Here is a 1,153,433-nt window from a genome sequence, read left to right as displayed (position 1 = left end):
ACTCTACTTGCTTTTCCACAGAGAGGCCAAGGCTGGTGTTGGAAGAGCAGAGACCCTCCTGCTGTTTGGAGCACAGATGGGCAGGAGCCTCTGGTGTATGGCAGGGGCTTGCAGCCCTTCTTGCAAGTGTAGAGTTACATAATGACATGAAGATGGATATGATTCATCAGCCCCGCGAGGGGAGGAACACACACACACCTAAATATAATTTACAAGTGGCGCCTCTTGATGGTATTGCACAACCGAATTAGCTCCTTAAAAAAAAAAACACCCACTTTAAAGCACAACAGATGATCTGTACTTATGCTCCAAAGCATAAAAAGTTTGCTCTGGTGGCAGAAATGCCTGAGACAAACAGGACAGAATTTGGATTTAGTTCTGAGAGAATTGTCCTTGTTACTGCAAAACACCCCATGTCCCAGACGACTTCCAAGATTAAAGTCCTGATCTGACTGCATGTGTCATATGCCTGGCTTTTCACATGACCACTTATTCAAGAGCTCACTAAGTACACCTAATTCCCTCCACCACAACGGGAAGATTGATAATGACTAACAGAAGACGGGGGGCGTGTCGGGTTTGTGAAAGCTTGCATCTGGACTGGTAGAAATCTCAGCTGTATTGCAGAATGATTGATTCCTCCAGGGAGAAACAGGCTCATGGGGGAGAGGAGGATTGTAACAGCCAAGGGTACTGCAGTTTCAAACACCTAGAACTGAGAACTGGGGGTGGGGTGGGGGCTGGCTCTGGAAGCACCCCCGGAGTACTGCCCTGCTGAGTTTATTTTGAAAGTCTGTTTTGAATTTGCAGCACTGCCTCTTTACGAGGGTATTTTAAGATGCTCTGCCAACCCACAAGGCCTCCAAGTAGCTTTTGTTTCTGTACTCACACAGATGAGGAGCTAAACTAATTGAGAGAGTGACCCAAATTTGTGAGTATCACAGAGTATCACAATTGGCCTGAATTCCTGCAGCCTCTGCATGAGTCTATATTCATGTCCATTTGGAAGTCGCCCCTGGAACCCTTGCAAAAATGTCCTCACCCACATATAATCAGCAAACACATTATCAGTTCCCCCTCCTAAGTGGTGGTGTCGCAAGGTCCCATGAAGAATTTCAAGGGCTAAACTCTTTCTGAGGCTTTTGTTCATATAAACACAGCTTAGCAAAACAATTACTGTTTTCTTTCTTTGTTCATTAACAGCACAGTGCAGCTTGTACTCAGATATCTTCCTTTAATCGAAATAATTTGGGTGTCCTGGTATTGATCCACCCAAGGTTGTAAGAGAAGAACATTCACCTTACAACCTTGAAATGTTTTCATTTTCACTCCTCCAAGCACAGTTTTCTAGGCAAGAGCACTTCAAACCAGAATTCACAGAAAAAAATAAAAGGGGAAAAGTCTCTTTGCTCCCCTGCCTACCCCCATCCGTCCTCCGCCCCAACACACACGCAAGAAAAGAGAAGCGGCATCTAAGGTAAGGGACAGGAGTGCAGGTCCTACCAGGGGGCCTGTCAGAGAAGGCTTGTTTCAGATGGGCATTTTCTATTTCGTTTATAGGTCTCTTTCTCCCTTATTCCCAGCTTCCAATCTCCCTCGTGATTAATAGATATGCCAGAAAGCTTCTTATTCTCTCTTCGGGAATTATGCTTATAAAAAAGAGTAATTTGTGCAAAAAAAAAAAAAAAAAGCAAGTTGCTGAGAGAAGGTGGGCAGGCAGAGCTCAGGAGCTTGTAAGGAAAAGGTTCGACGAAGGTGTGTGGGTGGCCTGCCAAGCACCACATGCAGGAGTTGGTGGGGACAGAAGGACTCGTCTAGGCCTGGGCTGTTGGGGGCACACTCACCTGCATTGCATCAGTGTCTGCCCAGAGTCCCATCTCCAGGTCAACTCAATGGCTGGCCAAATCCCAAGTCAGTCTGATTTCTTTCTTTCTTTTTTCTTTTTTTTTTTTTTTGCTGGAGTCTCGCCTTGTTTCCCAGGCTGGAGTAGTACAGTGGCGTGATCTTGGCTTGTTGCAACCTCTGCCTCCTGGGTTCACGTGATTCTCGTGCCTCAGCCTCCCAAGTAGCTGGGATTACAAGCACGCACCACCACGCCTCGCTAATTTTTGTATTTTTAGTAGTGATGGGGTTTCACTATGTTGGCCAGCTGGTCTCAAACTCCTGACCTCAAGTGATCTGCCTGCCTCGGCCTCCCAAAGTGCTGGGACTATAGGCGTGAGCCATCGCAGCCGGCCTGCTCTGATTTTTTTCTGAGGCATAATTGAAATTGGGGTTCAGGGATGGTGTGTTGGGGCAGCATTGCATTGAGACATTGCACTGGGGGCAGAGAGACTGAATCAAGCACTAAATAGAAACTTGGAGAGAAAAGTGAGAAGAAAAAGGAAGAAGAGTATTGAATTTCCTTGAGCCTTGCTGGTCTACTGGCCAGGAGCATTGACATCTGCTGGGAACTCATTAGAAATACATAACCTCAGGTCTCAACCCAGACCTACTAAAAAGGAACCTGCATCTTGACAAAATTCCTATGCACGAGAGAATATGAGAAGTGCTGACCTGGGGTATCACCTGGGAGCTTTGAAAAATGACCTCCACCTATTTCCCATCCTCGGGGCTTCCCGGTCAACTGGTCTGAGGCAGGGCACAGGCCTGAGTACTTTTTAGAAGCTCCTCAGATGACCTTAATGAACATCCATGGTTGAGAACCAGTAGAGTGCAATACAGCAGTGGTTCTCGAAATGTGGTCTTTAGGCCAGCAGCATCAGCTTCACCTGAGTACCTGTTAGAAATGCAAATTATTGGGCCCCACCTAGACCTACTGAATCAGAAACTCTAGAATTGGGGGCCAGCAATCAGTATTTTAACAAACTCTCCAGATACTGGTCCAGCTTTGAGAACCACTGTTACAGAAGGATCCAAAGCAGAAATAAGAGCTATAAATACATTCAATTCTACTACTCAAAAACCTCTGGAAAATATCCATCACCTGTGATATGAAGTCCAGACTTTTCAAATGACATTCCAGGCTCTCCATGAATTAATCCAGCATGCTTTTCTAAACATATCTCCATACTTTCCTTGAACACATGCTTTTAAAATGAGTGGATCGGATACTAGAGTCCCTTTCAGCTATAAAATTTCGTGATTCTGTGCTTCCAAAGCTATACCTTAGGCTAAATTCACTATTTCCCTGAATATGACAAGACATTAATAGATGCTTACCTTGCTTGTCTACACAGGTGTCTCTCTCTTTCCATCTTCCCAGGTCAGGTGCTGCTCATTCTTCAAGGTTAGGTAGAAATGCTACCTCATCTACTAATTGGTTTCCCCAGCCAGAATGAACCTCTCTCTCTCCATATTTTTCATATCACTTGCTCATCGCATTCACTTCATTGTTTTCTATTAGTCATCTGCTTGATGCTTTGGCTCTCAGCCATATTTACTGTTCCTTGAAACAGAACAGTGTTTTATTCTTTCTTCTTTAACCACTCCCTGCCTTTGGGTGTCTAGCACAACCCTCTGCACACAGAAAGTGGCACATAAATATTGATTGCATTGAAATGAATGGGCTCTCAAGACAATTGAGACTCTACGATGAATCATGACTGATTTTTCAAATACAGTAAGCAAGCAGAGAATGCTAAACCAGCCAACAAGAGCACAAATATCACGAGTCTAATGAAGGTGACTCTGTTCCTGTGATTTGGTTTCAAAATAAGTCTAAGTCGCATACTCAACTGAAATCCATAAAAAGGAATGATATCAAATTTTATACTGGCTGGTCCACATGAGTCACTGAATAATTATTTTGTTAGATAAATTTTTAGATGAATATTGATAGAAAAATTTCAAGACAAAAGATCTTGAGAACTAAAGAGTCTATTTTTTTCACCAGTGTATATTAAATGTAACCTTTCTTGAAATTTAATTTGGATTAACACTCCCAGACACATTACAAATTTTATCTCTTAATCTTCACAAGCCTGAGAGAGGTATTTTTGTTCTCTTTTTCGCTGGATAATCTTGGGCTCCAAGAGGTTAAATAAATTCCTCAAGGGCTTCTGGCCAGATAAGAGGCAGGAGAAGGAGCCACACTCTGATCACGCCAAGTCCAGACAGAACCTTTACTCTCTACAATAAGAGAGTAAAGAGAAAGATGCTTGGTATTTCAAAAATTTCTAAATACCTATTCATCCTATGTGACTAAGTAGACTGTGTGTTTATTTCTCCTTTTTGTGTTTATGTTGTTAACTATATGCTTCTGGATAGTAAGGCAACAAGCCTTATGAGAATGGTTACTGATGTGCCTTTTTGTTTGTTTGTTTTGAGACAGAGTCTCATTCTCTCACCCAGGCTGGAGTGCAGTGCAGTGATCATGGCTCACCGCAGCCTCGAACTCCTGGGCTCAAGCAATCCTCTCTCCTTGGCCTCTCAAAAATGCTGGAATTACAGGCATGAGCCACTGTGCCTGGCCACTGATGTGCCTTTTCCTGAAGAGATTAAAGTGGAGAGGAGGAAAGAGAATGAGAATGTGGAAGGAAGGAATGAAGTCCATCTTCTACGTAGAGTGGGATAGATCTGAAATGCGTCTGATGTTTCTTTAAGAATACTACATGAGGAAGATTTAAATTTGTATCTGGTAACATACAGCACAAACATAGGCAATACAACCTACCAAAGCATGTCAAGGGCAAAAGGCAGTGGCTTCCAGTAGTCAGTTGCAGGCACTGTCACCAATGTGCTGAAGACGTCTACAAAATGAATGATTTTGTCCTTTTACCTTCCTTTATCAACAGCACCGCCAAGCTCTGTTCCTCAAAGTGCTGTCTCATTTCCTCCAGCTCTAGAATCTTTATGTTCTTGGAACATCTCCCTACAGAAGGAATCATCTCCCTTGTTTCATAGTTTTTTACATTTAAAAATGACCTCTTGCCCCACACCCCCACTTCTCAATCATCCACCATTATTCAGGACTGCCAATTTCTCATTGGGTGATAAAGTCATTTTATACTAAGGAGTGAATGACTAATAAACATTTCCAATCAGAGGAATGCACCTGAAAAAAGACATACATAAGACAATAAGAAAGAAATGATGATTAAGTGAGTTTTCAAGTAGTTAACATGTAGAATTATTTATAGGTGGGGTCCAAGAATGGGTATATGTTTATTGCAGGGTGGACTGGAATTCTGATTCTCTCTGGTTGGTCTGAGAACAAAATTCAATATGGAAATTGAACTCAGAGAGGCTCTGATCCAAGTCAAGGACAATATAAGAACAAAGAGGCTGGAAAGAGAATCAGGAATGTTTAGGTCTAACCTGGAAAGAAGAGCTTAGTGCCACAAAGCAGAGACCAAATGGACCAATGGAGGCAATAATGCCACCAATGGAAGTTGCCATGGAAACCCTCATCAGCAAGTAGGCAATTGGATTTTGGAAACTGACCGAAGCAAGACTTGATGGCAAGAGAGAGGAGAAAAGGATGAAGCCCTAAAATGAAGTCAGACATTGAAGACGAATGGAGTGACCCCATTGCCCTTGTGCCAAGGAAAGTGCACATCACTGGTACGTGACTAAACATGACGGATCTGAAAGGCTAATCTCTCCAGCCAGGAGATCCATAAGGAAATGTGTGAGAATCTGCCTTTTGGTGGCATTACAGAGCTCATGATTCATCCTGCAGAACCATGTGATAGGTGGGCAGAATCTCTTTTAAAATATTTCCAAGAAGAATAGGTAGCATGTCCATACCTAATTTTTAGCAGAAATTATTTCTCCACTGAAATATTAAGAGCAGAGGCAGGTAAAATGATTACTGCCATGATTTTTCCCACTCAGTATCCCCTTCTGAATGTGGATATAAGGATTGTGCCAGCATACCAAAGATTGATTTCTCTGTTTTCTGGCTGAAACTGATCCTGAAATTATATGATTATATGGACTTACAACATTGGCACTCGTAATGCACATGGATGGGTTTTCCATAAATTATCACTTAAAGAAAAGTCTGTGGTACTAAATGTACACATGTGGTTACAAAAATTTTCCAGAGAGGAAAAGCCGAGAGAATGCCAGAGAAAAGAAAGAACTCTTTCAGCATCACACGGAAACTACAGAGGGCTGATTCAAAAGTGGAGTATACACATACTACTGATCCCTGAAATATGGAATGAGAGATTCCTCAGGACAATGAATAAGCTCTTGGAAATACTGTATATGAGAAAAAAGTAAAACAAGTTACCATGATATAATATTGTATGTAGCAAGAAAAGAGCAGGTGCCATCAGGAATTTGAAGATCTGCCATGAGTGTTTCTGACCAGAGTAATGCTTCTATGTTCAATAATATAATATATATGCATTATGATCCTGGTAACTTCCTTTTGTAATTATAAGTTATATCCCAACTTGAGGCTGGCTACAAGGAGGACTTGAAGTGAAATAACATGATAGAAAAATGCTATGCTTTTAAGGAACTGCTATGTTATTAGCTTAATGCTATCACCTTGACAGGCTCAACTGAGGAGTGTGCTGGGACTTCAAGTTCAGACTAGAATAGAAGAAAAGAGACTAGAACAAAAGAGGGATGAGGCATGACCAGGTCACAACAGCAAAGTTGGCATATGATTTGTCACCTGGAGAGAGGGGGCAAGGATTTAATGGTTAATCACATTGACTGGAACCAAAAAGCAGATTATAGCCAAAGAATGAGTAAAGAACTAGAGCAGATGTTTCCAGGCAGTAGTAAATATTGAAGTTGAGTGATGGCAGCCCTTTGGTTCCAGAAAGGTTGTCCAATTCAGAGCATGACTTCAAGAGGTAGAGTAGGCATGAGAGTTAAGGGGTGAGAGTTAAGTTCCCTCATATGACAGGCCAATAAAATTTAGGAAAGGCACTAAAGTCTTAGCCAAGTGGGCTGGGATCCACCACATGGGGTTGAATTCATGCAAAGGACCCAAAACACAAGCCAGGAATGTAAGCAGGCATGGAATCTTACAGATTTCTGCAACCACAGAGGGAACAAAAAGGCTACATCTTAACAAGCTTGAAGCTGAGACTTGGATTAAAATCATTTCCAAATAATTGGCTGCCTGATTTGTGGTAGTCAAGGTTTGGTTGAGAAAGGACAAACCACTGCAGATATTTCCAGCAGAAAAGATTCGATGCAGGGAGTTTAAGGTTCACAAGACCTTTGGGAGGCTGAGGGAACAGAGGTCATTAAGAGCTGCTTTTAGAATTTAAGGAAACTTCCAACTATAATTTGTCAATTAATAAACATGTTAAAAAAGAATTTAGGAAATCAGGAAGTTCAGGAATTGCAGGAAACTTTAATCAAGATCTCAGATGCCTGCAGCAGCCCTATAGGTGATTTACAAAAGGACTCTTGGAAGTCATGGTCAAATCCCACGTAGGCCATCTGCAAAAGTCCCTAAACCTGCCTGTTGCTGCCACAGGAACAATACTTCTGTCTCCTTCTCTTCTACCTCTGAGTTTCACTTAAGATCTTCCTATTCACAGAATTGAAGGAGGCTTCTGGGAAATGTAGTTCCCAGGCTTTGAAGCCCCTGTGATCCAGAACACAGAAAGGGGGAAAGAGATAATCTGGCACAAGGCCTAAGTGAAGAACAATATTCCGAGTGGAGGTAAAGATGTGATACTAAAATAACTCCCTGAAATGGGTCAGATTGAAATAGGAATTTGGTAAGGCTGGGGTGTGGGATGAACACTGAGGAACAAAGTCCAGTAGATCCTGCAGAGGCAGCAGATGCTACATAAGTGCTTGGAAGGACAGATTGAAGAGCGGGTGAGACCATGTTGGGTAAGACAAGCAAGATGGGGTGTATGGTGTGTGCAGTTCTACTACCTCCAAGAGCGACATGATCCACTTTATGTTCTAGAACTTTCATTAAAGCATGGGGTATAAATGAAAGGCACATAGCACAACTGTCTGGGAGGCAGGATTGCCAGTTAAAAGGAAGCTTCTATAGTCGCCCAGCCATTTAACTGATAGTTATTGAAAATGTTCTATGAATAAAACATTCTTCCAGACAAGGAAAAAATTAAAGTAGCCTAAATTAGAGCAATAGTGTTGGAGCTAGAAAGAAAGAGAAATGTGAAAGGAAATTGAAAAACAAGTTGATAGAACTTGACAACTGAATGGACAGCAGGTAGAGAGGAGTCCAAACGGGACTCACCAACCTGTGGTCTGGGTAACCTTGAGTAACCACTGCTCATTGAGATGTGGAGCACGGAATACAACTTGAACTTGTGTGGTTCTGTTTTGGATAGGTTCTATGTGAAGCCCATTAGGATGTCTAAATGGAGAAGTCCAGCAACAATGGAGATGTGGGGCAGATTGGCCTTCTGCATTCCTGACGGACCAACACGGCTGGCCACACACGCAAATGGAAGTAAAAATGACCTACACATGTGATTGTGGAGGCGCTGATAAGGGCCATCCATCTAGAGAAGTTGTTTCCTAATTCTATGCCCCAAACCAGTTTGATGTCTGAAATCCAACTATTAGCACTTCACACTGTTAGCATAAAGTTAAAGCCTATTAAGCTTTTGCATGTGAGTACCTCCCTACAGCGTGGGAGACTGGAAAGGCCACTTAAGTCACACTTAGCCTGAAGACAGTCCCAAACATCGATATGTCCCAGTTACAACTGCTCTCAGAGTTAAGAGCGTGGCCTTGAATAACTGGGACAAGAAGAACCTTTGGATCCTACATAATGCAGCGATGGGTCAGAGAGATATCAAGGGTTCACAGATTGGGAAAACCTTCCTGCAATTCCATGTCCTGTCTTTCTTTATAGGCCCCCTTCCTGCTTTATAATTTTTACTTTATTTCTCTATTAATAACTTGATTGTTGAAGCCTCAGGAAATTCCAAGCCTATTTCTCCCATCAAAATGAAAGAAATGCATTAAATGATGCATTCCCATTAAACTATGGTTTATATCATAAAATAGATTAATAAAAATGGAAGTACTCTGTTGGAGGGGAAATATACTAAAAAATCTTTTAGGGCTATCTGAATTAACATGAAATAATACCAAACACGGAGAGAAAACAAGAGAGAGAGAAAGGTATTGACTGAGAAAAAAAGCAGGACTGGAAACCTGCAGCCAGCTAAGTGGTGTGACTCATAGCTCTCGGTTTTTGGTAGACAGCTGAAGCCAGAGAACATTCAGAGCTTTAGACAAACACTTAAATTAGGCGTCCTGGTAGAGCAAGGGCTCCCACTGTAACTGCCTGTCCTGCAGTGCATATAAGGTCATCATTGTTATGTTGATTAATGAAGCTCCTGAGAACCCCTCCTGACCAAAAACAATGGGTGTTACAAATGGTTCCAAGTAAATCCACAAGATTGCTCATTTCAACAATGCCAAAGAGTTCAACACAACAATCATGTGTCAAGAGCTATGTCATACACGCCACAGAATTTGGGATTGTTTCAAGTCATCAATGAGTGGAGGAAAATACCCTAAAGTGGTGATTCCTAGTGTTCTCCCTGGTTCTAGGAAAGTGTAGGGCCCAGAACCTTCCCCAATTTCCCAATCAGGCTGCTGTTGCATTTATGTACTTCACTTATTTATATGAACATTAAGACTTTTGGCCAAAAACAGATTGGAAACCACTGGCTGAAAGACTTGGCACGCCTGACAGATGTTAGTTGGAAACAAGGTACAGGAAGAAAACACGAAAAAAGATGGGCAGTCACGTTCCCGTGAAGAAGGGTTTACTTCAGTGGTTTGCTAGAGCCAGCTCGCACCAGCTCACAAGAACCAACTGGGCACATCTCCCCACAGTCCGGCATTCACTGACTCCAGGTTGGTGGTTTATTGTTGACCACGGTGGGAGTTTTTACACCATAGAAATTGTCAGATGTGGCTGGGCACGGTGGCTCACACTTGTAATCCCAGCACTTTGGGAGGCCGAGAAGGGCAGATCACCTGAGGTTGGGAGTTCGAGACCAGCCTGACCAACATGGAGAAACCCCATCTCTACAAAAAATACAAAATCAGCCAGGCGTGGTGGTGCATGCCTGTAATCCCAGCTATTCAGGAGGCTGAGGCAGGAGAATTGCTTGCACCCAGGAGGCGGTGGTTGCGGTGAGCCGAGATTGTGCCATTGTACTCCAGCCTGGGCAACAAGAGAGAAACTCCATCAAAAAAAAAAAAGAAAGGAAGGAAGGAAGGAAAGACGGAAGGAAGGAAGGGAGAGAGAGAGAGAAAGAAAGAAGGAAGGAAGGAAGGATGGAAGGAAAGAAAAAAAAGAAAGAAAAAGAAACAAAGAGAAAAGAAAGAAAGAAAGAAAGAAAGAAAGAAAGAAAGAAAGAAAGAAAGAAAGAAAGAAAGAAATCACCAGATGCCACAAATCAGGGCTTTTCTTCTGTTTTTTGCTGCCCCCCCTCAATACCCCGAGAGTCAGTTATAAAACATTTATCAGCACACCACTGGGACTGAATCCAAAAATAACTTGGCCAGCAAAACAGCCAAAGCCCTGTGAAGCTCTGACCAATGGCCTCCTAGGCACAGTCAAGTTAGGGATAGCATGGAAGTTTGCAGAATCTGGAAACCGGGAAGGAGTTGTTTTTGGGAAATACAGCTTTGTTATGCAGTCAGACAAGGCTATAGACAAGGGACCTACCAGTCAATATGCTAAGGAGGGTGTGGTAGGTACCACTCACATGGACAGGGAAACTTTTCTCATTTGACCAGGGAGTCCAAACAGAGGAATAGGGTGGGTGAGTCGAGAAAGTTGGGATTCAGAAGGGCATCTATATAGGGCACTCTGACAGCTAACCTCTGCTTCCTCCGGAGTCTAGACAAAAGCAAATCAGACTTCCACGAGGCATTCCTTAGACATCACAGAGCACTTTCCTCGAGCAAGGCTCAGCAGACCCTGGGTGGGGTAACTGAGGGAGGCAGCTGCAGTTCCTTCTGAGAGACGCTGGATGGATGCCGTCTGTCTCTGATGTTGGAGGCTCCTGCCTGGCCAGTGCAGATTGAGGAATCTCTTCTCTCTCTTCCTGGGTTCCAGGATTCCTCTGACAAGACATTTTATTAGCCCTGACATGGCTTCCAGCAGGAAGGAAGAAAGGCAGAAACTGTTAAACACAAGAATAGGAAAGGTCCTGGAAAACTCACGGAAGGGGAAACTTGGTTCCGCTTTAAGGGAGAAGTTGATTTGTTTAAAGGAGTCTGGGGATAGCCCTGCCCTTGCCTGAAAAGGCCTCTTTGTAGGTCCCTCTGAGCCGTGCGTGTTTAAGATGTAGGGAATCAGCTCAGAGGATCGACACACACAGCCCCCTGAAGCCATGGAGTGAGCTCCTCATTTTAAGCAGCTGCCTGGCAATTGTGTGTCATTGTCATGGGGCAGCCGAGCATGAGAGTAGGGGTGACAGTGCTTGTTCATCTCAATCCTGCGACCGAAGTTCAAAGGGAATGTCTTCCCAAAGAAGGCTGAGTGTCTGCAGAGGGCGGCACACTCCGCGGATGGCTTAATCTGGAAGAGTAAATTTTGCTTCCACAAGAAAAATGGACTTATTTAGAAAAAGGTTTGGCGTATATGTGGGTAGCTTTAGGAGCTGATATTCCTAAGACTTAACAAGGGAGTAAGTCAGGGACCCTGACCCATCAGAACAGTTGCTGGCCTCAGATCTAGGGGTTGGGGTGGGGGTATTGCAGGCTCCTAGAGAACCCTTATGCTGTGCCAGCCTTAACCCTTTAGACAGTGGGTTGCGGGGACCCCCTAGGGTCCTGGGGTTGGAGTGAGGGTGGCCGGGCACTGAGAGGACACTCTGTGAGCTAGAACAGCAGCAATGCATAGGGAAATGTCTCAGTATTTTAATGAGTCAACCCATACCTGTGGACATTCCCTGCCTACATGGACCAAGGGGAAAAACTTCCCACTCTGTCCCGTGCTTCAGTTCATAACATTGCTAATCATGTATCTGACCTCGTGAGCTGAAGAACAGGAATCTGGATTTAAATTTCTCAAATACATGTTAGATTTCAAGTAGGTTCTTTATTTTCATCTCTTTCTTAATCTCTTCCATTTTTTGAAGAACACCCTTTGATGTCACTCTGATGACGTTTATTAATTATCTTCTCCAAACCTGCTACGACACAAGCAACTTCAGTCACAGTACTGATTCATACCCAATGTCTATGTTTAGCAACTATCTGAGAAGGATCTGAGTCTGCATTTAGCCCTAAATAGCTACAAATAAGGGAGTAGCAGCAGCATCCCTTCAAAAGCCTTTTTTAGGAAGTGCTATGCCAGGGGTGGGATGACATGCCAGGAGCTACAGGTGAGAAGAGCCACTCTCAGCCAACAGGAAACCAAGGTAGTGGCTGATGAAAGCAACAGAGTTGTGTACTACAGAGCAGCATCCCCCCTTCCTCGAGACAGGTTGTAAGGAAACACTGCAGCATGTTTATCTGTCTGCCCAGCCCTATTTAGTGAAAAATGATTGCTCTTTGCCTCTTGTTACCATGCTCAGATGATACTATGGCAACCAGGCTGCACAAAAGGGGAAGGGGGGGGGGCTGACGCTGCTTAGCAACTTGAAGATTTTTAAAAGGCAAGTAGTCATTGCAACAGCAACAGTTTTAAAATGCCAGTTTTCAGGAGAGAAAAGAGAAGAACATTAGAGAAAGCAAACGGAGATGACACAGTAGAGGAAAAGAAAAGAGGAAGAAAGAAAGAAAGAAAGAAAGAAAGAAAGAAAGAAAGAAAGAAAGAAAGAAGAAAAAGAGAAAAGAAAGAGAAAGAAAGAAAAGAAAGAGAAAGAAAGAAAGAAAGAAAGAAAGAAAGAAAGAAAGAAAGAAAGAAAGAGAAAAAAGAAAGGGAGGTAGGTGGGGAGGGAGAGAGAAAGAAAGAAAGAAAGAGAAAAGAAAAGAAAGAGAGTCATTTGCATGTCACCTTTTCAAAGCTCTTTTTTGTACATCCTCACAGAACTCACGGGAGCTTGGCTGGGTCTCTGTTCACTGGTGGGGAAACTGAGGCTCACAGGGTGAGTGGCATGCTCAGGGTTTGTCAGCGAGTCGGGGGCAAGGCTGGGACTAATATGCAGGCAGCCCAGTTCCAAATCCCACACTCTTTTTACAGCTTCATGCTTTGAAAAAAAGGTAACCAGGAAATCTGAGGAAGGGAAAAAATAAAATCACACGAAACTGCCAATGGTGTGAAAAGGATTGGCATCTGTTTCAGGTAGAAACTCAGCAAAAAGCACAAAAATACATTTGACTGTATTTTCAGAATTAAGTTGAAACGACAAGGTGTTTTCTATGTGATTCATTCATTCATTCACTCATTCAGTCATTCAGGGCAAAAAAAAGGTGGCGCAGACAGTATTGAATTCCAGCATTCCTTGAATGAGCAGGAGGTTGCCTGTTTCTGGAACGTATAGAATCTGGAGGAATTCCTGGGCACTGGAGGGATTCAATGCTGAGGGGATGGAAGAGAAGTGGAGAAAGGAGGGGAGGGGGAAAGTCTTGCCCTGGTTTAGGAAGAAACTGTCCGAGTAGAACAAACATCCATCGAGATAGATGACCACGTCATTTCAACCAAGACTATGTAAACCAAAGATGGTTCAGGTTCCAGTCTGCATTCCTCACTGGCTGCTATTCCATCTCTCAGCTCCTCTGCCACTCCAGCCTTCCACCCTTGGAAGCAAAATGCTAGATGGCTTACAAAACAGAGCTCGAACATGGAGCGACTATGGCGCTGAGCTTGTCTGGAGGGCCCAAGAACAGGCAACGACAACACTAAGGAAACATCCTATGTCAGGCTAATGGGCGTTCTCTGAGGCAGAACTCGATAGAATGGGTTTCTGTAGATTGTGCCCTTTCTTTAATTAACTAAGTATTTAAGAGATGCTGTTCAAGTCAGACCAAAGGTCTAAACTAGAGCTGACCTTTTTGAAGCTGGCGCAAGTTTTGTCTTTGTTTTGGGCTCTCTGAAGGGTGAGTGGATGGAGGAGCCCAGGGGTGAGAACAAGCCAGTGGGTGGAGTTTCCCACTGCTTAGTGGCTCCTCGAGGGCCCATTCCATAGACATACATGGAGGGCCTCCTGCGTGCCTCCCATGTGGGTCTCCTCACGCTCCTTCTCTCTGCCTCCCTACACTGAGAGGACCCGGCAGGGCCCAGAACGTCAGGCTTCCTCATCTTGGTGCCTGCCTCCCGGGAGAAGCCACGGCTGCCTTCCTGATTGATAACAGCGCTGACAAGACAAGTGCTGCTTTGGGTTCCAGTGGTCGCAACCAAGCTATTCTGATGCTCCCCTCCTCATTGTTTCCACTTGTTCCTAATTGCACTTATGCAGAGGGCTTGAGAAGCAGTAAACAGACGGCCTTCTCCCATACTCACAATTAGCTAGAAGAATCCAGGTCAAGCTTTTCCAACCTGCAGCCTACGGGCGGCATGTGGCCCAGGACAGCTTTGAATGCAGCCCAACACAAATTCTTAAACTTTCTTAAAACATTATGAGTTTGTTTTATTTTTTTTAACGTGTCAGCTATTGTTAGTGTTAGTGTATTTTATGTGTAGTTCAAGACAATTCTTCCTCTTCCAGTGTGGCCCAGGGAAGCCAAAAGATTGGACACCCCTGGTACGTGGTCTGTGATGCTCCCAACTGAGCAGATGTCATTTAGCATTAGTTTTAAGGAGTCAGGCCAGGTGTAGTGGCTCACACCTTGAGCCCAGGGGTGTTTCAAGGCTACAGTGAGCTATGATGGCACCACTGCACTCCAGCCAGGACATCAGAGCAAGCCTCTATCTCTAAGGGAGGTGGGGGGGGGCGGGGAAGCCAAACTAAGGGTGGGGCATGGTGGGGACTACTCTTACTTCTAACACAATAACTATGAAATGAGTGAACTTCTGGTTCTAGTCCTAATTGTGCCATCAGCTCTCGCATTCATCGCATTCCACCTCCATCCCCACTACATGCCCCAACCATACTGAATTTCATAAAAGCCCCAAATATACATCCCCACCTCCATTTGCACTGTTCCTCAATGTGTGACGAGCCACTTACGACCTCACAGAGCAGAGCGCTCTATCTTGGACCCGGGCAGTTAATAATTACAACTTTCAAATTTCCTATCTCATTCGATGGGGAAAAGCCAACAGCAGTCACCCAGTGGGGGCTAGAGAACAACATTCCCATCTTAGGAGTCATAAGAATCAGAGAGAAGAAGTTTCACCAAGTCCCTCCAGCTTCAATTCGCCTGGCAACTAGTAACAAGCTAGTAAGGTTTGGGAGAAGGCCCCACTCCAAATCCCCTGTTCATTATAGGATTTGGAAATCTTGTTTTCTTGTGGCTTATGTTAATTAAACTTAAACCTATCTTTTAGAGCAAAACAAAACAAATACACTTACTCTTTCAAATATTGGCCTTCCAAATATTTGAATGGAGCTCCTGGGTGCCCTCCAGGGCTGCGCATCTCACACTTTAAAGTGCGCGGATAAGTCACCTGGGGGCTTGTGAAACTGCGGATTGGGATCCAGCAGCTCTGGGAGGGAGCGGGTGTAACAGACCCCGTCTACACTGCAGAAAGTCCAGCCTCTACCTCCTCCCAAACCACTTTCAGAGGTCAAAAAAATTATGCAGTCTTTCGAATTAAATCGAAGACTTGCCACCTCCGTTTTGTTTCATGTTTCCAGGCACTTATAAAAGTGCCTGACTCACCTCAAGCACTGAATAAATCCTGTCGAATATGTCTGACAGAAGGAGGAAGAAAAGGTCAAATTAAATACCTCCCCTTCCTCACCCCAGCCCCCTCCTTGATTTAGAAAGGGCATCTGCTTCTGCCACGTCACTAAACTTATCTGAATAGCGCCGTCATCATCTGTAAATTGGGAATAAAAATGACTCCTTTTGGGGCACTGGAGGCATCAAACTGCGAGATGATCATAAGCGCGGAGATGCTTAGCAAATGTCATGAGCGCCCCTCAAGCAAACCAGAACCAAACAAAGCAAAAACTAAAAAAAAATGTGGACACATGGCAGTTGCCAAAACACTGTGTACTCACTTACGTGAGGCAGGAAAAATGCTTCTACCGAAAAGAACACGGTGCAGGAAGAGCTCGTTAGGTCTTCCCGAAGGGAACGCAGTAGCTTGGTGCTCGCCCGCAGGGCCCTGGGACCACGCCGGGCGTCCTCTGCCGCCCTCTGCTGGACGGAACCCCCCACCCGCGCCCGCGTGTCTGATCACAGCGCGCCGGCAGCGCCCAGGGGACCTGCGTCCTCAGCCAGCCGGTTATGTAACACCAGACTGCATCCAGAGCAGGCTTGCGAAGAGGAAATCACTGAGTTCATGACGCATCGATTCAAGCTGATAAGAGGAGGGGAGGGCAAGAAAATATTATGTCTTTCCAACGTTCGAGGTGCTGGCAGTGAGAATGAATTTAATCTGCAGAGGAGCCCTAAAAAGCAAGGAGGGTCATTCTTGTTTTGTGGCTGAGCAAAGTGAGGCTCAGGAGGGACTGGATAAATTACCGAGGGGAACATGGCTTACTGAGCGGCCCGACCAGGTTTTGAATTAGGGCCATTTTGATTACAGATACCAGGTTTCTATACCTGACTCTGCCGTTAATTAGCTATGGGAGCGGGACCCACCCACTTAGCCGTGTGGGGTCCTGGTTCTCTTTGTTTGCGGAGAGAGGGGTTGATGGAGGTGACCCTGAAGGTTCATTTCAGCTCTCACATTCTGAGCCAAGCCTTTTTTTTTTTTTTTAATGTGCCATTGTTGTGTAGAAATAAATGGTTGGATAATCCCCCCCGCCCACCCCCGACCGTAGAACCACGCATTTCTCATCAAGCAAGACAGCACCAAGCATGCCAGGGGCCCTGCCAAAGGCTACATGGCTTCCATCCTCTCCAAAATGATCTACAGGCTTAGAGCTGTGGTCTCTGAACAAACTTTCATGTTTTAAAGATCGTACCATGGGTGAAATATATCAAAGAGTCAGCCTTGCCTGCCCAAGATACGCCATGTATGTTGCAGAGAAAGGAATATTACAAATTAAGCATGTTTATCCTATGCTCATCAGGGTCCAGGAGAGAGAGATGCACATTTGTACATTCTCCAGGGTGAGTCCCTGAGGTTCCACTTAATGAGCTGGTGGGGTCATTTACCCCTTATTAAGCAAACTAGCTCTCAATCTGAAACTTCCCTCAAAAAGTTTTAGTTTGATTCTTCTCTGATATAAAGGGAGTGGACACTTTAGTCTTGTCTAGTCTGGATACTGACTTATAACATGCTTCTGCTTCATTGGAAACTTCAGCTCAGGAAATACTTTAAGGTTGCCCCTCCTCACCTCTTGTGGGGCTATGAAGCATCTCTTCCTCTCAATTTAACCGGAAATTTCAAAGTTTAAAAATGCACATACTGGAAAGCACCGTAGACATTATATGATATCATTCTCTTATTTTATGGCTGTCAATCAGGGCTATCTGTTCACTAAGGACATTTCTCTAGAAACAATAAAAAGATGACTGAGCATCTTCTCCCAGACTTTGGATGGTACCTGACACGCATTGGCTGGAAGCTGCGAAGAAAGCTGAGTCAGCACAGAATCAGGGCAGCCACCAGAAAGTCAGGATTCAGCCTGTTTATCACATTCACCAGCTAAAAAAAGTCAGGTCTAGGGCCAAAAAAACATCAGCCCCTTTCCCAGAGCTCTTCCCCTAGAAGAATATGATGCCCTGAGAGCTACTCTGGTCTCATGGAAACAACATACCTCACATTACCTAAGAAGGCCCAAGCGACGTCCATCCCTAAAAAGATGATAAAATACCCATCAAGCCTCGTTAGTCAGAGGCAGCCATGTTGCAGCCAGAGACCGAATCTGGCAGGGTTTCCAGACTTATAGTACACGCCAAGCATAATTTAATGGGAGTATGATAAACAGTGATGTATCACTGACAGTCTGCGATGCTGTCAGGGCAGGGGTTCCCCACCGTTCTGAAATTGCAGCGAGATACCTGGGCGGCCAGCTCCATCCCCCAAATGCTGTCATCCTAGCCCAGAGAAAACTCCTGTTCCTATTCACTTCAAAATAATGACAATAATAATCATTTCTCTTTATTTTTGGTCCCCTTCACCATTTTCTCTGTTAACTTAGAACCTCTGTGGTTTGTCTTTTATTTCATACCATCCAGTGAAGAAACTATGTAAGAATCGAGTTGGGCCAACAGGCAGTGATCCTTCTTCAGCTGAGGAATGTGCAGCCCCTGAAGGCTTGGGCAGGAGAGGGCAGGAGGGATTGTCATGAAGTCCCAGGATGAACTTGGCCCATGTTCCAGGAGCATTTTTTTTTTTTCTGATAGAGTTTCCCTCTTGTCACCCAGACTGGAGTGCAATGGCATGAGCTCAGCTCACTGCAACCTCTGCCTCCCGGGTTCAAGTGATTCTCCTGCCTCAGTCTCCCAGGTAGCTGGAATTACAGGCGTCTGCCACCATGCCCAGCTCATTTTTGTATTTTTAGTAGAGACGGGGTTTCACCATGTTGGCCAAGCTGGTCTCCAACCCCTGACCTCAGGTGATCCACCTGCCTTGGCATCCCAAAGCGCAGGGATTACAGGCATGAGCCACCGCACCTGGCCCCAGGAGCACATTTATAACTCAGCTTTTGGGGGGTGGGGAGGGGAGAGATGACACAGAAATATTATGAAGTAGCAAGTAAATTTTGCATGGGTTTTAGGATGAAGCACAATATTCTAAAATGTTGTTTAATTTTTTAAACATTTTCTTTACATTTTAAACAAAATTTCTTGTTTGTACCTGGTTGCTTCCAGCTTTGGCCTCTAACCTCTTGGGGGCCCACATATGGAAAATATAAGATTAAATATTCTGATAGTTAATATTGAGTGTTAACTTGATTGAAGGATGCAAAATATTGTTCCTGAGTGTGTCTGTGAGGGTGTTGCCAAAGGAGATTAACATTTGAGTCACTGGACTGGGAAAGGCTGACCCATCCCCAACCTGGGTGGGCACAATCTAATCAGCTTCCAGCAAGGCTAGAATATAAGCAGACAGAAGCATGTGGGAAGACTAGACTGGCTTAGTTTTCTGGCCTACATCTTTCTCTCATGCTGGATACTTCTTGCCCTCGAACATCGAACTCCAAGTTCTCCAGCTTTGGGGCTGGAACTGGCTTCCTTGCTCCTCAGCTTGCAGATGGCCTACTGTGGGACCTCACCTTGTGATCGTGTGAGTCAATACTCCCTGATAAATTCCCCTTTATATATCCAGCTATCCTATTAGTTCTGTCCCTCTAGAGAACCCTAACTAATACAGATATTTAATCCTACCTATTTTTTGCCTTGGAAAGATGGTTACTACTACTACCACTTCTACTTCTACTACTACTAATTACTATTCTTACCACAATTACCACTACAAATTCTACCACTAAATTTCCTGTTAAATTGTCCGAGAGTCATACTACTACTACTACTACTACTACTACTACTACTACTACGTGCTCCCTTTCTCTCCTTTTTTAAAAATTGGAAAAGACCCCAGTCTCCAGGGAGACAGGACCACTGCTAGGTTCTGCAGAGCCTGAAAATACAGTGCTTTCCTTGACTTCCCGCCTAAAGAAATATCTATTTAAGAAGTACTAATGGCTAAAAATAATAAGAGATAATAACAACACAGAGTATTTGCTGACATAGTGGCCATCGCTGTTCACAAGCTTGTGCAAACTCACCCCAGATGCCCCACACTAACATCCGCAGGACATGCTGGGGCACACAGACGAGGCTGTACATGGCCAGTGGCCTTGGGATGGGGGTCCAGCTACCCCAGGCATCTGCTCTCTTCAGTAAGGAATTTAGTAAGTATTCATTGAATGAATGAATCATGTTCTTTTCCAGTTAAAAGCAGACTGAGAGCATCAAATCTATTGGAAACACCAGCAAGTGCCATCACAGAACCCAGAGGAGAAAATAGCTGACCCCTGTGTCATGAGTGTCACATTCTGACCTCTATAAATAAAGGCTCCTTCATTTATAGAGGTCTGAATCCAGGCTTCTCCCCTCTTCTCCTGCACCACCCTAGGAACCGAAGGGACCAATACCACACATGTGACTTATCTGTGGCACTCCAGGGGTGATTCGGTTTGGCTCTGTGTCCCCACCCAAATCTCATCTCGAACTGTAATCCCCACATGTCAAGGGACGGGCCTGGTGGGAGGTGATCGGATCATGAAGGCAGTTTCCCCCATGCTGTTCTCATGATGGTGAGTGAGTTCTCATGAGTTCTGATGGTTTTATGAAGGGCTCTTCCCACTTCACTCACCACTGTCTTTTTCCTGCCGCCATGTGAAGAAGGTGCTTACTTTCCCTTCCCCTTCCGCCATGATGGTAAGTTTCCTGAGGTCTCCCTGCCACACATAACTGTGAGTCAATTAAACCTCTTTCCTTTGTAAATTATACAGTCTTGGGCAGTTCTTTATAGCCATATGAAAACAAACTAATACAAGGATCAAGATCTAATTTAGCCTATTTATGGCAATAAACCATTTGGACAGTTTTTCATTTACGAAAACAGAAAACTTCTCTTTGGTCTGATTAGTCCCAGATGTGAAGGAGCATTTATTTACGGAGGTCTGAATGTGATACTCGTGACACAGGCGTCCGCTGTTTTCTCCTCTGGGTTCTGTGAGGGCACTTGCTGGTGTTTCCAATAGATTTGATACCCTCAGTCTGTTTTAACTGGAAAAGAACATCATTCATTCATTCAACAATAGTTACTGAATTCCTACCAGGTAGTATGCACTCTGCTAGGCACTGAGGATATAATGATGAACAACCACCGTCAGGTCCCTGCCCACCATGGAACTTTCCATCTAGGGAGGAAGGCAGATTAACCAGCAAATGCAATGCAGCTCAACCAAGTGAAATAGAGACTGATGCATGGCCCCCAAGAGCAGATTTTAGGCCAGACCTTGGGAACTGGAAGAGACCTCAGGAGGAAGTGAAGGGTCTAAGCTGAGAGCTGAGGCAGACCCATGAGATGGTGGTGATGGAGACAGGGTTGCAGGCAGGGGCAGCAGAACCTGGAAACCACTGGGTAATGCTGGACGGTGGAATATTGGGAAGGCAATGGAGAGAGATGAGCCTGGAGTTCCAGCAAGGGTGGCTGGGATACAGTTAAAAAAAAAATGTAATAGGTCCTTGTCGCCAGTTCCTGGCACAGAGCTCCTGAAAGTCTTCTAATTTACTGAGTGATAGAGGTGAGAAGAACTATTTTTGTTATTTACAATAAGCCCCTTTATCTGAGTTTAATATGTTAATGAGATGGCTGGTGGCTGGGGTCCCTAAATGGCTTCAGGATGGGGCCTGGTTGCCAGAGGAGCCAACCACAGGCTTTGCAGGTTGGCACTTTCCCCCACCTCCTGAGCTCCAGGGAACAGAGAGTGGTGGGGGATTGAGTTAACCGCTCATGGCCAATGATTTAGTCAATCAAGCCATGCAATGGAACCTCTGTAAAAACCCTAAACAACAGAATTCAGACAGCGTCCATGTTGGTGAACACACGGAGGTGCTGGGAGGGTGCCATGCCCTGAGAGGTCATTGAAGCTCTGCACTCCTCCCTCATCCCTGGCTCTAGGTGGCACTTCCATTTGGCTGTTCCTGAGTTGTATCCTTTATAATAAACAGGTAAATGTGAGTAAAGTGTTTCCCTGGGTTTTGTGAGCCACTCTAGCAAAATTTCAAGCCTGAGGAGGGAGTTGTGAGCAGCCTGTGACTTTGTAGCTGGTTGGTCAGGAGCATGGGTGGCTTAGACTTGGAATTGGCATCTGAAGCATGGTGGGGGGTTAGGGAGTAGGCAGTCTCATGGGACCGAGCCCTTTACCTGTGGGGCCTGTGCTAACTCCAGGTAGTTAGTGTCAGAGTTGAATTGAGTTGTAGGACACCTAGTTGGTGTCCAGAGAGTTGGAGAATTGATTGGTGTGAGGAAAAACTTCACACCTTTGGTGTCAAAAGTACTGTGAGTAAAAACAATTCAGAGGTGGGAATGCAAATCTGCATTCCCAGTGACATCCCATCCCAGAGGAGCTGGCACATCATCACCTCAGGGTTGGTCCTCATCGTTTTTGGCTGAATAGGTCAGGCCCACTCTCCACTGTCACTATAACTTATGATCTGATGTAATTAGGGGCTGTCATATAGACACACTCTCCTTTGCTGGGGGTGTGACAATTTGTGTGATAAAACATAAAGCTGCTCGTAGCTGTTTTCCTGGCATCCAGTTTTCTCCTAATAAGACATAAGCGAGTGTATTAGTCTGTTTTCATGCTGCTGATAATGACATACCCGAGATTAGGCAATTTACAAAAGAAAGAGGTTTAACAGACCCACAGTTCCACGTGGCTAAGGAGGGCTCACAATCATGGCGGAAGGTGAAAGGCACGTCTTACATGGTGGCAGACAAGAGAAGGTAGTTTGTGCAGGGAAACTCCGCTTTATAAAACCATCACATCTCATGAGACTTATTCACTATCACAAGAATAGCATGGGAAAGACCTGCCCCCATGATTCAATTATCTCCCACCCAGTGGCTCCTACAACACGTGGGAATTGTGGGCTACAATTCAAGAAGAGATTTGGGTAGGGACACAGCCAAATCATATCAGTGAGGTTCTGGCCTCCCAGCCCTATCCAAGGCTAGACCCAGGGGAGGGAGAGTTGTCAGCTACCCACCCTGGAACGGGCCTCAGAGGAAGCAGAGCACCCAGACAGGGCCAGGTTGCTCCCATGTTCGCTTCTCGCTGCATTCCTACATCTTCATGAGCTCAACAACTTTTATTACCAATATAGTTTGGTTATTTGTTTCCTCCAAATCTCATGTTGAAATGGGATCCCTGATGTTAGAGACGGGGCCTAGTGGGAGGTGTTTGGATCATGGGGGTGGATCTGTCATGAATGGCTTTGCGTTGTCCTTATGGTGATGAGTGAGTTTTCTGAGAGATCTGATTGTTAAAGAGAGCCTGACGCCTCCTGCTTTCTCTCTTCCTTTCTCTCTCATCATGTGATGCCAGCTACCCTTCACCTTCTGCCATGAGTGAAAGCTTTCTGAGGCCTCACCAGTGCAGAGGCTGAGGCCGTGCTTGTACAGCCTGCAGAACTGTGAGCCCAACAGACCTCTTTTCTTTATAAATTATCTTACTTCAAGTATTATTCTGTAGCAATACAAAAGTGGACTAATACAATCACAGTGTGTGTATGTATGTGTGGGGGGGGCAGGGAGAGAGAGAAAAAGTGAGAGAGAGAAAGAGAGAGAGAGACTTTCTGTGTTGGGAATTATTGGGGCAACAAGAATCCCAAGAGGCCTGAACATTCCTGCTTACCTATATCACGCATGGGCCCAAGAAACAAAAGCAGAAACCTGATGATTAAAGAGAAAAAGTACAATTTGAATCAGAGCAGGATGGCATGCACAAAGCCATTATGTCATTCCTGGAGTCAGCGCTGTGGCCTGTCCCCTATCCCATGCTGGGGAAGCCATGATCAGGATTCTCTCTAAACTCAACTTTCTCACAGCCAGCACTCACTTATGAATGTTGATTCCCCTGTCCTTCCTTTCCTTCTGGCCTTCAGCAAATATTTTTTGTGAATGTTCTATGCATCAGATACTATGTTAAGAGCTGGAGATAACCCCATACACAGCTGTGGGAGTTTCAGTGATGCAGCTACTGTGGAGAAGAGTCTGATAGTTCCTTAAAAGGTCAAACACAGGGTTGTCATACAATCTGGCAATTCCACTCCTAGATATACACCCAAGAGAAATAAAAACACATGTCCACATAAACATTTGTGTATGAATATTCATAGCAGCCTTATTTATAATAGTCAAATGGGAAAAAGTCACATGTCCATCAACTGATGAATGAATTTATAAAGAAAATGTATATAAACACACAGATGAAATATTATTTAGCAATAAAAAATATGATGTATTGATGCATGCTACAACATGGATGAACCCTGAAAACGTGACATGAAAGAAATTAGTCGCAAAATACCCCATATTGTATGATTCAACTTATATAAAAAGTGCAGAATATGCAAATTTATAGAAACATAAAGTAGATTAGTGGTTGCTTAGTCCTGGAGGAAGGGAGGGGAAACTGGGGGGTGATGACTAAGAGATATGGGGTTTCTTTTTGGGGGCAATGGAAATGATCTAAAATTGATTGTGGTGATAGTTGTTCAACTCTGTAAATATACTTGAAACCACTGAATTTTACATTTTAAGTGGGTGAAAAAATAACATTTTAAACATTCTAAGGTTAAAAGAAAGAGTAGGGCTTGGATTCTATCCCAGAATGCTTATTCTGTAGAAGTTCTCATTAGCTGCCTCTGTCGGGCAGTTTCAGAAATATAAACTCCAGAGCTACACACCGAATCACTGGACTCAGAATACATAGATCTCTATACAGCTATATAGACCTACCTGTGGCTATATCAATCTAGCCAGCTAGCTAGAGAGACATATATGTATGTATTTATATATATTTCCACAAGTGACTCTGATGCATTGGTATTGTTACACCTCTACCTATTTCCCTTATATTTTAAAAAAGAGTCCCCAAATAGCTGCCACTTTTGAAAGACCTGGAGGCAATAGGAATTTTTATCCTTCTCCTTTCCCAATTTTATGACCCCTGCCTCTCTTCAACACAACTGATATTCCACAAAGCTTACCACTGTTTTCTTCTTCACTATACTCCTTTTCTTAGCTTTTCAAACTAGTTCTGAGGTATACAGTGATTCCTTGGAGAAAGAAGGAAGAGCAAATGGGCAGAGCAGTGCCTGAATCAGTTATGACTACAGCAGGTTAGATTCAAATTTGAAATCTGAATTTTGTGTGTGTGTGTGTGTGTGTGTGTGTGTGTGTGTGTGTGTGTGTCGAGTAAGGAACACAGCCCAATATCTATAATGAAAAACCCAGGATCTCAAGTAAATCTGTTTGTCGTTTGTCCCATGATACACAGATCAATTATAACCTTAGTCTTGGATACCAACAAAAGTTTAGATTCAGCTTGAAACTTTGATGAAATTGTTCTTACCAATAGGGTAGAAAAAGACAGAGGTAAGGATAAAAAAGAAATGAGAGTGTCAAGCAAAAAATAGTTTACTTCCAGTTTCTTACTTCCATTTTAAAAGCTGTAAAAGCTATTGAGAAACCACAGGGTCAGGAGGATAGGAGAAAATTAAGATAGACTTCTGTATGCAGTTGACCAAGAGAAGAGGACAATTGTAGGTAGCAATAAAAAGAGAAGTAAACTATAGGGAGAAAAAGGAGGGGGATTTGGGCCTGGACTAAAATGTGCTGCTGGAAAATGTGTATTGTCAAAACTGACATTAGAAAAAGTAGAAGTCCCAAACAATTCAATTATCTTAGACACTCTTAAAACATTACCAAACCTCCCAGAACAGTTTGGGAACTAATTATTTTTAGGTGAATTTTTTCAAATCCTCAGGGATGTACTTCCTATTTTTCATAAAGAATCTAAGAACATAGAAAGATGCAGACCAATTTAGATTAACTCAATTTATTTTATTAAGTCAGAATAATTCTGTTAATAAATCCTGAAACATCTTCCTCTGATTCTCTATCTTTTCTTCCCTGTGCCCGTTCCTTCTTTCTTTCTCACACACAGAAAAACAACTATCAACTGAAGTTAACTGATAGCTCAAAAATTTCTACAAAAGTCCCACCAAACTACAAGAAAACTGTACTTTTAACAGGTAGTAAAATAATTCACTACAACCAAAAACATCATCAGAGTTTAAAATCATATAACATATTTAATAAGTCATAACAGAAATATTTATCTGTATATAGGAAAAGGCATGCAATTAAATTCAAAAAACATTTCTTTTTTAAAAAGAAAGAGGAATGGAAGCATACTTCTCAAAAACATAAAGTTTTCCTCAAAGCAACAGGCAGCAGCATATTTAACAGTGCAAAGTAGAGCCGTGGTTACTAAAATCAGGTCCTAGAGTAATGAGCACACTATCATAATGATTAATTCACAGTATTCTGCAAGATGTGGCTAATGCATTAATTCATAAAACTTAACTATCCTTCGAGAAAGAGGAAAAAGTTATAATTACTTGTGGGATATACAAATTACCCAAAATAAACCATGGACACTCTTTCAGCATGCATAGGAGAGAAAGTAAAGTGAATGGGTATGAACAAATGTATAAAAATACATCTAATTTTTATCATCTCAGCCCAAAATCTCCTTAAGCTGATAAGTAACTTCAGCAAAGTCTCAGGATACAAAATCAATGTGCAAAAATCACAAGCATTCCTGTACACCATTAACAGACAAACAGAGAGCCAAATCATGAGTGAACTCCCATTCACAGTTGCTACAAAGAGAATAAAATACCTAGGAATCCAATTTACAAGGGATGTGAAGGATCTCTTCAAGGAGAACTATAAACCACTGCTCAATGGTTTATTGACACAAACAAATGGAATAACATTCCATGCTCATGGATAGGAAGAATCAATATCATGAAAATGGCCATATTGCCCAAGGTAATTTATAGATTCAATGCCATCCTCATCAAACTGCCGATGACTTTCTTCACAGAATTGGGAAAAACTACTTTAAAGTTCATATGGAACCGAAAAAGAGCCCACATTGCCAAGACAACCCTAAGCCAAAAGAACAAAGCTGGAGGCATCAGGCTACCTGATTTCAAACTATACTACAAATCTACAGTAAACAAAATAGCATGGTACTGGTACCAAAACAGAGACAGAGACCAATGGAACAGAACAGAGGCTGCAGAAATAACATCACACATCTACACCCATCTGATCTTTGACAAACCTGAAAAAGACAAGAAATGGGGAAAGAATTCCCTATTTAATAAATGGTGCTGGGAAAACTGGCTAGTCATATGTAGAAAGCTGAAACTGGATCCCTTCCTTACATCTTATACAAAAATTAATTCAAGATGGATTAAAGACTTAAATGTTAGACCTAAAACCATAAAAACCCTAGAAGAAAACCTAGGCAATACCATTCAGGACATAGGCATGGGCAAGGACTTCATGACTAAAACACCAAAAGCAATGGTAACAAAAGCCAAAATAGACAAATGGGATCTAACTAAATTAAAGAGCTGCTGCACAGCCAAAGAAACTATCATCAGAATGAACAGGCAACCTATAGAATGGGAGAAAATTTTTGCAATCTACCCATCTGACAAAAGGCTAATATCCAGAATCTACAAAGAACTTAAATTTACAAGAAAAAACAAACAACCCCATCAAAAGGTGGGCAAAGGATATGAACAGACACTTCTCAAAAGAAGACATTTATGCAGCCAACAGACACATGAAAAAATGCTCATCATCACTGCTCATCAGAGAAATGCAAATCAAAACCACAATGAGATACCATCTCACACCAGTTAGAATGGGGATCATTAAAAAGTCAGGAAACAATATATGCTGGAGAGGATGTGGAGAAATAGGAATGCTTTTACACTGTTGGTGGGAGTGTAAACTAGTTCAACCACTGTGGAAGACAGTGTGGCAATTCCTTAAGGATCTATAACTAGAAATACCATTTGACCCAGTGATCCCATTACTGGATATATACCCAAAGGATTATAAATAGTGCTATTATAAAGGCACATGTACACATATGTTTATTGCAGCACTATTCACAATAGCAAAGACTTGAAATCAACCCAAATGTCCATCAATGATAGACTGGAGTAAGAAAGTGTGACACATATACACCATGGAATACTATGAAGCCATAAAAAAGGATGAGCTCATGTCCTTTGCAGGGACATGGATGAAGCTGGAAACCATCATTCTGAGCAAACTATCACAAGGATAGAAAATGAAACACCACATGCTCTCACTCACAGGTGGGAATTGAACAATGAGAACACTTGGACACAGTGTGGGGAACATCACACCCCGGGGCCCGTCATGGGGTGCGGGGTTGGGGGAGGGATAGCATCAGGAGAAATAGCTAATGTAAATAACGAGATAATGGGTGCAGCAAACGAACATGGCACATGTATACCTATGTAACAAATCTGCACGTTGTGTACATGTACCCTAGAACTTAAAGTTTAAAAAAAAAAAGTAAGACTCAATAAAAGAGAAAATACTAACGTAAGTTATTGAATAATATCATTTCTAGAAAAGAAAAATATAAATAAAACACAGAAGGAAATCAAAGAGTAGTAGAAACGTAAGACTTTTTATCCAGGGTTCCCAAATAGAAAAAATATAAACTAATAAAACAAGTTTATTTCAAGAAGCAATTATTTGTATTATCAAATTATATATACATATATTATATAATGTGCAGTCATAGATATATATGTAAATTAATCCAAAAGTTAATCCAAAAATCCAAGAAACACTAATACAATAAAATTATTTTGAGTCCTTAAAAAAGTTATCCAAGTTTAACAAAGAAGGAAACAACAGACACTGGGCTCTACTTGAGGGTGGAGGCTGGGAGGAGGGAGAGGAGCAGAAAAGATACCTACTGGGTACTGGGCTTAATACCTGGATGATGAAATAATATGTACAACAAATCCCCATGACATGTGTTTAACTATGTAACAAACCTTCACATGTACTCGCAAACCTAAAATAAAAGTTAAAAGAAAAGGTTTTCCAAATTTAAAAAACAAATAACACATCTATTTTTCACATATATCACCGATAACTTCAAATACAAGAAATAAATCTCTCTTCATAATATCAAGAAAATCATAAAATATGTAGAAATAATGTTACATCAGAAATACACAAGACATATGAATTTGTGATTCTAAGAATTAAATAAATGGAGAAGCTTACATTTCTGGATAGGAATACTAATAAGGATTTAAAGCATTTTAATAAAAGCCAAGGATTTTCTTTGTAATTTATCAAAATGATCTTGCACTATATAGAAAAAGAAATAATAAGTGAAAATAACCAAGAAAAACTGAAGGAAGGAAATAATGATAATGAATTAACCTGCTCCCCAAGCAAAATCTTACTATAAATTATACTAAATAAGTCAGCATGCCAGTATTGAAAAAACATACAGACAAATGAAACAGAATAGTATCTTATAGGTTTGTTATATATAAGATGTAAATAAATAACAAAGAAAGTATCTTAAAACCATTGGGAAGAAAAGTGTTATGCAACAGTTGTTAAAATTAGCTAAAATCAGGAAAGTCAGTCAGTTTGGCAGAAGCCATTAGTTGCTACCCAATATCTAGTCTCCCCTTCTTCCAACAACAAAGTCTGAATTTCTTTAGGAATAGTAGTGCCTAGTTATATGATTCCATCTCCCAGCCTTTCTGGGTCTGGCTGTGATCCTGAGAGTAATCCTAGGCAATGGGATATGAGTAGAAATGCACTGTGGGATTTTGAGAAAGATCCTTAAAGGGTGCTGCCTGAGCCAGGAATGACCCTTTGGTTTCCCCTCCTTCCTCTCTCTTCACCTGGAATCTGGAAACTACAGCTGAGCTTCGATACCTATATAAGCCGTAAAGGACCTTAAGAAGACAGAGCACTAACTGGTATACACACACACACACACGCACACCACATGAACATATGTATAACTGGAAAAAGAATTCCTATCTTTTGAATGGACATATACAAACAGACATGAATTAATAAGAAAAGAAAAAATAATGAAATCTAAAATAGCTAAAATTTTGACCAAAGGGAAAACATAAATATTCATTTAACTATGAGATTTCAGCTTATTTAGTAATCATGGAAATGCAAATTAAAACTACAGTGAGCTACCTTTTCATAGTGTAGTAGTCTGTTCTCATGCTGCTAATAAAGACATACCCAAGATTGGGTAATTTATAAAGGAAAGAGGTTTAATTGATTCACAGTTCAGCATGTCTGGGGAGTCCTCACAATCATGGTGGAAGGTGAATGAGGAGCAAAGTCTTACATGGCAGCAGGCAGGAGAGCTTGTGCAGGGGAACTCCCATTTATAAAGCCATCAGATCTTGTGAAACTTATTCACTACCACAGGAACAGTATGGGAGAAACCACCCCCATGATTCAGTTATGTCCACCTGGCCCTGCCCTTCACATGTGGGTATTAGCACAATTCAAGGTGAGACTTGTGTGGGGACACAGGCAAACCATATCACATACCATCAAACTGGTAAAAAAAAAGTTGATCAATTTCAAGTGTTGATAAGAATGGTGATCTGGTAGGAATTCAATGGTAAAAACAATTTAAGAAATGTTTTGGCATTGTATAGTCATTTGGAGAAGCACATCACCTAAAACCCAGCATTTTCACCCTAAGAAAATCTCTTGAACATATGCTTCAATGGACATATACAAATAGTTGTGGAAGCCTTATCTGTAATAGGTAATGTGAGAAACAGTCAAAATCAACAGTAGAATAAATAAATAAATGTGGTATATTCTTAGAGTAGAATAGTAAACAGCAGCGAAAATAATTTTTTTACAAGCACCAATACAGATGAATCTTAAAATTTCATGTTGATTGAAAATACGAAATCACAAAAGAATATATCCAGTGAATTCTGTGTATATAAAAGTCAAAAATAGGCAAACCCAAATGATGTATATCACATGGATGGTAATACTATGCAGAAAGGTGAAATAATTGTATCTTCTTTTTACATTTCTTTTTTTAGCCACCAGAGATCCTACTGTGGGTATGCATTGCCTATACAATAAGAAAAAGTGTTCTGATGAGTATTTTTCTTTCTTTTTTCTTTTTTTTTTCTTTGTTAAGAGGAGGACTTGGTAGTTCTACGCTTTCGTTCCCAAGGGTCCCGTTTCCTGCCCCTCATCCTGGAGTTTCTACCAAGGTTTCTTATTCCCTCTTTCTCGTTCTCCTTTCCATGAACTTTTTGTTGTTGTTGTTTTGTTTTGTTTTTGAGACTGAGTCTTTGCTCTGTCACCCAGGCTGGAGTGCGTTAGCGTGATCTCAGCTCACTGCAACCTCCACCTCCTAGATTCAAGCCATTCTCCTGCCTCACTCAGCCTCCCAAGTAGCTGGGATTACAGGTGCCTGCCACCATGCCCGGCTGATTTTTGTACTTTTAGTAGAGACAGGGTTTCACCATGTTGGCCAGGCTGGTCTGGAACTCCTGATCTCAGGTGATCTGCCCGCTTTGGCCTCCCAAAGTGCTGGGATTATGGGGGAGTGCCACTGCACCCGATGAAGTTTTATTTCTTTCGGCCACCATCTGAGGCTTTGGGACTTAGTTTACACACCACCTAACTGGGAAATAACTGGGAAAGAGTGAGTTCATAAGGAGTGAAATCACTGGTTCCACTGATTTGGGGAATGGAGTGGAAATGGGTAAAGAAATATACTCCTGGCACAGTAGAATTGATGTTCACAGAGGTTAAGTTCGGGATAACACAGAATGCGCTCTGAAATTCACACATTTGAATTACAAGGGATTTCATGTGAAAGGAGGAGAACAACGGCCTTTTCAACTTTTTGGATTGTATCAGAGTCTGTTTTGCATGTAAGAGCTTGTTTTAGTGCTTTAGAAGCAAGACATTTAGGATGCTGAAACTAATCTTGCTTTGAATCTTAACGGTTTCAGACTTCACTTACCACCGATACCCATTTGCGCCTGCTCATTATGGAAGTTGTTTCATTACACATGAAATAGGAATGCTTAGCCCTGCTACTGCAGCATTGATCTTGACATAGTTCCTGAGTGGCTCTCAAATATTTAAATATATGTTTAAGCTAAGCATATCTTAAGGAATTCCTTTAATTTTTTAGAATTTTTATCGCAGAAGCTAAAATTAAAGAAATTAGTGGGTATAAATCAGTGGTTCACACCAAGGTGATTTTGTTCCCCAGGAGACATTTGGCAATGTCTGGAGACATTTTTCTTGGTCCTAACTGGGCCTCCGGTGGGCACCTAATGGGTGGAGGCCAGGGGTTCTGCTAAACATTTTACAACACACAGGACAGCCCCCTCAACAAAGACTTATTTAGTCCCAAATATCAGGAAGGCAGAGGGTGTGACTCCCTGGTGCAGACTAACAGTGAAGATAAAACTGATTGATATTCAAGCCTTTTTATTGTTTTGAGTATAAAAGTCTTAGACTGTGCATCAGCTTCATTGGTTCTTCCTCAGATGACAGCCTTCTTTCCTTGTGTAGTTAGCCAAATGGGTCAAAGCTATTTATGTGTCTCAGTAGTCAACGAGCGCTTTACCTCGTAGAATGCCTTATTTGAAACTTTCGTTTTGTCCTCCACTACTTCATCTGTTGGCTCAGATGGTGACCAAATTTAGCTGCCTAACTCTCCAGGAGTCACAGAGCTAAAAGTGTTTCATTTTGTATTACTGAGGAAATCTTGTGCAAAGATGGAATGTGTATCAATGTCACAGTGATTAAGGATTTCACTTTTTCCTTCAAAATCTAAATATTTTTATTTTCTGAAACAGTCTAGTTGTGTTAATTTTGGATAAATGAATGAAAAAAAAATCAAAACTAACAAAAAATCAATGTCAGTGGCTTCATAAAGACAGTTGCACTCAACTTAGCCTCACAATCAATTATTTTAATTAACTCTTTCAAGGCGTCTGGCAGAATATTTCCCTCGGTCTCAGTGAGTTGAATACTGCAGACCATGGAAAATATATCAGAAGGACATTAAAGCATCATCTTGTACAAAGTCAGCCAACCTATGACCACTGGCTGGACAATAATAATAATAATAAATTATTGGCCACGTATTGTGGTTCATGCCTATAATCCCAGCACTTTGGGAGGTTGAGGCAGGCAGAACGCTTAAGCTCAGAAGTTCAAGACCAGCCTGGGCAGTATGGCAAGACCCCGTCTCTACAAAAAATACGAAAAAATTTTTAGCCAATTGTTGTGGCACACACTTATGGTCCTAGCTACTCAGGAGGCTGAGGCCAGAGGATCACTTGAGCCCAGGAGGATGAGGCTGCAGCGAGCTGTAATTGCACTCTGGCCTGGGCAACAGAGTGAGATTCAGTCTCAATATAACAAAATAAAAATAAAAATTATTATGCAAAAAATTAATGGGACAGCTTATTAAAATAATGCAGATCACCAGACACTGCCTTTAGAGGTTTGGATTAGTAAGTCATGGATGGGAGCCCAGAATATTTAACAAGCACCCCATATGACTTGAAGTAGGTTGAGAAACTCTGGTTTAAGATGGTTTGCTTATAGTTCCTTGCTCACCCCATCAGTAAGTTATTAAGGGAATTTCTCTTTCATGCCTATCTTTTAGTACAGAGATCAGTAATAATGATTTAAAAGAAGTAACCTCGATTAACCCCTGCTGTGGAAATGGTTGGCCCCAGTGCCTGGTCTCTTTTGCCAAGGCTAACTCAAATTAGATGTCACATGTGAAATGCTTTCTAAATTGTAAAGAGGAAAATAAGCCTATTTTCATGTACTTAGCAAATAGCTTATACGTTGCCTCTCACACAACAACATACCTAGTGGCATAATGAAGCCAAGAAAACCCACAGAATATCACAATGTGATTTTGCATTGTTCACTGTCATTTATCTCTTTATTTTCATACCACTTAAGAAATATGGGAGGTACATGTGATATTTTGATACAAATATACAATGTGTAATGATCAAATCTGGGTAATTGGGATAGTCATTGCCTCAAACATTTATCTTTTCTTTGTGTTGGGAACAGTAAAATTCTCTTCTAGTTATTTTGGAATGCACAATACGTTATTGTTAACTATGATTACTATACTATCGAATACTAGAACTTATTCCTTTTGTCTAACTGTATTCGCAATACACTTTGTAATACATACACTTCATATATTGGTATTCAGAGTATAGTAAAAAATTGTAAATTCAATAAAAGAAGACAAACAACCTGATAAAAATAGTGGGTAAAGTCCATCATCTGGTGAATGGACAATCAAATGGTGGTATATCTATACAATGGAATACTTCTCAGCAATAACAAGTAACAAATGAGTGATATACACAACTTGAATGATTCTCAAAACTTGGAAACCTCAGTTAACACAGAGACATAAAAGACTACATGCATGCTATCATTCTATCTATGTCAAGTATCATGCCAAAGCCTTTGTCCCAGGGGGTTGTTTGAAGATTTGGAAATATAGAAAGGGACGATTTTTTTGTCTTTTAAAAAATATCTTCTAACTATTCTTGTACCCACAAACAGATTTCTCTTCATCCTCTCCTCCTCCTTCCCTCCCCAGCCTCTGGTAACTGTCACTCTACTCTCTACCTCCATGAGATCCACTTTTTTAGCTCCCACATACGAGTGAGAACATGCAATATTTGTCTTCCTGTGTCTGGATTATTTCACTTGACATAAAGATCTTCATTAAAGCTTAGAAAACAAGAAGGACCAGTAGACATGAACTGACAATGTCCAGTTAGATGAAAAGAGCCCCCGATTCAAAGAAGTTTTGAGTCCTGGCAGACCATCATGCAAAGGGCAGAGCAGGATTCTGCAGAAGACCCAGCAGAAATAGACACTCCTGCGGGGAGAGTGCACTGGCAGGTTTTCCAGGGAGACTCACACATTCGGACTTACAATCCGAAGGCTTGGGGGCCTGGCCTGGCGATCTGTGGTTTCACTTATAACTTATGATGTGCCTGATCTTGGTCAAGATCCCCATTTTTGGAGATAAGGACAATTGCATTCACCTCAGATCATCGCTGTGATGATTGAAAGAGATAGTGTGTGAAAAAGAAATCACTGCACAAGAAAGCACCTGTTTCCTGCTGCTGGAGTCCTCTATGCCAGCTCATACGACTGGGCAATGCTCACAAAAGACCCAGATGTCAAGTAGTGCCTAAAATCAAGTTATTATTATACACCAACACAGCCAACTGTGATGGGAGTTTGACAAATGGGTTGCTGAATATGAATACGAACGGGCAGTGCTAAAAGCCTAAATGTTGGCATTGAGGTCTTATTTAATTGATCTGGCCCATTTAGCTGAGTTCTGCTCAACCCTCCAACACACACCCATGTGCACGAGCACACACACACACGCATGCACACACACACACACAAAGAGGGGCAGGAAGAGAGAGCTTCAGTCTCATTCTCCCCAGCTAAGGTAGCTCTGCTTTTCCAATAGCGTTCATTCTACTTCTGATGACTTGATTACCATCTTCTACCATCTTTCAGCTTCACTGAGAGGTTGCTGCATCCTAAAATTTGCCAATAAAAACCTGAGGGGAGATCACCTGCAGTCAACTCCCACCACCCCATCATCATAGCTGCCCTGGAAGGAGCGGGGCTTTTACAGGTGTTGCGAATCACACATTTATCTTGTCCAAGAGTGTGCTTGACCAGCGAGGGAAAATTGCAGTTGAGAGTAGCACACAGCAGCAAACAGGGCAGATGAAGATTTCCACAGAAACCTTGGCTTTGCCAGTTAACAGCTATCTGTGGGACCTGCCTGGAAGGACGAGGCTCTTATCACTGAGTATTCTGCTACCTCAAAGCTACCCCACTATCACACGTAAAAAATAAAAATAAATTAATATGACTGTTGCATAATTGGAACAATGGAAAACATGGCCGTTTTTTGTTTTAGAGTCAGAGTCTCACTCTGTCGCCCAGGCTGGAGTGCAGTAGCGTGATCTTGACTCACTGCAGCCTCCGCCTCCCAGGTTCAAGTGATTCTCCTGCCTCAGTCTCCCAAGTAGCTGGGACCACAGGTGTGTGCCACCACAGCCAGCTAATTTTTGTATTTTTAGTAGAAATGGGGCTTCACCGCGTTGGCCAGGTTGGTCTCGAACTTCTGACTTCAAGTGATCTGCCCACCTTGGCCTCCCAATGTGCTGGGATTACAGGTGTGAGCCACCATGCTGGGTCAACATTGCCTTTTTAATGTAGTCAAATAAGGGTAATGCAGATTGAGCACATCGAGTTTGTATGTTTTTTTCTAATTATGCTTTATTCCTACTTAGATTATTTTTTTAAAGTCAGGTTTATTGAAGTAGAAGTTGCATAACACAGAATTTATCATTTTAAGAGTTTAATTTCATAAACTTTGAGATGTGTATATGGTTAGGAAACCACTACCACAATTAACATAGAGAATATTTCCTTCACCCCAAAATTTCCATGTGCTCCTTTGGAGTCAACCATTCCTCAACTCCCCAGCACTGAGAAATCACTGATATGATTCCTTACCCTATAGTTTTGCTTTGTGCAGAATGTCATGTAAATGGACTCATGCAGTATGTAGTCTTTGCATCTATCTTTTTAAACTTAGTTTTATGCTTTTGAGACTCATCCATGTTGTTGCACACATCAAGAGTTGGTTGCTTTTTACCACTGAGTAATATTTCCTTGTATTAGTGTGATCTGTTTATCCACTCATCAGTTGATAGTTGTTTCTTGGCAGTTCTGAATAAATTTTGCAGGTAGGCCTTTGTGTAGCCACTTTTTTTGTGTGTGTGTCTAAATACTCAGGAGTGGCATTGCTGGGTTGTATGTTGTACATTAAGTGTAGGTTTAACTTTACAATGAACTGTTAAACCATTTTCTAAAGTTGCTGTGACATTTTGCATTATGACCAGCAATGTGTGAGAGTTTCAGATGTGATGCATCTTTTCTAGTCTTTTCTATTGTCAGCTATTAGTTTTTAAATGTTAGCCATTTTATTTTATTTTTGAGAAGGAGTCTCACTCTGTCACCCAGACTGGAGCGCAGTGGCGTGATCTCGGCTCATCGCATCCTCTGCCTCCCGGGTTCAAGCAATTCTCCTGCCTCAGCCTCCCGAGTAGCTGGGATTATAGGTGCCCGCCCCCACACCCGGCTAATTTTTTTAATTTTTAGTAGGGTTTCACCATGTTGGCCAGGCTGGTCTCGAATTCCCGACCTCAGTGATCTGCCCACCTTGGCCTCCCAAAGCTCTGGGATTACAGGCATGAGCCATCACACCTGGCCTATTTTTAAATGTTAGCCATTTTAATAGGTTGTAGTGGTGTCTCATAGTGGCTTAATTTGTATTAATAGTTTTTCGATGTCATTGAGCATCTTTTCATTGGTTTATATGCCTTTTGTATCTCTGTTCTTTTTTGTTTTATTTACTTTTCTTTTTTTCTGTTTTTTTGAGACAGGATCTCCCTCCGTTGTGCAGACTGAATGCAATGGTATGATCATGGCTCACTGAAGCCTTGACCTCCTGGGCTCAAGTGATCCTCCCATCTCAGCTTGCTGAGTAGCTTGGACTACCAGCATGCACCACGACACCTGGCTAATATTTTTGTTTTGATTTTTAAACATGAGGACTCCCTATGTTGCCAGGCTGGTCTCAAACTCCTGGGCTCAAATGACCCTACCATCTCAGCCTCCCGAAGTGCTGAGATTACAGGTGTGAGCCACTACGCCCAGCCTGTATTTCTTCTTTTATGAAGTGCCTGCTCAAATCTTCTGGCTGTCCTTTAGTTGTATTGTTTTTCTTACTTTCAGTTCTTCATGTGTTCTTGATACACATTCTTTATCAGGTATGTATTTTAAAATTAAAATTATTTTCTCCCAGTCTTTGTCTTGTATTTTCATTTCCTTAACAGTATTTTCCAGAGCAGATGTTTTTAATTTTAATGAAGTGAAGTTACTCAATTTTTTCTTTTATAGTTTGTGCCTTTTGTGTCCTATCTAAAAATATATGTTCAAACCAAAGATTACAAAGATTTTTTCCTGTGTTTCCTTCTAATGGATGTTTTATAGCTTAGCTCTTACACTTAGTCTATGATTCATTTTGAGTTAATTCATATCTATAACATGATATATGGATTGAGATATATTTATTATTTCTAGCTGAATATCTAATTTGAATATAATTTGTTGAAAATTATCTTTTCCTCAATAAATTACGCAGACGCCCTTGTCAAAACTCAAGGGAAGTATATGTCTGGTTCTCTTTCTGGGCTGTATACTATTCCATTGATTTATGTCTATCCTCATGCCAATACAAGAGCATTTTGATCAGTACATCTTTCTGGTAAACTTTGAAACTACATACTATGAATTCTCCATTAGGTCCTTTGCTTTTTCATATATATTTTAGAATGAACTTAGCAATTTCTACCAACAAAATTCCTGCTGAGATGTTGATTGGTATTGTTAAATTTTGCAGCATCATTTTTACATTTTTACAAGACTGAAAAAAATTAAACGAATAATATTTTGTGGCATGTGAAAATTAGATAAAATTCAAATTTCAGTGTCCATTAATAAAGTTGTAGTGAAACATACATAAACTTATTTGTTTATATATTGTCTATGGCTGTTTTCACACTGAAACATAGTGCTGAGTAGTTATAAAAGGGACTATATGATCTACAAAGCCTCAAATATTGATGATCTGGCCATTTTCAGTAAACTTTAGAGAGAAAGTTTACTGACCTCTGATGTAGATTATTGAGAGTCTTCTTGTTTTCTAATACAGGTATTTAATGCTATAAATTTGCCTCTAAGCACTGCTTTACCTGTGCCCACACATTTTGATGTTGTGTTCTTATTTACTTAATTCAAAATATTTTCTACTTTCCTTGTGACTTCCTCTTTGGCCCATTTGTTATTTAAAAATGCATTGTTTTATTCTCACATATTTGAGGACTTCCAGATATGTTTTCATTATGGATTTCTAGGCTTAATTCCTTCTTTTTATCTCTTTTATTATTTGGGCTAGTGTTATCATACATTTTAGTTTTACATATTATAAGCCTCACAATATAGTGTTGCTATTTTTACTTTATAAAATTAATTATATTTTAATGTGAAGAAAGAAAAAGAAAGTATTTTATATTTACCTTCATTTCTAGCCTTCCTGGCATTCTTCATATCTTTATAAATCTTTTTGTAGTTGCATTGTTCCTGATGAGAAAATACTGTCACTCTTATCTTTGTTTCTCTGTACTTAAAGTACAATTGTTTCATGAATACCTGGGCCACCAAGCAGGTGTCCCTTGGGTCTTTTTCCCTGCCCTCAATATTTCTTGTAAACATCTTATGGAAGCACATGAAAAAGAGATTGCAAGTGTATATGAATTACCCTTATATCTGGGTCCACTGGCTATACCTAACTTGTTTAGTTACCTATACTTGGCCTTTAAACATGTACCATTTTAGGTTATTTCTTTACACCCACTTATATTCACCTCTTCCTCCCATACTCTGCTAAAGATGAAGCCATTTATGTGTTTCATCTTACCTTGGAGGGACTTGTAACTCATTGGAACTCAATTTAATTGGTTGCTACGACAACTTACCTTTTTGATTGGCTCAAAAAAGTTTTTATTTTATAAATTTTTAAACTTTTTTCATTATTGGATTTGAAAGGACATCTTTTATAGATTTCTACATCCCAAGTGAAATCAGAACTCTAGCATTTATTTAAAACTGCCTTCAGAGACAGTTTAAAATCAACAGGAAAACTGAGTCTCTTGATCTCCCTTGCACATCTTTTTTAAATCACTTACGATATTCCCAGCTTCACCCATCTTAATCCCCCAACTTGGCTCTAAATGCCAGTTTGAAAAGCCAAGTTAACCTTCACAGGATTAAGATGTATAGTCTTTGAATATATTAAAGGATGTGTTACAGGCTCTCAAAGAAATTCTTAAAGAGGAGTACTAAAAACATGTGAAAATTAGATTGTGTTTTGTCCTCAAGTTAATTGCTTTGAAATGTAACACTTATTACATGTAAGAGATTTTTGATGTGTTCGTTTAAAGGAATCAGTTACATACCTTTTTGATAGAAGAATCATAGTAGTATTCTTCCAGTTGCACAACATCAATAACTCTTTCTTTGACCAGCAAATAGACATTGAGTATCTTCTAGGGACTCCGTTAAGTGAACTCAGGTATCAGAAGGACATTTCAACATGGCTTCTTTCACCCCAGAGAATAAGAAAATTTACTCTTAAACAGTATTGATTGTAAGTGCAAATTCTAGAGAATAAGAATATTCAAAATTGAACAGTATTTATTATGAGTGCAAACGAATTCAAAGAAGGGAAAGAGCATGCCCTGGAGAGGTAGGGAAAGCTTCAAGGAGCTTGAGATGAACCTGGAAAGATGGCTTGAATTAATATTAACAAAGGGAAGGAGAGGAGAGAGGCCTGCAAAAACACGGAGGCAGGGGCTTATGAATAGGCCAACCTGGCTGGTGTGGTGTTTGCATATTAGGCCATAGTGAGAAATGAAGACAGGTTTGGGTCAAATTGTAGAATGCCTTTAAACGTGAGAAGAGGAGTTTAGACGTTTAACGTCTTAGAGAAGAGGAAGTGATTGTAGACTTTGGAGCAGAAGAAATGCCATGATAAAATATATATTTTAGGAAATTTTAACTAAAAATAACACTTGGGGGTTTTAGAGCAGGAATTGTAGAAGAGTCTATTTTAGCAATACAGGTATGAGAATCTGAAATAGAATAATGTGCAAATTGCTCTAGGCTTCCATATTTTTATATTGATATTATTTTCCAGAATTTCTATGATATTTATCCCTATCATTTATTTGTCAGTTATTTACTATCTGCATAGTAGTCATCCTATTTTGGCATTTCACATACCTCCTTCACTAAATTACTTGCTGGGACCATATTGTATATTTAAACTTTTTAATGCACCAGTAAGTTCCTAAAATTGTTTTGCCCACAGTTGGTAAAAAAGAAAAATGAGCAAGATTATTGATATTAAGTACATTACAGAATTTAATTTAAAAACCTTAAGAAATGTAGAAGATAGAAGAGATAAACCTAGGAGATTAAATGAATAATGATATACTTAGAAAATGATTTCTTGTGGTGATAGGGAAAGTTGGTGAGTTAAGTTTTAGCTGTGTAAGATTTAAGGATATCCAACTAGAAATATTATGTCGGCTTTTGAAAACAATACAAGTGAGAACTCATCCATATTTTTACCTATCACTTATCATAATCTCTTCTTATGACATTATCTTATTATGACATCACTGATCACATACTCTCTTGCAAACAATTGTGAATTTTATCTCTGTAAATATGGTAAATGTAGGAGCTATATCTAATTTATCTTTGATTTCCTCAAAATACTTAGCATAGTTTTACATTATAGATTATCAATATACATTTGTTATATCAATGAGGATATTGACAAATATTTACAAGTGTTTCTCAACCTCAGCAGTATTGACATTTTAGACTGAGTAGTTCTCGATTCTGAGGGCTGTCCTACTTACTATAAGATGCTTAGCACTATCTCTGGCCTCTGTCCACCAGATGCCAGTAGTATTCTCATTCCCCAAGTTGTGACAATTAAGAGTATCCAGACATTGTCAGATGTCCCCTGGAGAGGAGGTGGCACAACATCAGCCCTGGTTGGAAAACCACTGGTTTAGATAGATGTAGGATCAGGATATCAATATTTAGATGTCATTTGATTACAGATTATACTTTAAGTCTCAGTTCCATAACAAAATGGAACATAGAGAAGAAATAGCTGATGGCTAAGAACAAGCTTTGGATAATGAGTATAAAATTGCAGGGGAGTGGGTAACTAACAAGGGAGTTTCCAAACTAGTTACTAATTCCATAATTCTCTTATTCTTGGTACATTGTATCAACTCAGCAGTGTCCAATAGAAGCAGTGCGAATCACAAATGTAACTTTAAATTTTCTGGTAGCCATAATAAAAAGAACCAGATAAAATTAATTTTAATAATACAATTTAATCCCACATATCCAAAGCATTACCATTTCAATATGTAATGAATATAAAGTGTTAATGAGATATTTACATTCTCTCTTGCATGAAGTCCTTGAAATGGGTGGGTATTTTACACTTATTTCCATTTGGTCTGTTCATTTTAAGTGCTCAACAGCCACATGTGCTAATGTCTACCATATTGGACAGAGTAGGACAATTTAATCGATTTAAATAAATGTTTTCTTGTCCCTTTAATTCACATCATTATCATTTTCATAAAGGGAGCTACGATGCCTACTGAAATGTCTGAAGTGTTTACAAATTTACTTTTTACTTTATAAACAGTAAGTCACTTTTTGGGTGTGGAGTTCCATGAGTTTTAATAAATGCATGGAGTCAGGTAATCATTACCACAGTCAGGATATAGAAAATTCTCACCTTCCAAAACTCTTTTGTGCTGCTCTTTTGTAGTCAACTTCTCCCCCTATACCTAGTCCCAATATTTTTATTTTTGGGGAGTAGGATTCTCCCCTTTATCAAAAACAAATTTCAGGAAAAAAAGATAGATGGCAAACAGAAAGACAGTTAAGGAAGATGCAACCCTTGACATTTGAGAGTATATTCCTTTCAAAAGCTCATTTGCAATTATAGCTCTGCTTGACTTGAAGTCACACAAGCCCACTCAGAGAGGGGGACATGTGCTTCCCCTTCCCCCACATTCATCTGTCATTCCTCTGCAGGTTACGAGAATAGGAAGGCCTCTCCCAGAATACTCCCTATGACAGATGGTAAAATTACGCCAGGAGAGACCCAGAAGAGAGATGCAGGCAAGAACTACACAGGTGGGAGCCTTTCCACAGAAACAAGGGTCTAAAGAGGGCCCCCATCGATGCTAAACAGTCCTTATGCTTCACTTTCTGGGTCCTCAAATTTCTCTTTCATGGCTTCTTTGCTCTCTTAAGGAGAGACACCTGGGAACAATAGCCTTCTAATGCACGTGCAGTTCCTGCAGTGGATGGGCCTGGATTGCTGACCTTATTAAAGTGTAGGTGACTTGGGTTGTGCCAAACACCGTGAGGGCAGGTGTCCTTGGGCCAACTGACAGCAGTGGCTCTGGCTTTACTGTGACTCTCAGCATTTCCATTCTGTTAAAAAAACCTAGGAAGCAGATGGGAAGAGGCATGTGGAGGCACCTCCCTCACATATATGTCACCATTGGCACCCAGGTTGGGAAGAGGAAGGTCGCCTGTTTGCTTGATGCTGTTCCAGGAGCACATTCCTACTATGCTGTCCTTAGAATCATGCTTTTTCTACTTTAAGTATTACAGAAATAGAGTTCAGCAAGTCACTCACACACCCACCAACACACACGCAGACATACAATACACACAGGCAAGCACTTTACCCTTAGTTCATGTTCTTGAATGCTTTGTCTTTGCATTTTGCAAATGTAACGACACAATTATGTTCTTCAGAATGCGGGTCTCTTCCCGGACCTCTCTTTAGTATTCTCTATGCTGTATCTACTTCTAATATCTCTTTTTATCCCCCACCCACCCTTACATAAATATAAAGCTTAAAAAACATCAAGAGATTGCAAGAACATAAAGGAATGCACTGACCTAAAGATATATGCACTAATTGGGCAAGTACTTTGAGTAACTATTTTGTAAAACTTAAAGTAGAAAAACAATTACATAAAAGCAATCCCTGTCCTTTTGACCTCACATCTTATTCCTCCCACAATCTCCCAGCAACATGCGTATACTGGAAAATCTGGGGACCATCCCAAAACCTGCATGTCTGCAACAGATGACTATTGATTAGTTTATCCAAGTCATTTCAAGTTTACCACACAGTTCGACTAAATCAAGGATCCTCATTGGCATATTTGGAAGGGAAAATGTCCTGTTTATTGGAACTTGCTAGGCAAAGAAGAAAAAGGGAAGTAGTGGCAGAGGCAGTGCCATATGTTCACAAATTCTTGTTTCGTTTTCTTCCTGGGAAAGTGGGAAGATTACCTTTTTCCAGTCCCCACTGCCAATTGGATTCTGGCTAATGAGATATGGACTGGAAGTGTTACATGTAACTCCCAGATCTAGTGCCTAAAACCGCCCACTCAAACCACCATACAATCTCCTTGTGGGTTAACCTGACACAGGACATCCCATGAGGACTCAAGACCCCTGGGATAGTGTAGTCACTGAATGGAAGAAGCCTGGGTCCCTGCGTGAGTGTGGAGCAGAGCCTCTACCCCCAATTCATTAAACCACATTGGACTGTGAGGTGAGCAAGAAAGAAAACTATCTGAGTCACTGAGCTTCTACAGTTGTTTGTAATCCATAGCATTTTTCATTTCCTGATCAACACAGGTACCAACCACCTGACTGTGAACTTTCTTTATCTCTGGCCTCCAGGTAATTAATTGTACCAGGTACTCCTTTGGGTTGGATGTAGCTGTGAGAGGTATGATGCTTATCACTTTATGGCAACCAAGGATTATCAAGTGTCCTGTCTGATTTGACTACTGTCTACTATCCAACTTCTTGGTTTTGCCTATAGAAAAAATCATTAGGGACAAATTGGGTCTCCTGACATCACTGAGGCTAGCACCAGTTAGATACTTATTGAAGCCTGATTGGTGGTATGCTGGTAAATGTTAAACAACTGGTTCTCTTGGAAAAATTATATGCATATGTATTAAGCACATATATTTATTAATTTTACTGATGTCAAGAATATGCAACACATAATTCACGAGCAATAATAAAATATACAATATTTTTATAATAAATTTATACAGCCAGTTGTCTTTTGCAGAATGCTTTCATTGATTATTGCCAAATTCTTGCATCTACGGCCAAACTACTATTGCAGTTCAACCATGATTTGACAAATAGAGCTGCATCCCAATTTGCCAACTCTTTTTCTAACACATTTATCGTCATTATGTCTGATATATGGTCTACCGTTAAACTATTTGTCACCTTCAAACAAATAACATTCATTAAACTGAAACTTCTTTCAACTTCAGCACTACATATATCAGAATTCCACTCACTTGTGAATTACATGAGCAACTGTTTTGCTGAATTAGTTGACAGTTTTTGAATACTGGAAGAATATTTTCCCAAGTTTGTATGCTAGTCACAGTGTAATGGCTATCCACATGACCCCTTTTTTTATGTTTAACCTGTATTACTAACATATTTTTCCATCAGTATTTTAAGTCTAGTTGAGAGATTGGCAAATGTTTTCTGTGAAGAGACAAATATAAAATATTTTAGGATTTGTGGGCCACATAGTTTCTCTCGCCACTACCCAGCTCAGCCATTGTAGTCCAACAGCAGCCATAGACAAAACAGAAACAAGTGGTCATGGTTGTTCTTTAATAAAACTTTAGAGAAAAAGACCATAGGCTCAATTTGGCCCACTGGTTTTGGTTTGCCAAACCTTGTCTAGATAATCAAAAAATATATAAATCCAGCCTTGATTTGTAGGGTTTGTCAGTTTGTGTGGTGTAAATACTCCCACCACGGCCAATGCCAGGCTGATGTGAGTTGGGAAGACCTGCAGTAGCACGGTCTCATGTGATATTTCCACCATTCATATGCAGTAGAAAGAACAGCAAGAGCATAGATGATACTACAATGTAATAAAATAATTAGGAAGTAACACGTGTATTTATCACCTGTGTTTTTAACGTAGTTTAATTGTAAGAGTATGTAATTTAATTGTAAGACTATATAATTTACTTTTAATAATGACTGCATTTCTGAGATCATGACACTGCACTCCAGCCTGGGTGACAGAGCAATACCCTATCTAAATAAATAAACAAACAAATAAAGGCTGCAGTTAACAACTCCCTTACAAAATTCTTGAAATTTTTATTTTATTATTATTATTATAATTATTTTACTTTAAGTTCTGGGATACATATGCAGAATGTGCAAGTTCGTTAAATAGGTATACATGTGCCATGGTAGTTTGCTGCACCTATCAACCCATCATCTAGGTTTTAAGCCCTGCATGCATTAGGTATTTGTCCTAATGCTCACTTTACCCTTGCCCCCCACCCCTCAACAGGCCTATTTTTATTTTTTATCAATACATAGTTATACACATTTATGGTGTACATGTGATATTTTGATACATGCATACAATGTGTAATGACCAAGTCAGAGTAATTAAGTCATCCATTACTTTACACATTTATCATTTCTCTGTGTTGGAAACATTCAAAATCTTCTAGCTATTTTGAAATATACAATAAATTATTGTCAACTATTACCATCCTACTGTGCTACAGAACACTAGAACTTATTCCTTCTTTCTAACTATATCTTTGTATCCATTAACCAACCTCTCTTCATCCTCCTCCTCCCTACCCTTCCCAGCCTCTTGTAGCCATCATTCTAGTTTATGAGATCAACACTTTTAGCTCCCACATATGAGTGAGAACATGCAATAAAATTTTTGAAAATTTATTAATCAGGTCTCACAAGACTGTATAATCTTGTTCTACTACATCACTTGATCCCAAACAGTTTCTCTTCTCAATGGCTGTTGCATCAGAGTAGGAGCATATCTCTCTTTATTTATTTTCTCCAAAAGCATGGTTAGAGTTATTAGAAAGTAAATATTATTGAATCAGTTATTTTGCTCCAAAGATAAGTTTGTCAACACTTAAAACTCAAAGCATCCATCAACCTTATTCATATGTTCAAAGTTATTACAGATTCATTATACACTTTAAAGCAAAACACGTTCAATATTTTCCTTACACATAGTTTGACTATAACTCATCCTTATTTAAGGGTAGATATGATAGATTATGATGTTTGAAAAAGTCTTATATACAACCTCTTACCCTTTTTAAACATCCACTCCAAGTTTAGATAATCGAAGCTCAAATGTAAATAAACTGCAGCAAAAGGGATCTTTTAATAGAAAGTCTATGCATGAAGTAACCTGGTTTAACGAAAAGGATGCTGTCATGATTTGATTCTGTGTCCTCACCCAAATCTCAGTAATCCCCAGTGCTGGAGTTGGGGCCTGGTGGGAGGTTATTGGATCATGGGGGTGGTTTCTCATGGTTTAACATCATCCCCCTTGGTGCTGTTATCACAATAGTGAGTTCTCATGAGATCTCATGGTTTAAAAGTGTGTGGCACCTCCCCACTCACTTGCTTCCTCCTGCTCCCACCATGTAAGAGGCCTGCTCCCACTTTGCCTTCCGCCACGAGTAAAAGCTCCCTAAGGCCTCCCTAGAAGCAAATGCCACCATGCTCCCTGTACGGCCTGCAGAACTGTGAGCCAATGAAACCTCTTTTCTTATAAATTACCCTGTTCAGGTTATTTCTTTATAGCAGTGTGAGAACTGACTAATACAGATGCCAACTTCAGCATTTGAGAAATGTAGATTCAAAACCCTGCTTTGACAACCGTAACTTACCTAACCGCTTTAAGCCTCAGTTTCCTATTCCGCAAAATAGGTCATAAAGTTGTCAGGAGGCTTAAATCAGAAAAAAAAATGTGAAATACTTACCACAATGTTCAGCTCATATAAAGCATTTGGTAAATACCAGCTATTATTGTTATTCACTGAAATTTTCATATTACTGCATTAAATTTTCTAATAATGAAGCTGGTGATGTTAACAGTGATTTAAATGCTATACTTAGTCACAATTTTAACAGTTCCATATTGGGACTGAGGACCTAGTATTTCAGATACATATATCCTCTTTGCCATATATCAGGTACTAGCAGTTGTGGTATATAATCAAAATTTCTCAGATCTGCAAGGTTGAATTGGCAGTTACCAATTGTCCATGTGGTAAACTAAGCTTCTACTTTCAAAATAGATACAACCATCCAAAAACGGCCTGCTACCACTTGAAAATAACCTGGTGGCCTACTGTCTCAGTGATTTTCCCACCTTACTTGGTAAAGCTGTGTAAGAAGGCTCACCATAGCTGCATAGATGCACTTGGTGAAGGTTCGCTTTACCTCCTCCTGTTCTGTCTCAGGGATGGGTAGTGTTAGATTTGACCATGATGTTAAGATTAAAGCTTCATCCTAGACTATTTATACAAATACTCAAATAGTTGTTTGGGGAGATCGCTTATTAACTTCGATTTGAAGTGAAATACAGTGCCATCAAACACTCTTGAGAGTTCCAACCCAGTCTGTAAGGAGCACGAAGGCATATTTTGGTATTGTCATGTATTGCTTTTTTTTTTTTTTTTTTTTTTTTTGAGACGGAGTCTCGCTCTGTCGCCCAGGCTGGAGTGCAGTGACGCAATCTCGGCTCACTGCAAGCTCTGCCGCCCGGCCGTTCTTTCTCAGCCTCCAGGCACGCGCCACCATGCCCGGCTAATTTTTTTGTATTTTTAGTAGAGACGGGGTTTCACCATGTTAGCCAGGATGGTCTCGATCTCTTGACCTTGTGATCCACCCGCCTCGGCCTCCCAAAGTGCTAGGATTACAGGCGTGAGCCACCGCACCCGGCATATATTGGTTTCTTTATCTCCTACAGCTTTTAATGGTGATGGCAAAACCACATTAAAAATTTGATTCACTGTTTCACTTTGAATTTTCCCAAGTTCCTATGGAAATGACCCAAAGTATAGGTTTTATTAACATTTTATCAAAACTTAGACACTCATGGCAGTAATCAAAACTCATATTCTGGACCACCTAAGAGTTGCTGATGACATCAATCCCATGTCATCAAGTGATGATAAATAAACTTGGTACATTTGGTGAAAGTATTTTCTTCATCATACTCAGCACATACATTTAAAAATAACTATGTGCTCATTTGCTTTGATTTTTTCAAATAGGAGAAATAAAACAGTCACCAGTCCCAATACTGGTCAAACAGCTTCCTGAAGAAATGAAAAAGTAACTTCTATTCTTTCTGTTTCTGTTCTTATTTCCTTTTTTCTTTCAAGGAATACGTACTTAAATGTGACTTCTATATTTTGATAACCAGATACCTTACAGCAATTTGCCATGCTTGAGCTAAGCTGTATTTTGCTCCCTTTATCTTTTAATTCTCCAATTTCAAGCACATAGGAAAGCCCTTAATATTTTCTTGCCCAGGGAATTGTTGAAGAGCCGAACACAAAAGCTCTAGGCTCTTCCTGCCTTTTGTGAAAGCCTAAATACGGGGAAGAGATTACGTTGGGCTTCCCAGAGAACAGGCGGGAGGGACGGCTCTTTGAGGGAGTATCTGTGAGGTAAGAAGTGGAAATACTCTTTAGCAGTGGGCTTTGTGAGACATTAACAGAAATGTTCAGCGTGCCCAAAAACTGGTTTGGTAGCCTTGGGAAGAGAACTGGTTTTCGTAACTTCAGAGATCAGGAAGTTGCAGCAAGAGCTCCTTGAGTCACAGGGGCTGCTAATGAAGGCAGTACAGTGGCAAACAGAAGAAAACTTGGTAAGCAGTGGAATTCTGTGCAGAACAACTAACTCTCTTCCTACAGGTAGATAACGTCTTAACTGGGCAAAGAATAGATATGAGAGAGAGAGAAAGGGAGAGAGAGACAAAGAGAGAGAGAGATAAAGAGAGAGAGAGAGAAGTTTTTCCTTCCTTTTTAAGGATAAAAATATTTGAATATATATATTATTTCTCTTTCTCTCTATATATTTTTTCAAGACAATTTATTTCAGCTCCACATATTGGATGCACACAAACATCTAAAAGAATAACAAAACAAAGAAAAATATTATACTGGAAAAATGTTCCGTAGTTCAAAAAAAGTGATGCATCTGAATTATCAGAGGAAACATTCTATGAAGAGACAGATCACGCACCAAGCTGACTTCAGCAGAAAACTGTTTTTAAAACGTAATTTATATTCTCAATGGATTCCATAAGGTATTATATAAATGAAAAAGGAACAATTTGAGAACAAGAAAGAGTACTTTCAGAGAGAAATTGTTAGACTAAAAATGGCAGAGTGGAGGCCTTAAAGAACAGAATGAATAGTAAATCAAGAAATTAGATAAGCAGCTTGTGAAATTCTCCATAGCTCAGAATGAGAAAAAAAAAACCCACAAGTAATGACTATAAAAAATACAAAAGCAAAAAGAATAGATCCAAGAGATGTAATATAAATAAAATAGGAAAGTTCTCTTCATCTATTTTCCCACAGAAAAACGGTAACAAAAAAAGGTGTTTGTATGCATCTGTGTGTATGTCGGGGAGCATGAGGGTTGGTGGGAAAGGAAGGAGAGGCTGACCACAGGTGGAGTATCAGGTGATCCGTCCACGACAAGCAGAAACTGTATTTTAAACCTTTTATTGTGTTTTTAGAATTATTGCACATTTAAATTGTATCCCAAAATATATCCAAGTTTTTATTTTTTAATTTAATTTTCTCTTTTTTTTTTGAGATGGAGTCTCACTCTGTCGCCCAGGCTGGAGTGCAGTGGTGCGATCTTGGCTCACTGCAATCTCCTCTGCCTCCCAGGTTCTAGCAATTCTCCTGACTCAGCCTCCTGAGTAGCTGGGATTACAGGTGTGCATCACCATACCCAGCTAATTTTTGTATTTTTGTAGAGATGGGGTTTCATTTTAAATGTATGGAACCAGAATTCAAGAAAGAAAAATAATTGAATGGGACAGAAGCTATATTTGAAGAACCACTAATGGCAGATTAGACAGTGAAGACAAAATTGAATAGGTCAACAGAAATATCAAAACTGAAGTCATAGAGAGAAGAAACACTTGAAGTTACCTAAAGGAGCATTCATCATATAGGGCAGAACAATAACATGTAAGATCTTTATAATCATAGCCCCAGGAGAAAAGGATAGAATAAATGAGACTAAGTCAATATTTAAAGAGATGATAGCTAAGAGTTTTCCAAAGATGACAAATGGCACCAGTGCACAGATCTCGCAAACCCAATGAATCCAAAACAAGATATACAAAAAGAAATCTACACCTAGATGCATTATGGAGAAACTGCAGAAAATCAAAGACAAAGAGAAAATCTTAAATGCAGAGAGAGAATAAAGATAGATTACCTTCAAAGAAACTACAGTAACATTGACAGTTGACTTCTCAACATAAATAATAGAATACAGAGGTTTGTGGAGTGATATCTTCAATATATGCAAAGAAAATAACTTGCAAGTGGAATTTTATACTCATTAAAATATCTTTTAAGACTAAGGTGAAATAAAGATATTTCAGTCAAATGAATCTTAGGAGAAAATACGTCCTTAAGAGGTAAGTACACACTGCAGATTTACTACCTAAGGGGGAAATGGACCAGGTCTAAGAAGCAGGCCTGCTTCTGAGTGACCCAGGTGAGGTTAGAGAGTGCAGAGAGGCTAAAGGTATAGGGGTAAGGTGGAAAGCTGAAAAATGCTAAACATTGGATCAACATTTAAATATATATTATTATACATAACCAATAAATGACTACCCAAAAAGTTAAGGAAACGTGGAAGTCACTTTTGTTTTGAGAGCTACATAACAAAGTCCTGATGAGAAGAAAGAATTGCTTTAGCTTTTTAAAGTATACCTTCTTTGTTTCCATCACACTACCAGCCTGAGGTGGTTGTAAACACTCCCACATAAATTTCAAGCCTAATAATGGACAAAACAAGACACAGACAGTGTAAGACAAGTAAGGGACATCCCATCTAACTTTCTTCCCAGGAAACCGTGCCCCCCATTATCTGAGCTGGCTACTTCATGACCAAGAATAAAATGTTAGAGAAACAGGATGGAGAGAGGGATGCCAAGTCTATTCCCAAATATTTAAGATTCTTACTTTTTAAAATAACTGGCATTGAGAATGCTGTCAGGACAATTCAGTCATGAGAGGGAGCTAGTAAGATTTAAAATATAAACTCTTAATGATATCTTAACGAATCCAACAATTCCACAACTAAACAGCCCTTTGTTGAGCTCAGAGGCTCTCAGGAGAAGCCTTGAGAGCCATTGACTAAATAAATCCCTATTGCTACTGAGCTGGTGCCTGAGTTGCCCAAACAAGAAGCTGCTCAGGCTAAGTGCTGTCACCTCCACCCACGACTTTGATTGGGGTGCATGCCTGAAGACACTATTGCTTGCTCTGTCCATGGGATTTCTAACTGCTGTGTATAGATATGTATATCTATGTATAAATGTGTGTTTATATATGCATACACATACACATATAAACTCTTACAGCTAAAAGGGCCTTAAAAAATAATCTTGCCTCCTTCACAAAATCTAAAATATCCCCAAAGTAATAAAATTGGTAATTATAGAATTATAGATGGTTACTTTATTAATTTTATGAAATGTTAGGTTACATTAGTAACGGTAAGATTTAAGATTGAATAAATAAAGCAATATGATTCTTTCACAGAAATCTCTATAATTGCTAATAAATAATTCTTACAATTTATAGTTTTATATATAAATGTACACATAACAATTTGTGTATCTGTATATCTATTTATAAATGTGTATTTACATATGCATACACATATACATATAAACTCTTACAGCTAAAAGGACCTTAAAAAATAATCTTGCCTCCTTCATAAAACCTAAAATTATCCATTGTGGCCTGTGGCAATTTTAAACCTACTTATATTTTAATTTCATATTAATCAGCTGATTTGCCTGGAATAGCAGAGAAAGAGATAGTCACTGGATACGAAAGCCAGAGGAAACTTAGCAGAATCGATTCAGCCCTCTGCCAGGAAAATGATTAATTTATAATCATAATAAGAGGTGACTAAGGAAATCAAGCCCGAGTTTGTTAACAGGTGTATCTTGGGAGTAATTATGTCTGGGCCAGAAGCCAGTTTCAAGATCACTGTTTTCTAAGTAGAGTTTTATGTTTAGTCCCTTTGCTGTGTTTACACAAGACAAAAACCAAACTGGCAATTGAACCATTTTAGTCAAAATGTTAGAATATCATTTATTTAGTTGGTCAACATGATATGAAACCATCAAACTAATAGACTTTTTGCCCTAAATTGAACAGATGTTTTGGTATCTGTAGGCATAGTCTTTCTCTATGGGATATTAAGGACTTTTACCTTCAAATATCCTACACTCCAAAGTATTCTTCAACAGAGATTTAACTGATATATACATCATACTTAAAAATCTGTTAGTCAATTTCAGGTAGATTAAAGAGTGACTTCACTGTGAAAGATAAAATAATAAAGCTTTCAATATGGAAGAATATGTTCCATAAGATAAGCAAAGCAAACATTTTCTAACAGGATTCAAAACGCACTAATCATAAAGGAGAAGACTAACGAGTTGAAAACTTTTCTTCATCTAAAGACACCATTTAGAGTATGAAAAGACAAGCCACAATAAGGAGATAATTGCAATGCAGTCTGGGTCCACATACACAACAGTGATCTTATAAGATTATAACCTTGTATTTGTACCACATCTTTTCTACCTTGAGATACATTTAGATACATGAATACTTACCATCCTGTTATAATTGCCTACAGCATTCAGTACAGTAACATGCTACCCAGGTCTATAGCCTAGAAGCAATAGGCTATACCATATGGACTAGGTGTGTAGTAGACTATGCCATCTAGGTGTGTGTAAGTACCCTCTATGATGTTCGCACAAGGACAAAATCACCTAATGACACATTTCTCACAACATATCCTCATGGTTGAGCGATGCACGATTGTATTTTCAATGACTAGGAACTCATATCCAGAATATTGAAAGCACTTCTACCTAAGAAATGCATAGACAACCCAAACAAAACATGGACATAAGATTGGAACAGTCACTTTACCAAAAAGATCGATAAACATATGAAAAGTTATTCAACATCATTAGTTATCAGAAAAATATAACTTAAAACAAAAAATATGATCCTACTATATGCCTAACAGAGTGACTATAATGGAATAACCTGACATTATCAAGTGTTGGTAAAAATGTGGAGCAGCAGGAAGTCTTGTACACTGTTCATGGGCGTATTAATCGATATAGCGCTTTTTAGTACTGTAAGACCTACAAAAGCTAAACAGAGGTACACTCTATGACCCAGAATTCTACTCATATGCTTTCACATATACCAAAAAAAAAGGCATTTACAAAAATCCTCATAACCGGTAAAAACTCAAATGTCCATGAGTAGTGAAATGGAAAAATAGTGGTATATTCATCTAATGGACTACTATATGACAATGAATGTATTACTGCTATACCCAAAGCCTGGGTAAATCTCACAAACATACTGAGAACATAAACCACAGACAAAGGCACACACAAAGTTCACATCATAAATAGAAAGTGACGTGACAAAATGGGTTTATGTTTTTTCCAGCCATGGCCAGCTGCTCCTGTGGAGATAGGGAGAAGGCAGAAAGTGGGATGAATCCAGGGTCTGGGCTTTCCCAGATGATGGCAAAGGGAGGGAAGGAGACAGAAGGTAAGGGCACGTGCAGAGCAACGCGTAACCATGAATGTGAACCATAAGCTCTAAGTTGGGTAAGGCAAGTGGAAACTCCAGGCCTCGATGGTTTGTAAATCCTGGTAGGGTAGAATAATTCTTGGAGTTGGGGTACATGAGAGAGTGAGCTGGCAAAAGAGGTGATGATGTCAAAGCAAGGGGACTGAAATTGTGATCAGGCCTAACTAATGCACAGTGCATGCAGTACTTACTAATGCACAGGTCTAGGGTGTGACTGTAGGGGTGGGGGGCCAAGACAGGGCAGAGTACCATTGGAGAACGGCCCTCTTCTTCAGTGGTCATTGGAGAAGAGGAGACCAAAGAGTTGAGAGGTTGGAGAGTTGGGATGGTAATTTTTGTTGAACCAGCAGGAACTATTTCAGGACACAGCTAGTGGGCCAGAAGCTACAATTTTCTGTGACAGAGCACGGTGCTGGGGTCATTGTATAAGTAAGCCTGATTAGGCAGAGTAACTGGAGTGGAGACTGAATGCTTCAATGATGAAAGGGAAGAAAGGTCTGAAAGCAAAGGAAGAAGCCCAGACCCGGGACTAACAGGGCTGAGAGCCAGAAGCTGCCAGGAGCAAATTGCCCTCAAAGGCAACCACGTCTCCTTGAGAACAAGTACTGAGAACAGAGAGTGTTTTGCTACTAAGTGGCTCATTGAAAGAGCACAGTGAGGGGCTGGTGGTCTGTGATAGGGTCATTTGGGGATCTCATGGGATGGAAGTTCATGTGTTAAAGCACATGGAGGTCTTTGGACTCCTTGTGGTACTTTTTTTTTTGAAGAGGTCTCATTTTGCACTGTGTTGTCTGGGCTGGAGCACAGTGACATAAGCGTGGCTCACCACAACCTCAAACTCCTGGACTTAAGGTATCCTCCTGCCCCAGCCTCCTCAGTAGCTAGGACTACAGGTGTGCACCACCATGCTTGGCTTTTTTAAAAAATATTTTTGTTGAGATGGGGTCTTGCCATGTTACCCAGGCTGGTCTCAAACTCCTGGCTTCAAGTGATCCTCCCACCTCGGCCTCCCGAAGTGCTGGGATTACAGGCATGAGCCAATGTGCCTGGCTGCTTGTGATGCTTTAAGTAAAGTGGAGCAGTGGACAGGATGGAATGAGTGCTGAGACTGCTTACCCTTTGGTGAGGCTGAGGGCTGGGGAGGGAGGAGTGAGCAAGCGAGGCTCTCTTCACTCCAACCAAGGCAGGAATAGAGGCTAAGGGAGCAGCTGTGTTAGAGGAATGCCGAACTCCCAAATTCCAAGCATCCATGATAACCACCTCTCCAGAGAAGTCTAAACAGGCCTGTTTTGGAAGTGAGTGCTAAAAGCAGGCAAATGGGAAGAAGTGTCTGCAAAATATCTTTATTATTTTACCATTAACACCAATATTTCTAGGTCAGAAGGAAGTTTGATGGGCCCACCATGCAAGACTACATGGTTACTGACTGGAATGGCCATCAGGAGGGGAGAGAGCCACTGCGCCTCTTTCTGCTGAGGGCTGTGGATAGAGATGGGAATTTGAAACCTTCTTTCCTGTTTGTGTGAAAAATTCGGACTACTGGCAAATTCTACCCTGGAAACTGACTATGGGTCAATGGGAGTCCGCTGGCGAATGGATACCGCCTGTTCTGTTTCCAATTCATCAGGAACCATGTGGAGAATTAATATCCTGCCCGTCCAGAAGGAAGGAGTTATTATGGACAGCAAAGAGGAAAGGTAGCCAAGTTCAGATGTTCCCCAGGCTGTGGCTGCTCAAAATCAAACAGTATGAAGTATAATGGTAAGTGGGGGGAAAGAAAAACTCAGCCAAGAATAGAAAACGGCACCTTCAGGGGCTAAGGGACAATGGAGAGCGCTGCTGTCCTAGGGTCCGCTCCTCCAAAAAGAGTCACCTTTTTGGTGATTTGATTTCACTAGGAAACTGTTTGTCCAGAAGGTAAGTGGTCAATTAAGGCCAAGGGGAAGGGGCATGTGAAAAGAACAATATTCCAAGCTTTTAGATCTCATGCAGTAGAAAAACAAAACTAGGAATCTATTTCTTTCACCTGCCAGAATGACGCTTCCCTTCCTCCAACTAATTGCTGCTGGGAGAGTCCAGCCTTCTTGTATTAGCATCCAACCTGGGTTACTTTCCTGCAAGCTGATGACATGTAGGCTGGCAAAGGGCAGGTCTGGAGAACTACTGAGTTGGAATCAGACCATTTCCATATAGAGGTGGCACACTTTGCCCCGGAACAATCAGAGAGTAAGGTGTCTGTATACTTCTTGGCTGGCTGGAAATCTCTACTTGGGTTTTAAACCTTAGGTCAGGTTCCCCAAGGCTCTGGCATCTCATCTCTGGAGAGCAAGGTCAGTTTTAATGGTGGAAATTAGTATGAAGGAGAGAGGATGAGCTTCAAGGTGAAGGGAAGCAGCTGTTTAAATAGCCACAGTGTTTACATCATCCTAATCACTGCTGCCCAGCCATTCTCCTGTTTTTGCTGGAAGAAGCCCCGCTGGTAGGGGGAATCCAAAGGCAGAGCCGCAGACCAAAGAGCAGACATTAAATTCCACTTAAATACTCAATGCTCTCCCCTCCCAATTGTTCTGGATGCTGCTATACTTGCCCCCCTGCCTAAGGGCCCCATTATGTAGGAGGGCCCAAATAACCATCGGTTGAACTTGCTTTCCTGTTGCACATGCCTTATCCAGCTGCAAGATCAAAAGCAAATGGAACCATAGTGAGATTCTGCACCACCATCAGGTTTCTGTAGCTCCAGAGAGGGCGAATGAGCATGATGATCACATATTCCCAAAACTGGCCAGGTGCTGGGCCAACAGGTGATTTATTGCTGTGGCAAGCCGATAGGAGATTACTGAAGGGGTCAGGCCATAGGACATCAGCAGCTAAATGATTTCCTAATGGCCTGAAAGAGTCACAGTGCCTCCCTCCCTGCCTAATTTCATAGCAGAGGGTGTCCTTTGGACTAGGGAGAGAAACTGGATTATTAACCCTAGCTGGATGGATTTTAAGATAAGAGGAAAGAGGGTTGAGGCTTAGAGGAAATGCAGAAAGTTGAGAAATTTGGTTTTACTAAAAGAGATGTGTCACAGGCGTATTTGTGGTTTCTCGCATCATGGAATATCTGCTTAGAGGATGTAAAGTTTTTAACCCCTGCACTCCGGGGTGTGTGTGTGTGTGCACGTGTGTGTGCGTGCACATGCATATACACACACATAAGCAGATTTAACATACAATTGCAGAGCTTATGTACTCTTAAAGTTTATCCATAAAGCCCGGTTTAAGAAGTCCTGCCCTCTATAGGTTAAAAGGGAAATGCTTCATCCAATAACAAAATCTTTTGAAAACTTCAAAAATATTTTATATTGGTAGGTAGGAATTCCTCGTTGCAACAAATAAGTAGATATCTTTTTTTTTCGTATTCTATCGAAGTACATTCCCACACATTTGCCTCTAGATTATTTTTCAGGCGTCCCTTGTCAATTTATCACCTCTAGAATTAAATATGGGTGAAGCTTAGTCATCTATTAACAAAATATGCACTTAGCATTTATAATGTGCAAACAAATATGCTAAGAGTATTCAGAGTAGCCCTGCCAAGTATTCAGAGATGAACAATGCATGCCCTAGATGCTCAAAGAGATTCTGCTGTAAAAATGAGATACTTAACAAAAGCAGCTCTAATATGACATAGAATATAGAATAAAAAAAGAGTGCAAGGTCAGAAGAGGAGAGTTCACTTCTGGGTGATGTAATCTGGAGTAGCTTCATGAATGACATGCAATTGAAACTAATGTTAACTAAGTGTTTTTCAAACATTTTTATTCCTATACCCTCAGTGAGAAATACAGTTTATGTCATAGTATAGAACACACATTAATGTAGATCTGGAATAAAAATTTCACAAAACAATATCTTCCCATATTATGCGCTATATGCTCTGTTATGTCCCATTCTACTCTACTATACTCTATTGACTTCCACTTAACCAAAAATCCTGGTTGGGACCCATAAAGTTTATTTCCCAACGCAATGAGTTATTGTCTATTATCTAATAAACACTGCCTTAAAAGATGGCAAGGATGGGGTATTTTGCATTATAAATATCAATCAGTCTTAACAGAAATTCTATGCTATAGGTATCAGTTTTGTTTTTTTTTTGAGATGGAGTCTCGCTCTGTTGCCCAGGCTGGAGTGCAGTGGCACGATCTCGGCTCGCTGCAAGCTCCGCCTCCTGGGTTCACGCCATTCTCCTGCCTCAGCCTCTCCGAGTAGCTGGGACTACAGGCGCCCGCCACCACGCCCGGCTAATTTTTTGTACTTTTGGTAGAGAAGGGGTTTCACCGTGGTCTCGATCTCCTGACCTCGTGATCCACCCGCCTCGGCCTCCCAAAGTGCTGGGATTACAAGCGTGAGCCACCTCACCCGGCCTAGGTATCAGTTTTATCCCTGTTTTTCAGATAAGGAAACTGAGACTTTGAGAGTTTAAGTTATATGTCTAAGGTCATGCAGCTCTTACATCAAGCAGCAGGGATTTGAGCCCAGCTCACGGTGACTATGTGAAAACCCACGGAGGGAGGAAGCAATATTTGGGGAAGTGTGCAGCTATCATGTAGGGTATAAGTAGGAAAATTAGGAGAGATGATTATAAAAGTAATTATATCATTCATTTAGGTAAAATTATTTTTGTCTTTAATCCTTTATCTTATTCCCAACATCCTCCTGGAAAATTTCCCTGAATCTTTAGTCTGATTCTCCCATACCTGGTTTGTAGTTATACCCATTAAGAAATACAGTGCAACTCACAGGAACTTGTTGAAAATTTACGTGCTCAGGAAAACAGAATAAAAAATGTAACAACAGACCTATGCCCGCAAAATCTTACTTGAGGTAGAAATACCTTACATAACTACAGCTATGTCAACCGTGCACATACATGTAAAGTGTAAATTTATTTTCTAAAATGCCACATAGATGGGGCAAATTATAGGTACAATTTGGTAGTCAGGAAAAAGAGGACATATTTTCAATAGGTTCTTGGAATGCTTTAGGAAATGGATGGGAACTGGAAGGATAATATAAAAGGAAGATACAGTCCCAGGTAAGATAATGACAATGTGAAGTTCAAAGAATACTTGGGTAAGGGCTTGTGGGAGGTAGACAGAGAAAGGGGACAGGAGGTGAGAGCAACTGAAGGAGGTTCAAAGGATGGTGAAGAGATTCAAGGCTGGGATAAGATTATGAAGGACCATTGATGTAGTCGTAATTAAATTCTCATCTTCTATGTTTAATAGTCAATGTGGACTGTACATCTGATACATCTAAACTGAGAATTTTATTCTTATAACAGCAGAGAGAAAAAGTCTAAGTATGAAAACAAAGCAAAAACCTAGCTTGTGTTTAAAGCTTGGAAAGTAATCTCTTGTATCTTTTAATTTATTATTAGTGTTATTTCTGTGTATGCTCATATACATGAGAGCACCCACCCTTTGAACTGACCTGGGAACACTTCAGAGTTAATATGCAGTCAGTGCTGTATTTATATTTTAAGAAATAATGAGGCACTCTCATCTTTCCTCTTTTTTAATAAAATGCTTTCTAAAGTAATGGGACGCATATCCATTAGAAAGAAAACTCAGTAGTTTAGATTGCTGGGTTCAGGTTCTTAATAATGACTATTATCGCAATGTTAAGGTACCACAGATATCAATCCTCTTCCTCTTCTAAAAGTGATCATTTTAGTTCTGTGTTGGCTGCCTGGATTATTTGCTATGTGTGTTTTTAATGTATCACCCATTCAATAGAAAATGGATCTCAAAATATTTCTTTGGATGATTTGTGCTTTACTTTCAGCATCAATACAATGGTAGAATAATTCATGAAATAGACCCACTTTGAATGGCTATTAAAAACAAACATAAAAACCTTTATCTTTAACACCTTCCAAATTCTAAGACAACTGCTATTACAGTTTCCATTGGAAATGTGCCTCTAATAGCCCAATACTCTCCTTTCAGGATTGGCTCGGTAAGAAGGAGGCAATGATGGTTCTTAGCTAATATTAAAGCATCAACTTGGTCATCAGTGGGTTGTGTGTGTGTGATTTTAAAAGAAAGTAACTAGCCAGACCTTAATCTATCTGTTTTGTGTGAACACTGCTAAAAATGGTTTGACCGTCAAGCATTTGTTCTCAAAAAGTGCACCTGTCTGAAATACAGTTGATTCTTGTTATTCACATTAGCTATGTTTTATAAAGTTGCTGTAAACACTGATTTAGCAGATATTGAATCATTGCTCCTAGGAAGAACACAGGGTTAAGTTCCTGTGAGCCTTGGGTCACATTTTCATTCATTGATCCATACATAAGTTTATTTTATCTGCATTTCTGTTTAAAGGCATTCACTTACTATATATTGTTAATTCATTAGCATTAAACTTATACCCAACAGCCCTATAACTCATGTCCTATCTGACACATGTATTTTCTCCAGAAGGCATATCACAGCCTTCCTGTACTCAGAAACACTGGACGGTCCACAATATGCTTTGAGGGCCATTTTGAAGAGTGAAATCACCAACAGAAAGCACATAAAAGAAAAAAAAAGGGCACCCCACAGGCTGTGCAAGGACACCTGTTGGCTGTCTGAGAGCTGAAGCTAGAAGATAGGCTTGCCCTGTTTCCACCTCATCTGGCACATGAGCAGCGAGAGACTCGGACTTTTGCCTCTATGGGCACATCTGCAGATGACTGGAAAAGAGCTGCGAGTATTGATTTTGGGGTCACAAATACATTTTAACAAGTAGGTAAATTAGCAAACATGGAATCTATGAATAATGAAGATCGACTATGTCCTATTTCTGTGCTACCCTGAATTTATGTGGATATGTGATGATTTTAACACCACTATGGCTCATTTATGCGTGTGACTCATGCTACTTTTAGTGCCATTTAGATTTTGAACTACAAGTTTACCTTGCATGATTTTATTATTTCTTCCCATCCCACTTAAAGAAAGGTAGAGAATTGCTTGTGGTTTACTGGTAGTGGTCATGGTGAATTTCCTCCAGGGCATGAAACTAGCTTTCCAAGGGTAACACGAATCAGCTACAGAGCAACACAACAGGAATTAATAGAAATGTAATCTGAAAAGGTACTTCTGTTTAAAACCACAAAATCTTATGTACTATTTATTTTCTGTGGGTTGAAAATAAATTTCAGAATCCAAAGAGGATTGAAAGGGTACAAAAACTAAAGGATTGTTTGACATATATGAGTATTTTCTGTTTTTCACTGATTGTTACTAGAGATTAGAATTGTATGATTAAATGAATTGAAATATTGTATCTGTAATTTTACTCAGAGAGATTTTATAAATATGGTGGTCCTTACACTCTTTCATACTTATGAGAAGAAAATTTTTGCTGGAGTATGTGAAAACGTTGATCAATTTGTCTGCTCTGCTCATATTTTTCTCATATCATTTGTGTCTACAGCTAAGAGACGTGAAGCCATATCAAGCCACTTTTCCTGGCCAGAGTTGATTAGACCAGGAATGGACACCTGACCCAAGATGGGCTAATAATAATCGTTACTCTAGAGTCATCATAAACAGGGCAAACTATTTAGTGGAATAGAGTATCCAGAAATAGATCCAGAAAAATGTATAATTTTGACAGATGACAAAGGACATATTTCAATTTCTTGGGGAAAAGACACTGTAATGCTGGTGTTAGCATAATTGGCTCTCCATCTAAAGGAAATGAAACCAGACCCCTATTTCACACCATCTACAAAAAACATCCACGATGATGTAATATTTTCATGTAAAAATAAAATCAATAAAAATATTTGAAGAAAGTATGTATTTACATATCCTCGGCTGGAGAAGAACTTCTTACACAGATTAGGAAACTCAAAAACCATGAAGTAAAAAAAATTTTGAATATTAAAAAATCTTATTATTATGAAATAAATCCTAAAGAGAGTCAGAAGATGAACAGTGGACCAGAAAATATATTTTAAACAGATACTGGATTTAACAGAGTTGACTGCACCATCATCCTTGAAATATCTCCAAGCATTTGAATTTTATCTACAATGCTACACTCTCCTGCTTTCTTTTCTACCTCACTCACTGATTGCTGCTTTCCAGCCCAATTTACTCCTCTCTTCTCCCTCTAAATTTTGGAGTACCCCAGAGTTCATTTATTAGCTCTTTTTATATTTCCAGATGCCCCCTTGGTGATTCCATGGGATCCCATGCCACCAAAGGTCAATTACACTCTGAAGATTCACAATTTAACATCTCCACCTGAACTGCTCCCCTGACAGTCAAACTTACCTTTCCAACACCAGCCAGCACCTCCCTGTGGTTGTTTAATAGGCATCTCCATCTCAACATGTCCGATCAAGGACCTTTGATTTTCATTCTCAAAACTATTCCCCATCCCCACTCTAGCAATACTTGTTTTGCTAATGTTATGGTTTGGTATGGTTTATTTGGCTCCACTAAGTCTCATGTTGAAATTGGTCTCTGGTGTTGGAGGAGGGGCCTAGTGAAGGCATTTGGGTCTTGGGGGCAGATCCTTCGTAATAGCTTGGTGCTGTCCTTGTGATAATGAGTGAGCTCTTGCTCTTAGTTCCCATTGGAACTGGTTGTTGGTTGTTGAAAAGGGCCTGGCACCTCCTCCGCCTGTCTCTCACCATGCAATCTCTGCATGCAGGCTCCCCTTCCTTTTCCACCATGAGTAGAAGCTTCCTGAGGCCTCACCAGAAGCAGATGCTGGGGCCATGCTTGTACAGCCTGCAGAACTATGAGCCAAATAAACCTCTTTTCTTTATAAATTACCCAGCCTCATGTATTCTTTGATAGCAACACAAATGGACTAAGATAGGTAAATATTAATAGCACCAAGCTTTTGTTTAAGCCAAAAATCTGAGAATCACCCTTAATTCCTGCTGAAACCTCACATTCTACATCCAGCCACTGAAAAAGCTGCTTTGCATTATTTTCAAAATACATTCCCTAGGGCTGGGCCCCGTGGCTCAAGCCTGGAATCCTAGCACTTTGGGAGGCCGAGGCTGGCTGATCATGAGGTCAGGAGATCAAGACCATCCTGGCTAACACAGTGAGACTCCATCTCTACATACAAAAAATTAGCCGGGCATGGTGGCAGGTGCCTGTAGTCCCAGCTACTCGGGAGGCTGAGGCAGGAGAATGGCATGAACCTGGGAGGCAGAGCTTGTAGTGAACTCAGATCACTCCACTGCACTCCAGCCTGGGTGACAGAGTGAGATTCTGTCTAAAAAAAAAAAAAAATACATTCCCTAGACACCCATTTGTCCCTGTTCCTTACACTGTTCTCATCATTGAAATGCCATAATCTTGCTCCTAGACTACTACAATGGCCTTGTAACTACATTCCCCATCACACTCTTGACTTCCTCCATTTTATTCTCCATAAATGACCAATATGATAAAACAAAACATAAATCAGACCATGGTTTCCCTCTGGTTGTAAGCATCCAGTATACTACCATCTCATTTAAAATAGAACATAATCTCTTCCCCATGCCTCTAAGTCCCTAAATGACCTGGCTTTCCTCCCAGCCTTTTCCTCTGCAAGCTCACTTTCAACACTGCATTCCAGCTACATGGACTTTCTTGCTGTCCTCCAAACATGTCAAGCTGTGTCTCTTGGCATGTGTACTTCCTTTGCCTGGAATACGCCATCCTCAGGTTTTACCATGACTTTTTCTTCATGTCATTTGGAAACTTTTTCAAGTGTTTTAAGGTTTACTCAAACTATATTTGAAACCCTTCACCCCTGTCATTTTCCATCTATCATGATGTTTCCCCACACTACTTGACATTACCTGAAATTACATGACTTTAGATTACTTGTTCTTTGCCTCTCCCAGTAGAATGTAGGCTTCACGAGAACATATACTGTACTTTGTTTACCACTGCACTCCCTACCTTCAAAAGTGCCTGGTAAGTAGTAGGCACTCAATGGCTATAAATCAGATGAATAAATGACTCACACGGTGGGTTAATCTGCCAAATATAGAGTGCCTACAATATATAAACAATCCAGGGAATGAATGGATGTGACCAGGGCATTGATAAAGAAGGAAATGTGACGAATCCTACTAATATATTGTAAAAGGTCAATATCATTAGTATCCACATAAATGCATATTAAAATACTTAGATAACCTTTCCACTTAGAAGATTAGTACCAATTAAAAATTACTGATATTATTCACTGCTGAAGGAGATATGAGGAAATTGTCATTATTTTACACTGCTGGAGAAAGTTTAAATTGCTACTAAAATAATCTGGTAATAAATATTAATGTGAAAAGTGCACACTCCTAGGAATGTTCTAGAGAGAATCTATAATATAGATTTAAAATCACATAGAAAAAAACTCTATTGCAGAATTGCTTGTAGTATTCAAAAGTAAACATTCTTTTTTAAATTTTTTAATTGACAAATAATAATTGTTCATGTTTGTGAGGTACATAGTGATGTTTTGATACTTATAATAGATAATAATGAGACCAGAGTAATTAACATATCCATCATCTCAAAAATTTATCTTTTTTTGTGTTAGGAACATTCAATATCCTCCTCCTAACTATTTGAAACTATTAATATAATATTATTGTTAAAACTGTTGTCCTGCAGTGCTATACAACACTAGAACTATTGTCCCATTTGGCTGTAATTTTGTATCCTTTAACAAATCTCTCCCTGTCCCTCCCTTCCTCCTATCAGTCTCAACCTGTCATATCCTCTGCTCCACTTTTTATTTCTATGAGATCAACTTTTTTTAGCTTCCACATATGAGTGAGAACATGTGGTGTTTAACTTTCTGTTCCTGGCTTATTTCACTTAACATAATTTCCACCAGTTTCAAAAATGGAAATTCTAATGTCCCTCAATAGTAGAGAGATTGAATGTTTTAGGATATGTCCACACAATAGAATACTATGCAGCTATTAAAAAGAGTAAAGGAAATTTATGCATCCTAACTTGAAGGGGTGCCCAATATACCTCAAGATTGAAAACTGGAAGTTAAAGGATAATGTATATAGTGTACAAAAAGCAAACAGCAAACAACAAAAACCTGTGTGTGTGTACTTGTGTTCACATAGGCTTGCAGAAGAGGACAGAAATGCAGTAACACTAGGCTGTTAGGATGATCTCAGGGAAATACAGGGTAGAATGAGGGAGGGGTGTTAGCTTTTTCTTTATGCATCTTGTATTTTAAAATATATTTTATAAAATTTAATTTAAAATTATTTATTTATAAAAGAATAAAAGTGGCAATGAAGTTAATAAGCCACTGACTCTCCTTAGTTATGCAGAAGAATACACAAAGAAATTAAACTAAGGAGTTTTACATTTTAAAAATTAAATCAGAATTAGAATAAAATAACACTAGCAGATTTGAAAGTCTTGATAAAAGTTCACTTTTATAGAATAGATGTATTATCAAAATGACTTGAGAGAAAGAATAGAAATCTTCTATTTCTCTCAATAGAAATAATAACTATTAAAAAATTAAAACTGTTATCGAATAATTACTTCTCCAAAGCTAAGCCCTGATTATTTTAGTAGCAAATGCTTTTAAACTGATGATTTCAATACCACAAAAACAGTCCCAGAAAGGAAAAGCCTATAGAGTTGCTTTATTCATTCCACTGAAATGGAAATATCTGTATGTTTATGTCAAATACACACACACACACACACACACACACACACTATGAGAAGGACTACATCCATCACCTTGCTGGAGAAGAGTGCAAAAGTAGAGAACCAGAAACTTTGAGCAATGTTTGGAAGAAAAAGCAGACTGGATCAGAAGGGTGTAGAAACCAGAGAAAGAAAAATATTACACACAGAAAAGAAATGTGCAGACTAAAACCGCACTTTTCCCCACTGGAGCCTTCGGGGCACTGAAGCCTGGAAGGGCTCATGCAATTCTTTGAGCAGAAATTGATTTGAGCTCCAACCTGAAACATGTAACCATTTTAATCTTATATTCCTTGAATAGCATATACTAATGAACCATAGTAAAAGATTTTTTAAATTATAGATCTATAAGGAAAAGTTGGCAAAACTGTCAATATGATGGGAAACTTCAGCTCTCGAGCAACTGATAGAACAGGCAGACAAAAAAAAAATCAGAAAAGATATATGGTATTTAAACAATGAGAGTAATAAACACAATTTAATGGCTGTTACTAAAACAGTCTCCTACGTGTCCATCAGTCAAGAGTCACCCAAAGAAAGGAAAACCACTTTAATTATTTAACACAGGGTTGGGGGGATAGAGTGCAAGAAATTGGTTCCACGTGTGAGAGAAGAGTTGCAATGACAGATGGGTTTTGTTGAGCCAAGAGATTAGCAGCAGCAGGAAGCCACCACCGCTCCAAAGCTGGGATCAGTAATAATAGACAGCTTTTTCAAGGAATTTTACCATAAATTAGTTGGAGAGGGATTTGGGGTCAGGGTTTCATTTTGCTTTTTCAAGAGGCTTCTCTCCTTGCTCCTGGAGGGAGAGGGTTTGAGCCTCCCCTTGGCTGTTGTGGATAGAAGTTTGAGGTCTAAGGGGAGAGCAGCTTAATCAAGAACATATGGAGGTGTGGGTCGGCCTCTCAACTCTCGGAAAAAAATACCTAAATATATTACACAAGAATAATTCCCTGAAACAAATCTGCAGATTGAAGCAGGGGCACACTGTGGTCCCCAAACTCTGCAATGTAGGAGGCTTAACACAGAGAAATATTCTGGTTTAGTGGTTGCGCTTCAAAGGTAAAAAAGGATTTCTTCAGGCATCCAACCTTCAATATCAAATAGCCTAAATAGAGAAAGCCATTAGGCAGACCTCTAACTTCTCTATGGTGATGTCAATTATTAGAAGGCATTTGCTACTATGTTCTGAAGGACAGAGTGACTGAGAGCTACCGTGTCAAAAGAAATGTCTTTCCATCAAAACCAGCTACATAGTTAGAGGGGCCCAAAGCAAAATGAAAATGAGGTACCCCTAGATACAAAATATATTAAGAATTTCAAAATGATGATAGCAGAACATGAATTAGCCCAAGCATGGAGTACTTCTTGTCTCAGCGCGAGATTCTGTGTTGCTGCATGGGCTGCACGCTGACAAAGTCAGCCCTGCTTTCAAAGATTTAGGAAACTTTCAGGCTTGCCCGTGAAATACAGTGTGAGCCCTCTTCAGCAAATTCCTTGATGACAAAAACTTAGAGAAATTAAATAAAGAGCTTAGAAATGAAGGCTCTGCACTGGTGGTGAGCCTTGAACTGATTTATACATAAAACAAATTCTAAACAACTTTGGGAATTATGGTTACAGAATACAAATACTTGAAATAGGAAGAAGAATGAAATTGCTAATGCATTCATCTAGCCCTGCAGGTAAGCACTTGACACTACCTAAAATCATATTGTGTTTTTAATGAGATGTAATGATTCTACACTGAGTGTTTGATTTGGTATCTTCCCTGGTATCTTCATGTCAGATTGGTAATGTGCTGACGTCTTAACAAGGTTTGAGGGAGGTTCATTTCACACATAGCGTGAAAACCCAATTATCATGCTCTGAACCACAAAAGAATCTGGAAGACTATAGAAGAATCTTTTGTTGGGAAATATCTCATGGAGTGAAGAAACATTTATGTGAAGATGAAGTGATCTCACTGGTTTTACTTCAGTTTATTTTTCTTCTATTAAATTTGGATGTTACGTTTAATCCTTTTATTGAAAAATACATTATTTGGTTTTTACAAAAGTATGAATGTTAATGATTATTCACATGTGATGGGACTTGAGTATTTTACTTTCATCTTTCTCATCTTTGCCTTTTCTGTATAAAATTATTTATAAGTGTCATATGTAATTTTTACAGAAGCTAAATTTAATTTTATTTAATTAAAAAAATTAAGTCAAATAGTACCCCACCCAAAGGTTCCAATCCAGAGAATTTTATTGGTGAAATCTATAACAACTTCAAGGAGCTGTATTTACTTTGTTTGGAAGAACAGAGAGCTAGAAAATTTCCAACTTGTTCTACAATATATCATTGATACCAAACCAAGACAATTGACTACCAAAAAATAGATTTGTCAATCGCTTTGAATATAGATGCAACAATGACAAGTAAAATCTTTTCAGGTGGCCACACCCTTTCAAATCCAGCCATGTGGGTGTGGGTATGGGGGTTGGAGTCACAAGAGATCTGTGTGGACATTGAGAGCCTAGCATACTTTTGCATGGAAGCCATGGAGATGTTCTCCTCCCCTGTCTCTGACACCCTGAATAACCTCTACTAGACTGAGGAAAATGGAGACCCAAGGGTACTAAAGAGGTCCTAGGGATGGGCAGAAACTAAATTGGACTGCTTGGGTTCAAATTGTGGTGTCTTAACTATCATCAGCCTTCTTCAAGACAGGCTACTGCCATGGGTTGCTAAGATGGCAAAACAAGGGTAAGGCAGTGGAAGAAATCCATCCAGAGTACAGGTAATAAGGAGTGCATTGCCTGTGGACAGTTTTGTAAACAACAGTAAAGACAGCCAAGCATTAGTCTGCTTTATGTTATCACCATGAGTCTGTAGTTTCAAACAATGTCAGTGATAAAATGCTCCTTTGTGAAAAAAATCAGTTCCTTCCAGGTTTACATTTTTAAACAAGATCTCAAAAATTGTATTTATTTGTTTATGTGAATTCACAGATGACAAAGTGTATATACTTATGGTGGGCAATGTGATGGTTTGATATATGTATCAAATAAAGAATGTTTGAATCAAGCTAATGAACATATCCATCACCTCACATACTTACTATTTTTGTGATGAAAACATTTAAAATCTACTCTCTTAGCAATTTTCAAGTATACTATACATTATTACTAATTATAGTTGCCATGCTACATAACAGATCTCCAGAACTCATTCCTCTAGTCCAACTAAAACTTCGTACACTTTGACCAACATTTTCCCATTTCCCCAGCCCCTGGTAAACCACAATTTCATTACCTATTCTTTAATAAATGTTGTGCTTCAAATGAAGTTAATTTCAGAGATCTCTCAGTTATATAGTCAGCCCTCAACATCTGCAGAATTAGCTACATGGGATTCTTTATTTTTTATTTATTTATTTTTTGAGACAGAGTTTCACTCTTGTTGCCCAGCCTGAGGTGCAATGGCGCAATCTCAGCTCACTGCAACCTCTGCCTCCTGGATTCAAGAGATTCTCCTGCCTCAGCCTCCTGAGTAGCTGGGATTACAGGCATGCACCACAATGCTGGGCTAATTTTTGTATTTTTAGTAGAGATGGGGTTTTGCCATGTTGCCCACACCGGTCTCGAACTCCTGGCCTCATGTGATCCACCCACCCCATGGGATTCTTTTCAAGAGTAATGCTGTACTGGTTTGGAAAAGTTTGAGTGTGCTTCAGGAGCTGTTTGTGTCACCAACCTCAATGGCACCACACATTCTGTGTTTAAGCTGCAAGTTAGAAATAAACGATAGTACAATTATTATAATGACAAAGAAAATTTATGTTATTCCAATTCTATCAATCCACATGATTTCTTGGACTTTTTATTTGGATTTAAAATTTGGATAGCCATATGTAGAAGAATAAAACTGTACACTTATCTCTCACTGTATACAAAAATTAATTCAAGATTCATTAAAGAATTAAATGTAAGACCTACAATTATAAAAAATTATAGAAGGAAACCTAGGAAAAACAATTCTAGCCAATGGTCTATGCAAACAATTCATGACTAACAGCACAAAGGCAAATGCAACAAAAACAAAAATGGACAAATTTAACTCAACTAAAAAGCTTCTGCACAGCAAAAGAAATAACACAGTGAACAGACAGCCCACAGAATGGGGGAAAATACTTGCAAATCATACCTCTGACAAAGGACTAATATCCAGAACCTGAAAGAAATTCAAGGGGGCAGTTCCAAGATGGCCGAATAGGAACAGCTCCAGTCTATAGCTCCAAGCAGGAGCGACGCAGAAGATGGGTGATTTCTGCATTTCCAACTGAGCAAATGGAACACCAGGAGATTATATCCTGCACCTGGCTCAGAGGGTCCTACACCCACGGAGCCTTGCTCACTGCTAGCACAGCAGTCTGAGATCAAACTGCAACACAGCAGCGAGGCTGGGGGAGGGGCGCCCGCCATTGCTGAGGCTTGAGCAGGTAAACAAAGCCACCGGGAAGCTCGAACTGGGTGGAGCCCACCGCAGCTCCAGGAGGCCTGCCTGCCTCTGTAGACTCCACCTCTGGGGGCAGGGCATAGCTGAACAAAAGGCAGCAGAAACCTCTGCAGACTTAAATGTCCCTGTCTGACAGCTTGGAAGAGAGTAATGGTTCTCCCAGCATGGAGCTTGAGATCTGAGAACGGACAGACTGCCTCCTCAAGTGGGTCCCTGACCCCTGAGTAGCCTAACTGGGAGGCACCCCCCAGTAGGGGCAGACTGACACCGCACACAGCCGGGTACCCCTCTGAGATGAAACTTCCAGAGGAACCATCAGGCAGCAACATTTGCTGTTCACCAATATTCGCTGTGCTGCAGCCTCTGCTGCTGATACCCAGGGAAACAGGTCTGGAGCGGACCTCCAGCAAACTCCAACAGACCTGCAGCTGAGGTTCCTGACTGTTAGAAGGAAAACTAACAAACAGAAAAGACATCCACACCAAAACCCCATCTGTACATCACCATCATCAAAGACCAAAGGTAGATAAAACCACAAAGATGGGGAAAAAACAGAGCAGAAAAATTGAAAATTCTAAAAATCAGAGCACCTCTCCTACTCCAAAGGAATGCAGCTCCTCACCAACAACAGAATAAAGCTGGACAGAGAATGACTTTGACAAGTTGAGAGAGAAGGCTTCAGATGATCAAACTTCTCCGAGCTAAAGGAAGAAGTTAGAACCCATGGCAAAGAAGTTAAAAACCTTGAAACAAGATTAGACTAATGGCTAACTAGAATAACCAATGCACAGAAGTCCTTAAAGGATCTGATGGAGCTGAAAACCATAGCACGAGAACTACATGACGAATGCACAAGCTTCAGTAGCTGATTTGATCAACTGGAAGAAAGGGTATCAGTGATGGAAGATCAAATGAATGAAATGAAGCGAGAAGAGAAGTTTAGAGAAAAAAGAATGAAAAGAAACAAACGAAGCCTTCAAGAAATATGGGACTATGTGAAAAGACCAAATCTATGTCTGATTGGTGTACCTGAAAGTGACAGGGAGAATGGAACCAAGTTGGAAAACACTCTGCAGGATATTATCCAGGAGAACTTTTCCAACCTAGCAAGGCAGGCCAACATTCACATTCAGGAAATACAGAGAACACCACAAAGATACTCCTCAAGAAGAGCAACTCCACGACACATAATTGTCAGATTCACCAAAGTTGAAATGAGGGAAAAAATATTAAGGGCAGCCAGAGAGAAAGGTCGGGTTACCCACAAAGGGGAGCCCATCAGACTAACAGCTGATCTCTCAACAGAAACTCTACAAGCCGGAAGAGAGTGGGGGCCAATATTCAACATTCTTAAAGAAAAGAATTTTCAACCCAGAATTTCATATCCAGCCAAACTAAGCTTCAATAGACATCTACAGAACTCTCCACCCCAAATCAACAGAATATAAATTCTCAGCACCACACCGCACTTATTCCAAAATTGACCACATAGTTGGAAGTACAGCACTCCCCAGCAAATGTAAAACTATAAAAATGAAAACAAACTGTCTCTCAGACCACAGTGCAATCAAACTAGAATTCAGGATTAAGAAACTCACTCAAAACTGCTCAACTACATGGAAACTGAACAATCTGCTCCTGAATGACTACTGGGTACATAATGAAATGAAGGCAGAAATAAAGATGTTCTTTGAAACCAATGAGAACAAAGACACAACATACCAGAATCTCTGAGACACATTTAAAGCAGTGTGTAGAGGGAAATTTATAGCACTAAATGCCCACAAGAGAAAGCAGGAAAGATCTAAAATCGACACCCTAACATCACAATTAAAAGAACTAGAGAAGCAAGAGCAAACACATTCAAAAGCTAGCAGAAGGCAAGAAATAACTAAGATCAAAGCAGAACTGAAGGAAATAGAGACACAAAAAACCCTTCAAAAAATCAATGAATCCAGGAATTGGTTTTTTGAAAAGATCAACAAAATTGATAGACTGCTAGCAAGACTAATAAAGAAGAAAAGACAGAAGAATCAAATAGACGCAATCAAAAATGATAAAGGGGATATCACCACTGATCCCACAGGAATACAAACGACCATCAGAGAATACTATAAACACCTCTACAAAAATAAACTAGAAAATCTAGAAGAAATGGATAAATTCCTGGACACATACACTCTCCCAAAACTAAACCAGGAAGAAGTTGAATCCCTGAATACACAAATAACAGGCTCTGAAATTGAAGCAATAATTAATAGCTTACCAACCAAAAAAAGTCCAGGACCTGATGGATTCACAGCTGAATTTTACCAGAGGTACAAGAGGAGCTGGTACCATTCCTTCTGAAACTATTCCAATCAATAGAAAAAGAGGGAATCCTCCCTAACTCAGTTTATGAGGCCAGCATCATCCTGATACCAAAGCCTGGCAGAGACACAACAAAAAAAGAGAATTTTAGACCAATATCCCTGATGAACATCGATGCAAAAATCCTCAATAAAATACTGGCAAACCGAATCTAGCAGCACATCAGAAAGTTTATCCAGCATGATCAAGTGGGCTTCATCCCTGGGATGCAAGGCTGGTTCAACATACGCAAATCAATAAATGTAATCCAGCATATAAACAGAACCAAAGACAAAAACCACATGATTATCTCAATAGACGCAGAAAAGGCCTTTGACAAAATTCAACAGCCCTTCATACTAAAAACTCTCAATAAATTAGGTATTGATGGGATGTATCTCAAAATAATAAGAGCTATTTATGACAAACCCACAGCCAATATCATACTGAATGGGGCAAAAACTGGAAGTATTCCCTTTGAAAACTGGCACAAGACAGGGATGCCCTCTCTCACCACTCCTATTCAACACAGTGTTGGAAGTTCTGGCCAGGGCAATCAGGCAAGAGAAAGAAATAAAGGGTATTCAATCAGGAAAAGAGGAAGTCAAATTGTCCCTGTTTGCAGGTGACATGACTGTATATCTAGAAAACCCCATTGTCTCAGCCCAAAATCTCCTTAAGCTGATAAGCAACTTCAGTAAAGTCTCAGGATACAAAATCAATGTGCAAAAATCACAAGCATTCTTATACACCAATAACAGACAAACAGAGAGCCAAATCATGAGTGAACTCCCATTCACAATTGCTTCAAAGAGAATAAAATACCTAGGAATCCAACTTACAAGGGATGTGAAGGACCTCTTCAAGGAGAACTACAAACCACTGCTCAATGAAATAAAAGAGGATACAAACAAATGGAAGAACATTCCATGCTCATGGGTAGGAAGAATCAATATTGTGAAAATGGCCATACTGCCCTAGGTAATTTATAGATTCAATGCCATCCCCATCAAGCTACCACTGACTTTCTTCACAGAATTGGAAAAACTACTCTAGAGTTCATATGGAACCAAAAAAGAGCCCTCATTGCCAAGTCAATCCTAAGCCAAAAGAACAAAGCTGGAGTCATCAGGCTACCTGATTTCAAACTATACTACAAGGCTACAGTAACTAAAATAGCATGGTACTGGTACCAAAACAGAGATATAGACCAATGGAACAGAACAGAGCCCTCAGAAATAATACCACACATCTACAACTATCTGATCTTTGACAAACCTGACAAAAATAAGAAATGGGGAAAGGATTCCCTATTTAACAAATGGTGCTGGGAAAACTGGCTAGCCATATGTAGAAAGCTGAAACTGGATCCCTTCCTTACACCTTATACAAAAATTAATTCAAGATGGATTAAAGACTTACATGTTAGACCTAAAACCATAAAAACCCTAGAAGAAAACCTAGGCAATACCATTCAGGACATAGGCATGGGCAAGGACTTCATGTCTAAAACACCAAAAGCAATGGCAACAAAAGCCAAAATTGACAAATGGGATCTCATTAAATTAAAGAGCTTCTGCACAGCAAAAGAAACTACCATCAGAGTGAACAGGCAACCTACAAAATGGGAGAAAATTTTTGCAATCTACTCATCTGACAAAGGGCTAATATCCAGAATCTACAAAGAACTCAAACAAATTTACAAGAAAAAAACAGACAACCCCATTAACAAGTGGGCAAAGGATATGAACAGACACTTCTCAAAAGCAGACATTTATGCAGCCAACAGACACATGAAAAAATGCTCATCATCACTGGCCATCAGAGAAATGCAAATCAAAACCACAGTGAGATACCCTCTCACACCAGTTAGAATGGCGATCATTAAAAAGTCAGGAAACAACAGGTGCTGAGAGGATGTGGAGAATTAGCAACACTTACACTGTTGGTGGGACTGTAAACTGGTTCAACCATTGTGGAAGACAGTGTGGCGATTCCTCAGGGATCTAGAACTAGAACTTTCATTTGACTCAGCCATCCCATTACTGGGTATATACCCAAAGGATTACAAATCATGCTGCTATAAAGACACATGTACACATATGTTTATTGCGGCACTATTCACAATAGCAAAGACCTGGAACCAACCCAAATGTCCAACAATGATAGACTGGATTAAGAAAATGTGGCACATATACACTATGGAATACTATGCAGCCATAAAAAATTATGAGTTCAAGTCCTTTGTAGGGACATGGATGAAGCTAGAAACCATCATTCTCAGCAAACTATCGTAAGGACAAAAAACCAAACACCGCATGTTCTCACTCATAGGTGGGAATTGAACAATAAGAACACTTGGACACAGGAAGGGGAACATCACACACCGGGGCCTGTTGTGAGGTGGGGGGAGTGGGGAGGGATAGCATTAGGAGATATACCTAATGTAAATGACGAGTTAATGGGTGCAGCACACCAACATGGCACATGTATACATATGTAACAAATCTGCACATTGTGCACATGTACCCTAGAACTTAAAGTATAATAATAAAAAAAGAAACTCAAACAACTCAACAACAACAAAAATAACAAAACCCGTTAAATAGTACACAAAAAATATGAGCAGACATTTTGCAAAGATATATGAATGGTCAAATGAAAAGCATATGAAAAAATGCTCAACATCACTAATCATCAGAGAAATGCAAACCAAAACCATGATGAGATACCATCTTACACCACTCGGAATGGATATTATAAAAAAGTCAAAAAATAACAGATGCTGGCGAGAATGGGGAGAAAAGGGAATGCTATGTACTCCTGGTGGGAATGTAAATTAGTACAACCTCTATGGAAAACAGTATGGAGATTTATCAAAGAACTAAAATTAGAACTGCTATTCAATTCAGCAATCCTACTCCTGGGTATTTACCCAAAGGAAGAGAAATTATTATACCAAAAAGATACTTGTACTCACATGTTTATTAATGCAGTATTCACAATAGCAAAGATGCGGAATCAACCTAAGTTCCCATCAATGAATAATTGGATAAAGAAAATATAATATGAGATATATACATATATATATACACACACACACACATATATATATGTACACACACAACATGGAATACAGAATACTAGAAAAGAATGAAATCCTATCTTTTGCAGCAACACGGATGAAACTGGAGGCCAGTATCTTAAGTGAAATAAGTCAGAAACAGAAGGTCAAATATGGCATGTTCTCACTTATAGGTGGGAGCTAAGTAATGTGTACACATGGACATAGAGGGTAGAATAACAGACTTTGGAGATTCAGAAAGGTGGAAGAGTAGGGGCAGATGAGGGATGAGAAATTACCTGATGCATACAATGTGTGCTCTTTGGGTGATGATTACACTAAAAGCACAGAATTCACTGTTATGCAATATATCCATGTAACAAAACTGCACTTGTTCCCCCTAAATCTATATAAATTTTTTAAAACCTGTGAAACAAAGAGCTCACTGAAAGGGGTTATATTTTTATTTGGTAAATGAATGTTTTAGTTCAAATGTGAAATATATTCATTTTACTTCATGATTATTACTAACGATAATTTTGTGGTACCGAGACGGGGGTGGTAAAAACAGTGAAGAACTCCATGCCAGGTGTGGGATAAGCCCCTGATGCCGACTCCTGGTTTTTTTTTTGGTTTTTTTTTTGTTTTTTTTTTTTTTTTTTGTTGTTGTTGTTGTTGTTGTTGTTTTTGAGACAGAGTCTCACTCTGTTACCCAGGCTGGAGTGCAGTGGTGTGATCTCGGCCCACTGCAACCTCCGCCTTTCAGGTCCAAGTGTTTCTCCTGCCTCAACCTCCCAAGTAGCTGGGATTACAAGCATGCACCACCACGCCCAGCTAATTTCTTTATTTTTTTTAGTAGAGATGGGGTTTCACCATATTGACCAGGCTGGTCTCGAACTCCTGACCACAGGTGATCCGCCCACCTCAGCCTCCCAAAGTGCTGGGATTACAGGTGTGAGCCACGGCACCCGGCCGACTCCTGTTATGATGGGGGCATGACAGGGCAATCCCTGGGACAGCAGACAACCCTGGGTAGAGCCAGAGTCTTCCAGGCATGGGGCATGTCTCTTCTTCTTATCTCGGGCGACAGAAATCAGTACTGGTCTCCTGGCCTGAGTAAGAGCCCCAAACGATGACAGAAAGGGGATGCAAGAAAAGAAAGAATGGGTTTCTCTTGGCTAGTTGGATGAAGGCTGGTATTCATAGTAATTTGGATTTTATGTGCAGATTTCTGCTTCTGGCATGATAGGTAACTGGATGTGAACTTACCTTCTCATCATAAACAAATCGAAAGCCAGACTAAAAGTTGAGGTAGTTATGTTCAGATGCTGGACAGCGGGAAGCACAGGTCTGTGATCTCTGAGATAAGGAGGAATGAGAAGGGACACAGCTCTTTTCTTAGAGAGACTTACTAGAGAATGGTGCAAGGAGGGGGTCCCAGAGGAGAGTGTGGTGCTCTCTGTGAGATGAGGCAACAGAGATGAGAATGTGGGAAAGAGGAAGCCTCTGAAATTTGTCAGGTAGCGTAACAGAGAGGAAAGTGCTACATGGCTTCAGAATTATGCGTAGGGTTCCCTATTAGGCTGAATATTAAGTTTTGTAAGTGTAGGAGACTCTATGAATTGACCAATTACCAAGGAGCTTTAAGCTGAGCAAGTCTCAGAGCTCACAGAGGACTAGAGAACTTAAAGTTCCATCCAGCCAGGGCACTGCACACCCAGGACATTCAATAAAGACAGCAGAGGGGTCTGGCTTTGGTGGTGGGACTGAGCTAGTCCTAGAATATAGGTTATTTTAAGCCCACTGAACAAAACTTGAAAATAAGCCTGACAATCATCAAGTGGTCCACAAGTAACATAAGTACCTTCTTAAGCAAAGTTCAGCATGCTTTACAGGAAGGTAACAAAACTTGGAATTCAACGAGACAAGATCCACTATGTCCGGCATCCAATACAAAAATACTTTCTAATGAAAATCCTTCCCATAGGAAATTATCAGACCCAGATGACTTCACTGTTGAATTCTATTCATCATTTAAAAAAGAAATCTAACAATCGTTCACAAATTCTTCAGCAAAAAGATTCACTTTACGAGGGCAGCATATTGCACAAAAAACAAAAACCTTATGATGAAAGGAAACTGCAGACCAATATTCTTCATAATATAGATACAAAATCCTTAACCAAGTATTAGAAAAATCAAACTCAGCAATATATTAGCAAGATATAGACACACATTTTATATATATACACATATACTTATCTGTATATATACATACACAGAGATACATATATTTACATGCATATGCATATACATGCATACACAAATGTTTATGTTAAATTTTTATATATTAATTGAACTGTATACTTAAGATTCATATCAGTCTCATATACATATTATACCCTTTTTACAATTATAAAAACATGAATGGACAAAATTAATTGGAAAAATATTCACAAATTCTGCATCTGATAAAGGATTCATATAAAGAATATATAAAGAACTTATGTAACTCAGTACTAAAAAGACAACCTAGTTAAAGAATGAGTAGAGGATCTGAATAGCTATTTTTCCAAAGTAGATATACAAATGGCTAATAAGCACATGAAAAGATGCTCAACATGATTAGTCATTGGGGAAATATAAATCAAAACCACAGCAAGAAATTACTTCACATCCACTAGAATGGACATTATCAAAATGTGAGGTAGTAGCAAACGTTGATTAGGATGTGAAGAAGTTACAACCTTTATACACTCCTTGTGGGAATGTAAAATGCTATAAACACTTTGGAAAACAGTCTGACACTTCTCCAAAACATTAAATACAAAGTTATCATTTGACCCAGCAATTCCATTTCTAGATATACACCAAAGAGAAATGAAAACATATATTCACACAAAATCTTGCACATCAATGTTCATAAAAGCATTATTCATAATAGCCAAGAAGGTAGAAATGACCCAAATGTTCCTGAAATAATGAACAGATAAACAAAATGTGGTATACACATACAGTGAAATATTATTTGACCATAAAAAGCACTAAAGTACTGACACATGCTACAACATGGATGAATCTTGAAAACATTATGCAGAGGGGTCTGGCTTTGGTGGTGGGACTGAGCTAGTCCTAGAATATAGGTTATTTTAAGCCCACTGAACAAAACTTGAAAATAAGCCTGACAATCATCAAGTGGTCCACAAGTAACATAAGTACCTTCTTAAGCAAAGTTCAGCATGCTTTACAGGAAGGTAACAAAACTTGGAATTCAACGAGACAAGATCCACTATGTCCGGCATCCAATACAAAAATACTTTCTAATGAAAATCCTTCCCATAGGAAATTATCAGACCCAGATGACTTCACTGTTGAATTCTATTCATCATTTAAAAAAGAAATCTAACAATCGTTCACAAATTCTTCAGCAAAAAGATTCACTTTACGAGGGCAGCAAAAGATGTCAGTCACAAAAGACTACATATTATATGACTCCATGTATATGAAATGTCCAGAATAGACAAATCAATAGAGACAGAAAGTAGATAGGTGGTTGTCTAGGGCTGAAGGGATGGGAAGGTTGAATGTTGGGAGTTTTTGGAGTGGTTGTTAAAATGTTCTAAATTGGGCTGGGTGCAGTGGCTCATGCCTGTAATCCCAGCAATTTGGGAGGCCGAGGTGGGCAGATCACTTGAGGTCAGGAGTTCGAGACCAGCCTGGCCAACATGGCAAAACACTGTCTCTACTAAAAATACAAAAATAAGCTGGGTGTGGTGGCACATACCTGTAATCTCAGCTACTCAGGAGGCTGAGGCAGGAGAATTGCTTGAGCCTGGGAGGCGGAGGTTGCAGTGAGCCAAGATGGCACCACTGCACTCCAGCCTGGGCAAGAGGATGAGAGTCCATCTCAAAACAAACAAAAAATGTTCTAAATTAATTGTTGCACCACTGTATGAATATACCAAAAACCATTGGCTTGTATACTTTAGGTGAATTATATGGTATGCAAATTATAAATTAATAAAGTTATAATAAACAAATGCCAGAAAAAGAGTGGGTAAGAATGCGGAAAATATTGAAAGATTCAGAGACTGTGGATGAGTAAATAGAGAAAATCGCTGTGGAAGGCAGTTTAGTATTACAGACTGAAATGAAATATCACATATCCTATGACTGAGAAATGCCACTTCCACGTGTGTGATCTAAAGCAGTCCTACTCCATGCGTGAGTAGATAAAGAGCTTGTATCAGAATGTAAACCAGGGCAACTTCCTCCCCTGAGAAAGACTTGCTATGAGATGTCAGGTGAACTAAAAATTGTCCTTTGGGACACAGTTGATGCTATTTGATTACAGAATCCTTATCTCTCCATGGACTGTAATAAGTTGTAGATGAACAGTCGGTTTGTGGACTACCCTTTAAGTAGCATTAGTCTAGAGAAACTTGACCTTGTCGACAAAGAAACATAAATGGTTAAAGCATGTTACAATGGTTAAAAATTAGAACAACCTAATAGTCCATTAAGTGAATTAATAATAGAATTGTGGAATACTGATTTGATAGAATACCATTTAGTCACTAAAAGGAAACATATATATTTATAGATGGAAAGATCCCAAAATATATAAAATATGCAGAATATATATAATTTACATTAATAAAAATTCATACAAATTAATACTCTTTTATGTTCCTGAAAACAAACATATATGTATTTTTAAGAGACTAAAAAATATATATTAAATTCATGATAAAGGCTACCTTTGGGGAAGGAAGGGTAGAATTCAAACTGGGAATAGAGAGCAAAAGAGACTTTGATTTTGTCCGTAATGCTTATTGTATTTTCTCTCTAAAAAAAGATTTAAATCAAATGTGTCAAAATGTTAACAGCTTTCAATGATGGGTGGTAGGTTCCTGGATATTTGCTATGTTATTTGTACTTGTCTATATTTTTAAATTTCTCAAGAAAAACAACACAATAAGGTGACTGTACTTTCAGTAAATTATGGCTGCATGTTACCCAGATATCTGCTCCAGTTATATTGAGAAACTGGAAGTGTGAAACTCCACCATCTGTTAAAGAAATCTTGACACCCATGGGTAGCAAAGAAACATCAAAAACTAATGTTAAGACCACATGACAGAGCAAATATACTTGACAACATTTAGATGATTTTATTAAGCAAGGAATCCTGGAAACAAAACCAGATTTCATTGTAGAGTCAGAGAGGTTAGTGTAGATCTTTGAGGTTAAATTATCAATGATATCGATTAAGGTTTCATATATGATTATTCATTGATTTTTCTGCTGGGTAGGAATAAAGAGAATTTTTAGCTGAATAAAACTTGTTAAAAGTACAAGCTGTTCCGAGGAATTCTTATGTATATTCCAGGCTGTTATTATAGGATTAAAGTGTTAAGTGTGGGGAGGAACACAACATTTGAAGAATCTCAGCTCAAAGGCCCTCCCTCACTAGAAATGAATTGTTATTCTGACTCATCTTTTGTGCAGACGAAATTCATTAACTTTCAAGCACTTGCATGACTGTGAGGTTATTTCCTTGCTGAACTTTTGTACTGGAGACATGCTGAGGACAGACTATGGTGAAAATTTCCGAAAGTAGGTGCTTGCTGTGTAAATACTTCCCTTGATAAATGATGTCCCAATTAATACATAATTGTGCAATCATGTAGTCATTTTTTCATTAAAAAGTTACTGATGCACTTAAGCTTCAATTCCAGCCATTGGTTTAAAGCAGACAAATATACAAAGTATAAGGCAAAATATTGATCTAGATAAGCTCATAGGTATTAGGACTTTTAGAGAAAATAAAGTTTTTGCCTTTATCTAGTAAATCAGTTCAACCAACTTTTAGTTAGTCTTTGCTAGGTACCAGATACTTTGTAAGGCATGGGAACTGTAAAAAATAGAAATTATATTTCCTACCTTTTAGGCAGTTGTCAAAAAGCATGGAAAACAGATATGTAAACATATTTATAATTCAAAGAGATGTTAAAAAATAATACAACTTAAACAATTTTAAGCCCCATGAAGGCAGGACCACACTTTCCTTTCTCATAGCTCTATCTCAGAATTTAGCCTAGTGCCTAAAGCACTGAATATACTGAATACGTATTTAACTTGTTGTCTTAGTCTGTTTGGGCTGCTGTAATAAAATACAAGATACTGGATGGCTTATAAACACAGAAATTTATTTCTTACAGATCTAGAGGTGGGGAAATCCAAGATCAATTTTCCATCAGATTCAGTATCTGCTGAGGGCTCACTCTGCTTTGAAGATGGTGTCTACTTGCTGAGTCCTCAAATGCTGAAAAGGGTGAACAGGCTCGCTTAAGCCTCTTTTATGAGGGCACTAATCCTGCACATGATGGCAGATTCCTCATGACCTAATGATATAGGGCTTAAGAAGAAATCACTTAGGCAGATAGCAAGGGTGTGGGGGTCCTTGGTAAGGTTTTTCTTTTTAATGAAAAGCAGCCCCAAATCATTTTCTAACAAAGAGCAGCCTGCAAGCTGGGAGCTTGCATGGATGAATGTCGACAGGAACTAAGGACTAGACATTTTCAAGATGGCAGCTCCATCTTCCCTTCTCTGCCAGTCATATGTGCTGTAAGGAGCAGACAGGATGGTACCCATCAACTGGAAAGCCCATTTACATAAGAAGATTAGGGTGGGGTGACCAGCCTTCCCTGTGCACTATGTAAACGTCATAGCTGATCGAACCAATCGGTGAGCCCTATGTAAATCAGACACCACCTCCTCAAACTGGACTATAAAACTTGGCACATTCACTGCCAGCCTGTCCTTTCCACTCGGAGACCCCTTCCTCTATAGAGGAAACTGGTTCTCTTTCTCTTCCCTTCCACCTTTTAAACCTCCGCTCCTAAACTCCTCATGTGTGTCCGTGTCCTAAATTTTCCTGGCGCATGACAACGTACCCCAGAGTATATACCCCAGACAACGTAGCCGCTTCACTAATAATCCCCGAAAGTCCTCACCTCTTAACATTACCATTCTGGGGAGTGGGTTTCAATGTATGAATTTTGGGGTGACATAAACATTCGTAGTATTTGTTAATGAGCAAAAGTACTGCATAAGAGAAAGTGATTATGATAGAAGCCATTTTTAAATCTTATGTTATCAGCTGGGAGCAGTGGCTCACACCTGTAATCCTAGCACTTTGAGAGGCCAGGGTGGGCAGATCACGAGGTCAAGAGATCTAAACCATCCTGGCGAACATGGTGAAACCCCGTCTCTACTAAAAATACAAAAAATTAGCTGGACGTGGTGGCACATGCCTGTAGTCCCAGCTACTCAGGAGGCTGATGCAGGAGAATCGTTTGAACCCGGGAGGTGGAGGTTGCAATGAGCTGTGATTGTGCCACTGCACTCCAGCCTGGCAACAGAGACTCCGTCTCAAAACAAAACAAAACAAAACAAAACAACTTATGTTATCATGGCTAATTGGTTAATCCAAAAGTTTAGTTGAAATGGGTAGCCAAAGAAGACATACAAGACTTAAGCATTTTTTAAAAAAATAAAAACATCAAATTTTAATTTTTTTTCATTTTCCATTAATCTTTGGAAAAAGAACCAAAGATTCTTTTTTGTGTGTCCAACCCTACAAATTGGAAAATAGGCCTCTTTCTTGTGTAAACTACATTTACAACGTATCTTCCATGATTTTCAGTTTCAATGTATTTATAGAGCAGAGAACTGAAAAAGACTCATAAATTTTTGTTAACTATAGTCACTGTGCAGTGCTATTGAACTAGAACAAAGATTGTGAATGTTCCCAACACAAAGAAATAATAAATGTTTGAGGTGACAGATTTGCTAATTACCCTGATTTGATCACTATACATTGTACACATGTATTGAAATATTACATTGTACCCCATAAATATGTACAATAATTTTTTCAATTACAAAAAAAGATACTCTTGTGAAACACCAGAGTTTCCTATCCTTCTAGATTTTTATTGTTTTGGAAATTTTCAAACCTATTTTTCCTATTTAGTTTTTGAACATCTTTGTGTGTGTTTTTGAACTTAGTCTTCATGGAGTCTTCTCAAAAGAACATTCAAATTAGCTTTCAGAAAGATATTAAATATATCTTTTGCCCATGCACATTTTCTTGGCTTGGATAATCATTAGTTAAATTGTATGATTACAACAACAGAAACCACTGGTATAAGTGGTTTGAAGTGACTTTTAATGAGCCCACATTTATTTAATGGGAAAGCCAGTTGTGGCACTGCAGAACATCCTAGTTGAAGCCTGTATTGGGCGTTTTGTGGGCATTTTACAGAGCAAGGGAGATGGCTGGCTAATGGAGAGAGTTTAGGAGTGAATATTGTTAAGAGAAACCATGTATAATAATATCAGAAGAGTTGATGAGAAACCAAATTTAAAAGATGGTTAAGATTTGCTAGGTAGACTAGAAAGATAACTCTTCCAGAAGAGGGAACAACTCTTGCAAAGACACAAAGGTTTTAAGTAGGACCATGTTTAGGGGAAAACTGGCTTACTACTATATATCTTTATAAGCATTTTCTTAAACAAGTATTAATAGTTACTTTTTCCAAGAGAGATACAACCAGGATTATCAACCCAGTCATTATTAAGGTGATTCACTAAGATAATCAATATAGTTGCTGTTTACATGAACCTATTATTGAACATACCTTCTCTAGAGAGTTACCATTTGATTTTGCATGGGAATAAAAAGAAGGAAGGAAGAAAAGAGGTGGGAAGGAAGACAGAATGGAGCATACATAAATGGATTCAAAGCCACATCTTTTTATAAGCATAGTCCTTACTTGCATGATACCACACTCCTGGTAAGCTTATTAAGGGTTCTTCTACCATTATTCTCAGCAAACTAACACAAGAACAGAAAACCAAACACTGCATGTTCTCACTCATAAGCAGGAGTTGAACAATGAGAACACATAGACACAGGGAGGTGAACATCGCACACCTGGGCCTGTTGGCAGGGGTGGGCCTAGGGGAGGGATAGCATTAGGAGAAATACCTAATGCAGATGACAGGTTGATGGGTGCAGCAAACCACCATGGTACATGTATACCTATGTAACAAACCTGCACATTCTGCACATGTACCCCAGAATTTAAAGTATAATTAAAAAAAAAAGTTAGAAAGACCAACTTTAGAAATTATTTTACTTATTTACATAAATCTTCATCACACACACATAGATTCAATCCCTTTTTAAAAACACAACTTTATTTTTGAATATGAACATAAGATCAATCATAAAGTCATAATTTCAATATTATATTGTAAAGATTATAAATTATCATTATATTCTAAAAATATACCTAAATTCTCATAAATAGCTTTCCCCAGAAAAATGATATGTCATAGAGGGCTCATGGAAGTCATAAATTATCAAATTATTGACAAACTATAAAATAATAAAGATTATCACTTAATTTATTTTTTTTCTTCGAGAGGTTATAATTTTGTTTTTTAAAGAGGGAAATTTCTTGAGGTGACTGAAACTTTACCATAGAGATTGCTAATTTTTAAGCTTTTTTTCCAGTACATTTTTTTCTTAAGATGCTTAAATTCTCTTTTCAGAAACCTTTCTAATGTTTCAAAGAATCTAGTTTTTATAGTGGGTTTTAGTAGGCCCATTTCAGACTGTACGAAAATATTTGCTAAAATACCATGGAAACAAGCAGAAAACCAGATCATGGAAACAAACCTTCATTAAACAGTCATTTTTGCTTTTAGACTTCCTGTATTACAACTAAAAAGATCTGTTTTAATACTTTCTTCCATTATTTATGGATAAATATTTTTACTATTTTGTATCAAACCAAAACATGTTCATGCTCTTTAAAGTCAAAATTTCCTATTAGATTTATAAGGAAAAACAAAGATTCTTTGTCCTGTCCATTTTTAACCCTCACTTAAAAATCTTTCTGCTTTTTTTGGGAATTTACCTTATGTTTTAAAATAATAGTCTCATAATATTATTTCTTCATTTTTAAATTTTAGATATCTATAGATTTGTATTATGATAGATGAGGTTTTCTGTTTAACTTTTTTCAAAAAAATTAATTTTTGTGGGTACATAGTAGGTGTATATACTGATAGATGAGATTTAATTTTCTACCATCTCTCTCCTCCCATTTTCTCAAAACACTAATATAATTATTCATTCAGTCAATATTCATAGTTTCTATTATTATGACATAAATATTACAAGTGAATGATATTGTGTATTTTTTTGTCTCATGTCTTCTTGTTTTTATCTAATTAATAAATGGTTTGTGGTTTTGTTTTTGTTTTTTTGGTTTGTTTGTTTTTTGAGAGAAGGTCTTACTCTATTGCTCAGGCTGGAGTGCAGTGGCATAATCACAGCTCACTGCAGCCTCAATCTCCCAGGCTCAAGCAGTCCACCCACCTCAGCCTCCCAAGTAACTGGGACCACAGGCATGCGCCAAATACCTGGCTAATTTTTGTATTTTTTGTAGAGATGAGGTTTTGCTATGTTGCCCAGGATGGTCTTGAACTCCTGGACTCAACCGATCCACTGGTCTCAGTCCCCCAAAGTTCTGAGATTATAGGTATAAGCCATCACAACTGGCTTGTTTTATGTTATCCTCTTTTATCTCTTGCTAAATTGACTATGTCTGTTCTGTATTATATTTTTATTTAAACTCTCCACAGGAACAGGAAAACTCCTGTGGCCAAATGCTGTTTCTTTTCATTGTGCAACAGCCCTCTCAGAATCTTTTGGCTCCTACTGGGCTTGGTGGCTCACACCTGTAATCCCAGCACTTTGGGAGGCCAAGGCAGGCGAATCAAGAGGTCAGGAGATTGAGACCATCCTGGCTAACATGGTGAAATCCTGTGTCTATTAAAAATACAAAAAAATTAGCCTGGCATGGTGGTGGTGGGCACCTGTAGTCCCAGCTACTCTGGAGGCTGAGGCAGGCAGGAGAATGGCGTGAACCCGGGAGGCAGAGCTTGCAGCGAGCCGAGATCGTGCCACTACACTACAGCCTGGGCGACGGAGCGAGACTCCATCTCAGAAAAACAAACAAACAAAAAAGAATCTTTCTGCTCTCGTGTGGAAGAGTTGCCCTTTTATCTGCTGAAGGGCTCTCATCTGGAGACTTGGGGAGTATGTCTCTCTTTAGCTCTCATAATACTTGATTTATATATCTTGATGCTTCAGTGTTGGGTACATATATATTTACTTGCTAAACTGACTTCTTTATCATTATATAATGACTTTCTTTTTCTCTTTTTACAGTTTTTGTCCTGAAATATATTCTATCCGATATAAATGTAGCAACTTCTGCTCTTTTTTGGTTTCCACTTGCATGGAATATCTTTTTCCATCCCTTTATTTTCAGTCTATGTGTGTCTTTAAAGGTAGAGTGAGTTTCTTGTAGGCAGCATATGGTTGGGTCTTGGTTTCTATCCATTCATCATCTCCGTATCTTTTAATTGGATAATTTAGTCCATTTGCATTAAATGTTATTATTGACAGGTAAAGATTACCACTACCATTTTGTTATTTGTTTTCTGGTTGTTTTGTTGGTCTTCTTTTTTTCTTCCTTACTTACTAGCTTTCTTTATGTAAAAGCAATTTTCGCTGGTCAAATGTTTTAATTTCTTACTCTTGTTTTGTGTATTTTATAGGTTTTTGTTTTGTAGTTACCATGAGGCTTACAAATAACATAAGCAGTCATTTTGAACTGAGACAGCTTAACTCTGATTACAAAGAAAAGGAAAAGAGAGCAAAGATAAAACTAAAAATCTCTGCACTTTAACTACATCTCCCTTTTAACTTTTTGGCCTTTTTTTTTTTTTTTTTTGAGACAGAGTCTCACTCTGTCACCCAGGCTGGAGTGCAGTGGTGCAATCTTGGCTCACTGCAAACTCTGCCTCCTGGGTTCAAGCGATTCTCCTGCCTCGGCCTCCTGAGTAGCTGGGATTACAGGTGCTCGCCACCATGCCTGGCTAATTTTTGTGTTTTTAGTAGAGACTGGGTTTCACCCTGTTGGCCAGGCTGGTCTCAAACTCCTGACCTCAGGTGATCCACCCACCTCCACCTCCCAAGGTGCTGGGATTATAGGCATGAGCCACTGCGCCTGGCCAATTTTTTAACTTTTTATTGTTTCCATTTATATATTTTTATATTGTCTATCTTTTAAAAAGTTTTTGTAATTATTATTTTTGATAGGTTTGTCATCCCACTAAATATATGAATGGTTTACATGCTGCAATTATAGTGTTAGACTATTCTGTATTTGTCTGCATATTTACTATTATCCTTTTAAACCTTTAGATGATTTCTTGTTGCTCGTTAATGTTCTTTTCTCTTCTCTTCTCTTCTTTTTTCTTTTAGACAGCGTCTTGCTCTGTTTCCCAGGCTGGAGAAGTGGCCTGATCCCAGGTGCAGTGGCATGATCTCAGCTCACTGCAACCTCCACCTCCTGGGCTCAAGCAATCCTCTCACCTCAGCCTCCCTAGAAGCTGGGTTTACACCACACACCACCACACTTGGCTAATTTTTATATTTTTTTTGTAGAGAAGGGTTTTTGCCATGTTGCCCAGTTTGGTCTCAAACTCCTGAGCTCAAGTGATCTGCCCACTTTGGCCTCCTAAAGTGCTAGGATTACAGGCATGAGCCACTACACCAGGCATCATTAACGTCCTTTTCTTTAAAGTTGAAGAATTCTTTTTAACATTTCTTGTAACAAAAGCCCTCAGCTTTTGTCTGCGAAAGTTTTCATTTCTTCTTCATGTCTGAAAGATGATTTTTCTGTATATAATACTATAGGAGGTTGTTGCCAGTGTTTCTTCTCCTTCAGCACTTTGAATATGTCATCCCACTCAATCCTGGCCTTAAGGTTTCTGCTGAGAAATCTGTTGCTATACATATCAAAGTTCCCTTATATGCTATTTGCTGCTTTCCTCTTGCTGTTTTTAGGATCTTTTCCATATCTCTGACCTTTGAGAGTTTGATTATATGCCTTGAGGGAGTCTTATTTGGGTTGAATCATTTTGGTGTTCTTTAACCTTTTCGTTCTACTCCGATCTTTCTCTCTTTATCCTCTTTAGGGCCAGTAACTCAGATTTGGCATTTTGAGAATTTGTCAGTGGGCTTCATTAAACTTTTTTTTCTCTTCTGATTGTATATTTTTATATAGCCTATCTTCAAGCTCATTACTTTTTGTCTTCTGCTTGATCAATTCTGATGTTGAGAAACTGATAAAATTTTCAATTTGTCAACTGAATTTTTTAGCTCCAGAATTTCTGCTTGATCTTTTGTTTTAATTTCTATTTCTTTGTTAAATTTCTCTGATGGAATTCTGAATTCCTTCCGTGTTATCCTGAAGTTTATTGAGCTTCCTCAAGATAGCTATTTTGAATTTCCTATCTGAAAGGTCATGTTTCCATCACTCCAGGATTGGTCAGTGGGTGCCTTATTTAGTCCATTTGTTGAGCTCATGTTTTCCTGGATGTTCTTGATGCTTGGGGACATATGTTAGTGTCTTGGCATTGATGAGTTAGGTATTTGTTTCAATCTTCACAGTCTGGGCTTATTTATACTCATCCTTCTTGATAGGGCTTTCTATGAATTCAAACGGGATTGAGTGTTGTGTCCTAAGCCTGTGGTCACTGGCTTAGGACAGTGACTACTGTCCTAAGGGTTGTTGTCCTAAGAGTTGCACAGGAATCTTGCAACTCTTTCAGACTCCTAGATGCACAGCCTTGACGGACTTGGGAAAGATAACAGATAATTTCCTGGTTACCAGGCAAAGTCTCTTACTCGCTTTCCTCTCTTTTCCTCAATCAGATAGAGTCTCTCTTTGCTCTGAGCTGCCTAGAGTTAGAGAAAGGGTGACACAAGCACTCCTGGGGCCACCATAGCTGGCATTGCACAAGGACACACTTGAAGCCTTGCAGACTAGCATAGTACTGGGGCTCACCCAAGGCCTGCAGCGACTACTTACTGGTTGCTTCTGGTGTTTGTTCAAGGCCCAAGACCACTTTCATCAGCAGGTAATGAACTCTGCTGAGACTGGGTCCATACCATCAGGGCAGTGAATTCTCTTCTGGCCCAGGGTGGGTCTAGAAATTCCATCCAGGAAAAAAGACCTCAAATCTTCTTGTTCCTTCCCCCAAGCAGAAGGAGTCTCTCCCAGGGCTGTACTTCCTGAATTGGGGGAGGAGTGATGCAGGCACTCCCTTGGCCACCATAGCTCCTTTGGATTGTACCATAAGTCCACTGCCTCTGAAATTAGTGCAGCACCAGGGCTTGCCCAGGGGCTGCAGTCCTTTGTGGCCTGACTGCCACTCAAATTTATTCTGGGTTCCAGCCAGTGGTGAAGCTGGCTAGAACTCACATTCCTCCTGCTGGAATGAAGAAATCTCTGGCCCAGGCTGGTCTAAATGCTGCCTCGGTGGGCACCAGCAGAATTATGCTCTGTGTTGTGTTTTGCCATGACAAGGCAGCACTGAGCTTCAATGCAAAGTCACACCTCACTTCTCTCTCTCTGCCAAGCTCACAGATTCTTTCTCCATATGCTGCCTGTGGTTGGGGAACGGGTGGTATAGCCAATGCAAGACTGTCTGTCCTACCTTCTTCAGTGCCTCTTTCCTTTATATTATGTTCAAACAAGTTACTGTGATTACTCACCTGATATTTTGGTTCTCATGAAGGTACTCTGTTATGTGGATAGTTGTTCAAATTGGTGTTCCTGCAGGAGAGAGATCACTGGAGGGTTCTATTCAGCCATCTGGCTCACAAGTAGATTTGTTAAACAAAAGGAATAAATGTTCAATATTCCAGAACTTACGTTTTGCCAAGGCAAGGATTTCCATCTGTTTTATTTAATAATGTATCTCAAGAACCTATCATATAGTGAAAACTCAGTAAAGATTTGCGGAATAAATGAATTCCACTGAGACTGGGTCCATACCATCAGGGCAGTGAATTCTCTTCTGGCCCAGGATGGGTCTAGAAATTCCATCCAGGTAAAAAGACCTCAAATCTTCCTGCATTTGTAGCAGTGCCAAGTTACCACAAGGGTCAAGCAGAAGTTAGGCTTTACCGCTATATCAATATAGGTTTTGTTATTATATATCTAAATTTATATAGATGGATACATTATGAACACATATGCATGTATAAAATACCTTTATTTTAAAACATTTGATATAAACCTTAAAGTTGAATACAATTCTAAGATGAAATTCATCATGGAGGGTTTTCTTGGAAAAAGAAATTCAAGCAAATGCTAGAGGAACAAAAATACTTGTTCAGCTCAGCAGTTTGGAGTCTTTTTTTTTTTTTAGAGACGGAGTCTTGCTCTGTTGCCCAGGCTGGAGTGCAGTTCACGCCATTCTCCTGCCTCAGCCTCTGCGAGTAGCTGGGACTACAGGCACCCCGCCACCACACCCGGCTAATTTTTTTGTATTTTTAGTAGAGACGGGGTTTCACCGTAGTCTCGATCTCCTGACCTCGTGATCCGCCCGCCTCGGCCTCCCAGTGGAGTCTTATAGATCCTAGTAAGTGCCTGGAATTCTAGGTAATGGGGTGAGAGATGTACTGAAAGGTTAAACTAGGGTAGAGGCATGGTCAGATTCCCACTTAGGCGAGGCTGATGGCCATGTTGGGATGGACTCTAAGGAGGCCATGGGTCCAGAAGAAGGCCTATTCTATGAAAGTTTCTGTAAGAACAAGAGAACTAGTAGGCTTGAGAGATATTTGGAAGATAATCCACAAGACAGTGATTGACCGTAGAGTCATGGTGAAGGATGAAATGGTGTCAAGACCCGTGGACAACTGGATGACTTGTAGTCTCACTCACTAAGACAGGAAATATATGAAGAGGTTGGGGATGAGAATACATGTTGAGAGATTGAGATGCCTATGCAACATCCAGTTGGAAATGCCAAGCAGAAAGTTAGAGAAATGTAAAGTTTGCTGTGGAATTTATCTATAAACATGTAGATAAAATAGCTACATATATGCATATGCATACACACACATCTTTTAAAAAATAATTTTCCTTTTAAAATTATGGGTACATGATAAGTGTATATATTTATGGGGTACATATGATGTTTCAATACAGGCATATTGTATTAGTTCATTTTCACACTACTATAAAGAACTTCCCTGAGACTGGGTAATTTATAAAAGAAAGAGGTTTAATTGAGTCACAATTCTGCATGAATAGGGAGGCGTCAGGAATCTTAGAATCATGGCAAAAGAGGAAGCAATCACCTTCTTCACAAGCCCACAGGAGAGAAAAGAACAAAGGAGGAACTTCCAAACACTTTTAAAACCATCAGATCTCATGAGAACTCACTCACTATCATAAGAACAGCATGGGGGAAACTCCCCACCATGATCCAATCACTTTCCTTCATCGACATGTGAGGATTACAATTCGAGATGAGATTTGATTGAGGTCACAGAGCCAAACCGTATCACATACAATGTGTAATAATCACATCAGGGTATTGGGGTATCCATCACTTCACGTATTTATCCTTTCTTTGTCTTAGGAACATTCCAATTCTACTCTTAGTTATTGTTCAATATATAATAATTATTGACTATAGTAAACCTATTTTGCTATCAAATACCAGATCTTATCCATTATACACACACATACTCCTTCATCCATAGCTACATGTAACTATATATTTATATGTGAAGATGTAATTTATCTCATATACCTATATAAAAAGAAGTTTATGAGTAAGAACTGTTGATATAACTTTACATGAGAAGTCAGTCCTGGTTTAAATATTGATTTCAGACATATGAAATCAGAAATATCTGATACCTGTGTAGATAAAGCAATGGATAGTTATTTTATTTCATATATAAAAATATATGAAATATATAAGATACAGCACACACTGATGTTCCAAAATTTTATCATGGAAGTGAAGGTATTCTAAATGGTTAACTCTGGGAGGTCACAGAAGTTTAAAAAAATTGTTATATCATGGTATGAAATGCTTAAATTCAATATTCTGCAAAACTCTTACACACAAACATCGAAGATGAAAAATTCCATGCAAAAATGGAGAAGGAAAGAATAGAGGAAGACTGCAAAACCATCTGACACAGTGACTCAGTTGGATACTATGAGAAGAACGCAGACTGGGGACTGAAGCTTCTGCTCCCATACACTAGGGCTCCTGCAGAACATGGTAACTCCAGGATTCTACAGTCTGGACCTAAGGTAAAACTGGGAAGCAAATTTTGGCTGCCATATTGTCTGTCCAAATTATTTTTAAAAATAAGTGGTTTTCATAAATATGTGCTCCCTCTGACAAACACATTGTCTGTACTGCATATAGGGCCAACCTTACCATTAAATTCCAAATGAAAATGGGAGGAGACTTCTTACTCACGTGAACACAGAGTAACTTTGACTTAAGACCTGCATTGTTTCAGTTTTTGCTTGTCACCAGCATGAGACAAGGGAAGATTATGTTGTGTCCCCATCTTGTGGCCATGATATGTAACATTGAGTATAGAGAGCCACAGTCCACTTTGGAAGTATATGTATTTGTCACTGTCTTAATCTCAAATTTGTTATCCAAATTGTTCCCTTTCTATAAGACCTCTCACCTGACATTCACTACTCACCCCTCCCACACACAAACACACAGCCTTAATAATTATTAATGACCTCAACTATCTATAGCCTTTCTAATTTCAGTGGTCTAAAATTTATGCTGTAGTCAGATTACAATTTGCAAAATAAAATGTAAGATGTTACCTTAAGTAACACCTCGTTTACACAGAGTATTTGTTTTTCCATTCACACCTCCCGCACCACTGCCCTACCCCTACCACCAGCCAACAAATTATGTCTTTTATTGGAAGCTTAATATTTAACCAGTTGAGTTTTGAAGCATTTGAAACTTTTGCCTCTTTAAAAACTGACTTCCTGACTTACATGAAATTTCTGTATGAGCAGCCATGTACTAAATAAAATTTACAATTTCGACCCTTTAAACATTTACCAACTACTGTGCATATCAGCCAGCCCTCAATCCTTCTCCCTTCTGAAACTTACTCCATCACTGACACAAACCCAGAGTGGTGATGGAAACAGCATGGGTTCAGGCACCATCAGGCAGACAAATTATAATAGTCTGTAGTCATGTGCCCATCATGCCCATTGATCAATATATTACATAAAAATAAATGTAGAATGAACCATGTTATGTTGAGAGAGACGTCAGAGATTTTTGAGATGCAGATCCTTCATGATAACTGAGAATGAACATGTATTTTGCTTAGAATCAATGATGGGTAAAACCTTCTGAGATCAGCAAGAGGGAAGATATCTTTTGCTAATGAAACCAGAATTTCAAAACAGTGATCCTCACTGAACAGTATACTTGGGTTGTGTGGAGGGTGGCAGCAGGTCAGAGGTAGGCAAAGCAATTACCAATATGTTTTTTAATAGAAAAGAAGGAAATAGTTTGGATCTGTGTCCCCACCCAAATCTCATGTTCAATTGTAATTCCCAGTGTTGGAGGTGGGACCTGGTGAGAGGTGATTGGATCATGGAATCGGTTTCTTGTGGTTTAACACCATCCCCCTTAGTGCTGTCATGGTGATAGTAGGTTCTCTTGAGATCTGGTTGTTTAAAAGTGTGCAGCACCTCATCCCGCTCTCTTGCTGCAGCCATGCAAAGTGGTGTTTCCCCTTCGACTACCATGATTGTAAGTTTCCTGAGGCTTCCTCAGAAGCCGAGCAGATGCTGCCATGCTTCCTGTACAGCCTGTGAAAGGGTGAGCCTCTTCTCTTTAAAAATTACCCAGTCTCAGGTATTTCTCCATAGCAGTGAGAGAATGAACTAATACAGAAATTATTATTTTGTCCTACGGACTACAGAATTTAAAGCTTTGAGGAAACCCTTCCCAGGTGGTGGCTGTGACTCTCTAGGAGGGAAGAAAGATGTTGAGATTTTCAAGGTTACCAAAATAAGCCAAGGATCAAAAGTATCATGAAACACTGCTCTGAGAAATGAAGGATAGGCTGGGTGTGGTGGCTCGTGCCTGTAATCCCAGCACTTTGAGAGCCAGAGATGGGCGGATGACCCAAGGTCAGGCGTTCGAAACCAGCCTTGCCAACACAGTGAAACCCCATTTCTACTAAAAATACAAAAATTAGCCTGGCATGGCGGCATGCCTGTAGCCTCAGGTACTCGGGATGTTGAGGCAGGGGAATTGCTTGAACCTGGGAGGCGGAGGTTGCAGTGAGCCAAGATCATGTCACTGCACTCCAGCCCGGGCAACAGAGTGAGACTCCATCCCCCCCGCCGCCAAAAAAAAGGATATTATGCCTGGTTTTTACTCCCTGATTTAAAATCTTTATTTGACTCTCTAGTAGAAAGCAGGATGATGGCAGGTCTAGAGCAAATACTTGGACCCTATGCCTATTTTCAAACTGTGTAAGAAATCACTTAATGTTTTACATTGTTTCCTCTGGGCGATGACCTGTTATGTTTTCAGTATTAAAAGTCCTTTATTACAAGAGTTTCATTAAACATAATATTACCTTCCTAAAGGCCAAGGCTGTTATAAACATATTTTTTTAATTCCATATTTTTTTAACCATAAAGATAATATACATTTAGTATAAACGAATAAATTCAAACATTGATACAGAGAAAAAGGAAAGTTCTTTTTATGTAGAGTGAAGATTAGAGACGAAGTAAAGGTCATGGCTTAGTGGTTAAACACAATCTGACGTGGCCGTTTTACAGTAAGTAATTCCATCAAAAGCCACTGTCAAAATATTCGGCTTCTATGGTAATCACCAGGCCTGCCACTAGAGGGCAGACATGCCTAATTTTGTGATTAAATTTTCTGGAAATGGGATTGAGGCTTTAAGGAGTTTTTTGCAGACCTGACAAGGAAGTAAAACAAAAACAAAACAAAACAACCTCCCTCCCCAGCAATTTCTTAAAATATAAAAGAGAGAAAGAAAGGAAAACTGGCTATGTAGCTTTGCTCAGTTCCATTCAACACACTGGACAGCTACACATTTTTATGTGTATGCAGGTAAGCAAAACATGCTAGCAAAATATGGCCTGTGGCTAGAAATTTCAGGATAAGTGAGGGAGTAGAAATGCTTTTAAGAATCTCCCAGAGGCCAAATGACCAAGAAGGTAGAAAGTCAGGGTAGATGCCATGTCTCTCTCCCACCCATAAATGTGGACAGGGTTCTAAAAATTGAGAGATTTCCGGCCAAGCACGGTGGCTCATGCCTGTAATCCCAACACTTTGGGAGGCCGAGCAGGCGGATCACGAGGCCAGGAGATCGAGACCATCCTGGCTAACATGGTGAAACCCCGTCTCTACTAAAAATACAAAAAATTAGCTGGGCGTGGTGGCTGGTGCCTGTCCCAGCTACTCGGGAGGCTGAGGCAGGAGAATGGCTTGAACCCAGGAGGCGGAGCTTGCAGTGAGCAGAGATCGCGCCACTGCACTCCAGGCTGGGCGACAGATCGAGACTCGTCTCAAAAAAAAAAAAAAAAAAAAAAGATTAACCAAACTGATAGTACTCTTTGAGTGAAAGGAAAGAAAACAAAAATTAGAAATATGAAGAATGAAAGAGCATATCACTCCAGTGATTAAAAGGAAAATAAAGAAATAATATAAATAACTTTATGCCAATAAATTTAAAAATTCGAATGAAAAATAAAACCTCCCAAACCTGAACAAAATAAGCAGAAAATTTTATTAAGGAGATTGAAATTGCTATCAAAATCCTTCCCTCAAAGAAAATGTCAGGTTCGTATAATTTCATCTGTGAATTCTATCAAACATTTAAAGAAGAAATAATAGTAACCGTACACAAATTATTTTGGAAAGCAGAAGAGGAAGAAGGAATATTTCCAACTCATTTAATGAGGCCAGAACCATCCACATATCAAAATTTAAAGAACACACAAACAAACAACAATGAAAAAATCTTGCAAGAAAAGAAAATTATAGGGGGGTGGAGCCAAGATGGCCAAATAGGAACAGCTCTGGTCTACAGCTCCCAGCATGAGCGGCACAGAAGACCGGTGATTTGTGCATTTCCGTTCGAGGTACTGGGTTCATCTCACTAGGGAGTGCCAAATAGTGGGTGCAGGACAGTCGGTGCAGCGTACCGTGTGTGAGCCGAAGCAGGGCGAGGCATTGCCTCACTCGGGAAGTGCAAGGGGTCAGGGAGTTCCCTTTCCTAGTCAAAGAAAGGGGTAACAGACGGCACCTGGAAAATTGGGTCAGTCCCACCCTAATACTGTGCTTTACCAACGGGCTTGGAAAATGGCACACCAGGAGATTGTGTCCCGCACCTGGCTCAGAGGTTCCTATGCCCACGGAATCTTGCTGATTGCTAGCACAGCAGTCTGAGATCAAACTGCAAGGTGGCAGCGAGGCTGGGGGAGGGGCGCCTGCCATTGCCCAGGCTTGCTTAGGTAAACAAAGCAGCCAGGAAACTTGAACTAGGTGGAGCCCACCACAGCTCAAGGAGGCCTGCCTGCCTCTGTAGGCTCCAGCTCTGGGGGCAGGGCACAGACAAACAAAAATTCAGCAGGAACCTCTGCAGACTTAAATGTCCCTGTCTGACTGACAGCTTTGAAGAGAGTAGTGGTTCTCCCAGCACGCAGCTGGAGATCTGAGAATGGACAGACTGCCTCCTAAAGTGGGTCCCTGACCCCCAAGCAGCCTAACTGGGAGCCACCCCCCAGTAGGGACAGACTGACACCTCACTCGGCCGGGTACTCCTCTGAGACAAAACTTCCAGAGGAACTATCAGACAGCTGAATTTGTGGTCTCACGAAAATCCACTGTTCTGCAGCCACCGCTGCTGACACTCAGCCAAACAGGGTCTGGAGTGGACCTCTAGCAAATTCCAACAGACCTGCAGCTGAGGGTCCTGTCTGGTAGAAGGAAAACTAACAAACAGAAAGGACATCCACACCAAAAACCCATCTGTACATGACCATCATAAAAGACCAAAAGTAGATAAAACCACAAAGATGGGGAAAAAACAGAGCAGAAAAACTGGAAACTCTAAAAAGCAGAGCACCTCTCCTCCTCCAAAGGAATGCAGTTCCTCACCAGCAACGGAACAAAGCTGGATGGAGGATGACTTTGACGACTTGAGAGAAGAAGGCTTCAGACGATCAAAGTAATCTGAGCTACGGGAGGAAATTCAAAACAATAGCAAAGAAGTTAAAAACTTTGAAAAAAAAATTAGACGAATGGATAACTAGAATAACCAATGGAGAGAAGGGCTTAAAGGAGCTGATGGAGCTGAAAGCCAACTTTCGAGAACTACGCGAAGATGGCAGAAGCCTTGGGAGCTGATGCAATCAACTGGAAGAAAGGGTATCAGTGATGGAAGATGAAATCAATGAAATGAAGTGAGAAGGGAAGTTTAAAGAAAAAAGAATAAAAAGAAACAAACAAAGCCTCCAAGAAATTTGGGACTATGTGAAAAGACCAAACCTACGTCTGATTGGTGTACCTGAAAATGACGGGGAGAATGGAACCAAGTTGGAAAACACTCTGCAAGATATTATCTAGGAGAATTTCCCCAATCTAGCAAGGCAGGCCAACATTCAGATACAGGAAATACAGAGAACGCCACAGAGATACTCCTCGAGAAGAGCAACTCCAAGACACATAATTGTCAGATTCACCAAAGTTGAAATGAAGGAAAAAATGTTAAGGGCAGCCAGAGAGAACGGTCGGGTTACCCACAAAGGGAAGCCCATCAGACTAACAGCGGATCGCTCAGCAGAAACTCTACAAGCCGGAAGAGAGTGGGGGCTGATACTCAACATTCTTAAAGAAAAGAATTTTCAACCCAGAATTTCATATCCAGCCAAACTAAGCTTCATAAGTGAAGGAGAAATAAAATACTTTACAGACAAGCAAATGCTGAGTGATTTTGTCACCACCAGGCCTGCCCTAAAAGAGCTCCTGAAGGAAGCACTAAACATAGAAAAGAACAACTGATACCAGGCACTGCAAAAACATGCCAAATTGTAAAGACCATCGAGGCTAGGAAGAAACTGCATCAACTAACGAGCAAAATAACCAACTAACATCATAATGACAGGATCAGATTCACACATAACAATATTAACTTTAAATGTAAATGGGCTAAATGCTCCAATTAAAAGACACAGACTGGCAAACTGGATAAGGAGTCAAGACCCATCAGTGTGCTGTATGCAGGAAACCCATCTCATGTGCAGAGACACACATAGACTCAAAATAAAGAGATGGAGGAAGATCTATCAAGCAAATGGAAAACAAAAAAAGGCAGGGGTTGCAATCCTAGTCTCTGATAAAATAGACTTTAAACCAACAAAGATCAAAAGAGACAAAGAAGGCCATTACATAATGGTAAAGGGATCAATTCAACAAGAAGAGCTAACTATCCTAAATATATATGCAACCAACACAGGAGCACCCAGATTCATAAAGCAAGTCTTAGTGACCTAAAAAGGGACTTAAACTCCCACACAATAATAATGGGAGATTTTAACACCCCACTGTCAACATTAGACAGATCAACGAGACAGAAAGTTAACAAGGACATCCAGGAATTGAACTCAGCTCTGCACAAAGTAGACCTAATAGACATCTACAGAACTCTCCACCCCAAATCAACAGAATATACATTTTTTTCAGCACCACACCACACCTATTCCAAAATTGACCACATAGTTGGAAGTAAAGCTCTCCTCAGCAAATGTAAAAGAACAGAAATTATAACAAACTGTCTCTCAGACCACAGTGCAATCAAACTAGAACTCAGGATTAAGAAACTCACTCAAAACCGCTCAAATACATGGAAACTGAACAACCTGCTCCTGAATGACTACTGGGTACATAATGAAATGAAGGCAGAAATAAAGATGTTCTTTGAAACCAACGAGAACAAAGACACAACATACCAGAATCTCTGGGACACATTCAAAGCAGTGTGTAGAGGGAAATTTATAGCACTAAATGCCCACAAGAGAAAGCAGGAAAGATCCAAAATTGACACCCTAACATCACAATTAAAAGAACTAGAAAATCAAGAGCAAGCACATTCAAAAGCTAGCAGAAGGCTAGAAATAACTAAAATCTGAGCAGAACTGAAGGAAATAGAGACACAAAAAACCCTTCAAAAAATTAATGAATCCAGGAGCTGGTTTTTTGAAAAGATCAACAAAATTGATAGACCACTAGCAAGACTAATAAAGAAGAAAAGAGAGAAGAATCAAATAGATGCAATAAAAAATGAAAAAGGGGATATCACCACCAATCCGACAGAAATACAATCTACCATCAGAGAATGCCACAAACACCTCTACACAAATAAACTAGAAAATCTAGAAGAAATGGATAAATTCCTCGACAAACACACCCTCCCAAGACTAAACCAGGAAGAAGTTGAATCTCTGAATAGACCAATAACAGGTTCTGAAATTGTGGCAATAATTAATAGCTTACCAACCAAAAAGAGTCCAGGACCTGATGGATTCACAGTAGAATTCCACCAGAGATACAAGGAGGAACTGGTACCATTCCTTCTGAAACTATTCCAATTGATAGAAAAAGAGGGAATCCTCCCTAACACATTTTATGAGGCCAGCATCATCCTGATACCAAAGCCTGGCAGAGACATAACCAAAAAAGAGAATTTCAGACCAATATCCTTGATGAACATTGATGCAAAAATCCTCAATAAAATACTAGCAAACCGAATCCAGCAGCACATCAAAAAGCTTATCCACCATGATCAAGTGGGCTTCATCCCTGGGATGCAAGGCTGGTTCAACATACGCAAATCAATAAATGTAATCCAGCATATAAACAGAACCAAAGACAAAAACCACATGATTATCTCAATAGATGCAGAAAAGGCCTTTGACAAAATTCAACAACACTTCATGCTAAAAACTCTCAATAAATTAGGTATTGATGGGACGTATCTCAAAATCATAAGAGCTATCTATGACAAACCCATAGCCAATATCATACTGAATGGGCAAAAAGTGGAAGCATTCCCTTTGAAAACTGGCACAAGACAGGGATGCCCTCTCTCACCACTCCTATTCAACATAGTGCTGGAAGTTCTGGCCAGGGCAATCAGGCAGAAGAAGGAAATAAAGGGCATTCAATTAGGAAAAGAGGAAGTCAAATTGTCCCTGTTTGCAGATGACATGATTGTATATCTAGAAAACCCCATTGTCTCAGCCCAAAATCTCCTTAAGCTGATTAGCAACTTCAGCAAAGTCTCAGGATATAAAATCAATGTACAAAAATCACAAGCATTCTTGTACACCAATCACAAACAAACAGAGAGCCAAATCATGAGTGAACTCCCATTCACAATTGCTTCAAAGAGAATAAAATACCTAGGAATCCAACTTACAAGGGATGTGAAGGACCTCTTCAAGGAGAACTACAAACCACTGCTCAATGAAATAAAAGAGGATACAAACAAATGGAAGAACATTCTATGCTCATGGGTTGGAAGAATCAATATCGTGAAAATGGCCATACTGCCCAAGGTAATTTATAGATTCAATGCCATCCCCATCAAGCTACCAATGACTTTCTTCACAGAATTGGAAAAAACTACTTTAAAGTTCATATGGAACCAAAAAAGAGCCCCCATTGCCAAGTCAATCCTAAGCCAAAAGAACAAAGCATCACACTACCTGACTTCAAACTATACTACAAGGCTACAGTAACCAAAACAGCATGGTACTGGTACCACAACAGAGACATAGATCAATGGAACAGAACAGAGCCCTCAGAAATAATGCCGCATATCTACAACTATCTGATCTTTGACAAACCTGACAAAAACAAGAAATGGGGAAAGGATTCCCTATTTAATAAATGGTGCTGGGGAAACTGGCTAGCCATATGTAGAAAGCTGAAACTGGATCCCTTCCTCACACCTTATACAAAAATTAATTCAAGATGAATTAAAGACTTACATGTTAGACCTAAAACCATAAAAACCCTAGAAGAAAACCTAGGCAATACCATTCAGGACATAGGCGTGGGCAAGGACTTCATGTCTAAAACACCAAAAGCAATGGCAACAAAAGCCAAAATTGACAAATGGGATCTAATTAAACTAAAGAGCTTCTGCACAGCAAAAGAAACTACCATCAGAGTGAACAGGCAACCTACAGAATGGGAGAAAATTTTTGCAACCTACTCATCTGACAAAGGGCTAATATCCAGAATCTACAATGAACTCAAACAAATTTACAAGAAAAAAACAACCCCATCAAAAAGTGGATGAAGGACATGAATAGACACTTCTCAAAAGAAGACATTTATGCAGCCAAAAAACACATGAGAAAATGCTCATCATCACTGGCCATCAGAGAAATACAAATCAAAACCACAATGAGATACCATCTCACACAGGTTAGAATGTCCATCATTAAAAAGTCAGGAAACAACAGGTGCTGAGAGGATGTGGAGAAATAGGAACACTTTTACACTGTTGGTGGGACTGTAAACTAGTTCAACCATTGTGGAAGTCAGTGTGGTGATTCCTCAGGGATCTAGAACTAGAAATACCATTTGACCCAGCCATCCCATTACTGGGTATATACCCAAAGGACTATAAATCATGCTGCTATAAAGACACATGCACACGTATGTTTACTGCGGCACTATTCACAATAGCAAAGAGTTGGAACCAACCCAAATGTCCAACAACGATAGACTGGATTAAGAAAATGTGGCACATATATATCATGGAATACTAAGCAGCCATAAAAAATGATGAGTTCATGTCCTTTGTAGGGACATGGATGAAATTGGAAAACATCATTCTCAGTAAACTATCGCAAGGACAAAAAACCAAACACCGCATGTTCTCACTCATAGGTGGGAATTGAACAATGAGAACTCATGGACACAGAAAGGGGAACATCACACTCCGGGGACTGTTGTGGGGTGGGGTGAGGGGGAGGGGCAGCGTTAGGAGATATACCTAATGCTAAATGACGAGTTAATGGGTGCAGCAAACCAACACGGCACATGGATACATATGTAACAAACCTGCACATTGTGCACATGTACCCTAAAACCTAAAGTATAATAAAATAAAATAAAATAAAATAAAGAAAATTATAGGTTAATATTACTCAAGAACATACAAGCGAAAATCCTTAACAAAATATTAGCAAATTGAATCAGTCAATATAAAAGAAGAAATAATACATCATGGGGTTCATTCCAGGAATGAAATGTTAGGATAACATTTGAAACTAGATGCTATTCAGCATGTTAACAGAATAAAGATGAGAATTCATATGATTCTGACATCAGTAGATGCAGAAAAAGAATTTGACAAACTCTGGCTCCGATTTGTGTTTAAAACTCCTACAAATGAGGAATAGAATAATAACCCCATCTCCATTTTTGGTTCTGCGGAGATGGCTGAGGGCTCCCATGAGTCACACATGCTTGAATCTCTTCAACCAGCCCTGATGTGACTATATGCTCTGATCTTTGCATCCTTCTGAGGCACTAGCAAAATGTTGTCTAGCCAAACTCTCGGTTTCTCCTCCAGAGTGCACTTTCTGATGGTAATTCTCCTAATTTTAGAACTTTTGCAATCTGCATAGACAGAATTTTTCAAATCACTGAGTGTTTTGGGTTTATTTCACTTACTAGTTGTTCCCTCAATTTATTTCTCTCCTTTTGCAGTTTACTGTAAGCAGGAAGAAGAAAAAGCAGGTCTTTTCCTGCGCATGTTGCTGAGACATCCCCTCAGATAATTATTCAAGTTTATCTCTTACAAGCTCCTGCTTCCCACATAACTGCAGGACATAATTCCAGGAAGCTTTCTGCAGTCCCTAACAAGGCTCTCCTTTGCCCCACTTTCCAGTAACACAATCCTCCTTTCCTTCTGAGTCCTCACTGGCAGCACCTTTAACGAAATTTCTACAAACAGTCTGTTGGTGATGATTTAGGTATTCTCTGAGACAATACAGAAGCCTTCTCACTTCCTTCTGACCTCTTGCCAACAGGATCTTCCCCATCCATATCTCCCCTAATAGCCTGTTCAAGGCAATCTAGTCTTTTTTACCACATTCTGCAAAATTCTCCTACCCTTGCTCATTACTCAATTCTAAAAGCATGTCTACGTGTTTGGCACTTGCTATAGCAGCATGCTACTTCCAAGTAGCAAAATCTGTATTCATTTTCTACTGCTGCTGTCATCAATTCCCACATTTTTTAAATTTAAAGAACTTCACTTTCTTAAAAGACTCATAAAATTTGAACTTCATACGGTTATAAACATACTATGTACATTTACTAAGGAAAATAAAATATATCCAACAAGTTTCTTTGTTGGTATATTTTTAATGTTATAATTTGACATCTTATTCCAATAACATTTGCTCATTGCAAAAAACTTAGAAAATACAGATAATAAAAAAGAGAAAATAAAAATAATCTATTGTCCTGCTACCCAGAGAGTTTCTGTTGACTCTATATGCACACATGTGTCTGTCCACATCTATCTTATCTATCTCTATCCAAATAGATACACACGTAGAGACACATACACAAACACATGTACACACAATTTTTACAAGTTGTATTATTATATTAAGCTTTTAACAATACATGTTAATGGTAATACTACTACTATTCATCAATATTGTGTTCTCCTCTACTTCTAAGGCCACGAAATGACTTACTTCCCTCTCCTTTGAGGTTTGATGTGGCCGTTGACTTTGGCAAATAAAATGTAAGCTGCAGTGACATACGTTACTTTGAAGTAGAAGCATTTTAATCCTTAGTAGTGATGATCTGATATGCTCTTTTCCTGCTGTGACTCGGAGATGGAAAAAAAGATTTTCCCATAAGAGGGAAATATCTTGAAATGCTAAACCAACACATACAGGGCGGACAGCTGCCCCGAAGAGTCACCTGGTTCTATAAGCGCCATTGTGTAAGGCACTGAGAACTTCGGAATTGTTCTCGAACTACATTATGTCTATCTCTATTTATTTAGTTTATTCTGACCAGTAAAATCTTTAGCATTGTTCTGACATTAAATGTTCTACAAAATCATTTAAATGGCTAAATTACACTTTATTATATGAATGTGGTACAATTTATTCAGCGAAGTTTTTAGTGTTGCATATTTAAATTATTTCCATTTTCTAAGTTTTTATAAACAATATGGTAAGGAATATATTTTTAGTTAAATTTTTGCTCATGTTTGTGTTGTTTTCTTAAGGTACAATTGTGAAATGGAAAGTCATAGTTCAAACAATACACAAAACCATAAGTTTTTCATGTATAGCATCAAATCATCCTACAAAAGATTACTGACAATATAATCAATGGCATAAAGAATACATGATTTCTCTATTTGATATAAATATTCTATCTATCTATCTACCTCCCATACTTTTCCCAAATTTAAAGGTGAAAATGATGTGCAGGCTTATTTCTGGGCTCTCTATTCTGTTCCATTTATCTACTTGCCTGTTTTTGTACCAATACCATGCTGTTTTGGTTACTGTAGCCTTGTAGTATATTTTGAAGTCAGGTCATGTGATGCCTCCAGTTTTGTTCTTTTTGCTTACTATTGCCTTAGCTATTTGGGCTTTTTTTGGGTTATATATATATAAACACACACACGTGTACACACACATATACATATATATACACACACACACATATATATTTGAGACAGTCTTGCTTTGTTGCCCAGGCTGGAGTGCAGTGACCTAATCTTGGCTTACTGTGACCCTTGCCTCCTGGTTTCAAGCGATTCTCATGCCTTGGCCTCCCCAGTAGCTGGGACTACAGGTGCGACCACTACACCTGGCTAATTTTTGTATTTTTAGTACAGATGGGGTTTCAACATGTTGGCCAGGCTGACCTCAGGTGATCCGCCCGCCTCAGCCTCCCAAAGTGCTGGGATTACAAGCATGATGCACCGTGCCTGGACCATATACATTTTAAAATAGTTTTTTCTAGTTCTGTGAAGAATCTTGTTGGTAGTTTGACAGGAATAGCATTGAATCTGTAAATTGCTTTGGGCAGTACATCCATTTTAATGATATTGATTCTTCCTATCCATGAACATGAAATGTTTTTCCATTTGTTTGTCTTCTTTGATTTCTTTGAGTAGTGTTTTGTAATTCTGATTATAGAGATCTTTCACCTCCCTGGTTAGCTGTATTCCTAGGTAGTATGTGTGTGTGTGTGTGTGTGTGTGTGTGTGTGTGTGTGTGTGTGTGTGAATTGTAAATGAGATTGCCTTTCTGATTTGGCTCTCAGTTTGGCTGTTTTGGTGTATAGGAATGCTAATAATTTTTGTACATTTATTTTGTATCCTGCTACTTTGCTGAAGTTGTTTATTAGCTGGAGGAGCTTTTGGGCTGAGACTATGGGGTTTTCTAGATACAGAATCACGTCATCTGCAAACAGGGATAGTTTGACTTCCTGTCTTCCTATTTGGATGCCCTTTATTTCTTTCTCTTGCCTGATTTCTCTGGCTAGGTCTTCCAATACTACGTTGAATAGAAGAGGTGAGAGAGGACATCCATTCAAGGAGAATGCTTCCCGCTTTTGCCCATTCAGTATAATGTTGGCTGTGGGTTTGTCATAGATGGCTCTTATTATTTTGAGGTATGTTCCTTCAATGCTTAGTTTATTGAGAGTTTTTAACATGAACAGTGTTGAATTACATCAAAAGCTTTGTCTGCATCTATTGACATAATCATGTGGTTTTTGTTTTGGTTTTGTTTATGTGATGAATCACATTTATTGATTTGTGTATGTTGAAACAATCTTGCATCCAGGGATGAAGCCTACTTAATCATGGTGGATAAGCTTTTTGGCTGGATTTGTTTGCATGTATTTTGTTGAGGATTTTTCATCAATGTTCATCAAGGACATCGGCCTAAAGCTTTCTTTTTTTGTTGTGTCTCTGCCACGTTTTTGTATCAAGATGATACTGGCCTCATAGAATGAGTTGGGAAGGAGTCCCTCCTCCTCGATGTTTTGGAATAGTTTCAGTAGAAGTGAATGGTAACAGCTTTTCTTTGTACATCTGGTATAATTCAGCTGCGAATTCATCAGGTCCTGGGCCTTTTTCTATTGGTAGGCTATTTACCACTGATTCAATTTCGGAGCTTGTTATTGGTCTGTTTAGAGAATCAGTTTCTTGCCGGCTCAGACCTGGGAGGGTGTATGTGTCCAGAAATTTATCCATCTCTTCTAGGTTTTCTAGTTTGTGTGCATAGAGGTGTTTGTAATAGTTTCTAATGGTTGTTTTCATTTCTGAAATACCACAAATTTATTGGCTTGAACAACACAAATTTATTACCTCATAGTTATGGAGGTCAGAGGTCTGGAATAAGTTTTGCTGAGCTAAAGTCAAGGAGTCAACAAGGCTGCCAGCTTCCTGAAGGCTGTAGGAGAGAATCCATTTTCCCGTTTTTTCCAGCTGTTAGACACCACCTGTGTTCTTAGCTCCTGTCCTGCATCCCTCTGACCTCTGCTTCTGTTGCCATATCCTCTTCTCTGACTCTGACCCTGCTGCCTCCCTCTTGTAAGGATACTATGATTTCACTGGACCCACCCACATAATCCAGAATCATCTCCCCATTTCTACATCCTAAATCATACCTGCAAAGTCTCTGTTGGCATAAAAGGTAACACATTCATAGGTTTCCAGGATTAGGACAGGGTCTTTTGGGGGGACATTATTATATCTACCACAAATGCCTTTTATCAGGAATTATATTTTACTTGCCATTACTATGGCTTGCTTTCATTAATTTTCTTATATATCCTTTTTATCCACTTATCTTCAACTTTCCTCTGTCATTTTGTGCCAAGTACGTCTTTTGCATACAGGTCTTTTAAAAGTTATTCTTTTAGAAACGTCATTTGAAATTTCTTTCTCTGAAAGAGATAACTTACATACCTTTTCCAGATGTGTTAATTTTTAAAAGTCATCTCATGTAGATATCCTTTTCTCTTCAGGTATGTTATCTCTATAATAATCTTGATTCTCCAAGGCTGTTTTCTTCTCTTATAGGGCTCATAGAAAAGTTTAATGTAGAGAAAATTATGGTCCGTGAATTTTTTCCCCATCTTTTAAAAAAAGACTGTTTGACAGTTACCTGGAAATCTGATTCATCTTCCAGACATCTGACTGTGCTTTTATTCTGGTATTAGATATGTCTTTTTGACTTTAGTTGTGATGTCTTAGATTTCAAATCCACAAGGATTATAAAAACCATGTACCTGCTAGAACAAGGGGTAAAAAGCTTCACTAAGACAAATCTCAAATTGTTGAGAGCAATATAGCAAGTCATTTATATTAATGGCTTAGCATCTATATGTAGTATATTGTTACAACTTGGCTATGCTAATAGCTGTAACAATGTATTACATACGATATAAGAATATCAGTCTTGGATGAGATGATTTCTTTCCTTTAGAAGTTTTTCTTCTCGGCCGGGCGCGGTGGCTCACGCTTGTAATCCCAGCACTTTGGGAGGCCGAGGCGGGCGGATCATGAGGTCAGGAGATCGAGACCATGGTGAAACCCCGTCTCTACTAAAAATACAAAAAATTAGCCGGGCGTGGTGGCGGGCGCCTGTAGTCCCAGCTACTCGGAGAGGCTGAGGCAGGAGAATGGCGTGAACCTGGGAGGCGGAGCTTGCAGTGAGCCGAGATCGCGCCACCGCACTCCAGCCTGGGTGACAGAGCGAGACTCCGTCTCAAAAAAAAAAAAAAAAAAAAAAAAACCAGAAGTTTTTCTTCTCTGGGCTGGGTGCAGTGGCCCACACCTGTAATCCTAGCACTTTGGGAGGCCGAGGTGGGCAGATCACCTGAAGTCGAGAGTTCGAGACCAGCCTGGACAACGAAAAACCCTGTCTCTACTAAAACTACAAAATTTAGCCAGGTGCATTGGTGTGTGCCTGTAATCCCAGCTACTTGGGAGGCTGAGGCAGAAGAATCACTTGAACCCAGGAGGTGAAGGTTGCAGTGAGCCACTGCACTCCAGCCTGTGGCAACATAGCAAGCAAAACACACATCTGCAGTACCACTACTAAGGGAAGATTCATGTTCAACCCTACCGTGGATTGGTTTTTTTCACAGACTGAACCCTTCATTCCTTACCTCCACTATGAATCTCTGAATTGAGTGACACATGTACGTAAACCTCACCTGGAAAGCAGATAACTTAGTTTTGATGGTATACGAAAACTCCATTCGTGTATAGCTCTGCCTCTCTTTATGTTATTATTGTCACAAATTATGTCTTTATACATTATGTCCCCATCAACACAGACATAGTATGTACAGCTGTCTTTTAAATCAGATAGGTAAAAAAGAATAACAAACAAAAATTCTGTATTTATACTATCTTTTGTATTTACCTATGTAAATACATGAGTGTTAACTGGCTAGTTTTATTTCCACTTGAATCAGAATAATAGGTCTGATAATTCTAAATGATATGATTGATGTTTACTTTAACCTTATCAATGTTCCTGCTTTTTCTCCATTGTATATATGTGAATAATTCACTGATAAGCAGTGAATGTCCTGTATTAAAGAGCCATTCATTGACTCATGCTACAAGCACCCATTGAGCACTGGACATTGGACTCTGTGAAGCAAGTGATAAACTGTAGACTGCCGTCAGAGAATTAACCTTGGAGGGGAGGAAGCTGACATGCATCACCAGGCAATTTTATGATAATTTCATAAGTGCAACATTTACAACTATGTACCATTCACCATGGGAACATATCAGATCCAGCCCTGAGTAATCAGGAAGGCTTCCAAGAGAGGGGCCACAGAAGGAAGGAAGGTGTAAAGGAAGATAAAATTGAAAAGATCAGCAGTAATTTTAAAAGATCACCTTGTCCACAGTGTGAAAACTGGTATCTACAAAGGAAAATGTAGAAAAGGTAAAAAGCCAGGTGGGAGGTTATTAGCATTCTGTCCATGATGGGGGAGAACCAGGGTAGTGGTAGAGAAGTAAGCAAACTCTTGAGTCATGCAAAAGTGAGAAGTGATCGAGTGTAGTGATTGTCTGGAGGTGGAAGGTAGGAGGTGGATAAAAAAGGAATGCCTGTTAGATGTCTGTCTTGGGCAAGACAAGAGATGCATATCTGTATTGAGAGAAAGAATGCGGAAGAAGGAGCAAGCTGAGAAGTTGAGAGTTCGGGGAAGGGGGAGGCTAGAGAAGAGGTGACTTTGCCTGGGAAAGAACCAGGTAGGGCTATCCAGTGGGCTGTCATTCAGTTGCCCTTTTTTTTTTTTTGCATTTAAAAGATATGTACTGATCAATTTCTATGTGCCAGACACACTACTAGGTGCTGAGAACACAGTGCGCAGCAACATAGCCATGGTTCTTTCCCTTAGGGAATCTGATGGCAAAAGACAATAACATCTAAACATTTTCTTCAAAAGACAAACAGTCATTATAATAAAGAACATAAGTGAAATTACCATATTAAATCCCAGGAGCTTTGGGTGCTCATGGGAGGTGTGCTGTAACATATTGAGTGTTCAGAAAAGGCTTTCTAGAGAAAGAAATGTTTAAATTTAAACCTAAATAACGTGTAGGACCTAGGAAGAATGCGTGATGGCATAGACGGGAGACCAGAGGAGCAGAAAGGAAGCCAGATGATGGACAGCTTTCAGACAGGAAAGTACTACAGCCTGGAGATGCAAAAGATTAGATGGAATTCTCTTGTAATGGGCAGAAAATTAACATGACTGGAATACAGATTGTGAGTAGGCAAGAGACAAGAGATAACATTTAATAAAGTAATTAGGGGGTCAGGGAAGGCACAAAGAACTTGTGCTTTACCTGAAATAGAGTCACCAACCACTCTAGTTCTCCTGGGTCTGAGAGCTTTCCCAAGACACAGGCTTTTCAGTGCCAAACTGAGATAGTCCTGGACTATTCAGAACAACTGGTCACCGTAGAGAGCCATTTGATGATTTTATGTAGAGGTTTTCATGTATGATGAGGCTGTAGACTGGGGAGAGCACTGTGGCTACGATACGGAGAAAGAAGGAGACTGATGCAGTAATGAAGACGAAATATGATGATGGCCAAGCTGGGGCAGGGGGAGGTTCAGTAGAAACAGAGGAAAACTGGGTGGGTTTGTTAAATTTTAAGAGATATTATAATTAAACAGATGTGTAATAATTTAATGAATGGATGGGTTTAATGTATGAGAAAGGCATGCGGGTGGTGGTGGTGCCATTTCCTGATTCCAGAGGCAGAGAAGTGGCTTTATATGATAATATGAAAAGTTCTATTTCAGACATGTCGAGTTTGTCAGGTTGTCAGATAAAATAATAGGACATCCAGCTAAATTGGAATCTCAGGTAAGGAATGAATACATTTTTAGTTTAAGGATGTCCTGAAGAGGAATACTTATGGAATGTACACGCAAAAAAGAAATTCAGTTTTAAATGAGTGTTCTGGTAACCTTATGAGTTTGGGATGCCTGGAGACATCTGAATGGTAATATTCTTTAGGCATTTGGGATGTATGGGTTTGAAACTCAGAAGAAAGGTATGGCCGAAAGTCCAGGGCAGTGCAATCACAGTGAATTTCTTATTTTGTTAGAGAATCATTCCACAAAGTAAGCATCACCATTTAGTTCCAAACTATTTATGACCCAGGAATTTGTGTTTCTCATAGGATATAATTTTGAACATTAGTTTAAGTGAAGGCAGCCCCTTTGCTCCTCTCCTAGTGCTGACAGTTACCCTCCAGCTGCCTTCTTATTGCCAACCAATTTGACCAAAATGTAACCCACATCCAGAAGTAAAGACTGACAGCCTGTCCTTTTGCCAAATGAGCTTTTGAAATCACAGGACCAAGTTAGAAAAGTGTATTGGTTGATCTTAGAAAAGTTTTACTTAATGAACCAGAAAACGTCTTCGAATTTAAGCAGAATGTATTCCCTGACCATTCTAGGCAACAGAATTTGCTAGTATATAAGCAAACATTTTGGAGTAGCAGATATTTTTTAAACCTCAGTTAATATATACATCTATAGGTGATGCAGTTTAACAGACATCCTATTAATTGATCGTGGAATGGCTCAAATAATTGATGATTTTATCCAAATATTACTGAAAGCAAATATCATGGTGATTTTTCAGAAGGCTACCCCTCTTTTAAATCTATTTTCAAAAAGTAATAGGATATTTTGGGGAATAAAGGTGTACAAAGGCCACAGCCACATTTTTCTGGCTTGCCAGAAGAGCTTGCACGTTCCTGCTGCCTTCAGGGTGAGCACAGGGCCCAGGGCTGTGTCTGGTGCATGCTTGCACTCTCAGAGTCTAGCAGAGATGCTTAGAATGCCTTTGAATCAGCCTCATTTTCATCGCTTTTGGTCCCACCTGCTAGTACAGGACCTTCAGGTTCTGCAAATTCTCTCTCAATTATTTCCAGGAATTAATAGAGAGTGCTTTGCATGTGCTGAGAAACAAGTTTAGTTGACTACCACTCTGTGGCCACGGCTCTGTTTCCCAGCCCTTGTGGTCTCAACTCGTGGAGTCCCGCCGGCTGCACCCAGTTAGATTGGATCTATGCAGATCAGAGAGGAGCGCCTTCCCATATTCCTCACCCACTGTGCTGCTGCCTCCGAGGTGTCAGAGGGACACTAGGTTGTCTGAAACTTACTGTGCTTTATAGAAGTAAGGAGACAGATTGTTTTCCCATTTTGTGTGATTTTTTTTTTTTGTATTCATGCCAAAGCAACGTTGCTTCTACTCAGTGGCTTACAGAACTTTTAGTAAAACAGCTCTTGTTCTCCATCATAACCTTCAGTCAACGCTAAACATTCAGCGCTAAGAGACAACAGTGACATCTGCTGGTGGAAGGAAGCATTTTCAGCCACAACTAACTTCTGTGTTTATATGAACCTTTAGTCAACACAACACTGACCAATAAGAATGGTTCTATTGGCCACAATTGTTATTTTAAAAGTGTTACACTGCATATTCTTACTGATGAGCATATGTTATTTACTATTTGAGTACAATACATATAAGATTCTAACCAAAAAGAGTGAGCAGGTCAGAAAACTGCCTAGAGGACCTCACATTTCTAGGATATTTTGAAATGGAAAAATAGGAGTTTACTACTTGCTTTTGGCATGATGTAGGACAAGATTCAAAGACCAGTTGTACAAAGGCACAAAACAGACAAATGAACAACAAATTTGTGCTACAGTCAACCATGCTGGTACAGCCTGGCGATTAGACACATGAACTCTAGGGTGCAGAGCTGGGTTTGAATCCCAGCTCTTCCACTTAACAGCAATAACCTTAAGCAAGTAACCACATTTGTGACCCAGTTTTCTCATCTGTAAGGTAAGAATGAAGACAATCATATCTATATTATAGGGCTGTCAAGAGGATTAAATGAACTAATACGTACAAGTGCTTAGCATGGTCTCTGGCACATAGTAAGCACTCTCTGTGTATGATTAAGTAATACATATTTAAGAATTATTATTATTTAATTATTAAGTATTATTATTTTTAGTATCCTTATATATTTAAGTAGTATTATTATTACATTTAGGTAGCGTCATGAAATGTTTCATATTAATCCTGAATGATTATCTGGAGGAGGAGTGGGAGTAAAATAAAACAAAGAACATTAAAAATATCAGTTATTCCACCATAGCCAACTTGATGGCAAAATGAATCTGCCAGGCAACCCTAAAATTTATAAACTTTCTTCCAAAATTAAGAAGAAAAAAATTTAGCTTTTGGTCAAGCAAAAATCTCTAATTTAGTTCTATTTCTACTAGCCATTGAATATACTGAAAAACTCAAGAGAAAAAATAGAAAGTCTTTTTTTTTTTTTGCATTAGAACAGAGTCCTTTTAGGATTCCAAATGAATGGTTTTGTTTTCTAATTTTAAAAGAGCTATATCTTAAAAATATTAACAGGCATTAAATTACAGATTAAATATAAGAAGATCCCAAAGGCCAGCATATGTTAAGTGGCATCACTTAAATCACATTAATTAAAAATTTACCTAATAAAAATAACCACTGCAAGTGTGTTTCTAGAAAATGACAACAATAACCATGATTTGCCCTACGGTCAGTACATATTCAGACTAGACCTCTTTGTGTGTGTGTTTTTTTGAGAGAGAGTCTATACCTCTTTGTGTTTTTGTGGGTTTTTTTGTTGTTTGTTTTGTTTTGTTTTGTTTTTGAGACGGAGCCTTGCTCTGTCGCCCAAGCTGGAGTGCAGTGGTGCGATCTTGGCTCACTGCAAGTTCCACCTCCTGAGTTCACGCCATTCTCCTGCCTCAGCCTCCCGAGTAGCTGGGACTACAGGCACCTGCCAACACGCCCGGCTAATTTTTTGTATTTTTTAGTAGAGACAGGGTTTCGCGGTGTTAGCCAGGATGGTCTCGATCTCCTGACCTCGTGATCTGCCTGCCTCGGCCTCCCAAAGTGCTGGGACTACAGGCGTGAGCCACCGCGCCCGGCACTCTTTGTAGTTTTAAAAGGGAAGTTTGCACACCCGGTCAGGCCATAGTATGGCAGAGGTACACAGATTCGCAGAGAAACAGAGCAGCAACATGTTAACACTTTTTCTGTATCAACCATATGGGGAATTTTTTTTTTTATACTCAAGTTTTTATCAAACATGTGTACCAGCAAAATTAGCAGAATTCTACTTCTCCATGTTGTCCAATGGAGTAATTCCAGTCAGTTTCATAATCATATTGAAAGACTAAACTCATATAAGAGGGCAGAAACATAAAAATGTTATACATTTAAATGTTTCAGTCAGATTTGAAGTTGTTTTAAGTAAAACAACAACAACAAAAAAGGCAGCCTATCAAAAAATGCTTGCCTCATCAAAAAACTCAATACATTTTAATCTGCTCCAAGGACAGACTTGAACAACTTACTGATAAACTAAAATTAGTTCATTTGTAAACAATATGCGGATAAAAGTATTGACATTGGATGAAACAATATCAATAAATTTGTAAGGAATTTCAAGGTAAAATACCAAAATGTGTTAATTTGTTGTTTGCTCCTAAACTCATTTTCAAACGGGATTTTAAAAAGGGAAATAGGTATCTACAGATGGGGCCCATCTATGACCGCAAAACCCACATCAAAACACTCCAGCAGTCAGTGCTTCAACCATCAGAAAATCTCTCTCTTGATTTTTTCAGAATATCCAATGACTAGTGAAAATAAAATGATTTGTGAAGACTTTTTAAAAGCAAGCTAAAATATTGCGGGCGAGACCCTCAACTACACACAGGCTGCCAGTTTCCCTGCATATCCAGGCCAGCCCTGAAGATGCCAAAAGAGAACAGGAGATTGATAGAAGATACGAATACAACAGGTGCAAAATTAAAAGGGAGAAATAACTACAAACAAAAAAGAAATTCTAAATGTATATGTGTATGTGTGTGTGTGGCTATACAACTAAGTCGCGATAAACTTTAAAACCTAGGTGAAAAAGATAAATTTCTAGCAAAAACAATTTTAAAAAATTGAAGTAGAAAACACAAATGAACTAAAAACCATCTTAAAAAATTGACATTGTAATAACCAAAAAGCCCAGGCCAAAAATGTGGTACAAGTACATCCTAGCAAGCTTTTAAGAAACAGCTAATCATTTCCTTCTGCTAATAGAAGTCAGGCATTATTTTTCTGGGCAATGCAGCCATTTTGAATTTCTGCTAGAAATAACAAACAATATAAATTAGAACTCATACTGAAAGATTACTCCAATTTTTCCTCCAGCTGGTTTTTAGATCTGAGAGTCTAACACCAGCTGGGCTTGTGTTTCCTTTACTCACACCTGGTCCATTCGAAGGACAAGTCTTTGGCCATGCCCTACACTGGCTCATGAGCCAACCAAAACCAAAAGATGAAACCACAACCTTCTGCATCCACTAAGTTTTATTCAGGTACAGTTATTACTGCAGATAGACATGCTGAGAAGTTTCTTAGCAGGAGGATTTTACGGAATCCTAGTTATTTCAACAAACTTTACTTATGTATAGTACCAGCTCAGTCTAATTTTCAAAATGTACAGCAGCAAGAATCATTTTCCAACCTTGAGATTGCTGGCTGAGTCCTTGCTAATTCACAGGTGGATCAATATGGTTGATTTTAAAGTGGCCTTTAATATGAAACACACAAATCAGCTATACCTACATAAAGTTGTGGCCCACAAAAGATGTGTCCTAAACTCTAGAACCAGGCAATTTTCTTATTATAGAATTGTCCTTGGACCCAATCCATCTAGATCTATGAGCTAATACTGTGTTATTACTATCTATTAAGATGCTTTTGAAGTTATAAACATTTATTCATTCCACTATTTTTTATATGGCCAGCTACAGATTAAACAGAACTCAAGACTCGAGAGAGAAATGGATGAACAAGACTGTATTAATCTGTTCTCATGCTGCTAATGAAGACATACCCAAGACTGGGAAATTTATAAAGGAAAGAGGTTTAATGGACTCACAGTTCCATATAGCTGGGGAGGCCTCACAATCATGGCGGAAGGTGAATGAGGAGCAAAGTAACATTTTACACAGTGGTAGGCAAGAGAGGATGTGCAGGGGAACTCCCCTTTAGAAAACCATCAGATCTTGTGAGAGGAAAAACCTGCCTCCATGATTCAATTACTTCCCATTGGGTCCTTCCCACAACACATGGGGGTTACTATAATTCAAGGTGAGATTTGGGTGGGGACACAGAGCTGAACCATATCAAAGACAGACAAGTTTCTTTCTCTTATGGAATTTATATTCTAGTGAAAGAAGGCAATTAAACATATAACAAATGACTCAATTTCCGATAATACCTAAAATGAGGAAAAAAAAAAAAAAAACCAGGGTGATGGGGGTTGCTGGGAAAGCTAGATAAAGCACTGTTGGAAGACTTCTTGGAAGAGTTGACATTTGAACCAAAAAGCTGAATGCTAAATAGGTGTGAGTCTGGGAAGATCAGACAGGGGAATCAAAAAGCTAAAGTCCCTAAATTTGAAATGAGCTTTCTGTGTTCCGTAAACATCAACAAGGCCAGTGTGCCTGCAGGTGGTGAAGGAGGAAAAGAGTAAGAGGAAACGATTTCACAGAGGTAGGTGTTCATGCAATAACATAGGGCCTTGTGAGCGAAAGTCAGAAGTGCTGTGAAAAATTGGGATTCTACTCTGTGTTTTAGTGCTAACGTGTTTTAAAAACAATTTATTATGGCTTGCAAATTATTACAAGGAAAAAATACTACTTAGGTCTGTTTCTAGTTTTAAAAGTATCTGCATAGTCCTTTTATGGGGTTGGTTTCATAAGAGATAGATGAGGGAGATCAGAGTGAAGTAAGTAACATATGATTGGTGGGTAAAATTCTCTCACAAAAAACTTAGTTAACAATTTTCGGTGAACAAACATGATTTTCTACACCAAAACAATCTTACCAAAGAACACTTTCGAGATTGCTAAGAAGGTCTAAGAGCTTTTCTGTAAGTAGACAGATGTAAATTCACCCAATGAGGGCATAAGAATAAGCAAAGATTTCACTTAAATTTGTGAGTTACTAGGATATATATATCACCTATACTGTTCTTTTATTTATCCATAAATGAGTAATGCCAATTGAGCTGTTTTCTCAAGAACCATGCCAACAATCTTCCATTCTTTCAAGATTTCTTATCAAACTCTGAGTGGAGGTCTGTAGCTTCCCATATAGTTACTTTTTATTGAATTAATAAATATGGGTGTTATAATTAACTCTTTCTACAGAAGTTAGATTTTATTCTAACAGAAATCCATTGGAACAGAAAGCAAGGCTGCCTCCAACGGCAGCAGAAAGCCATTGGAGGTTTTTGAAATAGGAGAACAATATGATATAATTCATATTTTAAAAAGAACACTATAGTTGCTGTCTGAATAGATATTAGCAGTCTAGAGTGAAAGCAGAAAGTCCTAACAAGAGGCTTTGGTGGTTACTAGGTGTCTGCTGGTGGTGACTCTGACTGGGGGAGATGTGGTGATAAGTGATTAGATTTGGGAAATAGTTTAAATTGCAGCCAACAGGACTTACAAACCAGATGGCGATCTGGGAGAAAGAGTTCAAAGATTGGAATCAAGAATGTCTTCTATGTTTGGGGTTTGAGCAATTGAATAAATGCTGGTACAATCATATGAGATGCAGATTTTGCAGATATGGTACAGAATCAAAAATTCTTAGGCATCTGAAATTTAAAGTGGCCAATGAGACATCCAGATAGAGATGATTAATAGGTAGTTCATTATATATGTATGATAATTAAGGGAGAGTTCTGGGCAGATATGCATTTACTTCATGGGATTAAGTAAGATTTTCTAGGGAGAGAGTATAGATAAAGAAGAGGCCTGAAGGTTGAGCCCTGAGTCCTTTCAGCATTTACAGAGCAGAATGGCAAAAGAATGCAACAAAGTTGTACAAAAGGAGAAGCCAATGAGGGTGAAGGAATTCCCGGAAAGCAGAATGTCTAAGACAAGTGAGAAAATTATTAAAAATATATGAGCTTGGCCGGGCAGTGGCTCACGCCTGTAATCCTAGCACTTTGGAAGGCTGAGTCGGGTGGATCACATGAAGTCAGGAGCAAGACCAGCCTGGCCAACATGGTGAAACCCTGTCTCTACCAAAAATTTAAAAATTAGCTGGGCATGGTGGCAGGTGCCTGTAATCCCAGCTACTTGGGAGGCTGAGGCAGGAGAATCACCTGAACCCAGGAGGCAGAGGTTGCAGTGAGCTGCGATCACGCCATTGATCTCCAGCCTGGACAAAAAAGCAAGACTCTCAAAAAAAAAAATAGCTTGGGAGATTGCCCCTGGACATGGGAATCTGTGTATAATAAGCAGGGCAGGCCCTGGTATGCTGCTGGAAAACATAGTCCAACAAGAATTTATTTCTCACTCATGCTGCATGCACAATGCAGGTTGGCCAGGTGCTCTACTCATTGTAGTCACTCAGGGACATGGGCTGATGGATGTTGTGTTTTGACAGATGTTCCAGGATTGACAGGGCAGGGAAAATGGACATGGTAAGTTATGCATTCACTCTTAAATCTCCACTTGGAAATGACACAGGGTCATTTCTGTTCACATCTCATTGGTCAAAGGAAGCCATGGCTTCAGCTCACTTCGAAGAGGTTAACAGAGGCAATGGTGCCATGTGCCCAGCAGGAGATAAAAACAGGTGCCTGTAAACAGCTCTAATGACTACCAAGCAGTGGGCGGCACGGTGATTAGTAGAAGCAGGAGAGTAGTGGTGCTCTGCATCACTTGGATACGCCTAGAAACCTCAACAGAATTTTAGAAGCTTCTCAGATTTATTTGCCTTTTCCCAGGAAACCAGCAAGAAGGGATGACTTTTCTCCATGCTATTTTACCATGGCATAGAAAAAAAATCTGTTAAAAGTTCCAGTGCTTTCTCCTGTGACACAGTTCAGGAGACACAGTTCACGACACTACACTGCCTTAAGTATAAATTCCTGATTCACCACCTGTGTGCCATGGTCTAGGGTTTTTGCTGTTTTCTAATTTTATTTTTAAAATTTTAATTAAAATAACTTTTTTAAAATGCACCACACAGAAATGTAACAAAAATGCAAAAATTATTATAGGCAGACAATAGATAATGAAAATTCTTTTTAAACAGAGATTCACAACAGGAAAGAAACAAACAGTTTTAATACAACATGTATACATTAATTATAAACCTAAGAGTAAACACTTTCCAAATATTAGCAAAAAATGCCAAAAAATTGTATCCTCCCATTCTCTTGAAATTGTGCTAGACACTAAATACCTTAATGGAGAAAATTTAATGGAAAGAATTGTTGACCTGATAAAAGATGATTAGCTAGCAGAAGGGGCAAAAGAGAACTTTAAGGTTTAACAGGAGTAGCAGGTGTAGACAGCAGCTAGTGATGTGAAGACTGAGGGAGACGTGAACTAGGGAGGAACGCGGAGATCTTGAGCAGGACCCTGCAGGGCTGAGATTCGGGGCCTCTGGGCTGAAGGAGTAGCAGCTGGAGGAACACCCGTCCTGGGGGAAGGACTCCCATGTGCCTACCTGCTCTGAGACCCTGACAGCCTCAGCCACTGCAGTGAACTCTGCTGGGACCACCACTTGCCCTGTGAGTAGATCTCAGAAGGAAAACAAAACCAGAGAGAAAGGACAGTCCTGGTGTGTTAAATGATGTCTCCCCAAAAGATATATTGAAGTTCTAACCACGGGTAGCTGTGAATATGAGCTTATTTGGACATAGGGTTTTTGCAGACATAATTAAGACCTAAGTTAAGATAAGGTTATACTGGAGTAGTGTAGGCCCTTAATCCAATATGACCGGTGTCCTTATAGAAGAGGAGAAGAGATACAAAATCAGACACACACAAAGAGAATGCCATGGGAAGACACAGACAACCTGAGGGAAGATAGAGCCAGGGACCGGAGAGACACATCTATAAGCCAAAGACTGCCGGCAATCCCCGAAGCAAGAGGAAGGAATTGTAAAAGGGATTCTCCTCTCCAGCCTTAGAAATATGGCCCTCCAGATACCCTGATTTTGGACTTCTATCTTCCAAAATTGTAAGAGAATAAGTTTCTGCTGTTTAAGCCACAGCCTGTGGTACTTTGTAACAGCAGCCCCAGGACAGAAATGCAAGTCTTGCTGCCTCCCTCATGGACTCTGTGTTGGCTGGCAGAGGAGAAATGAGATTTGTGGAGCCCACTTCACAAACTATGATAAAGAAGGGTGAGTGTGGAGCTCAGGGAAAATGAGATAATAGCTGGTACAATCTGTTTGGCCTTGGTTAAGTTGAAAAACTTCTTTGATGCTCAGTTTCCCTACATGTAAGAGGGTGAACAATATTATGGCGCCTCATAGGGATGTTGTGGCAATAACTGAGAAGATGCACATAGTTACGGTTTTGTACCTGCAAAAAAAGTATTTAATAAGATGTGTCTTCACATGCTTAATATTTTCAACATGAATTGAAACCAAAGGAAAAGTTTTCTGATTCACTGAGGGAATTTATGGGACGTTTTCTGATTCACTGAGGGAATTTACCCTGCTTTAGAGGAAAGAATAGTGTGATAAAATTTCAATTCTCATGACAATGTAAAGCCTCTGCATCTGGAGATGGGAGAGGAAACATTTGTAACCCCTATAAACCCATCCAGCCGAAAGACTCTACATTTGGGATAACTCTCCCACAAAATCTAAATTAACATAAATCTTTAATCCTTTCAGCATCCCTACTAACAAATTGATTTGAGGAGGAAAACAGAAGAGCCAATTAAAAATAAAGAATGTTACATAACAAACATCAACAATGCCGATACCAAAACACTGGGCTGCTTTAGTTCTGTAAGGGAGCACCTTCTACCACCTCTAACTTGCCTGGGTTGGAAATTTTTATTGCTATCTGGACACACAGGCACATTTCCCACAAAGCTAAGGGTCACTGGTGAATCTATTTAAATCTCTTCCATGTTGGTTAACAAGCTTAGCTTTGAAATTAAAGAAAAAAAACCCTGAATACAAATTGGGACTCATTCTAGGAGACAGCTGGAGGAAGTTTGCTCTGGGAAATATTTAAGTAGATTACAGAAATTCAGACTCTTGTCTACTTCCCTGAAGCAGACTCACACTCAGGAGTCACCAGAGTTGCCTCAAGGAAAGGGCAACGTGAAAACTTACAATAATTTTTTTAAATGTTTTATTTTGCATGAGCTTAAGGGATAGAAGCTCAGTTTTTTTACAAGGATATGTTGCGTATTGGTGAAGTCTGGACTTTTAGTGTAACTATCACTAGAATAATGTACATTATACTCATTAAGTAATTTATCATCCCTCACCCTCCTCCCATCCTCTCTCCCTTCTGAGTCTCCAGTGTCCATTATTCCACACTCTATGTCTATGTGTATACCTTATTTATGTCCCACTTGTTAGTGAGAAGGCATAGTATTTGACTTTATGATTCTGAGTTATTTCACTTAAGATAATGGTCTCCAATGCCATCATGTTGCATAAAAACGTTTAGGTCTGTTAATGCCTCACCAGGCCTGGCCTCCAAAGACTCCCACTCCCTGAAATAACTATTCTGCCTTGTTTTATGGTTACCATGCACCAAATTGTGTAGTCAGCACTGGAAAAACAGAAGTGAACAAGATACAGGCTTACAGTCTAGGGGAGAAGACAAACCCTGGACAATAATTCATGTGAGATGGTCCTTCTAAATCTCGCTGTGTTTAGAACTTCCTGAAACATTTGTGTTCGGGTCATCCTGAGACTGGCCTGTGGTTCCTTATTCGATCCTGAAAGGGCCTGTCTTGATTCAAACTTGTCCTTTCAGAGCACAAAAGTCCAAAACTTGCTGCATACCCAAAGGTATCTGACTTCTGCTGACCTCCAGGAGCTCTTTGGCCAAATATCTGGCTGATGTCAAATGTCCACTTGCTCTATATCTCTTAGAAATTCACTCAACAAAGTGCTTGGAAGTTGTCTGACTTTGAGTCACCCCATTGTGATATCTCATTTTGAGGAACCACCCTACCAAGGTGAACTGTCCTTGGGAGGTGAGGAAATAGTAAATGTCTACGAAGTGGTCACCTGAGCACAGGGAGAACTATGCAAGTTTGGTGTTCAATAAAGTGTGCTGGAAAGATTGAATAGACTAGTCTTCAATATTTAAGCATTAACTGAAAGTTCATGAAAAACTCATTTAAAAAGGCTTTCAGAGAAAAATACCCCATTTTCAAGCGGAGATCTATGGCATTTCAGCATCACTATCTGAAATCTTTGAAGATCTGGCTTCAGTGTTTCATTTTGCAGTGTGGGGTGATTGAGCTGAAATGAACACAAAATAGTCATTAACAGAGTCAGAATTAGGGGCAGTCAACTGGGTACAGTGGCTCATGCCTGTAATCCCAGCACTCTGGGAGGCTGAGGCAGGTGGATCACTTGAGGTCAGGAGTTCAAGATAAGCCTGGCCAAGATGGTGAAACCCAGACTCTAACAAAAATACAAAAATTAGCTGGGCATGGTAGGGGGTGCCTGTAATCCCAGTTACTTGGGAGGCTGAGGCAGGAGAATCACTTGAAACCAGGAGGCAGAGATTGCAGTGAGCCGAGATCGCACCACTGCCCTCTAGCCTGGGGGACAGAGTGAGACTCTGTTTAAAAAAGAAAAGAAAAGAAAAGAAAAAAAAAAAAGAATTGGGGCAGTCATGCCAAGATTCTATTAATTTTGGAAGGCACCAAAAACTACAAGCGAGGTTTCAGGGCCCAGTGAGCTCTCACAGATGTTAGAAGAAATATGGGATGACTCTTAACGTTTGTCACATTCCTTCTCAAAGCAATTCTTTTTTGAATTGTGCCCCTTGGTATGTTAAAAACTGCCCCTTATCGAGGGGAACATCACACATTGGGCCTGTCATGGGGTGGGGGGCTGGGGAGGGATAGCATTAGGAGAAATACCTAATGTAAACGATGAGTTGATGGGTGCAGCAAACCAACCGACACATGTATACCTATGTAACAAACCTGCACGTTGTGCACATGTACCCCAGAACTTAAAATATAATAATAATAAATTAATAATAATAAAATTTTACAAAGGAGAAAAAATGACCATCTATGAACCAGAAAGTAGACCTTCACCAGTCACTGAATATGCTGGCACATTTATCTTGGACTTCCCAGCATCCAGAACTGTGAGAAATAAATTTCTGTTGTTTATATATGAAAAAAAAAGCCCCTTGTCATCCAACATATGCTTCTGATCCCCCTGCCACCAAGAGTGAGAAATGCTATTAAATTCTATTCCATACCAATGTAGCATGGAGTCAATACTGCTTCACAGGAACTATGCAATGGACCAGTACTTTTGAGCAAGGAGGCCTGATGAAATATATTTCTATACAATATACCAGTAAATATGGTGTTTCTTGGCAAAACCAGCCCTATGTGTGGGCAGAGGTGTTGGCATCTCTAGGACATGCTTTGAGATTTCTTGGAAGATGAAAGGTGACAGTCTCTAGTCTTCAGTGTTCCATAAAGGCCTTCAAAAAGAGCTCTATGTTGTGAATAGGCTGACGGATTTTGAGGACTTTCAAAGGGGAGCCACATTAAGAAGCCTTAGTTTTTATGTTGAGGCTATTACTATGGCTTATCATACAGCTAAAAATAGGGCTCTGAGGGAAAGATACTCAGGTAAGATCTTTGAGAGGATTACCATATTGATTTCCTCCATAACTAAGTCCACTTAATTGTTGTCTGTCACATTCATTTAGTACCACAAAAGAAGAAAGCATGGGATCAAGGTGGAGTTTGGGCCCTGGAGTTAGATTTCTTGAGTTTCATATTTTGGATCTGCCACAGCTATTGGACCTTGGGCAGTTACTCAATCTGTCTCATGATCTCATGTGTAAAATGGGAATAACGATAGAGCGAACTTCATAGAACGAGGTGTTATTTGGCATTAATAACACCCAATAGGTAGACATAAAATAGCATATTTTATCATGCATCAAGCCTTTCCTCCCAACTAGTGAACTTATTTTAGATAGGTGTGAAATCTTAGATATTTTTATTCCACCCTGCCTGGCATGGTGCTAGGCACTTAATAGTGATACCTAGCATTGCAAGAAAAAGAAACTTAACAGTTACTTTTATGGTATATTATTATATGTGCAGTTTTAAAATTTTTCCAATATTCCCACAAACCAGGAGGTAGATAGGAAGTTATTTTTATTGAGAAAATAGAAACCTTCAGAATTTAATAACTTGCTTGAGGCCATCCGGTTAGAAATACCCAGCGCCAAATTCTGAAATATGATGGTTGTTATTACAAACCCAATGGCTGTCCTGCCCATATCATCAGCATATCTTTAGTAGGCTCCCTGTTAATATCTGTGGCCATTTTGGTTGATTGATGGGAACACTAGTCATGGAGAATGCTGAGTGCCTGGGGAAGTTCCCCAAGGAGGATCTGAGACACACTGAGGATATGGTGCCCTTCTACAGTGCTCCAGACTCAGCCCTGTCCACTGGGCTCGCTGAGCTGTAGGCACCACGTCTTTGGTATCTGGCTATGTGCAGAGTATAGGTCACTAACAGAGGAGAGAGACTGACAGCAACAGCAGGGGCAAGTCTAGACTGGCCTTTGTTTATCCTTGCACACATGTGTGGCTGGGGTCAGTCCACAAAGGCAAGGAGAGGAGGGATGGACACTACTACTCCAACCTCAGAACCCAGCATACTATGCTCCTGAATGCCACAGACCTGTCTAATCTTCATTCCTTGCTCCCAGAAAAATGGCTGAGGGGTAAGAGCTTGTTTCCTAAGCTCTCAACAGTACACAAAAAGACTAATGTGGCAGGAATGCAACTCACTAGAGAAACATGTACACATTACCCATGATTATTTCTGCTGATATGCAGCAAGATCATTCTTTGAAGAAAGTGAAAGAAGCAAGGAGTGGTTGTCAGCTGGCCTGTTATGTCTGAGAACAGATTATTTGCAAAGTCCTAGTATACCCCTGGTTTCCAGTAATATAATAAAATGAAAGCTTGAATTGTACACGCAGCCAGCTTAAAAAAATGTCAGTTGCAAATAGATAATTTGCTATTTCAAAGCCCTCAGGGAGGGAAACTGTTATTTTTTACTCCTCATTTTTTTCTCTATCTCTTTTTCCTGCACCTCCCAACTGTGTGTGTGTGTGTGTGTGTGTGTGTGTGTGTGTGTGTGTACACAATGCTGTGGAATGACCACATGGCTCCTTTTGGGTAAATTTGCAAAGACCTTCTCAATTCTCCTTTTGTCTCTTAAGACATAATTATTTATAATTTGTCCCCCTGTGGATGGAGATCCATCTAGTGTACACAGAGCCCACCTGGGATGAAAGTGTCTAGGAAATTACACATGTACAAATGAAATGTCCAAAATATATCATCACTCAGGGCTCTGAGCTAGAATGACCCAGAATGAAGAAAAGATGATGGCTGTGCCACCTAAGACTAAAGGAGTTGAGATGCTTGTGTGCATGCAGTCAATCAGAGAAAAAACTACAACAGAAGATAGCAACCATTCAGTTCATTCATAACTTACAGAATCATTCTGTGGCATCCAACAGGGAACCGGAGATAACAGAAGTCATCTGGATGACTTCAATCGAAATGAACCAATATTTGATGTCTCTTGTCATCTATAAACATAAGAAATAGGGACTTAAATGCTTCCTTTTAATTGATACTTCTGAAAATGTTCTTAACTTTGCTAACTTCTCCAGGGTTTCACTTAAAGACAGTCAAACAAACGACTTCCTAACTCAAGGCCAGGGCTGACTTCCTGGGTGTGCTACCCGAGCAGTATCCCAGGGTCCCACGCTTAACAGGGTCCCTCATTTGGTTTGATGTTCTGTTGTGGCTGTCTTGAAATTCCTAAGCATGTTCTCTTCGAGCTTGTGTTTTGTAAGTGAAACATGACGGGACAATGGAGCATGTGAGTGACAGAGGAGTTATGTGTAATATACATGTTCACCATCATTCCTTGCAGCCCTGTTTACAAATAGCATTCACAATGCCCAATGAGCAGATAATTCTGGTGGACCCACAAGGCCATGGAGTTCAGCAATACTTAAAGCAAGTGCTGGGTGAGTGTGTTAGGTCTATACCTGGGTAAAAGGGGCATTGACAGTCTTCATAGGTCCTGCTTTCTGTCTGAACCAACACTTGCCTAACATGCAGAAAGAAGGTAAGGGCATCCTAAGAAACATTAATGTGCAAAAAACCTCTATCTCCTCTTGTGTTACTTCCCTGAATAAACCAATGGCTTGTACTGACAACAGTGACACAGAATTAGGGAAGGATAGGGCAATCTATAGTTCATCTTCCTTTCAGTCTTTCCTGACTCATCAGTAAGCCAAAGAGAGACAGCGTTGTTAGAGTATGTGTGTATGAAAAAGTGAGTGTTTCCATTATCCTGGGAAAAACAGAATATACACACATATGTGAGCTTTGAAAGTCAACTTGTGTCATTCTGAAGATGCTTCATACTAGTTAAATGCTCTTGTAATTGCATTTAAAACTGGCATTGCGCTATATAAACAGTAAATTTCATGCAAATACTTTAAAATTTTAATTTTTCTTTAACTTAGAATGATATTACCTACCAAATAAAAAACCCCACCATGACAGGTTAAGAGAAAGACTGGGAAAAAAAGAAAAGCTTTATTTTAACACCTTTAAAGGAAATTTTCTCCTGCTTTTAAAACTAAGATCCTCAAATTTTCAACACTAAGACCTGTGAATTATATAGCTGGCCCTGCTCTAGGTCTAAATAAGTGCATAGGACTACGGTGGAAAGCACTGTGTTAAGGGCACACTCCAGGTAATAATGACCAGAGAGAACACTGTCCTGGGGCTCAGCTCTCCCAACAGGAAAGTGACGGAAGCCCAAAGCCACTGGGTACAGAACATGATTTAAAAAACAAGGCTTCCCTTGAACTGTTCTTTTATCATAATTGGTCTGGAAGGTTGGTTTTCAGGGGGGAAGTCTTCCAGCACTTCCATCTCTACACTGTCTTTACACATTCTCAAACTCACCGCTATCCACCCAAATGGGAATCACTGGGTTACCACCACAGAGATGAAAAAAATTCAGGTTAATGTAAAGAAGTCATGAAAGAACAGAGTGAGAATATTTTCTTTTCAAATAAATATGTAATAAAATAACAAAATATGGATGTATTTCTTCAAGGAATGTAACTTTGAGATCATAATGACCTTATTTGCCTTTAGTTAAACGTAAAATAAAACAGAAAGCTCAGATATAAAGTTTCAAAGCACTTCTAAAACCACAGGATGAGTGATCAGTCTCCTTTGACATACAGAAGAGGGTTAGGGAGGTTTGCAAAGGCTAGGAATAAACCACTTTTGAAGACAGAGTGGAGATGAGTGAGTCACTCTCTCTGAAAACCTAGATCAACCAAATGAAGCATACGTTGTCTTTCCAATTATCACTAGACAGATAGTTGTAAGAATTTAAAAAAGGTTTGGACACAGTTAAACCCACAATTTGGATTAAGGCAGGATTTACAATTAAAGAGGATTAAATTTTTTTCAACTTAATGAACTATCAATCTGCTATAATTAGGAAGGAAGTAACAATGAACAGCTTAATAATTTTAATTAACAATCATATATCAGTGCTCAAAGCAGAAAAGACTAGACCCTGAGGATTGTCTATGAAAATTCAAAGAAAGGAATAAATAGCTACTAAAACTAGATAACTTATGACTTTATTTTTTTCTAAAAGTGATGACTAAGATGAGCTACTCTAAGATTCAAAGGATGCTATCTTTACATCTTAGCTGCATCACATTCCATTTCAACCTCCTCTTATTCACACCAACTCCTCCACATCCAGACTCTGTCCATCACAGAGATAAACTTGTCTGGTTTATTGTTTGTAAAACCCAGGCTAGTTGAAAACTATTTTGGGTTACTTACTCAAATCAGATTTCAACTGTGATTTTTCAAAAGTTAATAGGTTAGTACAGTGGCCTGTTGTGTCAATAGAGCCCTGGAAAAAAATTAATCATGAAAGCAATAGAAAAGGTCAAAAGGAAGAAACTGAAAATGCTATAATAAAGACATCCCAGAGCCTATTATGTGTATTTCTCAGGTGTTTTAATTCAAAGGCAGAAGCATGACAAAGAAAATAAGATGATAGTGCTCAATCACGGTTGCTAAAAGGGAAAGGTGACACAAGATATTAGCAGGGCATGGGAACAAATTTCAACAGCTTATGATGACTTAATATTCTCTAAAGAATCTAATGAAAGAGGAGAAATTCTAATAGAGGTAGGAAAAGAATCTCTGTCAACAAATTATCTTTTAAATGTTAGGTGAAGTTAATGAAACTGGCATCAGCTGCTATGGAAAATACAGACAATCATTATTTCAGCACTGAAGAATGTGAAGTTCTGAACTTTTGTCAGAGTGTGTGATTAATGTTGTGTTCACACAGTGATAGAGCAAGGTAGGGCTACAGGAGTTGACAGCAGTGCTGGAACAATTTTCTACCATTCCTGTCCACCTTAACCATGCTATGCTGGTCATTAGTAATGCCACATGGGGCTCAAAAAATCACAAGCTGCATTATGGGTACCTTGGCAATGGAGAGAATGTGGGGATCGTTTTACTATGGTGGGAGTCTGAATATGTGCATGGGTGGAATGGAGTTTCTTCAGGATCTTAGAGTTGAAGAGAAAGAGCGTTTAGGTGATATGCTGGTATAGCAAAGCTTCCTTATGCTGGCAATGGACTTGGCACTGGCCCTTGAATCTATTTATCTTTCAAAAAACCAGAAGATAGTTTAAGGAACCATGTGATTCCCATCCAAAGCTCTTTTTATAATTTCAAAGGTCCAAAATAAAAAAAAAGGAAATGCAACTTTAACCACATAAGTAAACCCCAGAAGTTGAAAACCTGAACAAATAACCAAAAAATAATATATAATTAATATAAGCCAATATATAAATACGATCAAACATGTGAAAGATTAATCTTTAAGGTAATAACAACAATTAGGTTTCTTTCTTCAGATAGTTTTCTAGAATTTTTTTTCTTAGTAGAACCTTGCTGATAAAATATTTGAATTAAATACTGCCCAACAGAAAAACTAGTGGACAAGAAGGTGCTGACAGCTTTTATCACACTTCCCTACTCAAAACACTTCCAGTGGTATCAAATTACACGGCCTGTGTAATTTGATCACAATTATCACAAACTTCGTGGCTTCAAACAATACATATTTATAATCTTACAGTTTCTGCGAGTCCAGGGTTAGGAGTCCGAGCACAGCTCAGCTGGTCCTCTACTCAGGGGCTCACCAGGTTGCAATCAAGCTATTGTCCAGGGCTGGTTTCTCATCAGCGGCTCAATGCGGAGGGATCTGCTTCTAAGCTCCCTGAAGTTGGCAGATACCATTGCCTTGCAACCTGGAGGATTCAGGACACTTATGTTTTTTAGGTTTAGAGAGAGTATAGTTTCTCTACAATATGCTCCCATTTTACATTTTTGGACTTAGCCATCCTTCCTGCCCCCCTAGATTTACTTAAAAAAAAAACAAAACAGTATTTCAGGAAAATTGGGCCTCATGCTATTACCTAAGTACTTTCTCCTGTTCTCAGCCACTATATTTTTGCATAAACGGACTCCTTTTCCTGAAATTCCTTCTTACAAACACCTACATTTGTTGAAGGTGTATATCAAATGTATGCTGTGTTTCTTTTTGAAGTGAAACATTTTGCTGATGATTCTTGTGACAGTTGTCAATCCTGCCATTTATTTTTGGTTCGTTTCAGAGTAATTATCTCTCGGAAGCACTGACTACTGCCCAAAAGTACATCCCAAGAAGACGACTGAGCCATGGAGTAACCCGCAGACTCCAGACTGCTTCCTCACTGCATTATCCCTTTTCTTTCCTTTCTCAATCTTCTTGTGTTTTCACATTATAGCTGTACATCATCTCCTCAGCTCCGCCTGTCCTGGTTGTCATTGGTTTTCCAAATACTGTCTCTGCTCCAAGTTAGAGCTACCCTTACCTGCTCTCAAATTGTCCTCCATTGAATTCTCTTCATTGAAATGCTTAGTTCTCATCCTCAGCTGATCTCTATTCAGCAAGTGCCCTAACTTTAGAGTGTGAGAATCACCTGGGGGAAATGTATTTTTATGCAAATCCCTGGGTTTCCCTCCCAGAATATGTATCAGTAGATCTGGTGTGGGTCCCAAGATTTCATATTTTTTTCAAGCTACATAAGGTTCTCCGATGCAGATAATCTGTAATCACATCCTGAGAAACCAGTTTGTACCTATTCAACTCCACTTTCTAATTTTGAGTCTTTATCAGTTTTCTCGTGGTTCCTTCTTTAACCTCATCTCAGTCAATGTCAGCAGATGGCTGAGCTCGGTGGTTCTCAAACCATAAAGTGGTTCCTTTATGTTACAACAACCTGGGAGGCTCATAGATATCCCAATACACAACCCACTTCTCATACTAATTGAGTCAAATATTTTTTTGGAGTTATTTTTTAATCAAGGTATAATTACATACAGTAAATGCACAGATATTAAGCATATAGTTCGATGAGTTTTGACACTTCTATTCATCTGAGTAAGCAATGCCGTAATCAAGATATAGGACACTTACATCAATCTAGAATGTTTCCTCTTGCCCTTTCTGGTCAACCTCCCTCTCCTCCAAAAAGTAACTACTATTCTAATTTTTATCCTCTTTGATTACTTTTTGCCTGATTTTAATGGAATCAGGATGGAATCATGGAAGTGGTTTCCTTTGCTGCTGACTTCTTTTGCTAAACATAATGCTTTTGAGATGCATTCACGTTTGGCATCGTTATTTAAAAATTTTGAAGTATTTACAATGCGCCATCAAGTTTGAGAATCAAAATTCATTCTAATCTTTTTCACCTTCAACTGCATATTATGATAACCTAGTGACTGTTAAAAATATCAGTACTTAGCCAGGCATGGTGGTTCACCCCTGTGATCCCAGCACTTTGGGAAGCCAAGGCGGGCAGATCACTTGAAGTCAGGAGTTCGAGACCAGCCTGGCCAACATGGCAAAACCTTGTCTCTACTAAAAATACAAAAATTAGCCAGGTGTGCTGGCAGGTACCTGTAATCCCAACTACTTGGGAAGCTGAGGCAGGAGAATCACTTGAAACTAGGAGGCGGAGACTGCAGTGAGCAGAGATTGTGCCACTGTACTCTAGCCTGGGCAACAGACTCTACCTCAAAAAAAAAAAAAAATACTAATACTTTCAGAATTTATTTAATTGATCTAGGGTGGGATCTGAGCATTGGTATTTTTAAAAGCCCTCCAGTTGATTCTAATATGTTACCAGGGTTGAGAATCTCTGGATTAGGCTCAGAGGTAATGGAGTTCCACCTCGAGTTCATGCAGCTCTTCCCCCATCTTTCTTTCCCATCTCTGAGGAACTGCTGGCCTTTCCCCTTTCATTTGTGCTCCTGACTAATAATAGTGATTATTTCATGAATGCTTGCTGTATGCTAATGATTTTCATATATTATTTTATTTAGACTTGCATCAATCATGCTTTTTGGAATAAACAAAATGATGGTTACAGAGGGAGGTTATACAGCTTGTAAAACTAGGAACCAGGATCCGAACACCTGCTTATTGCTCATGGAGTCATACCTCCCAAGTATTTTATGTCCATTGTCCTTCAGTCACCTCTCTTCAATCTTTCCACTGACTTTTTTATTTCCCTCACTCTACACTAATGGTTTCCTCTATCCTAAAGGAGGAATAAATTAAAAACCCCTTCTTTTAAGTATGTCACCCTTTAAGCTACATCCTTATCTCTTTTCTTTCCATCATTTCCAGCAATTTGTAACTTCCTATTTTACTGTTCAACCATATTGCACAAACAAGCTTTGGCCCCTACTACCAGTGAAATGGTTTTTATGTCACCAGTGATTTCTTAACTGCCTGATTCAATCTTTTCAGCTTAGTTTTCTTTCTTTCTTTTTTTTTTTTCTCAGATAGAGTCTCACTCTGTCATCCAGGCTGGAGTGCAATGCATAATCAGGCTCACTGCCACCTCCATACTCCTGGGTGGAAGCAATCCTCTTGCCTCAGCCTCCCAACTAGCTAGGACTACAGACACGTGCCACCATGCCCAGCTAGGTTTTTTTGTTTGTTTGTTTGCTTGTTTTTATTTTTATCTTTTGTAGAGCTAGGGCCTCATTATGTTGCCCAGGCTGGTCTTGACCTCCTGGCCTTAAGCAATCCTCCCATCTGAGCCTCAGAAAGCACTGTGATTATAGGTGTGAGCCACCTGCACCCTGCCTCATTCTGTTTAATTCTTGACAACTCTTTCCCCATATTCTTTTCAGATGCTCAATTGATTGGACAGAGGCCAGCGGGAGACAGCTTAGTCTCAACTAGCAACAAAAATCTGAAGAACTTAATATTAATTAAGGTCAAATGAGGAATCAGATTTATAGTTCTAGAAATAATTACCTAGTAACTATAGGCAATTGTTATTGCTTATTTTGTACCTATTTAACGTGCTGTGTACCATCCAAAGAGGAGACTACAAACTGCTGTCTCTTGAGATGCAGACAATCTTGATGAATGGGCAAGACTCAAGTTTATAAAACTATTGTCATTTTAAAAATTATTAAGCAGTTTCAAAATGAATAAATGTTATATTGTATGGTACAAACTACAAGTACAGAAAGTATTCAAGTTAGAAAACTGTATTTCTTGGAAAATATACTCATAGAGTACTTTATTAAACCTGAAGTAAATCGTAAGATTCAAATCAGAGAGGTGGAGCAAGAAGGATAGTTCACTCAGGGGCACTTGCACCAGCAGAAGCAAAGAGCTTCATTTCTCGATGACGGTTTTCTCTATTCTTTGGCTTTTTTATACGCCTCTTCTAACTCTTCCTTTAGTTTCCAATTTCCACCTCTCCCTGCTTCTCTGGGTCAACACACTTCACACTACAACTCTTCCTGAGCAGACTGGCAATCCCATCTCTTAGCTGTGCCTCCTATGTAGATCTATTAACTGCCTGGCTCTTTAACTACCTCTAGAAGATCCTAACAGCGTCTCCCAAATTATACTGGGATTGAATCTAAGGAAGAACAAACTAACCAATCTCTTTCTCAACAGTTTTCTGTCTGCCCCAGAAGAGTCCTTTTTTCAAAGAAATGTCCACAAGGACAGTTCTATTTTAAGAACATTTAAAGATCATGAAGTAATGTTCACATAGAAGCATAGCAGGTGGCTCACATTGGCACAACAATATCATACTTATTTTTTCGAAGAAACAAAGCTTTACCCTTCTAAATTTTCATAATTAAGATCCCTTTAATCTAGATTTGGCCTTATGAAGTGATCTGTCTGACTCTGCTTTTTCTAGACAGACTAAAAATTGCCTGGAAATGAAAGTACTTTTCCAGCTAAGTGAGTTGCTTTCAAAACTAAAATCCAGGCCTCAAACTTCTAGTACTCTCACGTTCCACTATACCATAATGTCATCCTTCTCACCAAATAAATATTATAGGAATCTGGAAGGTATCACAATATCTGAATTCGTTGCCAACAGAGTATAGATCACACAGATTGCTTTATTTAATCAGTACATCTTAACTGAGCAATTCATTTTGAAGGCACTAGAAAATAAGTTAACACTTTTTCAAAAATCAAGACAATTCATCTCATGAGAATACTGCTATTATACCAAACATATCATATTGTGGCCAAAGTTATAAAAAAGTCAGACAAGGCCATACATGGTTAGGAATGATAAGGTCAGTCATGGTTGGAATACTATCTGGAAGCATGATCATCGGAAGTTGAGTATGACGATGTTCAACTGATTGGACAGAGGCTCCAATCAGGAAATAGAGTGGTCCACGTTGTCATCAACTATGTTTTCCTTTCTAAATAAAACTCTGAATAAGAACCAAGATAATTTCTAATATTTTACCCCGGCTAACCCCCAACTGAACCATTAATGGCTCTTTGGAGAATGCTGTAATACTGACTCTGCTTTCTATGCAGAGTTCCACGGGGCTTTTTGGCGCAGGAGGCTTTGAGATGCCAGTGCTTCCTAGTTAGAGAAGTTTTGAGTTTCTTGATTGTCATGACGATAAACCCCATTTCCTGCTTTAAGGGAACAATTGCAGCACATCACACAGGTGACACCTGTGCTGCTCAAGTAGCTATAAATTTAAATGCTGGAATCTTGTTCTATTTGGTTCTAATTTTAAGGAAGAGAGTGCATTTCTGAATCTGGGCAAGAGACCAATTTTAAATAGAAGATGAATTTTACCCTCATGTAAGTCTTTGATTTAGGGTTGTTAAAAGACAACCTCAAGGTCCTAAATTTGAAGTTGAATATACAACCTAAAACAGTGACATCACTTTCTAATGCAAGTTGCTTTAAAGATATATATTATTCTCTTTACATAGGGACTAGGATCTTTACTGGTTAGTATTTTTTTTCCTGCAAATTACTATTATGTAGAGAAAGAATTTGAGTTGTGGTAAGATGTAATGTTTAAAGGTAGACATTAAAAGATATAAGACACAATTCATTCATAATAATCATCTTGTTGACCGAGCCAATTTAGAGTCTTGGATTATAGTATATTGTTGTCTGAGGAAGCAATAGTTTCAATCAAGTGACCTAGCCACCCATAGAATGTGGTAGTGAGAACAGAGGGCTTGGCACATTGGTTTTACACAGACCTCTACAGCTCTGACCTCGGGCTTGTCATTTGGACCACTCTAATGCTGTGTCCTCCTTTGAAAAGTGAATACATAGGACTGAATTTTTTAAAACGTCGGTTTAAAAAATTATAGTAAAATACACGTAAAATTAAATGTACTATCTTAACCATACTGAAGTGTAGTTAAGTGGCATTATTATTGTGCAACAATATTATTATGCAACCACCCCACCACCCATCCACAGAACTCTTTTCATCTCCCAAAACTGAATTTCATACTCATTAAACAATAGCTCCTCATTCCCTCTCCCCACAACTCCTGGCAACCATTATTCCAATTTCTGTCTCCATAACTTTGACAACTCAGGCACCTCAGATAAGCAGAATCATACAGTATTTGTGCTTTTGTGGCTGGCTTCTTTTGTTTAGCATAATGTCCTCAGAGTTCTTCCATGTTGCAGTATGTGTCAGAATTTCCTTCATTTTTAAAACTGAATAATGTTCCATGGAATGTGTACATCACATTTTCTTCATCCATTGATAGGCACTTGGGCTGCATCCACATTTTGGCTATTGTGAATAATGCTGCTATGAACATGGATGTGCAAGTATCTGTTTGAGTCTCAGCTTTCAATTCTTTGGGGTATATTCCCAGAAGCAGAATTGCTGGCTTGTGTCATAATTCTATTTTTAATTTTTAGAGGAACCATTATACTTTTTTTTCCATAGCACCTGCACAATTTTAACTTTACAGGACTGGATATTTTTAAATGTCCCTTCCATGTCTAGAGTTCTAGGACCCAGTACTTGTTTTTCAAATAACCTCTTTAAGTCATTTCCTCTTTAGCTGGAAATCCTGCTCACTGTGGAAAAACACTGGGATGTCTTTTCCTTCAGAAAGCCTTCATTTGGGTTTAGTGCCCTCCCAGCACGCTTATTTACAAGTGGCAAGCCCTAATCGTGTCTTTAATTTATTTCTTATTTTCCTATAAGACATCAGCTCCTGGAAGCAAAGATTGTGTATTATTCTTCAATATCCCCTCAGTGCTTGACACAGAATAATCAAACAGCAAATGTCTGATGAATGAATAGGTGGGAACAAAACGGGGTCAAATATTTCCAAATGAAGAATTGAAAAGATGATTAAACATAGTAAAATTAGAGAACATTTTTTCTCCTAATGCAAAATATTTTCCTGGAGAGGCTGGAACTCAAATAATCAAAATGATAAGCATGGTAGTAAAAATGCCTAACTAGGGCTATCCCAACCATCAGCCAGCGCGGATTCTTTCCACCTGGGCCCTGGTGGGACACCTAGCCTAACATTCTTGCTCCTGCTGGCTGGCATTCCCAGAGGATAGGCTATACTTGGTGTTTGATGCCCGTCAACATGGAAGTGCAAAAGAGACATTTAATGCCCGTCCATGGAAGAGCGAAGAGGGGCATTCTCCAAGCAACCCCGCCAATACAGTGAACTCCTCTTTGATGCTGGAAGAGATCTTGAAGTTCAACGGTTCGGGGGGCCCTAGTATATTGGATGATGTGGCTGAAGTTGAGAAGAGAAAAGGCGATTCCTAAGTTATGTAGCAAGAAGGCTACCTACCCCCTAGATCTGGAGATACAGACAAACGCTCTTCGCAGGGATAGAAACTATTTTTAAGCCACCTTGCTAAGCGCTGGAGGGCAGGATTGTAATTGGATACAGGGAAGTGATAACGCTTCAGTAAGTCGCCTCCATCCCATGCTAAATGAGAGGCACTGGACGCCTGGGCGACAGAGCGAGACTCCGTCTCAAAACAAAACAAAAAAAAAAAAAAAAAAAAAAAGAGGCACTAGGCTGTAGGAGAGTGGTGATATTTCTGGATCCAGAGAAGGCGGCCACAACCCTCCTGGGGCAACAACCCTCCCGCCGGGCTGGTTTTTTGGAACCTCTGCAAACACTTTCTCCTGGGTCAGTTTGCCGCCAAACCGGGACAGAGGATGTCCAGAGGTCCCGGGAGTGGAAGCCGCTGTCCCTGTGTCCACTGGGAAGTGGGCGAGGCGGGATGCTGCTGGCCAGGCTGCTCGGGGCGAGGACCCGGGAACACTCACTTGGTCGCTGGGCCTCGGAGGGGTGGGAGGGGCGGGGCGGTGCGCAGCCTCCCCGGGACAGGTCTGCGGTCCGGGACCAGCCAGGCTGCACAGGCACGCGGGGCGCACGTCCGCCTCGCCGGGGCTGCCAGGTGAGCCGCGCGCGATCGGGGAGCGGGGCCCACCGGCCGGAGGGAGCGGGTATGGGGGACCCTGCCCTGACCCGGGAGCGGAGACGCGAGGTGCCCGAGGAGAAGGGGAAAGAGCACCCCTGCACGTCCCTGCAGCAGGCAGGGTCGGACGGAGCAGCGCCCCCTTCTTCTTTGGAGGCAGTAGAAGCACCCCAGATCCTGTGGCGGGAGGCAGTTTCATTTTGGGGAACAAAAAGCCCAGGGGGAGAAGACATTTGACTTAGAGAGAACTGGGGGAGTTAGGGATCGCTGATTTCATCTCATACTTTTTTTTCACACCCAAGCGAGGGGTCTGGGAGGTGGGCAGGGAGAGTGCTTAGGAGACAGAGCTAATCCCTCACCCCATTGATCGCCGCCCCGCTGAATGTTCTCAAAGCTCACGCTGCATCGTGGTGGACTGTGTGGTGTTGGAAACGACCAAAGACACTGCCCCACCCCCACCCCCAACAAGCGAGGAAAATGTTTCCCCTGAAATGTCTTTCTTCTCTGTCTTGTTTTTTGTTTCGTTGCTATGGATTCGTGAACTAGCTTGTAATGGTCTCTAAACCTCTAACTTGTATGTATAATATTTATGTGTCCATGCATCCATTTTTCTGAAGCGAGCTTTCAGAAGTTGTATTTGTTTCTCCCGAAGATTAAATAGGCAAAACCATATCTTTGGGCTGCATCAACATGACCTCTTAATAGTCTTCAGGGAAACTGAGTTGCAGATTCTTATTTAACGAATTGGGGATTGGCCGGGTGTGGTGGCTCACGTCTATAATCCCAGCACTTTGGGAGGCCGAGGCAGGTGGATCACCTGAGGTCAGTAGTTTGAGACCAGCCTGGCCAACAGGCTGGTGAAACCCTGTCTCTATACAAATACAAAAAATTAGCCAGACGTGGTGGAACGGGCCTGTAATCCCAGCTGCTCCGAGGCTGAGGCAGGAGATCCCTTGAACCCAGGAGGCGGAGGTTGAAGTGAGCCAAGATCATGGCCACTGCACTCCAGTCTGGTTGACAGAGCAAGATTTCGTCTCCAAAACAACAACAACAATAACACAAACAAAAAACAATAAAGTGGGGATTGAGGGAAGAGTCTTGAGGTTCCCAGAAGGGTTGAGGAGAAGGATTCCTTCAGGGACCAGGGAGGACAGCACTCACCCAGTCACAAATTTACCTGTGTTAAGAATTGGTCTGTTTTCCACCAGTATGAAGTGCAATTAGTTTTCAAATATGTAGACTGGGAAATCGAAGTGAGTCTTTGTGAATGAAAGGTCTACTTAAGTTTCTTTTTGACAACCCAAAGTGGCCCCAGCTTCGGAGCTTCCAAGGACTCTGGAGAGAAGGTAACAGATGAAGTGTTCCAACTGTGCACCTCCCTCGTCCATTGGCATCTTGGGAAACGGAGGAAAGAACCAACCGTGACCTCAGCATGGGAGCAGAACGAGAAAAACCCAGGGAGTCTGGGGGAGAGGGAGGAGAGCTGGGAGAGGTACAGGCATTGTTGGATAAGGAGCTTAACTTATCCAACAAAACTGATCTGGAAAACCAACAGGCACCTTAGGAAAATCACATTTCATCATTAATCCCACTTTCCTTGTTCCCACCAAATGGGCAAGAGTACTCTGCGGAGGTGAAGTAGTATCTGCTGCCACTTAACTGGATAGCATTTCTGATCCTGCCTTCTTTACCCACAGAATCTTGGAATCCCAATCTGTGAGGTTCCTGGGTGTGCTGGCATCAGGCCAGCAGTCCACGAACGGTGTGTTACCCAAATAATGACATCCTGCAGCTAGCCTCAAACAATCACAGCTACTTTCCAATTTCAGAGAAAAAAAAAGGCTAAAATTGTAAGCTTTTTCTTAAGAATTTTTTTATTTCTTAATTTTTGTGGGTACATAGCAGGTATATATAATTATGGGGTACATGAGATATTTTGATACAGGCATGCAGTGTGAAATAAGCACATCATAGAGAATGGGGTATCCATCCACTCGAACATGCATCCTTTGTGTTATTAATACAAACAATCCACTTACACCTTTATTTAAAAATGTGCAATTAAATTATTATTGACTATGGTCACCCCATTGTGCCATCAAGCAGTAGGTCTTATTAATTCTTTCTACCTTTTTTTCTTTTGTACACATTAGCCAGCCCCTCCACCAGTCCCCCACTACTCTTCCCAGCTTCTCGTACCCATCCTTCTACTCTCTATGCCCATGAGTTCGTTGATTTGATTTTTAGATCCCATGAATGAGTGAGAACATGCAACGTTTGTCTTTCCATGCCTGGCTTTTTTCACTTCCCATAATGACCTCCAGTTCTACCCATGAGGTTGCAAATGACAGGATCTCATTCTTTTTTATGGCTGAATAGTACTCTACCATGTATAAGTACCACATTTTCTTTATCCATTCATCTGTGGATGGACACTTAGGTTGCTTCCAAATGTTGGCTACTGTGAATAGGGCTGCAACACACATGGGAGTGAAGATATCTCTTTGATATACCGACTTCCTTTCTTTTGGGTATATACCCAGCGGTGGAAATGCTGGATCATATGGTAGCTCAGTTTTTAGTTTGCTGAGGAACCTCCAAACTGTTCTCCATAGTGGTTGTACTAAAATTATAAGCTTTTTCTTCACAAGTTTATTCCAACCTTTGATGCTGGCTTTTATTCATGCTGAACCTAGCTTAGTTCACACTTATATTTTTGGTTATGTTAAAGCTGAATACATCATTATTTCTTGCTTGCAAAGAACCCATTGGTTTCAAGTGATTTGTAACCCCCTCACGTTTCAGAACTACTGCTGTAGAAAGAGAAGAGAATATACCCAGGGTTGTGCCACATTTGTCTTTAATGTCCTTTGAGTTGAAATGATTTGTTTGTGGACCATCTGGTGTTCTCAGTTGTGGCAGTGAATTGTACTGGACCCTGAGGCTAGCGAGGAAACAAACAGCTTCATCCTACCTGCTCACAGCCCAGACCGGTTTTTTGTGTGCTGTTCTTAACATCACACGTATTTTGTAAACTCATACTTTTATGAGGTTTTATGGAACAGAGATTAAGCTTCCTAGTCAACCCCTGCACCCTTACAGTTGGCTAATCATTCTTCATTCAATCCTAAATTGAACTATTGTTTTTCAGAACAATAAGGCAGTTGTTTCTACCTATAACCCATCTTTTCCTGATAGAATTATTGTTTAAAATGGTCTCCATAACATGGGCAAGGGTTTATTTGGCAATGACAGGAATTGTAATTTTGCTTCCTACTTTAAAAGTCATCAAAGACCCAAGCTTGCTCTTTCTTTTTTTTTTTTTTTGAGACAGAGTCTTCCTGTGTCACTCAGGCTGTAGTACAGTGGCTCAATCTTGGCTTACTGCAGCCTACACCTCCCAGGTTCAAGCAATTCTTATGCCTCAGCCTCCCAAGTAGCTGGAACTACAGGCACGGGCCACCACACCCAGCTACTTTTTTTTGTATTTTTTATAGAGACGGAGTTTCGCCATGCTGGCCAGGCAGGTCTCGAACTCCTGACCTTGGGCGATCCGCCTGCCTCGGACTCCCAAAGTGCTGAGGTTACAGGCTTAAGCCACTGTGCCTGGCCTAAGAACCAAGCTTTTTTTTAGAATGATAGTTGCCACTTCAGTAGCCCTTCAGTACCATATAAGTTTTGCTGATGTTACTGGTTGTTCTTTAATGCATTCAGCAAATATTAATATTTACTGCACACCTTCCATGTGCCAGCCCCTGGGGTATGAGGTGACTTGTGTTTTGCTTTCAAGGAGCTGACAAGCAGCTTGGACTTGAATTCCCTCCCCTTCTGTTCCTCTCACTTCTCTGTTGAGGCAAATCCCAATTAGAATGAAATAACTCTGGAGAATTATTTTGGGCATTACTAAAACTATCTTTACTTCATTGCTCCAGAAGCAACATTAGCTACTTAGTGGCCTCTTGACATAATCTAAGAACTGTCTTTGGGACGTGCTGCTTCTGGGACTCCTTGACTGTGACTATTTTCTTTTTTTTTTTTAATTTTATTATTATTCTAAGTTTTATGGTACATGTGCACAACATGCAGGTTTGTTACATATGTATACATATGCCATGTTGGTGTGCTGCACCCATTAACTCATCATTTAGCATTAGGTATATAGTTTAAGTGACTTCCTGCTCCTTATGCATGAGTCCATTTAAGACGTTCTGCCCAGGGAGAAGCCATCCACTGTGGTTGCCTGGCTTCAGAGCACTCTCACTGGTCAGCAGTCCCTGACTCCTATGACCTCCGGTGCTGTGTAGATGATAGTTCCATGAATAGCACTTTTAACATCTATGTTGCATTAGGTGTGATAAGTAATCTAGAGATGATTTACCGGAGGCTGGGCATAGGTTATGTGTAAATACCATGCCATTTTATTTTTATATCAGTGACGTGAGCATATGCGGATTTTGGTATCCTTGGGGGTCTGGGAACCAGTGCACTGCAGATACCAAAGGACAACTCTACAGTGTTTGATTTATTGAGCTTTCTGAGATATTCATCAGCCTTTTCCTGTCTTCACACTTGTTGTTCCCTCTATTATTTAGGGTAATCCTGATGAAAATCAACAAAATACACAAGAAGAGGCAGCACTGAGAGGTAATGTGCTAACTGGTCTTTGTGATTACAGGCACTTCAGATTTCCCTCTTGCCTACTCATTGTGAGATGCAGCCCAGCCCTGCAACAAGACTGCCACAGTCGTATCCTGGCTCACCCCTAACTAGCGGTTTGACCTTGAGCACATCACTGCCTCCTCTGTGCCTCAGTTTCCTCTTCTGTTGAATGGGGATGATCACAGCACTACCTCCCCATTTGTCGTGAGGATTAAATAGATTCAAATATGTAAGACACTTACAGTAGTGCTTTGCACACAGAAGGCACTATTATTTTTTATTAATTCCTAGTTTTCCTTCCCAACTTCATCTCCCAATATCCCATAACCATGCTGAGTTACTTACAACTCCCCCAGACCTCCTGGAATAAGTGAGATTTGGAAGAGTATACTCAGGGCAGTCAAGAAGGACTGATTCTGCTAATTTAGGATTTGTCAAGTTGGGTTAGTTTGAAATATACCTCTGTACTCCTCTCAGGAAATGCTAGATAGTGTAGATTTAGTATCAGATAATAGTAATAATGGTGGCAGACTCTGATGTTTCCTCCTTCCCTTGTGATCTCAGTAGTCTGGTACCATTCATACATCAAATGACTTAGCAACTAACAATCACCTAATAATTTTTAAGCTTTTCTTACGTGCCCAGTAGTGTGCCAAGAGTTTTTCTTCCTATTTTTAACATACTATTGACAGCTCCATGAGGTGGGTTTATATTTTGTTAAAATAATTTGCCATGTCCACTTCCCCAGTAGACTGTGACAGTGGCATATACATCTGTGTGTGTTATTCAGTTTGTATCTCTAGGACCTGACAGAGGACCCAATACAGAGTGGGTGCTCCAGAAATGTGGACTTGGATGCATTTCACCAACTGCTATTTACATCCAAATAATAAGCTAATTATAACTCTTCTTCTAGATGTTCTTTTCTCATTGCAAAAATTCACCATCAAAATGTTTAAAAACACTAATAAGCAAGAAGAAGGAAGTTAAAATTGCACTCCTTCCAGCCCTAGAGAGCTTAATCAACTTGCTTAGGAACACACTACTAAATGGCTAATCTGAGCATCAAAATCTAGCCATCTGGCTTCAGGGCTCAGCCTCCTGATGGTTGCATTATACCACAGATACCGCCCCATCCACCCCAACACATACACTCCCCTGCACAAACAAATTATGTTAGCTATTAAAAGGAATTGGAAGAGTGGAAATGTGCAATTAAATCTACCACAAATACAATGTTGCAATGCGTGCAATCTATATTTTTAAAATTTACAGTATTCAGCGTTTTCCTGTCTTCACACTTGTTCCCTCCATTATTTACGGCAATCATGATGAAAATCAACAAAATACAGATTGAGAGGCAGCACTGAGAGGTAATGTAGAAAGGGAATGGCTTTTGAGTCAGACAAACACGAGTGTGGATCTCAGCTAAGCCCCTAGATGTGTTACCAGAGACAAGCCGCAAAACATTTCTCAGTCTTAGTCTCTTGTAAAATAGAGGTAATAAGAAACGCTTTTCAGTATTTTGTGACATGTAGAAGTAAGTGATGGTGGTGTGCATCACACTTGGTTAATAGTAAGTCCTGTTGTTAAGTCTCTTATGGCGATGCCCTATGCCTTCTCCAAATGGTGACCTTGCCAAATTGTTTCCAAAGTGACATGTGGCTTTTTTCTCCCAATCCCTCATTTTAACTCTCATGAAAATTTAACTTTTAGATTTTTATTAGATGCATTTAGTAACTTGCCTCATAGCCATTTTCTTGGAAATTCAATTTCTTCTCCACAGGGTCTCTTTTGAGATTAAAGAGAGAGAAGTGGCAAATTTAGGATGTTAGAACAATTTTCATTTAGAAGTAGATCCTTGTTTTTATTACCCTACCATTAATGTTTTCTGTTTTCCTTTATCAGCGAGTTACTGCTCATTTGATTCCTATTGCCAAACTGAACTCTCGTTTTCTTGCAAGATGAAAGGAGACAACCATGAATGAGCCACTAGACTATTTAGCAAATGCTTCTGATTTTCCCGATTATGCAGCTGCTTTTGGAAATTGCACTGACGAAAACATCCCACTCAAGATGCACTACCTCCCTGTTATTTATGGCATTATCTTCCTCGTGGGATTTCCAGGGAATGCAGTAGCGATATCCACTTACATTTTCAAAATGCGACCTTGGAAGAGCAGCACCATCATTATGCTGAACCTGGCCTGCACAGATCTGCTGTATCTGACCAGCCTCCCCTTCCTGATTCACTACTATGCCAGTGGTGAAAACTGGATCTTTGGAGATTTCATGTGTAAGTTTATCCGCTTCAGCTTCCATTTCAACCTGTATAGCAGCATCCTCTTCCTCACCTGTTTCAGCATCTTCCGCTACTGTGTGATCATTCACCCAATGAGCTGCTTTTCCATTCACAAAACTCGATGTGCAGTTGTAGCCTGTGCTGTGGTGTGGATCATTTCACTGGTAGCTGTCATTCCGATGACCTTCTTGATCACATCAACCAACAGGACCAACAGATCAGCCTGTCTCGACCTCACCAGTTCGGATGAACTCACTACTATTAAGTGGTACAACCTAATTTTGACTGCAACTACTTTCTGCCTCCCCTTGGTGATAGTGACACTTTGCTATACCACGATTATCCACACTCTGACCCATGGACTGCAAACTGACAGCTGCCTTAAGCAGAAAGCTCGAAGGCTAACCATTCTGCTACTCCTTGCATTTTACGTATGTTTTTTACCCTTCCATATCTTGAGGGTCATTCGGATCGAATCTCGCCTGCTTTCGATCAGTTGTTCCACTGAGAATCAGATTCACGAAGCTTACATCGTTTCTAGACCATTAGCTGCTCTGAACACCTTTGGTAACCTGTTACTATATGTGGTGGTCAGCGACAACTTTCAGCAGGCTGTTTGCTCAACAGTGAGATGCAAAGTAAGCGGGAACCTTGAGCAAGCAAAGAAAATCAGTTACTCAAACAACCTGTGAAATACTTCACTTACTTAACCAAAAACAAATACTTGCTGATACTTTACCTAGCACTCCTAAGACATTCAGGATATCCCCCTCAATGGAACTCCTGGTAAATACTGTGTATTCAAGTAATCATGTGCCAAAGCCAGGGCAGGGCTTCTAGTTCTTTGCAATCCCTTTATTGAGCTCCTCCATTGGGGAGATTTAAGAATGGGATGCATGCATATCAGCAAAGTATTCAGACATAGTATTACAAGCTATTGGAACTCAGAGGCATCTTAGAGAACATCTGTTCCCACCAACTTATTACATATACATGGAAACCAATTTCTTACCCTTGCCCTAGATTGCTCAGTAAATTAGTGCCAAGATAGGAGAAAACCAATCTTTCACTCATGATTTCATGCTTCTCTGCACTCTGGACCTACTTGTATTGAACCATTAGACAATTCAAACCATGACTTTATCTTTCTTAATGTTTATTTTTTACATCTCAGAGCTCTACAATTTGTTTCCTTCAAGCTTAATTTTGAGATTATAAAACTGGGTTTAGCCAGTTCTGTATATTACTTCAAGCCAGTAAGATACCCTTGAAATAATTCAAGGACGTCCATGCAAATAGCTGAAATTAGTACCTGCAATATATTTGGAGTATTATGTCTTTATTGTTGTTAAAAATTTTTATTGAATTTATGAAAATTATCAAATTGTATTCATCATTATTAACATGTCCTGGGGAAGGAAGGGAAACTTTCTAGGACAGAAATCACTTTCAGATATCATGTATGTATTGGGTGTTCAATCATATCTAACACTGTTTTGATTTTTGTAGGAAAATATTCCAGGAAACACTAATTCTCTTTAGACTCCTTGTTCTTTTATGACTAAAATGAACATATGTCTATGTGATAGCTAAAGATATTTTCGAATTGTATGTGTGCTTAATTATCAGTAAGTATAAATATTTGAGAAAACACCTGGTCTGGATATTTGAAACCCTCATAAACATGTTAGTACAATAAATAAACTTATTTATAATTATGTAATAGGCTGTTTGGTCATATTTTTCTGTGAAAATTCAGTTTTATCACTATTATATTTACATGCAACTTATTTTCTCTATGGTTAGGAACAAAAATAAGTTAAGAATCAATAATATTATAGAATAAGGCTGAAATAGTTGACTTACACAGAGGGAAGGGTACCATAGAAATTCTTCCTGATGTTCCAGTTCTTCTAGGACATGACATCTGACTTAGACTTAAGTGAGGATATTCATCAGGAACCTCTTCAGAGCAAGTTGAGAGAAGGAAGAGGAAGCCAGTGGATCTGAACATGAACTTTTCTGGACAATGGTGCTTTTTGCAATCCCTATCTTCTGAGCCATCTTCTTCTGAGCCTTTCTATAACATGTGGAATAAGTTATTTCACCAGAGGACCCCAATTCGCTCATCTGCCCTGGCTGTGTACATCATCGAAAAGTATTCAGAGGTCCACCTGGAACTGCTAGCTCTTTTTCTTTTCCCTGATGCCTAGCCCAGCCCCTGGGCTATCACTAAAGTGCAGACAGACTTGCCCGCATTCCACTGCTGTCATTATTCTAGCCTTGGGCACAAACCCCTTTCCTTTCTCTCCCCATCTTCATTCCTTCTTATTCCAAAGAGTTGGCTGGGCCTGGTGGCTCACGCCTGTAATCCCAGCACTTTGGGAGGCCGAGGTGGGCGGATCACGAGGTCAGGAGATCGAGACCATCCTGGCTAACACGGTGAAACCCTGTTTCTATTAAAAATACAAAAAATTAGCTGGGTGTGGTGGCAGGCGCCTGTATTCCCAGCTACTCAGGAGGCTGAGGCAGGAGAATGGCGTGAACCCGGGAGGCGGAGCTCGCAGTGAGCGGAGATCGTGCCATTGCACTCCAGCCTGGGTGACAGAGCGAGACTCCATCTCAAAAAAAAAAAAAAGAAAGAAAGAAAGAAAGAAAGAGTTTACCCACCAGAGAAAAGCCACTTCAACACCCTTCATGTCTTTCTCAACTCATCTCTGTAGCTTCTTTTATTTTTACCTTCCTCCTACCAATGTACAGAAAAACAAATTATCCTTCTCGCAGGAATTCTTGCACTTTATCTCTGGTCTTTATTTTGCTCTCTTAGGGATCTTGCTCCAACACTTAATCTCACTTTCTCACGTTTTTAATATTTTTATTACCCTGGATAATTGACCTTAGCTTGGGAGCATGCATAATTTTCCATTATCCAAAAAATGCCTCCCCTTGATTAAGCTTTTATGTCGTTCTGTTACCTACTCTGCTTCCCACAGCTGTGGGTTGGGTGCAGTTGACAGTCTGCCCTCTAGGGTTCTTCCAATAGAACAGAATCACAGAGATCCAAGGTAAATTTAATTCAAAGGATGAGTTTTATTTTACAAAGTTAAGCGTTCTGGGTTATTTGTGCTGAAGGAGGCAGTTTTGAACTGAGGCCAAAAAAAGGGATTGATGATATTTCCCAGGCTAGAATGGGACCTGTGGGACCTTGATGCATACAACCAGGCCTAGGCAGAGGAAGACAGAATGAGAACAAAAGAGCAGAGCTCTGACTGTGTCCACCAGGGCACAGTTACTTAGGTCTGCTGACTGTGTGAGAACCGAAAGCGCAAGTCAGGCTCACTGCACCTGCATATGGGGAAGCCAGAAAAACCTGTTCCAAACTTCTGAGACACGGTAATCCCTTACGTTATTTGTAACTCTTTATTGTGGACATTTTCAAATAGTCACAAAATTTAAAAAGGAGCCAAATGACCTCATGTAACCCATGTCTTAATTTCATCAATAGCCAACATCCCACCCTTCAGGTTTTATCTCTCTCTTCCCACATCTTTGTTGCTAGAATATTTAAAAGCAAATTCTAGACAACATACAGTTTTACCTATAGATGCTTCAACACAGATTTCTTTCAAAACATACAAAACCAAAACAAAATAGTAACTGATTCCTCAATATTATCTAATACTAATCCATGTTTCATTAACCCTGTTTCCCCCCAAAGTATGTTTATACAGTTTTTTTTTTTCAAATCAGGATCAAAGGAAGCTCCATGCATTGCATTTGGTTGATATGACTCTTCAATTTATTTTAGTCAAAAAGAGCTCCCCTTTTCTTAATTAATTGTCATTTATTTGCTGAAGAAATCAGGTCAAGTCATTTGTCCTGTAGAATTTTTCACATTGCAGGTCCAACTGTTTTAATTCCACTTTGTGATTTATCACATTCCTCCAACCTGCATATTTGCAGTAATTTGGAAGGTAAAGCTAGAGGTTAGATTAGATACAGATTATTTGTTGTTATTTCCTTCCCCCTTTCCCTTCCCTTCCTTTCCCTTCCCTTCCTTCCCTGTTTTCTTTCATTTCTTTCTTCCTCCTTCTCACCCCTCCCTCCTTCATTTCTTCTTTCTTTTCTTTTTATAGGAACACTAATTCACCTAGGAAGGTGCTTGTGTCTGACTGTCCTATGCTTAGCAATTGAGCAGAACTTTCAGGACTTATTATTCTGATCCTTCTATCATAAGTTCCCCATCTTCCTCCCCCTTCATAGCTTTATGTTTAGTGTTTTCAGTTGCTCATTTCTATTTTGATCCACTAGGTTACTTATAAAATTCTTACATTCCTCTGCTTTTATTATAGTTTTTCTAGAAAGATCTTTGACACATCAAAATTTTGTACCCTCCATTCTTAATATAATTCTCACCCATGAATCTAGTTACTCTTTCTTTTTTGGCAAGACAAAGGAAGCAATGAAAAGGGATGTGGAAGCTGCCTCCTAGTACTTCCTCAATGAGATAGTAAGGGTTGACGGAAATTTTGACAGGATTTCCTTTCAATATGGGCCAAGGTTTTGTTCTTTAAACATTTCGCGGTTAACAGCCAATCTTATGAGCCACAAGATTGGAGCTGCCCCCTTGAGGGAGGAGATTAACAGAGGAAATTGCCTTACTGTTGCTGTGCTTCTCCTCCAAACCCACCCTAGTGTCTGTGTACCCTCTTGGATCATGCAAGACATTTAAATTTTCCTCTAGAAAGCTCTGAAAAAGACAGAATAAAACACTGATTAACTACAAGGCCGTGTAGCACTTGAGGACTCCTGCTCTAATTTTATTCTTAAATTCTATCCAGCAACATCCTTCTATATAATCTATCTGATATTTTACAGTGAGCTCAAATGTTATCAAACAATGTAAGGCAAGTAACATAAAAAATGCCTGAAGCATGAGAGTTCTTTCTATTATTGAGTTCTCAGGAAATTAAATTATAATATGCAATGATCTGTTTTTTAAATTCTACTTCCTGTCTATGCTTCTGTCTGAATATTTTCCATCAATCTATTTCATTTCATTAATCCTACCTTGTACTGCAATTTGCCATTAAACCCATCCATTGAATTCTTAATTTCAAAGATTATGTTTTTTCATTTATAGAAGTATATGTGGTTCTTTTTATGAATTCTACTATTTCAGTGAGTTTGGTTGTCTTTCAATCTATTTTGTCTACCTCTTTCTATATTTTCCAGAACTGAATAATCATAGGTATTTTAAAGTTTTTATCTGTCCTTCCAATATCTGAATTACCTTTGGGTCTGCTTCTATTGTCTGTCATTTCCTTCATGCCTATTGGTCATGTGATCCTATCTTCTTGCATGTCTATTAATTTTGTATTGAATAACAGAAATTGCATATGGAAAGATCAAAGAGGATCCTTTGATAGGCTTACCTTTTCTTCAGCCACGAAAATAGACTTGGGAATGTATTTCTTTAAATTGTAAATAGAAACTGGACTGGGCTGAGACTAGGTTACAGTTTTGGTACAATGCAGTTTATCTCTGATTTGCCTTTGTTACTGATAGTTAGAGTTTATTTTATATATGTATATAAATATACATATTTGTGTCTAAATGTAAATATATTATATCATATATATTTGCATTTATATATTTTGTAGACAGTACATGATGAATCCTGTTTCTATCCCAACTAACATCTCTGCCCTTAGTTGGAGTATCTGGTGCATTTATATTTAATGTAAGTATTGATATGGTTAGGTTTGAGTCTACTGTCTTGCTATTTTTTAATTTATCTGTTCTTTTTTGTATATTTGTTGTTTCTTTTGTGTTTCCTATTAGAAGAATAAAATATTTTTAATATACTTACTTCCTCTATTGTGGATTCTTAGCTATATTTTTAAATTCTTTTTATTTTATAGTAATTTTCTAGGGCTATAAATATCTTACCTCAAGTATCAAAAATTATTTAGAGTCAATTATGTTTCTTTTATATTTCACACCTAAATTTTTCCACTCCCTACTCTCATCTTTTCTCTTCTCATTTCATACTTGATACTTTGTATTTTTCACTTCCCACTTCTATCTTCAAAATGTAATAACATTATAACAGTATTATGCCATTTACTCACTCTAACTTCTGTTCTATTGCTGTCAAAACTTGTACTTTTAAATGTATTATAAACCCCAGTTTACATTGTAAATATTTTTACTTTAGTCAGTTGTCCTTTAAGAAAATTACAGTAAAAAAAAAAATAGTCTTCTATGGTTTCCTACTTATTTACCAATACCATGCTTGTTATTTCTTCCTAAAGATAAGAGCGTTCATCTGATACCATTTTCCTCCAACCAAAAAACATTCTTTGGCATTTATTACAATGCAGGTGTGCTGAAGAGAAACTTTCTAAGCATTTATTTATCTGAAAATATCATAATTTAACTTTTTTAAGAAAGATGTTTTTACTGAACATAGAAATGCCACTGGATGAAGGATTGCCACTTTTAATTTTAGCACTTCAGATGTTGTTCCATTATCTTTTCATTTCTATTGTTTCTGATAAAAAGTTCGCTGTAAGTCATATCATTGTTTCCTGTATGTAATATGTTTTCTTTACCCTCTGGTTAATATTTTCTCTTTATTGTTGTTTTAAACCAATTTGGCTATTCTGTGCCTAGGTGTAATTTTCTTTGTATTTATAATGCTCAGGAATTACTAATATTCTTGAATCTTATAATGTACTCCTTTTCATCAAATTCAGAAAATTTTAAGCATTATTTTTTCAAATATTTATTCCACTCCATCTTCACTCTTCTTCTTATGAAACTCCAGTTACACGTATGTCACACAGCTCAATATGGTTGCACTGGTCACTAAGACGTTGTTCATGTCTTTTCAATCTTACGACACTCTATTCTTCAGATCTATTTAAAGTTAATTATTTCTTCTGTTATCTCCAATTTACTATTAAGCTCAATGAGTAAACTTTACATTTCAGTTATTTTATTTCTTGGTTCTATAATTTCTTTTTTTACTTATACTTCCAGTTCTGGGATACATTTGCAGAATGTGCAGGTTTGTTACATAGACATACACGTGCCATGGTGGTTTGCTGCACCCATCAACCCATCATCTACATTAGGTATTTCTCCTAATGCTATCCTTCCCCTAGCCCTCTAACCCCTGACAGGCCCCAGTGTGTGATGTTCCCCTCCCTGTGTCCATGTGTTCTCATTGATCAACTCCCACTTATGAGTGAGAACATGTGGTGTATGGTTTTCTGCTCCTGTGTTAGTTTGCTGAGAATGATGGTTTTCAGCTTCATCCATGTCCCTGCAAAGGACATGAACTCCTCCTTTTTTATGGCTGCATAGTATTCCATGGTGTATATGGGCCACATTTTCTTTATCCAGACTATCAATGATGGGCATTTGGGTTGGTTCCAAGTCTTTGCTGTTGTGAACAGTGCTGCAGTAAACATACGTGTGCGTGTGTCTTTATAGCAGCATGATTTATAATCCTTTGGGTATATACCCAGTAATGGGATTGCTGGGTCAAATGCTATTTCTAGTTCTAGATCCCTAAGGAATTGCCACATTGTGTTCCACAATGGTTGAACTAATTTACACTCTCAATAACAGTGTAAAAGCATTCCTATTTCTCCACATCCTCTCCAGCATCTGTTGTTTCCTGACTTTTTAATGATCGCCATTCTAACTGGCATGAGATGGTATCTCATTGTGGTTTTCATCTGCATTTCTCTAATGACCAATGATGATGAGCTTTTTTTTCATGTATTTCTTGGCCACAGAAATGTCTTCTTTTGAGAAGTGTCTGTTCATATCCTTCACCCACTTGTTGATGGGGTTGTTTTTTTTTTTTTAATAAATTTGTTTAAGTTATTTGTAGATTCTGGATATTAGCCCTTTTTCAGATGGATAGATTGCAAAAATTTTCTCCCATTCTGTAGGTTGTCTGTTCACTCTGATGATAGTTTCTTTTGCTGTGCAGAACTCTTTAGTTTAATTAGGTCCCATTTGTCTATTTTGGCTTTTGTCGCCATTGCTTTTAGTGTTTTAGTCATGAAGACTTTGCCCATGCCTATGTCCTAAATGGTATTGCCTGGGTTTTCTTCTAGGGCTTTTATGGTTTTAGGTCTTATGTTTAAGTCTTTAATCCATCTTGAGTTAATTTTTGTATAAGGTGTAATGATTTTTAATCCCACTTCTCTGTTGGAGTTTCCTTCTTCACTAAACAATGTTTTTCTTTTAACTCTAAACATACCAAAATAGCTGCTTTCACATTTTTACCTATTAAATCCAGCATTTGGTTTTATTAGTTTCCTATTGCTGCTATAACAAATTACCACAAATATAGTGACCTAAAACAACACAATTTTACTCTCTTTCAGAAGTCAGAAGTCTTAAATCAATTTCACTTGGCTAAAGTCAAGGAGTTGGTAGACCTGCATTACCTCTGGAGGCACTGGAGGTGAATCCATTTCCTTGCATTTTCCAGCTACTAGAGACCACCTGCATTCTTTAGCTCATGGTCCCTTCACATATCTTCAGAGCTGATAGCATAGCATCTTAAAATCTCTCTGACCTCCACTTCTAATTGAACATTTCTCTCTGATGCTGATTCTTCAGTTTTCATTTTGTTGTAACTCCTGTGATTACACTGGGCCCACCCAGATAATCCAGAATAATCTCCTCATCTCAAAACCCATAACTTAATTAGATCTGCAAAGTCTTTTTTGCCACGTAACATAACATGTTCATAGGTTCCAGGGATTACAATGTGGACATTTTGAGAAGGTTAGTATTCATTGTACCACAGTCGGTCACTTTAAAGTCATTTTCTAATGATTTTTTTCCCCTTAGCTATGGCACCTTTTTCTGTTTCATGTATCTACCAACTTTTTACTGATATTATAAATAAACCATTGTAGAGATTCTATTATTATCTCTGAAGACTTGGGTTTTTTTCCTAGTAGACAGATAAATTACTTGCTAATCACCTTGAAACTGTGTTGGCTTAGTTTTGTGATTTTTAAGAACATATTTTGTGAGAAGTCCAAGATGTTTATCAAGCTCTTCTAATACAGTAAGGCCCAATTACCAAATTCAATTTCTCCTGTGGTCTTGCTTAGACTTGGTTTTAGCCTTTTTTTTCCCCAAAGAATCTAGAGTAGGGCTTGCTCTGGGGCATGGTCTTTGCTTTCTGCTGCCTCAGCTAGATGAGTTAGTAAGATGTTAATGAGATAGTTTTTCCTTGGTGTCGGCCAGAACTCCAATGTTCTTGATCACTGCTTAATCACTACTATCTCTGTTCCCATAGCTTCTTTCTGATTAGCCTTAAGTCGTCTCTCCCTGCAAACACAGCCCTTAGCACAGAAATCAGAGAATTTTTCCCTCTTCTGCCCATGCTTCCCTCTGCCTTGGTGCCCTGCTTTAAATCTTTCAGACACTTCATGTTGAACAATGACCTCTGCCTCCTCAGCTCAAAGGGACCATTGTCTTCTGTTTCTATTCCAGATTTTTGTGCTTTGGTCAGGAAATTATGCCAGACCATGAGCCAGAGAGGTGGGATGATTGTAGGGCTCACAATATTGCTCTATCTATCATCCCATGCCTGGAAACATTTGATTAATGTATTTGATCTAGTTTCATTGTTACCAGTGGGAGAGGCTCTCCCTTATATTCCACTGTGATCTATTCCAGGTGAGGGAGCAGAAGCTATGTGGAATGCCTCCTGCCTTTCCCATTAATGCTGTTTACTATTTATCCTTCTAAAGTGTGACATACTTCAATTTAAATATGGCAGTTTAACCATGACTCTTCTCCCCTAAAATGATACTAAAATAATAATGGTAATATTGATATGAACAGGAGGCAGGAGAGCAGGATCACTGGCAAGGGCTCCACCCTCAAGCTTGGACCCATGGCCCTAAATGAGAACAGGCATTCCCATTTTCATGTCCAAATGTTGCTTTTTCCAAAGCCACCCTGGACTGCCATTACCCCCAGTCCTGTAGCCATACAAATCCCAAACCCAGGCTCCACGAGTTGAAGAGCAGAAAGGCAACAGAGCAACACAGCAGAGAAGGGGAGAAGAGAGGAGCATCTTAACATTGAGAGGGGTTGGAGAGGAGATTGACTGCCAGATGGTCGAACTCATGGGGAAGATCATCCTCCCACTCCATCCCCTTTCCAGCTCCCCATCCATCCCACTGAGAGCCACCACCATCACTTAATAAAATCCCACATTCACCATCCTTCAAGTCCATGTGATCTGATTCTTCCTGGATGCCGGATAAGCACCTGACTACCACAAGGGCAGAGTTTAAAAGGCTGTCACCCTGACTCTCCACCGAGCTGGTTTAACACTTGGTTGTCCGTGGATGGCAACTATTAAGAGAGCATTAATTGTAACACATCCTAGATGCTACTGTAGGGCCGGAACCCAAAAGCACTTGCCCTGGCTCCTGCACCTGCCTGTCTGCATGCTCCCCGTCCTTTAAGTGGTTGGAACACATCGCAGCTGAGCAAACAAGCCACAATCCTGTCATAAGTCCCACAGGGGGGTCAGGGAACTCTCCCATTTCAATATAACTATAAAGATATTGAAAGCTAAAAGCTTACGGATAAATGGTGAAACAAAAGGGACCCAAAGCTGGTAGCAGAGAGAACCCAGAGACAGAGTAGTACATTCTGCTTAACTCCAAAATGTTCAGGAATTAGGGCTGCCAGTTACGTCTGAAAGAGGATTATCAGTAGAACTGACAATAGGAAGTTTCATGTAAAGCCTGAACAAAAAGCAATTACGCCCCTAGATATCATCCCTTTTCTTGTGCAAACCAATAATTACCTCTCTTCTACACCAGGAGAATTCTTGGCTTTTCATTCTGGAGCAGTTGAAAGAAGGAGCACAAAGATTCTTGACCTGAGGACAATACACATAGTCAAAGGAACGGTAAAAGTGAGGTCCTAAATTTTGGATAGAAACCCTTGGCTCTGATAACAGTGGCAGCTCATACTTACCTTTCCAGCCAGAATATTGTAGCATTCTTCTCTAGGGAAATGGAAACTACAGCAATGACAGATACAACTTATATAGCACTAGTGATGTGTTGGGCTGTGTTTTAACTGCTTTCTTTATGAATGCACAGTCTGACTCCAGAGCCCATGTATAGAACCACTACACTATGCTGCTTTTCACAAAAAGAGAAACTATTTAGATACCAACAGCTGAGGAACAGCTCAGCCTGCCCACCCCACAATGGCACCCACCAGTTGACCTGCCTTGCCAACTCAGCTTCTTAGTGCCATACTCTTAAATATCAGCATGGACAGTCATGAATAACACAGCAACTGGGGAAAGTCAACAACAGGAATCAGAGACTCCAAAATGATCAGACAAGAGAAATTAAAAAGAAAGCACTCAGAGAAACAAAAACTCTGTAGGGAACATAAGAAAATTTCAAAAAACCAACAAGACTCTCAGAGACATCCTTAAAACCGACCAGGAGGCTCTAAAAGAATGAATTTCAAAGAATAAAAAAGAGCTCTTAGTTATCAAGCCATGGTAGTTCAGTGGGGTTATTTCTAATGCCCTCCACTAACTGCCTATAACTTGAGGTTTGCAACAGGGAACTGGGGGGTACTCCTGGCATCCTCTTTCCATTTATATTAACTGTTTGATATTTAGAAGAAAGTCTTAGAGGCTAGTACTATGAGGCCAGAATTATTTGCTGATTTTAGTTCAGGTGAAGCATTCTTTCATTTTTATTTTATATGCATTTCAGAGGTTTTAGAGGAGTTTTTTTTTTTTTTTTTTTTTTTTGAGACGGAGTCTCACTCTGTCGCCCAGGCTGGAGTGCAGTGGCGCAATCTCGGCTCACCGCAAGCTCCGCCTCCCGGGTTCACGCCATTCTCCTGCCTCAGCCTCTCCGAGTAGCTGGGACTACAGGCGCCCGCCATCACGCCCGGCTAATTTTTTGTATTTTTAGTAGAGATGGGGTTTCATCGTGGTCTCGATCTCCTGACCTTGTGATCCGCCCGCCTCGGCCTCCCAAAGTGCTGGGATTACAAGCGTGAGCCACCGCGCCCGGCCAGAGGAGATTTTTTTTAAAGTGCACCTAAACCACTAGGTTTCTTAGAGTTGCTGTATGTCTTCTTTCTTATTCTGTCTCTGCGTATTATATGACATATGAATATATTTTGTATGATTACATAATAACAATTTGTTTTCCATAGTTTAGAAATATTCCTATAGCCTGAACACATTGTTTTTCTTTCCGAAAATGCTTGCTAATACTACATTAATGCTTGCAAATAATTTTTATTAATCACAATAGCTTCCACAAACATTTGAAAAATGAAACACAGATGCAGAAAATATTATTTATTTAGTATATTTATTTGTTGAGCACAGAAACTTATAAAACAGAGGAATGCATAGCTTATGTGTTTAGGATCACAATATCAGCTTAACGTCTATTTGAGTAAACTACCACCAGCATCTTTTGAACCCCGACTATGTGCAAAGTACTGTGCTATACCCTTGAGATATAAATCTTAATAATGAAACAGTACTACTTTCAAAAATACCACATTCTTGGAAACTAACTGCATTATTCATATGTGCCTTTTAGGTTGAGTGTTTGTTATACTACATTTACTTATCAAAAGTCAGTGAAATGTTTGTCTAGTTCTTTTTGCCATTACCAGTTATCATTATCTATTTGTATTCTAAGGAGTGCACCCAAAGGGTGCATTTCAGGAACTTATGTAACTCTCTAAATCTTATGTAACTATCTAAATCTCTCTCACCAACAACCCTAAAGTATGTTCTAAGTATACACAAATATCCTGGGGTGCTAATTGTACATGGTTAAATGCCCCATTTATCTGTTTAAACCCTCTAGGAGATGAACAATAAGACAGTATTTGGTATTACATACTTAGTATTATCTCATTATCAGAGGCAACACTGTAAATATATGAATCTTACACCAAGAAAGCCAAAAAATCTACATATGCACCATAAGAGATGGTCAAACAACAAGCCATCCTTTTGCAAAACATTTTCTGATTTACATAGTCTGTCAAAAAGTTTAAATAACAGTGCTTTTTTTAAAATTTAAATTCAGGGGTAAAGCCAGGCAGCATTCATATTAAAAAATTAAAACAAGTCCAATATTAAATCCCCTATTCAAGTTCAGTTTTTGTGGCTCTTTCTCTAACTGCTTAGCTCAGAGTGGGCACTTCCATCTTTTGTTGTTTGTATTCTTGAAGCACTTGAGCAATTTATCATACAGGACTTGGATTATCACTCTTCCATGTCAATGTGTTTTTTTTTTCCTTGAGAGATTATGAACTTCTCCAACACATGGTCACATATTTATTTGTGGTCCCAGCACCCAATAATGCACTAGAAGTTATGACACAGAACAACAGCAAAAAATGAGCCTCTTTTAGAATAAGAAATATCTGCCTTTTAAATCCCAATTCTTACCTGACCAATAGCTGAGTACAGAAAATTCATGCCTAAATTGAGTCTTTGTATTGCCTTTGATGATGAGAGAAAAGACTTATGTTTCTGGTAACATGTTAGATTAAATCCATTGCACAACCTGCCAGTTGAAAACAATAAAAATGGCTAAGTAAAATCTTCTCATAAACTCCTATAAAAATGCTCACTGAGCTAAGAAACTAAAGCATCCACAAAGGGAAAAAATAAATATAAAGGTGAGAAATCTAGAAGTCAGCAGGCAGTAAAAGCACCAATTTTCCCAACAGTCTCTTCAAAATCCTGGTGGGTTTTTCACCTACATCTTGATATCTGTGTTGGATGTGTAGGATGATCGTACACCCTGGTCTTCCCAGGATAGTACTAGTTAATGCCAGTTGCCCTGGTGTAATTATTAATAGTACCTACTTCTATTCTCAAAAGCACCTAGAATGATATATAGTCACACTAAACATGGGAGAAAGGACATGAGGTATGCAATTCAACAAAGGTGGGGATTTTAATAGTAGATTCTTGCAAAACTCTGAATGTCAATAGGCCATGTTCTCCACGTTAGGGTGAATGAGAAATAAGGCTAGGGAAGAGAAGGGGGCAGCATGTAAAATAGCCTGCATTGACTTTGACACTGGGTAGAGAGAAAATAAATTTGCCCCTGAGAAATCAGTCAGCATCAAGCTTACACGTCAACTTGTTGTTACTTGCATGTTAAAAATTGAAGCTCAATTGGGGAATTAATTTTAAAGTGATATCCAGATGGGCGATACCACCAGGCAACTGGCAGAAGCATACGGAAATCTCTTTAAGAGATCACAAATTTAACACAGGTCTCAAAGTGTTCCTATTGGTTAAGTTTCCAAGTATAGTGAGAAACTCACATTAAAAAGGAAATCACAAGAAATGCCAACAAAAAGGCACAGTGAGAATTAGAATTAGAACCTCAAAGATTTCACAGATGGGAAAGATCTGAAACTGATTGTAAAACAGGATGTTTGTTTTATTTCAAACAATAAAAGGCTTGAAATGAGCAATGAAAATGAGACTTTAAGAATGATTAAACTTTAAAAGAAACAGACTTCTAAAAATAACAAGTATAATAAATTAAAATTTAAAAAAATAATGGATTGGTAAAACAGGAGATTAGATACACCAAAGAGAGAATTAATGAACTGGAAGCAAGATCCAAAAACACTATCTGGAATACAACCCAAAGGAAAAAGAAACAAGAAAATGACATATATGAATGCTAGACCCGCAGTAGAGAGTGAGAAGATTTTCAGAAAGAGATAGAAAAGAATGGAGGAAAAAGCAAGATTTGAAGAGAGATTGGCTGATAATTTTCGAGAATTTTTGAAAGCTCCTAAGCCCCTATGTTGTAAATCCAATGTATACAGGCAGGGTAAATCAAAGCAAATTGACAACTAGACACAGCAGATGAAACTGCAGATCATCAAAGACATATCCGAAAGTCAGCCAGAGAGAAATGAAAAATCTCCTACAGAGAAGGATCTGTAAGACAGAAAGCTGACTTTTTTTCCTTTTTTTAAATTTTATTTTATTTTACTTTAAGTTCTGATATACATGTCCAGAACATGCGGGTTTGTTACGTAGGTAAACGTGTGCCATGCTGGTTTGCTGCATCTATCAACCTGTCACCTAGTTATTAAGCCCCACATGCATCAGCCATTTGTCCTCATGTTCTCCCCTCCCTCCCTGCTCCCCAACAGGCCTCAGTGTGTGTTGTTCCCCTCCCCTCCCCTCCCTGTGTCCATGTGTTCTCATTGTTCAACTCCCACTTATGACTGAGAACATGCAGTGTTTGGTTTTCTGTTCCTGTGTTAGTTTGCTGAGGATGATGGCTTCCAGCTTCATCCATGTCCCTGCAAAGGACATGATCTCAAAATTGCAAAATGTAAATAATAATCACAAAAATATAAGTCATAAACAAGTGAAATATTATCTTTAGTGTGTTGAAAGAAAATATTTGTTTACCTAGAATTCCGTATCTAGAAAAAGTAGCTTTTGAAAATAAAGGGGAAATGATGACCTTTAGAGGTAAAGAAGAGATAAAATGTTTACCACTGAAAGACTTTCGCAAAAGAAAATTCTAAGGAACGCGCTTCAGGAAGAAGGACAATCATGTCAAATGGATGGTCTTAGAGAAAAGAAGAAATAGTGAGTGCAGAGATGGTTGTAATTGTTACAGGTAGTTAGACAGGCACAAGTGGGGCAGGAGAGGGCTTCCCCCAGCCACCCACCAGGAATGTCAGGTGATCATCAGTTGATGGTTCAGGAGTTACCAGATTGCCTCTCTAAAAGTGGTAACTTAGCAGCCAGCACCAGGGAGAGACAATCTTCTGATGGCCCACAGCTGTCACACTAAAGTGTTAATTGAACACAGGCACCAGGGAGAGGCAACTTTCCAAACAGAGAAAACACTTCCTCAACACCGTGTGCATGCTCACCAAGCATAAAGACAGCACTATACATGCAGGCAGCCCAGCCTAAGGGAAGCATCATGGGAAAGGGGCACAAGAAGCCAGAGGTGGGCCAGAACAGAAAGTCCTAGGATCAAGGTTAAGCACTGCATTTTCCCTTCCAGTTTCCCTCCTGAGTTTCCGCCAGGTGTACTTTCCTTTTTTTCCTGCTCTAAAGCTTTTTAATAAACTCCTTTAAATAAGCTTTTTAATAACTCCTCTGATACTTGCCTCAGTTTTTGAGAGATGACAGCTTGCTCTCGGCGCCTCCTCTGCCTGGGCTCCCACTTTGGCGGCACTTGAGGAGCCCTTCAGCCCACCGCTGCGCTGTGGGAGCACCTTTCTGAGCTGGCCAAGGCCAGAGCCGGCTCCCTCAGCTTGCAGGGAGGTGTGGAGGGAGAGGCGTGAGCGGCAACCGGGGCTGTGCGCGGCGCTTGCGGGCCAGCTGGAGTTCCGGGTGGGCGTGGGCTTAGCGGGCCCCGCACTCGGAACAGCTGCCTGGCCCTGCTGGCCCCGGGCAATGAGGGGCTTAGCACCTGGGCCAGCGGCTGCGGAGGGTGTACTGGGTCCCCTAGCAGTGCCAGCCCACCGGCGCTGCGCTCCATTTCTCGCCGGGCCTTAGCTGCCTTCCCGCGGGGCAGGGCTGGGGACCTGCAGCCCCCCATGCCTGAGCCTCCCAGCCCCTCCATGGGCTCCTGTGCGGTCCGAGCCTCCCCGACGACTGCCACCCCCTGCTCCAGGGCACCCAGTCCCATCAACCACCCAAGGGCTGAGGAGTGCGAGCGCACGGCTCGGGACTGGCAGGCAGCTCCACCTGCAGCCCCGGTGAGGGATCCACTGGGTGAAGCCAGCTGGCCTCCTAAGTCTGGTGGAAACGTGGAGAACTTTATGTCTAGCTCAGGGATTGTAAATACGCCAATCAGCACCCTGTGTCTAGCTCAGGGTCTGTGAATGCACCAATCGACACTCTGTATCTAGCTACTCTGGTGGGGCCTTGGAGAACCTTTGCATCCATACTCTGTATCCAACTAATGTGGTAGGGACGTGGAGAACCTTTGTGTCTAGCTCAGGGATTGTAAATGCACCAATCAGCACCCTGTCAAAACAGACCACTCGGCTCTACCAATCAACAGGATGTGGGTGGGGCCAGATAAGAGAATAAAAGCAGGCTGCCCGAGCCAGCAGTGGCAACAGGCTCTGGTCCCCTTCCACACTGTGGAAGATTTGTTGTTTTGCTCTGTGCAATAAATCTTTCTACTGCTCACTCTTTGGGTCTACACTGCTTTTATGAGCTGTAACACTCACCGTGGGGGTCTGCAGCTTCACTCCTGAGCCGGCGAGACCACAAACCCACCAGAAGGAAGAAACTCCAAACACATCCTAACATCAGAAGGAACAAACTCCAGACGCGCCACCTTAAGAGCTGTAACACTCACCGCAAGGGTCCGCGGCTTCATTCTTGAAGTCAGTGAGACCAAGAACCCACCAATTCCGGACACATTTTCTTTTCTGCCTTATGCCCCTCAGTCGAATTCTTTCTTCTGAGGAGGCAAGAATTGTGGCTGGTGCACATAGATACGGATTTGCTGCCAAGTAACTCAGATACCTTCTGCCCCTAAGATACTGATCTAGGTAAAGCTAAACAAAATTCACTGTGTAAAACAATAATTATAATGTCTAGTTTGTGGCTTTAAGAAACAAAGCAAAACCTAAACACTGAGAACTATTGATATGGCTCCGATGACTGAAGAAACACCAGGGTCCTTTGCCTCATGATGAATTAGATAAAAATGACACAGACACAAGTAGACTGGTTTTAAGGAGCAGAGAGTTTAACAGGCAAGAAAGAAGAAAGAAGCTCTCCGGTACAGAGATAGAGGGAAGGGGGCTCTAAGCTGAGAGAGGAAACCCTGAGTGTGGCAGAAAACAGTCAACTATATTAGGAGGCTGGAGGAGGCAGTGTCTGATTTGCATAGGGCCCAGCGGATTGGTTTGGCCAGGTATGTCATTCACATAGCCTGCAAAAAAACTGGCCATCCCACCCTAGCCTTTTAATATGCAAATGCAGGACACCATGATGTCCTGCACATGTGGGGTTATCTAGGGGTGGCTATGACCCTCGGCAGAAGCGGTGACAAGGAGAAGAGGGAGGGAATCACCATAGTGGATAGACCCAGTTTCTTATGGCCAGCATTTGCATATCAAAGCTTGCCGGCCTGACCCTTCCAACTGCTTTTCTGCTGCACAAGAAATGTTTCTGGAGCTGCTTTAAAAGAAAGAAAACCTTTCCAAGGACCCCTTATCCAGTCTATCTGCCTAAAATAATTTCTTAATAACTCCTATAATATTTCCCCCAGAGGAGATGTCATCCTAACTACTGTTAGGGGGCTTTGGGCCACAACTCTTTCTGGCTACTTCCTGCTGCAAAGGGGCATCCAGTGGGAACAGAAGCTAGGGCTCCTCCTGGGGTGGATCTAAGGGTCCTTGGCAGAATGTTACGTCCATAGGTGGTTCTGTTTGCAGCCCCATTTGGCATTTGATTGCTTCTAGACAAGATGAAACAATTCAAGTTAATAGTATTGAGTATACAAGGTCCAAATATTAGTGCAAGGCATATAAGCAAGAGGGGGCTTAACAAAAGAGCTAAACAATTCCATAAAGAAGACTGGAATTCATTTAACAGGGTTTACAGCCACTCGGGGCTGAAGCCTGCATTTTCTCTTAGCCTGTCAATAATTTTGATTTGATCTTTGAGTACCTGTAGATTTTCCTCTACTTTACTAGAGGTGTTAATCCAGAAGCAGCATGTTTAATTTAAAAGTGCACAGGTACCTCCTACTTCAGCTGTAAGGACATCTTAGGCCCATCTATTTTGTGCTACTACTGAGGCTAAAGAGTCTATACATTGTTGTTGTGCCTCTATGGCACCTGCAATTGCCTTCCACCCTCATTGCGTCATAATGGAGATATTAAGTACTGATATTTCAAGGAGAGGGATGCCTCTAAACCGGAATAGACCTCTGGCTATGGAATTCTCCATCCATGGTTTTTCTAAGATGGGATTGTCATATGCATGCCCTCCTCAGTCTACCCTTTCAGTTAAATCTACATATTAGGGTATAGATATGATAGCACTCTTTGTCCAGCATATTAGAGATAGTGTAGTTTCTAGAAAAGAGCCTAAGTTAGGGATGTCCCCAGATGATGCTGCCATCTCAGTAGAATGTAGAAATAATAAGTGGGAAACTACTGCTCCTATAGTACCCGTTACCTTCCAATGCCTTGGGAGGATTAGGTGTCCAGGAGCCACACCAAAAAATATAGCCCCATTCCTTGGAGGGACGATCCTAAGTTGTGCCTTGTGAGAGACACCAGCAGATTTTTCTCATATCTTAGCAGTTTCCCTTCTTTATATGTAATAAGGGCATCCTTGGGATCAGGACATCCATATTTAAGATAGTCATTTACAATGCCGCTCGGAATTTGATATGCCAAGTGAGAAGGGTCCACCTGACAAATGGAGTTTTGAAAAATTAGAGACATAATATGCCCTGGCCAATATCTCAGATGATCCTTGTGGCAAGGGCTGTCAGTCTAGATGTCTCCAGTTTACCCACAGATCTGTAAGCAGCTACTATTAGCAAACATCATACAAGGGTCTGGAATTCCATGAGGGGGCATGTTTGGAAAGGGCCATGTGCTATTCTTTACATTATAGTCAAGGTGGTTACTTAGAGCATGCTACTCCCATCGGGACTTCCAACCAGAAGGAAAGACTAGATTCTGAAAGCTCCCCACTAGGCCTTCCGATCCTTTTAGATCACCCTTGTTGCACTCGCCTCCCCCACATCTTTGAAATATCAGCAATTACAAGTGTGATGTTACAATATCTGAGATCTCCCAAGTATGGCCCTTTCTCACTGCTTTTTAAGCAGAGGGAGGCATTATGCAGTCACCTTTTCCCAGCCTGAGGGTGTGGGGAGAGTGTTCTTTGGCACTGGGGGTAGTGTTCTCCTGAGAGGAGTTAGTTACACAGTTGAAAGTGTTCCCATACCATGTTCCATCAGGTATCTCCTGCAGAGCTAAGAGTGAAGTGAGGAGAGTAGGATATACTGGAGATAACAGAGCTGGAGTAGCTGATGGTACAATTGGAGGGGGACTGGAAGGGTTATGACATTCAATAGCTGTCTTAGATTGTTCCTCTGGAACCTCCTTCAGCTCTGGGGAGCTATTCCCTGTGGGCTTGCCTGCCATGGCTGCTAAAAGAACTGGGTTGATTGTATAGAGCTTGTAAAGGTCTGAGTTGTCTCATAGGGCAAAGGCAGTCTGCGCGTAGGGGACCTCAATCCATTTGCCCTTCTGCCTGCAGAAAAGATCCAACTGTTGGATAATATTAAAATCAAGGCTTCCCTCAACAGGCTAGGTTTGTCTGTCCCCAAGTTGGTAAGAAGGCCGTGCCCTTGTGCAATAGAATATGAAGGGCCTTTTCTTCAAAGTCTCAGAATCGAAGGAGTCCCAGTGCTTTAAAATATGCTCCAGGAGAGTGCATGCTGAAGACAAGCTGTTACCCATGTAGAAAGAGAAGTGAGAATAAAAGTGTCCTTTTAGTCTCCTTGCTTTCTGTATGTGACCCAGGGTGGAGAAGAAAACAGTGGGGACGTCCCCACAATTATTCCTGGGTCCTGGCACCCTGTTAAATATGCTGCTCATGACTAGGTGTGATCCTCTAAGCTATGGCACCAGAGGAACTAGACTTTTGAGACCTAGTCACGCTTACTCAGGTAGTTCTAGTCCTCTGCCTATTATTTCCCTTTGACCTCCTAGACTTGTGTGAGCTGTGTGCCTCCCTAAAAATGAAATGGATCTCAGGAAAAACTGTAAAATTGGACAAGACCCCTTTAATGGCAAGGCATGCTAGATTGAACTCTATATCCTGCTATTATGGCCCATACTAAAGCATTTACCCTTAGAAAAATGGTTCTAGTTAACTTCTGGACTTAAAATCCCGTTACTAGTTAAGTACTGTCTTAATCAGAGACAGAATAGGTACCTTAAAGGAACGCAGGAACTTAATGGCCGTTTTCCTGCTGAGGGGACGATATCGAGACTAACATTTGGCTACGGAAGACATTTAACTCCTAACTGTTGAGAGTAGAATTTTCCCGTTCATGGAAGAGGGTTACAGCCTGATTTCTAGTGGTGCAAAAGGAAGCTCATGTTCCATAAAAAAACAAAACAAAACAAAACAAAACAAAAAACTCAGCCTCATGAAGAGGATTTCTAATTCCAGCAGGTGGCGATGTTGGCTTAGAAATACTATGTGCTCGCCAGGGTGGGGGTTGGGCGTGGAGGCGCGGGGGTGGGGGAAGCGGGGGGAGAGAGAGAGAGAGACTGTGGGTAAGGGGAAGAGAAGATTGGAACAGCATTCCTGAGCTACACTCCTGGTTACTAAATTCCCACATATTTGACACAGAGAGAGTAAGAGACTGCAGATAGGAAAAAGAAGGAGAGTTTTGGGACAGGATAGCTGGGGATTCTCTGCCAATACCGGAAATGAGCTGTTGGAGCCTAGGTTTGGTCCAGAGGCCTTTGAGTAACACCAGGGGGTGCCCTGGCCAGAAATTCTCAGTTGCCTCAGAACTTTTTCCAGCCGTGGTGAGGTTTTCCCACAAAAGGAAACTGATTCAAAACATGGCCAACATTCCTGATGACCTGTAGGTATTCGGGAGTTCTCCATGTTCTCACCAGCAAATCTGTCATCTGAGTCTTTAGAACAGCAGGCACGATCAGCCTATTTAACCAGCTGATGGATGCCCATGGATTGATTCGATTTGATTTTAAAATAGAAGCTAAGATCACCTCAGAATGATAGAACAGATTTTAAGCTCACTCCCATACTTACCACGCTGTACCTTGGTTTCCCAGCCAATGCACTAAAATGATATAGCTCTGATGACTGCAAGAATACCAGGATCATTTGCGTCGTGTTGATTCAGATAAAATGACACAGACACACGTGGGGTGGTTTTAAGGAGTGGAGAGTTTAATAGGCAAAAAAGAAGAAAGAAGCTCCCCCCGTACAGAGACATAGGGAAGGGGGCTCCAGGCTGAGAGGAAACTCCAAGAGAGGTGGAAAACAGTCAGTTATATTAGGAGGCTGGAGAAAGTGAAGTCTGATTTGCATAGGGCCCAGGGGATTGGTTTGACCAGGTATGCCATTCACGTAGCCCACAAAAAAACTGGCCCTCCCACCCTTGCCTTTTAATAAGCAGGGCGCCATGATGTCCTGCAAAGTGAGGTTATCTGGGGGCGGCCATGATGCTTAGTACACAGGGTGACAAGGAGAAGAGGGTGGTAATTGCCATATTGGATGGACCCAGTTTCTAATGGCTGGTATTTTCATATTAAAGCTTGCTGGCCTGGCCCTTTAAGCCACTTTTCTGCTAGACAAGAAACATTTCTGGAGCTGATTTAAAAGAAAAAAAAAACCTTACCAAGGACCCCTTAAACTCTGTATCTGCCTAAAACAATTTCTTAATAACTCCTATAATAATATTAGCATTTACTTTAGGAGAAGTGATACTGTAATTAATACAGCAAGATCTTTACATTTGGGAAGAGAGTAGACATATTGACTAAGTTTGACTGTGTTAAATTTCAGTGTGAGAACATCAAGGAAAAAAATCTCAAAAAATAAATTTAAAGAATTTAAAATCTAAGGCAACCGAAGGAAAATATGGAACAAGAAAAAGAGAGCGTAGGAGTAGTAGCACAGAGGACATAGGTAAGTTAGTGTCAATATTATTTATCTTTAATTGGGTTATTAGATCACAAGTGTTTATTGTCTTAATAAACAAGCAAACAAATAAATTAGGCAAAGGAAGACTTTGCATAGACCAGTGATGAGAATATGTCATAAACCAAGGAGTATTATTAATCTAATTCTGTTTACCTGAGAGTTTTAAAAGATGAATACATAAATGAATGAATAAATAAATGTCAATTAACCCAAATGAAATCAAGAAAGAGGAGGGAAACAGAAGCATAAGAGACAAACAGAAGCCATAAAATAAGATAGAAGAGTAAATAAAAATATGTCAGTAATCACAACAAATGTAAAAACACTAAATATTCCAGTTAAAAAAATAAAGACTTTCAGACTACACTAAAAGTAGTATAATGTATGCTCTTTTAAAGAGACAAATATAGAGTATAGACACATTGGTAAATTTTTGTCTGTAGATTTTAAGACACATTTAAAACAACTTACTAACTTATGAATAAATTTAAAAAATGGAACAGAGCTATAAGGATGAAAGAAATAGAATTAGAAATTTCAGATATTCCAGTTAAGAAACACTAAGTCTATATGAACATGCAAGTAACTTCTATCAAACATTCAAAAAGAGTGAAATTTCAGTTTTCCATAAAATATTATGAATGGAAACATGGATAATAGGCTAGCTTTTAACAAAAGCTAGAAAAAGAACAGTAGAAGGAAGAAAAAATTATGAGTTTTTATTGTATTACATACAATAAAATGAACTCATTTTTAGGCACTGATGTAAAAAGTCCTAAAAAAGAAAAAAAGCAAAACTAAATAAATAATGCATTTTTAGCAGAAAACAATACAACATACCTAAAATGAATTTTTAATTTCAGGAATGTAAGATTGGTTAAATATTAAAATCAATTTATGTAATTCCCCTCATTCATGAACTAAACAAGAAAACAAGCTTCTCAATAAATAGGAAAAGATTAATAAATTTGACATACACATTTGATACAAACTCTTAGCAAACTAGAAATAGAAGAGAACCTCCTTAGCCTACCTATCTACCAAGGAACCTCTAATAAATATAGTACTTAATTGTAAGTCATCAACAGCCTTTACTTAATATCAGAAACAAAATGATGATGTTCACTATTGTTATTTTTATTCAATGTTGTACAGAATTCCCTATCTTGGGGTCAGCAAACTGTGGCCCATTAACCCAATCTAGTTTACTCTCTGTTGTTATATGGCCCATGAACTAAATGATTTTTTCATTTTTAAATGGTTGGAAAACAATCAAAAGAATATTTTTGACACATGAAAATTATACAAAATTTAAATTTAACTGTCCATCAGTGATGTTTTATTTCCTTATGTATCATCGATTTTGATGCTGTAACTACAGACTTGTATACCTGCAACAGATAATATATGGACAATAAAGCCTATCTGGCCCCTTACAGGAAGAGCTTGAAGACCATTGCTTTGGTTGGCAGAAAGACAACAAATTAATTAGTTAAAAAGTTAGTTTTGCTTTGGTATAATTTACATACAATAAAATTAATCAACTTTAAATGTACCATTAATTGTGTCTTGAAAAATATACACAGCTGTGTAGTCAGCACCACAATCATGATATAGAACATTTTTTATCACTCTAAAAAGTTCTGTGTGCTCTTTTTCTGTGAGTTCTCTTCCCTCACATCCAGCCCCTGAGGATCTCTGATCTGTTCTCTTCATTTTCTAAAATTTCCTATAATGGTATACTGTGTCATCTTGTTTTTGAACTTCTTCCACTTAGCATAAAGCTTTAGAGATTTGTCAATTTTTTTTGCTGTGTCAGTAATTCCTTCCTTTTTGTTGATGATTAGTATTCCATTTGTGCAGAAATGACTGAATTTATTTATACATTTCACCATATGAAGGAATCAGGTAGTTTCCACTTTTTGGCTGTTATACATAAATCTTCTATAAATATTTGAGTACAAATCTTTGTGTGACTATATATTTTCCCTAGGGTAAATACCTAGAGATAAAATTGCTGGTTCATATGGTAAAGGTGTGTTTAGTTTTATTAGAAGCTGCCAAACTGTTTTCCAAAGTGGCTGTGCAATTTTCCATTCTCAACAGCAATGAATAAGCATTCTAGTTGCTTCATTCCTTTGCCAGCAGGTGGTACTGTAATTTTTTTTAAATGTTGCCATTCCAGTGGGTGTGTAGTGATAGCAGATTGTTGTAATTTGCATTTACCTGATGACTAAAAATGCTGCATCTTTTTTATGTGCACATTGGCAATTTGGGTATCTTCTTTTGTAAAGTTTGCCTAGTTATAAAGGGGTTATCTGTCTTTTATTATTGAATTGTAAGTATTCTTTATATATTATGGATATGTCTTTTATTATATATATAGTTTGCAAATATTTCCTCCCAGTTTGTTACTTGATATTTCATTTGTCTAAAAAGTGTCTTTTAAAGAGCAAAAGGTTTTAATTTTGATAAAGTTCAATTGATAGTATAGTTTGTGCTTTTTGGTCCCTGTAAGAAATCTCTGCCTAGTCAATGGTCACAAATATTTTCCACTGTTTTCTTCTAGAAATCTTATAGTTTTAGCTTTTACATTTAATTATATTTAATCAGCTCCTACATTTAATTATCGATTTCGGGTTGATTTTTTGCATGGTGTGAGGTAAGTGTCAAAGGCCCTTATTTGGCATATGGATATCAAATTGTTACCACAACAATTTACATCATTTGTTTCTCACTGAATTACCTAGTCATTTTTGTGAAAAATTAATGGTCTATAAGGTCTATTTATTTATTATGTATTTATTAACTGTCTATTCTGTTCTATTATTTAATACATCTATTTTTAGTCTAACATTGCACTCACTACTGTAGTAATGAGTGGTGAGTGCGATGTAGTATGGTAAGTCATGAAATTACTTAACATCTTCCAGGTTTGGTCTTCTTTTTATAATTTGTTTTGAATAGTCCATGTCCTTTGGCTCTCCATATACATATTAGAATCATTTTATTAATTTCTCCAAACAGTGTGCTGACATTTTGGCTGAGATTGCATTTAACCAACAGGTCAAGTGAGAAGGAACAGTACCCTAGCAATATTTAGTCTTCTGACCCACAAACATAGTGTATCTTTCCATTTATTCAGGCATTCTTTAATTTCTTTCAGAAACTTTTTTGTAGTTTTCAGGATCCATGTCTATTACTCTATCCTGCCCAGAAATTGAAATGGCGAAAGTATAAGGCTGAAAGGCAGAAAAAAAATACAAAAGTTGTAAAAGACAGAAATAGCCAAGACATGTTGAAGAACATAATTGGGTGGAGGTAATCAAGCTCTACTACAAAGTTATGTGGATTTACAACCGTGCAGTGTTGGTATGGGGTTATGAAAATTAAACATTGCAAGGTAATAGAAAGCCTAGGAGCAGATCCTCATGGATTTGGAAATTTGATTTCTGATAGAGTAGTCACTGCAGGTATGTGTGGAAAGAATTGCTTAACAATAAATAGCGCTGGAAAGGCTGACCATGCATATGGAAGTATAGATTCCCATATCACAGATTTTACACAATTAATTCTCAGAGGATTGATAACCTAAATGGTACTACTTAGTACTGATAAGAATATAAACTCTAAAACTTAGGTGTCTCAGCACAATAAAAATTTATTATTCGTTTTTCTAAATCAGTGTAGGTGTTCCTGCTCAGAAGGTAGCTTTTGTCCACACAATGATTCGGGTACCCAAACTCCTTTCAACTCATGGCTCCTCCACTGCCCAGCACCTCAGACGCTTCTTTTTCATCAACCTCTTCTTCTGTTCCAATGGCAATCACTGGTCCCTGTTCTCTCCATTGGCCCAGTTGTAGATATTTATTATATGGCTATTTAGGGACTAAAAGACAATTTATGTGGCTACCGTCCCCAACCTCAAAACATAAAGAAATAGCAGATTAAAGATAACGGCAATATAAAATATCCTTCCGAAAAGAACAGGAGACAATAGTCAAATGAACTTCAAAATCCTGCCATATAGGCATCAGGAAGATTCCCTAGCTACAGCGGAAGTTCCTTGCTGAGACTCAAGTCTGTTCCCTAGGAGAAACTTCCTTTCCGCACTTCTCCACTCTCTCAGAGATTCTTATTTTTTCTCCTCTAAGGAAGTTTCAAGCTTTCAGCAAGCATCAGAATCACCTGGAGGGCTTACAGCACACATGGCTGGGCCCCATCCCTAGAGTTTCTTATTCGGTAAGTCTGGGTAATGTGCATTTCTAATATTTTCCTGATTGATTGTGATGCTGCTGGCCTGGGGACTACATGTGGAGAGCCCCGCTGCCTAAGAACCCATCTGAAATGAGCTTTGAGGGGCCTGCCCTCCTTGAGAGGGCTGGATCTTCACTGGCAGCTTCTTGCTGGGGCCGGTTTGGAGGCGTGAGGACTATTTTATAATCACAGGCTTTTTAAAGCCAGATTGCAGTTTATTCAACAATATAATTCCCATGGACACAGTAGACTTCTCATCTATTCGATTTCAGTAAATCCCGTGTATGAATAACTACATTCATTCTTCCCTCAACATAATTCTCAATCCGATTAATGTCTTTGCTTTTTGCTCCCTGTATCCCACCATTGGCTTTCTCAATGTAATGGCAGATACCTTGAGGCCATCTCATAAAATAACCTTGAGTTGGAAAGAAACAACCTTAAGTTGATCTTTGCCACAAGGCCTAATCCTTTTGTGTAACTGAGAATTCCTAATGAGTCTTTCTTGCTCTAAGTATCTTTTCATTCTAATTTTTAAATCATGGTTTAGGGTACAGAAATAGCTTTGCCAATCCTTGAATCTCTAAATTTCAGGACTTTCTCCACTCCTTTCTATCTCTGCTCTCAAGACAACCACTTCTTGCTTGGACTCATCTTTTTCTTTATATACATCGAGATAAGAGTGAGTAGAAACCAACACACGGTAACATTTTTAGCTCTTCGCAACTACTTCCTGCAGAGCTACATATCTACGAGGCATTTGATCTGCTTTCAAAATTACAGCAGGCACCATTTTATGCTACTGCATAACAGAGCTCTCCATATTTCTGTCTTGCTTTATCTTTTTCCTTGCTTTCTATCACCCATCCACTATGTCAATGCCACATATTTTAGAATTTGTTAAGGTAGCTTTCCACTTGTAGGTACCAATTTCCACATTGGTCAGGGTAATACTACGTGATAAAATAAAATAGCCAAAAATTTAGTGGCTAACACAATAGAAATCCTTTTTTTTTTTTGCTCAAGTGGCTGCTGAATATGCATGTTCCTGGTTGGCAGGTGTCTTAGGTAAGGTTGCTGCAATAAACTACCATGGACTGGGTGGCTTATGAATGACAGAAATTTACTTCTCACAGTTTTGGAGACTGGAAGCCTGCAATCAGGGTGCCAGCATGGTCGAGTACTGGTGAAGACCTGCTTCTTAGTTCATAGAAAGTTATCTTCTTGCTCTTCTTTCTGGGGTCTCTTTTATCAGGGCACTAATCCCATTCAAGAAGGCTCTGCTTTCATGACCTAATCACTTTCCAAAGTCCCCACTTCTTAATACCATCATATTGAGAGTTAGGATTTAAAATATAAATTTCGGAGGAACACAAACATTCAGTTTATAGTAGTAGGCTATTTACCTACACATAGTCATTCTAGCATCTATGTTCCTTCCACTTGTGGCTTCATCAGATCCTAGGATCCCAGAGTATTTGCATCTTTGTGGATGGGGAAGGAGAGAATTTATGCACTTCTTATATAAGCGTGACATCACGTCTACTCGTATTCCATTAACAAGAACTAGTCACATGATCCCCTCTAGATGCAAACAAGGGTTAACCAATCACTGACTGAGCAGCTTCTTCCTGACAATTCTATCTTCTGAAGAGAACAGGCACAAGCACTTGGTGGACAGTTAGCCTGCTTTACCACAGATACAAAAGAGTGCAGTAACACTTTAGATGACATAGGACACTATTTTAAGAATCTAGGGGAAAAAGGATTTTTTAACAAGCCACCAACAACATAAACCACGAATAAATTATTGATAAATTCAACTCCATGAAAGCATTAAGAACTTCTATTCATCAAAATATACCATAAGGAGAGCAAAAAGACAAGCCTCAAACCAGGAGAAGACATTTGCAATATAAACCCCGACTTTACGTATCCAGAAGATATAAAGGACTTTTATAAATGAATAAAAAGACAAATGGTTCAGTAGGAACTATAGGTAAAAATATATCAATAGACACATGAAAAGTTGCTTAAACTCATTAGAATTCAGTGACACGCAAGATTGAGCTACAGACAACTGCCATTTCATATCTATCAGGTTGGCACATATTTAAAAGCTGGATAATATGAAATATTGCTGAGGCAGTGTGGTGCAGTAAACTCTTTACAGAGCTGTTAGGAAAGAACCTTTACACACCAATTTGGAAAACACTTTGGCATTACCTCATGAAGGTAGTGGGTACAAAGGTATTTATTTTCTCATTATCCTTTTAAACTATGCACACACATACACACAACACATATATAATTTATTCCACAATATAAATATTTAAAACAATAATCTTTTGAGAATATGACATAAGAATTGTAGAAAAGGTGATTTGAAGTCGTGCTGTAACTGCACTGGCCTATTCGGTAACACTTGATACCTCTTCTTCATTCTAGTTTCCTGTTTAGAACTGTTCCTTCCTCCCATCATCATATAAGTAATGGATAGCATAGCTTCTTAGATTAATATGAAAGAGCAGTTCCAAACCAATCCACCCGATCATCTTAATCTTCCGAGGGCTGATGAATAAGGGAGTGAGGGTGCTACGCCATGACCTCTTTTCCATCTCACCCCCCAGTCCTCTGGAGGAAGCACACCTTCTGTTTGTGTCAAAGGGGTTAATTAACAAGAGTTGCTGTCACTTCCAATAATTACTAGGAATTAAAATTTACAGAAGGCACAATGAGGGTCTGGCAGCTGTACCAAAATAAATCTGCCTCTGATCATGCAGCCGCAGCTGTTACATCTCAGAACATATTTTCCAAATCACCTTGGCTTTTTCAAAGCCCAAGCATGAGTACAACCAGATTCTCACAGAGTTCTTTGGACTTGAAAACAGGAAGACAGGCCCCACAAAACAGCATATGGATCTACCCTCTGGCCTTCAAAATTGAGGGGACTCATTTTCCTTTTTTCGGAGCACTGAATTTCAAGCCTTTGCTCCAGCAGCCAGAATTTAAGGCCATACATAAACTCTTCTCTTTTAACTTTCAAATTGAAATAATGAATTATTATAATAAACTGTAATATGTAGCCTAAATGAGACAGATCCCCCAGCACAGAGAAATAGGTTGAAAAATAGAGGCTTACACCTATCTTTGTGCAACATGAGGTGAAGTCATCCTAGAATCCCTTGGCATCCTAACGGCCCTCCAGAAACCACTTTCAATATTAAATTGAGAGCACAACCACTCCTTTAAAAATCCTTAGGCAAAATTTTCTTCCTAATCGTACATCACCTTGACGCCAATGCCAGAAACGAAACAACCACTAGAGGGCAGAGAACCTTATTAGAAATAAAAGCGCCTCAAAGAATGGAAAGCTTGAAATGCCTTCTCAGCCAAATAAATTGCTGCGAAAGGCAACATGAGGGTGGGTTCTTTATAAAATCTCTTTCTATAAAATATGAGTCTTCCAACAGATATGAACCAAACTGGCAAAATTAGTGAATATACATATTTTTATTTCACTGATGAGGTGCAGTTCCTAACCTACCTTATAATTCAATTAACCCACAGATAACTGTTTAAAAAAATTTTCCATCCATTAGAGTCCTTTGTAAAAGGAAATGTAGTATCTATTAAAGACTACATGTTAGAAAAACAACACCTTCCTAATTTATTCTGCTTAGAAAAGATTCTAAGAGAACCCTAAACCAAAAGAGATGGTGGGATATAGTGTGTAGAGATTTCATTTGGGAAAAGCAGGATCCTGTTTTAGGAATCCTAATTTGCCCTGGGCTTGTTGGGAGATAAGGTAATGACCATGTGGCTAGCTCATTCTTCAACTTGTTGATTTCTGGCTTTTGTTTGCATTGACACAGGCGGTTGTTATTGGTGGTGATGTTCATCTTGTGCTTCTGTATGTCTTTCTCTCCAGAATGAAAGAAATGCTTTTCAGCTTTAGGGTCCTGCTTCATGACAAAAAGGAATTTCTAGGTCATGCTACAATTTCCCTTGCCAACAACATTCCTTCTGTGTCTGCTGAGGTACAAAATATCTCCATATTACCAAAATCCCTGTGAGCTACAAGCTAACTCAAATAAGCATTGATGCATAAAGAAAAAATAACCTACCCTGAGGCTGCACCTGCCTAGTAAAGAATGGAGCAGAGTATGTGGGCTGAAAGCAGATGCTTAGGGAAGTTTTTGTTTATCCCAACTGGCAATCATTAGTTTCAAATCTGCAAGAAGAATGGAAGTCAGGAGATAAATTGTGAAAAAAGAGTAAAAAAGAAAATCTTATGGGTTATTTGGTTAAATGGAGCTTGTGGAAAATTAGAAAAACAATTAAAAATGAAAAATGAACCAAAAGAGATACCCTATTCTAATTGAGTGCATGTGGAAAAAAATTTCAACATGGAAACTGCTATTATATTGTCTTTGAGAATAGGAACACGGATGAAGTGCAATTGGAAGCTTTCGAATGGAACCCTCATCTTCAGCAATAGATCAAAGAATTCCATAAAAACTCACGTAAAATCCCCTTGGATGTCAGAGGGATCTCAAGTAAGCAGAATCCACAAGGATTAAGTTTCCTTCTAAAAAGCAGTATGTGTGCTTAATTCGCTACTTGGCTTGGAGTGTGCTACGGTGGAGACATTTTATTTAGAAGTAAGTGAGAAAATCTGTTAAACCATATAATAATGATGATGGTAATGATTATGATATTGGTGACAATGAGAACAAACTCCTTGTAGTGCTTGGTTGTAAGCACTTCCCATATATTAACTCATTTAGCCCTTATAATAACTCTATGAATTAGAAATTATTATCTTGATGTCCATATTATAGAAGGAACTGAATTGAACCACAGGGAGATTAGAGGACTCACCCAAGGTTACATATACAGTAAATGGTGGAAGTGGAGCTGAAACTCAAGCAAGTCTGTTTCAGGGGCTACACTTTTAACCATTGGTTAAGCTGCTTTTCTACACAATAAAAATGCTTTGTTCACATTTTTCTTAGTACTTATTATTGTGTGAGTAAAACGTAGAAATCTGTAAACCCATGTAGTTCAGGTGTCCCAGCCCAGCTGACTTGGATCCCTATGCGGGTTAAGAAGTATGCCTCACGTATGGTGAACGTTAAATCGAAGCTGACTTCTTGTTATCTGTACACATTATCATCCAGATTGTGTATTTTATAGTATACAGTAGTACCTCAAATATTTCATTTTAAGGAAACAAATCTACTTATGACAATGTTAAATGAAAATCCATGTGATATGGTTTGGTTCTGTGTCCCCACCCAAATCTCATGTTGAACTGTAATCTCCAATGTTAGAGGTGGGGTCTGTTGGGAGGTGATTGGATCATCAGGGTGATTTCTCATTGCTTAACACATTCTGTTGGTGCTGTCATCACAGTAGTAAGTTGTCATGAGATCTGGTGTGCAGCACCTCCTCCTTCTCTTTCTTCCTCCTGCTCCGGTTATGTGAAGTGCCACTCTCCCTTTGCCTCCTGCCATGATTGTAAGCTTCCTGAGGCATCCCCAGAAGCCAAGCTAATGCTGCCATGCTTCCTGTACAACCTGTGGAACTGTGAGCCAATTAAACCTCTTCTCTTTATAAATTACCATGTCTTAGGTATTTCTTTATAGCAATAAGAGAACTTACTAATACACCATGTTAAAAGGGAATCCTCCACAATTTTACAGATTCTTGCCACCTGGAAGGAGTTGTTTGGAGTAATGTAAAGAAGGCAAGTTCAGCCACTGGTGTCGTCTACTCAACACCTCATCTCCTCCTTTATTATCTCCTCCTCATTCCCACTTTTTCCTCTTTTTTTTCTAGACCTGTCCTAACACTGAAGGATCATAAAAAATTTGCTTTCACCAAGAAGTTCAGAAACTTTAACATGGCTGATGTGAAAAAGTGTTGGGTCTTTCTCTGAAGGTAAGTTTTCCTCCCATTAATCATTTTAAAATAGAACAAAGGCCGGGCATGGTGGCTAACGCCTGTAATTCCAACAACTTGGGAGGCTGAGGCAGGAGGATCACTTGAGGTCAGGAGTTCGAGACCAGCCTGGCCAACATGGTGAAACCTCGTCTCTACTAAAAAAAATGCAAAAATTAGCCTGGCATGATGGCACACGCCTTTAGTCTCAGCTACTTGGGAGGCCGAGGCACGAGAATCACTTCAACCTGGGAGGTGGAGGTTGCAGTGAGCTGAGATCTTGCCACTGGACTCTAGCTTGGGAGACAGAGCGAGACTCCAGCTCAGAATAATAATAATAATAATAATAAATTCCATGACTTTGATCAAACCTGAAGGAACTCCAAAACCAAAAAAAGGTTGAGGGAGGATCTATGTGGCTCTGTGTGCATTGACATAATTTGCCTACTCTTGTACTCCCTGCAAACATTAAATGCTGTAAAACATGGGTTTTCTATTTAATCAAATCATACACATTTAAGGCTTTTTCTTAGCACATTTATCTGAGCATTGGCTTGACATTTTTTAATTATGTAATCATTAAGATAATCATTTAGACCCTGGCTTTCGAAGTGTGATCTGCATATCTCTGAAGGTCCTCTGGATTCTTTTGAGGGATCCAAGATGTCAAAGCTATTTTTGTAATACTACTAAAAAATGTGTTTTGTTCTTCTCAGTGTTTGTCATTTACCCTGCTGATGCAAATGTAATGGTAGGTCTAACTGCTGGTCCCATAGCACGAACCAAGGCAGTGGTACCAAGCTGTGCTAATAGTCATCACTTTCTTCACCTCCACATACTTACAGCAAAAAAGGAATATTTCAGTCTCACTCAAAATGCTCTTAATGAAGCAGTAAAATTTATTATTAATTTTTTAAACATCTAGATTCTGAAATGAACATGCGTTTAAGGTTGTGTGTGACAAAATGGGGAGTATGTGTACAGCATTTCTGTATTCTTCAATCCATAGCTGTCTTGTACAAACGCACTTGTGCAGTTACTTAAGTTGCAAGCCTAACTAGCTGCTTTTTTCATGGAACATTATTTTCTTCTGACAGAGCGACTAATAGACAAACTGTGCTTTTCAGACTTCTGCATTTGGCCAAGAGTTTTGGAAAATCAACAAAATGCACCTGTCCTTTCAAGGAACAAAACTGACAACATTTGTTTCCAGTAATAGAGTTCAAGCTTTCATGTGAAAATTAGAATTATGGAAAATTTATATCTGTCCCATGAGTCTGACAGCTTCCCAATTTTAAAAGGCTTTTTTGATGAGATTTGTGGTACTATTAGCAAATGTTATTTTTTTGCATTGAATAATGAAATATGTCAATATTAGGAAAATATTTAACTTAATAAACCAATAGGCTCCAAATGACCACTGCATAAGAATTAAAAAATCAAACAAGGGTAAAGATCTATTCCAAGTGAAGATAGGCAAAAATTTTAACCTAAAAGACATGAAATGTTTTTTCAGATATTCCACATTGCAACTAATCTTTAAGAAACTACCATGTGTTGCATTTTGGTGTTGTATCAGAGAAGAATGTCCAAAATTATCTGAAATGACTCCTAAATATACTCCTTTTTTTTCCATGTATTTCAACCAAAACAACATATCCAAATTACTTAATTAGAGCCCATCTATCCTCTAGTAAGCCAAACATTAAGGAGGGTTACAAAAACTGTAAAACAATGCCACTCTTCTCACTAGTATTTATTGCTTTGGTAAGTCTTACTTTTTATAAATATATATTATTTGTGCCACTGTGTAATGGGTTTGTAATTCTCATTTTAAAATAATAATTTAAATTTTTTCCATTTTAATTTCTAAAATGCTATGCAGTGATAATATTATTTCACATTAAACAAAGCTCTTTTAAGTCCTCAATACTTTTTTTATGAGTGTAAAATAGTCCTGAGACCTAAAAGTTTAAGAAATTCCACTTTAGATATCTAGTCTTAGTGGCTACACGCTCCATGTCTTATCGTGACAGAAGTGCCATGCAGTAGTGCAAAGGCCATAAGGTTGTTGTCTACAGACTTGAGTCTGATCATGACTTACCCATTTACCAGCTCTGTGATCTTAGCTGATTAACTTGGCATCCCTCAGCCCTCAATCCCTTTACTTGTAAGATGGATATAATAATAACTACTTAGAATGTTAGACAGTTTCTATGAGTTGCCACAGGTAATTGGCCTATTCCAACGTCTGGAATATAGTAGGCAATAAATACATAGCAGGTCCTTTCTATTTGCCCAGGTGCCTACATCCATTCTACAATTATGTTGTATTGCCTCTAAATCCTTTAATTTTCCTCCCAATATTACAACAAAAAACACTTATTTCTTACATAATTAATACCTCTCTAAATCCCTTCTTTTGACAAAATTTTCTAACCAAAGTAATACACACATATGTATATATCTCAGAATATAATACACACATATGTATATATATCAGAATATAATATCATATAATATATATACAGAATATATATATCAGAATATAATATATATGATATATATATATAATATATCAGAAATAAATGGAAGCACAGATAGTAACTAATGTCATACAAACAATAAGCATTGGAGCCAGAACTCTGCACAGTATGCCACTGGTTCTGTATGCATCAAGTTAATATATGACTAATGAAAAATTGACTTAGTCACATCAATATCTGCTCATTTTAGAAATTTCAACAGTTTCCCCTCCCTCCTTGCATTACTACCTCCATTGGAAAATAGACAGACCTACCATCATTTATATGGGTAGACCCAGCCAACACACTTACTCCTCTTCTTCCAGGTTGTAGCTTTCTGTAACTGGAGTTACTTAAACACAGTCAGATGATTGCTTCTGGTGGATAAACAGAAATAATTTAATATTTTCCTTCCACATAATTGCATTTTAATAAATTTATTGGATCAATCCTTTATTATTAATTGTTACCTGACAGCCTATGTTAACTATCTTTAAATTGCCAGGTTTGGAGGGAAAGGGAAATTGATTTTTGCTTATATCAGCATGTTTATATCCAATGGATACTGGAACTATTTTTTTTTAAAGAATGTAATTACATAAATGTCTGACACACATTGTATATAAACTCAAGTAGTAATTTCAAAACACATCATAATTTTTAGAACAGATGCTACAAAGCTACCAGAAGAATCTAAACAAGCCATTTTTGGGTACCATGGGAATACTTTTCTTAATTTTTTCTTTTTCTTACTTAGGTGTTAAATGACTGTCATTATTTATATCATCTCCTGTGCCTAATCAAGTTAATGCGTATCACCAAACATTTTTCTACAATAGGACACAACTTTTATTATTTTCCCCTAGTTCAGTGCAAAGCTTTACAGATTCATAGAATATTAAAGCATAATGGGCCCTGAGGGACCATCTAGTTTATCCCTCTAAATTTACAGGTGGAGAAATTACTGCACCGTACATGGTTCACAGTGGGGAGTAGAGGCAGGGATCTGGAATGAAGGAAGGATGGGATTTGGATTTCTTTTTCTAAATTGCCTTGTCAACTCCGGTGACCCTCTGTCTTCAGAATTCTTTTTCTCTACTATGTGTTTTCTTTGATCCCTGTCCCTTTTTCTCTGTCTTGATGGCAACTGAAACAGAGGCTACAGATCTTTCTCCTTTATGCCCCAAAATTCCACTCTCTCGATGCCACCATGGGAAATGGACTTTCACTGGGGATAAGTTGGACTAATGGCATGAGAGGATTTTGTCATCACGATATGGGAGAAGACATTAAGCTGAATATTAGATTTCTCCCTTCTTAAATCTCTTAATGATTCTGGCAATTTCTACCTTCTGGTAATTTCCACCATGTTCTTTATATATCTGCAGCTTATTACCAACTTCTCTCTCCTGTTTCTTCTCCCAGCTCCATACTGCTTTTCTGGGGACACAGTTCTTTAATCTAACTCTGTGTTCCTGCTAACTCATCCCCTTGAGGCCTTACTTTTTGTTAACTTCAGTTTTTTAGTGTACTTTCTTAAATAAAAACAGTTACTTCCCTAACAGTAACTCTGATGCCAACAACAAAATAATATATATGTTATATTTTATAAATATTATATCTTAGCAGAAGTATACTTAAGCGGATTTTTGAACAACTGGCAAAAGTGCTTAATTCTACCAAGGGAGGTCAGTGTCTTAGTCAATTTGGGCTGCTATAATGAAAAAAATAAAACCATAGTCTGTGTGGGTTAAACAACAAATTTTATTTTTCACAGTTTTGGAGGCCAGGACTTCCAAAATCAGGTTGCCAGCAGATCCTGTGTCTAGTGAGGGCTCTTTTCCTAGTTTGTAGATGGCTGCCTTCTTGCTGTATCCTCACATAGTCAAGAGGGAGATCATCTCTCTTGTGTCTTATATAATGACACTAATCCCATTCATGAGGGCTCTATTCTCATGACACAATTACCTTCCAAAGGCTCCACCCTCAAATACTATCACACTGAGCATTAGTCTTTAACATATGAATTTGGAGGGGTGGGGCACAAATACTCAGTCCACCAGAGTCAGATAAAGCAAGAAGTTTTCTCTGGGAATAAAAGGAGGCAAAATTGGGGAGAAAATTATATCGGGCTAATAGACCAGGTAAAGGTGAATATAGTACAAGTGGCAGATTACAGGGGGTAGAGGGTGCCTAAAGTTCATGGTTCCTATGGCTGGTGGGAGAAAATGATAGGCAGTTGCATACAGGGGCAGATATCAATAGGTCTTCTTATGTTGGTAAGGAATTTACATAGGGATCCAGGGCACTTGGATCTGGTTCATTAACCTCTTTCCCAATCAGACCTGCTCCCCATCCACTCTGGCACTACCTTAGTTTGGTCTGTCACATCTTTCATGTACTATTACATTATTTTAAGGTACAGAGATGAGGGAAAAAATGAGCTTCAGGAAAATAGACCCCTAACTCAGGGTGTTTAGTGGAAAATGTGTGGAGAAGTAGTAAGACTCAAGCTGGAGAGACAAGCAGTAGCCAAGACTCTTTCCAAGGACAACTCTGGCATCCCTCAACTCTCTTTCAGATCCCAGCTAACAAACCACCAACCCAAATGTATTTATGCAAACTCCAGGCAGGAGCATGCTCAATGTAAAAATCCTTCTTCTGAGTCTCCTACAAAAGAAACATAACCAATTTACATTTCTAGCAAATTTCCAGCGTAGTATAAAAGTTTATTACAAAAATGAATATCAAAATAACAATGTTTTATTGATAGAGATCGAAGAAACTAGTAGAGAAGCTCCATATTTATGAGAACCGGTTGTAATAATGTTTAGTTATTTGAGACCATCTGTGTGAACATGGAAATAGCCTCATTATATGTAAACACATAATAGTAGTTATTAAAATTTGATTCTCTTTGTACTGTACTCAAACAAAAATAGAAACAGAGAACCTAAGGCAGGTTTTCTATGAATGTAGAATCAGAGAAACAAGTATATGTGAAAAGAAACTGCAGAGTTTGCAAATCTTTTCTGGAATATCTAAAATTTTTATTAGAAAATCCAAGATGCCACATAGCTACCCCCAGCTATTGGCCTAACCTTAACCATGCAGACCTGGCCATGCCCTGCATGGGACGTCCACAGTCATCCAAACCAGCAGGCTGCCTTTTGAAGTGCTCTCTGCCACATCACATGTATACACATGCCTGCATATTTTTTTCGTACACAGAACTATCCTGCAAAATCTGTATTACTCTAAATTTTACAGATGAGACAGAAGTCTCAGCTACTGAATGAGTACTCAAGACTATAGAATTGATAAGCCAATATATAATTCAGATTCTTGCTTCTCAAAAGCTACCCCTTTTCTCCTTGCACCTTCCTATTCTCACGGAATCAGCTTTTCCCATGGGACTTATAAGCTAGGTAGAGTCTTAAAGCCTTTCCCTTGATATATATTGCAAGAAGATAGCAATAATTTGAACCATCTAAACTTGTGGTTCATAGTTCAAACATGTTTACTATTTACTCATGAAGTTCTTTTGAATACTAGTTGTCCCTACTTTGCAGATGTAAGCTGAAACAATGCAAAATGGTTTTAATAGTCATTGTGAAAATTCTTTCTGTAACTTTTAAAAATTTTTTGTGAAATCATTACTCTTGTCAAGTTTGTAAACGTACTAAAAATGATGAAAAGAGTAAAATTAATATTTAGTATACTATAATTGAAAAGACAAACACTGAGGGTGAAAGCATTTTATTATTTATAAAAAATTAATTAAGAGTGCTTTAGGATATGAGGGTGATCTGGCTGAGACGTCTGTTACCCTATTGATTGCCAGGGTTGATTTGGCTGACCTGGCTGGCTAGGCTTGTGTGCTCTTCTTCCCTCACCGCTCTATGTGCATCCTTCCTGTCCCTCCCTAAGTGCGCGCTCTGTGGAAGAGGACGTCCCCCAGAGAAGAGGACCAGTCTTTGATCAAAGGTATAGGAGTAGCTGCGCCCCCCTGCTAGACTCTCCAAACAAGCTCTTTTGTTTTTTAAGACGGAGTCTCACTCTGTCGCTAGGCTGGAGTGCAATGGTACGATCTCAGCACATTGCAACCTCCGCCTCCCGGGTTCAAGTGATTCTCCTGCCTCAGCTTCCTGAGTAGTTGTGACTACAGGCACACACTGCCACACCCAGCTAATTTTTGTATTTTTAGTAGAGATGGGTTTTCACCATGTTGGCCAGGATTGTCTCGATCTCTTGACCCCCTGATCTATCTGCCTCGGCCTCCCTAAGTGCTGGGATTACAGGCGTGAGCCACCACCCCTGGCCAACAAGCTCTTAAAAGTAGTTTACAGCCATGGGTGGCTAGGAGTGGGGACATGGTTGCCATTTAAACAGCAGCAGGCATGAACGCCTGTCACTGCCTGCTTGGTTCCAGTGGGGACAGTGTCTTTCACAATGAGACAATGAAACTTTAACAGCTGGCGCTGGATAATCAGAGAGCACTGCTCAAGAAGAAGCAGAGAAAAAAGCACCTTCAGCCATTCATGGTGCAGCCAAATACAGAAGCCAGGCTAAGTTGGGTGAAGCCAAAGGCCAATGAGGAGTGGACTCCTTTGGTGGACTCTCATACCTCCCACAGCAATGTCGTCTTCATGGCATTGATGGTCCAGCTGCTGTCATGAAGCCAGATGCTCAAGATTTGGAAACCAAAGTTCATGTTCTTTCAGTCAGCTCCCCTGTTCTGGGAGAAAATACTCAAGAGAGTGTTGATGGGAGAAACACCTTGGATACTGCTTCCAAGCCAGATCTTCAGAAGATTTTCTAAAACAATAGTATCTCAGATAGTCTGAACTTTGATGAGGAGACTGATGGTGAGGAAGAAGAAGGAAAGAAAATAAGATCCCAGGCTACATATTCAGAAAAAGAAAGATCCAATTCCGCATCCAGCCTGCACTCGACCACAGATACAGCTGCTTCCGGTTCCGATGCTGCTGCCCAACCGGCCGATAACGAGCTGGGAGAAGTGGAGGAACTGGATGACTTTGCTTCCGTTTTCGATTTTGCAGCCCAACGGCTGCATAACCGGCTGGGAGAAGTGGAGGGCCTGGAGGACTTTTAAGTATAATCCTGCCCCTTGAAGTGTCACAGTAAGATATCATATAATCAGGAACAAAAAAAAGGAATGGATGGTGGCCCCTGCTCCACTTACTGTATACACTTGGAAAAAGAAGAAAATCAGAAGACATTTCTTCTTACAGCTAGAAAGCGGGAAAAGAGCAAATCATCCAACTGCCTTATCTCCACTGATCCAACTGATTTATCTCGTGAAGGAGAAAGCTATACTGGCAAACTTAGATCCAACCTCAGGGGAACCAAGTTTACAGTTTATGACTGCGGCGTCTGCCCCATCATGGCCAGAGTCTGGTAGGGAAGGCTCACACGGCAGGAGCTGGCTGTCGTCTCCTGCGGAACAGATGAAGTGGGATCTGAAGGTCCTGGGAAAATGTCTGTGATCATTCCCGGAATGACGGTGAATCATGAGCGGATCCCGTTTCAGCCACGAAATAACTACGACAGCTTGTTCTCAAAATGGCAGAACAAAACTATGGTCCGGGTGCGGTGGCCTCCACCTGTAATCCCAGCATTTTGGGAAGCAGATGCGGGCGGATGGCTTGAGGCCAGGAGGTCGAGACCAGCCTGGCCAACGTGGCGAAATCTTGGCTCTACAATACAAAAATTTACAGCGCGTGCCTGTCATCCCAGGTATTCGCGGGGTTGACGCACGAGAATCTCTGGAACCCCAGTGGCGGAGGTTGCAGTGAGGCGAGATCTCGCCACTGCACTCCAGCCTGGGCAGAGCGAGACTTTGTCTCAAAAAAAACAAAAAACAAAACAAAAAAGCAGGCGGCAGGAGAGGCTTTGGGGAGGATTCCCAGTGAACGCGAGCCCTGCAGGCCTAGGCAGGGCTTTGGGCTTTCTTCTTGGCTCCCTGAAGCCCGGATCATGGGCACGAAAGGTGTTTTGCTAAGTTTTTTGGATTATCAGCACCCCTCTGCGTATTACGTGACTCATAGACCAGTTCGCCCTTTCCGGAATGTATCTGAAACTTGAGAACGCAAGAGTTCTGTGAGCTCTGCTGTCAGCACCGTTTAGCCACAGCCCTTGTGCACATAACTGCCAGCACTGGGCGAGGCACCTGTGGCGGCTGCACCCTTTGATTTTCCTTCTGTGGACTGACCTCTCATCCCTGCTTATTCCTGCACCACATTAGATAGGCATGTTAAGAAGAGCCAACTGGGAGCTGCGAAGACCCTTGGCTCATCCCCCACTGACAAGTCCCACCTGCTGGGCGTTGACAAGACTGTTTCCATCTCAGGCATGCTTCCCCTCAAGTACCACCCGCACAGCCATGCCCAGAAGCCTCACAACTCATCACTCTCACTCCTCCCCCACTCTCCACTCCCCTTCCCCACACTGTCATACTGAGGCACTGCCTGGCAAGCTAGCTTCACTGAACACAGTAGCTAAGGAGAACTTAACGGTGGGCCTACTGGACCTCATCCTGTTCCTCCTCTTCCCTCTGGTTTAAAGAGATATATAAATAACCTAATTTCACATAATTCCTGTTTGTGTGTGCAATTATTGGTTTTATATAAGTCCTATTTATACCTTTTATATGTTATAGAAATAAAAGTTAATTTCCATAGAAAAAGAGAGAATAGGCAGTGCTTACCTTCTTCTCATCATAAAACTTACAACTTGGAGCCAGCATCTTTTCAATCCTTTATCCAACTGTCATAGTCCTTTCTAAATTTGGATCAGCTTGCACCATTGTATTCTTCATGTCTTCGATGTCTTGAAGTATCTCTGAGAATTCCTATGATGTGAAGTTTTCTTCTTACCAGCTTCACTTCCTCTACGACATCTTCATTCTTTTCTTCACAACCATTTCCTTCATGTAGGTTGATAAGCTCACCTTCACTAAGCTCCTCTGGCTGCATACTGAGTCTCTCAATGGCAGCACCGTCAACATTCCCATGGCCGGCTATTGCTTCTATGAATCCATTATGTTTGATTTGAATTTCACATCCAGTGCTATCAATTTTCATTTTTTGTTGGACAGCTTTGTTGGCCAATTCCCTCTCTTGATTGCCTATTTTTATAAAATGTCTCATGGGTCTATCACTGGCAGACAAAGAGGGAACACAACTACATGCTTTGTTGTCTGTGTGGAAACTGAACAAACAACAAATGCAACAGTGACCGATCACCAGTACACTATGAAAGAAGTGATTAGGTTGGTTACTGATCATGATGTACACCTGTTATTTACAAAGTGATTTAAGGAGTGAAGAGCTTGCAGCAAAATTTGTACTTCATGTCATTATTCACAATCTACCATGGGAACTAAAATTTAAACAAAGATGTTGGGTGGGTGCAGTGGCTCACACCTATAATCCCAGCACTTTGGGAGGCTGAGGCAGGTAGATCACTTAAGGCCAGGGGTTCAAGGCCAGCCTGGCCAACATGGTGGAACTCCATCTCTACCAAAAATACAAAAACTAGCCAGGCGTGGTGGTGCATGCTTGTAATCCCAGTTACTCAGGAGGTTGAGGCAGGACAATAACTTGAACCCAAGAGGCGGAGGTTGCAGTGAGCTGAGATCATGCCACTGCACTCCAGCCTGAGGGACAGAGTGAGACTCTATCTCAAAAAAACAAAAAACAACAACAAAAAAAACCCTAAGTTGTTGGGGCACTAACGTTATTCAACTAAACCATGATGACTGAAATTCACGCAAAGTGGAATCATGTACAGTGAGGGCTACCTGTATAAACATAATCGAACCCTGGAGTATTCTGGGATGGACTCCACTTTTTTTTTTGTCATATTGATTACTTTCCTTCCTTGTGTCTCTGACCTCAAAGGCAGTAGAAGGTGATGGCTTAGCTGATCCAGGAGTTAAATTGCTTTTGGTTGCAGACTAGACTGCCGGTTCTTGTCTGTAACTTGTCTCACACCTGTTTTTCTCTGCTCCTCTATTTTCTCATCTGGTAAAACTGTAATAATGACCATCCCTATCTTGTAGAGTTTTGTGAGCATTGCATGAAAGAATCCATGTAAAACCCTCAGCATGTATCAATCACAGAATAAGAGCCCAGTAAACACTTTTATTTTAACGACATTATTACTCATAGTAGGTGGTTCTGAAAAGTTATTTATTCAACAAATATTTATTGATGTTCTGCTATGTACTTGTTGCTGAGAATATAGTGGGGAAAGGTTTTTCCCCATAGAGCTCACACTCTAGTGAGGCAAACATGATTTGTTCATTAAAAATTAATATTCATTTAAAAAGATAAAAAATAAGCCTATGAAAAGATAGAAACATATAAAACTAATAGAAAAATAATTTCAGACAAATCATGTTAAATGTTTTTTTAAAAGTGAGGTTGTAAAACTGTTAAGTGCAGAAGGAAAAAAAATAAGTGAATTTTTTGGACAGCCTAAGACTCTGCCCATGCTTTAGATACCTGAGAAAAAGTCACCTTTAGTCTTTCCCAGCACAAATCTTTAAATCTGCCCTTTAGAAAATTATTTCCAGATGATGTATTTGCCTAGTTCTTGCAGTGAAAGAAAAAAACTGATTTCACCAATATTTACTTATTGCTGTTAACAGATCTAAATGTTGAATGGCAGTTGGCCACCTCCGTACCCATTGCAAGTTTTTATCTCCTCTTACAGATGAGGGTATCTGACTATGTCATCCCAGACTTTATGATAAGTTAAGGTATTTGCTCTTATAAATATTTCAGGAAGCAATACAAGGAGACTTGGAAAGAATGCTTGAAGAGGAAAAAGATCTATGTCCAGATCCTCCTCCTATAACACTTACATGTGTTCTCCCTGTTCTTTTTTTTTTTTTTATGTTTTTGCTGAAATATAATCTCTTTTTTTTTATTATACTTTAGGTTTTAGGGTACATGTGCACAATGTGCAGGTTTGTTACATATGTATCCATGTGCCATGTTGATTTCCTGCACCCATTAACTCGTCATTTAGCATTAGGTATATCTCCTAATGCTGTCCCTCCCCCCTCCCCCCACCCCACAACAGTCCCCAGAGTGTGATGTTCCCCTTCCTGTGTCCATAAGTTCTCATTGTTCAATTCCCACCTATGAGTAAGAACATGCGGTGTTTGGTTTTTTGTCCTTGCAACAGTTTACTGAGAATGATGTTTTCCAGTTTCATCCATGTCCCTACAAAGGACACGAACTCATCATTTTTTATGGCTGCATAGTATTCCATGGTGTATATGTGCCACATTTTCTTAATCCAGTCTATCATTGTTGGACATTTGGGTTGGTTCCAACACTTTGCTATTGTGAATAGTGCCGCAATAAACATACGTGTGCATGTGTCTTTATAGCAGCATGATTTATAGTCCTTTGGGTATATACCCAGTAATGGGATGGCTGGGTCCCTTTGACAAAATTCAACAACGCTTCATGCTAAAAACTCTCAATAAATTAGGTATTGATGGGACGTATCTCAAAATCATAAGAGCTATCTATGACAAACCCACAGCCAATATCATACTGAATGGGCAAAAACTGGAAGCATTCCCTCTGAAAACTGGCACAAGACAGGGATGCCCTCTCTCACCGCTCCTATTCAACATAGTGCTGGAAGTTCTGGCCACAGCAATCAGGCAGGAGAAGGAAATAAAGGGTATTCAATTAGGAAAAGAGGAAGTCAAATTGTCCCTGTTTGCAGATGACATGATTGTATATCTAGAAAACCCCATTGTCTCAGCCCAAAATCTCCTTAAGCTGATTAGCAACTTCAGCAAAGTCTCAGGATACAAAATCAATGCACAAAAATCACAAGCATTCTTGTACACCAATCACAGACAAACAGAGAGCCAAATCACGAGTGAACTCCCATTCACAATTGCTTCAAAGAGAATAAAATACCTAGGAATCCAACTTACAAGGGATGTGAAGGACCTCTTCAAGGAGAACTACAAACCACTGCTCAATGAAATAAAAGAAGATACAAACAAATGGAAGAACATTCCATGCTTATGGGTTGGAAGAATCAATATCGTGAAGATGGCCATACTGCCCAAGGTAATTTATAGATTCAATGCCATCCCCATCAAGCTACCAATGACTTTCTTCAAAGAATTGGAAAAAACTACTTTAAAGTTCATATGTAACCAAAAAAGAGCCCGCATCTCCCTGTTCTTTAAGCAGAAAAACAAAAAGCACAGTTCTAAAAATACTTTATCAGTGCAATATTTCCAGATTTGAAGACTTTTAGAGAGGGCCTAAAAAGGGCCCAGCTAGGGGCTGACAGAGTAGCTGCCCTGTCTTTAGAATGCAAGCTGTGAAGGGGGCATCAGGCTCTCATTGTAGCACACACGGAATGTGGGAGGAAGCATTCCCCATGACTATCTTTGTATTTTGAAGAACCTTAATTATAACAAAAGTGGTATTTTGACAATTCTCTCAACAATGTGGAGGAAAGGAGGCTTGGTGCTCAAATGATGTATTTCCTTGATTACTCTGAAGCTTCTCTTCATGTGGAGAGGGTCTTCTTGCAGTGTGAGGCAGACCACTTGGGCATTCAAGGAGAAGGGGTGGGTCCTGTTCCACAAGGCAGATTAGCTGCAACCATATGCATGTACAAAAGGAATAATGAGGGTAAAACCACACAGTAGCGATTGTGAACTTTCTGCTTCCAAATTCTCCCAAGCTTTGAAGTAGGCGAAGTACAGGGCCTGCTGTCTCTGCTGAACAAACAGTAATGGTTCCAGCTGCATCCTCTCCTATACCATCCATTATTCCTTCAAAGAACTGAAAATAGAAGAAGCCAGCTTTCAAATAAAAAGTGCATATCCCAGCACTTTGGGAGGCCGTGGCGGGCGAATCACAAGGTCAGGAGATCGAGACCATCCTGGCTAGCACAATGAAACCCTGTCTCTACTAAAAATACAAAAAATTAGCCAGACATGGCGGCAGGCGCCTGTAGTCCCAGCTGTTTGGGAGGCTGAGGCAGGAGAATGGTGTGAATCTGGGAGGCAGAGCTTGCAGTGAGCCGAGATCGCACCACTGCACTCCAGCCTGGGCGACAGAGCGAGACTCTGTCTCAAAAAAAAAAAAAAAAAAGTGCGCGTCATTGTTGGTGGATCAGGTGGGCATCTTGGTGCAGAGGGGTGGGGTATGTGGCTTGTGAAATGAAGTTTGTTTTGAAAAATGGTAGCGCAATCTTCTTTAGAGAAATTCATGTTTAAAGAATGCTCCAAACACCGAAAATAAAATTTAAAAAGAAAAAGAGGATCAGCAATAAAGCTATTAGGAAGTACAGGTCAAAATCAAGGATTAATTAACTCGATATATATTTAATGAGAAAATACTTTATGCCAGGCAGGGCTGCTGTGTATGACTGTGCAGTGTGTAGCCTGCAGAAGAGCACTCGGCTGCTCACAAAGAAACTGTATAGGGTGGTAGAGGCCCTAGAGTCAGACGAGTTTTTCTCTCTGGGGATAAAATTGTGAATCAAATAGACAAAGTCCGTCTCCTCGCAGAGTGTACATTTCAGTGCAGGATGCAGACACATTAGTAGGCATATATATGACAGTGTGTTGAATGTCATGTATGTGGAGTGTCATGGGTGCATGGAAGAGGACCTTGATCCACAGAGAATCCGTCTGGAGCAGCTATAGCTGGCACCACAGAATACAGGCTGACACCTGTACATTTGTTGCTCAAATGACATATTTCCTTAATTACTATAAAGGTTCTCTGCATGTGAAGAGGATCTTCTCCCAGGGTAAGGCAGAGAGCTTGGGCATTCAAGAAGGGGCAGTTCCTGTTCCATAAGGCAGATTAGCCACAACCATATGCCTGAACAAAAGCAACAATGGGGGTAAAACCACACAGTATGTGAGCAATGGGAGTGCTTCAGACAAAGGGAGTGAAATTGGCAAAAGCTCAAGCAAAAGAAAGGCCTGATACTTTCAAGCCTCTGACTGAATTCAGTTTTAATTGGAGCATCAAGAGTAAGGATGGAGGAGGAGCTGGAGAGGGAGGCAAGGGCTTGCTCACGCACAGCCTAGTCAACCATGCTAAAGTGTTTGGAGCAGTGAGTGAATGTTTGCAAGCAGGAAGGGGGAAAGGTCCCAGGATCTGCATTTTGCAAAGACCATTATGAATGCCGGGTCCAGATTGATTTGAGAGGAACAAGAGGAGAAAAAGGATGCATACCACACATTGCAGATTTTACTTTGGAAGCTTGTAAATAGTCTATTAAAATTTTTAAATAAATTAAAAAGGAATTAGTTAGAATTGAAAGTAAAATTCCATAAATGACCTTGCCCATTTATCCACTTGGTGACAAAACCACGGAGAGAAAAGTTGTTCTAAGTGATTTTAAAAAACGTAAATGATTGTGTAACTCCAGTGGGATATACCCCAAGGAAAAAAAATTCCTTGCAAAAAAATCACTTAAACTGTTTTCAGTAATTGTTGGGGGAAATGTTAATATAATTACTCTGAGATTTTAAATGTAATATATGTAAAGCCATAAAAACACTGTAATTTTAAAGGAATTTAACATTTGTAATACAAGAACAAGAAGGAATTGTTTTTGTATTACAAATTGTAGAGACTTTAAATTTTTTTTTTTTAGGGAAAACATGTGAACAACATTTTTGGTGATAACAGGTGGGGCCCAAGGGCTGAAGTGGGAAGACAGAGACAAAAAAGCAAAATTATTCTACAAATTAAATAATAAGAAATTTCTGTTTTCTCTTAGCAGCTCAAGAAGGAAGGAGAATTTGAGGAAGGCTGATCAGAGAAGAGAGGTGATAAAATAGAGAGAAAGGTCTCTGGAGAGATCAGCTACACGGTAGCCAGCTGGGACCTGTGGAGGACAAAGATCATTATGATATTCCCTGCAGCAGGAAGCAGCAAATGAACTGTCAGGCCAGTGAGGTCAGACACCCAATTATAAGTTGTCAAACATATACACAGTGTCTTTCCATCATCCCTACATTTGTTAACGTTATTTTTATCTACCTTCTGTTTTGTGTCCAGCACTGATATTGTGCTAAATCCTTCAGACAAAGTTTGGTGCTTTCATGACCTGACTATGTGTTTGCAGTAAGTGTTTGGAGAAATGAGGGAGGTAAGAGAAGAAGGGCTGCGTATGTTCACATTTTGGGGCACAGCAGTCCCCAGATCAGCTGGGGAAGCAAGGTGAGCTAGTGACAAGGTGGCCAGAAAGTAAAGATGAGCAGCTAGAAACAGGAGTGGAGAGAGACAGGGTGAACTGGGGGGTGGAAAAGAGAGCTGGAAGTCTTAAGATTAAGCCAAGAAGTGTGGCAATAAGATGTTGTTACTCTGAGATGGGAGGGAGAGTTAGTCTTCATATTATGCCATGTTAGATACTTATAATTGCTTGAGAGTCATACCTATGGATGTAATCTCTGCTATGCCCCAACTAGTCATGAGAATTGTGGGCAAGCTATTTCACGTCCCAGAGCTTCCTCAGTTTCTTACTCTGTAAGTTTCTCCTTTGTTCTTATTTGCTTCATGGCACTGGTTGACCCCATCTATTCCTGCTCACACACAGCCAGTGGATCCACAACACACAACTGCACGGGTCCAGAGGTGGCGGGCTTTACTCTCAATCACTAATTTCCAAACAGAGCTGGAAAAAGAAGTTGATGAGGGGAGCTAGGTGAACTCAAGGTAGTTCCTAAGAATCCCCTTTCCTTGAATGCTCAGACTGATCCTGTTTTACAGACCTTTCGTGGCCCCAGTATCTTGGCACCGTTTGTTATGCAAAAGTTTATCTTGGGCAGATGGGATGTCTCCAAATCTTCCATTTGCCTGGCGAGCCTAAGACAGTGTTCTTGACGTGCTTTTGCTGCCTGCCCTGCTCAGCTTGGCATTGCCTGGTGGTGGTGGTCACTGTGCCTGTGCAATCCCTCCATTTCCTAATGTCAGGATCAAGGCAGGGATGTGGGCTGAATCACAACTGCGGGGTGCACTGAGAGCTGGGGGAGCACAGAAAGGTTGAGAATCACTGAGCAAATGACTGAGTCCTTAAGGAGTTTAAATATATCTGAAGTCTTGGAGCAATACATCCAGTCCCTGGAAACAGGGTTAAACTTCAAACTTAAGCATTATAACGCATGTCTATTAAGTTTCTGTTTTGCAATACTTAAAATTCCCATTGACACTATGGGGCTGAGAAAAAGCCCATTTTTACTTAAAGCAATAAGTGTGTCGTTCACCAAGGCAACACTACCTTTCCCATGGTAAATGGAACTGAAGCTCTTTTTGGGCTGCTACCAAAAATATGCTGAGGAACATCTATCACATAAACGAGATTCCTTAATTGTTTAGTATAAAGATTTTCCAGCATTCTAAATAAATTGATTCCTCCTAGTTTAAACAAGAAAATGTGTCTTTTTTTAAAGATATAAACAGTGACAGCTATAGAAGGATCAAATACAAAAAGAAATTTCTTCTGTTAAGTAATTTCCAGAGGTTGTCATTTTCTTAAAGATCACACACATGCTTACTCACACCCACACACACACAAGACTAATGCAAATTACAGCTGACTGGGAAAATTTCAACAATTTTTGCTAATTTATTTTGTTGGCTTTTTCCCCCTAAAAATGGCAGCAAAAGTGAATAAAATCGTGAAGCTCTGCACAGTAATACAATGTTACCATGGAGAAACATGTAGAGTTGCTAATCCCATGCATTTATTTGTTTAATTGATTGTTTTTATATTTTTTAATGCAAGAAGAGTGACATCAACTTGAAGACCCCATAAGATACTAACTTCATACGGGAACACTTTTTGCTTCTTTGATTTTTAGGGTTGACCTTACTTTTTCAGAGCCACACGTTTAATAATAATGCATTAATAGTAATGCATTTAACAGTAATGAACACAAATGTTAAGTGTATGGTTTCAGTGGTAAACCTAAGATATGACCCAGTTTCTATCTAGACATCTTCCATTAGCTTTTGCTCTGACTGGTTTAAGAGAGATCCTACTTTCAACTTAAACAGAATAAGGACGTCAGCTTGCATTCCCTGTGCTCTTAATTAGTGTTTCCTACAAAACAACAAGGTAAAGCAAATAAACAGAAAAAACGCACAAGGGGTGTGAAATTCAATTCCTGGAAGAGGAAAGGTGATGGTCAACAAGCACATGAGGGCATGTTCAACCTCCCTTATAAAAGAGAGAAAGGAAGATTAAAGAAACAATATGATGCCATTTCTCACCTGCTCAGCAGATCAGCCAAAAGTTAGAAGTCTGACCACCTGAGACTGGGTAAGGACATGGTGTTATGGGAACCCCACTCGCTGCTTGTGAGGTTACACATCTATATGTATATTTTGAAGGAAAATTTGGCATCATCTAGAAAAGCTGTACTTTTTTTTATTGTGAAATACTTTTAGTATATAGAAAAGGTAGAGAAAATATAATAAACCTCTATGTATCTTCCCTCTAGCATGAAAAATATATACTGAAAATGCTGTTTATCTTTCCTCATTCCCCTTTTCCTCATCTCGAGTGAAACCACTGTCTTGAATTTGGCATTTATCATTTTTCATGCTTATTTCACTACTTATATATGCATCCATACACCACATCTTTGACCTTTACATAAATGGTATTATATTGTATATTCCTTCCTGCAACTTGGGTTTTTGTTTATTCCCTTTTTCTTGAGCTAAATATTATCTTTATGAAATTTATCCACATGTTAATTTATCTATATATCCATGATATATGTAGCTGTAGCTTGTTAATTTTAACTTCTTACAGTGTTCCTTTGGTAAATACACTGTAGTTTATTTTTTAGTCCCCTACAGATGATCAATTAGTTTTATTTTTCCAGGTTTTTTGTTTTCTGGCTCTTATAAACAATACTGCAATAAGCATTCTTGTGTGGATATTTACTGTGAAAATGTGGGTGAGTTTTTCTGGGTCTGTATTGTACTCTACAGAGTAGTATGGGGTAGTTTAGAAGAAAACCTCTCAACTTTTAATATGCATTTGAACTTTCTAAAAATGCAAATTCTGATTCAGTAAATCTAGCATGTGAATAGAAATTTTGCCTCTCCAACAAGCGCCAAGGTGATGGCAATGTTGCTGGTCCATGGACCATGCTGGGCGTTTATGAGATCTCAGAGCTGTTTGCTTTCCAGGCAGCTTCTTAGTACATCCCTGTGAGCAAACATCAGCATGCGTGTAGTCTCTTCATCTATACCACGAATGGCATTATTCTGGTTTACTCTTTAATACTGAATGGACCACTTTTCACAGTATAACCCCTCCAAAAAACTGAATATGCCATACAAAGTCTTTAAGAGATAAAATACCATTTTTTTTTGAGATGAGTCTTGCTCTGTTGCCCAGGCTGGAGTGCTGTGGTGTGATCTCAGCTTACTGCAACCCTTGACTCCCGGGTTCAGGCGATTCTCCTGCCTTAGCCTCCAGAGTAGCTGGGATTACAGGTGCAGGCCACCACGCTCAGCTAATTTTTTGTATTTTGTAAAGACAGGGTTTCACCATGTTGGCCAAGCTGGTCTCGAACTCCTGACCTCAAATGATCCACCTGACTTGGCCTCTCAAAGTGCTGGGATTACAGGCATGAGCCACTATGCCTGGCTGAGATACAAGAGCATTTCTTTGCAAAGTCTTAAAGTTGTTATGAAACACTCCTTGAATTTGATATATAGGTGAAGTTATATGTCAGCATTGGCCAGTCGCTGGTGCTGAGCACATATAGTGCTGGAGTTAAAGGGTTGCGATGGCATTTGCCCAGGGGAAAAAGGCTGTGTCCCTTGTCTTTTATTTTCTTAACTAAGTGATGAAATGTGTTTGCCTGGAGGTTTTTTGTTTTGTTGTTTTGTTTTTTGGTGTGTGTTTTGTTTTAATAAAAAATGTAATGAATGCACTTGGCAAAGAAAACCAAAATTGATGTGTGAAAAAGAATGAAAGATAGTCCCTCCCCACTCTGTGCTCTGGGCCCTCTCTTTAGAGGCAAGTGCTGCTGCCAGTTTCTTAGTTACTGTAGCAGACAGAGCTTTATGGTGGCCTAATGACCCCCAACTTCTAGTTTCCCACCCTTGAGCTCTCTCATCCCTTGAAGAGGGCAGGACCTATGACTTGCTTCTGACCAAGAGAACACAGGAAAGGGGGCAGGCTATATGTGACGACGATTATGTGATGATGTGACTATGTTATGAAGACTGTAGTGCTATCTTGCTTGAGTTTCTTGCTTGCTTGCTGACTTTGAGGAAGCAAATAGCCATGCTGAAAACTTCACATGACAAGAAACTGTGGGCAGCTGGTAGAAGGTGAGAGTGGCCTCCCATGGACAGACAGTGCTGATAGAGGAAAGCGCTCAGTCCTACTACTACAATATTGGATTCTGCCAGCAACCACATGGGTTTGAAAAAGTAGCTCCTTCTCCAGTCGAAACTCCAAATGAGAACACAGCCCCAGCCACCACCCTGATGGTAGCCTTGCAGAGAATCTGATTGAGCCATGCCCAGACCCCTAACCCAAAGAAACTGGGAGATAAGTGTGCATTGTTCTAAGCACTAAGTTTAAGGTGACATTGTTAAACAGCAATAGAAAATTGATATGGTATCTTTCCATAAATTGTATGTGCAAAATATTTATACATGATTATTTTTGTTCCAATCTTGGAAATTATTCAATATGGTCATGTATACATCTACCCTCTTAATTTTTAAGGCTGCATAATATTCCAGTGATTGAGCATTCAAATTTTATTTAGCCAGTCCCCAGTTATGGATTTTTAGGTTGTTTTCCTAAAAGACCCCACTCTGTCACCAGAAAAACCTGAAAGTGGCTGCAATGCCTCGAGATAGTAAATTATTTTTTAACAAACTTCTCTTTTAGTTCCCACTTAACTGTCCACTTTGTCCTTTTATCATTTCTTCCAGCTGAGGTTTTAAGCAGGGTTGCTAGTCATCCTGGTTTGCCCAGAACTAAAGGGTTTTCTGGGATGCAGGACTTTTAGTGTTAACACCAGGACAGTCCCAGGGAAAAATGGGACAGTTGCTCACCCTATAAGCCCTTTAAAAGTACAAATAAAAGGAAAAAGGTGAAAATCCCCAAAATTGCAGGTGACTTCCTCAAATCTCAGCCAACAAAGAAGGAAGAGCATTTCTGATACCCGGCTTCTGCTGGCAGAGGGTCTGCTCATCTCAGCTTGGGGTTCCCTTTGAGGCCTCTGCTAAAAGTAAATATGTAAGTTTCTTTATCTAATGCAAGAATGAAAGGAAGACTTTGGGTTTTCAGAACAATAATCTACCTCTTTTTATCAAAGGGATAAACCACTCAACCTAAAAGAATAGTTATCCACATAAGGCTTGGATTATCACCTCATAAAGCAGCAGGATTCTTCTATTATCACCTAAATAAAGCTGCCATGAAGCTGGAACAAATAGGCCAGGCAGAGAGAGTCTCTGCAAAACGAGAGGCTGTGAATTATAAAGGTTTTAGAAATGTGTGGCTGCAGACTGGATGATGCTTGCATTTGAGTCAGGCTGGCTAGAGGCCTTCAGCAGATGACTTCATGTCTCTGAATCTCAGTTTTCTCATCTGTTGGGTATGGTGCATGGCAGGTATTTAATAAATATATGTTCCACCTCTCTTCCTTTCCTAGGAGAGGGAAAGTAGGTGATACTGGATGGGCAGAGGTGGACATGTATTCCAAGAGGAGTAGACATGCAAATTCTAACTGGATGTTGCCCAACATATTAAGTGCACTTGGAAGGGGCCACTGAGAGAAACATTAACAGAGTGTGTGACCTGCCGGCTATACTCAGAAAGGGGAAAAACTAAGTTTATTGAGCACAGTTTTACTATATCCAAGAGAGACACCAGCAAATCTGCTGAGTAGCACATTTGAGTGTTTCCACAGGCATGATGGTTAGGAGCTGCTTTCTCACGCCAATGGAAAGATTGTCTGCTTTAAGTTTACTACTTCATATTTCATTGTACGCATTAAAAGCTTTCATTCTCCTTAGGAGGAAAAATACCCCGTGCTTTCATATACTTGAAAATGATAAGCTAAAGCACCTTTTAGCCTTCTCTTTCCAACACTCAAAAAACCCAATTCATATACCATTTCCTCGGAAACAGTAAACGTATTTGTGCAGCAGCTTTGGGCCCTCCAACCACAGCTATCATTACACAGTCACGGTGCTCAGAGACTCTGCGAGAAAGCTGTTACCTGCACTTGCCAGTTCAGTAGTCAGGCTAAGTGGAATAAAAAGGGCCCCAGGCAATGGGCATCCTCCTTTCACTTGCGATACTTCTGAATAGACACACAGATGCCTGTGTGCTTGCTGTGTTCATTCGCGAGTGTCCTGTCTGCAGAAGAGCAGTTAGAAAATACCTAGTGGGGAAAGAAAACCAAACAATCAAATGAGAGTAATAAAATGTAATGATTACAGAAGGCCATTCAAGATTTTTAGAACAAACAGGAATCTGGAGTCTTACCTGTTTCACACCAAAGGGTGTTATCAGAAAGAGAGAGCTGTGGTTCAACCGCTGTCTGTGGGTCATGGGGACAAGGAAGGGAGCAGCTGAGGGGCTTCCTTGGGGGCACATACAGTGGGAAGAAACAAAAGAAGATGATAACCCATTCTGATTCCTTCTCTACATTTTGTCCTCTTACCTCTCTCATTGCCTACTCCCACATACCACTCTACCTCCGAGATGTTTCTGTGATCAGCCTTCTGACCCTCCCAATCCACAATGTATATAGCCATCTTAAGAAGAAGCAAGGATTGCATCTCTGAAAATGTCACTCAAGCTTTCTGCAGGAATCATCTATTTTGTCTCCTTGGTTATTTCAACTCAGATGAGGTCTGCATCTTTCACAAGTACATGCTGAGAGGGGGCAGATGAGAACTTCGAGCTTCAGGCAACAGGATGTAGATTACCCAAATTCAACAGCAACTGCAGCAGAAAAGAAAAATTTATTTAGAGGATAAGTAACTCAATAATGACACGTGTTTTCACTTTGAATTTTTCACTGTCCTACATCATCCATCCATTTATCAGACATTGATTCAGCCCTAGCTATTACCCCACTCATGTTCTCCTTTTCTTTGTAAACACCTTTAATTCTCTTGCTCCTCTGAACCAGCCTGGGCAAGACGAACACTAGACAAATGAAATACTCACTTATTCCATTCCTGCAGCGGAGCAGCCACACATTCATTTAGCAAAGCACACAGTTTTATGTTTGTCTTACTTTAATACAGGTTCAGACATTTCAATATTTCTTGCTAATCATATTATAGATCTCTGGTAGAGTCTGTTTCTCATTCTCTAAAATGACCTTTTGACACATTACTCTCTTGACTCAAATTTCTTGTTTCCCCTTTACCCTCTCACTGTCAACAGAAAACCTTGGCTTAAAGTTCTAAGAGGAATTGGAAGCTATCAAATGAGAAGTCCTTCTTCCCCTTGCCTCCACTAAATTGACCAACACACAAAACATGAACCTAATCTTTTTGCCTTCCCTTCATCTGCAGTGAATAAACTCCCTCTGCTTCTATCAACCACATATTCACCATCCTCTCCCTCCTTCCCGAGAACTTCACTCATGTAAGTGCCCCTTCTCTCTCCTGCATCACCAGCTCCCTCTTTGTTCCAGCTCAGTCCAATGCAAAACAAAAGTGCCCTCAATCTTTAATACAATACAAAACAGAACTTCAAAAAACTCTCCTGATACATTTCCCCATAGCTACAAATCCATTACCCTGCTTTACCCTCTTCAAGCAAACATCATGGAAAGAGTTTACTAGAGTTTCCATCTTCACTACACACTAGTGTTCCACTAAAACTGCTCAGTGAAGTTCCCAATGACCTTCACTTTGCAAAATAAGGCAAAATATTTTGTATTACCTGATTTCTCTGCAGTATTTGATGCAAGTGGACATCATTCCCTCTGGAAACACTCTTTCTCATTGGCTTCTGCGATAGCACTCTCTCCTGATTTTTCTATCACTTGCTGTGGCCATGCCCTCATAGTTACTCATTCTCAGTTTCTTCTTTTGACTCTTGCTGCGTCTTGCTTCTTATGACACTGAAATGTTGGAATGTCCACAGGGATATGACCGGGGGCCCCTTCTCTTCCCAATCTATACTCTCCCTAGGTAGTTCTACATGTCCCATTTAAATGTCATTTAGAGGGAAATAAGTCTCACATTTGCAAATATCCAGCTCTTTTAAATGCCAGACTCTTACATCTAACTGATTACCTATTAGCTTTACTCAGAAACATATGTCCCAGTCTTTCTCATATCAGTAAGTGATTCTTGGAACTAAGGGTTAAGAACAAGATCAAGTTCTTCCCATTTTCTTTATTTTCTTCCTCATATCTAATTCATTGGAAGGTTCTGAGAGCACTTCTTCTGGAAAACACCTTGAATCAATCTGCTTCTCTCCATTTCTAATGCCCCCACCTGAATCCAAGCCACCATCATTAATTATCTAGATTATTCCATTAGTCCCTCACTGGTGTCCCTGCTGCCACATAGGCATTATTCCTATTTTACACATTAGAAAACTAAAGTTCAAAGGAGTCAAATGACTTTATTCATTCAAAAATGGTTTTGGGCACCTGCTTTGTGCCTCCAGACACCTGCCTGAGTGGCATGGTAAATAAATGGCAGTGCCAGGTCTCTCTCACACTGAAGCCCTATTCTCAGTCTCATGCATCACACTGCTTTCAGGAATGCTCCAGAACATTCCTTCTAAGGCAGAGACACACAGAAAATAACCCAAGAACAATGTACCTACACATATGCCACATGCTTCTCAAAAGCAAAACCAGATTAGCACAGCCTGAAGGCTTTGGAAATTTTCTAAAGAAAGTCAAACTGGTCTATGGGAATTTCTCTCAAGGGACCTGATCTCTTTTCCTTTACCTATGGGGGTGGCTTCCCTTACCTGGAATGCCTTTAAGGCCACATGCCTGGCTAGTAACTATTGGGCTCTGCAAAAGCATCACCTTAAGTAGGGAGCTTTCCCTGGCCTCTCTACACCAGCAAAGGCTCCCCTCCTCCCTGCTCACTGGTTGTCTGTGTTTACTTTTATCATGACACTCCTCACACTGTATCACAATGCTTGGTTTATACTTACAAAGAACTTTGTCAAATGCTTTAAAAATGTTAGGTACAATTGATAAATCTAGATGGAGATACTTTAAAAATCCATAAAGGAAAGTCTAAATATCTAACTCCCCTTTGCAAAACCTGACACTCCTAATCGTGTTCGCCCTCGCCAGCTTAAACTTCCTGAAAATAAAAGATGTTCTAAATGCTTACTACATACATGGTTGAATGGAAATGTAAGTCATGTCAGTCACTACAACAGTGTGGAAAACAAATACAGGCACTTCCTTTTGGTTTGTCCAACGACTCACACTCAAGACCATTTGCCCTTCTTAGCAAAATATTTAGTGTCTCCTCAATTCCTAGTTCTATTGCTAAGAATTTTAGGGGCCTACTGTGTCCAAAGAAGATAATACTGCTTCCAAATGTGAGGAAGAGAAAGAGTGCTGGAAACTCCAATAACCTGCAGCCCCAAAAGGATCTGAGCAAAAGACTTCGTGGTGTAGATCTCAGTATACGACTGTAGCAGTGCCCCTGTCTGGATCAGGGTGATGGTGTTCTGAGGAATTCTAGAGTCAGATGCCAACTTGGGTTAAATCCATCCCTCTTGAGGGGTTTGTGTTGAGGTTGGCTAGGCCTGATCCTCCTTTCTTTTCAATGATTTCTTCCTGGAGAGAAGCGGGGTTGTTGATGTCTTTTATAGCTTAGAGGCACCAGAATCCACTCTTACAAGTCCTTCTGACTTTCAATTTCAGTGAGCAAGGAGTGAGATTTCAGTCTTTTTTCCTTCCAGAAAGCCTGAAGTTTTTTTTTTGTTTGTTTTGTTTTTATTTTTGAGACAGTGTTTCACTCTTGTTGCCCAGGCTGGAGTGCAGTGGCATGGTCTTGGCTCACAGCAACCTCCGCCTCCCAGGTTCAAGTGATTCTCCTGCCTCAGCCTCCCAAGTAGCTGGGATTACAGGCATGTGCCACCATGCCCAGCTAATTTTGTATTTTTAGTAGAGACGGGGTTTCTCCATGTTGGTCAGGCTGGTCTTGAACTCCCAACCTCAAGTGATCCACCTGCCTTGGCCTCCCGAAGTGCTGGGATTACAGGCATGAGCCACCGCGCCAGGCCCAGAAAGCCTGAAGTTTTTAGGCAACTTGGTTCATACCAATTCCAGACTCATGTTTCAAACAGTTCTCAGAGGGGCAACTTTTGCCAACCCACAAGATGTTCTATTATAATCTTACCACATGAAAATGGATGCCTACCTTTTTGCCTTGCATTTACCTCAGAAATGCTACACGGGTGATTCTTCCTATCAAAATAAAAATCCTGGCCAGGCAGGGTAGCTCATGCCTGTAATCCCAGTACTTTGAGAGGCCGAGGCGGATGGATCACTTGAGGTCAGAAGTTCGAGACCAGCCTGGCCAAAATGGTGAAACCCCATCTCTACTAAAAATACAAAAATTAGCCAGGTGTGGTGGCAGGTGCCTGTAATCCCAGCTACTCAGGAGGCTGAGGCAGGAGAATTGGTTAAACCCAGGAGATGGAGGCTGTAGCGAGCTGAGATCACACCACTGCACTCCAGCCTGGGTGACAGAGCAAGGCTCTGTCTCAAAATAAATAAACAAACAAACAAATTAAAATCCCTCTTCAACTGGAGGCAGTATCTGACATAATTTAGAGGATAATTTTTGCCTCACTTGATCACCAGTAGCCCCGTTAGACATGGGCGATAGGGCCCTACGTTTTATATAACATGATAAAAGTTAATTGAATTAAAATATATGGTTCCTGCTATCACTGAGGGTCCAGTGCTCAGGGTGAGCACAGTGACCTAACAGTAAACATCTATTTTGGAGACCAAAACTGTGCAGGCCCCAGGGAAAATGCTTCTCCATGTTTTGCCCTATGGGTCCTCTGGAAGCCATGTGGGTTGTTCTGCTGCCAAGTCAGAGAGAATGAACATGCTAATCTTTCCTTTCAAAGAGCATGAGTACAATATTCTTGAATAACAAAGTGGGTTTTTTTCTCTGACTAGTGCCAAGTGTTCATCTTCTTGTGTCTCTAGGTGTTCCAATTTGTGGTTCCGCAGACACTCAAGAATTCATGAGATATTGCAGCAGTTGCACATGAGTGGCTGAGGGACATTTTGAAGCACTAACAAGTCATATTCCTGTTAAATTTGTATAAATATATGCCTAGATGTGATATGCATGAGGGTCAATGCTTATTCTTCATATGGGCAACTAGGAGAACTGTTAACACTAGTTTAAATAGCATCTTAAATTTTATCTTAAAAAATATGTTCATAATTATGTTATTAATTGTTAAAGTATTGTAAAATTTTAGCTTTAAAGATATTTGGTATATATTAATTATAATTCTTTTTTTGGTCTTTTAGTTTTAATAGTCATTCTGAATATTTCAAAGGAAAAATAACTGAAAAGATACAAAAATGATGTTTTTAATTTTTATGTCTATTTAAATTGCATTTCAATAAAATACATTTGAACTTTAAACACTTTACTGCAATTAATTTAATTTTTAATTAGAAAATTACTTGTAAACTAGAATGCTCATTATGTGAAAATATTAATTGAAACTGCACAATTAGCAAATTTTGCTGAAATACAGACAAGAAAAATAGATTTCATGAAAAAATAAATTATGCGTTCTTTATTGTCTCTAGTTTATTACTAATCTAAATATTGCTGGTTCATTCACAGAATGCATAGGCTTGCACAATAATAGAATTCAGTTACTTTGGTATTTTGCTGCTTTTCAGTCATATATCTACTATAGCTATATATCTATTTTGTTTATAGAAATACATATATCCAGATAGTGTGACAAAACATGTTCTATTTAATGGATTTTTATCATAATTTATGACTTCTAACTATTAAAAGTTTTAAGTGGTATGGAGGCCTGTTTGGACTCTTGCCTTGGTTTCCCATGAGTTTTTGGTGTGGGCCAGCTGATGGTCATTACCTGAACCAAGTAGCAGTACCGGTAAGAAGAAGGTTTTCTTCAGAGAGAGGCAAAGTTCGGGACCGTTTAAATGGCTGCAACCACATGTACATTGGTGTGATGGTTAATACTGAGTGTCAACTTGATTGGGTTGAAGGGTACAAAGTATTAATCCTGGGTGTGTCTGTGAGGCTGTTGCCTAAAGAGATTAACATTTGAGTCAGTGGGCTGGGAAAGGCAGACCCACTTTTAAGCTGCGTGGGCACCATCCAAACATGGAGAGGTTAGACTGGCCTAGCCACCCAGCCTCCATCTTTCTCCCGTGCTGAATACTTCCTGCCCTGGAACATCAGACTCCTAGTTCTTCAGTTTTGGGACTTGGACTGGCTTTCCTTCCTCAGCTTGCAGACGGCCTATTGTGGGACCTCGTGATAGTGTGAGTTAATACTTAATAAACTATCCTTTATATATATGTATATCATATTGGTTCTGTCCCTGTAGGGAACCCTGATGAATACAATTGGCAAGCAGCATTTTTTTAAAACGGACTATTTGATGTCTTGAATTGTGCTAGGATAAATCTGAGAGGTGCACCTGGAAAGGTGATTGGGTTGCAGCTTGTGAAGCACTTCTGATTCTGCTTTTGGGGTTTTGCCTGAAGGCAGAAAGGACAGTCACCCCATGAAAAGTTTTAGTCAATAGAGCAACATGGGTAACCTAACTGCTTCAGAAAAAATCTCTTGGACCAAATCAGGAAGCTTACTTGGAGGGGATTATGGCTGGATAGATGGAGAGTCGGTAGGAAATTACTATAATAATTTAGGAGAGAGGGGACGAGTTTCCTAACTAAAGTAAACAACTAAACAGAGGCAATGGAACAGAGGATAACACTGGATTCAAGCAGCATTTCTATGTAGCTTAGATGTATGTGAATGAGCAGTTCAGATCTCAGTACTTCCAGACTGCAGCAGCAGGGATATTAATATTCCACTTACTTTTGAAAATTAAGTTAGTTTCGGGCTTCTTCATACTGCATAGAATTCAAGCATCTCATTGTGATGGATGGCAGATGGGAAGGGGAGACCCTGCAACTGTGTTTCTGCAGACTGACCATCCCAGCCCTCAAGAGAAGTGGGAACTGGGTATCTTGTTTTCATAAATGGATGTACTTTTTCTTCCAGGTGACTTGGGTTTTAGATTTAATGGCTGTTGAGGCTCTTCATTCAAGGTGTTTTGTTTTGTTTTGTTTTGTTTTGTTTTGTTTTGTTTTGTTTCACCAGGAATGCAGCTGTATGCAAAGCTGGATTAATGCATGTTCATTGCAGCAACAGAGATCACACACACACCCTGGGGAACTGTGGGCCATCCCAAGAAGGGTTTTAATAGGGCTTTTTTGTTTTTTTTTTTCAGGATCTGAGCGTCTGCAAGGTGCTTTTTGGGAGAATTCCAGGAAGCAGGGATGTGTTCTGGATAAGGCATTGTTAGAAAGCAGGGGTAATCTATGATTGGGTATCTTAATGAATTTTGTCTAGAAGCAGAAAAAATGGAAAGAAGTTAAAGCTTTAATTGATAAAGAAGAGGCAGTCACACAAGTTCCCTAAGAGAGCGGTGGCCAGGTGTGGTGGCTCACACCTCTAATCCCAGCACTTTGGGAGGTTAAGGCAGGCAGATCACCTGAGGTCAGGAGTTTGAGACCAGCCTGGCCAACATGGTGAAAGCCCGTCTCTACTAAAAATATAAAAAAATTAGCTGGGCATGGTGGTGCATGCCTTTAATCTCAGCTATTTGGGAGGCTGAGGCACAAGAATCACTTGAACCCAGGAGGCAAAGGTTGCAGTGAGCCAAGGTCACGCCACTACACTCCAGCCTGGGTGACAGAGTGAGACTGTGTCTCAAACAAGCAAACAAAAACAAAGAGAGGGAGATGCTTGGCTATTTCTTGTGGTTTGCACAGTGACCCTGTTCTTGTCTATGTTCTGACATGGTCACCAACTGGCCTTGGTTTTATCTTTTTTTTTTTTCACCTTGTCTGAAGGTGATGGTCTGTGAGATTGATTATGTTCAACAAGGAAACCCTGAGGCATGCCGGTGAATGCCACCCCAGCTGATGGCATCAGAGGCTGCTTTTTTTTTTTTTTTTTTTTTTTTTTTTTGATACGGAGTCTCGCTCTGTCTCCCAGGCTGGAGTGCAGTGGCGCGATCTCGGCTCACTGCAAGCTCCGCCTCCCGGGTTCACGCCATTCTCCTGCCTCAGCCTCTCCGAGTAGCTGGGACTACAGGCGCCGCCACCACGCCCGGCTAATTTTTTGTATTTTTAGTAGAGACGGGGTTTCACCGTGGTCTCGATCTCCTGACCTCGTGATCCGCCTGCCTGGGCCTCCCAAAGTGCTGGGATTACAAGCGTGAGCCACCGCGCCCGGCCTGGGGGCTGCTTTTTATCCTGTCCCCTTTATGAGACCTGGAAAGGGAAATAAGGGTTTTAATATTAAATGATGATGGGGGGAGGGCGGGAAGCCTAAAGTGAGAAGGAGTGATAGGAAACTTGCCCTCCAGATAGAAAAGTGGTCCGCACTTGGGGCTACTACTGCCCCAAAAGCTGCAGGGGCCTTGCTCACGTTCCCAGCAATTTCTGAGTCAGTCCTCATCAGTAACTCACCCCGCCATCACCTAACTAAGCATTGCGCTAAGAGATGGCAGCTGGCTTTGCAGGGGGAGGGCAACAGGCTACCATTGCCATCAGCCTTTGATTCACCGCAAACTCTGAAGCCAGACTACATGGGTTTGAATCTTCTCTCTACCACTCAGTTCCTAGCTTGCCCATCTATGTTCTGTTTCCTCTTCTAAAATTGTGTATACCTTGTGGGATTATTGTATGAATAAAATAATCCATACGTGGAAATTTCCTAACATAGTACCTGGAGCATTGTTATCTGCGTCAGCTACTATTGCAATTATTATCTTCTCCCACAGAGCGCCCAAATACCCCGACCACACACGCACATTTCCAGAATCCCTTGGACTTCTGCAGGATGGGGAGGAGGGACCCCTCCCACACTTAATGGTTAGACAAAACAAGTTAGAGCCCCAGGGCAGATTTTGGTGAGTGGGTAGGTCTGTTACATGGTAGTTGTGGAGCAAGCATGGCATAGAGTCTGAATCTGGGTGAGGCATCTGAGTTGGTCCTTCCAATCCCCCAGGCTCTGCCTGTGGTTACCTATAAGGCAAGGGGCATGGGGGCACGTGCAGAACAACTGCTGAGCACAGTGATTCAGAAATGTCATTTTCCCAGTCTTCTTTCTTTCAAATGCACATTTTCACACACAACAGATCCCAAATAAGGCTGATAAAACTATCACGATTTTTCCATTTCAAGAAGGGTCAGCTTCCAATGACAGGGAGGGGCTGTGAGCAACGAGCATTAACACTGTAAATCACAAGAATGGGCTCCACATGCAGCAGTTCTCTTCCTTATGAGCTTTTAATGTCTTCTTTCCTCACTGTGGAATATCTTATTTACTTTCTGCCAGAGCTTTGGCTTCGCCCCTTCTACTAGCCATAAAAGTAACAGCCAATGTTTGCACAAAATGACAAATCAGACAAGGCAAATATTATACATGTGGAGTACAAATCCACCTGAACTCCTTTTGATCTCTTATCACAAGGTTATTTGGATGTGTCAGAGTAAGAGGATTTAGTTCTGTTTCTTATCAGTGCAAATCTTACAAGCAAGCAGAAGAAATAGGTAAATACAAAGTTTGATTTGAAGGGCAAAGGGACAGGTCTCTGTCCAAATCCCCATCCTCCATAAAATCTATCTCCCCCATTGGTCTATTGCTTAATATCAAATATTATTCTTTGAGGGTATTTGCATTTCAAGACATGGCAAGAGTTTAAGTTGCAGGAGTAAATCTCAAGTTGTATAATTCAACATCAGTTAGTCTACAGTAGAGATACTTGCTTCAGCATGGCAGGTCGAAGTCCAAGGACGTTGGGCTATAATTTGATACTCATGTGGAAATAGATAACGGACCACTTGGATGCTAATGATGTAGCCAGTTCCTTTTAGACCTTTTAGACTGTGGCCACTGTATTCTGCTTTTGCTCTTTTGCCTGCTTATGGTTCTACATTACGAGCAAAAAGTTGCTGACGTGGACCATGATGAAAATAATTTAATTAGCTGCTTAATAGAAGTGCAGCAAGTGTAACATCCCACTTCCTAAAAGCTTATGTTAGTTCCTAGTGATAAATTACCAATTGGGTAAAATATCTAGGAGCTTGAAGATGACTTTTCTAGGACTGCGTTCTAAGGGAGGCCATGCTCTGACTTTAGGAAAAGAAACCATAGACCAAGGTAAACCAGTAAGAACTGTTCAACCATTACGGAAGCAAAAGAATGGAACAAGGCATGGCCTAGAGGAATGGAGGCCAGGAGTCTTGACTCAAGGTCAAGGTATACTACTTTGTCACAAAATCTGAAATATACCTTAAATACTTCATCTTAGAGAGTGAAAGCTTCTGAATGTGCCAGTAAAGTACAGCTTTAACTCCACATGCAATTGATTGCTTTACTCAAGAGTGCATGATCCCGGGGAAATCAGATGTCATTACATTGGAAAATGACACATTTCAGAGGCAGCTACTATATATATTTCTGGTAGACAAATTTTCATCAACCTACACTGTGTTAATTTGTATACTGGATGTCAGAAATGGTGTTTTATTGGTAAGAAATATTGCTCTGTTGACTAGTATGAGGACTGTTAGAAGTGGGATCTCATTGGTAAAATTCAAGGTTTTCGTTTTCTTTCTTTTTTTGTTATTTTTTAAATTATACTTTAAGTTCTAGGATACATGTGCAGAACGTGCAGGTTTGTTACACAGGTATGCATGTGCCATGGTGATTTGCTGCACCCATCAACACACCATCTACATTAGGTATCTCTCCTAATGTTATCCCTCCCCTAGACCCCCACCCCCAAACAGGGCCTGCTGTGTGATGTTCCCCTCCCTGTATCTATATGTTCTCATTGTTCAACTCCCACTTACGAGTGAGAACATGTGGTGTTTGGTTTTCTGTTCCTGTGTTAGTTTGCTGAGAATGATGGTTTCTAGCTTCATCCATGTCCCTGAAAAGAACATGAACTCATTCTTTTTTTATGGCTGCATAGTATTCTGTGGTGTATATGTGCCATATTTTCTTTATCCAGTCTATCATTGGTGGACATTTGGGTTGGTTCCAAGTCTTTGCTATTATGAATAGTGCCAGAATAAACATACATGTGCGTGTGTCTTTATAGCAGAATGATTTATAATTCTTTGGGTATATACCCAGTAATAGAATTACTGGGTCAAATGATATTTCTAGCTCTAGACTGAGGAACCACCACACTGTCTTCCACAATGGTTGAACTAATTTACACTCCCACCAACAGTGTAAAAGCATTCCTATTTCACCACATCCTCTCCAGCATCTGTTGTTTCCTGACTTCTTAATGATCACCATTCTAACTGGCGTGAGATGGTATCTTATGATTTGATTTGCATTTCTCTAATGACCAGTGATGATGAGCTTTTTTTCATATGTTTGTTGGTTGCATAAATGTCTTCTTTTGAGAAGTGTCTGTTCATATCCTTCACCCACTTTTTGATGGGGTTGTTTTTTCTTGTAAATTTGTTTAAGTTCCTTGTTGATTCTTGATATTAGCCCTTCGTCAGATGGATAGATTGCAAAAATTTTCTCCCATTCTGTAAGTTGCCTGTTCAACTCTGTTGATAGTTTCTTTTGCTTTGCAGAAGCTCATTAGTTTAATTAGATCCCATTTGTCTATTTTGGCTTTTGTTGCCATTGCTTTTGGTGTTTTAGTCATGAAGTCTTTGCCCATATCTATGTCCTGAATTGTATTGCCTAGGTTTTCTTCTAGGGTTTTTATGGCTTTAGGTCTTATGTTTAAGTCTTTAATCTATCTTGAGTTAATTTTTGTATAAGGTGTAAGGAAGGGGTCCAGTTTCTGCTTTCTGCATATGGCTATCCAGTTTTCCCAACACCACTTATTAAATAGGGAATCCTTTCCCCATTGCTTGTTTTTGTCAGGTTTGTTGAAAATCAGATAGTTGTAGATGTGTGGAGTTATTTCTGAGGCCTCTGTTCTGTTCCATTGGCCTATATATCTGTTTTGGTACCAATTCCATGCTGTTTTGATTACTGTAGACTTCTAGTATAGTTTGAAGTCAGGTAGCATGATGCCTCCAGCTTTGTTCTTTTTGCTTATGATTGTCTTGGCTATACAGGCTCTTTCTTGGTTCCACATGAAATTTAAAGTAGATTTTTCTAATTCTATGAAGAAAGTCAGTGGTAGCTTGATGGGAATAGAATTGAATCTATGAATTACTTTGGGCAATATGGCTATTTTCATGATATTGGCTCTTCCTATCCATGAGCATGGAATGTTTTTCCATTTGTTTGTGTCCTCTCTTATTTCTTTGAGCAGTGGTTTGTAGTTCTCCTTGAAGAAGTCCTTCATGTCCCTTGTAAGTTGTATTTCTAGGTATTTTATTCTATTTGTAGCAATTGTGAATGGGAGTTCACTCATGATTTGGCTGTTTGTCTATTATTGGTGTATAGGAATGCTTGTGATTTTTGCACATTGATTTTGTATCCTGAGACTTTGCTAAAGTTGCTTATCAGCTTAAGGAGGTTTTGGGCTGAGATGATGGGGTTTTCTAAATACACAATCATGTCATCTGCAAACAGAGACAATTTGACTTTCTCTCTTCTTATCTGAATACCTTTATTTCTTTCTCTTGACTGACTGCCCTGGCCAGAGCTTCCAAAACTATGTTGAATAGGAGTGATGAGAGGGAGCATCCTTGTCTTGTACTGGTTTTCAGAGGGAATGATTCCAGCTTTTGCCCATTCAATATGATATTGGCTGTGGGTTTTTCATAAATAGCTTTTATTATTTTGTGATACGTTCCATCAATACCTGGTTTATTGTTTTTAGCATGAAAGGGTGTTGAATTTTATTGAAGGCCTTTTCTGCATCTATTGAGATAATTATGTGGGTTTTCTCATTTGTTCTGTTTATGTGATGGATTATGTTTATTGATTTGTGTATGTTGACCCAGCCTTGCATCCCAGTGATGAAGCCAACTTGATCATGGTGGATAAGGTTTTTAATGTGCTGCTGGATTTTGTTTGCCAGTATTCTACTGAGAATTTTCACATTGATGTTCATCAGGAATATTGGCCTGAAATTTTCTTTTTTTTGTTGTGTCTCTGCCAGGTTTTGGTACCAGGATGATGCTGGCCTCATAAAATGAGTTAGGGAGGATTCCCTCTTTTTCTATTGTTTGGAGTAGTTTCAGAAGGAATGGTACCAGATCCTTTTTGTACCTTTGTTAGAATTTCGCTGTGAATCCATCTGGCCCTGGTTGGTAGGCTATTAATTACTGCCTCAATTTCAGAACTTGTTATTGGTCTATTCAGGGATTTGACTTCTTCCTGGTTTAGTTTTGGGAGGGTGAATGTGACCAGGAATTTATCCATTTCTTCTAGATTTTCTAGTTTATTTGCATAGAGGTGTTTATAGTATTCTCTGATGGTAGTTTGAATTTCTGTGGGATCAGTGGTGATCTCCCCTTTATCATTTTTTATTGTGTCTATTTGATTCTTCTCTCTTTTCTTCTTTATTAGTCTGGTTTGCATTCTGTTTTGTTAATCTTTACAAAAAACAAGCTCCTGGATTCATTGATTTTTTGAAGGGTTTTTCGTGCCTCTATCTCCTTTTGTTCTGCTCTGATCTTAGTTATTTCTTATCGTCTGCTAGCTTTTGAATTTATTTGCTCTTGCTTCTCTAGTTCTTTTAATTGTGATGTTAGGGTGTTGATTTTCAATCTTTCCTGCTTTCTCCTGTGGACACTTAGTGTTATAAATATCCCTCTAAACACTGCTTTAGCTGTGTCCCAGAGACTCTGTACATTGTGTCTTTGTTCTCATTGGTTTCAAAGAACTTATTTATTTCAGCCTTAATTTTGTTTTTTACCCCGTAGTCATTCAGGAGCAGGTTGTTCAGTTTCCATGTAGTCGTGCGGTTCTGAGTGAGTTTCTTAATCCTGAGTTCTAGTTTGATTGCACTGTGGTATGGGAGACTGTTTATTGTGATTTTCTTTCTTTTGCATTTGCTGAGGAGTTTTACATCCAATTATGTGGTCAATTTTAGAATAAGTTTGATGTGGTTCTGAGAAGAATGTATATTCTGCTGATTTGGGCTGGAGAGTTCTGTAGATGTATATTAGGTCCATTTGGTCCAGAGCTGAGTTCAAGCCCTGAATATTCTTGTTAATTTTCTGTCTCGTTGATCTGTCTAATATTGACAGTGGGGTGTTAAAGTCTCCAACTATTATTGTATGGGAGTCTAAGTCTCTTTGTAGGTCTCTTAAAAACTTGCTTTGTGAATCTGGGTGCCCCTGTATTGAGTGCATATATATTTAGGATTGTTAGCTCTTCTTGTTGCAGTAATCCCTTTACATTCTGTAATGTCCTTCTTTGTCCTTTTTGATCTTTGTTGGTTTAAAGTCTGTTTTATCAGAGACTAGGATTGCAACCCCCGCTTTTTTTTTTTTTTTTTTTTCTGAGACGGAGTCTTGCTCTGTCGCCCAGGCTGGAGTGCAGTGGTGCAGTCTCGGCTCACTGCAAGCTCTGCCTCCCGGGTTCACGCCATTCTCCTGCCTCAGCCTCTCCGAGTAGCTGGGACTACAGGTGCCCACCACCACGCCCAGCTAATTTTTTGTATTTTTAGTAAAGATGGAGTTTCACCATGTTAGCCAGGATGGTCTCGATCTCCTGACCTCATGATCCGCCCGCCTCGGCCTCCCAAAGTGCTGGGATTACAAGCGTGAGCCACCGCACCTGGCCAACCCCTGCTTTTTCTTGCTTTCCACTTGCTTGGTAAATCTACCTCCATCCCTTTATTTTGAGCCTATGTGTGTCTTGGCATGTGAGATGGGTCTCTTGAGTATAGTACACCAATGGGTCTTGACTCTTTATCCAATTTGCCAGTCTGTGTCTTTTAATTGAGGCATTTAGCCCATTTACATTTAAGGTTAATCTTATTATGTGTGAATTTGATCCTGTCATGATGATAGCTGGTTATTTTGCCCATTAGTTGATGCAGTTTCTTCACAGCATCGATGGCCTTGACATTTTGGTGTGTTTTTGCAGTACCAAAAACATACCAGTTGGCTGGTACCAGTTTTTCCTTTCCATATTTAATGCTTCCTTCGGGAGCTGCAGTAGGGCAAGCCTGGTGGTGACAAAATCCCTCAGCATTTGCTTGTCTGAAAAGATTTTATTTCACCTTCACTTATTAAACTTAGTTTGGCTGGATATGAAATTCTGGGTTGAAAATTATTTTCTTTAAGAATGTCGAATGTTAGTCCCCACTCTCTTTTGGTTTGTAGGATTTCTGCAGAGAAATCCACTGTTAGTTTGATTGGCTTCTTTTTGTGGGTAACCCAATCTTTCTTTCCGACTGCCCTTAACATTTTTCCTTCATTTCAACCTTCACGAATCTGATGTTTAAGTGTCTTGTGGTTGCTCTTCTCATGGAGTATCTTTGTAGTGTTCTCTGTATTTCCTGAATTTGAATGTTGGCATGTCTTGCTAGGTTGGAGAAGTTTACCTGGATAATATCCTGAAGTGTGTTTTCCAATGTGGTGCGGTTCTCCCCATCACTTTCAAGTAAACCAATCAAATATAGGTTTGGTCTTTTCACATAGTCCCATATTTTTTTGAGGCTTTGTTCCTTCTCATTCTTTTTTCTCTAATCATGTCTTCATGCTTTATTTCATTAAGTCCATCTTCAATCTCTGATATCCTTTCTTCCAGTTGATCGATTCGGCTGTTGATACTTGTGTATGCTTCACAAAGTTCTCTTGCTGTGTTTTTCAGCTCCATCAGGTCATTTATGTTATTCTCTAAACTGGTTATTCTAGTTAGCAGTTCCTGTAACCTTTTATCAAGGTTCTTAGCTTCCTTGCATTGGACAAGAACATGCTCCTTTAGCTTGGAGGAGTTTGTTATTACCCACCTTCTGAAGCCTACTTCTGTTAATTCATCAAATTCATTCTCCATCCAGTTTTGTTCCCTTGCTGGTGAAGAGTTGTGATCCTTTGGTGGAGAAGAGGAATTCTGGTTTTTGGAATTTTCAGCTTTTTTTGTGCTGGTTTTTCCTCATTTTCATGCATTTGTTTACTTTTGGTCTTTGATGTTGGTGGCCTTGGAATGGAGTTTTTGAGTGGTCATCCTTTTTGTTGCTGTTCATGCTATTGCTTTCTGTTTTTTAGTTTTCCTTCTAACAGTCAGGCCCCTCTTCTGTAGGTCTGCTGGAGTTTGCTGGAGGTCCACTCCAGACCCTGTTTACCTGGGTATCACCAGCGGAGGCTGCAGAACAGCAAAGATTGTTGCTTGCCCCTTCCTCGCGAAGCTTCATCCCAGAGGGGCACCTGCCAGGTGCTAGAGGGAGCTCTCCTGTATGAACAGTCTGTCGACCCCTGCTGGGAGGCATCTCCCTGTCCAGAGGCACAGGGGCGAGGGACCCACTTGAGGAGGCAGTCTGTCCCTTAGCAGAGCTCGAGCACTGTGCTGGGACATCTGCTGCTCTCTTCAGAGCCTGTGGGCAGGAAGCTTTAAGTCTACTGAAGCTGCACCCACAGCTGCCCCTTCCCCCAGGTGCTCTGTCCCAGGGAGATGGGACTTTTATCTATAAGCCCCTGACTGGGGCTGCTGCCTTTCTTTCAGAGATGCCCTGCCCAGAGAGGAGGAATCTAGAGATGCAGTCTGGCTACAGCAGCTTTGTGGCACTTTGGTGGATTCCACCCAGTCCAAACTTCCAGTTGGCTTTGTTTACACTGTGAGGGGAAAACTGCCTACTCAAGCCTCAGTAATGGCAGACACCCCTCCCCGCACCACGCTTGAGTGTCCCAGGTAGACTTCAGACTGCTATGCTGGCAGCGAGAATTTCAAGCCACTGGATGTTAGCTTCCTGGGCTCTGTGGGGGTGGGATCCGCTGAGCAAGACCACTCGGCTCCCTGGCTTCAGACCCCTTTCCAGTGGAGTGAACGGTTCTGTCTCACTGATTTTCCAGGCACCATTGTGATACGAAAAAACAAAAAATAAAACAAATAAAAAAAACTCCTGCAGGTATCTTGTTGTCTGCCCAAACGGCCTCCCAGTTTTGTGCTTAAAACCCAGGACTCTGGTGCTGTAGGCACCTGAGGAAATCTCCTGGCCTGCAGGTTGTGAAGACAGTGGGAGAAGTATAGTATCTGGGCCAGATAGCTCCGTCCCTCACTGCACTGTCCCTCAGGGCTTCCCTTGGCTAGGGGAGTTCCCCAGCCCCTTGTGCTTCCCGGATGTGGAAACACCCCACTCTGCTTCTGCTCACCCTCTGTGGACTGCACCTACTGTCTAACCAGTCCCAATGAGATAAGCCATTGACCTCAGTTAGAAATGCAGAAATCACCCACCTCCTGCATTGGTCTTGCTGGGAGCTGCAGACTGGAGCTGTTCCTATTCGTCTGTCTTTCCCTGGAATCAAAATTCAAGGTTTTCAAGATATGTAGATGAGCTGAAATATTTTAGAGACATTTTCCCCATTCTGCAGCCCTCACATCTTGCAATGATCAGAGTCTAAAAGCCCAGCAAGGCCTATACACTGCACATTCAGGTGTGGCACCTGAGATCCCTAAACAGTCCTTTGTCCAGCAATTAGCTAGAAGGATTTCTGATTATCTGATGCTGACTATAGAGTCAAAATATTGTCTCTGAAATGTTGTTGTGCTGGGTTCAAGAGAACGTTTCAAATTAAGGCAAGAACACTTAAAAGGACTGAGAGCTGGAACTTCATTAAACTTACAGAACATTTTATGCAAATCATTTTTGCCTCCTGGCTTAATGTTATTTAATAAATGTATTGCATGGGGGTTCAGCATGTATAACATACTCTCTTTATAATCTGGTAGTGGGACTGTGGATTAGTAGCCATCCCTTATCCACTGCAATCATTTTTGGTAGCTACTGTTCTCTACCAAACCAACAAAACACAAAGAGTTATACACGACCATCTTTTCACTTTTCAGGATGTAATTTGAAGTCATTTTCTAGAAGAAGAATTACATTTTGTGATACGTAAATATTTTTCCAAATATAAGGTTCTATGAGAACACTTTTCTGGGGATATGGGGGAAGCCAAGGGATACCAGACTGTAGTAAGAAAAAACTTTGAGGTCTTGAAGTGGAGACGGCATTGAAAGAGAGCATTAGAGGGAGTTAGAGAAACAGATTTTTTCCTTGCTTCTGCCACCAAACAGTTATCTGTGATTGGGTTTTCCTCTTGGGCTTCATTATTCTCAGCTATAAAATAAAGAAGATGAATAACAAAACCTCAAAGATTCCTTCTAGTTCTCAAGTTCAATAGCTCTCATTTGTAGAGTCCCCAGAGGACAGTAGTAAATAATTATCCTCATTTGTTTGGCAAGTCACCAGGAAAGCCATTTCATCTCAATAGACTAACGCCCCCACCTGAAATTCACCTAACTGGAAATGCACTTAGAGGGGCAATTCTCCTTTTCAATACAGTATTACTGGGGGAGAGTGGAATTTATTTATTTTTTGCCTCCATGTCTTAGTAAGTACACAGATTTTTTAAAATTTTGTTTTTAATTGACAAATAATAATTGTATATATTTTTGGGATGCAATGTGATATTTTGATATGTGATGTTTGTATACATTGTGGAATGACTAAATCAAGCTAATTAATATATTCATCACCTCACATACTTATTAATATTTTTGTGGTGAGAATATGTAAATTCTAAGTTTTTAGACATTTTGAAATATGCAATACATTATTATTCAGTTTCTGGTTCCAAACTGGTGGCATACAAACAAGCTGGCCTCACTCTTCTCCACAGAAAATAGAAAACAAATATACAGCACTGAGATATCCCAGAACTCAAATATGAGGATGAAGCAACTACCAGGGCCACAGACATGTAAAAAAGCTCTGAGTAGACAGCAAAAGAATCAGATTTCACTATCTGCAACACCCCTCCCCACAATCTGTTTGGCACTAAACACATGGAAAATTTCCCCCTGACTCATGGGTTTCTACACTGGAAAAAGTGAAATCAAGGTGGACAATCAGCTTCCCCAAGATCTTGGGTTCCCCGCAGGAGATCCTGTCCCTGCTTTAACCCAAAGGAGACATCATCAGTGCCTGAGGGAAGAAATATTTTTGATGACAACCAAAGACAATGATAGGAGGTGGGATTACCATCCCCAGCCCTGGAAACTCTGTTCTGCAACTTAGCCAGAGGAGATACCAAATCAGAGTGAAAAAATTAAAAATAAAAGTAAAAATTGGATGGGGGATGGAGTTAAAGTGTAAGGTGTCTTTTTTTATTTTTTTCTTTATTTGCTTGTTTCTATTCTTTTTTGTGTGATCTAAAATAAGTTGTCATCTCTTCAAAATTACTTATTATATCCATAAGATTTTTTTGTAATCCTCATGTTAACCTCAATGCAAAAATCTATAATAGATAAACTGAAAATAATTAGCAACAAATTAAAACATACTACCAGAGAAAACATACCACTGTCTTCACTTAACCACAAATGAAGGCAGTAAGTAAGAATAAAGGAGTTATAAAACAAACAGAAAACACTCAACAAAATGGTAGTATTCAGTTCTTACTTATCGATAATAACACTAAATATAAATGGACTGAATTCTCCAACGAAAATACGTACAGTGGCTGAATAAAGAAAAAAGACCAAACTATATGCTGCCTACAAGAAACTCACTTCACCTATAAAGATATACATAGATTGAAAGTAAAGAAGTTGAAAAAGATATTCTATACAAGTGAAAACAAAAAAAGATCAGGAGTAGCTATACTTATATCAGATAAAATACACTACAAGTCAAAGATTTAAGAAGATCACTATATAATGATAAAGGGGTCAGTTCAGCAAGAGTATATAACAATTATAAATATCTATGTACCCAACACTAGAGTACAGAAGTATATAAAGTGAACATTAATAGATCTAAAGGGAGAGATAGACTGCAATGCAATAACAATAGGGGACTTTAAAATTCCACTCTCAGTAGAGAAAAGATCATCCAGATAGAAAATCAACAAACATTGAAGTTAAACTACACATTATACCTAATAGGCCTAACTGACATTTACAGAAAATTTCACTCAAATGCTGTAGAATATACTTTCTTTTTATCAGCACATGAAACATTCTTCAGAATAAACTATATTTTAGCCCACAAAACAAGTCTGAACACATTGTTAAATGTAGAAATCATATTATCTTTTCTGACCACAATATAATAAAACTAGAAATCAATAACAAGAGAAACTTCAGAAACTTCACAAACACATGGAAATTAAACAATGCAATCTTGAGTGACCAATGGGTCCATGAAAAAATTAAGAAAAAAATTAAAAGTCTCTTGAAACAAATTAAGAGGGAAATACATGATACCAAATACAGCAAAAGCCATAGTACAGGTGATGTTTATGCCAACAAATGCCTATATCAAAAAAGTAGAAATACTTCAAATAAACAACCTAATGATGTACCTCAAGGAATTAGAAAAGCAAGAATAAACCAAACCCAAAATTAGTAGAAGGAAAGAAATCATAAAAATAATAGCAGAAATAAATGGAATTGAGACTGAAAAGACCCAATACAGATCAATAAAACAAAACGTTGCTTTTATGAAAAGATAAGCAAAATTGACAAACCTTTAGCTAGACTAAGAAAAAAAAGAGAGAAGACCCAAATAAATAGAATCAGAAACAAAAAAGGAGACATAACAGAAATCCATAACTGACACCACAAAAATACAAAGAATCATTAGAGACTATTATGAACAACTATACAGCAACAAACTGGAAAACCTAGAAGAAATGCAAAAATTCTTGGACACATAAAACCTACCAAAGTTGAACTATGAAGGAGTAGAAAGCTTCAACAAATCAATAATGAGTAATGAGATCAAAGCTATAATAAAAGGTCTCCCATCAAAGAAAGACCTGGGACCTGATGACTTCACTTCACATTTCAAAAAGAACTAATGCCAATTCAACTCAAACTCTTCAAAAAAGACTGAAGAGAATGGAATCCTTCTAAACTCATTCTATGAAGCCAGCATTACCCTACTACCAAAACCAGGCAAGAACACAACAGAAAAGAAACTACAGGCCAAGTCACTGATGAATATAGATGCAAGAATTATCGGCAAAATACTAGCACATTGAATTTGACAACACATTAATAAGATCATTCATTAGGCTCAGGTGGGATTCATCCCAGGGGTGCAAGGATGGTTCAACATATGCAAATCAATAAACATGATACATCACATTAACAGAACCAAGAAAAAAACACCTATGATTAGTTTAACAGATACTGAAAAAACGTTTGATTAAATTCAGCATCCCTTCATGAACAAAACCCTCAATGAACTGGGTATAGAAGAAACATGTCTCAAAATAATAAAAGCCTACATATTCATTCTAGAACCTGGATGAGAAAAATAATAATAACAGTAATAATAATAAACGCCTATATGACAAACCCACAGCCAACATTACGCTGAATGAAGAGCAAATGAAAATCTTTCTTCTAAGATCTGGAAAAAGACAAAGATGCCCACTTTTATTCAGCAGAACACCAGATGTCCTCTGGTCAGAGCAATCATGCAAGAGAAAGAAATAAAGGGCATCCAAATTGGAAAATAAGTCAAATTAGCTTTGTTTGCAGATGAAATGATCTTATACCCAGAAAAACCTAAAGACTCCACCCAACTATCATTAGAACTAATAAAAAAAATCAGTGAAGTTGCACAATACAAAATCAACATGCAAAAATCAGTAGCATTTACATATACCAACAGAAAACAACCTGAAAAAGAAATCAAGAAGGCAATCCCATTAACAATAGTTACAAAGAATATAAAGTATTTAGCAATCAATGTAACCAAAGATGTGAAAGATCTGTATAAGGAAAAGCATAAAAGTATAAAACACTGATGAAAGAAATTGAAGAGGACATAAAAACATGGAAAGATATTTTATACTTATAAATTGGAAGAATTAATATTGTTAAAATTACAATACTACCCAAAGCAATCTAAAGATTCAGTGCAACCTCTACCAAAATACCACTGTCGTTCTTCACAGATATAGAAAAAACAATCCTAAAATGTATATGGAAATATGAACAACTTCAAAGCTAGAGGCACCACACAGCCTGACTTCAAAATATACTACAAAGCAGTAGTAACCAAATCAGTGTGGTACTGGCTTAAAAACAAATACATAGGTCAATGGAATAGAATAGAGAACCTAGATACAAATCCATGCATTTTTAGCCAACCCAATTTTGACAAATGTGCCAAGAATGTATAACAGGAAAAGGACAGTCTTTTTAATAAATGATGCTGGATAAACTGGATAACCATATGCAGAGGAATGAAACTAGACCCCTCTCACCATATACACAGATAAAATCAACATAGATTAAAAATTTAAATCTAAGACCTGAAACTGTGAAACTGCTAGAATAAAACATTGGGGAAATGCTTCAGAACGTTGGCCTGGGCAAAGAATTTTTGTGTATGACCTCAAAAGGACAGGCAAAAAAAGCAAAAATAGACAGATGAGATTATGTCAAGCTAAAAAGCTTCTATACAGCAGAGGAAACAACCAGCCAAGTGAAGAGACAATCCACGGAATGGGAGAAAATATTTTGCTAACTATCCATCTGACACTCAAACAATAGCAAAGAAATAATTTTACTAAAAACTGGGCAAAAGATCTGACTAGACATTTCTCAGAAGAAGACATACAAATGACTAACAGGCATATGGGAAAATATTCAACTTCACTAATCATTACACTAGTTAAAATGGCTTTTTATCAAAAAGACAGGCAATCTGGCAAGGATGTGGAAAAAGAGGAATGAACCCTCATTCACTGTTGGTGGGAATGTACCCCAGCAATCTACTTTATGAGATCCACTTTTCTGGTCCCACATATGACTGAGAACATGTGACATTTGTCTTTCTCTGTCTATCTTATTTTGCTTAATATAATGTCCTCCAGTTCCTTCCATGTTGCTGCAAATGACTGGATTTCATTCTTTTTTATGGCTGAATAGTACTCCATTGTATATATGTACCACATTTTCATTATCCATTTTTCCAAAAATAGACACTTAGATTGATTCCATATCTTGGCTGTTGTGAATAGTGCTACAATAAACATGAGAATGCAGGTACCTCTTTGATATGCTGATTTCCTTTCTTTTTGATAGTACTTAGAAGGGAAGTTGTTGGATCATTTGGTATTTTTAGTTCTTCTGAGGAACATCCACACTGTTCTCTATGGTAACTGTGCTAATTTACATTCCTACTGCAAGTGGGAAGGTAAATGTAATGCTTTTCATTTTTAAAATGCTTTTTTAGTTAGATGTTGTATGTTACAGCTTGACTATATAATTTGTTTGTATTTCTTCTTCCATTTTTCCAGCTTTGTTTTACTGTTACTGTTCTATTCAGTGTTTTGCAAATAGCATCTATTCAATAATTTTTTAAAGTTTATTCTCCTCAAAATACTGCCTTTAAAGTTTATTCCTCACTTTCTACCTTAGTTCATGCATTTTTTTTTTCTTCTTAGTAGCATCATTTCAGTTAAAAGATAGGATAGAAGGATAAACAACGAACACACCAGGACAAAAACCCATAAGACTATAAGGGTGTTTTAAAACTCCTGGAATAAACATGATCAATACTCTTCTACTTCAGTAACCCCTCTGTGGCCGTATGTGTTGTGATACCCCTGTGGCTCTAGTGGCCCATGTTCAAGGTTAATCTTTCTTCTAAAATTCTGATTGAACCAGAAGCTTCAGGAAAAAACCACGTTATCACCAAGTCCTTACATGGAAGGAGTACGAAATCACTGTCACCAAGCCAGCGGGCAAAGCCTGAGCTCTGAGCTCGTAGCTCCTTCAATATTTTTATTCAGACTATAGAAAATCAGCATTCCAGAGTGAGGGCAGTGTAGACTGTTGATTCTTCTGCTCAGTTCCAGAATTATAAGATAGGGTGCTTTTACTTTCATCTGCTCCAGAGGGTCAGAAAGGCCCCTTGGAATTATCATTGCTTTTGCAAACTTTCTCATTGACAACTCAAACTTAAAATGTAATGGTACTCATATTCATGTACCCATACTCTGTTCAGTTCAGATTGAATTTTAACAAGAAACTACAATTTTTATCCTGGTTTTGGTTCTTCTTTTGGGTATTAAGATCTAAAATTCTACAGCTACAGAGATGAGATGCTAAAGCTTTTCAACAACAGGCAGTCTTCTATTTAAAAGATATATCCTAAATGGCATTCATCTCCAGTTCCAGAGTTGGAGAGTGGGTGGTAACATCTAAGTACCTCAATGCCAGAAATAAATGGCTCCTGGGGTTAGGGACACCAGGAGAAAGCAAGGACAGAGATTGGCAGGGTGTTTAAGAATTATGGAGATTCAAATATACAGCTTCTCTATCTCTATAAACTCAACAGTTAAATAAATGGTATTGGAAAGGCTCTGTTCTCTCTGAGTATGAGGACTCTTTCTGCATTTTGCATCTGTCCACTGGGAAATCTGATTTCAATAGGTAAATCATGTAAGGGATGGCTTGACAGCTTTTGAGAATCTCATCCATTTCTTAACTTCACTCCAGAGATACAAATGTATTAATTCCATCAAGACCAAATATTTCCATCAGCATAATAATGTTCGGATCCCATAACTGGGTTATCATACATTTGGGAATTTATTCCAAGGAAATAACTCTAAAGAGAAGATATGATTTTACCTGTTTTTTGGCTGCAAAATTATTTATAATTGCTGAACCATTGGGATTGACCTTAGAGTCACACAAAGAGGGATGGTATACAAATGATGATAATTTCTTTATGGATTAGTAAAAATTATTATTATTAAAACCATGGAATAGTAAGAAAAGAGATTTACAGTTAAACGGTAGTGAGAAAACAAGAACATAAACTATCACCTATGTTTTGAATACAAATTTTAAAGTTGTTTATAAGAACCAGGAAGAGAAAGGAATGGAAAGCAAAACAAAACCGTCAGCAGTTGCTGATGGAAGTTTAGATGATCTTTCTTGTTTTTATTTTTCCTATTGTGGTTACCGTGTAGTCTAATTTTGAAACAGCTGTTCTGCAGAGAAGCAATTGGGAATTTCTGGTCTCTGCCAATATTTTCTAAGCGTGTTTCATAGGACACTAGTTAGGTCTAAAACATTAAGGCATTCAGCGAAAACAAAAGAAAGCAAAACAAAAAGAGATTTTGACCAAATGAATGTTATATACATTTGATGTCAAAGTTGTCACTATAGGGGTCCTTAGAGGAGTGGTCCCCAATCTTTATGGCAACAGGGACCATTGGTGGATTCCTTTTGTGAAAGACAATTTTTCCACAGCCCGGTGAGGGGGTCCAGGGGGATGGTTTTGGGATGAACCTGTTCCACCTCAGATCATCAGGCATTAGTCTTATATGGAGCGTGCAACCTAGATCCCTTGCATATGCAGTTCACGATAGGTTTTGTGCTCCTATGAAAATCTAATATAGCTGCTGATCTGACTAGAGGCAGAGCTCAGGTGGTAAAGCTCGCTTGCCCATCGCTCACCTCCTGTTGTGTGGCCCAGTTCCTAACAGGCCATGGATCAGGGCTGGTCCACAGCCCAGGGGTTGGGGACCCTTGTCTTAGAGCCTTCAATGTGTATCTCCCAAAAGGGAAATAAATATGCAGCCTTTTAAAGACACATCAGACCACAGAATCACATCTCAGCATCTCCCTCCAATACACACACACACACACACACACACACACAGTACACACATATATACACACACAGGCATTCGGCATGCTCAGTGTTCTGCTGAGCAAGCTGTAGGTAATTTTAGGTCCCAACTCATGCAGTCACCTTGCTCTGTCAAAACTAAACAAACACTTCTTTAGTGTCCAGAGTGTAATGGGTGGCTTAGCAATATCTTTTCAGCTTTCAAGTTCTCACTCAAGTGTTGCATCCTCTGTAAAAACCTTCCCAACCCCAGGCAGAACTAATCCTTACTTTCACTTTGTTTCTATTCCACTTGGCTTTTTGTCAGAACACATTGTCTTCTTTGACAATTATTTGTGTTTTCTCATCAGCTAACACAGCAATGTTCAGTTCTTGCTGTGAGTCAGAATCAGCTGGGAACCCGGCTACAATATAGATGCCAGGCACGACCTTCAGACACTCAGCTACATTCAGTCTAGGGCACAGATTTTGGCCTGATTGAGGACCATGGAGACAGTATCACTGCCTCCAGGCCAGAAGCAAGTTTTATTTATCTTTGTATTACCAGTGCTTGCCACTAGTGGGTAGGCACAAACTTTTGCTAAAAAAATGTGCCATAGCCAGGAGGATCACAAGGTCAGGAGTTCGAGACCAGCCTGGCCAACATGGTGAAACTCTGTCTCTACTAAAAATACAAAAATTAGCCAGGCGTGGTGGTGGGCACCTGTAGTCCCAGCTACTCGGGATGCTGAGGCAGGAGAATTGCTTGAACTTGGAGGTGGATATTGTAGTGAGCTGAGCTCATGCCACTTCACTCTAGCCTGGGCGATAGAGCAAGACTCCATCTCAAAAAAAAAAAAAAAAAATAAGGGCCATAGCAAGAAAAATGTTTGCTTAAAAACTGTTTTTCTAATTCCTTTGTAGGAAATAAAACATTTTGGTTAAATAAATGTGTTAATTTGCTATTTTGGTCATGGAAAGATAGCTACCAAAGTATCCATGATGGGGAAGAAGAACACAAAAGTTTAGCAATATGTGGAGGACCGTGAAGAGAGAGAAGTCTCATGCAAACCACAATGTCCGCTGTTAACTCTTCTGTTTTGCTTCGTTGTTTTACAATGCCTTGCCATTATTCTCAAAACTTAAGGTCTCAGTACTCCCCCATAATGTCCCGCAGTTCAACTAGCCAGGGCCTGAGCTATGCTGGCTCCCGAGTTATCACCTAAAAGGAAAATCAATCAGAGCCGAGACTGGGGCTAGGTGAGTTTCATACTTACCTTGGCTGCCAAAACAAGATAAATATTTAATGCAGTATTTTAAAAATCAAATCAAAGCAAAAAATTCAACTTCAACAAAATATTAACATTTTAAATAAAGTCAGGATCCGTCCCAGTGATGTGCCAGGCCATACTGGGGCCTGAGGCACAAAGAAACTCCAGTAATATTGGTCCCGCCTTTATGTAAAACTTTGGTATTATTTTCACCATGGATTTCTGCATTAATTTTTATTGTTTCATGTATTGCATTAAATAGTATTTATCAAACACACCATTTATCTTGATTAGTGTAATGTTCGGTGTTCTCTTCTATTTCGCTCCTGAGCAAGGACTTCATTGTCTCACCTTAGTCTCAACCCTGACATGGACACTTGAAAACGTCTCTGAAATTGGTCTTCCAACTTTGCAGAGAATGTTCTGTTGAGAACACACACATCCCAATTAAATTGCGAGGAAGAAAGCTAATGAGCAAATCCCCTCATGTCAACATCTATAGACACAGAATTTCTTACAGAAGAATAATGATTATTTTCTGAAAATAGAAGGTTTCAGACTGGATCCCTAGTGGCCTAGTCTCGTTGATATAGACTGCATACAACCCCAAGCTGGGGATCGTCTTAAGAGTGGCAGAAATTGGAGAAGAGGATGTTGAAACATGGAAAGAAATACACCAAGCATCTGTGACAACATTGGCATATCTCTGAGATAGAAAAGCTAGGAGCCTGTATCCTGAGATCCTGGGCATAGAACTTCAAATGCCTCAGTACCATGAGATTTCTGACTTAGAGCCCACAAATATTTGTTAGGATGAAATATAGTCAGCATTTATAGGTACAAATTTTTACTCTGACCAAATGTAAGGAGAAAAACCACTGAGGGATACACATATTAGAGTGATTACTGCAAAGGAATGTATAGAGGGGCTGTCAAATACATAGCAGAACAAGGTATTTCTGAGACTATTTTATTGGGAACCCTTTGGAATAAAATGAACTGGAACGGCACAAGAGATTTATAAGAATTCTTGAAGTATTCTTTCCAGGTAAGTTAAATTAGGATAAAGACATTTGAGAGCAGAATTGGCTGTCCTTAGGAAAAATCTAGAACAGCAAGGTCAGCACTGAAAGTTCAAAGCAGACGCAGGAAGTGGAAGTCGCTGCAGGTCAGATTCAGCAATGAGATTGTGCCCTGACACCAAGACGTTATGCCAATCTTGACCTCCACTCCGGTGCCGTCCACTCTACTGCAACTCTAAGGCAAATGGCCATGAACAGAAGAGCTGCAGCTCATTCGTCTTGTACTTAGGAACCCGGACTCTGCTTGGAATAGAAAATGGTACAGAAGAATGGAAACCAAGCCACCCAGGTTTTGGGAACTCAGCATTGTCCCAGAGCCTGCTGGTAAGGGCTCCAGTTATGGAAACGGCATGCAGAGCTCTGATGAGGAATGCCGGCTGCACAGAGTGCCCAAAATAGAAGGAGCATTGCCCTGCTCTGAATGGGGGTGTTGGTGGGAAAACTTCCTACAGAGAAAGAGCCTGCCAGCCTCAGAATGAGGAGTGCTCTTGTCTTTGAGCCCTGCCACCAAGGGGATGCTGAACACCTATGCTTCCCTCTCAGAAAGCCTGCTAGTAACTCCCACTCTGTGAAATGAAGTTCCCTAAGAAAGAAGAAGAAAATAAGAGCTGTAATAGTAGAGATCTTGCATGGGGAGTGTGAGAATCTCACTTCATGGTGAAGCTTAAATGCACTGCTCATGGTGTAAAACATATAAATGATGCAGGTGCATTGTTGTAAACTATCTTCTTTTGGGGATCAACTTGGATAATTCAGGCTTTCTCAGAAAATGATGTGTTTCTGTCTTTCCTGAACTCCCACACATCTCTTGGGGTACAAATTTAAGGGGTAGATGCCCTTGCAGGGGATGCAAAGGTTTTGATGAGAATGCCAGTGTGGTGGCTCACATGTGTAATCCGAGCACTCTTGGAGGCCAAAGCAGTTGGTTCACCTGAGGTCAGGAGTTCGAGACCAGCCTGGCTAACATGGTGAAACCCCATCTCTACTAAAAATACAAAAAGTTGCCGGGCATCATGGTGCATGCCTGTAATCCCAGCTACTTGTGAGGCTGAGGCAGGAGAATCACTTGAACCTTGGAGGTGGAGTTTGCAATGAGTCAAGATCGCACCACTGTACTCCAGCCTGGATGACAGAGTGAGACTCTGTCTCTAAAAGAGAGAGAGAGAAAAGGATTTGCTGAGAGAAGAATGTAATAGAGAAACAAAACAATTGCAGTTTATCCTCGAATAATGCAGAGGTTAGTGGCACTGACCCCTACACGGTACAAAAAATTATAACATTTGACTCTTGCCAAATTTAACTACTAGTAACCTACTATTGACCAGAAGGCTTCCTCATCACATAAACAGTTGGTTAACATATATTTTATATGTGCTATGTAGTACATACTTTATTCCTATAGTAAAGTATGCTAGAGAGAAGAAAATATAATTAAGAAAATAATCAGGAGAGGAAAATATATTTACTATTGCTTAAGAAGAAGTGGATCATCACAAAAGTCTTCATCCTTGTCTTCACACTGAGGAGGCTGAGGAGAAGGAGGAAGAGGAAGGATGGTCTTGCTGTCTCAGGAGTGGCAGAAACAGAAGAAAATCCACATATAAGTGGACCTGTACAAGCTTGTGTTGCTCAAGGATTGACTGTATTGATGACATATCAGTTGTAGTAAGAGTCCTTCCTACTGGTTGAGGAACATTTGTGTATGTGTAGCAAGATGCCTTGATGGGTCATTCTGGCCAGAGTTAGGAAGCACTCAGGCATGGCCTAGTTAAGCAGGGCTCACGAGAGACAGCCACACCACTCTGCCTGGTAAAGTGGAAGACACTGTAGAGTTTCAGGAAATCATCGTGATGGATGAGATGCTCTGCTGGATAGTGGAGGTAAAAGCAGACACTACAGGGAAGGCTGAGACCACAGTGAGGGCTGTTGGGCCTTGGGGAGAGAAACCTGTGAAACAGAAACTCACTGTAGAGCATGGCGGTCCAATGCTGTATTTAAAGTTATCTCCTGTGCTTAGCTGTGCTGTTATCTCTAGCCTCACTTGTACACCAAGTTAGTAGAAATCTTTCTACTAACCACAAGTGGCTTTCATGAATTGGGTTTTGAAGACAAAGCAAAACAAAACCAAAAAGAGTCAGTATTCTGTAGGTTGGTAATGGGGTGAAGTGAAAGGAATAGTCACAAAGTGTGAGCTTCAGGGGAAAATAAGAATAACACTGAAATATAACAAGGGAACAAAAAGAGATGAGAAGAATCAAAAGCCCTTGAAAGTCTTTGGCTCGATGGCAGGTGGAGGATGGAGAAACTGGGAATGGGGTTTCCTCGTCGTGTGAGAGTGGAGCTCCAGCCATTTCACCTCACCATTGCAGTAAAAGGTGACCCCATAAGGCTGGCAGAGAGGAGGACTTCCAGGTGATTAATACAGAAATGAGGCTTAAATGCCATCACATGCCACATAATGACATAATAGAGTTTCTTTTCCTAGAGTAATAATAATGCACTTGAGAAAAGGCTTTTACATGAGTAAAGAGAATATTATTTCTGAATATTTAATGTAAAATTGCCGTAGAATAAAATGATCATTAAATATGTAAATGCTATTTACACGTGCTTATTACTCACATAACTCATCTCTTATATAATGTGATCTCTGTGCCCTAATTTGTCACTTGGTCATGAACTCCACAAATCAAAATCTAGGGCAAGCTTCTCACAAAGAAGCAAGTTGATGAAATGCATACTCAAAAAAAATCCCTTTTCATTGCTAACAGTAGGTTTCTGCATTTGGTCTTGTTGCTTTCGACCAAGGGAGAAAAGATAGAAACAAGCACACTGCAAAAAAAACCTGATGTAATGCCAGATGGGAAAGGGTCGTTTGGATCGAAGATAAATCCAAATATTTAGTCTCAAGTAGAGAGGAGTGGTTGCCATAGTCTGTTTTAACGTAGTACTAAGCAAAAGATTAAGAATTTTTTAAATTGCCGTTTGTTCATCACAAATGAGCCAATTTTCTACTTTCTCATGAGGGATGCTTAAGTGGTATTTATTATTTGTAAAATAAAATAAAACGAAGCTGGCAATAGCTTCCTCACTTGTTCTGATGCTCATTAATGCGCTTTTATTTTTCTTTTCATCAAAGGGACTAAGTTACTCAAAGTGCTGAATTTCAGCCTTCACTGTCCCCCTCTTCCCTGCAGAGCTAACGAATCAGAATCTGCATTTGAATATATCTCCAGGTTGATTGTATCCAAGTCTATGCTGGTTTTATAAGTGTTACCTTGGCAAGCTACAACTACATTTCCCAGGGTCTCCTTGCTGCAAGGCCTCAAATTAGAATTGGCTAAAAGAGAAATCTCCATGAGATTTACAAGGCAGAAGTGAAACAGCACCCTTTGCTCTCCAAGGGTCTCCAAAGCAGCCATGAGACATACAAATATAGTCCCCTGAGTTCCAGTCTTTCTTAGTTCTCTCCCACTCTACATCCAGCTCTTCTTTCGCAGGAAAGACAAAAGTGTCATCCTTTCCATCACAGGAACTCTCAGCCCACATCCAGACACAGAGGCAGTAGCCTTCCATAGGCTTCACTGTCACCCCTTCTCATTCCCACTGGCTTCTAAGATTTCCCTGGAAGCTCCAGCTGGTCCTCACCAACGGACATTGCATGTCAAAGCTTCAGGAAGGGAGGTTCGTTAGTGACTTTTCTCTAATTCTCCAACTCTACTTCCCAGCTCATTCCATAGTTCTAAGGGATCCAATGCCTCTAATAAACCCCCTTACTCCATATTACTCATAGTGGTTTTGCTTTCTTGGTAGAACATTAGTAATACATTGACGTGTAGAAACACTGGTCTAGGCTGCACGTATGCTTCACAAGAAACACCGTTAGTTAAAGATTTTCAGCAAGCCTGTAGCCCCATGCTATTACAGAATTTATCTGAATGATGTGGGTGCTTTTCAATCAGTGTTGCAGAAAGATTTGGAGGTCTCTTACAATTTTTGGTGAGTGTCCCTTATTTATATTTCTAGAACTAGTTAAATGAAGGCAGTAGAGCCTGGGAAGCCTATTGACGTTGGTCCAGCTTGGCTGGATGTTTCAGCTTGGAAGAGGTATGTGGTAAAGGTGAACTGTTCTCACTTCGAACACCTTATCCTAACCCTTAAAATTTTTTCTGGTTTATTTTTGAGTGATCTGTTGCAAGCTCTTTGAATTCTGTGTTGATTATATCTGTCATTTGCAAGTAATAGACACCAACCCCAAACCAGCCTAAAGTGGTTAAAAGCATTGCTTTTTGTTTTTTCTCTCTTAACCGAAACGTTGTTTTTTGTTTCGTTTTGTTTCTTTTGTTGTTGTTGTTGTTGTTGCAGGGAGGAGTCAACTGAGTTTCAGGTGTGAATTCATCCAAAGACTTAGGTGATGTCATGGGGATTCATTATCTCCCCATCCCTCTGCTTTCTGTCTTTCCTTCTTGGCCTCATTTTTGGAAAGATTTATTTCAGTGACAGTTGAAGACACTTCACAGCTCTAAGTCCAGTTGAATAAGAAAGAGAACACTGACTTTCTGGTCACCCAAGTAAAATTCTGGGATTAGTCCAATAGGACTCAATGAGCTGGCATATATGTCCCTTGCCTATTTATGACCCAATCATTTGGCTAGGAGAAGGGATGCTCTGATGATCCAGGTCAAGATCATAGGTATAGGTCCACCCTAGCAGCTGCAATTGGAATGTTCTCTACCTGAAGTACCCTGTAGTCCTGGGGACTAGCACAAACCACCACCACCACTGTAATGGAATAGGTAGATGATCACTTCAGGCTCTGACTGTAATACACTCGAAATTTTTCTATACTAGTTATCTAGAAAGCAAATATAACAGGACATCATGGTTTATACAGTTTAAATGCATTAAATGTTCACTGTTGAAATTTTTGAAAGTGCAAGAAAGTATAAAAAGAAAAAAAATCACAGTAATCTCACTACCAAGAGAAAATCATTGTAATCATGTAGGTGCGTAAACTTTTTTTCAGGTAATTTACTAAAGAATATTTTCCATATTATTACATATACTTCTATATTGTACTTTACAATAGTTGCCTGGTTTTCTTTGCATTACATTGTACTACCCCACCAGTTCAATGTCGAGAGACCTTTTTTATTGTTTCTAAATTATGAACATTGTGCTTAAATTACTAACACATAAATCTTTGTGATTACCTATGACAGTCTGGACAGGAGAAATGCCAAGCAGGGAAGTTGCTGGATTAAAAAGCATAAACATTTTTCAAATTCCCAGCTTATTGCCACCCATAAATGCATTATCAATTTACACCTCTATCAGCTGTGCATTCTGCTACTTCCTCAACGATTATTAAAAGTATATTTTATGCTTGTCAGTGTGATAAGCAAAAATAATGTCATTATTGTTTTCTTTTTATTACTTTGTGAACTTAAACCAATTTTTCGTGTGAATATTTGTGCTTTTATGCCTTTTATTGTGAACTTCCTCTTCAGTTCCTTTGCCCATTTTAAAAATTGAATTGTTTTTCTTTTCCTAATGCGGAAAATTATCTTTTCCTGGTTGTTCTATTAGGTTCTTTGCATACTAGGAATCCTTTATCATATATGTTACAAATATTTTCCCAAGTTATCATATAATTTTAAATTATTTTCAAAATTGAAACTCACATTTCCATTTATTTTTGTAGACCAAATAATCTTTCCATTTATGTAACTTGCTTTTAGTATCATTCTTAAAAATGCCCACATTCACTCCACTAAAAAAGAAAAAACATAAATTCCTAAGTCTCCTTCAGGCATTCTGTGCTGTTAAATGGTTTATGATAAATATTAGTTACCCATTGATATGATTATCCCAATCACGCTGCTGTTCCCCCCATCCTGATATCTAAGAAGGCAAAACAAAATAGTAATTTCTGATGTCAAATAATGTTATTTGCACTGTATTCCCCTATGAATTTGGGTCTCTTTTCATTTGGAATCATTCATTTCTGGTGATATGTTTGTCTATTCTAGTTCCAAAAACACATTGTTTAACAACTGTTGTTTGGTAGTATATTTTATTTTCTGCAAGTGAAAGTCATGTCTTATTTAAATTATTCAAAATTTACGTATTTTATCATACATTTTTGGACATGATGTAGAATAATTTTGTCAAGCTAAACAAGCCGTTCTGAAATTTTTATTGAAATTGCTTTGAATGTATAAATTAATTTACAAGTTAAAGTATTTCTTCCCATCCAGTAGAATTTTATATTCCTTTCTTTTTCCCAAAAAGAAATTCAATTTCTCCTTAATTGAATGTGTTTTAGGCCCCATGAAACAGGACGACCCTTTGTCCACATTCAGAAATCTCAGTCTTGGGCTGACAGCAGTAAAAATGCTTATCATGTTTTTTCTTCCTAATCGACCTACTGATCTATTCTGGCATTGCCACGGCTTTCCAGAGAGGTCTGGGAAGCTCTCTGTCAAACTGTTGATAGCCAAGTGAGATGTGACCTCGGAAGACCCACCCCTCCATAAGAGAGTGACTGATGGGGCCCCTCCCATGGTCCTCTCTCTTAAAGGAAAGAAGACAATTTGCAAACACACAGCCTAAAGTATGCTCCTTGAGGAAAACTAGCCAGAACTCACAGTAGCAGAACCGGTCATTTTCTTCTACCTCAAAGCAAATTCTCTTAGAGCAGCAGGAAATGAAGTGGTATTCACACTATCAATTACACCAACTGTTTACCTAATGAACTCAGCTGCACAGACAGCCATGTTCCAGAGCAAAAGAATATAATAAGCCCATGGTACCCCTGCAGTAACAAGCACCTTGGCAAATTCAAGGTCTGAATTCACATGATTACAATCCAGCTGCCAGGAAGGTGCCATCCCATTATTGACTTATAATGCTATGTTATTTATTGGGATAATTATGCTTTTCTATCCCTCCGGGGCTCAGAATCAGAGAAAGTAACCAATGTATTCTTATTCATTCAGCATGTGAGCAAATTTCAAGTCAGAATAGATCTCTCCAAGATCTATTATACTGTGTGGAGGCACCCTACAGGCTTTGGTCCCCACCCCTAAAGATTACAGGGGCTAACAGGGTATTGTATGAATCAGTGGGAAGTTGGTTCTTGTAAGTTCAGTGAAGCAAAATTTCTGTTTTGTCAGAGCAATTTTGCCTGGAACTCTCTCACTCACTGCCCTCAAATGTAAGCGTCTTGTTCCTGCTCTCAGAGCTTCAAAGCTTCTTTATACTATTGTAGGTATGAAAATGAAATTTTTACATATTCAAAATTTGGCTATTATTTTATCATAATTTGCATATATTCTATGTTGCATATATTCTAAATAACCCTACAAAGAAATTATTATTGCAGATGAGGAAACAAAGGCTCCAAGTAACTAAATGACTTATTCGGTGGACACAAGTAAATAATTCTCTTTTTCCTGAATATAATTCATTTCCTTACTTATCTGATTTCCTGCCAGGTTTCCTAAATCTTTGAAATCAGACATCTTCTGGCTAGATCCCTAATGCCTCAGCCCCTGGTGTTGGCCCTGATATATAGTAAGAATTTAATGAATATCTGTTGAGCAGTGGGAAAATATTGGGCTAGAAGCCAGTAAATGATGGGATTCAATCTCAGTCCTAATAATTATAAACCTTGTGAACTTGGGCCTACCACTTTTCTCTGTACTTCATTTGCCTCATCTCTAAATTGGAGCTAATAACACCGAATCAGACCAAACTTCTCTTTCTCACAGGTTTGTAGTAAGGATTAAATAAAATTCAACATAGGAAAGAATTTTCAAATAAATTATGCAGTATGGATACAATGAAATCTATCTTCTCAAATATCTGCTCATGGAAATGTTTAGCATAGATTGGAAGAGACCATTATACAAGTGACATAGAAATCAGAGCTGTTTCTGTAACATCAGAGTTTACTGAGCCTGTTCCAGTGGATCCTTCTTGCTCATCACTGATCTCCAGTCTCTGAATCATTTTGCATGGTGCTGTAGAAAGATCTATGAATACAGGGGGTGGAGCCAAGATGGCCAAATAGGATCAGCTCCAGTCTACAGCTCCCAGCCTGAGCAACACAGAAGACGGGTGATTTCTGCATTTCCATTTGAGGTACCAGGTTTATCTCACTAGGGAGTGCCAAACAGTGGGTGCAGGACAGCCGGTGCAGCAAACTGTGCGCGAGCCGAAGCAGGGCGAGGCATTGCCTCACTCGGGAAGTGCAAGGGGTCAGGGAGTTCCCTTTCCTAGTCAAAGAAAGGGGTAACAGACGGCACCTGGAAAATCAGGTCAGTCCCACCCTAATACTGCGCTTTTCCAACGGGCTTGGAAAACGGCACACCAGGAGATTGTGTCCCGCACCTGGCTGGGAGGGTCCTATGCCCACAGAGTCTCGCTGATTGCTAGCACAGCAGTCTGAGATCAAACTGCAAGGCCCCAGCGAGGCTGGGGGAGGGGTGCCCGCCATTGCCCAGGCTTGCTTAGGTAAAGAAAGCAGCCAGGAAGCTCGAACTGGGTGGAGCCCACCACAGCTCAAGGAGGCCTGCCTGTCTCTGTAGGCTCCACCTCTGGGGGCAGGGCACAGACAAAAAAAAAGTCAGCAGGAACCTCCACAGACTTAAATGTCCCTGTCTGACTGACAGCTTTGAAGAGAGTAGTGGTTCTCCCAGCACGCAGCTGGAGATCTGAGAACGGACAGACTGCCTCCTAAAGTGGGTCCCTGACCCCTGAGCAGCCTAACTGGGAGGCACCCCCCAGTAGGGACACACTGACACCTCACTCGGCCAGGTACTCCTCTGAGACAAAACTTCCAGAGGAACTATCAGACAGCTGACTTTGTGGTCTCACGAAAATCCGCTGTTCTGCAGCCACCACTGCTGACACCCAGCCAAACAGGGTCTGGAGTGGACCTCTAGCAAACTCCAACAGACCTGCAGCTGAGGGTCCTGTCTGGTAGAAGGAAAACTAACAAACAGAAAGGACATCCACACCAAAAACCCATCTGTACATCACCATCATCAAAGACCAAAAGTAGCTAAAACCACAAAGATGGGGAAAAAACAGAGCAGAAAAACTGGAAACTCTAAAAAGCAGAGCACCTCTCCTCCTCCAGAGGAACACAGTTCCTCACCAGCAATGGAACAAAGCTGGATGGAGAATGACTTTGACGAGTTGAGAGAAGAAGGCTTCAGACGATCAAACTACTCCGAACTATGGGAGGAAATTCAAAACAATAGCAAAGAAGTTAAAAACTTTGAAAAAAAATTAGACAAATGGATAACTAGAATAACAAATGGAGAGAAGGGCTTAAAGGAGCTGATGGAGCTGAAAGCCAAGTATCGAGAACTACGCAAAGATTGCAGAAGCCTCGGTAGCCGATGCGATCAACTGGAAGAAAGGGTATCAGCGATGGAAGATGAAATGAATGAAATGAAGTGAGAAGGGAAGTTTAGAGAAAAAAGAATAAAAAGAAATGAACAAAGCCTCCAAGAAATTTGGGACTATGTGAAAAGACCACATCTACGTCTGATTGGTGTACCTGAAAATGACAGGGAGAATGGAACCAAGTTGGAAAACACTCTGCAAGATATTATCCAGGAGAACTTCCCCAATCTAGCAAGGCAGGCCAAAATTCAGATTCAGGAAATACAGAGAACACCACAAAGATACTCCTCGAGAAGAGCAACTCCAAGACACATAATTGTCAGATTCACCAAAGTTGAAATGAAGGAAAAAATGTTAAGGGCAGCCAGAGAGAACGGTCGGGTTACCCACAAAGGGAAGCCCATCAGACTAATGCTGATCTCTCAGCAGAAACTCTACAAGCCAGAAGAGAGTAGGGGCCTATATTCAACATTCTTAAAGAAAAGAATTTTCAACCCAGAATTTCGTATCCAGCCAAACTAAGCTTCATAAGTGAAGGAGAAATAAAATCCTTTACAGACAAGCAAATGCTGAGTGATTTTGTCACCACCAGGCCTGCCCTAAAAGAGCTCCTGAAGGAAGCACTAACATGGAAAGGAACCACCGGTACCAGCCACTGCAAAAACATGCCAAATTGTAAAGATCATCGAGGCTAGGAAGAAACTGCATCAACTAACAAGCAAAATAACCAACTAACATCATAATGACAGGATCAAATTCACACATAACAATATTAACTTTAAATGTAAATGGGCTAAATGCTCCAATTAAAAGACACAGACTGGCAAACTGGATAAGGAGTCAACACCCATCAGTGTGCTGTATTCAGGAAACCCATCTCATGTGCAGAGACACAAATAGACTCAAAATATAGGGATGGAAGAAGATCTATCAAGCAAATGGAAAACAAAAAAAGGCAGAGGTTGCAATCCTAGTCTCTGATAAAATAGACTTTAAACCAAAAAAGATCAAAAGAGACAAAGAAGGCCATTACATAATGGTAAAGGGATCAATTCAACAAGAAGAGCTAACTATCCTAAATATATATGCACCCAACACAGGAGCACCCAGATTCATAAAGCAAGTCCTGAGTGACCTACAAAGGGACTTAAACTCCCACACAATAATAATGGGAGGTTTTAACACCCCACTGTCAACATTAGACAGATCAACGAGACAGAAAGTTAACAAGGATATCCAGGAATTGAACTCAGCTCTGCACAAAGTGGACCTAATAGACATCTACAGAACTCTCCACCCCAAATCAACAGAATATACGTTTTTTTCAGCACCACACCACACCTATTCCAAAATTGACCACATAGTTGGAAGTAAACCTCTCCTCAGCAAATGTAAAAGAACAGAAATTATAACAAACTGTCTCTCAGACCACAGTGCAATCAAACTAGAACTCAGGATTAAGAAACTCACCCAAAACCGCTCAACTACATGGAAACGGAACAACCTGCTCCTGAATGAATATTGGGTACATAATGAAATGAAGGCAGACATAAAGATGTTCTTGAAACCAACGAGAAGAAAGACACAACATACCAGAATCTCTGGGACACATTCAAAGCAGTGTGTAGAGGGAAATTTATAGCACTAAATGCCCACAAAAGAAAGCAGGAAAGATCCAAAATCAACACCCTAACATCACAATTAAAAGAACTAGAAAAGCAAGAGCAAACACATTCAAAAGCTAGCAGAAAGCTAGAAATAACTAAAATCTGAGCAGAACTGAAGGAAATAGAGACACAAAAAACCCTTCAAAAAATTAATGAATCCAGGAGCTGGTTTTTTGAAAAGATCAACAAAATTGATAGACCGCTAGCAAGACTAATAAAGAAGAAAAGAGAGAAGAATCAAATAGATGCAATAAAAAATGATAAAGCGGATATCACCACCAATCCCACAGAAGTACAATCTACCATCAGAGAATGCTACAAACATCTCTATGCAAATAAACTAGAAAATCTAGAAGAAATGGATAAATTCTTCGACAAATACACCCTCCCAAGACTAAACCAGGAAGAAGCTGAATCTCTGAATAGACCAATGACAGCCTCTGAAATTGTGGCAATAATCAATAGCTTACCAACCAAAAAGAGTCCAGGACCTGATGGATTCATAGCCGAATTCTACCAGAGGTACAAGGAGGAACTGGTACTATTCCTTCTGAAACTATTCCAATTGATAGAAAAACAGGGAATCCTCCCTAACACATTTTATGAGGCCAGCATCGTCCTGATACCAAAGCCTGGCAGAGACATAACCAAAAAAGAGAATTTCAGACCAATATCCTTGATGAACATTGATGCAAAAATCCTCAATAAAATACTGGCAAACCGAATCCAGCAGCACATCAAAAAGCTTATCCACCATGATCAAGTGGGCTTCATCCCTGGGATGCAAGGCTGGTTCAACATATGCAAATCAATAAATGTAATCCAGCATATAAACAGAACCAAAGACAAAAACCACATGATTATCTCAATAGATGCAGAAAAGGCCTTTAACAAAATTCAACAACCCTTCATCCTAAAAACTCTCAATAAATTAGGTATTGATGGGACGTATCTCAAAATAATAAGAGCTATCTATGACAAACCCACAACCAATATCATACTGAACGGGCAAAAAGTGGAAGCATTCCCTTTGAAAACTGGCACAAGACAGGGATGCCCTCTCTCACCACTCCTATTCAACATAGTGCTGGAAGTTCTGGCCAGGGCAATCAGGCAGGAGAAGGAAATAAAGGGTATTCAATTAGGAAAAGAGGAAGTCAAATTGTCCCTGTTTGCAGATGACATGATTGTGTATCTAGAAAACTCCATCATCTCAGCCCAAAATCTCCTTAAGCAGATTAGCAACTTCAGCAAAGTCTCAGGATACAAAATCAATGCACAAAAATCACAAGCATTCTTGTACACCAATCACAGACAAACAGAGAGCCAAATCATGAGTGAACTCCAATTCACAATTGCTTCAAAGAGAATAAAATACCTAGGAATCCAACTTACAAGGGATGTGAAGGACCTCTTCAAGGAGAACTACAAACCACTGCTCAATGAAATAAAAGAGGATACAAACAAATGGAAGAACATTCCATGCTCATGGGTTGGAAGAATCAATATCGTGAAAATGGCCATACTGCCCAAGGTAATTTATAGATTCAATGCCATCCCCATCAAGCTACCAATGACTTTCTTCACAGAATTGGAAAAAACTACTTTAAAGTTCATATGGAACCAAAAAAGAGCCCGCATTGCCAAGTCAATCCTAAGGCAAAAGAACAAAGCTGGAGGCATCACACTACCTGACTTCAAACTATACTACAAGGCTACAGTAACCAAAACAGCATGGTACTGGTACCACAACAGAGACATAGATCAATGGAACAGAACAGAGCCCTCAGAAATAATGCCGCATATCTACAACTATCTGATCTTTGAGAAACCTGACAAAAACAAGAAATGGGGAAAGGATTCCTTATTTAATAAATGGTGCTGGGAAAACTGGCTAGCCATATGTAGAAAGCTGAAACTGGATCCCTTCCTTACACCTTATACAAAAATTAATTGAAAATGGATTAAAGATTTAAATGTTAGACCTAAAACCATAAAAACCCTAGAAGAAAACCTAGGCAATACCATTCAGGACATAGGCCTGGGCAAGGACTTCATGTCTAAAACACCAAAAGCAATGGCAACAAAGGCCAAAATTGACAAATGGGATCTCATTAAACTAAAGAGCTTCTGCACAGCAAAAGAAACTACCATCAGAGTGAACAGGCAACCTACAGAATGGGAGAAAATTTTTGCAACCTACTCATCTCACAAAGGGCTAATATCCAGAATCTACAATGAACTCAAACAAATTTACAAGAAAAAAACAATCAACCCCATCAAAAAGTGGGCAAAGGACATGAACAGACACTTCTCAAAGGAAGACATTTATGCAAAAAAACACATGAAAATGTGCTCATCATCACTGGCCATCAGAGAAATGCAAATCAAAACCACAATGAGATACCATCTCACACCAGTTAGAATGGCCATCATTAAAAAGTCAGGAAACAACAGGTGCTGGAGAGGATGTGGAGAAATAGGAACACTTTTACACTGTTGGTGGGACTGTAAACTAGTTCGACCATTGTGGAAGTCAGTGTGGCGATTCCTCAGGGATCTAGAACTAGAAATACCATTTGACCCAGCCATCCCATTACTGGGTATATACTCAAAGGACTAGAAACCATGCTGCTATAAAGACACATGCACACATATGTTTATTGCAGCACTATTCACAATAGCAAAGACTTGGAACCAACCCAAATGTCCAACAACGATAGACTGGATTAAGAAAATGTGGCACATATACACCATGGAATACTATGCAGCCATAAAAAATGATGAGTTCATGTCCTTTTTAGGGACATGGATGAAACTGGAAACCATCATTCTCAGTAAACTATCGCAAGGACAAAAAACCAAACACCACATGTTCTCACTCATAGGTGGGAATTGAACAATGAGAACTCATGGACACAGGAAGGGGAACATCACACTCCGGGGACTGTTGTGGGGTGGGGGGAGGGGGGAGGGACAGCATCAGGAGATATACCTATGACGAGTTAATGGGTGCAGCAAAACAACATGGCACATGGATACATATGTAACAAACCTGCACATTGTGCACATGTACCTTAAAACCTAAAGTATAATAATTATTAAAAAAAAAAAAACAGAAACTGTGATCGTGGAAAATATCAAGATGTTATTAAATTCATCTTGTGCACATAATGGTTGCTTTCAATTTATGTTTCTTGCAAAACTTGCAGTAATGCTCATGCACAAAATAATTTTCTAAATAAAAAAATAAAAACAAAAAAACATAAAAAATAAAAAATAAAAATAAAAATAAAAATCCTTCTGCCTTTTATTTCTGTGGAGTTGAGGTCAATCCCTCTACCCCATTGTAACAATCTTGAATAAAGTCTACCTTACCTTTAAAAAAAAAAAAAGAAAGATCTATGAATACAGAATCAAAATATATAGGTTTAATATTAGTTGTGTCAGTAATAAGCCATGTGGTCAAGTTATTTAAATCCTGGGCTTCAGTTTTTATTTTGTTTTCTATAAAATAATGATGGTAGTAGTGGTGATAATTATGTGTATGGAGGGAGAGGGTGGAATGGGAGGGGATGGATTAAATTGTCTCTAAATGACATTGCAGCCTTATTATGATGATCAAATTAGAGTTTGGAGACAGTGGTGTGAATAAGATGGATGCTTAGAGTTTGAGGTTTATGTATGAGCACGCAGGATCATGGATAAAGAATGAGAATCCAGAAAGCCATCTCCCCTCTCCCACTAAAAGAAAACATTTTACACACAGAGCTTGCAAGTAAACCTGCTGCAGGTTTGGACCTACTTCCACTGGGGTTGGAGTTAGTTCGAATGTGGATGTATCCGTAAGTACCTTCTAATTGGATAGCTTCCCCCATTAAAGAGCCCTTGGAGCCTTGGGCGGCCAGACCCTGATGTCAGGGCTTTGGTTGTTGACTTCTTCAGTGTGGGGCGGGGGGAGGGGTACTCACGGGAATGTTGTCAACAGCATTCACATGATCCTCTGAGGCCAGCACAAACCATGAGACACTGTTGCTTTTGTCTTGCTCTGACCATTACTTCTGGTTGTTTAATTTCTGAAGGTGTCCAAGGCTCCAGCCTTTTCCTCCATTTCCCTAATAAACATCACCTAGCAGCTACAATTCTCCTGCAATACATCTGAAAAATTCATCACTTTTTTGGCGGACTTTGAACTTTGCTGCTTACTCAGAGGATGGGATCTAAAAATGAAAGTGGCTTACTTAGCAGTGGGAATAATACAAATCTCATAAACATCAAAGTCCTATTTTTCTGTTGTATTTCACACTAGTTTCATGTGATTCCCATCCATTGCCATATTTTACCTTAAGAAATGGATCTATGTGTGAAAAAAAATGTACTCTTGTGAGGTTTGCAATGGAAAATTTTCTGACATCAACCATGTTATTGTATTTCCTTAGTACTGGTTAGTTACAGACCCTGCTGTGGCTTGATTCATACTCATGATAAGAGAAAACAAGCCTCTTACAGCATCCTTGAACTTAAGGATGAAGAAAAATGCCTTAAGGAGACATTTCAACTCCAGAGTACAGCTCAGAGCCACCAAATCTGTGAGAAAGCTGATGATGAAAGACAAAAATATTTTTAGTCATGGATTTTATAAGCTAAACCCCAGGGATTAGTTCTTGGTGGTGGAAAAATGTGAGAGGCACATTGGCAAAGAGCCTGCTGAATAATCGTAATGGCTTTCCCTACGAATAAAATAGTTTTATTACTTTGTACCTTTGCTAAGGACTAGGGTCTAGGGAAAGTAGGCAGGCAGAAAAAGATAGTTGTCTTTGACTTCAGTGGTGGAAAATATATTCCCAAAATAATCACACTGGACGATGGAGTGCCACTGGAAGAACTCTTTAAAAAACAAAATCCCCCAAAACACACACACACACACACACACACACACACACACACACACACACACAGAGAGAGTAAATTCCTGAGGTCCAAACTCAACTGGAGCCTCAGTACTGCCCAGCATTCTTACAGTTCCTTTTAGACTGCTGTCTTCCACTGTTCAGAATGGTTATTTCAAGTCTTCTCCATTTATCTCCAAGTGTCCCAAGCCACCTTCCTCAAAGACTCCCCAGAGACAACATTGGGTCCAAGTTCTTAATAAAAGTAAAAGCAGCAGGTCAGTACTCCCTTGACTTTCTGTCCTTCAACAGGCGAACTTAATTTCACTGGCACCAAGTTAGTTTACTAGGGCTGCCATAACAAAGTGCGAACTGGGTGGCTTAAACAACAGTAACTTACTCTCTCACAGTGCTGGAGGCTAGAAGTGTCAAATCAAGAGTTGATTCCTTCTGAAGGTGGTCTTGGAAAATCTGTCCCATGTCTCTCCTAGGTAGTTTGCTGGCAATCTTTGGCTTTTTTTTTTTTCACCTTCTGTTACATCTCCTGATGTCTACCTTCACCACATGGCTTTCTCTCTATGTGTGCATGTTAGTGTCCAAATTCCCACCCCCTACTATTAAAAAAAAATTTTTTTTTGAGACAAGGGCTTGCTCTGTTGTTCAGGCTGGAGTACAGTGGTGCAATCATGGCTCACTGCATCCTTGACCTCCCCAGGGCTCAAGAGATTCTCCCATCTCAGCTTTCTGTGTAGCTGGGACTACAGGCATGCACCACCACACCTGGAGATACATACATACATATATATATATATATATATATATATATATATACACACACACACACACACATATACATATGCATATATGTATATATGTATACTATTTATATATGTATGTATATATGTATACTATGTATGTATATATGTACACTATGTGTATATGTATATATGTATACATATATAGTATACTATATATGTGTATATATACATATATACATATTATATATGTATACTATATATAGTATACTATATATGTATATATGTACATATATAGTATACTATATATGTACATATATACATATATACATACTATATATATACATATATACATACTATATATAGTGATTGTACATATGTGTATATATATACACTATATATAGTATATATACATATATATACACTATATATATAGTGATATATACATATATATACACATACTATATATATATATAGTGGCTCTCTATATATATATGAGCCACCACACCAGCCTCCTGCTTTATATTGTTTTATTTTATATTTTGAGACAGAGTCTCACCCTGTCACCTAGGCTGGAGTGCAGTGCCATGATCTCGGCTCACTGCAGCCTCTGCCTCCTGGGCTCAAGTGATTCTCCTGCCTCAGCCTCCTGAGTAGCTGGGACTACAGGCATGCACAACCATGCCCAGCTAATTCTTGTATTTTTAGTAGAGATGGGGCTTCACCGTGTTGGCTAGGCTGGTCTTGAACTCCTGATCTCAAGAGATCTGCCCCCCTTGGCCTCCCAAAGTGCTGGGGTTACGAGCATGAGCCACCATGCCTGTCCTCTTCTTTTTACAAGGATATCAAACATATTGGATTAGGGACTTACCTTACTTCAGTATGACCTTATCTTAACAATTACATCTGCAATTACCTTATTTCCAAATAAGGTCACACTCTAAGGCAGTAGGCGTTAGGATTTCAATACATGAATTTGGGGGAGACACAGTTCAATCCATAATAAGTATCCACCTTTAACCCATGCCTGATCTTTTCAAAAGTACATTTCCTTTTAGGTGTGGCTACTCCCTCCACAGATGTTCTGGAATCTGACCATTGCTGCTACCTCAGCAACACTATTTAATCAGGCACCTCCTTGCTTCTCAACAACTACAGTTGTTCCTTTCATACAACTCATTCTAATCAGCATTTAACCAAGTTCACCTTTCTCCCACCTCAAGAAACAACTGCAACAACAGAGGCTTTCATGAGCCTCACATCCCACATGAGCTTTGGCCCTGTGCTCTCTTTTCCTTTGCAGTATACATCAGCTCTCTCCACTTGCTTATAGCCTGTTCACTCAGTTCACTACAATATGGCCTCCTCGCTCCTTACTTCATTCACATTACTATTGTTAAGAACAGGGGATGACTTTGTTTTTGCTAGATGCAATGGCTCTACAGGCTTCCTCTTACCCGAGTCTTCATCATGATTTAACACTGTTGACTTATCTCAACTTCTGGAAGTCCTTACCTGTTTCAGATTCCACACTCCCATATTGCCCTTGAAACAGACTTTGCAAAAAATTTAACAATAAGAAAATTATGGCAGTAAAAGAGATCTGATCTAACCCACCCCCGTCTTGCCTTTCCCTTAATTATTCTTGGGCTTTTGGGCCAAGCTAACTTTGGAAGACATTTGGATTATGGTTTAAATGATAATAGCCTTTCTCTAAAACTCAACCATCAACCATCTTTGCAAAGCTAATGAAGTCCACCAGGCTACAAGGAAGAGAGGAGCCTGATTCTGCTAAGATATGTGCACTTGTCACAAGATAGTCCTGCAGATAACACCACTACTGTAGATTGGCCTTTTGAGATATGTTTTCAGGATTTTTTTTTTTTTTTTGCATGTCTGATATCCCTGGCTCCACCTGGATCTGATGGCTCCATGTTGACTCCCCAACCTTGCCCTTGTGGCCACACCCAGGAGCAATTCAGCTCAGGTGAACAGCTTTGACTCCCTATGATTTCATCTCCAACACAACCAGTCATCAGCAAGCACCCATTATGTGACCACTTCCGCTCCCTTCCCCAAATTGCCTTTGAAAAAGACAGGACTTCAGGGGGATTGCTTTGAGTATTAACTGCCTCCCCTGTGACACAGCTGGCCTCATGTCAATTAAACTTTCTTTACTGCAATGCTGTGGTCTTTGTTTGTGCAGCAGGTGGCAAGAACCCCTTGGGCAGTTCCATTCTCATACCATGATTTTCTTTTTACCTCGCTGGCTGATACATCACAGTCTCCTTTGCTGGTTCCTCTTTGTGAATCCTTTAAAATGTCAGAGGCCCATTTTCAATCCTCTAGACTCTCCTCTTCTGTGATGTCTTCCACCCTCAAAGCTCTAATGACTATCTGTATGCTCTTACCCTCAAATATATTTCAAGCTAGGATTTCTCTCCTGAGGTCCAGACCTATGTGAATAAAACCAGTGGACATCTTCAGATAGATATCCACAGACAGCTTAAACTCAACTTGTTCCAAACTGAATTCATCACAGGTAATCAAAATGTTATTTCTCCATCTATGCCCAATATCTCAATGGCACTGTTATTTTACCTGGTGTCTCAGCCAGAAAACATGGATTTTTATTTACGTTTTTCTTTCCCACAAACCACATCTAATTACACCGATTCTTTGGACTCTCTCTTATCTTTTGAAATTCTCCAATTCTCTTCCTGGCAGTCCTTATCTCAGGCTATAAGCATCCTTTTCCCAGGCAACTGCTTCAGCCTCCTAACAGGTCTCCCTTTCTCTGATCTTGCCATCCTATGATGTATTGTCCACACTGCAGTCAGAGCAACCTTTCTCATAATCTGTCCTATGCATGACTCCTTAGTAGCCCTGCTCTGTAGCCTAACGGAGAGCTCCAACCATTCTGAAGCTCTTGCCAGTCCCCAGTGCCTCAGGATTTCCCACACCCCACAGCCTTTACGCACATTGCTGTCACAGGGATGTCCATTCTTCACTCTTTCATCCTGTACTACCAACCCTCCAACTGGAAAACTCATATCCCCAAAACTGGCAGGGAAAGTACTCCTAAATTTTCCCATGCCAGCAGGTTACTACTAGCTTTCCTAACTTTTATCACATCGTATAATATATATATATATATATATATATATATATATTCTATATGTATTAACATATTCCTTGAGGACTAGGAATTTGCAATGTGTAGTTAAGAAATAGCTTATCTCTCACCGCACAGCACAGAGGCTGATATGTAGTAGTTGTTCGATACATGTCTGTTTTGTTTTGTTTTTAGAGACACTGTGTCACCCAGGCTGGAGTGCAATGGCACCATAGCTCACTGCAGCCTTGAACTCCTGGGCTCAAGCAATCCCCTCACCTTAGCCTCCCAAGTTGCTGGGTCTATAGGCATGCACCACCACATGCAGCTAATTTTTTAAATTTTTAAATTTTTTATAAAGACAGGGTCTCACTTTGTTGCCCAGGCTGGTCTTAAACTCCTGGGTGCAGGCTATAGTCCAACTCAGCCTTCCAAAGTGCTGGGATTATAGGTGTGAGCCACTGCATCCTTCCATAAATGTCTATTTAATGAATGAATAAATGAAATGAATAAATAAATGAATAAATGATCAAGCCTTCAGAGATATTATTAAAACAAGCCATATTTGACTTAAATAGCAAAACTGGAGGTGGTACATTTTGATACCCCAAACAAATATAATCAAATACAGATAAGCTAAAAAAAAGAATCAGAAAGGCCCCCAAATGCTTAAGTACATGGATAACTTTTAAGAATTCATTTTGTTGACAGTTTTAAAATACCACCTAGGTGTTTGTAAAGAATATTCAAGTCAGATTTGGAAGAAAATATAAACTCCTCTTCATTTGCACATTGATTAAAAAATAGTCTTCCTACTGTTTCAGGTAGTCAAAAGCACTACAAAACAGACTTATTTGGATCTGTGTGTAATAAAAATGAAGTCAATGGCAGATTTATACTGCTAGGAGAAGCACATTAAAGGCTGCTTCTGTCACTGTCTCTGAAGGAAGCCTCTAGACTCTCCCACAGGGTTCAGCCTAGCATAATAAAACAGCATAAAGAGTATGAACTTCTAGTTCTTCTATTTGTAGTATTGCAAGGTAATATTGAACCTTCATTGAACGGAGGAGGAGGCATTTCTTAAGTCTAAAACTTAATAATAGCAAATCCTGTCAACCATCAGAATATATCCAAAATCTAGCTAGTTTTCACTACCTCTTCAGCTACCCCTTTTGCCTCCAATCACCAGAATTTCTTGCCTAGATTATTCTAAGTTCTCCTGACATCTGCCCTTGCACTTTGACTTTCTCTTCTTAACATAATAGCTAAGGAGATCCCGCCCAACAAAAGTGAAAGCATTTTACTCCGCTGTATAATTCAAAATAAAAACTGAAATGCTTATAATGGGCTTCAACATCTTACAAGATCAGCCTCCCCATCCCCAGCCATGAACACTCTGACCTCACTTCCCCTCCCTCCTTCCTCAGTCACTCAATTCTAGCCACACTGGCTTCTTTGCTTTTCTTTAAGCACTCCTGGCATGCTCCTGCCTCAGGGCTTCTGCGATTCCTGTTCCCCCAAACGGAAGCATTTTTACCAAACATCTCCATGCCTTGCTAATTTGCATCCTCCACATCTTTGCTGTAATGATTACTTTTTTGCGGCATCTTCCCTGTCCACTTTATTTTAAATTACAATCCTCTCTCACCATTAGCACTCTCTGTTTTGGTTTTTTGCCTTATTTTGCTTCTTAGCACACAATTCCATCTGACAGTTCGCTTATATATTTGTTTCTTTAGTGTTTGGTTTGCCACATTATACACTCTTTGGGATTATTATCAGCTCTTGTTTACTGATGCATTTCCCTGCATTTAGAACAGTGTCTGACACATAGTAGCCGCTCAATAAATAGCCATTAAATGAAAATAAAAAATCAAATTTGAAGACCACTTTAGCCAGAAGGACACAGAGGATCAAATTAATGTTCCCACTTAAAAAAAATAAAAAATGGACAAAATAGATGAGGTTTTTTTTTTTTTCAGATATTTGACAATGGGAAGCACAGAAAAGGACAAGCAACAAAGTGAGCCCCAAACTTGTCCCAGCTTGGTGCCTTAAAGGCATTTACGGGGTGCAATGCAGGAAGAGGCTCAGCAGTATACCCAAGTTGAGGAGACAAAATCTAGGGGGCCCAAGGTGACTAGAACTCATAGGGAAGAGGAATGGAGAGGAGAGAGCTACATAGTGAGGCTCCAGACATCCATGGGAAGATCCCTTTGAATTTTCAGCTGAATACTGATCAGTGCATGCATGTGAAGAAACTACATCAGGCCCGGAAAAAATAGCAGGAAGGATCTGACAGAATCATCCTCAATGATTGTGCCAGCCAGAGTGGAAATGCCTCCTCACCAGTAGAGTATCAAGTACAATCCTCAGAAGGATATTGTCACAGTAATGAGGTAAAGAAGAACCAGACTAAAAATTGTTCTGGACCCAGCTAACACAGCTTGAAAACAAACATGAAAAAGATCAAATTGTTTCCAAGTAATTTAAGTGTGTCTCTGAACAAAGACCAAAAATATTTAAGAGAATACAAAATTCTCTAGCAAACCATAATGAATGTACATTTCATAGCATCTGACATGCAAACAAAAATAAACAGGCATTCAAAGAAACAGGAAATTCAACCCATAATGAGCACAAAAAAGTAAAACAATAGAAACTATGCAGAAATAATATTGTATGCATTGAATTTTATCCCCCACCACACCAAATTTGTATGTTGATGTCCTAAATTGCAATACCCAGAATGGAATCGTATTTGGAAATAGAGTAATTGCAAAAGTAATTAGCTAAGTTAAGAAGAGGTTTAGGGTAGCTCCTAAACCAAGATCACCGGTATCCTTTAAAAAGGGATACATTTGGACACAGAGAAAAATATGTATAAGGGAAGATGATGTGAAGAGACACAGAAAGAAGATTACCAACTGCAAGCCAAAGAGAGAGGCTTGGAATTGATCCTTCCCTCATTGTCCTCAAAAGGAGCTCACCCTGCCAACATCTTGATTTCATACTCTGGTCTCTCAAACTATAAGATAATACATTTATTTTGTTTAAGCTCATTTTGTGGACTTTGCTATGGCAGCCCTAGATAACTATTGCAGACATCAATAATAATATTAGTAAAGAATTATATAAATATAAACAGTAGACTAGAAAAGGTAGAGGAAAACATGCACGTGATAAACAGACTTTTAGAAAATATCTTTAGAAGATCCAAATTGAAGTTATATTGATGAAAACAACAATATTTGAGACCAAAAAATACATGAAGGGAATTAATAACAGATTCTACCTACAGAAGAAAAGATTAGTGAACTTGAAAACACAGCAATAATAACAACTGAAATCCAACACAGAGAAAAAAAACACAAAAACAAAACAAAACAAAAAACCAACCCAAACCAAAAAGAACAGTATTTGTGAGTTTTGGAACAGGTTTTAGTAGCCTAACACAAGAAATTGATGTCCTAGAAGAAGAGGTTAAGAGAAAAATAAATCTTTGAAGAAATAATGGCCCAACATTCTCCAAGAAGCTTAATAAATTCCAAGTAAAAGAAACATGAAGAAAATTACATCAGGGTATGTCTGATATGGTTTGGCTGTGTCCCCAGCCAAATCTCATCTTGAATTGTAGCTCTCATTGATACAGGAGCTAGAAAGAAATTATTTAGGTAGATAGTGAGGGTAAAGGAGTCCTCGGCAAGGCTTCTCTTTTAAAAAAAAGCAGCCCCCAAATCATTTTTTTCTAATAAACAGCAGCCTGAAAAATCAAGCTGCAGACATAGATAAGCAAGCTGGAAGCTTGCATGGGTGAATGCCAGCAGCTGTGCAAAAAGAAAAGGGCTACCTGGAAGCCTGGTATGTTCAACATGGAAGCTTCATCTTCCCTTTTCTTTGTCACCATGTGTACAGTAAAGGAACAGGCAACATGGTACCAGCCAAGTAGAGAATCCATCTGCATAATAAAAGATTAGGGTAGGGTGGCCAGCTTCTTCATGTGCTATGCAAATGGCACACCTGGTCTGGCCAATCTTTTCTGCCCTATGTAAATCAGACACTGCCTCCTCAAGCTCATCTATAAAACCTTCTGCATTCCATTGAGGAAGCAGCAACCCATTTTCTCTGGGATCCCTCTCTATGCAGAGAGCTCCTCTCTTTCTTTCACCTATTAAATCTTTGCTCTTAACCTTACTCCTTGCGTGTCTGCATCATTGATTTCCTTGGTGAGAGGCAACAAACCTCAGGTATTACCCCAGATGAATGATGCTGCTTCACCATAATCCCCACATGTCATGGGAGAAACTGGGTGGGAGGTAATTGAATCATGGGGGCGTTTTTTTCCCATGCTGGTCTCATGATAGTAAGTCTAACAAGATCTGATGATTTGATAAAGGGCAGTTCCCCTTCACATGCTCTCTTGCCTGCTGCCATGTAAGATGTGCCTTTGCTCCTCCTTTGCCTTCCACCATGATAGTTAGCTTCCCTAGCCATGTGGAACTGGAGTCCCTTAAACCTCTTTTTAAAAAATAAATTAACCAGTCTTGGGTATTTCTTCATAGGAATGTGAAAATGGACTAATACAATAAATTGGTATGAAGTAGTGGGGCACTGCTGTAAAGATACCCGAAAATGTGGAAGTGACTTTGGAACTGGGTAACAGGCAGAGGTTGGAACAGTTTGGTGGGCTCAGAAGAAGACAGGAAGATGTGGGAAACTTTGGAACTTCCTAGAGACTTGTTCAATGGCTTTGACCCAAATGCTGATAGTGATATGGACAATAAAGTCCCGACTGAGGTGGTGTCAGATGGAGATGAGGAATTTGTTGGTAACTGGAGCAAAGGTGACTCTTGTTATGCTTTAGCAAAGAGACTAGCAGCATTTTGCCCCTGTCTTTGAGATCTGTGGAACTTTGAACTTGGGAGAGATGATTTAGGACATCTGGTAAAGAAATTTCTAAGTGGTAAAGTGTTCAAGAGGAAGCAGAGCATAAACCTTTGGAGAATATACAGCCTGATGATGCAACAGAAAAGAAAAACCCATTTTTTGAGGAGAAATTCAAGCAGGCTGTAGAAATTTGCATAAGTAACCAGGAGCCAAATGTTAATTGCCAAGACAAAGGGGAAAATGTCTCCAGAACATGTCAGAGGTCTTCATGGCAGCCCCTTTCATCACAGGCCTGGAGGCCTAGGAGGTAAAAAGTAGTTTTGTGGGCCAGGCCAAGGCTTTGCTGCTTTGTGCAGTCTCGAGACTTGATACCCTGCATCCCAGCTGTGGCTAAAGGGGGCCAATGTAGAGCTCAGGCCATTGCTTTAGAGAGTGCAAACTCCAAGCCTTGGCAGCTTACATGTGTTGTTGGGACTGTGGGTGCACAGAAGTCAAGAATTAAGGTTTAGGAACCTCTGCCTAGATTTCAGAGGATGTATGGAAATGCCTGAATGTCCAGGCAGGGGTGTGCTGCAGGGGCAGATCCCTCATGGAGAACCTCTGCTAGGGCAGCGTGGAAGGAAAATGTGGGGTGGGAGACCCTACACAGAGTCCCCACTGGGGCGCTGCCTAGTGGAGCTGTGAGAAGAGGGCCACTATCCTTCAGACCCCAGAATGGTAGATCCACTGACGGCTTACATCACATGCCTGGAAAAGCCACAGACACTTAATGCCAGCCCGTGAAGGCAGCAGGGAGAACAGCTGTACCCTGCAAAGCCACAGGAGAGAAGCTGTCCAAGATCATGGGAACCCTTGTCTTGCATCGGCATGACCTGGATGTCAGACATGGAGTCAAAGGATATAATTTTAAAGCTTTAAGATTTGACGGCCTTGCCAGATTTCAGACTTGCATGGGGCCTGTAGACCCTTTGTTTTGGCCAATTTCTCCCATTTGGAACAGGTATATTTACTCAGTGCTTGTACCCCCATTGTTTGTAGGAAGTAACTAGCTTGCTTTTGAGTTTACAGGCTCATAGGTGGAAGGGACTTGCCTTGTCTCAGATGAGATTTTGGACTTTGGACTTTTGAGTTAATGCTGAAATGAGTTAAGACTTTAGGAGACTGTTTGGGAGGCAGAATTGGTTTTGAAATGTGAAGACATGAGATTTGGGAGGGGCTAGATATGGAATGACATGGTTTTGCTGTGTGCCCACTCAAGTCTCATTTTGAATTGCAGCTCCCATAATCTCTATGTGTCATGGGAGAGATCAAGTGGGAGGTAATTGGATCATGGGGGTGGGTTCTTCCTGTGCAGTTCTTGTGATGGTGATTCAGTCTCACAAGATCTGATGCTTTTATAAAAGGCAGCTCCCCTGCACAAGCTCTGTTGCCTGCTGCCATGTAAGATATGCCTTTGTTCCTCCTTCTCCTTCCATCATGATTGTAAGGCCTCCCCAGCCATATGGAACTGTGATTTCATTAAACCTCTTTTTCTTTATAAATTACCCAGTCTCAGGTATTTCTTCATAGCAGTAGGAAAATGGACTAATACAATATGATAATAAATTTTTTTTTTAGTGGGAAAAAATTTAAGTAGTCAGAAGGGAAGAAAGAACATATATACAGAGGGACAAAGTTAAGAATGGCAGCAGCGTCAGAAGTAATACAAAGGAAAAGTAGGAGAGCAACATCTTTTAAGTACTGAAAGAGGAAAATTGTAAACATATAATTTAATACCCAGCAAAACTGTTTTACAAAAAAAAGGTAAAATAATCACAATGTGAAATGGCTCAGACTGTTAATGCCTTGGCTTTGCTCAGAAAACCTGTAGATATGCAAGCAACCCATGGACAACCGTCTGCTAACAATAATATAAAATCTTTTTTACCTAATAACAAAACCTCAAAATCGGGTGGGTGTGGTGGCTAATGCGTGTAATCCCAGCACTTTGGGAGGGTAAGGCAGGCAGATCAATTGAAGTCAGGAGTTTGAGACCAGCCTGGCCAACATGGTGAAACCTGTCTCTACTAAAAATATAAAATTAGCTGGACATGGTGGCACATGCCTGTAGTCCCAGATACTTGGGAGGCTGAGGCAGGAGAATCACTTGAACCTGGGAAATGGAGGTTGCAGTGAGCAGAGATCATGCTACTGCACTCCAGCCTGGGCAACAGACCAAGACTCCATCACAAAAACGAAACAAAACTAAACCTTCAAAATATATGAAACAAACTGTTACAAATAAAAAGAGAAATAAATACATCTAAAATCATATAGGAAGTTTCAATATTCTTCTTCCAATAATTGATAGAAAATGTATGCAGAAAATCAGTAAGGCTATATAAGACCTGAAGAACACAATTAACAAACTTGACCTAATTGATATTTATGAAACATTCTACCTACTAGCAGCAGAATTGACATATTTTGTTAGCACACATAGAACATTTACCAACATAGATTATTTCTAGTCTATAAATGAACTCAAAGTAAATTTAATAAGATCCATAAGAGCCAAGTAATATAAAATATTGTATGACTATAACAGAATTAAATTATGAATCAATAACAAAAAGAAGGGGAATTTCACCAATTATTAGGACACTGAACAACATACTTAAAAAAATTCTTTTTGAATTAATTGACAATAATTGTGTATATTTATGAGTATAACATGATGTTTTGCTCTATGTATATACTGTAGAAAGATTCATTCAAGCTAGTTAACATGTTAATTACCTCACCAACTGTCTCAATTTTTGTGCTGCTGTAACAGAATATCTGAGGTAGGTTAATTTATAATGAAAATTTATTGGCTCATGGTTCTGGAGGCTGGAAAGTTCAAGATTGAGGGGTTGGCATCTGGGGAAGGCCTTCTTGCTGCATATCTTATGACAGAAGAGAGAGCAAGAGACTGAACTTGCAGCCTGAAGCCCTTTTACAATGGGCATTAATTCATTTGTGAGGGTGGAACCCTCATGACCTGAATGTCTCCCATTAGGCCTCACCTTGTAACACTACTTCACTGGAATCAAATTTGCAACACATCATTTTTGGGGTATTCACATCATAGTGCCAAATTATCTTTCTTTTAGTGGTGAGAAAGTTAAAAATCTATTTTTTTATTATACTTTAAGTTTTAGGGTACATGTGCACAACGTGCAGGTTTGTTACATATGTATACATATGCCATGTTGGTGTGCTGCACCCATTAACTCATCGTTTAACATTAGGTATATCTCCTAATGCTATCCCTCCTGCCTCCCCCAACCCCACAATAGGCCCTGGTGTGTGATGTTCCCCTTCCTGTATCCGTGTGTTCTCATTGTTCAATTCCCACCTATGAGTGAGAACATGCAGTGTTTGGTTTTGGTTTCTTGTGATAGTTTGCTGAGAATGATGGTTTCCAGCTTCATCCATATCTCTACAAAGGACATGAACTCATCATTTTTTATGGCTGCATAGTATACCCAAAGGATTATAAATCATGCTGCTATAAAGACACATGCACACGTATGTTTACTGCGGCACTATTCACAATAGCAAAGACTTGGAACCAACCCAAATGTCCAACAATGATAGACTGGATTAAGAAAATGTGGCACATATATACCATGGAATACTAAAAATCTATTCTTTTAGCAATTTTGAAATCTATAATACATTATTAACTGAGGCCACCATGCAGTACAATAGATCACTAAAACTTATTCTTCTGGTCTAATTGAAATTTTGTATCCTTTGATGGACATCTTCCCTTTCCCCATCTCTCTCCCTTCCCCCAGCCTTTGGTAACCACCTTTCTACTCTGTTTCTACCAGAGGGACTTTTTTAGATTCTGCATATAAATGGGATCATACACTATTTGTCTTTTGGTTCCTGGTTTCTCTTAGCATAATGTCCTCCAGTTGCATCCACGTTGCTGTAAATGACAGCATTTTATTTTTTTTTAAGATTACAGTATTCCACTGCATGTATGTGTATAAGTGTGTGCTCATCAAAAGACAAAATTAAGAAAATAGCAAAACACAACACATTTGTAACACAAATATCTGACAAATAACTTTTATCCAGAGTATATTAGGAAACTCTTAAAACTCAATAATAAAAAGACAATAACCTCATTTTGAAAAATGTACAAAAGACTTGAAAAGACAATTCACTTCAAAGGAAGAAATATGGGCTCGAAGTCACTGTTGCACAGCCTTTGTGCCCCATGCATGTGGGACAGTCCCAACCCACCTTGCTCTCTAGTACTTGTAAGGCTTTTCAAGATGCCTGAGGAAGTACACCATGGAGAGGAGAAGGTGAGACTTTTGCCTTTCAGACAGAAATTGCCCAACTCAGGTCTCTTATTATCAATATCTTCTATTCCAACAAGCAGATTTTTCCTTCAAGAGTTGATTTCTAATGCTTCTAATGCCTTGGACAAGATTCTCTGTGAGAGCCTGGCAGACACTTACAAGTTGGACAGTGATAAAGAGCTGAAAATTGACATCATGCCCAACCCTCAGGAATGCACCCTGACTTTGGTGGACACAGGCATTGGCATGACAAAGTTAATTTCATAAATAATTTGGGAACCATTGCCAAGTCTGATACTGAAGAATTTATGGAGGCTCTTCAGGCTGGTGCAGACATCTCCATGTCTGTCAATTTGGTGTTGGCTTTCATTCTGCTTATCTGGTGGCAGAGAAAGTGGTTGTGATCACAAAGCACAATGATGATGAACAGTGAGCCTGGGAGTTTTCTGGTGGGGGTTCCTTCACTGTATGTGCTGACCATGGCAGGGGTACCAAAATGATCCTCCACCTTAAAGAAAACCAGACAGAGTACTTAGAAGAGAGACGAGTCAAAGATGCAGTGAAAAAGCACTCACAGTTCATAGGCTAACCCATCACCCTCTATCTGAGGAAAGAAAGAGAGAAGGAAATCAGTGATGATGAGGCAGAGGAAGAGAAAGGCAAGAAATAATAGGAAGATAAAGATAATGAGGAAAGACCCAAGAATGAAAATGTGGGTTCAAATGAGGATGACAGTGGTAAGGATAATTAAAAGAAAACCGAGAAGATCAAAGAGAAATGCATTGATCAGGAAGAACCAAACAAGGCCAAGCCTATTTGGACAAGAAACCATGATTACATCACCCAGGAGGAGTATGGAGAATTCTGTAACAGCCACACTAATGACTGGGAAGACCACTTGGCAGTCAAACAATTCTCTATAGAAGGTCAGTTGGAATTCAGGGCATTGTTGTTCATCCCTTATCGGGCTCCTTTTGACCTCTTTGAGAACAATAAGAATAAAGACACCATCAAACTCTACGTCCTTCATGTGTTCATCGTGCACAGCTGTGATGAGTTGATACCAGAGGATCTCAACTTTATCTGTGGTATGGTTGACTCTGAGGATCTACCCCTGAACATTTGAGAAATGCTCCAGGAGAGCAAAATCTTGAAAGTCATTCACAGAAACATTGTTAAGTGGTGCCTTGAGCTCTTCTCTGAGTTGGCAGAAGACAAAGAGAATTACAAGAAATTCTATGAGGCATTCTCTAAAAATCTAATGTTTGGAATCCCCGAGGACTCCCCTAACTGGCGACACCTGTCTGAGCTGCTGCACTTTCACAGCTCCCAGTCTGGAGATGGGATGACATCTCTGTTAGAATATGTCTCTTGCATGAAGGAGACACGGAAATCCACCTACTACATCACTGGTGAGAGCAACGAACAGGTGGCCAGCTCTGCTTTCATGGAGTGAGTGCGGAAGTGGGGCTTTGAGGTAGTGTATACGACCAACCCCACTGATGAGTACTGCATGCAGCAGCTCAAGGAGTTTGATGGGAAGTGCCTCGTCTGTTACCAAGGAGGGTCTGGAGCTACCTGAGGGTGAGGAGGAGAAGAAGAAAATGGAAGAGTTCAAGGTGAAGCCTGAGAACCTCTGCAAGTTCATGAAAATAATCTTGGATAAGAAGGCTGAGAAGGTGACAGCTTCCAATAGACTTGAGTCTTCACCTGCTGCATTGTGACTACCATCTATGGCTTGACAGCCATTATGGAGCAGATTATGAAAGCCCAGGCACTTTGGGACAACTCTATGATGGGTTACATGATGGCCAAAGAGCACCTAGAGATCAATGTGACCACACCATTGTGGAGAAGGCTGAGGCAGACAAGAACGAAAAGGCTGTCAATGACCGGGTGGTGCTGCTGTTGAAAACCAAGCTGCTCTTCTCCTCCTTCCTTGAGGATCCACAGACCCACTCCAACTACATCTGCATGATCAAGCTAGGTCTAGGTATCAATGAAGATGAAGTGACAGCAGAGGAACCCACTGCTACCGTTCCTGATGAGATCCCCCCATTTGAGGGCAATGAGGATGTGTCTCACATGGAAGGAATAGATCAGGAGTTCACGCTTGGAAACCTTGTGCACTCTGTGTAGTGTTCTCAGAGATCCCACCACAGCCTTGAGTGGCCCTGTCCCAGCTGCCTCACTCCAATTATCCCTAGTGTTTTTTTCTCTCACATCCTTGTATGTAAGGCAGGAGACAAGGGCATCAAGCCCCATTTCCTCCCTAAGTTGACAAGAGGATTGGATGTTGTGTATTGTGGGTTTTTTTTATTTTGTTCTGAAATTAATCTATGCAAAATGAAGAAGATGCTGTTTTATACAAAAAAAGAAGACATATGAATAGCTAGTAAGCAATGAAAAGGTGCTCAACACTTTAGTTATCAGGAAAATGCAAATTAAAACCAAAATATAATACTACTTTATACTCACTAGAATGGTTAAAATTAAAGATGATAATACCAAATGTTGGCCAAGAGGTGGAGCATGGACTTTCATACATTGCTGACTACAAAACACTACAAACGCTTGGGAAAACGGTTCAGTAGTTTTATTCATTTTTCTAAATAAAAGCAAATGTATCTAACTAAGGCAGAGGAATTATACTACTAGATATTTACTTAAAATAAATGAAATGAGTTGTAGGAATTATTTGTATATTCTGGTTATGGATTCTTGGTAGTATTGCAGTTATTGTCTGTCACTCAGCAATTTGCCTTTCCCTGTCTTAGTACACCTTTAGATAAACAGAAATTCTTACTTTTAAAGTAGTCCTACTCATTAGTCTTTCTATTTATAGTTAATGCATTTTATGTCCTGATAAAATATATGTCCATAAAATGACATAAAAAGCAAAAACTAGAAACAACCCAAATGCCTATCAACAATTTAATGGATAAACAAACTGTGATATTTTAATGTAAATACAATAATAACAATAATAATGAAGTGCTGATACAACAACATAGATTAATTCTCGAAGCATTATATTGAGCAAAAGAAACAAAGTACAAAAGAATTAATGCTGAGTGATTCTATTTCTATGAGGTTCTAGAACATTCAAAACTAAAATACGGTTATAGAAAGCAAGGTGTCAGGGACTAAGATGAATTGACTAGAATGAGCATGAAGGTGACAGGGTGATAGAAATATTCTGGATCTTGGTTGGAGCGGTAGTTACACAGATGCATGCATTTGTCAAAACACTTCAAACTACATTTAAAATCTGTGCCTTTTATTATAAGTAAATTGTACCTTTACAATTTAATTGTACAATTTAATTTAAATTGTACATTGTACCTTTAATTTAATTTAATTTAATTTGTACTTTTATAATTTACAATTTAAATAACTACATTTACAATCTGAAAGTATGTAAGGAAGAGGTCCAGTTTCAGTTTTCTGCATATGGCTAGCCAGTTTTCCCAACACCATTTATTAAATAGGGAATCCTTTCCCCATTGCTTGTTTTTGTCAGGTCTGTCAAAGATCAGATAGTTGTCGATGTGTGGTGTTATTTCTGAAGCCTCTGTTTTGTTCCATTGGTCTATATATCTGTTTTGGTACCAGTACCATGCTGTTTTGGTTACTGCAGCCTTGTAGTAAGAAAAGCACACCTTTCTTTCTTAGAGAAATAAGGAAAATAAAAAAAAAAGTACCCCTCCCCCTCTATAGACACCCATGAGGACATGCTGTAATTAGATAAAGAACTTGAAGCCATGACATAAAAGTAGCATGATCAGAGTGAATCAGGCTCATAGAAATGAGATAGTATTTCATCCAGCTTTTCAAGGCATACAAACATCTTCCCTCTGGAACACAGAAAGACGTGCACACAAGTAGTGAAAATTACTTTTGATTGCCCTATAGGAAACATCTAACCTTTAAAAGTTTCTGGAGACTTGCATATAGGTTCTGCACCTGGTATCCAAGAAAGAGAGGCTTGGGACTGGGCAGACATTTGCCCAGCTGAAGATTTGAAGAGAAATCAAGTGTCAAGCACTATTTAGCACAAGCTATCTATTCTGAAACCACTTAGCGAACAGTTATCGGTTAAATGACTACTTTCCTGTCTCAGGAGAATGGGGACAAAAATCCCTGAAGTGAAGCAGAGACAGGTGAGATTTCAGTGGCCCTTGCAGCATGACAGTTACATTGTTCTATGATTAGCCTTATACATGTCCAGCCCTAAGTGCAAACAGGAGCACTGTTGACATATTTTCAAGACTCCTCTGGGAATTACAAATAGGTTTATGGTACAATAGATCTGATTTGGAAACTACATAAAATGGAATGATCTGTAACTCTCATTAAAAACAGATATTAAGAAAATACAGCGTTTGCCTACAGCCTTTGTCTTAAAGTTTGAATTTATTGAATACTCATCATTATTCCTGCTTTCCCTCCAAGGCCTTGGGCCTTCCGTAGTCGATGAGAGTTTCCTAATGCAGTCAAGTATGAACAGGAGTAAGATGAAGCAATGAGCTGAGATGTGGAGCAGAGGGGATTCCTGGCACCTCTCTGCTGAGAGGCAATAGTCGGCTCTTCCGGCAGACACTTTGCAGCTCATCGAAAATTATTTTACTGCTGGAAAGTGTTACCTGAAACTCCTCCACTGCTTCCAGCTACTTATCTTGCTTTTGCAGCTATCTAGTGGTATTCTTGCAATCCACTGTTCTTAGCCACCTACAAAAGACAAGCTCCAAACAACTGCCATCTTCTCAAGTATTAGAACTACCACCATATGCCACAGATATGGAAAGCAATATCAGTAAATACTATTTATGTAAAGAGCTCTTGCAAATCAACAACGTAGCACAAAGAGCCTGGAGAACCTAGGATATAATTTACAAAAGAAGAAATACAAATCTCTAATCTATGTTAAATAGGTTCAGGTGTCACTAGTGAGCAATTTAAGCACAAATGAACTAGAGCTTTTCATGCCTCAGATTGGTGGTGATTTGGAAAATATGAGTATATGGCAAGATAAGTACTTGTATGCACTCTTAATGAAACTGTAATGTAATGGAAACCTTTCAGGGAAGCAATTTGGCAGTATGTACTAAGTGATTTAAATTGTTTCATGTCCTTTGAATCAGTCGTTCTCCCAAGACAGTCAAAAAGAAATAAGCATGCTTGTAGACAAGAAAGTATGCACAGGGATGTTTATCAGAGTTAGTCAAAATTGGAAACCACATAAAGGCTTAATAAAAGAGCAATGGCTAAACAATATACAGCATATTATGGAATATTATAAATCCATTATAATGTTCATGGATATTATGAGAAAAATATTCAAGAGATAATGTTAAGTGCAAAAATAGCATAAGTGAGCAAATCTATGAATGTGTATTTCTCAGAACAAGAAGCATCAGAGGTTGGCAATTCTATGAAAAGATGTCAGAATTCCAGAGCAGTCAGAAAAATATGAATAAAAATAAAAATGAGATATTGATTTACAGGTACCATAATAGCAAAAAATTAGAAGAGCATGTGATACAAGGGGTCTATAATAAAGTGGGAAGATGGAGACTTGAATAACACTGGAAAGCAATATGGTAGTACTTAACATAGTCAAGGTCCCATGACTTTCTAATTGCATACATGGATATGTATTGCAGAGACATTCTTACACAGGCCCTTATGAGGACACATAAGAGATGTCTGTCATGACAATGACTGTGGCAAGGAGAAGTCAGAGTAACCCTCATGATCAACACTGGAGGAAATAATAAGCAAAATGTAGTAAATGCATACTATATAGTGACAAAAACTTGACAATGCACACATCAATAAATATGAAAAACATAGATTTCAGTGGAAAAAAGGGAAGGACAGAATAAGATTTTAGGAAAAATGAATATTAAAGAACACATACAGGCCAGGTGCGGTGGCTCACGTCTGTAATCCTAGTACTTTGGGAGGCGGAGGTGGGCAGATCATGAGGTCAGGAGATTGAGACCATCCTGGCTAACATGGTGAAACTCCATCTCTACTAAAAATACAAAAAGTTAGCCGGCCATGGTGGCAGGCACCTGTAGTCCCAGCTACTCGGGAGGCTGAGGCAGGAGAATGGCGTGAACCCGGGAGGTGGAGCTTGAAGTGGGCTGAGATCATGCCACTGCACTCCAGCCTGGGTGACAGAGAAAGACTCCATCTCAAAAAAACAAAACAAAACAAAAAAAAACATATACATAAAGGAATGCAATATATTGCATATATCGAAAACAATTTATATCACTACAACGTATTTCATATATCAAAATTAGCAGGGAAGTATCTTTGTCAGAAAGAAATAATGGTAATTGTTGTTGTTATTGTTATTTTATTGTACTTATAATTATAATAGAAAAGAGCCTTGCTTACATCGATGATCAATGATGAAGTATTCTACAACCGAAGACATGATGCATTCAATGTTCTGTACCTAAGTTGTTATGTTTTTGTTTTTGTTTTTCCCAAGATGGGGTCTCACTCTGTCACTCAGACTGGAGTGCAGTGGCGTGATCTAGGCTCACTCCAACCTCTGCCTCCCAGGTTCAAGCAATTCTCCAGCCTCAGCCTCCCGAGTAGCTGGGATTACAGGAGCATGCCACCACACTTGGCTAATTTTTGTATTTTTAGTAGGGATGAGGTTTCATCATGTTGGCCAGGCTGGTCTCAAACTCCTGACCTCATGATCTGCCCACCTTGGCTTCCCGAAGTGCTGAGATTACTGATGTGAGCTACCACGCCCAGGCCTAAATTATTTTAAAGAGATGTATATTCAATTCATATCCCACACAGTCCCAATTTTATAGTAAATATGCAAAGAAACACCATAAGGAAAGAAAAACATTAAAAGGTTAATAATGGCAATCTCTGAATTTGATTTAATTATTTATCAATTGCTTTCTTTGTATTTGTAGCAAGGGTCCAAGCTCTAGCCTGTAATGAGCCCGCTATTGTGATTTTAAGATGTTTATGCATAGTAGTGTGGGTTGCGGTGATGGGGTATGAGGTGGTCTTGATCCATTCAGACTGCTATAACAAAATACCATACACTGGGTAGCTCATAAATAACAGAAATATAATTCCTGGAGTCTAGGAACTGCAGGATTACAGTGCTGGCAGATTCATTGTCTGCTGAGAGCTTGCTTTCTGGTTCACGGATGATGCCTTCTTGCCGTCTCTTCACATGATAGAAAGGGCAAGGCATCTCTCTGGGGCCACATTTACAAAGACATTAATCTCATTCATGAGGGTTCTTCCCTCATGACCTAATCACTTTCCACCTCCTAATTCCATTGCATTGGTGATTAGGTTTTAACATGTATTTGGGGAGACAAAAGCATTTGGATCATGGTGGTGGGCAAATTAAGAGTCAGATAAATTTTCTCATAGGAAAATCCCAGAGCTCAGGCACTAAAGAGGCAGCAAACATATCCTGAAGACCTGTCCTTTGGCATGGAGCTTAGGCCAAGGGGGATGGGAGCCACAGTCAGAAGACAAGAAGTTCTTTTCTAGTGCCCTATTGCCTCAGTAAGAACATATGGCTGGTTGTGGGGGGATAATGCTGGTCTCCACATTTCTGCATGAAACCAGTCAGAGATTGAATTGCATCAAGGGCCTTTTGGCTAACAAAGGGTTCCAGAGCTCCAATTTCTTAGCGAGGGTTTGGGGTGTTTGGCGAGGTAGAGGGAGTGGGGCTCTGAGTGGTCATTTAAAGAAGAGCCCCATCCCAACACTCAGTTTTGTAGGCAGCTGACACAATTGAGGGTGACCATAGCTGTGGAAAGGGAATGGACAAAATGCCACAAACAATGGCCTAAGCTATTATGAACAAGGGTCCGTGACTCTTGCTCTTTGGGATTCTGTGAGAGTCAATTTTACATGTCAATGTGACTGGGCCATGGGGTGCCCAGATTGTTTCTGAGAGTGCTCTTGTGGGTATTTCTGAAAGAGGATAGCATTTGAACAAGTGGACTCAGTAAAGTAGATTGCTCTCCCAGTATAGGTGGGCATTATTCAATCCAGTGAGGGCCAAAATAGAATGAAATGGCAGAGGAAGGAAGAATTCACCCCTTTTTCTTCCTGCTTGCCTACCCGAGCTGAAATATTCATTTTTCTCACCCTTTTACAAAGACTTACACCACTGGGTCCCCTAGTTCTCAGGCTTTCTGTCTTGAAGTGGAATTACACCACCAGTTTTCCTGGATCACCAGCTGACAATGGCAAATTGTGGGACTTCTTACTCTCCATAGTCATGTCAGTGAATTCCTGGTTTTATATATATAATTAGTCCTTTTCTCTGAAGAACTCTGCCTAATACAGATTTTTAACACAGTCTAGAAGTAAGGGGGATAGGAGAGAACAATAACTGTTCAGAGATTTGAGGACTTGCATTAAGGAGGATAAAAAAATCAGTGAAATATGAATTATTATTAATAGGTTTGCAGGTTGCATGATGTGAAGAAATGTCTTATATGTTTTCCCTATTTTTCAAGCATTCTGTATATAAAGGAAATGTATTACTTTATAATGAGAAAAATGTTACAATAAATTTGAAAGTAAAAGTCTCAAGTATAAAAGAAAAATGTGGAGGCAAGGTATTTCCAGTAGAAGTCCTGCTGAAGTTTTCTTCTCTTTCTAGGCTTTTGTTGTCCCTTTTGGCAACTTCATTCAGGCTTTGTGCTGGAGCCTGGGAAGGGAGAGACGAAAACTGCTACTCTGTTTCCAAACTACCTACAGACTCTTCGGTAAGGCTCTCTAAATATGATTATCCTGACATAAGATATTTTAATTCTATAGTTCAAGTTAAAGGACTATTTCCAGGGTTATAGATGCCACATCTCACAGAAGGCTGTACTCCCACACAGTGACTCTTAACAGTTAAAAAATTCTATTGCATATTGTTTTTATTCTGCAGTTGGAAAGGAAGAGGTTAGAAGTATCATGGGATAATATCTTCCAGGAAGAATCTTCTGCCTAATTTCTTGGATGCCCTTGGTAAGTATCCCATATTCCTCTCTCAACAGGCCTTTCACCTCTGTTTCTTCCCCCTACTCAATCCTAGAACTAGGGCAAACTTTGGTAATACTGATTGGCTTCAGGACTTCGCGCCCTCTTCTCTGCCTTTTTCACTTCCCTAGTCTTCCTCTTCCCCCATCCTTAGGGAGGTACCCAGTACTCTCCCAATGCCCTCAATCTCCCATTCTCACAACCTTCCCCAAAGTCAAACTTTCTACCACAGGACTATGCACAACAACACTTTTTCTCCCTCTACCCCTTCGTCTTAATATTTCTTTGCAGAGCTGTATTTGCATTTTTCAAGCAAATATTATCACCTATGGATCTGTTAAGAATGCTATATATTTTACTTATTTATTTATTTTCTGCTTCTTTACACATTCTCTATCACTTCCCAACTACAATATAAAGTCCACAAGCAGGGGTGGAGCCAAGATGGCCAAATAGGAACAGCTCTGGTCTGCAGCTCCCAGCCTGAGCGACACAGAAGACGGGTGATTTCTGCATCTCTCTTTAAGGTACCGGGTTCATCTCACTAGGGAGTGCCAAACAGTGGGTGCAGGACAGCCGGTGCAGCACACTGTGCGCGAGCCGAAGCAGGGCGAGGCATTGCCTCACTCGGGAAGTGCAAAGGGTCAGGGAGTTCCCTTTCCTAGTCAAAGAAAGGGGTAACAGACCTGGAAAATCGGGTCACCTGGAAAATCAGGTCACCTGGAAAATCGGGTCAGTCCCACCCTAATACTGCGCTTTTCCAACGGGCTTGGAAAATGGCACACCAGGAGATTGTGTCCCGCACCTGGCTGGGAGGGTCCTATGCCCACAGAGTCTCGCTGATTGCTAGCACAGCAGTCTGAGATCAAACTGCAAGGTGTCTGCAAGGCTAGGGGAGGGGTGCCCACCATTGCCCAGGCTTGCTTAGGTAAACAAAGCAGCCAGGAATCTGGAACTGGGTGGAGCCCATCACAGCTCAAGGAGGCCTGCCTGCCTCTGTAGGCTCCACCTCTGGGGGCAGGGCACAGACAAACAAAAATTCAGCAGGAACCTCTGCAGACTTAAATGTCCCTGTCTGACTGACAGCTTTGAAGAGAGTAGTGGTTCTCCCAGCACACAGCTGGAGATCTGAGAACGGACAGACTGCCTCCTAAAGTGGGTCCCTGACCCCTGAGCAGCCTAACTGGGAAGCACCTCCCAGTAGGGACAGACTGACACCTCACTCAGCCGGGTACTCCTCTGAGACAAAACTTCCAGAGGAACTATCAGACAGCTGAATTTGTGGTCTCATGAAAATCCACTGTTCTGCAGCCACCGCTGCTGACACCCAGCCAAACAGGGTCTGGAGTGGACCTCTAGCAAACTCCAACAGACCTGCAGCTGAGGGTCTTGTCTGGTAGAAGGAAAACTAACAAACAGAAAGGACATCCACACCAAAAACCCATCTGTACATCACCATCATCAAAGACCAAAAGTAGATAAAACCACAAAGATAGGGAAAAAACAGAGCAGAAAAACTGGAAACTCTAAAAAGCAGAGCACCTCTCCTCCTCCAAAGGAATGCAGTTCCTCACCAGCAACGGAACAAAGCTGGATGGAGGATGACTTTGACGAGTTGAGAGAAGAAGGCTTCAGACGATCAAACTACTCCGAGCTATGGGAGGAAACTCAAAACAATAGCAAAGAAGTTAAAAACTTTGAAAAAAAATTAGGTGAATGGATAAATAGAATAACCAATGGAGAGAAGGGTTTAAAGGAGCTGATGGAGCTGAAAGCCAAGTATCGAGAACTATGCAAAGATTGCAGAAGCCTCAGTAGCAGATGCAATCAACTGGAAGAAAGGGTATCAGTGATGGAAGATGAAATGAATGAAATGGAGCGAGAAGGGAAGTTTAGAGGAAAAAGAATAAAAAGAAATGAACAAAGCCTCCAAGAAATTTGGGACTATGTGAAAAGACCAAATCTACGTCTGATTGGTGTACCTGAAAATGACGGGGAGAATGGAACCAAGTTGGAAAACACTCTGCAAGATATTATCCAGGAGAACTTCCCCAATCTAGCAAGGCAGGCCAACATTCAGATTCAGGAAATACAGAGAATGCCACAAAGATACTCCTTGAGAAGAGCAACTCCAAGACACATAATTGTCAGATTCACCAACGTTGAAATGAAGGAAAAAATGTTAAGAGCAGCCAGAGAGAAAGGTCGGGTTACCCACAAAGGGAAGCCCATCAGACTAACAGCTGATCTCTCGGCAGAAACTCTACAAGCCAGAAGAGAGTGGGGGCCGATATTCAACATTCTTAAAGAAAAGAATTTTCAACCCAGAATTTTATATCCAGCCAAACTAAGCTTCATAAGTGAAGGAGAAATAAAATACTTTACAGACAAGCAAATGCTGAGTGATTTTGTCACCACCAGGCCTGACCTAAAAGAGCTCCTGAAGGAAGCACTAAACATGGAAAGGAACAACCGGTACCAGCCACTGCAAAAACATGCCAAATTGTAAAGACCATCGAGGCTAGGAAGAAACTGCATCAACTAACGAGCAAAATAACCAACTAACATCATAATGACAGGATCAAATTCACACATAACAATATTAACTTTAAATGTAAATGGGCTAAATGCTCCAATTAAAAGACACAGACTGGCAAATTGATTAAGGAGTCAAGACCCATCAGTGTGCTGTATTCAGGAAACCCATCTCATGTGCAGAGACACACATAGACTCAAAATATAGGGATGGAAGAAGATCTATCAAGCAAATGGAAAACAAAAAAAGGCAGAGGTTGCAATCCTAGTCTCTGATAAAATAGACTTTAAACCAACAAAGATCAAAGGAGACAAAGAAGGCCATTACATAATGGTAAAGGGATCAATTCAACAAGAAGACCTAACTATCCTAAATATATATGCAACCAACACAGGAGCACCCAGATTCATAAAGCAAGTCCTGAGTGACCTACAAAGGGACTTAAACTCCCACACAATAATAATGGGAGGTTTTAACACCCCACTGTCAACATTAGACAGATCAACGAGACAGAAAGATAACAAGGATATCCAGGAATTGAACTCAGCTTTGCACAAAGTGGACCTAATAGACATCTACAGAACTCTCCACCCCAAATCAACAGAATATACATTTTTTTCAGCACCACACCACACCTATTCCAAAATTGACCACATAGTTGGAAGAAAAGCTCTCCTCAGCAAATGTAAAAGAACAGAAATTATAACAAACTGTCTCTCAGACCACAGTGCAATCAAACTAGAACTCAGGATTAAGAAACTCACTCAAAACTGCTCAACTACATGGAAACCGAACAACCTGCTCCTGGATGACTATTGGGTACATAATGAAATGAAGGCAGACATAAAGATGTTCTTTGAAACCAACGAGAACAAAGACACAACATACCAGAATCTCTGGGACATATTCAAAGCAGTGTGTACAGGGAAATTTATAGCACAAAATGCCCACAAGAGAAGGCAGGAAAGATCAAAAATAGACACTCTAACATCACAATTAAAAGAACTAGAAAAGCAAGAGCAAACACATTCAAAAGCTAGCAGAAGGCTAGAAATAACTAAAATCTGAGCAGAACTGAAGGAAATAGAGACACAAAAAACCCTCCAAAAAATTAATGAATCCAGGAGCTGGTTTTTTGAAAAGATCAACAAAATTGATAGACCGTTAGCAAGACTAATAAAGAGGAAAGGAGAGAAGAATCAAATAGGTGCAATAAAAAATGGAAAAGGGGATATCACCACCGATCCCACAGAAATACAATCTACCATCAGAGAATACTACAAACACCTCTATGCAAATAAACTAGAAAATCTAGAAGAAATGGATAAATTCCTCGACAAATACACCCTCCCAAGACTAAACCAGGAAGAAGTTGAATCTCTGAATAGACCAATAACAGGTTCTGAAATTGTGGCAATAATCAATAGCTTCCCAAACAAAAAGAGTCCAGGACCTGATGGATTCACAGCTGAATTCTACCAGAGGTACAAGGAGGAAATGGTAGCATTCCTTCTGAAACTATTCCAATTGATAGAAAAAGAGGGAATCCTCCCTAACACATTTTATGAGGCCAGCATCATCCTGATACCAAAGCCTGGCAGAGACATAACCAAAAAAGAGAATTTCAGACCAATATCCTTGATGAACATTGATGCAAAAATCCTCAATAAAATACTGGCAAACCGAATCCAGCAGCACATCAAAAAGCTTATCCACCATGATCAAGTGGGCTTCATCCCTGGGATGCAAGGCTGGTTCAACATATGCAAATCAATAAATGTAATCCAGCGTATAAACAGAACCAAACACAAAAACCACATGATTATCTCAATAGATGCAGAAAAGGCCTTTGACAAAATTCAACAACCCTTCATGCTAAAAACTCTCAATAAATTCGGTATTGATGGGATGTATCTTAAAATAATAAGAGCTATCTATGACAAGCCCACAGCCAATATCATATTGAATGGGCAAAAGGTGGAAGCATTCCCTTTGAAAACTGGCAAAAGACAGGGATGCCCTCTCTCACCACTCCTATTCAACATAGTGCTGGAAGTACTCGCCAGGGCAATCAGGCAGGAGAAGGAAATAAACGGTATTCATTTAGGAAAAGAGGAAGTCAAATTGTCCCTGTTTGCAGATGACATGATTGTATATCTAGAAAACCCCATTGTCTCAGCCCAAAATCTCCTTAAGCTGATAAGAAACTTTAGCAAAGTCTCAGGATACAAAATCAATGTACAAAAATCACAAGCATTCTTGTACACCAATCACAGACAGAGAGCCAAATCATAAGTGAACTCTCATTCACAATTGCTTCAAAGAGAATAAAATACCTAGAAATCCAACTTACAAGGGATGTGAAGGACCTCTTCAAGGAGAACTACAAACCACTGCTCAATGAAATAAAAGAGGATACAAACAAATGGAAGAACATTCCATGCTCATGGGTTGGAAGAATCAATATCGTGAAAATGGCCATACTGCCCAAGGTAATTTATAGATTCAATGCCATCCCCATCAAGCTACCAATGACTTTCTTCACAGAATTGGAAAAAACTACCTTAATGTTCATATGGAACCAAAAAAGAGCCCGCATCACCAAGTCAATCCTAAGCCAAAAGAACAAAGCTGGAGGCATCATGCTACCTGACTTCAAACTATACTACAAGGCTACAGTAACCAAAACAGCATGGTATTGGTACCACAGCGGAGACATAGATTAATGGAACAGAACAGAGCCCTCAGAAATAATGCCACATATCTACAACCATCTGATCTTTGACAAACCTGACAAAAACAAGAAATGGGGAAAGGATTCTCTATTTAATAAATGGTGCTGGGAAAACTGGCTAGCCATATGTAGAAAGCTGAAACTGGATCCCTTCCTTACACCTTATACAAAAATTAATTCAAGATGGATTAAAGACTTATATGTTAGACCTAAAACCATTAAAACCCTACAAGAAAACCTAGGCAATAGCATTCAGGATATAGGCATGGGCAAGGACTTCATGTCTAAAACACCAAAAGCAATGGCAACAAAAGCCAAAATTGACAAATGGGATCTAACGAAACTAAAGAGCTTGTGCACAGCAAAAGAAACTACCATCAGAGTGAATAGACAACCTACAGAATGGGAGAAAATTTTTGCAACCTACTCATCTGACAAAGGGCTAATATCCAGAATCTACAATGAACTCAAACAAATTTACAAGAAAAAAACAAACAACCCCATCAAAAAGTGGGCGAAGGACATGAACAGACACTTCTCCAAAGAAGACATTTATGCAGCCAAAAAACATATGAAAAAATGCTCATCATCCCTGGCCATCAGAGAAATGCAAATCAAAACCACAGGGATATACCATCTCACAGCAGTTAGAATGGCCATCATTAAAAAGTCAGGAAACAACAGGTGCTGGAGAGGATGTGGAGAAATAGGAACACTTTTACATTGTCGGTGGGACTGTAAACTAGTTCAACCATTGTGGAAGTCAGTGTGGCTATTCCTCAGGGATCTAGAACTAGAAATACCATTTGACGCAGCCATCCCATTACTTGGTATATACCCAAAGGATTATAAATCATGCTTCTATAAAGACACAGGCACACGTATGTTTATTGCGGCACTATCCACAATAGCAAAGAGTTGGAACCAACCCAAATGTCCAACAACGATAGACTGGATTAAGAAAATGTGGCACACATACACCATGGAATACTATGCAGCCATAAAAAATGATGAGTTCATGTCCTTTGTAGGGACATGGATGAAGCTGGAAACCATCATTCTCAGTAAACTATCACAAGGACAAAAAACCAAACACCGCATGTTCTCATTCATAGGTGGGAACTGAACAATGAGAACTCATGGACACAGGAAGGGGAACATCACACTCCAGGGACTGTTGTGGGGTGGGGGGAGGAGGGAGGGACAGCATTAGGAGATATACCTAATGCTAAATGACGAGTTAATGGGTGTAGCAAAACAACACGGCACATGGATACATATGTAACAAACCTGCACATTGTGCACATGTACCCTAAAACCTAAAGTATAATAATAAAATAAATAAATAAATAAATAAATAAAGTCCGCAAGCTCAGTGACTTTTGTTTCTTATTCTCTGCTGTAATCTAAAATCACTGCTTTGCTCATAGAGAAGATGCTTAATAAATATTTGTTGAAAGGATGAATGAATTAATGAATTTGAGGGAAATAATCTGGGTAAAGGAAACTTCCAAGCAGCCCTTAAATTAAAAACTGATAGGTGATTGGCTAGTCCATTCACTTACTCATCAGATATTTGTAGAATAACCCACTAATCAATCACTAGGATGAGGGAATCGTGGTCGATAAAACAGAGTTCTTGCCCTGGAGGGGCTCAGAGTCTAGAAGGATAGAAAGATCAGTGGAAGAAAATAGTGTGAAAATCACTACAATTGAGTAAGTGTGGAGTAGGAGCACAGAGGAAGGGCACCCAATCTAATCTGGGGGGATTCCATAAGGGCTTCAAACATCTACCTGTGTTGGGACTGAGAAGTGAGTAGGAACAGCAGAAGGGTTTGAATTAGGGCATTTCTGGCAGAGGGAAAAATTGTGCCAAAGCTTGGAAGTGAAAGAGGGTAGCATGTTCTGGGCCTTGGCGCTGTACAACTCAAGGTGGTGTTCTTCCCGCCGTGTTTTAAGTGAATAGCTCTTCCAGGCTCTATTATGGCAACAGCTAGTGGTGATGGTTGCACAACATCATAAATGCACTGAATGCCACTGAATTGTACACTTCAAGATGGTTACTATGGCAGATTTTATTATATTTATTTACCACAATAAAAACAATTTTAAAGTATGTAGCTTAAATATGTAAAAATGTTATTATAGAGGTATTTCAAGGTATTATTATACAGGATTTTATAACGTTTGAGGTAATTTTTAGCTTTTATAATTTGTAATTTGCTGTGATTTTTTTGTCTCCGTTTGAGTGAATTTTCATATTACAAAAATAAAGTGAATAAGTAATTGGTATAGTTGTTGCCCAAATGATATACTTGAAGAATAGCTAACTGGTAGACCTCCTCCTAGCATGTTTAATCCTACAGAAGCTCTGGGCTGTGAATACAAGTATCCTCTTTTCATGGGTGAACAAAGTGAGCTCAGCAGTTGAAGAACTTGCCCGTGAGCACCTAATCAGAAGGTCTGCCTGATTTTGAAGCCTGTGCTTGCCCTCACTGCATGATGCCCCTCCCATTTGAAAACTACTACTTTAGATTATTACATGGTTAAGGAGAATAAGCACTGAGCACAGTCTGTAATTACTTTCTAAGTAAATATATGCAAATAACCAAAAATTTTTAGACTGCAAACCGTGAGCTTTCCCTCTGAAGGATGGAGCTCCCACCCCCTCATGGCTCAGCCACTAACTAGTTGCAGAGCCCTGGAAAAGCCATTTAGTTGCTTTGGGCCTCAGTGACAGCATCTGTAAAAGCCAAGTCAATAATATGTATTGAGTGGCCACAAGGCACAAGACCCTGAGTAAAGATCTGAAGGATCTTGAGGTAGAGTCAAAAGCTCTGATCTTCACAAACTCGGGATCTAGTTGAGGAGAGCAGAGAGACCCAAGAAAGACGGCCGGGGCCTGAGGACAGAACTAATTCTGTCTGGTGAGGTAATGCTTGATGAAGTGTGAGAAGGAAATTGATAGGCATGAAACTAAGTCACCAGGCTTTGTTTTGTGGGGGCTAGAGGTGAGGGCTTTTAGGAGCAGTCAGTGAAATCGGTTTTTCAGGTTACCTGGGTGGGTGAAACCCTGCCTTGCTCTCTTTAGTTGTCATCTCCGTGGAGTACTCTCGAGTGACTGTAGGTAACTTACGGGGGTCGGGGAGGTGACCAGTTCTCCATCCTTTGCACAGTACACAGGCACACTACACACACCCCCACAGAAAGATGAAGTACTTTGCTGTTGGTTCTCGATGGTGGAAAACCACTGTGCAGAACAGAACAACTGTAGGAGGCTGGCAGGGAGCCTTGCAGACACTCTCACTTCTGTGTACTCCCAACCCAAGGTCTCACTGCCCCCGCAACCCTGGTGTCTCTATCAGCACATGGACTTTCCCTCACTCCATGAGTCTCTGTAAGACTCTCTCTTTTGAGGCTCCACCCTGAACTCTACTTGCTTTAACCCCTCACATTCCTCAGAGTCTTGATTTCCACCATTCCCTTGCTGGTCATTCCTCACGATTCCTCCTTCATCTGAGAATCTTAGAGGTGAGTTGTGAGTCACTCTATTCCCTCTCCTTTTTGTTTCTGCAGTTGGGTTATTGGAGGTGAGTCTGAGGGAACTTTGAGTCTTAAGGGTGAAGTAAGTAAGAAGGGTCATTTTTAAAGAGGAAGATTCAGAATGGCAGCCTTTTTGATCTCCTCCTAATATCTAATTATATTCTAAAGTCTTAATATATTAACCTTGTCTGTTCCTGGTTCTTAATTTTTAAAAACTTGACCACTCACATGACCATAGACAAAAGATCCTACCATCTCAGATACAAAGGAGAGAAGGGTATTTCTGGTAGAGAGATCAGAAACAGCAAAGTTGAAAAGATGGGAATATCCATGACATCAAAGACATAGGAATAGTCTAATCTATCCCGTGAGTAGGGGTGCTGCAGATTGTGGTAGAAAATGAGTCCTCAGGAGTAAATTAAGTCCATTCTTGAAAGGTCTTGAGTGTTACAATCAGATATGGTGGTCTTTATTCTGTAGTAAATGAGAGGTGATCACTTAAAGGTTCTGGACAAATGAAAAAGTGATTATGTATTTATTTTAGTTAATTCTGAGAGTTGTGTAGAATGAATTAAAGGAAAGAGAATCTAGGAATATAATTTGCTTGTTTATTTAACAGTTAATTTATAAGTTGTCCACAATGTGCTTAGAAGTAAGTGGTGAATAAAATGGATAAAAATTCCTGCCCTCACAGTACTTATAGGCTATGAGTCAGAAGACTATTAGATTGTGTGGCCTTCAATGCAGCAGTGACAGTAGGCATGGATAGGCAATATATGAATGTTATTTGGGAAGTACAATTAATAGGATGTTTAAACTTGATGTATTAGTCCATTTTCATACTGTTATAAGGAACTGCCCAAGACTGGGTAATTTATAAAGGAAGGAGGTTTAATTGATCCACAGTTCAGCATGGCTGGAGAGGCCTCAGGAAACTTACAATCATGGCGGAAGGTGAAGGGGAAGCAAGGCATCTTCTTCACAAGGTGGCAGGAAGGAGAAGTGCTGAGCCAAGGGGGAAAAGCCCCTTATAAAACCATCATATCTCACAAGAATTTACTCAGTATCAGGAGAACAGCCTGGGGGAAACCACCCCATGATTCAATTACCTCCCCCTGGTCTCTCCCTTGACACGTAGGGATTATGGGAATTACAATTCAAGATGAGATTTGGGTGGGGACACAAAGCCTAACCATATCTCTTAGGGTATGGAAGACGGTGGTAATATAGTTGATGACTTTTAACTAAGGTAATAGACAGACAATAAAAATATTTTCTATAGATTTCAGAAAGGTGTGCCGTAGATATACTTACATGAATATTTCATAGGGAACTCCTGTGGAGGTGTCCAGAAGGCAGTAGTAATTGTGCTTGGAGTTTGGTAGACAAGTGAGATCTATATATTTGAAAGGTACCAGGGTATATATTTGAAAGGTACAAGGATATAGGTGATAACTAAGGCCACGGGCAGAGATGGGGTTGCACAGACATAACATGCAGGATAAGAAGATGAGAAGATGAAGGCCAGAAATTTCGAGGAAATATAGCTTGAGGGTCAAAAGACAAGAAACCGTAGAAGGACTGAGAGTGAGCAATCACAGAAGTAAGAGGAGAAGAAGAAAAGATTGAGGTTTTGGAGCTCAAAGGAGGCAAGTGTTTCAGGAATGAATAGGTAAGGGATGGGAAGCTCAAGGTGACTCAAGAAAAGATCAAGCCAGTGTGGGAGCTTTGAGAGAGCAGCTTCATTAGAGCAGAAAAATGCGGTGGGAAAGCCTAATTTTATAAAAGAGTTAAATAAAAGGAAGGTAAGGAAATACTACAAGCCATTTTCCAGACCCATATTTCTTAATTTGAGTCTAGAAACTGTACATTAGAAACACTTGTTTGAGTGTTCTGTGACTTCCTCTGCAACACTTATATAACAAAGTTCCTTCTCTATAATTTTCCATATGTATCCGGAGAGGCAAACGCAGGAAGTGCAAAAATAATCTATCTTTTTCCCAAGTTTTGCAGGAAATGTCTGCTTTGAGAGAGGACTTCTTCTCACTCCTCAGAGAGCAGGATGCCTTGAATTCTTTTCCCATTGCCCACAGCAACAATTCAATAACTGCAGTGACAAATACTGTCCCAGCATCTTAGGAGATGGCATGGGCATGTTTCTCTCCTTCATAGTAGTAGAAGGAAGGGGCTTCAGATCAAAGACGAAATTCCAACGAATACCTCTTTGTGGTCAAGACATCTAGAAGGACTATCTTGGCTATACTGACATTTCAACAGCAGTATTTCTGAGGCATCATAAATCAGTAAATAGTCTTCTTTGGATCAGAATAAACTGAGTGAACCTTGGCTAAGTGCTCTTAACTGGACAAGGCCTACAGATTTAAGGGATTAAGAACTCAAACCTCCTCCAGTCCATGTGATGACACAGCTTGACACAGTCATAGGAGCACCCAGTACCTCTCTTTGCTCATTCGAGCTAAATTGCCTCTTCTTTCCTCCCATGGTCATTTTTTAGTGGATTTCCTGGCCAGCTCACACTAATTTATTTGTTTAAGTCTCCCCCACCTAGCTTTCCACGGAGCCTACAAAATTAAAAATTGTCAGTCCCGATAACTGCCTGACCTTTTCAATTGAAAAAATTCAGATACTGGCCCACTGGGGCTAAACAGTAATTCTGCCAGAAGCAGCTGTGGCCTCAAAGAGTCAATGGAAATATTTCAACAGGTAAATAATCAGTCATAGAGCTTGGACCAGGAAACTACAAATGTGGAGCAAGGCACAGAATCTCGCAGGTGGAGGAAATTTAAAAGGAAAGCTATAGAAGTGACAACTCATAACAATAAAACCTTGTTTTTATTCCTATAAAACAAGAAAAAGCTTTAAGGTAAAATAATCCTACTTCCAATAAATGGCTACTTTTCAAGAGAACGCAAGAGAAAAAAATGGAAGAGCATGCAAGAGACTCCATTTACACCATGAGTGCTACATCAGCACAGTGGCCAATGGCCACATTTACTATTTCACAACTATTCAAAAAATTTTTTTTTCAGTCCTCAGGAGTTACTGGTGATACAGTTTGGCTGTGTACCCCCCAAATTTCATCTTGAATTGTAGCTCCCATAATCCCCATATGTCATGGGAGGCACCAGGTGGGAGGTAATTGAATCATGGGGGCAGTTACCCTCAAGCTGTTCTCATGATAGTGAGTGAATTCTCACAAGATCTGATGGTTTTATAAGGGGCTTTCCCCCTTTGCTCAGTACTTCTCTCTCCTGCTGCCTTGTGAAGAAGGACATATTTGCTTCCCCTTCTGCCATGATTGTAAGTTTCCTGAGGCCTTCCCAGCCATGTGGAACTGTGAGTCAGGTAAACTTTACTTTACAAATTACCCAGTCTCAGATATCTCTTCATAGCTACATGAGAATGGATTCATACACTGTGTTATTCGGTAGCACCAGTAGAAAAGAGACCAAGAAATTCTTTAGTGAATAAGGGAAGAAAAATGAAGGTGAGATTACAGGTCTTGAAAATCTCCCCAAAGTCTAGAAATCAATAGAAATGAAAAAAATGGAACTTACTCTGGCTGAAATATTCATCATGAAAGATTTATAAAAATAGAGAGGCGTGAGAATCAAGAGTGTAAAAATAATCTCATACATTTATGGCCAATTGGTTTTGACAAGGATGCCAAGATCATTCAATGGAGAAAGCATAGTCTTGTCAACTAATGGTGCTGGGACAACCAAATATCCAGAAGCAAATGAATTCCTACTTTACATCATATTAAAAAATTAATTCAAAATAGATCAACAGTCTACATATAGAGCTAAAATCATAAAACTCTTAGAAAAAAACATAGGGGTATCTTTTGATCTTGGATTTGGCAATTGATATTTTTTGATATGACACCAAAAGCATAAGAAGTAAAAGAAAAAAATAGATAAATTGGACTTCACCAAAATTAAAATTTGTGCACACTGGCTGGGTGCGGTGGCTCACGCCTGTAATCCCAGCACTTTGGGAGGCAGAGGCGGGTGGATCACGCGGTCAGGAGATTGAGACCATCCTGGCTAACACGGTGAAACCCTGTCTCTACTAAAAATACAAAAAATTAGCCGGGCGAGGTGGCGGGTGTCAGTAGTCCCAGCTACGCAGGAGGCTGAGGCAGGAGAATGGCATGAACTCCGAGGGGCGGAGCCTGCAGTGAGCCGAGATCATGCCACTGCACTCCAGCCTGGGCGACAGCGAGACTCCGTCTCAAAAAAAAAAAAAAAAAAAAATTGTGCACACGAAAGATTATTATCAAGAAAGTGAAAAGACAACCTACATAATGGGGAAAATATTTGCAAATCATATATTTGCTAAGAATCTAGTATATCAGATAATGTAAATAAAAACTCTGACAACTTACCAGCAAAAAAGATAAACAACCCAATTAAAAAATGGGCAAAGGACTTGAGTAGACATTTTTCCAAAGATAACGTTCAAATGGTCAACAAGCACATGAAAAGATACTAGACATAATTTGTCATTAAGGAAATGCAAATCAAAACCGCAATGTGCTACCACTTTGCATCCATTAGGATGGATGCAATGAAAAATCCAGAAAGTAATACATATTGGAGAGGATGTGGAGACATTGGAACCCTCGTGTGTTGCTAATGGGAATGGAAAATGTTGCAGCTGCTGCAGAAAACAGTCTGGTGGTGCCTCAAAAATTAAGCATAGAATTACCATATAGCCAAGCAATTTCACTACTAAGTACATAACCAGAACAATTGAAAACAGACACTTAAATAAATACATTTACATGCATGTTCATCGAAGCATTATTCACAATAGCCAAAAAGTGGGAACAACCCAAATGTTCATTGCTGGAGGAATAAACAAATTCTTGTATGTACATGTATCATGCATGGACATACAAGAGTATTACACAGCTATAAACAAAAGCAGGGATAAACCTCAAAAACATTATGCCAAGTGAAAGAAGCCAGACACAAAAGGGTACATATTATATAACTCCATTTATATAAAATATTCATAATATACAAATCTGCAGACAGAGAAAATAGTTTGGTAGTTGCCTGGGGTTTGGGGGAGTGAATATTGAAAAGAGTAAATGCATAATGGGTACAGGGTTTCCTTTTGGGTGATGAAAATATTTTGGAACTAGAGAGATGATGCTTGTACCATATTGTGAATGTAGTTAATCCCACTGAATCATTTACTTTAAATTGGTTCATTTTATTTTATGTGAATTTCACCTAGAAAAAAATTTTTTATCGTAGATGTGTGGTTCACAAATTCAGAGGTGGTCCTGAATTCCAAACAGAACAACCTGCTCTGTTGTGAAGCATTCAAACCTATAATATAAAGAAACATGTTTCCACAGCGGTCGTCCAAAGAAATAGGTGAAGTAGTTTTTGAGACCTTTCTGTTCACATCCCATCCCATAGAAGTTGTTGGTGAAATAGGAGAAGGTTCCCTCTCACTTGCATGCTTAGTCTCTCTACCCACCCCATATCCCCAGCAGAGCCCCAGGCTACTACCCTGACCTCTCAATTTCATCCCTCCCCCCAAAAAATCTCACCTATCTCGCATGCCTTTGACTTGGAACTGTGCTGAGGGACAACAGATAGAAACCAGCTCATCAAATAAAGCAGTAAGTTCATTGCTGCTATAGCTATGCACATATTCAAGTGAATTTATTACACTCATTCTTTAAGGTTCAGCTCAACCATTACTCCCTTTGGGAAACCTTCCCAGTGTCCTTGGGCAGAATTCCCCCTTCTCTGTGCTAGCTCAATTTGTTAATGCTATTGTTCTCATTTTCTATATTGTCCGTCAAGGTTGAGTGCCCAGCAGTGTGCCTGGCACATAAGGAACACCAATACAATGCACTTAGATGGAAACACCCCTGCCAGGTGATGTAGTGACTCAACTCAGGAAAACTATACTTGTTACTTAGTAATACACCTCTCTCTCTCTCTCTCTCTGTGTGTGTGTGTGCACGCACATGTGTTTGTGTTTTGGGCAGAATATATTTATTTGTGGAGGGTGCTTCATGAACATCGGCCACATCATCTGACTAGATGACCAACCACCTGTCAATCCCTGTGGGTACATCAGTCCTGCTGCCACAGAATCCATGCCCTTTAAAGAATAAACTTATCATTCAGAAACCAATTAATTTAAATAAATTCCATCCTCAGAATAAGCTGGGAGCTGCTTTCTTTGATGCTGGCTCTTTGAACTGAAGGTGATGAGGGGCTGTTGAAAAGTGTTCCACAAACAACCAGTTGCTGGTTGCTGGAGCCTGGAGGAGATCAAGAGGTTGCAACAGGGGAAGACAAGGGAGGCCACCTGCCACTCTGTACCTGGCTATGATTCTATCACCCCAGATGGGCTAATGAGGGTCTTGGAAGCCACAAGCCCCTGGCAGCTTTCTTCTGAGAGGAAGAACAGGAAAAAAGGAAAGAGTGGGAAAAAGGAAGAAAAGAAATACAATCAGTAAAGCAAAACCATCTTTTCCTCTCTAAATCCAAAGTCAACCCAATTACTTATGTCTTTGTAGTAACTATTGAAAAATGTCCAATTTTTCTGAAAAGTGAATTCAGAACCTTGTGTGGAATGTCACTGGTGGCAGTGGGAGTATAAGAGGGTGCAGAAGACTTAGGGGCACCTAGGCTGAGCTAGGTGAGGAAAGCATCCACTGCAAGCACCCAGCCCAACCCTGGTGCTCCACAAAGTACAGCAAAGACCAATTTATTTAAACTAAAATTTGAGGTTTGAAATGTTCCCAAGTCTCCTAACATTGCTGCTGCTGCTGCCCATAGGACACTTTGGTTCTAAGAACTTCCAAAGACCATGTAGTTTATTACCTCTAATAACCCTGTAGAGTGGACTCATCTTATGTGTATGTTTTGCTGGAATGTTCTGTAATTGTATTTATTGATTACCTGTGTTGGGCCTCACCTGCCCAGGCTACTGAAAAGCATTTCATTATATGGCTTCCTCTTACCTCATCTAGTTAACTGCTCTTAGGAAAGCCACTATGGAAAAAACCTTAAGTTTGTGATGTTGAGTAAGAAAAGATAAGAAGAAGCTGGAGTTACCTGGGTTGGGGATACTTGGCAGTGTGAGCTGCCAATAAGTGGGTGCATAGTGAGCGCACAATTTTAAAACAATAGTAAAACTAACATAAAGCCAGCCATTTTATTATCACCGTGTAGTTACAATTCTAAAACATATCAATGTTAAACACTATTCCCTGCCAGGGCAGCTCATTCCCTCCTCCCACCCTCACCGCCTGCTTGGTAAACCACTGGCTTGAGTATATAAACATACATACCATGTTCCTGAACTGCTCATTGTAACAGTTTTTTTGCTATAGAAGCAGAATATTAAGGTCAAAGGAAACTTCAATATCATTTAACTACATCTCTTTCATTTTTCCTTTGTGCCCCCTTTCATAAAAAAATCTGAGTGACCACTGCTAGGGATCATGTTTAACAAAACACATCTTTGCCCTCGATAAATTTATAAGTCAGAGAGTGGTTAATGATGGTTAATGACTTTCTGAGGTCACATAAATGCTGAGGGGCTGAGTCAGAGAAGAATCTATGATATCTTCACATGACCTTCCTTCCCCAAAGGGTATAGGGAAGCTAGAGACCATGAACCACAGAAATGGCAGGGTCTCGTAACATCTTCAAACCTTCAACAACTCAAAAACATAAGTTTTAAATGCCTGGTATTTGTTAGTGAAAATTTGTTCTGGGTTTTGCTTTTCCCCCTTAGTATGTGTGTGTGTGTGTGTGTGTGTGTGTGTGTGTGTGTGTAATTTCCTGGATTTTTGCAATAGCTTTCCTTATCCCCCACCACTTAGTATAGAGATTTCATTCCAGCAGCACAATTGCATTTTGAATTTTGTGCTTCAAAGTTAGTACTAACAGTTTCCTCCCCAGGTGCCTGAGCAACCCCCTCAACATCACCTCAAATAACTTTTAATTAAATCAAACTCATTTATTCCTGACTTATGCTTTGTGCTTGTGCCTTCTACATCTAAAGTTCTATTTATAAACTGTTTAGTCATATGGGCTACTGATTTGGAGCCTAATTAGAGCTGTGTGATACAATATGGTTGCCCCAAACATTTGCATCCTTCTCATATGAGGCAGGCTAATTAATTGCCTGAGAAAGACCAATTGCACCTTCCCTACAGATTTGTCTGTTGATTCCCTCTCATCGTGCAGATGTATTTCATCTAAAAACCCCAAATCACCTACTATTCCTTGGCCATTTCTCTTGGATTAATGGTGGAGGTGTGTGTTGCAATTGAGGTAGGTTACTCCAGCTCCACACACAAGCCGGTGGCCATTGGTGACTCTAGACATACTTTGTACAGGTCTTGAGTCAATGCAGTGGGCTGTCACCTTATAATCTGCTGGTGGTATCAGTAGTCAAATGAGCAAGCTCATTTCTCCTCCCATTTTGAATGGAAGCCAGAATTTTTATAAGAGAAAGAATAAGAAATAGAAATCAAGTAGAAATTCAACCACTAGAGTCAAGAGCAAGCAAAATGGATTTTAAAGGGCTGGCTTCAAGCCACGGAAACAAGTAAAGTTGAAATGAAAACTGTGCTTTTCTGGTAAAATTGCATCAACTACTAAAGGAAAGGTATATAATGGAAAAGTAGACCTAAATGCTTCATGTTTAGCATGCCCAGTGTACTTGAAACTAAGATAGCAACACACCCTTTAATATTAAAGAAAAATTGCTCCCAGAGTAGTTCTGTCTGCCTGAAATGTAAACAGAGGTATAAAAATCAGGGCAAAATGAGAGAGTGGTGAAAAGAAAAACACGGCTAAAATCCTGCAGCTACACATTTTTAAAATCTGATTTCTCTAAAGTAATATAATTTGCATTGTGTGAACGGGCTGTCCAAATTTAGACACTGCAACTCCACTTATAATGAACCATAAGCAACATAAGATATATTGAGTAGCCTAGTTCCAGAGCCAGAATGACTGAGTTCAAATGTTGGCTTTGCCACTAACTAGCTGTATGACCCTCAGCAAATTATTTGACTTCTCTGAATCCTAGTTACTTAATCTGAAAAATGGGAAACACAATATTATTTAAGTCACAGTAAGAACATGAGTTACATATGTGAGATGTGTATGGGGAGTATTTGCACACAAGTGCTACACAAAGTGTTTGCTATTTTCATCATTCAATATTATTTTTAGTTGCATTTCCTGGTTATCTATTTCATTTCCCTCAAACATCAACACAAAATATCAATATAGGAAAACAATGCCTTCTCATTTATACTAATTTAATATGCAAATACTAATTTCAGGTAAATTATAGATGTAAATAGTAATACATCTTATAGAGGAAAATGAAAAAAGATCTTCAGGACCGTGGTAAGGCAAAACAATTTTGAAGCAAGGTGTAAAAATTACTAACCATAGAAAAAGAACACTGAAAAACTGGGCTACCATACTTTAAAATTAAGAATTCCTGTTGATGAAGACAGATTGTGAGAGGAAAATGCAAGCTGCATAGTGAAAAAAGATAGTTGTAATGCTACAAAGACTTCTTATCCAGAATCTAAAAAAAATCCCTACAACTCAACAAGGAAATATCAGATAATACAATAGAAATTAGATGAAAGATTTGAAGAGGCACTTTACAAAAGATAATATCCAAATGCCCAACATAAAAAGGTGTACAACATTAGTAGTCACCAGAGAAATTTACATGTTAACCAAGTGAAAATTCCTCATATAACCAACCATGATGGCTACAATTAAAAAGGTACAAAACACTAAGTGTTGGTGAGGATATTGAGGAAATAGAACCCTTATACGCAATTGATCAGAGTGTAAAAGGGAAAGCATTTGGCAGTATTGACTGAAACTGAACCTGTGCCCACTCTGTAGAAAACAATTTAATTTGTGGATTTTTATTCCACAGATACATACCCCCAGATGCAGGTAAAAGAATGTTTGTATTAGTATTATTATTAATGACCCCAAACTGGAAACAACCCAAATTCTAATAGTATAATAAATGAATAAATTATGATAGTTTATGATATGCAGCATAAAATGAACAAACAACTGTTACACAAAACAATACAGGGAAATCTCAAAAAAGATTAAATGCAATAAGCCAGACACATAAAAACCAAGCATTTATGTATGACTCAATTTCTATAAAGTTAAAAACAGATTTATTGATGGTGATAGAAGTTAGGATGGTGGTTATCTGTGGGGAAAGAGGTTAGTTACTAGCAAGGGCAAAAGGGGGAGCCTGGTAATAATTAAGTAAAATGTGTGATGTCTACAATGTTGTGTTGTTTTGAAAATTCATTGAGCCATACCCTTACAACTTGTGCACTTCTCTATAAATATGTTATACCCTGGTATTAAAATTATTAAGGCTATGAGGCCAGGTGTGGTGGCTCACGCCTGTAATCCCAGCACTTTGGGAGGCTGAGACAAGTGGATCACTTGAGGTCAGGAGTTTGAGACCAGCCTGGCCAACATGGTGTAACTACATTCCACTAAAAATAAAAAAATTAGCTGGGCATGATGGCATGCACCTGTAGTCTCAGCTACTCTGGGAGCTAAGGCAGGAGAATCGAACCTTGGAGGCAGAGGTTGCAGTGAGCTGATTGTGCCACTGCACTCCTGCCTGTGTGATAGAGTTAGACTCCATCTCAAAAAAAAAAAAAGAAGAAGAAGAAGGCTCTGAAATCTAATGAATAAATTTGCCAAGTAACCAATTTAACCCCTCAAGTGTTAGCATTTGGTTATCATCTGTTTACATCTAAACTAAACTCTGTGTGTCTGTGTGCGTGTGTGTACATACACTCATGTGCCACTAGAAGTTACGGTCTATGAAGACAGGAATTTTTGAAGAGTTTGAGTTGCTTACTTCTGTCTCTGGCCACTTCAACAGTGTCTGGTATGTAGTAGGCACTCAATAAATATTTGCTGAATGCATAAATGCAAAAAATGCCTTGCACTTGACAAATTAAAGGAAAGTTAATTTAATACTGTATTTGTGGGCCAGGAAACTAGAATGGATTTCTTCTCAGGAGGTATAAATATTATGATTGATCTATTTTTATGTTTCCTCCAGCCAGTTTTTCTCAAGCAGTGTTCATAATTGGAGAGAGTGATATATGAGTAGCAATCAACAGTGGGACCCAGTGTGCAAGGCCATGAAACTTAAAGGAAATTAATTTCTGAGCCCACCAAGATATCTCAGTATCCATCACTTAACAGAGCACATGCATTCCTGCAAAGACAATTCCAAGGCAATTTCTTTGTAAAAAGAAATCTGTTTTCCTATGGGAACTCTCAAAAGAAGTTGAATGGGGGTTTTCACAGAAAAAGTCTCACAGTAAATGAGAAGTATTAATAAAAATAATAAAAATTAGCATTTCTCTGAGGGAAGACAAAAGATGGTGGTTAATTTCATGACATACAGTACTAGATATTACAGTGCCTTAAACAATAAGAGCAAACTTTCTCGCCACTGTTATTTCCATCTTGTTTATTACTTATTTGCATAAGTTTTTCAACTTCAGCATCTCCTATATTCAATGATGGAACATATTTCTGTGAAATTCTGGCTTCCCTCCCTTTTCCTTAGGCTTAGGCATTTTCTCTATATAATGAAGCCAATGTGTAATAGTATGTTTCATCTGTATTAATACTGATGCCAAACTCTAGCTTGAAAATTCCTCAAGTTTGAAATCTAAGATCTCATGAAATCAATTTTTAATTTGATAAATTCAAAATCAGGTAAATCAACCTCTATTTTCCTAATGGATGTATGGATATAATTTGCACACGTCACAGATTCTAAAGCAATTAAGTCAGTGTTCCCAAGGGAACCACACATTCAGATCTTAGCATCTTACGAGAGTGGGTCATCACACCAGAGTCTGAACTCACGCTCTGTTACTCGTGCTTAGAGAGTGAAGCATGGGCTTCAGTTTCCTCATTTGCTAAAGAGGATGAAAATTCCTAGCTTGGCAGGTTTAATGAGCTAGTGTGTGCACACCACAGAATAGAAGCTCCATAAGTGGTATCATCTTCATCGTCATCACATCATCATCATCACCATTTACATCCAGACAGCCAGAAAATAGCCCAGTGCAGTGCAGTTATTGCTGGTTATTGTCTGGATGTTATAAAACTTGAATTTAGTTTAGCTCTAACTGAGAAGCAGCCTGCCCTGATTTATTAATCAACTGGAGAAACCAGCTATTGTGGATTCTGCTTCTGACCCTGTCACTGAAGAGCAACTCAACACCTGCTTCATATTTCCATCTGCAAAATGGGGCTGACACCCACAGCCATTCACACAAGCAATTATTTCAGTACAGACAGTCCCCAATTTACAGTGGCTTTACTTATTTTTTTAACTTTGTATGTTACAAAACCATTAACATTTTGACACAGCACTTTGAATTTTGATCTTTTCCCAGGCTAGTGATATGTGGTATGTGAGATATTCAACGCTTTATTATAAAATAGGCTTTATGTTAGATGATTTTGTCCAACTCTAATCTAAGGTAAGTGTTTTAAGCACGTTTAAGGTAGCTAGGCTAAGTGATGATGTTTGGTAGGTAAGGTATGTAGTTAACCATTGAATAACACGGGAGTTAGGTGGGCTGACCCCTCATGCAGCCCCAAATCCACATATATAACTTTTGACTCCCTCAAAAACTTAACTACTGATAGCCTACCATTGACCTCACCAATAACATAAACAATTAATACATTTTGTATATTATATGTATTATATACTGTATTTGTACAATAACATAAGCTAGAGAAAAAAATGTTATGAAGAAAATCAAAAATCATAAGGAAGAGAAAATATATTTACTATTCAATATGTGGAAGTGGATCATCATAAAGGTCTTCCTCCTCATCAGCTTCATGTTGAGTGAGCTGAGGAAAAGGAAAAGGGGAAGTTGGTCTTGCTGTCTCAGAGGTGTCTGAGGCAGAAGAGGTAGAGGAGGTGGAAGGGGAGGCAGGACAGGCAGGCACACTTGGTACAACTTATGTTTTAAAAACACAGTATAAATGGACTCGGACAGTTCAAACCCACGTTGCTCAAGGGTCATCTATATTAAATGCATTTTTGACTTCTGGTACTGTCCACATATGATGGGTTTACTAGGCCATAACCCTGTGGTAAGTGGAGGAGCATCTGTATGGCCCATCTTGGAAACTGGCTGCAGAAATAAGCAGAACCAGCCAGGCAGTGGGAAGGCAGGGAGGCCGTTGGGTTGCTAGTTGGAAGTCGGGAGCTGGAAACAATTCTCTCTGATCTATTGCCTGGAGAATACCAGGAGCCAGCTGGCCCAAGAAGATAAGAGAATTGCACTTCTCCAGGCTGGGTGGAACCATACCTAATAAGTTGTTGGGCAAAATGCTTAGCAAGTGCTACTTTTACTGTGTGCCAAAGTCTGCATGCATTACAGCTGGATTCCATTTTTTATCCTTTGCCACACTTTAAAAATTATTTTCTGCTTTCCCTGGAGGAAATAACCACAGTATCTCTAGCTCTCCTCAGACAATTTGTCCTAAGTGTAAAGAATTGAAGATGCGAGCGACAGTAGACATTGAGTTAACCAAATCCGAAGGCTTAAAGCAAGCGTATATTTTAAAAAGTGACTCCTTATGGAAACAATAGTAGCTATGCGTAAATGTTATGTTGCCCCTCACTCCCACCTTCTTCTGTTTGTCGGTATGCTTGCTCTTCCTGTCACACTCTGCCTTGATACAAAAGCAGAAGCTGGAAAACTGAGAAGAAGAAGGGATAGCAACTGGTCTCTTCTGTTGCAGAAGGGCAGCAGCATAAGAATGAAGTCAAACACTGTGATGGGTAATTTTATGTCAACTTGTCTAGGCTAAGGTGCACACTTGTTTGGTCAAGTGCCAATCCAGATGTTCCTATGAAGGTATTTTTTAGATCTGATGAACATTCAAACGAGCAGACTTTGAGTAAAACAGATTACCCTCCATAATGCAGGTGGCTTCATCCAATCCGTTGGAAGCCTTAAGAGGAGAGACAGATTTATTCTAAGACTGCAACCTAGAAACCCTTCCTGTGTTCCCAGCCTGCCGCCCTTCGGATTTCAGACTCAAGACTGCAATAGCAACTCTTACATGAGTCTCCAGCTTTCCAACCTACCGTACAGATTTCAGCAGCTAGCCAGCCCCCATGATTATATGAGCCAATTCTTAAAATATTTCTCTGTCTCTCTCTTATTCTCTTTTTGGTTCTGTTTCTCTAAGGAACCCTGGCTAATACAAGCATCTCACTCACTGCACAGGGCAGATATGCTGCTCCCTAGGAGGAGTAGTTGGATGGCTGACAAAACATTGTCCAACCCCAAATATCCCCTCTCCTTTATTTATCCTGCAGTCTACCAGCTAACCTGCACATTTGTTTTGGAAAATCACTAAGAGGACATTACTGAACTCCATAGAAGCAATCCTGTCCATGAGGCCATTAGTTTGGCAAATTTTTCTGACTAGTCAGCTGGGCCTTGGATCCTGAAAATAGAGACATAATATCGACTCCTGAAAATGGAGTTTAATTCTGATACTCAGAAGATCTGAGGGGTAACGGCAGATAAGGGCGGTCTAAAAGGTAATGAACAGTAGCTGGAAAAGATGCCTAAGAGGAAGGTGAAAAGATACAAGGAGAACAATTTGTTATGTTTAATATTATTAATAATAATCAGCATTATAGTATTCGTAAACCCCAAACTAAGCATGTAGTCATTGCAATACAAATCTCAACTCAAGCACATCACATATGCAACAGAGGTGAGCTGAATGCCAAGATCTCGAAATGGGAGCTGCACATTCACAACCATTTCCAGCTGCTGAGTGCAGCAGTGAGCCCAGATACCCACCCGACCCTGCATAGGCAATACTCAGGGCCTTTCTTTTCCTGATATGGGAAGAGATACTTCAGGGTATTTTGGCTTTAAAAGATCTATCCAATTTCTCCTCTCCCAAATCCCATATCTATAGGAATATAGACTCTGTACTCCCCTGGGTTCTTTTCTTGGCAGTAATTTTTTTTTCTCCCAGTACTCAATCTTTGGTTTCTTAACATTCCTTTTCTTTTAAAACGTAATTACAGTTTATTTAATTTCTATTCTCTTATTCTCACTATGGCCCTTTGTAGTAAATATTGCTCCATTTTGCAAATTAGGTAACTGAGGCTGAGTTTGCTGAAGTGTCAGGAGCTAGACTGGAGCCCAGCTTGGTTAAGGGCTGGTATTGTGCTGACCTACGAGATTTCCAAAAACCACAGCCTAAGAAATGGCACCTTGGCCTAAGAGGGGCTCTGTGGCAGGGCCCCAATACACAAGCTGATATGGGAGTGATTCAAAATGAAAACCAAGGGGCTCTTTAATCCATGAGTTTAAATGCAGACATGACATTAACGGCATGATAACCCAAGAATACCAACTCATCGCTCCTAATTAGACTTTGCATGTCTTTAGTCTTTGACAGATGCAAAGAATTTCAAAATATAATTAAACTTTCCAATACTCTTGTGAGGAGGTGGCAACATATTCATTTTACAGATGGGTGAACCGAGGCCAACAGAAGACACATCTCTGAAAGTTAACTCATGACTCTTGAGAAAGCATTCAGGAAACCCCAGGGTTCTTTGCTCCTCTGTGCTTCAGCTCCAACCAGCTCAGAGCAGTGGTCTAGAATTTTTAAGGAAGGAGTCAAGGCTGAAAACTTTTCACCCATATTTAACCCCAAGTAAAAGTAAATAAAAGTCAGTTCATATGTGCTTTAAGCTCCCACCTTAGTCGCAGTGGCTTTATCCAGGGGTTCCCCAACCTTTCTTGGTCATAAGATTCCTTTGTGATATTTGTTAATAACATAGATTTGCTGGATTATCCCCCTGGAGATTCTGATTTTGTATGTAGGGATCATGTCCTAGAAATCTGTATTTTTTTGCAAGTTTCCGGGTAGCATTTTATACCCAGGCATGTTTGGGAAACACTTGATGAAGTATTCTACAAGTACTTCTGGAATGTATTATTTACTTGCCTAGCACTGTGTTGGGTTATTTTGGCTATACTCAGGGTGTAAGAAACCACCTCAGAAGTCATCTTCCCCTTATTCAATGTAATAGAGAATGCAACAAATGTTTATTGCATTCTATCTTGCAATATACCCATTGTATTGATAGCCTTTAGCTCTTTGGCTGAGAACTATGGCAGTCACAAAGATGAAGAAGCAGGGAGAGACAGACAGCTAAACAGTCACTGTATTAACATTAGATAATATTGTAATAGAGGTTGGCACAAAGAATTCTGATAAGGGAGATTGGGGAGCAAGTAACTGGCTGAAAGAAAGAGGCTGGGGGACATATAGCAAGAGAGTGACTTATGAGCTGGGTTTTGAAGGATGAACAGGAGTTTCTCTACTAGGGCACATTACAGAGAAAACAGCAAAACGTGAACAAATAAAATTATAGGTATATGTATGCGTACACATATTTTAATTATAATTCTTTGGAAGAAAGGCAAATGATAAAGCATGATAAGAATATAAATCTGTGATGAGGAGGGGTGAGTGCTGATCTGCTGAGGTAGGTTTTCAATGTCTTTGCACATCTTATTAATTCATTCAACAAGTAGATATCAAGTACCTGCTGGGTGCCAGGCAGTATCTTAGGTTCTGAACATTTAACCATTACAAACTCATTTTAAAAAATGCATTTCCTTGTGAGTTTACATTTTACGGGGTGAGAAAATGAACAAGACAAATAAAATATATGGTATGTCAGATGATAATAAATGTAATGTGTATATGAGACATGTATATATGTATAAGAAGTTGTAGTGACAGCTAATGATTTTGGATATATATGGGGTGAGGGAGGGAGCCATCTGGGGGAAGAATATTTCAGACAGAGGGAAAAGCCAATGTCAGGGCCCTGAGAGTAGAGTCTACCTGGTGTGTCTGAGGAAGAGAGAGGAGGCCAATATGACTGTAATGAAGTGGGATTGGAGGGGAGGGTGGTAGGAGATGAGGTTAGCAAGGTGACAGGCAGGAAAGAGGGGGGACTGATTGTGATGGGCCTGTTTCATGGATTTTGGGCTTTTATTCTAGGTGAGAAGGGAAACCACTACAGTGTTTTAAGTAGAGGTGTGACATGATCTGATGTTGTTTAAAAATGTGTCACTGTGTCTGCTGTGATGGGATCGTCCTATAAGGGCCAAGGCAGAGGATATGAAAACAAAGAGGAGGCTCCTGCAATGATCCAGACATGAGATGATAGTGATTTCACCAGGGCGGAAGCAGTGGAGGTGGTACAAAATGGTAGAATTATTGATGTACTTTGGGATAGGTTAAAAGGTTTGACTATGGGCATGAGAGAAAAAGAGAAGATAAAGATCTTGAGCCTTATTCTGGAAACAGTAACAGAATTTTGCAGTGACATTACCTGACCTATGGTTTTGTGAATTCCCTGTAATTTCAGAGCAGAAGATGGAGGGTAGGTAAAAGGCTATGATAACAAGACAGGAAAGAGATAGGGAAGGTTGACCAAGGACGAGTCTGTAAGTTCCAAAAAAAGAATCATGGTGAGAGAAGTATGGAAGAACAAACTGCAGAATTTGGTGATTAATTATATGTTTGGTGTAATCAAGACATGATGGAAAGAGAAGGGGAGTGAGATTCATGGTAGGAGAGAGGATGAGTTTGGTCTGGGCTTATTGAGATGTCTGTGGTCTTTGGATGAGGAGTCATTAAAAGAATGAGCAATTTAACTCTGCCACTTGGGAAGCAGGGTGTAGCTAGGAAGTTGTAGTGACAGCTAACGATTTTGGATATTGCATGCTAATTTTAAAATGAGCTTTTTAGATCTTGCCAAGGATAATGATTTCTGCAATTTATAGTCCTCATATCTCCAAATTTGAGCACCAGGAAAGCTTAGTAAATGCTTAGAGATAAAATAGTCCAGCAGGAATGAACATTGAATATTGAGGATGGGTGGAAGGAATAGTGTGGGATGTGAGAAGTCACCCAGTCTCCTCGAAATGGAAATGGCCATACACTAGAAGCAGGCTGCATTATCTGTGAGTTTTTTCTTTGCCTCAATAAGTGTGATAAACACATTCATAAATTATTTTTGCATTCTATTGTTTTTTTTTTTTGGAGACAGAATTTCACCCTGTCGCCCAGGCTGGAGTGCAGTGGCACAGTCTCAGCTCACTGCAACCTCTGCCTCCAGGGTTCAAGCGATTCTCCTGCCTCAGCCTCCTGAGTAGCTAGGATTACAGGCACCTGCCACCACGACCAGCTACTTTTTTGTATTTTTAGTAGAGACGGGGTTTCACCATGTTGGCCAGGCTGGTCTCGAACTCCTGACCTCAGATGATCCACCTGCCTCGGCCTCCCAAAGTGCTGGGATTACAGGCATGAGCCACCGTGCCCAGCCTGTCTTTACATTCTTAAAGCATGTTATGGGGATCCTCAGAAAAATTCCCAAATGTGTTTCAGACTTCCTAGCAAAGCCACATGGCATTTTCCCCCATTATGCTTATAGAATCAGAGGTTATTAATATTATAAATGTTTTCATGATTGAGGTAGGCCAAAGTCAATCCCCTTTTCCAGTGTCTATAGATTTGCACTGGAGACAAATGAATAATATATACATACTCTTTCTTTGAATTTCCTTTGTTTAGGAAGTTTGTCTCCTTAATTTGCATGTAGAGATTTGTCCCTTGTTTCCCAGTGGAATTGGAAGAAACATCTAATGGAAATTTGCCATGGGCCTTACAGGATTAAAGCATGGGGAGGTTATTAATAAATTTCATTGTGGGCAGCAATCTCTGCCCCAGGGAGGGTTATTAAAAAAGATCAGGACATCCCCTCAGCTTGTGGGAAGAATTCCCCCTTGTCACTCAACAGTGGCGTGACTGTTGGCTGGAGGCAAAAGGCAAATTCCTTTTGTGTCCACCTCGTCGTGTTGCTACACCAGTTCTGGAGTCCTGATCAGTTCAGAACATACATGAATGTTACCTGTATTTGTGAGCTGAAAACTATATATCTAAATATTGAAATTTCCCTCTTAATGCAATTACAAGAGTCAACACCACTCTAGCCCAGAAAGCAGTGGCATCCTTAATTTTGGCAACCTTAAAACAGTCATGAGCTTGCACATCTCTTGACCCACATGATCCTTTCAATAGTATAAAGCAGGATTCTAGGCAGAACTGCAATGTCTCTGGTGATCTGAGTTCACTGAGAAGGAAAGGGGAACCCAAACTTTTGCCCGGGGCTCTGTTGCCAGAGGCCACAAGCAAAATAATCTCCCTAGAGTTCTAGAAACAATAACGGCCACTCTATGGTAAGGGGGAAGTGAGAACGTAGATATAAAATAACTTAGAAAAGAACAGAGCCCTTTGATGTTTACTCAAAGGGGAAAAGAGGAAGATTTTGCTGGTACATTTTGGGAGGAGTGGGTAGGAGGGACTAGCTCAAGAATAAGGGGGAGTTTTGTACACAGAGGAAACACAGATAGGCTTGAAAAGAGAGCAGGCCACATACTCCCTGGCTCATTGTAGCAGGTGGTGTTCTAAAATGTGTCCCAATGATCCTGCCTCCTGGCCTTCATGCTCTTGTGTGATACTTTCCCCTCGACCGTTGGCTGGATTTGATGATCTGCTTCTAATGAACAGAATATGGCCAAAGTAATGAGCTATCACCTCTGAGATTAGATCATAAAAGACTGTGACTTCCATCTGGCTGAAACTTTCTCATTCTAATGCCCACTTCTGTGAAGCCAGATGCCATGCTGTGAACTGCCCTGTAGAGAGGCTTATGTAGCAAGAAACTGGGGGGTGGCTTGACCAAGAGCCCAGTAGAAACTGAGGCCTTGAGACCAGCAATCCATGAGAAAACACAGCCCTCTGACAACCAGTGAGTGAGCTTGGAGGCAGATCCTGCCCCGGGTGAGCTTCGAGATAATTACAGCCCCTGGAGAGACCTTGATTACAGCCTTGAGAGAGACTGGGGACAGCGGTATCCAGCTCAGCCATGGCCAGATTCCTAACCCATGGAAACCATAAGATAATCAAATGGGTGTCATATTAAGCTGCTAAGATTTGGGGTAAGTTCTTTCACAATAGATAACTAATGCACCAATTGACCTGGGGTAACTTGGGATGGTTTCACTGGAAAAGAAATAAAGGGTCTTACATGATGAAAATAAGAAGTTGTTAAACATGTGACCCTGACATAGAAGAAAATTTAAAAAAAAAATAGACTCCAAGAAGCATTGGAGCAGAGGATAGAGAGAAAAGTGTGGAAACAATGACCAACCAAATTTGAAAAGCAAAGGCAATTTATCTGGAGCTTGCTGTGTAGCAAGGGAGCTGGCCACCATCACTGGTGTCTGGCAGAGATTCAAAGGCAGGCAGAGGAGTGGGACAGCTTTATGGCAGACACAAAGGATGCCTTCAGGTGTTCCCTGGTCAGACAGAGGCCGTTGGCCTGGGGAAGCCAGGGGCAGCCAACTAGGAGCAGGGCAGCCATGTGATTACTTAGGGGGTGTGTTAGCCCATTTTCATGCTGCTGACAAAGACGTACCTGACACTGGGAAATTTACAAAAGAAAGAGGTTTAATGAACTCACAGTTCCACGTGGCTGGGGAGGCCTCACAATCATGGCAGAAGGTGAAAGGCACATCTCACATGGTGGCAGACAAGAGAAGGGGTCTTGTGAGACCCATTCACCATCATGAGAACAGCATGGGAAAGACCTGCCCCCATGATTCGACCACCTCCCACTGGGTCCCTCCCACAACACATGGGAACTGTGGGAGCCACAATCCAAGATGAGATTTGAGTGGGGACACAGCCAAACCATATTGGGGGCATATTTGAATTCTTTGGTTGGTCCTAAGTTGGAAGTGGGGACAAAAATCCAGGAAGTGTAGATTAATCATGTCCTGGCCATTTGAAGCTGATCAATATAGGGGCTATCATTCGGTTTCCTGGATCGTTAGTAGAGACAGTGGCCTTTCACACAATTGACTTCCGGACAGTAGATTGGATTCCTTGCCTGGTTTCCAGAGAGAATGGTTTGGTTTCCTGGACAGATTGCTGCAGGTTGTGGGTCAGAGTTCTATTTTGATATATGGTCTAGCCCTTGTCTGTTCCTATAGTCAGCCTCTCAGAAGGAAGAATAGCTTTGAAGAAATGGGGTCCTGAACTAAATCAGGGATAGTCCCACAAATGGATTTAAGAGACCTCATTCACAAAAGGATTAGGAGAACCTGCTGCTTTTTGCACAGGCTCATAGATAGATCATTGGTGAATATCACAAGGATGTGTCGGTCATACTATGTTTCAGAGATTTGGAACAATCTCTGAAATCAGTCATCAGTTCCATTCAAATTGCTTGTTTTAGCCACACCTGGTTTTCCTTTCATTGTTTGGATCTGGAAGCAGTTTTGTGAAGCCATTTCTACAACACACTTTATAAAGTTTTTCTTCGACTTTGCTTTTCTTTCTGTCACGTTTATCTCCACAGCCAGCATTTCAGTGAAATTGTACCACCACAGCCTTCTGTGTAGAACCAGTTCCAGGAGAGTCCTTATCTTCACAATCCTGGGTTGCAGTATAACTTTCTTTACTGGATTCCTTTTAATATAACCTTTCCCACAGTCAGACTTTGGAGGGTTTTTTTCTTCTCTTTGCTTTTTACCTGCTGCTTAACTAGAAAATTACCCAGCACATAGGAAGGTAAATGCCATCTCATCCTGTTGCTAGAATAAAAAATTATCTTTTACCTTTGCTCTGTAGGTCAAACATCTACATCAGATCAACACTCCCTCTTAGCAAGTGGTGACTTTCAGAAAGGGGCCTGGGGCCTGGATAATAACAGCAGGGCTTGTAATCTTCCCCGTGCTAATGAGGGTCGCATCCTACCTGACATGTAGGCCTTCTGCAGAGAGAGTTAAAAGAGCTTCTCCTGCTTTAATTAGTAATGGGTGATGGAGGGGAAAGCCTGCACCTTGAAAAGTATCCATCCCAGTGGTTTGAACAATGCAGAGAACAATTACTTGCAGGCCCAATGGCAAAGATGGTTAATTAAAATAGTGATGATGCGATAAGACGAATGACAAATGGGGGCTCCCTCATTAATGAGAGTGGTCGCATTCCAGGCTCCCTGCTCCCCTTGCTCATCAGGAAATAGCAGCGCGGAGCCCCCGGGAGACTCCTGCTCAATTAGGCCTTGCAGGCAGTGGAAGCTGCCAAAGGCCCACCCCGTGAAGAGAAAATTTAACCACCTAATTTGGGAGGGAAGGAGAGAGGGCACAAGCTTTAATGGAATATGCTATTGGCACTTCCATGTCCACATATGATAGGAAGTGCCACTCAAAGCAGTCCCCAGGAAGGCAGGAGGGTGGCTGGCTGGAGAGTACAGGCTTTGAAGAACACAGGCCAGCATTTGAGCCTCTGGTTTCTCATTGAGAAACGCAAAGAAAATGACAATGACCTCAACAATTGCTGTGTGTGTGTGTGAGAGAGAGTGAGAGCACATGGTTAAAACTGGCACCTTTCCCATCCTTCTGTCCCAATAAACTGCCCTGATGGGTGTGATCCCTCTCTGCCATATCTCATGCAACTTGCCCTTCACGGGGGATAGATAGTAGGTTGGATTCCTGGCCAGGTCACCATAGAGAATGGGTTGGTTTCCCTGGGGGCTGCCACAGGTTGTGAGTCAGCATTCTGTCATCTCTGCTTTGCCCCCACCATTGAAAAAGTGTCCATTGAAAGTGTCCTGAACAACTTTCTTGGATATTTTGTGCTATTTCTATAGGGGCCAGCCTCCTGAGGACAGAAGCCATTCTTTCTCTTTCTTTGTCACCTTCCTATCATCAAGCCTCGACAGGTCCCCATTTGTCACACCTAAGTTGGACAGCAATCCCCTTCACTGCCTAGAACAAGGGAGGGAAAGGAAGCCCTTAGAGGATTCAGGAACGAAAGAACCCGAATTCTTGCTCTTTCTGGTTTTCAGAAACTCTCGCTAGTGCTAATACTCTCGCTAGTATATTTGTAAAGCAGAAGCATCTTGTTATCTCATTTTGTTCAATGGTCCTGTGAGATTGATAGGCCGGGCAGAGACTCACAAAGTTTAAACACCTTGGCTGATATCTCCCTTCTAGGAAGAGGCAGAACTAGAAGCCAGGTATTCTGAGCCAAAGTTGGAACGTACTTTCCGTTCTGAAAATAACTAATGCTTGACTCTGTATCATTCAAACTAGGCTGTGGAAATCTCGGCGGCTTAAAGCAACAAAGGTGTATTTCTCCCTCACGCTGTCTGTCTACCGCAGATCAGCTGGGGCTCTCCTCACTCAGTCGCCCCCGTAATCATCTGCACTTGGAGAGCCAGGCTGGTGGAGCAGCCACTCCTCCGAGCATCGCTGGCTGCTGGGCAGAACGAAGTCAAGCACGCTCAAGCTCATGCTTGCTCTTAAAACATCGGCCTAGAAGTGGCAACATTTCTCCCCAGTCACATTTCATTGACCCTGCCTGAGTCTGATGGGGCAGGGAAGGGTAACCTATAACCCTCCCCGAGGGAGGCACAGGGACTTCAGTGAACAGTCACACAGTCTACCATCAACCCCATTGCACTTTGTCTCAACTACTCAGTGCTGTAGACACGAGTGGAGTCTGCTGGTGATCTAGTCAGCCTGGGACGAGATTGTAGATGAAGATGGAGGCGGATAAAGATAGAAATCCGTGGCCCTGATTTCTCGCCCTGTGATGGCAGCAGAGACACAGGAAGGATATTCACAATAGTGTTTGCTTTGGAGGAGACTATTTGGAAGGTGATGTTGAGCTTGACCATCAATACCATATGTTTAGGTCTTAGACCACAGGTTAAAATATTAGCAAAAGGAGAAGCTATATGAGCTGTGTTCCCACCTCTGCAAACCAATGTTCCAGGTGACAGGATGATTCAAAGCTACACGCAAAGGCTTATGATCTTCAATAAGAAGGCATTAAAACATCCTATATGTGTATGTTTGTGTGTCTGCTGAAGAGAGGATCAAATAACTTGATAATGACAAAGGGCCATGTTTTCCCCTAAGAGCAGCAGATATGGCATCTCCATGGTGACAGTGGAAGATGGTCAGGGGCCTCAAATAAAGGAACTGACTTCTCCATTTATATTTGCAGTACACTCTGCAACTTCATTCTAGAAAACAAACTTGTTCACAAACCCAAAAGGTAATAATGCAAAGCCTCTTCTTCCAGTTCGTGGAGACTGTCCAATACAAATATACATCAGATATTTACTTAATTGGACTTCATATTCCCCTTATTGTCAGGAAAATTTGAGGCAGATTCTGCATGAAATGTACTGTGAAATAGGATTGTTAGATCTGAAACCAGAGCAAGTCAATGTTTCCACATCCCTGAAAATAACCAATGGCTTATGTTGGGCACTGACTTGCCTACAAAGTGTCTGAAAGGCCCGAAAGGAACATGCTGACCTCTCTGGGAGTCATGCTTCTGACAGACAGCCCACATGATTATATAGGCAAAGTGTCACCCTAAGGGCTGTCCCCTCCCACTTTGTCTAAGCCCCCTGCCCACTATGCAGAGGATTAGGAAAGGCTGATTTATTTCTAGGGTAGGTGCGTAACAAAATCTGAAGCAGCAGCCTACTCCGTAAGAGTTCACACAGGCTTGCTTCCATTCCAGTGCCTCCTTCCCTCCTAGCCAACCATCATGGGAAAAGAGTATCTGTTCAGATGTCACCTGAGAAGACCTTAAGACATGACCTCATTCGGGAATTTTCATTCAATTACATTCATCTAATATTTATTTATACATTACATTTCCAGAGCCTGGAAATACAGAGATGAAGAGAACAGGGGTTGTGGACATTCATATTTTAATGTGATTCTTAGGGATTCTCTGCATTTGAATACCCAAAGGAGTTAATCTCTTTTGACAGAACTTCAGGTACGTCCTATGATTGGCCGAGGAAATTATCACAACTAGACAATCAACTCCCCTCTTCCACCTCTCAAGCAGTCTCTGACTAGTGCTTGCCTGCGACATCTGGGCCAGCCATCCTGTCACTTCTTACCAGCATTGAGGCCCAGAGGGTCTGAGCATGAACACCAGCCCTGGGACCCCAGCAACCACAGCTCCCACAGTCTTACTCCAGCCATGCACCTCCTCGTGGGGAAAAGAAACTGTGGGGCCAGGATAGATGTGTCCCCTGAAGCTTATGGCCCTCCCCCATTCTATTCCATGTTCCAGGTACTGAGGACCCCAAAATGATCAGCCCCAAACAACCCCTCATAGCCTACAGGACCTGCAAACCTCTTCCCAAGATCCATCCTTGTTGGGGTTCAGTCAGGCTGGTAGGAAAAATATTAGTTAAGATAGCCACAAACCCTCTTGGAAGGCCTGAGAGTTTGCATAACTTTGATAATATATATGGTTAAAGGCAACCTGATCTTTAGCTAAATAAATTAGAGTAATAACAAAGGAATATGGGGAAGTTATCTAGTTAGCTTGTTTACTCATGTGGTCTTAAGACTAACCTTTGATGTACCGTGGGTGCTTAAGTGCTTTCTACTCAGGAAGTCCACAATGTCAATTACCCTCTAGTGGTGTTGACTCAAGCCTTTATTGATTAATCTTTACCAATAAACACGAGTCTCACTAGCTGGTCAGGGCCACAGCCACAGCTGTTTACAGGACTCTGCTGGAGTCTGTAAGCGGCTTGGACACTCAGCTGGAATGGCAAAGCAGAATATCTGTGTGTCAGTGTACTTCATTCATCCGTCACTGGGTCAGGGTCTGCAGGTCAGACCCCTGCAGTTGGTGCCCCTGTGTGAGGAGCACTACCACACATCCTGGCCTGGGTTGGGGAGTCCATCCAATGGGTAAGTGTTTGATGGGAGGGTTGGCCACAGCTTGCACCTCTGGCCTGAGGTGTCCACAGACTTACAGCACGAGATGGAGTGAGGGGTGGGAAAGAGTGGAACGGGCAGCAGGCCAGGGCTTCTGCTGGAATACCTGTTTTTGATCCTGAAAATATGTTGGTGCTTCATGATGAGGCACTCTAGGAGTTGATGGCAGAGCTGAAGTGAGAGCTGGGCTGATCTTCAGTCTAGAATGGATTTCTTTTTGCCAGCAAGGAGTTAATTTGCCACTATTACCTGTTTCTGATTGTTTGCGGGAAGATGTGATCATGAAAGGCCAATGAGAGTGTTCAGGACTCTGATTCTTCTTGTCTATCTAAATCACCATCTCAGGAGGTAAAGCAAACCAATTTACCTTGAGGTTTTCATCAAAGAAATCCATAGACAGCCCAGGAACCACATGCTAACAAGATAGTGAGTCCTAATGTAGAAAAAGAAACTAAAAGGCCAAACTCAAACTAAAATATATTGCTTCATGATAAGCTCCCACTTATCTAGGCAAAAGAATCAAGAATAGTGTTATCAGTGGGAAATATAAACTATAAACATCTGGTTTACCAAATGTTAGATTAGGACTACATGTCCTCGAATAAATAAAAATAGAAATATTAAAATTATGCTAAACATAATCAGATCTCTTCTTTGTCACCAACCTCAGTAATTTTGGCAGATGGCTGAAATTTTTTTGTTTTTTGTTTTTTTGGGATGACAATACATACTTAGGATCTCTTTCCAAAGACAGCTACGCAGTAGAACTAGGACAGAATTTCCCCAGTGGTTCCCTCCTTGTTATAACAGGCACACAAAAACTTTTCACTAGAAGAGTCAGAAATGTCCTTACAGACATAGTCTCCTGCCTATAGCGTGTGACTTCATTATTGCAATGGTATCTGAATGTCAGATTGGAATATTCTCGGCTATTATGATTCTAGAGTGTATAGCTGATCAAAGAATTCTCTCTCAATATCCCTTCCTCCTCTCTGCTCTTCCTTCTGCACTGAAGGTAGAACCACAGTTGCCTACTCAGCTATCAGAAGCCCACCACCCTGAGGGTTGTCCAGGTCTCTGCCGTCCTTTTTCTTCTTCCCTCATCTTCTTAATCAACTCCACCCTCACCCACCCAATGATCTCCTGAGGCATTTTTCTCCATTTGGGGGAATTTTCAACATTTGGGGGAATTCTCCAAATATTCTGTGTAACTAGAACATAGATCAGATTTCAGAGAGAGCAAGATGACATGGTTTGGGAACAGGGTATAGGTTGATGGGTCCTAATTGCTATGCTGCAGAGCATTTACTTTATCATAAGGTCAACTGTCACCATAAGAAGGTTGACCACAGAAGTGACATGACCAGGTCTTTGAAACAGTAAGTTGAGCTGAGAGGAAAGGCTTTGGAGGCTTGAAGAACAATCATTGCCTAGTAGAACTTGGGCTTTAGGTTGAAGCAAAACTGACTTCAAATTCTAATTCCAATATTTATCAACTATGGAACCATTAGGTGGTTATTATTTACTTTCTCTGATACTCAATTTTCTAATTAGAAAGAAAGATAATGCCTTCTGGTATTTCTGTGAAGATTAAAATAAGTCTTAAAAGCTCCTATTGGCAAACAGGATGAGATAGGATAAAATTCTAAGCTGGATTGGTGGTTGTGGGTATGGAGAGTAGGAGAGAGACTTTAGAGACAGTGTTATGAAGATGGGTAAGAGGAGTTAGGGTGAGTAGGGGTTCTACCTTGTGTGACCCCATGAGTTGTACAGGTCATGACTCAGTTGGGAGTTATAAGGGAATACAAAAGGAAGAACAGATTTTTTTCAACGGCAAAAGAGCAGATAATGAGTTTCATTTTGGTTAAGTTGAATTGAAGGGGTGGGTGAAAGACATTTAGGTGCAAGTGTTCACAAATTCACTAAAACTAGGGACCTAGAGAACACTGTCCATTTGGGACTCATTAGAATATAGGTCATTGAAGACACTGTGGGATTTGCTTAGCTTGCCTAAGAAGACATACTGGATTCATCCTTTCATTGATTCTTTTACCTACTAATTTACTCATCCAATGTATATAGAAAAGGTACCCAGTACGTTCAGCATCACATCGTGATGCTGATAATTCCAACATATATATATAAAATATTCCAACATATATATAAAATATATATATATTTATATATATAATATATATTTATATATTTATATATATAATATTATATATTTATATATATTTATATACATTTATATATATTATATATATTTATATACATTTATATATATTATATATTTATATATTTATATATAATATTATATATATTTATATATATTTATATAAATATATTTTATAATAAAATATTTTATACATATATGCCATAGTAGATATAGTAGATATGCTGTACTGAGAGTACCTACTATGTGCCAGGCTCAGAATTATTGAACAATAGTGAACAGGCAAAAGGTGTCTCTGACTTTAAGGATCTAAAGTCTGGGGCACAGGATCAAAGAGAGTCAAGGATGCCCCTGATCTTTAATCATGGGCTATCAGGAATCCAAGCTTGTACTGAGCTGGATGCCTGGATGTTGAGCTAGGCATGCAGTGAGGTAGAGCTGGGTCTGTGATTGTGGATTATGGCACAAGGACGAGGGAAGACTGTCCAGGCTGAGAGCATCTGGGCACAGTGTAAAATACTAATTTAGAATAAGTTGTGTACAGGGAACAAGAAAGGTGGAGTGTGCAGGTACAGATGGTTGAGGGCGGAGAGTTTCTCTAAGGTTATTGTGAGGGACAAGGAATAATCTTTTCTAGATTCTTCTGACACTTGGTTTGTGAGTGCTAAAGAGATGCTAAAAACAGTGTTTGGGTCAAAATGACCCTATTCTTTTAATTTAGCATCTAGTTTTGTGTTTGGCTCATAGAAAAATTTTAGTGAAAATTTTTAGAATGGAAATAAAAAGGTATCATAAAAAGATAGAAAGAGTGAAAAGACTTAAATTATCATCATTCTGGGTTCTAGATTTAGAAAGTTGTGAAGATACTGTAGACTCTCTACTGATGCTCTATCAAGTCATAGAGATCATTATGGGGGAAATAAACCTTGGTAGTCTGAGTTTGGGAACTGTTAAAAATTAATGAAAGCTATGACCTTTAGTAAAACTGGTAATTAATAACACCTAGATGTGCAACTTCATGGTGCGATGCTGAATGTATTGAGTACCTTTTCTAAATGTCAGAATCTCATCTAGGGATGGCTTTCTCTCCTAGATAGCAAAGAAAATGAGGCTGTTAGTGGAAGATCATGGCTCATCCGTGGTGACTGGGCTCACATATTGTGTGTGCTTCCGCTTTTACCTTCTCATGAAGAGCAGGATGGGAGTGGCAGGAGATTCATGGCAGTGACTCACAGCTGCACAAGTGAATACTAACCATCAGCAATGGCTTCTTAGAAGAACAGTAATATATATGCTTCTGCTTAAACCTTACCTGGCAGACTTCCTGGCAGGGCTCCTGGGAGTGATGCCCTAATTTGCAAGGATTTAATGACTGCTTGTAGTCTAACACCTGTAGGGATGGAGACAAGCAGGGGAGAATATTAGCACCTGGCTGTGCCCCAGATAAAATGAGCACCATGGATTTGTGAAGGCACTGTCTTTCCTTTCCAGAAAAAATGCCTTGTGCTATATTTATTCAGTAACTCTTACTGTAATATTAAAATTGTCAGTGTTCTTACATGGAAATATTTAAAAAATTATATTCTCAAACTAAGAAAATAATCATGCTATCTACTACAGAAGGTCACTTCCTTCCTCCTCTCCGCTGTGTATGTTATGATGGGCTTAGCTAGTCATAAATTAAACCTGAAAACAGTTGCATTCCTGTAGTTCTGATAAAATTTTCATTTCTTTGTTTTTTTTCTCTGAATAAACATATTATTCAAGGAACTGATGACATTGTGAAAGCAAGCTGTCCCCATGGCTTTTAAACACTAATTTGTGAGATTCTAATTTCCTCTTTATCTTCATGTCTTCTTATTTCACATGCAACAACTGTTTGAATAATTTAAATGATCAGATACATGCAAGCATTACCCAGAACTGTGGGGCTTGACTTTGAAAGTGACTCAGTATTTTCAGATCTGGGTGAGAGTTTTCAGTTTGTATAATTTCCCCACATCTTTTGATATAGTTACCATACTAACTATAATAATAGTATAGCAGCAATAATAGTATGAATCTGCAGTCCTATTTCTAACCCAGAGTTTTTATCCAGATAATTAAAAAAATACTTGGAAGTAGGAAAAGGGAAGCATATAAATGTGAACATCTTCAAATTACATAAAGGAAAGTCAAATGAATGTGGGTGCATTTCTAACATTGATTCAAATAAATGATAGCCTATCATAAGAGAAAATAAAACAGAAAAGCATAAATAGTAAAAATCATAAAAGAAGAAAACAGAAGTCAGTAATCTATAAATTATAACAAATCTCAAATAAAAAGATTTAGATTATGTGAAGAAAAAACTATACGTGATTCATAAATGACAAAATGTTAAAATAATACAAAAACAAGAGAATGATTTAAAGCACAATGTATTAAATGATACATAAAGGTCATTTTTTCTTTTTTTTTTTCTTTTTTTTGAGATGGAGTCTCATTCTGTCGCCAGGCTGGAGTGCTGTGGTGCGATCTCGGCTCACTGCAACCTCCGCCTCCCGGGTTCTAGCGATTCTCCTGACTCAGTCTCCTGAGTAGCTGGGACTACAGGCGCCAGCCACCACGCCCAGCTAATTTTTGTATTTTTACTAGAGATGGGGTTTCACCATGTTGGCCAGGATGGTTTCGATCTCCTGACCTCGTGATCCGATCGCCTTGGCCTCCCAAAGTGCCAGGATTACAGGAGTGAGCCACTGTGCCCGGCCAAAAAAGTCATTTTTATTGAGAATGGTAGCCTCATCAATGAAGAATATGAAAGTCATGAACACTAAATAACAAATCCCCAAAATATATAAGCTAAAAACTGTTAGGAATTGATAAAAACACAGTTATAGAGGGAGATTTTTGTACACATTCTGTCTCTGATAAATTAAATATGATTTTATGCATATATATGTGTGTATATAAACAGGAATATATAATTCAAATTATTATATATATAATATATACTTACATATATACTTTATATATATGTCTGTATATATATATATAATTTGAAAAGACAATACATATTCATTTTAGGTATCCATGAAATTTTTATAAGAATTGATCACATACGGCTGGGTGCAGTGGCTCACACCTGTAATCTCAGCACTTTGGGAGGCCAAGGTGGGTGGATCACGAGGTCAGGAGATCGACACCACGGTGAAACCCTGTCTCTACTAAAAATACAAAAAATTAGCCAGGCACGGTGGCGGGTGTCTGTAGTCCCAGCTACTTGGGAGGCTGACGCAGGAGAATGGTGTGAACCTGGGAGCAGAGCTTTCAGTGCGCTGAGATCACGCCACTGCACTCCAGCCTCAGTGACAGAGTGAGACTCCATCTTAAAAAAAAAAAAAAAAAAAAAAAAAATTGATCCCATACAAAACCCCAAAGGAACCTCAATGTAGTTCACAAAGTAAAAATTTTGTAGGTGAAATTATCTGAGCATTACTTATTAAAAATAATAGAAATAAAACAAGTTTGTTTCAAAAAATGAAAGGAACAGCTACAAACAGCAATAAGAAATTAAACTTTGATGGAGAAGTGAGTATAAACGATGAATAAAAATGAAAGGCATTAAGAGAGAGATTAAATTGTTTTTTTTTTAAAGATAAAAACTAGACCAATAAAAGCGGTAAAGTAAATTATAGGCACAAATAGGAAACAAAAATACTACTAAAGGGAATGAATGTGAACAGGAAGGTTTATGGAAGAGATGAGCAAACAGAGAGAAAATTCCCCACAGTAGAAAAGGAATGAAAGTTAATCAGGAAAATCTAGAGCCTCAAAATGGAAAGGATGTGATGAAGAGCTAAAAAATGAAAAAAAACATTAGAAACACGGACTTAAAGGAAAAATTTAAATTTAAGAGCAGACTGATTCCATTAAGTTGACCAACTGAGCTAACACAGATTCCTCATTCAGTTTTAAACAGGTAGAAATATTGGAAAAAATAAGCCAAAATAGGTTAAAAAACATAGCTGAGCTCAAAAGAGAGGAGGGCAAAACTCCAGGTACTCAGACACAGAAGTAGCTCAGGCAGAAGGCTACGGAGATGAGAACCTGGGGTTCTTTGGCAAGTTCATGGTCTAGTGTCCTGGAAAGCACAGTCTGTGATGGAGATGTCTGCGTGGAAAGTTGATTGGGAACACATTGTGGGGAGCAAAGGAACCAGAGTGGGCAGAGGGAAATGGTGAACTGAGGTGCTTTGAAACAGAGTCCTCAGCTGATCCTATGGGGAGCTTTGGAGCTAAGATGATCTTTCAGAGTTGTTTCTAGTTAAAAGACCTGGCCTCCACCTCCACAGCAACATCATTAGATGGTCCCAAAGATGGCATGACCTTGGCAGAAGTGTCTCTTTCTAACTAAGGGCAAGTCCTTGAGAGAGACTCAGCTGAGAGCTGTCGGTCAGCAGCCAACACTCCCAATATCTTGAAGAATGAACACTTCAGTCCTAGGCCAGGTGGGGTGGTTCTAGAGAGATACATATAATTTTCTCTGATTAGGTAGATGAAATTTTTTGTTGACAATTCATTTAGCTGCTTCTAGGCAATTTTGACAATCTTAAATATTTTTTTCTTTCCAGATTTTTGGGATGATACAACAAAGTGGTCCACTGTCCTATCTCAAACAGGCTTACAGAGCCTTCTACATAGATGCTGCTTAGGTACAAATATATTAATTTCAGTATTATTTATATTAGTGGAAAAATTGAAAATGACCAAAATGACCAAAAATATGGGAATGGCAAAATTACATGCAGCTATTAAAATTGCATTTTAAAAGAATAGTTATTCAGATGTTAATATGTGTGTTTCTACTGCATAGATTGTATGATTCCAATTTCCTAAAAATATTGGTTATTTAAAATTGTATCATAATTGCTAATGCATAAAAAGTATGGAAAGAGATTGATCAAAATAATCTCGGAGTCTGGTTCTGTAATGTATGGATTTTAAACTATTATTTTCCATAATATCTAAGATGATGTATTACTTTACAATAATAGAAAATTAATGTTATATGAAATAAAAATATACGTTGGATTATTTTATACTCCATTAATTTGCAAATTTATATTTTATATGAAAACTGATCTGTGAAATTAAAACCATATTACATTGACAGTAGATTTTTAATAATATTTTCAACATTTTTTCAATCTTATTTTCAACACTATTTCCAAGGTGAATGGGAAAAGAAGTGAACCTTAGGATTCCTAGGTCCTTCTCTTATCTGAGGTTTTTCTTGGAAGACAAAAGCCCCCTAACTTTTTCACTCTGTGTGTGCACGTGTGTGTGTGCATGTGTATTTGTTCCGTGTGTGTACATGCATGTGTGTGTGTGCCTGTGCGTGCACATGCATGCCATGTTTGTGTGTGTTTGACTTTCACTGTCTTTTGGAGCTTTTCCTGTGGCTACTTCAGTTGTTCTAAAGCCAAGTTCCCTTGCCTATGATTCCCATTAGATACAGGGACATGGTCAGATGACATTTTTCTAAAGTTACAAATCTCACCCATAAGCAAGAAAGGAATCCACAATTCCCACTTCTAAAGAACAACAAAAAAAAATGTATTATTCTATTCTCATGCTGCTACTAAAGACATACCCAAGACTGGGTAATTTATGAAGGAAAGAAGTTTAATTGACTCACAGTTCAGCAGAAGGGGAAGCAAACACGTCCTTCTTCATACGGTGGCAGCAAGGAGACGAGCAGAACGAAGCTGGGGAAAAGCCTCTTATAAAACCACCAGATCTCATGAGAACTAACTCACTATTACGAGAACAGGGTGGGGAAAACAACCCCCATAGTTCAATTATCTCCACCTGGTCTCTCCCAGAACACGTGGGGATTATGGAAACTGTAATTTAAGATGAGATTTGGGTGGGGACACAGCCAAACCGTATCAAGTAAATTGCATTGTTCAAGAAATTTTTGAATGAATGAGCTTTTTCCTCTACTAGAAATTTCTCCTTCTTTGCTTATATTACAGGAACTGGTTATTTAAAAATAAAATCTCATATTGGAGAAATACACTTTAACACTGTGAAGACAGGCCCATGTTAGTGCTTGTGATTTTCTTCTGCTGTTTTTTCTCTTCCCCTTCCCCCTTCCCTCCTTTCCTTCTTTGTCTTTTTCTTTCTTTTAGACTGAATTCCCAGATCCTTTGCTCCAATCCCTGTTTCTCTCCCACTACTGTTTCTCAAATCTGTACCTCATCCCTTCCTCTGCAGGAGGCTTTTTCACATTTCACAGTGGATTTCAATGTGCTGGGGTGGGCAGCGAGGGGCAGAGTTACTGAGAACCATGGTTTTAGAAGCTTATGTTTTTGAGAGTTTACAAAATCCTCTCTGGCCTCAGAGGCTCTACATTGTTTCAATCCATATCTTCTTTGTCTTTTATGGCTTTTCATGTTTCACATCCAATAACCACATTTGCATCCAAAGCATGGATTTCCCGAGTTTGACAAAGCTGATCCTACGGATTCCATTTCCATAAATCCCTTGAAGTGTTTTAGCGACTTTGCTCATTTTGCAAAAATGTCTCTGACAAAAACACAGGGGAAAACAATTGCTCTTGACATCACAACAGTTTAATATTTTAACTTATTCATTAAATTGTGCTTCACATCAATGGAAATCTTCAGTTCTACAAACTAGCATTTTTAAATAGCAATAAAGGTTGATAATGTCACAATACAGTCCCCTAGTAACTGAGTTCATACATATTATTGTACAGAAATAAAAGGAAATATCTCTTAAGAGAAATAATTTACTATCTACTGAATAACTATCTTTACATCTAAAATGGGTCACCACATAAAGATCCAGATTTTTCTTTCCAACACTGAAATGATACATTAAAAGAGAAATAATGCAAGCAAAGCCCCAGAAGTACTTCTGAGAAAGAAAAAAAGGAAAGTGAAAAAAAAATGATCATATGATTAACAAATAAATGTCAAGGAGGTGGAAGACAAATGTGACAATCACCGAAGTACACAAAACTTTTGCTCCTCAAAACACTGGTTTTTCTGGCAAGATGTCAATCTGGCCCTTTGATGAGTTCCCGTAATGCAGCAGAACATGTAGCTCACACAGGTTCCACTGAGTGTGCCAAAGGATGACAGTTGCAATCCTTTCCGCAGACATCTTGGAATACAGGCTCAAGAGACAACTGTCCATCTGCGTTCTCGATCTGGAGTACTGCTAGGTTAGCATGAGTCCTTGCCTAGAAGTTCAAGGGCTTTTGTGTTGCAGATGTTGCTGGTGTTTATAGCTAGGCCAGTCCTCTGGAAATTTCTGCACCTCTGCCAGGCAGGTTGGTTCTTTCACATGCTGTGAAGATGGGTTCATGTGCATTCCATCAATTCATTAGGCTACAAAACACACAGGTTTCAGAACCTGCCCACTTGCTCAGAAGGGCTAATTTGAAGTCTCAAGGAATTAGTTCAGATTTGTCCAGGTGAATGTGGTGAGAAGAGAGCAGGCATTGGCTTATGTCCAGTGGAGACGGTGGAAGGGGAGAAGAAGGCAGGCTGAAAGTGCCTTGGAGAAAGAACCCTCGCATGCTCCTCAGATGGCACAAAATGGGTAGAATCATCAGACCCAGCCAGCCCTAATACCCAGCCTGAAGACATGCGGTTGCTCTGGTGACCAATGGGGTCACAGCAACTATGGGAAAGGAAAACCTTGGAGTCACAGCTGCCATCAGATCAGGGTATTCTTGGGTAAGTCCAACCCAGTTTTCTCTTTGATCTGATCCTTCCAACTCAGCTTTCAGTCCCTACAACCATTCCAACGCTCTGGTTCTGTCTCAAGATCCTCTTCACTCATTTCTTTTAAATAGCTAAAATAATTATAGTCCATATGTTTCCAGGCTGCCCCAGTTCTAGAGGACAGAGACTGTATCTTAGTCATTTTTCTATTTTTTCAGTACTGCATGGCATATATTTAATTTATTACCTTTCCACCTTGGAAAGATCTGCCTCCTTTGAGGAGCCACAATTTTCTCTAGAGTTACTCCTACTCTCCCTAACCCCCATCTCTAAATGATCCCCTTATACAGGACCTCAGATAGAGATCATGGTTGATAAGGAATTAGATAAACTCTCTGTGTGCAGATGTTATCTTAGGACAACTTAAAGCATTTCCTCTCTCCAGTGAGTATGCAAAGGGACTCATTTAACAGCCAATGAAACCTTTAAGAACGAAAGCAATATGTTGCTGACAAAGTACCAGGAGCCTGGGGAAGAAGACATAAAAAAGGGAGAGTTTTTTTTTTTTGGCGGTGGGGGGAAGGTTTATATTGATTTCCCTTAATAGGGAGTTGTGAGCACATTCCCTCGGCCTTCGTATTGAATAGGTTTTGAGTTGGATGGAGTAGACACCCTGCTAGAAGTGTTTGAATGCCTCCTCTGAGTTTTGGTCTCCCCTGCAACACCGCTCATCTCTTGGATATTTCATTCCTAATAAGAGGCCCCCTCATTGGAGGTAGGAAGCTGAGAGTAAACTTGACCAGTGTCTTTGGCATTTTCCATGTCAAAAAAGGTGAGGAAGGATATAAATCAATAAAGATTTAGATTTCATATTCTTGCAGTTCCCAATCCCAATACTGATGCTGAGCTGCATAAAGTAGTCGGAAAGGCTATGAAGTAAAAGGCTGGGGCTCTAAACAACTTTCTTGCTCATAAATTAGAGTCATTTGGAAATCATTCAACATCTCTGACTCTCCATCCCAAACTAGCCACTTGTGTAACGAATAGAGGTCCTATTTAGCACACAAGAATGTAATGAGGACCAAATGAGACAGCACACGGAAAAATGTTTTGAAAACCATTAAATGCTACACAAAGTGATGAATTTTAGTCTTATCTTTCACAAAACATATGATGAAGTAAGTGACATTAAAAAGCACTTGAAATATTGTTTGGTTCCCTTTTGTATCAGATACTGATAGTCTTTATCAGTATTAATTTCCACATTGTCTCACATTGTTTCTTTAATAACAGAACCCCCTATGCTTATCAAGGCACATGACAATCAATAATAAAGACATTCCCTAGCCTTCTTTGCAGCTACATGTGGCAAATGTCTAGGTTTTAACCCATGAGATGTGACTGGAAGCAATATGTGCAACTTCCCTCCACTTCCTCTCTACTATCTTAAATGTAAACGTGATGGCAGGAGCTGTGGCAGCCAGCTTGGTCTGTGAGGTGGATGCAGCACATTAGGATGACAGAGCAACAGGAGAGGGTCTAGGCGTCTGGTAACGTCACACACCAGAGCTGTAAAACCAGTTTGCCTTTAAGTAAGAGAGAAATAGCTTCCACGTTAAGTCACTATTTTGAATTTCTGTGTTAAAACAGCTGAATGGGAATTCTATCCAATCCATTTATATTTATTTTTTAATGATCTATTCTTATCTCCTTGCTAGGTCTATCTTGGGGACTTTCTTGCCAATATTAGTACTATCTCTACTCAGATCTTTTAAAAAAATTACCTTAAAAGCATAACAAAGAGTCCTCATACTTCAAACTTTTAATCAAACTAATTATGACAAAGTTACCTCCTTTAGATGAGAAGAAACACATCTTTATCATTTTTAATAAAAACACATGATATGCCTCACTGTTGTCTAACACTGATTGTTAATGTTACCAATTATTATTATGAGCATTCTAATAATTCTCAGGGCAGTTTCCTCCAGTATCCAAGAGTAGGCTGCCTAAAAGCTAGAAGGAGACAGAATAGATAAGTGTGTATCTTAGTCCTTAATAAAACACACACACACACACACACACACACGTGCACATATATACAAAGACGTCTCATCCTAATCTCCAATCTGGGTACTGGAGCTTCCATTGCCAAGAGAAGGGAAAGGACTGTAGGAGTCAATAGGGTCATAGAACCCCTAGGGATTGTTTTTTTCCTTTTTGTCTTTTCTTGGGCTTTTGACACTGATATACCTGGAGTTGATTTGGTTTGGGATTTAATGCTCCTGACTTCCATGGATCCTTAGGCCCAGACGCCTTCTGCTGGCATCATTTCCCTGAGCACCACTCAGCATGGAAGTGGGCAGTCAATTTTTGGAGAATAAACTGCATCCCTACCTCTCTATTTCTATCAACATAGGACCCCATGGGTATGACAAGCTTGCTGCTTTAGAATGAAATGATATGAGGGAGGAAGCCCATGTCGGTCTTTTTAATTTGCTCAGCACTGGCCTGGGGCCAACATAAAGAGCTGGCTCCCTCTGAACATCCTGATATCTGGTCTCAAGTGGAGCCCCATACATCATGCCTTCAGGAGAAGGCACTGGAAGCCTTTGATACCAATCTTGAGGTGCCTAAGGAACAGCATGAAGTGAGCAGGGGCTGCCTCCAAGTCTCAGTTATTCATGAATTCCTTGCCAAAATTTTAAAGTGAGTTTAAAAGAAACAGTCTGAATGCTTTCTAACTTGTTTTGATTTTCCACATGACAAAACACTGGATTGTTTGTGTGTGTGTGTGTGTGTGTGTGTGTGTGTGTCACAGGGGCAGGCAGAAGGGTAATTTGCAGTCCTGCTATTCTAGGCAGAACATTAGATCCTAACAACGAGATGAGAAGCTAGAGAGAGAGACGCTCATTAATCCCCGCTGCAATCCTCCTTCCCTTCCTACCTTAGGAACAAATCACTGGAAATGAAGAAATATTTTGTGAGCCTAATCTCTACCAACTAACAAGCAATATTTACTTGGCCCCTTTTAACTTACACTTGTATATGGCTTAAAGAAACACAGCTGCCGAAAAAGTCATTGATCTCTCAGCTCACTGATGGCTCAGTGATGTGGAGGGGGCTGGACTGACCCAAGGCAGTATGGCTCTGGGTCACTGTTAGCGTGGTGCTGTCATGGTCGGGCTACCCACATGGGTTAGAGACAAATGCTTCTGGGAAATTGCAGCTGGCTTCTTGCATTATTGGCAAGAAGCTTTAGGTAGGATGAGCCCTTATTCCATATGGATATGGTGATGGAGTAAAGAGAACTTGGCCTTTGCAGTCAGCTAGACCTAGCTTACAACCTGTGGAGGAGCTACTCATTTTCTGTGGGCTTCACTATTTTCATCTATGAAGTGGAGACTAACAATATCCATTTGTTGTGCAGAATATATTTAAGGTGTGAAAAGGGCCTCCTTCAGTTCCTGGAGCAAGGGAGCCACCCGATAATGCCTTCCCTTGCACCCCAGATGAAGCCAAGCACAGTGAGAGAAGCATCTCCAGATCTCTATCTGGTGGAGCTGCTGGACTTCCCTCTGTGCAGGTAAGCACTCCATGAATGCGTGTGGGCCGATTGACTCACAGCCCCAGAGAGAGTATTCTGGAGGCTGAGAAGTGGCTTAGGTAAAGCTAGCTTAAACATGAAGCATGTCGGATATCAATGAAATAGGCTTTTCAATCTGATTTAGGGGTTTCACACACTTTGCCTTCAGCTCCTTGAAGGGATTGATCAGATCAATCCGTTGTGAAACCTCCCACTCACTCTGATCTTCCTAATCATGCTAGACAAAGGCTTTCTCTTCCTTCTTCCATACATATCCCCTTATTATTCAATAAAATTCTTGTTATTGTAGTTGGGATTATGAAAAGGCGAAAATAAGAACTCAGCAATGCAGCACATTTCTTGTCCAGTTTTAGACACTCTGGCCTGATTTACTGTCTGTGACTACAGTCTAACAACAGGTAAAGATTGTGTGGGAAGAAAACAGTGAACAGGCTGGAGATATTCAAGATGCTGCGAGGCAGAGTCTGTCTAAACTCCTGTGATAACCATCCCATGAATGGTGTTCCATGTCTCCTGGCCTAATTCAGAGTTCTTATTCATTTAGTAACCTCAAATGTATTTTGTATACATGCTAGCTAAATTCCTATTCTTTGGGCCAAGCTTTTAAAAACATCTTTCTCTCTGTGGTGGCAAATTTTCAAGACTGGTGGTACCAGATTAAAGAACATAACTTCTCCAAAAATGTTAAACTCTGAAATATTCCTTTAAAATCTAAGGTTATGTAGCCAGTTCAGAAATGTTAGGCATATATTGACCTTCCTGATATTTTTTTCTCTTAATTTATCATTCATTCTTCACATTGAAAGTAACAATTGGTAAAGTGAGACCCCTTTAGGCAAATAAGCAAGTTTTCTCTTAAATGCTCCTACCAATGTTCATTTCTCAGGGGCTACAACCTCCCCTGTCCTGGATCCACTCCCTGTTCCCTAAAAGATGGAAGGAAAGGCATGGCTTAAGGTTATGGTGTCAGGATTTTGTAGGATGTGGGTCTCTAGCCATGGTCAATAATTGGATAATTTTGTTTCAAAACAACTGCAACAACAAAACACGTTACTTGTGATTTAAGTCACATTCAAATAGAGTTCAAGATGACAGCCAACAGCCAAGTGGGGGTTGGTGTAAGACCTCATCTAAGGGCTGAAATGTGTTTCTCTTTTTCTCTCTTTATACCGACTGATATTCTCATAACAGGAGACAGTATGACATAGACCAGTTTCAGCAGAACATCCAAGCCATAATTTGGCTTTTCATGTGTGCCTCTGTGGGTTCCTGGTACCCAAACTATTCTATGCTCCTGCAAAGGAGATCACGGGAACTGTCTCCTTTTTCGGTGTGGCTCTCCTTGGCCTTCTAAAACGGTCTGTATGGGATGCACTCCTACCCTACTTGGTATCACCAACTGCAAAATGTCAAGAAAAAAAAAACAAGATGGATAATTTCCAGCTGGATAAAAATGAAGACAAAGAAGGAAGAAGATGTCCAAATCAAGCACACACAGCCAGATGTCCTCAGAATGGCCCAGCTTCTCCGAGGTACCTCAACAGAAGGTCAATGTGCCTGCTCATCCTCCCCCTCCTGAGACAGGAGAGGGCAGGGGGTCACCATCTCACCACCTGGCTGTTGTAGTCCTCGGTGACAGTCCCCTCTGCAGCCCCATCCTCTTTGGGCCACTGGTGGTCCCTGTGCTCTCGCTGCAGCCTCCGCTCCTCCCGCCGCTTCTGGCGGTCCCTCTGGTGCTCTAGCTGCTTGGTGTGGTGGTAGCGCTGCTGGAAGAGATCTTTTGCATACTCGTAAAGCTGCATGTCCAGGAAGTTTAGCTCCTCAATGCGTTGGCGGGCGCCCTCGTTGATCTCCACGTTAGAAGCCCGCGTGATGTTGAACTGTGTGAAGGGGGAGATGAACTTGAGGTTGAATGTTCTCTCAAAGAGAAACTGTGTCTTCCTCTGGAACTCAGTGAGCCCAAAGAAGGCCATGTTCTTCAGGTTGTTCTTTGCACTCTGCAACAGGATGGTGTTTCTTTCACTCTCGTTCATGAAAGTCAAGTTGTAGCAGCCCACCAGGCTGAGGTCAGCCAGCATGCGCACCTGGCGATTGTTAGCCAGGTTGTAGCTGCAATCCATAAACTCCCGCAAGCTGACCCCAGACCAGTCATCCCCAGGGTAGCAGGTAGGCAGCTCGTCTGGGGTGGGGCTTCTTCCATCACACATATGAAGAGAGGTTTTCCACGTGGCCCCTCTCTGGACATGTTTCCACTCGCTCAGGTAACGTGACACTGGATCCCGTAACATTGTGATGTAATAAAAATTCCTAGAAGAAATTAGAGGAAGAGCATCAGTAGTTGACAACTCTAACAGGAGGGATCTAAATTTTTATAATTTTACATCAGCATTGAGTCAAGGGACTCTTTTGCCAAATGTTCATGTGAGAGTATTTGCCTGTGAGAGTATTTGCCTGCATTTGTGCCTATTGATGCATGTGCATATGTTTCCATAAAGACGTATGTACCAATTTTCAATACTGAGTTTATTGGGCTTTTCCTCCTTGCTCCAGTGTGGGGAGGCATGGGGTGGAAAGAATAGATAGTTCATTCATTCATTCGTTCAGCAATTATTCACTGATAAATTACTGCTGGCGATAACAATACCCTCCATTTAGAGAAAATACCATGATTTTTAAGTTATTACCCATCTGCTGTTTCATTTGATCTTTACAGCAAACATTTGTGGTAGATGGGGTTCTATATGATAGGGTTACATGAAGGAGGTGAAGTGATTTATCCAAGGACATGGGACTAGAAAGAACAAAGCTGAACATATATTCTCCTTAACTCCTTAATCTCTCTCTATTTGTTTTTTTTTGTTTTTTTTTTTTAGAGGGAGTCTTGCTCCGTCACCCAGGCTGGAGTGGAGTGCAGTGGCACAATCTCAGCTCACCACAACCTCTGCCTCCCAGATTCAAGCGATTCTCCTGCCTCAGCCTCCTGAATAGCTGGGATTACAGGCACCTGCCACCACACCCAGCTCATTTTTGTATTTTTAATAGAGATGGGGTTTCATCATGTTGGCCAGGCTAGTCTTGAACTCCTGACCTCAACTGATCCACCCGCCTTGGCCTCCCAAAGTGCTGGGATTACAGGCATGAGCCAGCGCACCTGCTGGCCTCCTTAAACTCTTTACACCGCTACTTGGGATTATGAGGTAGGTTGGTTGAGGAAGGATGGGTTGGGTGTGGAGACTAGTATTTACTGGGTGCCTACAATGTGTTAGGAACTGTGCTACATGCTTTATGGATGCTTTGCACAGATGATCCTCAAGACAACTTTGTAAAATGGGTTTTATCGTTACTTTTTAAAATAAAAGCTGAAGCCACAGAGGCTCAGAAAAGTGACACTGGAGCAAGTTAATACCCGACCTGCAGTCTAAGTTAGGCCTATTTGATTTCAAAGCTCCCATGCTTTCCTGTACATCATATTGGTATTTACATTGTAATTTCTATGTATTGACCACCCATTAATTTTCAGGTTCTGTGGTTATTACAATCACGGATCTTATCTAATTCCACCTAATGGATTACTGAAAATAAACCCATTATTAAATGGTTCACTTTATAAGAATCACATAGAGATCAGGATAACCGTAGTTTAAAAGGACAAGGGAAGTGTTAAGAGGCAGGAAGGGCGATGGAGAAGTTGAGAAATGAAAGAGAAACAGCAGGCATTAGAGGAAAGTAAATACTGGTTTAAAATAAGGACAATCCTTTCCATGATTTGAGAAGGCTACCAACGGAATGGGCTGCCCACCCTAACCCCGTCTTTCCGGCAGAGTCTGGAAGTCCATTTGTCAGGGAAGCCATAGAAAGGACCCCACTGCAGAGCAGGCCCCCAAGCTGTCTTCCAACTCTCACATCCCACTGCAGCCTTTTGCCCTTTAGCACAAGCCAGTCTGATTCCAATTCAATTTTAGTTCAGTCCTTGGCTCATTGAGGGGGGCCAGCTCCAGACACTAGGATAGATCAGAGCTCCCCTAGGGAGAAAAAATTAACCCTGCAATATTCTGAAAAGAACACCAGGCCTGCCCTGACACCTGTACAAATGTCTTGGTGCAATACAGAGCCTGGAAACCAAGGCTGGTGCTGCCAGGTAGGCCTCAATGTGACCTAGCAGGTACTCAGTGGAAAGCAGTATTACCCAGCATGCCTGTCCTCAACCTGGCGTCCAGAGGGCTGGAACAAAACCAGGTCATTTTTCTTGATTCAACTCAGTGTCTGCTCTTCAAAGAAACTTGATGACAAAATAAATACACATATATAGATACACAGATATATAAGATAGATAGACAGCAGGAGTCTGTTGAGGAATGACTTTTGATTACCACTGCACTGTCACAGTTTTTCAAATATCTGTGTTAGCAAAGGGAGCAGTTGTAGATATTCCTCCCCTGTATCACTCCTGTATGTTGTTAGGGCGTGCATTTGTACTTAAAGATAAATGGTGGTGTGCCTGACTATAGATACTCCTTGACTTATGATGGGGTTACATTTCAATAAACCCATTGTAATTTGAAAACATCATAAGTTGAAAGTGATTGAGTACACCTAACCTACCAAACATCATAGCTTAGCCTAGCCAAACTTAAACGTGCTTGGAATACTTGTATTAGTCAACAATTGGGCATATTTACCTAACATAAAGCCCGTTTTATAAAAAAGTGTTGAATATCTCATATGTTTATTAAATATCTTAATGAAAATGAAAAAAAAAAACAGAATGCTTGTATGGGTACTCAAAGTATGGTTTCTACTGAACGCCTATGGCATTCCCATTATTGTAAAGTTTAAAAATAGCATGCCAAGCCCTCATAAATCAGAGACTTCCTGTATATTTCAATCAAAGGATGTCTGATTCCTCAAAGACCTAAAGACAGAACTATCATTTGATCCATCGATCTCATTACTGGGTATAAAGCCAAAGGAATATAAATTGTTCTATTATAAAGACACACGCACATATATGTTCTTTGCAACACTATTTGTGATAGCAAAGACACGGAATCAACCTAAATGCTCATCAATGATAGACTGGATAAAGAAAATGTGGTATATACCATGGAATACTATGCATCCATAAAAAAGAATGAGATCATGTCCTTTGCTGGGACATGGATAGAGTTGGAGGCATTATCCTCAGCAAGCTAACACAGACACAGAAAACCAAATACTGCATGTTCTCACTTATAAGTAGGAGCTAAATGATGAGAACACATGGACACATAGATGGGAACAACACACACTGGGGCCTATCAGAAGGTGGGGGGTGGGAGGAGGGAGAGGATCAGGAAAAATAACTAATGGGTACTAGGCTTAATACCTGGGTGATGAAATAATCTGTACAACAAACACCCATGATACAAGTCTACCTGTGTAACGAACCTGCACATGTACTGCTGAACTTAAAAAAAAAGAAAAATTGAAAAAAAAAGTTAGAGCAGTTGGGAAGTTGCTCTTCCCCGCTTCTTCTCAAAACAATCATTTCCGCTTCTTAAAGGTTGATGTTATCACATTGGGACAGGTTTGAAGCAGAAGAGAACTGCTTTGCCACCACACTCTGAAAATTGGCTTTGGTAAGAAAATTTTAGCATTGATTTCAAAGGAATGGTTAAGAGAGAAAAGGAAAAAGAAAATGATGCAATATTTTGAGTGTTTGTGGGAACTAAGAGTCAACAGAGAGAATAAGAAGCTCAATAGAGAAGCTAAATCAATGGAAAAGAACACATTCCTAATTCCCAAGAAAGGAAACTCAACCTCTAGAGATGCCTAATAATTTTAGAGGCAAAGAATAAATTATTGCAGACTTAGATTTAAAGGAGATACTTTATTCATTCAAGACTAACTGATCACTTCCTATACCATTTAGAAAAAAATACTTTTTTCAAGATCTTGGGGCAAAAGTTTTCTAATTTTGTTTTAAATTGTAACAGCAAATTTTTTATTTAGATAAACTCACTGAAACACTTGGATGTTAAATGCTTTACCTAAAGTCTGGTGCCCAAGACCCTTGATGCAGAAAACTTGTGAAGTGCCAGGCATGGCGCTAAGTAAGAGTCTAATGCATTCCAGAATCCTATGAGATGTGTGCATATTTTGATTTATTTTTATTTCACTTAATGTTGAATAAACTAAGGATTTGGGAAGATAAAATAAGCTGCCCAAGATTATCTTGGTAGTAAGTTATAGAACTTGGATGAATCTGGTCTGATTTACTTAAAAAATAGTCACTATACTATAAGAAGGAAAACCTCTTATTTTGTAGGAAAAACTCAACCTAGTATGTGTTTAACTTGCCCAAGCTAAACTGAATTAAAAAAAATACACACCAACTAAAAGCAACATTTTAAAAAATGAGAAATGTAAGGGTACAATGTTATTCTGCTTTTCAAAAGGAATTGATGAGCTACAATATTTAAAACTAAACATTTTCTATATTCTGTTATCTTGATTGTCTAGCCTTACCACTAGGTAAGCCAGGCAGTTTTGAAATGTGCTAAAGAAACTTCGAAATCTTTAAGTAACATTCATTTTCCTTTAAATCAGGAGGTAAAATTTATTGAAAGTGCCAAGGACAGACCAGTCTGAGCTCTTGCTTTTGCCAATCACCATTTTCCATGACTCTGTTGTCTTTCACTGTGACAGAATGACAATTCCATCAGTGTCAGATAATTTCCCAAAAGGTCAGCAGGGAAAGCAGAAAGTGACTGACACGGCTTCTGGGCTCCAAGAGGAAGTACTGATGATAAAGTTGTGCTCAGAGTGGATATTACTATAGCTGAATATCATATGGCATGCCATTATTAGTCCTGCTTTAGTCCTATTTTGGGACTCGTTCATGTTTCAGGCTTTTGTCTCAGTTGAGAAAATTGGCCATGGACCTTCCAGTACCATCATTCCACTGGAAATCTTCATTCCACATAATCTTAAAGCTGACTGAAACTGGTTTAGGCTTAAAATGGTTTTGTTTCCAAATTTAACTTTATTCAGTTTAACACTGCATCAAACATTGACTAGCCAAATTGTAGGATGATATTTACATGAGTGAAATAAGTCCTAAATGTCTTGGAATTCTATCAGCCAAGGGGGTACAACTTGAAACTACCTCTGCTCTGACATCAAAACATAGAAATGGCCTAGTGGAATATATTTATTGATGAAATATAAAGTCATCATATTTTATGGTTCTGAATCTGAGTGGCTAAAAGCATTTGGAAATCGCTTTAGACAGACATACTCTCACGTACATTTTGTTTGTTTCAATCCTGCAAAGCAGATAAATAGAAAGTTAGAAGTAATAATAAACCAATAGGGTTGAAGAACTCAATAATAAATGATAAACCAATAGGGTTGAAACCAATAGGGTTGAAGAACACTCAACTATTGAAGAAAAAAAAAACTGAAAATATGATTAATTAAATCATTTTTCTCATATCAATTTTTTCTCTCTTTTCGCTTGTTTCTCTACTTTCAGACAGAAAACTACACAAGTCATTGATGACATGATGTCTGTCTCCAGGCCACATGCCTAACCTTCATTGTTGATGAGCTTTGCTTTGGTTTCATGAATCTCTTCCCAACTCATTTTCCCCTGCTCCCGTAACTCCCAATTCAGTCTCTAATGAAAGTACTTAAAGGATCCAGTACTACTGAAATCTCCAACTTTATTTTTTAGGTCTTACTTGTTCAACAGCGCAATGGAGTTCGATATCAACTACATTACTGTAGTTGAATATCATACAGCATGTCATTATTAATCCTGTGGCTTTTGGCCACTCAGATTCAGACCCATAAGATAGGAAGACTTTATACTTCATCAATAAAAGTGTTCCACTACGACGTTTCTCTGTTTTGATGTCAGAGCAGAGTTAGTTTCAAGTTGACCCCCTTGGTTGGTAGAACTCCAAATCATTTTTAAGTGGGTAAAATGAAGACTAGAGAGGAAGAACAGGCAGCACCTGAGAGCTGTGTGGCCACAATACAGAGAACCTTCTGTTCCATTTAATTCTATCTCCTACGCATAGACAGTATCACTTGTTTGTATGTTTTCCCTTACAGTTAACCTGAGCTCTTCCCACATAGTGAAACAATAGATAAGCAAACTCCTATGCCCCCACCTTCAATCTATCTGTTCATTCATTTTTTAATTCTCCAAACTTTAATTAAGCCCCATCTATTTGCCAAACACTGGGACTAGGCACTAGGGACTCAAAGACTAATATTCCATGTCCCCAAGGAGATCTTAGGCACCGAGTGATTTTGGTAAAGTGAAAGAAATGCTAACTACCAACTTAAGAGAATGTTACACCAATCTCCCTGGGCCGGAACAGTCCCTCAGACAGATAGCTTTGTTTGCCACGGTGACAGCATCCTGTCAGCAGATCTTCCATTTGTCACCTACTTCATTGAGGGCTTGGGTGAATTCATTTAAGAATGTCTGTAAAGCAATTGGAGCTCTTTAGAACTGCTGTTCCGTGGCCATGAGTATTATGACGGCAAACATTTGTGTACTGAGAAAGATTAGGGAATGAGGTTAAGTCAATAATCATTTTAACTGATAATTATAATATGGGCCATCAAGGGTAACTGAAGTTACACCAAATGGAACACACACATTTCCACAACTGGTTTCAAACCACTTTTAGTATTTTGTTCTGCTGTAAGGTGATCATGTTAAAAAATCCTAAATGCAACACAAAGGTATGACTGCCTTCTCTCACTTTGAAAGCCTTTCCCTTTCTTTGCCCTTTGGTATCCTGCCATCTTCCCTGGACCAGCTCAAGGCTCACATCCATCTTCCTTGACTTTCCAGCCTATAGAGTTTACTGCATCACTTACTGCACTTTTAACTTAAATGTAACAGTCTTGGTCACGTCTACCCTCTAAAGTCCTTTTTGATAACCCTACCTTAGGCCTCAGATCCCTAGCAAAATTCCCAGCACCTACCACAGAGCCCTACTCACAGCAGATACTAAAAAAATAATTGCTATGTAAAAGAACATTATCACTACATGAAATAAGTATATTGTAATAACTAAATCTAATATTGCCTTTGATAAATATGCCTTTCTTTCCTCTCCTAAAACTAAACTGATACTTTTTAAAATGCCTAAAATGTGTGCAAGAAGTAAAAAATATATAATCTTCTAATGCACTTGTCATTTGATCGTGATGGTAGGTGATAGGGAGTGAAACAGTCAACACAGACTCACTGCAAAAAGGAGAATAGTTCATACAACAAGTAATTAGTAACAATGAGGTTTATTTATTTATTTTTAAAATTAAACTTACTGGTTTTCTTCCCCACTGTTTCAAGAATCTATGTTTCACTGAGCAGTTTATTGTATAATTTGTTCTCTTCTTTAATTAGCAAGTCATTTAATTAACACATGCTTATTGAGGGTTTGCTATGTGTAAGGAACTGCTTCAGGAAATGTTGAGAACATAAAAAAAGAAGAAAATGCCCTCAAGTCTTACTGCACAGGTGTGGTAGAGTAGAAAAATGCATTCATTAGCAAGTTACAGAGGTCAGGAGTGGACGAAGAATATTTAAGAGAGCTCTTCAAGAATGTACCTAGAGCAGAGTACTGAGACTTGACCAGGAAGCTCATGTTGTGTGTTTCACTAAACGTTCATTTAATGAATGAATGAATGGAAGGAGGGCATAGACTTGAGCAGGATGTTGAGACCCAATTGCCATAGGCTCTGAATGTGATTGTGAATTCCTGAAATTGAAAGTGTTAATTTAGAAAGACTCATTCAGCAATACTATTAAAGTATTAAACAGTATTAAAGATCTCTACCTAAAGTAGGTAGAGATCACAGGAGACATTCAGCAGCCATGGTAAGAGACCAGCAGAGACAACCCCAGAACTGTGGGTGTTGAAGAGAAAGAATCCAGGACAGATTCAGGAAATGCCATGCACCTGCCTGCCACTGCTGTCCCCGGCTTTCTGTTGTCAGCTTTCTCTATGCTACTTTTTCCTCTTCTCTGTTTCTTTCTTTCCTTCTAGCAAATCCTTCCTTTTCAATACTGCAGTAGATAAAAGGCAGAGCTAGTATCTTCATCCAGATGGTAGAATGAGGAGTATAAGTCCCTGGAATCACTTTGCTGGTGGTGATTAAAACAAACTCATGTTTATGAGGCTATGACTTGCCTATCCAATGAGAATACACTTGAAAGAACTTCATAATGCTAGGTTCACAACAGTTTAGTAAATAGATTCCTTCCACCACCAGCTTAACCCTCATAAAACAAAGCAGCAAAATTAATAGCTCCACACTCCACAGTTTTATGCATTCATAAAAACCAGATCAGGTAGGAACTCCTCTACCCAGCCTGCTCTCACGTCCTCCATGGAGGGGATTTCTCCCCCACTACCCCATATAACCAGAGATCCCCTCATGCACTATCTTTATTCTAGCGACCAGTCTGACTTGTACAGGCTTTACACAACTTGAGAGAGGGAAACTTGCCTGACTCACCTTTGATTCCACAGGATGTATAATGCATGACCTTATACATCACGGATGTTCAGTTGTTCAATGTTTGTGGAGTGAATAAATATATAACACTTATCAGCCATTCTTTCAGAGATTCCTAGATCTTGTGAGGATCCTGATCCTTTCCATGGAGCATGCACAGGTGACCAGCACATCTTAAACATAAGTTGATGTGTGCATTTTAAAAAAGTGAAGCTTAGCTCCCTCTGCCCTGCTCTGCTGTGTGCAGAAGTCAGTTTCCAAATGTTCAGAATGGAATTAATTTCTTGGCTCTCTTTGTTGCTGCACACTCATCATGAGCTACTCATTCTTCATTATCTCACTAGAGTATTGTCTGCCCTGCACAGTATTTGATACGAGTATTGCGGCAGTTAAGGCTTAGCAATCAGACTGCCCTTTGACACAGCTATGAAAAGGCCTTTGATTCAAGTCTTGAGAACAAATTAAGGAAGTTATGAATGATGTTCTAAGCCAGTGGGAAGTTGGAGACTAGAATTCCGAAGTATCATAATAAAGAGCTTTAGGAAGCTGACAGTGGTGTGTGTCAGAGCAATTGGTTCCGAGGGTGTCCACAACATGAGGAGGAGGAAATTAGATGCATGCATGTGGTTCTCTTACCTCACACAGAAGCCATGTGCGTCGCACAGCACCAAGCTGCCATTACCTTCTCCCTCAAGCTGACTTAGAAGGCAGTCAGACCCTTTGGGCTCAGGCATATTTATTTTGCTTACTACCCATGGATCTTGACTCTCTTCAATAGGGAAGACGAGGGGATAGGAGTGCCCACCGGGCTTCCCTCAGGAGGGGGAGGCTCGGATGGCTTTCCTTACTTATACACCTGATAACTTTAAAGGAAGAATAGTTTAGATTTAGTTGTTCTTGCTTTTTTTATTATTATTTCCCCCACTTGGATACACAATAATGTATTACCATTATGGAAAATGTGGGAACTGCAGAACAGTAAAAAAGAAGAAAATAGACTGGGTGCTGTGGCTTGCACCTGTAATCCCAGCGCTTTGGGAGACTGAGGCAGGAGGATCACTTGAGGTCAGTTCAAAACCAGTCTGGCCAACATGGCGAAACCCTATCCCTACTTAAAATACAAAAATTAGCCTGGCATGGTGGCATGCGACTGTAATCCCAGCTACTTGGGAGGCTGAGGTAGGAGAATTGCTTGAACATGGGAGGCGGAGGTTGCAGTGAGCCGAGACTGCACCACTGCACACCACCCTGGATGCCAGAGTGAGACTCCATCTCAAAAAAAAAAAAAAAGGAGAAAATAAAAATTACCTATAATCACTTTACTCATACACAGGCACAGTTAAATATATACATATATTTGATTATTATTTAAAGTTATAAATATGTTTACATTTTGAATTCATAATGCACAACATATTTATAACATGTTTTTAACTTAAAAAGACGGTGAATGTTTTTCCATTTTATTTAATATTCTTTCATAAGAATACAATGTTCTTCCAGAAGAGCATAATATTCCATTTATGGATGTGTCATAATTTGTATGGCCAATCTCCAGTTTGGGACAACTAGGGACATTCTATTTTGGGGGTTTATTTTAAACAAGAATCTGATGAACATTCTAAGCCATGAATATCTGTGCAGAGAATAAATTCCTAGGAGTAGAATTCCTAAGTCAAGAGAATCCTTCCTGTTTCATTGTCAAAATGCCTCAATATGGTTTTTGCCAATAGTATCCAGGCACAGTCAAAGCCGGAGAAGACTTGACTATTCCATGAGGCCTGACATCATGGGGCACAGGGAGCATGGCTGCCTGGGAGCCAAGAGGGTGCTGGAGACAGGCGCTGCTCCCTTCTGGCTGGAACAGGAAGGTGCTCTGTGTGAAACTTTGGTCTGAGACTGCCATTCCAGGACAGTCTGGTTAGAGCTTGTGACATGATGTTGGGGAAACAACTTTCCAAAGAGATTGTTTATTTTCCACTTAATGAACAGCTGGAATGTCAAATTAGACTAAACATTTGTGGAATCAAATCCCACTCATCAGCACTGCAGATATATTAAAGCCAACATCTGGATCAGAAAGATGGAGGTCCCTCACCCGATTATGTTCGTTGGCAGTCCTCAAAGAAACGACCTCTTGAGATGTAGTTTGTATGCAATGGCTGGGTGTCAGCTAACTTTAATTATGGGAAGCCACATATTATACAAAACCAACCAAACAAAAGCATCAAAGAAGAGGCTTCTCGATCATACAGGTCATTTCTTAATGATGATCAGTCAACCCCCTGCTTCCCTAGAGGGACAGATGGTATTTATCAATAAGAGGAAATTTCAAATCTTGCCACGTCGCTGCCTTATATTGACAGGAAACCTGTGAGCATCGAACTCACTAAAATGCCATGATTTTCCGGTGGTTGTCACATTTGCTTTCACTTTCCCCCAAGTGGCTGCTGCAAGAATAAATTTCAGGGAATGCATGTTCCAGGGGCTTGTTTTTGCTATCTTGCTGAGTACAGTTCCTCCCAGTACAGTTTCAAATGTGCCAGGGAGGGTCCTGCTCTCATGCATTATTCAGGGACTTCCGTGATTATTTGGTTCAGAGGCGCCCTGCTTTGCGCTGCATCACTGGGATTTGGGCATGAGGATGTCTCAAAGCGCTCTGCAAAGCTGTGGTTTATGCATGCGGGTATCCACCTGAAGCCTGGAGCCGCCCTGGAGTGAGATAAGGCCCAATTCAGTCTCACTCGCAGCTCTAATCCCAGCTGGGCAAAGCAGAACACCAGATAGTACACTCAGATTGTGTTATCAGGCCCTCCGTGCTCAGCTGTGCTCTCGTCTTAGCTAATTTCTCAGGCACTGCTTTTAGGGAATGTGAGAATTACACAGGTAGAAACCATGAGGTGTCTCCGTTGTAACTGCTTAGCGCCAGCCAATTTGGACAGGAAAAAAAGTAAATCAGAATATTTAAGAGCAAGGCATGTGTGCCAATATTTAGAATCTATATTTGACAGCTCTGATGCATATTTTCCAAAAACATCACAAGAACATATATATTTTTAAATCCCCTCTGTCTAGATTTTGCCATTCTGTTATATGAAGGATACTTCTGTTTTAGGATTTTTTGTTCACTCTGCTATCAGGACTGGGTAATCATTTTGGCATATTAAACAAAAATACTTGTGAAATTCCAATCTGATTCCATTCCTTCCCAAGTCTCAAACAAAGATTGTCTCTGAGGTCATCTCCTCGGTAATGATAAAGAGGAATGCTAACTCAAAATATGGAATGTTCCATGTGCAATGAAAAACTGATATGAATAACAATAATAGTGGCCAACATTTATTGAATCCATACTATGTCCAAGTATATTTCTAAGTACTGTGCCTGTGTTCACCAATTTAGTCATCAAAGCAACCCTTTGAGTCATGTACTACTTTTAGATGATGTCTGTAATTCACAGAGTGATAATAGTTTTGGCAGTTTCTTCCATCATCTTGTAAAAATCAGGCTGTCTTGAAGATTCAGTTTATGACTTACTGATGCAGTGGCCTAGGCTTTGTTGAACTCAAAGCTCTAGATGCAAAATGAACATCACAGGGTGAGGGATTTTTGTCCACCTGCAGGGAGGCAGCAGGAGTTGGGAGAGAAGCAGCATCTTGCAAGGCCAGGGATGGACAGGAAGCAGAAGGAACACAGGGCTTCCGTTCTACTTTAGCACAGGAGTGCATGGATCCAGAGGATGCTCTGAATATGTACAGCTTAGAAGAAGCTACAGAAACAGTTTTCCTGGCCGGGCGCGGTGGCTCACGCTTGTAATCCCAGCACTTTGGGAGGCCGAGGCGGGCGGATCACGAGGTCAGGAGATCGAGACCACGGTGAAACCCCGTCTCTACTAAAAATACAAAAAAAAAAAAAAAATTAGCCGGGCGTGGTGGCGGGCGCCTGTAGTCCCAGCTACTCGGAGAGGCTGAGGCAGGAGAATGGCGTGAACCCGGGAGGCGGAGCTTGCAGTGAGCCGAGATTGCACCACTGCACTCCAACCTGGGCGACAGAGCGAGACTCCGTCTCAAAAAAAAAAAAAAAAAAGAAACAGTTTTCCTGAGCTCAGCACACCCACAAAGCTGTAACAAATTTACACTTGAGGAAGGGGCATTAGAGACAAGAGGGAATTACTGCAGTTGCATTCATTTTTAACACACCTAAAGAATCTAGAAGCCAAAAGCTGTAGTAATCTCAGAACAATAAAGGCTGAAAATAGCTATGCAAGAGAATTGAAATAAAGCCAAAGCTCATTCCATGCCATAATGCTCTTTCTGGCCTTAAAATAGATCTTGAATACAATGCTACGAAGACACAAAAAAGTGTTCAGAGAAGGTTGCTGAATCCTGAAGTTGGCTGTCCCAAAGCCTGTATTCAGGAAGGGATTTAAGAAAAGTACAAGTCAAACTGTGCTCATTTGGACAAAGATGAGTGCATAATTTCAAGAATGTTGGGAACTTCACTTCATACAGAGTGAAAAGAAAATAGGTTTGAAGTCAGACAGATTCGAGTTCCAACATTAAACCCACCTCACTTTCAGTGTGACTTGGTTAGCTTATTTGACTCTGGGAGACTTAGTTTCCTCATCTAAACAGATGAAGTATCAGTACTTACTTCATAGGGTTGTGGGAATTATTGAATAAGATAATGAATATAAAGGGCCCGGCAGTAGCTGATACCTAGCAGATCCTCACCATTTATATACACACTCCACACTTCAACGTTCTGCCTTCTCCATGATTATTAGAGCCTCATAAACTGCCCAAATAGAGTGAAATTTCAAATATTAAACAAGATGTGTTAATGAATATTTAAAAAACAACCTAAAGCAAATTTTTATTTGCCTAACATTTTTTAAGTTTTCAAACTACTTTCTTCATCCATTATTTCATTTGATCCTTCCTACAAGATTATATCAGAGACACCAAAGGAAAGATTCTTCGTCCACTTTTACAGATGAGAAAACTGATGCTCAGAGATATCCAAGGATTTTTCTTTTTTATTTTTTGAGACAGAGTCTCACTCTGTTGCCCAGGCTGCAGTGCAGTGGCACGATCTCGGCTCACAGCAAACTCTGCCTCCCAGGTTCAAATGATTCACCTGTCTCAGCCTCCCAAGTACCTGGGATTACAGGCGTCTGCCACCATGCCTGGCTAATTTTTGTATTTTTAATGGAGATGGGGGTTTCACCATGTTGGACAGGCTGGTCTTGAACTCCTGACCTCAGGTGTTCCACCGGCCTCAGCCTCCCAAAGTGCTGGGGTTACAGGTGTGAACCACTGTGCCCGGCCATATCCAAGGATTTTCTTAAGGTCAACAAGTAAAAAGTAGTAGAGCTGGGACTTCTTTTTTCTTTCTTCATCTCCTGTGCTCATTTAGTTTGTTTGTTTAAATACACGTGTTGGTTCTGTATCTCATGAGAAACACTATGTGAGGTGCTTATGATATAATGGTACACTGTGTGGCCTGACCTTAAGGTGCTGAGTCATCAATTGACTACCCAACACCGTCTTATTTTGCTCATAGTTAAGAATTAGAAAGAAAACACAAAATTAGTGCTTTATTCTACAAGTTGGGAGGTTTCACTGATATTAGCTCATTTTTTTCTTTGAAATCAACTGAAAAAGGAGACCCAGGAGAATGAGCCAGAAATTCCAGAATATAGATATGTCTTCTGGTATGTTTTTTTGATGATGGAAGAATCATTCTTAAATAATACACTCATTTCTAAGTAGGTAGTGTTCCAGACTTCAGTCTGGAGGTGCATAAAGTCTAGGGGTCTCTCTTTTTCTGATGGCAGTGGCCACTGATGTTCATCCAGAAGGGGGTTGCAAAATGGTGAAAGTCTTATTCTGTCATTTCTTTTTTCATTTATTAGCTGGAATGCCTCTATAAAAAGAAACTTTCCCTTATCAACTATTTGGCATCCTGAGGTAGAGTTCACATAGAAAAGGCAAATGAATGTTTGATTCATTTTACTTACTAGTTTTCAAAATAGTGGGTTGCTTTCTTACAGTCTCCCCCAAAGGGGATTTTTATCGCTGTTTGTTTGTTTTAGTATCCCATAAGCTCATGAATCTAAATATACTTAAGAAGTTTCAATACGTTGTAGTCATGATCCTTATTGATCCTCAATTTATCCAATTTTTGGCTAGTGGGAGTTTAGTCAATGTGGATGTGGAGTTCTTTTGATACAACCCTTGTAGACTTTTATGAATATTCTGAAATGACCTTGCACATTGCAAAAGCTCTATATCAAAAAAAGACCAAGAAGGATAGTGTGGGAGCTTGGAATTTTCCACAGCTTCTAAAGAGCAACGTGGTTGCTTCTCAACACTTCACCTTGGCTAGCATTACCTGTGCACTAGTCTCCTCTCTCACTCCCAACCAAGTGGTGTAACTAAGATTTTTGCTAATTGCACCTGTGCATTGAAGACAAACTAGGAAACAGATACCATCTTTAACTTTAATATATTTTATCCAGGCCCAAACAACAGGGCTTTTCTCTTTCATTTTTGCTTCTCTTTTTGTTCTTCAGCTCCCACCCACGATATTTTTCTTCATGCTAGGAACAACAAGCAGTGCTAGTAACTCATTTGTGACTAGAGGCCAGTGTCACTCCACAAACTAATCTAGAGAAAACCAAATTATGCTGGAAATAATGCAGAGCCCTAATCAGGTTCTCTTCAAAATCCACTTATTCACGATAATTAGCATGAGTTTCTTCCAGAAGCCCAGCTTAGCACATGGACATTCAATGGGATCTTTCAGCTGCAGTGGCTCTGAAGCTGCAATTCTGCCTAATTAATAAAGCAATGACAGACATTTAGAAAAATATATGCATGATAATTTAAGTCTCCCAGAAAAAAATCAATTCGTTCTGTCTAAACTTTGCCTTGGGTGTTCCCTTTATCAATTCAAATGTGGAGCATTGACCTTAAGTTGCAAATATTTTTCTTCAGGCACGATTGAAGCTTTGAGAGGTAATAGCTTTCAACATTCATTTCTTTTTTTTTTTTTTTTTTTTTGGGGGTGCTTCAAATGTTCTGTTTTTTTTTTATTGTGGTGGTGGTTACCCAACTGCATGCATTTGCCAGAACCCATCAAACTACACACATAAAAATGAATGACTGATTTTATATAAATTGTTTCTCGGTAGCTGTTAAGTGACATGAGAAAGCTTCCAGTCACTTTCCATGCTCTTTGAGGATGGATTGTTACCAAACCCTTCTCCCTCTTGTTATTATTTGTTGGATGCCTACAAGAAACTACGATGCTAAATATTTAAAAATGCTTCATGTGACGTTATTTAGGGGTAAGATTAAGTGGTTGATGATTAAGCTGCAGGGTCAGCATATAATTTATTCTTATCTTTGGATTTTCCTGGTCTCCATTTCAGTATGTGCTTAGGCGTGTTTTCATATTTACCTCCAGTATTTTGGGAGGCATGACCTCTTAGTATCATACCCTCAGTACCCGGAAAAGCAAAGATTATACATGTGAACCTTGACTCACAGACTTTTTACTGCCCTGGACATTTTAGTTACCTTTTCCTTTGTCCTTCTACTTGCTGGAAATGTGGATCCGGTTTAGAAGGGATCAAGGATGGGAGCTCTCTTGTTTTTTTTTTTTTATTTTTCTATCATCCTAAATCATGCTTTGATCTCTTGGTTTCTTTATTCCTTGTTCAGTGATGCAAACTCACTATGACCTCTATCATTAGATCTAACAGTATTGAACATGTTTGGATAGTTCTGTGGAAAATGATGACTTCAACATTCATTTCTTAGAGATTTTAAAGCACTTAAATGGGGACACTATCCCACTTTTCACTGCTGTATGTAAATCTGAGAATATAATCTTTAAGACTTTCAAAGTAAATGTAGCTAAGGGCTACAAGAGGTGGCTTTTTCATTTGTGCAATCAATACATGATTAAAATGGTGTGTTGGGAGGGAGTGCATCCCTTAAGCAACAGAATAATACAACTGTAATTTCCCTGCTTAGTGAACTTCCCTAAACATGCCCCTTTGTGTTGATTATTTCTCTTGGTGATAAGCAGAAAAAAAGGTCACCTGTTACTGACATCTGCTACTATTTCTGTGTCTTTTCTTGAAATGATGTGTTATATTGACACTAATCTAAATGAAAAACAATTCAAAGCATACACTAAAGCAAGCAAACAACTGCAACCAAAAGAAAAAGGGGGGGGAGGGGAAGACCCATCAACCAAAATCCAACAAAAAACCAGCTAAAAGCTTTTTATCGATTTTCAGTTAAGGAAGATTATAGCCACAAGGGGGCTCTCAAACCTTCCCAAACACTAGTTAAGTGCTGAGAGCTGTTTTTCTAGTAATTAATTTCCACAAATCAATATTACCTATTAATGTATATTACAGAGACAGGCTACAGACTTCTGACACTTTACATTCAAGCTAAAGAGAGAATTTCATATAAAAATTCAAGGGGCCCACAGTGATTGTAAGTCAAAGCTGAAATTAGTTGCACCTGTGATTTCCTGCGTCCACTCTAGCATAAAAAATCCCAACACTGCAAATTTCACCAAAGGTTAAAACTGAATGTGAAGAACTGTGTATATAATGGAATACATTGACCTCTGATGGATTTTAAAGGCTGTCTGCCTCCTCCTCCTACATCGTGCACCCCCCAAACAGCCATGGAGGGTGACACAGCAGTTAAAATGCAATGACCCTTTCTGGGGGCAGCGGGAAGTTGCGACAGCCATTAGTTCTGGAGGTATTCAACTCATGCTGAGAGCCTGATGGTGCTGATGGTGTTTACAGCCTGCACCACAAAAGGCACTTGGAATTCAAGAGGGCGTTTTAATTTTCTGTTCAAGCCAGTAGATAGGGGCTGAATCTCCTACCACACTTGGGCAGAATAAGGACAGATGGGAATCGCATCTCCAGCAGAAGAGAGAATACCACCTAGCACCCTTATCAAAGGGAAAATGGAGGAACAGAAATGCCCCAAAAACATTCTATCAGAGTAGTTAAAATACCCAAATAATCTTTACACAAACTCAGAAAGCCTCTTGGAGCGTTGATGTGAAATGGCTTTTTGACAACTGCCTTTTCTCTAATCTAACGAGAAAATCATCCCAAGGAAAGTTGAGCATAGGTCTGCCACTGGGCAGGAGCACTTTTGTGGCACGTGGGGGATGTGATACCTTTCCCCTGGACAGCTGGCTCTCCTGAAGAGGGGTCAGGGAGAATAGGGCAGCACGACTGTCCCTCATAATCAGGGTCTTCACGCACCATGCTTCCACATTCATTTTGGTTGTTGAAATTAGGAATCACTGTTGTTAAATCCCTGGCTCAGAAAGGCCAGTGTTCTCACTCAGGCTCCCAAGAGACATATTCTGGGACAGCAAATTCTTCTGTTGTGAAATCCTACATTGCTTGGCAAATGCCCCCAGTACAACGTGAACCAAACCTTGATGTAAACTGCATAGACTTTCGGCTTAGGACTTTTAGAGTCACTGGTACCCTCAAGTTTCATTCCCAGTTTAAAGAGCAGTAGCCCCTCTTAATTTGCCTCAGTCATTTCTCTTTAGAATTTCCAAAGGTGACTTCTAGAATTCTAGGAACAGCCCTGTTTTGTTGTTTTCAGGTCTGGCCTTCCATGGAACCCTTCCATTGAAAACCTTCCTTTTAATCACTTTGCAAGTCACCTTTGTGCTTTCCAGCATCTATCTAGAGCATTGCTGTCATTCAAGCACCATCGGGATATGTGAGGCCTTCCTTGTTAGAACACTGCAGCCATGATCTGGGGATTTAAATTTAGTCTAGGGCTTGTATGTACAGACAAGGACCTTCTGCTCAATTCCCATTCAGAGCCCTGTCCCTCCTAAGGGCAGCTAGGACTTAGGCAGACCCCTGAAGGAGATGGACAGGCATTCCACAGGTAGAAACCTCCAGATTCTTAGCAGCTCATGGGGGATCGTGGCTTTGAACACAGCATATCTAGGCAAGTTTAAGTACATTTCTTTAAAATACATTTTGACCTTAAATAACTTAAAATTATAAAGAGAAGGAATTCCTCTCCTTTAAGCAGAAGGCAAAGGTTGGTGTTTTAAAGAAAATAAGTGGACCCTTCCTGTACCATCCTTCCCCTTTCGTAGTGCATCTGGTCACAATAGTATTTTATCAGACAACTGCTCTCTAAAGAAATTGAGTGATTAAATGATCTGCTATGATGGGTGGGGTTAGTTAGGGGTGAGGCTTCAGAAGACTAGTCTTTCTCAATGAAGAACTGACCAGCCCAACTGCTGATTTTTACTAATCAACACAAAATCCATCATTGTTCTCCCATTGAGAGATGCTATGGGTTGACTTGTGTCCGTTCCCAAAAAAAGATGTTGAAGTCCTAACCACCACCCCACCGCCCCATACCTGGGAATATGACCTTTCTTGGAAATAGCGTATTTGCAGATAATCAGGTTAAGGTGAGGTCATTAGAGTGGGCCCTGATCCAATATGACTGGTGTCCTCATAAAGAGGGGAAATGTAGACATAGAGATAGATACATGTGGAGTGAAGACAATGTGAAGACACAGAGAACCCCATCTACAAGGCAAAAAATAGCTGAGACTTCCAGAAGATAGAGAAGAGGCCTGGCACAGTGTCTCCCACCCTCAGAGGAAACCAACCCTGCTGACACCTTGATCTTGTACTTCCAGATTCCAGAACTATGAGAGAATAAACCGCTGTTGAAGCCACCCAGTTAGTGGTACTTTTGTCACTGTGGCCATAGGAAATGAAAACAAGGTATATCTTTATTGCACAGACAGATGAATGTAATGAAAGAAGAGACCTTCACTAGCTGCACACATTAATAAACTGAGTCTTTTCAATAAATACAAATGGACTGTCAAGAATACTAAATATTTGAGAAACACAAGACAACTTTAAAAATATTATTATGATTATCCTGATGACTATTCATTATGTGATCTATTAAACCACAACAGAACAGGAGAAAAAAAGAACAAGAAGTTCTTAGAAACTAATTTATACTCATATATGAAGAGACTGAAAATAAACCAATAGGTAAGACAAATGGTGGGGACCCGGCAACTTGTCAGATATGAAAGGGAAGGGGAAAAGACATGCAAAATATGAGAAATTAATGTAAGAGACAAGGAAATGGAATCTGTATGTCCAATATCCATCTTGAAAAAATCCCCAATAGAGAGCAAAGAGAAACGAAACCAAAAGAGAAGAATAAAAGTAAAATTAGACTATTTCCTAAGTCTAAAAAACTGTGCATTGAAATTGAAAAGGCCTGAATGAATTTAAGAGATCTGAATGAAATGTTAAAACCCCAAAGATAAAGACAAGATCCAAATGCTTCCAGAGAGGAAGAACCTGAAAAGAGATTAGATACATGGAATAAAAATCAACTCGCCACGATTTTCTCATCAGAACTCTGAAGACTAGAAATAATGAATCAGTAGCTTCAAATTTTTGAGGGAAAATTATTTTAAACATTGAATTTTATACCAAGCCAAATTATCAATTAAGTGTATAAGTAAAATAAAAAATAGTAATACAGAGTATTTGCTTTCTTTGCACTCTATGGAAAAAAGGACTGTATTTGAAAAAGCATTCCAATATAAATAAGAAGGAATCTATAAAAAAGAGATGGGATCTAAGACCCTGGAATTAACACAGTCTGCAAGGAAAAGATTTACAAGGATGACAATTCAGATATTTTTAAGGAAACATACATGAGAGGAAATTGTTTACCTTTCAATAGATACCAGAATTCACAGATTGAATATTTTAAATAATAATAATGAAAGAGTCATAGAATTATTCTTTCCATAAGATAAAAGACAATTAGCAACTCCCAGAAGAAACAAAAAGCTGAAAGAGAAAGTTACAACCATCTGTGATGCAAACTAAAATGTGGCATTATTTTAAGGACTAGAAATGTAAGAAAGTAGAATCCGTTTGACCTTGGCATGGATTAGAGGAACCTGTGTCCATTCTTTTGTTTGTGAGTTCAATCACATCATTCGTGAGTATTTACAGGGTCACATTATGTATGTTGTTTATTGGCTTTTTGATTTTTAGAGTCATCCTAGACAACAAGTTCAAAAGTCTATGCTACATTGAAGGCCAGATGTGAATGTTCAAAAACCTTACAGAGTGAAGATAAGGCCAGTAGACGTTGGGCATAGAGTGAGCTGAGGGGTTGTCAAGGGAAGTAAAGATGCAAGAATTTCCTCATTTTCCATAGTGGAGAGTTAATATATTGCTGCGTGATAGAGAAAGACATAAAGCTTCTATTCACTGAGTAACAAATACATGTTGGGCTCCTACATATCAGAGGCAGGAGTAGAGCAGAATGCCAGTGGGGAGGCTGTGCCCCAGGGTCTCATTCCTTGTTCAGTGACAATGTTAGTGGTGGGGTACGCAGATGGCGTTTATCCTTCTCAGGAAGAAGAGCTGCACGTTGAGGCCGTTTGATACCCTTCCATTAAGTCCAAGTAACATTTTGTGGGGCAGATTCTTCTAAAATTGAATACAGAGTTTATACCAGACTATTTTTCTGTGTTTTTAACATTTTCTGTCCTATTTTTGCTTTTACTCCTTTTTGTCAGATTCTAAGATAGCTGTGGGCTTGGTAAATCTGTACTTAGGCTGCTATCCTTCTGAAAGTAAATTGCAAAATTGATCTTGATACCCAACTGTCTCAAAAGCAAGTGCTTTAAATACAGTTCCTCTGCCAGATGAGAGATAGGATTAGAGGGCAGAGAGTGCTGATCCCACAGGTACTGTGATCAGAGGAGAGCATAGCAGGAAGCAGGCCCTGCCATCCCGAGTCTCCGTCCTCAGACGCTCCCATGATAGGAAGCTGATAACCCTACACCAGACTTCCCCAGGTTCAAATAACCAAGAGTCACTGAAAACATGGAGCTTTTCAGCAAATCCTAAGTTGGGTATCAAAGATATGTTCCCAGTTCCCAAAGATAGGCCCAACACAAAGCCTAAGGGGTGTGTGTGTGTGTTCATTTTTAAATACAAAAATAATTCCTCATATCCAAAAGGGGAAAAGATGCCATAACGGGTTGACAACTTTATAATGGGAACAGTTTCACTTAAGAGGTGGAGTAACAAAGATCTCAAAGCTTGAAAAGAAGAAAATGTAACTGCTAGCAAGCTAATAATTGTTAGGCAAACTGCCGTTCTGTGCAGATAGATCATCATTGTCTTTTTGTGCTAGTGAGGAGGAAAAAAACGTTGGAAGGGTATTTTAAGAGTCAACTTTAGAGCTCTTTTCAGGAGGACTGGTTTTGCTCAGTAACATGTCTACATTGGTGGGTTTTTATATAGACGATGCTCCATTCTTAGCATGGAGGGGCTGGAGCTGGATTAAAGCAAGGGCTCAAATATTTTCTAGAAGAAGCTAACTTGAATTTGGAGTAAGAGGAAGTAAAAAGGAAAGAAAGGCTTCAAGAAAGAGAAAGGCAAAAGCATATGGGGAAATATTGGATAGCTAGAAGCTTTTGGTGGTGGAGTTGTTGAAACATTTGAAGAACAGGGATGACTAGTATTAATTTTTAAATAGATTTCCACGTGATTCTGCCACCCCAAGCCATCAGTAAAGTTTTCTATACAAACAAACATCTTGTGTGGGTGGCAGATTGGGGCAATGGAGGAAAGGGGGCTGAGTTCTTTAGCTAGTGCAAGGTTGGGATGCCACTCTACTCAGGATGTCAGAGTCAAAGGTGACCTTGAATAGGAATGAAGTCCTCAGTTCATAGAAAGTGTAGTGAAGAATATATCCCACCCCAACCCCCCCGCATCCCTCAGGCTCTGATTCTAACGTTACCACCCCTGCCTCACACCCTAAGCACATCCATTGTTTGGTCAAGATTTCCCCGTTGCCTGAGTCTGTTCTAAGCATATTCTTCCTAATCTAATAGAAATTGAGTTTGGTAGTTTAGCTGAGACTTGAGCTTGAGACCCAGATATTGCCAATTCTCTTATGCTTTCATCTTTGAATTTTAGCCTTAATGTTCTTCACATATTAAACAATGCTTTCTTTTGGTGATAAAAGACTAAATTACAATAGTAGGTACAAATGGTTATTTATTATATGTGCTCAACTTTCTAATTTGTTTTTAATGAGGTCTCCTATTTATGTGTTTTTTATTTATTAATTCATTCAACAGATACTTAAATACTACTATGTTGCAGCCACTGGATGCTCTATTCTATGAAATAATTCTGCCTTTTTACACTTTGTAATAAATGCATTTGCTTCCCAATATAGCAAAAATGGAATAATATTAAGTTCTTCTTTGATATTCTTTTCTCAAATAACTGCACTTTTCCTATTTACATAGAGCTCAAGACATTCATTGAACATTCTCCAAAGATTCTTTAACATTCCAGCCAAGTAGGTGAAAAAGAATTGCTATTCTCATTCAAAGATGATTTAGGAACAGGGCCCAAATCATATCAGAAGTTGAAAAGCCCTTTAAAAATAGGACCATTTCTTCCTGGTCCTCTCTGCCAAGGCGAGGTGGCACGGGCTCCTAATGGTGCCTTATCACTTCTTAGCTAACATGCGAAGTGGATATTTCCTTTGCAGCCCCAAGGTAAGTAACAAGAATGGCTTTTCATTTCTGATGTTCGTTTTACATCAGTAAAAATGTTCATTTTACTTCATTAACAAGAAAAAGATTCAACTGTCTAGGGGCTTGCTGCTGCTTCATACAGAACATTGTTTCCTTATCACTTGTCCTAAACAGACCCATTGGAGTCGGGGGGATCTCTAGAGAATTTGTTTTTGGATGGTCTCTATTCTTAGTACTTGGTGTATTGTTCACAGCTCAGAGGCCTATAATCAAGACTACAGGAAAACTTGAATTGTAATTTCTTATTTTTGACTAACACAAGTAAAAGAAAGATTGCCTAAGGTCTTGGGCTTCATTTGTTTTGTTCATCTTGTGTTTTGTGGATAGTTTGCTATTCTGCAAAGGCAAAGTAGATCCCCTCACCCCTTAACACGCATGCAAGCTCTCAGTTGGCAGCAAAGACCCCACACTCAGGGCAAATCATGCTTTCCCTCTATTTTCTACTTAACTAGAAATCCATTTTTAACATCATCCTAAGACTCGCTCATTAGACAGAAGCCAAGCTTTGACACCACTTACTTGAACAAATTATTTAACCTTTCTGGAACTTTACTTCCTTTATGTCTAAATGGTGATAAAAATAGTACCAACCTCCAGGGTTTTCCTGTGAGGATTCACTGAGACACAATATGGAGAATTTGCACAGAGCCTGTCATAGAGTAAGCATTAAGTAAAGGTCAGCGGTTCTCAACAGTCACAGAGTTTTATGGTCATAATAGTACATAATCACAGCCCAACAGACACCATTTATGGAACACTTCTGATGTGCCTGGTTGGGGGTGGGGAAGGTCTGCTTCCTTCTTCTCTCTTCTACCCCTTCATCTCCCTTCCTTTCTGAAGGAAAGAGAAGAAACTTCTAATAATGTTGGTTAAAGTCCAGGACAAAATGGAACAAGGTTTCCTGATAGGAAAGGTCACTAACCCTTCAAAACAAGTCATCATGGTAGGACTACCCTGTACTTAGTTCTGTCAGGCTGCCCGGGAGGCTGGGGTGCCTCACAGCGGCCTCTGGGTCTAAACCACATTCTCTAGATCACCCTTTACCTGGCTTCGGCATCAGAGGGTACTGGATGCTATTTCAGCCCTTAATCAAGCAGAACTTTGATTCCTATTTGGCACTTTTTTCCTTAGTCCTGTACCCTGGTGCTAGCACTCTTGAGTACCAGCTATCTCACTATCATACCAGTACCAGTAATTCACTCCAAATCCCAGGCCCCAGGCCCTGTGCGAAGCTCTACGGAAACATAACCTCATGTGAGCCCCATAAGCCTCAGGGAGGAAGGTGTCATCATCTTCACCTTTCAAGGGACCAAAGAGGTTAAAGCTCTTGTCACAGAGCTAGTAAGTTACAGCCAGCATGGAAATCCAGGTCTGTCTGGCTGACTGCAAAGCAGCCTTATACAGTTCTGCCTCCTATGCAGAGGAATTAAGCATCTGGGATACCAAGATAAATAAAACACACCTCTGCCTGCCCAGAGCTCATGGCCGAGTCTGGGAGCTCAGAGTCATTGCAGTGACCCTCCAGGTGTGGTCTGCTGCTCCTCTGTACAGCATCACCTGAGCTACTTCTTCATGTGAAAGCTCCTGGCCCTCTTCCACCAGCCTCGCTGAATCAGAATCCCTCTGCAGTGGACCTGAGGGCTCTGCATTTGTTAATATGTCGCCTGGCCATTCTTAAATAAATTAAACATTGAAAACCATTAGTTCCAAATCTAAAAGCAAAAAACAAGACAGGATACAAAATCGCATATTTTTAGGAAATCCCCCTATAACGTTGATCCATAAGGATGTTCTTTTCACCAAACGTGTCTTTCTAAATTCCTAGCCTGAATCTTTTCTGGGGTTGCTTAAATCTGCCAAACATAATTCTTAGTTAGGGAGAGTCATGTTAGCATTGGATTACAATAAAGATTTTATTACTAGGCTTCACTTTAAAAAAAAGAATACATTATTACAGGACTAACAAGAACCATAACTCAAACATGATGAACGTGAAATCCAAGGACCCAGAGCTTTTTCCTTGAATCTAAAATATTAAGCCAATAGCTCAAATGGTTAGAAGTGAATCTATAAATCCTCCCCCAGAGTGGCATGTATTTTGTTTTGCTTTGTTTGGTGGTTTGATGGAGGGTAATGCCATCATTTCAGGAAAACTTTTTGTCTCTTCACTTTCCGTCTGCATCCTGCTGTAGCCTGGCTGGGCTCTTTTCATCCCTGTCCTCCTCTTTAATTCCCAAGGACGATTTCCTTCCTATTAAGCATCAAGTTAACTTCTCTCATCTACCCTTTCCTCAAAACCAACAATAGCTTTCTGTAAAAAGTTCCTGCTTCTTAATCTGACATGTGAAATTCTCTGCAATCTGGGCTCCCTCATCTCTTTTTCAGAACCTACTGCTTTTTTGAAATTATGCTTTCCAAAGAATTTACCTACTTGTGACTTCTACATTCCCAAATCCATGCTTTCACTTCTGTATTTTCTACAAGTGCTGGATCAGTCAGAAGAGGTTGGGTTATTTTCAGTAACTAAACAGCCCCTAACTCTCCATGACTAAAAACAACAAAGACTTATTTTACGTTCAAGTCACGTGTCTATCCAAAGCAAGCATGGGGCTAGCCTCGTCTTCCATGCTACAGAGTTAAACAATAAAACAGCCAATTCGAACCATGCTACAGAGTTAAGCAATGAAACAGCCAATTCGAACATTGCTGGCTGCCATAGCAGAGGATAAAGAGAACTGTGGAAAGACTCACATTGGCCATTAAATGCTTTGATCTGGAAGTGACACCTACCACTTTCACTCTCCTGAAACTAGTCACATGGTCCCACCCAGCCACAATGGGGTCAGGATGTACAATCCTACTAGTGGCTGGAATGAGACAAAAAAATACTGGTGAACAGCACCCATGACTGACAAAAGTACTTTTTCATGTCTTATCCATACGAAAGGCTGGGCTCAAATACATTCTCTATTGCTTTTCCGACCATGCCTCCTCTCTATGGCAGTGGTCTCTTTTTTCTTTGTCTTAGGACTCTTACTTTCTGTTCCATTATTTTTGGCACTGTCCAGTCAAAACAAATTCCAAGTTATTATTTTATGTATGTACGTCTGATGTCCCCTGAGATAAGAAATTCTTTTTGGAAGGCACTCACCTGATCTACCACAGTTAAGAGTGTAATAGATATTTAATAGTATATCTAGGCATTGCTTACCTTTTTAAATTACAGTTAAAGTCTCACATCTATAATGCTACACTTTTTTTTTTTTTGAGATGGCATCTTGCTCTGTAACCCAGGCTGGAGTGCAGTGGCGCCATCTCGGCTCACTGCAAGCTCCACCTCCCAGGTTCCCACCATTCTCCTGCCTCCCGAGTAGCTGGGACTACAGGCGTTCACCACTACGCCTGGCTAATTTTTTGTATTTTTCATTCTGTGCCACTGATACAGATGCTCACTTCACACTACAGCTTTGATCTCCTTGTTTATTCAGTTAAATTTTTATGATAATCATCTCAAATACTCTTTCCTCAGTTGTTTGTTTCATAAAGGCCTCCCTCCTAACTTCTGGCATTTTGCTGGCAATCGTTGGTGTTTCTCGGCTTGTAGTTGCATCTTCCCAATCTCTGCCTTCGTTTCACATGGCATTCTCCCTGTGTGCATGTCTGTGTCCACATTTCCCCTTTTCATAAAGGCACCAGTTATACTGGAGCAGGGGGCACACCCTACTCTGGTATAACCTTAACTTATCTAATTACCTGCAACAATTATATTTCCAAATAAGACCACATTTTGAGGTACTGGAGGTTAGAAATTCAAGATATGAATTTTTAGGGGACAGCATTTAACCCGTAACAGGAGGACAGTGACTCCATTAGGCATTCAGGAGGAAAGATGGGGGAAGACAGAGTTTGGTTTGTGATGTAATTGTCACAACAGCAACCAGCATCTTTCTGAGCGTTTGCACAGCATGGTGTTCATTGCTTCAGGGCTTCGGCTCCCTTATTCTTCAAAAGCGATTCTCACCAGGTGATTAAAATTGTCATTTCCACTTTCCAGAGGCTTAGAAATAAGCCATAGAGAATTTAAGTCACTTGGCCAAGGTCTCACAGCTAATTAGGAGCAGAGGAAAACTTTGAACCCAAAATATTTCTGATCCAGAAGCCTTGCTCTTATCTTCTATGACGTGTCTTCCCGGGGGGAAGGCCATAAAAGAGGGGATCTAACAGGCAGTTGTCCCACGTGAAGATACAGACTTGGCATATATCAGCTTACAAAAAGTTTGGACATTCCAGAATCTGTCAAAATCTGAAAATATATGAATCTCACCTATAACTGAATAGTCAACATTAAACTGATTCATAGTTAATTTGCTCTAGATGTGCATCAACCCTTTCAGTTAACTAAGGCTTCACTTTACAAAGCAACTAACAGAAATACTGAAGAGTCAGTGGGTGCTTTACTGGTGCTGATTTGATTATTTTTACTAGTGATCCAGGTAAATATTTTGTAGTATTTGCATTAATATGCTTTTCTCCTAAGCAGATTATTGTGACAATAACTTGACTAGATCCTAATATTATTCCTTCTAATTTGTACTTATGTGACATTTTCTTAGGAAAGCCTTTTCTCACCTGTTGCCACAAGGAAGGAGACACATTTCCAATGTTCCCAGAGGCCAAAAAGCTATCCTATAGTGGTTCTACTGTGCTTTATTTTAATCACTTATTTAATTATCAGTATCTATTACTAGGTCATATGTTCAGTGATGACAAGGGCTAGGTCTGTTATCCCTTTAATACCTGGCACATGCCCAATAAAATTTCTATGAGAGCATGAATATATGCATTAATCGATCTTTGATTATACATTATTCTGGGGCTTGGAAACAATTCAGGAATGTTTTGGACCTGCCAAGGATATTCTCTGGGTGAATTTACAATGACCTGTTTGCTTATTTGTCCTGGTTACTTTCCACCACATTGATAAGATAGAATCAATCCCACTTCTAGCTATGTGCTATACTTGACAAGTGATATTGACACCTGCAATTCCAGGATTTGTTAGGGTGCATAAGTACTTAATAAAAACCCTGAAATAGAATTTGAGGAAGATTCCTTGGAGAATAGCACTACCCATGCCTCCAGATACCCTAAAATACGTCTTTGGGTTAAGCCAGAGCATTAGAGTCCTGCATTCATGAAACAAAGCTGTGTAGTTTTTAATAGGTTTTTGGTAACTGAACTTCACTTGGATATCAATGCAAAGTAACAACTTTATGCATTTCTAATGCTGTCTAACTCAGTTTCACCATAAAAATATTTTGGGGGATATTGGTCACTAAATTGCATTGTGACCTCTGTTGGTGATTCCTGGAGAAATATCAAGCTCCATATTCTATTTCCTTTGAAAAATCTGTTTATGTTAATTGCATGGCCAAGTCTTGGTTTCTTTACTTGAAAGATGGAAATAATAAAGTACCTAGCTCATAGGGTTTAAGACGGGATATCATGGGTTAACACCAACAATATGCTTACTTAGCACAGCGCTTGGCACATAGTAAACAATAAGTATCGGCTATTTGTCTCATCATGACTGTCATTGTCATCATCATCATTGTAATCACTGTATTAGTCCATTATAAAGAACTACCTGAGACTGGGTAATTTATAAAGAAAAGAGGTTTAATTGACTCACAGTTCCACATTGCTGGGGAGACCTCAGGAAACTTAAAATCATGGTGGAAGGGGAAGGAGAAGCAGGGTACATCTTACACGGTGGAAGGAGAGAGAGAGAATGAGCAAAGGGGGAAGTGCCACATACTTTCAAACAACCAGATCTTGTGGCAACTCACTATCACGAGAACAGCCAGGGGGAAGTCCATCTCCATGACTCAATCACCCCCCACCAGGCCCTTCCCCCGACACATGGGGATTGCAATTCAAGATGAGATTTGGGTGGGGACATAGAGCCAAACCATATTACCCTCTTGGCAGCTATCAGTGGAAAGCTCCAAAGCACATTCATGGCCACCTCTACCAAGTGAAATTACTTTATGTAGGTCCAAAATAACCTTAGCTTCATTTTATTTTTTTGACCAATTTTCTCATTTATGTATTTCTGAGGTCATTTTTGTCACACTTTCAGATATAGGTTTACAACATTTGTGAAACAAGGTGAGTTATTAATACATAAATACGTATGTATGTTCATTGTCAAAGGAGAAAGATGGATCACAGAGATTTGAAATGACTTGTACTGAAAGTAGCAAAGCAGGAACAATTCCTGTGTTCTAAATTGTAGCTCTCAGCCTTTTTTGTATAGAAGTCCACTGAAGCTTCTCTTTCGCTGAATTTTTACACAGTCCCGTCAAAGAGTCTGATGTGGTTTCTCCCGCATTCCATGCTACTTATTGTTGAAATGAAAGCTTTCCTTCTGATTTGGCAGAGAAACTGCATTGAAGGAAGGAAGGACCCTGGGAACACATCACAATCGCTAAAAAAAAAAATGATTCTTTGCAGGTTTTGTAGGTAACCTAAGTATCGCATGGTGAACCTACATAAGCAGGAATTTTAATATTACTTTTAAAGAAACAAAAAGTCAATTTCTCTTTATTCCCAGTAGTAACTGCAATTAATCTGCCAGGTGGGAAAAGGGAGCAGCCAGACACAGAGCCCTTAAGGATTTATGGCTCTGCATGTGTAATCAGAATAACTTTATAAACGTGTTGGTAAGCTCCCGGCCACACCCTTAACCATTCCAGGCACCTCCCTCCTCCTCTTTATACCACATGGCCTCAGAAGCCACATAAAGGACATTTGGGGCTGCCATCTGCACCACATTTCTCTATAGAGATTCACTTTTCTCTGTTCCAACAAGTTTAGCTGCACACCCTTCCATCACTACCACTAGCCATTCCCAATTCTGGCCTTCCAGGATTTGGTAACTTGACTCCATGCCTTTTTTTTTTTTTTTTTTTTTTTTGGCAAAACAGGGCTGAAAACCCCACGTAGAATGCTAACACAAGTGACTGCTCCACTGCCTTGGTGTACAAGTTTATAAGCTCATGTTTTAGATGCTACCCCCAGATCCCTGTCCAAGTCCAACCAGAGTCAGAAGGAGAGATGGGACCGAAAGGCTTTTCCTTCAGATAAGCTGCAGGCTGTTGAGGGCAGGACCCACACCTTACTTCCAGTCTGTCTGGTTCTGCAGAGCACAAATTGTGTTAGAAATGTCTTTTTTGCATAATCCCTGCCCTCCCCAACACACACCCATCTAGATATATATTCCACATTACTAAAAGTGTTTATTTAAGTACATTATGGAATAGAAACAAAATCACAATTTTCCTTTCCTGCTGTCAAAGACTCCAGATGCTAGAATTACCCACGCCCCAACACAAAACCTTTTGCCTCCCCACTCTCAGTATTGGGTCTAAAACTATCAATAGGCAAACAAATAAATTCTGGCAAGATTTCAAATTTGAATATAGGCCTGTATGCCAGGATATACTGAGTTCCAACAGTGGTTTTAACTCAGGTCTCTTTTTGGTCTTAAAAGAGAAAAACAAAACAAAACACATTTTTCTCATCAATTTGTGCAAAGTCATTCTCACCTGCCCCGCTGGGTACAGTGAGGATTAATGGTTTCTATTTCCTAACAATACCCTAGTCCCTTCCTGGTAGTAAGTTAAGAATATGGGCCCATTAGCTGCAAATGTTGCTCTAGTGGCCTTAAAGGATTAATATACCTCCCGAAGCCCTTAACTTACTGGTACAAATCTGGCTAAATGAGTTAATGGGCTAATTAGTTAATTGTCAGCTCTGCAAAGATGAGAAGTGTTGTTATTTTGTACTTTATTATATTCTCAAAAATTAACAACTATAGGCAGTAGATGGTAAGAGGACTTGAAATAGGCTGGACAATTTTGACATGCAATACCGGCATCAACAAACACTTGTCCAGCCTCCACTGGGGGAATGAGGTAACGGTGCTATTAATTGTATCCCATGGGTAACTCCGACAACCAGAGCACTTGGGAAAAGATTGGAATTCATCATTTGAAAGTCTTTTGGTTGTGACAGAGTTTGTCATAAAGTAAAATGAAGAGTCAGGGTAGAATAATTATCTGTTTCCACGTTATTGGGGATGAGGGAGATTATGTACTGATGTGTGAGCTTGGACAAGATGTGATCTGCAGCACAACTGAATATGCAGATTGATAAGGTACTTTCACGGTAAGACTTTAAAATGCCACTTGAAAATATGGTTTATTTTAGAGCCATAGGAAAGAGCATGGGATAAGTATTTGAAAATGTGAATCTACAAATAAGAGTAAAGTGAGACCAGCACAGGGCATCTGGGTCATGGGGAATCCAAGGGGAATTTACTGAAAGATGTTCAACTTGTTGGTTATGATCAGAGATTATATAGCTTGGGTAACTTGTTTCTAAGGAGAAAACTTTATAATTGCCCAAGTTCCTGAATGGTTTGGGAATGTGTGTTTAATCCCTGAGCATCTCAGTACATCTTGAAGAATTGGACGTTTTAGACAGAGCAGTCACAGACCAAATGACAGATAATTAAGCATTCTTGGTACCACAGGATGCATGTTTAAGGCTTTTGCCAACATAGTAGCTAATGAGACTGTTGGAAAAAGAGTATGTATGAAGAACAGCTGAAAAGCTTTTCCTCACAAAGTGTGTTTTTGTTAAAAGAGAAAAAAGCTTTAAAATGAAGCACACACAAACACAAATGTGCAGACACAGATATTGTGCCTGAATTATTCCTTGAGAGATGGAGTAGACCCTCTTGGTTTTCTATACAATAGTCACTTTTCTTTCTTTCATTCTGACCCAGCCTTGATTTTCTTCTGGTTTGCAGCTTTCCATGAATCAGGTAAATCCTGATAAGTCTAGGCCATTAACAATGGGTCCATTGCTGTAAAGGACCGGTTGACAGGTGTGCAGGTAGCCAGTTTTGTCAATGAGATGTGAGAGAATGTTGACTGGGGGGCTTCTGTGAGTTTTCCTCCCTGACAATTTTCTTAAGTCAGAACTCCTTCCTCTTCCATTGCTCGATAATGTATTTTGGAGTGCTTCTGTAACTACTTCAACCATCTGGCAATGATGGGAAGAAACAGCCATTAGAGGAAGCCAACACACAGGACAGCAAAACAGAACCTGAGTCCTCACATTCTTGAGCTACTGATCTTCCTGTGACATCCCTCTGGAGTTCTGTTCATGTGAGGTGATAAATCCCATTATGATTTATTCCAGTTGAACTGAGTTCTCTGTTGTTTCCTGCCAAGACATTCTCACAAATCCAAAAGAAATGGCCATGTCCTTCCCCAGTCCCAGTTTGCTCCAGAAATGTGGAATGTAAGATTGCACGTTTGTAGAGCAGCAGCAAGAGGGACAGGCGTGGGGTTGGATCCTGACTCTGTCGTGGACGGTCTGAGCTTGAATAATACACTTCAACTCTTTAAGCCTCAAGTTTCTGTCCCTCAAGGAACAACAGCCACTATCTCATAAGGGCAGTTCATGAGATTACGTAAGAAAACATTTTCAAAGTGTAGATTCTCAGTGATAATATCTAAAATACAAACACATAAACACACATATATAAAGGCAACCCTAACAGCTGTTTTCAATAGGAAAACAAATCAAGTGAGAAAATTAACACCATTCAAGCAGCAGGATAAATAAACCTAGAAAGACATATGGTGTATTGGACAGCATCTGTGTATAGGACTTAAAGCCTTTTTAAAACACCTAATCCAGAATTAAGAGCAAAAATAAGAGTATCTTTATCTGATCTCTTAGGAACATGGAATCTGAGGTAAGATACTTTTGGAACCTTGAATCTGAAAGGAACTCAATGTTTTGCATCCTTGGGATTGCCAGAGATTGTCAGAGGAGAGTCAAACAAGGACACAGAGATGGAGCAGCCTTGATGTAAGCAGGAAAAGAACACACTGAATGTGCTGACCAAAAAGCCAAGAGAAGAAGCACTTATGAAGGATGGAGGGAGTGGACAACTGCGTCAAATGCTGCTAAAAGACCAAATGACATAAGAACAAGGAAGAGAACCTTAGGATTTCTAGGGAGCCATGAGATGAAAACATGATTGGATTGGGTTGAGAATTAAAGGAGGGCTGAGAAATTGGGGACAATGGCACTTTTTATGTTTTACTAGGATAGGATAAATAGAAATAGGGCAGTAACTAGAGGGCCACCAAAGGTGTTTTTCTTTTTCTTTTTCTTTTATTTTTGAGATACCAGACGATGAAACATGTATATATACTAATGTGAATGATGCACAAAAGAGGGAGAAATTGATGGAGCAGAGAGAAAGGAAGTGATGGTGGGAATAAACTTCTCGAGAAGGGGAGCTAGTGGTGAGATATCTGGTATTTGTAGGATGTGGGGGACTTTATTCATTATAACAAAATAACCAGTAAGGAGGGTGGAGACAGATGCAGATACGTGGGTGGATTTGGTGATGGAAGAAGTAGATTTGTACTTATTGGTTTCCATCCTGAACAAAGATAAAGAATTTCCCAGAAATGGAAAAGTCTTATACATTTTTTACCTTGCCCCAGATTTCAAAGTTTTGACCTTCAGATACAAGCACAGAATTCTGAGAAAGGAGAGTGGAATTTGTCTCTGATTGGAGAATACTCTAATTGTTCAGACACTTCACTGCTCTGATGAACAACTTCTTTGGAATAGGTGTAGTATAAATGCTTTGGGACAGATAGTCATGAATTTAACAGGAAAATCAATTCTCTAATCATTGTACAAATACTTGATGGCAGCACAATGTACTCAAAAAAAAAAACTGGATGTCAGAAGAAATGAGGTGAAATTACAGCTTTATAACTGACATATACCACATAATATTGAGCAAGCATTTTGCTTTCTCTGCATTTCGTTTTCCCTACCTATATATAAAATTACTGTAATATTTTGCATCTTATATACCTGATCTGAAAATCAAATTATATGAGAACAACAAAAACAATAATAATAATGCCCAAGAATAACAAGGGCTATTGCTCGTGGATCTCTACTAGGGAGCTGTAATTCTGAACTATTCTCTCGCTCTCTCTCTCTCTGTTCTTCCATATATATATGTATTCAAGAAGATACCACTTTGAAGAGTCCAGGGTTTTGGGAGTTGTATTGTATACTAGGAGACTGGGATGAAGATCAAAACCAGCTCATAGCTGGGATGAAGACCACAATTTAGCCCATAAATATGTTCAAACACAGTTTTAAAAAATTCGTGAGTCGAAGCTCTAATACCCAGTAATTCAGAATGTGACTGTATTTAGATATGGAGATAGGGCCTTTAAAGAGGCTATTAAGCTAAAATAAGGATGTTAGGGTGGGCTCTCATCTAATTTGACTTGTATTCTTATTAGAAGGCAATCTGGACACAAAGGGACACTGGTGTATGTATGTACAGAAAAAAGGCCATGCGAAGATACAGTGAGAAAGTGGCCATTTGCAAGCAAAGAAGAGGTCTCAGAAGAACACAAACCTGCTGACAACTTGATCTCAGAATTCTAGCCTCCAGAATGGTAAGAAAATAAATTTCTGTTGTTTAGCTCATATAGTCTGTGGTATTTTGTTATGGCAACCCTAGCAGATTACACACACATGCAGACACACAGACGCGTATATAATCTTTTATCCTTACCCTAACTCTACAAGGTAGGCATTATTATCCTCATTTCATAGATGAGGACACTGAGGCGCAGAGAAATTAAGTGACCTTCCTCAGAGTCACATATGACAGCTAAATGGTTACAAATTGCATAGTAACTATAGGATCCCTGTGATGTTGTGAAATATCTATTTTGTCTTCATCCCAGTCTCCTAGCGCACAACTCCTAAAATCCCTGGACTCTTCAAAGTGGTAAGTGTTTTTCTGATCACTGATGACTTGACTGTTGGCTGGAAGCCCTTAGGTAGCTTCAGGATGGGAGCTGGTCACCCAAAAGACAAAGGTAGGATCAGAGGGTTGGGGCTTTCAGCCCATTCCCCGGTCTCCAAGAAGAAAAGAGGTTGAGTTGATTGGTTTCATCAGTTGGGCCCATGTAATGAAGCCTCCATAAAACCTCCCAAAGACAGTGTTTGAAGAGCTTTGGGATAGCTGAAGACAAGGAGGTTCCTGGAGGGTGGCGCACCTGGGGAAGGGATGGTAACTCCGTGCCCCTTCCCATATGCCTTGCATCTCTTCATCTGTATCCTTTTGTTTATATCCATCATAATAAGCCAGTAAGGGTAAGTGTTTCTCTGAGGTCTGTGAGCTACTCTAACAAATTAATTGAACCCAAAGAAGGGGTTGTGGGAACTCTTATTTATAGTCAGTCAGAAGCACAGGTAAACCAACCTGTGGGCTTGTGAATTGCATCAGAAGTGTGGTGTAGGGGCTTGTGAACTGCATCAGAAGTGTGGTGTAGTGTGCAGTCTTGGGGACTGAGCCCTCAACCCGTGGGATCTGATGCTATCTTCAGGTAGATGGTGTCTGGAATGAATTGAATTGAAGGACACTCAGCTAGAGTCCACTGCAGAACTGATGGGTTTCTTGCTGGTGAGTGGTAGTCACCCACACACTGCTTGGTGACTAGAGGGCACATAAGTCTTCTGTGTTGATTGCTGTGGGGTGACAGTGGAGGAAAAGTTTGTTTTTTCTACATAATCCCCTTTAAACGTAATTGTAAAATAACTGAAGTCATAGAAACAGATTTTTAAAAAAGAACCATTAATTTCTGTTTCCCATAACCTCAGTCTCAAATAGATTTCCAGTCAATGTGCTATGATTTCATAGCTTTGCCATTGTTGTTGTTTTCAGAGCGCCAAGACCACTATTTCTTCAAGGTTTATTAGAATTTTTAAACATCCCTCTTATTGCACCTTATATTGGTCCCTTATTGCAATTCTATCATTCAAACTCAATTAACCAAATTGTTTATTCTTTCTGCCTTTGTTTTCATCTCAGCTGGAGCTACTCCAGGGGTTTATAGCTTGCCAGTTTTGCAATGAAGTGCTTAGATCAGAACTCTGAGCAGGACCCCGTTTACTGGGACAGTCTGGTCATCAGATGGTGCCTGTATCAGTGTAGCCCCAGATCTCATGGCTTTGCAAACATCTGTGCTCTCTGCTTTACCCTGCAGCATTTCACTTCCATTAAAAGTGCAGCCTAAAATCTCCCTTGTGCATCCTTGTCTGGGAACTGGGTGACTTCCAGTTGAAGGGTCAATAAATATAATTAAAAGGATCATCCAACTGGATCTCTTTCTCTGAGTGTCTTCCCTTGGAGGGCCAACCCTCTCTATCTCATAAATGGATTTTTTCAAACATGAGGACTTTGAAAGGTGGCAGATGTCCTCAGCCTATTGATTTGTGTAGTTTGATGCCTGGCAAGTGGTAGTCAGAGTCCTCAGATTCATAAAGACACCCCCTCATATGCAGAGGATTCACAGATGATATTCACTGTATTATGGCCTGATCGATAGTCCTCTCCCAAATAAATACTCATCTACTCTATCACCTCTCCTCATAGACAAGTAATAACACCACGACTTGTTAGGAAATACAATGAGCGTAAAACAGTAGTAGCCAGCTTCCTGAATAACTGTTATATAACACGGCATTTCTTGGTACTTTCACGTACCCCAATCTCATTTTTGACAATAAACCTGCAAGCTGCTGGTTTTTACTTCTGTATGATTATTAAGGAAACCAAAACTTGGTGAATTTAAATAATGTGTTCAAGGTCTCATAATTATAAAGCATCTGAGATTATTTCTCCATCACCAAAGCCCATGTCTTTTCACTCTATTACATTTTCTCTCAGCCAATCATCACAGACATTCCAAAAATATGAGTTTTCTTTAAAAAGTTAACCTTGGAAACTTCGTTAAGTTGAACAGTGCTTCCTCCTACCACTAGTCTGAGCTGCTGTCTTGCTTTAGAAGTCTACACGTTCAGTGAAGTGATCCTTTGAATTATTGGTTTATTTGCCGTATCATTCAAAAGAAATGACAGTAGGGTTCATTTTAAAAATTTCCTTTGTGTCAGGTTTTGCCAAGATCTGTTTATCGCTGTCATATGGAAAAGGAAAATATGATGAGGCTTGAAATGTTCAAATGTGAAGTTTCCCTTTTCCCATTCAAATAAGGGCCAGCAACACATCAAAAGGCAAGATTTCATTTTCAGTGATTGATTTAGACAAACTAAAGCCTGCATAAATGCTGCATAAATTAGATGCTGCTTAAAACCCGTGAATCATAATGCTTCTGAAAGGTAACAGACATATTGGAAACAGGTCTTCTATCAATACTAATGGTGACATCAAGGACTATGATGATGGCAATTTGGGCTTTCATAGCCTTTTTCCTTCCAGAGATCTCCAAAAATCTGTTTCCTGTCAACAGATACATCAGGAAACCAAGGCCACATCTGGGCATTCACAGTGATCGTCATTGTGCTGGGCCACTTGGCTTCATCTCAAACCAGCAGCAGCCCCTCTAGGAAGTTCAGTTCCTTGCCACTTGACAGAAATTGCAAAGGAGAATTCAGACAGATGCTTGTTGCTATGGGGATAGAAGTAGGGAAGAAAGCTCTTCAATGGAAACTGGTTTCCCAACATAAAACCCATCACTTTAGATAGGATTCTCTTTGGGCCCTCTGGGGGTCAGCCTGGAAATAATTTGCAAAAAGTTGGAAATTGGAATGAGTAAGAGAACAATCTTTCAACATAATTTTACAGTTATATTCCTGTTGCATTTTTGTTTGAAAAATGTAAGGCAGCTATTAATGACTAATAGAATCACCAATGTAATAGAATGTTGATAGCTTAGCATTTAAGAGAACGAGGTTGGGATTCAAAAGGACTGGCTTTCAAATCCTGCTTCTGCCACTGATGAGCTCCATGGCCTTGGGAAAGTTATATAACCTCTTTTGTCTTTAGTCCTCTCATCCATATGATGAAAATAATCATGTTAAACTCAGAGACTTGTCAGAGAAATTAATAATAGTAATAAATATCAAGCATATTTCAAGCACCTGGCACAAAGACAAGATTAAAAATAGAAGGTTTTAATATTAAAATTGATTATTAATATTATTATAGTATTGTGGTAATAAGACTGGGTAATAATGTTACCAGTCACTTATGAAGGTAGGTGTATAAATGTGTACTTTGAAAGACAGTAAAGAAGATTTAAAAAAAAGAGTGAAAGGTTTGAGATATTAAAAAGGCTGTGCTGGAATGACTTTGACATAAGTAAATTTTTTAGGAAGTGAGCTATTTTTTTAAAACTAAGCTGAACATATTTTTAAACCAGACAGTAGGGTACTAAGGTAGAAGTCACAGATGAAAATCAATATACTTTGCCAAAAATATAAATAAGAAAACCCATCAGCTGGAAGAAGCATTGCTACAATGTGCATGTTGCTTCCATCTGGAAGAAAAATGCTAGAAAGAAACTTAATATTCATGACTGACACATTTTCTTTGTGCTGTCAGTCAGCTGGAACGGAAATACACAGCTGGTTAGAAAGCCCATCTCTACTTCATGTTCCATCTGATGACCTTCTACATCAAATCAAGAATTGTGGGCTGAAACAACATGCTCTATCTTGGTTTATTTTTTCAGAGGATGGTATAGTGATCCTGAACCTGACACAATGTAACCTGTTTCCTTTCTTCATCTTTCAAGTTCATATCAGAAACCAAGACTAGAATTCAAGAATGTTAAGTCCAATTATCAGCCCAAAAAATGACGGAGAAAAAAAATACACACTTGGCCAAATATCTTATTTGCAGGTAAAGTAATTTGTCAAATAGAAGATTTACGTTTGTTTCCAGAGCACTGAAATTATGTAGAGACATTTTAAAATCCATGTTTTAAAAACTTGGCCACAAATATTCAGGAAATCTAAATATTGAAAAGAATCTTCATTGTTAACATATGTCTATTTTTTAAAGACTGTAAATTTCTCAAGTCAGATCCTATCTTTTATTACAGTTTCCTAAAATTCTAACCTGCACAGAGGAATATTTATCAGATGTGTTTTGCATATACTTATAATAAGTTAAGAGTTTTAGATTTTCACACAGAAGGTGAGTGTCTTAAAGTTTTACTGTTTAATCTGTGATCAGGGATTGAAAAATGAATTGACACATGAAGGATGACATTAAAGCATCTGGATTTTTTCAGAAAAAGAAAACCAGTGCTCCCTTGGCATTTGAGAACACAAAAGTTCCCAAAAATGGAAAATCAGCAGAAACAAAAGTAGTCAGGTATATACATGCCAAAATCTAGCTCCATGATTCCATTCCTCCTTAGCATGTCACAGTAGTCAATCAATAAGAAAATATCTGGGTGATGATGACAAAACTAAAATAAAATGCATTATTATCTTTAAACAATATTTTGTAAGGGAGATAATTCTTAGAATCATACCCTTATTTCCTCCTGAGGGATTACTTAAAACTAGCATATAGGTCCCAGAGCATTGGCGTGGAAATAAATCCCAAGCTCTGTAGCCTTCTGAGAATTGATTGTATACATTTTTGTTTTCCAGGATGTAGCAGACTCTAAAGATCTCAGGATGACAATATGTGGTTGTGATCCTGTGGTATAAGAGATTTAATTAGACATCAAATGTGCATCATCTAATGATGGTTGTTTAAATTATCAGGTCACACACTGCAGTCTTCCGACCCGAAAGCTGGCAGGAAACATTGAGGTAAAAATACAGTAAATCTCCTTTTGACATAATGGGATGCAGAGAAATAACGTGTTACCATGGGCAGGCCCACCACTCACCAACCCTCCTTCTCTAATAGGCTGGGCTGTTTTGTATTTCACAGATGATTTCTGCTTATTCTCTGCCTCCCATCTACCAGGTCTGCTTGCCATCACATTTACCAATTTAGTATCTTGGCTAATTTCACTCCAGAATAATGTTTCTGCTTATAGACGTCTAGCCTCTATGGCAAGCAAAAGGTACCCGGGGGTTTCCAGGAAGCAATGGTAATGGATGCTGGAATGGTGAGGAGAACCTCTCCAATCAAAAAACAGCACCCACTTCTATTGCCTTGTCAGTCCTAGCCCTTGCAAAGTGGTGATTAGAATCCTGCTGTGTGCAGCTGTTCTTCTCAGTACAGCCTGTCGGAGTGAGAGGATACAAGGAGGGCACCTCATTACCAGGACTTTGAGACTGTAAGGGAAAGAATAACGTGAAATGAATCCTCTCAACTAAAAGGTCAAAGGCTACGAGGCTATGCTGGCGAGACGCAAGGTCACTCACTCCTCACGGCTAAGCAATTTGTTTCATTTTCCCCCATACTTCTAACTTACAAAGCATGGACCACACATGACCAAAGAGAAACAACTTGGTGCTGAGAGGGAAGGCAAAACTTGCTGATTAGAGAAAGATTGATGACTGCAAATGTTTCCCAGGTATAAACCATATGGGCAGGTATCTTTTAACTAAGATTAATAAACACATGCCACCACAAGTTTCTCATTACAAGAGGCATGATAATGCAGAATCAAAATTTTCTAGTCAAACTGCCAGGCTGCCACATTGCAAAATCTCCAGATAAGCGAAGCTCTGTGCTCACTTTTATAGGAAAACTTCCCCTACTGCACTTGAAATATTTTATCCTCAAGGTCAATAGTCCCCCTTCTTTCTGGAAAAGTGAACACAGACCAGAGGCCTCTCTGACCAGGTCAAAACACAGGTTCTAAAATGTCCTCCTAACTGGCAATCTGTACCCATATGGACTAAAGGCAATGTCCTGGCCTTTAGGTTAATGCCTGAAGCCAAGTAAAAAACTATTTTACAGGCTCTTATAAGCAATAGATGGCCAGGGAGCTTGGAGAGCAGCAATTTCCAAGGGCAACCACAGAGAAGTTGAAGACTATGGTGACAAAAATAGGAAGTGTTCTGAGAAGCACCAGAGGGGGCGTCACACTGTCAACTCGAAATTTAGTTTTTTTCAAAATGTCAAGATGTGCTAGGGCTGTGAGCTCCCAAGAAACCATCAGAACCGTCATTTCCAATTCAGAATCAAAGTATATTTCCATTATTCAGCTCAAGTGTGTAAATCCACCACTGAACATTAGTTTCAATCTTGCTGTGAAACCATGGGCAACCTCTTTTCACAAAGACCGCAAAGTGCTCAGAAAACAATCTCCTCGTCCACAAAAGACGATTTTTAATTTTTCCATTTCTTTTAACTTGTAGTGAAATGACAATTATTTTTCATTTTAGACCTAGAGTAATATGTGCGTATGTGTTTAATATATACACTCACATATATATGTATATAAAAGTATATATGCATGAACACATTCATATATAATGCAATGTATATGTTACCATATATATGGCATGGCATATTTGTGTGTATACTATTTATATATAAAATACATAAAAGACACCAGTAAATAATAACCATATTAGTTTGCCTCATAAAACTATTATATTAATCAACAGTAAACAGGCAAACCCTTAACAAAGACTTACAGGAAGTCATCATTAATTGAAAACAGTTATCAGGGACAGAATGTTAAAGATCTAAAACACACGGCATTACTATGGGACAGCACAAACTGAAATCCAAGCAGATAAATGAGAAGGGCAGACAAAGGAAGAGGTGAACAGTGTTGTATTTTCAAGGTAAAGGTATCCTTTCTTGTTCTATAATACCTGGCCATACTTATAAAGGTTTCTCACATGAGAATGACAATGGGGGTGTTATTTTTCCAAATAACACACACTGTTACTTTTTTTTTTTTTTTTTTTTTTATACTTTAGGGTTTTAGGGTACATGTGCACAATGTGCAGGTTTGTTACATATGTATCCATGTGCCATGTTGATTTCCTGCACCCATTAACTCGTCATTTAGCATTAGGTGTATCTCCTAATGCTGTCCCTCCCCCCTCCCCCCACCCCACAACAGTCCCCGGAGTGTGATGATCCCCTTCCTGTGTCCATGAGTTCTCATTGTTCAATTCCCACCTATGAGTGAGAACATGCGGTGTTTGGTTTTTTGACCTAGCGATAGTTTACTGAGAATGATGTTTTCCAGTTTCATCCATGTCCCTACAAAGGACACGAACTTATCATTTTTTATGGCTGCATAGTATTCCATGGTGTATATGTGCCACATTTTCTTAATCCAGTCTATCGTTGTTGGACATTTGGGTTGGTTCCAACTCTTTGCTATTGTGAATAGTGCTGCAATAAACATACGTGTGCATGTGTCTTTATAGTAGCATGATTTATGGTCCTTTGGGTATATACCCAGTAATGGGATGGCTGGGTCAAATGGTATTTCTAGTTCGAGATCCCTGAGGAATCGCCACACTGACTTCCACAATGGTTGAACCAGTTTACAGTCCCACCAACAGTGTAAAAGTGTTCCTATTTCTCCACATCCTCTCCAGCACCTGTTGTTTCCTGATTTTTTAATGATGGCCATTCTAACTGGTGTGAGATGGTATCTCACCGTGGTTTTGATTTGCATTTCTCTGATGGCCAGTGATGATGAGCATTTCTTCATGTGTTTTTGGGCTGCATAAATGTGTTCTTTTGAGAAGTGTCTGTTCATGTCCTCTGCCCACCTTTTGATGGGGTTGTTTGTTTTTTTCTTGTAAATTTGTTTGAGTTCATTGTAGATTCTGGATATTAGCCCCTTGTCAAATGAGTAGGTTGCAAAAATTTTCTCCCACTCTGTAGGTTGCCTGTTCACTCTGATGATAGTTTCCCTTGCTGTGCAGAAGCTCTTTAGTTTAATGAGATCCCATTTGTCGATTTTGGCTTTTGTTGCCATTGCTTAGCCCTCAGAAATGATGCCGCATAGCTACAACTATCTGATCTTTGACAAACCTGACAAAAACAAGAAATGGGGAAGGGATTCCCTATTTAATAAATGGTGCTGGGAAAACTGGCTGGCCATATGTAGAAAGCTGAAACTGGATCCCTTCCTTACACCTTATACAAAAATTAATTCAAGATGGATTAAAGACTTATATGTTAGACCTAAAACCATTAAAATCCTACAAGAAAACCTAGGCAATACCATTCAGGACATAGGCGTGGGCAAGGACTTCATGTCTAAAACACACTGTTACTTTTTATAGCCTGGCATATTTATGGTAAATAAACTTCATCCCGTGTGTCAAGTTTGATGGTTTTTTGTGGGTGCCTCGCCCCCTGTGTTTAGGAGGATTCTGAGGCTACATCTGGGCTCAGAGGGACCAGGGACAATCAACAAATAATATCTGCTGTGGCCACAAGACAGGAAGATGGAGATCACACAATTTGTACTTTCCATGTCTCACCCTATACCTAATAGGTACTTATATTAATTGTTTAATATTGACCATGAAGAACGGAAAACTAGCAGGCAAACACTAAAAGATCCAAGGGTCAGAACTTAGAGGATGGTGAAAATTAGCACAGCAAATAGAAGCTTCCCAATGTAATAGAGGTTCGTCAAGATTCAATAATTTGGAAAAATTATCACTGCTGTATGAGTGAGTCATCTCTCAACCTCAGTAGAATATATTTCACGTTGCAAAACTTGAGGACGTGGTCCTAGAAATAGTCACTAAGGGCTAAAGGAAAAAGAAGATTCCTCCAAACTGTATCTAATATCAGCGGGGGTTGGAGGCAGAAAAAGATCTCTAGAAACACTAATTCAGGACTAACAACTTACAAAATCAAAGCACATATGTTCTCTTGTAACACTAAAGAGATTTTATTACACATATAGGAGGTGGTACATCCAAGGGAAATGTTTAAATGTTTAGGTAAACATTTCTCAGAATTTTGTGAGGGAATTAATTCATAAGGCAGCCAAAGTCACTCTGAATCAAGGCTGGGCATTTGAATCTTAGAATCACCTGTGAAGGTGACTACTATCAAGACATATTATGCAAACCTTCCTGCACAGGATCTGAGAATGTATATTTTATGATGGCCTCAAAAAATTCTTATGCACAGATATTATTGAAAACCACCAAAGTTTAACAGAATGTCTTCTGAAGTTCTATTTGGACAGGCAAGATTTTGAAATAAATAAATAAATGGAAAATCATATTTGTGTGAATACTTGGCATAATACTTAACATGCAGTATAAACTTAAATAATGTTGGTTGAATCTGAATCTTAAGTTAGAATATTTTTGGACTTCCTAATGTTCAGTTTTTCTCTCATTTTCAACAGTCTATATATTTCATACAGCATGTTACTTAACATGCAGTAGAGACTCCATAAATATTTGAAACTTGATTAGTTTTTATGACTTCCTAATTTTATATGTTATCCCCATTGAGTGAGTTCTTGGGACTTCATAAGTTTTTGATCATTTCCAACAATGACTATAAGTGCTGTATATAGTATATAAGAGGAATGTGTGTGTGTGTGTGTGTGTGCGTGCGTGTGTGTGTTTTATCAGCAGATTGGGAGAAACAAAGTTTAAAATTGAAAAAATATAAGAACCTAAGAAAATAAAATTCACTTGATGGACTCAATAGCAGACCGCAGATGGCAAAATGAAGTTAGTAAACTTACATGTAGATCAATAGTAAGTATGCAATCTAAGAAAAAATGGAGAGATTGAGAAATGCAAACAGTGCCTTGTGGACCCACAGGAAAATACCAACAAGTATTTGAGTTATTAGAATCCCAAAATGAAAGGAAAAAGCATGGTGCAGAAAATTGCTTGAAGAAATAATGACCCAAAACATCTTGAATTTGATAGGAAACAAACTTACAGATTTAAGAAGCTCATAAATCCCAAGCAAGATAAACTAAAAAAAATTCCAACCCAGACACATCATAATCAAACTGCTAAAAACTAAGAGCAAAGAAAAAAATCTTAAAATCAACCTGATAAAAGTATTGTATTACATACATAAAGAAGAATGATTCAAATGGCTAGGTTTTTTTTTTTAATCATAAACCACAGAGGCCAGGAGGCAAAGCAACAACATTTTTTAAATGTTGAAAGAAAAGAACCCTCAATCTAGAAGTCTACATCAGCAAAAATATACGTCAAGAATAAAGGTGACACAGTAAACTAACGCAAGGACAAAAAACCAAACACCGCATGTTCTCACTCATAGGTGGGAATTGAACAATGAGAACTCATGGACACAGGAAGGGGAACATCACACTCCGGGGACTGTTGTGGGGTGGGGGGAGGGGGGAGGGACAGCATTAGGAGATATACCTAATGCTAAATGACGAGTTAATGGGTGCAGGAAATCAACATGGCACATGGATACATATGTAACAAACCTGCACATTGTGCACATGTACCCTAAAACCTAAAGTATAATAATAAAAAAAAAGAATAAAGGTGAAATAAAGACATTCTTGGAAAAATGGAACCTAAGAGAATACGTTATCAGCAAACCTGCTGTAAAATAAAAAAGTTATTTAAATAAAAACAAAATGATATGAGTGGGAAACTTGGAATTTCAGGAATGAAGGAAGAGCAACAGAAATGGCAGATACCTGATTAATATGATGGACTATTTTTCTCATGTTATTCTTTAAATATGAATGATTGGTTGAGCCATCAACCAATGGATCTAATATCCATTTCAATGATAACTGAAAGCAAAAATTGTAACATTGTCGGACTGGGGTTTCAATGTGTGTAGATGTAATACATATGAAGACTACAAAATAAAGGGAGAAGGGCCAAAGGAACTCTATATTGATAAAATTCCCATATTCCACTTAAAGTAATAAAATATTAAGTCTAAGTAGACTATAAAAAGTTAAGTATGTATATTATAATCCCTAGACAAACACTAAAAGTCAATACAAAGAGAAATATTTAAAAATTGATAGAGAAACTTAAATGGAGTAGCAAAAATATTCAAGTAATCTAGCAGAGAGCAGATATGAAGAAAGAAAAGAATTAAGAACAAAGGGAACAAGCAAGAAAAAACCAAATAAAAATGGTAGGCCTAAAACCAAGCATACCAATAATGAAATGTAAATAGTCTACACACCAATTAGAAGAAAAAGATTGACAGATCCAATTATATGCTACCTGTAAAAAACTACTTTAAATATAATGGCATAAGTAATTTAAAAGTAAAAGGATAAAAAATGTTACTCATGCAAACACTAATCAGAAGAAAGCTGGAGTTGTTATATTAATTTCAGGCAAAGTAGACTTCTAGACCAAGAAAATTACTGTGGATAAAAAAAGGAAATTACATGATAATAAGAGGGTCAATTCACCAAGGACTCATAATAATCCTAAATGTGTATGCACCTAACAATAGAACTTCAAAAACCATGAAGCAGAAATGGATATAACTGAAAGGAAAAACAGGCAAGTCACAATTCAATATGTTCCCCTCATTTACCACTGTTAACAAGTGAATGAAAATAAGCAGGGATGTAGAACTGAAAACACCATCAACCAATGGATCTAATTCCCATTTGTAGAACACTCCATAAAGAGTTGCAAAACTGCATACTAAAAACTACAGCCTGATGAAAGCAACCAAAGAATTAATAACTGGCCTGATAGATCATGTTCATAGATAGATGACCATGATATATCAAGATATTTCACTGCAGGTAAGACACAGTTAAGATATAGTTAAGATACTAATATAGTTAAGATACCAATTCAGTATAGTGAATACACCAATTCTCCCCAAGTTGATCTATGAATTTAGTGAAATACCAATCAAAATCTCAGGAGGATGTCTCATAGATATAGGTAAGTTGCCACTAAAATTTAACTAGAGAGCCAAAAAAGCGTAGCAAAAACCATTTGGAAAGAGATTTATGTTGGAGGACTCACACTATCTGATTTTAAGGCTTACTATAAGCTATAGGAACCAAGTCTATGTGGTTGTGGCAAAGGGATAGAAATGGAACATAACATAGAACCCAGAAATAGATCTGCACAAGTATGTTCAACTGATTTTTGACAAAGGTGAAAAAACAATCAAATGGAGGAACGATAGTGTCTTCAACAAATAGTGTTGGAGTAATTGGACATTCATGGGTCAAAAAATAAACCTTGACCTAAACCTGACTCCTTATATAAAAATTAACTAAAAAATGGATCATCAAGCTAAATATAAAACGTAAAACTAGAAATTTACAGAACAAGTGAAAACCTTCCTGACTTTGAGTTAGGCTGAGAGTCCTTACATATGACACCAAAAGCATAAGAAAATCATAATAAAAATATTGATAAATTTGACCTTATCAAAATGGAACATTTTGCTCTGAGAACAACACTATCAAGAGGAAGAACTGACAAGCTACAGTCTGGGAGAAAATATTTGCAAATTACATATCATTCAAAGAGGTGATTACAAAATACATAAAGAACTTAAAATGCAATGACAACTTAATTAGAAATGTGCAAAATGTTTGAACAGACATTTCAGTAAAGAAGATATACAGATGAAAATAAGCATATAACATATCTCAACATTATTACTCATTAAGGAAATGCAAATTGAAACCACAATAATATACTATCATACATCTATTAGAATGGCTAAAGTAAATACACACATACATACATACATATATAAACGTACATACATGCATGCATAAAAGATAATGACAAATGCTGGGAAGGATGGGAAACAACTGTAATTTTCATATATTGCTGATAGGAATAAAAACTGCCACTCTGAAAAATACTTTGGCATTTTCTTAATAAGCTAAACATACATTTACCACTCCTGTGGTAGGAATCACATGACCCAGTCATCCTACTCCTCGGTATTTACCCCAGAGAAATGAAAATTTATGTTCACACTGAAACTTGTTCACAAATGTTTATAGTTACTCAGCCCATAATTGTTAAAAACTGGAAACAATCCAAATCTCCCCCAACAGGTGAACAGATAAACAAACTGTGGGACATCCATACAATGGAATGTTGCTCATTAATAACACAGAACAATTAAGATACACAGACACCTGAACGGACCTCAAGGGAAATATGCTACGTGAAAAAAGGTCATCTCAGATGGATTCATATTATGTGATTCCAAATTTAGGACTTTCTGAAAAGACAAACTATAGTAATGGAGAACAGATCAGTGGTTACCTAGAATTGGCATGATGGAAAGGTTTGATTAAAAAAGGGTAGCATGAGGGAGATTTTGGGAATTATGGAACTGTTCTGCGTCTCAGTGGTGGAGGTTGTTGCAAGAATCCATACATGTGCTAAAACTCATAGAACTGTACACCACAAAAGGTCAATTTGACTATATGTAAATTTAAAAATAATTTAAATATTAAGTCTTTTACGATCATATGTGTAATTATCCTAAATTTGTAATGCCTTCCCATGTACGTATGTAACTTTTATTTGAGCAAATGTGTTTTGCCTCTGCATATAACTGTTGATCTGTGTAATCACCAATAGGAGATCCTTATAATTTAGTGGAAGAAATACATGATTTAGGGGCAAGCCTGAATTTAAATTTTTGCCCCAAAACATATCCATTTATTAGTTACTATCTACTGTACACGTTACCGCATGCCAGGTATATGCCAGGATTTGGGGAAAGATAAATAAAACAGATGATTTGACATTAAGGAATTTACAATCTCATGAGGGAAACAGACACTAAGCAGATAGCATTACAGTAGATAAATAAATGTAATTATAGACCATGGTAAGTGCTACCAAGAAACTGAACAGGGAGATGAACATGGAACTGGAGCAGAATGGGGTAGGTGCTGCTTTAGTTAGAGGGTCTGAGAAGAATGGGACGTTTGAGACCTGAAGGATGACAATGAACCATTCACACAAAGGGCTGGCGAAAGAGTGCTCTGTTGCAGGAAGCAGCAAGTGGAAGGGAACGGAGTAAGAAAGGATCCAGTGTGTTCCAGGAGCAAAAGAAGAGGCAATGTGGCTGCAGTGCTGTAAGGGGCGTAAAGGAGAGAGGTGAAGTAGTCACATCTTGTAGAGCCCCCTAGACTATGGCACAAAGTTTAGTTGATTTTAAGGGCAATGGAAAGCCATAGGTTTTTGTTGTTATTGTTTCTTTAAGCAAAGGAGCAGCCATGATCCTTTATATTATCAATGTCATCTTTAGAAAGTGCTTTTAACTCTGAATTTCAGGTTCTGCATATGCCAAGTGAAGACACTATTTACAGAGCAATATTTCTGTGAGAATTTTATGTATATGTGTATGTCCAGAATTGTGCAGGTTCCACAGTAGGTGCTCCTTTCTTTCATGTATCTCTTTGCCTCTTTTTGTGTGTGTATGCATGTCTCTTGTTGCTTTCCTGTTTGCATGAGTCCCTCAGTTTGGTGTTGTTGTTGTTGTTGTTGTTCCAGCCCATGCTGCACTTACCTGTCTGACCTTGGAAGGAGAATCTTTGCAGGTACTCAAGCACAAGGCACAATCAAAGCCTTTGGTTTCTGCTATCTTTTGCCCACTTGCGACAGTGGACCTGGAGACAGGCAGCTCAGATTCTATTTGGTTGAACCACATGAAATGGCTATTTTGGGAGATCACGACCAGTAGAATCAGGTTGAACCAATTTCATGTAGCTCAGTTTTGTAGCACTCTAAAGTGTGATTTTGACTGATCTATTTCTTCATTTGCCAAAGATTTCATTATTTCTGAGACCCATTTACCACTCTACATTCTGATTCTAATCAAGCCATGTTCATCAAAGGCACACCTTTTCTCACTAGCATAGGTGAGCATCCATCTCTCTAGCACACTGCCTCTGTCACTAACAAATTGCCAGGAGGCTCTTTTTGGACTCATATAATCAAAATTCAGAAGAGAAACTTTTTTTTTTTTTTTTTTTTTTTTTTTTTTTTTTTTTTTTTTTTTTTAGACAGGGTCTCACTCTGTCGCCCAGGCTGGAGTGCAGTGGCATGATCTCAGCTCACTACAACCTCTGCCTCCCAGGTTCAAGGGATTCTCCCACCTCAGTCTCTCTAGTAGCTGGGATTATAGGTGTGTGCCACCATGCTCAGCTAATTTTTTATATTTTTCGTAGAGACAGGTTTTCACCCTGTTGGCCAGGCTGGTCTTGAACTCCTGACCTCAAGTGATCTGCTTGCCTTGGCCTTCCAAAGTGCTGGGATCGCAGGAGTGAGCCACTGCGCCCAGCCTAATAAACTTTTTTGAATACTGATTTTTACATTAAAAGCATTTAATCCCTGTTATATTTTTATGAGGAACATTTTAGGGTTTCATTTCATGGAATACTGTTTCTATTACTTCATTGAGGAAGGGCTTGACAGAAGGTACAAAAGAATTAGAGAGTCAAGTCTAACTAATCCAGTGAGTTGATATGGGTCTTGTTTGCATGTTCAATTTGAGGCACCTAATTTATACTTCCTTGAGGATAATATATGAGAGCCGTAAAATGCATTTTGAACAATATTTTCAGCTGACTAATTAGTTGTTTGAAATAGAAATCTATTCTCCACTGATTTCTAAGCAAATCCAACTCATTTTATCTGCCCACAAAAAATAATGATGACATTATCATGCTCTTGTTGAACACTATTCTAAAATTGTCCCACAACATTGTATGTGTGTGTGCCTAGGTATAATAATATATATTAGCATATATTGCTTTATCCAGCTCTCTACCTCTCAGCTAAGAAAAATAAAAATATGAAAATAAAAAAAGTTATAAAGCTCAGGACTCAATTCCTGATGAGCAGGCTGCAATTCTTTCTCCTTCCTCCCTTCATTGTTATATCTGCCAACCCCACTTCTGGAGGCAGTCTTTCAGCCAGATAGGTCAGTCAAGTAGGTCATATTTATTTCTCAGGGGGTTTTGTTACTGTCATTAATCTCTTCTCAGATTCCCATAAGGAGATAAAGCAGATATTGATACAAATAAACACGCAACTTATTTATTTATATCAAAGTTTCTTTTTTTTCTCAGCAAGAAGTGAATTTCAGCCTCAGCCTCCAATCTCCCAATAGTGATGAATCAAAGAGCTACAGCTGGGAGAGCTAAAAAATATGAAGATCAAGAGAGGCCTCCAGGACCTCTTGTCCTCTGCTCTTTCTTCTGAATATTTCTTTCTTCAGGGTATTGTTATTAAACTCATTGAGAAGTGCTGGGGTGCAGCACCGTGAGAGTTTCTGAAGATCAATGACACACCAAATATAATGGTTTTAAGGCAGTCTTTTTTCAAACTAATCAATAACAGCTTTCATGTGATCTTACGATGCAAGATCACATCATTTCCAGGCTCTGTTGAATCACATCTTATCTTCCTATCCAAGAGTTCTCATGGCTGAAAATTGCATTGCTCAGTTTCCAGTAAAAGGAAATGGTTTATATTGTCTCAAATTGCCTAACAAACCTGCAGTGGCTCCATCCTGTCCATAAATGAGGGTGTCAATGACCAAGTCCCTGGAAGACATTTTCCTCCTTACATAAGACAGAAAAGAGAAAAAAAAAAAAAACGCTTTATTTTTCTAATGCCCCATAGTTGAGGAGGGGAGAAGAACATAGTAATCAGTTGTAGGATTCACAATTTCTTAAGAGAAAAACAAAAACTGTTTTGAATATGAAACTTAAAGCAATAACAAAAATCAAGACAAGGTAAGAAAGTAGCAGAGATTTCTGCAGTTATGAAACAGTAACACGCTGGATAAAAATAAAAAAAAAATCAGCCAGCCTCCTGATGTTCAGTTTGTAGGCTGTCAAATGCCCTAATAGATTGAGAAGTAAGAAAAGCAGTCATAACGCAATATGGGGACAAATCAGCCCAGTTCGGAGCTCAAAGATTAGTCATAGCTGTTGTATTCCTAAGAAAGAAATGGCCCTAACATACATCCTTAATGCATTGAGACAGTCAGGGTTCAGCCAGTTCCATAAGTCTGTTTTTATATTTTTGTGTCATGTTCATGCATCTTCCTAAGATGCTTAGTTCCTAAAACTCTTTGTTCCTTGAACAAATAATGTGCTCTATTTTGCCCTCATTTAATCATATTGTTCAAAATAATTTACTTAACTTATTTGTGAATTATTTCAGGTCCAGTGCCTCTGCTTGTTCTTATAGATGAGAATTTCTGGCCTCTCAGAGTTCATCTTTCTTGCCACAGATAATGGCTGCTCATTTTCTTTCCCTCCCATGATAATACAGATCCAGAATTTCCCACTTGAGGTATTTTTGGGAGGGGGAGGCTTTTCCTCTTTCTACTTAGAATGAGTGATTTTAAGTGAATGTCAGATGAGCCTTAAAACGGGCCTGCTGGGTGGGCAGAAAGGTTCTCCTCCCTCTCTGCTCACCAGTGGAGTTAAAGGACTATGTAATATCAAACTTTTCCTAGTATAGGCAACTTACAATCTTAGTATGGATAATTTTATCTCACAGCAAGGATAAGCAATGAAAAAGCCAGGCACAGGGAACTTAAGGGCAAAATAAACGGGACAGCACTAAGATCAAAGAGCATCACATTTGCCAACTGAACCCGCCAGCTCCATTTCCCTGTATCACAAGTTGTCCATTTCTAGTCTAAATCCTTGATTAATAAAGCCTCCTGAATTCCAAATCCCCCTTGTATGTTCACAATCTCAGAGCTGGCAAGTGACCACCTAGCAGCCCACAGTGCCACACCCATATGCAAGGAAAGAGTCCCAGCCAAACCCGATTAGGAACAAAGAAGAGTTATCTTACTTAGCACTGGGCTGATGTGTTCATGGCAACTATTTTGGAGAACAAGGAGAAAATCGGTAATCCTTAACTCTGGGATGATTTTTGCCTCCTTCAGTTTCTTAAATAATTCAGCAGCCTTCTTTGCTTTAAGATTAACGTATATAAACAGAGGAAATGGGGGGCAGTCTCAGGGCTAGATTGGTAAATTGATTATGTTCTCTGAAGAAAACCATCAGACTCTGGAAAAACGCCAGTGCAGCTGATACAAACATGAAAGTTCACAATAATTTCGGATGTAAATATATCACAAAATATGCCTTATCATTTCTATGTGTTTTCCTAACAGATTTCAGAGTTTATATTAAGGCTAAGTGGATGTCAGGCATGATATAATTTGGGGGGAACATATTTATGAAAATAAGATTACTCTTTCAGGGTTTCAGTCTCTGATTTTTCCTTCAAGATTTGACAACCGACTAATAACAATGCCAATAAACACCAACAATAATGTATTTGTCACTCCACTATAATAGCTAAGTGGAAGCAATTTTAGCTGAACATGATCATCTCTTGGAAACAAGATTTGGATTTACAAGAAATGAAAAAAAGATTCACGTTTTCCTTAATAATGGGAAAGAGATTATTTTTGAGGCCCAAAGACAACATAAGTTGTTTTGAATTGGGCTTCATCTCATTATTGATATATTTTCATTTGTTGAACTGCAGCAGAGTTATGATCTGCCCTGGTTTCCTGTTGAGAGTTTTATCTTTCCATTTTTATAGTACATGCCTTTTCAAAAGAGTAAACTTCAGAACAATTTGTTTAAGAAGATACAGCTACTGAATATCAAGATCAGTGAGGAACTGTCATGAATACACTACAGCTTTTCCTGAGAACAAAGCGTTGTTGTTGGCTCTTCAGCTGTGATAGCATTTTGAAGAATTTGGCTCAAGCCTGCTATGTAGGGTTGGGCAGGTTGTTCACTTCACAAGGGCATCTGGTCAAAGGGGGCAAGGGGACTGAAAGCCAGCTCATGCTTTCAGTCAACCGTGTGCCCTGGCTTAGGGCTGCGTCCACCGGGAAGACATGTAGTGCCTTTCCCTAATTCACACAGAGGCACTTTATGGGCCAGTGGCAGCCCTATTTAGCTTGGCAGCTAACATGGAATAGGAAAATTCCAAAATGTGAAGATTAATTTTTGCTCTGTAAAGGGCAGGAAGAAGAGAGTATCTCCACAAGGAAAATAGGGGAATTGGAGAGATGGAAGAATGAGCAAGTCTTCATAGTCAGACAGACATAGCTTTCTGCCTCTGGATGCATTAAAATGGACTATTCTAGGCTCAGTTTCCACATCAGTAAATTGGGTGTGATAATGTTTATGCAGTAAGGTAAACTATATAATCTAGTTGCTGGCTCTTAATAGGCCTGAGATGCTTGGCAGCTGTCACTGGTGTTGCTGCTGCTGCTACTGTTTGACTGGCCTGCAAACTTATCCTTCCTCACACTTCCCAGTAAGAATGTCCTTCTGCCAGACCAGCTTGCCCATAGACACATGTGCAGCTAGGAATAATCGAGAGGTGAGGACACTAGCTCAATTCCATTCCATCTTCTGCCTGCTATACACATGTAAGAAGGAGGCTTTAACTTGCCCTCAACAGCAGCTAGAAGGTGCTCCACAGAGAGCTGACTTCTTATCCTGTACTAGTGTTCTCAGCCAGAGGTCTGAGAGAAGTCTGTGAACCCATAGAATTATAGGAAATATTTGAGAGTACATGAGTCTTTGCAGTTGTCTGGAGAGTGGGTCTCCAGCATTCACTCAATTCTCAAAATGCCCCGATCCAAAGTTTAAGAACTATAGCGCTAGATTAAGGGAGGAAATAGGGAAAATGTTAGGGAAATTACTTCTTCCCTACTCTAGGAAATGGAGGTCTTATCTGGAGTGAATACGTCAAGAACCGCCTTGTCCAGCTCCTTGCTTCCTATTTATCTCTTTTTATAAGACTTGGGCTGGCCAACTAAGGCTGCTGGTTCCTATTAATACACGAAAACTACGACTAACCTAAGCTGAGGCAAACACTTGGCATAACATCAAAAGTGCTTACTACTGCTTTTTATAGGTGCCATCGGTCTCTCTGCACGGATCCTTCAGCTCTACTCTCCATTTTCCCTCACAGCTTCTGAGTCTCTGATACCTGTTCACTTTTTTCTCTGGTACTTCCCCTCTCTCTCAGCTCTGTTTACGAATCCGGTTCTGAGCCTTGCCTTAGGAACTGTGTTCCAGGTCTGCCACTGAGATCCATCTCCTCCATGCCCTCTGCTCACTCAGCCTTCTAATTACCTCGTCCTAGTTCTTTGCTCTACTCACACTGACAGGATCAAGCCAAGGCTTTTAAAAATAATCATGCCATTCAGCAATACATTCCACTAACAGCATTCCAATCTGATCATAGGTTATGACCTATCTTGACTTCCTTCCAGTCTCTCAACTTGAAATGTGATCTTTGTGAGGTAGTCACACAGATGCAAATGCCTCCAAATATAAGCCTTATAAATAAGAACAGTTTTTCTTTGTTTTATTTTGTTTTTTTTTTTTAAGTAAATATACATGCTTAATCTTGGGACAAGCCCCAAAGCCAAAGAGCCATGAGTTGTCTCACCATGTTCGCTGGTCTGACCTCATGTTCACTTTCGCACAGCATGTGAAGGACTCCTCCACTCTACGTTTCCACCTTGAACCTCTTTTTAGACTCTGCATTTCCAACAACTGTCACATCATCTTGACACGTATGTCCTGCTAGCTACTCATCCACAAAATGTCCAGATCCCTCAATTCATGGTCTTCCCTCCACATGACCTCCAAACTCAAATGTATTTTTTTGCACTATATTCACAAGGATCCTTCTCAAATGTAGCTCTCATATAGTCGTTGAGCATCTCAAAACATTTCAGTAACAGCCCATTCCCATAGGACAAATTCCTATGGAGTAAATTCTGTTTCCATTCTCACAGAAGGATTTATTATTATTATTATTATTATTATTATTATTATTGATACTTTAAGTTCTGGAATACATGTGCAGAACTTGCAGGTTTGTTACATAGGTATACATGTGCCATGGTAGTTTGCTGCACTCATCAACCCGTCACCTACATTAGGTATTTCTACTAATGCTATCCCTCCCCTAGCCCCCCACTCATCAATAGGCCCCAGTGTGTGATCTTCCCCTCCCTGTGTCCATGTGTTCTCATTACTCAACTCCCACTTATGAGTGAGAATATGCAGTGTTTGGTTTTCTTTTTCTCTGTTAGTTTGCTGAGAATGATGGTTTCCAGCTTCATCCATGTCCTTGCAAAGGACATGAACTCATCCTTTTTTATGGCTGCATAGTATTCCATGGTGTATATGTGCCACATTTTCTTTATCCAGTCTATCATTGATAGGCATTTGGGTTGGTTTCAAGTCTTTGCTATTGTGAATAGTGCTGCAATAAACATATGTGTGCATGTGTCTTTAGAGTAGAATGATTTATAATCCTTTGGATAGATACCCAGTAATAGGATTGCTGGGTCAAATGCTATTTCTGGTTCTAGATCCTTGACAAATCACCACACTTCTTCTACAATGGTTGAACTAATTTACTCTCCCACCAACAGTGTAAAAGAGTTCCTGTTTCTCCACATCCTCTCCAGCGTCTGTTGTTTCCTGACTTTTTAATGATCACCATTCTAACTGGTGTGAGATGGTATCCCACTGTGGTTTTGATTTGTATTTTTCTAATGACCAGTGATGAGTTTTTTTTTTTTCAAATGTTTGTTGGCCACATAAATGTTTTCTTGTGAGAAGTATCTATTCATATCCTTCACCCACTTTTTGATGGGGTTGTTTTTTTCTTGTAAATTTAAGTTCATTGTAGATTCCAGATATTAACCCTTTGTCAGGTGGATAGATTGCAAAAATTTTCTCCCATTGTGTAGGTTGCCTGTTCACTCTGATGATAGTTTCTTTTGCTGTGCAGAAACTCTTTAGTTTAATCAGATCTCATTTGTCAATTTTGGCTTTTGTTGCCATTGCCTTTGGTGTTTTAGTCATGAAGTCTTTGTCCAGTCCTATGTCCTGAACGGTATTGCCTAGGTTTTCTTCTAGGGTTTTAATGGTTTTAGGTCTTACATTTAAGTCTTTAATCCATCTTGAGTCACTTTTTAAATAATGTGTAAGGAAGGGGTCGAATTTCAGTTTTCTGCATATGGCTATCCAGTTTTCCCAGCACCATTTATTAAATAGGGAATCCTTTCCCCATTGTTTGTTTTGGTCAGGTTTGTCAAAGATCAGATGGTTGTAGATGTGTGGCATTATTTCTGAGGCCTCTGTTCTGTTCCATTGGCCTATATATCTGTTTTGGTATCAGTACCATGCTGTTTTGGTTACTGTAGCCTTGTAGTATAGTTTGAAGTCAGGCAGTGTGATGCCTTCAGTTTTGTTCTTTTTGCTTAGGATCGTCTTGGCTATATGAGCTCTTTTTTTGTTCCAAATGAAATTTAAAGTAGCCTTTTCCAATAATGTGAAGAAAGTCAGTGGTAACTTGATGGGGATAGCGTTGAATCTATAAACTACCTTGGGCAGTATCGCCATTTTCATGATAATGATTCTTCCTATCCATGAACATGGAATGTTTTTCCATTTGTTTGTGTCCTCCCTTATTTCCTTGAGCAGTGGTTTGTAGTTTTCCTAGAAGAGGTCCTTCACATCCCCTGTAAGTTATATTCCTAGGTATTTTATTCTCTTTGTAGCAATTGTGAATGGGAGTTCACTCATGATTTGGCTCTCTGTTTGTTACTGGTGTATAGGAATGCTTGTGATTTTTGCACATTGATTTTGTATCCTGAGACTTTGCTGAGGTTGCTTATCAGCTTAAGGAGATTTCAGGCTGAGATGATGCAGTTTTCTACATATACAATCAAGTCATCTGCAAACAGAGACAATTTGACCTACTCTTTTCCTATTTGAATACGCTTTATTTCTTTCTCTGGCCAGAGCTTCCAAAACTATGTTGAATAGGAGTGGTGAGAGAGGGCATACTTGTCTTGTGCCAGTTTTCAGAGGGAATGCTTCCAGCTTTTGCCCCTTCATTATGCTATTGGCTATGGCTTTGTCATGAATAGCCCTTATTGTTTTGAGATACGTTCCATCAGTACCTAGTTTATTGAGTGTTTTTAGCATGAAGGGGTGTTGAATTTTATTGAAGGCCTTTTCTGCATCTATTGAGATAATCATGTGGTTTTTGTCATTGGTTCTGTTTATGTGATGGATTACATTCATTGATTTGCATATGTTGAACCAGCCTTGCATCCCAGGGATGAAGCCAACTTAATCGTGGTGGATAAGCTTTTTGATGTGCTGCTGGATTTGGTTTGCCAGTATTTTACTAAGGATTTTTGCATCGATGTTCATAAGGGATATTGGCCTGTAATTTTCTTTTTCTGTTGTGACTCTGCCAGGTTTTTGTATCAGGATGATGCTGGTCTCATAAAATGAGTTAGGGAGGAGTCTATCTGTTTCTGTTGTTTGGAATAGTTTCAGAAGGAATGGTACCAGCTCCTGTTTGTACATCTGGTAGAATTTGGCTGTGAATCCACCTGGTTCTGGGCTTTTTTTTGTTGGTAGGCTATTAATTATTGCCTCAATTTCAGAACTTGTTATTACTGTATTCAGGGATTCGACTTCTTCCTGGTTTAGTCTTGCAAGGGTCTATGTGTCCAGGAATTCATCAATTTCTTCTAGATGTTGTAGTTTATTTGTGTAGAGGTGTTTATAGTATTCTCTCATGGTAGTTTGTATTTCTGTGGGATCAGTGGTGATATCCCCTTTATCATTTTTTATTGTGTCTATTTGACTCGTCTCTCTTTTCTTTTTTATTAGCCTGGCTAGCAGTCTACCTATTTTGTTAATCTTTTCAAAAAACCAGCTCCTGGATTCATTGATTTTTGAAAGGTTTTTTCATGTCTCTATCTCCTTCATTTCTGCTCTGATCTTAGTTATTTTTTGTGTTCTGCTAGCTTTTGAATTTGTTTGCCTTTGCTTCTCTAGATTCTTTTCATTGTGATGTTAGGGTGTTGATTTTAGATCTTTCTGCTTTCTCTTGTGGGCATTTAGTGCTGTAAAATTCCCTCTAAACACTACTTTAGCTGCATCCCAGAGATTCTGGTATGTTGTGTCTTTGTTCTCATTGGTTTCAAAGAACTTATTTATTTCTGCCTTCATTTCGTTATTTACCCCATAGTCATTCAGGAGCAGGTTGTTCAGTTTCCATGTAGTTGTGCAGTTTTGAGTGAGTTTCTTAATCCTGAGTTCTAATTTGATTGCACTGTGGTCCAAGAGACTATTTGGTATAATTTCCATTCTTTTGCACTGGCTGAGGAGTATTTTACTTCCAATCATGTGGTCAATTTTAGAATAATTGTGATGTGGTGCTGAGAAGAATGTATACTCATTTGATTTTGGGGTGAAGAGTTCTGTAAATGTCTATTAGGTCCACTTGGTCCAGAGCTGAGTTCGAGTCCTGAATAAACTTGTTAATTTTATGTCTCGTGGATCTGTCCAATATTGACAGTGGGGTGTTAAGTTCTCCCACTATTATTGTGTGGGAATCTAAGTCTCTTTGTAGGTACGTAAGAACTTGCTTTATGAATCTGGGTGTTTCTGTATCAGGTGGATATATATTTAGGATAGTCCTTCTTGTTGCATTGATCCCTTACCATTATGTAATGCCTTTATTTGTCTTTTTTGATCTTTGTTGGTTTAAAGACTGTTTTATCAGAGACTAGGATTGCAACCCGGTTTTTTTTTTTTTTTTTTCTTTTTTTTTTGCTTTCCATGTGCTTGGTAAATCTTCCTCCATCCCTTTATTTTGAGCCTATGTATGTCTTTGCACATGAGATGCATCTCCTGAATACAGACACCGATGGGTCTTGACTCTTTATCCAATTTGCCAGTCTGTATCTTTTACTTGAGGCATTTAACCTGTTTACATTTAAGGCCAATATTGTTATGTGGGCATTCCATTGCGTCATTATGATGCTAGCCGGTTATTTTACCCATTGGTTGATGCAGTTTCTTCATAGTGTCGATGGTCTTTACAATTTGATAAGTTTTTGCAGTGGCTGGTACTGGTTTTTCCTTTCCATGTTTAGTGCTTCCTTCAGGAGCTCTTATAAGGCATGCCTGGTGGTGACAAAATCTCTCAGCATGTGCTTGTCTGTAAAGGATTTTATTTCTCCTTCACTTATGAAGCTTAGTTTGGCGGGATATGAAATTCTGGGTTGAAAATTCTTTTCTTTAAGAATGTTGAATATTGGCCCCCACTCTCTTCTGGCATGTAGGATTTCTGCAGAGAGATCCACTGTTAGTCTGATGGGCTTCCCTTTGTGAGTAAACCAACCTTTCTCTCTGGCTGCCCTTAACATTTTTTCCTTCATTTCAACCTTGGTGAATCTGACAATTATGTGTCTTGGGGTTGCTCTTCTAGAGGAGTATCTTTGTAGTCTTCCCTGTATTTCCTGAATTTGAATGTTGGCCTGTCTTTCTAGGTTGGGGAAGTTCTCCTGGATAATATCCTGAAGAGTGTTTTCCAACTTGGTTCCACTCTCCCTGTCATTTTCAGGTACCCCAATCAAACGTACATTTGGTCTTTTCACATAGTCCCATATTTCTTGGAGGCTTTGTTCATTCCTTTTCATTATTTTTTCTCTAATCTTGTCTTCATGCTTGATTTCATTAAGTTGATCTTCAATCTCTGATATCCTTTCTTCTGCCTGATCAATTCAGCTATTGATACTTGTGTATGCTACACGAAGTTCTCATGCTGTGTTTTTCAGCTCCATCAGGTCATTTATGTTCTTCTCTAAACTGGTTATTCCAGTTAGCAATTCCTCTAACCTTTTTTCAAGGTTCTTAATTTCCTTGCATTGGGTAAACACATGCTCCTTTAGCTCGGAGGTGTTTGTTATCACCCACCTTCTGACGCCTACTTCTGTCAATTTGTCAAATTCATTCTCTGTCCAGTTTTGTTCTCTTTCTGGTGAGGAGTTGTGATCCTTTGGAGGAGAAGAGGCATTTTGGTTTTTGAAATTTTCAGACTTTTTGAGCTGGTTTTTCCTCATCTTCGTGGATTTATTTACCTTTGGTCTTTGATGTTGGTGACCTTCGAATGGGGTTTCTGTGTGGACGTCCTTTTTAATGATGTTGATGCTATTCCTTTCTATTTGTTAGTTTTCCTTCTAACAGTCAGGCCCCTCTTCTGCACACTGGCTGGAGTTTGCTGGAGGTCCACTCCAGACCTTGTTTGCCTGGGTATCACCAGAGGAAGCTGCAGAAGAGCAAAGATTGTTGCCTGTTCCTTCTTCTGGAAGCTTCATCCCAGAGGGGCAACCGCCAGATGCCAGCCAGAGCTATCCTGTATTAGGTGTCTGTCAACCCCTGCTGGGAGATGTCTCCCAGTCAGGAGACACAGGGATCAGGGACCCACTCGAGGAGGCAGTCTGTCCCTTAGCAGAGCTCAAACACTGTGCTGGAAGATCCTCTGTTCTCTTCAGAGCTGGCAGGCAGGAACCTTTAAGTCTGCTGAAGCTGCGCACACAGCTGCCCCTTCCCCCAGGTGCTCTGTCCCAGGGAGGTGGGAGTTTTATCTATAAGCCCCTGACTGGGGATGCTGCCTTTCTTTCAGAGATACTCTGCCCAGAGAGGAGGAATCTAGAGAGGCAGTCTGCCTACAGCAGCTTTGAGGCGCTGCTGTGGGCTCTGCCCAGTTGGAACTTCCCAGTGGCTTTGTTTACACTGTGAGGGGAAAATTGCTTACTCAAGCATGGGTAATGGTGGATGCCTCTCCCCGCACCAAGCTCGAGTGTCCCAGGTCGACTTCAGACTGCTGTGCTGGCAGCGAGAATTTCAAGCCAGTGGATTTTAGCTTGCAGGGCTCTGTAGGGGGGTGGGACCCACTGAGCTAGACCACTTGGCTCCCTGGCTTCAGCCCCCTTTCCAGTGGAGTGAATGGTTCTGTCTCGCTGGCATTCTAGGTGCTACTGGGGTATGAAAAAAATAAACTCCTGCAGCTAGCTCGGTGTCTGCCCGAAAAGCCACCCAGTTTTGTTCTTGAAACCCACGGCCCTGGTGTCATAAGCACCCAAAGGAATCTCCTGGTCTGCAGGGTGCAAAGACCATGGTAAAAGCATAGTTTCTGGGCCTGAATGCACCATTCCTCATGGCACAGTCCCTCAGGGCTTCCCTTGGCTAGGGGAGGGAGCTCCCCCACCTCTTGCACTTCCTGGGTGAGGCAACACCCCCCTACCCCGCTTCAGCTCACCCTCTATGGACCCACTGTCTAACCAGTCCCAGTGAGATGAGCTGGGTACCTCAGTGGGAAATGCAGAACTCACCCGCCTTCTGTGTTGATCTCGCTGGGAGCTGCAGACTGGAGCTGTTCCTATTCGGCTATCTTGCCAGCCACTCCAGGAATTTCAACAGAGAAAATTTCAAACTTTTTCCATTCCCAAAAAAGAAATTCAAAACCTCTCAAGATGGCAATCAATACTGTAATCTACATGAGAGGAAGGACCATGTTTTGGCCAATATTACAATAACTTGCAGAAATGTTCTTCTTATTGAAGGCTTATTACATACCCATTCATAAACACTGATGTACCTATATAAATTCGGTGGATTTCTTTTTCTTTTCTTTTTCTTTTTTTTTTTTTTTTTTTTTTTTTCTTTTTTTGTGAGACGGAGTCTTTGTCCCCCAGGCTGGAGTGCAGTGGCGTGATCTCGGCTCACTGCAAGCTCCGCCTGCCGGGTTCACGCCATTCTCCTGCCTCAGCCTCCCGAGTAGCTGGGACTACAGGCGCCCGCCAACACGCCCGGCTAATTTTTTTTTTGTATTTTTAGTAGAGACAGGGTTTCACCGTGTTACCCAGGATGGTCTCGATCTCCTGACCTCGTGATCCGCCCGCCTTGGCCTCCCAAAGTGCTGGGATTACAGGCTTGAGCCACCGCGCCCGGCCTCTTTTTCTTTTTTTAATCTAGCGTCTTTTATTTAGCATAGAGATTCACCCATGCTGTAGCATATATTATTCCTTTTTCTTGCTGAGTAATTTTTTTATTGTATGTGTATACCATAATCTTTTTTTTATTATTATTATACTTTAGGTTTTAGGATACATGTGCACAATGTGCCGGTTTGTTACATATGTATCCACGTGCCATGTTGTTTTGCTGCACCCATTAACTCCTCATTTAGCATTAGGTATATCTCCTAATGCTGTCCCTCCCCCCTCCCCCCACCCCACAACAGTCCCCAGAGTGTGATATTGAACAATGAGAACTCATGGACACAGGAAGGGGAACTTCGGTGGATTTCTTAACATCCCTTAGTCATTGTTCAAAGAATGCTTCTAGCCCTATTGCTCATAGAAGGTGCTTAATAAATATCAGTGGCCGGGCGCGGTGGCTCACGCTTGTAATCCCAGCACTTTGGGAGGCCGAGGCAGGCGGATCACGAGGTCAGGAGATCGAGACCACGGTGAGACCCCGTCTCTACTAAAAATACAAAAAATTAGCCGGGCGCGGTGGCGGGCGCCTGTAGTCCCAGCTACTCGGAGAGGCTGAGGCAGGAGAATGGCATGAACCCGGGAGGCGGAGCTTGCAGTGAGCCGAGATCGCGCCACTGCACTCCAGCCTGGGCGACAGAGCAAGACTCCGTCTCAAAAAAATAAAATAAAATAAAATAAATATCAGTTTATTTCCTCATACTGTTGCCCTTGGAATAAGTTTTTCAATAGATAAGTCCAACATGATCTTTGATTTCTTGCTATTTATTGTCAATATATTCATATTAAAATATTCTGAGTATTCAACAATCATGGCCCAACAAAAACATGGCTTTTTTATTCTGGGGCCCATCTTCTGCCTTTGCTCAATATAACCTTGCTCTCTGTGCTCTTCTTTAATTGAGTTTGCTTATAGAATAACACTGGAATCTATAATTCCTGGTCTTGGGATGCAGTGGAATGGGGCTTATTAAAACCTCTATTAAAATAAGGCAAGCCCCTTTGCCTCTTGAAGATGCATCTCCAGACTGGGAATGGGCAGGAGGCCCAAGGCAGCTGGTCTAAGTAGCCCCAACTCTGATAGCTCTGCAAGTTTCACTTCCCCTTTTTGCATGTCTCACTTTGATTTCCAGGGCCCGCACCAACGTCTCGGCTGCCAGATGCATTCTATTTCCCATATAAAACCCTGGCCCCATCACAAACCCAGATAGCTTCCTTTGCTCTCCCTTAGCAAAGCTGAAATGCTGTGGAATTAAAAAATAAAGACCAAATATGAAAGAACAAAAATACAAAACAGTACCAGAAACATAAACTCTGTCATGATTATACCACATCAACTTGTATTTCATAGTATTTCATCATCCCTGCTCATCCTTGTTAAGGAAACAGGGGGAAGATGGCCTCCTCGGCAAAACATATCTTATCTTTTACATCTTTTATCTTTTTTTTTTTTACCTCCTAGAAGTCTGTCTTCAGGTTGATGCCTAATGTATTCAGGAGTTTTATCTGTCAGGTTGTGTTTATGAGTATCAAAAGCAGTCATGTCAGGATCTGCTCTAACTGCCTGGGAGAGAATGGAATGCCTGCTGTGTCACAGGACAAAGCTGCCAAAATCTTGGAAGGCTTGGCACCTTGAAGAGGAAATAACGCACATTTGTTTATTACAACACTCCTAAATGTACATCTGCTTTCCCCATTCTGAGCTGGAATCATTAGGTTTCTCCTCCCATACCCCCTCAGCCATTTTCGGTCAGCTTATTTTATACTTCTGTGAACAGTAGAGTGATTACATGATTAGAATGCTGATCTGGTTTCCCTGTATTCTTTTTTTAATTTTTTAATTTTTTTATTATACTTTAAGTTCTAGGGTACATGTGTACAACGTGCAGGTTTGTTACATATGTATACATGTGCCATGTTGGTGTGCTGCACCCATTAACTCGTCATTTACATTAGGTATATCTCCTAATGCTATCCCTACTCCCTCCCCCCACCCCACAACAGGCCCCGGTGTGTGATGTTCCCCTTCCTGTGTCCATGTGTTCTCATTGTTCAATTCCCACCTATGAGTGAGAACATGCAGTGTTTGGTTTTTTGCCCTTGCGATAGTTTGCTAACTAGAAATACCATTTGACCCAGCAATCCCATTACTGGGTATATACCCAAAGGAATATAAATCATGCTGCTATAAAGACACATGCACACATATGTTTATTGTGGCACTACTCACAATAGAAAAGACTTGGAACCAACCCAAATGTCCAACAATGATAGACTGGATTAAGAAAATGTGGCACATATACACCCTGTGTTCTTTTAAAAGAGGCCTCTTGCTTTCCATACATTGCTGATCCAAGAGAGCCATTGTGCCAATGGACTAACTGCCTTACAATGGTGACACCCTCCTTTCAGAGACAATAGCTGATTATGCATGTGCAACCTCATTAAAACTACCCTCGATGGGGCAACCTGCACAGCAGCAGACAAGGCCCCTAAAGGGTGGCCGCAGATCTTAGATTCCAACTCAAGCTTGATGAAAGTGAGCACTATTTCAAATGCTTCTATTGAATTCTGGTGGTTACTATTCAATAATTAGACAATCTCTAATTCAATACCTATTTACTGAACGCTCACTGTGCCATAGAATCTACTAGCTTTTTTCCCCAGTATCCTTCTATTTCCTCTCCACTGAGAAAATCAAGCACACTTTGTTTTGCATTATCATTTACCATATATTGCTGCAAGCAAAATTTTGTCTTATAAAACCACTATTCATGTCAAGTAAATATAATATCCAATTAAGAATCACTTGGTTCCAAAAAGCAGGCATGTAAGAAGAATACGAAAGTATTAGTTCTGATATATATTTAAGTTTCTGGTCTTTTAAAAAATCAGAATATGCCAGCATTAAAATTATGCTCAAGAGAAACTGAGAATAGGTAAATGGCAAAAAACATGATCAGGATCCATTTTCAATTAATAAATTCATCCACAGGAGCTCCAGACTGGCTTCTACAAATAACTAGACTGCCTTGAGCAGGAAAGCCAACATTCAGAACCAATAACTGAGCACACATAGTTCTGGACAATTTATTATTCTGTACAGTAAATGGCTGGCCCATAATTCACAAGCTGAGAGTTAATGAGAATATCTGTCCCTAATACCCATAACAAAGATAAGGACTGGTATAATGTGGTTTATCCAGTACTTCTGAGTCTTTCAAGGGCAAGAGCGAAAGCCACTGACAGCAAAATGCAGAAAGAAATATTGCACTGACCTACAGACTTCTTGCTCTCCCATCAAACCAGTCCATGTGTAGAGGCATTAAGGAGCAATTCGTTCTGAATAACTATTCCCAAGTAACTTAGATTATTTTAAATTGCTGGCATAATTAACTTAAGGATGTAATTGTATGGCTCCAAAATAAGAACTGAGTAGAGTACGGGTATTAATTTACTTCCTCCTCATAGCAAAACTAGAATACATATGCACACACACACACACACACACACAGAGAGAGAGAGAGCTAGGAATGAGAAATAAATTAAACAGGGGAAAAGTCCCCCAAAAGAGTAATTGTTTATCAGTTTATCTGCTTTTATTACCAACCTTTAAAAAGTAAATATATGTGGACGGTTTCATCAGAGCAGTAATAAATATTAATAATTACCAATTGATTAGAGGTTTTAAATGGTCCTAAAACAAGGTGTCAGCAATACTCTTTTCCTAGCAGGCACAGAATGTATGTCTCCATTAAGGGCTTCTCCTTTGTTTGGGGTTTTAAAGTCAGGAATGTTCTCAATGGTCCATCCTAATGGCTCTCTAACTCTCCCTGCTATTTCCTTAAAGGCAGCTGAGATGTCTTGTAAAGAAGATAAGTGTTACTGCCCTGTTGAAATGAACCTACCAAATCCCCTGCCTTATAAAAGCAGATTGTGTGTGTGTTTGGTTGGGAGGGGGTGCACATGCGTGCACATGTGCATTGTTTTAGGTACCTGGTTGTGGGGGGTTTCAATGTGGGCCATTCAGCAAGGGGCAGTGTTCCCCCAAATGGCTCATGGACCAGCAACATCAGAATCCTCTCAGAGTTTGTTAGAGCTGGAACAATGATCAGGTCTTTCCCGTTGTCAACCTGCTACATTCTGGGGTCTAGCCCAGGAATCTTTGTTTACAAACTGTGCAGGAGATGTTTTCTCCGTGGTAAAGTTTCTGAAGTATGGGTCTAGAGTTTTTCTTGACTCAAGGGGACAGCTCGATATTGTGCTGTGAATAAAGTGGTATAAGCAAGCAGACTAAATGGCATGAACATGGCCTTTCAGATTCCATCTAAATGGCTCACGGGATCGATGGCATCATTTGCATGCTAACTGAAGAGTTTGGATATTGCTTTCTATGAAGGGCACACTCATGGGATCCGAACAAGTAAAGTAGTGTGAAGAGTCTGTTACTCCTCCTGCATTGCAGTTTACGTGGCAGGAAGGAATGCATTCTATTCTAAGTTTAATCACACTCCAGTTAGAGCACAAGAAATGGAGTTGGAGTATTCATGTTAAAATTCTGTACCCTAACAACTGTGTCTGAGGAGAAAGGAAGAAAAAGCTAGATAAGAATACAAAAGTGACAGAGCCAGAGTTTGTGATCATTTGCTAAGAAAGGCTTATACATGTACTTAAATGTACTGCCTGCAAAATGCAGGCCCCAAATCACTGCTGGCAATTACTTTTCCGCACGGTCAACTAGCTGAGGGAGTGACGCTAAGCATTCTCCCTTTTGCATATACAATATTCATTTCCTTTTACCTTAATCTGTTGCTTCAAAGGTAGTTAAAAGTGGTGTCTGCATGCTAAGCAAGTGTGACCTACCTTCCAAGCATCATCGAGGTAAACAAAGAGAGGAGGAGGCTGGAGCTAGTGATTGGAAAAATAATGAAAGCATTCTTCTTTTCAGGCCCTTGAAAAGAGCTTGAGTCTTAAGACTTTACTGTGCCTGCCTGAATGAGAAGACAGAAAAGAAAACAATGTGATATGACCTCAGGGATGCTTTTCTTTCCAGTTCCTGGCCCATTTCTAGCTTACATGGGAGAGCAAAAGTATAATGGCTTCCAAAGGGGGCAGAACAGGGAAGTTACCTGATTGTAATATTAGCTCCTTCCAAAGACCCAGGTTCTTAGCTAGGCTTGGTTGAGGAGGAGCTATCTGACAGAGTTGTCTTGACACCTGTCTTTTTCACTTTCAGCTCTGAGTACAATTTCTTACCCACTTAATAATTAATTTCTGGGCTGATGTAGATTTGGACTATATATGTACTATGCAGGCTTTGCACCACAGGCCGCATTCTTCAGTCCCCAGTCTAATTTCTTCATCCTTATCCTTTCCACATGGCATCAGCTAGTATTTATCACCAAACAATGCTCAGGCCTCCAATGAACAGAAATGTTGTCAAAATCTGTATTTGCCACAGCATCCACTAACCAGTTTTATTTCAGAGTTGCACTTCAAGAGTTTATGAAATTACCATGGAAGCTGTGTACAAGATGTATAACAGATTACAAATGAGGAAGATTTTTTATGCTTTTGCAATTCTCACTACCCTACACAACACATACATACCAAAGCCATTTTTTTCATAATTTCAATATCACACACTTTTCCAAACCAGTGGTAAAATGAGAACAAGGTGGGTAGAGCTTTGATTGAGACATAGATGACCTTTCTTTTCTTAAACCTGAAGGGTGGGGTGCATGTGTATATGTGTGTGTATGTACACATATGTGCTTGTGCATTGGTGTATAATTCCAGTGACTAAGTTAGTCACATTGTGTTACAGATAGAAGGTATTTGGTGAATGTTTGCTTAATGAATTATTGAAAATAGTTGTTGAATACTTGCTATGTTACTAGTATTGTCCTGTTGTAGATATAAAACACAAAGATCACGGATAGGATTTTGATGTGGGGCTGGGGATTCCAGGCACGATGGAGTCACTGCAGTCTCACAGTTAATGGTTATTCATTAACTATAACTTATTAAACTATCTCAAAGCCTTTGATGAACAGGCTGAAAATACAGAGTAATAATTATACTTTGCATAAAAATACACTAAAGTTGAACATGCTTAAGGCAATTTACTCATAAATTAGCTCTGTTCAAAAGCAAGCTACCCTCAGAATGAGCTTGTTTGTTAAGTTTATCAATTCTTTTAGATCAGTGGGGTTCTAACGGGACAAAGTTAGTACTGTCTATAATTTCCTGCATGCCACCAGAAGAGGTCTCGAATAATCTTGTTGAAGGGCAAACATCGTGGCTGGGGATGGCCTGGTAGCTATAAATTGTATTTTGGTGACAAAGAGGGTATTATTTTCATCAGAAAATAAAAAGACTGAAGCTGGTGCAAGGTTGCCTCAGAAATATTTCTCTGTGACACCCCAAAGGAAGCTTATCCTCAGAGAAAACTGCAATTCTTTTGATGGATTACAAGTGAAAGGATTCCCCTTAAAGATGTTAGAGACTTTCCAAGTCCCACAAACAATTAGCTGCAATCATGTAATCAGTCATCTCCAAATGTTATCCCACCTAGGCTCATAAAACGTCTACTTAATGATTTTGTCAGGCAAGTCACCCTCAGGGAATTTCTGCCTGAAGAAAATAGGGGGAAAATAGACACAGCTAAGAATCTTCCTAGCTAAGGAACCGAAATAACAAGCAAAAGACAATTAGCATGTACAATCAGTGCTTTGGAAATCTGCTGCAGTCAGGATTTTAAAATTTCCCTTTTTAAGATAATTAACACCACACGGTCACATTTACTTTCCAAGGTATAAACAGAAATTCTGCATTACAGGATTTTAAAAATCATTTGTTCTAGTTTGTAAACTAAGCTTTATAAATGTTTCTCATGGGACAGTTAATTGCTGCCCTTTCATGTAAGTAATGGTAAAGACAAGGTAAATTTTAGTCTCTCCAATTTTAACAGCTGTTTTTCTTATGCTTTTTTCTTACAACCCAGGGCTACAAAAGGGAATGGAGCTTAGACCAACTTAGTAGCTCTGACTGATTGACCATAGGTTGTACTGCCAGTTTATGCTTAAAATTTGTACATGAAAATTTGGAAGAATTTGCCTCAAACAATCAAATAAAAATCAACTGCTATCCTGATTTCATTAACTGTAATGGCATTTATTACAGTGTCATTTCTACATCTCAGATAAAGCTTTTATCTCAAAATAGAACATGTCCTCATCTCTTTCTGAGACGTGTTTCATAGTAAAACACCTGCCAACACTCCTAAAAGAAAAAAAAATGCTCTTTAAAACTCAGTCTATATTTAGTACACAAAGCTTTTGTTGAATACATTACCATATTCTTTGTCAAGCACTTGGTTCCAACATACAAGGTGAATATAAGAGAGGTACACTATGTTGGATGGAGAAAGACAGAGACAGAAACAGAAACAAAGAGAGAGAGAGAGAGAGCGAGCGTACATCTCTGCTCACAGAAACTTTTCAAGAAACTGCACTCAAGGTAGTCCAAACCCAAGAAAAGTCCCTGGAAAAATCACAAAACGGTAGTTTGAGAGAAATCTTACATTCATCTAATCCAATTCTTCCCCTCCAGGGAGAGGAGGCTAAAGGTGGTACAGACAATGTGTGGCTACTGAGTGCTTGAAATATGTCAAGTGTGGCCGGGCGCGGTGGCTCACGCCTGTAATCGCAGCACTTTGGGAGGCCGAGGTGGGCGGATCAGGAGGTCAGGAGATCGAGACTATCCTGGCTAACATGGCGAATCCCCATCTCTACTGAAAATACAAAAAATTAGCTGGGCACGGTGGCGGGCGCCTGTAGTCCCAGCTACTTGGGAGGCTGAGGCAGGAAAATGGCGTGAATCTGGGAGGTGGAGCTTGCAGTGAGCAGAGATTGTGCCACTGCACTCCAGCATGGGTGACAGAGCAAGACTCTGTCTCAAAAAAAAAAAAGAAAGAAAGAAATATGGCAAGTGCAACTGAATTTTAAATTTTAGTTACTTTCCATTTCAATTTCAATAGGCTTCCATGGCTAATGGGTAACTAGGCTTAATGACATGGCCAATGAATTAAACTCAAGATAATTAAGAAGACAAAAGTCATTCACAATTAATGAAATCCACAAAGCCTTCTGAAACCAACCACAAATGCAACAGGCATTCCAAGGGGAAAGTGATCAATAGAACAAAGACCCATAAAAAGCAAAAACACCCTTGTGGAATTAAATTCTTCCCAGAGAGTTGAAAAGATGAGAAAGAGCCAAAGTGGCACAAAAGGATCGCCGGGGAACAGATATGTCATTCTCACCTCTCAACAAGCGAGGATCCTGCCTGCACAGAAAGTGTGAAGGAAAGGTTTCCTTGGTGCAATCAACGATTAATAAAAAGGGGCCACTGAGCAAGTTGGCATGGCTGGAAAGACTTCGAAGACCATCCTGCCCATCTACTTTCTGTATCTAATCGATGCCGAGAGGATGAGTGGGCAACGACACTAATCAAGTATATTGGATTTTTATCGCTATGTTAGCAAGCTACAGTGTGACCTTGAGAAGCACGCTTAACTCACTATCTCACTCGCTTCATCTATTTAAAGAAATGATAATGAGGCTTGGTTTCAGGTGCTTTGGGAAGCCTAAGATGAAAGCGTAAGATATAATCATCACCTTGTCCCTTTTTTTCCTTTTCCATCAGACCATGCTTCCCTCTCTAGTTAATAAGACCAATCACTTTCAAACTACAGTCTAGTTTCTTGTTATAGAATTGTTCTTTGAAAACAGTCCAGCATAACACTTTTTAAAGCTTCTTTGGAAATACAACAATTGGAGCTAAAATTAGCATTGTTCATGTACTCAATAGAAAAGGCTCTATTTAAAGGAGAAGCATGACTATGTAAAGAAATCCTTAGAATCTAAAGACGTGAATGTGAGTAAATGTTAAATTAAGAACACTATGAACCATTTTAAATTAAGCTACAAATGACTGTGATTTGGTGGGTATAATGGAAAGCCATTGTAATATTTTCATTTCTACTATTTTTCTGCACACTACATTTTCCTTTGAAGATCTGCTTAGTTTCTAACTTCACACTTACCCAAGAGTAATTATGCTTGAAAAACAGATTGTTGCAATATGATTTGTATCTTACATTTTTGTCCAATTTTTTTCCTGTGTACTTATTTTTTATTTTATCTAGTTAGGATGTTTCATATAGGACTTATTATATATTCAGCAATATTCTTAGCACTTTACACAAATTAACTCATTTAATCAGCAACATTATGAGGTAGGCACCATTACAATTTATATATGAGGAAACTAAAGCAAAAGGAGGTAAGAATCTTCTCCAAGCCATTGAGCTCCTGGTAGTGAAGCCAGAATTTGAACTCGATGCAGTTAGGTAATGCTGCCTCATTTTATAAATAAATAAATTTAATATATTAAATATATCTTGTATATTATTAAATACATAAAATTCATTAAATCTGTTACACAAATATATATTATATAATTTTTTTGAGACAGAGTCTCACTCTGTTGCCCAGGCTGGAGTGCAGTGGCACCATCTTGGCTCCCTGCAACCTCTGCCTCCCAGATTCAAGTGATTCTCGTGCTTCAGCCTCCTGAGTAGCTGGGATTAGAGATGTGTGCCATGACTCCCTGCTAGTTATATAAATATATTCATATTAAACATATTATACTGATACATTTATTATTTATATTACATAGAAATATATTAAATATATAAATGTTTCTATTAAAACATATTTCTATTAAATATTCATATATATACTTACGTCTAATGTTTAAAAAAACTTTGTAAAATTAACTGGCCTGAAAACTTTTTAGTAGTCCACATTTTTCTTTCTCAGAGTTGCTTCCTCACACCCTCTTCCTGACTCAGACTGTATCTCCAGAGAATCTAAACAAGCAACATGCCACATCATCCCATATATGTGAATCACGTTTCTCAAGAAGAACTAAATCACCTTTTGAACAAGGACCATATTGGGATGGAAACTTGGTTTTAGTCTCTCATTTTCATGTTATTGTATTGCTCCTGAAATTTAAGGCATAAAAATGGAGAGAAGACAGACTAAAAGAACAGAAAGAGGCGAGGAGACCAATGAAGGAGAGAAAGGTCAGTGGAGGGGATAAGGACATGTAGGGAAGACCTGTCAGCCTCAAGATAAATTTAGTAACTGCTAATTATCTAAAGTCAGTGACTTGAGTGATTAAAGAATAGGCTGAACCTCAAATAAATATACCTTATTCTCCCATAAAGAAGCAGTCTTGATAAGAGCCCTTGAGCCAATGAACAACCCTTTGTTAATTTTATTCACAGTGTGGCAAGGACACCTGAAGATCAGAGAATAAGATTCCAGCTGGAGCCTACACAGAACCAACCCACAAGAGAGATCAGTACAATTGAAGCCATCACCTTCCATTGCTGAGGAGATGCAGTAGGAAATGTTTACAGTTTGTGTCTCAACACACTCAATATTTAGAGCATTTTTTGTTTTGTTTTTTGAGATGGAGTCTCACTCTGTCACCTAGGCTGGAGTGCAGTGGCACCGTATCTGCTCACTGCAACCTCCATCTCCTGGGTTCAAGCAATCCTCTTGCCTCAGCCTCCCAAGTAGCTGGGATTACAGGCACCCACCACCATGCCCAGCTAATTTTTTTTATATTTAGTAGAGATGGAGTTTCACTATGTTGGCCAGGCTGGTCTCAAACTCCTGACCTCAGGTGATCTGCCCGCCTCAGCATCCCAAAATGCTGGGATTACAGGCATGAGCCACCATGGGCAGCCAATATTTAGAGCATTTTTAAAGAACTCCCCAACTTTGGCTTGATGGTAGGTATCTAAATATCCACAGATTTTAATTGCAAGCAATGTAAGCTCTAATCTCATTAGTTTACACATATATGTATGTGTGATATATATATATAAACATAAAAATAAATGTAGTAAATATATAGCTGTGTGTATATATGTGTCTATATAACTATGTGTATATATACCATAATACTATACTCATTCATTTCATGTTTAAACAATTCTTATTTTTTAAATTTATTATTAGGCTCAGAGTGCAAAACAGAGCATGGTGCAAAGACTGTACATCTTTTTCCTCCCGAGATCAGAATAAAATGGCCTAAAATGAATGCAGTAAATATGTGTACTTGTGTGTGTCAATAGATGGAACTGTGTAAAAACAAGCAATTTGAAAAATTATGTGTGTTCCATTCACAATATAATACTTATGTAAATGAATATTCTCAAAACAATACTACATATTGTTTATGGGAATGTATGAAATAAAATTATGAAGATATGAACTAGATGGATGCAAACCTAATTTACATGAGTGATGATGGCCTCTGGAGAGGAGGAAGATTAGATTGGGAAGGGCACACACCAGCCTTCAACTTCATCTATTTTATTAAAAAAAGTAATTAACTGAAATAAATTAAAACAGTTGCTCATTCTGGGTGGTAGATGCCTAGATGTTTATATATTTACTTACGTCAAAAAATATGGAATAATATTAATGAAAAAAATCAAAGGTAGGAGATACGTAACCCAACAACAAAGATAAGAACTGTCTCATCCAAAGGAGCCACCAAAACCCAGTGAAATTATAAAATTACAAATCAGTAAAGAGGAATAGGAGTGGACTGGAGAGAAAATCATCAGGATAGTTAATTATATAACTGCTGATGAAACAGCTGGACCATTGGGCCCCAACTATGCTCCTTGATAAAAAAATTGCCAGCACTTCATAGGGAGGTCTAACCTGCAGTGAGCCAAGATTGTGTCACTACACTCCAGCCTGGGCAACACAGTGAGGACCTGTCTCAAAAAAAAAAAAAAAAAAAAAAAGTGAAAAAAAATTAAACACTTCATATATACGGAGAAAATGCTAAAAGTTTGCAGAGACAGAACTAGGTGGCTTACAAAGAAAGATGAGAAGATTAACCTTAGTCTTTTTAGCAAGAGCATTGGATGCTGAAAGGTAACATAGTCATGATTTCCAAGAGCACAGAAAAAAATTTTAATATAAAATTATCTACCCGTCCAATCTATAAATGCAATGTGGGTACAAAGAAAATACACCCTTTTAGAAGCACAAAAACTAGCTAATTGTACTACCAATGCTTCCTATGCTAATAAAAAAGCAGAAAAAACCTCTTGATGAGAAATGCAAGAAATAAAATAATTGAACAATATGGAATTTAAACTTATAAAATAATAACAGAAGATCCATTAGTCTGAGATGTTTGGATGATTCTCCTTCTAGCAATTTATTGATATGTGATACATGATTTAATGATATAAAAATATATGATTATATTATCTATCAGGGAACCTGCCCCGATATTTACATAGGTTCTTTTCTATTTTCCCTAAGAGTCAGCTGGTTTGAGAAATAAAGGGACAGAGTACAGAGTACAAAAGAGAGAAATTTTAAAGCTGGGCGTCCGGGGGAGACATCACATGTCGGTAGGTTCCATGATGCCCCACAAGGGGCAAAAACCAGCAAGTTTTTATTAGGGATTTTCAAAAGGGGAGGGAGTGTGCGAATAGGTGTGGGTCACAGACATCAAGTACTTTACAAGGTAATAGAAAATCATAAGGCAAATGGAGGCAGGGCAAGATCACAGGACCACAGGACTGGGGCGAAATTAAAATTGCTAATGAAGTTTCGGGCACCATTGTCATTAATAACATCTTATCAGAAGACAGGGTTTTGAGAGCAATCGATCTGACCAAAAATTTATTAGGTGGGAATTTCCTCTTCCTAATAAGCCTGGGAGCACTATGGGAGACTGGGGTCTATTTCACCCCTACAGCCTAGACCATAAGATATGGGCACACCTAGGGGGGCTGTTTATAGGCCTATACCTCCAGGCAGATATCCTCTTTCCCAGGGATGTTCCTTGCTGAGAAAAAGAATTCAGCGATATTTCTCCCATTTGCTTTTGAAAGAAGATACATATGGCTCTGTTCCGCCCGGCTCACCGGCAGTCAGAGTTTAAGGTTATCTCTCTTACTCCCTGAACAATCGCTGTTATCCTGCTCTTTCTTCAAGGTGCCCAGATTTCATATTGTTCAAACACACATGCTCTACAATTTGTGCAGTTAATGCAATTATCACATGGTCCTGAGGTGACATACATCTTCCTCAGCTGACAGGATTAAGAGATTAAAGTAAAGACAGGCATAGGAAATCACAAGGGTATTGATTGGGGAAGTGATAGTGTCCATGAAATCTTCACAATTTATGTTTAGAGATTGCAGTAAAGACAGGCATAAGAAATTATAAAAGTATTAATTTGGGGAACTAATAAAGGTCCATGAAATCTTCACAATCCATGTTCTTCTGCCATGGCTTCAGGCGGTCCCTCCGTTTGGGGTCCCTGACTTCCCGCAACATTATCTATTTTCACTATGAGTTCAAATGCTTCGTGGTACTACAGTGAATAAAATTTGCTACGTAAGCCTAATACTTACATTCACTAATACTGTAAATGCAGATTTTAAAATAATACTTAAATTTTAAAAATTGCCTTTATACAAAGCATAACAAACATATTGTTTTTACAGAACAACATAAATGTTATAAGGTTGGATAATGCAAAATCATGTGCCTAAGTTGGCAGGCAGAAGTAAAATGGAGCAAAAATATGAGTGGTAAGTTTCTCAACTCTCATAGCAGGGAGTCAATAATTCCATATGAAGTCAATAAATCAAGAACGGTAAGTAAAGGTATATAATTAAAAATCATAATTATAATCAAAAGAAGATAAAAATTCTATACATGCTTGTATCTGAAGATTGAGGAAGGGAGGCTTTTATTTATAACTTCAGATCCTTATAATTTAAAAATGTTCCCATGGTAATGCAATATAAAACAAAAAATTTAAAGAGTTTTACTTTAAAGAAGATAGAGAATTTTCCTTCTAGAAATACAATAGACTAAATAATCTGAAGCCTCTCCCATTACGTTACAATTGTATTGCAGATATAGCATACAACCATTGCTGAATTTTTAAGAAAACAAGGTGAATCTTTAAATGATAAACAACAACAACAAAAAAAACATGTCCTAAGTACTGAAAGGTGGGCTGAAGGCAAACACTAAAGCTGGAGTTCTTGGGGCTCTAATAATAGAACTGAAATCAGGAGATTATATTATGGAATAAGAAGTAATTGAAGCTAAGAGTCAATTATTAGGATATCCCCTTCACATCCACTGTTGGTAACACTCAGTAGCTCTTAGAGATGCATTCAGATCTTCTCTGAAGGAAAGTGTTCCAAATTTGCACTCTAAGAATTCTCAAACATTAAATTCAATCAAATATGAGCTAACAACCCCAAATTACCAAACAGTTCATTTCTTTAAAAAGCCACTTACAGTTACAAATTATATACTTATAATTTATAAAGTATAGCATTATATTGTGGGGTTAACAACATATGTAGATTTAAAATGCATCACAACAATAACACAAAGAATGGGGGTATGAATTGTGTTGTGGTACATTCTCATGTTTTATATGAAGTAGAGAAACTGACTTTAAGTAGATCATAATAAGTTTATTGTACATATTAAAATCCCTAGTGTAAATATAATAAAAACACACAAAAGGTATACAAAAAAAGCCATTAGATAAAACTAAAATTTTGAAAATGTTCTTTTAACCCAAAAGAATGCAAGAAAGGAGGAACGGAAAACTGATGGGATGAATCAACTACAAAATGGTGGACTAAAACCTAATAAAATAATAATTACATTAAAATAAATGGACTAAACACTACAATTAAAAGGCAGCAATTTTCCAACGGGGTAAAAATGTAGGGCCCAACTATATGTTATATGAGAGACATAATTTAACAAGTATAAGTCGCAGATGGATTAAAAATAAAAAGAGGGAAAGTGATTTACCATGTAAAATGTAAATATAAGAAAGGTAGTAATATATCAATGTAAGACGAAGTAAACTTCAAGACAAGAAATAGAGTCACGTTATAATAAAAAGGTTGATTCTTTAGGAATACATAACAATAAAAATGTGTGAAATCTGATAATATGGATTCAAAATATAAGCAAGAACTGAGAAATCTAAAGGGAAAAATAGAGAAATTCAGGATAATAGAAAATTGTAACGTATTTTTCTCAGTAATTGATTAAACAACTAGAGAGAAAAAGGGCAAAACAAAATGATATTTATAGAATGCTACATCCAACAACAGCAGTTGGAATGCACATTTGTTTCAGGCGCAAAATGAAAAGTTCACTAAGATTGATATGTTGTATCATAAGTCTCAATAAATTAAGAAAAATGGAAATTTTATAGAATAGCTGTCACCACAGAGGAATTAGAAGTCAATGACAATAAGACATCTCAAAAATCCTCAAGTATCTGGAAATTAAACTTTGCTGATCTCAATAATTCATGAGTCAAGAAAAATACAAAGGAAGTTAGATAATATTTCTAACTGAATAATAATAAAAACATCAAAATTTGTGGGATAAAGCTAAACATTTTTAGAGGGAAATGTATACTAATATTTAATAAAAATGATATGTTTCCACCTAAAGTGAATAGAAAAAGAAAAACAAAATAAGCCAAAAGAAGGAAAAAATAATAAAGGCCAGAACTCAGCAAAATATAAACAAGATCAACAGATGGAATTAAGTAAGCTAAAATTTGGTTCTTTGAAATATGTTTTTTAAAAAATCATAAACCTCTAGCAGCATCAATGGAAAAAGAGACAAAGCACAAATTATAAATGATAGACTAAATAGATAAATAGATTCAGTACGGAGAAGATTTTAAAAGGAACAACTTTATCGAAAAATAATTGGCAACTTAGATGAAATAGACAACCTTCTTAAAAATACACCTTTTCAAAATTGGCACAAGAAAAATAGAAAAAATGAATAGCTAAAATACACATATATTAAAGGAATTAAATTCATAATAAAAAACATCTCCATAAAGAAAACTTCTGTCTCAGGTAGATTAACTGGTCATTCTGTAATTTAAGGCAGAAATGCCAATTTATATGTTTAGAAAATAGAGAAAATATGTACACCTCTGCATATGAGACCAGCATAGCTTTATGACCAAAATCTGACAGACATTTCAAAAAATAAAAATTCAAATTAATATTTTTCAAGAACCTCAATGCACACAAAATATTTGCACACTAAATTCATAATGTGTAAAAAAGATAACGCATCATGAAGAAATGTGGTTTGTCCAGGCAATGGAAGATTGGTTTAACAGTTGAAAATCAATCAGTGTAATTCACTATATTCATTAAAAAAAGGAGAAAAATTACATGAGCATCTCAATAAATGCAGGAAAAAATGACAAAATTGAATACTCTGTCATCATTTAAAAACTCTCAGCGAACTTACACTAGAAAGAAACATCAATCAGATAATGCATATCTACAAAAACCTTACCATTACCAGCATATTTGGTGATAGAATATTGAAATATTTTACCCTAAGATCAAGACAAATCATAGCAATTTTATTCAATATTTTACTAGAGGTACAAGCCAGTACAACAATGTAAGTAAAAGTGTATTTCAAAAAAACTTCAGATATTGAAAAGGGAGAAGCAAAATCATCTGTATTTTCAGACAATCTGCCAAAGTAATCTACAGACCTCTACTAGAAATAATATATGTGTGGTAGACAGACTTTGAGTGGCATTTATAATTTGTACCTCCTGGTGTTCACATCCTTATGTAATTCACTATTCCTATGGGCCAACCCACTGGCTTGATTCTAGCCAATAGAATATGTCAAAGATTTGGGATGCCACCCTTGATTACATTACATTATATGACTGGTGAAGGGTGCCATTACCGTGATTACATGCTGTTATATAGACTCACTGTGGAGTCTTTCTTTTCATTGCTGGATTTAAATAAGCAAGATTATATGAATTCTATAGCCAAAAGTAAAGGAATGCCACCATCAACCCTAAAAACAGAGGAGCAGATCCTTCCCTAGGTATGCCTCTAGATGAGAGCACAGTTCCAGTCAAGACCTTGTCACCTTGGGAGACACTAAGCAGAAGCCCTAGCTAAACTTTGCACGGACTCCAACCCACATAAACTGTAAGAAAAGAAATGTGTATTGTTTTAAGCCACTGAATTGCAGTGATTTGTTAGGCAGCATAGAAAATGAATACAATGTACACTTAGCAATGTCTCAGAAGATAGGACAATTTGCAAATTTCAATTGGATTGACAGATAGATAGATATGGAGCAAGTAAGTGCAAAATGAAATTTACAACTATTTCACAGTAACATTAAACAAAATAAAATGTTTAGCAATAAACTTAACCAAATGTATGGAAACCTTCCATAATAAAAAAATACAACTATGTTGAATAGGAGTGGTGAGAGAGGGCATCCCTGTCTTGTGCCAGTTTTCAAAGGGAATGCTTCCAGTTTTTGCCCATTCAGTATGATATTGCCTGTGGGTTTGTCATAGAGAGCTCTTATTATTTTGAGATACGTCCCATCAATACCTAATTTATTGAGAGTTTTTAGCATGAAGGGTTGTTGAATTTTGTCAAAGGCCTTTTCTGCACCTTTTGAGATAATCATGTGTTTTTGTCTTTGGTTCTGTTTATATGCTGGATTACATTTATTGATTTGCATATGTTGAACCAGCCTTGCATCCCAGGGATGAAGCCCACTTGATCATGGTGGATAAGCTTTTTGATGTGCTGCTGGATTTGGTTTGCCAGTATTTTATTGAGGATTTTTGCATCAATGTTCATCAAGGATATTGGTCTGAAATTCTCTTTATCGGTTGTGTCTCTGCCAGGCTTTGGTATCAGGATGATGCTGGCCTCATAAAATGTGTTAGGGAGGATTCCCTCTTTTTCTATTGATTGGAATAGTTTCAGAAGGGATGGTACCAGTTCCTCCTTGTACCTCTGGTAGAATTCGGCTGTGAATCCATCAGGTCCTGGACTCTTTTTGGTTGGGAAGCTATTGATTATTGCCACAATTTCAGAGCCTGTTATTGGTCTATTCAACATAGTGTTGGAAGTTCTGGCCAGGGCAATCAGGCAGGAGAAGGAAATAAAGGGTATTCAATTAGGAAAAGAGGAAGTCAAACTGTCCCTGTTTGCAGATGACATGATTGTATATCTAGAAAACCCCATTGTATCAGCCCCAAATCTCCTCAAGCTGATGAGCAAATTCAGCAAAGTCTCAGGATACAAAATCAATGTACAAAAATCACAAGCATTCTTGTACACCAATAACAGACAAACAGAGAGCAAAATCATGAGTGAACTCCCATTCACAATTGCTTCAAAGAGAATAAAATACCTAGGAATCCAACTTACAAGGGATGTGAAGGACCTCTTCAAGGAGAACTACAAACCACTGCTCAATGAAATAAAGGAGGATACAAACAAATGGAAGAACATTCCATGCTCATGAGTTGGAAGAATCAATATCGTGAAAATGGCCATACTGCCCAAGGTAATTTATAGATTCAATGCCATCCCCATCAAGCTACCAATGACTTTCTTCACAGAATTGGAAAAAACTACTTTAAAGTTCATATGGAACCAAAAAAGAGCCTGCATCGCCAAGTCAATTTTAAGCCAAAAGAACAAAGCTGGAGGCATCACGCTACCTGACTTCAAACTATACTACAAGGCTACAGTAACCAAAACAGCATGGTACTGGTACCACAACAGAGACATAGATCAATGGAACAGAACACAGCCCTCAGAAATAATGCCGCATATCTACAACTATCTGATTTTTGACAAACCTGACAAAAACAAGCAATGGGGAAAGGATTCCCTATTTAATAAATGGTGCTGGGAAAACTGGCTAGCCATATGTAGAAAGCTGAAACTGGATACCTTCCTTACACCTTATACAAAAATTAATTCAAGATGGATTAAAGACTTAAATGTTAGACCTAAAACCATAAAAACCCTAGAAGAAAACCTAGGCAATACCATTCAGGACATAGGCATGGGCAAGGACTTCATGTCTAAAACATCAAAAGCAATGGCAACAAAAGCCAAAATTGACAAATGGGATCTAATTCAACTAAAGAGCTTCTGCACAGCAAAAGAAACTACCATCAGAGTGAACAGGCAACCTACAGAATGGGAGAAAATTTTTGCAACCTACTCATCTCACAAAGGGCTAATATCCAGAATCTACAATGAACTCAAACAAATTTACAAGATAAAAACAAACAACCCCATCAAAAAGTGGGCGAAGGAGATGAACAGACACTTCTCAAAAGAAGACATTTATACAGCCAAAAAAACACATGAAAAAATGCTCATCATCACTGGCCATCAGAGAAATGCAAATCAAAACCACAATGAGATACCATCTCACACCAGTTAGAATGGCCATCATTAAAAAATCAGGAAACAACAGGTGCTGGAGAGGATGTGGAGAAATAGGAGCACTTTTACACTGTCAGTGGGACTGTAAACTAGTTCAACCATTGTGGAAGTCAGTGTGGCGATTCCTCAGGGATCTAGAACTAGAAATACCATTTGACCCAGCCATCCCATTACTGGGTATATACCCAAAGGACTATAAATCATGCTGCTGTAAAGACACATGCACATGTATGTTTATTGCAGCACTATTCACAATAGCAAAGAGTTGGAACCAACCCAAATGTCCAACAATGATAGACTGGATTAAGAAAATGTGGCACATATACACCATGGAATACTATGCAGCCATAAAAAATGATTAGTTCGGCCAGGCGTGGTGGCTCACGCTTGTAATCCCAGCACTTTGGGAGGCTGAGGCAGGTGGATCACGAGGTCAGGAGATCGAGACCACGATGAAACCCCGTCTCTACTAAAAATACAAAAAAAAATTAGCCAGGCGTGGTGGCAGGCGCCTGTAGTCCCAGCTACTCGGAGAGGCTGAGGCAGGAGAATGGCGTGAACCCGGGAGGCGGAGCTTGCAGTGAGCCAAGATTGTGCCACTGCACTCCAGTCTGGGCAACAGAGTGAGACTCCATCTCAAAAAAAAAAAAAAAATGATGAGTTCATGTCCTTTGTAGGGACATGGATGAAGTTGGAAACCATCATTCTCAGCAAACTATCGCAAGGACAAAAACCCAAACACCACATGTTCTCACTCATAGGTGGGAATTGAACAATGAGAACACATGGACACAGGAAGGGGCACATCACACTCTGGGGACTGTTGTGGGGTGGGGGGAGGGGGGAGGGACAGCATTAGGAGATATACCTAATGCTAAATGACGAGTTAATGGGTGCAGCACATCAACATGGCACATGGATACACATGTAACAAACCTGCACATTGTGCACATGTACCCTAAAACTTAAAGTATAATAATAATAAAAACAAACAAACAAACAAAATACAACTATACTGGGACAAATTTTAAATATTATACACTATGGTTATGCATTGAAAGACTTTCTTTTGTTAAGATCCAGTATGTTCAAATTGATCCACAGATTAAATAAAATCCCAACCAAAATACCAGCAAGGTTTTTTTGGTAGAAATTAACAAGCTGATTCTGAAATGCATAAGGGATACATCAAACTAAAACTGTATCGTATCTAGAAGAAAGTGTAGGAGAATATTCCCTCAATTCTAATTATGCAAAAATTTCTTAGATCATATTCAAGAGACACTAAGTATAAAAGAAAATAAGTTCAATTTCATCTAAATTAAAATTTTCTGCTCACCAAAATGAAACGTTAAGAAGATGAAAATGCAAACCACAGACTGGGAGAAAATATTTACAATTCATATATTTGACAAAGGATTTGTATGCAGAATATACAAACAACTTTTCTAAATCCTTAACAAAAAAGAAAACAATTAATATTGTTTTCCCAGTTAATAATGGGGGAAAGATTTGAACAGACAGGTCACAAAAGAAGATACTCAATCGGCCAAAAAGAGAAGATATATACACATGGCTAATAAGAATAAAAATGTGTTCAACATCACTCAAAAACAGGGAAGTGTAAGCTAAAACTAAAGTGAGTTAACATTCCACACTTACTACAATGGCTACAATTAAAGACTAATAACCCCCAGGGTGGCAAGAATGTGAAGCAAATGGTACACACACAGTTGGGAGTGTGAACTGGTACAACTACTTAAGAAAACTGGTGATTTCTTATCAAGTTGAATATTCACCTACTGTATGACACTGCAATTCCACTCCTAGGTATTAGCCAATGGGAAATGAAAATATATGTCAAAAATTACATATATCAATGTTCAGAGCAGCTTTATTCATAATAGGAAAGAAATGGTAAAAACCCAAAAGTCTATTCGTAGGAAAATGGATTTTTAAAAGCTGGCTTACATTCATACAAAGCAATACTCCTCAGCAGCAAAAAAACCTGAAATATTGGCTGGGTGTGGTGGCTCATGCCTGTAATCCCAGCACTTTGGGAGCCCAAAGCGGGTGGATCACGAGGTCAGGAATTCAAGACCAGCCTGGCCAACGTAGTGAAACCCTGTCTCTACTAAAAATACATAAATTAGCCATGCGTGGTGGCTGGCGCCTGTAATCTCAGCTACTTGGGAAGCTGAGGCAGGAGAATCCCTTGAACACAGAAGGCGGAGGTTGCAGTGAGCCAAGACCATGCCATTGCACTCCAGCCTGGGCGACAGAGTGAGACTCCATCTCAAAAAAAAAAAACAACAACAACAACAAAAAAAAAACCAAAAAACTGAACTACTGATACATGCAGCTGCATGAATGAGTCTCAGAAGACATATTTATGAAAAAATAAGGCAGACACAAAAGTGTGTAGACGATCTAATTTGATTTAGATTATACTCATGAATAGATACGACTAATTTATGGTGATCAAAATCAAGACAATGGCTTATCTACAGGTGGGGAAACTGACCAGAAATGAGTACAAAAAAAACTTTCTGGGGTGAAGAAAATGTATATATTAAGTTGGAGGTCAGTTCCCAGATACATAACTTTATCAAAGATTGACAAATTATATACTTAAGATCTGTGCATCCCACAGTTCTAACATTAGTGTAATTTCAAAAAAAATTAAGAAAGTAAGAAGGAAATATACCAACATAAGATAAAATGATCAGGAAAAACAAATTACAGATTTAGACACGGAGATTGCCTGTTATTATTATATATGATATATATGTATGTTACACCTATAATGTAATATGTAATATTGATATTATATAAAGAGAACTATAAATATAAAGAAATCCATACTTAGACTACTTTAGTGAAATTAAACAATCTCAAAGAAAGGAGAAGATATCAAAAAGAAAAAGAATACACAGATCTTCTGCAAGGTAAAACAATTAGATTGAGAGTGACCAAGTTTCTTTGAAACACTGGAAGCCAGAAGAATATAGAATAATATCTTCAATGTGCTGAGAATTAAAAACTCTCAACCTAGAGCTATAGACCCACTGAACTGCTCTCTCATCAACTTTTCTTTTAAATAAAGACATTTTCAGGTAAACAAAAGTGGGATAGAAAAAGAGGGATGCCACCGTATTCATTTATGTAGTTATACCCTTGATACTCAAGTATACAAGTCCTGTGTAAGAAAGGATAATTAGCTTCTGAGCTCTTCCAAGGGCATTAAATATCCTAAACAAAATGTCAGTAAATATAATCTGTGATGTTTGAAAGAGATATGACCATATAGCATTATATATGATCAAACCTAGTTTATGCCAGAATTACAAAATGGATTTGGCAGAAGACATCTTTAAATACAATTCACCATGTTGACAGATTAGAGGAGAAAAAATAATAAATCTTCTCGATTGATGAAGAAAGGCCAATAATAAAATTAATTTACTCATGATACATATCATTAGAAAGGTAGAAATAAAAAGGGGATGTTTTGAGTTCAGTAAAGGAATGCTCCAAAAACCTGGATCAAAAAAACATTTTTGCCAGGTGCGGTGGCTCACACCTGTAATCCCAGCAGTTTGGGAGACTGAGACAGGTGGATCACTTGAGGTCAGGAGTTCGAGATCAGCCTGGCCAACATGGTGAAACCCTGTCTCTACTAAAAATACAAAAATTAGCTGGGCATGGTAGTGGGTGCCTGTAATCCCAGGTAATCGAGAGGCTGAGGCAGGAGAATCACTTGAACCCACGAGGCACAGGTTGCAGTGAGGCAAGATCATGCCACAGCACTCCAGCATGGGCAACAGAGCGAGATTCGGTCTTAAAAAAAAAATTCTAGCAGTACAATGTAATCCCTAAAAGTAAGGTTAATCACTTTAAAGTCAGAGACAAGAGAAGTATGTCCGCTATCTGCTTCTATTGGAGTTGCATTAGAGGTCCTCGCTTGTGCAGTTACATGCAGACAATAAATTTAAAAATACAAACACTGGAACAGAAAAAACAACCAAGGAGTCATTTTCTACAGAAGATATAATTATCTATAAAGAAAACCCAAAATAATTAACAGATATTATTAGAATTAATAAGAGAGTTTAGCAATTTGGCTAAAAATAAGATCAAACATTTGAATTTTATACCATGAATAACAATAAAGTATAGTTAACAAATAGATAACATTTCAAATAACAACAGAAATATACAGTATCTAAAAATTTAATAAAAGATGTAGATCATTATGGATATAATTTTACAACTTTACTGAATAACATCAAAGAAGTCATAACTATGTGAAGAGATGTAACATGTTCAGGGGTAGGAAGGTTCACTATCCTAAAAGGTATAATTCACTCCAAATGTATTAAAAGATTCCAATTTCATGAGGATTGTTTTGTTTTTAAAAATCTTGCCCCAAATAATTCTAAAACATATATAAAAAGGCAACAAGGCAAACACTACTGAAAAAGGATTAATAGTTTGTAAGAACTTGCCTTATAATAACAATTTAATGCCGCAGCAATTAAAACATTGTTGTATTGTTACAAGGATAGATGAAAACACCAATGAACTTGAACAGAGAGACCAGACAGTTGGTTTATGATGTGGCTGGCAACACATATCTCTGGGAAAAGAGATGCCTCTTCAAAAACATGCTCTAGGACAACTGTTTAGTGATATGTGGAGGAAATGATATTTGAACCCTACCTCACACCATTCACAAAAAAGAAATTCTATATGTGTTAAAGATTAAGGGCAATTTTAAAGCTTTTAAAAATATACGGGAAATATCTTTATATCTTAAGAATTTGGAAAGAATTTTTCAAAGACACAAACAAAACATGAAAGAATTAATAGATATATTTCATCACATTAAAATATAAACTTTTATCATCAAGAAATATAAAGAGTGGAAGACAAGCTCCAAACCAGGGGAAAATATTTACAACATATGTAACTGACAAGGTATCTAGAATGTGTCCAGAAATCCTAAACGTCAAAAGAAAACAGACAAATGATTGTGTAGAAAAATGAACAGAAGACATGAATAGGTATTTCACATAGTGTGATATTAAAATGCTCTAAAAACATATTTTACAGCACTCAACTCAGCTAGTAATTAGGAAAATGCAAAGCAAGATCACAAAGAGATTCTATTTTATATTCACTAGACTGGCAAAATAAAAACGTCTTTCACCATCAAGTTTTGGAGAGAAAATGGAGCAACAGAAAGCGTTCCAACACTGCTGGTGGGTGTATTTAAACTTTGCAAAGCAATTTGACATTACCTTGTACACCTGAACATGTGCACACCCTGAGAATGTGCAACTCCATTACACAGTGATGCATGCTCAAGCATGATTGTAAATGGCAAGTACTAGCAATGCTACAAATATCTCCAGTATCCATCAACAGAAAAACAGATACACAAACGAATGTAGGACATGGACAAATGTTAGAAACATTTGTTGAATGATACCAGCATATCTGAAATGACTACATGGATTGTGATACCGTTACAGAAACTCGAAAAAAAGCAGTATAGTACTTCAGGAAACATATGCATTTTTAAAACTTTTATAAAACAAGAAATGATTTTTAAAAGTTAGAGTAGTTACACTGGAAGGATATACAGGGGCATGTGGGAGACCATACAAGGAGCTTCATCAGTATTAGTAATAATCCCATTCTTAACTTCAGTGAACAGTTTGTGAGTCTTAGCTTTTAAATTATTTGTATAACTTTCATATGATTTTATATACATAGTTTATATATATAAACTTTTTTAAAGGAGAAGGCAATGTTATGCAACATAAATATACTATATATGTGTGTGTACATATGTGTGTATATATATACACATACACACATATGTGTATATGTATATGTACACATATATATACACACACACATACACACAAGCCCCTGAAAATAGAGCCTTTTTTTCCTTAAACAGAATATCAAAGAGAAACATTGCATTAACTATAATTAGTTACATGCCTGCCTTCTTGGAACACACTAGGAATCCAGGCTTTATTTAAAAAATGTATTCATTTATATAAATTCCTATGTGTCTATATTGGTTTTCTAGGACTGCCATAACAAATTACTGCAAACTTGGTGGCTTAAAACAACAGAAATTTATTCCCTCCCAGTTCTGAAGGCCAGAAGTCTGAAATAAAGATGGTATTGAGTTTGTGCTCCCTCCAAAGGCTCTAAGTGAGATTCTGTCCCTCCCTTCCAGTTTCTGGTGGCTCTCAGGATTCCTGGGCTTGTGGCTGCATCACTCCAATCTCTGCCTCCATCTTTACCCTACCCTCTTTTCTGGGTCTCTATAGTTTCCTTCTGCCTTTATCCTATAATGACAAAATTGGATTTACAGGGCTCATCCAGATAGTCTGGAATGATCTCATTTCAATGTCTTTAAACTTAATTACCTCGGAAATGACCCTACTTCCAAATAAGGTCATAGTCACAAGTTCCAAGTGGACATATTCTGGGAGGAGGAGCACCCTTCAAGCCACATCAGTAAGCATATCTCTATATATTTTATTTTAAATACTGCTTTAATAAATATTCAAAACATATGATGAGGGTAAAAAAAAAGAGTGTGATTCTCTTAATGCAAATATGTAGATAAATAAACGTAGATAGATGTCTGAAAAGAGTATTAGCCAGATATTGATTCTCTCTGTATGGAAGAAAATAAGCAATTTTAATTCTATATTTTCTATATTGTATGAAAATGTTTCAATAAGACTGTAATTTTTATAAGCAAAAAAATTAAGCTCTTTTCATTTTGAAACTAAAATGCTATTGACATGTTTCTTTTTTATATTTTGAAATCCTCACTTACATTTTAATTTGGGTCGACAGAATTTTCAAGGGAAGTGAAGGATATTTCAGTTTGATACGTCATGGCTCGTCTCCTACCTATCGGACAAAGTTTCCAGTCTTTCTTGAATGTCTACATGGTTAATCATTTCCTCTCAACAGAAGGCATAGGGGTTAGACTTATATATGAGTCTAAGGACCTTGCAGCATTTCTTCATTTGAAACAGATTTTTTTTTGGCCAAAAGGCACATACATATACACATAAATACACATATACAAAGCATTTAAAACAAATGTCTCATTCACGGTAACACTCCTCCTGTTTGATTAATGAAAGAGTCATCATGAAGTATATGGCTTATGCCTTTATCTTTGCTTCACTTCGAATACAGAGGCATGCTGAAGAAAGGATGTGACTTGTCTCCTTCACCCAGTGAGGAAGGAGTGGTCTGGGACAGGGCCAAGGTCATGACAACCAGTTCAGTGTCACTGAAGGTTGCCACATGGAATATCATGTTTCTTACAATCCCTGGTCTTCCCTTGGGCTTGTGCAAACCTAAGCAGCATATCCAAAGGACAGTAGTTTTTCCTGGGCCATGTAACTATCACTTTGTGAGTTTTTTACCAAATGCCAGCCTGACAATGCTTGGTAACTGCTACCATATCTCTTTTATGGTGCCAGGGTAACTTAAATATGTAAATAAGGGGATTTGGAACTTTTGATCATTTCACTTGTCTTCTTGTTAAACTGATAACATTGATAAACGGAAATGTGTGTTCAAGGTCTCTGTAGTTACTAAACTATTTACACAAAACTATATCTTTTTCAATTTAATTATCAAATAGTACACTGAGAGCCAAGAATTTTAAATGCAATTTATTCTTATGCCCATGGATTAGGTAATTGACAAATCAGATAGAAATATAAATAATAATATCAGAAAAGTAATATTATATACATACAGACATGACTTGAATAATTGTAAGAGAATACTATGCATAATCTTATACAAATACATTTAAAGATATGCAGGAAAGGACCATTTTCAATGACAATACAAATTATACAAATTGACTCAAAAAGATTTAAAATACTTCAGCAGATGAGTGACCATAGAAGAAATTAAAATTTGTTGAATCTTTAGCTCTAATTTAGACTACCAACCCACATAATTTTATAAGTCAACACCAAAAAAACAAGGCAACAAAATGTATTTATCTGACTTAAACTCTTCTGGAGATTAGAAAAAAATAGAAGGTTTTATACTCATTCTACAATGCTGATATAACATTGGCTCCAAAGTTGGGCTAGGCGAACACTCATGAACATACACATACAATCCAAAAATTACTCTCTTTTATGAATTAAATGCAAGAATCCTAAATATTAGCAAAATTAATCTATATGTTTACTGACAAATTGAGTATATATGTATAATCCAAACTATATATATGCATATAGAGAGATATGTGTAATTAAATACATAATGATACATAAGTAACAAGACAGATGGTACATATTATGCTTTTTTCACTTAAAATGTGAAAAATATCTTGACTTATCCTTAATGATAGTATTTTATTAGGCACAAAGTATTCTGCTGAAATTATCACTTTATGGCAAAATAAAAAAAAATGTAGTTGTGCTGAAGACAGAGCATATTTGCAGTGATACTGGGGGAAATACTCAAATACCTGAAAGTTGCTCATTTTAGATAGTTTTAATAACTCCTCAAATAACTGTGGAATCAACTGTTAATTTTAGTTTAGTGAGAAATTAACAGAGCAGAGAAAAAAATGGAAGGAGGGCAGTGAGGGTAAATCTGACAAGCTAAAAGTATTTAACTGAAACATTTATTTCCTAAACTAAAGTATAATAGGAAGGGCAGGGGTTAGGAGAGACCAGAAATTTGTAGGATGTTTTCAAGTGCCAACTCAAATGAAGGCAATGAAAATGGCAAGAATTTGTACCGATACAGAGCATTTAGTGACAACCAGACTCTTCTAGTTGCACTATAAAAGAAGGAAGGAGTATAATTATTATTATTTACTTCACAAACATTTTTGAGGGTCTACTACAAGCCAGGCAGAAGAGTAGGCAAGTCACTCATTTAGTGACTCAAGTGACTTTAAGCACTCAAGTGACACTTCACTGAGTGAGGCATAGTCACTCAAATGACACTTCATTGAGTGAGGCATAGTCACTCAATGAAGCTTGAACATTTACATTGTAGTGGGTGAGACCAGGCAAAACATTTATGGAAAAGTATACAAGGAGGGTAACAAAGATTGCATTTGAGATATTTTCAAACCAGCACAGTTCTGACTAGCTAAATACTGTACAACTGAATAAGTTAGACTGTTCCTGTGTAAGATTAGACACGGTTAACTCATTAGCCAGGACCAAAAACTTTCCTCCATATTAACTTGGGACTTTTGCTCCTGGCTTGTGGTCTTCCTCCTCAACTGTTTTAGAAGGTTTTCCCCCTGATTCCTACCCTTTTCATAACACTCCACATTCTGGATTACAGGGGTAGACAAGCCTGACCTAAGCTTTGTCTAGCAAGCATAGGATCTCTGTTTCTCCAACCAGTGATTGGTCCAGGGGAGGGCACAGGATCCAAGCAGAGGTACAGAGAATCTTATCCTGGGAGTTGTATGTGCGCTTTGAAAGACGCAAGTCCTCTTTGTACTCTGATGACCTGGATGGTAGAAATCTGGGATGCCACGAGCTTCTTTCATGCCATATGGGGAGTATTTGTTTTGTAACAACAAAGAATGAAGTAAACACAAAAGTGAAAGAGACAAGTCAATAGGAGAGATGGATCAAGAAAAATGTCCTACATCACACGTGCAGTGAGACAGACTATAGCCTCCTCACTTATAAAAGCCAAAGAACTTAACTTTTTGCATTAATTAGAATTCCTGACACTTGCAATAAAATGCCTCCTGAATATATCTTCCTAATAACTACTCCAATCCTGAGAGACTTTCATATGGGAATGCATTCCCATATGCAACACCCTAGCATCATCATTTTTTGAGCACACTGTCTCTAGTTCCCCTGAACCTCAGTCTGCTTCAACCACTCATTTCCATGGCCACAGTGAGATCCTTCTTATTAACCAGAACTGCCTCACTACAAAATGGTTTCTCCTAATAATATCCTCACTTTTATTAGTTATATATATATGTGTATATATATATATTTATTAGTAGCTAGATTATGAAAAATCAACAGTCACACACTGCATAATATAAAGGGATATAAAGTTTATTAGTTACAATGTTATAAAGAAAATCACCTTAATTATACAGATAAAACTAGCCATAAAGTATTTAAAAGATTCTTTCTTATTTGGGATAGTAATATTTTTAAAATCTCAAGTTTTCTACACAATCTCTAGCTAAGCATATGGCACATAAAAGAAAAGATCTTGTAATGATTTTCATAGCACCTATTTTAAAAGACATGGTCTTCTTATATATTGATCAGTCTTTAACCAAAATAGATAAAAAGGAAAACCATATCATTCCAATCCCGCCAAAAGCTAAATATAATTGATCTTTTTTCTTCATATTTCTTTCAGCCTTATGCTGCATTTGTTAGGAAGCATATAGAATTAACTGAATTTGATGAGCAACTGAAGTGTTCTGAGATGGCAATGGGATAATAGAGAGGTAAAGAGCTGGGCCACTGTTAATCATAACAACATCCCACTTAAAAGCTGGAATGCATCAGCAATCTGCTGTTGCCATATTGATTTCACTTAGCCCTTCTGGACGGAATATCTGGGAGACTTTCCAATGTAGAATCAAGACAGATGGTAGGGAGGTTGGGGAAAAAAAAGTAGTCTCGCAGTATAATGGAAGTCAAAGCAAAGCTTTTTGAAAAATATTATTATAATTCCCTGACAAACAACTGACATCAAACCAAAAATATCTATTAGTATCATGGCAAGAATCAATGGCATAAGAACCTTCCAGGTTTAAGTGATGTTCTCTAGCAATTTACTTTTTATCAATGAGGTTAGATTTTTCAGGGCTATTGATGACTCCCATATAGGTCTATTTCTAAAATCACTTTAGAAATCAAAAGATATAATACCATTAATTAGATTAGAGTTCCAGGGGATATCTTGATGTAAAAACAGAATTTTCAAAATAACAATTACAGAGGAAGTGTTCAAATGTTATATTTTTAACTTAAAAATGATTGTTAATATTCATGACTCAAACATTTATAATTATGCTTCATGATTTCATGTGGGATCAATATAGAAGTCAAAATCATGTTAAAATGCAAAATCATGTTAAAATGCAAAAAATGGAATACCTATCGCATATGGGAAGCACCTACACTTCTCTTTATTCTACCCAAAGCATTGAACTATCTAATCTAAACTAGCTAACAATATGGTTAGCACATTCTATATTCCTTGTTTATATCTTTCAATTACTATCCTTTTTTACACCTTTAGAATTTGGGGAGAAATGAATATAACTGTTATTTTATGTACTTGTTAAAGGAGATAGCCAGGTAAATGTAATAGAATTTAGGGGGCAGGTGTTTTAATCCAATTCTCCCATATATTAAGTCTATGACCTTGGATACGTTACTTAACCTTTTTAAGCTTTCAATTCCTCAATGCAAAACTGGAATTATATTAAAAATGTTAAAGGTTATTAAGAAGGTTAGATACGTAACTATATAAAAGTGCCTGGATTTAGTCCCTTACTTTTCCTTAATCCTGGCAAGAAAATACACTCTTTTTAAATTAGGAGTTGGGCTGGACAAGTTTCAAGTGGAAGTTTTTGTACTTACAACAAATCAAATGCATTTCTTGGGTGTAGTCCTGATATTTCTGAGGTATCCTTTTTTTTTAAAACTAGACAAATTATGCCCATTAGAAAAACCAATCAGAAACTGCTACTATACATGCTACAACACACTGCCTGGGCTTTGTATTTCTGCAGCGATGGGAAAGCCTGAAGATGAAAGCAAGGTTCCAGGAACAATGTCAAGAAGATAGAAGCGGGTTCAAGAGGAAGTTTGTATGCAGGGCATGGCCATCAGGAAGTTGGCTATAAGAGTAATGTTGGAATCAAAGCAGAAAGCTCTAGGAGTGCATATCAAACCACCTCCAGTGTGAGTCAAGCCAGAGACCTAACTAATCTAATGCATTGAAATGAATTCTGAGGTATTGAATTTGCATTAACTGTAATTGACCCATCCTAGAAATTCTTTGCCCTTTGCAAAAAGGTCTGGTTTTATCCTTTTCCTCCATGACCAAACCAATTTCACTGGGGGCATGGTGACTCTCTCAAGGTTACTCTTGGGACTTCTGATACATTGCTAAAATGTAAATGGCTCCAGCTATGCTTTCACTCATAGCTCCTGAAGATCTGATTAATCTTTTTTAAATGGACATGGAATTGTATTTGTCTACACCAGATGAGAGAGGTCATCACTTTTACAACCATGTGGCTGGGCACTGCCTTAAATCCTAACACCTTTTGTCACTACCATTGTTTTGCACTTTATCTGTTCTCTTTTGCCTTTTGATTTCCACCTAATTCCTCCATAGTTGGGGAAATAGGTTCAAATTGAGGATAGCTTAAAATAATTGAGGCTATAATGTTTGATCTAGAAGGTGCATTAGAAAATATTTATGTAAATTTTCTCATTTTTGCAAAGGTCAAGAGGTTAGGTGGCTGCATGGATGGCAGGAGCAGTGGTAGAGATTGGAGCAGAAGTCAGGTGTCTTGGGTGATCTTTGTACTTAAGAGGCAATGTATCTTCTTGGATATGAATCATACAAATTTCTGGACATTTAGCAGGCCTTCAGAAGGAAATTTTGGGTTAGTAGTTGTTCAACATGGAATTGCTATGTAAGATATTTGATCAGTAAGAAACTAGGTTCCTCTGTGAAACTGACAAAAAGTAGAAAGCAATCTGATTTATAGGTCACCATTTTCCCTTTGTTCCTTTGGACTTGAGAATTGTGAAACACAGCCCAAGTATGTAGAAAGAACCCAGGTAAAAATGGGCTCTTTGCCCATTTTAAAATTTGCCCAGGCAAATACACAAGCAATAGATTTGATTTTGATGGGCAAATCTGGTCACATTTTCCCCCTTCATCTTGGCTACACTGCCACCGCAGAAAGCTTTGCCCTCATGACTGCAGTGCATTTGCTTATGCAAAGTTGGTATTAAAAATCTGGTTCATCAAAAGAGGAAAAAGATGATTGTCACAAGGGGAAGGCTTCTCAGAACCGAAGACAAGCTGCTCCTTTCCAACTGAAAATGTCAAACAGTTATTCATACGGTTCTTACCAGACTTGATTTATATGAGCAACTGCCAATCCTTAACCTCCCCCTCATGCAAGTGCAAATGGAAAGCCTGTTCGTTCAGCCATTAATATCGTGTTAGTTTTGTTTGATATCCTGAATAGAAAATCATTTCTTCCCTCTATGTAGGAGTTATTGATTTACCCTGATGTTCACTTTAAAATCTCTTAGTTTCTAAATATGCTTGTTGTTTACCTGCGGTGTTGTAAAAAATATGATTATTTTCTTTATGGTTTTCTAGAAGTTTGGCTTTAAAAAATAAACATTGCATGCAAACCGACTTGTAATTTGAATTCATATTTTCCAAGCCCAGTGAAAATTACACTCCTTATGGAAAGAGAAAAAAATAAAAATAAGACAAAATTTCATTTATAACATGCTTTCCAGTAATAATGTAGCTTATATCTTGGAGTCTATGCATTTTATGAAAAACTCACATGTTTTACATGTTTAACTTCTTGCATTTACTAGATGAGATGTGACTTATAGAAATATTCTTTAAATGAGAATTTAAAAAATCACATGCATAGGTTTGGGGCAGATTGAAACAAGGCTTTCAGTGAAAATTCAAAAAGAGGAGAAAAAGAAAAAAAGCACAAGCTTGGCCCTGCAGAATGAGTCACTTATTTCAGAAAAAGAAAGGGGAGTCAAAAAGCATGATTTATAGTACCATGCTCCAATAAATCATAGCCAGGAAAAAGAGTTGTAAGGTACAAAACATTTCCTGTGATATGCCTCTTCAAGCACCGGATTGATAAATCTTCAAAAATTAGACCCTACCCCAAATGTATATTACAACAGAGCCCTCTTTAAATCTCACAACTCACAACACCCTCATTGTCAAACTAAGAAAGAAAAGACCACAAGCTGTGTTTCGGTTTTATTTCACACACTACAAGGACTCAGAGCTTCAGAAAAACTAGAAAGAAATGTGCCCCCATTTCCTCACTTCAAAAACTAATAGAAAGACCAGTTATTCACTAAGTAAGATTTCTACTGTCATTATGGGATTTCACTCACAGTATGCAGCGCTCCTAGAAGAGAAGAATAGAGGAAGCTTAATGACCAAGTTCTCCAGGGAAAGCTGGGTCATCTTAGAGGCTTTCCTTCCCAATACAAATGAGCAGTTCAAGGACTGCCTATGAGGCCACAGCAAGTCAATATTGGGATTGCCCGAGTGACTGTTCAATATCCTTCACATTCTTTCAGCACAAATTTGGACCCCTGAATGTTTTTCAAACTCAATTTTCCACATTGAATGACTTTCTTTTAAGAAACTCCTGATGAATAACACAGAGCAAAGAATGATCTGAAACAGCATAAATTAATCACTGGTTCAACCATAAAGAACCCCACACCTTCCCCGGTATTAATAAAAACTGGACCTGATCATCCAAGGTTGGAGATGGAGCATGATCTTTTTGGAGAGCTCATATTCCTTACTGTTGCTACATGAAAAATAAGTACTACCATTACAAAAAATCAGCCATGTTTCTCTTTTATCCTAGGGGGACAGGAAAAAGGTTAGAGGGGACACTCTCCACTTCCAGAGAAGATCCTCTCCACCCCAGCATTGACAATCTGAACTGGGTTTTATTAAGGAAGTTATTAGTTCTCAGTATTCCCTACATTCAGATTTTTTACTGGACTTAGATTGTAGCATCATGATATTCACATTCATGAGCTATAGTGAAAACTGATAGGATGCAATTTCCTACTGAAACTTGTTTCATATAAAATGTGTCTTCATCTGCAGCATTTTAATAAGAAAATGAAATTAATATCCCTAATCATAAAAATAAGACTATTTTATAGAAATAAACTTAGAAATTGGCATTTTGCTAGGAAAAAAAAATGATCTCAGAATTTAAAACAAGTCTGAATATGCAGTTGAAATATCATGCACCTGAAATTGTGATATTTAATTGTGTGCTCTTGTTCTTTTAAGATGTGCATGAGTTGGAAATTTTACAGCGACAGGTAGCAAATAACGTGACTGTAGTGGCCTCAACCACAAGTGCATTTATTTTTAACATTTGCCTGGTATATCTTTTTACTTCCTTTCACTTTCAATCGTCTGTGTTTGTATGTTTCAGGGGTGTCATTTCATGTGTATCACTTAGGATATAGCTGAATTTTAATTTTCTTTTATTCAAAAGAATATCTCTGTATTAAAGCTACAGTTTGGCCATCTATCTATTGAGATTATGGATATATTTGGAATTACTTCTAATCATCTTATTTTATTGTTCCTATTTTTTCTGCTTTAATCTATTTTTTCCTCCTTTTCTGCCATATTTTTGTATTCAAATTTTTAAATTGTACTCCCCTGCCTCCTGCCACTGGCTTGGGTGTGACGTACACTGTTTGTTCAGTCTTTAGTTTATTTCATAGCCACTTATATTAAGTAGGATTCATTCAAAGTAAGTGAAGCGCTTTGTACATTTTTACAACTGTCATAACTACCGCTTTCACACACTCTCTCAACAGGATGTTCATATGACTTTAAAGATGACAAAGCCTAATCTGGCTTGCAGAGACAGGGGATGTTTTGTTAACCTTGGGAAACCAGTGAATCACATAGAAGGCAGTCAGAGTAGCATGAATGGGAAGAGGGAATGGAGCAGTGTGGTCATCAGACCCCCGTATTCAGTCTGTGCTGAATTCATCCATCTATCCATCCATGTGTTCAATGAGCAGATTTTTGTAAAGTGCTCATGCTATTGACATATTTGCTTGTTAATAAAACCAAACTGCTTCATTTGTAAGGAATGTGTTAGCTGATGACATTGTATATTTCAAAGTAACTAATACATTTTCTTCTATTTATTTTCCAATTTTCAAACCTTAGGGTGTATTAAAGTCACAGGGTAAAGCTTGCCAGTCAGTGGGGAGATCTTGGGATTTGTATTTTTATCAAGCAACCTCCATCAGATGAAGATTCAGCATGATTACCTTTGGATGGTCTGTCCTGGCAACTCTGCACAAAGTGGTGCTTTATAAATGTTTGCCACATTGAAGTAGGTAGTTGCACTAGAACAAAGGGATATAGAATTCTACAAGGAAGCTATAAACTAGAAGTTTAGGTATTAGTTGACAAGGTCTTGGAAGTGCGGTGTGCAGAATAGAAAAGCTAATCAAAATAATAATAACCATGATTACATTTGATCTTTATATTAGTCTGACACATTTAATCCTATAAAGTTGTACCAAGAACCTGGTTCTTTTGAAATTATCTCTGGCTGAGAAGCTTTTGAAATAGATTAAGCTAGGTAAAATAGCAAGGGAATCTTCGGGATTGTGAAAATGTTGCTCAGTGGCAAGAACAAAAAGAATGCACATTATGAGAATTTCAAGACTTTAATAATGCCACATAATGTCAAATGGCAGCCAATTATACACTTTTCTAAAAGAAGACATTTCTGGTGGCAGTAAATTGTTTTCCAGACAGAAAGTTACTTTTAGAAATGATAAAGAATGGATTATTTCTCCTCGTGGGTTTATATTTCAGTTGAAGGGGAAAATGCTTAAAGCTAACAAAGTGCCTTTGCTTAGCAGTATCATAACTGCTACTTCTAACCTCCCACAATTACGTGCTGCTATCTGGCACTTGTTTAATCAAGTATTGTTTCTGCCTCAGCCTTGTTGCCAGAGACTCTGAGTTGGTCCATTTGTGAGCAGTTATCCATCTGCCAGCCTCAGGCTGACTTCTGTCTCCCCCTTAGAAGAGGAGATGAAATCTTGTTCTTGTGGCTGAAGCACTAATTTGACTTTGATCTGAGGAGCACTACCTTCCTGAACACGACTTTTCCATTAATTCTCTTAAAAAGTAAAGCAATGGCACGAGAGAAAATAAACCAGTGATGGAGAATATCACCAATTCTCCCCTTACTGACATATTAAACTACCATATCACTAGCAGAAAACCCTGTCCGTAGCAAAGAGAGTGATTAACAAACCCAAATAGGCATGGAAGGCTTCATACTCTTGGTTCAAAAGCTGTTACTCCATCCCAACTTATAGTTGAGATTTTAGCCTTTCCCTCATATTTTACATTTGTTTGTAAATAATTGAATTTTAATGTTTTAAATATATAACACAAGCATACAATTCAAACATTTAAAATGTATAAAATAAATGGTATGTTTTCCTTCCTCATTTGTCCCCCAGAAATCCAGTTTCTCTCCAGAGAGGAGCCTTTGTGTTCATTCTCTCATGAATCCTTCCAGAACTATGCCATGTACATATGAAGAACCAATAGCCTTTTCAACAAGTATTTACTGAGCAATCTATATGTGTCAGGCATTGAATTCGGGGCATATGACAGTGAACGAGAGTCAGTATCACGTACCTTGAAGGAGTGTACATTCTGGTGTGGGGAGACACGCAATGAATAAGATAAATATGCTATTTTATAATCTATTAGATGATTGTTACTATGGAGAAAAAATCAAACAGAGACTATAGGTAGGGAGTCTTGGGAGGCTGAAGAAATAGGTGGCAAAATTTTACAGTGGTCAGAAAGTGTCTCATGGAAACAGTGACATTTGCACAGACTTGAAGGGGAAGTATAAGTGAGCACTGTGGCTATTGGGAAAGAGCATCCAGAAAGAGTGGCAGCAAAAAGTGGGAAATGAGGTCGAGGTCCACAGTGGACCACATCGGGCTGGGATTTGCCATGGTGATGAAGTTGGCTTTCATTCTGAAAAAAATATATAGGAAGTAATTGAAGGGTTTTGAGTAAGGAGTGACATGATCTAACTTACATTCTGGTGGGCTGCACTGGATGCTTTGTTGAGAATAGCCTGAAGAGGAGTGGGGTGACCATTAAAAAGAGCATTGCCATTATATGGTCAAAAGATGAAGATTGGTGTAGAACCATCATGGTGAGAAATGGTCCAATTCTGGATGTACTGGACAGGCAGAGTCAACAAGAATAGACCATGGCTTGGATGTGGGTTGTGAGATGAAGTCAGGAGTCAAGAGTGACTCTAAGGATTTTAGCCAGAACAACTAAAAGAAGTGGCCATTCCCTGTGAAGGGAAGGACTGAAGGAATAGATATTTTGGGGTAAAGTGAGCAGCTCAGTCTCTGATATCCTAAGATTGGGAGGCTTGTAGATATCAAGTTGGAAATGCTGAGTAGGCAGTTGGATACACTAGTATAAAGTTAGGGAATGGGTCTGAGCTGAAGATAAACACTCGAGAGTCAAAGGCAAAGAGGTGATATTTGAGGCTGTGAAATTGGAGGAGAATCCCCCACTCCAACACACACACACTCACACACAAGCAAATGTCGATAGAGAACAGAAGGGGTGTGAAAAATGGAGCCCTGAGATTCTCTAACACTTGCTAGTAAAAGGGATAGGAGGAAAAAGCAAAGAGACTAAGAAGGAGTAGAAAGGGGAAGAAAAAAAAACGTGTGCGGTGTCCTGAAAGCCAAAGGAAGAAAAATATTGCAAGAAGGCATGACAGTTGCGTCTAATGCTGCTAAATGACTTATCAAGATCAAGGTCATTGGTCATATTGACAAGAAGAGTTTTAGTGGAACAACAACAAATGAGAGTGGATTTAGGAGTAGGAAGTACAGGAGAAACTAGAGAAATTAAATATGGACTAATTCTTTTGAGGTGTTTTGCTGTAAAAGAGAGTCAAGAAAAGGAGTAATAAGAGGGGTTAAATATGATCAAGAGATTTTTTTGCATGAGAGAAATAAAAAGCTAGTTTGAAGGCTGATAGTAATGATCTCATTAAGAGGAAAATGTAACTGGGTTTAAATATATTTATTTTGTTGCACATATGATACATTGCTACACACTAAACTCAACTTTTTTCACTTAATTTCAGTATTTCATCACATTTACATTCTCACTGACCACAAGACACACCATTACTATTTTGCCACTACAAAAGGAAAAAATGTTCTGCTATTTAAACAATAATAGGCCATTATTTGAAATATACATCCTGATTTCCGAGATGTTAAAATGCTTAAAAATTTTTAAAAAGTTCCTCTCATAAACAATGAAACATGATCTGCATTCTGGAGATTTTTTCCATTTGAATACAAACAGAACAGCATCATCGATGGCAGTATATTCCATTTTATCAGAATTTCTTTAACCAGCTCAAAGAATGGACATTCTTTGATGTCACTGCAGTCAATATCCTTGTACATACAATCATCCTTAGCATGTGTGGGTGAATGTGAAAGAGAAATTCCCAAAAGTGCAATTGTTATCTTATGGACAATCCAAATGGCCATGCAGAAAGCTTACACCAGCCTTCAACAATGTCTGAGAATGCCTATTGATCCACATCTTTGGTGAACATAGGGTGTGATCAAATAAATATATTAATAAAGATAATCATCTTTAGTAATATAATGTAGGAGGCAGAATAATGGCCTCCCAAAGCTGCTCACATCCTAATCCATAGAACCTGTGACTATATTACCTTACAGGGCCAAAAGGACTTTGTGAATAATGTAAGGATCTTAAAATGGGGACATTATCCTGGACTACGTGGGTAGACCTAATGTAATCACAAGGTTCTTATAAGTGAAGAAGGGAGGCAGGAGAGAAAGAGAAGGAGATGCAAAGAGAAGAATGTCAGAAAGCCAGGTCAGAACAATGTGACTGCTGGCTTGAAGATGGGAGGGGGGTCAGAGCCAAAAGTGAAGGCCTCTGGAACCTAGAAAGGCAAGAAAATAAATTCTCGCCTAGAGATGATAGCTTTATTAAAATAACATAGAAACTTTCTTAGTTTTTACATAATCTGAAACAATTTGAACAGCATGAGAGTTTTCTGTGATTTAGCATTTCAATAGCCTGTGCTTTGAAAATAATCTCTTTTATAGAAATACGTCTGTATAGATTTTCTATATTCTGTTTCTTTACACATTTATCCTCTTCATTCATTCATGTTCTTTATTATGCTTGTATAAAACTGAGCAAAATAGTCTCTTATGATTCTTCTAATTTCCACTGCATTTGTACTTATTGTCAATTTTTATAAATTTTTCTTTCTCTATCTCTCTGTTTAAATTAGCTAATAATTTGCCCCTTTTTTCCTGTTAATCAGTTTTTGGGTTTCCTGATTAGGTGTATAATTTTTCTATTTTCTAAATAATTAAAATTTGTTTTTATCCTCTTATTATTTTGTTTTTCCTAGTTAGAAGTTTAGTTTTTTTTGCTAGTGAATCATTTAGTGCTATGATTTTGAGCCTGACTTCAGATGTATGTTATAGGTTCTGACATATCATGCTTTCATCAGTCTCTTCTGAATGTATTACAGTTTGGGTTTTGATTTTCTTATTGTCTCCAAGTTTGTTTTATGTATGGCTAGTATATTAATTTTTGCAAATGTTCTTATTCTCTTGGGGGTAAAGAGTCTGATATATCTATATCTATCTGTATCTATATACACACACTTACTTGAATTAAATCTACCTTGTTAATTCTGCTATTTAGGTTTTCTATACACTTAGTTATGTTTGGTACATTGGGTGTATTGATGACTATAATAAATAGCTTAAAGTCTCTAATATTGCCTTGTATTTATGATGATGTTTATAATGAATTTTGATACTACATTATTTGGTGATTAGATACTTCCACTGTTAGAACTGCACTCTTATCCTTATAAACTGCCATTCTTTGTCTAAATTTGCCTTGGAATCAAATTCATCTGATATCAACAATGTTGTCAATACTTTATTAATATTTGCATTTGCCTTTGCTTGGGGTATCTTTGTCTATCCTGTGACTTCTTCTCTTTGTTGGTCACTTGTTTGTTTTTTTAACTTCTTTTTTAAGTTCAGGGGTACACGTGCAGGATGTGCAGGTATGTTACATAGGTAAACATGTGTCATGGGGGTTTGTTGTACAGATTACTTCATTATCCAGGTATTAAGCCTAGTATCCATTAGTTATTTTTCCTGATCCTCTTCCTCCTTCCACTTTCCACCCTCTGATGGGCCCCAGCGTGTGCTGTTCCCCTCTGTGTGTTGATGTGTTCTCATTTAGCTCCTATTTATAAGTGAGAACATGCCATATTTGGTTTTGTGTTCCTATGCTAGTTTGCTGAGGATAATGGCCTCCAGCTCCATCCATTTCCCTGCAAAGGATGTGATCTCATTCCTTTTTTATGACTGCATAGTATTCCATAGTGTATACATACCACTTGGTTTCAGGAGTCTTCCTTTTCTACAGCATAAGGTGTTTTGTGTTGCCTGAGAATCTTTCCCTTAGGTAAGTTTAAACAGCTTAAACTTTTCTACATGATAGATATATTTAGTCTCAGCTCCACTTGTACTGATTTTACTCATTTTTAATTGCTTAGTAGATGATACAAAAGAGCATAGTTTCCATTGGTTTAGCGCAAAGAACTCAGGAAATACGAGGAAAGGTAGACAGGGCCAACTCTTAAATTGCAGGAATGAAGATCTTGGGTCTCTTCATTGTTTGTTCCTTAGGATATGGCACTCTGTTTTCTGATCCAATATACCAATATCCTTCGTATGTTTTTAACAAGTTTTAATGCTTAATATCCTCCCTTATATATGTCAAGGCCTCCTTTATAGTGAATACTTAGATTGATAAAAGATATAGGTAACTTATGATTGATATTATTGACATGCTTCCATTCTGATAACTTTCCAGTGTGATTTCAAGTATTTCTGAACATGCACCATTCTTTCTCATATCCCCCTCCCAGACTCCCCACGCAAAACACATCAACTCTTCTTAGGTTTATAAAATAAAAATAATTTTGCCCTTGGAAATTTTTTGTGTCCTTTTTTTTTTCTTTAGATGATTTCCATCATATATCATCCCAGAATCTTTTTTAAAAATGCAGGTAAAGAGCATATTAGACTATTTTGGTTAATGCACTCAGCTGAGCAGTCTACTGCATTGTTCAATTGAAAGCCTGATGACTTTACTTTCTTTGTCAACTTAATATACTATGTTTTTAATTTGAATGAGTATAAATGTCAAAATCCAGCATCCAAAATAGCTCTGCAGCATCTCAACCATCAGCTTTTGGGGAGAATGCCAGAGTTTGTTCTAGAAGATGCTTCTTAACTGCTAATGATTAGCATCTCAAAGCTTAAAGGTACTCGTGACTCCTCAACCGAAAAAAAAAATACCCATTAGTAGAAGCTACACTGGTGGGTGTGAATGAAGGAAAGCAAATTTATCCAGACACTGATCTGGCAAAGAGAATCAAATGGTGGGTATGCTGTCACTTGATCACTCTGCGTTAATGCTGCTTCAGGCATTGCTCATTTCAGTTTTGCATTAGCAAATAATCTTATTAAAGAGATGGCCATGATAACACTGATTGATGGAGAGGAAACATGCCTGGTTTAAAAGACTCATAATTTATAATCAACTGTGCTTTAACAATGTAAAAATGTCATTTAAAATGCTGTGTATATTTAATCTATTTCTGAGGGAGCAATTACATCTATATGAAATTCTAATGATTTGAATATAATGTTCATCAAATGATTCTCCATTTTAATTTCAGTTCCCTCCTCTCTAACAAATAGTTACTTTAATCTATAAGAACAGCATTCTTGAATACTCAATGATTATTAAATATCAAAGTCTGGATAACGAAGGTGGGACTAATGTAGTAGAAATCATAGTTTCACCACACCTCACTGCTAGACATCTTTAAACAATTTATTTTAAAATACTGACCTAGGAAGAAAGTCTATGACCAAGCTAGGAGCAAATGATTTTTCATTATTCCTTGTAGCAATGGTATAGAGTATTTCCTTTGTGCAGCACTTACTTGTGAGTACTTCCTGGGTGTCAGGCAATTTGCTGCACACTGCCAGCATGCACTGAAATGACAGATCTGGTTCCTGTCTTCATGGAGCTTGGAGTCTGAGTGAAGTGGCCAGCTTATAAGTAAATAACAGATTGGATTTTATTTCAGAGCCGTTGGAAATCCCGGCAAGGTATAAGCAATGAAATGGCCAGGATCTGATGTATACATTTAAAAAATTAAATCTGGCTGCTCTAGGCAGTGAACTGGAGGTAGGTTGAATTGAAACAGAAAAATTTAAAGTCTGTAGCAGTGGTCTAGGGGCAAGGCTATGGTGGCAGTGGGAGGAATTGAGGTACTCTGGAGAAAGGGGCAATGGGACTAGACATTGATTAGATGTGGAGGAGAAAGAGAAGAAGCCAATCAAAGGTCAAACAACGGGACAGAACTACCTTCTGTGATTGGGGAAATGGGGCAGGAGTAAGTCCAGAGCTCATGGTATGCCAAGAGTTTTCGCAGCTAATTACATTATCTATGACATTCACAAAACCTCAGAGTTTATTATTATACCCATTTCATTGGTGAAGGAATCTCCTTAGGAATTAAGGTAGGGTTACAAAGACATTTTTAAAATTGGTGAATATCAAAATTGTTATAGAATATATATCATGTTTAGATGTCTTGCTTGCTTTTATTATCTATATCACTACCTGGAATAAGATAGCATGTAAACCATCAAAATAATTGTACAATCCTTAAGTACTTAAACTGACTAGAGAACATGGCTAAACATTGTTTTTAGAAGTCTGTCACATGTGACACAGCACAATAGCAGAATGAAAAACAAAACTTATATAATCATTTTAATAGATATAGAAAAAGCATTTGGCAAACTTCAACATTATTTTATGATAAACACTCTCAACAAATTACATATTGAAGGAATGCACCTCAAATAATAAAGGCCATAGACGACAAACCATGACTATCATACTCAATGGGGAAGACTTGAAAGCTTTTTCTCTATGATCCAGAATAAGCCCAGAATGCTCACTCTCACCACTCCTATCCAACATAGTACTGGAAGTTCTAGCCAGAGCAGTAGCCAAAGGAAATAAATAAAAGGCATCCAAATTGGAAAGGAAGAAGTTAAATTCTCCCTGTTTGCAGGCAACATATCTTATATAGGAAACCCTAAAGGTTCCACCAAAATGCTATTAGAAATGATAAACAAATTCAGTAAAGTTGCAGGATATAAAATCAACATACAAAAATTAATAGTATTTCTATATGCTAACAGCAAACTATCTGAAAAAGAAATGAAGAAAACAAGTCCATTTACAATAGCTACAAAAAACACTTCGGAATAAATTTAACAAACAAGGTGAAAGATCTCTACACTGAAAACTATAAAATGTTGATGAAAGAAATTGGAGAAGTCACAAGTAAATGGAAAGATATCCCATGCTCATGGATTGTAAAAGACACTATTGTTAAAATGTCCATTCTACTCAAATCAATTTATAGATTAAATGCAAAATTTGATAACTATCAAAATGGCAGTTACATTCTTCACAGAAATAGAAAAAACAATTCTAAAAGTTGTATGAAACCAAAAAATACCCTGAATAGCCAAATGATCTTGAGCAAAATGAACAAAGCTGGAGGCATCACACTTCCATACTTCAAAATATACTGCAAAGCTATAGGAACCCAAACAGGGTGGTACTGTCATAAAAAAAACAGACACACAGACTAATGGAAAAGAATAGAGAGCCCAGAAACTGTTTTCGACAAAGGCACCAAGAACGCACAATGGGGAAAAAGCAGGCTTCAATAAATGGTGTTGAGGAAACTAGATATTCACATGCAGAATAATAAATTTAGACCCTTATATCACACCATATACAAAAATCAACTCAAAATGGGCTGAAGACTTAAACTATTAAACTACTAGAAGAAAATATAAACAACTCAAACAACTCAATAGCAAGGAAATAACCTGATTTAAAAATTTAAAAAAGGCCTGAATAGACATTTCTCAAAAGAAGACATACAAATGGCCAACAGGCATATGAAAAAATGTTCAGTTTCATGAATCATCAGGGAAATGCAAATCAAAAGCACAAGGAGATATCTCACTCCAGTTAGGATGGATATTTTCAGAAAAATAAAAGAGAACAAGTATTAGCAAGGATGTGCATAAAGAGAGGCCTTGCACATTGTTGGTGGGAATGTAAAATAATATGGCCATTATGAAAAGCAGTATGGAAGTTTTTCAAAAAACTAAAAATAGGCTCTGTGTGGTTGATTATGCCTGTAATACCAGCACTTTGGGAGATGGGGCCAGGAGGATTGCTTGAGCCCAGGAGTTTAAGACGAGCTTGGGCTACATAGCGAGACCCTATCTCTAAAAAAATAAAAACATTTAGCTGGGTGTGGTGGTGCATGCCTGTAGTCTTAGCTACTAGGGAGTCTGAGGCAAGAGGATTGCCTGAGCCAGGAGGAAGCCTGCAGTGATCAGTGATCACACCATTGCACTCCAGCCTGGGAGACACAGCAAGACCCCATCTCAAAACAAAAAAACAAAACAAACTAAAAATTGAACTATCATATGATCCAGGAATTGCACTACTGGGCATATATATTTACAAAGGAAATGAAATCAATATATCGAAGAGACATCTGGACCCCTGTGTTTACTGCAGCACTATTCACAAGAGCGAAGATACAGAATCCACCTAAGTATCTATGAAAAGATAAATGGATAAAGAAAACATGGCATATATACACAATGGGATACTATTCAGCCATAAAAAAGTAGGAAATCCCGTCATTTGCGACAATGTGGATGAACCTGAAGGACATCATGTTAACTGAATAACATAAATAAACCAGGCACAGAAAGACAAATACCACATGACTTCATTTATATGGAATATGAAAAAGTTGATCTCATGGAAATAGTTAAATGGTGGTTACCTGAGACTGAGGTCATTAGAGGAAGAGGAGACTTTGGGGAGATACTGGTTAAAGGATATATATTTACAGTTAGAAAGAAGTAATAAGTTCAAGAGATCTATTGTACAACATAGTGACTGTAGTTAATGATGGTATATTATATTCTTGAAAAATGCTAACAGAGTGGATGTTAAGTGTTCTCATCACAAAAATGATAACTATGCGAGGTAATGTTTATGTTAACTGACTTAATTTAACCATTCCACAGGTATATACTTCAAAACATCATGTTGCACTTCGGGAGGCTGAGTCAGGAGGACCGCTTGAGCCCAGGAGTTTGAGACCAGCCTGGGCAACACAGCGTGACCTCGTCTCTACAAAAATTTAAAAAATTCGCTGAGTTTGGTGGTGTGTTCCTGTCACCCTAGCTACAGGAGGCTGAGGTGGGAGGACTGCTTGAGCCTGGGAGGCCGACGCTGCAGTAAACCATGATAGTGCCCCTTCACTCCAGCCTGGATGACAGAGTGAGACCCCATCTCTCCAAAAATTTAAAAAAATTCGCTGGGTTTGGTGGCCTGTGTCTGTGGTCCTGCTACTTGGGAGGCTAAGTTGAAAGGTTTGCTTGAGCCTGGGAGGTCAAGGCTGCAGTGAGCCATGATCATGCCACTGTACTCCAGCCTGGGCAACAGAGTGAGACCCTGTCTCAAAAAAATATATCACATTGTACATGATAAATACACACACTTTTATCTGTCAAAAATGTATGTCACACACAAAAAGATTTTTGTGGGGGAGGGTAGGAATGAGAGAGACAAATACAACTGAATAAAGCTAATGGCTGACCTGGTGATCCAATTAACTCTACTAGTGCTTATCTAGTGCTTTTTACTTGCAAGGCATTCTATGAGATTCTGAAACACCAATCACAAAATTTACTTGAAATGGCTAGATATTAGAAATATTTGGAGGATTTAAAAGTGGCTGGCAGAAAAATAATTTAAAAAAACCTATAATGAAGGGCAACATGTTGAGCTGCAAGAAGATGACCAGAAGGGAGCCATGGGAATAAATGTCAGATTCAGTTTGAGCTACAACTTTATTAACGATCTGGAAAAAGACCTGTGTTAATGAAATTTCCAAATGATACTAAATAGGGAATTGTCAAGCTCACCAGTGAAAACAGAGAGATAATATTATATGCAAAGGTTAATAACAGCAAGAAATGAAGGTTATGCATACAGAAAAGATACAATTGCATGAAATCTCATGTTAAAAACCATTGTATTCTATATAAAGGATAAAAATTTGAAAAATAAAATAAATGTTAATTGGATTGAGTGTGTATCGGAGGTGAGAGAAGTCAGTAAAACAATAAAATCCGAAGAGAGCAAAGTGTTATATACACAGAAAATAAAGAGGTACCTGGAAAGCCAATTGCTATCCAAAAGAACTAATAATATTTTGTGGTGTTTTGAGTATAAAACATGTAAGTTATTTTTAAAAGCGTCAAACAAATACTAAAACAGAAGGTGATATTGGGGCCGGGCGTGGTCGCTCATGCCTGTAATCTCAGTACTTTGGGAGGCTGAAGTGGGGTATCACTTGAGGCCAGGAGTTTGAGACCAGCCTGGCCAACATGGTGAAACTTTGGCTCCACTAAAAAAAAAATACAAAAAATATTAGCTGGGCATGGTGGCATGGGCCTGTAATCCCAGCTACTTGGGAGGCTGAGGCAGAAGAATCGCTTGAACCTAGGAGGCAGAGGCTGCAGCGAGCCACGATTGGGCCACTGCACTTCAGCTTGGGCAACAGCATGAGACCCCATCTCAAAATAAATAAATAAATAAATAAATAAAGTCACTATTGGAAGAGATTACTGAATTAAGTAATCTCATGGCACCCAAGTTTTGCTCCATCGTCCTGCTTTTAGTTCAGGGTATAGGATGGCCCATGCTTTCTCTTTGATTCTTTGAAGGTAGACTCTGCATTCACACCAAGGCTGGGATGATGCAAGGATAGCACTACTTTTTGAAGTCTGTGAAGGTTCTGTGCTCAGAGTGTAGAGGTTACATTCCAGCCCAGAGTGGCCATTCTATTTAATACCCTAATGGAAAATCATCCTTCCCCACAGTCCCACCCCACTAATGGGCACCGTTATTGGCCACTGCAACTAGAACCCTATTCCTTTTTTGTTCTCTATCAAAAATACTATATTTGTTATCTAAGTTCGTTCTTGGATTAGACAATGAAAGAAAGCTTCAGTTTTTACTCCTCTAGCATACCCTATGCATTCTTACATGAGGGATTCACAGTGCACATATCACTCACCTAAAGATGAAAACTCACAATTTGATATGAGGCAAACTTCTGGCTCTTTCACTCTCTCTCTTTCCAGCCTACACCGAATGAAGGAGGAAGGTAACTTCCATCATCACAAACACTCTGTCTTATATTTGGTTGGAAATTGAATGCTAGAAAGCACTTCCTTTAATGCAGCTCAGGAAAAAAGCAATTGAACATGATTACGTTTCATATGTCAGAACAGGGATGATTGATTAAAATCATGATTGTGGGAAGGTGCCACATTCACTGGGTTCCAAGATAATGCCTTTCTACATTTGAGCTTGTTATACTATGAGAATGTGACAAAAAAGAATGCTAGATCATTGACCTTATAATTCTGAAAAGGACTCACTATTCTATTCATATTTTGCACAATGCAACATCTAGAAAATTACTCAAACAGTGAGTGGGTAGAAGACAATGCTCAGGAATAGACGTCATTAAATGTTAGAAAAAACATTTCTTATAAATATTTAAGGTGTCCCCTGAATTATGTTTAATCTCAACTCTGGAGTATCTCTCTGTCTCATCCATATTTTAGGGAGACAGAATGATACCATGGAAACTGCCCTAATCTATAAGACCTGAATTCCTGAATTCTACACATGAGTCTAACATAAGTTAGGTGAATGAATATAATATTGGGCTTCCTTATTTACTCATTAAATATTTTTAGAGTATTACCAACTGGAACTAATCCCTCTTACCTCTAAACATATACAATAATAAAAGTGTACTTTACTTATTTATTTTGTATTTATTTCCAGTATTTATGTACTTGTTCTTCCTACTTTATTTTACTCATTTATCCAACAAGTATTTATTGAGAAGGTACATTTTGCCAAGCAGTGGGGTAGGTGGGCATTGTTCTTGCCTTCAAAAAGTTTAAAACCAGTGGACTAGTTAGGTAAGAAAAGACAGAATTACAATCAGCCTAACCAGAGCTATGATGACGACTAAAAGGGTTGTATAAAATTTATCAAACAATGCCTAAACTAGACTTAGGCAGTTGGGGAGATTCCTGGGGAAATGGCAGTGGAAATAAAATTTGAAAGTTGTATAGAAATTAGCCAGATGAATAATGCAGATGATGCAGGTGTTCCAGAAAGAAATAGCATGGGAAGAGGCTGAGAGGTGAAACAAAGCATAACTCTTTGGGAAAAGAGAAGTAAAAAGTAATTTATTAAGAATGAGTAATTGACTGTGATTGAATGGAACTGAGGTGAGAAAATGTTGCCAGACCATGAGGTATGTGGTAAAGGAGACAAAGAACAGATTACCAAGTAGTTTTTAAGCTATTGTGTTATTCTGGCTCCTTCCTGAGACAAATAAATAAAAATAAAAAAATATTTTTTATTTTATTTTTTATTTTGGCTGTTAAAGGAGCATAAGCTGAGAACAATATGATTACAATTTTTATTTTACAATAAGCACTTTTGGCTTTGGAGCAGAGAACAGATTGTAGGAGAAAAGGGATGCAAAGCCACTGTAACAATCTAAATGAGAAGCGATGGTGAGTTGACCTAGTGTAGTGGAGTTTGAAATGTTAATGATAATGATAATAATAGTGATCATCATAAGAACTAATGCTTATTGAGTATCAGAAGAATAAATGCATGTTGAGTATTTCTACGTGCCAGGTACTATGATGAATATTTTTCATGATTGTGAACCTTTATTATTCACAGCAAGCCCATAATATAGGCACCTTTATTATCCTCACTTTACAGATGAAAAAACCAAGGTCTCCTCAAGATCTTTTATGCTTGAAGGCAAGAGTATCTAATTCCATTTATTAAGTTCACATTCTTTTTCTGACAGATAATATTAGGTGCTGAGGAAAGAATATTAAACCAGACAGAAAATGGTCCTTTTCCTTTCAAACTGATAGAAAGATAGACTTTAACCAAAAAAGTGGATATGAAACTTAAATAGATGACAAAGGGATCTAAGAATAGTTAGATAACTTGCCTAATATCACACAGAGTAGCAAAGAAAGCACATGAATCCAGACCTATCTACTACATAGCTGTGGACTGAAAACAGAGCCCTGAGCAGCACAAGCATATGAATTACTGGCTGACATGAAACATACAGAGAGAAAAGAGAAGGATAACAGCAGATTTCTCACTGGAAATAATGTAAATGAGAAGACAATGGAGCAATAAGCTTAAAGTACTGAAAGAAAAAAAAAGTGGCTACAACCAATAAAAATATCTTCCAAAAATCTTAAAGGAAGGCATATGGAAAATTATAGTAGAGGGCAATATGGTTTGACATACAGGAAAGAAGAAATAAAGTTGTTTTTCCTCACAGATAACATTATTGTCTATGCAGAAAGTCCAATGAATTATACAAGAAAAGCTGCAAAAATAATTTAGTTCAGTAAGGTTATATAATAAAGATCAATATTTAAAAACTCATTAGTAACCATATATTAGCAACAAAAACTAGGAATTTGAAATGTAAAAGCAGACTAATTTACAATATCAAAAATATGAAATACTTGGGCATCAATCCTATGAAAGACATATAAGGCCTGTATACTGAAAATAACAAAACATTCATGAGAAAAACTAAATGGGAAATTATACCACATCCATAGATAGGAAGAATCAATCTTATTATAATTTCAACTTTCCCCAAATTATTTATAGATTTAATATTATTCCAATCAAAATCCCAGCAAGAGCTTTTATAGAAGTTGTAAAGATGTTCTCAAATTCATATGAAAATGCTATAGATCTAAAATAGCAAACCTACCTTAGATAAAAACATCAAAATTGACAGATTAATATATCTGAATTAAAAACATATCATAAGCCAGGGCTCACGCCTGTAATTCCAGCACTTTGGGAGACCGAGGAGGGTGGATCGTAAGGTCAGGAGTTAGAGACTAGCCTGGCCAAGATGGCGAAACCCCATCTCTACCTAAAATACAAAAACTAGCCTGCCATGGTGGCGGGCAGCTGTAATCGCAGCTACTCAGGAGGCTGAAGCCAGAGAATCCCTTGAACCCCGGGAGGCGGAGGTTGCAGTGAGCTGAGACTGCGCCACTGCACTTCAGCCTGGGTGACAGAACAAGACTCTGTCTAAAAAAATAAAAACAAATAAAACAAATTTAAAAAAAAGACATATCATAAAGCATGAAGACAAGACAATGAGGTGTTTGCAAATATGGAAAAATATATTAAGAGAACAGAATAGAGTCCTTGCATTCTCTCTTCCTTTCTTGATAGATAGATTCACACAATCACACATACACATGCAATTCAGTGAAGAACTGTGTTCTCAACAGAGGGTGCCAGAACAATTGGATATCCCTATGGAAAAATAAATAAATACTACATAAATAAGTAAATAAATGAACTTCTATCTACATTTTGTACCTATACAAAAATTAACTTGAAATGGATCATAATTCTAAAAGTAAAAGCTAAAACTCAAAACATAGAAAAAAAGCACAGGAGAAAATCTTTGTGTCCTTGGGTTAGGTGATGATTTCATAGATAAGATACCAAAATTACAATCCATAAAAGAAAAATATGATTAACTTCACTTACTCAAAATTTTAAAATTCTGCTCTTCAAGACACTGCTAAGAGAATTAAATGGCAAGCCAAATATTATGGAAAAAATGTTAGCAAATCACATATCTGACCAAAGGTTTGTGTCTAAAATATGTAAAAAAACTCTCAAAACTGAATAATTAAAAATGAATCACAATAAAAATAGACAAAACATTTGAAGAGACACACTACTAAAGAGATATGTGAAGAGCAAATAAGTTCATAAAAATACTCTACATTAGTAGTCATTAGGGAAATGCAAATTAAAAGCACAATCAGATACTGCTAAACATCTCTTAGATACTTCACATTCCCAATACTAAGTGTCGGGGACAATGTGGAGTAATTGTAGTAATTACTCTGCAGTGGAACTCTCATATGCTGCTGGTTGGAATATAAAATGTTACAGCCACTTTGGAAGACCATTTGGCAATTTCTGAAAAAGTTAAACATATGCCTACTATATGATCCAGTCATTCCATCCCTAGGTATTTATTCAAGAGAAATAAAATGTGTGTTCATGCAGGGCTGGGATAGAAGTGTTCTTAGCAGCTTTATTTATAATATCCCAAGATTGAGAACAACCAAATTATCTACCAGTAGGTGAACAGATAAACAAATAATGGTATCTCTATAAAATGAACTGCCACTCTGCAACAAAAATGAATGAACTATTGATGTACACAAAATATAGATGAATCTCAAACTAATTATGCTGAGAGAAAGAAGCTAGAGCAAGAAAAAACCTCAAGAGTATATATTTTATAATTTCATTTCTATAACAGTCTCCAAAATGAAAACTAATCTATAGTCACAGAAAGCAGATGAGTGTTTGCTGGATAAGGATGGGAGTGGGGAGCCAACAGAAGGAATCACAAAAGGGCACAAAGAGAGGTTCCGGGCTGAGGGATGGATCTGTTCAGTATCTTGATTGTAGTGATGACTACATGATGCACACGTATGTCAACATTTATGAAATTGTACATTTTAAAAATGCCTCGCTACTGTGTGTCAATTATACCTTAAGAACACTGCTTAAAAAGTTAGAGCTATAACTAAAGAATCCCTGCCTTACCCAGTTCACTCCTTGTCTCCACATATGTAATTACCACTAAAGCTGATCTCTATCTGCTCAGTGCATTTTTTAAACTTTTTCTACATTTTAGTGTACCCATACAATATATACTACTGTTTTGTGTGTTTTAAGTGTTCATAAATGTTAATATAATGTGCACATAACTTTTTATTGGCTTTAATCTCTCCAGAGTGTTGTGAAAGATATATGAGCTTCACTTCTGAAGCTGAGGAGCCTGCTGGGAAGAAGAATATGATCCCAAGAGGGAAATAAAGCAATAAAGAGAAAACTTTTTGTAAAATGAAAAAGGAGACTAAAGAAAAGAATAACAAGAAAGAAAAGATAGGATGAAGAAGTTGGAAGAGAGGAAGCTAAAAGGAAGCTTGGTAAAGTATTTCACAATGAAACATCAAAAGAGTTCCATAATCATAAAATAGGAATTAAAGGAGTTTGAGATGAGACCATTAAAAAGATCTTTAAGAGCCTGCAGGAAATGAAAGTGGGATAAAACAGAAATGTCATGTAAAATGCCTTACATTACAAACTGCTGGTTAAACCAAAATCATGTTGAAGGGTAGAGAAAGAGAAGGCACTTGCCAGGGGAGAGGACTAGGAGGTTATCCATGGCTGGGCTGTGAATGCAACACAGGAATTACCCAGTAAACCCAGACTGGAAGGTTCAGAAGAGCTGCAAAGAGAGTTTAAAGGTACTACTGAAAAGCAGATTATGAGAAGTGAGAAACATTTACTGCAAGTTTTATCAGTTGGAATTAGGTTTAGCTGTAGGCACCGGACACCTCTAAATAACAGTAGCTTAACAAGATGGACTTTTGTTTCTCTCTCATATGCAAGAAACTGGGCATAGGCAGTGCAGGGCTGGGAGGTCAGCTCCGTAGAGTCATCAGGAGCCACCCAGGTTTGTTCTGCTCATCACTCTATCATGCGTAGGGCGAGGTTCTTCATCACAGTCCAGGGGTTTCTGCTGGAGAACCTTATGGGGATCCCAGGGTAGAGGAAGGAAAAACAGAAATAACAAAAAGAACATGCCCACTCTTTCCTAAGGTCTCCTGGATGGTGCCACCCAGAACTTCTGCTTTCATTTCATTGGCCATAACTTCATGTCATGACCGTACCCAGCTGCAAGGAAGGCTGGGGATGTCGCCATGCACCAGCTAAAATTAAGGTTCTGCCATCAAGAGAGAAGAGGATAACAGAGACATTGGGTACACACTGAGCAATCTCTGCTACCAATTCCTTTCGGCTAAGCACTGTTGTATCTTGTACACACACACACACACACACACACACACATATTTTTTGAGACAGGGTCTTGCTCTATTGACCAGGCTGGAGTGCAGTGGCATGATCACGGCGCACTGCAGCCTCAACCTCCTGGGCTCAAGCAATCTTCCCACCTCCGCTTCCCGAGTAGCTGGAACTACAGGTGCACGCCACCATGCCCAGCTAATTTTTGTATTTTTTGTAGAGGTGTGATTTTGCCATGTTGCTGAGACTAGTCTTGAACTCCTGAGATCAAGCAATCTGCCTGCCTCGGCCTCCCAAAGTTCCGGGATTACAGGTGTGACCCATCACACCCAGCCAACATATATATTTTAACATTCACATAAAAACTACAAGATAGATATTATCATTCCCATTGTAGAGGTGAATAAAATAAGGTTCCCAGAGTTCAAGTAAGTTGTTGAAAGCCTCAGTGGGATTAAAATCTAGATCTGTCTGGATCCAAAGCGAAGATCCATGTGTTCTTTTTACAGTTGAAAATAGAAAATATAAGAGTCATGACCCAGGGGGAAAGTTTCTTGAGAAAAGCATAAATGTGAATTCAAAAAAGAAGCAGGAGACTCAAGTGGAATGATTAAAGACTTTATAAAAAACAGGACAGTGCATTGACAAATTTGTGAGACTATTTTTATATCAAGAAATTGAGATGCAATATCCTATGGAATATTTTTGGCTTCGCCAGTGAAAACCTGGGATTTTAACATGTCTGTCTTTGTTTGTTTCTTTCTTTTCTCCCTCTCTTTCTTTCTCTTTCTTTTTTTAGACGGAATCTCACTCTGTTGCCCAGGCTGGAGTGCAGTGGCACAATGTTGGCTCACTGCAACCTCTGCCTCCCAGGTTCAAGTGATTATCCTGCCTCAGTTGCCAAGTAGCTGCAATTACAGGCACCCACCAGCACGCCTGGCTAGTTTTTGTATTTTTAGTAGAGACGAGGTTTCACCATGTTGGCCAGGCTGGTCTCAAACTCCTGACCTCAGGTGATCTGCCCATCCAACCTCCCAAAGCGTTAGGATTACAGGCATGAGCCACCGCACCCAGCCACATGTATTTCATACAGGGTAACCATCTCTTACTTAAATGTTAAATCCCCAATCTCTGAAAACCCTCCTTTTTTTCCCCTAAATCATTGATTGTCAAAACCTGATTTAAAGTGAAATAAGACCCTTTATATTTCTTTCTTACATTATTCTGTTTAGCTATTCATAAGTTTCACTGCAGTAATTTTAATGAGCTTGGCTCCAGGAACTGCCAGACAAGCCCTGGGTGTCATGTAATATACGGCCAACGCACAATGCTATCTTCAACAGTCTGAAACTTTTGTTTAAGAAACATATCTGGCCCTATGTGTTTAGATAAGGTAATGTAGATTGTATAACAATCTTTCTACTATTGAAAATCAAATAAGGTAATACCTATGAAAGCGTTGGGGATGGCTTGAGAAATCTGTAAGTATAGAATATATTATTATTATTATTATTATTAGTCCATGGCCAGATTGGCTCGTTTGACATTAGCTCAGTAAAGTCAATACCTGAGGTGCGTTTTCTTCCATGAAAATGATATGTCTGTAAATATTCCTTGAATATAAACTTCTTACACAGTATTATTATTAGAGAGATATTATAATTTATGCAAACATTCTAATTAACCCAGTTCAATTTGGTCATAGAAAAATCTCCCTCAGAGACAACACTGTATGTGTGGTAAATCCCTGAAGACTCCTAAGTGAAACACAAATCACTGGCTCATCAGAGGAGAGACAAATATGAGGTCATTAAGTAGATAAAGATATAAAAATGCTGTGTCTTGTTCTAAAATTATATATCTAAGCACCTCATGCTCAGGTGATATGCACCATAAAAACACATAAACACCTTGCTCTTCAATAACAAGAGGAATTATCACTAGGCTCAGTAGAGAGACAATCAGCAGGAGAGGGTTTTGAAGAATTTAAAACTTTGCTGCAGAGGCTGCTTGTTAATTCACAGTTTCTAGGTCCCCACTATCTGCTCACCATAAGTCTTTCTATAAATTGTATAATTTTTCTTCGGCTTCTTGCAGTGTTTATCATTATATAGTATTTCACTGAGTTCTTATAAAGATATGCAAGGAAGAGAGAACAGGATGATATGCTAATGTGAATTGTTCTTTTAATGACACCCTTAAACATGCTATAGGAAAGACATAAAACACGACTTCCTAAGTGAGCAGCGAACTTCAAAATACTGCAAAACATATCTATGTCATCATCTTAGGAGCCAGAGGCCTATCAAGATACAATGATGATAACCAGAAGAGGAAAATCTTATTTCCATATTGCTTTGCATCAATAAAAGAAATTTCCTTTCACAGTACATGTTGCGTCTATTTTGAGATGAGGATAAAAGCAAAGGATGGTGAAATAGCAACAAAATGCGTTATCAGGAGCCTACTCAGTGATGATAACTATAGCTAACCAGATATGCTGGCTCACTTAAAAATAAGTTAGAGAGAAAATAGAAGACCACAAGCATGTCACTGAAAGACTCTCTCTTCATTTTTTTTTCTGACCCCCATAAGCCTCAAAAGCAAAATAAAGCTAGTGCCAAACCCAAGGATGGTGGGAGAATGAATATAAATCTAAGGTTTTCATCCTTATTTGGGCTTTCAGGTGCTAATTCAGACCAGGGAGGAGGCATCCTTTAGGGTTAGTCTCTCCCTTCCATACTTAATTACTATCTACTATATCCAAGTTACTATGAGCAAGACATAAGAAGAAGATGGTCATGGTCTTGTACAGCTTATAATCTATTTTGTAAGATAAAACCACACAAACAAACCAAATTCTTTAGAAGGCAGTGCAGGATGAGTGATAACCAGGTCTTAGAGCCTATATACATTGCAGGCATTTATAGGAGGCAGAGTGACGGGTTTAATTACTGCCTTCAGTGTCTAGGGATGTAAAAAAGAAGGCAAGAGAGAGGAAGAGTAGGGAAACAAAGATGAGACATAACTGATGCTTTGGTGTCTGGAGCCCCATGATGTATGCACCCTGCAATTTGTTAGCCCGTTGTCTGTGAGAATGAGACAGCACTCCCTTTAACCCAAGGAGAAATGCAGCTGCCTGTGAAGGCGTGAGCCCTTCAGCGGACAGGAGAGAAAGAAGAGACAGGAAGAAATGAGCACATTAGGGAGACAGGGCTCTCAAGGCAGTCAAGGGTGTGTGTGGGTATTTTTATTCTGGGCTTAAAGAAGCTCCAGGCCAATTTAGCAAAAGGGAGATTCGCAGTTATAGGTAATGGCAGAGGTGCTAAATTATTTAACTAGATTTTCTTTAGTCCTGTGAGCAACAGCATCATAAACCTGTAGAAAGACATCTGATTCACCGAAAAAGCTGAGTGCAGCTCACATAATGTAGAGCAGTAACCATGCTGGCAATTACTCATTTCCAAGTCTAAGCAAGCTGGCTTTAATGAAGCACAAACCACACATCACCAATACTCTCCTTTTTATTACAATAAGATAGCACTTGTAAGCTTGTAATTACTTTACAGACCTAGAAAAAGAATGCTGATGAGATTATTTTCACAGGGGTCAAATATTTATGAAAATCTTAATAATTTTAAAAGTCAAAACACAAACATTACAGGAAAAAAAAAAAGCATGAAATCAAACAGGCTCTCTTGCTCTTTCTGCTGTCTTTTAAGCCAAGAATAAACACTGGTCTCACAGTTTTCTGGCTTCTTAAAGTAGGAAATTCTTTGTTTTTTTTTTTAGAGACGTAGTCTTGCTCTGTCGCCCAGGCTGGAGTGCAGTGGCATGATCTCGGCTCACTGCAACCTCCGTCTCCTGGGTTCAAGCAATTCTCCTGCCTCAGTCTCCCGAGTAGCTGGGACTACAGGCGCCCGCCACCACACCCTGCTAATTTTTTGTATTTTTAGTTGAGATGGGTTTTAACCGTGTTAGCCAGGATGGTCTTGATCTCCTGACCTTGTGATCTGCCTGTCTTGGCCTCCCAAAGTGCTGGGATTACAGGGTCAGCCACCACGACCAGCCGAAATAGAAACTTCTTCGGTGCTATTTCAAAGATTGTGTAAAGAAATTTGAATGGTATATGCCTAGACTCTCTAAAGGAACAAGCATCTTTATAAAGGTACACCTTTACTAAAGCTTTTTACTACAAAGTGAAAGAGAAAGGATGCACAGAGATGGCTGATGAATAAAGTGGAAAATAGTAGTCACAATGGCTAATGCAGGCATTTACCAGATACAGGCATTCATTCATTCTTTAGTTTTTAAATTCATTCTGTCATTTAACACATTTTAATGAGGGCCTCTTCTGTGCCCACTAGTATTTTTTGGGAGTTGTATCAGTTATTATTCAATTATTCATGACCTCTCACTTTATATAAAAGTGACTAAAGTGGTATTTTATGAAGCTAGGTGTAGGTCATAAGTTCAATTTTATAACCTTTATTTTTTATAGTCAATCACCAAACAATATGGCTATTTTGGTGGATCCCTAAATTAGAAATTGGTAGTTACAGAGGTCAGTATCCAATTTCTTTTTTGCCCTTTTTGTTGTTGATTCCATCCCATAGAAAAAATATCTTGATTCATGCTGAAAAGGAGTCACAGTTGGTAACAGTTCCTTAACAGCATGGCAGCATGTCCTATAATCTCAAGACACTCTTCAATTAAAAAGAGATGGAAGGAAAGCTTTGATCTGAGGCCTGCACAAAAATGATTTAACCTGGCATTTATTTTTAGATTTAATAGGTCACCACTAGAAATATGTGGTGAGAAACTGTTTGCTACCCTCATGGAATTTAAATCTTGTGGGGGAGATAGACATAAACAAAATTAATTGCACAGATAATTATTTAATAATCACTGCAATAAGTCCTACACAGTGCTGTGCAAATGTTAGGTGGGATGCTAACCCAGACTGGAGCATTTAGGATATCTCCACAATTGTGGGATCCATTGGCCATGGAAGGCTGGGGAAGAGGGAGGTGTCAAGGATTATGGAGTGAAGTCTGAGACAGGGAGACTGGGGTAAAGCAGGTTTGTGACAATTTTATTTTGCAAGTCAGGGAAAGTCAAATGTAATGGTCCCCAGTGCATGAAAATCTGGGATATCACATCTCTGAGTATATTTTATTTTAGATGTATAGACAAGTGATGCATTAAAAATGAAATTTCCCCACACATATGTGCAACTGCTAAAGCACCTGATGGGATCCTTGTGTGGAATTCCCTTCCACGAGGTAAGTTCTGGGGGACACACACCAGGCTTAAGTTCACGTTCACCATTTCCAGCTTGACACCAGGAGAGTTCTGTCTCATTTCTGAGATTTGATATCTTCATTGTAAAATTAAGGAAATAAGGCCTACCTCATGGAGTTGTGAGGAATAAATAAAATTAAATAGGAATGGTACCTGGCACAGTACTTAGTAACTAATAGCTATGCTATATTTTCATTTACTTATTTCTTTCTTCTTTACCTCTCTGCAAATAAAAATAAGGAAACACGATTGCAGGGTTAGCATGAGGATTCAGTGCAGTCCTTTATGTGAAAGTACGTAGTGTGTGATATATTCTCAAAAAGTATTTGGAAGACAATGAGGTGGAAAAAGACAGTAAATACGGCATTTCACATTTGCTTGGGGCCAGACACTTTTATTCTTCTCAGAACCCATTCCCTCTAAGAGTATAATTTATCAATTCTAGAAGAACCAATGGGCCACCCATCTGCCTACCTAAACATTCACCCACTGGAATGCACTGTAGGAGATTTACTTCATGCAAGTGGACAGCAGAATCATATGATCTGCCACACAAGTGTCCCTACTCTATAAAACTATACTTTCTTTCTCTTTCTTGACTACATCCCTTTCAGATTTATGGGTTCAAAAACTGAGCAGTGTTCTCTGCTCACAAATTACTCCTGGATGTTTACTAACATCCCAGACACAAAGGACTAAGTGTTCTTGTGCTGCCCCTTTTCTGTGCAATTTCCCCTCTGAGCTCCACATTTCATAGGTCTCAGCTGCTGGACCCGATTGTCAGTCCCTCCTGAATGAAGGAAAATGATACTAGGATTTCTTCCATTAAAGCCTGGTGTTACTTCATTACCTTCCTAGCTCATGCTTGATCTTACTTACACGTGGCCTACTTACCTACATTAATGGAGGAGTCAAGAGAATTTGCTATCTTTATCATTGTTCTTATTTTCTTTTTCACTTTACGGTTATTGTATGCTATCTTTTAAAAGTCCTTAAACCACTTTGTGTGCCTTATGGAAAAATAACAGAAATAAAATAGCTAGAGATAGGCATATATTTAGATAGATAGATATCTAGATTACATAGATGGATGGATAGATAGAGAATAGAGAAATGATAGATGATAGATGATTAAATGATAGGTAGATGATAGATGATTCATAGATCATAGATAATAGATCATAAATGATAGGTAAATAGATGATGATAGACATTGCAGTGAGCATTTTTCATTAATTATCATATTAGACAGTTGCAATTACTTAGTGACATGTCATTATTTGATGGTGAGTCTAGATCAAATATACTTTCCTGGTTATTCCTAGAGATGGAATTTAAGTTGCACTCTTAGTTGCTATTCCTTCAAGAAATAACTGTATAATATAAAGCCAAAGATTAAAAAATTCTTTGCCATTTAACAATGATGGGTTATGCTTTTCAGTAGTTTATTTTTTCTAGGCTTTAGACATCTAGTAAGTGATTTCAGTTATCTGTTTCGATTAATTTCTACTTTACGAAAATCTTTCCTAATCATTTTAGCCCCTCAATGGAACGCTTCATGTTATGGGACATCTGAAAATTTTGAGAAAATAATAATGGTAGGTAATTCAAGAAATAAGAGTGATTAAAATTTCCAGGAATTGTAAAAACAAATATGGGAAAAAGAATAAAACTATAATTTGTTGCTTGAATGTGTTTTAAATCACTTAAAATAATCACAATACTACAAATAGTCTTTATTAATTTTGATCTTTTAGTATACCACACAGAAAAGGTGCAGAAGATTATATGCTGATTATGGAATAGAATGTAGATATTATCAATCTGAATGATGTAAAATTATAAAAGAAAAAGTCTCAGAGATGGAAGGGAAGGAAAACAGCAAAGTGTCTCCAGGAGAGCAGCAATAAATACTATCTATAATTCATGGAATTATAAATTAAGATTTAGATATAACATGTTTCTTAAAACTGTATATGAACCAATAAAGGAACTAAAAATCTTGATATAACTATGCTTAAAAATTGCTGAGGGAAGGTAGAAAGTGGTGTATTTGAGCACAATTAAAAACTTTCATTATGGGAAATAGATAATGTTTCAATTAGTGGAATATTCGGCTTAACTAGAGATAGAGGAGAAACTGCTAGAAGAAACCTAAGGGTGGTTAATAATGGTTGCCTCTGGGAAGTGGTACAGAAAATGAAAGAAAGTCTAAGGAGACTACTTTAATTTTTTTTAAATTTTAGATCAGAAATATTTTAAGAATTCAAAAAAGTATAGATAACATTATAAATATCGAAGTATATCCCAAATTTATCAATTTATCAAATTTAGATATTTTGCCATATTTGTTCTAGTTTTTCTAATTTACAAAGTTTTTAGAGTTTTTTTTAAGTAAAAAAAGTAGAACATAATTAAAGAACTAAATGTACTTCTCTAATCCATCATCTACCCACCTTTCCCAGGGTTAATGACTAGCTTGACACTGGTTCTTCATTCATTTGAATGTTTTCTTCTTCATAGGCATAAATCCATAAAATACATCGTATTTTTTTTTTACTTTAAGTAACTAGTTTGCCAATTTTTCCTTCAATATTATTTGTTTAAGATTTTTCCATTGTGATATATGTAGCCGTACTTCTTCATTCAGGATTTTTGTTTCTGTTATTTAATATAGTATTTGTGATTACAATATATTTATTAATCCTTCCATTAATGCACAGTTGGGCTGTTTGCAAATCTTCACTATTATAAATAATCATAAATATCCTAGGGCCAGGTGTGGTCACTTACACCTATAATTCCAGTGCTTTTAGGAGGCCACAGTGGGAAGATTGCTTGAGACCAGGAGTTTAAGACCAGCCTGGGCAAAATAGCAAGACCCTGTCTCTACAAAAAAAGAAAAAAAAATTAAATTAACTGGGCATGGCGGTGTGCAGCTGTAGTCCCATCTACTTAGGAGGTTAGGGCAGGAGGATCACTTGACTCCAGGAGTTCGGGGCTTCAGTGAGCTATGATCTCACCACTGCACTCCAGTCTGGATGACATAGCAAGACCCATTTTAAAAAAACATTTTTAAAAGGAATATACATCTACTTATGTATCAATATACATGTGCAAGCATTGTTCTAGGCTAAGTAGCTAGCAGTGAGTTGCTAGAGAGTAGGGAATGCACAACTTCAACTTTAGTATATCACGCCAAATCAATCTCTAAACTAATGATACCAGTTAAAATTCCTACCAGCAACACATGAGTGTTCCTCTTGCTTCAAATCTTTCCAACTCTTGGCATCCTAAAACTTTAATTTTGGAAACTTGAGAAGTAAAACTGGCATTGCTTTGCTTCATTCTCCCTTTACTTGATCATTAGTAAGGTAGAACATCTTTTCATATGTTTATCAGACATTTGCCCTTCCTCTCTTATGCTTATCCTACTCTTTACCCTTGGCCCATTTTTCAATTGTGTTTTTTTTGTAATAGATATGTAGAAGTTATCTATATCATACTAATCTGTTGTGACATACATTACAAATGTTTTCTAGGTTACCTTTCTACTTTGTATATATTTTATATAGATGTTAAACATTTTAATATACTCGAATTTATCAGTGTTTTCGTTTAAGGTTTGGAGGTTTTGTACCTTTAGAAATCTCTCCCTACCCTAAGGTCGTAAAACATTCTGATATTTTCTTCTAAAAATGTTAAACTTTTTCATTTTCACATTTACTTGTTTAACCCCTTGGGAGCTATTTTGGACATAGTATAAGGTAAGGGTCTTATTTTAACCTTATGGATAACCAATTATCTCAGCAACATTTATTGAACAGCCAGTTTTTCCTCTACTGGTTTATATGCTACTCCTGTGATACCAAATTTCCATAAAGGAGATTGCTAGGCTCTTTGTTCTGCTCCAATAATTATTTATTTTTTATTATCAGGTCTTCTGAGATATTGATTTTAACCATATATATGTATTTCCATTAAAAAACTAATAAAAATGGAAAATCTCATAATTTTTCACTCTAAAGGTAAAGAACTTATTTCTCTTTTAAGGCTTTATGTGAAAAAAAAAATGCTTTAGTAAAACCATGTCTGGCTGCTTCTACCAAAGCCCTACTCAAAGCAAATTACTTTTACAAAGAGTCACAAAATTGTTGAATGCACATGCCTTGAAAATATATTTTATTTAAAACATTGGGTAAATTATTCAGTAGCATAATCTCCTCCATTGGTCTAAAATAAAATTCATATATGGGAAGTGTTCAGAATCTATTCTTGGAGAAGAGTTAAAAATGGGCTTTAATGCATTTTTTGGAGCCATTAAGCCTTGCCAGGTAAATAATGTGTGTTTTAAACATCTCTGAATCTATATTTACAGTCATATGATAAATGGTAACGGTTCCAAAGAGAAATGTTAAGATCTAATAGACATTTAAAACAGCCCCTCAATATGTATTTATGCAAGGGATCCAAAGAGCCTCAAAAGCAGTTTAGTTCTATTTGATCGATGGCAATCAATGGTTTTGAAAGATGTAGAATATTTAGAGTCCATATTTAAAACTCCTGTAACTAGCAGTCCTACAAACTTGTGGCTATAAATGCTTCTTTGTAGCTTGGGACAGATGTGGAATTTTGAAAATATCCCATTAACATCAACACCCAAAAAAGGCCAAGAAAATTTAGCACGGAAAAAGATGACATTTCACAATAGTAAAGTTGTGGTACCAAACAAGGAAAGCTGGTGCATCCTTTTTATATCCTCAAATGGATTTTCATTTTATGTTACTCAGTAGGAGTCATTTTGAAGACAATTTCTTCTGAAAATAAGCTTTGAAGCTTTACCGTTTTTAAAAATCCCATTTGATTCAGTTTGCACAGGCCTTGGTTTCTATTTCTGTTCTTTTCTCCCTTTAGAACCACTTACATTTCTACTGCATTGTTTGAATGAAAGAATAAAAATCACACCTACTGAGTCCTTTAAATGAACTGGGTGTGTGGGGAGGCAGCCATAGACCAGAATTTGCATCAGATTCTTGGAAAGCCTTTCTGGGCTGAAGAGTGTCAGGAAACTGTAGTGGACCTTCGGAAGCCATCTGACAGTTGCCTATCGACATATGAAATTGAATCACCTTGACTGATTTGGATGGCAGGCCAACTCTCCTTCCCCGGGAGAAACTGCTATTTGGCACTCCCAAAGCATTAAAGTGCAGTGCTGGTGGCGAGTTTATTATCTTGTTATTTGGCCACACAATACCTTTGAATCCCTACCCTGGAATAATAGAGACACTATGCTTTTGCTTCAGTGAGCCTCAGATCTCACTGAGTTCATATGAAATTTCATTCTAATAAATTCTATCACCATGAAACTCATTCCATAACTCCAAGTCATCAACTGATATCTCTTCTCTGCTTTACCGGTATTCCAAATTCTTGCAAGCATTAGGAAGTATCTATAGAGATCTGGACATCAAGAGAGATGAATTTGTGTCTCTTACGTTGCTGTTCATGTCCTAATTCCCTCTGCCATTCACCTCCATTTGAGTCAACCATTCTTCATGAACCTAGGCAGCCTTCACATAATCCCTAATCCACAGGTCACTGACTGAAGTGAAGAAAAATCAGGACTGTTTCATTCAATAGATTAGAAATGAAATCAAACCACACTTGGCTTATGAATCACTGACAAATACACCATATTAGAGAAAAGCATCTGTTATCCCAGGAAAATGGAATTCAACACAATACATATATTTTATATTCCACTAGGGCAGAGAATCATAATAAGAAATCCTACCATCACAAGTGGAATACTAACTGATCCACTCAACTTATTGCAACCATATTCAATGTCATTCTTTATGCAGAACATACCAGCGATAATAAATTAATTCAGGTTGGTCACAATGTGGATTATAAGGCCGCAATGTAGAAACATAAATAAACATGGACCCATAAAGAATAACCCACAGGGAGAGTGTGACACAAAATGTACTGGGAAACACATGGAAAGTCCGAAATGAGACACACAATGATATAAATAGAAAATATGTGGGAAGGCAGCCCCTGAAGAAGTCCTATGGATATGCAAGTGCTTAACTGATGCTTTGGATGGTGGTTTGATAAAGAGACATCCTTAGAAGCTAGGAGAAAGTAATACATGGATGCAAAGAGGAAACTAAGAGGTTCATAGAAGGACAGGAAGTGACAAAAGCAAAAGGGAGTGAAGACAGACAAAGATGTGGGTCATTGTATCACAATTGCCTATATGCTATTTTCACACAGAGAATTACTTAGTAAATTCATATATTTCCCAATAAAAATGCATCTAGGTGTTAAATGTTACTTATTCCTTATTATTTTATTACTACAGTATTACTTTATAAATAAATTATGAATATATTTAGGAAGTTATACGTTACATATCATTAGAGCACTTAGTTCAGTTCCTTTATTTTCTCCAAATAGTTCTATGACTGCTAGGTGTTCTGGCTGGCCAGGTTCTGAGAAATTGAGAGGTTGGGTTATTCATTTTGGGCAGGTCAGAGGTTATAGGCTGAGGTGTGGCCAACCAAGGGGGAGACAAGCTAGGCTGAGGTTACTGCCTGGTGCAGGTGCAGGGCTAAGAAAGATGCAAGAGCCGAGGAAGAAACACAGGTTGCTTGCCTCATTTTGTTTTTTTTGTTTTTTTTGTTTTTTTTTTTTGAGACAGAGTCTTGCTCTGTCGCCCAGGCTGGAGTGCAGTGGCGCAATCTCGGCTCACTGCAAGCTCCGCCTCCCGGGTTCACGCCATTCTCCTGCCTCAGCCTCTCCAAGTAGCTGGGACTACAGGCGCCCGCCACCACGCCCGGCTAATTTTTTTGTATTTTTAGTAGAGACGGGGTTTCACCGCGGTCTCGATCTCCTGACCTCGTGATCCACCCGCCTCGGCCTCCCAAAGTGCTGGGATTATAAGCGTGAGCCACCGCGCCCGGCCTGCTTGCCTCATTTTGGATGAGGCAGGTGACACATAAAACAGGTTCAGATGTAGTATAAAAGGGACAAAAGAAGATGTAGGACAAAGGGTGCTTTTTGTTTGAAGACCAGTTGAGGCATGGAATCATCAAGAAGTCTGAGAGAAATGTGCTATTCTAATATCAACATGATTCATCCAGTTCCAACTTGCTAAGTCCATTCTGAGATAGCTCCCGTTTCTTCTTAAAGAACAGGGACAGTTAATTTAGGCCTGTCTTCCCAGGGCAGAGGTACATGGATCTCCCATCCAGAATCCTCACCACTCTGCTCACAGAAACTTGCTGGTCACCAGGCCAAGAGCAACAGTGTGTCTCCGCAGGGGCATCTCGGCTTGAATTTGTGAGGGGCAGGAGGTGGCCTGGGAGGCAGCACCTGTTCAGCGGGTGGAAGTGATGACTTAGGTCCTCCCGCAGTATTCAGGCCTGTGCACTGGGGGACCCACGACAGTGCAATCAGCCTGCTTCTCTTCATGCTGAGAGACGGCTGAAGTAGGTATTTAACAAACGTTTATTGAATAATGGAAAGAATGTGCTATCTTCCTATCATGTGTATTTACTTGCAGAGAAAATCTACTGTTATTTGTGTTCACCTGAGAAAGGCCAAGGCCTGATGTAGCCTAGTTTTTTCACTTTAGTCTCTGGGCCCTGAAGCAGTCAGCTCTGGATGGGCTGTGCTCAGGAAGCCTCCCTGTTGGGTGTGGGGTGCAGGCATGACCCAGCACCAGCTGCCTGCAGGCAGAGCTCTGCTGAGTCAGGCCCCCAAATGAGTGTGGCCAGCGCAACCTAGGTCCTGCTTTATCTTTCATTTCTAAATTTATTTTCAGATGGCACTGCTTACTACTTCATCCTATTTTCTTTGGCTGTCTTTTTTGGCCATTTTCAAAATCCTGAGTTACACATTTAGTAGCCTAATGATATATAGTAGGGAAATTAGAATAATAGTCACCACAGCAGTAATACAACCAAGTGACTATTCACTGTGCAGCAGAAGTTTTTCATCTACCTTACCTACCTTTCCTCCCCAGGTGACTGAGAAACAGTACAGAGTTGCAGTTAAGGACATGGACTGAGGATGCAGATTCAAATACAGCTCTGCCACTTAGAGCCCTTGTTTGAATTGTGCATGGGTTTCTTTACATTTTCTCCAAGCTACCAAAAGGTAATCATAAGAAAGATGGAATTTTGTTTCAATTTACCACTTCCTATGGATATTCAAATTAAAAAGTATATCTTAAAATGCTTGACCTTGAGCAATCTATTTGACATTTACTGATTGTTCATTGTTGTAGTCAGCTTAGGCTGCTGTAACAAACTACCATAGCCTGGGGGGCTGAAGCAACAACATTTATTTCTCATAGTTATAAAGGCTACAAGTCTAGGATCAGGGCACCGGCATGCTCGGGTTCTTGGTGCGAGGCCTCCTTCCGATTTATAGACAGCCACTTTCTTGCTATATCCTCACATGGAGGAGAGAGAAACCATCTCTCTCTTGTTTCTTCTTATAAGGGTGTTTATCCCATTCATGAAGACTCCACTTTCGTGGCCTAAGTCCTCCAAAAGCCCTCACCTCCAAATACCATCACAATAGGGGTTAAACATAAGAGTTCTGGGAGGACACAAAAATTCAAACCATAGCATTTACTATTGGGCAAGCCTCCAGGATGCAAAGATGAATAAGACACATTTCCTAAACTCAAAGAAACTGTAGTCATGTGTGTGTGTTTACATGTTGTGTATTCGTCTGTTTTGACACTGCTATAAAGAAATGCCTGAGAATGGGTAATTTATAAACAAAAGAGGTGTAATTGACTCACAGTTCTGCATGGCTGAGGAGGCCTCAGGAAACTTACAGTCATGGCAGAAAGTGAAAGGGAAGCAGGCACCTTCTTCACAAGGAGGCAGGAGAGAGTGTGAGTGAAGAGAGAAGAGCCCCTTGTAAAACCATCAGTTCTTGTGAGAACTCACTCACTATCACAAGACAGCATGGGAGAAACTGCCCCCATGAGCAAATCACCTCCTACCAGGTTTCTCCCTCAACACATGGGGATTATGGGGATTACAATTTGAGATGAGATTTGGTTGGGGACACAGAGCCAAATCATACCACATGTTGAGTGTGAGAAAGAAAGTTAAACAGAGATAGAGGGAAAAGAAGAGACAATGTTTAGGAACGGGGTGGGGACAGGGGTATCCAACCTTTATTTTTTCTCCTATCCTTTCTTCCATCCATTAACAACTGAAGAGCATCTATGTTGTAACATCGCCTTCCATTCCTTTGTCCCTCATTGACAGGCCTTCTCCATAATTTGCCATGCCAGAGAACTAACTGCTCCCCAGATGAGTTGAAAAGAACAACTGAACTCTCCCAGCTCAGTTGATGTGGCCTGGCCAGGATCCTTGGGAGATTTCTCCTCTGTGAATTCACATTTTCCTGGACTGAATTAGGTTTCAGGCTGTGCATGAAAGCTGCTTAGTTATGTATATGCCTGGCCTGTATGATGGAGAGGACAGAGGCTCTATGAGGAGGGAAGGAGAGAGGACAGTAGTACAGGTGACAAGAAAATAAGTGTAGGATGTGCTAAGCAAATTGAATATTATTGATTTTATGCATCAATATTTTTCTGGCCTCCCTCTGTAAGACAATTGGCCTGACAGAGGCCAGAGAAAGAGATTGGGGTATTCTCAAGTTGGACATGCTTTGGAAAAACAGAATGTTAATATTAAGAATTCCATCTTATATGTTCTAGATAGAAGGTCCAGATTTTCATATGATGTCATGTTTTTCAGAAACCCTAATCCAGAGTCTTTAACTGTACTCAAATAATTATGGAAAAGGGTAAAGTGGCTTCTAAGTGCATTGTTTATTCATTTTCCACAAACACACTATGAAGTTGCGAACATGTAAACCAGAGTCCCATAATGATTTCTGGCAGCTGTTTTCTTGAACTCATGACACCAGCACTTGGTGCATTTCTGCAGAATGGCTGAAAGGTTCACAAATCCAATATCCTTAGAAGTTATTTTATTAGATTTCCTAACTTTAAAGCCTATCTGGAATGCCCTTATTCCTTTGCAACTCTTACTAACTGACGCTGATTATGCCATCAGCAAACCTCACTAACTTCAGTTCTTCACTTAGATCATTAATGGTCAATAGAGGGTCTGAAATGGTTCACTATTAACTTCTCATTCTGAGGACTGGCATTGAATACTTTTCCTTTGTTTTACCCTGCATGCTAAGCTTGGCTCTCTATGGAAAAATGAATAGGAGAGTGAAATAAACTAATCCCAGATTCATCTTCCATTCTTTCTACATGTACATGAGAACTAGGATTGTCAGGGCATCTTTGTATGAGCTGAGCACACAGACTGCAAAGGAGAAAATGTCAAAGGTGCCTGACTCCCAGTGCACATATACAGAAGCCAGAAGGAAGCACACTCAATATGCACACTGCCACAGTGTTTGCCTCAGTGCTTCTCCCATGTACGTTCTTGGAGTCAGGCCTGGGTAAATGCATCACAATGAAATGGGTAGGCTTTAAAATTCAGATTTATGGGCATCACCTCTAGAGATACTGATACAGAGATACTGATACACTTCTAGAGATACTGATACAGATTACTGATTGCTCACTGTTCTAGTCAGCTTAGGCTGCTGTAACAAACTACCATAGCCTGGATGGCTGAAGCAACAACATTTATTTCTCATAGTTAGGAACGCTACAAGTCTGAGATCAGGGTGCCAGCATGGTCGGGTTCTTGGTGTGAGGCTTCTTTCCAATTTATAGACAGCCACTTTCTTGCCATATTCTCACATGGAAGAGAGATAAATCATCTCTCTCTTGTTTCTTCTTATAAGGGCGTTTATCCCACTAATAAAGACTCCACTTTTGTGGTCTAAGTCCTCCGAAAACCCTCACCTCCAAATACCATCACAATAGGGGTTAGGGTTTAAACATATGAGTTCTGGGAGGACAGAAAAATTCAACCCATAGCCAATCCAAGCCTCCAGGATGCAAAGATGAATAAGACACATTTCCTAAACTCAAAGAAATTGTAGTCGTGTGTGTTTGCATGTTGTATTAGTCTGATTTCACATTGGAAAGAAACATATATATTTCCTTTTTTTGAAAGCTACTCAGATTATTCTAATGCAAAGCCAGGTTTGAGTACTGCTGTTAAGGCAAGATCTCAACCTCTCCCCATGCTCAAAAATGGCAAGGGTTGGAATGAGAAAGAATCTTATCTATTGGTACAATCAGAACTAGACTCAGTCATGTGAGCCTCCTGAGCAGGTTAATAACTTGTCACTCCTCTACTGTAGCTGTCTTTAAATATTGTTTTTTTTAAAAAAAAGTCTACGTGGAAGAGGCAGAATGTTGCAGAAGGGAAAGCAGGGGACGATGGATTGTTGGGGGCAATGGTCAGTCTTACTTTTCTTGTCCTGAGAAACTCCGCTCTCCCAAACTCATAGGTACCCTCTCAGCAAAACAAAAGCCCTGCAATTGAAATGACCCATGGTCTTGAGAAGATATTTACTTGACCATTGGTTGTTATAAAAGCCCACTTCTTGGGAGCCTCAATATAACACCTAGTAACTCATCACTTATTCATCTTAAACCAAATGCTACTTTCCCTGATTATATATATATATATGTATATATATATACATATATATATAAAATATATATTCTATTACATTTTATATTTATAATTTTTCTTGCTGTTACATTTCCAGTAATGTTTCAGTTTCCAGAGATTTTGTTTGTTTGTTGATTTTGAGACCCAGGCTACTAACAACACTGCCTCCTTCTTGGTCCATCTCTGGGTGTAACACAGAATCTCAAACACAGCATCCAGGAACTAATGTTCATTTGTTAGGAGGATATGGTCCTAGGGGAAGAGGAACATGCACATTTCCTTTCTGCTCTTTGGGGACAGATGTATTTTAAAAAATAAGAGAAACAGTTGTAAGTGGTTTCCTTTCTTATGAAGAATAAAAAGACAACTTAAGATTATGTTTTGTGGCAAGTGTGGTGAGGAAAGAAACCAATGGATTATTCCAAAAGGAAGGATTCTCAGATGAGCCTAGACTTGAAAAATCCTCTACTAAAAGTAGAGAATATTTAGATATCTAAAAGGAAAAGAAGATGAGAGCCAGTGAGAGTTGTTTGTCCCTGTTACCTTCCCTTGGATAAAATCAGCAAAAGTTTAGTGATGGAACCCACAGCTGGACATTCAATGAGACTAGAGTCATCTATGCCTGTATGCAGAGGCCAGTGGGGTGGGTGGATGGAGCCTGAGCATGCTGCCTTGGAGACACCAGCTCCTGCTCTGGTGAGCCTGATGGTAAAGGATGCTTTTTGATTGCCTGTGAGGTTCTTCCCATGCCACAAGCAAGGACTTGCTTTGGGAAGGAATGCACAAAGCAGCCCTTTGAGGATGAGAAATAGGGAGAGGATGGTGAAGCTTGAGCTGGAAATAACCCACCTTCAAGTTTTGCCTATGGGCCCACAGAAGGACCATCAGCATCTGAGTGCAAGGGAGGAAGAGGGACACTGAGAGGCTGGGATGGTCCCCTAAGGCTCAGTATCTTTTTGCAGCACCCATATGAAATTTCTGATTTCCAATGCTCCCAGGAAGAGAAATATGCCAAAATGCACAGTATCCCATGAATATTATCACCTGGAGAATTTGAGTAAAAATCACACTGACAGAAGAGTTAACCTGACTCTTGTCATTTTACCCTTCTCAAAGTTATCCTTATTTTTGTCCATATGCAGTTTTAAAAGTCCCAAGAGATTGGAGAGGAGGGAGAAATGAATAGGCAGAACAAAGAGAAATTTTAGGGTAGTGAAACTATTATGGGTGATACAATAATGGTGGATGCCAATCATTATACATTTGTCCAAACCCATAGAATGTACAACACCAAGAGGGAGCCTGAATGTAAATGATGGACTTTGGGTGATAACGATGTGTCAGTGTAGGCTCATCAGCTGTAGCAAATGTACCACTGTGATGCGAGATGTCAATAGTGAGGGAGGCTGTACATATAGAGGAGGGCAGGAGAATATGGAAACTCTCTGCACTTTCTGTTCAGTTTTACTGTGAACCTAAAACTGCTCTAAAGTTTATTTTTAAAATATCATAATAAAGTCTCTTAACAAAATGATACTGCTTAAATAGTTTCTGAAAAGAGGCCAGATAGCACCCCTATGGAATCCCAGGCAACTTGGACCCTTAACAGCTGCCTCCCCATCCCTGATAGAAACCTCAAGTTACCTACGAATTATAGTTGTGCGCTCAGACATTTAGGAATTTGGGGGAATTTCTTTCTCTTGCAGTCCTCTGAGTCAGTCTCCCTGCCACCTGGTGTTCCAGTTTTTATAGTTTTCATCCCATTTCCTCATACCTGGCTTCCTCTCTGCTAAGCCCCATGAGATCAACTCTTCAGAGGACCTGCATCTGGCTTCTTCCTCAGGCTTCTCTGCAGCCCATGCCTCAGGGTACCCAACTCAAGAGCAACACCTTAATTCTATATTGAATTATAGACCTACTGCTTCTATATACATTCAACCATCTTGATTTCTGATCTTTGTTCCTCATCAAATCGTAATTTATTAATCTATAATTACCTTCCTACTTGAGGCATCCACATCAATTTGACTGATCTTATTACTAATATTTTCTCTTGACAAGGGTGTTTATGGCAGAATAGCTCAGAAATAAGTCCTGTATGCTATCCCGACCAGTTCCACATTGTATGTGGAGAACCAAAAACTTCCAGGTTGGGACTTACTCTAGAAACAGGAGACAGACACTATAGGAATATCACGTGCAGAATTCCACCTGATCTTCTGAAATTTAGCCAGAGACACAGTCCACTCTGTGCTGATATTATGACCCATTGATTTCTATTTGCTTTGGCACAAATTATGGAACTATCTGAGATATTTGGAGTTAATTAGGAAGTGCTTACTTGGGACTATGTATTAGTTCATTTTCACACTTCTATAAAGAACTGCCTAAGGACAGGCAATTTATAAGGAAAAAGGTTTAATTGACTCACAGTTCTACATGGCTGGGGAGGCCTCAGGAAACTTACAATCATGGTGGAAGGCAAAGGGGAAGCAAGGCGTGTCTTACATGGCAGCTTCTGGGGATGGGGAGAGGGAAAGCCAAACACTTTTAAACCGTCAGAAATTGTGAGAACTCACTCACTAGCATGAGAACAGCATGGGGAAAACTGCCCCCATGATCCAATTACCTCCTACCAGGTCCCTCGCTTGATAAACGGGGATTACAATTTGAGATGAAATTTGAATGGGGACACAGAGCCAAACCACATCAGACTATTTTGAGGGTAAGGACTAATATCAACATGCTTAAGCCAAGCTCCTTTAAAACAGAAAATATCTAGAATCCTTTGTAAAATGCCCCAGCAGTGAAATAAATAATCCCAACAAATCCAGCAAATAGAACATAATGGAGCAATTGTCAGTAAGTAGTGGTAACATTGATGCCGGTGAATTTATTGCATTTTCTTTGTTATCCCCATTTTAGACATAAGAAAATATTTGCAGCAATTTTATGCTGCACAAAAACCAAGCGCCCAATCAGGCTAAGTGCCTCTGATGAGAGCACAACATTATTTTCATTCTCCATTTTTAATTAGGATGCACCAGTAAATTACAGGTTGCTTCCTCTTCTCACAACCTTAACAAATGCCAATGAGCAGAACTGCTTCTCAGGTTAACACTAAAAATTCTCAGTGCCATTTGTTAAATACAGTTCTTAAGCAAGCTGTGTAAGAGCATCAATGATGAGCAATGCCGATGTCAATAGATCATTTAGAGAAGTTAGTCTTCAGTGGAAGCTACCTCATAGATACACAGGGTTTGCTACTTGTGAGCAAATGCTCTTACTGATAACAGTTTTATTCTGCCTAGTATTAGGATTTGATTTTGAAGTTAATGTAAGGAATTCATGGAGTAAATGTGTCTAATATACATAAATATTTTAGACCTGCAAGAAGCCTGGCCTTGGAGATTCTATAATTCCATCACTTTATCAGGCAAAGAAAGAAGTCTTAGAGTAGTTGAATGGGCTAGCCCAAAGTTATAGAGCATAAAATAACAACAATAACAACACTGTATGCTGTGTAACTTCCATAGTTCATAAACACTTCCAAGTATATCATTCCTGCTTTGGAAATTGAGGCTCAATTTATTTTCCAAGGTCACCTACCCTCTTCATCTCTCACCCTTTTTACATGAGTGTCCAGCTAATATGCCTTGTGAACTTTAATACTAAGAGTATTGTATGTGAGATATTTAAGAGCTCTTTAAAGAGGTTGAAATCCAACGGGCTTAGTTTTGTTTTTCTTGAATGCTTTCTGAAATTAAAAGAGTATACCCTCCAAAGTTTCATTTTTTCTGTATATGCAAGCAATTCACTTTGTAGGTTTGCAATAGAGAAGCAGTCAGCAGGCTTTATACAGCTATGCTGATACCCAAGGTAGTGCCAACAAGAAAAAAGTGGGTGATCCTCATTGTACCCTAGTAGGTTCAAGATTAGACTTTGAAAGCATCGCAGGAATATGTGTTATCAGCTAATGTTATTGATTTGGCTCACTTACACACTAACTGACAGTATTTTCTTTTAAAAAATGCCAACTGTACTACATAGAAAGATTGTCCCCAAAGGGCCAGCCAGTCTGGACATTGAACTGCCAGAATGGTTTGTGTGAAAGGCCCCAGAGACTATAAACAAAGACAAGGAAATCCCTAAAGATAAAGCAGATTCCTTTTGGATTGTCCTACTGGGAGGGCTGCAGACAGCTTTTGATATAAGGGGAGTGGACTACATCCTCTTTAATCCTCTCCTACATCTGTGATTTTTTTCACACAACTAAAATGAAACCATAACCCAATGTTGCCTCTAATTGACTTCACCAAGATATGTAACTCCATCGATGCGGTCCATCTCATCATCTCCCTTTTCACATCATCTCTCAGCCCATCTTCCTGTGGATTCCAGTGCTCACCTCTATGCAGCCTCTGTCCTTACATCTGTTGTATGTGCGATATCATGTTTCCCTCAGCTCCCTTTGTTCATAGGCCATTTCTTTGTGAGTTTTGGTCTCACTCTGTCATCTAGGCTGCAATGCAGTGGCGTGATGTCAGCTCACTGCAGCCTCCATCTCCTGGGTTTGAGTGATCCTCCCACCTCAGCCTCCTGAGTAGCTGGGTCCACAGATTCACGCCTCCATGCCTGGCTAATTTTTGTATTTTTTTGTAGAGATGGGGTCTCATCATGTTGCCCAGGCTGGTCCCAAACTCGTCAGCTCAAGAAATCCACTTGCCTCAGCCTCCCAAAGTGCTGGGACTACAGGCGTGAGCCACCGTGCCTGGTCATGCTTATAGGCCAGTTATTGCATCTTTCTCATCTCCCTCATTAAATTATAAACAATTTTGTCATGGGAACTCCTTTTTAAGACCACGAAGTGCCCAGTATACAGGAAAGTGTTCTGAGTATTCAATTGTGACTGACTTTTCTTCCCAGCTTTGTGAACTCCACAGTGTTGAATTTTATTTCTACACCTGAGAAAAAAACATGAAGGCAAGTTAAGTGTGTATATTTAACCACACCCAATAGTTATTTAAAGCCCAGCCTCTTCTAATTTTATTCTTAAATACCATAATTAGGATTTGTCTATACATAATGTGGAATCTCGGTGAGCTACTACATTATTCCATTAGTCATTCTCTACATCATCAGGCCAGTAATTAACATTTCACCTGTCTCAAATTGCACGTAGTGTCTTAGATGAAATGAAAACAAAGTGAAAGGCGGGTTTTAATCATACACTGCACCAGTCGTCATGATAGAAATGTTGTGACTTTGGTAAGTATAGTACTTCTTTTGTTAGATGGTAATTTTGATTGATAGATCAATCCAACTATTTAAAACCACTGATGATTATCCAACGTGTTTTTTTTCTCCCAAAATCAGCTAAAAAAATTGTTCTGCTTAATATGCTGATCAAAACAAGTCTGTGAATAAACTCTTCACCCTTAAATTGTGACCTTTATTCTATGAGGTAAATCTTCACTAGCTGGGATGTTGCTTCCGGTGAAGTAAATGAGACCCGGATGTTCCAATGCCCTTGCCTGACATGAGTAAGGAGTTTATACTCATTAAGTCATTTTCCAGCCTCAGGATTAAATCCAAAGAGATAAGAGTGAATCATTCACTCTAGGGGAAGTGTGCCATCTATTTTAGGCCAGAAGGAAACAATTTTGCAACTGACCTTTTCCAGTGTGATAAGCAGTCTCTTTTGAGCCAGAAGGAATTAAATTCTATTTCTCCTTACAGTGGATAATTTTTCCTTCTTTCCTACACAGACTCAGACACAGTGTGACAAGCAAAGGACTCAACTTATTTTAGCATGAAGACTCACAGATATATTAGTTTAGATTTCTTACATGAGATAAAAATCATCCACAAAAATTTCAACAACATACATGATGGTTGTCCAAATAAAAATAATTTAAAAGGAATAATGTAAAGTTTTTGACATAACTACAAACAAGTAAACAGGAAAGAAATGCTCAGGTCCTGAGCAAGGGAGATGATATGGTTTGGCTGTGTCCCCACCCAAATCTCATCTTGAATAGTGGCTCCCATAATTCCTATGTGTTGTGGGAGGGACCTGGTGGGAGATAAATGAATCATGGGGGCGGTTTCCCCCATGCTGTTCTCGTGGGAGTGAATAAGTCTCACGAGATCTGATAGTTTTATAATTGGTTTCCCTTTTCACTTGGTTCTCAGTCTCTCTTGCCTGCTGCCATGTAAGATTTGCCTTTTGCCTTCCACCATGATTGTGGGGCCTCCCCAGCTACATGGAACTGTGAGTCTATTAAATCTCTTTTTCTTTGTAAACTGCCCAGTCTCAGGTTTGTCTTTGTCAGCAGTGTGAAAACGGACTAATACAGGGGAGATGTCTAAGGGATATACTGATGAAAAATAGTTTAGGGGTCCAGACTGTCAATAAATTCATTAAGATTCAGGAAAGCTATTGTCACCAAGAAGGCTAATACAATCTCAGTTCATCACTTAGTACAAATGAAATATTTTAAAGGTGTTGTGTAATAAAGCAGCACTATTTAGCACTGATTCGGCAATATGTGGTATTTTGTATTTTGTGTTTGTTTCTGCATATCACACTTTCAAAAGTATAAAAATATTTGTGTTGGTTCCAAGTCTTTGCTATTCTGAACACTGCTGCAATAAACATACGTGTGCATGTGTCTTTATAGCAGCATGTTTCATAATCCTTTGGGTATATACCCAGTAATGGGATGGCTGGGTCCAATGGTATTTCTAGTTCCAGATCCCTGAGGAATTGCCACACTGACTTCCACAATGGTTGAACTAGTTTACAGTCCCACCAACAGTGTAAAAGTGTTCCTATTTCTCCACATCCTCTCCAGCACCTGTTGTTTCCTGACTTTTTAATGATGGCCATTCTAACTGGTGTGAGATGGTATCTCATTGTGGTTTTGATTTGCATTTCTCTGATGGCCAGTGATGACGAGGATTTTTTCATGTGTCTGTTGGCTGCATAAATGTCTTCTTTTGAGAAGTGTCTGTTCATATCCTTTGCCCACTTTTTGATGGGGTTGTTTGTTTTTTCCTTATAAATTTGTTTGAGTTCATTGTAGATTCTGGATATTAGCCCTTTGTCAGAGGAGTAGATTGCAAAAATTTTCTCCCATTCTGTAGGTTGCCTGTTCAATCTGATGGTAGTTTCTTTTGCTGTGCAGAAGCTCTTTAGTTGAATTAGATCCCATTTGTCAATTTTGGCTTTTGTTGCCATTGCTTTTGGTGGTTTAGACATGAAGTCCTTGCCCATGCCTATGTCCTGAATGGTATTGCCTAGGTTTTCTTCTAGGGTTTTTATGGTTTTAGGTCTAACATTTAAGTCTTTAATCCATCTTGAATTAATTTTTGTATAAGGTGTAAGGAAGCGATCCAGTTTCAGCTTTCTACATATGGCTAGCCAGTTTTTCCAGCACCATTTATTAAATAGGGAATCTTTTTCCATTTCTTGTTTTTGTCAGGTTTGTCAAAGATCAGATAGTTGTAGATACGCAGCATTATTTCTGAGGGCTCTGTTCTGTTCCATTGGTCTATATCTCTGTTTTGGTACCAGTACCATGCTGTTTTGGTTACTGTAGCCTTGTAGTATAGTTTGAAGTCAGGTAGCGTGATACCTCCAGCTTTGTTCTTTTGGCTTAGGATTGATTTGGTGATGATGCGGGCTCTTTTTTGGTTCCATATGAACTTTAAAGTAGTTTTTTCCAATTCTGTGAAGAAAGTCATTGGTAGCTTGATAGGGATGGCATTGAAGCTATAAATTACCTTGGGCAATATGGCCATTTTCACGATATTGATTCTTCCAACCCATGAGCATGGAATCTTCTTCCATTTGTTTGTATCCTCTTTTATTTCATTGAGCAGTGGTTTGTAGTTCTCCTTGAAGAGGTCTTTCACATCCCTTGTAAGTTGGATTCTTACGTATTTTATTCTCTTTGAAGCAATTGTGAATGAGAGTTCACTCATGATTTGGCTCTCTGTTTGTCTGTTATTGGAAATGTCCAACAATGATAGACTGGATTAAGAAAATGTGGCACACATACACCATGGAATACTATGCAGCCATAAAAAATGATGAGTTCATGTCCTTTGTAGGGACATGGATGATGCTGGAAACCATCATTCTCAGCAAACTATTGCAATGACAAAAAACCAAACACTGCATCTTCTCACTCATAGGTGAGAATTGAACAATGAGAACACATGGACACAGGAAGGGGAACATCACACACTGGGGCCTGTTGTGGGGTTGGGGGAGCGGGGAGGGATAGCATTAGGGATATACCTAATGTTAAATAACAAGTTAATGGGTGCAGCACACCAACATGGCACATGTATACCTATGTAACAAACCTGCATGTTGTGCACATGTACCCAAAAACTTAAAGTATAATTAAAAAAATAAAAATAAAAAGTAAAAAAAAAAGTATAAAAACATACTACATCCTTCTCTGGAAAATAGTAGAGAATAATATGAAAACACTTCAAAGACAAATGAAATAAGTGGTCACTTTGCCACCCAAAGATAACCATTAACCAGTAGAAAACAATTTTCCCTTACGCTTTTAGTTTAAAGGCATTATACCATTGTCTTCGAAAAGGCATTGTACCATCGTACCACGTCTTGAAGGCCTAACTGAGCTGGATGGGCCATTGAGATATACAGAGTTTAACTTATAAGTTAACTTTGGCAAAGTTAGCAAATAATTTTACTAATATCTTATCAAAAAAGTCATAGAGGTCATCGGATTGGCTTGAAACCGGTTTTTGATATAGTGTTGCTGATTATGACGTCCTTCAAAGGTAAGCTGCACTTCTGTTAACATTTTCTATCTGGACATTTTTAGGATTTTTTAAAATTTCTGGTGGTCTGAAATTTTGCTGTATCTAGCTATAGGTGTTTTCTTATTCATTATATGTTTATAGGTGTTTTCTTATTCAGCACTTCATAGAAATTTTTAATTGGAAAGATCTTGTCCTCTTCAGTTCTAAAAAGTTTATTGCATTATCTCTTTTCTATTTTCTCCTTCTATATTTTCTCTTTCCTTTTGGTGAAACTTTTACTTGCCATATGTTAAGAGTACATGGATTGGTCCTAATGTCTAACATTTTATCTCATATTTTCCAATTGTTAGAGTTTTACTATTTTTGGAATATATTTTCCTCTTTGTCCACCCAATCTGCTCATTTAAAAAGATTCACACACACATTTATATATATGTGAACATACAAATATACATAACATATACATATATATACACACATACACACACATCTATACATTTTATATATACATAAAATTTCCATGGGTACTTTTTTGTCTCTCTTATTCATGGCATCTTTTTTGTTTTATGAATGTATTATCTTCTCAAATCTCCCTGAATATAATAGTTATAGTTACTATAAGTGATCTCTGTTTCGCGAATTTTCTGGGATATTTATTCTACTGTGCTTTTTTTTAGTGCTGCATTCTTCCACAAATGTCTGAAGATTCTGATTGCCCATTTATATTTAAGAATGAGAAAACAGACTGCCTGAGAGGCATGTCTGTGTGTGTGGACTACATTCATTCATTATTTTTTGGTTTGGTGAGAGCAGATCTTGAGTTCCCTGTCAGGCTCGGGACCCCTTCTAAATGCCAAATGAGGCAGGCTTTACTCTTGTCTGTCAAAACCCATGTTGGCTGTCCTAATTCTTTCCAGGTGGTAGTTCTGCTTTCTTAGACAAAAATTTTCCATGTTTTTGCTCAGGTATAAAGGTCATTTGTGTGCTGTTGTGCAAGAACGCGAGAAAGAAATATGTGAGGAGACCAACAGACCTCCCGTAAACACACTTTTCATTCTGACTTCCCAGTCCTGCCTGAACACTGTTCCTGGAGTTCTGCCAGGCCAGTCAGCCCGTTCCTCTGCCGTTTTTGGTCAGTGTATTACATATTTTGGGACTTCTTTCTCTCCATTTCATCAGAGCACATACTTCCATCCATTTTATATTTTGTAGTGCGATGGTCAATCTTAAGTGTCAACTTGGCCAGGCCACAGTTCCCAGTTATTCAATCAACACTAATTTAGCAGTTGCTGTGAAGGTATTTTGTAGATAAGATTAAAACCCATAATTAGTGACTTTTAAATAAGGGAGACTATCCTAAATAATCTGGGTGTGCCTCACTCAGCTGCAAGACCATAGGGCAGAGCCAAGACACCCTTGAGAAAGAAGACATCTACCTGGGGACTGCAACTGCAGCCCATGCCAGAAAGTTCCAGCCGGCCCTTCTGACAGCCTGGCCTATGGATTTCATATTTGTCTAGCCACCCGCACAGTCAAGTAAGCCAATTCCTTAAAGTAGATTTCTTAATACATATCTCCTACAATTTCTCTGGTAGGACCCTCATTGATACATCTAGAAATTTATTGAACTCTCTCATCCGCTGAGAGACTCTTCTCCCTATGTAGTGTTCTTTACTGCTTACGGATTTATACTACTAAATTTTAATAAGTTATCACAAAGCAAGAAGTTATGAACATATACTCTTAACACTTGGAGCCAGAAGGCCTGATTCTTTAACCCCTTATTTTTGGATATTTTTGCCCAAATTTTCATTACTAGTGTTAATATGGTTAATGTTGGGTTGAACATCACTGTATATGAACCTTATACTTCTCAACATTTTTATGCTAAATTTTTATAAGAGAAATTGCTATATCAAAGGGTACATACTGGCTGGGCATGGTGGCTCACACCTGTAATCCTAGCACTTTGGGAGGCTGAGGTGGGAGGATCACTTGAGACCAGAAGTTCAAGACCAGCCTGGGGATCATAGTGAGACTCCATCTCTAAAAGAAAAAAAAAAAAACCAGCTGAGGGTGGTGGTATGTGCCTGTAGTCCCAGCTACTCAGGAGCCTGAGGTGGGAGGATTGCTTGATCCCAGGAAGTCGAGGCTGCAGTGAGCTATGATCATGATTGTGCCACTGCACTCCAGTCTTGGAGAAAGAGCAAGACAAAAACAATAAAAAGGGTAAGTACTTTCTAAAATCTTTTGTTATATATTGCCAAATTGTTCTCCAGGAATTGTATGCCTATTTCTCATGGCCACCTGTAAGATGTGAGAATGGCTATCAGACATTCAGAAGGGCAATGGCAACTGCAACACCTTCAAAGAAGACTGTCCATCACAAAGGATAGAATTAGAAGATGTCTTATGTTCAGTGGGATGATTGATTTAGAGAAGAAATCAGGGGTTACATGAAAGCCACCTTCAATATTTTGCCTCAAAGAAGTAAACTAGGACCAATGAGCAGAATCTAAAGAGATATCTGGCTTTTTTTTTCTGACCAACATAAGGAAGGACATTAAATAAAAAATAATTTTTAAAAAAACTACAAAAGTATTCCTACATGAAATGAGCTTTCTCATCACTAGGCATGTTCAAACACTTAACTGATATGCTAGCAAGTATCAAACAGCTGGGACTTTTGACCAAAAGTTTTTTAAAGACAGTTTTGACCCTAAGTTTCTAGGTGTCTGTGTCACTGTAAAAATCAGTGTGGGTATGCACATGCACATACCCTTGTTTTGATACATCAACTTTGTGCTGTTTTTTTCCCTCATAAAATTTAAAACTATGATTTCAAAAGAAGACATATACATGGCCAAAAAGCATATGAAAAAAACCTCAACATCACTGATCATTAGAGAAATGCAAATCAAAGCCACAATGAGACACCATTTCACGCCAATCAGAATGGCTATTATTAAAAAGTCAAACAATAACAGGTGTTGGTGAATTTGTGGAGAAACAGGAACACTTATACACTGTTGATGGGAGTATAAATTAGTTCAACCATTGTGGAAAACAGTGTGGCAGTTCTTCAAAGACCTAAAAACAGAACTACTATTCAAACCAGAAATCCCATTACTGGGTATATACCCAAAGGAATAGAAATCATTCTATCTATATAAATATATACATCAACCTATCATAAAGACACATGCATTCATATATTCATTTCAGCACTCTTTACAATAGCAAAGATATGGAATCGACATAAATGCCCATCAATAGTAGACTGGATAAAGAAAATGTGGTACATACACACCATGGAATACTGTGCCACTATAAAAAAGAATGAGATCATATCCTTTGCAGGAACACGGATACAGCTGGAGGCCATTACCCTTAGCAAACTAATGCAGGAACAGAAAACCAAATACTACATGTTCTCACTTATAAGTGGGAGCTAAATAATGAGAACACAAGGACAGGGGAACAACACACACTGGGGTCTTTCAGAGGATGGAGGGTGGGAGGAGAAAAAGGATCAGGAAAAATAACTAATAGGTACTAGGCTTAATACTTGGGTGACTAAATAATCCGCACAGAAAACCCCCGTGACACAAGTTTACCTATATAATGAATCTGCACATGTACTCCTGAATTTAAAATAAAAGTTAAAAAAAGAAGTAAAACTATAGACAGGAAAAAAAAAGATATAACTTCCTGTAGATATAAGAAGGAAATGACTGCTCAAGCTCAGCTGCCTTTGGAGTTTTAGGACTGCAAGTTATAAACAATTGCTAAGAACAGCAGCAAATATGAATTAAGGGTTAAATCTGGACCCATGTAACTTTAGTTTAAAGAAAAGTCTCTGTTTCTGTCTCTCTACTTCCCAAATAAAAGATGTTCAGAGATTGAGAATGTAAATATTAAAGTGTTCCATTCTGGCTTGAACTTTTGTAAAGGATGGTATCACACCGACTCTGCCTAATTCCTCCTAGGTTCTGCTTACAGTAATCATCATTTTACCATGAGAATAAATAGCTGAAACAATCTGGATTACACAGTAACTATAATGCAACTCTAAAGAATCTGGCCGGCTGGTCATGGTGGCTCACGCCTGTAATTCCAGCACTTTGGGAAGCCGAGACAGGTGGATCACTTGAGATCAGGAGTTGAAGACCAGCCTGACCAACATGGTGAAACTCCATCTCTACTAATACAAAATTAGCCAGGCATGGTGGTGCATGCCTATAATCTCAGCTACTTGGAAGGCTGAGGCAAGAGAATTCCTTGAACCCGGGAGGTGGAAGTTGCAGTGAGCCAAGGTTGTGCCACTGCACTCCAGCCTGGGCAACAAAAGTGAAATGCCATCTCAAAATAATAATAATAATCATAATCATCATCATCATCATCATAATCTGGCCAAATCAAAAAATAATTCCATAGAAAGTTATTTCTATCAGACATTAGAGAAGGTTGTTCCGTATTCAATGATGAGCTTGGGATCTGTTTCTATGTTTTTATTAAAAACAGGTGAAACAGGACAATCAGCTTTTTTACCCATCACCTGTAGAGAAGGTAGCCTTATCTACCTAAAAGTGAGGTAATAGAAGAAAGGTGAGTATTATTTTAGATAACTAAAATGAAAGTATGAATTGGGATTGTAGATGGACATCAACCCTTGGAGGCTATTGTGCCTGAATGTGAAACTTAAGTTCTCAAATGGGAACCATTAGTTAGCTACAAATGGCCTTTTGAAGCAAAATTTACAATATGAGCTTGGTAAAATATAGACTGTACAATGTCCCTCAAATAGTGCATTAGAAAAAGCACAATCTAACAACAACATATTTTCTCCTACATAGTAAGTTTTGATAGTAGCAATTGGATTTGCATAATTCTGAATGCAAGACATAAATAAATCACAAAAGAATAGATCAACATTAATAAGTGAATGAAAAATATACATTTTTATTTACAAAAAAATCTATTCCAGAAAAAAGAAATGAAAAATGAACATCTGCTATCCCATGAAACATTATTAATATTCACATAAAAATAGATGCTGCTGAATTGTTCAGCATGGAATCTTAATGTAGTTTAATTATTTTCATCTTCAGGCTTTGCACAAGCCCCCTGAATGCAATCTGTGATTAAAGTTCCCAACAGATTTGGGAATATAATAGTGGCAAGTGTCCTTGAATATACAGTTGGTTCTCAGTATCTGTGGGTTCCATCCACATTCGTGGATTCAACCAACCATGGATACAAAATATCTGGAAAAAAAGTTTCTGTAGTGAACATGTACAGACTTTTTTCTTGTTTTCATTCCCTAAATAATATAACAACTATTTACATAGTGTTACACTGTATTAGGTAACATAAGTAATCTAGAGTGATTTAAATATATGGGAGGATGTGTATTAGGGACTTGAGCATTCATGGATTTTGGTATCTGAGGAAGATCCTGAAACCAATCCCTCACAGATATGATGGACAACTGTACCATGTCATGGCCCCCAGGGCTACATAATTTTGCAGAAATGAAGAAATTATTTCTAGAAATATTTGTTTGAATGACTCCAAAAATTTCAATCTTGCCTAATTACCAAATGATCAATCTTCAATATTCTAAGACTAGTCTTTCTCTGAGTCATAATAAACACAATTTAGTTATGGCAGTTGGAGTACAAGTACCATATACTGTATTTAGGCTGAGGCTCAAATTTGAATGCTGTTTCTCTCACATGTAAGTTGTATGTCCTTGAACGTGCATTGTTTAATTTCTATCACTGTTTTCTTCTACTGTATAGTAGCAATATTAATACCTACCTGATGGTAATCAACTGGTGTTAGAGTTAAATGAGATTAAAGAGTGCCTTGATTAAGAGCTAGCTGAGAGCCAGAACTCATGTAAGAGTTAATTTCTTTAGGTTACACATCCAAATTTGCTATTTATCTTTGACATATTTTCTCTGCTGAGTGAGTGTTCAGGTTGTTCCAAAGATATAGAACAAAGTAAAAGAAAAGAAAGAAAAGGAAAGAGGGAAAGGAAGGGAAGGGAAGGGAAGAAAAGTAAGGGGAAAAGAAAAAGAGGAAGAGAAAAGAAAGAAAAATAAAATAAAAAAGAAAAAGAACTGATCAGAGTTGTCTGAGCTGGCTAGCAAACTCTCAAAATGTGCTGGGCCAATATTGCCATCTTACAAAGTCAAAAACCTAAATAATAATCTTTATTTAAATTCCAACTGATTGTCCCATCTTTCTGTTCTTTATATATGACTACCAGTGGTAAGAAAAAAGACAACAGGGTTCCTTCAAGTGCTCAACACTTTAAAGACTATGGAGTTCAAATAAGTGAGGCTAGGGACATATGGAAGCTGACTGCCATCTTCTATTTAACATCCCAGTTTAAATCCCTTACCTTCAGTAGCCTGTCACCAGAGCAATCATTTACACATGGCCCTGTGACAACTTATCAATCATGAAGCAGCTGCAAATTGAATATTTTGGCTGAAAACACCCCCTCCTTATGTCAGGACACATTAATTTGAAATAAACATTTTGTTGAGATGTGAAATGAAGCAGATCCATTAAAGGCTACTAGTCATGTGTTTTGATTTATTACTTTCTGATGTAATATTTGCCATTGTGTAGACACAGTAATAGTTGACCAGTGTGATGGATTCTCTATGGGATGGGAAGGGAATTGGAAAGTATTGGGGGCCTGCTGTGTGCCAAGGACTGTGCTAGACACTTGACATTTTATGTTTCTCTATAAATAATTTATTAGGTAGGCATTCATTCTCAACTTAGAGATGGAAAATTTTAAAAAAATCATAGCTGAGCAATGACAATGAGAAGAATAAAAGTTATATTCAGATTATTTTCTTATATCTACTACATGTGTTCATTTCACAAGTGATAAGACCTTCCCATGTGGTTGTAATGAATTTTATTTCCCTACCCCTAGGTAGTTTCCATGCAGAGTAATGATTGCTGCACAGAGGCATTTTTGAAAAGTGATTAAAAAAATGCATTTCACCAATTTCAGAAGTTCTTGATAGCACTTGAAGGGTAATCTCTGTCCAGGCAAATGGAGGTAAATATTACAAGATGCCAGAGTCAAGAGTAATTCCTCAGCATTTATTCCTTCCATGCCCAGGAGATGATTTTATTTCAGATGATCCATGCAGGTCCTGGGGCACATACTAGAGAAGTCTATGTGTATTTATAAGATATCCCATTATCTGGTTTCAAATACCAGATCAGAAGGGAGTCATGCAATAGTGTCTAGAAAAGCTTTTGTTATGAGAACTCAAAATACCAATCTATCAAGGATGACTTGATTACATTTTGAATAGTGAGTCACACACAGTCTATTATGTCTGCATATAAATTATAACCTGAGTAATCAAACCAAATGTTCTAGTATTCTTATACTTTTGCCTAAGGTTCAGAGTCCATCAATTCTCTGTCCAGTATATTTTAAATGATAATATTTTCCTTTAAGTTTCTATTTCATTTCATTCAAAGATTCATTCATGCTATTAAACCTAATGTTGTAGGAATGGGATGGTATAAAACCCCCTTGTAAGGAGGTAAGGAATGAGTCCAACATCTCAAATCTATGACTTTGCAATGTCCAGTCCTTAAGAAGGGATTTCTGTTCCAGCATCTATCACAGCTTTTTCTTCCCTGCAATTTAAAACACGATCATTTAAAGGACACCTAGTGCCTTCTTCAAAACACGCCAATTTTTCCTACTTGTTTTACTCCCTTCTGCTGTGAATCTTCAGTCTATCACATAGCTAAGTTATCAATGTTAATGCAAAATCAAAACTGGACACTGCATAGTATAATAAAAAAGAGGTGCCTGTAGCCCACATCCTCCGAAGTTAAAATTCTATTTCTTGACAAACATCCATTGACAAACTTCTGGACAATAAATAAAGAATAGCCAAGGGAGCAGCCACTCTCTTTTCTTCACATCTATCTATCTCTAAAAATGGACCACAACTTGTGCTGCATTTTCTTGATGTTTATAAAGCAGGTATTCTTATTTCCATATGCCAATCTCCACACAATCACCAAAAAAGAAAGAAAGCAAAAACTACAAACACAATGGGTGATCCTGATGACTAAGCAACCAATTAACACATTTTGGGGGACCCTCTTATTAAGTATAAGCCATGATGCACCTGCCCTTTTTTTCCATTGGTAATGTAGTTGGGGTTATAGGGCATCTGCATAAACTATACCAGAATATAGTTTATCATAAATGTTAAATTTGCTACAGATCAATCTCTTAAATTTAGATGAGGGAAAGATATGGAAAATAGAAAAGAGCCTGGATTTTATTGTCCCCAACATTTGGATTTAAATTCCAGTTCCTTTACTGACTAGCTGTAAAGAGATTACTGATACCTGCCTTCCAGGACCCTAATGAGGCTTGGGAGTAGTAATAATTTGCCAGGTGCTGACTCTGTACAGTAGTAACCCTTATATATGTCATTTTTATGTGAGCCTCGGAACACTCCTTTGAAGGCTGTACTTTGATTACACTTATTTTACAGAAGAGGAAAATAAGAGAAGTTAAATAACTTGCCCCAGTCACACAACTGATAAACAGCATAACACAATCAGACTATAAAGTGTGAATCAATATCCACTACACTGGCAAATGCAAGCCCCTAGCACAAGGCCCAAAAAATAGATACTCCAAAGATGGTGCCTCTTTGGATGGAGGTGATCGAAAAGACCTCTAGGAGGACAGGATTTCAGCTGGATTTTTAAGCATAAGCAGGATTCAAACACACAGTAGTGAGGAGGATGCTCAGAGAGAAAAAACTTGGGTAAATGAGGATTCGCAAAGCACGGTGTACTCTAACCACAGTGGGTGGATGAAGGACGTACACCAGGGATATCAAGTTGGGCGCTTTGCATGATGATGGGCAGCTTATTTAATGAAGATTATAAATATATTTCATCATGCTAAATAGGTCACCTTAAAGGAGAGGGAGTTCACACACAACTGACAGATTCATAAGTTCAAGAAAAACTCCTTAACGAAAACACTCTTAAATTTAGAGGTTGTTAATTTGACAGTTGATGGGGTTAGAATAAAGCTCTATATCAAGTGAGCATCTCTTCTCCATTATTCCTTCAGCACTATCCTTCCTAAGACCTGCAAAGGTGCAGCAGCAATTAAAAGCAGAAGGAAGAAAGAACCCTGCATCTTGCATTCTTTGGATCCAGACTAAACCAATCCTGCCTCTTCACGCCACCAGCTCAGCTTGATGAAGCCACATAAATCCCACTATCAAAATCAATTTAAAATATAAAACAAACTTATAGAAGCACAGCATTCAGCCACGCTCCCTTGGCCTAGCTTAGTACCACCAGAGGGAGGTTTGAAAGGCATTCGTTGACAAATTTGAAGCCAGAGATAGTCTTATTATTATTATCATTATTATTATTATACTTTAAGTTCTAGGGTACATGTGCACAATGTGCAGGTTTGTTACATATGTATACATGCGCCATGTTGGTGTGCTGCACCCATTAACCCGTCATTTACATTAGGTGTATCTCCTAATGCTATCCCTCCCCCTCCCCCCACTCCATGACAGGTCCCGGTGTGTGATGTTCCCCTTCCTGTGTCCCAGTGTTCTCATTGTTCAACTCCCACCTATGAGTGAGAACATTCGGTGTTTGGTTTTTTGTCCTTGCGATAGTTTGCTAAGAATGATGGTTTCCAGAGATAGTCAAATCCATTCATAGATTTATCAAGATTATGCAAAATGGGGACTAACGCAGTGTTTGTCTCATTCATTGTTTTAGCCAGTGTTTAGTGAGAAATTACGTCAGTCATTGTCTTATTGGCTTTTTCTTCTCCATCTATCGTCCATATGCCTAAAAAGATGGAGAGTCTCAATCCTTGACAAGCCCCTTCAACTTTTACTACTTTATTCCCAATGCCACCAACCACCACACCTGCCCTTATCTGCAACAATATTTAGATACATACAGATAGTAGTGTGTACTGCCTCTCAGATTGACATGCACACTACTAGATCATTTTAGAGACGGAAAATGCTTCATATTTTTTCAGAGATTTGCTTATATGTGAGTTAGAAATATGTAATCATTTCTGCCCTTCATTTCCTACAAATCTAAAATACCAAAGCGAACTCAACTGTGAGCATGTTTACAGACATTCTGCATATTGTAGTCATTCTTTAAATTCACCCTGTCTAGATGTGTTACAAACATAAGTTGCCCAAATTCAAAGTAATTGACTTTCAGCCAACTGTGACCAAATCGCACACACAAAAAAGAACACACCATGTGTTATAGCACGAAAACTCATCCCAAACCCAGAAGTTTCCACCAGAAAAAACTTTTAATAGCCTGCCTTGAAAGCACACAAAGATTCTATCATGAATAAAACAATTTATTCACTGGGGCTAGAAGGTGTAAATTTGTCTCATCGTACAGATTATTTTTTAACAGAATTATTTTGTATATATTTGTTATAACAAAAATATTCACAAAATGAATATTTTGCCACCATATTTGTAAAAAAAAAAAAGCACTTCTTGCTTTTTCAGTATATATTTGGTATTTGCTCAGTGTTTCTTTAACAAAAAGGAGAAAAGAGGTCCTGAGGAAAGAGAGTAGCAAGCATGCATAAATTAAATTGTGCTTTTATCTCCACTGAGTATTAAATACCAAAACCCACATTTTAATATATCTGATTATCACATGTATTGGACTACACAATGAGGAATAGCATGAAAAGTAACTATAGATAACAGATGTGTAATAAAGTGTATCTGTTACCTATGGCTGTGAATCCCATCCCTCACACCAATGTTATGTACTGTTATCTTCTAAGTCTCTTTCCACAATAGGGAAATGAAGCCCCAGAGTGAGAATGTTACAAACTTGATTAGGGGCCTGATACAAATATATGACATTGTAACTTTTCTTGACGTTAAGAGTACTTGCTTTGTCAGTAAACCTTTCTGTTTTAATATTTAGTTCCATGACACATAGCCCCACTGTCATAAACTTCTTGACAGATGAGCTATCTTGTGCTTTCAGTGTCTCAGTAATAGAAAGATTAGATGTACTAAAATCAAACAACAACAAAAACAACAATAAAAAATGATGATCAAAGCTTCTCAGATGTGCTTAGCCAGCACTGCAGCCATGGAATAGTTTCAGTTACCTTGCATTCAATGAAAATAATAATTCAAGACACTTTTTTTAGATGGCTTTGACCTCTGAGTTTTACTAAATACCATTTCAGCACTGTTTACACAGGTAATAAACTATAATTATTGAGTGTGGGGGATAAATACATTGCTGTGGAATAAGCAACAATCTGGTCTCCACGTCAATAAAAATACCTTTTCACTTGTGATAGTTATTTTCTTGGCTTGAAAGGTCATCATTTGCTTGAATAAATAGGTGAAGAGGAAGCTTTTCAAGCTGTGTTTCTAAGGAAAATGAGACCCTGAATTGGAGGAGACGTGTATGGTAATGAGAAAGTGTGATGATGAGTTGTGTGTAACTGCAGGCAAACACCTTCCTCCTTGGATGAAAATTTAATGATGGGTTATGTTTCCAGTGGGAAAGTAATAACTTAGGTGAGTAAAGTTGTACACTCCAAAAATGAAATTATTTTCTGTTTTAAAAGATAACCCCAAAGCTATATAACTGTGATTTTGTCTGTCACTGTCATTAAGTGAGCACCTAAAATGCACTTTGAACATCTCATTCTCTGAATTACTTTCTGGCCCTTATGATTTGTCAGGGAATGAAAGTGGCATGCCGGGCATGTGGATCACATTTCTTGGCTCCTTGGAAGTTTTGGGAAACTACTCTGCGTCAATGAAGGAAAATGGGAATGAGATGGCAGTAGCTGTTACCTTTCCCATTGTGTGTATGTGTATAAGAGAATATATTTTATCTCCCTGAGGTATAATTCTACTTCTTTTTCCATTAGTCCCATCATGGAAGAGGTATGCTCTCAGATGGGTGGACATTGTGCATACACATTACACATCTAACTGCATAAAGCCTCAGATGTGTGCACGGTCAATATATGATAACTGCATCAGCGTGTTAGCTCACGATGTCATGTTCATTTTCTATGTAGTATCTAACACAAATACTACATCCTGGTGGCATGAAACCCACCATATAGATGGCTGATCAGAACCATAAATATGTGCTTATGATATAAACTTGAATAAAGCAACAAAATACAATATAGACTTTGATATTTCATATATCTATGCCAAATATTTAAAAGTTAGTACTCCTTCCACATCCAGTAGTCATATTTCTATATTTTATATAACAAGAAACCCCAAATGAGGTAATGAGATGAATAATCTATCTGCACATAAATCCTCTTGACTTAAGCAAAATAATCAATATCTGGGCCATGTAGTGCCAAAATGATTAGTTTAACCTGAAATATCACTTTTCACTGGTTTGTTTTGAAATCATGGCAGAGAGAATAATAGCTAAATGATACTTATCAGTTAAAAATAGAAGACTGTCAGATTAAGAGAACCAGCCCCTGCCAAATAGGTCATTTCTGTTTGCTGTGTGCTGAATACTCAATTTATGTATTGATCTTTTTTTTTTACTTTATATCTTTGCTGCAAGCTAAAAAACAAAATTATCAATGCTGTACAAATATGTTTGTGTTGTGTGTATACATATATACACATATATGCAATCTATGCATTATATATGTATTATATACACATATACACAGAGCATTTCTCTACTGTCACTGTCCTGGGAAGCAGCTCTTAAATGCAACTAGTAGCTTCTTGCTTGGATGGGTCTTCTTCTAGCATCCTTGCTGTCATATGCCACTGTGAAGTGCATTGTAATTAGCTGTACATTTTATGTCATGGTGCTGCACTACCCAGTGATAACAGGTTAGGGCTGTCAGTTCAAGTAGCAAGCGTGTGAAAGGATATTAAGTGAAAGGATGACAACACAATGGGAATACTTCAGATCCCAGACTCATTCAAAGTTTGGCCCTCTATCAAGCAACAGGCTACCTTTGCCATGGAATCTATTTCTAGGATCAGCTGGCCTGCTTCTCACCCCTTACCAACATGTGCATACAGAGAAATTTATTCTTAGGCTTCAGTTTTGGAGAAGCCTCTAAAATTATACACACAAGTCGCCTAGCCCTGATTCCACTTATATTTCTGACTACAAGTGAAGACTTCATTTCAAAAGTGTCGGATGGTGTCAACTATTAATGCTAACATTTAAGTTAGCTATTTAAAGTTGTTCAAAAAATTAGACATCTCCCATTTCCCTAGAACAGGATGTCTCTAGATGCAGAAATATAGTTTAAAACAGACCAACTTTTGGAACATGCATGTAGAAAAACCAATGACAAGGTACATTAAGAAAAATAATTTAAAAAGATCAAGAGACAAGATACATTATTTTATTCAGATTCCTAGAAATTACATATGGTAGAAAATGTAGAATGTTTTCACTCTGAGCAAAATAGTTTAGTTATTGGGGCAACGCATATATGTGTGAAATCAGTGTTTGTCTCTGCTACCCAAAACTTCTTTCCCCTAAACTACAACTGCTGAACTATTTCTAGGTAAATAAATATTAAAGGACTTGTAGAAAGTGACTTAGCTCTCAACCTTTCAGATCTTCCCATATACAAAGATCATTTCAATTAGAAAAGTATGCAGAGTAATTTGGCATATAAATGCCTACTTTTGTTAAAAACAAACTCTAGCCTCCAGATCCATCTACTCACATTTAATTGTTTTCAGATTCTAACTCTGTGGTTTGTAATTTTCTTAACACAAAGTTTATTAAACCAAAGATAGAAATAATTGTCTTCTATTATGCTATGTGACTAAGGATTTGTTTAGTTTTGTTATTATCATTACTAATGTTTTCACCTCCTGCAGAAAAATCCAAGCAAGAGTTTATTAACATCAATAGAAAGTAAACATATGATGAGACACTATTCTTCCAGAACTGATGATCATTTTACAACAATGCAATTTCTTAGCCAAATAAACTAACATCTATTGGTATGAATGGCTACCAGTTCTGTTTCCACAGTGCTTTGGCTAGCACTTGCATGGGACGAAGTGCCAAAAATAAATAAATTATAAATGTATTAAACCAATGATGAAATAATACCTGCTAGTATGCATGCTCTTACAGTGTGTTAAACATACAATAAAAAGGACAGACTGCTTTAGAGAATGGTCTCTATCAGTAAAAATTCTGCTAAGGCACATCAAGGTTTAATTAAGAAATCAAAATGTGGGAAGAGACACAATTTGACAGATAAATGTGAATATCATGGCACTGTCACTGAGCTTTTCTAATGAGATTAAATTCCTCCTTTAATTGACATTTCTAACTGAGGCACAGATAAGACAGATTTAATGGGAGCAGTTATATATAGCTGGACTCTAGCTAGATGAAGGAGTGTTTGACATTTAAATATCATAAGCGATATATTATACACTCCCATCTCTAACATACTGTCAATATTAAGAAGGATAAGCAGATACTTTAAATATACAAGGCAGAGACTAGGACAAGTAATGCAAATAATCCTTATAACAACTCTGTTGCATCAAACAAACCTTCATAAAATACCTTCCATTCAATGCACGTAGGGTGTTGTATAGAAAAAGAAAAAATCTCCGATAAAATACCTAAAGGTAATTTATTGTTTATAAAAATGAATGGGAGCATATAAAGTTGCTTCTGAAAATGTGTCAACGATTTCTTTTTCAGGTGACACTAATAAGATGCTTTTCTGGAATTATTTTCACTTGGTACTAACAAAAGACATGGGAAAAATCCATCAACTGATGCAAGGTTGCATCATGATCAAGACAAAAGAAATAAACCCATCATTTATTTAAAAATATCAATACAAGAGCTTCTTTCTTTATTGGCCTTTAATGAGGTTTCCACCATGAATTCACCTTAAGCACTTTAGCTTAATGAAAAAAATGTGCTATTACGAAGTCTCTTTTTTTTTTTTTTTTTGTTTTTTGTTTGAGACGGAGTCTCGCTCTGTCGCCCAGGCTGGAGTGCAGTGGCGCAATCTCGGCTCACTGCAAGCTCCGCCTCCTGGGTTCACGCCATTCTCCTGCCTCAGCCTCTCCGAGTAGCTGGGACTACAGGCGCCCGCCACCACGCCTGGCTAATTTTTTGTATTTTTAGTAGAGACGGGGTTTCACCGTGGTCTCGATCTCCCGACCTCGTGATCCGCCCGCCTCAGCCTCCCAAAGTGCTGGGATTACAAGCGTGAGCCACCGCGCCCGGCTACGAAGTCTCTTTTGTATCAGGTCTATAATCCAGGTACTGCAGCTCCAGGATCTATGGCATAGTCCACTGTGTTCAGTTTCCTATGATTCACTGGTGGCCTTTGGAGTCAAAATCATTCTCTTAACATTTGCCCAATTTACAGCCAGAGCTCCTCTGATAATTCTGCATGCATCAAGTAATCATTGTGTTTCTACAAATCTTTAAATATAACTGCGTAGGAACAAAAGATGAACTAAACATGGATGAGGAATAAAACATTTAGCTTCAGGAGGCAAGATTTTACTGAGCTGGATGAATATAAAGAGAAAAGAAAATATACGGAGATTGTATGCCCTAAATAGTTATTATGCCCCCTAAATATTTGTGCGCAAACACAATTTCAATGAGTTCAGTATGTATTTGTGGCTACAAAGCCATATATGCATGTATAAATATATGTAGGTCTGAATATGGACAGACATTATCAACATCCAGACTGAGACCTGAGTACCAGTTAATATTTGAGAGAAGAAAAATAATTAGTAAGTTTATGAATTGTGTTTTATTAGCTCCCTCCGTATCTATGATGTACTCACTGTGGAGTCCAGGCACCAAGTTAAATAATACATTTCCTTGGCTTCCAGCAGCTCAGTCGGTGGAATAGATAACAATATAGCCAAGCAGTCACATGAAAATAGACTCATGACTTTGTCCAGGTAGTCAGCACAGACTTTGCACTGGGGGTAATGTTTGAACAGAATACTAAAGGATGAGGAATTATTTTTCACACAGATGGTGTGAAAAAGAAAGGACAAAACAAGATTTCTAGATGAGGCATGAGAGAACAAGGACTGTTCAATAAATGGCCATAAGTTCAGCAAATCCAGACTTAGTGGTTTAAAAATTGGGCTATGTAGACTTGCTGCAGGAAAAAGGGGGAGGTGGGAGTAATGGAAGAGATTGTGTTGAGCTCCAGATTTCCACTCCAGAGCTTAAGCAAAGCAGCCCAGTTTTATTCATTTTCCATATGAGGCTTTAAATCAGATTTCCTCTGAAGAAATAATCTGTTGCTAAGAAGATACATTTTAAAATTATTTCATTAAAAATTAATTATTTCATTAATTAAGGACCTTGCATGCCCATCGTTGTCAATCTAGGACAGAAAGTCCAATGAAAGATGTAATGAGGTGAGTGATAGGATCAGTTTGCTTTTGGGGAAGGTAAGTCCAGTAGCAGGAGGGTAGAAAATGGTTTACAGTGGGAATGAAAAGACATAAGCTAAGAGATCATGACAGCCTGTAACTGAGGAAATTGGAATGGAGAGAAGGTATTGACAAACATTTGAATGCAGTGGATGGAAGAGAAAGAACAGTCTACATCCGTTTCCCAGATTTGACAAAGGTGACTGGTTGCAAACAAGCTTCATAATGACATATCTAACAAAGCATTCTTATCATGATCAACGTAAAGCATAGTTTTGTAGTTATTTACGATATTTATGTATCAAACCAATGCAAACAAAATTAACGTGATCCAGCACTCTTCTTCTTTGAGTGAAAACTGTGGAGAACCCCTATAAGCACAGTCCACGATTTCAACTAGGCAAAGAAAACGAATATCTATATGGCACGTTTTGAGGATTTTAGGAAAAAACAACTTATGATGCTGAGTAGTTTTGCCCCGTTTTACAGATTTTAAAACTGAAGGCCTGAAAACTTATAATTTGTCCAGTGTCCCATAACTAGTCAGTGGCAAAGCCAGCATTCCCAGATGTTTATGTGGCTCCAAAGCCTTCCTGCTCTTTCTCACCCACCCACATGCTCCTAATGCCTCCCCAATATTTTTCATCAAGCCTGGATTCCAGAAATGACTTTTCATGAAGTATATAATTTCCTGGAAATTTAAATATTCCTGAAGTGGGAAGAAAAATGTGTCCATGGCTAGAAGGGAAGATGCTTATATCAAGATGGCGGGTCAGCCCCTCATGCCAGTCTTCTTCACAAGTTGGTCCATGGCAGCCCATGCAGATATAACCAACAACTGTGATCTAACCTCTTAGGAGTATGATGGTTTCAAAACTTCCCTCAGGTGTGCTAGTACACTGTTTACACCTCTGTTGAAATCTAGTTTACCATACTTGTGTGATGAAAGTGTCCTCTTCCCTCTAACCCCAGATTGGAATGCACTAAAGCGTCCTCCAGGGTACAGGTACATGAGTGCCTAACCACCCAGCCTCAAATGACACTTAGTTTAAATTCATCCTCTTTACTCTCCCTCAGAGCAGTCTGGGGATCTCATAGGGCTTACAAATATGCAGGGAGATTGCCAGGTTCCACATATCCAATTGCAGGACTGGGCTGCACTACAACATCTTTTTGGGTTGAGTCAAGGGATTGCTTACCAGGTGGTGATGGCATGGTGGTGTGACAGGCTAGGATCCTAGATGCTATCAAGAAGTGCAGAAAATGATTGAGAGGCCAAGGACTGTGTGGCAGCCTGTTTGTGTGAGTTGTCCCCCAGAGAGAGGTGCTGGGATGGGCTTAAAGTCTTTCATAGCAGCCGGCTCTCATCCACAGACACTGGCATCACGCAGGCACCAAACCTGTCTTGGATGGATGGGATGGGACTCAGGGTCCCTTTCTTTACATCCCAGAGTGGCCTTTCACTTCCCCCCTTTGCCTTCCTTCCCCATGTTGCTACCACCTCTGCTTTTAGGCTTGAAACAGGATCTTTGTGATCTTGGTATCCCCATTTCTTATGATGCCCAAGGTCCCTTGCCAGACTAATGCTCTTAAGACCAGTGCCAAGTCTCTTGGGTCTTTTGATCCCATTGTTGGATCCCAGCACATACCAGATCCTTAAATGTTTGAGGAATGAATATGTGATATATACCTCAAAGAACAATCTGCTGTGTGCAACACCGTTGCCACAGTAGCCAGCAGGCAACTTCTGGGAAAGAAGGGGGCTACAGGGGCAGGAAGCTAGGGAAGAGCAGCATTCAAGTGAGTTCCTCCTACTAAAACAAAAAGGAAGCACATCGAAAAGACCAGAAAGCAGCTGCAGGGGCTTGCTAAGAATAAACTGTCTTTGGCTCTGCACTGGGCGATTACTTTCGGGCTGAGGTTTAACGCATGGGTGGTGGTGAGGGATGAGAAACAGGAGAGTAAATAAAAGGATCCAAATATGCTTGTGTGAATGTGTCGATGTTACCACTTTACATGAAGAAGATGTACAGCTGCTTGGGGCTGGGGTGGTTAGGAGTGCCTGGTCTCAGTCTCTTGGGGTGAGTCAAACAGGGATGTGGCAGTGGGCTTTAAACAAGCCTGCTCAGAGATTTTAAAGGAGATGCTCAAGGCTCATATTGTTAATTAATTAGCTCAGACTTCAGTCCACTTTAGTTGTTATATTAGGATACTACGATGTTAGCATTCTATAAATGCTATTGATGCTTGGAACCCAGAGATACACGTTGGCCCTACCCAACCACCACCTGAAGATTATATTGCCTTGTGGAACTGAAATAAGAAGCATAGTAGAATTTTGTTGAGGCAAGCTAGATAGGTGAGGGTGTGGTGACTCAGTGAACAGAGCCAAGGCACTAATTCCCTTGGTTTCTACAGGAGTGACTTCTTTCTTCGATGACCAGCTCAGGAAATACATATAATTTTCCTATCATCTCCACACCCAAGGTGAAGTTGGGGTTGACATTTTAATGCACTGTTTTGTAAATAACAAAAACATCTGTCTGAAATTCTGCTGTCTTTGTTCTCTGTGAGATACTCCTCATACTTTAAGGGCTGCATCAATAGTTGGATTGATAAGAAAAATAAATGAACAATGAAATGGATAAGGTGGTAATTAGTAGTTGTACAAATAATGAGGTGAATCAGAATCCATATCTAAGCAACCTCTATGTTATTGTCAATACTTCACATTGCTTTTGAGTCAAGAAGGCCAATCCTGCTTTTATACTGTTTTTAGTTTAGTTTTTTTTTTTTAGATAGAGTCTCACTCTGTCACTCTGTCACCCAGGCTGGAGTGCAGTGGCACAATCTTGGCTCACTGCAACCTCTGCCTCCTGGATTCAAGCAATTCTCTGCCTCAGCCTCCCGAGTAGCTGGAATTACAGGCACCCACCACCACATATGGCTAATTTTTTTTTTGTATTTTTAGTAGAGATAGGGTTTCACTATCTTGGCCAGGCTGGTCTTGAACTCCTGACCTCATGATCCACCTGCCTTGGCCTCCCAAAGTGCTGGGATTACAGGCATGAGTCACTGTGCCTGGCCTTTATTCTGTTTTAAATACTAGCCATCACGCTATACTAATTGCCTTGGTTTGAATATGTCCCCTAAAAAGCATATGCTGGAAATTTCATCCCCAAAACAATATTGTTGGCAGGTGTGGCCTAATGAGAGGTGAATAGACCAAGAAGGCTCCATGTTCATGAATGGATTAATGCCGCTATTATAGTAGTGTGTTTGTTATCATAAGACTGAGTTTATTATATTTATATTTTAAAAGCCAGTTCATTCCCCTCTTGCTTTTTTGCTTACCCTCTCTTTGCCCTTCCACCTTCTGCCAGGGAATAATGCAGCAAGATGACCCTCACCAAGTGCCAGCCTCTTGATCTTGGACTTCCCAGCCTCTAGAATCATGAGTCAATACATTTCTATTGATTATAAATTACCCAGTCTGCAGTATTCTGTTACAGCAGCATGAAATGGACTAAGACAGAACATATGTATTAAAAATGGTATTGACAAATATTACAGGCCCAAGCTCTAAAAATATTTCTCTAAATTAAACAACTCAGTATGAAACAATAAATAAGTAAACATTTTAGCCAAGTACAATATTCACTTAAATCTTAAATAAGATTTGAGTCTAGGATGATGCAAATTCTAGAGGAGAGAAAGAGATGTAATCAAATATTTACTACACAATGTCATAAGATAAATATAAGAATTGTGTGCAGAGCGACATGGGCACAGCATTGCTAATAATATCCTGAAAGTCAATCTTTCAAGCAAGAAATACAGCTTAGGGAAGAAAAAATGATATGTAATCTTTTCTTTCACTTTAATTTTTCTTGAATAAAAAATGTGTGAAATGTGTGTATATAAACATCTATCTACACACACATATATGCATATATAACATATGTATGTGTATATATATGTGTGAGTGTATACTTATATACATCCCTAAATTAAATTTAAAATGCCAAGAAATACACGTGACCATTGTAGGAAGACTGGCCTACTCACATCCTATTAACAGAAAGGCTTTCAATCTAGCCAGATACCATATCTGCTGGCAAAAAGTGGAAGGATGCAAAGCCAATCAGAATGTAATTGTCATAAATCTGTCTAGTGTGCCTCCTCTTTTAACGGTATTTTTATCTTACATTTTATTTCATTTTATTGGTAGAAAAACTATCCTATCAAAATGCAAACAAACCCAAACAACCCAATTAAATACAGAAAACTTTGACTCTTGAAAGACAATATAGACATTCTTGTACTTTGCCCCCATATAATGTAACCTAGGTTCCAATTGATGAAGCAATTAATTTTTCTTAATCTGAAAATTTCCCCAGCCACTCATAGAGATGACCCTTGCTCTACCACAAAGATTTGCTGCACACATCTTTATGTAGTAAGTATTTGAAAAAAGACAAATTAAAAAGCCAACTTTTTTTTAATTTTATTATTATTATACTTTAAGTTTTAGGGTACATGTGCACAATGTGCAGGTTTGTTACATATGTATACATGTGCCATGTTGGTGTGCTGCACCCATTAACTCATCATTTAGCATTAGGTATATCTCTTAATGCTACTTACTATGACCTTGACTCTCCTCCTGTTTTTAGTTCACTTGGTGAGATTTTCCAGCTAAGCTCCAAACCTGCTGATTACCACACCCAAGGAGAGGATGCTAGAAGAAGCAAAATAACTTTCTGAGGAACAAATCACATCCATCTAAATTACTCCTTTGACAGAGTAGTGGATCTTATAGATGAAAGAGAGAAGAAGGTGTCATTTATCTTGAGTTCATAAGACTTGTCAACTTTTTCTGGTCGTTTCTGAGGAACATGTTCATAAATAATTTAGAAAATTATGACTTAGACTTCAAAAACCTTGAGGTAGACTACTACAACTCAGGAATAAGGACTTCAAGAAAAAGAAAATCTTATCCGTTTCTCTTGGGATGGAATGTGAATCATTAAGGAATTTTGGAAATTTATTGAGCCTGGTCCCACCTACAATTGGTGTAAGTGGCTCATATCTTGAATAATTCAATTTCACTTAATTTAGTAAATATATGTTTCTTTACTGGACCTGTAATGGAGGTGAATATTGTACTGGGTATGTCAATGATAGTGTTTGCACCCTGAGATTCGACTTCTGGTTCAAGTGGCTCTGCCCATATAGAGTCTCTTAGGGGTTACATAATGTCTTTCCAAAATTCATGTAATGAAGTCCTCCTCACCTCCACTATCTCATTATAAGAAGAGGAAATTCAGACCTAGACTCACAGAGAGAAGACCCCATGTGAAGATATAGGGAACGACGGCCAAGGAGAGAGGCTTCATAAGAAATCAACCCTGTTGAAACATCAATCTCAAACCCCCAGCCTCCATAATTGTGAGAAAATGATTTTTTGTTGCTTAAGCCACCTGGTCTGTGGAGGTTTGTTATGACAGCCCTAGCAAACTAACAGGGACCCTGTTCCAAGAAGCAGTTCTGGGCTGCCTGTGCATGGGTGGATCTTACTGGATCAAGGATGATCAAGTGTCCTGAGGGGAACTCATCTCTAGGCTGACTGACCCTATAGGGTGGCCAGGAGCACAGATCACTTCCCAATCAGACAATGATCCGGAGCTACCAAAACAGATTGGCTCACTCCAGGAATCCTACTGGTGGATACGGTAGGTTGACAGTTAAAATCAAAAGGGGGATGCAAGCATACAGAAATAAGTGACAGCACAGGGAGAGACCATGTGAAAACTAGAGAAGTGAGTGTTTCAAGCTGCTTCAGGCTTATTTCCAAATCCAACTCCAATCCTCGTTTTTCCCCTTACAATAATCTTTCCTGCCTCACACTTTTTCTTAAAACATTGTCATGTAACTCAATATGCAGAGGGTCTTACATTGTTTTGAAACTGGAAAAACAGTTATTCCAAATGGCAGAAGACTCCAAAGGTAAAATTCAATATGCTTTTGGGAGAGAACCCTCTAGTAGGACATTGTCATTCCACAGATATGACAATATTCCCACCCATTTTTTTCTTGAGGAAGCCCTACACTCAATGAAATAACCCAAATGCTCTTTCTTCTGAATGAAATAAAAATAAATACATCTTTTTATATTGGAAACTGAGCGACAAACACACATATATAAACAAATGTGACATATATAAATATGACATAAATATATAAATATATATTTAAATGTAACATATGTACATGTATACATATATGTTCTCATATAAATATATATGCCACATATATATTTTATCTCAAAATCAGAAAATGTAGTTCTTGATTTTCTCTAAATCTGGGTTTAGATAGAGATTTAGGGCTATCTAAATTTTAGAATTAAATTTATACTTAAAATTATAATTTATACTGGGAGAGTTGGTGTATTTGTGCATTTATGTTATGTTTTGTTTCTGTTCACATTCTTGTCCAAATTAAACAACTCTCTGTCCAAACACTAGTTTTTCAAAGATCAGGAGTGGAGACTGGACTCCTGCAATAAAGGTTTGCAGGCCTGAAATTAGACTGAGCACAGCACAGCAAAAGCTGGAATGGATGATCTACTGCATTTACTGTTATTTCCAACTAATGTTAAACATAGTAAGTGAAATCCATGCATTTATCTCTCCTCCTGAAACATGACAGAGAGAACTGTAAAGGGATGAAAAGGGCATAAACTCACAAAAATCTTTCTCTTGAGAATGAGAGAGGAGACCAGAGCAAGTGACAGACATCAACACAATTTTTGAAATCAGAGCTGAAATATAAGTGTATGACGCATGGGAGGAGGAACAGAGACAGGGCTAGATGAAAAAGTGAGCAGTGGACCACTGCAGAATCACAAAAAGGCTCAGAACTGGAGGTTCTATGTGTCTCCAGCATCCCCCAGCTGAATAAGTGATGTTTACTTTCTGCTGAGAATGAATCAGTGAGGTGAACTCAACAACGAGTCCATGTGAGGGCCATGGAGGAAATGTCTAATAGGGGGACGATGTGAGAGTCGGCTCATGAAGGAGAATCCTAGCCCCTTAACTTCACAATGTTCCCAGAGTGCTGGTAGCCTGGCTCACACCCCCAGGAGAAGCCTGGAGGATTAAATCCTCTCTGAGAAGGACCACCTATATGAAGCAAAAAAGGACTGGAGAAATTGACCTTTGGAGGTTATGCAGTGTATTAGTCTGTTCATGCATTGTTATAAAGAACCTCCTGGGACTGGGTAATTTATAAAGAAAAGAGGTTTAATTGGCTCACGGTTCCACAGGCTGTACAGGAAGCATGGCTTAGGAGGCCTCAGGAAACACACAATCATGGCAGAAGGTGAAGGGGAAGCAGGCCTGTCTTACATGGGGGGAGCAGGGGAAAGAAAGGGAAGGAGAAGCTTCCACAAACAACCAGATCTCATGAGAACCCACTCACTATCATGAAAACAGCAAGGGGAAGCCACGCCCATGATCCAGTCACCTCCCATTCTCCTCTAACAATGGGGATTACAATTCGACATAAGATTGGGTAGGGATACAAATCCAAATCATATCATCCAGCAAAAATGCTGACTCACATTGTGATTGGCTTTTAAGTTTTTATCACCTCACCATGAAATATGAGCAAATATCCAGACATTTGAGGCAACCTTCTCAAATGAAAGAAAGAGGGGAAAAAATATTTTTTAAAGTAGTTGGAAAAAAAGAGATGATACAGAAAGTTCAAAATCTAATTTAAATAATAATTCCTAAGAAATGAAAAAATACTGTGGTCGTGAAACAAGAATTGGGATGGCATAAGGAAGAACACTAAATTAGATAATAACATTTTAATATCAGAAATGCAAAATATCAGCAGAAGGGTTAGAAGAGATAAATTGAAGAAATATCTCAGAAACTGGAACAAAAAGTTCAAGAAACAGAAAACACAACAGAAGATTTAAGTGAATTAGGGAATCCACCTAGGAGAACCCAGGAAAAACAACTGACTAGAGGAATTCTTTAAAAAGAGAACAGGAAAAATATAGGAGAATGAAGTTCAAAAATCAATAAAGAAAATACCCCTGAAATAAAGAACATGAATTTCTAGATTAAATTGCCCTCTAATTGCCTACAAAACAAAATGATTGACAAAGACTAAACACATTATTTTGAAATTTCAGAGAGAAGAGATTGTAACAGCTAAAAGCAATGAAACACCAGTTTACTTCTTATATATGACTGAATAATAGCTACCCGAAGATATCGGTTCCTAATTTCTAGAACCTGTAAATGTTATCTTAATTGGGAAAAGGATCTTTGCAAATACGATTAAGAATCACAAAATGAGGAGATTATCCTGGATTATCAGGCGGACCCTAAGAGCCATCATAAGCCTCCTTATGAGAGAGGCAAAGGAAGATTTAACACATACAGAGGAGAAAGTGATGTGAAGGTTTAGCAGAGAGACTTAAAGATGCTGGCCTTGAAGACTGATGTGATATGGCCACGTAGGAAGGCTGGCAGCTACGTAAAACTGGAAAAAGAAAGGAGAGGGTTCTCCCCTAGAGCCTCTGGAAGGAGCATGGCCCTGTTGACATCTTGATTTCAGCCCAGTTTTGCTAATTTCAGGCTCTGGCCTCCAGAACTATGAGACAACAAATTTCTGTTGCTTTAAACCACCCAGTATGTTGTCATTTGTTACAACAACCAAAGGAAACGAATACACCCTCATGACGTCAAAAGTCAAAACTGAACCAAGATTCTCATTAGAAACACTAAAAGATAGAAGAAGATAGAAGAGTGCCTTTACAATTCTCAGGGAATATGATTTACCATCCATAATTGTGAATTATCAGGTAAGTGAATTATCAGTTATGTGCAAGGGTAAACTAAAGTCATATTCAGATATTCAAAGTCTTCAAACAGTTATCCTCCATGCACTCTTTCTCAGGAAGCCATTGGAGTATGTGCCCCCATCAAAATGAAGGAGTCAACCAAGAAAGAAGGATGGAGATCCAGGAAGTGGGGGATCCAATATAGGAGAGCAATGAAGACTTCAGAGGATGAATCTGAAGGAAAGCTCCAGGATATCACTATAAAATAGTCTGAGTCCACAGCTGAGGTTGGAGATGGAGGGCTGCTGGAGAGGGGTTGCCAAGGAAAACACGCAGGCTCTTGAGATGACCTTCTATGTTTGACCATACTGACAGGAGTTTGAAATATTGGTAGAATGTTTGGGGATGAATTAGTGACAGGCACAAAAATTAGGCAAAGTAACAAAGCAATTTTAAGCTCTACATACAATAAAATACAGTACAAGAAAGGAAATATGATGTCCTTGTGGATCAACTGTGAACAATACGTAGTAATAATAAACATTGACTAACCATTTGGTAATACATCTGTATCGGGAGTGGACAGGAATTGTGTATAAGAGGACACAAGAGAGCAAAATCTTCATATTCCATACTATGGAGCCAATGCAGAATATTTATCATGCAAATTAATAGCAGTGTGAGCATGGTATTTAGAAACATGGGAATAAATGACAGAAGAATAAATATTTGAATGTGGCTACTGTTAGGGAGCAAATATTGCAGATGGAGCTGGTGGAGCAGGAGAGTATTGATTTCATCATGTTATGCAATATTCTAACTTTTAAAACCACTATTTTGTTTTTAGGTATTGGTGTGTTAAAAATATTTTTTTTAAATTGAATAAATCCTAACTTGGTGTTAGGAATTGAATCATGCCCTTCCAAAACTCATATGCTGAGGTCTTAACCCATCCTACCTCAGAATGTGACCTTATTTGGAGAGTCTTTGAAGAAATGATTACATTAAAATGAGGTACAAAAAAACCAAACACTGCATGTTCTCACTCATAGGTGGGAAGTGAACAATGAGATCACTTGGACACAGGAAGGGGAACATCACACACCGGGGCCTGTTGTGGGGTGGGGGGAGGGGGGAGGGAAAGCATTAGGAGATATACCTAATGTTAAATGACGAGTTAATGGGTGCAGTGCACCAACATGGCACATGGATACATATGTAACAAACCTGCACGTTGTGCATATGTACCCTAAAACTTAAAGTGTAATAAAAAAGAATAAAATAAAATGAGGTGATTAGCGTAGGTCCTAATTCAATATAACTAGTGTCCTTATAAAAGGGGGAAATTTGGACACAGGCACACACACAGGGAGAACACCAAGAGAACATGAAGGCCATCTGTAAGTCAAGGAGAGGGGCCTGGAACCGATCTCCTCCCAGCCCTCAGAAGGAACCAACCTTGCTAATACCCTGATCTTGAGTTTCTAGCCTCCAAAGCTGTGAGAAAATACATGTCTGTTATTTAAGTCACCCAGTCTGTGGGGCTTGGTTACAGCAGCCCTAGCACATGAATATACTTGGCAACTGATTTATGGTAACTGTCCTACCATAGGTCAATCCTGGACATGGATCCAGGATACATCTTTGTAGTTAGTTGGGCATAGCTTCAGTTGAAGGGAATTGCCACTCTCAATCACACTGGGAAGAGGGTAAATACTGGTGTAGAAAATGAGCCGTCTTTGAAATATGTAAGGGAGAAGAGACTTCCTTCTGATTTGGGTTCAAAAGAATTTGGGAGGACAGGGTAAAGGCATCCAAGCCTGTACACAAAGCTCTGACAACACTTGGAGCATTTCTAACAATGAGGAGAGCTAGCTGGCTCCAACCTGTGTGGAAGCAGGTAGGCAGCTGCTGCAGCAAAAATTCTCTTGAGGTCAGGTTTAGGCTGAGGGGTCCCTTCTAGTCATATTTGTAAGTTACTCTCCAGTGGTGTACTTTCATTACCCCTAAGTGTTCAGTAAAGTAAAGCCTATCCCTAAAGCTGCTAAAGTTCATAGCCTGCCCTTGGTTGCACTGGAGACCTGATCCCAAGTATCAGAGACATGGTCAAGGAGCAGCCAGAGGGGAATATCAGCAGTAGGCCCCCAAGAAGCACAGCTATGTCTGCCCAGCAGAAAGCACTTGCACGACCTCTGGCTGCACAGACGCAAAACATTTTCCATCTCTGTTGGCCAGTCATTGTCCATTTGGTAGGACAGGTCCTCTTCCAAGGGCCAATGTTTTGTTTTAAAGTATAAGAAAATATTTCATTCCAGGAAATGAAAATTTAATTCAAAAATACGAAAAGAACAGTTCAATATTTTATTTGATTAAATCTCTAAGCTAACCTTCATCTGTACTCATACAACCTGACTTCCATCCAATAACCATAGATGAACTCTCCCTGGATGAATCTAGGATCAATACCACTCTTGTGGTTTGTATTCCATCCTCTCTCTGGAACTTCCTTTCTCTCCATCATCACCATGTCTCTTTTCTACTGAATTATTCCCGCTAGTACACATTCTTGCTATAAGATCTCATGCCTTTAAAAAAAAATTACTCTTGATCTCACGATCCCCTCTGCTCTCACCCTGTTCTCTGTTCCTCTTTAAACTCCCGAAAAAGATGTCTATATTCACTAGCTCCGCTTTTCATCTGCCATTCTCTCTTGAATCTACCTCAAACAGACTTTTGTCCCTATTACCTACTAAAAATGCTTTTGCCAAGGCCAGTGAGAACCTCCTCTCACTCAACCTTAACCTCTAAGCAGCATTAAACACAGCTAGCCACTCCCATCTTCTTAAAACATTTTCTTTATTTGGTTTCCAGGATGCCACATGCTTCTCATTTTTCTTTTTTATCTCTGACCTTGCTCCTTCTTAGTCTTCTTTACTGAGTTGTCCCTCTTTTCAGACTTCTAAATGTCAAAGTGCCCTGAGGCACTTTTATATTAACTTCACTTTTTTACATTTACTCCTTAGGTCATCTCATCCAATTTCATGGCTTTAAAAATAATCTAAAAACTGGTGGTCCTCAAATTTAAATTTCTAGCCCCTATTTGTCTCCTGAACTCCACACCAGTGTATTTTAGGCTACTTAAGCCTTAATTTCCTCTTCTTCCTCAAAACCCACTCCTGTTCTCCTCTGTCTTAAGAAACAGCTGCACAACTAAGTCAATATAACAACTATAAAGACAATTTCCTACCACTTTAGCCTTAGGACAGAGGGTCTTTATTACGTAGTTCTTTTACCGGAGAATTTTTACTATTTTAAACACTATCTCTGCTACAGCAGGATCCAGAGCAAAACAATGGTAAGAAGATAAAATTAAAAGAAAAAAGTACTAAAGAGAAGAAAAAAGTTTACTTCTATCCAGGAGTAGGAAAGTTGAAGAACCACCAAACCATGCATATGTCCTGGTTACCAACTCTTTAGAAATTAAATAAGATATGAGTTTAAGCCATTGTTGAACAGACTTAAAGGAAGGCCTCCTCAATGTGAGCTCAGATGGGTTCCAGCTAGAAAAATGGGCCGTTGAGAAAGGTGCAGCAACATTTTCCCTCCAAGTGCTTCCAACACTTGGGTAGGCAACAATCTGTCCTGAAAGATTTCAAGACATGTCTTTCCCCGAGGGAGAAGGAGGGATCCAATTACCTCCCGAGGGCCCATCTAACTCTTAGATTTACAGTTGCACAGTGCACTACAGTGCCACCACTCTCTGGCAACACAGTGCAGTAAACATGTAACATTAAACCAGTCACCATCTGGACCTTCCTTGGCCTACGCAAACTCAATATCCATATAGGGTTTATACCTAAGAAGATTCTCATAAATATGTGTGTCTCAAGCTTAGTTTATTTTATTTATTTGAATACATGGTGCCCTTCAAGTTTCCTTTTAGGTCTACCACAAATAACAGGTTTTAGCACATCAGGTGATATTTTGCTTCCTGAAGCATTTAATTTTCTATTACCAATGCAAATGTGTACTTTCCAATTTACCCACTGCACAATAAAACCTAATTTAAAGCAATTAATGTTCATTAATGGCTCCATCTGCATGTTTATCGCTTTATCCTTAAATACTTGAGACATGGTATCCATATTTTATAGCTCTCTTCTTATCAGCAAGAATTCTTATCCTCAAGGGTAAATGTAAGACTAATGTGCAAGGATTTCCTATCTTTATAGAAAAACTGTTGCCTTTTTTTTTGAAATATCTAGATGAATAGGTTGAATGTGCATAATAACAAATGTACCTGATACCAAAAAAAAAAAAAAAGGGTTGGCACTACTGTGCTCAGCTCCCTTTCTTATCTTCCTCTTTTCCCAGAACCAGGGTGACACAGCAGTGAATATGCACTGGCCAGTTCTTCTGTCTCCAATAAGATTTTGCCAGGAATGGGATAGAATGCAGCAGCAACAGTAGCTCTGTGAGGTTTTCCTGCCTTGTCCCCCAGCAGAAGGGAGCTGCCTCACAGGGTATGGGCAGGTGAGCCAGCAGGTCTTGTTGTGTCAGGAAGCATTTGAGCATGTGCTTTAGCATCGGACAGGCATTACTTTACCACTTATTAGTTGCATTAGTTGTGTGCCCTCATGAACATTGTCTAACCTTTTTCAGCATCAGTTTTCTCATCTTGCCTGTTTAGGTTTTTCTCATGACTGAATAAGATAATCCATTAAAGATAAAACATGTTGCCTGTAACAGAGTAGCTCCACCAGACAAGATTGCCAGGGTTCAAATTCTGGCTTCACTCTTCACCAGCTGTGTGTGTGTGTGTGTGTGTGTGTGAGAGAGAGAGAGAGAGAGAGAGAAAGAGAGAGACAGAGAGAAAGAGAGAGAGAGAGAGAAAGACCTCTCTGTGCCTCAGTTTTTTCATCTGCAAAATGGGCATTATAACAGTATCTATTGCAAAAGCTGTTGTGAAGATTAAAATGACTTAACCCTTATACATTACTTAAAACTGAGCTTGGCAGATAGTAAGGACTTGGTGAATGTTAGAGGGAGAAAAACAAAAACAGTAGGTGCTTTGGAAATAGCTATTTTTATTAAAGATTTTCCCTGGAGTCATAGACTGTAGTGCTAAAATGTGGCTTCTGGGCTTACTAACAAGAATTCTGGCACAAGGGCACATGCAGGTGGCTTTTTCCACTCCCCTTTCCCCCATCCTAGAGGAAGGCATAGTAAGTACCCCTTCTGTGACACTGTAATGTCTAAGGCCTTACAGCCAAGTGCATGTATAATTCTTGCAAAAAAGGAAAAAGTCAATAATGTTTACACCATTTTAACAAGAGTAGCAAATGAGTTTGGGGAGATTTTTTATATATAACATTGCTGAACAAAAATCAAGCCATCAGATTTGTCTATTTCTAAAAAAATAAGTTAATAAATGTTTCCACATGTGTGATTTCAATGAAATTTACATTTACGAGTCATTATCATTTTGGTGGAAGGCTAAATAATATTCAGCTTGTCACTGGAGGGGCAGATGGAGATGGAGTTTAGGAAGTTGACAAGCTAGCTGACAGAAATGAGTAAAATTTACGTTCTCACCAAACTAATGGCAAGCAATTATTTCTGAACTAGGATAACAAATGGGCTTTTTTTATCCTATAACTTGACATGCATTATAGAAGTTTCCAGAAGGCATATTTTCAGTAAAGAAGCAACTGATTCTGTATTCAACGTTTAATGCAAGAGTTTAATTGGATACTGACCCTTTCAGAAGATTTCGTTACAACTTAGAAATTAAGGGAATAGAAAATCTAAAAAAAAAAAAAAAAAAAAAAAAAACTACCTGAAGTTATCTGCTACTTTCTGCTATTTCTCTGTTTTAATATTGCCTTACAAATGTAGTTTTAATTCATATTTAATATGATTTATAGAATTTTGCATTAGCAAAATATAAATTACTCTATGTACAATCTGTAGTCATACGATTTTATGATTATCATAAATAAAAGAAATACAAGTGGGACATTTGGTGTTTATCTTGGCTTGAAAGACTGTATCTTAGCATGAGAAAGATATTTTTGATTCTATGACTAAATGACATCCTACATAATAAAAAATGGGCAAATTTACTGGCATAGTTCATCATGGATGACATTATACAATTAAAACATATTAATGTAAAATGTTACATAAAATAGTAACCAAACTAGACTCACTGTCTTATATATAAATTGCATATCTTGAAAACAAGGTGCAATACCTGTATGAGTTATTTTCATTTAGTTATTTTCATGAAGGCATAAAATATAACTATTTTATAAAGAAGTAAAATTTTGAAAATGAGGTCACACGGAAAATCCAGAAATGTACATTCACAACCTGTTAGAGGTGGAAATGATGATACTTCTAAGGTTCATATCGTTTATGTTAGAAATAAGGAAGCTGAAGTTCAACATGTTGCTGTAATATGCTAAATGAAGTATCAAGTGAGAGTAATTGTAAAGAGAAAATTAAAATATCTTCAGCCATTGAAAAATTAACCATAATAGTACTATAGTATAATAGTATAATAATCTTAATCTAATAATATTGAAAAGAAAGTTATACGAGGAAAAACAGCATGAATGTGATGCATTTTAATGAACTGATGACAGACTTACCAGATCAAAGGGAAGAGAATAATAAAGGGATAGAAGAAAAGAAAAATAATATTGAGCACTAATATGGTTTGTCTGTGATTGCACCCAAATCTCGCCTTGAATTGTAGTCCCTATAATCCCCCCATGTCATCAGAGGGACCTGGTGGAAGGTAACTGAATCATGGTGGGGCTTACCCCCATGCTGTTCATGTGATAGTGAGTTCTCATGAGATCTGATGGTTTTATAAGGGGCTTCTTCTCCTTTTGCTCAGCACTTCTCCTCCTGTCACCATGTGAAGAAGGACATGTTTGCTTTCCCTTCCTCCATGATTGTAAGTTTCCTGAGCTTCCCCAGTCATGCTGAACTGAGTCAATTAAACCTTTTTCCTTTATAAATTACCCAGTCTCGGATATGTCTTTATTAGCACCATGAGAATGGACTAATACAAGCACCTACTACGTACTCGTATTATGGTAACATAGTTTACTCAAAAAGGCTTAGTTTAAAATCTGTCTCAACACTTACTAGTCTGTGTCCTTGGGCCAATCAAGTCCTGTGAGTTTCTGACTTCACTTTTAAAACTTGAAGTAATAATAACTAGAGCTATCATGAGTAATAACAAGACTTGAAGTATTAAATTATTCCTGTAGGATAATAAGAGTCTGTTGTACTCTGGGATCTTCAGATGGGTTCTATTACTTAATGCTCATGATAACACCATGCCACAAAGCCAGTGGCAGAGCTGCGATTCAAATCAGGCCTGTTTATTCCAAAACCCAAGCTATTTTCATATGTTTAGTCTCAAGAAATTTGTACATTTTTGCCCCTGTGCTAGAAATTCTTTTCCCACTCTTCTACCCTAAATCTCCAACTGCCTTCTAAACTCTATTCATCCTTCAAAATTTATTTAAATATAATTTTTTCAGTGAACTGTCCCTAATGCTTCTATTTTATGTTCTCTTAGCATTCTGACATTTTTTCTTTGGTGTACTTATGCATAATTAAAACGAGTTAGTTTTTTTCCTATTTTTAGTACTCTTTTGCTACTGGACTGTAAGTACCATGAGAACAAGGGCCATTTCTCTCTTACTCACCATGATGTCTCCAGCTCCATTGCTATGTATGTGGCACAATGTAGGCATTCAATTGAAATGTATCTTATACATCAATGAATGCATGAATGACTAAATGAAGAATGAAGAAGCTTTGGGTTAGCAAATGCTTCTTTTTGGCCTTGTTTATTTATTTATTTATTTTATCTTTTTGAGACAGGGTCTCTACTGCCCAGGCTGGAGTGAGTGGCATGATCACAGCTCACTGCAGCCTTGACCTCCTGGGCTCAAGCCATCCTCCCAGCTCAGCCTCCTGAGTAGTTGGGACTACAGGCATACACCACCATGCCTAGCTAATTTTTGTACTTTTTGTAGAGATGCGGTTTCACCATGTTGCCCAGGCTGGTCTTGGACTCTTGAACTCAAGCAATCCTCCTGCCTTGGCCTCCCAAAGTTCTGGGATTATAGGCATGAGCCACCACGCTTAGCCTGGCTTTATTAATGAGAGAATGCTAAAGAAGAAAAAGAAGAAATAGACAAATTTAAGATACAGTAGAGTTATTATAAGAGATGGGGTAAAGTCCCTGGGAAAGTCAGAGAACTTGATCAGGCCATGGAAGTAAGAACTGCCCAAGAAAAGGAAGAGAAACAGTTCTGATACTGTCTTAGGAAGGAAGATGGAAAGATAGTTGTAGATGCAGAAATTGTTTTCAAAAGAGATCCTGTCACCTATATTACATTCTCTGTAAAGTAGGAGATGAAATTCACATGTCAGAGTGAGTGAGAGGAGGAAGATGGGGTTTTGAAGACCTGAGTGTAGAGTACTGGAGAGGGTAGAAATGAGAGACACAGGGCTTCCAGGAAGCATTAATATTCAGCTAAAGTTAGAGACTATGAAGTTTCAATGTTTTTAATCTGTATTAGCTTGGATAGTATTTTCTGCTGCATGGCACAGCACAGCAACTGGGGTCTGGGTGATGAAATGACATGGTTAAACTCAATATAAAGATTACAGTGATGATGATGATGATGATAACAGCAACAATGACAAACACTGAAACATTGACTCACTGTTACTATCAAGCACTGTGCAAAGCTGTTCCTGTGAATTATTTCTTACATACACACAGCATGCATGGGTGCACATACACACACACACTATGTTGTATATATCCCTTCTTTACAGATGAGAAAGCTGAGATTTCCTTTTTACACAACTTGATTAATGCATGGTTTTTATATAACACCACAAAATTTACCTATTGCATATGTAGAACTACATGATTCTCAATAAATTTGTAGAGTTGGCAACCATCACCACAAAGCAATTTTAGGCCATTTTCAGTACTCAAAAAAAATTCCCTTAAAGCTGTTTGCACTCAATTCTGCTTCAACCTCCAAGCCCAGGCAACCACTAATCTGCCAGCTCCGTAAATATGCCTTTTATGGATATCTTATATAAACGGAATCATACAATACAGAGATTTGTTCATTTTGTGTGGCTTCTTTCACTTAGGATAATGTTTTGTGGTTCACTCATTCTGTATTACATATCAGTATTTTCTTGTTTTTACTGCCAAAGAGCATTTAATTAAATGGATATATCACATTTTAAAATTTATAGACGTTTGAATTGGACTATTATATTAATAATGCTGCTGTGATCCACATGCAATTCTTTGTGAAAACATATATTTCTATTCTCTTGTGTTAATTCCTAGAAGTGGGAACAGGATTGTGTGGTACAGTTATATTTAACTTGTTAGGAAACTGCCAAAATGTTTTCCAAAGTAGATGTAGCATTGTATATTCCCATTAAAAATGGATGATAGTTTCAGTTTCCTCATGTTATTACCTATACTCTGTGTCTTCCATCTATTTGATTTTAGCCATTCTTATGGATATATAATGGCATCTAATTGTGGCTTTAATTTGCATTCCCTAATGACTCATGATGTTTGGTACTTTATTATGCACTTATTAGCCAGTTGCATGACTTCTTTGGTAAAATATTCTTACTTAAATTTCCCATGGAGAACTGTGGGACAGAAGTTTTGCACAACTTTCAGCTACATTATGGCCTGGAGATAAATAACAGTCTAAACTAAGAGTCAGGATCCCTGGGACAGGGGTGTGATTAGGAAACAGATCACATCCCCACCTGTCCAGGGCATGAAGCTGGTGCAGACTCCTTGACCTCTGCAGTGGCCTCAGCTCATTTCACCAGGAGCTCCCCCAGCCACCCCTGTCGGGGCTGGTGCCTGTACTCATCACTGGGGTATTTGCAGGTGAGCATGGTGGTCCAGCTTTTCCCAGCTTTGTCCCCTCTCCCAGCTAAACAGGGAACTTAGGGCAGCAGGCATCCCACAGACCAGCCCACTACCTGAAAGAACAGAGAGCACCTCCCAACAAACAAAAATCAAGCACACACCCATCTGCTTCTACCATTGCTGGCTATTACCCATAAGCACCAACTACTGGCCTGGAGGTTGAACTGCACAACCCAATACAAAACTTGCTGACAGAAGAGCAAAGACCCTAACCAATATAAAGTCACACTCTCAAGAGGAAAGAAAATATCCCATCCAAAGCAAAGAAAATTCAAAATTAAGAAGTGATAGCTTCTCCAGATGAGAAAGAACCAACAAAAGAACTCTGGCACCATTAAAAGACTGAATGTTGTGACACTCCCATTATATCACACTAGCACTTTAGCAATGGACTCTAACTGAAATGAGAATGCTGAAATGACAAATTAAAAATTCAAAATATAGATTTTAAGGAAGTTCAATGAGATCCAAGAGAAAGGTGACACACACACACACACCCCATACACACACACACAAACATGATATGAAAGAAGAGATAGATTTGAAAAGTATATCAAACAGAACTTCTGGAAAGGAAAAATTCACTGAAGAAGTTACAAAATAGACTTTAAAGCTTCAACAATAGACTAGACCAAGCAGCAGAAGAAATTTCAAGCTTGAAGACAGGTCTTTTGAATTAACCCAGTCAGATGGAAATGGAATAAAAAAAAAGAACTACGTAAAAAAATGAACAAAGGCTTCAAGAAATTTGAGAGTATGTAAAGTGATGAAACCAATGAGTCACGGGCATTCTTGAGACAGAAGAAGAAAAAGTAAAAAGTTTGGAAAGCCTATTTGAGGAAATAATTCAGGAAAATGTCCCTAGGCTTGCTAGAGATGTAGATATTCAGACACAAGAGATTCAGAGCACCTGAAAGATAGTTTGCAAGATGCACATCACCAAAGCATACAGTTAACAGGCTATTCAAAGTCCATGTAAAGGAAAAAATCCTAAAATCAGCAAGAGAGAAGCATCAAATTATCCATAAAGGAAATACCACCAGTCATAAAAGTAGACTTCTTAGCAGAAAATTTACAAGTCAGAAGGAATTGGCATCCTATTTTCAATATTCCCAAAGAAAAGAACTGCCAGAAAAGAATTTTGTATCCTGCTAAACTAAGCTTCAAAAAATAAAAGATAAATAAAGTCTTTCCCAGACAAGGAAACACTAAGGGAATTCATCACCAATAGACCAGACCTACAAGGAATGCCATAGGCATTCTAAACATGGGAAAGAATGGGCAAAACTCACCATCATAAAAACACATGAAATTAAAAATCTCACAGGTCTTATAAAGCAAACACACATTTATGCCTATGAAGCAACTATTAATATCATGACAGAAACAAAACCTCACATGTCAATACTAACCGTGAAGATAAAGGAACTAATGCTCTACTTAAAAGATGTAGACTGGCAGAATAAATTAAAAAACTGAGATTCACCTATATACTGGCTTCAAGAAACCCACCTAATGGGTAAAGACATTCACAGACTCAAAGTAAAATGTTGGAAAAAGAAAAGCAAGCAGGAGTAGCTACATTTACATCAGATAAGACAAACTTTAACTCAATAACTGTTAAAAAAAAAAAAAGACAATAAAGGAATCAATTCAACAAGAAGATGTAACAATCATCAAAATACATGCACCCAGTACTGGAGCACCCACATTCATAAAACAATATGCTACTAGACCTAAGAAAGGAGATAGACCAAAATACAATAATGGTGGGGGACTTCAACACACCACCAACAGTATTAGGTAGATCTTCGAGGCAGATAATCAAAATCCCACGATGGGCCATCTGCAAGTTGAGGAGCAAGGAAGCCAGTAGTGGCTCAGTGCGAGTCCTGAAACCTCAAAAGTAGGGAAGCCAACAGTGCAGCCTTCGGTCTGTGACCAACGGCCCAAAAGCCCCAGAAAAACCACTAGTATAAGTCCACGAGCCCAGAAGCTGAAGAACTTCGAGTTCGAGGGCAGGAAGTATCCAACACAAAAGAAAGATGAAGGCCGGAAAACTCAGCAAGTCTGCTTCTTCCACCTTCTTCCCACTTCTTCTACCTGCTTGTTCTAGCCACACTGGCAGCCACATTGTGGGTGGGTCTCCCTGAAGGTGGGTCTTCCTCTCCCAGACCACTGACTCAAATGTCAGTCTCTTCTGGAAACTCCCAGAAACACCAAGATACATCCAGAAACAATACTTTGCATCCTTCAATCCAATCAATTTGCCACTTAATATTAACCATCATGGTTTCTAATATTTATTGTCTTAAGGGTCTTATTGTTTGATATTAATAGAATTCTTTGAGTTCTATTAATATTATAGTTATTGTTTCATAAGCAAAAATCATTGCCAAGTCCAATGGCACAGAGCTTTCACCCTATGTTTTCTTTTAGGAGTTTTACAGATTTAGATCTTAAGTTTAAGTCCTTAATCTATTTTGAGTTGATTTTTATGTATGGTATAAGATAAGGGTCAAATTCCACTCTTTTCCACATGGATATGCAGTTTTCCCAACACCATTTATTGAAAAGACTATCCTTTCCTCATTGTGTATGAATAAATGTTGGCTAGTATGATTTTACATTTGTCAAACTTCTACTGTTTATTTGTAACAAAAAATGTTTTGTATAATAATTTACAATTTTCAAAATGCTCCTGTGCCCTTTAGTATGTTTTATTTTTAAAATAATCCTGGGAGGCAGGTGTTATTGTACTGAAATTTTAGCTGAGAATTATTCTGTACAGTTAATAAGTGGTAGAATCCTGATAGAAATTCAGTTCTTCTGATACTGTATTAATGCATTTCACACTATAAAATAGAGGCTTTCTTCATTAAAAATTTAATTGTCTTGTTATTCCTACAGCTTTGGTTTGAAATGAGGGTGCATTATGATTCAGTGTATTTAATAAAAAACAAATTTAATCATTGAGTTCACAAGCCTTAAAGGATAAAGTAAATATTAGTGCATCTATAAATCAAATCCCATCTATCAATTAAAAGTGGCATTATGTTGAATGTTTATTGTCATGAAAATATAACCCTAATATAATAAGTGAGAAAAAGTTACAAAACACATCTTTTGTAACTTTTAACCAATATATAAACTTTTCTGTTTATGTATCAACAGAAGAGATAGTCCAGAAATAGATGTACACACATGAAGTCAGTTGATTTGTGACAAAGGTGCCACTAAAATTCAGTAGAAAAGGAATTTATTTTCCATAAATGGTTCTGGAGCAATTAGATAGCTATATGAGACCACAAAAATGAACACTGCCTCATTATTTCATACCATATTCTAAAAATTAATGTGAGATGGATGATGAATCAAAAATTGAAGAAAAACAATAAAAACTATTATAGTAGAAAACATATATCTTCATACCTTAGGTCAGAAATCTATTTCTTCATTAATACACCAAAAAAATGCAATAAATTTTAAATTTAAGAAGTAATTTATTAAAATATACCATGAAGAGATTGAAAAAATAATCCAGAGATAAGATGTTAAGAATCATAATACATATATCTAACAAAGAGCTTATATATAGGCTATCTCAAGAATTCCCATAACCTAATAAGAAAAAGGCAAATGAAACTATTTTTAAAATTGAACAAATATTTAAAGACACTCTCCAACAGAAAATATTCAAAGGACAAATCAGCAAATATCAATGTAATCAATCACCAGTGAAATACAAATTAAAATAACCACCCCAAACCACTACATTCTCTATAGAATAGCTAAATCCAAAAAGCTGACAATGCTACTTGTTGGCAATAATGCAGAGTAACTGGACCATTCATATCTTCCTAAAGGAAGAATAAACTGTTGCATCAACTTCAGAAAACTGTCATTTTCTACTTAAGCTACATATATTTTTCCTCCTAAGCATAAAGCCAAGGTAAAAGAGTTCATATAGGCAAGGCAGAGAGGTTCATGCCTGTAATCCCAGCACTTTGGGAGGCAGAGGCAGTAGATTACTTGAGGTCAGGAGTTCGATACCAGCCAGACCAATATGGTGAAACTCCATCTCTACCAAAAATATAAAAAAATTAGCTGGGTGTGGTGGTGCATGCCTGTAATTCCAGCTACTTGGGAGGCTGAGGCACGAGAACTGCTTGAATCCGGGAGGCAGAGGTTGCAGTGAGCCAAGATCATGCTATTGCACTCCAGCCCGGGCAACTAAAGTGAAATTCCATCTTAAAATTAAAAACAAAAACTAAAATAAATAAATAAAATAGTTCATATAACTGCCATACAAAAACATTCATAACAGCCTTATCCATAACATCCAGAAACTGGAAACAACCCAAATAATGATCAATAGAAGAAAGATAAGGCCAGGCAGGTGGCTCATGCCTGCAATCCCAGCACTTTGGGAGGCCGAGGCAGGCAGATCATTTGAGATCAGGAGTTCGAGACCATCCTGACCAACATGGTGAAACCTGGTCTCTACCAAAAATACAAAAAAAATTAGCCAGGCGTGGAGGTGCATGCCTGTAGTCCCAGCTACTCGGGAGGCTGAGGCAGAAGAATCACTTAAACCCAGGAGGCAGAGGTTGCAGTGAGCCGAGATCATGCCATTGCACTCCAGCTTGGGTAACAGAGCAAGACGCCATCTCAAAAAAAAAAAAAAAAGGAAGAAGAAGAGAAGAAGAAGAAGGAGAAAGATAAATTGTGGCATATAACAGAAGAGTATATGGCAATAAAAAATTAACAAGCTAATAATACATGCAACAATGTGAATAAATCTCACAGACATTATGTTGAGAATCCACACACACAAAAGTTCAGATGATATGATTCCATTTACATCAACATTAAGAATAGGCAAAATTAACAAGTGATGGCAGAAATCAAAAATCATCTCCACAGGGAAGAGGTACAACAGAACTTTCTGGAATGCCAGAATTGTTCTAGATTTTGATGTGACACTTACATGTAACTGCCAAGTCAAGTGTTGCTTCAGTTTCATTGTGCTTCCTCATGATCAATGTCTCATAACTGTTATGGGAGGACTGAAGCCTGACTTCAGCTACTAGCTATGGTGTGCTGCCTTGTTCTTCACAATTGCCTGGGTGGTAATTTCAAACACTGAATTTCCACTGGATAAAACAAGTTTTTGAACAATCTTCCATCCCCTCTCCCTTCATCTATTTCTCCATGTCTGCTGCCATGCAAGGTTCTGTAAGATCTCTTTGAGTATTTCTGGTATTAGCATGTCCACCGTCAAGGATTCTTTACAAAAGCTCTTCTGAAAAAGCAACCAATGGCATGTGTAGACCATGATCACTCACACAAGGCATTTTAAACCTAAAACTTTTCATTTGAAACAATAATTGACAGGACATTGTGTTCTGATCTTAAAGTGCTTATTTGTTTGTTTGTTTGTTTTGAGACAAGATCTTGCTCTGTTGTTCAGGCTGGAGTGTAGTGAAATGATCTCAGCTCACTGCATCCTTGACCTCCCAGGTTCAAGAGATCCTCCCACTTCAGCCTCCCAAGTAGCTAGGACCATAGGCATGTGCCACCTCCCTACATTGCCCAGCCTGGTCTCAAACTCTTGGGCTCAAGTGATCTTCCCATCACAGTCTCCTAAAGTGCTGAGATTATAGGTGTGAGCCACTGTGCCTGGCCTTAAAGCATCATAAAGGTGAATGAGTTCTAGATTGGTAAGACAATATCTTTTTTCTTTTTAAAATTTCTCATCGTTATTTTGATAATTTTGCTTTGCAATAAATAAAAATTAGGAAGCAATACATCTCTGTTTGTGCTGAATAAATATTAGGGATGGTTGGGTTCTACCTTTGATTATTTCCTGCTTTGCCATTTGAGGCACATCCCAGGTGTGGCAGGGTAATACACATGTGCACATGTACATTCTCATTCATTCTCTCTTTCTCTCTCTCTCTCTCTCACACACACACACACACACACACACACACACACACACACAAAAGAAAAGCCAGAGTAATCCATCTGGCCATAACACATTCAGGTTTTGACAAACTGCATCTGGCCATGACACATTCCAAACATGGCTTTAGGGCAAGCATAAGATTATTTTGTATATAATTTCATCAATCCAGTCAGTTTGCTATGAAATATAAGGTTTAGAACTTGCCTAAAGCTTGGAGCTCAGGAACATCAGCCTTGGTTTCTCAGAATAGCCAATTCATTGAAGGATTCCACCAGGATTCCTATGCCATCGTTTTTGCGACTCCTTCCTCCATTCTACTACAGAAGAGCTCAGAGCCGCACACTGTCCAGAGGCAGAAAAGTTCACAGTGACCCTGTCCTTGAGCACAAAGCCTTAGCCCTAAACACATTTCTTCCACATCAACATATTTTGTTTTCATTATCTCTTTTTTTTCCTGGCCTTTATTCTACTTTCAAAGTGAGCAGAAGTTTGAAATGTGGTCAGAATTAGTTCCAACAATGGATTTCTGTTGTATCTTTTGGAACATGAGTTTACTGCTAATAATCTCTAGATCTGAACTTTTGATTTGTGACAGAAATAAAATGAGGCTTCCCTTAATGGAAAAAAAGGGTATGTGACATAACTGGAATCTTGTAAAGATACATAACTTGCAAATCATCTGAGAAATCATGGATGGACAGTATTATTGGAGAGCAAATAATTAAACTGCTTTAGTGGTCTCCTCTGCTCAATTCAGCATATAACTTTAGACCTGGAATCTAGACTCATTGCTCTAATTTATTTTGCTTGCATTTTACAAATACCACATTAGTTATTTTCAATAATGCTTCTTCAAAGGTAGCCCTAAGATAATCTTTGTAATTCTCTTAGGTGATGAACAAAGGCACAGAAATACTAGTCTAAATTGGAAGCTCTTGAGGGGATTATATCAATTGTTATGTTTTATACATTATCTAATTTCCTCTTGTCAAGCACATATTCTGAATTATAATTGTGGTAATCATAATAACAATGAAAATGAGTGACATATTTTACTATCATGAACTACACCCAGTCTTCGTTCTTGAGATGCACAATCTCCTTCCAGGAAGAAGTGGAACGCTGAGAAGCCTGATAGAAGATTGACAAGTAAATAAGATTAGGAGAAAGAGCTCTTCTCTCTGCAATAGTGTTACCTGTCTCTCCTTTCTCAGCGAAAGTCACCCAATTCCCAGGAACAAAATATATATCTGGTTAGTATGGAAGGGACAATATCAGTAGGAATTTGGTGACTTCGTTTCATTCTTTATCTACAGTATGCTTTTCCTCAGCACTAAACAGTAGTGATTGTTGTCAACAAAAAAATCAGAATTTTTTTTCCTAGAGATGGCTCATTATAGATATATCAGAGGCTTCAAAAAAATCTTATAAATAGAAGAATTAGTTATTTTATACAGACTTCCAGGAGACAATTTTAGGATAGATACAAATGAAAAGACTTAAACAATAATCAGCCATCCTCCATTTGACAACTCCATTCACAAGTTCTGAGTAAAAGTTCAAAAGGATGATAATTTTTCTATTGCAATCCCCTTCCTGGAAATATGCAATAATCTTTTGCATTCCAACACTTTGGTAGTCCCCATTGAACTAGACTCTGAAGCACATTTCTAACACATCAGAAATGTCCCCTGATTTACTCTCTTTAAGGAAAGTTGACAGGTGACTGTCAGGAGTTCACCATCTCTCTAGTCCTTGTCATCATGAGTGTGTTAGATGGAGAAGTTCGGTTGAGCTGAAAAGCATAAAATAAGGAACTAAGATGCTCATTTTGCTCTCCTTTGACGGATATTGGCAGAGAGAAAATATAAACTTAACAATGCCCTAAGGGCTCAGGTGATCTTTTTCCTTCACTTATAAACAGCTTAAACATAAGGAAAATCGCTGGTGAGCCAGCCAAGACAGCCAAGAAGTTCCTTCTTCAAAATCTCGTAATGTAAACTCTTCAGGGGAAAAATTGACACTGCCCCTGTCAAGATAAATAACCACCTCAGACACATTAACTCCAGGCTCTTTTCTAATAGTGATGACTTAAGGAGCAGGAACATCTAGAATGTGTAAAAGTAATACAGATAGAGTGTGTGTTCTTAAATTGATGATTAAAAATGAACCAGAGAGAGTCTGCTTCACTACAGACATCTTTTGTTTCAATCAGGATATTTATTTTTTTACAAGCAGTAGTTTAAAAAAATTGAAAATATTTCATACATCGCCTCATATTCAGCCTGTGTTTCTTTGGCACAGAATGGAAGACAAGAATCAAACACAAGAACAAAGCTGGAGGCATCATGCTACCTGACTTCAAACTATACTACAAGGCTGCAGTAACAAAAACAGCATGGTACTGGTAACAAAACAGATATATAGACCAAGGGAACAGAACAGAGGCCTCAGAAATAATGCCACACATCTGTAACCATCTGAGCTTTGACAAACCTGACAAAAACAAGCAATGGGGAAAGGATTCCCTATTTAATAACTGGTGTTGGGAAAACTGGATAGCCATATGCAGAAAACAGAAACTGGGCCCCTTCCTTACACCTTACGCAAAAATTAACTCAAGATGGATTAAAGACTTACACGTAAGACCTAAAACCATAAAAACCCTAGAAGAAAACCCAGGCAATACCATTCAGGACATAGGCATGGACAAAGACTTCATGACTAAAACACCAAAAGCAATGGCAACAAAAGCCAAAATTGACAAATGGGATCTAATTAAACTAAAGAGCTTCTCCACAGCAAAAGAAACTATCATCAGATTCAACAGGCAACCTACACAATGGGAGAAAATTTTTGCAATCTATCCATCTGACAAAGGGCTAATAGCCAGAATCTACAAGAACTTAAACAAATTTAGAAGTAAAAATCAAACAACCCCATTAAAAAGTGAGTGAAGGATATGAACAGACACTTCTCAAAAGAAGACATTTATGCGGCCAACAAACATATGAAAAAATGCTCATCATCACTGGTCATTAGAGAAATGCAAATCAAAACCACAATGACATACCATCTCATGCCAGTTAGAATGCTGACTATTAAAAAGTCAGGAAACAACAGATGCTGGAGAGGATTGGAGAAATAAGAATGCTTTTACACTGTTGGTGGGAGTGTAAATTAGTTCAACCATTGTGGTAGACAGTGTGGCAATTCCTTAAGGATCTAGAACCAGAAATACTATTTGACCCAGCAATCCCACTACTGGTTCTATACCCAAAGGATTATAAATCATTCTACTATAAAGACACATGCACACGTATGTTTATTGCAGCACTGTTTACAATAATAAAGACTTAGAACCAACCCCAATGCCCATCAATGATAGACTGGATAAAGAAAATATGGCACATATACACCATGGAATGCTATGCAGCCATAAAAAAGTTCATGTCCTTTGCAGGGACATGGATGAAGCTGGAAACCATCATTCTCAGCAAACTAACACAAGAACAGAAAACCAAACACCACATGTTCTCACTCATAAGTGGGAGTTGAACAATGAGAACACATGGACACAAGGAGGGGAATAACACACACCAGGGCTTGTCAGTGGGTGAGGGGCTAGGGGAGGGATAGCATTAGTAGAAATACCTAATGTAGATGACGGGTTGATGAGTGCGACAAACCGCCATAACACACGTATACCAATGTAACAAACCTACACATTCTGCACATGTATCCTAGAACTTAAAGTATAAAAATAAAAAAAAAATAAAAGGAATCAAACACATGCTGTGAACGAACAGTTGAGGTTTCCCAATCCTCAGAAAGTCACTCTTGGTTCAAGACTGGGCTGAATAATACAGTGAAGTTCCCCTACCTTTTCTGCATCCACCTCAGAAAAGAGCTTAGCAAAAATGAGTCCCCAAACAGCAGTGACATTAAATAAAACATTTTTTAAAAAGATCATTTCTATTTTCTTGGAGAACAAACAGTCAACCATCAGAGTTGGGTCATCAATTTATTGATGACTATTATAGTGTGATTTGAATTTTGTGACAAAATAAAAAATTTTCTCCACTTTTCTCTGTAAGTGCTGCTTATTTTACAGTATATCTAAAGAGCTACTAAATATGAGGTTGAAGACCCAGCACCACCTTTTTAAGTTTGAGAGTAATTATGAATCCTATTGCTAACTGCAGCAATGTTTTCAGAACCCTTTCCCCTAGAGAGGTCCTCAAAGATTGGAGGCATAACTCACATCACAGATTGCCAAACACCTGGGTTGCTGAATCCAATCTTCCTTTCATAGAGACGTACAAAACAATTTGTTCTGATGCACTGTACAATCAAGAACAAACAGATGAGGTGCTTTCAAATCATAGGGCTGTATATCAACAATTCAGTACAAGGTGATATTGGTTATTTTAAATACCAATACCTTTTATTGTGTGTACCAAGTACATTAAAGCACAGTCATTTGTTAAAGATTACAAATGAGAAAGCAGGAGGCAGACAAACAGAAGGAAGAAGGAGTGGAGGGAAGGACATGAGGGAAAGAAAGAAGGAACAGAAGTAGTGAGGAAGGAAGGGAGGGAGGGAGGAAAGAAATGGAAGAAAGGAAAAGAAAAAAGGGGAGAGGAAAGGGATGGGACTGCATAGCAAATATATATATGTATACATATAAAACACATTCATATGTATGTATACACTAGTATGCACACAGATGTGTGTTTGTGTATATATAGCTACAGAAATTATATATAATGGTAGAGTTTTAATACAGTATTATATATGGATATGTATGTGTGATATATACATATCAGATATGTAGTAGAAACAATACAGGATATTTTATACACAGACAGATGTGCATATACATAAACTGTATTACACAACCATATTATATATAATAGAAGTTTAATACAAGTATATGTATATACACATCTGTCATGTATACATATGCCTCAGACTATATACCAGGTATTAATACTCTTTATGTCTGATATGTGTCATGACTGTAACATATGGAGCCAAATCTGAATACTTCCATTCATTACACATATACTAACTGTAGACTTCTCTATTAATAAATAAATGGACCATGTACTGTGGGGATAAAGAGCCAAGGTTAGAACATGGTTCTGGAGTCCAAATGAACTTTGTTTCAGTGAGAAAAGGCACGTAAATAATAAACAAGTAATATGAGGCAAGTGTCCTGATTAGTTACAACTAGATGCTGAGAGGCACTGGAGGAAGGAGGGAGTTTTATGATTTGGTCCAGGGTGGGAAGGACATAGAAAAATGTTACTTGAAGGAGAAGTTTTTTAGCTCATTTTAACAGCTGGAGAAGGAATTATTCTGCAAGAATAATTTAACAGCTGGAGAAGGAATTGTTCTGCAAGCCAATAGGGAAATACGAGTGATGTGATTAGGAGGGTACAGCATGCTCATGGATGGCCACTTGATTCATACACCTGGAAAGCAGGGTGCATAAGGGAGCCAAGCTGGGGATATCAGAGGAGGCAAGATTTTGGTGTAGGTGCCCCGATGAGTCTAGATTTGAGGATGAAGCAATCACTGGTAGGGTCACAGATTATCATGCTGGATAGAAGGCATTTTAACTAACTCCTGAAAGATAAATACAGTTCCTTTAGTCAGAAGTGGGCAAAAAAGAACATCCCAGAAAAAGAGGATGATATTAGGAAAGGAGTAGAGATAAGAACATATAATGTTGATTTAAGGAATGGATTAGAATAACAAATACTTACTTCCTGGCATATAGTAGGAACTCAATAAATATTTGTTGAATAAATAATTGATGGTAGAAAAATTGGAAGGAAACAATTTTCAAAATATAGTTTAGAAGTAAACCTTGAATTCTAGACTAAGAAGTCAGGACTTTTTCCAGTAGCCAATAGGGAGATATTAAAGGATTTGGAAAGGAAATAATGACAAGTCAACACTATGATCTGGAAGATGAACCTGGTATTGAGAAAAAGAGTGGATTAGAGAGGGGGTGTCAGAAAGAACAGGCTATTTCTGTGATGTAGTATCACAGACTGAAGTTAAAGGAACTTAGACAATAGTAGAAATTTAATGGACAGAATGAATGGAAGGCAGTATGAATTATCTACTTGTATTATATAGTTTTGCCAGACTTATCCACCCACACATAGAACAAGTTTGCAAGACAATACATACAGACTACAAGACTTTCAGGCCTACCTGTAGCCATTGTGTGAACTTCACACTCACTCGGTTCCCCATGCATTCACCCACATCATTCTTATATTTCAGTCTTCCACCCTGCTGCCTGTTTTAAGTTTCCATACACCTCTTGGACTTAAATCAAGTTCTACTTCCTCAATTGGACATTCGGTACTCATTCTTGTACTCTTTCTGTTCTTGGTTGTTTCGGATAAACATATCCTTCATCCCAGCCTCAGCTTCTAGAGAAAAACCCCAAAAGTGACTCATTTGTCAGAATCTACCTTATTCCTTGAGTCCCTCAGAAGTGACCCACCAAGAAAGAATGTAGAAGAGGAATGACTTCGATATAGAGTAGATATAAGACAGAAATGAAAGTCAAGAATGAATTTCCTTTCAAAGGAGATCATTCATTCTTAGATATTTATAGTGTCTGCTAAGTGCCAGTCACGGCTCTTCATGTTTGATATAAACCAGAGAACAAAAGGATTGGCATTCCTGTTCTTGTGCAGCTTAACAGCCAGATGGGGATACACATGGTAAACAATAGATATGACATATGTATTGATATGCATATGTCATATGTATATCATATACATATGACATATGACATAGGTATAAATTATATAGTATGTTTGAAGATGTAAAATGCTATGGAAAAAGTAGAGCAGGGTATGGGGGATCAGCATTGAGAGAAGTGGGAAGAGGATGCCATACTGAATAGAGTTGTCAGGGTCTGCCCTACTAGGAAAGGGAGAAACAAGCAGAGGGTTGACAAGTGGGAGAATTAGCCAAGTGAGTCTTTAGGGAAGAGCATCCTCGTCAGAAAGAATAACTAACAGGAGCTTGTGAAGTTCAGCAAACAGCAAGAAGGCCAGCATAGCTACTGCAGAGTAAGCAAGAAGGAGTATGACAGGAAATAAGATCACAGCAAAATCTACAGTATTTTACAGGCCTTAGTAAGGACTTTGGCTTTTACTCTGAGTGAAATGAGAGGCACTGGAGAATTCAAGTCAGGGAGTGACATTATCTGATCTACATTTTTAAGAATTTTACTTTGAGTGTACATTGAGGAAAAACTGTAAAGGGGCAAGGATAAAAAATGGGAGACTCTTGAGGAGCTTCTACCATAATCCAAGTGGGAGATGATGATGGTCCCACCAGGATACAGTAATGAAGGTGGAGGAAGTGAACAGAATCAACTGGTATCTTGATGGTAGAAGCAACAGGATTTCCTCCTGACAAATTGGAAGTGAAGCATGAAACAGAGAGAAGAGTCGAGGAAAATTCAAAGGTTTTCTTTGTTTCTTTCTCAACAACTAGAGAGATGGTGATATGGTTTGGCTGTGTCCCTACCCAAATATCTTGAATTGTAGTTCCCATCATTCCCATGTGTCATGGGAGGGACCAGGTGGAGATAATTGAATCATGGTGTTCCCATGATAGTGAGTTAGTTTTCACGAGATCTGATGGTTTTATAATGGGCTTCCCTACTCTTCACTCTGTACTTCTCCTTGCTGCCACCATGTGAAGAAGGACATGTTTGCTTCCCCTTCTGCCATGATTGTAAGTTTCCTGAGACCTCCTAAGCCATGGTGAACTGTGAGCCAATTAAACCTCTTTCCTTGATAAATTACCCAGTCTCAGTTATGTCTTTATTAGCACCGTGAGAGTAGACTATTATAGTTGGAATGCCATAAAGTGAGATATAAAAGATTGTGGGGCAAACCTGTGGGGGAAATCAGGAGTCCAGATCATCACATGTTGAGCTCAAGATGTCCAAGTATCAACATTAAATAGGAGATCAAATATAGGGGTCTACAGAGAGGTCTGAGATCAATATAGATAGTGGAAAGTGCTCTGATTCACTACAGCAAAGACATGGAATCAACCCAAATGCTCACCAATGATAGACTGGATAAAGAAAATATGGTACATATATACTGGGAAGTACTATGCAGCCATAAAAAGGAATGAGATTATGTCCTCTGCAGGGACATGGATGGAATTGGAAGTCATTATCCTTAGCAAACTAACACAGGAACAGAAAACCAAACACCGCATGGTCTCACTCATAAGTGGGAGCTGAACAATGAGAACATATGGACACAGGGAGGGGAACAACACAGACTGGGGCCCGTTGTGGAGGCATGGGAGAGGGAGTGCATCAGGATAAATAGCTAATGCATGCAGTGCTTAACACCTAGGTGATGGGTTGATAGGTACAGCAAACCACCATGGCACACGTTTACCTAGGTAACAAACCTGCACATCCTGTACATGTACCCTGGAAGTTAAAATAAAATAATAAAAAAAAGAAAGTGGAAAGTGCTCAGCATATGAACTGAAGGTAAACTCATGAGACAAGATGAAATTACCAAATAAGTAGGTATAGATCCGGCAGAGAAAAGAATAGGACCAAGGACTGGGTCCAGAGGCACTCAAGAGATTGGGTAGAATAACACTAACATCCCTAGGGGTATAAGAGAAAATCTGAGTGTGGTGAGAGACGGTTGGCTAGACAAACAAGTTCTATTTTATGCATACTATATTTGAGGTGTAACTACAAAATTCAGGTGACAGCTAGTGTTGTACTGGTGAATATTTAACCACCAACTCCAGGGGAGGGGAGTGTAATTTGTAGCATTTGCCAATTTCTCTGGTATAAAAGCTCCATCATGGCCAATTTTGAGCTACAAACTTGAAGTCACTGCATTTGGTCACTACCGGATACATAGTGTGCAAAGATCAACACTAGACTTATGAAATATATTTTGAGAAACCATTTCTAATGAGTGGTAATTAAAGCCAAAGGAAAGGATAAAATCTCCCAAGGATATATGATAATAAAAAGAAAACCAAAGGCAAGATGTAGGTAAATGTCCATATTAAAGAGCTCAGAAGATTTCCAAATGAAGAAAAAAAGGTAAGAAGCTAAATTCCAGAATAGTTTCTCAAGCTATGATCATTTTGCTACTGTTGCAAAGTATCTCTTATTTTCTTTTTTCTACGTTTCCCTGTGAAATGAAAGTATACCAGATTCAGAAAAAAAAATTTACCCTTTCAGAGAATGGGTACAACTTCTTCATCATATCTATAAAAGGATGTCAGTTTCAACTTTGTAAGAATAACTTTTATAAACTTTCAGCTTTCTGTTAACAAAAAAGTTATCATAACATCTGTATACTCCAACTCTTATACCATGTGATTTTCTGAATGGTCAATGTGGTTTCCCAGACTTGCTAATACAAAATTTTGTTGTTTTTTTTTTTTAAATATGCTTTAAGTTTTAGGGTACATATGCACAATGTGCAGGTTTGTTACAAATGTATTCATGTGCCATGTTGCTGTGCTGCACCCATTAACTCGTCATTTAGCAGTAGGTATATCTCCTAATGCTCTCCCTCCCCCCTCCCCCCACCCCACAACAGTCCCCGGAGTGTGATGTTCCCCTTCCTGTGTCCATGTGTTCTCATTGTTCAATTCCCACCTATGAGTGAGAACATGTGGCGTTTGGTTTTTTGCCCTTGCAATAGTTTGCTGAGAATGATGGTTTCCAGCTTCATCCATGTCCCTACAAAGGACATGAACTCATCATTTTTTATGGCTGCATAGTATTCCATGGTGTATATGTGCCACATTTTCTTAATCCAATCTATCGTTCTTGGACATTTGGGTTGGTTCCAAGTCTTTGCTATTGTGAATAGTGCCGCAATAAACATACGTGTGCATGTGTCCTCAAGGAAGCATGATTTATAATCCTTTGGGTATATATCCAGTAATGGGATGGCTGGGTCAAATGGTATTTCTAGTTCTAGATCCCTGAGGAATCACCACACTGACTTCCACAATGGTTGAACTAGTTTACAGTCCCACCAACAGTGTAAAAGTGTTCCTATTTCTCCACATCCTCTCCAGCACCTGTTGTTTCCTGACTTTTTAATGATCGCCATTCTAACTGGTGTGAGATGGTATCTCATTGTGGTTTTGATTTGCATTTCTCTGATGGCCAGTGATGATGAGCATTTTTTCATGTGTTTTTTGGCTGCATAACTGTCTTCTTTTGAGAAGTGTCTGTTCATGTCCTTTGCCCACTTTTTGATAGGGTTGTTTGTTTTTTTCTTGTAAATTTGTTTGAGTTCATTGGCGGAGCCAAGATGGCCGAATAGGAACAGCTCCGGTCTACAGCTCCCAGCGTGAGCGATGCAGAAGACGGATGATTTCTGCATTTCCATCTGAGGTACTGGGTTCATCTCACTAGGGAGTGCCAAACAGTGGGTGCAGGACAGTCGGTGCAGTGCACTGTGCGTGAGCCGAAGCAGGGCGAGGCATTGCCTCACTCGGGAAGTGCAAGGGGTCAGGGAGTTCCCTTTCCTAGTCAAAGAAAGGGGTAACAGACGGCACATGGAAAATCGGGTCAGTCCCACCCTAATACTGCGCTTTTCCAACAGGCTTGGAAAACGGCACACCAGGAGATTGTGTCCCGCACCTGGCTCGGAGGGTCCTGTGCCCACGGAGTCTCGCTGATTGCTAGCACAGCAGTCTGAGATCAAACTGCAAGGTGGCAGCGAGGCTGAGGGAGTGGTGCCCGCCATTGCCCAGGCTTGCTTAGGTAAACAAAGCAGCCAGGAAGCTCGAACTGGGTGGAGCCCACCACAGCTCAAGGAGGCCTGCCTGCCTCTGTAGGCTCCACCTCTGGGGGCAGGGCACAGACAAACAAAAATTCAGCAGGAACCTCTGCAGACTTAAATGTCCCTGTCTGACAGCTTTGAAGAGAGTAGTGGTTCTCCCAGCATGCAGCTGGAGATCTGAGAATGGGCAGACTGCCTCCTAAAGTGGGTCCCTGACCCCTGGGCAGCCTAACTGGGAGGAACCCCCCAGTAGGGACAGACTGACACCTCACTCGGCCAGGTACTCCTCTGAGACAAAACTTCCAGAGGAACGATCAGACAGCTGAATTTGCGGTTCACGAAAATCCACTGTTCTGCAGCCACTGCTGCTGACACCCAGCCAAACAGGGTCTGGAGTGGACCTCTAGCAAACTCCAACAGACCTGCAGCTGAGGGTCCTGTCTGGTAGAAGGAAAACTAACAAACAGAAAGGACACCCACACCAAAAACCCATTTGTACATCACCATCATCAAAGACCAAAAGTAGAAAAACCTACAAAGATGCGGAGAAAACAGAGCAGAAAAACTGGAAATTCTAAAAAGCACAGCACCTCTCCTCCTCCAAATGAACGCAGTTCCTCACCAGCAACGGAACAAAGCTGGACGGAGAATGACTTTGACGAGCTGAGAGAAGAAGGCTTCAGATGATCAAACTACTCCGGGCTATGGGAGGAAATTCAAACCAATGGCAAAGAAGTTAAAAACTTTGAAAAAAAAAATAGATGAATGTATAACTAAGATAACCAATGCAGAGAAGGGCTTAAAGGAGCTGATGGAGCTGAAAGCCAAGTTTCGAGAACTATGTGAAGATTGCAGAAGCCTCAGTAGCCAATGCGATCAACTGGAAGAAAGGGTATCAGTGATGGAAGATGAAATGAATGAAATGAAGCAAGAAGGGAAGTTTAGAGAAAAAAGAATAAAAAGAAACGAACAAAGCCTCCAAGAAATATGGGACTATGTGAAAAGACCAAACCTACGTCTGATTGTTTGTTTAAGCCAGCTGACATTTGGTACAAGGCATCACACTTAAACAGTCAAACAGACTGTTACACTGACTAATACTGAAAAAAGGGCATTAGGAAAGGATGGGTGCATCTAGACAATTTGCTTTTTCTTTGTGCAACTTTGTTGAAGAAGAATAGAATAAAACAGCATGATTAATTCTCATTTATTTAGATGCAACTCATGTTGTGGATAACCAGACATGTGATATCACTTTTTTAAAGTTCTATTTAGATTTGGGTTACAGCATACAAATGGTAATCATACTTCTGGAATTTTCCAGAACAGTCTCATTATTCTCTTTTTTTTTTTTTTTTTTTTGAGACAGAGTCTCGCTCTGTCGCCCAGGCTGGAGTGCAGTGGCGCGATCTCGGCTCACTGCAAGCTCCACCTCCTGGGTTCACGCCATTCTCCTGCCTCAGCCTCTCCGAGTAGCTGGGACTACAGGCACCCGCCACCACGCCCGGCTAATTTTTTTTGTATTTTTAGTAGAGACGGGGTTTCACTGTGGTCTCGATCTCCTGACCTCGTGATCCGCCCGCCTCAGCCTCCCAAAGTGCTGGGATTACAAGCGTGAGCCACCGCGCCCGGCCCTATTCTCATAAATATATTTGTGATTGTCAAATTAAGTATTTTGATTTTTTTTCATTTGAAAAGTATTAATACTAGTAGCAGATTTTCTTTGGTCTGAATTAAATTTGGATTCCACCCCTAGTATCTGATGGATGGTGCAGAGAAGGCCACCTAAGTCTAAGAATTATTGTGGAAAAAGCAGCAATCATCTAACACACATGTTCAGTGGGTCTGCACTCTTAGGGAAGCTCAGCTAGTCCTAGCTTGCTATAATAAATGCTAAATGTCTTCTCAAATTGTAGTTGAATGTCCGCCCTAGATCTTAGAAGAGGCTCTGAATCTAAGGTGTTCTCTGTTCCCAGGACATTGAAATTGTGACTTGAAAAAGGGGAAAAAGTCAGTTATTAAGTTTTTCCCCGATTGAAAATCCAGTTGAAGACAGTGAACCTCTTTCAAAAGACACAGCTCTGTCTCACTGTTTGGCGTCCTTATGCAATCTCCATCAGGGCCCATACGTGAAATGAGAACAATACGGAGACCCGCACGTTCACATAATTGATCCACTTTCATCGGCATAAAGGGATGAGAAAGTCTCAAATTATTAACAGTCCAGTGCTTTTACAGCTCCCACCTACCATGCACTTATCACTTTCAGATTCCCCTAACTGAATTACTGAGAGCACACCAAATGACCTTAGTTGTCCAAGCACTATTTATCACTTTTTATTTTAAATGAATTACATTTTATAACAAAATATTCTCTTAATCCATTTTCCATCTTATAGTAATTATATCCTGGTGTCCTAATTTTTCTGTGACTTTTCTTTTCAAGAAAGAATGATTCACATTCAACATAGTCAGTGACCTTGTTTGGATGACTCTGTTCACTCAGGTGACCTTGAAGCAAAAATTATAGAAGCATCAATTGGCAAGTTCACCAGCATCCAGCAAAGTATGAAAAGGGTAAGAGCTCTTCATTTCCCAGCACTGGCATTCATCATGGAAAGACTCATAAAAAGAAAGGACAAATTCCAATGACATGCATCCAATAAATTGGAGACTCTTGTCACTGCAAACTCCAATTCAGCAGTTCATAATCACAATGCATAACATGGTGACATTATTTATTTTTTAACCCTCTAAATGGCGGCTTTTATTACTGGTCCGTCTGTTTCTTCCTTTGTACACTTGAAAATTCTAAGTTTTATCTGTTAGGAAATTGTCTTTCAAAGTCTATTGAATTTCATCTTGGCTATTAGTAGCAACTTTTTTTTGTAATAGCATCCAATTGAAAATTATAGATTCAGAAATCTGAAAGATCTCCTAGTCCCAAGTAGACCATTGAGTAAACAGAAAACTAGAGGGAAAATATGCTACCAAATTGTTTATAAACTATTTTCAGTACAACAAACCCAGAACTTCCCTTAGCAATTTCCATGGCATTTCCTCCCCTTTAAGCTGATAAACAGAGTCTAAATTCTCTTGCCTGAATTAGAGCTAAACTCAAAACAACCATTTAAGATGAGCCATCATTTCTAAGTTTATTATAGACTAAAATAGTATAGTTCAATACAAGCTATATCTTAAGACAGTGCTCATACTGTATGCTCCTCTCTATTAAATATGTTTGATTTGTTTCAGACAGTATGAATCCTCTAGCCAAAGTGCTTATAATAAGGTCAAACACACTTATAGAGATTTCAATGCATGTTCAGGCTCTCTCAAATCAACACTATATTTCACCTCGGTGGAATACATGAATTAGAACAGGGACATGGAACAGATACTAGACAAAAGGAATCATAGGAATAGGGTTAAAGTCCAGTGCTATGACTCTTACAGATCCCATTAGACAGTTACACAGACTCTCTGGGCCTTAATGTATTTGTTTATAAAATTATTTCTGAAGTCATGTGATCTAACAGGTCTATGTGGCTAAAAGTAAACCAGATTAACATCAGGTTTTTGCTCTTGCTCCTCCTAAAAGAAAACAAAACAAAGAAAAAACAGAAAAGACACCAAGAACACAACAGGCTTTAGTACATACCCAAGATTGTGCTAACTTTCTATCTTTGCAATCCTTCTCTTAAAAGCATTGTGAGAGCATTTACCAGAAGTGAGAAGCACTACAGGGTTAACCCATGTTCTGATGCCAGTAACCCTATTAGGCAATACATTTATTTTAAAAAAAATCATTAGGCCTCTGAATCTCTTCAGGGTGCATAGCTAGTGACCTGAGCACACATATTTGAATTCAAACAGTTAGTATTTCTAGTAAAAGACTGATCTAGTTTATCAAGCAGAGTATTTCTCCCACCTAAGAAAAAATTTTCTTTGAGATCATCCTTATAATAATTGTGATTTATGGAAGCATGCTATTCCTTCAGAAAGATCCATAGAGGGAAAACCAATTCCAGAGCTTTCTTTTTTGAAGCATGGTTTGTCTATTTACCATATCAAGAAGCCAACAGGAGGGTCTGACAATTTTGTTTTCTTGAGTAATATGTTCCTATGACAATTCTGATCCTAAGGCACAGCCATGGGTTTCTGCTATTAATTTTCATATCCTATCTTGAGTCACAGTCTGCATGTTATGAAGCCAGTCCTCACCACATTCCACCAAGAATGTTAATCAGTCTCCTAGGCTGCTTCTACTCTCTGCACTTTGCACCCGTGAGGCAGTGCCCTAATCATCTCACATGAGCCCTGGCAGATCTCCATGCCCATGGGCAATGGTGGACTCCAAACTAAACCCACTAACAAGACCAAGGTTTATTGCCTGTATATTGCTACTTCAGATATTTCAAGGGCTTCTTTTCCTTAAATCATAATTTCAGTTTTGTCACTGAGGCTTCACATACCTTTAAGAGAATAGGAATATGTTTTGACTCAGTACACATTTTCCTGGGAGAAGTAACACATGACCCTAAATCCATATGACATAATTGATGAATGTCAAACCTTTTCTTGAGACTGGATATTAATAAGAAGCTTCGCTGGCACTTGAAATGGGAAAAGTGCAGTAAAAGGAGGTGGAAGATAGAAAGTATTTTTTTCTTTTGTGCTTCATTATCATATGTAATATGATGATAATAATGTTCATCTCATGAGGTTGGTTAGCTAATTGATAACAATAAACAAACATCATTTATTGAGTCTTTTAATAGTGAGAAGTGGCATCAGTGGAAAACGCTGGTAAGGACATCCAAAAAGATTATCTTTCATAAAAGCAATGAAAATATTGACAAAAAATTTCAGAATCAACTTTTTTATAACTCTAGCCATTAACCCAAAGGCTTGCAGCAATTCAGAGAACATTTATTTTTCCCAAAAAAAGCTAAATTTTATTAAGAAAAGCACATTGTAAGTTATTTTAATTTGCCCTATGCCCATCCACCTCCTCCCTCATTTCTGAGGTAACCTTAAAAACCAACAGGCCACAATCATAATTAACACCAGCAGCCTGGGAAGCCATTTGGAGGGGGTAAAATAGGGTAAGAACCCCTTCAAAGCCCTATTTCCAGATAATTATTGATTATTTGGCCTGTCTAATGTTTGCCTGGAAGACTCCACTCACAGGGCTGTTGGTACTTGAAGTGATGTGAAGCTCACCCAGTGAACTTTACAAAAAGCTCACCAAATGAGCTTTCACAAAAAGGCTTTAAAAAGCCTTTTTGTGCACACACACACACAATTCAGAGGCAATTGTTTAAATTTTAACTACTACCTGAAGCAGTGGATAACAGTTGACACAAAACACTAAACAAAAAGCTTAAAAGGAAAACATAGGTAATGAGATGTCCACAGGAGTGTTTGAGAAACCCAACAAATTCCTGGGAATCTAGAAGCCCTTGTGCATGTGTAGGAGTGTGCATATAGCTAAGGCTGTGTGTATGCCAAGGAATATCTAACAAAGTCTAACCTCTGGCTAGACATGGGGTTCTGTATGAGTAAAAAAAATGAAGACTAAGAATGAGCAGCCTAGATGGGTATTAAAAGTGTTCCCTTGTACACACACCAAGCTCAGCAAGGATTCGGAGATTTATTAGTTTCAGGCATATAAAAAAGTCCCTTTCCAATCTTAGCTGACCACTAAGGTCACCTAGCAGGAACTTTAGTAGCCACACACAAAAAGAACACAGACTTTATAGAATTTACTCAGAAAAGTCACTAAGCAAACAAATAATAAATAGCAACAAATCTTGGGGAGTGAGTAAAATCTGATTTCCAGTGTTGCCACATTATACTAGCTAAAATGTGTGGTTTTCAACCCCAAATTACAAAACATGCAAAGAAACAAGAAAGGAGAGCCTAAACACAGGGGGAAAAAGCAATCAATAGAAGCTGTCCCTGAGGACGTATCTCAAAATAATAAGAGCTATCTATGACAAACCCACAGCCAATATCATACTGAATGGGCAAAAACTGGAAGCATTCCCTTTGAAAACTGGCACAAGACAGGGATGCCCTCTCTCACCGCTCCTATTCAACATAGTGCTGGAAGTTCTGGCCAGAGCAATCAGGCAGGAGAAGGAAATAAAGGGTATTCAATTAGGAAAAGAGGAAGTCAAATTGTCCCTGTTTGCAGATGACATGATTGCATATCTAGAAAACCCCATTGTCTCAGCCCAAAATCTCCTTAAGCTGATTAGCAACTTCAGCAAAGTCTCAGGATACAAAATCAATGTACAAAAATCACAAGCATTCTTGTACACAAATCACAGACAAACAGAGAGCAAAATGATGAGTGAACTCCCATTCACAATTGCTTCAAAGAGAATAAAATACCTAGGAATCCAACTTACAAGGGATGTGAAGGACCTCTTCAAGGAGAACTACAAACCACTGCTCAATAAAATAAAAGAGGATACAAACAAATGGAAGAACATTCCATGCTCATGGGTTGGAAGAATCAATATCGTGAAAATGGCCATACTGCTGAAGGTAATTTATAGATTCAGTGCCAACCCCATCAAGCTACTGATGACTTTCTTCACAGAATTAGAAAAAACTACTTTAAAGTTCATATGGAACCAAAAAAGAGCCCGCATCGCCAAGTCAATCCTAAGCCAAAAGAACAAAGCTGGAGGCATCACGCTACCTGACTTCAAACTATACTACAAGGCTATAGTAACCAAAACAGCATGGTACTGGTACCACAACAGAGACACAGATCAATGGAACAGAACGGAGCCCTCAGAAATGATGCCACATATCTACAACTATCTGATCTTTGACAAACCTGACAAAAACAAGAAATGGGGAAAGGATTCCCTATTTAATAAATGGTGCTGGGAAAACTGGCTAGCCATATGTAGAAAGCTGAAACTGGATCCCTTCCTTACACCTTATACAAAAATTAATTCAAGATGGATTAAAGACTTAAATGTTAGACCTAAAACCATTAAAATCCTACAAGAAAACCTAGGCAATACCATTCAGGACATAGGCGTGGGCAAGGACTTCATGTCTAAAACACCAAAAGCAATGGCAACAAAAGCCAAAATTGACAAATGGGATCTCATTAAACTAAAGAGCTTCTGCACAGCAAAAGAAACTACCATCAGAGTGAACAGGCAACCTACAGAATGGGAGAAAATTTTTGCAACCTACTTATCTGACAAAGGGCTAATATCCAGAATCTACAATGAACTCAAACAAATTTACAAGAAAAAAACAAACAACCCCATCAAAAAGTGGGCAAAGGACATGAACAGACACTTCTCAAAAGAAGACATTTATGCAGCCAAAAAACACATGAAGAAATGCTCATCATCACTGGCCATCAGAGAAATGCAAATCAAAACCACAGTGAGATACCATCTCACACCAGTTAGAATGGCCATCATTAAAAAATCAGGAAACAACAGGTGCTGGAGAGGATGTGGAGAAATAGGAACACTTTTACACTGTTGGTGGGACTGTAAACTAGTTCAACCATTGTGGAAGTCAGTGTGGTGATTCCTCAGGGATCTAGAACTAGAAATACCATTTGACCCAGCCATCCCATTACTGGGTATATACCCAAAGGACTATAAATCATGCTGCTATAAAGACACATGCACACGTATGTTTATTGCGGCACTGTTCACAATAGCAAAGAGTTGGAACCAACCCAAATGTCCAACAACAATAGACTGGATTAAGAAAATGTGGCACATATACACCATGGAATACTATGCAGCCATAAAAAATGATGAGTTCATGTCCTTTGTAGGGACATGGATGAAACTGGAAAACATCATTCTCAGTAAACTATCGCAAGGACAAAAAACCAAACACCGCATGTTCTCACTCATAGGTGGGAATTGAACAATGAGAACTCATGGACACAGGAAGGGGAACATCACACTCCGGGGACTGTTGTGGGGTTGGGGGAGGGGGGAGGGACAGCATTAGGAGATATACCTAATGCTAAATGACGAGTTAATGGGGGCAGGAAATCAACATGGCACATGGATACATATGTAACAAACCTGCACATTGTGCACATGTACCCTAAAACCTAAAGTATAATAAAAAAAAAAAAAAAAGAAGCTGTCCCTGAGGAAGGCCAGATGTTGGACTTACTACAAAGACTTCAAATCAGTTATTTTAAATATATTTAAAGAATTTAAGAAAACCATGTTATAGAACTAAAGGAGAATGTGAAACTGATGCCTCACCAAATAGAGAATATCAATAAAAAGATAGGAATTGTTTTTAAAAGAATAAAATAGAATATCTGATGGCAAAAAGAATAATTGAAGTAGAAACATCACTACATGGCTCAAGGCACGACAGCAAATTTGAGCAGGCAGAATCAAAATTAGTGAGTTTGAAGATAAGTCAATTAAAATTATCTAGGTAGGAAACAGAAAGAATAAAAGAAAACTAGCAGAGCCTCAGAGACCTGTGGACACCATCAAGTGAACCAACGTGTACATACTAGGAGTCCCAAAATAAAGGAGGAAAGGGCAGCAAAAAGGAGCAGAAAGAATATTCAAAGAAGTTGTGGCAGAAACTTCCAAATTTGATGAGAAATATAAATCTACACAACCAATAAGCTAAAAAACTCCATGCACGATAAATTCAAAATGATGCATACCTAGCCACGTTATAATCAAATGGCTAAAAGTCAAGGATAAGTATGAAGAGAAAATAGTGAAAGAGGCAAGAAAGAAGTGATTCATTATATACAAGGGTCATTAATAAGATTAACAGCTGATTTTTCATAATAAATTATGAAGGCCTGAAGACAGTAGGATTACATATTTAAAGTGTCAATAAAAAGAAAACTAGCAACCAAAAACTTTATATCCAGCAAAATTATTCTTCAAAAATGAAATGGAAATTAAGATATCCCCCCCTTCAAAACTGAGAAAATTTGTTTTATTTCATGACCTATAAGAAATACTAAAAGGAGTCCTTTGGGTTGAAGTAAAAGAACAGTAAACAGTAATTCAAATCCACATAAAGAGAACTGGTAAATCTAACTACATAGGTACATTTAAAAAGAGATATTATAAATGTTTTTTGTTTGTTGCTAATCCCTTTATCTCCTATCAGAAAAGGCAATTTCATAATGAAATACCTTTAAGTCTGTGTTGATGGACACAAAATGGGTAAATATATAATTTCTTTTACAATAACAGCACAAAGGAGGGAGAAAGAAATGAGCTATATAGGAACAAATATTTGCATAGTAGTAAACTATGTTGATATAAATCCAAACTACCTTGTTGTAAATTAAGATGTTAATTGTAATCCTCAGGGCAACCACTAAGAATGTAACTCAAAAAATATAATTTAAAAATGTCAAGGGAACTAAAATGGTACACCAGAAAATATCTATTTATCACAAGAGAAGGCTGTAATGGACATGGCATTAGTGACACAAGACATATAGAAAAAAAAATAGCAAAATGGCAGATGTAAATCCCACCTTATCAGTAATTACATTAAATATAAATGGAGTGAATGTTTCAATTAACAGGCAGAGATTTCTTCATGGATGATATGATTCTATATCTATAAAACCCTAGAGACCAGAAGGCTCCTGGCTCTGATAAATAACTCCAGTATAAAAAATCACTATTAAAAAAACCAGTGTCCAAAAATCAGTAGCATTTCTATACAGCAATACAGTTCAAGCTGAGAGCCAAACCAAGAACACAATCCCAATTACAAAAGAAACAACAACAAAAAGTACCTAGGAATACGTCTAACCAAAGAGGTGAAAGATCTCTGCAAGAAGAAATTTAAAACGCCGATGAAATGAAATCATAAATGGCACAAACAAAAGGAAATCCATTTGTCATACTGCCCAAAGCAGTGTACAGAATCAATACTATCTTATCAAGCTACCCACATTATTTCACACATAACTAGGAAAAAAACTATTCTAAAATTCTTATAGAACCAAAAAGGAGACTGAATAGCCAAAGCAATCTGAAGCAAAACAAACAAAGCCAGAGGCATCATATTACCTGACTTCAGACTATACTGTAAGGCTGCAGTAACCAAAACATCATGGTACCAGTATAAAAACAGACACACAGACTACTGGAACAGAACAGAGAATCTAGAAATAAAGTTACACACCTATACCCATCTAAATCCTCAACAAAGTCAATAAAAAAGCAACAAAGACTCTCTATTCAATAAATGGTGCTGGGATAACTGGCTAGCTCTATGCAGAAGAATAAAACTGGACCCCTATCTATAATCATATATAGAAGGTTACTCAAAATGAATGAAAAATTTTCATGTAAGACCTCGAACTATAAGAATCCTAAGAAAAACTAGGAAACACCATTCTGGCCATAGGCCTTGGGAAAAAATTTATGACTAAGTCCTCAAAAGCAATTGCAATGAAATCAAAAATTGACAGTGGGACCTAATTAAACTGAAGAGCTGCACAGCAAAATAAACTATAATAAACAGAAACCCTATAGAATGGGAAAAAATATTCACAAACTATGCATCTGACAGAGGTCTAATATCCAGAATCTATAAGGAAATTAAATAATTGAACAAGCAAAAACCAAATAATTCCATTAAAAATGGACAAAAGACATGAGCAAACACTTCTCAAAAGAAGATATACAAGCAGCCAACAAACAGGAAAAAATGCTCATCATCACTAATCATCAGAGAAATGCAAACCAAAACCACAAGAAGATACTATCTCACACCAATCAGAATGGCAATCATTAAAAAATCAAAAAATAACATGCTGGTGAGGCTACAGAGAAAGGAGAACACTAATATGCTGTTGATGGGAATGTAAATTAGTTCAGCCACTGTGGAAAGCAGTTTGGACATTTCTCAAAGAACTTAAACCACAACTACCATTTGACACAGCAATCCCATTAACGAGTATATACCCCCCCACCCACCAAAATAAATCATTCTACCAAAAGGACACATGCATGTGTATGTTCACTGCAGCACTATTCAAAATAGCAAAGACATGGAATCAACCTAGATGCAATCAACAGTGGGCTGGATAAAGACAATGTGGTACATTTATGTCATGGAATACTAAAACTACATAGCCATAAGAAACTAATGAAATCATGTCCTTTGCAGCAACATGAATGCAGCTGGTGGCCGTTATCCTGTGCAAATTCACACAGGAACAGGAAACCAAATACCAAATACCACATGTTCTCATTTATAATAGAGAGTGAAACAATGGGTATTCAAGGACATAAAGATGGCTACAATAGAAACTGAGGACTATTGTTTGGGGAGGGTAGAAGGGGAGGAAAGGTTGATAAAGTAACTATTGGGCACTATACTGAGTATCTGGGTGACAGGATCAATCATACCCCAAACCTCAGCATCACACAATATATCCAAATAACAAACCTGCACACGTATCCCTTGAATCTAAAATAAAAGTTGAAAATATTTTTTAAAAAAAGCTCTTTTGAGTTTACATTTAAAAGTTTAATATATGTATTATTATTTTTAAGAGGCAGATATTAGAATGGATTTAAAAATATAATCCCATTACATGCTTTTAAAAGAGACACACTTTCAAAGACACAAATAGGTTGGAAGTAAAAGAACACAATGAGATGTATCATGCAAACAGTAACAAAAATAGAACCTGAATGGTTATACTAACATCAGACAAAATGGACTATAAAAGAAAAATCATTACTAGAAACAAGTAAGGACACTTTATACTGATAAAAGTGTCCAATTTATTAGAAATTATAGCAATTTTAAACATATATGCACCTAACAAGAGTCTCAAAATACGTGTAACAAAAACTCAGAATTTAAGGGAGAAACAGAAATTCTAACAATAATAGTTGGGAACTTTAATAACCCACTTTCAATAATAGATAAAACAGAAATCTTGAATAACTCTACAAACCAACTGGACGTAACAGAAATCTGTTGAAGTCTCCCCTCAACAGAAGACTACATGTTCTTCTCAAGTGTACATGGCACACTCTCCACATAGACCATATGTTAGGCCATAAAACAAGTCAAAATTATTTTAAATGCATATTGCTAAAACTGAATGAATTAAAACTCAATGGCTGGGAAATCTTTTAAGTTTTTAGTGTATCTTATTTTTATTTAATTCTCCAAAGTACTCTATAAAGTATAGTGTGATTACATAGGATGATTATCCATGTATTAATCTATTCTCACACTGCTATAAGGACATACCCAAGACTGGGTAATTCATTTTTAAAAAGAGGTTTAATTGACTCATAGTTCCACAGGGCTGGGGAGGCCTCAGGAAACTTACAATCATGGTGGAAGGGGAAGCAAACATGTCCTTCTTCACATGATGGCAGGAAGGAGAAGTGCCAAGCAAAAGGGGAAAAAAGCCCCTTATAAAACCATCAGATCTCATGAGAACTCGCTGTCACAAGAACAGAAGCATAGGGGCAACTGCCCCCATGATTCAATTACCTCCACCTAGTCCCTCCCATGGGATTATGGGAACTATATTTCAAGATGAGATTTGGGTGGAGACACAGCCAAGCCATATCAATCCACTTATTACAGATGAGGAAATTGCAGTAGAGAGGGTATGTAACTTGCCTAAGATTAACCAATTAATAAGAAACAAATGTGTAGGCAAAACTTAAATTCCTTTTAATGTTTGAGTTCTCAATTTAAATATTACCTCATTTGAGATATTTTCTACCCAACATATAAAAGGTCCCCACTGTAATTCTATCTGACAGCATCCTATTCTCTTACTTCATAGGACTTTTTACAGTGTGGAATTATATTATATTTCTGGTACTGATGATAGGTAAGTAGGTAAGATAAGTAGTGTGAGCAACTCATCATGGTTTGCCTGAGACTTTCCCAGGATTGACACTAAAAGTTCCAAGTAGTAGGAATCCTCTCTGTCCAGGGAAAACCGAGGTGGTTGGTCATACTAGGGAATAAACAAGCTACAAGTGTTTCTTCACAATGCCTAGGTGTTTTCTCCAGAAATGCAAAGAGCTATCACCCAAGATATAAGAATGCCATAGCTGACCGTGTCCCTCAACAACCCTAAGTGGCTTCTAAACCAGAGGAGTGTCTCTGAATCAACCCATTACAAGGCACCCTTCTCAGGCACCATGGAAACACCATGTAGAAGCAAAACAAAGACAAAATTTTAACCTGGGCTTTACATTAAAAGAACGACTCTGCAAGAAGGCATTAACCATTTAGAGGGGAAGAAAGTATGTATTATTGTTTCTTTTTACTTGTTTACTCTCTTTCCTCCATTTTTGTTCACCACTGAATATACAGCATCTAATAAATTCCTGATACCTGCAGAGTATTCAATAAATATTTGTTGAGCCAATTACCATGTAACTTCTAAGGCCTTGCTCTTAATTATCATCTGTCACCTGCCTTGTTCATCTCTTGCTTTAATACTAATACAAGCTAGTAGAATGAACTATTTGTTATGTCTCAGGCATGATGGTATCTCAATTCATCAGCAGAACAAGCTTTTGAGGTAAGTATCTCCATTTTCCAGATGAAAAACCTAAACATAAGAGAGATTAAGTAACTTTGTCAAGACCTCAAAATTAATCTCTAAACCACATGTGTGCTGTATTTTTCTCAACTCTAACATCCTGATAGCGTGAAATCTTTCTGTACCCACACAGTGTACAGCACAAAATATCAGGTGTTTAACAAATGCTCCTTATATAGACACTTTTCCACTCCTGCTCCCAGTATTGTTTATCATACCAATCTGGTAAGGTAAACATTTTTCCTATCTTGCATAAAGGTAGTCCCAGCTGGGCCTCTCTCCAACTAACAAAGTTCAAATTAACACAGTTATATAATAACCTTTGAATTCATCAAGCACCAGCAAATTTTAAGTGCATAAATAATATATAATAACCTCCCTAAGTTTTTTCTTCTTCTATTAATAATTTCTAGGATGAAATTAAAGAAAACACTTGTATTTTTTTAAATTTAAATTTTATTTTTGTTCATAACCTATGTGGTTCTAAAACTTCTTTTTCCTTTTTTAAGAAGAATCCTCAGGTGTACATGCATGATATTTAAATTAAACTCCCTAAAGCTGAATATGATTTATCTTTAAATAGCAGAATGGAAAGGATTAGAGCAGAAATCTCCAAATATATATAAATTTATAACTAGCTTCTACTGAACTCCTGCCCTCGTCAACTTGTTTAAAACACAATTTTCCAAATGCCACTGCTTTCTGTGATTCTAGGGAGGGGAAGAGAGAGCTTTTATTTCATTAGACTTATGTCAATTCCATTCTGAGTTTCTAGCAATAGGGACTCCTGGAAAAATATGTCAAGCTTCCTTTCAGAGCTGGGCTGCTGTTAACTCTGGCACCACAAAGCACCAAGAGTAAATAAAATGACTCATGTTGTGCTCTGGACCCAAGGATGAGAAATCAATTGATTTGTCCAGACCCTACCTCCAATGGCATGCTGCTCTTTTCTCCATAGTCAGAGCTACACCCATGGCCAAATTGCACACTTGGAGCCAAATTCTCCTCTCAGCCCTGTGTGGGCAACTTCATCCAAAGTCAGTAGGTATGAAGTGCAGATACAAAAGTGATGTTTGGCAATAGCACTATTTAGTTCTCTTATCAGCCACATACTATTTAGTAAGTGCCTTTCTACCAATTTCTGTACAAATGTGAGCCTGTTTGCTATTATCAGATGGCAGCGCTTGCTGTACGATTTCCTCACTTTTTAAAGCTTTTTGTGTTTTGCCAGTCAGAAGCACATTTTGCAAGTCCCTGGCAAACGCAGATGTACCCTCACTTCTTGGCTTAAACACTTGCAGAAGCCAGATGAAAGAAATGGCTCCCAGGGAAAGCTCTGGATTTCATCAAATTGTCGATGAAGTAGTCTGTGCCTCTGCAGTCAGGTTTTTAAGGGATTGTGTTTCTTTAATTGATGAAGTCAAGTACAGAAGAGGGTAAGGGAAGAAAAGAGCTGAAGGTTCACATTATTTGAGGAGTAGAATTTTCTGATCCTTTCCTCTGCTTTCTTGCTATAGGCTGAGTTGTTAGTTTCTATACCCTGTGTGTAGTATTATATATCATATTCATGTAGGGTTAAAAGTTACCAGTACATACGTCTCCCACATCCAGTGTGGGCTCCCAGAGGCAGGGCCAATATAGTGCTCATCACTGAATTTCTGGCACGTAGCAAGGGGTCTAGCAGTTCAGGTCAAGAAATATTTGTTGTCTACCTGTTATGTATGGAGCACTGCAACTCCTTCATGGAGAAGATGAGGTTGTATACTTGTTTCTCTTGACATAGACTCTAGTCAGAACACAGATGCATAAGCATAATACTTGTATACAATGTGACTGGAGGTTACCTAGAGCTATGCCCAAGGTGCTAAAGGGAGCACAGCAAGATGGGTATGTAACCCTGGTGGTGCAGTCAGGAAGACTACTGGGAGAAGACTGTCAGAATTAGTCCTGAAAAAGAAATTGGTATCAAGTCAAGAGTTGTTTTTTTTTTTTTTTTTTTTTTTTTTTGAGACGGAGCCTCGCTCTGTCACCCAGGCTGGAGTGCAGTGGCGCAATCTCGGCTCACTGCAAGCTCCGCCTCCCGGGTTCACGCCATTCTCCTGCCTCAGCCTCTCTGAGTAGCTGGGACTACAGGCGCCCACCACCACGCCCGGCTAATTTTTTTTGTATTTTTAGTAGAGACGGGGTTTCACCGTGGTCTCGATCTCCTGACCTTGTGATCCGCCCGCCTCGGCCTCCCAAAGTGCTGGGATTACAAGCGTGAGCCACCGCGCCCGGACTCAAGTCAAGAGTTAGTGAAGAGGGGAGTGGGTTCCAGGCAGGAGCAGCAGCATAAGCTAAGGCAGAAGGGCATGGAATAGCAGAAATGAGCAGGAACTTACAAGCAGTTTACCCTGCAAATTTCAAGGGCTAGGCTGGGACCAGCAGGACATTGGGACTTGAGAGGTAGGCAGTGTCCAGGCAAATAAGCACTTAAGGGAAAAAAAAAACTTACGTCTTATGAAAAAGATGGACATTGAAGGAGTTTAATCCTAAGGGAAACAGACTCATATCTGTGTTTTTAATAGTTTAAACTGAGAACATATAAAAGAGAGTAACATTTATTTGTGCAAGACTGAAAATAGGGAACCCAACTGAGAAGCGATTTTAATAATCTTGATGAGAGACCATGGGAGCCTCTATTAGGGCAGTGTTAATTAGGACTGAGAGTAAGGTGATGCAAGAAATGCCACATCAAGAACAGGCAGAATGGGAACGACATTGTCCTTGGTTAGACATGGGAGGTGAGTGGCTTGAAGTACTCACTGGGTCTTGGGATATGTGAGTCTGAAACTCAGTGAAGAGTCAGAGACTAAGATTAAACCTAATGACTCAAACTTACAGGAGTAGAAACAATCCTTGGGAGTAGATGCAATTTTCCATGAATAACTCGTTGAAAGGGAGAAGCAGTAGTCGAGAATCTCTGGGAACAGACACCACTTTAGTGGGTGGTGGGAAGCAGGCACCTCTGCAAATGATGAGAATATATTTCAGAGACACACATGAGACAGAATAAGAGTTCCTGGAGGCTCAGTAGGAAAGATTTTTCACAGAAAAGGCAGGAAAGAGTGTTAATGCCACATTGCGGTAGAGTGAAGCCAATGTAGAGTAACAGCTAATCTTTTTGGTAATAAGCAAGTCTTCAAATACTTTTCTAGTAGCAAAGACACTCATACTGAGTGTTTGCTAAATATATAAATAAATGAATGGAGGAGACTAAGTCTTCTCTGACTCTGTCACCTTAGGATGTAAAGAGTTAGGCTTTATTTGTTGGACAAAGGTTGAGTTTCAAAGGAACAGAAACCTCTAAACTTACAGGTCCTTATTTAGTACTGGTGACACAAAACAAGCCACTCCAATGAGAGCTTTTACTGACTGACTTCTCCACATCTCCTTGCTGTGCCTATCAGCAATGACAGATGGGGCAAGAGCTGAGGTGCAAATGCAGAAGCCAGGGACATGCTCCCTTCTCACTTGTCACAAGTAGGACCCATTGCTCAGTTCGACTGCTATAACAAAAGATCATAGATTGAGTGGCTTAAAAACAACAGACATCTGTTTCTCACAGTTCTTGCGGGTGGAAGTCCCAGCTCAGGGAGCCAGCATGGCTGGATTCTGGTGAGGAGCCTCTTCCAGGCTGCTGATGGCTGCCTCCTCATATCCTCACAGGGCGGAAACAGAGTTAGAGAGCTCTCTGGAGTCTGCTTACTAAGAGCACCAATCCCATTCATGAGAACTTCATCCTCATGACCTAATCACTTCCCAAAGGCCCCACCTCCAAATGTTGTCACATTGGGAATCAATGTGACAAGGTTTAATCTTAATCTCTGACCCTTCACTGAGTTTCAGACTCACATATCCCAAGGCGTAGTGAGTACTTCAAGCCACTCACTTCCATGTCTAACCAAGGACAATGTCGTTCCCATTCTGCCTGTTCTAGATGCAGCATTTCTTGCATCACCTTACTCTCAGTCATACATCAACGTATGAATCTAAGGTGAGTGGTGAACACAAACGTTCAATCCATAACATTCACTTCCACATTTACGTGTATATTTGAGGTAACAGGTGGCCAACAAGAATATTGATGAACATTGGAAACGTCAAGACTTATTACTAAACCTCTACAAGGTCAGAGTTTCAGTACCAATTTCTTCACTGTGCTCAGTGCCTACAGCTGAGTCCATTATACCTCTAGGTCTTAATTCTTTTATCTTAGAATTTAAATAATAGACTAATGGACTTCTAAATTCTCCTCCACTTTAAAGTTTTTCTAGAGTTTTCACTCTCTAATGCCTTTGGAGCATACTGCATTTACTTAATCAGTGCTCAAGAAATATCTCAGTCCCCAACTCATCTTTCTGTGACTAAAAATTTTATTCTTTCACAGGCGGAACTGTGTGCTGTGTGTTCCCGAAGCAAGCTGAGACTTATTTTGTTTCTGCAGTTGCTGTTCATTTCTGCTTCCCCCGTTGTGTTTTGTGCATATGCCTCCCCTTTATGTTCCTGCCTTTCCATGCGGAAGTCTAAGGAACACTGTCCCTGCTGACATGCACACCCGTGCCGATTTATGGAATGGAACTGGCATCACTCCTCCATGTTTTCACTCACTGCAGGGGTGAGGCATACTGCCAATTCTGCTACTCCCAGTGTTAGAAGAATGACAGGAAAGCAAGATGAAAAAACAGAAAAAAAAAAATTAGAAGAGGTTCTAATTATAAGTGTGGCTTTCAGCACAGTGAGAGGAGAAACACAAATAAATGACCTGAGTGATTTCACTGTTAACATGCACATCTCACTCATGTATTCCCAGATTTTTACATCTAATAATATCTTGCCTGGTGTATTCAGATGATGCCCCACCTGGCCATAGGTACTGTTTCCTTTAATCATGCATGTTGTGTACAGCCTGAACTATCAAAGTTCCATCGCTGACGCTAACAATGAAAAGAAATGGAATTGCTACAAAACAGTGACTCACTTTTAGTGTGGAAGTTACTAAAGACTGGAATCCTGTTTATGTCCTATACTGTTCTCAGAGCTCGGCAGGCCATAGCTAAATGTCAAAACCAGTGATCCCATCTTCCTTCACTGAGAGCATACATTTAAACTCTTAATGGTAGCTTAAATTCTCCATGTATCCAAGGGTTGGTGCTTTGGAACTTCTCTGCAACAGCATTTAAAAAGATTGAATTGCAGAAAGCAAACAATGTTTTGATAATCAGATATCAAAGCATATTAGCTGATATCCAGGAGCCCCCAAAACAACTGTTCACCAGTTGATATTCTTGAATTAAAAGAACTCTCCATTAGGTCCTGTCTTAGTCAGTTCCTGCTGCTGTAACAAAATGCCCTAGAATGGGTCAGAAAAAACAAACAAACAAACAAAAAACACAGAAATTTATTTCTGACAGTTCTGGAGGTGGCAAGTCCCAGATTGAGGCACTAGCATTTGATGTCTCACAAGGTCCTTCTTGCTGCAACCTCACTTAGTGGAAACAAGCACAGAAGGGGCAAAAGGGATGAATGCTGCATCCTCACAGGGCAGAAGAGATGAAGGGGCAAAGTCACTCCCCTAAGCCTTTTTATAAGGCATTAATCTCACCCATGAGGGTGGAGCTCTCATGGCCTAATTGCCTCCTAAAGGCCTCACTTCTCAATATTGATGCATTGGCCACTAAGTTTCAACATGAATTTTGGATGAGACACCAACATTCAAACCATAGCAAGTCCAATCAGTGGAACAGCCCAGTCACCCTTGCATAGATTTCCAGACACATCTGCATCGGGCTTGACAAATGGCAGCTCTTCCCACTCTGCTTTGGCATTGAGTCTCTTATTTTGATTTCAAGGCAGTTTTCACAAACCTCACAATACTGATTCTGATGACCTCTCATTACTGAAAATGTTTAAGGAATATGTGACATCCCTACCAAAGCAAATTGAAATTAATTGGGATTTTGATTCCATTTTGCAATATTACTTGGAGAAGACCTTGAGTTGTTAAGAAATATGACATACAGCCATAATGTGCTGAGGTTAATTGCACTTTGGGAATTTTGCAACATGTCTGGGATATCAGTAGGTAACTATGAGATGATACAGACTGGGGCTGAGAATCGGCCCTTAATGATAATAGAATCTTCATGTAGAATAACTGGTCATAAGGATTTATTTTTCCACACAAAGTACATTGTTTATTCTTAAAAATTGCTTGTTTACCTGATTAAATTTGAAAACTATTGGACAAAGTGTCTTCTGTTAATAATCTTTTGAGAACAAAATTTATACAATTTATAGCTGATATTTCATGATTAAAAATTTATAATTCCGGCCAGGTGCGGTGGCTCACACCTGTAATCCCAGCACTTTGGGAGGCCAAGGCCGGCAGATCATGAGGTCAGGAGATCGAGACCATCCTGGCTAACACGGTGAAACCCCGTCTCCATGAAAAAATAGGAAAAATTAGCCGGGCGTGGTGGCGGGCACCTGTAGTCCCAGCTACTTGGGAGGCTGAGGCAGGAGAATGGTGTGAACCCGGGAGGCGGAGGTTGCAGTGAGCCAAGATCATGCCACTGCACTCCAGCCTGGGCAACACAGTGAGACTCCGTCTCAAAAAAAAAAAAATTATAATTCCTATTCCTTTTGATCTAAACAGCACCATAGGCTGTTAAATATTTATCTTTAGAAACAGAAGAGAATTGACAGACAATCTCAAGGCACAAAGGGGAGGAAGGGTACATAAACTATGCTAGAATAAAACCACTCTGAAAGGCTGAGAAGTTCTTGGGAAAAGATGAGCTATTTTGTGTATGCCAACCCTGTGCTTGAAACCAAGGTGCCTGCCTATATATATCACCAGCACCTTTTCAGCTCATTTGACTACTGTCTAGCTCTGAAGATCTTTATTTCCTCATAAGAAATTAGCAACAATGTCTCATATGCATTTGTGCTTATACATTGAGCATGTTTCTGCCTTTATTTAACATCTGAATACTGAAACCCATTGATTTCTGTGTATAATAAGCTGTACTTCTAAAAAATGTGAGACTCAAAATAATTTTTAATTACATCCTTATTCCAACAGACAGTACACAAAAAGACAGCGTAGAAAGGACTTCCCATTTCTGAAAGTGAATTTTCCCAACAACTTCCCATCAAAACCATCCAAAAGAAAAAATGTTATAATTTAAAACAGATATGTTTTAAAAGTAATCTCTAAATTGATGAGAAAATAAGGAATCCAAAATGAATTGAAACCCCCAAATAAAGTGAAAGCCAAAATCCAGAAAGGCAAGCTAGCATCAAAGCCTCAGATGTCCCGAGAATATTAGCCAAATCTTGACCCTGACTCTCTATTTGGGTAGCTTGTCAGGGTATAGGAGGAAGAGATAAGAGCCAGGGTCTGCTCAAAGTGAGGAACTTAATAGAACCCTATAGAAAGCTGTGACCCCAAAGTGGAAGGGTAAATGATAAACACCTGCAGGAAAGGCAAGTGAGGGCACTTGCCATTAGGTATAAGAGAAAGTAAATCTGAGAACTAGTAGTTATGTTCATCACTGTGGGGAATAAGGAATTAGTGACCTACATTCATGCTTTTTGTATGAATTGGAAAATCCCGAGCATAGCGAATAATTAAATGTGTCTCCAGTGGTCGTGGGAAATCCTCTCTGGAGGAACTCAACATCAAGCCATAGATCAAATGTTTCTCAAGGTCATTCTAATAAAAACAAGGAAATTACAATTTAAAAACCACAACACACAGAAACAGCACACCAAGAATGAGAGACGGCAGAATGGCCTACAAATACTTCATATGTTAAGTCCATAGCACTCATAATATAAAAGAATTATGTTTCGCATGCTCCCAGAAAGTCTTGGAAATATCAAAAAAATAATTTTTTAACAAACTAGGTTTTAAAATAACATGTGAATGTATTAAAAGTTTTTAAATGACATTTAAAATTCAGTAGGATAAATTAACAGTAAATTCAACATAGCTGAAGAATTAATGAACCTGAATTAATGAACCTGAAGTAATCAACTCAGAGAAAAAAATATTGAAAATAGAAAAGAGTGAAAAAGATATAGAGAAACTAGACAGAAAGTTTGAAGTCCTCTACCTGATATTTCAAGGGGAGCTAATGAATAAAATTGGTAGGAAAAAAAAACATTGCGTTTAGCAAATGGTAGCAAATCATTGAAAAATGTTTTTCAACAATTTTGAAAGACAATAGACCTCAGATACAAAAAGCTCAATGGCTTCCAAAGTAACTAAATAAAAAGAAATCCACACCTAGAAATATTGATAATGAAAGTACATAACATTGAAAATAAAGAACAGATATTTAAAGGAAGCAGAGAATAAAATAAATATCACTTACAAAAGAACAATTACACTGATGACTGATTTCTCAGCACAATAGAGGCCAGAAGGCAGTGTGCAATGCATTGAGAGAACACATGCATGACGTGACCCTAGGATCCCATATCCACAATACTAATGTTCAAGAACAAAGGCAAAATAAAGACATTATCAGAAAAGCAAACCTATGAGTGTTCATTACATACAGACTCTCCCCACATGAAATTCTAAAGGATATGCTTCAAGAGGAAAGAAATTTAGTCAAGATGAAAGGCCAGAAATGTAAGATTGGATTCTGAGCAAAGATATCGGCACATATATGACAAATACAAAGAAACATTGATGTATAAGACAGTTTAATTTCTGAGGATTATAAAAAGATGAAACATAATATGTGGAAAATAATAGTATACAAGTTGGGAGGGCAGTGGTTAAAATGAAAACATTCTAAGGTCTTTGGAACAGTTGGAATGAGAGTAAGATTAGGACTAATTTTAAACTGTGCTAATTATGCGTGTTAGCATATCCACAGTAAATGCTAAAAATATAAGCATAGGGAATAAACTTCAAAAACAAGTACACAGATGAAATTCCAAAGAGGGCCAAAAATGAGACAAAATATAAAAACAAGACATGACAGAAAATGAGCAAAAGTTGACGGTAAAATAAAATTCCAATGAAATAACCTATGCAGTAATTTAAAGAGATTATTAGAGTAGACACATACACACGCATATACGGATTCACATTTCATTCATGTGTACGTACATATGCAAATATACACATATCTTAAACAACACACACACACACATTCTGAACATATAAGGACATAAAAGGATAAAAAGAGTCACACCAAACAAATGCTAACCAAAATATCACAAAAAGAGTAGACTCTAAGGAGGAAAAAAAGTGATAAAAAGTTTAACCAGTTAGACATAGTGATTTTAGAATTATATAAAATGTAATAATGTGGCTTTGAATTATATGCTTTGAAAAATTATAGGTACACAGGGAGAAGTTGACAAATTTACCAACATATTGGGAACTTTCGATGCAATCTCTCAAAAATTGATAGATTGAGCAAACAGAAAACCAGTAAGTAAAGATTTGGACACCATCAATTCAATTTAAATGGACAAAATGATTTTAGAATACAGCCTCCTCTTTAAGAATTTATGAACTATTTCTAAAAATTGTTCATAAGAGGCCATAAAATAAGTGTCAATATATTTCAAAAGATTGGTATCATGTAGGCCATACTCCATAAACATGAAGAAGTTAAAAATAAAAAGCAAAAAGATACCTAGAAAAAGAATTATATATTTGGAATTTTAAAAACTCAAACCTGCACATTGTGCACATGTACCCTAAAACTTAAAGTATAATAATAATAAAATAAAATAAATAAATAAAATAAGTAAATAAATAAAAACCTCATATGCTTCTGAAAAACATAGCTCATAGAGGAAATAATGGAAAATCTTAAAATGAATTGCTGAATGATCATTAAAATACTGCATATTAAAACTTGTGGGATTAAGTTAGTAAATACTGAGAGAAATTTATAAGCTTACACGCATACATTAAAAATATGAAAATTGTCAAATTAATCAATTAAGCATCAAACTTAAAAAGTTAGAAAAAGAAAAATAGAATAAACCCAAATAAAGCACATTAAATAAACACATTCACCAAGAGAATAAAGAATTGGAAAACAAATAGACACCAGAAAACATTAAAAGGTCAAAAGTTATTTCTTTGAAAACAAAATGGGCAAATAATTGATAATATTAATTTAGAAAAAGACAGATTATACAAATAAACAATAATTGAGATGAAAAAGAAGATATAACCAGATACAGAAGACATTTAAAAGATAATAAAAGGATATTATAAACACATTTATGCTAATACACTTGAAATCATAGGTGAAATGGATACATTTTTAGAACATACAACTTATCAAAACTGGCTCAAGAAAAATGAGAGAACATAAATAGCTATATTTAGTACTAGTAAATCCATAGTTTAAAATATTTTCACAAAGAGAAAATAGCAGGCCCGAATAACTTTACATAGTCTTACTATTAAAATAAATATTCAAGAAATAAAAAATAGTAGGCATACACAAACTACTTCAGAGAATAGACAAACACATACTCTAACATGTTTATGAGAGTAATATAACCTTAAAACAAACAGTAAAATAGAGGCAAGTATGAGATAATAAAATAATAGACTAATACAAATCATGGATACATAGAAGTCCCCAAATTCCTAAACCAAACATTTGCAAGTAAAATCTATCATGGTATTAAAAAGATGCTCACCATAGCCAAGTTGTCTTCACTCCATGAATACGAGATAGTTAGAAAATTGATTACTCTAACTTATCATTTCAAAAGATAAAAGGAGAAAAACTTGATCGTTTATGCAGATGCACAAAAACATTGGTTAAAATTCAACACACATTTATGATTAAACCAAACCAAAATATATATGTTAACAAAGTTAATAGCAAGAAACACCTTTACTTTTGAGAGAGGCTGTATAAAAACATATGCAATAAATATATTTTGCAACCATTAACTTGGAGGTCAGAACAGGACAAGGGTGACTTGTATTACTTTTTCTTTTAAAAACATTGAATGAGAGATCCCTGCCTATAGTAAGAAAATAAAAATACAGGAACCAGAGTGGAAAAACAATACTATCCTCATTTGTAAATGATATGAGTGTATTCACAGCATACAAAACAAAGTTACTGATAAAGTGTATAATGTATGAAATTTTAGCAAAACTGTTAGATACAAAATGAGTATCGAAAATTATCTGCATTTCCATATGCCAATAACAATGAGATATGTATTTTTTTAAAAAAATACTATGTAGAATAGCACCAAACAATGTTTAGTACTGAGAAATAAATTTAACCAATGATATGCAACATTATTTCTTCAAATACAAATTTTAAACAGAAAAGTCTACAAAAAACAAAAATTTGACAGAAATGTCAAGTTCATGAACAGAAAGACCCAATATTATGAAAATAACAGTTCATCCCAAATTTTTCTGTAGACAAATAGGTTCAGAATTTTACATGGAATAGTAAATGATCAAGAACAACCAAGGTACAATTGAAGAATAAAGTAAAATAGAATACTTGTCCCACCATATATCAACATTATGATTATTATTGTGTTATATAAGAAGACAGTAACATTCTTGTTTAAATACATTTAAATAAACCAATGAAGCAAAATTGAGAGCTTTAATTGAGAGCATGTGTGAAAACTAATAATTGACAGAGTTAGTTGCAAAGCTGTGGAGAAAGGGTAGATTTTTCAATAAATAGTACTGGATAATTAGTTTTCCATGTTAAAAAAATAAAATGAGATTGCATACCTTATCATACACAAAAATCAAACTTAGGCATATTAAAAGACAATATAGGAGAATATTTTTATAGAACTGTTGCATAGAAATATATGTAGACAATATGGAAAAATAGCAAAATACAAAAGAAAATACTGACAAACTGGACTATGCTAAAATTAAGAATTTCTCTTTACAGGCTGGGCGCAGTGGCTCACACCTGTAATCCCAGCACTTTGGGAGGCGGAGGCAGGTAGATCACGATGTCAGGAGATCGAGACCATCCTGGCTAACATGGTGAAACCCTGTCTCCACTAAAAAAAATACAAAAAAATTAGCTGGGCGTGGTGGTGGGCGCCTGTAGTCCCAGCTATTCGGGAGGCTGAGGCAGGATAATGGCGTGAACCTGGGAGGCGGAGCTTGCAGTGAGCGGAGATCGCGCCACTGCACTCCAACCTGGGCAACAGAGCAAGTCTCAAATAAAATTTAAAAAAGAGAATTTCTCTTCACAAAGACAAGCATAAAGAGAGCAAAAAGACTAACAGAAATTGGGGCAAGTTCTTTGCAACTTATATGTGTGCCAAAAATTAGAACCCACAATATATAAAGCAATATTTAATAAGAACAAAAATGGGCAAAAGTCACAAATAAGCATTTCACAAACTAACATATACAAAAAGGCTTATAAACACAAGAAACTATGTTCAATTTTATTAGTAATTAGGAAAATTTAGTTAAATATAATAATCTAAAATGTAGTTTGATCTAATACCTAAACAATAAGTGTTAATTGGCAAAATTATTAAAAATTTAGTGTTGGAAGCACTATGGAGCTATGGAAACTTTCATATAAGACTGTCAGGAATGTAAATTGATAGTCATTTTGGCAACCGACTTGTTATGCCTTGTAAAGTTGGGCATATAAATGACTTGGAGCCCAGCAAGTCTATTGCTTGATACATACTCAAAGAAACTTCTGGACACACGTGAGACAGGGGACTGAAAGGACTTGTTTCCCGAACCAGATGGGAAACCAGCCCAAGTCAGCAAGTGGTGCCAAAAGCAACCTTTAGTTACCCTTGCTGCCCATCAGCATAAGATATTCCCACGAGTGCCATGAGAGCTTACAAATGCCATGGCAACACCAAGAAGTTATTGCCCATTTTCTAGAGGTTTCTGAATAAATTGCCCCTTAATTCACACGTAATTAAAAGTGGGTATCAATGCAGGAAGCCAACAGCCTACAGGTTGCTACTCCCTGTGCACTGCCTATGGGCTAGCTCTGCTCCACAAGAAGCAGTCCCTCAGCTGTGGCAGTGTGGCTTCAGTAAAGCTGCTTTCTTCCACTGCCTGCTTGCTCTTGAACTCTTTCCTGAGTGAATGAAGCCATGAATCTGCCCTGCATCACATATACCAAAACACTGGCTCAAAAATGTCTACAGACCCACTATTTAATAACCCAAATTGGAAAAAAAATAACAATAGAATGAATCAAAAATTGTGTTATATTCATTCAATGGTATATTTTATGGTTGTGTACAAGATGAATACACCAGCTACACACACCATCATGGGTGAATCTGAAAAACAAAATTGAGCAAACAAAAGCGAGTCAGACATGAAAACAGAAAATCAAATACCACATGTCTCACTCATAAGTGGGAACTAATCATTGGGTATACATGGATATAAAGATGGAACAATGTACAATGGTGACCACATGAGCGGGGAGGGAGGGATGGGAGCCAGGGCTGCAAAACTACCTATTGGGTACGATGCTTACTATCTGGGTGACCAGTCCAATCATACCCTAAACCTCGGCATTACACAATATACCCCTGTGATAAACCTGCACATGTACCCCCGAATCTAAAATAAAAATGGAAAAAAATGCGAGTTAGAAAAATAAACTCTATTCTTCCATTTCTATGAAACACAAATCTAGGCAAAAATGAAAAAAAAATATGGTTTATCGTTACATATGTATGTGGAAGAATAAAGAAACCCAAAGGTATCAATCATATAAAAATCAGAAGTGTTACCTTTGAAGGAAGTAAAAATTCTGTGGTCAGGTAGAGAGGGCTTTAAAGCTATTGGTATTGTATTATTACTTAAGCTGTAATGGCATACGGATTTTCACTTTATTATTATTCTTTATGAAATATATATACACACAGACCTATACATGTATATATGAACACATAAACACGTGTGTGTATAATACATGTTTTATGTTTTGTATGTTTCACAATAAAAAATAAAACATATTCCACCAATAATACCATATCACAAAAAAAAGCCAACTTGTAGGTAACATTTCATATACCAAGTAAGATTTGACAAAAGGTAGATACTTAGTGGAAGAAAGATCTTTCTCAGTAAGGAATATAATTATGCAACTTAAGTTCAGGACTGTTTCCTGTCATGGAAAAAACAGACACTAAATAAATGCTTGTTGAATTGAACTAAATTAAAGTATGTGTAATGCAATCGGCGAATGTGTGACATTGGCTACATTAGCCCCGCCTTCTTAGCATCAGTGTTCCACTTTCCATTTGGATTTCCATCTCTCACCCAGGCACCCTGTATACCACTGGGGAAGGTAACACCACTCTCAACAAGTGAGTTGGGCTCCAGCCGGTTTAACAATCAGCTTTTCCCAATCATTTAGTTTCCCAATGTTTAGTTCAAAACAGTTAATGAAACGTAACCCAATGAGATATAAGAAAGTGGGGCAGGAGGGGGCTGAATACCTCCTAAGTTTTCTGAAAGAGCTACTCAGACACTCACCTTGTTGGTTGAACACGAACAAGACTGGCTACGTATCCCTGCCCCTAGAAGCTGCAGGAGCTACCTCTGTGACACCCAGAGAGACAGCTTTCAATTGAAGTCCAAGATAGGCCAATGCTGCCTGCAAAAAGTTAGAAAGCTGGCCGGGAGCGGTGGCTCACGCTTGTAATCCCAGCACTTTGGGAGGCCGAGGCAGGCGGACCACGAGGTCAGGAGATCGAGACCACGGTGAAACCCTGTCTCTACTAAAAATACAAAAAATTAGCCGGGCGTGGTGGCGGGCGCCTGTAGTCCCAGCTACTCGGAGAGGCTGAGGCAGGAGAATGGCGTGAACCCGGGAGGCGGAGCTTGCAGTGAGCCGAGATCGCGCCACTGCACTCCAGCCTGTGCGACAGAGCGAGACTCCGTCTCAAAAAAAAAAAAAGTTAGAAAGCTATAACTGGGTTCGTAGGTAAAGTTTAAAGCCTAATCCTCTGAAAAATAATGAATAAAAATGAGGATCTGTCCCTGCCCAGTGCCCCCCAGCACAGGGAGATATACTAGAGTCTGGGTAAATCAGCGTTTCCTTGAGAATATATACTTACAGATATGCTGTCACATAGGCTCATGATCTGAATCTTTACCCTGATTCTTGGCCGGTAATAATCCTGGGATTCCTGCCTTCCACCTGTACCCCCACCCTAATGCTTATACCTAAGGTGTATAGGACACCACTAAGTAAAAAGAAAATAAGTTTATGATGCAAAATTACCAAATAAAATGAAAAAAGTTCACTATGTGAGAGTCAGCAGATAAATAAAAAATAAAAGACCTTAAGGATTTCAGATAATAGAACTATGAGATGTAGAATAAAAACTACATATACTTAAAATGATTGAGGACATAAAAAGGGAGATTGAAATTGTGTAAAAAGCATGAGTGATATTATAGAGCCAGGCAGACTTTAAAATAACCACCTGGTATGTCTAGAAATGGAGTAATTAAAATATAAAATACAAGAGACATATTAAACAGCTAAATAAGTCCCATATGAAGACAGAATGAAAGAACTAAAAGATTGATATTTTCTTAAGAAAATTATTAAGTAGGACTGAGAAAAATGTGAATTAATGAAAGAATAGAGTTACGATGGAAACAACAAAAAGGCAAAAACTTAATCATTGTGAGTTTCAAACAAGCCATATTTAAGATGTGGGAAAAGTAGACAGTACAGAAAGCCATGGGAAGAGACAGAAATAAGATATTTATAGTAATCGTTTTAAAAGCTGCTTGATCAAATCTTGCCTGAAACCCTTTCTATTCCTTGACTTTTCTGTTGTTAGCCCACACATTTTCTTAACCATTTAATCCCATTTATATCAAGTATTTTTCTTTACAAACTAACTGTTCTAAATGATATGGAGAGTAAAAAAGTAAAAATTAGTCAGACTGAGAAAGTAAAAAAATAACACCTGGCCATTCAACAAACTGGAATGATAGATGCAAATAAAGCCAGCTGACAATTTACCAGGAAATGATATTTCTCCGAAGTAGTTACCACAGCTAAGAAGTGTCATAACAATCCCCTTTATCAGCGACTACTGCCTTTTTACTCAGGATACTTTGTTGTCTAAAATCATAACCTATCAAAAACTTTGAGGTTTTTTTTTTTTGGAAATTATATCAGTAAAAATGAAACATCCCATTCTTGCCTAGAGGATTTAAATCACTTTGACACAGAAATCAGCCACAATTTCAAATCCAGGTGCAGAGCTCCAAATAAGGGGTTTCTGGACACAACATTCTACATTTATCTTAACTGTGTAGTTTCCAAGGAAACAGGACCTTAGATCCACTTCACAGTCCAGACTTGCTGTTAAACCCTTTGCACACAGCCCTGCTGTGCTTTGAGCCTATCCAAATACTGCTTTATTTAAGTTTCACCTAAACTCCATTATCCCTCAAAATCCTATAATAACCTCTATCTTTTCCTTTGTTTGGTGAGACACCTCACAATTCCCCTGGTATGTGATCTCCCTCATTACAATGGTGCAATAAACCTGACTTTGCTGAGTAAAAATCCATTTCTGGTGATCTCGGCTGATTAGGCTACAACAGGAGATGAGGTAAGGCAAATCAAACAGACCAAGACATCGATTTATTTTTTTTCAGCATTTGCCTAAAGAAAGTCATATATAGAGGGACAACAAAGTTATAAAAATTAGGACAATTAGTCTGAAACTAAATCAGTCTGGAGGGTTTGGGTTGGTAATAGCACCTTGAAGAAGGTCAGCCTTGGAGAGAAAGGGAAAGAGGTTTGTATTAGCCTGTTTTCACACTACTATAAAGAATACCACCTGAGACCGGGTAATTTAAAGAAAGAAGGTTTAATTGACTCACAGTTCCACATGGCTGGGAGGCCTCAGGAAACTTACAATCATGGCAGAAGGTGAAGGGGAAGCAGGCACAAGGTGGCAGGAGGCAAGTGAGAGCCGCAAGAAAAAACTGCCTTTTTAAAAACCAACAGATCTCGTGACAATTCACTCACTATCACGAGAACAGCATGGGAGAAACTGCCCCCGTGATCCAATCACCTCCCACCAGTTCCCTCCCTCGACACCTGGGGATTACAATTTGGGTTATAATTTAAGATAAGATTTGGGTGGGGACACTCCTGCCCCATTAAGAACATGGAACGGAACGAAAGTCACAGTATTTAAAGAAAAGAGCCCCCTTGCTCCCGCTGGCAGCTGCACTTGCACTTCTAGACAGCAACAGATCCTTGTTCAATGCAGGCAGCCCTTGGGGCTCCCAGGAAATTGAGCACAGCCTAAAACAAGTGCCAAAGCACACCCTGGGATCCAGCTGCCTCCCAGGTCTAGGACTGAGCTCCTTGGCTGTATTTTCAGCAGTGAACTGGCAGTCATAAATGTCAAGCCCCAATCAGCATAATCGCCCTAGTTCTGCCAGCTTAGTTTGTAGCCAGTAAAGTTGGCATCAATATTTCCTATTTTTTTAAAAAAATATTAATTGCTGAACTCAGACATAACAAGGATGTTATATATGGCTTATATTTCCAAAAAGTTAAAGATCACTGAAGCATCTGTGGAATTAGATTTCTTTTTAATAAAGATAAAACACAAGATTTCAATATCTTCTCTGATTGCTAAATACGGTTATTTTACAGATGGGGGAACTAATGAGAACATATTAACAGTATGTAATAATATACTGTTATTGTATATGCCATAGTAAACATAAAATAATCAAAAAGTGAAGCGTAATGAGGATGTATGTCGCTGATGACCTCTGTTCAAGAAATCCCATTTGTCCTCTTGGCTTCTTCAGATTACACTAAGGCTTCAACCTTGAACAGTGAAATGAAAGTCAGATGTTCACGGCCTGTGTAGGTGCTTCACTGTTTCTCGAACCCAGGGTACTTGTGTAAGTACACATTGAGGAAAACCATACATAAGCACAAACTGTACATTAAATAGCCTGAATACTGCTCTGGACCTAACTAGTTCATTTTTAGATTACTGTAGCCTCCTGGGCTCTAACAGTCCATTTGTAAGCTTTCCCAAGCATTAAAAAAAAACAGTCAATTTTCTTGACTAAACCGTACTTAATAGAAAACCATCAAAGTGTTAGGGAGGGGTGCAGAAGCATTGGTTGTAAATCAAATATTGAGAGATTGTTTAAGCAGACAACTTTCTTTTATAGGAACAGTTTTGGGTGCTTTAAATAACTCGGGTAAGTCATGCATGGGCATCCCCATCCCCAATGGATAGATAGCCTCATCACCAAAGTCTACAAACTTTCCAGAAGATGCAAAGAACACATCACCTGCCAATCTCTATAGGTGTCAGCTTAGCATGAAGAACATGACAACCAGCTTCTCAGACGGGAGGGATCTGCCAATTCACCTACCTTGTAGGTTTCACAGACAGGAAATCTTAAACTGTTTCAAGCCCCAAAGTTTCGTTGTTTACACCGATAGTGCCACTGATATGTTGCTGGGGCCTGCCACCTGTCAACCTCGTCCAACCTACCCAAAAAGGAAGCTGTAAGGGTGCATGTGCCATTACTGTAGAATATGGGATATTAAAATAAAAAATATTCCAGCTCTTTGATTTCCTCTGATTTTGTGGGTAATACAATAACCAGAATGAGATAGCTGAAACCAATAAAATCTGATTTATAGCATTAAAGGCAATCTTTATAGCACTTATTTATGGTACATTACATCTAAAATCCAATTTCACAGGCTGCTGTTTGAAACTTTCTGTTCAATCATAAATACACTACATACACTGCACCTCAGTGCCACAGAGTTAGATTATATAAATGTCTGTATCCCCAGAAGGTATTAAAATTTGGTTACTATGGTGGTGAGTGAGCTTGACAGTAATTTCCCTAACCAACTTTTCAACCTAAAAGATCCAGTCAGCACTTGATAAATACTAAAAATGCAAGCACTACCATCATTAAACCAGACAAAAGTCAGATAACTCTACATTCCAGAACAAAATTAATTGAAAAGAAGTCAAAGAAAAATGGGATAATTGATGATACTAAAGGATACTTGCATTTAATGTCATGGAGTATGTTTTCAATCCAATGACCAAAAGCACTTCTTCCTTGCATGACACCATTGGTATTAACAGGAGACACATGGCTAAGTCTATTCATGCTTCTTTGAAAATACTACCTTAAGTGTCTACATTCATACACTTCAATGGAGAAGACTATATTCTGTTCAATTACTGTAATCATTGTCAAAGAGAGGGCAAAGAATACAATTTGACTTTTAGAGAAGAACTATCATTTGAATCTTAAGCAACTTCACATTGGTTTAAAAAGGTTTTTGCCTTAAAAAAAAAAAACCCAACTCTCTCCATATACTTTGCTTGCCAAATATTTGCTAAATGTAAATGAAAAGGCTAGAATCTTTGCCTGATCCGAGAAGCATGCAGGCTCTTGTTTTGTGAGAGATTAACCCCCTCGGCACTCAAGTTTTGTTTCCTAAATAGAGTTCAATGGCCTGGTCATCCATAAATGTGTACTATGGGTCCATCATATGCCTGTGTGCTATGCTGGTAAGTTGTTCTAGTATACCGTTCAAGGTTTGAATGTAAATGACAAAAGGTGGCAGAAATAGTGAATAGACTCAATACCAAAATACTAACACTTGTCAATCCTCTTCCATGTGTTAGGCATTGTACCACGCCAGAAATGCCTCCAGATTCTATGGGGCCTGAAGCCAATATAAATTGAGAGTCCTCCGTAAGTTAAGAGAGTATAAACTTCAAATATAAAATTAGACTCAAGCATATTATTTAGAATGAACCTATGCAAATGAGGGCCCCAATGCCTATGCCTTGTTAGTGACGTGATAAAAGCAACCCTGGTTCTTGTTTTTCGTATATCATTCCTTATCCTCACAATGGCCCAGAAAGGTAAAAATTACTCTGAAAATAAAGAACCAGGCAGGGCATGATGGTTCATGCCTGTAATCGCTAGACTTTGGGAGGCCAAGGCTGGAGGATTGCTTAAGCCCAGAAGTTCAAGACTAGCCTGGGTAACATAGCAAGACCCCGTATTTACAAAAAAACTTTAAAATTATCCAGGTGTGGTGGTGCACACCTGTAGTTCCAGCCACTCAGGAGGCTGTGAGAAAGGATTACTTGAGCCCAGGAGTTCCAGCTTGCAGTGAGCTATGATTGCGCTACTGCACCCCAGCCTGGGCAACAGAGTGAAACCCCATCTCTTAAAACAAACAAACAAAAGAACCTGAGGCTCACAGGGGTTGCCCAAGATGAGTGAGGTAAGAGTCTGTTCATTGGAGTGCAAGCTCAAGTTTGTCTGACCTAGAAACCCATGTATAGTATTGAGTTTCAGTTTAAGTTAATTGAGATTTGTGTTACCTGGACTTTCCTAAGATGGGATATTATTCTTAGTTGTTTTAATCCCTGGAGAACACTTCATATTAAGAGAAGACCTAAGGCAGTGGGACTGAAAGTTGAGTGTGCTTAGGATCACCTGGAGGGCTTCTGAAACCAGATATCTGGGCTCCACCTCCAGAGTTTCTCACTCTATGACTCTAGTTGCTCCAGTTGTTTGAGAATTTCCCAGGTGATGTTGATTGATACTGCTGCTTCGGGAACAAACCCTTGCCAACCACTGACCTAGAGAAACTGAGTTAATTCTAGCATCCTGTTCATCTCTTGTTTACCTCGAATGAAACCACAGTAAGTATATTTCAGGTTTCCTTTTACTGGCTCAGCTAAATTGGAGCTAAACTCTAACCCTTCATGAAAGCCTTGGACTGGATTAGCAACAGCTGGAATCCAAAAGATGCTGAGGAAGGAACAAACATTAGTGAAAGATTATGATGGAAGTACTGACTGACTCTTAAAATACAATTCAACCATGAAGAAATATATTTGAACTAGCTTCACTGTTGTACAATTTAAAACTATTAAGTAACTGTAGTTAACATAACAGATAAATATCCTAATTTTTATGTAACTAATAGAAAAATAGAATCAATGAACACACTGAGAAGCCAAGAAAATGGATTTACCATGTAAGGGACAAAAACTAAGAGACTAGAGGAATGAAATGTCATTTGAAATTGAGTTAGTAAGGTTTAATCAAGGTATTTAAATGTATTTTACAATACTTACATTCTGTATTTAAGTCTGATTCAATATAATAATGATGGACTTTTATTACAGAATAGCTATTCAGTGATGCCAGTGAAATGACTGTAGACAAATTATCTCCATGACATACTACAAAAGTCATACCTATAAATTAGTTTACGATGCCAGCACTAGGTATAGTAAGGTTCAGAAGGCTTCAGTTCACTCTGAACTCTTATGTTTCTTGAACACATTTACGGAAAGAAGAGATGACCTTTTAACCACTATTATCTTAAGAGTTATTCTCTAATAAGCATCTTGTGTGTTTGTCCTTTGTTGGAAGCTTATGAGGCCCTTGGTTTATTCAACAGAAATTTACTGACACCTACCAGGTGCAAAGGAAACACAAATTAATAAGATACTGATCCAGCCTTCAAAGAATTATCCAACTTTTTCTACTTTACCTGAAGAAAGGAAATAGAATTATTACAACTGACTAATAAGTTACCTCAGAGATATAAAATAATAATTTGAGCTTTGGGTTCATGAAACTATTTTTTCTAATAGTTCTGTGTAATCTATAGAAATGGAGGGACAGAGATCCAATGTTCTCATGCAGCAATCTTAGTATTGTAAAACAGACTAATTTCTATGAAATTCTAAAAATATGGGCCCTGGTTAGAATGTTTTCTACTCCTGGGAGCAGGGGTACATAGGCTGGGTTTGTGTGCATTAGCATCTACATAGGAATTATTACAAAGATGAAGACTGGTGGCAGTGCTGATAATGAGAAGGTATTAAGAATTTTTCCAAATAGGAACACAGATTTCCAGAAAAGGAAATTTCTAAAAAACTGGTGATAAAATGTAGTCTTTAATCCAAGATGATGTAAAATAAAGTTTTGCATTTCCCTAGAAAATGTACCATTTGTGACAATAAATCTTAGCACTGATTTCCAGTCAATTGTCTAGTTTATGGATTAGTGAATAAGAAAATAATGAATTCCCGACCATTACCATGGGATACAGGTGCCTTCGTATATAAGAGATAACATGAGAAAATAAATATATGATCTGGAATATCAATATATTATACCATTCTTGCTTTCTTTCTTTTTTTTTTTTTTTTGAGACGGAGTCTTGCTCTGTCACCCAGGCTGGAGTGCAGTGGCGCGATCTCGGCTCACTGCAAGCTCCGCCTCCCAGGTTCACGCCATTCTCCTGCCTCAGCCTCTCCGAGTAGCTGGGACTACAAGCGCCCGCCATCACGCCCAGCTAATTTTTTGTATTTTTAGTAGAGACGGGGTTTCACCGTGGTCTCGATCTCCTGACCTCGTGATCCACCCGCCTCCGCCTCCCAAAGTGCTGGGATTACAAGCGTGAGCCACTGCACCCGGCCCATTCTTGCTTTCTAAAAATGGCTTCTGTAAGTTTTTCACTCCACATTTCACAGGCAGATGTTTGAGAAAATACCATCTAACTAGAAACAGGAAAACACTTTTCCTAGCCAGTGTCAACTGTGTTTCCATTAATCTGCAATATCTGAAAGTAATTATTTTGATCCCTTCTCTAAATTGTTAGTAGGAAAGTTTCATTTACTATAATTAAGAAAAATAAAAAATTCCTCCTAGAAGTGGATCACTTCCATGGAGCAACTGCTTTCCCAGAGTAAACTCAGGTCACATATAACAAAAAGTACCAGTGTGGATATGAAATCAGCTTTTGGTACATTCTATAGGAAGAGATGCTGCCTATTTGTAGAATGCCTAGGATCACATGTCCATATGCACTTTGTGTCGCAAGGTCTTAAAAACCTTCATGCTTCATCAGAACCTTTTAACAGAGTCTTGTAATGATTGTGTTTATTCTGCTTCATTTACTTTTGGGTTCACATCAAGGTTCAGAACTTCAAACTAGAAGAGAGAGACCTTGGAGATGATGTTGTCTCTTCCCTTCCAACTTATTTTCAGATTTGATTTATTGAGACTCAGAAAAGTCTAGTGATATATGCAGGGTCTACATCCAGGTGATGTATGGGCCAAGATTGATTAAAACCCTGGTCACATGACCCACCATCCATCGACATTGCTGTCATCATGTCATCTGATCAACAATCTTGCATGGTGCCCTGACACCTTTTCTGCAATTTCATGCTCTCAACAGCTAGCTGAACTCATCAGATCCCGTCATTTGAAGGGTGGGTAAAAAGAGAATCAGGGATGTGTACATGGAATTCTGAACTAGCTATCTTTTGTCTAATTCACAGAACTATTGCTAGGGTCGGTCAACTGAAGCAATATAGGTAAAGTAAACTTTTGAAGCAATAGTCTTTGTAAGTTACAAAGCATGTTACAGTTTGGTGCAACAGTAATTGTGGTTTTTGCCATTCCATTAATAGCAAAAACCACAATTACTTTTGTACCAATCTAATACTAATATAAGAAATTTTCAAAATCATAAACCTAAGATGAGTTATTATATAAAATTTTCTTTAAAAAGGCCAAGATATCTTGTAAAAAATGTATGGAATCCCACAAAATATCTATGCCAAACTCTACCCTCAGATAAACTGATTGGATTCGTTTTAAAAGATATATTATAAATAAATGCTAAGAATAGTCTTACTATAAAAATGTATTTGAGATGAAAACAAACCTAAAATTCAGTAAAAATTTAACCAGCATTTGTAGAAATTTGGTTGCTTTCTGAAACTGTGGCAAAATGTCAATTCTAACAGAAAGAAATTAAAACCATCATTTTACATTTTCATAATTGAAAGAAAATATATTTTTAAATGCCTATAAAATGATAACACATTATTTTTATTTCCTGTCAGCAATCTTTATACATACGTAGTTCTGATCCTTCAATAGCCTCATAGAATTTACTGAGCTAGTAATAAATTGGACTTTCACAAGTTAATAGATATTTTTCCTCATGAAAGATCAACTCATACAGATTCACAGCATAAGCTGCTTCTATTATTCATGTTTTTTCCTTCATCTAGAAAGCCTTCAACCCACCATCCCCACCAACACCCTTGGCCCTATTTTGCTCCTAACCATGAGTTGGTCTTGCAACTACTCATCTCTTGGGACACCCAACATCGTCTCCATCAAACCTTTCCTGTCACCTTTCCCTCCTTACCCATTTCTCCCAAGAGATAGCTCTGTTTCTGCTGCACTCCGGTAATAACTTTTTTTTTTTTTTTTTGACATGGAGCCTTGCTCTGTCGCCCAGGCTGGAGTGCAGTGGTGCGATCTCAGCTCACTGCAAGCTCCGCCTTCCGGGTTCTCGCCGTTCTCCTGCCTCAGCATCCTGAGTAGCTGGGACTACAGGTGCCCGCCACCACGCCCGGCTAGTTTTTTGTATTTTTAGTAGAGACGGGGTTTCACCGGAGACAGGTCTCCGTCTCCTGACCTCGTGATTCGCCCGCCTCGGCCTCCCAAAGTGCTGGAATTACAGGGGTGAGCCACCGCGCCCAGCCCAGTAATAACTTTTGTACCTATTTACTAGTCTGTCTCCCAGAATATGAACTCCTCAGATGGAGGGATACCTTACAGGTCTTTATGTTCACTGCACAGCAGAGTGCTTGGCACCTGTCGTGATCAATAGAAGCTTACTCAGTTTGATTTAGCTAACATTCCTCATCAAATATTTTATTGACTATTTCCCACAGTGCAATTAAAAGGAAGAAATTTTACAGACAAGCCCTCTTTTGATTAATTTGCTAGACTCAGCCCATGGCCATAAGAAAGCAGTCAAGTATTTAGTATTTACTGCTGAGTTTACAATAGCAGTGTTTTAATAGAAAATGGAATCATGTAGACAGATTTTAAAATGCAGAGAACTTAAAAAAACTTAAATGATATTCTTACAAGGAATAGTACATAGTGATTGAATTAAAACAAACTTTGAATTTTTATCATTCTATTTCTGTATCATGGGAAAGAGATACTGTACCAACACCTCAAATTAATATATCCAAGTTGACTCATTCATTACACACAGAGCCAGGTCACATTCTCAGTGCCAGGCAAGTAGCGAAGCAGTGAACAAAACTAAGTCCCTGTTCCCAAAAGCAAAACTTGTGGTGGTGAAGCAGCCAGTCTGCCTAAGTTTGAGTCCCGGGCCTACCACAAATGAGCTGTGAAATCTTAAGTAATTTATTTAACCTCTCTGTGCTTCAATTTTCTCTCTATAAAATGGAAATGTTACCACCTATGGCATAGGTGGTTATGAATATTAAATGAGTTAACATTTGTAAAGTTCTTAAAAGTCTGCCTGACATAGATATCTGATAAATAAAACTTCAAGATGCTTAAATTCTATCAGAAAGACACCAACCTATACACCTGTATAATAGGTCAAGTGGTGATAAACATGAAGAAAGTAAGCAAGGCAAGGGAATGGAGTGTGGAAGTCGTTTATTGCTGTTTTACTCAAGGTGGTCTCTCTGATAAAGCGACTTTTGAGCAGAGACCTGAATCAGTGATGGAAGAGGTCTGCAACTTTCTTTTGGAAGAAGATTACAGGAAGACAGACAGACTTGTGAAAAGGCACTGAGAAAGAATGTTGCTCAGAGTGTTGAAGAAACCAGGGGAGACTGACTCGCCCCCATGAAGCAAAGCCAGAGAGAAGTGGGGTGGAAGGAAGCCAGGTTAGAGTGTAACAGAGGGACAGGTCACACAAGGCCTCAGACATCATCATAAAGACTGTACCGTGCACTCTGAGTGGGATGAGAAACCACTCGAGAATTTAGAATGTAAGGGCAGTTTTATTACACAGATGTTTTAAAAGGGGCACTGCAGCTGCTATGTGAGAGAGAGGAGTCCAGGATGACTCTAAGAATTTGAGCAATGTAGTTGGTATCAAATAAGATATGCAAACTAGGAAAAAAATCACCCTTGAAGTAGTGATCACAACTTCATTTGTGAGCATTTTAAGTTTCAGACATTTATTAGATGCCCAGTAAGCAGTTGGATGTATGAGTCCGGGATTAGGGTGAAAATCTTGGAGCTGGAGCTAAATTTGTTATATTTGGAAATAACTTTGTGAGCCATGAAACTGGAAAATGAATGAGGACACATAAGTTAAGAGGGTCAATTACTCAGCCTTGGAACACCAACAAGCAGAGGTGGTGAAGACACAGAAGCTACAATAAATGACCCTAATAAAGAGGGGCCAATGGGGTTGGGGGAAACCAAGAAAGAGCGGGGGTCTGGGAAGTCAGGTGAAAAATCTGAAGAAAGGGCGTGGCCAAGAGAGTCAGCTGCTGCTCTCAGGACCTAAGCAGGCACCTCACACTGTGTTTCCTATTTCAGTTCATGACTTCAGTAACATCTTCCTAATCACTCAAACTAGGAGACATCTCCCAATAAGTATTTCTCCCATTCTTTGCCCACCATATCTCCCCTAGCAGTTGTACATCCCTGAGTTCTTCCTCTCTCTTTTATCCCCATATGAGACCACTCCAAATCAAGTCCCCACAATCTCTTAGGTGGACGAGTCAGCCTCCTAACTGTCTACCAGCCTCCACGTTGTTGCTTCTGGAATCCATTCTTGCAAATGCCATCTGTTACTTTCCTGACACAGGCCAGATCATTTCCTCCTCAGAAACACTCGATGACCCCTGCTTACTTTGTCCAGTTTCCTGGATGTTCTGTTCAAGATACTTCCTGTTGACCCCAGTCTTGTCTCCACCCTTCTGTCCATGCTCACTCTGCCTCAGCCAAGCTTGACCCATTGCTAGTCCCTGAATCTTCATAATTTGATGACTTTTCATGACATTCCTTTCCCTGGAATGCATTTTCTCTCCCTGTATGCCTGAGCAAAGGCTATTCAGTCCTTCAGTGATAACTCAGAATCCCAAATCTCTGATGGGGACTTCTCTGATACTTCTTGGCAGAGGCTTTGGGCTTTGTATTCTTGTCACACACATTTCATTTTAACTTAATTATTTTACATAGTTGTTCATTTTCTCATTTCTTTGAATAGACTGGAAGCTCTTTGAAAGTAGAGGTCATATCTTGTTTCTATCACTAGGATCATAGTTCCTAGCACACTGCTTGCATTAAATTGGCATTCATACATTTGTTGAAATAAAATATTTGTTTCTATTAAAAGTATTATTTGATATAAAAACTACTACTAAATCTCTCCAAATGTTCTCTTTAAATGTAATTTTATTTATTTTTATTTCATCAAAAAATGTCTATTTTTAATTGCCTTCATTTTAAAAATGTTGATAGGTAAATTGTAGAAGAAAATAAAGAAAACAAAAGGAAAAAGGGAAAGCAATGAAAAGAAAGAAAGGTAACACTGAAAAGGAGAATCGATATGTCTCTGGTCTTTGCTTGTTTTTAAGCCTGATACATTTCTTTGGCTGATCATATAGGCAATACCCTTGTGCTTTTCATGATAAGGTTAAAAAACATTTCTATGATATGCCAGTATATCTTTCGAGCAATATGCCTGAAGTTGTGGGGTTTTTTTTTTTTTTTTTTTTTTTCAGCACAGCTACAAACTTTTCTGGGGAATGGGCTGTAAAGCAAAGATTTGGTACTATCTGTCTCTTCCATTTCAGAAAACTACAAGTTATATGCTTTGAGACATGAGGAAGTAAAACATCAATTGTATAGAACATTTCAGTAGAGAAGGTATTCTAATTAACATGATAATCAACACAAGCCAAACATTCTTTATGAATCTTGATAACATACTTTACTGTCTGATGGATTTCAACCTATTGGTGCTATTCCTTCTTTCTGGACACCAAGGTATACATGGCAAAAGGGAAGGAACAAAGAAAGAAGCCAACGTAAATTTAAAAGCTAGCTATCAATTCATTATACAGGGGAATAACACCAGTTTCTGATACTTCTGGGTGCTGATTAGAATAAATCATAATGGGGGCACTGAAAATCAGTAATGTCCTAAGAAATCCTCTAGGATTTTTTATATTCATGCATAAGCCTCATTTCCCATCCCAAACTTTTGCTTAAAAATGAATAAATAATTCTAGCTGGAACAGAACGTATTATAAGAAATAGTTACCATTTATTGAATACAAACTCTGCCAGGCATGGAACTGAACATTTTATGTATAAAATCTTAATTTTTCACAATGACCCAGAAGGGTAGCTAATTCTACCTTGAAATGCATAAATTGAAGCTTGGAGTGATTAAGTAACTTCTCCAATGCAACAGAAGCCATTAACTTTAAGAGCTGGGATTTGAACCAGGCTATTTAATGCCAGAAGCCATTCACAGAGTCATGCCTCTATGTTTGAATCTGTTTTCTGAGATCCTCCCTCCCATGTGCTTGTGTGCCATGTACTGTGTTGTCACTAGAGATACAGCAATGAAGAAGACAAGCATAATAGCTGCTCTTATGAAGTTTACCTAATTGTTCCGTAAAAGAGAAAGGAAGTTGGTTCCTATCACATATACTTTCCTGAAGATTTAAGGAGAAGGCTATATTGCCCTTGCTAGTTCCTTTTCCATCATCAAATATTATCAGAAGCATTAAAGTTTAATATATTTTCAATTGAAGTATGTTTTAATGGAATTATTTTCATTAAAAATAAAGGTAATTTTTCATAGAATATAATAATTTTCCCCTATTACATTCATTCTTCATAATTGAAGAAAATGTTCCTATGATCTTGCAGTTACATAACTCTAGCTGAGAGGGCTACAGATGGATCATCTGGCACAAGTTGGGAGACAGCATCGACCGAGTTCTGGTCATAGCACTGCCTTGACTGACAGAGTCCTCGTCAATAAGATATATATCAGACACATGCCTCAGTTTACAATGGCTTGTCATGAGTTTTCTATGCTTTGTAGTCTCTGGAAACAATTTACAGTGTCATCTCTCTGAATGCAGGTTTCCAAAGACATCCATAGCCTGCTTCAAAACTAACTTTTACAAGAATGAAAAAAAGGAAAAACATATAAAAATCTTCAAGGTATAACCAGCAGAGAAAACCTCTCTTTATAATTTGGTGCTGTCTAGTAATTTTTATATTTATATTCTACCAAACAGAAATTTTAAAATTCTTTTTATTTTAAAATAAAAGAGGCCGGGTGTGGTGGCTCACACTTGTAATCCCAGCACTATGGGAGGCCAAGGTGGGTGGATCACGAGGTCAGGAGATCGAGATCATCCTGGCTAACACAGTGAAACCCCGTCGCTACTAAAAATACAAAAAAATTAGCCGGGTGTGGTGGCGGGCACCTGTAGTCCCAGCTACTCGGGAGGCTGAGGCAGGAGAATGGTGTGAACTCGGGAGGCGGAGCTTGCAGTGAGCCGAGATTGTGCCATTGCACTCCGGCCTGGGTGACAGAGCGAGACTCTGCCTCAAAATAAATAAATAAATATAAATAAATAAAAGATACCTATCTATCTACACATACACACACACAAAAGATGTATGGCTTAATGAATTATTAGCAGTGATACCACTTCAGTCAGGAAATAGAACTTTACTGCACATTCCAGAAACCCCATTCTATTCACAACTCTGTTCCCCTCACCAAAATCATCATTCTCCTCATTTTTATAACACCTAACTTTGTGTTTTAAAAATAGCTTTATCACTCCAATATCTGTCTCTAATTACTCTAGTTTTGCTCATTTTTAAAAACGTGATATAGTTTAAGTCGCTTTTAATCTACAGGGTCCTCCTCCACATCTGCCACTTCCCTGCAATTTATCTTTTGGAAAACCCAGACAATTTGACCTATAGAGTTTTCCAGAATCCAGATTTTACAGAACACATCCTTTTGAAAGTGCAGTTCACCATGTTCCTTTGTCCTCTTGATAGCCTTCTGCAGTTTGCAGCTGGATCCAGAGAAGCATCAGACTCAAGTTTAATCTTTTGTCATCACTATTAGTGGCATTTGGCAGGATTATAGGAGGCATGTAACATCCGGTCATCTGTGTTATGTGATCTTAGCAGCTGTTGGTGCTAAATGCCCATATTCATTCATTGGAAATTGCAAAATGGCAACATTCTATCATTCATTTTTCATTTATTAGTTGAAATTACTTTTATAAAGAAATATTCCCACATCTACTATTTAGATACTTAGTGGTATAGTTCATTTAGGAAAGTCAGAATAAATGTTTATATGTTTCCCCTTTATTGACTAATTTTCAATATAATGATTGGTTTCCTATTATCTTCCAAAGATGAATAATTCTTTTGTTGTTTTTAAATATCATTATGAACTCAAAGATTTTAACATATTTGATGGGCTTCAATCTACTACAATTAACATTATTGAAGCTCAAATTCAGTTGGCAACTTTTAACATGGATCTAACAGTCTCTGAAAGCTTCCTTGATAGCTACCGTTACAAGATTTTCGGAGCCCACTTTTTAGGCCATATCGGTGTTTCTAGGCTTTTTCAGTGCACAGAACTGGGAAGTACGCATTTGAAAATAAAATTTACCTTGAGGTTACTTACTTTGATGATTCAGATTAGATTCAAATTCCTGACTTAACTTAATTTTTTCTCTAGCACACCGCTATCTACTTTCTTCAAAACCAAAAATCTGGTTCCCAAGGACACAGGATGATACATCCAGACTATCCCATAATTATTCATTAGTTTTTTCCATATTACATACAGAATAGTCTCAGAACCTAACAATAATACCACCACCAATATGATTAGTAAAAATATTAAAATACAGGTTTACTTTTCCATTCTCCTCCCATTTGTAAAGTACTTAACACTGTCTGTCCTCTCAGTTCATATGGCCATCACATACCCTCTCATTTTCTGCCCCATTTACTTTAAGCTCTACAAGTAACTATTTATTTAATGTTCTCCACCAGTTCTTATGATGTCTCTCTAGTTATTCTGCTTGTCTCAAGCCTGTTCTCTAATAAATTCCTCAGGAAGTGCTTAGAGGATCCGAGTTCTTACATGTTGGGGACAGTCTTCTTGTGTCCTTTACTAGACATTAGAAGGCTGTATTTTCTGGAAATAAAATCCATGTCTTGTGTGTTTTTCCCTTGAGTATCTTACATATGTTTCTTCATTTTCTTTTGGTGTAAAGCACTGATGCTGAAAGGTGTGGTAATTATCTAATTTTATTTCCATTGTAAGTCATTTTTTCCCTTTTGTTTATATAACCAAATGATTTTTTCTTTTTCTTTAAAGTCCAGTAACTTTATCACCATGTTTTGGTGTTCACAATTCTAAGTCAATATTCTTAGGGATGTGATGTACTCTTTCAGTAGGCAGCTTCACCTTTTACTTAGAAAAGCTTTTTGAATTTTCATTTTAGTGTTTGTTCTGTTTTCTTGCTTCCAAGTTTCTTTCACAGGGACTCCTACTATGCATATATTCAACTTTTTTTTCTTGTCTTCAACATTTGTCATTTTCTCTTGAATCTTTTTTATTGCTTTCTTTATTTTTCAGTTTTAAAGTTTTCCTCTTATTTCATCTTCTATTGCTTTAAAGATATTTATCTGTTACATGTATTCATTCTTGTCTTCCTTGTAGTTTTAATTTCTTTTTCTTTTATTTCTATTCTTTCTTTTTTTAAAATGATTTCAACTTTTATTTTAGATTTAGGAGATACATGGGCAGATCTGTCATGTGGGAACACTGTGCTTCACTGAGGTACGGGGTATGGATGATCCTGTCACTCAGGCATTGAGCTCAGCACCCAATAGGCAGTTCCTCAGCCCTCATTCCCTTCCTCCCTCTCTCCCTCCTCCAGCAGTCTCTAGTATCTATTGTTCCCATCTCTATGTCCATGTGTATTTAATGTTTAGTTTTCACTTGTAAGTAAGAACATATACTATTTGGTTTTCCATTCCTGTGTTAATTTGCTTTGGATAATGTCCTCCAGCTGCATTCATGTTGCTGTGAATGACATGGTTTCATTCTTTTTTAATGGCTGCATAGTATTCCCTAGTGTATTATGTACCACATTTTCTCTATCAAGTCCACCACTGATGGGCATATAAGTTGATTCTACATCTTTGTTATTGTGAAAAGTGCTTCAAATAGCATACGAGTGCATGTGTCTTTTTGGTAGAGCTATTTATTTTCCATTGACTACATACCCAGTAATGGGATTGCTGGGTCCAATGGTAGTTGTGTTTTAAGTTCTTTAAGAAATCTCCAAACTGCTTTCCACAGTGGCTGAACTAATTTACATTCCCAACAGTGTATAAGTGTCCCCTTTTCTCCATGGCCTCACCAACATCTGTTATTTTTTGACTTTTTAATAATAGCCATTCTGCATGGTATGAGATGGTATCTCACTGTGGTTTTGATTTGCATGTATCTGATGACAAGTGATGATGAGCATTTTTCATGTGTGTTGGCTGCTTGTATGTCTTCTTTTAAGAAGTATCTGTCCCTGTCCTTTGCCCATTTTTAAATTTTTTTTTGCTTGTTGATTTGTTTAAATTCCCTACAGATTCCAGATACAGATTCCATCCAGATTCACAAGCTGGATGCATAGCTTATGAATATTTTCTCTGACTCTGTAAGTTGCCTGTCTACTCTGTTAATAGTTTCCTTTGCTGTAAACAAGCTCACCAAACAGAAATTCTTGGGTTTTTAAAAATATTGAACCATTTGAAATAAAATGAGTCATCTAACTTTTCTGAGTTGCTTTTTTGAATGGTCTTTAAGTTTTAAGGAAACCTTTTCTTGAAAAAGTAGGCAATATATCATTTACTTCACATATTGAGATGTAATAGTCCTGATTATATAGATACTTTGGTTAGCAAAATGGAGAAAAATGGATGTGGATGCTTATATGAACAATGTGTGGGGACCAAGAGACTTAAGACATATAAATAGGTAATAGTTCATAGAAAGCTCTGTGAAGTAAATAAATAGTTATGGCTTCAATTTACCTACTCCAACAGAATAAAAGATATAAATAAAACCTGATGGGATTAAAGTGTGTGCCTCTAAGGTGGTTTACCTATTTTAAGCATGATGATTCGTGCAGTAAGTCGTAATTTTCAGCATTTAGGAATTCTTTCAAAATAATATATATTTTAGGCTCCTATAATCCATAGGAATATTTTTACTTATTACTCACCATTCTTTCTGCACAACATACCCCTTATCTTTAAAGGAAATAATATATCTCCACTGATAGGTAAGAATACCCTCAGGTCCTAGAACTGATAAGAACTGGTGTGGAGCCTTTGCAAAATCTGTTGATAAATTATTTAGAACTGATCGAGCTGGAAAACCACCAGAAGAGAAAAAGTTTGGTAAATGATGTAGAAATCTTAGAAATCATCAGTACTGGAATATTTTAAAGCCCCTTCCCTTTCTTTTTCACCTCTCACTACACCAGTCAGGTCTCCAAATGTCTGAACCCTCTGGTCAAATTCTATTTCAGAGAATCTACTTATGGAAGTGGCACAGCAGGCATTAAAGATGCCATTAAACTGGCATCTGCTCCCGGACACATGAACCTTAAATGGTCCGAAATCATATAATGTGCCATGCCAACTTAAGAGAAATAAAAGACAGAGGCAATAAAGAAGAAACAAAGTAAAAATACACTTAAATGAAATTTTTATTTAAATGTGTGCAGATGTGCATGTACACACACACTAATATGCTCAACTTGTTTTAGATTCATGGCATTGAATCAGAATTAGAATACTATAAGCTCAATTCTGATAATGGCATATATTTTACATTATTGTTAAAGAACTAATCATTATACTCTTCTTAACGAAGTGTTATATTATCATTGATGCCATTTACATCTCTGCAACCTTTGATTATACAGAGAAAGATTCTTTTCTGGTTATTTCAAAATAAGCCAAAACAAATGTATCTGATAAAATAAAGATACACATAAACCAATATGCATTGTCGTCTCAAAGAACTGAAATTCTTTTTCTAGCACTAGGACCCTAAAGATGTTCTCAGCACCTTCATTTCCAAAATACACTTGAAATTAATGGAAATTTGAATTATACCTACTGACTCTATTTTAAAAAATATTTTTACAAAGTAGAAAATTGTTTCCACTCAGTAAAAATGATGGATTATTCTGTAGTGTGAAAAAATTAATGAGCAGATGGAATACCAACCCATTATTCATTAAAATATTGCACTGGGTTAATTCAGCAAATAAAAATGGAGAATAGAGCAGATGGTCGTTTATACTTCTCTTGATTTCTTAAACTACTTCTTTACAGCCAGAATTGCTCCTATATTTAACTTGAAATGCACAGCTCTTACCATATGCACAGTAAGCAAGCATTCATGTGACCTCATAAACTTTTCATATAAAACAGCAATGATTTTTATGATTTAGCTAAAGGAACACTATACACTTACAGAGTAAGTTATTCCTATATCCCCAGTATTCTGTAGATAATTTAAATTTCCTAGCCTCAGTAGATCCTTGCCACCATGATCTGATCTGAAGTAGGTTCAAGTAGTCACATGGGTAAAATTTCACAAAATAAAGTGATCAGCTTTGTTATAAATTGTGAAGTATGCCAAGCATACATTAAATTATTACAAACTAGGCCCAGTCTCTCTTAAGCCAACACATTTCTTATTTTCATCATAACATGATCATATAAGTTATTACATTAAAAATATTCTCTTCTATATAGAGCAATTTACTTCTCATGCAAGTAAATTGAATCAATCATTCTGGAAAACTGTTCAGCAGAATCTATTGCAACTAAACATACACATACCCTATGGCCCAGCAATTCCACTTTTAGGTATATACCCCACAGAAAAGAATACATATACCTACAGAGTTTATGGATATGAGTATTTATAGAGACACTATTTGTAAAAACTCATACCAAAAATAACCGAGATATAATCAAGAAATACATTGTGATGCATTTATACAATGGTATAATACAGGCAATGAAAATGAATGAACTACCACAAGAAAAACAACATAGGTGAACATCACAAACATAAAGTTGAGCAAAAGAAGGCAAAGACAAGAACAAACACTGTATAATTCAATTTATATAAACTTCAAAGTTTGGCAAAATCACTTTGTGATGACAGAAATCGGCATCATGGTTGATTTAGGGGAAAGGTAGACAAAATGAGTGGGACAAAAAGGGGCTGTTGAGCGTCTGGCCATGCTCTTTTACCTAATATAGGTAGGTGGCTATTACATAGGTAGAGTCCCATTGTGAAAATGCACTGTGGAGAAGGGCAGAGCAAAATGGCAGAGTAAGATGCTCCATTAATCTTTCCCATACGAAAACAACATTAATAATTATCCATGCACAAAAATACTTTCACAAAAGCTAAGAAAGCCAGGTGATACAGCATAGTACCTGGCTATAGCATGACAATAAAAGACACATTGAAGAGGGTAGGAAGGACAATTTTACATTAAACATGTCATCCATCTTTTAAACCCAGGAAGTACACTGCAAAAACAGATAACTGTCCACTTGAAGAAAACATAGAGAGCTGAGTAGAGGACTTTACCTTGGACTCCAATGTTGGACCTGGTACAGTAAAATACAGCACCAGGCAGAACCCCCACAGCCCCATAATCCAGGATAGTACTCACAGACATCAGTTCTAGATCCACTGTGGCATAAGGAGAGACCACACAGCATCAGGCTTCAAGATAGTATGGCGAACTTGATCTCTGAGCCACACTACTGCTGGGACAACTTTAGTGGGCCCATACTCCAGAAAGCCCTCAGCAGCTCTGGGCATCTGGTGTGCCCCAGAACAGCACTGGCCACATCTAACACAGGCTTCCGATAGTGCTGCACTAGCTGCTGCAGTGCCCAGGCTTCTGACCTGCCCAAGCACCACACCTGCTATAGAAGGCCTCAGACGTCTGCTTCTGACCTGCCCAAGCACCACACCTGCTATAGAAGGCCTCAGACGTCTGGTGTGTCACAGAACTATGCTGGCTACAGGGATTTCCCAGCCAAAATCAGTGTATGAAGAATCAAATAAGTACCTATTATTAAAAATACACAGACATCATGATAAAAAAAGATCAAGAACAATCAGGAAAACATAACATCACCAAATGAACAAAAATAAGATGCCAGAAACTGGCCACAAATAAATAGAGATGGATATACTGCCTAATAAAGAATTAAAAAATAACTATTTTAAGGAAGCTCAGTAAACAACAACAACAGCGACAACAAAAAAGATACAGATTCTGTGAAATGAGGGAAACAGGACTTCTGCCCACCACTGGGGTATTGCATATACCCAAGTGCTTCAGCCACAGCTGGTTTTTACCTGTGGGCACCTCCTACTGGGGTGGAGGATGACCTGTTTAATGCAGTTTAAAAAATACTGGGTAAAAATTTAAAACTGCACATCACTATTGAATGAATATACTTCATGAGACCTCTGCCATTCTGGCTCCACAGGAGACAGTGAACCTGCTCACACACCCAGCACATCACTACTATAACTAGCATCTGAGAAAGCCAGAGATTCTCCATAAACTAGGAATTTATACAGAGTCTTTGTCATGGAAAGCACCCAGATCCAAAGCTAGGTGACCATAAACTATACATACTAAAGTCACATCCTCAAAAGGAATTTTTTAAAAATCCAGTTGAATCAAAACTAAATTAAGAAATAATCAGAATAAATAGTCTACCAAAATGAGAAGGAACTAGAAAAATAATTCTTGTAATATGAAAAAAAAGAGTTCTGCAACACCCCCGAAAGATTATACTAACTCTCCAGCAGTGGATTCAAATCAAAATCAAATCTTTGATATACCAGACAAAGTATCCAAAATGCATATTATTAATTTGCTCAATGAGATCCAAGAAAAAGTTAAAACCAATGTAAAGAAATTAAACAATTCAGGATAAAAATAAGAAACATTAAAGATATTTATAAAAGAAAATATAAACAGAACTTTGGGAAATTATAAACACAGTTAGGGAATTACAAAATACAGTGGAAAGTTTTAACAAAAGACTAGACCAAGTAGAAGAAAGAATAAAGACAAAACTTACAAATTAACCCAATCAAACAAAAAAGATTAACAAGAACAAAGTCTCCAACAGCTATGGGGATATATTCCTGAGGGAGAAGAAAAAGTTAAAAATTTGAAAAAAAACTATTTGAGGGAATAAGTGAGGAAAACTTTCTTGGTCTTGCTAGAGATTTAAATATCCAAATACAAGAAGCTCAAAGAATTCCTGGGAGATTCACTACAAAAAAGGACATCACCAAAGCATATAATCATCAGGCTATCTAAAGTTGACATGGAAAAAAGAATTCCAAGAGTAATGAGAAAAAAGCATTGGATAACTTACAGGAAAAACCTATGAGACTAATAGTACACTTCTCAACGAAACCTTCCAAGCCAAAAGAGGTTGGGATCCTATCTTTAGTGTCTTCAAAAAGAATAACTGTCAGCCAAGAATTTTGAATCTGGCAAAACTAAATTTCACAAATGAAAGAGAAACAAAGTATTTCCCAGACAAGCAAATGCTGAGGGAACTTGTCACCACTAGACCAGCCTGATAAGAAATGCTAAAAGGAGTTCTAAATATAGAAACAAGGTCATTACACACCAGTATAAAAACCTTGAAAGCATAAAACTCACAGGGCTTATAAAACAGTAACACAATGAAAAAAACAAAGCAACTGGATAATAATCATCATGATGACTAGAGCAGAACCTCATATATCAATATTAGCTTGAATGTAAATGGTCTAAATGCCCCACTTGAAAGGTACAGATTGGCATAATAAATTTAAAAAACACACCAAATACATGCTGTCTTCAAGGGACCCAATTAACTTGTAAAGATTCATATAAACTCAAGGTCAAAAGGTGGGAAAAAATATTCCACACAATGAAAACTAAAAGGGAGTAGGAATAGCTACTCCTATATCAGATAAAACAGACTTTAAAACAACACAGTAAACAAAGACAAAGAAGGTCATTATATAATAATAAAGGAGCAGTTCAACAAGAAGATATAGCAATCCTATATATATATATACGTATGTGTGTGTGTGTGTGTGTGTGTGTGTGTACCTAAGTCCAGAGCTCCCAAATTCATAAAACAAATACCACTAAATTTAAGAAAAGAGATAGCAACACAATAATAGTGGGGGAATTCAACACTCTACTGACAGCATTAGACACTCTACTGACAGCATTAAGGCAGAAAGCCAACAAAGAAACACTGGCCTTAAACTGGAATCTGGAACAAATGGACATTTACAGAAAATTCTACCCAAAAACTGCAGAATACACATTCTTCTCATCAGTGCATGGTGCATTTTCCAACATAGACCATATGATAAGCCACAAAACAAGTCTCAATAAATTTTTAAAAATCAAAATTATACCAAGTATCTTCTCAGACAACACTGGCCCAAAACTAGAAATCAATTTCAAGACGAACTCACAAAAGCATACAAATACATGGAAATTAAAGAATCTGCTCCTGAATGCTCTCTGGGTCAACAATGAAATCAGGATTGAAATTAGAAAATTTTTAAAAAATGAATGACAATAGTGAAACAAGTTGTCAACTCTCTGGGATACAGTGAAAGCAGTATTAAGAGGAAAGTTTATAATGCTAATGCTTCATCAAAAGGACAGAAAGATCACAAACTTACAACATAACATCACTCCTCAAGGAACTAGAGAAACAAGTGCAAAGCAAACCCAAAGCTAATAGAAGAAAAGAAACAACAAAGATGAGACCAGCAGTAAACAAAATTGAAACAAAAAAATACAAAGGACCAATGAAACAAAAAGTTGATTATTTGGAAAGATAAACAAAATTGATATAACACTACTTAGATTAACCAAGAAAAAAAAAGAGAGAAGACTCAAAGCACAATTAGAAATTAAAATGAAGACATTACAATTGATACCACATACAAAAGATCCTTTGAGACTATTATGAATAACTCATATACATGCACACTAGGGAATCTAGAGAAAATAGATAAATTCCTGGGAACAGGCAATCTTCCAAGCTTGAATCAGCAAGAAATAGAAATTTTGAACAGACCGATAACAAGCAGTGAGAATGAATAAGTAATTTTAAAAATCTCCCAACAAGAAAAAGCCCAGAACCAGAGATTCACAGCCAAACTCTACCAGATATTCAAAGAAGAATTGACACCATTCATACTAAAACTATTCCATAAAGTTAGTATCACCGTGATGCCCAATCCAGAAAAGGACAAAAAGAAAGAAAGAAAGAAAAAACTACAGACCAATATCCAATCCATGATGAACATTGATGGAAAAATCCTCAAAAAAATACTAGCAAACTGAATCCAACAGCATATCAAAGAGACAATTCACCAGAATCAAGTAGGTTTCATCCCAGGGATGCAGGGATGGTTCAACATATACAAGTCAATAAATCTGAACACATAAACAGGATTAAAACCAAAACCATATGATCATCTCAATAGAGGCAGAAAAAATTGATAAAATCCAGCATTCCTTTATGATAGAAACCTTCAAAAATTAGGAATAGAAGGAACATACTTCACAATAATAAAGACCATATAAGACAAACCCAAAGCTAATATCATACTGAATTGGGAGAACTTGAAATCATTGCCCCTAACAACTGGAGCAAGACAAGGATGCCTACACTCATCACTTCTACACAGCATAGCTCTGGAAGTCCTAGCTTGAGCAATTGGGCAATAGAAAGAAATAAAGGACATCCAAATTGGAAAAGAAGAAGTCAAACTGTCTGTTTGCTGATGATATGACCTTATACCTAGAAAAACCTAAAGACTCTTCCAAAAGACTCCTTGATTTCATAAATGAACTCAGTAACATCTCAAGTTACAGATCAATGTACACAGATCAGTAGCACTGTTATACACCAACAATGGCCAAGATGAATTAAATCAAGAACTCAAACCCTTTTACAATAGCTACAAAAAATAAAAAATAAAATATCTAGGAATATATCTAATCAAGAAGGTAAAAGATCACTACAAGGAAAAATACAAAACACTGATGAAAGAAATCATAGATGGCACAAATTGGAAAATATTCCATGCTCATGGGTTGGAAGAATCAATATTATCAAAATGACCATACTGCCCAAAGCAATCTACAGTTTCAATGCAATTCCTATCAAAATACCCTGATAGACCATTTTTCACAGAATTAGAAAAACAATCCTGAAATACATATAGAACCAAAACACAGCTCTAATAGCCAAAGCAATCCTAAGAAAAGAGAACAAATCTAGAGGCATCACATTATCTAACTTCAAATTACAGTATAAGGTTATGGTAATGAAAACAGCATGGTACTGGTATAAAAGCAGACACAGAGACCAGTGGAACAGAATAGACACAGAGAAATAAAGCTAAATATGTACAATGAACTAATCTTTGACAAAGCAGATAAAAACCTACACTGGGGAAAGGACTTTCTATTCAGTGAATGGTGTTGGGAAAATTTAACAGCCAAGTGCCAAAGGATAAAGCTGGATCCTTGTTACCAGATACAAAAATTAACTCAAGATGGAATAAGGACTTACATCTAAGATCTTAAATCATAAAAATTCTAGAAGAAAACTGAAGAAAAAATATTCTGGATATTGGCCCATGCAAAAAAAATTATAACTTAAGACTCCAAAAACAAATGTGAAAATAAATAAATAGGACATAGCCAAACTGAAAAACACAGCAAAAGAAATAATCCACAGAGTAAACAGCCACCCTATGTAATGGGAGAAAATATTTGCAAACTATACACTTGAGAAAGAAATAATATCCAGAATCTATAAGGAACTCAAATCATCAAGAAAAAAATTAAATAATCTCATTAAAATGTAAGGAAATAACATGAACAGACATATCTGTTCATATTTTTCTCAAAAGAAGCTATACAAATGGCAAAAAATATGAAAAATGCTCAATGTCACCAATCGTCAGGAAAATGCAAATTAAAACCACAATAAGATACTACCTCACCCAGCCAGAATGACCTTTTTTTTTCTTTAACTTTTATTTTAAGTTCAGGGGTACATGTGCAGGTTTGTTACGTAGGTAAACTTGTGTCATGGTGTTCGTGTACAGATTATTTAATCACCCAGGTACTAAGCCTAGCATGCATTAGTTATTTTTCGTGATCTTCTCCCTCCTCCCACCCTTCACCCTCCAGTAGGCTCCAGTGTATGTTGTTCCCCTCTATGTGTCCATGTGTTCTCATCATTTAGCTCCCATTTAAAAGTGAGAACATGTGGTATTTGGTTTTCTGTTCCTGCATTAGTTTGCTAAGGATAGTGGTCTCCAGCTCTATCCATGTCCCTGCAAAGAACATGCTCTCACTTTGTTTGTTTTCTATGGCTGCATAGTATTACATGGTGTACATATGCCACATTTTATTTATCTAGGCTATCATTGAGGGGCATTTAGTTTGAATCTATGTCTTTGCTATTATAAATAGTGCTGCAATAAACATATGCAAGTGTGTGTCTTTATAGTCGAAAAATTTACATTTCTTTGGGTATACATTTAGTAATGGGATTCTTAGGTTGAATGGTATTTCTGTCTTTAGGACTTTGAGGATTCACTACACTGTCTTCCACAATAATTGAATGAATTTACACTCCAACCAACAGTATATAAATGTTGCTTTTTTTCCACAACCTTGCCAGCATCTGTTGTTTTTTTGACTTTTTAATAATAGCAGAATGGCCATTATTAAAAAGTCAAAGAATGATAGATGTTGACATGGATGTAGTGAAAAGGGAAAGCTTATACACTGCTGCTGGTGACATAAATTAGTACACCCTATATGGAAACCAGTATGAAGATTTTTCAAGGAACAAAAAGTAGATATACCATTTGATCCAACAATCCCACTACTGGGTATCTACCTAAAGAAAAAGAAGTCATTATATCAAAAAGGTGCCTGCCTGCATATGTTTATTGCAGCACAATTTACAATTTCAAAGATATTGTATCAACCTAACTGCTCATCAACTGATGAGTTAATAATGAAAATGTAATATACACACAGCATCTATATACACACACCACGGAATATTACTAAGCCATAAAAAAACAAAATAATGTCTTTTACAGCAACTGGGATGGAGCTGGAGGCCATTATCCTAGGTGAAGTAACTCAGAAATGGAAATCCAAATACCATATGTTCTTATGTATAAATGAGAGCTAAGCCATGGATATGGAAAGACATACAGAGTGATATAATAAACACTCGTGATTCACAAGGGGAGAGGGTGGAAGGTGAGTGAAGGATGAAAAATTACCTGTTGAGTACAATGTACACTATTTGGTTGACAGGTATACTAAAAGCCCTAACCTCAGCAATATACAATTCATCCATGTAATCAAAAACCACTTGTATCTCCAAAGCTATTGAAACCAAAAAAATTGTTTTAATTCAAAACAGGGAAACAATAAATGATAAGAATAAGAAACTGAATAGAGAGCTTGGAATTTTTTTAAAAAAATCAAACAATTCCTGGAGCTGAAAAAAAATAAAAGAAATAAAAAAAATGCAATAGAGAACATCACAGCAGAATTGATGATGGAGAAAAAGTACTTGTGTACTTGAATACAGGTTATTTGAAAAAATATAGTCAGAAGAAGAAAAATAAAAAAGAAAGAAAAGGAATGAAGAAAGGATTCACGAAACAACTTCAAAAAAGCAAATATTCAAGTCATAAGAATGTAAGAGGGAGAACAGAAAGATAAAGGGCTATAAAGCTTATCTAAAAAACTAGCAGCAGAAGACTTTCCAAACCTGGAAGATGTAAATATCCAGGCTGAAGGTCACCAATCAGATTCAAACCAAATAAGACTACCCGAAGACATATTATAATCATACTGTCAAAATAAAAAAAAGAGAGAAAGAAAAAAAAATCCTGAAAGCGGCAAGAGAAAAAAATCAAATAACATATAAAAGAGTTCTAACACATCTAATGCACCTAGCAGCAAATTTCTCAGGAGAAATCTTACAGGTCATGAGAAATGGGATGATAAATTTGGAGTTCTGAAGGATCCTAGCACTTAGCAAGGCCAAGACAGGAGTATTGCTTGAGGCTAGGAGTTTGAGACTAGCCTTGGCAACATAGCAAGACTTCATCTCTACAAAATATTTGAAAAATTAGCCAGCCACGGTGGTGCATGCCTGTAGTTTCAGCCACTCAGGAGGCTGCGGCTGGAGGATCACTTGAGCCCATGAGGTTGATGCTGCAGTGAGGTATGATTGTGCCACTGCACTCCAGCCTGGGTGACAGAGTGAGAGTTGTCTCAAAAACAAAACAAAACAAAAACAAAAACAACAAAGTTCTAAAGAGAAAAAAGAAAAACTACCAACCAAATATTCTGTAGCCATAAGGCTCTCCTTCAGAATGGAATCAGAAATAAAGACTTTCCCAGGCAAGCAAATACTAGAGAAGTTCATCAGTACCATAAACATCTTAAAAGAAATGCTATCTTAAAATTGAAAGAAAAAAATGATAATAAGTAATGCAAAAATACCTGAAAGTATAAAACTTACTGGTAAAAGTAAGAACACAATGAAATTCAGAATACTCTAATATTATAATGGTGGTGTGTAAATCACTATACCTTTAGTACAAAGGTTAAAAGACAAAACTATTAAAAATAAACATAGCTCTAATAATTTACTAAAGGATATAAACACAAAACAATATAAATTGTGACATTAAGAATGCAAAATGTGGGAAAAGGGAGTGGTGTAAAAGCATATCTTATGTGTGTGTACACGTGTGTGTGTCAGAGTGTGATCAAAGTTCTCATCAGTTTAGAATAATCTTTTATAGCTACAAGATATATTTTCTAAGTCTCATGGTAATGATATAGCAAAGGTCTATAGTAGATACACATAAAATAAAAAGCAAGGAATCAAACTGTACCACTAGAGAAAATCACCTAGTCACAAAGGAAGACAGCAAGAGAGAAAGAAACGATCTACAAAACAACTAGAAAGCGATGAATGAAATGGCAGTAGTAAGTCCTCACATATGAATGCTCACTTGAATGTTAATATGTTATATTCTCTAAAAAAAAAAGACCCTGGCCAGTTGTGGTGGCTCACGCCCATAATCCCAGCACTTTGGAAGGCCAAGGCGGCAGATCACCTGAGGTCGGGAGTAGATCAGCCTGGCCAACATGAAGAAACCCTGTCTGTACTAAAAATACAAAATTAGCCTGGCATGGTGGCACACGCCTGTAATCCTAGCTACTCAGAAGGCTGAGGCAGGAGAATTGCTTGAACCTGGGAGGCGGAGGTTGCCATGAGCTGAGATCGTGCCATTGCACTCCAGCCTGGGCAACAAGAGCGAAACTCCATCTCAAAAAAAAAAAAAAAAAAAAAAAAATAAGACCCAATTATAAACTGCCTACAAGATACTCACTTCACTAGTAAGTACACACATGCATAGACTAAAGGTGAAAGGATGGAAAAAGATATTCCATGCAAATGGAAGCCAAATGAGGACTGGAATAACTATGCTTATATCAGATAAAATAGAATTTAAGTCTGCAAAAGGAGACAAAGAAGTTCATTACATAATGATAAAGGAGTCAATTCAGCAAGAGGATATTATAAATATATATGCACCTCAAAAAGCAAACAAAATCAAAATAAATCAGAGAAGAAATTCATAATTTTATTAGATAAATTTAACAAAGGATTGAAATAAGTAAAAAGAATCAAGCAGAAATTCTGGAGCTGAAAAATGAAGTGGGCATACTGAAGAATGCATCAGTCTTTTAAGAGCAGAATTAATCGAGTAGAAGAAAGAATTAGTGAGCTTGAAGACAGGCTATTTGAAAATACACAGTTGGCTGGGCACGGTGGCTCATGCTTGTAATCCCAGCACTTTGGCAGACCGAGGTGGGTGGATCACTTGAGGTCAGTAGTTCAAGACCAGCCTGGCCAACAGGGCAAAATCCCATCTCTACTAAAAACACAAAAAACAAAACAAAAAAAATTAGCTGGGCATGGTGGTGTGCGCCTGTAATCCCAGGTACTCGGGAGACTGAGGCAGGAGAATCACTTGAATCCGGAAGGCAGAGGTTGCAGTGAGCCAAGATCACACCGCTGCACTCCAGCCTGGGTGACAGAGCAAGACTCCATCTCAAAAAAAAAAAAAAAAAAAAAAGAAAGAAAATACACAAAGGAGACAAAAAAGAAAAAAGAATAAAAACAATGAAGCATACTTACAGAATTTAGAAAATGTCCTTAAAAGGGAAAATCTAAGAGTTATTGGCCTTCAAGAGGAGGTAGAGAAAGAGGTAGGGGTAAAAAGTTTACTTGAAGGAATAATAACAGAGAACTTCCCAACCCTAGAGAAATATATCAATATCCAAGTACAAGAACATTATAGAACACCAAGAAGATTTAACCCAAAGAAAACTACCTTAAAGCATTTAATAATCACACTCCCAAAGGTCAAGGATGGAGAAAGGGTCCTAAAGGCAGCAAGAGAAAATGAACAAATAACATACAATGGCGCTCCAATATATCTAGAAGCAGACTTTTTAGTGCAACCCTTACAGGTCAGGAGAGAGTGGCATGACATTTTTAAAGTGCTTAAGGGAAAAAAAAACTTGTACACTAAAATAGTATATCCAGTGAAATTATCCTCCAAACATGAAGGAGAAATAAAGACTTTCCCAGACCAAATAAATAAATAAATAAATAAATAAATAAATAAATAAATAAAATGCTGAGGAATTTAGTCAACACCAGACTTGTCCTACAAGAAATGCTAAAGGGAGTATTTTAGTCTTAAAGTAAAGGATGTTAATAAGCCAAAAGAAATCATCTGAAATTACAAAACTCACTGGTAATAGTAAGTACACAGAAAAACACAGAATATCATAACACTGTAATTGTGGTGTGTAAACTATCCTTTTCTTAAGTAGAAACACTAAACAATGAACCAATCAAAAATAACTACAACAACTTTTTAAAGACAGACATAGTACAATAAGATAGTAATATAAATAGAAATAACACAAAGTTAAGAAGCAAGAGAAGGGATGAAGTGAAGGCAGAGAGATTTCGTTAGCTTTTTTTACTTGTTTGTTTATTTGTTTATGCAAACCGTGTCTAGTTGTTATCAGCTTAAAATAATGGGTTATGAGATAGTATTATCTTTATACCAAAGTCAAAGACACATTAAAGAAAGAAAACTATAGGCCATTATCCTTGATGAATATGGATGCAAAAATTCTCAACAAAATACTAGCAAACCAAATTCAACAACACATTAAAAAGACCATTCATCATAATGAAATGAGATTTATCTCAGGGATGCAAAGATGCTGCAACATTTGCACATCAGTTAATGTGATACCTCATACCAACAGAATGAAGTACGAAACCATTTAACGATTTCAACTGATGCTAAAAAAGCATTTGGTAAATTTCAATATTCCTTCAAATAAAAACTCTCAAAAAAACTGGGTATAAAAGGAACATACCTCAACATAATAAAAACCTTACATGACAGACCCATAGCTGACATCATACTGAATAGGGGAAAACTAAAAGCCTTTTTTCTAAGATCAGGAACACAACACAGATGCCCCCTTTTCTACTGTTATTACATATAGTATTGGAAGTCCTAGCTAGAGCAATCGGACAAAAGAAAGATATAAACGGCATCCAATTTTGAAAGGAATAAGTCAAATTGTCCTTGTGCGCAGACGAAATGATCCTATATTTGGAAAACCCTAAAGATTTAACTAAAAAACTGATAGAATTAATAAACAAATTCAGTAAAGTTGCAGGATACAAAATCAATGTATAATATAATCAGTATCATTTTGACATTCTAACATTGAACAATCTGAAAAAGAAATTAAAAAGTAATCCCATTTAGAATAGCTGCACATAAAATTAAATACCTAGAAATTAACTTAACCAAAGAAGTGAAAGATCTCTTCAATGAAAACTATAAAACACTGATAAAAAAAATTGAAGAGGACTCCAAAACTGGAAATAGATTCCATGTTCATAGATAGGAAGAACACCAAATATTGTTAAAATGTCCATGCTACCCAAATCATTCTACAGATTCAATGCAATCCCTATCAAAATACCAGTGATGTTCTTCACAGAAATAGGAAAAAAGTCCTAAAATTTACGTGGAACCACAAAAGACTCAGAATAGTCAAAGCTATGCTGAGCAAAAAGACCAAAACTAGAAGAATCACCTTACCTGTCTTCAAATTATACTACAGAGCTATAGTAACTAAAAAGGCATGGTACTGGCAAAAGCAGACATCTAGACCAAAGGGACAAAATAGAGAACCCAGAAACAAATCTATACACCTATAGTAAACTCATTTTTGACAAAGATACCAAGAACATACACTGGAGAAAAGACAGTCTTTTCAATAAATGGTACTGGATAAACTGGATATCTACATGCAGAAGAATGAAACTAGGCCCCTTTCTCTTACCATTTACAAAAATAAAGTCAAAATGGATTAAAGACTTAAATATGAGACTTCAAACTATGAAACTGCTAAAAGAAAACATTGGAGAAACTCTCCAGGGCATTGGACTAGGTAAAGATTTCTTGAGTAATACCCCATAAGTATAGGCAACCAAAGCAAAAATGGACAAATGGAATCACATCAACTTAAAATGCTTACGCACAGCAAAGATAACAATCAATGAAGTGAAGAGAAAACCCAAAGAATGGGAGAAAATATCTGCAGAATACCCATCTAATAATGGATTAATAACTAGAAAATAAAAGGAGCTCAAACAACTCTACAAGAAAAAAATCTAATAATCCAATTTAAAAATGGGCAAAAGATCTGAATAGACAATTCCTAAAAGAAGACATACAAGTGGAAAAAATATATGAAAATATGCTAAATGTCACTGATTATCAGAGAAATGCAAATCAAAACTACAATGAAATGTCATCTTCCCCCAGTTAAAAGTGCTTTCATCCAAAAGTCAGGCAATAACAAATGTAGATGAGAATATAGAGAAAAAGGAATCCTCATACACTGTTGGTGGGAATGTAAGTTAGTACAACCACTATGGAAAACAGTTTGGAGTTTCCTGAAAAAACTAAAAATAGAGCTACTCTACTATCCACCATTCCCACTACTAGGTATAAACCCAAAAGAAAGGAAATCAGTACATCAAAAAGATATCTGCACGCTCATATTTATTGTAGCACTATTCTATTCACATTAGCCAAGATTTGGAAGCAACCCAAGTGTCCATCCACAGATGAATGAATAAAGAAAACACAGTACATAGTACATATACACAATGGAGTATTATTCAGCCATAAAAAATGAGATCCTGTGATCTACAACAACATGGATGTAAATTGAGATTATTAAGTGAAAATAAGCCAGGCACAGAAAGACAAACTCCACATCTTATAACTTATTTGTGGGAGATAAAAATTAAAATAATTGATCTCATGAAAATAGAGAGCAGAAGGATTGTTTCCAGAAGCTAGAAAGGGTATGGTGGGAGGGAAAGTGGGGATGGTTAATGGGTAAAAAAATATACAGAAAGAAGGACTAAAACCTAGTATTGGCTAACACAACGGGGTGACTATAGTCAAAAGTAATTTAATTATATAAATTAAATACAGAAATACAAAATACAGAAAAAGCAATTCTATGAGGGACGTTTATAGCAATACACACCCATATCAAAAAACAGAAAGATCTAAAATAAAATAATCTAAGCCTGCAAGAAATTAGGCAAAAATGCAAAAGTAAGCCAAAGGTTATAAGAAGGAAGAAAATAATAAAGATCCGAACAGAAATAAATAAAACAGAGTCAAGAAAAACAATATAAAAGACTAACAAAACTAAAATTTGTTTTTTGAAAAGATAAACAAAATAGATAAAAAGTTTAGCTGTAATAAGACAACAGAAAGAAGACCCAAATAAATTGGAAATTAAAAAGGAGACATTACTGACACAACAGAAATAGAAAGGATCATAAGAGACTTTTATGAACAATTATACATAAAAAATTGGATAACCTAAAAGAAATGCATAATTTCCTTGATGCTTACAACCTACTCAGATTGAATTACGAAGAAACAGAAAATTTAAACAGATCAAAAATGAATAAGGAGATTGAATCAGTAATAAAAAATCTCTAATCAACAAAAAGTCCAGGACCTGGTGGCTTTACTGCTGACTTTTATCAAACATTTAATGAAGAACTAAAAAGAATTCTTTTCAAACTCTTCCAAAAATTCAAGAGAAGGAAAAGGTTTTTTTTTTTTTTTTTCTCTTGAGATGGAGTCTCATTCTATTGTCCAGGCTGGAGTGCAGTGGTACTATCTTGGCTCACTGCAACCTCCACCTCCCAGATTTAAGTGATTCTCCTGCCTCAGCCTCTGGAGTAGCTAGGAATACAGGCATGTGCCACCATGCCTGGCTAATTTTCTGTACTTTCAGTAGAGACAGGGTTTTGCTACGTTGGCCAGGCTGGTCTCGAACTCCTGGGATCAAGCAATCCACTTGCCTCGGCTTCCCAAAGTGCTAGAATTACAGGCGTGAGCCACCATGCCTGGCCTGGAGGAAACACTTTTAAAAAAAAATTACAAGGCTAGCATCACCCTGATACTAAACATAAACATACTACAAAAATAAAAATTCAGACCAATGCACCTGATGAATATAGATGCAAGAATTATCAACAAAATACTAGCAAACTGAATTCAACAGCATATTAAAAAGATCATTCACCATGATCAAATGAAATTCATCCCAGGGATGCAAGGATGATTCAAGTTATGTAAATCAGCAAATGTGACACATCACATTGACAGAATGTAGGGCAAAATCCATCTAATCATTTCAACAGATGCAGAAAAAGCATTTGACAAAATTCAATATCCTTTCATGACACAAATTTTCAACAGATTAGGTATGGAAAAAATGTACCTCGACACAATATAGGCCATAGATGACAAACCCAAAGCTAATGTTATACTCAGTAGGAACACTTTGAAAGCTTTTACTCAAAGATTCAGAGCAAGACAAGGATGCTCAGTCTCTTCACTCTATTTAACATAGTATTGGACATTCTAGCTAGCTAGAGCAATTAAGCAAGAAAATAAAAGGTGTCTAAACCGGAAAAAAAAATAAAGGTAAATTGTCCCTGTTTGCAAAGACTTCAGACACACACAATACACATAAAACTGTTAGAAATAATAAGCAAATTCAGTAAGATGGTAGCATATAAAATCAGCATATAAAAATAAACATTTTCAATTGACTAAGAGCAAACTATCTGAAAAAGAAATCAAGAAAATAATCCTATTCAAAATAGCATCAAAACATAAAACAATTAGAAATAAGTTTAACCAAGCAGGTAAAATATCTCCATACTGAAAACTGCAAAACACTGATGAAAGAAATTGAAGATAGTACAAACAAATGGAAAGGTATCCTGTGTTCATAGCTTAGAAAAATTAATATTGTTAAATTGTCCATACAACTTGCTATTGTTTTAAACTTTATTTGTCCCCACCAAAATACATATTGAAGCTTGGTTCCTACTGTAACAGTACTGAGAGGTAGTGGGACCTTAATAGGCCTTTGGATCATTAGGGATCCACCCTCATTAAGGGAGTAATGCCATCTCTCAGGAAACTATGAGTTATCACTCTTCCAAGACTAGATAAGTTACCACGAGAGTAGGTGGTTATAAAGTGAAGCCACCTGTTGGATTTGGTCTCATCTTGGCATGCTTCCAGTTGCTCTTGCACATGCTCCTGCCGTGTGATGCCATCCATCTTGTAATGATGCAATTTGAAGCCTTTGCTAGATGCAATTGCCCAACCTTGAACTTCCCTGTCTGCAGAAGCATGAGCTAAAGAAACCTATTTTCTTTATAAATTACTCAGTCTCTGGTATTCTGTTGGAGCAATACAAAATGGACTAAAACACTCCCCAAAACAATTACAAATTCAATGCAATCCCTATTAAAATATCAACGACATTCTTCACAAAAATAGAAAAAAATCCTAAAATTTATGTGGAACCTACAAAAAAGCCAACCAAAGAAATGTTGAGCAAAAAAATAAATAAATAAAGCTGGAGGCATCATAATACCTGACTTGAAAATATACTACAAAGCTACAAGAACAAAAACGGCATGGTATTGGCATAAAAACAGACATAGACCAATGGAACAGAAGAGAGAACCCAGGAATAAATCCATACATTTACAGTTAACTGACTTTCAACAAAGGTTCTAAGAACACATAATGGGAAAAGGAAAGTCTCCTTAATAAATGCTGCTGAAATAAAAAACAGACAATTACATATAGAAAAATGATATTAGACCCTTATCACATACTATATATAAAAATCAACTCAAAATGGATTGAAGACTTCATTGGAAGACATGAAACTATTAGAAGAATATTAGGAGAAAAGTTCTATGACACTGGTCTGGGCAATGACTTTTTAAGTATGACGCCAAAAGCACAGAAAACAAGAGCAAGAATAGACCAATGGGATTACATCAAACTAAAAAGCTTCTGCACAGCAAAGAAAACAATCAAGTGAAGAGACAGGACACAGAAGGGGAGAAAGTATTTGCAAACCATACATCTGACAAGGGATTAGTATCCAAAATGTATAAGGAACCCAAACAACTGAATAATAAGAAAACAATCTGCTCAAAAAATGGGCAAAGGATCTAAATAGACATATATCAAAAGAAGACATTCAAGGCCAGGCATGGTGGCTAATGCCTGTAATCACAGCACTTCGGGAGGCTGAGGCGGGCAGATCATCTGAGGTCAAGAGTTTGAGAACAGCCTGGCCAACATGGTGAAAACCTGTCTCTACTAAAAATACAAAAATTAGCCAGGCATGGTGGTGTGTGCCTGTAGTCCCAGCTACTCGGGAGGCTGAAGCAGGAGAATCACTTGAACCTGGGAGGTGCAGATTGCAGTGAGCCGAGATTGCACTACTGCACTCCAGCCTGGGTGACAGAGCTAGATATCATCTTAAAAAAAAAAAGACATTGAAATACCCAAGAACTATATTAAATATGCTGAAAGTCACTAATCAGGGAAATTCAAATCAAAGCCAGATATCTTTTTACTCCAGTTAGAATGAATATTATATTATCGAAATGACAAAAGATACTAGCAAGACAAAAGTACTATCAAGATACTAATACTAGCAAAAGTCCTAACAAGATAATGACTGTTATCAAAAAGACAAAAGAAACTAGCAAGACAAAAGTACTAGCAAGGATGTGGGAAAAAATAAACCCTTGTATACTTTTGATGGGAATGTAATTAGTACATCCATTATGAAAAAACTTAATGGAATTACCATATGATTCAGGAATCCCACTACTTTGTAGGTATATATCCAAAGAGAATTAAATCAATATGCATATTTATTGTAGCACTATTCACAAAAGTCACAATATGGAGTCAACTAAGTGTCCGTCGGTGGACGAATGGACAAAGAAAATGTGGTATATATACACAATGGAATACTATTCAACCATAAATATATGGAAACCCTGCCATTTGCTACAGCATGGATGAATTTGGAGGACGTTAAGTAAAATAAGCCAAGCACAGAAATACAAATACCGCATTATCTCACTTATATGTGGAACCAAAAAGGTTGCTCTCACAGAAATAGAGAGTAGGGAATGGTGTTTATCAGGGGCTGGGGAGGTTAAGGAAGGAGGAGAGATGCTGATCAAAGGATATAAAATTTCAGTGAGATAGGAGGAATAACTTCAAGAGATCTACTATACAGCATGGTGACTACAGTTAATTATATATTGTATTATAAAAAAATACAAGAAGAGTGGATATAAATTAACGGCTATGTAAGATAATGGATATGTTAATTAGCTACTTAGTCATTTTACAATGTGTATATACCTGAAAATATCATATTGTGCTCAGTAAATGCATATAATTTTTCTGTCAATTAAAAATTTTTTAGGCCGGGCGCGGTGGCTCACGCTTGTAATCCCAGCACTTTGGGAGGCCGAGGCGGGTGGATCACGAGGTCAGGAGATCGAGACCACGGTGAAACCCCGTCTCTACTAAAAATACAAAAAAATTAGCCGGGCGTGGTGGCGGGCGCCTGTAGTCCCAGCTACTCGGAGAGGCTGAGGCAGGAGAATGGCGGGAACCTGGGAGGCGGAGCTTGCAGTGAGCCGAGATTGCGCCACTGCACTCCAGCCTGGGCGACAGAGCGAGACTCCGTCTCAAAAAAAAAAAAAAAAAAAAAATTTTTCAAATGTATTGAATTGCATACTTATGATTTGTGAACTTCGTAGCAGGTATGACAGACTTTTACTTTTTTTAAGTTTACATTAAAATATAACTAAACCCTATAAAAAGAAAGAAAAAAGTCCTCTATAATAGTACTAAGTATAGTCTAGAAATTTGTTATCATTAATAGCAATTATATTGAATCACAGTTAATACATTAATTAGTAATATGGTACAACAAATATGGTCTAAATAAATATTTTTCCAGGCAATCATTTAAGCTCCATATTCAAAGAAAGTCCTCAGCAACTTCCCATTGATACAGTTATCCCATTGTAAATGATATGCATTGTTTTTTCCAAGTATTTGACTGTATTCTGCTAAGAGTACCCTAAATTTCATTTGTGAAATTCCCTTCCCCAATTCTCCTCCATGTGGTCTGTGCCCAGTGGTGATATTCCCAACTCTGCAAGTGAACCCTCAATGGCTCAGCCAGTGTTTCTCTCAGGGACAATGTTCTTACTGGGGCAGAAAAATTCGTTGTTGTATGGGACTGACCCATGCACTCTATCATGGTTAGCTTCCTGGACCTTATAAAAGGTTTCAGTAGCCTGTAGGGCCTGAAATTTTTATTACATTTCTCCAGGAGCTGAAGGCTGCTCTTCTGTGTAAGATACCAAGACAAAAGACCAGGGATAATGTCTTATTCATTGTTATGCCACTTAAGCCTAACAGTACCTGGGACATGTTAGCTTGTCAATATTAGGTTATTTGGCATGCATTCAATAAATGTTTATTGAGCACCTCTATGTGCCAGGCATGGTCCTAGAAAATTGGAATAGACTGGTGAATAAAACAGACCAAATCTTCCACATATTAAGTTTCACTTCTAGTGAGGGAGAAAAAGAGATGTTGAGGCCAGGTGTGGTGGCTCACACCTGTAATCCCAGCACTTTGGGAGGCTGAGGTGGGCGGATTACCTGAGGTCAGGAGTTCGAGACCAGCCTGGCCAACATGGTGCAACCCCATCTCTACTAAAAATACAAAAATTAGCTGGGGGTGGTGGCACAGATAATTTTTGGGAGGGTGAGGCAGGAGAAGCTCTTGAACTCAGGAGGCGAAGGTTGCAGTGAGCTGAGATCAAGATTGTGTCACTGCACTCCAACCTGGGCAATAAGAGTGAAACTCTGTCTCAAAAAAACAAAAACAAACAAAAAGATGTTGAACAAGTAACAAATGCAAATAGAATGAATGCAGATAGTCATAAGTGCTGTGAAGTTAGGTAAATATGATAGTGTAAGAGAAATAAAATGGAAGGGGGCTGTTTGCTTTAGCAATTCTCAACCAGGGATTATTTTGTCCCTGAGGCCATTTGGTGATACCTAAAGACATTTTTAATTGTCACTAATAAGGCAGCTAGTTCACAGAGGCTAGGGATGCTAAGCATCTTACAATGCACAGGACACCCAACCAAATAGAATTAGACGGCCGGGCGCGGTGGCTCACGCTTGTAATCCCAGCACTTTGGGAGGCCGAGGGGGGCGGATCACAAGGTCAGGAGATCGAGACCACGGTGAAACCCTGTCTCTACTAAAAATACAAAAAAAAAATTAGCCGGGCATGGTGGCGGGCGCCTGTAGTCCCAGCTACTCGGAGAGGCTGAGGCAGGAGAATGGTGTGAACCCGGGAGGCGGAACTTGCAGTGAGCCGAGATTGCGCCACTGCACTCCAGCCTGCGCGACAGAGCAAGACTCCATCTCAAAAAAAAAAGAATTAGACAATCCAAAATCTCAATAGTGTAGAGGTTGAGAAACTCATCTTTAGATAAGAGTGATCAGGGGAGGCCTCTCTAAGGAGGTCTCATTGGAGTTAAGACTTGACTGATGATAAAGAGCCATATGAACAAAATCTTGGAGAAACAGCATTCCAAGCAAAAAGCATAGCAAGTGCAAAAGCCCTAGGGTACAAACCAGTTTGAATGATTTGAAAAAAATTAAGAAGGGTAAAGGAGCTAAACTTAACCAGTATGGTGGAGAAAAGCACATTCAAAATGAGGTTGGGCAGAAAGCATGGACTAGATGATCAAAGTCATGGTAAGATGTTGGAATTTTATTCTTAGTAGAAAGTGAAGCCATTGGCTGGGTGCTCACACCTGTAATCCCAGCACTTTGGGAGGCCGAGGTGGGCGGATCATGAGGTCAGGAGCTTGAGACCGGCCTGATCAACATGGTGAAACGCCATCTCTACTAAAAATACAAAAGTTAGCCAGGCGTGGTGGCGTGCACCTGTAATCTCAGCTATTCAGGAGGCTGAGGCAGGAGAATTGCTCGAACTTGGGAGGTGGAGGTTGCAGTGAGCCGAGATGGCGCCATTGCACACCAGCCTGGGTGACAGAGCAAGACTCCATCTCAAAAAAAAAAAAAAAAAAAAAAAAAGAGAGAAATTGAAGCCATTAAAACATTTTAAGCAAAGAGATGACATAAATAGAATTTTAAAAATCACCCTGCCTGTTGGATGCAAAATGGCAGTTAGAGGGGCAAAGGTGAAAACAAAGGGGCAAGTAAGAAGACTATGGCTGGGGTCCTAGAGAAATAGGATGATGACCTGGAAGCGTTCATGCATGGAGTGGCCAGCTAAAACATAGAATCCTAGTTAAATTTTGATTTCAGATGAACAACGAATAATTTTTGGTATAAAACATCCCATGCAGTATTTGGAACATATTTATGCAAAAAAAAATTTGTAGTTTATCTAAAATCAAAATTTAACTGGGCTTCCTGCATTTTATTTACAAAATCTGGCAACACTATGCATGCATGAATGGACAAATATATGCATATGTAAATAGAGGATGGAACATATTTGGAAAATGAGCTGATCTGCTACATTGCCCAAGTTCAAATATGAAAGATAAATGACTTCTATATGTAGAAGAGGAAATATGTACAAATATATATTATTTATACATGAGATCAGATAAGTACCTAATCAATTCTGAAATTTACATCTCCTATTCATCAGTTCAAAATCTCCAACTTGCTTCAGGATATCCCTCCAGTATCTCCATGAAAACTGGAACATATTTAAGAAATGGTTCTCATTGTCCCGTAAGTCCTCAACTTTCCATTTTCTGTCCTCATCATCCTGGAATCTCAAGTCCAAGATCTTGGGATAGGCTTCTTTCCATGAATTTTATTTTCATATGTGAACTAATAAACTTTGCAAATTCTGTCACTTCTTTGGAAATTTCTTTTAAATTATACCGTCAGATCTAGCTTCCACAGATCCACTTTTGTGTAGATGTGATTCCTGCTAATTTCTCACATGATTACCAAGATCCTCTCTCTAATTCCGTTAGCATTATGTCATTCTCATGTTTAAAGCTTCTGGTGGTTCTCAAGATTGTGCAGAATTGCAAACCGGTATTTCTTAGGCTGTATCATGACAGCAGACATCTTTAATTTGGCTCATGCAGTGGTTTTTAAAAAGGAGTCAATGTTTAAAATGAAGAGCATTTTCTTTAAAATCTATGTGTCTGGATGCCTTGAAAAATCTGAAGATCTAGACACACCAGATCTGCATTTGTTCATGGCTACAACAGCTGGAGTTGAATAGAAAATGTTCTCTTTAGACAGATTGTACAAGTCCTCACTTGCTTAGGTGTCTTGGCTGGAATCTGGTATTATGACTAGAATTGGATTCCACTCAAATGCCTTCCCAGCCAGCATTGGAGATCTCTAGAACTTTCCTGTTCCCCACCTCAGTACAAACTCTCAGTGAAGTCTATATCCTCAACAAGCTCCTTTTTTTCCCTACTCCCCTTGGCTTGGTCTGTTTTCCCACACCTCCAGTAGCCATGAGTACATGAATCCATATTTCCTCTTTCTCAATCCAGATTATTTTGACTTACTTTCTAAAATTTCTTTTGTACCAACATTGTTCATTACCTTGTTTTGCTTTTTGAAAGCTAACATGCATACATTCTGTAGATGTTGTTGGGTACTTATCTCACCAAGACTACTGTCTCAGCTTCCTGAGGACAAAAGCTGTCTGGTGCTACTTCTTCCAGCAGTGCTTATCAACCAAAAAAGGACTCAAAAAGCAGTTGTTGGCCAGGCGCGGTGGCTCATACCTGTAATCCCAGAGCTTTGGGAGGCCGAGGCAGGCAGATCATAAGGCCAGGAGATCGAGACCAACCTGGCTAACATGGTGAAACCCTGTCTCTACTAAAAAAAATACAAAAAATTAGCCAGGCGTGGTGACATGCACCTGTAGTCTCAGCTACTCTGCAGGCTGAGGCAGGAGAATTGCTTGAACCCAGGAGGCAGAGGTTGCAGTGAGCCAAGATTACGCCATTGCACTCCAGCCTGGGAGACAGAGTGAGACTCCGTCTCAAAAAAAAAGTAGTTGTTGCATGAAATGACTATTCTGCAATCTATTCAACATACAAAGAGAAAAATGGGCTTGAATTTATTCCTTTTTCAAATGGTATACTAGTATGGTTTGAAACTTGTAATTTTCCCTGTAATCAACTAATCAAAAAAAGCATGTAAGAAATAGAAATTAAGCAAGTTCTTTTAACGTTTCTGTTTAAAGTAATTTGATAAAGCACCTCTATTAAACCATTTTATCTCATTTTATTCTACAGATAAATTTGATTCTATCACCAATAAAAACTAAAACTTCCATTATTTTGTTCTTACTTCTTATGAGATTATTAAAACTCAGAGATCCAATTTTTGATCATTTTAGGAGGCTGATTATTTAAATGTTAAAGTCTTGAAATAAAGAAATAAAGCATTCTGTGGGTTTGTATGTATCTATTAAAACATAAGGGAATAGATGAGAAGCCTGAATTCTAAGAAAAATCTTCTACGTAAGTAAATAGCAAAATCTACATGAATGAGTACATAGAAAACAATATTTTAAGTAATTTATTTTCGTCATGCACCTTAAAAAAGAATATGATTTAAAGAGAGGTTCTAAAGTCAATATTTGCTTAATCAAAAAAATCTTTCCACACAATAATTACCTTCAAAGAAAATTTTTAAAAGGTTCAAAGTCAAAAAATAATTAGTAAGAAAGTCACTCACGGTAGGGATTAGCAAACAATCTGTGTTTTCCTAAATCAGCTCCTCTTGATGTGTTGTCAGGATCATGAGGCATAAAAAATTTTAAATGGGCTTACTGCTGAGAACTCATCTATAAGGTACAACTATTTTGCAAAAAAAAAAAAAAATCAAAGTGTTGACCAAAGTAGCAAACATACGTGACTTAGCTGGTTCCATTACAGAGTTGGTTAGTGAAGGTGAAAATGATAATGTTATACAGAAATCTTTTAGGAAAGGCTCATGTTAATATGCTATGTGAAACTGAAAGCTGAGTATGGATTACATTCTTCATAAATATATATATATATATATTTATATATATGTCTGGATGGGGTCCTGGAAGATGCTTATTCATTAATGAATAAGAAAAAAATATTCCTCAGTCAAATTGACTCTTACAAGGCAGTTTAGAGGGATTTTGGAGAAAGATATTTATATAAGGATACCAGTTACTGATTAGTTTATATCTTAAGGTATTATACAGTAAATAAAGTTGAAGAAAATGTGAAAAATCTCTAAACAGAGAAAATTAATTATCAACTCAAATATAAGATAGCAGCATTCAATTATCTAAGAGGGAGATTATATTGTTCATTATCCAGCACATGACTTCCTTTTGCCAGATCATTTGCATAGAATCATACCATATCATACCAGTAGCACTCATAGGGGATCACAGTGAGTATCTATGACCTCTGTCACTCTAGAAATACCACCAAGGCAACTCCAAACAGTGACTCACTCAAGGTCACTTAATTTGTCTATGGCAGAGAAAGGGCTAGAACTTAGGCTTCCTGGGTAGAAAAAAATAATGGTATTTCTTGAATTAGCTCAACTGATGTTTTTGCCCTGATGATATCTTGCTTAGCATTGGCTTGTTGACTTCTTTTCTTGTTTAAATGAAAGGCTAAGCCAAATATTCTACCAATTCTACAAACATTTTTTTTTTTTAACACAGCGCAAGTTTATTTTTCTTTTGTGTAAGTAGGCAATCCATGGACTGGTGTGGCAGCTTCACAGTCCTCCAGGATCTAAAAAGTTTTTTTTTTTTTTAGTCCATTATGATTTATTCTCTACAATACTTCACTAAAGAGTTTGTTGATTTGCACTCAGGAGTTATATGGCTAAGAGGCAACCAAGTGTAATACAAGGAATTGGTCTGAAGTCTTTGCACTGAAGGTCATATAGTCTCTTGCTTCAGGGTATTAAAAGTGAAAATGAAAAAAACCACATAGCGCCCTAGGCTCCAGAATCCCTATAGAAAATAACATCAACAGTCAGTGAAATTATAGCTGTCAACACATCATGGAAAACAGATCTTGTACAAAATATTAAAATTAAAACCCAGGACTTATTTTGTATTAATGGTTTTTATTATAAACAGTAAAATACATATATACTATCTCACCTACAAAGCTTTCATGTTGAAAGGGCCTCTAACATGAGTTGTTTTAATATGATGAAGCAAAAAATTTAAGAATCTCACAGTAGAAATAATTTAATCGTGCAAACTCTAGCAATCAAAGACATACTCTTTTAATGTAAAACAAGGACAATTCATAATTACAGAGAATGTCCTAGCTGTGGGTTATTATGAGACATGCCAAGTTTCTAGACCAAAAGGCACTCATAGCTAGGGATGAAACAAACTCCAAACCAAGCCAGAGAATTTGGGCTAGTTCCTTGAAAACAGTGGCTACTGGCCAGGCCCGGTGGCTCATGACTTGAGGTGAGGAATTCAAGACTAGCCTGGCCAACATAGTGAAACGCCATCTCTACTAAAAACAAAAAAATTAGCCAGGCGTGGTGGCGTGTGCCTGTAATCCCAGCTACCTGGGAGGCTGAGGTGGGAGAATCACTTGAACCCGGAAAGCAGAGGTTGCAGTGAGCTGAGATCACACCATTGCATTACAGCCTAGGTGACAGAGTGAGACCCTGTCTAATATATAAATAAATAAAAGAAAACAGTGGCTACCTCCTCTTCAGTTTGAGCAACTCGAGGACAAAGGAAACAGCAGAAAACATTCCCTTTTCTTTAAACCCACCACTCACACTGAGGGTAGTGGGCACCCTCATCAGTGCCTTCGTCAAGTGTGTGGAAGGCAACTCAGCTTCAGCTGGGAGCTTCATCTCTGCATGGAAAACTGCCAGGTAGATGACCCAGACTTGGCATTTTTTTCTGAGACCCACCAGCCACACATTTTTATGAGGCAACCTTGACCATACACTTCCAGACTGCTCCCTGACTAGGCCCCGTTCAGGATGGATACTGACAGTGCTCATTCCTCACGGAGCCAAATAGTTTTCCTTGGTTTACTCCTGAGTCCTCTTGACAAGGCAAGAGAAAATGAAGCATTTCCATTGCTGGACTTGTGTGGGAGGATGAGGGAATGTGCAGGGAGGAAGGCTTCTTCACTCCAAAAACCAGAGTCCACCTCGGTGTGGTGCTGCACTTAACCAGCCCGATTCTTGGGCACTGAATTTCTCTCACCACCACTTGGCATTTTAAATTTTCTATTCGTTTTCTTAAATGCTAGGTATCCTACTCCATAGTTAATAAAATGAAATAAAAGAGATCTATACAGTCTTCCACAAAGGTTGAACTAATTTACTCTCCCACCAACAGTGTAAAAGCATTCTTATTTCTCCAAATCCTCTCCAGCATCTGTTATTTCACAACTTTTTAATGATCGCCATTCTAACTGGCATGAAATGGTATCTCACTGTGGTTTTGATTTGCATTTCTCTAATGACCAGTGACAATGAGCTTTTTTTCATGTTTGTTGGCCACATAAATGTCTTCTTTTGAGAAGTGTCTGTTCATATCCCTTGCCCACGTTTTGATGGAGGTTTTTTTTTTCATGTAAATTTGTTTAAGTTCCTTTGTCAGACGGATAGGTGATTCCTCAAGGATCTAGAACCAGAAATAGCATTTGACCCAGCAATCCCATTACTGGGTATATATATCCAAAGGATTATAAATCATTCGACTATAAAGACACATGCACACGTATGTTTATAGCGGCACTATTCACAATAGCAAAGACTTGGAACCAACCCAAATCCCCATCAAGGACAGACTGGATAAAGAAAATGTGGCACATATACACCATGGAATACTCTGCAGCCATAAAAAGGATGAGTTCATGTCCTTTGCAGGGACATGGGTGAAGCTGCAAGCCATCATTCTCAGCAATCTAACACAGGAACAGAAAACCAAACACTGTATGTTCTCACTCATAAGGGGGAGTTGAATAATGGGAACACATGGACACAGGGAGGAGAACATCACACACCGGGGCCTCTCAGGGGTGGGGGGCTAGGGGAAAGATAGCATTAGGAGAAATACCTAATGTAGGTGACGGGTTGATGGGTGCAGCAAACCACCACGGCGTGTGTATACCTATGTAACAAACCTGCATGTTCTGCACATGTATCCCAGAACTTAAACTATAATAAGAAAACAAATAAAAGAAAAATATCTATACATTGGGGAAGATAAATGGAGCAAATAGAGCAACATATTTTTTTTTTGAGACTGAGTCTCACTCTGTTGCCCAGACTGGAGTGCAGTGGCATGATCTCAGCTCACTGCAACCTTTGCCTCTTGGGTTCAAGCGATTCTCCTGCCTCAGGCTCCTGAGTAGCTGGGATTACAGGCGCATGTCACCACGCCTGGCTAATTTTTTATATTTTTAGTAGAGATGGGAGTGTCACAATGTTGGCCAGGCTGGTCTCCAACTCCTGACCTCAGGTGATCTGCCTGCCTTGGCCTCCCAAAGTGCTGGGATTACAGGCATGAGCCACTGCACCTGGCCCAACAATTCTACAAGAAAAAAATAAGCTTAAGGAGCATGGCACTGTAAATTCTTGCGTGGCCAATATCACTAAGTGTGCATGCTCAAGGGTGAAAGTTTAGCACTATTTTTTTGCTTTCTTTATTCTTTGAAATTAAACACAACTTTTGACCTAGAACACTTGCACAGTAATGAGTGCAGCCCTATATAATTCTTCAAATTGGAGGTGGGTGGCTTAGTCCAGAGCTGATCACCCTGACATCAGTCCATGACACCTAAGAGTAACTGTTGCCCCATCTGTTTTTAACAAGACATTTATTCTCAGCAGCAGGAAGTCATAAAAACAATCCTTCCATCTTCATTTACATTGTCAAGGGAAACGTGGCAGGCTGCGGGAACCCAGTACAGTAGTGAGGGGGCTGTGGCCTGGGCACCCTATCACCACATTTCTCTTGCACATCCCAGGTCCTCTTGAGCAGCACAGGACAGTGCCAAGCAAATCAACACACCCTCGCCCATTCCTTTCCAGAAACTTGACAGCGATGCCTAGAACACTACACGTGTTCTTTCTCATATGTGCCCCCGCTCCCTCTCCCCCATTCCTGGCAGGAGAAAATGCAAAAGCTCTTCTGACTTGAATATCTGCCCATTTCAGGAAGCCACCCCATCACCACATCAACTTTTAAAAATAATTAAATCAAAACATTGTGTTACTGGCATGGCAACCAATCCACTTGATGAGTTTTTTGAGATGTTGTTGAAAACCAGTGTCAGGTCCTTGGGATCCCTTCTTCCCACTGGCCACTTCTTCTGTGCATCATTTAGCAGTGCCTTTGTGACAATGTTTTCAAAGCATCTTCCAAGTTCCCTAGTTCTACGAACTTTGTCACCAAACAAATGAAGACCAAGCAAGGGGAGAAGAAAACTTGCTGACAGAAATATGGAAATCAGCAACAATAAAAAGGGGAAATACGTCACATGAAAGTTGGAATGGCCTAGATTAAAACAAGCTATTTGGAAATTTGCCCTGGTGGGGTGAAGATTCCAAACCTGTTAGGCAAGCTAAAGACCTGCCTTGTGAAATTACACAGCTATGTTGTAAAGTCCTGAAAGGACTGGAACATCAACAGTCTTCCTACTTCTACAGGCAAACTAGAAAAAAGGACTCCCCTGCTTCCTGGTCCCTCAGGATGTCTGCCTGAAAAGAAAACCAGCTCAGAGACCCTGCATTCTCTCCTATGATGTGTCCTCCTAAAGCCTAACTCAACTGCTTGTTTGCCCATCTATGTTTCTGAGAACATAGGTCCAACTATAGGCACTGTTACCAGTAGGGGAGCGAGGTAGACGAGTGGTAGGGAGGAGGCCTCTCCTTTCACACCTGTGTGCAGTGGTGACATCACACGTTCCCATGGGTGTCTTCATTCCATTCTTCAGCAGGCTACACCACGGAGGTCTGTTCAGTAATCAGGAGGCTCGGTGGAGGAAGAGTGCCAAAAAACCCAACTGAGAGTGGGATGAAAACGAAAATATCTATGGCTTGCTAAGCAATGAGATCTGCAACGTCATCCAAAAGGCTTCTGATCTTGATGGGGGCCTCTGTCCAGAAGCCTTGAATAACTTGTAATCCCCACATCCAACCCTGATGTGGCATCCACTTACGTATCATCAGGGTTGTATTCAATTCCTGGTATGCAATAAACTGGAAGTCTAAAAACAGGAATTTGAAACAACCTAAAACTGTTTCTTGTTGGTCTCCATTGCCCAGACTACCAGGGGAATACACCTACTTGATCTGGGGAAGCTGCAGGGGTGTGTGTGTTCAACCTTCGTCAATCATCAATTCCAGCTTCAGAGATTGGCCAAACCCATGTGGCGAATACCAGACAAGGCTCCTCTGAACCCATACAGTAATTCCCACTAGTCAGGGAGGAGCCCCAGTCCACCAGAACCTCATACGGAGGGAAGGCTGAGATAAGGCTTGGGCCCCTCAAGTTCTGTTTCATTCAGTGTAACCTACCACCCCTCAGTTAAGGGGAGGCAGACTCGACAATAGAAGCTGAAAATGGTGCCGTAATAGAAGTAACTGGACCAGGAAGAGGAGGCACCTGTTGCAGTGATGTCACAGCCATTGGTGCCCACAGGGATGTGGGACTGGTCATGCAGCCATGTGTCAGGAGTAATGATTGTAGGGGGTGGGGCATGGAGAGTATGGTTCTGGAAACAGTGCTGTCAAGAAGCAATATACTCTGCAAAACTGATTGTCACCTTCTCACTTTAGTACCTGGTGAGTTTGACCATTTTTCCAAATTCGCTGGTAATTGATCCTTAAAGCTACCTTTCCTGAGCAAGGAAGGACTCTATTGTTTGGATCTGACTCCAGTTTTGTTCCTTAGCAACCTCAGGTGAAAATGAGGCTGTATGTTTGATGCCTTTTTCATTAATGAATTCAATTTAAATCCCATGGACTCCTATCTCCCAGTCCAGGTAATCACTAGCATCCTCAAAGTTAGTATGGAGGGAGACAGAGCAGAAAAGCTTAGGTAACTCCTCTCAGAATGGAGGAGAAATCAGCTGTCCTTAAATGCAATGGCTAACATGCATTCCCTGAGTCCTGAATAAAGATTCATGGCTGAGAAGGTCCCAATGCAGCCATAAAGCCACTTGTCCCTCCCTGTCTTCCATGTCACAAAGAGCGGACAGGGGTCATTGGTAAATCTAGGAAGTTGTGGCTGTGGAAAGCCATTGAGCTGACAGTAGAGTTCAGTAAAGCAGTAGCAGCACATCTGTGCAGTCACCTCCAGGTTCTTTGTGGAGCTGCCATTCCATTAGACTCGGGGAGAGGGCTCAGTGCTCCTGATGCTGGATTCATTCATGTGATGCGAGAGCTTCCAGGTCCCAGAGTTAAGTCCAACACACTCTCCTATCTGCTGCTGCTGTCGACATGCTGGCAATTTTGAAGAGGTCCTGACCTAGGGCCAGGGACGGCTGTGGACTCATTCTCGTGACTGTGTGTTTCACTTCCAGATAATTTGGGCTTCTTGCTCCCCCAACAGCCTGCTGCCAACTTGGGCTCCACTGGAGGATGTATTTTTCCTATCCTGATTGGGTGCTCGAGTTCTAGAATGCTGCAGACCCTGAAATCAGAAAGTTTGTATTGCCAGAGGAACAGCTACAACAGAGGAGGGGAGCTATTTTGTTTCTGAAATAAGACTTCTTCCTTCCAATTCCATTCCTTCTTCCTGCATCTTTTCTCTTGGCCCAGATGCTCTTGCAGGGACAGGACCTCTCATGTTCTGCTTCCGCTTTCTGCTTCATGGAGCCATGCATCTGGCTGTGGGCTCCTGAGAAAAGTAGGCCCACAGGCCCAAAAGTTTTGAGAGAGCATAAAAAGGCATATGTACCTCTTAACCTAAAATTAAAGTTGAAAGAAAAAAATAAAAGGTACTTTAGTCAGGAATATAAAACACGATTTTCATTAAGAGTAGACAGGGAGATATCGCACAGGAAAGAGAAATAAGAAAAGAACTCTAAGACATTCTCATTTTTAACCTGAACTTAATGTCTACCAGCAAAGTAGGTCCAGAGAGGTGAGGCAGCTTGCTCAATGTTACACATCCAGTCGTTAGTAGAAATGGGATTAGAATCCACTTAGTCTAAGTTCTTTTCTCTGCACCATGTCCTTGAGTGAGGGTGAGGATTCATTATAACATTGAAAATGAATTGTTCATTGAATAGGATAACTATCATATGAAATATAAATGCAAACACCATACTCTGAAGTCTGATGTACATGAATGATTTGGGGATTATTCAGTGTTATACAATGTGCCTATCATTGCTTCTTGCAATTAGAATGGATAAGGTGTAGTTCACTGGGACACTTTTCCAATATGCATCTTGGAAGATGAACAGTCACTGTGTTAGAATATTGCCCTTGTGTCTTGAATGCAATAGCGCATTGCAGGCAGAGACCCAGGCAGCACCAACAGTTTAGGCTTTAGAGTTAAAAGTTGTTTGAAGCATTAGATGAACTAGTTCATTAAAGATTTATTGATTCAGAATATTCGGGAGGAATGGAGTATGAAGTGAGGACAAGTGAAATGGCAAAAAAAAAAAAAGTCTACAATAAAATACATTTGAAGGAATATAAATCAATTATTTTGAAGTAATATAAGAAAAAGCAACCACTAAAATACTGCCAGATCTATATACTGTAGGGCCTATTTTAATAACTGAATAATTTATCTGTAATTAGCAAATTGTTTATATGCAAATGGCATTGGAAAGCATTTGAAAATATTTTAGCAAATTAAAAACGTGCTATTGAATCTCATTTATTTCAAACTTGGCATTCCAAACTTTTCTCTCCAGAGAGTAGAAAGGTAAAATATAGTCTAGTTCTACTTAAATGATCAGAAAGTCTCATAGCAATAATGCTTTTCCTACTATAAGCAGTGATAATGATAATAATAATAATTCATTTTCACTACTCACAGAGAGTCCATAAATATTTTCTAGTTTGTGTCCCAACATATCTCTGTGTGGTGAGGACCAATAGAGGTTAAGGGACATGCCCACGATCTATTAATAGCAGAAATTAAATTCTTGAGCCTAGAACCCAGGTCTTCTGATTCTCTGCTGTGTACCCTTCCACTCCTCTACAAGGCTTTCTAGGATGGAGCACAGTCTTCTGGCTTAGGCTAGATGAGCTCTAATGTCATTTTGCATTGCCAAGGTCTCTATTTCTATGACTTTACATGTACTCTGACCTTAAAGCACATGGTGCGTGGTACACATATGTGCAATGGGGACTTAAACTTGCTGGATTTCAGGAACTCGGGATTGCCCTTCAGTGTGTTGTTTTCAGCATTTCATGGATCAGTACATGTGAATCCTTCTTGTTATGAGATAGGCATAAATACATAAACTATCTTTGACTCTTTTTCCTAAACACTAGGTTTAATTTGTAAAGGAAACTGAGTCAACTATCCCTAAGCCATTCTAATGTCAAGGAAAAATGATAGCTCCTTATCTACAATTAACATGACTAAGACCTAGACTCATGGGTAATCTTCTCTTCTCAAGCAACAATTACTGCAAGACTAGCTTTGGCAAGGATAGCAAAAGAATATTGGAGACTAATTTGTTATATAGAGAAACATATGCATGATAAGGAAAAGTCTTTATGCTGTTAACTTATTAATAAAGAGGAACCTGACACAGATAAACATGCATTTATTGCTCAATAATAGAGTCCATTTCACCTTATTTTATTGCTGTTTGCTTGCTGATATTGTTTATCATTGACCTTATTTATATTGACATAGATGCAATCTTAAATAGGGCTCAGTTTGAAGTTACCTAGCCGTGAAATGTAGCCTTTTATCCTTTCTATATGATGAAAAGCTAACCTGTTCCACTGATTTGCATGCACATGAAGGATGGCCTGGCCATACATAGCAGATTACCATGAACAGACCAACAAATAACTGATCAACAAGAAGAGTTGACCAACATGCCTGGAGAGGAAGAAAGAAGCCTTTAACTATAAATCATGCTGTGAACAGAGTAAGTGAACATTCATTGAATTGTTCCATCAGTCTTTTATCATCTAGATTTTTGAGCTTAATTTCCCACCATGCACATCTCTACCCTAGACCTCCTGAACTACATTCTCACAGATGCTTCACCAATAACTTTCTTAACATTATTACCACTATGAATAATCTTTTCTGGCCCAAAACACTCCCATCCTTCCTTCTCTCGTCTACACACAGAATTCTGTTCATATTTAAAGATCCAGCTTATATGTTATATCCTCAGAGAAGCCTCAAGCAACCGTACCCTCCTCTATATTCAATAGTACTTTGGTCAAACCATTACTATAGTACTTATCATAATGTGTCATAATTACTTGACTAGCTAGTTCATGCATTAGACTATACATTCCTCATGGGCAGAGTCACTGTGTTATTCCTTGTCATATTTCTGCTACTCTTTGGTCACCTGTACTTTACTTTTTACCCCTGCCAACATGCTTTCCACATCTTGCCCCCCATTGGGTATTAAGTAGGTGTTCTATAAATGCTTCTAGAATGAACCACAGTGGGAGTGGCCAACGGACAGCCAGGAGGCAAGGGGTGCATAGATTTGTGTATGACGAAAACTCTTTTTTTTTTAATTTTTATTATTATACTTTAGGATTTAGGGTACATGTGCACAATGTGCAGGTTTGTTACATATGTATCCATGTGCCATGTTGGTTTGCTGCACCCATTAACTCGTCATTTAGCATTAGATATATCTCCTAATGCTGTCTCTCCCCCCTCCCCCCACCCCACAACAGTCCCCAGAGTGTGATGTTCCCCTTCCTGTGTCCATGAGTTCTCATTGTTCAATTCCCACCTATGAGTGAGAACATGCGGTATTTGGTTTTTTGTCCTTGCGATAGTTTACTGAGAATGATGTTTTCCAGTTTCGTCCATGTCCCTACAAAGGACATGAACTCATCATTTTTTATGGCTGCATAGTATTCCATGGTGTATATGTGCCACATTTTCTTAATCCAGTCTATAGTTGTTGGACATTTGGGTGGGTTCCAACTCTTTGCTATTGTGAATAGTGCCGCAATAAACATAAGTGTGCATGTGTCTTTATAGCAGCATGATTTATAGTCCTTTGGGTATACACCCAGTAATGGGGTGGCTGGGTCAAATGGTATTTCTAGTTCTAGATCCCTGAGGAATCGCCACACTGACTTCCACAATGGTTGAACTAGTTTACAGTCCCACCAACAGTGTAAAAGTGTTCCTATTTCTCCACATCCTCTCCAGCACCTGTTGTTTCCTGACTTTTTAATGATGGCCATTCTAACTGGTGTGAGATGGTATCTCACTGTGGTTTTGATTTGCATTTCTCTGATGGCCAGTGATGATGAAAACTCTTTTAATATCATGTGTAGACCCAAAGTCTCAACCTCCTGACCTCTAATTTAGGCTGCAAACCAGAGTGCCTGCAGCTTTGTTTATCCTTTTAATGTGCAACACACTTAGATTTCAATGTTGCATTAATCTGGGATATTAATTCCACCAGCACTTCTGATGGAAGCTATAAGTTATATTACCAAAAAATCTTTCTGTGGCTTAATATTCAGAGGTGTGGGAATACAAATGATATTAAATATTAAGTTGGCAAAGAGGTATGAGCAAAGAAACTGTATGGTATAAAAATGTAGGCCCCAAATTAAGACTATAACATTTCACAATTAAATCAGGATGAAATGAACAAGTATCATAGGTTGTGCATTAATCAGAAAGGATATAAACCAAACCAGACACATTTATCACTTAAAAAATCCTCAACTCCCTAATGTGCCTGTAATTACTAATTATTTATAAACAACACTGGAAGTGTTGACATTGTATATTCCTATAAAATGAAACATAAAATAATAATGTCTCAGTTTTATACATCCCTTCAAGTTAATGATGCAATTTTAAAGGATCCTGTGAAGTTTTAGGTGAGCAGGCATTGATGAACACACAGAAATGGTAGCTGTTTTGTTGAGGTCTCAGTCTCCTCTTTCTATTTAATACTCTTTTTGACAACCTCATAGAGAGACAGTATGAAGTGGCCAACACAGCCCTGAGATCTAATATTGAAATGCCCCAAACTTGCTGAGTGACCCTGAGCAGGGTTTACATTTCTCTGCACACCACATTCCCCATTTAAATAAATGGGCTAGACAAATTGGTCTTTATTTCCTTTCAGCTAGAGTATTCAACCATTTCTATTTCTGAGGTTTATTTTATTTGTTTTCCCAGATCTTACCACTTACTCAGAGGAAAATGTGGGTGTTATGAAAAAAAAAAGATTTTCAATTTTTAACTATTTAATAACTGCAAGTCAGTTTTTTTCTTTTCATTTTCACCAGTTGTTATCCTTCCAGCCTCAAGTAATAGAATTAACCTCATGGGAAAGTATTTTCCCATATAATAGGATACGGACAGAATACATGGGCTGAGGGCTGGATCAGTGATAGTACTAAGGACCGGGGCTCTTTGCATCTCTCTGCTCTGCTATCCTTGGCGTCAGTCTCCTTTTCAGACTTACGGCAAGGTGGCTGGCCTAATTCCAAGGATACAATGGAGAATATCAAGACCAGACCCACAGGGTCACATTTCCTGTGACGGTGTCATTCTACTTGAAGTTAACAGCCAAGAGCTCAGGCCAGTAACTTCTTTCTGTCACATTATCAGGGTAATTTGGCAAGTAGCTATTGAATGTCTAGGAGAAGCCCGGTATGATGTCAGGAACTATTAGTGACACAATGAAAAGAAGAATAAAGTAAAATGCATTCAGTTTTTCACTATGAGATCATAATTAGTTCAGAAAACAAAGTATATCTGTTTTAAAGCCATAAAGCAACACAGAAACATTCTTTCCATGAAGATAACCAAGTCCTAGCTGAATCTCAGATATAGTTAGACAGTGTTACCTCATTCCCACTCAGGCAACAGAAAAAATTCCATGCTTATAAATTCCACACTTACGGATGATTTTGGAAAAGAATTTATTATCACAGGCCACACTTAGCTTACTCACTTAAGATTGCATGGACTGCAACCAAGTGTTATTTGATATGTCCGGAATAAAATTTTCAGCAGGACAAACAGAGTATACCACCAAAACATGATCATAGCAACTATAGATTAAAATATATGGCATATGGTATGTATAATCCATTCCCAAACCCTGTGTTCTCAGATATGATCTGTTCTCTGAATGATAACTATTTCATTATGTTCATTATGGTATGAAAATGAAATATGTGATGAAATTGAAATAATAATATACAGACACTTGAATGTAAAGATTCAGAGAGCCAGCCAGGCGTGGTGGCTCACGCCTGTAATCCCAGCACTTTGGGAGGCCAAGGCGGGCAGATCACGAGGTCAGGACCAGCCTGACCAACATGGTGAAACCCTGTCTCTACTAAAAATACAAAAATTAGCCTGCCGTGCTGGTGCATGCCTGTAATCTCAGTTACTCAGAAGGCTGAGGAAGGAGAATCGCTTGAACCCAGGAGGCAGAGGTTGCAGTGAGCTGAGATTGTGCCATTGCACTCCAGCCTGGGTGACAGAGCAAGACTCCGTCTCAAAAAAAGATTCAGAGAGCCAAATGATGGTATTTGCTGAATACACTGAAATATGACTATATCACAGAATATCTAACCATGTCACTATCTTTCATACTTCTAACAATGCTGTAATGAATACCCATGTACATCTCTACTGAGCTTATGGGTAGCAGTTTGTGTTGGAGACCTGGTAGTGGAACTCCGAGGTCATAAGACATGCACGTTTTTCATTTTCATAAATGCTGCCAAATTACTTTCCAAAATGGCTATACAAATTCCCAGCAGCTGTATATGAAAGTTCTTGTTGCACTATATGCCCATAATTACATGATATAAGAAATTCTAACTTTCACCAATCTGGTGGGTGAGAAATGGCATCCCATCTTTTCTTATGCGCTTCCCTGACTCTCAATTAGATTAAGCTCTGACAATTTCTTATCTGTTTGTAGGCCATGATAAGCCTTTCCACTTCGGAAAAAATCATCATTTGTTCTGGTTGCTCATTTTACTGTTGGTATATTTTCTATTTCATATTGACTTTATAAGTGTTTCAATTGTTAGATGTTATGTATGTATTCACGAAACATGTCCCAAATATATTCTTCCAGCTTTATTTTTAGTGACTTTTATCATGTTTTCTATTTTTATGGAGTCAGATCTGTGAACAGTCTTTCCCCTAATGATTTGTGTTTTTGTGTCTTAAGATGATAGTTCTTTTAAAGAGGGTGTGTGTGTAAAAATTTTTCTGATCCTCCAATACCTAGAAATGCCTGTATTTTATCATTACTCATTATATAATAGAGTGATGCATATAGAATTTTTAGCTCAAAGTTACTTCCCCGCAGATATTTTCATATTATTTTTGTGTCCAATGTTGCTGATGGAAAGTTTAATGCCAATCAAGTTTGCACACCTTCAGAAAAGTGGTCTCCTCCTACCTCTACCACCCTGTCTCTGGTAACTCATTATTTTCTATTTATGCTTAAAGCTCTGGAATGTTACAGTGATGTGATTATGAGTGGGTTTTTAAAAAATAAATCTGAAATACAGTTTTTGCTCAGTACTTAGTGGGATTTTTAATGTAAGACTTGTGGGTGTGGGGAGGAGGAAGAACTGTAGGTGAAGAAAGAAGAAAAAAGAGAAGAAGAAAAGAAGAAAGAAGATAAAAGAAGCATAAAAGAAAAAAGAGAAAATGGAAAGCGATACTAAACAATGGTATCATTAATAGGAAATATCCATCTATCTATACCTCCAATAAACTATATGTACATTTTTTCAGTCTTTCCAAGTTTTTGCTTATGGAACATAGTTATTCCTGTTTGTAAAATTAGAGAGCCCTTTGATGAGAAATTGCTGTTTTTTTCTGAAACTCTTAATTCCAAAAGAAAAATTGGATATATTTAAGTCATTTCCTCTGTTATTTGTTCCTACATTTCCAAATGATATGTTTATAATGTTATTTTTTAATTGATCAGCTTTTGACATGCTTGTGGTTGAACCTTTAACTCAGCCACAACACTTTCCTTCCCCATCTTCTCAATATGGTTTGTAATAAATTTGGCTTAGGAATGATCAGCGTTTACATTATTATGACTATTGTTTACACCACAGCTAAGTACTAGCCTACAATTATGTCTAGTTTTTTGGTTCAACTTTGTCTCTTACAAGAGTTAATAAATTACCCAGTTTTCATATTGGGACTTCCTGTTGCTCTTTCCCAGTGCTGGCTCTTTTCTTTGGTTTTATGTTTTCCTCTTTCAAGAATAACCTCCTTTACTGAAGAATACCCTTTAATAGCTTTTTTTAAAGAGTTTTTACTAGAGTCAAATATTTGAGTCCTGAACAAAATGTCTTATGTTTACTCTTTTGCTTGAAAAAGAGCTTTTCTGGGTCTTTTTCCCAGGAAAAGAGAAGCTGAAAGAATTCGAAGTTGAAAATAATATTACCTCTTTCTGCAAGGTTTTCATTCATAGTCTTTTCAAAGGAGGTGCATTCCTTCAGTTCTAAAAAAATTGTTAGTTTATTTGATCATTATCTTTCAGTCTCTCTATTCTCTCTGCAACTTCTATCAACCGAATGTTAGCTTTCTGTATTGATTCTCTAATATTATTAATTTTGTCCTCCTATTATCCTTTGTCTTTTTTTCTGGGAAATTTCTTTAATTTTCTCTCCCATTCCATTGAAACTTTTTTTTTCAAGTAGCATGTATTTAAATCCAAAGAATTCTTTCTTTTTCCTTGACTGTTCTTTTTTACAGCATCCAGTTCTTACTTCACAGATACAATACTTTACCTCTATGAGGTACTTCACAGTACAAAGTACTTCACAGATACAATACTTCACCTCTGTGAGGTAATAAGTATTCTATAAGAATACTTATTACATGAATGAATAAGTCTGCATGGGGTACCTTTTATTCTGATCCTGATTATGTCTCTGTTTCCTCTGTCTTTATATTTCTGATTTGTTTTTATAATTTCATGGAGGATGCTCTTCTCAGATGTCTGATAATCCTTGTCTGTCAATTTCCATTTAAGGCTGAGGCTTAAGAAAGTTTACTGGGGTGGCGGGGGGGGATCTTATTATGTACATTGACAGGGCTTGTTGACTGCTGAGCTTGAAGTGATCAGACTATAAGCCAGGCTTTTCTTTAGGATACCCACATATTTTAGAACCTTAAAGTCTCTCCTTTGGAGCCACTGAATTTGTTTCTCTGAGCTCCTGAATAGTAAGCACACTTGGTCTCTGGTATACTAAGAGCTGAGGTCCTTTAATTCAGATTTTAAAGGTTCATTTATATTCCCTTTTAGTGTCCCATCTCTCCCATGCCACCTTCTGCATTTAGTATCCTTTAACCTGGGGCCTCTTGGTTTCAAACTTTTCAGACAATAAACCATTTCCAATCACTGCCATGGAGTAGGAAAATGATACTAACATGGCTGCTATGGGTGAGGAAGCGCACTTGGGATACCTGTCCTGTTCTTTACCCTACCTATTTTGGGATCTGAGGATCTAAATTGTGGACATTTCAAGGGAGTCTGTGCGGCAAACTGGATCACTCCTCGTTAGTATCCCCTTCTGTTACTTTATAGAAGTTTAAATATGCACTTCTCTGCTAAATTAACTACCACTTCTCCACTCAATTTCTTCCAAAGTTTGTTCAAGTGTCTTCTCAGCATTGCCTCCTCTCTTGCTATCTGGGTTCCTGTGGGTTAATGCCCCATTAATTCCTTTACTCTCATTTTGAGAAGGGTTTTAGAAGGCGAGAGAGATAAATGTGTGTGGCCAATTCACTATGTCAAGCAGAAGTCCCAAGCTCTCCATGTTTGAGATCTTCCTCACTCTCACATATGCAAGTTTATGTACTGTAGCTGCAGCTGTAATGTCACCATGGTCTCTGATCTTGTTCCTCTAGCACTCCACCTGCCATAGCACTTCTAATTTCTTCTCTCATCAAAGACACAGGTGAAAGAGAATGCTTTTATTCTGCAAATGCATATGGAAAATAGATAGTCTCTCATGGATTTAGTAGGAAATTTAGTTACTATGAGTGTTTTAAATTACTTGGGTTTTCTGTTTATTCCAGTATTCCTCTATTTGAGGACTATTCCAGTGGTCAATTGTGTACTTATTTAGGGTCATGAGGAATATCTTGTTTAAAACTAGAGATGAGGGAAGAATCAGTGTAGTGAGATCATGTGCCATTTCTGCAAATTTAATTAAGGAGCTCTTTGTTTAGATTTGCCCAGGTCATTTCGTGGAGAAAGCATCCCACATTAATTCTTACATGACCTTGTGCTTTTTTTTTCTTTGTATTTTCATGTATATATTGCTATGGTTTTAAGAGTCATTCCTAGTCAAATAGGGAATTTCTTCAGGTTTTGTGATTAAATGATGCTTAAGCAGTGTGCCAATGAGACATTCATTATGCAAGGTGCTAAGGCAAAGCACCCAATGATCTGTGAAGGAAATAGAACTTCATCTTTGGTGTTTTAAAAGTACTTTCCAAGACAGATTATAGCAGTTCACCACAAAGGGGAAAAAATAGTGTCAAGTAATTTTATAAGACAAAAGAGTTGCAAGTATGTGCTATCTCCACATAAAAACACATAACTGCACACCGTCTGAGTTTTTCCCAAGCAAAGAATTCCTGAATAGGTGGAAGAAAAGTTCTACAAAATGCATCAGCCAGAAGTACTGTGCTAAGTTGCCTAATTACTCATGCTCTGTGGAAACTTTCAAAATGCAGCTGGCACCACTTGCTGAACTTGTTACTTCATTTTCAATTGCAAGGAACAACAAAGTAGTTTATTGGTCTTATTTAGGGGGACTGAAAAATGAGTAAGGTCATAAAGTAGATAAGTATCATTATCATTTATACCTGAAGGGGCTATGACCAATTATATTACTTCCTGTTATCTGCAAGGCAATAAATAGAAGCGGGAGAAAAGTCTAAAAGGTATTTGCACACAGGCTGGCCATATCCATATGGCATGAGCCTCAGGCTTGGGGCTAAGACAGTAAGATGAAAGTGGGTAAGAAGGAGTGCAGGAGAGGTTGATTGGGCTCATTTCTCTTCCAAAAACCTATCAACATAGAGATTGTATCATCAAGAAAGGGGTTGAACTTTGACATCAGGCATGCCTTCCACAACATGGCCATTAGCAAGTCACTTAACCTTATAGAGTGACAAGATTCTGCAGGACAATCCCAGGCTCCCTGTATCACCCATTACAGCTTTTGCCAGTAACGCCTGCCCCACTGTGACCAGCCTTTTCTTTCTCTTTCTTAGACACTTGGGATTTTTCCTCACAGTAACTTGAAACGTTTATCTTCCACTGCTGCAAGACTTTTTCAAGCATAAAAGTAAATATCTAAAGATAGAGCAGCTTTCTCAACTTTTAAAAATAAAAGACTAATGAGTCTTCATTCTAAAGGAGCAGAGACCAAAAAATAATAATAACTGTCAAAGAAAAACAAATCCTGCTACTCTGTTACCACCTACGATACTTGGGGTTTGATTTACTCTGTTACCACCTATGATACCTGGGGTTTGATTTCTTTTTAAGTTTATTTCTCTCCTTTATGATATGATATACTTCAGTGTAATAGGCTCACAATTTAACCAGGAATAGGGTCTGAGACAATGTGATGGAAATCCAGCCTTGCCTAAGCCACAGCCAACCTATGTCATGTATTCTTTTTATTAAAATATCTATGTAAGATGATTAGAAGGTTTGATTTATTAGAAAAATTAAATTGGGGTCAAAAGAAAATATGGTATAGGTTGAATTGCTAACTGGCTTTCCAGCCTTGGATTTTTTTTTTTTTTTTTTTTGCTATTTCTGCTGACTGGCTCCATTGCTCAGTCTAGGCCTGCTGTCAGGGAGCAGCCTTCTCTTTCTTAGCCAGCCCTCGGAAACCTGACAGTTTCCACCTGAATCCCTCATCTCAGCATTTGCTGCTTTCTTTCTCTCCTATCCTGACCTTCTGTGAGCCACAAAGAAAGCACCTCTTCCAGAGATGCTTTCAGAGCTCTAACACCCCTGACTGTTCCATGGAGGTCTCCTAGATCCTGAATTCTGGGTGACAGACACCAATCCCAGGCAAACCTTCTTCCTGCACGTTGCATGTACATGATGAAACACAGCCGATTATTTTACAGGAACTCAGTTGCTAGAAATGATTTTTTTAATGTTATGATGCTGAAAAAAAAGAGATTTAACTTCCTTTGTCAGTCCTTTGGCTCTAGATTTTAAAAATCTGAATGGTCAAGAGCAATGTGATAAAGACAGTTTAAAATTATTAATTATTATTAATATTGTCTCTGATGCTCAGCATATTATTGTTATTTTTTCAACTGTTATTTTGGGTTCAGGGGTTGTATGTACAGGTTTGTTATGTGGGTATATTGTATGATGCTGAGGTTTGGGGTATGAATGATCCTGTCACCCAGGTACTGAGCATAGTACCCAATAGTTTTTCAGCACTTGTCCCCCTTCTCCCTCAAGTAGTCTCTAGTGTCTATTGTTGCCATCTTTATGGCATGATTACCCATTGTTCAGCTCCCACTTATAAGTGAGAACATGAAGTATTTGGTTTTCTGATTCTGTGTTAATTTGCTTAAGATAATGGCCACCAGCTGCATCCATGTTGTGGCAAAGAACATGACTTCATTCCTTTTTGGCTGTGCAGTATCCCATGTTGTATATGTACCACATTTTGTTTATCTACCCACCATTGAGGGGTACCTCAGTTGATTCCATGTCTTTGCTATTGTGAATAATGTTGCGATGAACATACTCTGCATATGTCTTTTTGGCAGAATGATTTCTTTTCTTCTGGATATATACCCAGCAATAGGATTGCTGGGTCAAATGGTAGCTCTGTTTTAACTTATTGGACAAATCTCCAAACTGTTTTTCACAGTGACTGAACTAATTTACATTTCCACCAACACTATGTAAGCATACCCTCTTCTCCACAGCCTTGTAAACATCGTTATTTTTTGACTTTTTAATAACAGACATTCTGACTGATGTGAAATGGTATCTCATTGTGGTTTTGATTTGCATTTATCTGATGATTAGTGGTGATGAGCATTTTTTATATGTTTGCTAGCTGCTTGTATGTCTTCTTTTGAGAAGTGTCTCTTCCTGTCCTTTGCTCATTTTTTAATGAGGTAATTTGTTTTTTGCTTGTTTAAATTCATTATAGTTTTTGAATATTAGACTTTGACAGATGCATAGTTTCACAATGTTTTTTCCCATTCAATAGGATGCCTGTTTGTTGATAATTTCTTTTGCTGTGCAGAAGCTCTTTAATTTAATCAGGTCCCACTTGTCAATTTTTGTTTTTATTGAGGAATTGCTTTTGAGGACTTAGTCATAAATTACTCCCAAGAGTATACTTCCAGAATGGTGTTTCCTAGGCTTTCTTCTAGGATTCTTATAGTTTTGAGGTCTTACATTTAAATCTTTACTGCATCTTGAGTTAATTTTTGTATACTGTAATAGGCAGGGGTTCAGTTTCATTCTTTCACATATAGCTAGCCAGCTATGTCAGCACCATTTATTCAATAGAAAGTCCTTTCCCCATTGCTTATTTTGTGGACTTTATCGAAGATCAGATGGCTGTGGGTGTGTAGCTTTATTTCTGCATTCTCTACTCTGTTCCATTTGTCTATATGTCTGTTTTTAACCAGTACCATACTGTTTTGCTTACTGTAGCCTTATGATGTAGTTTGATGTCAGGTAATGTGATGCCTCTGGCTTTGTTTCTTTGCTTGGGATGCTTCACTCTTTTTTGGTTCCATATGAATTTTAGAATAGTTTTTTTTTTCTAGTTCTGTGAAAAATGTCATGGGTAGCTTGATAGAAATAGTGTTGAATCTCTAGATTGCTTTGGATAGTATAGCCATTTTGATGATATTATTAGTTCTTCCAATCCATGACATGAAATGTTTTCTCATTTGTTTGGGTCATCTATGATTTCTTTCATCAGTGTTGGGTAATTCTCCATGTAGAGATCTTGTAGAAATCTTTCACCTCCTTGGTTAGATGTATTCCTAGGTATTCTATATTTTGCAGCTATTGTAAATGGCACTGCGTTCTTGATTTGGCTCTTAGCTTCATTCATTATTGGTGTACAGAAATGCTACTGGATTTTTTTGTACATTGATTTTGTATCCTGAAACTTTACTGAAATTGTTTATCAGTTCCAGGAGCCTTTTGGCAGATTCTTCAGGATATTCTATGTATAGAATCATATCATCAGTGAAGAGAGATAGTTTGACTTCTTCTTTTCCTATTTCGATGAATTTTTACTTCTTTCTCTTGCCTGATTGCTCTGGCAAGAACTTCCAGTGCTGCGTTGAATAGGAATGGTGAGAGTGGGCATCCTTGTAATGTTCCAGTTCTCAAGGGGAATGCTTCCAGTTTTTCCCTGTTCAGTATAATGTTGGATGTGGGTTTGTCACACATGGCTCCTCTTATTGTGAGGCATAGTGTATTATTTTTAAAGAGCTACCATTTACTGAACACTTGCTAAAAGCTTGATGCTAACAGTTTACATAAAACAAACTATCTCTCATTTAATTCTCATAAGGTAACATTATTATCATAGGTGATTGAGTTACATGTCTAACACACAATCACTAATAAGCACAATGTACATCTGAACCCAAACAAGCACATTCAGGGGGCCCACACTCAAAGCCCCACACTAGCACTTTCTACAATGAATAATGTACCCATACTTTATTTAGTTGCTTACATAGCATCAGGGTTGTTGCCAACTATAAGCCTGTGGAGGGCCTGCAATGAAATTCTCATAGATCTCAAATTAGGAATATGCACAAAGGAGCCATAAATACATGTGTTTTGATCAGGATGACAATAATTAAAATTATAATTGTATGAATGGTCATAGGTAATACTGATTAAACCAATTTAATAAAGCTCTGATCACCACTCCACTAAAAATACATTTTAGCATCTTGATGATTTGATCAAAGATTGCTATATTGCAGTTCTCAGCTGCACAAAACCTATTCTTAAGCATGATCATTATAATCTTTTGCTTTATTAAACATCTGAAAGGAATGGCATAATGGTCCTTCAAGGACAGCTCCATTAAGAAAAAAAAAAGAATAATCTACAGTATAATGTGTTTAAAATGCTTTTTAAAATAGTTTTGTCATTAAGGTGATCAGCACCTGGGTTATTCTCATTGAAACAGCCTGAGATCTGCTTGATTAAAGAGACAGCTACACCCCTTTTTCCTAGCCCCTTAAATGAACCAAAGATATAATCTACACATATCTTCACGTGTTTTAGCTTCATTAAGATGGAATCTCCAAATACCAGCTAGATATCAGTGGAATAAACTAGGCCGGGAAAGAGAGGGATTGGGATGATATGTAGCTTTATTGACTAATAAAATTTAATTGACCGGCCGAGCATGGTGGATCACACTTGTAATCCTAGCACTTTGGGAGGCTAAGGTGGGTGGATCACTTGAGGCCAGGAGTTCGACACCAGCCTGGCCAACATGGTGAAACCTCATCTCTACTAAAAATGCAAAAATTAGCCAGGTGTGGTGGGGGGGCGTCTACAGTCCCAGCTATCAGGGAGGCTGACGCATGAGAATCACCTGAACTCGGGAGGCAGAGGTTGCAGTGAGCTGAGATCACACCACTGCACTCTAGCTTGGGTGACAGAATGAGACTCAGTCTCAATAAATAGATGATAGATAGATAGATAGATAGATAGATAGATAGATAGATAGATTATATAGATTCTCACTTAGAATTGGTTAAAATGGCTCCAAAATTCAGTCTGATGCTAGCAGAGCTTCCTTCTGAAGTCAAAATACGATTTAAAAAAAAAACAAGCCCACCATTCTCCATCTTTTGTTGGCCAAAATTATATCAGGCAATCAGAATGAATCTTGCCCAACAGTTAATTAATATTCACCAATCTGTGTGTGAGATTACAAGTAGAATTCTGTAAGTTTGAAAAGCAAATAATAAGAGTAATAAAATTTACATTTCTATAATGACTGAAGATTTACAAACACCCCTCTTATCCGTACTATTTTAAAAAGCTCACATTGACGTTGTGATTCTCATTCTTAAAATGAGGATTGAAATGGTTCTGTGACTAGCCTGAGATAACAGACCCTAAATTTCTAAAAAGAAAACAAAAAAAATTCCAACAAGGCTTACTACTGACCTTGAGCTCTTTGTACTATATTATCTTTTTTAAGTTACATGTTCCCTCTTACCTGACACTTGCCATACTGCCCAAATTCTTCAGAAGATTATTACATGCCTTGTAAATGAATCTGTAAATGGTTTGTGAAAAATGAACCTCTTATAGCTCAGCAGGCAGCCAGCAGTGATAACTGTTATCTACCTGCTGTGAGACTTAGGGCAAGTTAGTAAATCTCTCTGAGACTTAACTTTCTCTTCTTTAATATCAAAATAATAATATATACTTGCATTTGAGAGAAATCAATAAAATACAAGTAAGAGACACTCTCCCAGAACTTGGCACACAGTACATTCTCAAAAGCCACCTATTTAAAATGCATCTCAATTTGAGCATTATCAGAACCTAGGTGATAATTAAAGCTGTACTTTTTTTCCCCAAAGAATGGGTTGTTGGAAAAGTATGTTTGGATGACACATTTATTTATAAAACAGGAATTTAAAGAGCACTGAGGAGAAGATAGAGATACAAAAGCAAAAAAGCAAAAAGGTAAAGGCTAAAGAGAATCAAAAAGAAGAATTTAAAGAAAAAACGATAACTACACTTATACACTTATCAGCCTGTTGATGATAACTGGACAGCCCAAAGCAAATAGAGATTTTATATACTTATTTACCCCTCCTGCTAACCTTATGAGGTAGCTATTATTGTTATTGTCATCCTACAGAAGAGTAAATTGAGGGACAGGGAGGTTAACTATCTTGCCTAAAAACACACAGCCAGTCCGTATCAAAAATGAGAAAACTTAACTGTCTGACTCCAAAGTCAATGCTCTAACCACTGTCTTATTCTGTTCCTGGTCTAAGCTAGGAGTCAAAGGCAGCAGAGAGATTGAGTGAGTACTGAAAATACTATTATCATGATACAGGATGTCTGTCTTGAAGGCATAAACTACCCAAGTGAACCATGGTTTGGACACACCTATCCCCATGCAGCAGTTCACTAACAGCCTGGGATGATGAGACCTCAGTGTAGATATCCTTATTCTTCATGTACTTGCAAAGATTGTTGAAGGATCGCTTAGGTTGAGAGGCTGAAAGACACAAATTTTCCCAGCAATCCAGTCCAAACCTTGGGCGTGTGAGGACTGTCCTTTCATTGAAAGATTAGGAAGGTCTGAGTTTGCTGGGTTTTCTCATTGGTGTGGTGTCTTTCATATTTTTTCTTGGGATATTCTTTTCTCTTTACTTATAAGACCACCATTTCAGCTCATCAATCAGTGGCTGCATAGGTATCAGAACCTAAGAGGTGGAGCCCTTCAGCACTCACTCCTGTTGGTAACAGTTCAGACCTGGATGTGCCACTGTTAGTCGTATGAGCTCAGATGAGACATTGAACCTTTGTTAGTATACCTTCATCTATGAAAACTGATACAAGACCCACCTCACAGGTATCTGCAAGGGTACTATGAGCTTATACATGTGAAAATATCCAGTACTTGATACACATCTGTTGAATCTGGATTTCAGTAGCAAATATTACTTATGAACAGCTGGACTGGCTGTTTTTAGAACCTCACAGTTGGTGAATACATCTGAACTTTAAAGATGACCTATAAATCATGTGGATTAAGTGTTTCAAAAAATTGGAACTGACATCAGATAGAGGGCCATCTCTTTGTAGCATACCCAACAATGGCACTTTGCTGTAGCTGCTGCTGCCGACAAAAATGAGGGCAGCCGAAATATCCTGAGCCATGATTATATAGCATTTGTCACTTGTAGCATTGGAAACTGCTTTTCTGTCATTCTTATGAGTAATGTCTCACCCGTGCTTGGGCTACAGTTCCTATTGTTTGCTCTTCTAATAGAAGTGGATGGATGGGAACACACACAAAATAGTTGGAATCAAAATCAGGATAAAAAACTGCCTCACCTGTATTGCATAGTCCAATCAAGCCTCATCAACCAGTATTAAAATGCATTCATCTTTTCAAAACAAATAATTTTCCTACTCAGCTCAAAAGTACATCCAAGCAGGATTTCTTTTTTAATGGTCAAGGGGTAATTCCACTTGACAAATGTAAACATCATGAGTTCTGGACAAAGCTTCAAACAAATTTGAAGATGTTTGTTTAGATATCAATTTCCAAGAATGAGTTTCTACGAATGCGTGTAAAACCCAAATAAAATATTGCTTATGCTGAAAAATAACTTTATTTAATGTTAGAAATATAAGGACCATAATGTAAATGACCTGGTTATATACTACTTAGTACCACAACTAGCACTAAAACCTAAATCTCTTTCCTCCAAGTCCAGCGGGGTTTCTTCTTTTAAGTCGTATAAATACAGAAGCATGAAAACCTAAGGCTATTCCAATATTTTATGAACAACCAGGCCCCTCCTATTCTACTACCAAGGAAAGCCCTGCTGTACCTCTCTCCAAATTTAAAAATAGCCTTAGGAAGGACACATGGTCAATAGTGGGTTGATCAAAAATTCATTTTCACTGCAATAAGAGTGGTTTAGGTTCAAGAAGCTAAAGCTTAGGGCCAACTTGACCTTCAGACTCTTCCTGAAACTTTCCATTTCTCCTTAGTTCATATGCACAGGAGATCAAGATACAATGATCTATGATGCTAACTTATGGTGGTTGAGATTCTGGGGAAATAAATTGTTCCAAGCAATTTTCCTGTTAAAAAGTCCAGAATTTATTGTCTCTGTCTAGCATTTATTGTCATTGACATCTGCAAAGATTTTCAGAGAAGAATGTATTGTCTTCCACATCTCACTTCCGTTCAGTATACTGTATCCCATATAGAAGTTTTTTTTTAAGAACCATCTGTTTTAAGTGTCTTTATTAATTCATTTTGGTATATTTTTGGACATGTCTACAAATTACAGATCATAAATTTTCTAATAACAAAAGTTGTTCATACAGCTCTAGACAGAACCCAACAGGAGAGTCTAAATATAGAAGTGATATTTACATCTACAACCAAGTAATTCATACATAATATAAACCATGTTTGCTAACACTAAGAGCATGTTGTAGACAAGCCCTGATAACACCAAATACGATGTCACTGTAGATTTTCCATCATTAAGCCTTAGTGAGCTCCGTAGTAAGGCTGTAATTTTAGTCTCATTATATATCGCTATCTTATCTTATGGTGTTCTTTAAAAATATCATATTTAACTTGAAATTTAAGGCAAATGTTTGCTTCAAAATATGCACCAAGCCCACTATTCCCTACTGTGAACCATTTGACCACTGGTTCTGAAGAATTAGGTCTAATGCTTTTCATTGTGTTAATAGAGAAATAAAAAATGTATATATTTATAGTGTACAACACGATGTTTTGAAAATGTATACATTGTGAAATACCTAAATTAAACTAATTAACATATACATTATCTCACTTACTTGTCAATGTTTTGTTCTGAGAACACTTAAAATCTATTCTTTTAGCAATTTTCAAGCATACAGCATCCCACTTTACTCTGCAGATTACAAAACCATGTATGTATGTATGTATGTACATATGTATTGAGACAGGGTCTCACTCTGTTACTGAGGCTGGAGTGCAGGGGCATGACCACAGCTCACTGCAGCCTCCACCTCCTGGGCTCAAGCAATTCTGCCACCTCAGCGTCCCAAGTATCTGGAACTACAGGTGTACAACACACACCCAGATTAATTTTTCTATGTTTTATAGAGACAGGGTTTTGCCATGGATCACTTGAGCTCAGGAGTTCGAGACCAACTCCTGAGCTCAAGTGATCCACCTGCTTCAGCCTCCCAAAGTGCCAGGACTACAGGCATGAGCCACTGCACCTGGCCATATAGAACTTTTCAATCCCCACACTACAGTAAGTCTCAAATCGTCTTTTCCAAGCTCATGAGGGGAAATACCAAAATGAGATTGCACTATGGCCCTGGGCTCCATGCCTGGAGGAAGGTGTGGGCTGCTGACACAGGGGAAGAGCTCCCATGCTCAGTGGTAGATGAAAATGGGATTTTGTGCAATGTTACCAGTTCCTTCTTTGACCCCAACGGTCCACAGATAAGGAGGCTGTGCCCAGATTCTTCACCAGAGAAGCAAAGTAGAAAGTTACTTATACAGTGAACATTAGTTTTGTTATAGCAGACACAGGGGACTTCTGTCAGCTTTTATTTTAAGCTGTTTACATTCTGAAAATGGATATTAATGGATGTATGCACTTGATTTAATATGACACTCTTATTCATCTTAATTGGTGACTTCTGTCCTATGTATAATACCATTTTTACATAGAGATAGATAAATTTGAATTATTATACAGCAAGATATGAGATCTTCTCCATGAAACTCTCACCTCTTTGTTTGGTAACGCACTTTCCTGACTGTTATCTATTTTGAATGGTTGTGTCTCTGTTTCTTTCTATTGCTCCTTGTTTTCCTTCTGTGCCTTAAATTAATATGAAAGCCAAGGTTCTGACCTCTCTTCTTTGTCAATCCCTAACACATCCCGAGCTGTGGCACCACATTCTAATTGCCTGAACATGTTCACATCTATTTCTAGCTAGCTGCCTAATCAACCTTCTATTTGTACTTCAGTCTTCTGCATTCATTACCTCGCACATGCACGCACACACAAACATACACACACACACGCATGTATGCGCACAGACTTCCCTAATGCGATTTATTGTACCAATAGTTTCTGAGTCAGCTGGATTCAAAACAGCAGCCATCTTTGGTTATTTACTCTCCTTCATCAAGCTGTTACCATCACAGCTCTTCATGATGCTCTCACAATTGCATATGTGTTCTGACATGCTTTTCTTCCTTACGTGCCCATTTAATTCACCCTCTGTAAAACTAAGCACCTCCTTCATTGTATTAGTCTTGCATAAAATATTCAAGAAAGCTCTGGAACTACTACCTGAAGCTTCAGCGTAATTTAGTGGAATTAATCTGACACGTAGGCTCTACCAAATATGGGCACATCTGTGCAGGGCTACATTTCAGTTCCAACCTTGTCTCCTTGTCCTAAACGCCAAGAGAATGCTTTCCTATCTCTACACCTGCTCTTTCCTCAGCCTTATCCCTTGCCCTATACCTACTGAAAGTCAATCTCCAAGGTTCAACTCAAGCAAGGGTTCCTCTAAGAAACCTTCCATAAACACTCCTGGAACCCTATCTTTTTGCCCCTAGACAGCTGTGGTCTTCTGGACCACTCATATCCCACCCACCACCCAGCATCTCGACTTGGGCTTATTCGCATCTTTTTCATGCCTCAGCACCATAGTGTCCACACCTTGAAGATGCAGACTCTGCCTCATTGACCACTGGAGCCCTCAGAGGATGTAACACAATGCCTTTGTACATAATAGGTGCTCAGTAAGCATATGCTGAATATTGAGCAATGGGCATTTGAATCCCTAGGAAGGGGCTATAAGCCAGGAATAGAAGGACCACAATGTAGAACTGAGAAAAGATAAGGAAACAAACTGTGCATGTGGGGAATTACACAGACTCCTTCAAAAACACCGCGTTTCACAAGGTACAGTATCTCCAGTCACTCCAAGGTCCCACACCCCAGGGAGGACTTGCTAATCCTTAGGGTCAGGTGTGTCCTTTCTCTGCCCCTACCTCACTCCTCTCCCTGCAGGTAAACAACTCAAACCCCTGTAAGACTCCAAGGGCATTTGCTACAATTTCAGCCATTATAACTGGACTTACCTCTTCTTCTGCCTGCACTCCAGTTCTGGTAGCTGGATTCCTTTGCTTTATGCTGAGGTTCTGCCTTACTAATCCCCTTCCCCCTGTCCTCTGAACTTTGGATTTCAGTTTATGTTTCTCAGTACCATCCTTATACCTCCTCCAGTATGTACTCTCACCTTTGAACCTAAGATAGGTGTCCCCCACCTGCTGAAGTAGCCCTTGATGCCAAACGCCTGCCTCCTATGAAACTGCTGCCAAGCTCCACCACTTGTCCAGATGCCCCTATTACTCCTTACTAGGAAGCTCTCCCTGTGCTAGCTCTTGCTGGCCTGGATGTCCAGCTTTGGCAGTCCCACAAGACTTTCATCAACAGTGGGCAGCAGGATGACATCCACAGTGCCCATAGCCCCCAGGAGGGAAAGTCTCAATTAGGACCCTGAACCCTTACCCCCTGACCCTTCCACTCTAGCTGACCTGGTTCTGACCACAGATGCGGCCACTTGCAGAAGGCCAGCTATAGAGAACACAGAAACACCCAAAACAAACAGCATGTCACCTTCAGAGTAGTTGGGGTCAGCTGCTGTCCATAGCTGCCCCTGTGTTGATCTTATTAATCAGGATGCAAGACAATGAGGCCTGTCCTCAGGTGATCCTATGAGGTTTGGTCAGAAAAATAAAAATAGCAGTATTGGAGGGAGTTTTGGAAGAAGCTTCTAGAAGTTTCTCCACAGCCTTTCTGTCCTCTGCCAGAGGGCACAGTACTGGTGTAGCCAAGGGCCCAAATCTGTCAGAGTCCTCATAGGAATAGATGGCACAATCCAAGTAGAATAATACAGGAAGGGATTATTTATACGGTGACTACATTACAATAATACCGATGGGGTGTAGGGGAAGCACGGGGACAGTACAGAAACCCTTCTGCTGTCTCCATTCCCAGAGCTGAGGGAACAAAGAGAACAAGTGGCGGTGGCATCTAGAAGGCAGCTCAGGCCTGTTGGTTGCTTTGAGAGGAGCACTGGCCTTCAATCAGGGATGCAGCCAGCCCCAGGTGAGCTTACAGGAGAAGAATCAGGGGAGGAAGTATCCATCCTCATTCTCCTTTCTCTTTCAGATCTCTTGACAAGAGTCCTCCTTGGCTGGACCCAAAAGGAAGCAAGGGAGATTGAGATTTCTTTGTTATAGTTCATACAAGTCAGCTTCAGGGGCAGAGAGCAATGAGGAAAAGGGAAAATGTGGATCTGGAAAAAGAAATGAACAATATCTGGAAGAGGATCAGCCAGACTGTTAACAGACTGAGGCCTATGCCAACAAGAGAAGGTAATAAAGAGGTCCAAAGCATCAGAACAAACATCATGACAAAATGGCAGCCTTGTCTCCACTCTGTAAGAACTGCAAGCTGAGAGTACTAAGCTAGCCTATGGCTGGGGTCAGTGGGCCATTTTGTTCTCTGGATATTGCACTAAAGGATGTGTAGAAAATATCTGGAGGTAGAAAAAAACATCTGTGTTGGGAGAAAGGAACAACCACACAGATTTGGCAGTTATGATCCCAGAGGCAATGTCAGTATAACCTGTATCCTTCAACCTGGCAGAAGTGCTTGCTGAAGACTGGTAGATGAACAACGTGCACTTTCATACATCATTATGTACAAACTATAGGAAAATTTGAGACCTAAAGAAAAATTGTATCTGAGCCACATCTCTAGCATCTGAATATTAAACAACAAAGCAGTTAAAATAACGGTCGGCAAATAGCATCTAAGTGCCAATTCATCTTGTGTCTGTTTTTGTAAGTAAAGCTTTATTGGAACAGCACCATGGTCATTCACTAATATGGTCTGTGGCAGTTTCCTGCTACAGTGGCAGAGTTCAGTAGACGGAGACTGAGTGGTCTACAGAACCCAGAAGATTTGTTTACTATCTGGCACTTTATGAATAGAGTTTACCAGCTCATGAATTCGGGTCAGTTTTTATAGATGCAATATGATGTACAGTAACATCATGAGTGGGTTTCAGATGACTGCGAGTCAATATTTACCACTAGGCCCAAACTTGGAAAAGGCAACAACTATGTCTGTCTTATTCACAGCTCAATCCCTGGTGCATAGCACAGGCTTGGCACAGAACGGGGGCAGAGCAAATGTATGTTCTGTAAAGGCTTGAATGTTCCTGAGTGCGGAGGATATAGGCATTTAGAGAGGAACTTCCCTTTAAAGAGATGTGAAATAAACCACAGGACATTATAGCATCTTTCCATAACTGGCTTTGTTTGGGCTTTTATCTTTATCTTCCTCCTTTAGTTTACTTGAATGTTTAATGTGAAGTGTTTGAGGAAGAGAAGGAAAGTGGCAATTGTCAATTGTACATGGAGTAAATGAGATTTTTCATCTGTCTCTGTTCTCTGATTATGTTTCCCATGTTGTGTCTGGACCGCTGATTTGGTAAACGAGGACTGAGCCTAGCATTGCCCAGAAGGTTTCTCAGTAGTATTAACAAAAGACCATGTGATCTGTGGAGGAAGAAAGGGACAGCTTTATTTCCTATAAAGGATTACAGTCTGCAGGTTGGGAAATGAAGCCTCCGGCCTAAACCAAAAGCACTCACTTCAGAGAAAAATAAGGGGAGGCTAGGATTTATGCCTGACAGGTTAGCTATAGCTACATATTCAGTGGGTTATAGGAGAATCCATAAATATTTATGAGAGAAGCCAAACACGTGAATAAACATATATGTTACATACATCCCATGTTCACTTTGGAGTGGAAATTTAACATTAAAATGAAGTGAAATTTGTCTCTTTATGTCAAAAGGTGAAACGCAGGGCACAAACCCATCTTGCGTGCAGTCTGAGTGGACTGGCCAGCACCAGTCTGTGGTGGGCCGTCATTCATTAAGCAGCAATGTTTTGCAAGACTGGTTAGCTGTCCCACCAAAACCATGATGGGGGCAAGGGAGTTTTTGGCCACAACATAAGGTGGTCTGTTAAGATTGGTGGAGAAATCTTCCAGACATTGTTTTTCAGGAACTGGTTTCTGTTTAATCATAGGAAAGCAAGTCTTCTAGCAGTTAGCAAGGTAGGAGAATATTGACTTCTGACTGACCTCCTGCCTTGCCAAAGCCAGAGAATCTGGTTTAAAGTTTTCTGGGATTTCTTTGTGCCACAGGGACTCTGTTTCATTCTGCCCTGGGGGTTTTAAGACTCTATTTCTATTTCACAGTGGTTCTAAACCCTCAGAAATGACCATACTATTTGTCAGGTCTTTCTCAGCCTTTGCTGTAAAAGGAGTGAGACCTCAAAGCCATTCAAGAGATGTAGCTTCTAGGTGGGTGGATTGGGAGAGAAAGTCAAATATTCACCTGAGAAAACACCATCTTCTGAGGCATTCATTCATCAAAAAAATATTTATTAGGTGCTTATTCTGTGCCAAGGAATCTTTTAGGTGTAGGAGATACAATAGTCAACAAAAAGACAAAAATAAAATTCCTGCCCTCATGAACTTATATTCTCACATGTGTGTGTAATAGAGAGGAATAGAGGCAAAATTTTTCCTTAAAATAAGTAAAATGTAGTACATTATAGGGTGTAAGTTCTATGGAGAAAAATAAAGCAAGGAAGGACCCTAGAGGATGCTAGATTGGGAATATGGGACATTTCCGTTAACTCTCATGGTGTTGGGTAAATGAGCTCATTCCTACTTTAGCATTTGGCATTACAAGAAGAAACTTCCTCATTGCACTAGAAAAGTATTTGGCTATTTGATCTTCACTTTAGGGAGGAAAGTATTGAAATCTCAGCTTTCTGGGAGTTTCAAATTTTTAGCGCGGTTACAGTAACAATTCATTCCCCTACCCTGAACCTCTTGTGTGCATCTTTGACATAACACACTTGTCCAAGTGGAAAGTCATACCTCGGTCCACCAAGAAAACAAGGACACAGAATACAGAAGTTGGCTGAAGCTGGCCATTTGAATATGGGCTGGCCAAACTCATATAGTAGTTTTCTTATCAGGGTCAGAAATCTCTGCAAGCCAGGGAACTATCCTTCAGGCTCCCTTTACTTCATTAGGCATTTTCCAAACAGAAGGAAGGACCCATGTTTCGGAAATTCTGGTCAGAGTATTCGGGTGGTCACATATGAAAGTACTCCTTCATGCCTGCCAACACCCACTCAGCAGTGCTAAACCCTGCAAGAAAGCAGGGGCTTGGGGAGAGGGCTTGAGTTTGAAACATACTGCCAATGCACTGAAAACCATGAAAAAAATCTTCTCGACTTAACTGGCTTGGCCAATGAGATTGAATCATTTGCAAAACCACTTTTATGAAGCATTGTCCAGAGACTGAGAATACAGCATAAAGATCTAAACAGCCCCCAGTCTTCTCCTAAGTAATGACAAGAGTCTTCAGTGTCTGATGAAACAAAAGCAAATTCTGTCTCTCAGAAGGTGGGAAGGGGGCCACATGACCTATACTGCACTGCAGAACCCCAGGTGATATGCTGAACGGGAGTGGAGGGGAAATTGTGGAAGAGCTAGAGAATTTCCACATAAACAATTTGTAAGGTAATATAAATGATCTCTGGACAATTTTAATTGCTCTCAGAGTACAATGAAAAGATGCTAAAACATCCCAGCAAATATTTATAAATCTTTTTAGCTCAACTCTCCATAAATCAGTGTGCTTTTTCATGTTTCTCGTAAGATTTACACCTGAACAATTTTTAAGAGATGAGCTCACTGTGATTAGTTAATTCAGTATGGTTACTTAACAGCTTGCTATTCCTGAGGTATAGTGACCCTAACATGCTGATTGGTGTTAACTGCGAAACCAAGCTGACTGACTCACAAGAAGACCTCTTAAAAATAGCAAGCCTTCATTTGCTCTCTGTGCCACCAATAGCTTCTGAGTTTTGTTTTGTTTTTTTTAATTGAAACACGTGAAGATTTGTTTAAAAGTACCATTCTAATACTTCTTCAAAAGTGGCTTCTCATTGTACTTCAGCGTAAATATGAGCACCGGGAACAGTTTCATGGAGTTTAAGTTGAGTGAACATCGGCCATGAAAATCCATCACAAATACTTTTGGATCAATAGTCTATTTTTAAAAAGAAAGAAAAAAACCACTTTTTTATAGTCCCTAGCTTTGCCATATGCCTGCCTTAAGTGGAAGGAAAATTAATCACTTAACGATGTTTTACAAAAAGCATTCCAAGGCCTTTTTTTTTTTTTTTTTTTTTTTTTTTTATTATACTTTAGGGTTTTAGGGTACATGTGCACAATGTGCAGGTTTGTTACATATGTATCCATGTGCCATGTTGATTTCCTGCACCCATTAACTCGTCATTTAGCATTAGGTGTATCTCCTAATGCTGTCCCTCCCCCCTCCCCCCACCCCACAACAGTCCCCGGAGCATGATGTTCCCCTTCCTGTGTCCATGAGTTCTCATTGTTCAATTCCCACCTATGAGTGAGAACATGCGGTGTTTGGTTTTTTGTCCTTGCGATAGTTTACTGAGAATGATGTTTTCCAGTTTCATCCATGTCCCTACAAAGGACACGAACTCATCATTTTTTATGGCTGCATAGTATTCCATGGTGTATATGTGCCACATTTTCTTAATCCAGTCTATCGTTGTTGGACATTTGGGTTGGTTCCAACTCTTTGCTATTGTGAATAGTGCCGCAATAAACATACGTGTGCATGTGTCTTTATAGCAGCATGATTTATAGTCCTTTGGGTATATACCCAGTAATGGGATGGCTGGGTCAAATGGTATTTCTAGTTCGAGATCCCTGAGGAATCGCCACACTGACTTCCACAATGGTTGAACTAGTTTACAGTCCCACCAACAGTGTAAAAGTGTTCCTATTTCTCCACATCCTCTCCAGCACCTGTTGTTTCCTGATTTTTTAATGATGGCCATTCTAACTGGGGTGAGATGGTATCTCACTGTGGTTTTGATTTGCATTTCTCTGATGGCCAGTGATGAGGAGCATTTCTTCATGTGTTTTTTGGCTGCATAAATGTCTTCTTTTGAGAAGTGTCTGTTCATGTCCTCTGCCCACTTTTTGATGGGGTTGTTTGTTTTATTCTTGTAAATTTGTTTGAGTTCATTGTAGATTCTGGATATTAGCCCTTTGTCAGATGAGTAGGTTGCAAAAATTTTCTCCCATTGTGTAGGTTGCCTGTTCACTCTGATGATAGTTTCTTTTGCTGTGCAGAAGCTCTTTAGTTTAATGAGATCCCATTTGTCGATTTTGGCTTTTGTTGCCATTGCTTTTGGTGTTTTAGACATGAAGTCCTTGCCCACGCCTATGTCCTGAATGGTATTGCCTAGGTTTTCTTGTAGGATTTTAATGGTTTTAGGTCTAACATATAAGTCTTTAATCCATCTTGAATTAATTTTTGTATAAGGTGTAAGGAAGGGATCCAGTTGCAGCTTTCTGCATATGGCTAGCCAGTTTTCCCAGCACCATTTATTAAATAGGGAATCCTTTCCCCATTTCTTGTTTTTGTCAGGTTTGTCAAAGATCAGATAGTTGTAGCTATGCGGCCTCATTTCTGAGGGCTCTGTTCTGTTCCATTGATCTATGTCTCTGTTGTGGTACCAGTACCATGCTGTTTTGGTTACTGTAGCCTTGTAGTAGAGTTTAAAGTCAGGTAGCGTGATGCCTCCAGCTTTGTTCTTTTGGCTTAGGATTGACTTGGCGATGCGGGCTCTTTTTTGGTTCCATATGAACTTTAAAGTAGTTTTTTCCAATTCTGTGAAGAAAGTCATTGGTAGCTTGATGGGGATGGCATTGAATCTATAAATTACCTTGGGCAGTATGGCCATTTTCACGATATTGATTCTTCCAACCCATGAGCATGGAATGTTCTTCCATTTGTTTGTATCCTCTTTTATTTCATTGAGCAGTGGTTTGTAGTTCTCCTTGAAGAGGTCCTTCACATCCCTGGTAAGTTGGATTCCTAGGTATTTTATTCTCTTTGAAGCAATTGTGAATGGGAGTTCACTCATGATTTGGCTCTCTGTTTGTCTGTTATTGGTGTACAAGAATGCTTGTGATTTTTGTACATTAATTTTGTATCCTGAGACTTTGCTGAAGTTGCTAATCAGCTTAAGGAGATTTTGGGCTGAGACAATGGGGTTTTCTAGATATACAATCATGTCATCTGCAAACAGGGACAATTTGACTTCCTCTTTTCCTAATTGAATACCCTTTATTTCCTTCTCCTGCCTGATTGCTCTGGCCAGAACTTCCAGCACTATGTTGAATAGTAGCGGTGAGAGAGGGCATCCCTGTCTTGTGCCAGTTTTCAGAGGGAATGCTTCCAGTTTTTGCCCATTCAGTATGATATTGGCTGTGGGTTTGTCGTAGATAGCTCTTATTATTTTGAGATACGTCCCATCAATACCTAATTTATTGAGAGTTTTTAGCATGAAGGGTTGTTGAATTTTGTCAAAGGCCTTTTCTGCATCTATTGAGATAATCATGTGGTTTTTGTCTTTGGTTCTGTTTATATGCTGGATTACATTTATTGATTTGCGTATGTTGAACCAGCCTTGCAAACCAGGGATGAAGCCCACTTGATCATGGTGGATAAGCTTTTTGATGTGCTGCTGGATTCGGTTTGCCAGTATTTTATTGAGGATTTTTGCATCAATGTTCATCAAGGATATTGGTCTGAAATTCTCTTTTTTGGTTATGTCTCTGCCAGGTTTTGGTATCAGGACGATGCTGGCTTCGTAAAATGTGTTAGGGAGGATTCCCTCTTTTTCTATCGATTGGAATAGTTTCAGAAGGAATGGTACCAGTTCCTCCTTGTACCTCTGGTAGAATTCAGCTGTGAATCCATCAGGTCCTGGACTCTTTTTGGTTGGTAAGCTATTGATTATTGCCACAATTTCAGAACCTGTTATTGGTCTATTCAGAGATTCAACTTCTTCCTGGTTTAGTCTTGGGAGGGTGTATTTGTCGAGGAATTTATCCATTTCTTCCAGATTTTCTAGTTTATTTGCATAGAGGTGTTTGTAGTATTCTCTGATGGTAGATTGTATTTCTGTGGGATCGGTGGTGATATCCCCTTTTTCGTTTTTTATTGCATCTATTTGATTCTTCTCTCTTTTCTTCTTTATTAGTCTTGCTAGCGGTCCATCAATTTTGTTGATCTTTTCAAAAAACCAGCTCCTAGATTCATTAATTTTTTGAAGGGTTTTTTGTGTCTCTATTTCCTTCAGTTCTGCTCTGATTTTAGTTATTTCTAGCCTTCTGCTGGCTTTTGAATGTGTTTGCTCTTGCTTTTCTAGTTCTTTTAATTGTGATGTTAGGGTGTCAATTTTGGATCTTTCCTGCTTTCTCTTGTGGGCATTTAGTGCTATAAATTTCCCTCTACACACTGCTTTGAACGTGTCCCAGAGATTCTGGTATGTTGTGTCTTTGTTCTCGTTGGTTTCAAAGAACATCTTTATTTCTGCCTTCATTTCATTATGTACCCAATAGTCATTCAGGAGCAGGTTGTTCAGTTTCCATGTAGTTGAGCGGTTTTGACTGAGTTTCTTAATCCTGAGTTCTAGTTTGATTGCACTGTGGTCTGAGAGACAGTTTGTTATAATCTCTGTTCTTTTACATTTGCTGAGAAGAGCTTTACTTCCAACTATGTGGTCAATTTTGGAATAGGTGTGGTGTGGTGCTGAAAAAAATGTATATTCTGTTGATTTGGGGTGGAGAGTTCTGTAGATGTCTATTAGGTCCACTTTATGTAGAGCTGAGTTCAATTCCTGGATATCCTTGTTAACTTTCTGTCTCGTTGATCTGTCTAATGCTGACAGTGGGGTGTTAAAATCTCCCATTATTATTGTGTGGGAGTTTAAGTCCCTTTGTAGGTCACTGAGGACTTGCTTTATGAATCTGGGTGCTCCTGTGTTGGGTGCATATATATTTAGGATAGTTAGCTCTTCTTGTTGAATTGATCCCTTTACCATTATGTAATGGCCTTCTTTGTCTCTTTTGATCTTTGTTGGTTTAAAGTCTATTTTATCAGAGACTAGGACTGCAACCCCTGCCTTTTTTTGTTTTCCAGTTGCTTGATAGATCTTCCTCCATCCCTTTATTTTGAGTCTATGTGTGTCTCTGCACGTGAGATGGGTTTCCTGAATACAGCACACTGATGGGTCCTGACTCCTTATCCAGTTTGCCAGTCTGTGTCTTTTGATTGGAGCATTTAGCCCATTTACATTTAACGTGAATATTGTTATGTGTGAATCTGATCCTGTCATTATGATGTTAGTTGGTTATTTTGCTCGTTAGTTGCTATAGTTTCTTCCTAGCCTCGATGGTCTTTACAATTTGGCATGTTTTTGCAGGGGCTGGTACCGGTTGTTCCTTTCCATGTTTAGTGCTTCCTTCAGGAGCTCTTTTAGGGCAGGCCTGGTGGTGACAAAATCACTCAGCGTTTGCTTGTCTGTAAAGTATTTTATTTCTCCTTCACTTATGAAGCTTAGTTTGGCGGGATAGGAAATTCTGGGTTGAAAATTCTTTTCTTTAAGAATGTTGAATATCGGCCCCCACTCTCTTCTGGCTTGTAGAGTTTCTGCTGAGAGATCAGCTGTTAGTCTGATGGGCTTCCCTTTGTGGGTAACCCGACCTTTCTCTCTGGCTGCCCTTAACATTTTTTCCTTCATTTCCACTTTGGTGAATCTGACAATTATGTGTCTTGGAGTTGCCCTTCTCGAGGAGTATCTTTGTGGCGTTCTCTGTATTTCCTGAATCTGAATGCTGGCCTGCCTTGCTAGATTGGGGAAGTTCTCCTGGATAATATCTTGCAGAGTGTTTTCCAACTTGGTTCCATTCTCCCCATCATTTTCAGGTACACCAATCAGACGTAGGTTTGGTCTTTTCACATAGTCCCAAATTTCTTGGAGGCTTTGTTCATTTCTTTTTATTCTTTTTTCTCTAAACTTCCCTTCTCTCTTCATTTCATTCATTTCATCTTCTATCAGCGATACCCTTTCTTCCAGTTGATCGCATCTGCTACTGAGGCTTCTGCATTCTTCGCGTAGTTCTCGAAACTTGGCTTTCAGCTCCATCATCTCCTTTAAGCCCTTCTCTCCATTGGTTATTCTAGTTATCCATTCTTCTAATTTTTTTTCAAAGTTTTTAACTTCTTTGCTATTGTTTTGAATTTCCTCTCGTAGCTCAGAGTAGTTTGATTGTCTGAAGCCTTCTTCTCTCAACTCATCAAAGTCATCCTCCATCCAGCTTTGTTCCGTTGCTGGTGAGGAACTGCATTCCTTTGGAGGAGGAGAGGTGCTCTGTTTTTTAGAGTTTCCAGTTTTTTTGGTCTGTTTTTTCCCCATCTTTGTGGTTTTGTCTACTTTTTGTCTTCGATGATGGTGATGTACAGATGGGTTTTTGGTGTGGATGTCCTTTCTGTTTGTTAATTTTCCTTCTACCAGACAAGACCCTCAGCTGCAGGTCTGTTGGAGTTTACTAGAGGTCCACTCCAGACCCTGTTTGGCTGGGTGTCAGCACTGGTGGCTGCAGAACAGCGGATTTTCGTGAGACCACAAATTCAGCTGTCTGATAGTTCCTCTGAAAGTTTTGTCTCAGAGGAGTACCCGGTTGAATGAGGTGTCAGTCTGTCCCACTGGGGGGGTGCCTCCCAGTTAGGCTGCTCAGGGGTGAGGGACCCACTTTAGGAGGCAGTCTGTCCGTTCTCAGATCACCAGCTGCGTGCTGGAAGAACCACTACTCTCTTCAAAGCTGTCAGTCAGACAGGGACATTTAAGGCTGTGGAGGTTCTCGCTGAGTTTTTGGTTGTCTGTGCCCTGCCCCCAGAGGTGGAGCCTACAGAGGCAGGCGGGCCTCCTTGAGCTGTGGTGGGCTCCACCCAGTTCGAGCTTCCTGGCTGCTTTGTTTACCTAAGCAAGCCTGGGCAATGGGGGGCGCCCCTCCCCCAGCCTCGTTGCCGCCTTGCAGCGTGATCTCAGACTGCTGTGCTAGCAATCAGCAAGACTCTGTGGGCATAGGACCCTCCGAGCCAGGTGCGGGACACAATCTCCTAGTGTGCCGTTTTCCAGGCCCGTTGGAAAAGCGCAGTATTAGGACGGGACTGACCCGATATTCCAGGTGCCGTCTGTTTTCCCTTTCTTTGACTAGGAAAGGGAACTCCCTGACCCCTTGCGCTTCCCGAGTGAGGCAATGCCTCGCCCTGCTTCGGCTCGCGCACAGTGCGCTTCACCGACTGTCCTGAACCCACTGTTAGGCACTCCCTAGTGAGATGAAACCGGTACCTCAAGCAGAAATGCAGAAATCACCCGTCTTCTGTGTCGCTGGGGCTGGGAGCTGGAGACCGGAGCTGTTCCTATTCGGCCATCTTGGCTCCACCCTCCCTTTTTTTCTTTTTGTAAAACATAGTTAAGTGATTAATTTTCCTTCCACTTAAGGCGGGCATATGGCAAAGCTAGGGACTGCAAACAAGTGGTTTTTTTCTTTCTTTTTTAAAATAGACTATTGATCCAAAAGTATTTGTGATGGATTTTCATGGCCGATGTTCACTCAACTTAAACTCCATGAAAATGTTCCCGGTGCTCATATTTACGCTGAAGTACAATGAGAAGCCACTTTTGAAGAAGTATTAGAATGGTACTTTTAAACAAATCTTCACGTGTTTCAATTAAAAAAAAACAAAACAAAACTCAAGCTATTGGTGGCACAGAGAGCAAATGAAGGCTTGCTATTTTTAAGAGGTCTTCTTGTGAGTCAGTCAGCTTGGTTTCGCAGTGTCTAGCAACTTAACACCAATCAGCAGTGTAGTCAAAATCTCTGAACATTTCCTCCTCCTCTTCCGAAAGTATCCTTCGTTCTCGAGGTGGAGTCAGAATAGGTGCTTCTGAGGTAAATTCATCATGGAAATTACTAACAGCTTCTTGTCCTCTTATGGTAGGTATAAATGGTGGCTTTACTTTTTTGTCCATCAGAGCGCTCCAATCAATTAGCCGGAAAAATGGGTGCTTTTTTACATCTTCTGCATCTTTCTTGCTAGCCCCAAGGCGCCGCTCAGGCTTTCTTCTTAGCAGCCTTCTCATTATAGAAATGGCTTCTGTAGATAAGAACCTTGGATAGTTTACTTCATGATTTACAATACTGTCAAAAAGTTTCTCTTCGTCATCACCAAGAAAGGGATAGTCACCAACAAGCATTTGATATATAAGCACGCCAAGGCCCCACCAATCTACAGCCCTTGTATAAGAAATTTCTGTTAATACTTCTGGGGCAAGATATAGAGGAGTGCCACAAAATGTGCTTGTTCTATCTCTGTATCCCATTCCTTCTTTGCAAAGACCAAAATCAGCAATTTTCACAAAGCCCTCTGTATCTAGCAATAAGTTTTCCAATTTCAAATCTCTATGAGCAATTTTGTGTTCATGTAAATACTGCAACCCAAGAACTACACAAGCAGCATAAAATACAGCTGTTGGTTCAGAAAAGACACCAGTATTAATGTGCAACCTTAGGTCCCCACCGGCAGCATATTCCATTACAAAGCAAACATGCTCTTTGGTTTGGAAACATGCAAAAAGGTTCGTCAAAAAGGGATGCCTTACACTACTCACAGTTTCAAAAATTCTTTTTTCACACATCAGGATGTCTACTTCATGTCGAGCCACAATATCTCCTTTCTTTAGGGCTTTTATAGCAAACATCTCATTTGTGTGTTTATATTCAGCTAAAAGCACCTTTCCAAACTGTCCTCTTCCCAAGACAGCACAACACCTGAAGTCTTGCAGATTAAACTGAAACCTTTGCTGCAATCTGCGAGTCGTTGGGCAATCTGTAATATCTTCTGGATCTGATACAACAATATGTGCATTTAATTCCTGCAGCTTGTGATGTAGTTCTTCTAATTTTTTATTTGATTTTTTCAAAATGTTGTCTACATAAGACAAACTTTTTTTATCCCTTGTGACTTTCCTCAGATTTTCTGCTCCCTCTTTGATTTTCAGTTCTTTCCTTATTTCTCTCTTAATTAGATCCTTGATATCATCCAATTTCTGCTGCACCATTGTATCTGAAAAGTCTAATTTTTGAACAGCACTCACATTCTCAGAAAATGGAAGACTTCGGCAATCCCCCTGCAGTTCCCTGAGCAGAATCTCCCCCCGTTGGGGGTTGGACGCCATTGCACTCCGGTATGGACTCCGCACCTGGACGCAGCCGCCGCTGACGAAGGGAGCCTTCAATCTATTGTTGCTAGTAGAACAACGAGGGTCACTATTTGGAATATCTGGAGTCCTTGGGCAATCTGTAATATCTTCTGGATCTGACACAACAATATGTGCATTTAATTCCTGCAGCTTGTGATGTAGTTCTTCTAATTTTTTATTTGATTTTTTCAAAATGTTGTCTACATAAGACAAACTTTTTTTATCTCTTGTGACTTTCCTCAGATTTTCAGCTCCCTCTTTGATTTTCAGTTCTTTCCTTATTTCTCTCTTAATTCGATCCTTGATATCATCCAATTTCTGCTGCACCATTGTATCTGAAAAGTCTAATTTTTGAACAGCACTCACATTCTCAGAAAACGGAAGACTTCGGGAATCCCCCTGCAGTTCCATGAGCAGAATCTCCCCCCGTTGGGGGTTGGACGCCATTGCACTCCGGTATGGACTCCGCACCTGGACGCGGCCGCCGCTGGCGAAGGGAGCCTTCAATCTATTGTTGCTAGTAGAACAACGAGGGTCACTATTTGGAATATCTGGAGTCCTTGGGCAATCTGTAATATCTTCTGGATCTGACACAACAATATGTGCATTTAATTCCTGCAGCTTGTGATGTAGTTCTTCTAATTTTTTATTTGATTTTTTCAAAATGTTGTCTACATAAGACAAACTTTTTTTATCTCTTGTGACTTTCCTCAGATTTTCAGCTCCCTCTTTGATTTTCAGTTCTTTCCTTATTTCTCTCTTAATTCGATCCTTGATATCATCCAATTTCTGCTGCACCATTGTATCTGAAAAGTCTAATTTTTGAACAGCACTCACATTCTCAGAAAACAGAAGACTTCGGGAATCGCCCTGCAGTTCCCTGAGCAGAATCTCCCCCCGTTGGGGGTTGGACGCCATTGCGCTGATATGGACTCCGCACATGGATTCGGACGCCACTGGCGAAGGGAGAAGGCGGGACGGAGCTCAGAGTGGGGGTGAGGAGAGGGGAGAGAAAGCAAAAAAAAACAACTAGGGATTCATGGAGGCGCAGCCCCTGCGGGAGGAGCGGCTTATTCCCTCCGGTTCATCGAGAGAGGCGGGGAACGAGGGCACTTGTAGCGGGCTTCCTCTCACTGCCTGCCGGCCGCCACCACTGCCCACACCGGAATGTTGGTCTAGTCGCTCTGGGTGACACTAGAATCTGCCTCAAGCTTCTGTGTTCTGACCATTGTGGCCGCCTATTGCATTTTTTTTAAAACTTGGAGTCAATGACATGGATGACCAGTTAATCAAGGCTGCCCACTTGGATGCCTTTTTTCATGTCTCTGCAAATTCAGAGAATTCATCGAACATTCACTAAGCATCTAGAGCCAGGAATGGTGTGGACACATTAAATTATTGCTGAATAAAATAGTAAACCACGCTTACTTAGAGGCTGGTCTTGCAGATATTACAGAAACACTTGTCAATCATAAAACAAGATGCATGTGTTCTTATAACCTGCTGACCAGTTTATCAAAGTTCTCCTCAGAGTCTTCCTTAGGTAATTGCCCTCTATTCAGCTGGTCTCCCTAGCAACAGCTGACATCCTGAGAAAGGCAGCTGTGGCTCTGCCTCAGCTCCATCCATTGCTCACTCTAGTGGGTTTCTGTAATTTTCTGTAGCAGCAGCACCTATGTTCATGTTATATTATCTTCTCATTGTTCTTGTGAATTTTTAAAAAATAAGGGTGGGTTATATATACAGTTTGACTCATTTCCATTAAAAACAATTAAAATGATTGATAAAATGGAAACAAACAAAAAATTCACCATCATAAATATGTCTCCAAGCTGGCAAGAAAGTAAGGAATCCTCAGATTAAAAACTGAATCGAGACAGGCACCCAGAAACAAAAGCAGAGACAACTTTTGCATTGAGGATATTTGCCATGAATTTGAGCCTAGGTGCTCAAGGTCTTGCAGGGTATGGAAAAACAGAGACAAAGACTAGGGCCCAACCAGGTTGTGATTTAATAGAAACCCCACCCCCACATATAAACCCTGGACCCCAAAGCCTATACCCTACAAATAAACATGCTCCCTGCCCCTCTCCCCAGGGGACAGTGAGGACACATACTATCTGGAGTCACTGACTGTATTAGTCTGTTTTCACGCTGCTCATAAAGACATACCTGAGATTGGGTAATTTAAAAGAAAAAGAGGTTTAATAGACTCACATTTCCACGTGGCTGGGGAGGCCTTGCCATCATGGTGGAAGGCAAAAGCCGTGTCTTACATGGCAGTAAACGAGAGAATGAGAACCAAGCAAAAAGGGAAACCCCTTATAAAACCATCAGATCTCATGAGATTTAGTCACTACCAAGTGAACTGTATGGGGGGAAACTGCCCCCATGATTCAGTTATCTCCCACCAGGTCCCTCCTATAACCTGTGGGAATTATGGGAGCTACAATTCAAGATGAGATTTGTCAAGATGAGATATAAACCATATCACTGAGTATACAGGGAAAGTCTCCTTTGGGAATTTGCAACTATACACTGGCCCTCACATGGTTTGTAACCCAAATTCACACAATTTATGTTGTCTAAAAAACATACCATCAAAAATGTAGTTTAAAGTGATCCCGGTCAGGTGGAGCCAAGATGGCCGAATAGGAACAGCTCCGGTCTCCAGCTCCCAGCCCCAGCGACACAGAAGACGGGTGATTTCTGCATTTCTGCTTGAGGTACCGGTTTCATCTCACTAGGGAGCGCCTAACAGTGGGTTCAGGACAGTCGGTGAAGCGCACTGTGCGCGAGCCGAAGCAGGGCGAGGCATTGCCTCACTCGGGAAGCGCAAAGGGTCAGGGAGTTCCCTTTCCTAGTCAAAGAAAGGGGAAACAGACGGCACCTGGAATATCGGGGTCAGTCCCGTCCTAATACTGCGCTTTTCCAACGGGCCTGGAAAACGGCACACTAGGAGATTGTGTCCCGCACCTGGCTCGGAGGGTCCTATGCCCACAGAGTCTTGCTGATTGCTAGCACAGCAGTCTGAGATCACGCTGCAAGGCGGCAACGAGGCTGGGGGAGGGGCGCCCGCCATTGCCCAGGCTTGCTTAGGTAAACAAAGCAGCCGGGAAGCTCGAACTGGGTGGAGCCCACCACAGCTCAAGGAGGCCTGCCTGCCTCTGTAGGCTCCACCTCTGGGGGCAGGGCACAGACAACCAAAAACTCAGCGAGAACCTCCACAGCCTTAAATGTCCCTGTCTGACTGACAGCTTTGAAGTGAGTAGTGGTTCTCCCAGCATGCAGCTGGAGATCTGAGAACGGACAGACTGCCTCCTAAAGTGGGTCCCTCACCCCTGAACAGCCTAACTGGGAGGCACCCCCCCAGTAGGGACAGACTGACACCTCATTCAACCGGGTACTCCTCTGAGACAAAACTTTCAGAGGAACTATCAGACAGCTGAATTTGTGGTCTCACGAAAATCCGCTGTTCTGCAGCCACTGGTGCTGACACCCAGCCAAACAGGGTCTGGAGTGGACCTTTAGTAAACTCCAACAGACCTGCAGCTGAGGGTCTTGTCTGGTAGAAGGAAAATTAACAAACAGAAAGGACATCCACACCAAAAGCCCATCTGTACATCACCATCATCGAAGACAAAAAGTAGACAAAACCACAAAGATGGGGAAAAAACAGACCAAAAAAACTGGAAACTCTAAAAAACAGAGCACCTCTCCTCCTCCAAAGGAATGCAGTTCCTCACCAGCAACGGAACAGAGCTGGATGGAGGATGACTTTGATGAGTTGAGAGAAGAAGGCTTCTGATGATCAAACTACTCTGAGCTACGAGAGGAAATTCAAAACAATAGCAAAGAAGTTAAAAACTTTGAAAAAAAATTAGAAGAATGGATAACTAGAATAACCAATGGAGAGAAGGGCTTAAAGGAGATGATGGAGCTGAAAGCCAAGTTTCGAGAACTACGCGAAGAATGCAGAAGCCTCAGTAGCAGATGCGATCAACTGGAAGAAAGGGTATCGCTGATAGAAGATGAAATGAATGAAATGAAGAGAGAAGGGAAGTTTAGAGGAAAAAGAATAAAAAGAAATGAACAAAGCCTCCAAGAAATTTGGGACTGTGTGAAAAGACCAAACCTACGTCTGATTGGTGTACCTGAAAATGATGGGGAGAATGGAACCAAGTTGGAAAACACTCTGCAAGATATTATCCAGGAGAACTTCCCCAATCTAGCAAGGCAGGCCAGCATTCAGATTCAGGAAATACAGAGAACGCCACAAAGATACTCCTCGAGAAGGGCAACTCCAAGACACATAATTGTCAGATTCACCAAAGTGGAAATGAAGGAAAAAATGTTAAGGGCAGCCAGAGAGAAAGGTCGGGTTACCCACAAAGGGAAGCCCATCAGACTAACAGCTGATCTCTCAGCAGAAACTCTACAAGCCAGAAGAGAGTGGGGGCCGATATTCAACATTCTTAAAGAAAAGAATTTTCAACCCAGAATTTCCTATCCCGCCAAACTAAGCTTCATAAGTGAAGGAGAAATAAAATACTTTACAGACAAGCAAACGCTGAGTGATTTTGTCACCACCAGGCCTGCCCTAAAAGAGCTCCTGAAGGAAGCACTAAACATGGAAAGGAACAACCGGTACCAGCCCCTGCAAAAACATGCCAAATTGTAAAGACCATCGAGGCTAGGAAGAAACTATAGCAACTAACGAGCAAAATAACCAACTAACATCATAATGACAGGATCAGATTCACACATAACAATATTCACGTTAAATGTAAATGGGCTAAATGCTCCAATCAAAAGACACAGACTGGCAAACTGGATAAGGAGTCAGGACCCATCAGTGTGCTGTATTCAGGAAACCCATCTCACGTGCAGAGACACACATAGACTCAAAATAAAGGGATGGAGGAAGATCTATCAAGCAACTGGAAAACAAAAAAAGGCAGGGGTTGCAATCCTAGTCTCTGATAAAATAGACTTTAAACCAACAAAGATCAAAAAAGACAAAGAAGGCCATTACATAATGGTAAAGGGATCAATTCAACAAGAAGAGCTAACTATTCTAAATATATATGCAACCAACACAGGAGCACCCAGATTCATAAAGCAAGTCCTCAGTGACCTACAAAGGGACTTAAACTCCCACACAATAATAATGGGAGATTTTAACACCCCACTGTCAGCATTAGACAGATCAACGAGACAGAAAGTTAACAAGGATATCCAGGAATTGAACTCAGCTCTACATAAAGTGGACCTAATAGACATCTACAGAACTCTCCACCCCAAATCAACAGAATATACATTTTTTTCAGCACCACACCACACCTATTCCAAAATTGACCACATAGTTGGAAGTAAAGCTCTTCTCAGCAAATGTAAAAGAACAGAGATTATAACAAACTGTCTCTCAGACCACAGTGCAATCAAACTAGAACTCAGGATTAAGAAACTCAGTCAAAACCGCTCAACTACATGGAAACTGAACAACCTGCTCCTGAATGACTATTGGGTACATAATGAAATGAAGGCAGAAATAAAGATGTTCTTTGAAACCAACGAGAACAAAGACACAACATACCAGAATCTCTGGGACACGTTCAAAGCAGTGTGTAGAGGGAAATTTATAGCACTAAATGCCCACAAGAGAAAGCAGGAAAGATCCAAAATTGACACCCGAACATCACAATTAAAAGAACTAGAAAAGCAAGAGCAAACACATTCAAAAGCTAGCAGAAGGCTAGAAATAACTAAAATCAGAGCAGAACTGAAGGAAATAGAGACACAAAAAACCCTTCAAAAAATTAATGAATCCAGGAGCTGGTTTTTTGAAAAGATCAACAAAATTGATGGACCGCTAGCAAGACTAATAAAGAAGAAAAGAGAGAAGAATCAAATAGATGCAATAAAAAACAAAAAAGGGGATATCACCACCAATCCCACAGAAATACAATCTACCATCAGAGAATACTACAAACACCTCTATGCAAATAAACTAGAAAATCTAGAAGAAATGGATAAATTCCTCGACAAATACACCCTCCCAAGACTAAACCAGGAAGAAGTTGAATCTCTGAATAGACCAATAACAGGTTCTGAAATTGTGGCAATAATCAATAGCTTACCAACCAAAAAGAGTCCAGGACCTGATGGATTCACAGCTGAATTCTACCAGAGGTACAAGGAGGAACTGGTACCATTCCTTCTGAAACTATTCCAATCGATAGAAAAAGAGGGAATCCTCCCTAACACATTTTACGAAGCCAGCATCGTCCTGATACCAAAACCTGGCAGAGACATAACCAAAAAAGAGAATTTCAGACCAATATCCTTGATGAACATTGATGCAAAAATCCTCAATAAAATACTGGCAAACCGAATCCAGAAGCACATCAAAAAGCTTATCCACCATGATCAAGTGGGCTTCATCCCTGGGATGCAAGGCTGGTTCAACATACGCAAATCAATAAATGTAATCCAGCATATAAACAGAACCAAAGACAAAAACCACATGATTATCTCAATAGATGCAGAAAAGGCCTTTGACAAAATTCAACAACCCTTCATGCTAAAAACTCTCAATAAATTAGGTATTGATGGGATGTATCTCAAAATAATAAGAGCTATCTACGACAAACCCACAGCCAATATCATACTGAATGGGCAAAAACTGGAAGCATTCCCTCTGAAAACTGGCACAAGACAGGGATGCCCTCTCTCACCGCTACTATTCAACATAGTGCTGGAAGTTCTGGCCAGAGCAATCAGGCAGGAGAAGGAAATAAAGGGTATTCAATTAGGAAAAGAGGAAGTCAAATTGTCCCTGTTTGCAGATGACATGATTGTATATCTAGAAAACCCCATTGTCTCAGCCCAAAATCTCCTTAAGCTGATTAGCAACTTCAGCAAAGTCTCAGGATACAAAATTAATGTACAAAAATCACAAGCATTCTTGTACACCAATAACAGACAAACAGAGAGCCAAATCATGAGTGAACTCCCATTCACAATTGCTTCAAAGAGAATAAAATACCTAGGAATCCAACTTACAAGGGATGTGAAGGACCTCTTCAAGGAGAACTACAAACCACTGCTCAATGAAATAAAAGAGGATACAAACAAATGGAAGAACATTCCATGCTCATGGGTTGGAAGAATCAATATCGTGAAAATGGCCATACTGCCCAAGGTAATTTATAGATTCAATGCCATCCCCATCAAGCTACCAATGACTTTCTTCACAGAATTGGAAAAAACTACTTTAAAGTTCATATGGAACCAAAAAAGAGCCCGCATCGCCAAGTCAATCCTAAGCCAAAAGAACAAAGCTGGAGGCATCACGCTACCTGACTTTAAACTCTACTACAAGGCTACAGTAACCAAAACAGCATGGTACTGGTACCACAACAGAGACATAGATCAATGGAACAGAACGGAGCCCTCAGAAATGATGCCGCATAGCTACAACTATCTGATCTTTGACAAACCTGACAAAAACAAGAAATGGGGAAAGGATTCCCTATTTAATAAATGGTGCTGGGAAAACTGGCTAGCCATATGTAGAAAGCTGCAACTGGATCCCTTCCTTACACCTTATACAAAAATTAATTCAAGATGGATTAAAGACTTATATGTTAGACCTAAAACCATTAAAATCCTACAAGAAAACCTAGGCAATACCATTCAGGACATAGGCGTGGGCAAGGACTTCATGTCTAAAACACCAAAAGCAATGGCAACAAAAGCCAAAATTGACAAATGGGATCTCATTAAACTAAAGAGCTTCTGCACAGCAAAAGAAACTATCATCAGAGTGAACAGGCAACCTACACAATGGGAGAAAATTTTTGCAACCTACTCATCTGACAAAGGGCTAATATCCAGAATCTACAATGAACTCAAACAAATTTACAAGAAAAAAACAAACAATCCCATCAAAAAGTGGGCAGAGGACATGAACAGACACTTCTCAAAAGAAGACATTTATGCAGCCAAAAAACACATGAAGAAATGCTCCTCATCACTGGCCATCAGAGAAATGCAAATCAAAACCACAGTGAGATACCATCTCACCCCAGTTAGAATGGCCATCATTAAAAAATCAGGAAACAACAGGTGCTGGAGAGGATGTGGAGAAATAGGAACACTTTTACACTGTTGGTGGGACTGTAAACTAGTTCAACCATTGTGGAAGTCAGTGTGGCGATTCCTCAGGGATCTCGAACTAGAAATACCATTTGACCCAGCCATCCCATTACTGGGTATATACCCAAAGGACTATAAATCATGCTGCTATAAAGACACATGCACATGTATGTTTATTGCGGCACTATTCACAATAACAAAGAGTTGGAACCAACCCAAATGTCCAACAATGATAGACTGGATTAAGAAAATGTGGCACATATACACCATGGAATACTATGCAGCCATAAAAAATGATGAGTTCGTGTCCTTTGTAGGGACATGGATGAAACTGGAAAACATCATTCTCAGTAAACTATCGCAAGGACAAAAAACCAAACACCGCATGTTCTCACTCATAGGTGGGAATTGAACAATGAGAACTCATGGACACAGGAAGGGGAACATCATGCTCCGGGGACTGTTGTGGGGTGGGGGGAGGGGGGAGGGACAGCATTAGGAGATACACCTAATGCTAAATGACGAGTTAATGGGTGCAGGAAATCAACATGGCACATGGATACATATGTAACAAACCTGCACATTGTGCACATGTACCCTAAAACCCTAAAGTATAATAAAAAAAAAAAAAAAGAAAGAAAACATACAGTATTGTTATTTTAAATGTACCACCTATATTATTTCCAGGACATTCGGTTCTTTGTATGTAGAGATGGCACTGCTGTTCCCTTATCAGCAGGAAAGCCACTACATTGTTCTGCTAGCAGTGAAAACTGTCTGTAGTTAGACATCCTTGCTTCTTCAAAATCCTACTTTTATTAGAGATGTTCAAGGAGCATAGCTTTCTCTTAGCAATGCTAACTGGACCGTGTAGTAACTAAATTGGTCCTTGAGGTCATGTTAATGCAATGCTAATCACCTAAGTTATCAAACTGAGACACTTTCTATTTTGGGCAGTACTCCCTCAGGTACAACCAACAGACACTCAATTAAACTGGCTTAGTCAAAATAGAGAATTGATTGGGTCTTGAAACAATTATAAAGTCCAGGGCTATGACCAGCTTCAGACACAACAAATTCAGTGGCTCCCAACAGAACGCAGGACCTGGAACCTCACACTCTGTCTCTCACCACTGATCTTCTCCAGGCTGGCTTCATTTGCATATTATTCACAATATGGTTCCCTTCAGGCTTACCTTGGCTAGTTTGCAACGCCAGTAGAAAGAGTGTCTCCAGTTCCTAGGCAGGACACTTGCAAGGCCATCTTTCAATCAGTTTCTGTGTCCAGTGACGAGCAACAGTAATGCCCACCCCTAACTTCAGCACATGAGGTTCATCTTTCCTGAACCTCATGACTTGAGAAGGGAAGAAGGGTTATTTCCTCAAAGGAAAACCTGCAAGCTGGTCCAGAAGAAAGGGGAATGGTGCTGGGCAGGCGAAAACGACAGATGCTGTTTTCCACGGATAGGCAGCCCTGTGAGACTGAGAGGGAGCTGTCCTTCCCTTCCTGAAACCTTCAGTGACCTCCAAAATGAAACATAACAAGGCTCCCAGCAGCAGAAAGAGCACTTGACTTGCTGCGTGAGGTCAAGGGGTCTCACTCCAGTCCTGCCATTACTCAGGAATGACTTTGAGCTGACTGTTCCAGACCTATTTCCTCACTATTTTCAAAAGCTCTCTGGACCAGTCCCCACCCAGAAGAGTCTTCAACAGTGACCCTCTGCCTGAAATGCCCCGGCCTAAGGTTTTCCACACATAATGCACACAGAATCCACTGATTTATCCCCCGAAAACTCATCGAGATGGCTCTCAGACCCAAGCTCAATATATGTCCCAGCCCCATTCTCTCTCTCACACGTTCTCTCTCTCACACATATACACACGCACAGCCCACACCTGTTCCTCCTTCTTTTGTGTTTCATACCACAGTACCACAGTAGGTGACCTCACATCCTAGCCAAATCCAGGAGCCAGAAATTTTCTAAAATAACCACCAGATGTCAGCCTATACGTATGTCCCTTTCCCTCAGAAAGACTCTCAGGTCTACCTGGACCCAGGGAATCTCACCCTAGAGTCCATGGGTGGGCTCCATTCAGATCCATGGGCCTCCTGAAATGATACATCAAGTTGTGTGGATGTGCACACAGGTGCAGGTATTGGACATTTTCCCAAAAATAAACTTTTCAGTTCTTATCAGAATTTAAAGGAATATCCATCCCTGTGTTGCCCTTTAAAAAAACCTGAAGAACCACTATTTAGCCCAGCACTAAAATGTCCCATGCCTCCCGTCACATCCCTAATGATGCCCAAACACTCAGTAGCGCCTTCCAGTGGCTTTTAAAGATGGCCTCAAATTCTCTGATACCCTCCCTGATGAGAGCTGGGGTCTACAGTCAGTGCTGTAGAATCTGGGTGGATGTGTGACTGTAGAAGCCAGAAAAGAACAGGGAACGGGACCCTGGGTGGCTTAGGAGTCTGGCTGGCTTACAAAGCCAAGCAGCTTCCACCTGGTCACCACAACGGCATCGTCTTTGGGAGCCCTGAGCTACTGGTACGAACTCGAACTACCAGCAGGCTCCACGCTTGAGAGGCTATGGTGGGTCAACAGTCCCCACCGAGCCCAGCCTCCCAGCCATTGCCATCATCACTAGGCATGTGAGTGAAGGCACCCTGGCCCCTCCTGACCAGCCCCTCTGGCTGCTGATCATTACTGAGGGACCCTGTCAACAACCATGTGGAGAAAATAATCATCCAGATGAGCCCTGCCCAAATCTGTGACTCACAGAATCATGAGATAGAATAAAACGGTTGTTGATAAAGCCATTAAGTTTTAGTGTGGCTTCTTATATTGCAGTAGATGACCAGAACATCCCTAAACCTCCTCCCCAGTTCAAATGCCATGTGGCTGCCTAGAAAAGATAGCTGGATGAGGCAGCCTTGTTGAACTAAAGATTTCAAGATGATCTGTGGCAGTAAGTGAAGTGCCCAGGGTAGGAGCTGGGGCTAAACATACAAGTTTCTGCCCAGCAATTAAAAACAACTGGAGCCTTCTTAGAACTCAGCTCTGGCTAGGTGCGATGTCACGCCTGTAATCCCAGCACTTTGGGAGTCCAAGGTAGGCGGATCACAAGGTCAGGAGTTCAAGACCAGCCTGACCAACATGGTGAAGCCCTGTCTCTACTAAAAATACAAAAATTAGCCGGGTGTGGTGGTGCGCACCTGTAATCCCAGCTACTCAGGAGGCTGAGGCAGGAGAATCGCTTAAACCCGGGAGGCAGAGGTTTTAGTGAGCCAAGATCATGCCACTGCACTCCAGCTTGGCTGACAGAGCGAGACTCCGTCTCAAAAAACAAAAAAAAAAAAAAAAAAGAAGAACTCAGCTCTCTGTAGGGGATAGATCATGTCCAGAGAGAAAAAGAAAGCAGCCTCGATCCAAATCAGGGCACATCCAGATCAGCAGGTTATTGAAACCAGTCAGATATGGCTTAGTTTCTGAATATCTAAGTGATAATCATAATGAATTATCTTGAGCACTGTGACAGGCAGAATAATGACCTTCCCAAAGATGTCCACATCCTAATCCCCAGAACCTGGAAATATGTCAGGTAACATGGCATATTAGTCCATTTTCACACTGCTATAAAGATACTACCCGAAACCGGGTAATTTATAAAGGAAAGAGGTTTAATTGACTCACAGTTCCACAGGGCTGGGGAGGCCTCAGGAAACTTACAATCATGGCAAAAGGCGAACGGGAAGCAAGGCATCTTCTTCACAGGGTGGCAGGAGAGAGAAGCGCAAACAGGGGAAATGCCAGACGCTTATAAAACCATCAGATCTCCTGAGAACTCACTCACTATCACGAGCACAGCATGGGCGAAACCACCCCCCCATGATCAAATCACACAGTGGACTTCTGTCAGCTTTTATTTTAAGCTGTTTACATTCTGAAAATGGATATTAATGGATGTATGCACTTGATTAAATATGATACTCTTATTCATCTTAATTGGTGACTTCTGTCCTATGTATAATACCATTTTAACATAGAGATAGATAAATTTGAATTATTATACAGCAAGATATGACATCTCCATGAAACTCTCACCTCTTTGTTTGGTAACGCACTTTCCTGGCTGTCATCTATTTTGAATGGTTGTATCTCTGTTTCTTTCTATTGCTCCTTCTTTTCCTTCTGTGCCTCAAATTAGTATGAAAGCCAAGGTTCTGACCTCTCTTCTTTGTCAATCCCTAACACATTCCGAGCTGTGGCACCACATTCTAATTGCCTGAACATGTTCACATCTATTTCTAGCTAGCTGCCTAATCAACCTTCTATTTGTACTTCAGTCTTCTGCATTCATTACCTCGCACATGCACGCACACACAAACATACACACACACACGCATGTATGCGCACAGACTTCCCTAATGCGATTTATTGTACCAATAGTTTCTGAGTCAGCTGGATTCAAAACAGCAGCCATCTTTGGTTCTTTACTCTCCTTCATCAAGCTATTACCATCACAGCTCTTCATGATGCTCTCACAATTGCATATGTGTTCTGACATGCTTTTCTTCCTTACGTACCCATTTAATTCACCCTGTATAAAACTAAGCACCTCCTTCATTGTATTAGTCTTGCATAAAATATTCAAGAAAGCTCTGGAACTACTACCTGAAGCTTCAGCGTAATTTAGTGGAATTAATCTGACACATAGGCTCTACCAAATGTGGGCACATCTGTGCAGGGCTACATTTCAGTTCCAACCTTGTCTCCTTGTCCTAAACGCCAAGAGAATGCTTTCCTATCTCTACACCTGCTCTTTCCTCAGCCTTATCCCTTGCCCTATACCTACTGAAAGTCAATCTCCAAGGTTCAACTCAAGCAAGGGTTCCTCTAAGAAACCTTCCATAAACACTCCTGGAACCCTATCTTTTTGCCTCTAGACAGCTGTGGTCTTCTGGACCACTCATATCCCATCCACCACCCAGCATCTTGACTTGGGCTTATTTGCATCTTTTTCATGCCTCAGCACCATAGTGTCCACACCTTGAAGATGCAGACTCTGACTCATTGACCACTGGAGCCCTCAGAGGATGTAACACAATGCCTTTGTACATAATAGGTGCTCAGTAAGCATATGCTGAATATTGAGCAATGGGCATTTGAATCCCTAGGAAGTGGCTATAAGCCAGGAATAGAAGGACCACAATGTAGAACTGAGAACAGATAAGGAAACAAACTGTGCATGTGGGGAATTACACAGACTCCTTCAAAAACACCGCGTTTCACAAGGTACAGTATCTCCAGTCACTCCAAGGTCCCACACCCCAGGGAGGACTTGCTAATCCTTAGGGTCAGGTGTGTCCTTTCTCTGCCCCTACCTCACTCCTCTCCCTGCAGGTAAACAACTCAAACCCCTGTAAGACTCCAAGGGCATTTGCTACAATTTCAGCCATTATAACTGGACTTACCTCTTCTTCTGCCTGCACTCCAGTTCTGGTAGCTGGATTCCTTTGCTTTATGCTGAGGTTCTGCCTTACTAATCCCCTTCCCCCTGTCCTCTGAACTTTGGATTTCAGTTTATGTTTCTCAGTACCATCCTTATACCTCCTCCAGTATGTACTCTCACCTTTGAACCTAAGATAGGTGTCCCCCACCTGCTGAAGTAGCCCTTGATGCCAAACGCCTGCCTCCTATGAAACTGCTGCCAAGCTCCACCACTTGTCCAGATGCCCCTATTACTCCTTACTAGGAAGCTCTCCCTGTGCTAGCTCTTGCTGGCCTGGATGTCCAGCTTTGGCAGTCCCACAAGACTTTCATCAACAGTGGGCAGCAGGATGACATCCACAGTGCCCATAGCCCCCAGGAGGGAAAGTCTCAATTAGGACCCTGAACCCTTACCCCCTGACCCTTCCACTCTAGCTGACCTGGTTCTGACCACAGATGCGACCACTTGCAGAAGGCCAGCTATAGAGAACACAGAAACACCCAGAACAAACAGCATGTCACCTTCAGAGTAGTTGGGGTCAGCTGCTGTCCACAGCTGCCCCTGTGTTGATCTTATTAATCAGGATGCAAGACAATGAGGCCTGTCCTCAGGTGATCCTATGAGGCTTGGTCAGAAAAATACAAAAGAGCTTCAGAAAAGTAAAACGTGTTTAAGAGGAAGGACATTAAAAATATCATCCTAAGCCTCTGTTCTTCTGTAATAAGTGTAATAGCATGCATGTAAGCAATGAATACGTGCACACTGAATTGCTCCAAAACCATGGAAATAAACCAAATTCCATTTTTACTGCACACAGTAAACTTTTTCCCTAGGATTTCAGTTAAGATTGCTCTAACTTTTAAAAAAATAACAGCTGACTTATTCTGTATTCGTATAGCTCAGAATAAATAGATCAACTAACTTTAAAGTTGGCAGGTTTACAGTTCTCCCAGAGAAGAGAAATTAAAGCCAAACTGATGATAAAAAGTAAGTATTTTTATATTTATGAAGTCTTAAAATTACAGAGCTGAACATACAAGGTCAATACAGAGCTGGCATAGAGCTGAGTTAAATGCTTCCTACATTAGCCTTATTTCCTCAAGTGAGAAAGTGTGCTCCAGGGGGTGGCGATGTGTGCTGAGCAGTAGGAAAGGATGGCTGTGCTTCTGAGGCTCTGTGCAAACTTTGCATCCTGAGTAAACATTTACAGTTAAATCCCCAACTCAAGGCTCTGGCTAAATCCTTCCTAAAATTAGGTCAAAATGTGAGTTGTGAAATACAATGCTGTCTTGAGTATTTACAAATGACAGTGTCTTTATTTGTTAATTACTTTGTGTTTATTTTTCTGTGTATTTGTGGTTTTTATCCCCCTGCCCCCCAAGAGTAAGCTCCACAGAACAAGATCCATGCCTTTCTTGTCTATAATCCCAGTGTTAAATACAACGTCTGCCAATGACAGTTTCTCAACAAAAACTTGTCGAATGAATACATACATTTTTATTCTTACTATGACCTCCTCAAGGGAGCTCACCAACCCTTGCACCTATCTCAATGCTCAGAAAGAAGAAAAAACCCCTGCCTGTTCATTAACTATAGAAAGACATCCAAGCACTGTAATATAAGATGTCACTTTCAAAGGTAACATTTTATTTGATCACTTTGAGAGCCTGTCTCCAAAGCATGGAGAAAGAATATTAATCTTCCTTGTATTTGTCTCTCTGATCACTAGAAATTTATTAACATTTAATTGTCTTGAATTTGAATTTGGTTTTCAGGAAGCTTGAAAGAATTAGCATATTCTGAGTAAACCCGTGTAAGATATTAATTTTTGATCTCAAAGGGTAGTTAATTTAGGTTGTTTACATGACAGATTTGGACAGAGTTAAAGGTTAAATTCTACCTTTGAAGTCTAAAGATAACTGAAAGTTGATGTTAATAATTTTATAATTACTGAAACTACGATTAGAATTGTTTAAATATCTCATGCTGGTAAAAGTGTCATATCATTCCTACTCACTCTCCCTGGGAGATGACCTGACTTTTGAATTTTCATTACCCCTAAAATTATCAGCTTCAAAACAGCATTTATGAAAAGAAATTAACATAAACAGTTAAATGAGTTTTTTCTGAAAAGTTATTTGCTCATCTAAAACTGAAAGTCAACAATGAAATTACTTAATCATTCCTCCCTTCACTCAATACATAATTATGCCAAGTTTTGAGTATACAAAAAAAAAAGAACATAAAATATTGTCCCTATATTTAAGGAGTCTACTGCAGAAATCCATTTTTATATATTTGTTGATTTAATAAGTACTGGTGACAAAGATGACATGGCTTTGGTTCACATTAGGCTTGAAGGTTCACAAGGTTGGAGCACGTGTTAGTCTGGTTTGCATTACTATAAAGGAATGCCTAAGACTGGGTAATTTATAAGGAAAAACCTTCATTTGGCTGACAGTTCTGCAGACTGTACAGACATGGCACCAGCATCTGCTCAGCCTCTGGTGAGGCCTCAGGAAGCTCTTACTGATGGTGGAAGGTGGAGGAGGAGCAGACATGTCACATGGCAAGAGGGGGAGCAGGAGAGAAAGAAGGGGGTTCCAGGCTCTTTTAAACAACCAGCTCTCATGAACTGACAGAGAACTCACTCATCACCAGGAGGACAGCACAAAGCCATTCATGAGAGTTCCACCTCCACAACCCAAACATCTCCCACTAGGCCCCATCTGCAACATTAAAGGTCACATAACATGCAATTTGGAGGGGACATACAACCAAACCCTAACAGACCACATCCATAATGCTCACCATTGAATCGCCAATATGAGAAGCATAACAGTAACAGGCATGTATTAATATGTGATGCTTTTAAAGGCACTGTTGTTGCAGAAAGGCAAATGTGGAAATAGAGAACATACAATGTGACAAGTGAGATGATAAAAGAATGTACATAGTGCATTATTGCCAGAAAGGAATACCAAAGTTGGCCTTCTGAAGTCAGAGAAGGTATTTCAGAGTAGACACCATTGAGCTGAAGCACTATGAATAAGAAGATGTCTTGGGTGGGCAGGCATGAGAGGGCGTTTCAGGCAGAATAAACAGAATGGGCCAAGGCATGGAAATATGGTAAGCTAAAGACCATGAACATCTTGGTACAGCTATCGAGGTGCTACAGACACAATCAGAATTGTTCTCAGGCTTCTCATAAACTGTTACCTGGGTAAAAACAATGCCTCTGAAAGTAATCTAAGTGAAAAATTATTATTGGGCTGAAGTTTATATTTTACGATGATTTAATCAAAGGACAGATAACCTTTTACTATAATTTATAAAATTAAAGAGCGTTCATTTTAAACATTAGTCTTTTTGATTACTTCTAGAAAAACAATTTAACCATTTCTATTCAAGCCTGGAATCAAATCAGAGCCACAGCTGTCCCTTGATATAATGAGGATTTAATATTCCAATCTACTGTTCTCTGATAAAGCCAGCTTCAAAAACTCCAAACCTCATGCCACCATTTCTTCCCAGTCTGATAAACTAGGTATTTGAAAAACACAAATAGATGAACACTTGCATTTAACCAAACATAAACCATGGATCCTACAGGCTACAGAAGTTCTTTATTCTGCATACACATCCAGGAATCATTTTTATTGAGTGCCTCAAAAGAATAAAACCAAAAAAACACGGGAGGTCTGGTCAGTCTTGGAGAACTGGAGGAGTAAAACCAGACCCCTGCTTTGGGATAAAACTGTGCGGAGGTGAGGAGAAAGGGCAACAAGGGTGCTAATGTACCTCAAACTGCACTGTATGAGGAATGGCTGAAGGCCCGAGAGGTTCAGGTTGAAGAACTTTGTCTCTAGGCGAGTAACCATAACTGGCTTCAAGTGTTTGTAAGGAGAGTGTGAGGGTTGATTGTATGTGTCAATTTAACTGGGTCATGGAGTGTCCAGATACTTAGTCAAACGTGATTCTGTATACTTCCACAAGAGTGTTTCTGAACGAGATTAGCATTTAAATCCATTGACCAAGTAAGGCAGATTGCCCTCTCTAACGTGGGTGAGCTGAAAGTCTACACAGAACAAAAGGCTGACACTCTCCCAAATAACGGACAATTCGCCTGTCTGACCTGATGACCTTCAAACTAGAATATTAGCCGTTTCTGGTTCAGGTCCACGACCTGCAGATTTCAACTAGGAGGTTGGCTCTGCAGATTTGGACACAAGCCAATTCTTTATTTGATGAGAGATGATAGATAGACAGATAGATAGACATACACATAGGTAGACAGATACATAGATAGATAGATTCATACACACATACATGTGCACTTGAGTCCATACCTCCTATTAGTTCTGTTTCTTTGGAGAATCTTGACTAATACACAAAGCAATAATGAAGACTAAATAGTATGAGAAAACAGGAAAAGTTGAGATACTAGAAGACAGTTTAGGGTGACAGTGCATAAGCCAGTTTACATGAGCAGAGCTCTTACAGGGATATGGTGTGAAAGAAGATAGAAAAGTGAAATTGGTGCCATGGGATTGATTCCTGCAGATGTCCGTGTCCCTGGATGTCTCTGAGTGAGGGTGGGGATGTGATAAGCAAGGTGCGTCTGGATGTGATGTGTAACCTACTGAAGGAGGAAGAGTCTGGAGGCCCGGGTTTGGTCATCATGTGAGGAAGATAGTTCCTCTACAGGAACCCAATTTTCAATCAAAAAGAACTGGAAAATGTTTTGGGTTAAAAGTTGGGTTGGCCAAAGAGGTGGGAGGCAGGGGGTGGGGGGTGTGCGCAGGAGAAGCAACACTTCAAACAAAACAAAATCATTGAACAAAATGTAAAAAGATTAGGTTTGTTTTTCTGTAAACATTACACTCTTGTAACTTCTGCACTTTTCTGCATTTCTCCTAAATAAAGCTGCACAGTGAAGGAGAATTGTCATGACTTCCTTGGGTACCTCTGTGACAGCTTCATCTTTCAAGCAAATCTCTAGGATTAAAAAAAAAAAAAAAGATTATCGGGCCTTAAAACACCCCATGTACTGTAAGTCATTTAAGCCAAGAACAAACTACAGACCAAGCAATGCTAAGCACTAAAACTGGAACCTTCCCCATCATAGCAGTAAACACATTACTCATATAGATACGCTGGCCAAACTCCAAACAACTTATGCCACAAACGAAGATGAGGCAAAAACAATCAAGGTGGCAGATAAAGCAGTGACACTATACAAAGAGAAGAATTAATTTAAATGTTCTGCAGAAATACCTAAGCTGAATTCTCTTTCTCTTTCTCTCTCTCTTTTTCTTTGTAAGCCTTTAACTTTTTAAACAAGGAAACCACTAAAGTTAATCTAAGGGAAAGCTATTCTATCACATTTAAGCTTTAAAACAAATATTAAGAAATTAATAAATATCAAATTAACGTAGTACTTGTCATTTAACACTAATGAAAGATATTATTGATGGTAGAGCTATTCTCAGCGTCATTTAGTGAATAAGGAAATACTAGACTGAGGGGCTGGGCAAACCCAAAAAGGAGAAAAGAAATGCTAGAATTGTTGATGGATTGCCTTGAGCTAATTTTGGTACCAAGTTGATGTCCTGATATCAACAGCTACCTAAGCCAAACCCAAGCATATCTTAACTTGCACACATGCCCTGCACCATCTAATTGTTCTTTCCAGAGTTCATTTCTTTAGGTAATATTTATTGTTCCCTAAGAGAGAAGCTACTCCCAGTATCTCCTCACTTCCAATAGCACGTGTTAGCTTTCACCAATTTACTGGCATAAGACAGCCCAGCTGTTGCCAGGGATAATGGAACCACAAGACCTTGAGAAGTAAAAGTCAAACTGCTATACCATTTTGTTTCTATAATTTACCATTTTCTTTCTGGCATCAGGGGTGGGCTACCCGGACCATATTCTCCTGCTAACATTTGTAAAGGTAAATACAAGAGGTGCATAGCTAGAACAACTGTGGACTCTGCCATCCCTCTAGGAATTTTCCTTGCATGGTCCCAGGCCGATGCTGAAATATGTATTCCAGGGTAAATGCCCATTGTGACTTGGGAGTTTGTTTTAAATTGAATCTTTAATATGCAAATGTGAGATTCACCTGGGGCACCGTAAGAATGAAATCTATCCTCCATCCTGTCTTGCGCTCTTACATTAAAACGAAGAAGAGTAATTTTTAACACACCCCTACGATGGTTTTATGCAAATTCTTCAAGCTAGGCAAATTATTTTTGTGTTAAAATTTTTCAACCCCATAAAAACAGGAGTGAATTTATGTGGCATTTTAAAACGATGTTAGGCACATTGTAAAGCTATTTCATCTCATTTATAAAGAAGAGTGAACATAAAAACAGGCCATGGCATAATTAATAGTGAAATGATTTATAGCACCAACTCCTCCATACATATTTATGCATTTTCTATAGTCTGGTGCAAGTTCCCCTCCAGACCCTCAATCCTTGCCCTTGCCAAAGGAGAAAAGTAGTATCAAGTGAAACTCATAACATGGAGCTTAAATTATGTTTCACACACACGTGTGAACACACACACACACACTCCCCACACACACCCCTATAATGGTTCTCTAGAATTTTCTGAAGGGCCCTAAAGAATTCTATTATCCGGGTTCCACTCCTAAAGGTTCTGCTTGAATTGGTCTTGTGGGGGTGGCCTGGGGCATTGAAATCTTTGAGTTTCAGATGAAGCCCAGCTTGAGACCTACTATGTATGCTAACAGGATGTTAATACTATTAAGCAAAATTACAATGTGCAATTTAAATCACCACTGTTACTAAATAACTTGAATAATAAACTCAGAGACCATACTGTAAGGCCATTCCATTTCCAATTCACCCTTCCATTTACGATTTACTGCAAATTCAACAAATATTCCTCAAGTGCCCACTATGTGCCAGGTACTGTGCTAGACCCTGGAGATACAAACATAAATAAGACAGACATGCCCTGTCTGTTCAAAATGTAGAGTTCAGCAGACATTTGTGGACTGCTTTTTCTACTTTGTTTCCCAGCTAACGTTCTACCTGTTCTTAATATCTGTGGATGGTATCCGCTGGCTCTCGAAGTAGCTATTGGATTTTCCTACTTGGAACGTCTGTTTTTAAATTCCTTAGGAATACAGATGAAAACTAATGAACTGATATATCTTTACAATGGCAATAAGAACACAGGTAATAAACAGATTTTGAAACTAATTAACATTCCAAAGAATCACCTGAAAGACAATAGGATACATTATCTCCTTATAGAGATTTGGTTCTCTCTTCTGAAGTTATGAGAGAAACAAAAGTTCAGCACAAACTTACTATGCTTAAGTCTGATCTCCACTGGAAGTAGTGCACTGAAATACACCACTTCTTCTGCCCATGATCATCGAGGTGGGCTTCAGTAAAATTTGAGATAAACTCTAAAATATTTCCTAGGTTTTTCAAAAGCATAGTCTTGCCTATGAAGGGAGTGCAAAATAGCAAATATGCCAGCGTTGGTCGTAGAAGGATGTCATTTAATTTCTCTTTACTATGTTCAGCTGAAAAGTCTGCTCACAATGGTTTGATGAGGCAAATGGAAATAATTACTCCATTTTTATGTGGATAACATGAGCACAATAAGCTGAGTTATCAAACTTACGATCCAGATAAGTAGCAGAAATGTAAGCAAACACTGACTCAAAAGACAAATGAATTTTAGTCCTACATAGAACCCACCATGACTTCCTCATGGGTGACACAGGCTGCATAAAGAATGCCAGCAAGACTTAGATAGCATTATACAGCGATGTTCTCACGCATTTCTATTATATATTCACCAGGCAAGGAGCGCATTTTCTATTTTTTTAGTTAATAAACACTCATCTGATTTCCTCTAGAATACTAATTTTAAAAGGAGTTTCTTTATTGGTATAATTTTCAAATATTTCTTCTGGTGCAAGCTTCATTTTAAAGCAATACATTTGTGAATTTCTTAATAAGGCTCATTTTTAAATAATATAATGAGCCAGATTTTCTCCAGTGCCTAAGTCATTTCCTGGTAATTACTGAGCCTTCCAGGCCATAGTAATTTACCACTTACCATGCTCCATCAGACATTCACCAGAGAGGACGGCACTTCGGAAGGTGATGAAAACTTTATGCACAAATAAGAGAGGAGAAAGATGAGAAGGTCAACGCTGAAAAAATATTCATACTTCGAATTTTTCCATATTGTGGGTCAAAAAAGACTAAAAAGAGTTGTCACAAAGATCATAATAATAACTTGAATAAAATAAAGGTAATAATGATTTACATCAAGCCCCTACTTGATCATTTTCAGTGACAAAGTGCTCCCTTTTTTGTTAAATAGCTTGTTCCACTGTTGGACTGTTCTAGTTTGAAATTCCTATCCATCTGCCATCAATTGTCTTGTACAACATGCCTTCTACCGACTCATTCTTCCACACACTAGCCATGCAAATACTGGAAGAAACTTATGTCTACCATGAGCCTTCTCTTTCTGTATTAAATTCTTCAGTTCCAGAAACAGTTCATTATATTATGTCGTTTTCAAATGCCCTTCTACTGGAGCCAACATACTTTGAATGTTCTCTGGTTTATAAGTATCCCTGTCAGTGAGTTAGTCCCCAAATTAGACGCAGTGTTCCAGATTTGAGTTTATCAGCGCAGATGTCAGTGGGAATATATCGTCCCTGGTTCTAGGCACTTGCCCTTTTGTTACTATGCCATTCTGTGGATGTAGGGTGAGTTCATGGTCTACTGATGCCCTTAGGGTCTTTTCAGATCAACTACTGTCAAGTTATGCCTGATCTCCCTCACCCTGAACTAGTGCCGACAAGGTTTAGAATTCAGTATATATATCTCCCCATCATATTATATATCCATGGTTGAAACATATCATTCCATCCTATTAAGAAAAAAATTTTTGATTCTGTCATCTATTTTTGGCCTGGTGTATTCAACATTTTTAATAGGTCATATGAAGAGATGCTTTAAAACATATTTGTCATCCTTCATAGTTTGTGTCATGCCCAAAACTGATATGTATGTTTCCTATATAACTGAAGCACAATCAGCCACACTTTCCTGGAGAGTTATTTGGAGAGAGGAATGGGTCCTGAAACTGATTCCCTTCAAATAAAGATGAACGGAGAATGCCCAGGTCAAGAAATTGGCTTGGCTTCAGATTTAATGGGGAAAAATATTAATAGCAAAGTTTCTGCTCAACCTTTGTATAGCTAAGAGATGACCCATAGAGAGAAGGTGAGCCTGAAATAGTTCTATCTTTTATATCCCTGAAGATTCCAGTGTAAAGAGCAAACATCTGCCAGCCAAGAAGACTCATGAAGTTGTTAAGTGGTTTCCTTGGTGTGGGCAGGGGCATCTGTGAAGACTGTGCTTCTTTTTCTTAATGTGTCTTCTGACTGCTCTGAGAATTACTCTTGGGGCTCACTGTCTACTTGGATCCTGTGATCACCCAGTGGATGACAACCAGATGAGCAGACAAACTGCACCACACGATGACAGGGAAACCTTGACCCAATCAGACCTGGGGGAGGAGGATGCCTGAAGTACAGCAGGAGATTACTCTAGACTGAACAAATCAGGTAGTGAGAAATGCACTGCTGGGAGCTGCTGCATCCTCCATAATCTGTACGGGAGATAGGAAGATAAATAAATTCCTTTCTGTTCATGGTGGTAGCAATCCCTAAGGGGAGCCAAACAACAGATATGTAAAGATAGGGATATGGTATGTGATGAATGAAAAGTGCTCTTTCCTCAGAGCTCTCGTTGGTTTCTGAAAGAATCTTGTTTGTTGGATTATTTTTAATTGTGTCTCTCCTACCACCAGAATGTAAATCTCCTTTTGAGCAGGAACCACGAACATTTCTCCTCTCATTGTCCCAGCATCTAGAACACTGCACAGAGAAGTACTCAGTTGCACATTTGGCTACAAAGATAGGTTGAAAGATGTACTGAGATGGGGCAGAACTTGAAAGTGGCAGAGCAAGGACCTAGACTATGTCCCTGAGAAAATATCTCCCAGAGATTGACTGTTGTCGTCCTCTTCCCCACAGGACATACTTGAATGATCTTGAGTGGAGGTCATGTGAGCAGCAAAAGGGTAGAGTGGTGGTGGTGAATGCAGTCACTCCCACACCTACCAGTTTGCTGAAGTTCATGAACAAGAAGATATAACAAATATAAGGGGCTGTGGCTGGGAGGTGTCAGAACAGTCAAGGAGTGAAGCGAATCCCCTTGATTGCATTAGGAGTAATACGAGAACAAGTTCCCACTTCCCAAATATGCCAGAAAAGGTGGACCCTTGAAAGCGTGGGAGGCTGTTACTTTGTTAGATTATGTATTTATGTAATTACATAAACATACCAGTGGGACTGCAGATATATTTTAGGGTGACATGAATCTAATATTTTGCATACAGATATTTTAGTGAAAGGAGCCCATCTGACTCTATTATCATACTGCCCAATTTCTCCCTACCCACCAGGAGCATGTCCATATTGGGAGAAAGCTGCTGGCTATCTCAATGAATAAAGCTAAACTCTATGGGTAATGGTTTTTCCCTTCATCTGCCAGTCCAGTAATGCTACAAATACAAGGAAGTAACTGGTCATGTGTTGTTCTTAATGAGCCAGGGACCATCTCTTTCTTATGTAATTGTTCAAACATAATTTGTTAAGTATTTATCCCAGAGGCTTTCTGCCCCTAGGGATTTTTGAATCAAAAAGGTTTCAGATCTGTAGATATGCATAACTAATCCACAGGAGGTAAAAGTGTTTTGATCCAATAATAGTAAGAAAGAAAGCAAACACAAAACTCCCAGAAAATGTATACTGTGTTAAATTTTACTCCCATACTGTTCTATTTCAATTGACATAAGAAAAGCAACTGGTAAATTGTGGAACTGCTTCTAAATCAAATGATACAATGAGTTGTAGTCTACCAGGAAAATCACTCTTATAAATAATTTGGGAATGATGAAGATAATGTTATGTTTTGGGCATCATAGTGGCAAGCCATGGCATACTGGGCAAACGTTCCTATACACTCCATGAAGTCACAGAGTATCAGCTGGCTGTGGGAAGCACCTCCCATTTGGCCCTAGGCAGAAATTATATCATCCTATTTTCAGAAGCTTCTCAGTAAAGTTATCATTCTCATTGCATTTTGCATTTTTACACTACCTGTAATCATAGCTCCCAGGCACCATATATATTGTTAATTTATTATAGTCATTTCAATTTTGCTAGTTAACTCTCAGGTTTCCTTATGTGTTAAGCCCTAAAATCAGCAGGAAGAACTGCAACTCTTAAATACCCAAATCCCTGTACATTTTCAGGAACCAGAAGACCTGGGTTCTAATACTGTATTTTGTACTAATCGGCTCTATGACTCCAGCAAGTCACTTCTTTCTGAGCCTCAGTCTCATGGCTAAAATGTCAGACTTGATCTAAATGGGGCTGGGCACAGTGGCTCACACCTGTAATCCCAGCACTCTGGAAGGCCAAGGCGGGTGGATCACTTGAGGTCAGGAGGTCAAGACTAGCCTGGCCAACATGGTGAAACCCTGTATCTACTAAAAATACAAAAAATTAGCCAGGTGTGGTGGCAGGCACCTGTGATCCCAGCTACTTGGGAGGCTGAGGCAGGAGAATCACTTGAACCCGGGAGGCAGAGGTTGCAGTGAGCCGAGATCACGCCATTGCACTCTAGCCTGGGGGAGACAGCGAGACTGTCTCAGAAAAATAAATAAATAAAAATAAATTAATAAATAAAATAAAAGGCCTCTAGTATCCTCCCCAGCCCTAAGATTTTTGGGCTCTGTATATCAGAGCTCTCAGGAATAAGTCTGACATATATCTGTGCATAGATGGAGATTAATCTGTTCCTGAGGTCACTCTGACTCTACACTCCTTCAGTGCATCATCCATTCTGGTGCTGCCAGCTGCCAGCTCCCTGTGGAGGACTCTGTGTCAGATCTAATTCCAGAAGGTCCTCAGAACCAGAAATAAATAGGAATGCCTAGGGCTAATTTAGACGTCTGAAACTAAGCAAAGAGAAGTGATTCCTTTATGAAATTTATTTTAGAACAAAAATGGTTTGCAGAACGAAGTGAAGGAACTGGCATTAAGTTACAAGAGCATGTTAGTAATTAATGGCATGGCTTAAAATATCAAGTTAAGACATTATCCTAAGTGAAGAATCCATTAACCAAATCTAAACAAGGCTGATAAAGGCTCCTTTGCCTAAGGAGGGAGTGGCCTATTGGAGTGGATGGGAGGAGGGTTGGAAGACATCCCTAAATGTTTCCTGCTATTCACATGCTTATAATTTTGCAGATAAAATGGATCCAATGTAAGTGAAGGGACAAGTTAAGCAAGAAAAAGACAAACAGATGTATACACTCACAGGCTTATGATAAATATTTGGGCATTTTAATTAGGTTTTATACCTGAGTGCTGTAAAAACCTTAGAATGGGCATTCAGGGAAAGGTAAAATTTGTCTTGGAAAGTGGCTTACAAGAAATAAATATAAACATTTATTAGGAAGTGACTGGGCAGAAATGCAATCAGGCTGAACTTGCCAAAGAGTTAGGTGGGTAGTAGGGTGTAGAGCAGTGCTCACCATGCAGCAAGACCCAACCTCCAGGAAAAGTTCAAAACTTTGTCTGGTAATCTCCAAGTGAGTTTTCAATGTTGTGTAACCATGAAAGAGTTATCTGTAGAGATGGGGTTTTAGCCAGCAGCCACTATCCACTTGTCAGGCCTGTCAATGGCCTATACCCAACATTCTGCTCTTGTCACTCATCAGGAAGACTCTGAGCATGAAGGAATAAAGTAGATTCTCATATGGAGAATGTTTAGTCCCTGGGCTACAGGAAAATACCAGGCACATTTATTGCATGGGCCATAAGGGAGTAGTTGAAGATATTAACAGGGAACTGGTAGAACAAGTGAATGTGTCCAAATACAAAAGGAAGCAACCGTGGCTTTCTGAACCTAGGGGTGGTTCACTGGGGGAACTAAACACCTATTAATAAGCAGCCAATTATCCATCAGAATGTTTCTCTTTTCAATTCCAGGAATAAATTAAAATGGTGGAAAAATAATGAAGAACTACTGAAAAATAAACAGACTTAAAAATGAGTGCCTGGGCTCACACGTGTAATCCCAGCACTTTGGGAGGCTGTGGTGGGTGGATCATGAGGTTAGGAGTTTAAGACCAGCCTGGCCAACACAATGAAACCCTGTCTCTACTAAAAATACAAAAAATTAGCCTGGCGTGGTGGCAGGTGCCTGTAATCCCAGCTACTTGGGAGGCTGAGGCAGGAAAATCACTTGAACCTGGGAGGCAGAGGTTGCAGTGAGTGGAGATCTTGCCACTGCACTCCAGCCTGGGTGACAGTGTGAGACCCCATCTCAAAAAAAAAAAGTGTCCAAACTGAGTTGTGCAAATGCTTTCACTGGGTTAAATTTTGTAGTCGTAGTCATAGGATGGAGACACATTCGAGCTCTGATTAAGGTTTACAGAGAACGCTAGTGAAACAATGAATGCTAGGAGAGAACATAAACTGACAGTGTTTTCTAAGTTTATACTTTCCCTATTTTCTCTATGTTCCTATTTCCAACCAGTATGGCCAAAGTATAAAAGCACCTACTCTGTTGGCCACTTTTTTCCAGATTCACTGGACATAATCCTCATTTGAAAATACTACCCTGAGAAACCCTGGAAGAGTAAGCCACTTCTACGCCTGGATAATAGCACAACCCATATAGATACTGGAGCAGAAGAAAAATGTCGAAATCATGTGAAAAACACACAACAAGGAATCTGCCCAAATAGCATCAATAGACAATTGGAAATGCAGAATCATCTCTGACCCAACTCTTTTGTCACCTATCCTTACCAAGAAAGAGTGGAAATGGTATAAATTCCACTGAAAAAGCAAAAGGTGCAAATATTTTTAGATAAGATTTTTCCCAATTTATCTTGAATTTTCTATGCAGTATAGATAGTTCTGAAATCGATTTTCATGTGCTTAGCCGGGCATGGTGGCTCATGCCTGTAATCCTAGCACTATGGGAGGCCGAGGCAGGCGAATCACTTGAGACCAGGAGTTCGAGACTAGCCTGACCAACAGGGCAAAACCCTATCTCTACCAAAAATTCAAAAATTAGCCAGGCATGATGGCATGTGCCTGCAGTCCCAGCTACTCAGGAGGCCAAGGCACAAGAATCACCTTAACCCAGGAGGTGGAGGTTGCAGTGAGCCAAGATCATGCCACTGCACTCCAGCCTGGGTGACAGAGTGAGACCCTGTCTCAAAAATAAATAAATAAATTTTAATGTGCTCAAATGTTTCACTGGGATATATCATAATATTTTAAAACAAAACTATTTTCCTCCTTCAAATTGTTAGTAAATTTATAATGCATTAGATCTCTATAATTAATATATAAGGCAAGAGAAAGGCATGACTATCATCATTTATTCTCTCAAAGTATGATTGGACTTACTGCATAAATTATTCACATATTCTACTAGCACAATAAAATAGCATCTGTTTCTGCATAAATCACATTATTTATTTGGAGCATGTAGTGAAGTTCCTTTAAAATGCTTTGCTAATATGCTGGACAAGGAACCTCAGGCTCTAATTCGTGTTTGGGTCCTCCTACTTGGAAGTACACAGCATAAGCATTACAGTTGCATCGGTCTATGGTTTATTTGCATCCATTATAGGTGAAGCATAACCTTAAAGATATGCCAGGCATTGGGCAGAACTGTAAGATTGAAGGGAGGAGTGACTTTATCTCATGCCCACCTCTTCTTCTGGTATCCTTTTTCCCCTTTGAAACCATCACTGTCCACCTGCATCTCCCACCATGATGAATCTCTATTTTACCCTTTGCCTCTGCAAACAGAGGCAGCCTCTCTCCCACTCTCATTTATAAAACAGACACTTCTGACACTCGACTTACCATCAAAAATGTATCAGTCCTAGCATTGGTTTATTGATTAGTGTCATTGCTTTTTGAGACACATTAATGAAATTAACTGATCCAGGATAAAATGATTTTTGATGTCATATTGTATTTAACATTAAACTGAGAATAACACCCTACTTCTAGTCATTAAGTAAGTCAATGATACAAGTATGCATGAAACATGTCCCCGATCCTTAGAGATGTTTACAATCTTAGAAGCTTTAGGGAAAGAAGTGAATGCATGTAAGAAATAGAATAAATGATTTTAATGGGCAGAAGAAGCACAGAGAAATCAAGGCCTAATAGGGGATTAACATGGAATTAATTGCAACTGGGAGTGAAAACCACTTTTCTGTTATGACTCTTGTTATAGAGTCTTCCTCAGGTATAGGAGATGATACAGTTTTGCTGTGTCCCCACCCAAACCTCATCTTGAATTGTAGCTCCCATAATTCCCACATGTTGTGGGAGGGACCCGTGGGAGATAACTGAATCATGGGGGTGGTTTTCCCCATACTGTTCTCATGGTAGTTAAGTCTCACAAGATCTGATGGTTTTATAACGGGTTTCCTCTTTCTCTTAGTTCTCATTCTCTCTTGCCTGCATCCATGCAAGATGTGCCTTTCACCTTCCACCGTGATTATGAGGCCTCCCCAGCCACATGGAATCGTGAGTCCATTAAACCTCTTTTTCTTTATAAATTACCCAATCTTGGGTATGTCTTTATCAGGAGTGTGAAAACAGACTAATACAGGAAGCAAGAGAGAAGTGCTTTATTCTAATTACCAGAGTATGGGCTTCGCAGAGGATTCTTACATCTTACACAAGGCAGGTGCCTGATAAATGTTTAAAGAATGACTATTCAAATGAGAAGAGGCTAAAATGGACCACGTGTATAGGTAGGTGGAAGACTTCCAATCCCCCCAAAAAAGTGGGCTGTTGGCATACTACTGAAATCACACAACTTTGGTGGTTTCTGCATAAGACAGTCTATTTTTGCATAAACATATCCGGAGAAAGTATTACTAGTCATGGGCTCTTTGAGATCCCTGTGGACCACATTCTACCTGGCTGTTTCAGATTATCCTGAAAAACAGTAGAGGGTGGCAAGCACCAATCTGTCCCTTGAGGACACAGTTTTCCACCTTTCTTGGCCAACTAAAGCCAGTATCCCAGGCAAGACTTTGCCTCTCCTCTCTCCAACCACATATAGAGAAGAGCCACAATCTCCAGTTGTCTACAAAGAAATGAATGCTCCCAGCTAAAACTGCCCTTTATATTTGATCATGCTGGATCTGTACAGAATTTTTCTCTAAGCATCCCTGTGTGTGTTATGCACACGGAGGGAGAGCATCTTATTTTTATGTTGTCTATAATAAATTATAAGTGTAACAGCGGGAGCTTTTGCAATACTATTTGTAAATGCAGCCAGAGGCTATTAAGTGATTGCTGTATCAAATAAATATAATTAGTAAATAGCAAAATAACATGTTTTGTAAACTGCCTTTGGAAATATGTGATTAGACCAAAGACAACGATTTCTGCCAAAGCTTCTAAGTGTTTCCAAGAGATACCAGGAAAAGGCTTTAACAATTTTTATAACAACTGCAAAAAATGTTCACGTAAATCTGCTAAGAAGGTAGACAGTACTCAGTCCAAACTCCCTTTGAATGCTTCACGTTGAAAATTTAAGCATGGGGGTACACTTAAGGGCACATCATAATTTTTCCAGGGGAGTTAAAATGTGCTTGATTATTGACTATAAGTTTTTAAATTGGCATTTGATGAGGTTAGAAAGGAGGTATAAATATAACTCCATGTGCACAGTGCTCTCACACTGTAGAGTTATTCTCAATTAGTAACACTTTAAATTATTCCAGCAAGTCAATCAGTTTGGAGGAAGGTGAACTCATCCTGCCTTTCCCTCTTGCTGGCATTAGGAAAGGGACTTTGCTTCTCAACAGCAATGTGCTTCTCACTGTCTGGCAATGAACACAGAAGAGTCACCCAAACCCACTGATTCTTCCTCTAGAAGATGCATTATGTTTGTCCCTTACTCATATTCCCTCATCTGCTACCTGTTATCTCATTTCCCAACCTTTCATCCCCCATTATATTAATTATTCACTTTTATATGTGATTCCCTGATAAAGAACCAGATCTCCATGCATATGTATCAAGCTACAAGTTCAAACCCTACCCAGCTTTTAAGATTCTCCAACTTTTTTTTATTTTTTATTTTTATTTTTTGAGACAGAGTCTCACTCTGCTGCCCAGGCTGGAGTGAAATGGCAAGATCTTGGCTCACTGCAACCTCCACCTCCCAGGTTCAAGCGATTCTCCTGCCTCAGCCTCCCAAGTAGCTGGGACTACAGGCGCGTGCCATCACACTCAGCTAATTTTTTGAATTTTTTTAGTAGAGATGGGGTTTCACCATGTTAGCCAGGATGGTCTCGATCTCCTGATGTCATGATCTGCCTGCCTTGGTTTCCCAAAGTTTAGGGATTACAGGCACGAGCCACCATGCCCGGCCAAGGTTCTCCAACTTTTAACTCCACCCATACCTATAGAATAATCTTCTGTGAATCCTCAATCAAACCTTCTTCTACTAAAGTTAGACCTGTCTCCTTCATGTCCCATTCCTGGATCCATGCATATGTCTACCCCAGTCCCAGGCACACATCTATTTCCCACATTATTCAGGACTCTCTGCCTACAATGACTTACCTTCCAAGGCCTAGATATGTTTCCACTAAGTCAGGTTTCTCGATACACAACTGGACAGGCCTTACTTTGAAATGCTATGCTTTCACAGTCTGTTCTGCATTCCTCTTTTCTTGTTTGTTTGTTTTTTAGACGTAGTCTCGCTCTGTCACCCAGTCTGGAGTGCAGTGGCGTGATCTCTGCTCACTGCAACCTCTGGGTTCAAGGGAGTCTCCTATCTCAGCCTCCCTAAGTAGCTGGGGCTATAGGCACACACCACCACGCCCAGCTAATTTTTGTGTTTTTAGTAGAGACAGGGTTTCACCATGTTGGTCAAGCTGGTCTTGAACTCCTGACCTTAGGTGATCCACCTGCCTCAGCCTCCCAAAGCGCTGGGATTACAGGCATAAGCCACCATGCCCAGCCTCCTCTTATATATTGTTCCTCTATGTGTGGCTTTTTCCTTGTCTTCTCTGGCAATGCCAAGACTGGTGCTGAGCAAACAGCATATAAATAGTGACAACCACAATGGTGATGATGATGACAATGATGGAAGCTAACATATGTTGCTTCTTCACGTATGGAGGCCCTGTGCCAACCAATATTAATAAATTATTGCATTTAGACCCCCTAACAACCACACGGGATGGATGGGATTAAATACACCATTTAAAACTGAGACATATAAAAGTCAGTTTGATTAGCTAGTCATCAAAACTGAATTTCAAAGAAGTGGGTATACATAATTATCCTGCAGATAACAGCCAGTATATATATCTGGATTACATTAGGAAAGAGACAGCTCTAAATCCTAGATTAGAACATTCCACTGAGTTCCACGAGCATCCATTTGCTCATCCATTCCTTTGACATACAGGAATCCAGCCCGGTCTATGTGTCATATGCTGTAGGCTCTAGGGCTAAAAAATAAATCAATAAAATGGTCCCTGCCCTCAAACAGCTCACTGTCTTGGCGGCCCACAAAACTACGTCTGTGGTCTTATTTCCCCCTAACTTGGAATCTGAGGGAGGAATAATGTGTGATGCCAGAGAAGAAACATTTTAAAAACAGCTGAGCTCCAAGAGTCATTTGGGGGCTGGAGAAGCAATGCCTGATGGGCGGAATGAATGATGAGAAAGGGAAGGCGTGTGTAAGGAAAGGATGGATAGGGCAAGTGACTATGACAGCTCTCACAGAAACTTCTGGAAAAGCAAAGACCAAGTAAAGAGTTCCAGAAAAATAATCTCTGGACCCCCGGGGTAGTATGCTAAAGCCCATATTTATCTGTCCATAGCAGAGGTGTGAATGCCTGCAAAGACCTCAAGGCCAGATCAAATGAGACTGTGCCTCTTTCCAGTTTGGGGCCTCTGGGGATGACTTTAATACCGAGCACTTAGTCATCATGTTTGATGGCTTCCGCGGCCTCATTTATCAAGGATCTATAGTTAAATTTAATTTTCATGTGAGTGGAGCACAGCCATGGCAGCTCGGCTCCTTGTTGCTGATCTGCCCCCGTTGATGTCTTCTGAAGTGGAAATGATGGATGCCACATGTTCTGGCTGTGATTAAATTTGCTTTGACAAAGCAGCATGGAAATCTGATTTTCAATAGACTTCTGTATTTCACCTAGTGCTGAGTAAACAGATACAGAACATAATGCTTGCATGGCTGTCAGGCAGATAGCTAATTCATTGTGGCCATCTAATCAGGCTGTCCATTAAATTGTTATTTGTCAATAACATGCAGGAACATTTCTGAAACTCTGAGGAATGAGAAGCTTGTTTTTAAGTAAATAAACGTGGAGGGCTTGACAACATCGGGGGTTTTTCTTAGGAGGGTCCAAATAACTCATCAGTCTCTGTGTCTCTACTCCCCTGAAAAATCAAAGCACCATTTAAGAAGTTTTTAGTTTCACTTCGCTTGGCTCCCATTTCAAATGCAAGCAACATCATCCAATTACAACAGAGAATGAAGCTACAAACATTGACACTTTAGCTTCCCCAGTTTATCTTTAAAGGAGAATGAAGCAGAAAATCACATTAAGTATGCATCTTATGTTAGAGCTTTTAACCTCCTGCCTAGAAATGCTGTGCACAGACCACCTCCTGGAAACAGCTTCCACTTTAGGGAAACACTGGAGACAGCTTGGTCTCATCAGGCAAGCAAAAGTGGCTGAGAATATGATTGTCTATGCTTGTTCCCCTCCCACGCTCTTTTTGTTCCATCAGTGGTTTAAGTAGACAATTGGGTCCCTAGTACTATTAGGAAAGGTTCTCTTTGTTATCCTGGCACAAATTTTCTCCTGTAGCCTCATTCTCAAATTCAGACCTCCATGCTTTCAGTAATTTTTTGACTTCCTGAAGTTCGGGTCAACCACCTTCTTTTGTTCAGTGATTTAGGTAGACAACCAGGTTCCTGGTACTATTAGGAAAGGTTCTCTTTGTTAGCCTAGCACAAATTTTCTCCTGCAGCCTCATTCTCAAACTCAGATCTCCGTGCTTTCAGTAATTTTTTACTTCCTGAAGTTCAGGTCAAACATTTTCTCACCTTCTTTGAGCCCTGCTTAGAATATCTTAGGCTTCTATCAACATCTTCCTTTTGACCTACTCCTTGTGAACCAGTCCCATAGTTAGCAAATACTTTTCCTGATAAAAACCCCCAGACCGGGCCGGGCGCGTGGCTCACGCTTGTAATCCCAGCACTTTGGGAGGCCGAGGCGGGCGGATCACGAGGTCAGGAGATCGAGACCACGGTGAAACCCCGTCTCTACTAAAAATACAAAAAATTAGCCGGGCGTGGTGGCGGGCGCCTGTAGTCCCAGCTACTCGGAGAGGCTGAGGCAGGAGAATGGCGTGAATCCGGGAGGCGGAGCTAGCAGTGAGCCGAGATTGCGCCACTGCACTCCAGCCTGGGCGACAGAGCAAGACTCCGTCTCAAAAAAAAAAAAAAAAAAAAAAAACCCAGACCTCAAGTGTTTCATTATTACTAAAGAGTTAAGAGTGTGCAACACATTTGCATATACAAACTAGCTGAAAGAACTTGAGCAAGTTTCTAAAACATGCTAAGCCTTGTATTTCTCACTGGGAAAATAATGTATACCAAAGTACAGTTGCAGGGATTAAACAGAATAATGTATACATGGAATAAACAATGTTTCCCTCTTTTTAGATGCCTGTTATTCACCATCAAATAAGAATTCCCCTTTCAGAAGTATAGGGGACTCAGTTCTCAGTCTTCCTGATATAGTATTTCCTAGCTTCCCAGGAAAGGGTGACAGCATACTGAGGCCTGACTGTACTCTGGATCCAGCCTGGGATGGGCCTTTGCCCTGCTGGGGATCAGGTAGGGCTCAGGTGACCAGATGGCTGTTACTTGTCTAGCCCATCAGCTTTGGGAGGTAGGTATGTTCTATTTAGGAGAGAAAGAGAAGGAATCCCAGATGGGCCTCAAATCCAAGTTGTTTTCTTCCTCCAGCTTTGTCTGTGATAAAACTGATATCGGAGACCATTGTGTTTATTTCTCAAAAGTGAAAGGACTCAGGAGAGAGGCAGCAGGAATTACTTATTATATACGCTGCCCCAACAGTGATGACTGGCACATATCAGCTACTCGACTTCTAGTGGCTTTTACAATAAGAAAAGTAATTCTATGAGATAAGGAATAGTGGTGATGGTTGCTGTTACGATTGTCATTGTCTCATTTGGCCTTCATAACACCCCAGGTAGGCAGGTAAGGCAAATAAAACCTCCTTTTCACGGGTGAGGAAATGAAGATGATAATGGCTGCAAAAGCATTAATGGGTCACAGATCACCCTCTGCTCTGCTGACCTGCATCGGAGAGCAATAAATAGAGGAAACAGCTCAAGGCTTCTTACAATTACCATGAATTGAAATTTATGCTAACTAGTATCCAGCCAATACAAAGAGAGAATGTTCTCAGTACACTCTGCTAAACTTTGAGCTTGTAATGATCTTACAGTAACTACTTGGAAATAAATAAAATCTTCCACAGTATGTGTGAAAACAATAAACGAACATCTGTAAAATATGGTTTAATCCAACGAACTTCTCGTTTTTGCAAATATTAATTTGTCACCAAATCAGGAGAATTTGGATCTCTCAGAGCCTGGCTATGGGGCAAAATGGTGGGAAAGAGGGATTTCTGAACTTCTACTTTATTACAAATAAATTCATTGTTTATTAGGAGAATTATTAGCACAATGATAAGGGCAGAAAGGAGAGTGTGTGGAGACAGAAAGTGGAAACAGATATGGCTAGAATATATTGGAGATATTAGAGATATTCTCTGATCAGCATAGAATGATGCTCTGAAGATGAGGTGCTTAGAAGCAATAAAGAATGATCTAAATCATTGCTACTCAGAGTGTGATCAATGGACCAACTGCACAGAACTCACGTGAAACTTGTCAGAAATGCGGAGTCATCAGATACACTAAATCAAAATCTGCAATTTGACAAGAACCCAGGTGATTCTAATGCACATTAAAATTTGTGTCTCAAGAGGGTAGTGGGTGACGGACAACAGTTTGAGGATAAATGATCAGTAAGAAAACACCATAGTCAGGGCAGTCCAGTAGTAGTCCAAGTGATGGATGACAAAGACCAAACTGTTGCTGGAAATAGAATGGAGGGAATAGATTTGAAAGACATATCAGAAATAGAAAGAATGGTTTTAGAAACTGATGAGTTAGGCCAGACATGGTGGCTCATGCCTATAATCTCAGTCTGAAGTGGGAGGATCATTTGAGCCCAGGAGGTCCAGGCTGTAGTGAGCTATGATTGATCTACCACACTCAAGCCTGGGCGACAAAGTGAGTAACTGTTTCCAAAAAAAAAAAAAAAAAGAAAGTAAAAAGAAACTGATCAGTTAAAGAATATCTGTGTAAAGGAAGAATTAAGATGAAGTTCTGAGGCTTCTATTTGGGTCAACTTTCAAGTAAGGAGTTATTTATCTTATCTTCCCAGAACCTATTGCAAATCTGGTACAGAGAAGGTAGGCACTACATGTGAGTTGAGTGACTGCATTCACTATCCACATCATGGGATTTCAAATTACGTTCCATTAATCCCTAGGAATCTTAAGAGGTACTTTGGGAGCTGAAAAGAGGAAGTCCGATGGGCAATGCTCCAAGTCCTTACTCCCAAACTTCATTTGCAAAACAAACAAAAACAAGTCCATCATATTTTCTTAATGAAATACTATGCAGTTGGTCCACTGACCATATTCTAAGTAGCAATGATTTTGGTCACTCTTTTTCTGCCTATAAATGCCTCATCTTCAGAGCATCATTCAATGCTCATCAGAGACTATCTCCAATCTAACCATAGAACTTGAAGAGCAGCCCCAAGTCTAATTTCTGGTCTGTTACCCTCCACGTTCTTGGATTCATGTTACTCCTTGAGGTGTTGAAACAAATAAAATTTGGACACACTTGGCCTTATTACCAGCAACCTCTAGAATAATGGAGAGGAGAAATGAGTATTGTTTAAAATAGACAGTTTGCTCTTGTATAATAAAAGATAAGGGTGATCCTATTTAAATTTATGCTAAGAAAACAATTTGACAGAAGAAAGCCATTATAAATGCAGATAAATACAATGTGATTTAGCTCTAATATTTAAAAAATCACCTAAATGTTAAATAAGCAAAAATCATAAATGAATTATGGCACATTTGGTTTACACAGTAATAGGCAAACTTGAGAATAACAGGAAGATCAAGACTCTACATGTTAAAAAGTTTATAATAAAAAGTTAACCAAATAATGAAGAATATAAAATGTAAGATAACTATGGTTACAATTACATAAATTCATGTATGCATATGATCAAAAGGTAGAAAGGCATATGGATAAATAAGAATGAGGTAAAATATTATAGACATATGAATCATCAGTAAATTTCAGGTTCTACCTTGTAAATATTAATATATCTGAATCCAATGCATTCTTACTGCATCTACCATGACTACCCTGATTCAAGACTTCATCTCTTAATTTCCGCATCCTAACTGGCCTCTATATAGCCCCTCTTATGATACATCCTTGTCTTCAGTAGCTACAGTATTACTAGATCTTGTCATACCCTATGCTTAAATTCTAAGTATGCTATTCCATTATACTTAGAATACAATCCAAATTTCTAACTCTAGATCAGCAGTTCTCAATTTGGCTTCAAAGACTCTTTAAATTCCTAACAATTATTGAAGAACCCCAAAATATTTTGTTTATGTAGGTTATGTCTGCTGATATCTACTGTATTTGAAATTAAAAATGAGAAATATTAGAAATATTAGTTTACTAATTTGTTTATAAATGGCAATAGTAAATATATGCCATGGTAAGAAAGTATTTTCATGAAAAAATATTATACTAACTTCCTACCCAAATCTGAAAAGGGTGCCATTGTTTCATATTTCGCAAATCTTTTTACTGTCTGGCCTAAAAAAAGAAAGCTGGATTACCCTATCTGCTTCTGCATTTAATCCATTTTAGTATGTTATTTTCATTGAAGGATGTAAAGAAAATCTAGTCCTGACAAATATGTTCGAAAAGTCAGGGATATCTTAGTAGTATTTTCAGATAATTGGGGATATTTTTCTTTGGTACGTGTAAGTGGTAATGTCTTCAGAGTTATTTGCAATGTGGAATCTGAAGCTTTATGAATGAACCTTTTGTACAGTGTTAGAGTAAAATACATTGTTCTGTCTTCAACTTTAAATGAATCTTTTACCCAGAGATGATTTTTGATATTATGTATTGAACATTGGAAACTATAGGTTCATTGAGTTATGCAGAACTTTTAAATGTTGGCATATTTTATTACGTAATATCAAAAACATATTTATTAATTTCGCCAAGAATTTCATCAGTATTGGGTCCCTGTCGAGCAGCTCATGGAGGCTGACACTTTTCCAAAAAGTTCTAATATTCTCTTGAAATCTTAAATTTTATCATTAGCAACAAATAATGCCATTTGTTTTCCTCAAAGTGAATAGGCTCACTTTTGAAGTGACAAGTTCATTTTTGTGAAAATGTTTGCTAAATACCTGAGTCTGAATAACTGATTTGTAAGATATTGTTTCAAGTAAAAACAGCGTTCCATGAAAAACACTGCAAGTAAAGCTTACAATTCAATCGCCCTGGTGTTTTCCTTGGGATAACCATTTCATCTGAGTATGCAGCAGAAGTATTTAGCATGTACTTCTCATTTCATTAAAAAGAATGTTAAAAAGATGTGTACTCACAGCTCAAGATTTAATGTAATTAATAATTTCACTGCTTTACCAAGGTCACTCTTAAGTGAAGCTGGCATTATGTGTACTGGTCCTGAATGGCAATGAGAATATAGGGACTACAAGAGTTTAGTGCCCCCACCTTGAAAGGCACTAGGGCTCCACCATGGCTTCCATCATCAGTGCAAATATTAACACACTAAAATAGCTTTGACCCTGAAGACACCCCTGACAGTCTTGGGATCTCCAGGGGTCTGTGAGTTTTACTTTGAGAACAATGCTACCTACTTAGCCACAGCATCTGCTACCACTCTCCTGCCTCCCTCTGCTCCAGCCACAAGCACTTTTTTTTAACACACTGATCTTGTGCCTGCCTCAGGGACTCTTCATTTGCCATTCCCTCTGCTGGTGATCCTCTCACCTGTGAAGTTCACCTAGCTTGCCACTCCTCATCACTTGTAGTTTCTGTTCAAGGGATATCTCCTCCAATATGCTTTATCTGACCCACTTATCTACAAGAGGCTCTGTCTTTCCCAGCAGAGCCTCAGGAAATTCTCGTACTCTGCTCTACTTCCTCCATACCACTCGCCACTAACTAGAATTACATTATGTATTTATTGGCTTATTTGTGAATTGTCTGCTTCCCACACTCAAATAGAAGCTCCATGAGAGCTAAGACTTTGTTTTAGTTGCCACCACAGTTCTAACATGGTACTCAATAAATACTTATTATCCGAATAGATTAACTTAATTTAAAAAAAAATCCCTTAAACACTGTTGATATGCTATTTTTAAATGAATAAAGGAGAGTTTTCTAAGTCGCTGTGGTCCAGTAAAAATATGTGAGCCCAGTGTGATGGCTCAAACCTGTAATCCCAACAACTTGCAAAGCTGAGTTGGGAGGATCAGTTGAGCCCAGGAATTTGAGGCTGCAGTGAGCCGTGATTGTCCCACTGCATCTAGCCTGGGTGACCCAGCAAGACACCATTTCTAAAAAAACAACAACAAAAAAAAGTGAACCAATATATAATTTGACATTTTCCAGAAACCACATTACAAAAGTAAAAAGAAATAAGTGGAATGATTTAAAAATCTATCTTTATTCAATATACCTAAAATATTATATAATTTCAATATGTATTCACTATAAAATTATTGCAATGCTATACTTTCTTATCTTTTTTACTAAATCTTTGAAATCAGTGTGTATTTTACATTTACAGAATATCTCCATTCAGATTAGCTACATTTCAAGTGTCCAACAGCCACTTGTGACTAGTGGCTATTGTCCTGGAAAGCACAATTTAACCAAAGGTGGGGAAGAAACTAGATCACAGCATTTGCTTTCTCCCATACGTAATGAGATGAAGAAAAAACTTATGAACACTAGCTAGCAATAACAATAACAATAATTATCAGCAGCAACTAAATAAGAAAAGCATCCAACTTAATACCCTAAGTTTTACTAAAACGGTGGCCATGATTAAAGCAGAACATTCTGTCATAGCTTCACACTTCTAACCACTCCCAATCCAACCCCTAGCAATAGTACTAGGGGAAAAAAGGTGAGTTGCCAATTTACCGAGAATCTTCACTGATAACTCCTAATTTGGAGAGGATTAGAATAAGGAGGTGAGCAGACAGCCTAGCCCTTAACTAACAATGCTGGATCTCAGCAGAAATAAAATAAATCCCCCACAGCATCACACTGATTAGAGGAAATAATTCTAAGTCTCCACACAGCATCTAGAGTGACCTTTCTAAAATGTAATTCTGATCATGCTACTCACTTATTTGAAATCCTTCAGTGGTTCACCTCATCCTCGGGGTAAATTCCAAGCTTGTCAGCGGTGCATCACATAGGTTCACCATGGTTGGGATCTGTGTCCCCCCTGGATCTTTACCCACCTTCATCTTCATCTTCCCATATGCATAATACACCTTTAACATACTGAACAAGCTGTAGTTCCCAAAATTAGAAATCTCTGTACCTTTAACTAAGGCACTCCATCTGCCCAGACTATATGTCTTCTCTTTTCCTGGCTAACTCCAAAACTCCTCCAAATTCAACTCAGTAACCTACTGAAAACCTTTCCTCTTCACTCAGTTTGTATCATAATGCATGCCTGTATTTATACAATGTCCTGAGAATGCCTAAAGGGTAAGCATACACAGTATTACATTGTGGTTTTACTTGCATATCTTGCTGACTAAAGTACAAAGTTCTTGAGGTCAGGAACAGTGTCTTTAATTGCTTTGTCACCAGAGCCTAACACAATGCCCACATCATAGCATACACAGTAAGTAGCTGTAGAAAAAGTGAATTAATATGGTTAGATTTGTTATTTACTGATTCTCGTCACGTTCATTCCTAATAAGTACATTATAAAACAAACTTGACAATGAGACCAAAGCATTCTAACTAGGTGGCAAAATAATTTCATTTGAAGATCTTTCAAAGTCATGGATTTGAAGTCATCTGAAATAAATGATAGCAAAACAGATAATTAAAGACCTGAATTTGAGTGGTGTGTGTGTGTGCTTGTGTGTGTGTGTGTGTGTGTGTAAAACACTAAAACATCAGGAAAATGTCCACAGTTCCTGCTGCATTATATTGTCAGTAGCTAGTATAACCTGTTGGCTGTAGAGGTAACAGCCTATCTTCCTGGAGAAGCACCAGAGCAACCTGAAAATTCAGAGTCTACTGGTAACTAGGAACGGAGGGGAGGGAAACAGAAAATGAAATGGGTGGCTATAGAAATATACCAGTTTCTAACCTCCCATCTTTATTCTAGCAGGTGCCAACAATGAGCAGCTCAGAATTCACCTCTAGGCAAAATAAATGAAGTAACCACCCCTATCTATTTTTAAATAGAAATTAAGCAATTTGCCTATGGAAAACTAGTGTGAGGAGAGAGGTTGAAGGTCAAGGTGTCAGTCTATTTCTTATCCAAACATCTTAAATTTAATTGATACGAGAGAAAACATAATCCAGAAAACAAAGAGAACTTTAAAAAATTATTCAGATGATAATTACAATAAAAGCCTAGACTTCACCATTATTCAATATATCTGTTTAACAAAACTTCACTTGTATCCTTTAAATTTATACAAACAGGGAGTCACTTCCAAGATGGCTGAACAGGAACAACTCTAGTCAACAGCTCCCAGTGAGATCGATGCAGAAGATGGGTGATTTCTGCATTTCCATCTAAGGTACCTGATTCATCTCACTGGGACAGGATGGACAGTGGGTGCAGCCCAGAGAGGACAAGCCAAAGCAGGGCGGAGCATTGCCTTACCTGGGAAGCGCAAGGAGTCTGGGGATTTCCCTTTCCTAGCCAAGGGAAGCCCTGAGTGACTGTACCTGGAGGAACGGTACACTCCTGCCCAAATATTGCACTTTCCCCACAGTCTTCACAACTGGCAGATAGGGAGATTCCCTCCCATGCCTGGCTCGGCAGGTCCCATGCCCACGGAGCCTTGCTCGCTGTTAGCGCAGCAGTCTGAGATCAACCTGGGTTGCTGGAGCTTGGTGGGGGAAGGGGCATCCACCATTGCTGAGGCTTGAGCCGGCGGTTCTATGCTCACAGTGTAACAAAGCAGCAGGGAAGCTCGAACTGGGCGGAGTCCACTGCAGCTCAGCAAGGCCTACTGCCTCTCTAGATTCCACCTCTGGGGGCAAGGCGTATCTGAACAAAAGGCAGCAGACAGCTTCTCCAGACTTAAACGTCCCTGCCCCACAGCTCTGAAGACAGCAGTAGTTCTCCCAGCGCAGTGTTCGAGCTCTGACAATGGACAGACTGCCTCCTCAAGTGGGTCCCTGACCCCTGTGTAGCCTGACTGAGAGACACCTCCCAGTTGGGGCCAACAGACACCTCATAGAGGTGGGTGCTCCTCTGGGATGAAGCTTCCAGAGGAAGGATCAGGCAGCAATATTTGCTGTTCTGCAGCCTCCGTTGGTGATACCCAGGCAAACAGGGTCTGGAGTGAACCTCCGGCAAACTCCAACAGACCTGCAGCCGAGGGGCCTATCTGTTAGAAGGAAAACTAACAAACAGAAAGGAATAGCATCAACATCAACAAGAAGGACATCCACACCAAAACCCCATCCATAGGTCACCAACATCAAAGACCAAAGGTAGATAAAACCACAAAGATTGGGGGAAACCAGAGCAGAAAGGCTGAAAATTCCATAAACCAGAATGCCTCTTCGCCTCCAAAGGAACACAACTCCTCACCAGCAAGGGAACAAAACTCGATGGAGAATGAGTTTGACAAGTTGACAGAAGTAGGCTTCAGAAGGTCGATAATAACAAACTTCTCTGAGCTAAGGGAGCATGTTGTAACCCATTGCAAGGAAGCTAAAAACCTTGAAAAAAGGTTAGACGAAGGGCTATCTAGAATAACGAATGTAGAGAAGAGCTTAAATGACCTGATAGAGTTGAAAAACACAGTATAAGAACTTCGTGAAGCATACACAAGCTTCAGTAGCCAATTCGATCAAGTGGAAGAAAGGATATCAGTGATTAAAGATCAAATTAATGAAATAAAGAAAGAAGACAATATTAGAGAAAAAAAAAGAGTGAAAGGAAATGAAGAAAAACTCCAACAAATATGGGACTACGTGAAAAGACCAAATCTATGTTTGACTGGTGTACCCGAAAGTGACAGGGAGAATGGGAATCAAGTTAGAAAACACTCTTCAGCATATTATCCAAGAGAACTTCCCCAACCTAGCAAGGCAGGTCAACATCCAAATTCAGGAAATACAGAGAACACCACAAAGATACTCCTCGAGAAGAGCAACTCCAAGACACATAATTGTCAGATTTGCAAAGGTTGAAATGAAGCAAAAAATGTAAAGGGTAGCGAGAGAGAAAGGTCAGGTTACTCACAAAGGAAAGCTGATCAGACTAGCAGTGGATCCCTCTTGGCAGAAACCCTACAAGCCAGAAGAGAGTGAGGCCAATATTCAACATTCTTAAAGAAAAGAATTTTCAATCCAGAATTTCATATCCAGCCAAATTAAGCTTCATACGTGAAGGAGAAATAACACCCTTTACAGACAAGCCAATGATGAGAGATTTTGTCACCACCAGGCCTGCCTTACAAGAGCTCCTGAAGGAAGCACTAAACATGGAAAGGAACAACTGGTACCAGCCACTGCAAAAATATGCCAAATTGTAAAGACCATTGATGCTATGAAGAAACTGCACCAATTAATGGGCAAAATAACCAGCTAGCATCATACTGACAGGATCAAATTCACACATAACAATATTAACCTTAAATGTAAATGGGATAAATGCCCCAATTAAAAGACACAGACGGCCAACTGGATAAAGAGTCAAGACCCATTGGTGTGCTGTATTCAGGGGACCTATCTCATGTGCAAAGACACACATAGGCTCAAAATAAAGGGATGGAGGAAGATCTATGAAGCAAATGGAAAGCACACAAACACACACACACACACACACACAAAAGGAGGGGTTGCAATCCTGATGCTGATAAAACAGACTTTAAAGCAACAAATGTCAAAAGAGACAAAGAAGGCCATTACATAATGGTAAAGGGATCAATTCAACAAGAAGAGCTAACTATCCTAAATACCTACACACCCAATACAGGAGCACCCAGATTCATAAAGCAAGTTCTTAGAGACCACAAAGAGACTTAGATTTCCACATAATAATAATGGGAGACTTTAACATCCCACTGTCAATATTAGATCAATGAGATGGAAAATTAACAAGGATATCCAGGACTTGAACTCAGCTCTGGACCAAGCAGACCTAATAGACATCTACAGAACTCCCCACCCCAAATCAACAGAATATACGTTCTTCTCAGCACCACATTGCATTTATTCTAAAATTGACCACATAATTGGAAGTAAAACACTCCTCAGCAAATGTAAAAGAACAGAAATCACAACAAACTGTCTCTGAGACCATAGTGCAATCAAATTAGAACTCAGGATTAAGAAACTCACTCAAAACCGCACAACTACATGGAAACTGAACAACCTGCTTCTGAATGACTCTGCGTAAATAACAAAATGAAGGCAGAAATAAAGACGTTCTTTGAAACCAATGAGAACAAAGACACAATATACCAGAATCTCTGGGACACATTCAAAGCAGTGTGTAGAGGGAAATTTATAGCACTAAATGCCCACAAGAGAAAGCAGGAGAGATCTAAAATCAACACCCTAACATCACAATTAAAAGAACTAGAGAAGCAAGAGCAAACAAATTCAAAAGCTAGGAGAAGACAAGAAATACTAAGATTAGAGCAGAACTGAAGGAGACAGAGACACAGAAAACTCAATGAATCCAAGAGATAGTTTGTTGAAAAGATCAACAAAATAGATAGGCTGCTAACTAGACTAATAAAGAAGAAAAGAGAGAAGAATCAAATAGATGCAATAAAACATGATAAAGGGGATATCACCACCGATCCCACAGGAATACAAACTACCATGAGAGAATACTATAAACACCTCTATGCAAATAAACTAGAAAATCTAGAAGAAATGGATAAATTCCTGGACACATACACCCTCCCAAGACTAAACCAGGAAGAAGTTGAATCTCTGAATAGACCAATAACAGGTTCTGAAATTGAGGCAATAATTAATGGCCTACCAACCAAAAAAAGTTCAGGACCAGACGGATTCATAATTCAATTCTACAAGACGTACAAAGAGGAGCTGGTACCATTCCTTCTGAAACTATTCCAATCAACAGAAAAAGAGGGACTCCTCCCTAACTCATTTTATGAGGCCTGCATGATCCTAATACCAAAGCCTGGCAGACACACCACAAGAAAAGAGAATTTTAAACCAATATCCCTGATGAACATCAGTGCGAAAATCCTCAATAAAATACTGGCAAACCAAATCCAGCAGCACATCAAAAAGTTTATCCACCACAATCAAGTTGGCTTCATCCCTGGGATGCAAGGCTGGTTCAACATACGCAAATCAATAAACATAATTCATCACATAAACAGAACCAATGACAAAAACCACATGATTATCTCAATAGATGCAAAAAAGGCCTTTGACAAAATTCAAAAGCCTTTCATGCTAAAAACACTCAATAAACTAGTTATTGATGGAATATATCTCAAAATTTAAATAAGAGTTATTTATGACAAACTCACAGCCAATATCATACTGAATGGGCAAAAACTAGAAGCATTCCCTTTGAAAACCAGCAAAAGACAATGATGCCCTCTCTCATCACTCCTATTCAACATAGTATTGGAAGTTCTGGCCAGGGCAATCAGGCAAGAGAAAGCAATAAAGGATATTCAAATAGGAAGAGAGAAAGTCAAATTGTCTCCGTTTGCAGATGACATGATTGTATATTTAGAAAACCCCATCATCTCAGCCCAAAATCTCCTTAAGCTGATAAGCAACTTCAGCAAAGTCTCAGGATATAAAATCAATGTGCAAAAATCACAAGCATTTCTATACACCAATAACAGACAAACAGAGAGCCAAATTGCTACATTCACAATTGCTACTGAGAGAATAAAATGCCTAGGAATGCAACTTACAAGGGATGTGAAGAACCTCTTCAAGGAGAACTACAAACCACTGCTCAAGGAAACAAGAAAGGGCACAAACAAATGGAAAAACATTCCATGCTTATGGATAGGAAGAATCAATATCATGAAAGTGGCCTTACTGCCCAAAGTAATTTACAGATTCAATGCTATCCCCATCAAGCTACCACTGACTTTCTCCACAGAACTGGAAAAAAACTACTTTAAACTTCATATGGAAACAAAACAGAGCCTGAATAGCCAAGACAGTCCTCGCAGGAAAAGCAAAGCTGGAGGCATCACGTTACCTGTCTTCTAACTATACTACAAGGCTACAGTAACCAAAACAGCATGGTACTGGTACCAAAACAGATATATAGACCAATGGAAGAGAACGGAGGCCTCAGAAATAACATCACACATCTACCACCAACTGATCTTTGACAAACCTGCCACACACAAGCAATGGGGAAAAGATTGCCTCTTTAATAAATGGTGTTGGGAAAACTGGCTAACCATGTGACAAAATATTGTCTAAACTTGATGGAACAAGGAATAGAGGTTCAAATAGTTTGTCAAAAGGTAACCAGTAGAATTACTAAATATAATAAAGACAACCGTTAGTTTAGAGACACAGAGGAAAGAAAGGCTTGGGAAAATCAAATAATGCTTCATTTTTCATATTGAAGGGTCCAAAAGTAACATATACATTTTCCAAATCAAGACCTAAGTATATATACCTATAATTTAGCATTATGGAGGTAAGCACCAGCAGAACCAGGAACTTCATTTCAGAACAACTTTATGGGATAAGTGGTATCATTTTGCCTTCTTTATACTGAGTCACAGAAAAGTTAAGTAACTCCCTTTAAGTTTCACAACTAATAACTCATATAGGTAGGATATAAACTCATTTGTCCTGATTCCAAAGTTTGTGCACCATACCATCTCCTAAGCTATGAATAGGTAAATAAAGGTCTTCCCAAATAAGTTTTAACTGCCCAAGGGCAGAATCATTATTTACTCATCTTTATATACTCTACAGTGGCCAGCTCACTTCCAGCTCTATTGTTGGAATCCAAGAAATGTCCACTGGTTGGACCATGCCCAGAAACATCCACCCATTTGTTCCTCTCTTCCCCAGTGGTAGGTTAACACACATAAGTTCAGTTTAGATACAGTGATTCAAAGCAAAACAAGACTTCACCTCAAAATAGCCAATCTCTGTTATAAAATTTAGGGAAAGTGTATAGGTCATTGAGTGAAGCCATAGCTCTTCTCTAGGAGACAGACTATGAAACACGATACCAATCCTAGCAGGCAATTAGGAAAATGTTGGAGTGAATTGGAACTGAGACCGCCAGTCATTAACACAGTGACTCAAAGGCAGCATTAACCTTGCAGTAGATGAAGGGGATTGCCCAGGCTTTTCTGTGCCCTGCCCCTAAGAACACATCTTCTGAAAGCAAAGAGAATGAACTCTGTGCCAAGTAAATAGCTTTTAAATAAGTGTTTTATCATTTTAGACAACTTACCAATAAAAATCGTTAAAATAGAAAGCACATATTTGGATCATAAACTCTCTAACTATTCTAAAGTCATTTCAGTCAAAATGTGAAAATAAATGTTTTCTAATAGCTTGTACATAGAAAGGATAGAAAATAGAAACCTGTAGTTTTTAGAAATAAGTAAAATGATTTTAGCATGAATCCTGCTTCATAAGACAACTCAGAAACTACAAAATGACTTTGAATGAAGGATAGGCAATACAGAATGTTCCCTAATAAATCGGAAGTTACAAAATGCTTTTAGACATTTGTTTTTCATCTGATCATTGCTTTTAATAGGAACATAATATAGATGGATAATCAAATTATTGCTGTCTTAATCCAGACATTCAATGTTTACAGCTTTAAAAACCTGCAAATGTACTCTCTGAACCTATAAAGTATAGCACATATAATTATGTATAGTACATAATACTTGATAATGATTAGAAATGACCACGTTACTAGTTTTAAGAAATGTTACTCATACCAAGCAAATAATAAGACAGAATGTTTACAGAATTTCTTTTTACTACCTGGCAGATAGTGAAAAAAGCCGACAGTTTTGCACACAAGATAATATTTTTTGTGATATTTTTTGTAAACAATTTTGAAGTTGCTACATAATTTATAGAATATATTACAGAGATTAAACATACTTCTTTTAGTTGCTCAAACTAAATTAACTCATACTATTCCAACTGCTTCCCATAAAAAAGGGAATAAGAATTAGTTTGCAATCATGCCCATTAACACAGATAAGACATATTTAATCAATATTTCATTTGTATTAATCAGAAAGAAATTCAGAATGTTCTGGATCTCATTGCTTTTATTTTAATAAAAATCTGTTTAGGAGATGGTGTCTCCTACAAGGGAAAGGAAGCATTTCAAGGAAACCCAAATGGTCAGAGAAAAGAGCGCCTTTAAGAAAGGTGCATAGCTTTCTATTCCTGTGTCAGTTTGCTAATAGCCCCCAGTTCCATCCATGTTCCTGCAAAAGACACAATCTCATTCTTTTTTATGTCTCCACGGTATTCCATGGTGTATATGTACCACATTTTCTTTATCCAGTCTGTCATTGATGGGCATTGAGGTTGATCCCATGTCATTGCTATAGTAAATAGTGCTGCAATGAATATTTGTGTGCATGTATCTTTATGGTAGAATGATTTATATTCCTCTGGGAATATACCCAAATACTGCACGTTTTCACTTATAAAAGGGAGCTAAATGATGAGAACTCACGGACACAAAGAAGAGAACAACAGACACTGGGGCCTAATTTAGAGTGGAGGGTGGCAGGAGAGAGAAGAGCAGAAAAAAATAACTATTTGGTACTAGGCTTAGTACCTGAGTGATTAAATAATCTGTATAACAAGCCACTGTGGCACAAGTCTACCTATGTAGCAAACCTGCACATGTACCCCAAGCCTAAAATAAAAGTTAAGAAAAAAAGGAAAAGTAGCCAACACCTAAAAATAAGAAAGAAAGGTGCATGGGCTACTACAGTTATCAAAGTTTCTATGTCAAGGAAAATATAAAAGACCAATGTGGTAGATTGGATCATTGTTCCCCGTGTCTGCCCTCTCCCCTAATCTCCCTGGGAAGCCTATCCTTCTTGGCCCTACCGTTGTTAGGCTGGCCATATGATTTTGTTGTTACTGTTGTTTGAGACAGGGTCTTGCCCTGTTGCCTATGCTGGAGTGCAGCAGCACAATCACAGCTCACTGCAGCCTCAGCCTTCCAGATCCAAGTGATCCTCCCACCTCAGCCTCCTGAGTAGTAGCTGGGACCACAAGTGCATGCCACCACACCAGGCTTTTTTTTTTTTTTTTTTTTTAATAGGAACAGGGGTCTCCCTATGGTGCCCAGGCTGGTCTCAAACTCCTGAGTTCAAGTGATCCTCCCACCTTGGCTTCCCAAAGTGCTGGGATTACAGGCATGAGCCACTGCACCTGGCCTGGCCATATGATTTTCTTCAGCCAATGGAATTTAGGTGAAAATGATGATACTCCAGTTCTAAGCAAGGCCTCTTGCCCCTCTGGGAGCTTTCAACCACTGCCTTAAAAAGAGCCTGCCCATGTGTCCTGCTGGTCGTAGAAGAATGAGAAACATATAGAGCAGACCTGAACCTCACCGTGGCTCTGAACCAAAACGAACTGAACCAGGACCTGATGGCTAAACCCCAGAGATTCACAGGCCTTTGTTTGAGAAAAATGCGTATTGTGTATGCCATTAGACTTTGGGGTCGTTTGTTATACTACATTGTTGTGGCAATAGCTGAGGCTAACATCTAAAAATTTTGAAAACTATTTAGGTTGTCGGTCCACCAAGACTAGGGTAAATGCAATTCTTTTAAATGTGTTCATTGAAATTCTAATGCAAATGATCACTCTGAACCAATAAGAGTTTTCTGCTGTTTTATGCTATGCATAGAAAACTGAAGATATAAATTAAATATTTATTTAAAAAATAACAATTTGATAGCATGTATATTTCAACAAAATATATGAGGAAGGGACAATGTTTTGCTATTTTTTGTGACAATCCAGAAGAATACTACTCAACATGTAACTGTTTAATTGATAATTACTGACTACCTATTAAGTACTCAATATATGTGTGAATATAGAGATGAGAGGTATAAGTTAAGTAAACAGGGCATTTGTCAGCCACAAAGTAAGTATGATATAAATTTTGGTTGGGAATGGTGGCTCACGCTCATAATCCCAGCACTTTGGGAGGCTAAGGAGGGGCAGATCACTTGAGGTCAGGAGTTCAAGACCAGCCTGGCCAACATGGTGAAATCCCATCTCTACTAAAAATACAGAAAAAAATTAGCTAGGCATGGTGGTGTGTGCCTCTAGTCCCAGGTACTCGGGAGGCTGAAGCAGGGGAATCATTTGAACCAAGGAGGCAGAGGTTGCATTGAGCCGACATCACCCCACTGCACTCCAGCCTGGCTGACAAACCAAGACTGTGTCTCAAAAAAAAAAAAAAAGTTAATGCTGTTAGTATCTTCATCATCATCATCTAGACAAACAATAGAGTGTACTAGAATAACAATGCAACAAAAGAACTGGTAAAACAGAACTCTGCACAGAATTTCAGTAGGAGTCTATGGCATAAAGAGCCCCTGTCTACTTCAGGGAGTCTGAATAGTATCTTAGACTATACTATACGCTGCTATAAAGTATCTTAGACTATATACTACTATAAAGACATACCTAAGGCTGGGTAATTTATAAAGAAAGGAGGTTTGTTTAATTAACTCACAGTTCTGCATGGCTGGGGAGGCCTCAGGAAACTTACAATCATGGCAGAAGGGGAAGAGGTATGTCTTACATGGCAGCAGGTGAGAGAGAGCATGTGAAGAAGGAACTGTCAAACACTTATAAAACATCACATCTCACCTCCCACCACATCCCTCTCTTGACACGTGGGGATTATGGGGATTACAATTCAAGATGAGATTTGGGTCGGGCCACAGCCAACCATATCAGAGGAGGTAGCATGTAAGATGAAAGGAGAAAGATGAGTAACAGTGTGCAAAGGCAGATCAGGGAAAAGGCTTCCTAGCACATGTAAATGCATAAAATGTGAATGTGCTCTGCATGTGCAGGAAAGAATAAAGCAGAAGCAACTCTACTAAAATGTGAACAAGGCCATCCCCTCATGCCTACTATTAGCAAGGAGCTTGCTAACTGAGTGCTTCAAATCATGGTCCAATCCCCACAATTTGGACTTAGAAAGTCTCCTAGTGTACTCTGGACTCATTCAATCAATAATAATTGCTGTCTTCAATTCTCATAAAGGAATAACAAGGAACCCCACAGATTTTAATTTTTATTAGAGCTGCGTGTTCATGGTTTATTCAAGTTTACCAATATTTGGCATTCGCAAACTAATGTTATATTATTCCTAAAGTTAATGTGGACTCTAGGAAAGGCGTGTGCAGCTGCCAATCAACTGCAAGTCTCCTACTTTCCAGGCAAAGGTGCACATAGGGACAGATCAAATTCTTGACAATTTCAGAAAAGACACTTTGTTTTTAGTGCATAATCATTGTTGCCTTGAGGTGGCTCTGACTTTCAAATACTAATCTAAGTTTTTATTAGAAATTACTATTAGTTTACCTTCATCTTTATTAGTATTTATTCCCTGAACTGCTTCCTACCAGACAATCACTTGCATGCCTGAGAGTATCTTAAATTTAACTTGTCAAAAGGCAAACACTTTGATTAATAACTCCTCTTCAAGATCACAAAAGTGAATAAATAAAAGGCACCTTACTCGAGGTTACCAGATTAATCTGCTCAAGCTGCCATAACAAATACCACAGACTGGCAGCTAAAACAAGAAACATTTATTTCTCACAGTTCTGGAGGTTGGAAGTCCAAGATGGAGGTGCCAGCAAGGTACGACTGCCTCTGAGGCCTCCTTTCTTCTCTTGGCATATCAGCAGCCGCCTTCTCACTGTGTGCTCACATGACCTCCTCTTCTTCTAAGGCCACTAATACTATCAGATTAGGGCCCACCCTTATGACCTCATTCAACCTTAATTACGTCCTAAAAGCCCCATCTCCACATACCGTCACACTGGAGGTTAGGGTTTTAACATGAATTTAGGGAGTGGGGACACAATTCAGTCCACAGCAGCCACCTGTAGAAAATGGCATCTCCATTCATCCCAATGATCAGAGCGAGAAAAACCTGAAATTGAACTCCTTGCAAACTTTATATCTCACATTGAATTAATCACCAAATCCTGCTGGCTGCACCTTCAGTATAAAGCCCAAATCCAGGAAATTCTCACTCGCTCTGCTTCCATCAACCTACTGCACGCTGGTATCACTGAATCTCAGGGTTATGACAATTGATTCCTATTCATCTCTCTGTCCCCCTCTTCTGCTCTTGTTCCTCTACTCTCGATACTACATCCACAGCGAACATTTGAAAAATCAGCCACATCATGTGACTTCCCTACTCACATCCCTACTGCTTCTCATCGCACTGAGGCCCCGCAAGGCTCACGGTCAGGCTCCTGCCCACCCTCCAACTGCATATCTCCTAACTCTCCTGTCCCACATCGCTACAACCATACTGCACTCCTTATTCTTCCTCACACACTTCTAGAACATTCCTGTCTCAGGGCCTCCTCTCTGCTTGGAAACTTTCCTTCAATAGTTACAGGTCTCGTTCTCATTGCATCTCAACAATATAGGTCTCTGCTCAAAGATGGCCTCCTACTGAACCACTTCTATCATCACCCTATTTAAAAATCCTCTTACCTTAGTTTGTGTAAGTACACTCAATGATGGGGCATAATGAAATCACCTGACAATGCATTTCTCAGAAAGTATCTCCATTTTTAAGCAACGCATGACTGCAGTTCTCTGTTGCCTCAAATAAATTATAGACAGTATGATGATTCTAAAGAAAAGATACAAGAGTTCAAAGAATATTTAAGACAATGTAAGGAAATAAGTAACCTGGCAGAGCTCAGGCAAGAAGTGGAAGGGAAAGATAAATACAAACTTATAAAAACTAGAACTGAGATACATTAAAAATGTCAGTATCGTGGTGAAAATTATATGAAACAAAATGGAAATTAGCAAAGTTATTTAAATTATTATGGCAATGCATACAGACAGGAAAAGAAAAGAAAACCCCAAATGAGCACTATTGGTATTCAGAAAGCAGAGAACAGGGGAAAGAATAAATTTTTAAAAAGTGTTCAAAGACAAGTTAGAAAAACTTTCCTAAAATAAAGGCTGGAATCTTTAGATCTTGCCCCAGAAAAAAAAAATACACAGAAAGATCAAGGCCAAAATATATTGTGGAAAGTCACTGAACTTCAAGGATAAGGAGAGAGATAACATAGACATCCAGTAAAGGGGGGAGGGGGAAGAAAGGCATTTAAAAAGAGAAAAATACAGTTTGATCTCAGATTTATCCAAAGCAACACACACAGCTATGTAATAGGGCAGAAGTCCATAGAATTTCAAGGAAAAGATTTTTTTTCAATAACTTTAGAATCATCCAATTGGTGTAACAGAAAGATATTCTCAAGTGTATAGGAACCAAGGGAAGACAACATCCATGATGCTGTCCTTAAAACTTTTGAGCAATACTATCGCTCCTCCTGTAGTGAAAGATCTGCCCATACTATAAGAAACAACAACAACAACAAAAAATATGAGAGGTTAAGGATCAGAAAAGAGAGAAGAAGAAAAAAACAACCTTTATTATGTATGGATGATATAATTACCCACAGGAAAAAACCAACTGAATCAACAGATAAACCACTAGAATTAATAAGAGGGTTCTGTGAGGTTGACAGGTACAAAATAAACTTGTAAGAATAGTGACATTTTTCTACAACAATGAACTACTAGAAAACATAAATGATAAACCACTCACAATAGCAACAAATTGATACGTGTGTAGTAAGTTAAAAATAATTCATGATTCCCTAATGTATAATAGAAAAATTTTAAACCCACTGAAGAACCAAAAAAAAAAAAAAACCCACAATAGATGGATAGTTCATACGCTTCAATGGGAACACTGGATATTAAGGAGTAATCAATTATTCATTAGTCAATATAAAATTCAGTACAGCCACAATCAAGAGGTCCAAATGGATTTTTGGAGAATTTTGATAAACTCATCCTAAAACTTATTTGAAAATTTCAATTAAAGTTTCAGGAACAGTTAGTTCAATATTGCGAAAGAAAAGCAGACAGGGCACTTGTCCTAAGAGATATTTTTAGAATATACCAGAGTCACAGTAACAAATACAATATGGTACTGGGGCAAGAAAAGGAGTTTCAAGATATAATTATATAGAGAATGTTCTTGCAGACATTCCCCAGCACCAGACGGGCGAGTGGCAACAAGGCGAGGATGCCTATTTTCACCACTCCTATTCAACACAGTTCTGGAAGTCCTAGCCAGAGCAATTAGGCAAGAGAAAGAAATAATCTCTCTATATATACAATTATATATCTTTCTATGTAGAGAGATATATAATTGAAAGGAGTTTCTAGATGTAATTTTGTACATATATATACGATAAAGTTGGTACCTTAAACCAACTGAGAAATATTAGTCTGTCTAGTAAATAATATGGGGGAAATTGGCTCATTACCTGGATAAAAGTAAAACTGAATTCCTGTCCAACAGAGTATACAAAAGTAGATTTCAAACCAAAGTGTGGGAATTAAAACAGAGAAATTAAGTGCAAAATGATGGAAAAGACTGTCATAACTTAAGAATGCAGAAGGACTTCTTAAACGTAAGCCTCAAGGCACAAACACAAACCAACATTGATGGATTTGATTAAATTAAAAAATTCTGGATAGTATTAGGAGATACACCTAATGCTAAATGATGAGTTAATGGGTGCAGCACACCAACGTGCACATGTATACATATGTAACAAACCTGCACGTTGTGCACATGTACCCTAAAACTTAAAGTATAATAATAATAAAATTAAAATAAATAAATAAATAAATTTAGATCTATGAAAAAAACAAAAAATAAAAAATAAAAATAAAAAATTCTGTTCACCTAAGGACACCAAGTGCAAAGTTAATAGACAAACAAAAATGATAGATTGGGAGATGTTCACAGTCTAACACTAACAAGGGAATCGTATCTAGAATGCCCACAAATCAAAATCAAACGAACAAAAATAAGAAACCAAATTTTAAAAATGGTCTAAGTATACATGTAGGCAATTCAATGAAGGAAGAAACAAAAAACTAGCAAGCTCAAATTCATCAGTTCTTAGATAAATTCAAATTAAAATAACATTGATCCATTACTCTGAAGCCATCAGATTGTGAAAAACTAGACTGCTGCCTACTGTGGGCTATTGGAGGGATGAGGATATGGGAATCCTCCTGCACTGATGATAAAGCTTACACAGCTGCAGTCATCCTGGAGCATAAAGTAGCTATTAGTAAAGTCTACCCCATTGTACAACTCTGACCTGGCAACCTCTAGGTATAAATTCCTAAAAAAATTTTTCACTCAGTTTCATATATGTAAGCATGTCCATCTCAGCATGGTCAGTGATGGCAGAGTGTTCAATACAGTCCAGGTATCCATGAACACAGTGCTGAAAAGATAAAACATGTAGAAAAGGTGGATAAAGTGACCATGCATCTCAGCGTGCTGAGTCAATCCCAACTTACATCTAGACTATTGTCCTGGTGTAATTATCAATAGGCCCTTTTCAGTTTCCAAAGCATCCCATTTGGACAAAAAAATTATACAGAAATGTATGCAGTGGTCAAAGTAACAAAGTTGATGATACATGCAGAAACATAAATAAAAGCTATAAATATCATGTAGAGTGAAAAGCAAGAAATTCAATGAGGCCTTTACCACAATGTCACTTACGTAAAAAAACAACACTACATGTTTTACAAGAAAGCAAAAACTCATCAAATGCATGAGATATACGTCAAACACGTTAGAATGCTTATCTGTGGGGCTGAGTGAGGAGAATGACACTAGGGAATAAAATAGAATTAATAATAATACATTAGTATCCGCTAATGTGTGGATAAAGAAAATGTGGTACATATACACCATGAAATACTACTCAGTCATAAAAAGAACAAAATAATGTCTTTTGTAGCAACTTAGATAGAGCTGAAGGCCATTATTCTAAGTGAAGTAATACAGGAGTGAAAAACCAAAAGCCATATGTTCTCACTTATAAGTGAGAGCTAAGCTATGAGTACACAAAGGCATACAGAGTGATATAACAGACCTTAGAGATTCAGAAAGAGGAGGATTGGAAAGGGTTTAGGGATAAAAAAAAAAACTACACATTAGGTACAATGAACACTACGCAGGTGATGGGTGCCCTAAAATTTCAGAATTCACCACTATATCATTCATCTGTGTAACAAAAAACCACTAGTGCCCCAAAAGCCACTGTAGAAAAAAGAAAATTATGCCAGGGGTTGTGGAGGATCAGGCGTGTAGGGGGATGGCTACTGAACAGATCCAGCCAGTTATGGAATAAATGAAGGCAAAAAAACGAAAACTACAAGTAGAAAATTTATAGTAGAAAGACTTGAGTTCAGCAGTCTATTAATTTAAATATCTAACAGCAATTATGAAACCATGGGGATTAATATTACCCTGCAAAATTTGAGTGTTATAAGCTATGATAACAAAACATAATCATGTAACTAATAAAAATAGTGGGTGGTGGGTATCAAAGGGTACAAATGTGCTAATTTCCTCCTCTTTCACAGCAGAGAGTCAATAGGTAAAGTCTAAATTTCAAACATGTAGGTATAACAAGCATTGTAATTTCAACTCTTAAAGTTCTTCATCACTCTTATTTTTAACCTTAGACACTTTCAGGTTCCAATATTTTTGGTAAAGTACCTACCTGAATTTCAATTGTGCTAGGTTCTGTCAGCTTCTTTTGTTAACTTCAAGTAAAATTCAACTGAATAGTTAATCTTAAAATCATGTGTACGGTATAATACATTCTAAAGTTATTTCAATATTATTTTTCTGGAATGATGCTCACCAAATAATAATGATGATTCTACCTGAATAGGATGTTCACTTTCCTTGTCTTTATTTTTTTTTTTTGAGACGGAGTCTCGCTGTCACCCAGGCTGGAGTGCAGTGGCACGATCTCGGCTCACTGCAAGCTCCGCCTCCCAAGTTCACGCCATTCTCCTGCCTCAGCCTCCCAAGTAGCTGGGACTACAGGCGCCCGCCACCACGGCCGGCTAGTTTTTTGTATCTTTTAGTAGAGACGGGGTTTCACTGTGTTAGCCAGGATGGTCTTGATGTCCTGACCTTGTGATCCACCTGCCTCGGCCACCCAAAGTGCTGGGATTACAGGCGTGAGCCACCGTGCCCAGCCGTCTTTTTTAATTGTTTAAATTTTTAAGATGCATGTAGCCTTTTTAGAGAGATAATAATGTTATTATTACTAATAAAATGAAGGAAAATAGCAAGGACATGGTAGCAGTGACTGGAGCCATTCTTATGAGCTGTTAGGCTATAAAAGTAAGTAGAGATATAGAGAAAAAGCAACAAGCTATCCATGCCCATTAATTTTCCAGGGTCTTATATTAGTTGCAGAACACTGAAAGCAAAACTGTTATTCTGAGTGAGATCCTAGTTGCAAAACCCTACCTCCTCTTCCAGAGATCAGAGCTCTCTTCGTAGGATCTCAGAAAGAGATCCCAATCAGGGTCTGGCCTTACTCCATTGTTCATTACTGAAAAGGCAAAATCACAAAGTATAGTGAAAAGAAACAATGTCTGATTTGTCATTGACAGCCAAACACTGTTTTCTGCTCAGGACATACATCATTCCATTTCACATCGAAAGGTAAGTTTGACCAAAACAGTGTCCATAGTGGATGCACCGAATTGCCATGCAGAATTCTCCAACAGAGGCTGCAGTGTGGCTGTCCTTGATATCTGTAGTTATTTGAGTTAAATGAAGTCTGACATATTCCCACATGGAAATAGTAAGAAGAAACCAATTTTTTTCAGTCTATTAAATTTAATTCATTGTGTCTGTTTCCCTTCCTTATCAGCAGTTCAAATTAATTTTTCTCATTGTCAACAGACTGACAGTCTCACACTACTTTAAATCCAAGCACACAATATTTGTAAGAACTATCCATACCCACGGGTGTGGAAAACAACATGTTCATTCCATTAGGTCTTAGCAAGGCTCTAACAATTACACAAAATAATTTATCCCTTGACGATCAGGTACAGCTGTATCTAACTCCTCCTGTCAATTTCCATTTCAGCAGCAGGAATTGTGATGTTCTCAGGAGAGGAGTGATTGGTTTTCAGTTACACACTGCTACAGGTGGAAGTCTTCTGAAAACCATAATGCCAGCATATGGATAACCTGTATGGCAGCATAATGATATTTGTACGTACCTTATAAGTGCTTATCCAGGACTATACCAATGTAATCAGTTTCACACGAGCAGAAATAACATGGATCTCTCTCTCCATTCACTGATTGCATTGAGCACTGAAACAATAATTACCATCTAAACGGAAGGGCAGCATTCAATAGGAAAATAAGCAATAACTACAAAAGATGGTTTCCTATCCTATTTAAGAGATGAGTTAATGGCAGCTACACCTTGCAGAGGCAGCCTTCATGGGAAGTTTCCCCACTTGTATATAGTACATGGTGAAAATACTTTTCCCATTTTAAAATCAGGAAATATTCCTGGAATCAGAAATTCTATTTTTGAAAATTAGTACTCATTCCAGCATCCTGTTTCATTTTTTCATTCTGTAAAATGAGGAACCTGAAACTGTCTCATTCTTACCTACTAAGAGCATTTTGAGAACAAATGGAAAAATAATTAAAAGTAGTGAGAGTTTTTGGAAGAAAAGTTCTGTGTTAATCCAAGCTATTACTATTATTATCACTGCCAACTATACAGCGGTTTCAAATTCTAAATCTAAAAGCTTTTTCAGACATCTATTATTCAAATCTTATTAAAAAAAATCCTTGCATTATTTAGGTCCTTATTAGAGGTGGGTAAACTGAGACCTAAAAAGAATAAGAAGCTTCCTCAAGGTCACACAGTGGCATAGCAGATAAAGAAACAGAAGTATCGATTCTTCATGCACCATCTCAGAGACACAGTGGCAAAGTGAAATTCAGAACCATTAATATCAGAAACAGCCTGAACCAGCAGCTTGCTTTTAAATTTAAAACAATATCCAATTAAAAGCACTGGTACAGCAAAAATCTTAAAGAAAAGCCCTTTGCAGAAAAGGTATGCATGGAACCATTTTCCACCATTTTCTTAGTTCTATTTTTAATGTGACATACAGTTTTTACTGAGCGTAAAGAAGAGATGTATATCTTTTCTCTGCGTGCTTATGAAAGGAATTTTTAAAGGGCTTCAATAAATTCCTTCATCAAATAACTAGACGTCTACCCATGTGAAGTTGTCTTGATGTGCAATGTATTTTTAGAACAAATGAAGACAAGTAAATAATTCCTGCAAATGTGTTTTCCTCAATTCATTTCAATCCAAGTGCTTGCTGAGTACTTTGCATATGTCAGTAATTCTCTAGGTGACAGAGAGAGTTATAGGGAGGTATGAATTCAAAAGTCATATGTAAGTTGGACAAACCCAGGCAGAGGCACAAACTAGGCAACACTCAAATATTCCATCTCAGCCTGAGTTACACTTTGAGAATCCTCAGAAATATTTCCCAAATGGAGAGCTCCTCCACCTAAAAGGGCTCAGTGCTGGGAGGAATGTGGGGAGAACATTCTATGATGGGGCTCCCTTTCATGACCCACTTGCTGTTCTCATTAGTGCTTTTGAAATTTAGTGGAGACCGGCCTGTTCACATTTTCTTGCATGTTTTTGATGGATTTAAACCGCAGCCTGCCTATCTTTTGGGAATTCCCCCATGTGATTGCACAGGATGGAAAGCAGCAATTACAAAGGAATAAATTTGTTCCACACTAAAGCTATTTTTGGCTGCTTTGGGAGATCGTTTAGAAAATTCTGGAAATGTTTCCATTATGTTGGATAAGCCATTATTTACACACTCACAGAAAGGATGCCACAAAAATCAGCACTTGAGTGTGTAACACAGTATTTTGAGTCAGTATTTTCTCATCTAGGGTAATAGTTCCCAAAAGTGACAGGAAGAGAAGCCTGACTGTTGGACATTTATTATCTTAAATTTTATTTTTACATTTAGCAGTTACATCTTGAAATTGTAGTATTAGTTTATGTCTGTTACATAAGACTTACGTAACAACATTTTACATATTTTTATAAGGCATCCTATCACAACTGAACATCTCTTAACTTGTCTGATATCACAACATGCTCATAATATAATGAGCCCTATTTTCTGAAGAGGGGGAAGAGAAGATTCATGTTTAATTATGTCAGGTCCCTTGGGACTAAGTCAAAGCATCAGAGAGCAAGGATGCCACCAAATATCACTAAGGAGTAGGTTTGTGCTACCCCATCATTCTGTACCATAGCTGATTTCTCTCCCTCTTCCTCTCTCTTTTACTTTTAATTATTTTATTTTATTTTATTATTATTTTCTTTTTGTGCCTGCCTATTTCCGACTGTCTCTCTCTGTTACTCGATGTCTCCTTTTCCTGTCTACATCCTAAACCTCACTGAACCCCACCAGTAACATTCATTGCGAAGCAGTTGCTAACACCTGTTCAGAATCTCCTTCAAATATCTGCAGTTTCCAAGATTTCCAACAACTTACCCTTGTTCACAATACACCAGCTACCACAGCCACTGGCCACTAGGGAGGCAAAATAGCATAGCACTCATGGATGTGGGGGTTGTACGGTTTGGAGTCAGGCTGCCTGGGCTCAAATCCCACCTTTCATCAGCTATGTGACCTTTGGGCAAGCTACCTAACTTTGCCATGGCTTAGTTCATCTTCTGTACTCCAGGAACAACAGTAGCAACTACTTCCTAAGTGCTATGAACTGAATGTTTGTGTCCCTGAAAAAATGTATATGTTGTACCCCTAAACTCCACTGTGATGGTATTTGGAGGCAGGGCCTCTTGGAGGAAATTCAGTCATGAGGGTGGAGCCCCCATGGATGGGATTAGTGTCCTCATTAGAAGAAACAGGAGAGAGTTTGCTTCTCTCTTAGTCTTCACCTTGTGAGGCTACAACAAAAAGGCAACTATCTGCAAGCCAGGAAGAGGACCCCTCATGGGACACTCAGTCTCCCCATGCCTTGATCTCAGATTTCCCAGCCTCCAGAACTGTGAGAAATGAATGTTTGTTGTTTAAGCACCCCAGTCTATGGTGTTTTGCTATGGCTGCCCAAGCAGACTACGACAATACGGTTTTTGAAGGAGTTCAATGTGTTCATAGACTTAAAGTAGTTAGCACATGGCATGGAAGATAAGAAGTGCTCAATGAATGTGAGCTATTATCTTTAGTCCACACTCCCTCCACCCCCGCCAGGCCAGTTTCTTTGATGTTCTGGAAGACATCATGCTCATTCTCCCCCATAAGGACCTCTATCCCACTAGGCTGTAATGCCTTCCGGTGTTCCTCCAGTAATAAATTCCACTCTTCTTACTAGGCCCACCGCATCCAAGATCTGTTCCAGGAATACGTCATGTCATGATGATCTTCCCCTGATGTCTTCTGTATCATTTACAGTCTCCTATCCTTTCCTTGTTAATGAAATACTCCAGTGTGTTGCTGTCTAATTGTTTTCTGTGAATTCATGTTATCTTCATAGCTAAACACTAGGCCAGTACAGATACTGCCCTGACATAGGCCTCACATGGCAGTTTCTCACCAATGGGTAGTTCCAAAAAGGTGTTGATTCACTCTGTTGTTAACATTCTAGGAGGGTTTGGTGGGAATATAACAAAAAAGAAGAGGAAGGAGAAGGAGGAGGAATACGAGAAGCTGCTGTTTCCCAAATTTTCTCTATTTCATTTAGTATATGCATTTAGAAAATAAGTGATAATGCAAGAGGGGTTCAGATCTTCACACACAAAAAAATCACACAGGCACAAAATGATGCTCACTAAATTTTCATTTAAGAAGAAAAACTCTTTTCAGTCAGCACAGACAGTGAATCTGCTGTGTATGATTTATTGAAGTTACACTCCAGTTGCAGTCAATCGACCTGATCAGGAATTCCCACTTGACAGATGGAAGCTCACACCAGTGTGACCACCCTATAGAGAAGATTCTATTAGGTTTTCCTTGGTCAAATTCATGGTTTGTTCTTCCACACAAAGGATGTTGGAATTGGGTTCTCACTGGTATTCAAGATATATGGCTTGGCTAAAATATTTTACATAGGTAAGTTACACTCACACCCTTGAATAAACAAAGTATAAGAACTACTGATGCCTATAACCTACCTGCACCATGACAGATGGTGCATGTTCCCGTTCCAGACACGGGCATTAGAAGACCACCAGTTACATACAGCCACCTACATAAACTTGTACGGAATTCTTACTTTGGGATATTGTATATCTGACTCCAGTGAATCTTCCTTGAAAGGTCATGATTATAGCATCTAAGAGAATGGGACTTCATCAAATTTACACAGAGGTTGTGTGTCTGCTTTGTCCCTGCTTGATAATAAATATATTCTTTAAATAACTGTAGCAAAAAAGCTCATTTGTAAGAAAATGACAGGAGTACTTTGACCCACTTCCCTCTCCACATCAGAACTTGTGATCTGTTCCCATTTAAAGTGTCCAAAACTGCCAGACAAAAAAAAAAAAGGCACGTGAAGAGACTTACAGACACAGGCACAGAGTAGCAACATGCGGGTGCTTTACTAACCAGAAAGCTGTAGAAATCAAATCAGTCAATTAATACTTACTGATTGCCTGCTAGGTGTCCAGACCATGAAACTACCAGATATCAGAAACTGGCATTTCAGATATCACCTAAGATAAATCTCTAATCTGGTCAGGAACAGTAAGCCAACTGAACAGTGCCACCTACACAGTAAGGTTAGGGTACCTGAGGGTCACTAGAACATTGTTAGTTATTATGCCATCTTTTCTTAAAGGTGGGAAGTTAGATCTACCTGTCATACAAGGCCTTAACAAACAGATACAATTTATGGCCCATATGTTTGGCTATAGGTCTAAAGAGAGAAGAAACTGATAGAATAAAAGTCAGAGTGGAGGAGCAACATGAATTAAGACTCATTGTTTTTGAAATTTTCTTCATTCAGCATTACAATTGTATGCTAGCTAACAAAAGTTTTGTGGTATGTATATGTCAAAGGACAAGTTCACAAGTTGGCTAAAGCCCTAAACAACCAACAAATTTAACTGGATTCATTTGATGTTTTATAGGACTTCCGGTTCCTACAGTCATCAGGAATTTTTAGCATATCAGAAATGTAATAGGTAAATTAGAAGATCAATAGCTTACATGCAACCTATTGGTCCAATGTTGGGAAGAGGCAGCATTCAGGGTAGAAGAAAGGAATCCAGGCTCTGTGGCAGAACTTTGTTCAAATATTGGTTTCTGGAGCACTTGCTAAAGGCCCGGCTCTGTTCTAAATGCTTTTAATTGATGTATCCTCACAACTGCCCTATGAAGTAGGTTACTATTATCTCCATTTACAGGTGAGGGCACAGGACACAGCACAGTTACACGACTTGCCCAAGGACAGCAGCTCATACGTGGCATGAGCCAGAATTTGAACACAGGGAGCTTGGCTCCAGGATTCATTCTCTTAAGCACAGCATCTGCTCAGAGGATATAATGAAGTTGAATGTGAAAAAGTACATTACAGTAGTGGGCACTCAGTACATTTTACTCCACTTTCCTTTATTTAGAAACCAATTTTATATGCTATGGGTGCTCCAAGAACTGACACCCTTCTGTTGAGCAAACAGACCATTAGGTTCCAAATAGCAGCATAGGCACAACACACTAATGACTAATCCCATCAGCCAGACGTATCAGTGGCTTGATAGATGTGGGTTGTAAGATCTTTCTCTCTTCCTCTTTTAGCCTCTCACCTCCACCAAAAGGCATTTTATAGTCAATAGATAGGTGGGCTATATTTTTTTTTCTAATCCTACCCATCTCCTCTTGCAATTCCTTCCACCCCAAGCTTTCACTCTGCAAAAGAGAGAGACAGAGCTTCAGATTGCCAAACTGCATTATAAATTGTAATCCGTCTCACAGCTTAGGATGTCTACAATTAGTAAAAGCACTTCAATAATATGGCCACACATTTACTCTTTGCAAGCCAACTACAGTTAGTTTTATAGTTCTAATATTATTAGAGCATTACATTTTAATAGATTTCATGTTGATCTGGGGCAGTATCATTACATCTATGAATAAAATCTCTCTCTAGAAAATACATGTCACAGAGTGATAATTTATTAAATGTGGGTTTTTACACCATTCCCAGGATGGGAGGCGGACTTGTCGATGTGTTGTGATGGCTCATGCTGAGCAGAAGAGAGTGACTATCACTGGAGGTCCATGGCTTAGTTATGTCCTAGGGCTTCTAGTGGGTCAAAAGCAGTTTATCCTGCAGTCACCCTGTTCTCCCATCTGGATTACTGCAACAGCCTAGTAACTTGGTCCCCCCATGTATACCTTTGGCTCCCTTCAGTCTAGTCTCAGCATAGCAGACGAAATAGTAACAGAGGTCATTCTGCTCACAGGCATATACCCAAGAAAAATTAAAATATATCCATATAAAACTTGTACATGAATGTTTATAGCAGCATTATTTAAAACAGCCAGAAGGTAGAAACAATACAAATGTTCAACCACCGATGAATGAATAAACAAACTATGGTATATCCTTACCACAGACTATTACTCAGCAATAAAAAGAGACGGAGTGCTGATACCTGCTACAACATGTATGAGCCTTGAAGACATTATGCTAAGTGAAAGAAGCCAGTCACAAAGGACCGCAGATTGTATAATTCCATTTATATGGGATGTCCCGAATTGGCAAATCCATAGAGGCAGAAAGTCGATCGGTGGTTGCCAGAGGAAGGAGGCAGAGAAGAGTGGAGACTGACCGCTAACAGGTATACGGCTCTTTTGTGCGGTGATGAAAATGTTCTGAAATCAGCAGGGATGTTGCTCAACTGCAGATATACTAAAACCCACTGAATTATATACTTTAAAATTGCGAATTTTATGATATGTGAATCATATCTGAATAAAGCTGTAATTTCAAAAAACAAAACACTGACGTCAGATCATGCTGCTTTTCTGTTCAAGCAGACCAACGGCTCCCCAGTACGTTCAGCCTGGACGCCCAGGTCTTACCCAGGCTGTTCATGTTGCCCAGAAAGTGATCGTCCCAGAAAGCCACAGGGTTCCTGCCCTCACTCCAACATGTCTTGCCTCAAATGTCACTTTCTTCATGCGGCCTTCCTTGCCCTGAGTATTCCACCTGAAACAGCTGTCCTTATCTCCCCGTCACCCCAGCCCCACATTATCTTTCTCCTTTGCCTTTAAACTCACTTAATAACTTCAGTAAACAACCAAGGTCTCCCTCTGCTAGAATGTAAGCTCCTCCAGGGTAGAGATTCGTGGCTCTTTTGTTCACATCTGTATCCCCATGACCCCAAACAATGCCTGATATGTAGTATGTGCTCAATGATCATTTGTTGAAGAAATGTGTGAACAGGGCCAGGCATGGTGGCTCACGCCTGTAATCCCAGCACTTTGGGAGGCCGAGGTGGGCGGATCACCTGAGGTCAGGAGTTTGAGACCAGCCTGGCCAACATGGTGAAACCCTGTCTCTACTAAAAATACAAGAATTAGCAGGGCATGGTAGCAGCCACTTGTAATCCCAGCTACTGGGGAGACTGAGGCAGGAGAATCGCTTGAGCCTGGGAGGCAGAGGTTGCAGTAAGCAGAGATCGAGCCACTGCACTCCAGCCTAGGCAACAGAGTGAGACTCCGTCTCAAAAAAAAAAAAAAAAAAAATGTCTGAACAGTCTTTCCAGTTTAATTCCCTTTGTCACGAATGTTCCACACTGACCTGAATGATAGAAAATTCATAAGAATCTGAAAGATGAGAAATCTTATTTAACATATTCTGTTGTACCTGGATGACTCAGTCTTTTCTAAGTGCAACTCAATATTCCCAATCACAAGGTAGAGAAGTATGACAGGGAAAAGATTTAATTCAGCTCAAACCAAACCAACCAAATAAGAACTGCGGACACTGGCTGAACAAGAAGGTGTGATCACTGCCCTTTTGAATTTCACATTTTATTATAAAGGATACAAGTTGAATAAGTAACTAAAAGAACAGTGACATTACAAAGGGTGACTGTACCTGTCTAGGGGAAGACATGTTACAGGAACTAACCTGTCTAGATCTTCTGGGAATAAAATTAACAATGAACTCATAAGAAAAATATCATTAGTGAGAAGTTCTATACAGGAAATTGAAATCAGGTGATGTAGTAAGAGCTGAGTGGTCACTATGGGTAGAAAAGGAAGGCTTCAATCAGGAGGAGACATTTAAACTGGGATTTAAAAGACAAGGAGCCATCCTAAAGAGGCCCAGAGGTGAGTGCTGCTGGGACTCAGAAACTGATACCCCAAAAGATGATGCCTTGACATGCTTTACTGAAGAAGAAGCCTCAAGGTCTTTCTGACCTCCCTCTGCTCTACCTCCTGTCTCTCAATCCTCTGTCTCTCCAAAGCAGGGGATGAAGTTGTTTTCTGAAGTTCCCTTAACTACCTAAATTTGGGCTCACCAAAGAAGAAAACAATTGCCTCTGGTCTCTTCCCTGAGTTACCATTAAATGAACTCATATTGCAGGAAGAAAGACAAACTCTGTTGTCACAAGCCATTGTCTGCTCTGTGGTCCCAAAAGACCTTGTCCGAGAACATTTTATGTTCTTCAAGCCCACTGAATTCCCCCCAAAATCATTTTCTACCCCCGTAAAAGCATCCACACTTCTCCCATCTTCCTTTCTCCTAAGAAGAAGGGTATAAAACATCACATCTTTATTCCATTGCATGGTGGGGCAATCACTCTGTGATTCTCGCCCATGTATGTTGGTGAATTTGTACATCTTTTCTCCTATTAATCTGCTTTCTGTCCCTTGATTTTTACTAAACCTTCAGAGGGCAAAGGGGAAGTTTTCCCTACGGTGACAGCATGGTATATTCTAGGCATTTTAAGAAGGTCAAGAAGTCTGAGCCTAAAGTCATTAGAGAAAGCAACATGATATAGGGCTGGAGAAGTATGCAGGGAACAGATTTTAACCAGTTCTGAAGCCTCACTCAGAATTTTACAATATTAGCCTAATGGCAATGGGAAACCATCAGAGGGACAGAAGCAGAACATGACTGACACAATCAGATTTTATTTTCAAAGGATCACTTTGAGGGCCTTGTGGTGAATGAATTAGAGATGTCTGAGCAAAGGGGCTGAGGGAGGAGTTAGAAGGCTGCTGCAACTGTCTACTCTATGAAAGGTGGCTGCTTAGACCACAGTGAGGTTATTGTGAGGGTACATAAAAATGGATCGATTTGGCATATACATAGGAAGTACTGTAAATTAATAAGTCGTTGATTAGATGGGTCTCAGGGAGTGATTGAAAGATGGTAATAACTATGCAACAATCTGGAATACCTCACTATTTGTACCTCACATTCCTCAGGGTGCTCATGAGTCTGCAGGACCAACCTTTTAAGTTCATGGGTCAGAACTCACCAATGCAGACAGTAACATTAGCAGTCCTATACCCACTAGACGGTGGGGCCTGAGATTGATCCATGGATGGGCTCAGAGCACACATATATCTACCACCGGCTCCCGTTTCCTGTCCTCCGATGTGTTTCCTGGATTCATTCTCCGTGTTTTCATTTGGACTAGAGATCTTCCCTCGGTGCCCGAAATAACCCTTGCCATCCTGCCACCTGTCCTGGACTAGTGATGGCTACTCCTTGCTGTCTTGTCCCACCTGCCGGATCAGACCAGCTTGGGTATTCCCACCAGACAAGGTTAAGTCCAAATTATGCACCCTTAAGCACCACCACTGGGGCAGCACACAGCCCCCATGAGGTATCCCTATATGTGTGTTAGTCTTCTAAATGATGGTTATGTCTGGTCCTGGCTTTCTTTCCATCCCCACTGACAAGGACCTCTACAGACCTAAGTTTATTCAAACTTTCACAGGTATCAGACCCTATTTCAATTGTCTATTGCTGTGTAATAAGTCACCGTAAAGCTTAATGGCTTAAAAAAAAACAGCAATGTGTTCTCCTTGTGATTCTGCAGTCTGGGCTGAGCTCAGCGGAGCTGTGCATTTTCTCCTCCACATAGTGTTTTCTGGGGTAGGAATGTCTGAGATGGCTTCTTCATTGGCATGTCTGGCATCACACCTGGAATGGTTGGGAAAGTTGGGTAGAAAGGTGGGAGCAGGCATATCTCTTTCCACATGGCCACTCCATGAGGCAAGCTGAGACACGGTGGTTTCAGGTAGTCAGATCTCTTATTTGGTAGCTGGCTTCCAAGAGGAAGGAAGACCTAGAATGTCACTTTTGCCACATTATGGTGGTCAGAGCCAGTCAGAAGACTGGCCCATTCAGGGAGACAGAATACGGATGTCCCTCTTGATGGGTCAAGCAGTGTGAGTGTACAAAGCGGGAAGGCATTGATGGTGGCCTTCTTGGAAGCAATCTTCCAGAGTTCCACAGAATATTTTCTAGGAACTTCAGACCTTCTCTCCCCACATTCCTTACTCCACCCCCAAGAAGAATGCCCAATTCAGTAATAAAATGAATATTAGGGATAAAATGTGGCCACTGTAGTCAGGAGTGGGGCATTTAGGAATGGGATGAAAAAGGTGTTGGGTGGAATGGCATGGGAACACAGTTCCTGTCCTTGGAGTGCCCTTTACTGTGGCCAGTGCTCCTTAACTCACTGCCCTCTTCTCACCCTGCTTCCTCTAATGTGGCCCAAACAGCAAGACAGGCCTGGGGCCACATCCCACTTATGAGGCCTTTTGCCTTTTGCCTCTGCCATTGCCCTTGCAAGACCCAATTAACACGGGGTTCAGGCAGTGATTACAGCCAAGGAAGTGCCAGAGCATGCTGCTCACGCCTGCCTTGCGTGGGGGCCTTATGCTGAAGAGGGAGAGGAACTACTGCCCTCTTCATGAGGGCAATATACGTGAGAATACATCCAAACCTTAATGAGTATTTTTTTTAAGACGCTTTGCTCACAGTGTAAAGTTTTGCAAATCTAGTATTAGTGGTTTGCAAAGGGATGCATTCAAAAATACTGAGAGTTGGGTCTTGGCCACACGTTTACACAACTGACAATTTGTGGCCCTACGAAGTCATATCAATTACACTCCCCTTGCCCCAGGCTAGAATGATATTAGAGTCTTCATTAAGTGGCTGTTTAAATAAAGAGGAAATATGCTCTTTTCATTAAGCTCTTAATAATCTTAGCTTGATCAGGACTGAAGAAATCACTAAAAGAAGCCATCAACAAAACAAGAACAATCTCCCCACTTACTCCATAGCGATTTTCCTCATCAACTCTTTCCACTTAACATGGAAAACCACCAACTCTCAGTGTTTAAAGCACTGTTAAAATTCTAAGGGGGTAATGATGAAGGAAAGGTGTTTTCACTTAATGAAGTCTATTTTAAAATATTTGTAATAAGAAAACTGCTAAGCAGCCAAAAACCAAAAGTAAAAACAAAAGGAGAGGGATATTTGTTACAAGCGACAATGACCCTAGAAATAAAAATCCTCATGACATGGCATCCTCTATGCTAGTATCGAAAGAGAAGAGTTCTCTTTTCATTAACAAATTCTGCAGCAATAAATTCTTGAATGCATTTGATAAAAGAACTAGGTGTTATAAATGGGCTGTGTAAAAAAACAAAACAAAACCTTCCTCAGAGTGATTCTGGAAAACAGAAGAGTATGATATCAGTTAGGAGGAGTAAAAAAGATGTCAAGACGGAGTAAGAGAGGAAAAGCAGCTGGGAAGGTAGAGGAGGGAAAGAAACAAGGTGAAACACTGAGAAAGCAGAGGACGGGAGCAATGTAGTTAGGCACACGAAACCAGATTTGTCCCAAGGGCAAAAACATTTCCAAGTATTCTTCATATTGCTATACTTCCTTAAACATGTATCAAGGAGAGATTCAAAGGAAGATATCCCAACAATACTAGTGATGCCAAAGCACAGATAATTAGGACCAGGAACAATATAGCAGTCAGTTTTATCCCATCACCTGTTTATTAATATCCCACACTAATGGGGTTGAGCCAGCATATGTATACCTAAGATGTGCTGAAAGTCATATTTTATCTTTTTCTTATCTCTTACCGTGTGTGTGTGTGTGTGTGTGTGTGTGTGTGTGTGTGTGTGTGTGTGTGTGTTTTGAAACAGGATGTTTCAAATTTTCTATTGGAGCTTAATGGAAGTACACATTCCTGGACCCTCCCTTAGTGGCTGTGATTTAGTAGGTACATCGTGGTTCTTCTGTTTTTTTTTTTTTTTAATTATACTTTAAGTTTTAGGGTACATGTGCACAACATGCAGGTTAGTTAGATATGTATACATGTGCCATGTTGGTGTGCTGCACCCATTAACTCGTCATTTAGCATTAGGTATATCTCCTAATGCTATCCCTCCCCGCTCCCCCCACCCCACAACAGGCCCCGGTGTGTGATGTTCCCCTTCCTGTGTCCATGTGTTCTGATTGGTCAGTTCCCACCTATGAGTGAGAACATGAGGTGTTTGGTTTTTTGTCCTTGCGATAGTTTGCTGAGAATGATGGTTTCCAGCTTCATCCATGTCCCTACAAAGGAGACGAACTCATCATTTTTTATGGCTGCATTGTATCCCATGGTGTATATGTGCCACATTTTCTTAATCCAGTCTATCATTGGAGAAGGATATGAACAGACACTTCTCAAAAGAAGACATTTATGCAGCCAAAAGGTACATCGTGATTCTAGGCATCGCAAATTGTAGCAAGCTCCAGGGGTTATTCTGATGCATCACAAAGACGAAGAACCACTGATATAGTAGAAAGACAAGATCAGAGATTAAGGAATTATATTTGAGTCATGACTCTGAACTAATGGCTTTTAAATAATGACCATGCATGAGATCCAAGGTAATTCACTTAGCCCTTCTGCAAAAATTTTCATAATAGTTAGTCCTTATATTTGTTTTAAAATGTGAAATACTGATATTTTCCTTTAATAAATCATAACATTTTTTCTCACAATCTTCTATACCTTCCACTACTCTGATCTCCAGCATGTGTTATTTGAAGTTAAAGAGACATAACCATAAAAATATAAGAAAGAGAAAACTTTATCCTTTTTTCATAGCTTTTTGGCAAAGCAATACTACAACACATTTAATATTTTGCTATTGTAAGAATATGTCATTCAGTTTATACATCGACAGATCAACTTTTTCCTGATCATATATTAAGGTCAAGAGGGAAATATTAATTTATTTTAACAGATGAGTTCAATATTACTCTGAACCAAAAGTACCCACACTGTCACAAAGAAAGATGATAACATTGATCTTGCAGACAGAATGGCTGTAAAAAATGAATGCAATAATGAGCCACTTTAAACCCTGTAAAACCTCCTAAAACCTAAATGATCATCATTATTTAGATATATATGTGTAGCAAAATGCTCTATTGGCAATTTAACTTGTGATTTTTTTTAAAAGATGCTTTATTGAGAGAGATCTTAGAGTATTACTTTGAAATCTTTGAGAGAAACCTTGAGAAGGATGATTATAGAGGCTCCTGGAATCATTAAGGTAACCGCCCTCCAAATGATGAACTGTCTGGGAAATGGGTATAGTCAGATCTTTTTTTGTGTTTAACAACAACAACAAAAAGCTACCCAACCTCTAGGTGTATGTCTTCAGGAACAGACAGGGAACAGCGGATCTGGTTCTGAAAAAGGACTAAATGAGCTAAACAGCAAGAAACATGACCTTGGGAAGCCAAGTGAAGGGCAACTTTTTCTGAGCATGGCTCTGAGAAATTAAAGTTGTCCTCGCTCAAAAGTCAACATTGGCAGAGTGCCCTTGGCCAGTGTGAAGATGTGAATTAGCGGCACCTGTCGGAGCAGAGAGCATGATTTTGTCAACAGCCACCCAACTTGGCAGCAGCAAGCAAGCAACAGCATTAGCAAACTGATGAGAATTCTGTCTCTCTTCTCTTAAAACAGAAATTAAGACCTCTCAACCCCCATTTGGAGTGAGCAAGCCCTCAGGTTTCAAGGAAATTTTATGAGAGGAAAGATCCCAAAAGGAAGCTACTGTACTTCCTGTTAATACATAAGACTCAAATCAATTTTAATTTGAGTTTAAAAGTCCTGGAGGAGTCCAAACTCAGATACCCTCAAATATGTATTAGGGTCTTAGTACAGGCCATTCTTCAAAAAATAAAATTGCCCTCTTAGAAATGGTGAAGATACTTTGGAACTGATTGTCTATCCGCAGACACTGGGACTACATTTCTGCAAGGAAGGAGACAGAGACAGGATGCCTGGCAAGGCAAAGTACTCAAATTACTAAGGGGGAGTTGAAAGATATGCCCCCTACTATAGGACCAGGTCAGGGTGAGGGAGGTAGATGTGCTTACAACACAGAGTGGTATTATACAACAGCCCTACAGCTAGCCCCTAAAAAACAGGTAGATGTTCCTTACCAGAACAAATTTTGAAGTAACATAAGATGCTAACCTTTCCAAAGTTGGCTGAGAGAACTGAGAGTATTTTTAGTTGCTATAGAAAGAGTGTCACTGTCTGCAGAATGGGTGAATTTAGCAGTTAAGCAGAGAGAATGAACCCAGCCCCTGAAGAATGTGGATTAACCAACAAAATGGCAGCATCTGTGAATTGTGAGACATGCTCATAGTACCTGGCACAACGAAAGCAATCTTACCTACCTACAATCAATCCATAGGCAAGAGAGGAAGAGATAAATCAGGGGGTTTTGTCCTCTGTAAAATGAATACGCCATTGAGAAGGATAGTCATTAAGGTAACCGCTCTCATTGTGGGGGGCCAGAAAACAACCACTAAGTGGGGTAAGTAGTGGAATTGAAGCTCTAGTAACAAAATTTGGGTTGAGACTAGATCTATCTCCATTCATTCTCTGGGCGGAAAATAATAAAAAAGTTAAAAAGTTGTCTGGGAGATCTTTGAGGCAGATCTATCAGCAAAAGTGGCTGGAATTGAGAGATCTGAAAATGAGACCAAAATGAATACAGGCAGCATGACTGAGGCTACATGAAGGGTTTAGCATGTGACAGAGACTGGAAGAGGCCATGTGTATATGGGCTGACCAATAGGAAATATTGCTAATAGCTAAGGTATAAATTATCACCAGAACTGGCCTGGTGGGTCCCATATGTCTACGAGTATGCAAGTTGGGAACGCAGGTGGGTGGTGGCAGATAATTCATTTATCAAAGATGTCTGATTTAGCAGCAGACAACTGGGAACCCCCATTTTCACCACACTCCTCTCAAAGTCCCATAATCATGAGTCTGAAGTGTTCTGGGTATTTTTTTTTTTTTTTTTTTTGCACATTAGTACTACAATTATAAAGTTACCAATAACTTTATATTAAGAAAATCATTTTCTTTCCCTTGAAAACAAAGTATGTCCTCACTTTCCCTGCTCTTTTATTCATGGCAGTATGAAATGTGTCCCTGATTCCCTCCGACCTGCCACAGAATACTGAAACAGTGGCCGTGGGAAGAAATACCAGATGGTATGCATATGGCTTTGGGAACAGCTTTCAGCAGTGGTCACTTGTCTTTTTTTAATGCATTTCAAAATGTGTTTGGTTAGCAAAAAATAATGAGATAATTCCCTCAGATAAATGGTGTTTCCCTTGAACTTAATTAGCTAAAGTATGAGACCCAGATCAACATGGGTCTTCTTTAGAACTAGTTCAAGAAAGCAAATCATATTAAGAACTATCATATACCCTATGGTCTCCCAGACTGATTATGGAGCAAGTCATTATGAAAATGTTCAGAATGACTCCCAAGCAGTCTCAAGTCACACACAACCATATCCTAAATACACGGCAGCAGAAAAGGTCCTTGCATGGTTCGCCATAGGTGGCTTGCTCAAGCTATCCAGATGTGACTCAATATTGATTGTTGGGACAGCAAGTAGCACAATATGCTCTAAGATGTGAAGCAGCATAGCCCGTGGTAATACAATAATAGAAACAGAGCGTGGGGTTATCAACGAGTTTGCCTACTACCCTGCAAGTGCTGTGAAAAGCCCTATATTTAATGCATTACCACTTTGTAGATATTCTGGGGAGTTCTATTTATAGGCCAGATGATACAGGCGATTCAATAAAATATGCCTCTCAAGTGACATCAGAACCATGAAATGCAATTGTTTAGTACTTGGAAAGACAGAGTCTGTAACCATGTCATTTAAATGTCCTACGCATTTTCAGCACTGTAATACACATATTAATATTTTAAATGCATTCTTAGTCTGGTCAATGCAAAAGAGTCATCTCGTAAATCTTTTAGCATTGTAATACTTTTTCATTTTAATCATTTTAATGTCCCTAAAATTCTGTCCTGCACATTTATTTATATTTATGAACCTTAAAAATACACTGAAAATGCTTGTTTATAGTTGATCACCTTACTCCCCATGACCAGTTCATTTAGGTTAGTGTGCACATGTTCTACTTTCTTCTTTAGGAACCTACTACCATAAAAATACATGTCAGATGCCCTTATTCTGCTAAACACCATAAACATGTAACAGTTCTAGAATTAAGGCTCTGGGTCTGAACTAATTATGGATGCTTTCCTATCGAATTAAACTCAGCTGCTGCTGAATCCAAAAATATTTTAAAGAATATAATTCCAAGAACTAGTACCATTGCTTATGATTATTGCCTATAAAACTGAAAGAACTAACTCTCAGGAATTTAATGTATTTGTCCCCGTATGAGGCCATTTAATGCATCTCTGGGTTTCTGTAATATGCAAAGGAAGGCTCAGAACTAAGTATGAGTAGAAGGGATGGATGGAGCTAATTTGCTCTACATAAGAAAATAGAATGAAATTTATTTTTGCACATAAGAAGGAAGGGGGCAGAAGTGAGAAAAGAGAAGACTGGCTGAGCTAGGTGGAAGAAGACATTTTAAGAATAGTGTTATCTGATATGCTATGATATAAATATGCTCTTTCCCCTAAATGTCAACAAAATCTGCTCCAAATATATAAGAAGTGTAAGAGTGCATGTGTGTGCATGAGTGTATGATTTAAACAACTTAAAGTGTAAAATGCTTACTCCAGTGCCTGGCACTTAGGAAACTCTTTAAAAATGTTCACTCTTATTATGATCCATATTAATATTATTTACCATTTACAGCCTTGCCTAAAGAAAGAAAGAGACATGATATGACAACACATATAAGCAGTGCTATTAAAAATAATTAATTTTTAAAGAAAACATGAAAAAATATTGGAAATAAAAAATTTCACTAAGAACTAAGGTGAGACACTTACTCTAGTTAAGCATAAAATTTAATTCTAAGTTTGCCAGTTGGCAGTCAAAAATAGAAACATGTTTTTTGTTTTTTACTAATTTTAGAAAAAAACTACACGCGTGTGTGTGTGTTTGTATATACAGAAAAACATTCCTGCCACAAATTCTTGTGAGTTTATTGTGTGTCTTGAGGGATTCAGAGCCACTAATTAACATGAAGAGCCATTTACTGACTGGAGTTTGTTCTATAAGTAATCATTTTGCTATAAGAAGCCTTGGTAAAAGCTAAAAATATAATGTTAAATTATAACCTTAAAGGCTTTTTGGAGGGATGAAAACTAATAGAGGCAAGAAATGCTATTTCTTTTTATGTCAATAATATAAAGATGTATTTTAGAGACTCTAAAAGAATAGTTTGGTTAACAGGCCCATTACAATGTTATTTATTTTTTCTCACAAATATTTCTGAGTGTCACATGTATTATTAAACTTCCTCTTCAGTAAACAAAGTACACATCCCCAAGGATCACACACACTGTATTAAACATATCATACCATGGTATGTACATTCTTGACAATTTTTTATATCTATTTTCCCCAAGAAGTAGAAAAAATGCTTTTTAAGGATCTCAAAGTGTTGTGGTGAGTGATAGGAAATACATTCACAGGTACTGAAAGTAAGATTGAATATATGGAATGGAAGAATGAAGTAGAAGCATTCAAAGTGACCAAGAATATTCTTTTAGTTACATGCATTTTCCACTTTAAAAAGAAAAACTATCATACAGATGGCAGTGATTAATCACCATGTACAAGATAATTTGACTGACAAAAGATTTCATGGCCCAGTTCTAACCACCAAGTGCATTTTCCTAACCTTCATAAATAGCCAACCACTTTAGGGCAAACAAACTAGAAAACAAAAGAAGCTCAGCTTTTAAAAACATAAGCCAGCACTGTCCATGGACACTCAATCAGAAGTTACGACATAAGCCAACAGAGAATGATGAACCAATTTACAGTCTAACTTTCAGGAACACATTGCTCTTACTAAAATGCCTTGATATATAATACAACTACCAGTGCATGATTTAAATAACACTGTATAGTATGTATCATTATTAATTTAAAGCTTTCATCTTAGAAGCATCCTAAGAGGTACCGGTTTCCAAGTTTAAGGACATATTCTCAGCCTATTAAAGTGCAGCAATGGGACAGATTAGGAATGTTTCTGGCCAGCTATAACTGGAACACAGGAGAAAATATAAATAGCAAAATTGCCCTTTCTTACCTGTTACACAGGAGAGACGAAGCCAAGTTCATGGGGTGCATACACATCCAAAGAGAGGAAGCCAAAGGGAGAGAAAAAAGAAAGAAAAATCATTTTGGGTAAATCTAAGGCACAGGTTAACAATAAAAATGAAACATTTTGCAAAGAAAAACATTCTACACAGTTTCTGATTGTGTGAGTTTGCAGAGTTAAATAATTTTTTTTCCTGACAAGTAAACTTGAGTTAATTTGTATGTGATGTGGTTGACCACCCACACCAGACAGTCTCAGGTGGTACACAGCTGTTTCCATTCACAATGATAGATGTACATAACCAGTCACATTTTGAAGGTAATTTGGCAATAGAGAAAACACCGAGTATGCATTACCTTATCAATGTGCCACATTCAGTTGCAGGAACCCTTAAGTCACATCCAAATTCATGTTAAAAAGGGATGATAAGCCAAATATGAATGGTCTGAATGTAACTCAGGGTCTAATTGTTTGCTCTACTTTGTTTAAATATTGATCACACCTCTAAAATATATTAAGAGCTAATTCTAGAAGACATAGCATATACATACCAAACATGGCCTTTGTCCTTGAACGTATAATATTCTACATGAATGTGGAAATATAAATGGGTAAAACTGGAGACCGTCAGTTAGTTATGAACCTGAGATTACCAAAAAGCAATCCTGATACCAGCCCCATCAATAAATATTAGTCCCTTTTGAAATTCAAGTTTTTTACTTTGCAGGAAGGTCAAATTTAGAAATTCGATTTAAGAAGGATGCATTTTCTAAGACTTTTTAAAACAATTACCTATAAAGCCTCTAGGGAAATAAGGTACACAGACCAACCTAAGCCAACATCAATCAACATGTGCTCTGAAAACCTCAAATATCCCCCTGAAATTTTACCTTTCAAAACAAGCAAGAGGGTCCTGCCTTGCCCTTCAAAAATACATTGCGCTATTAGAGTTTTCTTATTTTTTCCGTATTTATAATCATTTCATTTTCCTTTGGGAAGTAAAGGAACCAAAAAACACACAAAAGGAGTCAGATCTCTTTTTTATACTTCTGTAAAAACAAACAAAACACAACTGCAGTGGATGTGAGATACTTCCCAAGAGATGATCAGCCAAATATAAATGGTCTTTGATGGTAATTGATAATTGAACAGGGTCCAATCTTAGCTTTATTTACCTTACATGGAAACTTTCCAAATAATGTTTTATCTCTTAGAGTTCCCAGTCAGTCTATCCCTTTATACAACTTTTGCCAGAATGTGCACTCCCTAAACTGAACATTTTTTCTATTGATGAAGTCTGACTCAAGGGCATTTTTGCTACTGAATAATGCTAGTCATCTTAGTTTACTGCCTTCTCAGTTGAGGGTATCATAGGTCATATCAAGGCTGTTCTCATTTCAGGCTCCCCTGTCACTGATATTAATCATGCTACACCTCCAATCTATCTATTATCCAAGAGCTCCTAAATTTACAAGAAAAAAACAACCCCATCAAAAAGTGGGCAAAGGAGATGAACAGACACTTCTCAAAAGAAGACATTTATGCAGCCAAAAGACACATGAAAAAATGCTCATCATCACTGGCCATCAGAGAAATGCAAATCAAAACCACAATGAGATACCATCTCACACCAGTTAGAATGGCCATCATTAAAAAGTCAGAAAACAACAAGTGCTGGAGAGGATGTGGAGAAACAGGAACACTTTTACACTGTTGGTGGGACTGTAAACTAGTTCAACCATTGTGGAAGTCAGTGTGGCGATTCCTCAGGGATCTAGAACTAGAAATACCATTTGACCCAGCCATTCTATTACCGGGTATATACCCAAAGGATTACAAAACATGCTGCTATAAAGACACATGCACACGTATGTTTATTGCAGCACTATTCACAACAGCAAAGACTTGGAACCAACCCAAATGTCCAACAACGATAGACTGGATTAAGCAAATGTGGCGCATATACACCATGGAATACTATGCAGCCATAAAAAATGATGAGTTCATGTCCTTTGTAAGGACATGGATAAAACTGGAAACCATCATTCTCAGCAAACTATCGCAAGGACAAAAAACCAAACACCGCATGTTCTCACTTATAGGTAGGAATTGAACAACGAGAACACATGGACACAGGAAGGGGAACATCACACACTGGGGCCTGTTGTGGGGTCGGGGGAGGGGGGAGGGATAGCATTAGGAGATATACCTAATGTTAAATGACGAGTTAATGGGTGCAGCACACAAACATGGCACATGTATACATATGTAACAAACCTGTACGTTGGGTACATGTACCCTAAAACTTAAAGTATAATAAAAAAGAAAGAAATTGATATATTTCTAAAAAGAATTTGAAGGCGATGAAGTATTATAGCCTACATGAGCTAGACCAAAACAACTCCATACATGTCATGTCAGTAGAATTGATGTTCATTCATATATTTCCCCCCATCCATCCATTTCATTAAGGAATATCTATAAGAATTCTATCATGAACATCATAGTTAATGGTGAAAATTTGAAGCTTTCCCACTAATTTCAGGAACATGATAATCATGTCCCCTCTCACCACTCCTTTTCAGCTGTATACTGGAAGTACTAGCTAATACAGTAATATGAAAATAAATAAAATATGTACTGATTAGGAAGGAAGAAATAAAACTGCTTTAGTTCACAGATGATTATCTATGATGAAAATTCTAAAGATTTGACAAAAAACTCCTGAAACTTGTAAACAATTACAGCAAGGTTGCAGGATACAAGATTAATATACAATAGTCAATTGCTTTCCTAACACCAGCATGGAACAAGTGGAATTTGACATTGAAAACACAATACTATTTACCTTAGCACCCTAAAAAGAATATTTTGGTATAAATCTAATAAAATATGTACATCTATGTGAGGAAGACCACAAAGCTCCTATGAAAGAAACTCAAGAAGAAATACATAAACGAAGAGATATTCCGTGTTCATGGATAGGAAGACTCAATATTATAAAGATGTCAGTTCTTTCCAGCTTGATATACAGGATTCAAAGCTATCCCAATCAAAATCCCAGCAAGTTATTTTGTGGATATTGATAAACTGATTCTAAGGTTTATATGGATAAGAAAAAGACCCAGATCAAAACTACAAAGATATCACCTCACATCTGTAAAAATGGCTATTATCAAAAAGACAAAAATAAAACCTGCTGGTGAGGACGTGGAGAAAAGGAAATTCTTGTACACTGTTGGTAGGAATGCAAACTGGTACAGCCATTATGAAAAACAGTATGGAGGTGCCTCAAAAAATTAAAATAGAATTAACAATCTCACATATAGCCAAAGGAAATGAAATCAGTATGGTAGAGATATCTGCACTCCCATGTTCATTGCAGCATTATTTACAATAGCCAAGATATGGAAACAACCTAAGTGTCCATCAATGGATGAATGGATAAAGAAAATGTAGTATTTGTACACATTGGAATATTATTCAGCCTTAAGAAAAAGGAAATCCTGCCAATGGCCACACCATAAATGAATCTGGAGGACATTATGCTAAATGAAATAAGCCAGACACAGAAAGAGAAATACTGTATGATCTCACTTACAGTGAAATCTAAAATAGTCAAACTTGCAGAAGCAAAGAGTACAATGGTAGTTGGTGGCGGGGGAAGGATAAATGGAGAGATGTTGGTCAAAGGATACAAAGTTTCAGTTATGCATGATGGATAAATTCTGGTGATCTAATGTACTGCATAGTGAATATAGTTAACAATACTGTATTATATACCTGAAATTTGCTAACATTGAAACATTGAATATGCCTTACATTAACAATGTGCACACACTGATTATGTGTTCTCAGCACATAGGAAAGAAGGAAGGAAGGAAGGAAGGAAGAAGAGTAAGGTGATTGATATGTTCATCAGCTTGATTGCAATGATCATTTCACAATATACACATATATCAAAACATTAAGTTTTACATTTTAAAAATATACAATTCCTACTTATTTTTTCCTCAATAAAGCTGAAAAAAAGCTACAGTAATCAAGACAGTGTAGTACTGGCAAAAGAACACACAAATCAATGAAATGGAATATAGAGCTCAGAAATAGATCCATATAAATATAGTAAACTGATCTTTGACAAAGGAGCAAAGACAATACATGAAGGAAAGATAGTCTTTTCAACAAGCAGTAATGAAACAACTGGACATCCTCATGTGAGAAACTGCATCTAGACACAGACCTCACCCTGTTCACAAAAATTAACTCAAAATGGAATACAGACCTAAATGTGAAGTGCAAAACTTTAAAACTCTAGACGATAACACAAGAGAAAACCTAGATGACCTTGGGTTTGATGATGACTGCTTGTGAGCCATTCCGAACACTAACCATAATGACTTCCTTGATAATTAGGCTGGAGACCATAGGGTATGATAATGCATAACCAAAAGGAAATTCCTCTGTCAAAGATACTCATCTCTTAAGTAAGAAACATAACTCACAAAGATGCCCAGTAATATGTGATAAGTAATGTGACAGTGAGCCACAGATTCCATACTTCAAATTTCTCAATTTCCTAATTCTGAAAGCACTCCTTATTCTTCTTTCAAAATAAAGCCAAACATCTCTTTTCAAATAAAAGTCTAATCATGTTACAATATTTAATTAAAATGCTTTAGTCCTTCATATGACCTTGCAGGGATTGTCTATATGGCCTTGGTGCCCTATTCTGTCTACCTCTTCTGCCCCATCCCAAACCACTGCCCTCTTGTTCTCTAAGCTCCAAACACACTCTCCTCCTTTCTGTTCATCAAACATTCTAGGTTCTTCCCACCAATGGGCCTTTGCACCTACTGTTCCCTCTTAGTGGAATATTCACCTCATAAGCGCCACCGTTCATCTGGGGAACGCCTGCTCACTTCTCAACTTTCAGATCTCTAGTACCACTTCCCTGACTGTCATACACACAAAATCTGACCATTCCCACGGTTAAATACATTCATCAAACCATCAAGCCATATTCCTTTCCATAGGAAGTTAGCTCTGTTTGCTTTTATACTTTCATGAATGTGATATTCTAACTAATGACTGTAAGCTCATGAGGATGGTGACTATGTCTGCTTTTGCATTCACATTATTTATCCTCAGCACCTAGTATCGCACAAGGTTAGTACTCAATAAACACCACTTACTATCAAATCAGCTGGTGGATTAAGAACTACTTTTAGTGTATGACATGCTAAAAGTAACATTAGGAAGAAAATGCACATTTGTGGGGATGCATCCAAGAAGTCAGAAAAAGTAATCACTAAAGGTATGGGCATACCTTTAAAATTTTTTTCCATTTAACAATATTTCCTAGGGTCTGCTGGGAACAACTAAAAGTGAAACATACTCATGCAGATTAATCTGCCTTTTTAGTTTTGCACCCTTCCATAGATTTCTATCTTACCCACTTCTTTATATTTAATGTTTGACTGAACTTGAGGTGAGGAAAGACAATTGCTGGATGGAATTGATGGAAAGTCATTTTGAAAGCTGATCAGGGCCTAGATAGATTCAGCTGCCTCAGCCCAGGAAATGACCTTAATCAAGTCGTTTGATTATTATGGGCTTCTAACAACACTGCAGAGGAGACCAAACTTTACAGAAAAAGAAAACAAGAAATGTGAATCTAAAGAGATGAAAAAATTATTGTCATATGAGCAGAAAATACATTCTATTTGGTTTCAAGGAGCCAGATTTGAAAGCTAATGATCTCTGTATCATAACCAGTCTCTCATTCAGCCTCCACTGGGATCTATGGCAAAGAAAGCAGATTGACAGACCAAAATAATGAGCATGCATTTGCCCCAGGAGAAAGAACCCCGAAGATCAGTGTCATAGGTAACCAGTAAATATCATCACTGGTGTAGAAATAAGTAACTCTCTGGGTTATTATTAATAAGAATATTTATAAGGCATCCAGTGTGTGAGACACTGTGAATAACATACCTGAGGATAAGCGTGGAGAAAGACAAGAGAGCATTTTGCTGAAACTTTCAGCAATAGTAAGGGATTTTCCCCCCATTTTTATTCTTTTATTTTTGGAGTTAATGAAGCACAGAAGGTGGAGATCTAAGAAAAAGGAAGTGAGCACGTTGCGAAGAGGACAGAGGTGAGTAGGACACAGAGAGAACAAAGAAAGGAAGAAAGAAACAAAGGTGAGAGAGGTGAGAGCCTGGCCAGAGAAAGAGAATTTTGAAAAATAATTAGTTTTCCTTTGGAGCTCTGAGCGCTTTCCAGTTTCCAAAGCACTTGGCACACATAATGTTATCCCACCTCACAGCAAGCCTGCGAGACAGACAGGCAGGGATCACCACCCTGCTCCTTCTTTTTTAGCTGATCACCTGAGGCTTAGAGAGGCTGCAAGTTGCCCAAAGTCCCTGAGCTGGAAAGCGGAGGGGCAGGACGGCACTGCATGAGTTTTCTGACTGCAGAAGGCATCTGGGGAAGGCAACAGAGAAACGCCAAGTTTTGAGGTTGGTGGAGAGTGAGTCTGTGTAACTGCTAGTGTTATTATCAGTCTGGGGGTTAAGCAGAGCTGCTTTTGGAGAAGAACAAATCCTCAACTGGCAAGGCAACACTTGATTAAGTCTTGTTTTTCTACTCTTAATTCATGTACTGAAAGCTTACTATGGGCTTACTCTAGAGAAAAATGGACCCCAGATCCCACCTAAAAGGAACACACTGCTTCCCTCTTCACTTACACAGGAGGAAAAGCAGGGAATAGAGCTCCTGTTTGTGACTTGTGATTGCTTTTTAAAATTAACAAGCACATTTTTAAAAAATTATCACTTCCTATCACATGTTTTTCTCAACAGCCTTGACAAGAATCCTAGGTCACGTGCGCTTTGATTTTAGACAGTTCATCTTACTTTGACTTAATTGGTGTCTGAGGCAAAGGACAGAGATGGGCATGAGGTACTTGGGAGTTAATTCAGATCTCGAAAATTATTATGCAGAGAATATCAAGAAATTATCATTCTCTATCAAAACCCCAAATCCCAGGTTATGAAATAGAAAATAAAGGCTTTTAAATAGAGAAAATATTTTTGTGATTAATCAATCTTTATGATTTACCATTTATGGTTTAGAATGAATCTAAGCAAAAGATGTCCAAAGCATTTAGTTTCTCTTTAGCACACCACTATTTTCAAATAGCTGTAAACATTTCTTCAGTACCTGGGAACTATGAGCTCCAGAGTACACCAAGGCCACACTCAGATGAATCCACAATGTAGGATAGTCCACACAAAGACTGTGGATTGCTGGGAAGTCACTTCCCAGTATCGTACTAAACTTCTGTGCAAACCACTTTTAAAGGGAAACATAACACCAAGATGGCAGAAGGTAGACAGAAGTGGGGATCAGGGAGTAGCACAGTGGAGAGAAGCCTCTAGAACCCAATGATGTACAAAAAGACACTCTGATATCATTGGTGCTGTTTTCACAACAAAGCAGCCAAATTCATGAAAGGTACTAGGACATGCATACCTTCCCCATCTTATGAATCAGCAGCCTAGAGCTTGGAAAATTAAGTCCAGTGATGTTGCACACAAACTCTACTCCCTTCTCTACACACACACACACACACACACACACACACACACAGTCACACTTAAACACATATACACATTCTTAAATTTTTAAAGTGGAGGCCCAGTGCAGTGGCTCATGCCTGTAATCCCAGCTCTTTGGGAGGTCGAGGCGGGCAGATCACCTGAGGTCAGGAGTTCAAGACCAGCCTGGCCAACATGGTGAAACCGCATCTCTACTAAAAACACAAAAATTAGCCTGGTGTGGTGGCAGGCACCTGTAATCCCAGCTACTCGGGAGGCTGAGGGAGAAGAATTGCTTGAACCCAGAAGGCAGAGGTTGCAGTGAGCCGAAATCATGCCACTGCACTCCAGCCTGGGTGACAATAGTGAAACTCCATCTTAAATAAATAAACAAATAAACAAATAAATGGAGAGCTTCCTAGTCCTTGTGGTAGATGATACTAGTGTTTTCCAATATCTGTAATGTTTCCCACTCCTGCTCACACAGAAAACTGTACTTCTCGGCATTCCTGTCACTGGGTGGGCCCACTAGTTCTAAACAAGGAGATGGGAGCAGAATATAGTGGGTCACTTCTGGGCTAAGGTGAAAAGCTCACCCCAATTCCCCAGCCATTGTCTCTCACTGTCATGGTGTTTGCTGAGGAGTTCTCCTATTAAGATGAAGGTAATAGAGGCTGAAGCAACTGCATTGCTAAGCATGTAGGACGAGTGCCCAAAAGAGTTACCTAGACCTACAATAGACTCTGTGTAAGAAAAAAATAAGCTTTTGTTAAGCTACAGAGATGTGGGTCATGTTTTTACAGCAGTGTAACTTAGTTTAATCTAATACCATCTGCTTGTCCATATTATTAATCACCAATTTCTCTTAATTACACCTCATCAATATTTCTCAGATCTATCCAATGCTAACCATTGTCACTACCTTAAATCAGGTTACCATTCCCTCTCACTTGTATTGATGGGACAGATCTCCCTGCCTCTCAATCCATTCTAATCCATTTTCCTGTACAGCCAGAGTCATCATTCTAAAGTTCGAACCTGAGCCTTTTTCTTCTTTACCTAAAATCATTCAATGATTCCCCATTGCTTCAAGGAAAAAATGGAAACTCCTTCCATGGCCTTCAAGGGCCTCCTAATCGTTCCCCTCTCCATGTGCATCTCCTGACCTTCCACTCTCTATGCTTCAGTCCTAGAAATATCTGATTTCTCTGGAACTACCATTATATAGCCTCACTGTTCCACCTTCCTGAAACACTTTTGTCCACCTGCCCACCTTTCTCTAGGCTAATTCCTTAGGAACCTGTTTAGGCAAACGCTTCCTTTCCTGACTTCTTAAGGCTGAACTGAGTGCTCCAGTGTCAACCTCTGCTCACTCCTGCTAAAGGTCAGGATATAGAATCACCTGTCCCCTTGACACTCCTCTGCTAGAAGGAGAGCTCCTTGACACAGACACTATTCTCTAGTCGTGACTCCATTCTTAGGGCCCAGCATGGGGGAGACCCAGCAGGTATTTGTGAAACACACAAGTGAAAGAAAGAATGCTTGGATCCAATGTGCCTCTCTCCTGGTTTCCCTTCTCAGTTATTCCAAAGGTATAGGACAGAAGGAAAGAGAAAGGATTTAAGAGTCTAATCAATCTGTCTTTACATTCTTCTTCTACCACTTGGAAACTGTGTGACCCTAGGCAAGTAACTTAATCCTTCTTAGCCCCCAAATCTCCATTTGTAAAATGGTAGTAATTGTATATATCTCCCCGATACAGTTGTAAATCGTAGTATCTGCATGATGGAGTTGTAAAAATTAGAGTTGCGAACATAAAACAGGCACTGAGTGAGAAGCACAAAGCAAATGCTAAATATAAATGGTAGGTCTAATAGTATTCTTGTTATTGTTATTATTGATCATATAAAAACTGGCTTGATGGCAGCAATGGAAACACCTGGAAGTGAGATCAGATTTCATTTCAAGCAGGAAGAGAGTAAACAATTAGACTAGAGATGAGACTATGGAACTCTATGGGGGATAATCAACTCTTACTTAACCCCCCTGCCAGCTGCTTCTGTCATCCTCATCCTTTCTATTTCACTATGTACATTAAGTTTTAACCTACTCTGACATTTCTTCCTTTATTGCCGCTTAGGACTCCGGCGATGACTGCCTGCCTTCTCCATGTTCTCTTCTCTTATCGTCCTTAAAACCCTTCTCTACACATTTTCACTGTTCTGTCTCTGGCCAAAAAGAAGCAGGCAGTTAATGAACACAAATAAAACTGAGCAATCCATCCTCACTTAAAATTACTAAGTCTTAATTTCAGGTCTTCAAGTGTTCCCATCAGTCATTAATTCAACACATATTGATTGAGCTCCCACTGTTGCAGGCCTGGGGCACTAAGCTAGGTCCTATTTTTTCTCTCTGAGCAAATATTAATTAGTTACAAACTACTAGCCATATTTAATTCAAATAAAATTTCTCAAAGGGAAAAGTTCCCCTCCTCTTCTTGATACTTTGGTTTTATTGATACTCAGGCAAAAAGAGGTTTTTGTTTGGTTTGGGTTAGCTTTGGATTTTGTGTGTGTGTGTGCGTGTGTGTGTGTGTGTGTGTGTGTGTGTGTGTAGTATGTAGCAAATTGGTAATACAATATATTATTATTGTTATATATATATTTTTTGAGATGGAGTCTCACCCTGTCGCCCAGGCTAGACTGAAGCAGTGGTGCGATCTCGGCTCACTGCAACCTTTGCCTCCTGGCTTTAAGAGATTCTCCTGCCTTAGCCTCCTGAGCAGCTCAGATTACAGGTGCCCACCACCACACCCGGCAGATTTTTGTATTTTTAGTAGAGACGGGGTTTTGCCATGTTGGCCAGGCTGGCCTTGAACTCCTGACCTCAAGTGATGCTCCTGCCTTGGCCTTCCAAAGTGCTGGGATTACAGGCGTGAGGCCACCGCACCCGGCCCATAACACAGTATTTTGTTTTGAGTATATATGAGACTTGCTAGTTAATCATAAAAAATAGTTCCTTCTTTGATTGAACCAAAGGTATAGGGCAGGCATGGATGCCAGTTCTCTTACACTAAGGACCTAAGCCTACAAATACATAAACACATTTACTTCTTGAACATAAAAATCTCACTAGTGTCAACAAAGCACAGCCATTGTCACCTATTGAAGAATATAGTAATTTTTAGTTTTTTGTGTTACTTGCTGTTTTCATTCCTAAAGGAGTTTGATGACTAAAAGGAAAATTCCATTCGCATCCCTCTCTTCTTCCATTATCCCAGTCTCCCAGCTCAAAAGGCACATTGCTTAAACTAAATGAGGCAACAGGATGGTGGAGAGAATTCTGATCAGGAACTCCAAAGGTTTGTCATCTTACAGCTAGTGCTAGGTAGAGTGTAATTTAGGTGATGGGGAGAGGGAGGAATGGGGAGAACTTTAAACTCAGCCTCTGGGTCTTCATGAGGAAAATGCAATGAAATGCTACATGGCCAAGGTTTTACTAAAAGGAGTTGATTTTTAAAACATTACACATGGGAAGCTGAAGAGTAACCTTTCTCAGTAACTCATGTCCAATATTAAATAGTCTTGACTTTCAGGAAATTCCTCCTTACAATTGATTTCAACCCTTCAACTGTGTAAAATGTTCTGAATTATTTAGGAGAACTCAAGGATACCATCAGATCAAGGTGTTGTCATCCTCAGCTTCACTCCACCAGCTCTTTATAACAGCTTTTCCCCAGGAATTGGTTTCCCATCATTAACAGCACAAACATATTTCCCTTTCTATGATTGAAGACACTACACCCCAAATAGGTCCCATCCAAGTGAGCAACACCAGCGACGTTCACAAGATCTAATGTCACTGCAGGTAGAAAACTGTCCCGGCTGGGTGCGGTGGCTCACGCCTGTAATCCCAGCACTTTGGGAGGCCGAGACTGAAGAATCACGAGGTCAGGAGATCAAGACCATCCTGGCTAACAAGGTGAAACCCCGTCTCTACTAAAAATACAAAAATTATCCAGGCATGGTGGTGGGCGCCTATAGTCCCAGCTACTCTGGAGGCTGAGGCAGGAGAATCTCTTGAACCTGGGAGGCAGAGGTTGCAGTGAGCCAAGATCGCACCATTGCACTCCAGCCTGAGTGACCGAGGAAGACTGTCTGAAAAGAAAAGAAAAGAAAAGAAAAGAAAAGAAAAGAAAAGAAAAGAAAAGAAAAGAAAAGAAAAGAAAAAAGAAAAGACAGAAAAATAAAACTGTCTCAAGGAATCATTCAAGTCTAGTTCTCTGGCTCTCTGTCCCCATCAGCAACCCATCCATTGTACATGTCTAAAGACCTCTGGCATCTGTCAAAAAAAATTAACCTAATTATCCGGAGTGTTAAGAAGTGTTTCTGGAGTGTTAAGACTCCAGCAAAAATAAAGATAGCTTCTTCTTATCATGTCCATTTCAGATTATTCCTTAAATTTAACACCTTTCACCAGCTATGAGAATGTACCATTCATCCCTTTTAACAGAAATGTAGCTACCTCTTATTTTAAGGTTATTGTTGTTCTCTTCAAGTAAAAATTTACCAGCCTCCAAGGCGTCTCAGCAGGTGAGCCTACGTTCTTCTAAAGCAGTCTGAATATGAGGGCTGAGGGATCAGGATGGTTTTTCAGTTTGTTTATTTGTTTTCATGATTCTTCCTGCCCTTCCTCCTTTTAGCCACGTGAGGGTTCTTGGATGAGGTTAATCCAATTATCATGAGCTCCATTTCAATTTGCAAATTCCTCATTCTGGCATATGGCCAGAGGTCTGTTTGGCTTACTATGGTGACTCATCAGGTTTACCAATGGACAAACTTGGAATGATTTCAATTGATTTTCTTTTTTGACCTGTGACCATTGTTGAATGACTTAAATCCTTAATTAACTAGTAAATATCATTAGAAAAACTAAATTCAGAACAATTTAGGATAATTTTCTTTCTTTTTTTTTTTTTTTTTTTTTTTTTGGTAGTACCAGTTGCTGGGTAATGCAGCTATTTTCTCAGAGCTGTATTCTGGCCAAATAGCTTTTGCTGATACATGTCTTAACAGACTGCTGATGGTCAAGGGACATGCAGACATTTCCAGGGGAATAAAAGAAAACTTGTGAAAACTAGCTTGAAGGACACATTATATATTTATTATCAAGCAGCTAAACCATTATGCTTGTATTAGTGCCCAAAGCCTTCAGGAAAACGTGCATTCCTGGAACCTGTTCTAATAGCTGCTATCAGCTTCCTGTCATCCCCGTTTAGTGTGCCCAGAGCTATAGGAGCACGAACTGTCCTGTTGCAAGGCATAGCTTAAACCACGGAGCAGGCTTCTAAGTCATGGTCCATCTTCTTGATCCAAAACCAGAAAGGTAGAAAACTGACGAGTAGAATAGCTCAGAGAATGCAATACATTCTCAACCTAAAAATGTTCAGGACTGTTTGGGGAATCAGAGCAGGAATTTCCAAAAGCAAAATATAAATTAAAAGGTCTATTTAGGGACAAAAAAAAAAAAGTAGCCTCACTGGTGAGAGAATAGAGTTGCATTTAGCTTTGAACCTTGCATTTTCTACTAAGGAAATCCCAATTACTGTCAACTGCTTCCCCATAAGATAACGTGCTTCAATAGCCAATCCATAGACAAAAGAAGTTTTGAGTTCTCCTCTCAGCACTGCACTCAGTTTCTATTTGATCTTATGCAATTTTTTTAAATGCCCTGTGCCTTAGTTTCTTATCTGAAAATTTAATACAGACAGAGCAATCCAAAGATTGTTTGAAAAAGATAATTAAAACTAGTCTAGATAGAGATGATAATTTTCTATTCATTCTTTTCCTATTAAGTTGAACAAGCTTCCCTGGGGCAAACATTCCAGAGAGGTTGTTTTTTCTGGACTTCTGATTTCTCTTCATTGGAGCCGATTATTGTTCTACCTAGTGAGGTGGCTGAATACAAGAAAATCACTACAAATTATTAACGTATTACATTAAACTCCTATTACTGTACAGCAAATGCTATATTTTCTTTGCATTCTCACAAAAACATTGATGTGGTAATGCATAATGATTGTATAATGCAAAGATCTCTCTTAAATTCTGTGATTGGACCCACACCGAGTTAGCACTGCTGTCTTCCCAGGGCCCTACATTTGCTCTTCATCATCTGTCATCTTTCCTGTTTTATTTTTAAACATTTCCTATCCGTTTGAACACAGTCACGCCAGTCCCTAAGCTAACCTACTCAATGCTAATACACCATCGTCACCTTTCCCAAGCTTCAGTCTCGTCTCACTGTGCTCCTCTCCAAATCTGACACGTTGCCATCACTAACAACTCCATGTGATTAAAGAAACTGTCACTCTCAGTACTGTGCTTAATGCAGAGCAGTAACATTAAGATGTGTCCAACAGAGGAAAAAAATTGAAGGAGGGGGGTACATAAAATGAAGAGGATTCACTGACCAGCAAAAATCAATGAAGCAAAAATGGGCCATTTTCCTCTCATTGATTTTCACTGCTCATTGTAGGTTGACAGCAGTCTCTGCAACGTTCCACTCCTTTTGTGGTTCCCAGGAAAGCCACGCGACAACACGGGAATGCTCACCACATTTGGCCAGGCCCTTCCCATTCTACCAGGTGAAAACAATAGACTGGAAAGAAATTCACATTAAACAAAGAAACAACTATGGTTTCTCACTTAGGAGTACACGGTAGCAAATGTGTTCCTGAGCAACACTGTCCTCACTGGTTTCTGATGAAATCTCTCTGCAGCCTGTGCTCAGTGGCCTCTTGACTTTGGCCAGCCACATTCTCAGTTACTCTGTCCTGTGGGAATCAAGACCTACCCTTTTCCCGACTCGACCTTCCTATTCCAAAGGCATCTCATTTTACAAAAAGTGCCATCCATCATCTGCAAAAGCCAGGAAGTGTAAGTCCCTGCCAAGAGCAGGGGCAGATATTCTGAGTAATTGGACGCCGCCTCTGTAGACTAGCTGCCGCCTGAGCAGCTGGAGGCAAGAGGTGAGATGATGAGAAACCTTCTCCAGAAGAGGGAGCGATGCCAGACACTTCGGATTTCATCTCAGAGGCAATCAGGTGTGTGTCAAACTCCCTACCTATTTTTAAAGAGCACATGCATTCTAAAACAAGCCAGCATATACTTTTTTAAGAAGTTATTTACCGTGATGTGTCATGCAGTCACTTGCTCTAAGAAGGTTGGCACGAGAGCTCAGATAAAGATAAACTCTTTTTGATACATGCCTGGAATATGGAAGAGCTCAGTCCTGGCTACATTCATCACCCTTAGTTTTTCCAATAAGAAAATAACCTAATAACAACTAAGTCTCCATTTCCTTATTAGCATTCCACTAGGGGTACTCCAGGCTATGTCTTTAACTACATATCAGTCAATGGCTGGGCAAGAGTGCTTCCTGTGTAATTAAAACTGCCCATGTTCAGGCAGACACTGCTAGGCAAGGTAGTAGCCTTGAAGTATTTACAAGGAGGTGGGGAAGAGCACATATTTGGCTTTGGAAAGTGACTTTTAGGGTCTGAGTATGTGCTTATCATACTAAATATATGGATTCTCTAGATGAAAAAATAATGCTTACAAAATCAGGCCAGCAATGGTATATTGGTTAAGGGCTACCACCTCATAACTATAGAAATAAGATATTCCAAACATAGGCTTACTGTGAATGAATAGTAATGAATAAATAATTTATAAGTTTCCAGTGAATGAACTGTCTTACAAGTAACCAGTCACCACCCTTTTCTTCCTCTTTCTTTCCTCTCTCCCTCCCTTCCTTCCTCTCATCTTTTCATCTTCTCATTCTTCTTTCATTTCACAAACGTTGTTGATTAGATAACTACTAACTGCCAGGTGCTGTGTTAGATTCTAAGGACACTAAGTTAACTGAGGTATTGCTATAGCCTTTGAGGAACGTTCAATTCTACTTGAAGGAACAGATGGCTGAAGCAATGACACAGCACAAAATAATAAGTACAATGCTAGAGACAAGCACAAGCTGCCAAGAAGCACAGAGGAGGGCACCAATGTGTGTTTCATGGAATCATGGAGGAGGGCACCGATGTGTGTTTCATGGAATCATGGAGGGCTTCCAGGAAGAAGTCTTTTCTTGACCTCAGTTCTAAAGGTAAAATAAGAGTTAGCTAAATAAAGAAGGCCAGAGGGGAGTCAGAAAGAACAGCATGCGAGATATGCTATGCTCAACAGAGATTCAACTTGGCTTGAGCCAAATTGTACATATATAAGGGCAAATGAAAAAGAAATGAGGCTGAAGAGATCACCCAGTTGCAGCTGCACACAAAGCCACCTAGCATGCTTAAAGAATTTGAACTTCACTTTGAAAACTAAAAATTCATTGAAATCATGTAAGCAATTTTACGATTCTAGTAGATTGGGTTCTTGTTCCCAATTCTTACTCCTTTCCACTGCCACAGGAACTTGCAATAGAATAGAGAAGATGAAGTATACATCTCACCAACATTTAGCTTGGCCCTGTCCCTGGCCTTAAATAGTATGTGGGTGGTAGTGACAGCTGCTACTTCTGAGCCCAGGCCTTTAGAAGCAGCCCATGTTTCCATGAAGGCTGCTGCCCAAGAAGAGTAAGCCCCAGGTAGCCTCTGCCTCTTCAGTTCCGATCCTTGAAGAAGCACCAAACCCAACCAACCTCAGCCAAAATGAGCCAAACCTCAGCTCCTACATACCCATGAGCAAGAAAAATAGATGCATGTTGTTATAAGTCCCTGAGATCTAGAGTATTGCTTCTTATTCTGCCTTATATTATAGCAATAGCTGACTAATATAAGCACTGATTCCATTCCCCACCCTCCAACCCCTGCTTCTTAAACCAAAATAAGGTGATGGTCAACTCAGAATCCATAAGGACTATTAGCGCTTTTGATAGGAACAATATATCCTATTGTGTCAATAATGAAAGTGTAGAGGAGTATGGAAGCTATCCTGGATAAACTCACTTTCTTGTACATGAGGAATATTAGTCTTCAGAGAGTTTAGATGAGAGAATCCTGGAAGTCAGCTCCTCAATCATTCATTGGATTTTTAAGCAAGCATTGAAATAGACATACACTGAGTGCCTGTTCAGCTCATGACCCCCATCCTGTGAGCAGCCCATGACATCCTAACACCCTCAAGGTGCAACCCCAGAAGCCATGTTTCTACCACTTCTCTCTGCTCCCCCAGCATAGAGGACCAGAGCTGAGGATGTATAAACTCAGAAGAGGGAAAAGGATGCTGAGTAGAAGGAAATCTGGTCTATAGAAGGAAAAAAATTGGGCCAAAACACAGAAAGAAGCAGAAGCTAGTAGTTATTTGGCCCCTGAAGGCAGAGGACATCCAAGATAAATGTTCTTGGTTCCTACAGCTGTCTCTTCCTATTCTCAGTCCTCCGTGCCCTGGCAGCACTTTCTGTTGCTTGACCCAAGGTGTAACTCTAAGTCATAATAATAAATTCTCCTTTTGCTTATGCTGGTGGAAGGTTCTGTTACTCGAATCCAAAAGAAACTGGAGGAAAATATATGCCTACTTTGTGTCATACATGAGCTAGGCATCAGGGATATAAAGCAAATAGGTCAGACAAATGAATAAAATTTTTTAACCATTCCTGGGTTATGACAAAAAAAATACAGATACTATTTCTTTCCCAGACTTGGAGGCCTCCACAATGTCCTCTTGGAGGAACCGATAGTTAAGCTGAGACCTAAAAGGTAAATTGGAGGTGGCCAGACAAACACTTTACCAAAAAGGGTGTAAGGAACAGGGTCACAAACCATGCAGTAAGCAGGAAAATGTCTGGGAAATGGCCTCGCAACTGAGCAAAGAAGGGCAATGGCCAATACTGAGAGAAATTTCAGTGGAGTGGTGAGGACAGAGGCAAGAGTGCAGTGGGTTGAAGAGCTGAGTGGGAAAACAGAAATAAACGTAGACAACTCCTACATTTTCAAGATGCATGACTACGGAAGAGGCAAGGTTCTCAGTGGAGAGGGGTATACACAGGATGACAATGGGGAGATTTTTTGTTTGTTTAAGTGGGAAGGGCTTCCCATTCCAGATATGAGACACAGAATGACATATCTTGAAGAGGATTTCTTTTGTGAGAGATGATGAGCAGAGGGGACAGTACAATGAAATTGGGAAGTAATGTGTCAAGCAGATAAAGACAGTCCATTCAGAATATGCAAATTTAAACTAAACTGTTCTTCCTATAAACCAACTGCTTGAGAGGAAATTATTTAATATTTGGGGGAGCGGAAAATGCTTCGCCATCCTTAAAGGGAATGCTTAAAAACTAATTACTGTTCCTAACTTATTCATCCCCAGTGCCTCACCAACATGATCCTTTTGTAATAGATTCATATTTCAAAGTGTGGAATGAAAAAAGCATGTGCCAACCAGCAATGACACAAAGACAATCCTCTCAGGTACAACAACAAGAGAAAAAGTGAATATGGGGAGATTTTTAACACTACTATATTACAGGGTTGGTTTTCTTTTACAACTCTCATTTTCCAAGGGTACTCAATGTATATCAAACAAATAATTTGAAATTTTATTTTGTTGGTTTTGAAGAATTCTCTATATGTATGTAGCAATATTTGATAAAGACTTTCTTCTTAAAATTAATAGTGTTTTTAGAGACAGAAAAGTATTAGCATGAAAAGAACACTATCTGATGTAAAATGACCAGAGCACAGAAATTTTTGTACAAGTGTTGTACCAGTCACGTTTCCCAGACCGTTAATTGGGATGCTTTTAAGTCACTGCCATAACCTTGCCACTACTACCATTATTAATTTCTACCCACATCACCATTACCATCACCACCATTGCCATCACCACCACCACCCTCACCATCACTACCACTACTATCTCTATTTTCATGTCCACCACCACCTCTACAAATATCATCAACATCAGCTAGTTTCCTAGCATGATCTCTGAACCATGAGTTGCTGTTTGACTCAGTAATTTTTAAAATGGCTCATTCAATGGCAACCAAGTTCTGGGCTACTTTTGCTCCTGAAACTCCTTCCTTGCTCTATTTATGGTTAATTACCATAGAAATACAGGCCAATGGCAAGGATGGAAAGTAGAGAATTAACCCTCAGGGTGAAAGATGGAGAAGCTGGATACCATCTAGCGGTACTGTGATAAATACCTGCTGCTCAAAGCACACTGGCCTGCTGAAGGATGGAATTTTGATAGAACTTCCAAAAATAGCATGTGCAGCCACGCCTTTATTTTTAATGTCCCAGCATTGATCAAAAAAAAAAAAAAGTTGGGGGAGGGATTCAACTAAGCCAATGACGGAGAAAACTAATTTCATGGTAAGATAATTCTAAAATGTATTTAAGGTGCACTGGCAAGACCATTTTCAAAGAAATCTGCATTACAAAACATGCACGGGAATTGAAGACTCCATTCAGACAACCTCCAGCTGCTAAAGAAAAACCGTTATTCTTTAGTTCTCTCCCACTGTTTCCTGTAAACAATTTTATGAGGGAGAAAAAAAACTTACCACATTGGCCCTCATCAAAAGAAAGACACAGCATGGAATATTTTGTTTTGTTTCTTTCATTAGAAAAATATTTTTTTCTTTAGAAAAAGACATGAATAAACAGGAGGAAAATAGTGGTGCTGAAATTATTTATTAGCTTCCTTAAAGGAGATCAATATGGAAAAGTCATCGAAAATGCCCTTTTTCAGGGCTTGCCAAAGAGAGAAGCTCAGTGAAGGCATATGTTCCTGTGAGCTGTTATATTTTATGTTTCATGCCAAAAGATCCAAAGTAGAGATTTCACTTCTTAAAAATGTCCAAAATTCTAAATTATGGCTTCCACAGGCTCTGTAAACAAGGCTCTATAGGATACGTATAGTAGATTTTTCTTGTTGTTTATGATGATAACATCCTGCTTTTAGTGGGTGCGTGTTGGGTGGACTTAAACTTGCAGTGGGAACTATAATTCAACCACAGCCCTGCAATAGCATGTCTTTTACTTTTAGCTTCCTCATTTTCCTTGCAGAAAAAGAAGATGGAATTGATAATATTATGGAGTGTGTGTGTGTGTGTGTGTCCTGTTAAATGTTAAATAAAATTAAAATGGCCACACAAAGTAATTCAATTAAATGATCATACAACCAAATAAATGTTCTATCAGTTCCATTTCTGTGCTCTTATTCAAATTCATTTCCATTTAAAGACACCCAATTTCTTCCTTTCTGAGACTTCTTATAATTTATGAGGAAAAAATGCCCATTCAAGATGCCTAGCACATCATGCTACATTTATTTGTACATTTGTTTCTAAGCCTGATTTGTCATTTTCTTAAACTTAAGGCTTAAAGTTCTTATTTGGGAACATGTACAGCAATTTCTGGCATTCTAAAATGCAAATCACTGCTTGGAAAAGTCAACAATAAGGTATGGTTAAAGAAAACAGAAGTTGTAATCATTAGGAAAACACAGCCCTTAGATGTCAGCGTAAAGAAACACAGGACTGAATACATCCCCCCAGGATTAGGGGTTTAATGAAGTTAGTTGAATTCCTGGGTTTCAGCTACAATGTTGATAGTGACTAATGCTGTTCTCTGTCCATATCTTGCTCTTGCACCAACCCTGGGCTCTGCTTTATTTCACACTGCGGTTGAATGCCACGTGTGTACTGGGTGTAAACAGTGGGTCAAGAGTTGGCTGCCTGGTTTTTAAATTATCAGTGTACCATCTAGTAGTTATAGGACTTTGGGCACATGATTTTCCTTCTTCTTCTCAATGTACTCATCTGTAAAATGGTGACAAATGGTATACCCATGTGACAAAATTGTTATAAGGATTAGGTGGGTTAATATGTGAAGAATGGTTATCATACAGGAAATGCTAGATTAATGCTGTGGTTATCATCACTTATTATTATTAATTATTATTAGCACAGATATCTGTTCCTTTAGATTATAGGTTCTTTGAGGAAACAAACCAGGCCTTGTACATTCAGTAATGTGAACAAGCCTTGTACATGTTAGGTGCTCAACACACTAAACCTGTCTACCATCTGGTTTTCATTAGAAACTCTACTAAGGTAAAGATTCAAAATGACCAGGGGCACAATTATAAAAGAATGAGAATTCCAAAAATATCCCATTTGGCAGCATGATCTTGCTTCTCTTTTCCTATGAGACTAATTAAAGAGAAACGGGACTCAGGACAGATTTAAGCAGAGGATGGTGCCAAGTGCTAAGATGACAGTCCTGCCTTCTTTCTCCTTATCATATTGAATAGTGATGCTTGAGAGAGAGCTTCCCATAGAATAGGCAAATAGAACACAAGAAGAGTTGGGAAATATAATCAAACTTTGAAACTTCTAGGAAAAATACAAGGTTGGGAACAGTATATGTGATATGTTGAACTCAAGCAAGCACAGCCGACTCAGAGGCAGAAGAGAAGTTTATACATATGTTGCAATGGGAGTCAGAAAGAACATATCAAAGATATAGGTGGGAAGATGAAATGATTGAAACAAAGGAAAGCAGTTTCTTGTGCTACCTTTGGCTTCAGTAACACTGTATAATTTTCTAACTTTTAACCCTAACATCCCTGCTAAGTATAGAAAAATCAAATTCTACTCAGGGGTACCCACTATCTTCTACTGTGACCAGAGAGTTTTCTTATGGGACACATATACACTCTTCTCATCACAGGAGATTTCCAACTTAAAAATAATAGCATAATGGCTGTCATTTTTTTAGCTCTATTAAAGTATAATTGACAAATAGAATTGCATATATTTAAGGTATCCAACTTCATGGTTTGATACATGCATGTACTGTGAAATGATTACCACAGTCAAGCTACTTAACAACATAGCCATCACCTCCCATAGTTACCATTTCCTTTATTTCTCATTCTCTTTCTTTTCTTCGATTTAAAAAAGAAAGAAATCGTGACATTTGTGACTACATGGATGAACCTGAGGAACATTATACCAGGTGAAACAAGCCAGACATGGAAAGACAAATAATGCATGATTTCAGTTATATGTGGAACCAAAGGAGTCAAACTCGTAGAAGCAGAAAATTGAAGAGGTGGGACAGCGGGTAGATGGAGGGGGCAATGGAGAGACGTTTGTCAAAAGATACAAAGTTCCAGTGATGCAAGATGAATAAGTTCTACAGATCTAATGTACAACATGGTAACTGTTAACAATACAGTAATTGAATTGTACACTTGAAATTTGCTAAGATAGTACATTTTTTTTTCTTTTTTGAGATAGTCTCACTCTGTCGCACAGGCTGGAGTGCAGTGGTGTGATCTTGGCTCACTGCAACTTCCGCCTCCCGTGTTCAAGCGATTCCCCTGCCTTAGCCTCCTGAGTAGCTGGGATTACAGTTGCGTGCCACCACGCCTGGATCATTTTTGTATGTTTAGTAGAGACAGGGTTTCACTATGTTGATCAGGCTGATCTCGAACTCCTGACCTCATGATCTGCCCGCCTCAGCCTCCTAAAGTGTTGGGATTTCAGGCGTGAGCCACCGTGCCAGACAAGATAGTAGATCTTCAGCGTTCTTACCACACACACACAAATAAAAAAATGAAAGAAAATGTGTCATTCCTTTTAGATTAACTTTTTTTTTTTTTTTTTTTTTGAGACGGAGTCTCTGTCGCCCAGGCTGGAGTGCAGTGGTGCCATCTCGGCTCACTGCAAGCTCCGCCTCCTGGGTTCACGCCATTCTCCTGCTTCAGCCTCTCCGAGAAGCTGGGACTACTGGCGCCCGCCACCACGCCCGGCTAATTTTTTTGTATTTTTAGTAGAGACGGGGTTTCACCGTGGTCTCGATCTCCTGACCTCGTGATCCGCCCGCCTCGGCCTCCCAAAGTGCTGGGATTACAAGCGTGAGCCACCGCGCCCGGCCTAGATTAACATTTTTATTTGGAAAATTTAGACAACAAAAAGAAATCTTTAAAAATTTAAAATTATTTTTAATTCTATGGCTCATGGAGAGTGTTGTTAATATTTTGGTTTATTGCTTCATTTTTAAATTTATTGAGACACTGATCAAAATATATAAGTCACAATTTATATAGAACATAAGAACATTTTAAAGAAGCAGAACCAAGTGAATACCTATGTAAGCACCTCCCAGGTTCAAAAGCAGAAAATTGTACCTTACCTCAGACTCTCTTTTTTGCTCCATCCATGATCACACCATATTTTTCTAAGCATATCCTCATCCTCTCTCTCTCCCTGAGCCTAACATCTGTTTTGCCACCTGTGGGTTGCATCCTTAAGTAATGTATTTAAAGTTGTGTTTTGTATCTTTATGTAAATGAAACCATATACTATGTACAACTGGAGGCTTGCTTCTTTTCATTCCTCCTTGTGCCTGTGCATGATTTATCCGTGGGAAGTCTCAAACTGTATTTCAGTTCTTTTCATTGCTGTGTGATATTCCCTTCTATGAGTACTCTCCCATGTATTTCTTGATTCTACCATCAATGGACATTTGAGTTGTTGTTTCCATATTCTGTTACTAAGAATATTTGTATGAATGTTTCCTGGTACAAATATGCAAAAGTTCTCTGGGGAGTCCACTTAGTAATTTAGTTGCTGGCTTCATGAGTTATGTGCAGACTCAAGTGTATTAAGTGATACCAAAGTGTTTTCCAGAGTAGTTATACCGATATCTATTCCCAACAGAAGTGGATAAGCATCCCCATCTACAACCTAATCATTGGTGTTATCAAACTTCCTAGTTTTTGCCCACATGGTGAGTATGCCTACTTATAACTATTGAGTTGGAGCATCTATTTGTATCAACTTCACCATTAAAGTTCCTCGTGTGTGCGCACGCACACACACACACACACACACACACGAAGCATCTTGCCAATATAGTAGATAATGCACTTACTATGGACACTGTGGATAACTACGTGCTGTGTTAAAATTAATCAAAATACAAGAAGCTTCTCTGGCTACCCTGCCTTTATAATTTAAGATCAATACATCAATGATTGGATTAGAAAAACTGTTATGGTTGGTGGCACCACTATTCACATAATTGCCCAAATCAGAACTTGAAAATCATTCTACTCCTGTCATCTTACATTACCTACCTTCCAGTACGTGATCAAATTCTACTGAGAATACTTCTTAAATGCATCATGATTTCTAGAAAATCAGTTCCCTCTTCTTCCATTATATATATAACTACTTATTTATATATTCTATTTTTACTTATATAAGTAAGTTTGTTTCCACTTTTTAGCAATTACAAACTTTGATGCTACAAACATTTTTGTAGAGTTATGCATTTTTCTAGGATATACATTGCAAGTGGTATTTTAAGTCATGGTATTACTGAAACACCAGGGGTTCAGTCTAGGTCCTGCTGCTTGTCACACAGAAAGCCAGTGGCTGAGACAATGATTGTTGCCAAGGAAGATGGCCTTATTCGGGACCTGCAGCCAAGGAGATGGGAGATTAGCCTCAAATTCGTCTCCCTGACCAATTAAAATTAGGAGTTTATATAGCAGAGAAGAAGTGTAACAATGTGTAAGAAAACAGGAACTGGGTAGGGGGGGTAAGGAAGCAATCATGATGAATGAGGAGTTTGGCATCTCATTGTCTAGATGCATGATCTGGAGAGTTTCAGATCTTTGATTTTTTTTTTTTCTTTTGAGGACTGAGGGTCCTTTCCTGAGGAGATAACTCAGATAAAACAAACATAAGTTTCAAGCTTTAAAACCAGAAGGGTCAATTTCTATGTTTATCAAAAAAAACAAAAACAAAAACAAAAAACGAAAAAAAAACCCGTCTACGGAACTAATGGGACAGATTCAATTGTAGTATATGAATGTTTAAATTTCTTAAGAAATCCAAAAGCGAATGTGGGTTCTCCACCACTGGTATAACCTCACAACACGTTTTAGTTTGACAGCTATAGTGGGTGGTAAAGGTATTTCACTTTACTTTCAATTCTTTCCTTGACTAATAATGTTATTTCATATCTTGTCACACGTTGTGAGTCATTTATGTTCCTTTTTTCTTGTGTTTATTTTCTATTTTCCTATTGAATTGTCTTTTTCTTACTGATTTGAGGAAGTTCTTTTGTTTAATCTGCCTACTAGTTATTTCCCAGCTGTATGTGTTGCCAGTTTGTGGCTTGTCTTTTCTGTTTACATTGTCTTTTGATAAACAATATCTTAGTTTTAATATGGTCAAGTTAAAATCCTTACTAAATGGTTTGCTCTTTTGTGTCTTGTATTATTTGTGTCTTGTTCAAGAAATATTTTTCTACCCTGTGGTCATAAAAACATAATCCTATATTTTCCTCTAAACATTTTATAGTTTTCTCTTTCACTTTTAAATTTTTTAATTACTTGTAATTTACTCTTGGTATGGAGGCAGGCACCCAATTTCACTCTTATCATATGATTAATTATTTGTCCTAGCAACATTACATTGACCTCTGTTCTACAATGCTGTTTCTATAAATGAAGTTTTAATATTTGCCTGAGTTCTTGGTGTGCTCTACGCTTTACTCCACGGTTCTAGTTCTAACTCCCTATAGTGTCTAAGCTGGAATATAGATTTAAATAAGCCTGTATTTGAAAGGGTTTGTCTTACCTTCATCTTCTTCATGGGTGTCTTGGGTATTCTCTGCACTTTCCTTTTTCAAATAAATGTTTTATAAAACAGTTCGTCTAGTTACAAAATTCACACAACTCCATTGAGGCTAAATTGGCATTGAATCTATAAATCAACTTGGGAAAAGTTAATGTCTTCCTAGCTAGGAACATGATATAGCTCTCCATCCATTTTGGTTTTCTTTAATTTTTTCAAATCAAATTTATAATCTATAATTGTTCCCTAGTTCTATTTGCCTAACCTCACACATTATCTAAATGGAAATATGGTTATTACAAAACTTTTGTTAGATTTATTTCTTGTTACTTTATTTATATTGCTACACCAAATTCTTGGTGCTAGCATCTAGAAATGCAACTCGTTTAGATAGATAGATACATACATACATACACACACAGATACATACATTTATTGATTTTATATCCAGTAATTTGCTAAATTGCCTTCTTAATTCTAGCAATATATTTGTAAATCATTTTGAGTTTTCTTCATTGATAACCTTTAAACAATGAGTTTTGCTTCTTCCTCCAGTCATTCTTTTTCTTTGTCATATTGCATTGGCTGAAATTTCCAGTATAATAAAAATGAGGAATTGTGACAGTGGGCTTTCTTATCTTGTTCTTGATCTTAAAAAGAATGCTTTCAATATTTCACCAGTAGGTGTATGCTTATTGTAGGTTTTGTGTAAATCCCTTTTGTCAGACTAATAAAGTTTCATTATACACCTAGTTTGCCACAAATTATTCAAGTCATAAATAAATGCTGATGTTCTTCAAATTCCGTTTTTGTCAATCTATCAAAAGTTTTTAGGCTGAGCACAGTGGCTCATGCCTGTAAACCCAACACTTTGGGAGGCTGAGGTAGGAGGATTACTTGAGGCCAGGAGTTTGAGACCAGCCTAGGCAACACAACAAGACCCCATCTCTACCAAAAACTTTAAAAACTAGTCTGGCATGGTGGCACACACTTGTTGTCCTAGCTTCTTGGGAGGGTCAGGTGGGAGGACTGCTTGAGCCCAGGAGGCTGAGGCTGCAGTGAGCCACGATCACGCCACTGCACTCCAAGCTGGGCAACAGAGTCAGACACTGTCAGACCCTGTCTGAAAAACAAAAGTTTTCAAAAAATCCTTTAATTTGTTTTGTGTGATATAGTAATCAATTTCTTAATTTTAAATCAACTTAACATCCCTGAGATAACACAACTTGATCATCACACACTCTCTTGTTAGATGTATCTGGATTTCATGTGCTTACAACTTTTATTAGATATCCATATCCCCATTCATGAAGAAAGCAGACTATAATTTTTATTTTTTTCTAATCTCCTTATCAGGTTTTTGTATCAAGGTTGTGCTTGCCCCATGTAATGAATTTGGAATTGCTGTCTCTTACTCCTTTTCAGAGGGAGTACAGATTACCCGTTCCCCAAGTATCTGGTGGAGTCACTTGGCACAGATGTGAAAGTTCAAGGTTTTGTGGATTTGGCAGAAAACCTCAGGGTGAAAGCCAACTTTGGAGCTTATCCACCTTGCAGAATTCCAGCTCTTAAGTTTTGGCCTCTTCAGATTCGACCTTTTTGTGTTAGTTCAGCAATACAGTTTAAAAGATTTTTAAAATATATTTTTGCCAGTCTTTGGTTATTTTAATCAGGTAGCCTTTCATACTACCAGAAATGGGCGTCCTAGTGGCTGTGCTCTTCTAAGAACATTTGATCTGTCTTTATTTCTAGGACCATGTTTACCTCAGCTCACCACTGTGTCTCTGGCATGTAGTAGAGGCTCAGACAATATTATTAAATGAACAAATGAATACTACAATTGCATTAAACATATTTTGTTGTTTTTCTTCTTACAATACGTTATAATTTTTACTTAAATGTCAATCACTTCTGCTGAACTGTCAGTTTTTGAAGGATATGAAGCTGTGTATACATCTTCTCATTCCCAACGTCTGGCACATAAAAATACTGAATAAATGAGTAAATAAATACACAGATAAATCCATCTCTATAGTTAATTTGAATATATGTAGGTTAAATTTCACCCAGATGCTTTTTTATCTGCTACCAAATCAGTAATTAATGCAATGCGGGGAAACCAAGATGTAAATTATTGAATTCTGCAGCAAAGTAAATTTACTGTCATTTAATTGGGTGTATCTCCCATTTTGTAGAGTTGCTTATGTAAATCGCAGATAATTAAAAGCCTACAGTGAGTTGTTCCATAGCACTTAGGATGCTTTTTTCATTTCTGCCCCCAGGCAGCTTGTTTTTGGCAATAGATGTCCAGCTCCCATGCATTGTTTGAACATAAGTTATACTTCCTGACAATATGCTCTGAACCATACCATTGAAAGAGAGACAAGTCAAATAGGTCTGTGCTGAGTGGGCACACTGCCAGACCTATCTCCTTAACTGAAAACTGCTTACAAATAGAATTTAGAGTCATCTGAGCTGTCTAATTCTTAAAGCCTCTGTTAGCTGAGGTAATGGCCTCCCACAGTTTACTATTAAGTATAAAAATATACAAATATCAAAAATCAATACCAATGCACATGTATTTCTCTGAAGAAAAACAAATGCATCTATCATAACTGACTGCATCTAGTCTTAAAAAGTGCATAGACCAGGCCAACAGCTGAATTAACCCAGGTGTCTTTGAAAACACCATGATACTTCCAAAACCTGATAGCTCAAAGAAGATAAACTAAATATATGTACCAAACATTATTGAATCTTACAGAAAATATATGAACTCTGAGAAGGAAACAATTCCAAGATAAAGCTTAGTTACCAAACTAAAAGAATTTTTCTCCTACATATAAAACCATCGACAACTTAAATAAGTAGAATTTCAAGCAGATAAATTACTTTCAGAGCATACACTTGTTTAATTTGCTAAATTCCCAGCACTATCTTATAGTCTGAAGCTAGACTTTCCTGTCTGATTCTGGGTTTGCTTTCTGCTCCGAAATACTAATAATGGCACAGTGGTGGGGTTAGAAACACATAGAAAAATGGTTCAATTCTGGGAAAAATAACACTGTTTCATGGAATTTGGTTTTGCCTATTGTGTTGTGTATATCTTGGCTCTATCTTGAGCTTCAGGTATAAGATTCTAATAAAACGCCTCCCTTTAATGACTGCAATATAGCAAATTTAGCTACTCGAAAGTATTTGAAGTAAACCATTTTGCTCATTAATCATCATTACACTCACAAGGAGAATCAAGCAAATAACCTTTCAAAATGTTTCTCAGGTCAAACTTTACATCACTCCTACAGCTTTCAAACACTGAATTTTAAATGGTGGTCTACAAATATATGCACACACCGTATCCAGCTAATTAAAGTAGATCTTGATTACCCTATTATTCAATTTATCATTTTAAAGGTACAAAAGCAAATGTGAACACTGATCAATCTCTTTACAACTTAGAGGACATCATTCTTGGGATGGAGCTGTAGCTAATGTGTGTACCTAGAGCTGAGAAAGGAACATGTATGCAATTGTACCAAGAATTGTTGAAATATAAGAGAAAAATTACAATCACATTTTTAACCAAATGAATATGTAGGAATTAACACACTGCAACACAGCAACAGTAGAATTATCAGAGTCCATCTTCTTTTCAAAACTGACGCCTACTCCTGATAGCAGAGATACTGACCTACTAAGAACTATGCCTATATACTCAGTATTTTTCCATATTGCATTATACTCTATTCTGAAATTAGTGTGACTTTCAGTTTTTTTTTTTAAGCTTTCCAATATGATAACCAAGATGATCTCATGAGAAGCAAGTCCATGATGATCCTGATAGCCCTTTTTTGAAGTCAGTGATATCTCGGGTTCAGAACAAGATAAAGCATTTTCTCTTCCTTTCCTTCAGAAGTTCTATAGATATATATTTATTTTTTCTTCGTTATTTATGATAAAATTAGTAAACATCAAATAAGTATTAATTATATCCTCAGGAAGTACCTACTACCACATCCCAGAGCCTCTCCTGCCAGGATCAATTACAAATTGTAAATGCTCCACTGCTTTTCACATCACCTCTTTTTTGTTTGTTTGTTTGTTTGTTTTTTGACAGTGTTGCTCTGTCGCCCAGGCTGGAGAGCAGTGACACAATCTCGGCTCACTGCAACCTTCACTTCCAGAGTTCAAACAATTCTCCTGCCTCAGCCTCCCAAGTAGCTGGGATTACAGGCGCATGCCACCATGCCCAGCTAATTTTTGTATTTTTAGTACAAACGGGGTTTCACCATGTTTGCCAGGCTGGTCTCGAACTCTTGACCTCAGGTGATCCACCCCTCCCCTTGGCCTCCCAAAGTGCTGGGATTATAGGCATGAGCCACCACACCCAGCCATATCACCTCTTTCTTACAAACCTCTTCATTTTTATCAGTGTCTCCTACAGTATCCAGTTCCCAGGTGGTTTTAATAATGTCCCATATCCCTCAGAAAACATATAGCAAAAAATGGACATATGATCTAGGAATTTCAAATCTCAAACTGCAGTTCAAAGACCATTCTTTTTTTTTTTTTTTTTTTGTCTTGAGAACTTCACAAATGTAACAGATGAGGTAGGCAGGACAGTCCCTTAGAACCTATTCCAAATGTTAAAAAATAAAGTCAAATCAGAATCAGAGCACCTTGACTATGAAATGCAGCTGCTTGCTAAGGCTTTGTTCCTTCTCCATTACTTCTGACCCTTTTGAGTGAGTCTGAACTCAAAGAGAGAAATGGCTCCATTAAAAGAACTGAGCAGAAAATATCTAAGAAAAACTTCTCTGGATATTTTGTAATAAGATGGAAGCATCACAAATCGGACGTAGTGCAACCAATCCATATACTTCATCTCTCTCTCTCTTTTTTTTTAACTAGCAATATGATTACATAAATAAATGCTTAAAACAGAAAAACAGAATTTGGCATTCCTAATATCCAGTATATTCTTGATTACAGGTTTTCAACCATTAACCTCAAGCATAGGACTCAGTAAATGCTTTTGGAATGAATGAAGGTAAGACCACAGTATGAGAATACAGAATACAAAGCAGGAATTGTGTTTACCTGGGTAACGATAGAAGAAAAGACACTACATGTTAGTAGGCAAATTGGGTCTTATCTTTTGCTAATCCTATTTCCTCCCCGGTTCCTAAAACTATATGCAATACTACTGGAAAGAAAAAAGTTATCTAGTAAAATAGGAGGCTTATCCACTAGCTACCGAACCCAATAGTATAGACTCTTAGCCCTCTTATTGAGGAAAAAAGAAAAACACTCAATGAAACAGGTGACATGATTATAAAAAAAGAAGAAAAAGGAAAACAAGTTTTCTTGGAAAAAAAAATGCCTACATGCAATTTATATCTTAAGTAAAATATTTTAAATCTTCTTACTCAAGAGTATCTAATGATGAGATTTCCAGGTCTAAATTAACACAGCCACTTCTCCTTGATACAGAAATAGGTTCCTATTGATCAAATTCAGCAGAGGGCAAACTAAGCAGTCTTGTCTGCCCATCTGTATGTGTTTTGCCAGCTCAGAATTTCCCTAAAGAGGAACAGAAGTGCTTGGAATCAATACTGTCCAATCCAAATTTTTTTCGTGGCTATCAAAGAGAGTTCGGTAATTAAGAAGCAATTCCATTAAAATGTCTAGTACCTATGCGATAATCAACAGGGACTCGGATGATTTTCTGTTTCTGAAATACTATTTATGTGTTCACTTTGTGCATCACATTTATGTCACTGCCACACTGTCACCAAGCAAAGAATAATTTTTCTCTTTCTCCCACCTGAGAAGCCAGAAGTTGAGAGTTAAGATGAATAATTTTATATTGTTTGAGGTTGGGGTTATCTTAAAGTAGTCCATCCTGGCATCTTAAGGTTGAGAACATTAAGCATTTTTACAACTTAAGCAAACTGCTTCCATGAAGTATTTTAAAGGTAAATGTCAATCTAGCTACATTCAAATAACATAAATTTTCTATTAAAAGAATAAGTGTTTGTCCCCTGAAATATATTTCAGAGTAAAAACAATATAAGAGCAGGGATTCTAACGAGGGTCATTCAGCTAATTGTAATCAGCCTCCCTAAAACTGATAGAACTTGAAGTCATATAGATCAATATTTTTTACCTATTATTTTACTACTGCATTAAAATATTACAATTAAAATTCTAGAAATTTAAAATCATTTGCACATGCTAAGGATTCCTATAGTAAAAGTTCAGAAAGATTAATTTATCTTATAAATATGCATTTTAAATATGTATAATGACTATATTTTCCAAAGAACTCTAGACAGCAACAAATACATAATCGGAGAAAGAAAAAGATATTTAACATCAAGACTACATGGTAAAATCCATGACTTATTTGAATAAATTAGATGTAAATATAAGTAAAGTTTTATAAATTCCACATAAATGAAATTATTGGAAAAAGAAGATTAGAGCAAGAAAACCTCAGCATTAATACCACCATCACCGGGGAGAAACATGTTTCTGAAAGGCCCCAATATTAGATCACTTTCTCAGCTAACTTCATAATAAAGTAGAAGTGAAACTGTCCTCTAGGAACTTAAAATCTAAGGCCATCAGGGCTGATATTTTACAGGCATGTGTAACAGATATACATGATAGATACTAGCAGAATGTATAAATAGGATTAAATATTGTATAACTTATCCCTAAGAAAAATGTATTTACTTACAACTTAGGAAAATGCATTTGCATGTCAGTAATTCATGTAATTGGGGTAGAGGTCTACTGGATATTCAAATCTAGATAAACTGAGACCACTGTGTCACATCTGAAAATTGATTATAAATAGATAATGCATGTTCTGATTAATCTACTGTTCTTCAGTTTTACACAGCAGAAATGATTTCTCACAAAGAGTCAAGATGCAGATTATACAGCTAGATCAATCCAGTTTTCTTGAGTATTACACATCAGTAATTATAACAAAGCAGTGATTATACACTAATTCTATTCCTGGAATACCTACTGTAGTCATTCTACTACACCTAAATAAAAAGACAAAAAATGTGTTTGTCCTTCTAAAAGTTTACCTGGAAGAGCTGAGTTTTTATAATTCCATTGTCCAACTAAACATACACATAATAAAAAGCGCTCAATGAAATTGACTCTTCACAAAGGATAGCATAGCTTCATCACTGTACCAGGAACAACTTAAGAAATTGTGAATACTCAACTCAAGACGCTTAGGTTTAACCATCAGCTTTTGAAAGACATTCGGTCATTTTTTCACAGTAATTCCACTGGCCCGGCTACCTCTGTTTCACAAAAGCACAGGCTTTCTGTTTCCATTATAGAGCCAGCATCAAAGAGTTTGAAACTGTTGTAAAGTCTTTAGCTAATAACCTGAATATGAATAAATAGTTCACACTGGTTTACAATAAAGGCAAAACTCTAAATTATTTAACCATCAAACTTTTATTTTAAAACTATACTCAAATAAATGTAGCCACTTACTCAAGTTCAAGCCTTATTGCTTTAAATTTTTGCCTAATTGCCTTTAATTTTGTTTTATCTATCAGTTAGTGGCTGGAGACACAAATATATTGACCACACAGTAGATAACCTATAAGTGATAGAGAGACTGATACCCTATTACCCCTTTGTAGGCTGGGTGTGGTGGCTCATGCCTGTAATCCAAGCACTTTGGGAGGCCAAGGCAGGCAGATCACTTGAGCCCAGGAATTTAAGACCAGCCTGGGAAACAAAGTGAGATCCTGTTTCTACAAAAAATAGAAAAAAAAATGTAGCTGGGCATAGTGGTACATGCCTGTAAACCCAGCTACTCAGGATGCTGAGGTGGGAGGATGGCTTGAGCCCAGGAGGCTGCAGTGAGCCATGATCATACCACTGCACTCCAGCCTGGGTGACAGAGTGAGACGCTGTCTAAAAACAACAACAACGACAACAACAACAACAACCCCTTGTAGTGGTGAAAACATTATTTTCCGCAACTAATACTTATTGGGATCTACTTCCCTCTTTAGAGTCCTTGCTTAATTTTACTACATTTTAACATCATGCCAAATCATTAAACTTTAATGCAAAATGATCTTGGTTAATACACACCGGTAACATTAGTAGTCAGATGTACAGACAAAAATATAGAAGCTGAGTCCTGATCCAGAAAGCAGAAAAGGGGAGGAATTTACATCACACACCCTCCCAGACACAGTAATTCATTTAACTTCAATTTATTTCAGCATATCAAAGATATTGTATACTCTTCTGCTTGGCTGGCATAAAGGCATTTTTTTTTTTTAGAGTTCAATAATATCGTTCCCTGGTAATAGCAGAAGTGGCAAAAATAAAATAAGAAGTGAACCACATAATCAGTTTTTAGACTCAAAGTCTTAAAATGTCAGTGCTCCTATTCCTAACCACCATCCTCATGATCTGAGGGTTCTTCTACTGTCTATAGTGACTCACAGTCAAACAGACTGCAAATCTGACTTTTCTAATGCAAATGAGTCTCTCCATCCATTAAAAAAAACTAAATGTTTTAAGTTGTAAGCAGAAAGCTCTGCTCCTTTAGCAAACGCCCGTCCAAGTGAAGACGGCATCACACATGAGCAGATTTTAGTGTTATAATCAATGCAACTTAAAAACATTGATCTGACACATAGTTAGTATTATGAATAATCATTGTGCTGCATGGTAATTAGAGATAAATGCTAAGTCGTTCACTTAAATGACTACAATTAATGTTAGGTTTACACAGCAAAATCAAATTTTCATAGTACTACATTTTTCATTAAATTATCCCCAAAATCAATGATTGCTATTATACATAGTCACTCTCATACATTGAAAAATCAAAGGTCTCAAATCCTACTCCCCCATGGCTGGTCCGCATCAGCACAGACTCCACTATGATTTCACTGATGGCCCAGAACTGAGACACATCCAGTTCCTAATACATGCCCTAAATTCCAGACCCTTAATCCACAGGCTCTGTGAAAAGGCCCAGTGCAACATATTCAATCTTGACAACATCTACTGCCCACAGAGCCAATATTAAGACAGCAGAAACCCTGGACTCAGAAGGCCAAGGGTAAGCTACGGGTTGGGGAGTGGAGAGCCAACACTAAGACGGCGGAAACTCTGGGCTCAGAAGGCCAAGGGTAAGCTAGGGGTGGGGGAGTGGTGGAGGGAGAAGGGAGAGATTCTTCCCCTTTCGTGTCAACTTCTTTCAAGAATCTTATACAATTCCTTCCAATGATGACCAACAGGGCAGGGTAAGGAGGATAAGATAGAGGGGAAAAGACTCAGAACGGGAAGTGTAGTTCTCCTTAAGATACCCTTTTCCATATCAATGCTTTGATCAAACTTGACTCTCTTCATTACTGCCAGCAAAAATTAGCCAAGAAATATTTAAATTTTTCAGATTATTCAAGAGTTGGGGAAAAGAAGGGGTGTTATGTACTAAGCAGTGCTGTGATGTAATCCTAGTCTTCCTGTCCATTTGATTTCCAGGCGTATGGTGACTTTGAAGCTTTCTGAATGAGCAAAGTAACCAGTAGCTAATAAAATGGCTTGTAGCTTCAATAATAATTCTACCCTAGAACCCGTTTTCTGCTTCCTTCAATGCTACTGAAAGGACACCATGGGTGTACTACCTAGGGAAAGGCATATTGAGGCACGGCCTGGTTATTTTCACTTGGCTGTTGAGAGATGATTCTCCACAGTGTTTCTGCACATCTTATAGCAGCTTTTGTGCTGGCCTAATCTTTCAAGGGTGTTTGTGTGACAAACAGTCTTAGAAGATAAAGATAGTATCTTCCTTTTTTATAGCAAACAATGTGTACACATGGACATACAAAGTGGAATAATAGCCATTGGAGACTCCAAAAGGTGAGAGAGTTGGAGAGGGGTGAGGGATAAGAAATTACTTATTGAGTACAATTTACCCTACTTGGATATGGTTACTGTAAAAGCCCAGACTTTACCACTGTACAATATATCCACGTAACGAGAATGTACTCGTACTCTCTAAATCTTTTTTTTTTTTTTTTTTAAAAAGAGCATTTTCCTCCAGGACAATGGTTGGTCTGGTTTACACATGGTCCATTGTAAAATACTGGGATTTTTTTATGCTCAGGGGTCCTTGGCTGTGTCACAAATCCTTGTGTGCACAGCATCTACCTAGGGTGCTCCTCATCTCCTCCATGGGACTTGGAGGTGCAGGGGCAACCCCAAAGCTCTTGGCACCTGTCATGCCATGAGTCTCTGACCCAAGGGTCTCATGTCTCTTGCCAGCATCCATGAAACTATGGCAGGGTAACCTGTTAGCTTGCAAGCAGGGTAAAATTTCATCATGCAATTCCTCCCAGGTAGTAGGGTAGAAAGTTCCTATGGATTCTCTAACCCACCCTGGGGGGGAAATAAAAAACATAAAGTAATGTCTTAAAAAACACAGAGGAATTTCATACTCTAGGGTATGGAAATTAAAAAAAATAGAAGAATAGGTGCCAAAAGAAAATTAATAGCCAGGCATAAAAGAACTTCTCCAAGACCTGGGACCAGCCATATTTCCCTAAATAATCTAACAGTTCCCTTAATTGTATATTAGAAAAGATTATATTATTTTAAGACACAAGACTTTTGTGATTCCTGATAGAACCGTTGGTAATTGAAAAAAAAATCAGAAAACTAATATAATTTTCTTAAAATTCACATTTTTGAAAAGAAAATTTGAATGACATTGAAAATTGGATTTGTGATTGCATATATTAATTTGCAGTCTGCCTTCAAAATATTAAAAGTAAGCTAAATTATTTTGTGTCAATGGATTTTTGTCAGTCTTTCAAGGGAAAAAAAGGAGAACGTCGTAATTTCTTAGAGTAAGAAAAATGTCTCCTTCAACACTTGAGTTCCTGCTGCTCAGTGGTGTCATTTGTTTGGAGCACAAACTCAATATTGTTCCAAAAGACAGCTATTTACCCTCAAGTTCTGAATCTCTATGAATTTAACAGGTTTACTATATAGATGTGCTGAGGGTTATGTTCTCCTTGGTTAGTTAATTCTCCACAACATTTAATTCTGCATTACACAAATACCAGTAAAGAGAGTGAAAAATAAAACAAGATGCAAATTTTATGTTCATTGCAATGTGAAAATTAGGCCACAGAAAAATTCCTGGCTGGATTCAGAGTTTTCTTGTGCCAGCTAAAGCCTTGGTAAAATGTTAAATTATTTTTCGCCAATTCAACAGAGGTAAAAACGATCACATAAAAGCCAGACTAAACAAAAACAAGTCAATGAGGCTGCTACACATAAAGCTTTATACAAATGAAGGACTATCAAAACATTTCCAAATGTCAGGAATTCATTTAGAAATTTATAGTATCTTAAAAAAATGAAAAACCTCCTAGTATAAATTTCCTTTTCTGTACATTTAATCCCAACCTCTCATTGTCACAAAAATATCTATCTTCTCAATTTCTAGAACCATACCTATAATGTTAATTTGCAGAGTACAAGCAGTCTGCCAGTGCTATATCCCAAAGGTGGCCAATTCGATTACAGTGTTTGAAGAAGATGGCCTAGAAGGACAAAACTGTACATAAAAACAATCAACGCTGCACAAGACGGCTTTTCATAATCATTTTTAGACATGCATGAATCAGAGATGCATTTGTGTTACCTAATCACTACTAATGAGGCTTCAGCAGAGAATTCAAACTTCAATATTTAGCTAAAATCCTGAAGTGCAGCATCTGAATTAAATTAATACCCTTGCTTGGAAAGCTAAGATAAAGCATTTTACATTTTATAGATTTGGTATGAACACTCAAGATTGCATAATATGACTATGCCTTAACCTTTAGACTAGAGCGAAACTGAAACAAAGAGATGCAAAACCAGTCTTGCCAATACTGGAAATTCAAAATAAAAATACATTTTGGCTTTTTTTAAGGATAAAATTATGTTGTCTATATCAACATCATTGGGTTTATTTCAATAGTAGAAAAATAGGTAATGTGACTACCATCTACCCATCCTTTGCCCCCTAACATTGGGTGATTTTTAATGTGTAATACTATTACACATGATTTTTAATGAGGTAATACTATTCTATGAAACATGGAAAAAGTTAGAAATAAACTAGCTTAGGTGTAGCTGCTTTCATGAGAGACTAAATCTGCTTCTGTAATATCGGTTGGTCGTTTGACATGGCAAAAACTGATTCCAACTGAGGCCTTCACATAGGGGTTTGAAGGGCTCCCATTAGGACTTCACAAGCCACAGCCGAGTGTTTGTCTAACAGCAGCATATTTCATACCCGCCCACACTGTTTTTCTAGTATCATAATTTCACCTCTTTGGCAGAGGTGCCAAATGTTCTATGACAGGCTACAACTGCACTTTTGGCCACAACTATTTCGTAATGAGCAGGGACAGTTACTGCCTTTTTCTCAGCAAAGAAAATATTGCTACAGCATAATTGCTTATTAATCATAGGCACAGTTTCTATAGACAAGTTAGCCAGAAACCTCTGGGGCAATTTATATGCTCAAGACAATCATCTCAACTTCTTGTGAAACTGATAAATATTTGTACTGAAGAATGAAAGAGAGATGGCCTGTCTCCAGGGTATGGAAAAAATACTCAATAGTCATTGAAATCCCAGCTAGAATAAAAGCACAGAGATAGGCAAGCAGGGGTCTGTATTCAACACAAAATGTTTAAAGACATCTTTATCTAAAAATAAACAGATCTCACAATAATTCTATAAAAAGTCAACTACGGTGAGATTTTTCACAAACATCAATGTTCTGTTCAGATGAATAGACATGTTTTTAAATAAGTCTCAAAACAAATCATAAAAGTTCCTATGGCAAATACCAGTGGGAAAAAAGAAAGTAACAGTCTATCAAATAGGGTCATAAAACTGATAAACAGCCAATTGTATATCCCCCCGAAAAATGACTCGTTCAAGCCAACTCATTTATAAAAACTACCCATCTCTCGGAGAGCGTGTTTCCAGATTCACTGACCTACCTTTGAGCAAAACATTTGTTTGAGGTCAGAAGGGCAAGTTCCACATAAAACAACTAGTTGGGTCTTTGGAACATAAGGCATGAATATGGGGAAAGGACCAAAATAAAAATTACTGTCCAACCTGGGGCTGCTCTTTGATGTGTTTTCTTAAAATCCAGGGTACATGTTTTATCTGTAGTTTTCATAAGTCAAATTAGAGTTTTAGCAAGCAATATAACGTAATGCACAACACCTCTCATCTCATAGAAATTCTAACTTTTAAATTCTATCATCATTTTTATAATGGAGAAGGGCAACAAAAGTCATCCAACAATGCTCAATATATTTGGAAACTGTTTCTAAGAAGTAAGTCTCTTGTAATAAAAAGCTAGATAGCCTACTACTTGCATTCTCTATAATAATGAACATCTATATTGTTATAGTGTTCTGAACATTTAAATATATACACTGATTAGATATGGAGTTATACACATATATGTGAATATGTACATTTACATATGCATGTATATACATATGAGAATATATATATGGAGGTATGGTCTCCTGAGGATAAATTTATTTGATTATTTGAGATTTAACATGGGCCTACCCTATAAAGAGATCTGCTTGGTAGCTTTATTTGGTAACAATGAAGCCATTGTCCAAGAGTAGACTAAGAGAGACAAAGGCCTGAATCATGAGAAGTATCCTCCCTTATAGAACTCTGCAAGAGGTGTAATCATCAGACTGGTAGCAGAGAGATAAATTTTATTTCTCCCAGACTGGCATGTAGATGTCAGAAGGAGCGCCTTGGCAGTATCTTCCTGGGGTGGAAGGGGAGCGAGGATGTTTTTTGGACAAGAGTTCATAGTAAGCATGGTTATTCTAAAGACTTCCAGATTATGCCAGGCACAGTGGCTCAAGCCTGTAATCCCAGCATTTTGGGAGGCCAAGGAGGGAGGACAGCTTGAGCCCAGGAGTTTGAGACCAGCCTGGGAAAGATGGTGAGATCCGGTCTCAATGAAAAATTTAAAAATTAGCCGGGTATGGTGGCACGCGCCTGTAGTCTCAGCTACTCAGGTAGCTGAGGCAGGAGGATTCCTTGAAACCAGGAAGTCGAGGCAGCAGTGAGCTATGATCACACCAGTGCACTCATGGTGGGCCACAAACTGAGACCCTGTCTCTAAAGAAAAGACTTCTAGATTACACCAACTTATGCCAAAGGTGAGAAAAGATGAAAATAAAAACTATGCCCCATCCAAAAATGTACGCTGATTCTGTGGCTGCTAAAACGGGCAGGGCATGGCATACAAAGATGAACTAAACAAATACTGTCATGATCTAATGCAGACAGGCAAACAATTTCAACACAAACTAAGTGCTACAGAAGAGATGCGGGAATACAGAAGGACACTTTGTTAGAGAGACATTAGGTAGGAGGGGTCCCCAGGGGAGGCCCTCTGGAGTTCAGCCTAGACAGTCAAGCGGATGAAGGGGAAGAGAAATTGCAGGGGTATTAGACAAGGAAAAAATGTACAGGGGCAAAGAGAACATGATTTATTAGAAGCATAAATGGCTTAGGGCGGATATCACCATTATTTTGAGTATTTATTAGGTGTCTTGCACCGTAGTAAACATTGAAAATACCCAGAAGAAAGCTGTACTCAGGAGAGCAGTGAGAAATGAGGACTGCAAGTTTGGCCAGAAGTAGACTGAGATGAGCATGTGGTGCATTTGGTTTGGTATTTAGCCGTAAGTAATTTAAAAACCATAGAGTAATTTTAAGCGAGGGGGAAACATGATCATACATGAGAGAGAGACATTCTGGTAGCCTATATAAGGATGATGACAATGGTTGATTAAATTTTAAGGAATAGACACAATTAAGCAGGTGTATATAAGCAGCATAGAATTTAAGACAGTAAAATGTATGTTTAGTGGGCCGATTTTTAAAGCTAACCAAGAAACTTTGTGCCAAGAGAAAAAATAAGTTGCATATGCTCAAATTTTTAGGCCAGAACTAAAGGAGATTTGAGAAGTGTCATAGCTCTGGCTTCAACCAGCTGCAATAACTGTACCATGGACAATTAGGTGAAGCCTCCACAATGACAAAAGTTGGCTCTATGATTAGGAAGAAGAGCACCATCTCCTCAGACTATAATAATGATACAGCTCTGATGAGTGGAGGAACACCAGGGTTCTTGGTCCTCACACCAGTTTTGATAAAACGACACAGACACACATGGAGTGGTTTTAAGGAGCGGAAAGTTTAATAGGCAAGAAAGAAGGGAGAAGACAGAAGGAAGAAGCTCCCTGTACAGAGACAGAGGGAGGGGGCTCCAAAGCCGAGAGAGGAAACTACTACTGCAGGGTGGAAACCAGCCAGTTATATGAGGAGGTGGTCTGATTGGCATAGGACTCAGGAGATTGGTTTGACCAGGCATGTAATTCACTTAGCCCTAGAAAAAACTGGCCCTCCCACCCTACTCTTGTAATATGGAAATACAGGGGCCATGATGTTCTACACACGTGGGGATATGTGGGGGCAGCCATGTTGACAGGGACATGTAGGCCAAGGGCAAGAAGAAGGCAGCAGCAATCGCCATTGTTTGGGTGGACCCAGTTTCTAACAGCCAGCATTTGCATGTCAAAGGTGGCTTTCCTGCTAGACAAGAAATGTTTCTGGAGCTGCTTTAAAAGAAACAAAAACTTCCCCAGGACCCCTTTTCCTCTCTATCTGCCTAAAATAATTTCTTAGTAACTCCTATAACAATAAGATGGAAATGAAGAAAATACAAAGATCTGGAGAGAGGGGTGCACAAGTGCAGGTCTTCTGGGAGCTGAGGATGAGGTCTCAACGGGGATGAGAAGCGGAAGAGGAGGGGGTGAAGAAGGGCTGACTTTCAACAGTTATGGATGAAGAGAATGTATGAAAGCGGATGACCTTATTATGCCAGTGAGCTTTGCCTCCAGAAATCGTTCAGCTGCTTAACTAGTTGAGCAGGACTAACAAGATGATAGAAGTTGGTGCTTTGCTGAGGGTGCTCATCTAAGAGCCAGGGAAATCCCAGTCAACAGAACACAGGACGGCATGCAGGATGATACGTGATATTGGAATAATTCAGAAATTGAGGGCTCTAGCTAAAAAATGGATAAGCTGGAGATTAAAAAGGTAGAAGAAAAAAGGACTTGAAAAGCACACCTAGAGAAAAAGAGGTGTGGAAATGAGTGCGCTTCCTGGTTTCTGGCCAGAGAATGAAGTAGATAATAGTCTCACTATATGACCTAAGGAATTCAGGAGAAGGGCCACATTTCGAGGGCGAACTGCTTGTCTTTCTGGAACTCAGTTTCTTTACATAGCTATAGCATGAGGGCGTAGTCCTAGAGTGCTCTGATGGCCACACCAGCATTGGCTGTCTCTGTGAATAAAAAGTTAATTGAGAACATTCTACTTTTAGCCAATGGATCTCACACACACTGCTCTCCCAGAGCCATCAACATGCTTATTCTTTTCCATGCCAAAGTTGCATAAGAATTCAGTAAAAAAAGAAACTGCCAGAATAAGAATAGCGACACCCAGTTCAAGGTTGTCGGGAGTGCCGAACAATACCTGTGAAGAGGGAGTTCACACCAGAGATCCTGCCAATTATTTTCTCCTATCATTGTGAGAGGGGAAAAATACTCCCACTTGTTACCCTGCACCAGTCTTGTCACATATAAAGAGTTCATTCTTCGTTAAGTAGCAGAGATCAGAGAAAAGCATGCATATATGAAGGTGTTACTGCTGGGTATGTCAATGTGCATAGTAAGATGCAGCTAATTAAATTTAGCCTCAGTTTACTGGTCTAAACAAATACGTCTGAAAAAAAAAATTTAACTTACTTTGGAACTCAACTTTTTATAAAAGTATAGAGATTGAGACTGATATCCAGCTAACATAAATTCCATAAATGAAATTTTTTTTTTTTTTTTTTTTTGAGATGGAGTCTCGCTCTGTCGCCCAGGCTGGAGTGCAGTGGTGCAATCTTGGCTCACTGCAAGCTCCGCCTCCCGGGTTCACGCCATTCTCCTGCCTCAGCCTCTCCGAGTAGCTGGGACTACAGGCGCCCGCCACCACGCCCGGCTAATTTTTTTGTATTTTTAGTAGAGACGGGGTTTCACCGTGGTTTTGATCTCCTGACCTCGTGATCTGCCCACCTCGGCCTCCCAAAGTGCTGGGATTACAAGCGTGAGCCACCGCGCCCGGCCAAATGAAATATTTTTTACTTAAAAAAAACTTTTTTTTTTGAGACGGAGTCTTGCTCTGTCACCCAGGCTGGAGTGCAGTGGCGCGATCTCAGCTCACTGCAGGCTCCGCCTCCTGGGTTCACGCCATCCTCCTGCCTCAGCCTCCCCAACAGCTGGGACTACAGGCACCCGCCACCACGCCCGGCTAATTTTTTTGTATTTTTAGTAGAGACGGGGTTTCACCGTGTTAGCCAGGATGGTCTCCATCTCCTGACCTCGTGATCCGCCCACCTGGGCCTCCCAGAGTGCTGGGATTGCAGGCATGAGCCACTGCGCCCTGCATTTTTTTTTTTTTTTTTTTGAGACAGAGTCCCAATGCTGTCACTCAGGCTGGAGTGCAGTGGTATGATCTTGGCTCACTGCAACCTCCGCCTCCTGGGTCCAAGTGATTCTTATGCCTCAGCCTCCCGAGTTGCTGGAATGACAGGTACATACCACCACGCCTGGTTATTTTTTGTATTTTTAGTAGAGACGGGGATTTCACCATGTTGGCTAAGCTGGTCTCGAACTCCTGGCCTCAAGTGTTCTGCTTGCCTCGGCCTCCCAAAGTGCTGGGATTACAGGTGTGAGCCACCACATCCAGCCATAACATTGTAATTTTTAAATTACTATTATTTTTGCCAAAATGGTATGAAAGAAAATATATAGTGTACTCTCATGGGGTTAATGTTGAGTGTTTAATAAATATTGCTTCCATACTAATAGGCTTTAGTTATTCTTTAAAAGGAGGCATTCTGGGTTTAACAATGTATTCATTATCTATAAGACTTCAAACTACTTAAGTATAAATATTAAATGTGAATGAACAAAACTCATTTAGCTGTCATATACCCTGGATACAAACACCCATGTCAAGCATCTCCTGACACAGTTTTTACTCAACTGATTGTTTTATTTCATAAAAATTGTAATAGCTTCAATGTTTTCTTCTTCAGTAAACACAGGGTAATATCTGGTTCAATGCTTTCCAGCACAAAATTACACTGAAGAAAGGCCAATGTAATAGGTTTGACCTATTATTTTTACCTATTTCTTTCCAATTTCCACAACCTATTGTACCATCCAGCATCTCTAATGCAGGGTAATTCATTTCTGACTCTACAATCGACCTCTAAATATGCTGAGGTCATTCACTACATTTGATACCCCTATTTTTTTTTAACAATTTCTCCTTCCACTTACATTACGTTTTTATTTAGAAAGAGCATAGCATGCTCTAAATCTTCTGATCTTCAAAGAGTATGTCTACGAGATTCAAGTGCAGTTTGAAAGTGAAAAAACAGAAAGCTGTAAAAGTGCTGTTTCAGCCAATGCCATCCATTCAGTCTGTAAGAAACTACTAGATGAATCCTTTGGTTTCACATCACTATCCTGAGAGAAATCACATATATAAATAGCATAGTAACAATACCTGTTTTATATAGCATATAATCGTATTGTTTAGCATGTTCAAGTCCTTTTATTGCTCATAGAAAGGTGAACTCTACTAAATATATTCCTACATAAGAAACCCTATCATTTTGTATCATATTGAACCCAGAAAGCATAGTATAAAATATTGTTTATGCACAATCCCATTGGTGTTCCAGTACAAAAATAAAAATTTTAAGATCCTGGCATTAAGAAATTATGATTGATTAAATTATTCTGCTGTTTGCAATACTCAAATTTTGTTCAACTTATAGAAACAAGACTAAGACCTCACTGTTTAAGTAAATGTTAATTAACATGTAATGTGCATTAGTGGGAAATCATCATAATGAAATTTCCCTTTTGTTCCCACATCAGGGTCCATTCCAAAATACCCAGTTAGTGCCTTAAAACCTACATGCCATGTGAAATAGACTATTACTCCTGGTCATTCCCAAGACGCCACAAGGTCTTACTGTGTCACACTGTATGGTGCTTCCCTTTATATACCACAGCCCCATGTGCCTGCCACATTTGAGAATTTCTTTTTAATTTTTTATCAAAGTGTTTTATCATGCCCATGATTTAAAAGAAAGTAGCCCAGAAGGATCTATAATAGAAGAAGAGTTGCCTGCTTCACACTCTATACTTTTCTCCATCAGTCCTCGTCCCTGCCATCTCTCAGCTTTTCTTGGCTGTTGTGGAAGGCGTAATATGGAAATAATAATAATGTAAATAGTTCATAGTGAAGGTTAAGTGAATTTGTGTACGTGAATACGTACAACAGTATCAGGATTGTGGTTCATACTATGTAAGTGCAATCTGTGATGATTAATTTTACAGTATCAGGACTGACAATATCAAGACCTAGGACAGTATCTGCCCCATAACTAGAACTAAGTCTTTTTCTACAGGTTGATTCCAAAAGCTGAAAATGAATAACAAGTACTTACTTTGCCATAACTACAGGGAAACCATTTACTTCTCCATTCAAGCAGCAAATATTTACTAAGTAACTATTCGGGCTCAGACACTCTTCTACATGCTGGAAATAGAGTGGTGTACAGGGCCAACATAGCGCTTACTTTCTAGTAATGAAGAAACAGTAAATAAGTGAATAAATAATAATGCTATTTTAAATAGAAATTTGTGTTATGATTCCTTTTTTTAAATAGTGATCAAAATTAGGCTACATTTTAGTCTTTTTTTTTTTGAGATGGCGTCTCGCTCTGTACCCCAGGCCGGAGCGCAGTGGTGCGACTCGGCTCACTGCAAGCTCCACCTCCTGGGTTCACGCCATTCTCCTGCCTCAGCCTCCCGAGTAGCTGGGACTACAGGCGCCCGCCACCACACCTGGCTAATTTTTTGTAATTTTAGTAGAGCCGGGGTTTCACCATGTTAGCCAGGATGGTCTTAATCTCCTGACCTCGTGATCCGCCTGCCTCAACCTCCCAAAGTGCTGGGATTACAGGCGTGAGCCACCGTGCCTGGCCTAGTCTGCTCTTTTAAAATGATTTTACATTTATAAAATGTAAAATTTTTTCATAAAAAAAATCATTTTTCAAATTTTACATTTTAAATGATTTTACATTTTAGTCTGCTTTTTAAAATATATGTTATGATTCCTTTTTTAAATATTGATCAAAATTAGGCTACATTTTAGTCTGCTTTTTTTAAATAATGTTTTCTTGTATATTTTTCTTTTCTCTGTCTTTGTTGGGAGAATTATCCATTTTTTACCTAATATTACGCAATTTCTTCTTCATTCTTTCTATGGATTGAAATTTTTTCCATTTTCTTAAAGTTGACCAGTCTCCTAATGTAATTTAGGATATTCATGCATGGACCAAGATTTTTCTCGTAAAGCTGTTTGTTATTCCTAGAATTTCAGTGGGTTTTTTGGTTTGTTTTTTTCCTTAAGTTCGATTCCTTTATCATGTTCTCAGACTTTTTTTTATTTACTTCCAATTGTACTTTTTATCATATTGAGCTCACTGTTTTCTAGAACCCTGCTTCCTGAAGTCCTCTCTTCTTCTCTCCCACCTGGTCTCCCTAGGTGTGCTACAGAAATGTCATCCTGCAGTTTTGCTTCTCCCTTGGATACATGGCTATTTGAAGCTCATAACTTCATTTTTTAAATTCTCATCCTCACTTTTTCTGCTATGCATGTTCAAGTAACTTCCTAAGAAAGAGTGCATAACTGAAAATGACTTTATTCTGGTTTCCTCATTGATAATTTACCAGGACATAGAATTCTTGGCTGAGAATTCTTTCAGAGATGGAAGTCAGTGTTCAATTGCTTTCTAGCATCCAGTGTGCTGATGCACAGTCAGAGAAAATGTGGATCTTTTTTTTTCTCTTAGTTAATAAGTTTAATTCTCTTCATTTAACCTTTGTGTCCTAAAGATTCAAAATGGTATTTTCAGCCAGGGGCAGTGGCTCATGCTTGGAATCCCAGCACTTTGGAAAGCCAAGATGGATGGATTACCTGAGCTCAGGAGTTCGAGACCAGCCTGGGCAACATGGTGAAACTCCGTCTTTACAAAAACTTAGTTGGGTATGGTTGTGCACACCTGTAGTCCCAGCTACTTGGGAGGCTGAGATGGGAGGATCACCTGAACCTGGGAGGTCAAGGCTGCAATGAGCCATGGTCACTTCACTGCACTTCAGCCTGGGAGACAGAGTAAGACTCTGTCTGAAAAAAAAAAAAAAATTATATTATCATTCCGATCAGCCCACTTGTCTTTTCAATGTGAAAATTTGTGACAATTTTTAACTCTGGAAAATTTACTTATATGATTACAAATTTATTCCCATTGATTTTTTCACTTATTAACTTCTAGAATTCCTACCAGTTGAACATTGAACATTTATAGATTGATTTCTGTGTCTTGTCTTTTTCTCGTTTCTGTTTTCTTGTTTTTTTTATGCTATATTCTCGCAGATATCTTAAAAATTTAACTTACAAATCTTCTATTGTATTTTGTATATCAATAGTAATATTTTTTACCTTTAGAAGCTCTTCTTTATTCCCTGATTATTCACTTTTACAGCATCATGCTCCTGTTTTATGGATGTAATATCTCACATCTCTCTGAGGAGGCCAATTATAACTTTTTTATTTTCTGCGCTTTCTGAACTCTGAATCACCTGCTTCCTTTAAGATTAGTTTTTTCCATATTTTTGTAGCTCTTTCTCTGTAATGCTGAAGACTTTCATCAGCTGTCTTGGGCTTCTTAGCAGTGTTCATTCATAATAATTGTGTCTCTGTGTTCATGGGTGAGGCTTGTCAACAGGCCAATTCGACTTTAGGGTGAGCCAGTGAGGAGCCATCATTGTGACAATGGCTCCTCAAGTACTGCTGGGTGGAGAGTTTTGCTCTGGGGCACCATCCCTGCCATTCATTTTCTTGATGCTCCCCTGTCCCCTACTCATCAAAAAAAAGAAGTATATTCAAATTTTTTCAAGTCTTTATCTTAGTTTGGGCCACTGTAATAGAATACCATATACTGGGAGGCTTCGAAACAACAAGCGTTTATTTGTCACAGTTCTAGAGACTGGAAATCTAAGATCAGGGTGCCAGCATGGTCAGGTGCTTGGTGAAGGCCCTCTTCCTGGTTTACAGACAGCAGTCTTCATGTTGAATCTGCATATGGTGGAGGGAGAGCCAGCTAGCTCTCTGACCTCATGTTATAAGGCTACTAATCCTAGTAGGGCTCCACCTTATGATCTAATCATCCTCCAAAGTTCCCACCTCCAAATACCATCCCATGGGGTTAGGGTTTCAACATAGGAATTGGAAGAGACAGAAACATTCAGTCCACTGCAGTCCTCCGTCTATTTCTTAAATCAACTTAGCAATAAATGCTGGAGAAAAGGTAGGGGGTAAAGGGATTAATTATTACTCTGCATTTCTCACTGTCAACCATTTTTTTCATCGTCTCAAGACTATTTCTTATAGTCTTGCTGGGATTCCTTAAGTCAAACCACTGTAGTCTCTGCTGCTCTGAAAGGTTATCAATACTCTTCCATTTTATATCATCCAAAAATTTCTAGAACCCCATTGTCCATGCACAGCCCCCTCCCCTTCTCTTCACTTGTATGTGATGATACCAGTTTTATTTCTTCAGTGTGGTATTAATAAATTCTCAAGAATAAGAGGAGATAAAAGCATATGCAAGCCATCTTGAACTAAGAAAACCCCCTTTCCTTTCCTTTCCTTTCCTTTCCTTTCCTTTCCTTTCCTTTCCTTTCTTTTTTTCTTTTTCACAGAATCTCTCTTGGTCACCTAGGTTAGAGTGCAGTGGCACAACCTCTACTCACTGCAATCTCCGCCTCCTGGGTTCCAGTGATTCTCATGCCTCAGCCGCCCAAGTAGCTGGGACTACAGGTGTGCACCACTATGCCTGGCTAATTTTTATATTTTTAGTAGAGATGTGGTTTCACCATGTTGGCTAGTCTGGTCTTGAACTCCTGACCTCAAGTGATCTGCCTTACTTGGTCTCCCAAAGTGCTGGGATTACAGGCATGAGCCACCGTACCCAGCCAACTCTCTTTGTTTCTATACTAGGGAAAATTAACTTCAAGTTTAGCCTTAATAGCAAACAAACAAACAAACATATACACACATATAAATAGGCAAGATCTGCCCAAAGAATACTTACTGGTATAAATGGAGCATATCACTCTATCAACATATGAGTAAATAAGCCCCAGGCCTTTTAGAAATGGTGCCAATTCACCATACTTAGAAGAGAGTTCTATTTCCGTCTGGTTTTGTCTACCCATCTAAAGCAAAAGAGAAAATTGACCAGTGACTACCCAAAATTACCCAGACTGCCTGACTTGAATTTATCACATAATTAGAATCCTCTCATATGCAGAATCTTCTATTCACAATCTTCTATTCTTGTTTTGGCAGCTAAAACTCTGGTTAACCACACAACCCTAGCCTCTAGACATGTACTACGTTAGCATTAACAGTCACATTCACACCTATTCTGAGTCAGACATCATTCCAAACATTTAACATATCTTAATTCTGTCAATTCTCACATAACCCTACAGATGCAGGATTCTTACTATTCACAGTTTACAGGAAACTGAGGCACAGGTAGGAAGAGTAACTTGCCCATGGTCACACAGCTGCTAAGTGCCAGAGCCGTGAAATAAATGACACACAACCAGGTTCCAGAATCTGTATTCTCACCCTCTACACATGCTGTCTCCTCGCTGTGATTTACAATTAATTTATTTGAATTGCTTTGAACGAACCACTAAACATATGTCCCTTGCAATTACAGTTAGCATTTTATTTCTATATGACAAATGGAACCATCTTGCTATAATTTAAGAGATTATCACAGCCAGTCTAAAATTACTATCTTACATTTTTATACTTTTAGAAATACACATATTATCTGGATGGATCTTAACAGCTTTCAGTGGTGTTATTGTATGTTTCTAATAGATAAAGAGGACCAAGACCAACTGGTGATAGAGCTAGAACTAGAACCATAGTGTTCTGCTTCCTATTCTACTGTTCTTTCCACTAAAAAATGTGGCCCACACTCAAATATAAGATCTAATTGAAGATCTCTAGTGGCCACATATAACCATTTTTTTTTCTTTTGAGACAGATTCTTGCTCTATCACCTAGGCTGGAGTGCAGTGGCAGAACCTTGGTTCACTGCATCCTCTGCCTCCTGAGTTTGAGCGATTCTCCTGCCTCAGCCCCTTGATTATTTGGAATACAGGTACCGGCCACCATGCCCAAGTACTTTTTTTGTATTTTTAGTACAGATAGGTTTTCCTCATGTTGGCTAGGCTGGTCTCAAACTCCTGGCCTCAAGTGATCCACCCACTTCGGCCTCCCACAATGCTAGGATTACAGGCATAAGCCACTGTGCCCAGCCATAACCATAATATTTTAAATCAGGAAAGATCTCAGAATTCTGGACTACCTGGCCTTATAGATAATTTCTCAAGACATTTAAGAAGTTTCATTAGAGTTATCTACAGGCATTATTGGTCAGGAACAATTAATTGTGAGGTCTCTGAGTAAACTCAGTATATTTTGACTGAAGTGGTAGTCATAGTAAGCCAACTCCTCTGACTCAGAAATGTGAATAACAATGGAATGCCCAAAGTAGCTATTCTGTGATGAGCTACAGTGTATCAAATAAGAGCCAAGTAGAGAGAGATAGAACACCAGACTAGAAGTTAGGAGCTCTGGATATGACTTCCGGTTCCAACCCTAACCTTGTGTGTGACCTTAAATAAGTCATTGCACCCTTCTGGACCTTATCTGTAAAATAAGAATTTCACAGAAGAGTATGCAGTATGATGAAACACTAAGTCAGAATCTAAGATTTTCATCAGAATATGGTTAAAATTTGTGCATGTAATAAACCTTCAAATGCTCTTCTTTTATATACCAAACATGAAGAAGAAAGGACATCAAATTATTACACAGTGAACAGTGTGTATTAAGACACAAGAACCAGTCTGAACTGAAAATAGACATCAGACCCTGGACACAGTGGTGTTTATATTGAATGAATGAACAAGTGGCAAGAAGTATATACGTTTAGAGCAGTGAAACTCTTAAAGATGAATGTTGCTGACATTTGTAAAGAGTAAGAAGTCATGACATCATAACAGAGTGTTCCCCAGCGAGTTCACTGTTAAGAGCGTTACTCCTTCCTAATACAGGTTGGAGATTTCCAATAACATTTGTCTGTGCCTCTGACTGTCAAAGGAATTTATTGTGCATTTACACAAGCAAGAAAGAAAAATTAGAAAAGAGACCAATCCTCATACTTTTTAACATGAAGAGTATCCCCAGTTGGGTTACTGAGAAAACAAGTTCCCCTAAAATAATTTAAGTGCCTTTTCATCAGATGTATTGAACTGTCAATAGCAGTTCTCTTTTCCCTAGCATGTTATGAACTGACTACAGCAAGAAAGATACTGAATAAGAAAAGGCAATGCCTCAATCTAGAATAATAATCTACCTTTGTATTCAAATGTCCCCTTCATTGCTGAAAACAGACATTGATAGTTGCCATCAACTCTGTTTCTGATCCCTTGTTTTTACCCCATATCATCATGAAGAATGAGTTGTCAGATTCTCTGAATTTAACTCAAGAATTAAACATCCTCATGTGTTCAGTGGTACAATAGCCCCGCTGGGAGAAAGATGTGGCAGAAAGGTGGGCAGGAGACTGGAAATGAGAAAGAAGTGATAGTATTTTCCTTGCCTTCAGAAAATGTAAAATCTTCAAAGCAAATAAGACTCAAAGAAGACAAACATTGAAGAGCCTGAATAATGAAACAAAGTAGCTGATGATACTCAGCAATTAGTATCACGAGCAACAAGGGACTGAGAATGACTAAGAAAGACATCAGTGCAGAATGGGTGGCCTGGGAGATCTCCTGGAAGGAGAGAAAATTAACAAGGCCATGCTGGAGAATGAGCCGGATCTGGATGTGCATGAAGAACAGGGAGGCATCTTGAGTTGGTAAATGCAGAACTCAAAGATCAAAACTTAGAGGAGCTTAGCATAGGAACAAAGAGAAAACAGACCACACGGTGACTTGGGTTGTGTGAGGAACACTCACAACATATCTGGTAGCTACTACAGCCTTCTAGAACATTGTCCTAAAATATGCTCCCCCATTGAATTTGTAAGGAAAGCAAGAAGGGTTAAAAGAACAATAGAAAAAAAATGGCGGCCCTTTTTCTGCCTTTAATGCCCTCCACCTAGAACTTTACCAATAAACGTATTTGAATGTTCACTTTTGCTACAGGGGTTATATTAGTTTGCTAGGGCTGCCATAACAAAATACCATGGACTGGGTGGCTTAAACAACAGAAATTTATTTTCTTATAGTTTTGAAGGCTGGAAGTCTAAGAACAAGGTGCCAGCCCATACAGTTCTTGGTGAGGGCTCTTCTTCTGGCTTGCAGACAGCCACCTACTTGTTATGTCCTCACATGGCCTTTTCTTTGTGAACGTGCACACCTTGTATCTTTTTTATATGATGAAATTTCTTCTTCTTATGAGGACACTAGTCAGGTTGGATTAGGACTCACCCTGATGGCCTTACTCTAATCTAATTGCATCTTCAAAGACTCCGTCTCCAAATACAGTCATATTTTGAGGTACTGAGGATTAGGGCTTCAACATATGAAGTTGGGAGAAGGAAACAATTTGACCAATAACATAGGTGTGTTTGGTTTTTGGTCACCAAGGAAATGTCAGTGGTAACTGTGTACAGTACTGTGAAGAAAGCATACCACTGACATATTTGTGAATATGAAATTCAACTTTTAAAATATGGATTTATACAAAGGTACAGATAAATACATTCCAACGTAAATAGTTAAACTCCAAAATTTTGCAAGACTTGGGAGTTACAAATTTAGACCAGGAAATGATAATGCTGACCTTCGATTTCTCCTCTATAGGACTGATAAAATGTCTCAATAGATAAATTTAGTTAAAAGACTTTTTCTTAAAACAAATGACTGTTTCCAAGAAAAACATAAGGCACAGTGATGTAGGAGACACAGCCATGAATGCTTGGGCATTCTAACTTCCAGTTCCAGGCAGAAAGAGAGACATCCAAAGAGAACAACAAAGAGAAGAAGGAGAATTAGGAAAGAGCAAGATCTTCTTTCCAAGAAAGAGAATGCAGCTAAGAGTTCAGATAAATAAGGCCTGAGACAACTACATGACATGGTACTTGGGAGCTACTCATGATCTTCAGAAAAGCAATGTTACTATAGTTGAGATCATTAAAGACAGATTTCATTGTTTGAAAGTGAATGGGAAATGAAATACAAAGAATTCGTGATTCTTTTCTAAAGTCTGATAAAAAAAATGTCGTGATAACTTAGGGAAAAACTACACAGAAGTTTTGTTTTTATTTTTGTTTGCTTGTTTAAAGATCATACTAGAGTTTGTTAACAGGTTGAGGGAAAGGACCCTACTTAGAAGTAAGGTTAAAGAAACAAGGGAATGGGGGAATTCCCCATCTATTCACTTAACCAATATGGGAGGGCTTCCTAGCACTATGCTTGTCGCTCCCCTTCCTCGGGAGACTTACAGATTAGTTGGGATACAGACAATGGCCCTAAGTTATTTGTTTTAATGGTCATATGTCAAAAGGCACAGAATATATGGGGAAAGGAGCACCTAAGTGTCCAGTGGGAATCTGGAAAGGCCTCACAAAGGAGGAAGGTTGGCACTGAGGCTGGCAAGATGAGTATGTCAAGCTAACAAACTGAAGACACATTTCATGGAGAAGAGTCGAGTCAAAATCAGTCATGAAAAAAATACGTACAGACTCCATAAAGGAATTCACCTTGGAAGGGAATGAAGACACTTCTATCTTGGAAAGGAAGGAAAAAAGAAAACATGGAAAAAATATGTCAAGTTCTGAGAATAAATGAAGGAAAAATGAGGAGAATTTCTATCTGAGGCTTCCATTTTCAAAATTGTCTTTGAAACCACATGAGCTGTTGGTCAAATTTAACCACTGCAACTTGAATTTTCACTTTTAAAATTTCCAGAGTGCTTCAAGGAATTTTTTAGCACTGAATATTGTCACCCTCAGGAAAGATGGACTGGGGTTGAGGGTAGGGAGCAGGACTCCAAATTTACCCAGACAGAAAGGAAAAAAAAATTAAAGTTAGGCAGACAAAAATGGTTTTGTCCATCAAGACCAACAACTCCATTATAGGGGCAACCAGGTATTATTTGATCAAGAAAGAAGGCATCCAATCTAGAATTCTTTCAATAAGCCTTTTTTATAATTTATAATTAATCAAGGGATTAACAATCTTGCAGGAGGATAAAAAATGAACAAAAGTATTCGTGTACAAATCCGAAAATGATGATAACATAAAGAATGTTTAGTTGTCACAAAAGCAATCAAGGTAAAGATAATCTCATCTAGGTATGAGACCACCCAGAAAAGCTCAGGAAGAAAGGTGGGCAGCTTGGGGAGAGAAGCCGGGATCTTGGCAGAGCTTGTGAGGTCAAGGCCTGGTAAGAGAAGAGCCAGGGCACCAGCACCAAGAAAGGACTGTAATAAAGACCTCTCTGAAATACATCCTGGTGCCCTTCAGAGCTGGTATCCAACTTTGGGTGAACCTGAACTGTATTTGGAGGCCAATCAGTTGTGCAAGTCAAGGGCAAGGGGCCTGTAGGGAGCCATTTGGCTAGACAACTAAGCCCAGGGCCAAGGCAGCCACCAGTTAAGGAAGGAAGGGGGTTGGACTACCACTGTGATAATTAGCATTGATGAACAGCAAAATAAGAAGAAAATATCCTGGAGAGTGTGTTATACCCCAGGTTAATATTATAGTAGCAAGATAAGAAGAAAAATCCTAGGGGCATAATACACCTCAAGTTAATATTATAATACTAATACTTCAACCTGGGGGTATACTATCAGTCTGTGAGGGCTGCCATAACAAAGGCTGAACAACTAAAACAACAAAAATCTATAATATTTTTCACAATTTGGAGGCTAAAAGTCTGAGATCAAGATATGGAGTAGGCAGGGTGATTTCTTCTGAGCCCTCCACATGACTTGCAGATTGCTATCTTCTTCCTGTTTCTTCTCATGGTCTTAACTCTGTACACCCCTGTATTAGTCTGTTCTCATGCTGCATAAAGACATACCCAAGACTGGGCAGTTTATAAAGGAAAGAAGTTTTGTTTTTGTTTTTGTTTTTGTTTCTGATAGAGTTTCACTCTTGTCACCCAGGCTGGAGTGCAATGGCATGACCTCGGCTCACTGCAACCTCCGCCTCCAGGATTCAAGTGATTTTCCTGTCTCAGCCTCCCAAGTAGTTGGTATTACAGATGCCTGCCACCACACCTGGCTAATTTTTGTATTTTTAGTAGAGATGGGGTTTCACCATGTTGGCCAGGCTAGTCTCGAACTCCGGACCTCAGGTGATCCACCAGCTTCAACCTCCCAAAGTGCTAAAATTACAGGCGTGAGCCACCGCACCCGGCCAGGAAAGAGGTTTAATAGACTCACAGTTTCACATGGCTAGGGAAGCCTCACAATCATGGGAGAAGGTGAAGGAGAAGCAAAGGCACATCTTGCACAGTCACAGGTAAAAGAGCATGTGCAGGAGAACTCTCATTCAGTGCAGGAGAACTCTCATTTATAAAACCATCAGATGTCTTGAAACTTATTCACTACCATGAGAACAGTATGGGGGAAACCAACCCCAGGATTCAGTTATCTCCACCTGACCTTACCCTTGACACATGGGGATTCTTACAATTCAAGGTGAGATTTGGGTGGGGACACAGCCAAACCATATCAATTCCTGTATTCAAATTTCCTCTTCTTATAGGGATACCTGTCTTTTTTGGATTAGGGCTCACCCCAATGACCTCATTCAAACTTAACTAACTCTATCTTCTCCCCCGCCTAAAGAAGCCACCTTGGTCAGCTGAGGGACTAGAATACGTAAGTACAACCTTGTTATTAACTGTTTCTTATCAGAACTGAGAATTTTATTATCATTCAATTATTAGATCTCAAACAAAAAACAAAGAACACGGAGTGAGAGAAAAACAATTTTTTAAAAGAACAAATTTGGTTTGTGACTTTAGCTAGTATTCCCAGCTTCGTTTTTCTTACTATTTATTAGCCAAATAGGCCTGCCCAGGATTTAAAGTCAAAGATGAGAGGGAAAATTACCATGCACTCTTCTCTTACGACTTTCAATATTTTAAAAAGAGCTTAAAGACCTTTTATTTTATACATTTGCCAGTAATTGTCTTTATGGTTTTATTGGTACTAATTTCATGCAGCTCATTTAGAATGTCAAGCCACATATGCAACATGATAATAAAGTTATTATTACTTCATAGAGATATAATTATAAGTAATTTTGATTCTCTCATTTTTGTCCTCTCTCTTTCTCCTCATTCCTGCCCACGTTTTATAAGAATGAAGATGAGTTTGCTGACCTTTTGCTAAAGAACATTTAGCATAAGAAGGTGATGACTTCATCCTGATTGAGGCCTGTGAAACTTTTATTTTCTAGCTCCATTAGCTTTTTCAGAGTAAGTCTGGTTATTATATTACTGCATTACAAATAAACTTCTAAATTCAGAGAATACAAATGCCACAAAACAAATAACTCCAGTGATATGGGACCTCTTTTGGCCAATGAACCAAGTTTCAGTAAAATGTTTGTTCCCTTTATTAACAATATGCTAGAAAAGATATTTTTTAAAAGAAAAGAAAAATGGGATAAGAGAATTAAAATTTCTCATTATTTGGTAAAGATCTGATGACATACACCATTAAATATAATACTATAAAGTTTCTCAGTATTAGGAAAGCAATGTAAAATATATAGTAAATGTAATCTGTACCACTGAGGTAATTTGCATATTTCTACAGGGGTCATTAGCCATAGTTTTGAAGGGCTTTCTGAAACTATTAATTTCTACATAAGAGAGCACCTTAGCTGGTCCAAGTTAGGGATAAGGTATCACTTTGGCAAATATTTTAGTTCCAAAAGTAAAGGAAAAGGGGCAAAAAGAAATGGAAGTTTCTATTTCCATACTTTGTTCTGGGAAGGGGCCAGAATAACACCCACTTCTGGTTGGAGAGATTTGAGCTTGAAATCGTAAAAGCAGGAGAGGACCACTCATTTCAAAGATTGTGCTATGAGGGAATGAAATGGAGTAAGAAGAATGTACCTTTAGTGCTGACCATGCCTTTGTTCTGGAAAAGACACAGGTATAGACCACTGAGTTATGACTATATAAAACAAATAACCGATTGTACAGTAGAAAGTTTGAGGAGCTGGGGCTTTGAGGAACTAAGCTGCCCTGCAAGAGATGATCTATGTAGTAGCAAGGGTTGCACCACTGAGCACAGACGTCTAATTGGACAAATAGTGATTGCCAACCATCACTTGTTCTTGTGGGCAACTATTTGCTTTATTCAAGCTGTCTGCTCAGGTGAGCAGAGCCCGAGAGCATAAAGAAGGTGGAAGATCTTTGAAAAGGAGCTGGACTAGCTTGACAGAGCCCAATCTGGACTGTCCAGCAGAAGTCTAACACATGGCATTATGTAAAAATGAAATTCACAGATGCTAAGAAATGCCTCAATTAAAGGGCCTATCCTTTGTTTTTGCAATTCAGAAGAAGAAGATGCGATGGAGAGGTTTAGTAACAGGCCTTGGGAGAGAAAGGTTAAAACCACACCCCTGTGGTGGAAAGCAAGATCTGAAGGGATTGGACATTCCCACTGTCAATCGCTCTGGAGAGACTGACAATGAGATTTGGAGGAGGGAACTAAAGTGGAAAGAGAGAAGCCCTTTCCCTCTCTTGATGTTGTTTTCTTTAATTTCCTTTTTTTGGTTTGGTTTTGGTTTTGGTTTAGGTTTATTTGTTGTTGTTGTTGTTGTTTGTTTGTTTTTTGTTTTAGAGACAAGCTCTCACTCTGTCTCCCAGGCTGGAGCACAGTGGAGAAATCTTGGCTCACTGCAAACTCCAAATCCTAGGCTCAAGTAATCCTCCTGCCTCAGCCTCCTGAGTAGGCAGGGCTACAGGCAGGTGCCACAACACCCTGCTATACTGTTTTCTGGAGATGGGCCTCTTGTTATGCTGCCCAGGCTGGTCTCGAACTCCTGTCCTCAAGCGAATCCCCCACCTTGGCCCCAGGGTACCTGGGCCTATAGACATGAGCCACTGCACTGGGCTAAATGTTGTTTTCTTAGGCTGGGACCCAAAGAAGCTATCTCAAGAGGTAGACATAAGTGGAGAGAAAATGTGCCTCTGAAACACGGAAACAGGAGGATGCTGGCAAAAGAGACCCTGTGGTCAAGTGGGGCTACCATGACACAGCTGAGCAGAGCAGCAGCTTCCGAAGGGAGTGGCTGAATTGACCTTCGCCTTTGAGGAAACCGGCACTAGTGGTCAATGGGAAGTTGGCCTCAGGGGTGCCCTCACTCTGGGCCATTTTGGAACTCAGACTGTAGGGAATGGCTGGAAGTCCAGGTGGTAAAGAGAAGAGCAGGGCGTTCTGAGACTAGCACAGAGGGCAGTGGTACAACAGCAGTGGTACAACAGCCAACTTAGACACTTGGGATAGAGGCTTGGTTCATGGCAACAATGAGGGCCTCACCTCAGGAGAGCTCGAGGTCAGCTCTCTGAAGTGGAATGCAGGTCCAGACAGTGCCCAGGGTAGCATCATAAGTTCATGGAGACGCCGTCCTGGAAAGGTATTAGATAATGTAGGTAACCCTGAAGAATCCAGGAGGGAGGGCGTTCACCTACTACAGTTTGCCAGACAAAGACAGCCAACTTTGAATTTGACTGCTAAATGTGACATCATTTGTATTACCCAAACTGGTGAAACCTACGAGATGTAGGCATTAGACTTAAAATAAATAATTCCAATGAAGCCAGAAATTAGGTTCATTTTAATTTCATAGATAGAAAATCGAAAGACTGTGAGATTTCCTCAAACTGAAAAAGGGTAATACCCCAAATTAGAACTCAAAGCCTGTAGCATCCACAGCTATGCTAAGACACTAGCTGCAATGTTGTCTCAGAGGATGAACACACAGCAGGTACATTAAATCAAATTGTGAAAGCATAGTGATCAGCGTCAATTTAGATTCTATGAATGGGCCCCTATATTTTATCATGCCTTTCTGTCAGGGTTTATTATTTGTTAAGGGGTTTAAATCTACAACAGAAAAATATTTCTGTAAAATCCAGTAACACACAGTGGCTAACCATAGCGGAATTTTACAAACTATGATTTGTCAAATAATTCATGCTTTTTCCCAAACACAAGAGCCTGCATTATTCTGACAGCGAAAAAAAAAGAGTTTTCCTATTCCCTATAATTTTCTATTGAACCTACAGACTATCTGCTTTACCTGAATTCTTAGAGGGTTAGGAGTTTAAGCCTAAAAACCACTTTGCGATAGGAAATGTAAAGTCTTACAGCTAAAGTGCTGAAAATATAATTTCTCTGGACTTCAAATAATACCACATATACACCAGCTCAGGTTGAGCAAAGAACACTGTACTCTTTAGACATATCTAGGGAATGAACTTATACAGGGAAGAAAGTAGCGATTGATCAAACTAACAATTATTGTGCAGCAAGCCCTGTTCTAAATCTTCTACATTTACATTAGTAAATCTACCAAAATTACATATAGTAGCTCAGTTAGCTCCCCCCAAAATGAAACTGTTAGTGTTTTCACGAGGGCTAAATTCTTTGTCTAAGATCATGTAGTGGAATATATCTAACTTCAATCCAACGTCCATTTTAAAATATCACGCTGCTTCTATAGGTAACCTTTCGGTATTTAACCACTGTTTCTATCAGGAAATTTTTATTCTATTCTAATCTGAACCTCATTCATTGTCACTTAAGCCTGTTTACTTAAAAGCTGTTCTTATAAAGTTTCGAAACAGCTGGTCACTGTCCTTGGTTTAACAGCTCCTGCACATACAGTACTCAAAGATAATTAAATCCCCCATCAGCAATTTCTTCTTTTGGCTGAATAAGCCCTTTTCAATGTTTCTTTAAAAAAAAACTTCTGTGCCTTTAAATATCTTGCAGCATCACCATAGCACATTGACTTTTACAGCTGCAATACGGGCACGTGATTTTCTTACAGTCATTTATAACTACAAGGACCATTCCTACCCATCCCCATCATGTTCTTCCACCATCTTCTATTTACTGCTTAAGCAGCTTGGTTCTCCCAGAGCATTTTTGTCCTCATCGAGCTTCATTATGTTTGCTGTGATGGTTTTCTCCAATTTGCCAAGAAGCTGCTTCTATTTCTAAGGAGCACTGCAGAGCACTTGCATTCCTGGTTAAATCCTTTGCCTGTTCTATTTCAGTCTATGTTCTTACTTGATAAGCACCTGGAATGGGCTGAATTGCCACCCCCAAATTCATATATTGAAGTCCTATCTCCTTGTACCTGACTTTATTTGAAGATGGGGTCTTTAAAGAGGTAACTAGATTAAATGAGGTCATTGGGGTGGGCCCTAATCCAATGACTGGTGTCCTTTTGAGAAGAGGAGGTTACGACACAGACACACACACAGAAGGTAAGACTATATAAAGACACCATGAGAAGATGGACATTTACAAGTCAAGGAGAGAGACCTCAAAAGAAACAAACCCTGCTGACACCCTGATTTCAGACCTCCAGTCTCCAGAACTCTGAGAAAATAAGTTTTTATTTATTAAACCACCCAGTCTGTGATCCTTTTTTTGTTTGTTTGTTTTTTGAGACGGAGTCTCGCTCTGTCGCCCAGGCTGGAGTGCAGTGGTGTGGTCTAGGCTCACTGCACCTCCGACTCCCTGGTTCAAGTGATTCTTCTGCCTCAGCCTCCCGAGTAGCTGGGACTACAGGCGTGTTCCACCATGCCCCCCTAATTTTTTTTTGTATTTTTAGTAGAAATGGGGTTTCATCATGTGAGCCAGGATGGTCTTGATCTCCTGAACTCATGATCCGCCCACCAAATCTGTGATACTTTCTACGGCAGCCCTATCAAACTAATACAGCACCCTCAAATGTGTCTCATTTCCCTAACTATTATTAATTATGTAAAGAACCCCACAGATACCAACATCATGTACCCCTCATATTGAAAAGGGTACATTACTTCTATGGTATTGTTGCCAAAAATGCCTAAACTCAATCTGTCCATGAGTAGGCATCAGATAATCCCAAATTGTGTGGTATTCAACAACACAACTGATCAGTACTCTCAAAGTGTCAAGGTCAAGAAAGCAAGACAAGTCCAAGAATTGCCACAGATTGTAGGAGTCTAAGGAAACATAAGAACTAAATGCAGTGTGGGATCCTGGATTCGATCCTGGAACAGACAAAGGACCTTTATGGAGCTCTGGTGAAATCTAAACAAAGTTTATACTTTAGTTAACAGCATTGTACCAATGTAGATTTCTTAGTTTTAATAAAGGTCCTATAATTATGCAAGATATTAAATATTAGGGAAAGCTGAATAAAGCATATACAAAAACTCTCAGTTCTATCTTTGCAATGTTTTTGTAATTCTAAATTTATTTCAAAATTAAAATAATATATCATAATACAAATAATGTATTATAAAAGTAATATGTACTATGACTAATAATATAAAAATCAAATAACAAAATAAATGAACTAATAAAACACCACTAGTGGGGAAAAATCACATATTTTCATCATTGTGAAGTCTTCCCTGAAATAAACTCTATATTAAAAAAGGAGGGGAGAAAGAAGCTAACCTTCACTGAGATCTACTGATACTATTTGACAGGTATTATCTTATTTAATCCCCACAATAGCACTGTCACTTATAAAATGTGACATCTGATGAAAAAGAAGCTCAAACATATTTCAGTGATTCATCTGAGGTCACATAACAAGTGATAGACTGGAATTCAGACCCAGCTCCATTTAATTCCAATGCACCATGTTTGTTCTCCTGGTTAAGTATGAATTTCTACGTCCCCACCAACTATACTTTCACCTAAGTAGATCCATTCTAACTATGGATTTCATTCTTAACCAAATATTGGAACCACCTGAGAAGCTTTAAAAATTCCTGAGGTTCAAATCCTACCCCCAATTCTGCTGTAATTATTTCAGGATTTGATTGGACCTCAAAATTTTTACATTATCCCCAGATATTTCATATGTGCAGAGAACAACTCTACTAGTTTATCCATGTTAATGTTATACAGAACAGAACTAAAACCTTTGCAAAAGTTAGGCAGTCATATTTATCATTTATTCAGGAGTAAGCATGTATCATCAAAATCAATTAAGTTCAACTTGTGCAACATACTATTTAAGGAAACAAGCAAAAGAAATTCTTTAGAAGACACATGGAGAACAGGGACCAACTTCAGAAGAGCTCTCATCAGCTAACTGCATAGAGCACCAGGAACACAGAAGCAGTTGACTCCAGAGATAAATCTCAAAACCCTTCCAATAAAGAGAAGAAAGTAGCAATCATTTTACTAAAAAAAGTCAAATGACTTACTGTCTCAGATTTTAATTTCCTCTAGTCCCTTTAAAATGGCAAAGGGAAACCATCAAGCTATGTAAGACTCTAATTGAAAATAAACATTTTCCTACTTTTGAGTGGAATTAAAGCTGGGAAAAACTGAATTGCTTCAAGGTGAGGAATGAAACAGAAAGAAATATCAAGAAAGCTGCAATGAGAGTATTTGGAAACCATTCTGTTTGCTGAATTGTCAGCCATGCAAGCACTTATAGACAATTACAACCTTAGAAAACAAATAAAAAGTGTGTAAGTAGGCACTTTGATGCTTCTTTCTAATTATAGGGTTTACGAGCTGGATTCAAAAAACACAAATAGAGGCAGTGCAAACAACAGTAACCTTGAAATGAGGTTATGAAGCTTATTAGCTTTACATAATTACACAGCTGTGACAGGTTGAAGAGACCCCTGCCTGAAGCACATTTCCTCCCCTCTTTACTACCGGGTCTTACAGCAAGGTTGCCATTTTTTTTTTAATTTTACCCTTTTTAAAAATACAATTTAGGTTGAATCATGGACTAACCAATATTTGACCTACACAAGTGGCTATTTCCTATTTTGTGTTTCCATATGAAGATCTCCTTCATCTCTCTTGAGGGGCACTGACTTGTTTTTCTCTATCCTTTGAAACATCCACAGCACCAGACTTGTGTGCATAACAGAGCATGCTCAGTAAGGGCTCGTGCAATAAATGAAAGAAATTCACCTACCTATAGGGAAAAGCTGTGTTTCCTAATCTTTAACCTATTGAAAAGCCCTGGAAGCCACCATTTGTGATATGTATCTCCCCCAAAGAAATCATTCTGGTAATTGGCCTGGACACCAAATTGTACCTGCAATCCAGCTGACAGTCTGGGGTTAGTAGAGAATGGTTATTTACTGTCCTGCCTGAGGTGTCTGTGCAGGGCTATGGGAAGGAGCAGGGTTAGGGGTCTCTCGCTGTATTTGCACACACATATACACACACACACACACACACAGAAGGTTTATAATTAACTATTTTGCATATCTATGATTTAAAGATGAAAATATTGATTTTTCATTTTTTTTACAAATAAGAAAGGAAACTCAGGAAAACAAGAGCAATTTATAAGAATGACATGAAACTAATATTTAGTTGACTAAAATTTTTAGTAATGAAGCCTGTGTATGAACTTCTTTGTTGCATAAACATTTTATCTTTGAAAAGCCAAATATGGACTTGGCAGATGTTCTCATATATGCCAAACAGAGATTCCTTTAGGACATTTAATTCAAAAAAAAGAGCAGATCTCTTCAAGGCTTTAGGCAGCAAACTGCAGGATATAATAATAAAAGCTCACATTTATTTAGTGCTTGCCATGCTTCTGTGCTAGCACTTTAAACATTTTAGCTATCTAATCTTCACAATGATCTAAGAGGCTGGTACCATGCTTATTCCCATTTAACAGAGAAGAGGCTTTGACAGGTCATTTGCCTATAGTTACATGCATATAGAAGGCAGAACGTGGGCTCTCACCCAGGAAGGTAGTCTCTCACTAGGGCCGGTAATCATACTTACCCCTCTCCTGATAGATAGATCATATCAGCCAACCACAACTTTTCTCTCTTTATCCCCCCAAAAACCTGCTACAATATTCATCCACAATAATATTCCAGAATTACACATCCAATTTGTACATTATTTTGATGTGTATGGTAGGTTAGTGGCACCTATCTTGAATATTGCTTAATGGAAAAAAATGAGGGCCACCAATCTTATATACTAGCATGAATTATGTTTATTTTATTATGTGATCAATAGATTGAATGTTTACATCCCCTCCAAATTCATACGTTAAGTCCTAATGTGCAGTGTAATGGTATTTGAAGACAATTAGGTCATGAGGGCAGATCCCTCATGAATGGGACCAGTGCCCTTATAAAAGAGGCTGGAGAAAACTCCCTCACCCCTTTTGCCATATAAGGACACAGAAAAAGTCACCATCTATGAATCAGGAAGTGGGCTGTTAGCAGACACTGAACCTATGAGCACCTCCATCTTGGACTTCCCAGCCTCCCAAACTGTGAGAAATAAATTTCTATCATTTGTATGCTATCCAGTTGATGGTATTTTGTTACAGCAACTCAAAGGGACTAAGATGGCACTTCAGGGTTTATTGTAAGTTCATTATGTAAAAGGATGTTTGTCAAAAACAAAAGGTGTGCCCATTTAATGTATATAATATTTCTAAATGAAATACTAGCAAATGACATCAGGCTTTATAATATTTTATGTAATTGTGTTTTGTGTTTGGAAACTGATTCATTGAAATCATTTATAGGTATAATGATTCAACAGGAATTGGCTGGACTTAAGTTTCATTAAAATAAAAGTGAATATGAATGAAGACATCTTCATTTTGATTGGAAATATTCCATGCTTTTGGAATTCGTTTGTTTGGTGATGTCAACTGTGGCAAAAAAAACTTATCTCTAATAAATATGGTCATTGTAATTGGATTTCATATTACAGAACTGGCTAGAGAAAGTGATGTTTTATGGGAAACATACACTTGTAATATGAATATGAATAGTCCCTTAGGTAGTTTTGAATCCAGTCTTTATGAAGTGTAAAATTGGAATAACAGGCTTAGAATATTTAATGCATGTGGATAATTTGGATTGTTGCAGCCAAGATACAATTGCATGTTTGGGGAATGAAACAAGTTGGAAACCCACAGGTCGTGCTATGCAGTCACCTAGAATATGGTAGTGACCTCATTATTGACCTTACTTCCATGATCGTCACCCCTTCTAGTCTATTCTCAACACAGTATCCAGACCGATCCCTCTAAAACCTACGTTAGTGGAAGTGTACCATCACAGGGAGAATAAGACAGAAATCCTTACAGTGGCCAACAAAGTACAGCCTCCATTCTGCTCCAGCCACACTGGCCTCCTGGCTGGTTCTCAAACTTGTGGGGCAGGCTCCTTCCACAGACACTTTGCACCTACTCTTCCTTCTGCTTGGAATGCTCTTCCTGAAAAAATCCAAATGGCTGGCACTCATTTTTTCCAGGTACCCAAATGTCACCTCTTCAGACGTCTTGACTATCCATCCCATCTCAGACAGTCACCCTCACTCCACCAGGCCCCAGCACACTCTCCAGCCAATCTACTCACTTTATTATTTTTCACCATGCTTGTTACTACCTGACAGCATCTACCTTTATTTTGTCATCTCCTGTCTTCTCCACTAAAAAATAAGATCACCAAGGAAAGAAACTTTTTTTGGACCCAGGACCCAAGACCCAGAACAGTACTAGGCAAGTCATGGGAATTCTCTAAATATGTTTGGAATGAATGCATGAATCTGAGTAATTGAGTGAAAGCTCACGAATGAATGGGCATTTTGATTTAAAGTAAAATACCCGAATTAGAATGAAGAGGGGACCCTCATTCTTGAGGAGAAAAGAGTTTGTAGCTTCATGGATTCTGTCTTGATGACTACTTTCCAAAAACCTGGAAAACCCTGGTAGAAATATATGAGCTCCTGAAAAATAGGAAAAAAAAAAAGGCTTTTGCATGTGTTCTATTCCCCATTGATTATTTTAATTTCAATTATATATTTATTTCATTTTAGTGCTCTTACCATAAAATATTTAGGCTTCCTTTAATGTCCATATTTAAAAGTATATTACTTGTGATGTTTTGATAGTATTACATAAGCTAGGTGGTAGGGCTTGATGCTTAAGAAAGCAAGTCAAAAGGAGAAAACTTATTTTAAAAGTAAAAGATAAATGGGATAATCTATTTTTTATTATTGCCTTTGGCTAGTTTCTTGATTCCTTCCTATCCAGTGCTTGGTTACCTTGCATTTAATTCCACAAGTATACACATACCTCATTTACAGGAGAGGAGTGAGGAATGATGGGTGAATGGGTGCATTCCTACAAACAGGAGCTCTAACAGAATTAGTTCTAATGCAATTCACATGACATGAATTCATCAAATTATCATGCCCATGGAGACACACCACATAGTGGCAATTGCTCCTTCATCCTTCTCAAAATCCCTTGAAATTCTGATACACTTTCTGCAATATTTCTTCCAGACATCATTCTTAACTGTTGAACACCCTGCCCAGTCTGTTGTGATACATATGTGCCATGCCTTGTGTCAAGGATCTTCTACCAAGTCCTAGTTTCCTGATAAATATTGTCCTCTATTTTCTAGAACACCACTTGGAGAACTCTGAAGCTGCTATAAAACTCACATTGCAACATCAAAAGGATTCTCCTGTTTTGCAGAAATGCTCACCAAAATATAAAATATATGACAAAAGAGAGGCCACTGAAGACCAAACTACACGTGTTGCAGAACCCACTCAACTCAGAATAGCTCAGTGGCTCACTGCCTGAGAGTTTGCAATGCGATGTGCTAAGCAGTCTGTCCAGGACAGACTGCCATCGCTCTTACTGGCTGAGAGCGCATGACAAAAAGTATATCTTAACACTGTGCTGTAATTTTGTTTTAATTACAAAAAGACTTCTAAGATAAATAGTGTTAAAATGAATCAGTGTTATTCAGGGAAGCATGAAACGTGCAATATATTCAGAAAGAGGTGATAATTATTTCATGAATGATAAAACAAATTATGTAAAGATATGAAAAAGCTGAATTGTGGAGAAAATGAGCCAAGGCATGAAAACATGCATTCTTTCAATAAACATTTACTTATCTACATGCCAAATATCTAAATTTATAAACTGGACATGTAAAGATGAAAAGACAGTGTTCTTGACCTCAAACAGCTCACAGTGTAGCATGGAAAATAGATATGCAAACAAACAATATGTGTACTGTTTTATCAGAGTCGTTTTCAAAATACTATGGAAACATGGAGACGGAAGGCACTGAATTCTTCTTGGTGAGTTAGGAACACCTTTACTAGTGATTACTAAGATAGAACCTCAGAAATGAATGCAGGTCATTGGGCAAATCAAGCACATAGGGGCCTCTAGGCAGAAGCAACACCATGAGCCAAGGTGAGAAGAAAAATGGCACATTCAGGTGACTACATGTCATTTGAGTATTGCAGAGGTCAGATCATAAAAGACCTATGTACCATGCTCAAGAGGAGCTTGGTTTTTACCTTGAGTAAAATGACAGTTATTGAAATATTCTAAGTGAGTGAATATTATAATCAGATTTGCAATGCAACGTCAGCAGATTGTAAAGCACTGCAGATCTTTTCCCTTCCCTGAAGATTTGGGGCATTGACAATAACTAAATTTCTCCACAGGAAGAGAGGAAGTCATTAATGAATTGGTGACAAAATAATTACGAATCTCTCTTCTTTTTTAACTGTGGTACTAAAGATAATCTTGTTTTTACAGTGAACTATACAAAGGGACTTTTTGTGCAACAGCCCAAACAAAGATATTTTAATAATTCAATGATAAATAGTGAATATTTATCATTTGTTAATATTGATGTTAACATTTGTTATTAGCTTTAATATGCAACTCTGATTTCTACCTGTAAGTAACCTCCAGAGGAGGCATCATAACTGGGGTCTAATGTTGGTCAGGAACTCTCAATAAAGCATCACAGAGAGTAAATTATTTGTGGCTGCATTTTCATAAGAGTTGAAGAAAAACAAAGGTTCAACTGCATGAAAGGTGGTAATGGAGTAGGAAAAAAGGTCAAACTGGAGCTATGAAAACCATGGTTTAGAAGACATTCTCATTCACTAACCACGTGAACTCAGCAAATGGTTCACACTTTCTTTATTTCACTCCATTCAGGCAATGTAAAAATAACTATACTATTCCTTGTCTATGCAGAAATGTTTCAAAACCAAATGAAATCACGCTTATAAGTAAAACGCACCAAATATCCATTGATACAGCATTTGTGGTCTAGAGGTTGAGGAACTGCTCGTCATATCAATGTACATAACAGAAGATGATGTAAAAAGGACAAACATGGGCACTATGATGATGAAACAGTTATAAACTTGAATACTAGTACATATTTGACCATCAATTATCAGCTATGTTTCAATATTTAAAATGTGTATTTGTTGCTCTAAAGTTAGATATTCCCCCAAGTATTCACCAAACTAGCAAAATAAATTTTTCAAATAAAAATTCCTCATCCACCGAGTCTAAGTGATATGTTATAGTACATTCAGCAAGTATATCATGAATCTGACAAAGAAACAGGACCACATAAAGGATGTGGGGAGAGTGAGGAGAATAAAGGAGAGGAGGATGCATAAAGATCTCCAGAAAAGCAGGCATAACACAGGAGCCCTTCCAAACACAAACATTTGACTTTTTTTCTTCAAAGATGTACCATAATCCCTTCATATAAACCCAGGTACTCACCAGGGACTCCCAGCACTCTTTCCCCCTGCCCAGCCAGAACGAAGCTGGTTAGAGCACAAAGTGTCAGCACAGGCAGATACCAAGTGAGTTGTTTGCTACTGTTCACTGGAAAACTTAAGGAAAACCTGCAGCAGGAAGGGAAGCAGTCCAAAGGAAACCTAAGCTATGACTATGAGGTTGTACCCCAAACTTATACACAGGATTTTTATGAATGATAGTGTAACTCTTTCATTATGGGGTTAAATTGTGTCCCCTCAAAAGACATGAGGAAGCCCTATCCCTTAGTGCTTGTGAATATGGCCTTATTTGGAAATAGAGTCTTTGCAGATGCAATCGATTTAAGATGAGATCATTGGAGTGGACCCTAAAGCAACACAACTGGTGTCCTTATAGGAAGAGGGAAATGCCATGTGGACACAGACACATGAGGAGAAGACGACTGTGCGTGATAGAGGCAGAGACTGGAGTGATGCATCCACAGCCAAAGAAGGCCAAAGACTGCCAGCAAAACACCAGAAGCTGGAAGAGTCAAGGAAAGCTTCTCACTACAGGTTTTAGAGGGAGCATGGCCTATGACACCTTGACTTTGGACTTCTAGCCTCCAGAACTATAGACAATAAACTGTTGTTTTAGGCCACCCAGTTTGTAGTACTTTGTTATGGCAGCCCTAGAAAACAAAACAAATATACTCTTTTATACAAATTTATCTGCCTATCTATCCATCCATCTATCTACCTCCATTTATCTGCCTATCTCTCTATCCATCCATCTATCTACCTCCATTTATCTATCATCAAAACATCATGCCAAGGAGGGCTGATGCCTTTGCAAATACCACATATCATAACCCATCTTTTCTCTGTCTAGGCTCAATCAGATGCAAAATGGTCACATTTTCTCTTTTGTTTTGTTTTGTTCTATAAATGGCCATTCGGTATTTCCCCCCTACACTTTTATGCAGCTTCAGTATTAAGGTCTCTTCCTGCGCCAGAGTCTTGAAGGATGGTTTCACATTAAAACGGAAAAGGAATTCATAATTAGTGATTTACATTTGTTGACTAATTACATTTTAACTGAAAAGCATTCACACTAAATTGTTACAACTGAATATTTTTATGATCTTTTTCTTGCCTCTATAATTACAGAATGAAAGGCTTTTCTCCACAATAAAGGCATTTTAGGCATCCGCCTATTCAATTGATACTAGAAAAAAAGTCTGACTTAGAATCTGTAAAAAGCCTCAAGACAGTTAATCAATCAAGAAGGCATTTATCGGGGCGTTTCATGCCCCTGGTGCTGAGCTTTAGACTTTCAAAGATGCAGACATGGGTCAGATCCCTCCTGCCTTGAAAGGACAGCCAGTTGGCTGAGAAGGGTTTGATCTTGAGGAAGCTAAGGCCGGCAGGTTTCTGAAGTGTGGAATGACCCAGTGAAGCCTGGAGTTAGAGCCGAGAAGCAAGAACCTGGCACAAAACTGAGAGCGTGGCCCTGCTACCGCCTGGTAGAGCTCAGACAGCTTGTTTTCTTGTTTTTGCACACTGTTACTGCTGGCCTCCTCTCTTCCAACATTTCCTCTCCAGCTCAGTATTTGCAGCACCTGGGACATGGCCAGTTACAAGGCATGGTGGTTGATTGAAGCAGTAAACCATTTGCATCTCTTACAGCACCTACCAGGTTATAGGCAGAAAAGGAAGAAAGAGGAGGTCAGATTGCTGAGCTACCACTTAAGGAGACAGGGCTAATCTTGCTTCCCTGCTTGGAGCCAAAAATGCCATTTCCAGGCTTTGGATTGCAACTCATCCAAAGATAAAGCTCAGAACTCACTGAGCAAGACAGAAGGCACAATTTAGCATATATCATATATACAGTCAATCCTCAATTTGCAGATTTTGTATCTGCAAAATCGCCTACTTGCTAAAATTGTTCATAATGCCAAAGTCAATACTCAGAGAACTTTTGCGGTCATTCATACTGCATGTTCAATGTGGCAAATAATTTGAGCTATTCCCAATGGAGGTGGAACAAGGCTACCCTCCACCCTCTTGTTTCAGTTCTCATGCTGCAAACAAGTGTTTTTTTATGGTCTATTTAGTGCCATGTGTTTTGCATTTCTGTGCTTTTTGCTGGTGATTTCACTATCTAAAATGGTCTCAAGCACCATGCTGACAGACTGCCTGGTAGTCCTAAGCACAAGAAGGCTGAGATGTGCCTTATGAAGAAAATACATGTGTCAGATGAGTTTTGTTCAGGCATGAGTTATAATGTCATGGCAGTGTTAATGAATTGACAAAACATATTAAATAAATACAAGTGGAAATGTCCATGTGTGTTCTTCAACAGAAACACACATAAAACAAGAATATATATCAATTCATTGATGAAAATACTGTGACTGGAGACTTGCAGGAACCTAAACCTGTATTTCCTCTAAAAGCAATTAGTATTCATTAATTCAGCTTTCACAGCAACTTTATAAAACACAGTTACCGTGAATGAGATAGACTATTATATGTGTGTATGTGTGAAATAGGCTATATATACACATACGTATATATAAATATATAGGTATATGTATATCTAGTTAAATGTTTATTTACATATATACATGTATATACGTGTGTGTATATATATGTACAAATACACACACATACACGCACACATATATATATATATATATGCTATTTTTTTCACCATGCTGGGCCCTGTATAGATAATGGTAAAGAAAACAGATATGGCTGTACCTCTCATAGACATCCAAGTCTAGTAAAGAAGTAAAAGATTAATTAGCAAACCCCTTTGGGGTGCTACATTGACAACCATTCTCTCATCAGCTTAATCAGTAGTAAAACTTGATGCTTTTATCATCGCTGTTTAATTCCTCTCTCTTTCTCGGCTGGCTATGAGGAAGAGTAGGGCAAGGAAGAAGAATGTTGCATTAGAATGTAAGCTCATGAAGGCAGAGATCTTTGTTTTGCTCTAAACCTCCAGCTCCTTGCACAGGTACCTTGTACATAGCATTTGGTAAATGAATCAATTTATTGGTTCACTAAACACACCAACAGCTGGTACCTCCAAGAAAAAAAGAAGAGAAGCAAACTGCAAAATAAAATTCCGAAGCATGTCCACTTATCTGATAATAATTCTTCCAAAGTCCCTTGCTAAGAATTTCCGAACGTGTGCTGGCAGTGTAAAAGTTACCCCATGCCGGCCAGGCACGGTGGCTCACGCCTGTAATCCCAGCACTTTGGGAGGCAGAGGCAGGTAGATCACGAGGTCTGGAGATCGAGACCATACTGGCTAACATGGTGAAACCCTGTCTCAAAAAAATACAAAAAATTAGCCGGGCGTGGTGGCAGGCACCTGTAGTCCCAGCTACTCGGGAGGCCGAGGCAAGAGAATGGCGTGAACCTGAGAGGCAGAGCTTGCAGTGAGACAAGATTGCGCCACTGCACTCCAGCCTGGGCAACAGAGCGAGACGCCATCTCAAAAAAAAAAAAAAAAAAAAAGTTACCCCATGCCTCTGCTGATAAGCAAGCAGGCAAGCCCTTGAAGGGACAGTGGAAATTGGTGAAAGAGCTTTCAAAAAAAAAAAATACACTTACAGTTTACAGTTCTAAAGAAGGATTCTTTTTTGTAACACCTTTATGTTCTCCAGTCAATCAATTTATTGAGTTCAGTCGTTCAATAAATTTGGCGTGAACAACCAGCAAACAAAAATGTTTTCAGCATTCCAGAGATGATCAATAATAGCAAACGCCATTAAATGAAAAAGTATCCATAGGTTGTTTTTGTTGTTGTTGTTGTTGTTTTTTTTTTTAATTATACTTTAGGGTTTTAGGGTACATGTGCACAATGTGCAGGTTTGTTACATATGTATCCATGTGCCATGTTGATTTCCTGCACCCATTAACTCGTCATTTAGCATTAGGTGTATCTCCTAATGCTGTCCCTCCCCCCTCCCCCCACCCCACAACAGTCCCCAGAGCGTGATGTTCCCCTTCCTGTGTCCATGAGTTCTCATTGTTCAATTCCCACCTATGAGTGAGAACATGCGGTGTTTGGATTTTTGTCCTTGCGATAGTTTACTGAGAATGATGATTTCCAGTTTCATCCATGTCCCTACAAAGGACACGAACTCATCATTTTTTATGGCTGCATAGTATTCCATGGTGTATATGTGCCACATTTTCTTAATCCAGTCTATCGTTGTTGGACATTTGGGTTGGTTCCAACTCTTTGCTATTGTGAATAGTGCCGCAATAAACATACGTGTGCATGTGTCTTTATAGCAGCATGATTTATAGTCCTTTGGGTATATACCCAGTAATGGGATGGCTGGGTCAAATGGTATTTCTAGTTCGAGATCCCTGAGGAATCGCCACACTGACTTCCACAATGGTTGAACTAGTTTACAGTCCCACCAACAGTGTAAAAGTGTTCCTATTTCTCCACATCCTCTCCAGCACCTGTTGTTTCCTGATTTTTTAATGATGGCCATTCTAACTGGTGTGAGATGGTATCTCACTGTGGTTTTGATTTGCATTTCTCTGATGGCCAGTGATGAGGAGCATTTCTTCATGTGTTTTTTGGCTGCATAAATGTCTTCTTTTGAGAAGTGTCTGTTCATGTCCTTTGCCCACTTTTTGATGGGGTTGTTTGTTTTTTTTCTTGTAAATTTGTTTGAGTTCATTGTAGATTCTGGATATTAGCCCTTTGTGAGATGAGTAGGTTGCAAAAATTTTCTCCCATTGTGTAGGTTGCCTGTTCACTCTGATGGTAGTTTCTTTTGCTGTGCAGAAGCTCTTTAGTTTAATTAGATCCCATTTGTCAATTTTGGCTTTTGTTGCCATTGCTTTTGGTGTTTTAGACATGAAGTCCTTGCCCACACCTATGTCCTGAATGGTATTGCCTAGGTTTTCTTGTAGGATTTTAATGGTTTTAGGTCTAACATTTAAGTCTTTAATCCATCTTGAATTAATTTTTGTATAAGGTGTAAGGAAGGGATCCAGTTTCAGCTTTCTACATATGGCTAGCCAGTTTTCCCAGCACCATTTATTAAATAGGGAATCCTTTCCCCATTTCTTGTTTTTGTCAGGTTTGTCAAAGATCAGATAGTTGTAGCTATGCGGCATCATTTCTGAGGGCTCTGTTCTGTTCCATTGATCTATGTCTCTCTTGTGGTACCAGTACCATGCTGTTTTGGTTACTGTAGCCTTGTAGTATAGTTTAAAGTCAGGTAGCGTGATGCCTCCAGCTTTGTTCTTTTGGCTTAGGATTGACTTGGCGATGCGGGCTCTTTTTTGGTTCCATATGAACTTTAAAGTAGTTTTTTTCCAATTCTGTGAAGAAAGTCATTGGTAGCTTGATGGGGATGGCATTGAATCTATAAATTACCTTGGGCAGTATGGCCATTTTCACGATATTGATTCTTCCAACCCATGAGCATAGAATGTTCTTCCATTTGTTTGTATCCTCTTTTATTTCATTGAGCAGTGGTTTGTAGCTCTCCTTGAAGAGGTCCTTCACATCCCTTGTAAGTTGGATTCCTAGGTATTTTATTCTCTTTGAAGCAATTGTGAATGGGAGTTCACTCATGATTTGGCTCTCTGTTTGTCTGTTATTGGTGTACAAGAATGCTTGTGATTTTTGTACATTAATTTTGTATCCAGAGACTTTGCTGAAGTTGCTAATCAGCTTAAGGAGATTTTGGGCTGAGACAATGGGGTTTTCTAGATATACAATCATGTCATCTGCAAACAGGGACAATTTGACTTCCTCTTTTCCTAATTGAATACCCTTTATTTCCTTCTCCTGCCTGATTGCTCTGGCCAGAACTTCCAGCACTATGTTGAATAGGAGCGGTGAGAGAGGGCATCCCTGTCTTGTGCCAGTTTTCAGAGGGAATGCTTCCAGTTTTTGCCCATTCAGTATGATATTGGCTGTGGGTTTGTTGTAGATAGCTCTTATTATTTTGAGATATGTCCCATCAATACCTAATTTATTGAGAGTTTTTAGCATGAAGGGTTGTTGAATTTTGTCAAAGGCCTTTTCTGCATCTATTGAGATAATCATGTGGTTTTTGTCTTTGGTTCTGTTTATATGCTGGATTACATTTATTGATTTGCGTATGTTGAACCAGCCTTGCATCCCAGGGATGAAGCCCACTTGATCATGGTGGATAAGCTTTTTGATGTGCTGCTGGATTCGGTTTGCCAGTATTTTATTGAGGATTTTTGCATCAACGTTCATCAAGGATATTGGTCTGAAATTCTCTTTTTTGGTTAAGTCTCTGCCAGGTTTTGGTATCAGGACGATGCTGGCTTCGTAAAATGTGTTAAGGAGGATTCCCTCTTTTTCTATCGATTGGAATAGTTTAAGAAGGAATGCTACCAGTTCCTCCTTGTACCTCTGGTAGAATTCAGCTGTGAATCCATCAGGTCCTGGACTCTTTTTGGTTGGTAAGCTATTGATTATTGCCACAATTTCAGAACCTGTTATTGGTCTATTGAGAGATTCAACTTCTTCCTGGTTTAGTCTTGGGAGGGTGTATTTGTCGAGGAATTTATCCATTTCTTCTAGATTTTCTAGTTCATTTGCATAGAGGTGTTTGTAGTATTCTCTGATGGTAGATTGTATTTCTGTGGGATCGGTGGTGATATCCCCTTTTTCGTTTTTTATTGCATCTATTTGATTCTTCTCTCTTTTCTTCTTTATTAGTCTTGCTAGCGGTCCATCAATTTTGTTGATCTTATCAAAAAACCAGCTCCTGGATTCATTAATTTTTTGAAGGGTTTTTTGTGTCTCTATTTCCTTCAGTTCTGCTCTGATTTTAGTTATTTCTAGCCTTCTGCTAGCTTTTGAATGTGTTTGCTCTTGCTTTTCTAGTTCTTTTAATTGTGATGTTAGGGTGTCAATTTTGGATCTTTCCTGCTTTCTCTTGTGGGCATTTAGTGCTATAAATTTCCCTCTGCACACTGCTTTGAACGTGTCCCAGAGATTCTGGTATGTTGTGTCTTTGTTCTCGTTGGTTTCAAAGAACATCTTTATTTCTGCCTTCATTTCATTATGTACCCAATAGTCATTCAGGAGCAGGTTGTTCAGTTTCCATGTAGTTGAGCAGTTTTGAGTGAGTTTCTTAATCCTGAGTTCTAGTTTGATTGCACTGTGGTCTGAGAGATAGTTTGTTATAATCTCTGTTCTTTTACATTTGCTGAGAAGAGCTTTACTTCCAACTATGTGGTCAATTTTGGAATAGGTGTGGTGTGGTGCTGAAAAAAATGTATATTCTGTTGATTTGGGGTGGAGAGTTCTGTAGATGTCTATTAGGTCCACTTTATGTAGAGCTGAGTTCAATTCCTGGATATCCTTGTTAACTTTCTGTCTCGTTGATCTGTCTAATGCTGACAGTGGGGTGTTAAAATCTCCCATTATTATTGTGTGGGAGTTTAAGTCCCTTTGTAGGTCACTCAGGACTTGCTTTATGAATCTGGGTGCTCCTGTGTTGGGTGCATATATATTTAGGATAGTTAGCTCTTCTTGTTGAATTGATCCCTTTACCATTATGTAATGGCCTTCTTTGTCTCTTTTGATCTTTGTTGGCTTAAAGTCTATTTTATCAGAGACTAGGATTGCAACCCCTGCCTTTTTTTGTTTTCCAGTTGCTTGATAGATCTTCCTCCATCCCTTTATTTTGAGTCTATGTGTGTCTCTGCACATGAGATGGGTTTCCTGAATACAGCACACTGATGGGTCCTGACTCCTTATCCAGTTTGCCAGTCTGTGTCTTTTGATTGGAGCATTTAGCCCATTTACATTTAACGTGAATATTGTTATGTGTGAATCTGATCCTGTCATTATGATGTTAGTTGGTTATTTTGCTCGTTAGTTGCTATAGTTTCTTCCTAGCCTCGATGGTCTTTACAATTTGGCATGTTTTTGCAGTGGCTGGTACCGGTTGTTCCTTTCCATGTTTAGTGCTTCCTTCAGGAGCTCTTTTAGGGCAGGCCTGGTGGTGACAAAATCACTCAGCGTTTGCTTGTCTGTAAAGTATTTTATTTCTCCTTCACTTATGAAGCTTAGTTTGGCGGGATAGGAAATTCTGGGTTGAAAATTCTTTTCTTTAAGAATGTTGAATATCAGCCCCCACTCTCTTCTGGCTTGTAGAGTTTCTGCTGAGAGATCAGCTGTTAGTCTGATGGGCTTCCCTTTGTGGGTAACCCGACCTTTCTCTCTGGCTGCCCTTAACATTTTTTCTTCATTTCAACTTTGGTGAATCTGACAATTATGTGTCTTGGAGTTGCCCTTCTCGAGGAGTATCTTTGTGGCGTTCTCTGTATTTCCTGAATCTGAATGTTGGCCTGCCTTGCTAGATTGGGGAAGTTCTCCTGGATAATATCTTGCAGAGTGTTTTCCAACTTGGTTCCATTCCCCCCATCATTTTCAGGTACACCAATCAGACGTAGGTTTGGTCTTTTCACATAGTCCCAAATTTCTTGGAGGCTTTGTTCATTTCTTTTTATTCTTTTTTCTCTAAACTTCCCTTCTCTCTTCATTTCATTCATTTCATCTTCTATCAGCGATACCCTTTCTTCCAGTTGATCGCATCTGCTACTGAGGCTTCTGCAATCTTCGCGTAGCTCTCAAAACTTGGCTTTCAGCTCCATCATCTCCTTGAAGCCCTTCTCTCCATTGGTTATTCTAGTTATCCATTCTTCTAATTTTTTTTCAAAGTTTTTAACTTCTTTGCTATTGTTTTGAATTTCCTCTCGTAGCTCAGAGTAGTTTGATCGTCTGAAGCCTTCTTCTCTCAACTCATCAAAGTCATCCTCCATCCAGCTTTGTTCCGTTGCTGGTGAGGAACTGCGTTCCTTTGGAGGAGGAGTGTTGTTGTTTTTAATCCTAACCCTATGCTTAGTGATTGCAAAATTTATACCATTCCAGGTATGAATCTTAGTATTAGACTAATGGGATATTACCCATTCCAAGTCTGCAAGTGATTAAGACACTTAAAACGAAAAATATTTTTTCAATTGACTGCAAATATATTTTAATGCATGCATCCCAAGATATTGGCAACACCAACTGGATGAGAAGAGGTAGTTTGGCCAGGTGCCATTTTGCCACTAACTAAAAAAGCTAAGGACTGCTCTGAAAATCTCCTAAATAAAAAAGCAATCTAGTTTCTGGCAAGGAGATCAGCAATGGCCATTTCGTATAAATGAATCTGTCATGATATCATTTGTGCACAAGCTCGATCATCCAAAATAGCAGAAACAGCAGGCTGTGGTGTGGCTTTTATCTGTTTTTGATAGACTGTTTCTCCTTTTCCTGCCCCAAATCATGACTGCCACCGATGAAAAACGGTTCTGTGAAATTGCAAGAAAATTATTCTCAGTTTTAATAGTCAACTAACTTACCGAAGAGAAACTGTACCTCTTATTTTGTTAGTGCTTTACAGATTCCGAACACACGATCAAGTACAAATATGATCCTCCCTTTATATATCTTCATCAAAATAAGACAAGTGGAGTATGACAGGCTATAAAATACGTTCTTTGCTTATTGGTGTGCCCACTTGTTCCAGATCATTTGCAGGGCTGCCAGTAACAGAAGGAAGTGGCATAAATGAAACATGTCCCCCTTTTTTTCCCAGTAAGATTCTCTTGCAAAATCCACAGAGAACATCAGCCATTATTTTCTAAAGCCAATCAAAGGTCTTCCGTGCCACTGTGCACATCTAGACAGCTATGCAAGCTGGTCTTATTTACCCCATCTCCAGCTATCCCAGTCATGATGTGCCTAAGCTGCTTCATTAAGCAGAACCAGCAAAAACAGCGTTCAAAATGGTGTGCCTTTCAATCCAAATAAAAAAAAGAGCACTTTATTTTTTTTTCTTCCAAAGGCAATGAAAATTGTCGTAGCTTAGCAAGAAGATAATGGAAGTGCATCACTGGGCTGTGAGAGGCTTTAGAGTTGTATTACGCTGTGTCCCTTTTATCAGCACGACTTGGGGCTCCTCATGGATTCCTGCGATTTCACCGGCAAAGGAGTAAGATGACTCTACCTCCCTCCCTCTCCTCATAGGTTCCCACCCCTCTGTACAGAACATCATGTTCCCAGACAACTTCCCTCAGGAACTGTAATTTTCTGATTAATGTTACACTGTGAGAAGATTCAAAATGGTTGAACAGGTCACCCCATTCCCCAAAGAACCATAACTGCAAGGCAGTAACGTCCAAGCATGAATTTTCTCAGTTTTGTGTAAAATATCCTATTTTTAAAGCTACATTTCTGAGTAATTAATATAACTACAGGAGCTAAGTAAGAAAAATAAAACATGTTGAATGCTTTTTAAATGATCTCATTTTTTGAAGGGAGGGGGTTTAATTTCTTGCACGAATATCAAGAGTTCTGAGAAAGGCTCCATCCTTTCTTATAAAATATCCCACTTTTTGACTCTGAATCAGTCAATTTTGTACAAAATGAAAAAAAGCCGTATTTATTCAGCAACATATCATACTATGTTTAGAAAGAGTATTAGAACATGAATCAAGGCCAGGAGTAGTGGCTCACACCTGTAATCCCTGCACTTTGGGAGGCCAAAGTGGGCAGATCACCTGAGGTCAGGAGTCCCAAACCAGCGTGGCCAACATGGTAAAACTCTGTCTCTACTAAAAATACAGAATTAGCCAGGCATGGTGGCAGGCGCCTGTAATCCCAGCTACTCAGGAGGCTGAGGCAGGAGAATCACTTGAACCCAGGAGGCAGAAGTTGCAGTGAGCCGAGATCGCACCACTGCACTCCATTCTGGGTAACAAGAGCAAAACTCTGTCACACACAAAAAAGAAAGAAAAAAAAACGAATCAAGAAATTTGGGTTGAAGTTTATATCACACAAACCTAGCTAATATTTGGCTTTGGGTAAATGTACCTCTTTGGACCTCATATTTTGCATATACAAATTAAAAGGTCAGACTAATGATATTAAGAACCCTTCAAACTCTAACATTCAATTATTCTAATTGGCTGAGGAATAATATGAATAATATCATTTCTTAATTGCTTTATTTAACACTTAGTAAACCACAATTAAATGAATTTTCTCTCTGAAGGCCTGGCCTAGGTGAAATTTTTATTCTTTTAAAATAGATCTCCTTAATACACACTATCAAAATACCCTATTTCTTAAAGGCTTCACTAACCAAGGCCATTAGTTGAGAACTTAAGAACTGTAACAAAGTCAGCAAAACTCACCACGTAGGTTTAAAAGAACATTGAAAGGCTTTCTCTCATTTTTGACTTTGTCATTTCTGAAAGGAATTTGGCTATCGTCCAGTTTAATTTATGTAACACTTTGTTGCTTGTGTTTAACATAATTGCAAACATGAAATGCATTCAGAATTGAAACCTAAGTGCTAACAATCTATTTTTCAACTCACCAAAAACTATAGGAAGAAAGGAATTCCACCACGGATTTTGAGGTCAAATGCTAAATAGCAGCAGCAATCAAAGGTATTTACAGGACAATTATATTAGGTGTCATCAGGTTCCAGACTGATGATGTTTGTAAATTCAGAGATAGATTTAGATCCAAAACCCAAATCATAATTATTATCACATGATAGGCATTCAAGCCTTAAATGTCCATCAAATATGTTAATCTCACAACCGTAGCTATTTATAAGCAAATTCAAGACGGAACTGGCAAGTAAAACAAAACATGTAGTGAATACCTGAATGCTGTTGAAATTGAATAGTGAAGACTTCTTCTAAAAATTGTTTTGCTTCAGTATCCTCTATAAATTCTCAAGCTTAATATTTTGCAAAATTAATCATTTGAAAATTCTTAACTAATTTGCACTGGTTTTCTATTTCTTCTACCCCCAATTTCTTTTCTCACCATATGTTTATTGAAATATCTTCACTCCAAAACTGTACTAGTTATTTTCTGCTCATTCTAAAGATAAAATAATTTGCTTTAGTCTATTCAATTTTATACTGCTTATACCCGTTCACTTTATTTCCAGATTATTTTAAGTGTTCAAGTTACCGTTACTCACAAACTTAAGAAACAATCTATCTAAGCAATAAATAATACTCATGGCAATATGAAACATTATCAAGTCTGAAGCTGCTATCTCAAAATCCAATTAAAAGAACAATGTCATGTGACAATGAGAGTGAAATACAGAAAGCACCCCTTCAAAAAGGCAATTCAAGTTAAGAGTATGCTCACATAGCAGGTATCTATGGTGCTTGATGGGCATGTTCTCAGGCCTGAAACAAAGGCAGTCCATTTTTACTCTTGGGAGTAGATACAAAGTAACAGAGGAAGAAGGGGATTTGAGAAAAAGTGGAAAGAAGGGATACCACACAAAGGTCCCTTTATATTGCCTTCTTTCTTCTTTCTCTTTCTTCAATTGTTCATTCAATAAATATTGATTACTCACTATGCCCAAGGCTTATATATGTTTTTATATATAAAAATATATATATAATATACTGTATATGCAAACATGTATTGTAACATGGAAATTTGTGGGTTTTAACTGAATTTATTTCCTTTAAAACCTTTTCATTTCAAATTGAGTTGGAGATGTTTCTACTGAGTGCCTACAAAGTACTGGAAGAAACAGATCCAACAGAAACCTTTCAATACTTTCCTCACTGATCTTCTCCGTGGTTTTGACATTCTCTTATGGTGGAAATTCTCTCTCTTCTGGTTCTATAACAGCACATACTCTTGATTCTTCTCTTAGCTCTCTGTCCATTGTGCCTGACAATTTCTACCCAAGAATCTTCTTAATCCATTTTGTTCTAATGGATTAAGAATAAGATGGATCATGGCATCCAAATGGCAATGTTTCTCAGAATTACATCATCCCATCCTCTTTTCTTTACAAAACCTCTCCCTAGAATGTGTTCTCCGTCCCACCTTTGACTTAGAACCTTTATCTCTGAACTTGATCATCTTCTGGGCCCCAAAGACAGTTTCAGTCCTCTGCTGGACTTCTCCTCTTAGAAATACCAGGCATGGCCAGGCGCAGTGGCTCACGCCTGTAATCTCAGCACTTTGGGAGGCTAAGACGGACAGATCACAAGGTCAAGAGATCGAGACCATCCTGGCCAACATGGTGAAACCCCGTCTCTACTAAAAATACAAAAATTAGCTGGGCATGGTAGTGCATGCCTGTAGTCCCAGCTACTTGGGAGGCTGAGGCAGGAGAATGGCTTGAACCCAGGAGGCGGAGGTTGCAGTGAGCCGAGATCGCACCACTGCATTCCATGCACTCCAGCCTGGCTACAGAGCGAGAATCTGTCAAAAAAAAAAAAAAAAAAGAAAGAAAGAAAGAGAAAAGAAAAGAAATACCAGGCATACCACCTTCCTCTGTTTCCTAATCTGCTTCTCCTTCTAATTTCCTGTTTGTATCAAGTGCTTCCTCATTCCCCTGGTGACTCAACCCTGAAACTTCAAGATATTATAGATTTCTTCCTATCACTCACTCCCCCTATTCATCTATCATTTAGTTCTGTTGTTCCTACCGCCCTTTTATATTTCAAATCCATCTTCTGTCCATCCCTCACTGACACTTCCTTTGTTCACATCTTTACTATTTCTCATTTGAATGTCTGCAATATCTAACTAATTGCCCTGCCTCTAATCAGGATTCCTGCCAATCTGTTCTCTAGCTTGATAATGGATGGTCTTTCTAAAACACAAATCTGAGTGTGCCACCCCTATCCTATAAGCCTATTTTGGTTTCCATGTCTTGCAAGATGAAGTCTTGGCTCACCACAGGAATTGGACCTTTTTCACTTCTTTGCCTCATCTAGTACTACTTCCCCAAAACCTCGTTTAGCTCCACTCCCACCAAAATGTTTGTATTACCAGAATTGGCCATGTTATCTCACCCATCTTAACCTTTATAAATATCTTTCCTTTGCTTAGAATGTTCTCCTCATTTCAGCCTATGTAAGCCCCAAAATATTTGCCATGAGAACTCTCTGGCTCCTCTGTGTGGCTTTGATGCTCTCTCCTCTGTAGCCACCTGTTCCCAGGCTGCCAGTGTGGGCCCTGGAGAAGCAGTTTCCTCACTGGTCAAGATCACTCAGAAGCCATCATGATGGAATGGGGGACTGTGGGGGTGGCTGAGAGGTATTCCTTTCCTCTCCAAATAAAATCTTTGCCTTTTATTCATTAAATCCTAAAATTGATCTAAATCTTCAACACATAAATCATTTTAAATACATATTTTGAACCCTAGGTGGTCTTCACTGGTTGCTTTTTTCACCCAAATCACACCAATAATGGTTTGTGGAGCTGTGATGGTGAGGTCAAAGAACTTTAACCTGGAAATTTACCATCCTTATTCCTGGCTATGGGCTCCAGGGTTAACATATAATTTCAAGCTGTGTAGCAAAGCATTCTCTCGTTATTTTTAAAGATTTCTATTTTATCACTTCTAAAGTGTAGGGAATTTGGAAAATATTCCTTCCATAACGTAACCAGAGTTAGACACCATGATTGGCATTTAGACGTATTTGCTTCCAGTCTTGTTATTTATCTGTATTCCAATTTTGACAAAGTGATATTCTCTGCATAAGTGTTGTTTATTTAAAACAATGCTACTAGGTGCTTTCTGTATCATTAAATACTATATTTAAATATGGCTAACTAATATTACATTGAATGCAACTGGAATAATTTGGCTAACAATAATTATGGTTAACAAACCATATTTTTATGCTACCCTATTATAGACATTTACTTTTTCTCAATGTTTCACTCTTGGGGGTAGCACTCCAACAAATACTCAAACAGTATATTAGAGTGGTGGTGGTGTTGTTGTTTTCACAATTTCTCACCAGGACAAAGTATTTTTTTTTTAATTCATATCAGTTTGATAGATAATATATCTCATTATGGCTTTACTTCTTATTTCTTTGAATATCAGTGAGGCTATACATGCTTGTTGTCAATTGTATTTCCTTGGAAAATTGCTTGTTCATTTCCTCTGCCTATTTTAATTACATAATTTGTATTTTTCCTATTGATTTATAAAAACTTCATTATTATATTATTATTATATTATATAACATTATATCAAGGATCTTAACCTTTTGATGTGTATTGTCTAAGTGTTCTACAGAGTTTGCCATTTGCTTTTCAACTTTGTGCATAGAGTCTTGATTCTTTTGCTTTATGGAAGCTGTAAATATTTATGTAGTCAAAACTATCATTATTTTCATTGTTATTCCTTTCACGATTTTATACATAGAATGTCTTTCTCCATATGAATGTGAGGAAAATATTATCCTTATAGTACTTTTATTATTTCTTTTTATTTTATTTAACTCTGTAATCCACCTGGCATTTATATTGGCATACTGCTCGAGGTGGAATATAACTTTTTCCCCACTAAAATTTACTTCAGTCTCACTTATTGACTAAATCTTTCTTTTCAAGCTTGGTTTTAAGACCACATTTCATAAGATGTTTTATATGGTCTAACAGATCTTTTTAGGGGCTTTCTGTTTGTGGCTCATTTTCAGGCCTCACTGATTTTGTGTCCTTGAATTAGTCAGTTCACTTCCTGGTGTCTAATTCCATTATCTGCAAAATAGATAGATCTGCTTGCAGACTGCTTTAAGATTAGAGATGATTCATATGAGATGCTTATCATAGCACATGGAAAGTTAGAAGCACTCAATAAATAGAAGTTCCTATTTATTTATTGTATTGACTGATATCTTCTGCCAGCACCACAATGACAAACACATTTTTAAACTTAGCATACAACCTGACACTCAGCCATGGGAAAACTCTTGCATGTTTACTTCCAACATAGGCCTCATTATCAACACTCTTCCCACCCAGGAGTCATAAGTTTAACAAATATTTCAGCACCTACCATGTGCAAGGCATTGTAGGGAATAAGAAGATAAATGAAAAATAGCAGCATTATACAGAACTTCCCTAATCCCAGCTTGCTTCTGCTGTGCAAAATATAAATGAAATATTTTTTATTCAACCAAATATTCATTAGCCCTTGCTATATGACTGGACACAGAGCTACTGGCTATCAGCATGGAGTAGCATGCTACTATTTTGTCCAGGATTCTCATACAAATTCGATCCTGCATATGCCAGACATGGACAAATATCACACATTTGGGGAATTTGCTGAGATGATCTCCCTTCAATATCCAGTCAAATGCCTTCTTTCAATAGCCAGCCAAATACCTTCTCTTTCATGAAGTCTTCCCTAGTTTATCCATTAGAGGTTATCACCGTTTACTCAGAATCCCTCGGGTGTTTCTATTCATTTCTTTTTTTCTAATAACTCAAATGGCACATTCCTCTGGCCTCCCAGAACATTTGCACGATGTTCGACTACAGTATCTTCTTTTTTTTTTTTTTTGAGACATAGTCTCACTCTGTCGCCCAAGCTGGAGTGCAGTGGCGCCATCTCGGCTCACTGCAACCTCCGCCTCCCGGGTTCAAGAGATCCTCCCTGCCTCAGCCTCCTGAGTAGCTGGGATTACAGGCCCCCACCACCACACCTGGCTAATTTTTGTATTTTTAGTAGAGACAGGGTTTCACCATGTTGGCCAGGCTAGTCTCAAACTCCTGACCTCAGGTAATCCACCCGTCTCAGTCTCCCAAAGTGCCGGATTACAGGCATGAGCCACCACGCCTGACCTGATTAGTATATCTTTGTCTTGCTTCTATGTTCATCTATATGCCTACCTGTCATTCACCCCCATCTGATTATCTTCCTCTCAGGATCAGAGCTACATCTTCTTTCTCTTTGTATTCCTGGCAAACACACTGCCTATTTGATAACAAATACATGCAAATGATGCTCATCTTCTATTCTCATTTATTATATATTAGTTAAGTAAAGCTACCATATTGTAGCTTATATTTTAGCTACATATCTGTGCAATGTGCTCCAGTTTGGAGAATATTTTTCATGCATTTTTGTGAGCCATTGCCACTGGACTCATATGTTGCACTATATTAACACACTATCTACTTTGAAATATGAATATTGGGGGAGGGGAATGGATAATACTTTCCATTATCAGTATTAAAAATACTGCAGGCTGGGCATGGTGGCTTATACTTGTAATCCCAGCACTTTGGGAGGTAGAGGGGGGCAGATCACGAGGTCAAGAGATGGAGACCATCCTGCCCAACATGATGAAACCCTATCTCTACTAAAAATGCAAAAATTAGCTGGGCATGGTGGCGCATGCATGTAGTCCCAGCTACTCGGGAGGCTGAGACAGGAGAATTGCTTGAACCCAGGGACAGAGGTTGCAGTGAGCCGAGATCGTGACACCGTACTCCAGCCTGGCAACAGAGCAAGACTCTGCCTCAAAATAATAATAATAATAATGCTAAAAATCCTGAATATTATCAATATGGGAGTTTGGAGTTGTAACCTAATCTTCTCTGAATCCTGAGCCTTGACATTTTATTTAACTTCTAAGATTCTTATTATTCCCATCATTTACTTAACAATCTTTTTCTATCCTTTTCTTTTAGCATTTCCCTTGTTATTTTACTTAAAATTATTCTCAAACTTTTCAAATATTCGAGTCTTATTTTCCCATCTATAATTGTAATGTAAATTCTTCATGTACAAGGACAATTTCATATTCTGCTTTATATGTCCCACGGCACCCAGCACAGTGCTGCGATCTTGCTAGGTTATCAAAATCTGATCTACTGATTTAAGTAATTAGCACTTCACTGAGGGACACATTTAAGAAAGTATCAATGTGAATACAACCTATCTAACCAGGTGAACACCTATTGAGCCCCTATTATGTGCCCAATATTAGGCATATCACATGGCCTTGCCCATTTAATCATCACAACTCTATAAGGTAGATACTATTATTATCCCCGTTTCACCAGTGAAGAACCAAGACTTAGTGAAGTTAAACAGGGAGTGAATGGCTGAGCACAGATATGACCCCAGTCTATCCAAGAGCCAAGTTTAAGGTCTTAATCAATACCATGTACTGCCTGAAGAAGTATATAAGGATGTAAGAACCACTGACCACTGAAGAGATGAATTATGGTTTATATAAGATCAAACTGATAGAAACTATAAATAGCTCTCCTCTTTTGAATTTAAAATTTCACAAAGAATACTTTCAGTTTCAACATTAAAGATTATTGCATTAAGTTTAAATATTAACAAATACATTCATTTCAAAGATATTCCCAGGATTTAAAGTCAAAACCCATAAAATGATATAACTTTTTATAAATCACTGCATTATAAGATGTTAATACAAATATCTAGAAGCTGAATTGTAGAATGACTATCAGGATGCAATGTCCATTAAAAACATAAAATTACATTCCAAATGTATAGTTGTATATGTATCTTGTCTACAAAAAATGTTGAATAAAAGTTGATCAAATGGGTCGTTATGGAAAGAGAACACAGGGGGCTTCCTATACATTTTTGTCTGACACATATGAACTGTGTCAAATCAAAATCTCCTTAGAGAAACTTCTGACAGAAGACAAAATACCTGATATAAACCTCTATCTAACTTAAAGATCTGCATTCTCCCCACCCCTATTTAAGCCACACTGTGCTTAAATGAGTTGCCACTGTTGCTCTTTTACATTTTACAATTCTTGCTACCTAAAAAGAACACTAACTGCATTTTTAGAAATCAAGCCATTCCAAGAAAAATCGAGAATAAATATAGCGCAATTCCTACCTTGCTGTTAGATTTGTCTAAGCTGAACAGCTCCCTGGTTGTGAAATGCAAATGATAGCTAAAACATTCTGCTAATTCCAAAGTTCCAATGCAAGATGAATACACACAGCACTTCAGTGTTCTAGTTTATAGCTAATGAATAGCACTGGTATTTTCATAGCCACGAAAACAAACCAAGTACTGTAATTTTATGACACTAAGCAAAACGCACAAAAATAGGTAATGGTTGTACTCACTAGTACTTGAGAACAAAGAAATCGGTACCACTGAGCCTAAGAATTATGGTATAAGTCTTATATTCTCTTCAAAGTGTTAGTTGAATGCTTTTACATTGTTTTCATCATTAAGGAGCTGTCATAATTATCTGTGTGTGATAGCAGAATAATGTCTGAATAAAAATACAAAACTGATTAGAAAATGCTGAGACTGTAATTAAACCGAACTAATTCAAAATAAATACAACATTTTAATTTCATTAGTATTCCAGATCCTTAAACAGTTGTGGTACCTAGCATAAAAAGATTACAAATTCCCAGGAAACTACATTAATCACACAGCTGAGAAGTGAATTAGAATAAAAAGCATTCTCTGAAGTCTTAACGGAAAAAGGTGAGAATTTTATTTCCTATTGTTCTAACTTTCCACATCTCTGAATTTCCCTTTCTTGTGGGAGACGGGAGGGGAGCAAATTGGCTCAAAACTCACCTCTGAAATTTTATGAATTCGAATGACTCCTTAAAAAGAAACCAAAGACCACACCAAAGGCACTTGCAAGGAAATATAAACAATCCTCTGAAATCTACTGTTCTCGCAAACCTGTCCCTTTTTGCACCAGCAGGCCTTTTGCACCAAGGGAAACAGTCATTACAGAGTCTTGCTCTGCTATGCCATAGGTAATCTTTTTGCATAAGAAGGGAATTGTGTATCAGCAAAAAAGGTAGAAAATATAGGATGTGCTTAATATTTAAGAAAAAGCGTTTGTAGCACTCTATCAAGAATGATCATTATTCAATACCCATGTCAGATAGAAAGCTCCTGAATCTGATTTTATTCCATTCACTGATATTCCTTGCTTACCTATGAGAAATAAGGCATGGTGTTAGATGCAGAAGGTATGAAAATGAACAGATAAGGACCTTTCCTTCCAGACCTTCCCATCAATCATGACCAAACACAGTAATATCATATTTCCATACGTAGCAATATATTCACATTGTTCAACCTGCCACAAAATTAACATTTGTTAACATTAAATAGGCTAAAAAATGAAAAACTTACATGTCTGCATGAACTAAGTTCTCAAATATTTGTACAAATGATGGCATATGTGGACATAAAATATAGAACTAACTGTAAAATTGAGGAAAAGAAAAAATATACATGCAAACTTTGGCTATTCTGGTGATCCCCTGCTGTATTAGTCCATTTTCATGCTGCTGATAAACACATACCCAAGAATGGGCAATTTACAAAAGAAAGAGGTTTAATTGTACTCACAGCTCCACTTGGCTGGAAAGGCCTCACAATCATGGTGGGAGGCAAGGAGGAGAAAGTCACATCTTAATGTGGATGGCGGCAGGCAAAGGGAGAACTTGTACAGAGAAATTCCCACTTTTAAAATCTTCAGATCCCATGAGACTCATTCACTATCACCAGAACAACGCAGGAAAGATCCGCACCCATAATTCAATCACCTCCTTCTGGGTTCCTCCCATTATATATGGCTATTGTGGGAGTTACAATTCAAGATGAGATTTGGGTGGGGACACAGCCAAATCATATCACCTGCCCTTGCGTTTCTTTGGATTTCTAGCACAGAATTCTATTATCTGATCTAATTTCCCCCAGCTCACCACTGTCCTCTGATTTACTGTGGATTAGCGTGAAGTTTTTGCTGTTTTTAAGGTATTGGCCTTTTGCTAACTTCTTGGCTTATTGGCCCTATTTGATGCTCTACAACTCCCAGACTTTTCCTTCCAAACTTTCCTTCCTATATTGCTCTACACAATGTCTTCTATTCCTCTCCTGCCATGACTCTCACTCTAACATTTTTCCCTAATCCTTCATCACAATGACAGGTGAGAGTCTGCAACAAAAGGTTCAGAAATATGTCAGCCCACTCCTTAAAATGTTAAGTAATTTTGCTCACTGTCATCAGGTAGAAAAGAATATTCAGCCAGGTCTTTCCAGGACAGGAGCTGCCTCTTGAGAATACATTAAGCTCTTTAGGCAACTACCTTAACAATTTTGGGACATACAGTATCGCACTAAATTGTGTCCTACAGGCATATAAGGCACTGAACATCCTCCAAAGAAATCCGTCTTATTCCTAGGGAATAGTGGGCTTTTTTTCCAAAAATAAAATGTGATTTAAAATGAATTAACTGGGGGATAACTTCCCCAGTCTTTTACATGGGATTTGGAAAAATGGTTGAGTGTTAAAAGGTATGGACTTTTATAAATGTTTTATAATTGCAACTCCTTTCACATGAACAACAGATGCTAAAAGAAATCACTATTCTACAGAAACAGTTCATTTTAAAATAAATCAATTAGAAGATGTTACTAAAGACAAATAAAAATATGGAGACATTTCTCATTTATATTCAAAGCTAAGGATTAGGAGAACAACCCAATTACTCATCCAATCTGCCCATTTAAGCACCTGTCAACTAAAGGGATTAATATGCCTTATGTTTATGGAATTAGGGGCAGCTCTGTCACAGTCTTTGCCTGAGAAACATTAACAAACACATTTTCTAAGTATGTATTAACATTTCTTAGCTGTCACTACTGTAATGACCCTGATACACGCTAATGAAAGCATTGAAATTTCACAGCTATATTGTTGTACACAGAAGATGGAGCCTTCCCCCAACCTGTCCCCCGAAAACATACAGTTGCTCTCCTCCATCTAAGGAAACAAATAGTTGCTTCAAATAACAAATTCATAAAAGCTAATTATTCTCACAGGGACTTTTTTTTCTTCTTGAAGAGACAAATTAGAATAAGTATAGGAAGGAAACGATTAAGTCACAAAAGTGTAAAAATGTTCAGAACTACATAATGTGGGATCTGAGTTACTGGAGATACCATATGCAGCATCTGCAAATGATGATCACTCTCAGATGGCAGCAACACCTGCTCTGGCTCTGACTGTGGTGTAAAACTCTGAAACCAAGGTACTGGTACTCTACTGAGTCTATTTGAGGATAGGTTAACCATTTTGGCAGTGACTTCCTTCCAGTGACAAATGGAATCATATGTCATAAATGGGCTGTACATACATAAATAACTTCATTGTTATGTAAGTACTCAAGTCACATAAAAATAATAATAAAAATGAATCAATTAAAAATTAGCAAAAGAGGAACCGACACTTCACAAACAAAGATGTTGGCAGGGCCAACAAGCACATAAAAAGATGTAAATCTTTAGTTAACAGGGAAATGGAAATGAAAACTATGATGAGATCCTCTTCATGCCCACCAGAACGGCTAAAGTTACAAAGACAGGGATCAGGGGGAACATGAAACAACTGGGAATCTCATACATTACTGGTGAGAATATAACATGTTAAAACCATTTTGAAAACTGTTATACTGTTTCTTTCAAAGCTATCCTACACGCCAGTGATTCTACTCCTAGGTGTTACCCAAATGAAAGGAAACGTATATCCTCAAAATGGTGTATATAAAAAGACGTATTGCAATTTTCTTCATAAAAGCCCCAACTGGAAGCAATCTACATGTTCATCAACAGGAGAATGGATGAACAAATTATATAGTCATATAATGGAACACCACTCAGCAATGAAAAGGATTGAACTACTGACACAACCACATGGGTGAATGTCAAAAATATATTTCCAAATAAAAGCACGACACAAAAGAGCATGCACTTTATGATTCCATTCATCTGAAGCTCTACTACAGCAGGGAGAAAAAATCTTTGGTGATATAAATAACAAAAACGGTTTTCTCTGGGTACAGTGTATTGACTGCAAAGGGGCACGAGGAACTTATTGAGGTAATGCAAATGTTCTATTTCTTGATTGAGGTGTGGAGTACATAGATGTATACAGTTGTCAAAAGTCATCAAGCTGCACACTTAAAATTAAATTATACTACAACTAAATACAGACCTAAAACTGATCAGCCATATTATTAACCATTCTAAAGCACTTAATAATAATAGTTAAAACTTACATAGTATTCATTATATAAATGACTGTTCTAAGCTCACATATTATCCAACTTAATCCTCATTACAATTTTATGAGGTAAATGCTATTGTTATCTCCATTTTATAGATGAGAATCTGAGGGGCTAAATAACTTGACTTAAGGTCTCGTAGTTTATACATCCATCCATGTCTTATATAGATAGTTAATAAGTTCAGCATATCTTACATCAACCTTAAAGAGGCCTAAATAGAACTGGGTGCAGTAGTGCATGCCTGTAACCTCAGCTACTTGAGAGACTGAGCTGTGTGTAATCTCAGTTACTTGGGATGCTGAGACAGGAGACTTTCTTGAGCACAGGAGTTCAAAACCATCCTGGGCAATGTAGCGAGACACCATCTCAAAAACAAATAACAAAAGACAAAGAGTCCTAAGTAGTTCATAATTTGGATTTGATGAACTATTTAGTTCACAAGCTACAAATTAATATTGCATGAACTTAAATGATAAATAACAATCCTGCTGGGTGAGGTGACTCACACCTGTAATCCCAGCACTTTGGGAGGCTGGGGCAGGCTGGTCACTCAACATCAGGAGTTCAAGACCAGCCTGGCCAGCATGGTGAAACCCCACCTCTACTAAAAATATAAAAATTAGCTGGGTTTGGTGGGGCATGCTTGTAATCCCAGCTACTTGGGAGGCTGAGGCAGGAGAATGGCTTGAGCCCGGGAGGTGGAGGTTGCAGTGAGCCAAGATCGCACCACTATACTTCAGCCTGGGCGACAGAGCAAGACTTGGTCTCAAAATAAATAACAGTCCTTATAAAGTATTTTTGATTCATGAATATGTATACTTGTGACAATTGTAACAAATAAAACTATAAGAAACTGAGAAAAGACAGTGCTACCAAGATTCACGGGGCACATTCAGATGCTGTCTGCCTGTAGAGGCAAGACAGATGGGCATAGCTCTGAGACAGTTATCTGTCTGCGAAGGTCCATTTCAGGACCTGACACAGCTGACATTTTGAATGGTGTCTTGGATGATGAGAAAACAAAGAATGTGTATTAAGTTTTATTGACATCAACTTGAAGGGTGTAGAGGGCTAGACACAGTTTCAAATGACCCCTATGAGTCAGAGTTAAAAATAGAATGATGTTCAATAGTAACAAAGACTGGTCTTTTCAACTGAGGGGAAAAGCAGTAAGGTACAAAAGGCAAGGAAACTCTTCTGTTAAAAGACTCCCAATAGAAGGAAGGCCCAGCCTCCTTCTGCACCCTCCCAGTCTCCACATCATTTTAATTACTTTGATGTCTTCTCTATGCAGCTGAAAATAAACATTGAATAATCAATGTATTTTATATTAGTGATAGTTTCATATTCAAATTTTCCTCTTTTCATTCCTGATAGGTATGCTTAAAATAAAGATTTTTAGATTGTAGCTGTTTACACTGTCCATTTCTATCTCCCTTATATTAAAAATTAACACTCTGAGTCTGGAAACCAGGAGGTAGAATACTCTTCGGGGGAGGAAAAGAAAACGTCCGGAAATCTTGATGGAGTATAACTGAAGGATGTTAAAGTGACTAAGACGTGAGGAAAGAAACAAATTTTGTGCAAACCACCATGGATTTTACTACTCTCAGGTTTGTCGGAGACAAATTCCCAAACCACAAAGCCCTGCGCCATTGGTAGGATATTCCTTCAGCCCTTCAGTCCCAATACCTTCTCTCTCATCACTCCTCTCCTGTGGCCTCATCTTCCCATCAATATCCCTCTTCTGATATGCTCCTGTTCAAAGGTCTCTAATTACAGCCATTACCAACTCCCCAGTGCCCATCAACAGTGATAAGTTCCTGTTATCACCTCTCTAATTATATCCATTACCACTTCCTTATCCACACTAACCAATTAATTCATTAATCAGTTAACAAACCTCAAATTAATACCCCTCAGGACACATTACCAGATATTACGGGGTACAAAAATTGGTATGTGACACTCTTCCCTACTCTGAAGGAATTCCCAGCCTATTCAGGAGTCAAGAATGTGTGTGTGTGTGTGTGTGTGTGCCTATGTGTGTGTCTGTGTATGTCTGTGTGTATGTGTGTGTATCTGTGTGTGTCTGCATATGAGTCTGTGTGTATGTCTGTGTGTATATGTGTGTCTGCATATATGTGTCTGCGTGTGTGTGTGTGTGTGTGTGTGTGTGTGATTTCAGCACTACTGAATTGAAGGGAACATTTCCAGTATATTGAGATGAGCAGAGGTGGCTCCCACTGAAAAGGTGAAAGACCTGAGCTTCCCTCTCTGAATGAAAAACAGGACTCAAACTTTTAGTGAGTTGTGTGAACAAAACCTAGAAGTGAAAATGATAAGACCAGCCAGGCGCGGTGGCTCACGCTTGTAATCCCAGCACTTTGGAAGGCCGAGGCGGGCGGATCACGAGGTCAGGAGATCGAGACCACGGTGAAACCCCGTCTCTACTAAAAATACAAAAAAATTAGCTGGGCATGGTGGCGGGCGCCTGTAGTCCCAGCTACTAAAGAGGCTGAGGAAGGAGAATGGCGTGAACCCGGGAGGCGGAGCTTGCAGTGAGCCGAGATTGCGCCACTGCACTCCAGCCTGGGTGACAGAGTGAGACTCCGTCTCAAAAAAAAAAAAAAAAGAAAAAGAAAATGATAAGACCAATCTCCCCTGAAAAAAAAGCTTGGGTTCTGGAGCAGAGGGTCCCAGGACTGACATAGTAAATTAGACCAGATCACTAAGGAAAAGACTTCAATAGCAAGGAGTATAGTTTTTACTTGTAATATAGGCATTATGAGTCAGTGACAACTAATATTGCATCCTACAGTAAATACACAAAGAAACTTATTAAACTTACGTCTTTCAGTTGTAAGTCAGAACTCATCTATTGAAAGCCCGTAAGAAGAGGGACAGCATGACTGATGGCACCAGCCAGTGGACATGCGAGACCCTTAGACATCTCCAGGCCCACCTCAGATCTGGCAATGGTCAGTGATATGCTATGATGGGCAGCCCTCTGGTGCAGGCCAAACATTCATATATTTTATTTGTATTTGTACAAAGTAATTCTGGGCATTTCTTCACTTCTAGAAATAAACAATAAAAAGAATATTTACATAAATTAAGGCCATCTTTCAGGATGATGATATAAAAATCTCAGTGAAGATTTCAAAATGCATAGAGGCTATGCAGTGTAGTAGAAAGAGGTGTGAACAGTAAGTAATCTTTCTATTAATCTAAACCCTGTTACAGACACGTTATATGTGATTAAATTTTCTCATCTATAAAATAAAAAGTTTAGGCTAATTCTAAGGTCTCTTTGAGTCTAAAAGGGTCTGTTTTATCTCTGTAATTTCACATGCCACGATTAAAAACTATGAATAGCGCTTATTAAAAAATTAAAAACTAGATTTTATTGTGCTCTAATTACAAATTAATAACATAGCTTAATGTCTAATACTAATTGGCAAAGGTTGGTCAAAATCAGAAAAGTATTCAGAAACTTGACTTGATGTATATATTAGTTATCTATTGCTGCATAGCTAATTACTACAAATTTAGTGGCTTATAACAACACACATGTATTATCTGGCAGTTTCTATGAGTCAGGAGTCTGTGCCCAGCATAGCTGGGTTCTGTGCTCAGGGTCTCAAAAGTTGTCAACCAAGGTGCATTCTGTTCCGAGCTGGGGGACCTCAACCAAACTCATGTGACTGTTGGCAACATGCAGTTCCTGAGGTCTCTGTCTAGTTGCCGGATGTCATGTAGGGGCCACCCTCAGCTCCTAGAACTGTCCTAGAGGCAGGCTTCAGGGCCGGCAACTGCTAAGACAAGTCTTATACAGCATATCATATTCACAGGAGGGACAGCGCATCTCTCCTTTGCCATTTTATATCAGCTGGAAGCAAGTCACAAGCTCTGCCTCCTGCTCGAGGGTAGTGGATCACACCAGGGTATGACTCATTGCGGTCACCTTAGGGTCTGTTCCCACAGTGGGAAAGGTAAAACAATTGTGTTACGATAGCAACCTAACTTCTTTCAGTCAACTTTTTAAAATGCAACAGATGGGGCTGGGCTTGGTGGCTCACTCCTCTAATCCCAGCACTTTGGGAGGCCGAGGGGGGTGGAGTCACTTGAGGTCAGGAGTTCAACACCAACCAATATGGCAAAACCCCATCTCTACTAAAAACACAAAAATTAGCTGAGCATGGTGGCGTGTCTCTGTAATCCCAGCTACTTGGGAGGCTGAGGCAGGAGAATCACTTGAACCCAGGAGGCGGAGGTTGCAGTGAACTGAGATCATGCCACTGTACTCCAGCCTGGGTAACAGAGCAATATTCTGTCTCAAAAAAGTAAAAATAAATAAAATGCAATAGATAATTAAGAACTAAAATGAGACAAGACAGGATGCTATTGGAAAACTTTCTTACAATAGTTGCCATGACAAGAAACATAGTAGAAAGCAGCATGTGTTCAGCACTTCCTGTGCAGTGGGCTTTGCACACACGTTATTATATTTAACAGTCACAATGACTCTATAAGATAGGGTTATTATCCCCATCTTAGAGTACAAAACATGATGCAAAGATAGGTTAAGTAACTTGCACAAGGCCACACAACTACAAAGAAACAGAATTTGGTAAGAACCCTAACCTCATTTTCCTATACAGCAGCAAAAGAAATGTCTACTACATTTGGAAGCCTAGTAACTAGATTACTCATTAAATCATTATAGTCTTAAGCCTCAGTTTCCTCATCTGTATAATGGAGAAGATAGTGGTACCGGCCAGGCGTGGTGGCTCATGCTTGTAATCCCAGCACTTTGGAAGGCCGAGGCGGGCGGATCACGAGGTCAGGAGATTGAGACCACGGTGAAACCCCGTCTCTACTAAAAATACAAAAAAAATTAGCCGGGCGTGGTGGTGGGCGCCTGTAGTCCCAGCTACTCAGAGAGGCTGAGGCAGGAGAATGGCGTGAACCCGGGAGGCGGAGCTTGCAGTGAGCCGAGATTGTGCCACTGCACTCCAGCCTGGGTGACAGAGACAGACTCTGTCTCAAAAAAAAAAAAAAGAATATAGTGGTACCTGGTCTAGATACCTCATAAGGTTGTTGTGAAAATGAAATGAGAGTGAGATGTGTAAAGCTCTTCACACACTGTAAGTGCTTACTAAGCCATATCGTTACTGTTCTGTTGTAAGTTCTGTGTAAACTCCAAAGAACTATACATATGAAAGCACAGGAAGGGCAGTGAACTTAATGGCCCTTTATGTTTTGTTTGTGTTTTTTTTCTGGCAAGGAATTTTATTCTTCAGTAAATCAGCCTACTACCTTCTCTGGTGAAAAGGCCCCGGAAGCCAGAAAAAAAATAAATATTCCATTGATCTTTCTGTAGGAGAAGCAATAAAGTTCTTGTCCACAAATAAATTGAAATGTAACAGTTTTTTTAACAATTTATATTGATGAGTCAAAGAAGTGGGCATTTACATGCTTGAAGAGAATATTTGGGTTAACCTTTGTGAAAATGTAAAGTATTAAGATAGACAAAAATAGATTACACAAAGAATGAATGGATCAAAGGGAAAAATATATCTTCAGAAATATTTAATAATATAGTAATAACATTACAGGACATCATAAATGCTAAGTCATATTTAATAAGTCTACAACACGCTTTAAAAGTAGATACCTATATTGTAAATTATTTAATCTAAAAATGCAGTTTTTGTTTTTGTTTTGTTTTGCTTTGAGACAAAGTCTTGCTTTGTTGCCCAGGCTGGAGTGCAGGGTGGCAATCTCCGCTCACTGCAATCTCTGCCTCCTGGGTTCAAGCGATTCTCCTACCTCAGGCTCCCTGGTAGCTGGGATTACAGGCACCCACTATCACGCCCAGCTAATTTTTGTATTTTTAGTAGAGACAGCAATTCTGCTGCCTCAGCCTCCAGGGTAGTTGGGATTACAGGTGTCCACTACTACACCCGGCTAATTTCCTAATTTTTAGTAGAGACAGGGTTTCTCCATGTTGGCCAGGCTGGTCTCAAACTCCTGACCTCAAGAGACAGGGTTTTACCATGTTAGTCAGGCTGATCTCAAACTCCTGACCTCAAGTGACTCTGCCCACCTCAGCCTCCCAAAGTGCAGGGATTACAGGCCTGTGCCACCACACCCAGCCAAAGGTAGTTATTTCTAAGACGAAGGGTGATTATATTTATCTACTTTAATTCCTTGGCTTTACCTTTGCCATGTACTTGTTTTTCATTTTTGTTTTTAGGCAAATCAACGTTGTCACCATCTGTAAGTGCTGCACTGTCCTAAGGGGATATTTGCTAACAGGACACCCATTGCCCTTGCCCAAGGGCCACCTGTAGTGCAGGGCAGGAGGGACACAAGCAGTGCTGTGCTGGTAAGTGTTTAACAACTGATAGGGATGGGGACATTTGTCAATTTCCATGGCCAATTTCAAGCTATCAATGGTATGTCACTGATCAGGAGATGGGAAAAGGTGGCTCTGCATACCACAGAGCCCAAGTGAAAAGATCAAAAAGGAAGACATCAAGGAAACATTAAAATTCAGCTTAATGCAGTAGAACATATATATCTATATGCCAAGGCCTTGAATTTCTATACTGGGCTGGGCAGGATTAATTTGGAAGACCTCTAGAAAGATAGAATTTTTCAAAGGGAAAAATTGCAAAGAAATGAATTAATTATACTGGATATCCTATAAATGTTATCTGAGGTAATTCCTTTTAAAAAAAAAACCAGAGTCTTCCCCTGGCACCCAAGCTAGAGTGTAGTGGTGTGATCTCGGGTCACTGCAATCTCTGCCTCCTGGGCTCAAGTGATTCTGCTGCCTCAGCCTCCAGGGTAGTTGGGATTACAGGTGTCCACTACTACACCTGGCTAATTTCCTAATTTTTAGTAGAGACAGGGTTTCTCCATGTTGGCCAGGCTGGTCTCAAACTCCTGACCTCAAGTGATCCACCCTCCTCTGCCTCCCAAAGTGCTGGGATTACAGGCATGAGCCACTGTGCCCAGCCAGTAATTCCTGATTAAACATGGGAGGTAGGTATCATTTTCCCCATTTTACAGATAAGGAAACAGAAGCTCAGGCAAACTTCCTCATAGCTAATAAGTGGAAGATTATTTCATTCTTCCACCTCTTTCTTATCTCTTCCCTATTTTTCTTCTTTTCTGCCTTCTTCCTTCCTTTCCTCCTTCTCTCCCTCCTTCTATCCCCTATACCCTTCCTTTACTAAAAATCCACCTAGTGTCTTCTATGCCCAAGGCAGTGTGCATATAACCAAGTACATAAAAGTAAATAAGTATCATAAATGTTTTTAAAATTCTGTCCTCAAGGATTCAACCCTACTGAAACTGGGAGCAGACAGGGGTCCAGACAGACCCCCCAAAATAGTTTTCCTAAGTGCAATGATAGGACAGCATTGAGAACAGGCATACTGGGGAGGAGCACATGAAATGAGAATTACTAAGTCCGCCATTATCTAAGTCAGCATTCAAAGCCATCTCTGAATGTGCTGGTAGGCGTTTCACATACTGGGAGGAAAAAAACAGATGGATGGGATGAGAGAGAGAGCAGGGTTGTGGCAGCAAAGAGAGTTGAGAAGGCAGCAGAGGTGGGGGAAGAAAAGAAGGACATATTCTTACTATAACAGCAGACTTAGTGCTGGAGCACCTACTTAGAATTAAGACTAGAGTTTAGTCTGCTATTAAAGATAAATGTGACTTAACTAGTTTGTTTTATTACAAAACAGGAACAATCTCAGCTACTAGAAACTTCACAGGGATGCTGTAATGCTAATAAATACCCTCTTTGTCATTCTCCAGTAGTACTATAAAAATTTTTACGATATTATTATCATTACAAAAGATAATTTATCTTTCAGCTCAGTGCTAGAAAAAGGAATAGAGTCTCTCCAATACCCTCTAGAGCAAATAGAAATCTTCCAAATAATATACGTGCATTAGCCAGGAGCTTTTCTTTTGAGAAGACCACAAAGCAATAGATGAACAAATGAAGCCTTAATAGAAAGATATTCACAGCATAAACAGGGAGAGGTGGCAATTATTTCAACATTTTAGCCACCCTCACCACTTAATGTTTTTCCTACAGTTAATAAAATAATAAAAATATCCATTAGTTTCACACAGTACATAAAACTAAATGATTCTAAGTATTTGCTACTACGATTCTGTCACCTTTGAGGGACATTTTTTTCTTTAAAAAATCCAAGCCTCACTCTATATAAAAATGAGATTAAATCTGCAGTGTTCTTACACCATTCTGTATCATCAAACCAGACAATGTACCATAAGGCAGGGTATGAATTCCAACAACAGGATCACATCCTAAGCTCTTTATTGCAAAGATTATTGTTAATATGCTACACTCATGCTTTTCTTCAAGTTCTGCACAATGAGGATTATACAGTTTTATACAAATCATATTTCTACCAGATACGCTCCATATCACCTCTAAAGTTAATTTATCGAATGCTAGGTATTGCTTTACAAAAAGTGAAACCATGCTGACTTAAAACTGAGACTACAAAAGATTGAAGAGCCTCTACCTTGTCCAAAGAGTCAAAATGAACACAGGACAGGAGTGAGGATGGGAGGACAAACCTGATGCCTTGCTGGAGTCTAAAAAGTGACACTTTATCCCTTATCTCAAGATGTGCTGGTGCCTTAAACACTGCTAAACACTTGATTACCAGCTGTGGCCATTCCATTCTAAAAAAAAAAAAAAAAAAAAAAAATGGGGGAAGCTGGGTGACTGTGTCTCTGACTAAAGCACTCCCCTCGGTAGGCAGTAAGGGCCACAGGCATAGCTGTGGAGAAGTTCAACATGTGAAAGGGCCTCAGCTACAATCAGACATCTGGTTTACCCTGCTTCCTCAGCACAGATACTAAGGAGAGAAAGCTAAGAGAACACAAAGGCTCCATCTGCCAAGAGAGATTGAGAATATTTAAAAAAGCATATTTTGGTTTCTATATATTTGCCTGGTCATTTAAAATTGTACCCTTTCAAAAATTTCATAAGACACGTGGCTAAGATCACTCATCGCCAAAATTACTTTCATTATTGAACCATTTTCTGGCATCATGAGCTAAAAACGATCACCAGCATCTGGATGCCAACCCAGTGGCCTTATCCACTAAGAGCAAATACTGGGGTAGTTAAATTCTGGATGGCTCAGTTTCCTCACCCCACCCCTACAGCTTTACTTCTAACTTGGAAGTTCACAGCTAATATTTTATAAGGAATGACAGGAGACTTTATTCTTGTTGTCTTTAAACAAGCCCATCTCCCTTCCGTTGTCACAGCCTCTGCCGGCTGAGTTCTTTTTCCAAAACAAAAACTCTGCATACTTACAATCACAAATAAATGGAGTCAAGAAGCAATGCCGCAAAGTTTAAATTCTTAAGTGCTTACATTTCCCTTCTTTAAAAAGTAAAATCATCAAGATTTTTATTGGCAAGCAAGTAACATTTTTATGTTCTCCAAGTACTGCCAAAAATATATGCCTGTCTATAGGCATTATTTCAAAATTTATAGCATCAGTATGAAGATAATAATTACTAAGAAAGGACTCAGGTTATAAAATGAAAGAGAAGAAACTTTATTTAAACCATTCACTTTTTAAGTTATTATAAATTGGACATCAAATTGTCACACATTTAATAGTTTCCTGGATGATTATAAGAGCTTGCTACCTAAGGTCTCCCTAGGTCTCCTCTGGGCTGCTCCCACCTCTCTACAATCCATTCTTCACACAGCAAGCCCAGTGTATTAGTCTTTTTTCATGCTGCTGATACAGACACACCTGAAACTGGATCATTTATGAAGAAAAAGAGGTTTTTTTTTTTTTTTGAGACGGAGTCTCACTCTGTCACCCAGGCTGGAGTGCAGTGGCGCAATCTCGGCTCACTGCAAGCTCCGCCTCCCGGGTTCACGCCATTCTCCTGCCTCAGCCTCTCCGAGTAGCTGGGACTACAGGCGCCCACCACCACGCCCAGCTAATTTTTTGTATTTTTAGTAGAGACGGGGTTTCACCGTGGTCTCGATCTCCTGACCTCATGATCCACCTGCCTCGGCCTCCCAAAGTGCTGGGATTACAAGCGTGAGCCACCGCGCCCGGCCAAAGAAAAAGAGGTTTAATGGACTCACACTTCCACATGGCTGGGGAGGCCTCACAATCATGGTGGTAGGTGAAAGGCACGTCTTACACGGCAGCAGGCAAGAGAGAAAGAGAGCCAAGTGAAAGGGGCTTCCTCTTATAAAACTATCAGATCTCATGAGATGTAGTTACTATCACGACAACAGTATGGGAGAAACTGTCCCCACAATTCAATCATCTCCCACCAGGTCCCTCCCGCAACAGGTAGGAATTACGGGAGCTACAATTTAAGATGAGATCTGGGTGGGGAAACAGCCAAACCATATCACCCCATGATCCTTTCAGAATGACAACATGCTAATGTAAACCCTATGTATAAAACCCCTGAATAGTCTGCCACAGCTCCCAGGATATTGATCAAACCATCAACATGGCCTTTGAGGCCCTGAGGGGTCTGCTTCCTCCTATACTTCCAGCCTTTCTCCTATCAGTCTCCCAATGCTTACTGCTCTTCAGCCATGCCAATTATTTTCACTTCTTTAAATGTGCCACTCTCCAGCTTGCCACAGGGCCTTTGCACAGACTGTGCACCCATTTGGTATATTTAAAGCTCTCTCCTAACTCTATTTCAACTTCATTCACCAACTTAGCCCCAGCTAATTCTTTGGACATCAGATCATGTGTCACTTTTTCAGGCTGCCGTCACTTTCTTCAAACCAACCCTCTGGGTCAGCTGTCTTTGTTCCAAGTGTTCATGGGGTCATGTTCTCTTTTTCATGTGCTGTTTGTTTTATTATTGAGGCTAATTACCCCACCCCAGTTGCCTGGAAGCTCTGTTAGCACAGGGGCCTCATCCTCTCCCTACTCATCATTGCATTTCCATCACTGACCATAATTACTGGTACAGAAGAGATGCTCAATAATTATTGAATGAATAAATTAATTAACCAATTAGTCTCATCTTCTTTAGGGTGACCAGGTCAAAGGATAAAATGATAATAGATCCCAGGGGAAATTTGGAAGGCAGTCAGCCTACAGGTATGTGCTGAAGCAAACTGTTAAAGACCACATACAAAAGGCTTAATAGTCTTTCTTCTAGGTAGAGGTGTTAATAAAAATGTCAGAAAGGGCATGGAGAAGGGAAGGGAAAGGACAGAGTTGGAAAAGCAGTTGCTGCAGCAGAGAGTGGGCCTTATTCACTCAAGGAATACTGCAAAGGCATTGTAATAATGTATCTAAACATTTGTTCAACATCTTTCCAGTTACAGACAGTATTCACATCTGTCATTTCAGTCTTTCTTCACACTCCTCTCAGCAAGCCAGTGACATAGAAAGGGTAGATGCTATTCACAACCATTTTAAAAATGATTAAACAATCTCAGAGAATAATTTTCCTAAGAGCTCAGAGAGAAAGCCAAGGCTGCAACCAGGTCTTCAAAGCCTGGTTCCCTCCTATTCCCACACATGATGCTAATGCACAGGTGTGTCTAGTTACTTAACCTGAGAAAAGGTAAAACAACTAGAATTATTTCAAAGAAGAAGTTTCAATTTTCAATGGGTTTTCTCATTAAGGCTACTGGAATGAAACTCTGACCCTCATAAACCATTAAACTTGGGGAAGGACAGGGAAGCTACGGATGCATCTCATTTATTCATCTGTCCTTCCACCCAATATTTACAGTCAATGCTCATTATTTGCAATAATTTTGTTCTATTAAAGTTACTGCAAACATGAAATAAGCAAATATGGAATCATTGCTCCTAGAAGAAATACGAGATTAAGTTCCTATGAACCTCTGCTCATAACATTTTCATCAACTAATCAATACATAACTTTGTTTTACGTGTGTTCCTGTTTAAAGATACCTTATTTAATATATATTCTTCTTGGTTCATTAGCATTGAAGTCATGACCAACAACACTATAACTCATGCCTGAATGTGAAATCGGCCCCATTGTCCCATGAAATTGATGTTTATTGCTTCTTTGAATAAACATAAAAATTGACCCCACAGTATGAACATTTTTAAAATTTACATTTGTGTTATCTGAGTTTCTTTCTCAAAAAACCAACCACCAGGCCTCCCAGACAATATAAAGAAACTGAAACTTACTAGATTACCACATCTGGACAATGAGACACCAGACCCCTCATGACTGCCCAACCAGCCACCTGCTTCCTGTTGACCAAACTCCTCTTTCCTACCCCTCCCTAACTCCTGTTTTCCCACACACAATTACATTTTTTTCCTTGCTACATAAAGCCCTAATTTGAGTCAGAGAGATGGAGTTGTGACTGATCTCCCATTTCCTCAGCTGCAGGACCCAAGTAAAACCTTCTTCCCTGACAATATTTGCTGTTTCAGTAATTGGTTTTCTGACACATGAGCAACAAAGCCTAGACCAAACCCCTGGCGTTTGGTAACAAATGAAGCTACTCTAACACAGGTGTGTTTTCTCCACAAAACCTTACACTGAAGAACGCTAGACAGCACTTCAGCAGGATGTTTGGGGGACATTTTAAACACCAAAATCACCAACAAAAAGCACAAAATTGTGAAAATAGACCATGATATGGTTTGGCTGTGTCTCCACCCAAATCTCACCTTGAATTATAACTCCCACAATTCCCACGTGTCATGGAAGGAACCTGGTGGGAGGTGACTGAATCATGGGTGCAGGTCTTTCCCGTGCTGTTCTTGTGATAGTGAGTGGGTTTCACAAGATCTGATGGTTTTAAAAACGGGAGTTTCCCTGCGCAAGTGCTCCTCTCTTTGCCTGCCATCATCCATGTAATATGTGACTTGCTCCTCCTTGCCTTCCACCATGACTGTGAGGCCTCCCCAGCCATGTGGAACTCTAAGTCCATTTAAACTTTTTTTTTCCCGCCCCCAGTCTCAGGTATGTCTGTCAGCAGTGTGAAAACAGGCTAATACAGAGCACAAAAAGGACATCTATAGTATGAGAGCTGAAGCAAGAAGGCAGAGTGTCTGTTGCTTTGTTTGACCCCAGCTAAGAACATGCATATCCCACAACTCAAATTGTTTGCCATTCCACAAATGACTATGAAAGTGCATGAGTACTGATTTTGGGGTTTCAAATAAATCTTAGTATGCAGGACACATTTTCAAACGTGGAATCTGAATAATGAGGATCAACTATATTTGGGTTCCACAAAGCAAAAAGTAATGGGAACACACAGCCAAAAAAAGCAAACACAAAAACAATACGTCTCTAAACTTACATGTACTGAGAGTAAAACGTAACAAATGAGAATGCAATGCTATCAAGTGAGTATAGACAATGAAGTGCATCTTGAAGATGAAGGTATTTGCCAGACTCGCTGGGATGGAGGAAAAGTAGGAATTAGAAGAGGAAGTCCAAAAGATCATGTGAGTAGAGATGTACCGTGTGGCTGGGACGTTAAGGATCAGGGATCAGGCTGGCAAAAAAGATAGAAACATAGGTTTAAAGAAGCAAAGAACATTATATGTGGCTGCAATGGAACTAGGGCTTTAGCATCTCAATGATGGGAAACAATGACAGTTTTTAAGCTATGGAGTGGTTGGAAATTTAGAAAAATAACTTGGTGATGTAAAGAAACCTGAACTGTATGAGATGGACCAAAGAGGACAGAAACTGGTGGTCAATTAAGAGGCTGCAGTAAGCCTCTACCCAGAGGTGATACAGCCTGGACTAGAACAGCTGCCCAGAAAGAGTAAGGAAGGGGGCACTTGTTAGCAGATACTTAACAGGTAAAATATAGCAGGATTTGGTGACAGATTGAGTGTTGCAGATAAGGGAAGGGGAAGAATCTGTAGAAGACTGGAAGGATGATCTCAGGATATTGTATGTGTCTGTCTTTATCCGCTCTGGCTGCCATAACAAAATACCATAAAAATGCATAGCTTGTGAACAACAGAAATTTATTTCTCACAGTTCTGGAAGCTGGGAACTCTAAGACCAAGGGATTGGCAGACATACTATCTAGTGAGGGCCTGCTTCCCTCCTGTTCATAAAAAGCCTCTTCTCACCGTATCCTCACATGGCAGAAGGAGACAAGGCAGCACTCGGAGGCCTTTTACATGAGGGGATTAATCACCGCCCCAAAGTCCCATCACGCTGGTGATTAGATTTCTACACATGAATTTGGTGGAGGTTGAAAAACATTCAGATCATAGCAGTACATTTAGCAATGTAATATCTTTAACGTTCTTACATGTAGATTAAGTGCTTCTAACGGAAGAGGATCATTGAATTCATGCTATGGGACTGAATTATATAGTCTATACAATATTTTGAATGATACAGAAATTACAGATAATTTTAAATAAAAAGATAGTTTGTATCAATAGTAAAGATATTTTCTAATCTCACTGAAAGTAAAATGGCAAAGAAAAAAATTAATTTAGCCCCAAAGAGATACTGTCATATATATGTCATATATGCTACAAATAAAAGAGAAAGAACCAAAAAAAGAAATTGCACGCCAAGTTCACAAGTGACATTTCAAGTTTTTGGTGACCTCTTATTGGCTTCCTTGCTGAGTTCGGCCTCAGTAAACATAAAATTGTTTTAAATTTTAATTTTCCACTTTCTCCTGGAATGTGGAAAAAGCAACGACCTAGGATATGGAAAACCAGAGTTCCAATTTTGATTCTGTTTCTGTTAAAATCTTAGGGAGATCCCTTCAGCTATTTAGTCCTTAGTTTCCTCATCTATAAAATAAAGGGTTTCAGCTAAATGGTTTTTAAGATCCCTTTAATTTCTAATAGTCTTTTATCCATTGTGTTCATGTTCTAAGAGCTTATATATTATACACTCATATTTTCATACATAGTGCCTTTTGGTAGAGGAGATGAGATTTAGGGAGACTGAAATTCACTACTTATCTTTCTAGATAAATGCTTGAATAGCATTTTAAAATGTTAGGTCTCCCTATCAGTGTGTTTGATACAGAGAAAAATATTCCTATTTATGCCCCCTGGAGCAAGGGGTATAAATGATTTTAAAATCATTAGCAATAATTTACAACAACTTGATATACATATTTATTTCCAACCTATGAGGTTTTTTTATTTTTTAAAAAAATTTTATTGTGCATATTTGAGGTTTACAACATGACGTTGTAGGGTACATATAGATACTAAAATCGTTACTATAGTGAAGCAAATTAACATCTGTCATCTCACACAGTTACTTTTTTATGAGAAGAACAGCTAAAATCTTATTTAACAAAAATTCTGAGTCCAGTACAATTTTGTTAACCACAGTCATCATGTCTTACATGAGATATCTAGACTTGTTTATGCTATATATCTATACTTTTAAACTATGGCTTAATTTTCTATCTCTGTACATTTGGCCACATTTTCAATGAGTTTATCAAATATTTAACCAATTCACAAGATTTCTACAATGTTTTTCCAGCTATGTTAGGTTAAGGATGTAGCCAAAAGTAGTGTATATCCATTCTCACAGCACTATGAAGAAGTACCCGAGACTGGGTGATTTATAAAAGAAAGAGGTTTATTTGACTCACAGTTCTACAGGGCCGGGGAAGCCTCAGAAAACTTACGATCATGATGGAAGGAAAAGGAGAAGCAGGCCCTTCAGGACGGAGTGAGTGCCAGCAGGGGAAATGCCAGACGCTTATAAAACCATCAGGTCTCCTGAGACTCACTCATTATCACGACAACAGCATGGGGGAAGCCACCCCCATGATTCAACTACCTCCCCCTGGTCCCACCCTTGACACTTGGGGATTGTGAGGAATTACAATTCAAGGTGAGATTTGGATGGGGACACAGAGCCAAACCATATCAGGTAGGAAATTCCAGGAACTTTAAAAAAGTATGGAAAGAATAACATTTTTCCTTCCTTATTATCAGAAATTGTAGGTATATTCATATACTTCTTCAGCTGTAGGCCTATGGGCCCATTCTAATTTGAAAGATTGTTTACACAACCTACTTTGTTTGCAGAAGCCTATGAAATCATTTCAATTAATTATTCCTTATAACCCCATCTAGTTCAGTGCATTAATATTGCCTTAGCGTATTCATGAAGAATATATTTATCAGGCATAAATGTGATAACAATCCTTCAGAAACTATACAACACACCATCCTTGTGAACATTAAATTCTTTTAATTATAATTCATGGACTTGCTGATCTTAGAACCATATCCAACTCATTACTCAAATGACTCAGCATGGTTGTTTTGATTCATTCTGGCTATCCATATAGAATTCGTTCACAATTGCTCCATGATTAAGCTCTTTAAATGCAAATGAAATACACACTAATTTGGATGTGACCAAAAGTATATGTTTAAATACCTTGACATTTATTTTCCAGAAATCAAACCACAGATGAAGCTATGGAAGTCCAGGCAAACCAGAGGGTAGTTGACAGTTTAAAGGCCATCAAAATTGGCCAAATCGTTGTTTTATATCAGAATTGGTGGTAAATCCACTGCTAAGGCTCTAGGGCCCTGAGACTCAGAGGCGAAACCTACACCAGATGGCTGGCAATCAAGGAACCTGGCACAGTCACCTGCAAATGGCCCCTGAAGCACAAAGTAGCAGAAAAGAGAGAATTTACAGAACCGCCGGTAAGATCATCATGCAAATCTTCTGGATCTTGGTGAATCCCAAATAAATAAATAAATGGATAAGTAAATAAGCAAATAATGATAAATGAAAGCTTTGATTCTGCATGGGGAAGATGATATTTGGAGCCTTGGGGTAACTGGAGCAATTTAGTTGGTCCATGACTGTAAATACATTTTCCCCCAGTGTAGAATAATGAAGTACAAAGCAAAATTTAAAAGCCCTTTTTAAAACACCAGCCTCTCCACTGGATTCTGTTCCATCTCCATATTTGGCTGTATTATAATTCTCTGCATTCTGAACTACCTTTCATTTATTTCCAAAAGAAAAGAAAATGTTTTAGCCACCATACACAGACAAATGACAAATAGCTCCACAAGAAGAATGATTCCTGTGAAGAATAACATTATGGCTCAACCATCTAATCCAGTATATAGAGAAAGGGTTTAAATGATTAATTTTGCAGGTGTGGATTATTTACTCTGAAGATCATCTATATTAACTTAAAAATCAGAGTCATTCACCACACTCCTGATTATCTTTCCACAGTGTTCAAGTTTTTACTCAGGGAACACAAACCCATTATGGTCTTAGACAAACATAATAAGGATGAAAGAAAAGGATGATTTTCAAAAGTCATCTAATGCATCTCAAAGCTATATATTAATATATTAGCTATATCATGGCTCCTTTTCATTGCAGAAGGCTGTCAACAATTACCTTCATTTGAAAAAGAAGCAAAGAAGGCATTACAAAAAACAGAATCCACTCTTAACTGTTTTTAAGCACTTGTCTTTGATCTAGCACAGTGTTGGGTGCTACAACAAACAAGAAAAAATGGTAAAAAAAAAAAAAAAAAAATGCATCTACCTTCAGGGAACTTAGAATCTTAGTGGACATGAAACTTCACATTTTAAAAAGTGTATCATTTTATAAGGCTGAACATTAGTAATCAAAGTAAGCTTGCAGTTTGTAGAAGATAGTGCCATAGAAATTCAGAAAAGACAGGACCAAAGTAAGAAGGATTCATTAGAGAAGATTCTTTGGATGCCATGGGGGCTGTCCCCAAAGGAGAATTTTCTGCTTTCTTTATGCAGATCACATGGCACAATGGAAGGATCACATAATAATTTTCCAAATTTAACTGAAGGGAACTGTGATAACAAAATGGAAGGGAGAGGTCATTCAAGCAACAGAGCAACATCAGAAAAGAAAGGGTGAAAAAATAAATCAGCATCATCTATGCATTGTTTTTGCTAAAATGCTTAACTTGAACATAATCATGAGGAAACTGTTACCAAACAACAGAGGTTTGGTCTAGGTCCTGTTGCTTGCCACACAGAAAGCCGATCACTGAGACAAGTATTGCCAGGAAAGAAGGCTTTAATTGGGTACTGCAGCTACCTGATCAGTTGCAAATCTGTCCCCTCAGCTGATTAAGATTAGGCGTTAATATAGCAGGGAAGAATGTAACCATGTGTGGGAACACAGGAACTAGGGAGGGGTAAGGAAGAGTTGTTCAACAGGAAGCAGGTTGCCATTAGGGGGTCATGAGGGGTGAGGGCTCTGGCATTTCATTACCCAGATGCAGTGACCTGCTGAGTTTCAGTTCCTTGATACTGTCCGGAGACCTGATGGTCAGCTTTCTAACAAAAGAACTCATATAAGACAAACGCAACTTTCTCAGGTTTTAAGAATGGGAGGGTCAATTTCTGTGTTTATTCAAAAGAAACCATAAACATCAATTCTATGGAACAATTGGGCTGGTTTCTAAAATCATTAGACAAATCCAAATCTAAATAGACGGACATTCTATAAAAAGCTTGACATGTGCTCTTCAAAAATATGAATGTCTCCAAACACAAAACATTATGCAGGGGTATTCCAGATTAAAGGCTACAAAAGAGACATAACAACTTAACGCATTGCATTTCCTTGATTATATCCTGGAGTGAAGAAAAACAGCGAGGTTATTTTTTTTTAATTGGAGAAATATGCATATAGATGGCATCTTAAATAATACTACTGCTCCAGTGTTTAATTCTTGAGTATGACAATGGCATTATGGTTGCATAGGAGAATGTCTTTTGTTTTCCAGAGAGATACAGCTGAAGTATTTAGTATTTAGGGGTGATGGATCACGTCTGCAACTTGTATGAAACAGCTCCAGAAAAAAAAAATAGTTCTATATAAAAAACACACACCCACAAAGAGATAAACCAAATGTGGCTTTTTTGAGTAGAAATGAAATAAATAGTTGTGGGAGAGAAATAATGAGTCAGATGGGACTAGATTAGGTGGTGGATAGCACTGAGAAATGACAAGACTTATGCAGAGGTGTCTGAATAGGGAAGGAATCAACAACCGATGGAGATCTTTAAATTATAAAATGAAGAACTTGGCCTAGGCTTGGAGAAACAATAGAGACACTGATTACTCAGTAGTCTTTGGCTTAACAGTAAAACAATGACTTCATACACCAGGAAAACAAATATGGTTGTACTAGGAAAAAAGCACTAGAAAAAGGAATGTTTTTGAAACTGACAATAGTCCCATAAACAGTTTTTTTTTTTTTTTTTTGATAAGCATAGAAACTGATCCTAGTGGTCTTACAGCTTGAAACTTACATTGGTTTTATCTGAATTCTCGGGTCTCTCAAAAAAAAAAATCTATCTATCTATGTATATACATAAAAGAACTGAAACTCACTAGATCACCACATCCAGACAATGATTTGCCAGACTCCTCATTCATCATAATTGCTTCCTTATCCCTTTCTAGTTCCTATTTTCTTACAAATTGTTACATTTCTACTCTGCTATATAAACTCCTAATTTTAGTTGGTAAGGGAGATGGATTTGAGACTGATCTCCCATCTCCTTGGTTGCAGCATCCAGTTAAAGCCTTCTTCCTTGGCAATAATTGTTGTCTCAGTGATTGGTTTTCTGTGCAGCAAGGAGCAGGACCTGGACCAAACCTGGTGTTTCAGTAACACTTTGAAGACCAGTTAGAAGAGTCTCTCATAAAAACCAAAGGGAGCATAATGAAAACTTGAGCTCTATAGGAGCAGAAAACATGGAAAGGCAAGAATAGACCCAAGGATCAATAGGGAATATAGGTTGTGGATAGATTGCTTACATGAATTCATCTAGGATTATTTCCCTCACTAGCTTCCCATGAAACCCCAAGGCAATCCTCATCATCTCTCCCAATTCCACCAGAGTTCAACCATAGCAAGAACAACCACATTCTGGCTAGGATCTTTCTCCTGGGATCCAAAGCCTCTGCCACAAGTAATTCCAATAAACAGCAGGCTTCAGGAGAACATTGACTGTGTCTCTCTGATTGTATGTTAGTGCACAGTAACTATGTAAGAATTTTTTTTAAATCATGATAAAGGGAGCTCAAAGAAGGATGTCAAAAATGACACTGATGCACTGTAATGTTCATTGCAGCATTATTTACAATACCTAAGATATGGAAACAACGTAAGTGTCTGTCGGTGGATGAATAAAGAAGTGTGTGGGTGTGTATGTGTAAGATTATTCAGCCATAATAAGAAAATCTTGCCATTTGTGACAACATAGATGGACCTGGCAGACATTATGCTAAATGAAATAAGCCAGACACGTAAAGACAAATACTATATGATCTCACTTATATGTGCAACCTAAAAAAAATTAACTCATAAAAACAGGGAGTAGAATGGTAGATTCCAGAGGCCAGGGGTTGGGGTAAATGGGACATGCTGGTCAAACAGTACAAACTTTCAGTTTATAAGATAAATAGGTCAGGCACAGTGACTCATGCATGTAATCCCAGCACTTTGGGAGACCACAGCGGGAGGATGGCTTGAGCCCAGAAGTTCGAGATCAGCTTGGGCAACACGGTGAAATCCCATCGCTCTTAAAAAAAAAAATAGCTGGGCATGGGGACACATGCCTGTGGTCCCAGGTACCCAGAAGCCTGAAGCACGAGGATCACCTCAGCCTGGGAGGTCGAGGTTGCAATGAGCCATGGTCATGCCACTGCACTCCAGCCTGGACAACAGAATAAGACCCTGTTTCCAAAAAAAAAAAAAAAGAGATAAATTCTAGGCATCCAATATACAGCATGGAGACTATAGTTAATAATGTGCAATTATTTTATTTATTTATTTATTTTGAAATGGAGTCTCACTCTGCCACCAGGCTGGAGTGAGGTGATGCAATCTCGGCTCACTGCAACCTCTGCCTCCTGGGTTCAAGCGATTCTCCTGCTTCAGCCTCCCAAGTAGCTGGGATTACAGGCATGCCCCACCACACCTGGCTAATTTTTTGTATTTTTAGTAGAGACAGGGTTTCACCATTTTGGCCAGGATGGTCTTGATCCCTTGACCTCGTGATACACCTGCCTCTGCCTCCAAAAGTGCTGAGATTACAGGTGTGAGCCACCGTGCCGGGCCAATTTTTTACTTTTTATTGAGGTAAAACATACATATAAAATTTACCATCTTTACAACTTTTAAAAACAATATACAACTTTTGTCAATTATTCCTCAATAAAGCTGGAGGGAAAAGAACAAAAAAAAGTCTGTGAGATGTCCAACGTGTCAGGCTGAGGGAAATGGAAAAATCTGGAAGGAGCATTGGCTTGGGGCAAAAGCATCATTCTGCACATTACTTTAGAAGTGAAAGTATATTGGCAGAATGGAGTCTCCATTCTGCTGCAACAGTTTTCTTCCCAGATTGCTTTTGGTGCTGCTTTGTTTAAAATACAATAGATACACTTACTCACATAATTCATGTGTCTGACTTCCTGTCACGTCAATATTTATTTACGCAAATCAATCTTGTTGCTTTGTCCCTGAGGGCAGGTGGTCAATTTGGGTCACTATAAAGCAAATTTCCAAGATGTTTTCTCTTACACATCTTTTCCTTTTTATTTTCTACACAATTTATTCCTGGTCTCCTCTTTTATGACCTCATTTCTTGGTTTAGATTTCAGTTTCTTACTCGCAGATGCAAGCCTAACATGATTTTATAGCTAAATCATGCTGGAGCTTTGGTTTGTGTGTTTTTCTGCATGCACTACATGTACATAGTAAGAGCCCAGGCCTAGATTTAAATCTGGGATCTGCTACCTACTGGATGAATGACTGGGACAAGTTACTTAACTTCTATAAAATGGATAGAGTAATGTATACTTAATGCACACCTTAATGAAATAAGATAATTCATGCAAATTACAGTATCTAAAATAGTAAGCACTCAAAAAAGAATTCTTATTACTATAACTGTCATTAGAATTAATTTTACTTCAAAATAGAACATAATCCTGTGACTAATGATAGCATTATCTACATTTACATAATAAGAATGCTTAAGAGATGGACAAAAAGTGTCAAAGAAGACATTTTGATGCTCATTGTCCAAACCTCCTAATTCTGTATATATCTGTAGTGGGCAGGTAACTTCTCCGTGGTCATGCAGCTCAAGAGTGGTCCACATCCACTAGTCCATCCCAGAGTCTTCTGTCTTTCAGGCCAGTGAGGGACTTATCTACCTTTTTGCAGAAGTAGCAGGCTGGGGAAGATCTGGAATTACTATCAAAGTCCAGTGTGATTTTAACATCTTCCTATAACCAATGCTGTGTTGCAGTATGAATGAGTTAGCACAGAGGAATGTTATTGAGGTCTTATAGATATGAAATAGCTGCAGAGGGAGGCTTTATTTTTTAAAAGGCAGTGAAGTGTATTTTGACAAATATTCACTTACATTCTTTCTTTGGAGCTAGAACTTTTTCCACTTGGAAAACTTATTTTAATCTCGAAACAAATCTTTTTTTTTTTTTTTTTTTTTTTTTTTTGAGACGGAGTTCTGCTCTTGTTGCCCAGGCTGGAGTGCAATGGCGTGATCTCGGCTCACTGCAACCTCTGCCTCCCGGGTTCAAGCGATTCTCTTGCCTCACCCTCATGAGTAGCTGGGATTACAGGCATGTGCCACCACACCCAGCTAATTTTGTATTTTTAGTAGAGACGGGGTTTCTCCATGTTCGTCAGGTTGGTCTCGAACTCCCAACCTCAGGTGATCCGCCTGCCTCTGCCTCCCAAAGTGCTGGGATTATAGGCATGAGCCACCGCACCTGGCCAAAGAACCCTTTTAAGAGTATTTTTTAATCATACAAGTCTGAAGCAAGTCCTCAACACTTTATCTTTGGAGTATACAACAAGATTGTTAACTAGAATCTGAGCTTGGGTAGTAAGTGGATGAAATCATTCTGTCCCTTACCCATAGCTTTGGGAAGTAAAGGTTGAGGTTGTTGGAAATTTGCTTCTGAGGAGTCTTCTGGGATAGAAGGTATTGAGAACACAAAGCCTGAGTTCTATGTTACTGAACCCTGTTGAGTTAGCCCTGACTCAGGCCAGGTTGGAGAGGACCTTGAGATAAAATTCACCATAAGCAAGAGTCACACCTCTGTCTAAACCTAACACCAGGGCGAGGAAGGAACATTTCCACCCACAGCCACAGCAATGGACACGAATTAGCAATAGAAAAAAACTCTCATTGGCAAACAAAGTAATACTTCCAACTACCTGGAATTAGTGGAAGACAAGACTAATGGGCACTAACTTTGTGCTTTCAGTAATCACACTTGGATATAACAGAAGGAGGAACAAAATAAGATTTGCCGCAAGTAAGGTCAGAACTCAGAGTTACTATCATTTGCAAATTAAAACAAATGTGATTTTAAATAAGAATAAAAAGAACAAAAGTAAAATAAAATAAAATAAAATAAAAGTGATTTTATATGTGGTCAGAGTCTGAAAGACCAAGGACAACTCACTCTAACTGCAAATGAAGTTACATTAATAGACCCACCTATGGCTCTGTCAGAGGTTCCTTTCCACAAATATAATTTCAGGATCTTGGGTAGCCTCCACTTTTCCTGGTTTGTTTCTGCCCCTGGTATCTCAGGCAGTCCTCAAGAGGTGCCCCCATGTGCTCCAAGCGCCCCTGGGAGCCATTCCAGTGCCACTCCCACACTGCTGTGAGCCGCCATCTGCCATTTCCTTTAGTGTCTCTTCTCAGGCTTCTCTGGAGGATGGAAGTCTGCCCCCGCTTGCTGAAGCTTTCTTAGGTTGTGTTTGTCAGGCTCAGGGCTCCCCGAGACTTGGGCCTCATCCCGACCTCTGACCTAACCTCGGACCCCATCTGTCCATCAGAATTCACCCTGAGGTCAACCTGCTGCTCCCCACTACCTTGTGCTTCCCCCTCTTGGCCACTTGAAAACTAACCCCTTCCTCTATGTCCCCCCTACTCTGAGGGGGTCCCCTTGCAGAACCGTTTGGCCCCCAGGATTTGAGCTTTCATGGTTCACATTTATAAGGCTGTGCACAAACAGTCAAGGTCTAAGCAAGAGCAGGATTAGTTGGTGAGTGACCTAGAAACCCTGCTGTCCCTCAGCTTCAGCTTCTGTCACCAGGTGTGGTTCATTGTTCCAGAAACTTCTTCCCTCAGGATAGATTCTCATAACCTCCCCTAGAGTCTGGATTGTCTTGAGTCCCTCTCTCCCATTTTTTTTTTTCTTTTTGAGACCAAGTCTTGCTCAGTCACCCAGGCTGGAGTACAGCGGCATGATCTGCAACCTCTGCCTCCCGGGTTCAAGAGATTCTCCTGCCTCAGCTGGGATTACAGGAGCATGCCACCACACCCAGCTAATTTTTGAGTGTGTTTAGTAGAGACGAGGTTTCACCATGTTGCCCAGGCTGGTCTCAAACTCCTGAGCTCAAGCGATCCACCTGCCTTGGTCTCCCAAAGTGCTGGGATTACAGGCGTGAGCCACCATGCCCAGCCTCTCTCCCACTTTTACTTCATCCATCTCACCTCTCAAACTTGCCTCTATATAACTGAGGAATTTTTCTAGATTAGGCACCTTGGTCCCTGTAAATCACCTCATACAAATGTATACCACAGTGTGGGGGTAAATTGTTAACCTTTCATACCTAGTCTGTAGATTCAGAAAGCTTATGCTATTATACATACACATACATACACACAAACACACAATGAAAATATTTTATATATGTGCATGTATTTTTTCTCTTTGATGTAAGCATTCACTTCTATTAATACAATGTAGCAAAAATGAAAAATTAAATTATAAGTTAGGCTTAGAGTGAGGAAAGTAGATAAGGAGAGAGAAGAAATCTTAATAATATAGTTCTTCATAACTTTGATATTATTTTCAGATGCAAATATTGACATGAGAAGCATAATCAGTGAGAAACATTAACTGATATCCACTACCTACAAGGTAAATTTTATTATATTCATACTTTTCTAGAAGTGCACACCCCTTGGGCTTCAATTTCCAAAGTGATATGACTAAGTTTGACAGTTATGTTTGTTATATTATTGCAAAACTTACTGAAACTCATTAATTTTCTATGTTGACACATAATTCTTGATTCTAAAAACAAAAAGGAAAGAAGGACGTTTCAGTAAGAATGAAAGCATGACCTTGACTTATGCAATGGAGTTTATCAAGATATATTTTCTGGAACATTATAACCAGAATACCATCAATATCTTCCAAATCACAGTCAATAACAGCTTACCTAATAACACTCCATATTTATGAAGACTGTAGTTAATAAGACCCATTCATTTAAAGCCATATCATTTTTAGAAAGGAAGAAATAGAGTTGCAATGAAATGAAAGTAAATTTCTCAGTCACAGAGTATGGTATAAGACCTGAAACTAAGGTTCAATATTATGCGGTTCCTTAACATCTGATAAAATTAAAAAGGCCTTGAATGGCCTAATGAAAAGTTGCCCTCCCCACTCTGCTCCACTGACAAGGTCCTCTAGCAAAACAACCCTCCTTATCACAGGGACCAAGCGCAGCTCCTGCTTCTCCCTGAGTAGCAGGTTCCTATACCCTATCACCCCACAAAATTATTCAAACAAGCCAATCACATCCTCCTTTGGGAGCCATGAGCCACTGTACCTTCTTAATACTACCAAGCCTGCCTCCCACAGCACTTGTTTGTTCAAAATGTTCCTTAATGCAGCCCCTGTGTGATGACCCTGCATGGGCCAGCATCCTCCTGCCCCAAGCTGTAAGAATCTGTAACTAAGAAACTGCTGTTAATCTCGCCTGTCTAATGTTGTGTGTCTGGTGTTGTGTGTCAGGCCATCCCCATCACTCCAGGGTGGGAATCTCTCCTTCATCAATGGTAAAAACAAACAAACAAACAAACAAAAAAGCCATCAAAATGCAAGGCAAGTACATGACAGAGCAGGAGATCCTAGCCAGGCCTTAAGACTCCACAGCCACAGCTATCCAGACCTGCAGAGCTATCCCCACCCCATGAATGACAGTGAGCACTTAGTGAGAAATATCCAAGCATCAGACTGTGTGCTGAGCTCATTTCAACCTCACAACTGTCATGTGAGGCAGGCAGTATTGTTCTTCCCATTTCACAGACAATGAGATTGAAGCTCAGAGAAGCTAGACAACCAGCTAGTGTGATGGACCCAGAGTCTGCACTCTTAACCCTACCGCCAAAAGAAACACTGCCCTTGGAATGAGAGATAGATAGATAGATAGATAGATAGATAGATAGATAGATAGATAGATAGACAGACAGACAGACAGATAGAGACATAGACATATATATGTATGTATATATAATATAGATTTTACAAACAATCTTCGCCAGGTGCAGAGTTGAAAAATACAAGCTTAGAAATACAAAGCTGGGCTTATAAATGTTACTGATTTTAGTTCTGCTAACCACCAAAGAAAATAGCAGTGCCCACTGAGCGTACAAAGTGAAAGAGCATTATCCACTGCCTCAAGCATGGATAAGGAAGAGCAGCACACAATTCATGTGTTATTATCTTGTGCAGTCATAATTTTTATTAAGTATTTGAAAATAGCTTAGTATTGTTTAGGTCCTCTCTTTTTTCTATGCTAAACACAGATTCAATTACACAAAATGATATGTCCAGCTCAAGCTATCTCCATGCCACTTCTTGAATTCAGCTGCTATGCCTCCGTCTATCTTCTGAACATCTCAGTTTCAAACTTGGCACATTGCATTTTTATCCATGTCTTTTTCCCTAAACTATGATCTGTTTGTGAGTAGTGACCAGGTCTTATGCATTTCTTTTTACATTGAAAGAATCTAACTCAGTTGTTCAATAAATGTTTTGGAATATGAAGAAACAAATGAACAGAAAAGTAAAAACTTTTAAGCAAGAAATTGTTTATTTAGAACATTAAGGTATCAGTAGCTACTTTATCCAAAACTCTTTATTTAGCGGCTGGACTTTTTTTGAATATTTTGATATATGTTTTGAAAAGAATTTACAGTTTTTATATAAACTGATAAAGTAGATCCCTGAAAATAATCTTTAAGAACTTGTCATCTTAACAAAGTGTGTTAGGCCAGGTGCAGTAGCTCACACCTGTAATTCCAGCCCTTTGGGAGGCCGAGGCAGGTGGATCACCTGAGGTCAGGAGTTCGAGACGAGCCTGGCTAACATGGTGAAACTCCATCTCTACTAAAAGTGCAAAAATTAGCCAGGCATGGTGGCAGGCACCTGTAATCCCAGCTACTCAGGAGGCTGAGGCAGGAGAATCATTTGAACCTGGGAGGTGGAGGTAGCAGTGAGCAGAGATCCCACCATTGCACTCCAGCTTGGGCAGTAAGAGCTAGACTCCATCTTGAAAAAAAAAAAGAAAGTTCTAACTTAAAACTAGTATCTGTTATAAGATTCATATGTCATCTGGGAACACAAACACATGAGCACATGCAAGCACAAAGTCAACCAACTGAAACCGTTTGCCACCAACACTGAAACAGAATGTTCTATGAAGCAGAGAGCTGCTTGCTGAAAATATTTAAAATGTTCAGTGACTACCTATCAAGGATGTGGAAAGGAAATTTTCTGTCTGAGTAAAGGTTGAATCCAACCTTTCTCTCAAAGCAGTTTTAGTTATAAAACTATGTGATTTCACAGAAACCCCAAACATCTTATCATTTTAATAGAAACTGGTTTTAGAATTTATTTTTTTTCCTCTTGATTCACTTCTCAAAAAAAAAAGTGCTCATCTATGCACTAGGCTGTTGCCACAATTCTAGAATTATTTCTAGAAAGAAATATTTGATAAAGCACAGCCTCACTGTAGGCAATTTTTAACCCAGTTCTCAAACGTAAGTCTGTAATAATCACCTAGGGAGGTTATCAAAGTGCAGATTCTAAAGCCCACACTATACTTCCCAAATCAGAAATTATAACCAGTAGATCCAGAATGTGGCTAAGAAATCTGCATTTTTATTGGGTAAAGATCTGCCTGTTTTGAGGATTATATCAACTCCACATGGAAAAATACTGCTTCAGAAAATGTAAAATCCGTTTGAATAATTCCTTAGTACCTTCCAGCTGCTATGACAAGATACCCATAGATTGGGTAGTTTATAAACAATAGAAATTTATTTCCCACAGCTCTGGAAATTGAAAAGTCCAAGATAAGGTGCTGTCAGATCCAGTGTCTAGTGAGGACCTGCTTCCTAGTTCATAGACGGCATCTTCTCACTGTGTCCTCGCAGGAGGGCACAAGCAAGAGTCTCTCCTAGTCCTCTTTTAGAAGAACACTAGTCGCATCCAGAAGGGCTCTGCCCTCATGACCTAATCATCTCCCAAAGGCCCCACCTCTGAATAAAATCACCTTAGGGATTAGGATTTCAACGCATGAAGTTTGGGAGGACACAAACATTCAGACCATAGCAAACAGAACTTAAATTAAATATTTTTTTGTTAAATCATTTATGGCAATGTGCAGAATGATCCCAAGTGAGTCTGTTGCCAAGAAAATGTGATAAAATAATCCACTTGAAGCAGATCATCAGTGGAGAAATGGAAAGAGGATGGTTAAAAAAAGACAAAAACATTTAGGAGGCTCGATATGCACAGACTAAATCAATAAGACTTAGTGATTTGACAGCGAGGCACAGTGCGGTAGAAAGAGCTGAGGGGAGAGACCAGGAGCAGGACATCTCTCCGGATTTAAGTTTTGGAGATGAACCAGCTGCAGATGCCACTCACTGAGAGAGTTTCTGATTATTCGTAAAGTTTGTGAAACCCAGCAGGGATGCTGCCAATCCATACAGTATTTTTGTAAAAATTAGAAAAGTCACCGCTTTTTAGGTAGAGGTATGCCTCTGAGCACAGCTGGAAAAATGAACAACTCCTTTCGGCAAATGAGAAGATACCCCTGCCTGTGAGCAGACACAGCCCTGTGCCTACTACCAGGGAACAAAAACAAGGGCTGGATGTGAGCCCCACTTGACCCTCAGTTAAGGGGCCCTCATAGAAAGTACAATGTGTTTGGCCCACTCAGTCGTTCAATAAATGTTTTGGAAAATGAAGAAATAAATGAACACAAAAGTAAAAACACTAGTAAGATTCACGACATAGCCCTGGGAATGGATGGATAAAGCCAAGCAAGGTGAAGCCACCCGGTAGAACAGTTTCCAGGAATCATGAGGTAGCTTGTTGGATGAGCTGCCTACATGCATGAAGAGTTCTTCTAAGATTGTTTCCCTAAAAGGCCCTCTACCAGCCTCATGGAAGCCCTCACACCTCTTCTGATGCTAAGTCAGAAACTACTGCAGTAAGGCCTCATTTTAGTGAGGGCTTTGCTTTAGATTCACTGCTATGAATCTAAAACCACAGATAAGTCTCATGACACTGCAGGACTGAGGAAGGTGGGGATAGCGTCTCATTCACTGCTGTGTTTCCTGGGAGAGCACCTGGTTCATAGTTAGCATAATGCCATGGTGCCTAAAGTCCAGTATTCAATAACATTCTTCAATCACTTGCAAAAACAAGATTTGGGGTCCCTCTTCTTGTTTTAACCTTCCCCAATACTGACAAATAATCTTCCCCAAAACTGTCAAATGACACTAACAAGACTAACTTTATAAATGACGTCACTCGATCAATTCCATCAAAACCCAGTAAATAAAATAGGCTTCCTTTGGAAATTTCTTAGGGAAAAATCCTGCCAGGTATTTTATTGTATCCCTCTTTCTGTTACCCCAACTTGCACATCTTTTGCTAACAAAACATTTATTTCTCTAATTTTTATGAGCTCTGGTCCTGATCCTTTAACAAGTTATTTTATATAACCGACCTGGATTTTCCCTCTTTCTTCCACGGTGTCACATTTCTATCACAGTCACTTAATTTTCTTGCTCTTTTGACAACAATGCTTATATTGTTTTGCCTCAAGGGGCACGTCAAATGGTAACAACAGAGATGTCAGCACCTGTATCCTAAGTCTGTGCCTTAATGTCTCATTTGGTTCATTATTTTGCAGAGTTTACATCCACTGTAGGAATGTTGATTCTTTAATTAGAAAAAAAATCTCAGTACTACTGCTTTTATTTCTTTTGTACAACTGCTGCTATTAGTGCTCATAACGATGTCTAGAAGATCTAATTAAATGTAGCAAAAATACTTGAGAACTACCATCAATAATTATATACATGTTTGTGTGTATTTTCGCTTTTAAAATTAAGCTATATTCTCTGAAAAAGAACAATGCTTTAACTTACTTTTATTATTATTAATTATTATTGTTGCTGTTGTTGTTGTTTGAGACAGGGTCTTTCTCTGTCACCCAGGCTGAAGTGCAGTGGTGTGACCATAGCTCACCACAGTGTTGAACTACCAGGCACAAGCAATCTCCCACCTAAGCCTCCCAAGTAGCTGAGGCATCACCACAGCCAGCTAATTTTTGTATTTTTTTTTGTAGACACAGGATCTCACTATGATGCTTAGACTGGTCTTGAACTCCTGGGCTCAAGTAATCCTCCCACCTCAGCCTCCCAAAGTGCTCAGATTACAGTCATGGGCCACAAAACTCGGCCTAATTTTATATATATACATAAATATATATAAATATATATATAAAGTTGTATATATTTGTGTAAATATACATAGTATAAATTTGTACTCTCTCTCTCTCTATATATATATATATATAGGGATAGAGGTCTTGCTGTGTTGCCCAGACTGGTCTCGAACTCCTGGCCTCAAGTGATCCTCCAGCATCAGCCTCCCAAAGTGCAGGGATTACAGGCATGAGCCACCATGCCCACACTTAACTTTCAAAAGACAAAGTTTCTAGGGAAAGGGAGAGCAGAGAAGACAGAATAAATAAGTATTTACTGAATGTTTACTATAGGAATTTATGAAGTTTCTCATGACACCCTCACAATAATTCTTGAGATCAGCATTACCCTACCCGTTTTATAGATGAGAAGCTTCATAAAGACTAAGTAACTTGCTGAAGGTCATAGATAATATCATAGTCAATAGATGTCATAGATAATGGTAAAGGTAGATCAAGGATTCAATCCCTGGTATGTCAGGTTCTTGCCATGCTACCAGCCTTGGATAGTTTTGATGAAACTCAATTTTTTCTTAGCAAGACACTACAATCCATTTTGAGAATATGACATACTAGTGTCATGTGAATGTGACACTAAAGAAACAAACTTAGGTCCAGATTGAATCACTTTGCAGTCTGACTGCTTGACATGAAAGATAGTACAATGGCTGCCAAGCATTCATCTATTTACCAAGAGTCTCCTACAGTGATATGGGGTTTATAGTAACAGATTAGCCTGTGTAGTTCATAATCCAAAAGCACTTTTCGTGAAAAGCCCAAATGCTAGTGGCAGCATATTTGCACATTTGTTCTATAAAAGATAAACTTGTATCTTAGTTAAACCATGAAGGCAAGTTTATTTTTCTTCACTTAGCTTAGTCCCTAGGATATTATTATCCACTCTTTTTAACTCCATCTGCTCTTACGACTGGAGTCACACCATCTACTTGGTGGAAGCCTGGATTATGTTGATCATTCAGGGTTCCATATGCTTCTGGGGCCATGATTACCATATTGCTTGACTTGCAAATCTCAAAACCAAAATTATTAAAGAAACAAAATGCCAAGAACTCAAAACACTGAAGACAAAATGTAAATAAATCCAGGGAGAAACGCTGGCTTAAATTATCATTGAAATACATCCTTAAAAATTTATACACAGAGAGAAGCTTTTCTCTTCCCAGGGTCTAATGAAATGCTAGTGTCGCAAACAGTAATATTTGTAAAGAAAATCTTCACCAATAACACTTGACTTTTTAAGTCCATGGATATATTTCCCACATCAAGTAAATACCAGCATTCCATTTTCATTCAAGGTCAAATGTAGTTAGTACATTATAATTTTCTAGGGTTTAGGTGGCATATGTTAATTGGCTTTTGTCGCCTGTTGAGAGATATTAATAAGCAATACAGACAAATAATTGAGAACCAAAATAAGCACCCTGCTATACACACTGACCCAGGTCACAGGCTTGAAGTTAGAGATTGTGAGAGAGATGATGATAATTTATTAAATGTGCTTTATAGAAGAGCAATTCAATTGGCTCAGGAAGATGAAGTCATTCATTCAATGAGTATTTTTTGTGCATCTATCTATATACCCTTCTAGGCATTGGAATACAACAGAAATAACCCAGAGATGATTCCTGTCCTCAAAGCATTTATATACTGGGGTGCTGAGTGAAGGTAGACAATAAAAACAAAACAAGAAAGCAAGATTGCCGTAGGTCATGCTAAAGGCTATAAAGAAAATATTCAGAGCGATGGGAAGCACCTAGGAGTTGGAGGGGAACAGGTGAAGGGACAGGTCTTTACGAAGTAATCAGGCAATGCTTACTGAGAGGGTGGTGTTTTGGCTAAATCTCGAGTGAGAAGGAACAAGGCAAGAAGAGGCCAGAGAAAGGTGTGCTGAGCAGAGGGAAGAGCAAATGCAGAGACCCTGAGGCAAGAGAGAGCTTTCTAAGTGAAGGGACAAGAATGGAAGCAAGATGGCTACAGCACAGTGAGTAGGGAGGAGAATGGCCTGTGATATGGTTAAACAGGTGTGCAGAAGCCAACCTCCCAGGGCCTGTGTGGCATGAAAAGCTTATGAATGGTAAAGTAGAAGCTTCTTGTTACTTAGTTGATACGTAAAATTAATGCAGTGCATCTGGGCCAGCTAGTGAGTTAGAAGAAAATAATAATATTAATATAATTTTGGAGTTGGAGGGGGATGTATGGATTATCTATTGTACTGCTTGTTTTATAGATATTGATCATGAGGCAAAGGGAGGGACAGAGGGGTCAGTGAGGAGGGAAGTCAGAACTCCTTGTTCTCTGATGTATAGTGACCTTTTTGTGATGCCTGCAGGCTTATGTTTTTTTACCACTCAAGACCCTCATGGCATTTTCCTAGTCCTTATCCCATGGCAAACATCTAATGACTAAAGAAAGCTACTCAAGCTCTTTGCAGAAGTGGAAATGATAAAGAATAAGAGAGTGTTCCTGCAAGTCCATTGGAGGGATGACTTGAAGGTCCTCAAGATCTGCTCTTGCTTGGAACTACGGGAAGAGACAGGGACAAAGATTTGAGGAATGCTACATGAAGGAGAAATCTGATGAAATCACAGAGAATGGGAAATCCCACAAGCCAAGATAACCATAAGTAGCAAATATTAATAGGTAAAGCTGGAAAAGACGTGAAGTTTGCAAAAGACTCAAAATAAAACTATAAAAAAGACATTAAAAATAACTTCAAAAAATTAGTATTATAAAAATGTCCCAATTATTGTCAATTAGGTTGAATTATCTTCCTCATGTATTTAACCCTCTTTTCAGTTCTTTATTGATAAATCAATATAAACAAACAAAAATACGGTAAAGATTAAAATAATAATATAATAATATAAGGACATTTGACAGGATAGTTAACTGTGCAACAGATTAATAAGCAATAAGACAGGCACTCTCTTTCTGGAGAGACAGAGATTGCACTGGTCTAGTCAAGGTGTTTATCTGTTTTGGCGGCAAGAAACCAGACCAAATAACTATAATGCTGCTTCTTACAAAACAATCATTTTGTTCCCCCTGAATGCAAAGCATGATTAGCATGGTCAAAACCCTAAAAGGGAAAAGGAAAGCAGATTTAAACTAACATCACAACAAAATAAGATAATTGCAACTTGAAAGTTGTGATAGTCAGACATAGCAGTGCTTTTCATGTTGATATCAGTGTGTCAGGCACACCATGATTTGTATACCCCTGGGATTACACTGGGAAAAACCCAGCCACTTATTTCAATCAAATTGATGTCAGCAGACATGATTGAAATAAGCAGAGAATGCTTGAGGAAAAATTTGCTTAACACACACAGCTTCACATAAAACAGTCTTCTTACATCTCCTTAAATCACATATTTGTTAACAACATGAAAAAAATCTAAACAGTCCCATTTTCAAATTGGTGGGGAATGCAAGTAATGACACACAGAAAATGGAAAGCTTACGCTTCAGAAAGCTTCATTCTGTTAGATTTCTAAATTATTTAAGTAACAATCACATTTATACTCTTCTCACTCTTTTTATTTTAATAAAAATGATACATCACCAAAATCCTTTTTCAGAACATCATTTAACAAAATACATATATAGTCCTATTCAATTTATGTATGCACTATGCATGGTCTCCAAATATTGGAATATTTAAAGACCATGTACTTCAATTTCAGGAAGGTAGGGGCCTTTAGTAAGTTGAATGGTGGCCCTCAAAATTATGTGTCCACACCCTAATGCTCAGGAATATGTGACTGTGACCATATTTGGAAAAAGGGTCTTTACAGATATAACCAAGGATCTCAAGATAACAGCATCTTGGATTATCCAAGTAGGATTTAAATCCCATGACAAGTGTCCTTATAAGAGATGTACAAAGGAGAGACATAGAAAGAAGAGAAGGCCATGTGAAGATAGAAGAAGGGATTAAAGTGATACAGCAGCCACAAGCCAAGGAAGGCCTGGAGCCAACAGCAGCTGAAAGAGGCATAGAAGGATTTGCCCCTGGAGGCTTCAGAAGGAGCATGGTCCTGTCAAGCCCTTGATTTTGAATTCGTTGTCTCTAGAACTGTAAGAGAAAAAAATTTCTCTTTGACCTAAGAACAAAAGGGTAAGTACAATAAGAGACGGAAATTTTTAAAAATCCAAATTCTAAAAGAGTACGATGAATGAAATTTTAAAATACAATAGAGAGCACAGTAGCAGAACTGATCAAGCAAAAGAATCTGTGAACTCTTCAATAAATACTGCTGGGAAAACTGGCTATCCACATGGATAAAATGCAAAAACAAAAAATGGATCTTTATCTCACATGCAAAAAAATGAAATTGGATACTTCTCTTATACTATACATAAAAATCAACTCAAATTAATTAAAGGCTTAAACATAAGACCTAAATCCATAAAATTCCTAGAAGAAAACATACAAGAAAAGCTCCATGACATTGGTCTGGGCAATAAATTTCTTTGGATATGACACCAAAAGCACAGGCAACAAAAGCAAAAAGAAACAAATGGGACTACATCAAACTAAAAATTTCCTATACAGCATATGGAAACAATCAAAATAAAAAGAGAACCCAAGGAATAGAAGAAAATACTTCCAAACCCTATATCTGATAAGGAATTAGTATCCAAAATATACAAGGAATTCATATACTCAATAGCAAGAAAACAAAAAAAGCCCTATTATAAGATGGGCAAAGGAACTAAATAGACATTTTAGAAAACATACAAATGGCCAACAGGTACGCAAAAAATACTCAACATCAGTAGTCATCAGAGAAATTCAAATCAAGATCATAATGGGATATCACTTTATGCCTGCTAGGATGCCTATTATCAAATGTCAAAAGATAACAAGTGCTGACAAGAATGTGGAGAAAAGGTAACCCTTATATGTTGTTGGTAGGAATATAAAATGATACAGCCATTATGTAAAACAATTGGAGGTTCTTCAAAAAATTAAAAATAGAACTATCATATAATCCAGCAATCCCACCCCTGGATACATATCCAGAGAAAATAAGATCACAATCTTGAAGAGATGTGCATGCTCATGTTTACTGCAGCATTATTTACAATAGCCAAGATATGAAAACAACCTAAGTGTCCACAAACAGATGAATGGATAAAGAACACCCATAAACATATAAACAGATAGAATACATATATATGCAATAGAATACTATTAATCCTTTAAAAAACTAAGAAGGGAATCCTGCCATTTGCAACAATATGGAAGAACCTGGCAGATACTATGCTAAAAATAAGTCAGATACAAAAAACAAATATTGAATGATCTGACTTAAATGTGGTATCTAAAAAGTCAAACTTACAGAAACAGACAGCAGAATGGTGGTTTCCAGGGGCTGGGAGTGGGGAAAATGGGGACATGTTAGTTAAAAAATACTTACTTGCAGCCATAAGATGAATAAGTTCTGGAGACCTAATGTACAGCATAGTGACTATAGCTAAAAATTATGTATTATATACCTGAAATTTGCTAAGAGAGATCTTAAGTAGTCTCATCACACACACCCAGACACACACACACACACGTAACTATGTGAGGTGATGGATAGGTTGATTAGCTTGATTGTGGTAATCATGTCACATTGTACATGTATATCAAAACATCAAACTGTACATCCTAAATATATACAATTTTTATTTGTCAATTTTACTTCAAGAAAGCTATAAAAAAGATTTCTAAGAAGATATTTAGTAATCAGGTAAATACAAATTAAGACCACCATGAAATACCAATTAATATATATATGAGATTGCCAAAAATGTTAAAGGTTGATAATGTCATGTGTTCACAATATGGGGTGGAGTAACATATAACCCAATATCCATTAACAAGATGACTCAGTCAAACTATGCTATGCTCACATAAATTGAATTTTATATCGCAATGAAAATGAAATACAGCTACACAGCATTAATGACTTAGAAATAATTTCAAGTGAAAAACAGCTAATTGTATAAAATAAGTATATTATTTATATGATGCTCAAAATTCAGCAAAACCAAACAATATATTGTTTAGTAATAGGCATAGAGTAATAATCGATTTTTTTATTTTTTATTTTTATTTATTTATTCTTTGATACGGTGTTTCACTCTGTCACTCAGGCTGGAGTGCAATGGCACGATCTCAGCTCACTGCAACCTCCACTTCCAGGGGTTCAAGCGATTCTCCTGCCCCAGCCTCCCGAGTAGCCTACCACTGTGCCCGGCTAATTTTTGTATTTTTAGTAGACACAGAGTTTCGCCATGTTGGCCAGGCTGGTCTTGAACTCCTGATCTCAGGTGATCTGCCTGCCTCAGCCTCCCAAATTGCTGGGATTACAGGCATGAGCCACCACGCCTGGCCAATAATGGATTTTTTAAAATGGGAGTGATGAAGACAAAATCTATAACACTGATTACCCTTGAAAGGGTCTGGAGACATGACATTCTAGAGTAGAACATATCAGGAAGTTCAACAGTGGTGGTAACATTCTACTTCTTAAGCTAGATAATGTGTTCAGGGGTTTTCCATATTATTGTTATGCTTCATAACTTACATATATGTTACAGAATTTTTTTAAATAAAAATTTTTACATACAAAATATTAGAAATTTTTTAAAGAAAAATAAGGAATCAACAAATGAACAGACAAAACTTTCATTGTTCTGAAGGGAGAGAGAAAAGCTGCATATAAACAATTTTGAAACACTGCAGCTGAAAATAACTTTAGTTACAGAAAATAACTTTAGCTAGTTTTCCACCCTAGCTGTATACTAGAATCACTTGGGGTCCTTGGAACTTTTTAAAGGAGCAATGCCTAGACCCCACCTGAGACCGAATAAATCAAAATTTATTGGACTGGCAACCAGTCATGAGTTTGTTTATTCTCTTTTGTTTTTGTTTTTACCATTGCCAGATGGTCCTAATATGCAGCCAGGGTTACAAATCATTGATCTAGACCAAGCCTCCTATTTTATCTTGGGAAACTGGGGCCAGAGAGAAGTGACTTGCTCTATTAGTGGAAAATTCAGGCTTCAAGCCATCCACTAACTCATCAATATAATTATACTCTCAGGAATTTCACCCAGTTTCTACTAAACTTTTTAAAAAATGGTAGAAAGAACATAGCCTTAAAAAAAATACCTTCTGAAAACAGTCACCAATGCCCTGGCATTCCAAATTTTCTCCAGATGAGTAGTACATAAAGCCTCATCATTTTTCCCCTCTTTCTTCAGAGGGGGAAAAACCCACCCTGCTTTATACCTTCTGCTCCACTTTGTACTGATTGATGTGCAGCGAAGCCCAAGAAATCACCCTGAAGAGGTGTCTACCATCCTCATCCTTGTGCTCATCAGTCTTGTGTGTCTGCTACTCAGATGACAGAGGCCAGTGAGGTGCTAACAAATGTGCAGGGCTTGATAGAAGTTCTGCACATTTGTATGAAAAATACAACTTGCAGTATCTTCTTTCTCTGGGCTTTGCCTGGAAAGACTTCAGTGGCAGCTCAAAACATGGTGATATCGTGGGATCCCCAATTATACTCACACGGTGTCCTCAGACAGCTGTTAACAATACCTAAGGCAGTTGGGTCCCTTAAGGCATCTGCTTTCTGCTTCACTAAGCAGAAAACTGGGGAAAGACGGGGTGATCCTTTGATTTGATAACCAAGTATCTGTCTGCAAACTCTCCTGCAGTTGGTTCCAAAGGAGTATCTCCCGGTTGCTGCTTGGTGGCTTTGCTCCAAGCAGTGTCTGCCCCTCTCTTTAATATGCTGCAAGAGGGCATGCCCCCAGTAACAGAGGATTTGGTTTTTGTTCTAGAAGAAGGGATGAACCTATGGAAATGCACGCCATCAAGACTATGGGTAGGCAACCTCCCCCCACCTCTCACACCCACCCTCCCCACCCCCACAACACCAGTGAGATGCCATTTTTCTCTTACAGACTTAATCCTCCTCAGTCCAAACACAGAGTACATTGTGATGGAATTTTATGTCTCTCCTAGACGCCAGTGATAGTAAGATAAATGTTGTCTGGGGACAAACATGTCCCTTACACTTTTACGCAAAGAGGGATTAGGAAGTCTGTAAAGACTTGGATTCTTAATTATAATAAACATCGGCATGTAACAGCAGTTCCCGTAGTCCCACTCTTGAATCATTACCCAGTTTTTCCAATATCATAACTAACTTACTCCAGTTGAATCTCCTTTCCTTTCCCTTATGAATCCAGAATATTTTGTCTAAACTCAAAAACAAAAGAAAGAGGAAAAATGGATGGAATGATTTCTAACAGAGACAAATTCTAAATAATTGATAGTTGACTAAGGAGAGAAAATACATAACTGATAAAAATCGAATTTTTACTCAGTTTTATTATGTTTCTGTTAAAATGAAGAATTATGCTGTAGATACTGAGTTATACCATGTAATTCAAAATGAAGAAGAAAATTATGTGTTTTTTTTTTTTTTTTTTTAAAAGCTCTGAATATCAGGCTTGCTGGCTAGAGTCTGGATTCAGGCTTACGATGTGAGAAGTCCTTTTTTTCATCGAACGAGTCTACCAGCTGGATTGAAAATACGTCCTCTTCAAATATAGTAAAGCTTAATATAATAGGCATTTATATACAACATGCTTTGATACAAACCAGCCTTCCTTTTACTACCAAGTTCCTGAAATTTTTGTTATATAATTTACAGGTACCCTATCTTCAATCCAAATAGGGTGGTCCTATGACTGCCAGCCCCTTACTTTTGGATGGGTAATAGGTTTCAACCTGCAAGCATAGAATAAGAACCTAGAGTTAGTGAACTATTATGCACACAATGGGAGAGGGAAACTCACAGGGTCTGAGAAAAGCAATAAAGGAGTTCCCAGCAATGCTGGGCTCTATGGGATAGAGGCAAAGCAACCATAAGGAACCTTGAGCAAAAACATGTGGGGAGTCTGGAGTTTGGGGAGTGAAATATTGTGCTCTGTGCACTCTTTCTTTGACTTCGTACATTTACAAAAGGATAAAACCATAAACATCATGAAACGAGTTTTCATTGAGCTATCAAAAGAAACTTGTTGAAAGAACGCTGCTCAGTGTGGATGTAAAGTTAGAACAGTCACCAAGGGAAAGAAAGTGGAGGAGTGGGCAGCTGGCAAATAGATTAGGTTACAAAACCTACTGGGTCTCAAGACAAGCCCTTCCAATTAGGTTGGATATGACGTGCTTCCTCCACTGTTGCTTCAATGTAACTGATGTCTAGAACAGTCTTGAATTCTTTGCACCAGCAATAATAATGGGTAACATGTTTTTCTTCTTTACATTTTGCAAAGAGCTTCAAGGTTAACTCACTTACATCCCTTTCACTTCCATCATTGTTAACATCTAAGAAGTGGAACTGTCCTAAGAACAGAAGAAAGAGCCAATAAAAACTGAGAAGCAGGTAGCGTGATGCCTCCAGCTTTGTTCTTTTGGCTTAGGATTGACTTGGCGATGCGGGCTCTTTTTTGGTTCCATATGAACTTTAAAGTAGTTTTTTCCAATTCTGTGAAGAAAGTCATTGGTAGCTTGATGGGGATGGCATTGAATCTGTAAATTACCTTGGGCAGTATGGCCATTTTCATGATATTGATTCTTCCAACCCATAAGCATGGAATGTTCTTCCATTTGTTTGTATCCTCCTTTATTTCATTGAGCAGTGGTTTGTAGTTCTCCTTGAAGAGGTCCTTCACATCCCTTGTAAGTTGGATTCCTAGGTATTTTATTCTCTTTGAAGCAATTGTGAATGGGAGTTCACTCATGATTTGGCTCTCTGTTTGTCTGTGATTGGTGTACAAGAATGCTTATGACTTCAAACTATACTACAAGGCTTCAGTAACCAAAACAGCATGGTACTGGTACCACAACAGAGACATAGATCAATGGAACAGAACAGAGCCCTCAGAAATAATGCCGCATATCTACAACTATCTGATCTTTGACAAACCTGACAAAAAGAAGGAATGGGGAAAGGATTCCCTATTTAATAAATGGTGCTGGGAAAACTGGCTAGCCATATGTAGAAAGCTGAAACTGGATCCCTTCCTTACACCTTATACAAACATTAATTCAAGATGGATTAAAGACTTACATGTTAGACCTAAAACCATAAAAACCCTAGAAGAAAACCTAGGCAATAACATTCAGGACGTAGGCATGGGCAAGGACTTCATGTCTAAAACACCAAAAGCAATGGCAACAAAAGCTAAAATTGACAAATGAGATCTAATTAAACTAAAGAGCTTCTGCACAGCAAAAGAAACTACCATCAGAGTGAACAGGCAACCTACAAAGTGGGAGAAAATTTTTGCAACCTACTCATCTGACAAAGGGCTAATATCCAGAATCTACAATGAACTCAAACAAATTTACAAGAAAAAAACAAAAAACCCCATCAAAAAGTGGGCGAAGGACATGAACAGACACTTCTCAAAAGAAGACATTTATGCAGCCAAAAAACACATGAGAAAATGCTCATCATCACTGGCCATCAGAGAAATGCAAATCAAAACCACAATGAGATACCATCTCACACCAGTTAGAATGGCCATCATTAAAAAGTCAGGAAACAACAGGTGCTGGAGAGGATGTGGAGAAATAGGAACACTTTTACACTGTTGGTAGGACTGTAAACTAGTTCAACCATTGTGGAAGTCAGTGTGGCGATTCCTCAGGGATCTAGAACTAGAAATACCATTTGACCCAACCATCCCATTACTGGGTATATACCCAAAGGATTATAAATCATGCTGCTATAAAGACACATACACACGTATGTTTATTGTGGCACTATTCACAATAGCAAAGACTTGGAACCAACCCAAATGTCCAACAACGATAGACTGGATTAAGAAAATGTGGCACACATACACCATGGAATACTATGCAGCCATAAAAAATGATGAGTTCATGTCCTTTGTAGGGACACAGATGAAACTGGAAACCATCATTCTCAGTAAACTATCGCAAGGACAAAAAACCAAACACCGCATGTTCTCACTCATAGGTGGGAATTGAACAATGAGAACTCATGGACACAGGAAGGGGAACATCACACTCTGGGGACTGTTATGGGGTGGGGGTAGTGGGGAGGGACAGCATTAGGAGATATACCTAATGCTAAATGATGAGTTAATGGGTGCAACAAACCAACATGGCACATGGATACATATGTAACAAACCTACACATTGTGCACATGTACCCTAAAACCTAAAGTATAAAAAAAAAAAAAAAAAAAAAAAAACTGAGAAGCAGGATATTAGGCATGAATCCGGGAAAGAAAGCACAGTAAGAGTGTACCAGTGTCATAGTCAACAGCTATGATTTGAGGAAGTTGTGATCAATATTTACTTATAACACACTAATTTAATTACAGAGAACAAAATCCATAGACATTAGATTTGAAAGAAGCAGTGCAAAAATAATTTGAACCATATCATCCTGAAATTAAAATATTTTAAAATGCAAATCCTTTTATCATTAATTTTTCAATATTGTTTTTGTAATGTCACCATTGTCTAGAAATATAATTTCAGGGTTACATAAAGTTTTACCATAAAGAATTAAGGTATGTGTCTTATATCAGCTTTCCGTTTACAAAAACCATGTTAAATATGGTTTTTAATCTATTTGGCATTTTCCTTTATACAAGAGAAAAATGCAAATCATAATTATTCATGGCTCAGTTTAGCAATTTATTCATTACAGACCATATTAGTCTGTTCTCATGCTGATAATAAAGACATACCCAAGAGTGGGTAACTAATAAAGAAAAAGAGGTTTAATGGACTCACAATTCCGCATGGCTGGGGAGGCCTCACTGTCATGGCAGAAGGCGAAGGAGGGACAAAGGCACATCTTACATGGTGGGAGGCAAGAGAGCATATGCAGTGGAATTCCCATTTATAAAACCATCAGGTCTTGTGAGACTTATTCACTACCATGAGAACAGTATAGGGAAAACTGCCCCCATGATTCAACTTTCTCTACCTGGCTCCACCCTTGACACATGGAGATTATTACAATTCAAGGTGAGATTTGGGTGGGGACACAGCCAAACCATATCAGGAATTTTTTTTTTTTAAGCAACGGTTCTTGGGCTACCCCCACCAGAATCATCTGGGGTACTATGCCTCGGTCTTACCTCTAGAATTCTGATGTTATTGGTCTGGGGTGCATCTTGGGCATGGGTCAGATTTTTAGAAACACCCTAGATGATTCTGATGTGCACCCAAAATTGAGAACCACCAGCCTAGACTCACTAAAGAAGGATTTCTGTGCATGGGCCTTGAACTCTAGGGCCTTACATGATCCCCAGATGATTTTTACACATTTTATTTATTTACTTATTTGAGACAAGGTCTTGCTATGTCACCCAGGCTGGAGTGCAGTGGCACAATCTTGGCTCACTGCAACCTCCCTGCCTCAGCCTCCCGAGTAGCTGGGATCATGGGTGCATGCCATCACGCCCGGCTAATTTCTGTATTAGTAGAGACAGGTTTCACCATGTTGGCTAGGCTGGTCTCAAACTCCTGACCTCGGGTGATCCACCCGCCTCGGCCTCCCAGAGTACTGGGATTACAGGCATGAGCCACCACACCCAGCCAGATTCTTACACATATTAAATTATAAGAAAATGAAAAATTTTAATTTACATATATCTGAAAAGAATTCAAAGATATTCAAGTGTATAAAAAATTCAACATCTTCTAATCCTTTAGTCATCTCCCTAGGGAAGGAGTAGGACTAATTCAGCAGTAGATATGATCATTATAAATACCTCTGTAAAGTGCCTTAGAGTTTCTAAGGATTTCTTTGTAATTTATGTCATTTAATATGACAACAAGCTTATGGAGTTGTCTTACTAAAATTCCTATTTTTAAATATTAGCAAATTTAGGTTCAGGGCTTTTGACTTACCCAAGTTTATTAGCTAGTAAGTGGTGAAATTGTAACACAAAAATTTCGATTTTTTTCCTGGAAAATATATTCTTTCCCTTATATGCATTATAACTATGTTTCCTAGAAGAAAATATAGTTCCTAGTCTGATAAACTTGAAAATATTCATACTTCCTACTCATGGCCTCTCTTTAATCTTTCTATTTAGATAGTCACAAATAACAATGTTAGAAACAACTTTTATTAACACTTACTTAATGCACACTACATGTTACAGTTGACACAAGAGTTTTCACAAAGAATCATAGAATATAAGTAGAATAGTATAATAAGTATGATTTTTAACTCCTTATCATTAATCTTTTACTTTTGCCTATAACATTCCAATGCCTAGGGTGGAGCAGAAAAAAAAGAGAAAACATAGGATAAATACTTGTTAAATGTGGTTGATCAAGACTAATATTTGTACCCCTACCTCATGTCCTGACAATGCCAGTGTGGCAGGCTGGCATAGAAAATTGGAAAATAACACTATAAGAATATTCATAAACACAAAACATATGCTTTTAGTTAAACCACACCCAGAATCCCCACAATGCCTCATGTGGCACAGGGTGCCATGTTCTGAAAATGAGCGTGTTAGGGAGGAACATCTGAGAGTCCAGTGAGGGGTGTTCCTCCTCCCAGACCTGGCAAACTACATCTAAAACATCTCTGCCCAGGCTTCTGTCAATTCACACCTGGACATTCTGACTTAAAACCTGGACTAAACCTGACCTAGCAAAACAGAGTGCCTGGTCCAACCCCACTGGGTCACATTGGAGGGAAAGGAAGAATCTAAGAGTTTGAAGTATGTCCATTTAAATAAGTACTTAAAATAAAACAAATAAACACTTCGTATCAGCCCTTGGCAATTCTGTATTAGACAACGTTTACTACCTAGAAGGGAGATTATCGATGAGTTTTAAAATAAATTGAGATAATCTATTCCTTCATCTTTCAGATGAAGGTCTGACATAATCCTGTGTAATACATGAAAGTAGCACAAACAGCCATTGACTTAAAGTCTTAAAATATTTTTCTTCCAATACTATTTCCTCCTACATTTTTACTGTGGTAAAACATACGTAACACAAAACTTGAGATTTTAATTATTTTTAAGTGTACACTTCAGTGGTATTAAGTACATTCACAACATTATACAACCATCACCACTATCCATTTCTTGAACTTGTTCATCATCCCAAACAGAAACTATGTACCCATTAAACCATCACTCTCAGCTCCTCCCTCACCCACACCGTTGTAACTTCCATTCTGCTTTTTGTCTCTATGAACTTGACTACTCTAAGTACCTCATAATAGTGGAATCATACAATGCTTGTTCTGTGGTGTCTGGCTTGTTTTACTTAGCATAATGTTTTCGAGGTGCATCCCTGTTGCAACATGCATCAGATTTTATTCCTTTATAATAAAACACTTATTGTAGGTATATGCTGTGCTATACTCTGTCTATCCATTCATGTGTTGTGGACATTTAGAGTGTTTTCACCTTTTGGCTATTATCAATAATGCTCTATGAACATGGGTGTATAAGTATCTATTTGAGTCCCTGAAATTGCCAGAGCATGTGCTAGTTCTATGTTTAACTTTTTGAGGCATCATCAAACTGTTTTCCATGGTGGTTGCACCATTTTATGTTCCCACCAGCAGTGTACATGGGTTCCAATTTTTCTACATACTCACCAACACTCATTATTTACCTCTTTTTTTAAGTAATAGGTATCTAAATGGGTGTGCTTCCAGTATTTTTATAAATTATTTTCTTTCTTCAAGCATGTTGAGTAAAATAAATTTTAGACTCATTCAACTTATCCAATATTTACCAAAATAAACATTAAAAAGATTATTTTATAAAGGTATATTTTTCTTTTCTTATATTTTTCATTTATTTTCTAGTTTTAAAAATAGTTCCAACAAGGGAGAGAAATAGCGAGTGTTCTCTTTTTTCATTTCAAAAAAAATTCATTACATAATATTTATAGAGCCCTAAAACTTGCTGAATAGAATACATACAATTGAAGGAACTTTATTTTCATCTCACCCTTTCCTTCTCATCTTTTATTTCTCTCATCTATAACCTGATGAAGTATCATTATAAAAAATACCTTGCTCTTTTGACTTTTCCATTTTTTTTAACTTTGTGATGAAGGGGTATTTTGTGGTGATGGTCTAAAAAGACTGATTGCTGCTATTGAATAAATGTAACCACACAAGTGTTTACAAAAGATAAGGCTATAGGAGAATAAAAGAAGAATGTAGTATGGATTGGCATAAATGCCTTTGGATTTAGCAATTGGGTTTCACTGGGAAATTAGTGTTTTTTTGTTATGGTAGAGAAAGTTACCTGCCTGCCAAAATCCTTTCTCCTCTTCCAATTTCCCCTGTACTTTTGCAGCTATGTGTGGCCATGCAATTCGTCCCTGTCAATGAAGGCTTAGGAAATGATGTGTGCCACTGCTGCGTCAACTTCTTTGCTTTAAACTTTAAATTTTGAAATCACTATAGACTCACAGGATGTTGCAAAAAAAAAAAAAATGTACAGGAAGACCCCATAAACCCTTCACCCACTCCCACTGGTGGCATCCTGCATACATATAATGGAATATTAAAAGCTGAAAATTGACATTTGTACAATCCATAGAATGTATTTAGATTTGCAAGCACTCGTGTGTGTGTGGTGTGTGTGTGTGTGTGTGTAGTCCTATGCAATTCGATCACATGTATAGCTTTGTGTAACTGCCACCCCAATCAAGACACAGAACGATTCCATCACTCGTGCTACACTTTTATAATCATGACCTCCCTCTCCCATCCCTAACCCATGCCAACCTCTGATCCATGCTCTATTTCTATAATTTTGTAATTTCAATAATGTCTTATAAATGGAATCATGTGGAATGGAATCAAATGGAATCACAGTATGCAATCTTTTAGGACTGGCTTTTTCATTCAGCATAATGCCTTTGAAATTCATCAAATTTGTTGCATATCTCAATAGTTGCTTGCTTTTGATTACTGAGTGATATTCCGTAGTGTGGCTATATCACAGTTTGTTTAACTATTAACCCATTGAAAAGCATCTGGTTTGTGTCCAGGTTTGGGTAATAATAAAGCTGCTATGAAAATTTATGTGCAGGTTTCTGCATGAACATGTATATGTTCATTTCTCCTGAAGAGAGATCCATGAGTTGAGCATTTTCTTAATTGGGTGTGACTCACCAACTCTCTCTTTCTCTTCCACCAGCGAGATTCACACAGCAAGGCACGAGGGATGATAGAGACATAAAGTAGAAGAAGTCTGGTTTCCAAATTACTGAGTAAAGGAGAGCTTCTTATTGCTCAGAAATATCTACCTTGGACTTTAAATAAAACAGAGATAAGATTGTACGTGTTTGGGTCGATTTGTTATAGTAGTTTGGCCTATCCTATCTAAAACCACTAACAAACTAAAAATAACCCAATGAATACAACACATTCTAACCCAAGAGCCAAATAAACTTTTCTGCAATCAAATTATATTCAATAAGAACAGTTTTTTAATTTAAAAAATATTGTTAGAAATTGTTATTAAATATTATTTACTTTGTTTTTTAGAAAACAAAATCATACTGCATTATCACAGTAATAACAGGGGCTGCACAGGTAATCCCTACATTAAATCTTCCTTGACCAGAATGGCTTATTCAATTTCTTTGTTTTTAGCTCGCCTCCCTCTGTTATTACTCTCCCACTGAATTTAATTTGCAACTTCCACTCACCTATTGCCTAGCACTGCAGTTCTCAAACTTGAGCTGCATCAGGATCACTGGGAGGGCTTGTTACAATCAGGTTGCTGGGCCCCATTCCCAGAGTTTCTGATTGATTTGCATTTTTTTTCTTTTTTTTTTTTTTTATTATACTTTAGGGTTTTAGGGTACATGTGCACAATGTGCAGGTTTGTTACATATGTATCCATGTGCCATGTTGATTTCCTGCACCCATTAACTCGTCATTTAGCATTAGGTGTATCTCCTAATGCTGTCCCTCCCCCCTCCCCCCACCCCACAACAGTCCCCGGAGCGTGATGTTCCCCTTCCTGTGTCCATGAGTTCTCATTGTTCAATTCCCACCTATGAGTGAGAACATGCGGTGTTTGGTTTTTTGTCCTTGTGATAGTTTACTGAGAATGATGTTTTCCAGTTTCATCCATGTCCCTACAAAGGACACGAACTCATCATTTTTTATGGCTGCATAGTATTCCATGGTGTATATGTGCCACATTTTCTTAATCCAGTCTATCGTTGTTGGAGGATACAAACAAATGGAAGAACATTCCATGCTCATGGGTTGGAAGAATCAATATCGTGAAAATGGCCATACTGCCCAAGGTAATTTATAGATTCAATGCCATCCCCATCAAGCTACCAATGACTTTCTTCACAGAATTGGAAAAAACTACTTTAAAGTTCATATGGAACCAAAAAAGAGCCCGCATCGCCAAGTCAATCCTAAGCCAAAAGAACAAAGCTGGAGGCATCACGCTACCTGACTTCAAACTATACTACAAGGCTACAGTAACCAAAACAGCATGGTACTGGTACCACAAGAGAGACATAGATCAATGGAACAGAACAGAGCCCTCAGAAATGATGCCGCATAGCTACAACTATCTGATCTTTGACAAACCTGACAAAAACAAGAAATGGGGAAAGGATTCCCTATTTAATAAATGGTGCTGGGAAAACTGGCTAGCCATATGTAGAAAGCTGCAACTGGATCCCTTCCTTACACCTTATACAAAAATTAATTCAAGATGGATTAAAGACTTATATGTTAGACCTAAAACCATTAAAATCCTACAAGAAAACCTAGGCAATACCATTCAGGACATAGGCGTGGGCAAGGACTTCATGTCTAAAACACCAAAAGCAATGGCAACAAAAGCCAAAATCGACAAATGGGATCTCATTAAACTAAAGAGCTTCTGCACAGCAAAAGAAACTATCATCAGAGTGAACAGGCAACCTACACAATGGGAGAAAATTTTTGCAACCTACTCATCTGACAAAGGGCTAATATCCAGAATCTACAATGAACTCAAACAAATTTACAAGAAAAAAACAAACAACCCCATCAAAAAGTGGGCAAAGGACATGAACAGACACTTCTCAAAAGAAGACATTTATGCAGCCAAAAAACACATGAAGAAATGCTCCTCATCACTGGCCATCAGAGAAATGCAAATCAAAACCACAGTGAGATACCATCTCACACCAGTTAGAATGGCCATCATTAAAAAATCAGGAAACAACAGGTGCTGGAGAGGATGTGGAGAAATAGGAACACTTTTACACTGTTGGTGGGACTGTAAACTAGTTCAACCATTGTGGAAGTCAGTGTGGCGATTCCTCAGGGATCTAGAACTAGAAATACCATTTGACCCAGCCATCCCATTACTGGGTATATACCCAAAGGACTATAAATCATGCTGCTATAAAGACACATGCACACGTATGTTTATTGCGATTGATTTGCATTTTAACAAGTTTCTCAGGTGATCCCAAATCTGCTGGTCTGAGAGTCACACATTGAGAACCACTGATCTAGAAAATCATAAAAAATAAGACCGTAATGTTTTTCAAACAAGAGAAGCAAGACTGAAGGCTACATGAAGGCATCTCTAATGAACGAAGTAAATTGAATTAGATAGCCAGATGCTGTAGCATCTACTTTAACTATGGAGAAACTGGGTTTTGTTGGAGAAACTGGGTTTTGTTGTTCTTTGGTTGGTTGGTAGGTTTTTTACCATTGGTTTTTCATTTGCTTCCAGCTTCTGATGGAGTCTTGGCACTCAGATCTTAAAGATTATCTAATCTCAAAATAAGCAAGCAGCCCGCTCTCTGTTTTAGCACTTCCAGGGATGGATAACTCACCCTTTTGTTGTTTTCAAATAGTTGAGTCTGTCAGATGGGAAGAATCTAGTTAAGTGTTACTTTTAAATGATGTGAATTAGGATACAAACTGAGACATGAGAAGATGAAACTATCTTAGCTTTCCCTAACAGCCTTTTAAATTAGTCTTTTAAAACTTCTCATATTTTTTCTATTATACATTATTCAGAATAAGATAAAATAAAGAAAGTCATTTAAAAAGAGCCAAAAGGGTTTTTTTATATAGGCTCAACAAAGCACTATGATAAAGTAAGGAGTCAGAGAATGGATTGAAATCATGGTCTTCTATGGATGAGCCATGTCAATTACTGTTAGCAGTAACTTCATTTGCAATATGGGGATAAAAGTGTGCCCATATTACTCACAGGTATAACAAATCATACTTAATCAAATAATATGTATCAAAATACTCTCTAAATCGAGAGAATCAACTCGTTAGCTATTAATAGCCCAATTAGTAATCTTAACCCTTTTATCTAACTAATACACCATTCTTGCATAGTGTTTCCAATATCTTAGTCTCTTGGTTAAGCACTCATAAATATATTGTAGAAAAATGCCCTTTTGCCTCCTCCTGCATTTTTTTTTTTTTTTTTTTTTTTTTTTTTGAGACAGGGTCTCGCTCTGTCGTCCAGGCTGGAGTACAGTGGCAAGATCTCAGCTTACTGCGACCTCCGCCTCCCAAGCTCAAGGTATTCTCCTGCCTCAGTTTCTCAAGTAACTGGGACTACAGGTGCCCACCACTACACCTGGATAATTTTTGTATTTTTAGTAGAGACGAGGTTTCACCATGTTGGCCTGGCTGGTCTCAAACTCCTGACCTCAAGTGACCCACCTGCCTCAGCCTTCCAAAGTGCTGGGATTACAGGCGTTGAGCCACTGCACCGGACTTTTTTTGTTTTGTTTTTTTAATAATACAAAAACAACATAAGTCAGGGCAGTCTCTGTCTCTTGAGAATTTCAAAACAACCGTAATGTTTCTACCTTGGTATCAATAGAGGTCTAGCCTGACAGGATATCAGTAGCTCTTTCTGACAGTGAGTGATTGAAATTTTTTTCAGCACCCTTCCCTAGCCCATACTGCCTGTACTAAATATCAGATTTGCCTTGCTTCTCTTCTCTTTTTCCACAACCAGCTTGAAGGTATAATCATTCGCAATCCCTAGAGGGATTCAATATTAATTTCTTTTGTTCTGTCCCCCAACAATGGAGCACTAAATAAGACATTCCTCTATTTTTTTTTGTCAGTAGCTCCTATAAAACATCCAAAGGATGCCTATACTTTTGGCCCAGATGCTAAGGTCCCCTGAGTCTTTCTGTATCCTCCCTACAAAGTGGAATCTCTTTCAGCCTCCCAAGGAAGGTCCCCTGCTGCTTTTGGATTGTGCCAGCACCCCATCCTTCAACGACAGGGCTAGTTCCTATTTTCTCCAACACTGCTCCTAGCTTAGGAGCACCCCAAGCTGGCAGAGCATCTTGTTCACTTCATCTCTGCCCTCTCCTCCAGAAGTGTGCTCTCACTTTCTATGTGGATGACCTAGACTACGCCACTTCTCCGACTTCCCCACGGACCTTCACCTCTGCTCAGTGGTGGAATAGGGGTGGCTGGAGTGTATCCTTGTTCCTCCAGCTCCATGTCAACTCCTGCTTCAGTGCAAGTTTCTCCTCTGCCAAATCTTCCCTTCAACTCCTGCTGGAAACTAATAATGGACAGAAGTGTTTTGCAACTTGCTCTCCTTGAAAATATTAATCCATTTTCTCCTGCCCTACCTTCTAAGGCCAAATCTGAAGATTTTCAGTGCCTGCAGTATGTTCAGACCAATGGTATGAATAACTTCAGAATCAGCACGATGCTGATTCCCTTCCCCAAGGCCCTACATGACCAGCAAAGTGACTGGTGCCATTCCTGAAAGCCTATGTGTCAATGAAAGAACCTATCAATTTCAGTAATAGAAATCTTGTTAAAACCAGATTTCTAGGCCCCATCCTCAATGTTCTTATTAATTTGAAACCATAATAAATGTCCCAGGTGATATCAAACTGCTCCTATGAGAACCACATGTTGTTAGCCTGTTAATGGTTAAAAGGAAAGAAAACAAGGTTTTCTAAGAGTGTACTGATTAATCAACCTACATAAGTAGATAGTTTTCCACATTCCTACACAGAAATCCAATTCAATAATTTTAAAAGCAAACATCTTTTATGATGAGCTATTCAATACTCTGACAGCCAGTCAACTGTGGAGTACAAACAATCTCATTAAAGACACAAAAAGTTTTAGGATGAAAAAAGTCATCATAGCTGAGGCTGCTGTAAGTATATTCATTTACATTATCAATCATAATGTATTTGTTTCTAGTAAGAATGAGAATCCCACTCATCTTGCCAAGTTAGGTCCTTCCCAAGCACCCTCCCCTAAACACTGTAATTGCCCCCGAAAGTAAAGATGAAGTTAGCACCGAGTACCTTCTAAAGCATCCACTGGAAAGAGTGCAAGCCATTAATCCATATTTAATATTTTTCTTTTCATTTTTGCAAAATTTCAAACCCAGAGAATATTACAGTAAGTATCTGTGTACATTTACCCAGATTAATCAATTAGTAGTTTGCCACATTTGCTATCTGTGTCATCTCTCTCTAGATAGATAGATAGACAGATAGATAGATAGATAGACAGACAGGTTATATATATACTTCCTTTCTTAATCATTTGAAGGTTGGTTGCAGACAGCATAATACCCCTAAATATTTCAGCATGCATCTTTGAAGATAAAAATATTTTCCTAAATAACTACAAAACCATAATCACAACTAAGAAATTCAATATATAAACTGATATACAATTTATATTCAAATTATTCCAGTTGTTCCCAAAGCCCCCAAATATCATTTATAGTTTTCTCTCTTTTCTTTTTATTTTTAACCCACTATCCAAACTCCACACACTGCATTCTGTTTTTAGGTCCCTCTAATTTTTTTAATTTAAATATTCTCTCTGCTTTTTTTGTGTGTTTTATGACATTAAGTTTTTTAAAAAACCCAGACCAGCTGTCTGTCACAACGTCTGCCTTTCTGCATTCGCCTGATTGTTGCCTCATGATTAGACCGGTAATATTTGGCAAGAATATTACCCAGGTGATATCACATCAACTCTGGAGTCATAGACTACAAGATTGTTCCACTACCAAGAATCACATGGATAAGGTACAACATAAAGTACATTTTTCACTTTGTATTAGATAGATAGCCTGTGATGAGATAGTATGAGAACATGTGAACACCCTGTGCCCCACCACCTTTCTCCAAAAGATTTAGTATTCACTGATGAACCTTGTCTGATCAATAATTAAAATGGATTACAACGCTGTACTTTTCTTAACCTGTCTTGTCTTCTGTATTTATTAGTTAGCATTCTTCCACTTTTATTTTTTAAAAGAGATTTCCATATATGTACTCTACAGGCATAGATCATTTTACTGCACTTCACTTTATTGCACTTTACAGATGTTACTTTTTTTACGAATTGAAGGTTTGTGGCAACCCTGCTTTGAATAAATCCATTCGCATCACTTTTCTGACAGCACGTGCTCACTTTGTGTCTCTGTGTCACACGTTAGAAATTCTCAAAATATTTCAAACTTTTTAATCATTACTATATCTATTATAGTGATCTGTGATACTATCTTTGCTGTTACTATTGTAATTGTTTTGGCTTGCCACAACCAAGCCCACATGAGATGGTGAACTTGGCCAGGTGCAATGGCTCTCGTCTGTAATCCCAACACTTTAAGAGGCCAAGGCAGGAGGATGGCTTGAGGCCAGGAGTTTGAGACCAGCCTGGGTAACATAGTGAGAACACGTAACCTGTAGTCCCAGCTACGCAGAAAGCCTAGGCAGGAGGATCGCTTGAGGCCAGAAGTTCAAGACTGCAGTGAGCTATGATTGCACCACTGCACTCTAGCCTGGGCAACAGAGCAAGACCTGTCTTAAATAGATAAGTAAATAAATAGATGGTGAACTTAATCAGGAAATGTGTGTGTTCTGACTGCTCCACTGACCAGCATTCTCTCTCTCCTCATGCCTCTCTATTCCCTGAGACACAACAATATTGAAATTGGGCCAATTAATAACCCTACAATGGCCTCTAAATGTTCAAGTGAAAGACATAGTCACATATCTCTCACCTGAAATACAAAACTAGAAATGATTAAGTTGAGTGATAAGGAAGGCATGTTGAAAGCCAAGATAGGCAGAAAGCTAGGCCTCTTACGCCATCTAGCCAAGCTGTGAATGCAAAGGAAAAGTTCTAGAAGGAAACTGAAAGTGCTACTGCAGTGAACACACAATTGACAAAAAAGTGAAACTGTTTTATTGCCAATATGAAGAAAGTTTTAATAATCTGGATAGAAGATCACACCAGCCACAACATTCCCTTAAGCCAAAGCCTAATCCAGAACAAGGCCCTAATTCTCTCCAATTCTAGGAAGGCTGAGAGAAGTGAGGAAGTTGCAGAAGCAAAGTCTGAAACTAGCAGAGATTAGTTCATGTTTAAGGAAAGAGGCCATTTCCATAACATAAAAGTTCAAGGTGAAGCAGCAAGTGCTGTTGGAGAAGCTGAAGCAAGTTATCCAAAAGGTCTAGCTAAGATCACTGATGAAAGTGGATACAAACACTGACTTTCAATGTAGTTGAAGCAGCCTTATATTAGAAAAGAATACCATCTAGGATTTTCATAGCTAAAGAGAAGTCAATGACTGGTTTCAAAGCTTCAAAAGATAAGCTGACTCTCTTGTTAGAGTCTAATACAGCTGGTGACTTTAATGAAACCAATGCTCATTTACAATTCTGAAAATACTAGGGCTCTGAAGAATTATGCTAAATCTACTCTACCTGTGCTCTATTAGTGGAACAAAAAAGCGTGGATGACATCAAATATGTTTACAGATGGTTTACTCATTATTTTAAGCCTATTGTTGAGACCTACTGTTAAGAAAGAATGATTCATTTCAAATGATTACTACTCATTGACAACACACCTAGTCCACCGAAGAGCTCTGATGGAAATGTACGAGGGGATTAATGTTGTTTTCATGCTGCTACTGCTAACACAACATCCATTCTGCAGCCCACAGATCAAGGAGTAATACCTACTTTCAAGTCTCATTATTTAAGAAATATATTTTGTAAAGCTATAGCTACCATAGATAGCGATTACTCTGATGAATCTGGACAAAGTAAATTTAAAACTTTCTGGAAAGAGTTCATCATTCTAGATGTCATTAAAAACATTTATGATTCATGGAAGGAATTCAAAATATCAACATGAACAGGATTTTGGAAGAAGCTCTAATCCTCATTGGTGACTTTGAAGGGTTCAAGACTTCAGTGGAGGAAGTAACCACAGATGGGGTAGAAATAGCAAGAGAACTAGAATTAGTTCTCTTGAATATGAGAATTAGTTCATATCATATCATATGAAATGAGTTCTCTTGAATATGAGCCTGAATATGTGGCCGAATTGCTGCAATCTCATGATAAAACTTAAATGGATAAGGAGTTGCTTCTCATGGATGAGCAAAGAAAGTGATTTCTTGAAATGGAAACTACTCCTGGTGAAGATGCTGAACGTTGTTGTAACGACAACGAGTTATTTAGAATATTACATAAACTTAGTTGATAAAGTAGCAGCGGAGTTTGATGAGATTGACTCCAGTTTTGAAAGACGTTCTTCTGTGCATAAAAATGCTATCAAACAGGATTGCATGCTACAGAGAAATATTTTGTGAAAGGAAGAGTCAACCAATGTGGCAAACTTTATTGTTATTTTAAAAAATCACCACAGTCACCCAACCTTCAGTAACCACCACCTGCTCAGTCAGCAGCCATCAAAATTGAGGCCAGACGCTCCACCAGCAAAGCAATTATGACTCATGGAAGGCTCAGATGATAATTATCATTTTTTAGCATTAAAATATTTTTTAAATAATGTAAGTACATTTTTAGACATAATACTATTGCATACTTAATAGACCATAGTATAGTGTAAACATAACTTTTATATGTACTAGGAAACCAAAAATTTATGTGACTCACTTTATTGCTATATTTGCTTTATTGTGGCAGTCTGGCACCAAACCCACATTATCATCTATGCCTGTGTGTGTGTGTGTGTGTGTGTAATAACTATAGACTCATGCTTTTACTTTCTCCACTGAAGTCCTGAATCCCTCAAAGTCAGCCATCAGGGTTGGAATCAACTTCTCCCAAACTCCTGTTCAGGGAGATATTTTGACCTCCTCCCATGAATCATGGATGTTCTTAATGGCACTGAGAGTGATGAGTCCTTTCCAGGGGGTTTTAAATTTACTTCGCCCAGATTCTTCAAAGCAATCATGCTTTTACCTTTTATTTAATTTGCTTTAATCCATCATTATAATTATCCTTTTTTGATGTTTAAATTGTCTAAATTTGACCATTTATATCTGCTTCATACAAAGTCCTGGAGGTGGACACATTCTAACGCTGGTTAGTTTTTTGTTTAGTTGCTTAAGATATTCAATGGAATTTCATTTTAAGTGGATTTGGTATTTTCTATGGGAAATATAATTTTGGTAGTTGGGGAAATTATTGCCTATCTTATGGTAGCTTGAATCAGAATAGTCTGGAATCATACACTTGGTAATGCTGACACACAATATGGTTCTACATTTGACAGCAAGTAGTTCCTTAATTAGATTTTAATGGACTTTTTTTCAGGGTACTTTATATTAAACTACTAATGCTGAGAGTAAATTTGTGTTGAAGATTAAACAGAATCTCACAACCCTTACATTACCTTTTCTTTTACATTTTAAGTCACCTCTATGCAATTTACATTGTTGTAATGGTAACATGTATATTATTATTTGTTATTTCCACCTAATAAGCAGTAACATTATTTAATTCTTCATGGGACCAGACATAAATTTGAAGATATATGGAGTTTCATATCATATATCATAAAAATAAACCCTTTCACAGATTTTTTAATTAGGTATTAATTTGTATTGTAAAAGTAATATAGATGCATGACCAAAAAAGTAAAAGAGTACAAAATGGAAAATAATGATTAAAATTAAGATTTTTTTCCCACTCAAGACCCCCCAGTCCTACTTCTCAATGGCATCTGTTTTTATCTGAGTTTCCTTGCAGAAATTTCAAATGTACAAAAATAAATGTAAGTGAATCCTTTATTGATGTTATTGTTAAACAAATATGATTTTTATAGCAACCAGTGTTCTGCATGTTAGGGTTCCCAAACTGTATCTGCATCACTTTTCATATCAGCATATCCCTGTCAGCTAACTCTCTTTAATAAATACATGCATAGTTTTTCACTGTGTAGTTATACCATAACTTACTTAACCAGTTCCATACGGTTGACAATTTTCAGTTATTTGCTTACTTCTTACTGTTTCAAGCAATACTGCAATATTAACTGCGCATATATCTTTAAGCAGATGGGATAGCGTGCATTTAGAGTAACTATTAGTGGGTCAAAAAATCAAGGAATATTTCATTTTGAGAGATAATGCCAGTAGTATGTGACAGTTACCTCTTCCCCATACCCTTGATAACACTGTTGAATTAGCAAAATTTTCATTCCTGCTATATGCCAGTGTGGTAGGTGAAAATAAGTTTATTTAAATGCGAAATTGAGCACTTTTTGTATGTTTATAAATACTTTATACGTTGGCAATAGTTATCTCTTTATAATTTGTCATTGAATTAAATATCTTTATGATTTTAAAAGAACTTTTATACATAAGGAAATCAAAGGTTTGGCTGTTGCATAAGTAAAGGTATATGTTTTTCCCTAGTTTGTTATTTATCTTTTGATTACTTATGATATATTTTCCATATGTAGTCAAATTGATCATTATCTTTCTATATGACTTATAGGTTACAAAAACAAACACTTTTCCCATTTATTTGAAAAAAACAGTTTGGTAACATTTTCTTCTAATATTTTCATTCAGTTAAGTTTTATATTTTCATCCTTTATTTGTGGAATTTTAGTGTAAAGAATGATTGACTCTAGCTTAACTTTCCCCAAATGGTTAGCCTGGTGGCCACAATACCATACATTAAATTGTTTCCACTAATCTGAAAGACCACCCATATTCTACACTAAATTCTCAGAAGTACTTGAACCTATTCGCTTCCATTAATTTGTCTCCCTATTAGTACTATCTTCAGTAATGAAGAACTATCTTCATTACTGAAGATTTAAGAATACACAAGAGATCGAGACAATCCTGGCCAACATGGTGAAACTCCGTCTCTACTAAAAATAGAAAACTTAGCCAGGCGTGGTGGTGCATGCCTATAGTCCCAGCTGCTCTGGAGGCTGAGGCAGGAGAATCACGTGAACCTGAGAGACAGAGGTTGCAGTGAGCCGAGATCACACCAATGCACTCCAGCCTGGTGACAGAGCAAGAGTCCGTCTCAAAAAAAAAAAAAAGAAAAGAATACGCTAGCTCTAGTAAACACTCTACCCTCTTTCCACTTAGAGTTAAGGATGTGCTGTAGAGCCACACAGCCTGGGTTCAAGTGCTGGCTCTGCCACTTAATGTGGGACCTTGGAGAAGTTATTTAAATCTCTCTGTGTCCCCATTTCCCACCTGTAATGGGACAATAATAACTACTTCACAGAGGTGTCAGGAGGCATAACTGATATAATTTGTACAGAATGCTTATAATTAAGCCTAGTAAAGGCTACGTGTTTAATAAATGTTAGCTTTTTCTTTCTAGAACATTTTCTGGCTATTCTCAGATATTTGTTTTTCTGTTATAAACATTGGGACTGATTTCCCAATTTTTAAACCTTCTATGGTAGCAGCCTCCGAGGTGGTCACTAATGACCTATGACTCCTAGAAGTCATGTCCTTGGGCAGCCTCCTCTCACATTAACTAGGACTGTGTAACCAATAGGATATTATGAAAGTGATTATGTGTGGCATTCAACGCTAGGCCATAGAAGACCTTTCTGCTTCCACTGCACCGTGTCTCTTGGATCACGTGCTCTGGGGAAGTCAGCTGCCATGCTGTAAAGACACTTGAGTGGCCTCTGGAGAGGCCCACAGGGAAGGAACTGACACCTACTGCCAATGATCATCACCATGTGGGTGAACCATCGTGGAAGTGAATCTTCCAGTTCACACCAAGACTTCAAATGATAGCAGGCATGACTGCAACCTCAAGAGAGATTCCAACCCAGAACCACTCAATAAAACTGCTCGCAAATTCCTGACACACAGAAACTATATGAAATAACAAAGATATATTGTTGTTTTAAGTCGTCGAGTTTGGGTTAATTTGTTATACAACAATATATAACAAACATACCTTCCTATTGGCAATTTTATTAGAAAGGCATTGAGTTTATAGACTCATTTACATAGAACGGACCTCCTCATATTATTGAATATTTCTACCTAAGTAGAACTTCTGTCTTTCCATTGATTCAAGACTTTTTTAAATTAGTAGATATTTTAAATCTTGTTCACCTAGGTCTAGCATAACTTCCCTTATTATTTGTGTTGCTGTTATATTTCCTTCCATTTTATTCTCTAAATTATATTGATATTATCAATTTAATACTGTTAATTTTCTGTTAATTTCATATCCAGCCAACTTGCTAAATTCTTTTTGCTAGAAGCTACACTGATTGTTTTGCATTTTTCAGATGGGCAATCATACCATATGCAAGTAATAATTTCACCTTCTATTTTCCATTTTATAGCTATTTCTTTCTCCTTTGTAATTTCACTGGCTGAAGTAGTAAATATTACCTCTAAAAATATATTATGGTAGAAGACATTATAGACCATCAGTATTCATCAGTTTGATTTCTTCCATTATTCTGAATATTCTTGTAGTTAAACACTGTCACCAACCAGGCATGGTGGCTCATACTTGTAATCCCAGCACTTTGGGAGGTTAAGGTTGGCAGATCACTTGACCCCAGGAATTCAAGACCAGCCTGGGAAACACGGTGAAACCCTGTCTCTGTAAAACATAGAAAAATTAGCCAGATGTGGTGGTGTGCCCCTGTAGTCCCAGCTACTCAGGAGGCTGATCACCTGAACCTAGTAGGTCAAGGCTGCAGTAAGCCATGATCATGTCACTACACTCCAGCCTGGGCAACCCAGCAAGACCTTTTTTCTTTTTTTTTTTTAAAAAAAAAGACTGCCACCTTCCCCACTTTGGAGAAGTTGAAATAGACAACATTAACCTCATAACCTCTCGTTTTTGAATTATACCAAATTCAACCTTGCTTTCAGGTTCTTAATAATATGACTAAAAATGTAAGTGATGGCAGTTGTCATAGTTTATTATCTTTCATTTATTATCCTTAATGCTACGTGACCTTTAACCAAAATAATTAATTATTTCCCCAAACCATGGGAAGTGGAAATTAGAACTACAGAAATAAATAAAAACATGGTTCTCAATGAAAAAGGTTAAAGTTAAAAGGGAATAATGTCTTGACATTACTTAAGGAAAAAAGTCTTCCCAAATAATTTTCCTTTTAATAACTTTCAAAAGAAATCTCTGAAATATTTAAGTTAAGAAACAATTTTCAAAATGAAACTGGATAGACAGGAAGCAATGGGGAGCATTTTTGAGACCCGGTAAAATGAGAAAGCTACACTGTAACTGATAAATTGATTTTTAATAATGTTGGAAGCTTGCAAACTCTGTCTCTTCATTGTGCTGCACTAAGGAAATACACTAGCAGGTGTTAAAACATCCTCCAAGGATTTTCAATTTCATTATTATATCCATGTAGAGGAACGAAAGCCAAAATAACAACTAGGTAAAGTAAAAGGTTCATTATTTCCTACAGTTGTTCAGTGACAATTTTTTCCTTATCTATGTCTAACAGAAGAACATCTAGCCCCTTATACTGCAGGCAAAATGAACATAAAAGATTAGAGTTAGAGACCCCCACATTTTAGAGATTCTAATTCTGGAAACATATCTTGCATATAAATGATATTTATGCTTGAGACAACCCTTTTCTATGCTTTACGGATAAATGTCATGCCAAGACTTTTCAAAGTGACTGATCACAATGCCAGATTTATGAGCAGGTTTGAGCAACATTAGCAGAGTCATCTCACACCAAACATTATGGGATTTACAAGAGTACAGACCATGACGATAACATGTACGCTGGCTATTTCTGTTCTTAACTTGGAACCACAGACATATTCAGCTCAGACCCTTTCAAGTCTTAACATCTGTTGCGAGCATGATGAAAAACAATAGACGTGGAAAATTGGATTTATTTCAATACTAATTTCAGTAGCTTGGCTTAATGTAGCTACAGAATTTATGTGAATAACAGCAGAAACAAGGCAGACTATGCAATCTGGGCAAGGAAATTTCATGATTGTTGGAACTCTGCAGATTTGGAGTCTACACACTTAGGAATCTGCAAAATACTCTGTTCTAATACCCAGCTATGCCCTTCAGAAGCATAGTGTAAGATTGTTCCAATGACTTGGTAACAAAAGACAGAGTTTCATCTTTACTTCAGATACCACCTGAACTGGAGTTAGATGATTTCCTTGGAAATAAATACTTTGTTAATTTCCTGTATTCCTGATAAGAACTCCAGTCAACATTTACACCAACATTATTTGCTTTTTATATGAATAGAGTCTCCTTAATCTTTGCTTACCAAACATATTGAGGTCATATGGCATTAACAATTCAATCATACTTTCTTTGTAAAATTTTTCTCTTCCTCTTTTAATTCTGCTGAACTGAAACGAACAAAGCAGTTTAACTTTTTGCCTTATGTTGCAATAAAGTCCAAAAATAAAAGTTTGAAAGATAAACATGCTATAAGGAAACATCACTGGCAAGCTAAGACTTGCATTAAGCTATACCATTAATACGTTTTCAGAAGCGAAGTGAATCCCTATACTCTCAATCTTCATGAGGTCGAAGTATTATATCCCCGGATGTTTCCTTTCTCAGAAGGTGTTGTGACATTCTATTTCAATTTTTGAAAATGTGACGCAGCACTTTTGGAGAGAATTGTTTGGAAAGAGAGAGAAATAAACAAAGAACAATATGACTCCAAAACAAACTAATAAAAAAGAACCACACAATCACTTTCTTAAGAAGAATATAATGTAGAACACACAAACACAAAAAAAATACTGCAGAAAAGAAACTCTTGATGTGCTTATTTGAAATTATGGAGAAAAGCTAAAAACTTCAGAACAAGTTGTTTTGCTTTTTAACCTTAACTTAGCAGACCAATCTCCACTAATCCAAAAATGTTAACTGAAAATTGCACTACTACTTTATCATTATTACAATTCAGAAAAGAATTACAGTCAAACATTGGATTGTATGTGAAATCAAATCTTTCATTGAGGTTTACAAATTCCTGTTTATAGGAAGTATCACATTTAGGGTATCACTAGTTAGACAAAAACACTGTTCCAGGATACAAATTGGCATGAAATTTTAATTTTGTAACCCCTAAACTTTTAAAATCTCTTTCCCTATTGGTTGTCTGCACTCAAAACATCCCTGCCTTTTATTGGTGATGTGATTAGTAAAACTCAGCTGCCACATGTGACTAAGGACATGGTTAGTTATCAGGCTTTTCTTCACTTGCTCCTCTTTGAGCAAAAAGTACAACCTTCAAGATCATGTGTGAACTAAAGAGATGCAGATGAAAAGAGATTGGCTGCTCCAAGATGTGCCCACACCTTTTAAGTGTGCCTTGGGAAATGAGTTGAGACCTCTCTGAAGCCAGGCTATTCCAACTGCCTTGGATGCTAGCTCTCTGAGTAGCAAAACAGATGCCTGCAGTCCTTGTAAAAACAAGCTCAAGTCTCTCTGTGAGGGCACCTTTACAACACAATATTTAACATTTTTTCAATGAATACACAAGTACACATGTTGGTTTCAGTAAGTAATCTTGACAAATAGTTATTTGGAAAAAACAATGCTATTGAAAGCATATTTGCCATTTATGTCGCAAAGCTGTTTCATCTTACGTGGTTAGTCATTGATTAGTACTATTTCAGATACTGGAGTACTCTGAGGCACCTTCCCTCAGACCCTCTAAATAAGACACAACCCACAGCTTTCAGTGTTATGTGAATAGCCAACACCTCCTGATGAAGAGTAATTGGAACTACAATAATAGGTCCTCAACTTGACTCTAATGAATTTTGAATGTTACACCTTCCGAGATGGCCTTCACTCTTGCAGAATCTATAGTTGTATTCGTTTCTTTCAGTTGACATCCTTGAATTTTCCAGACAAGTGCTGCTTTAATATTGCAGAAAAGAAAGCCTTAGCTTTCTTTCTTTCCATGCAGCTTTGCTAGGGCAAGTACCTCCTCCCACATTTTTTCTGATTCCATTGGTAAGAACTCTCTGATTGCATAGTGTTGACATTTAAATTTATTCAAAAAATATTTCTTCACCAAATATTTACTGAGTGTTTACTCTATGCCAAAGAGTGTGCTAGGTGCTAGAGATATAGGATGAATAAGAGATTTATGTTCCTTGCTTTAATTGGCCTGAAGCCTACTGGGAAATGTCAAGAATTAAACAACTCTACAGTAGAAGTGCTCTGGAATGAAAGCACAGAGCGGAGTACTCAGCCCAGTTATAGTGGAAGGTGTGGAGTGAAGAGGGGAAGTCAGATAAGTACCTGGAGAGTATCATTTCACTGGGATCCAATAGGTGATTGAGAAAAGAAAGATATAGCAAAAGGGAGCCAAGGATAGAGTGGAATTTTTCCTAAGCACAGACCATGTATTATATGTTCTGTTCCTCTGAATTATAAGGCCAAAAACAATGTGGCATCACTGCCCAACATCTTTTCTGATTATATCATTAATTTCTATTAATGTTAACCATGGTTGAGTCATAAAGAAGGAATTTATTATATATTTCAAATATTAGGTGGTCCTGCAGTATAAAATTTAAAAATTCCCCCAAACAGCAATGTTGGAATAAGCACACAAGGGCGCTTTCACCCGGGTTTCATTTACGAAATTCAATTTTCTGAACAATGACTGAGGAAACAATGATAATTTCATCAAGCCTGGGTCTTAAAAGAGGCAGGAAAAGACCAGAATGAGGCATAAAAGTGGTTGGGATGAATGGTCAACCATAACGTGCTTCTGTTGGCGACTCCATATGTTTCATGACAGAATGGATGCTTTGGCAGACAAATTCAGGAAAGCAGGCTGCATCCATTATCTATTTCTGTGGAGCACATTATCACAAAACTTAGCAGCTTGAAACAGTTCCGGCTTATTATCTCATAGTTTGTGTGGATCAGGAATCCAGGCACGGCTTATCTGGGTCCTTTGCTTCAGGGTCGCTCACAAGCTGCAATGAAGGTGGCAGCCAAAGCTCCAGTCTTATCTGTAGCCTCAACCAAGGAAAAGACCCGCACCCCGCCTATGTAGTTATTTGCAGGATTCGGCTTCTCACTGGCTGTTGGCTGGAGGCTGCTCTCCATTCTTTGCCATGGGGACCTCTCCAACATGACAGCTTGATTCATCAAAGCATGCAAGCAAAGAAGGCTATAAAGTCAGCCAGCATGATAGCAGTGATGATTTCTCGTAGCCTAAGCATGGAAGTGACATCCTCTCAATGCTACCATATTCTATACTTGAAGAAAGTTACTCAAGGGGAAAGGATCACACAAGATCATTAATCCCAGGGGCTGGAAGCTCTGGGCACCATCTGTGAGACAGTCTGCCTTACAGGCCAGTTCATGGGCCACCGTTAGTGTGTCTCAGTCAGTGTAAAACATGCCCAAGTTTTAGCACATTTCCAATTCTCTAGCAGGACTATACAAACACGAGATTACAGTACCTGTTTTACTTGGCTTTGTTTTTATTATTATTATTATGTTTTTTTTGAGACGGAGTCTCTCTGTCGCCCAGGGCTGGAGTGCAGTGGCGCAATCTCAGCTCACTGCAAGCTCCGCCTCCCGGGTTCACGCCATTCTCCAGCCTCAGCCTCCCAATGTAGCTGGGACTACAGGCACCTGCCACCACGCCCGGCTAATTTTTTGTATTTTTAGTAGAGACGGAGTTTCACCGTGTTAGCCAGGATGGTCTTGATCTCCTGATCTCGTGACTCGCCTGCCTTGGCCTCCCAAAGTGCAGGGATTACGGCATGAGCCACCGCGCCTAGCCAGCTTTGTTATTTTAAGTAATATTTAATACAATCACAAACACAACTGGTTCCAACAGAGAACTTAACATAGATAAGTAATCAGATATACTCTACTCTCTCAATAAAGCAGGGGTCCCCAACACCTGGGCCATGGACCGTACTGATCCATGGCCTGTTAGGGACTGGGCCGCACAGCAGGAGGTGAGCAGCAGGCAAGGGCGCATTACCACCTGAGCTCTGCCTCCTGTCAGATCAGCAGCAGCATTAGATTCTCACAGGAGCGTGAAAACTATTGTGAACTGCACATGTTAGGGATCTAGGTTGCATGCTCCTTATGAGAATCTAATGCAAGCTTGTCCAACCTGTGGCCCATGGGCCCACCTGCGGCCCAGGACAGCTTTGAATGTGGCTCAACACAAATTCATAAACTTTCTTAAAACATTATGAGATATTTTTGGTGATTATATTTTTTAGCTCATTAGATATCATTCATGTTAGTGTATTTTATGTGTGGCCCAAGACAATTTTTCTTCTTGCAATGTGGTCCAGGGAAGCCAAAATATTGGACACCTCTCATCTAATGCCTGATGATCTGAGGTAGAACAGTTTCATCTCAAAACCATCCCCACCCAACCCAATCCGTGGAAAAATTGTCTTCCACAAAACTGGTCCCTGGTGCCAAATAGGTTGGGGATTGCTGCCACACAGGATACCCACAAAAAACGTGGTACGATATTGTCCCCTAGTACATGTGAAGGAAACAGTAGAAAATGTAAATGGTAAATATGAGTGGGGAGTAAATGGATTCTATGGGACAAATTGAATTCTTGCACATCTACTGGTTTTTGGAATCCATTAGCAACATAACATCTTCATACAGTTCTAATAAATAATACCAGGCACTAGATATATGCACACACACCTAAAAATTAATCCAGTCACTAAGACAAACACGCTTTAGAAAAAAGCTGTCTAGCCTGATAATAGCAAAGTCCTGAAACAACAATATAAATAAGAATATTTCAGGTAAATTGCTAGAGGCTGTATTTTGTTTTCTAAGCAATTGTACTTCTCAAGGATTGATGATAGCCTTATGAAAAACAGGCACTATGAGCTCACTCTAAGGAAGAATCCTCCTGAAGCCTGCCTAATTCGATGCAAATGTATCTCTAAAACAAAACAAGGACAAAATGTCTCCAGCATCCCTCATTCTAGGATGTTTCTCAAATGCTGCCTTAATCGATGCTGTGGGCCAAGATTATTACTAACCCAAATGCTTCTTCCACATGAAACCTGAAGATAATTTTACTGGAAAATATGATCATGTGCTATTACTTTTATTCAAATCTGATCCTCACACAACTGAAAAAGAATTATCTATTCTGTCATTATTTATACACGGACAAGCAAATAATAAGAGAGAAAGTTACAAGATCATGTCATAAGATTTCTCATCTATCTATGAGCAAAACAGGCATTCATATAATACCTCAATCAGCAGGTTTATCACAGTGATTCCTAGGATAGTATTCCAGAACAACAACATTGTTCACAAGCAATGACCTTCATTAAACAGAAACAGCCAGCATGAAAGGAACATCAAAAGAAAGAAGTGAAATACAAACCAAACGCTTCTTTGTAATAGAGGACAGTTCAGGGTCAGTGTGTACCACTAACCACCACAGGAGAGAGGACAAATTTAATAAACACACACCAAAATGCAATATGCCCACTCACTAGGTTCAAAAAATGACCAATCAGTAGCAAAGAGAAAGAGCAGCAGCAATGCATAATCAAACCTGAAAATATAAGGTCAAGATACTATCATATGATACAAAGATTGTAAGTTTGGCATTTTGACTATCAGCTACCAACTGTCTGGCCTTGGGCAAGTCTACATTTTGAGACTCAATCTTGGAAATGAAGACAACTATACTTATCTCACAGAAGATATATAAGCATCCCCTTCCTCACTTGTTATTTCTATAGTTGTATTAGTTTCTTTCGGTCATAAGTAAAATTTATGAATAAGAAAGGATTGTATTGATTATTGAATAATTAGACAAATTAGTATTTTCTCTGGGACCTAGAAGTAGATCCTTTCATAGGGCAACCTTATAGAGTTCTTATGAATATTAAAGTGTTAACATTTTTAAGAGCTTATTCTGACACCTACGTATATATACCTATATAATATACACTATATAGGTATATGTTAAATAAGGTTAAAATAAATAAGATAATAAAGAGACAAGTAAAGATACTGTAATAATAAGGCCCAGCGCGGTGGCTCACTCTTGTAATCCCAGCACTTTGGAAGGCTGAGGCAGGCAGATCACAAGGTCAGGAGATTGAGACCATCCTGGCTAACACGGTGAAACCCCGTCTCTACTAAAAATACAAAAAATTAGCCAGGCATAGTGGCACACGCCTATAATCCCAGCTACTTGGGAGACTGAGGCAGGAGAATCATGTGAACCCAGGAGGCAGAGGTTGCAGTGAGCCGAGATCGCACTATTGCACTCCAGCCTGGGCGACAGTGCGAGACTCCATCTCAAAAAAACAAACAAAAAAGTGTAATTAAGGAGTGGCAGGAAAGAAATAAGTGAAGTGGAAAGATAAATAAAAGTATAAGAGTTAGAAGAAAAAACACAATGGGAAGTGTAGCAAGAAAAATAATACTTCCTTCCAAATATATCCATGTCGCATCTCCAGAACCTACGAATATGTGATGTTACACAGCAAAGGGGAATTAAGGAATTTAGCTGACCTCAGGATAGGGAGATCAGTCTAGATTATCAGGTGGACCCAATGTAATCACAAGAATCCTTAAAAGTAGGAGATCAGAATGACTCAATATGAGAAGGGCTCAACTTTCTATTACTTGCTTTGAAGATGAAAGGTGCCACAGGCCAAGGAATGTGGGCAGGCTGTAGAAGCTGAGTAAGGCAAGACAGTGGGTTCTCCCAGGGCCTCAAGAAAAGAATGCATACTTGCTGACACCTTGATTTTAGCCCAGTGAGGCAAGTGTTGGACTTCTGACCGATAGATAATGCATCTGTTTTGTTTGATACTATTAAGTCTGTGGTACTTGGTTACAACAGCAACAGTAAACTCATACAGGAGGGATAAGGGGTAGCAAGATAGCATGTGCTCTGGCAGAAAAAGCATAGACTAATGAGTCTGATTGTCACTGATGCTGAAGAATCAGAAACTCCTATTAGTATGCAATTCCCTTCTGATGAAAAGAAAGTATCCATGACACCATAGCTAGTTTGGCTGTTATGCCAAGACCCTTTAAGAGAACAGAGAAGCAGTACAACATTGAGGACAGAATACAAACATGAAGTTGCAAGACACAGCATTTAGACCTGCAATAGTTAGGGCTAAGATATACACTTTCTAAAATATATCCGCTGTCTCCAAATGAGTCACAGATGGAAACACTTCTTCTTGAATAACAAAGCCCAACAACAGTGAGAAGACCAGAAATGGGCTGAGATAAATGATCTGCACTTGACACAGCATGGCTTCCCTCTAGACAGGGTGAAATTTTTTAGCTGATAATTAAGCACCAAATGAACCATTTGAAAATTTCAGTGCCATGAGCCAAAGAAAATTAAATTAAATCAGAATTAACATATTAGGTTTGGGTTGAGTAACGACAGATTATTGCTTTGTCTGGATTCTGTCTTGTTAAAGAGAAGCTATTCTTCAAAATATCCCACTCTAAAACACAATTGATAGGATGACATTAGCAAGTAAACATGATAATTGACTCATTTAAGTTCAAACAAATGTGCGACAGAATGTTCTTTTGGCTACAAGGGCAATGCTTCAGGGGAACTCTATGAATGTGTTTTGGGATTCAGCTCAACTCCCAACACGTATGATTGAGCTAGGCATAGTATTAGATACCTAGGCTTTAAAGCTGAATCAAATAGTCATGTATTTTACCCTTCATGGAACTTGGTCTAGAGGAAGGAGATATGATAGACAAATAACTTAAATATAACAAATGATATGCAAAGAAACACAAACTGACATTGAGTCTCAAATCATAAATGTCCAAACATGAAAAGGAACGATTTGCCCATAGATGCCTCAAACTGTGAATGACAAAATTTAAAGAAAAATTTAAATCAACGAGTTCTTAATATTATTTTTATCATAGATCCCTTTATGGTTCTGATGAAAATAATGAACAATTTTTTGTGTGGAGAGGGGAGAAAGGAGGTTCAGTGGTGGAGAGAAGATAACAAATAGAAAAGTACACACAGATATGTTCAATTTCAGGACATTCATCTGGGACCTCACGTAGAATATACTCCATCTGCTGAAGATATGTACACTTAAATTACAATAGGCACACTAAATAACTCTTTATAGTAAAGTTTATTTGAAAATTTAACACTAGTGGTAGAGAAAAATGAAAATGCATCCCATAGAGTTTGGGAGTCCTACTTTCAGCAAGCGAGACATATTCTCAAAGTTTCCACGTTTAAACAGTCCATAAGAATTTTTACCCAATTTCCTATGTTTTGTTATAAAAGTGTTTTAATTCCATCTAAGAAATACCTAAAAGAGCCCATCAATCTCCATTTTCCCCCCTCCATATCTTTTCAAAACAAAATTTCCACTTAAGTGGACATCCCAGGTAGTTATGTCACATGTCATATTCACCCTAGGGTCTCACAACACCTGTGGACACATTACTGTAGACCCCCAGGGTGAGAATATTCTAGTTTGAAAAGCACAACATAGGGAATTTGTTAGAGCGGGCCCTTCACTATAAGGAATTTGTACGTAATATAATTTACAAAAATTATGGATTTATATATGGGCTGCACCAGATATGTTCAAAACTGTCCACATATATGTATGCACATATATTTATAAATTGCTTCCTTTTAAGACTGACGTGGTTCAGGTTGCTCAATGTGAAGAAAAATTAGTCCTTCTCCAAAATGAAATATGAGCCCCTCCCAATAATAGTCAAAAAGTATGTCTCAAGTTTAATATATTTTTTTTTTAATTGAAGTCTTTATTTGATTGTTTTAATCTATACATTGAAGAGGTAAAAATTAACTATATTCATATTTCATACCACTTTGAAACACTGTAAATGTCTTTAAAAGCAATACATGGCATTTTCTCTTCTCCATTGGAAAACTGGCCAAATTCTGTGACAGATCTAAATAAAATAAAGAATATTTTATAGATTATTTTTATTCCATAGTAAATGTATGCCATTTTCCCCAACACTGTAGAAGACTACTTGGGAATAAATGCTTGATTTTTCATGTACAACCAGAAAAGACTGAATTGCAATGACTTTTTTCGTTAGTTTAGTGATAATGTCTGAGAATAAAACATCCAATATTTCCCTAAAAAATAAACTGGAAGCTAAGGCAATTGAAGACTTCTGGGGTGAATATTGGTTTAAGATGGAATTAGTGATAAATAGATATTCATGCAAAAAACATACTGACCATCTCTTATATAGAATAGTATGTTAAGCCCTGAGACAGGAATGCTATAAATCTCACGGTAATGCCCAGGCAGAGTAGGGCTTGATATGAGAAACAGACCTGTAAATGAAAGGACACCCAGGGAGAAGTGCTGGTGGCATGCTTGGGAAACCTGAGCAGGTCCCTCCAGTTCTTCAGTGTCTTGGCACCTAGTGTGGCACTGCACCTGTGTCTATAGTGTGATCACCATCAGAATCAGGGTCCTCACAGCTACCACTGATCAAACGCCCCCTCTATGCCAGGCGTTCTGCTAAGTGCTTCTCAAATGCTGCCTTCTGTACTCTTCACATCAACCCTATGACATAGGGATTATTATCATCCCTCCTTCATATTTGAAGAAAATGTAGCTGAGAGAAGTTAATGTGATCAAGGAGCAGTGTAAATGACAGAGCGAGGCCCATCTATCTCCAAACTCACTGCTCTGAATCAACCACCAACTGTCCCTCCCATGTAATGTGTCCTTTGGATTGTGTTGCTTTTTGTTTTCACAGACAGTATTCATTCCTGCAACTGGTTCCAAGTCCAGGACCTCTGGGTGACATGTTGTTCATTTCTTAGGTCCAAATACAGTTTCCTATGATTCAGCAACATGTAGCTAAAAGATAAACTATTTCCAACATACCTAATACATAATAGCCCATAAAAACAACATAGTGGCAATTTAAAAAATTAATATAAAAAAGTAATTCAGAAAAGGGGAAAGTCTGGAAAACAGTGCACAGAGCTTTTTGGTTCACCTTACGCAACTGGACCAAAAAAGTCAGCATTCTCTGTTCTGAATAAGAGAGTTAGTTCTTCATCAGCAAACTTGCCAACCCCAGCTCCCTCTGGAAATAATTTCTTGATCATCTGCCTTCTAAAGTGTTGTGGTTATACCCACAAAGAGCATCTTCCTTTTCCACTGTCCTCCATATCTACACGGGGCACACAGATAGATACACAGATGAGGATCAAGAGTCTCTTTCCAAGACTGAGATAAAGATAGTAACCCACTGTTACTCCCAATTGATGGGGGTGGTCTGGGGAGGCCTAAGGATTGTCCGAAGAGCTGGGCAGCCATGGCTATAATCCACTGACTGAAGAACAATCCAGTTCTTCAATTACTTAATAAACTCCTGGTCTATTTGATCCCTTGATAATCTTTGCTACTGGGGGCTGTGTCTCCCTGACACAGGTTCCTGGGCCCTGCCCTTAGCTTTCACTTCAATGGCTTCTGCTCCCAGGCAATTAGAAACTATAGCCTTGGGCAAGGAAGCATGCCTTAAGCACTTTCTCCCCTCAGGCCTGATCACCTTGCAGATGGAAAAGCTTCATGAGAAGAATGTGAGAGATCCTGGTAACTCAGGCTTTTTTTTTTTTTTTGGCCCTATTTTATCTCCTGTATAAAATCCACCTCCCTGTGTCTGCTTGCTCTAGAGAGAGAATTTGCCTTTTAAACCAACCAACAAAGATTTTAGGCTCTAGACAAAGAGGGTTTGTTCTTCTTCAATGAGTTTGCCAACCTACTTTCATTTTCTTAACAAAACTAATTGTTCTTGTGTGTCATTTTGTTGTTGTTGTTGTTGTTTAAACACACCACCCTTGGCTCAGTCTTTTCTCTTTCTTGAAGAGTATCATCAAATGCTTCATGGAGGAGCAGCACACTTCATGTCCTAAATTTTCCCTATTTCCCTAATATTCCACCCTTGGTAAGCACAACATCTATATCCCAATGTACAGCAGGCAGCACTTTAACTGACTGTTCTGTAAAAAAAAAAAAATCATGATCACCATTTTTTTTAATTTTATTATTATTATACTTTAAGTTTTAGGGTACATGTGCACAAGGTGCAGGTTTGTTACATATATATACATGTGCCATGTTGGTGTGCTGTACCCATTAACTTGTCATTTAGCATTAGGTATATCTCCTAATGCTATCCCTCCCCCCCTCAGTTGTTTGTTTTTTTCTTGTAAATTTATTTGAGTTCATTGTAGATTCTGGATATTAGCCCTTTGTCAGATGAGTAGGTTGCGAAAATTTTCTCCCATTTTGTAGGTTGCCTGTTCACTCTGATGGTAGTCTCTTTTGCTGTGCAGAAGCTCTTTAGTTTAATTAGATCCCATTTGTCAATTTTGGCTTTTGTTGTCACTGCTTTTGGTGTTTTAGACATGAAGTCCTTGCCCATGCCTATGTCCTGAATGGTATTGCCTAGGTTTTCTTCTAGGGTTTTTATGGTTTTAGGTCTAACATGTAAGTCTTTAATCCATCTTGAATTAATTTTTGTATAAGGTGTAAGGGAGGGATCCAGTTTCAGCTTTCTACATATGGCTAGCCAGTTTTCCCAGCACCATTTATTAAATAGGGAATCCTTTCCCCATTGCTTGTTTTTGTCAGGTTTGTCAAAAATCATCAGATGGTTGAAAGTGGGCGAAGGATATGAACAGACACTTCTCAAAAGAAGACATTTATGCAGCCAAAAACACATGAAAAAATGCTCATCATCACTGGCCATCAGAGAAATGCAAATCAAAACCACAATGAGATACCATCTCACACCAGTCAGAATGGCCATCATTAAAAAGTCAGGAAACAACAGGTGCTGGAGAGGATGTGGAGAAATAGGAACACTTTTACACTGTTGGTGGGACTGTAAACTAGTTCAACCATTGTGGAAGTTAGTGTGGTGATTACTCAGGGATCTAGAACTAGAAATACCATTTGACCCAGCCATCCCATTACTGGGTATATACCCAAAGGGTTATAAATCATGCTGCTATAAAGATCACCAATTTTTTTTTTTTTTTTTTTTTTTTTTTTTGAGACCGAGTCTCTCTCTGTCCCCCAGGCTGGAGTGCAGTGGCGCCATCTCGGCTCACTGCAAGCTCCGCCTCCCAGGTTCACGCCATTCTCCTGCCTCAGCCTCCCGAGTAGCTGGGACTACAGGCGCCCGCCAACACGCCCGGCTAATTTTTTGTATTTTTAGTAGAGACAGGGATTCACCGTGTTAGCCAGGATGGTCTTGATCTCCTGACCTCGAAAGATCACCAATTTTTTAACCCAGAAAGAAAGCACCACTTCCTGCCCTCGACTGTTCAAGACCTCAAAAGCAAAAAGCCTTGTTTTTTTGAAAGAGAATTTCAGTGTAAGGTAGTTCCTCCAGAAATCTGATGGATGGAACTGATGTGGGTACTGCTGCTGCCTCCTGTATCCCACCAAATGATGAGAAAGGGGCACCAAAGGTGCAGCCCTACAACTGTAAAGAGAGAGAAGGAGACAGAAGCAAAGAGACTGGTATAACTGACACGAGACGGGAGGGCTGACACCAAAACTGGCAGGAGGAAGTCCCGAAGCTAGAGATTCCATAACCCAAAACCCCAGGAATTTGAGGCACCGGGAGTCTCTGGAAGTAGGGCAGCATACGAACGACTGACAGATATTGGTAATGTCTGTCGAAAGAAGCACCGAGGTCTCCAGCTGCTCTCTCTAACTCTTCTTGGCCAGGTCACTGCCCCTTTCATGCTCCAGCAGAGAACGGCAAGATTACCTTGGAGACAGTAAGAGAGAAGGACTCTGAGCTCAGAGATGTACAGTACACCAGGGATAAGTGAAAATCTGCAGAGAGAAGTGTGAGCCCCAGGGTCCCCTTCCCTTAGTAGCTCCCCGAATACTGCAGCCAAGCACACCTTTCCCCTGTGCACTGAGACCCAAGAGAAACACCTCCACATCTGAAAGCTGGTGATCTTCCGGCAATGTGGCTCACTGGCCATTTGTGATTCCATTCCTTTGTGTGACTCACCCTTACACAGCAATTGCAGCCAGAGGCCACCAAACATTGGAGAAAAGCCTCTAGAAAATCTGAGGACCAAAGTAGTCAAAATGAAACAAGAACCTAAACATGGCAAAGACAATAGAGAAAAAAACATCTTTTAAATTATATTTTAAATATCCTCAGAGAGATAAGAAAGTATCACATCTAAAAATAGAAAAAGGAGGCTATAAATTATTCAGGAAACAAGTGCCACCAGTGTTCTGATGTCCATAACAAAAAGAATTTTTAAAAATTAAAATATGATTACACAAATGGAAAAATGACTTAAAGGATTGGAAGATAAAGGAGGAAATCTTCTAGCAACTGGGTTAAAAAGTTGGACTCTAGGGGATAAATTATAAGAAAATTCAGGAATCAATCCAGGAGGTTCTACTTCCAAATAACAGTTGCCCCCAAAAGAAAAAAAACGGAGAAAATAGAGAGAGGGAAATTATAAAATTAAAATATTTTCTTTTAACAGTTCAGATTCTAGAAGATGAATTTCTTTTTTTTTTTTTTTTTTTTTTTTGAGACGGGAGTCTTGCTCTGTCGCCCAGGCTGGAGTGCAGTGGCGCAATCTCGGCTCACTGCAAGCTCCGCCTCCCAGGTTCACGCCATTCTCCTGCCTCAGCCTCTCCGAGTAGCTGGGACTACAGGCGCCCGCCACCACGCCCGGCTAATTTTTTTTTGTATTTTTAGTAGAGACGGGGTTTCACCGTGGTCTCGATCTCCTGACCTCATGATCCGCCCGCCTCAGCCTCCCAAAGTGCTGAGATTACAAGCGTGAGCCACCGCGCCCGGCCGAAGATGAATTTCTTAAATGAGGGAGCTCACCAAATTCTCAGCTATAAAGATGAAAAAATACCTTCCCTGATGTAGATCACGGTGAAATATCAGAGCACTGAGAACTACAATGTTCCAAGTAGAAAGGTGCAGGTGAAGTCACAACACAGGGTCAGAAGTGAGAGTGGCCTCAGGTATCTCAACAGCAATGCTGGAAACTGGAAACAATGAAAACAACTGTAGGAATAGAACATTTCACATCCCACGAACCCTTCTCAGGGTGACACTGGAGACTCCAAGATTGAGCTGACAGCAAAATCCAGAAGAAATTTCCTTAAGAAAAAACCAAACTGGGCGCGGTGGCTCACACCTGTAATCCCTGCACTTTGGGAGGCCAAGGCGGGCGGATCACGAGGTCGGGAGATCGAGACCATCCTGGCTAACACAGTGAAACCCCGTCTCTACTAAAAACACAAAAAATTAGCCGGGCATGGTGGCAGGGGCCTGTAGTCCCAGCTACATTGGGAGGCTGAGGCAGGAGAATGGCGTGAACCCAGGAGGCGGAACTTACAGTGAGCCAAGACTGGCCACTGCACTTCAGCCTGGGCACTATATAGAGTGAGAGTAAGACTCCATCTCAAAAAAAAAAAAAAAAAAAAACTGATAAATCACTTCCTGTTTTTAAATGTTGAAAAGAGATGTACATTATGTCAGGGTTGAGGATAAAGTAGTAACTGGTCATAGAAAACTAATCACATGGTAAGTGGGACAGTTATTAATTTGGGGAAGAACAAAAGGTTATTTAATCAGAGTGTACTTCTTGGCTCACCTGTGAGTAATAGTTTTATAATATTCCAACCCCAAAGAATAATTTGATAAATTTAGATGTTTGTATATGTAAACTCAAGATAAGAATATAAGAGTATAAGAAAGCTAAAGTATTATCTTTCTTCCATACCAATGTATTAGTCCGCTAGAGCTACCGTAATAAATATCACAGACTGGGTGACTTAAACAACAGAAATTTATTTCCTTACAGATCTGGAGGCTGAAGTCCAAGATCAAGGTGTAGGCAGGGTTGGTTGGTTTCATTCCAAGCCTTTTCTCTCTCTCTGGCTTGTAGATGGCTATCTTCTTCTGGTATCTTCATATTCTCTTCCCCCTGTACATATTGGTATCCTAATCACCTCTTCTAATATGGACACCAATCAGACTGGATTGGGGCCTACCCTAATGGCCTCATCTTAACTTAATTACCTCTATAAAGAACCAATATCCAAGTACAGTCACATTCTGCACTACTGGGGGTTAGAGCTTCAATGTGTGACTTTAACAGAGACATAATTCAGCCCATGACAACCAATAAGTCAGTAGATAATACCTAAAATGGAAAACTCATGGTATTAGAAACATGGAGGCAAATAGTAGAAGCAGCTCAAAGAGCTCAAAGTAGTTGTCTCTGAAGCATGGGAATCTGGGGAGCAGAGGATGGACAGGGAATTACTTTTCTGTTAAAAGTCTTATAGAACTAGTTGTCCTTTTTTAAGCACCTATTTAAATATGATAAAAATAAGAAAATCGGAGTATTTCAACAAAAAATATGAAAATGTGAATAATAATGTAATACTCTCTATGTATCATTTCCAATTAGTCAAAACTCTCACCTTATTAACAGATGCTTAGGGATGCAATATTTTGTGACATTTAAGACATAAATAACTAAGAAAATACTGATAAACTAACCAGAATTCACAGTATTTTTAAAATGTCAAACACTTAAGTTTCTTATAATACATCCTAGGCACCGATAATCTAAAGAAAGTCTCATATATAGAAGATATCAAGGAATTATTCTACCCCTGACACTCACAAAAGGAGTCTTTTTCTTTGTTTTCTATATATCTTTTAAGAAAACAAAACAGTGAAATACGCAAGCCATTAATATCCTATCAACGAGGACCCTGAAGGCCGGAGGAAATCACCTCTAAAGAGGAGGACTACACCAATCTCCAGCTAATTTATAAAACTACACTCTGTGGGCGGGCACCTTAGTCAACTGCAGCCATGCATACCAGTTAAAACTGCCCCCTCACAGATTCCTCATTCCAGAAGTTAGAATTGCCATGGCAACATTCAACCCAGCTATAGCTAAAAGACATTGGTGTATGCAGTAAGTAGAGTCCTATTTACAGAGGTACCAAAGAACCAGAGCCACAGGGATGAGAAAGGGAGGCCAGCTTTCTTAAGACAAGATACTGTGCTGCTCAGTAGGCAAAGCCGGCAGTCAAGCATGTCACAGGGGCCCCCAAACCACCCTGATCATCACCAAGGTCAGTTCAAACCACTGAATGACGAATATGGTGTTGTCAGTAAATATACCATCACTTGGAATGCCTACCTTGGTCAAAAACAGGTCTGGGTGACTGTAGAAACTTTTCAACTTCTTTTAGCCTGCAAGAGTTCCTGGGACACCTCACACTGGATGTCATTTCTACCTTCTCCCTTGGCGTTGTCCTAGGCTCTCCAGCTTCCGGGGATGGACTTTGATGGGCACATGGCACACATGACACCTCCTGCACCAGCCACCCCCAGTTAGTAACAACAAACACCCTCCTCATGTCAACAAGATCCTCAGCCTCCATGGGAGGTCAAGATGCCCACCAGCCCCCAGCCCAATTTGTACACAAGTTCTGGAAGATGTTTTCTAAGCTCATTAAGTTCTTTGAACACCTATCCTCCTTTGCCACTAACCAACTGATGGGAGAGCTAAGAAGAAGCATCAACTAGGTACTTAAAGAATGACTATCAAGAACTTATACCTATGTGTTAGTCCATTCTTGTGTTGTTATAAAGAAATACCTGAGGCTGGGTAATTGATAACGGTTTGGCTGTGTCTCCACCCAAATCTCATCTTGAATTGTAGCTCCCATAATTCTCAAGTGTTGTGGGAGGGAGCTGGTGGGAGATAATTGAATCATGGGGGTGGTTTCCCCCATACTGTTTTTGTGCTAGTGAATAAGTCTCAGGAGATCTGATGGTTTTATAAGGGGAAACCCCTCTTGCTTGGCTCTCATTCTCTCTTCCCCGCCACTATGTAAGATATGACTTGCTCCTCCTTGCCTTCCACCATGATTGTGGGGCCTCCCCAGTCACATGGAATTGTGAGTTCATTAAATCTCTTTTTCTTTACAAATTACCTAGTCTCAGGTATGTCTTTACTAGCAGTGTGAGAACTGACGAATGCAGTAATTCATAAAGAAAAGAGGTTTAATTGGCTCATGGTTCTGAAGGCTGTACAGGAGGTACATGCTGGCATCTGCTTCTGGGGAGGCGTCAGGGATCTTTCACTCATGGTGGAAGGTGAAGTGGGGAACAAGATAGAGTTTGGGTTGGGAAGAGGTGCCACACACCAGACTGTGTAAGAACTCACTATCAGGAGGATCCACCCCCATGATACAATCACCTCCCACCAGGCCCCACCTCCAACATTGGGGATTAAAATTCAACAGGAGACTTGGCATGAACTTACATTCAAACTCTATCACTACTATAATTTTTGTAAGCTGCCTTTACCCAGTTTTGAGGCCCTGGCTAGAAGCCAGTCAGCTCCCCTTTTTGCCCAGCTAATTCAATCCGCACTACAGTCACTTCCTGATAGAGCTCTCATATTCTGGGCCACAGTGTACCCACCCTAAAGGCTCTGGTGCCAGGTACCAGACAGGTACCCTATGTCCCAGAACCCGCAGAATTATTCAAATAAGGCAACCCACAGAGAACCATCAAAACCTCCCTAACTCCACCCCACTTGCTATATATATAAGCCTCCCCCTGGAGCTCCAGCTTGCTGTTACCCTGTCCCTGGATGCAACTCACTGTATGGTCCTGCCTGGAAGATTTGGAAGCCTTCTTTCAATTGGAGCTGTTAGTAGCCAAGTATTTTGCCTTTCATCTATTCATGTGTCAGTGTGGCGTGTCCTGCCATCAAAAAAATATTTAAATCTTATAAAGCACCTACCCCCAAATCCACATCTTATAGAATTTGTTTATAATGCTTTACTGCATTCTTCTACCCTGTATGTAACTCGAACTTCCACCCCTGTGTATTTCTCCCGCAAATCCCAGAACTATTGCTACTCCAAAAGCTTGTCAGCAGCTGGGTAAAGCTACAGGCTTTCCCAAAGCCCTCCATACAAACCAGCACTGCAGACCCCCCAAAAGAGAGGAGAGACTCAGCTCCCAAACTGTCTTCCTTGCCCTGGTCACCTTTCCTTGGTCTTGCACCTGACTTTTACCACAAGTTTTAACATCAGTTCTCTCTAAAAAGTAATCACTTTAGGTTAATGATCTTCCAGGAAAGAACACAAGCATTTGGTGGAAATTGCTCTGCATCTACACTGTGAATTATAGATATGGAATCTTTCCAAAGAGTCTCCCTTGCTTTGATTCTGAACTCAGATGTCATAATATGCAGTTATGGTTCTCAATATTAGCCTATGGCCCAAAAGAAGGACCAGCAACATGCCTGCATTTCCATTTCCTTTTTTAAGTAGATGTGGTCAAATAAATGTTTACCCATGTGTCTTGGTCCATTCAGACTGCTATAACAAAATCTCAAAGGCTGAGTAGCTTATAAACAACAGAAACTTATTTCTCACAGTTTTAGAGGCTGAGAAGTCCAAGAGCAAGGTGCCAGTAAATTTGGTGTCTAAGGAGGATCTGCTTTCTAGATCATAGATGGCATCTTCTCTGTGTGTTCTCACCTGGTAGAAAGGCTGATCTAGCTCTCTGAGGAATCTTTCAGCCCTAATGACTTAATCACCTCCAAAAGACTCCACCTCCTAATACCATCACATTGGTGATTAGGTTTCAACATACGAATCTGGGGGAGATACAAACATCCAGGACAAGGTATTATGTGTTTCTGATGAACATGTAAATAGACACTACACTACACAGTCATGGTTTAGTCATTTAAGTCAGTTCATGGTTTAGATATTAAGCAATTTCCTGTACAAAATGTAAAATGCCTTCATTTTGTTTAGTTGCAATCCCTTTGTTCACAGTGGCATTCTTCAAGATTCACAGATTGAGCAGTACTTTTTCAAATGAGATGTCCAAAGAGGGCCTCTAACAATTAAGGGACATTACAGCCAGTAGCAGAGGAAGATAAGAAGTCCACCTAAAATGAGGGAACATTTCAAATTGTGCCACACAGACTACATTCTCAGAAGACAGAACCACATATCTGAACTTTGTCAGGCTCCACAAAGACTTTCAGGAGGCAAATTCAACAGATTGTTAGAGTTTTACAGGTGCTGAAAATAAAAAGATAAGATTTTCTCAAAGGTTACCAGTTAGTAAGCAAAACTAGAGCTAGAACTAAGATCCAAAATTTACATGGTCTGCAAGAGCCATAAACCTCCAAATCTACAGTCCTTTTATGTATTCTACAAAACTGTTGTGTAACAAAATTTGAAACTATGATATGAAATTTGCAGAATAAAAAAACAAAACAGAAAAAAATGAATATATCAGATATGTTTCAAATTATGTCTTCATAAGCAGAATAAATTGGATGTTTTTCAATATTATTATTTGAGTACAGTTTTCCCACTATCTTTAGACTATAATTCACTTAGTATACAAGGTTTCCTCCAAGTTCATTATCACTATGGAATTTTAAGCCACTGATCTCTTCTTAGATCTTTTCTTTCTCACAATAATGTCAAACTAAATTAAGTATTTTTAAAATATAGTTCTGTGTATATATTACCATATCTTAAGATACATAATGAATACAGGAGGGAAATTATTTTAACACACAAAACCACTTCTTAATAACATTAAAGTCTGTCAATTTAAGTGGATTTCACAATATCTTAAAAACTTTCTCAACCAATTTAAATGACCAATTTTAGCCCCTCAACGAATAAACCCTTTTTTTCCAGACTCCATTCATAGTGCCAGTCATTAATGTTAAATGTTTAAGATTACAGTTGTCCTTCAGTACCCATGAGGGATGGTTCCAGAACTCCCAAGGATACCAAAATCCTTGGATGTTCAAGTCTTTGACAGAAAATGGCATAGGATTTGCATATAATCTACACACATCCTTCCATATACTTTAAATCTTCTCCAGATTACTTACAATGCCCAATAAAATATAACTGCCATGCAAATAGTTGCATGGCAACTATTTGTTATTCTACTGTGTTGTTTTTTCATTTGTATTATTTTTTATTTTTGTATTGTTATTTTTAATTGTTTATTAAAGAATATTTTTGGTCTGAGTTTTGGAAATAGGGTCTTTGTAGATAATCAGATTAAGATGAGGCCATTGATTTCTTGGCTTCAGAACCTGCAGATACAGAAGGTCAACTGTGTGTAAAACTATTCCTTACCTTAGAAAACGCTGAAGGAGTATCATTTATATAACTGCATTTCAAAAGAAATACTTATCAAAAATACTTCTAAAAGTATAGCATTAAATAACACAATATGATCTTTCATTCTATTTGTAAAGTTAGCCCTCTCAATTATGCATATAAAAAGTGGAAAAAATATTTCTTTTCATTGAATGTCTGGGAATGTTACAGTATATACCATGGTTTTACTGGTGAGTAAGTGATAGGTGGAAATTTTTTCTAGATAATTAAAATCTAAAGCTCTGTGATTTAAACAAATTGTCAGTCCTAAAATGTTATGCCCAAGCTACATACAATAACAAAACTAAAATCAGATAATGCCGCCATAACAAAGCACTCCAAACTAGGTGGCGAAAGCAACATAAATGGATTGTCTCACAGTTCTAGAGACCAGAAGTCTGAGATCAAGGTATCAGCTGTCTTGGTTCCTTCTGGGAACTGGGAGAGACAATCTATTCTAGGCCTCTCCCCTAGCTACTGGACAGCTCCAGGCATTACTTGGCTTATAGATGGTGTTCTCCCTCTTTACTTCACAACATCTTCCCTCTGTATGTCTCTGTGTCCAAGTGTCCCATTTTCATAAAGACATCAGTCAAATTGGACTAGGGCCACCCCAATGATCTCATCTTAATCTGATCATCTACAAAGACCCTATTTCCAAATAAGGTCACATTCACCATGGCCTTGGATTTCTAATTTCAATATATTTTTGGAGAGAGGAACACAATTCAACCCCTAACAGGTACTAACTAAATATCATGAATTCTCACAGCATTTGTCATCTCTTCCCTTGAATTCTTTAATATACCACACGGTCAGGGGTCAGTTTTCCTCTTATCTGCCCTATCAGCAGATTCCACACGGTATCACTTCCTTCATTTTCAGACATCTTCTTCACTTGATTTCCAGGACACTATGCTCTCCGGGTGTGCTGGAGATCACGGCATTTGTAATCTCTTCCTTAGAATTCTTTAATATACCAAAAAAGAGTACCTTATACTCCTATCTTAAAGATATGTTATGTTGGTGGAGTGGTTAGACACTCAATAAAGCTTTTGGAGATGTTTAAAGGAGTTTTCTGTAACTTCTGGAAGCCTGTTAGTGCTAAAAACTGTCATTGTCAGTTTCCTCTCTCAGTCCAGCTTACTACCCTCTATTACTGCAAATCTTCATGGTGAGCATGGAGGCACAGGGGACTAATAAAACATCCAGCTTCTCAATGTGATTCATTTACAGGAGCCTTGTCACCTCATATCCTTTGTGGGAAGAGGTAGGTTATAATAAGAAAGAAAGCCCAATTTAAATCCCACATGGTATTCCTGCGACAACAACTATTTATTGAGTGCTTAGTGTGCCAGGCACTGTTCTTGGCACTGAACGAAATGGACAAAAATTCCTGCCCTTATGAAGTATATATTCTGCTGGTGGTGGGAAGAAAATAAACAAATTAAGATGTAAAATATATAGCATGTAAGATGGTTATAATTGTTGCACAAAATAAAGAAGGGAAGGAAAATAGAAAGTGCCAGAAGGCAGCAGATTGCAACTTTAAATAGGTTCTTCAGTGGAGATGATGCTGACTAAAGACAGGAAGGACGCACGGGGGCCAGGGCTCCAGGAAGGAGGCACAGGGAGGGCAAAGGTCCTGAGTGGGTGTGTGCTCCACAAACAGCAAGGAGTCAATGGGCTGGAGCCAAAAGGCCTTGGGCAAAGGACTGCCATGAACTATGAGGCTGTGGCTGCCATGTTGAGAATAAAGTTCAAGAAAGCAAACATGAAAGTCAAGAGGGCAGTTAGGAAGACCTGTGCATAGTGGTGAAGGTGGCAAAGAGTAGTCATCCTCTGGGTATGTTTTGAAGACAGATTCATAGGACTTGCTTAAAGGTTGAGTCTGAGGTATCAGAAAGGAAAGAGGTTAGAGATAATACAAGATTTTTAGTCTGAACACCCAGAGGATTGTTTCTATTTACTAAGATAGGGATGACTGTGGAAGGAGTAGATTTGGAGAGAAGTTCAGATGGTTGTTTTGGAGATGTTACATTGAGATAATCTATCAGATATCTGAAAGAAGTGTCACTATATATGCAATTCGATATATTAATCATGAGGGAAAGATATGTAGGCTGGGGGTATTGATTTGGAAGTGTAAAATATAGATAGTATTTGGAGTCATGAGCATGGAGAAGTAGAGAAGGGGTCCAAGGACTGAATCTTGTGATGAATCAGTGCAAGGAGGTTGAAGGGGTGAAAGGGAACTAGCGAGGAAGACTGGGAAGAATCACCTGTGAGGTAGGAGGCACACCAGGAGAGCACAGTGTCCTGGAAATCAAGTGAAAAAAGTGTTTGAAAATGAAAGAGCTGATATTTTGTGGAATCTGCTGATAGGGCAGGTAAGAAGAGAACTGACCACTGACCATCGGATTTAGCTACATGTAGGCCATCAATGGCCTTGACAAAGCAGTTTCAATGGAGTGACACAAAGAAAGCCTGATTATAGCAGGTTCATGAAAGAAAGGAAAATGTAGAATGGAGACAGTAGATTCTTTTAGTTTTGCTGTAAAGTGGTTAAGAGAAAGCAGATGTTTGAGAGTGATGTTGAGTTAAGCAAGGGTTTATTTTCTTTTAATAGGGGAAAAATTTTATTTTATTTTATTTTACTTTTAAATTTTATTTTATTTTTTGAGACAAGGTCTGGCTGTGTCACCTGAGCTAGAGTACACTAGTACAATCTCGGCTCACTGCAACCTCCGCCTCCCAGGCTCAAGCCATCCTCCCACCTCAGCCTCTCGAGTAGCTTGGACTACAGGCGTGAACCACCATACCTGGATAATGTTTGTATTTTTTTTTTTTTTTTTTTTGTAGAGATGGGGTTTCTCCATGTTGCCCAGGCTGGTCTCAAACTCATGAGCTCAAGCGATCCACCCGCCTCGGCCCCTCAAAGTGCTGGGAATACAGGCATGAGCCACAGCGTCCAGCCAGAAATAGCATTTTTAAAATGTAGATATGGATAACCAAGTTGAGAGAGAAACTGGATTATGCAGGTCAGGAAGCAGGAAAATCCTGGAATAATGTTCTTGAACAGACAGAGTGGTAGAAACTACCAATTAGGTTGAGGGATTGGCTTGATATAGACGGGAAAACGTTATCTGTGGTAGTTGTTATGAAGGCAGAGTATGTGAGTGGATAGAGAAGATGATGGGAATCCAGAAGTTCTGCTCTGATGAGTTCCTTTTTTTTTTTCAGTGAAGTCAGAATAAAGTCACCAGCTGAGAATGATGATGGAGAATTGTTGGGAGTTTGGTGGGGAATGTATGAGATAGTCCAGGAGAGTGCAAAGTGAATGGGCCAGGGAAGCACGGTACAAGCTCATTTGAGATTCATGGCTATAACGCTAAGTGAAACCTACCAGCATGGTTGTCTATTTTTTCCCAGGCCACAATCATCTGCATGGGTACAGATGCAGAGGAGCAGAGGGTTGAATCTGCCACGGACTGAGGCACTGCTGGGAAAGTCCAGTGAAGTGAGAGGAGCAGGAACATCAAGGGAAAGGGCAAGAGAGGGGCTAAAATGACCAACTATGGAATTTATGCTGAGTGAGGAGGAAGTTCAGGAATGACGACAGTGAGAGACAGTGAAAAGGAGGTAGCCAGTGGATTGTAGTTCCCAGAGAAGATGAAGAACTACTGGAAACATGATACAGAGAAAATAAGTTGGGAATCTAGGACATGGTGATCAGAGGATGAGATTCTTGAAATTAAGATGTGGAGGAGTTCACATGATAAGTAACAATGATAAATAGTCTGGACTAGCTGAGGAAGACTGGAGGAAAAAAAATCATCAGCAAAAGAGTGGTGATAAAGGACATGAGGGGCAAGAATACAGAAAAGATCATGAGATCACCAGAAATTACGACAGTGCTGTAAAGTGAGACAAATCTTCAAGGATTGAGGGGAATAATGTGGGGATAGGTAGACAACTTCAACGTGGAGGGATCACAGGTGATTTAGTCTAACAGCATGAGATTCAAAGCAGATAGACTGAAGCACATTTTTTAATATCTTATTGTCTTCGATAAGTTGAAAGAAGCCACCTTAACTTACTTCTTTTTTAAAAAAAAGTTGAGTTCACTAGACAAAGTAAAAAAAAAGGCTGCTGATTATTCATCATAATCAGGAGGGAATGAAAGGGGATAATTGTGCAAAGAATAGCATCTGGACCAAGAAAATCATGCTTCCTGCATGCATCAGCCCCAGGAAGGGGTCAGAAATCCACATTATAATATGCAAGGGCATGAGACAAATGCCAAGCTGACCTGGACCAGCAACCATATCAATCTGATCTGACATCATGGGCCATGACACAGAAGCAGGAGTCTGTGAGGAAGCGGGGCTCCCCAAGGACCGAAGTCAACAGACTGACCCAACGTCTCACTCGTGGGAAATAGGAGTCCCAGTATTCTTGCTCTTCTCCGACGCTGGGGATGCTGGGCCCAGCCCCAAACCCTCCACACCAGCTGCTGGGCCATGCTGGGGCTAGCAGGTGTTGACAGTGTTGAAGTCAGCTGAAATGCCATCTCAAATAGTAGTAAATAAGATACACCCCAGTGTAGAGAAAACTTAAAGTAGAAATCAGCATTGTGGTGAGTGTCATCTCAATCCAATCTCAAAGATAGAAAGGCCCATTTTCAAGCCTTCTGTGTTTCTTTGTCAGCTTTCTGTACATATTTATGCCTCGGCACATTCTATTTCAATAACAACACTGCTTACGTACAATTGTAAAAAGCAACTAAAACTTATTAGAACTGAATGTTCTCACATCTCAATGAAAACTCTGGGATAGGAGACAATATAATTCAAGGCACTGTGAAGGTTCAGTATCTCTTCTCCTAACAGTTCAGTTTGGTGTCAAGGAAGAGACGCAAATGTACTTGGAGCTATGAACGAGAAGTAAACAACATTTCAGAATCCAAAGAGCAGGAATATAAGACAAGCATCTTGCCAATAAAACAGTGTGTAGAATATCAAAGTGTTCATGTGTGCACAAGAGTGACTTTTCAGGACAAAAAAAAAGGAGAATTCCAGATGAAGCTACACATGAACTCTCCAAGACACTGCATCAGGGAGGTCTCTGATAGATTCTTTTTGTTTGTTTTTCATCTTCCCTTTTCCACCAGCATGCAGAAAGAAAAAAAAAACTCATTTGAGGAGTAAACCGAAAAACTCACCACCATTGAATCACGTACGAACAAACTCATCAGAAGCCCAAACCACAGACTCATATCTGATGTCCGCAGAGAACAAAGAAAAGTAATTTCTGGGGCAGCAATCTTGTTTTCCCAGTATTCAGAGAGCTCTAGTATTGGAAAACTTTCTGACTCCCAGCAAAGAGTTATAGAAAGATTGTTCTCAAGTGCTTTAAAACGAAATCCTAAAATGCACCTGCAAAAGTCATAACAAGCTTGTTAAATATTGCTTCTAGTGTTAACATTGTAATGTTGCAGCTAAGTATAGACTTTTATTCTAGTGTGGCTCAACATCAAAAATTCAATTAAAAGCCTAGGACATGGAGCAGTTGGAACTCTCACACACTGCTGATGGGAATGGAAAATGATGCACCCACTTTGGGGAAAAGTCTTGCAGTCTTTCAAAGGGTTAAATATAGAGTTACCCTATGACCCAATAATTCGATTCCAAGGTATATATCCAAGAGAAATTTTTTTTTGTTTTTTTTTTTTTTTTGAGACGGAGTCTCGCTCTGTCACCCAGGCTGGAGTGCAGTGGCGCAATCTCGGCCCACTGCAAGCTCCGCCTCCCGGGTTCACGCATTCTCCTGCCTCAGCCTCTCCAAGTAGCTGGGACTACAGGCGCCTGCCACCACGCCTGGCTAATTTTTTTGTATTTTTAGTAGAGACAGGGTTTCACCGTGGTCTCAATCTCCTGACCTCATGATCCACCCGCCTTGGCCTCCCAAAGTGCTGGGATTACAAGCGTGAGCCACCGCGCCTGGCCGAGAAATTTAAAAAAATATGCCCACACAAAGACTCATACATGAATGTTTATGGCAATATTATTCATAAGAGCCAAAACATTCAAACAACCCAAATGTCTATGAGCTGATGAATGGATAAGCAAAGTGTGGTCTATCCATAGAGAGGAATATTATTCCACAATAAAATGAAGTGCTGCTATACGCTAGAGCATGGATGAACCTTGAAAACATTGTGATAAATACTGTGATAAGTTAAATATTGTGATAAGTTAAAGATAAGTTAAAGCCATTTATAGAAGACCACTTTTTTCAAATTCTGTTTATAGAAAATGTCCAGAATAGGCAAATCCATAGATACAGAAAGTAGACTGGTGATTGCCAGGGACTAAGGGATGTTAGAGAAAAACGGGGAGCAACTGCTAACAGGCACAGGGTTTCTTTTTTGGCTGAAGAAAATGTTCCAAAATTGACTATAGTGATGGTTGCACAACTCTGTGAACAGACTAAAAACCACTGAGTTGTACACTTTAAATGGATGAACTATATCTTAATAAGGCTATTATTTTTTAAAAGCTAAGGACAGATATTAAGGCAGAATTAACATTTTCCTTCCTGAATATCTGTATGTCAAAAATTAGTTTTTCTTTCAATGTCATCGTTAGAACTTGGACCTAATAGGTGACCAACATCTGAGGCAGCACACTGCCCAACTTCAAATTATACCATAAGGCTATAGTAAACAAAACAGCATGGTACTGGTACAAAAACAGACACACAGATCAATGGAACCGAATAGAAAGCTCAGAAATAAAGCCGCACATTTACAACCACCTGATCTTTGACAAGGCCAACAAAAACAAGTAATGAGGAAAGGATTCCCTATTCAATAAATGGTGCTGAAATAGCTGGCTAGTCATATACAGAAGAATGAAACTAGAACTTTACCTTTCTTTCTTTTGTATGTATGTATGTATGTATGTATGTATGTATTTATTTATTTATTTATTTATTTATTTATTTATTTTTGAGAAGGAATCTCACTCTGTCACCTGATTTAGAGTGCAACGGCATGATCTAGGCTCACTGCAACCTCTGCTTACCGGGTTCAAGCGATTCTCCCTGCCTCAGCCTCCCAAGTAGCTGGGATTACAGGCAGCTGCCACCACACCTGGCTAATTTTTGTATTTTCAGTAAAGACAGGGTTTTGCCATGTTGGCCAGCCTGGTCTCAGACTCCTGACCTCAGGTGATCCACCTGCCTCAGCCTCCCAAAGTGCTGGGATTACAGGCATGAGCCACCATGCCTGGCCCTGGAACTTTACCTTTCACCACATACAAAAAGTAACTGAAGATGGAATAAAGATTTAAATGTAAGATCTCAAACTATAAAAACTCTAGAAGAAAACCTAGGAAATACCCTTAACATCAGCCTTGGAAAATAATTTTTGGCCAAGTCCCCAAAAGCAACTGTAATAAGAACAAAAATTTACAAGTAGAACCTGATTAAACTAAAGAGCTTCTGCATGCCAAAAGAAACCCTCAACAGAGGAAACACCCTATGGAATGAGAGAAAATATTCACAAACTGTGCATCTAATGAAGATCTAATATCCAGAATCCATAAGCAACTAAAACAAATCAACAAGCAAAAAACAAATCCCCCCAACAAATGACATGAACAGACACATCTTAAAAGACTATATGAGTGGCTAACAAACATATTAAAAAATGCTCATTATAATTAATCATAAGAGAAATGCAAATCAAAACCACAATGAGATATCATCTCACACCAGTCAGAATGGCTATTACAAACAGTCAGAAAACAACAGATGCTGGCTAGGCTGTAGAGAAAAGGGGACGTTTATATACTGTTGGCTAGGAATGTAAATTAGTTCGGCCACCGTGGAAAGCAGTTTGGAGATTTCTTAAAGAACTTAAAACAGAGCTATCATTCAAGTCAGCAATCCCATTACTAAGTACCCAAAGGAAAATAGATCATTACACCAAAAAGGCACATGCCCTCACGTTCATTGCCATGCTGTTCATAATAGCAAAGACATGGAAGACCTAAGTGCCCATCAATAGTGGACTGGATAAAGAAAACGTGACATATATATATATATATATTCCATGATATATATATCATGGAATACTACATAGCAATAAAAAGAATGAACTCATGTCCTTTGCTGCAACATGGAAGGAGCTGGAGACCATAATCCTAAGTGAATTAATGCAGGAACAGAAAACCAAATGTTGCATATTCTCACTTATAAATGGGAGCTAAATATCGAATACACATGGACATAAACATAGGAATAGACACTGCAGACTACTAGAGGAAGGAGGAAGAAAGAAGGCATGGGTTGAAAAACTACCTATTGGGTATGATGCTCACTACCTGGGTGCAGTATATCCACGTAACAAACCTGCACATGTACCCTCTGTATCTAAAATAAAAGTTGAAATTTTAAAAAATAAAATCATCTTATTTTTATATAACTGTCTTCTGATCAACAGTGTGCTATTTTCAGTGTGGAAGGCGCTTATGAATAAACAGAAGTCATTTATACACAAACACAAAATAATAAATAAAAAGTGATTACTTGTGATTTAATAATGCCTATCCGTTTTTTCTTATGTTGCTTTAGATGGGATACAGAAAGTAGGGAGAAAAGAGAAAGGGGGTAGGCGTGTTTGTTCATATGAGAAGAAATGTCCAGGAGCCAGAAAAGTAGCATCTGCTCCTGCTGGCTGTGACTAAAATTAAGCTCTAATTTAGCTTTCAGCTAAAATTATCATAATTGAAATAAAACTAACAAACTGGATGTGACTTGCAATTTTCTCATCATTTAGGGGAGACGAGGCCAAATGGTAACTTCAGAATAGTGGGCTTCTCCCCTGAAGTGTGTGTTGAATGGACAAAGACCTTCCCTAGCTATCCCCTCTCCATTGCTAGAGCTGCATTTCATCTTCATGGGTCCTCCAAATCCATGACAAATAAATTGCATTTGGAGAAAACCCAGGGAGGCAATGGAGCTGAGCATCCTGGGATAGTTTGGAACTTACGGAAGTTATGTTTTCTTTTTATCTGATTCTTCGTTTTGAAGCCCTTGCTTAAAATGAGACTTTTACATACTCACAGTCATACACATCTACTGTACACACACACACACACAGGTGTATGTAGTGCATGTGTATATGCATATATGTGTATGTGTCTACATATACATGCATATGCATATATATAATCTTATACCTTATAAATCTATAGTGGTCCACAAGCACTGGTTTATGAAAACAAAACAGCACTTACCATGAGTCTATACTCCAAATACATGTTCAATACGAACTGTAAATATCAACACAATAATGATATTTTTAAAAATACAACCAGAAGTGAGCATTCTGAAGTTTTGGGGAGAAGCCAAGTGTTGAGGTATATCTGGCTTTCTGCACAATGGTGTCAACTCTCATTTTTCTTAAAAGAGGAAAAATGGGAACCTGGTTTTCTTATAAAGAAAACCCACTGACTTCATGAAAAAGTCACATCTCTCTTGGGTATCTGTTTTACCTATTCAAATGACTAGCAAGCTTGCTATTGAAAATGCTGAGAAATAATAATACAAACACTCACAGGTTAAAGATATAAAGTCTGTGAAAATACGTACAGCCATATGATTAACACAAACAGTCCTTTTTTTACAAAATGGCATTTTTATTTGTTATACTGGGTAACAGGAGAATAAAAAGAAAATAAAGTAATGCATACAAATGAGGAAACTGCATTCTGTATTATATAAAGCTTTAATTTTATCATGAGCTTTGGAACATTCTATATAGGAAAAAATTGTTAGTTTTTTTTTCATTTTTAATCTCTGAAAGAGGATCCTATATTAATCTAAAAACCTAAATGCAAACTGGTAGCAGAGTTATTGTTCTAAATATAAATAAAATGTTTAAAAGCATATTTTTACACTCTGAGTAAAGATCTCTAGTTATCAGCTTAAACAATGGTATGTTTATTTTTGTTTATTCTGCAACTATTAATAATAATTGGCTATATTTAAACTTTTCTATTTTCACAGAAATGATTACAGTCCCTTTCTTTGGTTTATTTGTAATGGCTTGGGTCATAACCAACCAATATCAGTTGTCAAGATCTTAGAGAAATATGTCTGAACCAACCAAGAATAATTAATCTAAATCCTTTGTGCAGACACTGGGTGTAGTATGTTATGAGTCACTGATTTTCTCCTCTACAGCTGATATATTCAGCATGAAGAAAGACTTTCTGCTTAGTAACAATTGTACTTTATTTTTTCCCAAGGTCAAAGACATTTAGGTAAGGTCTGTTCATCTACAGATCTAGTGTTAGACTTGGGAAATTTAATAGTTTCTGACACGCTCTGCTTTGTTGATATTGGTATATTTTATTTGCTTTTGATTTGGTGCCTAATTTATTATTTATTATATTTTGAAATTATATGAAGTAGATGAAAATGTATACGTGTATATGCACAATTTAAGGATCAGTAATAAAATGAAATATTTGCATCTGACTCCCTGGCCAATAAATAGAGGATTCCCAGATGCCCCCAAATTATTTTTATTACCTTTGTACATAACCTCAAACAATAAATAGTTTAGTTTTACTTGTTCTTATACTTCATTTGAATTGAATAATTCTGAATTTATTTTCCTCTGAGATTCTTTCATTCCACAATATGTTTTTGAAATTCATCCATGTTGATGAGTGCAACAATTATTCACAATATTGGTCTATTTTTTTAACGTAAAATATCTACCCTCTCCAAAGACATATAGACTGCTTTATCTATTGGGAATAGAATAAGCATTAGTCTGGCAATGCTGAGTTACATCCAAAGGCTTCAAAGGCATGAAGAATTTCTCTTTCGTCTTCTTTCTGATGATGGGATAGATGAGTAACTTTTTAAGAAAATAACTGGAAAATAATAAAGTTAAATTTCCTTGCATTGCTGGAATACAAATTTCTCAATATCTTAGTAAAGCATATTATAGGTAACTGCCTTATGTGTGTGAGTATCTTTGTCGAAATTAAGTAAGATAATGAATTTCATATCTGGGTGAACTTGAGAACCACACTTGTACTCCAGCCTGGGAAAAGCCAAAGAGCTTGGGAAGGATTTTATTTTATTATTATTTGTTTTAGACAGAGTCTTACTCTCACCCAGGCTGGAGTGCAGTGGAGTGATCCTGACTTGCTGAGACCTCTGCCTCCTGGGTTCAAGCAATTCTCCTGCCTCAGCCTCCCAAGTACCTGGGACTACAGACACGCATCATCATTCCCAGTTAATTTTTGTATTTTTGATAGAGATGGGGTTTCGTCATGTTGCTCAGGCTGGTCTTGAACTCCTGACCTCAGGTGTTCCACCCGCCTTGGTTTCCCAAAGTGCTGGGATTACAGGCATGAACTACCACTTCCGGCGTTGGGGAGGATTTTAGGCAAATGCTCAGTGTGCAGTGGTCAATCAAGTCAATCTCATCCACAATTAAAGAGTCAAGGAGACTCACACAGACACCTGCGCGGGTCAGAACAAGAATATACTAACTTCTTTCTGGTTTCTATCTTGGACCATCATAAAATTAGAGAACAAGGCAAGCTTATGAATCAGAGGTGCTATTTCAGTGACTTAAGCTAAGAAGGTAATAGGAATTCAGAAATGAAACACATCAGCGAGGAACAGAATATCTGAGGCTATCATGGGGGACATTACATTTGTAGTAGACTTGGGATGAATCTACAGCATTTAGGAAAATGGGCAAGAAGAGGGAAGACACCATTGAAGGTAAGTGGAAAAGAATTGCATGACCTAAGATACGTAAATGAGAATCGTCTAAGACAAAATGAAATGAGTGCTAAATCGAGGCATAAATAATATGGGGAAATCCAGAGGGAGGGATTAATTCTGTCTGACAGAAGAGCTTTCCAAAGAGGTAGCTTTGGAGTCTTTAAACATGATAGGGATTTCAATGGGCAGAAAATGGAGAATAATTTTTATTTCTCATAAGATACTAGATAAAATAAATTTCCTAAAAATGTTGGATCCAATTCTTTTTAAAAACCTGTTCTAGGGCGCAGCTGAGTTTGCAAGACAATAAGAAAATAAAGGAAATCCTAAAATAATAGAAAGCAAGAGCAAGAATCCAAGATGGGAAGCAGGCTCTCAATCCAGCAGCTACCTCGAGGCACTTGCCAGCTTCCAGTAACCTAGATGGAAATAGTCTACAGGCAAACACTGCCCAAAAGGAATATGATACCACTATTTATACTAACAAATACATTTTAAAGCAATAAATATTTTTACTGAAAAAGAGGATAACTACATAATACTAAAACATTCAATCCTCCAAGAAAATGTAATAATTTCACTTTTTTGTTTTTTTTTTTTTTGAGACAGGGTCTCACTCTGTTGCCCAGGCTGGAGTGCAGTGGTGCAATCTCAGCTCACTGCAACCTCCGCCCCCCAGGTTCAAGGAATTCTCATGCCTGAGCCTCCTAAGTAGCTGGGATTACAGGCACCCACCACTACGCCTGGCTAATTTTTGTATATTTAGTAAAAATGGGGTTTCATCATGTTGGCCAGGCTGGTCTGCAACTCCTGTCCTCAGGCAATCTGCCCGACTCGGCCTCCCAAAGTGCTAGGATTACAGGCATGAGCCACTGTGCCCAGCCAAGAAAATGTAATTATTCTAAATGCATATACAGCTAATAACATAAATTCCAAATTAATAAAGCCATATTTGACAGAATAAAAGAGAACTTGAAAAATTAATTTTATTAAGGAGATTTTTAACAGAGCTGTTTCAGTAACCAACTGATGACAGAGAATAACGGAAACTAAACTAAAACAGATTTAAAACAATTTAAATGAAATTAACAAACTATAATTTATTATAAAATTATAAAGTGAAATATGTACATATTACAAAAGTTGAATATAGACATATCACATTCACTGACCACAATGTAATCATGTTAGAAACTAATAATGAAGAAAACTCAAACAATATATGATTGGTGATTTTTTAAATATATACATAACTCATAATTCAAATAATGAACCATAACGCAAATTGGAAAATACTACATATCCAAGTCTGAGAAGTTTAACTAAAGCATTACTTAGAAACGAAGAAGGGCTGGATACTATTGGGTTAAGTGGACAATTTAAGAATTTAGAAGCTTAGCAGAACAAAATCTAAAGAAGCAAAAAGGCAGTGTTGGTTCAGATTATGCGGTGCCCTTTGGGTACTAAGGAGCTCTGTGTTACTATGCAGCTAATATAGAATCTGTGTGATTTCAGGACGGGGAAGACATTGTATCAGTTAGAAATATTTGTGTTTTAGATGACAAAAACAACTCTAAGTTAATTAAACAAAAAAAAATGAACTTACTAGCCAAAGAAAAGGAGAAAGCTAGCAGAGATTTATTTAGAGGCTTAAACAATGTCCCCAGAGCCCACACTCTCTCCCTCTTGAAGCTCATTCTTCTCCACAGTGGTTTTATTTACAAGTTCTACTTGGTGGCTAGACAGTTGCCAGAAGCTACGGACCTACATCTTCCTTAGATTTACCCAGCCCTTGGAAAATCTCTTTCAAACTCTGAATCAATTACTCTGAATAGGATATTGCAAAATGTTCTATTTGGTCTGAATCACATCCACCTCCAATATATGACATATGTGTAGAAGACAAAGAGATTTTTCAACAGAAATCCAGTTTACCTTAACAAGACAGACTATGGATGCTTTCCAGCCAACACTTGGGCATTCATTTTAACTTGCTTTAAACCCATGTTTCATGACGACTACTCTGGCGGGAGTATCAAAGAATGAGGGGACAGGTGGCCCCTTTGCTTTGATGAGTTTTATCTCCTTCCTTTGCCTTCTCTTTTCAGACTTCTGGAAAGTGCCCACCAGCCCCCAAAAACTTCCCACCAATTGCCAAAGTTTAAATTTCATGCATTTTGTTAATTCAAGAAATGTGTGTATGCTGCCATTCCACAGTTACAGAGGTTGTGGCATGTGAACGGAGAGGATAGACATGAAAGAACAAGTAGGATAGCAACATTACCAAGGTTCTTCACTAAGCCCACAAATCCACCTTCCCCGACTGTTCCCTATCAATGGAATATGAGACTCACTGATGGCTTACATGGCTATGCATATACCAGGATTCTTTTCATAAATGTGGTACATAGCATGGTGGTGAGTATTTTATAGCTTCATTTAAAAAAGAAACCTAGTTATCAAATTCATTCATTAGAGTACTTTTTGCTTATTTGCTCTCTTGGCTTCATTCGAGTTATCTGCATCTGACGTAAAAATATTTTTGAACTTCCACATGTAAGTCTGAATTTCATGATTTTCAAGAGCCTTTGTTTTGTGGGGGTGGTCAGAGGTATACATGCAACACATACAGGGAAGAGACAGGTGTAGCAGGAAGCAACAGATAGTATTTGCTAATAAGTCCCTAGCTTTCAACTAAATAAAAACACATTTTTAAGGTGAACTGTAGTTAAATGAAGGGTAGCACTGAAAAAGAGAAGAAGCCAAAAAAGTGCCACATACAATGAAAGAGTACGTGGATGCACTATGTTGTGATGTATGCTTATGTTATGTGTGCCACAGAGTGGGAAGGGAGGGAGATAGGGAGGGAGGGAGGGAGATAGGGAGGGAGGGAGGCAGGGAGGGAGATAGGGAGGGAGGCAAGGAGGGAGGGAGACAGAGATAGAAAGAGAGAGAGCATATCTCAAATCTCCTTCCTCATCTTTTCTAATTGTATGGATAATATGGGTATCTCCCATTCTTTTCAGTACTGGTTGTTAGATTTAACTTGTTTTTTTCCAGCCCATTTTTAGAATCTCTCAAACTTTCTACCTGTATCCAAAAAGCTGAGACAACCCTTCCACCTTCTGCAAACCCAAGACTCTTAAGCAAAGGATAGATTTATTGGCCATAGAAGCATAAGGTCCCACAACACAATGATACATAAATTTCATTTCAATAATGTTTAAAGTATTCTAATGTCATTGAAGCATATTGCTCTCTGTTTGATTCTATATACATATATTTGTGTATGTATATGTGTACATGTATATGCATGTGTTTATATTTAAATGCTTGAAGAAAAATAATCAGCATGACAAAAATGCAAAGAACAACTAAGAGAAAGAACTTTTGAGCAATATTCACTACACACATAGAAAATTCTTGAAGAGTAGATTTTAAAATACAGATTGTAATAGCCAAAAGAAGAAAATAAAATCTTGTAAGACTCACCCAGGAATAATCATTGTAGACAATTCAAGGACATCTTTCCTGTCTTTATTCTATGCATTTATAAATGTATTTTATTTACGTAAAATGTATTGAATTATAAACTATATATCCACTATACCTAAGTTTTATAGCTTCTTTCTCCACTATTAGCTATTGATTTTCTCTAACAATATTCTTCTCATGTAACGTTTCCTATTATAGTTAAAAATAAGGACACTGATGTGTTTTTAAATTTAAAAAAATTCAATACAGTGTTGAATAGGAACATACGATCTTATTAAATTTTTATCAAAGTTTAATTTAAATGATAAGAATAGAGAGAACATATGACAACTGACAAAATCTGGACTTTTTGCCAAAACAACTACTCAGTCATTAAATCTTATTTAAGTCACAGAGCTCTTTGAGAATCTATTAAAAGCTTTCATTCTCTCTCCAGAAAAATGCACATGCATGCAACATTTTGCAAACTATTTCAGAGTTTGCATTAATGTTAAACCTATCTATGGGGCCCCAGCAGACTATAGAACTTGATTTAAGTAGCCTTGTTATATGTGAAAATTTTTCCACTAAGTAAACTAACTACTTGGGACAGGAATTCAATGAAATATTTCAAATAAATAAGCTAGCACCATCCTCCTAAAATGTTACATTTAAATTTTTATCACAGTCAGAAACCAAGTCATTTTTATCATCATTGATGTTGATTATCACCATTCAATTAGACAGTACCTATTGAGCATTCTCTATGCCTATGCGCTATGCTCAGCATGAAACCAAGCAGATGCTAAAGTAAATGCCACCCCCTCGCTCTTCAAAAATGTATGGCTAAGTGAGAAAAACAAATAATAAAAACCAGAAGGTGGTAAACACTAAGAGTAGACGCAAGTACCACGGGATCCCAGTACATAACCTAGAACAATATTAGAATAAAATTTGAGGAAAATAAATATTTGCAAACTATGCCAAGTGTGTATTTGATCTGAAATTCACTCAGAAAATATTTAAAATTGTTTTTCCACAGTTGAAGTGTATGTAAATGTTTTGTACAAATATAGAGGAAATATGCCAAATATAATTTCTCTCCTTGACGCTAGACAAAGGTTAATTCTCCTAATCTTCCCAGGAAGTTTCTTGATTTCCTGTCGGTAAAACTCTCTTCAGTCAACATGTGTATGCAATTTTCCCATTATAACAGACTATATCATGCATACCACTAGACAGCAAATTGTCATGGATAGAATCTTTGCTTCCCAGAATAGAATGCATATTTATGAAGCTGTGAGCTTGAAAAGAACAAGCTAATCTTAACCAAACATGGCTGTTCAAAGGGGTTCTTGCCGAATACCAGACTTAAGAGTGTACAGGAAGAAAGGAATAAGGATGGAATGGAAATAGAAGGAACAATGAAAATAGTCCCTCAGAAATTACCTTTGCCTCTACCATTCCAGAGTTAATAAGATGGATTTAAATAAATCTTTTCCACCGTAAAAGTCTTTGACATAAGTCTGCTGCCTGATGCAAATATCTACTCATTAATTACAGAGAAGAGGAAACCATGTTGATTATTTTAATGCCCACTATATCTGATTTTTAAACTCAGGTGCCTGATTTTGGATATTGGGTTGCCTATATTTTGTTTTCTGACATTTAAAGCATTGTTCCAGTATCAGCAATAAATATTCTCTAATTATAATTATTTGACTAAGAAGAAATGAAATGAATCTGTTATTCTTCTTGTAGGATAATGAATACTAACCTCGAAGATCACTGCAAATGCTTTCAGTGAAGCAGTATATAAGGAATTGATTGTGTTCCTTTTAACGTAATGTCTAATGGTATCAGTTAAGTAAAATGAAAATTATCTAAGGAATCAGTCCTCTAAATATAAGAATAAGTATTTTCTTATAGATTGAAAAATATCCATGAAGTCTGGCACTATCATTATAATAAATACTTTCTCTCATCTTACTGATCACCATATTAAAGTGGTAGTTAAATGTTATTACTTTTCAGTATTGATACCCTTGACTCTTCATCTTGTCTCTCTCTTTAAAATAAATTAGTTCTTCATTTCTCAACAACTGATGGAAGTAATGTAAATCCAAAAAGCAGCAATTATGCGAAAACTAAAGTCAAAACCATTTTCTTTTTCCCCCACTCTAACAGCTTGTAAGCATAATTAATCAAATCAAGCTTCCCTCTCATCGTGGAGAGCTGTAATTTCAAAAAGCAAATTACAGCATCTTTACAGTAGCACACAGAAAGTATATTAAGAAAATACATATATGAAATAGGAATTTGTTCTTGGTGATAAATTTCATTTTAATAAATCCCACTCTGTATCATGAACTAATATTCATATAATATTTACTGCCCATTTAAGAAGATATCTTATTACTAGAATTTTTGAATAACTCAAAAGACAATAAATTATTTCCTATGTCACAATAAATCAATAAAAAGAAAAAATCAGTAAACACCACAGGTACAGAAGTCATCTCAAGCCTATCTAATGTATTATATTAATAAATATACCTTGGCAGTTTTTTTAACAGACTTATCAAAAGTAGCATTAAAAAAATCAAAACTGTCTATAGTGTTGCAAAATGCCCACAATTAAGATATTACTCATCTAGTGATGTAAGTTTCTTTTTTCCATATTTTCCAGGAATCATTTAATAATTATTTTCATTGTTTGCAGAAATGTGTGGCTATTGCTCTCTGTTTTGAGGATATGTTATGCCTATGTGTCCAAATAATTGCCTAAGATTATGAATGCAGGAAAAACACTCAAATAGTGATTTGCTACCCAAGACATGATATTAGAGAGCACACTTTCTTTCACGGAATCATCTTAAAATCCCTCCTCTTTCTTAATGACTTCCTAGACTAACTGAATGTAGAAGACCAACAGAAATTTAATGGCACACTACCACTACCCTTTCCTATATCATTATTCCCCTGGGGGTCATAATGCTATTAAATCATCTATTTAGTGTATGAATTTTGGATCCTAACATTGATGGAGCTGTCTGAATCTCCTTTGTATTTACTCACTTTACTTGAATCAGTGTTGCCAATCTGTTGTGCACCCAATCTGGGATCAGCTCCAGGTAAGGCACTTCCAAAAGCCGTTTGGTATAAATGATGATGATGAAAATTATTTGTTAACGTCCAGCTTTCTGGACATCTAGAATTTTGTTCTGTAGGGAGGTAAATCTATTTTCTTCTGAAGAACAGAGCCAATTTATTTGAGTGAAACACTTCATGACAGCAATCCTAGAACACAAAAAGAAGCTATCAACGTGCACACAGAAGCAAGAACACAGGCAGTGCACACAGCACAAGCAGAGAAACTGACTCAAAAGATGAGTCCTTCCCGCAGCAGTCAGTGGGATTCTTCCGGTCCTCCTGGAAAGGATAAAGAACTTATGAGCACTGTCACTCTACAAGGGACAGAATCTAACTCACCTTCATACAGGTCATCTGAAGCAAAAATAATTTGGATAAATTTTAAGCAGCCAGGTGCGGTGGCTCACGCCTGTAATCCCAGCACTTTGGGAGGCCAAGGCAGGTGGACCACTTGAGGACAGGACTTAGAAACCAGCCTGGCTAACATGATGAAACCCCATGTCTACTAAAATATAAAAATTAGCTGGGCGTACTTTGGGAGGCCGAGGCAGGCAGATTACAAGGTCAAGAGATCAAGACTATCCTGGCCAACATGGTGAAACCCCGTCTCTACTAAAAATACAAAAATTAGCTGGGCATGGCGGCACACACCTGTAGTCCCAGCTACTTGGGAGGCTGAGGCAGGAGAATTGCTTAAACCCAGGAGGCTGAGCTTGCAGTGAGTTGAGATCACGCCACTGCACTCCAGCCTGGTGACGGAATGAGACTCCATCTTAGAAAAAAAAAATTAGCTGGGCGTGGTGGTGCACGTCTGTAATCCCAGCTACTCCGGAGGCTGTGGTGGGAGAATCGCTTGAGACTGGGAGGCGGAGGTTGCAGTGAGCCAAGATCATACCACTGCACTCCAGCCTGGGCACTGCGCAACAGAGTGAGATCCTGCCTAAAAAAAAAAAAAAAAAAAAAAGAAGAAAGAAAGAAAGAAAGAAAGAAAGAAAGAAAGAAAGAAAGAAAGAAAGAAAGAAAGAAAGAAAGAAAGAAAGGAAATCTGGTACATAAATGTTAATAGAAATGAGCTGTGAACTCTGTCTCCAAAAAAAATAAACAAATAACTAAGGGGGAATAGCAAACCATAACCCAGATAACAATATATATCAAAGCAAATAACAAATTGATCTTGAACCAACTATGTATGCCCAAGGTATAATATATACATTATGTATACTATTGTGGGACACATGTAAATTGCAGTAAAAATAACTAATAATTATTTTTAGGTATAACTACTGAGGATGTTAAATGATTAATGATTTACATAAGACCCAGTATTAGATTCTAAAATTAGTCACATATTATTTATGTAAATATAATAATGTAAAAAATTTACATTATTTTCATTTTCATACAGAGAAATTCTATATGCAACATGTATATTTACACAGTAAAATCTGTACAGATCCTACAGCATAAATTGTATAATTTGTGAAAAACACAGAGCTGTCTAAAACTTGATGAGAAGAATAAGGCAAGTTAGAAAACTCCATAAATGATGCATTTTATATGTTCTTTGTATTTCAACAAAAATTTGCTGTCAAAGTTTATTGCCTATCAAAGAATATAAAGATTAAACTATTCATGAAGTATGGTAAAATTAAATATTTACTTAGGGGATAAATATGAATTTTTCAGAAATATTTATAAATATACCAAGTAGCTATGAATGATAGTATTTGACAACCAAGTTTATCATTGTCAATAGTGTTCCCTTAATTTTTTTCCAAATAAAAATCCATTAGGCTTTCTATTCCTAATAAGATCCAGGTAAACAATGGCTATAATCTAAGACAGGAATCGATTTCTGAAGAATTACTAGATTCCTGTGATCTCTTGATGAATAAATACATGTGGAAGGATATAAATATGGAAAGCTCAGAGCAGGAAAATCATTAGAAAAACATCCAGTGGCTCATGCCTGTAATCCCTGCACTTTGGGAAGCCGAGGCAGGTTGATCACAAGGTTAAGTTCGAGACCAGCCTGGCCAATATGGTGAAACCCCATCTCTACTAAAAATACAAAAATTAGCTGGGCGTGGTGGCAGGTGCCTGTAGTCCCAGCTACTCAGGAGGCTGAGGCAGGAGAATTGCTTGAACCCGGGAGGCGGAGGTTGCAGTGAGCTGAGATCGTGCCACTGAACTCCGTCCTGGGTGACAGAGCGAGATTCTGTAAAAAAAAAAAAAAAAAAAGAAAAACATGCAATGGTAATTCTCATGTAGTTCAGTTTTGAAGCTTTCCACATTATATATGTTATTCTCTCTCTTCTTCCCCAGGCAACTGGAGAGTTCTCAGTGTCCTCCAAAGACATCCCCAGCTCCAAAATGATCACCCTTTCCCCCTCCCACCATCATCAGTCACATCAGTCACTCCTATTAACTAAGGCACATCTCCATTAGATGGTCCCTTGATTATGCCTTGGCACTAATGTATAATAAATAATTTAATACTTCTTAAGACTAATCACATTTTTGATGCAAAGAAAGGGATTTTAAATCAAATACATGTCTAATTAAAGAATTGAGAAGAAAATGTTTAGAAGCACAGGAGACTCTGGTGCCTCTTTCTGTCTATTCTGGATGAGATGCAACTCCACCCTCAAAATAATCCAAGAAATAATCAATGACTAACCTAGTAACGTGAGGACCAATTAAAACAGAATCTGCATGAGTAGAAAACATGCCAAAATTGAAAATATTTGAAAGGTAAAAATCACATTTTTTTTTTTTGAGATGGAGTCTCTCTCTGACCCCCATGTTGGAGTGCAATGGTGCAATCTCGGCTCACTGCAACCTCCACCTCCCGGGTTCAAGCGACTCTCCTGCCTCAGCCTCCCCCATAGCTGGAACTACAGGTGCACACCACCACACCTGGCTAATTTTTGTATTTTTAGTAAAGATGGGGTTTTGCTATATTGGCCAGACTGGTCTCGAACTCTCGACCTCAGGTGATATACCCACCTCGGCCTCTCAAACTACTGGGATTACAGGCGTGAGCCACTGCGCCCTACGGAAACCACATTCTTAAGCTAAATCTTCCTAGTTCCAGTCATTAAATCTTAGGTGAATTTGATTAAATAATTACAAAACAAAGTGAAAAAGAATCCCAGCCAAAATCAATGCAAAACTCTCACTCAATTCTTTCACAGATTTATTCACATATTTTACCTTCGTCTTTCCAAATACCTATAGACCATGATATTTTTTCAGATCTCAGGCATCTTTCCTGTGCCATACAGACCTGTGTTCCTTTGATTCTACCCTTGTCCAGAATGTTCATCTCTCCATTTTGTTTCTTCGAGTTCCTTAAAGACAGGGACTCCTCATTCATCCTTCCCAGCACAGCCCCCCACAGAATGCCTCAGGCAATAAATATTTACTATTGAAATGAATGCAACATTTCACCTTCAGTTGGAAAGCAGAGTAACCATTTTGCAAAAAAGCAACACTTAGCCCCTTCTCCTTCCTGCAAAACTAGATTGAAAATAACATTTTGTAGCCCACAAGGTCAGGTCACAAAGGAATGGCAGCAGCCCAGATCTCTGCAGTCCTCACTAGATCTAAGCTTCTCTGATTCTTCAGCAAAAGAGTCAACTTGGATCTTGACCTTTCTTAGCCGTGCGAATTCAATATTCACAAAATTATTAAAATATAGACCTTTAGAGAAGATTAGGCATCAACATTTTTGTTAAACATTAATATGAAACTATATTTTCACTGAATTCATGCATTTTTAAATGATAGAAATTTCCAATTCAACACTGTAGAATAAGGGCCAAAAAACGTTTTCTGTAAAGGGCCAGAGAGTAAATATTTTAGAACTTTGCAGACCGTACAGTCTCTATCACATTCACTCAACCCTAACACTGTAGCATGAAAATAGCTATAAACAGCATATAAGTGAAGGAGCATGACTGTGTTTCAATGAAACTATATTTACAAAATAAAGTAGCAGACCAGATGAGGTCTAAGGGCCATGGTATGCCAACTCCTGTTTTAGGATAAAATTATAGGTATATAGAACCTTAAAACAAGAGATAGCACACTATAAATCATCTAGCTTAGCAAACTTTCAAAAAGCGTAATCATTATCACACTTATTATATCTCAATATTATATATCATACGTATATTATTATTCTTTGAGAAATACATAAACAATATTTTATTGAAGAAAATTTTGAAATAGAAAGCCAAAGTTCTCTCTAATCTCACAACACAGAGATAGCTACTGTTAACATGTTGGTGTTGTCCTTCTAGTCATCACGTATAAATCTCATGTATATAAATGTCATAGTTTTCATATTATACATGTGCTTTCTTGCAAAGTAATTATCATATTACACATACAATTTTGTGAATTATTTATTCAACAATAGATAAAGAGTTATAAATAACCATTTATCTATTTGAATACCTACTTATCCTTTTTATAAAGATTTACCCATATCCTTAAGTAATCTTCAAGGGTATTTTAAAAGGCTATGAAATTTTGTTATCATCAGCTGCATATGTAATAATTTATTTAATCAGTCCCTTAATACTAGGCATTTCTTTCCAATTATTATGCTACTATAAATAACTCGACAATGGATCTTTTTGTACATAAATCTCTATAGGACAATCTGATTACTTCCTTATGGTAAATTCTTAAAAAGGGAGTTGTGTAGTCAAATAGAGTTTTAGAATTTTTTTTTTAATTTTGTGGCCATTGATACATATTGTCAGGTTGCCCTCCTGAGAGCCATCCTCAACTGATACACCTCCAGCAGTAAACTATTAATATAACCCCCACTGCCACCCAATCTTGTGATGTTATTTTTCTTATACATGCCAATTTGATAAGCTTAATGCTATCATATTACAGTTTAACATGCATCTCTTCCATGAATTAAAAGAGTAGATATTTTTCTTACTTTTAGAAAATTCTTATTATTATTATTATTATTATTTTAGATAGAGTCTCGCTGTGTCTCCAGGCTGGAGTGCAGTGGTGCAATTTTGGTTTACTGCAACCTCCGCCTCCCCGGTTCAAGCAATTCTCCCTGCCGAGTAGCTGGGATTACAGGCATCCACCACCATGCCCAACTAATTTTTGTGTTTGTTTGTTTTTTGTATTTTTAGTGGAGATGGGATTTCACTATGTTGGCCAGGCTAGTCATGAACTCCTGACCTCATGTGATCCGCCCACCTTGGCCTCCCAAAGTGTTGGGATTACAGGCGTGAGCCCCCACACCCGGCTAGAAAATTATTTCTTATTTCATACAATTCAGATTTCATTTGAAAGACAAGGAAGATCCAGAGGCTCAGAGAGGTTAAGTATTATCTCATGGTCACAGAGACAGAGAAATACACACTCAGGACCAGCACCCAAGTCTTTGGCTGATAGAGCAAAGCTTTCTTCCCATTGCACCTTGCTACCCCTACGTTCCTCTCTACAACCTGAACATTCGGATCACTCTGATAGGCCTCAAAGAATGTTCCTAGTTCATCTTATTACTTTGGCTTTAGTGTAAGATAATCAATAAACTTTCTTTTCCCATTGTTCTCTCTTCTTGCCAAAGTGTTTCAGACCAAGGTCTATAAGATTGGCAAATATTACAGTGAAATGTTTTATGTTTTGTTTTGTTTAATTGTATATAGGAGGAGGATTAGAAGTTAACATTGTGAATAACAAATATATCAAAATATATATTGACAATTATTTCCAATGCAATGTGGGTTGCTCACAGAGATGACCATACATCTTGGTTTGCACAGGGACTAACTCAGCTTACATCTCTTGTGCAGCATAATACTTAAAGGCATCTTCTGTCAGTCAAACATTGTTTCATTTGAAAGAGAAAGCTAATCACAAACGAGAATCATGGCATAGATAAGGCAAGTGCCTCTTTCTTCCAGAACTCTAGACTTCAATGTCTTCCTTCTAATGGTAATTCTGGTATTTTTTGATGTTATGCAAAATGTTGTCCAATTAACATTCTTAAAAATATTTCTCATGAGGTCATTAAGTTGTTACCATTATTAAACATCTTTCAAAGTAAATTAAACTACACATTTTTATCAATTTTTTAATCTGCAACCTAACAGAGCAAACATAATTATTTTATGAACATATTAAGCTATATATTTTTAATATAAAAAGACATAAAGTCTACCTTTGATTCCCGATATTAAAAGAAAAACCCATAGAGTGACTTGATTTTTAAAAGCCAGATAAACGATTAATAAATATTCATCTTCTCTAAACTTTTTTTCATGAAAGAAATAACATTCTCTTCTACTGATAAAATGTTCTGGTAAATTTGTCTCTGTAGTAAGACTTCTGATATGGTTTGGCTCTGTATCACCACCCAAAGCTCAGATTTAATTGTAATCCCCAGTGTTGGAGGAGGGACCTGGTGGGAGGCGAATGGATCATGGCCATGAATTTCCCCCTTGCTGTTCGCCTGGTATTGAGTGGGTCAGGAGATCTGGTTGTTTAAAACTCTGTAACACAGCCAGGTGTGGTGGCTCACTCTTGTAATCCCAGCACTTTGGGAGGCCGAGGCAGGTGGATCACCTGAGATCAAGAGTTTGAGACCAGCCTGGCCAACATGGTGAAACCCCATCTCTACTAAAAATACAAACATTAGCCAGGTGTGGTGGCACACACCTGTAATCTCAGCTACTCAGGAGGCTGAGGCAGGAGAATTGCTTGTACCTGGAAGACAGAGGTTGCAGTGAGCCCAGATCGCGCCACTGCACTCCATCCTGGGTGACAGAGTGAGACTCTGTTTCAAAAAAAAAAAAAAGTGTAGCACTTTTCCCTTCGCTTTCTCTCCTGCTGCCATGTGAAGACATGCTTGCTTCCCCTTTGCTCTTCCGCCATGATTGTATGTTTTCTGAGGCCTCCCCAGCCATGCCTCCTGTAGTCTGTGGAGCTGTGAGTCAATTAAATCTCCTTCTTTAAAGATAAATTACCCAGTCTCCAGTAGTTCTTTTTAGTAGTGTGAGAATAGGCTAATACAACTTTTTCATATCATAATTTGGAATATTTTAATTTTCTGGTCTGGATTATCCCATTCTCCCCTTCCTTCAAAACACCAATGTCACAGTGAAATTTTTCTTCCGTGCAAACTTGAGTATACCACTCTGCTAAATGCTTCATGGACTCCTGGTAGACTTCATGCTAAAGTGCAAATATATCACTTATTCCCCAAGTTCTTTCATAATTTGGACTTGCTGCCTCTAGAGATTTTCCTTTTGACACCGGATCCAACAGAAACATTGCATGTTCTCTCATGCTATTGTGCTTTTCCCACTCTGTTTCATTGTTCTGGAATGCCCTTCACAGTCAATTCCATCTGGTGGCCGTTTTCTCTATGCATGGTGACTTTTACATTACCTTCAAGACTTTGCTCAGGTGGCTCCAGTGGGGAGCCCTCTATGAACTGGATCAAGTACTACATCTAGAAGTTCATTGTCTGCAAAATCCCATATCACATCTAACACATATTTATTGAGCTTCTGCCATGTGCAAAGCATTGTGCTAGATGCCAGGAACGAAGCAGTGAATGAGAAAGATGCAGTCCTACCTCCGTAGACTTTTGTATTCAAACTTACATTGTGTCACCATATTTTCATTTATTTGGTTACTGCAACCAATAGATTGCAAATTCTACACAAGCAGCAACTCTCTTGTCTTTGAATTTCCCTGTGCCTGGATTAAGGGCTGAAATTAAGGAGTTTAATCCACCATGAGAAATAGCCCAAAGAAACAGTACATTTGGACTTTTCTTTTCCCTAGCGTAAAAGATCCAGAAACAATTACTGAAACAGAAGGTACCTTTAAACTTCTAGCTTACTTAAAAGTTAAATATTCCAAAATACATTTTTCTCGACTACAACTGAACTTACAAATTTAAAAAGGATATTGCTTTTCCCTTATCTCCAACAGGTATTGGAAATCCTTTTTTCCTGCAATATAAAATTTCTTCCACTTAATTCCACGTATTTGGTAGAAGTAAAGCTGCATGACAAAGAATAGGTACTCAGCTTCACTTCTGCTGAGCTGTTACTTTCTGCCCTTAAAATAGGCAGAGGACACAGAAGTCAAACACGATAACCTCATTCTGTGTGACAGGTCAACTAATATCTACAAAGTTGAAATGGAGTTCAGGAATAAAAAAATTTTGCAATTGCTGTAGAACAATTTGGGTGCTGCTTTATCTTGATTTAGGTAGCAGACTATTAGAGATGTCTCAGGATTCAAAGAATGTGCACAGGAAGACAGCAAGGCATTCAGCCTCAGAGAATTCTCTATGAAACGAACAATTACAAATCTGGGTGTCTGATCTAAGTAGTGATCTTTGCCAAAGAGCCTAAAGAGAAAACTTACTTTATACTATTTATTTCAGCAGTAAGGCTTCTAAGAATGTGTAACTATAGATTTTGCCTTTTGCTCATTTACTTTTCCAATCTTTCAATTTCACCATTTTCTTCCTCCCATCACATGCTATGTGTTTTGTGTGTGCGCATGCCACACCATGCTTATCTGAGTGCATACACATCTCTGTTTACTTAATTTGAAATTATTTCCTTTCTACTAAAAATCCTGACATCTTAGCATATAAGCAGAGCACAAAGAATACATGAAATTACTACTATTAAATAAGACAGCTCTCTATATGTAAATCTAGCAAGCTGGACCATTTCAGTAATTATCTAAATACAACATATCTAACCAGTTAAAGTAAGAAATTAATTACTCCCACATCCTAATCCAGAATTCATTCATGGAAGAGCCAAAACAACAGGTTTTGTTTTTTTTTTAAGACATTTTTATTTAAAATAAGTATAGTTTTGTAAATAGCTTTTAATAAAGTGTTCAGGCTTGGAAATAAGTTATTCCACTCATTCATTGATTCAAGATGCATTTTTTGGTGCATGTACTATATGCAAGATTGTGTGCGAGGCATTGTAGGGAATAAGAGAAGCTGAATTAGCAATAAATTGTTACCAAGAAGCTCCTCTATGAGTAGGCGAGCTTATGAATGCCAGTAGAAGTGATAATAAAATTTTATAGGAGTGCAGATGAGGACATGGGCATTGCACACTGGGGGAATCAGAAATGCCTTCATCTGGGACACAGCTTTTGTCTGGAAGCTCAAAAATGATTACAAATGAGGGAGAGAACTATATTTAAAAAAAGATTATCAGGCAAGGTAGGGAGTAAGCAAAACAAGGGCACAGAGAATGATTCCATTTGCAGGGACCACTCAGGGAAGGAACAGTGTGAGAACTAACACTGGCAAAGTAGATTTGGGAGGAACCCTGCTGTTCCTGGAACACCAAAGAGCTTTTTCACTTTAACCTACACACTATAGGGAAACCACTGCAGGTTTTAAAAGATGGATTAAGAGTTCAGGTTTGGTTTAATTACTTTGATAGGAGAAGCAATATTTCTTTCCCTGAGAAGACTGGCAGAGAAAGAAAATAAGTGAAAATGTAGAAATAGAAAGAAGGAAAGAAAACCACCTCAATGTGCACAGTAAAGTAAAATGGTCATTGTGGAAAACAAGTAGATAGGGGAGAAACTAGAAACCTATGCAGAAAGGGAAAAGTTCATTATAAAGACTTATGTATTTATTAGAAATGCTTTAGATAAATAGGAAAACATAGTTTGAAATATAGATTAAAACAGTAAAAAACAGTTCGTTTGAAATATTGTAACTGGGAACCCAATGTGATAGGCCATTGAACAAAATGCTAAAGAGTCCGTAATATAGCAAGCCATGGGAATCTAACAGTAGCGTTTTAATTGGTTTGGGACATGATCAAACATGCATTTTAGCAAGATAACGCTAGTAGCAGTATTGAGAATAGACCAGAGAGGAGACAAACTAGAGACCACAAAACTAGTTTGTGGGTGAAAGCTATAAACTAGGCAAGAGATGTTGGTATCCAAGGAACTGTATTAATAAATTAAAGTATTATCAATTTAGAATAAAGAGAAGGGAAGATATAGCAAAACTGGTGGAAATGTTCCTGGTAAAACATTTGAATGAAACTATAAAAGTTTAAAAGACATTTTCATATTATAAAAGATATATAAGTTGGGAAATTTAAGAATGCCGGAACCCATTCATTCAATGTAGGTAAAAAATGAATATCAGGGTAACATAATCAGTATCTCATCCATTTAGTCATCTTAACAGCTATATAAATAGTAAATTATTTTGTTAATTTTATAAAATACGAAAACAAACAGCCTGGAAAAATGTTAGCGTTTTCTAAACACTAGGAATTTTGTGCCAGCTTTTCTCACCACTGTTCTGTAGTTCACAATCTACAGACTACCATCACTTTCCAAGAGTCTATTCCTGTGAGTTACCCAGGTATCTAAAAAAACATTAGCTATGCCAAGAACCCATTCTGAAATCAAAGTCTAATCTCTCACCCAAAGATTCAATGTTGAGCTAGAAGTAATGGGAGCTGATTGCTCCTCTAGGGAAGAGCTGATACTTTTGATATTAATACTGTAAATTTAAAGGAATCCACAAGCTCATTGGAGAAATCCTTTTACAAATGTAGAGTATAAATAGAAACTCTGTAGTGTATAGGTCAGTCTGGTATTTAAAATTGAGGGCAGTGCTGTGTAGTAGAATTTTCTGCAATTGGGGGAGTGTCCCACGTTTTCACTTCCCAATGCAGGAGCCACCAGACACACGTGGAGCACTTGAAATGTGGCTAGTGTGACTTCAAAACTGAATTTTAATTTTTGTTTAATTTTTATTTAAATGTAAATAGTATATATGGCTAGTGATTCCTGTACTGAGGGCCCAGGACTAGACTAGACAATGGGCACACACTTGGAAACCCTATCTCAAAGATTTGATAATAGCAGAAAATTCTATTCACATGTCTCCCAACGAAGCAAAGTAGGCCCTCCATTAAGCATTTATTTATGGGAAACCAATGCCCCTCCTGTATGTGTAACCACAGTCATTCTTCCCTGACAAGCAGCGCATCAAACCTTGATATTTCCTGTTCCAAACTCAAGTCAGCAGCTAACATCAGACATCCTTGTTAACGTAGGGTATGCTGATGCTTTCCATTTGATACTTACCAGACACCAAAACTGTCCAGAGAACAGAAAGTATAAACACAGTGTTCAATAAAGCCTGGCAGGCTTTTAATAAGACACACGGGAGCATACTAATCCAGATTTCTGCAGGCAGATACTTCATAAAAGGTTAATCAAAGTGCTGGGCAATGGGGAAACACCTGGATCGGGCTCAGCACTATTTTTTAAAGAGAGCTCAACATCTGTACTGAAGCCAGGATTGCTCTGTGGGGAGAACCCTCAGCCCTTAAAAACCTTAAAACAGAAAGATTTGCAACTGCATCAACTGTCGTTATGTTAACACGGCTTCTCCTCAGCAACTGCTTCTAAATCACAATGACACTTGGAAAAAAAACAACAACAAGAAACACTTCTCTATTCTGATATTTAATATGTTTCTTTAAAAATGTAAGAGGTGAGCATAACCTATTATATAATAAAGAAATATTATCTCTGTTGAAAACTAAAAAAGGAAAACATGGAGGTATTATTATCAGCAAATCTATAAGGTTTCAATGGAATTACTTTCATTCTATTATATATATCCTGTTTAAAAGGTACAAAGTACCTAGCCATGGCCATCTGGTGAAACAGCTGGGAAGTAAAGCCCATTCGTTGATCATCCTCTTGTAATTGTTACCGTGGCCCCAGTCTTAACCACATACTATTTTTTTAAAAACTGACTATAAAAATCCAGTGGTTTTGTTTCTTGCTATGACTCCTTTAACACAACTAATTCTATTTACACAACTAAGGAAGGAAATTTTAAATTACAGAGAATTGTAGCAATGCTATTAAGGATTAGGCAGGGTTTCCATCATATGAGTTCATTCTATATTGCATTTATATAAATACACTCTCCTCATTCAGAAAAAAACCCATGTTCATTACCAAGATCCACGTTTTTATTACCTAAAATATTCAGTATAAAATATCAGCATATTTTAAAAGAATCTAAATAGTTAAGTTACCCTACAAATGGTCAAAGATAATAGAACAGCCTGGTTTAGTCTATTTTATATAAGCAGATAAACTTATAATCATGGCCTTTTTACACAAAACTCTAATATGAATACTATTTCACAGATTCCTTCACCAACCTATATTGTTCTATTTAAGTTAACTCCTTCTCTGGGATGAGAAAATGAGTGCTGTCCAGTGGAATTTTCTACAATCTGGGGAACATCCCGGGTTTGCATTCCCCCAAGCAGGAGCCACTGGCCACATGTGGTTATGGAGCACCTAAAATGTGGCTAGTGTGACTGCAAAACTGAAAAAGAAAAACTTTCTTCTTTTAATTTGAGGTATTATTGGTGAACTAAGAAATAATGTTGTAATAACTTCAGCCATGCTGAATTATTTCTTTATACCATACACTAGGAATATAAGTGTATAGACTTACTGCCTGAAATATCAACAGAAGGTGTTCAAGATGCCTATATAGGAATTGCTCTGAAATTAATCTAAATGTTGTATTGGTAACAAATAGTGACCATAATATCGGTTTCCTAAATAACCATTCACATTTAAATAAAGTGTATAAGTAATTCTCTGCAGAGAAGTCTCTCTGGGTAATGAGAGAATTATTCCTTTCTTGCCTAGAGACAGGAAGAAAAAATGCCAATAACAGCTTTACCAAATCCATCTGAGCTTGATAACCCAAGAAACGTAATGTCATTCCTCTAGACATTAATGGTCCTATTATCAGCTCCCTAAGCTACCATGGATCTATAGATCTTAAACTACAATTTAAAGATACTGCCACCACCATGCAACTGCAAGACTCTTGAAAATGCCAAGGTAAGAAAAGTGCGTGGACAACTAACATCCTCTATCACCCCAATCCTCAATCTGGGGAATTTCCTATGAGATGATGTGGCTTATCAATTTGCACACCTTGACATCTCAGCCTCTCCCTTGGTGCATCATGAAGACAGTGCTTACTGGACAATTTCCACTTCATTTTCTTACCAATATGCTCCGGAGGTGATGCCCAAATCAATCATAAACTGCTTAAGAGTTGGTTGTGACATGAATATCTGAGAATCATGGTTTCATAGTATTATTAAAGGAAAAATACATAATACTTATTAAATACTGAATTAATGACAGTCTAGTGATTCTGAATAACACTTCCGTCTCGGCAAACATGAGGCAGGAATATATATATGTGTGTATATCTTATCTGTGTGTGAGTTTATGTACATACAAGTGTACTGCATATATTATATGTGTATATGTCTATATGCACACGTATGAGAATTTGTTATGAGAGTCAACTAGAAGTCAGTTCATCTAAGATGACCGTATTGAAAACATGGTGCACTCTCTCTATCTATCTGAAGAACAGTCTCAAATGGGTAATTGGATATATCAAACTAAGTAATGAATCCACTAATGGCCCTTACTCTGAACTTCAAAAGAAAAGGCATAATATTAGAGGCAAACTCAAGGTACTGGAGTAAAACATCACCAGTAGCTAACCCTGACCTTCAAAAACTGTTCATAGAGTTGCTATTTTATTCTGAAGAAACATCAAATAAAAGATGGTCATGCTCCTAATCCAACCCTATTGTTTAATAATTTTACAAGTTTTGAAGATGGCAGAATAGGAACAGCTCCAGTCTACAGCTCCCAGCATGCACGACGCAGAAGATGGGTGATTTCTGCATTTCCAACTGAGGTACCAGGTTTATCTCACTGGGGAGTGCCAGACAGTGGGTGCAGGACAGTGGGTGCAGCGCACTGTGCGTGAGCCGAAGCAGGGCGAGGCATCGCCTCACCCGGGAAGTGCAAGGGGTCAGGGAATTCCCTTTCCTAGTCAAAGAAAGGGGTGAGACAGACGGCACCTGGAAAATCAGGTCACTCCCACCCTAATACTGCGCTTTTCCAACGGGCTTAACAAACGTCACACCATGAGATTATATCCTGCACCTGGCTCAGAGAGTCCTACACCCATGGAGTCTCGCTCTTTGCTAGCACAGCAGTCTGAGATCAAACTGCAAGGCAGCAGTGAGGCTGGGGGAGGGGTGCCCACCATTGCTGAGGCTTGAGTAGGTAAACAAAGCTGCCTGGAAGCTTGAACTGGGTGGAGCCCACCACAGTTCAAGGAGGCCTGCCTGCCTCTCTAGACTCCACCTCTGGGGCCAGCGCACAGACAAACAAAAGGCAGCAGTAACCTCTGCAGACTTAAATGTCCCTGTCTGACAGCTTTGAAGAGAGTAGTGATTCCCCCAGAATGCAGCTTGAGATCTGAGAACAGGCAGACTGCCTCCTCAAGTGGATCCCTGACCCCCGAGTAGCCTAACTGGGAGACAACCCCCAGTAGGGGCGGACTGACACTTCACATGGCCTGGAACTCCTCTGAGATAAAACTTCCAGAGGAACAATCAGGCAGCAGCATCTGTGGGTCACCAATATCTGCTCTTCTGCAGCCACCGCTGCTGATACCGAGGCAAGCAGTGTCTGGAGTGGACCTCCAGCAAACTCCAACAGATCTGCAGCTGAGGGTCCTGATTGTTAGAAGGAAAACTAACAAACAGAAAGGACATCCACACCAAAAACCCATCTGTATGTCTGTATGTCGCCATCATCAAAGATCAAAGGTAGATAAAACCACAAAGATGGGGAAAAAACAGCAGAAAAACTGGAAACTCTAAAAATCAGAGCACCTCTCCTCCAAAGGAATGCAGCTCCACACCAGCAATGGAACAAAGCTGGATGGAGAATGACTTTGACGAGTTGAGAGAAAAAGGCTTCAGATGATCGAAGTACTCCGAGCTAAAGGAGGAAGTTCGAACCCATGGCAAAGAAGTTAAAAACCTTGAAAAAAATTAGATGAATGGCTAACTAGAATAACCAATGCAGAGAAGTCCTTAAAGGACCTGATGGAGCTGAAAACCAAGGCACGAGAACTACGTGATGAATGCACAATCCTCAGTAGCCAATTCAATCAACTGGAAGAAAGGGTATCAGTGATGGGAGATGAAATGAATGAAATGAAGTGAGAAGAGAAGTTTAGAGAAAAAAGAATAAAAAGAAACGAACAAAGCCTCCAAGAAATATGGGACTATGTGAAAAGACCAAATCTACGTCTGATTGGTGTACCTGAAAGTGATGGTGAGAATGGAACCAAGCTGGAAGACACTCTGCAGGATATTATCCAGGAGAACTTCCCCAATCTAGCAAGGCAGGCCAACATCCAAATTCAGGAAATACAGAGAACGCCAGAAAGATACTCCTCCAGAAGAGCAACTCCAAGACACATAATTGTCAGATTCACCAAAGTTGAAATGAAGGAAAAACTGTTAAGGGCAGCCAGAAAGAAAGGTCAGGTTACCCACAAAGGGAAGCCCATCAGACTAGCAGCTGATCTCTTGGCAGAAACTCTACAAGCCAGAAGAGAGTGGGGGCCAATATTCAACATTCTTAAAGAAACGAATTTTCAACCCAGAATTTCATATCCAGCCAAACTAAGCTTCATAAGTGAAGGAGAAATAAAATACTTTACAGACAAGCAAATGCTGAGAAATTTTGTCACCACCAGGCCTGCCCTAAAAGAGCTCCTGAAGGAAGCACTAAACATGGAAGGAACAACCGGTACCAGCCACTGCAAAAACATGACAAATTGTAAAGGCCATCAAGGCTAGGAAGAAACTGCATCAACTGACAAGCAAAATAATCAGCTCACATCATAATGACAGGATCAAATTCACACATAACAATATTAACCTTAAATGTAAATGGACTAAATTCTCCAATTAAAAGACACAGACTGGCAAATTGGATAAAGAGTCAAGACCCATCAGTGTGCTGTATTCAGGAAACCCATCTCACATGCAGAGACACACATAGGCTCAAAATAAAGAGATGGAGGAAGATCTACCAAGCAAATGGAAAACAAAAAAAGGCAGGGGTTGCAAACCCAGTCTCTGAAAAAAAAGACTTTAAACCAACAAAGATCAAAAGAGACAAAGAAGGTGATTACATAATGGTAAAGGGATCAATTCAACAAGAAGAGCTAACTATCCTAAACATATATATGCACCCACACAGGAGCACCCAGATTCATAAAGCAAGTCCTTAGTGACCTACAAAGAGACTTAGACCCCCACATAATAATAATGGGAGACTTTAACACCCCACTGTCAACATTAGACAGATCAACGAAACAGAAAGTTAACAAGGATATCCAGGAATTGAACTCAGCTCTGCACAAAGTGGACCTAATAGACATCTACAGAACTCTCCACCCCAAAACAACAGAATATACATTCTTTTCAGCACCACACCACACCTATTCCAAAATTGACCACATCGTTGGAAGTAAAGCACTCCTCAGCAAATGTAAAAGAACAGAAATTATGACAAACTGTCTCTCAGACCACAGTGCAATCAAACTAGAACTCAGGATTAAGAAACTCCCTCAAAACCGCACAACTGCATGGAAACTGAACAACCTACTCCTGAATGACTACTGGGTACATAACGAAATGATGGCAGAAATAAAGATGTTCTTTGAAACCAATGAGAACAAAGAAACAACATACCAGAATCTCTGGGACACATTCAAAGCAGTGTGCAGAGGGAAATTTATACCACTAAATGCCCACAAAAGAAAGCAGCAAAGATCTAAAATTGACACCCTAACATCACAATTAACTAGAGAAGCAAGAGTAAACACATTCAAAAGCTAGCAGAAGGCAAGAAATAACTAAGATCAGAGCAGAACTGAAGAAGATAGAGACACAAAAAACCCTTCAAAAAATCAATGAATGCAGGAGCTGTTTTTTTGAAAAGATCAACAAAATTGATAGACCGCTAGGAAGGCTAATAATGAATAAAAGAGAGAAGAATCAAATAGACGCAATAAAAAATGATAAAGGGGATATCACCACCGATCCCACAGAAATACAAACCACCATCACAGAATACTATCAACACCTCGACGCAAATAAACTAGAAAATCTAGAAGAAATGGATAAATTCCTCAATACATACACCCTCCCAAGACTAAACCAGGAAGAAGTTGAATCTCTGAATAGACCAATAACAAGCTCTGAAATTGAGGTAATAATTAATAGCTTACCAACCAAAAAAAGTCCAGGAACAGATGGATTCACAGCCGAATTCTACCAGAGGTACAAGGAGGAACTGGTACCATTCCTTCTGAAACGATTCCAATCCATAGAAAAAGAGGGAATCCTCCCTAACTCATTTTATGAAGCCAGCATCATACTGATATCAAAGCCTGGCAGAGACACAACCAAAAAAGAGAATTTTAGACCAATATCCTTGATGAACATTGATGCAAAAATCCTCAATAACATACTGGCAAACTGAATCCAGCAGCACATCAAAAAGCTTATCCACCATGATCAAGTGGGCTTCATTCCTGCGATGCAAGGCTGGTTCAACATATGAAAATCAATAAACGTAATCCAGCATATAAACAGAACCAAAGACAGAAACCACATGATTATCTCAATAGATGCAGAAAAGGCCTTTAACAAAATTCAACAACCCTTCATCCTAAAAACTCTCAATAAATTAGGTATTGATGGGACATATCTCAAAATAATAAGAGCTATCTATGACAAACCCACAGCCAATATCATACTGAATGGACAAAAACTGGAAGCATTCCCTTTGAAAACTGGCACAAGACAGGGATGCCCTATCTCACCACTCCTATTCAACATAGTGTTGGAAGTTCTGGCCAAGGCAATCAGGCAGGAGAAGGAAATAAAGGGTATTCAATTAGGAAAAGAGGAAGTCAAATTGTCCCTGTTTGCAGATGACATGATTGTATATCTAGAAAACCCCATCATCTCAGCCCAAAATCTCCTTAAGCTGATTAGCAACTTCAGCAAAGTCTCAGGATACAAAATCAATGTACAAAAATCACAGGCATTCTTATACACCAATAACAGACAGAGAGCCAAATCATGAGTGAACTCCCATTCACAATTGCTTCAAAGAGAATAAAATACCTAGGAGTCCAACTTACAAGGGATGTGAAGGACCTCTTCAAGGAGAACTACAAACCACTGCTCAATGAAATAAAAGAGAATACAAACAAATGGAAGAACATTCCATGCTCATGGGTTGGAAGAATCAATATCGTGAAAATGGCCATACTGCCCAAGGTAATTTACAGATTCAATGCCATCCCCATCAAGCTACCAATCACTTTCTTCACAGAACTGGAAAAAACTGCTTTAAAGTTCATATGGAAGCAAAAAAGAGCCTGCATTGCCAAGACAATCTTAAGCCAAAAGAACAAAGCTGGAGGCATCATGCTACCTGACTTCAAACTATACTACAAGACTACAGTAACCAAAATAGCATGGTACTGGTACCAAAACACAGATATAGACCAACGGAACAGAACAGAGCCCTCAGAAATAATGCCACATATCTACAACTACCTGAACTTTGATAAACCTGACAGAAAGAAGAAATGGGGAAAGGATTCCCTATTTAATAAATGGTGCTGGGAAAACTGGCTAGCCATACGTAGAAAGCTGAAACTGGATCCCTTCCTTACACCTTATACAAAAATTAATTCAAGATGGCTTAAAGACTTACATGTTAGACCTAAAACCATAAAAATCCTAGGAGAAAACCTAGGCAGTACCATTCGGGACATAGGCATGGGCAAGGACTTCATGTCTAAAACACCAAAAGCAATGGCAACAAAAGCCAAAATCGACAAATGGGATCTAATTAAACTAAGGAGCTTTTGCACAGCAAAAGAAACTATCATCCGAGTGAACAGGCAACCTACAGAATGGGAGAGAATTTTTGCAAACTACTCATCTGACAATGGGCTAATATCCAGAATCTACAAAGAACTCAAACAAATTTACAAGAAAAAAATAAAAAACCCCATCAAAAAGTGGGCAAAGGATATGAACAGACACTTCTCAAAAGAAGACATTTATGAAGCCAAAAAACACATGAGAAAATGCTCATCATCACTGGCCATCAGAGAAATGCAAATCAAAACCACAATGAGATACCATCTCACACCAGTTAGAATGGCCATCATTAAAAAGTCAGGAAACAACACGTGCTGGAGAGGATGTGGAGAAATAGGAACACTTTTTACACGGTGGGTGGGACTGTAAACTAGTTCAACCATTGTGGAAGTCAGTGTGGCCATTCCTAAGGGATCTAGAACTAGAAATACCATTTGACCCAGCCATCCCATTACTGGGTATATACCCAAAGGATTATAAATCATGCTGCTATAAAGACACATGCACACGTATGTTTATTGCAGCATTATTCACAATAGCAAAGAGTTGGAACCAACCGAAATGCCCAACAATGATATACTGGATTAAAAAAATGTGGCACATATACACCATGGAATACTATGCAGCCATAAAAGATGATGAGTTCATGTCCTTTGTAGGGACATGGATGAAGCTGGAAACCATCATTCTCAGCAAACTATCACAAGGACAAAAAACCAAACACCACATGTTCTCACTCATAGGTGGGAAATGAACAACGAGAACACATGGACACAGGAAGGGGAACATCACACACTAGGGCCTGTTGTGGGGTCGGGGGAGGTGGGAGGGATAGCATTAGGAGATATATCTAATGCTAAATGACGAGTTAATGGGTGCAGCACACCAACATGGCACATGTATACATATGTAACAAACCTGCACGTTATGCACATGTACCCTAAAACCTAAAGTATAATAATAATAAAACAATAATAATAATAATAATAATAATAATTTTACAAGTTTTTATTGCTGTCTTTCAGGGCACTATTTTTTCATAAATATGTATACTATTTCATTCAATAATAAAATTTTGATTTGGGGTAGAGGTGTCATATGTTAATATCTCTACAGTCTCTCATTTCTAAAGAGAAACCACAGGATTCATCATCACTAATCATCATCCGTTAGTTGTGAACTAAATCTACGACTTGAGAACTAGGACCTGATAATGCAGCATATAAAAGCAGCAATTCATGTTCAGCGCATTTTGTCTAAGAAATGTTTTAAATTATTTAGAATTTTCACTCTAAAATGTGAAATTGTTTGAAATGGAATAAAACAGAAAACTTGTTTTCTTTTCATTTTGATAACTAGAAAGAGGACTAAAGTTATTCTAATAATCTTGCTATGTATTCACCAAGCTGAATTCTGCCTTATAATGAATTCTCATTAGGAATAGAGTTCTTATCTCTGTCAGTCCCCAGTGCCTATTAGTACCTGCACAGTAGCAAGCTCAACAAATATTTGTCAACCTACTAACTGTTTATTTAGCTGAAGTACTATATTTACAGTTTTATACTTTTAATAGAAAAGTAACTAAAATTAAGAATTTGAAAATTCACCCATTTCCTTCAATAAATTACAAAATGTCCTGAATAACAAAATACAATTTGGCTTTAATAAAGTAATTTTAATTTAAATGGCTGTTTTTAATAACAAACATTTCAACAGACACACCCCCTCAAATCCATGATGAATCACTCCACTGCTCAAAGAAATAAAATTTAAAATATAAAACTTACCTTGTTAAAATAAAATAACTGGATTATCATGGTCTTTCATGTACAGATGCTTAATTAACATCAGAAAAGTCAAAATTAACTATCACTTTAAAGTAATATAAACCTTCTAAACTTTTATATACACACACACACATTTTCTCTAAACTTCTAAAAACTTCATATTAACATTTTAGGCTAAATGTATCCTAAATTCACTTACATAGAACACCATTCTTACACATGTTAACAGGTGTTTTACAAAAAAAGTATTCCATGATAAGGGAGTTATAACATATTTCAAAACCTCTCTTAGATATTTACCATCTGATAAGTCAATATCTTCTAAACATATTTAATCACAGAAAAAAAAAACTTACAACATAATTCTTAGCATCTTGTAATATAGCTTTCTATGGAACACGAGTTTGACAAATGAGACAAACCACATGTACTCAATAAGCACTCCACAGTATGAACAAGAATGTGCTTTTTGTCCAAAAAACAATCATTAGGATCTTCCTGCATGGTGAATCAGATCACCATTTTACATTGATTTCATTGGAATAGAATCCTGCCTAGATAAACTTTCCAAAATCAATCATATTTTGGTTTTAATTTTGCTAGCAGCACTTCTTTTTCCAGTTTTAAGTCATTAACAGAAAGCTTCATCACAGCACAAAACAATATTTTGATAACTCTTCATATCATTAAATGAAAAGAGTTATCTTCTGAAAATAATTGTTTTAAATAAATGCATTTATCTTATTCACTTGTCAGGATCATCCATGTTTTTTATTAAAATCAAAAGCTTATTATCAAGCTAAATCCAAATCAGACATTTTATATTCCCAATAAGATTTCTTCATCTTTCCCCACTAGCACGTGGATTTTCCTTGTTTCCTAGCCCATATTCAGGAACATGGCAGTTCCTATCCTTTCCCAAAACATGGACTGCACCAGGCATGTTGAAAACTCAAGAGTACCTCACTCCGTCTCCACACAACCATCAACCCTTGTCATCAATACTAAACAAGCCCAAGGCTGGCAGAATCCAGGCCTTATTATTCTTTCATTGGTCATTTATTCATTTAACAAATATTTATTGAGCATCTACTATATGCCAGAGACTATATGAGGCCCTAAGAATTAAGTACTGAATGACACACAGATGGGGCCACATTCTAGAGAGACAGAAAATAGAAAAAAATAAGTAAGTAAAATACACAGTATGCTGTATTAGCAAATGCTAAAATAAAAGAAAAAATAGGCAGGATATAAAGAATACAAAATGTCAGGGATGAGTTTGAGAATGTTTAAAGGGTGGTCAGAAAAGACTTCACAGAAAAGGTTGCTTCTGAGTAAATGGTGAGAATGAAAGCAAGAAAACAAGGCAATGGATAGCCCAGAGAAGGGCATTACCAGCAAGTGCAAAGGCCCGGGGGTAGAGGATGCTTGGCCTGTGGGAGGAACAGTGAAGAGGTCAGTTGTGGCTGGATGTAGGAGGCACATGGTGGTTGTGGTAGCAGATGAAATCAGAGAGGTGACAACCAGCTGCATCAGGTGGAGCTTTACAGGTCATTGTAAGAACTTTAGCTTTTGCGCTAAAAGAGGTGGGAAGCCATAGGTGGGTTCTGAGCCAAGGAATGAAGTGCTGTGACTTCCATTTTAATGAGATTACTCCAGCTGCTATACTGGGAATAGACTGACAGTGGGAAGAGAGTAGAGGTAGGAAGGCCAGTGTAAAGGCTGCCTCCTCCTAATGCAGGTAAGAGCTCATGGTAGCTTTGACCAGAGCAGTGGCAGCAGGATGCATGTGAGAAAAAGCAGGAACCCTCCGAGGCATGGGGCAGTTCTTGGCTCCAATCCTCTTATGGTGGCACATGCCCTGAATATTAAACCTACCGAGGTGGTCACTCGCCTTGTCAGGGTGTCTTTTGGGATTTGCACTTCTTTGAAAGGCCTTTTTATCTCTGCAATTGTACCAAACACAAATCTCCTGCCTCTCCTTGGATCCCCTTGGTCATATTACCTGCCTGTTAAGCCCATTAACACCACAGGGATGCAACCAGATGAGAACCCTGGATGAGTCAGGCCATCCCCCTTGGCCCCTGCTATGCTGCACTCCCCAACCACATGCTCAGTTTCTGGGCCACTTCTAGACTATCATGAAACATCGCAATGGGGAACATGGGAACTGGCATCGGGGGGAGCATTAAGGAGCTCTAGTGACACCCTATGCAAGCTAACTGCCCATAGGACAATCAATGACCAACAGGAAACAAGACACAGAGCGGGGCTAGCTAGGCAGACAAATTCCCTGTCCTCCCTCCCTTCCCATAGACTTCTCGGAAGATAAGTCCTCCTTGCAGCTCATTTGAGAAGGGTCATATGGGGAGAAAATATGCCAGCCAAGTGACTTGCTGCATCTTATATGTCTTTTTGGGAAGCAGTAACACGTCATGTTCTCCTGCTTCTCTTTCTTTAATCCTCACACTCGCTAACCTGGGTTTGCACCTCCCAGATAAAGCTTCACCCCTTGAATCACAGCCCCAGACTCTACTTCCTTGGAAAACATACATCAAAAGTATCCTCTCAAGCTATGGCCAGTTTATTGTCTTTGTAGCATCTGCCATACTCAAATATTTTACTTTTAGGTGGCCAAAGTGTTTTCTTTAATAGCTTCTAGACTTCCTGTTTTGGTTAGAAAGGTCTCCACAACCTGCATGTCAATACAGGTATGATTAATCTTCCTCTTGAATTTTATTTTTTAATTTAGGTCTTTTACGCTCTTGAAATTAATTTTGCATATATATAAAATAATGGTAACCATTTATTTTGATTGCCAGTTGTGTGAGCAGTTATTTAACTAAATTAACTAAATCCTTCTTTTCATAGTGAAATAAGATGTCACCTTTATCATGGATTGTTCCCATATATAGTGAGATCTGTTTCAGGGTACTTATTCCAGTCTACCAATCTATCTTTGCTCTATTCCCATACAACATTGTTGTCATCACAGTTGTTTTACAGTATGTTTTGATATCCAGCAAGAAAATGGCTTTTTATTCTTCTTTTTATTTTATGTTTTCTCCAGTGTTTTTTCTTAATCTTGAATTTTTTAATTCAATTCAAAAAATAACTTGTTTCTAAATGAAAAGGCATTGAGTTTATATATTACAAATAGAGCATTAGTTCTCTTATTTGTTTAAGTCTTGTTTTATATCCTTCAATAATTTTTTATAATTGCATTCCTATAAATTCTGTGGCTTTCTTGTTAAAATTAAACCTAAGTATTTTAAATTTTTTGTCATTTTTATGACTGGAATACTTTTCCTATTTCCATTTCTAAGTAACCATTAATAGTATAAAGCAAGCTTGAATATTTCTCTTATAATCCGGCTCTTTATAAAGTTCCCTCATCAATTCTAGCCATTTTTAGCAGCATCTCTTGGGGTTTCTAGATATGTAAGAAATCTCTTTGGGAAAAAAAAGTTGACCTTACTATTTCCTTAATTATATTTATATCTATGATTTTATTTTCCTGATTTCTTGCATTTACTTCAACCTACAAAACAATGTTAATAAGCAAAAGAAGGCATCTTTTTCTCTATCCAGATTTCAATGAAAATGATTTAGGGTTTTAGTATTTAAGATGATGTTTGCTGATTATTTTAGTAAATGGTCTTTATCATGCTGATTAGTAAATGGTCTTTATCATGCTGAAATATTTTCCTTTTATTTCCATTTTGCTTAGAATTTTTATTGGGAATGGCTGCTAAATTTATCAAACACTTTTTCAATGAATGTAATGAATTTTTCTGCTTTAATTTGTTGATACAGCTAATTATATTCACAGATTTCCTGATACCTGACCCATCCTTATATTCCCAGACAGTAACCCTAGTTGGTCATAGTACCTATTTTTTCTAATATATTACAGTATTATCAGATTCTAGCTGGTAACATTTTGAGTAATCTAGTCCAAAATACAAATTTTAAGAAACCGTCACAAGAATAAACTATATTATAAGAAATCTATCTTAACACAAGAGTTTTTAATAATTTGTTCAGAGGTTAAAAAATGTAATATAAATTACAATAACAAATTCATTATGTGTATATTTATAACAAAGGAAAAAGCCAACAATATACAACAATTTTCAGATCAGGTTCAGAGAGGGATTACATCAGTGACTCTCAAACTTATGTATAGATCAAAATCACCCTTAGGGCTAATTACAACAGATTTCCAGGCCTCACCTTCTAAGTTTCTGAATCAGTAAATCTGCAGTGAGTCCCAACACTTTGCACTTCTAACAAGTTCCCAAATGAAGTTGAGGTTTCTGGTCTAGGAACTACATTTTGAGAACCACTGCTATACAGCATACAAAGCTTCAAACTTGCTAATTAAACTTTGAAGCTTCAGCCTCCACATCTGCAAACTGGAGACAACCATCAATCCCCACAGGATCACTATGAGAATTAAATAATCTAGGATATGCAAAGCATTTAGCAGAAAGCCTAGCACATAGCAACTAAATGTTAGTTGCTATGATTTTTTCACTAAAAAAGTGAAGAATTAAAGAATAAAAAGGAGACGGGAGAAACAGGAGCTAAGAAGGAAGACTAATACAACACCCAATGCCTGTTAGCTATTTCCATTTTATGGCAATTACTAACATACTAAGTTAATAGCAAAAAGAATGAAGAATTAACTAGAGTAGAAATATTTATCTCTGTATGAAGTGGGGATAAAAAATATTGTAATTATGTTCAGCACTGAGCCATAAATTCCATGAAAAGAAAAATTAAAGAAATCACCAATGTTACTTTAAATTTGATGTTAGGCATTATTCCATTTTAAAATGTTCACTAAACTACTTTCCACACGTGGCTTGATAGTAAGTAATGACTTATATTGAGCTATATGTGGATAATGTTCTTTAAAGATCTTAAAATAGCTCTAAAAAGCTAAAGCTCCATAAGGGTCTTAAAATTGCCAAATATTAAAATATTTTAAGGTATTATATAAGATCTTTCTATATATTTTTACGGTTAAGCCTTCTTGAAGTAAATCAGTTATCTCATGGATATTAAGCATTTGGAAGTATACCTTAATAAAAAATAATTCATTTAGATTTTTAATTATGAATTCAACAGGGATGTCTGAGATGTTATATAGAGGCTCATCCAATTTACTTTTATGAGAAAACATTGAGAATTAGGGACTGTGGCTGCTGGAGTCAACTTCAACTACACTGTGCCTTGGTGCAAAGATCTTCTTGTCTTCCAAGGACCTCCAGAGGAGAGGCTTTGCCCTGGCATTGCTGTCATGGGTGCTGGGGGTTTCTGCTTCTCTCCCAGATCTGCTTTGCTGCTTTGCTCAGCACAGCCTGGACACACACACACACATGCACACACACTCACATGCATGCACACACACACACGCACACACACACACACCACCTCACCTAAGGTATAATTAATAATTATATCTTAATAAGGTATAATTAATAATTATATCTTAATAAGGTATAATTAAGGGTAAGTGTCTGTACCATTCTGAAAACAGGAGCATTAGGCAAAAGTCCACATACCCAGTGTTAAAACCCCCAGTCTTCCTCTCAACTCAGCTCCCAGGGTAAAAGAGCCAAGCACAGACAAGAATATCTCCCATCAGGAGAGTGAAGGTGCCATTTCTGGGTAATACAAACTGCCCAAAGTAAACACTTCAGGATACTAAGCTAAATTTTTGAAATTAATGCTTTCCAAGCCACAACCACTGTTAACTCCTTGGAGAATATCCTACTGCATATCTTGTTGTTATCTGTATGTCTTCATGCCTATAGACCTAGAGATTCTATTCATCTGTGTTTTGAAGGATGCCATAGTCTACAGCTACTAGAGATCTGCTTTTGTATTAATGTTTTATGAACATTTTTACAGGATGTTAAACATTACACAATAAAATTTTAAATAACCCCCCCACACACACACACACACACATCCAGAGCTTTCAAAGACTGCATGTAGGTCTATAGAGAAAGAGGGGTAACTCAGGAAGGAAACAGGAGGGATTTCAGGGCTAAATGATTAAGAATTAAATCGTTAAAGCAGAAAAAGAGGGAGAAGCTAAAATAAAGCAGAAGGGGAGAATGAACGGCCTAAGCTACACAGAAAGTGTTTCGCTCTGTTCTCTGAGATTGCCACTTGTCAGACAATGTCAGCCTCAAGCTGCAGGTTGCCAACCTGGACAATTGCTGGGAAGAATGAAAACACCAAGGAAAACAGAACTGAGAAAGAGAGAGAAGGAGGAAGTGAGGGAAAGAGAAAGAGAGAGGGGAGAGGAAGGGAGGCAAGAAGGAAGAGAAAGTAAGGGAGGGAAAGAGGGAGAGAGAGAGGAAGAGAAAGAGAGGCAGGAAGAAGAGACAAAGGGAGGGAGGGAGGGAAAGGGAGAGAGGAAGAGAAGCGCAGGCAGAAGGAGAGAAAGAGAAAGGGAGGGAGGGAAGGAAGGAGGGAAAGTGGGGGAGAGAGAGGGAAAGAGGGAGAGACAGAGGGAAAGAGAGAGGGAGGGAGGCAGAAGAAAGAGAGATAAAGAGAGAGATATCAATCTGATAACTTGATTAAGCCCCTGGATCTATCCATGCTTGAAGCTAGAGAACCATAAGACTTGCCAGTTATGTGAGCACAGAAATTCCCCTTTTTGCTTAAACCAATTTGAGATAAGTTTCTCTTCCTTGCAGTGGAAACATACCTTGTCCTTTTAAGTTAAACTTCGCCTCTTATATCTCCAAACAGGCCAGAAAGACTCTCCAATCCACAGCGTGCCTACCAAATTCAGCATTAGAGTAACAGTAAATATTGTGTGAACTAATTCCTGACTTATTCCTCAGAACACCAATTTCTCTCACTCAGGCAGATAATTATTAGAATCTAAGAGCCAAATTCCCTATTCTGCACTGCTTTATTAAGTCACATATAATATATCACCATATTTTCCATCTTCTCAATGGCTAAATGGCTGTTCTTAAAGTGGAAGGGGATTAGAGTTTCATAACTTAGCACCATGAATTTAGAAGTAGAATAAATAGCACTAAATAAAAGTATCTTTTAGTCTCTCTGGAAGTTAAATTATTGCTAAATAGTATATCTTTAAGATGATCAGAAGTGTCAGCTGCTCCTTGAAATTTATGTGCTGGGGAGCACAAGGATGATCAATCATCAACATGTCAGAGTTGTAGATCTTTCAGCTGAATCACACTGAAGAGGTGCTTGAAGTTCTGTCACACGGCCTCCTGTTCTTTTTTTACTGGTTGATTATCTTACACTGTCAAGACCTTACCAAAGCCAAAGATCATGAAGCGATGAAGTGCAAGACTAATAAGCAAAAATATGCATTAAAGCCCTAAGATATTAATATATGCATAGCCAACGTACATTCTCATTTCCTGAAAATCTCAGTTTTCAAAAAAACAAAGAGAAAGAAAGCAAATATGCATTCAATCCTAAAGCCCAAAGATATTAATATATGCATAGCCAATGTACATTCTCATTTCCTGAAAATCTCAGTTTTGAAAGAAAGAAAGAAAGAAAGAAAGAAAGAAAGAAAGAAAGAAAGAAAGAAAGAAAGAAAAGCAAGCAAGCAGACCAGTATCCTCTTTACAAAAACCTTAGGAAAAAAGCATCCAACCTGTGATGGTTAATATTGAGTGTTAACTTGACTGGATTGAAGGATGCAAAGTACTATTCCTGGGTGTGTCTGTGAGGGTGTTGCCAAAGGAGACCAACACTTGATTCAGTGGACAGGGAAAGGCAGACCCACCCTCAATCTGCGTGGGCACAACCTAATCGGCTGCCAGCACAGCCAGAATAAAAGCAGGCAGAACATGGAAAGACTAGACTGACTTAGACTTCCGGCCTATATCTTTCTTCCATGCTGGATGCTTCCTGCCCTTGAACATCATCAGAATCCAAGTTATTCAGCTTTGGGACTCTTGGACCTTTGACCACAGACTGAAGGCTGCACTGTCGGCTTCCCTACTTTTGAGGTTTTGGGACTTGGACTGGCTTCCTCGCTCCTCAGCTTGCAGACAGACTATTGTGGGACCTCACCTGTGACTGTGTCAGTCAGTACTCCTTAATAAACTCCCCTTCATCTACATCTATCCTATTAGTTCTGTCCCTCTAGAGAACGCTGACTAATACACAACCAAAACATCAATGGGGAAAAATTTGGTTCCCTATTACCCCACGGCTTTTAGATAAAAGCATTGCTCATCATTGTGCTTGGGTCAAAGGCAGCTGGTCCCACAATTCTTTTCGGAATCTCCATCTTTCTGTTAATATTCGGGGAAAGAAACAAATGGAATAAAAATGTATGTTTTCAGGAAGGTATGCTGGCATTTAATAAGCAAACTATCAATTTTAGAGTAAGACAACACTTATTCATTGTGAACCATCTGTACCCTCTATAACCTTGCTAGTCAAAGGGTGACCCGCAAGCCAGAGCATGAGCAAGACCTGGAGCCTGCTGGAAATACAGAGCCTCAGGTCCCAATATGGACGAACTGCATCAGAATCCATGTTTCAACAAGCTCCCAAGGTGATCTGTATGCACATTAAACTTTTAAAAGCACCGTCCCATAAGGAGCAGTAACAGAAATGCCTTAGAAACATAATTTTATTGGAAAAAAGCAAATTATAGATAATTATATACATATACACACCCATTTTGAGATTACAAAATTAGTGAAACTAAATGGTATATTGTTTGGTCATTCAGGTGTAGGTGACGAAACTATAAATTAAAAGGCAATTTAGGACACTATTCCCTCTGGGGGTAGGGGTGCACAGAGATGAAGTAGGGGAGGAGGACAAGACAGATGCAACAGAATTGTTCCAGTTCCTAATGGAAGGGGGGATTCACAGGTGTTCCTGTTAGGATGACGTTACATACAGTTTATATGTTCAAATATTACATGATAAACATTTTCAAAAATGAAGAAACAACCTCATTAGAATGAAAATAGCCTTTGCAATCATAAATAACAGCTTTTGCTGGGATGGAGAACTGGAAAGGACTTACTTAGCAGCTTGTAGACTTACTAAGCAAGAACAACAATGATTTAATCCAGGTGAATAATAAAGAATAATTTATTACTTAGAAGGGGAAATGTAACAAATAATAAAACAAATATACAAATAAATGAACTTATAGATCAAACATTTGCTTGCATTTTTCTGCAAATTAAAAAAAAACACTCTGCATCACCATCATCAATGTCTCTGAAATGACAGAAACAATGAGTCTGGGATAGCAGATGCTTGGAGCACAGTGAGGGAGAGATATTCAAGAGATGCAGCCAGGTTACTCATCAGGGACATTTTAGGGACAGCTGTGGAGTGAATGGGTTTTCCAGCCAACAATGTTGCTCTTAGGTAACCAGGCTTGTATTCCTTATTTGCTATTTTACGTTAAACAATAACTGATTTTAAAAATTCATGATCACAACAGCCCTTTGAGTAAACCCTGAATTCTAAAACTTTGCTTGCAAGGAAAGCAACCTTATTGAGGAAATATGCAGCCTCGGGTTTTCATGATACACCTCCTGACCAGGATATTGTTTCACAAATTTGCTTTCAGGTTAGTGCATCATGAGACAGTGTAAAAATTCTATGTAAGAACTTACATATTATTCAACATACTTGGAGTACCCTAATCCTGACAATGAGAGGGTGGAGAAGAAACTAAATGTTGTATTTAGAAATAGAATAAACTAAATATTTTAATGAGATATTGTACGTAAAAGATGTAGGTTTAATTCCTGGCATCCCATGTCATGAGGACAGAACAACTTTGGATAAGTCCGTTTACCCCACTGACCCACATACGTTCCTCATTGGTTATTGAGTATACCCAGCTCTTCCTCTACTCTGTATGGGAATTCAACACATATGGATGTGTCTCCTGAAACATCTTGTCTGCTCCTCACCTGCTTCACTATTCCTTGACCACTTGGATGTCGACCTTCACCTGGTGAAAGGTCATGCTTCTGCCAACGCACATCTAGCTGGACTCCTCCCAGCCACTGACTTTGACCAGACTTCCTGGCTACTGACTTCTCTCTCTTCCATGGGATACCAACTCCAGAAGAGTCCCCCCTTCTTCCACCTCCATTCCAATATTCTCACATCTTTGCATGACTGGGCTCAGGGAGAGGACTCATGACATACCCTCTTCCCAGGCTTATTTTGCAGATCAAAGAAGGTAAATTAGATGTGAAGGCATTTTGAAAAGTTTAGAATAGTTACTGAGAAGAATCAGAAGATTAAAATACAACAGAAGTTAACCTATCAACAGGACTTACAAAATTCAGAGAATGCACATAAGTACAGAACTTTACATAAGTATTATCACAACCAGTGCTCTTAAGTCCAGCTATGTCACCAAGTGGACCCACTGAAAAATTCTTATTACAGATCTTTTGAGCTTTTCCTGTAGCATTGACTACAAGTAATCTTGCCATGAGGACAACAGACAGTCATGCAAAATATGAAGACTGCAGTTACCTAATGTTTCATGAGGGAAGTCTGAAAGAATTCACAGCTGTAAGTAACCTCAATGAGTATCCAACATAACTCCTTCATTTTCTCTTTTTGGAAATATGCCTGTGACCATAGAACTAATTAGTACTAGAACCAGAACGATAATTCAAGTCCCAGTGTAAAAACATTTCCAGTAATTTTAAGATGTCTAGTAAATACTTCTGAATGCAGGCAAGTTAACCACTTCAGACTGGTGACAGTATGGCTATTTTTAAAGCCATTGGGACAAAAATCTCACAATAGCCCTCAAAATTCTATTGTAGTGCTAAAGAGGCATTACCTGTATTACTAGTCTTTCTCCTCACAGTTGTCTGAATCATTCTTACTGCAATTTTACCTATTTTGTTGATTCCAAAAAAAGCATGCGCAGTTGTTTCTAGTTTTCTTGCTAGCAATACTCACATTTATGAGAAATTGGCTGATTTTCTTTACAGAGCTCAAAGCGATCAACTATCCTTAAAGATATAGATTTCTGGGCTGGGCGCGGTGGCTCATGCCTGTAATCACAGCACTTTGGGAGGCCGAGGTGGGCAGATCACGAGGTCAAGAGATCGAGACCATCCTGGCCAACATGGTAAAACCCCGTCTCTACTAAAAATATAAAAATTAGCTGGGGGTGGTGGCGCGCACCCGTAGTCCCAGGTACTCAGGAGGCTAGGACAGGAGAATCGCTTGAACCAGGAGGTAGAGGGTGCAGTGAGCCGAGATTGTTCCACTGCACTCCAGCCTGGTGACAGCGCGAGACTCCATCTCAAAAAAAAAAAAAAAAAAAGACACAAATTTCTGTTGCTGCATGGGAGTATGCTAAAAAGAGCTGCCCTTAAGAGAAGCAGGATATGAAAAACCAGTATCTACAATTCACAGCCCCTGTTGTTACTTTGATTTGAATCTTACATTGAAATTAGCATTTGTTTTACAAAGATATGGTGTCTTTATATGTGTGGTTTGTCTCTCTGTCACATGTACTTCTTATTCTGTCGCAATATTAACTATTGTGCCAGAAAATGGCTATCATATTGAGGTACATCTTCATGAATTTTGCAAAGGCCACAAAGCTCTTTTAAGACAGACTACACTAGACCTATCTTATAGATTTCTCTGCAACTGTAAATACATCCAGCAGGTTTTGTGTTATGTAGTTCAAGAGGGACAAAAACGTAACTCATTTTATATTGATTACAAAATATATACTCTGTTTGGGGAGTTTGAACTCTCTGATTGTTCAAACAATTTGGTAAAAATCTACTTTTCTATTTCATTTGTTGCTGAATGGAATACATCCTGAATTTGTCACCTCTTCTTTCTCTACACTGGGTCCCTCACGTTGAAGGGAATCACTCAATTGGTTTACAATATAATACCTGAGAGGCTGTTACACATCACTTTGCTGATAGAAATAATAAATGTAGAATGGAGAAATGGTAGATTTTTTTTAAATGGACAGAAAAAAAGAAGGTTTCATTGGCAATTTTTTGGCAAATATATCATCAAAGACTAGAACATATGGCCAACAAGAAATGGCTCATGTCTTGAAGAAAAAATATTTCATTGCAGCTATTAACCACCAGGTAAGAGACTTGTCAAAAAAGAAAATTTCAGTGACACATCGCTTTTGCAGAACCATCCAGGAGCTAATACTGTACACAAAGCAAGCTTTATGTTGACAGACAATAAGAACCTGCCAGTGTAATATGTTGCCAAGCTACTGACTGAGGACACCAAGGCAAAGGGCTGACAAACCCAGAAGCTATGTCCACATACAGTTGAAGTGACAGGAATAAAAATTCAAACGTTTTAGGGAGTTGTAATCCCTTGCCATTTTTTATACAAAATGATTAGATATCTTGTAAAAATACTAACAATCTTAAAAAATAAAATTAAAGTAGCAAAAAATATAGTTTTATGAGGTGACACTGAGAAGAAACCTCTGAACACCAAACTATAGGCACAATTGAGAACTTCCAAACATTGCCAAATTACTCCCAATACAGAATTAAAGAAGCAGGCTGACTGAATGCTAATGACTACTCTTTTATGTGATGTGCAGAAGACAAAAGAGCAGTTCTGAGATAAAGAAGGCAAGAAAGAAGAAAGGGAAATAGAGCAGGTAAGAAAGTAGATGAACAGCTAACAGAAGCCACAGGATTCTTTAATAAGAATGGCCATGGCTGGGGTCTAGATAAATTCTACTCAGCTCTTAGTTCTTAATTTGGCAGTTTGCTTTCCGCAATCAACCTTTTTCTAGCCTCTTGAGACAAGATTAGATGTTCCTGTTGAGTGCTTCTAACACTCTGAAACTTGCTCCCTTGTATCACTTATAGTTTATATAGCTATTTGTTTAATGTTTATATTCTCCTAGCCCTCAACTATAAACTCCACAATGCTAGAGACCATATATACCTTGTTCACCAAAATATCTACTATACACAGCGTATACTATGGGTTCAATAAATATTATGAGCAAACAAATTCAATGTAATCATTAATGTAAGTATGTGGAGAGACAGCATGAGCATAATGATTAAAGGAAAAAACTCTTAGTTCTGATTGCCTGGATTTGACTTCTGTTTGTGACATTCACCATCTGTGTGAACTTTGGCTATTCAAGCTTTCTTCCTTTTCTGAAATTACTTTATTTATATACAATTAAAATGATACATTGAAAGTCAATTACTCTGTGCTGGTTTAATGTATTATCCGTTCCTCCATTTACATTGTAAGATCTTTGAGGATGAAGTCTGTAACCTGGGCTGCTCATTGTTCACTCATTGTTCTGCCTCCATGAGGGCTGACACAGTGTTGGAAATTCAGCAGGAATTATATTACCACTTGATGATTAAAATAAAACAGGTATAATACCTGAAGAACACAAAATTACATTAACATTTCAATAAATTTGTTCTTAAAAGGTATTGAAAATGTGATTGCCAAAACTCATGAGTTAATTGATAAGTTGTAGTTCCTCTAAAATACTGCTCAAATCATTTATAAAGCCTTGAATAAGGTTAGATAACCCATTACTTACAACATTGTAGCTATTTTTTAAGAAAACACGGTTAAAATTATAGCTAATTCATTTTATTCACACCTGATTAATTACAAGACTTGATCAAAATTAAGCAGTTGATGCGAAACTTCAAAAGAAATTATTGATTCTTCTCATGAGGAACAGCCAATTAAAACAGTATGGTGCAAGACTGCTCTAGTTCTTACTATTCTAATTTTGGATTTTTTTCTCAATTTTTTAAACAAAGAACATTATATAAAGACTTCAAATTAGCTCTTGGCTTTTCCTATTCAATATCAGCCACTTACTGAGTGCCAATCATTTTGCTGAACCCTTCTTTAAAAAAGAGTTTTGCCAGTGGCCCTGCAAATGAAAAGAGATGATGAGATAATCATAGCAAAATCTTACTGCGGTGTGCTGCCTTTCTTCCCTGATGAAAACCCCACAGGATATTATGCTGGAAAAGGACATGATGATTCAAAGACCAGAAACTGTTTCTTGCCACACAAACAAAATGCAAGACAGTTCCAAAAAGCGCTTGTATGTGGATTTTGAGTACAAGAAGTTTAAGGTATTGATTGTCATAGGTCTTGAATTTCAGATATCCTACTGGCAGTTCTACTCCTGGGAGGAAATTGAAATATCGAGCTTACAATAAGTACAGATAAATAGCAAGTTTCCAAGATGGCTCCCCTAAGACAGGTTAGCCATGTCAGCCATGTCTTTAAAATACCTCCTGTATTAACTGAGTCCTCATTATTAGTTCAGCTAAAACTTAATGCACAATGCTCTCAGAATTAGCTCATGCACTGAAGACTGCTGAAATCTCTGTATAGCTCATGTCATTTTGCATTCCCAAAAGCTGCATATTTTTCCCATAGCTGACAACAATCCAAACTGTCTATCACTGTTATGTTTCCCATGATTTTCATGAAAGCAGTATTGTAGTATTAAAAATAGAAACTAATTTGTTCATTAATCTATCACCCAAATATAACTATTTTCATAACTGTGTTTTCTCCCAGCCTTTATTCATGCTTTTTCATAGCAGTAATTGTAGTATAAATATAATTTTATGTTGTTTTCCTCACTTAAAATTAAAAAAGAATTTGTGACATTTTCATGTTGATATATAATCATCATAGTTATAATTTTAATGAATGCATATATTCCATTTAATTAGTACAATATCCTCAACCATCAACCTTTGCCAAGGATATTTGGAAAATCTATCACCCTTCTGAATAAATAAAGAAACTGACTTGTATTTTTCAAAAATTCTTACTTTGTAGCACAGGAGCTCTAATCTTTGTCTCTGCATTCATATAGCTCTTAAGACAGTGGTATCTACTGTACACCTACTAGGTCTCCACATTATAATAGAAGTGGTGAGAAATACCAGAACATAACACATAATCTCTGGTTGCAACCAATTTACAATACAGTAAATGACACAAGACAAAGACAGAGGGTAAAATTCAACCATAACATCAGAGGTAAGCTAGATCCATGAAGACTGTGCTATTCAAGGAATGCTTCACTGGGTATGTGGACTTGGATGGAACTTGAAATATGGAGAAAGTATATTTAGCAAGATACAGGAAGGGCATTCCAGAAAGAAAACAACTTATTTTTGAATATGTCCAAACAGGGACTTTGGCAAGAGTGGTGGAATCTGTCCCAGGCTGAAGCAGGACTGGGCCTGTGCAAAAACATTTCATTCTTTCCAGTTGTGAGGATCTCATGGACAGAGAATTGAATAGTGAGTAAATCTACTCTCTTGGCAGTATTCATCCAACAAGAGCATGGAGGGAGTTCTAGCCTCCAGAACTGCAAGACTGTTGTTTAAGTCACCAGCTTGCAGTATCTTGGTAGCATGGCCAAAGCAAACTAATACATGGTGCTTTTCAAAATGCAGGTTCCTGAGCCTTATGGTAAACCTAAAGCCAGAATCTGTGGGCATGGACCCATCTCTATAAATCACCCCAGATGATTCTGGCACACTTAAAAGTCTAAGAATCTTCCATATAACCTATGCCAAACATTAAACTACAACACCAGCAAAGAATTTAGGAGAGATTAGCTAATAAAGATTATAGAGCTTATTTTTCAATAGAAATCCAATGAAATAAAATAGTTAACCTGTATAGCAATGTGTGCAAGACACTTTCACATGCTTTACTGTATTGAATCTTTAGAACAATTGTGAGCTACATACAGGTGACTATTTATACTGGTCCTGTTTCCAAAATAAAGAAACTGAGTTTCAGAATTTTTCCAACCTGCTGAGCATCACACAGCCAATAAGAACCTGAGCTAGTGCTCCGAGTCAGGTTTGGGGACTTGCTCAAGAAATGTTTGCAGGGTATTGAAGGTCAAAGCCAATCAAAAGGAAAGATTAGGTGATGGCATCAGAGAATGGCATTATGCTCCAGATAACTGGTCTGTTGGGTATCAGTCAGGATAATGTCTTGGGTCCAGTTCCACAGAATACAAGACAGGGCTGGAGGGAGGAACAAGGCAGGAATTCTGCCTCAGTGGAAAAATGGTGGGCTGCTTAGACAAGTGGGATAGCAAATTTACTTCTGACTCCTAGTGAAACTGCACTGACTGGTAAAACCTCCACACCAGCAACAAAGGGAAGTCAGAGGCTATCAAGGCATGCTGGGAATGGCAAGGCATGCTGGGAATGGCAAGGCATGATGGGAATGGTAAGGCATATGGGAGAGTCAAGGCATGATGGGAACAGAGGGAAAGTCCTAATGGAACCAGGCCAACAAACTCCTGCCCCATACCCACAACTCTACACCCAGGCTGTGCTTAACAGGCATGGAGAGGCTTTGCACACATAATTTTATGTAAGCTTTGGAAATTGATTCAGAACCACCACCACCTAAAAAACAAAAAAAAAAGAGAGACAGAGAGAAGAATGGTACTGGCATTTGGATTATTTAACTTCACAGCTACTGACATTTCAGAAAAGTCTTGATTGTCACCTTGAGCCTTGCATAAAAGCTGTGGAAAACAAAGGAACACAACTTGAGGAAACAAAGATTTCAAAGAAGAATGCTTTAAACCAAAATGATAGCTTATGGATGTGTGTTTTACTTCTTTTTCATATTGCATTTTAACCCTAGATAAATAATTCATTCTTAATATCATGTAGGTAACTGGAGAAAGTATGTTGTGATACTATGACTTTGGAAACATTGATTAGAAATTAGAAATTTCTATAGAAATGGGGAAAAAATGAATACATGGAAATTCTCTGAAAATGAGAATGAAAATGCACTGCCGGTTGCTCCATGACTCAAATTCCCCAAATAATTACTGGTAGGGCCCATTGCCATCTAGTTGTATAAACATAAATGAGCCCACGATAACACCCAAAGCTCAAAGAGTAATGACCAAGGTGGAAAAGATGGTCTAGTCAGGCATGAAATTGATTTTATAATAACAAATATCTGTTGCCTTCCATGTGCTAAGTAAATAATTCTGAAGCAGGGGGTAAAGATAATAAAAACAAAATCATTAACTGCTTCTACTAAATCAAACATGGAAAGGAACCCATCGTCATGTTGACCCTGAAGCCTGTCTAATGGCTAACTAAAGCAATTATTTTCATCATGACACAACCCTTCATCATAGGTACCTTCAGAGCTGTAGGAGACTTTGGCTGGTAACCTTGTTGGGAGTAGGTTTTTTCACTCCCAAGATTTACATTGAAAATGAGTGAAACACTATGCTAAGGTGTGGCTGGAGAGGAGGCACTAGGAAATAAACCCAGTGCTGAAGCCTGCAACAGAATCATAGGCCCCACAATCTAACCTTGAAGGCAGGCTTCAGTTGATGTCATCTAATTCTTCAGTGTGTGTGTGTGTGTGTAAAGGACTAGGTTAGCTAATCACTGATAATGGAATTTTATGGTCAGCTTTAAAAGGTCACTTTCAATGTCATTATGTCATTTATGTTCCCACAGCTTTGCTTGGTTGATTAGAATATAATTCTATGGAGAGCAGCATTTCTGGTTCAATGCTCAGGTGGGTCAGTTAGCTTTACTTAGTCCCTTGGCCCCACAACTCATCATTTTCCAGCTAGCTGTTTCCAAATGTGAGACTTTTATCCAAAAGAAATCACAAAAGAAAATATAGAGGAAAGAATGTTATACGTTTCCAAATTCCAGCAATAACTCAAGAAAAGTTCCACCCAACTACCTTATTAATGGTGTCTGCACACATTATAGATACACATGGAGTAACTACCTATGGTTCTTGTCTTCCTAGCACCCCACTCTCCTTCTTCTTGAAAGTGTTCCTCTCCCTAGTTTAACGCAGCTCCTAGGGAAACTGCCTTGGTCCTACAGGGCTCAACCTCCTGGCCTCAGCTGGTTGGTTAAAAGGTCGACATTTTTCCAAGCTTATGCCCAACAGAAACCCCTGCCTGGGAGTTCTGAAACTGGACTCAGAGAACATGTGTAAGTCTGTCCTTCTTTGATGATGGAAACAGTCAGAACTTTAGAATTCAGGAGCTGCTAGTGGCCATATTTTATACCACTGTGCAAGAAAGTTGGCCTTAATAAGAAAGAGCGGGAGTTTGAGGTTGCAGTGAGCCATGATCATACCACTGCACTATAGCCTGGGGGACAGAGCAAAACCCTGTCTGAAAGAAAGAAAGAATCAAATAAAGAAAAGAAAAGAGAGAAAGAGAGAGAGAGAGAGAGAAGGAGAAGGGAGGGGGAGGGGGGAGGGAAGGAGGGAGGGAGGAAGGATGGAAAGAAGGAAGGAAGGGAGGGAGGGAGGGAGGGAGGGAAGCCACACAGAGAGAAATAGAGTCAGAAGGTAGAAAGGAAGGGCCTGGCAGGGTTTGGCTCCCAAACTCATCGTTCCTGAGGCTAAGCTCTTTCTGTGCCTTCTCACTGTCTTACTTTTTAACTCTTCGTTAGACTCCAGGTGCTGCTAACTTCCTTTGGTTTTGCCTCAACTAATTTCAGTTGAGTTTCTGTTATTTGAAACCTATCCGATACCTGCACACTCAATGAAAGGCAATCCAGAAAGAGAATCTCACCTTCAGTTCTGGCAGTGACTCCAGTTATCAGTCTGAAGAGGTTATGCATCAGCAACAAACAACTCCAAGCCTCAGTAGCTTAAAGGAACAAAGATTCAGTTCTAAGTGACTACACATCCCTGTTTACTCACAACAGTTCTGGTTTATACCTGTTGTCTCAGCCTCCTCTTAGTCTCAAAAGTGGTCTGGTTGGAATGAAAAATTATATGGTCACCCTACTGACTTCTCATTTTTGCCACCAGCCATCACTTGGGACCCAAGCTGATGAAGCGGTCAGTATCTAAAACTCTGCCAGTCAACATAGTCAAGGGGGAAAAATGTCCTAGCATCTCAAACTAGCAATTAAATGCACTGGTCTATAAGAATTATCTACAAGCATTTTTTTTAATCAACAATTCCTTGGCCAGAACTAGCCATAGCCCCACCTCATCATGAGGCATCAGGAAGGGCCACCCTACCCAGAAGGCCAAGAACTTGCATTATTTGGCAAGCAGCACTAACCACTTAGAAACTCTAGCTCCCCTTAACTGTATATCAGTTTTCCTATCATTCTTACTCAGTCTTTCTAATGAAACATTACGTGGATCTTTAGATTCAATTCTTTTATTTTAGTGTATGATTCCTTTTCTAAACTTAGCTCTTAGAAAAAGCTGCATGATTTCATTTGACATTCATTGTATCCTTGTTTGTTAGACTTAGTGCTAACTCTTGAAGGATAACACAATGAATAAGACATGATCCCTCCTGCAGAAGCTTCACGCACTCAGTATTCTTTAGGGTATTTTTCTGGCTCATTGTAGCAGTAATTTACTAAGTGATTCCTTTAAGAACTGCTAGAGTTAATATCCCCAAGGTATGGTTCACTCACCTGGTAAGACCTACTAAAGAATATCTCAATGTAAATTTTAATATAGCTTATTCCAATTTAATTTTAACTGTATAGCTTATAGTCTATTGCAATGAAAACTCTGATTTTAATTAAATAAGCACAATGCAAAAAACCCTAATATAAAACACTAGCAATATTCCTTACATAGAATTTACTTCTTTTGCATTATAGCTACTGGAACTTTCTCCCCCACCCAGAATTTTCCATCTACTACTATTGGGGTACTCAGAACTTAACTTTCTCTGTTATGACTAAAACTGAGAATACATCAAGAAGTTTCTATTCCCCTTGCTCAAATTCTAAACAGGAATTGGGGAGGAGGAATTCCTATACTCATCACCAGAAAGGAAAAAGCAAAAAATGGGGCTCTAGCACCAGAATTGGGACTTGAAATGCATTTTCTCTCATAGAATATTTTATAAGGTTGTGAGCTATTATGTTATTAGTGTTATATTTCAGCACGGTTGTGAGTGAAATGGCTTTTTATGGACCAGTCTAGAGACCTCACTACCATTTATATCATTGTTATTATGAAGAAATATGTTTTGAATTCCAAGCAAGTAAGTTATACATTAACTTTCAGAATACTAACTATTTCTTAAGTCAGACTTATCTGAACTGCCACATGTACTAGTTCAGGATGATTTAGTGACATGCCCAAAAAAATCCTTTGCTTTAAAGGCTATTACTCTTTCTAATGGCTGTGTTATGGACTTTAAATAAATACCTTGGCTTCAATCATTCAACCAAGATGTACTAAGTACCTACTATTTGTAAGACACTATTCTAAGTGCTGGTGCTATGTTAGTGAGCAAGAAGCAGATTGTCTATCATCCCTTTGGTATTATCTCTGCCCTTGTAAAGATTCTAGGAAATGCAGAGAGCCCTGAAACGAGTCTTTAGGATGCCCATCCCATATGGTGTCAGTTTAGAGTTATCCAATGAGAGGTATCCATGTGGGATTTGGACTTCTCTGGCAGCAGTTGCAAGGAGACTCATAGCAGAAGTCCAGTTCTTGAGAATTGCTAAGATCAGCAGACGAAATTCCCACTGAGATTGGGAGATTCTCTCAGACAGCTTCTGTGTAAATTCCTACATGTCACCTGCTCCCAAGCACTTGCATCCATGACCTTCCAAAGTAGTGTAAGTTTCTAGTTCCTTGTATGAGCCCCTTTCCATTCAGAATATCTAACTGGCTTCTGTTGTCCCAACCCAAAACTCACTGATACAGCAAGGCAAGAACAGTCCCTGCCTTTAGGACCTTACATACTCATAGGGAATACAGGCATTGAATAATTGATTACACCTGTAACTGTGTGATTGTCAGTGATGTGCTGGAGCCAGGTCCTACTGGTTGTCTGAGCTGCTAGTGAAAGCAGGAATTTTGTACAACCCGGTCATTAAATAGTCATATTAAAATTAAATTATATAAATTTTAAATTAATTATATGAGAAACTTTAAGCTTACCACTTCCTATTTTACTATTTCTGTGCTCTTGGGATTCTTCACACACGTATTTGCATCTGTATGGTGTAAATTCTATGTAATGACTTGCTATTGAGCCTCTCTTCCCAACTCGACATTCAATCTTATCACACTGGCAGCTTGAAATCACCATGCTGGGAGTATTTACACCACCAAAATCAGCAAACTCTATACACCAGGGCACCTTTCTTCCCCCCAAAGAGCCAATTGTTAAACATTTATCGAACTGTCACTGGTAATTGTGATAAGTACCAGAAACCTAATTACTCAATAGCACAGACCAGAGAGACTCTGCCATAACCAGGCATTTCAGGGAAACTTCCTAAAGTAAGACTTGGAAGAAACGGTACTTGAGTTGAGCTCTGAAAGTTGGTAGGTGAAGGGGTGGAGAAGAACATTCCAGGGAAGGAAAAGCACATTTGAATTCTGTGAGGAGGGAAAGATCTGGGTCCTGGCAAGCAAATGAAAGGCTGATGGAGACACAGTGCAAAGAGAGAGGGTATGACATTGAGCTCCATTGTTTCAAGCTTCCTTTTTTTTCCCAGTCTCCACAGTCTGCCTTGTAGTCTTGTTATATGTGCATTTCTCTTCTCTGTCACTCAACACAATTTTGTTGACGACAGGGACCATGGATTCTTTAACTTTCTCCTTCCAGATGCCCAGCACAACTCTTTATATACCCTCAGCATTATTTCTAAGTGAGTGACTGAATGAATCCTCATAACACTAAGCTTGGTCAACATGAATGGTCAAATTTTCAGAAGTGAAGGTAAATTCATAATCCAACTTTTTAAATTACATTACATTAAAATAATGGTTTCAAATTAAAAGAGACAACTGAATGTGTATAATCACTAATGACAACTTCGAAAAAATCAAAACTGAAATAAACATATTCCATTTTAAAGAATAATAGGTCTGTTAGTCTGCTTGGGCTGCCATAATAAAATCCCATAGACTGGATGGCTTAAGCAATAGAAATTATTTCTCACAGTCCTGGTATCTCAGAGACCAAGATCAAAGTGCCAGCAAAGTAGGTTCCCTTCTGAGTCCTCAATCTCTTGGCTCGTGGGCAGCCTCCTCCTCCCTATGTGCTCACATGACCTCTTTGTGCACACACACACTCAAGTGCAAAGAGAGCACACTGTGGTGTCTGTGCCTCTTTTACAAGGAATGGGCATATAAAGAGACAAATTGGGAGTGGAATCTGGGGAAAAGAATTAGACCACTGGACAGACAACCAGGTACGTCTAAGCTCTCACGGCTGACCAAAGGACAGTTTGGTTGCCCTTGGCTGCATTCTGATAAGCCTTGTTGGAAGGAAGGGATTGTATACAGAGAGCTAGAGACCAACAAGGTTTATCAGCTGATTCTCCAAGTGGCTGAGATAGTTGATTAGAGCAGAGAAGCTGGGCTCAACGAAAAGATAAAATGTAACATAGCTACATTATGAACTGCCAACAATTACCTACATTTATCAGACTGCAAAGGACATCAGATCATCTTGCTTATCCTCTTGCTTCCCGACAAAATTGCACATTAATGATTCTGGGTGGAGGTGTGTTTCACATGTCAAATAATTTTGGGAAAAGCTGACTTTAGCATGAAAACTTAGTCAAAGCTAAAGACGACTTTCCCTTGGGTCTAGTATTCCTGATATTATTATGTTAATTTCATCCTGGTGCTAATTCAAGGAAATGGACACAATTTTTCAATTAAATATTATTTAAATAATCACAGAGATGTATATTCTGAACAGGCAGAAGCGCACATTTCATGGAAAGCAGAATGACTTCCCCCCACCTTGTCTCTAGGTTAACAAGCTATTGATGCTTAGTTGTAGTATGCACGAAGCGGTCACATTTTTTTGAGGAAGAGGTTGATAAACACCATGCATTTTTCAAAACTCACATAATTCAACACTAATTTTTCTATTGTAATAAATTGTAAGGCAGGGGGATACATCCCAAGACTTCATAAATCTAGCACAATTGCCATGTAATTTCATTTTTAAATATACATTTTATGTATATGAAATAGCATAAAAATTACACAATAAATGACCCATAAAACCATAAAACCTTGACCCTTTACATAGCTTATTACATCTAATTTCATTCCATGGCTCTTGATTTGGGGGCATGTTTAACAACACTACCACTCAATGAGTTCTGAGCCATTGATATGGTATATACAAACAATTATAAATTGTAAGAGCACTGAACATTGAGATAACAGTACAATATAACAACAGTTACACAATCATTCAGGAATGTTTTCGGGCTATAAAGTCAAATGTGGTTCATGGGATACTTTTATTTCCAATATTTTTGCTTACCAGCCAGAGTGCTGCTAGCTTATGGGCTAGCATAGATGCTACCTGTGGTCAACCTACTCAGCTCCCAGGATTGAAGGAATGTGATTCATGGATGGTTTTCAAAGTGTGTGTGTGTGTGTGTGTGTGTGTGTCTTCCAATTTTTCATGTCAAGTTATATTGCATATAAATACAAGATGTAATATACAAAATATAAATGGTATAATTAAATCAAACCATTTCAAGTTGGTGTCTTTCAGTGTTGTGTAATATGGGAATATCTCACATCTATATCCAGTAACAGTTATCATGATTACTAATGAAATTTTAGGAAGAGTTGCTTTATACCATATTCTCAAACCAAAAATGTGATCTATGCTCTCACATTAAGCCATACTGCTATAGACTTGATGTGGTTTGGCTATGTCCCCACCCATATCTCATCTTGAACTGTAGTTCCCATAATCCCCACGTGTCACGGGAGGAACCCAGTGGGAGGTAATTGATGGGGGTTGGTTACCTCCATGCTGGTCTCATGATAGTGAGTGTGTTCTCACAAGATCTGATGGTTTTGTAAAGGGCTTCTCCCCTTCGTCACTCTGCACTTCTCCCTGCTGCCGCCATGTGAAGGACATGTTTGCTTCTCCTGCCATGATTGTAAGTTTCCTGAGGCCTCCCCAGCCCTATGGAACTGTGAGTCAATTAAACCTCTTTCTTTTATAAATTACCCAGTCTCTGGTATGTCTTTATTAGCACTGTGAGAAGAGACTAATACAGGACTAAATTGTGTTTCCCCAAAATTCACAGGTTGGAGCCCCAACCCCCAGTGGGACTATATTAAGTACAGGGCATTTAAAGAGGTGATTACAATTAGAAATCATGAGGGTAGAGCCCTCACCCAATAGGATTGATGTCCTTATAAAAGATGAAGAGACATCAGAGCTTGCTCTCTCTCTCTTTGCCCTTTGAGTGTGTGGTGTGTGTGTGTGTGTGTGTGTGTCTGTAAAGAAGAGGTTATGGGAGCACACAGCAAGAAGGAAGCTGCCTACAAGTCATGAGAAGAGGCCTGAGTGTTTAGGTGAGAATCTGTTCCATGTTTAGTCCTTCCTATCAACAAGATCCTGACATGATAAGCCCAATGGTAACCAACCTCCCAGCAGGAACAACATAACTGCCCCTTCCCCTGCCTACTCCCCTGTCCTCTCCACCACATGAAATTCTTGACTTACCAGTTTCACACAATTTCTCATCCTAGTGGGAACCATCTTGCTAATGTTATAATATAGCACTTATAAAATCAGCCTCAGACTTTAAAATTTACAAAACAGTTTATACTAGCATAAAAGAAATTAAGATGTAAGCTAATAGTTGAGTTCATCATGAAACTTAAAGTAACTACCTGGTATTACTCACACGGTGCCTTGGAAGGACTAACACAGATTTTTAATAACACAAAGGACATTCAAATAGTCAGGAGAATAGATTTTCTCCCTTCCCACTGAGGAAAAGTAGAAATAAAATAGCTTAAGTTGAAACCAGAAGTTTATTAGATTTAAAGATTTAGAAATGGTTAAATTAGAATTAGAATTTAGACTTAAATTCCAAAAGATTTAGATTGGTTAAATACAATTAGAAGAAGAAACCTAAAATACTATTTCCTGTTAAAGCACAAGATGAGAGATGCCAATTGTGTTAGTCCATTATCACTCTGCTATAAGGTCATACCCAAGAGTGGATGATTTATAAAGGAAAGAGGTTTAATAGACTCACAGTTCCACATGGCTGGGGAGACCTCAAAATCAGGGTGGAAGGTGAAGGAGGAGCGCAAAGGCACATCTTACATGGTGGCAGGCAAGAAAGCATGTGCAGGGGAACTGTCCTTTACACAACCATCAGATCTTGTGAGACTTATTCACTATCATGAGACCAGCATACAAAAAAACCCGCCCCCCAGGATTTAATTGCCTTCCACTGGGTCCCTCCCATCAGGTCCCTCCCATGACATGTGGTGATTATGGGAACTACAATTCAAGATGAGATTTGGGTGGAAATACACAGCCAAACCATATCACCAATCTTTCAGAAATGGTTAGAACATACAGCTCAGGGTATGCAGACTGACCTTTCCTTGGAGGCAGGTACTATATTTATTTTGTTCACTTCTGATTTATTGGTAGCTGGAATGTGTGTGGCACATAGGCATTTATTGAACAGGCATTCAATAAGCACTTGTTGCATGAATGAAAGACTCATTAAAATCTAAAGTCAAATATATTAGCTATAGTGTATTTGTTTGATCCAACATTCCTAATCATTGAAAGTGAAAAGAATTTTAGAAATCTCAAGGGATGTACCCACCGTCAAAATGGGAATTAGTGCAAATCTAAAATTGGGTCTCCTAGCCCTTTGTTCTGTCAATTAAAAGACTCTGCCACCCTTTTAGGAAAAAAAGATGAGCAAAATTTGAGTGGAGAATCAATGGATAATGTAAAATTTTACTTTCAAATATTTATTGACACATATCTACTGTGTAAAGTGGGAACAACAAAAAGTAAGTTGCTGTTTATCCTGTCCTTCAGCCCAGACCTCTGTCCCAGGTAATCTCAGAATCTTTACACCCAGCCTCACATTCCCTTTGCAAATGATTCTCCAGCCTCTGCATATTGTAATGCCTGCACCAAACCCTCTCAGGATCAGAGTCAGGAATGAACTTTGGGTCCCCAAAACTGGTTAACATGAATGACACTCTGATCTGAGGCGCCCAATGAAGGGGAGTTAGCAACTTGTATTTTCCACAAAACATCAGATGATTCAACATATCTACTACTTAGAGACCCAATTATTGGCAGTAAATTCAGACTAGACTAAAACGTCTTGCATCCATACTTGCTAAGCATTGCTATGGTGCTCTTGCAGGGTATTTAAAAAAAAAAAAAAAAAAACCTGCAAGAGCATCATAATATGGGGATGATAATTCCTACTGCATGGAGTAGTCCAGAATTCTACTTAACTCTACAGAGGTTATCCCCATCTTACAGATAAGGAAAAAGCCACAATGAAGTGAAGCAAACTGCCCAATATTCCTCACAGACTTGAATTGAAGCCAGATATTTTTATTCTACCTCCAGTGTTGCTTACATTATATCTTGAGTAACCATGGAATTCATAGGCAATTAAATAGGGTGACCATCTATTTTATCATCCAAATGAGTAACCTTCTGAGAAAAGAAAGACCATGATAACAAGTATAAACTGGCTCTATTCTGGTCAAGATGAAGGAAGGTCACCATCGTCCTGTCCACTGACCCCTCCCCACACCACCACGGGTCTGTAATTCCATCATAATCCTAAATTACTCCATCATAAAGCTTTCCTTCTTTTGGGCCAGCCTATGTGCCTATAGTTCTTAAATTCCTAAATAGGAATTTTTACTTTTCATGCTACGAAAAATAGCTGGAGTGTTACAAGGGATGCTAAATGAATTAGAGTCAACAGTGTTGTGCTCATCAAACACGGTGTCTCACGCCTGTAATCCCATTACTTTGGGAGGCCGAGGCAGGAGGATTAAGTCCAGGAGTTTGAGACCAGCATGGGAAACATAATGAGACACCATCTCTACAAAAAAAGAAAATTTTTAATTAGCTGGGCATGGTGTTACATGCCTGTAGTCCCAGCTACTTGTGAGGCTGAGGTGGGAGGATCACTTGAGCCAGCAGTTTGAGGCTACAGTGAGCCATGATCACATAACTACACCTAGCCTGGGTGACAAAGCAAGACCCTGTCTGGGAAAAAAAAAAGTGTGTGCATATTAATTAAATTAAGATTGCTTAAGGAAAGTCAATTTCAATTCAAAATTTCCAAGAAAGAGTAATTCCTTTTTTCTTTTTAGGGTAACATCAATAGCACTTTGCAGAGGGATGAAGAATGGAGTGGAAGTAAGTTGGACTCTAAGACCCCAATTTCCTACCCAGTACCACAACATCATTCTATATTTATATAATGTCTTTGGGTTGGGAATTTGATACACAGGGGTTATTAGCTAGGGAACTGCTCAGCGAATGGTAGAAAATGTCAATTCCACTTATTATTGCTTAATTAGAACTTTTAAAAAGTTATTTTCAAATTTCAGCATTTTGAAATGTCAACTTATAACACTGGCAAATAATTTTTAGAAAGGCTGTAAAAACCAAGCCTTATACCTTTGCCTTTTAGAAATAACCCATGGTGACACTGGATTGCTTTGGAGAGCTGCAAAAACTCTCATCTCCCCAGATCCCCAGAGTTCACTTCCCTGCACTGTAAAATAAAACTGGGAAAAGGGCTTGAATAGAAGTTACATAGGTTTAAGCTCAGAGTTGATCAGATACTTTCTTTCCAGCCATTCATGAGGGCCAGGCTCCACTTTATAGACAGAACAACTTTAAAGAGAGACCAGGTTGTTCATTATTTGGCAGTACCAGAAATACAAGCGATCTAATTTGCTATGGTCCACGGGCTGTGTGAGTCGCCTCCCAAGTATGGACAAGCCAGGGCCAGCCAAAACACTTTCCTAGAAATCAGGGTTTTCTGCAGCAAGGGAGAAGCTGGCACTTGGTTTTGCAGGCTCTGGAGCCCCTTTCAGTGAAAGCTAGTTAAAAATGGCTCTGTGTGAACAGAAGGCACAGTCCCTCTGTGATCTTTATTCTGGAGATCTCACCCATTACCTCACTTCAATACCTCTTCCAGTATTTGCACAGCCAGTCCAGGGAGGCATAGTGATACCTGCATAAACGTGGAAGATGCATTCATAGCATTCTTCGCTATGAGAAACTGAGATTAAAACAGAAAAAAAACATCATAGGCATGAGTTTGTTTTCCAGGCATGATGTTCACCCAAATGAAGCCATTAATTCTCCAACATTCTTATACACCTAGGGGTGGGAAGGAGTATAGAGGTGAATCCCTCACCCTGGCTGGCTCCTAGCCCTGGAAGGTGGGCCAGAGAGTGGTCCCCACAACCCAGGAGGCCAGGCTCCATTCTGAGAACAGGCATGTGGCTGCCATTGCAGCAAATTCCCTCACCCCTCAATAACTGTCAAAAAAGCCTGTCTCCTCCGCTACCCAACCCTCCCAGGGATTTGTTAATCAAGAAAACACTGCAAATCAGAGTGAAATATCCAGATCTGGACCTGGGTCAGTGGCTGCTCTGTTCTTGTCCAGATCCGTCTTTTGTAAGCCAATGGTCTACTCCAGGTAATAAATGTCTGAATCTTGGCTTCCACTATCTATAATCTATACTAAATCTTTTGTGATTTATTAAATACTTAAGAACTATGTATCATGGGCACTAACAATATCCTCATTTTCTGAAAATTTGTTCATGTTTCTTGAATAATTTTCCACCCAAACAATATTGATATTCTTATGTCTTAAGGAGAAAGCTAGGGCCAGAAAGGTATTCCCAAACACATCATTATTTTCAATTAGATCCAGTATTCTAATTATAATAAATATTACGATTCATTTATTTTCCATTTGTTATATTAATGTGGGTGCTCACATGCGTTTTCCCTTCTTCTGTGAAAGTTAAGTCAACTGTAGAATATGGACTGAGAAAACTTTCTAAGTGAATGGTTCTCAACCGGGGCTCCTTGAACTCTCAAAGGGATCAAGAGTAGAACTCAGGGAGTCCATTTATTTGGATAGAAAACTATATTGAAACTTTATTTTCTCTACCTCCAGTGGAAATTTAAGTTTCCTTGAATTATAAAGATATGTGACATGTCACCATAGTATTAGCCAAACTTGTGACTGTCACCAATAGAATTCACATATATTTTCTTATCACATGAGGTTTTAACAGCTATTTTGCAAGAGTAACTATATTCATCGTGACTTCAAAATCATGGTACCTAAGACATCTATCTCATTTCAAATTTTTGTTTTGTAAAACTTTAAAAACAATACTTCAATATACATGGTTTCTTTTTTTTTTATTATTATACTTTAGGTTTTAGGGTACATGTGCACAATGTGCAGGTTTGTTACATATGTATCCATGTGCCATGTTGATTTCCTGCACCCATTAACTAGTCATTTAGCATTAGGTATATCTCCTAATGCTGTCCCTCCACCATCCCCCCATCCCACAACAGTCCCCGGAGCGTGATGTTCCCCTTCCTGTGTCCATGAGTTCTCATTGTTCAATTCCCACCTATGAGTGAGAACATGCGGTGTTTGGTTTTTTGTCCTTGCGATAGTTTACTGAGAATGATGTTTTCCAGTTTCATCCATGTCCCTACAAAGGACACGAACTCATCATTTTTTATGGCTGCATAGTATTCCATGGTGTATATGTGCCACATTTTCTTAATCCAGTCTATCGTTGTTGGACATTTGGGTTGGTTCCAACTCTTTGCTATTGTGAATAGTGCCGCAATAAACATACGTATGCATGTGTCTTTATAGCAGCATGATTTATAGACCTTTGGGTATATACCCAGTAATGGGATGGCTGGGTCAAATGTATTTCTAGTTCTAGATCCCTGAGGAATCGCCACACTGACTTCCACAATGGTTGAACTAGTTTACAGTCCCACCAACAGTGTAAAAGTGTTCCTATTTCTCCACATCCTCTCCAGCACCTGTTGTTTCCTGCTTTTTAATGATGGCCATTCTAACTGGTGTGAGATGGTATCTCACTGTGGTTTTGATTTGCATTTCTCTGATGGCCAGTGATGATGAGCATTTCTTCATGTGTTTTTTGGCTGCATAAATGTCTTCTTTTGAGAAGTGTCTGTTCATGTCCTTTGCCCACTTTTTGATGGGGTTGTTTGTTTTTTTCTTGTAAATTTGTTTGAGTTCATTGTAGATTCTGGATATTAGCCCTTTGTCAGATGAGTAGGTTGTAAAAATTTTCTCCCATTCTGTAGGTTGCCTGTTCACTCTGATGGTAGTTTCTTTTGCTGTGCAGAAGCTCTTTAGTTTAATTAGATCCCATTTGTCAATTTTGGCTTTTGTTGCCATTGCTTTTGGTGTTTTAGACATGAAGTCCTTGCCCACGCCTATGGCCTGAATGGTATTGCCTAGGTTTTCTTGTAGGATTTTGATGGTTTTAGGTCTAACATGTAAGTCTTTAATCCATCTTGAATTAATTTTTGTATAAGGTGTAAGGAAGGGATCCAGTTTCAGCTTTCTACATATGGCTAGCCAGTTTTCCCAGCACCATTTATTAAATAGGGAATCCTTTACCCATTTCTGGTTTTTGTCAGGTTTGTCAAAGATCAGATAGTTGTAGCTATGCGGCATCATTTCTGAGGGCTCTGTTCTGTTCCATTGATCTATATCTCTGTTGTGGTACCAGTACCATGCTGTTTTGGTTACTGTAGCCTTGTAGTATAGTTTGAAGTCAGGTAGCGTGATGCCTCCGGCTTTGTTCTTTTGGCTTAGGATTGACTTGGCGATGCGGGCTCTTTTTTGGTTCCATATGAACTTTAAAGTAGTTTTTTCCAATTCTGTGAAGAAAGTCATTGGTAGCTTGATGGGGATGGCATTGAATCTATAAATTACTTGGGGCAGTATGGCCATTTTCACGATATTGATTCTTCCAACCCATGAGCATGGAATGTTCTTCCATTTGTTTGTATCCTCTTTTATTTCATTGAGCAGTGGTTTGTAGTTCTCCTTGAAGAGGTCCTTCACATCCCTTGTAAGTTGGATTCCCAGGTATTTTATTCTCTTTGAAGCAATTGTGAATGGGAGTTCACTCATGATTTGGCTCTCTGTTTGTCTGTGATTGGTGTACAAGAATGCTTGTGATTTTTGTACATTGATTTTGTATCCTGAGACTTTGCTGAAGTTGCTAATCAGCTTAAGGAGATTTTGGGCTGAGACAATGGGATTTTCTAGATATACAATCATGTCATCTGCAAACAGGGACAGTTTGACTTCCTCTTTTCCTAATTGAATACCCTTTATTTCCTTCTCCTGCCTGATTGCTCTGGCCAGAACTTCCAGCACTATATTAAATAGGAGCGGTGAGAGAGGGCATCCCTGTCTTGTGCCAGTTTTCAGAGGGAATGCTTCCACATGGTTTCTATTGTAATCCTATGTATTTTATTCTATGCACTTAAGAAAACATTATTCTGAGAGGTCATACATAAGCTACCACAAACAAATACGTCTAAGGTATAAAACAAGTTAAGAAACACAGTTAAGTACTCATATTTAATAATATAAATAAATTCAGGGAAGTCACACAAAATAAAAACTTTCTATACTCATATCTGATAATACCATGTGCCCTATTTTGACTTAATTGCAGATGTCACTTCTGATTAGTTCTTGTTCTTTTAAGAGATATCCTTTCTTGAAAGCTAAAGAGAAAGGAACTTTCCCAGCTCTCTGGTTGATGCATGAGTACAACAGTCAGGTTAGCTGGATAAGGACTAATTTCTGCTCTGGTAAACTCAGAATGGGTAGACGGACACATAACTGACCATGTAGCTCTTAAAAACTGTTTGCAGATAATCTTACTTTTGTATTTTTTACTGTCTGATTTTTCATTTCATCAAGTCAAAAACTTTAAAAGGTACCATGTAAAGGAACAATTACAATCTAGGCTTGGTCATAATTTTCTTGATTTTTCCCCAAAAAGACACATGCTATCCTCAGACACATAAGTCACAGATGACAGAAATATCCACCCAGACTCTTCAGGGATTTCTGACTTTCCCACTAAAATGCTTCTGTCTTAAATCTCATCCAACAACTCCAGACTAGACAAGAGGTCCCTGGGCCCTAACGGTCTTTTAAACATAGAAAACGTTTGCCTTCTATTTCTATGTTTCTTTAGATTTTCCATCTGCTGATGACTTTTTTCTCTCACTCTTATTTACTTAGAGTCAGATAGTTAAATGGCCCCTCTTAATTTCCTGGGGATAAAGATACCTAGTTGTGATGATGTTGATATCTTACTTTTGAGACATTCTTGAATGACAGTCATGATGCACCAGTCTGATAACCTTCATTCATCCCAGATAAACACCACAGGGATAAATCGTCTCACTGTCATGGTAATACACATTTACTTTCTAAGGTGATTCTAGGGTTCTTATTGTACCTCTACAAAAGCGGTTGATCCTTCTCTCGGTTTCTTCCATAAGAGACTTGGTTCAGGTTACCTGTGTTCTTATAGATTCCAAACACACTGACCAGACTAGGCTGAAATGGATTAGTCTACAACCATAAAATACCTTTATCTTCATATTTCAATGTCAAAAACCAAACAGTTTAAAAAATAAAACAGGGACCATATTCTCTACAGAGCCACAGCCTCTACATATTTCTATCTTTACACCAATTGCCACACTTGGGAGAATAGCATTTTAAAGACTCTAAAGTTTCCTGACTTTCTGTATAAGAAAGGTAGGCCTAAACAGATTGAGTGACTCATGCAAAATCGTTCAGCTGCCAGAGCTGAGGAAAACCAGTTTCCTCTGTTTTCTCCATTTCACCAGGCCATCTTCTGGCCCCCTGCTACAGATCCACTATAGTCTTGTATTTGTGCACATTTAATACTGAAAATAAAATCTATCATCAAGGATGTTTACTAACATTTTAAAAGCAGCAGTGTGCAATCAATTTCCTTCTTTGTTCACAGTTCCATATGCCCTTTTTCAGTTGGTACTCTCTATATCCAACTTTAGTCCCAACCACTTCAAGCCTATCACTACTACATTATGTATATACATATATATATATAATCATTCACATATATATGTGTATATATATATTTTTAGGGATATATATATATTCATGACTTTAAATTGTTTATATTAGCTTTACAACCACTAAACAATCAGTTCCTATTATATGTTATTAAAACTTACTGGTATTTACTAATGAATACCTGTGAAACTAAATATAAAACTTTTAAGATACAATTCAAAGACATTTTTTTAAAATAATGAATTTGCTAAATTGAACAGTTTTTCCTAAAAAAAATATGACCAAACATATGAATTGTTGTTCTTATGAATCCTATTTGGCTTTTACTAGAAAACCCAGAATGTCACCCGTTATAAAGGGGGTTAACATTAGAGGCAAACAGACTCAACTAAAAGAAAATCCAGGACAGGCACAGTGGCTCACACTTGTAATCCCAGCACTTTGAGAGGCCAAGGAGGGCAGATCACGTGAGGCCAGAAGTTCGAGACCAGCCTGGCCAACATGGCAAAACCCCATTTTACTAAAAATACAAAAATTAGCTAGGTGTGGTGGTGTGTGCCTGTAGTCCCAGCTACTTGGGAGGCTGAGGCAGGCTGGGAGGCCGAGGCTACTGTTAGCCAAGACTGTGCCACTGCACTCCAGCCTGGGTGACAGAGCAAGACTCTATCTAAAAAAATTAAAATAAAATAAAAAAGAGGGCCGGGCGCAGTGGCTCACGCCTGTAATCCCAGCACTTTGGTTTGGGAGGCCGAGGTGGGTGGATCACGAGGTCAGGAAATCGAGACCATCCTGGCTAACACGGTGAAACCCCGTCTCTAGTAAAAATTAAAAAAAAAATTAGCCAGGTATTGTGGCGGGCGCCTGTAGTCCCAGCTACTTGGGAGGCTGAGGCAGGAGAATGGTGTGAACCCGGGAGGCGGAGCTTGCACTGAGCCGACCGAGATCGTTCCACTGCACTCCAGCCTGGGCGACAGAGCGAGACTCTGTCTCAAAAACAGAAAGAAAAGAAAAGAGAAGAGACGAGAAAAGAGAAGAAAGAAAAGAGAAGAAAAGAAAAGAAAAAGGGAGGGAGGGAGAGAGGGAGGGAGGGAGGGAGGGAGGGAGGAAGGAAGGAAGGAAGGAAGGAAGGAAGGAAGGAAGGAAGGAAGGAAGGAAGGAAGGCAGGCAGGCAGGCAGGCAGGCAGGCAGGCAGGCAGGCAGGCAGAAGGAAGGAAAAAAACAAATGCACTCAGCAAAAAGAAAATATTTCAAAGGCCACTCAAGCTAGGATCCTTGCAAAGTAGTGATCAAATGATTCAAGCAAGGATATCGAAGAATATTCACATTTAGAAATTGTATTGGATGCTTTCATTATTTTTGACAGTAGCAACAGAAGAAGATATATAGAAGGCTCTGATAATTGACTCATTTTGTGTCTCTACAGAATTCAGAAGGAAACAACATAATCATGACTCAAATGAGGGCACCACCAAGAAAATAATATTTTATGAAAAAGATTGCCACATACCCAAATCATGGTTTAATGCAGCCAACAGTTTAAACTTTATATTATAATAGAAATATAATTTGAACAAATAAACAAGAAACAAAAATTTCACCTCTCCTCTTTATCTGTGACTACTCTTTCTCTGACAGAGGTGCTGATCAATAGTTATTTTGTTCTCCAGTTAAACAACAACAGGTAGAAAAAGGAGAAGGTAAAATGGATAGAAAAATCTAAAACTCAATGATCAAAGTTAAATGTCTATAAAGACATGAGGCACAAAGAACCAAAGAAAAATTTAAAAGATGACAGGTTGGGGCTGTGGCTTTCACATGTTAAAATGCTATCTTTATAGTAAAATTAGAAAATCACAAGAAAATACAAAATGTTTTCCACGGCTCTTCAAATATTGAAGAATTGCTACTGAGTCAACTCAAACCGGGGTTGGATTTGTCTAGATTTTACATCCAATCAGCCCCAAAGTCCTGTCATTCTTGTATCCTAGGATTTCTGACCTATCCCATTGCTCTTCCCAGAGCCACTGTGTGCTTCCACATCCTCTTGTTGTCACCTGGACCACAGTCATCCCCTATGACAGTCAGGGGAGCTTTCTAGGCCTGTGCCTGTCAGTACTTGCATAAAATCCTCCACAGGCTCCAATGTCTTTAAGATAAGGTTTAGGTGCCTTATCATGTCTTGAAAGGCCTTTCATGATTTGCCACCACCTGAGTTTTTACTCTGGGTCCTCCAGCCTGTGCACAAGTGCAAGAACACCCATGTTCACACACACAGACACACACACACACACACACACTGCTTTCCAGATAAGCTAAAGTGCTTGCAGTTTACAGCAAGTTAACGTGCTCTCTCCTTCCCCTAATTTCCTGCATATGTAATTCCCTCTGTGTAGAATATCCTTCCCCTCACTATATCTGCTTGGTGGACTTAGCTCAAATACCTCTTCTTCTGTGACGCTTTCCCCAGTTAGAGTGAGACACTTCCTCATTTGTGCACCCATAATCCCTTATACAGACTCTACAGTGCACTCATTACCATGTAATTCTCTTTCTAGTCTATAACCACCTATAGGGAAGAGATCATGCCATGTTCATCACTATTTCTCAAGTCCTTAGCATAGTAACTGACATATAATAATTAATGGATGATGAATGAATGGATTTAGTTGGACCATTATTCATTTGATAATGAATAAATATCCATTCAATATCTACTATAGGTCAGACACTGTTGGATGTTGGGGATATACTAATAAAAAGGCATTGATCTCCATGACCAACAAACAGCCTGGTGAATGGCAGGTGAAAGGAAAGAGCCTATCCTAAGTGCCCATTGCTCTGACAAGCATGATCTTGTTTAATCTTTACTCTGACTGTATGAGGGGCTGTCAATCCCATTTCACAGACAAGCTCAGAGAGTTCAACAAACAATTGAGGCTCATACAATTAATCCCACAGCCAGAATTTTAATACGTTTCTACCTAATTCCAAAGCCCAAAAGCCTTTGCTCCGTTTCTTTGTGTTTTTCTAATGTTTAAACTTCTTGGGGTTTTTGTTGTTGTTGTTGTTTTGAACATCTGACATGAGAACTAGAAACTGGACAATAAGATGACCTTGCTCAGATCATCCTGTAGAAGTGATTCGGAGATCATTTTATCTAGATTTTAGAAGCAGTCATTGCCAGATACTGTGCCGTCAGTTCTATGAATGTTTCCATTTTCCTGTTTCATTTAAAGAACTCAACAATAGACATACTAAATCCACTTCGGTCTCATCCAGACTTCAATAAAGAACTACCACTTCAGAACTTCTAAGTCCTGAGGCTGGACCACTGTATTTAACTGATGTAGTGAACTGCCATCAAGTCCAGTGGAATTTAATATTTTATGACAATGATTAAAATATTGATGATAGTGATAATAGTAACAACAGTAAAATAATTGCACTGGAATCCCTGCAAAATTCAATTGCACTCAAAGAATAAAGCAAAGGAAAAGTGACATTTGTCTTTTGGGTTCATTATACCCAATGAAATATCAGCTCTTGTAACACAAAGATTTCTATCTTAAAATCTCCTGTGGAATGTATTTCCTACTGTTCTTCTTCTCTCTAATACTCTGTGCTGTCTATAGCACTCACTTTTATTTTATTCTTTCCTTTACTCCCATTTTTATGTCTGCAAGCATTTCAAACCTAATGTCATCAGTACCTGATTATATGTAGAAGCTTTATTTATACTTTTACTTAGAAACATGTATATGCTTCTTGCTAAGTAGTATGCACGGTAATGAGCATTTTATAAATGTTAATTAATTTATAAATGAATTAACAACGATGTTATGAAGTAGCTACTATTATTATATTATTAATGAAGAAATTCAAAAAAATTAAGTAACTTGTCAAGGGTCCCAAAATTGATAAGTGGGTAAAGCAAGGTTTCAAACCCAAACAGTTTGGCACTAGTCTTTGTTCAAATTACCAGGTAGGCTGCCTCTCAGATAAATATGATAATCCCTGTAACAACCTTGGATAGGAATATCAGCATGGATAATTGGAAAGATGCAAATAATCTATAAATAATCTTTGAATCATAGAGCTCTGTATTAAGGTGTTATTACTTGACTGGAATTAAACTTTTCCTGCAGATGCATAGTAGATAGATGGCAAAGACTCTTCTGAGGCCAGCATAGTAGGATTAGGAAAGGAAAATCCTCTAGTCTCTTGTTAAACTCATTAATCTCAAGGTCCTGGTACCATTAAGTACTGGCACTATTAAGTACAGTGAAGGGACGAAACTCCTGCCTTTGGAAGGATTTCTAATGCTTCTGAGAAAGGCCATCCTCAGAAATAAGTCCACTCATCCTTAGAATGCAGTTATGATGTAAATTCAACAGAAACAGGAAGCCCTTTTGAGAAATGCTGCACCTGAAATGTTAAACCAGATCCCAAATGAAGCACATCAACCACAAATAGAGAGACCATATATCCCTGGTTGCCTAGGACCATTCCAGATTCCTCCTGTTGTCCTGACGTAAATATTTATAGCACACTCTTTCCCTCTCAAAACCATACTGGTTTGGATGATAAAATATGTTGCAATCCTCACCATGGACAACCAAGGATTGGTTGTAACTCTTAATACATCCAGGAGAGAATTATCTCTGCAGATGACCATGCACAGCTCATCTAAAGATCTCTAAATTTACCACCTTTGCCCTATGACTCTTCATCTAAAATTCAGTTCTACTACTAAATCATTCTAATCAGGGAAAATCTAACAATAAAAAATACTTATTAACTATGAAACAACTTGTGCAAAGCCCTGTAAATGCACGAAAAAGTGGTCTCTGCTCTCCAGGCATTTACTACCAGCTGGCTGGGAAGAGGCTGAAGCTGCCTTCCTGATCCCTACCACACAGCCAGAACTATGCTAAACCCTGTAAGCACATGATTTAATCTTCACAACAATCCTGTAAATAGGAATCAATATCCTCTTTAAAGAAGAAGAGTAAAACTGAGGCTTGGAGGTTACTGTAGCACTGATCAAGTAAATTAATAAATCGGACACTGTCGAAATAAAATGGAACGTGTAGTTCCCACCCTCACCGCACTTTTGAGATGATGGAATGTTTCAATACAAGTGACAAGGTACTCACATTTCATACAACATTTACAGTCACTTATTATCCGGTGAAACTCCATTTCTTTCTAGTACCAATTGCAGTGACCATATATCACCTGATGGCATACACAATGGCGTGACCACACTACCATTGTCTATACAATAGCATCTGTGTAAGTATTTGAATATTTCGCTGATCTTTTCTGTTTTATGAAGCAGATTAGAAGACAGAAAAATAAAAATGCTAATGTCAGTGCTAATGTAACTTAAGAAATGCACGCTATCATTAAGCATGGCAAAAGCAAGACATCAAAAGCTCATGGGACATGAGTTGGTCAATGGTGAGTTTATTTGTGAAGGAAATGGCAATTATTTAATGACATATATAAATGACAGAACTAGGGTCAAACATTGTGCCTTCAATTTGAGGTGTAGGTGTAGCAAAAATGGAGAGATCTGTAAAATTGTGAACTCAGAATCAAAATCAGAGAAGCACTAAAGTGATTCAGATACAAAGAGAAACTTCCATCACTACAGCTGTTCACATGGATAAAGTTTTCTACAGATTTCTTATGAAGAGAAGACAAAGGCTAGTTTTAATACTCTTTGAGCAAGTTTTATATGGAAGTTGGTAAGTCTCCATCAAAGTCCACATCCTAACTGCCTGCTGAATCTCCTAAAAAATTACAACCAGAAAGCCTGCCCCAATGTTAAAATACGTATCTTCTATCTTCTAAAATTCCGTGAAGTTGAGAGCCCTAGAATTTTAGATGGGAAAAAAATTTGTAAATGAATTTAAATCACATGGTTTTAATTCTTAATATATTTTTAGTGTATTAGACAAATATATACATTGTAAAGTTTAGAAAGAAAATCTAGGCCTATATAATATACTTGATATTATAATTAGAAATTTGATAATATTTTCACTTCTATGGGATTGTCTCTTCTTGACTTCTCGCTATTAACCTGAAACTCAGCTTTTGTAAATGACTTCTATCCTTGTTTGCAGGAAGACATCATACAATAAAATAAGATAACATAAAAACTGTTTGCTGTCACAGTAAGCCTGTAGCAGATAGGGGAGGCCCCACAGCCCTCCCTGTGGATGGAGATGCTTATCTCTGAGTCTCCAATGCCTAACCTTGTTCTAGCTAGGTAACAGATACTAATTACTTGTTGAATAAATTTTGAAAAGGATCTAAAAAGTTAAGTATATTTCCAAAAGCAAGAAAAATGGAATATCTTTTCTAACCTAACTTTCACCATTTACTCTGACGCGTTCATTTTACAAATGGTTTTTAAACAGCTGAAATCCACTTAAAATTCTCACAGAATATTGGCTTTCTATTCACTGCTTGGAGAAAGCCACAAGGTCAAAAATCACGCTAGTCAGCTTTTTTCTTTGGGTTTTCAGAACATACAACCTCTTTTCTGGAACAACTTGAAGTTACTTCTTATAAAGCAAAATTTTTCCTTTTAGGCAAAAAGGCTACTTTCTTTGGTTTTGCTAAGCTAGACAGTTTCTGAGCTTCTCTCTGGAGTCTGTCCTTCCCTTTGAGATTTTCTATATCTTCATACCTTAGAAACCTGAAATGACATCACTTTCTTTGGCTGATTCCAACTGAGCTCTTCCAGCAGGAACTGTGAAAATAAGCTACAAATTGTTTTTGTAAAGGGCCAGGCTTTTGGGAAATAAGGCAGATCACCAGGCACTGATAAGGAGGGATGTCCACTATGTAAGTGTGAAAAGAAAAAAGTGTGTATATATATATATATATATATATATATATTTTTTTTTTTTTTCTTTTTTTCTGAGACAGAGTCTCACTCTGTTGCCCAGGCTAGAGTGCAGTGACACAATCTCAGCTCACTGTACCCTCTGCCTCCTGGGTTCAAGCAATTCTCCTGCCTCAGCCTCCTGAGTAGCTGGGATTACAGGCGTGCAACACCACGCCCAGCTAATTTTTGTATTTTTAGTAGATATGGAGTTTCACCATGTTGGCCAGGCTGATCTCAAACTTCTGACCTCGTGATCTGCCTGCCTCAGCCTCCCAAAGTGCTGGGATTACAGGCATGAGCCACCACACCTGGCTGGAAAAAGTATATTACAGACCAATTTGCTCTATGGTGGAAAAGTTATATTTGTAACCTACACACATTCAGAAAATTAAAGGCTGTACTCCAAATATTGGAATTAAGGATAATACTTGCCCTTTTCACTTTCTACATGTATGCCATGTTTGAAATTTCAGTAATAAGCACATATTTCTTTGGTTAATAAAGAAAAAATGGTCAATCTTTTTCAGTATGCAATGCCTTCTTTTTGCAAAGTCTTGCCTTAGAGAGAAAGAATGACAAGATAAATTAATGGAGACCCATCATAGAAAAGCTCATGATATTAGGGACATGGACACATATACCAATAGCAATACTATATTCATTTTGATCTGGATGCAGACAAGTAAATAAATTGTAGCTATTTAATACCTAGAAAGAAAATAATTTATTCACTAGTGCCACTGTCTGCTGCCAGGGGGAAGGTAAAGGAATTTTGAGTGAAAAGAAAAATGAGAAGGTAACTGAGGCATGACATCAGTGAGACAGTGGAATATGAAGCCCCAGCTCTCATCTCTCCAGAGAAATACTGATTTTGGCGACCACTCATGGATGAGAGTACTTTGTGGGAGCCCTGAAGTCTAGGTGAGTATCCAGCACACCAATGACACAAAAAAATCTGGGAGTGGATATATGGCAGAGAGTAAGGACAGCAGCCACTTCACTTGTGTCATCCCTTTCAAAAGTGGCACAGCTCAGTATGAAAGGCCCCCCTGGCCCATGATCTCTTCCATGGGGAAATGTGAGAGCCCCACTTTCCCAGCATTGCAGGATGCGACCCAAGAGGTCCTCTTATGTTGCACCTCACCTAGAACTGAAGGAGTCAGCACAGTGGAAACACCTGGGGACATCTAGGAGCAAGGCGTAGGGGAAGGAGCACACAGCAACTGGCCTGCAGTTCTCAACAGCCAACTGCAGATTCTACTAACTGGCTCACAAACTCCACCAAGAGGCCCACCCATGAAGCCCAGAGGATGACTCACCTGAGAACCTTCTCAACCAGCCAACACATACCATAGCACCCTGTGTGGTCCCAATGGGCAATACCTCACATGTCTCTGAGCACGGCTCACATAAGATCCCTGTATTAGGTTGTTCTTGCATTGTTATAAAGAAATACCTGAGACTGGGTAATTTATTTAATATAAAGAAAATAAGTTTAATTGGCTCATGGTTCTGCAGGCTGCAGAGGAAACATAGTGCCAGCATCTGCTTGGCTTCTAGAGAAGCCTCAGGGAGCTTTGATTCACGTCAGAAGGTGAAGCGGGAGCAAGGGAGAGTTGGGGATGGGGTGCCACACTTTCCAACAACCAGATCTTGCAAAAACTCAGTATGGTGAGGACGGTGCCAAGCCAGGAGGGATCCATCCCCATGATCCAAACACCCCCGAACAGGCCCCACCTCCAACACTGGGGATTACATTTCAACAAGAGATTTGGGTGGGGACAAATATCCAAATTATATCACTCGAACAAACAGCACATGGATCTCAACAAAAGGTGCATATCTGAGCTACTGGCTCAACTTTGATGGATTGGGAGAAACCTGAACACTTAAATCACTTTAAGGCACTGCCCTAGGCTAAATAAATTGGAGGTTCTCAGCACCAGACTTGACTTCAAAATCGGGGAAGGCACAACAATCCTAAGACTTGCTCCATTGGAGGGAACAGGAGGCATGGAGAGAGGGAATCCATAGAAAAGGTCGAAGAGACCCCAAGAATTGCCAGGTGGGCTCACTGGTGAAGATCTCTGTCTCCTGAAGCCAATCAGTAAAGACTAGAGGAAATGACTCCTTCTTCAAATCCAACTGTCACAAGAAACAAAGAAGGTCATTATATAAAGGCAATGGGGTCAATTCATCAAGGGAATACATAAATTGTAAATATACATGTACCTAACCTCAAACCACTTAAATATTACAAAGCAGATATAACTGAAGAAATAAATACACAGCAATACAATCATAATAGGAGACCTCAATAGCCCACTTTCCAGACAAAAAATTAATAAGAAAACTATAGACTTGAGTAACACTATATGCCAAATGGACTGACCAGACATATACGAAACATTACATCCAAAAGCAGTAGAATATATATTCTTCTCAAGCACACATGGAACATTCCCTGGGATAGATTTTATATTAAAAAAAAGTCTTAACAATATTAAGAAGATGAAAATTATAACAAGTATCTTTTATTTGACCACAATGGTATGAAACTAGAATAACAGGAGGAAAATTGGATAATTCACAAATATATAGAAATTAAGTAACACACTCCTGAACAACCAAATAATGGGTCAAAGAAAAAATAAAAAGGGAAATCAAGAAATATCTTGAGATAAATGAAAATAAAAATAAAACACACCAAAACTTATGGGATGCAAGAAAAGTGGTTCTAACAAGGAAATTTAGAGCAATAAAGGCCTAGATAAGATAAAAGATCTCAAATGAACAATCTGACATTATACCTCAAGAAAAAAGAACAAAGCCCAACATTAGAAGGAAAAATATAATAAATATTAGAGCAGAAATAAATGACATAGAGATTTTAAAAAATAAACAAAACTAAGTTGTCTTTTTAAAAGATAAACAAAATCAATAAACCTTTAGCTAGACTAGGGAAAAAATAGATGGCTCAAATATATAAAATTATAAATGAAAGAGGAGACATTACAGTTGTAACCACAGAAACACAAAGGATAATAAGAGATTACTATTAAGAATTATACATAAACAAATTTGAGAACCTAGGCAAAATGGATACATTCTTAAAAACGTATAACCTACCAAGATTGAACCATGAAGAGGCAGAAAATCTAAACAGATCAATAACAAGTAGAGATTAAATCAGTAATTTTTTAAAGACTCTCCCAAAAGGAAAAGCCCGAGACCAGATGACTTCACTGGTGAATTCTACCGAAGACCTAAAGAAGAATTAACACCTATCCTCTAAAACGCTTCCGAAGAAATTGAAGAGAAGGGAAAACTTCCAAGCTCATTCTACTCATTTTCCTGATACCAAAGCCAGACGAGGATACTACAAGAAAAGAAAATTACAAGTCAATATCTCTTATGAACACAGAAGCAAAAATCCAGAACAAAATGCTAGAAAACCAAGTTCAACAGTACGTTAAAAGGATTATACACCATAATATCAGCAAGTGAGATTTATCCCTGGGATGCAAGGATGGCTCAAGTCTACAAATAAATAAATGTTATCCACCACAATAATGGAATGAAGGATAAGAAGCATATAATCATCTCAATCTATGCAGAGAAAGTATTTGACAAAATTCAAACGCCTTTCAGGATAAAAACTCTCAACAAATTATGTGTAGAAGGTACGTACTTCCCAGTATCTAGTCATATTTTGCAGAACAGAGAGAGGTTGAAGGATGTATTGTATTCCTAGGCCCTCTGTAACAGATTACCATAAACTTGGTGGCTTAAACCAATAGAAATGTATTCTCTCACAATTCTGGAGGCTGGAAGTATGAAACCAAGGTACTGACAGGGACTGTTATTCTGAAGACTCTTAGAGGAGAATCCTTGCTTGCCTTTTCCAGCTTCTGTTGACCGCAAGCATTGCTTGGCATCACTCCAATCTCTGCATATGTCTTCACACAGCCTTCTCCTCCAAGTCTTCTCTTCTGTCTCTTACAAGGACACTCGTCATTGGATCCAGGGCCCACCAGGTAATGCATGGTGATCTCATCTCCAGATTCTTAACTTATACATCTACAAAGACCCTTTTTCCAAATAAAGTCCCACTCCCTGGTTCCAGCAGTTAGAAAACAAACATGTCCTTTGGGGGAATCACCATTCAATCCATCACAGGGGTTTTATGGGGCTTGTTCTCCCTCTGTCCTAGAACACTACCTCTGCTGAAGTAATTCAGTTTCTGGATCATCTTGTCATCCTGTGCAGACTGTAACATACCAGACACGGTATACTGCTTCTATCTACAGAATTTTTAAATTATTTATTGAGGTAAAATATTCACAACATAAAGTTTACCATTTTATCTATTTTTAAGTGTTACAGTTCAGTGGCATTAAATCATTCACTTAGTTGTACAAACATCACTGTCATTCTTCTCCAGAACTTTTCATCATCCAAAACTTCAACTTCGTACCCATTAAATGATACCTCCTCATTCCTGCACAATACCCTCATAAACTCTAATCTACTTTTTGTCTCTATGAATTTGACTTCTTTAGATACCTCATCTAAGTAGAATAATAAAATTTCTGTCATTTTCCATCTGGCTTATTTCATAGCATAATGTCCTCAAAGTTCATCATGTTGTAGCATACATCAGAATTTCATTCCTTTTTAAGGCTGAGTAATATTCCATTGTGTGTATATATCACATTTTGGGTTATTTCTACCTCTTGGCAACTATGAATAATGCTGCCATTATCTCCAGATTTTGACATGAAAAAGATTCACCTACAGAAAGCTATTGTATATGTAGCAGATTATGCTGGGGAGATGAAGTCATTCATACTGCAAAGAATGTAAATAATCTAATTTTGACTAGCAAACTACAAAGTTCTTTGGCCTTTTCTACCAACTCTGTTTCTACTTCTCTGTCAGTTTTTCAGCCACTTCTCTTATCTTCCCTCTCCTCACCTCCTACTCCATTTCTCTCCTTTCCTTCCAGCCTCAAATCTCTGTTCATTATGCATCCAGGGTGATTTAGCTTCCTTTTTACACCTTATCTTCTGTCAATCTTTTTTCTCAGATTTCAGTTTGCAGCAGCAAATAGCAATGCATTATCTTAAGCAAAGTCCACCACCTCCTGAGAGGGATTTCTGGGGCCCAGTGTTAAGATAATGTATTTCCTCCCTACTATGTTATATTTGAAGTAGCACTGGGACACAAATGTAGAAAAGCAACTAGTCGAAAATGGGAAACAGGAGGATATGAAAGAGAACAGGGTTTGAGATAAAGAATTCAGCTTTGTCTCCCCAAAGGCTGATATTAGATGAATGAGAATAAAAATCGTCTTCAGGGAAGAGAGGAAAGAGAAGACCAGAGGACAATGACCTTTCAGAAGACAGGAGGAGGAAATGGCACCAACAATGCAGAGAACTGTCAAGAAATCCATGAAAGGTTATAAACCTACTGGGTGACAGAAAAGGTGGCCACATCAATTACACTAGATGGCAGATGTGAAAATTTCTCATGCACAAGATTTTGAGATAACTTGACTAGCATAGGCTACTATATAAATTGTATATGTGCTTGCTTAGAATAGAAATAACAGGCATTCCTCATCTGAATTAAATTTAAAAAATACTTTGAATAGCAGTTTTCAGGTGGTACGAGCTTATCATATATAATTTTAATTGGGAAAATTAATATGTTCCCAACCCATCCAAATACCTGTCCAATTTCCTTAAATATGAATAAAATCACTGTAAACACCTGCATAGCCACCCAAATCCAGCAAGGATTTCTGATTTATATAAATTAAGTTGTTTGAAATATCAATTACCGAATTCTTTAACACATAATGAATTGTTTGGAGAGTATGTTTGCATGCAGTACACAAAGAAACCTTCCTTATAGTATCAAATAGAAATTACATTTTCCTTTTATATGTGCAAGGAATTATGCACCGTAATTTAAGTAAACAACAACATAATATGTAAGAATACTAAAGACCCTATTTAAATTAGACACTAGTTAGAAGTGCTCCCAGGCTCTTGGCAGAAGTGAACCGAGACTCAGGAAAGGCCAAACCCTCTAGGAAAAGGATGGGGAAGGTCACAGAAGCTATGCAAACACTTTAAAACAATCTGAGCCAAGGGCTTAAGGCTGCAGCCCACTCACACTACATAGTCTTGTCTGATCTGTACAACAATAAATGGTTTTTGTTGGTACAGGCATGTATATTAATTATGGTGACAGTTTGATTCAGTGAGTTTAGGGTTAAAGTGTCTGCAAATCTTTAGGGCAAGTATTTGAATAATAAGAGTTTACAAACTGAAAGACATTGTATACTTTAAAAGGAAAACAGGCTATAAGTAAGTCTGATTTATAAGATGATTATCTTAACTTGTCTTATATTAATTCTGAATTGAATCCAAATTTTGAATTCTGTATCTAAGGGATTACTGTAATAGAGTTGACACCCAAGTGAGAAGGTATACTGGAAAGACAACTAACCCTATCCCTATAACCTTAAGATTACATAAAATTTAAAATACCCTCAAATTAACTGAGTATGCTGAAGTATGAACCTGCAGTATGCAGTATGTACATTAGGTTTCTAGGTTAACAAAACAAAGCCACATTAAAAGTAGGTTCTGTTATGCTGTCATGCTGATTTGCCAGTTCATAGCCATCCACTACAAAAAGGAAGGGAAGGCAGAAGGAAGAGAGGAAGCAAGAGAGAGAGAAAGGAAGGAAGGGGCTTGTATTAGTTCATTTTCACCCTACTCTAAAGAAACACCCAAAACTGGGTAATTTATAAAGGAAAGAAGCTTAATTGACTCACAGTTGCACACGGCTGAGGGAGGCCTCAGGAAACTTATAATTATTTGGTGGAAGGCAAAGAGGAAGCAAGGGCCTTTTTCACATGCTGGCAAGAGAGAAGAATGAGCAAAGGAGGAACTTGCCACTTATAAAACCATCAGATCTCATGAGAACTCATTCACTATCACGAGAACAGCATGGGGGAAACACCCTCATGATCCAATCACCTCCCACAAGGTCCCTCCCTTGACACGTGGAGATTATGGGGACTACAATTTGAGATGAGACTTGGGTAGGGACACAGAGCAAAATCATATCAGGGCTGTATTAAAACAAGAATTTCCCCTACCAATTACCTGTTCAATAGACACGTTGCCACCAAGAGGAAAGGGTCCAAGGACTGGAGAGGTGTTCTGGGGTCTAGGATGGGAGAGGAAAGTTATTCTGAGAGATTTCTCTTTAAAGTTAAGATTTTAAATATTACCAGAGGGAAAGGAAATGTCTGATTTGCTTTCCAGAATGTAGCTCTCTCAGCCCAGGGTGTAATGAAATACAAAATAATCTCTCTAAAATCTATCTAAATCTCTACACATCCTCACAAGAATGTGAATACTTTGCTCTATTTTTTTTTTATTTAATGAAACACAGTCGTCCAGGTTTGTTTTTAGCAGCAGATACTAAGCGAAATCAATTACCATTCTCAAGGAATAGTCCCACTGAAAAATTATTTTTGAAGCCTGTCACATCTTTTACACTATCTGGCCCATAAAGTTATAAATCCTCTCCCGATGGAAATCCATTCCATCGTGGGGAAGAAGCTAAAGTTCTATGCAATCCAGTCTTCTCTAGGGATCTGAAGACAATTTCACTCTCCTGTTTTTAAACATCTTGAAAAATCCTTACATTTGCTTGAAAGGGCAGATTGATGTTCCCTCCACACACACAAAAAAGGAAACAAACACTGTACTTCTGGAATTTAGAGAAGCTACCAGGGCAGTTTCTCTGGTAAATATTTCAATCAAGTCATTATTTGTAAACCTTCTTTGAAGTATCTGCCTTAAAATCATGTAATCTAAAAACCAGGGTGAAGAAATCAACTTCAGTAAGCCCTGATTCCACAGGACTGTCCCCAGACCAGAGTGAAAAGGTAGCTGCCTAACCATTTTTTAAAATAACCACTGCAAATGTCCTCGATAATGTATTTCAATGTTTCAACCTATTAGCATCAAAAAGTTCACCCTGATGGCTAACCTAATTTTCTTCCACTGCAAAATAATCTGTCTTGGGCAGGGAGGGAGGAAATGAGCAAAGAATTCTGAGTAAGAGAATCTGATTTCAAGGCCTGGTTGGCTACACTGGCTGTGTGTGTCTTCATGCTATGGATCTCTGTTTTCTAATTGTTAAAGTACTGGACTAAATCTGGTTTTTACAGATATGGCTCGCCTCTGAGAGAGAGAAACTAATAGGTCACTACAAGCCACAACAAAACAGCCATTCATGTACCTACATACATATTATTTAATCTAATACAGAATATATTTCATTAATATTTTAGATAGCTTTCTGTTACTCAGATTGACTAACCCTAATCTTAACATTTCCAAAACTCAATTTGGTTTGTTTACACTTGTAGAAAATAATAATTTAACATATTAACTAATGTAGTTTCCCCCTCTATATTCCCTATTATCCCAGGATGTTCCCCTATTCCCACATTCTCAAAATCTAGGAAACAGGTAGGCACTTGGGGGCTTCTATTTCAGAGTAGACCCAAATAAGCAAATTCTTGACTTTTACATCTAAAAACCCAAAAATCTAGCATGAGCAGTAGATTTCATGGGAAAAATATGCTGCCTCTTAGCCTGTTTTCCAATCCTACCAAGAGACTACTATAGTTTGTATGGGGTGTCTAGTCACCCTAGACAAGCCCAGAGGGTACCTAATGGATAAAGAAATGGCTCTAAAGGCTATCTGGACCCTGCAGACCTTAGCATCAGAAGAAGGATAACTTGGTATCAGCAATCTGTAGGGAGCAACCAATAGGGTCTAGAAAGAGGACCAGAGTGAACCCTCAGGTCTCAACATCTATAAGGTCCCTGGAAATTAGCTGGAACCAATGAGAAAGTAGACACCATGAATGGATCGAGGAAACTCCGAATTGACAGCTATTACCTTAAATCCTCAAAAGACTTGAGATGGAAAAAATAATTAAGTTACATTCATTGAAGATGGTAAGATAGTGATCTTAATGCTATACCCCTTGTACTCTTCTGTAACTCACTTTTGGTGACTGTAAGATTGCAGTCTTAATGCTCTACCCCTTGTACTCTTCTGTAAGTCAATTCTCTGAATTTTGTGTACATTGTAAGTTTCAAACTCAATATGATGACAGAGGGACCAGCTCTAAGGAGAGTTCAGGAATAATCCCATTGTTTGCAAATGTCATATGTTGGTTGCAAAGCAACACTGGAAACTTGATTTCAATCATCTGGGATGATTTAGTAATGACACACAAAATTAGTGCCACAGTTGCTGATCTCATTCAACCAAGTAGGCTATGAAGTAAAATTTTGCTGTGACTGAAACCGATTAAAATTAATATTTTGTACATGCTGTGCCTTCTGAGCACAGGCATGTGAATAACATTTAAAGTTAATAGGTATTAGCAGCAACAACAATTTTATTTTCAAACAGCTACACCTATCTTAGAGAGAAAATATAATACACTCAAATTTCCCTTGAGGAAAACTGACAACAGTTCATTATCTATGAACAGAATACATATTTGGCAGACTTCTGTTATAGGCCACCCATAGATTTCAATCCCTGGCAGAATATATCTCAATAATTAGCACCAGAGATGTCAAATTTCAGTTCTATTTCTTCTGTTATAAATTTAATACTAGCTTGGATAATCCTCTTCACGTCTGTGAATTATCTAGAACTAGGTGAAGAAAACAGCTATTTTTTTTCCATTGATTAATAGCAAAATAGATGGAATGCATGACAACTCAGTTTGCTTTGTATTGTGATAGGATTAAGCATTTCTGATTCATCATGATGACATCTTCTATTCTCTTAATTTTCAGAAAATCAATTGTATTAGAAGAAAATTAGCACACCTCCTTGATTAATTTAATATAGTGATCATAAGTACAGAAAAAAAATAAGCTCTCTTTTCATGCAAAAGAACTCTGGTCTGCAAATGCAAACAAGACTTTCAATTATTATACTGGTTTTGATGTGATATGTTTACTTTAGCATAAAGTCATTAGAATAAAGTGATCACTTTGTCAACCTTCTTCCCTATTCAGTACACCTATGAGATTTTCTAATCTCAGTTGCAGTTCAAGAATTTGCACTATTGAATTCATATTGTGTTCAAAATGGTAGAAGTCAAAAAAAGAAAAAATCTTACAACCTGAATAATTACTATTTTTTTCATTAATCCTATATGTAACAGTGATGTAATTTTCCCAACGGAATTGTTAAACTACTGTGCTAAATTTGAGACTAGCTTTTAAAAACAGCGTTATTATCTTCCTACATTCATTTTAATTTGAACAAATTAAGATTCTCGGGGGGCCCTTTTTTAGTTTGTTTATCTTGAAGGCCACTGCTCCCAGCATAAAGGCTTATCAGAGGAGATAAAGATATTTCCAGAATCTAGGCAGCCCCCCTTTCCACACACCACCCCCTCAGAAAAGAAAAAGTTTCTAAGGGACTAGTTAGTACAGCTAAGTCAATTTATTTTCAAACTAGGTGAAAATACGTAAGTCAGATAAGTCAAATATAGGTGTGATAATATTAACCAATTGATAAGCATCCCAGGGAAAATTTAAACTCATAATCTTTTAAAGAGCATCTAATGCCTTCCAAACTATTAATTTGCATGTAAAGATGTTCATACTTAAAATAAAAGCTGTTGTGACTGAAAGTAGCTGAAAAGCCACCTCAGTCCCACGCCCAGGATGCTCACAAATTTAAATGATTGTCTAATTACACAGGCAGCAGCTATTAGCAGCCTTGTCAATTATTTACAACTCTGACAACTTTGTTGTTCCAAAAAGAGCAATCCAATTTCCAAAGGACTAGTCAGCAGACTAGCATTATGAAGGTGCTTTGACAAAAAGTTTCATTAGTCAAAATAATTCAACAAATGTGATGTATCAAGCTATCTTACTAGGTTGGGCATTATGCTGAATACCTTAAGAGTATCAAAGGAGTTTAAAAATATGATTCCTGCCCTTAAGAAGCTCAGGGTCTGCTAAGAAAACAAAGAATGCTCAAGAAACAACTAGCAAATAAAAATAAAATTTTAGCACTAATATTTGCCGTATAGATTTGCATTGTCCAATATGGAAGCCACTAGCTATATATGACTAGTAGCACTTGAAAGGTGTTTACTCCAAATTGAGATGTACTACATGTGTAAATTCACGCTGGATTTTGAAGACTTAGTGCAAAATAAAAAGAACATTAAGTATCTCAATTCGTTTTGTATTGATCACATGTTAAAGTGGCAATATTTTGGATGTACTGAGTTAAAAACATATTAAAGTTAATTTCAACTGTTTCTTTTTTTGTAAATAAGATAAGAAAAATTAAAATTACATACATGGTATGTGTATACCACATTTTCTTTATTTATCTGTGGATGGTCATTCAGGTTCTTTCCATCTCTTGGCTACCGTGAAAAATACTGCAATGAACATGGGAGTGCCGATATCTTTTGGAGATACTGATTTCAATTTTTTTAGAATTGAAAAGAAGCAATCCAGAGGTGAGACTGTTGGATTCTATCGTAATTCTATTTTTAAATTTTTTAGGAATCACTATACTGTTTTCCATAGTAGCTGTATCATTTTACCTTCCCACCAACAGGGAACAAGAGTTCCAATTTCTCCAGAACCTCACCAACACTCGTTATCTTCATGATTCAACCTTAAAAAAGGAATTGTTTCATATGCCACACTATGGATGAACCTGGAAGATATTATGCTAAGTGAAATAGGCCAGTCACAGAAGGACAAATACTGTATGATTCCACTTATGTAAGGACCTAAAATAGACTTGGGTTGGGCACAGTGGCTCACGTCTGTAATCCCAGCACTTTAGGAGGTCAAGGTGTGCAGATCACTTGGGCCCAGGGGTTCAAGACCAGCCTGGGCAACATGGCAAAAACCCCATCTCTATAAAAAAGACAAAAAATTATCCAGGAGTGCACCTGTAGTCCCAGCTACCTAGGAGGCTGAGGCAGGAGGATCACCTGGACCCAGGAGGTCAAGGCTGAAGTGAGCCGAGGTGGTGGCACCATTGTACTCTACCCTGGGGGACAGAGTGAGACCTTACCTCAAAAAAAGAAAAAAAAAAAAGACTCAAAAACAGAAGGCAGAATGGTGGTGGCCAGGGGCTGTTGAAAGGAGGAAATGGGAGTTGCTGTTCAATAGGCATAAAGTTTTAGTTATGTGCCCGGCCCCCCACTTCTTTAACATTAGAAAATGTTACAACAGGCCAGGCGCGGTGGCTCACGCCTGTAATCCCAGCACTTTAGGAGGCCGAGGCAGGCAGATCACGAGGTCAGGAGATTGAGACCATCCTGGCTAACATGGTGAAACCCCGTCTCTACGAAAAAATACAAAAAATTAGCCGGGCGTGGTGGCTGGCACCTGTGGTCCCAGCTACACGGGAGGCTGAGGCAGCAGAATGGCCTGAACCTGGGAGGCGGAGCTTGCAGTGAGCCGAGATCGCGCCACTGCACTCCAGCCTGGGCAACAGAGCCAGACTCCATCTCAAAAAAAAAAAAAGGAAAAAAAAGAAAAAAGAAAATGTTACATCATTCCTTTTCATCTTTGAACTCATAATTCTGTTCTACTTCTACAACAAAATTTTAACCCAATGTAATATATTTTATGCTTGAAAATCTTTTATTGATTACCTTATCACCCATCTCTGCAAAAAAAAAAAAAAAAAGTTGGTAAATTTAATTTTTATTGAATCTCCTGGGACCATAAAGTTCTAAGTGATAATATTTTTCTTCTGCATTGAGTTCTCATTAAATTACCATTAAATACAATTGATAAACCCAATGTAACATATTTTGTATTTTGACAAATATATATTAATTATATAAAACAAAATTTAGATAGAACTATTAATTTAAATGCTTTTTATTTTTTCAATTATTTCATGGGTCCGTGGAAAATATAACTTATTGAAAGAATGAGGCAATGTTCTACATGAATTTATTCCTGTTTTTCATTTTTATGTAAGTGTGTAGAACATTTTTTACACAAACAGGTGATAGAAATGGAAGGAGTTGTATTATTGCGATGTCACTCAATTCTTTAAACTCTTGAGTTATATGACAAAAATCAAATAGTGATCTACCATCAAAAATTATTTTAATGATCTATCAGCTGACAGTTCTATTAGGCATTTCTTTCATTTTATGGAAAAGAAAAAAAAAACAGAAAGGACCTGAGTTGCAAAAAGATTTATTACTCTCTCATTTAGATCATTCAGTTTCCCAATATAAATGCTATTGCTTCTGTGTGGGGCCCAGGGAGGCAATGTGGCCAGTAGGAATAAGCTGCAGGTCCACGCTTCGTATGCCAGGGCATATCTCAGGCCAATTGTGTCTCCCGAGATTCACAACCAACTATCTACTTACCTATTGGTCATTCTAACTCGTAAAGACTTTCTGAATCTGTCCACTTGCCTCTATTTCTGCCCCTGACCTTGCCCAAGAAAAAGCCTCCATACTACCTTGCCTGGAATGCATAACCACACTGTAGCTAGAAAGGTTAAAAGGATAAAATAAAACTGGATGATGTCCTGACTCTCCTTAAAATCTCCAATAGCATCCCAGGTTTAAGATAAAGTACAAGTTCCTTTATCATGGTTCATGGGCACTGCCAATGTCTTCTTAGTTCATCCCCTGGACCCATCTCTGCCACTCTTCTCTACACTCCAATCTCTCACCAGTCTGGATGTTTTTCCATTTTTCAAAGGCTCCAGAACCTACATACAGGCTCTTTCCTTCATCCTCTTTACCCAATTCCTACTTCAATAAAAGGCTTAGTTTAACTTTATTTCCTCCAGGAAGACTTCCCTCAACCCTAACTTAGCAGATGAATGCTCCTGTGGAACTTTTTAAAAAATATATACAATACATTATTATGTATTACAGCCACCATTCTTAGCAATAGAGTACTAAAGATTATTTCTCTTGTCTAACTGAAACTTGGTACCCTTTGATCAACATCTCACTTTCCCCATCCACTCCCCTCCCCTAACCTGTGATGCTCTTAATTTCTCAATCACAGCACACATAATATGTCACTGAAGCAACCTGTCTAATGTCTCATTTCACTTTGTGACTATCAAATTTATACTGCCAGGATCTTATCTATCTTGCTTTTGTATGCCTAGTACTGAACCTGAAATGCTGTAAGTGCTACATGAATTGTTGGCAAGTTAAAAAGTTTTCTTATTAATTCATAACCAAAATTTTATTATCAGTATATTCACCATTCCCTGACCCCAAATTTGCTTGAAATACATAATTCTCCATTATCACTTGAAGGCAAATTTAGCGTTTCTTTTCCAACGACTTATAAAAGCATCAAAGATTCCAAAGTGACTAAACATAGAGATCTAACCACCAAGAGTTTGCTTTTCTATTGCATTAAAGATGCTATTAAGGAAAAAGCCAGCTCTCTTGAGTGGACACTGACTGTAGCTTTTACCAGTATTCCTTTTAGATAGAATCACAGCAGTCACCTACATGGATTCAGGTAGGAATTTCACTGATTTAAAGGATTTCCTTCACCCACATGCTCCAGAGAGGCTTAAAATAGAAGTTATTACTTTCTGACAAATTTCCATATACTGTATTTGTGTCTGCCTTGCCTTTTATGTATAAACTCTTTGTGTGATAACATTCATTATTTTTATCTGCATGCTCACAGTAATTGACTATTAAGTATTTCAAATTTCTTTTGTACAGTAAAAATTGGCAAAAACAAATGTGTAATTGGCTTTAATAAAACAAATGAATGCCTTGCAAAAAGCATTGTATTTGCTTAGAATACAGTTGAATTGTATTCACCGGCACTGTCTGCCTTATTAAACCACCCCATTATAATTGCTTTCATGGATAGCATCTTTCATATAAAGTAGTGCAATGTGATAAGGCAACTGCTGCTAAATGATTGATTTCATTTATAGAGCCAGATGAAGGGATGCCTTTCATATTAACACTCTAAGGCATAAGACAATCATCCAGGGAATTCTTAGATAATCAATAAGCATCTGTCATGTAAATAATTAACCTTCACATGAACCATTTCCATGGTACGCATTCACTGGGTGTATATAGATATTAATGACCTGAAAGGTGCACAAACTTTCTCAACTTTAATTACTTTGTGGTTTCTGTTCTGTATTCCATTCTGAGTCATTCCATGAATGCTATTTTTGAGTCAGGTTGCCTGAAGAGATTTTGTAAGGATAAGGCCTCCCATATAAAGAACAGAATACGGAACTCTGAGTATTCCTTCCTCAGTCCATATCACTGCCCTACTTCCCCATCTTTGAAAAGATACAATAATTGTCATTTTTCAAGGTCTAAATCTTACTGTTTATTTTCTGTTTCCCCGTGTTGCACTGTCAACCCTTACCACTTATGCTGTCACCCAGGCACATGATAATCATCTTACATTCTGGATCATTTTTACCCTTTCTCTTCACGTAGGCACCAAGTAGAATAAACACTTGGCAAATATTTGTCTATTCATTTGTTTCACAAATATATTGAAAGCACACTATCAACTATGCACAAGCACTGTGCTGGGTACTGGGGTAAAATAGTGATTGGAGGGGCCAACAACCTGATTTCCTGGGGCTTCCAGCCTTGCAGAGGAAACATACAATAAACACACAAATATGCATAATCCTAAGCCATAAGTGTTGTAAAGAAAACTAAAACTAAATTGGTACTGTGCTAGAGAATAATGATAAAGAAAGAATTCATTTTAATTACGAGGTTGAGGAATGCCTCTCTGAATTAACTGCATTTAATCTAAAACCTAAGAATGAGGTCGCAGTTGCAAAAGACAGACAGGCACAGAATCAGGCTGGAATGACAACAAAAGAGCCTTGTCGGCCATCATAAAGAGCCTATAGTTAATCTAACAGGCAAAATTGGATTTGCCTTCAAAAAAGAAAGCACTTCGGCTGACAAATGGAAGAAAAGTGGCAAGACTGGGTGCAGGGAGAGTAATTTCAAGTAAGGGATGATGTGGCTTGGCTTAGGATGTTGATGGTAGACGTGGGCCTGTACTATGACAGACAGTTTTGAGATATATAGAAGGGGAAAGCCATAGATTTTGGTGACAAATTGCATGTGAGAGGTAAAAGGGACAAGCAAGGATGACCCCCCAGAGTTCTTTCCTAAACTAGATAGATGGTAGTAGTCTTTACTGAGATAAGGAAGACTGAGAGAGGAACAGGTTTGGAGAATGGAATTCAAGGTGCCACTTTAGACAAGATAAGTTTAAGAAGCTCATAGGATAATTAACTGAAGATGTCAAGATGGCAATTTGAGATTCACAGGTAGAGAATAAGATCTATCAGAGAGAAGGTATAGGGGTAGGAGGAGTTAAAAACCAAAGCCCAGGTTTAGCTGACAGAAACACCAGCATTTTGAGGCAGAACAATGAAAAGTCATCAAGTGAGATATGAAGAAAAACAAGAGGGTCTGGAGTTTAAAAAGCAAAATGCAGAATGTTTCAAGAAGGAAGTGGTCAACTAAACCCAGCACTGAGTAAACCCTAAGACCAATGACAAAGACATCTCCACTGAATTAACCCATACAAAGCCTCGATGAGAACAGTTTCAACTACTCAGTTGGGGTTAAAAACAAAATTAGAGGTAAAGCATTAGAGACAGCACACGTAGACAATTTTTTAAAGACAGTAATTACTAAGAAAATAGGAATGGAGCAGATGTAAGGTAGGAATATGGGGTCAACTATTTGAGGTTTATTTTTTAACACTAATCTGGTAATAACAAAGAGATGAATTATGCAAAGAGAAGAAACGAGTTAGAGAAGGAAGTCTCACAGAAGGCAGAAAATTAGGAATAGAATCCAGTGGAAAATAAAAGAACTGGCTTTGATAGGAGGAAGAGGAAGGGCAATAGAAGAGGGAGGAGAAGGAAGAGAAGGAGGAGGAAGATGAGGGATATTTTCCCTATTGTAATAAAAGGGGAGAATGATGTAGATGCAGTTATAGATTTGGTTAGGAAAAAGCAAATAAACTTCATTCTGCTGGCTTCTATCTTCTCAATGGCCTAAGAGGCAAGGTCACCAGCTGATATGATTTGGCTGTGTTCCCACCCAAATCTCATCTCGAATTGTAGCTCCCATAATCCCCATGGGTCGTAGGAGGGACCCGGTGAGAGGTAAATTGAATCATGGGTGTGGTTCCTCAGGCTATTCTTCTGAGCAACTTTTCATGAGATCTGATGGTTTTATAAGGGACTTCCCCCTTGGCTCAGTTCTCAATCTCTCTACTGCCGCCCTGTGAAGAGGTGCCTTCTCCCATAATTGTAAGTTTCCTGAGGCCTCCCCAGCCACATGGAACTGTGAGTCAATTAAACCTCTTTTCTTTATAACTTACCCAGTCTTGGGTATTTCTTCATAGCAGCATGAGAGTGGACTAATACACTAGCTGACAGAGAAGTGGGAAGAAGAGGTCTAAAAAGATTTGAGGAGAGCAGACGAAAGGACAGAGCCATTTCAGGAAGTGGGAAAATAAGCCTATTGGAGAAGTATAGTAGGATAGCAGTTTGGTGCTGACTGGCTATTTGAGGTTTTTGATCATGCATTTAAAATTAAATCTTGGCACCTCTTGTGTATTTCTTCTCTAGGAATATTCAGCTGCTTGAGTGCTGGCAAGGAGACAGTGAATGACAGACTCATAGCATCAGAGTTTTTCTAGAAATAAATAACAGAAGAAGAAAGGTAAAGAAGTTGAGGGCTTTAGCAAGGGAGTTATGGGGGTAACTATGGAGTCTAAGCTGGGTATGGAGGAAAGTGAAGAGAGAGTGGCAGAGGTGAGGAATGGACAGTGAGAATATACTGCAGGGTACAGTAGAAAAGGTGATTATTGGAAAAGATAAGGGAACCAAGAGGCCAGGGATTGGATGAGTGAATGGGTGTCAAAGCTGCCTATGATGGTTAATATTAAGTATAAATTTGATTGGATTGAAGGATGCAAGATATTGTTTCTGGGTGCATCTGTGCAGGTGTTGCTAGAGAAGGTTAACATCTGAGTCAGTGGACTGTGAGAGGCAAATCCACCCTTATCTGGGTGGGCACCTTCCAATCAGCTGGCAGCATGGCTAGAAAAAGCAGCAGAAGAGGGTGAAATGAGCTGACTTGCTGAGTCTTCGGGCCATCATCTTTCTCCAGTACTGATGCTTCCTGCCTTCAAACATCAGACTCCAAGTTGTTCAGCTTTTGGACTCTTGGACTTACACCAGTGGTTTGCCAGGGGCTCTCTGGCCTTTGGCCACAGGCTGAAAGCTGCACTGTTGGCTTCCCTACTTCTGAGGTTTTGGGACTTGGATTGGCTTCCTTCCTCCTCAGCTTGCAGACGGCCTATCGTGGGACTTTACCTTGTGATCATGTGAGCCCATTCTCCTAATGAACTCCCCTCCATATATACATGTATCCTATTAGTTCTGTCCCTCTAGAGAGCCCTGACTAATACAGCCATAAAAATAATAATCTGGTTTGGGGACGGAAATAAGACTGGCGTCAGGAGATAATCTTCAATGAACGAAAAGGGATGACCAGGAGATCAGTAGATGACAACTAGGATTTGGAGGTAAAGGTGTTATATCTGTTCAGGGGTTTTTGAATGGTGGTTGGGGGAGGAGATTGCTAAATCTTTAAAAAAATAATAGATGACAAGGGAAAAAAACAACCCATGCTACGCCCTTTTTATTTATTATACATTTCACTGAAAACTTTTTGTTGGTGTTTTAGATTTATTTACTAGGAATGGTGATCCCATCTTACTCCCCTAGGACCTGTTTGTGGCTTCCTCTTTGATGGTTCTATGTGTGGCACCAAGCAGCCTGCATTCCACTTTGATAAAAAAACAGTTTCTGCTTGATAGGGTTGTGGGGAAGCCCAGCTTCAAACATCAGTTGATTGCCTGCTCTGACTAGTTCAAATCCTTGTGGTCTGGCAGCTCAACCGGAGTACTTCTTAAAAGCTAGATTTCTAGATAGTCCCCTAATATAAATTTTTTTTTACTAGCAATCATAAATAATAATATCCAGTACCCATCTATACACTTAGTCATATATATTATTTCCCCATATTGTACGAACTATGGGAAACTACTTCTTTTCCTTAACTGTATATCATATTTTTCCAACAACATTAAAGATTATTCTATAACATGGTCTTAATAAATGCATGGTATCAGATTGGATAAATCAGCTGAGAGTTATTTATGCAATTTACTATTTTTATATGTCTCAGTTGTTTCCAAATTTGGGATATTATAAATAATACTGTATGAGCAACCCTAGGCATAAATCTTTGAAGATATCTTTAGATATTATTATCTACAACAAATCATTTGACATAGTATTATTTAGGCATAGAAAATGAGAATTTCTAAGGTTTTTGAAACATATTATCCAACTGTCTTCAGAGGAAATTTGTATAAGCAGCATCTAAGAGTGCCCTCGTACCTTGCCAAGCTTCGGTATATTCTTTTCATATGGTTTGGCTGTGCCGCACCCAAATCTCATCTTGAATTGTAGCTCCCATAATTCCCACGTATCATTGATCGGAAGGATATGGTGGGAGGTAATTGAACCATGGGGGTGGGTCTTTCCCAGGCTGTTCTCATGACAGTAAGTCTCAAGAGATCTGATGGTTTTATAAAAGGGAGTTCCCCTTCACATTCTCTCTTGCCTGTTGCCATGTAAGACATGTCTGTGCTCCTCCTTTGCCTTCCACCATGATTATGAGGCCTCCCCAGCCATATGGAACTGTGAGTCTATTAAATCTCTTTTGCTTTATAAATTATCCAGTCTTGGGTATGTCTTTATTAGCAGCATGAGAACAGACTAATACATATTTTTTTTTCTTTTTTTTTTGAGACAGAGTCTTCCTCTGTCACCCAGGCTAGAGTGCAGTGGCACAATCTAGGCTCACTGCAGCCTCCGTCTCCCGGGTTCAAACGATTCTCCTGCCTCAGCCTCCCTAGTAGCTGGGATTACAGGCACGTGCCACCATGCCTGGCTAATTTTTGTATTTTTAGTAGAGACAGGTTTTCACCATGTTGGCCAGGCTGGTCTCAAACTCCTGACCTCAGGTGATATGCCTGCCTCAGCCTCCCAAAGTGCTGGGATTACAGGCATGAGCCACCACGCCTGGCTTCTTTTTCTTTCCTTTTTCTTTCTTTTTTTTTTTAACAGATGAAAAAACAAAGACCCAAAAGAAAGAGTCTTGTTTATAAGTTGCATCCACTGCAGAACCTGGGTGTGTTGATGTGCTATGGTGTGTCCCATCCAACACACAGTAAGTAAGGTAAACACATTCTTTCCCCTAAAATGCCTCTCCCTGGCTTCTTTGTGAGTCTGCATCCTGAATGCAAATTATTTCCTGCTGTAATTTTGACCATGTTAATCCTTAACACTAAATCCCCGAACGCTCCCTAAATTATATTTAAATTCCTTCCATAGATTTTATTTCCTATTAACAGACTTGCTCTGACCACATCTCTAAACTTCGGGTACCAAGTCATTATCAGCTTGCTGCCCAACTTCTCCACATTCCCTCTTCCTATCAAGTTTAATTTCTGAGTGAAGCTCCCAGGTAAACACAAATGGCTATCATCTCATTGTTTTCTATCGTGTTTCATTATCTCCTTTATTATTCTCCCAATTTCCTTCTGTGTTTTCGGTCTTCCTCATAACTGGCTTTATTTTCATTTGTTATGTATCCTTTCTAGCCCTCATCACTGTTGCTCTTTCCATTTCAGATTTATTTTCCTGGAACTCTTCAAACTATAGTTGATTTCTTAGTTATTCCAAACCCTTTATGATAAAATGAATGTTCTATATTCATCAAGTTCAAAACCACATTTTCCACTGGCTATTGCTTTCAATGGTACAGTAATAGCTACTATACAAAACTAAAGGAACGAAAAGAAGAACGAATGATGCAACACTGCAATATTCTACCCATTCCATAGCCACGACAAGCCTTTTGCATATAATACCTCATATAACTTCAAGAAAAAATAAATAAAAAGTCCTTTTTCTGGATGGAAATTCTACTCTTGCTAGCCTAACAGTGGTCCCACTTAGGGCAAGAAGTTAGAAATTCATTTTTTATTGTAATTTTTTTGTTTTCCAACTTATAGAAATATTTCCACACTACAATTAGAGGAAAACATATTCTTTACACAAAATCAATATTTTATTTTTAAAAAGGCAATGTATCAATCATGCAATAGATTCTTCTGCACTGTCATTCAACAAGAATGGTTAACATGTTTACCAAAAGTATGAAATTAAACCTGTAGAGGTTTCTTGTTTGGTAGGCATAAAATAAGCAGACTTCTTCTTTGGCTGACCAAGGCCATATACATCATGAAACACACTAGGCCTGACCACCCAACACATCCATCCTGGGAACACGTTTGCTAATTTCTTTCCCAACAACATTTTTACCCAAGTTTCAGCCAGAACCCCTAGACCAGTGAACAAAATCTCTGTTGCTTCTCCTTATCTTTGAGCACAGCACCAAGGGAAATCATCTTTAGGTACCAATCATTTCTCGCACGTTCATCTTCCTACTGATCTTCCCTTCCCTGGTTCCACCTGATTCCCCCACAGCCAATCCCTCTCCAGTCCTTGTCTCTGGGCTCCCTGGAAACCCTCCTGCTCATTACCACTGACCCCCTGACACTCCCATCTGTGATTTTTCAAGCTTATCTCAGGATGCTCAGAGCTCTTCACCACCCTATTTAGATCCCGCACTTCCTAGGTACTGATTTTCCCCTTTTAGCCCTCTCTGGTGGAGACTGCACATTCTCTCACACCCAATACACAAGCATTCTTGTTTATATTTTGTCTGCCATTTCTGGTTACTTTTCTACCTTTGTAGGACACTTCTCAGAGGCTCATGACCTCTGACTCTACTATCCCCAACACCTCCTTTTCCTTATTATTACAATCCTATGATCTTTTTCACAGCCAGCGAAGCTTTCACATTTGTCTTTCTCTGATCCTCAACTCCTGCCATCCATCCCAACACCTACTTAACAACCACACCGATAGCCATGTTGAACTGTGTCATATCTTAGGCTACCTACCTCTGCTCTAGCATCTTATACTCTGAATTCACACTCTGAGAACATAATCTCACAACAATCCATTTTTCTCACTCTTGCACCTTAACACCCTCTCGAGGCTATGTGCTCTACCTCTTTTCCAAATCCAGTCAATGTGGCACATTTCTTCAACTTTCTTACCACACTCCCCTTCAGAACAATGGGCTATGTGTATCCCTTTTATACCCAAGCAGACAAATGCTGCTGGAAACAAGCACACAATCATTCATGCTGGTGCCATTAACATTTTTATTTCCAACATCATAGGGAACAATAGCTTGTATTTACACTTTATGACTGGTCAGTACAGAGACCAAGGCTAGAGTCAGAAGGTTAGACCTCCTATGTACTCCATCAGCAGTCTTCATCTGACCCCACCCTTCACATAAACACATAATCTTAGTAAATACAGCAAGTGTATACAAGCCAGTTCCAGAAAAATGTCCTGCTTTCTTGCTACTCAAACTTTTGTGCATGGGCCTTGATATGGCTTGAGTCTGTGTCCCTGCCCAAATCTCATGTCAAATTGTAAATCCCAATGTTAGAGGTGGGGCCTGGTGGAAAGTGACTGGATCACGGGGTGGATTTCCCCTTTGGTACTGTTCTCATGATACTGAGTTATCATGAGATCTGGTTGTTTAAATGTGTGTAGCACCTCCCCTCCCGCCTTCCTCCTGCTCTGGCCATGTAAGACACACCTCCTTCCCCTTTGCTTTCTGCCATGGTTGTAAGTTTCCTGAGGCCTCCCCAACCATTCTTCATGCACAGCCTATGGAACCGTGAGCCAATTAAACTTCTTTTCTTTATAAATTACCCATCCTTAGGCATTTCTTTATAGCAGTGTGAGAATGGACTAATACAGGACTATAGTATCAGCATCACTTGGGACTTGGGAGTGTGAAAAATTCAGGATTTCAAGCCCCACCCCAGACATAATGAATCAAAATCTGCATGTGAGCAAGATTCCCACAGGATCAATAGGCACAGTAAGGATGGAGGAGCCCTGTACTGGCCCCACTTGCTTTCTTCTCCAATCCCTCCCTCAACATGCACACACTCTGGAGTTTCACTGACGCAGCCCCTCTCTGCTTTCCTAACTGGCCGCTTCCACATTACCCTTCATACCTCTCTTTCCACCTTACCCAGAGTAGGTGGTCTTACCACCTCCCATATAGACAAGATGTAGATTCCAGGTGGGAGCTGCCTTAACTTCTTAATCCTCAACCACTATATTTGCCAACTTCCGCAAGTATCTTCACCTCTTTCTGTTTGTCTTGGGTTCCATTCCTATCCAAGTTAATCATTTGGACCCTAACATTTTCAGGACCCTGCCTCCTTTCTCTGCTATATCATGAACCATCTGTCTTTACTGGCTCTGTCATCTCAGCCTGTGAACATGCTCAGATACTGTCCATCTTTTAGAAAGCCTCTCTTGACTTTGAGTCCCCTAAAAGCAATTTAGTTCCATTTTTGTGAGAGAAGTCTACACTCATGTCTCCACTTCCTCCATTCCCATCCAGTCCACTCTTGGCTTCCATACTGCTCCTGTGCTCCTCCCAGATATTGGTCTTCACCAAATTCCATCCTTGGACCTCCTCTTCTCCTATAACTCACCCTCCCTGACCTGTTTCCTCAGCTCCCAAGGCTTTGACTACAATTTCATGCTGAGTGACTCCCAAGTCTGCATCTCCAGACCTATATTTCACCTAGGATCTGAATAGTTACACTTGGAACCACAAATTCAGCATCTCCAAAAACTCAATTTACCTTTCCCATCAAATCAATCCAGTGATCTCTATCTGGTTGATCATCTACACAGTTGTTAAAACCAGTACCCTGAGAGTTTTCTACCCTCTCCGTTCCAAGCCTCACTGCCTTTTTAACTTTTCATCGTTTCTCACATGGACCAAAATGATGGGCTCTTGTTTCCCTGCCATATCCTTTTGCCCACTCCAATCCATCTTCTACATTACACTCTAAAAGACAAAAATGAGTATATCACTACTCTTCTCAGCGTCCTTCAACAGCTCACCATTACCCACAGGATAAAGTTTAAACTCCTTAATATGAAAAATCTTTCAAACTCCTAAGCTCTGATGCTCTTTTAGACTCATCTTCTGCCAATTCAACATGTTCTTCCCATGCTCTAACCTGAGTTACTTGCAATTCTTGAACATACCCCGTGCTTTCTTAACTCCACATGTACTGTTGAGAATATTCTTCTTGGTTACTTCTTACTTGTCTTTTGAGACACAGCCTAAATGTTTCCCTCTCTGTGAATCCTTCCCTTGCCCTAACCTTCCAAGCAGAGTTAAGTGCTTCTGCCTGAATCCTCCCTTGCAATATGCCCTTTATTTCATCATGTACCATTCTGTAATACTAAGAGCCTAAAGGGGTGGGGTCTCCCCTTGAGACAGTGAACCCCTTGAAGGCTGAAATTATGTTCTCTTCTATTATTTATATCCTCAATACCCATTTGGTACGGACTGAATGTTTGTGACTCCCAAACTTATATGTTGAAGCCCTAACTCCAAATATGATGGTAACTGAAGGTGGAGCCTTTGGGAGATAATTAGGGTTAGATAAGGTCAAGAGGATGGGATCTTTATGATAGCATTAATGCCCTTGTAAGAGCAGACACTAGAGGGCATGTTTCCCGTCTCTCTCTCCACCACATGAAGACACCATGAGAAGGGAGCTACCTCTGAGCCAGGAAGAGAGCCCTCACTAGGACCAAATGCGCCAGCACCTTAAGCTTGGTCTTCCCAGACTCTAGAACTGTGAGAGATAAGTGCCTGTTTTTTAAGCCACCCAGAGTATGGTATTTTATTATGGCAGCCTGAGCTGACTAATGCACCAGTCTAATTCTTAACTCACAGAAGGTGGTGTAATAGTGATTACCGAATGACCAAATGTACATGGAGGAATGAGAAATGGCAAGTGCTGTCCAGCGCCAAAGTGATAGGCCCCAAAAATCAGAGAAAACCAGAATCAGTACCCCTCCTGGGTTTTTCAGCATAGACCACGGCATTCAAACCGAGTATATAATTAATTTCACTTTTTGGTATTTTGATGGCTATACAAAAGAGCAAAACCAGATCTTGAAATGGGTGACATTTTGGCTCCCTTATGATAACTTGAAACCCTTCCTAAATTTAAAAAACATCTTCTGCCTTTTCTTGTCTGAGCTGCATGTCCCTTAGGATCTCTGCTTCTCCATCCACACTGCTCTCCTCACACCCACGCCCACAACCACATTCCTCTGTGCAATGCTTGCTCCTTAACTCACCCTCTCCTGGTCCCTCTTCCTCCTTCTGGGGCTGCCCAGAGAATTAGTATGGTTTCGGTTTTAACCTTTAATGACATTCTGTTTTATTTCATTGATCTTTTTTTATGTGGCTGACTTTTCTCCATCTGAATGAAAAGTTCCCTGAAGGCAGAAACAATGCTTAATTCCTTAGCACAGAGTTTCAAGAAATGCATTAAAATAAGGGGTGGCAAACCACATCCCATGGACCAACACTGGCCCATTGCCTGTATTTGTATGGCTACAGGCTAAGAACATTTTTATATTTCTAGATGATTGCATAAAAAAATAAAGAATATTCATGAGAGGCTGGGCATGGTGGCCCACACCTGTAATCCTAGCACTTTGGGAGGTCGAGACAGGCGGATCACTTGAGATCAGGAGTTTAAGACCAGCCTGGCCAATATGATGAAACCCTGTCTGTACTGAAAATACAAACATTAGCTGGGTGTGGTAGCATGTAGCTGTAATCCTGGCAACTCAGAGGCTGAGGCAGGAGAATCACTTGAACCCGGGAGGCAGAGGGTGGAATGAGCCAAGATCGTGCCACTGCACTCCAGCCTGAGTGACAGAGGAAGACTCTGTCTCAAAAAAACTATATATTCATTACACATGAAAATTATATGAAATTTCAAATTTTGATAGCCATAAATAATGTTGTATTGGAACATAGCCATACCTATTCACATATGTATTATCTATGGCTGGTTTCACATCATAACAACAGTGTTTAGTAGCTGCAACAGAGATCATATGGCCCACAAAGCCTGAAATATCTACTACCTGATCCTTTATTAGAAGGCTGAGATGATAACCTTCTAATAAAGATCAACTGAACTAAGTTCTCCGAGATTGTTAAAATATGCCCTCAACATACCTCTCCTATTCCCATGAAATTTTTTAATGAATAAGTAGAGATAAAAAGAGAAATTACAAGTCCTCTCTTAGAATACCCAACCGTAGAATTGTTGATGGTGTAATTTGATACTGTGAGATCATAAAGCAACTGGAATTCAAAAGAGAAGGTCAGTCCTTGTGTCATCTTGCACCAACAATCATGAAGAAGCATGCAATGAAGGCCTTCTGCACATTCTCTACCTGGACAATCTGTATTGAAATTAATATAAGAAGACATAAAAGAGCTTTGTTTCCAGCAGTTGAAATCCATGTTGTGCAGAAAAAAATATGAATCATAGATTGGAAACAATGAGGCTTCTTGTCTAATTAATCATTTTTATGCATTTGTCTCTCACTGCAGGATAGAAATCAGTTATTTAAAAAATAACCTGAAAGAACTAAATTTTCCATAGCTACCTTTGCCTCCTGCAACCATGTGAATAAATGCAAGTTAAAGCCAGTGGTGTCACAGTACAGATGTTCTTTGATCAAACAGCGGGAGATGTAGAACTTGAAAATTTAACCAAGTTAATAAAGGGCTGCCTTTACCTCATCGTAACATCTGTACTTGTCTGACCGTGGCCATATAGGTGCCAATGCATTAACTCAATCGGCATCCTACTTGATATCTCAGCTTAATTAGGACCATTTATCAAAATGACACCTGTTTTAGAGGCCAGATGAAATTGATTAGCGTGGCTCTCCACAAGTGCTGTTAAGTATCTATTTTTAGAGCAAAAATGGGTAAATATTTATCCCAAAGTTTGTAGTAAATATAGTCTGTTGATGAGAAGAAATATATCTGATATGGAAGCCGTATTTGTACTTTTGTATGGAACCTGCAAAATATGGGATCATGTAAAACCAGTATTTTAGGGCACATTTTTCCCAAGAGATTGGCCAAAAATACTTCTATCTTGTGTCAAGATAAAGGGACTAATCCTTACAACTATGGATTTTACAGGCCACAGTTTTAAATGATATAAAAATATATATGCAGCACACTAGCCGGATGATATCACAATGGAGCACCAAGACACTACTGTCTAATCAATTAATGTGAATAATGTTAAGAGTAGCTGGCTCTCATCAATAATAACCACTGTTAAAAAACTTTGCCTTGTACTTGACAAAAGATTCTTTCATATCTTGGTTTAATATTTCACTTTACCATATGTATGTGCCATAAATGTGTATTCATACCAAGATGTCTATCCTAGATTTAAAGGCCCCCAAGAACATAACTATGCCATTTTATTTACTTAAACAGAAAAATATTTGCTATGTATAAGACAGAAATTGAAACACAGGATGTGTTGTTCCATTTAAATAGTATGTGTTAGAAGAAGGTTCACATATTTTGATTAGCAACAATATATACAACCACCACCAAAACAAAAGATATTATAATGTCTTAATTTCTTTATTATTATTTATTTATTTATTTATTTTTGAGACGGAGTTTTGCTCTTGTTGCCAGGGCTGGAGTGCAATGGCACGATCTTGGCTTACCGCAACCTTCGCCTCCCGAGTTCAAGCAATTCTCCTGTCTCAGCCTTCTGAGTAGCTGGGATTACAGGAATGAGCCACCATGCCTGGCTAATTTTGTATTTTTAGTAGAGACGGGGTTTCTCCATTTTGGTCAGGCTGGTCTTGAACTCCCGACCTCAGGTGATCTGCCCGCCTTGGCCTCCCAAAGTGCTCAGATTACAGGCGTGAGCCACCATGTCTGGCCAATTTCTTTATATTAATCATAAAAATCTTCAAGGTATTACCTCTTTGAAATGTACATAAATCTATTGGTTGGCAGTTTTTAAGTGTTCTAAATTATTTAAATTAGTATATCAAATCTGTTTTTGACAGGGCAGACCCTCTCCAAAACCAATCAGCCTACATTACAGTGACACTTGAGGTTGTGTCTTCACTGAAACCTGATTATTCCCACCACCACTGAGGGCAACAGAAGCCCAGAGACCCAACAAAATGCACTTAACTAAGATCAGCCAGTCATTGGCAAGACCATAAACCAAATTTCCTAATACTATTATCCCAGGACTCTCCATATAAATGGTGGCATGCTCATAAGCTACTTCTCTATACTTCTATTCACTCTTTTACATTCCCCCTTTTTTACCCAGTTGAAATTTAGTTTTGATTCTTTCTTAAATCTTGAGATACTTAACTTTCATGAATTTTAGTTGGTCACAAACAGAAAATATAGACATGAAAACCAAAAAATCTGGGTAAATAGAATTGCCACATAAATAACACAGAATAAAAAACCCAGAATCCATTTGTAAATGTATCATTTACTAAAAGAGAAAAGTAAAGTTATTAAAATAAAATGTTCTATCATAGACTGATGCAAGGTGGGATGGATGTACAAGAACACTTAGATCTATTGCTTCCCTTTTCCAGTACTACCTCCTCTATCAATTAAAAAAAAGAGCTGCATATTCAACATGATTATCTAAAATAATCCTAACTATGCAGTGAGGAAAATATTCCAAAGTAAGGTGATTATGTCCAGTAAAAATGTTCCCCTTTGGGGAAAAAAACAAGTCTTAAAATACTAAAGTCTGATGTTTCCTAACTTGTGGACTTTGGAAATTATTTGGTAGTTCATTAAAAGACTTCCAAAAGGAATAAACCCCATATAGCTCATTGTTTGCACCTCCTGGTGTAGGTGACTTATAGTAATGGCATAGCATTTCCACATACTTACTTACCCCAGATAATTTAATTAGGCCAAACTTGATGTGATGCACATTTACTTCTCAAATGGCTTCGAATATGGGTAGACCTGTCAGGTGTGACCAATTAAGTCTGCCATCTACAAAAAATGTCTGTGATTGAAATTCACATTTTAAGCTCCCAAAATACTTAACGACGCTTGAAGGAAATGTTTCATTCTTAGGGACTCTCTCAATTGCCAACTTACAAGCTAATATATTGTGGTGCATAAACCATGCATTCAACTTCAGAATAATTCAATTACCCTTTGGAAAAATTAAACACACTCCCAGTAACAATGCAAACACGCTCCACTTAAACAAACATAAAAGTCTGCCCAAATTATTTAAGAATGGCCCAAAAGAAATCAAAGTAATGGATGGTAAAGCAGACATTCATTTTTAGAGAATGTGAGATTCTTACCAGAAGAATCCTGTAGAAGGATCACTGGTCTACAGCATCATGAAACAATTAGGTGGCTCTGTAACCTTCAATGATCAAGCACCGCCTAATTCTAACTCTGTCTCCTTTTATCCTAAAACAAGACAATTTATATTCTGCCTAGAACATAATACTGTGAACATATATAAGCAAGGTTGTTTTGTTAATTTCTAAAAGGTGACATACAGATCGGGTGTCATGGCTCACGCCTGTAATCCTAGCACTTTGGGAGGCCAAGGCAGGAGGATCACTGAGCCTAGGAGTTCAAGATCAGCCCAAGCAACATAGTGAGATCCTGTCTTAAGTTAAAAAATTAGCCAGGCATGGTGGGGCAGGCCTATGGTCCCAGCTACTCTGCAGGCTGAGGCAGAAGGTTCACTTGAGCCCAGGAGGTCGAGGCTGCCATGAACTGGTGATGGCACCACTGCACCCCAGCCTAGCAGACGGAGAGACACTTAAAAAAAAAAAAGTGACAAACAGCTCATCTCAAATTTCTCAAGTTAGAATTTGGTATAGGCCTCGAGATTTTACTCTTCTCTTTCTAAACCAGCAGTGCTAACAGTGATGGGCTCTGGGGTCTCATTTGCAATCATTAGCCTGAAGAACCACAGGATAACTGAAAGCACCACAGAGGCTGATATACTGACTCAGAAATTAGAACATCTCGAAAACCCACAGGTAACATGGAAAGGAGCTATGTCTGCCTCTAGGATGGACAGCTGGTTGCTATTAGGCTGAGTCATGCTCTTATACATTTACTGAATTTATACTGTGCAAAAGGAGAGCAGAGAAGAGGAGGAAAGGGGAAGGGAGGGAAGGGAAGAAGAAGAGGTAAGGGAAGATTGAGAGGGGAGGGGAGGGGAGGGAAGGGAATATTTTGCTTGAGATTATATAAAGAACTAGCTGCCATCTGGAAGAAACTGCCCGTGGCTTAGAGAGGGAGATTGAAGTCCCCCAACTACATATCCAAGGAAAGCATTGTTGACCTTTTATGGTAGCAACTATCAGGGTCAGTTACATAGTTATAGTCAAAAATTGTGGCATATATGTTATTAAAACATCTAAGCAATCTTCTTTCTTCTCCTACCATCCTCCAAGTTAGACACAAATAAAGAAATAACCTAAAAATAAAAAATGAAAAAAATTTTCCCCCCATATCCATTCCAGAAGGAACATTCAAGGGGTTATTTTGTATCACCACAAAGTATGGCTATTCTATTCTGAAAGCAATTGCTCTGGTCCATCCGTGAATGTCAACACTAGAGAAGGTTCTTGGGTTCAGGCCCAGGCTGGGGCATCAGAAAAATGCTCTGTGTATATTAACACTGCCAACACCAAAGCTGAAATTAGCTGAATGGTGTCAGTGAGGCGTTCAAGCCACTGTGGAGGCAACCACATTGCAAAGGGCATTGGAACAAGCTGTCCTGTTCCAGAGTCTGGGGGCTGTGCTGTCCAACACAACAAGCATGCCTCTACATATGAGGCCACCTCATCATCAGGGCATTTGCTAAATCGCAACTATCATGTTTCCTATTGCAGAATAAAGATGCCTCACCTTCCTGTCCAACTCTGCTTCCCTGCTCCAATGTCACTCATGATTTCTCCCATTCTTGTCCTGATTGGATTACACAGCTAACATACTACTACTGAAAATTCAACTGAAAAATATTATTTTGTTCTTTCATGAAACCAAGTATTCCAAAGCAAGCATGGCTAACAATAGTAAGAGTCACTTAAAATACAAACACATCCAGCCACACTAAGGCATATTATGCAGTCATATTCCATTTCCAAATCAAAATGCACAACATAATCAATTTTGCAGTTCCATGATATAACAATGCCACAGAAGCTCCTAACTTGACACCTTTTACCAGGTAATATCCACAAACCCCACTGAAACGTACATATATACAGGTTACAAGAGTCATCCCTACTCCTTACAAAAGCGTCCTAACTTGAAACTCTATGAGCTAAAGCATGCTCCTCGATAAATGAGAAATTAATATTCAAATGGAGAAGGATGGAAATCTAAAAAATGGCATAGAAGGCATAGAAGTCCTAAGTTGTAAAATATTTATTTAAAATGCACTAGCAGACACAATAATTCTCTGTAAATAAATTCCTTCTGATTTTTCCATTTCTGATTCAGTTGTCAGGGCAATAGGCCTGAATACCATATTCCTATAGAAAGAGCAATGCTCTAAGGAGAAATCATCCAGCAACAACGTAACAAAACTAAGCCCACTTACCTGGTGTTATTTCAGTGGGCAATTTTCATTAAAGAAAGTTAGAAGCTGCTGTTAGCATTTGCTGATCTTGTTACCTCGTTGCTTGGATATTGACCTTGCACCAGCTATTTTGCCTCCAGTTTTCTCTGAGCTTTACTATGTTCTTTAATTTCCTGTGGTATTAATCTTCAGCCCAGGAAAAATGAAGTTGATGCCGTACCACAAGAAATGTTGCACATCACCTTTCAACACAGACATCTGCCGCGTTTTACAGGGCCTAGAAATTACTAAAGCCCATTTCAAGGCTTTTATTCATTCTTTGTCTTATGTAGTTTGTGCCTTGTTAAGAAATAAAATCAATTTATTCTCTGTTACATCATAAAGTGTCCAAGAGGGAAGTCATATTTACTTCAGCATCTCTAGACTGTCTTACGAAGTTTTAAATAAAGAATTTGATTGATGTTTTACAGTTGCCCAAGGAAAAATATCCTTGATTTTATCTAATCACACTGTCAATTTCATCATCTGTATTTCAAAATTGGAACACTTTTTAAATCAACATGCTACAGTTTATAGTTCAGCCATCTAAAATCTATTATAAAATTTAAAATAACAGTTAATTCACCATCTTAAAAGAACATTTATTACAACTAAGGTTGATTGATTTTTTTTTCCATTTCAAAGAGAAGATATAATATTTTTCAGTCATCCATGCTAAAGTGACAAATGACCTAATGTAAGGCTATGTCTTATTTTATATCCCAGTACTCCAGTACATAGGCTCTTCTATGTTGCTTACATCATTCAACCTGCTGATAAACTCTCCAACTATCTAGAATTCCAGGGGTCATGTGTCAATAGCCTTGTTTCTTCTGATATATGAGATTTTTGCAGCCAGCTCCTAGCTTGCTAGACTCTAGGGATCACCAGTTTACCCCATCACTCCTTGACATCTGTACTGTATCTGACCTCTACTATTTGCTGCCTGTTGAATGGACTTTAGAGCATTCACCTGCATCTATCTGTTCCCCCAAATCCTGCCTTCTCCCCATCCCAATGCAGTTAATTAGAATCAGATCACATTCACTCAAAAAATATTTATTGGAAGCTACCATGAGCATTGTTCTCTGAACACTACACTATTTAAGACAGTCAGAATCCCTAGCTTGAATTCTGTAGCTGGGAATACCCCATAAGCAATGAAACAATAAAGAATTGAAAACCACAGAAGGGTAGGGATCACACAGCAACTTTCCAGCATCACTGCTACTTTTCCTTGACCAATAATTTGAATAATAGTCATATGTACCCCACACAAATACGTATTTCCCAGAAAGACTCTCTCTGACCTTAACTGCTTTCTAATTAATCAAAAGTGGGAGTATCACAAAGTAGTTTCTCAACCAAAAAGCAGCACCTATTTTTCCTGCTAAAAAAAAAGGTTTTCTTTTGTTTTTGTTTTTATGGTGGAGGGAGGGCAGAGGGACTATTTGAGACACTAGAAAAGGTAAATTTTATTCTTTATTAGCTATTTCTATCCATTCATTTGATCCAAATGTATAATAATATTTAAGATGTTCCATTTTTAATTATTTTAAATTCAGTTTATGAGTCAGTATTGCAGCAGGAAATACAAGGAACACTCAAATTGAGTAATTGAGTAATTTCTTAATGCAGTTAATATTCTGTAGTGGACTGTCATGGTTTTAGTAACTGCAAACAGGATGCTTCAACACTGAGGCATTAAAAAAATGAGAAAATCATGACATTGTCAGACAACATTAATTTCAACAATTACAGAATTAAATTCATGAAGCCAGTGGGACAGCCTTAAAAATTTACATCATATGGCTCAGCCATCTAATATGTGAATTTATAGAAGCCCTGGGCCAGATAAAATGTCACAGATTTATTAGGAGATATAAAGCTATTAGCAGGGAAAGAAGGTAAAACAAAGTTTCTTAAATTTTTTAAAGACAGTGTCCACATGAAACAGATCATCACACACAACCTGGCTAGCTCAAATAAGCTGATAGTTTAGAGAAGGAGAGAACCTCTGTCATTGTTAATTAGAGCTATTATTTAGGTGGCAGAAGAAGGAAAAATGACTTCAGATGACTGTGAGATAACTGCTCTACTTCATACCCTTAGAGAAAAAAAAGTGCCTTCCTTTACAACCCAAAAGCCAAGAAGACAAATCAGAAATTTTAAAACTTTAATGATGCTTGAAAAGTGTCTATTTATAAAGGGCTTACAAAAATATTTTCCCGCCAAATGATCTTTCCCAAAAGTCTTTCAAATGCATCTAATATCAGATTTATTAACTGCATGGAAAGGATGACAAATAAGATTTATTAAGCAACTATTATGTGCCAAATCCTACCACTCTCCAAGATAGACACTATGTTCACCATCTTATAAAGGACTGTGCTCCCAGATGGAAGGGTGCAGTCTGCTTTGTCTATCTCCAATTTGCCTAAAAAACCACCTGGTACATAGGAGGTGTTCAATGAATGTTCTTGGAATGAATGAACGAGCGAATGAATTAATGATCCCACTAGAGTTTAAGAATCCTGCCTGTGGGCTGGGAGCTGTGGCTCACACCTGTAATCCCAACACTTTGGGAGGCCGAGGTGGGCGGATCACGAGGTCAAGAGATCAAGACCATCCTGGCCAACATGGTGAAACCCCTACTAAAAATACAAAAATTAGCTGGGTGTGGTGGCACATGCCTGTAGTCCCAGCTACTCGGGAGGCTGAGGCAGGAGAATCGCTTGAACCCAGGAAGCGGAGGTTGCAGTGAGCCAAGATCACGCCACTGCACTCCAGCCTGGATGACCGAGTGAGACTTTGTCTCAAAAAAAAAAAAGTAAAGAGAATCCTGCCTGTGGTTATGTGAGTTCAGGCCTATGTTTCTCCATCATCCACACTTTTATCAACATGCCATGTTCAAAGAATAGGGTTGAAAATACAGTCACAGGAAATCATCACCACAAAATATTATTCTTGCCAAGAAATGCAAGCTCTACCACCTACAGCAATGTATTATTTAGATGGTGTTCTGCCTCTAAAAGTCCTTAACAAGGATGATAAAACTATATTGGAAGGGAAAATGGGCAAACAGAAGGGAAGAAAAACACCAAGCATTTAACAAGGGAATTATGTAAGGTGACAGCTTTAGGCAGAAGGTGAAAGCAAATAACTAAGAGAGTGGATGTTAAATGTTCACACCATGAATAAATGAGAAGTAGGTGAGGTTATATACATGTTAGCTCGATATAGCAATTCCCCAATGTACACATATTACAAAATATCAGATGGTACACCATAATTATATACAATTCTTATTAATTTAAAATTTTTTGAAAAGAAGGTGAAAGGGAGTGAGATCATCTGTGAGCCAGGCAAGCTATTGGAGTTAGTGTGGCTCTGGAAACATGCCTGTATACAAGGGTCTTAATTTAGGCCAACTAGCAATGGGAAAATGTACAGGGACTGGCAGAGGTCATAGCTAGTCCCAAGGGCACCTTCGTGTGAAAAGATGGCGGCCCTGTGAGGGGATGGCTTAGGAAGCCATTGGCATCATTGTGGAAGGCAGAAAAAGACTCAACAGACATTCCACCACAGGCTACAACTCTAGATTCTTAACTGAAAACTTCCACTGAGAAGTAGTGTGGGCTGGGGACTGGAGAGAAAAGCGAAATAGCAGAGATGATCCTGGCCAAGAGCAGTCCAGGCCTCGAAAAAGGATGGTACACACACAGAGACTCAGTCCAGCAGCAGGAAAGCCCATCTGTTGAATGATGGACAGCAGCAAACAGCATCCACTAGATCAAGACAGAGTGCTCTTGAGCTGCCTAAACCCAGCCCTTCAGCACATACCTTCACAACTTAGCCAGATCACGACACATGTCTTCCTGGCAGTTTCCATCTCTGGCCAGTTACTGGCTCATGCTTTTAAACATGGCCCTAATGTTCGTCTTCTCACCACGTGGCTATGAGTGATGGGGTCCTGACACTTGGTAACTGGCATGTTTCCGGAGGAACCGTGACATCCTGGAAACAGACAGATTAGTGCACACAGCCATTTGCTGCCAGATCTCTTCCCCTGCCCCTCCAGGTCTTTCCACCCTTCTCCACCCTCCTCTCTGCCCCAGACGCTGTCCCGTGAGGACCACGGAAAGTGGCTCCCTTGCCCCCCGGCTTCCCATTAGGTTTGGTGGTTGGGAAGTTCAGGCAGGGAACCAGGGGGAGAGAGGAATGTGAGGCCTGGCTCCCTCCCTGGAGGCCCCTCAGCTGCTCTGTCCCTTGCCTGACATTCGCTGGTCCTCTTTTCTGGTTTCAGTAGCCACCCGCTTCTCTCTGGGGACACAGAGATGGTGAGGAGCATTGCTGATGCCACTCCTGAGTCCCAGAATCATCCTTGGGTCTTCTGGCTGGCATATGTAGAGGAGTCATTTCATAATTAAACTCTCCTTTAAATATTTTACTTTGACGTCATCTCTTTCATGTCTTTCTTTTTGGGACTCATGAAAATGTATTCATGCATTTAGAAAATACTTATTAAACACCTACTGTGTGCCAGACATTATTCTATGTGCTAGAAATACAGCAGTAAATGAGATGGGCAAAGAAATTTATCTATCTATCTATCTATCTACCCATCTATCCATCCATCCACCCATTCATCTATGTATCTATGTATCTAACTATACACATAAACACACACATAAACACATACATGTATATAAATATATAAACATGTATATGCATATGCATGCACACCTATATACATACATAGTCACACACACAAACATACATACTGCTTCTCTGCAGTATAACAGTTATTAACAGTACAGATTTTGAAGTTAGACTAGTTTCAAATTCCTGCCCTACTTGACTAAACTTTAAGATCCTGCCAGAATTTATTAAACCTCTCTGTGACTTAGTTTATTCATTTGTAAAATTAAAGATAGAGAGATGGATGGATGGATGGATGGATGGATGGATGGATGGATGGATGGGTGGATGGATGGATGGATGGATAGAGAGAGAGAGAATAACATCTACTTCGTTAGGAAGCTGCGAGGATTACGTGAGGTAAGTAACACAAGTAAGGCCCTTAGTGATACACACACAATATGCCCTGAACAAATGCAAAGGCTGGGAATTATCTAATGGGGCTTCCATTTTGAAGGAGGGGAACCAGATGAGTAAAAATAGCCTGGGTTATACCCATGCCAAAAAATGGGCCTTGAGCACAGTACTTTAAATCTCTAAGATTCAGTTTTCTCATCCATTAAATGAGAAAAATAAACCATCTCTTCAAGTTGGGGAAGAATTAAATTGGATTGTATATGAGAAATAGCTAGTACAATTATGTCATTCAATAAATGCTACTGTCAGATCCCCTGCTTTTCAGAATACATATGACATTCAAAATAGGTTGCTTCTTTCCAGACCCCTGGGAAACTTCCGTCTGGTTCCCCAATACCCAACTCAGGCCTGCGAGGACAAGCCATTGGATCGAAGAAGCAGATGAGCAGGTTCCAGACCCACACCCTGGGGTTGCAGGCGGAACACAGAAAGAGAGAGAAGACTGGGTGTGGTCACAGTGACTTCTCTCTGCAGAAGGAACTCAGGAACCTGAAGGAGCAGGGGAAACAAGGCTCACAGCGACAGAAAAGTGGACTGTGTTTCTCGGGTTTTCTTTTCCTTCCCCTTGCGTGTTCCTTTTATTTTTAGTAAAATTCCCTTTGAAAACTGTAACCTGTCTTAGTGTGCTACATGAAAATAGGAAATGGTGGATGATCTGTGCTTTGGCCGGGATAATAAACGGGAACAGTGGCTCCCTCTAGGACAGGAGAGAGGGGCCTGAGAGGAAGCGGCCTCCAAGCTTCCTCCGGGCACCTGTTTGCAGATTGTGCCTACCCCCCAACCACTTCATTCGTCCCTGCCCACCCCACAACGACACAGTTCTTAGCCAAGGAATGATCTGAAGTATATATGATGACACTCTAGCTTGCACTAATCCAGTTGTTGAGTCATGGGTATCTCATACTTCTTTGTACACAGAAGGTATTGTCAAAATTAAAACTCCACCCTTAAATAATCTGAATTTTTAACAAGGACGTAAGCACAAGAATATTTCTCCTAATATTATTTATTGGTGGGCGGGGAGCAGAAAGGAAAGAAACTTTTAGTAGTCAACATTGAGGCAACGGCTCAGTGAATCATGACACACCCATTCAGTGGAATATTAAGCAGTCATCAGAAAGACTATTTACAGCATGGGAAAGGACTTTGGTTATGTGAAAAAGTAGAATCAAAATGTATATGCAATGCAAACCATTAAAATAGGCTAGAATGTCAGCATTGATTGACCAGAAATTGTGCAACAATAATGGTTAACATTTACTTACTATGTGGTAGGTATTATTTTATGTTGTTCATGAACATAAACATGTATAATTCTCAGAACAATTCTATGATTGTTGTATGGATGAGGAAACTGAGAAACACAGACGTAAAAGAACTTCTCCATGTTTACCCAGGAAGCAAGTGGCAGAAATGGGATTTGAGCCCAGGGGGTCAGCTCTGGAAGCATGCTCTTCACTACTATGCATTATTACCTCCCATAAATAGGTTGATAACAGCAACAACTACCAATTGTCAAGAGCAGTAATGATTTTGGTTAACCTTCACAACAACCCTGTGTGTAGATTTTATTAACCCCATTAAAAAGATGAAAAATGCAGCATTAGAAAGAGCTAAGTAAATTGTCCAACTATACAAAGCCAGGAACCACAAACTCAAACCTTACTCCATAGCCCATATCCTAACTGTGACACTATATATTAATTCTACCTTGCACTATTTTCTAAATCTTCTACAATGAGCATATATTACTTTGATTAAAAAAAGGGGGGAAAAAAACAGAAAAATGTTCAACAGAAAAAAGCTTTTTTTAACAAAAAAGAAATTGAAACTACAAAAGAATCTCACATTTTAGACTTAAAAACAAAATTTAAACTCCCACTTTAGGGCTTCCCCTTAAGTCTTTTTTAATATTCATTTTTCACAGAACTATAGAAGAGTACACAGAGTTTCATATCACCAAGAAACAATTTTGACTGGTAACACTTGGGAAAGGCAACATTTCTTTATATGATTGGTTGGATAAACCCACTGCCATCGGCATTTCACATCTAGAATTCAATTTAATGGAATGACCAATGATTTTCTCTCCAAGCTATCCAAGCTGTGTCTCGTTACCCATTAACAACCAAGAATTACTAATCACTGGGTGAACAGAAAGCCATAAACAGGCACATGACACATCGCAAGGAGGGAGTCCCTGCTTCCTCGAGAACATTGCTGATATGCAGAGTTGCCAGTTGGACAAAACAGGTCCATATTTTGAAGCTGCTGTTGTAACACAGACACTGTAACACAGAGATAAAGGGCCTGAAAAGCAAGCTGCCTTTATCACCATCCTCATCCCACAGCAAAACCTTGCTTCATTTCTAAACACCCCTGTGGTTTGATGACCCCCTCCCACTCTGGTAAAATGTGTCTCAGGGAGGAGGAAGTGTGAGGGCAGAAGTGGGGATCAGACAAAATCTGTCAAATCAACTACGTACAGGCGGGCACCAAAGACATGTCACTGCTCAGTTCACATTCTAAGCAGCACGTCTCTCTTTTTCTCAGAATTCTGTTGTATTTGAATGGTCTAAATCTCAAATTCTTAATTTTGGTCTTAACGTTATAGTGATCATCTTCATTTACTTATATAAATAATAAACTGCTTGATTTCTGTTTTTAAAATTTAGAGACAGACATTTCTACGATCTATAGGTTTCTCATTTATGCTAACTGGAGAGATATTCAGGTCACGATATGGTTACATGCGCACAGCTCCAGGCTCAGTTAAATTTCTACCAACCAATTCTGGGCCCTCAGTAATGTACATCCCATATACACCTACTATGTACCCACAAAAATTAAAAATTGAAAATAATGTACATCCACGGTATTTAGTAAACTTTCAAATACTAGTTTCGGGAACAGATGGCCCACCCTTAGAGACTAATACAGTTAATGAGGACTTTTTAAGCAACAAAGCTTTTATTTTAAAAAATTATAACGAGATGAACTGACTAGAACTCCAGGAGTCTGGGGAAAACAGACCACCATGGCAGGGATACTCCCCAAGAGAGAAGTAGTGGTCAGAGACGAGATGAGATTCGACCTCTTGGGGGGATTCGTGGGGCTATGTGAGCAGCTGCAATTCCTTTGTACAACAGCCCCCATCCACCATATCCCCAAATGAGATTATGGGGATTATGGAGATTACAATTCAAGATTAGATTTGGGTAGGGACACAAAGCCTTATCATATGAGGCAGCATGCATGATGACGCCTTTTATATACAGTTTCTGAAAATGAAAAACAATCAAAGTTTTTGGTTAGACATACATGCATATGTAAGATAAGTATAAAAACATGTAGACAATGATCACCAAATTCAAGTTAGCAATTGCTTCCTGGTTATGAGACCTGGGAGGACCTGCAGAGACCTTCAACTGCAATTGTTAGGTTTTATTTACTAAACTAGGGAATGGGTATGTAGGTGCTGTTACATTATTCTCTGTACTTTCTCACAGGTATAAATATTTCACAATAAAAACAGAGAGTAAAGAATGCCATTAGCCAAGGTAGATGTAACCGGTGAAATAAGGACCTAGAAATCTAGGATGCACATACTCTGTAATAATATTTCAGTATCAAAATATCCAAACGTATCCTTTGGGACCCATTTGCAAAGTCAATGCATTCTTCCTATCTCTGAAAATGACTAAATGTACATACCTTAAACACCTACATGCTACATCCACATACAAAACTGATTCCAGGAGTTTTCCTAGTTTTCTCTCCTTTTATAAAGAAGGACTGTTAATGTGGTTCACCATTCCCTGACATTAAAATGTCCTGCACAGAGTGAGCTGAGACTGCACCACTGCACTCCAGCCTGGGCGAGAGAACAAGATTCCATCTCAAAAAAAAAAAAAAAAATGTCCTGCACAGAGGCAGTCGGCCATAGGCCAAAGGGTAGGAGACATGAATTTGCTTCCCTTGGTGTTCAGCTCAGCTGTCATAGTACAGGTAGTAACAAAGGAGACCTCACAAGCACAAAGTGGAATCTTTAAGACTGAACAACACAAACAGTTAAAAATATATCCCCAGCAAAATCAGAGAAAAAAGCAAAGGAACACAGGGACCACAAAAAAGGGTCATAAGTGTGGACACCACAGTGGCACAGTCCAACACTGGATCATTTCCTTTATATGGCTACATGATAGAAACTCTATAAAAAGTACATATACAAAGGAACCAAAATTTTAAGGAAAACCTGGGGCCATCTTATAAAACCCCAATGGGTTAAGTCAGGTTTTTTAAAGTCAATATTTGGATTTGTAAAGTCCAGGATAAGCCAGTACAAAATCGCATAAAAATCCCTTGACCTAACTCACAGTTTATACATTAAGTCAAACCAAAAATAAGTTATCAGCTGCTCTGTCAGTATAGAAAAATCAATATTTTCCTATCATACCATCTGCTTTAGCGTCACAAGTTAATAAATTTAGCTGGTGAAAATTTCTTCTCTTTTTGGGTTCTGGAGAGAGAAAATATATTTTCAATAGTTAATCTAGTCACTAGGAATGAAAAATGAAATACTATTATTTGAACATGTAGAGTCTGCCATGTACGATAATAGAATTCTTCAACCACTGAAGCAGCAAACTCGTATCACATCTATGATTCAGTGCCCTCTATCCCTAGTCTTCCTGCTCCCCAAATTCTTGCACACTTCACCCCCCAAAAAAGTATCAGTCAACCAAGAGGATAAAATAACATAAACTATAGAAAGTAACTTAGCACTTGAGACCCATCTTCAAACCTCAAACTCCTAGCTTCAAGTGACCCTCCCACCTCAGCCACCCAAAGTGCTAGGATTACAGGCATGAGCCAAGGTGCCTGGACTTCCAACTTTCAAACTGGAATGCATTTTGTTTTTCTCTGAAAATATGTAATTGACTACATTTATGTAATTTGAACATATACACGCAAGATCTACAAGCACATAAGATTCAGAGAATTTTCCTAATTTTCTCTAATTGTTTAGGAAGATGTTGCTGAGACAGGCACACACTGAAATTCATCATATACTGATAATACTTGTCTTTTGAAGACATTTAAATAATCCCCAACGAAAATAGGCTTTCATGGATATTTTCAAAACAATGAAATATATATTAAGTACCTACTATGTGCCTAACGTATATAACATCTTCATGTTTTCTTGTGTGTGTGGCTAAAACTAAAAAACCCAGGCATTAAAACTGATGCTGGTATTTCAATTCAATTCCTCTCTCACCACATTTCAAAAATTCTACAAAAAAGCTTTCTTTTAATTTTTACCCTAGAGATATTTTCCTATTAATATGTCTGGCGGCAATTGACCAGTCAGACAAAAGCTCCTTTTGATGTAAGTGTTTAAGTTAGTGGGGCATACTCAAATTGACTCTGGTTTGAGAAATTGTGAAATTAACAGAACTTGCCTGCTTCTGGTATACTCTACGATGGCAAGAAAATTGCCTATCCTTTCTGTAACTTTCTTTCCAGTTCCCATTCATCTCGTCCTCTGGGGTTGTTGAAAGTTAATATCTATAAAAGGTTTTGTGTTTTCTTGACAAAAGGAGGGTAAGTGAGAGGAAAGCAGCAGTATATCATTGTAATGTGTAGACATTTCAGTGAGTTCCATACAACCTGAATGTAAAATTTTAAGTTTCCCAGAAACACAATATAAAGACAACTACCTATGGTGCCATACTTCCATGAAAGAATAGCATCCTCTTTATTGTCTTTTTTTGTCCTAGAAGAGAAGAAAATAAAGATTTTTGGAATAAGAAAATATCTAATACAATAATAGAAAACAATATATTTAAAGGCTTTGGATATTCTCATATTATAAAAGACATTTAGATAATCCACAGCTCTGTGCTCTGAAAATTGGAGCAACTAATTCAGTCCTTAAAAGTACTAAGCTGAGATTCAACAAGCCTAGCAAACATCTGTTTACATAAGCCAGAAAGTGCAAGCTGAACATTGTAGTCATGGGGTTATCACCGGGGTGCTGGGGTGCACACCAGTGAGGCAACTCCAGAGGTGCTGTGGGCCATGGTTTGGAGTCAGAGTGGGTGGGTGAGGCAAGACTGGCTCCAGATGAACAGTGGTCAGGTTTCCAGAAGGCCCATGGCTGGAAGTTTATCTCACCAGCTAAATAAATAATAGCCACGATAATAAACATAGAAATGATGCTGGATTATGGGCTCACATCTGTAATCTCAGTACTCTGGGAGCCCAAGGCAGATGTATCACCTGAGGTCAGCAGTTCGAGACCAGCCTAGCCAACATGGCGAAACCCCGTCTCTACCACCAAAATACACAAAAATTAGCTGGGCATAGTGGCACATGCCTATAATCCCAGTTTCTTGGGAGGCTGAGGCAGGAGAATCAATTGAACCCAGAAATCGGAGGTTGAGTGAGCCAAAATCATACCACTGCACTCTAGCCTGGGCAACAGGTGAGACTCTGTCTCCAAGAATAAAAAAAAAAGACAATAAACATAGAAATTATAACAACTGATAACAACACTGGCTGGGCATGGTGGCTCATGCCTGCAATCCTAGCACTTTGGGAGGCCGAAGCAGGCGGATCACTTGAGCCCAGGAGTAGAGACCAGCCTGACCAACATGGTGAAACCTCGCCTCTACTAAAAATACAAAAATTAGCTGGGCATTGTGGCACATGTCTGTAATCCCACCTACTCGAAAGGCTGAGACAGGGGAATCACTTGAACCCGGGAAGCAGAGGTTCCAGTGAGCTGAGATTGTGCCACTGTACTCCAACCTGGGCAACAGAGTGAGACTCCATCTCAGAAGAAAGGAAAAAAAAAAGAAAGAAATGATAACAACATTGACAAGGACACAAACAGGCAACTAAGTTCATGTGATCGAAAAAAATACACAGAAAGATAACATCTGTTCTCCTTTAATTCTACTAAGGCTATGGGTATGTGAGCAGGAGATTGCTGAATACCCTGGAGACCCAGGGTCACACCTCAGGACCCGCCAAAGTTGGTAAAGTTGCCTGTGCCTCTACAGTGGCGAGAGGGGAGTGTGTTTCCAAGGAAGGTTCTCAGGAAAAGTCTCTTCTCTCCCTAGTTATCACGGGTTGGGTGCAGGACCGTTCAATGTTTGAAATTTTGGCAACAGGAAAATATTTTGAAAAGGAAATATTTTGGCTTACATTTGTCACTTCCTTAATTCATGGTACAAAATACTTTCTGCTTTTAAAACTTTTTCTTAAAATGCCCCAATATTAGCAGGCATATTTAATTAAACTAAATAGCAAAAAAGGACACAGAGGGGGAAAAAATATCTCAACCAAGGCAGTATTCCATAGGACCATTCAGTCATTCATTCACTCAATAATAATTCACTGAGCATCTACTCTGTTCTATAGCAGTAAACCAAACCAGGAAGATCTGTCCTCACAGAATTACAATCTACTCTGGGGAAGGCAGACAAAGAACAAACAAATTAAAATTATATTTTCAGACAGTGATAATTAGACAGGAAATTAAAGAGGACAATGTCATCAAGTCTGGACAGGAGGTATGGTCACCCCTACTGGATACAGAGGTCACACATGACCTCCGAAGAAGTGACATTGGAGCCAACATCTGAACACCAAGGAGACAGAAGCCATGCTACGTATAAGGATGGCTAACAGCAGTAATAGCAAGTACAATACCCCTAGGCTGGATTAAGGTTGAAATATTTGAGGAAATAATAGCCTGGATGGGTGGGTGGAATGAGAGGTGGGGCAGGTGACAGGGGCCACCACATGGGCAACCTGTAGAAGGGCCTGCTGACACTGCTATAGCCAAATGTTATTTTTTTTTTACTAGAAATTCTCCCAAAAAGGTATCAGCTACTTTTACTACTATCAGACCCACTATTTTTACATCCACCTATTCTCATGACTCCTTGTTCATAACAGATAATGAGCTTGAGGAAGTCTAGAGGCCAACAATAATAAAGATTTTTTTTCTCACAGGAAACCAGAAAAAAGCTGGGGAGCACCAACCATCTGTTACACTGTGGTACCCTTGTATGGCATTCACTCCATGACCTCAGACCTTCTCTACAAAATCCAGCATGGTGGGTGGCAAGAGCACTGGTCTAGGAGTTGAGACACCTTGTTCTAATATGATCCCTGCTACTGCTAACCCACAACTTCTATAAGTTGCTCAGTGGCTCATGTTCTCAATTATCTCCCTTGTAAGACCAAGGAATTATATAGACAATCCATCTTTCCATCTATATTACTATATTGATGTCTACACTCTGTATCTCTTACTAGTCAAATCCGTATTCAAAACTTCTTTACAATTGAAAAGTCTATGGTAGTATTATATCCCAAGCCAAATTAAAAATCAGAAATTATCTGTTACATAACTTTGGAGTGTGCATAAACTCATGCAGTTAATGGGCTCAGTGAAGCAGTAATGTTAAAAACAGTGTTTGTCTTCCCAAAAAAAAAGGTGCCTGCTAATTTTCCCCAATATTCCATATTTCCAAGAAGATATTTATACGTGGGAAAAATCTGCCTTGTTATCTGAAGTATTAACAACTATTCCCAAGATAAATGAGGGTAAACAAAAAACAAAAATTCTCTTTCACCTCGTACCCTTTTAATTGAAGATCTCAAAGTGTGTTATTTAAATAATATCAAAGAAGAGGACTGCTACTATTTCACACTAACACTGTGTTTGGGGTAAACCATCAAATAAAAATTGCACGTTATCTTTACACAGTGATTCTTCCCAAACACAACCACTCTAAATCAAAAACACAGTAACTGATCCTCAAATTCTAACAATAGTTGGCCTGTGTCATGAGAAAGAAAGAAAATATTTTATTCTAAAATACTTGGTATTAGCAAATCTCTGAAGAATCAGTTGAACCCTCGGAAATTAGGCAGGGTATTAAAATACTAAATTTACATTTCTGGCAACCCCCCATCTAATAATTCATCCTACAGAAAGAATTGCTTATGTACCTGTATATCTAGAGCCAACAATGCTCCCTACAGCATTGCTGGTAACACCAACAATTTAGACACAGCCTAAAAATCCATCAGGACTCAAAGACCCAAGGAGGTGTGACATGTACATATAATATATCCTTTGTAGTCATGAAAAGAATAATTTTTAATGGAAAAATATCTACATTAAATAAAAAATGTCAGTTGAAGACCAATATATTGATCATGACTGAGTGTTGGAGGGAAATTCTTAAAAATATGTGGAGGGAGTGGGAGGTGCTTTAATATTTTATGATTTTAGAATTATAATGGTAATATATATTTTTGAAATGTTCAAAAATATAAAGCAATAAATGAAACTATAGAAATGATTTTGTTTATATCATCTATTCCTTTTTTATAATTTGCCAATATATGCATTTTTTTCTTCAACTTTTACTTTAAGTTCTGGTGTACATGTGCAGGATGTGCAGGTTTGTTACATAGGTAAATGCATGCCATGGTGGTTTGCTACATAGATCATCCCATCACCTAGGTATTAAGCCCAGCATCCATAAGCTATTCTTCTTGATGCTATCCCTTCCCCCATGGCCCCAACTTACAGGCCCCAGTGTGTGTGTTGTTCCCCACAACCATGTGTCCATGCATTCTCATCATTCAGCTCCCACTTATAAGTGAGAAAATGTGGTGTCTGATTTTCTGTTGCATTAGTTTGCTGAAGATAATGGCTTTCAATTCCATCCACGCCCCTGCAAAAGACATGGTCTCATTCCTTTTTATGGCTGCATAGTATTCCATGGTGTATATGTACCATATTTTCTTTATCCCATCTATTATTGATGGGCATTTAGGTTGATTCCATGTCTTTGCTATTGTGAATAGTGCTGTAATGAACATACACATGCATGTATCTTTATAACAGAATGATTTCTATTCCTTTGGGTATATATCTAGTAATGGCATTGCTGGGTCAAATGGTATTTCTGCCTCTGCATCTTTGAGGAACTGCACACTGTCTTCCACAATGGTTGAACTAATTTACACTCCCACCAACAAGAAAAAGGAAAAGGAACAATAAGAAAAAGGAAAAGCATTCCTTTTTCTCTGCAACCTTACCAGCACCTGTTGTTTGTGACTTTTTAATAATAGCTGTTCTGACTGGCATGATATGGTATCTCATTGTGGTTTTGATTTGCATTTCCCTAATGATCAGTGATGTGGAGCTTTTTTTCATATTTGTTGGCCACATGTATGTCTTCTTTTGAGAAGTGTCCATTTATGTCCTTTGTCCACTTTTTAACAGGGTTGTTTAGGTTTTTTCTTGTAAATTTGTTTAAGTTCCTTTTAGACTCTGGATATCAGACCTCTCTTAGATGGACAGATTGCAAAAATCTTCTCCATTCTTTAGGTTGTCTGTTCACTCTCATTAAAGTTTATTTGGCTGTGCAGAAGCTCTTTAGTTTAATTAGATCGCATTTGTCAATTTTTGCTTTTCTTGCAATTGCTTTTGGCCTTTTCATCATGAAATCTTTGCCCGTGACTATGTCCTGAATGGTGTTTCCTAGATTTTCTTCTAGGATTTTTATAGTTCTGGGTTTTATATTTAAGTCTTTAATCCATCTTACATTAATTTTTGTACATGTTGTAAGGAAGGGGGGGTCCAGTTTCCATTTTCTGCATATGGCTCGCCAGTTGTCCCAGCACCATTTATTAAATAGAAAGTCCTTTCCCCATTGCTTGTTTTTGTCAGGTTTGCTGAAGATCAGATGGTTGTAGATGTGTGATCTTATTGCTGAGTTATCTATTCTGTTCCATTGGTCTGTGTGTCTGTTCTTGTACCAGTACCATGCTGTTTTGGTTACTGTAGCCTTGCAGTATAGTTTGAAGTTGGGTAGCATGATGCCTCCAGCTTTGTTCTTTTTGTTTAGAATTCTCTTGGCTATTCAGCCTCTCTTTTGGTTCCACATAAATTTTTAAATCATTTTGTCTAATTCTGTGAAGAATGTCAATGGTAGTTTAATGAGAATAGCATTGAATCTATAAACTACTTTGGGCAGTATGGCCATTTTCACAATGCTGATTCTTCCTATACATAAGCATGGAATATTTTTCCATTTGTTTGTGTCCTCTCTGATTTCTTTGAGCGTGGTTTGTAGCTCTCCTTGAAGAGTTTCTTCACTTCCCTTGTTAGCTGTATTCTTAGGTATTTTATTCTCTTCATAGCAATTGTGAATGGAAGGACATTCAAGATTTGGCTCCCTGCTTGCCTGTTGTTGGTGTTAGGAATATAGAGATTTTTGCACATTGATTTTGTATCCTGAGACTTTGCTGAAGTTGCTTATTAGCTTAAGAAGCTTTTGGGCTGAGATGATGGGGTTTTCTAGATAAAAGATCATGTTATCTGCAAAAAAAAAAGATAATTTGACTCCTCTCTTCCTATTTGAATGCCCTTTATTTCTTTCTCTTGCCTGATCACCCTGGCCAGAACTTCCAATATTATATTGAATAGGACTGGTGAGAGAGGGCATCCCTGTCTTTTGCCAGTTTTCAAGGGGAATGCTTCCTGCTTTTGCCCATTCAGTATATTACTGGCTGTGAGTCTGTCATATATGGCTCTTAATATTTTGAGGTATGTTCTGTCAATACCTAGTTTACTGAGAGTTTTTAACATGAAGGAATGTCGAATTTTATCAAATCTATTGAGATAATCATGTGGTTTTTGTCTTTAGTTCTGTTTATATGATGAATCACATTTATTGATTTGCATATGTTGAACCAATCTTGCATCCCAGGGATGAAGACAACTTGATCGTGGTGGATAAGCTTTTTGATGTGCTGCTGAATTCAATTTGTAGTATTTTGTTGAAGATTTTTATATCAATGCTCATCAAGCATATTGGCCTGAAGTTTTCTTTTTTGTTGTTGTATCTCTGCCAAGTTTTGGTATTAGGATAATGCTAGCCTCACAGAATGAGTTAGAGAGGAGTCCCTTCTTTTCAATTGTTTGGAATAGTTTCAGTAGAAATGGTCCCAGGTCTTCATTGTACGTCTGGTAGAATTCAGCTGTGAATCTGGATGATCCTGGGCTTTTTTTGGTTGGTAGGCTATTTACTACAGTCTCAATTTCAGAATTTGCTACTGGTCTATTTAGGGACTCAATTTCTTCCTGGTTCAGTCTTGGAAGGGTGTATGTGTCCAGGAATTTATCCATTTCTTCTAGATTTTCTAGTTTATGTGTGTAGAGGTGTTTATAGTACTCCCTGATGGTTGTTTGTATTTCCTGGGGTCAGTGGTAATACCCCCCTTATTTCTGATTGTGTTCATTGGATTCTTCTTCTTTATTAGTCTAGCTAGTGGTCTATGTATTTTTTAACTTTTTCAAAAAAAAAAAGCTCCTGGATTTGTTTATTTTTGAAGGGTTTTTCATGTCTCTATCTCCTTCAGTTCAGCTCTGATTTTGGTTATATCTTGTCTTTTGCTAGATTTCGAGTTTGTTCTTGGTTCTCTAGTTCTTTTAATTGAGATGTTAGGTTGTTAAGATCTTTCTAGCTTTTTGATGTGGGCATTCAGTGCTATAAATTTCTCTCTTAACACTGCTTTAGCTGCATCCCAGAGATTCTTGTATATTGTCTCTGTTCTCATTGGTTTCAAATAACTTCTTGATTTCTACTTTACTTTCATTATTCACCCCAGAGTCATTTAGGAGCAGATTATTCCATTTCTATGTAGTTGTGTGGTTTATGAGTGAATTTCTTAATCCTGAGTTCTAATTTGATTGCACTGTGGTCTGAGAGACTGTTTGTTATAATTTCAGTTCCTCTGCATTTGCTGAGGAGTGTTTTATTTCCGATTATGTGATCAATTTTAGAGTAAATGTCATGTGGCAATGAGAAGAATGTATATTCTGTTGTTTTTGGGTGGAGAGTTCTGTAGATATCTATCCACTTGACCCAGACCTGAGTTCAGGTCCTGAATATATTTTTAATTTTCTGTCTCAATGATCTGTCCAATATTGCCAGTGGGGCATTAAAATCTCCCACTATTATTTTATGGGAGTCCAAGTCTCTTTGTAGACTTTATGAATTTGCTTTATGAATTTGCTTTATGAATCTGGGTGCTCCTATACTGGGTGCATATCTATGTGGGATAGTTAGCTCTTCTTATTTCATTGAACCTTTTACCATTATGTTATGCTCTTCTTTGTCTGTTTTGATCTTTGTTGGTTTAAAGTCTGTTTTGTCAGCAACTAGGATTGCAACCCCTGCTTTTCTATGATTTGCCAATATATACATATTTTAATCAAAATTAAATTTTATGACACGTATTAATCTGACATTTGATTTTAAGCTAATACATATATGCTCTTTTAATAGTCACATAACAGTTTATAGTATGAATGTATGAAAACATATTCAACTTGTTTCCTTTTGATGAATAGCTTGCTTGCTTCCTTTTTTGGCTTTATAATCACATGTGATATTTTAAGATAAAGATATAAATATGAATACCAAATAGATAGTAATCTTTGTGAGGGTAGAGGGATGTACAGGGACTCTGACATTTCATTTCTTTTATAATACCAAAAGGCACGGAATTCGGAATGGTATTTCCTTACTTTTCTGCATTTTCCTGATACTTTAAATTTGAACCCACTTTGAACTCCCTTTCACTAGGAAAGTGTGCAAGATTGAATCCACTGCCAGTGTTTCCCTCTAAGTTTCATCCAAGGCATTTGGCATATGGTATTTGGCTTCTAGCATCCTTCCCACGTGAACACTCAGCTCACAGAAAGGAGTCCAAGTAAGAAGGGGGTGTGAGGCTCTAAACTGGAAATGTTGAAAGAAGACAGTGGAAGCAAATTAATTTTAACACAGATTAACACTAGTTTAGTTTAACAGTATGGTGTTTGCTATAGACTGAATGTTTATGTCCCCCCAGAATCCATATGTTGAAAGCTAATCTCCAATGTCATGGATTTGGAGGTGAGGCCTTTGAGGTATGATTACAGCATAGAAGTGAAGCCTTCATGAATGGGATTAGTGACCTGATAAAAGAGACCCCAGGGGGCTTCTTTGCCCCCTCTTGCCATGTAAGGACACAGAGAGAAGGCGGCGGCCAATAAACCAGAGAGAGGATCCTCAGCAGACATTGCATCTACCTGGTATCTTCTTCCTGAACTTTCCAGCTTCCAGAACTGTCAGAAATAAATTCCTGTTGCTTATAAGCCACCCTGTCTATTGTATTATGCTATAGCAGCCCAAACGGACTACGGCCAGGTTTATATTTTAAAACGGAAAGTGAGAGGTCCAGCCCAACATGCTTCTATATGGAGAAATATCGCTGGTGCCATAAGTAACAGGCAGACAGTAACACGAATGAGTAAATGAGTGAGGGAGTGAGTAAATGAGTGAGGGAGTGAGTGAATCAGTGAATGAGTTGAAGAACTGAAAGAATGGGAAGAGACCTTTATCACTGATGAGTCTGTTGAACCTTCTCAATAACCTAGAATAAATTTGCCTCCCTCAGTTCATCTTGGAGTTTATCACACACTGAAAAAGTCAGAGCTACAGTAACAAAGAGCAGGACTGATAATTTTCAGAAACCGCTTCCAGACTTTCCATTCTGTGGACCTGAGTCATTTCCATAATGGGCAAGTCAGTCACAAATCCCCAGTGAATCTCATCAGGATTGCCTTATGTAACCTGTGAGATAGGTTCCTAAAATTTTGAGAGGTGAAAAATCCTTGAGAGCTCTTGGAATGGTCAAGATGATGGAAAGAAATGAACATAAATCAGAGTGGTCTGCCTTCTCGGGCAGCTCTGCCAGGAGCAGCTGCAGATGCATGAGAGCAGCTACTCCAATTCAACTTCTTGGGGTTGCATCAGGGATGCTGAAGCACAAATGATCACAGGGCAGTGAGCAGGAAGCCATGGCACGGTGGGATGGAAGAGATGACGTGCAAAATCACTGAGAGACAGGACAGCAGTGTCAGTGGTTATAGATGATTGGGGCAGGGAATAAAGGCATTTGATGAAATCAGTGCAGTTACATAAAAAGGACCTGGAATGCAAAAGGGATAGTAGCTAGAAAGCATTAAAACCTTTGATCAGAAATTTCAACTGGATGTGAGAAGTACCTGAATAAGAAAAATACATTTCCCCTTTACCCCCTCTAATCATTTCACAGGGCATCAAGGCATTAAAATGCAGTTATCTGGTGTGATTCATTACAAAAAGTTTCATTGGTGTCAGATCAATTCATTTTTTAAAAGACATTAAAAGGAGGATTTAGGGGATAGAATCATTTTTTATAGCCACTGCAATGTATCAAGGTAGTCAGCAACATGCAGGTGTTAATCTTGGAGTGCTTATTTTAAAACAGATCTATATTAAGATGGTTTGGATATTCAAACTCATCACAATTTTAATTTTGACTAAATGTTTCATTTTATTTCACAATATGCAAATTCTTAATTTTAAGGGCCCAGTTCCTTTGAAATAAGCATCCAATATTTGGCACAAATAATCTATTTCATATATAAGATATATATACATACACATACAAGATACAAACAAGTATTTTCTACATTTGCAACACTAACAAGTTCAATGACTATATAGATGGAAATCTATTTTACATTGAAAAATGTAATGAAACTGTGCTACTCTTAGTACCTAATAAATATTAAATATCCATCCTCATCAATTTCATGAAAATGTATTCATATAATTCTCACATGGTACTTGTTGAACGTTCTAAAAGCAGGGGATATAGAGAATCTTCAGCTCATTCTTTAGAATTCTTCTATGCAGATTTAAAGCTTACATTCTAAGAAGAGTGCTAACACCACATATTATATGGCTCTTAGAGTCATATACCTTGAGCACTGGAAGGAATCCAATTCAACAGGAATGAAATTTTAATGTAACATTATTCATGCAATGGCAGAAAACATAACTCTCTATGAAAAATAATGAACTTTTACTTTCAATATCAATTTTTTAATGTTGCTATTTTGTTAAATTTTTTGTGGCCTTCACAAGTAAAGACCAATATTAGTCACAGAAACCTGGGGTGGAAGATATCATTATCCTAACTGGCCTAATCTAGGATGGCTTCCTCTACGCAAGGAATTTAGAAATTTGAAATGGAAGCTAATTGGAAAGCAGCTCAGCTCTCATCTGAAATTCTGATGATGCCATTTTGCAGGCCAAGCTTCCTTTGAGGCGAGGAATTTCACCACTTAAATCAGGCCCCAAATCGATCCATCTATTTAGCCCCTGTCGTCAGAAATTCTGAGACATGCCAGAGCTCAGAGTGAAACAGGTGCATCTGCATACAGCCATCTGCGGGAGGCACACCCACTCCCATGCAGAGCTGGGATGTAGTAATAGATGCCTGGCAGGCTGTCGTTTATCAACTGTGTCTCTAATCTCAGAGATAACCAGGAAGAATACCATGGCCACCTGCCATGAACTCACAGCCATAAGTTTTCTAGCCTGGGCTCTGTCCTGACAGGCCCAAGGGTGGCACTAGAGCACACACAAAAATGGGATGGTGGGATCAGGCTAGGAATGAAGGAGGGTTACAGTCCAGAGGCAAAGTAGGATCATGTATTAAACAAAAGCTAAAGTGGGAGGAATTTGAAATGAGAGGCATTCTGAATATGATGTAAGGTATATTCTGTAGTCATCCACTCAAAAGTATACCTGGGCACTGTTCTAGGTACCTGAGATACATTAGTGAGCAAAACAAAAATTCTTGCCCTCAAGTAGTTTGGGGGAAGATATCCAAAAGCAAGAGACACAACAAATGGGAAAAAATAATATAGTTATAAAATGTGCCAAAATGAAATACTACAGCAGGGTCAGGAGGACTAGGTATGCCATGGTCTGGGGAGAGAAGAGGAAAGATGGCCAAGTTGCAACTTTAGATAGGATAGTCAAGGTATGCTTTATGAGAGTGCAGTATTGGAGCACAAAGAGGACTTAAGGGAATTAACCATGTAAAATACCTAAGAGAGGAGCCTTCCAGGCAGAGGGAATTGCCAGTGCAAAGTCCTAAGGCAGGAGAATGCCAGGCCTGTCAAAATAGCAAAGATGCTCAAGTCAAGAAAGTAGGGGAGAGTGATAAGAGATAAGTTCCAAAAAATAAGGGAGTTGTATCATGTGGGCCTCGAGAGCCATTGCAGGGTATGAGATTTTACTGTGAGTGAAATGGGCAGCCATTGCAGAGTTGACTATTAGAATTCCAATGGTTAAGCCCACTTCTTGGTTCCACCTCCAACTATGCCAGACATTTTTGAAATATTGGGGCACACAGCTGAATGATCTTTGCAAATTTCAGTTCTGATACTTTATCATAAGGGAAGTTCATTTTAAGTGTTTGTTTAGAACTAAGTATGGCCTATAGTTCTTGAAGACATTCTATTTGGAGACTTGAAACATGGATGTAATTCATTTTCAGTGTCAAAAATATTTTTCCGCTCCTAAAAAGAGTCTAGAAGTCAGCTACCAAGGCTGGTGGCTAGTCTGAGGAAGTTTAATTTTAATCTTATTCTCATTTGGCCTGCTAGCAAGCTATATAAAAAAAATATGAAGCCAGAATCTGCACGTCCTTTGACTATGACACTAGCTAAGAGGCATTCCTAGGCTTTTCTCTAGCCAAAAAATGAATAAAATTGTAAATGGGTTGTTTCTTGGTAGGCCTATCTTCTACAATTCAAGTCAAAATTTAAAATAAAGTATGCTACAATTTGCCAGAGCCTCGGCTTTGTCTTAGAATAAGAATAGTCTAGATTTTAAAATTAAAAATGAAATGAAATACACAGAAGCAATGCAGAAATCAAAACCCCCCAAAAATCAATAGATATTTAATGGTTCTCATTTCTTTATAGCTAATACTCAGTTATTAAAATGAATTTAATGCTGAGTAGGCACTTGGCTACATAATAGCCTGCTAAGTTTCATCCAGCAAGCTTATAATTAATTTTTAAATTAATATAATTGAAGTCCTAGGGATAAATAGGTAACTATCAAGATGTACTGTGTGGTTGCTCCTTTTTTAAGTAAAGCAATCTAATATCATATATACAAAATCTCACCTTCACCATAATTGTTCCACAATGTACATGGAGAATACAATTGCATGTTGCCAAAGCCCTATTTTAACTCTATAAAGCACATTCATTTATATATTGTTAGTGTTTAGATGTTAATATGGTTTGGCTGTGTCCCCATTCAAATCTCAACTTGAATTTTAGCTCCCAGAATTCTCACATGTTGTGGGAGGGATCTAGGGGGAGGTAACTGCATCATGGGGACCGGTCTTTTCCATGCTATTCTCATGACAGTGAATAAGTCTCACGAGATCTGATGGGTTTATCAGGGGTTTCAACTTTTGCCTCTCTCTCATTTTCTCTTGCCAACACCATGATTCTGGGGCCTCCCCAGGTATGTGGAACTATAAATCTAATTAAACCTCTTTTTCTTCTAAGTCTTTGGTATGTCTTTATCAGTAGCATGAAAACAGACTAATACAGTAAATTGGTACCAGGAGAGTGGGGCATTGCTGAAAATACACCCAAAAATGTGGAAGCAACTTTGTAGCTGGTTAACAGGCAGAGGTTGGAACAGTTTAGAGATCAGAAGGAGATAGAAAAATGTGGGAAAGTATGGAACTTCCTAGAGACTTGTTGAATGGCTTTGCCCAAAATGCTGATAGCAATATGGACAATAAGGCCCAGGCTGAGTTGGTCTCAGATGGAGAAGAGGAACTTGTTGGGAACTGCAGTAAAGGTGACTCTTGTTATGTTTTAGCAAAGAGACTGGCAGCATTTTGCCCCTGCCCTAGAGATTTGTAAAACTTTGAACTTGAGAAAGATAATTTAGGGTAGCTGGCAGAATAAATTTCTAAGTAGCAAAGCATTCAAGAGATGACTTGGGTACTGGTAAAGGCATTTAGTTTTATAAGGGAAGCAGAGCATAAAAGTTTGGAAAATTTGCAGCCTGACTATGTGACAGAAAAGAAAAACCCATTTTCTGGGGAGAAATTCAAGCCAGCTACAGAAATCTGCATAAGTAGCAAGGAGCTTATTGTTAATCCCAAAGATCGGGGGAAATGTCTCCAGACCACGTCAGAGACCTTCATGGCAGCCCCTACCACCACAGGCCCAGAGGCCCAGGAGGAAAAAGTGGTTTCGTGGGCCAGGCCCAGGGTCCCCGCACTATGTACAGCCTAGGCACTTGGTGCCCTGTGTCCCAGCTGTTCCAGCCATGCTGAAAGGGGCTAACATATAGCTCAGGCTGTGGCTTCAGAGGGTGTAAGCCCCGAACCTTAGCAGCTCCCACATGGTGTTGAGCTTATGGGTGCACAGAAGTCAAGAATTGAGGTTTGGGAACCTCCACCTAGATTTCAGAAGATACATGGAAGTACCTGGATGCCCAGGCAAAAGTCTGCTCCAGGGCCGGGGCCCTCATGGAGAACCTCTGTTAGGCCAGTGCAGAAGAGAAATGTGGGGTCAGCGCGCCCACACAGAGTCCCTACTGGGGCACTGCCCAGTGGAGCTGTGAGAAGAGGGCCACTGTCCTCCAGTCCCCAGAATGGTAGATCCACCATGCACCTGGAAAAGCCACAGACACAAAACCCCAGCCCGTGAAAGCTGGAGATCACGTGGAGCTTTAAAATTTGACTGCCCCACTGGATTTCAGACTTGCATGGGCCCTGTAACCCCTTTGTTTTGGCCAATTTCTCCCATTTGGAAGGCTGTATTTACCTAACACCTGTACCCTCATTGTATCTAGGAAGTAGCTAGCTTGCTTCTGATTTTACAGGCTCATAGGCAGAAGGGACTTGCCTTGTCTCACATGAGACTTTGGACTGTGGACTTTTGCATTAATGCCAAAATGAGTTAAGACTTTGGGGGACTGTTGGGAAGGTATGAATGGTTTTGAAATATGACGACATGAGATTTGGAGGGACCAGGGGCAGAATGATATGTTTTGGCTGTGTCCCCATTCAAATCTCAACTTGAATTGTAGCTCCCAGAATTCCCACATGTTGTGGGAGGGAAGGTAACTGCATCATGAGGGCCTGTCTTTCCTATGCTATTCTCACAATAGTGATTAAGTCTCAGGAGATCTGATGGGTTTATCAGGGGTTTCCGCTTTTGCTTCTCTCTCATTTTCTCTTGCCACTGCTATGATTCTGAGGCCTCCCCAGCCATGTGGAACTGTAAGTCCAATTAAACCTCTTTTTCTTCCCAGTCTCGGGTATGTCTTTATCAGCAGCATGAAAACGGACTAATACAGATGTACTTTGGCCCTAAATGCTAAAGAAAATTTCTATCATCTATCAAATACATTTCAATCACCTGTCATGTCACTGACAATGAGCCAGTCCTCTGTGAATCACATAGATCCATCTGGAGGTCACACAGAGAAAGAATAGCAGAGCCAGAAATATAAACCTCAGGATGGTGCAGAAACACTGGTCAGAAAGTTGCATTTTGGAGTAAGGAAGGCACTTCCTGACTCTGAAAAACAAAGGCTGTGAGTGGATCAGCAGATGCCATGGATGCAGCTGCAGCTGAATAAAGCTCTCTGCCCTATGGCAATATCAGTAGCTAAATACTGGGGTCCTGTAACAAAGCAAGAGAAGGACAGAAGCCAACTATGTCACTGGTGAGTCTCTTCAGAAAGGTCCCTCCACGACTGCTGCCCACCTAGCACAGCTCTACCTCCAGTGACATCAGCATGCTGCAAGTGAGCTCTGCACACCCATGTCTTCTTAAGCCCCTGCTCTGAGCTACATAAACAGTTACCAAAGTCACAGTCATCATCAGCATGCTCCTCAAAGCACAGCAAAGCATTCATTGGTCCCATGGCCTTGAGAAGTTATTCATTCTCTCTATGGTGTTTTGTATCAACTGTCCAAAAGAAGACTCAATATCCACGGTATAGGGCTATTGTGGGGATTTCTGTCAATGCAGTACCTTTCCCCTCCTGTTTGATTTACCTTTCAAAAAGTCGACAGCAGAGGTGACATTCTCGAGGGAGACACTTAGGAGATGCCCATCAAACTCCCAACAGACTATACACTTGGGTTACAATCCAAATAGGCGAGGCCAAGAGGGCCAGACCAGCTACGAAACTGAAGCAACAAGGATGGCAGATACCAGATAAGAAGAGATTTGAGTAGGAGGGTAGAAGGTGGCCACCAGGAATCCTATGGGCTACCAGCTGTGGCTGCCTCAGCCAGTGGCAGAGAGGAAGCAGCTGATGTGCGGACCCAGCGTGACACTTCATACTAAATCACTCTTCACTTTCACTCACATCTGTGCTCTCAGGAACATACTGCAAGAGTACAAAATGGTGCCTTACACTTGAGGAAAAAAGCACACAAGTAAAAGCAGATGTAAAATAGAAAGAAATCGTTTGGTTCCTGGGATTTATGAACTCAAGCCTACTCTTAAGAGCAGAAAAAAAAATGTTTTAAACTAACATTTATCAAGCACATTTTTTTTTTTTTTTTTTTTTTTTTGAGACAGAGTCTTGCTCTGTCCCCCAGGCTGGAGTGCAGTGGCGCGATCTCAGCTCACTGCAAGCTCCGCTTCCCGGGTTCACGCCATTCTCCTGCCTCAGCCTCCCAAGTAGCTGGGACTACAGGCGCCCGCCAACACGCCCGGCTAATTTTTTGTATTTTTAGTAGAGACAGGGTTTCACCGTGTTAGCCAGGATGGTCTCGATCTCCTGACCTCGTGATCCGCCCACCTCGGCCTCCCAAAGTGCTGGGATTACAGGCTTGAGCCACCGCACCCGGCCTCAAGCACATATTTTACTACATGTCAGGTACTGTTTAAGATGCTCTGGGTGTTTTATTTCATTTACTCACATAATAACTTTATGTGAGAGATACAAGAATATCCCAGTTTGGCAAACAAGGGAACTGAGGCACAAAGGGCTCTGAATTACTTTCTGCCATCTGTGAACACTTGGAGTGAATAAGAGTAGATGATAATTGACAGTAATAGCCAAGCAATGCGTCTCAGGTACTGACTCTACAGCAAATGCTTGCTATTGAGTGCATGGTGTCGGCTACCAAGCTGAGGAGCTCACTCCCACCCTTATAACCCTAAAAGACAAACTGCAGAGTGATCACTCAGGGCCATGTTTACATCAAGCAATAGAGTCCCACACATAGTTGTTGTCTGCAGTTATTCACGACGAGGTCGTAGTTCCTTCCTGATAGAATTTATGCACACGCTTGAAGATACGTAGGGCTGTGAAGATGGATTAAGCAGGCCACTGGGACCGCACTTATGCACAGAGATGAGACGATGCTCTGGAAAGGATAAAATATTTCTGCAAAGAGTGTTTTTTTAAAAACCTTCGAAGCTATACAGTAGTTCCTTTTATCAAGCAAAAGCTCAAAGATGGCATTAAAGATTTTCTCTGTTATTCATTGCTATCTTCAGGAAACAGGGAAGTCTGCAAAAAAAACATGTTCCATCTTCCAATTTGACATCCTCAAATAATATAATTTCCTACGTGGGTCTGTTAATGTTATTTTTGTTTCCCGTTTTAGTTTTGATATTTTAAAAAAGAAAATCCTTGAAACTAGCAGACAAATCTTGAACTAGTAATAGTGAAAGCATCATTTTCCCCCCAACATATTGCTCTCTTGAAAGGAGTAATGGTTTTACATCTGAAATCAATGAAATTGCATTTTAAAATAACCATTAAAAATAATATTCACATTAATTCCACGAGCAGCACATGACCTCTAAGTCTAATCAATAACAAAATGTTAATTAAAGTTTGGAAATGGGATCAATTTACCTAATAGAAATGATAGATAACTGTTATAAGAAAGGCTAAAGGGAATAAAAAGAAATAAGAGGAACATAACAATGTGAGTCTAAAGAAGTCAGACTAATAGGAAGAGAGTAGAAAGGCGGTTGCCAGAGGCTTGGGGGTGAGTGAAATGGATGGCAGGGGCTTGTGGGGGAGGTGGGATTTGGTCAAAGAATACAAACTTTCAGTTACAAGATGAATAAGTTCTGGAGATCAAATGTACAGTATGGTAACTATAATTAGTAATAATGTATACTTGAAATTTGCTAAAGTATCCTCTGCTCCACACACAAAAAATAGTAACTATGTGAGGTGGCAGATGTGTTAATTAGTTTGATGATGATAATCACCTCACAATGTATATGTATATGAAGAGATCACATCATATATCTTAAACATATATAATTTTGTCAATTACACTCCAATAAAGCTGGGAGAAAATAATTTTTTTTAATTTAAAAAAATGAATTTTCTGGGTACCAAGATAAGTCTAGAAAATAAAGACCTCCATACTTCCCTGAATTTATAATTGACAATAATTTCTCTAAAGGGATTATGTTAAAAATTCAGAGGTCAGGGCTAAATATCTTCAAATGCATTCTGTCTATTTCACATATGGCTCTTTGGTTTAGCTTCCTGGCAATCAGGTTTAGGCAGACACAATGCATTTCCTACAAGCAGATTTTTGTATCCTCCTGGTTTCCCAATATCGTATATACAATGAAATGAGGATGCCAGAAAAACAGCTGCAATATGTGGAATGGCGGCAAATAAGGGAGACGAGGGCTTTGAGAATGGGCAGGGGAAAATGTCTACTCACAGGATTATTGTGCAGATTAAAAGAGAATTCCACAAAGCTCAGATGACAGTGCTTAGCCCATTGTAAATGTCCGATAACTCATGTCTGTTGTTATTATTACTGAAAAGCAGCATAATTATTCCTAGAATGCACATTTGGAAGCTTTCTGGGTTCCTCAAGGAGTTCCAGTTAATGAAGTAGCAGATTACCCAAAGTATTAATTAGCTCTGGTGGCCTGAAAGAGTTGATTCAATTTTCAAAATAATAAGATGACTAGAAAGGGGCTTAATGAAATCCCATAAGAAACTTCACTACTCCTCTTTCTAAATGCCCTGCACACTTATGCAATGTACATTCAAATATTATCAAAGCAACTGCCAACTCTAAAGACATAGGCTACATCATTATTGTTTTCAGCCTGCCTCTCTCTCTTTTTCTCCTCTCAGATTTCTTTTCAAAATCTGTAACATCTGCTCGTTGTGAAGAGTGTGCCCATAATCAGTATCACCCTAAATATTTAAGACATATCCACAACACAGTCTCTGACCTGTTTAAATGGATCGCTGTCTGAGAGTTCAGAATTTTTTTATCCCTAGCCTCCCCCATCATGTTTCATAGCTCTCTTAGAAAGCTTATACCAAAGTCCCCTTCACTTTTCTTTTCCTCTGCCTTTACTCAACCACTTCTTCCCCATTTTAGTTATTTACACTATCTTAATGACATCCCCAAGTAATACAGAATCAAGTATGCAGTGGGAGCTGAAAGTGCTGATGGAATGGAATTGAACTGTCAAGCCATGTTCCTTCCTATTTCTTTCGGCTTTGAGAAGATGACGCTACTCCAGCAATAAAAACATGAGTGGTTTTGTTCAGGAACAAGACAGAGGTGGGAAAATCCCCTGGATTTAGCAGATCCCACCTAAACCCTAAGCAAAGAGATCTCTGAGCTTCAGCAACCTTGATTTCTCTCATCTCGCTTTGGACAGAAACCTGGAGCCAATGCCATCAGAAGGGTGAGAGGAAGTGCTAGAGACAGGACTAGCATCAAGGAAGTCATGGACTTGGCAGCTCTGCAATTTGCTGAGAGAGGAACAGCAGCAATCAAGGAGGCTGACAGACACTCCAAGATCTCTCAGAAGACTCTTGACTGCAATAACACTTCTCAGAGAGCTCAGAAAAACTTTTTCCTTCAACCCGTCCTTATATTGCACCATTTTTCACTTTTTCCCAACTTTATACTCATTCTATTTCTATACTAATTTACTATCCATCATGTTTCTTAAAAATTATCATATTCGATCCAGTAATCCCATTGAGTATCTACCCAAAGTAGAATAAACCTTTATATGAAAAAGACACTAGTACACACATGTTCATCGCAGCACTGTTCACAACAGCCAAGTCATGGAACCAACCTGGAACCAACCTAAATGTCTATTAGTGGTTGACTGGATAAAGAAAATGTGATATATATATATATATATATATATCCCATGGAATATACACAGCCATAAAAAAAGAATGAAAAACAGAAAACCAAATAACCCAAGTTCTCACTTAAAAGGGGGAACTAAACAGTGTGTACACATGGACACAAAGATGGAAATAATAGACACAGGGGACCCCAAAAGCGGGGAGGGTGGTGGGGGACAAAGGTTGAAAAAGTGTCTATTGGATACAATGTTCACTATTTGGGTAATAGGTATACTAGAAGTCCATCCCCACCAGCATGCACTATATCCATGTAAAAAACATGCACATGTATCCATTGAATCTAAAATAAAGTAAAATAAGTATCTATAATAGAAAAAAAATTATCTTATTTGGTCAACATTATATATCTTGAAAATATTGATATCTGAATTCAAGTACTAATAATAACAGTAATAATATTTGCCAGTCACTTTTCTAAGCACTTTTGTTATCTCCTTTAATCCTCACAGCAATCCTGCAAGGATTAGTAATTTGCCCAAGGCCATAATGAGTAAATGCCACAGTCAGATTTGAACCCAGGTCTCTGGCTCCTGAGTATGCACTGGGTAAATTACTTGGCCAAAGCCTTGCAGTGAGTAACAAGAGTCAAACTCTGGTGTTGTGTGGCTCAATGTTCTCTCCACTGCACTAAGCTGCTACGCTCTCTGACTTGAAAGAATGCTCTTTTTCTTTCCATATGCCTGACCGTACTTAGGTTTCAAGAAACAGCTTATATTATATCCTGCCACTTTACTTAATTCAAATAGCTTTTATATAGCATGTTTTATTTACAAAGCACTGGTTGACCCATAGAGAAAAAGATCCTCTGTCTTCACATCTTTGGCCATTTGAATTACATGTATATATTCATTCGATTGACAAAAATTTTTAAACATCCACTAGTACTAGGGCACCGTTTTAGGCCTTTCAGATAGGAGAGTAAATAAGACAAACAGCTCACACCATGATGGGAAAGACAGATGAGTAAAATATGGAGTGATACTAAAATAGGAAGGAACAACTCAAGAGGCAGTAAGTGCATATAAGAGAGGTAATTAACTCAGACTGGGTTGCTAGGGAAGAAAAACACTACTTGCGTCTAGGCCTTGAAGGAGTAATTGAAGTTATCCAGGTGCAGGAATGGAGAAGAAACAAAATGTACAAAAACTAAGCACTCCTAGTCACAAAAGTGAGAGAGATTGTGATACATTCAGAGAACTACAAGGACTATAGCACAGTAGGACTGTGCTCTTTTGTGTATGTGCAGCAAAGAAGAGAGAGGTTGGAGCACAAGGCAATTGGAAGCACTGAATGTCTTTATGCTGGAATGGACTTGATCAAAGTTGCATTTTAGAAAGGTCATTCTAGCAGTGAGGTAGAGACCAGGTTGGAAGCAGGCAAGTCTAGAGGCAGAAAAAACAGTCAGAAGCTGCCATGAATGGTGATGGCATGGACTGAGGAAGTAGCAGTGAGAATGTAGAGAGCTGGGTAAAACTGAGAAGTTTTTGGAAAACAGAAAGTCACAAAGATTAATTAGACATAAGAATGAGGAAGAAACAGGAACCAAGAATGATGACCACGCTTCTGGCTTGATGATGGAGCCACATGAACAGCTTCTCATCACACTTGGACAACACTGATTGCGGCCTTCACAGCCTATCATGTCTGGGTCCTGGCCACCTCTCCAATCCCATCTAGGCTTTGTGTCACTCAGCCCCACTGGCCCTCTTCAAGCATGCCCCACCTTCCGGCATTTTCACCAGATGCTCCCTGTACCTGAAGTAGAGTTTCTCCAGCTCTTCACATTCCTGGTTTCTTCTTTCCATTCAGGTCCATACTGAAACGCCACCTCTCCTCACAAGGACTTCCCTAACTATCCTATCTGTTATTTTATTTTTATTTCCCAGTATTTTCACTCACTATCTGTATTTAGTTCCTTTATTATTTGGTACCTGCTTCCTGCTGTCTCCCTACCTTCAAAATGTAAGCTTTAGGAAAGCAGGAAGCTTGTTTTGTTCATTGCTTTATCTCCAACACCTTGAGCAGCACCTAGCATAAGGTAAGGAGTCAGTAAATATTTGTTGAATGCCATGAATGAATGAATGAATAACTGATTGCATGAGTGAGTGGGGACCTCATTGGGAGAGTAGTTTGGGGAAGTGCAAGGAGTTTGATTTCAATATGAGGTACTAGAGAGGTATAAACCAATAAAAGTACATGTATCCATGTAGAAGATAGTTAATATGCAGCTCAGGACAGAGTCTGTGCCCGAGAATGGGTTCAGTCACCACCATACAGATGGTAACTGAAGCCAGGGGACTGAAGGAGAATGCCCAGGCAGAGACCCAATAAGAACGCAAAGGAGCTGGCACCTAGAACAGTACCTGCAAAACAGTAAATGCTTCTAAGTATTTATTGTACAAATTAACAAATGAATGGATGGATATGTTGTAGTCACTTGCAAATACATATGATCCTATCAAACACTATATAAGTTTCCATTGGACATCAACTGTGGGCCATTTATCTTTTTAACGTTTACAGCCTACTACATGGTTCAATAAATGCCAGGTGAGGGAATTTACAATATATTACGAATTTTTACCATCTCATTTTTTCCCTAACGTGTAGGTGGATTCAGAAGATCTGAGTCAATGTGAGGTGGGCTGCACGACCGCTCACAAATATCTACTCTCCTGTCCCTGCCCCACCCCCACCCTGTGGAATTGGCCGTCTGATTGGTTTCAGCCAAAGCCCTGTGAGCAAACATGATGCCCCGGCTTTAAATCTGATCATGTAGTTGATTTAGTCTCTTGGGTTCACGACCACTGCAATGAGAGGTCCCAGACAGGAGTGGCTCCTTTCAGTCTAGGGTCCAGAAATGTCTGACCCATAGTCATCCCGCAGCCTGGGCAAAAGCCACAGCCAATCCACAGCCACAAGTAACATAAGCAAGAAGCAATTTTTCTCTGGTGTAAGCCACTGGGATTTGACAGTTATTACTGCAGCAAATGTTGGCTGATTCTTGGACCCCCAGAAGAATCAGGGGGTCCTGATTCTGGAATGGTAAAACGAAAGTGCAGACCTCAAGATGAGGACTTCACAGATAAATTCCATGTCAAATAACTCAGTCGAGAGATAGCCCTACATCCTAGATCCATGCTACAGGGAAGTCCCAGCCAAGAGAATGTCATTTTTACCTTACCTAGTGACAAGTGTCCAACTGAAAATTAATGGTTGGATAACACAGGAACTTAGATTCATTATTAAATGTAATTCAGTTTGAATCTGCTATTGTTGACTCTGTTACAACCCCCATGACTTATTTCCCCATCCTGTATTCAGCCCCCACTCACGAACTCTGTTTTAAGACTTTAAGACTACAGTTCATAAGCTTCTCTGAAAGAAAACTCAATAAAACTATAAATAAAAAGATCATTAAAATTAAAATAATAATAAAAATAATCAATTTTCATTTCTTTTACAGTCTTATAATTCCTATAGATTTAATCAAGTCGTGAAATTTTATTTATAGAAAATTATAGATGAAGAAAAATGAACTGAAATGTATTTTCCATTCTTGCTTAATTAAAATGATTCCCCCAAATAAAACAGTATAAATACCTGGATTTAATACCATATTAGTGCTAGCCATAGCTACATATTTTCTATGATGTGACAATATTGATCTTAATATTTCTGTCAAAAATTAAATATGAAATAGTATATTGGGAAAAAGCTTGTATACCAGCATACAATTAACCTAGATACTCATATTCACATCTTTCAGCCAACTCTTCTAATTATGGACAATAAATATCCCCAATGCAATCATCTGATAATAATAACAATTACACATTAATAACTATAATGAAAAACAAAATCCAAAGAAAATGGGTTAAAATTTACTTTGCAATGATTCCCAGTTTATAAGAAAAGAGAAATGCCATTTTGAGGACTCATATGCCAAGCACCATCCAAGGCACTTTCTATATATTCCCCTCCATTAACAATAAATATCTAAGTGAGGAAGCATATATATTATCTCTGTTTTACTGATGGGGAAAATGACTCAAAAAGATTAAGTTGATCAAGATTTTACTTACTTTTCTAGAAAGTTTCCTCTAATTTTGTTTGTTTGTTTGTTTGTTTTTGTAGAGATGGGGGTCTCACTATGTTGCTCAGGCTGATCTTGAACTCCTGGCCTCAAGAGATTCTCCAGCTTTGGCCTACCAAAGTGCTGGGATTACAGGCATGAGCCACCACGCCCAGCCTGATTTTGAAACAAAAACAATGTTACATATAAATTATAATTAAGACTAATATTCAACTTTATCTTAAAATCACCATAAACATCATACTTACTAAACTATAGCCAATACACCTAGATATCATACTATGCCAAGTTCTCTCATGTTTGTTAAATGAAACACAGTACTTTATAGTAAACATCACTTGTGATAGTATTTAAGTGACACCCCAGGGATGTGGGCCAGAGGCAACACCCCCATGACCTGGTGCCATAGGGGGAAGAGGAACACACCAGAAAATAAACATATATCCGTTTTGTATGCCAGTATATCCTAGGTAATTATGCATATAACCAGCACCACTCTACAAATGACATGATTAGAACTTGAATGGCTAACATTTCACAAGTGCCAGAAGAGGACCAACATAGACACCAACCTCCTCTTAAGGAGTTTCATTTAAAGGCATTCATTATCAATGGAGAGAAAGAAGTTATCACTGAATTCTACTACTTGGGTAGCAAGTTCTCGGACAGCTGCTGGACAGATAAAGAAGTTGCTAGCCAAGTCAGCAGGAGGACAGGTAGAATGGAACACCAACACAGCATTGGCTGGCCAATCAAAGGGTGGTTCCTTGTGTCAAGTCCATGACATGTCAGAATGTTTAGGATCTGCCGTAAATAATACATTTAGAGTCTTGAAAATTGGCCATAGAGTCACTGAGTCACACTTCACCAGCAGTCTATGGCCAATATTCAAGTGCCAGAACCTATTCTATAACCTAATATGAAGCCACGGGGCACTGCGGTCACATCAAGTAAAATATGGGCTTTGGAGTCATAGAGCCCTGAGCTCTGAACTGGCTCTGCCACTGACTAACTGGGAAACCTGGGGCAAATTGCTTCATATCCTAAGTCTCAATATCCTCATCTGTAAAATGAGACTATTGCCTTACCTTCCGGGCAACAAAATAAATACAATGGCATAGGTAGGACGCATGGCACCTAGCAAGTCCTCAGTAAATGGCAGCTATCTGTTGTTTATTATTTGATCAGCTTGGAAGTGGTATTCTCAGCCGTAAAGATATTCTTAACCAGATGTGGGATAGATATATGATATCACAAAAGTTGCTGCAAAGTGAACAGAATGGAGACAAGTACCAAAAGTTTTACAAAGGCACACTGAAGCCCAGACTCAAAGAGTGTTCTTTCTACCTGCAAAATGCTGAGAAGTAGCCCCGCCACCACCACAGTAGAGGACATGTGTTTGGATGCCTCACTTGTGGCAACAGTATTGGACAGATTGTGAAAATGAAAGCCTGGGCCCCCAGTAAATCAGATCTGATCATAGTTAAGAGAGTCCTGAGCCACAAACCAAGAAACAGTTTTCATAGCAAATTACATCGCAGAAACTGTTAATCATAGAGTGGCCTCTTCAATCACATCTGCCCTCGAGGCTAGCATCATCACTGGTGGCACCTGAAGGACAATAAAATAAATGCTCCATCAGCCCATTGTGAATAAAGGTGAAAAACCCACGCTGAGAGTTATGAGTACTCACACACAGAGCTAAGAACAGCAAAAGAGACTTATCCATCAGAGAGTCTGATTAGAAACGGATATGTGAAGGAACATTCAGGGGAAAAATGTCATAGGCTCCCTCTGAGAAGCATTCTATACATTTGCCCACAGAGTCAAAAATAATAGAAAATGGTGACCCTGATGTATACAATTTACTTGGATTTTCAAATATCTTTAGATGAGGCTTTAAGTCCTGGGGTGTTTTACGCCCAGACACAAAGGTCTCCTTAGTGGAAAGGCATCCACACATTACTTTGAATCACATCAAACTTTCAAGACCCATCCACAGAACAAACACTGAGTGCATAATAATGTAAAGTCAGAGTTTAAACTTGTGCCATAAGTCTCAGCAGGAGAAAGGATACCAGAGGCAGATTAAAGAAAGATTCAGTCATATGCAGTCTCTTCCAGAATTCCTGCCAGTAGAGGAGACCTGGTAAGGCAAATGCTGATGAAATTCCAAGAGCTCCACCTTTCTCAGGCTGAACTGCAGATGAGGGAGCATGCATTCTTTGTGCTCTGAGCCATCTCTCCTTTCTTCTTTCATTTTTCACAAAAGGAAGACACTTTGCAAGACCTCATCTGTTTTCATGCATATACGAATGGGGATGCCTTAAGAAAAATAGCCAGCTTGCTCATTTTCAGGGAAAAAAAATTATATATATGTTTATAATGTATATATACATGCATATACACATATATGCATGCATTTGTATTTATACATACAAATGCATGCATATATATATGTTTATATCCACACATACATACGCTCTTAGATCCATGCATACACATAAACATACAGTATATAACCTTATTTAGACCTACTCCACTTTTTTTTAGCACCTCAGCCCAATTTGGGAGGAGCAGGTAGGCTCTGTACATGTGAATAAACGTTTCCCATTACAAATATCCTACGGTAAATGGCCTCCCATTACCAAACGCATGATCATCTAAGGCAAGCAAACACAGACTGAAATTCCGAACATTGAAGTATTTCAAATACTTTCATTTTCTCTCTCTCTAAATTCAAGTAAAATATAAAATTTTGGAATTGAACCATTGCCACTGAAAAAAATGATGTGGAATGTATATGTTTGTGTGTTTTCGTATATCAGCCAAGCATTTAGACAATTAATAGCAGGAGAAAATGCACTAAACTTTTATAGGTAAAAACTCGTCTTGATCAAAAACCACAATGATAAGAGTGTGTGTTTTCATAGCACTTTAGAATGTTTGAAATGGTTTCTGCCCTCAGCTGTGGCACAGTGAGGAGGCAGCATCGTGCGGGAGACAGAATAACAAGTGTGCAGCCAATGGGCCTTGGCTGGGGCCTCACCCTGCCACTCACTAGATGTTGGAAATGAAGTTTCTCTTCTTTCAAGGGCAGACAGTCATACCTACTTCACTTGGTTGCTATGAGGCATAAATAAGAAAGCATCTTATAAATGTTAAAGCACTCTGCAAACAATAAGGAGAAAAACAAAGTCTTTATAACTACTCCAAAGTAGATGGGACAAGTGTTATTACCTCAATTTCACAGAAAAACTCAATACAGCTACGTGATGGACAAACTTAGCATTCTGTAAAATCCAAATTGGTAAATGGCTGACTCTAGATTGCTTCTTTTACAGCACAATTTCTCATTTTTATTATGAGTTATTATGATCATATATTTTAAATACCTTTGGAACAAACTACAAATACACAATTTCTTCAGATCCATGTTTTTACAATGTCATGATGAATTCTGTAGTATGTCTAAGACTCCTAGAGAAATTATTTGTAAATTGTGAAAATGAGAAAAGTTACATAGATATATATTTTCAGTCAATTCACTGAATATCTACCATGTTCACTACCTTGTGCCAGGGCCCTGGGGGGATAGCAGGAAGATGATGAGATCCTTACCCTCATAGAATTTGTATTCCCCTGGAGAAGAAAATCAATAATCAATCAAACAAGAAAAGGACATAATGTGGTAAGTGTGCTATAGAATATAAATGGGGGTTGATATTGAGAATAACTGAGGCTGGGGTGGGGGCAGGGAGGAAGGAAATGTTAAAACAGAGGGTAAGAGAGGCCCTATTTGAGACAGGACTTTTACAGGAAGTCCTCAAAGATGAGGGGGCCCGTCTAGTGAAATATGGAGGAAGAACATTTCAAGCAGAAAGAGAACCAGGAGAAAAGCTAGAAAGGACATGATTGAAGAACAGTCAGGTGATTGCCGCAGGGGAAAGGGCATGGCCTGGGGCCACTGTGGTAGAGACTGAGAGCAATGGATGGAGTAGAGATACATTCTGGGGGTAAAGTCACCAAGACTCAGGGATGGATTGGATGTGTGGGAAGAGAGAAAAGGATACAAATTTGCATTCGAGTAGCTGAATGTTTTGTAAGTAATAATTAGAAAAGGTGAGATAACTGAGTTAGGGAGGAAAAAAATCCAAGTACAACAGATAGCATGACAAAAGAAGACTTAAAAACATTTTTTTAATTGTGGTAAAATACACATAGATAAATCTTGCCATCTTAACTATTTCTCTGTCTCTCTCTTTTTTTTTTTTTTTTTGAGACAGAGTCTCGCTCTGTTGCCAGGCTGGAGGGCAGTGGTGCAATCTTTGCTCATTGCAACCTCCCCCTGCCAGGTTCAAGCGATTCTCCCACCTCAGCCTCCTGAGTAGCTGGGACTACAGGCATGCGCCACCATGTCCAGCTAATTTTTGTACTTTTAGTAGAGACGGGATTTTACCATGTTGGTCAGGATGGTCTCCATCTCTCGACCTCATGATCCGCCCACCACAGCCTCCCAAAGTGCTGGGATGACAGGCGTGAGCCACCGTGCCTGGCCCATCTTAACCATTTCTAAGTGTAAAAAATTCAGTGTCATTAATTACATTTGCATTGTTATGTATCCATCACCACCATGTATCTCCAGTACTCTCTTCATCTTGCAAAACTGAAACTTCTTACCCATTAAACACTAACTCCCCATTCTCCCTTCCCCTGGGTCCTAGAAACCACTATTTTCTGTCTCCATGAATTTGACTATTCCAGTACCTCATGTAAGTGGAATCATTCGGTATCTGTCTTTTTGTAACTGGCTTATTTCATTCAGCATAATGTCCTCAAGGTTCACCCATACTGTAGCACAGGTAAGAACTTCCTTTAGAAGGAGATATTTTTTATGATGTGGCCATGGACAGAGTAAGGGAACCCACAACAACATCTATCTGGGCCTCAAATTGAAAGGGAAAGAGTAAATGTTTTATGATAGGTTTATAATTAGAAGGGGATAGGGGATAATTTATAACTCTTAAGTACCGGAAAGAAGAGTTGGAAAACATCTCCAGGTGCCTACAGCAATTTCCCCTAAGGCACACTGAACAAAATGAAGATCATCCCAAACTTTCTTCCACCTCGAGCATCTAAGTCTCTCCAGGTGTGGGACCCTAGTGGAAATCAACGTTTCAATTCAGTTCAGCCTCTCTTACCAAACATGAAGGTATACCTCTTAGATAACAGTAAAGGAGAAGAAAAATCAACTTTTACAAGAGATTTCCCCCCCAAAAAAAGCTTTAACATAGCACTCTGTAATTTCCAAGCTTATATTTTCAATTCAGTCATTTTTCCAAGAAAATGGAGGTTATCAAAATGATTGTTATTATCCACAACATTTGGTAACAGAAAAACAACAGGGCCATGTCCCATGTTAGTTTCTACTGCCATCTAGAATCAGCTCTCAAACAATTTCTATCACTTCTTTAATTCACCCAGGAGGAGGCTACTGACAACAGCTGTCCTCCACAAAATGGAAATCCTTAATCTCCAAATACTTGGACAAAGAAAGAAATTGCAGAAGACTTTGAAAAGAAAGCTAACAATTTAGATGTGAGTGACTAGGCTATTTTTCTGACATTTGATTTCACTTGATTCCTAATCTCACGGAGGTCTTTAGTTCAGAAGAGAGGCTTCAGAAATAAGAAGGTGAGACCAGGACATTATTTTACAACTAAGTATTAGTACAAGGAATTTTGTTAAATATTTTATTTGCTTATTCACAATAGGTATATTACATTTGATGCTATGTCTGCTGCCGATTGCAAAGAATTCTATGCCTTCATTCATAACAGGTACTGAACAAGAAGAAAAGGTAAGGTAACGACAATATAGAGTTATTTTTAATCTGCAGCAGATACAACATCAAATGTAGTATAATTAAACAAATAAAATCAATATTCCTCTTCATTAACATTCTAACTTCACAAACTTAAGAATATTACCCATGAATATCTAATTGCAGTTTTCCCTCATGAAGTTCTATTTTGAAACCTCTGTCAAACTGAAATTGGGCTCCCTGATCACATTAGTGAGCAGAGTTATTTTAGGAATAAAAGATTCTTGTCTTAAATCATTAAGACATCGCCTTTATGGCCCAGCATACTTTTAGCAACTGCTGGAATCACTGTGCCCCAGAAGTCAAAATGAATTGCAGGGTTCAATATTATTTTAGCAAAAGTCAAGGGTTGACAATATGGCAAAGTCTCAGAAACTCAAATTAATGTAAGAGAGGACTTTACAGAAAGTGCTATTTTGGGAATGTTTTATATGAACAGCATGGTCTAGTCTCAAGAGGCGTGGACCAATAGTCACGAACTCTGATGTTCTGATTCCTTTGCCAACTAGTTATGTCATTTCATGAGTCCCTGAACTTTTTCAAGGCTGTCATTTCTCATCAGACAAATTTCTTCTTCTAATTTACGGAGCAGATAAAACAAAACAGGGTAGGTGCATAGGCTTTTAAAGCCAGAAATTACTAAACCTCTAAGGTATTATTAAGTAAAGCTAACTACTGGGTAAAAATCATCAAGCAAATATTCTACAATATCCTGCAGTGGCAGGGAGAAAAAAAAGATAAATTGCAACAAACCAGGACAGAGGTGTGGATATAAATTAAAAGGCTCTTTTTAGTTTAGAGAAACAGCTTTGAAGGGCGGGGGTTCTAGCCAACTCCCAAATACACTCAATCTAAAAGATCTCACGAAGGTGGATTCTGTTTTAGGAGCATGTTGGGCAGTCACAGAGTTCTGAAATGGCAGCAAGCATCCTCCATCCTAGGATCAGCCTTCCAAGTTGAATGTGCCTCCTGTGCACCTCTAAGACAGAGACCCCAGCAAGAGCTCTGAAAAGCAGAGCATCTGCAACTCCACCAGGCCAGGGCCCTGAGAGGCCTGCAGCACAGCTAGAGACCCATGAAACTGCTGGCCACTGAGCTCAAACGAGGCAGAAAACAACCTCTCCTTTCCTCAGGAAAGTATTCAGAGGAAAGTTTTTCCAGTCATTGCTAACTACGATAATTGCATTTGACATTTTAAGAGCACAATGCAATAGCTAAAACATGTCAATGTAAATGACTCGCAGTAGGAAATATCAATGTGTATGCATTTGAAGACCCATTGCTCCTTTTTTGAGGAAATGTGCCTCTGAAGTTTCTCACAGTTGAAAGTTTGGGGGAAAAAAAAGGTCTGAAATATACCATGAAATTTTGAGTAAGAATAATTTTTATAATCCAGTACCAAATATCCTAGAAGATAAAATTGCTGAATTCGATTATATTGAGTAACTTATGTAATAAGATAAAGTATTTCTCTACTACATAGAGTAAAATTTAACAACTTAAATTAGCCACTACTGTTCACTAAATAACCAATGCATGTGATAATAGAACATTAATATTATTACCTTAAGCAGAATGTTATTTTATAAAAATTAAGTATGTTGTGGTAAATTAACTCTCCATAGCTCCATACCAATGTAGTCATACATTCTTATTCCCTATGCCTCTTTATAAGTTATCCACATTAATAAAGAAAAAAAGGAGAAGGAAGGAGGGGAGGAAGGAAAGGATGGATGGATTATGTTTGTTACTTTAATACAATTGTCTTTGGTTCAAATCTCAGACTCACCACTTGGTAGCTATGAACAACTTATTTAATGGCCTTAAGCCCCAGAGTCTTAATCTGCTGTAAAATAGAAATAGCAAAGGTACCTGCCTCATAGAATTGTTGTGAGAACTAAATAAGTTATTCCATATACAACACTTACCTCAGTGCCAGGTACATACAAGTACTCAATCATTCTTACTGTTTTGATGTCAAATATTTTCTATTAAACAATTAATCTCACTGTTTGCAAGATTCTTTTGATATCATTAAAAACAGCTGAAAAGTTTAATAAATATTTATTAGCCCTTCCTTATTTCTTTTGCTGTCTTTCTAGCAAAAATCTCTAAAGTTTTATGAATAAAAGCTTTTTTTCTTTTCGAAAGCAACAAGAACAACAAAAACTTGGAACTGAGGTGGAAGATTTCTAACAATAATTCCTAGGATCAGAGAAGAAAGACAGACATAATTTTCATTCTCTTCCTGGTAGGAAAAGCTGGCTAATATGGAGGAAGGGATCGAGCTACAGGCTCAGAGAGCAGAAGTGTAGCTTTAGGCATTTGGTCATCTGTTTTAGAGCCCTTGACTAATGCACATGAGTTTAATTGGTTGGCGTGTGTGTGTGTGTGTGTGTGTGTGTGTCCACATAGTTGGGAAATAACACAATTGCATCCTAAAAGCAGGAAACACAGGCTGGGTGCAGTGGGTCACGCCTGTAATCCCAACACTTTGGGAGACCGAGGCAGGTGGATCACTTGAGGTCAGGAGTTTGAGACCAGCCTGGCCAACACGGCAAAACCCCATCTCTATCAAAAAACACAAAAGTTAGCCGGGTGTGGTGGTGCATGCCCAGCTGTAGTCCCAGCTACTCGGGAGGCTGAGGCAGGAGAATCGCTCGAACCTGGGAGGCAGAGGTTGCAGGGAGCCAAGATCGTGCCACTGCACTCAGGTAGAAAGTATCCCCAGTGTGCTGCAGAATGGTAATCAGGCTAACTTACAGAAAGGCTTTTTTAAGAACACTTCTCACCCTCACAGCTAGAGAGACAACCAAGACATTTGCCCCAAGAGGAAGCATGAGATCTACACTGCAAAGAATTTACCAACGCAGTGTATAGTTCCAGGGTAGAAGTTGGTCCCCCCAAAGTGAAGCCGTCCTTCTTTTGGCATTTGAAAAAAGCAGGGCATACCTCAAACACCCTCACGTGAAGTTGGCCAGTTTAAAGTCCCCACCAATCAACATGGAGCCCAAAGTCAGCCCTCATCACAGAGAAGAAGACCCACTGAATCGCCAAAGAAATCCATTCTTGCTACCCAATTTTGACCCAAACTAGTTTATTCTTTATTATTTTGTACTTATAAAAATATTCCAAACATATAAAAGGTTCAAAATGATAATATAATATACTCCCATGTATCCAATATTCAGCCTCAAAAGTATTAATTCGTGGCCAATCTTGTGCCCTATCCACCTCAACTTATTTCCTCAACCCACATAATTGTTTAGAAATTCCCAGACACCAAAACACTCCATCAGTAAACATATAGTTATACATCTCTAAAAGATAAGGCCTCCCCTTTACAATGATAACCACAATACCTAAATCACAGCCCTCCCCAAATCAAAAATTCCTTGACATCATCACTCAGTGTTGAATTGTCCTATAAATGATCATTTTAAAACCACAATTGTTTATTTGAATTGGGTTCCAAAGCAAGGAGCATACATTATGACTGGTTGATAAGTCTCTTGATTTCTTATACTCTACAGATTTCCTTTCTGTATCTTTTTATTTTTTTAATTTTACTTATTTATTTTTAACTTTTATTTTAGGTTCGGGGGTAGGTATGTGTCATGCGGGTTTGTTGCACATGTTATTAATATTCCATCACCCAGGTATTAAGCCCAGTACCCAGCAGTTATATTCTCTGATCCTCTCCCTCCTCCCACACTCACCACTCAACAAGACCCCCATATCTGTTGTTTCCCTCTTTGGGTTCATATTATTCTTATTATTTAGCTTATCATTTAGTTCTTATCATTTAGATAAGAATATGCAGTATTTGGTTTTCTGTTCCTGCATTAGTTTGCTAAGGATAATGGCCTCTAGCTTCATCCATGTTCCCTCAAAGGACATGATCTTATTCTTTATTATGGTGGCATAATATTACATTGTGAATATGTACCACATTTTCCTTATCCAATCTGTCATTGATGGGCATTTAGGTGGATTCCATGTCTTTGCTATTGTGAATAGTGCTGTGATGAACATTCATGTGCATGTGTCTTTATGGTAGAATGATTTATATTAATCTGAGTATATACCCAGTAATGGGACTGCTGGGTTAAATGGCAGTTCTGCTTTTGGCTCTTTGAGGAATCGCCATACTGCTTTCCACAATGGTTGAACTAATTTACACTCCCACCAACATTGTAAAAGCATTCCTCTTTTCTCCAAAACCTCACCAGCATCTGTTGTTTTTCGACTTTTTAATAATAGCCATTCTGACTGGCATCAGATGGTATCTCATTGTGGTTTTGATTTGCATTTCTCTAATGATCAGTGATATTGAGCTTTTTTCATATGCTAGTTGGCCGCATGTATGTCTTCTTTTGAGAAGTGTCTGCTCATGTCTTTGCCCACTTTTTAATAGGGTTGTCTGTTTTTTTCTTGTAAATTTGTTTAAGTTCTTTATAGATGCTGGATATTAGACCTTTGTCAGATGGATAGTTTGCAAATATTTCCTCCCATTCTGTAGGTGGTCTGTTTATGCTGTCGACAGTTTCTTTTGCTGTGCAAAAGCTCTTAAGTGTAATTAGATCCCACTTGTCAATTTTTGCATTGTTGCAATTGCTTCTTTCCATCTCTTTTTGCTTCCCTGCAATTTAAGTTTGTTCAAGAAAACCATTTGTCCCATAGAGTTTCTCAAAGTTTGGATTTTGTGGATTGCCACCTCATGATGTCACAATACATTCCACTATTGTCCATATTTCTTGTATGTGGACAGGTTTGTTGGAAGCATGACCTGATTTGGGTTCAATTTTTTTTTTTTTTTGGCAAGACCACTTCAAGGATGGTGTGTGTACTTCTCTTACAAAGTACCTAAGGTCTGGTTTTCCTTCTTTTTCCAAAGTTAGCAACCATTGATAATCACTGCCTAGAACAAGGTATTCATTAGGGTTCCATCAGAATTATATTCTTATTCTATCATTCCTCCATTTATTATCTAGAATACTTCTATAAACTTCCTCTCATCAAATATTTGATTATCCTTAGGTACTGTTTATATAAGAAAGGCATGACACACCTCAGTTCTTTTCCTTTATTAAACAACTTTCAAAAAATGACTGTTGTATCTTACAGAGGTAATTCATGAGTTGTGTGAAGAAAGGTTGTTTGTTTTTGGTTTTCTTTTTGGTTGAGCAAAGTTATTTGTTTTATTATAAAATCACAGATTTAAACATATTTGGCCAGGAATGGTGACTCACTCCTGTAATCCCAGCACCTTGAGAGGCAGAGGCAGGTGGATCGCCTGAGGTCAGGAGTTCAAGACCAACCTGGTCAACGTGGTAAAACCCCATCTCTACTAAAAATACAAAAAATTAGCCAGGCATGGTGGTGCACAACTGTAGTCCCAGATACTTGGGAGGCTGAGAATCGGTTGAACCCAAAAGGCAGAGGCTGCAGTGAGCTGAGATTGCACCACTGCACACCGGCCTGGGCAACAGAGCAAGACTCCGTCTCAAAAAAAAAAAAAAAGAAATAATAATTTTAAAACCTAATTCGTATCCTCAGAGAGAATCAAGAGGATACTGCATCCATAAAACAAGAATAAACCGCTTTGAAGATGTGAGAAGTAAGAAAACAAGAGGGGAAATTAGATTTCTTTTTTAGCCAAATTCACTAGAAAGGCTAGAAGATTAAATTGAAGTAATTACACAAAACATAAAATAATACACAAAAAGGTTAAAAGTATGTGAGAAAAGTTCATAGGTCTGGAGGATCCATTCAGATCCTGCAACTATCTAATAAGAATTTCAGGAAAAAATGAACAAAAAAAAAGGCAGAAATTTTAAAAAAAAAAAAAAATCACTTCCCAGAGCTGATGATATTGAACTGAAAGGAACAAGCAAGTGTCAAACAGAAATCCAACCTGACCCAGCCTTGTGAAACTTCACATATCAAAGACAAAGAGAATATTTTAAAATCTTCAAAGGAAAAAAAAACTCTTACAAAAGGAAAGGAGCTAGGTATCAGACTGCTCACGAACAACATCAGACGATGGGAAAGTGCACATGCTCCCGGGAAAATCAGTTCAAGCCTCTGCATTTCCACTCACCCGAACTTTCATTTCAAATCAAATATTAAATGAGAGGGCAAAATAAAGACATTTACACAAATGTGAGAACAATGGCATGTATCTTATAAGAAAATTACATAAAGGATTTCAAAAAAAAGGGAGTATAGGGGATCCAAGAAATGGTAAGACTAATTCAGCAGTCACGAAAAAATTCTAGAATGACAGGCATGCAAACCCAAAAATAATAAATCCAAGAATACATTTCTACATTTCACTTAATAAAAGCCATAATTTTTTAAACTGGAAGATTTAATGGTATGGTAAAGAATGCTTATCTTCATTGTGTCTATAAACCTAAAGCAACACTATTAGAAACACCAGGAAAAACAGAAAGTTGTACCCAAAAGCCAAGGCTTAAATTTTTTTTTCAAGAGAGAGAGAAATATCTTTTGACTATAATTAAGAAGCAAGAGATCCGTTCTGTAAGACTATATTCTCTGAAGGTCCAATCATACACTGGATTCTACAGTAAATAATATTTATTTGATCATAATATTGTAAGTGTTCCTTATTGGTTTTCAGTTTTTAAGCATTTAAATATAGTTTAGAAAATAATTTATACAAATCCTGATAATTTGAGTAACTGAACAAAAAATGGGGAGAGAGAAAGTCATATATAGGTATACATTTGAAGTTAGGAACCCCAACCAAAGATCCAAAAATAATATATCTACTATACCAGGCATGGTGGCATGTACCTGAAATGCCAAGTACTTGGGAGGTTGAAGTGGGAGAATTGCTTGGGCCCAGGAGTTTAAAGCCAGCCTGGGTGACACAATAAGACCCCAACTCAATAAATAAATTAATTAAGTATCTAAAAATTTTGGAGGGAAGAGGGAAAGATGTGTGAGATAAATTCCTCTTCCATGATTGGGATTCAAGAGATATTATCTAAAGCTGAAAAATCAGGGGATAAACATATAACGCATTATATAGAATATTATAAATATATAGGCAGAAAAATCTGGAAATGATTGCCTCTGAGGAGTGGAGCTGGGGTTGGGAAGCTGTATAGTCTTTATGTAATGCCATTCTGTATGCTTAGAATTTTTTCATAATAGTTGCATTGGAAATAAAATATGAGAATGAAGGCCGGGCATGGTGGCTCACGCTTGTAATCCCAGCACTTTGGGAGGCCGAAGCAGGCGGATCACGAGGTCAGGAGATCGAGACCACGGTGAAACCCCGTCTCTACTAAAAATACAAAAAGTTAGCCGGGCATGGTGGCGGGCGCCTGTAGTCCCAGCTACTCGGAGAGGCTGAGGCAGGAGAATGGCGTGAACCCAGGAGGCGGAGCTTGCAGTGAGCCGAGATCACGCCACTGCACTCCAGCCTGGGTGACAGAGCAAGACTCCATCTCAAAAAAAAAAAAAAAATAAGAATGAATAAAATGATGATTAGCTGGTATTTATATGCTCTCACTTATAACCTGTTTCCCAGAGCACCAAGGAACTGACAACTGTTCCTATCTGTTAAAAGCCTTCCAAAAGTAGTATTAACAGGTGATAATTTACTTTGATGTCCAAAACACAGTGTGACAAGTATGGTTTACCTACAGATTACACATGTCCCTTGGAGCTAACTCAGCCTCCTTCTGTCCATCACTCTCTTGCTCTCTTTGTCATGTAACTAACTATAATAATAATACAAATACATTACTATCCACACACACACACACACACACACACAAAGAGAAATTAAGGTGCTTAATTTGGAATGCAATCCTCAATTGATTTTTTTTCTTATTTACTAGGCGCCAATTAAAATGAAAATGATCTCTCTTTCTTGAACTAAGTAAATGTTACTGTCCTCTGGACTCCATTTTTTTTTTTTTTTTTTTTTTTTTTACAACCTGTGACTCTGCCTCTTCAAAGAAGTCTACAGCAGGCAAGTCTTGTTTGTCCTCAGAGAAATGATTTCACTCCATTACACTAGGCAATGTTTGCTTGAGTATTCGATGATTCCACCTCTCTCATAATAGGTTTTATCTCCCTGGTAAGTATGTAAATGAGACTGATCTTTCTGTAGCTCTCAGGCTCTTTATAGATGGGAGTTAATGGTAGAAATTCTCAACACTTAGACACAATGACATATCAATTCACACACTTAGAAAAATATGTTAATAAATTTTATCCTTGAATTCATTCAAGACTTTTGAGTAGCACCAATTCCTTGATTAGGGCAACCTGAATCCTAGGAAGGATCTTTGCTAATGGTGCTATCATGAACAAGTCACTTAATCTCTGGGAGACTCAGTTTCTTCTTCTGTAAAATGAGGATAATAACACCTAGTTTACCGAGATACATCCCTGACTATCTAAAATGACATATTTATCATTCTCTTTCTCTTTTATCTGATTTATTTTCTTCATCACAGCACATATATCTATCAGCAATGACTCTGTATATCTATTCTTTTCTTTGTTTGTTGCCTATCTCCAACACTAGATTGTAAGTTTCTTGAGAATGGGGTTCTACCTACTTTGTTCACATCTTTATCTGCAGCCCTTAAAACAAAACTTGGCACATAGCAGCTGCTCAATCCATTTTATTGAATGCATGCTTGAATGAAGAGTACCGCTGATAGGATTTAAATGAGATAACACGTAAAATTCTTGGCACTTTGGCAAAAAGCAGGCACCTAGTGAGACATAAGTACTATTATTTTTCTATGTCTATTACATTAATACTTTTCACTTTTTGCTTATTAAAAGACAATGTAAGCAACACCTTTAGAGATTAAGATGACGAATTTGTCATGTTCTTCTGCTTTCTCCTTTTCATCCCTAACTGTATCAGATCTTCTCTAATACTAGAAATAAGATGCACCTGAGCCACTTGTGGACTGAATTCTACAGTGACTGTTTTAGGGAAGTTTAGAAAATACTTATAATAGCAATTATAAATAATAATTTATAAACACTGATAGTGTTACTATGTTCCTAGTACAAAGAAATAGCAAATGTTTGTTATAAAATCAAGACAGTATATCTGTTGAGAGTAAGTAACAGGAAAGTAATAAGTGGACCCAATGCTAAGTGGATTCATTAGTGATTCTCAAACTGTGCACTTTAGGCCACTATGGTGAACTCACAGGGCTTTTTAATTTCTGAAGAAAGCAGAGCCCCATCTGACAGACACTGCAAAAGTTACTACCTCAAGATGGTTCATGGTTTCAACATTGGACTGCACGATATACCCTTTGATGATGTCATTGCCTTGCAAAGCTGGGTTTTGGCAGTTGAAGTGATAAAAGGCAAGTATCCACATGAAGATCACTGTGGAATGAAAAATGAGGTTGATGGCATCCAATATGATTTCAAAGTTTGTGAGGTTGTGCAGGACTCAACAAGTACACATATTTCATTACTGAGTAATTGTAGTTATTTATGAATTAAATAAAAATATTTTTTTCAATCTATGTCTATTAATTTCTCAAACAGCCATAATTATTAGAACATGAGGTTTGTGAAGTTGTGCAGGGCTCAGCAAGGAACCATATTCCCTTAATAAGTAATTGTAGTTATTTATGAATTAAATATATTTTTTCTTTAAATCTATGCCTATTAATTTCTCAAACAGCCATAATTATTAGAATATGAGGTTTGTGAAGTTGTGCAGGACTCAACAAGAAACCATATTCCCTTAATAAGTAATTGTAGTTATTTATAAGATATAAATTTTTTTCTTTCAATCTATGTCTATTAATTTCTCAAATGGCTATAATGGCTAGGACGTAGCTACTCATTAAGTTCTTTGAACCTAACTACTTAATAAGCAGAACAATTAAATTTATTTGTTGAAATGAATTACTGAGAAACTCAGGGCTCCATGAACTGATGAATTCTGAGACTCTCTGCCACAGGAGTTACAGAAAAACCACAATATTGCATGTCGAGGCCAGAAAACAAAACTTATAATTTGCTACAAAGTTCTAATATAGTGTGAGATTGGCTGGGTCACACTGGGAGAAGAATATTGTCAAAGAAAATATATCCTGATAACCCGAGAGGCCTGAGCAAGCGTCCTGGACACCAAATCAAAGAATTCTGCAAAGAAAACTCTGGGAGCAATTCCATTCCATGAGGACAGCCCTGCAGCTGGGCCATGCTTCCCTGTCGCTAAAGAAAGAAAAGACATTTTGACTTGCGAAACCACTCAGGCAGGACAGATGCAAGGATGAGGGGTGAGAAAGGGTCAAGGAAGGCGGAAGGAGATGGTCAAAGATAAATGCATGGAAATTCAGGATTTCATGTTCATGGGTACTTTGTTCTCAACCATTATCTCTAAGGTTTCATATTTTTAAAATAATATTCACCTTTTAATTTAACATCTGAGCATTTCCTATCATAGCTGATTCTAAAATTATGGGATTTTGTGGTCTTCACCAAAAATATAGCTTCAACATTTCTTCATAAAAAGGTATCTAACTAATCTATATGTGGATAAAGTCCCACTTATCAGCATGACCTGAGATTAACTCTTTCCCAAACATTTTTAAAATAATTTCAGTACAATCTAATTGGTGTGTGTGTGTGTGCGCGCGCGCGCCTGTGTTTTAAATAATATAAACCCCTTGATCTGGCATTCCTACTTCCAGAAATTCAATACAGTTTCCTACACCACATTTCTGTGCCACATCAAGGCCTCACTTGCTATCAATTGTCCAATTTTTCATTTTGGTTTTTGAGCTTCCAGAACATAATAGCATTTCTACCACTTCCTGTGCCTATCAGTAACGCAGTTAAATGGGTTCACTGTTTTCTCATCTCCATTTTCCTCCTCTGTAGCAATGAGCTCCCCATGACAGTTCCAGTGAGGTCTTTAGCAATCTGAGTCCTAAGATTTTCCTTACTCATCAGCTTTTCTCCAGGTGTTAGCTTTTGAAAAAAAAAAAAACCCTCTCTCCCACCATTTTTAAACTTCTAGAGACCTGCAGACTTTAGAAAATTGCTTGGCTGCCCCGTTGCCCCTGCAGGAAGAGCTCACTAACAGGATCACATGAAATGACTTATTTTTAGGCAAGAGGAAGAGAATGTAAGTAGGCTGTGCTACTCTCTGACATCAAGTTGCTATTCTCTATTTAAAGTTTTCTCTTCCACTGGCGGCAGCAGCCCAGATTCAAATCCTAGCATGACCACTCATTAACTGCGTCACCTTAAGAACAACATCAAACTTTCCTGGTTCCTGGTGTCCTTATCTGTAAGATGCTAACAATACCTTCCCCACCTGGTGGTGCAGATTGAATATAAGTGGCTGATGGGAAGGATACAGCACCCGGTGTCATTTATCCCTCTTCCCCTCTTGTGTTGTTTATTCTTGATTGTATTAATTAACTGCTAGTCAATTAAACACTTATATTATCAGTGTGGATTATGTGATGGTCATGAAACAACACAAATGGGAGCCCTTCAAAATACAAATCAGGTGGCTTATTTTTATCATAAGCAAGTTCTGATTCTTCTTCCCATCCTTCAACAATATAACAGGCAATAATTCTAACTGGGTTGGTTAATATGGTAAATAAACAAAATAGACTGATTTAGACAAATACCCTTGCTTCTGAGCCATGCTCTCCTCACATCTGTAGCCCCTCGCTGTTTAAAAATTTTTATCTTATTTTTGTTTGTTTGTTAAGACACAGGGTCTTGCTATGTTGTCCAGGCTGGAGTGCAGTGGCTATTCACAGGCATATCCTACTACTGATCAGCACACGAGTTTTGATCAGCTCCACCTGGCCCCAGGCCATGTCAACCCTTCTTAGGCAACCTGGTGGTCCTCACTCCCAGGAGGTCATCCTATTGATGCTAAACTTAGTGTGGACACCCAATTGGCATAGCACACTACAGCCCAGAACTCCTGGGCTCATGCGATCCTCCCACCTCAGCCCTCTGAGTAGCTGAGACTACAGGTGCCTGGCTCCCCACACCTTTGAGGGCTCATGGTTGCAAAGACATCAGCAGCAAGCATGCACAGTATTAAAAACAGTCCTGCTGGAGCCTGAAGGCAGCGTGATGGGTTATACACTTGCTCAGGGATCCTTTCCACTCTGTGATTCCAAACAACTCTGGGATTCTATGCCTTGTAACTCTATCAAGACAACTTCTAATATTCCAATGCTACCAAACCACTTTCCTATAGCAGTGTTATTTAAATAAGGGACTCTGGTTTACATGGAAAAGGTGGTATTTTCCTCACTCTAATCCAGAATGAGAAAAAAAATGCCACACTGGACATGAGAAACTCCCAGTCAAAATCCCATTTCTCTGACCCTCAGTCACCTAATCTGTAAAAGGCAGGCTGAGCTCAGCAAAATCTTCAGTTTCATTTCAACTCTGATGTGCTGATTCTAGGATAAGGTTGCAGCCCTTCGCAGTGCTAGGTACAACAGCAGGCCAGAAATAATCATGAGAGAACCACCACCTTTTCAGAAGTACCCCATGACCATGCCTCTTTCAGCACTGGTTATCTCTGAGAAAGGGGATTGGGTGGAGAGCAATAATCAGGTCAGCTAATAATAATAATCTTCTAACTAGGAAAAGACAAAAATGGGAGGGTCAGAAGGGGTGAGGGTTGAAAAATTATCTGTTTGGTATAATGTTCACTATTTGGGTGATGGGTGCAGTAGAAGCCCAAACCTCACCATTACCCAACATATCTATGTACCAAATCTGCACATGTACCCCGAATCTATCATAAAAAATTAAAAAGTAAAAATAACAGACATGTATTAGAATCAATAGGTGCTCTCTGCTCTCTATTCTAAAATAGTAATTTTTTTTTTTTTTTTTTTGGTCTCACTCTGTCACTCAGGCTGGAGGGCAGTGGTATGATCCCAGCTCACTACAGTCTCTACCTGGGGTCTAGCAATCCTCCTGCCTTAGCCTCCTGAGTAGCTGGGACTACAGGTGCACACCACCTCCTGGCTAATTTTTTAATTTTTTGTAGAGACAAGGTCTCCCTGTGTTGCTCAGGATGCTTTTGAACTCCTAGGCTGAAAGGATCCTCCCGCTCCGGCCACCCAAAGTGCTAGGATTATAGGCGTGAGCCACTGCACCTGACCTAAAATAGTAATTTTATCTTGGAAGTTACTCTAAGGGAGTATAGGCAACCTATATAAAACAAAAGTAAAATAGTAATTTTAAACAACTGGTCAGTGATGTGCCTTTGTGTACCAGAAACATTCAGGAAAGGACTTGCGTGTCTTAAAGATAATGATTCTCCCGGGGAGCTCAGAAACCCAAACTGCTGGCTCCATAGCCATCCCTCTTTCTAGACAGCACATACATTTCCTCCATGCATGCCCTAGAGAGTGGTTAATTAGCACCATCATGGGCCCAAAATAAATAAAGACTAGTTTTCACGGTCTAGAGGCCCAGATTATTTTAATATTCCAAGAGTAACCAAGGCAACTAGAGTTTAAGAAACACAATATTACTGCCAATAAAACTTCCTGATTTGTTCAATTTTGTCAGTTATTCTTTGAAACTGAAAAAAATGGTGTTAAGTTTTAATGACACTTGGAAAAATTTTCAGTATTAGCTTCCAGCTTTATAATCTAAGCCCACAGCACAAAAATCTTAATCATCATCCAGCACTTTACACACATATATACAGAGTTTATTTATATATCAGAGATACCACATCTTTAGGCATATATTTATAAATAAGCTCAAGGAGAAATCTTCATAGAAATGTTAATGATTTCCATAAAAATTCTCATATGCTGTATGACACTTGCATATAACATCTTAATTAATCACCTATTCATGAAACACTTGAGTACTTGCACGATTCAGCATGATTAATGCGGCATTAGTGTGAGGACACAGTAAAGATTGTCTAATAAACCTTTCCTCAAGATGCTTCATATTTGCAAAGCACCACGGCTTAGTAAATGACCCAGCAGCCTGATAGATAATGCTCCAATCTGTTCTGCACGTGATCCGACCTCTTGCAGCCCTGTTTGACTTAGAGCAGATGAGTTGCATGGGAGATTCCTGGGCGTTGAGGAAAGATAAACCAAGAACACATGGCACTTTGCAGCCCCCAGAAGCTAATTCAAAAATAGATGTGTGTGCTTCTTCCAGAACAAACACTGGAATTATGATTGCTGTGGAGAAATAACTCTGGCAGAGGGGAAAAAAAGATGAGTTAAAGATATCTCTTTCTTAATAATGGCTACCACTTATACATGCTTACTATGTGCCAGCAATGTGTATCTACAAACATTATGATAAATTATCCCAACATCCCTGTAAGATATGCATGAAAATCTCCACTTTTCTGTTTGGAAAACTGGAAGTAAGAGAGGTAAGTGTCAGGGATCTGACTGCTAGTCTTTGCAACTTCAAAGACTGCCCCTGTATTATTAGTCTGTTCTCACGCTGCTAATAAAGACATACCCAAGACTGGGTAATTTATAAAGGAAAGAGGTTTAATTGACTCACAGTTCAGCATGACTGGCGAGGCCTCAGGAAACTTATAATCATGTGGAAAGGGAAGCAAACATGTCCTTCTTCACATGGCAGCAGCAAGGAGAAGTACTGAGCAAAAGGGGTAAAAGCCCCTTTAAAAAACGATCAGATTTAGTGAGAACTCACTCATTATCATGAGAACAGCATAGAGGAAACCACCCCCATGATCCAATTACCTCCCACTGGTCCCTGCTATAACACATGGGGATTATGGGAACTAGGATTCACAGTGAGATTTGGGTGGGGACACAGCCAAACCATATCAGTCCCCTTGCCTCTCCTTTGAAAGAACTAAGTTATGGCAGGGTACAGTGGCTCACACCTATAATCCCAGCACTTTGGGAGTCCAAGGTGGGCTGATCACTTGAGGTTGGGAGTTTGAGACCAGCCTGGTCAACATAGCAAAACCCCATCTCTACAAAAAAATACAAAAAAAAAAAAAAAAAAAAGAAAAAAAGGAAAAGAAAAGCAAAAAAGAACAAAGTTATAAAATCTAGACTATATTAGGAATTTAATATAGTCTATATTAAGTAGACTATATTAAATTCCTAATCAATAGACCTGAGAGGTTTCAAGAGCCACACTCCATCCACTCATCCCCATTCCATGCAAAGAGCTTAAAGGAGAGAGGATGTTCTCCATGTGGTTTTGGTAGCTGAACACTCAGGAATCGGTTAGGCTGTATCAGTGAGCTGATGGGCTAGAGTAGGAACCAAGGGGTCAGAGCAGTATGAGAAAGTTTACTTTTCCTTTGGATAAGATCAATTAGCACACCAACCTCCATCCCAACCCCATTCCAGCTCTTAAAAACTCTCTGTGGCATGTGCCTGTAGCCCCAGATATTCAGGAGGCTGACACAGGAGGCCTGCTTGAGCCCAAAAGTTCAAGGCCACAGTGAGCTATGATCGTACCACTGCACTCCAGCCTGGGCAACAGAGTGAGACTGTCTCAAAAATAAATAAATAAATAAATAACCTCTTCCACCCTCCCATCCTTTGTTTCAGCAGAGTTGAGTTCAGACTGTGTTCTGGTCTCCCTCCCCTAGGGCAACAGCCTTAAATAAAGCCTTCCTTGCTTGTTTAACTTTATCTTATGCAATTTTTGTTGTACCCTGCCAAAACACCGTACCCTGCCATAACTTAGTTCTTTCAATATTCACCACCCCTTCCTAAGGGAGGACCGTATTCCTCACCCCACTGACACAGGTTTGGCTACATACTTGCTCTGATAAATGAAAAGTGAGCAGAAGGGATATGTCTCTTCCAGGCCAGGTGCGAGCTCTGGGACCTAGCCTCTGGTTTGCTTGGTCTCTTTTCCCACTACGACAGGTCTCTTTCCCAGACATGACCCATCCACCTAGGTTCACAAGTGATGACAACAGAAGCACAGCTACAGCTGACCCATTTGCACACATGTAGCAGGAGCAAGAGCTACTACATCTCCACAGTTGTAAGCCACTAAGATTTTAGGATCACTTGCTACCACAGAATAACCAGCAGTCTTAACCAGCAACACATCCTTTCTGGATTTGGCACTGACAAATCAAAAGAGAAGGTCTAGAACACACCAGTTGTCTCCTAGAAGCCTGCCTTCTGTTATTGCCTTTCATAAACTAAGGAGTCCTCCAGGGCAACAGAAGTCCCCCAGGACAAAAGCCCCCAGAGAGAATACAGGGGAAGCCATGGGGCTTCTAAAGTTGCATATGTACTGCACCAAAAGAGGTAAACCTATAGAAAGAAGGAGCCAATTGAGGCCTCCAGACAATCCTAGGTGATGTTTCAGACTTGTTTTTGGTGTTCTTCAAAATGCTCTGCTCACATTCCCCCTAAAATAACTTTGAAAAGAAAAATGTACCTCCTGACATATTTTTTTGCCACCCCAAATTTTCATTATAAGTTTTAAAGTTAATTTTTTTGTTAATAAGAGGTACAAAATAGTAAAATATAGGACAAAATCAGGTAAGGCTTGACTTTAACTGAAATCAGTATTTCATGACATGCTTTGATAAAATAGGTTTTAACTATCTTACTGGAGAACGCCACTGAATCAGAAAGAAACCATATGAAATATGTATCCGTGGTTTTATCTAATGTATCTTTTAAACTTTGTTAGTCCTGGAAAACACAGCTGTAATTAAAAAAAAATCAGTACCATTAATCTACATTGCAAGGCCCAGCTTCATCCTAATTAGAAATACATGTAAGATCAGAAAGACAGGAAATCCACAGGTTTCAATTTCCTTAATTAATCATTAAAGGAGTTAAAACGAATATTTCTAATCATCCCTTTCTTCTGTGCATGGAAAGTTTCTAATCCTAGGGCAAAGGTACCACATTAACACTTCAGACAGGTGAAGAGGAATGTGTGGAGCAGACACTTTCTCAGGCAATTTTAAAAACAAATAAATGTAAAAGTTGATAATCTTTTTTTTTTTTAAGGCAGGGTCTCATTCTGTCTCCCAGGCTAGAGCACAGTGGTGCGATCACAGCAAACTGCAGCCTCAAACTCCTGGGCTCAAGCAATACTCCTGCCTCAGCCTCCCGAGTAGCTGGTCCTACAGACACATGTCACCACGCCAGGCTAATTTTTATGTTTTCAATTTGCATAGACGGTGTCTCACTATTTTGTCCAGGCTGGTCTCAAACTCCTGGCCTCAAGTGATCCTCCTTCCTTGGCCAAGTCGAGAATCTTGAAAGCAGCATGTTACTGCAAACCCTTAACACTAGTCATGCATGATATCCTTGGAAAGCATGCATGCCCTTTTTGAAGAATGCTTTATATACATGGAGACACAGTTGGCATGTATGAGACAAAGATGCAGATGGGTAGGCTAATTCTCATGGGCACTTTCTGGATTTGCAAAATAAGCTTGAGCAGAAAGCCTAATCCCATTTAAAGTGACTCTTCCCCCAAGACAGGGAACAAGACCTCACTGCAATGATAGCCACAGTCCCTGCAGTAAAGCACCAGGAATCATTCCTGGGGCATCAGTGAAGATTGAGAACTATGTTTCCCAGAAGTCCAATCATGTATCTTAGAATGCCAACAAGACTATAAAATGTTTCTCCAGTTTTATACATATTTAAGAACTCATGAGTAATATATCTAAACTCTTCTACTAAAAAGACCCCTGCTAGCAACTACACTTTTGAATAAAGAACTGTCAACACTGGCAGATTCAGAACTTCTACTGAGAAGAATTTACCACAACAGAATGATCTAAGTACATCATTTCATGCAGTAGTACTTTAATAATGATATATTTCCATGCTAGAGGGGAAAAGGGTTTTTTATTAAGCTATTGATATATTAAATATCATTATACCTATCATTATAAATTAATCCTATACTATTATATTATACTATTATGCCATTATTGATGGCATTTTTCTTAACAGAGCACCATAGTTCAAAATACCACCTGGACAGGCACCAAGGAAAATTCTATAGGCTGGTCTAGTTTTTAAAAAATGTATCTCAGGGGCCGGGCGCAGTGGTTCATGCCTGTAATCCCAGCACTTTGGGAGGCCAAGGCGGGCGGATCACGAGGTCAGGAGATCGAGACCATCCTAGCTAATACGAGGTCAGGAGATCAAGATCATCCTAGTATTAAATTGTATATTTAATACTAAAAATACAAAAAATTAGCCGGGCATGGTGGTGGGCGCCTGTAGTCCCAGCTACTCAGGAGGCTGAGGCAGGAGAATGGCGTGAACCCAGGGAGTGGAGATTGCAGTGAGCTGAGATGGCACCACTGCACTCCAGCCTGGGTGACAGAGCGAGACTCCATCTCAAAAAAAAAAAAAAAAAAAAATGTATCTCAGACTTAAACACCAGAATACATTGAAACAACACAGAAAAAATATTGCACTTACATGCCCACTGCCTCATAAAAGCAGCATGTTACTCCACATACAAAAGAACAACTCTATAAAATCAGAAACTTCCCTCCTTTCTTAAGAATTCACAACTATGATCATTCCACCCCTTGTTAGAAGTTTGGAGTTAGGTCCTAAAATATCATATTTGTTGTTATCAGATTATTTGGGGGAACCTCTTACGTGCATCATTTAGTAGCCATCATAATTTAGTCACTGATTTTGGGAAGGGGATGGTAGAACAACAACAACAACAAAAAACTAAACCACATTACTGTTTACAAGGAAAAACATTCATAACAACCAAACACGATAGTTAATTAACATATCAAATATAAACCAAACTATATAATCCAAACACAAAACACAAAACATGAAAAAGAACTGCTAGATAACATAAAATGTATTGCCTTTCATCTTAACTGTGATAAATTTTTAATGGGGCAGACCTCATTGTATCACAGTTCACTTTGATTTAATAAAGTTAAACCACATAGTACAACAATTGTATATCAAATAGAATTCTTCACACCACATTTTATCACATTTTCCATTCTATCATACACTTGAAATCCTTCAAGTATCGCCTCTGTGTATTCTCTTCCCTACCTCCCTTCTGAGATTCCAGACTTAAAGTTTCTAGCACTGGATAAAAACGTCCACAGGGATGCTTCTCCAGCACCTCCAAACCCAAAGGTCCCAAAGCAAATAAATGCTTTGCCCACAAATTTCTTTTTCTTTCCGTATTCAGTGGTGCTGTCACCTACCTATTTAGTCTCTCTGGATCCTCTTCAGCTCCCATGTTCACACTAGATATCTAGATATTTGACAAGTATTCCAAATGTGTCACATATTCAACTCTTTCTTCTACATTCCCCTTATTCTAGGTTCTCTTTTTCACCTTCTGCTCTTTCATTTCATTAGATGGATATTGGAGCTTATGAATCCGTCTACCACGTCACTTAAATTTTTTAAAACACATTTTTATATCCTTATTTCTGTGCTGTATTCTGGGAAAATTCCTTGATCTCCCAAATCACTGGTGTACTATTAAGCTGTTCCCAGGCTGTGATACAGCCTATTAGCTATGTTTTTCATTTTAATAATTTTATTTTTTATTTCCAAGATCTTTAAGTAGGTTCTTCATAAATGTCCATTCTTATTTTGTAAACGTTTGTTTTTGTTTATAAATGTGAAGACATTTATCACCCTAAAGATATGAAATACTTTCATTTTGAAGTATTTTTCGTATTTTTTCTATTTCCTTGGGAGCAAATCCTTGTGTAATAACTAATGGTGATCTCTTTCATGATGGAAGCCTTCCACAGGTCTTTGTAATTCTTTACTGAATTCCTATTTTATGTGAGAAAAATTTCGCTTGTGCTCTTATGTGCTTCTGCTTAACCCATTTGCTTTCTTCTGTTAGCACAGATATGAATTTGTTGGTTTTATAATCATTCCTTTCAAATATTTCTCTGAGTTTTGTGTGGGAAGGGAAGATTTCAGAATAGGCTTTCTTTACTAATCTTGAACTAAACATAGCTCATCTGCACACTGACAGGGCCTGATCATTGAGTTTAGTATTATTCTTTTACCTAAAGAGTAGTAAAACATGTTCCTAGATCTTCCATTCCATAAAGAACTCCACGTTAGGAATCTTAGTGGAGAATACAGTTCCATCTCATTTTCCAACCTATTTTTCACTGCATCTCTTCACAAACTCTGCCCTCTAGCCATCCAGCTACTCAAAGAATCTATGCAATTTCACGTTTCCCACCTTTGCTGACACTACTCATTTCACTTCCACGTCCCATTCACTTGTCAAGATCCAGATAAGATCCTACTATCTCTCCTATGAAACTTTCAATCTGTTATAGACATTTCTTTAACTGGGCCTCTATAAGGTCCCATATCTCTGTTAGTGTACTTATCTCTTTCTGCCTTAATGCATTAGAATCCTCAACTAGGTCATAACATCTTAAGGGCAAAAGTTATTTATTATTTCTTGCCATATTTCAAGCAGAACCTAGCACAATGCTCAGCATATAATAGCCACTGGACAACTTTTTTTAAAGAGATGAACCTTACGCCAATGCCTAGAAGTGCTATTTGGCAAATATGTATTTATAAAATTAATTTCAAGGAATTAAGGAATTAAGCATTAAGGAAGTACCGAGTCAAACCAGGATTTCATATTATAGCTCTAAATTATAGCAAACAGGAATTACCTCTTCAAATTTTGAGCCTGTACCAGCCTTAAGTACCACCTCCCTTTGTGAGAAGCTCCCAGGGCCATCCCAGCCCTGTGGGTTCTATTGCATGCCTGCAAGCGTCTTTCACTGCATTTACCTTCCTGTAGTGTACCTGTGCATCCATCTGCCCCATCAGATTGTACAACCTCTGGGAGCAGAAAATAAGTAAAAGTGTGTTGACTAAATAAATGCTTAAACACCACATTTTGCCTCATTTGTCTTCAGAATAGCCCCAAGCTATAAGGGAAGCTGTTGTTATTCTCACTTTCTAATAGGTAAACCAGAGTAAATGGAAGTTAAATGAACTTGGGGTCATGAGAGAGAAACTCGGTGGCAGCATTCAACTCTTCTTAAAATCAATCACTACCTCTGTAGGCACTCCTACATACTACATGGCATCCATGGTCAGGAATATAAGAACAGGAGAGCTTGGATCTCTTTACCTAAAGGAAATAACCCTTACTATAGCATAATGAATAAAACTGACCTTTAACAATCCACAGAGTTCTGTTTCAACCCTTCACTCAATTCAAAGAGCTTCTAGAACATAACTAATTAATTATAAACAAAGTATTCACCCACACACTCATCAGAACAGCATAATGATTTCTAGGTGCCCAGGGAAACCATATTAAGTCAACCTGTTTAGAAAGACTTTAGAAAGCTATAAACATAACCAGATTTAGTGTACATTAATTTCTACCATTTTCAGCATTTTCCTTACATACAATGTCCTCTATTAAAAACAAGATGCTTCTACGAAAACCTCACATAGCTATATGGATTTTAAGTTATTATTGCTATTATTCACTTTATTAGCTATTGAGTGCTTACTACGTGCCAAGCATGTCGCTAAGAACAACACAAATTATCTCATTTCATCTTCATAAAAATATTACAAAATAGATTCTATCGTTACTGCATTTTACAAATGAGAGAACTGGGGCTCAGTGAGATGAAGTCATACATCCAAAGTCATGCAGCTAATAAGAGATCAAGCAGAGACATGTTCCCAGCCCTCTCTGGTGCCACAGTTCTGGCTTCTGCCCACTGCGGACACTGCCCCTCATAAGTGTTCACTGGAAGGGTACGCTTGCTCAGAAACTCCCATGTTTTTAGCCTTATTATCAGATTGAACTCCATGAAACTGCTCTTTTTGTAGCTCAAAATTAGTCAAATGGTTTGACCTCATACAATGAACATTAGATATTAATATCTGCAGCTTTTTTCTTACCAAGGTATTATTTCATTTTTGTTTTGTGTAATACATTTAGTCAATGACTGCTGAAATTATTATTACAAATTACAATATAACCAGTAGGACATAAACACCAGTCAGTCATTTCAAGTACTTCCCCAGTCCTGATCTCAAACAGTCTGGATATTGATTATATGAGAAACACATTGGAAAGATGTGACCCGGAATTCTCTCCCTTAAGAAAACCATTTCCAGATTGGCATGTGTGACAGCTATGGGTAATGATTTGTTTCTGCAAACCTGCAATGGTTTACTGGTACAGTATCTTTATTTCTTTTAAAAAGCAAACAAGACTAACTCCAAGGAAAAAAAAGAATAAAATAAAATGAATGCTATTTTTATTTACCACTGCTCCCTCAGGCAAGACTTGAAAACCAGGGAGTACCTGCAATTCGCTCTCTTCCTTTTCACCTTCGTTGATCCCTGTGTCTTTCCTTCCTGTCTTGGAGGGAAACGTGTCCTGCTTCTTCAGGAACTCGCCCTCCCATTCCTGCTCTTTATCCCAGCCAGCCGCTGTCACTTCCTCTGGATACTCCTTCCCCTCTGTCTGTACCCCCAACTGCTCCCTCCTTCCTGGCTTTGCTGTCAGCACACAAACATATTCAGGGGGTCTTCTGTATCACACATACATACATACACACAACCCCTTCCTTAAACTCTTTCCTTCTCTTCCCTGCCAAAAGGATTCACTAAGTGACAGTTTCTGCCTATGTGTCCTTGCCCCCAGACCTCCTGCTCACTCGTCATCCCAAAGGACCCTGGCTCTTGCTCTCCCAACTCCAGCATCACTCTCAGGAATGTCACCAGCGACCTCCTGGTTCCTGGGCTCTCAGTTCTTCTAATTGGTCTCTCCCTAGCTTGTGTTAATGTTGTCTCCTCCCTGGCCCAACACTGTCCCTGGGACTCTAACACTAAGCTTTTCCGGCTGTCTTCCTACAACTCTGACTGTTTTCCAAGGCTCTCTTCTTCTCTCTTTTTTTTTAATTTTATTATTATTATACTTTAAGTTTTAGGGTACATGTGTACAATGTGCATGTTTGTTAGATATGTATACATGTGCCATGTTGGTGTGCTGCACCAATTAACTCATCATTTAATATTAGGTATATCTCCTAATGCTGTCCCTCCCCCCTCCCCCCACCCCACAACAGTCCCTGGAGTGTGATGTTCCCCTTCCTGTGTCCATGTGTTCTCATTGTTCAATTCCCACCTATGAGTGAGAACATGCGGTGTTTGGTTTTTTGAGACGGAGTCTCGCTCTGTCTCCCAGGCTGGAGTACAATGGCGCAATCACGGCTCACCGCAATCTCGGCCTCCCGGGTTCAGGTGATTCCCCTGCCTCAGCCTCCCGAGTAGCTGGGACTACAGGCATGCACCACCATGCCCGGCTAATTTTTTTTGTATTTCAGTAAAGACAGGGTTTCACCATGTTGGTGAGCGTCTCTCTCAGTCTTATTTGCAGGTTCCTTCTTTGGCCTTTGTCTCTAAGGGTTCTCCACCTTTTTCTTGGGGTTCCCTCTACTCTCTCTCTCCTGTATACCTTGTGAGGCTCCACTTCAAATTACCTTTTCTTCCCTCAAACCTACTTCCTTTTGCTCCCAATTTAGATCCATGCCATCTCCCAGCAGAAACCACCAATCATTTTGACCTCCTTCCCCCATCTCCCTCTACAGCTTCATCTCTTAGCACTCCTCCTGCACAGCCAGGCAACCCATCTAACCACACCACAGTTCTCCCCTGGGAATGGCCCACAGCCTTGATACCCTTATACAATGGTGTCCTTCCTTTACATCGCTCTTAACCTTCAGATGGCCACTCAAGTGTCACATACTTTGTGACGCTTTCTCTCATCTTCCTAAGAAAACTCATTTCCTCCTCGATGTTCCCAAACCACTTTGTGTACACCAGTAACACAGCATTTACCATCCCGGCACCCACGGTACCTTTGTACAGTCCCGCCCCACTTCATTTCTCTTTCTGTCTTCATTGTTCCTTGAAGGAAGGGGCTGTCTTGCATTCCTCCCTGTGTCCTAGCTCACAGTGCATCTCCAAAGATATCTGCTTCGTTGAGCTAATCCATCTGTCTGGTAAGGTTTATATAGAATCCACATTCGAAATAACACTTATATTAAGTCACTTTTTGCGTCCTCTTGCACACTAATCATTATGTAAAACCACAAAAACAGCTCGAGGTGATTAATATGACACTATTTTTTTCTTCCTGAAATAAGTGTTTTCAAAAAATATAACCCTCTAGTTCTTATCCACTGAAAGTTACCTGCACTAAACAAATAAAAGAGATTCTCTTGAGCACACCAGTTTCCCAAGTCAGCCAACTGCTTACTGTTGCTCTCTTTTTTTTTTTTTTTTTTTTTTTTTTGAGACAGAGTCTCGCTGTCGCCCAGGCTGGAGTGCAGTGGCGCGATCTCGGCTCACTGCAGGCTCTGCCTCCCAGGGGTTCACGCCATTCTCCTGCCTCAGCCTCCAGAGTAGCTGGGACTACAGGCACCCGCCACCACACCCAGCTAATTTTTTGTATTTTTAGTAGAGACGGGGTTTCACTGTGTTAGCCAGGATGGTCTCGATCTCCTGACCTCATGATCCACCTGCCTTGGCCTCCCAAAGTGCTGGGATTACAGGCGTGAGCCACTGACTGTTGCTTTCTTGACTCCTCCTTTAAAAGTCCAAAATGACAAATTATCTCACAGGTCTCTGAGCAAATACTTCATTGCTTTCTGAAATGTCAGTACTGTGTCTACTCCTACTCAGATTTGCCTTGTTCTGAACCAATAGAAGTATCTCTTCCTGCCAGCTGACATTTTGTTTTATAAAATTCTTTTTATCCTTTCTTATTTTCCAGGATATAATTTCTTGGATGAGCTTCTCCTCATTTCTAAACTTTGGGGAATTAAAAATCTATATAATTTCATTATCCCATTGAAAGACAGGGAGAAGAAGCTAAGCTCCGAAGAAGATGGCAATAAAAATGACAACTGGAGAAACCAGAGCCAAAGGCTTTTCCAATGGTAACATTTACTAAATGGCAGCAAATACTAATGCAATAAGAAAGTAGGTTACCGATTAAAGACCTTATTATCTGACTTTAATGCTCATCAGAGCCCTGCAAGGTAAATGTCATTATCCTTGTTTAATAGATCAGTAAATGGAAGTTCAGAGAAGTTTGGTAATTGCCCAAGGTTACCCAGACAATAAATGCTAGCTCCTGCCACATGCTGGAGTGACCCAAAACAATTTTCTGAGGTAAAAACTGAACAGCCTGAAGGTGCTCCCTTGGCTCACTGACATATGGTTCCTGGCCAGGCATCATTATTCCCATAAGAGAATGTCAATCCTATACTTATGAGAGGCACTGTGCTATGAGCTCTTAATATATTTTCTCATGTAATTACTGAATGAGCTATGAATGGCCAGTATGATTATCAAGTTATTTAATGAGTGGTAAATGGAGCAGTAATATCCTTACAGAGAAGGAAACAAATCTCAGGACCTGAAGTCAAGAAACAAACCCAAAGTCTCAAAGTTAGTGGAGCTGATAAACCAATCCTGTTCCCCACACAAAGCCCATGTCCTCAAAACTAATCCTGCTGCATCCTTTGACTGTCATGGTGGCCGACACTGCCCTAAGTCAGCAGGAATCTTGCCTAAGAATATCACCAGGAACTCAGTTCTACCATTCTGAAATTTGATGGTAAGAAGTGGTATTCAATTCTGTTAGCCTTCTAGGTCTTCTAAAACATATGCTTTTATCATGCCACCTAATCATACAGCTGCATACCTTTCACTCTCTGGATTTCTCCTAGAAATGCCTGCCCTCACTAAACCACATCTGGGTTTTCAGCATTCTCAGTGTTTCTTGTCTGCACTGTAAGAAGCAGGAGGATGCCACGGTATAGCACCGATGCTAGGATATCAGACAGCTGAGTTCCAGTCCCAGGTCTGCCATTTACAATGGGACTTGAGTGAGTCTGCCTCTCTGTTGTGTCTCAGTTTACTCAACTATAGAATGGGGATAATGACCCTATCTTCCTCAAAGGGGTTCTATGACTCTTCACTGAATTAATACCTGTAAAGTGCTTAAAATTGTCCCAACTACATAGTAAAACTCAATAGCTATTAGCTAGGTATTTTATAGATTGTTAGGTGATTCTATATTGTGAGAAGAGAGAAAGAGAATGAAAATCATGAGGGTGTAACTTCCTTGAAGCTAAAGGGAGAGAATGCTTCAAGCGGGGAGAAATCACGTGCCTAAGCCTTTTGAAGGTCACTGAAAAAGTGACCTTTGGGTTTGGCTAAAAATATGTCTTCAGTAAGCTTTAAAAAAAAGTTTCATAACTCTGTGACTTATTTACCAAACAATGTCACATGTTTATGATTCCTTCCTATTCACTCAGAGAAACATCTTTGGAAAATTAAATGCAATCCAAAACTTCATACACTTTGACAGAAAAACAGTATGATAAATTGCAGATCGAGATAAACTAATCTTGCTTAAGTCGTTGGCCATGGAAGCTAGAGTTACTTGGTATATACTGAAATAAGTTTTCTATCATCAGATTTTTATTATTTAAAATGCTTGCCATTCTTAGCCTTTTTAAAAAAAAATCCTTAACCTTTTTTAAAGGAAAACTTGCCAGAGTAGCATGGACATGAATTTTCATTGTATAAATTATCCCAATCAAAACTTGTATTAACCTCTGATGTCTTCCTCCTTCCCTAGTGCCGAATCTAGGGCTAATTAATACCTATTTAAGCATTCAGCTTTTGCCCCAGAGGCCAAGATAAATTTGTCCACAAGGCAAGAATATATTTGCCCAAAAGTAAATCTCAATGAGAAAGGCATTACTTTTTTGTTATTCTATTTAGAATCTTGTTGTAAAACTATAGCAAAGAAAATTTAAAGAATGTAGAAAGAGGAAATAGAATCATGATACCACCTCTCTTAGGTAATCACTACTATTATTTGGGCTTTTAAGATTTTTTCCATGCAAATTTTTATAAAACTTTAATTATGGTATACACATAATGTTATATTGTAGTTCTCAATACAACTATAAACATTTTTCAAGTTGGTACATGGTCTTACATGTATTGTAATACATGTGTATTGACCGAACAATATATAACTGAATGATTAACTTAACCATTTCCATAGTGCTGAGCATTAATACTGCTTCTATCTAGTCTGCATAATTTTAAATAACATTGTGATGAACACTTTGTTGCAAATATATTGTTCTACATTTGTATTATATTCTTAGCTTTAATTTCCAAAGACAGAATTGGGAGTCTACAGGTATAAATATTTATGTCATTCTTGATACATATTCCCAAACTGTCTCTAAAAGTATTGCACCAATTTCACTGCCACCAATATTCTAGGTGAGTAATCAATGTCACTAGATCCTGACTCTTTATTTAAAAGTTTTCCTATTACAATAGGCTAGAAAGAGAAAAAATACATACTTCATTGTGTTAATTTTTACTTCCTTTATTACAGAGAATGGTTATTTCTCATGGTTATTTTATACTTTTCCTTTGTGAGTCATCTATTCATTATCTTTATCTGTTCATCTATTAAAGCTTCTTTTTTATTGATTTGTAAGAGGCGATCTCTTTTAATCATAAAATTATTTAATACTAAGCATAAAAATATTAGAATTATCCTTGACATTTTACTGATGTTACACTAAGCTGAACAGTGAAATCACCATCATTAATAGATGAAAATTAAAATATTGTAGAAACACTTCACCATTAAGTTCTGACATTACTTGAGGGACAATTTGGAGGCTTTAAAAGTCTTTACTTTCCCTGAAACTTACCTATCTGTTATAATTACAGTTATCTTTTGAAATTAAAAGCTTTCTTTAAATACAGCATGCCAGCCAATTAAAGATAAATTAATTATCTTATTCCCTATCTCTCCCTTGACCTTTAAAAGCACTGTTGAAACAGTTCAATGAATGCAAATAAAACTGATGAGTCTGCCACTCTAAAACTGATGCTTACACTAAATCTCAAATTATCTGATATTACTTAATATTAATATTATAATTAATATTAATATTAATCACCTCATTTCACTGAAAAATCACTAAGTGCCAGATAGTGTGCTAAGTGTTTTATATAAAATATCTCATTTTATTCTTATAACAAACCTCTGAGGTAGGTATTAGCTTTCCCATATTACAACTGAGAAAATGTGGGTCTGGAATGGCTAACTACCTGGGCAAAGCCAATCAGCTAGCGATGGAGTGGAATGAAAACTCCCCACTCGGTGAGTGTCCGAGCGGTGTCCCTCACCGCTAAGCATCTGGCCTTATATTAATGCACTGTATACTAATACTGATTCCAAGAAATTTAGAAAAGGACATTTTAGCAAGTGCATTTAGCATATATATTCTGGTTGGAAATTCCTCAACTGATACCTCCATTAATAAAGGTTGACATCACTGATTATATTTTTAAAGTTTAGCCTATGTAATTTACTATAATTTGAAACATAATTTTTCATACTGGTAGTTTTAATAGAAGAAATGACATTTAGGTAGATAATATAAAATTCTCAAGTTAAATACTTTGCTCACTTTGGTGATATCTGCATACAGAACATGAGATTGATTCAGATAAACTGTGTGTCCTGGAAATTGATCCAATGGCCACATCTTCTAACCATTTTCAGAGGAGCTACAACCTAACCTTTCATACAGCGGGGATGAAATGGGGCAGGATAAATAAAAGAACCCTGGCTCAGAGGGGGAAGAGACACCCCGAGAGGAAAGCCAAGGTATCATTCCCTACAGCAGCTGCAGAATTCTTCCCCCGGGAAATACCCCCAGCATTGCACAGATTTAATAAGTGATTTCGTGCACTTGGTTATCTGCACTCTGATTCCTGTTGATTGAGCTCATGCTTCTGAACTCTACATCACTCTCTTGTGTGCTCTAATCAGTAACAACTCAACGCCTGTAATGAGGGCTCACAGATTCAAGGCAGCATCCTAGGCCACTGTGGGGAATGTTAAGATGGACAAGACACACACGCTGCCTTCAAGGGCTTTACAATTTAGGGGCTGGAGATGTAGGTGTGTGTGTCCATATGCTCACGTGTGTACCTGGGAGTTCAAATAAAGGTGACGGAGCTTCCAAATGAAGGAACTGGTAAAAGCTCTGGGAGGAGATGGTATTTCAGGTGCTACTGAAGAGTGGTACCTAGTTTAACAGGTAGGGAGGGGAAATGGGGAAGGCATTTCAATGAATGCAGACAGCGTGCATTAAACTAAGGATATAGAAAAGTGTACAGCAATTTTGGAAAATCATAAGCAGTCAGGCTAGATTAGAGCACAGAATTTGTGTATGAGAATTGTGAGAACTAAGACTGGATAAAGAGGAGAGAGTCAAATCATGGATGACCTTGACTGCCAAAGAAATAAGCTTTAGAAATTTCATTCGGAGAAGCCATTGGAGGTTTTGGAGAAAGGGAACAATAAGATGAGAAACACACCTTAGAAATGGAATGGATTGCATAGGGAATCATACAGAAGCATATAAAACAGACTGCTGATAGTACTAAAAAAAGAGAAGCCAGGTGCCGTGGCTCACGCCTGTAATCCCAGCACTTTGGGACGTCAAGGCAGGCGGATCGCAAGGTCAGGAGATCAAGACCATCCTGGCTAACACGGTGAAACCCCGACTCTACTAAAAGTACAAAAAATTAGCCGGGTGTGGTGGCGGGCGCCTGTAGTCTCAGCTACTCCGGAGGCTGAGGCAGGAGAACGGCATGAACCCAGGAGGCGGAGCTTGCAGTGAGCCGAGATAGCACCACTGCCCTCCAGCCTGGGTGACAAGCAAGACTCCGTCTCAAAACAACAACAACAACAAAAAAAAAAAAAAAAAAAGAAAAGGGGCCAGTTTGAAATATACTTTAGTATCTCAGCTAGAAACAGTCTCAACTAGGGAGTGGCAATAATAGCAAAGAGGACGGCCGGGCGCGGTGGCTCACGCTTGTAATCCCAGCACTTTGGGAGGCCGAGGCGGGTGGATCACGAGGTCAGGAGATCGAGACCACAGTGAAACCCCGTCTCTACTAAAAAAGACAAAAAATTAGCCGGGCGTGGTGGCGGGCGCCTGTAGTCCCAGCTACTCGGAGAGGCTGAGGCAGGAGAATGGCGTGAACCTGGGAGGCGGAGCTTGCAGTGAGCCGAGATTGCGCCACTGCACTCCAGCCTGGGCGACAGAGCGAGACTCCGTCTCAAAAAAAAAAAAAAAAAAAAAAAAAAATAATAGCAAAGAGGATATTTAAGAAATGTTGTATCCCAGAAAATCTCAATACTGTGGGACTCCCTGGATACAGGGGAAAAGGAAGAGTCAATGTAACTTTATATCTTGAGAGACAGAAAAGAAAGTATTCAAGAGCAGATTATTTTCAACATAGATTATTCGATAAATTTGGAATATGGGGATTGCTATGGGGTGAACTGTGTCCCCCCACCACAAAAGACACGTTGAAGTCCTAACCCCTAGTATCTCAGAATGGAACCTTACTTGGAAATAAGGTGGTTTTGCAGATGTAATTAGTTAAAGCAAGGTTATACTGAATTAGGGCAGGCCCTTAATCCACTATGAGAAGTTATCCTCATAAGAAGAGAGAGACATGCAGGGAAGAGGGGTGCCATGTGGAGAAACAGACATGCAGAGGGAAGACTACCATGGATGATGGAGTCTTACTGAGGTGCTGCAGCTGCACACCAAGGAGCATCCAAGATTGCCGGCCAACACCAGCAGCTACAAGAGGGAAGGAAGGATGCTTTCCTACACGTTTCAGAGGCGCATGGCCCTGCCAACACCTTGGTTTAGGACTTCTGACCACTAGAACTGAGAGACAATAAATTTCTGTTGCTTGAAGCCACCTGATGTGTGGCACTTTGTTACAGCAGCACTGAGAAATTACTACAGTAATGTTTTTCTATTTATAAAACAGTCAACTATAATCTCTCCACCAAAAGATAACCACTGTTGACGCTGTGTGTATATCCATCTAGACTTCATGGTGTAATTTTTTTTTAATGGAACTTGCGTTGTTTGTACTATTTTGTATCCAGATAGTGTCTTTTTTTTTCAAGATGGAGTCTTGCTCTGTTGCCCAGGCTGGAGTGCAGTGGCAGGATCTCAGCTCACTGCAACCTCCACCTCCCAGGTTCAAACAATTCTCCTGCCTCAGCTTCCCAAGTAGTCGTGATTACATGTGCACATCACCACACCCAGCTAATTTTTGTATTTATAGTAGGGATGGGGTTTCACCATGTTGGCCAGGCTGATCTCAAACTCCTGACCTCAGGTGATCCACCCACCTTGGCTTCCCAAAGTGCTATGATTACAGGTGTGAGCCACAGTGCCCAGCCTGTACCCAGGTAGCCTTTTTTTAGTGGACTGGCTAGAATTATGTCACATGGATGTCCTACCATCAATTTACTGTTGGTAGGCGTATCCGCTGTCTATGAAGCATCTCCTTAGAAATATTTTCAAACAACCTACATGCCAAAAGGAAATAGTAATAGATTTGCTGTCCACATTTCCTCACTCAAGTTCCCCTTAAGAATATAGACATATATGTTTATTCATATTATATATTATGTTATACATTATATATAGTTATATAGTTTAGTACATTCAGATCTTTTACTTAAGACCTTTGTCAAAAACTTCATATTCAAAATACAACATAGAATCAGAGTTCCCAAGAGGGTCCTTCATGGACATCTAGTCCAGGGTAACACAAGAACCAGAAAATTGGGGCATCCTGCTCAAAGTCACAGGGGACCCACTGGGACAGGAATCCAGTCTCATTTCCAATGCTATTACTGCTTGATGCACTGTCATAAAAATGATAGAAGAATCATTTTAAAAATAGGTGTAGATCTTCCTCTCAAGCTTTGTGGTAAAACGTAGACCTTTGCTGGAAATGTATCTCCATTTAACTATTTTTTTAAAACTGTAAATATTCTGTCAATATTCTACTGATAGTGAAAGGAGACAAACAAATTCCTAGGCAGACAGGGACAGGTCCCTGCTGAAACCCAACCTTCAAACCAAGGAAAGTCTAAAGCCTGAAAACAAAGCTGCCAGTTCCCGATAGAGTCCATGACCAGAGTGAGAACTTCTATCCCTGGCTTACCCACTCTAATGATTGGTTCACTCTGAATGATGCCTCTTAACCAATCGAATTGTGCTTTTCCCAAGACCACCCATGGACCAATTAGCATACACTCCCCCATTCTAAGCCCATAAAAAGCCCAGACTCAGCCTCACAGACGGCTACCAGCTTTCAGGGTCCCCTCTTGCCACTGAGAGCTTTCATTCTGTCGCTCAATAAAATTCTTCTCTGCCTCACTCACTCTCCGGTGTCCGCATACCTTATTCCTCTTGTTGTGGGACAAGAACCTGGAACTCACCAAGCTGCGGACGGCAGGAACAAAAGAGCTGTTAACACTCCTGTTTGCCAAGCTGCAGGTGGCAGAAACAAAAGAGCTGTAACCCTCCGTCCCACTCACCAACCTATGAGAACAAAGAAGCCGTAACACCACCACTAGCAATTTCACTGCTGGTAAAACTAGTTGTCTTCAGATAACAAGTTATCTTCAGATAATATTTTATTCTCTATAGAATTAATTGAGTCATTCTCAGATATCTTAAGAAAAGATATACATTAAATTCCAAATACAGGCATTATTCAGCTGCTAATGAATGACTGTTGTAGTTCTTCATGAAAGTTTTCCACGTTCTTCAAATCCTTTGGCTGTAAAATACAAAGTTGTACCTTGTATTTCTGTCATGGACATAAAATTTTCAAACTGCCATTATAGGGCAGGATTGTGTAAATTTTTTAAAAAATGCATTATATTTTCTTTAATTGATCCAAATAAAATGTTTACTTTTTAAAAATAAGATGATGGTGCATCATGAATTCATGTTTTGGTTTACTCTTCTCTGATGCCCTGAGTCATTGGCAGCTTTGGGACAAACAACCTGGCTTTTCTCACTTGAGAGAGATCTATAATTCTTATTGTGAATGCATGTCACTTTAATAAGAGGTGAGCATTCTCTCCCAAAACAGGAAAATGGGAGAAAATTGTGGCTATAAAGAAAAATGAAAAATGCTATAAAAATGAAGGCATTACAAAAATGATCATGAGCTACTCTCATAATAAAAAATAAACTTTCATTTTGTGTCCTTTGTGTCCTTTGACACACAGCATAACGAAGCAGGCACTAACAGTTCAGAGTGATCTAAAAATCACCAAGAATAGTTTTCTACTATATCAAAAAGGTGTTATTTTTAGCACCTGAGAGCCCGAATCATCAATAATTGGCATTCTAATGTGAAAGTTATCAAGACCTGTTTATTTAAATGATCTTTGATCAATTCCCTGCCAAGTCTAGTTTGTTTCCCTGTGCTTCAACCACATTGTTTCCTATTCCATTTTCTAAATGAGAGACTGTATTTTACTACGAAGGCAAAAATTTTCTTTAAAGACAACTGAATTTTCTTTTGGAACCAATCCTCTTTTCCTTTGCATCTAATAAAGAGGATGTGTTTTCTCAGTCTTGTTTTCCTCTCATACATAAAGAATATTTTGTCCCTTAGTGTATTTCACCTTGCAGGCACCATATGTTTCCTGGTTTTATCTTTTCACGCCATCATTGATACGCCTTATTTCTGGTTTAATGCTTACTCTAATTCCTAATATTTACTCTTAGACATTTCCAATGTGCAGCTCTGTGTAGCTACCTGGGTTTCATCCTGTTCTCTTCATCCTCTTGCCATCCTCATAAGTATTGTTGCTTTAAGAAATAATCTAATTTTCATGAGTCCTTCCACTTACAGGTCATTTTCTTATATTTAAATTACTAAAGTTGACTTTCCTGAAATTCATTATCTTTAGGTTGCTGTTTCCACTTCTTTGGTAGTCTTTGTGTAAACATCAATCTTTAAGTGCATTTTCTTAATTAACTTAAGTGTTCACTTAATAAATAGCTCTAGTCTGCAGGTCAGAAGTCAGAAGTAGCTAAATACTAGCACAATCTCACCTCCCTTTTTGTTCTGTCTCTATTTTTGTCTCTCTCCACAGACCCTACTCACAGGTATTTCTGCCTGACCATGTTCAGGATATACTCTCCCACCTTTGAATTAATTGACTGTGAGATATATTTAATCTCTCATTGAATATATAGTTTTGTCCAATATGCACTTAACAGTAAGTCCTCAATGTCATCAGTAGGTTCTTGGAAACCGTGATTTTAAGCAAAACGATGTGTTACAAAACCAATTTTACCATAGACTAGTTACTATATAAACAAGAGTTAAGTTGCTATGGTATGTTTATGGTCACAAAAACATCACCAAACTTCTAAATAAAGAACCAAAACACTTCTAATATTAAACACTGAAATAAATGTGAGCTATACATACATTTAAGAAAGATTAATACAGACAAGGAAGACAATTATTTACCCAATTTTTGGGTCATCAGTGAGTGACACAGTCACAGTGGTGGTGGTGAAATCAGTGAATAAATGTTTGCAATTTGAAAATTGTCCAGAGCACCTCCTACGACCACACAGTTCAACAAGCAGTAACACATATGGAAGGCTTGCTGAGTGCTTTCACACTACATTGTTTATTGTTATGCATTTTTATGATTGTATATGTTACAAATTTTCATTTTGTAATCATTTGTGGTCATTCATTCATTTATGCATTTTCCAAATTGTTTATTCCAGTTAAGGGTGGCAGATGGCCAGAGTCTCTCCCTGCAGCTCAGGGTGCAAGGTGGGAACCAGCCCTGGACAGGACACCATCTCATCCCATCTCAGGGTGCACTCACACTCACTCAGACTGGGACGGTATAGACATGCCAATTCACCCAATGGGCACAGCTTTGAGCTGTGGAGGGAAACCAGAGTACTTGGAGAAAACCCATGCAGTCAGAGGTTGGGGAACATGCAAATGTGCAAACTCCCAGAAGACAGTGGCCCCAGCCAGGAATCAATTTGTTTTTTCTCAACAATGTTATAATGAAGCAATATTGAACAAAACAACTTATTGTAGGACCTGCTGTAGAATGATGGTCAGTGACTCTTCAGTTTCATTATGACTTATCCTGACAACTAAAACCTGGGAACCTCTGTAAGAGACACTTAATGAGGTGGTCAAAGGGCAAGTTAGCTATGATTTGAGTGATTTTGGGTAACCTGAAAAATGCAGGATAAAGTGGGAAAGATACACAGCCTTAATTTATTAATGAAAGTGGATTTACTATGAATGACACTCACTCCAACGATTAATAATTGAGCTAATCCTTTATTATGTGCTCTGCTGATCACTATCAAGAATGACAAAACATGTTTGCTCTGTTTTCAATTAAAATGTGTGGAAGTACAGAAATTTGAGAAAATGAAAGTTTCACTTTTAAAAAGTCCTTCAACTATACTTAATCACTTTGCTGACTTTTCTTCATCTTTCTGCACCTCAGTTCCTTACCTGGAAAGTACAATAAACTTTCCTGTGTTGGTCATGATAGATGGTATAACAACCTACTTTTGCAGCTGAATTCTCAAAGTCAATACCACCTTCTGCCTCATCCATGGTTCAACTCCATTAGACAGTTCAAAACTAGCTAATACAATTGTTTCCTTATTAAATGTACTAACCCCTGTATTCTCTGAATTTCTTTAAATAACTTTAAAGAAACCATAAAGTACTCAATAAACAATTTTTGCAAGAGATGTATTCTCAAAGTGACTATACCTGCATACGAATCCATTAATAAAACTGCTTTTCTTACAGGCTGACATAAGAGTCCAAGGAAACAGAGTCAGGCAGGAATGAGAAGAAGACACATCATCTTTATGACATGATTGATAACTGTATCTTGAATAAATCCAAATACACATTAGGAGGCTTCTATCAGAAGTTTCTGTGTAATTTCTTTGAACATCAGGGTTTTCTAATATATTCAAATATTCTTTTTTAAAATCAATGTGCAAAAATCACAGGCATTCTTATACACTAATAACAGACAAACAGAGAGCCAAATCATGAGTGAACTCCCATTCACAATTGCTTCAAAGAGAATAAAATACCTAGGAATCCAACTTACAAGGGATGTGAAGGACCTCTTCAAGGAAAACGACAAACCACTGCTCAATGAAATAAAAGAGGATACAAACAAATGGAAGAACATTCCATGCACATGGGTAGGAAGAATCAATATCGTGAAAATGGCCATACTGCCCAAGGTAATTTATAGATTCAATGCCATCCCCATCAAGCTACCAATGACTTTCTTCACAGAATGGAAAAAACTACTTTAAAGATCATATGGAACCAAAAAAGAGCCGGCATCGCCAAGTCAATCCTAAGGCAAAAGAACAAAGCTGGAGGCATCATGCTACCTGACTTCAAACTATACTACAAGGCTACAGTAACCAAAACAGCATGGTACTGGTACCAAAACAGAGATATAGACCAATGGAACAGAACACAGCCCTCAGAAATAATGCCGCATATCTACAACTATCTGATCTTTGACAAACCTGACAAAAACAAGAAATGGGGAAAGGATTCCCTATTTAATAAATGGTGCTGAGAAAACTGGCTAGCCATACGTAGAAAGCTGAAACTGGATCCCTTCCTTACATCTTATACAAAAATTAATTCAAGATGGATTAAAGACTTAAATATTAGACCTAAAACCATAAAAACCCTAGAAGAAAACCTACGCAATACCATTCAGGACATAGGCATGGGCAAGGACTTCATGTCTGAAACACCAAAAGCAATGGCAACAAAAGCCAAAATTGACAAATGGGATCTAATTAAACTAAAGAGCTTCTGCACAGCAAAGGAAACTACCATCAGAGTGAATAGGCAACCTACAGAATGAGAGAAAATTTTTGCAACCTACTCATCTGACAAAGGGCTAATATCCAGAATCTACAAAGAACTCAAACAAATTTACAAGAAAAAAACAAACAACCCGATCAAAAAGTGGGCAAAGGATATGAACAGACACTTCTCAAAAGAAGACATTTATGCAGCCAAAAAACATATGAAAAAATGCTCATCATCACTGGCCATCAGAGAAATGCAAATCATAACCGTCTCACACCAGTTAGAATGGTGATCATTAAAAAGTCAGGAAACAACAGGTGCTGGAGAGGATGTGGAGAAATAGGAACACTTTTACACTGCTGGTGGACTGTAAACTAGTTCAACCATTGTGGAAGACAGTGTGGTGATTCCTCAGGGATCTAGAACTAGAAATACCATTTGACCCAGCCATCCCATTACTGGGTATATACCCAAAGGATTATAAATCATACTGCTATAAAGACACATGCACACGTATGTTTATTGAGGCACTATTCACAATAGCAAAGACTTGGAACCAACCCAAATGTCCAACAATGATAGACGGGATTAAGGAAATGTGGCACATATACACCATGGAATACTATGCAGCCATAACAAATCATGAGTTCATGTCCTTTGTAGGGACATGGATGAAGCTGGAAACCATCATTCTCAGCAAACTATCACAAGGACAAAAAAACCAAACACTGCATGTTCTCACTCATAGGTGGGAATTGAACAATGAGAACACATGGACACAGGAAGGGGAACATCACACTCTGGGGACTGTTGTGGGGTGGGGGTGGGGGAAGGGATAGCATTAGATGATATACCTAATGCTAAATGACGAGTTAATGGGTACGCACAACAACATGGCACATGTATACATATGTAACAAACCTGCACGTTGTGCACATGTACCCTAAAACTTAAAGTATAATAATAATAATAAAGAAAGAAAAGCATTTTATTTATAAGCAACTTCAAGATCACATCTAGTCCATAAACTACGTAAGATGAGGTATTTTTATACATGACTATTTGATGGTGAACACAACCTGAAAAAGAACTTGCATCTCTTGCATTTCCACTTTCAACCCTCTCAGGATTAAGGTTTATCTCCTAATTCTGATGGAAATCTCCTGTGCATTGAATAAAAGTGACGAGTGTTTTTCTGTGTGCTGGGATACTAACTTCATAGAATTATGTTAGTAATGAGTTATTACATTTATGCATCAAAAGTTTGGAAGCTGACATTTCTAATAACTATTTTTTACAGTATACTTAGTAATCTTAATATAATCAAGGAATTGCCTCTGATATTAAACACGTTCTAGTAAACTATAAAACACACTCAGGTGAAAATTACTAATATGTTCTATACTAGATTTTTAACATAAATGATTATTAATTCTCATAACTCTGCCAAACAGATATTTTATCCTCCTTGAACTGATGAAGAAATAGCTCTTGCCAAAGTCATATGGTTAAGCAACAGCAGAGGTAGATTTTGGACCCCATTGTGTCTGATTTCAAAGCTTTTCACTATATCATGCTGCCTTTATTTTCAATTAAGTTTAGGATTCCCCCAAGTTAATGAGAAACACACATACCATAAATTAAAATCAACAGTACATTGAAAGCCTGATTTTAACTAACAGCTTTTGGGCAAAACATTTTCCTAATGTTAATAAGAAAAACATTGACTCATCTAACTTGCTTCTTCCATTGCTCCCCCTCTATCATCCAACCCCATTAGGAAGCTGCTAAGCTCCTATATGAACAGAAGGTAGACAGTAGCCAGAGAAATAAAAGAAAACAGAGGGCCTGAATTATCTACAAACTGTGTAACCAGCTCCCAAACAATCAGGAGTGAACTTAATTAAATGGTTTGTTTAGAGTGTGTCTAGAAAGGGAAATAATTCATTTTTAATTAGGACAGTTTATTTTTTTTGGTAAATGGTAATAATTTGAAAAATAAAAATGATCTCAAGTACTTAAATCATAGTATTATTTTTGGACATCTCCTCACTTTAAATAATTTAGAAATTCAATTATAATCATTTGCAATAAACCACTTACAAATACTTCAGTTTCTTCTTGAAACTGCCTTGTCTGCTTAAAATATATATTATATATTATATAAATATATATTTATATGTTTGCTTAAGAAAATTATATTTATATATTAGTATATTTTGTTTATATATTTTTTAACAGACAAGGTAGTTTCAAGAATATATATCAAATAATCAGCCTAAATACAAAATGGTTAAGAGACATTACTGTGTCACTATTTTTACTCAAAGTTTTGGTTTCGATCTGTCAAAAAGTTTTGGGGAGCTCCGTGGATTTTCAGAGCTCATTTTCTTATTTCATAGTGATATTAGCTTCATTATACAATGATAGTGAGGCATTTGATAGCTGCTATCAATAGGATCTGTGTTCATCCACAGAGACATTTCAAATGAAGTGAAAAACACTTGCCGATTACATTATGTTATGATAGTGAACGATTTTAAAAGATGTCAAGTTCTGCTTAAGGAGTTTTATATGAAATAGGATTTACATTAGAGGAAGGTTTGGGGGAGGTAAAAGACGTAAGTTATCAGAATTTCATTTATTTTTAAATACAATTAAGCTCTCAGAAAGCATCAGCACTTTAACTCTGAAATATCTTTTTTTAAAGACATTACTGAAATATCATTATTACTGTTTATTTTCTAATACATCCCTGAAAATGAGCTCACTTTAATAAGTAGAAGGATTTGTGAAGAAAAATAGGCTATAGGCACACAAGAAGGATAAAATATTTAATTGCACTAATTATTCATGTGTATTCATGTTACACCATTGTTTCTGACATATATGTTTACCACATTTCTAAACTAATATAATATTACTATGGTAAGAGATGTTCACGTGTATCATAACTACCCATAGCCACAGTTCACACACCTTTTTGCCACAGGAAAATTAGAGTACAATATATTCCCTTCCAATCATACAAAGTATAATGCATGTACTTGTGAACATTATATTACTACTAGATTGAATATGATAGCATCCATTTACACTTTGGTGGAGAGTTGAGACACCTGCCTTAGGAGTCACTGACTCAGTACCAGATTCTTTTCAGTCTTATTTCAACTTCACTAATATTAGATCTTGGATGCAAGATAATTAATTGTTAGTTATTTGGGAAAAGTATTTTCCAGGAGAATGACTTATCCAAAAAATACAAAAGGACAATGCCACTAAAAATAAGTGAGAAAAAATGTATAATTACCTTCAAATATTTTTAGAGAATACTTTGTTTTGTTAACAATTACCCAAACTCTAATTTTAATGGAAATTAACTATATTGATTGATGCTGTCATTTTCATTTCCTTTTAGTATACTAATGGATGAAAATAAGTATTGAAAATATTCTTTTCTTCAGGCTCAAAATACATTTGACCCTTGATTAGCTCTTGAATTTCTCCATGATGCCCATTTTGAAAACATTCACCTCCCCTGGCCACCCTTTTTTTTTTTTTTTTTTTTGCCATGACCACAATCACTTCCATGATTTCTTGATTGGCTCTGTCATAACTCTGGCAAAGTCATGCATATCTGGACAGTTTTCTTTAGCAGGAATTTAGTGGTTTCAGGCTTGATGGCATTTACAACTTTATTCTGTAACAATGATGGCATTTTCAAAGATGTCACCCTTTTAGACTTTCATGACGTTCTCTCTCTCAGGGTTTTCTTCCACAGTGTTGACAATTCTTTCCATAGAGTACTGTGTGTAATGAGCCTTAAAGGTCCTTATGAACCCCCGATCTAAAGGCTGAATTAGAGACATTGAGTAAGTCGATGAGCAAGTCGATCACTTTGGAACCTTCAGTGTTGAACTGATGCATTTTGGGTAGCCACGGGCACTGTCCAATATAAAAAGAAATTTAAAAGACAGTCAATAGGCCAGGCATGGTAGCTCACATCTTAATCCCAACACTTTGGGAGGCTGAGGCAGGCGGATCACTTGAGGCCAGGAGTTCGAGACCACCTTCTACAAAAATGAAAAAAAAATTAGCTGAGCATGATGGCGCACACCTGTCTCAGCTCCTTGGGAGGCTTGAGGTGGGAGGATCACTTGAGCCCAGGAGTTTGAGGATGCAGTGAGCCATGATCATGCCACTGCACTCCAGCCTGGGCAACAGGGTAACAGAGCAAGACCCTGTTTCTTAAAAGAAAAAAAAAAAGTCCTTTACTGGCAAGATACTTCCTGACTTTAGGAATAAAGCATCTTTGGAACCAATCCTGAAATAAAGTTCCTATTGTCCAGGCATTCTTGTTGTACAACTAAAAGACTGCCATCTGGTGTTAACTTTTTCCTTCAAGGTTTCGAGCTTAGCAGCTTCATAAATTCAGTCCTCATCATAAACCTGACTGCATTTGCACAGAACAGTAGAGTTAGCCTGTCTTTTCCTGTCTTAAATCCCTTCTCTTCCTAATACATATATTTTGTGACATTCTTTTGTCCAGAATAGGACACTTTTGTCTTCACTAAAAACCTGTTCTGGCAGAAATCCTTTCTCCTTGATGATTTTCTTGCTGGAATCTGGGAACTCGTCAGGAAAAGCTGCTTCTCCTGTTATGTTGACATTTTTTAAGCCAAACCTCTTTCTAAAATTATTAAACCATCCTTTGCTGATAGTAAATTCTCCAGCTTTGATCCTTCACCTTTCTTTTTCTTTAAGTTGTCACGTAATGATCTCAATATTTCTTCAATCAATAGTAGAATCTGTAGGTATGCCTTTCTTACAGTAATCCTGCACCACATAAAAGCTGCATTTTTGATATGAGATAAAAAGGATTTCATAAGAATTACAAGGTTTTCTCACCTTCTAGTGTAACTGCAGCAATGGCTTCACAGATTTCCTTTTTTTTTTTTTTTACAATGGTCTTTATGCAAAATTCATTTATTTTGAAATAGCAGGAAACCATATCTGCAGACCTCTGTCAATGGTACATATCAAGCAATTAAACTTTTTCTTGTAATGTCATGACATCTCTCTGCTTCTTGGGACCACTTCCAGCATCACCAGTGCCATTACATTTGGGTCCCATGGTGTTAGTCAAGGTTTACAGTGTTGCACTACATACTATGAAAAATATACCAGAACCAAGAAAGATCACTTTTTACTGCAATAAGCAATTTACCAGAGAGATAAACAGCTCTCTAGTAAACTGAATTAGTGTCACATGGCGTTTTAAGCCTATATAATGCTTGAGTTCACTGTAATAGCCATAGAAGGTGGTTACAAAATTATTACAGTAATACAATATATACTACAGTTAATTTCATGCAGTTATGATTTAATACTGCATCTTTATGTTTGTTTACATTTGTGGCACCAGTATGGTATGTGTTTGTTTGCATACGTTTTGATATATTTTAACTTTTTATAATAGATCTGTGTATATTTCATGGTAGCGTATAATAAAATAGACTGGTATCTATGTGCATTTTATATATTCATCACCTATCTAACTTTGTCTTAATTTTTTGAAATTTCTAGGCTACACAGTTCATCTGCAATTTTTTCAAATTGTCCCACACCTCAAAAAAACTTTCCAATATATTTATTGAAAACAATCTGCATATAATTAGACCCTTGCAGTTCAAACCCATGTTGTTTAAGGGTCGACTGTGGATACTTGGTTTTAGGCCCAAGTACTGCACCCAAATAATGCACTAAACTTTATGTGTCTTGAGAACAGAGATACCAGTCTTTGCTTTTTAAAAATTTTTTTCCGGGCCGGGCGCGGTGGCTCACGCTTGTAATCCCAGCACTTTGGGAGGCCGAGGCGGGCGGATCACGAGGTCAGGAGATCGAGACCACGATGAAACCCCGTCTCTACTAAAAATACAAAAAATTAGCCGGGCGTGGTGGCGGGCGCCTGTAGTCCCAGCTACTCAGAGAGGCTGAGGCAGGAGAATGGCATGAACCCGGGAGGCGGAGCTTACAGTGAGCCGAGACTGCGCCACTGCACTCCAGCCTGGGTGACAGAGTGAGACTCCGTCTCAAAAAAAAAAAAAAATTTTTTTCCTAGAGGCCTACTAACACAAGGTAGGCAATTACTATTTTGTTGAAGTAAAAATAAATATATAAACTTTGTAATCATTGTTATGTTTCATATACTGTAGCCCTATGCAAAACTCATGAAGAAAAATTACTCTTCACCTCTTCATGATGTACACTTCACCATGAATTATAATTTTATAAGAATTATAATTTCCTTATATATATATATACCAAATTAACTTATACATGGACTTTTTTTTTTTTTTTTTGCTGAATCTTACAGTATTTCAGGAAAAGAGTTTCATTCCCAGCTGACAACAGGGAAGATCAGCTCATCCTTAATTTATTAAATGCCATTTTTTACCCGCTTACACTCGTCAAATTACAGGATTCATTATAACAGGGATGTAGAGTTATGGCTTTAGCTCTTTTTGTTCTAATCCTTTTTTCATGTATTCTTTCCTTTGATATGCGACCTTCATTACCAAGAGAGCTCACATAATGCATTCAGTTCCAGAAGGCTAAGCAGTCAGCTACTGCAGGAATTATTTCACATACCATAGTTATTAACATGATTACTCAGAAAAATTATATTAATATCCAAAGCACTCCAGCACTTCCAGAAAAAAACAGTGCTTCTTTATCACAACTTTTCCTTTCACTTAGAGAACACATTCTTAACTATTTACAGTTGAAATCTTCAAGTGAAAATTCCTCAACCAAGTGGAAATCCATTATAAAATGTTTGCTGTATACTTAGATCGCCTAATTCAAGGCTTGCTTTACTTTTTTTTCTGATTGTAAAATAATGTATTCTGATTTTACTAAATTTAGAAAATATAAAATAGTATAAATTAAATAAATCACCCATAATCATGCATACCCAGAAATAACCATATTTTAATATGTTTCCTTCATTTTTTTCTATACATGTTAACGGCATTTTGTGTGTGCTCATTTAAAATCAGTCTGTATTTATAATTTTATATCATTGTTTCCACTGTATCTCACGTAAGCACTTCCCATGTAATTATTTTTCAAAAGCATTATTTTAATTTTAACACAATGTAGACAGGCCATAATTTATTTTACTATCCCCTTAACCAAGCTCTACAAATGCAAACTAACACATATTGGCAGAAATCTGATTTGCGGTTGATGGGACTGGGTGAAAGTTAGGACAGGAGAGAAAAATTTTAAAGGGACACAAGGATACTTTTAGAAATGATGGATGTATTCATCATCTTGGTTTTGGTGATGGTTTTATGGCACAAACATGTGAAAATGTATCACATTTTATTAACTGTAAATATATATTTATATATATCTATAAACTGTAAATATATATATTTACATATATTTATAAACTGTAAATATATATATTTACATATATTTATAAACTGTAAATATATATATTTACATATATTTATAAACTGTAAATATATATTTACATATATTTATAAACTGTAAATATATATTTACATATATTTATAAACTGTAAATATATATTTACATATATTTATAAACTGTAAATATATATTTACATATATTTATAAACTGTAAATATATATTTACATATATTTATAAACTGTAAATATATATATTTACATATATTTATAAACTGTAAATATATATATTTACATATATTTATAAACTGTAAATATATATATTTACATATATTTATAAACTGTAAATATATATATTTACATATATTTATAAACTGTAAATATATATATTTACATATATTTATAAACTGTAAATATATATATTTACATATATTTATAAACTGTAAATATATATATTTACATATATTTATATATTTATAAACTGTAAATATATATTTATATATTTATAAACTGTAAATATATATTTATATATTTATAAACTGTAAATATATATTTATATATTTATAAACTGTAAATATATATATTTATATATATTTATAAACTGTAAATATATATATTTATATATATTTATAAAGTGTAAATATATATATTTATATATATTTATAAACTGTAAATATATATATTTATATATATTTATAAACTGTAAATATATATATTTATATATATTTATAAACTGTAAATATATATATTTATATATATTTATAAACTGTAAATATATATATTTATATATATTTATAAACTGTAAATATATATATTTATATATATTTATAAACTGTAAATATATATATTTATATATTTATAAACTGTAAATATATATTTATATATTTATAAACTGTAAATATATATTTATAAACTGTAAATATATATATTTATATATATTTATAAACTGTAAATATATATTATATATCAACCATACCTCAATAAAGCTGATAAAATAAGTTTTTCCAGTTCTCTTATTATTGCACAGTAGGTTAGTTTCAATCTTTAGCTAGTATAAAGTGATAACAAATATAATTCACTACTTTATTTCAAAAAGAATATAACTTTGAACATGTAAAGCTATTTATAAATTTGAGGAAGTGACATTTCAATTCCTGTGCAATTCATAACAGATTTTGTAAATTACTTTTAAATTTGCTGAAACTCGTTTTACTAAAACCTTCACTAAACTTTCACAGATTTCCAGGGCATTCAACTTTATCCTACTGGTCTAAAAGTATTGGGGGCAAAATTAGGTAAACTATTAATTGCTATCATTAAAGCTCTCACATTCATGGAAGACTATCCAGGAACTAGACACTTACTTATCAGCATTTTACACCGCACATCAATTATCTTCTTGTTTCTTTCAATAAAAATAGGCACGCTGATGTAAAAACATGATAATATTAAGTAATGAGGTCAGAAGGAAGCTTGCCTAAAGAATTCAAAGTTCTTTAAAAATGTTCAGGTTTGTCCCTGCAACTTCCTTGCCTGCTTCGCTGGGCAGCCTGAAACAGGGATGGGCCTTGTAAGGTCAAATGCTGACATGTTGGCCCACAGCCGCAGAAAGGCCAGGCCTGTAATCCCAGTACTTTAGGAGGCCAAGGTGGGTGGATCATGGGTCAGGAGTTCAAGATCAGCCTGGCCAACATGGTGAAACCCCATTTCTCCTAAAAATACAAAAATTAGCCAGGCGTGGTGGCACATGCCTGTAGTCCCAGCTACTTGGGAGGCTGAGGCAGGATAATTGCTTGAATCCGGGAGGCAGAGGTTGCAGTGAGCTAAGATCGCATCACTGTACTCCAGCCTGGGTGACAGAGTGAGACTCTGTCTCAAAAAAAAAAAAAAAATGTTCAGGATTGTTCCCCTAGGTAGCAAGAAACAAAATCTCCAGAGGGTAGAATGGAAAAATGATGTATTCATACCATAAAATGCAATACAAATAAACAAACTATTCATACCTGCAATAACATAGATGATGAGCCTCTAAAACATGCTGGGTGAAGAAAGTCAGACACAAATTAGTACATGTGGTATGATTCCACGCATATGAAGCCCAAGGACAGGCAAAATTAATCAATGGTTACAGAAGTCAGAAAGCGGTTATTGAATGGGGGAAGGGGGGTGGGGGTGGAGGAAGAAATCAATTAAAAGGGGGCATGAAAGAACATCCAGGCCGGGCGAGGTAGCTCACGCTTGTAATCCCAGCACTTTGGGAGGCCGAGGCGGGCGGATCACGAGGTCAGGAGATCAAGACCACGGTGAAACCCCGTCTCTATTAAAAATACAAAAAAATTAGCCGGGCGTGGTGGCGGGCGCCTGTAGTCCCAGCTACTCGGAGAGGCTGAGGCAGGAGAATGGCGTGAACCCGGGAGGTGGAGCTTGCAGTGAGCCGAGATTGCGCCACTGCACTCCAGCCTGGGCGACAGAGCGAGACTCTGTCTCAAAAAAAAAAAAGAAAGAACATCCAGCAAGTAGCTGCAAGATATATACAATGGCCAGAACATACTATACATTTGAGATTGTGCATTTCATCACATATTAGTTATATTTCATTAAAGAAAACTGGGATAAAATAAGTCTCTAGAAAGCTAAGGGTTTAGCTCTAAAATGATTCCAATTCAATGCTCAGACCTTTTGTCTAGCATGACCCTTTGACTCCACAAAGTCTACAGGATATGAGGAAAACCATCAACACCTAGATGGTATATAACCAAGGATGATGCTGAGGAGAAAGGATTTCCTCTAACAAAATAATTAAAAGTAGATGAAGAAACTCATTGCAAATACAAATACCCTATTTTGAAATAGGCTAATCAAATTATGCGTATATGTTAGTTTGTTTCACTGTAGTAACCATTTTACTATATATATATATGTTTCATAACATCATGTTGTATACCTTAAATATACATGATATAGTTTGGATTTTTGTCCCCACCAAATCTCGAACTGTAATCCCCAGTGTTGGAGGTGGGGCCTGGTGGGAGGCGACTGGTTCATGGCGGTGGAGTTCTCATAAACAGTTTAGCACCATCCTCCCAACCTTAGTACTGTATAGTGATAGAGTTCTCACAAGATGTGGTTGTTTAAAAGCGTGCAGCACCTCCCTCTTCTCTCTCTTGGTCCTGCTCCTGCCATGTAGGACGCCTGCTCCTGCTCTGCCTTTCACCATGAGTAAAAGCTCCCTGAGGCCTGCCTAGAAGCAGATGCTGCCATGCTTCCATATAGCCTGTGGAAGCCAATGAGCCAATTCAACCTCTTTTCTTTATAAACTACCCAGTCTCAAGTATTGTTTTATAGAAGTGCAAGAACAAACTAATACAATACACAATAAAATTTATTTTTTTAAAAAATCCAATTTAAGGCCAGAGGTAAAATGAACACAAGGTCAAAGAATCACAGAACCTTCTAACCTCCTATAGGGTAAACACACCTGTGTATTGTAGGTGCACCTGACAGTGATAACTTACCTTAAGCATACCCTCAGAATGACCCTATATGGTAGACACACCTGAATGTGTGTTGGGAGTTCCAAGTGTGGCCAATCAGAATATCTATTCCTTATCTATGAGAAATATCTGAGCCCACCGGTGGAATGCAGGCTGCACGGGGGAGAGAGACCCTTTCTTTTGGGTTAAGTGAAGGTTGTCAGGTGTAGGTTGTTGGTGGGGGTGGAGGTGCTCAGTGAAAATGCTATATAAACTGCATGCTTTTTATAAGTGGTGGTGGTTCTTCTGTCCTGCTACCACTGAGCCATCCCTGTAAGTCCTCAATAAAACCCTATGCCTAATTCACTGACTGGGGGTCTCTGGCCTCTTGAACCGGGCACCATCCCTACTGAAGTTAATAGGCACACCACCTCCCTAACAACAGCCCTATTAGCCCATCTTGGTCCACTCTGAAGCAGTATGCTGTGCGGTTTAACAGTTTTCACATTTGAATTGTTTTTCTCCATAAACACAGCCAAACTTGGATCCCTGTAAATTCCACCCATTGCATCTAGTTCTGCCCTAGTTAGCAAACTCCTCTTCCATGACAGCCCTAGGGATACCGCCAATAGCAAACAAATTTTCTTTAAATTCCTCTTACAATTAGACTAAATATTCCCTCGACTGTTCCTCATATGGCATGATTTTTAAGTTACCTCACCATTCTATTTTTAAAGTATATGTCCCAGACCAGACTTATGATTCCCTGTGTATTCTTACCATAACAGAGAGCAGTAGAGTTCTAATTTTATTTGTCCAAGCTTGTATTTTCTTTAAAAAAGAAAAGAAAGTCCATGGTGATAACTGCAGCCCACGTGTTCCTGGGACAGGTGGGAATGAAGGACACAGATCAACACACCCAGGAGTCTCCCATAAACCTGCTAAGAAGGGTGGCAGGTCAAACTCAACATGCAAGGCAGGCTGAGGTAGAACAGATTTCAGGAGCATGACTGTGGTCTCACTATACAGCCTCCTTCCAGAATGGTCTTTTAGGATTTTCTTCAGCAATGCCAGGTCTCAGGAGCAGCCTTCCCTTGTGACCTCTTCTTTCAGTAATGTGGCACAGTGTTGAGAAACTCGTAGGTCCCAATGATTGTGTCAGAATGGATGTGAGACTGTGCAGAGTCTAATACACAATTGACCAATATGGGACGCAAAAAAAGAGAAACTCTAACATAAAATATGCCCCTTCCATAAAGAAAACTGTTATTCTTGGATCAAAAATGTGTCATATGCAATTCTAGGGGTATCCGTGATTATTTCATTTTACCTGGAGAATTCACACTAGAGATATGGAGAGAGATTCTGCAAACCCAAAAGAGCAACTGTGAGAGACAGCCAGGACAAAAACATCCAAGACTACAGAGGCAAGAATGTCCTCGCAATTTTCAGCACCAACAAAATGCTTGTGTGTCTGTAATTTTAAGAAATAATAAAAAAATGGAATATATCAGGAAAACAAGAAATAGACAAACATGAAAGGGTTTTGAATATTACAATGCAAATAACTAGTAAAAGTAAAGTCTGTAAAATAGATACCAAAAGCTTAGAAATAAAAAGAAAACATTATGACACTGTTAAAATAGAAATGGGTAAAAAATAAAAATCAGAAAAAGAGCAAAATAAAAAATATTAAATACAGAAAATGAAAAGAAGATAAATAAAGGTAAAACCATGACACCAAAAAAGAGGGGGTAAAAAAAAAAAAAAAACACAAGTGAAAAATTACCATATAAAGTATTAAAAGTATTAGAAAAAGACATTAAAATACATAAAGCCATAAGCTGAGACATTTAAGAGTGTAACTATAATAAGACAAATATAAAAAAAGTTGAAACTTTTTTAAAATTCATAAGATAAAGAAATAAAAGAACAACAAAAGTAACTGGCAATCAAAACAGCAAGGTGCTGGCATAAAAACAGACACACAGACCAATGGAACAGAATAGAGAGCCCAGAAATAAATCCATGCGCTTACAGTCAACTGGATTTCAACAAAGATGCCAAAAATAAACAATGGGGAAAGGACAGTCTCTTCATTAAATGATGTTGGGAAAACAGGATATCTGTATGCAGAAGAATGAAATTGGACATTTGCCTCACATCAGACAAAAATCAACTCAAAATGGATTAAATGTTTTAATCCATTTAATCAACTCAAAATGGATTAAAGACTTAAATGTAAGACCTGAAACTGTAAAACTACTAAAAAAAAAAAAAAAACATAAAAGCTCCAAGAGTTGCTCTGGACAATGATTTTTTTTGTCAATGATCAAAAAAGCACAGGCAACAAAAGTAAAAATAGACAAATGAGATTACTCCAAACTAAAAAGCTTCTGCACAGGGCCAGGCAGAGTGGCTCACACCTGTAATCCCAGCACTTTGGGAGGCCGAGGCGGGCAAATCACCTGAGGTCATGAGTTCGAGTCCAGCCTGGCCAACATGGCAAAACCCCGATTCTACTAAAAATACAAAAATCAGGCAGCCATGGTGGCACACACCTGTAGTCCCAGCTACTCAGGCAGCTGTGGCAGGAGAATCCTTTGAACCCAGGAGGCAGAGGTTCCAGTGAGCCGAGATTGCACCACTGCACTCCTGCCTGGGCAACAGGGTGAGACTCCGTCTCAAAAAAAAGATAATAAGTCAGGCGCAGTGGCTCACGCCTGTAATTCCTGCACTTTGGGAGACCAAGGTGGGTGGATCACGAGGTCAGGAGTTCAAGACCAGCCTGGCCAACATAGTAAGACTCCATCTCTGCAAAAAATACAAAAATTATCCAGGCATGGTGGTGGGCACCTGTAATCCCAGCTACTCGGAGGCTGACGCAGGAGAATCACTTGAAACCGGAAGGCAGAGGTTGCAGTGAGCCGAGATCGGGCCACTGCATTCCAGCCTGGGCGAAGGAGCAAAACTCCATCTCAAAAAATAATAATAATTAATTAATTAATTAAAAAGCTTCTACACAGCAAAGGAAACAATAAAGTCAAGAGACAATCCACAGAATGGGAGAAAATATTTGCGAACCATGTATATAATGAGTTAATATCCAAATATAAAAGGCACTCAGAAGATTCAATAGCAAGAAAATAAATAATCTGATTTTTAAAAAATGGGCAAATAAACATGTCTGAAGAGGCATTTCTCAAAAAACATACAAGTAGCCAACATGTACATAAAATAATGCTCCACATTACTAATCGTCAGGGAAATGCAAATTAAAGCCACAATGAGATATTACCTCACACCTGTTATAATGGCTATTAACAAAAAGACAAAAGATAACAACGGTTAGTGAGAATGTGGAGAAAAAGGGACACCCGTACACTATTGATGGGGAGTGTAAATTAATACAGCCATTAGCTGGGGGGTGCAGTGGCTCATACCTGTAATCCCAGCACTTTGGGAGGCTGAGGTGGGAGGATCACTTGAGGCCAGGAATTCGAGACCAGCCTGGGCAACATAGTGGGACCCCATCTCTATAAAAAATTTAAAAATTAGACAGGCATAGTGGCATATGCCTGTGGTCCCAGCCACTCAAGAGGCTGAGCTGAAAGACTCCTTGGGCCTGTAAGGTCAAGGCTGTAGTGAGCTATGATTGTGTGCCACTGCACTCCAGCCTGGGTGACAGAGCAAGACTCTGTCTTAAAAAAAATGAAAAATAAAAAATTCAGCCAGTTTAGAAAACAGTATGGAGGTTCCTCAAAAATTAAAAACAGAACTACCATATGATCTCACAATCCCATTACTGAGTCTATATCCAAAAGAAAGGAAATCAATGTATTGAAAAGATATCTGCACTCCCATGATCACTGTAGAACTATTCATGATAGCTAAGATACACAATTAACCCACATGTCTATCAACAGATGAATGGAAAAAGAAAATGTGTGGTGTGTGTGTGTGTGTGTGTGTGTGCTGGAATACTATTCAGTCTGAAAAACGGAAGGAAATCTTGTCATTTGCAAAAACACGGATGAACCTACAGGACATTATGTTATATAAAATAAGCCAGACACACAAAGACAAGTACCACATGATCTCATTTATATGTGGAATCTAAAAAAAATGAACTCAGAGTAAAGAGTAGAATGGTGGTTACCAGGAGTTAGGGGAGGGACAGGAGACTAGGGAGATGTTGATCTGATCAAAGGATACAAAATTTCAGTTAGATGGGAGGAATAAGATCAAGAAACTTAACTTAGTGACCATAGTTAATAACAACGTATTATATACTTGAAAATTGCTAGAAAAGTAGATTTTAGGCATTCTCACTACAAATAAATGATAAGCATGTATGGTAATACATAATGTTAATTAGATTTATTTAGTCATTCCACAATATACGTATTTCAAAACATCATGAGTACACCTTACTAAATACATACAATTTTGTCAATTTTTAAAAAAATGTTTTTTAAAGAAAGTAAACCTCAATAAGATGTTTTAACTTAAACCAGTAAGATTGTTTTTAATTTTTTTAAAAGAAAAAATATCCTAAGCATTAAGTAGACTAACAAACAAAGAAAAACATTCTAAAGAATAAATGGAAGCAGTTTCAATGAATAGAAGAGGTTCTTTAGTAAAGTAAAATATACTCTTCTCTTAGATGTAGTTAATGACTTGTTTTGAGTTCAGCACAAAGGCAGGAGATGTGAAGATTTGACCTTCCAAGACTTACAGTTTCTGGTAAAGGATTTCAAGGCAGCTTTAATGGAAAGCTGAGGGCAGTGAGCTGAGGAAAGCCTAGAAAGATCAGAAACAGAACACTAGCCACAGCAGTCGCTCATGCAGTCCCTGACACCCCCTGGCCCTCAAATACTCTGCTTGGTAGTGGGAGGGAATAGTGTTAAGAATGCAGGTAGCTGAGCAGGGCTGCAGGGCCAGCAGAGGGTATCTTAGGGTTTGGCAAAATGGGTAAGGCTTGGACATTTCTAGTAACTACAAGGAATGAGCCATCAGAGAAGAAGAGGTTGAAAATCTGAAAGCAGCAATAATTGAAGGAGGAAGTTCCAGACTAGGTAGGATAGGATAAAGAACTCAGAGAAAGCTGCACAGAAATTCATTAAATGTAAATCCTTTTATAAGCAGTTTTTAATGCTATACCACAGAGCTGACTGAAAAGCCCAAGGCTTAACCAATAGGGCCAATAATGAATGCAGATTTGGAGATACAGGTGCTCCTGGCATTACCTCAAGAAAAAGGAATTAAGGAAAGACAAGTTCACAATGATTGGTTGGGTATGTTATTTTTTCTCCATGGTATTCACCCCATGTCTTGAGATCCTAAAAGCTCCCTCAAATAGTATCTGGTCAACCATCTCAAATGACAGATGTAATTAATCTCTTTTCCAGAAATCATGTTTTGCCTATAGGACAATATTACTCATTTTAATGATAACAAATCCTGATCCCTGCAGAGTCTAATTAACCCTTCAGGCACAGTTCCTTCTAGATCAACTCAGAATAGTTGCCAACAATATTCCCACTGTCTCTTAAAGGGTTAAGGCTCCAGGACACCTCAGGGGAGGGTGACAGCCACCAATGCCCTCCCAGCACCACATACATGGCCTTTCAACCAAAGCAAAGCCATTCTGCTAGTGTGTCCTTTAGCACTCTTAAAAAACCAAAAAGATTCCCTACCAAGTAAAGTTTGAAAACCCTAGTATAAATTAATGTATATACCAAAATGTTAGCATCCTTCTCCCCAAAATTACATATTCTCATTTTTGGTAGGAATATCTTTCAAACTCTTTGCTATTATTTTCCCCTCTCTAAATACAGAGCTGAATTATTTAGTCTAATTCTGCACCAGGAATGAGACACACTGTACTAGTTTGCTAATTTGTTTCCTAGGGCTGGCATGACAAAGTACCATCATCATGGTGGCTTCATCAACAGAAATATGTTATTACCTCACAGTTCTGGAGGTAAGAAGTCCAAAATTAAGCAATCTACAGAGTTGGTGCTTCTAAGGAGTATGAGAGAACAATTTATTCCAGGCCCATCTCGCTCTATGTGAGTCTGTCTTCAAATTTCCCCTTTTTGTAAGGTCACCAGTCATACTGGATTCAGGTCCAGCCTAAAATAACCTCATTTTAACTTGGTAAAGACTCTGTCTTCAAATAAGGCCACACTCTGAGGTACTGGGGATTGGGATGATAACATATAAATTTGGGAAAACACAATTCAAATCATCACACAAAAGACCATTACTATTACTCAAAATAAGTCAGATTAATTTTTTAAGATAAGATAAGCTCCAAATTAACTTTGATTCTTGGTTCCCAGTCATTCTTGGTTTCATATAAACTAACAGATAGAGATCCCAGGGACATGAAGTGACTTTATTGTACCAGAACCACAAGAACCAGAATAGAAGATGTTTCAATAAATCAAACTCCAATCCCAAATTACCTAAACCAAAACTATGCCGCAGGTTCCACCCTCTGTAACTTACTCCATATGCCTTAATACAGTTACCAGGTTACCTGGATGCATGTTTACTTCCCATGGCATCCTTCCTCAGAAGTACAAAACGATCTTCTTGCAGAACCACGGCCAGAATAAACCACTCAGGCTGTTGCCTATATCACCACCAACATTTTCATGTTTAAGAAACAGCTTTGATTGAGACATTTTAAAAAGTGAGACAGAGAAAATTTTATTGCCAGAATTGCTCTTAAGGGGAGCTGGGCACAGTGGCTCACAGCTATAATCCCAGCACTTTGGAGGGGAGGCTGAAGCAGACCGATCACCTGAGGTCAGGAGTTGGAGATGAGCCTGGCCAACGTGGTGAAACCCCATCTCTACTAAAAATGCAAAAAATTAGCCAGGTGTGGTGGCGAGCACTTGTAATCCCAGCTACTAGGGAGGCTGACGCAGGAGAATCACTTGAACCTAGGAGGCAGAGGTTGCAGTGAGCTGACATCACCCCATTGCACGCCAGCCTGGGCAACAAGAGCAAAACTCCGCCTCAAAAAAAAAAAAAAAAAAAGCACAGGGGAAAAAAATACTTTGATAAACCTCGTGGGATGAAGGGAAAGATCTCCCAGGCACATTCACATTTTTAAATGGTGGTTATCAAGCTCTCTGCATCAAACAAAGAAGGGAAGGTGTCTAGTTCTTAAAAGAGAGAGGATGTGATTGAGGGGAAGAGAAAGAAGACAGAAAAGCCAGGAAACGGGTGAACCAGGAGATGCAGAGAGGCTGCAGATATCAAATGCAATTCCTGCATGAGCCCCAAATCTCCAGTAAACTAACAGATGAAAACGAAGGCCCTGGGAACTTGAAGGGAGACGAGCTTTGCACCAAAGTGGGGCAAAACCATTCAGCACCTTCCTGAGGAGCCAACTAAGGAGGAGAGCCTCAGCTGACATCCAGCTTGCAACTTCTTCCACTTAGTTATCTTGGAATGCACTGTAAAGCCAACCCATGCTGGACCCATCCTAACACAGCACAGCTCGATGTCAGGAACTGTCCAGAGAGGATATCCATGGGACAAACAATCGGCAAATCTTTGCCTTCTAAATATTCTGGGCCACCACACTGCTATGCCTCACAGGACAGAACCAAATACTACGTCAACTCTATTAGTTATAAGCACATTCAGAGCTGCTTTTAGAAGAAAGTTTTGATCCCCCCTGTAGGTCATCCTGCAGTCAGGAAACTTACTCATTAACTAGAGAAAACAGATAAGGGTTTTAAATTTCCATAACAAAATATTGGCTTTCTAACTTAGCACAGTACTTAACATGCAGTAATCACTCCATAAGCGTGCAACAGAAGCAATTCACGAAGCCTTTGACTATACAGATTCCCAAGCCCCATCCCAATCACACTGACTCAGAAATTCAGGGATAGGGTTGGGTATATATATTTAAGTGATTCTGTTGCAGTGGGTATGGGGATCTTATTTCAAAACTTTTGGGAATATGCTAGCTGTTACCTCTTCCTACTTCTCTGAATTCTAATATTTAAGCAGTTCAAATAACCAGAATGTTACAGCTCTAGATGACTTCACTCTGATTCCTAAGCCACCAATGAGCACACAAAGCGTAGATGAAATTACAAAAATGTGTGAGATCCTGCAAGTACCGTACCTAGAATAAGAGCAGAACTAAGGACATATATCTAAATAACACCAGCATTTGAAGGGCATTGGTAGGATAAAAGAGAACTTTAGAAAGACAGAAAAGGCAATAGTGAGAGAGATAAAAGGAGAATCAAGAAAGCCTGATAACAGACGGCTTCAACCAGAAATTAATCACATAGAGCAGGGGTCCTAACCCCAAGGCCACAGACCAATACCAGTCTGTGGCCTGTTAGGAACCAGGCGGCACAGCAGGAGGTGAGTGGCAGGCAAGCGAGCAATACAACCTGAGCTCTGCCTCCTGCCAGATCAGCAGCAGCATTAGATTCTCATAGGAGCACAAATCCTATTGTAAACTGCACATGCAAGAAATCAAGGTTAGATGCTCATTATGAAAATCTAATGCCTGATGATTTGAGGTGGGGCAGTTTAATCCCAAAACCATCCCCCCACCTCCAACCACTCCCAGTCCATGGAAACACCACAAAACCCAGCCCTAGTACCAAAAATGTTGGGAACCACTGACATAGAAGAATGGCAAGTATCCACTGGAATTAGCATAGTAGCCAACATTAGCATATGAGGCTCCACCCCCATGACCTCATCTCTTAATACTATCACATTGTTTGGTAGGGCTTCAACATATTAATTTTGTGGGGACATAAACATTCAGTCCATTACAGTTATGAAATAGAGTGCCAAACACTTCATTGTCTTTGATTGGAAAAAACAGAATAAAGATGGCTGAAATGGTAGCCAAATTTTCAGGTGGAAGTCAGAAGAAGTGGGGAGAACCTTTATAGGCCCAGTTTTCTTGACACAGCAGCAAACAAAGGCCATCTACTGAGAATGAGAGCTGAGGGGTAGAGGAAAGGAGGTGAAGGAGAAGACTAAAGAGAGAGGTGAAAAACTGAAGACACAGAGGCCCAGATGAGCCAGGACCCCTTGATGATGTCATGGCAACAGGCTGAACATTTGCGTGGTTTCCTCCAACAGGGTTGTGGAGCCCTAATAAGATAAATAAACAATAATGAAGAGTCGCAGATTGGGGAGTACAATTGTTCCAAGAGACAGCCAATCACAGACAACCCACTGTCCCAACATCCTGTTCCCAAATACCGTACATAACCCCAAAAGCACAACCTTATCTGCACCCTTATGTGCATGGAGCCCCAGCAGCATGACTCTATGGACTTCCCTCCAGCCCCTGCCTCTTTGCAGACAGCCCCTTTTCTGCTATGCTGCCCGTTGCACCCTTGCAATGTATTTTCCTACTTTCTCTAGTAACTCTGCCTTTCTTTACCTACAACTGTCTTAGTAAATTGCTTTACCACCCATGATGCCAGCCCCAGCTAGTTACACCTGTGACAAGGGTTCAACGACTAAGGTCATGTGGAGAGGAAGTAGCAAACTGTAGCATCAATCCTGATTCCATATTTTGCAGAGTGGAGTGCTTGAGGAGACCAAGTGTAGCACAGTTAAAAATGCTGGTGAAAGAGTAGTTGGGATGATAAACCACATGGCCCCTACTAGGTTGGAAAAGAATAGAAGTCAAGAAGGGGCTGACTAGCAGATGTGGAAAAAGGAGAGGACTAAGGGATTAATGGTCTATATGAGGTCAGCAGGCAGGTCTGGGAGAAGTGTAATTATGACAGATCAGGAGGAAAGGAAGCACATGCGTTCACGGAATTAAAATTAAATAGCCATGGTCACTAGCTAAAATGTTCTAGCAGAATCTTGACCACCTGCCATTACTTGTAACACTTTTTCAAGAGTCAGTTATAAACGACCCCATTAAATGATTCTGCATATTGTATAAAAACTGTAATTGAAGACCCTACTCATCATGGTACTTTTTATTTAGTTTATACTGTGCCTTATGCTATGTAGGATTTTGGTGGCTTACAAAGATATGAAAATATAGTATGATAGAATAAATTTAAAATAAGTGAGAGAGACGAGGTTAATAAAGTTAAATAAGTAAGACAGAACTGGAAATGAGGTTGGTTTATGAAGCTTAATGCACCTTAAGTTAAGATCAACGCAATAAACTCCTGTTAGAATTTTGTGCCAGTTAAAAGTTTTCTCCTAACACACCAGTATATTTTTCATTATTAAACAAGGAAAGTTATTTAACTCATTCCATTTCCATTTGGATCTTGACTCCAGTAAACTTGGAAGTAAGTATTTCCCCCAGTTGTAATTACTACCTTAAACCAGGATATTCTATTAAAACCACCCCCCTGCTTCATTATTTATATCTCACTCTTTATATTTGATTTAATGGCAATTTGGTGGTTTTAATTTCACGCCACCTCAGATACCCTTGCAGTATGTACAACATAAATTAGAAATAAATATTCAAAAATCTCATTCTAATTGCAATCCAAATAGCCAGTGCTTTACTTTAAATCACTGGCTGCACACTAAATTTCAACATCTAAAAATCATTTCTCAAGTTATCCTACTCTAATATCTTTTTTCTTACTTTTCTAGATATGGCAGAATGTCACACAGTAAAATATCCTCCAAGAGTATGGCATATCTCTATAGCTATCAGTCTATATTCAGGGGTGGCATATCATTGGTAGCATACCATATATTAAACGTCTAATAAGTTGTGCTGCTTATCAGTACTCAATCTTACCTGCACTGTCTACATGTATCATCAAAAGCAAGAATCTTTAATAGCATGTAGCAAGCCACATGTGGTGAGGTCAGAAAACTCCTTAGTTAAACCAGGTCTTAATGTGGATGACTCCTTAGATCAGCAAAATATTCTTTACCTGGTTATGCCCTCAGCATGTAACCCAGGTGTGTCTGGCTCAAAAGTAGAAATCCAACACTAACCCTAAACACCATACCAAAGAATCATCCATCCTCACTGCTGTTACATGTTTACAGGTTTTTCAAGTCAAAGTTGTTTACACACTCCATTACTGAATGGGAATAAAACAATATCTACTTATTTTTTTCCTTAATTTACCTTATTTTAGTTATTTATTTTATATCTATTCCATTAAATAAGAAATGAGATGTGTCACAGTAAGGAAGCAGACTGGTGGGGTCCATCCACCAAAGAAGCATGGCTAAATGATTTTGTCCACAAAGACCTTTAATGCCTAGAATCAGTTCACCCATTCAAGTCCCTGGTGGTCTCCTTGTCCTAAAGGATAGCCCTCCTGAGATGGTTAATAACTTCACACCTAGCATCGCTGTTCCTGGCAATTCAGTAGAACAACAGGCTAGAAATTGCCATCAAGAGAGTAATAAGCCCCAGTTCTAAAAACTATTGAGGAAAGCTCCTGAACATTTTACTTTCTCTTCTTTTTAATATCTGGGATAATTCAGTTCCCATATGAAAAAATATGAGCGCTAAAATGCATGATCTTCAACAGGCTTAACCCTGATGCTACTGGTCAAACCTCCTAAACTGCCCATGCATACAACTAACATTCCAATAAGCTCTGCATTTTTAATTTTCTATAAGAACCAGGTGGTCCTTTTCTATAATACTTCTAAGAGGATTCTTAACTGTAGTATTTCAAACCCTCAGCAAAGTAGCTTTTCTGGAAGAAGCTTCAAAAGGATTTTTGCATCCCATAAATCGTGTACCTGCATCCTCCACTCATTGTGAAAATTAAGGTATAGATGAGTTATAAAGGCAATCATAGCTGGAAAAGGTTTACCCTTTTCACAAAAGACATCATGCCAAAACTCCACTGAGAATAAACCCTAGTTTATTCCAGGCTGCTTTAAGGGAAGATAATTTATATCTACTCTGGTCATATTCAACGCCAGACTTCTGGGAATGGTTTTCCTCAGTAATGGAAACCAGTTGAGAAAATTCTTAACATTTGTGTTGCTCTCTGAGAGTGACAGAAAGGTCTCATGAGTTGACATAAGACAAAGGAAATCAAACTAACCAGTATAAAGAACCTGAGCATTGGCTCCAACTCTCCTTTTCCAAAAGCTTTTCTGATACCTCAACCAAAAAAACCCACCCACTCATAATACCATTTGTCCAATCCTCACTTGAGTACTGAATTTAAAACTATATTTAATCTGGATACATTTTATTCATTAGTTAATGGTAAGAAAGGAAATCTATTGCACTTGAATAATATGTATTTACTCCATTATTTAAGAATACTCCATTCTTCTAAAGAAATATAAGCAAAACAAACGGCATAGATAAAACTCAAGGATTGTTAAGCATTGGTAATAAGTAAGTTAACAGCTGAAGAGGCAAAATTCATAGGGAATATTATATTAAATAGAGATAACAAGTAGCTTGTGAGACATGGTGACATCACAATGTGTTAAATATGGATAGTAAGTTCAACTTACAAGGTATGTTGAAGACAGAATAGATGGGGTATATAATGGAATAAACAAGAGCATTGCTCGATGACTGGAAGGTTTGAAAAGACCAAGTCCTTGAGTAAAACTATGCCAGTCTGGGCTAACAACTATTGTTATCCTTAAATCAGCTATCTAACCCAGTTCAATTCTGCCCCTACATGCTCTCTGCCAAAAAAATACAGATAAAATCCAAAGCTATTTGGCAATCTAATTGGCACACTAAAGCTGTTAGTAGGTGTGCCTGTCCTTGTATTTCTCAGAGCAGGTCTGTTCCCCGGAAGCCTTCCATCTGTTTGTTAGGGCCCCTTTCCTCAAACCCCATTCTCATCCTCGTAACCACAGCCCCAGTTTGAAAGGCTGATGTAGTAAAGAGACAGATATATGAACATCATATAACCCAGCATTCAGGTTGCCTAGTCACCCCACTTGTATACTATCCTAAGTGCATAAACCTACTGTATCTTCTCCCCCCTGATTTTCATTATTTGTTTTAAATTGACTTAATAAAGCATGTGATTAGAGTATCTTAATTTTGTGTGTGTCTCTCTGTTCAGTGATCTCTGGTAGTGTATTCGAAAGCTAACATTGCATCAGTGTAATTTCCTATACAACAATGTGAGCAGAGAAATATATTAGGCTAAACAGAAAATACATATATTTAGTTATGGGGTTTGCAAGAGTATAATCATGAGATTATGTTAATTAAAATATGAGTACAATATTCTATAATAATAGATTTAGAAGAACATGTCTTTGTACGTCTTGTGACAACTGAGGATAACAGAATCAAAGCCATAGTTGGAAAGAAGTAAATATATATAGCTAAGCATGCAGGCTTTTGAGTCAGAACTCCTGATATCAAATCCTGATTCTACTACTTTCTATCTTTGTGACTTTGGGCAAATTACTTCTCTGTGCCTCAATTTACTCAGCTGTAAAACAGCAATAATAATAATAGTAATAATAATAGTAATAATAATCTCTGAAAGGGTTATTTTGATGATTAAAGGAAGTACTAGCATGTAAATCTCTTGCACTAGCCAGCTCAGAGGAATTGCGTCTAAATTTCTTAGCTATTGAAAAAGAATGAGTAAATGAGTATGACCAAAGGGAATAAAGTGTTTTGGGGCAATGGGTTTCACAAACATTACTACTCATTGCCATGGTAATGATAACCCTTTTCTCATGTTAATGCCAGTATATGAGTAAAAATTACAGTATATAAAGCAATAATTAGTAACCAATATGGAGTAACATGTAATCTTGTGAGTTTCTCTTCAAGATTGGGATGAATTTCAGGGAGTCATTGGGTGGTAAATGAGAAATGACTCAGGGAGTCCCCCAGCTGGAAAACTCTGGGAGCCCAGGACCAGCTGCTCCTCCAAATGGAGTCACCATAGCCAATAAAAATAAACCAAGATTTCACGATCTGTAATGTCCTACTTATAACCACTGCTACCAGGAAGAAACCATGGACTGGAGGAGAGTTGACCTCACTCCTAGGGTTGCTGTTATGAACTGGTTCGGGCTATTAGCAATTGTGGCCATCTACTGCTTCATTTGTTTTCTCCATTGTTTGACAGCATCAAAGAAGTTCCACCTGCCCAAAGGGAAGGAGGGTGCCCACAAGATGTCAACATACGTTGTAAATGAATAATAGTAATAAGTGTATGCCTTTTCTGCAGAGAACGCTATTCCACACCTCTCAGGTGACCCTCATCTCTAATCATTCTAGCCTTATTCTACCTTTGCTTGGCTCCTTAATGAGCCTCTAATAAACTTCACCAAGAAACCCATAAAACCTTCTTGCTCGGATATAGCTCAATTCAGCTAAATTAAATACATCTTAATTCAAAGTATTAGAAAATCAGTAACTCAGAAATTATATACTTTTAAAACCCCAAAAGGAAAGGAAGGTATTTCTAAAACCTTAGGATGGATGGAAATACACTTATAAATCACTTAAAATATTCTTCAGATAGGTATGCAAATAAACTGAAGTCCTCTGTGACCCATTCTAGCAGTTTCTGTTTTAGGTCTCAGACTTGGAAATGAAACTTTTGTGCCCAAGTTTAATTAGTCACTTTTCCTGTCCAGCCCAGGCCAGGCCCTATGGCTATTCATCACTTCAGAACCCGCTATATTCAACCCAAACTTTATCCAGTCTCCAGATGAGACTGACCTGTGATGACCTAATATATAACGTTCCACTGCATTTGTAATACATGTCCTTTAGATATGTCAGCCTCCTCAATTTTATACATTTTAACTGATTTATTACTGTTTGGCCTCTTGTATGTCAGAGCTGATAATGGTTCTGCCAAGCTCCATACACAGAAATTTACATTGAAAAACAAATGTGTTTTTTATTAGGTGACATAGATGCCTAAACAAATTGTGTTTTTTATTAGGTGACATAGATGCCTAAATCACAGCAGACAAAACCAAGTAAAATACATTGTTCTTCAAAAAAAAATTCATAGATTTGTATCTCCTTATAAAATTTGAATAATTCAGAAAAATATAATAAAGGAAATAAAGTTCAAAATACTACTAATCAGAAAAAAAATTTGTTTTAACTCTATGCTGTATAGAAAACAAATTGAAGGAATATACATATATACATTTTGGTATTTTGTAGATAATAGGACAGAGCATATAGAATGTCTTATAACCTGCTCTTCAGTTATTAATATATTGTAAGCAGTTTTTCTTGCCTTAAAATAGTCAAGAACATGCTTTAAATTACTGCAAAAGCTGCACAATCCCTTTATTAGTGTCCTAGGATTGTCTAGTACTGTTAATACAAACTGGGTAGCTTAAAACCACAGAAATATATAGTCTCCCAGTTCTAGAAACCAGGAATCTGAAATCAAGATATCAGCAGGGCTCCAGCCCCTCTGCAACCTGCAGGGAACCCTTCTTTGCCTCTTCCTAGCTTCTGGGGCTGCCAGGAAACTTTGCCATTTCTTGGCTTATAGCTGCATAACTCCAACCTCTGCCTTCTCTCTCACGTGGCATTCTTCCTGTGTCTCTCTCTTCTTAGAAGGACACCAGTTATATTGAATTAGGGGCCTGCCCTAATCCAATATGATCTATTCTTAACTAAATTACATCTGCAACCATCTTATTTCCAAATAAGGTCACATTCTGAAGTACTAGGGGTTAGAACTTCAACCGATTTTCTGGAAGAGGGGACACGATTCCATCCTGAATAATGCCCTAGGGTAGAACACAGTTCCTTTTTTTTCCTATTATATTTAATGCTGCAAATAGTCTGTGAAAGTAATTTTAATCAAAAGGCAATATTTTAGGACTCATTAGTCCTCACACAACAACCCCATCTCCACTGTACAGAGTGAAAACTGGAGGAGCAGAAATGTATTAAATAACTGCCCAAGGACACTCAGATAATAGACAGAGGAGACTCCAGGCCCTCTGGCTCACAGTCTTCAAGATTAATTATACTCTATAGTAGGAAGTGGGATAGACCCAATGCAAATTTCACTTAATCAGGAGGTCAAAATGATTGATCACTGAGCAATCAGGCATTTTTTATTTATCTCAATCCTTAAGTAGTTCAGACCATCTTAAAATCTATTTTCCGCCCAAATTTGTCCTGAGTCTCAATTTTGCTATCCTGAACTCTAATAATAAAACAATATCTAGCATCAAATCTTACTTTATGATTTACAAAGTAAATCAATATCTATTATTAAATTATACTTAATAAAGAGATACTATAATCATCAGTTTACTTAGAAAGCATTCGAGTAAAACATCACTCTGTTTTTTCCAATTTTAAAAAATCATCTCCTATTATATTAAATTCCCTTAAATGGCTTTCATACTCTGCATTAAATTAACTGAAATTATTTAATGCTATTTATAAGAGATTAATTTATATTTTATATGTATATGAAGCACTAGAGACTTATCCTATATGCTGTAATTGTGCTAAACTCTTATTACTATAACGGTTTTTAGTTGATTTCTTAGGCTTTCTAAACACACAGTCATTTGTATGCATTTAGTAACATAAGTTATTCATCTTGTCCTTTATATTTTTTCCACTAATAATTATCCAGCAAATATCTTTAATGTTCTCAATTAGGAGTATTGATAGAACACATTTCAACATTTTTCCTATCTCTCCTTTCACAAGTTCTTCTTTTCCAAATCAGAGGAAGTTTCTACTTCCTTCATACGGTTTCTATGGAAATTGTCCATCATTTTCTTTTGGCATCTGTATTAGTTTCCTAGGGTTGCCATTACAAAGCACTACAAACTTGGTAGCTTAAGCAACAGAAATTTAATCTCCCACAGTTCTAGAGGCTGGAAGTCCAAGATCAAAATGTTGGCATGACTGGTTTCATGCTGTAGCCTTCCTTTTTGGCTTGTGGATGGCGACCTTATCTCTGTCTTCACATGGTCTTCCCTCTGCATGTGTCTGTATCCTAATCTCTACTTCTTCTAAGGACACCAGTCATATCGAATTAGGACCCACCCCAATGACCTCATTTAGCCTTACTTATTTTTTCAAAGGTTCTACCTCCAAATAAAGTTACATTCTGGCTGGGCGTGGTGGCTCACACCTGTAATCCCAGCGTTTTGGGAGGCCAAGGCAGGTGGATCACTTGAGGTCAGGAGTTCAAGACCAGCCTGGCCAACATAGTAAAACTTCATCTCTACTTAAAAAAATACAAAAATTAGCTGGGCGTGGTGGTGCACACCCATAATCCCAGCTACTCAGGAGGCTGAGGCAGTAGAATTGTTTGAACCTGGGAGAAAGAGGCTACAGTGAGCCGAGATCAGGCCACTGCACTCCAGCCTGGGTGACAGAGCAAGACTCCATCTCAAAAAAAAAGTCACATTCTAAGGTACGCGTGAGTCAGGACTTCAACACATAAATTTGGGGGCAGGTGACATGATTCAGCCCATAACAATGCCCCTGTTAGGCACAGATTTACCTCAATCCATTTTCTAGATTCATGCAGTCTATTACATATTTTTAATTCAATCACTTAACATTATAGTTTACAACTAATATAAAGCCTCACTTCCGTGCTCTAAGCCTACCCCTCCTTGCCTGCCTTATTTTTTGGCATTTCTGCAGCATTTCCATGTGCTGCAGTCATTCGTCATCACTGCATATTTTTATAGATATTATGTTTTCTTTTCTATCTTCTCCAGTGAATATCATCATTCAATCTTACCTCTTTCTGATTCTTGGTATTTGTTTTCCACCTCAACCAATGTAAAAGCATGGTCCTGAAAATGTGTTCTTCCTCTTTGGTGTTAAAATACTTTCACAATTACAACTGGTTTTCTTTTTTTTAATTTGCAATTATTGTTTTTAAAGGTTATTTTCCCTTTGTGATACTTATTATGATTTTGTTATTCTTCTGCTTTATTTTGATGTGTTTAGACCATAGGGGGCATCTTACAATGTTAATCTTGTTAGTGTTTTCCTGAAAGTTCTTCTCTTATGAAATATTCAGACCAAAATGGTCTCTTTCACGCTACAGAAGTAAGGACTCCTAGGACTCCATTCAAAATAACTCTCAAGCCATTTAAGGAAGTACAAAGCAAGGAGAGTGAAAGGGAAGAGAATTAAATTACTTATACTAGAAATTTTATTTCACAATCTTAAATGTGCAATCCTAAAAACTAGGCTAAATTATTTATCTCATTTTACAGATGAGTAAATTGGAGATCACAGGGCTTAGTGACTTTCTGAAGTTTATATATGTAGTCAGTGATAAAGCTCAACATCAAAATTAATGTGTCTCCTCCAAAACCCCAGCTTTTCCCCTTCATAGAAATGCTCATCTCTCCTTAAGTATATTTTTACCTACTTCGAGTTTCTCTGAGCCTCTCTGAATAAGTGGAATGGTAAGAACACAAGTCAGGTGCCAACATAATCACAACCAAACAGTGGTTTGGCTCCATGCACCTCTCTCTCTAGCCCTCCTCTCTCATCAACAGTTTAAAATAGCAGTGTTCAGGCATTCATTGGAAATTTACTGCAATTTATCACTTGCTATAATGAGTGAACTATCAGGTATCTGAAAGTTCAGTTCAATAGTGCATACTGAGCACTTTCTGCATGCCAGACACCACCCTGATTGCTTAGAATTCATGGATGAATAATACACTTATCTGCTGTTGAAAACCTCATGGCTTGGGAATGGAGTGGGGAGGGGAGATTTCACTGCACGTTAAACGCATTTTGGAGGTGTCTGCATGCTGTTGTTTCTTTCTCAAAGAGCCTGCCTCAGGGAAAATCTCTACTGATTGGGGAGACCACATGTGTACATCATCACCAGCATATTCCCTCCTGCCACTCCCACCCCAGAGTTGGGTCAGGGCAGACACCTGACTATAGCTGATTGGCAATCCATGGGACCTCACAAAAAGGTGAGGTGGGCCAGTCAGATTTATCTGCCAAAAATATATAATCAGGCCTATGAGAAGCAATTCAGGTAGTAGCAGTGTAAAAGAAGCCAGTAAGTGAACAGACTATGCACTCGAGTCATTGAAGGAGAGCTAATTCCTGCTGCCGAGTTCCCGGAAGTTGACCAGGTTCTTACGACTCTTCCTGTCACCTGTTGTTCTATTGTCTGTTTTCCAGAGACGCTGCTGTGTTTCCCCAGCATCCTTAAAAATAAACACCACTTTTAAAAGAAGACATTTATGTGACCAACAAATATATGAATAAAAGCTCAACATCACTGATCATTGGAGAAATGCAAATCAAAACCACAATGAGATACCATCTCACACCACTCAGACGTCAAGAAACAATTGATGCTGGCGAGGATATGGAGAAATAGGAACACTTTTACACTGTTGGTGGGAATGTAAATTAGTTCAACCATTGTGGAAGATAGTATGGTGATTCCTCAAGGATCCAGAACCAGAAATACCATTTGACCCAGCAACCCCATTACGGGGTATATACCCAAAGGAATATAAATCATTCTACTATAAAGATACATGCACCTGTATGTTCATTGCAGCACTATTTACAATAGCAAAGTCATGGAACCAACCTGAATGCCCAATGACAGACTGGATAAAGAAAATGTGACACATATACACCATGGAATACTATGCAGCCACAAAAAGGAATGAGATCATGCCCTTTGCAGGGACACAGACGAAGCTGGACGCCATCATCCTCAGCAAACTAACACAGGAAAAGAAAACCAAACACTGCATGTTCTCACTCATAAGTGGGAGTTGAACAATGAAAACCCTGGACACAGGGTGGGGAACAACACATACCAGGGCCTGTTCGGGGATGTGGGGGTGAGGGGAGGAAACTTAGAGAATGGGTCAATAGGTGCGGCAAACCACCATGGTACACATACACCTATGTAACAAACCTGTACATTCTGCACATGTATCCCGAAACTTAAAGTAAAACAAAAAAACAAAAACACCACTTTTAACATGGCCTAGTTAGATTGACATCTGCCACTTGGAAGTATGTGAGCTCTAACTAATGCAAAAATGTAATATAATGTGATAACAGACATATCAACAGGGTTCCATGTCTGTGCCAAGAAAAAGCCCCTAACCCCTTCAATAGAATGACCCCTTAACCATGGCCTGTAAAACCAGTAGCAAGCACACAGAAATGGGAGGCAGGAACATGGGGCCAAAGGTCACCACAAGGTCTAGGAGTAACAATTCCTATGGTTACCTAAACTCGGACTAACTATTAAACCCAGTAATCAAAAAGTCACATCTCTAGAAATTCAGTCAAAAACTGATTGCCTACCATGGCCCAGCATGTTAATACAAACGGGTAGAGTCCCTGCACTAAAGAAGTCACGGTCCAGTGTCAATAGCTTTGCTCCCAACACAAAGACTTATTTATGAGACGTCAATGTCTATTTACCAGGCCTGGGGGCATGGTGTTTTGTGACAAGAGCAGTGTTTTATTTATTTGGGGGTTTTTACACCCATCTGTATCTTATGAAAAGCAACATTATACTAATAGCTAATACTGGCACAGGGCTTTATATACGCCAGACACTTTTCTAAGCACTTTACAAACACTAGCTCATGTAATCCTCAAAACTCTGTAAGGTAGGCTCTATTATCCCTGTTTCACAGATGAGCAAACTGAGGCACAAAAAATGGTAAGGTACTTTCCCCAGTCACACAGCTGGTAAGTAGCAGAACTGGGATACAAACCCAGAAATCTAAGAATCCACAATCTTAACCACTACTTCATGCTGTTTTTAATAGTAATAAAGAAAAGAAAGGGCCAGGAACGGTGGCTCATCCCTGTAATCACAGTACTTTAGGAGGTCAAGGAAGGAGGATTACTTGAGGCCAGGAGTTCGAGACCATCCTGGGCAACACAGCGCTATCCTGTCACCTCAAAAAATGAAAAAATTAGCCAGGCACGGTGGCAACCTTGCAGCCCGAGCTACTCAGGTGACTGAGGCAGGAGGATCACTTGGGCCCAGGAGTTTGAGGCTGCAATGAGCTATGATCACATAATTGCACTCCAGCCTGGGTGACAGAGACTGACCCTGTCACTAGAAAAGAAAAAAAAAAGAATTATTATATTAATAAAGAAAATAGAAAAGAAATTCAAATTACCCACATTTTCACAACTTTTTTCATTGTATTATGTTTCTTTGTAGAACTTGACCATAAGTATAGAAAGCTGAGCACTAAATAGATACTATTTTGTGTCTTCTTTAACAGTGCCTCAAACATATCCTAATATGCTGCTCTTCATAACCATCATTTTAATGGGGGCATAATATTACATCAATTTGTTGTACCATAGTTTAACCATTCCCCTACTATCCAAATTCCTAGTTGTTCCACTTTTCCAATTTTTTGCCCTTATAAATAATGGTAAAATGAATATATTAGTGCATATACCTTCTTTCTTTTCTTCTCTTGAATTATTTCCTTAGGATAAATTCCCAGAGGTGAGATTCCTGGTACAAACATCCATGGGCAGGTTTTTGATTCCTAATATATAGTCAGACTCCTTTCCAAAAACCAGCACTGGAAGGTTCCAAATTTACAAATGAACTCATTTTACCACAATTTCATGAGAACCCAATATTATATCTATGCTTTTTAATGTTTACTTATTTAGTAAGTGTAAGCTACTTTATGTTCTTAATTTATATTTTACTTGCATTGCTTACAGATGAGGTTAATACTTTTCTAGTTATTTACTTACTAAGGTTCTTAATGAAAAAATTGTACATAAGTTTTGCCCAATTATCTATTAAGAATGTAATGATGTTTTCTACCAGTTTGAATGCCTTTAAGAAAGTCAATAATCCTTTCCTTTCCTGTCATACTCGGTCAATCTGTTAATGGGGGGTGCGGCGGAGAGGGGGCGCTTTCCAAAGTTCTAGAAAACAAGTCACTGAGCTCCTGCTCAGACACCTGGCCTCAACTCTGAGTCTGCCTTCTCCCCATAGATGAGTCTGCGACCTTGAGGAGGCTGAGTGTGGCTCAAGAACAGGAGAGCTTGATTATTGTAAACACCTCCTTAAATTTAAGCGATTTTGTTTCCAACATGGTTTATATCAGGGACTAACTCTACCTCATCACTTTTCTTCTTCAGGAATACTTAGGGTATCCTAACTTTTTTCAAACCATTTTAGAATGATTTTGTCAAAAAAGGACTAGTAATTTCTTTTCTTAAATTTATAAATTGTAAATTTTTATAATATGGTTTCTTCCATTCAGAAAACATTTGTCTGTTCATTCAAGCCTCAATTTATCTCCATTGAAATCTGCAGTTCTCTTTATGTAGGTCACAGTCATCCCTAATGAAGCTTATTCCCTCATATTTTATATCTTTGTCACTACAGTGAATGAGATCTTTTCATTACATTGTCTAGTTGCTTATTGCTGATATACCAAAATCTCTGTTTCATAGAGTGGATGTGAAAAACAGTCTTTTGAAGAATATTCCTTTGTCTTCTGCAAAACTATTGTGGAAACACTGTTCAGGATGTTATCCCATGTCCCTTTAAGCAAAAAGTTCCTTCCGGAGGTCAGAAAAAAAGGAATTTTTTTTTTCTGAGACAAACTTAACCCAATGACAAGGGCTCTCTGTTTTATTTATTTGCCTTAGCAGCCAAGATATTAAAAGCTTAAGTTCCTGTTTAACTGCAAAAAGGAATTATACCTAGATGTCTGGCACACATATTTTTCTGTTCCTTTTCATTGGTTTTAGTTTTACTCCTATTTTTAATTGTCCTATTTTAATTCTGCAATCCACCTCAAATTGTCTTTGGAAGTAGGCAGTTAGCCTTAGAAGGTTATGTGCCTTAATATGCACATTCAGAAGTAATTAAGCTATATGATAATTGAATAGTATTGTTCATCTGTTCTTAATTATATATGCTAAAAATGGAGTAATCAATCTTTTTCCTTCAGGACACATTGTAAATCTACCCCCTTTGTATCTCACTCAAGAAAGCATTACAGAACATGGGAGTGATCCTGCACAGTCAACTTGAATTTTAATTTATTTTTTAAAATAAGCATTTTTCATAAACCATGGTACTTCCAATATTTTTAATAATAAATCACCTATGGTATATCTTTATACTAGTCAAACAGCATGTCATCAAGACACATCAGGACACAAATGAGGGAAGAATGGTGAGAAAATGATCTGGGAAAAGTTCCTTGAAAAGGTAAGTAAGTTGTGCATAGTGCCTGAATTACTGCTTCTGAAGTCTTCACCACACCCCTCAAGGAAAATTAACCACTCCTTATTCTGAATTCTGATGACTCTTTATAATTAAACCATTTCCTCCAAAAACGTTGATACAGTTTGGATATTTGTCCCCTCCAAATCTCATGTTGAAATGTGATCCCCAGCCGGGTGCAGTGGCTCATGTCTGTAATCCCAGCACTTTGAGAGGCCGAGGCGGGCTGATCACGAAGTCAGGAGATCGAGGCCACGGTGAAACCCCATCTCTACTAAAAATACAAAAAATTAGCCGGGTGTGGTGGTGGGTGCCTGTAGTCCCAGCTACTCAGGAGGCTGAGGCAGGAGAATGGCGTGAACCCAGGAGGTGGAGCTTGCAGTGAGCCGAGATGGTGCCACTGCACTCCAGCCTGGGTGACAGAGTGAGACTCCATCTCAAAAAGAAAAAAGAAAAAGAAAAAAAGAAAAGAAATGTGATCCCCTATGTTCAAGGTGGGGGCTGGAGGGAGGTGTTTGGGTCATGGGGGTGGGTCCATCATGAAGGGCTTGGTGTTCTCCACATGGTCACAAGTGTCTTGCTCTGTTGGTTTACAAGACAGCTGGTTGTTAAAGAAGTTTGGCACCTCCTCCTCTTTCTCTTGCTCCCTCTCTTGCCATGTGATGTGGCTGCTCCCCCTTTGCCTTCTGCCATAATTGTAAGCTTCCTGAGGCCTCACCAGAAGCCAAGCAGAAGCTAGTGCCATGCTTATATAGCCAGCAGAATTGTGAGCCAAACAAACTTCTCTTCTTTAAAATTACCCAGCCTCACGTATTCCTTTATAGCAACACAAAATGGACTAATTCAGAAGCCTCTCCCACTCTGGCTATGCTCTGCCTCTGTGCTTTGCAGCTCTGGGCCCACACCACAGCATGTCCCTCACTGCATACTGGTGGCTGCCCACTGTAAGTTCATTGAGAAAAAGAAAATATCTGATTCACCTTTTTATTTCCAATGCCCAGCCCAGTACCCAGCACTTCCAACCTGCTCACATCATAACTTAGATAGTGGTTCACATTGGCCAGGACGTGCCATATTACTGAACACTAGATGTAAGGACTTAATAAACAACTGACTGAGGTGCATAGCTCACCATCTGCACCTTCCTACCCCAGCTATCTTGGGCCACTTTTGGATCTTCATTGCTAGGCCTTTCCTTCATCCCCTTTGACTTCTCTGATACCTCAAAGTCACTAACACCAGTGCAACTTATTGTACTTTCTTAACACTTCTCCAGAACAGAACAAACAGATATCAGATTCTGATAAATGTAAGTAGCTTCCTAAATGTGGAGAGAATCAAGCTTTAGACAAAATACAGGCCAATCTGTGAATGAGTTCCCTTGCACACATAAGCAATGCATAACCTTTTGGAAACTGTAATAATTATCCTCTAATGCATCCTTCTTCCAGCCCATCTCATCAAAACCACAAGTGGTTTCAAATAGTCTAACCCATTTTTATGAACGTGAGTTGCCTCCTCAAGAAACCTCTATTTCCCATAAACCTATCCACTCACACACTGACATATGATCTGCTGAGTCACAGTTGGTTTCCAGACACTAGGGCCCAGCTCACATCCAATAGTCAGACTCTATTCCCTGTGAGGTCATCTGTCTACTGGAAAATCTCATGTATCTGGCAATGCTTGTGACAAACATGTCCTTCACCAAAGATTAAAATGTAAAAATACCTTTAGATAGCCAACTTTACAAATACTGTTCATGCTTCTGCTTTCTCCCCCATAAAGAATGAATGCTGAACAATTTTTAACCATTTCTTGTTAACTATGATAGAGTTAAATATAAACATAGTTACAATAGAGATAAAGATCCAGATGATAAAGGGATAGAGATAGAGAGAGAGAGAGATAGAGATAGAGATAGAGATAGAGATAGAGATAGAGATAGAGATGATAGAGATAGGAGTGGTTGTCACAGATTTAACCTTTCATAGAATGCTGCCCTGTGACCTCCTTACTGTCCTGGAGTTCCCATGCACCTGATGGGATATTGAAGGATGAGGAGCTTTTTACCCTTCTCTACAGAGCAGGATTCAGGTTCTTCCAATGCTTTCTTTAACTTCCTGTGGCAACTTCTTTTCTATCTTTCTTATTTTTTATTTTCTGCTCTCTTCTCTGCCCTTTATCTCTTTCCTTCCTATCAGGGGAACCAGCCTCCAATATTTTAACATAGGTTCTTTTCTATTTTCCCTAAGTGTCGGCCGGTCTGAGAAATAAAGGGAAAGAGTACAAAAGAGAGAAATTTTAAAGCTGGGTGTCCGGGGGAGACATCACATGTTGGCAGGTTCCATGATGCCTCCTGAGCCACAAAACCAGCAAGTTTTTATCAGTGATTTTCAAAGGGGAGGGAGTGTACAAATAAGATGTGGGTCACAGAGATCACATGCTTCAAGGACAATAAAATATCACAAGGCAAATGAGCAGGGCAAGGTCACAAGGCCAGGGCGAAACTAGAGTTGCTGATGAAGTTTCATGTCCCACTGTGCACACATTGTCACTGATAAACATTTTAACAGGGTTCAAGAGCAGAAAACCGGTCTGACTAGAATTCGCCAGGCTGGCATGGGGGTGCTGCAGGAGACTAGGGTGTGTTTCATCCCTATCTACAACTGCATAAGGCAGACACTCCCAGAGCAGCCATTTTAGAGGCCTCCCCTTGGGAATGCATTCTTTTTCCAAGGCTGTTAATTATTAATATTCCTTACTAGGGAAATAATTCAGCGATATTTCTCTTACCTGTTTTTGGCAATAAAAGAAATATGAGTCTGTCCTTCCCAGCTCCCAGGCAGTCAGACTTAATGATTATCTCCCTTGTTCCCTGAACATTGCTGTTATCCTGTTCTTTTTTCAAGGTGCACAGATTTCATATTGTTCAAACACACATGCTTTACAAACAATTTGTGCAGTTAATGCAATCATCACAGGGTCCTGAGGCAACATACATCCTCAGCTTACAAAGATGACAGGATTAAGAGATTAAAGTAAAGACAGGCATAGGAAATTATAAGAGTATTGATTGGGGAAGTGATAAATGTCCATGAAATCTTCACAATTTATGTTCAGAGACTGCAGTAAAGACAGGCGTAAGAAATTATAAAAGTATTAATTTGGGGAATGAATAAATGTCCACGAAATCTTCACAATTTATGTTCTTCTGCCATGGCTTCAGCCGGTCCCTCCATTCGGGGTCCCTGACTTCCCGCAACACTTCCCACAGTCCTGCAATACTGAACAGCTGAGAAGTCTGACTTGCAGAGGAAAGAATAATTATATTCCCACAGTCTTCTGGAGCACATGTCATATCATTGTCACCCTTCACCCCTGGGGCTAGCACTGTGGACCTCCTGACCTACAGCACCAGAAGGTCCAACTCTACATTCCTCTCCAACTCTACTTTTATCATCATTTTTGACATCAATATTCTCATGGATAACCTATCCAACACCTTGTCCAGACCATTCTTTCACCTTCTTAGCGCCAATGATCACTCATTGCCCCATCTTAGGCAGCCATTTATAGAGACCATACAAGGAACAGTCTCCACTCCAGCATCTCAATTTCAAATGCCCTTTTCTTTGACCATTATCTCCTATAGTCCAGCACACTTATACCAACTCTCCAGCACTCCTACTCCTACAACCCCCATACTATCATCAACCTTAACATATAATATTGACCCTACCACTTTTCTTATTATCTATCACCCACCCTCATATCCTTGCTTATCTCCCAACCAGCCTAAATGACATGATCTGGCACTAAAATGCTCCCTTGCAAATATCCATAACTCCCTTCTACTCACTGGGTAAAACTCCAGTGCTGGTTAAACCCAATTGTGTAATTTTGCCTCTATCCGAACAGTTAAATGTTACTGAAGAAAATTACAGAACCATTCTAACTGGACTGATTTCAAATGTATAATCACAGATCTCAAAACAGAACTCAATACTGCCAGACAACTTACTTCCCTAGGAAATGTGTTTTCCCAACTTCTAAGATAATTATTCACATCTCTGCTCTTCTCAAATTTCCGACATTCCTTCCCTTTCCTCACGACTCTCAGCTAATGACCTTGCTTTGTACTTCATAGAGAAAAGAGATGCAATCAGATTAGAACTATCTCATCTTTCAACTATCAATTCCACCAACCATCCTGTAACTGTACTCAAATACGCTGCTTTCATTTTGGTTAAAAAGAGAAGAAGATAGATGAGATACTTCCCATGCTCTGTGATCAGATTGTCTCTTATCTTCTTAAAAATATCACCCTACTTTGTTTTTTCATTTTTGTTAGTGTTCAAATCTGGCTCAGGGTCTCTCACAAGGCTGCTGTCTGTAAAGAGCTGACTGGGGCCGAAGGATCCTTTTCCAAGCTCACTCACACTGCTGTTGGAAGGAGGTTTCAACTTCTTGCCAAGTACGCTTCTCTATAGTGCTGCTGAGAATACAGCTTCCCCCAGAGTAAGTGGAGAGAGAGAGAGAGAGCAAGAGACAGACAGAGAGCATGTACACTGAAACAAAAGCCACAGTCCTTTTGTAACCTAAACTCAGAAGGGGCATCTCATCTTCTCTTTGCTTGTACTCTGTTAATTAGAATCAAGTCATTAAAGCCAATACACGGCATGAAGGGATGCATTAAGCTTCACGTCTTCAAGGAAAGAGTATCAGAGAATTTATTGGACATATTAATACTTTAACAACTGCTACTATTTAAGAGTTTTAAGTAACTCTAAATTTCATATTGAATCAAAAATAATTTCCTCAGCCTAGCATATTTTCAGAACCCTCTATATACAGCTCTACAACCAACCCAATATCACCCCATCACTTCAGTCAATACAAACCCTTCATTGCCTGCCTTGTTCATTACTGCAATTGCCTTCTTCAGCACTTTTATAAATAGTTCTGATTACAGTACCAGGAATTAACTAAAATGTTGTGATGTAAATATTTCCAAGTCATTTTGTCCATGAGTTACATAATGATGATTTCATTCTTTGCAAGCCAGGACCAAGTCTTCTACTCAATTTGTATTCTTCACAGGGCCTGGTATTGGGCTATGTACAAGCATGAATGAACCAATCAATCTAGTTAGCAATAGAAAGAAAATAATTTCAAAATTAAATATTATTATATCTCTCTTGCCAACCATTCAGTGTTTTATAACATTACTTTTTTATTTTTATTTTTATTTTTGAGACAGAATCTCACTCTGTCACCCAGGCTGGAGTGCAGTGGCATGATTTCAGCTCACTGCAACTTCCGTCTCCCAGGCTCAAATGATTATCCTGGCTCAGCCTCCAAGCAGCTGGGACTACAGGCACCCACCACTATGTCTGGATAATTTTTGTATTTTTAGTAGAGACAGGTTTTCACCATGTTGGCCAAGCTGGTCTCAAACTCCTGACCCCAAGTGATCCACCCGCCTCAGCCTCCCAAAGTGCTGGGATTAAAGGTGTGAGCCACCATGCCTGGCCTATAACTTTACTTAAATTATAAGGAATTGTCTGTGTCAGGTTTCGCTGGGTTTCCCAGCTGTAAACCCTTCCCTTCTCTCCCTCCCTCCTCCTATTTCCATGTCCTTCCACAGCTTAGAACCATTTGACTTGCAGACTTGATCCCACTCCAATCTCTCAAACCAATCCACGATCCTCATCATGGGTGTGACAGCACAAATTAGTCTGATCCTATGTCTAGTCCCAATCTGACTTTGCACCTGTACTATGATCACTGGCTTCTGCACTTTTCTTCTTTCTTTTTTTTTTTTTTCCATCTTTGTGCCTTTAGTTAATTACATTATTTGCCCTGTACATTATTGTGTCCTTTCCAATCTTGATAACTGTTTTAAGGATACCCAGGCTTTGTTTTAGTCAAGTACAGTAAGACAAGCAGACACATAGACAATCATCATGAAAAAGAAGGATTTTATGCTCCCTGGGAGATCCTTGGAAATAAGAAGCAGGCCACACCACATCGGGCCACAAAGGGAAGCACGAGGGTCAGTCAGGAAGCAGAGGGAGAGGGGAAAACACGGCCAAGAGTCTTTATTGTGTTTTCCATGGAAAGAAACCAGTGAGGCAGCGTAAGCAGGTTTAGGACTGGCCAGTTTGAATCATTTCAGTAGGCCCTGGGGCAGCTGTCTGGTGTCTGGCCCTGGAGTGATTAAGTCAGTGGGATAGTGGACTGTATTGTAAGAGCCCACTAAAGAAAGTAGTTAGGGGTGTGGGATCTAGATTGGTTGGTTTGCATATGAAAAGTGTGCTGGAAGGTGAGTCATTTACTAACTCTAGGAATTAGCTAACCCTAGGAGAGGCAGTCCCTTCAGGGTCAGCAAGGCCCCAAATGTCAAAGCATGAAAATCACACCGTGAATCTTAGGATTTTCTATAAGCTTATTGACCTTCCTCCAAGACTTACTCCAGCCCAGGAGTTCATGTATTCTAGGTCTCGAGCCATGGAAATCTGTCATATCCTGGAGTTAATCAGTACTAGGCTTCACATATGAAAACAGGCTCATTAAGAAGCAAAAATTATCCTGCCAGTAGATCTTATTGCAATGCAAACTTTAGATTCTGGAAGATTTTATTTTCTATTCTAAAGCAACTTCTTGCTTTCTTTGTAATTAACTGCAAAACCAAGTATGCATAGAACAATTCAACAGTTTTCTCAAACCAGAAATTTTCTTCATTTTCTTAAATGAAGAAAAATTACATTCTCAGGTCACTTTCAGGACATATTAACCTGTAGCTATAATTTATTTCTATTATATACAGTCATGAACACAAAATTTAAAATATTAATTTCATGATAATTTTCTCAAAAGGGTAAAGCAATGGAAAAAAAAAAAAACTTTCAAACCTTGATCTATGCCAAATCCCTAGGAGGAAAAAAGGTTTCCTGATGGTCTAAGGGAAAGACTTATGCACTTCGATAAGTCATTTATGATATAGAATGTCCTGTTTTAAAAGGAACTGCTCATTACTCTAACAAGTTGTTGAGCTAAATGTGTATTTTGAATATTTTCAACTTCATCTTTGTCATTCCAGTGTTTTGAAATGCTCTATAAAAGCTGAATTACATATTCATTGCATTTTCAAAATCCAACTTTCCTTCCTTTTCCATTTTATATCAAAAGCCTTCTTACGTCAATATAAATTTAAATTTGTATAGCACAGTACTGTATAATTTACGAAGTGCCTTCGTAGTCATTTTCTCACTCCACAACTCCAAAAAACAGGATATAGGGCACACATTCTTATCCAAATTGTCTCACAAATTAGTAAATTTATTTACGCTTGCTTCATCCTTTCATTTATTCAGTCAACATTTGTTTGACAGCCATTATGTATCAGGCACTACTCTAGGCACTGATAATGCAGAGGAGACCACAAACTCACCATCCTCAGGAAACTGACATGTTGGCAGGAAATGATACAATAAATAAGTGAACAACTAAGTGAGGAAGCCCAGATTCAAACCCTGGTTGCATGATTACAAATTTAGAGGTCTTTTCTGGATACCACTCTGCCAAATTATCCAATGCCCAAGTCCTCTTTGCCATGAATTTGGTAGTTTGATTTCTTCTTGGACTCATCTCTCTAGGTTTCACAAAGGTCTCAGATTTTTCCTAAACTCTGAAGTAACTCTGTTATCAACTGGCAAAACATTATTTAATAACCATCATTTTCAGGGCATTACTGTGAATGGTTAGGGAAAACCAGCCCCTCCATCCCCCTCTCAGAAAAAGAGAATCATGGATTTTAAAATTAATTTTAAAAAGAAAACACATATATGCCAAGAAAAACACATACCGATAAAATTTTAAAGTACAAATTAATATCCTGCAAGAGTATACTCACTGAATTATTAGCAGTTGTCCGCCTACACAGTGTTTCTACAGGACTGCATTTCAAATTACTCCCTTTGCCTGTTTTCCATCTCATACCACTCACTAGTAAATTAACTTGTTCCATGTATCATTAGTAATTCATGACTTGCTTGTGAAAGTGCAGGGACAGCACTACTACAGACCTAATACAGTGAATATCCTATTAGGAGGAAATTAACAAATGAATTGTTGCCAATCAATAGGTGTTGAAGAGAAAATTACAATGATAGTAAAGCATAAATAATTTATACACAATATTGATTTTTTCATTACATTAATTATTCTTTATAGCACACATAAGGAACTTGGAGAATAAAACCTTCAAAGCAAAGAAATTATCTGCAGTGGTGTTTTAGGCCTAAGTCTGAATTCAAAAGACAAAGAATGGTCCATGAGAGTTAACAATTTTTTATTTATTTATTTATTTTTGTTTTGTTTTGAGACAGAGTCTCACTCTGTCAACCAGGCTGGAGTGCAGTGGCCTGATATTGGCTCACTGCAACCTCCGCCTCCTGGGGTCAAGCAATTCTCCTGCCTCAGCCTCCCAAGTAGCTGGGACTACAGGTCCCCATCACCACGCCCAGCTAGCAAATATTTTTAAATTAAGAATGCACCCAATAATAAATTGGACACTTCCGATGTACACAGGTTCCTTCATGTTGTGAGAAGTTTTTAGACGCAAGTAGTTTTGATATTTATCAATCAAAGTAGTGACAGAAATGTTTATTCATAGAAATATTACAGATAGAAATATCCATTAGTCTACCTCTTTCATCGAATATACAGAAGGCACAATAAGGAACTCAAGGAAGCTGTGTGGGGGAAAAAAAAAGTACCTTCTCTGATACCTCTCCCAGATTTTTAAAATTCACTGGACTTAAATTCAGACCAACAAAGTGCACATTCCTTAGAACTAATAACTTTCATAGCCAGCAGAAAACAATTCCTCAGGCAATTTTTTTGTGGCCTCAGAGACAAAGACCTGAAAATGATCCTTTTGTTTACAGGCCATTGATGACTCTAGCTATGTCATAAAATGGTATATGTGCACGTGCAAGAGAGAGAAAGAGAGAGAGGAGAGAAAAGACAGCTCCGTGTAAGGAGGTACAACGACAGAGAGGATTCAGGTTGCTATATTCTCCACGGATGGCATTGTTCCCAGCAACTCAAAATCTCCTCCTCTGGATGGGAGAAATGAACGTGATATATATGTACCAATGTCAACAGATATACTACCAACAGACATGGTATTGGATATGGATTTTGTCATCTATAAATATATATGTTGAACAGTGTTTTGCTGATGGCATTTTGACTCTCAGAATTCAAGCAGTGAATTGAGGGTTCTTGTGCCAAGTTTTGTCAGATACCAATTTTATGTAAATATTTTTAGTATCTAGTATTAGAAGCTCTTAATAATATTTTGCACCAAAAGGTACACGCATGTGTACTTTCAACATATCACATTCCCCCAAAATAAATGTGGAAATATTGCTTCAAAAGTCCTTTAAAATTAAAACTATGAGGATAGTTTCAAACATGACACAATGTATTCCTTCCCTCATCTGTTACCTTCAGAGACTTAAAGCTCATAAATATTACTCTAGAGAATTTTAATGCTCTTGGAAGAAAACCTAAGCAGCAGAAAGGGTCTCATCTCATAAACGTTTTTGCAAACTACAGCCAGTTTTGCAAACTACTTGTCATGCCTTAACTAATATTGTTATATAACTTCAAATTTATAAAATGTGCATTGTCTACTGTGCATCATAATATAGATACGACTGGCCAAATCTGTCACTATTATCAGATGATTCTGGGGTACTAAGATGACAAACATCCAAATTAGCATGATTTTTATTACTCAGCGAAAAGTCACTTTGTCTGTGGTAACTGTTCCTTTGGAGAGCGGCCCTTTGCTGCACTCATCATTCTTTAGGTGGAGACTAATGGTCCATGCAGAAAAACAGACAGTACAGGTACTAAAATATGGGGTATCTGTTCTTGGTCTCATTTGTAGAACACAACCAGGGCATCCATAAACTGAATTAGAAGAAATTTCAAACTATTTTTAGACACTGTGCAAGTTAGTCTCCATTTTCATCCCTCCCATCACTGGACCCCAAATCCATTTACCATCTTTCTCTGACTTGCTGAAGGCCAGGGAATGCATCAGCTCTCTTGCCCTTTAGCTTCTAAGTGGATTCACTCTGGAAGGCAATAGGAGGAAATGGACAGGTGGGAGGAGAAAGCACTCCCACTCCTTTCTCTTGGCCTCTGCTCTATAGCTCTAGCAGTGGCTGCTTTCTGCAAACACCTCCTCTCCAGAAGTTTCTCCTTCGGCTCTCTCCTACTACTGAAACTGGAGCTCCTATCAGCCTCCAGCAGCCAAAGAATACTGATAACACAGTTCTCTCCTTTTGCCTCTTCACATTCAATGGGGTTAACAGTTTCCTCTTGTTACTGGTTGCAAGGTACCTTGAGGTCCAATATTGGTTTCCCTATCCCTGTCCATACCTCTCAAACTAGTTCCTTTGAAATCCCAAAGTGTGCCTGTGCTTGCTGCCAGGACCTGTAAAGCTACCAATACTTTAAAACAGCAGCATGATACAGAAAAAGAATGTACAAGTAGATAAATATACATTAGTAGCACTTAAATATACTCGACCTCCAAATCAGATAGCCTTCTGGATAGTGGATTACTTCCCCTAACTGCACCATTGAGACAAACCATTGCATACCAGATAAATTTCTGTCTTCTACGTTCAATATTACCTTCTTTCTGATTCAGTTATTTTAGGATTTCATTCTTTACCTTGACTATTTTTGCTCTTCTTCTCTCCCTCCTTTGTATCATTCTTCCAATTTACACTTTATATGATCACTGTGTGATATCTCTTTCTTGGCATGTCACCTTGTTCTTTACTATATTATGGGGCTCTTACCCTCAGATTTACAGACACACATTAAGTTACCACGTCTTTCTTTAAAACCACGTTTGCTCTTCTTTCTAGGTCTATGTTTTCACATTTGAAGTTTCTACACATTCCTAGAGTCCACAAAATACAGATGCCATCTCTCAGGTTTATGCTTAAATATCCAGAACCTTTAATTATTTGGAAGAAATACTTTGTAAATCTAATAAATAAATACCGAGGACATCGAGGTGATTAGCATTTATACCCTCTGATGTTTATAAAAAAACTCGAAAGCAGGAGCAAACATAAATATACAATGTCAAATGCAAGGTTCTGAAAACAAATGACACAGTACTCACCAATAAAAGCATGGTAAGATATTAATAATAGGAATGAACTACAAATATTTATGTGCCCACAGGCAACTAATTCAATTTCACTGCAGGATTGCTTCATGTATGAATTTAATTGTATATGTTTAAACATTTTTATTACTGTTTCATTAATTTCCCATAAAAAATAAACTGTATGCTGGGGGGGAAAAGACTGCAAGTTTCCATTCTTGGACTGAGTGCCCAGTGGATATCCACAGCATCCTAAGAATTAATATTGACTTTATCATTTACGGCTTCTCTTTTGCATCACAGCTTGAAAATTCATTTTTACACTATTCAGGAGGAGAAGTTCCAAATTCAAAAAAGGTGGTACAGGTTTAGCTATCATTTTATTTTTACATAAAAACAACATATACGTGGCGGGGCGTGGTGGCTCACACCTGTAATCCCAGCACTTTGCGAGGCCAAGACAGGTGGATTACCTGAGATCAGGAGTTCGAGACCAGCCTGGCCAACATGGTAAAACCCCGTCTCCACTAAAAATACAAAAATTAGCCGGGCATGGTGGTGGGCACCTTTAATCCCAGCTACTCGGGAGGCTGAGGCAGGAGAATTGCTTGAACCTGGGAGGCGGAGGTTGCAGTGAGCCAAGATCATGCCACTGCACTCCAGCTTGGGTGACAGAGCGAGACTCCATCTCAACAACAACAACAACAAACATATATGCATGAGATGAGTCTCAGCAGAAAATAATAATAGCTAACTCTTCTATGATTTCCTCACTATGTGTCAGGCTTTGTCCCAAGAGTACTACATGGGTTACCAAAGCTCACCATGAGACAGTGCTCTTCTTACTGACATTTTCCAGGGAAGGAAACTGAAGTGCAGAGCAGATAATTGACTTAACCCAGGGCCACATGACAGCAAATGACTGAATCAGATTAAAATCCAGGTAGTTTGACTTCAGAGTTCATGCTTTTATTTTATTTTTTGTTTTATTTATTTATTTATTTATTTATTTATTTATTTTTAGAGAAGGGGTTTCACTTTGTTGCCTAGGCTGGTCTCGAACTCCTGGGCTCAAGAGACCCACCCACCCCTGGCCTCCCAGAGTTCTGGGATTACAGGTGTGAGCCACCATGCCTGGGCCAGGGTCCATGCTTTTAAACATTACCCCAATTACATTCACAAATCAAGCACTCGCATGATTTTCAGTGGCTGATAAATTTGTCATTGTTTTCCTCCAATCTCTCTTGAAGTCTTTTTCTAATTCATCATCTCTTTCTATTGTTCTCCAATATTATGATCACCAACCACCACCACCTCAGCCACCTAGCCTTGACCAGTAGTAATCCAGCATCTGTATAAACCAGAGGTTATATTAATATATAGCTCTCTCATCCTTCCACCCTACATCAGAGTTCACATCCTCTCAGTTTAGGCTGATTTTTTTCTAAAGCACAAATGAATGATTACATTAACTTTTTCAAGAGGCAAATACATCTGTCAGTAAATAAATGAATTTCTGATGTGTGGCATACAGTCTAATAGGAGAAACAAGTTCAATGGTCCTCAATAGTCCAACAAGTCCAATAACTCCAATAGTCCAATAAGTCCAATAAGTCCAATAAGCTCTGGTCTCCATATTTACTTTTACTTCTCTTCTAGAGAATCCGGGGAGTGGGCATCTTGCTAATTATGGAAGGCAACCGCTAATAATTAGAATTTGCACCTGAAATAACAGAGTCATTTGGAATTTTGATAATTCTATCTTTTAAATAACACAATCTTGTCAAGTTATGCTGCTATGTTTTCAAGGTAATCTAAAAGCTGACATTTATTAAGAATCTTCTATAAATTAATCTCTATGCTGGGCACTTTACGTGTGTCTTACTGAGCAACTGTATTTGCCAGAGGAAGATAAAAACAAAGAACACTGTCCAAGTTAAAAAATGTTTACTATTCTTTCCAACACATGAATGCTCAGCTATAATTTAAATAAAGTTGTATTAGCTAATTAAAATTAACAGGGAATTTATAAATGATATCTACCATCTAACAAACTCAAAAACAAGATAAGTGATTACTACAAAACATTAATTTGGCCAATTAAAATCAACAGGGAATTTATAAATGATATCCACAATCTAATGAACTCAAAAACAAGGTAAGTGATTACTACAAAATATTAATTTGGATTTTCCATTTAATTGTTTTCATACTGAACCTATTTCTTGGCCCAATAATTTATTTCATGACTCTTAAAATCACATTAGGATTTGCCAGTCTCAATTAAACTGTTTAGTTCATTATCAAGCATAAATAACTTTCAAATGCCATAAGCTTCTGATTGTCTTTAGTCAAAATGAGATGATAACAATTAGCTTTGGGGAATAATAATATAAGAGTCTAAGATTAAGTAAATCCACATTGTTGGCAGCTAAATTTGCCTCACTTCTATTATGAATACATTTCAATTTCTCTAAAATCAACCCAATCAAAAATTCCAAGGTAACCATCAGGAAGAAGGCAGAAGCATAAATCATCTATTACCATTTACTATTTCCAATTCATGTCTTCACTACTCAAAAAACTGAAATGGTTTAATTTAACCTCTTTCTGATTTATAGCAAATATTGTTGGTTTGAAGCAGAAGCAGTACTTTAGGAGACTCTATAATGAACAAATCAGTAGATATGGCCTACAGACAGAACAATCTCATATCTCTTTAGTTTTACACTGCTCTTTAGTTTTACACTACAAAAACCTTATGGCAAAAATTAACCTTCCTGGCAGTTCAACAATTCTAATTAGAAGAGACATCAAACAGCTTATGCTTTAGAAAGCAGTACAGGCCTTAATAGTCTAGTCTTTGAAACAGAGCTCTGTAACCTCCTTATATATTTTAGCCTGCTGTCTAAAGGAAAAGCAATAACCAGATAATGTTTCAAAGTGGTTCTGGTTTTTGTGGCAAGTTGTGTTATGTTTTCCCATCTTATCTTTTTATACTTATTATTAAGAAGCAGATGACCTAATACACAGGACCCATTTATTGCTTTTGGCCCTGAATGTGTAAAACAGTCTATACCATCAGACTTTACAAAAAGTTTCCTTGGTAGAAATATTACAAATGCTAGAGGACTAGTTCATTTATAATCCTTTTTTTCTTTTCTATGCATGGGGTAGGAAGGAGGAGAAGAAAGATACCCTGCACTCAGCTTACATTAGAACTAACGAAACTTCAAATAAAAGGCCATCCAGGCTAAGCCTTTCCCCAAGAAGAAATTCCTTTTACAACATCAGTAGTTAACCAGACATTCCTCGAGTTTTTACTGAGAGTGAGCATCAAAGAGTTCATGCTCTTTTTAGACAGTTATAAATTTTATTAAGTTCTTTCTTACTCTGAGTTGAAATCCCATCAGTTCTTATCCTAGTTCTATCCTTTGGAGCAATACAGAACAAGCCTCCCTCACCTTCCACATCTCATTCCTTTTACTATTTGAAGGCAGCTTTTATGTCTCTCCTTATTTTTCTCTTCTCCATATTAAATATTACACACTTTCAATTAATTCTCATATGACATGGTTTCCAGATGCTGCAAATAAATTCGAATTGCAGTTTGACTTAAAATTTTTCCTAAATGGGATACAAAAAAAAAAAGAGATCTGAAGGTTCATTTATTTCTCATGTATTTTCACCTACAGTTGACACAGTTGGAGGGCTTGTCCAGAATCCAGTGGTCCATCCAGGACCTGTATCTATGGCAGCTCCTCTACTTCCTGGTAACACACACACACACACACACACACACACACACACACAAACACCAGTCATATAAATGGCTGTGTGATACAAGGTGAGTCAGATAACCTTATCTCTCTCTCTGGCCACAATGACTGACTGAAAGAATAGTCACAAGTTTCAAGCTGGGCTAATCAGAGTCATTCCCCAAAATTTCAAACTGGAACTCAGAGAAGGCCTGCTTCCCTCTCGGCTTGTGGAGCTATTAGATATGAAGAACATTTCCCATCTTGTGGAATTGGCCAATTTGATAAAATAAGATCAATATGGAAAGGAGTATGGGAAGAAAGACCCCAAATCTCCAGTTCCAGTCATTCCTGAAACCACCTCTCCCCAACCTTCGGGTGGGGTGACTGGGTTAGCCAATAATTCCCCTCTGGCTGAAATAAATTTGGGTTAGGTTGGTATAATCTGCAACACAGAAGGTCCTATTTAATATAACATCCACAGGGTTCAAACTATTCTAACAAAACTAATGGAATACAGGTTATAAAAGAGAAAAATTGCCATTCTATCCTACAAAATGATGCAGATAGAATATCTTTCCATCATTATTTAAGAATGGGAGTGATACTCACTTACCAGAGATGAAGCCTAGGCTACACAGGGCTGCCAATATTCAAAACGCAATTCCCAGAACTATCACAGTGCCTGGCACATAGTAAGTAGGTGCTTAAGGCACACTCCACTACACTTTCCATAGTAAACAGAAGATGTATAGTAAGCAAAACATTGAATATAAATTATGAAAATGAAGACATGAATTCCCTCAAGAAACCTTAGGTATATCATTTCACCTTTTTATGGTTACATTCCCCATGACAAATGTGGGACTAGATTCTCTCTTCAGTCCTTTTTAGCCATAAAATGCTATGATTCTATACATACTCAAGAATGCTAAAAAGGAGTCTTTTAAGGCTCTGGACATGCAGATTAAGGGGTGTACAGTAATAAAGAAGGAAGCATAAAAAGAGTGAGAAAGAATAACCTGCCAAAAAAATAACTGGGGGGGGAAAGCAACACAAAAATAATGGGAAAAAATCATCAGTGATATGATAAAAGAGGTAATTCTGATGTGCCATCATCCTATTCTAACCAGTTTCTGTGGTCAGAAGTTACCTCTGTGCTGGATTCAAACCACTAGCCCGGGGTCCTGCCCCTTCACGACCCACATAATCCATATGATGGCCTCTTCAAGTTCGCCATTATTTCTTTTCAGAGTTGGCTTCCTGCTTCTACCTTCAGTCCTAGATGTTCTCACCTCTCTCACCATTCCAGATAGATTTTTGTGTTACCAACGGAATGTATATCCAATTATATTGTGTGCCCCCAACTTTTTTCCCCACCTTGCCCCCTGCAAAGACTGATGCCCAAATGTCCATAATTTTCAACTTATTATTTAAGTTTGCAACCTAGGATGCTTAATACAAGTAATCATAAAATGGTATCTCTGAAAGGTGACCCATTTATACAGATCTTCTCTAAGAAACTGACCTCATGATTTTTTAGGAAGAAGGCCTTGAGTAGGGAACCTATCGTTGCAATTAACAACTGATATTGCAGTATTACTATATATCCACATAGTAAGTACAATATGCCAGCATATTATACTACGCATATATACTATGCTAAGCATTTTGCATGCATTGATTCATTTAGTTCTCACAACACCCCTATAATGGCCATACTAATTATTATCTACACTTTAAAAGTGAAGAAACTGAGACTCAGAAAGAGTAACTTACCCCTGGGTACATGGCTACTAAGTAAAAGAGCCATATTTATCTGACTCCAGAATCCTTACTCTTACCCATTATGTGATCCATAAGGGCATTGATCTCTGAGCGAAATTGGGAGGAGGCGCTTTGGGGGGACCAAAAGCAGAAAGACTAGGGAACCGAAATCAACAAGATCCACTTATCAATTTTGCTTAGAGTCAGCCCTATTTGAAGTAGAACCTTGTTCTCATTATGTACCAATAGATTATCTGCCATTTTGCATTGTGAAAATATACCCTCCATTATCCAGGCTAATCTAGTTGACTGTAGAATGCTGTACACAGACATTGCAATGACAGACAACTAATTCAATCTTCTCTGCTAGAGAGATGCTACTGTTAACATCCTTTCAACTTTTTCCCTATAGCTTTTCATGCAGGGCACTTCACATATGCCACAACTATTCCCTCCTACAGTATCTAGAGCAAGAAAGTAATTGAGAATTACTGGGGAGAGAGAGAGGGTGGGAAGGAAAAGAAAGAAGGATTATAAAATGAGGTAAAAATAAAATATTACCAAAAATGTTTTGTTTTTTTTTGTTTTTTTTTTAGAAAGAAAAGGAAACCAGAACAGGGTGACTAATTGCCTGCTAACTTGTGATTCAGGGAGAAGTGAATGTTTATGCTCCATTACTAAACAAAGAAAATAACTTGACCATACACTAGAAAGCATATGTTTAAACAGTCACAGTGGAGTTTTCCTGTGTCAACCGAATAAAGAGATATTAAGTATTTCCTGTAGAAGTGAGACCTTACTGCTTGTCACCTATTCAGGGTCTGTAGTAACATTATTCATCACTAAGCAAAAATCTAATTATTTTTAGATTCCACATCCTCCTCTAAGTCCTTTAAAATCTTCATCTATTTACTAAGACTTTTATGAACCTGGGACAAAAATAATGCCAGCCCCTAGTGAACAGTAATCAGACGTTTTTATGTGATAATCAATAAGACTCCAGTTTTAGTGAAATGGAGGCTGGGAAGCAGTCTAGCAAACCCTTTGGGGTCAATCAGGAATTAATCTAAACAGGGAGTACAAGGTTGGATGAAATGTAGCAGAAATTGTGTCTCACTGAAGTAATAGTGTTATGTGTTAGGAGGTTTGGAAGTAATACTTAATTGAAAAACTGTTTTAAGCTAAAAGAGAGTGGCAGGATCTAAAGTAATACACTATTAAAAATATTTAAAAGCAAAGGATCCGTAAAATATACTAAGGGAAGAGCCTAATGCCCTCATTCCAAATCCAGTTTCTTATTCTAACCAATGTGCACGAAACAGGAAAAGGAGCAGGGAGGAGGGAAAGTATCTGAAGAATTGCCAGAGTAAAAAATCCCGTAATGAAATTTTGCTCATTCTTGGAGAAATGAAGTAGAATTAGATGCTTCAGTGGTGGTAAATTCCAGAATCTGGGTAGCTTCCAGTAAATGAAGCTTTTCTATAACGTCAAATGCAAACGCTATCTGGGATATCAACACAATGAGCTTGAGCTTTTAAATTCCTATTTCCTCATACCACATTGTTTGAAACCTTTAAGGTAAAAACTTCAATGAATTAGCGTTCCAAGCTTTTAATATTTTCGTCCTTTAGCAAGCATGTCAGATTAATCTTCAAATTGCAATGGGCAGAAAGAACCTTCAACCAAATTATTAAGCCCATGTCTCTCTCAAAGCATGTTAATAATGTAAGCAGTTTCATTGGCTATTAAGATTTTTAACTTTCCTAATTCTCCATTGTATTACTGTTTTTTAAGGCTGGGAGGCAGGGGATCAAGAACGTCATTCCATCCTGAAAACAAGGGATGTTATGTTATCTTTATACTCACTTAACACCTAGCACACCGTCAGGCACCCTGTAGGCATTTAACATACTTTTGGAATAAGTTGATGTAATGGCCTAGGAAGAGCATGGAAATCTGAGGACAGGTGAGTCCAAATCCTGGCACTGCTGGGTAACAAAGACCATCTCCAGAATTAGAGTTATCTATCGAGGTAGAACAGGAATTTGCACGTGTGTCTTCAAAGTGGCATCAAGAGGATTGACTGTTTCCTGAGCTGCCACCCAAAAGCCACTTATGGAGGGATTATATTCATCTCCAGCTTCACCACGCCTGGAAAACTGCCCTGCCTCTCTACTCCCCATTCCTTTTCCTGGGTTTGGGTTTGCACTCCCAAAACTTAAGTTCACAGTTCTACAAGGCTGGTCTAACCCAGACCGCGATCCCCTCCCCATTTCAGGGCGTTTTTCCAGCGTCCACTGGGAGGGAGGCCAGGCCGTGCTAGGCACGCACCAGGAAGGATCCACACGGTGGCTCCGCACATCTTAGAGGGTGAAGGCAGAGGGGTGGCGGGAAGCGGTGGGGGCTGGGGGAAGAACGAGTTCAGGACCTGGGCACTATCCAGAGGTTTCTCATCCCTCCCCAAAGCCACAGCGCCAACCGCTGAAGACGCCAGGAAACCATCGGCAGGGGCAGGGAGCGCGGGGTCGCTCTGGGTCAGGACTGGGGAAGAGGGACGGGGGGTGGCGGTGAAGAACAGAGACGCAGCGGGGGACAGTACCTGGTGTGGCTGTGGTTGCGGGGACAGTCCTTCTTCTCCATGATGGCCGGCACGCAGTTGGTGAGCTCCGTCCAGTCGGCGTGCAGCCCGCAGCTCCAGCCGGTGGAGAAGCGGGAGAAGAGCCACGTCTCCTTCTTGCCAGGCCGGTGGCAGGTGCACTTCTTCTGGCCGGCTTTGCAGCTACAAGGCTGCTCCAGCCGGATGTTCTTCACCAGGTGCCGGCCGAAAGTGGTGCCCCCGGTCTTCTGGATGTGGAGGAACACGATCACGTCGCGCCCTTTGATGTTGAAATCCACGAAGCGGGTCAGGTCCTTCAGGGTGAAGTTGAAGCGCGGCACGAACCGGGGCAGGGAGCCGTTCTCGGGGGCCTCGGGGTCCGGCTCGTCTTCCTCCTCCTCTTCCTCCCCCTCCCGGGGGTCTCCGGGTTCTTCGTCCTCCTCCTCCGGCGCCGCGGCCCCCCGAGGTCCCTCGGGGGGCCCCCGGGGCGGCGGGGGCAACTGAGGCCGCCGCTCCCACTCCTCGGGCGGCGCCTGAGCCCGGCGGGCGGGACCCGGGACGGCGGGCGGGCCGGCCTCCCCCGCGCGGGGCTGCTCACCGAAGTTGGTGCAGGAGCTGGTGCAGGAGGGGGACACGTACTGGTACATGATGACCACGAAGAGGAGAGTGAGCACCGGCGTCAGCAGCCACTTGTTGAACCTTTCATCCATGGTCCCGCTCTCAGGCCGGCAGGCGAAGCGGCGGCGGCGGCGGCAGGGCGGACGGGCGCCCGCTCGGAAGTTTCGCGGACTCCGGGGCGCGGCTCGGAGCCCGCCGTTCCTCCATGCCCCTGACGCCGAGGCGTATGGCTGGCTGGCGGCCCCGCGGCCCTCGGGGCTTGCGGAGCCGGGGCCTGGGAGGCGGGCGCCGGCGCGCTCGGCTGCGGCTGCGGCGTGGGGCGCCCTGCGCTCCCGGGGGCGCCCAGGCCGGCCGGCTCCCTGCCCCCGCCCCCGCGCGGCTCTCTCAGGCGACGCGCGGCATCCCGCCGGCAGCTTGCAGGCGCTCAGGCGCTGGGGAGCGGGGTTCGGGTCCTGGACCTACCGCGCGCAGCCGGGCAGCCGGTAGCTGCGGCTGCGAGCGCTGGGGCTGCATGAGGCTCGCCAGGGTGCGGGCCAAGGGCGAAGGCGCGGCCCGCTCCCGCCGCCCCGGCCGGCCGCGGGCACCTCACCCGGCACGCGCGCCCGGCGCCTTTGCCGGCAGGTCGTGGGGCTGTGGAGCCGCGAAGGCTGACGGCGCTCGCCGCAAGTTTGCAGAGCGGCCCCCGCAGCGCAGCGGCAGCGGGCGAGGCGCCTCAGCGGAGACGCCTCTCCCGGCGAGTCGCACTGCCGCTCCGGGCTGTCCGCCCAGGCGCAGGCACGCAGACACACTCGCACACACAGGCTGGCACCGCCACAACCCGCCAGCCGGTGTGACAGGAGCCCTGCTACCCGCAGCAAAAACCTGCCCTAGGTACGGAGCATGCGCCAAAGCCTTCCCCAGCCCCGGAGGAGTTTCCAGGGGAGGAGTCCGCTGCTCCGCGGGAGTCGGAGGAGGCAGCTGGGGGTGGGAATCCTTTCCGCCTGGAGCAAGGAGAGATTTGGCAGAAAGGCAAAGGTGGGGCGAGAAGAGGCCCCGAAGTAAGCGTCGCTGGCGTTGATCTGAGACCTTAAAATGGGCAGCTTCTCCGTCTGGTAGTGGCCGGCCTTATTTTCAGGAATAACACCTGCACACTCCCGGGAAGACTCACTAGACCAGACTTTACAAGGGTTGGCAGTTCCCTTCTCAGCAGGGGAACGTGGCTCCATACTGCTGTGAATTTCTACCCAAGACATTCTAACTGGTGCTCGAGTTTTATGCTGGTCCTCCCTTAATAACAAACTTGGTGCGTCCAACCATGCAACTATATTCAACCGGCGTCAGTTAAACATTAAGCGCCTACTGTGTATCAGGCTCTACGTTCAATACACACTTTCTTTCAGCACTAGACAGTCCAGCCCTCAACCATGCAGTACTTACAACATAGAAAGGAGTTTAGGGATCACCTACTAAAAAAATCATTCTACCAATAGACGTTGAACTCCTAATGTTCAAGATTTATTCCTTCCCAACAATGGTGGAAGATAAGAGTTAAGCTTGCCTATATTTCATAAGCACTAATTTGTATGCAGATGTTTTTGGACACTTTATTTTTCAAACATCTAGATGTTGCATTTAGTATTACCCCAGAACTAAATCTTTGCTCAATAACAACTTCTGTTTTTCAGATAGTGAAAAGATATACGATCAAATTGTTGTAACTGCCCTACCACAATCCCTAGATCTGCTCGACCTATTTTCCGAGTGGGGAGTGGCAATGTCTTAAAGGTGAGGACGATGCAGTGTGATTCCCGGGCCCAGGCCAGTGTGTCCCTCCCAGCTACACTACCGTATTCCACAGGTGTGCTATAATATTTCATAGCAGCCCGCCTTCCCATCTGGCCTCTTTATGAAACCATGCACTTGTTTCTTCCTGAGACACTCTGTCGATGTCATCTATTTATCAGGGTGTCCCCTCTGCAGCCATCAGTGAAGATCCAGAGCTCTGTCAGGGATGCTAAAGCTTGCCCATAGGATACTATTTTCATTGTTTAGACAGGTGGAATTCTTCTCGATAAAACTTCCCTCCTCTGCTTCCTTTCCTGTTTTCAACTCTATAAACAACTTCAACCCGTGCCTTTCCTAATATGTAGGAGGCTATATTAGTAGAAAAGGTGTTGGGTGAGATGAGTCAGCTTCTTTAAAGCTTATTTGATTCTATTTCTTTTTTTCTCACTTAAGTTTGAAATCCTATTAATGGCATCACACCCCACTCCACAGCAAGAAACTGTGATAAAACAAAAACCAATAAAACCCAACAATTATTTTCTGAATGTGTATGGTTAATATACACATAACTCTGCTTTAGTTAAGTAAAACATCATTATACCTTTTTATATCACCTTATTGAGAAGCTTCTCATTTCCTATAAAATTGCTTGATATCACACGGATAAACATCAGCTTATTAGCTACCAAAATGGATAACCAGAATGCTAGTGGTAGTTTGTATAGTGGAAACCACTCTACTAGCCATTATTTCATTTGCTTCTCAGAACAACACTCTAAGGAGATAAGAGAAGTATAATATCCCATTTCAGAGATGAGGAAACTGAAGCAAGGAAAGCTAGGTGAAAGCAAAGCCAAATTAGAAACCGCTAACAGACCCAAAATACATTCACTGAAGAAGTTCAACAAACATCAGCAACAGAGCCCGTAATTTCCTCTCTCCCATCTTGAGACCATTTGAGTCAAGAGGCAGGAAGAGACAACAGAACTGCAATAGAAAAATTATGTTCTCTCTCCTCCTGACTTTATAGGCAAAGCTGAGCAATTCTACATCCTGCAGTATTTTGTCACTTAATCTATTAGTTTCAAGAAAGAGGGAAAAATAACAATAACAATCAGAAAATGATTGTATAATTGTTAAATCACTTAGAAGAATTGTAAAAATAAAACGTACAACAAACATGTAGCAGCTACATTGCTAACAAAACGTGTATTTCCATAAATAAGTGTACTTTTAACACTTTTCAAAGAACATTATCCCCGAAAATCTCGTTTTGTTTTCAGTAAAATAGCTAATGAAGTGACTCCATTTCCTTGGGGTAACCCCAAGGAAAACAATGCATTGAATCAAGGCAATTACACAGACAATTCAGGCATTTACTCAAAAATTCGTATTTTAATGATAGGTAACTTTGGTCGTGTAAATACAGTCTGTCCCAGGTGTGGTCTCCCTATTACAGTTGTGGAACTTGGTGTGAACCTAATCAAAGCTCTTAAATCACACCATAAACAGGCTCCCTTATCTACAAGGGCAGACCTCACATTCAGGCAAAAATGAATAGAAACTTTCTAAAATTGAATGCTCTCCAGGTAAAAAGGCAAAACATACTTGCATTCAGCCTACTGTAGTTACTCCACGATGACACCAGCTGGCAATTGTTTCTCCCTAACAGATTGCAGCTACTATGATTCCTACACAAATCATTAAAATAATAAAAATAATGTTTTCAAAGAGCTTTCTTCTACTTCCTTTGCCAGTCTAGCAGTGAGCTTAACACTATCTGTGAAGCAATTTGTTCACCGAATTTTATGCCTTAATAAGCTTTACTACAATTATTTTCTTGCCGGATTCTTTCTCTGCCTTGACTTTAGTATACTTCCTCCCTGTTCTTCTGCAATATTCTTAAACCTGTTAACAACATCGCACTCCCCCAGGATTCAAACTTTTGATTAGAACAGTCCCCATTTAATCAAGTTCAACTGGGAAATAAAATTGCATCTCAACTTCTCCATTTTCCCTTTGGTGCCAGAAACTGCCTTGAGAATGTTGAAGAAACCCTGGAGAGATTAACAATCCAAATGATCACAGAGAATAGTTTTGGATCCCCTATGTTTGCACAGAGGAAGAGAGATATGAATGCCCTTCAACAGAGATGAAAATAAAACATATAATGTAAGTCATTGGCAGCATGACTCTCTCCTACAAGAATAGAAAGTGCTCTTGTATACTGAAATGACTTTTGTTTTTCAGTTTTGTAACAATCTTTCTCCCCACAAAAGCCCCTGGAGTAAGCAGTTTTGCAAATAACCAGCAAAGTGACAGCTTTCTTTTTCCTCAGGAAGTTAAGCAGACAGAGCCCACATAGTTAGAACCAATGGCAGAAAGAATTGGGATATATACTGATTGTCATATATTCCAGTTCACTACATGATTGTAACTTTGGGGTGGCCATGACCCTACATACCACTTTCCATAAAGTTCTATTATCTGAACAGTTCATTCTTTGCCTTACTGTATAACGTCCACCATAGATAGCTGCCTATGAGAATGAATGGAAACCATCTGTAGGTATAATGTATTCATTAACTCAGTATAGTGTAAGTAGATGCACTAATCTTTTCCCAATAGATATTCTTTTATTTCTTTGATAAGGACTTTTGAGCATTTACTACGTACTGTATACTCTTCTGAATGCTTTAGATATGCTACTAAACAAGAATAAGGATCCTGTCCTCATGTAGCTTATAGTCTAACAGTGGAAAAATAAATTACAAAGAAGTAAACAAGATTCGATCCAAAGACATATATTGAGCCCCTGCTGTATGCCATGTAGTTTTAGGTATTTGGGACACACTGATGAACAATAAAGACAATAATTTTTACCCTCAAAAATTTAAATTCCAGCAGAGTAAAACAGTAGGGAAGAAGTCAGAGAGACAGTGGGAGGAAGGTTATGTCAGGCTTTGTGGGCCATTGTGAGAATTTGACTCTGAGAAATGAGGAGCCACTGGAGGATTTGAACAGTTTTAAAGGGTTCCTTTTGAGTGTTTTATTGAGAGTCAACTGTAAAAGGAAAAACACAGACGCAGGAAAACTGGTTAAGTGGCTATTCCAGTAATCAGGTGAGATTGATGGTGGCCCAGACAAGACGGGGTGGTTACAGAGGTGGTCGGAAGAGATCAGATTGCCTGCATTTCCAAGACAGAGCCATCAGAGTTTCCAGACAGATTGAATGTGGGGTAAAAGAGGAAGAGAGGAGTCAAGGATGATGCCAAAGTTTGGGGCCTAAACAACTGAAAGGATGGAGTTGTCATCAAAAGGGATGTCCACTGAGATCATGACAAGTGCCAAGAGGGGACATAGCAGGGTGATGTGACAAAGAATTCACGGCAGGGTGGAGGAAATCAGGCAGGCCTTTCTACTGGAGAGTCAGAAAAGACTGTTGTTACATAGAGGCAAAGGGGCGAAGTCCTGAAGGATTAGAATGGTCTAGCCGTGCTAGGCATCCTGGAGAAGAGCTTTCTAAGCAGAACAATAAGCACAAAGGTCTGGAGCAGAAAAGAGTTTAGGGGGCTCCAGACAGACAAATGATAGAGAAACGAAAGAGAGAGAGGTTTGGGGTCAGAGCCATGATAGTGGGTGCAAAGTAGTCATTGAGGAAATGACAGGATTGATTGATACTAAAAGCTCACTGGGCTCCGTGAGAATGGATTAGGAAAGACAAAAGAGAAAGCAGGGAAATCAATTAGGAAGTAACTGTTGTTCTCCAGGCAGGAGATGATGGGGACTTGGGCTAGGCTGGCAATGGTGGGGAAAATAATTTACAGACATGAGTCCACAGGCCTGGTATGGAAAGATTTCACCTCTTTCATTTTCAAATAACAAAATGAGATTTTGCCTTTAAGATTCTATTGTCTGATACAGAGGGAAATGAGAAGCATTCAACTTACGTTAATTCAGTCACTTCTGAGTTAATCTCTGTATCTTTGGAATAAATAGTCAAATTTGTGTTTCTCCCCTCCCCTTCCTGTTTGCTTTCTCCTGCAGTGAGCTAAGCCCTTTCATACTGGCTAAGGGAATTGTGGTCTGCAGGGGCGTTTCCTTTTCCTGCTGCTCCCCCTCACCCCCTCCATGTGCAGTTATTCCTACTTGGTCGCAGGTGCAAGCCTGGATTTCTGCTGGGTCTTCTGCTGCCTTGTTAGAATCTAAGCTGTCATGTCCACATGCTCTACATCTTCCTCCACTGAACTGTGAGGCCACTTCTGTCTGCCACCTCAGCTCTTCTGTGGCCTTTTCTCAAGGGCCTGTTAGCATGGAAACCAGTGATGTTTAACCCCATCAGATGGAGCACTCATTTTTATTGAACAAATGTTTTGAAGTAATCCCTTTAATGATCTCAAGTTAAGCATCATAGATAATGGAATCTACCTACACACAATTTCTCAGAAATTAACATAATGCTCTAATTGTAATGTAAATGAAACATGAAAAGAAAATAATTAATAAAACACTGTGTATTGCACCGTGTAAATGCTGAGACCTGACTACTGTAGACAACATAAAGAAGTTCTCAGATGCTTATGTCTTTTAACTATCTCAAGTTTGGACATAAGAGAAGTAAGAGCAGAAGACATTCATTTCAAGAAGAAATTAAAAGAGCAGAAGTGTTTGTGGACACCAGAATTAAAATTAGTGATAGGTTAAGTAAGAATAAATCTGACTTAAAAATTGACATATAAGAAAAAGAAGAGAAAAACCTTAGTTGAAGCAATCACACACCCAGACAAATTATAGACTTTGAGAGTGAAGAAATTGGGGAAGTATAATGTGCCCCAATTAAGTAGGCTTTTAAAAAAATGTCAAGTCAAAATACTTCTCTATAACATAAAATATCTCGGTGAAGCCCCATCTCTACTAAATATACAAAAAATTAGCCGGGCGTGGTGGCGGGCGCCTGTATTCCCAGCTACTTGGGAGGCTGAGGCAGGAGAATGGTGTGAACCCAGGGGGCGGAGCTTGCAGTGAGCCGAGATGATGCCACTGCACTCCAGCCTGGGCAACAGAGCGAGACTCCATCTCAAAAATAAAATAAAATAAAACAAAGTATCTCAAAAAACATAACTTCTATCTTGAAATCCTACTATACATCAAAGGGTAATCCAGTTTCTGAATGTAGGGCAATATTTGCAAGTCACATGAATGCAAGACAATTCTATCATTGCCCCCACCAAATAAATGCCAGTAATAAATAAATCATCGTGAGGTGCTGACCAAACACCAAACTGCAGACTCTAAACTCTTTCCTAGCCATTAATTCCACTCCTATCGAGTATCTAGAAATCCCCCTGTCTTTCCTCTGTCAAAAAAAAGCCAGTTTGGAAGACATAAAAAGACTAAGAACACACTTTTCCTCACTGTCCTTATACTTTGGCTCTTAGTAAAGGCACATTTTAGAATTTTAAAATGATGCCATTTTTTTCCCTTTGAAAAGTCTGATTTTGAAACCATTTGAAATCAAAGTAACATAGTAAGTGATAGCACTCAGATTTGAACCAGGTAGTCTGATTCCAGAGGTAGAAAGAAGTGATTGCATCCAAGATGGATGTTGGAAGTCAAATCAACAGGATTTACTGAAAGATTGGATAAGGGGAAGTGAACAATGGATGAATCAAAGATGTTTCTCGGGGTGTCTCGAGCTCCTGGAAGCCTGATAGTTCCATTTACTAAAAAGAGGAAAAGGAGAGAGAAAAGTTAGGAGGTGTTGAGGGTGGGGAGCAGCAAGGGTGAATTTTGAGTTCTGCTTTAGATGAGCTAGGTTTAGACTGCTAATGAGGCAGCTAAATGGAGATATCAAATAAATAGCTGGATATAGGATCTGGATTTCATGCAATAATTCTGGACAGGAGATTAAAATGTGGTGGTTTTAATAACATAGGTAACATAATAGCAGTGAGTGCTCAATAAATATTTGTTGACAGAATCTGTAAAAGACCAAGTAAGCAATTACCATGGTCCAAGAGAGAAATGAGACCTCAAACAAAAGGAATAGCAATGGAACACAAGTATGTACATTTGAGAAATATTCCAAAGGTCGAATCAATAGGATTCAGTGACTAAGTAGGAAGGGGTGAGAGAGGAAGAAATTGAGGATGACTCAAAATGTGCTAGCTTGGAAAGCTAAGTGAATGGTAAGGTCATTAATATGGGAGGCAAAACAGATGATTGGGCATGAAAATCAGTGTAGATGACTATTCTTTCTCTTAGCAAACTAAAATGTTAGTGTTTTTCAAATGGCTTTGAGCTTCAAAATGTTTACTTACATTTTAAGAAAGCAAACTTTAAAAATACACTTTAATTTGTCTACAGCAAGACAGATAACTTTAGTTTAATTATTACCTTTGGAAAAAAAAATCCTAGGTAGAAACACATTTGGTAAAAACTATTTTCTCTTTCCTAATGTTTTATATCACAAATCAGGATGTAATCCTCCTCTTTTCTACATTGGCCATGAATTTTATTTTTTTCTCTCTCTCTTCATATATGTGTATACTTTTTTAATCATAAGAAATCCAATGTCTAAAGGAAGCTCTGAGAGATATTTTAGGTAATTGTTCTTTGATGCATTAGGATGGCCTTTTTCAACAGCACAGAAAGACAGATTATCCAGAAGCTTCTAAGAGCAGCTTTTAAATAGGACTCTCAGTTTTTTAGGTACTTACCACACTGCTTTGCACTTAGTAGGCATCTGAATAAATGTTCTTTGAACATGTTAAGAAGTAAATATGTTCTCCTTTTAAATTGCCAAAAGAGTTTTCACAAACTCCCTTGCTAACATATCCCTAGCTTCAAAACCCTCACACTTCTTGCTTACATTTTATCTAAGGTGAAGTAAGCTTTGACTCCCTTGGCAAATTGTTCAGTGTGTTCCTACTACTGATAGCAACCTTTTTAGTATGACCTTTTGCCATCATTTAAACAAATGTTCCTAGCGAAATGTCTGTTGAATTATACCACACAAAAGCAACATTCCATTACATATAACACACACACACACACACACACACACATATATATGAATATACATATCCATTTATCAAAAAGACTGGTCACCTGGCCATGGAAGCATATTAGCTACCCAACAAAATTATTTTTTGCTACCTTATAATGGTTATTAAATAGAACCTTTTTATCTTCCAAACCTGTATAATTACTTCTCTTTTTTTTCCTCTAAGAGATCAAGCAGTAAACACTTATTGTCCTGAGAGCATTTTCGTAAAGCTTTGAGTTCTGCTTATGATTGTTCTAGTTTTCTATTTTATCAAGAAGCATATTTTTAATATTTTAAAAATCCACAATTTAATGTAGGCATAAATCTTCGTACCCAAACCCAAGTCAAAGTCTTACATATAACTTCGGCAGTGTGTATTCATTGTTATTCAATTAATTAATATTAGTACTTGTTTTTAAAATCACATTGTGAGGCTCATGGCTTTTTATCTAATTAATTCTTAATTGTACTCCAGACACTCAAATTCCATATACTTTATGCACAAAAAGTCATTTTGAAACAATTGCTCTTTCATTTTTCCTCCTTCCATGCACTGTAGATGTCTACTGATCACTCTTTCCCATGAATTGCTCATTTAATGTTAATTTCCCCATTATTGTTAGTTAAATGTTGTTCTTGTGATTTTATAAGGCAATAATACATCATTTAAGTGTCTTACTCTAAGGTGTTGTCCTCATGTAGCAAATGCAAAAACATCTCATTCCCCCGAAAAAAGGAAATTGAAACATCTGTCTTTCTGGGTCTTTTTTGTGAGTCCTATTTGCTAAAAGCGCAAAACGGCAGAGCCAGATAAAATGATCATGTGCCTTACATGATGGTTATTTAACCAAATCAAGCATACCACCCATAGGGGAGTGTTTGCTTGCGGAGAATGAAAAAAAGTGCTACCATGTCTTTGACTACTGCTCTTCCCTGGATCTATTTTACCGGCTCCTGGTCTACCACTTTATCTCTGAATGTTATCTGTCTAGATCATCAGCTCCCTCTTCTCACTCTACTATGCTCTAATGGCAAAGACCTTGCCTCCCACCTTACCTTCCCACCACATGCCAAACACACACACAGACACACAGACACACACACACAGAGAGAGAGACACACACACACACACACACATGCTCTTTCTATTCTTGGTGGCCTTCCATGAGGAAAACTCTTCTCCATCCTCTCTGCCTGATGATTCAGCTTGCCCTTCCACTCAACTGAAATAGCTTCTCTTCTGTATAGAGATTTCCATAATCCCTCTATTCCAGGTAAAGTTAACTATTGCCTCCATTTATTCAACCTTACTGCAATTATGTAGCTCTATTACCATACTGTTTATTTAAATTATGTTTAAATGGCTGACTCTTATGAAAGTCTGTGAGCTCTTTGTGGGGAAGCACTATTGATTATTGATATCTGTATTGATCTGAGGTAGGCAGAATTCCAAGATGAGTCCCAATGACCCTTACACTTGCATAATCGTATCCTGTTGAGTATGGGCAAAAACTGTGATTATGTTATGTTATAGGGCAAAAGGGATATTATCCTGGTTAGACATGACCTAATCACATGAGACCTTTAAAAGTAGAAAATTGTCTTCAGTTGGTTGCAGGGAAGACATTAGAAAGACACACTCCTGTGTATAGCCATACCACCCTGAATGCAACAAGTCACGTCTGATCTTGTAAGCTAAGCAGAGTTGACCCTGGTTAGTACTTGGATGGGAGAAAGACACACTTATGCTGACCTGGAAGAAGAGCAATAATCATATCGTGAACTGTCTATGGGGGCCACATAGCGGAGAACTGCCGGTAGCCTCTAGGAGCTGAGAGCAAGCAGTCCTTGACCAACAGTCAGCAAGAAAACAATAACTTCAATCACGCTGCTTCGAGGAACTGAATTCTGCCAAAAGCTGAATGAACTTGGAATCAGGTTCTTCCTCAGCATCTCCAGACAGAAAATCAGCCCAGCTAACACCTTGATTTTAGCACTGTGGGACCCTAAGCAGAAAGCTCAGACATGGCATGCCTGGGCTTGTGTCCTACAGAACTGTGAACTAATAAATGATTTTTTTTAAGCAATTACATTTGTGGTAATTTGTTATGTTTCAGTAGAAACTACACACTAGTGCAGTGCCTGGTACATAATAAAATATTGGCTGGTCAGTTATTGGTTGGTTGATTCGAATTAATGAATGAGAGTATGGAAGGAAGTACAGAGTAAAAAGAAACAGAGGAGGATGAAAGAAATATGCTATTTAGAAAAAAAGGTTTGTATTTTGGCCCATTCATACAAATGAATTTTGAGAGAATGAGGGGACATTTTCTTGGAATGATTGATTGGGCTTTCTAGCTGAAGAAATGTGGCAGACCTATTATGCCTGTTTAGATCAGCTTTTTCTTCTCATGTTTCCTAACTTCCATTCCATTTCTCATCCCTAATCATTCCTTCACCCTGTTGTCATCCTTACCCTGACTCCAAATTGTCTGGTTAAAAAGAAAAACATAGCCCTAACAGCTGTCAGCTAGTAGCTGGCCTAGTTGCTACCAGCTAGGCCACAGTGTTTTCCTGTTGAATATAAACAGCTTCACATTAGTTCAGCATCAGGTGAGAACTCACCATAATTATAAAGTAAACAAAAAAGACCACTCCGTAAACTTGCCTGAACACAGTTCAAAACAAAGAGACCGTGCAACCACAAAACAACCAAACATCTTCCAAAGAAAATGAATGACAACTGCTTCCTTTCCAATGTCAACTCTAGCTCTGCTCTATCCCTCCTGCCCCTTAAATAAAAAATATTAAGACACCCATTCACCTAATTGGCCTGCTTTCTGACAGATCCCATTCCAGACCCCTGCTTCTTTGAATCCTCCCCCAAATCACTTAACACAAGCACAAATCTTAAAATAAGCTCCTCCTAACTCCCTCTTTAAAAGACAATTTATGGTTCCTCATGGCGTGCAGTCTTTAAACTGCAAAAAGCAATAGACTCATCTTTGCTTGACTACAGGTATTTTCCTGGAGGTCTCCTCTGGCTTCGTGGGCCTCCACAGAGGTGAGGATATCTATGCTAGACACGTCTTGGATGCAATGTCATGAGTGTTTATTGATTCATTGTTGGGGTATGTCAAAGTAAAAATAGCTGAATCTAAAAGTTTGCACAAATCATCATATACCCTCTTCTCTGAAGCTGAGGACACTTCAGACTTACCTACAAATGCCAGTTCTTAGGAGCTGGTTTCCACAGCCCAACAGTGACCCCAGGAAAGTGACAATTGACTATCACAGTGGTGACTCTGGATCGAGTCAGGATTGCTGCTAATCTCATCATGAGTCACTGTCCACATTCTGTTTTCCTTGCTCCTTCCTGACTCCTGAGCCCCCAAAACCCAAGTGCACAAACATTGCTTGGGCACTGTCCTGGTCCCTGTTCCCAAGTGGTAAGAGGGGTAGAAATTCCTTGAGTAAACTGCAGAATACATAAAGTATGTAGGTTTGGACTAAGGCCAAGCACAAGAGTGTAATTGCTGTTATTTTTATTTGAGGTGAGACTTAGACTATAACTATAGGCTTTTCTAAGAATAAAGACTTATGATAGAATCAGACAGGTAAAAATGTGATTAATAGGACTTAAGATAGGTAGGTGAGTTAGGTTCAGATCTGACTGACAATCAAAGGCTTTCTCCAGGTAAGCATACAAGAAAAAAGCTGGTATGGGTGGGGAAGGGTGAGTCTTTGGGTGTTTATTGCTCTAAACCAGAGATTTTCAACCTTGGATGAGCAATGGAATCATCTTGGGAGCTCTAAAAATTCCCAATATCAAGGCAACATTGCAGATCAATTAAATCAGAATCTGGGATCCAGGCATCAGAATTTTTAAAACTCTGCATGTGATTCCAATGTAAAGCCAAAGTTGAGGGCCACTGCTCTAAACAAGAGTTTGGCTCTGCTTCTGGCTGGCCCTTCTTGCTTGTAAAAGGCCCAGGCTGTTCTAAGTAGATGCTGATTGTTAAACTGACTGTTGATTCCTCAAAGAATCAATGCAATGGCTTTGTTCCTGGTGGATAGCAACACTGCGTTTTGAGAATCTATGGGCTCAGTAGGTAAGGGTGATTGTTTCTGTTGGGTGGGGTATGGATTTCTCCATGGCCTCATTTTTTTTGATTAAATTGAGGAGCTGGAGCCTGGAAGCTTGATGTTCCCAACACATTATGGACTACTCAGGGGCAGAGTCTATATTTTCCTCTTCTTTGGATTAGTATTAATGCATAGCTCAATAACTGACACATATTAGAGGCTTTTTGTATAATTGAATGAATGAATGATTTTTATCTGGGAATCTCATTTTCCTGTGTCACACCCAATAGGACTATAAAGGATAGGTTACCATGTACAGTTGCCATAGGTTATTTGAGCTCTATGATCACTCCTTTTCACTCTTCTTAGAGCTATGTATCAGGGACTCCCAGACCTTCCTATCTCCAGCCTCAACTTCTCCCTTCATGTAAGCACCTGCATGTAGCCAGCTCCCCTCTCAATATCTCTGCTTGGTACTTTTACTGATAGCACCAACTCAACATGTTTATAACAAACTTCCTGATCTTTCTCTTATGGATGCCCCAAGTCAATGGCAAAACCATCTTAAGCCAGAAACCAAAGAGTCATCCCTGACAATTCTTCTTTCTCACCATTCATCTTCAATCCATTTTCAAGTTCTATGGATTTTACCTCTAAATACTTCTCAAAACATTTTTTATTTCCATTAGCGTGATAAGCTAAGCTACCATTATCCACTGGTTTGGTTCACAATTCACCCTAACTGGTCTCCCTGCTTTTGTGTCTTACACTTTGAAGTCATAATATTCTTTTCATACATCAGATCATGCCAGTCCCCTGTTTACAATACTTTAATGACTTCTCATTGCCTTTAAGAAAATGAATCACGTCTTGAACATGGCCTTCAGGGTCCTTCCCATGCCCGCTTTGCTCTCCTATAGTCACACTGGTCTTTGATTTTCTAGAATGAACCATGCATATTACCTCCTGCCTACAGACCTTGGCATATGCTGTTTCGCTCTTGAAACACGACTCCCCCAACAATTCAACAAGTGAATTTCTACTCATCCTTCAGATATCAACTCAAATGTTACTTCCTTGGGGAAGTGTTTTTTTTTTTATTCTTTCTGCTACTATGTTGGATTCTTCTGTTATGCAGCACATTCTCTTCTAGCACCATGTACCTTCATTTCATAGCATTTTAGCTTTCTTCAATTATACATTTATTTGTATGTTATTTGATTACTGTGCATCTTCTTTACTAGACATATGTTCCAAATGTCAGCAATGATGCTTTTACTCATCACTGGAACCCCATGGGCTAGCATGGTATCTGGCATACAGTAGGCACTCAATAAATGTTTACTGAATGGATAAATCTAGACCTTCTGAATATCTTTGCCCTGCTTACCTTGAGAGACAACTTTCACTGTATCTTGATGTACATATATTAGGGAGACTGACATTTTCCTTTGGATAAGTGACAGCCAATGTATATATGGACTAAGGATCAAAAAGTGTTTGAAAAAGCCTTCCTAAGTTTTAAGGATGCCTGTTTGTTGTGTCTTGAAGTCCTCTATCCCTCTGTGATGGCCCTTTGTGCATAGGTATATCATCAGCCCCTATAAACTCTCTAGAATCCCTTACTCTTTTAGAAATGGCTTAGTACAAATGTCACTTCAGGACTAGAGACCAATTTTTTTTTTTTTTTTTTTTTACCATATCCCCAATAACCTCTAGGGGGCACCAAGAATAACAGCAGTTTCAGCAAAGAATTTTTCCTCTAAAGGAATTTGCTCAGTGTTATCTAAAATAGCAAAAGGAAGCAAGTTTGGGTAGCACCATATGCTACCAGGTTATAGTCATAAGTAGTACCCCTTTGCTGTGTTCTGCGACAAGGAAGGCATGAGTCTACTTTCCGTGTTGGCTCAGGCTGAACCTCTCTCCTCAATTCCTTGGGGCTTCCCAAATTCTGTCCCCAGGCTATCTATTACTACAAAGGGCAATAAATAAGCATCCCGAGTGGTCTGGGGTCAAGCTTAAAATGGCTTGTGTAAATAGCAACAGGACACATTTTATCTTAAAAACTTCATGCCAATGCTTTGTTTCATTTCATAAAACATTCCAGAATACTTTAAGATGTTTTGCTGACAACTCTTGGATTAAAAATGATACCCCAAAGTGGTATGTTTATCTTGTTGTTTTGCATAACCCTTGACACAGCTCTCTATCATATACTATATGTAGGTGGCTTTACCATGTAAGCCATGTACGGTGAAGTTATTGTATACAGTCAGCGCTCAATATCTGTGGGTTCTGCATCCATGGATTCAACCAATCTCGGTTTGAAGATATTCCAAAAATATATTACATCTGTACTGAACGTATGCAGACTTTTTTTCATTATTTCCTAATCAATACAATATAACAACTATTTCCATACTATTTATATTATATTAGGTATTAAAAGTAGGTCGGAAGTGGTGGCTCACACCTGTGATCCCAGCACTTTGGGAGCCCGAGGCAGGTGTATCATCTGAGGTCAGGAGTTCGAGACCAGCCTGGCCAGCATGGTGAAACCCTATCTCTACTAAAAATGCAAAAAAATTAGCCAGGTGCAATGGCAGGAGCCTGTAATCCTAGCTACTCAGGAGGCTGAGGCAGGAGAATCGCTTCAACCTGGGAGGCAGAGGTTGCAGTGAGCCTAGATCGTGCCATTGCACTCCATCCTGGGTGACAAGGCGAGACTCTGTCTCAAAAAAAAAAAAGTAATCTAGAGATGATTTAAAGTGTACAGGTAGATGTGCATAGCTATATGCAAATTCTACAGCCATTTTATATCAGGGACTTGAATGTTCATGGATTATGGTATCCACAAGAGGTTCTAGAACCAATTTTCCACGGATACTGAGGAACAACTGTGTATTTATTGTTTAACATTAATTATATCATAAATACGCAGTGTACCTAACACATAGGTAGAGTTTTAAAATCCACCACCCAGCTCAAGAAATAAAATATTATGGCCAGGTGCGGTGGCTCACACCTATAATCCCAGCACTTTGGGTGGCCAAGGCAGGCGGATCATCTGAGGTCAAGAGTTAGAGACCAGCCTGGCCAACATGGTGAAACTCTGTCTCCACTAAAAATACAAAAGTTAGCCGGGTGTGGTGGCATGCGCCTATAGTCCCAGCTACTCAGGAGGCTGAGGCAGGAGAATTGTTTGAACCCAGGAGGCAGAGGTTGCAGTGAGCCGAGATCGCGCCACCGCACTCCAGTCTGGGCAACAGAGTGAGGCTCCTTCTCGAAAGGAAGAAAGAAAGAAGAAAAGAAAGAGAGAGAGAGAGAAAGAGAAAGAGGGAGAGAGAAAGTGAGAAAGAAGGAAAGAAAGATAGGACCCTGTTAGCTCCTCCTAAATTTCCCTTCCCTTTCATACTTTCTTCTACATTCCAGAGGTATAAAGTTCACCTCTTGAACTTTTTGTTAACATTCTCTGATTTCTCTGTGGTTTTAACACTATGCATACATCTATCAACAATACATTGCTTTATCTGCTTTTAACTTTACGTAAGGAGACACATCCTATATATATTCTTCTGTGATTTGCTTTTCCACTAATCAATATGTTTTTGAGATTAGCTATGTGAGTATATGTAGCTGTTGTTCATTCATTTTCTTTGGGATCCTGTTATTTCCTCCAAGCAGTGTCTCAGATCTGAATTTATCTTCTTTCCTCTTGCCAGGAGACACAGGGACCACATGAAAACAGAAATGTGTACGAGTATAAATATCTATCCTTTTCATAAGGGAAGTATGTAAACTACCTCTAATTATCACCTCAGGTTACTTACATTTCCTGATTCTTGAATAATTTGCATTTGACAATTCTTTTTAAATTTTAGACAAAGATAACAGCATGGACCCATTCCATTCATAAAAAAAAAACCTTCAGATTGTCAGTTTTGCTGTCTTTCATTTCCACACAATTCTATTTTGTAAATACATTTCCAAATGGAAGAGTACCTGTTGTAATTTAGTAACTGAAATCATAAATAGTATTCTCACCTGTAATCCCAGTGCTTTGGGAGGCCAAGGCAGGAGGATCACTTGAGGGCAGGAGTTTGTGACCAGCCTGAGCAACATAGCAAAAGCCTGTCTCTTAAAAAGCTTAAAAAAAAATTAGCTGGGTTTGATGGTGCATGCCTATGGTCCTAGCTACTTTGGAGGCTGAGGGGGAAGGATCACTTGAGCCCAGAAGTTCAAGGTGAGCTATGATCATGCCACTGGACTTCAGCATGGGTGACAGAGTGAGACTCTGTCTCTAAAAAATAAATAAATAAGTAAATAGTATTCTCTAAAGGAGTTCTGTATTACTTTTTCATCTTGCTTGTTTTAGAATGATATTAGCTGTTAAAATGTATTGCCAAGTTTACCTTTCAATGTTGTACTATGGAAAGGAAATATTACCTACAAAAGAGCTTTATAAAAAATAACTCATGAATTATACGAGAAAATGCAGGTTAAAAAACTGTATTTGATGATCCAAGCACACATTATTTCATTAGTGTTCCATTAATGTTTACTCAGCCTCTGCTAAGGATCTAGGTGAGACACAGAAATGAGTAGAACAGGATCCCTGCTTAGGAAGGGCTCCCACACTCTAGCAGAGGGAGACTAACCCATGTGGCTGTAAGACAAGGCAGTGGTTGAAGCAAAGTGTAGGAATAGGAATTAAAAAGAAAATAAATTCCAGCTAGGAAGTCAGAGAAGGCTTAAAGGGAAAGGTGGCATTTCAGCTTTGAAAGATTAGTAGGATTTTGACAGCAGCGTGGAACAGAGGTGATGGCAGATACTAAGATTGAGAGTGTGTAAGCACAAGGGTGTGGAGGTAAGAAGGGACAAACAAGGTTCAGGAAGCAGTGAGTGGTCTCATTCGACTACAGAAGACGATAAAGGGAGTAAATCCTATTTTTAAATATTTTTTTACACTGTTTCTTCTTTGGGTGTCTCAGTGGGTCAGCTCTCTCTTACCTAGTGCCCAGCCACATGTGTTGATGTAACACACACACACACACACACACACACAAACAATCTGACCTTTTCAATAATTTGGTTGGAATTACAGATAAGGGAATGACACCATGCATCCCATAGTAACCCTTCCTTAAAATCCTTAGTATACCACCCTTTTCCTTCGTAAGTTCCATGTACCATTTAGCTCTACACTTCTGCAGGCCCCTCAGCATGAACCTACCCTCCTCTTCCCTCTTCTATCACCCTGCTGGCCATTGCCTCTGTAGCCTCCTATCCCTCTACTAGATTTTTCCTTCTGAATGTCTCCTTTTCTGTTTATCATGAGCAGCCACCTGGCTTTCCATTTCTCCAGTTTTTCTCCCCACCCAGCAGCAAGGAAGAGTTCATTGCTTCCAAAAAAAAAGAAGAGGAGGAAGACAAAGAGAAGAGAGAGGAGAAAGAAGTAGAGAAGGGAAAGAAAATGAAGGAAAGAAAGAAAGATAAGGAAAAGAGAGGGTAAGAAAAATAAGAAACTCCTTCCCTAGAAAAATAGTAGGGCAAGGATACAAAACCTTATGCTTTACATTTTTCTCTGAACTAGTCACAAAACCTTATTTAATCTTCAGCCATACCAGCTGGAGCAGTAAGACAATGTAGACGAATTGGAGGTCATCAGGTTCCTCAAAGTATCAAACAACATTCATTCATATGATGACTTCAACATTTCAACATGTTTTCATTTTCAAAAATCCTCCACTAATGATCTCAACCGTCATTCTGGTTTGTTTATACTTTATTCCTATCACTCCATTCCAACAGCCTTTGCTGGCCATTACTTTCTACCACGTACATCGTTTCTTGTTGATTTTTCCCATGGGTAGCACAGTCAGGCAGACTATATTTTGAATATTCATGGCTCAACTTGTGCAATGAAAACATGGAACAAGTAAAACAGCTGTCAACAACACTACAAAATTCTGTTTCTTGGATTAAGACCATAGAATGCACCTGCAGGTAAGTGTTATTACATCTTTTTTTTTCCTTTGTGTACACCTATTAAGCAAAGAGATATTGTAGTCATTGATTCCTAAAAACTCTGTTAATAACCAACATCATCAGGTGCATGCAAGCAGAAGGTAGTTAAACGCAACCTGCTACTGCCAAGAACAGTCCCCTGGAGCCTCTCCTCCCTAATCGTTTACTCTTACAAATACACAGACAAGTCAGTGCAGAACTAATGTAAGACCCAGGGGGCAAAAAGTAAGAGGAAGCTCAACTACTTAAGCTTCCTAGATCTCTGGAGAAAATTACTTCTAAACAATTACATTACATTTTGTTAGCATCATCTCCTCCAAGCCAAGAAAGAGAACAGTTTTTGATTAATAAGCAAAAGAGAAATTGGAAATTGTAGAACTAACATAGTAAAGTTTAAATTATATTTGTGAATTAAATGATGGTCTATTCTTTTTTTCTAAGACCAGCTTATTAAAGAATCTACACATTCACTTGGAAATAGGGTTTTCCAAATTCAAAGAATGTGCATTATATACATATACATAAAATATTAAAATTTAGACAGCTTCAATGGAAGTCTTATCATTGTTGGTTATCAACATTGTTTTAAAATATTTCTCATCCAGTTGCTCTGCCTAAAACAGCATTCGTTGGCAGAGGTCGACTTATTAAGCCTATCAAAGATACCTAGGAAACTTGGGAATCACCAATTAGCTGACTTTTATCACTTTTATGACGTGAGTGTGTGCATGTACTAACCTAAGAAAAGGGATCTGAGCTGTTGCAAGGTCTGAAGAAAACAAGATTGTTATGGAAAATTTTAAGCAAAAATCACTTAATCCATGAACAAACAGTCTCTTAGAATGAGAGCCTAGGTCATATGCTAGAGAAAGCACCTAGCTTGGAGTCAGACAAAACTAGTCTCTGCCACTAACTGAGTAATCTTGACCGAGTGAATAAACATCTTCACCTCCGTAAAATGGAGACAGCCCTCTCTATATCACAGTGAGGGTTGAGACAATAAGGAGAGTTGATGTATGAAAAATGTCTACTCCACCTTCCCCTCTCCTGCCAGTCCTTGATCAATTAGCATGCTCCCAACATTTGCATTTTCTTGGTGAAGGTGAAAAACTTGTATTTGGAGTAGAATTAATTTCTGTGTAATGTTGGAAGATGCTCAAAGCAGCACAGGAACTTTTTGGGCAAGTGCTTGTGTTTGCTTGCTCGTTGGCTTGCTTGGTGTGGAGGAGAAAAGAGGGTGGTTAAAGATTGGTGTAATTTTTAATCTGCCAAAAGAAGACCAGAGGACCCTTTATCTTCCCTTTTCCTCATTCAAGAAGCAGGCTTAGGTTTAATGTTCAATTTTATTTAACCATTCAGAGACACAATGGGATAACATTAAAGATTTCCACCCTTGTTTCGAAGTTTCCATTGAAAAACTAGGAGTGGAATCAAGGACATATATGCTAGAAAAGTTAGATTCTCCTGAGACTGCATATTTGAGGTAAATACTACAGAGCTGAATTGTGTGTGTTCTTGTGAGCAAAGTCTTAAAAAGCAAATAAGTACTTGATCACTGTCCCTTTACTTATTTTTTTAGAGACAGGGTCTCACTCTGTCACCCGGGCTGGAGTGTAATGGCACCCTCACAGTTCACTGCAACTTCAAACTCCTGAGCTCAAGTGGTCTTCCAGTCTTAGCTGTGACTACAGGCATATGCCACCACTCCTGGCCAATTTTTTTTTTTTTTTTTTTTGGTAGAGACTGGTTTTGGCATGTTGCTAAGGCTGGCCTCAAACTCTTTGGCTTAAGAGATCCTCCTGCCTTGGCCTCCCAAAGAACTGGAATATAGGCATAAGCCACCATGCCCAGCCCCATTACATCTTTTATAACTGTATTTCCCCTCCATATGCCATGAATATTTCCAAAGTTTTAGATTCAGTAAGGCACTCTCCACATTTGAACCATTCTGAAAGGATCATAAAGATTAGATTATCCTAAATTTTTGCCCCATTCCCTAGTGGGACATTTTAGCAAAACACTCACATTAAAGTAGCAAAACTTCTATAAAGACAAGTCCTTCACTGGTCCAACAGATAATATTCAGTGAAGAATATGAGGTCGGGCGTGGTGGCTCATGCCTGTAATCTCAACACTTTGGGAGGTGGATCATACAAGTCCTTCACTGGTCCAACAGATAATATTCAGTGAAGAATATGAGGTCGGGCGTGGTGGCTCATGCCTGTAATCTCAACACTTTGGGAGGTGGATCATACAATGATCCACCGAGGCAGGTGGATCACTTGAGCTCACGAATTCGAGAACAGCATAGGGAACATGGCAAAACCCCATATCTACAAAAAATACAAAAATTATCTGGGTGTGGCATGCTCCTGTAATCCCAGCTACTCGGGAGGCTAAGGCAGGAGGATGGCTTGAGCCTGAGAGGTCAAGGATGCAGTGAGCTGAGATTGCACCACTGCACTCCAGTCTGGGCAACAGAGTGAGACCCTGTCTCCATGTTTTAAAAAAAAAAGAGAGAGAGAGAAAGAAAAAGAATATGAGGCCTTTTGTACCAATCTTGTTCCAATTTGAACATTCAACAGTCACATGTATAATCCTCAATACATCCTTTTATAGTTGAAATAATTAACTTTTTTTTGCCTGACTCATAGTAAGTGGAAAGCTTTTATTAAAATTTTTAGTAGTTTTAATTGTGGCAAAATATACATAAAATTGGTGTGACCTTGAGCAAGTCACTTAACCTCTCCTGTTTCTCAGATTTTCTTATTGTTATAATTCCAAACTCTGACAATTATGTCCTAAATTCACATGGAGATATGGACCTGTCAGGAATTTAGCTGACCCTACAATCCTACAGGCCTTTTGGACCTAATCTTCAGAGTTACAAAAGCCCTGAAACTCTTGCTTTGGTCAGTATATTCAGTATATTGTCTCAGCATCTAGAGACAACAGGCTATGGCTTAATTAATTCTTCCACTACCACAAAGTACAGGCTACCAGCACTTTGTTGCAGGCATGAAGGGAATTCCCCTGCCCATTTCTCTGCCTCATCACCAAAACCAGTTCCACGTGTCCTTCATTTCCTGTGAGCTTCTGGTGTTTATAGCCCCACTCCTGGTTCCAATTTATACTGATATTTTGGTTGCAAGGAACATGGGGTCAGTTCATTTCCTGGCATATGGAAAGGAGAAGAATGTGAAGCTCAGGCACATGGGAATCCAGAAGTCAGGCAACCAGTCCTCTTGAGAGAACAGGAAACTTGGCAGAGCTGACTCTTCGAAAGTGTATTTGTTCCTGAGGGCCACCATAACAAAGTACCAACACTGAACGGCCTAAAACAACAGAAATTTGTCTTCTGGTTCTGGAGGCTGGATGTCAGGGATCAAGGAGTCAGTAAGGCCATACTCCCCCTGAAACCTGTAGGGGGGAATCCTTCCTTGCCTCTTCCTAGCTTTTGGCTTGCAGCTGGAGTACTTTAACCACTGCCTCCTTCGCCATGCAGCATCCTCCTCTGGTGGGTCTGTGGGTCTGTGTTTTCACTTGATATTTGATATGTTTGGCTATGTCCCCACCCAAATCTCATCTTGAATTCTCACGTGTTGTAGGAGGGACCTGGTAGGAGGTAATTGAATCATGGGGGCAGGTCTTTCCCATGCAGTTTTCGTGATAGTGAAACAGTCTCATTAGATCTAATGGTCATTGTAAGGGTGAGTTTTCCTGCACAAGCTCTCTTTTTGCCTGCCGCCATCCAAGTAAGATGTGACTTGCTCCTCCTTGCCTTCTGCCATGATTGTGAGGCCTCCCCAGCCATGTGGAACTGTACGTCTAATTAAACCTCTTTCTTTTGTAAATTGCCCAGTCTCAGGTATGTCTTTAACAGCAGCATGGAAACAGACTCATACAATGTTCTTCTCCCTTCTTATAATTATGGGCACCAGTATATTAGGTAAGAGCCTATCCTAATGACCTCATTTTAACGTGATTGCATCTGCAAAGGCCCTATTTCCAAATAAGGTCATGATACCAGGTACCAGAGCTTAGAACTTCAGCATATCTTTTGGGGGAATACAGTTTTATCCATAATAGAGATTGACCTGGAAGAGTGTTTAGAACCAGTTCTGGCAACTGGCTTACCTAGCTACCACCTCAGAGAACAAGATTTTATGAATCTCTGTTGCAATGTTCCCCTATTAACATGCTACAGCCGTTTCTGAGTCTCACATTCAAAATCACTGTGACAATATAATTCTTGTAATGAGTTGACAAGTCTTCTCTCGTGCAAAGCTCTCAACCCTAATCACCATTCAGGCCCTTGACAAGTCTATACATTAGGGAAACTTGAGTAGGGTGTTCACCCATCCCTTATCTCTGCTATGGCCAAGGGAACAGGGTCATGAGATATCACTGTAGCCACTTACACTTATGCAATCATCTAGGGCTATTTTGCTTAGCAGAAGACCTTGGGCAGAGAATGATTGGCCTGATCCATAACTTTTTTTTTTTTTTTTTTGAGACAGAGTCTTGCTCTGTCGCTCAGGCTGGAGTGCAGTAGCACGATCTCAGCTCACTGCAACCTCTGCCTCCTGGGTTCAAGCGATTCTCCTGCCTCAGCCTCCCAAGTAGCTGGGACTAAAGGCATGCACCACCACACCCAGCTAATTTTTGTATTTTTAGTAGAGATGGGGTTTTACCATGTTGACCAGGATGGTCTCGATCTCTTGATCTCATGATCTACCCACCTCAGCCTCCCAAAGTGCTGGGATTACAGACGTGAGCCACCATGTCCGGCCAACAAATTTTAAAAACTCATACATACACCATAAATCCCGTTACCAGAGATACATATTGTGATATAAATCTAACATGTAATGCCATGATTTATAACTATCTGTAAGTTAATGTTGTTTAGGGAAACATAATTTTTAATTACCTGAATTTTATACGTTTAAATTTGCATATATATTATTATATTAGTTCAGCTTTAAAGACTATATGTGTAGTATAAATATGTGAAACATAATAATGTGTATATGTGTAATTACAACTGAACTCAAGGGATCTCTATAATTATTTAATAACAGGGAGAAAAAAATCAAAGCCAAAAGCAATAAATCCATTTTAATTATATGTGTGATAGCTTATGGCTGCAGATTTTTATACTTTTATACATATCCATTCATGTGTGCCTTTTATGCTTTGCATTGATTCTAAAGCTGTTTCTTCCACGTTTTATAATTATGACCCCATGTAAATCACCTCAGTAGAAAATTTTACATATTCAAACTAATGGAAAAAAATATAAGATGTTCATTTGCATTGTTGAAAAGTAACTTTTACATGTTCACCATAGTTCTGCTCAATATAAGTGGTTGTATAAATTCAGTGATTAAATGACTGTCACTTAATTTCTGTCTAAAATCATGAAAATGATAAGTTGTATACAGAGTCAATGCTTTTTAGAAGAAAGTATTTAATTCATTAGAGACTCTTTAGTCTACCAATTTGAAATGCTATAATCAGAGTGTGATTTATTGTATTTCCAAAAGCCTGAACCAAATACGCTGATTGCCTGATAATGTTTGGTTTTAGCTATTACTTAGTTTTTGTATTTTGCTTTACTGCATTGGAAATACATAAGGATTTGACTTTAATAGGGGTATGAGCTTCATTCCCAATTTGGTTAAAGCTGAATATAATACTAGAACTTAGGCAATGTCTTTCCTAAACTTCCTGAAAATTCTATACCCAGAAATTGCAGTGGTGCATTTAATAGCAGCAAATGGAGAATGATGTTACTGTTTGTTTTTGCTCGAGTCTGATGTAGGTTCCATTTATACATGGCATGAGAGAGCCATCTACAGAAAGTTAAGGAGAGAACTGTCTCCTACAGTAAGAACAGAAAGTCTGAAGGTGTCTGTTAAGAGAGATTACTCTCTGGTGATATGTTAAGCACATTATGGTAGCGCAATGAACACAGATTTGGAGTCCGGCATGGGCTCTAACAATATAAGGTAACTCAGAGGGCCTTAAAATGACCTTGTCATAATCACACATGCCAACATTGACACTGGTCTAAGGTCCAAGAAGTTCTGATGTCAGGACAGGGAGAGCAGGGAGGCATCAAGAGTCTGGACTGGTAAAACAGGAAGCATGAGCATGAAAAGGACTGCTTAGGACACTATCTTATTCCTGAGATAGTATCCCTTTAAGATCACTGTGATAGTTTATTTTATGCATCAACTTGAGGGGTTTAAGGATGCCACAATATCTGGTAAGACATTTTTTCTGAGTATGTTTGTGGAGGTGTTTCTGGAAGAGATTGGCATTTGAATGAACAGACTGAGTAAGGAAGATCACTGTCTCCAATGTGGGCAGGCATCATCCAATCCAATGAGGGCCCGCTCAGCTACTGCAAAAAGGCAGAGGAAGGATGAAAACACTCTCTTCTTGGGTTGAGACACCAACCTTCTTCTGCTTTGGACACTGGAGCTCCCCTTTCTGAGCCCTTCGGACCCAAGAACTTACACCCGTAGACCTCCAAATTATCAAGCCTTTGGCTTCAGATTAAGAATTATGCCACCATCTTTCCTAGTTCTCCAGTTTACAGATTACAGGACTTCTCAGTCTCCACAGTCACATAAGCCAATTTCCATAATGAATTCCTTTATCTATATCATATATCCTACTGGTTTTGTTTCTCCAGAGAACTCTAATATAATCACAAAGACCAAAATTCCAAAAAGGTGCTGCTTGTTTTGGTGGAAATGACAGTACAACTTCTTCAGAATTCTGGTAGCTTCCCTGTGATTTCTTTTAACTCTCTCCTGTCTTCCTGACACTTGTTTTGGTGGAGTCTTGGAGAAATGGCTCTGTGAGCACATTTGTTTCATCAGTTATCATGTCATTTTTATCACTGGCCATTTATATTTCACCCTGAATGAACTGTGCTCCTTAAAGGCAGGGATTTTGTATTTGTTTTTCATTTGGTTTGATTGCTTGGTTGGTTGATGTATCCTTGATTCCCCATTGGCTTGCTCAGGACTTGTAGCAGGGGACAAATTAAATGATGAATGAATGAACCCTTGTAGCACACAGTGGAGGTGGCTCCATATTACACCCAAATCTAGAGTGATCCAGGACCTAGACAATGTGACAGGGCAGGTGTGACAGCAGTGCCAAATAAACTAAAAGCTAAATACAACCACATTCATTATGTAAATTCACCTTCCTTTCTTTCTTTCTTTCCTTCTCTCTTTCCTTTCTTTCTTTCTTTCTTTCCTTTTCTTTTTTTTTTCTTTTTTTTTTTTGAGCCTGTTACTCAGGCTAGAGTGCAGTGGCTCACTATCATCTCAAACTCCTGGGTTCAAGTGATCCTTTTACCTCATATTTTTGAGTAGCTCGGGCTACATGTACATGCCACCATGCCTGGCTAATTTCAAATTTTTTTATAGAGACAGGGTCATACCATGTTGCCCAGTCTGGTCTCAAACTTCTAAGCTGAGAAGATCCTCTCACCTCCGCCTCCCAAAGTGCTGAGATTATAGGCATGAACCACTGCACCCTACCCCCTCTTTCTTTATTTCTTTCATAACTATTACTATGGATCTGTGCATATTATTAATTCAATGTGCCATAATTAAGTACCATCACCTTTTATTTCAAGTTATCATAAATTTGGCTAGTGGAAGTCTCATCAATTTTCCTGCCAGTTGATTTTCAACTCATCCCTCAATTCTTATTTCATACCATTTTATCTGTGAAGCATTCCTTACTGAGAGTATTAAGTACTCCTTTCCCCATTCTGCTATTGGGTGTTTCTTATATCTTCATTATCAAAATTAACATTTTTTCCACAATAATTATTGTACATTTGTCCCCATATTCATCTATAGGGACTCCAAAAAAGGATATATTTATATTTGGCATCCCCAATACTTAGTGTAGTGCCTGACGAATATGCATTACAACTTATTGAATGAATCATTGATTTCTCTTGTCCAGTTTATCATTCATCTTCAAGTTTCTGTCCCTCCTATCTTGCCTTGGTTTCATACCTCAGTTCTCACCAATTATTTATGCAATTAAAAGCATTTTTTTAGTGCCACAATTGATAGTAACCAATTTTAAAGAATAAATTAACATTCCTTTCCTACGGAAGTGAATTGCCTCACAGTTAAAATTTAGGTGAATGGTTTCTGATGAATCCTACCTGAAATGATTTCTAAGACTGGCATGATGCCATTGTCATCAGTGGCAAAGTGTTGATGTCTTCTTTTACCTCCACAAAACCACAAATGATGTTTCTTTTCCAGCAATTAATAATGAACTAGTTGGATATCACTATCAGGGCTTTTTCAAACTGAGTCAACAAAAAGAATAGCAACTAATAGCTGGAGCAGGCCATACTTTCCAGAGTGCCTTTAAATATCTCATTTTACTTTATATTCTCCAAAAAAATCCATGTTTTGAGCCCAGACTCATATATCCAGTTATCCACAACCTATTCCTATTTGGATGGCTCCCAACAGATGCCTCAAACTTAGTATGCCCAAAACTTATCAGTTCCCCTAGCTCAGTGAATGCCTGTATCCTTCACCAACTTGCCCAAGCCAGAGTCCTGAGGACCATCACTCACACCTTTATTTATTTACTGAGCTCTTCCCCCAGATATTCAATCAATAAATATTTTACATTCTGACTTCCTAATATCTTAAATAACCCATCTCCATGCCACCTTGCACCTCAAACTCAGTATGTTCAATGCTGAACTCACCTTTTTACCCCTAAAACCTGCTCCATTCTTTCAGTGAATGGAACTACACCCATGTAGTTGTCACAGCTAGAAACCTTTAAGTCAACCTGGATCCCTCATGCTCTATACAAATCAGTCATGCATGTTTGTTTCTTCTTTTTATGTTTTTTTTTAATTTGTGCAAGTTTATGGGGTACCTGAGAAAATATGTTACATGTATATAACATGTAGCGATCAAGTTTAGGAAATTCAGGGTATCCATCCCTCAAGTACAATAGATTTTATAGTTTTGTTAACTATAGGCACCCTACTCTGCTATCAGACATAGAATGTATTCCTTTTGTCTTACTATATGTTTGTACCCTTTAACCTGCTTCTCTTCATCCTTTCTCCTTCCCCTGCTCACCCTTCCCAGTCTCTGTTACCTATTTTTTCACTCTCTGCCTCCATGTGTTGAAATTTTTTAGCTCCCACATATAAGTGAGAACATGTGATATTTGCCTTTTTTGCCTGGCTTATTTTCTTTTAATATTTTTATAGTTTTGGGTCTTACATTTAAGTCTTTAATCTATTTTGAGTTGATTTTTGTATATGGTAAGATATAGGGGTCCAGTTTTATTCTTCTGAATGTGACTATCCAGTTTTCCCAGCACCATTTATTGAAGTGGGTGTCCTTTCCCCAATGTAAATTTGTGTTGGCTTTATCAAAGATTAATTGGCGGTACATATGTGGCCTTATATCTTGGTTCTCTGTTCTGTTCCATTGGTCTAAGTGTCCATTTTTATATCAGTGCCATGCTGATTTCATTTCTACAGCGTTGTAATATCAGGTAATTTTAAAGTCAGGTAATATGATGCCTCTAGCTTTGTTCTTTTTGCTCAGGATTCCTTTGGCTATTCAGGCTCTTTGTTGTTTCTTCTTTACAAATCCAATTGCTAGTTCTTTGTTGACTCCTCACCCTGTCTTACCCACACTATTTTAATCATCTCTTACCTGGTCTTTGGGGCTCAAGCTTCTTCTTCATATTGCTGTAGAATAATCTATCACATGTGTCTGCTAGTGCACTCCCCACTTTAAACCACTCTCAAAAGTAGCACAGAATTATGATTCACAATACAGATAAAATTAATTGATTATGTGAGAACTCTGGTTAGTCAATGAATGAATGAAAGCTAATGAATTAGCTTTGGGGAGAAAGATGTGAGTAATGACTGTTAGGAGGCAAGAGAAGTGCTACCAATATGTACTATTCATTTAGTTGGGTAGAAGTTACACAAATATCATACCTGTGTAAAAAATTCATTGAGCTGTACAAGTATGATGTGGGAACTTTTCTGTATGTATGTTTTCATTTCACTAAAAAGTCAATTAAATTAAAAAAAAACTTGATTAGCTAGTTATTCTTCACATCAGGATTGAGCAGCAGCTGCAGTTTTTTCTAAGCATCTTTATCATGGTGACTTTTGTTTTTAATTACATTCAGAACCAAAAGTGTCACAGTCTCAACAGTTAATCATCAACTACTAGCAGAATGTCATATACTTACTCTTATTTATTATTGAGAGTTGGGATATATTGATTTGTTTCATGTCATTGTGATAATGCACCAACTCACTGTGAAACGTTTTCTCTTCCAATGGGCAATGGTTCATCCATTCTGGGGATGATTACTGTCAGCTCTCTTTTGTCACCCCACTTGTTTAATGCCTATGTGAGGCAGTTTAGTGAGACAGAGAAACATTTTGGTGTCACTAGCATCAATATGCTGATGCAGGAACATCAATATGCTGATACAGGCTCAACTCTATGCCAGCTGGTATTACTGTTCAACTCTTCCAGCCTGGATGAATTAGAGATAAAAATGAAAGCCAAATGCTTAAATATGAATCCAGACAAAACAGCCGAGAAACTGGTAGGAAAGAGACACCTTCAGAATCAATGGCAGAAATTATTCTGACATTTTGAATTATAGGAACTTGGAACCTAAATTTTAGATGAAGATATGGTTTATAATTATCAGTAGGATTTAGTAAAAAAAAAAACCACACCAATGTGTTCCCACAAGTTTGGAAAATTTATGAATAGAAAACTCTGCTACATGGACACTAAAGTTATAACAATACGAACCTTAAAGATAATCTTATAAAACACCTATTAATAGTTTCATCAAATACTTATTATATAATGCATATATAATTATAATTATATGATAATATATAATTAATTGTATATTTGCAGTTTTTTTTTTTTTTTAAGACAGCGTCTCACTCTCTCACCCAGGCTGAAGTTCAGTGTTGCAATCACGGCTCACTCAAGCCTTGACCTCATAAGCTCATTGAGGTCATAAACCCCATTCTCCCACCTCAGCCTCACAAGTTGCTGGAACTACAGGTGCTTGCAACCACACCAAACTAATTATTACTATTATTCTTCTTATTATTACTATGTGTAGAGATGGTGTCTCACTATGTTGCCCAGGCTGGTCTGGAACTCCTGGGCTCAAGCAATCCTCTCACCTTGGCCTCCCAATTGCTCCCAGACGTCCACCACGCCCGGCCTATATTTGCAGTTTTGGGTGCCTTTCATACACTTGGCATGTACAAGGCATTTTATATATATTATTTTATTTAATATAGTTTTGCATATACTTCCTGTGATGTATTTACAAGGAATTAAAGAAACAGTGAGAAGTTCATCTCAATCAGTGCAATTGTTCTTAGTTTTTATCCTCTCTTTGTTGATTTTTAGTATCTATGAAGTGCCCACATTTGCAGTTTAATCTTTATTAGATTCACATATTAATACGATGCACTAAAATGCATAAGTCCCGAACCCAGCTCCCCAGTAGTCAAATTTCAGGACATTTTGTTCTCTACCCAGTCATATGTAGCCTCTGATTCCTGTTTGCCTATTTCGTAGCTTCCTCTGGGATGTTTCTGAGAAGTGTGTCCATATGCAGCCCACCTCTCCTTAGAAGGTTCAGTCCCAGATGTTCTGGATGCCAAATGATAGAAAATAAAAAAATATCTGAGGTGTAAGACCACAAGGCTAGTGTAAATGGGTGATGCTCCAGCTTGGGAGGAGGAAGCCAGGCTGCTGAGCTAAAGGTGTTGGTGTGAGGAAAGAAGTTTGAACTACAGGTAAAAGAGTGTAGAAGACAAGCACAGATAAAACAGGATTCTATTGTTAAGCAGAGTAAGCTGTGCTCTCTTAGGTCATGCTCAGGTCCCTCTTTCTTCCAGTGTAGCTGCAAGTGGGAGTACTGAATGACCTTTGAACAGAACACCCAGCTCTTTCAAATAGTACTCTGGCAACTCCAGTTTAGGTTCTGAAATACATTCACACTAAATTAAAAATAAATGATATCAAATGACTCATAGAAAGGAAATGAGAAGAAAAAAGAGAATAAAGAACTATACTGAGTCTAAAGTGGAATGGAGACAAAAATGAAAATAAATAAAAAGGTTTACCAAGTCTGCTAACACTGTAAAACTTGGTTGCACTTTCTCTCCATTTCTCTGCCTATATCTCAATATTTCCATCTGACATAGTACATAAAATAAAAAAATAAATTCTCCATTTGATGTGGTGCCTCCATGCTTCTTTCTCTCTTTTCCAGAATCTTCCCTTCTTAATTCTAGAGCTGAAATATGCACTCAGAAGCAGATGAATAAGTAAATGGGAAGAATGAATTTCTCTCGTCTTTCTTCAGCTAGGCAAGAATAATCAAATTTTGACTTTTGAAATGAAACGAGTTATTATTTGATTATATTAAGATCAGTTGCCAGGTCAAGAGGATTTTTAAACCAAAATTACACAAATGACGTAAATTTTCTTGGCTCATGATACTTGATACAACTAATTTTAGACAAAGTGATTTTTAGCACTTCCAGCTGCAAATATAACAGATTCAAGACAATAATTCAACCCTGAATTTTTATATTCTGTTGCATTTGAATTATAGTATTTTTGAAATAAAGGCACTTTTATTGCAATTTGACTTTCAAATGATTAGCATTTGCTTTCTTCAACCAATGAAACCCATATTATTGTACTTACATTAGGCTAGAAGATACTTCCTAACAGTAGACAATCTGTTTCCTAATATTGTTCTACAAATTGTCCTCTGACTTCTAGAATTTTACTATTCCTGATTTCCAGGCCAACCTATTGCCTCAAAATGAGATGTGGAAAGTAGAAAGAATACATGGGTTTAGCAAACACAGCCAGGGGTCTATATAACACACTTCACTCCCCAATTCCATAGTAACAGAACTCTAATTTTCTTGAGGAAGAAAGTATGCCCAGCTATAAAATTACATTTCTCAGCCTCTCATTGTGCAAAGAATGACCATAGGGCAGAGAACTGGTTGAGAACTGATTAATACGCCATCAGGGGCAGTTATTTGATAGGGCTTCTGGGAAAGTTTACTAAATATAAGCAATTCAATTGACATCCAGGTTTTGCCTTTTGCCCTTGCTCTTTCACCTTCCACTTGCCAGGAATACGTAAATGATACCTGGAGACACAGAAGCCATCTGTGATGATGAATTAAAATCCACACATCAAAAATGGCAGATAGACACAAACGATTGGACACCGTTAGCTGCCATAGAAGCTCTAGACTGCTTATTTCCAGGTTTATGAGAAAGAAAATGGAGTCTCTTACTAGTTTAAGCTACTTTTTTGGAGGTACTGATACTGCTGGCCCAAGTCAATCTTTTAAGCAATATATTCAGTGAAACATGGACAGAGAACAAAGGAAATTGTCTTGCATTTATACAATTATGGAAATTATTCTCTTGAGCAGCTCAGAAATTGGCTCTGAAATGAGTTCCAAAACTTGTGTTTCAAAAATACTTTGACCAATTAGGAAAATGCAAATCAAATCCACAATGAGACGTCACCTCACCCCCATTAGGATAGCTGCTATTACACACACACACACACACACACACACACACACACAGAGAGAGAGAGAGAGAGAGAGAGAGAGAAAATAAATGTTGTGCAGGATATGAAAAAATTGGAACACTTGTGCCCTGTTGGTAGGAATGTAAACTGCAGAAAACAGTATGGTGGCTCCTCAAAAAATTAAAAATAGAATTACCATGTGATCCAGTAATTCTATGTCTAGGTAGATTATCCAAAAGAATTGAAAGTGAGGTCCCCAGGAGGTATTTGTACACCTATGTTCATAGCAACATTATTTACAATAGCTAAAATGTGGAAGCAACCCAAGTGTCCATGGACGGATGAATGGATAAGCAATATGTTGTATATACAGAGAGTGGAATATTATTCAGCCTTAAAAGGGAAGGAAATTATCACACATGGTGCAAACACGGATAAACCTTAAGGACATAATGCCAAGTGAAATAAGATGGCCATAAAAGGACAAATACTGTATGATTCTCCTTATATGAGTATCTAGAGTAGTCAAATTCATAAAAATGGCAAGTAGAATGGTGGTTGCCAGGGGCTGGAGAGAGAATGGAGCATTTTTGTTTAGTGGGTGCAGAGTTTCAGTTTTGCAAAATGAAAAAGTTCTGGAGACTGGTTGCACAACAATGTGAATATACTTAACACTATTGAGCTCTACACTTAAAAATGGTTAAAATGGTAAATTTTATGTGTATTTTACCACCATTAAAAATACTTCGATTTAACCATATAAGTATAGATGGTTGTTGTTAAATAGCAAAGCTCAAGTTCTTACATCATCCAAAATGATTAATTTAAAAATTATATATTTCACATCCTTTATTTGCTATTTGAAAGCCACTGCAGTAAAAAGCTCCACTAAAAAAATTCATCAAACATACTGGGATTAGACATTTGTGAGGCATTTATTATCTATCTTAAATGAAATATGCAAACCTGTAAATATCAAACTTGCAGACCCTTAAATTTTAAAAAAAGCTATAAAGAGTTAAGCTTAAAACTAAACACAAAAAACCTAAACCACACTCATTTGATTATGATTTTGGTATAATCTTGTCTAGGGAATAGTGATATAACAAATTACATAAGTCTCTAAATTTTTCCCAACTGGAATGAGTAGAAAACTTTTGTGTATTTAAGATATTTAAATAATATCCAGGCACGGTGGCTCACGTCTGTCATCCTAGCACTTTGAAAGGCAGGGATGCACAGATCTCTTGAGCCCAAGAGTTTAAGACCAACCTGGGCAACATGGTGAAACTCCACATCTACAGAAAATACAAAAAATTAGCCAGGCGTGGTGGCATGTGCCTGTGGTCCCGGCTACTCAAGAGAACCACCGCACTCCACCCTGGACGACAGAGACTCTATACCAAAAAAGAAAAAAAAAGAAAAAGAAAAAGAAAAAGATCTTTAATTTAATTTATTTATTTTTGAAGTGGAATCCCGTCTGTTGCCCAGGCTGGAGTGCAGTGGTGCAATCTCGGCTCACTGCAACCTCCGCATCCTGGGCTCCAGTGATTCTCCTGCCTCAGCCTCCCGAGTAGCTGGGACTACAGGCACCTGTCATCACACCTGGCTAATTTTCGTATTTTTAGTAGACATGAGGTTTCACCATGTTGGCCAGGCTGGTCTCAAACTCCTGACCACACGCAATCCACCTGCCTCGGCCTCCCAAAGTGCTGGGATTACAAGCATGAGCCACCACACCAGGACAAAAGATCTTTTAATAATAAAATGAGAATAGGAGAATAGGGTCTTTCTTATAAGGGAAATCTGGAAAACCTACAGAATAATACTTTTAAAAGTGATTTCACCCACTGGATTTTATGTAGGCTTAGAAAATTAAAATTTTATTATATAACGCAATAATTTGGCAGTAACTTTATACTCATGTCATGCCATTATTATCATTAAATATATATCATTAAATTCAAGATGATTTATTCTGTTAAACACAATATTCTTATTATAAAACACTCATTAATCACTTCTTCCACATATGATAGAAACTGCTACCTTCATCAATTTTCATTCCTTTTATCCTGCAGTGAATAACTTTTGTATTGTATTTTGCTAAAAAGACTTAGGTAGAGTTAGGTCCCTAGTTCAAAGCCAATCTGTGCCAAAGGGTTATTGATAGTGGATTTTAAAATACTTTGCTACTCCACTGACTTGAGTGGACTTTGCTAATTTACTCAATTTTTGCATTTTAGTTTTTTTTATCTGCATATAGGAATCACATATAGAAGGAACCTTAAATATCACATTGTCTTATCCTTTTGCTGTATAGATGGGGAAACAAGCTTGGGGATCATCATTCTGAGGAATGTTCCAAATTAAAATTTCTAGGAGAACACCATGTAAGATAAAATGTATAACAAATATATACATAGATGGCCTGGATTAGATTAATTTTATTCTCTTTAAAAGAGAAATGAGCATTCTCACTATTCTGAACTCACATATACTGAAATTTTTACTAATATACATTTTATTAGTGTCCATTAATAGTCTATTTAATGTGCCTTTTATATGGCCAATTATTTCTTAAAGATTTGCAGCCCATTGGATATGCTGACATTTAAGACATTCACTGTCAATATTTTATTTCCTTAATCCCACAATCTCAATAAAAATTTCGGTCTAAATATGAGTGGAAATGGGGAGTTAATAAAAGCAAATAATTGTGAAAGATTCGTAATGTATTTTTCTCGTTTACACTATGGATAGAAATGAAGCGCATTTGCCTTAGCTTTCTATCTTCTTTCCATAAAGCAAGGGTTCTTCAATCTTCATGGAGCCCCCAAATAACATGTGAATGTGAACTATTGTGCTAGGTACTGCAAGGGATGCCAAAGATGAACAAGGCATGAGTTCTGGGGGAATATACCATCTCTCACAGGAGAAATAAGTAAGTACCGTACTCAAGTATTAAAGTGAGAACTTAAGTGCTATATGGCAGTTACAATAAAGAGGAAATTTAAAGTAAGGATAGATCATACCAAGTAGGATAAATCAGGAAATGAAGGCTAAACTTTGGAAGTGAGAAATTATTCTGGAAATTCGTAGAATTGCTTAGCGGAATAGGGTTTTCTAAGGAAGGGTACTGACTAAGCAAATGAAACGAAAACAGGGAATGACTATGTTTCCGCAACTTCAAGAGATCCAGCTTCCCTACAGAGCAAAGGAGTAACAGGAGAGAAAAATCCGTGCATCCCCTAAACTATTTTACCATATATTTTACTCTGACAAAACAACTATCACTTATTAGCCTTTTTTTTTTTTTTTTTTTTAGACAGGGTCTCCCTCTGTCGCCCAGTTGGAGGGCAGTGGCGCAATCACCGCTCTCTGCAGCCTCGACCTCCTCGGCTTAAGCTATCCTCCCGCCTCGACGTTCCAAAGTGCTGGGACTACAGGCGTGAGCCACCATGCTCAGGCTTATTGGCACTTTTCTGTGCACTTTTAAATGTAATCCTCTAAATCACTCTTCTCCACCTTTAATGTGCATAGGAATCACCTGTGGTTCCCGTTAAATTGGAGATCTTGCTTCATTAGGTCTGGGGCGGGGCCTGAGCTTCTGCATTTCCGTTGGGCTCACAGCTGATGCCTACCCTGGACCACACCTTCCAGTGGAAAAGACTCCAGCGTGATTTCTAGCCACTAGTATTATCTGCGCACTTGGGAGAAATAAAATGCAAGTTCTCGGCCCCCACAAGGGATCTGCTGAATCCGAAACACTGTGGGGAGGCCCACCACTCTGCAGTGTTTTAACAAGCAAGTGGTTAAAGTTTGAGAGCCACCCGTAAGTCACGGGTTTCCTAACATGATTGGACACTGGAATCACCTGCGGATCTTAACTAATACTATTGATGCCGCATCTCACCCCCCTCCCGAGATTCTCAGGTACGGGGCGTGGCCTTGGTGGCGGCCTTCTAAAAGCTCTCCCGGGTGATTCCAACCTGTAGTAACACTTGAGAACTGCGTGAGGTGGGGACTTCAACTTTTACA

General features: G+C 38.8%; 3 protein-coding genes, 2 long non-coding RNA genes, 1 other non-coding gene and 2 pseudogenes across 6 annotated transcripts; 3 read left to right on the top strand and 5 right to left on the bottom strand.

The window, feature by feature from the left end:
* Positions 1 to 67,773: 67,773 nt before the first annotated feature.
* On the bottom strand, positions 67,774 to 67,875 carry LOC129464277 (small nucleolar RNA U13). Its single transcript, XR_008651516.1, has one exon. It is a non-coding gene; the product is annotated as a small nucleolar RNA U13 (small nucleolar RNA).
* A 69,199-nt stretch (positions 67,876 to 137,074) lies between these two features.
* On the top strand, positions 137,075 to 146,301 carry OXGR1 (oxoglutarate receptor 1). The gene is made up of 3 exons (XM_055244388.2): positions 137,075 to 137,596; positions 142,210 to 142,261; positions 144,185 to 146,301. The coding sequence occupies exon 3, from the start codon at positions 144,257 to 144,259 to the stop codon at positions 145,268 to 145,270; it is 1,014 nt and encodes a 337-aa protein (XP_055100363.1). The 5' UTR covers positions 137,075 to 137,596; positions 142,210 to 142,261; positions 144,185 to 144,256; the 3' UTR covers positions 145,271 to 146,301.
* A 30,789-nt stretch (positions 146,302 to 177,090) lies between these two features.
* On the top strand, positions 177,091 to 193,163 carry LOC129463655 (uncharacterized). The gene is made up of 3 exons (XR_008651269.2): positions 177,091 to 177,234; positions 177,487 to 177,588; positions 192,936 to 193,163. It is a non-coding gene; the product is annotated as an uncharacterized lncRNA (long non-coding RNA).
* Positions 193,164 to 256,620: 63,457 nt separating this feature from the next.
* LOC129463713 (heat shock protein HSP 90-beta-like) lies at positions 256,621 to 258,789 on the top strand (annotated as a pseudogene).
* Positions 258,790 to 309,631: 50,842 nt separating this feature from the next.
* HS6ST3 (heparan sulfate 6-O-sulfotransferase 3) lies at positions 309,632 to 1,116,992 on the bottom strand. The gene is made up of 2 exons (XM_055244389.2): positions 1,116,182 to 1,116,992; positions 309,632 to 316,377 (listed from the first exon to the last, which is right to left on the bottom strand). The coding sequence occupies exons 1-2, from the start codon at positions 1,116,886 to 1,116,888 to the stop codon at positions 315,669 to 315,671; spliced, it is 1,416 nt and encodes a 471-aa protein (XP_055100364.1). The 5' UTR covers positions 1,116,889 to 1,116,992; the 3' UTR covers positions 309,632 to 315,668.
* LOC129463682 (AMMECR1-like protein) lies at positions 588,893 to 590,412 on the bottom strand (annotated as a pseudogene).
* On the bottom strand, positions 622,668 to 624,407 carry LOC134732630 (serine/threonine-protein kinase N2-like). The gene has a single exon (XM_063618962.1). It carries the CDS (start codon positions 624,347 to 624,349, stop codon positions 623,078 to 623,080), a length of 1,272 nt encoding a protein of 423 aa, XP_063475032.1. The 5' UTR covers positions 624,350 to 624,407; the 3' UTR covers positions 622,668 to 623,077.
* On the bottom strand, positions 779,178 to 1,021,629 carry LOC134732637 (uncharacterized). Its single transcript, XR_010115980.1, has 3 exons — positions 1,020,495 to 1,021,629; positions 1,019,912 to 1,020,078; positions 779,178 to 779,505 (listed from the first exon to the last, which is right to left on the bottom strand). It is a non-coding gene; the product is annotated as an uncharacterized lncRNA (long non-coding RNA).
* Positions 1,116,993 to 1,153,433: the final 36,441 nt, after the last annotated feature.

This window comes from Symphalangus syndactylus, chromosome 15 (assembly GCF_028878055.3).
Source record: "Symphalangus syndactylus isolate Jambi chromosome 15, NHGRI_mSymSyn1-v2.1_pri, whole genome shotgun sequence".
NCBI classification, from domain to species: domain Eukaryota; kingdom Metazoa; phylum Chordata; class Mammalia; order Primates; family Hylobatidae; genus Symphalangus; species Symphalangus syndactylus.
The sequence above is the reverse complement of the archived record's forward strand: the minus strand, read 5'-3'. Positions and strand labels throughout refer to the sequence as shown.

Coding starts and splice junctions, on each gene's coding strand:
- OXGR1 (XM_055244388.2), top strand. CDS start 144,257: ATGAATGAGCCACTAGACTATTTAGCAAATGCTTCTGATTTTCCCGAT.
- LOC134732630 (XM_063618962.1), bottom strand. CDS start 624,349: ATGGTGCAGCAGAAATTGGATGATATCAAGGATCTAATTAAGAGAGAA.
- HS6ST3 (XM_055244389.2), bottom strand. CDS start 1,116,888: ATGGATGAAAGGTTCAACAAGTGGCTGCTGACGCCGGTGCTCACTCTC. Junction 316,378..1,116,181: donor CGCAACCACAGCCACACCAG/GTACTGTCCCCC, acceptor AATTTCTTCTAG/GAATTTTTATTACATCACAA.